General features: G+C 45.3%; 10 protein-coding genes and 2 long non-coding RNA genes across 20 annotated transcripts; 5 read left to right on the top strand and 7 right to left on the bottom strand.

The window, feature by feature from the left end:
- Window positions 1-116,079: 116,079 nt before the first annotated feature.
- Window positions 116,080-140,069, bottom strand: LBH (LBH regulator of WNT signaling pathway). The gene is made up of 3 exons (XM_081157078.1): window positions 139,824-140,069; window positions 137,243-137,345; window positions 116,080-118,657 (listed from the first exon to the last, which is right to left on the bottom strand). Exons 1-3 carry the CDS (start codon window positions 139,847-139,849, stop codon window positions 118,469-118,471), a joined length of 318 nt encoding a protein of 105 aa, XP_081013204.1. The 5' UTR covers window positions 139,850-140,069; the 3' UTR covers window positions 116,080-118,468.
- A 7,925-nt stretch (window positions 140,070-147,994) lies between these two features.
- Window positions 147,995-150,510, top strand: LOC308566608. Its single transcript, XR_014000200.1, has 3 exons — window positions 147,995-148,501; window positions 149,290-149,436; window positions 150,251-150,510. It is a non-coding gene; the product is annotated as an uncharacterized lncRNA (long non-coding RNA).
- Window positions 150,511-185,273: 34,763 nt separating this feature from the next.
- On the bottom strand, window positions 185,274-199,140 carry YPEL5 (yippee like 5). 5 transcript variants are annotated; one of them, XM_081156901.1, is made up of 3 exons: window positions 199,051-199,140; window positions 188,664-188,829; window positions 185,274-187,158 (listed from the first exon to the last, which is right to left on the bottom strand). In XM_081156901.1, the coding sequence occupies exons 2-3, from the start codon at window positions 188,802-188,804 to the stop codon at window positions 186,934-186,936; spliced, it is 366 nt and encodes a 121-aa protein (XP_081013027.1). In that variant the 5' UTR covers window positions 188,805-188,829; window positions 199,051-199,140; the 3' UTR covers window positions 185,274-186,933. The 5 variants fall into 5 exon arrangements, with proteins under 5 accessions (XP_081013027.1, XP_081013031.1, XP_081013030.1 ...); XM_081156905.1 differs by lacking the exon at window positions 199,051-199,140 and adding an exon at window positions 198,668-199,033; XM_081156904.1 differs by lacking the exon at window positions 199,051-199,140 and adding an exon at window positions 197,995-198,089.
- A 328-nt stretch (window positions 199,141-199,468) lies between these two features.
- On the top strand, window positions 199,469-214,547 carry LOC308566522. Its single transcript, XR_014000179.1, has 3 exons — window positions 199,469-199,543; window positions 213,761-213,909; window positions 214,006-214,547. It is a non-coding gene; the product is annotated as an uncharacterized lncRNA (long non-coding RNA).
- Window positions 214,548-309,387: 94,840 nt separating this feature from the next.
- Window positions 309,388-821,811, top strand: ALK (ALK receptor tyrosine kinase; the record flags this gene model as incomplete). Its single annotated transcript, XM_081156468.1, has 29 exons — window positions 309,388-310,054; window positions 457,789-457,908; window positions 471,571-471,735; window positions 577,744-577,945; window positions 691,453-691,580; window positions 730,028-730,159; window positions 736,927-737,058; window positions 738,160-738,260; window positions 749,747-749,916; window positions 763,968-764,062; window positions 764,229-764,357; window positions 781,269-781,431; window positions 790,712-790,862; window positions 795,468-795,599; window positions 796,343-796,487; window positions 799,059-799,241; window positions 800,485-800,583; window positions 801,093-801,245; window positions 801,528-801,632; window positions 802,449-802,635; window positions 803,331-803,421; window positions 803,529-803,593; window positions 804,959-805,088; window positions 808,357-808,454; window positions 811,793-811,885; window positions 813,884-813,985; window positions 817,287-817,421; window positions 818,205-818,295; window positions 821,125-821,811. 29 exons carry the CDS (start codon window positions 309,388-309,390, stop codon window positions 821,809-821,811), a joined length of 4,851 nt encoding a protein of 1,616 aa, XP_081012594.1.
- A 7,621-nt stretch (window positions 821,812-829,432) lies between these two features.
- On the bottom strand, window positions 829,433-877,283 carry CLIP4 (CAP-Gly domain containing linker protein family member 4). Of its 5 annotated transcripts, none has more exons than XM_081156592.1 (16): window positions 877,080-877,283; window positions 869,501-869,648; window positions 865,294-865,433; window positions 864,445-864,538; window positions 863,348-863,509; window positions 861,472-861,590; window positions 857,575-857,811; window positions 854,056-854,191; window positions 848,215-848,355; window positions 846,573-846,662; window positions 845,656-845,799; window positions 842,141-842,275; window positions 839,028-839,151; window positions 834,506-834,570; window positions 833,419-833,491; window positions 829,433-831,654 (listed from the first exon to the last, which is right to left on the bottom strand). In XM_081156592.1, the coding sequence occupies exons 2-16, from the start codon at window positions 869,631-869,633 to the stop codon at window positions 831,324-831,326; spliced, it is 2,124 nt and encodes a 707-aa protein (XP_081012718.1). In that variant the 5' UTR covers window positions 869,634-869,648; window positions 877,080-877,283; the 3' UTR covers window positions 829,433-831,323. The 5 variants fall into 5 exon arrangements, with proteins under 5 accessions (XP_081012718.1, XP_081012716.1, XP_081012715.1 ...); XM_081156590.1 differs by having other exon boundaries at window positions 869,465-869,648; window positions 877,080-877,241; XM_081156589.1 differs by lacking the exon at window positions 877,080-877,283 and adding an exon at window positions 874,465-874,621 and having other exon boundaries at window positions 869,465-869,648.
- Window positions 877,284-891,536: 14,253 nt separating this feature from the next.
- PCARE (photoreceptor cilium actin regulator) lies at window positions 891,537-899,720 on the top strand (the record flags this gene model as incomplete). Its single annotated transcript, XM_081156747.1, has 2 exons — window positions 891,537-895,153; window positions 899,540-899,720. The coding sequence occupies 2 exons, from the start codon at window positions 891,537-891,539 to the stop codon at window positions 899,718-899,720; spliced, it is 3,798 nt and encodes a 1,265-aa protein (XP_081012873.1).
- A 9,382-nt stretch (window positions 899,721-909,102) lies between these two features.
- On the bottom strand, window positions 909,103-944,762 carry TOGARAM2 (TOG array regulator of axonemal microtubules 2; the record flags this gene model as incomplete). Its single annotated transcript, XM_081156643.1, has 19 exons — window positions 909,103-909,574; window positions 912,163-912,249; window positions 918,134-918,350; window positions 919,240-919,429; window positions 920,882-920,976; window positions 921,365-921,482; window positions 923,951-924,109; window positions 925,973-926,208; window positions 926,961-927,066; window positions 927,742-927,895; window positions 930,013-930,177; window positions 930,405-930,558; window positions 933,125-933,282; window positions 935,582-935,628; window positions 939,147-939,337; window positions 940,138-940,349; window positions 940,460-940,741; window positions 942,693-942,806; window positions 944,735-944,762. The coding sequence occupies 19 exons, from the start codon at window positions 944,760-944,762 to the stop codon at window positions 909,318-909,320; spliced, it is 2,970 nt and encodes a 989-aa protein (XP_081012769.1). The 3' UTR covers window positions 909,103-909,317.
- A 16,371-nt stretch (window positions 944,763-961,133) lies between these two features.
- WDR43 (WD repeat domain 43) lies at window positions 961,134-996,412 on the bottom strand. Its single transcript, XM_081157164.1, has 18 exons — window positions 996,138-996,412; window positions 989,990-990,127; window positions 987,638-987,759; window positions 983,495-983,615; window positions 982,377-982,516; window positions 979,924-980,026; window positions 979,337-979,401; window positions 977,157-977,328; window positions 975,714-975,800; window positions 974,227-974,358; window positions 972,621-972,749; window positions 969,599-969,685; window positions 968,958-968,989; window positions 967,902-967,965; window positions 965,423-965,536; window positions 964,823-964,892; window positions 962,819-962,865; window positions 961,134-962,726 (listed from the first exon to the last, which is right to left on the bottom strand). The coding sequence occupies exons 1-18, from the start codon at window positions 996,360-996,362 to the stop codon at window positions 962,529-962,531; spliced, it is 2,046 nt and encodes a 681-aa protein (XP_081013290.1). The 5' UTR covers window positions 996,363-996,412; the 3' UTR covers window positions 961,134-962,528.
- Window positions 996,413-1,003,722: 7,310 nt separating this feature from the next.
- TRMT61B (tRNA methyltransferase 61B) lies at window positions 1,003,723-1,017,143 on the top strand. Its single transcript, XM_081156875.1, has 7 exons — window positions 1,003,723-1,004,453; window positions 1,005,787-1,005,889; window positions 1,007,053-1,007,243; window positions 1,012,143-1,012,234; window positions 1,012,600-1,012,826; window positions 1,013,753-1,013,830; window positions 1,013,916-1,017,143. The coding sequence occupies exons 1-7, from the start codon at window positions 1,003,758-1,003,760 to the stop codon at window positions 1,013,957-1,013,959; spliced, it is 1,431 nt and encodes a 476-aa protein (XP_081013001.1). The 5' UTR covers window positions 1,003,723-1,003,757; the 3' UTR covers window positions 1,013,960-1,017,143.
- On the bottom strand, window positions 1,014,224-1,046,100 carry SPDYA (speedy/RINGO cell cycle regulator family member A; the record flags this gene model as incomplete). Its single annotated transcript, XM_081156876.1, has 7 exons — window positions 1,046,029-1,046,100; window positions 1,040,726-1,040,978; window positions 1,039,282-1,039,340; window positions 1,037,139-1,037,224; window positions 1,032,381-1,032,552; window positions 1,023,040-1,023,337; window positions 1,014,224-1,014,315 (listed from the first exon to the last, which is right to left on the bottom strand). The coding sequence occupies exons 2-7, from the start codon at window positions 1,040,958-1,040,960 to the stop codon at window positions 1,014,224-1,014,226; spliced, it is 942 nt and encodes a 313-aa protein (XP_081013002.1). The 5' UTR covers window positions 1,040,961-1,040,978; window positions 1,046,029-1,046,100.
- Window positions 1,046,101-1,048,715: 2,615 nt separating this feature from the next.
- Window positions 1,048,716-1,080,861, bottom strand: PPP1CB (protein phosphatase 1 catalytic subunit beta). The gene is made up of 9 exons (XM_081156874.1): window positions 1,080,736-1,080,861; window positions 1,080,375-1,080,514; window positions 1,066,041-1,066,172; window positions 1,063,921-1,064,151; window positions 1,061,119-1,061,223; window positions 1,059,131-1,059,202; window positions 1,055,340-1,055,491; window positions 1,053,207-1,053,341; window positions 1,048,716-1,050,510 (listed from the first exon to the last, which is right to left on the bottom strand). Exons 2-9 carry the CDS (start codon window positions 1,080,424-1,080,426, stop codon window positions 1,050,406-1,050,408), a joined length of 984 nt encoding a protein of 327 aa, XP_081013000.1. The 5' UTR covers window positions 1,080,427-1,080,514; window positions 1,080,736-1,080,861; the 3' UTR covers window positions 1,048,716-1,050,405.
- Window positions 1,080,862-1,088,281: the final 7,420 nt, after the last annotated feature.

Raw genomic sequence — 1,088,281 nt, 5'->3', positions numbered from 1 at the left:
TTTGACGCGCCGATGAGCTTAAGAGACGGTGTTCACCTGCTCTGCTGCCTGGAAGGGTCATTTCCCACAAGTTCCTCAATCTCCCAACTCCTACACCAGAGTGTCACAGCTGATAAATGGTTCCACTTCATAAACCATTGATTTAATAGTCACATTTAACAGGGCATCTCTGCAATGCTCAGGGAGACACTGGCAAGCAGGAAACTCCAAGTCCTTGTTCTTACTGTACTTTTATGATTATCGGGACACTATGCCCATGTCATTACTCCCCCTCTTCACAATGGGATAGTAATAAGGGAAAACATGTCATCAAGAACAGATCTCAGAAGAGAGACAAGGAAGTGCTGCTAAAACGACTGGCACAGCTCTGTTCAGTGGCCGTGAGCGGGAAGAGCATGAGCCCAATGCTGACACCTAACCGGAGGCCCCAGGCTCCCAATTCTCACAGCCCCCAACTTCCCTGTTTCAAAACTCCCTGTGACGGAGACTTAGCATGCTCTCAGTTACCCAGAGATATTCTGGAAATCAAAAGGCATCTGAAGTAAAAGGTTTGGATTTCCTGAGGGGCAGTCTTGTCTTCAGTAGTTCAGGAGTCTTAGTGCTAGAATGAGTGGCTTAGAAGATGTGGCAAATTTATGTAACACAAACCAGTGGTGGAATCTAATTCTGACATTCTCTTTGGCTCTTCTACCTCCTTCCCCCTCCTACACACACACACCCTCACACTTTTTTTAAACACACCACTCCAATCTCTGCTTCCAAAATCTCATCACCTCCCTTACATAGTAAAATCTCCCTCTGCCTCCCTCTTATAAGGACACTTGTGATTACATTTAAAGCCCATCCAAATAATCTAGGATAATCTTCCCATCTCGAAATGCTTCATTTAGTTATCAGTGAAAAGTCCCTTTTTCCATATAAGGGACTACTCCTAGGTTGTAGGAATGAGGACCTGGGTATTTTGAGGACCATTGTTCAGCCTATCACTCAGGGTTTCACTGAGCTGAGATCCTGGCGTCAGCACTCCTGCAGGAGTCACAAAGCCCTTTTGACTGATGTGCCATGCTTGGTTCATACAGGTGATATGAAACAGAATGGTAACTCCTGGCTGGTCCAGGAGCCCAAACCTGTTTCCAGGGTTTCTTTAAAAGAAGAGCGCTGCCGGTGTGGCTCAGTGGTTAGAGCATCGGCCTGTGCATCAGAGGGTTGCAGGTTGAATTCACGGTCAAGGGCACGCACCTACCTGGGTTGCAGGTTTGAGCCCCTGCCCTGGTAAGGGACACATGAGGAGGCAACCAATCGATGCGCCTCTCTCACATTGATGTTTCTCTCCCCCCCTCCCCCCTTCCACCCTCTCTCCCTCCCTATCTAAAAGCAATGGAAAAATATCCTTGCGTGAGAATTAACAAAAGAAGATGTATCCACGCTGCCATTTCTTATGTGTCTCTATCTAAAAGACAGTATCTTCTATTCCTAGATAGGGTGGAAAATGTCCTGACAAGAAGTCCACATTTCCATTTCCCTGCCGTTCTCTGTGGTACACTGCCTGCTGTGGCTGCCCCATCACTGATGGTCTTAAGCTTCGGATTCAGGTTGTAGAGTTCGCCTTGGATTAATTTCCTCTTTCTTAATTCCTCTATCTACCTTTTCGGTCCCGGGCCATGCATGTGAGATGATCATAGTCAGCTTATGTTGGTCACATCATTCAAATTAAGGAAATAGAAATAAATAAAAGTGTGATGGAAAAGAATAGCAGATGCTGCAGTCCTCAGTTTGTCACCATGAAATTCTGTCCAGTTCACAGACCAGCAGGCGAGCTACCGATATGAAATGAATTTAAGATCTATAGCCATGGTTTCATAAATGATAAATATAGTAGAGAGAGACAGACGCAATCGAGTTCCACTGCTACTCATCAGCTCGGTGATTTAAAGCAAATTAACTTCTCTGAGCCTCAGTTTTCTCGTCTGTAAAATGAGAGTAATAAACAGTTTCTGCCTGTGGAGCTGTTGTAAGGCGCTACGTGCAGAAAATGCTTAGCAGATGGAAATTGCTTTCCCTTCCCTGCTTCCTCTCCTGCCCACCTTTATCTAATTTGGCTTATGAATTTGCTCCAGCTAAATGCCCCTGGGGAGACGGAAATGTGAATGTCAATCAACCTAGAAAGAAAGTGCTAGTACACTGTGACCCGTGGCGAACCATTAGTCCTCAGAAGCACTGAGAGTAGGCAGTTCTGGCCTGCGGCCATATTTTGGCACTGAATCATGTCCTGTTTTGCACTGTTCTCTAATTGTTTCATGTCATTTCCTCTCTCTGGGATTCAATTTCCTAGCTAGTAAAAGCATGAGCTTGGATAAGATCCTCTTTAAGCCTCTTCTAGCTCTTCTCGGTTCCTTCTTCTACCCATACATCCTCTACTTGGATAGTATAAAAACTCAGAAAATAGTAATGGTGATGGAGAGCCAAGTAGGGCTCTTATACTTAGAGCAAGCTCTCTCCAGCGCGAGGTTGAGGCACAGATGGGGCCTCTGGCTGCTGTCCAGAACACTCGCTTTCCTCTACCGTCCTATTGCAAAGCCATCAGCCACCACGCTCAACTCAATTCCCACCCCTCAGGGAGCATCTGATGGCAGAGGAGAAACCTCCGACCTCAGGCAGTTCAAGACCAGTGTTCAGAACTGTCCTGTTAGAATTAAGTGGTTCACAGATATTTCAGCTTCTGCTGCTTCCCAGAAGGGTAGCTGAAATGGTCATGCTTTGTGCTTACTCTCAAGAACCTCGGTTCTAAACTTTGGCTACACATTAGAATCGCCTGGGGAGCTTTGAAAACAGCAAAGCTGTATTGCTTTGGGATAGGGCCTGGGCGCTGATATTTTTTTAAAGCTCCCCAGGCAATCTAAGTGCATTCAAGATTGAGAATGATCGATCTAGGTCAGAGAATGGTGTGTAATTATTGGGGCTCATACTTGATTATCTGAACACAGGAGAGTTGAAAGTGTAAATGACTTTGTATCTGAATCCCCGATACTTAGCATGGTGCCTCCCATTTATAGAGGCAATAAATGAAATGTTCGTTGGGGAAATAAATGTTTGATGGGGAAATAAATGGATGAATGAAAAAACAAGTATGAGATAATGTAGTGGGAAGAGTATTGGACTAAAGGCCAGGAACCCTGTTCCCAGCTGTGGTTTATGATAAGAAATATATATTTGGTCTTTTCCCCCGTACCTGATACAGAGCTCCTCAAATGCTTGGAGTCTTTTTTTGTATTAATGACATGGTTTCTCGGAAAGCCCCTAGGTAACATAAGGATGGGGGCTGGAGGCCAGGGGAACCACCCTGTGGTTGGAGTATTGGAATCTGCAGTCCCAACTCTCTGGGGAAGGAAGAGAAGCTGGATTTGAACTCAGTTACCAATGGCCAGTAATTGAAGCGAGTATGCCCATGTAACGAAACCTCCACGGAGACCCAAAAGGACAGGGTCTGGAGAGCTTCCCAACTGATGAACACGCGGAGATGTGGGGAGAGCAGCACACCCAGAGGTCATGGAAGCTTCAAGCCCCTTCCCACGCACCTCGCTCTTTGCTTTTTTCCATCGGGCAATTTCCAAATTAAACCCTTATTAATAATCTAGTAAGTAAAATATTTCTCTGAGTTCTGTGAACCACTCCAGCAAATTAATTGAATCCAAGGAGGGGGTCGTGGGAATCCCCAATTTATAGCCAGTCAGTCAGAAGTACAGGTAATGAGCTGGACTTGCCATTGACGACAGGCGTCTGAAAGGAGGGGCAGTCTTGTGAGACTGAGCCCTTAACCTGTGGGATCTGATGCTATCGCCAGGTATATAGCATCAGAATTGTGGTGTTGAAAACAACATATCAGACCAGCCCTGACCCAACCACTATCCAAATATGGGCAATTGTTTTCTCTAGGCCTCAATTTACTCTCTTTTGATAACAGTACCTGCCTTATCCTACTCACGACATTATTGTGAAGGTAACGTATGTAAAAGTGCTTTGTATATTTGTACATTATAGTTTTAAGACATTTTTTGAAATGAAACATAGCAATCATCCTAGTCAACTGGTTTTTCTAACAAACCTGGTAACATGTGGATTAATGCAGAAATCACGGTGTGGAGGCTGGATAGAAGGTCCTGGTAGGATAGATCCTCCCTTCAGGTAGAGCCCAGTATGACTCCTATTCTTGGGGACCTTGAAGACATGCAGGCTGACCTACATCCTAGCTCTGCCTGCAAAACTTGAACAGTAGGCCCTGCCGGGGACTACCCTGGTTGCTTTGCTCCTAACACTCTGGTTCTCAGCACCGTGTTGGCCCAGAGTGGGTGCTCCATGGATGAATGGATGAATGTGCCTGGGTTTCTGGCTCTTGGGGCAAATCTAATACATGCCTCTGTCTTTTTTTGTTTTGTCAACTCTTTGGCCACCCATCTGATGGTGGTGGACTTGGTTTTTTGAAAAGGGCATGAAACTGCTGGCTCCTCAGTTTGGATGTCCTCTGCTGCCACCTGGGAAAAGTACTCTCTCTACCACCCACAGCTCTTTGGGCTCCCCACAAGCCAGGCCAGTCCTTGGCCCTTCATGTAGGGGTATTTGGAATTCAAAAACATATGGTGTTGGCCTAGGATCTTGCTGTTTTTATTTATGTTTTTAAATAGCTTGTTTTTCTTATTATTACAAAATAACACATGTTCATTTGAAAAAATTTGGAGAAACCAGGCAAGCAAAAATGAGGAAATTATAACTCTTTCATAAATCCCTCAGTCTTAGAGAATCACTGTTGAATGATTCTAGTTTTGTGCCTGTATGCACACACACATGTGCACACACACACATACATCTGTAGAAAAATGGAGCCATCCTGTACTCAGTGATTCATAACCTGCTTGACAATGTCTTGCTGCCTTAAACGGTCATCTTGCACTATTATTTATCCCCACCCCCAAGTGTCCACTTCTGTTGTTGTTAGTTGCTTAGAGTTCTTCACAAAATGAGCAGCATTAGTCAGAACAACCCACATCAATCGTAATGGAGGGTTTTTCTAGCTAACTGATGTGATGCTAATCTGTGCTTTGACCAGCAGTTTCTGCTCAGAGAGAAACTCTACGTCCTATAAAATGCTCATTTTATCAAGAGCTCTAGGGCTAAGGCTAGAATAGGAACAAAGTTTACTGAGCAACCATAACCTTAAAACTGCTTACAGTTTCTATGAAACTGGAAAATTCCATTGCCATAGCCAATATCAACAGCACAAGCAAGAAAGGAATGTAGGAATTCAAAGGAAGGGAAGAATTTGATTAAGAGAGACTATGGGTAACTGGCAAAAATTCTATGAAAATGACCAGCAGGTGTCGGCTTCCAGCACTGGCATCCTGAAATCTGACTGAACGCACTGGCCTTCCTTGAAGTGGGTAAGGTAGCCAGCATGTAACACACGTTTGGGTAAAGAATAAACCAAGGCCGGGTCTGGCAGCAATGTAACTAGCTAACAGCACCCCAGGAAGCCCCTCCCCACCCCTGCCATGGGGACTGGTTCTGAGTCTTACAGTGCTCCTCTGTCAAGTGCCCAGATGTGCCCACCTTGGGTCACCCAGTGATCGCTACAAATGTTATGCCTCAGAATGGGGACCACGATGATGGCTGGCGGAGGGGAGGGCATGGGAGGGAGCGAGGCTAGCCTGGAGAGTGACAGGACTCCAGAGGCATCACTTACATCACGCATCAAAAACACGGAGAGGCTCCATTCAGAGGCCCTCTGGTTCGTCCTTGTCAGCAAGGTTATCTCAGAAGCCTCTGAGCTGAGCTCCCATGTTTCCTGATGTCATTCTTCATGATCCAGTCATCAAAATGCCACCAGAGGAAATTTCACAATCTTACTTTATACTTTCTTCTTTAAAATGTTCTCTTCTAATAGTTATGAAAACCAAATGCTACCTGCGCCTTGTTTAAAAATCAAACAGAACCAAAAGGCCCATAATGGAAAACATGCCACATGCTTCTACGAGCCCCCAATTCCCTGTCACATCTCCTGTAGAGTGACAGACCTCCTGCATTTCGTCCCTTGTTTTCATGTCAAGGAGACCACGTGCTCCCTGAGGGCAGTTCTAGAGTCTAGTGGTTTTTTTATGCTTAGTATCTAATGCAGGACCTACTCTGTAAATGTTAGACTGGATGGACAAATGGGAAGGGCAGGGCTGCTCTTCTGGGAGGAGATGGGGCTGAGGTGCCCAGCTGCCCAGGCTGCTCTATCCACCCCCGAGCTGCGGGGTCTGACAGATGCGCTTGCCTCCTGGCCTGATGGGAAAGCATTGTTAGGTTCAAATGGTTTGTGTTTAGTCAATTTGTGTCCCACAGTCCAACTGTATGTTACGAAGTCTATGTAGCAACTTGAAAAAATTGTATCATACAATGTTAAATGGAAAAAGGGTACCAGATTGTATGATTGCAGTTACATAAAAAAAGACAGGGCCATAAGAAAGATGCATGGCGGGAAATATTGCAAAACGCAATTGTATTCTGTTGGGATTATTGTTATTTTTTATTTTCTAATATTTTTGTCATGTAGTTATGCAAAAGATAGCATTTTGAAAGAACTTATACCATGTGCCAAGAACTGTAGTTATTTAATTTAAATCTTACAAAATGCTACCAAGTTGGTACTATTATAATTCCCATTTGAGGGATAAACAAACTGAGAACCAGAGAGGTTAAGTGACTCCAAATCATACAGCTAGTAAATGATGGACCTAGAGTTACTTCATATGGCTTTATGATTTAAGACCAGATTCCATTGCCCTGGCTGGTGTGGCTCAGTTGGTAGGGTGTCATCCCGGGCATCAAAAAGTTGCTGGTTCTATTCCCGGTCAGAGCACATGTCCTGGCTGCAGACTTGATGCCCAGGGTGGGAGGGGGTGGAGGGCATGCAGGAGGCAGCTAACCAATGATCCACTCTCACATAGATGTTTCTCTTTCTCTTTCCCTCTCCCTGTCTCTCTCCCTTCCTCTCTCGCCAAAAAAAATAAAAATAAAAAATAAAAAAAATCAATAGAAGAATAGACCAGACTCCATGTGTATTAGTATCATCTTAATCACTCAAAGTTAAGCTTTATTTGGGTAGAATCTTACCAAATACACTCACCCCTCCAGCTAGCTCCAGCTTTTCTTAGATAACCAGTGGAATAAATACAAAGGATTGAGGAAATAAAAGAACCTGTAGAGCAGCCCCTAGGCCCACACTGTCTGCAGAGGGGGCCCTTCACTGGGAGCCTGCAATGTGGCAAGGTGTTCTTTTCTTTCTTGCTTGCTTTGGAGGCACCAAAATTAATAACACTATTTTTGATTGGGGATGGGGGAGAACCAACAGAGGAAACCTGTTTGTTTGCTGATGAGGTTTAAGTGGAACTTTGGAGGTTGCCATTCTGCTTGAGGTTTCCAAAACACCTAACCCTGAAGATCACTTCCAAGTTTCATTCTAACTCCAGGCATCACCTCCTGCACTCCAGGGTCACTCAAACAAGGAGACTGAAACAGAGTAAAATGACCTTCAGGGAGTCCTGGAAACAAACTCTTTATATGGAGAACGAGTTCTCTGTGGAAAATAGGTTTAAACATGTGAGCATAATATTGTTCCTCAAAGTTACTGGTGCACAGGACGTACACCCCACACCCCGGCACACAGAGATTCAGGAAGCAGAGTATTCAAGGGCTGCCAACATTTACCATTACTTCAACTGGATTTAGAGAAGTGGAAAGTTCCATTCTGTGTCAGAACACCTTCATGGGAACAGGGAGAGAGACCTGGAACTTTGTGTTCTAACGTGATACAATTACTTCCCAGCTATAGTTGGTGGTTAGCTTTTGAGACCCAAGAGATGGCTCCAGATTAAAAGGAATACAGAGCAGAAGGTAGGCTGGGGCTCTTGCAGATTTCAGGTGTAAGAACAAAAGCATGAAGTGCTGCTTCTGAAAATTAAACCAAAGAAGAGCGGTGTGTGACAGCAAGCTATGGAAATTCTCCATCATTTCTCGTCATCTCCATTGATAAGTAGAAAACCCAAACAGTTCTTTCCTGACTCATCAGACTTTGAAGCATGCGAAACCAAAACCAAAAAATTCTACCAGAGAGAATTTAAACACAAGACAGGGCACTGAACAGAAACAAAAGCAATCTATATGCATTGAAGAGATGGACTACTGGGCCTGTGTAGGAGTGTTCACATCATAAGATAGATAGCCCTGGATCTAGATAAGGAAGGCAGAGTAGTTATTACCTGGGCTTGGCCATCAAGATAAAGGCTGGCAGGGACATGGGGGAAATTGCTAGCAAGATATTGCAGTTCATTGAGGGTCTCGGCCAGAAAGCATACAGGACTCAGTAAAGCAATAGTCATGTGATTCACATAGCAGGACCTGAGATGACAATGGCCTCTAAGGTCGGGTCAGAGGTACAAGAGGAAAACTGGTACCAGCAGAACGTGGGCTGGTCCAAGGGCAGGAAACAAAGGGGAGTCATAAAACCAAACATTTCAAGGTAGGAAGAGAGTGTGGGTGGTGAACTGCGGGAAAGAGATTTGGGAGGGCATTTATCGCTTTGGGATCCTGACGGCCAATGCATCATACCCAAGCTTCCCGACCACACAGTAACAGCAAAGGCAAAGCAATAACAAGGGGCGAAACAATCAAGTCGGGGAAGAGGTTGATTCTATGTAGTTACTAAAGTTGGCAAAGGCAGAGGTGGTACAAGGCAAATAAATGGTGGAGACCAACGTGGCAGGAGTAAAGGGGAGGGTGTGTGAGCCCCGCTGGAGATCCAGTTACACAAAGCGGAGCGAAGACAAGCAGGGGCCAGAACGGGTGGCTGGGTCCAAGAACAAGACAACCTGCGAGACACTGGGAAATGGAAAGCATTCAGAGGTCTTGGTTCTTTTCCAGAAAAGAACCCTCTAGTCCGTTATCACTACATCTGTGAATACATATAGGTCCCCAGAAGCCGGAAATGACCCAGAGGACACAATGACCACCCTGCAAATGCCACAGAGGACCACAGCTTCTGAGGTCCCAAAGCTCTGCAATTCCGTGTGAGGACACCAAGGAATTGCTTGATCAATCCCAGCAGCATGGCATTAAAAAGTTGTCCATTTTCATTGAACTTGAACTCTGTATACACCTGACTTGGTGTTTGCCAGGTTCTGAGCCTCATCTCCTCTTCGTGTAGGTCTGTGCTGGGCCTCGGGCTAGATGCTGGGCACGGCTTTCCCGCACAGACCTCGGATCCTGGGCCTCTAATCCCCCTTCTGGACTAGGCTCTCAGCTGAACCATTGGAGTCCCACCCCAGGATCATCAGTTCAGCATCTCCATCACCAAAGAATATTGACCATGAAGTACAAGACCTTACTGTTTGCACTCTGAGGTAGAAAAAAAATGACAAGTTTGGGTAAAGGATATACTTGCAAACATATTTCCCCCATGTTCCACAAAAACTTTTTATCATCATCATCATCCAAACAGATATTGAGCACCTGTGGCTCCACTGGTCTAAGAGATTTACATTTCATACATCATGTAATCTTCGTCTTAATATAACTAAGAAAGCACTATCATCATTCCCATTGCACAGATGAGGGAAATGAGGTTTAGTGTGCCCAAGGCCAAGCATCTGGAGAGCAGCAGTTCCAGCAACCATGTCAAGAGCCAGCACCTTACCCATTAGGTACACTTTCGCTCAGAATCTTCTTTTCCTTATAATCTTATTTTTCCCGTGAAAAAATGTTATGAATTCCCCTACAGGTTTGGTCTAGGTATAGTAGATTCTCAACAAATGTTCAATCTAACTGAAACCAGTGAGCTCTGAGCTCACTGGTGCTCATAGTTGTTTTAGGAGCCCACTGACCCCACAGATCCTGCTTTTGAGGGTGTTACTGTGACCACATCTTTCACCAGCTCATGTCCTTCAATCAGCCAGCCAACCTTGTGTTGTGCGAGGCAGCACTTTTCAAGCTTCAAGCCCTGGCCCACTGTGACCCAGTGAGGGAGGAAGCACAGGGTAAATTCTCATTATTGGCAATTCAGTATTTTACCCAAAGTGGGAGGGCGAATGCTAAGGCTCAGATGCTAGGAGGCTGCCAGCTTGACTTGGTGTCTTGGCACTCTTAGGGATTGTTGTGGAAAAGCTGAATCCAGAAAGAACATCTGCCCAGGCTAGTCAGAAAGGAAACAGCTTTTGTTAGCTAATTAAAAGCTTTTTCATCTGCATCAGATGGTTCCATTTTAGCACACTGGCTTGAACAGAAAGGCCTGGGAGCCCAGACTCATTCCTTCACATTTTGTAGGTAGTGCTATTAGGTTATTGGACCTCTTAGCTCAGGTCCCATCTTGTTTGGCTGGGGCCTTTAGAAGAAGGACCTCACATCTGTCTGGGCGACTCAAGGACTGATTTATTCTTCCCCTGAAGGATTAGACTTCAGACCTGCAGGCTTAGTAGCCTATGCTTTTGGGGAGTGGGGCCCACATGTGTCTCTCACTGTTACTCAGATAATTTCACCCAAGATGGACCAGGCATACCCTGCCTGATATACAGATACAATACAGGTGCTCACTGCTCTTCAGGAGCTTATGCCCTAGTCTGGTGTGTGTGTGTGTGTGTGGTGTTGACGGGACAGAAGAATGACTTATCAACATGAAGCAGTGATGGAACAATTCCAACCAACATACAGTGAAGGGCTAAATTGCTCCACAGTCATTCTGAAATAGAAGAGTTCAATTTGGACTGAAAAGTTCTTGCAGGATGAAAGAAATTTAGAGAAGTCATTTCTAGAGTGACAACACGTACAAAGGGTTGGAGGTGGCAGTGAGAGTCAGGAGGGTGAGGGAGGTTAAACCTCTATGATATAGTCTGGGAAGTAAGAAGACTGGTTGTAGCAGAGCCCAGGATTGATGTCGGGGAAGCCAGTGTTACTTCCTTCCAGCATCTTCCACAGCCCTGAGGAATTACTGAGTGGCACTGCCAATGTACTCTGCACAAGCTTGTCTCAAGTTACTTCTGACATTTCATTGCTTTTACCCCCTTTATACCTGTGTTTCCCATTTGTAGGTACTAATCTCCTTAAAGGACTATGGCTTATCTGCCTTTGCTTGGCACATAAAACATGCTCAATAAATCTGTGTTGAATAAATAAATGACTGAGGACATCACTGGAGGTGAGGTTGCATAAGTAGGCTTTCTAGAACAAAACACATTGTAGGTGCCAGGCATTCTAACTAATTCTGCCTTCAGATGACTAGGTGTAGCATCTTGAGCTTACATTAATTTATTCACTGGTTTATTTATTCAATAAATACTTGTTGAAAGCCTACTTGCTATGTTCCAGGAACTATATATGAGCTTAGAATATGACAGTGATTAAAACAGGTAAAATTCTGTGCAGGGAGAGCTTACATTTTAGCAAAGAGACAGACAATCAGGTCTGTTTATATAACTTGAGGGGCTTAGTGCAAAATAGAAATGTGGGGCCTCTCATTCAAACAGTAGGGAAAAAGTGTTATTAGAGGTGCTAAAATATTAAGTTTTTCCTTTTCTCCTGCAGTCTCCCTCTGGACTTGTCATGACATTTTCAATTTACTATTTAATGTCATCCTAAGAAAATGACAATTTAAAAATTATCAGCATGAGTTTTACCATTTATCTTTATTTTGTGCAATGCCAGTTTTAAATACAAGAGTGTTTCACTCGTGTGTAATTGTGAAATTACATAGTATTTCATAGTTCATACTTGCATATTTACTTAGCTTTTCCAGGACAGTGGAAATGCTGCATACAACCAATTCAATTATTTTTATTTCATTTCTTGATACATGAGATTTTACCAACACTCTACCTTCAGATTACTGTTGAGTAAGGAAGGACTAAAAGGGGAAAAACCATCATAAGTTGCACCATAGGTCCCTTTCCTTCCAGGTCAGCGTGTATGTGGGTGACACTAATCATCCCCAGAGGCCACACCAGAACTCTCTTTGAATGCAGAAATAAGCCAGTGGCTTTTTAAGAAACACAAATGACCAAGGAACCGTATCATATCCTTTCCTGCTCATGTCACTTCCCCGCACTATATTGGGACTGGGCTGGAATGTGACCTTCTAGAAGCATTGTACACTTAAAAAGGACCACAAAACCTTTGACCCCGTTTCCACTTTGTCTTTTCCATTATGTTTCCTCATAAAAGAGAGCCCTGTGAAGGCCGTGACAGGCTTGCAGATGTTCATCAGAAGGTTTAGACGCAGAGTATATGCTCCCACCCCTGGCTCAGTGGCGTAGGGATCGCAGGATTCTTGATGAGATACCATGTGCGTTTGCCTTCCTAGCGACATTGTTGGGATGATGCTGGAAGGTGCGTGCTGATGTGTGTGGGTGGTGAGTGTGTGTTGTGTCTGGGTGAGGCTTAGATGGGGCGGTTGGTATGTGTTTGTGCGGGTGCGCAGTATTTGTGGCACATCCTGTGTGATCTGTATGTAGCATGTTTGTGTATGTGTGCAACGTGAAATGAACATTAGCTTGGGCTTTCTCAGCAAACTTTTCCTCTGAGTTGTAGAGCATATACCTTGTGCTTTCCCCCGAAATGCCAGTCTGTTCTCATGTTCTTTTAAGTAAAATAACATGTAGCTTTTTGACATCCACAAACAAAACCCAGTGGTTTTCATCTGAGTCAAGTGCTCCCTGGGGCTTTGTGTTCCCCCCTCCTCCTTCCTGTAAACCCGTTTTATGCATTGGAGTTAGAAGATGACATCTTGTTACATCATGTTAGACAGCACCGTAATTTTTTCCAGCAAACCATTTCCAATCTGGTGAAGCAGACAGAACTGAACAAAGACAGACAACCCAGCATAAATAAAGGATCAGCTCCTGGCCCCATGAGCCAGAGCCAGAGGAGCTTTGTCCCCAAATCCAAGGCTGACTTGCCGTTTTAAGTTTTAACTCTTGAAGCTGGAATGAAGAAATCTGCTCAGGCTCACAGCTCTCCCAGGGATGTGGTGCAGTGTCCCAGGGAGGAAGATGACTGTTGGGGGAGGGGCACTAGATGCAGTGGGAGGGAGCACAGGGCGAGACTGAAGCTTTGCCTGAGGTCCCTTCTATACAGTGCACAGGTCGGGCCTGTCTTTTGTTTTCCAGCTGCAGCTGCTATTTATAGTCCTGTCTCTGTGTGCCATTCTGCCTGTGAGCCCTGTGGTCAGCTCAAGGCCTGCATTTAAAAGGAGGTGTTCTATGCTCAAGTGCAAGTCCCCCACTGTGGCTTCCCTTTAGCAATCTGCCATCTAAAACTCAGTGATGAGGGCACCCAGGTGCCTTTCCCACCCCCTGGTATGTCATGTATCAGATTGGGGGTCCTGGTTCCCTCAACCCTGCTATGCATCTATACGCGCAGCTTGTGTTGTAGTCAGAATTAGTCCTGGCTGGGGAGTTGTGCTGTGTCTCACAGATCTTACTGTGGGTGAACTGCCAGAATGTTCCTTCTAAACATTTCATCATGTCTGCCTTTGGCCTGGAAATATGGACTGGCTAACAAGCTAGATAACTTGGGCACTTTGGCCTAGATAACTAGGGCACAAAACCTTAGATCTCTAAAACCAGGGGCGTGTAAGAATACTGGACTTAGAACCAGGTGATCCAGGTTTGAGCCACAGTTCCAGGCTGTGTGACCCTGGGCAAGTGGGTGAAACTCTCTGAGTTCCCCCTCCCTCCATGCAAAGAGAATACTTGACTCATGGGGATGCTTCAAGGACTAAAATGAGATCATGTGTGTGTGAAAGTACTGTGGAAACTTCCCTACTTTCATATTCCATTATTTCAACTTCTCATACTTCCCAAAAGAATGTGGCAAGAAGAATATGTGGGAAGGAATTGAGATCCTCTGGAGATAATAGAGAAAGAGACTCCTAGGTGTAACTCAATTAGGCAGCAAATAAAAGCAAAAGTTGATTTTTTTAAAATTAAAAAAATATATTCCGGATTGAAACTTAGAATGATATTAGTATATACTGTCAACTGAGTATAAGTCAGGAAAGATTAATTGAACACATACCATGTGCAAGTCAATCTAGTGAACACCAGAGATACCAAGAAAAACAAAAAGAAATAATTAAAACAGGGTGAATTTTCTCAATTTTGAAGCAATAAAAGAAATCATTTAGACTCACAGGCACAAAGAAATATTTAAGAGCTTTAAAGTGATGAAAGATGGTAAGTAATACAATGACCAGCATTGGATATCACATCACTTATTTCAAGTCATAAATTCAAGAAAGTAACAGTATAAAATATGGATGAGGAATTGATTTCCTACAAGGGTGTGAAGATCATTCAATGGGGAAAGAATAGTATTTTCAATAAATGGTGTTGGGAAGACTAGATATGCACATGAATAGAATGAATTTGGACTCCTACCTCATACCTCATACATAGTTAACTAAATATAAGAGCTAAATCTATAAAACTCTTAGAAGGAAACATAAGACCTTGGACTGGGCAATGGGTTCTTAGATATGACAAAAGCTCATGCAACAAAAGAAAAATTTGATAAATTAGATTTCATCAAAAATTAATACCTTGTGTGTATTCAAGATCACTTCTAAGAAAATGAAAAGACGACCCACAAAATGAGAGAAAATAAGAGGCTAGTAGCCCAAACCAGTTTGGCTCAGGCTCGATCCCCTCATGTGGGAGGCAAGCAATTGATGTGTCTTTCTCACGTGGATGTTTCTCTCTGTCTCTCTCTATCTCCCTTCCACTCTCCCTGAAAAGCAATGAAAAAAATATCAAGGCTGTGGATACAGACACCTATGTCACTACCTGGAACACAACCAGAAGATAAACAGCATCACAACAGAGAAAGATGGTTCTGCTGGAGCACAAGGGAAGGAGTGGTTTATTCTGGCTGAAGGACTGTTGGAAAGCCCTGTAGAAAAGGGAGCATTTAGCAGAGTGTTTAAGGAGTTTGACCAGTGGAGAAGGTGGCGTAATCCCGGCAGAGGGACCAGCTTGAGCAAGGGCCTGGAGACATACAAGGCGTTCAGATACACACCTCAGGGTATGATTTGAGCTATGGTTTCTCTCTCCTTCTGGTATCCTGCCACTGTTTTTTATTAATCATCACAACTCTTTCCTCTTTGTCCCTTGGTTCTTACCCCATAGGCTATGTATGAGCCTTGGATTTAAAAGTAGAGAAGCAGAAACGTGGGCCTTGGTGGGCTTTGGCAGGGTCCCCGGGTTCCCTTGCTCTGCGCGCATCCTCCCTGCGGCCGTGGCAGCACCTGGACTCTCTGGCGTGCAGCTCTGCCCCTGCCCAGTGTTTCTCCAACCTGGGAACATCTTTGCTGCAACGACAGGCTCCATCCCCCTGCCGGAGGGACAGGCCCTGCTTCCCTCTTCAAAAGCCTCTTGCTAGACCGTGGCCTCTTGGTTCTAGCCCTGCCCTCCGGCTGCATATCCAGAGGAGGAAGCCAGGGAGGAGGGAAGGAGAGGTTCATCCCATTCTCTCGGAAAGAGTCATCCGGTCTGGCTCCTTGGGCAGCTGCTTTCGTTTGGCTTCTACTTGGATTGTGAACCCATTGCTTCCAGTGGAGGAAGAAAAACAAGTGGTTAAAACAAGTGCTCTTATAGGAGGAGTTTGATGCTTAATGAATTATTCAGTGAGGAGTGCTAAGCACAAAGCATTCTGGAAGGAAAGATCTTTTCAATATGGAGCACTGGGACCCCCAATGCCTCCCAGATGATAAAGCTAACAGAGTGGTCCTCCAGAGTGTGTTTGACTGATATTTGCTCCCCGATGCACTCAGCATAAGCCTGGTTTATTGTGTTTACATTTTTGTGTCTTCGGAGCATGACTGATTTATTGCAAACATGAGTGCACTGGACAGTGGAGGCGTCTCTGAACAGGCTTTTCCCTAAAGCCGGGAATAATCCCCTGCACCGGAGATCCAGTCTGATGAACTGTTCAGTGTTCCCAAGCCTCATATGCTTAGGGGAGATCAGGACAGCGAGACAGACATCTGGTCTCAGGCAGCTCTGCTCAGGATAGACTTGTCCTCCCTGGGGTGGGTCTCGTTAGCAAATGAGGCCTGGGTGCCTGCTGGAGACTGGGCCTCCTGCCCTGTGACCTCGGGGTAGGGAGTGGACCACCGGGCAGCATTGTAAATATGCTCCCCAAAATCCAGATAAAAAACAACAACACACATGTGGATTTAACACTGACTTCTCCTTGAACCAGTTGATAATTATTTTTATCAACTCTTATTCCATTGTCTCCAGTTCTCCCAGGAATGAATGCTCTGACAGCTCAGACAAGGACCAGATGTGCGCAGCTGAGGGTCAGTCTGTACTGGTAGGGGTGAGGAGAGGAGGGGAAGTGGGCCTGAATGTCATTACTTGGTGGGGTCGGGGGGTCAATGACAGTGGCAAGGAACAGATTTTTCCAGCCGCTTTCAGGCTGAGATTTGCACTGCATAATCTGGATGCTTTTATCTGTTTCTGAAAATAGACAGGAATTTTTTCCACAGGCTGCTCCAATCTGGCCGTGGAGACGTGAGGGAGGATTGCTGGGAGACAGTTGTATGCAGTCCAGTAAGTACGTTGTGTGACCCCCACCCCCCCAACTAGCCCTTCTCCATATTGGCCATATGCAGCTACATTGTCTTAACACCCCTCGAAGTGGGGAGTCAAAAATGCAGGATACTTTTCATTCTGAGTTTTATATAGCTCCTGATATGTGGGGCTATCATTTCTTAATTTTACTTAAAAAATACAGGCCTATGTGAGGTCAGAGGTACCTGTCCAGAGGGACTGGTCCTTGAGTCTGCACAGAATGACCTATGTGAGAAATGTAAACGAGACAGAAATTAAAAAATGGTTTGATCAGAAATTATAGTTTATGGTTGTTACCAGTTCCACAAATCATATTCTCCACCTTTGTCCTGATTTAGACTACAAAGAAGCATCACAAATTATCTACAAAGATCTTCTGGAAGGTTAACTCTGGATTAAATCAGACTCCATCTCTCAGCAGCTGGTCCCTCTCATCTCAGATCAAAAGGATCTTGAATCTTCTAAGTGAACTGCTGTTGAGCAAACAGCAGGGGAATCTCTATTATTATTTACATAGCATTTTCTTTCCTCTAATTATGTATTGGTTTCTTCTTGGTACAAGCCTGTCTATAAATATGGAAACCAAGACACAGAAGAAGAAAACAATGTTTAGGGTCACAGAGAGAGTCAGAGGTAGAACTGGGACTGTGTCAAGAGCCTTTTAACCCACAGATCAATGCATCTAGACATGGCCTCTACTTGTTTCCACAGTTCTTTCTGCTCGCCTTTCATGCACTTATCAAGCACAAGAACTTATTTGTGCTGAGCGGGCAGTAAAGCAGGCCAATTTCATTGGTTTTTCAACCTGAAGAGTTTCCAGGCTCAGAGGAAACTGGGACCTGTCTTTGAGGCTGGAGTTCATTTGTAAATTTCTTCTAAAAGTGAACTTCGTTGTGAATGGAAGAAAGAGAACAGTGCCAGATTATTCCAGGGTGCTGCCAGTGTCTTGTGTCTCCGGGACTCCTTTGTGGCCCTTATGGCCAAAAACCCTCCATGGTTAACTCAGGGATCAGTGAGGAGGGAAGCGAAGGAGCAGAAATGTGAACTCCCACGGTCGCTGCTGCAGGCTGAGAGCTCTTCTCAGAGACCTCGCCTGTTGAAGGCTGCGCCTAGGAACTGATTTGTGCTTCAGTTTCTTTCAGCTTCAGTCCATGCTGAGTGTCAAGTGGAATGTCTCCTTCGTCAGCCCTCCAGGGCCCCCACGCGGGTACTGCAGTGTCATGGAGATCGCTGCAGTCTGGGGGAGGGTGATCTCTACCTGCTGTGCGCATAATGCTGCGCGTCTCTCCAGGTGCCAGCCACCCGACCAGCAAGGGGCAGAAAGAATGGCACAGAGGTCGGAGGAAGGACAGAGGGCTAGGAAGGAGGGTGACTGGAGAGGAGAAAAGGAAAGACCGAGGAGGCTGCAACAGAGGCAGGTAATGCGTTTTGAAAGTAACAGGACACCCCAAGGAGAAGAGGAGATGAGGTCTAGCAGAGAGAGCGCAGCAGACACTGGCACCTCTGCTTACTGCACCACAGACCTCATGACGGACCGGGACAAGCAGCCCAACCCTCCCAGGGACAGTCAAGCACTGCCCAGCACAGGGTTTCTAAGGAAAGAAACGCAGGACGTTGGTTGGTTTCAGGTCCTTGGAAAAGAAGTGACTGGCATCTGACTCATCCTGCTCAGCTCCAAGTGCCCACAGAAGCTTGCAGATGACATCATCTGACTGTCACTTGAAAAAGACTCTAAATTTGGTGGCTGATTGGGCCAGACGCTTTATCAACATTATCTTTTACTTTTCTCAGCGCAGCTTGAGGTGGATAGGATTGTAGTTCTTTTATAAGTAATTTTATGGACAGGCAAAATGAAGCACAGAGAAGGGACAGGCTTTAAAAAGATGTTCAACGTAAGAAAAATGAACGAGTGAACAGGTATTGTCCTTGAGCCACCGAGGGGCATGTGGTGTGACAGAAAGCACATGGGCTTTGGCATCGGAAAGATGCCCTGCTTCTGTCACTTTGTGACCTTAAGCAATTGCTTTAATAGCTTCCCATTGTCTATACAATGGGAAAATAATACCTTCTATGTGGGGTTTTTGTAAGAGTTGGTGGTGACGTGTATGGTACCTGGCATTTGGTAGAAGATCAGTAACTTTCAGCCGTTAGTTTCCTACTCACTGTTAGCTCCCACCAGCAGCATGAGGACTGATGTCTCCAGGGAGCATATTTTTCTAGAAGTCCCACCTCCCCAGTTATATTTGTTCTGAGGTGCGTTGCAAAGATACCAAGCACATGTGGTTGAAGCCATTCCTTTTTCGGTCCAGACAGGTGAATGGCTGATTCAAGGTCATGCTGGATGTAAACTGGTGGTAGAGATGAGACTGGGGCACCTGGCTTCCTAGGCAGTCCTTCTTATCTGCCTGCCTGTGTTCTGCTGATCCTGATAGTCCTTGAACAGGGTTAAGTGCATTGTTGCTGCTAAATTGACAGCTGGATGGCATTTCTTTGTGGTAACTGTTCAGAAGAAAAGAGACAGCAACATAAATGAGGTGAGGGTCTCCCCTCCTTAGTCCTCTCTTATCCCCTTACCACCACAGGTCATTGTACAAAGCAGATAAACCATCTGTGGGGTGCTAACGGGGGAACAGAGAGCCTCCTGCTCACAGTGTGCTCGTGGCTCCCTCAAGCCTTTGTGTGACCTTCTTCTGCTTCCTGGGAAGAGGTGGTACCAGGGACTGGTCACTGTGACAGGCTTTGTCCAGCAGCCTTGGCCTGTAGGAGGCTGTCCATTGGCTGGGTAGGAAGTCATCTAGCCCTCTCTGCCAGTAAGAAGGTCCAAAACCGGTGAGAACATCAGGGCCAGCAGAGTTCTTAATGGAAAGTAAATCATCTCGAGGCCCTGAACGCCCCATGTGATATAGAGTGCAGTTCCGTAGACCTTGAAGCACATCCAGAAAGCCTGTGGAAAGGAGGAGGGGAGATTAGCCTCATCCTGGGCTGTCTGCTAGAGCTGGGATATGGATGGTAGTTTACGCATCTTTTTTTAGGGCCCGGAGATCCCTGGAGATAGAAGTCCGGAGGGCAGGGTGTTTAAGATAAAAGGAGAGAAAAACTACCTGGAGCCACACCCAGGGTCCAGTCTTGCTTCTGGGCTGAATTCAACCATAGGTCTCCCTCTCCCTTCAGTCATTAGAGAGAGGAGAGGGCCAGAAATGGGTAAAAATAAAGGGAAACCTTTTCTCAGTTTCTTGCAAAAGGGGGTCTTTTCCCATGCCCAGGTAGGACTTTGCCTTTTAGAAAAATGGGTGCTGGGTGCTGATTGGGGCAGAAGTTATTGCCTGATGACAGCTCAAAGGGTCCGATGGTCTGCTCTTTTTCACATGGGCGCGGAGGCCTTCATGTTGGCCAGATGTTTTCCAGGCTGTGATAGCAAAGCCAAGAACATCCTATGGAGTCTAGGACAGAAGTTGCCTTGCCCTCAACCTGGGAGGACTTCCTTTGTGCATATGAAAGGGCAGGGCAGGCCACCATGGGGATGAGAGGAGGTCCTTCCTGAGCCAGGGCCCACTTGAGTTCCAGGCTCTCTCTCCTCCCCTAAGGATTCCCCAGGTGATCACCTGTGTGTTCAGTTTCCTTCCTCTTCCTCACATAAGGTGCCAGGCTCAGGGTCTGCAGTTTGCAAGGAAGGCCGCCTGCCTACTCCTCCTTTTTCACACACACACACACACACACACACACACACACACACACACACACACACCTCACTCGCATGCCTGCAAGATCTCCACTCTTGACTGACTATCTGCCCAGCCTCATTTCCTTCCACGGCAGGGCCCTGGAGCCCAGTGCCGAGCTGGTGTGTGCTCTAAAAATAACTGTGTCCGATGTGATGAATGGCAAGGCATTTGCTCTCCTTTTCCTGCCTGAGCGTCGGGGCCTGAATCATGTTGGGAAATGACATTCTGTTAACACAAGCACTTTTGTTTCCTCCCATGCTCTCTCACCATCCGGTGGGGGCCCTGGTTGGGACTGGCTTTCAATTTTTTAAAGCCTCCCTGGGAGTCCATTCAATACACCCATCCATGGACGTTAAAGAAAGCTGCAGACAGAAATGGAGAGATGCATTTTGGGCCTCCCAGGGGTATGTTAAGGATGTGCTGAGACATAGACAGGTCCCCACCCAGACTCACCAAGAGAGGTCCAGAGCACCAGGCGCCCAGGCCAGCAATGCCTCTGGAGTCAGGGGCCAGCCTCAGCTCAGCACCTGGCTTAGGTAGCCACTCAGGGAGTGACTATAGAAAGGAAAGTGAAAGGGACCCAGACATGACTGCATAGCCACCTGCTTCCATCAGAGAGTGGCTCTAGTGCCACCTGCAATCAGACATGCTGGAGAGCAGACGTCTCAACAATGCAGGAGAAGCATCTTGGGAAACATTTTAAAACTTCCCAAAGTAAAGAAAGTTTGACATCTTTCGACATTATTCTAAGTTCTGGGAGTCCAAGGATCTCAATCAGCTTATCTTTGTATCCCCATGGGCTCCAACCATGGTGCCTGGCTCAGAGCAGGTGTTTGGTAAGTTATGTTTATTTGTTTGTTTGTTTTTTGTTTAAAAGAACTAGATAGCACCTAGAAGGTCTCAGTGGGGGAAACTGGGGTCATTTACCTTTGAAAGAACAAAGTGTGGACTTCTGGTATGTAGAGATTTGGGCAAAGCCCACACCCCAGGCCTTGAGAAAGATCATTTTTCATAGCTTGTCCTTCAGCCTTGAGTCCATCCCAACTCAAGGCTACTTGGGAGCTTGTGATTCTCTGAAGCAAAAGATTTCACAGCTCATCCCCCTCAGACAGAAACCAGCTCCTCCTGTGAGGCCTCTTTTCTTATCCCTAATTCTCATTTCTATTTTTCTGCTTGGATCTCTATGGGGTCTTGGTTTAATGGAACCTATTTTAAATGACCTTTTTGACCTTCCATTGAACAGATCTTCTTAACCTTTAACCAGCTCTCAAACAAAATGACAGAAGCTTTGGGCTTAAGCAATGAACCCAGAATCAGAAGCCTAGGAAATTCACATTCCTCAGTCCCGAGATTCATTGCTCGCTGTTGGGCAAGAACACAATGTGAGCGGCACTCACACCTGTGTTACCCATAGACCTGCGTGTGATCCTCTCCCATCTGTGTGTCTGGAGACGTCCGAGGAGGCTGGAGATGGGTCTGAGCAGCTGCCAGCATGCTTGCCTGCTCCCTGTGCCCCCACCCTCCCCACTTTCCCCCAGAATCACGCACGTGCCTGTCCTGAAAGGAGAAGTACATGCAGACCTGAGATAAAAACTATGTACCCCTGGGGAGGCCAGGAGAGGTAGTGAAAGATGGATGCACACTGTGAGCCCAGGAGACACAGATACGCTACAGACAGCAGGAGGAGACAGGTTCAGGTGAGCAAGAAGCTGAGATGGGAGGATCTTTAGGACAGAGAGACAGGCACACACTGGGAGACTCAGATTTCAAAAATGAGGGCATAGAGACACACACCCTCTGGTGTCAGAAAGAGAGAGGAGTGGAGGGAACTGGGGCTTGGGAAGGAGGAGAGCTCAAGCTGGGGCTCTACCACCAGCTCTTGGGGTGATCTTAAGTATCTTCACTGGTAAGGTGAGGAGGGAGGTTTGGTCTCTAACTCTGTTAGGCTGACACGACCCACTTCTGTACTCGCAGATGTGGAAGGAATCTGTCAACAGAAAGAGAAGAACAGCTGCTGTGCCTCCTCAGGTTGGTGGTGGGATGATCCAGGCGGTTCCTAAATAGAAGGCTTCCCTCTTGCCTTTTCAACTTTTTGACACTTTCTCCATGACCCTTTGTAATGGGTGAAATTCCTCTTTCTTAGGGTGCCGGGGCTCCACTTTGGTGGTTGGAGCCCCACTAAATCCCACCTAACACCTCCTTCTCAGGTCCCTTTCCCTCTGTTTCCTCCCCTCCCAGCTTCCCTAGATCGGCTTTCTCTCTCTGACTTCTGGTTGCTGAGTGATTGGGGAGCCTTCCTCCAGGTTCTCTGGCCCCTCAGTAGAGGCCAGGCGTGACCTGACTTCAGAACTTCTCCCAGTCACCTGAGCAGGGTTCTTCCCTGATCTCCCACTCTCAGGCACTCCTTCAGAGGGGTGTTGCTAGTTTGGGGCATCCCTTCCCCAAATCAGCTTCTCTGAGGGCCTGCGTGCTCTTCAAACTTCTTTCGTGGCCACTTTCTGAAGGCCTTTCCTGAATCTACTCGTTCCCAACATATGTTGTTTGAGCACAAGGCTTTTTATCTCGGCCTTCTTGGTCTTGTCCTTTCTCCAAGACTTTAACTTTTTCTATTTTTACTCTAGCTCTTAAACTAATCTTCAGAGATAATATAGAAAGGTGTGACCAATGACTTACACCTGGAACCCCCACCCCCACCCCAGTTACCTCTCTTGAGAAAGGGTCACCATGCAATCTCCACGGGTCTGGGGAAACTTGCCTCCTGCAGGTTGAGATGGCTAATGGATCTCAGGGCTGTTGGCAGAGTGGAGCCAAAACTCATCTTCAGGATATTTTTACAGAGGTGACCAGAAAGCTCCAGCACATTTGCACATGGTGCTCTCTCACTTCTGCTAAATCCCCTCTATTTACAGGAGTCACTCCCTGACCTGAGGGTTAACTGCTCAGGAGGCTTTTGATCTGTATGTAAAAAAGCAACCACAATCAGTCCAGCAGGCAGCCCAGCCAGCTAGCTCTCTCCTTTTCTTCTCTGTTTCTAGCTGACATCCAAATAGCCCTCTTCTGATGGGTGCCAGAGACTAACTATTCTAAAATTAAAGGGCAAGAAAGCTTTTAAAAAAAAAAGTTTTTAAACGTGAGCCCTGTAACTTAACCTTTCTCTCTTAGTGAGGTAGGCTCAGTGAGGTAGCCTATCTGTTATCCCAGTTTCACTGCTGTAAAGATAAATGAAAGGCCAAGTGCATGTGAGAGCACCTCCTGGGGCTGGGACTGGTTACTTGACAAGTCATTTATTCCAGGGCACAGCCTGGCTACTTGCCAGGCCCTCCAGTGTAAGCCCCACCAAGGAGAAACCTGAGCAAGGTGGATGACACCCCGCATGGGTCCTCTGCTTCCCAGCTAGGGCCTTCTGGCATTGCGTGGATGTGCACAATTAGTAATGCTTTTGAGGATAATGATTTGGTCTCATGGAAAAAGGAGAATTCATCCAAGATAATGTCTGGTAAACTTTGACATTCCACCCCGAAGTGATCTTACACTCATGTAGAATCACTAAACAGCTGCACGATCGTATTACAGAATCTTTCTCAGGAGCCAACTTGTCATTGAATCCATCCCCAAATTCCAGATTTTCTCAAACAAAAGGAGCCCTGATGTGGGGAAGGAGCTGCAATCGGCCAGATGGGAGAGACGTAGAGATCGCCAAGATTGGGAGCACCCTTTGAGATGTTTTGGCCCAAATCTTCCTCATTTTGTACATAAAAAACAAACAAACTAGTGAGATCCAAAACGAAGAGAGAATTTCCTAAGGTCACCCAGTAGAAGAGCTGGAACAAGAGAATGGGTCTCTTGAACCACAGAAGCTCCAGGCCAAGGTGCCCACCCACCTCCTAGGGTTGCACAGCCCTCCTTCACCCCATTCCTTGAGGAACCTCTGAGGGTGAGAATCCAGGCCAGAAGGGCAGCGGTGAAGCTGTGTCTGCCAAGAGGAGGAGTCTGCCAAGGGGAAGAAGGGGTGGTGGCAAAGTCCAGCCTTTACTAAGCCATAAATACAAAATTAAACAAGATGAAGCAAGTCGTGTAGGCCTGTGACATTGCTAAGAACTTGTGTCATTGAGGTATTTTTAGAGGATCAAACAGAAAAGAGCAACTAGTATTAGTCAGTCAGTACCCTTAAGTCCATACTCTGTGTAGGACATTGTGTTTGGTGCTACGAGGGATCAGGAGGGTCAAGTGCAGCAGAGAGTAGTGGTTCCAGGAGCTAGTCTGGCGCCTGTCAATGACACTATTTTTACAGGTACACACATACACACATGTGCAGTAAGGACTGGAGTATTTCATAAGTTTGTTTTCTTTATTCTGAGATCATGTCCTGTCTTTTTGGGCTGCTGTTAGTACAACTTTCTCAATTTTTAACAATATCCTTTCAATAAAATGTTGGCAATTCAATCAGCGTTCTCTCAAGTGTTTTTGAACTGTATTTGTTGTTGAAATCCAAAAGTCTGGCAGCCATGGATGTGGCTGAAAGGGCATGGACTCTAGGGACAGACAGATGTGGGCTCAAATTAGGATTCAGCTATTATTAACTATGTGACCTTGGGAAAGCTTCTTAACACTCAAGAGTTCAAGTTTCCTACCTGTGATACCAAAAGTCCCCAGAACAGTGGAGACTTCCTGTGGACACACTCACAAATGTCTCCCATCTCCTGGACATACCTCCTGTGTTTGTACATGCGCATGTGCGCCTACACTGTACAAGGTGCTGTGTGGGAAACAGAAGACCTTTAATAGCCTTTGCTCTCAAGGAGCTAAAAATGTTGCTGGTAGAACAGTCTACCTCACCAGAAATCAGGGGAGAGACATAAAGTCTAGCATCTCTTCCTTCTTCACCCTGTACAGTTTCTTTGGTTTGGTAGCAGGGACAGAATTTTCAGATATTGCCTTCCACAGTTCACATTATATTGTTTTTCCATGGCTGGTTTCAGTTTATACTAAGGCTCCCTCAAAACTCATAAAGTTCCCTTTAAAACCTCATAAAATTTCACCTGTGGATGTTTATTGCCCACAGGATGTGAGCTATGTCCGTTTGGTTTTGATAGATTTACCATTATTAAACTTAGGCCCCCATTTCCCACCAGCCTAGTGAAGATGGTTGCCTCCCGATTTAGCTCTCTCTTCTGTCCCCCAGTGAGGAAATAGTTCAGTTCCTTGGAATTGAGTTTGGCTTATGGGCAAGATTTTGACTCCCAAGCTTCTGAGGTTCAGCAGTTTGCTCCAGCTCTGGTCAGGTGGGTGTTCTCCATGAAGGTCATCCCAAGCTCATTCCAGTCTCCCCACGTGCCAGTCCCAGGAATCCATTCATCCACAAGTGTTTGCTAACCTGAACAGGGAGAGGCATTTGAGAGCTAACAAGAATGTTAAAGATGTTTCTGCTAAAGTCAAGGGCAGCAATCAAGTGCATAAAAACAATCCAAACTAGTTCCTTCTTCTATTGACCCGAGATTCATCTTCCTGGAACATTCACACATTGGCTCTAGTCCCATATGACAATCCTATAAATATTTGCAGAAAAGCATCATGTCTCTCCTTTAACCTTCTTTTTTCCAGGCCAAATGCCACCCCAATCTATTGAATATGACTTTAAGGACCTGGATTCCAGATTCCTTGCCATCCTGGTTGGTACTCTTATTGTTTCCCCTTTGGGCTGGATCACACTAGAGTCAAGAATCTTCTTTAGGGGTAGATCTCAGACTGCCTGGCTCAAGACTCTTGTTTCTGGCATGAAGGGACCTGACTGTAGGGAAGTGCTTCAGGGGTAGCCAGAGAGTACTCCAAGTTCACAGTAAGTTCAGACCCCTGGGAAATCCAAACAGGCAGACAGGGCTTTAGACCAGAGAATACACTGCAATCTGGGGGACTAGGCCACAGAGTCAGAATCAAGGACAAAGTACAGAGATGCTGACTGGGGTATGGAGGGAAAGGCTACTGTAACTGAAGGCAACTCCAATTCCTCAGCCTCGTGCCCTGGGGATTCTGGATCCTGGATAAGATTGACGTGTGGAAGGCTTGGGGAAGAGGCTGGAGGAGCAGTCTGAGTCAAGAATTATTTTGGGAATTATTTCGTAATGTATATAAATGTCAAATCACTATGATGTACACTTGAAACTAATAGGTTACTGTATGTCAATTATACATCAATAAAAAATAATAAAATGCTTAGTGAAGGAAAAGTGAACTGGGATAAACACAATGACTCTAGGTCCAAGGGTCTCACTTAAGAAAACCTGAACACTATAACCCAATTTTAGCTGTTCAGAGGACTTGTGCCACCTCCCCTAGCCATGCTTTCTTATTTTGAATGTTTTTGACAGTTGAGGTCAATATAAAAATACTACTCTAAGAGTAAAATTAAAAATAGACCCCAAATTTGAAAAAAGTGTTATTTAATTCTAAGCTCCAAGAGGATGTTGACTTAACCCTTGTCTGTGTTATCAGGATTCTGCCTGGAAGGACAGACATCCAACCTATCCTGTCTCAAGCACAAAGGAAACATATTGGTTCATATAACTCCATGAAACTGGGGCCGAGGGCAGCTCCTGCCTCAGGAACTGCTGGACCCAAGTGACTAAGCTGATGTTCTTCTCAGGCAAATGTTTCCAAGGGGTAGCTTCTATCAGCTTTGGTTCACGTTCTCCCTGCTTCATATTCAGCTAAAAATGAGCTCATGTTTCCTAAGAATTCTAACAGAAAACTCCCAGAATTGGGTCGTCTCCTTATTTCTAGAGCTCAGAGGTGGACATCTAACCATGTAAGGCAGAAAATGATGGAGGTGGTTTCCAGAGGGTAATGAGGGCAGATCCCCAGGAAGCATAGATAGCTTTTCACCACTCTCACTCACTTAAGATTAGCTCTGGGTTTGGGGACACCAGGCCTGGGGTGAAGCAATGGAAAGAGCTAGCAGTAGCAATGAGTTAAGGGTGTCTGCCAGCTGGATGACCCCCATTTTGTCAAAAGTCAGCCCAGCATCTCAGACACAGTCCAACCAGTGAGGGGCATAAAGGGACAATCTCCATATTCTTGGCCCTGCCCTTGAATGAAAGCCCCAGCCTGGAATGTACATGCTCTTCTGAAGCTTCAACACAACTGCTCAGCACTCAGGTAACACCTCTGGACCTCTGTGCATGAACTGTCATTAAGGCACTTGGTCCCCATCTTTTTTCAGTTGAAGTGTTGTATAGTTAAGATTTTGCTTTTAGTTCTGTCCCTTTCCAACATCAGGGGACATTTTCTGGGATGACGAAAGAACACTTAAAGCGATCTTGCCTCTCTTCATCTTTCTGTTCCTCTGGAAATAATCACAACAAAGTCTCACCATAATTTTAAAATTCAAGGCTTGGCTGGGCTTGGTAAGCCAGGGTCTAACTTGGACTTGGAGATCAATGACAGCACCAAACTCAGCTCAGCCTGGGTCCTTGCTGAGTTGTTTATCTTCCCTGATCTTAATCTTAACACTCTCTTGTGAAGGCTTTTTGGGAGAGGGGCACTCCTCAGAACAGGGACTTTTTGGAGAGGCAGAGTGACTTCATCTTTCCTGCCCCCAGGCATCCTGCTTTCTTCTTTTTGGACAAGAATCTTATCCTTCCCTGTTCTCCCTTTCAACTCTCCCACTCTTCGAACTGGAAACTTTCCTGACAAAGTCAAGTCATAGGTGACAAATCATATATGGGTCACATTTCTGTGTCTTCTCCTCCTCTTGGCTACCCTTAGGCTAGAGAATCTGGAAAACGTCAAATGATTCAGAAAGTGTCCTGACTGCGTTCTTCATGCTTCACATTTGGTGCCAGGGAGCAGAGCAGAGGCTGATGCAAGGACTAGACACAGTAGGAGTTGAACAAGAGGACAAACAGAGCCCAACCGTAGCTAAGTACCCGGCACAAAGGACTTAGGAAGAGCGCTCAGTGGACACCCATGCGTGACTGCAGGGCAGGGCTCTCTGCCCGCAAGATGTGCTCAATGTTTACAGAACTCCCCTCTCTGTGCCTAGGCCACTGAGAAAGGGAGTGATGACATAGGTAATTGGGGCAGCTGGTATTTGGCTCAGCAAAATCTTAGGGTATGGACAAATGTCACTTATCACATCCACCAGTGACAAGCATGCCACTAGGGAGGAAAGGCCCTCATGGGACAGTGACTTGCATCCATGCTGTCCTTTAGCACATTCAACAGGCTGTGTGCACTCGAGTGGTTATGGCAGCCTACAGGCATGGTCTTTGCGAGCATGCAGCCCCTGTGAGAAGACTCACTGGGTCACTGCGGACTTCACTTTCACCCAGGGTCACCTCTTCACTTCCATATCACACCTCTCTGGTCCACTGATCTTTCCAGGATCCTGCTCCCTCCTGCTCCCACCCAGCTCCCAATCCAGGGGATCTTCTCTTGTTTTCCTGGGGGCAGGGTCTAAAGTGGGGTGGTCTGGTCACCCCATGCTCTTCCAAGTCAATGTTGAGCATAATCTCAGTCTTGTTTTTTCAGGGCGGCCCCCTCTGATGTCATGAGTCTTTTCTTTTTTCAATATAACCCTCCTTGGTATAAATTTTTAAAAATTAGTTTTCAACATTAAAATTTTGAAGTAAAAAAAAAATAAACATTGTTTTATTTTTTCCTTTGCATTTCTGTTTGAATAATCCTAACTGTTCCCCAAAATGACATAGGTATCCCGAGGAGAATTAAGACTGAGAAAGTGTAGAAAAGAAAATCACAGAGGTTAATATTTCAATATGCAATTACATTTCATTCTCATTGGTTCTTCGTAGCCGCATATTTGGTAGCAGAAAAGTTACCTCCACAAATAATCTTTCCTTTTTAAATAATCATTTTGTTGAGATATTTTCTACACACCATACAATTCACTCATTTAAAGTGCATGATTTGATGATTTTTAAAAAATCATATTCATAGAGTTGTCACAAGTGATCTTTCCATACAAGCTATACTTTGGGAAAGCAGATGCTGGGGCAATGGAGATTTTTAAAATTCTACAAAAGTCCAACTCAAACGTACTAAATTGCCCCACATAAAATCCAGTCCACGTGTGTTTGCGGCAACCAGCCCCACATCTGTTCCACTCTCGATTAGGGGAAAAGAGAACTTTTATTCATTAACTAGCCCAGCCCTTGACATAGATTTTATGGTGTAATCTTCACTAGAAGGTTCTTCCTATCAGGGGGGCGGGGGATCATATGAAGTAACTGAACTCAAAGTCATCCACTAGTAAGTGGCAGAGCTGAAGATTTTAATGCAGGTCCACGTGAACCCAAAGCCATTCTGTTCGTAGCTTGTTTCCTGCCTTAGGTTGCCTCTGAGAACCAAAGATAACCTGGGAGCAGTTCTAGAAAAGCTTCTGGACTGAGATTCTGAATTTCTCTACCTTTGGGGAAACCCCTTAGAGGAAAGCTATTCCATAGGCTGGTGTTCACGAAATGTGGTTTTCAATTCATCGGTTCCTCTGCTGTGGCCACAGGTTGACACTCTGGAGGCTTGATGAAGACTTTGGCCATGGGTCTCCCTCAAAAGGAACAGATGACATGGCCAGAGCAGATTTGCTAGTAACCCTAAAGCTGCTGGACCCCTCAAGGCCTAACTGCTGATTTGGCATTTGTAATTTTGTAACATTTACCTTAGAGAGGGCCTCACCCAAACAGCATAAGCTTGAAACTCTACCTAACCTGTATCCATCCCACCCAGAACTTCTCCCTCCTTCTCTCTGGCAGACATGACTTCTCCCTCCCCTTTTCCTGAGTCTATCCATTCTTTCCTAAGTACCCCTTTAAATGCCAGGTTCCTTGGTTCTGAGTGTCCCCTTCATCAGTCACTTTAATCGTCGTCTTCTGCACCTCAAAGCAGTGTTCCCCAGGAAGGGAGATTGGGTGTCTGGCACCTCCAAGGGTGTTCAAACGTTTCGGGAAGCCAAGGGAAGAAGCGCATTTATCTGTCATCAGACCTCAAAGGTCAACTGAAATGTCAACTGGCATTGCACCAGGCTCAATGGTACCTGCCCATGTGGGAACACTGAATGCCTTGTGCTCACCAGAAGCCTGGTGGCAAACACATTCATCTATGATTAATTAGAACATGGAGAAACAAAGTCATCTTAATGGTCATTAAGAAAATCGTTAGATTGCTCAGAGACCAAATATTTCAAAAGCAAATGTTTAGGGAGAGGAGCTTGGTGGCAAAAATAATGGGAATCATTCCTTTAAACCTTGAGTCTCCAGATGGATTTGCTTTTCCAAGAGCAGAGCACATCCTAGAGCCAGGAGGGAGCAGTGTGAAGACATCAGGTTAGACTGAACAGAAAACATGTCCAATGTCGAAACTCCCAGTGTGGGCTCCAGAAGGCTCGCTAAGAGGGAGACTGGTGGCTATTATTTGAAGGAGGTGATCACTGAATGGCTGTTGCAAATATCCCTTCTGCAGCCCTGGACTCTGCTCACACATCCTGACCAGCTGCTGCCTTTGTGTGGCATCTGCTCCAAGAGCAGTTCATCTTTCAAAAAATCCCCCATCTTAGCCCATCTCTCAGCACCCCCCCCCCCATGATCTACTCCAAAAATGGTCATTGGACAAAGGGAAAGAGAAAGAAAAAAAGCAGAGGAGCAGAGTAAGACAGAATAGAATGGAAAGTGAAGGAGAAAAGTGAAGGCGAGAAAATTAAAGAGAGGACAAGAGTGAGTTAGACGAGAGAAAAGAAAGAGTGTGACCAGTGAAACCTGAAAAACAATAAGGTCTGTGAGAGAGACGGGGCCACACAGCTCTTAGAAACCCTCAGGAAAGAAAAGGGTGCCTTCCCTGCAAATGCGAGACTCCCCCTCCACCCTAAGGCCTGGTGCCCCCATTCCCTCCCGCAGCCCACTTCTCCAGCACAGGATGGTAGCTTCGGGGAGTCCTCCGAGAAGCCTTAGTCTTTCAGGATCCTGATGGGATTCTACAAACCCCAAACAACACATAGCAGAGCAATTGCTCAGCTGATTCCTCACATACCACCACCTGGGGGAAAGGCCGGCCAGCTGTTGAGCAGCTGCACCAGCCGCGCTGGGCGCCAGAGGTGGAGTGGGGCTGTAACTCAGCAAGCCCGCCACGAGCCTCCAGGCAGGCCCAGCGCAGCATCAGCTCAGCCCCTTGGCCTGGTTTTCCTTCCGCTTTTATTATAAATACACTCATATAAAAATAAGTACCACTCTACTTTTGTATAACACTTTATAATTTAAGCATTTCCCATGCATTATCTCATTGGATCTTCTAGCATTTAAACTTGCTTAAAAATTAGCAAAATGTTAAATGTGTTTATAATTTTTCCTACCCAACTCATATTTTCCCACAAACATTGTCTATCTCTTTCTTATAAATGCAGCACATGCAAAAAAAATTAAACCCTTTGGCTTTTTTTCCCCGTTGTTTCTAAAGTAGCCTTTCCTCCTCTGGCCCGTTCTTTTGACACCGTAATTGTAGGCTTTTTGCAATTTTGCTTTCCTGTCTACGTCTCCGAGATTGTAATCCTTTGTTCCCTTTTCCGCCTACCTTCAGAAAAAGGTTCGTTCTTTGTACCTGCACCTGCCCCTTTACCTCCTCCTCTGTTAGCTTAGCCAACGGTCCTCAAATTCTTTCAAGGCCAGAGAACAATTAGAGGCACAAAGATAGGTGTTGCCGAATCACCGCCTCCCTATCTCCTCTCCTGGCAGTTCTGCTCCTAAATATTATATTGTCTTGAATCCAGCTCTTTCCTTACTATCTGGGTTACCTTGGGAAAGTTACTTAAACTCTCTGAGCTTCAGTTCCCTTAACTTTAAAATCAGAATACTTATAGCCCAGGCCGGTGTGGCTCAGTTGGTTGGGCCTCGTCCTAGGCACCAAAAGTTGCCGGTTTGATTCCTGGTCAGGGCCCCAGGCTCTATCCCTGGTAAGGGGTGTGCAGGAGGCAGCCGATGGATGTTTCACTCTCACATCAGTGTTTCTCTCCCTCTCCCTTCCTCTCTCTCTCAAAATCAATTTAAAAATCAATTAAATAATAAAATCAGGATACTTGTAGAACCAACCTCATAGATTTATGGTTAAGACTTAAAGAGATGCTGATGCCTGGCTACTACAGAGCCTTGTACCACGCGTGGTACGGGGCCCACCAATGTCAATTCCTAAGCTCTCCATCCCACTTCCACTCCTTTCTCCCCAACTAGGAGAGCAGTATCGCTAGAAGAACACACGCAGGCCTATGGAATCACAAGACCTATGTTTAATTCCAGCTTTTGCCTTCTTGGACATTCATCCTAGTCTCATTTTGCACGTGCCTAAAGTGGGGATAATAGAAATCTTCTGTATTCAGCAATCAACATGGCTGTAAGGGTCAAATAGAAGGTGTGTAAAAGTGCCTTCTAAGCGAAAAGGTGCTCCACCAACACAATTATTAGTAAGACATCCCAAGGATAGTACTGTTTTGTCCAATTTTTAAAATGTCCTGTAGCTTCCTAAGGAGCTTTAAAAAAAATAGCAGTAAAATACAAATAGAAAATTTACTCCTTAACTATTTTTAAGGGTACAATTCAGTAGTGTTAAGCATGTTCACATTTTTGTGCAATCATCTCCTGAACTTTTATTTTGCAGTTGATTGCAGCAATCCTTGTATAAGAGCAGGGATATTAAAATTTTTTAGGTTAATAACTATCCCCTGAGAACGGGTTCCCTTGAAGCACTTGGGGATGGGCAAGGAGTTGACTATTTGAGCAGAGAAGATCTTCAGCGATTTGGGGCTTGAAACAGAAAATTCTGTTCGACCAGAAGCTGTTAGTTTTAGAGAGGATGAGAAATTTGTCTCTCATGCAAGAGTTAACTTGAGGACAAGATGCTCCTTGGAAGATGGCCAATGTTACTATTCATGAGAATAGGCCCAAGAAACAGGTATAGAACAATGGATCAGCAGAGCAATGGTGGGACTGACCAACTCCTGAATGGATTTCAGAGAAATTTGACAAGATGGGAGTTGAGTTGAACCGTAGATAATACCAGGGTATTGGACACTCATTAAGCTGAGAGCCACACCAACCTAAGCTCTGGGAGTCTGTTTTGATAATTTTTGTATTTTGAGTATTTGGGGAATGGAGATTGGGTTTGTTTTCCCCAAATACTCTTGGTCTTCTTTATAGGTTTCATTTGAAAAATGTCAATTGTTTCTCTCTGCACAAAGAGAAAAATCCATATTTTGAAGATACAGTGCTGCTACTGACCCTCCCAGGTAAAGGAGTTGAACGGGAGCAGAGAAGTGGGAACGCAAAGGATAGAAAGGCTGCAGAGATTCCATGTCCACCTCCAGTTTTCACAAACTCTCCCTCCCTGAACCACCGATTTCCTTCCCAACATCATTTCCTTCCCTACATCATTTTAATAACACCACTCCACTGCACTCGTTTGTCATTTTACCATTTTCCACACTTTGCCGCATTTGTAGGAAATTGGTCTTCAGCAGTGAGGTTACATACTCAGGAGCATGTCCGTATCATCAGCTTGATGGTGTCGCTTCCCTGAGCAGTGATGTCCCTGCGATCATTTGCAGAGCTGTCCTGTGAGTGGCTCTCAGGAGGCAGGCTACGTTCTGGACCCTCCCTCCTATGTGCGACATTCCATCCCTCTCTTTGTCCCCTAAGGTACCTAGAGGTACTGTCCTTTTTCTTAATTAACTTTCTCGATCTTCACTCATCTCCAAGACACTGTTTATGGAGACTTTCCTCTTTCGTTCTTTGATTTTTGCTATTTCTGCCCCACTTTCTTCACCTTTACAGGAGAAAAAGATACTCTGCATTGATCACTCCTGAGCAAGGGGAGAGCTATTCTTTTATTTAAAGACCTTGGCTTGATGCCTCCCTTTGAGCATTTTTTGTGTATTTTTAACATGTCCTACTTCTTCATGGCATCTTGAAAAAAAGGATCTTCTCTCCCCTTAATGATCCCTTTTATGATTCTAATTTGTTCCTCTTCCAATAGAAATTTGCATTTTTTCTATTTGATCTTGTCAGCTTTCTAAGATTTTGAGAATTCCATTTTGATCAGGTGAGAGAATCTTGGTCATCACTCCACTTTTATGAGCCATGTGACTTTAGGTCAATCTCTTAGCTCTATGCACCTCTGTTTTTCACTTATGTACAAGGATAAACATACTTTACTGAAAGGCAAAGTGATGGATAAGACAGTTCCTCAGCATCTTTACTGTTTTAACACCTGGACTTCTATGATTAGAAGAGATGGCCTTCATTTTGTAATAGCCTTTATTTCATGCATATCCTGTTCTTTTTATTAGCCTATTTCTCTCTCACTTTTTTTTAGCAAGTTTCTGTCAGATTATTGAGATAGTAAAGTTTATATAGCACTTTACCTTTCAGATACCTTTCATATGCAGTATCTAGCTTTGTTCTATTGCTAGCACATGTAACTAATAAGCCTTGAATCCTGCATCCTTAAAAATTGTTACATCGATTTATGATCATGGTGTGCTTTCTTTCTGTCACTCCACTTTCCCCATAACACTGTATCAGGAACTCATTGCAAAATTAACATATGTAGCTTTAGTTATTCTTTTTAATGGCTGCATAATATTCAACTATATGGGTGTATCATAATATATCCAATCATTCTCCTATCAATAAGATAATCAAGTTATTTTCAATTTTTTGCTATCACAGATAATACTGCAATTAATTTTTACATATATATATTTATGCAATTTTAATTTTATATGTTTTCCTAGAGATAGAATTATTGCTTCTAGGATATGCTTACGCTTAGTTTAATAACAATAAATCCTACATCCTTGCACCTATACACTACTTTTTATTTTTAATATTTGGCCCTATCTTTCTTCTTCATGACAACTGAATTCTTCTCTCTACATTTAAAATACAGCATTGTCGTAAATTATATATGTCCTTCCTTTGATGCAAAAATTCATTCTGGAAATTTATCTTATAGAAATAGTTAAGGATGAATACAGATGTTAGCTATAAGGATTTTTAAAATTATGAACATTATTACTAAGTACCTATTATGTGCCATGCATTGCATAAAGTGTTTTAAATATATTATTTTACTTAATTCTAATAATAGGTTTTGGTGTTGGAATATTATTAAACTCATTCCATAGATAAAGAAACTGAGCCTTAAAAAGATTAGCCTTCCCAAAGATATGCAGGGAATCTGGGGGTTGAAGTGAGTTTGTCACTGGGTCACATAAGTTTAACCACTACACAAACTTCCTATAGCACAGTATGCAATAAAGAAATGTTGGAAACAACTTAACTATCCTACAATAAAAGAATGGTTATATAAATATAACATATCTATAAAAATATTATATATAACAATTAAAATTATATTGCCCAAATTTATTTATTGTTATCTATATACCACCTCTGAATAGATTTATTAAAGGCTATCAGATAGATAACAACTATTCCCCAAATCTAAAGACTTATACCTTAACTGGGTGACATCCAAAACGGGACCCAGACAGGCATCCACCAAGGCATCCTTGTGTTAATTGGCCACCGTATCCCAGACACAGAGCAGGCACAGAGCTATCCATGGTACTGAGATCACTTGTCCTGAGCCCATGCTGACCCCTCGGGCTCTCACCCATCATTGTCCATCACTTGGCCATTACTGCAACACTTATTCTTTCGACTCCCACTGACTCTTCTGCCGTGTGCTGTCTCCGTTTCTCTTCCTGGTTATCATTTCATCAGGTTTTAGGATCAGCAGTGTCTATTCACCTTCAGCCTTGAAAACCGAAAATCAACCTGCACCCATTTTTCCTCTTTAGCCTTCTGCGTAATTATGCCATCTGTTCCACGTGTAGCCACCCTTTCCATCTTACTTTGCCAATGTTGTGTTAAGTTCTTTTCTCCTTCAAGTCCTTTCTTTTCTCTTGAATTGCTTCTCAGGCTTTCTACAATGCTCTACTTTCCTTGTGCTTCTGCTGCTTCTTTTGTTAAACTTCACTCGAGGATATTTTTTAGAGAGTGGAAGGAAGGGGTGGAAAGAGAGAGAGAGAGATAGATCAATGTGAGAAAGACACAGCGACTGGGGCCGGGGATTGATCTTGCAACCCAGGTATGTGCCCTTGGCCAGGAATAGAACCCATGACCCTTCAGTGTGTGGGCCAACACTCTAACCACTGAGCCACACCAGCCAGGGCTATGGGGCTTTACTTCTATTGCCACTTCCTACTTCTGGGGTTTTGGTTCCAGCAATAGTTAACCAATAGGCTTCTTGGGGTTAATTTGTCTTATCTGGCTTAGCGTTTCTCCCAGAATGATCCAGAGTCTATCTGAATCAAAATCGTCTGTGGCTGTCACTAACATTTAGATTTCTGGGGTCCACCCTCTGCCTTGGCCTGGGGCCCTTCTCCTTCTGGGTTTACAAAGCAGTGCTAGTTTGGTTCTAGTGATAAAGTTGTGAGAGGAGTGAAATATATATCATTTCTCTTTTACAGATACAGAAACTGAGATCTGGAAAAGTTACATTCAAGGTCAGTGACAGAGGTGATACTAGAAACATGGTCTGAAAACTTTTATAGAGCAACTCAATCCCACAAATATTTCTTCAGCGTCTACTATTGGCAAAGCACTGAATCAGCCATTAGAGATACAAGATGGAGAAAAACTGCCCTCTCTAGGTTTATGAAGTTTGCAGTGGCTCACAGGAAGTTAAGAAATGCCCTCAAGTAACAGCACCAGATGCTATGTGCAATGATTCAAGCTCTAAAACATTTACTCATGAGATATGAGGGCCTAGAGGAAGGAAAGAATGCTTGAGCGCATTTAACTAGGAGCAAGGAGGGATGGCAGAGGGAGGAATTCTTGGGCATGTGGAGTTTGATATAGGCATTGAAAACCATGTAGAATTTCCAGTGAGAGTGCACTACATGTTTGGAGAACACCCTGGGGATTTCAGGCTTGGGGTCTGCAAGATTTGAGAGTTTAGAGGGATAAGTTGAGGCCACATCACGTGAACACTTCAATGTCAAACTAACTTGGAGGTGGAGGGAGTCTAAAATTTGTCTCCTTAGACCAGGCTGCCTTCACACATGCATGGGATACACACCAAATCTTAAGTATCATTTTGCAAATAGTAGAACAGATCTGGGCACATGAAATGGAGAACTTGCCCAAGTTGAGGATGAGGCCAACATAAGAGTCCCTGAGCAAGGTGGTGGCAGCCACTCTGAGCATCAGGTGGGAAATCGGCACTCAGAGTTGCCCTGGAGAGTGTAGCCCTGCATCTCAGAGAGAAAGCCAACAGATGCTGTCCAGGGCTGTGTTGGCTTCCTGATGAGTGTCCTGAGTCAGACATTTATAGCCTGAATCTTGGGGTCTTGTTATGTCTTTCGCATTGTAGTAATGGTAAATAAAAATTCCTACCCATGACTCAAGCTACTTGGGCAGTGAAATGGGGAGTGTGAAGAAAGGTGACGTTTAAGTAAAAGGCAAAGATCGACTTTTCTAAAGTATGTATTAGCAGTGTGTAGCTAAAAATAGCACCTGTTCCAGGTCGAATTCCAAACTGGAAGAGCTCTTCACATACCAGATTCAAAAAGCATCTGTCACCGGGTAGCCATGGCAACAGGCATCCCTGAATAACTGCAGAGAGATGTTTGTGGAAGGCAGCTGGTAAAGGAAGTGGACATGACAGCCTCTGGATAAGGGGTGAGCCTTTCTGCTTCTCCCCTAAGTTGAAGCATCATCTTTCCTACTTTCTGGACCTTCTAATTTTGCAGTCATGGATTCTTGTATTCTCGGAAAAAAATTGCTTCTAGAGTTAGTACCTTCCCAATGGGCTGGACTGGGAGAGGAGATAGAGAGTAGGGTCGGACATGCCACTGGCTTGAGCGGATGGGATGGGGGGCCAAGCTGCTTGGGTGAACCTTGGGAACCTCTGGAGAACAGAGTAGCTCAGAATCTAACGTATGCTGTAGTCTTTTGCCATTTGTATATTTCCTTTGCCAGTGATCCCCCTAAAGTATATTTGTCACTGCATGTTGACAATATTCAATTCTGTGGATCTTTTTCTTTCTATTGCCTTTTATTCTTTGTAAACTTCTTGAGGGCAGAGAAACCTCTTTTTAGGTCTCCATACAACACTAGGGTATTCCTCCATTCTGTATACAGCCCTTCACCTGTCAACTCCCAGAATCCCCATGTTCAGGTCCTCCCGGAATAGTTGTAAACTATGGACTAGGCCAGTCCAAATCATTGTGCACAATAAACACTCTTAGTGTATGAATGAAGGTAACTGACTAAAGATGCTTGGGGTGACTTTGGTAATGAGGGCAGAAATGTGGGGATGAAACATAGCCAGAATGTTCTGATTGTGTTCTTCAGGTGACTGACAGCCTTGGTAAGGAGGACATTTGGGCCCAGGAGAGAGAGGGTTAAAATCAGATTACTAGTCAGGTAAGGAGTCAGCTTGTATTTTCTGAAGACAAAGTCAGAAGTCCTAGTGACAGTCACGAGATCTTCACTAGACGAAACCTGAAAAGTCCACAGATTTCTCTGAGAAGAACTCCTCACAAGCATAGGTCTAAATCCTGGCTATTAATGTTGTTAAGGGTCTCTTTTCCCTCTTACTGACCTGAAGGAAATAATACATTTATTGAGCACCTACACCTACGTGTCCACAGTGCATGAAGCTCTAGGCTCAGCAGGCATGGGACCATTCACTCAGTCACTCATTTCACAAATCCTTCCTGAGTGCAACTGTGTGCTGTGTGCTTCATGGTCCCTGCTCTCACGGACTTTACACTTGGACAAGGATGGGACATTGTTGTTATGGTTATGGTGCTTCCTGATGATGAAGATAATCATTCCAGCCATGACAAGAGGCACAGGGCAGCCCAGTTTAGTGCAAGACCATATTAACTACATTTTTTTACTTTCTCTATTCTTGATGCTCTGGCTTGTGGGTGCTAGCTGATTCTGGAGAGATGGGCCTCCCAGGGCTGCCTAATTCCTAGAGATAGCAAATGACTCCTCTGTGAGTGTGCCTTTCATGTGCAAACCAACCAGCCCAGGCCCAAACCTACCAACTACCTCCTTTATAGAGCTCTCACAGGTTGAGCCACTATCCCCAGCCATATCACTCCAAGGCCAGGTACCAGGCAACTAGGGGCAGTTCCTATCCCCCAGGGAGGGGAGCTGCTAAAATATTCAAACTAGTCAACCCCAAACCTGTGTAACCTGCCTACCCTGCTACATCCATTCCTTTCCAGGAAAACTGCAATAAAAGCTCTTGCAGAAGCTTTTCCCTCACTCTTTCTGCCTCCTGACAGACCCCGGCACTTCCCTGAGTGGCCCTATGTGGCATGGAGTGCCCCCTCCTTTTGAGAACTGTACACACTTTCTTTTCAATAGAAATCCTCTCCTAATTTGTTGGCCTCCTCACACCTGAACAATAATAAAATCTACATTTAAAACAGTAAGAGCCCAAGCTCCAGAGTTAGATCTCCTGGATTCAAGCTCATCCCCCCCATTTCCTGGCTATGGGATGTAGCCTCAGTGCTTCATCTCTAGAACAGAAACAATCACAGTGAACCCACTGGGCTGTGAGGAGGGTTAAAGGAGATAATGCATCTAAAGCACTTAACCTATATGGGCTCATAGTCTATCTTCTAGATCCATTTTTTTTCTAAACCTTTTAACTCTCTGGCCATCTTGAAGGCCTCAGGGAGTTCAAGCAGGTCCAGATGGTGGCCGGCAGGTGGGATGAGTCCAGAAAGTAGGACTGAGACTAGGAGAGCAAATCAACAGAATTGTCCTGCTCACCATTACCACTTGCAGACCCTGAAACTGCTTCTCGGAGCCCAAGCCTTTGCCTAGAGAGGGCTGAGATCAACCTGAATCTGACAGGTAGTGGGTCCAGATCAGAGCCACACCAGGACTAAAAGCCCCCAAAGCTGAGGCACACATCCTTACTCCAGGGGGCTGGAAGCTCCACCAGGGCCTGGGGTTGTCTTTCTCACCAGCATTTCTCAGCACTCCACAAGCAGAGGCTCAACAGACTTTGGAAGATGGATGGATTAATGGGTGAGTGAATGAATGAATGAGTGTGTGCGTGTGTGTGTGTGTGTGTGTGTGTAAGGAGGGTTTCTGGCACCCTGAGAGACAGGCAGTAGGACTCCGCCAGCCTGCACTTCCCTTCATTCCTGCTTTACTTTCCTCAGCAGCTCGGGAAATGGCAAAGCCAGTGGTACCCCGAGAACACCATCATTAACCTTGTGTCACCCTGTGGAGCAGTCTCATGAAGGACAGGAGGGCGGTGCCAGCCTGTTCTCTTTTCCAGCAGAAGTTCCAGGATGGCCCTCCGGGGGCCGGGCTCTGCAGCCGGGACTGAGGACTGACACAAAGAGGTCTGAGGGGAGGTCTGTGGGGCGAGCTCACGCCACCAAACCTGGGGCAGGGCCTTGGCTCCCTTTCGGCACTGTTTGTATATCTTCCTGCTTCCTCCCAAACAGCTCATCCCAGCTGGATCATAAACGAGAAAACAATATAGCCACATATTTATAGTCTCTGTGAATCACTGGTGACTAATTTTTCCCATTTTGTAACCCCAAATAGTTTTCTCTTTAGACTCCCCATGAAGGCACACACCAGCCGATCATTTAGATGACAACATAGATTTTTATTATTTTTAAAAATCCTTTTCTTAACACGGGATAGAAGGTTTGCAAGTACAAACATTTAAACTAACAATTCCAATTTTTCTCTTTCTTGAAAAGTGACATTTTTATCTACACCCAGGTCAGGGGAGTCAAAGAACTTTCCCCACTGATTCTTTTGACTAGTAGAACTTTTCAAGGCTCTAGACTCTGTCCTTTAACACCCAGGGAAGTTTGAAAAATAAACTCCCAAAGTGAGAGGTATCTCCTATTTTTCCACTGTGTTTGTTGGCTGGGTCTCCTTAGCAAAGAAATGGTCTTGCAGTGTTTTGGTTACATATCATTATGTTCCATTTAGTAAACCCAACTCACAAAAGGAGGAGAGGCAGCCAGTTTCCAATGCCCTAGTGCCTCTGACATGTTCTCATTTAATACTAATTGCTCCCTGTAAAATTTGGCCTCTTGAATTTTGTTTTTCCATGATTAGCATTCTTCGGCGTCTCCTACCAAAAGGCTCCATCACTCATGCATATCTCAGATAATTTACTGCATTGCCTCTGAGGAATTTATTTCTGTGGTGTGTTTCTAGAAAACTCATTCAACTACTAAATCAAACAATGGAGGGCATTGAGGTCTGGGAAGGAAAGGCCTGGAGAGGATGATCTGGGGTGAGAAGAGAAAATATCTGAGGATGTTGTTTAACCAGAAAACAAGACTTTCTGCATTTAGCATATCTAAGTTGCTGAGAAATCAACTGACTGAGGTGTTTGGTACAGGAGCAAGTGTTTGGCTTGGAGATGGCCTATGTGTGCATAGAGGTGAAAGCAAATGTATACTGAGAAGGCATGGACAGCTGAGTGGTGAGGCCCAGGCAGAAGAGGGTGGCTGGAAGGGACGAGACTTGGGGGGCCAGGAGGCTTCTGAAGGACAGAGAGGATGGGTTTTGGGAGGCCTTGGGTTCCTCTGACTTGCCTTAGGCCCAGCCATAGGAGAAGGCTGGCATCCTATACCCTCCCCCTAACAACTCTAGCTGGGACTGGCTGCCTCCTCTGAATTCCCATTGCAGTGAATGTGTTTGTAAGCTGGCAACCCATAACGCTTTGAGGCTCACAATGTCATTTTGCCCTAGAGAGCTGAAACCTGCTACTTTGGGTTTGAGTGTGTTCTTGCTCCCAGAAGCAAATGACTTTTCACCTCTGGATGTCTACCCAAGACATGTTTCAACCATGGAGCCAGGCAGCCTTCAAGAGGCCAGGTTTCCCTGCCTGCCAATGGAGACCTGCCAGTGCTGATTTTACACATTCCTATTAGTTTTTAACAAGTATTTTGCTTTAGTTTTAAAATCGCAACTACAGGGCCATAAACTTGCAGATCATGTGATTGGAAGTGCATGCTCTAAGGGTCTGTTTGTAGAACTAGGTCCTTAACTTTTCATTGACCCCTATCCTTGGTCAACGACTTCACAAATATTAGTTGAGCACTTACTGAATGCACAGCCCCATGCTAAATATTATAGATGGCATGCAAAAGGCCAGAGCCTGCACTCAGGATTTAAGACCTGAGTGAGGAAGTGAGGGCTTAGTCGATGCCATCAAACCAAGTGCGCTCATTCATCTCTACTGGTGCCCTCTCACCTCTCAAGCCTCATCTTCCTCTGCTCTGTTGCCCTCTGTGCTCCAACCAACAATGCCACTCAGTTCCTAGCAGGTGATGTCCTCTCTCTACTTCATAGATGTCCTATCATTCATATCTGCTGTTTCCTTGGCTTAAAACACCAGTCTCCCCTTAACTGTCACCTTTCCCGGGAGTCATCCCTGACTAACCCTAACCACCCCTCCCCTACAAGTGCTCCTAGACACCCATATGCTTCCTGGGTGGGTCACAGTTCCATCATTCTTCATTGGTCCTTGTTTCATTGTCTGTGACTTTTGCAGGCTCTGTGAGGGCAGGACCATGTCTGTCTCATTCATCACCATACCCCTAGTGCCCAGCACAGTGCCTGGATCCCATAGAAGGGATCCAATAAGGATGTGTTGAAGGAGGGAAGAAATGTCTTCATCCTAAGGTAGATAGAGAGAGGCTCTGTAGCAGTTCATCATGGCCTGTCCTACTTTGGAGGGACCCTCCATGTCTGTCTTACCCACTTTGATTTCAGGATGGTGACAACACATTTCTCCCTTCATACCCCATGGCTTTGGGAGTCCCACACAGGTCTTCCTCAAGCCTGGCTGGGTCAAGGCTGTAGGAATCTCAGACCCCAACCATTGGCTCAAACACCTACTGACCAACACTCTATGAGAGTTGTCACACAGTTATCCATGAATCTTTAGATCTATGAGCTGGTCAAGGCCTAATGAGTGTGGGGACTGCATCTGGCCTCTGCCTTCCCAAAATACAGGCAAGCCCCTCACCATTGCTCAACCAATATCTCATTTTAGGCCAATTAGGGCCATATGTCCAACCTTTGTCTTCTTTTCTCCCAGTAGGTGGGCAATTACCATTTGGCTGGCAAGAAATGGTGACTACAACCCAGCAAATATTAGCCCTGGTTGTTTTTCATTTCTCTGCTATAGTTACTTGGGGACATTTCAACCATTTGGGAATTTATATTCACACGTACATGCACACACACACACATGAATGTTCATTATGGTGTTGATTACAAAGGCTTAGGCAGTAGGGCAATATGACACCAGGGTAAGGATTGGGGTTTTTGGGGTAAGGATTAGGAATGGGGACAACTAGGAGCCAAAGGTTTGAGCCAAGCTAGAGAGCACAAATAACCACCACTCAGAGTTAGGGCTGAGGTCAGAATCACAGATTCAAGAGTGAGAGTCAGGTGAAATGGGTTTAGGGCAAAAGCAGATTGGGAGTGAAGGAGTGGCTCTGGGCAGCTGCCTGGAACACTGAGTGGTGGTTGGTGAGCCAGCACGTGTGTAGTCCATGGGTGGATCAGGCTGGTTTCAGTGACTACAGGCAAGGTGTATAAAATTGGACAAGTTCACACCCTCAGTTAGCTTAAAACATCACAGGTATAAGAGCTGTAAGCATAAGTAGTTATCATACAAGAAGGGCCAGGGGAGCACCATCTTGGTTCAGGGGTATTCCAGCAGGTGATAGCGTTTTAGGGGTGCCTTAGTGGTGGAGGTTGAATAAAGTATAACTTGGTGAGGGAGGAGGCATTTTAGTAGAGCTAAATAAATACAGGTGCTCCAATTGGCTACAGATCAGGTTGGGAGACCAGGCCCGTTAAACCTACTATATTCCAGGTCCTGCTATAGAATTCACTTCTAGTTAAGTTTTTATTAAAATTTATTTGCTTATAGTACTTCTTAGAATTCTCACCATAACACAATGAAAAGTGAATAACAACCTATTTTAGAGATGAAGAAACTGAGGCTCAGAGAGATGAAGGAAATTTGCCCAAAGGCCTGTGAAGTTATAGTTAAGATAGTGGCGGGAAGAAGAAAGTTGGGGTGGGCCGTAAGGAGGGAGACCCACCCACTTCAACTCAATGAACTGTGGCTCCTCTTCACGAGAGAATAGTGGGCCTTGTAAGAACACCAGGAATTTATGGCCTAAAAATAGCAAAGCTAGAAGAGAAATGAGATTTTCCAACCCCTTTGTTTCAGTGGTAAGGAAACTGGAGCCCAAGGAAAGAACATGACTTGCATTGGGTCCCAATGTAGTTGGGTGACTGAGCTGAGAAAACTTGGTTCTTGAGCTTTGCCCACCACCCTGTCCCAAACCAGCTCTTGTCTCTACTGGTCACCCAGGTAGGCAAATCACTCCACGGTCCCTCCTTTCCAGTCCTTGGCCTTGTCCCCCAGCCACAGCTCATTAGCAGCCCTCTCTAAGCTCAAGCGCAAGCTACCCAGTCTCTCTGGTTGGATCTGTGATACAGAGCAGATGGCTCTGGGGACAGGTTAGCTGCCCAACATGCAGACTTATGGGCGACCCTCCCACAAACTGACCTCTCAGTCCCAGAACAAAGCACTTCTCCAACACACCATGGATCATGGCTTGTGGAGGACACATGACACATGCCAGAGATTCTTTCCAAGCCACAATTGCTTTGAGCCATGGCAGCAACTCTGCCTGCGGGGGCCTGTGAGCTCCTCCCTCCCCCCAGGCCATGCTAGGAGGAAGAGAAGTCTTAGACATCAATGAGTTAGAAGCACTAGCTGCCTGGAGACCACCCTGAACATTGACAACTCTGGGCCTCCCTCCCCGTGGGTCAGCTCTAAATCAATGCCAACCTAACATAAAAGAGGAAAAGCTCCAGTGTTGAGATTACTCTGCTAGCCCTGGGCTAGGAGCTTTTGCTCACTGTTCTCAATTAATCCTCAAAGTCCTGTAGGCAGGTACTATTACCTCCTTTTTAGAGATGAGAAAATGGAGCTCAGAAAGATTAAGTGACTTGGCCAAGGTTACACAGCTTTTAAAGAGAGAATCTGGGATTAGAAACCAGGTGTGTCTCACTCATTGGATACTGTGGTCTTTTAAGATAGATTCTGAGTCTCCAGCTGCAAGGCAGCCTTGGCCATGCTTCAGAGCCGCCCTGAGTGTCTCTCCCAGGAATCTGTTTCCTAGGAGTCCTTCCCACCAGAATCTGGGGTGTAGACAGGGGGACTGCGAACAGCCCAGCCTTGCAGATTAGGGGTTGGGCGTCAGCACACTCAGGCACTTGGCTTTACCGCTCACTGGCCATGTGCCCTGAGCAGGCACTTCTCTCCCAAGGAGGCTGTTTCTGGGCAGAGACTGGAACCAGTTCTCAGGATTCCCTTAGCAATGTTTGAAGTTGTGAGCCCAGCAGCTCTGTGTCAGGAGCAACACTCAATGAAGGTTGACCACCTATGAGCAGAGCTTGATGCAATCAAATAAACCTACAGCGAAGTCAGTCTCACACGGGACTTAATGACAAGCACAGTCACCACCGATCTATATGGAAATCAGACCTAAGTGTCGAATAGCTCATGAAATTGACCATAGTGTTCAATTTGTACATTTCCTATTCTCACCTGGTTGGCCCTTTAGTTAGGAGCCATTATCAGGGTGGAAAGTTTTCCTTGGCATCATGAATAGTTTTATTCCCACTTTCCTCCCACTCCTCATACCCATATACACACTGAACCCCACACATACAAAAAGATAGAGGTTGGTCCTTCTGTAACCAACAGTGGGGACCTCATCAACCCCTCCCATGGTCCAGGGACAAGGTTCCTGATTATTCTAGTTTCTTCTGTACCCATACCCTCCCCCATTACACACACACACACACACACACATGCATGAGCCCAAGCATGCCTTTTGACATGGGAGGAATTCTTGAAATGCCATCTATTCTCCACCCCCAAGCTTTGGGTGCTGGGAGGGCTCCAGGTTCGGGTGCAGGAGCATGACCCCGAGGCTGTGGAAGGCCATTCCACAGGGCCTGGGGTTGGAAAGTTCCCCTGCATCCTCTCTTCAGGCCCTCAGCTGTGTCTGCTCCTGTTCTCTGAAGGGTTAAGGTGTCCTGCAGTGACTAAGTGGGGCCAGAGCCTGGCTCACTGGCGGCCTGACTCAGAGAGCAGTGTGTGGTCCCCCCGCTACATCCTGTTGTGAAGGATGCTGTTGCCTGTTTCCGAGGCCCTGCTCTCATCCCCAGGCAGGCAGAGGAAGTACGGCAGGGGAAACAGCTTGGGGGTTTATATAAAAGTCTGGCCCCGGCCTCCTTCCTGCATGAGGCTTTTCTGGGCCCCTGTCATCTCCCCATGAGCAGCGTGCTGTGGAGGAGTCCTCCTGGTCAACGCCAGAGATGAAGGAAAAGTAATTCTGGCACGTGCTAAAAATAGGCCTTGTGGTTATTTTAGAGCTGTTTTGCTTGAATCAGAGGAGTAAATCTTGGATTCTGCTCAAACGTCCTGTCAGCCCCATGGGTCTCTTCCTCCTCCCTGCTCACTCTCTGGTCTGGGACATTCAGAGCTTTGACAATGACCTACAGGGATTTTATTCAGGCTCTGTACCCACGGAACTGAAAAGGATCACGAAGCAGTACTTCCCGTTACTGGGTGCTCTGTTTTCTATCCTATTCCAGCTCATTTTTAAAAACTCCTGCTTATAACTTGCTAATGAATTTAATGACTCACTAGTGAGAAGTAGCCACATGTGAAAAACAGGCAATCTATACTCCCTTTTTTCTGTTCTCTGATGCTGCCACCAATCAATTTTGTGACTTTGGACAAGCCACCTAAACTTGACAGAGCCTTTTTTTATCCCTAAAAAGAGAGTTGGTCAATAATTTCCTTGATTTTCTGAAATTGTTTGTTTTTGTCACATTCTTCTTTTAAAGAGAATCCCCTGTGGCATTTCCCCAGCAAGCCCAATTTGGGACTCAATGTGTCAAGTTAAAAAACAAAAAAGAGGCTGGCGTCTACCCTCCACTCATCTAGCTATGGCTTTGTGGTAAAGGGTAGAGCTCTGGAGGATGGCAGATCAAAGCCCAGCTCCCAACAGATTAGCAATGTGGCTTCTTTAACCTCCCTGTGCCTCAGTTTCTTCATCTGTAGATGAGGGTTGTGGTGGGGGTTAAATTGGACAATGGCAGTACAATCCTTATCATTCCTCTCCTCCCCTTTCCCTCCTTTCCTCCCACCTCCTCTCCTTTCCTCCCTCTCTCCATCTCCCTTTCTTTTCCCTCTAGGATTCACTAAATTTCTTTGGTGGAGAAATTTTATCAACACTACTTCCTTTATCTAGAGTTTTATGGTTTGCAGAGCACGTTCAGCCATGATCTCCTTGGTCCGAGAACACTGTGGTTAGGTAGGGTTGATATGATGTCCATTTTAGAGAGTAGAAAAAAGAGACTGAAGTTTCTTGCTCAAAGTCATTTAGCTATGAAGGCTGTGGGCTCTGGGCTTCTCATGCCAGGGCCAATGGTTTTCCCTGTAAACCTGTTAGTTTACTATAGTCTTGAGGTGAGCCCTTGACCTTGGAAGAGGCCAGTGGTGGTGACTAGATCAATAACCAGGTATCATCACAGGTACTCTGACTTCACACACAAGTATTAATTATGTTTGTGGACAGTTATCAAAACTTGCTTACAATAAACATAGAAAAATTTTGACTCTTTCAGACCTTTACTATAATTTTCAACCAAAATATAGGCTTTTTCTGGGCAAGGATGCATGTTTGCTTACTGATCTTTGCATCCCCAACACCTAGCATAGTGTCTGCCAAAATAAATATTTGTTGCTTGAAAAATGTTTGTTGACTACATGACTAAACATACTACCTGTGAGGAGACCAGGCTGGGAACTTTTATCTTTATTTACGAGGCTTATTTAATACCTGTGTTCTTTGACCTGAGTGATATTAATGATATATGTTGTCTCAGACACACATAGTGAATGGGAAAACCAAGGTAATTATAGGGGTAATTCGAGCAGAATAAACCACAAACTTGCTTATCTGATTATTTTAGGTGGGAGTACTTTAGAACCTGAAGAACTGGAATAATTGCCTAATATCTCCATTTCACCTGATTCTTGCAGTTCCAGCTGCAGACAGATGTAGAAATGCTTCCCCCATTAAAAAGGTGGCCCTAGACTGGACACACAGCACACAGACATGCATGCATGCACACACACAGGAGTGCAAAGGAGGACAGGAGTGTAAGAGAAGGACAGGAAAGGCATCCAGAAGGCTTGCTTTCCACCAGGAGAAACTCCATGCCTGGCTGCTGCTGCATTCCATTTCCTAAGTGTGCATGGCCAAACCCAATGCACTCAGTCCTTGACCTTGGCAAATTGCACTCGCTCCGAGAGCTAGACCCTCACGGAGAGAAAGAACTGGCTGACAGAAACAATTCTAAAGGAGATACATTCTTCAATTTGGGGTTTAAAAAAAGAACAGGAAAGAAATCAAGCCCAAGCCAAGAAGTTTGGCTTTGTCATGTCAATAGCAATTAAAGAGCTGGAAGTTCTGCAAATGAAAACCACGCGACTCTCCTTCTTTTCTCCCTTTCTTCCCTTTCCCCTTAGGTTCCCAGCTGTGCCCTTAGCTCTCCTTGGAAGCTTCATCTCCTGATGCAGTCCGAAGGTGTCTTTTATTGGGGAAATCATGTGTACATTTGATGCCAACCTAGACCACAGCTGGTTTCCCCCTCTGTGCTGCTTGCTCTGAGGAGTTAGGATATCTCAGTAACCCACCAGTCCCCTGAGAAGGATGGTGTTGAGGTAGGGGTAGAGCGCTTCTTGGCATTCAGGGAAGGTGAAATGGGAGGAGACATTACTTACTATCTACTACGTGCTAAGCAGACACTGGTGAGTTACATTACATTATAACACATCTGCAGCTCAGACAACCCTGTGAGATGGCTAATGCAGGTACTAAGATCCCCATTTTTCAGATGAGAAAATTGAAGCTCAGAGGGGTTAAATGATTTACCTAAGGTCACATGTTTAATATGTGATCAGATCTAGATTTAGATTCCAAAACCCGTATCTCTTCAACCATGTACAGGGAAGTGATCAGCTCTGAGCCAGGGAGCCATTTGAGGTTTCTACCAAAAAATGTATTCAGCCCTCATTTGTTCTTGCCTCCAAGTCTTTGCTGACAATATTCCCTCAGGCTTCTATCAATATTCTAGCCATCTTTCAGGGCTAGATCATCTCTTTCCTTTTCATGAAGCTTTCCTCAATTCCCCAACTCAGAATCACCACTTCCTTCCATGCTCCTACAGTGGGGGTGCTAATTAAGCCCTGTGTTGAAGCATCCTTCTGGTTCTGCCCTGTGGTATGGATACTGGGAAGTGTGGGTGGCCACTTAAGGCTGGAGTGTTGTGATCCAGCCTGGCATCAGCTGGGGAGGGCACAGGTGGAGACAAGGTGGGGCACATGGGACAAAGGAGGCTGTCTTCACTCCGAGGCTTGGAAGGAGACTCAAAACCCAGAGGCTGTACTCTCAGCCCTCCGCTGGCCTTTGCTACATGGAGGCCTACAAGCATCATGCTCAGCACCAGGAGAAGGCCTCCTTCATCCTGCTAAGAAGAAGTCGGTAGTGCAGAAAACATTGGGGGATATAGCTCTGTGCTTCCCCAAAGCAGGGTACAGGTCTGCGTTTGAAAGGTGTTAGGCAGATGGATGAATCACTTAATGATTCAATGTTGCTACCCTCAGGAGCCACCCTGCATGGTCCTGTATCAGGAGAGCCATGGAAGATGGCTGTAACTGTGACTCCCATGTCCCCCTGGTTTTACCCCGAGCATAAAGGTGTGACCTGAGCACTGGCTGGTCTTCTTGGGCCTTCCAGGGCTTAGCCTGGAATTCTGGGGTGCATCTGGGAGTGTGGTAAAGCCAAGTCCCTACAGCCCTGCCTCCTGCCTTGCCTCAGGGTGCGTCCCATTCTCTTCTCTGTTGTGTTCCCCTTGGCCCAACTGTTCCCCTTGCCACTGGGATAATGCAGACAGACTGGAGAGTGATCCCAGGTCTGGGTCCCTCTCTCGCCTGGGGGACGGCCTAGCAGAGCTCCAACCCTGGAGCTCAAGTCCACAGCTTCCCACAAAGACCAGCTTATTCTGACTTGAACCCAGGGAACAGAATGCACGTCAGTATGAGCAACTGTGCCTCCAAGTGAGTGTGTACATGCGTGTGTACACATATGTGTGCATGTGTAGGGTGGTTTCTCCATGTATCCAGAGACACCAAATTGCAGTTGGACAGAGCTGAAAGTGCAGCCCATCCAATCCCTTCATTTTATAAGTAGGGGAACAGTTTATTGTATTAATAAGAGTCTTTGCCTGATATGCGAGAAATCAAAAACATGTAGGCAGACCCCATGGCCACCCAGGAGGAAGGGTCCCTGCTCATCACAGGCTCCTTTCCTGCACCACCGCCCTGTGCTGTAGATCCCTTCCTCTCCTCACAGGGAGCTCCTCTCCTTTCCTCAAAGCCTCTATTAGAAACAAAACAAACAGGAGACATCATTGAGAAGGCAAAGATCCTCTTCACTCTCTAGGGTCCTCACTTGTCCTTCTCTGCCCCCACCAATTCATGGCCCAGCTCTATGACACACCTTTGTCCCTTTGTCCCTTTTCTCATGTAGCCCTGCAACAACCTCATAAGGATGGTCCTATTATCCCCACTTGACAGGTGAGAAGACTGAGGCTCAGAGAAGTCAAGTGTAGTTGTCCACAGCACTCAGCCTCTATCTAGCAGGAATGGGATTAGAGTCTCAGCCTTCCAGACCCCATGTGTGTGCTCTGAACAAGCAGGCTGTGGACAACACTGTGGTGAGTGCACAGGTCCCAGGACTCTGCAAGCTCCTCTGGGCCGCTGAGCTGCCAGGGAGGAAGCCCCCAGCTGTCTCTCTCCCTCCGCCTTCTCTCCACACTCCAGAAACACTCAGCCTGAGCTGATAAGTGAGACAGGTGCTAGTGAAATGGCTCTGACACCCCAGAGGGGCCAGCCTGTGGGTGTCTACAGAATTCAGAGCCCTGTCACTGGAAGAACTCCTCTCGCACCAGGACCACCAGCTCCCGCGCAATGAGCTGCCCCAGAGCCCTGACTCCCAGCTGTCAGCACCAGCAATCTTCACTCAGGAGCTAAGCCCTGGCACTTCCCAGGTCTGCAAGAGGCCAAGATTCCTTTCCAGAGCAATACTTATCTGTCTCGGAGCCCAGGGCCTTGTTCCCCATCCAGTGTCTTCATAGTTCAGATTCCTGTGACTATGAAGGGGTTGGCACCCTCAAGCACGAATCCTTCCAGCTGAGTTCCATGAGAAAGCTGATGCCTTTTCCATTAAATACTGGGCCCTCGAGTCCTTTTGGCCGTTACAGGATTAGAAGAATCCCCCCAGATTCTGGTGGCCTCTGATCCAACCCTGATACTCCAGGAATACCCCTGTCATGGAGCAGTTGGCTTTCCATCTCAGGCTAAGACCTGGGGTGGTATCAAAAGCTGGGGACAGGGGTCTGGAGCTGGGTGGGAAAAGACCAAAGGGATGTTGGCAGCCAATGAAGCAGGAGCTGGGGATCCCATGCTTGTGGGAGTCACGTCTGATACGAGGTTACTCTCTAACACCAGCACGCAAGGAAAGAGCATGCGCAGTCAAAATCACCTGGACCCCTCCTTCATAAGGTACCATGCTGGAGACTGACAACTCTCTCTCATTAAGTCCCAGCCGCTGGTGTTCCGGTCAGCACGGGAGCAGATGCTGTGACTTTGGGTGAGCATGTAATGAGGTGGCTGTCTTACATTTAGGGACCATGTTGTGTGAAAAGTGTGTACGGTGAGCACTGGATTCAAGCTCACCCATGACTGAGGTAGACCCACATCTTCTGGCACCTCTAGGCTCACTCAGTGGATGGCAGGCCCAGGGCTCCCACGATTGTGTCTAAGCTAACATGATGTGACGCCACAGTGTTGCACTCAGCATCTCCATGTCAGGTTTATCAGGCTGGGCAAAGCAGCAGGATCGGGGTGAACACCACCCAGAGGGGCGAGTGCAGTGCACCGAGGCCACCCCTGCTTTGTTTCTCAATTTCTCATTTTGAAATGCCCCCTGTTGCCGTCTCCTCGCTACATTACACCTGGGCACAGCCAGGCTTGGGCCGCTATCCGGTAGCAGACAACGATGTTTCTCTGGCACAGTCATATTCCAGAGCCTCTTTCCCCTACCCCCTCCTGCACCGAGAGTTACCATCTGCTAAGGGGGTAAGTAAGCCTACAGCTGGAGGCAGAGGTCCTCTTGCTATTGAGGAACACGGGTGAAAATTGAGTCCTTGGTGTGACAGTGGCTGACAGAGCACCCGGGCATTGGGTGGGGAGACAGGCAGGGGCGCTTTTGATGGCAAAGCAATAGTTGGGAGAGAAAAGCTGATTAGGCCTAAAATGCTTCCTGTTGGGAGAGTGAAGGGTAACTCCAGGAAGAAGGGAGCTGCCGTTGAAAACAGCTGAGATAAGAGAGAGGGCGCCGAATTGTGCCTGGGCTGCGATAACTTGAAAATCTTCCTCCAAATGACGGATTTTCCCTGAAAGTCCATTTGAAAGCAAAGGTAAATGGTGTTCTGCAAATATTTACACTAGCATTTTAAAATTCATTCTTTTTTATGACAAAAGTAGTATAATGGTTGTTAGGAAAAAGCTAAATATCAAAGAAACAGATGACCCAGAAAGTGAAAGGCCCCCTAGTTCCACTGTGCTGGAAACAGACACTGCTAAGAGTTCAGGATATTTATACCAGGGTTCTAATAATCGTTTATTTATACAGCAAAGGCGCGTGCAGGAGGGGAAACACGTGCTTTACCTTGCCTTCCAGTGTCCCTATCTGGAGGGCACCTTGCCAGGGCGTTTTAAGCAAAGTATCACTGTCCACCTGGTGGCACTACCTGCATTCCCCGGTAGGATGGACTGGTCCAACTCTGGGCTGCTTTCCAGTCAGTGGCAGCAATCTCACCTGTGTACCACCTTCCCCACTCCCTCCCCCAGGCACCTCTCACTAGTCATTGTGTGGCATCTGGGCCCTTCTCCAGGACCTCTCTGGGCAGGCCACACCAGGGCACCCCAAGTCCTGCCTTGTCCTTACAGCTCAAGACGGTCAGATTCTCAATCCCACTCATGCTCACAATCTACTCTGCCCATCGTATAGTAGAAAGTGGGCTGAATTTGGGGTGGGGGATGGGTAGGGTGAAGACTGGTGTTTCTTAAACATTTACACCATGGCTTGGTAGTTGAGCATCGACCCATGAACCAGGAGATCACGGTTTGATCGCCAGTCAGGGCCCATGCCCGGGTTGTGGGCTTGATCCCCAGTAGGGGGTGTGCAGGAGGCAGCCGATCAATGACTCTCTCTCAGTATTGATGTTTCTATCTCTCCCTCTCCCTTTCTTTCTCTCTGAAAATCAATAAAAACATATTTTTTTAAAAAAGAATTTAAGTTTTTGGTTGTGAGGTTAAGTGACTCACTCAAGGCTGCAGTTATGCGGTGGGAAAGGTGGTCCTAAAAGCCAGTCCTGGTTGATGGGGAATTAGACCCCTTGGCTGGGGTCCTTACTTATGCTATGGTTTGCATGCCCTTGGGAAAGCTGCCCCACCTCCTTGGGCTCAGTGTCCCCATCTATACAGCAGGGAGGTTGGTTCTCAGCCTTGACTGCACTGGAATCACTCGACAAGCTTCAGCAAATTTATAATGCTTGGGTTCCACCTGGGGATTCAGATTTAACAGGTCAGGATGTGGCCTAAGTGTCTCACTTCCGATGGTTCTGCTGTGGGTTCGAGGGGCCCGCGTGGGGAAAGGCCAGAGCTGACTGCCCCTCGTGGAAGTCTGGAGGTTGCTCACCCCCACGATATTTCCTCTTCCTTGGTCAGCTTCCTCAAACTAAAAATTCTCCTGCCTGGGAGCGTGTCAGGGTGCAAAACCTGTGGGTTCACACTTCAGCTTCCTCACTTGGTGACCTCAGGCACGTGACTTAACTCCATCTCTGTGACTCCATCTCCTAACCTATAAATGGGGGGAAAATAGGCCTTGCCTGCTTTTCTGTTGGGAGGATGAGGTCACATGTGCGAAGCGCCAGACTCAGTGCCTGGCATTCAGGAGGGCACTGTCCCTGTCTCCTCTCCTGCTCCCTCTGAAGAAACTCCCTCCAGTGATTGAGGCTCAGTGGAATGACTTCATTCACTCTGGACCTACAAGATCTGGGTTCAAGGATCACGCTGAAGAGTCTTGGATGTCCAGATAAAAGGAAACCAGAAGGTCCAGAGGGAAGACAGGCAGAAGCACCCAGAGGTGAACCCTTTTTTTGGCTGATTAGGGGGTTGCCTCCATGACGTCACTGGTTCTCACTGGCCCCGTCCCTGAAATGCCCAGATGTGGGGCTTGTTTTGCCACAAGGAAATGGCCTTGCCCTACCCAAGCACCCAACCTCTGACATAGACTGCGAGTTGCCTCTTTGAGATCCAGAGAAGGCCCTTCACATTTGAGCGCCTCAGCCAGGTGGTAGGCACCTCCCCAATCGCTGCCCCCTTCATCTGATCACCTGGTGCCCACCCCCATCCTTTTTATGTCACACTGTTCTTTGTAATCCTGTTGTTGATGGCTCTGCCAGGAGCAGGCCTGGCCCCTTCTTCAGGACTCACCCTTCACACAACCCCTGGGCCCAGCTCTGCCTGGTGTGGCTGCCAGGCTAGAAGGATCTCTGCCTCTGGGGAGGGAGGGAGCCTGAGCACTGGGACCTGACACCCCTGTGTTCCCTCCTTTGCTTGACCACTCGTTAGCTCTGTGATCTCGGGCCTGTGGTTTGGACTCTGGGTTGGAGCTCGTTAACCTGTTTGACTCCTACCTCCTCTTTGCGGAGCTTGGTCACGGGGCCTGGTTATTTCCTCATAACTGAAACAAGAGCTGAGGAGGCGACGGGTCAGGATCAAAGTGAAATTTCTGGGCCTCCCAGACCCAGATCTTGAAAAGGGCACAGTATACAAAGTCTGCAAGCCTGACATCAGTCCCACATAGCCGCCAGCGACTGCCACCTTGGGCAAAACTACGACTTCTCGCAACCTCATTTACACAGCTGTGCTGTAAGGCAGCTGGCCTAAGTCAGTCATTCCCCAAAGCTCATTATGTGATACACTAGTTTTGCAAGCTGCTTTAAAAAAAAGAAAAAAAGGTCTCTAAGGTCAGATAAGTTAGGAATATTGCACACTCCACCCCCAATTAGCACATCATAATATATACACTGGCTTGTTAAAGGCACTGAGACATCCAGTAACAAAGAAGCCAGTTTGGCTTTGTTCAGCTCACTTTTTCCTAAACTCATTTGGCCATGAAAACTTTTAACTCCTATGAACATGTTGGAGCCCTAGTGATTGACCTACATCTAACCCAGAGCTGGGCTTCTCAGATGTGAAGGTGCACACAAAATAGCACAGTCTCTTGTTAAAATTCAGACTCTAATTCAGCAGAGCTGGGGTGGGCCTGAGACTCTGCATTTCTAACAAGCTCCCAGGTGATGCCTACGCTACTGGTCCAACAACCACACGTTGAGTGCAGAGGGCTGATTTCTAAGGCTTTTTTTCAGTTTCAATATTGACAGTTGTGTAGAAATGGTGACTCAGGGGCTCTAGGCTCATAGAGACCTGGGTCAGGGTCCTGGCCCCACCACTCAGAAGCAGTGTGACCTTGGACTAGTCTCTTAACCTCCCTGAGCATTAGTTTCTCACCTGTAAAGGTTAGATAATAATAGCACCTGCTCCACAGGATTTTCTGAGGATTAAATAAGACTATGCAAAGAAAGCACATAGTGCTAAGACCTAGCCCACGACAGGAGCAAAATATGTACCAGTCATCATTAATAAGAAAAGTCTACGGTTCTGGTCTACTCCCGTCTGATGAAGGTACCACCTCTTCATCTGCTCCCACCTCTCCTTGCATTACTGACTGCGGCCCACCAGGAACGGCACAACTCGCTCTGGCAGAAGTCGGGTGGCACAAGTCCTTCCTGACCCTGGACGAAGGGATCCTCATTGGTCAGTGGAGCCCCAGTGCTGGGATTGCCCATCACATTATCCAGGATGTGGGCTCTGCCAGCTGCCATGTGCGTGGCATGTGCAGCTACTGAGAGCGTGTTAGTCTCATCATAGTCACCTTTGTGGTCCTCAATAAGTGTTTCTGCAACTGAATCATGTTAAAACCTTCACATGAGTCTGCTCACATGGTAAAATAAATCCTCGGTGAGTCAGCCAGGCCTACACTGAGGCTCGAATACAGATTGCTGCTCGTACGTAGACAGTGGGTTAGGACCACATTGCCCCGGCTCCAGATCTGGCTTCATATTGGAAGTTAAGGAAGGAAGAGGAAAGGAGGTGACCATTTATTGATCACCTCTTGGTGCTTGGATCCTGATAAATATCATCTCATTTAAACCTCACAGCCACCCTATCTGATAGTCTCAGAGAGGCTAAGTAATTTGCCCAAAGACGCACAGCTCGTGGCGCTGGGATTCGAGTTCAGTATGATTTGACTTTGCTCTCACTATAGGTTTTCACTGTTCCCAATATGCGTGGCAGAAGATGACTGTCCACAGCTTCCACATCTTAACTGTTATTGGAACACCTGAAGAGAAAATAAGTCTTCCCTTAACTTGATCCCTGCCTCGGGTCAAGATCTACACTGGGACCAATGAAATGTCCATAGAGACAGTGCCGCATTTTGCACACATGGCAGCTTCTGTTCTGACCTGTGGGATAGGAGTGGAGGCGGAGGTTAAGCCCATTTCTCCTGCTCGAAGTAGCAAGTGGCAGGGAGATAGTGCTGGGATTCCAGCTCAGGAGGCGACTCTTGGGGACCCATGCTTGACACAGTGCCTCATTCCCCAGAGTGCTAGCATGGATGTAGCATACAACAAATTCTCAATAAATCTCTAATAAATAAATTAGGTCTTATAGGGTCCATCTGGAACCAAAATGCTATGTAACATGCATGGGAAGATCTCAGGCTACAAACCAAGATCAAACTACACGTAGGAAGCTTATAAGGGATGTGGTCTCCCGCTTCAGTCCCTCCTGGCTCTGTGGGATTTCTTTCTCTCTTCCCCATTCTTTCTCCTAAACAAATTCTCCCCAGGGAATAATCTGAATTTGTAAATTTCTTTTTCATGTGATTGCTCCCTAGAATCTGTAATTCTTATCAATTTGAACTTTTATTTCTTCTGGTCTTTTAAAGCAAATTCTATTACTTTCACATCCTGGACTTGAGATCTCTCTCCCTTAAGATATAACTTTCCTACTATAAAATGCACCATTTTAAAGTGTACAGGGTATTAGTTTTTAGACTATTCAGAGTTGTACAACCACCGTCACTACCTAATTCCAAAACACTTTCATCACCCCAAAAGGAAACCTATACTCCTTACAGTGGTTCCCCATTTCCCCTTCCCCAAGCCCATGGAAACCACCAATCTGCTTCCTGTCTATGGATTTGCTTCTTGTGGACATTTGATATGAGTGAAGTTATGAAATATGTGGCTTTTCGTGTCTGACTTCTTTCACCTAGCATAATGTTTTCACCTAGCCTAATGTTGTAGCTTGTGTGCATCATTCCTTTTTTGTTGTTGAATAATATTCCATTGTATGGGTATTGTACTTTTGTTTACGCATTCATCAGTTGGTGGACATTTAGATTGTTCCCACTTTTTACTATGGAATTCTGCTGCTATGGACATTCATGAAAAAGTTATTGTGTGTTCATACATTCTCATTTCTCTTGGGTAGATACCTAGGAGTGGAGCTGCTGAGTCACATGGTAACTTCATGTTGACCATTTTGAGAAACTGCCCAATTGTTTTCCAAAGTGGCTGCAGCATGTCACATTTCCGCCAGCCGTGTATGACAGTCTGACTTCTCCATAACCTTGCCAACACTTGCTATTTGCTTGTCTTTTCCATTTAGCTCCCAATCTCATTTAAAAGTTGCTTTTCTCTTTTTATTTCTTCTCTCTGGTCCTTTGACGAAATGAGTGTCACAAAAGCAAGTAGTTAACATTTTTTCACCTGACATAAACCTCAACACATCGAAACTGTTCATGTACATCACAGTTATTCGTGCTTGCTCCAACCACGCACAAACTCAGACCCGCTTCAGAAATGAGTATCCCCCGACCCAGGCGGAAAAGAGAATAACATGGAAAATGCTTCTTCTCTTGGTTCCTTGAGAAGCTGCCTGCAAGGATGTATGTGTTCCTTGCTCCTTTGAGAAATATGAGATTTAAGGGCAATCAGTTTCCATAGTACTAACTCATCTCCTTGGAGCTCAAGCAGAAAAAGGCAGTATTTGCCAGCATTCTACTGACAAAATATATCTGGTTTGGGCATTTAATTTGCCTTCTCTCAGAAACCCCAGGACAACTACTATGAGTCTTTCTATCTTCTAAGTGAGGCTACTTGCCTAGAGCCACCCCGCTAATAAATGATGGAGCAGAACCTCCAATTCGGGCCAGGTCATGCTCCCCTCTCACCGCACCCAGGATCTTCCCTTTTCTCACCAACTTGTTGGGGATTTCAAGAGACCCTTGTCCTACATCTTGTATTCCTGCTAGTAACCTGGACACCTAGGCCTCAGCCCTTCCCACGCCTGACTTGGACTCCCAGGGCCTCTGCCGGCTGCATGGGGCTGGTTTGGCAAGAACTGGCTCTGGGTTTCGAGTTAGTTGTTTTCTTTCCCACTTCATTGTTTCCCTAGGATGTCTGCCTTCCCAAAATAGCGCAGGGCATTCCAGGTAAACTCAACATCCCACCCAAATCCCCATTCAGCAGCAAGCCCTTGCCACTGTTTCCCTCCCTTCCTTTCATCACTGTGGTTGGGGAGGGGTGGGAGCCTGGGACAGGCTCACTGTGGAGGGAAGTGGGAGGAGGTAAGGAGGGGCCTGTTAAGCTCTCTTGGAAGCCAACCAACTGACCTCCAATGACTGCCCCAATGCTAGAGGGCGCTATGTCCCTGGCCTTAGGGGATGTTATGACTAAAGAAAAGAATTAGGCAGGGTCTTGGGGCCTATGTTGTTTTGATCAGAGAAAGAATGAAAAATAACCCATGTGGATTCAGATACTTCTCTAATTTCTGGAGGCAGCATAGTACAATGGAGAACACTGGTTTTGAATTAAGGCAGAGCTGAGCTGAATCCTGGCTCCAGTGCTTACCAGCTGTAAGCCATAAGGCAGCTGTAAGTTGCATTAGCAACTCATTTACCACCAAGAGCCCTCGTTTCCCTATGAGTAACATGGGGATAATAGTGCCCACCACGAACAATAAAGACTAATGGATGCAAAGCCCCGAACAGGGCCAGGCCCATGGCAGGCATTCGATCACTATATATTGGTTTCCTACCTACTTTCTAGAGTTCAGAAGAAACGGTTGTGTATTTCTTCATTGCCTTTTTAAAAACCAATTTCGAACTCTATATGTGACTAGCATTTTGTTTCTGTTGGACAGCACTAACCTAGATGGCTACTTAAACAGTCACTGTTTCCTCATCTGTAAAATGAGGATGGCAATGATACCTCCCTCATAGGATGCTATGAGGATAATATGAGTTAATATCTGAAGGACAGAACAATACCTGGCACATGACAAGTGCTTTTTAAATGTCTGTGAAATAAGTAATGATGTTTACCATATCTCACACCTAAACCCCTTGTATTAACTGTCTCCTGCAAAACAGAATTGGAGGGAAAGCCCGCAGGCTCATGTTTTATCGGAGGGTATACTACCAGGGAAGCAGGACTGAGGGGAAAAGGGTCAATGAAGCAGGGGGGAGGGAGGGAGGGACAAAGGGAGAGAAAGAGGGAGGGAGGGGGGAGGGAGGGAGGAACCACAAGGTGTGGTGTTGTGGAACTGGCCCCAGCTTCACAAGAAAATGCGCAGCTGGTTGGCTGATCATGTAAGCCATCCAGTGAGGCCATATGGAACCACCACATCTTGAAAGAGTTGCGGAGGGAGGAAGATGAACTATTTATCTGCCAGTTTTTCCTATCGCTTGTCTCACATTGATTAAACTTTGCTCCTTTGCACTTTCTCGTTATGTCAAGGGGCCCCTCTGGGCAGCAGTGGGGAAGTTGGAGACTACCGGGGTCCAGGTGGGCTGGACTTGGGCTCCAGAGCCACTGAGCCCCCTGACACGGTAGGTGTCATGAAAATCTTGATGAGGCCTGACTTTTATCCCTGGAGGGTCAGACAGCAGGAACGGGTCCACCCAGGAATCAGGGCAAAGGCCAAGCCCAGGGGCAGACGGAGGCAAGTGGAAGCAGGGAGGGAGGTCCATCACTGAACCCTGGTACACTCATCCTCTGAAAATCATTGCTACTAGTCTTCTCCCCTTAGATGTCTCACAGGCATCTCAAGTTTAGCCTGTCTGAGACTAAACTCTTGATTTCCATTCCCAAGTCTATCCCCTGACCCCAGACCCTCCATTTCTTATCCTCTATAGTTCAGGAAATTCACCTACTTGCTCCAGCCAGAAACCTGGGCTCCATACTTGAGGCCTCCCTCCTTCCCAGCACCACATGCCTCCATCAGCAAGTCCCATCGATTCTATCTCCAAATAGTATCTCAAGGTCATCCACATTTCATCATGTCCACCTGATGGCCAGGCCTCCAGCTCTCTCCCTCTGCTAAGATGGTCCTCCTGTTTCCTTTCTTTCCTCTCTCCAATTATTTCTCCATACAGTAGCCAGAGTAATCTTTGCTGCTTTAAAACCTTGCCATGGCTTTCCGGTGCATTTAGAATCAAACCCAAGCTCCTTACCTTGATCTATAGGGCCCTCCACAACCTTATTCTTGCCTGTTGTCTCCAGCTCACCTCAAGACATCCATCCCTGTTGGCCAGCCCTGTTCTTTCCCAACACATACCCAGTGCTTTCTTGTTTTAGGGCACAAATTGACAGAATGCTGCCTGCTTCTATTTTTTAAATAAAGTTTTATTGGAACACAGGCAGTACAGAGATTTACGGGCCATGAGCCTCACATATTTACTATCTGGCGCTTTACAGATAAAGGTCGTGGCCCCTATTTTAGGGCCTCTGACCTTGCCTCGGGCTCTTTCCCCCCTCTTTAGACCCAGCGGTTCTGTGACTGGCACTGCAAGTTGAGCTTCCTTGACAGCCATGCTTTACTAGAAGCTTTCCCCCCACACCTCGCACCACACACCCGTCTACTCTGCATCGCGCCACTCTGCTTCTTACCTTTCTAGCACTTTCTCAATTTGATATTACACATTTATTACTGTACCTGGTTATTGTCTGTTTCCTCCCTTATGATGCTAAGCTCCACAGGGCGAGGGCCATGACTGTTTTGTTTGTATTGTACCCCGGCACCTCCATGTGCCTACTTTTGCTAATAAGCTACAGGAATGAACTTGACCCCTTTAGAGTGGTTCTCACCCTCCTCACCACCACTGTAGCTTGTACACCAGTCCATCGATTCTGCTGCTGCTTTGAACTGCTTGGGGATGGACGATGCTTCCAGAGAACAGTTGAGGAGTGTTAAGTCTGAGCGACGAGTCTGAACGACGGCGTGTACTTGCTTATAATTCTCACCCACCTGGGGAGTTGTGACCGCACCTCACTGTGTGTTTGACTTTTTTAAAACAACTCTACACCAGAAAATAAAAAATCAGCCCAGGGAAGCATGCATTTACCTTTTTATGAAAACAGCCCAAGAGCCTGCCGGTGTGGCTCAGCTGGTTGCGTGCTGTCCCGTGCACCAGGAGGTCGCCTGTTGGATTCCCTGTCAGGGCACATTCCTGGGTTGTGGGCTTGGTCCCCAGTGGGGGGAATGCAGGAGGTGGCTGATGCTTCTATCTCTCTCTTCATCTCCCTCCCACTCTCTGAAATAAATTAAAAAACAAACGTCTTTTTTAAAAGAAGACTAACAACAACCAAAGAAAACAACCCAAGAGTTACTTTGTTGGGAGCACCCACTCCAGAGGGCTGAGGAAGTCCTCAGCTAACGCACTTGCAGTTGCCTCCTGCACAGCCACCAGAGGGCTATGCCACCTTCCAGGGTCCTGATTCCTTCCTAACTTCCCCAGAGTACAGGTTGGACAGGCTCTGCGAGCTGGGAAAGCAGGTGAGCAGCAACAGCTCAGGGGGATGGAGGAAGCAGGCCTGGTGCCCCTTCTGGGGGACAGACTGAGCATGGGCACAAAAGCCTGTGGGTACGTCAACACATCAGACTGAGACACAGAGCAAAGCGTAGCGTGCTTCAGACACCCATAGGCAGTCATCAGATGGAGGGGTTAGAAGAGGAAGTGGCTCAGAGGGCCACTCCCTCTGCTTTACAGATGAGAACACTGAGATCTAGAGAAGGGAGCTAGCTAGCTAGTTAAAAATAGAACCATCTAGAACTCTGGTCCCCCACTCTCATTATCTCCTTCTAGGCTGACTCTTCTAGGCTGTTCAGTGATTCTAGGCTGTTTTTCTGGGCAGCATCTAGAATGACTGGACACAGGTAGGATTTCTCTAGGAAGCTTTCATGGAGAAGGCTTGAAAGAGCATTGGACTTAACCTCAGACAGACTTGGGCTCAAGTCCTGGCCACTCAATAGCCGTAAGGCCAAGGCTAAGGGCCCAAACCTCTGTGAGCCTCAGTTTCATGTCCATAAATTAGAACAAGAGTCCCTGAATTGCTGGGGAGTTTTGAGGACTAAATGATGCAACACCTGAGGTGTGCCTAGCAAGTAACAGACCCAAAGCAGACATGTGGGCCTTCAATCGATAGTAGTTGAATTTTGAACAGCCAAGTTGGCAGAGGAGAGGGCAGAGGCAGGAGATAAAATATCCACATGTTATAAAGTCCTCTATAATAATTACAGATCACATTCACAGAAGGAAGAATCCACAATAAATGCTCCTGTCCCGTCCCCTCAATCCTGACCTCCCAGAAGGCAAATGCACTTAGTGATTCTGGACCACCTTTGGTAAACAAAAGAAACGAACAAGCATTTAACCCCTGAGAGGGCAAAGCTGCACTCAGGTGCTGGGAGTGTGATAGCATCTCCTCTCCAGGCCTTCTGAGAAATCAGGGTGTGTTCTCATAACATTTTACAGCCTGGGATCCAGGCTTCAGTATTTCCGGACCCTTCTCTTATCTTTGGATGTGTCCTTAGGGAAGGCATTCCAACCTCTTTAAGCCATTTTATAATCATCCAGTGGATCAATGCTATTATTAATAATGTGATTTTTTTACTTTCCTGGGAGGCCTAAAACAAATGTGTCTACACAAAATGTTACCATACTATTGCCTTAATGGACCACTGGCTGCCTAGCAGGGGCTGGAGAGGTGTGGGTTAGAGTATAGCAATGGATGCCAAGGTCATGGGCTTGGTCCCATTTATGCATATTATACTCCCTCCCTCTTCCCTAGCCAGGTGACCATCTGGGAACAAGGCAAGAGGGACTTGTGTGAATCCATTAGCCTTCCCATTGCAAAGCTCCAATGCACAGGCCACTGATAGTGGATCATTACTGTCCTCTGTGAGATAAAAGGACACCACTTGTTTTAATGTGGGGCATTTATTCAGAGGCCCGTGAGATCTCAGGGTATCTTGGTTCCCTTAGATCTGGGTTGTCTAACTGTGCTCTGAAAACTTCTGGGTGCTCAGCAGAGTCTCTGCAGGGGCGAGAAGGGCAAACCTGCTCACCATCCTCCCTCCAGGAAAGTCCCACTCTTAGCTATTTGCATATTGGACACCTCTGTAAGATGACATTTGAACTAAAACTTCAGCAGCTAGAAATCAGTGTGAAAACTGGTGCATTAAAGACTTAAAATAATGGCCCACAGGCTCTGTTCTAAGTGACCTAAGTGTGTAATCTTGTGACATAATGCTCCGCCTTATCGGCACCTGAGTAGGTACTATGAGCCCCATTTCACTGACGACCATGGCTCTGAGGAATGAAAGAATTGGCCCCAAGAAATAAGGAACAAACCCGAATAGAGCCCAGATCTGCTGGCTGGAGGCTGTGGCTCAGACCCTGCAGAATAATATAACATGGTGCAAATAACATTCGGAGCTGGAGAACCGGGTCTAAGTCGGTCTTCTAACTCTGTACCTGAGACGTTCTTGGCTAGACACTATGTTTTGGAGCCTTGTCCCCCAGGTCTAAGGGAACCCAGATGTAAGGGAACCAAGATACCCTGAGATCTCATGGGCCTCTGAATAAATGCCCCCCCCCCCCCCAAGGATGGGCATGCTAATAATCCCAGGGAGAATATGTACACAGCACATCGAATTCTAGTGGGGCTGTTGTGTGGAATCTTGGGAAACAGACCAGACTGTCTGGCTCAGCACCCTTTAGCCCCCAGTTAGGCTGGTGGGCACTGCAGCCAGCAGACGCCCTGATCCCCAAAGACCCAGGCTCCAGATGGCTGAACTGCGGGGGCAGGGTCTCTGGGGGAAGGGGCGGGGCAGAAGCCCCCAGCTGCTTTCAGTGCAGGCCACAGCTGAGGCTCAGGATCAAACTGAAGGCCCTGCTCTCTCCGTGAGAAACACATCCCTTCACCCTGCAGCCTTCTTTAATTAGCTGGGAGCCTCAGAGTGATACCTTTTTCGGGTACTTATCAGTGCTTCCTGATAAAGTAATTAATGGGTTTCTCTTCTCCACTGAGCATCCTCCTGCCCAGAGAGGGCTGTGCTTAGAAGGAAGGTGCTAATTAGTTCCTGTGTGATTATCTGGTTGAAGCAACTGCTCCAAGTCTCTGCAAATCATCCTCAGCTCCTACTCTCCCTGGGATGAGATGCTGGCTCTCTGTTTATTCCTCTGCTGGGTGCCAGCTCTGCCCACAAAGTTCAGCCTCTTCCGCAGACGGCCTCTCTCCTGCTCACTGTCTGTGTCTGCAGGTGGCACTCTGGCACCCGGGGCCCTGCCTTGAGCCAGTGAACCTCCCTGAAACTTCCTGGAAACACTGAAGCAAGTCTGAACTACCCAAGCCTACCTCGATGAAAAGAGCAAGGGCTGCAAAGCACTCAGCTGGGGTCAGGGCGCTGATTACAGACTGAGCCGTGTGACCTTGGGTAACTCAGGCTTTCTCTCTTTGTCTCAGGCTCTTTAGCTGTAACAAAAGAAGTTGGTCTACAACCAGGGATGACACATGTGTGGTTTTGCCAACTGTGAGGAATCAGTCACAGCTCTGCACCGTGTCAAGATTAATGAAGCCACGGCCAACCTCAGTGGGAAGACAGAGTTGAAGAGGTTGATCGGTGACATCTGTCATGTTCCATGCAGGTGCCGTGTTTCCTAACAGCGGCACTATTGGCATTTGGGTGAGAGCAGTTCTTACTGTGTTTAACTGCGCCATGGCTTTCAGATGCTCACATCCTTAGTCAACATTCACTAAATGGCAAACAAACACTCCACACATTTCCACATGTCCCCTGGGGGGCTGTGCCATCCCTGGCTGAGAACCACAGGTAAGGAGATGAAAGTATGATTTGGGATTGTTTTGGCTGCAGATGACAAAGATTGTATTTAAATTAGCTTAGCTAAAATGGAAATCTACTCATTTATGTGCCAGAGAAACCACAGGAGAGGCTTGGCTACCTTTCTCCATCCAACAAAGATAATGTCACCCCTTCAGGGGAATCTGCAGTAGGGCAGGTTTTTCCATATGTTTGCCTCCTCCCAAACCTTTCTATTTGGGGGGAACTAACAAAACAGATGGACAGCAAGGCCCTTCCAACTATGGAAAATGAGTAGGGACAGAAAGCCCTTTCCTCAGCCCTGGTATCTAGAATATTAGCCGGGATTTAAGTGCAGCCAACTTCAGGCACCTGCCTGGGACTTGAAATCTAGAGACGCCAGGCAGAGTCTCAAGGGTTCATCGGGGATTACTCTTGGCAGCCATGCTGCAGCTGAGGGTTGGAGGGTCGCTAAATGTTCAGGGCTGACGGGCTCCAGAGGCAGCGGGGGCTGCAGCAGTGGCCCGGGCTGACTATCCTTGTAATGGACTTGGCTGAGCCTTGCCTCCCTTAGTTCCTCCCTCTGCCCTGTTCTTCAGCCTTCCTGGTAATTCTGGGAGTGACTCAGTTCCCTTCCAATGAATGATTTTCCCCTACTAAGTTAACCAGAGTTGGTTTCTGTTGCTTGCAACCAAAACTCTCACTAATGCAGCTGGAGTGGGTGTCTATGCAGAATGGAAAGCCAGAAGTCAAGTGGGGTGCTCTGAATTATCAAGGCGCTTAGGAGAGGCAAATTGGAATCAAAAGCCAACAGGATCCAAAGGCCACCAAGGCAATTTTCCTGGGTGGTTAGTGTACCAGTGATCTTGTTGAAGACTGGAAATTCATTCCCACAGGGACGGACTCACTTGTATTTAAAGCTGGGCTTTTCAAGCTAGTTCCTGGCACCTCATCTCATGATCTACCTCTTTGCTAAGCTCAAGTCCCAAGAGCAAACACAGTGGCAGATGGATGAGTCTAGATTGTACTCACCACCCACGATGCCCTTTCTTTGCCACATAAGGCTAGATGGACAGGTGAGTCCACACTTCCCATTGCCAGTTCTAGAAAACAAGTGACTGAACCTAAAGAAGCAACCACATCAATGCCTGGGCTTTCCCTCTTCCCCAGTCAGCTAAGACACAGCAAAAGAAATGCTAGGGTTGCTGCGTGTGGATCTATGGGCGGGGAGAGTTCTCTTTGCGGTGGCAGTGATTACTATACCTCTCACATTTCCTCCAGCAGGAAGTGGCAAAAAGTAAAACTCTAGAGGGGCAGACTTCTAGAAGCTGTAGTAAGAACAATAAGCATTCTCCATTGGAGCTGCAAAGAGAAGAGACCTGGAGGTTAAATCTGGTTGTTTTCCTGTGAGGTCCTCTGCTTCACTGTTGGGCATTGGCTGTAGCTCTTCTTTGAGTTACCTGTTAATTGTTTACCCCTCCTCCCCGGTCACCTCACAAGTGCCTGAGTGTCAAAGCCATGCAGCAGAGATTGGGGGTTAAGACCATAAACTCTGAACCCTGGAACCAGTTTCCTTGGGTTCAAATTTCAGCTCTGGTCATAAATTGCATATATTTGGGCAAGTTATTAAAGGACCATGCCTCATTTCCTCCCTTAGAATGAGGAAAATAGTGAGAGCTACCTCCTAAGACTACTATGAAGATCAAATGAGTAAATGTAATGTGCTCAGATTGGGGCCTGGCATCAATAATGTTCACATCTTAGTTCCTCTGTGTGGTGCCTGGCACGAAGCTGGGTCTCCTGACCTGTTGAATAAATGATCCAATTTTCCAGGGAGTTTCTGAATGGGACCAGGAAGTTAGGAGGAGCAAAGTCATCACAGTCTGGGCGTGCCCAAGGTTATTGTTTGCTCCTTAGAACCAAAGGGATAGACAGCTCATTGGCCCCTGTTGCTGAAGCCCACAACCTCAGAAAGGCTTTGACAGGCCCAAGGGTGCATGTGCACACACATGCACATGCATGCACATACGTGCAGACACACAGGAGGCCAACCTCAGGAGTCACCTTTGACCTACCTTTCTGGGAATGGGATTCTTTTAGTAATTTTTCTTAGTCTACAAACCATTTCTGTACCCCCAGTGCCCAAGATCAAGGTCCTCCCTAGAAGAGGGAGAGCAGGCACTTGATCTTAAACTCCTCCCACCCATAAACCCTGTTTTTTTTCTTCTCAACCCTTGTAACTCAAGAGCTGTTGAATCCTTGGCAGGTCTGGGAGCATACGGCATGCCCTTGCTCCCATCTTCTCTCCAAGGGCCAGAATAAGACATTTAGTGGCAATAATAATAATTCTGCTACTAATAGCAAATACTTATATAGTATTTAAAACACGCTTTATACTGTTCTATATGCGTTTCGTATACTAACTCTTTTTCATCCTCTTAACAATCTTAGAAAATACTATAATCATCTCATTTTACAGAGAGAGAAACTGACTCACAAAGAAGTGGTAACTTGCCCAAGGTCATGTGGTTAATAAGAGGCAGCCAGCCTGACTCCAAAGGCTGACCCATTAACCACTGCACGGTGCTTCACTCTAAGCACAGAAAAGTTTATAGCACATCCCCCACCCCACCCCCACACATATGTAGTTCAAAAATAAAACTAGGACTAAATCATAAAAGAATGTGAGAGGTGCAGCAGAGTTCTGATTGTTTCCCCTGACGACTACTTTAATGCTTAAAAAAAAAAATCTTTCCAAAAATACATGTTCTCCCCTGCTTGGCTGGTGCCCTAAGCATGGGTTGATAGCTTAGCAGACAATCCAAGCATTGCTTTCTCCTTTCTGTGGCCAGAACAGCCTCTATCTACCTGAAAAATTCAAGGTTGGTGAAGCCTAGGGTAGGTTGCTGCCCAGGGAGGCATGCAAGGTACTTCTTGGATGGAAGGGGAGTGGCTTTGGCCCCAATCTGTAAATGGCAGGAGGACAGCTGCCTCAGAGGACAAACTGGTGTGAAATGAAGAGCGTACCCCTTGGGAGGTGAAAGAGGCAACCCTGTGTGTGCATGCGTGTGTGTGTGCATATGTGTTGGGGGAGAGGGTTGCCTTCGAGCCCCGTCTTGGTTTCCTTGACCCACTGGCTCTCCAGTCACTGAGGTGATTCCTGGCCTCCCTTTCACTCTTGGGACTAGGCTGAAGTGTGTTCTTGGTCAATAGTTATCACCAAGAGAATGTTTCCCCCAAAGACCCGCTTTCATTTTAGTCATCTCTGCAACATAATACAAATAGAGGTGCAGCCTCTTCAGCTTCCAATCCACTGACTTCCCTTCATCCAACAGGCAACATGGACTTACAAGTCCCCATTCCAGGGTCTGTGCTAGGTTAAAAGGGGAGTCAAACTCACAGCTCCCGTCCCCTGGTGCTCAGAGTCAGGCAGGATGTACGTGTTTTATTTTCTTACTCTATTTCTCCCTTAACCCCTGTCCCCCACCACACTGTAGGGCAGGGACAGTGTTTTATCTCAGAATCTTCCCCTCATTCAACCTCACAGTGACCCCATAGTCTATCCCAAAGCCTTGTATTTCATGGACTTTCCATAGGTGTTTGCTGAGGAAGGGGCTGGGAGGGGGGACCCCAAAACTTATCTAACCCAGTACTTCTGAAAGGGGCAATTCAGCCTCCAGGAGGGTTCTGAAAAATTGTGGGCCACTTCTGTTTGCTGGGTAGGGCCACAGATGCTAGGTGTCCTGCCATGCATGGGACAGTCCTATATAAAGAACTGGTCCTTTTTCTACCTGTCTTTCCAATGTTTCTCCAGACATTCATGTACTGAAAACCCTATGTGTCTAAGCTTGGAAACTCTAACTCCATATTACATATAAACTCAAAGTATTTTTATGTGGTTTTAACATATGTCAAATATTCCAGAAATACAACTACTGTGAACATGGAGGGGAAATTGAACTGATTTCAATCAGTACTCTGAGTTATTCATTGCTTTGGAAAATCACATCACCAGTGGCAACTCTGCTCCCAGTGTTAGAGTCACCAAGAAGACAACACACAGCTATTAGTCCTCATGTGTAGCTGTTGTCTCATGGTGATTCCACAGAGAGATACAGACGTCTCTCATTATGTCTTTCAGTGTAATGGTGGTTGGGCAATCACATATTGAATTGTGTGTGTGTGTGTGTGTGTGTATAGCTTTATTTCTCCTTTTGTGTTATAATTAAGGCATTAAATCGAATTTTTGAAATTATATATGTAGTTAGTTTATATTTTCATGAATTTTATTTCAGGACAATATAGGGAGTATTATAAAATATTTGCTACAAAGGGAAGGGTGTTGAGTCTGATGAGGTTAAGAATCCTGGAGCTGGTTTGTCCCTTCACTTTGTCTCAGCTGTCCTTGATGGATGCAACCTATCGAAATATTAAAGCTTTCAAGATGAAGAGTCTTTACTATCCCCCATGGCAACCCATTTATTCAATTATTACTGTTGCAAGTCCCTGTGCTTGAGTGAATCATCGCTCAGTCTCCAGCAGAAATGATGGTGTGCTCAGGACCGTGGTGAATCTCGGTCCCTTTGAAATTACTTTTCTTGCCTTGGGAAGAACCTTGGGCAGTAGGAAGGGTGGGTGAAGGGAATCTAGCTCCAGGCAGCAGAGCAGAGAAGGAATGGGGCAGGCTTCACAAAGAGCAGACTTTGAAGATGGGTTGTAGGCTCTGTGGCCACTAATCCGTGAATGGCTCTAGGCCTCATGCACAAAATCAGGATCTGGGCAGGGTCCACCCAATGCTGGCAATCTGCAGCTCTTTGGCTGGTTCCTTGGTTCTGCAGTGTGGTTTAGAACAGGCACAGACATTAAACAGCAAGTGCTTTAAAGTCAGAGTCTGGACTCAAATCCTGGCTCCTCCGTTGAACAGCTGGGTGACCTTTAGCAAATGACTTCACCTCTCTGAGGCTCAGTGTCCTCGCCTGTAATATGAGGATCAAAAAAGGAGCCACCCCATAGGGCACTTGTGTGCTTTCAGTAAGACAGGGGATGCAGTGCTCCTGGCACCTACTGAACGTGCATGTTACCGTGGCCCTGCCCACCTCCAGGAACTTGCGACTTACCTGGCCAAGGGACTTGTTGTGATGTCTGCCGTGATGAAGCATGAGTCGTGCCCACACCAACACACAGTAGTGCTCACAACACAGATAGCCTGCGCTCACCCCACACCAAGTGGCTAGTCTGATATTTCTGATCTACACATCCAGCCCCAAACCAAAGCTAAAACTGTCTTACACTCTAGGCCGTCAAAGTGCCACCAACCCTGAGATAAATCACCAGCTTTAACATGAAAGGGGGCTATGCTGAAGGCATTTGCTGTTGAAATAATAGGTTGATGTGAGTTCATTGTACATTTCTTTAGCAAATAATTTTCTATGCCTATGATGAGCTTAGCACTGTGCTCAGGTATCCAGTGGTGAGAAAAACAGGCATCTACCACGTGCAAAGCAGATTGCTTGCTACCATCTATTTGGCTGCTAGAGGCATCTAGAGCTTAGCAATAGTATCTACATTATATAGATCAGCAAACTAAGGCTCCAAGAACTTATTATATATGTGGCCCAAGGTCAACCATCCCACTTGCAAGGGACAGAAGAGAAACTTATACCCAGGTCAGCCCAGCACTGTTCTATGATGCCACACTGTCTTCCTCACTGTGTGGGGTGGTTTGAACAGACCTTAATCTCTTGACTGTGTTAATAAAAACACACACTATTCTCGAATCAGATTGAGAGCAGCTAACTCTGAGTTCTCTGACCAAACTAAATGTTGTTGGGATTGTGGGATGGTTGGGATGTCATGCCTCTCTACCCTCTGACCCCACCCCACTGAGGTTGGTTTAGTGAGTACCAAGAGGTGAGGAGCCAGGACAAAGCCCAAGGCCGTGACATTTTCAGGAAGCAAGTAGATCCAGCAGACATGCAGACCAACATAGCATTGCTTCAGAGGAGGGCTTTTGCTATATCCATGGCCGCATCTATACAACAGCCTTGACACCTTCTCTGCCTGAGGCAGGGGGCTGGCTGGACGGCCATGTGTGGTCCCATCTCCTCTCAGAACCTCAATTATGAGTCTGACTCAGAGCTTCTTCAAGGCTGAGAGGTGCTAATTAGTTCACTTGCTGTTTTCTAACATGTGAGCTGGGAAGGGCTAATTCTGCTGGCAGCAGTCCATTCCAGAGCATTCCCTAGGGTTCTCCATGATCTTAGGGCAGGACACTGGGGAGGGGTAGTGAGGAAGAGAGAAGTGGTGGAAAATTCAAGCCAGGAGTGGAAATTATAAATCTATTGGCTACTCAAGCTAAACAGAGCAGACAACGTTGGGGAAAGGAAGTTCTAGGGATTTTTTCCTGCTAATCTGTGAGCAAGTGTATGTGTTGCCTGTCTGACCTTGATGGGCCTATAGTACAAGTCCTGGTGGTTTAATCTTTCTAAGGTAACAGAAGGTAAATACAAAGACAGTTACCTCCAGCCAACCCCCAGAAGTCTCTGAGCCCTTGTACAATCCCCTTTATTCTCAGGCTTCTTCCCTTACTGAGGCCTACAAGGGGTTAAAGGTAACTTAGTGCTAGAAGACTGGCAGAAATTTGCATGCGTGTGTTGGGAGGGGCTGGCAGAGTGAGCAGGGTCTGGGGCACATTTCATCTGATAAATGGGGGTCATTCCCAGAATGAACATGCCTGTCCCTGAGCTGGCCTGGCCTGCTCCCTGGGAGAAGAGGGCTGAGGCATACATGGCTTTATTAATAGCCGAGCATCCCAGGACCCTTTTCCCTAAGCCATTTCCATTTGTGGTTCCAATGGGGTTTTGTTTTTGGTTCTCATGAGTTATTTTCTGCCCTCTGCCCTTCTTTAGTGGGTCAGCTTGGGGAGCTGAGCAAGGGCCTGGCCAGTGGCAAGAGGTCTTTTCCTCTAAGAACAGAGAAAGGCCCTGGGGGTGGGGGTGGGGGTGGGGGTGTGGCCTTCCATAGAAAGTCTCCACCAAGTGTTTTATGGGGGCTCTGGGGTTATTGCTGCAGAGAACTGGGACTGTTTGGAACAAACAAGGCATTAAAAAATCTAAGTGGAGATGTGGGGGAGGTGCTTCTGAGGACTGCCAAGGCCTAAGGCTCACCCCTAAGGGAAGGGGTAAGTGTGTTCCCTCTGTGCATAAGGATGGAGCTCTCCCAAGATGGCAGGCAGTCCAGAATCCCCCGAACAGCCACAAGGCTGCGGATGCTCAGCTCTACCTTGTTTCCATCTTTCTTCTTGCTGGCAGCCACGGTGAGCAATATTAACAAGAGACTCCAGCTACACTACACCGGTTCATACACAACATGAACTGAGCACCTTACCAATTTACACAATTTTTGTTAAGAAAGAGAGAGCATCTTGTGTCTAATGGCCGTCAGGATTTGATATGGTGATTCCATTCATCAGGCCTGTTTCTTCTACCTTCAGGACATGGACAGGTAATTGTGTACCAAGCGTTTCCTGCTTGGGAAGAAAGAGGGATGCAGCTGACTGTAGACCTCCAGGGGGAGGTGCCTCCAGGGAGCTGGGGATGGGGCATGACCTTTAGAAGAGTCAGCCCTAGATTTGCAAAGTTGGAAGTGATTGATTCACTATGAGCTGAAGTGTGAAGTTGTGAAAGTGGATGAGATCTTTGAGGAACAAACGATTGGAACTGAAAATATGCTAAGGATTAAGGCCTGGTGTAGATCAAGCTGAGGAGTGACAGAAGGAGGAAACTCATGCTTAAGTCAACTTGTTGTGGCTTAAACTAGTTGGGTACCTAGGAAGGAAGAAGGAAAGAAGAAAAGAAGGAAGGGAGGAAGGAAGGGGGGAGGGAGGGAGGGAGGGAGGGAGGGAGGGAGGGAGGGAGGGAGGGAGGGAGGGAGGAGGGAGGGAGGGGGGAGGGAGGGAGGAGGAAGGAAGGAAGGAAGGAAGGAAGGAAGGAAGGGAGGGAGGGAGGGAGGGAGGGAGGGAGGGAGGGAGGGAGGGAGGGAGGGAGGGAGGGAGGGAGGGAGGAAGGTCATCAAAATGGTAAGGAAACAAATATTCATCCAGTACCTACTCTGTGCCCTTCTTTCTCCAGGCTTAGCTTAAATTGTTTCTAAGAGGTTAGGCCTTGGTGAACAGTCAGCTTTTTAGTTGTGCCCCTGGGTTTGGTTGTTGGCAAGCAGGGTAAGCACGTCTCCCCAGAAGGGTCTACTCTGCATTCTCCGAGAATCTCATGGATAACCATGCCCCCCTCATTCACCCATCCATCCATGCAGCATCAATTAGGCGTCTACTACCTATGTGCCAGATGCTGTGCTAAGCTTGTTTTTTTTCTCATTTTTACCCAGGCTGAGCCAAGACTTTTTCCAAACGTGGGAGCCTAAGGATGAAGAGTTATCTAAGATAGTTGCTATTTCAGTCCAGAACTTGAAGCTAAAAATGTCTAAATGGAAAAAAAAGTTTAAAAATATAGATGTGTATTTTTCTAAAACCCCATTAAGCTGTCAAGGGCCCTCAGTGTGTGTTTCCTTTCCCATCGTTGCTAATCAGCAAGGTATGTGTGTGCCCTAAACAGAAGAGTAGCCAGCCAGCCTCCTCCTTCCCTCCTCTTTCTGCTCACTGCTGGGCCTTGAGCTGATCCCCAGCCTTGGGAACCCAGGCGCCAGGCCTCCACTCCCCAAGGAGACTGCTAGATGGAACAGCACCCCAGCTCCTTCACAGAGCCTGGGATACAAGCACCAGCCTTCCCGATGGCACATTCAGACTGTCTGGGCTCAAACCCTGGGGGCATCGCTTACTAGATGTATAACTTGGAGTGCTTTATTTTTCTGAGTCTCAGCTTCCTCATCTGTAAAATGGGGATTGACATCATTACCTACATCTTAGTGTCACTCTGAGATTAAATGAACTGAACATGTAAAGCACATAGAAAACAGCCCGAGTTCATAGGAGACATTCAATACATTTGTTCACTGTCATTATCATCATTAGTAGTATCACTACTGTCTCATGGTCCTCCATTCTTTCCCCAAATTTACAGTCTTAGAGCAGAACCAGAAAACAAAACTTGAGGTCTCCTACCCAATTGCATAGTTAAATGACAGCAGATGTAAATGATAGTTCAAGACATCCCAGCACAACACAGGGTAAGGACAACCCCAAGGAGCTAGGAAAGGCCACCAGGCTGGGGGGCAGGAGATGCTGGCTCTGCTCCCAAGACTGCCAACACTTTGCTTTCTGCCTGAGGAATCCCTGACCTCTTGGGAAGGGGGCGATTGGACCCCTAACTCCCTGTGTTCACCGATCTGGGCCCCTACTCCCCTCATTCTATAAATACAGTGGGGCTCGGTGCTCACTCGCGAGGCCTGCTGCAGCTCTTCTGTTCCGTGGGTCTCAGCACACCTGCTACCCATGTTCAAGGCTAGACCCAGCTACAAGACTGGTGGCAGACACGCAGCATGGCCTGTCACCTTACCCTCTGCTCCTGGGGTGCAGCCATACGCTCACCGGACGATGGATTGGCCAGAGAGAAGCAGGAGAGTTCATCCAGGAGTGTTCGCTGCAGAAGCACAGCCTCAAGGCTGGTTCACCAAGTAGGATGTGCAGACCGAGAGCAAAAGCATTTTATTTTGGGGATAGCGCTCTTGGAAGAACACTCTGCACTTAAAAACACCTATCATGCTCCTTCAGTTATTTTATGTGAAATAAGTGTTCAGACAAATTTTAGCGCTTTGCTTGGGCCATTTGCCTGAAAGAGACCTCACATGTGGCTGCAGTGGCCAATGTGCCAGCACGGCTTCCCCTGGCGCCTATCTTCTGAGTTGCCTGGACTATGTCCCATATCAATGTCCAAATGTTTGTGACCCCACCAAACTAGCCTCCCTCTGCCCTTCTCGCTTAAGCCTGCCTCCATAAAAGGTGGCTTTGGGAGAAAAAGTTTTTTTAACAGCAGAAATCCCATGTATCAGTTAGGAGATTTTAGGCTGCAAGTCACAGCATATTCTGCTGATAGTGGCTTAAAGTATATAGACGTTTACTATCGTGTTTAACAAGAAGCCTGGAAGCAAGCAGTGGTCATGACTGGTCAGTGACCGGATGATTCCAGTGGTGCCTGGGCTCTTCCTGTCCTTTCTGTCTCCATTCTCATGGTTGCAGGATGGCAGCCATGGAAGTAAGTCTTTCCCAACAGGATTCCTTCATGTTTCATTGGCCAGAACGAGATCAGATGCCCACCCCAGACCGACCATTGGCAAAAGCAATTCTTTGTTGACTAAGACCCTGTATTCTCAATGTAGGTGATATTACCCTTCAGGGGGTGAAAATTAGTTCTTGGGGGTAAAAAAAATCACGCTCTTTTAATGTATAAAGCACAGATTTACATAAAGTATATCAACATATATATATCTGTGGTTTTAAATTTCATGAGGGGCAATTAGAAAAAAAATGTCTAAAAGAGCTCATTAGGGGAATAAAAAAATTTTAAAGGTTGATCCACACAAAAAGCTGCACATGCATGTTTATAGCAGCTTTATTTCTAATCACCAAAACTTGGAAGCAACCACGAGGTGCTTCAGTAGGTGGATGGATAAACTATGGCACATCCAGACAATAGAATATTATTCAGCACTAAAAATAAATGAGTTATTGAGCCATGAATACACATGAAGGAAACTCGAATTCTTCCCATTAAGTGAAAGGAACCCATCGGAAAAGGCTACATACTGTACGATTCCAGCTATATGATATTCTGGAAAAGGCAAAACTATGGACACAGTACAAAGATCAGTGATAGCCAGGGGTTGGGGGGTGTGTGTGAATAGATGGAGCAGAGAGGATTTTTAGGTCAGTGAAAATACTCTGTTGATACCATAATGATGGTTTCATGTCATTATACATTCGTTCAAACCCATAGAATGGACACCATCAAGAATGAACCCTAATGTAAACTATTGATTCTGGGCAACAACGATGTGTCAGTGTAGGTCCATCCTTGGTGACATTCTGGTGGGAGTGATGAATGTAGGCCCACCCTTTGATAATGGGGGAGAGTGTGCATGTGTAGGACAGGGCTATGTGGGAAATCCCTATACCTTCCCCTCAATTTTGCTTTGAACCTAAGGCTATTCTAAAAAAATAAAGTCTTTAAAAAAATGACAAGAACCACTGGCATGGACCAATCACAGTTCATTGCCAGGGCATAGGGCCATTGCTTTCGTCCAGGAAGCCTGGGAAATAATCACCAAATAGGCACCATCAATGTTTGCACATCCTGCCTAGAAAGAAACGTGCTTTGTGGGGTGGCTCCTCGGTGGGTATGCGTGTAGGTGAGAAGCTCCAAGGGCATGCTGATTACAATATATAATCACCGGCCTGCTTTCAGCGACGGGCAGCAGGGATGGCTAACACAGGGCTGGTGGAGCTGGGTTTGTACACTGAGGGCCAGAGCTGAATTTCTGGGGATAAAAATAGGAATAGGCAAGGGACTGTGGGGTGAAGAACAGACACATTTAAAGGAGATTTTTATGAAGTTTGGCTGTGTGCTGAATGACCGTGTCAAAGGATTCAAAGTATATACATGTTTTCTCTCTCTGTGTGTGGCTCCAACAAGAGGAAGTCTGGGGCTCTAGATCATTAATCCTGTGCTCCAATGAACCCGGACCACCGTGCTCAGTAAAAAACTGAGGGGACCAATTTTTTGGAACAGTTGGCCAACTCCAGGAAGCGTGAGAAACACAGAGGCACGGGGCAGATTCTTCCATTCCTAGAGTTCGTCTCTAGGAATCCCCCGCACACCGTTTCCTCTGATGCGAGGCCTCTCCACGTTACCAGACCATTGTGTTTGCAATCCCGTATCCCTGCTTTTAGTCAAGCCAGCCAAGTGGAGAAGTTCTGGGGTTAGCTAAGCATCCTTTGCTGGTGCCTGGGTGAGGTGAGGAAGATGCCTGAGTGCTCCGGGGTCACTGTGGAATTTCCCACATCTTCCTACCCACCACCTCTTTCACATCACTCATTCAGTTCCCCTGGTGTCCTGTCTTACAGACTTTAAATGCTGCCTAGATGTTTGCTTTTTTGGCCTCTTTGGGATCCTAGGAGGTAGGGACAAACAGGGCCATACAGCTCTTAAAAACCTGATTCCTGAGGCAGGACAATGGGGTGATGATCTCTCCCCATGTGGGACACCTGGAGCACCCCAGCTGATTTCTATACCTTGACAGGTATAGAAACCAATGTTCTCACCCCTTGATCTGATCCCTGAAGCCCCCACCAATGACTCATCTGGTCGACCTCACTGAAAATCAAAAGGAGTCAGCTCCAGAGAATGGGAGTAGAGGTGATACTTTCTTCTTTATGCCTCTCTATAGATCAGTGGTTCTCAGCCCCAGGGCTGCACATTTAAATCACCTGGGGAGCTTTTAAGTCACTATTACTACCTAGGCCCCAGCCCAGACCGATTAAATCAGAATCTCTTGGGGATGCGCCACCAGTGTTGAGAACTTCAATTCATGTGATGATGTGTGTGTAAATGTATATTTTCCTTACAGTGATTGCATATTTTGTTTTTTAAATCTTAAAAGGAAATAAAGCAATTTTCACTTTGAAAATAATCAGTCTGCTCAATTCTTGGAAAAACTCTTAGCCCTTTTATCAATTTAAAAATAAAAATCTTTCTAAAAATTTACCATAAAGGAAAACAGTGTATATGAAAAAGTTTACATTTTCAGTGTTGTATGTAATGAGAAATCAAGAAAGAAATTAAAATCAAGCTGGTAAAATCATAATTTTAAATAAATATCATTTATATTTCATTTCTTTAAGTAAGGTAACTATGTCTTATGGTACTTTATAAGGAGAAAAATATGGGAAAAAACTCAAAATGAGTAACAAATTCCTTGAATGCACTGTTTTTGATAGGGGCCAACATATATCCTTGCCATGTGCTGGCTTTAAATAGATTTTTTTATTTCTGTACTGACTCATATGTTAGTTGTTTCTGGTGGAAGCTGAGATTTTTGTAACTACGTGTTTTATACCAGATGTGGTTGAAAAAGTAGAGGTTACTTGGATTGAGGTCAAAGAAGAAAGTAGAAGAGTAGCGGGTAAGGAAACGTGGCTGGCAACATGTCTCCATGGCATCATGCTCCCGTGGACCCTGGAGAAGTTAACCCAGGGCCTTCCTCACACTGCCTAAGAGCAGACATGCATGGCCTTCCCGGTTATGAACTTGAGTCCCTGGACACGAGGCTCTGACCCCTGGCAGAGTTGGCAAAGCCCTGAACCTGGAGCTGGGCCTGTGCCTCTCAGAGCAGTGGGTGGGTGATTTACAGGGGAGAGGTCAACCTTTGGCTAGATTCATGACAGCTCTGTGCTGGCGACTAAGGTGATAGTCATATCCAGGTATTCATTTCTCTAAACCTTGCCTTTCAATGTTATCATGGTCAGCTGTATCAATAATAAATCTACCTAACATTTCTTTTAAAGATAACAAAGTAAAAAAATAATACCTTGCTATATCAAGGCCATATCTGGGGCTAGTGTTCTTATATGCAAAGCAGCCCAGCCACTTATGTGCTGAAATCCTAAGCATGCAGTGACCTAATGTCCTTGTCCTTCTCTCCTTAATAATAACAGCGCTCCTCATATTCCTGTGAGGTGGCAAAAGCATTTATTGTCAAAGACCTTGGATATATTATCATTAATCCATATTTTTCTCCCTTGTAATTATTCTCAAATATTTGCCAAGATAGTTGTGTCTTAAGTAGATCATAAGGCCCTCAAGGAAAGGAACCATGCTATTGATGTTTCTCCCCAGGACATTCCTAATATATTGAATTGCACATTATTGGTGCCTAATAGGTGCATGGTAGCCAGCCAATGAACTCGTTAGATCTTTGGCACTTGGATATTATATCTCAGCCCCAAAAGTCAAATGACAAGTCAAGATGATAGTCAGAGTCAGAGGACATTAAGATAATCTGGGATTCGATATACCCAATGCCCTCAGTTCACAGAAACAGAGACCCAGAGACATCAAGCAACTTGCTAGTGAATATATGTCCAAAAGGAACAATCCAAATAAACGTGTCACCAGACAGCTGCCACCCTGTTCCACATTCCCCTGGAGGGGCAGGGCCCTGTCAGCCAAGTTAATAAAGTTATTAGGGCCCATTTCAATGGAAAAGAAGATCTGTCTGGACATGAACTAAGGAAGGGCATGTTGATTCCTCTGTAACAATTACGGCACTTAGAAACACAAAGGGGTGCAAAGCTGTCATAGGTTTCTTCTTTAACAGAATTGCACTAACTAGCTTAGCTTTTAGGTTGACATCCTTCAATGTAGGTCCCTTTTATGGGAAGAAAATGAAGACAACCCAGCACCAGTTACCCTCCGGGAAGCCAATGAAATCAAGCAAGCTGGCAAGGGTGAGGCCACAGAGGCCGCGCCTCACTACCCTGGGTGAAAATCATGCTTCTCCCCCAGCCCCTTGAGCTTGCTGTGAAAGTCCAGTTTACAGGGACCTTACCAGGCAGCATTTTGGACCCAGCCTCCAGAAAGAGAATCTACTGCCTCCATGGATCTCGTTGGTAGAGGCCTCCACTCACCACCCACCACTGCCCTGCAGCCTCCCACCTCCCTCTCTCAGCCCTCCTCCCTTCCACAGTCACTTGTTGCTGGAAGCTGTGACTCCCTGGCTGGTTTCTGTTTCTGCTCTCCAGTGGCTGATTTGGCCTTTGATGCCTTTGTGTAGGGCCCACCCATCTTTTCCCTTCCTCCCCACAGCCAGATCATCTAAGCTAATGCACACAGGCTCCTCTTTAAGGCCCAGAGCAGCCCCAGTGAGTCTGTAGTCCTAACTTGTACTCACTAGTTGGGCAACTACAAGCAAATTACATTCCTTTCTCTTCTTAAACCAATTACATGGTGATGGAGTTACATACAAAAAAATGAACCCATTTTAAGTGTCCAGTTCAGTGAGTTTTGACAAATGTACATACACCCATGCAAATACCACCCCATCAAGAAATAGAGCTTGTCTGTCACCCCAAATCGTTCCTTCCCCCATCACCCTAGGAAACCCCTGGTGTGCTTTCTCTCACTATATATTAGTTTGGCTGGTTTTAGAGGCTCATCTAAAAGGAGGCATATAGTATATTCTCTTTAGTATTAGGCTTCTTTCTCTCAGCATTTTTTGTCTTGATTTTTTAATTAAATTTATTGGGATGACATTGGTTAATATGATCATACACGTTTCAGGTATGGGTTTCTATGTTATAAGACCTGTATATTGTACTGTGTGCCCACAACCCCAAATCCCTCAGCATGTTTTTGAGATTTATCCATGGTGTTGCATGTGTAGGTAGTTTGTTCCTTTTTATGGCTGAGTAGGATCTCGTTGTATGGATATGCCACATAATTTTTATCTGTTCACCTGTTGATGTACCTTTGAGTTCTTTCCTATGTTGGGGCTATTATGGATACAGCTGTGATGAGTATGTGTGTAAATGTCTTGGTGTGGACATATGTTTTCATTTCTCTTAGGAGAATTCTTGAGTCACATGGTAAAAGTGTGTTTAACTTCATACAAAATCCCCAAAACAACAGAAACCGGCCAAACTTCTCTAAAGTGGCTGTATCATTTCACAATTTACCTTTACAACATGAAAGATCCAGCTTTTCAACATCCTCTCCAGCACTCGGTGTTATTCTAATGCACAGTTCTTATTTTCTGCCTGGTTATTAGCACTCATATTGCTATGCCTGGTCAAATGGGGACATACGCTTTCCCTGTTTATTAGGTAGGGTTCTCCAGAGCTTAGGAGGAGAGAGGATCAGAAACAGGAGACAGACCTTCAGTGGCCTATCCTCTTATCCTGCTCCAGACACCTTAGAAGCAGGTACACGGTGTGGCCCCCCATCATCATTGCATGATCTGATTCAAGAAGGCCAAGGCCCCAAATCACCTGCTGCTCCCAGGTGCCACGGAGTCTGAAATGTCATCATTTGCAGAATCATAAAAGCAGGGGTGCTTATTGTTTATGTTATCCTCTAAAGCGAAGGTTTATATGACAGCATAGGCTGGAGACAGGCAAGGCTGCCCTGATCCTCAAATATAAAGACCTTCCTAAACACAGATCAGGTAGATTCAAATAAAGATCTTCTCAAATAAAGACCAGGTGGTTCCCAAAACTATGATTGTGGGGGGAGAGGCAAGTGGGGGTGATGAGGGAAACCAAGACACACAATGCTCTTAAGCCTAACCTCCTGAGCTGTATGCCATTCTCCAGGCTCATCTAATTCAACTTCTCCCTTGGTTCTGCTTTCTGAAAAGAGTCATCATAAAAATAGCTAATATTTATTGAGCACTTCATATTCCTGATCTCATGCAATCCTCCCACAGTTCTATATAGTGAACACTGTCATTACTTCTATTTTTCAGCGACTTGCCCTAGGTTTATAGCTGGTAAGTGGCAGAGTTGAGGATGGAACTCTGAAAATCCTGTTTCATAAGCCCTACTGACATTCATTCATTCATGCATGCATGCATGCATGCATGCATGCCTTAATTCATTCCTCCAGCAGACATTAACTGAGTCATGGATTGTATGATGAATTAAAAAAAAAAAAAAGATTCTACCCCCAAGGAACTCAGAGGCTAGTGAGAGAAACAGCTGCTCTAACAAATATTCATATTAAATCACAGTGAGTACTACAGTAGGGTCCTGGACAAGTTATTCATGTTGCCCTTGATGTATAGCCAACTCTCAGAGTCTGCCCTTCCCTGTCTAATTCCAGTCTCTTCCCACCATCTTTGTCATCCTCCAAGATGCTGCTGTTTGTGTTTTTGTCTTCACCTGATACCCTCTGACATGCTTTTTCTTGTCCTTCTAGACTTGGCTGCCCTCCAGCTCCATTCAGCACTGGCTACACAACATCCTGTCAGGTCGGAATGTGGTAAAGGGGGGGCCCTGAGACCCATCTGGGAGCTAATTCTCCCCACAACTCTGCCTCCGACTGTAGCAAGTCCTTGAACAAGTCCCTTAATATTATGGGGTCTCATTTCCCACATTTTGGAGAAGAAAGGATAGAATCAGGTGCTCTTTGAAGTCTTTTTAACTTTAGGTATTTGAACTGAGCCCGACTTTCCAACGTGATGTCAGGGTAGAGAGGAAGTGGTGACTGGGGCCATTGCCCTGACCTTTCCAGGAAGCCCACCTCCTTTTTCCTCCCCTACCCTGGGCCTCACTCCTGGGACGCCTGCCTTATTCCTCTAACAGGACACTCCTTTCTGTCAGGTACCCACCTCGCTGGGTGTGCTCAGGTTCCCAGTTCCGTCCTGGGTCACAGTCCACCAACTCCTGAGCCTGAATGGTTTCCAAGGTCTACTTTACCCACATCTGGGGTCCAAATGACAGCTCAGGCCGTGCGTCACCTGTGGAAGCGAAGGAACTCTAGGATTCCCAGCGCCTGGCCCAGGCTCAGCCCCACTTGAGTGAGCTGGCTGCTTCCCTGACGTGAGGGCCAAGACTTCCTTCCTTGCCAACAGATGATCACAGGCCACAGGAGGGAAGCTTGCTGGCTGCCACCAGACACTTGCTTGCCCTTTGTCCTTGGCCCAGTGTTTATTATTTTAAGAGTAGCACCCCAGGAATGGACACTGTGGGCACTTTGTCTATAGAAAAACTTTTCAGGTATGTTTGTGGATCGGGTTTTTCTTATTTCTCCCTTCCTTCCCCAAATCAGCAATGGGTAGAAAACTAGTGTCCATGCTAATACCACCAGCTCAGCACCTTCTCCTGATGGAGCCAAGATACTAAGACTTACAGAGGGGAAGTGACATATCCCAGGTAATTTGGCGAACAGTGGGCCTGACCCAAATCAGACTCTCATGTCTTTAGACACTCAAGTCAGCACACATGATCCACGGTCTTGATTTGCCCTCTCATGCCCACTCTAGTAGTCCAGATACAGAAAGATCACCCTCCTTTCACAGCACACTTTTGTACAGAGGAGGACTTTGAGTGGGCTCTTGCTATGAAATCAAATGTTCTGCTCTGTTCTGGAAGAGGGCATTTTAAGTGCTCAGAAGCCTAAGCTCTGTGCTTTGCCTCCTTTCTGTTCCTGCCATTTGCTGTTACTAGTACTTTCTCTCAATAGGAGGAATGTACAGATGAAGGCACATCTAGGCCCTTTAATGGGTCTCAGTACCCAGCCCTCTTCCCAGAACATCTACCCTGAAGCATCACCCCCCTAGAGAAGGAGCCGAGGTTCACCCCCGCATGAGCCTTAAGCATTTACTGCGCATCCGCTATGCCCAGAGCTCTGCAGTGGGCCTCTCCCCTGCAACATAAAACGAACTCCCTTCAATAAATATTCACCATGCGCTTGGCATGTGCGGAGGGCGTGGCTGTGAACAGGGGTAAATCGGTGCCCCCTCTGAACTTACGCTCCAGAGGCATGTAAAACTATGGCAGGGGGGGGAAATATGTAAATAGGAAAGGACCAAACCTCCTGTCCTTATGGAGTTATAATCAAATGGGGAAAATAAAACATGGTGATCGATCGGCAATATTTTATCTAAAAGTCATCGTCAGCATCCAGCCAGTGAGCCCTTTGCTGCCGGGAGGAAAAATGGCCCGAGGTTCCATCGACTGAGCTGACAAGGACATGTGCTGGAGAGAGCTCTGGGGTTGGACTCAGCCCCCACCCCCAGCTGGGCTTCCAGGCTTGGCTGTATGGTGGCTGTGAGGCCTCAGCCAAAGCTGTACCCTTCCTGGGTCTCGAGTCTTCATTTGGAAGAGGACTGGCCTTGCTTCCTTGCCAGGTTGGGTGAGACAGATAGTGAACATACATGCAAATAGTCTGCACACCAGAAACAGTACCAAAATGTTATTCTTGAGACTAAAGGTCAGTATTTTAAAAAGTTATTGTTCCAAAATTTCCCAAGCACTAGAGAGTTCAGCAACAAGCACACTCAAGTACATCCATGTCAAAAATAGTGAGGCGACTTTCCAGCTATGACCTTCAGCCAGACCAGGGTCGGCTTTAAGTGGAATTTGCCACCACTGACATGAGAGTGATTTCCAAACTGGCTGCTGACATTTGAAACCTGTAATCAAAATGTTATCACGTTAGCTTAAACTAGCTAGGGCTTTGTCACCTGTTGAATGAAAATACCCTACCTTGGTGAGAATGGGTTTATATTATTGGGCACAAGTTCTGATAAGGTGGTTCATTCCATAAGCATCCACTCTGCACAGGGGAAGATCCTCTGGGAAGACAATGGTGGTGAAGACAGGCATGTCCCCTGTGCTCATGGAGCAACAGTGGAGACCTGAGACATTGAACCAGCAGTAGAGGGAGGAAGAGCAGTGATAAGGGGTGGCCAGAGGGACATGGACGCACCAAGCAGGAGCATCTCACCCAGACCTGAAGGTGATCCCGGTTGGGGTGTATATAGGAGTCAACTGATGTGTCTCTCTCACATAGATGTTTCTGTCTCTCTTTCTTCCTCTCTCAGACCAATAAAAACATATCCTCGGGTAAGGATTAAGGGAAAAAAAAGGTTCCTGGCAGAGGGAACAGCATATGCAAAGTTGCAGAGGGGAGAGAGTGGGTGAGAACTAAAGGAAATCTGGGGTCAGCAGGGGCCTGGCCTGAGGGATTCTCTGTGCCATGGAGAGCAGTTTGGAGGTCCTCCTGAGGAAAGGTGACCAGTCCGCCAGGGACAGTCACAGTTTATGCCTGTTGCCTGAGGGAATGATGAACAGCACCCTTTACTTCACTCTCCAACACTACCAGGGTTGGATGATAAATGATATGGTCACCTCTGCTTAGGGCGGAGGGGAGGTCGTGGAGGAGGCAGTGGCTGGGATTCAGGGTGGGAGATATTTGGCTCTTCTATGATGTGAGGCGTGTGGGCACAGCCTGACATGTCTCAGAACATAAACAGGGTCATTTCTACCTTTCAGGTAGCTATTTGGTAAATACCAGAAGTGCTTGTGTTCTTACTCAGTCTCACAGCTTTTTTGTGACCACCAGCTGCTCTCCTAGTCACCCAAAGAAGCTTAAAGATGGAATGTTTGGCCTCTGAAGGGCCACTTAAGAATTATCCCAGAAGCCTGGGTAGCACTTCCTTCAGGAGAGAAGCAGGAGGCAGGCAGGGTCTCCCTTCAGCCCAGGATGGGGAAGGATGGGTGTCTAAACCACCTAACCTAGTTAGGCACCACCCAAACCCAACCCCAGCTCTGTGGGGTGAGGGCTGGCACGGAGGGGCCATGCAGGCCTGCTCTCTGCCCCCTCACCCTGGAAGCTGGCCAGTGCTCAGCTGCCCTGGGAATCAGGGGGCCTCCTGGGAGCCCCACTCGCCCCAGTGCTCCCAGCAGAGTAGACCTGGGATCAGAATTAATGAGAGTTACTCATGGTTTAAGTGCTGCTTGCAGCCTGGAGTTGGCATTTCTGCTCTGGTTCTGCCTCTCCCACAGTAATTAACTAATTAACTATCAACGAGGGGTGATGCAATTATGACACAGAGAGCCTGGCTCCTCAGCCTCTTACCCAGAGAACCCACTGAGCCCTCGAGAACCCAGAGAGGGCGAGTTAAGCATGATGTCTGCAGGCTCCAGCGTTGGCCACTCCATGGGGTTCAAGGCCACTCCCTTCCTTGGTCCCAGAGGTCAGGCTGGGGCTGCCCTGAGGGTGAATACTGGACTCTCTAGAAACCCTCAGCCACCAGCCCTTAGGAAACGCCCAGGGCTGTGGGCCAGGGTTAGTCACTGAGGCTCCTCATCAGTAAACAGACATTACAAAGCTGTTAGTTTAGTGAAAGTTAAAGGGCTTTGTAAAGCTCTACACAAGCCCTCTGGGTAGGGCTGGGCAAACCCAGGTCTGGGGCATTAAGTGATTTGCCTGAGACAACCAGCTTGCTGAGTCAGAATCCACGGCCCTGCCTAGCCAGCCTGGCCCACTGCTGCTCACTAGAGAGGGAGCCTCCAGCTTGCCCTTGCTCTCAGGACAGCAGACCCACAGAGCGGCAGTGACTTTCCAGTCCTTCTGCCCCGAGTTCCAAAGGTGGCAGGCCAGGCGCTCCAGGGGGCGAAGAGCTGGAGGCCCATCTGCCCCAGCAGGAGTCTGAGGAACTCCAGAAGGCACAGCTGAAGGGGGCTCAGCCCAGAGTCCCTGGTCCCGAGGCCTTTGATATGACCCTAGGGAGGCCCAAGGCCATTGGACCTGGGCTGGGGCCTCAGCCACCACAGTGGGGTCCCAGCTGGCCCACAGCTTTCTGTAATCAGGATCCCTGGGAGGGCTGTTTTGTACCCACCTCCTACCAGACTCCTGATACTCCAACCTAGAGTCTTAACTGCGGATTCTCTGGTCAGAATTTGCCTTACAGTCTCGTGAGTCTTGTTTGGCGATGGATCCCCAACTATGCTGTGAGGTCCTTCTGGGACAAGCCTCAAGCCACAGTCCCCTCTGAATCTCCCAAAGCACTTAGCACAGTGCCTCTGCTGAGCAGCTGCTCAATTATTCTATCAATCACAGACTGTTTGCATTACTACTAATTTCTTTCCAAATCTGTCAATGTAATTTCTAAACATGTTAGCATCCCTATGATGGTATGCAAGTGCTATTTGATTCTCAAAATTTTTACTTGACATTATTTTATCTATTGCACACTTGGGTGCATAATCCACATACTTGTCATTGTTAGTGGCTACACTGGATTCCAGGGTCCCAGCGTCTCATGCTTGTTTAAGCATTCTCCCTGATTGCTGGGCATTTGGGGTGCCTCCAGCGTTTGAACACTATAAATAGCGCTGCTGGGCCACCTGGCTTTTCTCCCGATCGCCTGGCCACGAGGAGGCGGCAGGGATGGGGGTGGGATCCTCTTCTCTCCTGCATTCCTGAGAAGGTCTGTTCTCCATGCTGCTTCCTTGGGCTGGGGGAAACAGAGACCCATGTCTGCTGCTCTGTCACAGACAGGCTGGGGTCCATCACAGATACCAAATCCACAAAGGACACTGGGGTCCTCCAAGGACTCTGGGGTGTTCCAAAAACACTGGGGACCTCCAGGGACATCAGCTTTTGAGGGACACAGGATCCACTAGGTTCATCAGGATCTACCAGGACCCCCTATTAACACCAGGATCCACCAATGGCACCGGGGTCCTTTAGGGACACTGAGTCCTCCAAGGACACTTGGATCCATCAGTGACACCAACATCCACCAGCAGCACTGGGGTCCTCCAGGAACCCCAGGTACTCCAGGGACAATAGGGTCCTCCAGAGTCACCAGACTGCAAGGGCTGTCATTGGAAGGCTCCTCATCTGGCCAGTGGTGCTCCATGAATAAGAAAGGGCACTGGGCTGGCCCAAGTTTCGGGGTTCTTGACTCAGCAGGGCTCCCACATGAGTTCTTTACTTTGGAGCGGACCTTTTTGGTACAGTGGCTATTGGACCATCTCATCAGAAAGGTCCTGAGAAGAGACCCAATAACATCGCTTATGCTCCTGGCAGGTCAGTTCAAGGTTACACTGGGAATCACAGAATGTCTGAACTAAAAGGGGAACTTGCAGTTTATGGAATCCAACCTTTCCATTTTACAGCTTAGGAAATGGAGGGCCAGGGAGGGGAAGTGACTTTTCCAAGATCACTCAGATGTTATAGCCAGAGCTGGGCCAGGAGACTCCTTATACCCAGGCTGGGCCTTAGTATCCTCCAGACTCCTCAAGGAAGCATGTTATGGATTGGAATACTCACCATAGTTAAGATATAAATTCTCCATAAACTGATCTATAGATTTAACACAATATCTATTAAAATCACAGCAGGAGTCTTTGGAGGTATAGGGAAGTAGACTGTAAAGTTTATGTCAGAAGGTGAAGCCAAAGCAATTTGGAAAAAGAACAAATTTGGAGACTCACACTACACGTAATCGGGACTGTGGTGTTAGTGAAAGGACGGACAGACAGACATGCTGGATGAGTCTCCTTTTTAATTTCACCTGGCAGAGTCCTCAGCATACATTTGGAGACGCTGACCTCCTTGCACATGGGCCTAATCTTGACTCTGGGCCCGTGGAGAGCATGTAAGGCATCAGGTCAGGGGTCCTCTATGGAAGCCACTGCTGGGAAGTCCCACTGGGAGAGAGGACAAGGGTCAGGGGCACGTGGGCAAAAGGGACGGGCCTGGGTGCAAATGCTTCTCCAGGCCCTGCAGGGTGGGCTGGGGGCTCACAGAGGCAGGGGAGGTGCTCCTGTTCCCCAGCATATGAAGCCTCTGGCTGGGCCCATTGGAGAGCAGCAAGCTCTGGGCAAAGATCTCCTTGCTAGAAGAGAGAGAGGAGTTTGGGATGAAGGTGATCTCAAGGGCAGGGTCTCAGGCACCTAATTTCCTCAGTGAGACAGAGAATAGGTAAGAGTTCATGTCAGGGGTTAGGGAAACTGGCAATAAGTGTTGCCTGTGAAGGACAATGGAGCCTGGTGACCAGAAGCCTGAGACTGGCAGGAGCAGTGAGGCCAAGAAAGGGAAATAGAGACTGCGGGGGGTTGGGGCTAAGGGATAGCTCTTCACACCTGGAGGGGTTGACCCCAAAAGGTAAGCTCAGGGCATGAAAGGGCTGGAGAACTCATCAGCTGGTCCAAAGCAAGGGGAAACCCTACAGGATCCCTGCATCAGGAGCTGGGTGTGAAGTGGGGGCTTGGTCATGGGAACCTGGGGACATTTCTGCTTCTTGCCCTCAAGCAGAAGGTCACAGGGAAATTCCAATAAAGCTGGCTTGGGGCTGGTGCCTCAGGCTCTAGAGCCAGAACTGGCCCCACACCCTGGAGTGATGGTGCTGGGCCTGCAAGTTAGGGTCCTGAGGCCCTGCTGGGAAACTGAAGTGAGGGAGAGGGGCTGAGGGTGACATGGCATGGCCAGCTGTGAACAATGTCATGAGTTGGGAGCAGTGGGGAACATGACTTCGGAATCAGAAATTACTGGCAGTATGGCCTGGGCAAGACACTGGCCCTCCCCAGGTCTGGGTGTCCTGTCTGTAGATTGGGATGGGAAACCAGCCTTGAGAGATTCTTGTGAGACTTCAGTGACGATAACACACAAAGTGCCTAATACACAGGCGGCGAGGAGAGAAGGGGAGGGAAAAGCATCTAATCTGTTCAGTTGTCTGCTAAGGAGGTAGAATGAATAGTGTAGCCCAGTGGTTCTCAAACTTGACAACCAGAAAGACTTGGTGGAACTTGTCCAACCAGTTTGCTGTTTCCCACCCCTGGAATTTCTGAGCCTATAGCTCTGGGGTTGGTTCTGAGAATTTGCTTTTCTATCAAGTTCCTAGATGCTGCTGCTGCTCCCTGAGCTACGGCCTGAAGACCACGCTTTGAGAACCACCCACACTATAAACACTAAGCCTGTGGGCTGTCAAGCCACTTGCTTTTGAGTGGGGAAAATTCTGGTTCTGTTATTTTCTAGCTCTGGGACCTTGGACAATTTAGGTAGCTTCACTGTACCTCAGTTTCTTCGCCTGTAAAGATAATTGTACCTTAGGACTGTTGTAGGGCGACAAATAAACAGCGAGTAAAGGTGTATAAGTGCTTAGAAGAGCGCCTGGTAAAAGTAAACACTCAGAAGTGCCAGCTCTCAGTACCCGCTAGACTTTAAAATCCATTATCTCACTTAGTTGTCAAAAGAACATTAGAGGTTAATAGTATCATTTCCATTATTTCCATTTTACAGACAGGGACACAGACACGCAGGGTCAGAAAGTTGAGAGACACCATGCAACTCATCAGAACCCATCCTAGGATCTGAACCCAGGCCTTCTAGCTCCATAGTTAGGGCTTGTTTCAAATGAGGTCTCACTGCTTCCCGGAGCCTGGTGCCCTTTCTCCAAACCCCCAGCCCTGGAAGTGGATGTCTGGGTCCACTGAGAGTGGGCAGGGCTGAGTGCAGAGAAAGCAAAGGGGAGGAGAAGGCTGGGGAGGGGGGAGGGGGATGTTTGCCTGGGAACCTGGCACAAAATTACTCAGGATGCATGGAGTAGGCATTTTTGAGTCTTCAGAGGGCAGATATTTGGGATGACTCAATGTCTTGCCCACACATTCCCTCTTTTCTCTTGGCTGCCACAGCAGATTGAAGTCATCAGCGAATGATGTGGCAGGTGTGAATGGATTGGGTCACCCACCGGTGGTTTATACAGCCCAGAAGGACACCCTTCCTCCCAGCCTAATATGGACAGAAAATCCAGCTACTGGATGACAGCCTCACAAACACTGCCATCCTCTGCTGGGTGAATCAGAGCATCCCACTCACCCACATGGACCACAGTGTTCCACAGGAGGAAGGATCGACAGCAGCAAGCCCTCTGTGGTGGGCACGGGGCTGTCAGTTGCCCTTCACTCACTGCTTATGAACAACAGCGGAGGCAGGGTGCAGGGTCAGCCCAGCTCCTCACAGCTGCTGGAGAGGCAACTCTGACCCGCGCCTACCTGGCACGAATGACTCCCATTGCATATTTGCAGCCTGCCTGCTCGCCTGAATTCCAGGCTCTTCTGTCCCGTTGTCTAGAGATGTATCTACCTCGAGTCCCCCAGACTCCCTGGTCACCATGTCCAAACTTCCTCTAAGTATCTTCCTCCCTCAAAGTTTGTACTTTCTCCTGTCCCCATGGTCTCGGGTGATAATATCCACTAAGCACTCACACTGGAGGCTCCAAAAGGACCCAAGATGCACATTTGAATGCAAAGCTCACTCCTAAAGCAGGTAGTGGCCCTGAAGTGGGGTGCAGAGTGTCCCCTAGAAGGAGAGCCCTTGGGACATCCTTGGCAGCCACTATGTCCTTGCCGCTTTGCCCCGCTCCCTCCCAGGAATGTCCACTCACCCCTGCTTGGTTCCCAGTTGCCCTGGCCCTGACCTGCTTCCTTCTGAGGGGAGTTACCTGTGATTTGCAGATTAACGTTTCTTTTAATGCCAAGCTAGAGGGATCACTGCACGGGAGCTTTGGGATGACCTGGTATATTCGATATAGAATGCATACATTAGGTAAACGACAAGTCATTGTTCCTGACACAATGCCTGCACCTCATTCTCAGCTTGCCTCTTGTCAGTTTTTTCTACTCGTTGACTTAGTCTCTATAGCAGGGTCTGCGTCACCCACCCTGGATTCAGGGAGCGAACAAAAACTAGGGAGGCAGAGGGGACTGGGGACAGCTAGAATCCTGGAAGAAAGCCTTTAGTCTGATGTCCATTTGATCATGACCTTCCTCACTAGTGTGCTACAGGGAAGGTGCTTTCTTTCTTTCTTTTTTCAATCCTCACTCCAAAGATATGTTTATTGATTTTAAAGAGAGAGGGAGGGAGAAAGAAAGAGAGAGAGAGAGAGAGAAGCATTGATGTGAGAGAGAAACATCAATTGGTTTTTTCTCATATGTGCCCAACCGGGGATCAAACCCACAACCTAGGTACATGCCCTGACCTGGAATTGAACCCACAATCTTTTTGGTGTACAGGACGGCATTCCAACCAACTGAGCCACCCAGCTGGGGTGAAAAATGCTTTCTTCTTACTCCCTTCCTCCTCTTATAAAGGCCCCAGTGCCGTTTCTGCTGTGGGAGGGGACAGGGCCAGAGATGGGGAGGGGGTGGAAACAAGAACTAAACCTTATTCCCGGCCTCCACATTCCCACAGCTGAAGACTGTCAGCCCTTCAACTCAATGCTGAAACAGTTAACTTTGGAAGGAACAAGGGAATTATTTGGAATATTTCACTTGTTACAGGGAAAAGGAATGCATTGTTCAGATTTCTAAGCCTTTTTTTTTTTTTTTTTTTAAGAGATGTGGGCTATTAAAATGATTCCTCTAAAAAAAGCCTTTTGAAAATTCTGTGAAGGTAGCCACACGTCAATCACGTTTGTTATAACTAGATTTAGATGTGTGTCTTGTGGACTGCTGAGTATAATGTAAAGCCGGGCTCACCTTTGTGATGAACATTCTAGATTCATGCCTAGAAGACTGCACTTTGATCATGCATGTAAACTTTGCATATGTGGGGGGTAGTGTGTGGGGGGGAGAGGGTCCTCTATAGCCACCCAGCCATGGCCACTAGGCTCACAAACTTTAACAAGCAAGCTCATAGCCACTAAGAAGCTGGGTGACCTTGAGCAAATCCCAGCCTAGGATCTCAGGTTTCTCATTTGTGAAATGTGGAGCCTAGACCAGATCAAGGAGGTCTCTACAGGTTTTCATATTCTGATTCCACATTAGTGCTAGTGTGTGTGTGTGTGTGTGTGTGTGTGTGTGTGTGTGTGTGAAGTGACCAAATTTAATACATCAGAAAAGTACTAGGCTGCATCTGTTGTTTTCTGAATGAGACCTTGCCTTAGAAGCCCCCACCAACACCCCTACCCTGCCCCTCCATGGGTGTCACCACTCCATGACATCGTCCTCTCTGGGAAGGGATGACCCCCCAGCCCTGAAGCAACTTCTGCTTAACCAGCTTTTATGAGTCTTGTAGAAAACTATACACTGTCTATAGCACACCCTTTCAGTTCTCAAATTCTATTGTTCACTGTCTCTGAGCTATTTTGTTATGTTCTGTAAATTGCAAGTAAGTGACAGGTATATAAATTCTGTCCTGATAGAGATTTAATTGACTTCCTAAAACCAGTTTTATCTCCATTTATCTCGAATTCATCTCAACGTTCCTTCACTCAATAGAAATTTGTATTTTTACTTTTCCTTTGAACATCTGCCTGGTTCCTATCATGAGAGAAATAAATTCTTGAATGTGTACATTTTTATATCTGTATGTGAGTCATGATTTTACATTTTTCTGAGAATTATATTTTAATAACATATTGTCTCTTCCTAACCTTTAGGACACTGTTTCTATTTTCACCCCATCATTTGAATTTTGTTCCACTTCAGTGCTCTCCTATCCCCACCAGTGACCCTCTCACTCCCCTCCCTACCCACTTATTGCTCCTTCTCGATTCTTCTGTTCTTTTTCCCTAGACTTGCACAGAATCAGGCTTGAACATATCCAGCCACTGCTGGAAACCAAATGTTTTGGGGTTTGTTATTTTGGAAATTTCAGCATCAGTGCTTAAGAAATACAGCCTGGGCATGTTTTGGTATTTGGGATCATTTAAGAGCTGCCGGTTTTGTGCCAGGAGACAGAGACCATAGTTAGCATTTCCCTAGCTTTGAAAGGCAATTAGGGCCTGCATCTTTTCAGATAATCTCTATGACATTCATTGTGCAAGTAACTTAACCCTTCATTTCAGATTTTTTCACTTCATAATCGAGGGGGTTTAATATTGAGATGGATCTCTGTTACTTTCAGTTAATGTTTTCTTGGGGAGATTTGTTTGTTTTTTAGTGGCTTTAACTAAGAACTACAATAAACCCTGAATGTGACTTTACCAATATATTTAGCTGGCTTATTTGGGTGTACACGTATGTGTGAAACACAGGAGATAGAGGAAATGAGAGAATGCCCCAACAATTTGCAAAATGTATAAACTGTGATATTTACATTTATAATTTCCGTTTTCTTCAGCTGTCAGGCTTGGGCCCCAAATATTTATCATCCTGGGGGGCGGGGAACAAGAGCCCTTTCAGGCAGCCCAAGTTCATGGCTTTCCTGGACCCCTGGCAGGGTTGAAGGCACTTGGTTACTTGGACAAGCTAATTAGAGGCACTGTTTACTCTTGGTCAAACTCACAGCCTGGGGAGGTAGGAGAGAGAGGAAGTAAATGAGACTCACTTGCTCAATTTTTTAAAAAATTTAACTCTTTCTTTGCCCTGGTGTGGACAAAGTACATTTTCACCCCGAAAGTCATGGTTCCAACAGTACACTTGGCTAATGTTCTTAGATCTCCTGCCAGAAAACATGTTGCTACATCAAAGAAAGAGGGAAATGATATGTGTGGCATATAGCTTTAGGAGGAACATTTTCTTCTGAAAATAGATAGAGGATAGATCACAGATTGGGACTAAACATAGACTCTGTGGGCCTTGAGGAAATATCTCTGGATAGCTCAGTGAGAACCAGGAGGCCATGTCAACATTTTATGAATTAGATTCTTCACTAACATTTTTTCATTGGAGAGAGACAAACCTACTCCTAGAGTAACATAATTGCAGCACCAGAGATATTAATGTAAATTTGAGGCATCATATCACATTATAAAAATGCAGTGCTATGAAAGACTCTAATTTGCCAAGCTCTACAGGGCACCAGATGGCACGTTTACACAGAGCAATCTTTTCCTTGAACGGGAGAACGTCTGTGATGTCATAGGCAGGAGAAGAGGCAGATGCTCAGGATTTTGATGTGAAGACTGATGTTCTTCTGAGCCAGCAGTGGAAAAAACCCTGCAGTTAGATACCCAGAGGGGAAGTGCTAGGTTGTATGGGTCCCGTCACTGCCTTCTTCCTGGAATTGGCCCTCTGGTTCCGACAGACTCAAGAAGGGGGATTGCAAACTCCTGGCCTCTGGTAATCCAACTAATGGCTTCATGCAGATCTCATTTTCTCTGACCCACCAGAAGCCCAAATGGGAAATCTTGGCTCATTTCAGACTCACCCTTTTCCCTCTTCCTCTGCCCACACGAAGCACCATGGATTTCAGCCCTGATGTCTCCAGCCCCTGTGTTGGCTGCTGCTTCTGCTCACCTTCATTTCCTTATCTAGCTGTGGGCTCTGCTTGGGTCTCTCTCTGCCCTCCCCACCCTTTCCCTTCTATCTGCTCCAGCTGCCAGAGTTTTTCTTAAATGCAAATCTTGTCACATCCCTCTCTTGCTTACAAAGCACTACCTGCCCCAGGAATGGGAAAAATTAGCCCTAGACTAAAGGTTATTTTTGTCTCACCTCAAAAGCTTCAAAGCAAGTCTCAAAAGATCAGGCTGCTTGCAGGCAACTTAATTGAGGCTCAGAATAAAGCTCAAAAATGTTTAAAGAAAAAAAATCAGCATCCAATAATATAAAATTCACATTATCTGGCATTTGATAAAAAGTTCTCAGGCATTATTGCTGGGGAGAAGGGTGGGGAGGTGGAAGAGGGTGTGGGGGATAAATGGTGATGGAAGGAGACTTGACTTGGGGTGATGAACACACAGTACAGTGTACAGATGATGTGTTGTAGAATTGTGCACCTGATGCCTGTATAATTTTGTTACCAGTGTCACCCCAATAAATTCAATAAAAGGGAGGGAAATCAGGCATCAAAGAACCAGGAAAGTAAAATCCATAATGAGAAAAAACAATAGAAATAGACACAGAAATGACACAGGTGATAGAAATACTAGACAAGAACTTTTAAAAAAAGTTACTATACATAGATGTTCACAAAGATAGAAGAAAGCATGAGAAAGTTAGGAGAAATGGGAAAGATACTCTTTTTGAAAGAAAGGCCCAGATGAAACTTCTAGGGATAAAAAATGAGGAAACACGTGGATGGGCCTAACGACGGACACTGACTGAAGAATAAGCCCAGGCAAAGCTCGGTGAGCTTCAGAACAGCTTGGAGCAGCCCTACGCATGAAGATAATTGCAGGCCCAAACTGCAGGACTCAGGTGGGATGAACAGAGCAAGGTGTCAGCAATGTGCCCCTACACCTTCCCTTCCTGAGGAGGCCGGGTATCCTCCCTCTGTGAACTGCTGTAGAGCGGGGCATCAGCTGTCCCCAGTAGTCGCGGTGACCTAGCCTAGTGAGGGCAGACATAGGGCAAAGTGGAGGACAGAAGGCATCTGGGTGAAAGACTGGTTTGGTCTACATGTTTGGGCAGGACTGGCTGCTAGGAAAGTGCCCACAGGGAGAGCTGTGGGAGGAGTGAGTGGAAGAGGTGCCAAGTTGGCATGGCTCTCATACCAGGGGAAGATGTGGGAGTTGCTACAGCACGGGGCTCCTTGAGAGACTACAGTGCTGGTGGTACTTCCTATGGATGAACATTTTTTATAGTGCTGGGTGAAGAGTGCTGGGAGTGCTGGGCATTCCCAAGGGTAGAGATTTTATTCTGGTCCAGGGTGTGAGCTCAGGCCTTGTAGAGGACAATTTGGCCTACTTTATTCACACTGAATTAGCCCTTCCACCACCAAAACGTGGCCATGCACACAAAGCAAGAATCCAGCTCCCTGGGACTTCCCATGAGAGCTGTTGGGAGTGCCTGTGTGTCAACGGGAACCATCATGATTGTTACGGGAACATCTGTGGTGCTTGTTGGTGAGCACATGATAGAGTCAGACTGATAGGGAAGTAGGACAGGCAGACACCTGAGGGAGGAAGTCAAAGCTGATAGCATAGGGCTGGATCAAGGAAGCTCTACCAGGCCCAGACTAACTGGTGGTCCCCTGGGAAAGTCCTTCCTTTGGGGAGGAACAAAGGACTAAGATTGTCCTGTCTTGGGGGGGCAAAGAGCTCACACTCGGAGCAGCACTTCTGAAGTGTTCAGTCATTTTAGGCAACGTTTTCCCAGAATTGGATTTCAGGGTCTCACATCAGAGATGCCTGCCCATAGCTCCCTGCACTGGACAAAGCATGGAGATCTCCTTCTAGGTAAATGATAGTGGGGCCCAAGAGGACCAGGGACACTCTCCCAGATGTAACCAGATGGCAGGGTATGTAGATCAAGGATCGGTAAGGCCCCACAGCTGGGGCCTCATTTCTTTCCCTCTCCTACTGTATCTTCCAGAAGAGTCCACCCAACAGTCCACCCAACAAGTATCACCCCAAAGTTGCCCGAGCAGCCCAGCTCTTCCCAGACTAGTGCCACAGCTACCAGCCAGGCTCTGTCTCAGCCTCCATTTGCTCACTTCTCCCCTCCACCCACCCATGAGAGTTATCTTCCTCCAAATCACAGCTCCATCTTATCACAGAACAAACCCCACACTTTCAACCTGAAATTCTCTGCCAATCTTCATTCTTCTCTTAGCGTAAGTGATGTGCATTCGTATCTGTTTCCCCACTAGCCTGCCTTCACCTGGGTATCCCAGAAAGCGGAGCTGGATCCATGCACTGATAAGCCACTGCCTTATTCGGAAGTGAGTTTGGGGGAAGAACAAATGAAGGGGGGGGAAGGAGCAGGAGGCCAGGAGAACCAACATGCTATTTGCTACTGAGCTACTGAGCTGGCCCCCACTTACATTGAATAAACCAATTGCTTGATATGATGGGGCCATCTTCCAAAAAGTGTGTGTGGCTCTCAGTCTCAGGACAGCCCATTTTGGGGGGAAGGAGAGGGAAGAATGTGTCCACTGTCTCCTGAATTTATCGGTCAAAGGTCTGCCCAACCCTACCCTCTGGGGTTGTGCGTAGGAGGCCCATAAATGGCATTTCACAGCTCAGAGGAAACATGGAAGCCCAGAGGTAGGAGGCAGAGGTATGCTGTGCAGGCATGAGGTGAGGGGATTGCAAGGCTGTGCCTGTTGGAAGTTGCCAGAACTGCTGCTGAGCTGGTCACCTCAGAAGCAGCTGGAGCACAACCAGTAGCCCAGGGCCCCAGAGATGGCAAGGCTCAGAAGGTTGAGGTGGCCCATACGAGGTGCCTGGTACACTTTAGCCCCATCCACTGCATGCAGAGGGTCCTCAGAAAACATGTGAGGAGGGGTGAAATAGGACAATCTGTGTAAAGTGCTTGGCCTGGCACTTTGGAAATGCTCATGAACATTAGCTTTCACTGTTACTATCATCAGCCTCACGCTGACCTGGGAAAGCTGTCTCTTGCTCACTCTTGGGCGCTGTTCCTAGCACATGGTATATGGTTCTTTCCCTAAGGCCATTCCTGCCCCTCACATCCCCCTGTAATTCAGAATGGGGAGCTGGTCAGGGAAGAGAAAGTGGGCCTGAGGACAGGCAGGGCGGGGCTGTGCTGCGTGAGGGGCCCTCAGCTGCGTTTCCCCAGCTGACTTCCCCCTGCCCCGCCAGGCCCTGCTTCTGCTTCTCTCCACTTGGTCAGCAGACGTGAACCAACACCGTGGGCCTCCCATCCAGCTGCCCGGGGCAGCACCCACATCTACACAGTGGGTGCCTGAGGGTGCAGAGGCTCTTCCTCAAGATGAGTGCCTCGGGCAGGAGGGAGCAGCTGCTGGAAAATTCCAAGAAGGAACTTCCTTCTAGGAGCCTGGCTCTGAAGCATGTCTTCATTTCCTCATCTTTGACACCGACCCTCGCCTCACTCCTCCCTGGCCTCTACCCACCATCCTCAGTCTGGAACTAAGGCCTGCTGGCTTTGGACAACTCAGTGGTTGCAAGTTGGGCCCTAAAGCAGAATCACGCTCCCCCAGGAAAACAGCTCACCAGTAATGGGAGAGGGGACAGGCTGGGACTGCACCTCCCCTCCCCACCCCAGGAGCACAGAACACCATGGCTTTCCCCTGTCTAGAAGCCTGCCCAGTAGCCTGCAGCTCGTCTAGAGAAACACAAGAAGAAAATCCCAAAAGCTCTGGCCAGAGGGGGTGCAGCCCAAGAACTTTGCTGTGATCCAACTTTAGCACATATGTCAGGCAATTCATATGTACATTATTTTAAAGTTACAGTTAAGTAACGTGCTCATGTTAGCTCATTTATTTATTCCATCATCCAGCAAATGAATGATCAACACTAGAAGAGAGGGACCTGATCGTGGGGTCCAGCTGCAGCTGGAAGAAGGCCCATCAGCAAATAAAATACCACAAGGGGGAAAAGGCTGTCAGCTTACAGAGAAGGAGGAAACTAATTTTTGCCTGAGGGAACCAGGAAGGGATTACGGAGATGGATTTTTTTAACTGGGTCATGAGGGTAAGTAGGAGTTTTCCAGGAGGGAAAGTGAGGAGGCTGTGGACAGGGTTGGTACATTCCAGGCAGATGAAAAAATGTACCAAACTAGGGGGTATGAAGGAACAGCTGTTTATTATCATTCTGTAAAATTTTATTAAAAACCTATTAGGTTCCAGGTAATTGGGTTAGGTACCAGGGCACAAAAATAACAAGGCAGACATGATCCTTCTCTCATTCTAGTGGAAAAAAGAAATGACACAAACAAAAATCACACAGATAACTATATTTACAATTGTGCCAAGTCTGTGAAGGGGAAGAGGAAACTACAGGAGCGTGAGTGGGGTGAGGGAGGGGCCTCTTGATCTGGGAATCAAGAAAGGCCTCCCTGAGGAAGGGACAGTTGAGCTGATGCTTGAAGGAGGAGTGGCACTAGTCAGGCAAAGCATTCCAGGAGGAGGGGACGGCATGAGCGATGGTCCCAAAGTGGAAAGAGCACAGGGTCTGGAGTATCTGAATGTATCCAGAATAAACAGGGCACCCAGGCTTGCAGGGGGCAGGAGGAGTGAGATAGTGTAGAACCAGAAGGCTTCTGTCTTTATCCTAAATGCAAGGAGAGTGAGGTAATGAGAGATGCATTATGGAAAAGACCTCTCTGGCTGCCATGTGGAAAAGAGCAGCAATAGACGCCGGGGGGCCAGTTAGACCAGCGAGCCTCCTAGCTACACTAGAATTAACTGGGGGTGTTTAATAAGGGCGACTGGAGCCCGCGCTGAGATTTTACTTGGTCTGGAATGAGGCTGGTGCTTTAGTGATTTTTATATAAGTTCTCAAGGTGACTTTAATCTATATCTAGGGTTGAGGACCCTTGAGTTAGAAGGACATTGCTTAAAAAAAAAAAAAAAGAGAGAGTGAAGGAAAAAGAAAATACAATAGCTTATCGCTCTACTCCAGGTGACAGAAGGTGGTAGCCTGGCCCAATGGTGATAGAGGCGGAGAGAAATTGATGGGTACTTTCAGGAAGCAGAATCATAGTAGTCACCAAGAAGAATGGCCAGATTTTTAGTTTGGGCAATTCACTGAGAGGTAAAACATTGGAGAAATACCAATTGTGGGGTTCATGACAAGATTTCAAGTTTGGACATGTTGAGCGTGTAAGGCACCTACGAGCCATCTAAGTAGATGGCAGGCAGTTGGACACACCGGCCCGAAGCTCAGAGAAGTCTGGGCTAGGGGTGAACTTGGAGTCATGGATGTAGAAGTAGTATTTGAGATGTGGCTGGGGTTGCCTAGCAAAAGGAAAGTGTGTGGGGTAAGAGGAGAGAAGGGGGCCTAGGACCACACATGCGGCACTCCATGGAGGTTGAGTAAAGGAGAGGGGAGTTGGCAACAGAACCTGTAAATGAGAGGCTGAGAAGCCTCGAACCATAGAGCAGTCAACATTTCAATGTTCCCGAAGGTCCAAAAAGATGAGGCCTGAAGAATGTTTATTTGGAGGATGCATTATCCAAGCTAAGGCTGAGGAAGGGCTTTGGTCAGGTTGTAAAGGGCCACGGATCCAAACGAAGGGACTAGAGTTTCACCCCTCAGACTACTTGGAGTCATGGGCAATTTTAGGCAGGAGGATGGCAATTCGTTTTTAAAAGGCTTCCTCTGGGGCAGGATGGATGATGGCTTGGTGAGGGAGAGAGATGAGATTTGAGTAGGAGAGTCAGAGGCCATGGCTATAATCTCGAGAGAGGATGGCGATCTCAAACTGGAGATTGAGAACAGCTATTGGCAGGAAAAAATGGATTTAGGAAACAGCTGAACAATGTTATAGGTTTTGCAGCCAGCCCTTTTGATTGTGACCCAAGGGGCCGCCCCTGATGACGAATTGAGCTGGGGCTCTGGGTATTTTACATTATTTAATTTTATTTATTTAGAAAAATTAAAAAAAAATTTTTAATTGATTTTCAGAGAGAGAGGAAGGGAGAGAGAGAGAGAGAGAGAGAAACATTATCGGTTGCCTCTTGTACACACTCTGACCGGAGATCTAGCCCACAACCTGGGCACGTTCCCTGATCATGAATCGAACCGGCAACCTTTCGGTGCATGAGACAACACCCAACCAACTGAGCCACACTGGCCAGGGCCTTGGGTATTTTAAACATTGGGAGAAATCCCCCCAGTGTGAGGGGGTAGCTGTTTTTGTCTCTGTGACATGACTATGCCCAGGGTGGGGGAGCCTCTGAGAGGGTGGGTGGGTTGTAGATGAGCCCAGTCATTCAGGGAGGGTGGAGACTTTCACAGAGCAAAGGAGCTTTAGGGAAAAAAATGCAGATTTTTGAGAAGCCAGTGAAGGGTGGGCTGATTCAGAGTAACCAGCTCAATAGGAAAACTTAAAAGGTAAGAGGAGGAGGAAACAGGAAGGAGAGCGCTGCTGGGTGGAAGCCAGGCTGGGTGGGACCGAGGTGGAGGCTCAGCCGCAGAGCTGAGTGACGGCACTGGGCCTGCGATGCCAGCTGTCATGAGCTTGTGGCCGGCTGGTCTGGGCAGGGTCATAACCATGTGCATTTATACAGCATTTGACAACTGGAGAACATGTCCACGTAGGTTCTGAAGTAATTTCACAGCAGCGTGGAGAGGCAGGCAGGGAGGGGGGGGGGGACAGCCTCCACCTCCACGTTAGAAGTAAAGAGAGAAGCTCAAGGAAGTCAGATGACTTGTTCAAGGTTACATGGCTAGCACTGGCCGAGCTGCAGGGCGAACCTGGGGTGCCCGAGTCTGGGCCAGGCTTCTGTTTCACTGTGGTGCCTGAAGTCAGCAGGGACTGTTTGATGCTATACAGAAAAATCAGTCCCCCAGGGACACAAGAGTGTCTCACCTAGCCAGGCACACTCCTGGCCTCAGGGCCTTTGCACTTGCAGTTTTCTCTCCCTGGGATGCACTTCCCAGATATCCCATGGCTCCTTCTCTCACTGTTCAGGCCTTTGCTAAAATGTTCCCTTCCTTGTGACCACCGGGTCTAAAATGGTGCTCCCAGTCCATACAGCATTCCTTATCACTCGCTCCATCTTTCTCCATGACACAGCACTATCAGTCCCACTGTACATTTTGTTATTTATTTTATTGTCTATCTCTTCCTTCTAGAATGTTAGCTCCACAAAGGCAGGGATTTTCTACTGTTTTGTTCACTTGTGTGTCCTCAGTGCTTAAGCATACAGTAGGTGCTCAATGAAGATTTGCTAAGTGAACTAATTAATAAGCAAAATACCTCATCTTCCCAAACGCCCTCTTGCTGGGGAAGTAAATGTAAAATGACAGTCGTGAAGTGGGGGTGAGTGGGGTTCCTGGAGTGAAAAAATAAGGAAGACTGTGAACACAAAGGTAGACCTTTAGAGAAAATCTTCCTTTTCCCGGTCCTTACTGGTCAGCAGAATTAGCTAATGGTTTGGGAATGAATGCAAATAGAGACTTTCAAGGTTAAATGAGTATAATTAGAGATGTGACAAACTCCATGAAATGGAATAAGCGGTGTGAATGTTATTGGTGAGGGCTGAGGCTCCCTCAGTGACACCCACAGGCAAACACCTAGCCTTTTTATGACTAAAGCTGGCTTCCCTCAGCTGACTCCTTCCCTTAGTAACACAAAGCATGCTACCAAACGAGGAACTCTTGGCCAGAGATGTCATTGCCCAGCATGCCAGGAGGAACCAGGTCAAGACTCAGGCAGGGCATGCCCTGGGGTGAGGCAAGCCAGGTGCCAAGGGTACAAAATTTAAAGAAGCAAGCACTTTAGGATTAGTGACAGTACAGGGTCAGTCCTTCCAGAAACCTGGAACAAGACTGGAAGCCTCCTTAAATCCTGATTTCTTAATAAGATGCTCACTCTCAGGGCAAGAGCCTTGATGACTTTCTGGGCTCTATGCTCTTTTGCCTTTGTGAGCCCCTTCCTCCTTAAAAATATATATTAAAATTTATATTTTTAAATCGCATTGATATAAAGATAAAATCTAGGCCAGATTATGTTCACTTTGTTCTTCTGATTTTAAAATAAAACATTTTCATGGTCCCTAAAATTGTCCTGGCCCCAGGCACTGTGTCTACTGCGCCTAATGGCTAAGTTGGCCCCGGCAAGGGAGTCACACAAACCTGAGAACAAGTCCTAAATTTTGCACCAGAGATGTCTCACTTGCCTCACCCTAGTCCCAGCCTTGGGCTCAGGAATATTTACAGTCCCTAATTTAGCAACTTCCATTGAGTGATTTCATTTCCTTCACTTCTCTGAGCTTCGGTATCCTCATGTTTAGCTGGTTATAATCAAGTAAGAGTTGTTTATTGCAACATAAATAGGAGACTGTAATAAAATCACCACGTGATCCAGAAATTCCACTCCTAGGTAATACTGCAAACAACTGAAAGCAGGGACTCCAACAGATATCCGCACACTCGTGTCTACAGCATCCTTATTTACAATAGCCAAAATCTGGAAACAACCCAAATGTCCATTAGCCAATGAACAAATAAAATGCAATACTCTATACATACAATGGAATATTAGTCAGCTATAAAGAAGAATGAAATTCTGCAACATGGATGAACCTGAAAACATTTTTGCTAAATGAAATAAACCATACACAAAATGGCAAATGTTATACGATTCCACTTATATGAAGCACCTAGAACAGGCAAATGCACAGAGACAAGGAAGTTCAGAGTTCCTGGGGGGGTGATGAAACGACAGTTCCTGAAATGGAGAGTGATGACCGTTGCGCGATATTACAAATGTTCTTAATGCCACTGAACTGGACACTTAATGGTCAAAATGGTACATTTTATGTATATTTTTCTACAATAAAAGACATATGCATGAGCACTCTACACAGGGTGAAATGTCATACATATGTAAGAAATCATTATTATCGTCATTGATAATTACTGTATTGCTGTGGTAGAGAAGCTGCCCGAAGTTCACAGACAAACAGGCGGGCACAAAACTGCTTCGTAAACAGCTTCTCCAGCCCAGACCTGTTGCTCACCGCCCACTGCAGCCCACAGATTTAATGACCAAATCCAAGAATGAATGGACAATAGCCAAGACTGGGAGCTCTGGGTATCACAGTGCACTTTCATCCTGGAGACTTGTCTTGCCTTGCCCTTCAAAAGCATTCCCTTTAGGGGACAGGGATCATGGGCTTTGCGGAGAGATAGTCCTGTTGTTCATGGCGTAAGGAATGACCCGTGAGAGGCCAGGCTGCCCACCAGGCCCTGAGAGCGGGCACTCTGTGCCGAGGTTGGCCTGATCTGATTTCCTGGCTTAGAAAGAATGTCCTGGTATCTGAAGGAGCTGAAAGGAAAGATCCAGGGGCATTATGACCTGGGGCTGGGACCCATAGACCTCAGTATCAGAGCTGCTTCTCTTTCTACAAGCCCTATTTGTCAAGAAGAAGTCTTAGAAAACACACAAAAGGGGTGAATGGGAGAGGTGTTCCCAGGATAGAAGGACACTTCACAGCAAATTCACCGCCGAGATTTTTTCAGATAATACGTCTGTACAGGACGATTTGGGATCCAGAGCACCCTGCTTCACAGGGGAACACGTGAATTCCCTTTGTAAGCCACATGTAGTATTTATGGGGACAAAGCCTATAACATAGCTTCCATTAGATTCTCAGAGGGGTGTGTGACCCCCCCAAATGCTCTTAGTACCACTGTTCCTGTACATCTAAAATGTGACCTTAGAGATCAGAGTTTAACTTATACCCAGTTTTTAGGGGGCACATGGATTGTTTCAAATGATGTGCTAGGCTGCACACAGCTGGAGGTGGAAGAGGTACAAGGCTTGGGATGGGGAAAGAGGCACTTCTCAATCCCCCCACTCTCTTTTCCTAAGTGAAGCGATTGGTTTTTAAACAAGGAAGGTTTACCTCTTGGTACAAACGTTGGCCCCAAGTCACAGCAAGTCTCCTTGTTGACGGGATTCCTCCCCGCTTCTGTACCTGTGTGTAAATGATACGCCCAAGTCACCAGTCAGCCCAGAACACCAAGCCAGTAAAAAAACGACCCTCCACGCCCCACCGCTCCCTTTAATAACTCTTTGTCAGCTATTTAAAGCCCCCCGATCAGATCTTAGGTGATCCGCAGGGACTTCGGGCCAGGCTGCAAGCACAGGGCCAAAGCCGGCCTATGCGCTCCTGTGCCTTCCTCCCGCACAGGAGGGGAGGCGGGAAGGAGAGGGTCATAACCGACGAATGGGTAATTTAGAGGCTCAGGAGAGTGACTCAGACATTCCAATGGGGCTTTTATTTTTCCTTTTTGTTGATGTGTAAAATGTAATTGTAGTCATTTTTTCCAGCGAGTTGAGTTGATAAACAGTGATTATCCATGGCAGCTTGTGAGCTGGGCCACCACGAACCAGTCCACGGGCCAACATTCTTCTGCCCCCTCCCACCCCAGCACCTATGAGAACAACTGCACCCCTGCATTAGAAGTTTCTTGGTCCCAGGGATTTTAGCAAAGGTGCAGGCCGCAAATGGTCAGAGAGGCCCTCCAGGAAGGGTGGCCTTCGAGGGGGGTTGGAAGCTTGTGCTCTCAGGCCTGACCTCCAGTTCCACCACACACCCCTTTGTTGCCCGGGATAGAGGAAGAGCAGAGAAATGGCTTGATCTGCATCAGAGAGATGGTCATCAAGAAAGGGAGAGACGACAGGTAGCATTTGTTGAGCACCTTCTGTGAGCCAGGGGCCCAGCTAACCGACCCCTTCCACGTACACCATTTCCTGTAAGCTTCACAGCAGGAGAGAATTGTTTAAACCTGATGCCTATTAGATGTTAGGCGTTATATATACCTGATCTTTACAATAATTACTCAGTCATTGTCTTTCTCCAAATTATAGATAAGGAAACTAAAACACAGAATTAAGTCACAGGGCCAGTTAGTGAGTGCTGGGGGAATCAGGATTTGAACCCAGGTCTGTTTAACTCTCTTGTCATCACACAAGAATGCCTCCCACCTGACAGCTGGCCTTGCTGGCTCACGATGGCCCCGTATGCCCAGCTGTGGCAATTTGGTCATACCTCCCAGAGAGTTCATGAAGTAGCTGCTCATGGTTCCCTCCCACCAACCACAGAGACACAGACTTCCAAAGAGAACCTGCTTTACTCATCACTGGTCACTGGTCAACAGACCTGCTAGGAAGTGATAAGGGGCAAAACGAGTGGGGGGTCAGGATCCAACTGGGTGTCATTGCAGTCTGCTGTCATCTGTCCTGCCCTATGCAAAGGGACAGTAGGGTGGCGGCTCCTTAAATTGCAATGCTGGGGACATAGCTCTCACCCCTCACCTCTGTAGGGAAATTCTTTGGTGGCAGGAGCCTTAGGCCAAGATCCCATCACCCCAACCTACCTGGTGGTGTTGGGTAAAGAATGGAGAGGCAACCTGGGACTGGGGTGTTTGGGGGAGCTGTTTAAGGGCATTCTAGCTGGACGGCTCTCTCTAACCTCTTGGTGAGAAGCCCTGGCATAGTCCTGGGCTGGGCCGTGGGGCGGGGCTGGGCTGGGGTGGGTAGTAACAGTGGTGAGGATAGAAGGGGCATTTGGGAAGTTTTGGTGAAGGTTGGACTGAGCCAGGCAAGGACTCAGCCAGGCAAGGACTCAGGGGTGAGCCTTATGTTTAAGAGACAAACTGAAAAATGAATCATTGCAAAATATAGATGAAGAATTGGGAGGCAGAACGAGTGGAGCAGAATGGCCTTCTATGTCTTCTCCTATAGACCTGCTTCCTAGACCTCACCATAGCCCATAGCACTGGCCTCACCATCAGCTTGTTAGAAACACAGCCCCCCCCCCCCACCTGCTGGAACAGAATCTGCATTTGTAACAAGATCCCCCAAAGATTCACTTGTAACGTTTGCAAAGTGCTTCTGCTTTACAAACTTGGCCGAGAATATTGGAACCGCCTGTGGAGTTTTAAGAAATACTGGCGCCTGGGTCTTACTCTCAGAGACACTGATTTCACTGGTCAGGGTGAGGCCCAGGCGTTGAGAATTTTTTAAAGCTCCCCCATGATTCTGCTGTGCAGCAAGCTTTGAGAGCCACAGCTCTGCAGCCCCAGTGACAGGAGGGAGGGGCATCTGGGGGGTGGGGGAGAGGTTGCAGGAGGGCTGGGGAGGGGAAGCAGAGGAAACTGAGGATGCCTGCTCCGCCTTCCCCAGGCAAAAACCTCAGGGCCAGCAGGAGTCAGCCCTGGCTTTTGCCCAAAGGAGGCAGCAAGGGTTAAAGGAAGGACGTTGCCCTGGGATTCTGGATTCTAATCCTAATTCTGCTTCCCCGAACTGGCTGTTTTCCTGAGCCCAGTCACTGCTGGTAAAATAAAGGAGCAAGTTAGTGAGCTGTCCCTCTCTGAGGAAGCCTGGAGTCCTGAAGTCCTCACTTGAAAATGTTATTTTTTTCCCCCCAGCCACAGGTTCTAATGTTTCCCCTACATCCCTTGTCCAATTCTCTTTGTGATAACTGCTGAAGTGGCTCCTCCCAGCCAGGCTAACTCGGGGACCTGTAGCGGTACATAAGCCATACAAAGGGCGTGATTCCATTTACACGAAGGTGGTGGGTCACAACACTGGTCACTTTTTGGAGGAGTCATTGACAGTGAAGAGGCACTTGGAAGCCTTCTGGGGCATGATAACTTTCTATATCTAGACCTGGGTGGTGGTTTTATGGGTGCGTAAACCTGCACTGAGCTATTCTCATGAGATTTAAGCACTTTATGTAAATTATGCCTCAATTAAAAACAAAGAGCAAGTAGTGCTTTACTGACCCCAGGGAAAAGAGAAGTTTAAATCACTTGACAGCCAGGAGCTGGGGCTTTGGCCAGCTTGGGAAATGGGGTAGAAGGGGAGTGAGCAAGAACCAGAGAGAGAGAGACCGGTACAGACAGAGGTGGACAAATGGATAAAGAATGTGCTTATGGAAATAAGTTGATTCAAATTCCAGGCAGTTGAATTAGTCCTGTAAAAAGGGGATGGGAAAGTCCAAATAGGGTGACCACCACCACACTGGTTGCCCAGGACTCCTGGTTTTAGCAAGGAAAGTTCTGGGAAACATCTCAGGCAGAGGCAGTGAGCACTGCTCTCAGGCCAAGGGCTGAGCCTGGTGGAGCAGGCCCAGAAAGGAGCCATCCTGCCCAGGGCCCCCGAGATGTTCAGGAGGAGCCCAGGATGGGTTAGGTACACGGGCTCTCTCCTCTTTGGCCCAGGCTGGCTGCAAATCCCCCGAGAGTCTGAAATGAGGCCGTGGCTGCCCGCTCCGTGGCCTTCCCAGGCATTCCCCAAGTGCGCCTTCTGTCGATGCAGCCTCCGCGTGTGCAATCTGCAGTCGCTGGTTTGCTGATGGGTTTTTCTCTTGGTTTTGAGCCCCTGGGGTGTGGGCGAGGCTTCCTCGCTTTTGCACACTCCTCTCGAGCCCAGCTCAGGCCAGCACCAGTGCCTCAGGGGGTTCTTAATCTTTTTGTGTCATGAATCCTTCTGGCAACTTGAAGGAGTTTGAATCTTCTTAGAATAATGCTTTAAACGAAGACAATAAAATGCAGAGTTGCAAAGAAAAATCAGTTTTGCTGTGATACAGCTATCAAAATGTGTTTTTCTGAAACACGTTTGTGATAAAATCCTACGTGTCCTCCTTTATTAACTCGGTCCAGCAGCACGTGTGCTGCTGAGGTGGCCCGGCTATGAGTGGTGATTCATGACACCTGCCGCAGTGCACGGGGAGAAGGAAACTCCCTGGGACTGCTCCTGGTGACAATCAAAGGTGCTGCTGGCACTATGGTGATTGGTCGTCTATGCTCCTGACAGCAGGGGAAGCTAACTTTTACTTAGCGGTTAATGAAATGATAAATATAATTTTTGTCCCATCCAAATTCACACACACTCCTGAATTTTACCCGTGTACCCAGCTGAAAAAGGTCTGGGTTAAGTGAATGGAAGATCAGATGTGTGTATTTGTACTGCAAACTGAGGGCACAGTGTTCTTGTGGATTCCGAGCCTTTGAGGAATGTGGGTGCTTCTGGGATGGGCAGGGGAAGCCGAGAAGCAGGCTAACACCGGATTACTAGCCGGCACACTGGGAGGCCAGCAGCAAACAGGGGAGCCCAGTCTCTGTGTGCCTGAGCTGGCTGCAGAGCCTCAATAGGCTTTGTTGTGGTAAAATAACATTTGGTGTGACCCTCGCCTCCTCCATTCCCCAATGTGCTGGAGGGGGCGCAGCTGGAAGAACTTGGCCACTGAGGGGACCCAGGGAGCCTATCTCTTCAGCCTAGAGAAGGGCTTTGGGGAAGAGCTGGAGGTGCTTTGGGTTCAGCCCAGGGCCAGACCCCACCATATCCAAGGGAGAGGCTCAGAGGACTACCAGGGAGGCCTCCATCCACACAATGCCCTGAACATCCCCCTGGGTGAGAGAAGCTCTGGGTAGGTCCTCCTGGGAGAGGGGTGCATTCAGAACTTAAGGTCTTAGCATGAATGCATTTTCATATCACCCTGTGCAAGAGAGCAGGGGAGCAGAGACCCTGGGGACGAGGGGCCCCATTCCTGGCACCAGCCCAAATGACTTCCACCTGGAAAACTGCCCTTTAACTAGCAATCAGGAAATCAAGGCCTAGCACTGGGCCAAGCAGCATGAACCAGCCGGAGCCTGGTGACATCTCGGCTCTCTGGACAGCTTGCCACGTCCCTGCATGGCAGAGCTGCAGAGCTGCAGACCCCATGGGTTATTTTTATCTAACAGCGCTATTGTTGGTTGTCTGGTCGCTGCTGTGGTAGGTTCCAGCAGCAGCGAGCTTGCAGCCAGGATTTCCTGTGCAGCTTCCTCCACCCTCATGCAAGGTTACCTCCCTCCTCCAGTGCTCATGAGGCAATCTGAGGGCTGCCTGGAGCCTAACCCTGGCCATGGGGGAGACCAAAGGCACTGTGGCCTTCCCTGGCTTGTCCTCCCCCCAAAACACATACACTGGCCCCCCAGACCCTGCCCTTGGATGGCCCAACCCCATTTCTTCTGCAGAGAGGGAAGGACTAGTTTTTCCTCTCACCCCACAGCTCTATAGGTAAAAGCACTGCTTTCTAGAAAGTTAGGTTCACTAAGTCAGTGGCTCTCAAATTGTTTTGACTTCGACCTATAACAAGAAAAATGCCTTTTTTCGTGACCTACCACACACATCCATACATATGTAGGAATGAAACAAAGATTTCAGGGAATAACACGTAATCTTCCCATGTCTGCTGCACTTGGACTGCTTTCTGTTCTAGTCTAATTTTTTCTATTGGTTTTCTTTCTTTAAAAATTCTAGCTGCAACCCACAAATAAATCGATTTCACAACCCAATAAGGATTCACGATTTAGTTTGAAAAATACTGTACCAGACATTTTCTTCTGGAAGATTTTTCTGAATGAAGACAGGGCACTAGAGTTTATAAAGTTCTCTGAGCTAGGCACTGCCCTGGTTTTGGACTTACATCCATTTTACAGAAAAGGAAGTTAAAGTGCAGACAGGCTGAGTAGCTTGCCCATGAAACCAGCGGCGATGAGAGCATTTACACTATGGAAACTGGCAAATGCTACAAATCAGGGCCTTTTTTTTTTTTGCCCCGTTGGAAAGCCAGCTCTTACACATTTACCAGCATACCCCTGGTTCTAACATGGCTCTTTCTGGTTCCAAAGTTGGTATATTTTGAAGCCTTCTGACCTCAGCTTCCTCATCTATAAAAAAGTATTTGAAATGCCTACTTCAGAGAAAAAAAAAATTCATTGAGTACATTCTGGTTAGTAAGAGGGACAATGAAAGGAAAGAAACAAAAATGCAAATAATTGATTGCTACTGCGATGGGACTTGAAAGATGAAGTCCCCAAATTTCACCATCTTGTATAATTTCCATCATTGCTAAATAAAGTTTGTGAAGAAAAAAAAAAAAACACCCCAAAAATTCTATACATGAGAACCCACATTTTGCAAAACTTGTGGGAATGAGGAGAAATGAAGTTAAACCTATAGCCCAATGCTCCATAAACAGTAACTAATATTTGAAAAGAGTGAATTCATGTTTTGTTTTGTTTTGTTTTGGTGGGGGGTGGGGGAGACAGCAAAGGAAGTACTGCAAATGGATCACATTTCAAAGTAGGACCTTCTATCAAGGTAAATGGAGAGAAGGGAGTATTCTGAGGAATATTCTGATTCATAGACTATACTGATGAACACTAATTACTAATTACTAATTTTCAAAATTCTAGAATAAGGGCTTTACAGCCTCAGATTTATCAGGTCCCAGTACAGTGGTGCTCCCTCCATCTGACAGATACCTCTGCCTGGTGACACCCAGAGAAGGTGCTGAGCCTTAGCAAGGTGTGGGCCTCAACTGCTGGAAAGTGGCCTTGGCCTGCCTTGGCCCTCTCGTTCATTGTCACCCAGCTCTCTGAAGCCACACAGGAAACGTCTATGTCATCATCATTATTATGGTTATGATAACAATGGCTGTAATCATTTTCTATTGTGTCTGTAACAAATTACCACACAATTAGTGACTTAACATGAATTCATGATCTTACCGTTCTCAAAGTCAGAAGTCTAAAATGGGTGTCACCTGGCTAAAATCAAGGTGTTCTGGGAACTTTCGGGAGGATCGTTTCCTTGCTTTTTCCCACTTCTAGAGGTACCTGAATTCCTTGGCTGGGAGTCCCTTCCTCCATCTTCAAAGCCAGCAGCATTTCGTCTTCAGATTTCCCTCCGACTCTGACACTCTTCGGCTTCCCACTTTTATTGTAAAGACAATTGTGAATAGGTTGGGCTCACCTGGATAATCCAGGCTCTCCCCAAATCAAGGCCAGCTGATTAGCAACCTTAATTCCACCTGCAACCTTAATTCCCACCTGCCATGTAACATAACATGCTCACAGGTTCCTGAGATTAGGACATGTATATCTTTGGGAGTGGGGAATATTATTCTACTTACCATTATTCTGGCTAATGTTTCTTGAGCTCTTTCTATGTGCCTGGTTCAGTTCTAAGCATGTTACTTGTAATAATGCATTTAAACTTCACCACAACTCTATGAGGTAGGTACCCATTTTACAGATGAGGAAAGTGAGGCACAGAAAACAAAAGTAACTTTCCTAAGTAACTTGCACATAGCTAGTAAGAGCTTAGACTGAGCTACAGATTTAGGAGTATGATCTCAGAGCCCATTCTCTTAGCCACAGCCCCCTTTCAGTAATTGAAGGACAGATGTACAAATTGAATTCTACCTGATTTAACCCTTCCTTGATGATCCAGCCGTCCCTTCAGGGTGTGATAGTGCCTCAGGTAGGTCAATACTGACTGCCATTTGTCAGGAGTCAGATAACTTTGGATGGATTGACCAGTAGACTTCCAGGGGCTGGGATGCCTGGTGAGCCTGATTCCTTCCCCAGTGGGCTTCTCCCAATGGGCAGTAGTGATTTTCTGTGTTATCTGACCACAGCTATTCCTCTTTCTCTGTACTTCAGCCATGCCAGCATCACAGATATTCCTCAGAAAGGTCAAGTCAATTTCTACCTAAAATCTCTGCCTAAAATCTCTCCCCAATATATACAAAGCTCAACCATTACTTCAAATAGGTCTCTGTCCAAGCTCCACCTCTTTGAAAGGAGCCAGGCATCAGACCCATCTTGATAGGAGATGTCTCCCACTTTCCTCCCCAGTATTTTGGTGGGCAGGTGTTAAAATTTCTTTCTCTCTGCTTTCTGCCTCCCAAACACCCACAGCAATGAACAAAAGGGACACACTAAGGGAGTTTTTTTTGCAGGTAGGGAGGTGGCTTCATCTTGAAGCTCCCCTTGACTCTGCTGTGCACAAGCGTCTGGAGCAAGAAGCAGGAAGAGAAGGCAGGAGCTAGTTCTGTAGTCGCCAGATCTTTCAAGAGAAAGAGAGGAAAAAACCCTGACTTGTGGACCACATACTGAGTGCTCAATCTTCATAGCCCTGTACAGGAGGTGCTAGTCTTAGTTCTGTTTCATAAAGAACACTGAGGATCCTGAACGTTAAGAAACTGGTTCCAAATGACATGTGGAGGGGCAGAGCAGGACTTGAATGCAAGTCAGCCTGAATACCAGAACGAAGGTCCCCAGTTGCCACCCAATGCTCCTCCTTTAGGGAGAGAAGAATTCCTGGGGTGGAATAGGGACAGTATTGAAGCAATTGACCAATCATGAAAAAGGAATTTATTTCTAAATGCATAATTATTCTATTTAGAAAGTTACATGAAAACAATGAGACAGAAGACTCTTGTTTCCACCCCCAGGGACTATTTGCAGGTGAATATCCAGCTGTTCCAGCACCATTTGTTGAAAAGACTATCCTTTATCCACTGAGTTGCCTTGGTACCTTTGTCAAAGTCAATTGACCATATACGTGTGCATTTATTTTTGGACTCTCTATTCTGTTCCATGGATCTATTTGTCTATCTAGATGTCAATATGGCATTGTTTTGATTACTGCAGCTTTGTAAGGTTTGAAACTGAGTTCTTTGTTCTTTTACAAAATGTGTTCTTTTTCAAAGTTGTTTTGACTATTCTAGGTTCTTTGCATTTCCACATGGATTTCAGAATCAGATTGTCAATTTCTACACAAAAAGCTTGCTGGGATTTTGAGTGTGTTGAATTTATAGATCAATTTGGAGAAAATGACATCTTAACATTGCGTTTTCAGATCCATGAACATGGTATCTCTCTGTTTATGTAGGTCTTATTTAATTTCTTCCAGCAGTGTTTTGTAATTTCCATTGAAGAGGTTTTGCACACCTTTTGCCAGATTTGCCACTAAATAGCTTATATTTTTTTATGCTAATGTAAGTAGTATTTTAAATTTCAACTTCCATCTGTTTATTCTACTGCATAGAAATATAGTCGATTTTTGTACATTGATCTTAGATCCTGCAACCATGCCTAACTCAGATGTCAGTTCTCGTAGCTTTTAAAAAATATTTTTGTAGATTTCATAGGATTTTCTGCATAGACAATGCCATCTGGAAATAAAGGCAGTTTTATGAGGAGGCTATATTCAAGGAGGCTATGTTCTAATAAACTCCATCCTCAGGTTGTTGGAGGGAAATAGAGGGACGATCCAAAATGAAGATGAAAGAGGCGTGCAAGTTACCCTCAGGACAGCAGATCCATAGATCTAATGGTTTGATTTGACTAATGTTAAAAGGGATTGATATTCTGCTAGTACTGGGGACACTCCCAGCATAGATCACTTGATTATCTAGACTCATGATGGTGAAGAACCCAGATACGGCTGAGTGAAGGCAAAAATATCCAGCTTCAGGTTAGAAAGATGTCCAAAAAAACCCTTCCACAAAGCACCACCTTCTCTCACTCTGGCCTCCATGAAGCCTCCTTCCTGGTCTCTGTACCTTCCATTGTGTCCCCTCCAGTCCCATTTCCAGAGTGTATAAAAATGTAAATTATACCTTTCTAGGCCCTGCATTTGGAATAAAATCCAAACCCTTCACCCAGCCTAAGCAGCCCTCCTTGCACTGCACCATTTCCTCCTCCCCACCCCCACTAGGCAAGCTCATCCCAGCCTTCTGTCTGCCGGAAGCGCTCTCCATGCACTTCACCCCCTCTCCTGGTCCTTGTCCCTTCTTCAGGTGCCCTTCCTGACCCTTCCAGCTGATGCTCTCAGGGCACCCTATTTCTCCTGCCTTGCACTCACCATACTTATCATTGAAATTTACACTAAAGCAGGGCCCTGAGGGCTGGGACCAATACTGTTTTGTTTACCCCAACCTCTTAACATGCCTGGTAAGTGGCAGGCACTGAATAAATGGTCTTAATGGGTGCTGGCACTTTCTTTAGCTACATGCACACCCTTCCACTCACCCCTAGTTTTCGTGAACAAACTTATAATATATCTTGGCTATTTCACTTCCCTTAGAATGTTTGTTTTAAACCATGGCTACGTGTTAAAATCTCCCCAGGTGATTCTAAAAAATACTAATGCTTCAACCTCACCCCAGCCTATTGAAAGTCAAGTCTCGGGGTGTAGGACCAGACATTTGTATGTTTTTTTTAAAGATTTCTTGGTGATTCTGATGTGCATCCAGAGTTGAGAACCACTGGCACAGAAAAACAGGCTCCCTGCATTCAGCCAAGTGATAAAAATAAAGCATGCAAGGGTTCACCCCAGGAAGGCCAGCAGATGAGATAGGTAAGGAACCTCACAGGGTGCTCCCCCCAACCCAGCCTCCTCCGAGAGGTGCATCTTGGTTTCTTTTGGGCTCTCTCCTTTCCAGTGGAGCAGGAAGAAGGAAACCAGACCAGAGTGGAAAGCATTTTCAAACTTTATTTACAACTGTCACAGTGACAAAAAGTAGTTTGGAAAAAAAAAAAAAAAAAGCTAGTTTCTCCCTGAGCCTCAAAAAAGAACAGATAGAAGTTACAGGAGGTTCATCTTACAACAGGCATTTTTACTGAAATACTAGTTTTTTTTCCAATACGATCAGTTAGAAATACACACAAGATACTTAAAAAAAAAGAGGCCAGACAGGAGCTCAGCCACTTGTCCAAGAGCGACTGGATCCCCCCAACAGGCTCACCGCTGAGGGTCCTGACTTTAGCTGTCAGCCTCTGGCCTGCTCAGACTCCACAAGGTTGAACAAAGGGGTCTAGCGGCCAGCCAAAATAATAAACCACCCCATAAACACACATATACACAAAGTAGATCTGTTATGCAGTTTACAAGCACGTTCCCATCACACGGACAGATGATACAGGGGAGCACATGAGAGGCGGACACAGAAACACAGGGTTTTAAAAGGCAAGACCCCATCCACAAGGGAGGCACAGGATGAGAAATGCTGCTGTGAGGGGATGAGTTGGAGGAAAGGCTCTCTGCAGCCAAAACCGAAGGAAAGGGAGAGCAAGAGAGAGAAACACCCGCAGTGCAGGCTGCAGGCTCTCCCGCTTCCTCGAGGAGCTGGAAGAAGTTATTGCCATCGGTGTGTGTAACACAAGCAGACAACACAGAGGACGGGAGCAGGGCCAGTGGGGTGGGAGAGTGTCTGCTGCCCAGAACCAAACCCTGCTGATGTGTCAACCCTGGTCCTCCTGCCTGACATTCCCCAGAGCCGCACTAACCTTGAGGTATTAAATACAACCTTTATGCAAGTCCCAAACCGGGTCAACCTGGACTGACTGGACACCTGCGGGCTCACATGGGCACCTCGATTGGCAGAGTTCAGCCCGGGGAGGCTCTCAAGCCCACCTCGTGGTGGCACAGGCTGCTCTGAGACAGAGATGGTTTGAGAGTGTGTCCTGTATCCTGCTGCTCCTGGTGGTCCTGAACTATGATATGAAGAAGCTCTAAGTCCAGGGCTAACTTTTTCATGTAACAGTGCCCTTGCAGGGGACAGGTGGGTAGCGAGCGATGAAGACCACCGTTCAGTGTTCCCGCACCGCACCGTCCTCCCACCTGCACCCAGGAACACACGGGGGGAGCCAGGGATGTCATGACACCCCTTAGTGTCAAACCCAATCCCCAGCCAGCTGCACAAGAGCCTCCTCACCAGCACCCAATAATTCCCAGCTCTCGGGACCTGCACTAAAGCTCACCTCCCCAACAGGAAACACAAAAACCTCCTCTGCTCTCCACTCAGCTCCCACCAGAAAAACAGGCCAAGAGTCCACCTGGGAGTGGGTGCTACAGCTGAGCAGGCTGGCTGGAACCTGCTGCAGGCTGGGAGCCACCTTGGCCTGATGGCTGCGGCCGGGGGCTGGGGAGGGCCGTTGTAAGGAGAAAGGGCCAGCCTGGGAGAGCCCACTCACCCTGTGCCTCTGCTCAGACTGAGAGCAAACGTGGGGGGAGCAGCTGGGAGGACCTTCATGGCCAAGTGTCCACGCGGGTCCTCCAACAAGGGCATGAAGTACTCTCACTACTCCCGAAGGGTTGGGCGAGGGGCAAAAAGGGGTAAATTGGGGGAGAAGCTCAAAAGCGCTGCCTCTTAAAAAAGTAACAACCCCAGATTACTGTAGGAGTGTGAACCTGCCACAGCCAGGAGCAGAGGGTCAGAGGGGCCAGGGAGGGGGAAGGGGAGGCCTTTTCCTTCCCCGAGCATCACCTCCAGCTGGCTTTGCAGGCAGCCAGGCCACACTGCTCCCCTTGGCCCGCCTCCCCTGGAACAGACGACACAGCTGAAGTGAAGCAAAGGCCGGAGGGGGCGGTGGGCGAAGCTGGGAGAGATGAAGCCTCTGCCGTCGGAGGCCGCAGCAGCCGGTGAACACTCCGAGGAGCACATCCTGGCTGCACGTCTCTGCTCAATGTTTTCTTTACAACGTGTGTTTGCTCAGCCCAAACGTTCCCTGCTCGCTGTGCACACCCCCACCCCCACCCCGCAGAGCCCCTGGGATCCCAGCACCGCCTGAGCTGAGCTGCTGAGTCCAGATAGCGATCTGAGACCAGAGCTTCGCGCCCAGCGGCTCTGGCAGCTTCCTTCCTCCCGGGGCCTGCAGCGCCGCCGGGCTCCGCGGTGCGACACAGTTCAGAACAGAAAAGGAAAGAAAAGGGGACCGACTCAGTGGTTCGCAGGTGCAATCGGAAGCCGTCCCTGGCCTTTCAGGGAGAGCCTGGCTCGCTCTCTTCCTCCATCACAACGGGAAAGAACACAGTTCAGGTACAGGTGCCGTCTGGGGCGACCCGGGGAGTCGGTGGGGACTCTACTGCTCCTTGTTCTCTTTCGCTGTCTTGTCACAGTTGTCCTGCTCGTCCTCCTGGACCAAGAACTCCTCGGGGGGCCACCGCAGCTCCCCGCTCTCCACCTCCCCCTCTGTGGGCTCCACCACGATGGAGGGCAGGCGGTCCTTCAGTTTGCAGCAGCGGTCGAAGTCGGAGGGGTCGGGGAAGATCTGGAATAAAGGCAGAGGGAGCAGCGGGTCACACAGATCTGCAGAGAGCAGCTCCAGCCCCTTATTTCACCTATGGGTGCAGGACGGACTGGACTATGCCTGGGATACTGGGGGGTCTGGGAGGCTCCCTAAGGCAGGAGCCAGGAGCGAATTCTGGGGCCCCATGGGAAACCATCCCTCAGCTTGAAGCTGCACGTTTTCAGGGCAACCCCACCGAGTCCAAAAGGTGGGGTGGCTCTGTGTGCACTTTTTGTTTTATTTTATTTCTAATAAAAGAATTCAAAATCATGTCATCCCCAGTAAGTCACATCTCTGTTTATAACAAGCATTTTACTCCAGCAGCCCCAAGCAGGTGACAGATCGCTTTGGTAGCTCAGGTAGTTAGAGTGTAATCCCGATACACCAAGGTTGCTGGTTTGATTCCCAGTCAGGTCACATACAAGAATCGACCAATGAATGCATAAATAAGTGGAGCAACAGATGGATGTTTCTCTGTCTCTCTTCCTCTCTCTCTCTTTTAAATCAATTAAAAAAAAATTAAAAAAAAAATCCTCTCAGGATCATTATCACCTAGTAAGAGCCAGCTACCAGGTACTTTACATATATAATTTTGAACAAACAAAGTCATACTGAGAAACGGGTGTTGCTGATACTATCTTAAAGAATCTCAGGCTTGGAGAAAGGCTGCCCAAACTATGCAGCTTGGAAATGAGTGGTGGAAGGAGATTCAGACCCAGGTCTGTTTGACTATATGCCAGTGCCCCAAAGCCACCCTTGCTCCTCCCATAGATGGGTTCTGATCTCGGTGCCAGTGTAAAGTGAAGGCCAAATAAGGGTTGAGGGTGTGGCCCCAGTCACAAGCAAGCTGGGAACAAAATCCCAGGCTCCTTTTTCATCTGTGAACAACTCCTGGCTCCTTGACAGCTCTACACCTGAAAGAATTTACTTCTCTCTCCACAGTCCCATCAACGAGGCTTTAAAAAAAAAAAAAAAAAGCCTACTGTAGGTCCTGCCCAGAGCTCGGAGAAACCCCAAACCAGGCTGTACGATCAAGGACCTCTACGTGTTCCTTCCACACACATACCCTGTGACTACAGCTGACCCAATTCTTTGCCCAGCAGTTTAAGTACTTAATCCGATGGGCTGCTGGTCCCTTGCCATTCACAGCCCTCGGTGACCCATCCCAGAGCTGGAGAGAGGAGCCTGTCTGGGATGCTGGGGCTCACAGAATCACAGGGCACCTTCAAGGCCATCTCTTCAAACTCTCTTTTTGATAGATGAGAAAACTGAGGCCCCGAGGGGTCAGGAGACTTGCTCGAGGTCACACAGCTTGTTCATGGCAAAAGAAAGGAAGGCAAAACCACGAGTGGGTGGAGAGACACATTTGAAGAGATCTTGGGGATTGCCCGTTCCTGGCTCAGATCCAGACAAGCCCACAGCAACAGACAGGTGTTCTCTGTTCCCTGGAGGTACAAGTGCTCTCTATAATCTCAGGCCTTCTGTGATGCTATGAGGGGGGCCCATCTTACTGCACCCCAACCCCAAGCAGTGCAGTCCCAGCCAAGTCACTGACCATGTCACAGGTCACTCGGGGCTGCTGGGAGTCATGGGCCTCAAGGAAACCTCCCCAATCCCTGCAGACAAGTGATTATTAACCATTTATCCAATAAAGCCCTATTGCTGGGGATTAAGCCTTAAGCCAGCTGCACAACCAGGCATCATTAAAGACTTAACAAGCCTTATAAAAAGTACCCTAATGGCAGCCAGAAGGAAAACAAGGCAGGGGAGGGGGGAGGGGAGTGGGGCTGAAAGGAAGCATGGGGCAGGTTGACCCCCACAGAGGGCTTTCTCCTCCTGATACAGTCGACCCTGCAGTTCTGCCCAGCCTATGTTGAGCTGGGAGAGAGTCAGTGGCTTCTTCAGGCCCCTCCTCACTTCTCCTCACTTGAAGCTGGAGCCCCTCCCTGTCAGTGATGATACTAGCGACCCCAAGGGTCACATGGAAGAGCCAGGATTCAAACCCAGATCTGTCTCAATGCCTGTAGTTTTTGAAAAATGAGTGGATTCCACTGGGTGAACATGCCCATTTTACAGATACAAAAACTGACCAGGGAGGGTAGGCAAGACTCTGGGTTTTAACTGCTTATTCAGCTGCTGGAGGCCCCAAGAGGACCTTCTGGGCAGCCAGGTCCAGGAGCTGAACTTCCCCGTCCAGACAGTTGTCCTAAATCTTCAGGACCTGAGACAGAGCTGTGACACATCAAGAGGAGATAGACAGCTGGCCCAGGACAGACTCTACCCTCCACCCTCTGACCTCAAGCCCAGGGCTGTGCCTACCCTGTGAATCCCCAGATGAAAGATAAGGCAATCAGATTCTAACTATGAGCACCCCAGCCTAGCAAGAGTGAAAGGGACAAGCAGCAGCTCGGCCAAGTGTAGGAGGAGGGTGCCAGTGAGGGTGGAGAGCACGGCGTTTTGTTTTAAGCTGGGAATAGGTCTTTAACTAAAACGGGCAGGGTGTGTGTGAGGGGAATGTTAAAATAATGATGATGATGAAGATATGGCAGGCATATTTGTTGATCAGAATTGCTATCTTCACAATAGTCCTATGGAGTATGTAGTGGCGTGATCCCTATTTTATAGACAAGGAAACCGAAGTACAGAGAGGGCAAGTGGCTTCCTCACAGTCACAGAGCTAGGAAGTGGTCGACCCGGGACCCAAACTCAGACCTAAAGGTCTTCAAGGAAGGCGTTCATTTGGTAACACACCGTGTCAAGCCACAGACCCCAGATTCTCCTATGTCCTTGACATCACATGTATAACCCCAACCAAGTCCTCTCAATCACCCATTCCTCAGTTTCTCCTTTCGTGAAGCAAAGTGACCTTCTTATCTTGCTAGGTGAATACAAGTTCTTGGCAAATACAAATATAATAAAATGCTTTGAATGCTAAATTCAAATCTGAATGTCCTTTCTGGAGCAGTTTCAACAGGACTACGGGAAGTGTTCAATCTGCAAACAAGAGGCAGCAATACCAACGCAGTAATTAAAATAACTCCAAACCATGCCTTTCATACCGGGAGCTGCACAATTAAGTCTCATAAGTCCCTTGGGGGAAGTCTGAGCCCTGAACTTCTGATACTGCTCAGTTGCCAGAGAACTTTGCTCCCTGAATTGTTCAAAGCAGGCGCCATAAAAAATATATATATATATATATTTTTACAAAGCCTGTTAATTACATTTTTAAAAATCACCGTAATAATCTAACCCTTCCATCAGAGATTTTATTTTATTATCAGATAATAGCAATTTATGCCTCTGAAAGCTCTCTCCAAAGACAAACAAAAGGCACCCAGACACAAACAGCTTCTCATTTCCTTACACGCAGACAGAAAGTCCTGCAGAGAACTGCTGAGGATCTCGCCAGCACAATCTTATCTACGACAGCTGCTTAAGAGGCTGACCCTAAGGAGGTCAAGATTTTTCCACTAAGTCATGCTTTTTAATCATCCAGGCAGCAGAAAAATGAGAGGTTGCAACTGCTATTTGATGGGGTGGGGAAGGCAGTGGAAAAAAGGACTCAAGGCAGCCTTGCCAAGCACATGACAGGTAGGGCCGAGGCGGCCGGCCAGCGGCGTGCCGTTTGCCTGCAGGAGCTGGCAGGCAGCAAGCAACTGCCCCCATTCCAGAAAGAAAGTGCTTCTGGTTAAACCGCTCGCCCCAAAGCGCCCCTTCTCTCTGGATAAGGGAAAGCCAAAAAAATAAATAAAAATTATTTTTCTTCCTCCTGCAGCAAAAGCTCATGTGCAAGAGGTCCAGAGCGGTCGGCGGGGTGGTTCTGCCAGGCATTTCACACCCTCACCCCCAGGACAGGGCACATCGAGAGGCGCCCACCCCTGGCTGGATTCGCTCAGCTCTGCCCCTTCCTCCCTCTGCCGGCACCGGAGGTCTCGTCCAGCTGTCACATTCAGCCACTGGGGCCGACGGCTTGGATAAAACTAATAGACACCAAGTTCCCTCTTTTGCAAACGAAGTGATGTTTTGAAGTTCACAAGCATCAGGAATATCCCGGGTCCCAGGTGCCCCACTGTGCAGAAATGGCAGACATGCAAACTTGGTCATGGTGAATTTTATGGGAGACACATCTTCGGAGGCTTCCTTCGCCAGGTGACCTTAATGCCAACAGGCCCTGACGTTTTGGGTTCACTGGAAAGGTCAAGGGAACTTGAGGACCTTCTAGGAGGAAGAAATGGGCTGTGAGATGTGGTCTGGATGCCAATATACCAGAATTTCTGGCTGTTATAGATCAGAGCTGTCTGATAGAACTTCTTGTGATCATGGAAATGCTTCCTATCTGCGCTGGCCACCAGCAGCCGCTGGCCACATGTGGCTACTAAGCACATAAAATTAGGCTAAAATTTTTCTTTAATTTTTATTAACATAAAATTATGATACATTTAAATATAGTATAAATTTAAGTAGCTACCGCGTTGGACAGCACAAACATAAATGTGTAAATATGAGGACAACGGAAGCAGGCCTGTCCAGGAAAACTCAGGATGTCTGGCTGATGGACTGACACAGGCAGCCTCCGAGCAGAGAGTCTGGGGTTGAGGGGAAGCTCCTGGAGGTGAGCAAAAAGACTTCAGTATAAAAGTTGCCAGCCAGTCAGCTCCCATTTCAGCCATGGAGGGGAGCTGAAAGGCAACACCAGGGCTCCAAAGGCCTGAAATTTGGGGGCCCAGCTATCAGTTGTCCGCCTCTAAGCCAGGTGACCTAAACCTGGCTGTCTCTGGGGCAGGGAGAGGAGAGAAATGGCTGGCACCTAGGATGGAAAATGTGAGTGATTCTGGTTGGACCAGCCCTCCCCCGTGTGCATGTGTGGGTCCCTCAGCCACCATCCCTGACACACAACCTGAGCTGGCCACAAAGAGGGCGGAGGGCTCGGCAAAGAGCTGAGAGATGCTAATAGGGAAAGCGGACACCGGCAGGCAGAGGAGATGAAAGGTGGTTAACTGGGCACAAAGGGCTAATTACCAGCTCTGCAAGCTGAGACCTCGGTAGCTCAGACACCCTGCTCCTCTTTGCTGGGGTGGAACAGAGGTGTGCCGGGGTGGGTGGCCAGGGGAGGTAGGGCAGAGGGCCTGAGCTGAATAGCCACGTAGCTCCCCAAGGAACTGAGAGCGATCTGCTTCTGTGTATGAAACCACACAGTAAGCCTCTCCCCTCTCTGGTTCCAGAGGGGGAAAAAAGTCAACCTCCAACCCACTACGGAAAGTGGCCAATCCCATGTGAGCCTGAAGGATCTGGCTTTGACCTGGCCCCATGTCGCACTGTCTCCATGACCATGGTCAAGTCATTTTGACTTCTCTGAGCCTCAGTAAAATAAGGAGGGAATTTCTGCTTTACAGTATTGTTGGAAGATTTCCATGGTGCTGTATGTTGAGCGCCATCACAGTACCGAACAGGTTCAAAGAAGTGGAGGCCTGTCTCCCAGCCCTTCATCTATAAATTGGGATTAATGCTAATTCCCATCTTGTAGGGCTTTGGAGAGAATGAAGTACAGGTATGTGTGAACATGTTCTGTAAACTGTAAATTCCTAATGATGGTTCTCATTAGGTAAAGCTGGGGTCTCCAAGGAATCTTTAATGTGAGGGACTGGAAAGTAGTAGCTATGGCTTGGGACAGGAGCAAGCTAGCAGCATGCCTGGGCTTGTGCTCACAAATTCTAGGCCAGGTTCTAGGCCAGCAATGGTTTGACCTATCGCTTCCCTCCCAGTGCCTGTGTTTTCCTAGGGCATGGGTTAGCCGGCTGGAATGGAAGCCACTGCCTTGTCCAGATCCTGGTCCTTCAGTGGAAGGCCTAGAGCTACAGGTCTTTCCATTACACGCTTCCCCCTCAGCCTACCGCACAGGCAAGTCAGACCCCTTCTGCCTTTCAGCTTTGCAAAGTCAAGGTTTCTTATTTTTCTGGAGAACAACGAAGTATTGGCCTTGCGTGTTTATCCCTTCCTAGGATGGGCTGGTTTATAATGATGGGCACATCTCTACTAGCATCCTGCTCTCCAAGGGCTGAGTGAATGAGCAGCAGCTAATTCAAATGAAAAGCACACCCTGCATTTGCCCCCTAACAACAGGTGAAGACAAGAAATATGCTCTTTGAAATACTTATCTCCTGCTCTTTTATCATCATCACCCTTATTATTTACATTTAGTGACTTTGCAAAGTACAATGTGGCTGGTAAGAGCAGAAAGAATTATAGCCAAGGACAGAGTGGCTGCTGACTGGGTTCAGGGAGGGAAGAACATTCTCCAGTTTCCACTGGGATGCGAGTTGTCTCATTCTCCATCCTCGAGACGCTCACCTCGCTCAGAGATCTCCTGGGCCGGGGCCATGGAATATCCACCTCACCCTCGCCTATCCTTCCCTGCTGTTTCCAATCCTATAGGATACTTGAGCAGAGATTTGGGGCTTTAGAACAACTGTTGGATCTCCTTCCTTTGGATTAAAGATGCTTAAGCCTCTAGCCTTGACTTAAAAGAAAAGGAAATCCTCTGGATAAACACCACCCTTCATAAACATCTTTCAAACACACACCCATCCTGCAAGTCAAGAGTTCCAAATTCCAATTAATTAGCACTAATTGCTGATGATGATGACTCTACGGCCCAGTGAGCCAGGGGCTTTTGGAATGTTAAAGAATGTCTCCCCAGGGCAGTGAGAGAAGACTGCAGTCATCTGGCATAGAGGATTGAAAATACCTGCATCCTATCAGCTATATCACTATTGCCCGGAGGAAAGAAGACATGCCTCCCAGTCACCTCTGGGCCTCGGGGGATGACAGAACCCTTTCTCTGTCTCTCTCCTTTGGCACTAACCAATGCCCCACAGCCACACCTTCTCTCCGAAAGCCCAGACTGACGTGGCTGCCATATCCAACCATTCCGTCATTTTTCCTTTTGGAGACAAAATCTTAAAGATTTGCCCTAGTCTCACAGCCCTTCCCTTCCCAACCTCTACCATGTGGCTTCCAAACCCACCCCTGTATGGGAACAACTCTTTCAAGCCTCTAGGACTTCCTTACAGCCCTGCCCCGTGGCCTTTGCTCAGCCTCAGTCACCACCACCACCTCTGCAGCACACAACCAGGCCAGTCAGCCTGCTCCAAGCCATGCACGCTCTCCTGATTCTCACGACCCTGCTCAGGCTCACCTGGCCTGTGTAACATCATCTTCCCTGTGCTTCCTGTACTTGGAGTCATTCTAGGACTTTCTCCAGACTCGGGCATCTTAGGCTGATGATTCCCCGGTCTATAGCTACACTTCCACCTTCCCATGATCTGGGAAACATCTCTACTTGGATGACATCCCTCACCTCCAATTCACCTTGTCCCAAAGTGAGGTCATCAGCTGACTTCTGCGTCTTTAAGTTAAAAACTCCCCCCCCCCCCCCAAACAGGAAGCCTTGCTTGATAGTAGGTCCTATAAAAGAGGCCCAGAGATTATAGTTGGTCATAACTGCAGTACTGATGCTAAAAACACTCAAGCAAACAGGGCTATATTCCTAGTGGTCCACTCATCTCATGGAGGCCGTCTACACTAACAGGAAGGCAAAGGGCCTATGTCCTCTGATCAGACATATTCTGTTCAGTCTAGAGCTTAATGCCCAAGGTTCTTTCAGAGAGAGTTAAGTATTTTTTTAATAATACTCAGATGTTACTTGCCTTTTCCCCTGTGTTGACCCTTGCACTAACGGTAGAAAAAACAATGGTGGGTGAAATTGTTGGCACCTTAACATGAATTAATGAATGCAGTGATATAAACTATACTTGTAGTCATTATATTCTTCACCACCTCATGCTCACAATTTAAAAAAAATTAATGTTTGCAACAAAGCAGGAGTTTTATTAAATATTGACTCTTAAGTGCATGTTGTTTTAATATTCTATGTGATAAAATGGAAAGTCAGCATAAAACACTTTTGCTGCATATCAAAGCACAAAGGTTGTCTCGAGGGAAAAAAGCACTTATGTGATTGAGTTGTAAGCTGAACTAGCCACTTTTTCCACGGAACACTTTTTTTTTTTTACTTGAAAAAATGACCAACAGACTACGGCTATTCAGACTTGGTTATTTAGCAGACACGCTCTCAAAAATGAATAAAATGAGCCTCTCACTTCAAGGAAAATGACTGACGGTGTTTGTTACCAGTGATAACAATTGAGCTTTCAAACAAGAATTGGAATTTTGGAAAACTTGTATTGGCTACTGTAAGCTTGACAGTTTCCTAATACTGGAAGAATTTCTGATGAAGCCAGTGAAGACATTAACAAGTATGATTTTTTTTTTTTACATTATATAATGAAATGTGTCAACATTTGGAAGATCTGCATAACTCAGGGAACCTATATTTTCCAAATGATCTACGCCAAACATGAGTAAAAGATTCATTCAAACTGCAAGATAGACTAATGGGTTTTAATATAAGAGTACAGGAAGTTCATTGCTAAGGTTTCAGATTCCACTTGGCCACTAACCTTTAAGAAACCACTGCTTGTCGAGTTGAGGTGAAATATCAAAGAAAAACATATTAAAAAGCTATTAAAATATTTCTTCCTTTTCTAACTACATACCTGCATAGGCCAGATTTTCTGTTTTTACTCTAACTAACACATATCACAACAGGTTGAAGGCAGAAGCAGATATGAGACTCTAGCTGTCTTCTATTAAGACAGGTACCAAACAAATTTGCAAAAATGTAAAACAGTGCCTTTCTTTTCACTAAACTTAACATTTAAAAAGATATAATCCACAAAAGATATAATCAGAAGATATAATCCACATAAACAAATCTTTATGGGGGTCCTAAATCACTTTTAAGAATATAAAAGGGACTGAGACCAAAAAGTGTGAGAACCACTGACCTAGAGAAAACAAACACACTCAGGATGATGCTCATATAAGTCAAAGTTGAAGGTCAATATATTTTAAAACTGGAAAAGATTTCAGGGGAACATAAAAGCTGCCTTCAATATCTGAAAGGCTGACATAAGAAAGCAAGCAGATTTTTTAAACTCCAGGGTTGATCTAGGATGGGGATGGTGGATTTCACCTTACTATACGATGTTCTAATAACAAAAATGATACAGTCAACTCTCCCCTAAAGACTGAGAAATCAAGGCCCAAAGAGGAGACGTGAGTTGCCTGAGCTGACACAGATAGTGGCAAAGCCAAGAAACCAGTTACCCAGATTCACAGTCCATAATCCCGCTGTGCTGAGAGGGTCTGAGCTCCGTGTCCCTGGCAGAGTCCAAAGAACACCTTCCTGACCCAACACCACGCTGCGGTCGAGTGTGTTCCCGCATCTGATAGGAGACTGGCCCAGTCGCAAGGTGCCCTGCGGTCCTACAGGGCCACAGTTTTGATTCTAAGGCCAGTATGTCCAAAATTTTGTGTGTGTACCCCCAAAAGAATTTTGAAAAACTGTGTCTCCTTTCGCAAGTTTTTAAACTGACACTTAAAACTTCTGATGTTATAAATCTTAACATTTTAAAATAAAACTCTTATGCCACTCTTTGCAAGGCACTCAGCGGCTGATCAATACCACGGCAATTTGATATCAACAATCTCTTATGAAAAAAACTCATAAACAAGCTCTTAAGTCAAATCGTTTTCCTTTCTCTACTTGCCTAGAGGATTTTGCTTAATATGTTTTTATGTTTGAAAGTTTCAAGTCATTAGTTTTTCATCCTTCCCTGCAATAAAAAGATGTATTTATGTGTATAAACTGACTTACGGTTTTATGTCACATGACCCTGAGGCTTACTGCAGCTATTAGTATACAACTGACCAGTAAATATACCACAAATAATTATTAAACACAAAGGTACAGTTTTGGAGACTGGTTTCTTAATGTGACAGATAATGGGGTTTATGGGGCTTCCTAGACAGTAACATTTTGAATGATTTATTTGTTTGATGCTGGCACTGTTCCTATATCCTGGGGGGAAAAGCACCTTAAAATATTCAGGATGGGGAGAGGCAGGTCCTTCTCTTATAAGGGGGAGGAGGGCAATTGTGACAGGAGAGGTAGGAAGAGAAAACTGGTGGAGCCGGTCTTCAGGAAATGCAATTTTAGAAAAGCAACAGAAGGAAGTTGAAGATGTGGAAATTGATTTTCCGAAAAGGCTCTCTGCTGTCACATCCCTTGGAAAGTTTCTGTGAACCCCAGGGACAGCTGTCCTCCTGTTTTAACACTTTGTTAAAACATGAAATAATATCGACGTAGAACATTTTATGTATTAAAAAGTAATTTGGCGTGAAAACCTCCAATATTGGGATGCCAAGGAAAACAGCCAGGAAGGATCCTGACCTTCAAATGTTATATCCGAGGGGACAAATGATCCAGGGAATATAGAAATCATCAGTCTTTAAGGATGTGTCCATCTAAGAGGATACATTCAACTCTTGAAGAAAAACTTCCTTAGTGGTAACAACAGTGATGCCAGCCTCAGGAAGTCATTGGTCCTTCATGGCCATGCACACAGTGTGGCTCAATTACATTTTTGCTTTACTCACTTGTAAGGGGATATCTGTAATACTTTCAACAATAAACATAAATTTAAAAATAAATAGACATAAAAATAAAAATTTAAATTATCACTACATAAATGGAAAACTAGTATTACTTATAAAAGTAGTAACTATAAAAATATACTAACATTTTAAAGTTTGTCTATGTAATGTGTAAATTAAGTTTTCGAACTATCAGGAGTATGTGGACCCTACTGGAACACTGGCCAAGGCTGTTGTTTACTTGCTGCAAAGCACCTGGAGCCCTGCAGAGTTGTTGGGTAGAAGGCCCTTGAGCACTGGGCCCAAGACTTCCCTTATGTTCAGATCTACTTCTAAAAGCTCAGTCCATCCTTGATTTGGGGGAAGCAATATTTCTAAACCATAACCATTCCGTGAGCCATACGTGGAACCCCAGAAATACCAAGATGGCTCAGGGGCCTAAACGTCCATCTATCCAACCTTCGTGGGTCTCCAGGAGGAGGCGACTCCACTGGTCTTCCTTAAGGTCGCATGGTGCTCCAGTGTCATTAATGAAATAAAGAAGATAAAGAGAGCATATACCAATGTGCATGTGTAATTTTGTCAGTGCTCCCACTGTTCGATAAGAATATGACCACCGGCTATTTTGCAACACTGGCTAACTGCCTAACATTATCAAGTGCTAGCATCTCTGCTCAAAATCAGCAATTAACAAACCAGAGGAAGATGTACAACATCTCCTAACCGCTTGAAAAGAACCAAACACCTTTCTGACTCGATCCACAAAGCTCCTCCATTACCCCATCCCTATAGATTTTGACACCCCTGAGATTCTATTTGCTAGAGCTTTCAATTCCGGGAGCTTATATTTTGATAAACTATTTGATTTCTTTTCTGTTTTTAAGGTAATATATAATCAAAAGGGTTAATAATGTTGAATCTCTTTGAATTGGTATCTCCACTTGCAGGAATTTATTCCAAGGAAACCAGACCTGTGCAGAGATTTATGTAAAATGAGGCTCAGGGCAGTGCTCTTTCTAAGAACCGATGGTGCCACGACCTCAATATTCAGCGATACCAAGTGGTACGTAACAAAATGAAATGCCATTTTACAAAGAAGACCAAATGACAGGAACACAGTCACAATATTATAGTAAGGGGGGGGGGCGGGAAGATTCACTATAGCATAGACAGTATTATCTCAATTTTAAAAGATATATAAATGCATAGTAATATACTAGAAGTAAACATATAAAAATGGTTAAGTATTAAGAATATGAGTGTGTTTTTTCTTCATACTTCTCTATATTTTCCTAAATTTCTAAAAGTAATAAATACTACCTTTAAAATTATAACACACACACACACACACACACACACACGCCCGTGGGAAAGCCAAGGATGCTTCTCAAACCCAGGGTGGGTAAAGCAAGTGTCTCCACTCTCCAAAGTAAAGGCAGAAGGTATTCTATGAATCCTGCCCGGGAACCACTGTTAAATTCAAGGTATTCTATTAATTCTGCCTGGGAATCGCTTTCAGGTTCGTATTTGGGGAAAGTCAGACCTAGAGGCCAACCACCTCTGGACTGGAGTTTGTGAGTGCCCTCCTTGCTCAGGCCATTCTACTTGGACTGAGAAATCCAGAACCTTCCTTCCTATTGGCTCCAATAAAATTCCCGGTGGAGAAGCATGTAGTGGATGCTGCTTCGGCTAAGTGCTCGGTGCCTCTTCGGTGGAGTTTACTGAGCAGGAGCTTCTGGCAGCACGAGGCAATTAATTCTAGCAGGGTGGGGGCAGCGGGAGCTCCCAACATCCTCTGAGGTCAAAGTGCTAACTGGACAATAGCTGGAGAAACTTTTGGCTAATTTTCCTTTTTTTCTAAGACAGGTCTGTTCAATAAGGGGCCCACCCCCGGCTGAGGAGCGAAGCAGCAGGCACAGGCTTTGATTTACTAATAAAGAATCCTCCTGAGGTGGGCTCGGGGACAGGGGAAGGACAGATGGTGAAGTGACAGGCAGCAGAGGTGGCACAGCGGCCGGGAGGCTGGAAAGGGGTACAGCCCGGTCAGCTCTGAGCTCGTGTGAATGAGGGCCTGTCTTCATAACCTCCGAGAATTATTTTAGGACTCGGGCCTGAGAGATCATTTCAGGACATTCACTAGACACCCAGGAATAGCTCTTGGCTCCAGTCACAAGATTCACCACCCAAACGCATCCCTTTCCCTAACGGTACAATCCTCCTTTCTGTCCAACTTGGGGGACTGGGGTGACGTAGAGAAAATGCTGATCCTACAAAAGTCTATGCCATGGGCTGGCCAAGGTAGAGGGATCATTCCCAGTGCAGGGGAGGGAGGGAGGAAGGGTCCGACCAACCACTCAGCACTCGGTAAGCAGCTATCACAGGACCCTGTGTGGAGCCCTGCGGGAACAAAGCACAGCCTAAGACACACGCCCAGCTCCAGGGAGCGATGAACACAGTGGCGCTGGCGAGGCGGCAGGCCCAACACAGGCCCTTTGAGAGAAGGCCGGGTGTATGGTTCCAGTGCACAACTCTCTGGCTAGGAAAGCGAAGACGGCTTGCTCTCTCCTGGACGGCCTACAGACTGGCTGTTGTGACCACGGTGTGCGTGCTGGGGGGGATCCCCCGTGGGAATAATTCCAGCCCCCTGCAGGCCCTAACCCAGGGGCATTCCAAAACAGAGAACGCAATGTCTGTGTCAAGGCTTCGGGCCTAGGAAGGAAGGTGCTGGACCCCTCATAGAAGGTGGACTGGGTCTGAACAGAGTGTCTACTGACTCAAAAAGAAGCAGGCTGCAGACACGGGCCCAGGCCACCCAAAGAAACGGGCTCCTTGTGCTTCAGAGCCACGTGGCCCTCACTGCCTGTGCTGCATCACATGATTATGATTTGTACCAAGGAGGGAGCAGGGGGCGGCGGGGGCAGGGACAGGGGAAAGAAAACGCGCTGCGATTCCAATAACATGCCGTGTCCACGGCTGGACGTCTCCTGCCAAGTGCTGTGGAATGTTAGCTTTATGTCTCTCCAGGGACAACTGAGGCCTTTTAAGTCTGATGTTGGGAAAGATGATTTCCTGGAGACCATGGGACTTCCATGCGGCTGCTCAGCAGAACGTGCGGGGTACCACGGCCGGGGGTAACCGAGGAGACGGGTGAAGAGGAAGACAGAGTGGCTGGTGAGGTGGGCCCAGCCCGGCGTCCCGAGCAGGGGCTTACGGGGACGGAGGCAGGGACACGAGGCAGGAACCTCGCTGAGGACTTAACTCAGGCAAGCAGCCCGACCCACGGCGTATTTCATCACGGGCATTTACCCAGGCGGGAGGGCAGGGAGCCAGGCGGGGCGGGGGGCTGATGAGGGAGGCCCGGCATAGACGTGAATGAAGACAACCTGTTTCTGAACCGCTGCCTGACTTTAGTGACTTCACTGAGCCTGTTCTTTGGTAAAGAGTGAGGAGGGGGCGGGAGAGGAGTCACCTGTTGCTGGGCCAGGGAGATGGAAGAGGCTGGGGAATTCGGTCCAGGGAGAGGCTAGCTCTTGGCCAGCATAGTGCTTCAGACCCGTCCTAATGCAGAGCTAGAACCGAGGCTCTCAGACCGCCAGAGCCAATGACAGGGCTCTGGCAAGAACAGGTCGCCCCCCCACTGTCCCTCCTCCCTACCATATAAAACGCCAGGATCTCCCTCCCTTCTGCCTTGGGAAATGCAGGGGAAGAGGCGGGGAAGCTCTGAGCTCTGTGAATCAAGGAAGGCCCGGGGCATGGGGCAAGGTGGCATGTGAAGAACTAGCTCCCTCTGGTTGACAGCAGTCCTCGCAGCTGCCCTGAGAAAGAGAGTGGCTGCCAGTGTGACTGGTAGTTGGACATCAGGTGGTCGGAGTACGTGACCAAGAAGGAATACAGAGGGCCGCGGGTAAGGGACACGTGTACTGATCAGAGAGGAATCTAAAGAACCCAGAGAAGGAGAGTTATCAGATCTTGGTCCAGATGCTTTAGAAGGGACAGTTCTCTATCTAGAAATTAGCAAGGGCAGTAAACCTGAAGCCTCAGCAAGCTGTGCTGGGGCCCTTGGGTTGTGGCAGCATTAGTGTCCCCAGGCAAATGCTCAGGACCCTTCCCCATCAGGACCTGGCCAGTCGGGTGGTGTGGAGGGAGAGCCAGTCAGAGAGGCACTCCAAAGTGCCACGTTCTTACAGCCCCTGGAGCCAAGGGAGGGCCCTGCAAAGCAGCCACTGGCTTAGGGAAAGGAAGAAGACCTTAGGCGGCATAAATTCTGTCCCAGGGCAGGACAACAGGAGGCCCACGGATGCAGTGTGGGGAGGGAGTTGCAGCCATCAGGGACATAAATGTCCTCAATGAGACCCTCCCACTCAGACTCTGTGAGCTGGCTGCCACCCACAGCCAGCCCAAAATGTACTCAGACTTTCTAGTAACCATTTACTCACCCACCTGGTGGTGTTATAATTCATGCCAAGTGAGTATGCAGACATGAATTTCTCATATTGAATTGAGTCTTTAAATAAATGTCAAGACAAAATAAGTCACTGGCTCTGTCGATTTTTATACATGCTCACAAAATAGCACTAACTTCCTAAGCTCAAGAGATGGGGCTTACCTGAATCTTTCAGGGGATAAAAAGGCATCTGCGTGAAGCCGTGACAGGCATGAGGCTGGGGAGGCCCTTTACAGATGCTAAAGCAGAGTGAGGGTGGCCAGCTTTAGAATCAGGAGACTGGACATCATTGAAACAACCATCTGCGTCTCAGCACCTGCTCTGTGGAGGCCCTGAACCAGCAGGCACCTTGGTTTGGGAAGGGGTGCAAGAAAGGTGATGGCTGATGGGCACAAAGAGGGTAAGAAGTCATCCCCTGCCCTCAGAGACCTGGGCAAGGAAGGTAAGGGGAGACCCATGTCCCCAAAACCCAGTGCAGCAGCATCTCCAAGCACAACATGCCACAGGTGTTGCAGGAGGTCATATCTGGGTCAGGGAAATCAGGGAAGCTTCGTTCTCGGTAGGTCTGGAAGGTGGAAGAATGATTGACAAAGCCCAGTGTGCCTATTTATTTTACGACCTTGTTTCAAGGTCAGATCACAAGCCTGAGATTCTATTTCATCTGCCAAGTCAGGATTGATGTCTCCTTCCCACTTTCAGTTCCTTGGAAAAGCAGGTCTCAGTAAAAATCAGCGTACTATTATTACCCTCAGGCAGAATGCCAAGAACAGAGCTCTGAGATCTTCCGCCCCCAGATCTGAGCCCAGCCTGAGCATGCACAGTGGACGGGCTCTGGCCAAGTGCAGCCCCAGCCAATCCCCAGAGCGCTGGTGGGAATGTGTTTAATTGGAAGGCACTAGCTCCGAGCGGGCCCAGAGAGTATCCATCATATGGCAATTGTCAAGCAGGCTCTCTGCAGAGCCCTGCACCTGACATCAACCCGATGTGCCAAGGGGCATCTGGAGATGCAACAAAATTAGATTAGAGACAGAGGTGTCTTCTCAAAGTCCTAATTTTCTTTCAAGGCCAGCCCCAGTCTGACCTCAATCCAAGCCTTCTCATTGCCACCCACACCTGGATTGACCATGGCTTCTGTGTTGCTCCACCAGACTGCCTGTGTTCCGGTGGTTATGTACCTACTGGCTTCCCAGCATGAGTCCCAAAGCCTCCCTGTGCAGGCGCCCAGCACAGCACATTACACAGAGCAAGTGGCCAATAAATGTTGCTTGACTAAAGATTACAACCTGTCCTCTTCCTCTTCATCAGACAACCAGAAGACCTTTCTGAAATCTGTGACAGACTGCTTTGAAGTTCTAGGTAAGATATTTTGGAACTGGACAGTAGCCCCCAGCCAGGCAGCAGGGACAAGTTTCCCGCTGGGCTGTGAGAGCTGAGCGGTGGCCCTCAGTCCAGCACCACAGGGAAGATTCGAGGGTCCTTTCCTCAGGCAGCACCAGGACATTCCAGGAGCCCGGAGCTGATCTGATTTTCCTCCTGCCGTTGCGGCCCCAGCTCAGCCTTCCTCACCCAGTGCTGCAGCCCCGTCCTCCAGAGTCACCTGCCTTCTCCCTCAGACCCAGCAGAACGGCCTGAGAAAAGTGTCCTGTGAGACCCGGCCCTTTATCCTGGGACATATTGAAAAGGGGAATTAAAAAGCACACACAACACATACCGACGGCTGTGTTTGGAAAGGTGCTGTGATGGAAATCTAAAACTCAGAACGGCAAGAAAACCTCACCTGTAACCACAAAGAGATTCAGTCTGATTCAGTGGCTTGGAAACTGGTATTTGAAAACACCCCAGCTGGTGAGCCAGGAAACTTCTGCCCTCCCACAGGCTGCTGGGCCTCCCATCGTCTCGCTCAGACCCCTCTGGGAGTGGAGGGAACAAGACTACCAGGAAAGGGTATTCCCCTCTCTCCCACACTCCCTCGGGCCACCTGAATATTTATTTCCAGCCAGCAAAAGGGGGTTGACCACACTGGTGCAAAAACAAAGGGGCCTTCTTAAACCTCTCAAGCATGTCTGTGGTGACTACAGTCACCCGCCAATCTACCTTTCCCAGCCTTAGCTTTCATCTAGGCAGTCTTTGATCGCCTCTGTCCATTGCAGCCGCCTGGCTTTCTATTTGTTTCTTTCTTTCCACAATAAATGCCCCTGGAGTGGTTCTAAGGAATGGCTAGCCAGAGTAAGCCTGGAATCTAGCAAAGAACCAACCCAAGGTACAAACCCACGATCCATCAGAAGAGCAAAGCCTTGTAGTTGGGGACTCAAGTCACCTTCTCAGTCTGAGACTGTTTCTTCCTCCACGGAACAAAGACAGAGTCCCCCCTCCCTCAGAGCTATGGTCAAGAGTGAATGAGGCCCTGGCTGGGTAACTCAGTTGGTTAGAGCGCCGTTCCCATACGCCAAGGTCATGGGTTCCATCCCTGGTCAGGGCACATACAAAAAACAACCAATGAATGCATAAATAAGTGGAACAACAAATAGATGTTGCTCTCTCTTTCTCCCCTTCCTTTCCTGTCTCTCTCTAAAATCAGTAAGTAAAAATTTAAAGAGTGAATGCGTATCATCTGTAAAGAGCGTGGCTTACAGCAGACTTCAGTTACTATTCAGTTAATATCTGCTAAATGGGCCCATGACAGCTCCATTTTTCTTCCCCACGCCAGCCACCCTACACAATATCCCTAGCCCCAAGGTCTTCCCTTAGAAACAGACTCCTGCCTCCCCAAAGTGTAATAGCCTAGGTACTCTCCTCAGAAACCTACCCCACAGGTAACCTCAGGTGTTCTGACACTGTCTGGGGGAGGTGGAAAAGCAACATGGCAGGCCAGAGAGAGTGCTGTGCTGAGAATCCAAAGCTCTTACTTAGGCCACTTTTTTGGTCCTTTATATATTTTAAATCCACCACACAGGACAATTTCTAAGCTAGATTCCAGCTATGGCGCCCCTGAGATAGCCTCTCTTTGGGGAAAGCTCTCCTCAATTCTAACATTAACTCCTCAATTCTGAACATTAACTCTGTAGGAATCAGTTGGTCAACCATCAACCTGAGGAAGAAAGCAGAGTCTGACACAGCTATTCCTCCACCAGACCACCCTTCCCCATTACTGCCCCTCAGAGCAGTGTTTCCACTGCCCAAGGCAAGGCTGGGAGGGGAAGTTCTGTCTGAACGAGCTGTGTGAATTACTTCCTTCTTAGCTGCCTGAATGGGAGAGTCCACAGCCACCAGGATGACTAATTAATAGCATTGGCTCCTGTTTGATGAACCCTTACTGTGTCCCAGGGACTGTCAATGCCTTATACACATCCTCTCATCTGTTGGTCTTCACCACAATTCTATGAGGTAAAAGATACTGTTGCCCCATTTTATGGAGGAAGAAACTGAGGCTTACTGGCATTAGGGGACTTTCCCAAGGTCACACAGCTCTTACAAGTGGCACTGGGATGCAGAACCAAGTCTGCCACCGGGCCCAGCAAAAGCCACTAGGCTCTGAGGAGCTAGAAGGAAGCCAGCACTGAACTCACCTGATAGGAAAGGCCATCCTTTCGGGGGCTGAGGCCAATCTCCTCCATGGAGGGGGTGTTCATCATCACCTCAGTCATCTCGGCAGATCTCAGATAGTCAGGGCTGCCAAGAAACCCAGACCAAAAGTCAACAAAACACACACTTTCACATTCCCACTTGTGGTGCACTCTGCTGTTAGATCAGGGGAGTGTCTGGAGGCAGGATGAGAGGTGTTCAAAACAAAACTCATAGAAAAACAAGCTCATACCCCGAGGAAGTGCCTTACGAGTCCAGAGCGTCAGGGCTCTCAACCTTGATCAACAAAGCCCATTGTCTGAAAACCTCTCTGGCAAATCTCTTCCCTCCTCCCCTGTACTAGTCCCCACTGGCACAGTGACTCTGGGTTTTCTTTTAAGTGACAAAACTAGAAAAGCACACACATACATAAAACCCAGTAGGAAGCTGAGTCCATCTGTCTATATTAAAACTAATTCAACCTTTCTCCAGGGGAACCTCATATTATGACATAATAACAGGTCAACCTCAGGGAAACCAAGTCTAATAATAATGCCTTTCTAAATTTCTCTCTCTGGTGTGTGTTTTTCGCAAAATGTCTCACTTAAAGCCCCAAGGGGTCAGCTTTCTGCAAGTTTCACATCTGCCATCCAACCCCCTTCTCTAGCCCCAGCCACAGCAGCTGCAAGCTCACAGCTTGAAAAACATCCCTGGATTAAAAGCCTTAAGGATGCCCGGACTCTGATGGCAAAGGAAATTTCCAGAGGGGCCAAGCTGGCCCACCGATGTCCGACATGTGAAAGTGCTTTGTACTCTGTACGCCGGACACAAACGTCCCATTATCCTCACACAAGCCATGGGAACATACAGGGTCCCGAAAGCATAATGCAGAATGGCACATTCCAAAGTCAATGTACTCGCTACACAACACCCGATATTTTCATGCTTTTACACAAGGTTTAAAAAAGTTAAAAATGGAACAGGCTTTAGAGAGACTATGTCTAAGGAAGCAGGGGTACCAAACTCTTCTTCATTTTATGGTTACTATAGAATAGAAATGACACTGGATTTTGAAACAGAAGCAATAGGTTCTGGTCCAATCTCTGCCACTTAAAAGCTGTGTGATCTTGAACCAGTCATATAACTTCTCTGAGCCACAGGTGCCCTGTTTGTCTGTTACCATGATGCTAATAACGCGTATCTCCCAGTTAGGCTAAAGAGCTAATCTCTTGAGGGGAGCGGGGAGTGCTAATCAACTATAAAATAACCCCCATCTTAATTTCTCAGGGGGATAATAACTCCGATGGGCTCTAAGGGGTTAGAGCCTTGGCAAATTTTGAGCGGCCACAGGCGCGAAGCCTCCAATAGCCTTTTCAGTCTCGCCCATATGGCACCTGGCTGCTCACACACCACGGAGGTGATAGGGAAGGGGAGCCCCAAAGGAGAGAAGAGACCATCTTCTAAGAGAAGATGCTGGGTTTGGGGGCAAATTTCGGGTCAAAAGCTGGGACTTCAAAGGCATTTTCCTCCTGGGCCATGGAAAGACGGCCGCCCCGGGCCCCCGCAAAGAGTTGGGCCAGAAGAACAAGAGCGCACAGGGCTCTCGCCTGGTAGAGGGGCGCTCGATCCTCGCGCGGGCCCGAAAAGTTGAACCGAGAAGCACGAACTTCCCGGCGGGCGCCTGGGCTGAGCAGGAACGCACCCAGCTGGAGCGTGCGGGGCCGGGCTCCGGGCACCCGCACCTGAGAGCGCGCTCCGGGCCGCCTGCGCTCGCACCCCCGCCGCGCCTCCTCTTGCGCGGAGCAGGAAGGAAGCCGCAGCCGGCGCGCAGTCCCGGCGGCCTGGGGCCTCGCTCCGCAGCCCGCGGGCGCCGTGGCGCAGCCCTCCCGGCCCGATCCCGGGTGGCGCGCAAACCTCCGGCGCCCCCTGCCCGGCCCAGGCTCCTTCCAGCCGGGGCCGGCGAGGGCGGCTCCTCCCCAGCCCAAGCCCCCGCGAAAGCGCGGCGGTCTTCAAGGGCTATGGAGAGGGAAGGGGTCCGGAAGGTGCAGCGAGCGTGTGTGCTCCTGCTTGTGGCTTCAGACGTGTTAGGCTTGGGGAGAGCCTCCCCCCACCTCCGAGCTCTGCAATCGCCGCGGCTGCACCAGCTCAGCCCCTCGCCCGCTGGCCTCGACGCCGAGACTTGAAAGCAAACAAAAAGAAAACGGGGAGGGGCCCGAGAAGAGCAGGAGCCCCCAGAGCCAGGCAAGGCTCCTGCCTCCTGCAGCCAGCCCTCAGCACGGGGAGTTTTATTAGCGGGGTTCGGGCGTGATCCCTGGTTCTCCCCCCACCCCGTCACCACTATATATACCCCGGCCCAGACGTCCCTTGAGTGAGGGTTTGAGTTCACTTCCTTTGTCTGGATGCTCTCAGCACCACCTCCCCCCACCCCCATCCTTGCAACCTTGACGTTGGCTCCTGCACGGGCTTGGGCGGCGGGTAAGTGCCCGGCGCCCGCGTCCCTCGCACCCGAGCCCGTCACGGGCAGGCGCCCGGGCCCCGCAGCCACCGCCGCGAGACGGATGCCCGCCGAGGGCGCAGGATACTCACCAGTGAATGGGGAAATATACAGACATGAAGTCCTAGGGGAGGATGACCCACGCCCTTGTGATTTAAAAACGGTCCCTGCGTCCCGAGTAAGGATGTCACGGGCGCGGACGGGCGCGGCGGGCAGGGAGCGGGCGGGCGGGCGCGGGCGCCGGGCGTCCGCCGGTCCGCCTTCCGGAGACAGCCCCACTGCCAGCGGCGTCGGCGCAGCGCGCGGAGCCCTGGGTTCTCCACCGAGCTCGCGGCCCCACAAAGAGCCCGGGAAGCCGTACTTATAGCGGCAGAGGCGGGGCTCGGCGCCCCGAGGCCCCGCCCCCCTTCGCCCACTCCTGGAATAACGTCACCAAAATCATGAATGGCTTCGGCGCTCGCAGATCCCGCGGGCGGCAGCTCGGGGGCGCGCTCGGCTCCGCTGCTCCAGGGCCGTGGTTTGCTGCGGCTTCCAGCCCGGCCCCCCGCCCGCGACTCACACACGCAGACACGCGCGCGCGCACACGCACGAACCGGAGCTGGAGTTCAATGTCAACGCCGCTCCGAGCTCACAAACCCGCCGCCTCGGCGCCCCTCTCCCCGCACTCACCACTCGGGGCTCGGGGCGGGGGACCATGGGCCTGAGGAGAGCGCTGGGCCCACTCCGGAGGTGACCCCTTGGCGGCCGCGCTTCGCGGAGGGAGGGCTCCGTCCCTCGACACTGGCCGCCTGGCGCCAGCGCTCTCTTTCGCACCCACTCGCGGTCCCCAGCCCACACCTCGGGACCCTCCGTCAGCGTTCATGCCCCAGGCTAGGCCTCGCCCGCGGCACCTCGATCGCTGCGCCCGAGGCGCGTCCCCTCCATCCCCCGCAAGCTGGTGGAAAAGAGACCTTGGGGGGGGGGGAGGAGACGCGGAGCTGGAGGCACGGACACTAACAGGGGTCGCGTTAGCTTTCCAGGGGCTACTCTGCAGCCCAGAGATCCGAGGAGGGTTTTGTTGGTGTGAGAAAGGAAGTGGTGTCTTGCTAGGATTTTTCCATTGGACACACACGCACACGCCCGCGGCGCCGGGCAGGGGTGCGGGTGCGCACCGCTCAAGCACACCTCACCCGCCTTGGCTCCCAGGTCTCATCCAAGGCGAAGAAACAAAGGGCCTCAGCGGAACCTCTCCACGCTGCTCAGGAATTGCTACCTGTCGGGGCGGTCAGTCCGCTGGGCCCCAGAGCCGGGGTGGGAGTCCGCCCCTCTGTGGCTGGAGCGCATTGCTTCACACCTCTGCTCCACAAACTCTGTAAAACGGCTTAGGATCCTGACCTATGTGTGCATTGGGGATGGAGGCCGGGTGTGTGTGTGTGAGGGGGAGCGTATAAAAAACTTGGCAAATTAAATGTGCTTTGAAGTCAGCCAGCTCTTTGAAAGGTAGTGAATGTATTGAATCCATTTATACGTGCTTATGGGTGGAAATATATAATCCTATCTCAAGTAAAGTATGATGGGATTAATGGGGAGGGTGAAACAGCAGCCCTCTCAATTTTCATCAGCCCTCCCAAGCCCACCCAAATAAAAGCAATCGATAAGAATTGATAATGGTTATTAATAGTGTATGTAAAAAAGAATTGATAATAATTAAAAGCAATTTTTCTATTTTTAATCATTCATATGTACAACCTGAGTAAAAACAGTGTACTTTCTAGGAAAATGCAGCTTCAAGACGAGCCCTCTAGTTGCTCTCTCCGAGCAGTGAAATTTAGGAGCTTCTCCCCTCCCACCCCACAAGATAAATCAGAAGTTGACTTGTCCTGCCAAGTACCACCTCCATTCTGCTCCTCTGGAGGTGTCCTGCTGGAGGGCAATGCGTCTGTGGATAGGAGCTGATGGGGGGTGCTCCAGGTGCGTGGTTACTGCTGGGGAGCGGGCTGTTTGTGTCTTTTGCACAGGGTGGGGAAGCTTCTCAAAGGCTGGGTATGACATTGTCATTTACGAAGCCAAAGGAAAGCCAATGCTCGGAGAGCTGGTTTCTAGGCTGGGGCTTTTCTAGGTCCTGGGCCAGCAGGACTGGTGCCTTTTGCCATTTCTCCCCAGTAGCAATCCCTGGCAAGACTTGGATAAAAGGACTTGTTTCACCACTTTTACGTACCAACAGCCTCGCATTATGTATTTGTGATTATTGCTTTGTGAAACTTTCAAAATTCAGAAAGCAACCCCCCCCCCCCCCCACGGATACATACCCCTAGAGTGTCAAAATGGTCTCGTATTGAAGCAGAAGGTGGGAAGCAAGATCTCCATCTGCAGATATCTGGCCTCCAGAAAAATTCCGTACATTGGAGAACATTGAGGTAATTGCCTAGTGCCCACTCTAGGAAAATGTTGTATTAATGCCCATTTTAACTAAATTTCACCTCCATCAGTAAGTTGGAGTAGAAAGTAAGCCTTGGGTGATGACCCCAAATCTACACTTCTGTTTCCCTTCTGGGACCACAGTGACACATTCATTTGTTTGAAAACATGGGAGGCATGGGCTGAACTTTGATACAACTATAGCAAATATGCCATCTCTCTATCATAATACTTTATATAGTGCCCTGCAGTTTTTCAAAGCATTTTCATAAACTCTGCTCTCAAAGAACATAATAAGAGTAACATAGCACCAGTTACAGCCCCCAGTTTACAAATATGCAAACTGAGGCTGAAAGAAAGTGGGGGATTTGCTAAAGATCACAGAGCTCCTCTGTTACATTGTTCTGGGTCACTGCATTTTCTTCAGATCTCTGAAGACATGGGGTATTTGTCATGCACACTGACCGTTTCTTGTTAATATCCTACGAGATCGATTTCTACCCCCACTGCCTTTGAATAAATGAAGAAATACAAGCCAATGAAGTCAGAGCCCCAGAAACTTAGAGCTGAAGGAGACCTTCCCAATCACCTAATCCAGTTTCCTCATTTTACAGGTGAGAAGACACCTAAGAGATTAAATGGCAGGTCCAAGGTCACCAGGCTATTAGGTGGTGTAGATGGAACCTGAATGCAGGCCTTCAGGCGGATGGCCAAATGTTCTTTCCACTACAACCCTGCGTCTTGCACTGCACTTGCCAAGAAGTTAGCAGCAGAAGTCAAATACACGATCTGGACTCTCTAAACCACCTCAGTACACCACCACCACTTAATGAGCACCTACTATGTGCATATCAGTGAACTAAATACCCATTCAGAGCCCTCTGCACTCCCTCCCACCTCTCGCTTTTGTCCCAGGAAATAAAGGGTTGAATTTCAATTCTGCTTCAATAAAAACCCAAGTGTAATCAGAACTGCTTTGTTTTCCAACATTTACATGAGGCCAGTTTTCCATCTCCTTCTTTCCCTCACCTAAAATAAGGATTAAAAAAGAATAAAGATACTGAGCTTTATATCTTATTAGAGTTACCTACAGTGCCATTGTGCCATGTATGCAGGACATGTCACTAATTATTCATTGAGTAGAAATGTCCTCATTTAAATTCATTTAGCAACACATCCCTACACTTCTTCTCCTTTCCAGCTTGCAAAAAGACAGTATTGCATTTAATTTGCCTAATCATGGGGAAGTTGGTCCTTTGGTTAGCTATAAGGGACTTCACTGAGTAACTGTTTGCCGTGGTACACCTATATCTGTTAGCACATTTATGCCTCACAGCAACTTTAAGACATAAGCACTGTTGCCCCATTTTACAGATGAAGAAAGAGAGGCTCTCAGAGGTCAAGTAACTTGGGCATGGCCACATGGCTCTCAAATGGCTGAAGCAGCATTTGACTGGGGTTTATTGATTCCAAAGCCTATGTTTTCCCCACAATATTACACTTATCCTGGCCTCTGTGGTTTTATTTGTTTGTTTTAACAGCTGAACTATAAACTAAATACAGAAGTGTCAGTTCCAACAGCAAAGTCCAGGAGTACTGGTGTCCATCAGTGGGCACCAGCTAGCAAAATAAACAAATTTCCCACCTGGGAATCTGAAAGCTTCTTAAAGATATCAGTCAAAGGCTTGGGGTTTAAGAATTAAAACAAAAAAAAAAGTGAATAGAAGAGGGGAGTTTCTAGCCAATTTTTCAGCGAAACTTGTTTGAGTACATAGAAATCTGCAAGGCAAGAATGTGTGTGGGTTGATGTGAGGCTGAAATGAGATAATATTATGAAAACACTTGATGAGTAGGAAAGCACTGAGCAGACCCATGGCTTGTTTTTAAGGATGTTTGGGGGGGAAAAGGGTGTTCAGCAGAGTTAATTACATCTGCTTTAGTTTTTCACTCACTTCAACCACAGAGCACCCCATTTTCCCCCAGAGCCCCTTGACTGAAGTTTCCAGCTTTGTGGGGAGACAGGGGCAAATAGTGAAGCTCTGCCTGGTGGGCACTACTGTGGTCCCAGCATCCCAGCATCTCCCCTCACCACCACCCCCCCCAAGTTCCTCCTGTGTTTGGTGCCTCCCAGCAAGCTCCCAGCTGGGTCCGGGACACGTGGAAGGGGCGCGGCCTGAGAGTGTGGGCATGCTGTCCCATCCTGGCTGTGAGGGAACTAGCAGTCCACACCACAAAGCGACCCAAACCCACCGCACAAAACCCTCCAGCCTCTCACTGGCTTTGCTGAAGTCCTCAGGCGAGTTGTGTGACCTCTGTGTCTGAGACTCTCAAAGCAATAAAGCAGGCAATAGACGTCTCTTTTTGGCTCTCGGGGTGCTAATAAGGCCGAGAGAAATTGCTTCTATAAATGCTCCAGAGGAAAGTGCTTTGCCTATGGGCGGGGCTCCGCGCCCCAATATAAAGCCTGTGGGTACTCCAGCCATGTGCCATCTCAGCAGGGGCCTCCTTCTTTCTACCCAGAACCCTCTCGCCCCCATAAGAAGCCTGGGATCTGGCAGCTCATGAACTCTTGCCTTCCCAAATATCAAAGAGATTGAGCCCTGGCTTTTTCTTTATTTCTCTCAAGGGGCCTTTGAACCAAAGGGATTTTTCAGAAAACGAAAACTCTATGGAATCTTTAGGGTCCAGGCTCTTAAAAGAAAACACTAAAACTGGAACCGGTTCAAGGCTCTCGTGTCCAATTAAGGAAATACTCACATTCCTGTCCTAGCTCCGACTCGAGCATGCTTTCTCTCTTTCCACAGCTCCACAGGAATGCACTTTAACAGCCAGAAGAGAGGTTGCTATCACCAGGACACATATCATATAGCAGAGGGCTCCTGGGGCGGGCTCCGCAGGCTGATACCTTCCCCAGATTAGACAAAGAGCACAGGCCAGGGAACAATCCACATTTCCTTCATACCTCTGCGCCCACCCCCCTACCCCCCACCCCTGCCATTTCCCCCACAGCTCTGGGCCTGAGAAACTCCACTGTCCCTGGGCGTGGGGAAGGGAGGAATGAAAAAAGAGGAAAACACTTACAATAGTTTCTTGTGAAGAAAAGCACTTTCAGTTTTCTTTTCAATGGACAGGATGTCAGCTAGCTTCCTCCAGGGGCAGCTGTCCCTGCGGGTTTCACACCCACTGCTCCTCCGCAGAGGAGCCAGCGGTGAATTATGCAGAGGAGCAGCTCCTTCCAAATGCCTCCGCCAGCTCCCTAACTCGTAACCTGAGCTCCCAGCAGCTCGCTGGAGTCCCAGGTGTGCTTCACACCCACATGGCGCCCAGCCTTGAGATCAGATAGCTGGGTCCACGTTACACCTTCATGCCCTTGCAACAGTTCTACCAACAGGTATTAGGCATCTAGTACGTACCAGACGGTGGTGCTTCCAAGGAATTGCTTTGGGAGAACTTCAGTTCTCTCCCATCTCCATCACCCCCCAAACCACCCCAAATAAACACACTCTCTAAGTGATAGGCTAACACAGCTTTAAGACAAATTCTCTGAATTGCCTTAGTGATCCCCTTCGTAATCATAAGGCTGAGTGAAAACAGTCCACTTGCTATGCAAGAGCAGTTTGCATGGAAGACCCCAAGCCTCTGCCCTTCCTACTCCCCAAGTTCCTTTTCTAAAGAAATCAGGGGCTGCCTCTGAAGTGGGGCATGGTGTCTGTCACTGGGGAGACTGGGAGGACTAGAGGCCAATCCCCTGTAAGACCAACTGCATGATAACTGCTGGAGTAGATGCATGTGATCATGGGGGTGCTGTGATTACTCCTGTCTTGGGGAGAGGGGTGCTGACCACCAGATTATAAGCTCTGGAAGGGTAAGGATTGAATCTGTTTTCTTTACTGCTGAACTCCCACCATGCAGAAAAATGCCTGGCCCATAGGGCGCACTCAGGAAATATTTGTTGAATGAACAAATGAATGGTGTCAGGAAAAGCTAAAGGGAAAGGATGCCACTGAGCTGGCCTCAGAGGATGAGTCGAAGCCAGAGACAGGCCATCCTAGCAACAGGAACACCCTAAACAAAAGCACAGCATTGAGAAAGTGCTGGGGTGTGCTGGGAACTAGAAGTGGACAGAAGGATCTAGACCTTGGGAGGAGGCACTGGAGTCCCCATGACTTCAAGTCTGCATTCTAACTGGAAATCTCATTCGTGAGTAAAAGGCCTTGTGCTCTGCAGAATGGACTGTGCACAGAATTTCTAGCAGGAAAACACTTCTGTCACTTCTTTTAGCGAAACCAGTCCAATTTCCGTCACTTCTACATAATTTAAGTTAATATCAGCCTGTCTCCTGCAGTTAGGTGGGGCCTAAGCAGAAGTGTTAAGTAGGTCAAATTGGGTTTATGTGAAATGAGACTTCCCCTTTCCATTCCCTCTTGTTTCACACCTCTCTTCGCAGGCACCCACCCACTGACCTTAAAAAAAAAAACCATGCTCCCTTCATAGCAGCTTCCCAAACTCTAAAACCATCATTTTCCATTGAAACGCTCATCCTTCAACTCCCTAATCTCAGGCAGCTGCCAGGCAAGAGAACTTGATCTGACAAATCAATTCACACTGTTGTGAGAATGACATGCTCACAATACCTCCCAGGCCGCTGTCCAATGCCGGCACTTCAGGTGGGGTAAGTGGGTGACAGGGAAGATCTCCGTGGTCCAGGAGGCTGACTATGGTTAATGGTTAATGTACGAAGTCTGAGGGGAAACCAAGCCATGGTAAGATGGAGAACGAAGTGAACACCTCTGAAGGGCTGGGGTGGGTGCAGCCAATGGACACCCACATAAAATGGTCACAGTCCTATAGAGGGATCCGATTAGAATCTGTGCCTTCAGCTCTGATATGACGACAGCATGTTAGTGAATTAACTCCAGTGACCAATAGGAGGGGAGTAACAAAGGTCTCAGCAGACCCTTTTCTTCCTTCCTCCCTACTAAGAAGGGACAGAGCTTCAGACTGCAGGGGACTCCTGCAAGTGGGCCCCGGACACCCAGTGCCGTTGCCCAGGCCCAGGCCAGGCCAGGCCAGGCCAAGAAGTCCAGGTGCGCACCGGAGAGGTGGCCCTGGCCACACTGTGAAGTCCTGCGCCAGCCTGAGCAAAGCTGATGACAGGTCGTGATGGTGAGAAAGGCCAAATGCCCTTTCATGTGCTTAACGAGGCTCTCCGGGCAGCAAGGCTTTGGTGAAGGGTCTCTAAGCCCAGTGAGCAGATAGTGTGTCACGTGTGGGGCTTGGGGACAGCCAGGGACATGACTGCTTGTCAGCTACTGAGGACTGAAGGCCGTCTTGTTTCTTCTTGTCCAGGCCTCATCTTAGGAAAGGAAACCAGAAAGATGGAAAGCAATTCTCCCAAGGCTGGTTTCTAACTTCATGCTTAAATTGTCACTATTTAAAAAAGCTGGAGCATTTGTGTGATCGAGTCTTTCTAGATGTTGTATGTTTGAGCAGCCCAGGGTGGTTACACTAGTCCCCCCCCCGCAGGCAGGCAGCTACCCACCTCACAGCCCGCCGCTCCACACATGGGGACACAGGCATCTCAAAGCTATTTGTTCAACAAGGAACATTAAGAAATACCCTGGTAGCAGCTGCCAGCGAGTCACCCGGCTCTTTTGTTCTTGGGACCTCCACATGTCCACACAAGCACCTACCCTGGCCTGCCAGGGGCATTGCGGCAGTTGAACAAGTGCTCTGTTTTCTGGATCTAAGTTAAGGAAATAACACTGACCTCAATCCAAATAGAAACAGAAACCTCTCGTCCAATTCACATTGTTTTACCACCTTTGTTTGTGTTTGTCACAAGCAGCAATGAACACCTCCCAGTGACTTCAGGGGAAACAGGTGTGAGGGACTGGTGCGGTTCCAATACGCCCGGCACTCTCTTCCTTCTGGAGGGTGAGGCAGGGAGCCATGGGGGGCATCTCCGGGAGAGCAGCCTTCCCGGGGGAGGTGTGAATGGAGAGAGGGGGTCAGCAAGGGGGCTGCTGCGACGGCCCAGGAAGGAGTGGTGTTCTTGGGAGGTGTGGGTGATGGTGAGAGGCCATGGGAAAATGGAGGCTTCAGAATTTAGTGACCATTGGATGTGGGAGCTGCAGGGAGAGGGAACTGGGAAAGGCCTGGAGTTCTTGAGCTTGGGCGACTGGAAAGCAAACTCCAGAGGCTGGCTTGGGAAGAACAGGGCCACGTCTGCGTTAGGCGGCTGGGCTCCGTGTGGTGACTGCCTGCTGAGCTGCAGCTGTGGCTCCCGGGGCCGTCGCCATCCACGCTGGCTGTTTCTCTCGCTCTTGGGCCCACGGGGGCTAAGGCTTCTGTCCTAAAGGGCACGTGCCTGGTAAGTCTCTGTGCCGGGGATACTGGGCCCTGTTGCAGGCTGGGTTCTGCAGAGGCAGGGGCAGGGGCAGGGGCGGGGGCGGGGGCGGGGGCAGGGGCAGGGGCAGGGGCAGGGCCAGGGCCAGGGCCAGGGCCAGGGGCAGGGGCAGGGGCAGGGGCAGGGGCAGGGGCAGGGCCAGGGGCAGGGGCGGGGGCAGGGGCAGGGGCAGGGGCAGGGCCAGGGCCAGGGCCAGGGCCAGGGGCAGGGGCAGGGGCAGGGGCAGGGGCAGGGGCAGGGCCAGGGCCAGGGCCAGGGCCAGGGGCAGGGGCGGGGGCAGGGGCAGGGGCAGGGGCAGGGCCAGGGCCAGGGCCAGGGCCAGGGGCAGGGGCAGGGGCAGGGGCAGGGGCAGGGGCAGGGGCAGGGCCAGGGCCAGGGCCAGGGCCAGGGGCAGGGGCAGGGGCAGGGGCAGGGGCAGGGCCAGGGCCAGGGGCAGGGGCGGGGGCAGGGGCAGGGGCAGGGGCAGGGCCAGGGCCAGGGCCAGGGGCAGGGGCAGGGGCAGGGGCAGGGGCAGGGGCAGGGCCAGGGCCAGGGCCAGGGCCAGGGGCAGGGGCAGACAGGGTTTGGGACCAACATCAGTGGGAGGAAGGGGGAAGAAACAGGCTCGGGCTGAGAGAAAGTCTCACGAGATGCAGGCTCAACAAGTCCCAGCCAAGCCTATGCGGAGCTCTGGAGCAAATATTACCTGCCAGGGTGTCCTGCATTGCGACAAAATGCCTGGGCCTCTGTTCCCCTGCCTCTCTCCGTCCTAGCTGGGGCCCGTCCTGGGGAAGGCCATGACCTTGGGAGAGGTGGCTCCTCCACAGAGGCCGACCCTGATGGAGCTGACAGCTGGAGGCAGCTTGCCGACCCCACTCACCACAGCTGGGCAGCAGGTCCTCCCCTGAAAGGGGATCCAGGTGACACATTTTTATTTCTATCACAAACTCCAAAGTTCAAAACACTCCTTCATTGCCTCTCTTTGGTTTGACATGCATTGGAGAGATGGGCAGCTGGGAGAATCCTCAGGGAAGGGACAGATGAGAAGCTAGTCCACGTTCTCCATTTTGCCGGTGACAAAACTGGGACCCAGAGAGAGGGGTTGCCGTCTCTCAGTTCTCACAGTCAGTGAGTGGTGAACTCAGGACCAACAGTCGGCCCTCCGGCTCCTCGGCCTGTGCTTGCCCCTAAAGGAGACTGCTCTGTGCTCCGTGGGTCATGGTGGGAAGATCACTGCTCCCAGCCTGTGAATGGGCTACCTGTTGTGTCTGCCTTGCCCTCCAATGTCTTCAGTTTTTCTGGGAGTGCTAGGGATTCACTCCCCAAAGCACTGAGTGAGGGTGCCCCAGACCTAGGGAGAAGACTAATGCAGATTCCTAGAGAATCAGCGCGGGAAGGGGGTGCTTAGAAATTGGCAGATTCCCAAAGCAGTTTCTTGCTTCTGATTTTTATCCTGGGATTAAGTCAGCTCAGCAGGGGTCATTCTGGAGTCTTCCATAATTTCTCTGGTTGGGCTAGGTATTGGTGTGGCCATCAGTGTGCATTGGGCGTTATAGGAAACATCCCCATGAGACCACCTGTGAGGTTTCCCACAGAGCTGGTACTGAGGACTCTCTCATGACATCCCACTGTGTCTTCTGATTGTCCCTATGGGCCCATGGGAGCCTCAGCATCAGGAATTGTTTTACATTGTAGGTACAGTGAGCACCGTTTGTGTGTTTCTTGCACTTCCAGGTTTTAGGTTAGGAAATCGGGGCTTGAGCTGAAGATTCCTTGGTACAAGTGCATGGACTTTCCAGTATTTGAGAAGATACTAACCACACCAGACTTTCTTCCCTTTTACCTTTTATTTTCCCTCCTCCCCATATTCTCTCTTCTTATTTTTTTTTAACTTTGCTCTATTTTATGTGGTTTCTGTAAACTCCCTCAAATACTTTCTAGAATGATGTACTATGTAAATAACAAAATTAAACACGACTTCTTTGCAGGCCTTCAATTTGTCTTGGGACTTGCCACTCTGAGTATGTTCTTCTGTGTTAACAGCTTCCAGGGATGGAGTTTGGTGGGGCTCCAGGAGGGCCTGAACCTTCCCCATCCTGCTGTGCAAATCATGGTCTTATCTTGGAACCTCTGCAGATGAGATTCAAGTGCTAGTGGAGTCCTGGAGCAGCCTGACTTGCTGAGTGGCCACCACAATTGGGGTCTTCCAAGGATCTCGGGAGACTCATGTTTCCCCACTCGGGCCTGTGTGTAGTGTACAGCCAGGACCAGCCAGTCGGGCCACCTTGCTCCTTGAGATCCAGACATGATGCAAGTTTATACCTGGAAGCTGTCTGGGTTTTGCAAGGACACATCACAGTTCTTCGAGGTATTTAATTCTTTGTCTCTGGGTGGGTCAGTTGGTTATAATTGCCTTCACTTTGGTGTTTTCACAAGCTGGGGATTTTTTTTTTTTTTGATTTTTTTTTTTTGCCTCCTGTAGTCCTGAATGGCCCTCAAGGGGCATTCTTTCCAAGCTGACTCATAAGGCATCTCCTCCTGGTGTGAAGCACCTCACACGGCATGTCCTGTGGGTGAAAACATCCTCACTAGAGGGGTTTGAAAACCAGTTTTGTCTGCCTTTCCGAGCAACTATCTCTGTTGAGGCTGAGGCTTACTAGGTCAAATGCTGATTCTAGGATTCCTGAATTCCTGTGCTTGGGCCTGATAATTCCACACAAAAGGGATTACTCATCCTCAGGTATCAATAGGGCCAATCGCCACAAGCAGACAATGCCCAGCCCTACCATGGGCTGTTCACTATCCTTTGTCTTTGGGTTATTTCAGACCACTGAGAAGGGAAGGTAGTAATAAAATCTCTTGGAAATGACACATATATAGCACAAGTTAACCTCCCTTAGCTTCAATTTCCTTGCCTGCCAAGGAGTGGGCAGGGACAATAACGCCCACCTTGCAGAGTTGGTGTGAAAAGAGCTAGATGACAGAAAACACCTGGTACAGCACCTGTCGCAGAGGCAGAGGGAGTCCCTTATATGGCGACTATTTCGACTGCATAAAATGCACACGATCCTCTGAACATGAAGATTTTGCTCGCTCACAGTGTGGTCCTTAGACCAGGCATCATCAGCATCACCAGGCAGCTTGTTAGAAATGCAATTTCTCCACCCTTCCACAATCTCCCGAATCAGGAGCTGCATTTTAATGAGGTCCCCAGGTGACCATATGCATATTACAATTTGACAATCCCCAAATTAAAGGACGGCAATTTTACCTGTGAATCTGGTGGATCTGATGGCATTTCTCTCGGCAACCAAGAGTCAGTAAATGAGTCTGTCAATCAACTCTAGGTGATATTGACCCAACACAGCTTGCTCCAGGCCCAGGCTGGCTCTGGGGCGGCTCTGGCCAGCCCTCAGCTCACCCTGCTCACCTGCCTCCTGCGGTCACCTGCTCAGTGGCCAAGGCTCCAGGGAGATTGAGGGCTCCTTGTTTACTGGGCAAGTACAGATAAGGTTTCTCACAGCCCCACCTGAGCGCCCGTGCCAAGGTAAACTTGCTCTCCAGAATTGCTCCCTGACTGGAAAATGTGTCAGTCTATTTATTTCTCACTCCCACTGGAAAAAAGGTGGGGTGGGGGAGTGGTTGGTTATGATGTCATTCTTTCCACGGAACTTCTCAAAGGCATCGCATTTCACGGTGACTTCAGGCACCGCTTGTGTTTCGCTGCACAGTATGGGACAGAACTGGCCAAGAGCAAGGAGTTTCCCTTCCTTCTCCCAGTGCTCTGCCCCCTCCTCCCGCCTCTTTCTGAGGTTTTACTCCCTGAGGGTTTTGCAAGCAGCCCAAAAAAAGAACCTGGAATCCAAGAGGTGTGGGAAAGTTTTATTAGCATTTCTTACAAAGGTGACTTGAATGTGGGGAAATAGTTACTGGTCCATGAGGATGGAGGGCAGGTGCTGGCTCCAAGGGGGTAGGGAAGGGACTTCCTGGGGACAAGCCTACTGCTTTCAGACACATCAGAGAATTGGGAACAAAGGGTGAAACAATTTTTCTAGAAGCCATACAAAGAGTCAGCAATAGTTGGGGCCATTGCATTTATCACTATTCTTGTTTGCATTTCTCTGGAAAAGAGCTAAGACTTTCTAGTTGTGTTTCTGACTCCGGTAAGCTGATGGCTAGCAGAGAGCAATGGAGGAAACCTGGACTCAAGCTGGGAGTGTGAACTCATCATATATTACTCTGATGAAGATGCTCCTGTAGTTCAACTTTGCTTCCACCTCAAGTCTAAAGTGCTTATTAAGAAAATAAGAGTTCATAAAATAAGAGAGGGGACTTGCACAGACCAGTAAAGATATTGTGCCATGAACTGAGAAATATGATTAAGCCAGTCCAATTTTAAAACTGTTTTAAAATTTTATTTATAATAATTTAACATGTAAATAAAACCACAGAGTAATACAGTGGACCCCTATGAACCCACTTCCCAGTTGTATCAGTCAGGATAAACTTGGCTGTGCTGTGATAACAAACATCCCCAAATCTCAGTGGCTGAAAGCAACAAAGGCTCATTTCTCACTCATCTACCTGTCCTCCGTGGGTTGCCTGGGGATAGCATGCTTGCTCAGAGACTGGGAGTACAGGAGTTCTGTCTCTGCATTGCCACATTGACCAAAGCTCTTGTGCACTGGCTCATGAGGCCAGAAACATAAATCCCTTCCTCTCCAGTTCATCAGCCAAAGTAAGTCTCTAGGCCACCCTTAATTTCAAAACGGAGGGGAAATGCAATCCCACCACAGGCCTGGAGAACAGAGAGCCAGAAATATTTGGTGGGCAGCATTAATGATGAACACATCAACTTTAGCAAATATTGGCATAGTGCCTTATTTGCTTCAGGTTTTTTACTTTAAAGAGAGCAAATATTAAAGATAAGACTGAGCTTCTCCCTGTATTCCCCCCATCCCATTCTCCTCCTTCATTTCCCAAAGCTAAGCACTGTTTTGAACTCAGTGTTCATCATTCTCATGCATGTTTTTATATATTTTTATTAAATTTTTATGTACCCATGAACATTTTAAAGTAGTATTATGCTGGCTTTTAAACCATATATGTATATATAGTATTGCAATCTTCTGCTCTCCTTTAGCATTGCAATTGTGATATTTTATCCATGCTGACATGTGCTTCTTGCATTTCATTACTTAATACAATTTAGTCATTCATTCTCTTGTTGATGGACATTTAGGTTGTTTCCATGCTGCAGCAAACAGCTTAATACATGTTACCTTGTGCACACATACAATACTATATGCTTAGGAGTGCAATTTCTGGACATGACCACCTACAAGTTTACTAGTTATTGCTAAATTGCTCTCCAAAGTACTGGTATCAGCTTACAGTCCCACCAGCGGTGAATGAGGCTCTGTGATTTAACAGATCTCTGTAACATTGGCATTGGGGACGTAAATTTCTGCAGATCTGGTGGGTATGAGTGGCATTTTATTGTTATTTTGATTTGTATTTCTGTGATTAATAGTGAGAGCAACCATTTTTCTGTATTTTTATTGACCTTCTGGGGTTCCTCTTCTACGAATTGATAGTTTATGTTCTTTGTCCATTTCCCCCCTGTTATCTTTTTCTAATTAATTTGAGAGATGCCTTTATATGTTATACTCATCCCAAGCTATTGGTTGTTTTGCACTTTTTATAGTGGCCTTTTGTTCTGCATATGTTAATTTTAATATGATCAAAATTATCAAATTTTTATGGTTTCTATTTTGTGTGTGTGTGTGTTTTAAAGAACTCTTTCTTCATCTTAAGGTCATGAGGAATTTTTCTATATTTTCATCACGTGTCTCAAAGTTTTGCTTTTTGTTTTTAGCTCTTTAGTCCACCTGCTCTAAGGTAGAAATCTAATTTTGTATTTCCCATATGGATAAAAGTTGTTCCTAGGACCCAGCTGTTAAACAGCCACCCTTTCACGTTGCTCTGTAACATCGTCTCTGCCGCGTATTGTTTCCAGTCACCGGTGAGCCAGTGGCTGGGCGCTCTGTTCTGCTCTATTAGTCTATCCTTTTGCGCCAATCCTACTGTCTTCAGTCTTCAGGGGGCAAATTCTTCCATCTTGTGCTTTTTCAAAATTGCTTCTCAGTTATTCTTGGCCCTTGGTTTTTCCAAATCAGTTTTGGGATCAGATTGTCTAGTTCCAAGCAAAATAAAATAAACACAACACCCTGTTGGACTTCAATTAAAATTCTGTAGTTGAAATTGACTCTTTGTGATTTCGAATGTTTCATTCAATTCATTTTCTTTTGTACGGCAGGTGCCTGTAATTCCCAAGCCCTCCCTCAGACCTCTCACTTCCTCCTCTGCTCCCCTCTCCCACAGTACTTACTTTAACTCAGACATTGCTTACTTCCTCTTCCGTGTGTGTGTGGCTTCAGGTTTGTTTGTTTTTAATTTTATTTTTATTTTGAGAGCACGTTTATGGAAGCTGGGGACAATGAAACAAGGAAGGGTCTAGGACAGAAGAAGTAACAGGAGAGAAACTAGGCGGGGCTGCTCTCAGCTCACTGGAGAGTCAGAGAGAAGGGCACCTGGGGGACAGGTTCAGAGGGTCAGCCCAGGACAAGCTGCCGCTGACCATTGCTCCCCTGGTTGCAAGTATCCCAGTGACCCTTAGAGTTTAGGGTATGCCTGTGGGGCAAGAATAGGGGGAAGGGAAAGGTGCAGGGGTGCTCCCAGGAGGGAGAGCATGCCTTCAATTTCTTTACTGATAGTAGTTCTCTCTTTCAAAGGTCTCCTAATTCTTCCAACTCCTGTCACTGCGCAAAAGGTAAAACCCAGATACACATTACAATGATAAGCGGAGAAGGGAGAAGGTCTTGATAGTCTCCTGGTGAGAAGCGATGAGAGCATGATTACATATGGGGCAGGCAGGGGTAGGGGGCAGTGCCCAGTAATCTTTGCTGAGTTTCAGGAGGTAAATATGGATAGTGGTTAAGAGGCCAGACTGCTGAGTTTGAATACCAGCTCTGTCATTTACCAATTCCAATCTTGGGCAAATTACTTATACTCTTTGTGCCTCATTTTCACCTTCTGTAATGTAGGGATGAAAGTATTAATTATCCCACAGCATTACTGTGAGAAATTAGTAAGTTAATGTTTATAAAGTACTTGGGACTGTAGCTGGTAGACTGTGTGTTATCTATTGTTGTCATTACTAAGATAGGATTTTCATGGCACACTGGGAATGCGGCTCGTTTGAATGTTCAAACTAGGTGATGCCAGAGTAAATCACCAACCTTAACACCACACAAGAACTTGCTGGTTAGTGTTTTATCTTCTCATTAGGCAAAAGGGCATCACCCACATAGTTAAAAGTTTAATCATTAGTGATCCTCAGTGGTGCTGGTTTAGTGTTAACTGTGTTGCAAATTTCACAGAATCAATGAGTTCAGGGTAGGAGGGTGCCCAAGATACTCCAATCCAATCTCCTACCTCATGCTTGAAACCTCTTTTTAAAAAAGCTCTAAAAACAAACAAACAAAAAAGACCAAGAAATGCTACAGGGAAGGAAGACTTCTATGAGAAGATCAGAAAGTCAGGAATATTGATAGGGCATTAGATGTACTTAAAAAAAATAAAACTGAGGAGATGGTAGGAAGAGCATGACTCAATAAAGGTTCAAAGGTTGCTGGGAGTGGCCATTAAGAAAAGCTGAAAGTGAGGGGGTGGTTCTAGAGAGCTGATAGCCTCGGTCCAGAAGAATCTCATTCAGAAAAACTCCTGCACCTTGGAAACCAAGGGAGTATTTCTCAAGATTCTACATCACTGCCTAAGTGGGCTGAGGGGCTTAGAACATCTCCTTCTCCCCACTCTGACACCAGGCTGGCAAGGGACCTGATATCTCCACCACCAGTGTCCCTTTGGAGTAAGACTTTGGGTGCCCTACTGAAAGAGAGTATGTAAAACTTGTTAAGAGTAAGCCCACATCATCTATCATACAGGGACCCTTAGATTGAATTCCTCAGCTTAGGCCTAGCTGAGAGCAGTGTCATAAGGGACAGAAAAGGAAGTTCTGCTGGGCAGAGGGGAAGAGAAATGCTCAAAGGGTGGGGCTCTGTTACAAACAGGTAAGGCCAGAATGGGGACTCAGTGAAACTAGAGGAGGGGATGATTGGGGGATGGTCTGGGGACATACAGTACAAGGGGACAGGTGAAGGTGTGGGAGGGGAGGTGAAGAGTGGATAGAATCACCAACCTGAAGTTACTTCTCCATCTGGGTGGAAGCTGACTTTGGTTCCCAGAAGTTTCCTTCCAATGATAGGAAGAGCCACAAACCTGTGGGGAGTCTGTACCCCCTGTGGGGAGGAAGTAGAATTAAATCAAGGACTCCATATCACCATGTGGGATCTCCCTTCAGAACTGGGACTCCAGGCTAAAGGTTCTCACATGCACTGTGATGTGTCCCTGATGACAGCAGCACCTTGTTGTGTGCAGCCCTTCACACCTACAAAGCACTGACGCATCTCTTTTGCTGCTCCTTACACCTCTGGAAGATGGACGTGGTGAGGCATTATCTCCAAGTTACACAAGAGGAAGCTGAGGGTCCAAGAGAAGGACAACTTGCTAAAGATCCCACAGCTGGGCAGGAAGGAGTCAGGTGGGCCACACATCAGGACCTCACAGCTGTCAGGATCTCACAGCTGCCAGGCCAGATGGAGAGCTGGTTGAGGATATGGTGGGCACTTACCCCACGCCATTAGCTTGGAACATGGCCGGGCTAGACTCGCTACCCCAGGTGCTTACTTCCACAGGGAGGGGTCTGTTAAAACGGCTGCCACCCTGATAGAGGTCATGCACCTGGGTGTGGACACACAGTACTGTCATGCAGTTTGGCTGCTGCCCTAACCTTACAGCACTTCCATCTCCAGCCATGGCCACCCCCACTGCTCCATGCTCTTAGTTCATTCATTCATTCATTCAACACGCAGTGGGCACCGATGCACTAGGAGTACGGAGACAAAATAGGGCACTATCAGAGTGTGGAGGAGGGAGGCACTACGTAAACAGACAATGGCAACAAAATGTTGACTCTTTTCAGAGAGGGAGAATAGTGTAGTGGTTAGGACCACAAGCTTTGGAGCCAGAATGGGAAAATGAATTACGTGCTTGAAGGTATAATGACTGAGAACTTCTTAGAAATAAGAAAATATAAAACTTCAGATTGAAAAAACTCAGTGTTAGACATGAAACCTCAATAGCAAAACTGGATACAAAAAGACAATGAATTAATCTTTTAAAGCATTGATGAAAAAGGACTTCAAACCCATAATTTTATATCTAGCCAAACTATCATTTAAAAGCAAGCAAAATAATAGTCCTGGCTGGTTAGCTCAGTTGATTAGAGCTGTGCCCTGATACACTGAGGTTGAGGGTTTGATCCCTGGTCAAGCGCTACAAGAAGCAACCAATGAATGTATAAATGAGTGGAACAACAAATTGATGTCCCACCCTCTCTCCCTCTCTCTTTCTCTCCCTCCCCCCTCTCTCTCTGAAATCAATAAATAAAATTTAAAAATAATAATAAAAAAAAAAGCAAGCAAAATAAAAATAGTATCAAGTATATAAGGCTTTAGATGGCTTGTCTCCAACCCCTTTTTTGAAACATTTTTGAAGGTAATTTTTTTTTAATTTATCTTTATTGTTGAGAGTATTACAGTTGTCCCATTTCCCCCCCCCCAATTGACTCCCTCCACTTCTCTCCCACCCCCTCCCCAGGCCTTCACCCCGTTATTAACTGTGTCCATGGGTTATGCATATATGCATGTAACTTCTTTGGTTAATCTCTTCCCACCCTCCACCCCCTTTCCCTCTTTTCTCTGAAATATGATCATCTGTTTCATGCGTCAATGTCTCTGGATCTATTTAGTTTGTCAGATTCTTTTGTTCATTAGCTTCTTAAAGAAGACCCTTCAACTTTTCCTGTAGTGCTGGTCTGGTGGTGATGAACTCCTTTAGCTTTTTCTTATCTGTGAAGCTCTTTATTTGACCTTTAATTCTAAATGATAGCTTTGCTGGGTAGAGCAATCTTGGTTATAGTTCCATGTTTTTTATCACTTTGAATATTTCTTGCTACTCCCTTCTGGCCTGCAAAATTTCTGTTGAGAAATCAGCTGACAGTCGTATGGGTGCTCCCTTGTAGGTAACTAACTGCTTTTCTCTTGCTGCTTTTAAGATTCTCACTTTGTCTTTAACCTTTGGCATTTTAATTATGATATGTCTTGCTGTGGGCCTCTTTGGGTTCCTCTTGTTTGGAACCCTCTGTGATTCCTGGACTTGTAAATCGATTTCTTTCCCCAGGTAGGGGAAGTTTTCTGTAATTATTTTTTCAAATAGGTTTTCAATTTCTTGGTCTCTTTCTTCCTCTTCTGTTATCCCAATAATACGAATGTTGGGCCTCTTGAAGTTGTCCCAGAGGCTTCTTATACTATTTTCATATTTCTGGATTCTTTTTTCTTTTTGCTCTTCTGGCTGGGTGTTTTTTGTTTCCTCATGTTCCAAGCTGCTGATTTGATTCTCAGCGTCCTCTACTCTACTGTTGATTCCATGTAAATTATTCTTCATTTCAGTTCCTGTAGCCTTCATTTCAAATTGGTACTTTATTATGTTATCAATTTTCTCAGTTATTTCCCTAATAGTCTACTTAAACATCCTTATAAACAAAATTCTGAGCTCTGTATCTGTTAGCTTGCTTGGATCTATTTCATTTAGTTCCTCTTCTAGAGATTTCTTCTGTTCTTCCTTTTGTGACATGTTTCTTTGCCTCCATGTTTTGGCTGCTTCTAGGTGTTTGTTTCTATGTAGTAGGTAGACCTGCTATGTCTCCTGGAATTGGTAGAGTGGCTTTGTGTAGTAGGTGTCCTCTAGGGACCATATTCTGAAATAATAGAATATGGGAAAATTTAATGTGAGAAAAAAGTTAATGTAACTTTTACCATTAATGAACTGAAAAATAATTGTCATGATTATCTCAATATTTTCAAAAAGCATTAAGTTTCAATTAATTAAAATTTAGAAAAACCTAAAAACCATATGATTTCACTCATATGTGGGATATGTGGGAAACTGAAACTCATAGACACAGACAGAAGTATGGGGGTTGCCAGAGAGAAGAGGGATGGGGGGTAGTAAAAGGTAAAGGAAGCCAAATACATGGTGATGGAAGATGATTTGACTTTGGGTGGTGGGCACACAATGCAATATACAGATCATGTTTCATTAGTAATCTACACTTGAAACCTATACAATCTTATTAACCAATGTCACCCCAATAAATTTAATTTCTTTAAAAATTTAGCTCCTCAGTTACAACAAGCCAAATTGCAACTGCTCAGTACAAAACTATAAAACATTTCCATTACTGTGGAAGTTCTAATAGATACCACTGCTTCATCATTCAGCTATTCCAGTACTGTATGTAAAAGTTGTAAAAGGATCCAAATGAAAGCAAGAGTATCAATGACTTACTGTTGGCCTTATAAGGAGTTCCCTCAGACTTTTATGCGATGGTTGAGAACTGATCTAAAGTAATTGATTCCGGACATCACTGTCACCTACTGGGATGAAGAACCCAAAAGCATGTACAGTAAATACGCAAATAGTCCAAAATGAGCAGGGAAACAATTCCAAGGTGATAATTAAAGCCCGAATCATATAAAGCAAACCAGAAACCAATAAGAATAAAACCAAGTAAGCACAAGTGGCAAGTAATGTATTTAGGGATGGCAAGAGTGGGGGATGGATGAAGCACATAAATGTAAGATGGGAAATTACTAGGATGATAGATAAAGGACCAGAGGTGAGAGTCCATGAGTTGTGCACAACAATAACAAAAAGTACTTATTTAAAAAATCATAAACATAGGATGTGTCAGAAATGTGCCTGGCTCAAGCCTCTGATTAAGTGAATGAATGAATCAATGAGTGAATGAATCAATGAGTGAGTGAATGAGTGAGTGAATGATTGAAGGAACAAAGAAAAGAAAGGAACAAATGAACAAACAACTGAACCAGCCAACCAATCAAATTGGAGGGAGTGCCCATTTATGAGACAAAAACTAGTAGAAATAGAAACTGGGGATAATGGGAAAGTGAAGTAAAATGAAATCAAAGAAAACGAGAGAGGGTCTCTGTGTAGCTTGATAGTGATCATGCAGCCTAAGTCGAAAACGATGACCTTGTCTTTCCATACCGGAAGTTTGGACAGAGAGATGGAAGGTATCTGTTGGTGCAAACATTACTGCAAGGTGATGCTCTAAAGCCATAAGATTGGGTTCTGAGTTTTGTTTTGTTTTTAACCACTGTGTGACTTTGGGAAAATCACTTAAACTTGCTGAGAGTTTCTTCATCTTAAAAAAAAAAAAAAGATTAAAGCTGTATTTGTTTTATCTGCCTCTCAGAATTGTTGGTCTGATGGACCCAATCACAAATGGGACAGAAAGTTGTGCTCCTGGGCAGAACTGTACACTGCTGTTACCTTGACAAGTGGTGTGTGCAGGGTATGGGTCTCTCTTGCCCATGACCCTCACCAGCAGCATTTCAGTTCTGAGCCATCAGGCTGGGAAGGGACTCTGACCATGATCCCTGGGGCTGAGGGAGCTGGGTCACATCACGGGAACTCAGGCCTCTCAGCTCCTGCCCAGGGAGGTTCAGGTCTCTCCTCTGAGGACATAGGACCCCAGGGGAGAGGCAGCCCATGTGAAGCACACGTGGGATGAAGTGTCCTGAGGTCAGGGTGACTCTGACCAGAGAACGGGGGCAGTGGCATCTCCCTCGCCCTCTGCGTACCACCTCAGTGCCAGTCCAAGTCTCCTCCCCCAGGCACCCAGCATAGGCCACGCTTGGCCAGCTTGTCGCCAACTCACGTGCTAGTGAGAGACACTAGGGGGAGTAGCATTCGAACCCACCTCAAAGAACCTGTGGCATATTTTATAGTTTGCAAAGTGCTTTTACCTGGTTAGTTCACTATTCCTGCGAGGCAGTTGTTACTGTCTTCTTTTCATGGATGCAGAAGCGGACGCAGAGAGAGAAAGTGACGTGGGCTAGACAATGGCAGGTTGAGGACCCAAATCTTGGATGGTTTGTAGTTAGATCCTGTGCACGTTCGCGCAGTGAGCTGCTGTCGGCCTGCGGGTGCAGGCCATAGGGGGAAGGGCTTTTCTCTCCAGGTGCCTGGCTCTCAGATGCACGCTGCCCAGAGCCGGCCTCCGCCACAGTCCACACCGGCACTGTCCTGCTTTCTCTGGATTCCTTCTCAGTGAAAGGTCTCACTACACTTAGTCCCAGATGGGCTTGAAAGGGTGTGAGCAACTAGAATGGCAGACTTCTGCCCCCTCCTGGTGACTCATGAGACTTACCTGACAGCTAACCCACCCATCCTGTTCCCCCCAATCCATTTCTTCTCTGAGATCATTTTCTTTCTTGAAGATAAATACTCAGTAAGAGCAAAACTGCGTCTGAAGAGATGCAAATCACGATGTCATCTTATAAGCATCAGACTAGAAGCCTGGAAACCTGGGCTCGAACCACTCATCTTTTGTGGGATATTGGGCAAATCTTCCAGCTTCTTTGTGCCTTGGTTTCCTTACTTGTAAAATAGATATATCTACCTCTTGGAGTGACTGTGTCACAGAGAGGATTCGAGGACAGTTCCAGTTAATGTTTGTTCATACTTATTGCTTGGCAGGATTATCATGGCTCTTCCACTTGCAGGAGACCTCCTGAATTCAACCCAAATATTTAAAAGAATTGTGGAACTGGAAAGCAGTTAAAAGCAGGTCACAAAGTGGTTTTTAGAGGTTCCCTGTAAGGCACATTAAAAGTATCCAACACCCTGTCCGTTGTTTAAACAGTCCTGCCCCCAGACCTCACTTTCCATCCTCACAAAAGGGTTCCAGTGCGGAAACACCATCTCAAGAAGCAGTCAGTCCAGCTCCTCTTTGGCCAGCTCTGCCAGGGGGCAAGTGCTCTCTCCCTGGCAGAAGAGTACTCCCTTGACCACACTTGCTGAGGCCCAAAAGTGAGGTCAAGGGGTAGTCTTAGGGCTTATGCTATTTTGACCACAATCTGTTTGCCAGAATCTCTTTAGTGGATTCAGTTAAGTTGCGGGCTGCCTCGTTTTGCATTTATTAAAATATCTCATTCTTGGACCTTCCCTGGCTTTTGGAGGAACAGACTTCTGAAGTGCTCTTGAGCAGTCCTTTGGGCCACTTATAGCTCTGTATGGAGTCCAGCCCAACTCATTGTCACCTGTAGCACAGGAGATAGAACTATCATTGGTGAGAGGTAATTTGGGGACAGGTAAGCCTGGGGACAGATGGGGTGAGGGACATAGAGTAGTGAGGGGAACATCTGGGAAGAAGGGCACCCAAAGGTGGGGGATGGAGACGTATTCAGAAAAAGAGGTGGGAGGAGGGCAGAGAGGGTGATGTTAGTTCATGGACAGTTTGGGCAGAGGAGCTGCTGGAAATCATCCCAGCTCGGCCTTTGCAACTTGTGAAAAGGGCGTGCGTTCCTGCACTAAGATTCACCTAGTCTGGAGGCCACACCACAGCCCCCAGAGCCCTCCCCATTCCTCCTCTCCAGCCCCCCCAAATTCCAGTCTGAGAGCCAGGCATCTACCTGCAACTCCACTGTGTTTCTATTTGATCTGTGTTCTACTCCCTCTGGGAGGAAGGGAGAGGGGCTGAATGATGATGGAGGAGACAGACGCAGGTTCCTCCATGCCTGCTTCTGCCTCTCCTTTTATTTGTATGATACAGGCAACATTTCCCTCTTTCACTATTTGTGGGACCTCCAGATAAAGTGAATTCTGCATGTTTTATCTCCCTTGCTGGACTGAAGGAGCCTTCATGATAGGAACTGGGACTGATTTCCTCCTAGCTCCGGAGCCTCACTACCTGGCATACAACAGTGTGCAAAAACGCGTGTTGAATTTAAATGAGCAAGTCGTCTGAACAGTTTAAAGTTGGAAACCGGACATCATTTAGTCTAGAAGTCCTCAAACCTGAATGTGCACTAGAATCATCTTGGGAGCTTTAAAAGAATTAGTGCCCTAGTCCCTCCTCAGGCCAATTAAATCAGAATATCTGATAGGAAGATTTTCATATCAAATGCCCAGATAGAACTCACCACCTGAAGGCATGTTACAGTGAATCCTTTCATAACCTGAGGTTACTTTCTAACACACAATAAGTATCCATTGTATTATGTTTGAGTTATCATAGCATACATTTTCTTAAAGTTAAACCTATGTATACAAAACAAATAGAACTTAATTTTTAAAATAACTAGGAAATATATAAGGAAAAACATAATTTTCACTGGGTATTCAGAGATTTGCCCATTCCTGGAGTGGGAAAAAAAATGCATAGCATAATGGTTGAGCTGAATTCCATTAAAAAGAAAAAATAAGCCAAAGGTTTGGAATGGAGTGAGACAAGGAAGAACCCCCTGCCCCCAACCCCTGATAAGAGTCTTCAGGTGACCTGTTGGGACAGATTCTGGTTTAAAACTCCTTCTTTGGAAACCTGTTCATATCTGAATGTTCTGTTTCAACAGAGCAGGAGTGATAAAAATCTAAGTGTAGGCTTTAATTCTATTAAAGTGTCTGCTAAGAGAAGCTTGCTTGGCCAGCATCTTGTCTGCACCAACCCAATGCATGAAGGACTTATCGATCACAGCGTTTCAGGACTGGAGCAGGGAGAGACAGGAAGGAACTCCACATCTGCTGCTCTCAGTGTGGTCCTGAACCAGTGCAGGGACCTCACCTGGGAGCTCATTAGAACTGCTGGATCTGATTCTGCACCGTAACAGGATCCTGAACGGTTTACAAGCACACCAAAGATCAGGAAACACTACGCTAAAGGGTGCCCCACTCAGCCTCCTTCTGATGGCTGCCGCCGGCTTCCCATGGAGAGGGCTAGATCTTTCCCTTGCCACCCCAGTAGCCAGTGTGTAATAACCCTTCCAATATTTTAACAACCTTTCTGAGGCCTCCGGACTTTTCCTCTTTATAGGGAAAAGAAAAGATAAATAAAAAAGAAATGAAATAGCTGTCATCACTGAATGAAGGCCTGGAGGGAGAGAGGGAGAGATCAAAAGTCAACATCTGTGATTCTGCAAATAGAAAGAGAAACGTTTCTCAGGCAGGCGGGGAAGCCACTCTCAGGGCATGGCTGGTCCTCCGTGATGTGATCCCATTAGAGGTGGCTGTGCTCAACCCAGAGCTTTTAAAGGGACCCCGAGGGCTGACCATCGTGGGGCGGTGGGAGTGCTCAGCCAAATGCCTGGGTCTGCGAAGGCCTGGGCACCAGCAGAGCCCAGCACCGGTGGTCCTTCTGCTCACTGGAGATCCTTAAGGAGCAGGATGAAATGTCACCTGCGCCAAGGACACGTCCACTTACCTCCTCTTTAGCCCGGCTCTGAGCCAGCACCTTGTCCTTCCTCCATCTGGGGCTCAGGTCCGTCTGGGAAGCAGGGGTGTGGCACAGAGTCCCGAGCCTTCTCTCCGGGCTTCCCGTCAGGTTGTTGCTCTGGGGGGAGAGCCAGCGTGCTGGGCTGGGGCAAAGGCGGGAGAGCGGGGCAGTGCTGGGGAATGAGGGGTTAGTCGCAGAGACCAGTTCCTGGGCTCCGTGCCTGGACGGCTTCCCAGCAGGGCTCTCGGCAGAGGTGATGGAAGGTGATGGAAGCAGGAAGAGGTGACTGTTACAACCGGCTTTAGTGAGCCCTCCTTGTGGGCCCAACACTACACCCGGTCCTTCGCAAGCATCCTCCCTGCGACTCCGGGAGGAAGCCCACTAGGCAGGAGCCGCGTTCACGGCGGAGGGAAGCGAACGCTCTGGGGACATGAGCACCAGCCCCGGGGTCAGGGAACAAACCCACGCTGACTGAACGGGAGCCCACGGCCTGCGATCTTCCCTGACTGCACCTGCCTCTGTACCCAGGATTGAAAAGCAGCCAACTCTAGTCCAAGCTCTCTAATTTATTGGCCCCGTAACCTTAAGCAAGGCCTTTTGTTTCTCTTGGCCTTGGTGTGCTCATTTGTAACAAGGGGAATATTAATAAGCCTCCCATGTATTGTAAAGTGCACGGCACACAGCAAATCCTCAGGGGACACTGGCTTGCTTTCTTCTTCCTTCTAAATGAAGTGATGGCTTTGGCACTGATGTGTGAGCCGCGGAGGTTGAAGACCATGTGACTGACCGCCCTCAGGCCAGGGCTGCATCTGGGGTTGAAGGGCAGCTCTGCAGAGGGCAGAGCTCCTGAGGGAGTCAGCGGCGTGCACCTCGCTCTCCTGCACCGCGGCACCTGCTGGCAGCTCCGCGTGGCCTGCTCCTCCTGGTGGCCCAGGGACCTCCAACCAGACAGCTCACCTTGGCCCAGATGCAGTTTCCTTCTCGCTGCTCTGAATTGCAGCCAAGAGAAAACCTCAGATGCACTGGCCTCGGGAACATCGATCCTCGGCCCCCTGGCAGTGTTCCCAGACCGGAGGGCTCCTACGAGGAGGGTGCTGGGGAGTCGCGTCTCCAACAGTCCCTGTGCTCTGCGGTGAGCTGTTCTCTCCATGGCGAGAGAGCACATGTTGAGCACCGAAGGGGACAGCTGGAAGCAATTCAGGACCCAGAGGCCCCGGGCCAGAGTCCCCTGGCACCCCGAACCAGGTGTTCATCGCTGCCTGGGCTCATGCCCTAGTTAGTTAGGAAGAGCTTCGTATTAAAGAGCAACTATCACTTCCTACCCAGTAGCAGCCAAACAATCAAAATGGGATGCATTCCTGGCTTGAGGGTTGAGAGTAGAAAAAAATACTTTCCCCCTTTGGATATTTTTTCTAGATATTTGGGTTATGGTTTCTTTGGGGACAAAAACTTTCAGTTATTGGTGCTCTTTAACCAGTAGCTCCATCGTTCTCAGGACAGATTCAGGGATATGAACAAAGATATATATAGATAGATGTTCATGCTATTGCCACTTAAAATAGTGAAAAATTGAAAATAGCATAAATGTTCAACAATAGGGAGATGGTTAAATAAATTATAATGGGCAATGATACCCACTAGAAGTGATGCTTTCTAAGAAGTTTAATGACTGAGAAGATACAAGAATCATGTTTAGAGAGAAAGTGGGATTCAGAACTGTACAAACTCACCTTCATTCTAAGAAATCGAGCATTTTACATACACCCACAATCCAATTCCATCCACATTTATCAAGTGTTTGCCACATGCCGAGCACAAGGACCTGAGGTGCCTACTAGAGAAAGCCTGGGTCTCATCCTTCCAGTTGCTCACACCCTTGCTGGGGCACAAGACCTGCGTGTGTGGAATCACAGATTGGAAGGCAGAGCTGGAAGGGGCCTCCAAGAGCTCGCCAACCCTCCCTCCCCTGTTACGGAGAGGAAACTAAGGCCCAAAGAGGGCAAGAGTACAAGGTCACAGAGCAAGTCCCTAAGCCAGGAATAGAGCCTGGGTCTTGGTTCTCAAACTAGTCCTCTCTCTCATCAGCTTGACCCCAATCTTTCTGGAGCATCACTCTCTAGACAAAGAATGAAGTTGTGATTGACGTCAGGGAGGGGCAAACTTCAGCCAACAGCATCATTTTTTTGCAACACGCCAGCTACTACTGTAGGTTGGTTGCAGCTGTAAAGATGAAGAACTGGCCGGCCTTGCTTCACAGGGCATTGTGGGGGGGAGAGGGGGGCGAGGAACTCAGAGCCTGCTGTCCTCCCCCACCCAGCCGGCTCAGTCCCTCTCTCAGAGTTGAGTCAAGAGGTCACGTTCTAGGAGCTGAGCCTGAATTACTTACTTTAATCCTCACAAGAGGTGAGGTGCTGCTATTACCCTATTTTACAGGCAATGAATCCAAGGTTCAAAGAAGTTGGTTGTTATGCCCAAGGTCATCCATCTTGTAAAGAACCAAAACAAGATTTTACCTCATATCTAACAAATTACAAGACATGTATATTAGCTACCTGCGATTGCCAGGACAAACTGGGTGGCTTAAAACAATAGAAATATATTCTCTCACAGTTCTGGAGGCTAGAAGTCTGAAATCAAGGTGTCTGTAGGACCCTGTTCCTCTAGGGAAAATCCTTGCCTCGTCTGGCTTCTGGGGGTTGCCAGCAACCCTTGGTGCTCTTTGCTTGTAGATCTATCACTCCTGTCTCTGCCTCAGTCTTTATATGACCTTCTCCCCTGCATGTCTGTGTCTCCGTGTCCAAATTCCCCTCTTTTTATAAAGATATCAGCCCATAGTGGATTTAGAAACTACTCTAATCTTGCATGACTTCATCTTAACTTGATTATATCTATAAGGACCCTATCTCCAAATAATGTCACATTCATGTGTTCCAGAAGTTAAGACTTGAACATATCTCTTTGGGGGAGACAACTCAACCCATAGCACCACGGTTTTCTTATTATATCAGCTGCTTCATATGAAAGACGACAAAAATGTCAAATCCTTCACTCTCAGGCATTATTTGTTCTCAGTTTCGCTTGAAGACTTCACAGCATTATGGAAAGAAACAAGACCAGTCCTTGAGCTGTGGGTTGTGATCTCAACTGTGCTATACACTAGACACGGCTACTCTCATCTACTCTCCCTAGACCTCAGTGTCTACACACATAAAATATGGGCATTAGACTAGATAGTTAATAAGGTCCCTTTGGAGTCTGTTGTGATGGGTTACAAAGACTATAAAGACAAGATCTCATAGAGAACCTCTCTCTGTCCAAATTGCAGCTATTTTATCCCACTTCAGCTAATATTTACTTAGCACCCCTATGTGTCCACCTCTAAGAATATTGGCATTTCCCACTAGTGGATAAGTTTTTCAGGGCAGTGACTATGCCCAGCTCCTACTGCAGGCTCAGGAAATGCTTGTTAAATTAACAGTATGATAGAATAGTGGGAATGCGGAAGACAGGGAATTAAAATGTCAAATCATGTTGACTTGCTCACCAAGTGCTGCCAACGTTTATGCCTTGTTTCCCAGAAGGGTGTGGTGGACAGAGCCTTCCTCTGTTCTTCACAATGCCCGGGGCAGGGCTGGAGACAATAGAGATTCGATGCATAGTTAACTCCCTGCCTCCTTATGCATTTTACATAAACACATAAATTTGATGACATCATCCTTGGCTGTTTTCATGGTTGTTCCCTTTTGTTTGGTTCCACTTTTCCTCTCTCCTCCACCCTCTTCAGCACCCACCACCCCCCCAAATCCTGCTGGAGGTAACTGATATTACCAACCTGGCATGTTTTTTTTTTATAGTTTTCTCCATACAGCACATGTAGACTCACACACAGGTACATGCACATGGATGTAAGTATCTATGTGCTTAAGTGGGAAGGTTGCTTATCACTGTTTTATGATCGGACTATATTTAGGTACCCTAAGAGCTAAAGTATCTTGCTTTTCTCACTTAATAATACCTAACGGAAATCCGTTCAAGTCCACTGGTGTCATTCTAATTTATACTTGTTAAATGGATGCACACTATTTCATGGTGTTGGGGGTACTGTAATTTATTCAGTCAGGCAGTATATGATTTATTGATTACTTGTTTTTGAGGAAGTGAGTGGCTCAGAATGCTCTGATCTTACAGCCAAATTATGCTCTCCTCGTTACCCCCTTCCTCCCCCCACCTCCAGGTGTCTAAGAGTCTGCTGGTACTTGGAGCTCTGACTTCTCCCATCAAATCTGAATCCACATGGTTCTCAATATGTCATCTTAATGGGATCTGAGGCTTTTAAAATGGAATCCAGACTTTCTGAGCTGTTTTCAGAGGAGATGACTTTTTACTTAATGGCATCAACCCTGCTAATCCTGTCTGAAATCTAATCAACACATCAGACAGGGGAAGAAAATGCTGTTTCTTATATGAAATGGAATGAGCATTCTACAATAAAATGTGCCTCCTCATAATTAATCAGGAGCTCTGGAATAAGGGAGGGGCAATTTCCTCGGGGTCCTCATGGGCTGAGGGGCAGGTGTAGGAGGTGGTCTTTGCAGGGAGGGGCGGCAGAAGCTGAAGCCACTCTGCCTGGCAGTCTCCCAGAGCCTCAAATCTTCAACTGCATCAAGAAAGCAATCACTATGTTTGCCTGTTTGTTTAAAACTTTTTCTTTAAATTGTGAAACATAGCCATCTACATAAAAATGTGTAAAACATAAACGTCATGAAGAGTTTAATGAATTATTATAAGTGACCACCTTGTGAACACCTCTAGGTCAAGAAATAGAATATTACCTCATTTGAGAATATTACCCTTTCCTGCCCTTTCCGAATTGCAGCCCCTTCCTCCTCCCTAAAGGCAGCAGGGTCCTGCCTCTCATGACAATTACCTTCTTGCATTTGAAAAAAAAAAAAATACAGTAATGTAATGGCTTGTTTTCCTTGCTCAATATTATGTGTATTCTTTTTTTAACTTTTGCCTTTTCTTTTTTTAATACATCTTTATTGATTTCAGAGAGAGGAAAGGAGAGGGAGAGAGAGAGAGATAGAAACATCAATGATGAGAGAGTCATTGATCGGCTGCAGCCCGAAACCCGGGTATGTGCCCTGACCGGGAATCGAACCCTGATCAGCTGGATCCTAGGTCGATGCTCAACCGCTGAGCCACGCCCGGCTGGGCTCGCCTTTTCTTATTGAGTTATAACATACAGATAGCAAAATCCACAAATCTTAATGAATTTTTGCATATGAATGAACCTTTGTAATCACTACCCAATTCAACATAAGCATATCATCCAATCAGTAGAAGGCAGTAAGAGCAGAGACAGAGGTTTCCAGAAGAAATTCGCTTTGAGACTTCGACATGGAAACCTGCCTGAGCTTCCAGACTGCTGCGCTGCTGAGCTCACACTCAAGACGGCCCCGTCACTGCCTAGCCCATCCGCCAGCCGGCTGCCCGGCCCTCTGGCTTTTGGACTTGCCAGTCCCCACAATCATGTAAGCCAATTTCTGAAAATCAGTTACTTTCCTGAATATATTCTGTCACATATGTATGTATTTATGTATCTCTGCTATTATATATGTATTCTAATATATATGATAGAATATATACATAAGTGTTATATATGTATATATCCTGTCTGTTTCTCTAGAGAACCCTGGTATGTCTGCTTCACTTTTCTAGCCTTAATGTGCTCAACCATAACATAAGGGATGATAAAATCAATTTTGCAAAATCGTTGTGAGAATCAAATGCATGCATATGAAATTCCTAAGAGATATTTAATGGGTATTTAATAAATGGTTACTTACAAACACACACACACAACCACCTAATTTATGTTACGCAGGTTGAGAAAGTGATATGTGCCCAGGTTGACAAAAAACTTAGTAGAACCAAAGGTATAAAATGAAAAATGGTCTCTTTCTCTCAGCCCCGAAAAAACTGTTACTGGTTACTTGTATTTCTTCTAGAAATTTCTATGCGAAAACAAATGGAAGCAAGCTACACATGAAAAACTGTCTCCACGTGGTCCAGATTCCGAGCAGTGCTCTAACCAAAGAAATATCCCCAACAACCGAAAGGTAATTCACAATGATCTCAAGTTCATGATTGTATTCTTCGAACCCCATGCAAGGTTTGTCTTAGAAAACCCGGCTTTTCTCTCCCATCTACTATGCCTGAGCTTCCCTGCACTTCATTCTTCAAAATTCCCTGAAGGCTCTCTCAGCATGAGTCCTGGTGCCTCTTCCTTTTCTCTGTCCCTTCTCTCCTCTCGCATAGAAAAAGCTCATCAAAACTTCCCTGGCCAGGCAGGACCTCGGAGCTTCAGCAAGAGGAAGGACCCCAGCCTCTTTAAGAGGTGGGGGAGGGGAAAGACTGGTGACGGTAACCACCACCCACAGGAAGGTGATGTGCCACCTGTCAGGCACTGTCATTACCTGTATCCCCTAACTCTGTTCTCACATGGACCCTATGAGATGGGTTGTCATCATTCACATTTTATGGGTGAGGAAACTAAGGCTCAAACGAGTTAAGTAACTGTGCTCAGAAACCTATAATTTAAATAGCTAGTTTACTCCAGAGGCCAGGGTCCCAAACCTGGACATTAGAAAGATTCCTGCTCACATGCTAATAGATTTTTTCCAGTTCACCTTCCCCTACGTTGATTTTTGTGTGGAACCTTCCCAAAGAGACATCTAACGTGAAATGTTGCTTCCTCCTAGTAACTCTCCCTATTTATAGCCTAAAACGTCCCTTCCTTACATTGTAATCTTCTTAGGATCATACTTAATTCCCCTCTGGGAATTGTTGGGTGCTTCTGGCTGGAGCCTGAATGAATCCGTCCTACCCCCTTCCCCATACTAGGCTGGGGATGGAATGGCATCGTGAGAGTCCAGGTCTCAGTGACACCTTTCAACACCTTAGCTATGGTGTGTAAAAGGGAAAGTGGGGAGCGATCAGCCTTTAGATGCCCCTATTTGTCACAATCCATGTAACAACGAGGCCTGTGGTAGTTTTAAAATAGGTTCACAAATTCTTTGACATTCCTTTCTCCAAAAGATGGAATCTAACCCTCCCTTATAAGGGTTGGACTTAGTGACTCACTTCTAGCAAATAGAATGTGGCAGAAGCAACACTACGTGACTTCCAATGTTGGGGCATAGAAAAGATGTAGCATCTGCCTGGCTCTCCCTCTTGGGACCCTTGTCCTTGGAACTCAGCCATCATATTCTGAGGAAGCCCAGGGCACCTCGAGAAGCCACATGTAGGTTTTCTGGACCACAGCCCAGCTAGTCCTTCAGCCTATAGTCAGCATCCACGTGGGCCATGCGAGTGGATGAGTCTTCAGATCATTCCAGCCCAGCCTTTGCTCCTTCCAGCTAAAGTCCCAGACACGGTGGAGCAGAGACAAGCCATCCTCACTATGCTCGGTCTGAATTTCTGAGCTGTGGAAACCATGGGAAATAATAAATCATGATTGTCTTAAGCTGCTAAGTATTGGGCTAATTTGTCACGCAGCAACAGACAACTTACACGAAGCCATTTCCACCCTTCTCAGTTTTTAGGGTTATCCCACTCGCACTGTGCAATGCCAGAGGGTAAATGACTGGAGTACAATGTTCTCATTTAGTAATACTTCTGGCATAAGGACAGCACATTAGAGACTCCTACACAACACCTGAGAGTCCTGGGCCTGGAGGCTGCTTGTCCATGGCCCCGAGACACAGAATGCCAGGGATTTGTCCTGCAAAGGTGAAGCCCTAACCCCTCGGCCCTGACTGAGCCTGTCTGGACCTCGCAGATCTGAGCTCTGTTTCTCAGCCCTGCTTCTCGCTGGCTGCTCGAGCAGCTTCTCTCTCTTCCTCAGTCAGCTGGCACTCACAGTAGATGGAACCTCAGAATGAAAGGGACGGCCACTACCCCGTGGTCTGCTAATTGCTGGCTGTGTGTCACTGTAGCAGGAACTCACCGCGGGCGTGCGTGGACCTGCCAGCCCAGCTCTTTGGGTCCCAGGCAGAGGGTTCACTGCAATCATTTGGGGACACATCAACACTCTCAAGTCCCTGCTGTAACGTCATGGATTTGACACACGCGTCCCGGTTGCTATCTACCCTGCCATATGCTCATGTCAGAGCATCGAGGGTGACCCACCCAGAAACGTCCTCCTGCCAGCTCCCCCGTGGGTGGGGCCTTGGAAGCGCTCAGGGGGCGGCGGCCGCTCCCTGTTCTGGTGCCTCCCTCCTGTGCGGCTTCTGTAGCGTGTTCGAGCCCCTTCCCAGACCTCGCCTCTGCTCCCAGCCCAGGGCTCCCTGCAAATCTGTCCAGAGGAAAGGAGTCTGCCTGGTGCTTCCCAGATGTTCGGTCCCCGAGGCGGTGCCAGCCCTGAACCGTCTGAGTGGCCGACCCTGGTTCCGCAGGGGAGGCTCCGAGACTTCCTCAGTTTAGTGACTCACGTAGTCGCCTCCGTTTGGGACACCCAGTTCCGAAACGCGCTGGCTCCCAGAAACTAATTCTAGCTGCGGCCTCATCTCTACAACGTCCCCTTGGCTTTCGGATGGCGTTGCAGGAAATTTGTTCCTGCGGGGTCCTCTCCCTCCCCTGTTAGGTGGCCAGGATGAAAATGCAATTTTGGCTCACATCCAGAGGTACGATATTAATTCAAGATGTTGCTGGGCATGGGCATTGCCCCTTAGTTCCAAAATCCTTAACAGCACCCCCCCCCCCAAGTTGTAACACTCAAAAAGCCACCCACAAGTCACAGCCTTAGAGCAGTGTGACGATTAATGAAACACAGTGTATTGTTCTACTTCATTTAATTTAATGGTTGCATCATGTACCATGGCTGGACCATAATTTGTTTAATAATCCCCTATTGAAGAACATTAAGGTAATTATTATTGTTATTAGATGAGCAGCTGAACCTTGGAAACACACTCTTAAATGCTTTCCCTCTGAGGAAAATGAAGAAGCTGACTTTATCAAGCTAACCCTGCCCTTGAGATTATTATACCCAGCCTGAGGTCCACTGGCATCCTCAGAGGCTGGTACCGATGGAGTGGGCCACTTGGGTGCTGGGGTGGGAAAAGGTTGACAACCAGCATGGCTTTTGAGGAATAAATTTTCAAATTAAGAAGAGTGAAGGGCAAATCTCTAAGACATCACTGTTGAAAAAATATTTGCCTCTGGTTATAATCCTCAGAGTCCTCCTTTACCCAGCCAGGGGATGTCTTCCTGGATATGTGTGTGGCCGATGTTGCTTCCTCCTTGATCCTCAGAAAGGACTATGTGCTATAAACAAGAGGAGCCCAGAGACTGGGGGTGTCTGCATGACCACAGCCCTCCTCAGTGGAGGTGGGCTCCTCCCCGGGAACGTGCCAGGCTTTGTGTCTTGTGACTGCTCCTTAGCCAAGGGCAGCCGCCTTTAGGCAGGTGAGAGGGAAGCTGGAGGCCTATGAGAGCTCTCCACCCCAGGAGGAAATACTGAAGTAGGACCTAACCCGAGCCCAGGCCCCATGGGGAGACCGCAGATAGACGGCACAGAAGCAGGACAGCTGCTGGAATGACTGCTACGTGCCAGACACTCTTCTAAACACCATACATGTTCTGACTCCCTTAGTCTCCTAACAGCCCTATGACATAAGTAGGTGCTATTATCCCCATTTCACGGATGAGGAGACCAAGGCACAAAAGTGTTCCTGTCACACAGTCAGCCTGAAGGAAGTACCTGGTGGCACTTAGATCCAAACCTGGTAGTCTGACACTGGCTGTTTTTCCAACGTAACCCATGCAAAAGCAGTGGGGAGCAGTTAAGGCTAGATACAGACACAGAGGTTTGTGACTGTCAAGGGGATCTGAGTCAGGAACTAAGGACGCCCACTTCTAGGGGAAAACAAGGTGACCAGGTCACCAGGACAGCCAACAGTCCCCCAAGGACAAGGAGCCCTTGTTCTGTGCTACCTGGGATGGGTGGGGCATAGCTTTGATGGTTTCCCAAGCTACCTCTCAGGCTCAGGTAACAGGAGCCAGTCTTTGTTTCTTAGGGCCTGAAAGAGCTTAACTAACTTGTTTTATTATGTTAATTGTGCAGATAATCATTATGAGCTAAATGGACAGGAATAAAAAAAAAAAAGATTAGGGTAACTAAACCAGAAGACAAAGAAATTGCATGTCTTGGGACCTTAAAGTAACACAAAGGTGCCTCTGTAAGTACAGAATGAGTCTGTGCGTCTCTACTGTCAGTGAAATTCCCCTTGTGTTTTGCAGGTTCAACAGTGTTTTATGTCCTCTATTTACTTAACTGTCACATCAGCCCTGTGAGGCATACCAGATAGGTACGGCAGTCTCCCTTTCACAGACAAATAAGCTGCCCAGGGAAGGTGGGTGGATGCCTGGGGTCATTGCAGATTCAGAGTCCTTGGTTTCCCTGTGGCGTGTGGGAGCTGGGTCTTGTCAGCTCTCCAGAGGCGAGTGCGGCACATCTTCCCACATCCACATTTAGTGACATCAATCTGGTAGCTTGAAATCAGTCATGGTGAGAGTATTTACACCATGGGAATCAGCAAACACTACACATCAGGGCTCCCTTACTCCCTGTGCCACTTGTTAAACATCTATCAGCACACTACTGAGACTATCCCCATACTTTCTCATTGGTTCTTACGATGCTAAGACACTTGAGATTGCAGTCGATGCAAAATAACCAAGGAAAGAGAGCTCTATATTCCCAAACCCTTCAAGCTCCCCCACTATGGCAGCAGAAGTCGTGAGAACTAACGTGTATTTTGTGCTTGCTAAGTGCCAGGCTCTGTGCCATGTGCTCTAGGCATTTTAAAATCTATTCCTCATTGCAACTCTTTTCTGTAGATGAGGGCCTTCAAGGAGTTAAGTCAATCACTCAAGGTCACACAAGTAGAATGTGGTAAAGTTGGGATTCAAATGTAGGTTTGTCTGAACTTCTTAATCATGGTGCCACCATCTGAGTTACTATTGTTATTTCATAAGTAGAATGGACTTTGCTTCTCAGTTCACTGGCACCCTTCCTTCTCTATCTTGTAAACATATAATAGAATTATAAATAAAATCAATCAAGACAACTAATTTCCAACACACAATAAATATTTTAAGGGCCCTCTCAAATCTCAATAAGACTCCATAACCTATTAGACCATTCTGGCAATTTATAATCATGGCCTATAGAGAGTGTCAGAATTAATATTCTGCTCTCTTATTATTTCAACCATTAGAGATATCTTACATGATAATTGGCTCTTAGCTGCCACAATCTAATTTAATTTATTTATGAATACCTCGTATTTATATTTCACAGATATTGTTTTAAATATTAAATCACTACATCTTAGAAAGAAATGTCATTTTGTTACAGAGCAAATGTTCTTCACGTCTACGGCTGTAATGCCATGAGGATAAAAAGATTGCCTAGGTTTCAAAGAGAACATTTGTTACATTTTGCTGGAAAACATTTGTCAGAAAATAAATACTATACATGTAGAACTATTTAGAGATTTAAAGTAATTATCTTGATGATTAAGGAAAAACCTCTACCTGCTAATGCCCTTTAACCTATAGTGTCCAGAATCACTACTCTAATTCTAAGAGATGGGCTGACTTAAATTAGATGACTGAGTCAGGAAGGCAGTACCACCGAGTCAACAGAGCAGAGATTTAGGGTTGGGAGCAGGGACCTGGCTTCAAATCCTAGATCTGCTTTTTTCCATCTCTATGGTGCTGGGTGAGTTACTGAACCCACTTTAAATATTAGTTTCCCATTTAAAAAATGGGACCAACACATCTACCAAGCAATAGAGTTATAGTGAGGATAGGACTGGCTCTATAATTTGTAGACTACAGCGCAAATGAAAATGCAGGTTCCCTTGCTCAAAAGTTATTAAGAATTTCAAGACAACAGTAGAAGAGTAAACCACGTGCGGGCCCTCTGAGCACGCGGCCCTGTGAACTGTGTGGGTAACACATGCCCATGAAGCCGGCCAGGGTAAGGATCGCGTTAAATGCCACATGTAAACTGCGTCCCACCTGAGGGATGCCTGAAGAAGGCCCGCTATCTGTGTTTTGGTTCAGTTTGCCACCATATTTTCATACATCATAGAAAAGGAATCTAATGGTCACCTTTTTTTGAAGGGAGGCCAAGTTTCACAGAATAGGTTCCTAAATATCTAGCTCGGACAGGGTTCAAGGACACAACAGCCCAGGGCGAGGTGGGGCACAGAACCCAGGCGAGCCGTACAACCCCCCACCGCCCTTCAGCTCCCTGTCCATTTCTGCAAGAGGAACAGAGGACTCGGGATTCTGTTTCTTAGCAAGAGGCCTTGAGACCATAAAGCTAATCTCATTGAGCTTTGCACTCCATTGAATTAAACTCCTAATTCTAATTTCGCCAAATAGGGTTACTGCGAGAACAGGAAGTGGAGCTTGGTAACTGAGTTCCACTGTCCAGGGGGAGAAAAGGGAGAACAGAAAACCAATTTCCCTGCGAGAAGTGGGGGGAGCTGTTTCGAGCTGTTGGAAGCAGCTCGTTTCTTTGCAAGCAGAGGCCTTTCTGACCGAGACTTCCCTAGAGAGGGGCCATGGGGTTCTAAACCTTTTTCTTTGGGGACCCTCCTCACTGCGGGCTGGTGGAGCCTCCCCTCTGCCCAGGTTCTGTGTGTTCTCACCTACTCCAGCTAAGGGACCAGGGACTGGGAAGTGAGTGTCCCTGCGGCGGAGGCAGTCACCATCTCACCAGATATTCCAGAGAGTCCCTTTTGGGGTCTTTTTTTTTTTTTTAAACATAGGATTCCAGCTTCTCCTCAAAGCCCACCACGTTGATCCGCACGGCTCCCCGCCTCCTCCCCTGGACCAGGAGGGACACCCAGCTCCTCCGTGGTTTCAGAGTCCCGCACATTTTGCACACTGCTGTGCACTTCCACCTGAATGACAGCTTCAGAGATGTGCTGAGCTTCACGGTTTTGACACACCTCATGCAGCCGGTAGACTAGACCCAGGTCTTCGTTCTGTATGTTGAAAGTGGGTGATGACAAAGGGGTGTTTTATAAAATACTTTTACACGTGGTTTCCCATGGAGGATGTCTGTCACTTGTCCGCTTCAGACGAGTAACAGCACTTAGCACAGTGCCTTACTTGCAGTAGGTGCTCTATCATTTATTGAGTGAATATATTCCTATGACACTGTTTCTTGTATCTATTTAGTTGTAACACGCCATCTAGCCCACATGCCCACTGAAGCATTCATTTATAAAAATATTTATTGAGTGCCTGCTGTGTGACAGGGAAATTCTGAAAACAAAAGCAATGAGCATGGTCAACCCTGTCACTCAAACACATGCTCCTCTACAATGACAGCATGGCATACCTGCCCCTGGAGAGGGCAAGCCTCTTGCTGGGCAGATGAGAGCGGGTCCAGTCACCTAACAAGATCTTCCCAGGGACTGGAGCTAGCCTGGGACAGAGACTGGGAAGAGTGGAGGTCCCAGTGCACAACACAGGACAGAGAAGATCAGCTTTGGGATACTTTGAGACAATAACTACAAAATCAGACTTCTTGTCAACTGGGGGCTTCCCCAAACAAGGCATAACCTGGCATCTTAGTCCGCTCAGGCTGCTATAACAAAAATACCACAGAGGGGGTGGCTGAAACAACAAGATTCATTTCTCATAGTTCTGGAGGCTGAGACGTCCAAGACCAAGACACCAGTAGATCTGCTGCTTAAGCAACCTCACATCAGAATTAAAAACATGCCTTTCCTACATTTTCACAGGCCAGCTGGAGGGTGGTCCTGCCTCCTACCCAGTTCTACTGGCAAGGGGGGCAGGTGCCATGAATCATTGCTGGAGTTGGGGATCAGCCAACTCCTGGAGCATTGGTCCTTATCCTGAACCTTCCGATGACCTCCTTCTTGCACTGCCTACCCTCACTTCATCCACAATAAGAAATGGGGTGACGCATCTGGAATAACGTTCCACCCCGCTCCTGCCTCCCCTGCAAAGCTCTGCCTCTTCTGGGCCAGGGAGACGCCACAGAAGGATGTGAAAGGCCTTCGATGCCCTGTCTCTGGCTCAGAGGAGATGAGGGCCATCAGGGCTCTCTGTTCTTTCTGGAGGACACAGGGCAAGCGGGCAGTGTGCTCAGCACCTCACTCACCTCTCTTATCTCCCAGCAGGAACTAGGGCTCTGGCTCTAGCTGTCTTGAGCTTGTTGTCTGGACTTTTTTAGGGTTGGCTGTCTGGTCCTTAGGTGTGGTCTTGGGTTTCACAGCTCTTCTAATTTGGGGCAGACCCAGTTGTCAGGCACTTGCTCCTTGAGGCTGGACCTCGGTCTGCAAGCATGTGATGAGGGGCCCCAAAGCCTCAGGTATGCGGTGGAGTGTCAACTGCCTTCCTGCTGCAGGACTCTCACATGCTGATCAGGAGGCAACCACAAGGGTGTGTACTGAAAGGGTAGGAGACTGAGGAACACCAGGACACAGAGGGGGCAAGACTTGTCATTCTTGCCAGGCTCTCTTTGGCTCTTCTCAGGGGCAAATGAGTCATTTGGAAGAGACACAGAAACCCTTTCCAAACAGTACCTCGTGGCCACAGCACCCCTGATTGGGGTCTTTGCTCAAGCCCTAGAATAGGCGCTTCTCTGGCCACTGGGGAGTTGTATCCGAGCCTGCCCCCAAACTGAATGCTGCGAAGCAGGACTCTGAGTTGTTCTCTGGGCTCTCTGGCTACAGGCGCAAGGGCCTGCTCTGAGCTCATCCTTCCACCGGCTCTTCCCCTGGGACCACCATCAGGTCTGCCTATGAGGTCAGGGGCCTGAGGCGCCTGGCCTTGTCCTGGCAGGTCTGGCATTTCCTCTGGCCCGCGGAGGGAGGAAAATGCCCACAGAGCTAGGCTAGAAAATGGTCCAATGGTGCCCCCTGCTGTTCACAAGCTGCATTGCATGGATTTGCAGATGGAAATGCCAACCTGTTTCTCACTTGGGAGAGGAGACTTTTTTAAAGCACTGTATTAGTGAATTATTGATGCATAACAAATGAGTGGCTTAAAACAACAACATTAATTTATTACTTGTTCTCTTTCTGTGGGCCCAGAATTTGGTGTGGCTAAGTCTCCCATGAGGTTGCCATCAATATCAGCCAGGCCTGCAGTCATCTCAAGGCTCGGCTGGGCCTGAGAATCGTGTGTGTGTGTGTGTGTGTGTGTGCGCCTGAGGATCGTGCGTGTGTGTGTGTGTGTGTGTGTGTGTGTGTGTGTGTGTAGGGGACGCACATGACTGGCTGTCAGCAGGGGGCCTCAGTGCCTCTCCATGGGTCATGGAGGCTGACTTCTCCCAGGGATTTAAGAAGTTAAAGTGAAAGCTGCAATGGCTTTTATGACTTGGACTTGGTAGTCACACATTGTCACTTGCATTTGTAGTCACACAAACTAACTGTGATTCAGTGTAGGAGGAAACTACAGGAGAGTATGGACTCCAGAGAGTGAGGATCCCAGGTGGAGGCCTCGTAGAGGCTGGTTACAGTAAGCACCTACCATGTACTAGGTAGTATACAAATAATATAGAACAACAACATAACATATAACTGGAAGTTACTTCATGCTTATGATGTGTCCAGATGCTACTTTCCCTGGGTTATCTCATTTACCTTCACGACAACCCTATAAGCTTGGTCCTGTTATTACACATTGAAGAGGTTAGGAAATTAGAGGTTAGGTACTGAGGTCATATGGCTAGTAAATGGTTGATTGAGCATTTAAGATTCTGTTTTGTGTTCACTGTGCTTGAATGTCTCCCTAGGCATTTAGAGCTAACAACCAAGGAAGGAGGTGGGCACAGAGGAGGAAACTGAAGCTCAGAGAGGCCAAACAGCATTGTTCCTTGTTTTAATAAACTATCTGGCATCTAAAGGCCTTTGAGTTTGAGACCACTACTCAGACAATGCCTACATCTCAGGTGCTGTGAATATTCATTTCTTTCACCCTCACTTTTCTGCTCCCTCCCTCCTCACCATCTAACTCAACACTTGACCTGGGATGTTTCTTGTGCAAAGGCTCTGAGCCTTGGCTTCCCCCCTCTGCTATGAAGTCCTCCACTTGGCATGGCTGTCAGATGTGAGCTGCTGTATTGCCAAGTGCCCTGAAAACACTGATTTCTATTTGCTTCTGGCAGATGAAGCTTGTTTTAGAATATAAGGTTGATTAAATTTCAGAACCCATTGCCCATGGAAAGATTATTTTTGTTATGCTCACTTAATCTGGAAGGTTTCCTCTTTTCAAACTTAGACATCCATCAATTGCTGGAAGAAGAGGCCTTTTATTATGCTTCATGAACTTATGCACCCTAACGTGGAATGTCTTTCATTTCCAGAGGCAGGAGTACATTCATTATTAATATGGTGGCTCTGAAGATTTTTCTGGGCTTTGCAAACATCCTCATATGGACGCTGGGAAGCAGGTGCCAGGTGTTGCTTTTAGCATATTGCCTGACGCGCGTAATAGGCACTCAAACATTGCTGACTAGATCAATGGTCGAGCAAATACTTTCTAGCAACTGGTGCCGATGCTAATTAAAAACTCATTAACCTCACTCAATTTATAGGAATATATTTTTAGAATACTGGACGGTTTTTAAGTTTTCATATAGTTCTCTAAAAATTATTTTCTGTATTTTAAAGTTGAGAAAATGAGACTTCAAGAGGTTAATTAACTTCAAAGTCACACTGTGACGTTCAATTTTCTGTAACTTCAGGTTGTCATCATCAAAATAAAAGCCAATATTAAACTGTTGAAAAAATTTTGAAGTTATGCAAGCTAAAGCTTTAGATACTACAACATGGCAGAAAAAAATGACTTAGCCCAGCCGGCGTGGCTCAGTGGTTCAGCATTGACCTATAAACCAGGTCGTCACCATGGTTAGATCCCAGTCAGGGCACATGCCTGGGGTTCGAGCTCAATCCCCAGCAGGGGGCATGGAGGCAGCCGATCAATCTCATCATTGATGTTTCTCTCTCTCCCTTCCTCTCTCTGAAAAACAATAAAAACTTTTTTTTTTTAAAGTGACATCACAAAAACTGGAAACTAATATTTGCATAGTACTTTGTAGTTGCCAAAGCATCTTCTCACATGATTTCATTTGACCCCCACAACTCTACCAGGCTGCAGTAAAATCACCTCACTTCAGGTGAGCAGCTAATAGCAACAGTAACAGGCTGCCCCAGAAGTTCCTCCAAAACAGGCCCGACTAAGAACTAAATTTCTTGCATACTCATGCCATCTATTGGTACTCTTTTTGGTAGCATGGATTCCAGCTGATTATAATGTCATATTAAAAACATTTTTTCTTCAGTGTAAACTTCAGGAGCACTCAAGTGTTCTACTCATTACTCAAGTCCTTAAAATACCCCCATCTCAATCTTTGAAACTCAAGACTTAGGTGGGAAAGGGACTGAAATACTTAACCCTTCTGGCGTATTGATAAGCCTTAGAAATGCCTCTGAGCACCTTCCAACGGGCTTAAGAGTTTCGGGACAGGAGATGGCTTGCGAGGGACAGAAGGCACCCATGGGATCACCATGTGCTCAGGGCCTCCCTTCGCCCAGCGCTGGTTCCCGGGGGCCGCAGGCAGAGCGGCGGCTGGGAAGCAGGGAGGCGCTCCTAGCGCCTCAGCTGGCGGGAGAGCCAATTCTGGAGAAATGAAGCCAACCGCCTGGCTCTGGGGCACGAGTGGGGTTTCTTAAACTGTATCCATCCCTGAAAAATTCTGGTTGATCCTCAGCAACACAAATACCTTTTTCAAACCCTGGCTTTACTCTGGATATATTCTTTGAATTTTGGTGTCCTTGTGCTTTGCTTTAAATCCAGGGACAAGAAATGACTTACTCGTTAGAGCAAACTGTCGGAGGATTAAAATGAGATGACTTGGTATATAAACCATTTCTTTCCCAACCTTAGGATTCTTTAAAAACTGGACTACTGTGGCAGTGGTGTGAGATAGGTGGTGACAAACACAGGAGAAAGAAAATTGGATTTGAAAAGTAACTGTTCAATATCTTAGTGGAAATTTCTTGCAGGATTCTACCGGGGGGAAAAATTGAGGCTTTTTATTTTTTATTTACATTAAGATCGTCTTCAATGAAACTTTTACATTTCTTCCCTCTGCTCTATGGTAGGAGAAAAACAGGAGCTTCAAGAATTTTTGAAAGTTAAGTAAAATGTCTATTGTAGTAGATTATGAAAGATTCCTTGTGGCGAACGGTGGAGAGTAACATTTGATAAACAGATTTCATGCCCTAATTTGCTTAAAGGTTTAGCAGCACATTTCAGGACTAGGAGGAATTTAAAGAACTTTGAAAGCATTCTGGTCATTCTCTGCTTTAGAGCAAAATTAGATTATTGTGAAGGGTTGTTCAGGGTTACTAAAAAAAAAAAAAAAAAAAAAAGAGTAGTTATCCCATATATTTGCATAATTAACAGGTTTTTAGGCCAAAGATTCCACTATATTCTAACAAGAACCATTTAAGGGTTTGTTTTTATAACTCATACTTGAGAAAACCAGGTTTCAGAGGTAAGCTTCACACTTCCGGAAGTCACACAGCCAATGAGTCACAATCAGCATTGCAGACAGGTCCTTAAAGCCCATTGATCTTTCTAGAAACTCTTTCCTAGAGACTTTTTCTCTCCTTAAAAGTCAGTTTATCTAACTGTTATACTTACCCATTTTTAAGTCAGTTTTTAATAGGTGGAAACCATATTAACCTATATTTTCTTATTCACACTTCTAAGCCTATGGGTCTCTTGCGACAAATATCTACTTTTACCAGGTGGTAACACACCACAACCACACACTGAATTTGAATAACTCTATGAATGATTTTCATGTATAAACAGATAGGTTTATCTTTGCAGTTTGCTAAAAAAAAAAAAAAAAAAAAAAAATTTATATCTGCATTTCTTGGCTCTACCTCAGAGACCAAGTCAGTACTGGGGGAGGGAACAGGGGCAAAAATCACTGTTTAACAAACCTCCCAAGTGGTCAAATTGCCGATGATTTTAAAACCTAAATATGTAGTGCTGCCCAGGACCACAAAACCCTTTGTGGTGCTTTTGGAATATATTTTAAACCTAAATATAGAAGTTTCATATTTTAAAACAAAGAAGCCTTACATTTCACACCTCATTTAGGATGGGTATCCACCCTAATTTCTCCTCTCAGTTGTGCTTTATTTCTGTAACATATCTTCAGATCAGTGCAAAGTGCTGGCCAACGGTTGTTTTTCAGTTTAATCTTGCCCTATTCTCAATTCACACTTTCCCTAGAACAGAAATGAGTTTGCGTTTTACATGGCTCCTGGTAGGAAGCTGCTCAGACATGCAAGTAGTGGTTATCTGTTTAAACTGTGATTTTTCAATAATTGTTGTGGAAATTGAACCATCTGCATAATTTTCCTAATTAGTAGTTTCCCAGTCCTGCCCAATCAAAACTGACCTGTGGACTGATTGAGGCCTGCGCTGTGGCCCTGACTCTGCGTTTAAACACCCCACGAAACTTTTACGAACAGGTCACTTAGAAAACAGACATGGCTGCTGCTGCTACTTTTCACCTCCAATCTCAAAATAGCTACTCACAGCTGTAATTACTAACAAATTTTTAACTCAGAATATTCACTTTAAGGTCCCTTTAAATAAAAGCACTCACATAAAGATCAAAACTTACTGTCACTGTCACCTAAAATTAAGAGGAAGGATTCTCAAGTCTCCAAAGGAAAAAGCGTAATCTGTACACCCTGTAGTAACCTACTTAGTATGCGGTATATTCACCTGTATTTGGTTAATCCTCCCATCCCAGAGCAAAACCATTCTTACTGGTGGTTTCCCACCTCAAGTGAATGGATTGCTTTTCTCTTAAGAATCCAATCTGACCATATCTTCCATATTGCTTGCTGCATACCTGCCTCAGTCACCTAAAAGTTAATCTAGCGATATGACATCTTATTTGTAGCTGTCAGCATCTGAAGCAAAATCAGCTTAGAGAAGTTAATATTGCCAAATTCAGTATCTCCAGGTGTATATTAGGTAGAGTTAACTAAGCCAGAATGTCACCTGGCACCAACTAAAGCCAGCTATGGCCACTCAAAGGTATGATTTATGTGTTCATAGATAAAGCTAAGACAAGGTAATTACTAGACAAGGATCAGTGGAAAATAAGTATCAGTATTGCACCAATGCAAGACAAAATATACTTTATTATAACAGCAAATGCACACAGTGCTTTAGGTAAGGCATGCTACTACGAATCTGCATATAATCAAAGGGCAGTATGGAAATAAATGGGAATGTTGTTTCTTAATACTTAAGTCCATGGTGAAGGAAAGACAGAATTTGTGTCCACTTATCTTAAATGCAGTATTATACAGCTACTTAATCAGATCCCTATGCCTCTAACCAAGAGCCCAAAGGTAAGCAAGAGAAACTTAATCTTAACTGTACTCACAAGTTACGTCTAATATCAATGGCAGATTTTTCTAATTGAAGCAAATTTTCTCTCTAGACAAAGACCAAGAAATTGAGCACTCAAACGTCCATTCAAATTAGCCAATTTTAATGTCATTTACTCCACCACAAACAAATACTAGACTATGTAGAAATAGTTTGGATAAAGAAACATTTACATTTTAATACTTCATAATGTAAATTTGGGGCTAAAATAACACCCTGAGTCAAATCTGCTCTCCTTCACATGAAGGGACCAAGTACAGTTTTAATTTCAATAGCTTGACTTTCTTAGGGAAGAGCTGAGAAAATGATGCTAATGAGAGCTAGTTCTTTGATGATACTATTAGGCTCTACAGACCCGTCAAAATCAAAGCAAAACTGAGGACAGGCTGAAATGCTTTGCAGAGCAGTATTTTCAGACAGGCTGCTTCATTTCCTCCCTTCTTTTAGAACAGATGCAGATGATATGCTTTCTGCATGAATGCACATTGACATTCTGTTCAACTGTTTTCCAAATACAATACTGTGGATTTAAACAGTATGCTTTAATTTAAACAAAGTAGTATCTCATACACAATAAATTTAGCTTACGAGATGAAAAGAAACAGTACTATGAAAATTGCTATCAAATACTCTGCTCTTTTTAAAAAGTGTTTTTTAAAAGCAACACAGGACCAAAAACATTCAACTATTCCTTTATTTATATTACTATGCTTAAGTTACATGGAAAGGACAACCAAGCAGTTCTGCCCCATTTCAGGAAAAGTTTCCAATCAACACCAATTACGTGGTGACAAATAACTAGGAATGGTGACATCTTTGGGTCCAGACCGACAAGGAAGAATGGGCTCTGGTCTACAGTTCATCTCCAACAAGAATATGGCCCGATGGCCAGCACAAGCTGCACTGACACTGACCCTCGGCGCTGGCCACAAATCCGGATCTCCTCTCTGAAGCTAGCAAATCAAGTGAAATAACTGGGTTTTTCAAAAAACGTTTTAAAATAAAGCCCAAACAAGTTTAAAAACCATGCTCTTGACACATTTTTCTTTCAAAATTTACATAAAACACACGTTTCCACTCTAATAGCCCAGATTTTTTCTCTCATATAGCCCACCATGTAGCTGCAGATAGACTATTCTGCCTCAAGATGTAAAAGTAGGGAAAAAAGTTTAACAGCATCTGCATAATATTCTCTCTACACACTGTTGTTGGATGGAAAATAGAAAATTAAAAAAAGAAAGAAAGAAAGAAAGGTTCCATCTTAGATTCTTATAACCCTTGTTCCGCAGTTCATGAATCCGACTCTGATGCTAAGGTGACAGTGTATGTAAGTAGATTTGTTTTCAGTGAAGGAGACCTGGGAAAAGATGAAGTTATCTCTTTTTCTTCAAGAGTTATCAGATGGTACATGCTCCTCAAAACCCTCACTCTCGCGAACTAGAGCACGTTCCAGGATCACACGGCCTTCCTTATAACGCTGGCTGTCTTCAGTAGCAAACTCATAGATCCATCCCAGTTTGCTATTGCAGTTTTTACAGCTCACATCTCGAACCATGTGGCGGCCAGTGAGCATGACCCGGTCTTGAACTTCACTGTACTGCAGGTTAACTACCTAAGAAACATGTGAAAACAAAATTGCAAAAGCAAGTCAATTATTTGCCAGAAAGTACACAATATTTGGTTGGTGCAGTAACAGCAAATTCAGAAAAAGTAAACAGCAGTTACTTTAGTCAGAGCTCCAATACCCCTTCCCAAGAGCTATTCTCAGAAGCTGCGGGGACAGGTAAACATCTGGAATTGCACTGCACTGGACCCTAATGCGACCACGCATTACTGCGCTAGTCCAAGCCACACTATAAACACTAGCTACATTTCTGAGTTGTATGAAGAGTCCCTGACATGGAGACATAAACTGTAGGATTGGGCCCAATTGTTATTCACCGTTTAATGATGAATGCAAACAAGGTTACCAATGTAAAAGATCAGGTACACAACAGGTATTTCATTAAAAAGTCTGCCAAATTTGTTTCTGAAAATACATTTTACAGACAAACAGACTAGGAAAAGCCTACATTGCCATACATCGTTTTCAAGTGGGTTCAAAGAATCTGTGAAGAATTTCCCGGGATCCTGAACACTCAACAATCCTCTATACTTGACTTTTCTGTAAACGGCCAGATAGTAAATATTTTTGGCTTTGAGGTCAATATGGTGTTTGTTGTAACTATTTAGCCTGCTATTGTAGCACAAGAGCAGCCATAGATAACACATAAATGAGTGAGCATCGCTGTGCTTCATTAAACTTTATTTTTTTTTTTAAAAACAGGAAGCTGGCCAGCCATAGCATGCCAGCTCCTGCCCTGCACTCCAATAAAGATCAAGGAGTATACATGACCAATTCTTTGAGAGAAAAACTTGTTTCTAAATTGAACAGAGGAGTGTCCACTGGGGAAGATTAGCTGACCTTCTAAGAGCAATACCCTAGCACTAGTTCTGTTCCTTAGCCTAAAAGACTTGGAAATTCAACTTCACTAGTACACATTAGGCTCTAGAAGGCAGAAATCACATTAACCAATTCCAAAGTAAGCCAGAAATTAGAGAAGCAACTAGACTAAGTATTTATTTGTAAATCAGGAAACTTCCTGTTGGCAAATCTATGTAATAAACTAAATCAGAATCAGAGGGATGACTGGTGAGCATCAGTTAGAGCAAGGGAAGTTGGTCAGATGACCCTTACTCACTTACACTGTCAAGCTATGAGTTTAATGCAGCTACCTCCCCATAAAGATAAATCAGTGACAGGGGTATGGGGATGTCTCAGCCCCTTCCTTCCACAGTCTGTGAAGTCACTACTAAATTCCTACACTGAATGTTTCCTGAATGGAGACCACCCTTCTTCTAACAGTCTTTCAGCTTTCAAGATTAAAAATCACATTCTAGTAATATACCTTCCTAAGGTCCACTCAAAGACAAGCCAGTGGGCAATAATTTCTATAGACTGCAGCTCTCATTCTAAGCCTTCCTAGTATCTCAAGCTCTGAGGAGTATTCTGGTACTATTGTCAGATATATTCACCACTCAACCCACTTAGGAAATGAAACTGATTTTCCCACAAACCTTGTTAAAAAGAAATGCTCTGCCAGTGGCGCCAGTGAACCGAGTGGAGATGAGTTCTGAGCGGTTGGTCAGAATCGTATCGCAGTTTGCACAAGAAAACAGACGGGTACCACCGATATGATCAAGGAAAATTCTGCCCATTTTTATAGTTGAAGTTCTAAAAAACCTAGGAGCAAATGGAAAAGGAGAATAAATGCATTATGATTTTAAAAATCTGTTAGTATCTACTTGGTTGGGGTCATAGAGGACCATTTATATTGTGATCTCTGTTTTGTATTATTTGATATGTGAAACAGCTGACTGAACAAAAGGATCCCAAGTTCATGCACTGAACAAATAAACAGGCACATGCAGGCTAAGAATATTTTAGAAGCAGTAAGCCAAAGAAATAAACATGCTCAGGTAGGAAAAGACATGGTATCACTTCTCTTTTGGTTGATATGAAAAAATAGGAAAAATGTGGAGTATCAGAAACTGAATGACAAGCACAGGGAGAGAGCAGAGAAAGGATTAAGTGTTAAGTATCCATTCTGAGTATGTGTAATTTCAGGAAAGACTAGAAAAGCGGGCAATCAGAAAACAAGTGGGTTTCTGGTCATCAAGTATCTCTACAACCATACAGGGGTGATGCCACTAACATTACAGTAAGTTTGAGTCCATGGAGCACTGTACTACCAGGTGCTTTACTTATTTCAAAATTATCGCAACTCTGTGAGGTTATCACCCCCATTTCATAGATTATCCAAGGATATTAACTAGTTTAATCCAAGGATTAAAGCTAGTTTACACAGCTTTCAAGTCCAGAAATATCATAACTGGAATGCATGGACCCAACTCAAAGCTGAACTTCTATTACCCTACACCGCCTCCTCCAAAAGGGCACACAAGATGGTCTAGGATTGGCATAAGGTTAGGAAAACAACTACAAAGAAGGGAAAGATGAACCATTGTTGCATAACTTACTGATAGCTAATAAATCGTAAGTCACAGAAGTGATGAAACACGGGGGGAGAAAGCTCTGAATCCAACTAAGATCTAGATGTAGTCAAGAATATACTATAGCTTTCATTTAAAAAAGAATTTAATCCTAGGTGTAGTTATTGGCCCCCTGTGTTTTAAATATTACCTGTCTTTAAAATGGCATGCAGAGCTGATACAGCTGCCACTATGAAAAAAATACAAGAGTCCACTGTCATCTTAAATTTGGGGAAATTCCATTACTAATTTTATAAAAAGTTCCATTCCTCCTCACATCTGTGAACTGCCTCAGCCATTAGGCAGTCCTAATGTCATCAGAAATGTCATTATCACAAAGATCATGACTCCCATTAAACATTATAATATGGAAGTTTAATAAGGAATGAAAAACAAAGGATAGATATAATTACAATTTGTAGCTGGTAAGAGGAAAACCAGTCTACAAACAAGAATGTCAATGAATAAAACCTGAGTAAAAACACCAAGACTTAAGAACTGATACATAGCTTTCTGACTGCCTTTCCGCAAAAGGCCAACAGGCAAGATTCACTGCCGATTGTTTCAACCCTTAAGATGACAGCATTACTTTTTCCCAGATGCTTAGGGACCCAATTCTGTTAGATGAAAAGTCACGGGCTGCAAAATCTGAGGCTTGCAGGCTGAATTCACTTGGTGGTGTAGGGACACAGCAGTGAACAAAACAGACAAATAACCCTTTTCTCACAAAACGTATGTGGCCTATTTTGTTTGGCCCACAGTTTTTTATTCTTAATAAAAAACAGTTGAGTTGCCACTAAAATTTGAGAGATTTCACTAAAGAACCTGTATTTGGGCCTTTTTTAAACACTGGGGAGGCCTGGCAACATGGGCATGTTTTCATGTAGGGCAGCAAGCAACTAGAGTTGAGAGGTAGCTGCAACTTTACCCGCAAGGTCATTTCATTTATCCAGTCTCCACCCTGCATCACATAATTACTTCACCTTTAAGACATGTGAGTTTAAGACTCCTGATAGAAAGAAATCATCCAGCAATCCTGTAAGCGGTTGATCTTGGTCATGTTTCTTAATACTGGTTACAGAAAAGAATCAACAGCAAGTTTTTACAGTCTCACCCTGTGAGACACAGTCCTCATGTCACCATCATCATTAGCTAGTTAATACTGCATTAATAAAGGGAAGAAAGCAAGGGGAGGCCAGACTATAATTCACCAGGAAGCTGTCACTTCACACAGTATTATTCCTCCAAGGGGACTGATTAACACCCCACCCTCCCTCCCTCCCCCCACCCGCTAGGGGACTGTTGGAGGGAGCAGGGGGAGAGGCACCTACACGCGCAGCAGGGGCCAGGGTGAGGGAGGGAAGGTGTCTGCCTGTCAGTCTAGCCTGGGAGTGGACGCCATCAGAAGCGTGCAAGATCTTGGAGTTAACTGCTTAGTTTGAAGCTCCTGGTTAAAAATCTCCCGAGTTCCCTGGCTCTTGTTCTTGTGCTCTCTGGCTCCGCGACCCACACTCACCTGTGGACTTGCCTGTTCTCTCTCCACAGCCATGGGGTCTTAAGCAGCCACATGGCCCACAGCCATGTGGACTCCACATGCAATGTGTGCAGCTGGGAATACAAGCTAAGCTAGCCAGATGCTGGACTGGACTGTACTTAATACGGAGCAGAAGAAATTCTGGGCAGTGGCCTTTATCTTGGCCCTGCTGAAGACAAGGCTGGACTTTTTCCATGACGAGATGGACAGAGATGGGCCCCTGGAGGGGAACTCCCTTAATTTTATAGCATCAATAAAGATTTCCAAGAAACCCCCATCTTCCCATTGGGGCCTCAGGAAATTCTTTTCCTCGCGGCACCCCAAGAACTCCACTTCCACTGATAACACTCAGATTCTGTATTTCTCTGAAAACTAGTATTTGTACAATGCTTTAGTTTCCAACTTGGGTTTCTGGAACTTGCTACTTTAAAGCCAATTTTCCTTCAAACTTTTAAATAAAATATTCACATTGTAATTTATTTCAACCATAATGCAGGAGTAATTAGATGTTTTTGAACTGACCATGGCTGATACAATGCTATTGTGGAAAATTTACTGGACTTCAAAATGAACTTTCCCTATGCCTTCTGCCTACAACATTCTATCTTTGGTTCAAAATTACCATATAGCTGTGACCATTTGCCACTGGATACAGGCAAGCTCTTTATTCCTAAGTGAGGTAAATAGATTTAACACGCTTTCTCCTCCCTGCTTCAAATTCAGTCTATTTTTTACTCAAGTGTTTTTACTGGATTCAATTATATGACTCATTACCAAGACCAAAAATATCAGTGCAGAATCACCATTCCTAATTGTGGCTGCTACTTATAGCAGCCACCTATATGGCAGCTACCTATGTGCCTACTACCTATATATATATATAAAATGTAGTTTTTATTTTATTTACTAAATATAACTGTAAAATGTAGCTTTTAAAAGAAAACTATTCTTATTTGCCAAGAGATAAGCTAGAATGCCTTAGAATCTAGCAAAAGCAAGCAAAACTACACTTGCTGTCAGACGTTCTTGAGAAGTAGGAAAACCTCTGTAGGGTATTAGGTTCCAGGTGCTAAGCCTTAGCTTTGCAGGGCTAGAAACACAACCTACTACTGACTTACATTATCCAAACTCTCAAGAGGTTGCCATCAATCAGAATGTCACTTCACTATTTAAGGGGGCAGGTCTTTAAAAAGCTAAGACATAATACCTGGATCAGGAATCTCTGAACCTGGATGATATGCTGAACTCTTCCTTAGGCCTAATGATTATTTAGTGTCTACACTGAATGGGACACTGCCTTTGGTACTTTACATATTTAATCTTGACAATTTCTAAAGTAGGTATTTATTACCCCACTTTTGTAGCAGAATTACAATTGTATGACTTTCTGACACTGGTATCTGAACTACATCTTGCTCCAGTTCTCTTCATTCCACTCTTTCTTAGTGACCCTCGAGGGCTGCCAGATTCACAGTCTTTCTCCTTCAGCTTTATCACAGACCCCTCCTGCCTCCATGCTGATCCTGTATGCCGTATTTTTGGTCGGTGGAAATTCCAATTACACACTCTCAACTAGAAATTTTTAGAGCTCATACAGATCACAAATTTAAACTGGTTTTTCGCAAATTTATAAAGTTGTACCACTAGCACCCCCAAGAACTCCACTTCCACCAATAACAGCTTTAGAATTATTTCCATCACCTCACCGCAAATTCCCACAAACCCTTCTGCAGTCAATCCCTCCTCCCACCCCTAGTCACAGACAACCACTGATCTACCTTCTGATTGTTTTACATCCAAAATACTTCCCAAATATGCAAGTCACCTTGCTTGGACTTAGAAGAGTTCCAAATCTCTTCAGCGACATATTTCTAAAACATCTTAAAAGTGCCTTTTCACAGATGACTAATGTTCTGTGTTGAATCTGGGGGTCACCTTAGTGTGTCCCTAAGTAATAAAATGTGCGCTTTGGTATCTGTCAGTGTTGAAGTTCAAGTTTATAACCAAAGTTAAGGTTCCCCCATGCCTTTTGATGTACCAGTTTATTTATCCATTCACCTCCTGAAGGACACTATGGCTGCTTCAAAGTTTTGGTAATTATAATCTAATAGGTGTGTGGTGGTATCTCGTTGTTTTAATTCACATTTCCCTGATGACATATGATGTAGGCATCTTTTCACATGCTGCTTGACACATCTTCTTTGGTGAGATGTCTGCTAAAGTCTTTGGCCCATTTTTTTAAGCAGGTGGTTTTCTTGTTGAGTTTTAGGAGTTTTTTTAATGTTTTGAATAATAGTCCTTTATAAGGTATGTCTTTTGCAAATATTTTCTCCCAGTCTGTGGCTTGTCTTCTAATGAGAAGACATTGCCTTTCACAGAACAGAAGTTTTAAATTTTAATAAAGTCCAGCTTATCAATTATTTCTTTCATGGGCCATGCCATTGGTGGTGTGTTTTAAAGTCAATGCCATACCCACAATCATGTAGGTTTTCTCTTATCTTCTGGGAGTTTTATAGTTTTGCATTTTACATTTAGTTTCATGATCCATTTTGAGTTAATTTTGTGAGTGGGGTGTAAGGTCTGTGTCTAGATTCAATTTTTTGCATGTGGATTTACAGCTGTCCCATACCATTTAGGAAAAAAACTCTGCTCTACTGTATTGCCTTGGTTCTCTGTCAAAGATCAGATGTCCATATTTACGTGGGTCTATTTCTGGGCTCTCTATTCTGTTCCACTGATCTATTTGCCTATTCTTTTGCCAATACCATACTACCGTAATCCCTATCACTTTATAGCAAGTCTAGAAGTCAGGTAGTGTCAGTCTTCTGAATTTATTCTCCTTCAATACTGTGTTGGCCACTCTGAGTCTTTCGCCTCTCTACAGAAACTTCAGAATCAGTTTGTTGCTATTCACAAGGTAACTTGTTGGGATTTTGATTGGGACAACACTGAATCTACAGATGAAGTTAGGAAGAACTGACATCTTGACAACACTGAGTCTTCCTATCCATGAACATGAAATCTCACTCCATTTATTTAGTTCTTCTTGATTTCATTCATTAGTTTTATATTTTTCCTGATATAAATCTTGTACACATTTTGTTGGATTTATACTTATGTATTTCAGCTTTTGGATGCTAATATAAATTTTATTGTTTTTAATGGCAAATGCCACTTGTTTGTTCATTGCTGGTATTAATATACACATACAAGCAAATTAAATATTATAGTATCTTGTTCTTTGATCTGGCTCATTGCTAAATACTTTCCTTAAAAGCAGGGGTCAGCAAACTAAGGCCTGTGGGAAAATTCAGCTCACCATCTGTTTTTGTACTGCCGACAAGCTAAGAATTTTACACTTTTAAATGGGGGGGGGACTATTTTGTGACACATGCAAATCACATGAAATTCAATTTCCAGTGTCCTAAATAACATTTTATTGGGACACACCCATTTATTTATAATTGGCTGCTGTCTCACTATAATGCAGTTTGAGTAGTTGTAACTGAAACCTTATGGCTTAAAAAGATTACACTATTCACTATCCAGCCATTGACAGAAAGTATACCAACAACCTGCTTTAAAATCTTTCATTTAGAAAGTAGACAGTCTTTCTCAGAAAAAAGTACACTTGGTTGGCATTCAGGTTCAAGGATCAACAGAAGTATCTGAAGAGGTCAATTTAATTCTGCTCCCATGTCTTCACGGTTTTTGCTAGCTAAAATCTTTAACTTTCCATAATCAGTTCAGCATGCTGAAGATCAACTCTAAAGAGATTATAACAATAGGTAATAGATACCCAGCTTCTGCCTTCTTCTCTCCTCATCCCCAGGATTTAAACAATATAGCTCAAACCCTTGAACTCTGGAGTCAGACTGCCCAAGTTTAAATCTCAGCCTTGTCCCTTAAAAGCTGTGTTAACTTTGGGCAATGTATCCTCCCGAGTTGTGAGAATGGGAGATAACACATTCTTAGAACAGTGCCTGGCACACAGTAAATGCTAAATAAAGGTTAATCCAGTAAAGTACATACATTACCTTCCTCACCACTTCCCACCCAACTTCCCTCTCCTATTACAGACGAAGCAAGCCAAGGCTCAGAAAGGATCTGAAACAAGTAACAATTAACTGGCTTCACCTCCAGTTAATTACTGCAAAGCTAAGTGACCAGGTGACAGAAATTACAAGCAGGAGGAAAGTTAGAAACCTCTGAAGCATCTCAAATTCTTAGTGTCACAGTTCTAGATCTTAAAATAGGTACTTGCCCTCCCCGTAATTAATAATCCAGTTAGGATTCAACCCTGGCAAGTAGAATACCCTGAAGGAGGCAGCACATTTACCAGCCCTAAAAATACCAGGGAAGAGAAAAGTAGGTATTGATTTGCATCTAAGGACCCTATGACCAGAAAATACCTACTTCACAGAGACTTTCCATAGGCCACAGAAAACACAACCACCAGAACTGAGAGGGGCTTTTCCACTGCACCAGAAGGTGGTGGTAGACAAATGCAGGAAACAAGCCTCACCTGCATGGAACTGACTGTAACCCTAGTACAGAAAGGGTTAAAGGAATCTGCCATTTGGGAGGATGTTTTGCAAATGGTTCTGTTAAAATGGAAACGTGGGGAAAGGAAGCATGCTTGTATTTCTGGTTTTCAGTCCCTTTTCTCTCCAAAACAAAGAAAGGAACAAAACCCAAAGAACTTTTAACAGTTTGGGGTTGATTACTATAATTAACACTTAATGTTATTGTAATCTCATTAATTATTTTCATACTGACTTGTGACCAAATTCTATTGAAAACCTATAAAGGAAAATAACAAACTGAGTTTTATCTACAAAACCAATTTTCCCATTTATGTACAAAACACTCACCCAGCCAAGGTTTCAGTTACACAAGAAAGCTGTGCTTTCTTTTGTTAATTCTTTTGCAATACCTGACCAGTTTCCTTTGCTATGTCAAATGATTGACTTTCTGGTTGTGGAATTAGGTCTTCATTTTGACAGTAACTTTTATATTTCTGTTCTTGATCCTCGAATAATGTTGTTGTTAAATGTTTTCCAAGTTTACTGTATTTCTATAACACTTTTTGTTTAGTCATCACTAGAAAATAAGACTAGTCATGTAACTCAGTGAGTCACCTAAACAATTCAAGTTGGTAATCCTCCCAGTCCTTTGGAAAGACAAATTCAAGATATCTCATTTGCTGAGTTGCAATACCATGAGTCAAAACAGCCTCAAACTGAATAGACTGGAGTATAAGTTAACTATCTGGTTTCGTGATACTGGTATCAAGTAACAAGTTCATGTCAAAGCTAAGGTCAGTTCTTACATTACCCAGACATTACTATACAGGATTACCAGAGAAATTGGTATTGATTTATATAGTCATTTAGATACTTTGTAACTGAAATTTATATTCTGGGCACAAATATACTTAGGACTATCTTCACAACTCCTGATTATATGTAGGACTAGCTTCATGTCTCATGGATTGGTTTTCTGGAGGCTGGTAGCTCATTAAAGCTCTTCTTTTAGACTTAATTTTGGCCTTATTTCCTTTCCCTTTTTATTGTTTCTAAACATTTTTCTCTTCTCTTCTACCACTTAAGTAGAACAAAAGAAAAGGCAAATAAGTCTAGGAATGAGTCCTTAATGATCCAACCAGGTATTATTTTAGTAAAACCCACATGGATTTTGCTAATCTTTTTAGAAAAGTTGTTAAAATATAATTTACTTTAGTTTCTCTGTATAGAATTAAATAATTTACTAGAACACATTTCGCCATCTCCCCCTCCTATAGATAAGATAGTTCCTAGAGATACTTATTTAAAAAAAGGAAACAAAAGACACCCAGTAGGCCTGTACTGGGCATTGACAAGGGTGAGGACACCCTCTAAAAAGGTAGACATCAGTCCTTTCCAAGGAGCTACATTCTACCTGGTGTTCCAGTACATGCCCATGAAGATAATGGGATATGTGGAAAATATCTTCTGTGCCAAATTGCACAACCTCCACCTTCTCACTAGTTGTACCTGCTCCAGGTCTCTGTTTTTGCTTGTAGGCCTCTGTCTGCCTAACAGCAACCCAAAGCTTCTTCACCTCCTAGGTCTAATCAATACTAATCCACTTCAGAATGCTTCCAACTTCACTTTACTTCATCTCTCACCGCCCCATTTTTGAACTCTTATAACACTCATTTCATAACTTACTAATATTTAACTTTGCATTGTACTCAATTTCAGTAGTCTATGACTCCACTAAACTGTAAGCTTTAAGAGAAACGATTCTAAATTCTTTGCAATTTCCTTTTTACCTAACACAGTACAAGTATGCAATAAACTTTTAGGAAAAGAATACACCAAGACACTTCACATCTGGCACAAACGTGTACCCTGGAAACACTTCATGCATTTTGATTCGTCTGTGTTGGAAAGCAGCCGCAACACTTCATATGTGGCTGTGCGAAATTAGCCAATATCCTATTACCCCCAGTTACTTCTCCAGCACGTCTAATTTTCCAAAAACACCAAGTTTAGCCTGAGGTTACTTCAGGTTTTCCATCTGTCAAGGAGACCCGGAATAAAAATCCTCAGATTACCAACAGGGCTCTGTAAACAGAAAAAATTTAAAAATAAATGAGCTGAACACTTTCCAGGCTCTCCCTTGTAGGGAGGATTACTAGGCGGAGTCAGGATTAAGCAGACCTTTGTAGTAGCTCAGTTTTCCAACTCCCGCGGCTCACAATACTCGCTGTCCTACGCACCTACCTACACAGGCGTGGGGCACAGAGGGGTTGCAAGGGCGCGCCTACCCTCCTACCAGCGAGAGGAAGGCCGCGGGGCGGCCGCGGGACACGGGCGCCCACCGCGTTCAGCCCGCAGCCGTCCGGGCCCTGCCAGCCCGCAGCCCCGGCTGGTCCCAGCTGATTGCGGGCACGTGACCCCGCGGGCCAATGGGGAGGGGCCGGGGCGCGGCGCGGCCGGGCCTCGGAAGGCACAACAAACACCGACCGAAACAGCTGAGCGGGCGGCTGCGCGGAACCCCTGCCGCGCCCCCCGGCCCGGGACGTCCCCCCAAACCCAACAGTCACACCACGCCCTCCGCCCGGCCCGCCGGCTCCCTCCCTCGGTCCAGGGGTTAGCTGGGTGGCAAACGTTCGCCCAGCGGGGCAGAAAACAAAAGCCAGCACCGCCCTGCGCCCGCGGCAAACGCCAGTGGGCCGCGCGGACGTAGCCCTTTTTAAGGACAGGCCTCGCCGCGGCGCAATCACGGCCCCACAACTCCCAGTCGAGTTCACGCTTCGCTCGGGGGACAGGAGCGCGGCGAGGCGGCCGGGGCGGGAGGCCTCCCGCCGACCACCGCGGCGCGGAGCTTGGGGCGCGCCCCCGATACTGCGGCGGGGACGCGGCCCGTGGGGGCGGGGCAGCCGGGGGGTGGGGGAATCGCTGGCCGAACTGCCGGCGGAGGGGGCACCCGAGGCCTCGGCCGCGACCTGCAGGGACTCCGAGGCGGCGCCGGGGAATGGCCGGGACGGGAGGCAGCGGCGGGAGGGCGCGGATCCGAGCTGAGGGGTCGCGGCCGCGGCGGTCGCACCGGTTGTCCGGGCTGCGCGGCGGGGGCGGGCCGACGGCAGCCGCCGCGTCCGGGCCTCACAAAGAGGAAACAGCTCAGTTCGTCCGCCCGCAGCCCCCGCGGCCCGGGCCCGCCCAAAGGGGGCCGGGGGCGGATTCCCCGGGACCCCGGTGGTAGCTCGACTAGGAAGAGGCACTTCCTGCCTGGGCCCCCGCCCCGGACCGACTCCCGAGTGCTTCGAAGCCGCCGACCTAGGGGGTCCTCCGGCGGGCTCCCAGCCCAGCCCCCGCCTGTCTTACTCACCCCGAGCGGCTGTGAGATCCGCGGCCGCCCGCAGCTCTTCCCTCCTCAGCTGGGATGGAGCCCCTCGGCCACCCTAGTCTCTAGGTTTAGTCAGGCCCGGGCCTTGGCCCCGCCTCTCCCTGGTTGGGCCTCAGCGTCAATCACCCGGCGTAGCTCCGCCCCTTGAACCGTCGGTCCTCCCGGTTGGCTCAGAAAGTCCTTCATTTCTAGGCCCCGCCCACTTCCCAGCACCCAGCCCCTTCCGCTGGGCCCGCCCCTTCTCGGGTTCACCCAACCCCCTACTCCGGCTCCGCGTCGCGTCGCTGCCCACCCCTCCCAGGAACTGCAGACTCGGGTTAAGCCCTCGGCAGCTCGCCCCGCCCCTGACCCAACACCTCGGGCTCGTACAGCCAATCAGAGAGGACAGCCCTGCCCCTTTCCAGAGGTGTCCAATGGGAAGAGACTGCGGATCCACCTCCCGGTCCCAGCTGAGAGCGCACAACACAGCGTCCACGTGAGTCAGCTTCTTAAAGGGGACGCCGCGCCCTTTCCGATTGCGGCAGCTGCGGGACCTCGCGCGTCGCCGGCGTCGCCAGGGGGTGGCTGAGGCCTAGTTTCCCGAGGCCCGGGGATGACGAATGAAAACAACCGGCTGTTTTCTAGGCAAAGTGGGTGCCCAGGTCGATAACACGCACCGTGCAACTTCTCCGAGGTCGCTGACCCTTGCCGCTCCTTATAGAGGCCGTCTTCCACTCACAAACCCAAACTTTTAAAATCTGAGCGTAAAGGAGGAGAGTATCTACAGAAAAAAATGATTTTTCAGGCGTGCTCAGCTTCATTTACAACCCCCGGAGTTTTCGCTTGGTAGTGCTTGAAGTGATTATCAAAAAGATGAGAAAACCCAACCTTCTGTGTGGGTTTTCGTCCTTAGAGAGCCTGAAGTTTGTTCATTGGGCAGGGTGGCGGGTCCCTTAGCCCTGATCGCTGCTGAAGTGGGAGGTGTTTCTGTCTCCGTTCCATCTGAGTTTCCCAGGTAATTGCATTAATGGTCTTTGGCCGGCTTTCAGGAGAAAGCGTAAGTATTTGATGATGCCTGTTTCTCAGGTTAAAAACACTAACCCTTGAGACTAGCCTGCAAGGTGCCTGACGCCGGCAGTGGGGGGCAGTGGCTTTGCAGCGAGTCCTAGCGTCTGACCCCTCATCAGCCCCGAATTCACTAGCACCCTCACCTGCGCCTCAGAGGCAGAAGGATTAGTTTTTGATAAGTGAATTTTCCAAGAGAATAGGAAATTTTAAACTTTTTTCCCCCCTTCTAGTTATTTTTTTATTTAGCTTTAGTTACAAATTAAAGGGAGGTCATTAGGGTGGGCCCCAAAGCACCCTGACTGTGTCCTTATGAAAAGGAGATTAGGACGCACAGAGGGACACCCGGAGTGTGCACCCCGAGAAAAGGCCCCGTGAGGACACGGAGGGAAGACGCCTGCAGGCCCAGGAGCCCGGCCTTGGTAGGAACCGAACCTGCGAACGTCTTGGTCTTGGACCTCCAGCCCCTGCAACGGTGAAAAGTGAATTTGTTGCTTAAGCCACTCAATCTGCAGTATCCGTTTGTTGTGTCAGCCCTTGCAAGCTAATGCAGGGGATCACTGCCAATGGGAACTTCTGTTACAGGTCATAAAGCTAGGTGGTGGTGATTTTGTAGGAAAGATAATAATTTTGTAGCTTATTTACTGGGTATAAAATCCTTCCGTCTGAAAATGATCATAAATTTGCCTGCTTCTTTCCAGTCACTTGCCTTTTATTTTTGTTTAAGTATCCTTGTATGTATATGTAGCTGAGTACACGTGTGACTATTTCTGTCAAAAAGTTCCCAGACTTTATCGATAGTTGGTAGGGTTTCTTTTTCTTTATAAAGAATGGGTATTTCAGTTTATCAAATACCTTGTTAATGTCTATGTCGAGTATTCTATTTCTTCATATGGTGTATTACAGCAACCCATCTCCCGCGTTAAACCAGCCCTGCATTTTGGGGGTAAAGGCTCCTTCATCACCTGACATGTACTAACTCTGACGTTCTTTGAGTGCATAAAGTCAGACGCATAGTAAACCAACCCACAGTTCTGCAAGGTGAAAAAGTTCTGGAAATTGGTTTGCACAAAAGTAAATATATTTAATTTTGAACTGTACCCTCAAAAATGGGTAAGATGGTAAATGTTTTGTGCATTTTACCTCAATTAAACTAGATTTTCGAACAAAACGAAACAAAAAAGGCGGTAGGAGACTCAAAGTCAGAGAACAGATGTGATAATGGAAGCAGAGACTGGAGTAATGCAGGCAGCCTCTGGAAGCTAGAAAAGATGAAACAGAATCCCCTAGAGCCTCCAAAAGGAATCAGCCCTGCCAACGCCTTGATTTTTGCCTCGTCACACCCATTTTGGACTTGTGACCTCCAGAACTGTAAGATGACAAATTTGTGTTGTTTGAAGCCCCCAAGTTTGTGGTAATTAACAGTAACAGTAGCAACAGAAAATTATACATCACCTGATTTTCCTACAGTCATATTTTATATTGTGTTTTCTTATTAATTACTTGATGCTGTGTATAATTAGCTTTAATTTTGTTGCCATCCATAACTACATTCTTTCTGACACAGATTATTTCTACGAGTCTGATTCACCAAGTGCTAAAGTGGTCAGGGAACAGGACCTCCGCCCACAAACCCCTAACCCTTACCGGCATCAAGGACACCAGCCAAAAGGACCTTGTAATACCCTCCCCTAAACTTATTTAAAAACCAACAGCAAAAGCTGTAGTAAAATTTCCACAGACTTCCCCAACAATACAAACGTTTGCCTCTCACAATCCGAGTCTGAGGTGAGGATCGATACAGACCCAAGTCAGGTGGGGCGGGTTGGAGAGCAGAATAAACCGTGGCAAGGAGCACGGGCTTTGGAGTTGTTTAGCCTGAGGCCCAATTCCAGCACCGCTGCTACCTAGCTTCTGACTGAGCGTGCATGAGAGCTTCAATGGAATGACTGAAAACAGTGGTAACCTTAGGGTTAGTGTGAGCATTAAATAATACAACCGATTCCGAGTGCTTAGCCAGTGTCCCTGGTGCCTACCTAGTAGGTGCTCAATAAAAGTTACTGTTGTGTTAGTTCTTGTGATTATCTCCGTCTCTTGATCATGAAGCCGAGTCCAAAGCGAGCAGCCTTGCAGTTTCTCCTGTGCCGTCCACGCCACGGAAGGCTAAGGTCGCCTCGCAGGCTGTCAGACACATGCCTGATACTCTCCTGTGTGATTCAACCCTGAACAGGGAGGGCACTTGGGACACTGTCAATACTCTGGCAGGATTTATATCCTGGAGGTGAAGGATGAGCCATTCAGCTTCTTTCAAAACCTGTCTGCCCACAAAAAGTCAACAGCAATGGTCTCTGGGCTCTAAGCATTAGATTTCTATCAATGAGATAACACACTCCCACCGTTACTAATGATCATTTAGGAGGGCACACTCGGCACATCAAATAAGCATTTAAAACACCACCACGCAGATCTGTATGAACTGATAGATCATTATATCCAAAATACATTATTAAGTGGAAAGTGCAGGCTATAGAATTCTATGCATAGTCTGATCTAATTTTTGTAGAATAAGATCATTCTATGTATTGACAAAAATCTGAAATACTCATTTTTTACACTGTCCCAGTTTTCATAAACATATTTTACAATGCATACCTTTAACTTTAGCAGTAAGGAAACCGATAGAGATAAATTTTAGTGCCATGAACATTTTAAAGTTTAGTTTGTTCTCACCTTTTATTGAGGACTGATGAAAAACCATGAAGAATTTTCATCTGCAAAACTACTAGTATCAGTCAAGATGGGTAGATTGCGAGTAGCAAGAAATCCAGCTTGACGTAGCTAAAGCGTAAGAAGGAAATTATTTGGCCCACGTCACCAAAGAACAAGAAGAGAGTTTTGACCTCGCCTTAGGGAACTTAGCTGCAGCCCAGATGGGCTGGTTCTGTTTCCACGGCTGTTTTCGTTGCAAGGTGACTCCTTTGCCCTTCCTTGCCATGGCCTCAAGCGGCTCCGTGCTTACATCATTATGGCTTCCTGACCAGAAAGGAAAGTTTTCTCTGCGATCTCTAGTTACAAAAGTCCCAGAGGAGGATTCTGATTGGCCTGCATGGGTCAGGGACCAGTCACCATGGCCAGATGTGTGGAGTCTATGATTGGCAGCCCCCAGACCTTTGCAGTACCAGAAATGACTCTTAGTCAGAATGGGCTACTCTAATAAAGTCCCATAGGCTAGGTGGCTTATAAACAACAGAAACTTGTTTCTCACAGTTCTGGAGGCTGGAAGTCCAAGATTTGGGTGCCAACATGGTCAGGTGCTGGTGACAGCCCTCTTCTGAGTTGCAGACTGCCAACACCTTGTTGTGTTCTCACGCGGTGGAAAGAGAGTGAGCTAGCTCTCTGGCCTCTTCTTTTAAGGGCACTAGTCCCATTCATAAGAGCTTCACCCTCATGACTCAATTTCCTTCCAAAGGCCCACATCCAAATACTGTCACATTGAGGATTGGGACTTCATTGTATAAACTTGGTGGTGGGGGGGGGGTTGGGGGAAGGGGCTGAGGGGCGTGATTTATCATAAGCAGTCACAACAATGGCATTCCCCGAAAGAAGGATGGTCCTGTTGGAGGCAGGCAGAGTCATGCGTTTATTGCTGAAGGCATTGTCAGAATGCAGTCTATCATCTGTTATAAAAGTTCCTTGGTGATTAATTTGCCCTTAAGCAAATGCTTAGCGACAGACAGGACGTGTCAGGGCGGTTGGAGACGACAGGAAGACTGAGGGACTCTGTGGTTAACAGTGTCTGTAGGAGCAGTAGCCAGAGACAAGGTTGGAAGCCCAGGCAGAGAATGGCGGCTAGATCGTAAGTGCCAGTCTAATTTGGCTGGATTAATACATTTCTTTGAAAGTTTAATTACAGATAAGTTTGTTTTTAATCCCAAAGACCTTAAAGTCTTAAGATTCTCAGTTCCAAGTTTTTTGAAACAGGCGTTCAGAAGCCTCACCATTGGAAAGAGTATGCTATATGCAATTTTTTATTGAATGTTAGTTAAGTGAGTCGGTTAAGCATATGTTGGTGACAGGACTGATGGATTTAGGAGTTCTATCAAGATACCTGTATTAGTTCTCCAAAGAAGCAGAAGCAATAAATTATATAATATGTAATATATATATATGAATCTGTAAAAATAGTTTATTATAAGGTATTGGCTTGTGTGATTAAGGAGGCTGAGAAGCCCCACATTTGCCATCTGCAAGCTGAGATTCAGGTGGTGTAGTCCAAAGGGCTGAGAGCCAGAGAAATGACAACGTAGATTCCAGTCCAAGTCTGAAGGCCTAAAACCAGGACTGCCGAGGACAGAAGGTAGGTGTCCCGGCTCAGACGGTAAGGCAGAGAGGGGTTGACTCCAACCTTCCACTGCCTGTTTGTTCCATCCAGGCCCTCAGTGAATTGGATGATGCCGGCCCACACTGGGGAGGGTGGCTTGCTCTACTCAGTCTACCAATCCAAAGTCTAATTTCTTCCAGAAACACCCTCACAGGCACACCCAGAAATAATGTTTAACCAGATATCTGGGCATCCTGTGATTCAGTTAAGTTGACACATAACATTAACTATTACAATACTTTTACATTCTTACTGTAATTCTGAATTTTAACTGGTACCAGCTGAGTAAGTGTTGATCTGAAATGATTTCATTCTACGGATTTCATAGAAAGCCCCCCCCCCTTTTTGACAAAAGTAATTATATCACTAATCTGGGAGGTGGCGTATGGCTCGCACATTTTTTACCTCTGCAGATGTGTTCTCTGTCTCCAAAATGGACTTTCGAGAATGGGAAAACTGGAGAGAGAGAGAGAAAGATCGAAAGATATAAAGAGAATGACTACATAGTAGATAGAAAGATAGAGAAATGCTTGTTTATCAAATCATAAGCAGCCTTCTCTTCCCCCAGTGCCATGGCCATTCTGTCCCATTGTATTCCTGGGAAGCCTCCCATCACTTTAACATGCACCAGGCAGAGGTTAACTGGACTCATTGTAACAGCTCTGTGAGAATGTGGCGTAGCTCACTGAGAATTCTGCAGAAAGACTGCAGGCAGGGCTGAGCTTTGTCTTTCATGAATGTGCCATCTGAATTTCAAGGGGAACACATCATGAATAATAACCAGTGACTTTTGAGATGGCAGTACAGTACACTAGCAGCCTTTTCTTAAAAAAAATTCTTTTTCTTAGAGCGGTACTATGTTGCTGTGTTTATTTCCTAGAAATCATTGAGAAATACTAGGTTTTCTTTTTTTTTTTAATCCATGTTTTGAGTGGCATATGTAGAATGTAGAGTGACGTGAACAAATTGAAAAGGATTATAAATTTAATAAGGGGTGAGAAACCTCACATAAAGGAAAGATGGTGAGAGATTTCTATAATTTATGAAGACGTGAGGACTATTTTGTAAACCAAAAAAATGTATCACAAAGTATTTAGTTAGCTCTGTTCTTTATATAGTAATGCTTTATAGGCTCCCAAATAAATTGCAACAATGATAATAACAGTAATGATAGTACTTACATAGTATTTATTCTGTGCTACTCAGTGTTCTAAGTATTTTATCAATATTTTAATTTATTTAATTCATACACAGCTTTATGGGGATGAATATTATTACCCCGTCTTATAGAAAGAGGCATAGAGAGGTTAAGCAATCCACCCACAGCACATGGTGGACAGTGGTGCCTGTATTAACACTCAGGCAGCGCGGCTCCAGGCCTGTGCTCTTAACTGCTGTGCCACACTACCTGGTTAACAATTTTTCCATTTGTACAGAATTTTAAGTTCTAGAAGATGCTTATACACCCATTATCTTATACCGAGAAGATACTTATACACATACTTATATGATGTATAAACAGTAGGTGAATTTTTGGTTAGGACACTTGAGTCTCAACAGGACTCCGAATGTCACAAAGCAAGCCCATGGCAAAGATCAGATTCGAATTCAGATCTTCTGAAATGGAGCTCACTCCCTGATGGGTGATGGGCTCAAGTGAGAGGCAAACTAAACAAGTAAGTGATTAAATAACTTGCAGATTATTGGGAGCGCCTGGAAGGAAACGAAGCAGCATGCAGGGCAGGGTTGGCGCGGCTGTTTGAGGTTGTGCAAGAAGGGCTCTGAGAGGGAGCACCACGCGCGGATGCTGGGGACCAGTGTCCCAGACGGAAGGGACAGAAAATGAAAGGTTTCTGCAGAGCGGGAGCTCCATGTAGCCTAGAAATGCCAGTGAGCCAGGGGCGTAGGGAGTGAAAGGAAGGTTTAAAAATGGGTAGATCACCAAGGGCCCAAGGGGGTGGATTTGATTTCAAGTATAATGGAAGGTCTCTGCGGTCATTTAAACTCATTTTCATGTTTCACTTTAAGGCGCTTCCTTTGACTTTATAGTCCCCCATCATTATTAATAAGATGTGGGTGACTCCGTAAGGGGATGTGACCTTTGGCAAGGCCGTTTTCTTCACTGAGGTCATCCCCGAGGGGGCCCACAGCCTGGGCTGGTCGGCCAGCCGTGCTCCCAGCAGCGGGGGAAGAAGCCGTTCTCTGGGGGGTGCTCTGGGTGACACATCACAGCAGCCACACTTAACTTTCTATAGTGGCTGGTGACCGAGAGGTCTGATCGCTCTCCGTACGTGGTGGCCTGACCCGGGGGTCAGTGCCTATTGGTTTTCCGTATTCTTGATTACTGTTTTGAAGGAAGGGGTGAGCCTTGGATACGGGATGCATCCTCTGGCTACACAAGGCTAGCTGTGTCCAGATCCAGCCAACTTCGCCTTAATTTAAATTCTGTTGCTTCAAGACTGAGCTACCACCTTTAAAGGCATAATTAATAACAGTTCTAATAATGTAATCATTTATTACATACCACTATGTTTCTGCCAGTTTACATATTTTATCTTATTGAGTGCTCACAGCCACTCTACGTGGTAGGGATTATTCTCATTGTGCAGATGAGGAAACCGAGACTCAGAGAGATTTAACTAACTTGCCCCAAGCTCTCAAGAAGCAGAGTCAGAGGCGAGCTCTTTTGTGCTCTTACGGTCCTTCCGAGCCATCTGCCTCCTTCACGAGGGCCTCAGACAGCTTCATGGGGCCATTATTACGTAGCAAACACCTTCACTCCGTGCTCTGTACAAAGTGAGACTCACATACAATTTCAGGTTTGAAAAAGAATTTTGGAGAAAACACTTCAAAATATTTGCTTTGGTTATTTCTAGATTGTTAGGGTTACAGGCGATTTTGTTTTCTCCTGTACTTTCCAGTATTTACTAAAATTTTACAAGAACATATAATAAATGTACAAATAGGAAAAGGCCTTTTAATAAAGAAAATAGACAAAAAGATTTTTCAAAAGTGAAGTCAGCTTTCAGTGGGAAAGTGTGAAAAAAAAACAACAAAAAACAACCACAACAGAATCCTAGAGTGGACACAATTTATATACTCTGCCCTCATTTGTACAAATGATTCCATGTATGTATTAGATGAGTTTCTGAATTGCTGATTCTAAGTCACTTTTTTCTAGGTTGAAGACTGTTTTCTATACGCTAGGGAAAGCACTTATATAAATAAATATTGATTAATTCCCCCTGTAAAGTTGTTATGATGCTTTTATCCGTACTTTACAGTTTACAAAGAATTTTAATGTGTACTCTCTAGTTAGAGCCTCCCAAGATCAACGTTCAGGGTATTGCTTGCTTCCTTTTTACAAGCACTGAACCAGCCTGAGATTCAGAATTTTTAGTACATTGACCATCAAAAGCTAGGGGGGAAAATCCATCTAGGACTTAATTCATGTCTTACGATGGCTCGACCTGTTTTCCTTTCCATTGTATCAGCTTTCAATTTAGTTACTTACACATAATTTCCATGTCTATTTGAAGTACATTTGTTTATAAAATACTTTATTAATTAATTCCAAAGCCATTAAGCGTCTGCTATGTGCCAGCCTCCTCCCTTGATTGGGGGGACACAGCGGTGAACGAAACAGACACGCTCCTAGGCTCTTGGAGTTTAGAGACCGCGGGCCAGAGGCTGGGGCCGCAGGAGAGAGAACCAGACAGGATGGTGCCAGATGGTGGCTGAGAACGATCCAGACGACAAGCACTGTGCCAGGGCCGGGAGGCTCGCTGGGGTGTGGGTGTGAATTTACTTCAGCAGCGGTCTTCCCGGGCCCTTTCTGAGGGGGCGGGATTCGCACTGTACCTGGGGGAGGAGGCCAGTGAAGACTGGGGGGGGGGGGTGCGGGGGCGAAGTGAGAGCATTCTAGTAAGAGGGAACCATAGAGCAGACACCCCGAGGTAGTGGGAGTGGACTTGGCTTGTCTGAGGAACCAAAAGAAGGTCTGCATGACTGGAATTGGGGCTCTTGTAGGGGCAGTGGCAGCCAAAAATTTGGCCCGTCACTTAGCTTTGGCCTCTACAGAACAGGCTCTTCCCGGAGGTTTTTGTGTGAGCAACGGCCAGCGTGGTCTAGTGGATTCCAGCCTTGGCCCAGCACGAATTCCATCCCAGCCTTGGGCAAATAGCTCCGGGTAGTCCCAGCCTCAGCTTTTCCTCTCATGAAGCACAGAGGTTGTCTTGCCCTCTCCTACTGAATTCCACCCCCCCCCCCCAAGATTATACATGCTGGAGAGAGGGGGATGAGGTCTCTGTTTTATATCTAACTTCACGGCCCCAACCCTTCCATCTACCCACATACACCCAAAAGCATTGAGGCCACTAACATATATCATGACAGATCAACTGATACAGGAGCTATGGATTTAAGAAAAACACAGGGGTTAGAATAAAGTGGATCTGTCGACCAATAGTAAAAACCGACAATAAATTTAGCTATAAAAAAGGAGGCATGTGTAGGCACCGCAGCCGGCTTGCTGCTCGCTCCCGGCCAGCCCTCACCATCTGGGCCTGGGGCAGAGCCCGGCTCTCCGACCCTCTCCCTCACTCGGCTGAGTTGCTGGGAAGAGATGTGCTCTGTTGCCTCATAGGCTGTTTGTCCAGGGCCTTCCTGGTTCGAGCGCTGAAAGTTCCCCATCCTAGGTCCGCAGTCAGTCCCAAGTAAACTGGGACAGGCGGTCACTACACCAGGAGAGGGTGGGGGAGTGCTTCTGCTCTCACCCACACAGTGTTGCTGTGGTTCTTCATGTGTACAGCCGTCTGTGGCGTGACAGGCTTTCATCACCCTTCCCAGAAATGGACAGGTTAGGAGGCCTGTGCTTTTGCCAGTTTTCTTCCATTCCTGCCTGTCCCCCTTTGGACACTAGATGGCAGACTCTGCCCCTTGTTGAGGAAAGACTGGGACTGTCACTTAACAGGCCTTTTGGCAGGGCTAGCCGTCTGCGAAAACCCTGAGCCAGAGGATGGGAGAGGGAGAGAAGTGGAATATATATGTTTATGGGAAAGCCTGGAATAATCACATAGTGTGAGACGGCAAGGGGTAAGAAGCAGAAATCAGATTCCGCTTAAAATCCTTCAAGTATTTAGAATTTAGGGTGGGAAGAAAGGCGTGCTGTTTCCCTGCAGAGTGAGTCTACTTTCCCCATCTGACCCGAATGACATGTGCATTGTGAATAAATGGTACAAAGGAGGGAAAAGCTAACTGCAGTCAGAGAAGCCAAATGTGAATAAATGGTACAAAGGAGGGAAAAGCTAACTGCAGTCAGAGAAGCCAAATGCCGGGAACAGCACGTCTCCTGGGGTGATTTAATCACGGTTCAGGTTCTCTGGGTGAGCGAGCGGTGCGTCCACTGAGGTGTGTTTAACCAGGGCCTGCTGACTGGCTGGACACAGGCTGACAAGCTCGGAGGAGAGGCCCCTCTGGAGGCTGGGTGACTCACGCCGCCCGCAGAGCGCGCAGTTGCCACGAGCCTGGCTGGGCCGCCTGGAGGAGCTAAATTTATATTCCGAACAAAGAACACTGTGGTTCTGGAGCTGTCAGGAGGGAGCAGGGAGGAGATGGGAAAGGAGAGTGGCACCACCTTGCGGTGGGCCCCAGTGCGTTTTAAATGAATTTACATTATAAGGGCTTGGTGCCTAAGCCCAAGGGATTTTTCCTGGAGAAAGTAGTATGCCATCAACTCTAGGTTTCTCTTTAAGTGTCTGCCCCCCTTAAATCTCAGTAAATACTAACATTGAATGTACAAAGCCCACAAATTGTACTACTGACTGCCCTCCTCTTTCAAAAACTTATTTGAATTAAAGATTAGCATTCTGCCCTGCACAGGCAATACTCATTAACCCAGAGAAAGGTGGAGCTGGATGGGCCCACAGTGGCCCAGTGGTCCAGGGGCTTTTCAAACTGTTGGAGAGTCCTAGCTATCCAGAGTTACCCTAGGATTTCCCCAGTGATGCATTTGGTGCCGCACATAGAATAATTTTAAAATGTCTAAAGAAACTGTTACCACTTTTATCTTTATTATGGGCTCTGGGGGAAAAAATAGCTTGAAAAAAATTCCCTTATTAAAAATACAGGTTTGAAGACCAGGTCCATCAGTATTCTTCTCACTGACCCGACACCTAATCATAGTTCCTCCTTCATTGGTCTTTTTGGTTGAAATTGCCAGTTCAGGCTGCTATAACAAAGGGCTATAGACTGGATGGTTTACAACAAGCATTTATCTCTGAGTCCCTGAGGTCCTGCGCTCTTCCGCTGCTTCTGTAGCTTTCCCACTCACACTGTGAGCTGCCTACTCTAGCTTCCTTCCAACAAATCCATTTTCTTAAGATGATTTGATTTCTTACTTAAGATGATGTGAGTCTCTACCACCACTTTCACAAAGAGGTTTTAATAATGCCCGCTACCCTCAACATGTGTCCTGCTTTATTATTACTCAAGGTGTAGTGCAAAGATCAGTAGCCTCAGCCTCAAGTGGGAGACTGTGAGAATGCAAATTTCCAGGCACCATCCTGCATTTACTGAACCTGTGGGGGCGGGGCCCTGGAATCATATTTTAATGAGGTTTCCAGGATATCCTTATGCATGTTAAAGTTCCCAAAACTCACTCTACATTATAGCAGTGCCTCATTTTTTTTTACCCTCCCTGATGTATTGGCTAGAGGACAAGGCAATGACACGAATTCTAAAGGTCACCTTCTGACTCTGCCTCATCCTCTATATCACTCATGTGAGCTGCATCGCTGGTGTGGGGTGCTGTTCACAGGGGAATAAGGATATGTGGATGCTGGGGACACTGTGTGGGCATCATCTCCCCACAGAGATTATGGATTTGAAATGGTTCATTCATAACCATTTCTTTATAGTATTTGCTGGGCCCTACCTAAGTGTTGGGAGTATATCTAGGTATTGACACCATTCCTGTCCCCAAGTAGTTAAAGCTTAGTTTTGGGAAAATGATATGAATAAAAGAACTTAATAATGCACTGTACGTAGCTTATGCAAAAGGCCAAGTGACAGATAGGGCCGCGCATCCTGGGTGCCCTATATAACCACCATTTCAAATATTTTGTTCCCTGGCTCCATACACTATCAAGATGTCCTCCAAAGTCCATTTTTCGAGCACTAAAGAACATTCCTAAGACTGTCTCACATCTGTCAAAAGTACGAAATTCTATATCCACATGTCCCAATTTTGGGTTCAGAAATATAGTCTCTATAGATAGATTTTTAATGAAAGGAAAGATAAATTATCATCTGGTGGTGAAGCCAAGAAAGGATTTGCAGAGGGTGGAAAATTAAGCTGGGACTAACAGGGCAGGCAGGGCTCGGATTCTGGGGGAGAGGGGTAAGGGCGGCCGGGGGTGGAAAGGAACCATGTGACCTGAGTTGAGCTGGGGAAGTGCTGGGAGAGCAGCCAGTGGCCTGTGGGACCGGACTGTAGAGAAGTTGGAGAGAAGAGCAGATGGGTATTGTATTTGCCCATGAACGTCGTGCGGGACCACAGGAAACGGGAGAGCAGTGCTCTCGATGAAAATGAGCCCTGAGAAAGATTTTATTCTGACAGTGGCACCCAGTAGGAGTTAGGAGAGACTGTGAAGGACTTCTCTTAAAGCTTTGCTGTGCCCAGTGCCATGTCCATCCCATGGGGTGGGGGGGGGGTTGCTTTATAGGACCTTTAATCCTTACAAAAATAGTTCCACGTTTTATGTTAACTGCAGTCTTTGCCAGAAGGTTTTATATATAGACGTGGGCAAACGTAGGTTTACAGCTGTTCGAATGGAAAAGAATACAATAATTAATAAATAGCAATACAAGAATAAACTCTGTGTTTCGCATACTCACAACTGTGAACCTACTTTTGTTCACCCCTGTCTGTATGAACCACCACCACGATCATGTATGTTATCCCTGGAAGTTTCCTCATGCCAACACGGGGCACTTCTAGCCGCATTGTGCATGTCAGACAAAGGTTTATTTCTTGCTTTTGCTGCTTGTGCATTGAGGTTGGTGGGCCCTCTGTTCCATGGGCCCTCACTCAGGGCCAAGGTGATGGTGGCTTGACTTTTCCGCAGCCCTGGTTCCCGGCAGCCAGGGAAGCAGGAAACCTGAGAATTGGGTACCTGCTATTAAATGCTGCCACCTAGAGGTGACGCACATAATTTTCATTCACATTTTACTGACTGAAATGAGTCATGGACAGAGAGGTATAATTCTATTGTGTGTCAGGCGAGAGAACTGGAAATACTGGTAAACAACGCTGAGGTTTATCACAGTAGACATGGGTAGAAAAAGAAGGCAGCATACAGAATTTCGAAGTGATGTGTATGCTCTGCTCATTCCAACGGAAAAGGCAGGCAGAAAGGAAACCCACGGTTGATGGCAGGCATGCCCCAAGCAGAAGGCAGTGCCAGACAGGACTGCAGGAAAGGTCAGGTTTGGGTAGCAAGAGCCGGGAAAGGGGTTCGCCAGGAGGCTCTGAGAAAGAAGCCAATAGCCCAGAGCCAGGCAGACCGCAGGACCCAGGGAGAGCACAGCCAGGTGCTACCATTTTACTCCGAGGGAAAAGGGACCATTCTTCAGGTGGGGAAGCAGATTAAAGAAACTCAATATTTAATCATAGCTGTTTCACAGGCTAATGATTCAGAAGAAAGTTTAGATTGGATTAGGCCAAAGATACTTTACCTTTTTTTCCAGAACATTCCTACGTAGGATGCCTGTTTTGTTTTTTCACTCCAAGTCCATCAGAGCCCTTCAGACTAAGGCAGTTTATTGCTCTGGGTGCCAATTTAGCCTGCACAGGTATTTGTAAAAAGAGCTTGTGAGTGAAAAACACTAGTTCTTTCTCAATCTATTATCACAAAAGCAAAGTAAAGAAACAGAGCCAAACCCTGTGTGGACAGTCGCTCTTTCCCCAGTGTGAAAGCTCTCACTTGGTTCTGGTCCCCCACTTAGGCGAAGGAAGCAGCGGTAGGTCCTAATTCAGCTCAACACTGAGCTTTTACGACGGCCGCTTAAAAATCCTTGTTAGGCCGTAGCCAGTTCTGCTCAGTGTTTAGAGCATCAGCCTGTGGACTGCAAGCGTCCCGGGTTTGATTCCAGTCAAGGGCACGTACCTTGGTTGCAGGCTCAATCCTTGGCCCCAGGCAGGGTGTGCAACCGATTGGTGTGTCTCCCTCAGACCAATGTTTCTCCCTCTCTCTCTCCCCCTTCCAGCATCTCTGAAAAGCAATGGAAAAAACATCCTCAGGTGAGAATTCAAAACGAAACAAAAGAAAAAACAATCCGTTAGACACCTGTGTCCTCTTGGTGTTGGTATCAGTTGACCATCTTCTCTCAATCAGTTGAGGTCATCCTGGTTCTTGGTATGTTGAGTCCTTTTTTTAAAAAAATTGAAACTATAACATTTTGAGGATTATGTGATGAGACTCTGCATTGTATTTAAATCTCGTGTTTTGCAGGTTTTCTCTGACACTACTTCGGTGGAGGAAAGGAGGACCCTGCCTTGTCGCTGCCGAGTGGGGATGGAAGCTCAGGTTCTCCTGCCTCTGTGGAAGCCTGTGGGGAAGAGAGACTCTCTTGCATGGATTCTAAAATATCTTGCCCCTCTTTTGCTTTGTAGTATTTTCAGAACGAAACTAATTTTGGTTAAATGTAATTTTCTGTCTTCTCTGTGGCTGTCCTTATGCAGCCGAAGATGGCTGAAAAAATACACAAAACTATGCTGATTGGTTTTACTCTAAATTCATTACTTCAACCGACGCTGCTTCTGCTCAGCAGTCCTATCATATTTTCATAGGACCTTTGCTGTCTCCCACTTTCACAGGTGACATTTTGTTCATATTTTCTATTATTGTTGTTTTAAAAGAATATTCATAGCAGCTCTATTTGTAATAGCCCCAAACTGGAAATAACCAAAATATCCATCAGTAGGCAAATAGATAAACAAACTGGTGCATCCATATAATGAAATACTGCTCATCAATAAAAGAAATGAACACTTGATGTATGCATGAACGTGCGTGAGTCTCAGAACACTTACGGGGAGCGGCAGAAGCCAGACAGTAAAGAGTAAACACTGTCTGATTCTATTTATATAAAATTCTAGAAAATACAAAGTGATCTATGGTGTCAGTGGTTGTCTGAGGGGTAAGGTGGAACCAAAAAGGGCAGAAGGAGGATATGACAAAGGGGCACAGGAGATTTCGGGGAGTGCTGGGTATGTTCACTATTGTGATAGTAGGGATGGTTTCATGGGTGTGCACATCTCTAACAATATATAAAATTATACACTTTAAATATTTGACTGATTACATGTCAGTTATACCTCAACGAAGCTCTTACATTTTTTCCAGAAATAGGGAATAATCAAACACGTTTTAAAAAAATCTGTCACCAGTATAAACCCCACTTCATGTTGACTCAGTAGCTTCCTTTTGAATCGGGACTAACAGCTGAAGGGCCTGGGCCAATGTGACCTACTGCTTAGGAATATCAAATATACGCTCCGGTTTCGGCGTGGAGATGCTCGGAATTTTTCTACAATTTGAATCTAGTACATTGGAAAGAAAACTTCACGTGATTTTGATAAAAGACACTAACAACTGTTCGAAAAGGAACTGGTGTAAATGAAGACGCCGTGCAAAGCAGGCTAACGTTCCTGGGCCTGCGCTTGGGAGACCATGACTGCTCCTGTGCCCATTTCCCGGTCTGCGAGGATGGGAAGCGCTGGGGCTGCTGTCACAGGCGCCGGCTCCTCGGCCGCACTGCGTCCAGCTGAAGAGCCGTCCCCTGGTTTCTCCTGGTCTCATTCTTTACCCGCACTGTAGATCCAAACTCCGTTTGCATTCATGTAAACCGGGAGCTTTTCTCCTCGGTGCTCTCCTTGGTCCCCGTGTGACCAGCGCCGTGGCTAGTTCTGGCCGTTGCTCCCCAGGACGTGTCTGTAATGACACAGAGCGCACCCTGGTCTCAGTTCATACGCAGCGAAGGACTGTAACTGGTGACTGGCTCAGGTGTGTTAATGCGCCTAAGCGAAGCCCAGTACCCGAGGAGAGAACTTGCGTTTGAAGACACAGAGAGCCTGCCCGCTACCCCTCGGCTGGGTGCTGGGCTGGCACCCCGAACCCCTCCCGCAGGAGCTGTGGCCGCGCAGGTGCCAGTGCCCCGCACGCCCCCTGCAGGCCGGGCGGGAAGGGGGTGCGCACCTCCAGGGCCTGGGCCCCGCGGCCTGAGAGCCCAGGGCGCCTTCCTCCAGTGACCTGAGGTAGGGGACGCGGGGACGAGGTGTACCAGCCCCGGGTGATCCGCTTGCTGAGCCTGAGTGACTCTTCGACAACACTGGAGGCGCCGGAGCCAAGCAGAGGGAGGTGAGTCCCTCGAGTGGCAGAAAGAGCCCTCGTCCCTTTGGCAGACGTGCGTTGAGAGGGGCTCAGGTCTCCTCAGATGAGTGTACGAGAACTTTTCTAAGGCACCGGTGTCTTCTTCTGTTTGTATTTGGCCAAAGCTGCATGTGTGGCTCAGGGTCGACATCTGACTCAAAGCCATGGTCGTTTTGCAGTTGCGGCGCCAAGGCCGTGGTTTGGGAGGCCCGGGACCCTGCTCTCGGCTTGTGGGGTTGGATCTAGGCCTGGAAGAAGCGGCATGTAGCACATGAACAGCTTTGTCTTTTTCTTTTCATGTCCTCGTTGAGTGATGTCACCTTAATGCAGCTCCAGCTCCTCCAGGGCTGGGGCCTGGGTTGGGGCGGGGCCTGGTGGCAGCTGTGTTGCTCTGCTCAGCCGGCCACCTTTCCTAGTTCTCTGCTATAACCTGTGACACCGTGGTGGGCAGTCAGACAGACCTGAGCAGAGCAAGGACGAAGGGCCAGGTACAGAAAGTTATCAGGGTGGAAAGCCCCAGGTGCCTAGCAAAGGGCAATTGTAGGGTGGGACATTGTCCCCAGGGTGACCTTTCCTCCCTAGCATATCACTGGTCCTGAGGTTTGGACCCGGGCCTTTCCTCCATAGAGATAACATCTAGGTCCCAGTTGCATTTCAGCTCCAGGCCCAGGAAAGCAATAAAACCAGCCACAGCTGCCCTCAGGACCAGCTGCATTGGATAATAACCCCCTCCCTGGCTCCGAACAAGCAATAAGTGGAGACCACAGTCCTGAAAGGACACACCTGGAAAGCTGCAGAATTTTCTATTAAGATCTCCCCGCTGGGGACTTCCCCTAAAATCTCCTCCCTTAAAACCTTTAGGAGGGTGGGCCCAGCGCTCTCCCTCTTGGGAGCACCCTGTGCCTTTCCCTTCCTTCCCCTCCTCCCCACCCAGGCATGTTAGCGTTAGCTTCCTCACTCCCAAGCTCCAAGGGCCCTTTCTTTGCCTTTATAACTTATTTCCTAAGCCCATTTCTCCTAGGAATTGCTTCTTCTACCTCTGCGATTTGCCACATAAATGTTCTCTTATAGTTCGAGTCTTGGGTCTGAATTCTTTCCTAGTCAGAACCCGAATACCAAGGTTGCTGAGCCCAGGTCAGGTCTGACCCGGCCGGACTCACACCCAGCGCCGTTCCCGCCGCCTACCACGGGACATCCTTACACTCACCTGAAGACCTTGCTGCCTGTTCTGAGACAGCTGAGGCAACCAGAAGAGCTTCCACCAGCACCCACCACCTCGTCTGTCCCCTTCTGCCCCCTCATCCTTCGCTTTAGTCTCAGTTTCATTGCAGGCTCCCCAATTTGACCACCTTTAGCATTCGATCCTATCCCCTCCCGCCTGGTTGGGGGCATTGCTTCTGCAATTCGCCTTCATTTCTAATTCAATTCCTTCATCAGTTTTCTCTCTGCTGGCTCGTTCTCATTAGCATATAAACACGCTGGGTTTTCACCTCTTACTGTTTTTTAAAACCCTGTTTTGACCTCAAATTCTCCTTTCAGATGCTGTTCCATTGCTCTGATTCCTGTAACAGTAAAACTTGTTAAAAGAACTTTTCTATTTTTTTAAAAAAACCCCACAGCTCACTTTATTTTTTTCTTTCCTTTTTCTTTTTAAATATATCTTTATTGATCTCAGAGAGAGGAAGGGAGAGGGACAGAGAGAGAGAGAAACATCAATGATGAGAGAGTCATTGATCGGCTGCCTCCTGCACGCCCCCAGCTGGGGATGGAGCCCACAACCCGGGCATGTGTCCTGACCGGGAATCGAACCTCCATCTCCTGGATCCTAGGCGGATGCTCAACCACTGAGCCACGCTGGCCAGGCCCACACCTCACTTTCTTCATTTCTCTCCTAAACCAATTACCAAAAAGCCAATATAAGGAAGTGCTATCTTCTGAATCCTGTGGTCAGTTTTCACCCTTATCTTACTGGATCTGTTATCAGCACCCCCCTGGAAATGCTTTTTCCTCCCTCTCGGTTTCCAGACCTCTGAGTTGCCTCCAGTCACCCCAGGGTTCAGTCCTTGGACCTCTTGTCTTTCCATACTCACTCCCCCCCCTCGATTTTCCAGTTCCATGTAGGATTAGACTGCTATCTATATGCTGCGACTTACACATTTTTATGCCCAGCCTAGACCTCTCCCCTGAACTGTATACTTGTGTATCCAAATGAGGGCAAAATATCTCTACTTGGATGTCTAATAGGCATTTTAAATTTGATATGCCCCAAACATTCCTCCTGCCCTAAAACCTGCTTTGCTTTCAGTCTTCTGCATCGTAATTAATGACAACTTCAATCTTTTAGTTTCCAGATAAAAATCTTTGAGGGGTCGCTTTGGATTTCTTTCTGTCTCACTCATTCCTTATTCAGTGTCAGGACATTATATTGGCTCTGCCTTCAACATAGATCCAGAATCTGTCCATTTTTATCACCTACACTGCAACCACTCTGATCTAAACCTCCTTCCTCTCTCATCTAGGTTATTGTAATAGCCTCTTAACAGGTTTCTCTTTGGGTAACCTTGTGTCTTTACAAATTATTCTCAACACAGCAGCCTAAGTGATCTTTTAAAACAGGAGTCAGATGATGACATTACTCTATTCAAAATTTTCTAGAGGCCCCCAGTCTTTTTCAGTGTAATAGCCAATGTCCACACAGTGGCGGATAGGGGTCAACACCATCTGCCCAGTTTTCCCTTCCTGGCTTCATCACCTCCGGCTTTCCCTGTTCTTCTCTGAACTCAGCCACGCTGGCTTCTTTTCGTTTATTTAAATATGCCACGTAAACTCCTGCTTCTGAGCCTTTGCAATGGCTGTTCCCTCTGCCTGCTGTGCTTTTCCCCAGATAATCTATGTGGTTCATTTCCTCTCCTCATTTCAATCTTTGCTCAAATGTCACCTTCTCAGGAGGCCTACTCTGACCACTCTATTTAAAACCACCACTCCTTCGTCAAACCCGATTTCTGGTACTTCTATCTCCGTTGTCTACTTTATTTTCATTCGTATCACTTACCACCTTCTAAAGTACTAAACACATTTCTTATTTATTTTGTTCATCTTCTGTCTGTATTAGAATGTAAACTCCAGGAGGGCAGGATTTTTGTTTATTTCGTTAACTATTGTGCCCAAGACTGCCACTTACGCCGAGTAGGTCGGGCCCTGCAAAAGTCCCGGCTGGCTGTTCTGATAGGCCGCCGAGCCTCGGTGTGGTGCTGTGTGGCCGTCCTTGCTCTATTCCTGCTAGACCGCAGCGTGAATTGTACTAGAACTTGTGCCAAATAGCACCTTGGCTGTATTACCACGGCTAGAAAAATGCCAAGTCATAAGGTCCGTGCTCAACAAATATTTGTTGAATGAAAGAATGATTAAATGAATTAATTTATTGAGGTCTGATGCAAGGTCTGTGTTTTAGTAAATTTTACATTTATGCTAAAAATTATACTCTCTATTGTTGAGTATAAAGTTCTAAATACATCAAATAGCCATCATGACCATATAATTTATTGCCACTATGACACACTTGAGAGCAAAAGGGGGCACTTTAATAATTAGCCAGGGCAATAGGCATTAATCAGTACTATTAGAGGCAAATTAGGGCATAGTGTCATTCTACTGAAAACTCAAGTTTATTAATTGTATTGTTTTAATCGTCAATATATTTTCTCCTGTCTGCTTGATTCATCAGCTTTTGAGAGGTGTATATTAAAATCTCTAATGACCAATGTTAATTTATTTCTCCATATTTTGATATTCTTATGTTTCACTATAGTGTTTGGCAATTCTTGAACTCTTTCAAACTCTTTCATTTTCTTTCATTATAGGAAATTTATCTTCCTTATTTCTTAAAATATTTCACCCTTTTCCTCTTCTTATGGGGCCTCTATTTTCTAGATGTTGGTCTTCTACTACTATTTATTTTGTAGATATTTTTAAAAAATCTTTTATCTCTTTAATATTTTCCTGCTCGATTTTGGGCTAATTTATCAATCTAATTTTCAAACTCATTTTTTTTTTTCAGTTGAGTTCATCCTTTCATATAGTTCATCTATTGTGATTTTTATTTCAACTATTAAAATAATCAAATGGAATACTTCTACTTAAAAAAATATTTCCAAAATCTGTTTTGTATTAGTAACATCTTTACTTATTAGTTATACTTTTAATGCTTATTTTTAAAAAATCTTTGGTTCATCTGTTTTAATATTTCTCTTTCAGGTGGGTATATGTTTCTTCAGTTTGTTGAGGTTGTTATAACTCTCAGGTGTCTAGTTATTTTTGCCTCTGAGCTTAAGTTCCACTGGGGATATCAGCTACTCTGTTTGGTAAATGGCATTTTAAAAGTGTTTTTATTTGTTTGCTTTGGGTGTTTTTGAGTTAATGGAATTGTGATCAGAAAATGTGAACTATTTCATATATATTCTTTGAACTGTATAGAGATTTGCTTTGTGGCCTTCCTAATATGTGGTCAGTTTTTGTAATAGCTTAATATGGGATTGAGAAGAGTGCATATTCTCTAATTGTTGGGGGAAATGTTCTATAACTTAGATCAAGCTTGTTAATGTAGTGTTCAAAGCTTCTGTTATTTTACTATTATTTGAGTGTTTGATTTTTTCAGTAACTGAAACGGTGAATTAAAAGATTTCACTAGGATGTTGAATTTATTAATTCAGTCAATTTTTGCTTGACATACTTTGAAGATAGGTTATTAGTTGCATACAAGTGTAGAATTGTTTTGTCTTCCTGAGATATAACACTAGACAGTGACCTCCTTTATCTATAATAATGTTTTCTGTTAAATTGTATTTTGTATGATATTACAGTAGAGCTATCAATTCTGTCAGTTAATGTAGGCATGGTATATCTTTTCTCAATCTTTTACTTTCCAGTAGTCTATGTCACATTTTAGGTGTATCTCTTATAAATAGCACCTAGTTGGATATTGTTTGTCATTTGAAATGATAATCTTTTTATTTTTTCTGCTGAGTGTAACCATTTTTTTTTTTTTTAAATAATCACTATTATATACTACACTCATGTATCATTTTGGGGCTTTCTGTTTGCCCATATTTTCAATGCTTCTCCCTATTCCTTCCTTAGTGATCTTAGGATTCATTTACTTTTTGTTTAATTCTATTTTATCTATACCATTTTGGAATTCGTATGCTTTGTTTTTTTATTTTTAAAGATTTAATTTTAATAGTTGCTCTTCACATTTTAATATACATGTTTAACTTAAAATCTAAAATTATTAAACATTTTTAGAAATTCTCTGAAAAAATATAAAGATATTATTCCACCTTAACTCCAACCACCCTTTCCTCTATTAGATGTTTTATGTAGCATTTTTTATTATTTTAAAACTCCTCAAATAAGATATTATTACAATACATTTATTTCACACAACTAATAGTTGTATAGATTACCAACATTTACCAATTTCTTTTCTTACTTTTTTGCAACACAGATGTTTTCTTAAAGTATTTTTAGAGGTTTCTCCAGTGAAGATAGTTGATGATAAAAACTCTTACTACTTATTTATTTGAAAGTGTGTATGTTATGAAATATGGATTGGATTTATTTTGTATGTTTGTTCTTGTATATGGATGTCTAATGGCTTCAGCACCATTTGTTGAACAGGCTCTTTTCCCCGTTGGATTGCCTTGCCAGCTGTGTTGAATATCAACTGATCATATATGTGAGGGTCTGTTATGTGTCTGTTCTGTTCCACTCATCTGCATTCTACCCTTTCACTAAGACATACCAAACTATTTGGATTAATATAGCTTTTTATCAAATTTTGAAATCAGGTAGTGTGGGTCCTCCAAGTTTGTTCTTCCTTTTCAAAATTGTTTCAGTTAACTTGATTCCCTTTGCCTTTCGATATAAATTTTAGGATCAACTTATCAATATCTGAAAAAAAACGCACACACCCTAGTAGGTTTTGTTTGGATTGTATTGAATCTATAGGTGAGTTTGGGGAGAACTGACATCATCTTGACATAATGAGTCCTTCAGTCCTTTAACTCATTTAAAAGTACCTCTTAAACTAGTATAAGTGAAATAATTACATCTAAATTTATCAAAGTATGTGCAAGAGTTGTATGCTGTAAACTACTGAAACAGCGAGGAGAGAAATCAAAGCAAGCATAATTGATTGGAGAGATATACCAGTTATTTTAACAGAGATAATTTAATATGAAAAATTGCTAACCAGGTATAAATTTGTTGACCAGCTTTCTGAAAACAAACTAAAACAAAGGACTCTCAAGTGTTAGAGAGGCAGGCAGTGCAGATTTCATTCCTAAAGCTGGGGGAGCAAAGGTAAGAGGCTAGATTATTAAAATTTATAAGCGTGGGCGAGGGGCCTAATGAAACCGAATGTAGACCTTTGGGGAGGGGTCCTGCTCCTCTTGTCTGGCATTACTGAACCCAGGAAGGGCCCTGTGGGTCTGGGATCCAGCTCTCTGAGGAGGGGGCCCAGCTGCCTGGTGCTGGTATCTCTGAGGGTGTGAAATGAGGCTTGTTCTGCTAGAGCTGAACAACTGGAGACTGAATCAGGCCGCTGCCATGGGAAAGCACCCCTGCTTGGGTGAAGATGGTGCTCGTGGGAATAGGAAACAGGATGCCAACAGGGGGAAGTCTCTTCTTGTACTCTGCTTCTGGAAACTTCTATTTGCAGAACTGAAGAGGGAACCACCTGGTAAAGCAGAAATGCGGTTTTATGGAGTCTCAGCCATAGCAACACAGAGCAAAGTGTAGAAGTTTTAGCTTAATAAATGCAACAGTCAGAGAGCAGAGGAAATCAGGTACTAGAGTATTTATAGTATAAAAATCATGATTTTGCAGCAATTGAACTCCTGACATCAATTGTAAATAAAAGCAAGTTTTATATAACTACCCAAAATAGAAAAGACTCAAGGGAGAAACCATGCATGAGAAAATTAAGGGCAATTCAGCAAATTTAGAACTGTATACAAATCACAAAAGTAGAGACATGGCACAAGCACAAAGCCTTCCATTAAGTTGACAGATAGTAAGATAGTTGTAGATAGTAAGATTAGATTTTGCTAACATTTTCTAGGCAAGTTCTCACCAAAAGTACCCATTCCTTTCCAGGATGCCGTTGCTTGCTATGTACAAGGGCACAGAACTCTTGGCTTGTGTCTGCTCAGATTTTTTTTAATACTGTGTTTTGGCAGTAAATTCCCAAACCTATGCAATTTTGATCTAGAATATTTGGTTCATTTAGAAATTTCTATGTTTTTAATAAGATGTGTTTAATTACGATTGTTGGACTTTAATCCTAATCTTCCTCTAAAATGGCCATTATAAATAGAGCTGCCATGGCCCAGCCAGTGTGGCTTAGTGGTTGAGTGTCGACCTATGAACCAGGAGGTCACGGTTCGATTCCCGGTCAGGGCACATGCCCAGGTTGCAGGTTCAATCCCCAGTAGGGGGCATGCAGGAGGCAACTGATCAATGACTCTCATCATTGATGTTTCTATCTCTCTCCCTCTCCCTTCCTCTCTCTGAAATCAATAAAAAAAAATATTAAAAATAAATAAATAAGTAAGTAAATAAATAAATAAATAATAAATGGAGCTGCCATGAGCATCCTTGGACAAGTGGTTTTGTTGACATATGTCTTCTTCTATTTTTTACTTATTTTGAATTCTCTATCTGATACTTTTAATATCTGAGCCATTTGGAATCTAAATCTTTGCTTTTTTTGTTTTGCTCACCCTTTCCTGGTGGTTTGTTTTCTGTGTTTTTGGTAAATTTTGATTTGATCGTGTTTTGCTGACTCTGGGGATCCTGAGGGGTTTGAGCAATTTTGCATTTGTATCTGCCAGTACCCAGGAGAATTTTGACTGAGTAGCACTTGAAATTAATTTTCCCTTTGGGGTTCCCTCCATGTAGTTACTGTGTTTTCAGATCCCTCCTATGGGAAGGAAGTCTTGTGCTTATACATTTTTTTTATAACCTCAAGCTGTGGCCTGAGACAAATTTCCCTGCCAGCTCTCCTATTGACATGTTCCTCTAGTTCACCCCTCTCCAAGGGTGTAGCCCTTCAGAGACCCTGGACTCAGCAGCAGGCTCACTTTCAGCCTCCTATGTGGGTCTCAGCGCCTGCCCTTGGACCTTCCATGGGACTGTTAAAACACAGCTTCTCGGTTCTGGACAGAGAAACCGGGGCAGTCCGAGGCTTTCACACTTTTAGATATTTATAGCATGAGCCCCACTCCCCTATCTCCCAATTGCTACCCTGCAGTATCTGGTCATCTTTTTAGCAGAATCACAAGTCCTCTAAATACTTTTTCACAGACTGTGTTCTGCCTTCAGCAGAGAGTATATGGCATTGCTTCATGTTTTCCATTTGCCATATTCCTGTTTGCTTACTCATCATAAAATCCTGCATTGTCACAGGTTTTCTGGAAAAGTTTTTAGCATTTATTTCTTTTCGGCTATCTTGGATCAGGTGTGGCAGAGCTGTTGACTACCTGGCCTTACCTAGACAGCTAGGTTTGTGTAAAAATTCCTTCCGGCCTCCCCTGTTCCTTGATGGTACCTAGTGAGCTCTGAGGGTGCCCCTTCCTCTCTCAAGCTAATGTTTGCTGGTTTGCCTTTTGTGATGTGTGCAGGCTTTTCTAGACCTGTGCACTGCCCAAGGCCATTCTCTGCCTCTGCCCTTGACTTGGTCCAGTGGGAAATTACTCTCCATTCACTGGGCTTTGGGGTTTTACTCTTTCCTAGTTTCACTGAAGGTAAATTTTCTTCTCCATTTTCCATCTTGTACATATAGTGTCTGGCAGAGTGTGCTCTCCAGAAGCATTTGTTTACTGAATGATTGTTGGAGGCTGCGTCTTAGCTTTTAGGGCTCCACATACGGGACTGTAGGAACCTGCCCTCTTTCCTAAGGTACCTCCTGGCTAAGTCCTGATGATGTACTATCAAGGAATGAGCACTTGCCTTAGGACCAGAAGGCCTCTGTTTGTAGATAAATGTTAACTTCTCTGTGGTTTTGTCTTCTCGTAAAATGGGGTTGTGACAACTGGCTCTGTCTGCCTCATAAAATTGAGAAGATCAAATGAGGCAATAAATGCAAAAGTGCTTTAGAGACTGTCAAGCTCTCTCTTTACAGGTCTCATCATGGGAAAGGAAGAGCCGGTCACTCTGTGTTTTCCACTAATTCACCACTGTCACTTAACTAATGGGCCCTCGGCCTGACTTGCCTCCTGACCTGGGAAGCCCGAGGGCGCCCTGGCGGGTGCTGCCTGGGAGTGGGCCTGTCGTCTGGGCCCTGAACAAAAAGGGAAGCTGTTGAGAGGCTGGAGTGATTTCCACGACCACTGGGTGTCACTCTCGCCCCTAAAATAATGTATTATCATCTCCCATCCAGTAAATTTCCCTCTTCCTGTCCCCTTTGGTTCTGGGCATTGAGCCTGACAGGACTCAATTGTATATTTCCAGTATGCGTTCCTTACAGTGTAAAAATTCCTGGCATCAGTGCTTCCGGCCCTCACTCCACATTTAGTTCTTTGCTTTCAGGTAAAGGGTGCTCATGCAATTCCAATTCCTTTTTAACTTTTACCTACAACGCATGGTCAGAAAGGTATATCTATGACAAAATGTTCATACATTGGATTTCAAGACCAAAGTTAATAAATTTTTATAAGTCAGCACATTTGGGATTGGTCATGGCACGTCTCCTATACCACCTTCTTCCTCAGGCTTTGCTGTTAAAAATGTTAAAAGGGTGCTGCCCCAGTGCTGCCCAGGTGTTCTAAAAACAGGACAAGGGAGGGAAATCTCTGATCTTACCTCCACCAAGGTCTTCCAGATGGACAAAGCCGATGAGCTCTCCGGTTTAGCTTTTATCTTTCCGGAGCTCTCTGGGGACATTTACTCTGTTGATACCCCTTCCCCTTTAAAAACGCCCCCTCAACTTTTGTTCACAATTTTCTCCTGGCACACTGTCTGGTTTTCAGTCGTTTCTTCTCAGCTGTCTTTCTGGGCTTCTCTGCCCTCTCACTGTTTTCGGGGGCGCTGTCTTTGGCTTCCGTTTTCTACTCTCTACAATCTCCCAACCCATTGGTTCCCAATCCAGACTTCTGACCATTGCCATCTCCCCCTGGGTATCTCGAAGGGCATTGCTTTAAAAAGTAACTTTACTAGAGTATTTTCATACAATAAAATTCATTCATTTTAGGTGTATAGTTTCATGAATTTTGATGATTGCCACCTCAATGAAGATGCTCTTAGAAAAGTGTACACTATCTCCCACTCTGTAAAATTTAGTTTTTACATGTTAATCTTGGTTCTCAGTATCCCCTCACCCTAAACATTTTCCTATTGGCCCTTTGCGGTTGGTCCCCTGCCCTGACCCTTAGCTCCTGACAGCCACTGATCTCTTGTCTGTCACTGTGTTCCTTTGCCTTCTCAAGAAGTTAAGAAATTAGAATCGAATGGTCGATAGTCTTTTGTGTTTGACATCTTTCACTTAACCTAATCATCTGACATGTGCGGAGACCAAGCTCATCTTTTGTTCCAAGCTTCTCTTGTGATAGCCCCTCTGTTCACCCTGATGTCAGGGCCAGAAACCTGGGCGTCATCCTACTGAGGCCCCCTCCTCTCATTCACCTCTCCCCGCAACCCCGTCAGGAAGTCCTAGAGCTGCGTTCTCTTCTGTATCTCTGAGTCCACCCTTCTCTTCATTCTCGAGGTTGCTGACTTAATTGAGGTTTCATTCACTTCTTTCTTCTCCTAACTGGCCTTCATGCCTCCAGCCAGGACCTCTTCAATCTGCCCATCTCACCACCACCAGTGTGAACTTCTGAATCTTATTTTACCACTCCCTTATTTCAGTGGCTTCCCATGACTTCTCAGCTTAGCAAATGCCACCTCCCATGATTTGATCTATTTCTGCCTAAGTCTCTATAACTTATTTTCCAGTACTTTCTCAAGCGAAGCCTATGCTCAGCTATGACTCGCGATTTTCCTGCAAGGGCCATGCTCGCTCATGCCTTCAGGCCCTCGCACATGCTGTTCCCTTGGCGTGGGATGCTCTGTTCTTCCCCATCCAGCTCACTTGGACACGTTCTTTCAGAGCCAACACTTCTGGTCCCTTCTCTGCAGTGCCTTTCACAGCCACAGCACCACAGTGGGTTAGGTGTTCCTCTAAAGTGTTCTCTCCATCGTCGCATTTGTCATCAATTTGTCATCAGTCACACCAGATTGTGTCAGCCTATTTGTTGAGCTAGTAATCTGCCTCTCCCACTAGGCCCTGTGCTCCTTGAGGAGTTTTTGTCCTGTTTGACTTTGTACCCTGTGTTCCTAGAACAGGGCCAGACACGTAAGAATAGAGGGAGAGATCTAGAACTTCATGAGGAGGTGGGCGTGAGGATCAGAAAGACCTGGTGTGGAAAACAAATACCCCTTTTTATTGGGCCTCAGTCATGGGCAAATCTGCCTGTTGTGAAAGGAGAGGAAGAGTGAGAGTGGGGACCATTCCAAGGGGAATGAGTGGGGGGGGCACGTGCAAATGTCTGGGTGTCAGGTTCTGGCAGTGAAAGTGTCTGGGGAGAGGGGACAGCTTTTTCATGTTTTAATCAAAAAGTTAAAAAAGATTAAATGAGGAAACGTTAAGAGGGAAAAGAGAGCCTAAGCTATGGCAAAAGCAAAAATGAGGGAAGTATACATTTTAACATTTCTGTGCGAGACAGTAATGCGACGGAGTCCCAGACAGTGTTCTTTGGACAACCTCACCCAACTGGATAGGTCACAAATGTATTTTCTTGCTGTGCATGGTGCTTTTCCGTTTTCACAGCACTTTTCCCAGCATTGCCTCATTGTATCTGCACACTAACCCCAAGAAGGATGTGGAAGTGATGTGACGAATCCCATCAAACCAACGAGGGATGGGAGGCTTACTCATGCCACAGAACTGGAATTTCCTTATTACAGCTTCTGTCTCTAAGCTGAGACCTTGGGATGAGTTGCCAATATCAGGTGTGTCTAGAGCTGATGTGCCCGAGAAGACCTGTGGCTATTTGCAGACTCTACAATGAGGCAAGAGAGACCTGACGACGAATGTCGAGAGGCGGAAGCTACTGTAGGTTGGAGAGCAATCTCCGAGTCAATGAAATGTTAGAACAATTTAATACCGGGCTAACAGGAGAGCTGTGGGTTCTCTAAAGTCTTAATGTCTTCCAGTCGCACATCTGGGGCAATTGGCCAAGGAAACTTTTGATTAGCTGGAGCTTTATGAGATGAAACATTTCCTGTGACAGTGCTTTTTTTTCTTTTTAATGAAAGAGAAAAGAAATGATTCTCAAAGGGGAAAGGGATAGTTATGAAGGAAGCCTTTTTCTTTCCCCTCTTTAATAGATGTTCTTATGTTAAATCATGTTGAATCTTTATGTTATATTGTGAATCTGTCACAACATGACCCAGGCAAGTTTTTGTTTTGATTGGAAGATACGGCTTTTTCTCAGTCCATAAGGCCTAGAGGTTAAGAGCACAGGCTCTGGTCTCACACTGGATTCAAACCTTGGCTGCACCACTTAATAGCTAGGACCTTGGGCAATTGGCTTAATCACTCTGTGTCTTAGGTCTGTTCCTACCTCATGGGCTTATTTAAGTGTTAACTGATACCAACAGAAAGCACTTAGCATATTATTAGTAATGATAAGGTGGTAATAATGGCTTATATTTGCATGCAGCTGGTTTTAACTTTTTAAAAGCCCTTCCATTTCATTCTTGTAACAACCCTATGAAATAGGCGGTGCGGGAATTATTGTTGCTCTTTTGACAGAGGAGGAGACTGCAGCCCAGAAAGGTTAGGTGCTTTGTGAAAGGTCGTAGCACCAATAAAGGACGGTCTCCTGGATGCCAGCTCAGGTGTTTTCCAGAGATGGTGGGATTGGGAATTATTGCTGGGGAGTGAAAAAGTGGGTGCGGTGGCGATCTTAGCCCCTCCAGTTCTTCCCGCTCCTTCCCAGGCATTTGAGTTTGTGGCTGCGGGACCAGGGGGTCTCAGGGGCTGAATCCAGCCTTGAAAGCTGTGTTGACATTGAGTCCCAGATGGTGTTCCAAGCCACGAGGATCCGACGTTGACTGACAGGAAGGAGACTGCAATCTCCGAGTCCCAGATCCTCCACTTCATTCACGAGGTTGTCTTTTGGGACTTGAAAGAACACAGAGCAACTTGAACAATGCCATTAATTAAAGCATATTCTAATTGATTGGATAATCCCTAGGCTGCTTAAGTTTAGGGAGAGAAGGGATAAAGCAAATGGGAATAGAGGCAGAAATCTAGATAGAAAACTCCCTTCTCTCAAGCTCATCCCAGCTCCCAGCACCTGACAAAAAAGGTCCCCTCACCTTGTTGCTGCTGAGCGAATGGCTCTCCTCCCTACCCTCTCCTTGCCTTTCTTCTACCCTCAAACGACTATAGTGTCTTCTATAGTGAGGCTGTGGAGTGCAGTGACCAAGGGTGGGGATATCTGCATTCAAATTATGCTTTCACCCCTTACCAGCTCTAGTTTGCTCTGCCTCAGTTTCCTCATCTTTAAACTGTGTCAATAATAATGCCCACCCCATATGGTTTTTGTAAAAATTAAACTTATTAGTATATAAAATTACTTCAAACCATGCCAGCCACATATTGAAGACGCTATGCAATTAGCTGTTATTGTTATATGTGCTCTTCTCCGCAAATGAAGTTGAAAAGTCATTATACTCAAGAGCTCACCATCTACATGAATAGACAAAATAGACTAGTATGTGAGTGCATAGGATGCTCTAAGGGCGAAGAGGGACACGCACTAAGCCAGGGGGATTGGTGACTGGTGGCTGTGGGAGGGGAATGTGGAGGGTATATTTGGGAAATTGTCCTAGAGCAGGTAGTGATCCTTGAGTTGGGCCACAGGGAAAGAGTGTGAGTTAGCCATTACCAGAATGTAAGCACTGTGAGGGCAGGAACCTATCCCCAGTACCTAGAACAGCACCTGCCACGTAATAGGCTTTCAGTAAATATTTGTTGAGTGAGTAAATGAGTGAGAAGTTTGAAGGGTGGCCCAGGGGAGTAAAGAATTCCAGGCAGAAGAAACAGTGTGTGAGAAAGCACAGGGCTCAGAGAGTACATGACACGTTGAGGGAGGTAAGAGCACGATACGGCAGGAGCTGAGGGTCTGTGTCAGAGAGTAGAGATTAGAGGGGAGGCAGGCCCAGGACCAATGAAAATTCTGAAGATGCACTTCACAGGACACAGAACCAAGGGACTCATTTCAGTAGCATGCGGGCCCCAAATCCTCAATTTCGTAGACACAAGGTATCAGCTGCATTAACAATCTCAAATAATATCAGTCAAATTACATTTTTATAATGCTTTGCGCCCTACAAAGCAATGAAACACTTTTGCTTGTATTGTTTAACAATCACAATACCTTGTGAATTTGGCAATACCCCATTTCACAGATAGGAAAACTGAGGCTCAGAGAGGTTATGGGATTTGGCAAGGTTATTCAGTTAATAAGTTGCAAACCTGGGATTCAAACTAGGACTCTGGAGAGCATAGCGCTTCATTGATTTTTGTTGTTGCAGAAACATAAATTCATAATGAGCGGAATAGTCTTAAACACCCCTGTAGCTATCACTTAAGTTAAGCAGTAGAAACTTTACTGGAAATCCCACAAGGTCTCCAGGTACCCCACTCTGGTCTCAGCGCCCTTCCTTCCCCCAGAAGTAATCACTAGCTTCACTTGTACAGTGATCAATTAGTTGTTTTCCTTTCTAGTTGTAGTGCCTATTAATGCAGACTTGTTTTTTGATCAATCAAATAGTCATTTATAATCTGGGCATTTTTCTATTAGTCTGTGATTTTTTTGAGGGGCCATCTCTGGCTTGTTGCATAATTATTCTTTTTTTAAATGTTTAGTAAGGACGTCTCAAGAGCCCGGCATCTGGGTTCTGAAGAGCTAGATATAAAAATAGGCCTGTCTTCAAGTTGAAACAATCTGTGGTCACTGCTTTAATAGTTTGCATGACTTTTAATTAGAAATAAAGAACACTAGCAGCAACAGTGACCCACAGCAGCTCTGGGATGCAGTCACCCAGTGTCATTTGACTTTACACAGGGTTGCCTTCACCCTGCCTGCCTGGTTGTCCTTCTCTGTTTTGTGAGGGACAGTAGGGCAACCAGAACACTACTCCTCACTTTAACCACTTAGTATCATGTTGGCAATTGAAATTTGGAGATATTGTTCATCTTCAGAAATAAATTTATTGTTCGATGTTTCTCTAATTTGAAAATTCATAGGCTTCTGAGAATATATCTGCACATTCCCAGTTTGAGAGATCCTTCATTAAAAGTTAAGCATGCATAGTTTTAGGTAATAACTTGATGTCAATATGATCAATACCCATTTATAACACTAACGTTGAATTCTCATGGCAGTATTCAGCCATCCGTGAGATACAGAATAAACTTAGGTTAATTTTTTAAAGGTTTTCATAAAAATGAAAATAGAAAATTCTTACAGAAGCTTCAGATTCCTGAGGGTATCTCTATAGACCTCTGTTTGAGAAACACTGATGGACTCTGTCAAAGGAAAGACATGAACTCCCATGTTGATTGGAGTTACAGATAAACCCATGCATGGCCAGTCTGCTTCTGGATGCATCTTCAAAGTAGGTCTATCTTCCAGTTATGTTCAAGTTACATTCTTGTAACGCCTGTTGACCACTGAGGAAACTGTGCTGGGGGTGGACGGTGGATGACTTAGGGTTGCAAATTGTCCGTGGATCATCTATGAGTAATTAATAGAGACCTGTCTTTGGATCCCCAGTGAAATTTTATTTTAGATTCCCGTTGAAGAACTGGTAGGTAATCAATTTTTCCAGTCTAGATGCCTGGTAAACCAAATACTTTGGTTTTTGCTCTGTTGGTTATTTCTCTGACCACTAAACAACCTCATGTGCCAGTTTTACCTATGTCTGTTCTCACATATGGAACAGAGTTGATGAGCTTGTTATGATCACTAGAAGGTTCCTATCCAGAGAGGGATAGAATTTCAGAGTAGAACAGAAAAGAACCACTATTTCTTTTTTTAAAAATATATCTTTGTTGATTTCAGAGAAAGGAAGAGAGAGGGAGAGAGAGAGATAAAAACATCAATGATGGGAGAGTCATTGATCGGCTGCCTCCTGCACGCCCCCTACTGGGAATCGAGCCCACAGCCCAGGCATGTACCCTGACTGGGAATCGAACTGGGATGTCCTGGATCATATGTAGATGCTCAACCACTGAGCCACACTGGCAGGGCAAGAGCCACTATTTCTCAACTGAATTTTTGCACCAGCTTCCTAGCTTGTTTCCTTGCCACCACTCTTCACCTGCCCCAATCCATTTTCCACATGGACTGGAGTTGGGTTCCCTAGAAGAAGAGCCTGAGCTGGGATTTGGGGATGCTGGTGCAAGTGATGTATTGAGACAGTGTTCTTGAGAGAGGGGGAATTGGGAAGCAGGCCATGGCAGGGGGGGAAATGCAAGGACATGGTCTCAGCCAGAGCCCAGCTTCAGCTTGATCCCATGGATGCTCTGGAGTGGAAATCACACCACATAGGTGGTCCAACCTTGAGGTAGTGAGGTAGCCCTTTGTATCCTGTGTCAACCAGTCATTGGCTGTGGGCTCCCCAGGTTAGTGGAAAGTGGGTTAAGGGCAATTCTTCAAAGTGGGGGGTAGCTGTGAGCATTAGGGGCCAGCCCTCTCAACACTAGAGGATGGGTGCTGTGCCATGAAAGACCATCTGGGCTGGGATCAGCTGTGCACATTATACTAGGTAAACCTAAAATACAGATTTGATGCTGACAGCTCATATATTGCCTAGGAGCATGCATCTAGTGCTTTGCAGATATAGCCTGCCTACATCCTTTAAAGTTTTGCCTAGTTTATGTGATATTTGGTGATTTGGCCAAAGCTATGTAGTTCATAGTTAATGAGATTTAAGTTTTTTGGGTATAGCAAGAAACTCTCCTCCCCCACTCCCCACCCCCAACATTTCTCATACTTTATGCAGGCCGGTGGTAAGACACTCGAGGACTGGACTGGCCCTGCTGGAACTGAGTAGTTATAACATAGACTCTTGGGGAGGGTAATCTGTTAATGTCCAAAAGACTATCTAATCCAGTGAGTTGGACCCAACAGTGGGGTCTCCAGAAAATGACATTCTTATAGTCAAGTGGATAATAAAATAATTCTGGAATAGGACACAAAGGGCCCAGGCATCATCCCAAACTCAGGCCCTGTGTTAACACAACTTATCTAAACACTATTCACTGAAAGCCAGGGGACTTGATAAGCTTTGTCTTGGTCAGGGTTGGCTCCAGGGCCAACCCTGTGTGGGGTTGGGCCTCAAAGATGTTGTTGAGCAGGGCCAGGTGGAGACAGGGGCTAACGGGAACTAAACTTGGAAACCAATCTTTTGTAAAAGATAGTATTTTCAATTTAAGAAGCTCAAGTGAAGAGCTGGGTCCCAAGGGGACCTGTGTTATTTTGCTACAAACTAGTTGTTGCTTCATTTTGTTGAGAATTAAGCTTTTTTTCTAAAGGCACTGGGTGGTTTGACGATCTTCATAGCAATTACAGATGCTATCTGGAAGCTGGTGCCAGCTGAAAGGAGCTGTCCCTGTGGTCTATATCCCCGTGCGCTTTACTGACTGGCAAATATGGCACCGAGAATTTCAAGCATAATGATTGCTCAGCCAAGTAGATCAAATCTCATTTCTAAAAGCTGTTTTCTTTCAGAGTTAATACGCTCATTCCTGACTCATTCTGATCAGTGGGGCATTGAGTTGCAAGGAACAGATTGGAAATTATTTTATTGATTTTTTTCTTTTTTATTTACCAAAGGTGAGAGTGAATTTCTCTTCCCTGAGAGTTATTTAGATACGAGTGAAGCGAAGGACACGAGGTGGTTTGGGGAGAGTCGATTTGGATCGTCACAGCCTGACTTGGCTGCCCTGGCACATGAACACTTGGGAAACTGCCTTGTGGAACAAAAGAATGACTTTACTGTCTAAAGGGAAAAGCCAACTGTTCTTTATGGCCCCGGTTTCAGTGATCCCTGGGAGGTCTCAACTGCCTGTATAATGGGCGTCCAACAGAGGTCCCAGAGCCTCACCAGCTCCCTTGAAATCATGTGTGAGGCTGCAGAGGCTGCTCTGGGCTCGGGTTCTTTGGAATTGTCTGATTCAAAATTGTACTGTCCTCCCTGGCCCCCAGTCTTTCACCAGGAGGGAGAAAGAAGAGTTGATTGATGGGGAATCCAGAAGAAAGCTTTCCTCAGTACTCACAAGAGGGAGCTTTGGGTGAGGAACAGAAAAACATTTCCTTTCCTCTCGTTTTTTTCTTCCTCTGGATTCTACCCATTTCCACTGCTAAATTGTTTTAAAAATTAACAACAAAAATCACATTCAGCATGCCTTCACATGGCCCTCTCTGGTTTTTGTTCCCCTGAATGAGTTCTAAAATTATGCCAAGTGGAAACTTTATGTGCACTATTAGCAAACATTAATTACGTAGCATGCACTGTGCTAAGTAGCTTTATATGCATTACTTCATTTAATCCTCAATAAATAGAACTCTATGAATTAGGCTATCATAACTACATACAGTTTACACAACTGGGAAGTATTGAAGCTGGAATTCAAACAGAGGCATATCGCCTAGCACTGCAGGGTTCACACCCTTCACCATGAAGCTGCACTAGCTCCCAGCTCCCTGGGAGTGGAGACACACTAATCAATAAGCCTGCTATAGGGGCCTGGCTTCATGATATGGTAGGACCCCAGCCCCCAGCCAAAGCTGTACTGTGGGGCCACCACGGTGATCAGAATAGGCCATTAGAGCTAGGCAGCCCCACAGAGGTTCACTTCTGACTATACTACCACATGTGACAGGCCCGTTCACTGAGAACAAGTGGTAGAAGGCAGCTCTTAAATCTAAGAGAAAGATGCATATTGGCCTGCAAGGAGCCTTTCATCATCATGATGGAAGAAAGATAAATGATTAACACGTTGGACTTGTGGGTTACCTCTTGCCTCTTTTAATTGTAGCTGCTTAGGCCTCAGAGTTCTGAAGTGGTAGAAACCCTGGAACGAGGGTTGAAAGAAGTAGCCTGTTTTCCATCCCCTGGGTGCTCAGACCATGAGCACCCCAAGGGCATTTCTCTCTTCAATGCTATGAAAATGTTAAGATGTTGCAGATGTACTACTCAGTATCAGTTAATTCTGTTAACTTGTATGTGTTTGATGTGGTCTGTCAGATTGACAAGCACCACCTGTGCCTCACACATAGGTAGAGACGTAAAGATAGTAAAACAATAGTTCTCAACCCTGAATGTATATTGGAATCACTTGTAAAGTGTAACAATGCCTGGGCCCTATTTCAGACCAATTAAATCAACATCTCTGGGTGTGGGGTCCAAGCACCAGTAAGTTGTCGAAGTTCTCCAGGTGATTCTAATGTATCCAGGGCTGAGAACCTCTGGACAAAAGCTAAGTCAACTGTGCAACTTCGCTGATAACCGCGCCCTAAGTAAACTATGATACATGGGGGAGCTTCAGCATTGGTGTGCAGTTCAGTTGACCAGCTGGGAAGAGGTTGTGGTGGCAGCAGCCGGGTTTCCCATAACGATAGCTTTGTGGAAGGAACACAAGGAGAAAGTTGAGAAGGAGGGACAAAACCTTTGTCTGGAAGACAGCGCGCAGTGGCTTTGAACTCTGGTGGACTAGCTGGCTGAGACTGAGCAGGGGATGGTGTCAGGGGGCTATAGTCCCAGCAAGGTGGTAGCATGGTGGTGGTGTCGCGTGAAGGTTTGGGGATGTAGGGGTGCAGGTACATTAGGGTGTAGCAGCTGTTAGAATTATGGCAGCCTCATTGAGCAAGATTGCAGGTCTTGGGGACATAGGACAGTGGCAGCTACAACAACCCCAGGCCAAGAGCGGTGGATATGGAGCTAGGAAGGATTGGAAAGCATAGGCCTCACGAGTTTCCAGGCAGGTCAGACAGGCGTAAAGACTTCTGTCCTACTGGAATCTCTATTGATGCTATCTTAGCTTTTAACTGCTTTAGAAAAGCATCTCTTAGGAACATTTAAACTGCATGTGGAAGTTTATACAATGATCGCAAGTTGAGGACGTTGCAGAGGATGTGATGTTCAAAGTGTTTGTTTGCATGCTCTTTATAATTTATTTGTGTGCAACCTCGGTATTGTCATCCCCCAACCCCCAAATAGAATAACAGTACATTGTAATTACCCCAGAATTACAGCCTAGGGGGAGACAGACCTTTGGAAGACTCCTAGAGGGAAAACAGGAGTTAAAGAAAGCTTCTGTTCTTGAACCTAGGCCTTGCGTCTTATGGAATCCTGACTTGTTCAAGCAGTCACAAAGGAGCTGAGCGGAGATGTGGCTGGGTTCCTTCTGCATATGAATGGAGACTGGCCATTCAAGCACCTGCTGTTCTTAGAAAATTCTAGGCCTGAGACAGTAAGGCAGGCCCCATTGTCATTTCATGACATGGTCCCATCTCCCATCACCACATCACCATAACTCAACGGGAGTCCCTTAATAGGCTTCAGTCCTTCCCCTCAAAGAGCCCACAATCAAGTGAAATGGATAGAAAATGTACACAACGGTCTATAGGACAATGCAAGTTTGTAAAGTGAGGTAATACTTCCTCACAGTAATGTATCCTCACCATGTTATTATGGGAATCAGTCAGCTACCATAAGTATAATGTACAGTAACAGTTAAGATATCAGTGTTATCAAAATTCAGGATATTAAGCTATATGTCTGCTGTATTGCCACATTTTTCACGTCAGAACCTGGTGTCTAATGCAAAATCACCTACACTTTAGAAACTAGAGGAAGCCTACAGGAACAGAAAGTTCTTGAGCATTATGCCAAGAGGATGCCCTTACAATATTTACGCATGTTCTGGTTTAAACCAGCTCCTTAGCTGTAGTCTTTTTCCATGTCTCCCTCCTCTAAGCAGAATGAGGAGGCCAACTTTGACATATGGAAGAGTTTCTGTGGTGCAAATTATTCTGGAGCAGAAAAACAAAATATAATTTGCAAATGCTGTCAAGGAAATGTTGCTTTCTAAAGGCTACGAGCAGAACCGAGCAGGAATCGGGGTGTGGGGGTTGTCTTGTGGCCGTGCATGGCTGTGAGTGGGAGGCCCATGGAGATACGTGCGTCAGGTACTCTCCCCATGCTCTCCACCTGAATCTTTTCTGTGATACTCTTATGACCCTAGCATTGTCACTTGAAATCCTCAAGAAATCAAATATTCCCAGAAACCAGATTTCTACCGCTCTGTCTCCCATCGTCTGTGGGTAGGATGACACTTGGTCATGCTTTCCCAAGAGCCGCCTGTTTTTGGATGCCCTATGGAAGAGCCTTAAAAGCATCGTTAGAGGGCATGTTTGAATTATGAGGACCATCTCACTTTCCCTGCAGGCTCTTTTCCAGTGAATCTTTTCACAGTCTAACTGAGTGGGAAATGGCATTGGAGCAAAGGAGAAGCAATGATGCTTTTATCTCACAGCACTTACAGATAGATGGACAACGTGTGGGGGAAATGGATCATTGCCCTGGTGACAACGCCTCAACCAGCGGTGTACAACAGCACTGAAACAAGGACCAGACACACTGCAGACCAATTTTGCTGTAAAACACACAAGAAGCCGAGTAGCATACTGGATAGTGGCATAGATTTTGAAGCCTCATGAAACTGGCTCTGTCACTGACTAGTCGGATGGTTTGGGGTGAGGTGTTTAACCCCTCTATGCCTAATTTCCTTAGCTGTAAGATGGGGGTAGTGACAGTCCCTACCCCAGAGGTGTTATAGGATTAGGTGTAATAATGCATGGAAAGGGCTTTGGCACAGGGCGTGGTGCATTGTAATCACTTGACAAATGCAAATCAGGTTCCACTGAAGCTCTGAAGATGGTGAGGAAAGAGCACTTGCTTTGCCAACTGCTAAACTAAGTACTGCCCTGTCTGCAGCCAGATGGGACTTCTAATGCATAAATATTCATGTATGACTGCAGCAGGGTATTCGTCTCCTGGTTTAAATGTGTTTTTATGACATCATGAAGTTGGGAACTCTCCAAATGATGTATAGATGCACAGAGAATGTTACAAACATGTAAAACTACTGCTCACTCGCCCGAAGCTGTCTTCCCGGAGTCAGAGTGAAAACATCATCATGAGTGAAATAGAAAGAAAACGTTCTGTTTACCAAACAACCTAGTGGCTTCTTAAAAACATAATTTTAATTTTTGTCAAATTAATATATATGTATCATTTACAAAGGTAACTCATACTTACTTTAGAGCTCCACTCACCATAGGCAAAGACCTTAAACTCTTTACTTTTGCTTTTTCTATTAAATTTCTATTTTTCTATTGTATGTTTCTAGTAACATACAATATACTGCTTTTAGTGGGTTTTAAATTTTATATATTATCTATTAACTTCATTTCCTCAAATGTCTGGTGATTCTTGGCCAGTCATTTATTTGAGGCCCTAGAGAGTGAATTGGATTTTCCAAGCAGGAGAAAAAAACTATTGATACTGTTTTCAATGTCTTCATGAGCCTGTGTCTTCTTTTTTATTATTTATTTATTTATTTATTTAATATGCCTTTATTGACTTCAGAGAGAGGAAGGGAGAGGGAGAGAGAGAGAAACATGGATCCGCTGCCTCCTGCACGCCCCCCTACTGGGGATCGAGCCCACAATCTGGGCATGTGCCCTGACTGGAAATCAAGCCTTGATCTCCTGGATCATAAGTCAATCGATGCTCAACCGCTGAGCCATACTTGCTCATATGTAATGATTCTAGATTAGCGGTTCCTAAAATGTGTGCATCGGAATACTGGTGCATTCATTTTCTCAATAACTGTTCATTAAACCAGGACTGTGTACCTTGCTCTAGTAAAGGACTAAGGTTTCAGCAGGGAACCAACCAAAATCTGTGCTCTCATGGGACATATGATCTAGTTGTAAAAAGTATGAACAAATTAAAAAAATAAGAGATAAGAGGGATTGTGACCAAATATATTTATTAACTAGAGTTTTTCACACTTTGGTACATTACAGTGCGTTATAAGTTACCACAGGGCGGAGAGGGTAGGGTGACAGAGGTTTAGGATACGTGATGCAGCATTTTACAAATCAATTTGACAGTGGAGCCTCTTTATTAAGGGGATCCTGGCAGGATTCGTGTTCTGCAAAAAATACTTTAAAAAAATGTAATTCCAAAATCTTCAGAATAAGAGAGTTTCTCATTGTTATTATTATTTAGGAACTCAGTAGGATAGAAATCTATTTTTCATAAAATTTAGAGATATTCTCTCTTTTACTTTCAAATAACGATACTCTGTACTCATTTAACAACTTTCACCGATGCTTAAAACGATGACACGGCCCCGTCATGATGGTGATGGTAAGGCCAAATGAAATGCAAGAGGCTGGTGTCTTCACTCACATGTAACAGAGGAGAAAATGCTGAGAGCAGAGGAAAAGCACAGTGAAATAGTAACTATGATAGAGTGTGGCAGCCGGATTCTAAGGCGGCCCCCATGACCTTCACCCCTCCTGTTGCTCTTGTGATTATGTATCTTATTTGGCGAAAGGAATTTAATTAACTCGACTGGTCAGTCGACCTTAAGATAAGGAGCTTATCTGGTGGGCCTTACCTAACTACATGGGGTCCTTTAAAAGCAGAGTTTTCTCTGGCCGATACCTTGATTTCGGCCTGTGACAGCCTAAGTAGAGAACCCACAGGTGCTGGCCTGGATTTCTGACCTGCAGAACTGTGGATCTGGTTTTAAGATGCTAGGTTTGTGGCAGTCTGTTACACAGCAATAGAAAACCCAAACTCAGAGCTAGAAAGTGACCTCACTTGACAAATGAAGTGAAGCCCATGGTTCACCTAATGAGTGTCTTAAGAAGGTGTCTGAGGCCACTTCCTGAGGCCATTTCCAACTTGAAGATGCAATAGTTTTAACACTCACCCTGCTCCCGGGAACTGATCTAGCAGTGTTTTCATTACTCATGTGGTGTGCATTAGACACAGCCACTCCCTTCACGGAGCTCTCGGGGCTGACCAGGGCAGCAGCCAGCTGCACCGAGCTGTGCGCAGAAGGGAGGGGGTGGCCTCCACAGCCTTTTATTGCAAAAATGTATGCTTTCTATTAGGATTTTGGTGATATGTGATACTTTGAAACGCTATTATTACCTGCAAGGACTTCTAGGATGAGTTCATGGACTTCAGGCTGGAAACGATTGCTCTTTTTATTAATGAGGAATCCGACCCAAAGAGAGGGGCTATGGCTTGCCCAAAGTCCCACTGTGGACCAGTTCAGAGCCTGTGTATGAACTCAGACCCACGGACTCCAGGGTGGAAGTTCTTGTGGTATACTTCGTTTTTTTTTCTTTTCCTCTTAAAAAGAAGCCAGTCTCTTCCCCTCATCTGTACAACTCTATAATGGATAGCAGAGGACCATTTTAAGAAAATTTCCACAGACAATTTACTGATCTAGTAGGCTTTTATTCAGCAATTCATGAATGGGCAGCATCCAGTCTAGCAGAAAGAAAGAGTTCTGAAGAGCTCTACACGGTGAGAGATTTTATAGACCAAAGTGAGCAGGGACAAGAAAGTTACACTGGGCATTTGCTGAGTGGTTAAAGCAAGGTTACTTTATATGGAGCAAGGAGGGAGGCTTGAAGCGGGCCAGGTAAGCTGTGCCGAGCAGCTAAGTGCTGATCGGTTGACCTTGACCTAGGCTTGCCTTTTGTGAGAAACCCGAGCATAGAAACTTAGTTAAGTTTTAGTTTGCTGACCTGGGGCTTAGCATGAGCAACTCCATCTTGGGCCTAACCTACCTACTATAATGACAAAAATATTTAGCCCAGAATTGTTCCATTTCAAGGAAGAAAAACTCATTCAAACAAGCTTAAGTCCTCGGGGAACTCGTAGGTTTCTCGTTGGGCTCAGAGGAACCTATTGCTGTCAGCCTATTCTGTTCTCTGCCTCCGGAGCTCCATGGGCCACTATCTCTGCCTTTCTGAGCATCTGTTCCTACATGTATTTGCCCAGAATCCATCCTGGTCTCCAAAGGAGGAGGTTCTTACCCTGAACACCCCCAGCTTGGTTCCTCAGAGCTGATTGGTCGTCTAGGATGGTCCTTATTTGGCTTTGCTGGTCATTGGGTTTAGGGGGTTGAGGCACCTGGGATCAGATGTCCACTCCTGGACTGTGGGTGGGGCAGCCTCTTTAGGAAGTCTGTTGTGGAGATAACTATTACAAGTGCCAGATGAGTGTGGCCGTTGCCTGGCTTGGTGCAGCTCTTTTAAGAAACCGCCTCTGCCCTGGAAGATACACCATATTATAAAGATCCCATCCTATTCCCGTCTTTATAAACCCTGTTTACCCAGAGACCATTTATGTCATTTTTTGTCACTTAATATTTAATTCAGCTTTTTCTTATTGAAGCTTTTGCCTCTCCTTCTTGGAATTAGAATATCTGGAGGGCCTTCAGAGACATACATATATTTCATGATTCTAGTTGGTCCCTGGAACTATTTCTTTCTTCATGTGACCAAAGAGCAGCCCCAAACTTGGTATGTCCTGGCATTGAGGGCAAGGACCAAACAGCCATGGCTGGAATGATGGTGACCAGATGGGATGATACTGGTGATATTTGTTCCATGAACTCAACTACTTGGCTGATGTAAATGCCAGGTGATGTCCATGAACATGATGACTGCCTGGGCTCCAGGGTCACATTCAGCCCTCTAACTCTTCCTGTGATTCACCCTCACTCAGGGCTGTTGAATCACTACAACAGGATAAGGTACCAATACTTGGCACCGAAATTAAGTAGCTTTCCTAGCCTAGGGACTTCATTAACTGAAGGGAGAGCCAGTGACAGGCTCATTATGACCCAGGGCTTCCTGCTTAGTGCTCCCTAAGATCAAGAGATGCTGCGAACTTGAAATGGACATTAAAAATTACTTTTTGTTGTTATATATCTCAGATATTTATCTATCTCCTCTACAACCCAGACTTAAATCCTTTATGCCAAAGGAATTGTAATCTGGCCTTTGGAAGATGGGAGAAAAACTGATGACAGATACTGTTAAAAGACTGACTTTGGTAAGCTAATAGCTATGATGCTGGTAGAGTCCTCACCCTGTCTTTGGAGACATATGTATTGAGTAGCATAATCATTCTATGTTCACTTGCTTAATTGTACCACTAAGCAACCTAGTTTATTGTGTCAAAAGTGTGCCTTTGCTTTCTCTGTTTCATAGTCTTGTTTAACTTTTTTCAATTCCAGTCAACTCCTCAGAACATTTCCTGCTGAGTTCAGTTTGATTACTGCAGATTAAATGTCTGGGTTTGGCTTCAGAAGATCTGGGTTCTAAGCCTTGCTTGGCTGGTAACTCATTGTGAACTTGGGGAAGTCACCCTGAGAAGAATGGGGACAACTAGCCTTGGCTATCTCTTGGCTTCAAAAGAGAAAACGTATCAGAAGTCACTTTACTTTTATGATTCAATGCCCTCATTTTCAGGAGCTGGCATAGTTATACAAACAAGAGCCTTGGAGCAGACAGACGTGGATTCAAATCCCAACAAAAGCATCGATTAGCCATGTGGTCTTGGTCCAGTTTGTAAGTTCATTTTCCTTTTCATCTGAGAGGTAGTATTGCCTTATTGCATTATGTTGAGGTTCAAAGACGTGATTTAGATAAAGCGTATTTGCATTATATTGCAACCTCTCCCCCACTCACTATCACCTCCTGCCCCACTTACGCTCTTTTACTTTCATAGCATTTATCAATTTTTAGATTTGATATAATTTACTTATTTATTTTATTTAGTATCTATCTCCCTCTGCAAGTACTATAAGGACAGTTTTTTGTTTGTTTACTACTCTATCCCCAATGCCTGAAACAGTATCTGGCATATAATAAGCATTGCACAAATGGTTGTAGAGTGAATGCTAAGTGAATGTTATTCTTATGGAAGAGATAAAGAAAAGCCAACAGACTTTGTGTGTAAAGGGCCAGATAGTAAATATTTTAAGCTGTGTAAGCCAGACAGTGTCTGTTGTAACAACTCAGCTTGGTTGTGCAATGTGAAAGCAGTCCCGCAGACAATACACAAACAAATGGGTGTGAGTGTGCTCCTATAAAATTTCATTTACAAATAAAACAGGCCTTGAGCTGGGTTTGGTCCACAACTCTAGTTTGTATGTTCCTGCTATAGATTCATTTAGTGGCTCTGCATCCTGATGTCGTTCCTGTAAATTACTATTTCAGGAACAGCCCCTATTTGGCCTCCAATGGTAAGGAAATAAAGTTCATCCTGGATATCCTTTTTTTGCCTTCCAGATGTAATGTCCTCCCTTCACCACTGTCCCTAATGACTTTATCCAGTCCCTTTGCCCTCTGACTTCTGGTTGATTTCAGTGCCTTAGAGACAATGGCAGGAATTCAGAGCCTGGGAAGAGAGTTGGGCTGCTCATTCCCATCTCTTTCTCTGCTGGCAGTGGTTTGGGTAAGACTGAGTTTCTTTCCCAAAGCCCCAGCTATTTGCAGCTTCCAATTCCAATGTTTCTAGACCCAGGATGCTTTGTCATTTTTTGGCAAGCTGTCTTAGCTCTTTTCATACTTTTGTAAACAGCGCCTTCATTAAACTTGCTTTTCTTACTCACTTTAGAAGGGGCCATAAGGACAGATGAGAGAGGAAATGACTTGCTGTAGGTTGACAAAGAAGTGAAAGATTCTCTTTGTTTCTCAAATGCATCAAAAAAACCAAAACAGAACTGTCAGAATTTCTGGGTTCTAGGCTCAGCCTTTTCACTCAGCCCTGTATTTTTGGACAAATTATTTAACTTCTTTGAACGTCAGATTATTTATCTCTAAAATGAGCATAATAGTCCCTGCAATACATATTCTTGTATTTGGTATGATTACAACTTAATAAAGAGGGAAAATCCCAACAAAACTAATTCTTAGAACGTGACGTCTGATGAAAACTCCTAAGCATGAAAATCTGTAGATAGTTTCCCCCCTTTCTTTCTCTTCCTAATTTCATTAATAAGTATTTATTATTTTTATTATGAGAAAAAAAGGAGTAACATAGTCCCTGTGAACTCTGCGAAGTGGCTCAAGGGTAAGACACAATGTTAGGTTTGAATGCACTTGGAAAACTATAAAGTGCCACAAGGATTAGAATTATCATTATTAATTTACCCTGTGGGTTTGAAACACTGAGGTTCAGTGGGTTTCCCTTTTCTTGTCCAGAGGTGGATCCTTCTGCCAGGCCCTTTACTCTCGGGTCCCCAAAGCTCAAGGAGACTGTACTGGAGGTTGGCAGAGACCCCGATGTTCTATCTAGTTCACTTCTGCTCCACTACTTCTCACCCCTCAAGCTGACCCTTGCCCTTGCTCTGTCCTGATTTCAGTACCAAATATCCCACCCGTGTCCTTAGCTCCAGGCTCCAAGGTCTCTTGGCTGCCTTCTGCGTGAGCTCAGACCCTGCTGGACAGAAGTATCAGGCACCAGTTTCTCCTCAACACCACTTTCCTGGGCCTGAGCTGCTCCTGTGCATGGGCCTTGGCCCTCGAGCCTCTGAGGGAGGGTGGGAGAATGGGCCACCATAGGCATTTTTTATTGACCCTCTTTTCTTGTAGATTTTTGGATGAAAGTTTTTCTCTGTGCCTGTATGATATGATGTTTCAGTATTTGGATTCACTTCTACCTCCCAAAGAAATGACTTTCGTATAGGTTATTTTCATATTACTGTAATGTTTTCTGATTAAGAAGTGATAGATCACGTTTGTGTTTGTTTGTTGCCATTAACAATTTAAAATAAACATTTTTATGAAGTGTAGCATACATACAGATATAGTACAAATCCTATGTTTGACAAATAGCAGTGTGGGGGGGTGGGGGGAGCAGTGCACCACAGCTTCAGGCAATAAGGGGGGTTTACTGTCTGTGCAGAATTTAAAAATTTAAAAACAAGAGAAAGGCAGCCGTTCTGCTTTGAATTGTCATGCACTGGCTATTCCAAACAACGTCAGTGATAAAATAGTCACCCCTGCTGTGGCTGACTCCTCCCATGGCCCCCGACTTTGGTGTTTCTCTGCAGTGAACACATCTACGCCCCAGTGCCCATCTCTAGGAATGGAATTGCCCAGCACCGTGGGAGACTCACCTGTCATACTATAGATTCATTGTGCCTGTATTTCAATCTATGTAAATGGCGTCATATAGTATGTACTCTTTCACGTCTGGCTTCTTTCATTTACCATTATGTTTGTGAAATTCACCCATGTTGTTGTGTATAGCAGTAGTTTGTTCATTTCTGTTGTGTAATATTTCATTTTATGAATATACCAAAGTGTACTTATCCATTCCTCGATTGATTAACATTAGGGTTGATTCTGTTTGGGGCCATTAGGGACAATTCTGCGGGGCATGTTCTTTACGTGTCTTACGGTGCATCTGTGTAGGCATTTCTATGGAGCGCATACCGAGAGGAGGAAGTGCTCAGTCAGAGTATGTGTATGTTCAACTTTAGCAGATATTGTCACCTTTTTAAAATGGTTAAGCCATTATACACCCCGACCAGCAGTGTGAGAGGTTCCGTCACTCAACGTGCTCACCAATACTGCGTAGTCAACTCCTAAAGTTGTAACCATTCCAGAATGGTGTTTTTAAAGTGCATTTCCTTGATCTCTAATGAGTTTAAGAAACTTTTATATGTTTTTTGGCCATTTGGATATCTCTTTTGTGAAGTGCCTATTCAAGTCTTTTGCTCCATTTTTTAGTTGAATTGTCTGTATATTTGATTTGCAAAAGTTATTTATATAATCTGGAAGAGCTTTTTTTTTTTTCAGTTATATGTAAAACTTCTCCTATATCAATGTTATGTTTTGGAGTATAGCAGTTTCTAATTTTAATGTAGATCAACATATCATTTTTTCCCATTATGGTTAGTGCTATTTGTGTCTTGATTAAGAAATCTTTTCCTACCATTAAGGTTAATTCTCTTATGGTCTGGAAGCTTTGTTGGTTTGCTTTTTATATTTAGATCTATAATCCACCTGGAATTTATTTCGATGTATGGTGTGAGATAGGGGTATATTTTTTTCCATGTGAATATCTAATTTGCCCAGCAATTGTAAGGTGATGATAATAACCATCCTGGTTTTGCTCTGTGTCTCAGACGAAGGACTTTGAACAATTCACAATTAAATGCAATATTTGCTATAGGGTTGTTGGTAGCCATCTTTTATCAGATAAAGAAAGTTTCCTTCTGCTGGTGACTAATAAGTAGGTTTTTTTCTTTTAATCATGAATTGATGTTCATCAGATGATTTTTTCTCATTTACCAAACTGATTATATTTTTAATTATTTTTCTATTAAATTAGAAAATTACATTGATAGATTTTCAAAATATTAAACCCGCCTTCCTTTGTGGAGTAAAACTAATTTGATCCTAACGTTGTATATTCTTCCTGTGTATTGTATATTAGTTGTTTAATGCTGTGGATCTTGCCCCCAGCCCCTTGGGGGCAGGGGTCTGCTTGCACCAATTTGACAACCCTCCCCCTATAGTGCTGAGCACTCAGGAGATGTCCAATGAATTCTTGTGGAGATAAAGTGACATTAATGCAAGTAGAGTTATTTTTTCCTTCCTACGATCCTCCCCGTGGCTAATGAGCAGCTCAGGAATGCTAATGAAGGGCTTCCTTTGGTTGTCTCTTGTGAGTCAGCAAATGAGCTCTGTAACTTGGAGAGCCACAAGTTAATTAGCAATTCAGTATAGACAGACCCTGATGGAAATAAGGGAATTTTGGTTTGTCAGAGCAGAGCACTGAGAAGCTTTGAAGGTGAGTCCAGGATTGAGGACATGAGGCGAAAAGCCAGGGGAAACCAGAGCCTGGCTTTATAAATATGTCAGTACTGAAGCTCTGCAAAAGAAACCAGGAGAGGCCAGACACATGGCCTACAGAGCAAGGGGAGTGGGCCCAACACCTGGGCCTTGCCGACATCAGAGGAGCTGTTGATTCACATCTTTGCCTTGTAGCAGAACAGAAGAGAGAAATGCAGGAGATGCGTCAGGGTGCAAAGTGCCAACAGCTGAGGCAGGTCGCCGGCTCGCGGGCGGTGATGTATGAGGATTCTAGGTGCCTTACGCTCCTTGTTCATTTTTCTTTGAGACAGGATGGAAAATCTAAAACCCCATCTGCTTACAAGTTTACTACAATAACCCAACAGATAAACAATTTGCCAAGCAGTACCATGGCTAATTTCTCCAAATGAAGTTGGATAGACTGTAGACATCAGGCAAAGATGAGAGGCTGGGGGCCTTCGTTGTGGAGTAAGTGACGTTCACCGTCGCTGGACTTGCCACGCGCTGGGCGTGCTCACAACCCTGGAAAGGCAACGTCAGCCAGAAACAGTGTCACTCCCTTGGCTTAGGCAGATACCTAATTAGGTTAGGAAACATGCCAAAGAGCAACCTATTGAAAGCTAAACTACTGCAAGGCACCGTGAGCAAAATATGGAAAATGCCACCGAGGTAGGAGTAAGGAAGCCTGTGGAACAGGTGCAGCATAAACTAACCTGCCAGGGAAACGGAGTTCTCTCTCCTCTTGAAGTGGATTTAATCCCCCCCCCCCCACTGTAGAAGCTCTGTCTCCTTTACCACTTTACACCCAGAAACAGATGCTCCCCATCCTCTCCCCACCAGGATTTTAATGGGAGGCTCAAGATGGAAAAGAGCCTCCTGATTCTCCCATGTCCAGGTCAGGAGTCCCAGCCATTCTCTGTTCACCGGAAAGTGGTGCAGGATGCAATGCCGATGGACCCAAATTCTGCCTGGTTTAAGCTCGTTCTTTGGAAAGTTTAACTATTGGAATGAAATGTTGCTAATTTGCCACACTAATTTCTTATTGCAACAACAATAATACAGCATGGATTTCAGCTGGGGCCTTTGGAGCCTAGGGAAGGCCACGCCTCTCCTCACAATTTCTGTAGACTCTCTTGGGCCCGCTCTCATGGGCTTAGGCTGCACTGGAACGGCCAGGTGCACAATGCAGCCCTATTACACACGTGGGCACTCTACTTATACAAAGGTGTTTTATTAGTTAGTAATTTTGCTGCAGATCTGAGGCATGGCGGGAAGCTGTGGGATGGGGGGTGGGGCGGGTGGGAAGCTGTGGGTTGGGGGGTGGGGCGGGTGGGAAGCTGTGGGATGGGGGTAGTGCTGAAAGTTGAATTCTGTCATAGCCTTTGGCCATCTCCCTGTCCCTCCATGCTCCTCTCTCTCATGCTTGTCTCTGCCTTTTGTTTTAGAAATCCTTCTTTTTGTCTCATGTAGAGAAGTTTCACTCCCTTCCCTGAGCCTCTGGTACCAGTGATATCCACGCCCTACAGGTAGTATATAACTCGGGGAGCTTCTTAGGGAAGTTTACCTACAAAGGAGGCTCTGAGGTTTGTAGAATCCTGGTGATTTCCACTTGGTTTTTCAGGTTGGGTTTTAGCCTAGACCAGAAAGGATAATTAGCTCAGCCACGGATTCGGGTTTATCCCGCCCCTGCCACCCCTCTTACGCTCACCCTTCTCTGCCCATCTCGGGTGTGAGGCTGTGTCATCTCCACGAGCAGTGGAGGGCGTTGAATCTTCCTGGGCAGGCTAGAATAGGCCTGAAATGGCTGAGCCTTCACATTTATTCTCTCTCCTTCCCTTGGCTTTTTGTGGAGCTGAGCTTATCATTAATCAGCCTGCAAAGCAAAGCCAAAAAAACTGCCTTGGAAAGAACTTATTTATTTAAAATTGGAAAAAACACAACAGCCCAGAAAAGACTGAAAGATATTTCCAATATACTGGATTTGATTAACTTGCTGTGAACAAGGGGATGTAGTCATTGCAAATTAAAGTTTAGATATTTGGTGAGTCTGTTTGATGAATCAGTTATCCCGAGAGGAGTCCCCACCAACAGCAACGGTGAGGCTTCGTTTATCGTCTCTGTTTATTCTGAGGTACTTGTTATTTGCTCTAAATGTTCAATATCAGTGTTTCACAGGGCCGGGGAAGGGATGGAGCCAGAGAAGTCCAACACACACTCCTCATAAGGGTTCGTAGGAGGCTTGTCATCCGAGCAAGGAATCCCTGGGTTTCTATCCTTGCGACTGGCCATTAGACCACCCTCCTTGCAGGTACTCCAGCCCAGTTGCTCGCAAATACTCCAAATACTTCAGCACAGCTGCTCTGGCTTTGGCTTTGATGGTGAGTAGTAATCAGAAGCATAACCCTCGCCCAGCCAGGAGCAAAGCGGAACACATGGTTCCCACACTCGGGTGGACCGGAGGAGGGGAGGAAGCGGAGGATGTGGTTATTGCGCTGCGCCACAGCCCAGAGGAGAAAGCCCAGCCACGAGCACACAGGAAGCAGTAACTGGTGATTGTAGCCCAGCAATGTGAACACTGGGACACACTGTTCAGTGCTTTCAGCTGAATTGCAAAATAAAATTCCAGCGGACAGGGGACCCCTGTTTCTACGAACTCATGCCCTCTTCTTCCCCGCACCCCAGTGCTCACAACGGATCGCTCTTTCCCCCTGCTTCGGAATTCAGTTTCTTTTTCTCCTCTTGTTATTAAATTTACTGGGGTGACACCGGTTAACAAAATTATACAGGTTTCAGATGCGCAATTCCACAGCACATCATCTGTACACTGTGCCGTGTGTTCACCGCCCCAAGTCAAGTCTCCTTCCATCACCATTTATCCCCCACACCCCCCTGCACCTCCCCACCCCCGCAATCCCCACATTGCTGTCCGCATGCCCCCTTTGACCCCCAACACCCCCACCCCCGCCGGCTGTCAGCCTGCTCTCTGTCTATGAGCCTGTCTGTGTTTTGCTTGTTAGTTCATTTTGCCAGATTAATTTTCCTCCGGCTCAGTTCTGACTGTGTCCCTCTCTTGCTGAGGAACCTGCAGGGGCTCTCCCTTGCCCACAGAGCAGAGTTAACTGGGCGTGCAAGTTTGCTTTCCCGCTCTCTCCTTGCTCGGCCCACTCGTGCTTTTCCACCGACGGCCTGCGCTTCCCTCCGGCACCTTGCATTCCAGCCAGATGGACCCCCTGTGCCTCCCTCCTTTGGGAGCTCATGCCTTCCCTTCCTTTCCCCCTGCAAGGCCCTCACTTTCGTCTCCGCACCCTGCCGTTCCTCCCAGGGTTTTAGAGCCCCGGAGAAATGACACCTCCTCTTTTGGTTCCTCTCCCCTGACTGGACACCCCGTCTTCCTCCTCTGGGCTCCCACAGGACTGTGTCTTTTTCACCGTAACACCCATCGCCTTCCGCTTTGTATTATAGTTGCTTGGTAGGCTTCTTTTCCGCACGCTTTGCCTCCTGTGTTCTTTGAAAGCAGTAAATGTGTCTACTCGGGGGTCAGGCAGGAGACCTTGGGCAGAGTAGGCATCCAAAATGTTGAATGAATGAGTGAGTGAGTGAGTGAGTGAGTGGGTGAGAGGTTGATTGAGGCGAGCGTGAGCAGTCTCCGACCCAGGTTGGCACCCAGGGTGCAGCCGCCCACCCTTTCCTTGCTTCTGTATTTCCCCCTTTGCTGTTCCTTCTTCACTCCTTACCCTCTCCTGTTTCTCTCACTTCACCTGTCCCTAAGCCTTGGTCTTTAAACAGCTCTGCTGGGCACACACCGTCTCTCCCGGAGCTGGTTCCTGCCACAGGGGGAGTGTCCCATGGTCCCAAACAGCTTTTAAAGAAGAGGAACAAAGAAACTGTAAACGCAGCTTGGTTGGGTATCCGAAGCAGGGGCTCTTCTCCATGCTGTGCTTATTTGCGTTGGAGGTGACTAGTTGAAAGTACACACTGGTGGCCCGTTTCCTCCCCCCCTGGGAAGCAACAATTGCTCTTTCCTGGCCAGTGACCCTGATTCTCTCCAATGGGGGGTTACGCATGGAGGAGGTAGGTGGGCACGGCGCCGAATAGCACCCACTCCTCTCTTTTTGCTAAGATCACTCTACAAACCCCACCTTCCTGTGTGGCCAAGATTAGTAGACATAGCGGTTGGGCTTAAAGAAGCAGGAAATCAGTGAGGCTCTAGGGAAAGAGCCCCAGGATGGACTTGACACTGGCTCTGCCACACACTGGTATGGGGGGAACCTGCCAGCTCAGTTTTCTCTCCTGCACAGTAGGGGGAGGGGTTGGGTGAACTCTGGGGTCTTTTCGAGATTAAATACTCTAATATTCCTGATTTGAGATTCCAGATCCATTTGTGGCTCAGCCTAAGCCGGGGCCAGGGGGGGCAGCGTCTGCCTCGTTCAGAGCCCAGGCTAGGCTGTCGGAGGGGTGGATGCCATGCTGCTCCCCAGCAGGGACCCTTCAGTTACATTCCATGGCCCACCGAGGGCTGCTTGGAGTCTGCTGGGTCATGCCTGCCAAGCCCTGTGTACAGGAAGCACTTTATGCTCCCTCTCTGCCCAAGTGTGACTTCACCTGGCATGACACACGCGTACCAGGGCACACTCATCCCCAACGAGGCCCCAGTGACGAGCTCATATCCGTGCAACTCACTGGAGCTCCTTGACGCAGGCTTGAGTCTCCCCCAGGGCCAGTGAGAGCTGCATCCGTGAGTAAGCGCCTGTGTTCACCCGCTCTGAATGTGCGCTCCTGTCTCCCAGGGATCCCTGTGCTGTGTCTAACAGCTGCGTTTTGCTCACGGCAAAAATGGAAATGCCGGATGCCAGGCATGACTGAACCAAGCACAAGAAATTGACTTAGGGGCTTCCATCAGCTTGTGGGGAGATTTTACTAAACGGGGATGGAAATAGACACTTAGAATACAATAAAATGTTTGAATTGCAAGGAACCTGCAAGATGATCTGGTTCAGTGGTTCTCAAACTTTGCAAGACATCACCTAGGAAGCTTGGGAAAATACATATTCCTGGGCCCAGCCCCAGCCCCAGCCCCAGCCCCAGCCCCATTCCCAGGAAGCATTTCCATTTGGCCATTGAATAAGAATCTCTAGTGCTGGAAACTAGAAATCTGTATTTTCAAAAGCTCCTTAGGTATGTCTACTGGAGCTGGTTTTCAGAAAGGCATCGAGGAGCCAGTCTAGTCAATAACAGTGCATTCTGGAAGCTTATTAGAAATGCGTATCTCTGGGATGGGGTCCAGCACTGTGTTTTAACAAGCCCTCCAGATGTAGGCATGGCCAACTCATTTTGGTTTGCCCAGGACTTTCCTGGTTTTAGCACTGAAACTCTGATGTCCCAGGGCCTCCCTCAGTCCTGGGAACACTGGGATGGCTGATTCCTTTTTGAGGTGACTTTTATTCCTGCTAACATTTGAGAGGCACCAGAAACAGTTCCTTTCCCAGCTGAGGAAATGGGGGCTAGAATTGAAGCAGTTTGCCCATTGGCATGCAGTCAATGGCAGAGAGAGGACAAGGCTTCCAGCCCAGCTTCCTGGCTACTTTTGGAAACATTTTGCTGTAAGTAGATCCTCATTCTTTCCTACTCTCCATAAGGAGCTAACCCTGGAGGAGCTCATTATGGAGTGGCCATATTCGGGGTGAATAATATGTATTCTGTGGCTTTATTGAGTGAGGTGTGCAACAGTGACAGGTGTAGGTGCCATCAGAGTTTAATTAATTCTTCCAGGGCTTCTCTTAGCCCAGGTGGGGAAGGTGATTTACAATTTAATGCATTTCCATTTGGCCATAATCCTCAGGATAGTAGCATTACTGAGATGGAGAATCCTTAAGAAGGGATTACAACCTAGGGACTGTGGTCCAACCAAGTCAGATCCTAGGCTGCCCTGCTGTCTCCAGGGTTCCCCCAGAGGCCCTGGCATAAATTCTAGCATGGATCCCTTTGTTCTCTCACCATTGATGCCAAGACTTGCCAGGCAATGCCTGATTATCTACATCAGATTTGATTCATTTATTCTGGGGTGTGCATTGCATTACCAATTAGCTAGGAAGGAAGGAAGGGGCCAGAAGGCTCTTGTAATGCAGACTCATCTGGAGGGTTTGTAAAAGCTCAGATGGCTGGCCCTACCCCTAGAGTGAGCACAGGCTGGTACACTATGAGTTCCCAAGTGACTTTGTCATATGATAATCATTATTGTCACCATGCTGGCCTAACTTTATAAGGCAGGGTACTAGATGATTTTAGGGGCTCTCCTAGCAGTAGAAATTTTACTTATACACAAAGTCGATATGGCTTTACATATGATGTACTTTCATTATCACAGTTCCCCTTTCCCCTAAGCATCCTGAGTGTAGGCTAATACTTGAAATCCCACAAATAGGGAACAATTGTTTTGATGGAAAGGTTTTAGCTTCATTAACATATAAATATCTAAGTGTACAGCAGGAAAGAAAACTAACATTTATTTAGAACCTCTTTTGTTAGAGCTATCTTAAAAGCAGAAATATTAAGACTTACCAGCTATTTGTACTTAAAAATTTCTTACTCTTGGTGTCTGTCATCTAAAACTGTCCTGATTTCCTTTCTACCTCCCTGGCCATCCTTCTTACCCCCTTCATTAGCTCCTGCTCCTCCTGATTTATTTGTATTTTGAATTTATCTTTATTGTTGAAAGTATTACAGATATCCCCTTTTTCTCCCCATTGACATCCTCCTGCCCTCCAGCCCCCACCCCTGTTCCTCCTGATTTCTTAATATCGATGTGTCCATGGCTTGGTCTTGGGCTCTCTCTGCCTGGAAGATATCATCTATCCCCTTAGTTTAAAACTTCATCAATATGCTAATGACTCTCAAATTATACTCTCAGCTTGGACCTCTCCCCTCAGCTCCAGCCTACCTGATGGCTTCACTTGGACGTCTTCAGATACCACAGATGAACCATGTCTAAAGCCATTTTATATATGAAGTCTATTCATTTCTCTATCTCCATGGCTCCCTCCCTAGTCTAGGCCACCACCGTCATCTATCTGCTGGACAATACAATGGTCTCCTATTTATTCCACAGTGGCAAGAGGATGTTCTTAAAATGAAAAGCAGTCAGTCTCTCCCATACTGAAAACCTTTTACAGGCTCCCTGTCCACGCTCCTGACCAGGGCCCACAAGGCCCTGCAGGATCTAGCTCTGCCTGTCCTTCTAGCCTCACCCTACATCACATTTCCTGTAGACCACACACTTTCTTTTGGTTCTTAGAGCACAATAAACTTTGTTACACCCTTGTACATGTTATTCCCTGTGCTTGGAATGTACATTCTTTTGTTGTCTTGGCATGGCTGGCTCCGTCTCATCCTTCAGGTTTCAGCTTAAACATCACAATCTTAAAACATTCTTCTCTGACCATCACATCATAAGCAGGTGTTTCATGATTTATCATTTTCTGTTTCAGCATCCTGTTTACTTTTGTCTTTGACCTTACAATCTCATTTTATGCTCGTTTTATGCTTCCAGTTTGATGACTTGTGTCTTGTCTTGCTTCCCCATTGGACTGTGGGCTCGACTAGGGTGTTGATGGTGGGGAAGAAGCTGACTTCAGTCCTTGGTGCACAGAGTAGGCCTTTAAGGGAGTGAGTATGAATGTGTCAGGTGCCTTCTGGAGAGTATAATAATCCTGCTCAGGGCTACCAACCATGGGCAAGAAGGAAAGAGGAACAGAGGAAGGGAAAGAGGGTTTCAGACATAGGAACCATGCACATTGGCAGCAAACAACGTGGCTCACAATTCTGCTTTAGACTGACTTGGCTGTAGATTTCCCAACTTGCCTGAACCTTTCCCCACAAGGTCCAGTCGTGATCCTGCCTGGAACATTGCACAGGCCTTCTTCCTGTAGGTCTTACTCTCCCCTGAGCATCTCAGTGGCCTCTCTTGGGGTCCTGTATGAGGGTGGCAGTAATTCAGTTCATGCACAGATCTGTGCCTTTCAGAATGGGTTTGGAGGAAGGAAGACTTTACTTGTGGCAGAGATATGCCACTGAGAAGTTCCCATTGTTTCTTCACCAGCTTACCTCTCTTATTCCTGGAATACTCACCCAAGAAAGAGCCCCATGTTCTAGCAACTAGAGAAGGTAGGAGATGTGGAAGGCAGTGTTATGTATTTGAGGACCAGTGGTAAGTAGTAGGTTCTGAGTGTGAGGGGTTAGAGAGGGTAATGGATACGGAGTTCTGTCTTTGAGGATGACACGTCAGCTTCTTAACTAGGCCTAGTCCTAGGTATAACGCCAGGTATCTTCAAATCATTTATTCACTCATGTATTCATTCATTCAGCAAACATTTATTGAATACTTGCAGTTGATGCTTTTCCAGGTAGGCACTTCATCTAGGAGATGAAGATGGATGGAATACAATCTCTGCTCTCAAGAGTCACAAAGACTCTTACATTTCATTATGGTAGGAGGGGTCCTAACCCAGTCTGAAGGGTCAGAGGAAGCTTCTAGAAGGAATTAACACCTAAACTGAAACTGAAACTTTGAGCAGAAGTTAGCTAAGTGAATCATAAGGGAAGGAGATACAGAAATTTATTTATTCCCCCTGCAAACATTGATTGAGCCCTACTCTATGCCAGGTACTGTGTTAATCATTTATATTATTCTTTCGGGGGCTACCCAGGACATGGCAGTTGTGTAGTAAGTGCTAAGCTTGGGGGTGGGTAGGGAGCTATGGGAGGATCATAGAACAGTGATTTAAAGCATGGATTCTGATCAGACAGAACTGGAATTGGTTTTATATTCAGCTTTCCCCACTCACTGCGACCATGAGCAGGCTGCCCAGACTTCCCCCCACTGTGGGTTTTCATCGTTACAATGGGGGCAATGATAATAACTACTCTTGTGAGGATGCAATGAAAAACTCATATTAGTGCATTGAACATGAAGCCAACATACAGTCAACACTCAACAGGTGATAAGTATTATTACTGTCTCATTATTAGTACAGTAGATTGTATAATTAGCCTCAATTATTTTCTCTTCCTTTCCCAATAAAAAAAGGTTTGCATACTTTTATTAGATTTATTTATAGGTAGCCTCTAGCTTTTGTTTCTATCACGAATAAGATCTCTTTTCTAAAATATTTTTAATCAATAAATGCTAGTTTATAGAAAAGCCATTGATTTTTGTATAATTATTTTATGTGTGATACTTGATGAACTCTCTAATGAGTTTCAATCATTGTTCGGTTGATTTCAATTTTTTAGATATATAATGTACTTGTGGGTAATGACAGTTTTATTTCCTTTTGATTTTTAAAATGACTTTTCTTTCTCTTGCATTTTTTCTTTTTTGGCACTATGTTGGGTAATAAGAGTGGCAATGCATATTCTGTCTTGCATGATACTGAAACACGTCTTCACCAAAATCTATTCTTAAAACTCTTAGCAAGTTTTAACTTAAACTTGCTAAGAGTTTTAAGAATAAGAAATAGATGTTGAATTGTATCAAATGCCTTTTCAGCAGTTTTGGTAGTAATTATATTTTTTATTGTAAGTTTTATTGAATTTATACACATGCACATGTTAAAAAGGAAAATGATCTATAAGGTTTCTAATAAAAAATAACTTTTCTTAACCTCATCCTTCCTACTTTCCACTTCCCTGAGTCAACCATTTTCCAATTCTTTTAGCTGTTTATTCTTAGTGTTTCCCTCCATAATTTCTAATTATATACTTATGCTGCTACTTTTTATTTTTGAAACATTTCCCCCACTGATTAGAAAGTTATACACTTTATCTTGAATTTTCCAGGGCTTTGTCCTATTCTAACCTACTATCTAAGTGCATATTTTTCCAATGAAGTTTAGAGTTAATTAGTATTTATATTCTTTCTCTTAATATGACAAAAGGCATTCCTTTATTTGCCTCCCCATTATCCAAATCCCATGTTGCTCTTGACTATAATTTTGGGTTCATATTTTATTAAAAACTTTTTTCTTTTACAATCAATACTTACTTAGATTTAACAATAAGCTTTTCTAATTCCTTTCCTTCCTATTTCTTCATAAACATTATTTAAAATTGTTTCATTAAATATTGAGTATACATAAAATCACATTTATAAAATGTGTATAGGGTACCAAATAAAAATGCAACAAGCATGTGTTACCCAAGATCCAGCATCAGGGATGAAACATATAGCCCCTAGAGTCCTACTATCTTTGTTCAAATCCTGGGTCTACCATTTATTAACTATGTGATGGTGGGCAAATTATTTAAACTTTTTGTGCCTCGGTTTCCCATCTGTAAGATGAGCGTAATAATACCTAGCTCACAGGGCTGTTATGAATGAGCTAAACATGTGGTAGTATTTAGAATAGTACCTGGTATATGTTATAAACACTGTGTAAATATTAGCTATTATTGTTGTAAAAATATACCATAATTTATTTATCCACTTAACGGCTTGTGAATATATTTTACTGTCTCTACCAGTGGTTCTATGAATATCCACGCACATGTACATTGAACCACATGCATAAATCATAGGGTATAAATATCTTTAACTGTATAATGCCAACTTGTTTTGTACGGTGGTTGTAATAATTTACATCTCAGCCAGCACTATGTGGGCATTCTGTTTGCCTCATATCTTCATTACGCTTGGAATGAAGAGATCTTTAAATGGTGTCTATGAAACTGGCATCTTTCTATGGCCTACTTTTTCTTTCCCTGATTAATAGTGTAGCTGATGATCTTTTTGTTTGTTGGCCGTGCCAATCTGCTTTCTTGTGTGCAGTGCCTATTTGGTAGTTTCAGCATTTTTCTTTCTATTTTTGTTTCTCACTGCTGTTTATATGTTTTAAAAAATATATAGGGGACCCTAATCTTTGTCAGTTATATGTGTTATAAATTTGAGGCTTGTCTTCTCACTTTTGTTACAGTGTTTGGATAATTAAAAGTTACTCATCGTGGCTTCAGTTTGCCCAGGGCCTGGTACAAGGAGGCACCCGGCAGGTAGGGCGTAGACTGAAGGCGTGAACACAACCATCACTGGTAAAATGGCCACGCTCAGTCCTGACTACAGCAAACAAGTGACTGAGGACATAAAAGGAATTCATTGGTTGAGGTCAGCTTCAAAATTTGGGGTCAACTTCAAAGTCTAACGTAAGCTTCAGGCCCAGCTAGATCTAGGTGCTCAGTACTATCACCACGAAGCTATTCATGGTTCTCTTGAGGCTCAGAGAAGCCTTTTTTCTCCATATCTGAGCAAGAGCTCCGGACCTGACATTCAGCAGGCCAAACCGGCTTGCCTCTCCCAGAACCGATTCTCAAGGCTCTCTCTGAAGAGGGAGAAGGCCTGGGTAATGTGCCCACTCCTCGAGCAGGGGCCTGAGGTCAGCCACTCCCAAGTGCCACACTGGCAAGAGTGGGGGAACAGGTTAACAAAAGAAAAATTGAGGTTTGCTTACCAGAAGAGGGTGCGTGCAGGCTGGACAGACAGAAACAGCCGTCATCCACGACAGAAACTCTTAGCTTACCAGCTCTTTAGGACAAAGCGTGTCCTTCCTCTGTAGCTGCTACAGATCCTGCGAGCTGGCCACCTATGCCAGGCTGTTGACGGGCTCGGGGCGGCACCGGCACCAGCAGCGAATGCGCCCGTCAGCACGTGCTCAGGCAGGCATCGCCGAGCAGGTGGAGGCTCCGCCTGGGGAACGTTTTGCTTTGCAGCGTGCTGAGTATTCGGATGAATGGCTTTCAGGGTTGCCATATTTCAAATGTAAATCAAATATTTATTGGTGATAGATAGCAAGGAGAAAAAGTAGGCTTTGTGGGTAATCATCCATGTATTCCCGCTCATCTGTCACTGGAGCAGCTGAGTTTCAATCCCATAAAAGGGGGTCTCGGGCAGTAACAATCATACTTGTAATTTCTCACTCTTACATAGTGCTTTAGCATTTGCAAAGTCTCCCCATATGTTTTTCATTTTGGCTTGAAGTCACACACCTCTGCCAGTGGGGATCTGCTGTCCCCATTCTACAGGTGAGGAATGTGAGACTCCAGGTACTAAGTGATTTATCTATCTATGGGTGACAGAGCAGGGCTCAGAACCCACACCACCTGATGACAAAGCCATAGCTTTCACCAAGATTCCACCCTGACTCCTCACCGCTTTCCATGTTACCCCCTAAAACACAGCAGTAACCTAAGTTGAAGGTTTTTCTCGTTGCTATGCCCTTTCAAACACATTAATTCATTTTTTAACAACTGTGAGATAAATAGTATTCATATTATTTTTGATGAGTGTTTGCAGATCAATAATTGTGACTATGAAGTAGACTAGAGAGGTGGCCCAGAGATAGAAGGTGTTGCTCGGGCAGTTACTGTTTTCCTAAAAATTCCTTAACTGTGTCCAGCTTCCCTTGAGAGATCCAGACGAATGCCAAGTCCTGGCAGTTCCCGCTGGTTAATCAAATGCACAGCACGACCACACAGAAACTTCCCTCCTCAAGCGTTCTCTCGAAATGAGTCTGTTCTTTCATCTCAATTTAAGTACTCAGCCATCATTCTCACAGATAATTGTCTATTTGTGCAAACCAAATTTCTGACTGTTTAAAATTTGCATCTGTCCTGCAGATGATGGGCCCCCTCTTCACAAGTGTATCTGACCTTCATGAATCCTTCAGTGTCAGCAGAGAGCTCTTTTTCTTGACCCATTTAAGATTCCTTTTCCATGTCAATTGTCTCATTTGAATGTTGTTTAATCTCACAGAGAATTTGATATGAGTTCTTTGCTCTTAAAAGTGGCCAATCATCTTCCACAGTCATGAAATCAAGCACCTACCTTCACTGCGGCTGCAGACAGCCTAACTTGTTGACCTTGGATGCATGACAGCTATAAGGAAGGTGAGCTGTGTAGCTGCGTGACTCTGCTATGACCATTCCTGAGTCAACGCACAACAAGGAAGCCATTCTCCTTACTTCATATCATGTCATATTAACTTTCTATATCATAGAATGCTGAGGTTGGAAAGGGCTGATCATAATGCAACCTTTCTTATCTCTAGATAAAGAAACTAAGACCTTCTTGAAGTATCTGATAGAAAATTTGTCTGAAGGTTAAAAAAAAGCCTCCTGTAATAAAATTACAGATAAGATCCCTCGTCCTTGGGTTCTCTTGGAAAAGTTAGTGATATCTTGATCTGTTTTAAGCAAAACATAATAAATCTGCAAGCAACTAGTTGCAGCTCTCATCACATCATTTTGCGATCAGGACCTAGTGATTTTGGCCTTGGGAACCTATTTCAAAGCATCGAGGAACCTAGGATACATTTATCCCTTAGGTAGCAGAAGAGCATCTGTGCTGGGGTGGGCATTCTGTCTGGGGCCAGATTGGCATGCCCTGACTTGCTGTGCCTGGCTTCTGTGGTGCACCATGCTTTATGCTTCTGGTTTCCCCAGAGCCCCTTCTTCATTATTTGCTTGTAACCCTGAAGCAGGTATCTCTAGAATGACGGGGGAACATGAAAGAATGTGATTCTCTGGGAATCCCACTGGGACTGTGCTATTCAATATAGTGGCCACTAGCACTTGTGATGATTGAACAGCTGAAAGGTGGCTAGTTCGAACTGAGAAGTGCTGTAAATGTAAAATATATACAGGATTTCAGAGCCCTTGCTATGAAAAAAGGAATATAAAATATCTCAGTCATTTTTACAACTTATATGTTAAAATGATATATTGCTTAAGTCAAATGTATTGTCAAAATGAATTTGCCTGTTTTTACATTTTTTTAATGTAGCTACTAGAAATTTTAAAGTTACCTATGTAGGTCATGTTATATTTTCACTGGGCAGCACTGCACTGGGTCCTTCCCATTCCCAGGGTACATTGGGAAAAGACAGTTGTTCATTCTATTCCCGTCATCGTGGGGACCACCACCCCGAAGCTTATGGGAGATGATGGGGCTATTGTGAGGGGAATTACCAGGCCTGTCAATGTTGGGCATCACTTCAAGCTGTGCCTTAAGATAGGCGAATACTCTATATGACCATAGAGTGGCCAGTGAACCCTCAAGGAAATGGCAGTCCAAGGCGATTACTATAGACTCACTGCACCCTCACAGACCCATTAGTTGTTATTTCCTCTCCTTTTATTTTGACCTCTGACCTTGGATTCTACCTCTCACTACTCTCTCAGGACTGGCACGTATTTGGACTTGAGGTAGTGACCAGGGCCATTTTAGGTAACAGCCCTTCTGTTCTACAGTCATCATAGAACTGAGCCAAATGCTGTGTGTGAGCAGGTTCAGGGATGCGAGGGCCCATCTATCTATCACCTCATGGCCATAGCACATCTGTCACTTCATGGCTAGAGCACCAGCGCTGGAGTTCCTTTTTCTCACTGGTGTTGGAGGCTGACTAGTGGCCCAAAACTACTCTGCCTTTGGATTAGAGATTTATATTTCATTAGACCAATGACACAAGTTAGGAGTCTGTGCAGTAGGAAACCTACCCAGCTCTCTACACTGTGGTCCAGGGGGTGCCTGGAGGACACCCACAGAGACAAGGCAAACCTAGAGCCGAAGTGTGCTGTGTCACCTGGGAACACTTACTGAACACGAGTGCTCAGCCCTGGGTGTGCCAGCAGGAATTTTAACCAGCAGAGGAACCAAAGCAGTAGGAACTTGGGTACAGATGTTGGTTGAAAACATTAGCTATCACTTTTTAAAACACTGCTGCATGCTACCACCAGCAATATCATAGAAAGGTCCCCTTCTTTCCCTTTTCCCTCTCTTCCTCCCTCCCCTCCTCTCTTTCTGTTTTCTTTCTTTGTGCTGGGGCATGAACCTGCCAACATGTCTTTGCAGTCTCTCAGAGCCCTGATTTATACCACTCAGAAGTTTTGCATGGCTGTCACCTCATTAAGATATTTATATCCTGGCAGAGCCTGAACTTGAATCTACCTTGAAGGGGTAATTGCGTGTTGCTAATGTAATGGCTGGAATTGCCCATGCAAAGAGCAACATGAGAAAGGTCACTGGGAGGAATGCAAGACCACAGAGCCACCTGAAGGGTGCTCAGGGTTGATTTGCTCATTTCCTCCAATTGCAGGGAGAAGTCTCACGACAGCAGGTAGGGCTTACAGAGGAGAATGACTGCGGCATGGGCTCGTGCAGATGGGGACGGAGAGGAGTCGATTGTACTTTCCAAATGGCTAAAAGCCTCACTGACAGTCTGAGCACATACACAGCAACAGCCCCAACCCAGATGCCCATAAATGTGGATGAATCAATGGGAGAGGTGGTTGCCTCTCCCCTAAAGATAGCTTGCTGTTTCCCCAGCATTAGCAAATTTATCTGTAAAACGATATAAGAAGATATTTTTCTTTTCAGAAATAGATACAAAATTCAGTCCTGCTCTCTGGCATCTGATCTATTTCTAGATTCCTTGGGGGTATGTGGTGTGAGAGATGCAGCTAGATCGACCACTGGGATGCTTTTCTTCTACCACAAGGAATGAGTGGCTGACTGTGCCATGGGGACCTCCGGCCCCATAGATTATATTACATTTATGAATTAGTCAATATTTATTAAGCACCTGCCATGAGATGTACCAGGTGCTAAAGATACAGCAGGAAACAAGATAGGCATGGAGCCGACCGCCATGCTTACTGACTAGCCCAGGATGTGGGCATTTGGAAACAATGTGGTAGGTGTTGTCAGGGAGGGCACAGCATGGTGCCACAGAAGTTCTCAGCTCCCCCATGAGACATTCACTCTCCTGGCTTTTGTTTTTGCCAGAGTCTTAGCTCCAGAGGGCAATGTGCAAGAGAAGGGAAAAAGGTGAAGGGAAGTGATGACATCTGAGAGGCTCAAGACATTGAGGCTGCCGTAGAAAAAAGAGGCTTTTAAAATACCCCATAAGGCCAGAAGGGAAAAAAGTTTTTAGGTTCATAGGGTAGTAGGCTCTAGTACCTGGCCTTTGAAGGTACTGCAGGGAGTAGCAGGATCTCAGGAGAGGATGACTCCTTGGGTGCCCCAAGGAGGCTAGACTTCGTACCTTGGACACTCAGACTTGGCCATGAGCCCAGGACAGAGGAGATGCTCATTTTTGTGGGACTTCATGGGCTTATACAATGATCATATTAGTGCTTGCCATGGACCAGAGAGCCATTACTGAATGACACACACTATGGCAGGTCCCTGGGAGCTTTGCCAACCCTGAGTGAGGAAAATTTGCTCCAATAGTGACTAAAGTTACATTTGCTACTAACCCAGTGGAATAGGGACTCAGAAAAGATTAAATTTTATTTCAGGAGGTAAAAATAATGTGAAATTTCTAATGTGCCATGTTGTAGAATAAAAATTATACCTGCTACATGTGGGGACCTCATCTAGGATGGCTAAGAATCCCAGCACAGAACATAATCTGCCCACAGATTGATTACTGCCCTAGCAGGGGGACCAATTGGTTTTGAAAAAATGGCTGTTTCCTTGTTGGGAAACTGGTGGGTAGAGATGAGTGTGAACTTGCAGAAGTCACAGCTGGTTTGGGGAACACCATGTACTAGTGATGAAACTGAGTTGAAAGAGTACTGTAGAATGCTCTGGGTTGATGATACAGGTTGGATTATACAATGTTTGGAGGGAAGAAGACACAAGTGTAGCTTTGCTGGATTTCACTGACAATGTTAATTCCTCTGAAATTCCCAGGAGAATACAAAGACATTTCAGACTCACAGAAGGAGAAATTTAAGGCCCTATCTTTGATATTATTTCTAAAAACAAACAAAATTTAACTTCTTTTCAGAATAGAGAGACATTAAGAGACTGATATCACCAGAGTCCCCAGTAAGAGGCCTCTCTATTCCCCAAGGGTCATAATGGGTAGAGAGGAGACATCCATGGGTGATTGCAGTAGCAGTCTTTCCAGCTGAGGCACATGGAGTCTTAAAATAGAAGATATAATGCCAGGGAGAGGAAGAGGCCTGCACCCCATTTGATGAGGTCACTAAAGAGATGTGGACTGAGGATGCATATGACAGCTACCTTATGCTGTGCTCCTTAATGCAAGGGGTTATTGCCTCAGGCTCCAGGTTCCACCAAAGGGGCCCAGAGAAGTCCAAATTAACACAGGATTCCCTCCCCCCTTCCCAACACATCCACAAGTTTGGTCCAGAGCCTTGGGCAGGGTGATGACTCAGAAGATGTAGAGGGCATAGTTGGACATTTGATTAGAAAGACTCACATATTCATGCAATAAAAATACTTATTGAGAACCTATTGTGTACTAAATACTCTTGTAGGTTCTGGGGGTACAACAGTACACACAGCCTGCCCTCAAGAAGTATGGTAGATTGTATTTTCCAAAAATGACTCGATATTGTTAAGATTTCAGTTCTCCTCAACTTGATCTGTATATTTATGCAATCCAGATAAAAATCCCAGTATTTTATGGATATTGACAAGCTGATTCTAAAGTTTATATGGAGAGGCAAAAGAATCGGGATAGCCAACACAATACTGAAGAATAACAAAGTCAGAGGACTAGTGCTACTGATTTTAGGTACAGTAATCAAGACAGTGTAGTACTGGTGAAAAAATAGACAAATAGACCAGTTGAACAGAAGAGAGAGCCCAGAAATAGACTCATACAAATATAGTCAACTGATCTTTGACAAAAGAGCAAAGACAATTCAATGAACAAAGAATTGTCTTTTCAACAGGACATCCATGTGAGAAAAAAAAAAGAATTTAGAACTGATTTTCCACCTTACAAAAATTCATTTAAAATGGATCATAGTTCTAAATGTAAAATGCAAAACTGTAAATGTCTAGAAGTTAACATAGGAGAAAATCATGATGAACTTGGGTTTGGTGATGCGTTTTTAGGTATAACACCGAATGTACAATCCATGAAAGAAAATATGAGTAAACTGAGCTTCACTAAAATTGAAAACTTCTGCTCTGTGAAAGACATTGTTAAAAGAATAAAAAGACAGGCTAAAGACTAGCAAAACACCTATCTTATAAAGGACTTGTATCCAAAATATACAAAGAACTCTTTAAACTCAACAATAGAAAACAAACAGCAAATTAAAAAATAGGCAAAATATTGGAACAAACACCTCACTAAAGAATATATACATATGGTAAGTAAGTATATGAAAAGATGCTCAATGTTATATGTCATTGGGAGATAACAAATTAAAACAACAATGAAATATCACTACAAACCTATTAGAATGGCTAAAATCTAAAAATTTGATAACACCAAATGCTGGTGAGGATGTGGAGCAACAGGAACTCTCATTTATTGCTCATGGGAATAGAAAGTAGCACATTCAGTTTGGTAGACACTTTGTTGGTTTCTTACAGAGCTAAACATAGTCTTGCCATATGAGCCAGTAATTGTGCTTCTAGGCATTTACTCAAATGAATTGAAATCTTATGTTTACATGAAAACCTTCATGTGAATATTTACAGCAGTGTTATTCATAACTTCCAAAAACTGGAAGCAGCCAAGATGTCCTTCAAAAGGTGAAAGGATAAACAAATTTTGGTATATCCATACAATGGAATATTATTTGGTGATAAAAAGAAATGAGCTATGAAGTCACAAAAAGACATGCAAGAAACTTAAATGCATATTGCTTAGTGAAAGAAGCCAGTCTGAAAAGGCTACACATTATAAGATTCCAACTGTATGACATTCTGGAAAAGTTAACATGTTGTAAGGAAGTCCCAGCTACATGAAGATGCTATATAATGATGTTCCAGTCAATAGTGCTAGCTAATGCCCTGGATGACAAATAGCATCAATTTCTAGATGTATGAATAAATCATACATCTATCATATGTTCAAATCATACATATGAACCTTCAGATAATTCTTCTTCTTAGCTCTCAAGATACCCTCAGCCTTCTAGTCTTCCAGCTGAGGACCCAGATATCATAAGCAGAGGCAAATCACCCCCGCTGTGCCCTGTCTGAACTTCTGACCTTCAGAATCCATGAGCAAAATAAATGCTTATTTTGTACTACTAAATGGCGGGATAATTTGTAATGAATAATTGGATCATATATTTTAATAGCAATAGATAACTGGAACATATATCATATATTCTGGCTACCATTTCATTGGTAGAAAATTAATTCTTACATGGTAGCAATCAGGGAAGACTCAGAAACGAAAACATTTAGAAAAGAGGCTTACTTGCAAAGAAGTATAAGATAGTGAGACTGGCTCTCCAGTTACAAATGAACTGAATTCTTGTATTAGTTTCCTATGGCTGCTGTAACATATTATCAAAAACTTAGTGGTTTAAAACAACACTGATTTATTATCTTGAGTTCTGAAGATCAGAAGTCCCAAATGGGTCTGATTAGGCTAAAATCAAGGTGTCAGCAGACCTCATTCCTTCTGGAGGCTCTAGGGGAATCTATTGTGTTCTTCTAGCCTCTCAGGACTGCCATGTTTCTTGGCTCACGGCCCGATTCTTCCATCTTCAAAGCCAGCAACATCAGGCCAAGTCTTTCTCACGCAGCCATCTAGCTGGCTCGCCTTATTTTGCCTCTCTCTTTCCCTTATAAGGGACCTTTGTGCCTACATTGGGCCCACCCATGTAATCCAGGATAATCTTCCAATCTCAAGGTCTGTTGCTTAGCAACCTTAATTCTCCTTTGCTTCATAACCTTACATAGTCACAGGTTCTGGGGTTCAGGACAGAACCTCATAGACATCTTTGAGGGCCATTATTCTGTCTACCAAAATTCCAAACTAGCTTTGTTGCCAGTTATTGGATGGAAATTTCAGTAGGTTATTTTCATCCCTGAAGGTGATTGAGAAGTACTTTTCACACCTCTTGTGTCCCTCTGCGAACTTTGCACGTAGCAGATTCTCAATAAACGTTTGTTGACTACCTCCCCTTCAAAAAAGGTGCAGGCAGGGAAAGTAAGCGTGTTCTCAAACCAATTACGTTGTTCCGTGGAGAAAGAATAATTAAGATGATGCGCAGAGCAACTTGGAACCCACCTGGGATGCAGTGACCTGCCCTTCTTGTTCTGTCTATCTCACTGAACTCTTAGCACAACTTTGTAAAATAGGTGGGATGGGTCTGTTATATTTTGCAGATGTGAAAGGAAGTTGCAGGGAGAATGAACGAACTCTCTAAAGTCACCCAGGAGTCACTATAAAGGCAGCCTGAGCTCTGTCTCAGGTTTCCAAATCCAGTGCTTTTCTCTCATCCATTCCAAATGCTCCAGCAACCCCTTGGCTTCTTCCTGGGCAGGTGAACTTCCTGCATGTGTCAAAATTTTATAATTGTGTTTGTTTTCCCCTTTTCTTCCTTTCTTGGCCTAGGGGATTTTTATTTTTCCCACTCTGTCCTATGATTTCATTTCCAGACTGTTCTTATGAAGCTTGATATTTTCAGGCATTGTCGGGGGGCCAGTCAAGTAAAGCCAGCGCAGAGCAGCTGTGTGAACTTTTTGTCTCGCTCTCTTCTACTGCATGCAGACACTCTAAATTCTGTGCTCTTATACCAGTGTGTGTGGCCTGGCAGCAGCAGATGAAGGCTGAACTCACTCTTAAGTCCTGATCAAACTTCTGAGTGCCTTTTAGGGTTGTCAGGGGCAGAGAGAGACAAACCAACAGCGCCTTCCATTGAGAATTCACTAATTTAAAAATATTTATGGATATATCTGAAGTGGAATTGTTCAAGATTACTTAGCCAGTTAGCAGCAGAGATGGGATTAGAACCCAGTCTACTTCCCCAGGGACACTCAACAAACCGTTAACAGAGAACATCACGGCAAGATGATGTGGTCAGGCTATGAGGACTGCTCATTTCCATCAGTGCTCAGATACGCTTCTCTAAGCATTCTCACATTCAGGGGTTGGTTGGCACTGGGAGATATCAGGGTACAGAGGAAAGAGCAGAACTTGGGGGGGATTGGGGCTTCAATCCCAACTCTACTGGTTGTTAGCTCTGTGCAAGCCAGTTAAATAATTCTGAACCTTACTCTCTTCTTTATGTAATGAGAATATATTAACTATATTTCTAAGACTATTATGAGGAATAAATGATACGGTTCACATGTGACATGTAGCAAGTGCTCAGTAAATACCTTCCCTCTTCCTGCCTGCAGTATGTTCCTTGGCCCTGTCCATGAAGAAGACCCTGAGGGCAGGTAAGGCATACCTGGTAACTGGAATTGTAGTTTTGATTCTGCTGTTGTTACCCTGGATAAGATGTGGCCTATTTCTGTACATTGTTTTTTTTTTCGTCCATAAAAATGTAGGTAGTCAAGCCTACCCCTCCTGACCTCATGAGGCTTGGTGAATGTGCTAAGCTCCTAGGACTGAAAAATCTATAGAACATTGAGAAAGAAGAGGCTCAGTCTCTGATATCACCATACCAGCGAGTAGAACATAAGCAAATAGAGCAACTTGCCAACAGTTGAGAACTGTAAATATTTGAGGATGAAATGAATTTAGAATTGGTCTAAAAGCATCTGATGAATAGCTTCAGGGACTGAAACCCTTTGTCAGCATAATTACTATTGTTAATAGACACATATTGAACAATGACTAAGCTACAAATAAGAGTACTTAAACACAGCTCCTCCCCAATGTCTACAGTTAAAGGAGATTGAAAAGCCAAATGTGAATAAATGAGATGTACTAAGGGGAGAAGGGGCTGAGATTAGATTCAGAGTGAGTCAGGAGACCCCGGAGCACTACACATGCCCTGGGACTCAAAGTCTTAGAAAAGAGATGGGGAACTGACCCAAGAGAAAGCAGTGAAAATGATAAAATGAGCTCTGAAGGAAAGTCAAATGCTTTGGGTTGATTTCCCTGCAGAAGAAAGGGTTCAGATTTATAAGACTCCCAACTGTCCATTTCACTCTCCTCTTCCAACTGGGCTCTTCATGGACAGTTTCCAGGTTTACTGGATTTCAAGTACTCTGAGGGCCGGAGTCATATCCTATTTGACTTTGGATCCACTGGTGTCTGTACAGAGTAAGGTGCTTCCCATGTGTCTGTTTGGATCATGGAGTGACTGGCGGGGAGGGTGGGTGTTAAGGGGCCAGGCCACAGCTGGTTCAGAGGAATGAAGAAGTACGGCTGTGTTCACTACTTGAAAGGGTGTCCCGGCACATCGACGGGGGGCGCGGGGGGAGTGGTTTGGATATCCTAGTGGACATCTGCTGGGTGCTCATCTCGCACCCACTCCCGCCCTCCCCTCTTTCTGATGGCACACTGTTCCCTTCCTGCGGCGGAGGTGAGGACTACCTCGCCCATGGCCAATCGGTGTGACCTCTTCTTCTTCGCCTCGGTGTGGGGCCAGGGCCAGGTGGTAACCCAGGCCTAAGCCAATCAGCACACGGCCTTACCTTGGCCTCTCTGAGTTTTTCAGTTTGGTCCAGCCAGAGTAAAGCTTATTTATTAGTCTGCTCCCAGTTTTGGAGAAGAGAAGGTCCGTGTCTCTTTCTTTCCTCTGGGTGCCGTAGAGCATGGATATTGTGTTGGAATCGCTGTAACTGCTCGGCTTCCGTCGGAGGCGAAGCAAGTGCATGGATAAGGGCAGAACCAGGGAGCTGGCACTCGAGCCTGAATGGAACGGCACTGGGCACAGCTCCACACTGCGCTTTTCCGTGTGAGTCAATGCGTTCTCTCTGTGTTTAAGTCAGTTTGATTTGGATTTTGTTAATATTCCTGACACGATGCATTCTAAGTGATACAGCAGTAATGCTGCCATCAACGTTGGAAACTGAGAGGCGGTGGCGTGGTGGTTAGGAACTCAGGTCTGGCTCCGCTGTTCTGTCACCAGCTCTGACACTGGGCAAGTTACTTGCATGTTCTGAGACTCAGTATTTCTCATATTCAGAGTAGGCATGATTGCCTTGCGAGGAGTAAATGAGATAATGCATGTACACTGCTAAGCATATAATGAGAGCTCAGAAGAGTGTAGCTATCTCTATCTTTATCACCTATATTTATATATCGAGAGATTTATTATAAGGAATTGGCTAATACAATTATGAGGGCTGAGGAGTCCCAAGATCCATAGTTAGCAAGCTAGAGACCCAGAAAGGCCAGTAGTGTAAGTTCCATTCCAAGTCCGAAGACCTGAGAACCAGGAGAGCTGATGATATAAGTTCCAGTTTGAGGGCAAGAGAAAACTGTCCCAACTCAAGCCAGGTGAAGTTCCCTCATATTCAGTCTTTTTGTTTTATTCCAGCCTTCTACTGATTGGATGAGGCCCATTCACATTAGGGAGGACAATCTGTTTTACTCAATCATTTCAAATGTTCTTCTTATCCAGAAGCACCCTCACAGATACTCCCAGAGTTATGTTCCACCAAATATCTGGGTACCCAGTGGCACAGTCAAAGTGACACATACAATTAACGATCACACTCATTAATCAATATTTATTGAGTACCTCCTGTGTGCCAGGTATTGTTCTAAGCACTGGAGATATGGGAGTAGAAAGAGAGAGAGAGAGAGAGAGAGAGACCCCCTACTCTCTTGAAAGTGTTTTTTATGAAAGGTTCTTCATAGTTTAGCAAGTTTATTTTTCTACATTGTCTCATTTAATCCTCATAATAATTCTATGAAGTTGTTTAGATAAGTATTATATTTTCACCATACAAAGGAGGAGACAGAGATACCAAGAGATTAATTTGTTGACTTGGTCAAGGTCACAGAACTCCTAAGCAGTAGAAATAAGACTAAAATTGAAATCCCTTGAAGCGAGTGTAATGTGATTTTCACTATACTGGATTTTTGTATACACCTATTTACCTGCAGAGAGCTGCAACGTTGAGAAGAGTCAATTTACAGAATTACCTATTTCCATTCTGCAATGTGTTTAGGGGTGGACAGTGCAATAGGCATGGTCAAATCATGTCTAATTACTGTTATTACTCATTTGACATCGCAGTCTAACAGCCTTTCATGCCTTTGTCCAATGGGCAGCTGCGTTTGAGGAACGCACTTGGGCTGGCATCCTTTGACCACTTAATTTTCAACCTAAGACAAGATCTTGCCTCATTTAATGGCTCTCAAAATGTTGACATGCATGGGAGCACAAAACAGCACTCTTTCTTATTTTTCCCTCCTTTTAAAACCACAAGAAATTATTTAAGGAAGTTTTAATGAAATGCATTTGTCACTTATTAAGATGGATGGCTGGAGTGCAGCTTTCCATTACTGGAAATGGCAGAATCAAATTAGGAAACAACAGTCCTCAGCATCTTCTTCAACTAGCTTTTGCATAATGTGTTAGGGAAAATGCCACCTCCGCAGAAAACTGCTATTGTGAGGAGCAAGGTCCTTTCCTCAAAGAGACGGTGTTTACAGTGAGGTTCCTCTTTCACTTTGGCAAATGACGTGGCTGGGTGTGAGAGTGGAGCTTCCTTGCCCAGGACACTTTTTGGTATTTGGAGGTTGGATGCTCTGTTTCATAAAGAGGCTCAGAGAAGCTCTTATGCTATACGTTTACGTAAGTCAAAAGCTCTGGCTTTTGTTTGGTTTTATAATTATCAATTTTCTCATTTCCTCTTGGGCCCAAGAGAACCCATTCAGCTAACCCTGGATGTCTACTATGTGGCCAGTGCTCTTGACACTGGGGTTACCAGCAAGAACAAAACAGTGTGCCTGCTTCATGTTGTTACTATGCTAATGAGGACGCAGTAAATAAAATTTAGGAAATGTTTTATGTTATCATGGTAATAAAGCAAAGCCACAAAGTACAGAGTATGTGGAAGGGGGGTTTATTAGAAGGAATAAAATTTCTTTCACAAGTCATGAAACCCACGATCTTATTTTAGGATAACCATTGCACTTTTATGTCTCTAAGAGGAAGCTGTAGAGTTCACACTTTTGTTTTTGTTAAAAAAGGATTTTTGAGCTCATTGAATTCCTCTTGCATCTAAACACAGGAGTCTGTTTTTCAACAACCCAATAAATGATAGTGAACTAGTTACCTTTTCCTAAATATGTCTAGACTCACATTTCATTTCCCCAGGAAGAAGTAAAACCAACTCCAAATGTCTGTTACCCACGTAGTCTTTCGGCAAACGCTTATGGATCCTGTACTATGCACCAGGCCTGGTGCGAGGCTCGGGGAGGACGCGGTGAGCTGGGTGCAGAACATCAGCAGCAGGCCATTCGTTTCCATGGCACGTTATCGTTGTGAAGGCCTTCCACGCGCAGGGTTGTAGCCTCTCACCCATCCTGAGGAGTAGGCAGGACAAGTACAACCAAGACATGGAAGCTTATAATTGTCACCATTGCTTTCCTCTAAGTATTTCTGGCTTTCTGCTTTCTGAGCGTATCCCTTTTGGCCATTTGTGCTGGTGCTACATGCTCTGGTCAATGAAATATGAGGAGGAAGGATCTTGTCACCTATGAATAGAGGCTCTAGGAGGACCTTTCCCTTCCCACTTTTGTGGTCATCATGGATGTTTGTGTGCCCATCACTGAAGAACCACAGTGAGCAAAGATCCCTCCTGCTCCACACTGGATCTATAGTGTGAATGAGAAACTAAACATTTGCCATATTAAGCTACTGAAGTTTGTGGTGCTGTAACTACCCCATAACCTGGGCCCAAAAATGCAAGATTCCATCTGGTCATCCCTCCTCACTGGAAGCTATCTTGTGAGGGAATTGAACATCTCAGTGGAAGTCCATCTCCTTGCTAGAAAGTTTTAATTGTTGGGAAGTTCTCCCTTCAAAATTGAAATAAAATGAGCTTTCCCATCATTCCCCCTGACTCCTCACTCTTTTCTCTGAAACATCGAGGGAGAAACCTGCACCTCCTTCCACATGAATGCCCTTCACCTAATGTGACAGCTGCCATGGCTTCCCTCAGATCTCTGTCCTCCAGGAGAAATGTGACTGATACCCTCAGACTGGTTCTTTGATGCCACAGCTCCCACATGCCTCACCCTTTTGGTTTGTAGTCTCTAGATACACTTTTACTTACCAGTGTAGCTTTTAAATGGGGAAATGATAATTTTGGATGTTTTATGACCATAGCTACTACAACGAAACTTCTATTTTTTTATGCTCGGGTACTAAAGCTAAAAAAATTTCCTCTGTCTCCTCGTGGCTCCGGCTCTCACTCGGCTGCTGTATCTTTTGTGGCCCCAGCTCTGGGCTCTGGTAATGCCACTCCTCCCCCTGGCACCCTGCTGTCCCTGATCTCTGGATTCCTTCTTTACTCTTTAATTTCTCAGCTCTTCCATTACAATTATAAAACATTTTCCTCTATGAAATTTCCTCTATTTGTAATACCTTGAGAGAGCTCTGTTTTCATGGCTTACATCCTTCTAGCATTCCATGCTCAACTACAGTGGACATTTTTTAGTTCTTGGAATAAGCCAAGCTCTCCCTTGGATGCCTGACTCACTTTTGTCTCTTCCTGCCTAAATGTGAGTAATTTCTATTCATTCTTCAGGTCTCAGGGTAGTGGCTTCACTCTGGCTTCCCTTGGCACTCCATGCTCATTGTCATCAGAGCCTTCATTTGCTGTTGACCTGACCATTTCCCTTCGGAATTATGTGCTTGTGGCAGGCAAAGACCATGTCTGCCTTACTCATGGCACTCCCGGAACCTAACCTAGTGTCTGGCTCATAGAAGGTGCTCAATGAGTAACTGAAGAAGAAATGAATCGGTAGTGTATGTAAAACATGGTTATGAACTCGGTATTATATATTTTGAAAAGTGAGATGAGTTCCTTGGTAACTCAGTAATGTGAGGACTGGGAATCGAAACTGCAACCTTTTTGGTATACGGATGACGTTCTGACCAACTGAGCCACTCAGCCAGAGCCCCATTGAAAAAATTCTCTGTCAATTTTGGATTTCCAATTAGGTCAAATCATGACCTTTGTTTCAGTTTCTGTTTCCTTCACCTGAAAAGTTTTTTGAGTAGTTATGAGGAATATTTCAGGGCAGGTCCTGCTCTTTCCTGTCTTCAACCTTCATCATCCAGAGAATCCCAGTCAATACCATCGGGGTCAGGAATTCCATTCCCCAAATAACCTCACCCCACAACCTGTTTTGTAGCTATGGTGGAGTTGGAATGGCCTCTTGGCATCCTGTTAGGTGGTGTCACCCAGAGTCTCTGGTAATCACTTTTTCAGTTTTTCCCCCAATTTCCAATAAATTTATAGTCTCCTCTGGGGAAACCGGGGTGAAACATGTCAGTCCATTTTCTTTAGGGTCTGTGCCCTGGGGCATCAGGGATTTCCCCTCTATAACAATGCTGAGGATCAGCATCTTTATTTGGTGACAGAATCAGAGAAGCAATAGCAGCAGAGGCACTTTCAACCTCAGGGTCCTGGTGAGCCAGGTGCCCTATGGAGTTTGTACCTCAGTGCACCACATACTAGTTGCTCTTCCTCACATGAGTGGCCACCGGATGGAACAGGTATATCAGTTTGTCCTTGAGTGTTCTATGGAACAGGGATCAACACCTGGGTGGTTCACACAAACAACAGTCACAGGACACAAGTCGTTCCCTGAGCCTAGAGGCAGTCAGTCTTGGCTTCAGTGAAATCAAGACATGCGATTCAATCTGAGACAAATAGATAGAACTGGGCCATGACACACTACCCAGGGCAACTTTAAAGAGGGCACCGGTCCCATTTAGGGACTCCTGTTTCTAAATGCCAATTATCAAAGCTTCTGATTTAGGTCAGTTAAACCCGGCAGGTGCAGCGGGCACCGCGCAGAGCACAAGCTTGCCAGCGCGCAGCAGCACAGGCCAAAGAGCACGCTGGCCAGGAGGCGGCAGCTCCAAGCGCATCTTTCCCGACAGGCAACAGAGCTGGCTGGCAAGCCAAAGACAAGAGAAGACACCCAGGTGGTTGTGGTCATTGCTGAGAACATCCTGCTCACAATGCCTGTTGTCTTGGAGTTGCCTGCAGAGGGTGGGATCAATTCCTCACCCAAAATTGGATTGGATGTCAAGAGTCTACACATGCACCAAGGCTGTTGGGTGTCAAGAGTCTAAACACACACACACACACACACACACACACACGGTCTACACATGCACCCACACTGGTCTGAAATGACTCAAGTGAAGCAAGGTGATAGTAGATTTGGTTTCCATTGTAGTTAGGACTCTGGAGCAGAGTGAGTGCTCTTGAGCACGGCCAGGGCTTGTGTGGTTTGAACTTCGCTGCTGACACCCAGGGAGAGAGCACTGGGGCTTTCTTATCAGCTTGTCCAGATGTGAGACCACAGGGAAAGAGAGAGGGGTGGGGCCTGTCAATTATAAAAACATGGAGTCACACTTTTTATTACACTGATACAAAATGTTTTATAAAATTCTAATTTTGGTTGAAAGTTCAAATTGTATTATTAACAGTATTGTCAAGTGTTTTCCTACAAGTGACCATCTCACTTTGTTTGCTTTTGACAAAGTGTCTACTAAATACCCACATCTGAATAATCACAGTTTGTTTGTCATTCTTTCAAGGAAAAAATGCTCCAGGGAAAAAGTGCTCCAGGGAACAAGCAGCTAGTGCAGCTTGCAGCTCGATCACATAAGTGCTTGTCCTAAAGACGCCTCCGTCCTCAGGGATGCAGCACAAGGGCTTTATGCGTGCTTCCCCTCCCTTCACACAGCCTATTAAAAGACATGTTTACTCAGGCATCAAGAGTTAATGCAAGTAATCCTGCTTCCTGGTTCAGAAAGGAAATTTGTGGGGAAACTGGCATTTTCTTTTGCTGTGAGTGCATGGCTGTGAAGAACATACTCCTGGTAGAGTTCGATGGCCCAACCTTGACTGATGGTGAGACACCAGCAGTTTTGCCCCTTGTTGCCTCTGCACCATCAGTAAAAATGTCAGATCAGTGAAAAGAGCAAGTAATGTTTTAGTATTATTTTGAAAATAGCTTTGGCCTCACAGTCTCCCTGAAAGGATCTTGAGGACCACCCTGCTCCCTTTCAGATGTTTGCATTCCACACTTTGAAAACTGCTGGACGAGATCAGAATTAAGTGGCAGTGATAGACACGTTGACCTCCCTCAGGCCGTAGTATGAGGATGCTATTGCATGGGACCAATAATTAGGACCAATAATTCAACCTAGTGGCATGGGTGTCTTACCAATTTCTGCTTGTCTAACTAAACTCACCCACTTAATATGTATTATGTTCCAGGCACTATTTGGGGGAATCAATAATACACAATTAATAAGTTGGGGCTCCTGATGTGTTCCCAGATCAGTAGAGGTGGCAATAAATAATCTAAAGCACTTATCAATAGGTCCTATGATAAAAGTGGTACATACTCTGTGCTAAAGGAGCATAGTGGCTAAATCTCCACAGTGGGTTCAGAAGAGTCTTACCTAAGGATGTGATGCTTTGGCCAAGCCTTGAAGGAGGGTAGAAGCAGTTCCATGGGGAAAGAAGGAGAGGTTCTTTCTGCTGAGAGAATGGCATATGTCATGACATGAAGACCACAGAAAGTGAAACCTGCCATTTCTTTAAAACTAGCTCCAACTCTGGGCTTCTCTGTCTCTCTCAGTGACCCCTTTAATCACCCCGGACCATACCCTGAGGCTTATTCTCATCTCAGCCTTCTCCTCTTTGGTCATTCATTCATTCTGATAATGTTCTCATTATATAAGAAGAGGGGGCAGGATGTCTTGGAGAAAAGAGGCTTCCTTCCTTTGAGCCTGGTGGGATGGGGGTAGTCCTGAACCAGGCTGGACAGGGCTAGGCAGGGCATGGTGGGGCAGGGTAGGGCCAGGTCTGGCAGGGCGGGCTGGGCTGGGCTGAACAGAACATGAGCTGGATTGAGCAGGGCTTAGCTGAACAGGGAAGAGTTGGGCAGGACCAGACAGAACTGGGCAGCACGAAGCATATCTGTGTTGGGCTGGGCAGGTCTGGGCATGGTTGCCGGGGCTGGGCAGAACTGAGCAGGGCTCAGCAGGACTGGGTAGCACAGGGCAGGGCTGTTAGCATTGGGTGGAACAGGGTAGAGTAAAACAGGGCTGGGCAGGACTGGACAAGACTGGGCAAGTGTAGGCAGGGGAGAGAGCAGAGCAGGACAGGGCCTTGGGTTCTGAAAGGAAATGATGAAGGAGAAAGCCCTCTGCTCCCAGTGGTCCCTAGAAACTGCAGCCCCCAAACTCATCCTCTGTGAGTATCAGAAGGCTGCCTGCCCTGTGTCCACTGTGTCCATCCCATTCTAATACGGCCTCTGCCTGGAAGACCTTCTCTCCTAGAACATTCTCCTTGCCCTTCAAGACCCAATCCAAAGGGCACCTCCTCTGCGCTGCGTTCATAATGCCTTAGCTCTGCAATCTGACCTTTCACCTGCCTCTGCCTTGGAGCACCAATAATTTGTACCTGTGTCATTCCTCGTGTCGGTTGACATTCGGTCCTGTCTCTCCTATTCATTCATCACGAGTGAGAGTGATCTTACTTGAATGGTCTCTAATTTTCATGCCTAATATTAGTAACAAACTATTTGTAATATGCCTCACAATTAACATGTCAGGACATCTCTACTGGGAGCCGCTTTCATAGACTAAGATAGATTTGACTGTAGGATTAGGGAATAGAGTTAGAAGGGTTATTAAAAGGTCTTATTAGAAAGCTGAGGCCCTGAGAGGATAATTGGCTTACTAGAAGTCACCCAGAGAATTTGGGGGAGAACCTTGGCAAACTTATTCTGACTCTTGATCTGATGATTTCCCCTGAAGGACTTCTTAAAATCATGTGACTTTATATCTCCAAGCGCTCTAGGTTAATGGCTTTGAAATCCAAGATTCTCAAAATGTGGGTCAGTAACTCCCAGGATTTGGGGATCTGTAGAAACTTCTCTGGGATATCCCTGCCCAACCTAAACTCATGCCCGCTTTCCCCTTAATCCTACGGCATCCCAGGGGCTACTTCTCCTTTTAATGGTTTTGCTAGGGGACCACAGGAGTTCCTGAAGTTGAGTAAGAATCACAGATAAAAGCATTCAGATCAGCCTGGTGGAAAGAGGATGGTCACCGGAGTCAATTAGACCCAGGTCTGGATCTCAGGTTCATAACTTGAGTGAATCATTTACCATCCCTGAGTCTCAGTTTTCTAATCTGTAAACTGGAGAAAAGAGTATTTACCTCTCAGGGCTCATGAGTAATACCAGAGATGATGAATGCAAAAAGCCTAGCACAGAGGAGGTGCTCAATAGGCACATTTTTGCCTTTCTCCTTCAAGGAGCCCTCAGATAGCAGTTGGTGGGGCCTGTTCATGCCTGGGTGGGAGTTCAGAATAGCAGGCTGCCTAGGAGCACAGGCTCTGAAGTCAGACTCCAGCTCTAATTAAAAGCTTTGCTGCCACTTACAGGCTGTGTCAACTTACATCAATGAGCCTCAGTTTCCTCATTGTCCCCCTTTCATAAAACCACTGTAAAAGTAAACAAAATACTGCATGCAAATGATTCAGCAGTGCAGCACTCAGTGCCACTCAATGCCAGCCATTCCTGGCAGTGTTATTACCCCATTCAAACATTGTAGACAGGTGACTGTGAGAATCTTCCACAGGCTGGGGCTCCCTGCAGCAGATCAACACCTGCCCCTTGGACCCAGCTCTCTAGCCAGGCCTGCTGAGGCCTGCAGACACCACCTTCCTCTGGGCTTGGTCCTTTAGCCATTACGAAAATAAAGAGGGCCTCCTGAGAACTGCCTCTCCCTCCCTGGACACAGTGAGCCCCAGATCTGTAACGCACTCAGAAGCAAGCCTGAAGACTGTGTAGGTAACAGTAAGATGTGGTTAAACCAAGTGCAGGAGTCCTTTTCCTGTACTCTTCCCTAACCCTGTACTCGCCCCCCTAACACAGGGATGCTGCAACTCTGTGTCGCCCCCCTACACAAGTTTGTGGGCCCTGATTAGCATTGCAGAGGATCACAGGCAGGACCTGCCTAATCCGGGGTTTGAAGCTTTACCCAGCTAAACATTTAATGAGCACAAAGCACAGTAGACTCTGTCCTGAGGGGATCAGGAGCTGGAGGAACAGGCCTCAGGGATCAGGGGAGCTGGAGAAGCAGCTGCTGCTTGCATCTGCATGCTCTGCACTTTCTCTCCTTGAGGTCTTATGCCTGGCTGGTCCCTGGAGAGTCTGGGGTGACTCTGAAGAATGATGAGGTCCCAAGACATAAACTTCAAAAGAAGGCATCCCCAGGAGCCTATGAAACACAACAAAATGGAACCACCGCCTCGGATACCATTTTCATACATGTTATATATGTATCATGTTGAGCTCTACAGTATACCTGTGAGGTAGGTGGGGCCCATTTACTTTCCCAGGTTATGGATGGGCAACTGAGGCCTAGACGAGATGAGTGAAATAAGTGCCTGATGTTGCTAAGAGACTCAGGCAGGGCCAAGACTAGAACCAGAATTTAGGTCTCTGACTTGGTCAGTGTTCTTCCTAAGGGACCCCCCGGCAGCTCCACCAGGGTTCTCCTCTGCTCCTGGGGAATGTCCTCAGAGTCCCTAAAAGCCGGCTGCGCCAGGATGTCGACGTCCGTGACATGTGTGCTGGGCAGGCTGATAGGGGAGCGAAAAGAACCCTGGTCCCCACTCAGCCAGGCAGCCTGGGTCATCAGTTTCTTCACGGAGCCTGTTTGGTCCTCTGGAGAATGGGTACAAAAGAGCTGTTACCCAGATATCCCGCAATTATTGTGAGAATACAATGAAATGAGATGAGTGTAAGAGTGTTTTGTAAATTGTAAACAGTCCTAAAAATAAAAAAGTTTAATTAACACAGAATTAAGGAACCAGGTTGGGAAAACTTACAGAGGAAAACAGGAAACTAAGAAGAAAGGAGGGTGTGAAAATAGGGCTGGTTTTCTTTTCTTATCTCCTTCCATCTTATAGCTAAGGTGATCTGCTCTTTCTTTCTGGAAGGTGCTGGCATATTTTATTTGATCCAGAAACTCCAAAAACAGCTTTAAGATGAAAATAATTTCCTGAGGCAAAACCACATTATATATTGCTAACTTTCCTTGAACTTCAGATTTTAAGCATGTTATTATATGGATATTTTTAATACCACTCTCCTTACTCTCAAGAATACAAATTAGGTATTTCTTTGTCACTATGCATTAAAATAAAAACAATTTAATATGGAAGTGCTAATGTAATTTGCACACAGATACCACTTAAAAATCGTGTCCTAAAAATGTCAGACTTACCTTGAACAAGTTTTAGTGGGGATATATTGCAAAGCAGAGGGGATAAATCATATAGAAAGTTGTAAAACATAAAAACCTTAATCAATTCCAAGTGCAAGTTTAGACTCCAATAAAGGAGAATGATTATATGTGAGTAAATAATTATTTTAAATATAGGTTTAATTGAGATTGGCTTTTGGCTCACACGAAATATCATAGCACATGAGTTCTCTGCAGCAAAAACATTCTGTCATCGTTTCCCATTGTTCCGCATAGAATATTGTTGGAGGAAGAAAGACCTTTGCCAGTGACTGCTTGGAAAGACTTAAGGGGATGGGTCAATATCATCACCCCTTACCTGAAGAAGGAACTCAAGCCTGGAGAACTTAAATAGTCCGCTTGAGGTCATGCTGTCAATCAGTAACCTAGGGGGTTGTGTAACCCAAGTACCCTGTCTTCCCAGCTGGTGCATTGGTTTCTAAAGTTTAAACACTGTTTTTCACTATTAGTTTTTGTTAGGAGTATCATCTGCTGCTACAATCTCATTTTTTTTTCTTTTTAAACCTCATTTATAGAGCTAAATATATGTATTTTTGCCAACCCCCTCCATTAGTTTCAGATTATATTTCAAGGAGGCCCAGGGTTCTGGAAGAACTTCACCCCAGCATGTGAGTTTGTGGTGTAGAGAGAGCTGGGGGGTGGGGGATGGTGGTCAATCAATAAGGTCCTCCATCCTCAACTCCCCTCTGTCCAGAACTGCTCCACTACTATTTGTTATCTAGCCTTGATTTCAGAAAAAATTTTGAATTTGAAAAGAGAATTTCATTGCCAATAAAAATATGAAAACCACCACTGAGAGGAAGCCATGCTGCATTAGATTGCCTCTGGGGTTGTGGGGGTCAAGTGTGGAAGCCAAGGGCAGAGGCAGCTATTGTTTCCAGTAGAGGGCAGGCAGGGAGCCCTGTAAAGAATAGGACTAGAATGTTCTCCCTTCAGGTGTGAATCTGGAGGAGTCAGGATGCACCTGCCTCTCCCAGCTGCTCTGGGAGGTCCTGTTGGCTCCGCAATCCAGAGCAGCAGCCAAGTGCTGCCTCAGAAACAACCTCAGTGCTGTTTTCAGAAAATAGGACATTTGGTATCTTTAAAGGCAGCGTGTCCCCAGCTCCCTACGTGGTGTGTTTACTTTGACAGGGAGCAAGATTACAGAGATGTTCAGGGCTGAATGAAGGGTTCAGAGACATATACCATCAAGCAATTCCAAACTCCACGTTTATGGGCCCAGATCCTTTCATCTTAGGATCTCAAAGCACCTTACCTGGCATTAAGAGTGATTACTTCAGCTGTACAGAGAGGAAATAGAGACAAGAGAAAGAACAGAGCCTGCGGGGTGCGATACTGAGGGGAGGATGAGTCGTGAATAATTCCTGGGGCTGCAGAAGACCTTGAAGTGCTATTGGAAATTTGATAGGATTTCTTTCCTCCCCCTCCCTGTCTTGTGGAGCTTAGGACTAAGAGATGGGAGATTATGTACTTTGGGATCTGAATTTCATTTCTCTTTCCTCAAAATATTGCCAGTGTAATAATCTTAAAGTGGGGGTTAAGTGATTATTACGAAACTTGAAAAGCAAACACATTGCACCCTTTGAATAGGTCCTGGTATAAAAGAATGAAAATGCACCACGCTTCATTGTTTACACACCGATTCTAACCGTAAGGAATTTATTGATAAAGTATCTGCAGGAGATTCAGCAGCTGTTGCTGTGCGGATAATCAGCTAAATCTGAAATACAGGCATACCTCAGAGATATTGTGGGTCTGCTCCAGAAACCACAATAAAGAGAGTGTAGCAATAAAGCGAGTCACAAGGCTTTTGTTTCCCCAGTGCCTATAAAAGTTATGTTTACACTGTACCATATCCTGTTAAGTGTGCAAAAGCGTTATGTCTAAAAAAACAATGTACATACCTTAATTTAAAAAGACTTTATTGCTAAAATGTGCTAGCCATCCTCTGAGCCTTCAGGGAGTCAGTCGTTTTGCTGGCCCAGGGCCCTGTCTCAGGGTTGATGGCCGCTGGCTGTTCAGGGTGGCGGCTGCTAAAGGTGGGGTGGCTGTGGCGGTTTCTTAAAATAAGACAACGATGAAATTCCCTGCATCGACCAACTCTTCCTTTCACTCGAACACGTAGAGGCCATCGCAGAGTTATTAACTGGCATAATTTCAATATCGTGTGTCTCAGGGGACAGGGCAGCCCAAGCAGAGGAGGGAGGTGGGGACTGGTCTCCGCGGCGGAGCCACACACACGGCGCTTATCGGTTAAGTTCACTGTGGTGTATGAGTGTAGTTTATGGTGCCTCCAAGCAGCTACAATAGTGACACCAAAGATCACAAATGACCACCCCATATATAATAATAATAATGACAAAGTTGGAAATATTGAGAGAATTACCAAAAGGTGACACGGAGACACGAAGTGAACAAATGCTGCTGGAAAATGGTGCCAACAGACTTGCTTGACGCAGGATTGGACAAACCTTCCATTTGTAAAAAACACAGTATCTGCAAAGCGCAACCGAGCGAAGCGCAGTAAAGCAAGGCAGGCACGTGCGTAAAAATGCAGCCGAGGGTCTCAGGATGGATGAGCGCATCCCAACGGGGGGGCGTTCGTGTGCGCTGCGTGTGCGCTGCGTGTGCGCTGCGTGTGCACTGCGTGTGCGCTGCGTGTGCGCTTCGTGTGCGCTGCGTGTGCGCTGCGTGTGCGCTGCGTGTGCGCTGCGTGTGCACTTTGTGTGTACTTCGTGTGCGCTGCGTGTGCACTGTGTGTGCGCTGCGTGTGCGCTGTGCCACTGCACCCTCACAGCATCCTCTAGACGTGGGCCCTGTCATCTCCCTTTTACACCCAAAGAATAGGAGACCTGGAGAGGTGATAGCTTATTTAAGATCCCATGGTAAAGAAGAGGGAGAGTCAGCACTTGATTGCAGGTTTAGTTGACTACAATTGAACTTTTGAAGTAATATTTCCTCTAAAATAAAAATAGCAAAACTGTTATTCGTCTAATTGTTTGTGCCCTTGGACCAACATCTACCTATTTCTCCCCCCGCCCCAGCCCCTGGCAGCCACTATCCTACTTTCGGTTCCTTTGGCTTTGAAATTTTTAATCTCTCTCTTAAATCCCCAAATCTCCTGGTAGCAAATAAAGACCGTACCTCTTGACTTCTACTTTTGTAAAATGGAAACATGAAGGCCCGGCCCTCGCTTTCCCTCCTCTCCCTTCGCCTCTCGGTTGCTGTGGGCGGAACCGTAATTTACATCGCAGCACTCGAGAGTGTCTGCGTTATGCTTTGGAATTATATTTAGGGGCTTATTGGCCATGAATGTCCAAGCCGATTCTAGAAGTGGAGACAACGCGAAGCTTTGGCTATTATGAGGATGGGCTGACTTTACTGCAGAGCCAAGTACTAGGCTCCGATTATACTTCTTTCTCTACGGTTGCGATGCCTTTACTCTTGTGCGACCCAAAGAAAAAATCCCCAAATGGATTCTTGTTTCTCACATTCCACCAAATGCTCAAAATAATGTCATATTTAAGCTGCTTTCCTATTTGGACTTTGCCTTTCTTGCACCCGCCCCTCCTCGAGCCCCATCCTGGAGTTGCGGGTGGCTTTAACATTTTTCCCATCAAGGGGAGAAATGCACGACTTTTCACTTTACTCCCCTCCCCGCTCAGCCTCTATTGTTCAGAACCGATCTCATTTCTTCTTCGAGGACAATGGTCTCCTCTTCTCTGTTGAACCGGCTGCTTTGTGTTTGGGCCGTAACTTTCTTGAGAGCTTTTCATATTTCTTGGAGTGTCTAGGTGCCTACCTTTGCTTACCCCCATGCTTTTTATGCTTTTATCATTCCTAAAGTGTATTCAAACCCTGGTCTATTCTGTTCCCATTCCCAGCTTTCCTCCCACTGGTGGTTTTGTTTTTATTTTTTCTCTTTAGAATCTTCCGTCTTGGAGGTCTCCGTCTCTCCGATCCATTCTTCGCTGGTTGTGAGGCCTGTTCACAGCTATCACACTGGGACTTTTTCTATAGTTATCCCTGGTTGTAGCCATTATTTTCTGGATCCCATAGCTTTCTCTTTCTTTATTTCCATCCCTAATTTGTGGAAGTGCCTCCTAAAGTAACTTTTAAGAGAGGAAACATGGAATATTAACTTTCTGAAGTTAATAACTTTTGGCATGCATCAAAACACGTTTACTCTTCTTTTACACTGCATTAATTAATTTCCTAGTTATAAAATTCTAGATTAAAAACTTTTTTTTCTCAGCCTTTAAGATATTCATCTATTATATTCTAGAATACAGTGTTCCTGATGAGAAATAATTGCTTCAACTGGAATTTTTTTGTTTTGTTTTTTGTAGGTAAACTTGCACCCTTCCTGCTCTGGGCAGTTTTGTTAGCTTCTGTTTGGGCTCGGTGGTCATGTGTCTGGATGTGGGTCAGTTTATCTCCTCCCCCTGGACACCATGTTTCTCTTTTAGGAACTCTCAATGAATCTAGACTTTCCGAATTGACCACTAAGTCTCTTTTTTCTCTCCCATTACACACGTTTTTGCTTTTTTTGTTCTTCATTCTGAAAGCAGTCCCTGACTTTAATCTTCTAATGAATCTATTTATTTATTTTTACTTTGGGAAAATTATATTTTTGATTTCCAAGAGATCTTTATTGTTCTCCGACACATTCTGATCTTGTTTCATTCGTGCAGTATTTCCTTGAATTCCACTGGGGACACTTTTTGTTTGTTTGTTTGTTTTTAAATCTTGATGTTTCTACATTATGCTGAAAGCTTTGCTTGCCCAGTTATTTTTTTGGTGGAGGGTGGGGAAAGGCAGGTTGGGACTTTCTGTGCTTGTTTGAGCTTCTTGGCTGGCAGCTTTCCTTAGGGTGTAGAGTCTTAGGAGCCCTTATCCTGGGGGCTCCCCAGATGCCCAAGAGAAGAGGACTTTGCTTGGGACATAAACCTTTACAAGAAAGGCCCTAGTTCTCCCCGTGTAGTTTGTTCTAATACATTAGAAAAAGAGACTTTCTTTTTTCTTCTTTGCATGGGACAGATGCCTAGCACCTAGTTTTCTGCATCTGAGAGTGGAGGTTTATTGTTCCACAGACACACCTCTCACCTTTGCTCCCTTCTGATGTCAGGTCCCACTGCACTTGCTTGAAAATGTAACTGTGTCCTCACCTGTAGCCAGCTCTGAGTGCCTTCTAGGCTGCAGTTTCATCTGTCACCAGCTGGCACTTACCAGGCGATTTCCTTCACCTTCTGCTGAGTACGCTGGTCTCCTGATGGCCTCTTCCTGTTCTGTGGGATGTTTAATGAGGTCTTTGGAGGAATAAGACCTTTGTTCTGTCCACTGTCTTTGGGAATAAGTTTTAATTATCAACATTTTTGTTAACAGGGGTCATTGCCCAAGCTCTATGCCTCTGGGCAGTGCCAACACTGTGTTGTCCTAGGCAGTTTGGACTAATCTGTATTTTAAATTTAGACATGGCCATTCCACAGTTTTCTCTAATGCTTTACTAATGCATTCTGTTTTCTAACTTTCCTAGGCGTAGACCCACTCATTCCTGAATTAGTGATTCTCCTTTCATCAAGGCTCTGTATTTACCATTTGATAAATAATCTTGGCTTTCAGGAACTTCCCAAATCCTTGACTTTCTGAAGGCCAAGCCAGAATCACATAACTAGGGTGCTAGCTTTGCCCTGAGCATCGCTGTCTCCGAGACCTTACCTTTGGTTTTCCACTGGTGTGCTCCCTTCTTTCTCTTGCACTCCACATGCCTGTATACTAACCACCAGAGGACTGTAGGAAAGTTCCAGAGCCCGGGCCAGGGTGAGACAAACCACAAGGCGGTGTTCAAAGGTTTGTGCTGCATGAAGCTTCCACTGCAACCTCAGGGGTCTCTCCTTTCTCTAAACCCCCAGAGTACTTTGAACACTCTAGATGATCCAGGTTTGGGCTATCAGGCATGCGCTCTTACTCCTAAGGGGCTGGATGTGTATGAGGACCATGCCTTACGCACTGTTATGTTCTCCATAGTGCCTGGAGTGGAGATGACCCATAAGAACTATTTACTGAATGTTTGCTCAATAAAGAGAAGGGGAAGAAAAGGAGAGAGCAGTGGAGAAAAAGACTTCAATTAAATTCACATTTGTAGCTATTATTTATTCCAGTAAGCACATGGATGCATGAACTCATTTAACAAACTTCTGGGGGTGCATTTGATGTGTATTAAGTGTTAGATATACCTAGAAAAATAGGAATGATATAACCTTTCTTCCTGCGGGGTTCTAAGTCAAATGGGAAAAAGGGAGTTATAAAGTAATAATTATAATACAATAAATGTTGTGTTCAGCCAGTTCTCTGAAAGTAAAAGAGAATCCAATGTATAAACAAGGACATTTTCACCAAAGGGGAGGAGAGATGAAGTTCCTACTGTGTGTCTGCCCTCTGCATAGATGAACTCAGTTGATTCTCAGAGCGCAGTTTTCATGATCTGTATAATACAGCACATCCTCTGTGCATCTTATAGGTGAGCAAATGGGCTCAGGGGGATTCAGGCTGTGCTCTGGGTCCCACAGCCAGCAAATGACCGAGGCATCACTCTATCCAGAACATCTGACTTTAAACACTCCTGCTCTCTCAAGTGTTGGGTACCTGCATCAGGTAACTGTCTCCCAGAGCACTCTGCTAAGATATAAGATTGGAGGCCAGAAAGCACAGGGTTTGATTTAATAAGATTGTTCTGACTGTAACTCACACCCTTGGGGCCTTTAGGGGAAAACAACCCACTGGTTATTGGCCTCACAAGACTCTTGTAGCCTCAGCAGCTGGCTTCTGTTCTAAGAAGGCCTGGTTTTCTCATCTGGCACCTGGCCCTCAGAGCCACACGGCAGGGCCCCAGCTGCTGGGCCCAAAGGGAGGTGTATACACAGGCCCCAACCTGCAGCTCACCCGGTTGCACTGACCTGGGCTTTGCATCAGCTCTGTTTACAGGGCTTTGTTTAATTATTGCAAACGTGCTGACTTGTTTGTTTTTGTGTGCATGTGTGTGTGTGTTTTGAGCATGTACTGGATATTTAAGTTCAGCAAGGGGCCTGGAGGAAGGAGTGAAACATCTGTTCATTATTGGCAATGTCATTACAAAAAGCAGTTGGCAGTCTTCAGGCCAGGGTTGTGCTGGAGCCAATATGGAACTCAGCCTGGCTCCAGGACAGAGGAAAATGGAGACAAATGTAAAAGGAGGGGGGCCCTGGGAGTTCTGAGCGACTGCAGAGACACCTATTGCTACTGATCAGTAAGCATCCAAACACCCGGACATAAGGCAAGGGCTTAGCAATGGTGGAGCAGGAGACACAAGCCCCAAGTGCCAGTCTGAGAGGCCCTGCAAAGATACCAGCCTTTGCAAAGTGTGGCAGAGAGAGAGAGTGTAAACATTACATTGCCCTGAGCACCATGTGCCTTTCTTGCTATGCTCTGGAGCAGAGACAGCTCCTCTGGGAGGGCACAGCTGCCATGTCCTTCCTGACAGTTTTCCTTCAGGTTCACATAACCCACTTGAATGCATCACATTTTATTCCCAACCTTATCTCTTGTGAATGCTCTGAGTGAATGATGGGCATGTACCAGGTTGGAAGAGAGAAGCTCATATTGCTCCAGGGAGGGCAGAAATGTGGGTAGAGGCTAGGGACATGGGCATGAAAATCAGAACAAGAACTTTTCCAACTCCACCCCTGTCAATTCCTATGTGCACAAACTTGGGCATGGAACTTAGTTTCTCTAAGCCCCAATGATCTATACAATGGGGCTTATGCTACCTCCCTAGAAGTTTGTGGTGAAGATTAAATTAGATAACATTTAAGGGCACAGGAGAGACATAAGTGCTCCCTAAGTGGTGGCTATTATATGAGTAAGGACTCTTGGTCTTACCCATGAATAGGCTCAAGAGATTTTTCCAACTTCAATGGGCCCCAGACTGAGGGTCCATGTCTGAAACCCTCTTCATGAGCTCACGCCTTCCTCCCCTTTCTGGATTTGGATGGCTCTTAATGATCCTAAAATGCCCAACTGAAGAGTTTCTCCCTCTGGAACTTTCCTTGACTCCTACTAGGCTGAGCCAAGTGCCCCTCCTTTGGGCTTCATAGTTTGCCGTATATACCACATTGTTTTGGAATGATCGGTTTGTATCTCTCCCACTAGGTGGTAAGCTTCTGGAAGGCAGGGACTGTATTTTTCTCTTTGTATTCCAGCATCACTCATAGTTTATGGCAGAGAAAAGTCCAATATGAACAGAACTGAATTCAGGGTCCAAGTTCATCCCTTTCTGCAGGTCAGTTCCAGGTGCCTGCTGATAGCATCAGCTGAACCTTTAACAGAACAGGACCCAAAGGGGAGCAAAGTCTTACTCCTGCATCCCTTGTCTGAGCCAGCAATACCCGTGGGGGGCTTTTGGCAGACCTAAACCATTAAGGGGAAGAGAAGAGAGTGAGAGGAAAGAAAACTAAGAGGAGAAACAGGGAGAGGAAAAGCAGATTTGTAATTGGTTCATTATAGACATTTGCTGATTGAGCAAAATAATTGTTCTTGATTGAGCACGAAAGGGGGAGAAGAGAAAGAGAAGAGCATTGGGGAGAGGGCAACCAAGGAAGGTCTCATGAACTTATACCCACCTCTGTGCCATGCAGTCGACAAGCTCCAGTGAAGTTTCAGTGATGGGAGGGGGAGGCGGTGGGGCCAAGGGCTCCAGCTCTGGAGTCAGATTGTCTGGTTGGGATCCCATTTCCACCAATGGCCACTCAGTTGGCTCTTAAAACTGTATTTGCTGAGTTATACAATGTGGTTAACAATGTCTGTCTTGTTGCAAGGATTAAATGAGATGATCGGTATAGAAGCTGTTGTCACAGTGCTTGATACATAGCAAGTGTTCAATAAATTATATTAATTATATAAATATCAATAATTTTTTTTTCTGAATGTCCTGGGCATGACTCTGGAGTCTCAGAGAGTTGGGGGGAAAGTGCAGTGAAGGGGAATCCTTGAATATAGGGTAATATGGCCTAGGAAAGATCTCCTCCTTTCCCAGTTTATATTCATTAAGGTGCTCAAAACATTTTTACTGTGGATCCAAGGGAATTAGCTACATGGAGAGAGAGAGAGAAATAAAAACTATAGTGGAAAGAATGATCCTGGACTCAGATCCTGAGTTCTGGTCTAAATCCCACCACTGCCCAGTTTTGTGACTTGGGGCAAGTTCTATAAGCTGCCTGGGTCTCTGCTCACTCATCTGTCAAGTAATGAAATTGGTGTAAGCTTTTTTTTTTTTTTTGGCTACAAGAAATATTGATTCTAATATCCAGCCAAACTGAGTTGAAACATTTTTTCTTTGCTTTTCTCCATTTACTTGCTACCCTACCCAGTTGGCTCGGGGCTATAAACTGATTAATAGACAAAGAAAATCTAAACCTAACCAGACAAGCTCTTCATAAAGGGAATTGATGACTGAATAAATACCAGCTATATCTAGCACTATATATTTAAGTTCTTAAGTTTAAGAACCCAAAGATTTCTGGGGCGGGGGTAGGCGAGGAATAGGCATGGGCCTGGAGTGTAAGCACAGAGCTTCCTCAGAATGCAGCGCACAATCGGCCATGTGCGTGCCCGGGTCCTCCTCTAAGTACAAGCAGTCACTGAGTGAGGCAGGGGTGTGCATCTCAGAGAAGAGCCAACCAAGAGCCAACCACAGTGATTTATTACACATCACCAAAGGCTGCCAGGTGGAGGAGGTGGAGAGCTGTCTGTGGGCGAGGGGACAGCCTCCATGGCACTCCAGGGAAGAGTGATGACCAAGAGGGAAGACTGCAGATTTCAGTGTATGTCAGGTTAAGGAAATCCATCCTTCCCTTTAGAAGCAGGGACTAGGAAGCTTTCCTGTGAAGGGGCAGATAGTGGAAATTCTAGGCTTTATGGGCCATACAGTCTTTGTTACGATTGCTCAACTCTGCTACTGTTGTGTGAAATCAGACCTAAACAATACACACTAGGTGTGGCTGTGTGCCAATAAAACAGGATTTACAGAAGCAGGTGGCAGGCTGCATTTGACCTGTGGGCCATGGTTTGCTGACCCTTGCATTAGAGGAGCACTGTGGGATTGGGTGGTCTTTGGAAGGAAGCTGTAAGTTTCCCCCTCCCCAAACACCACGGGGTGGACAGTGTTCCAGCAGAGGCTGAAAGATCCTCTAGTAGTGCCAGGGTGTATATTCCTGCCTTGGGTGGGGGTTCTGATTAGCTGGCCTGTGGGTCTCTTTTAATACTAAACCCCACATACTTAGTGGATGGACGGAGGGAGAAACCGTGGGGTCCTAAGTGCTGTGAGGGGGCAGAGGACCTTGGAAGGAGAAGGTGGGGCTCGTAAGACAAAGTCCACAATTAGCCTGAGGCTGCAGCAGGCTACTTTTTCACTTTTGATGCTTCTCTGTGGAGGAACAATATCTGAGCGGGATTTTCTTTCTTTACAATTTCTGCAGATTTGAGGAGGATCTCATGGAGATGGCCAATTACTAATACATCAGATGGGGGAAAATTCCTTTCTTCTTACTTTTTTTTGGTTATTTTGGTTCCCCCTCATCCCATTTGCCCTACACATGCACACACACACGCTTCACCACTCACTAGTTGTGTTTGCATGTTCATGCGGAACAGGTGAATGCAAAGCAGGCACCTAAGAACCCAAAAGAAGCAGTCTGAGTAGAAAGATGCAGCTCTGCCCCATCCCCTTCTTTCCATGGTTTGCTCCCCCTGGACATCAGACCCTTTTGGGGTTTCCTTCATAATCTATCCAGTCTTCCTCAAAAATGAGGCAGGACTCGATGCAGAAGGAGGGACTTGGGGCTGCTGCAGGGAGTGATACGTGTACACACCCCATGCTGCCGATATCTGACTGACGCCCGGCTGCCAAGCGCTGCTGCGTGTGGAATGTTAGGCACTGGGCTCCTCCAGGGCCTGCCAGCAGCTCCCTGTGGCTCCTGTAAAAGGCCACTGATAAATCTGGTCCTCGTGAAGCCCAGCTCAGGTGGAGCCATATAAGAGTCTAGGTCTTTAGCTGGCCATTTCCTCCAATTAATTGCCAGCAGGCATCCTTGTGGACAGGCACTGACTGCAGATTCCTGAGACCCGGCCTGCGGGACACTGGCATTGTTGCTATTTTAGCATCTGCATTGTTTCAGAGTAGAAATATGATGGGAGTAGAAGTCGGACCATTTGGGTTCAAGTCCTGACTCTGTGACTTGGTAGATACAGGGCTTCCGGCAAGTGTCAGCCTTGTAAGACTTAGGTTCCCCGTTTGTGAAATGGAAATTAAAAAGTAAAAGAGCCCTGGTTGGTTGGGCTCAAGTAGTTAGAGCGTCGGCCTGCTGACTGAATGGTCCCGGGTTTGATTCCGGCCAAGGGCAGGTACCTCGGTTGCCGGCTTGGCCCCAGTTGGGGCACCTGCGGGAGGCAACCAATTGATGTGTCTCTTCCACATCGACCTTTCTCTCTCTCTTTCTCTCTCTCTCTCTCTCTCTCCGCCTTCTACTCTCTCTGAAAAGCAATGGGAAAAATATCCTTGGGTAAGGATTAAAGAAAAGTAAAAGAAAACAAAGCCAGTCCAGCACGGTGATTTTTTTTTACTCATATAGTTATGTTCTATAAAGTTACCATGACCCTTGACTTAGCGAACCCTGAGCCAGCTCTCTGAGGGGAAATAGGTTCCTGTGAGCCTCTGGCCACAACAGATTAATCAGTCTATTCACACGTCGTAACCTTGTCTCATGTGTGTTTCTGTTTAAAGACACCGTATTTAACATATATTGTTGATTTATTAAGATTAATCTCATGGCCAACAGCACTGTAACCCATTCCTTAGTGAAGCTAATCTAACACGTGACTTTTCTCTCTGAGGCACATCACAGCCCTGCTGCTGTGTAGGACCCCAGCACTGCGCTCGGGGTCTGTTTTAAACAGCGAAATCACCAACACAAAGCACAAAAATGAGAAAAATGGCAAAAAGGGCAGTGGTTCATAGTACGAGAGCGAAACAAGCAGGCGGGGAGTCACCTCATTTGACCTCGGCTGGGAACCTGGGCAAACATGTTTGCTGCTCTGCGCATGTCAGTGAATGACAGCGAAAGTGCCGCCAGAATTGACTTTGGGGTTACAGAGGACTTTCAGCAAGTAGGAGAGTTCGCAAATATCAAACCTGTGAATCGTGAGGATCGGCTGCACTTCAGAGTCCTCGCGAGGAGGGACTGTGGTGAAGTCCAAAGGACCCCGCGTGGCGTGCAGAGCCCTGTAACCCACCGCCCGGCCCCTCGCCCGCTCCTCAGCCCGTCGGCAGCTGCCCTGGCACGTTCCCCAGCCGGGCCAGGGAATGCTGCTTCTTGCCTCTGTGCTGTTGGACACACTTTGCTTTCAGACTAAAATGCCCTTTGTATCCTTACAAAGATAAGCTATTACTCTTCTCAAGGGTTACCAGGATACAGGGTGCCTGGTCTTCCACGCAAGCTGGATATTTGTCTCAGAATAAAAGGGGTTGAGTTTGCAGATTTATTTTTTAAGGCACACACAAGTCATGGGACAAACATGAAAATTTCTTTTTGTTAAGGACACGTTTCTTCTGTTTCTCTTCATCATCAGTCACTGGTGAATGCTGTCAGTGTTAGGGGTTGGGGAGAAATTCCTGCCCCCTTTTCAGGCTTTTATATTTGAGATTTGGGGGAACCCTCACACCCAGCCTGTGGTTTCCGGCCTGGACCTAAGCTTTCATCACATGAGGCCCTTCAGAATGGTGAGGTTGGAACAAGCATCTCCAAAATAAAATCAGAAATCAAGGCCAGTCCTCTCTGCCTCAGAATGATAGTTCAGCCCTCAGCCCTGGTCACTCCAGGTCAGGGCTGGATTCTTAGAGATGCAGAACCAGTAATGCAGCGAGCGCCACGAGTCTGGGTTCCAGGTAACTGCCCCCGAGCAGCTTGGCTGGATTTGGCTAGATGTCGCTGCCAGTTGGATTTGGGCTCCCATCTGTTCTGCCTACCCCTCGGACATGCCTGCTCTAATTCTACCTTTATGTGGTCCTGGGGCTTGTTTCATCTTCATTCCAGCCAGCTAATTTCCAGCTGCTCCTGGCTTCTCCCGCCTGTATGAACTGCCTTTCCACCACCCCTCCTGCTGAGGATTTGACAGTGCCATCTGACTCCTAGAAAAGGCGGCCCTGGGTAGCGAAATAGCACTGGGTTGAGAGTTAAGGAGACGTGGGGTCTGGTCCTATTCCCATCTCTCATTAGCTGGGTGTTGTGCAAAGCCTTTATTTTCCTGTGCTCCACTTTCCCCATCTCTTAGGTGAAAGCATTGACTAGGTCGCTAAGGGCTTTCCATTCTATGATGTTATGAGTCCTTGGAAGGGAGATGAGTGGGATGCACCTGATTTGTCCACAGGTGGATAAAATACCTTTGATTAGCTCCAGGGCTAATGAATAAACGGCTCTGTCACTCTGGTTGAAAAAGTCCAGCCTATGGATATACATTTCTCCAGGCTTGGTGGTGACACCACCTGTATGAGTGCTGTCAAAATAAATGAAAATTACCACTCCCACCCCCCAAAAAAACCAATATGGAGGGCACATTATTTGGTTTTCAAAGTAATCTCACATTCATTTATTATTCATCTTTTGAAGGAGAAAAACCTCTGCAGGTATCAGAGAGAGCCTCAGTGCTCACTTTTCTAATGCTTGGTGGTTCAGAGATTGGCTCAAAAAGGAAACACAAATAGCCAAATGCCCATGAATCAAGTGAAGAGAATGTTCATGAATTTGGGGCATTTATAATTTAAAATGAACAACACTTGGTGATAATGATGAAGATGGTGGTGGTGATGAAGAGAATGGTGGTGATGGTGATAAGGGTAGTGATGAAGAGGATGGTGGTGGTGATCATGATCATGATAACAATAGCCAGCACATACAGAGAAGATATGTTATATGCTAGGACCTGTGCTAAGTGTCCTCAGAGCCACATTGTATTATCCAAAGTCACACTAATGAATAAACAATTATACTTTATAAAACACAAACTCAGACCTGCTTAGGAGACAATATTAATAATATTATTAATATTATTAATAATAATAGTATCTCACATTTATTTCCAATTTATAAGCCATTTCTCATCTATGATATCTTTTCTGTTTTGACTTTGGCAAGACATGGAAAAGGTGGATGTATCTCATGTTACAGATAAGGAAACTGAGACTCAAAAAGGTACGGTAATAGACTAACACACAGGGAAGAAAGAACTGATGAAGAACACTTCAGGGGAATTGCATTGGGGGTTTGAGGACAGTCTCATCGCTGCAATTTGTGCAACACAAAGGAAACCAAGTACTTATTCTGCAAAAGCATTTGCTTAATTGCATGCCATTTGGCTATGTTGAAGCCTGATTTGGAAATATTTGAGACTGAAAGTTCCCAAAATTCTTTAAAAAGAAATTGGTTCCCCTTCCTCTCCATGGCCCTGGGCTTACTGTTTTTCTGTTTGCAGGACTATAGCCCTGCCTGCCCAAAGCTCATTCCTTGGGTTAGCTGTGCGGGGGCGAGTTGCTGTATCATTACAACTACTGCTAATCTTTGCCCCTCAGTGATGCTGCTTCCTCTGCTGGGTTTGTCTTAGAAATCACTGACCTTTGAAATTATAGGCATACTTGTTTCATCTCCAGCTTGTGTTACCTGAGCTGCGATCAACCCTTAACCTAGGTGCTGTGTGCAATGGGGCTATGGGCAGTGGAGTGGAGTCTGAGACTGGGGCCCTTCTCCCCTCCAGTCCGCTTTCATTTCCCCTAATGTCAGCCAGACAAGAATAAAAGATGATCTCAGTGTACTCACCTCCTGTTTCTATATTCAAGAACTTTTTTAGCTCACTCTTTTCACCTTTCTTTACATCTCTGCCTTGTCTCAAAGTCGAACTTTGTGTCCTTCTGAGCAACTTTCTTCTTATTTCATCTTCTAGGTCATTCATGAGGATGTTAATCATTTAGAAGGATGGGAGCTTTTCCTACCTGTAGAATCCTTTTTCCTGAACTCATTGAAAGTCTCTTTGATTTGCCCAAGAACTAAGAAAATAAACTCTAGTCTAAGTGGGAAAATATTCTATGTGACTAACATATTTATAAGCTCTGGGTGTAATATCAAAATCCCCACATTGTGGAGAGTCCTGCTGGTTGCTCCCATTGGCAGGGTAGATGGCTGTATAGTATTTTTAAGTTTGCTAGAAAAAGCTTCCTGCCTCTAAATATATTGTCTTGGATTGTGCCGTTATAGATATAGAGCTTAGTGTTAAATGTTGCCCTCTACTGTTTGTGCAATAGGGGTGAGAACCTCTTTTAAAATAAGAATACTCCTAAGGTGGGTTTTCAGCTAGAATTGTGTTTGTCTGGGGTAACTGCAGATGTTGTTAGTACCCCACCTGTGCCTGGATACAAGATTCTTACTGCTACTGTGAATATCCCCAAATCAGTCCTAGGGCTCTTTTGGGCTGCAGGAGCATGTTTGGCCTACCTGTGTGCAAGGCAAGCCCGTGCGCTGGGTAGTTGAGGCGCTACGGAGGCAGCCGTCTCCCACGGATGGATGCATGCCCCAGCCCCCTCTCCCCTTGGTGAGATAATTCTGGTCTGTGTTTTACACAGGCTCCCAGCCTTCCCCAGTGGGACTAAGCTCCACTTTCCCATTGTGGTAATTGGCTTGATGACACATCACTCTTGGCTTCCTTCCCTTCTCTGTGTCGCTTCCTCTACCCCTACTTGTGTTTCCTGGGGTTACTTCTCAGGTAAACTACAGTTGAATTCTTATCTCAGGGCTGCTTCTGGGGAAACCCAAACCCAGCCACGAGTTAAGAGCAAGTAGGCACAATCCACGAGGCATGAAGGACCCAGGCTGGTCCCCCAGCTCTACCACGCGAGTCTGTGATTTTCAGCATCACGGTAGCAAAAGACCTGCTGCCCCCCCAGGTGCTAGATCCATATTTTAGGCAGGAAAAAATAGAAAACACTGAAAGCCAAGGCAGAGACCCAAACCTTCCTCCACCAGAGGTTTTACCATTTTAAACAGGAAGGGATGCCTTCTTCAGAAAGTTCTGCCTACACTTTTTTTGTCAGAATTAGGTCACCCCCTCCCACTACAGTGGACAGTGAGCATATTTCCCTGCCAGGCAAAACTGGGCCTCTTGTACAGTAAAAGGAGAGTGGGTATTGGATAGGCAAGTGGCAGGGTTTGTCACAGAAGCTAATGCCTAATGATGCATTACTGACACCTGAGTGTAGCACAGTTTATTAGACCCATGTTACCTGGAGTTCTGACCAGCAGCATTGCCATTCCCTGGGGACTTGTGAGAAATGCAGGATCTCAGGCCAACCTGCTAAATCAGAATCTACTTTTTGAAAACTTCCCCTGCCTGGGGAAAGAAATAGACTTACAAGTCTAGGAAGCACAGAGGATCCCAAACAAGAGGAACCCAAAGAGGCCCACAGCAAGACACATCATAATTAAAATGCCAAAGGTTAAAGACAAAGAGAGAATCTTAAAAGCAGCAAGAGAAAAGCAGTTAGTTACCTACAAGGGAGCACCCATACGACTGTCAGCTGATTTCTCAACAGAAACCTTGCAGGCCAGAAGGGAGTGGCAAGAAATATTCATAGTCATGAAAAACATGGAACTACAACCAAGATTGCTCTACCCAGCAAAGCTATCATTTAGAACTGAAGGTCAGAAAAAGCTAAAGGAGTTCATCACCACCAGACCAACACTACAGGAAATGTTGAAGGGTCTTCTTTAAGAAGAAACTAATGAACAAAAGAATCTGACGAACTAAATAGATCCAGAGACATTGATGCAGGCAACAGAAATCATATTTCAGAGGAAAGAGGGAAGGGGGGTGGAGGGTGGGAAGAGATTGACCAAAGAAGTTATATGCACATATGCATAACCCATGGACACTGCCAATAACGGGTGAAGGCCTGGGGAGGGGGTGGGAGTGAAGTGGAGGGGTCAACTGGGGGGAAAAATGGGACACCTATAATACTCTCAACAATAAAGATAAATTTAAAAAAAGAAAAAAAAAGAATCTACTTTTTAAGAGATCCTCCCCCACCCCCAACCAGGTAATTTATATGAACAATCAGGTTTAAGAACCCTTGTCTTAAATCACTTTTCTTCATGTCAGGATGAACAAGGGAACCCCTGGTTCTTGGTATCCTTTCCTTGGCCTCACCCGGTGCCTTGTCAGGGGTGATTTCTCTGCATGATTGAGTAAGTCCTGCTAGCCCAGGCTGGGGGAGGGGCTTCCTCCCTAGCCCCTCACAGTCAAAGTGATCTCTCCCTGTTGGACAACCCCTGCTCCCCTGAATGTCCTTTGCATCTCTTCTCCGTATCCTAGTCCATTTTGAACACCTCTCATTGCTCCCATGGACAGAAGAGCATAGGATCTTCTCTCACTCACCTTCAGCAACGCCACCGCTTCAGCCACTCCCAGGGTCCAGCTGGGAGCTGTGCTAAGTTAAACTGAGCAGAATTAAAACTTCTTTTCTACCTGGTTCTACCTCTGTGTTTTTCATTTCTGTGTTTCTTTTTTAAAAATAAAGCAACTACGGCAATTAACAAGGTAGTGTTTTCTTTCTGGATTTTCCTTGCATTGTTTTAAATGGCTGTGGTTTTTGAATAAAAAAAAAAAAAAATGTAGTGCGGAGATTTCAGACATTCTTTGGCAGCAGGATTCTCTCTGCAAATATAGAAACCCATTGTGTGCTCAGATTGAGGCAAACTGCTGTGCTTTGATGAAGGGTGTGAGACCCGCACCGCCAGCCAAGGGCTCTCTCTGCAGTGCCCCTTCCAGGCCGAGAGTCCTTAAGTGTTGGCGACCAGAGTCCACTTGCATGAGGCAAAAGACTCCAGGACTCAGTCATCCCCTCTTTCAGTGATGGGTGCGAGCTGGTAAGGATAAAAAAGAATCTGAGAAAACCAAACTCAACAACCTGGCATAAAGTCGGTGCTAGTAAGAAGCACATACTGCATGTTACTCACATTGCAAAAGAATAAATTGAGCATATACAAGTCTGTGTGCTCTGTGACCTTCAGACAACCCTGTGACTTCATTACACTGTCTTTGACAGAGGGTTCAAGTTATCCCAATGGCATGAATTCACAGGCAGCACATTGCAAATTAAGTGTCCTTACAAAAGCAAATTAGCACAGGGATATAGATGATTAATATTAAACTTTAATTATTGGAAAAATTATAGCCCTGAAACACTGTTAATGCAACTACATATCACTACATGCCATAGGGTTAACCAAACAATTGCTAATATTCTAAATTGATAATAATGAAGCTAAATTAACAGCAATTTATATTTTAAGTAATCAAAAGGAGCAGCTCTTGAAAACCTCACCAGCTCAAAATAGTTGCAGTAATCTTGTTACTAGTAAGAAATCATATGGGTAGTATTGGCATTATGAGTGAAACTCAGTAATACTGAAGACCTGCTGATAAGAAAGCCAACTTCCTTAAAATTGTTGGAGTACAGCCCAGCGGCCTGGCTCAGTGGTTGAGCACTGACCTCTGAACCAGGAGGTCAGGGTTGGATTCCTGGTCAAGGCACATGCCCAGGTTTCAGGCTTGATTTCCAGCAGGGGGTGTGCAGGAGGCAGCCAATCAATGACTCTCTCATCATTGATGTTTCTGTTTCTCTCTCCCTCTCCTTTCCTCTCTCTCTGAAATCAATGAAAACATATTTTTTAAAAATTTTTAAAAATTGTTAGAGTACAACTACCTAGAAGGAGTTGCACCCACAGTGATCAGGAGCTGGGAATCATGGCCAGGCTTTGTGAGGCATCCTCACTTTTTAGTGATACTGAATTAAACTCCTCTGCAAACTCTAATGATGAGCTATTTTCAGTTTATGAATGCTAACATCGAATAACCTCAATAACTCAATTTAAGTTGTTACTAAGTGGCCCATAGTCCCATGTCATGATTAAAGTTTACAGAACAGCCCATCATTCCCTGCAAGAAAGGGAGACCTCTTGCATTCGCCAGGTTTTGAAAGTCGCTGTTGTAAAGAAGGCAGATTGGCTGGAAAAAGGATTTGCTTTCCTCAGAGGGGCAGCCTCCAATATGTCCTGCTGCTGGAGACAGAAGCTGAATTCACCAGATGGGCCAGGCACACATTCCTCTCCCTGCAAACTTGCCTTGATGTGGTGTGACTTGCAGGGAAGTGAGTGGCTGGCTGTGGAGCTGGGGGTTCATTAGCAGAGTCCTCCAAGGCCCCAGGAGGCATGTCAGTGGGACAGCTCTGAGTGAGTGTTCCTTAATGGGCTGAGCTCCTTTACTCATTAGCGTAGAGACCAATTTAAAAGCAGTTCAGCAGTTCTGCTGCTTCTCGCCACCCCTAACCCTGACCACAGGAGCTGCCTGTGGGTCCTATAGTGTTCGAAAGCCACGTTCCAAAGTGGCCCCTGGGCTGTGCATGTGAGCGGTAGACAGTTTGTAAATATGGCTGTTTGTCTCCGGGGACACTTGTCCTTCAGTGTGGCTGTGACTCAGGCAGGCTGCAGGTGAGGCCCACTCAGCATTAGTAGGCTGTGGGGAAAGGAGGAAGCAGGGAGAGGGCAGAGATGGGCACAGGGCGAACAGCTTTCTCTCACGAAAATGAGAGCCAGCAGATCGGTGGTGGGGCAGCCGGGGTGCATCGGGCAGCCGGGGTGCATCAGGCGCCCTCTTGACTCCTGTTAGCCTTAGTGTCTGAGGCACTTACGAGCAGGCGTGGGGTTCTGAGACACTGGGATTAGAGACGAGCTTGCTTTGTGGATATGGGGTTACAGAACCAGCCTTGGGCACATACTCTGGAAAGATTTCCTTGTCATAGGCTCCCGTGGCCCATCCCAGGGAAGGCTGATTTCTCTAAAGAAGGTTCCAAGCTACATCATCTAATTAATGGACACGTCCACTTCCTTCGGAATGCCCATTGGAATCTACCCAGGGGTGATTCACAGGTGTCTCCTCTTCCCATAAGTTCATGGGAACCCCTGGAGACTCTGGGTTGTAATAGTTTAGAAAGTGTTTGTGCCTTGTAGGGTGGTCAGAGCACACCTAACTAGTTCTAGTGCCAGCTTGTGGATTTAACTTGGATCTGGAAAGCTGAGGAAGGGTAGGACCTTCTAGGCCCTGGGGGAAATTTCATCAGCTCTTGTAACAGTGATGGGACTATAAGGCAGTGCCTCTCCTCAGATGTCACCTTGCAGGTCTCCACAGCTCAGGATTCTAAAGTTTTAAGCAAGCACCCCAGTCTACTCTTATGTTCATTGGGAAACACTGCTGTGAAGTTGTGTTTTACAGCCTACACAGGGGCGGCATTAGCTGGTTTGAGGTCAGGATGGAAAATGTGTCCAAAATGACTGTGAGTCCACGGCTAAGCTATGCTTTGTGATGTCCGCGATGGGCAAGGACTCAGGGGCCTCAGGGGAGAGAGAGAGCTCAGACAGAACAATGGTGTATGAACAGGTTTGGGTTTGAAGATTTTATAGGCACAGTTTCCTTTCCTTAAATCTCCTTGAAAACTAGTCAGACCCCAATGATAGCTTCTTACTCAGCACCCTAAACTGAAATATGTGTAGTCCCTCCTTTTCAGTAATCCCTTTTAGAGGAAAATTTTAGAAATATCTTATCCTGGTCTTCAGGCCAGAGTTTCCCACCTGATTCTAGACAGCAAACTCATCCCTCCCATTCGAGATGTACACACGCGTTGTCTGGCAGGGACAGGGTAGGGGCCACAGTGATTGACTGGAGGATCTGAAATTTTGATGGGAACATGGAATTTGGAAATGTAAGAGTTGTAATTCAATAAAAAAGATGTATTTCTCAAGGCAAATCCCAGCATCAGGTTTAATGGTGAGATATTAGAATCATTCCCATAAGGTCAGGAACAGCACAAAGCTCTACACTACACTCATTATGATTTACTTTTGTTTTTGGAGGAGCTTGCCAATAAAATTTCATGAGAGGAGGAAAGGTGGTATAAAAATCACAGAGAATGAAGCAAAATTATGATTGTTTGCAGGTGATACAGTTGTGTACTTGGAAAATCCCAGAGAATCAACTGAAAAACTGTTGTAAGCAATATGTGCATCTGGTTGAGAAGGCTGGACACAAAATGAGTGGAGAAAAATCAATAACATTCCCGTATATATTGCCAAAAAGCAATTAGAAACTATATTCAAAAGAAAATGTCCCATTTACAGTAGGAAAATGAACAATAAGATTAAACATTACAAGGAATAGGCAAGAACTAGATGAAGAAATTGTTAAATGTTACTAAGAACATGGTAAAAAAAAAAAAAAGACCTCAGTTCTCCAACAGGAAGAGCCAACATTAGAAAGATGCAGATCTCCCTAAGTTAACCTGTTAATTTTAAGTGATCTCAATACATAAAACAACAGGCCTTTAAAAACTGGTTGAGTCAGTTCTAAAATTCATGCAGTAAAATAAAGGAGTGAGGATAGGTAAATTTGTTAAAGGAAGGGTAATTAGGAAGAGGGGACACCTATTATACTCCTGGAGGGGGTAGAGAGATGGACCCATGAACAGAATGGGGGAACCAGGAAGAGATCCAGACAAAGGCAAAAAAATTATTTTATAACAAAGGCAGCATTTCTTATCAGTGAGGAAAAGATATATATATAGATAGATAGATAGATTGATTTCAGAGAGAGGAAAGGAGAGGGAGAGATAGAAACATTAATGATGAGAGAGTCATTGATCAAGCCCGCAACCGGGCATGTGCCCTGACCAAGAACTGAACCCCAATCGCCTGGATCCTAGGTCGATGCCCAACCACTGAGCCACGCTGGCCGGGCAGGAAAAGATATTTTAATGAAATAAATATTGAGTTCATTCAGTGAGTCTCATATAGGAAGGAAATAAAAATATAAAGTTGGATTCTAATTTAATTCTTTACAAAAAAAAAAAAATCCAAATACACTAAAAAGATCAAAACCTAAAAACTCATAAAAATACTAGAAGAAAATATAGGATACATTTTAAAACATTGTGTGTGCCAGGGGTGGGGGGAGGCTTATAACCCAGACGTTAATAAAAGAGTTTATTAATTTGATAGCTGCAAAATTTATTTTGCATGGTAAGATAAAATAATCAAAAGGCAAAAATCAGAAATGTGCTAATTTCCTTAATATCTAAAGAAATTCTACTAATAAGAAAGAAACAACAAATCAAAAGACACATGGGCAAAGCACACAAGCAGAGACTTGCCAGAAAAGATACAAAAGACTTTTCAAAATAGGAATATATACTTGATCTACTGTTAATGGGAGAAATGGAACTTAAGTGTACAATGGGATACCATGTTTTTAACTAGCAGATATTAATGACCGAAAGTGTGATAGCATCCTGTGATGGTGAAGTTGCGAGGAGGCAGTCACTCTCAACTATTTTGGGTGTAAAAATGGATACATTCTCTATGGGAGGCAGTCTGGCCGTACCTATTTGCAGGGCCTGTGCCCTCTGAGCCAGCAGTTCCACCGCTATGAATTTCCTGGAGACATGCACAGTAGTCCTCCCTCATCTGCAGTTGCAGTTTCCACAGTTTCAGTTCCCATGGCCAACTGCAGTCTGGAAATATTGCATGGAAAATTCCAGAAATAAACAGTTCCTAAGTTTTAAATTGCACACCGTCGTGAGTGGAATGATGAAATCTCACGCTGTCTCGCTCCTTCACACCTGGGACATGAATCATCACTCTGTATATTCCCCCACTCAATGGGGGGGGGGGGGCGTGGGGAGAAAGGAAGGGAGGGAGAGAGAGAGGGAGAGAGAGATTGAGAGAAAGACCACATTCACACATATCTTTTATTTCAGTCAATTGATATAATTGTTCTATTTTATCATTAGCTATTGTTGTTAATCTCTTACTGTGCCTAATTTATAATTAAACATTGTCATAGGTATGTATGTATAGGAAAAAACAATATAGAGAGAGTTTGGTACTATCGCAGTTTCAGGCATCCACTGGGGGTCTAGCAACATATTTCCTGAGGATAAGGGGGGACTACTTGCATTTGAACAAAATGAAGAGATTCAAGGCTATTCTACGCAACATTGTTATATAATAGTAATAATGAAAGCAAAGATTTGAAGGGAAAAAAAAATCCTAAATTTCATCAATAGGAGCTGGTTGAATACATATGGAACAATCAATCATAAAATAGGATGAAATACAGTTACTTAAAAACACAGAAGCTATTTTATAGGTGTTGAGATGAAATAATCTCAAAGATATACTGTCATATGTAAAAATGCTACAGTATGGCATTTGACCCATCTACCGTGTGTGTGTGTGTGTGTGTGTGTGTGTGTGTGTGTGTGTGTACACGCTTTAAGGCCTGAACCAACAGATCTCAAACATTTTGGTCTCAGGAGGCCTTTACACTCTTAAAAATTATCAAGGACCCCAATCAAGGAGTGCCTTAGAAAATTCTAGAAACCTCAGGAATATACAGCCACACATTCCATTAGTGTCAAAGTGATGCTATCAACACATGTCATACAGCCTCTGGAAAATGCCATTGTACACTTGTGAGAGAATAAAATGAAGCGAATGAGTAATGCCCTTAGTATTATTATAAGAGTAGTTTTGACCTATGGACTCCCTGAAAGGGTCTTGAGGATCCCCAGGGTTCTGCTGATCTACACAAATGTGATTGTATGTGCATAGGAGAGTTCTGTATGCAGACCCCAGAGTGGCTAACAATGATTGCCTCTGGAGGACCAGGGAACCCCAGTGGGAGAAAGATACATTTTCCCTGCATAACCGTTTGTAACTCTATGCATGTGTTAGTGGTTACATTTTTTACAAAGAAACTTAAGGATCTAAAGAAATGAAATGCAAACAGATTTATGAGCTATAGAATTAATCAGAGTCATGGACTAAGATTGATGTACATGAATGTTTGTCGCAGAATTATTTATAACAGCAAAGACTTAGAAGCAACCCACATATCCAAAAATAGGGACTGGTTAAACAAATCACGGTACATCTATACACTGTAATTCTATGCAGTTATTAGGAATCATAAATCTCTAGAATGTGAGATGGGAAAATGCTCACGATCTAATGTTAAGTTAAAAAATATAGCAGGATATAACTTTGCATGAACCAAATTGTACTAATTTAAAACGATGCTGGAAGGAAATATACCAGAAATTCGAGCCATTATTTTCGGGTAGTGAGATTATGGGTTATTTAAACTTCCGTTTAAATATATTTTTGAATATTCCAAGGTTCCTAAAATTAATATGTATCACTTTTATAATAAGAAAGAAAACGCCATAAAAGAAACAAAATGGAAGGGATCCACTCCCAGGGCTGTGCAGGACGTGTAGCTTCTGTCGCAGGTGCTGATGGACCAGTGAAGGGTTTCTGAGAGGTGTCCTGCCCCCCGGGCTGCTGAGGCTGAGGGGCTGGGTTTGGCCTGTAGTGACGAGCGCTACCTTGGGGTGGTTTGGGCACAGGTGGCACCAGCTGGTGAATTGGCATGGCCTGCAGTGGCATGGCTTTGCTGAGGATGCAGGTAATGAGATAGAGGAACCTCATTAACTTAAAGGGGAAGCATATTCATTACCTATTACTATACAACAAATTAACCCCAAACTTAGCAACCTAAAATAACAATAAACATTATCATCTCGCAGGTTATATGAGTCAAAAATTTGACTTAGTTACCTGGTTCTGGCTCAGTGTCTCTTATGAGGTTACTGAAGATATCAGCTGAGGTTACAGGCATCTGAAGGCTTGACTAGGGCTGGAGGGTCCACTTCCAAGGTGAGTTACTTACCTACCTGGCAAGTTGAGACTGGCTATCGGCAGGAATCCTTTGTTCCTTGCCACATGGACCCCTCCAGAGGGCTTATTGAGCATCTTTAAAACACGGCAGCTGGCTTCCCCTAGAGCAAATGATCCAAGAAAGCCACATGTTTTGTATGACCACACTTAGAAGTCATACACTGTCATTTCCACATACCCTATTGGTGACACTGCTCAGCTCTATTCAGTGTGGGAGGGCAAAGCACAAGGGTGTACATATAAGGAGATGGGGCCATTTTTGAGGCTGGTTATTACTGGTGGAGCTTGCTATTCGCAGTAATGAGCAAGGCTCCAGAGCGTGGTCCTATGGCCAGACATCCTGGATTGAGGTGGGCTTGAGACTCTATTTTGTAGAGTGGGACAACTTTCTGGGCCCTACTGAGGCTGCTAAGCCACCAGGAGCCATCAGGCAGGGTTTGGGAGCTGGAAAGGGGAAGGATGTATAGATGAGGCTCCCCCCCCCCCTTTTTTTATTGATTTCAGAGAAAGGAAGGGAGAGGAAGAAAGAGATGGAAACATCAGTGATGAGAGAGAATCACTGATGGGCTGCCTACTGCACGCCCCCCACTAGGGATTGAGCATGCACCCCGGGCATGTGCCCTGACTGGGAATTGAACTCTGACCTGGTTCATGGGTTGATGCTCAACCACTGAGCAACACTGGCCAGGCGAGGTTCTTCCCTTTTGAAACTAGATGGCTCTCCCTGTTTGTAGGACTGCTGCCATATGCTGGAGGCCCAAGTATTGGTCACTGGTATTATAACCTTGCATCCTGGATGCTTTGAATTAGCATGATATAACTTTATTTCTCACAAATCCTTGAAATATCGGAAAAATATGAACATCACAGCATCCAAATCGTCTCTTACGTGGAAACCTGCAATACACAGAGATTGTATCAGACCACATTTCTAGATTTATGGCTTTGAAAATATGGTCCTTATGGACGTAGGTTTATCTAGTGCTGCCCAAATCTACCTGGGTACTCAGTTCACAGTCAGCACGGAAGTGAAAACAGAGGACTCCTGGGCTTGGTCTTAATGGGACAAACCAAGCCAGTCCTGGATAGCAGGGCGAGCAGTGCTGGGGTCAGATACCCCTGGGTTTAGGGAACAGTATCTAGGTAGGACTTGTGCAGGGAGTCATTGCCAGGAAGGACCGATGAGAGGGAAAGGGCAAGTTCTCAGCTTGTCTTAGTTAGATTTACCAGGAGCGAAGTTCAACCCCCAATTGCCCCCAAAGGGAAGTACTCATTGTAAGGTCACAGGTGCATATGTATAGTGACTGATAGACTCTATTAATGTTCATTCCTGTCTCTTTTTAAAAATTAACAAAAAGGGAACATTTTTGAGATTTGATGTGATTTAATCTACAGAAGAACCACTTGTCTTTCCTTGGGGGAAATTTGACAGAATTTAGTAAAGCATGTGAAGTAATCAAGACCCCTGTGTTTACTAGGTGCAAAGGCAATGAATGGCCCAGGACATTATCCCAGAGAATGTAAAAACCCCGGGCTGCTCATCTGAAGCTTCAAGTCTCTGCAGCCCCCTAGTGGCCATTGGCTGTAGCGGACCATCCGTAGTTACTGACAAATTACTGGAGTCAATTTGACTTTGGGCAAGAATTATACAGAGACTAAGAAATGGAGCGAGAGGTGAAAGGGCCAGGGCCTACATTTTAGTCTCTAAAACATTTTAAATGGAAATTTATTCTTTCATCAGTGTGCATGCCAACAGAATCTGATGAAAATTTAAATCTATATGCTCACATACCAGGAAAGTATGAACCTCCACAACCTGTCCTTCCTCTTCTTTTCCTCCCTCCATGCCTTCCTCCACCTAGGTAGGCGCATAATTTCTTCTCCTTAGGTCAAATCTATCTTTGCCCTTAAACATGCAGAATCAGCATACCCAGCTTGAGTTCCAGGGAGAGGCCCGTGGGGCAGTGGGCGAGTCACTGCAGCCTTTTGCCGCTCAGTGAGGGAGATTCGACTCGACTCTGTGCTCTGGCTCGATGAGGAAACTCCTCTGCTACTTGCCAGGCTGTGAGCTCCTCCAGGGAGGGTCTTGCCTTATTTTTAACTCCACAGTTAGCATAAGGCCTAACAATCAACCTTTGAGAAGAAGGAACAGAGAGATTTGTGTGAACCAAAGATGGTAGTTTTGTCTCTGGTCCTAGTGAACCACTTGTTATAAACACAGCTGTTACCTGAGTTCTGTGCTGGCAGCTGGGAGAGAGATGAAGGGAAGGAGATCAGAGGTGCAGGCCTCACCTCACAGGTGAATACAAAAGGCCCGCCGTTCTGAACTCTCAAGGCTGTGAGCATTATTGCCTTGCAGCTAAGTCACCCCAAATTTTCTTGGCCTGTTACTTAAAGGGGCAGGGGTGGTGGTGGTGTGGCAGAGCAGTGCCTAAGGGCACATGAGTAAGGGCTTGGGGGACATGTATGACTATGTGATCCAAGGAAAACCAATTAAGATTTCTATAACTCAATTACTCATTTCTAAAACTGGGATTTACAATATTTACCCTGCAGAGACTGAAGGAGGTGACACATGTAAGCACTGTTCTGAGAAAGTGTGGTGGGGACTGGAGGGTCTGGAAAGTATTTATTGCAACTGAAGAACTCTGCGAGATCACAGCCATTCCCCACTCACAACCCTGCCAACTTTCCCCGTGTAGGTGCCCGATCGCAAGGTCCCCAGGAATACGTTCACGTAATAGAAGGGTTCAGAGAAGAATCTCTCAGGGTCCTGATCAGAGCTGCCCTCGGGTTTGGCAATGACGCCCTGCCCCCTTCCCCTCCTTCCTAACCCTCAATTCCAGTTTTATTCCAGAACCTGATTTTCCGAAGTCGGACCCGTTTAATCTCATAAATGCATAATTAGGAAGAGTGCCTGATTGCAAAGGCCTCTTCCATCCCCTCATTTATCTAAAACAAGCTCCGGTTCGCACAGCAGAGAAATAGGGCAGGGAATCTGGAGGAGGGGGAGGGGGGGGAGCGGAGCGGGGTCCGCGCTTTTCTCAATGAACGCCCAGGCCTCCGCAGATTTGCATAGGAGCCCACGGCGCCGCGCCATTGGTTGGCGGCCGCGAGCCGGGCGGGGCGGGCCTGCGTGGGTCCGGCGGCGGCGGGAGCCGGCTCCCGAGTCCCGCCCCCGCCCCGCCGCGGCCCCGCCCCTCCCGGCGCGCGCTCTCGGCTCCGCCCGCGAAGCTGCAAGTGGCGGGCGCCCGGGCAGATGCGATCCAGCGGCTCCGGGGGCGGCAGCGGCGGTAGCAGCCGGCACCTCCCGCCGCCGCTGTCCGGAGGGTGGCGGAGCAACGCGGCGCCTTCCGGCCGCCCTCCGGCCAGCCTACCCGAAGCCGCGGAGGCTGCCGATGGGCGAGCACGGGGCAGCAGGATTTCGGGCTCCCCTGCCCTGAATGCTTTCACTCGGCTGCTGCCGCTGGGGCCGCCCCGGTCGTGCCTGAGAACTCCAAGAAGAGGCGCGGGAGGACAGCGAGGGCGCCGCTGCAAACTTGCGCCGCGGCGGCCTGAGCCTCCGCTTCACAGAGCGGGGGCTCGGTTCCAGCCCAGAAGTTTAAGACGGTGCAATCCGAAGACGTCCCGCTGCGGAGGAAGAAAGCAGTCCCCGCCCTCGACACCCCCTTTGCCCTCCCGCGGAGGGGCAGGAAGCTCGGAGGCGCCCAAAGAGTGCGTGCAGCAGCCGTCCAGGACAGCAGACAGCAGCTCTGAGCCACTGTTCCCAGCTGGAAAGTTGCGGAGGTTTGGAGGCCAATCGAGAACGCACAGACCACAGCTCAGACCGCGGGAGGCAGGCGAGGACGGTACCCAGTTGCCACCTCCCTCCAACCACAGTAGTCGGTCTCCGTCTAGAGCGCTGGGAGCCACAGACGGGGGCGCGGCGCGCGACGCGGCGCACAGGAGGCGCGGGGTCCCAGCTGCTGAGCCCTGTGCGCTTCGAGGTCTCTCGACACGTCCCTGAGCTTCCAGCCCGGTTTTATTGGGACTCCTGCTGGCCTCCTTGCAGCTGGAGGAAAGCGGGAGAACCGAGTGCACGTATAATTCCATAGAGATCAGGTGGAAGGAGCCTTCAGCGACTGCTCGGAGCCCCTTCCCGTTTGGGGGAGGCTGGCTGGATTCCGGAGAGTCGGGAGACTAGTATAAATAACCTTTCCGGCAGGATGGGAGCCATCGGACTCTTATGCCTGCTGCTGCCCCTGCTTTCAGCAGCACCCCCGGGCCCCGAGGCCGCGACCGGCCAGCGCGCCGGCTCACCGGCCACGGGGTCAGCGCTGCAGCCCCGGGAGCCGCTCAGCTACTCCCGCCTGCAGAGGAAGAGCCTGGCGGTGGACTTCGTGGTGCCGTCGCTCTTCCGCGTCTACGCCCGGGAGCTGCTGCTGCCGCCGCCGCCCCCCTCGCAGCCCAGGGCCAGCCGGCCGGAGGCGCGGGGCTCGCTGGCTCTAGACTGCGCCCCGCTGCTCAGGCTCGTGGGGCCGCCCCCCGGAGTCAGGACGGCGGCAGCCAGCTCGCCGGCCCCGGCGCGGACGCTGTCCAGGGTGCTGAAGGGCGGCTCGGTGCGCAAGCTCCGGCGGGCCAAGCAGCTGGTGCTGGAGCTGGGGGAGGAGGCGATCCTCGAGGGCTGCGCCGGGCCCCCCGGGGAGGCCGCCGCCGGGCCGCTCCAGTTCAACCTCAGCGAGCTGTTCGGCTGGTGGATTCGCCACGGCGAAGGGCGGCTGAGGATCCGCCTGATGCCCGAGAAGAAGGCGTCGGAAGTGGGCAGAGAGGGAAAGCTGTCGGCGGCGATCCGCGCCTCCCAGCCCCGCCTTCTCTTTCAGATCTTCGGGACCGGTGAGCAGCTCTCCCCTCAGCTTGTCGGGATTTGTCTTTTTAGACGCATCAGTTTGCAACCACTGCCAACTAACTCCTGTTTCCAAAACCTCAGCCTCTTGTTCTTAGCCCCCTTTCCTCCTTCCACAAACCTCTTCTCCCAGCTAGACCATATATATATATATATATATATATATATATTTTTTTTTTTTCTTCCATGAAAGCAATCGTTCCCTAAGGGTCTTTGTTCCTCTTCAGCAACCAAATTGGGATAAAAGTTTTCTGCTCTTGGCAGAATGCCTCCTTCTGACTTACACAGAGTCCCAGCCCAAACTGGATGCTCTTCTTTGGGGGCTCCTGGGACAGTTGAAATGCCCCTATTACTTGTATGTTTCAAGTTTAATTCCAGATCTCAAAACTATCGCCCATCTTCCCTCCCTCTGGTTCCCTTCCTTGGCCACCACAGGTTTGAGTAATGTGGTCCATTTTCTCAGGGAATGGAGAATCCCTCGTTGTATTATTGAATTCCTCCCAGCTGGCTCCTTCAGATGCCAAGTTACCTAGGGACTGCCTCTTCATTAATTCCTTCTACTCCCCCCAACCCCAGTCTGCTATCTACTCTTAGATTCCTGTTCTTCCCCTCAGATGTCATTGGGAGGGTCTTAGAGGAGCTGAGGGACAGGGGACAGGAGAGAGATGTGAAGAGACAGAGAAAAGTTGTCAAGGTTGTCTTCCTTTGGGGAGTCACTGTGAAGTCAGAGAGAGACAACGGTTGACTTCTCCCCCCCCCCCGCCCCCTTCCTTCCCCCAATCCTTAGCTTGAATGTTTGCAGCAGCAGCTCTGGATGACTGTCTCTGGCAGGCCTGGTTCACTGCAGATCTCTCTGCTGGGGACTCCTGAAATGAGGTTTCTGTTTCATTTACTCTCTCATTTTCTGCACATATTCACTGAGTTGTGTGTCGGGGCGGGGGGAGGGGGAGCACTTACTTCTACCTCTTCCCATCCTATCCTTTGACTGGAAAATCAGGTGGTTTTGAATGGATATTTCTCTTGTAAGACCACTGGGGAAAGACTCGTAAATAAAATATACAATGGAAATGAATGAGAAGGCCCAGAAAAGAAACCATGCCTTTTAAAAGCCTACACTAATTCCTTTGAGTAAACCCAGCATCTTTTATGTCATTCTCATCGTCAGAAATAAATGAAATTCTTATGCTTCACTGGTTACTAATGTCTAGTATTAATTGGATAGAAAGCGTTGGAAAAAGCCCACTGTAGAGCTACAAGTACCTCCCATGCTTGTCCCAATACACACACATGCTCCCACCTACACCCAGTGCTCTCATCAGCAGGGATATTCTGAAGCTGAGGTTCCTCAGTCATTGCACAGGAAACATACTGGTATGTGGTCCCCAAGCAAAATAGAGTTTGGATGCATATTTCAGCATTGGCGTTAGTGGCATTGGTGTCTAACGTGACCCCTTTCTACTCAATGCTGGGATGTATATTCATCCACAGCATGAGGCAGGGTCTGACGAGTTTGATAGTGCCTTCTGAGGACTGAGTTAGAGACCAATGCTGTTGTCTCCCGATACTCTCATGAAGAACAGCTGTGCTTTAATGCCGTCGTGGCTCCTGTGGTTTACACACGCAACACTCTCTCTTAGTGGCTAATGTTTTTGTAATGGATATAAAAATGACTTCTCTGGGAATGTGGAGTTTTTCCCACTTTCATGTCTATGAGCGTCTCTAGAGCTTTCCCACCACCTCTTGTTAAGTGACCATAGGCCCTAGCAGTCTAGATCTGCTGTGGTTAGATGTTGGTGACAGGCAAAAGGGGTCCTTTCTGCAGTCCTGAACTTGCCTACTACAAACAGGCGGGTTGGATGAAGTTGTTAGTGGTGTCTCTGAAGAGTCACATGCATAATGCATTTGAAGAATATACTCTAGTCGAGCCCTAGATAAGAGATGAAGCTGCTGAGTGGGGGAGTTTCATGTAGAGAGGAATGAGCTTTGAGAGCTGCTCTGATGCTCACAGTAGGGAAGCACTGAGCATCCCAAGTCCTCCCTCAGCAGCACAGTCCATTTGGCAGGTGGACCCAGCCCTTATGCATCATTTGACACATCTAGCAATCCTGGCTTGAGAAAGAGCCAGGATTCTGCCATTAAAAAGCTAGAAATTTTGGCCAAGCATTTTTCAGCAGGATTGGGATCAAATGATAATTGATGGGATCAAATAAGACACTAAGTGTAACTGGATGAGCTCCCCGTGACCTCCAAAGAGACAGACGGCTTATTGGAAAGCACTTTGGGACTTGTGGTGATCACACTTGGAACAGGCTGGACTCTCCTGCTCTGAGACATCTGCTGTCTTCAGTTAAGCATCTGACCAACCTCTTGTCCTAGTGGCAGGACTAGCCTCTTGTTTACTAACCACTGCCTCTCCAGCCTAATTCAGATATAGTCTCCACTGCAAGACCTCCCCATGGAGCACAACTGTAGCAGATCTAGACTGCTAGGGCCTAAGGTCATTTAACAAGTGGTGATGGGAAAGCTCTAGAGATGCTCATAGACATGAAAGTGGAAAAAATACACATTTCTAGAGAAGTCATTTTTATATCCATTACAAAAACATTAGGCACTAAGAGAGAATGTTGCATGTATAAACCACAGGAGCCACGAGACATTAAAGCACAGGGAGCAGACACACCCTGCTATATCATATTTCATGTTTGGGGCAACATACATCACTGTGGTTTCATTCATTTTCTTGGTTGAAAATTTAAGCTTAGTCTCACACTTGCTTTGATTTTCCTATTTCTCATGTTTGAGGAAATGGTTATAGTCTTTTTATATAGGCTGTGATTTATAGAAAAGACATTTAACTCTTCTGTGAAATAGGATCTTCAAGTAGGCAAAGGGGAAAATAGGCACAACCCAGTTGATTTCTCCCTGATTCTGCCCAAGTGACTGTTGGTTTGGTCTTGAGGGGCACATCCTTGCTGATGGGGTTATCTGTTGGGGGGAGGGGGAAAAGGAGATGGGTGTTTTGCTACTCCTCATGGTGAGCATTTGACTCAAATTAGCCCATTTGACTGACTGAAGATAGCTTCCTAAACCTGAGTAGGACCATGATTAGGGATGGGGTGAAAATGGAAAAGTAGATGTATGTAATCTAATTTAAAGTAGCTGTATGTAATCTAATGCACCTGACTCTTGACCTCACATATCTGTCCGTCCCTTCCCATTTCATTTCTGGAGAGGGCAAAGAGAGTGAAGGGAGATGGGAAATTGGAGCTCCCAGAAGGGATATCAGTTATTGGAGGTGGATTGGAAAGAGTTGGAACTGGCCCAGAGAAGAGCAAAGAGCTGATTTAAGAGTTGAAGGGACTGATTTATGATGACAGATGAAAATAATTAAATATATATGGCTGGGCTAAGTGGTGATGAAGAGAAAGCTGTGGTAATAATCTCCAGATCTCTGAAGAGGGACAGTGGCAATGAAGAGGAGCAGTTATTCAGTGTGGCCCGTAGAAGTAACAGGATGATACTTGCAGAAGGAAACTTCAGGTTGGGTATCAGGGAAACCTTATTTTCTGCAATTGATACTCCCCTCCTATGGAATGGAATTCCAAGGGAGCAGAGTAAGGTGAGAAGCGGGTCAGACAAGCCACAGAGTTCATAATTAATCAGTTCTATATTTTCAAATGTTGAGAAGCCACAATGGGCAGGAGAGCTGGGGTTGGGGTCAGTGACAGGAATCGGGATCTTTTGGGATACAACTCTTGTTTTGGTTTTATTAATTTATTTTTAATTTTCCAATTACAGTTGACATACAATATTGTATTAGTTTCAGGTGTACAGCATAGTGATTAGACGTCTATGTAACTTATGAAGTGATTGTCATGATGGGATATGGCTCTTGAGAACCTTTGAGTATTGGTGTTTCTAGGGGAAAAGAAAATAATTGTATATGTATCTTTGAAGTTGATGGGAAGTGTTTATAAGGAGACTGTTAATGAAAAAAATATTTTGCAATTACTGGGTTTACTCTTCTCTGTCCCCAGATTAAACACAGAGTATTTCTCTGGGGTGTCATCTGTATATCCAGTGGGGGGAGGCACACTCACCAGAGCATTAAGATGCATCTATAGGTGTGTACATCATCAAGTCATTGGGCAGAGCAGAAGGTACCTGGGTCTTGAGCAGATGAGATGAGTTCCAGATTTGGTGGACTCCTGCTGGCTACCTGAAAACCCTTTGCAATTCTGAGAGTAAATATGGCTATTTGAAAGGTGAAGTTCATCTAAATCCAACTGATCCTTTCACAAATTTACAAAGAAAAAGAAGGAAAGCTCTTGAGGGGTTTGTGTTGGGAGAGGAGAGTGTCATCATTAGTGAGAATGAATGTCTTTATAAGGAAATGTGTCTCCTGAAGGTCGGGAGCGACTAGCCTGCTGGGAGAAGTGATGGGGAGCTGGGATAGCAGAAGTTGCAGTCCCTTGCCGCTCTTTGGGTTACTGCTTGATAAGCTCACTTCACGGGAATTTTCCCAGCCTGACGCCTAGGGGACATTTTGCCTTTATAGCCATCAGTACTGTTATAGTTGTATGGACTTTACACTTTATAAAGCACTGTCACATTTATTATTTTTACCAATCCTACAGTAGGTAGGCAAGTATTTGTTTTATTCTATAAATGGAGTAACCAAATCTAGATGTTTGAAAACACTTTTTCAAGGCTATACAGGTAGAAAGTAGTAGATCTGGAAACTTTCATTTGTGTGTTGAGAGGTTATGAGATGCTAGATACTGTGCTAGGTGCTGAGTAGGACCACAGATGTCCTTTTCTTCAAATGAGGGCACTTTCCACTAAGGGAATCATCTCAAGGTGCAGACTGTAAACAACCAAGACATGTAAAGAGATGAAAAACTTTAATTTATCCTGTTATAAGACCATGCAACAAGTATTTGGTGTGCAATAGCCATGACTTAGAAAAGTTTCTTAAAATTTTTTGTGGCCCAGTTTCACTATTAGAAAAATGGGAATAGTAATAGTTCTTATCTCAAGGTGTTGTCATGGAGATTAAATTAGATGGTACACGTAAGTCCTTAATCCAATAAAATACACATAATAAAGTACTCCATCAACATGAACCATATGGTTTTCCCTAGCAGGAGCAACACCCTAGTGTTGCATATACATTTTAGTCTATTTGAATGGGGACATCTGGAGTTGCCCAGTCCTTATTTGTGGCCAGATGTGGCAGCCCTGGCAGCAGCAGTAATACTGTGGGTTCCCTGTGCAACTAACTTCTAATTCCTAAGTGATAAGAGGTGGGATCTGGTGGAAATGGGGAGAGTGACCAGGGTGGTAGTTTCTATCTTCACACTGTGGGAGGCCTGTCTTCCCCACAACTGAGGATGAGAAGGATTGAGGTGTGGTATTTAATTAATTTCTATCCACTTGTATCCTCTTAGAAGGTCTTTGACCTGGATTCAGAAGATTCAAGCACCATATTCACAGTCCATTTCTTTTTCTTCTATAGAAAGACTCCAAGCCTTAACTTTTAAAAGCATGAAATCTAATACTGAGAAAGAACCAGATAGAGGCATTACAGGAGAGTAGTTTTCAGGTGGTGGATCTTCCCTAACTGAGAGCGGTCTGTGCAGTTCAAGCCCCTCCATGCCCAGAGAGGTGCTGGGCCACTGGCCTCCGGTAACTCCTTTGTTGTAATTAGCTGGAGCTGTGCCCTTTCCTTACATTTCTAGCCACACCATTCACTGTCACGTGGAAGGCAGGAGAGAGATGGAAAGTACCAATTGGTTAATGCACATGAGCCCATTAAGAGCAGTTAAATCTTTGAGATTGCGTGGAAACACACGGCCCAGGGATTTGGGTGGGAGGCTGCCCCAGGAAAGTGCCTCAACCTAAAAGAAGCTGTTAAGTATCCACACAGCATTTTATAGGTGGTGTGTGTGTGTTTTATGAGCCACAGATGAGCGATTACCTCCAAAAGAAGCACATGGACATCATCTTTGCTTGGGAGGGGATGAAGAATAGGGGGTATTGGTGAGAATGATGGTAGATGTTCAGGAGTCACATGGAGGGAGCTGTGAACTAAGCTATCAAGGAGCCCTAAGGGTGCCTTCTTCCACAGAGCCATTGCTGTCCCCCGGTCTAGGATTGGCCAGTGTTTCTTAGTCTAGTGATGGCCTGGCTCTCTCACGCAGGTCAAGGTGTGAGGGAGAAGTTAAAAGGGGATTTTGGCCTAGCAGTGAGGTAGTGAGGGGGTTGGAGGTATCCCAGTGCCTTTTTTGGTGAGCCAGATTTCTCAGAACAGCTTTTGTTTTTTCTTTAGTGATTCTTGAGATGGATTTTCCAGCTGGGCTGTTCTGAACTTGGGTCTTTTCCCAGAGAAATTCTATCAGAATCACTTGGTGATATAATGTAGGCATTCCAGCAAGTGGAAGGTCCCAGACTGGACAGAAGGAGAGCTCCCTCAGGTCAGATATACCCAACCACTTGTTTAACCTTACCTTGGCCCTTACCTTTGTGGCTAAGTAGCAGCAGGTACATGCAGAGGTAGGCAGTCAGGATTCTCTGGAGTAAAGGGAGGCAACTAGCCAAAGGAAAATTTAAGCCATTGACTATGATTTTCTCTTCCTCTCATTTATCTTTTACTCAGTTTTCACTGGGATATGGTTCATGAGCGTGGGCATGGGCAGATCCTTTATAGATCCTTTCCACATTCTCAGCCTAGCTGAGAATTAAAGCGAATGTTCTGTGGGGGAGAGGACACTAGATTAGGAGATGGAAGACTTAGATTCTATTACGACATTTGCATTTTATTCACTTTGAAGTCTTGTGAAACTCCCTTAATCCTGTGGAGCCTCTGGGTCTTTGTTCCCAAAGGAGATAATACAAAACTTGTCTTAACTTCCTCTTGGAGTCTCTATGAGCATTGTATGAGATAACTTATATGAAAGGCTTCAGTGTGGATTATTCCGAAATAAATAATAACACAGTAGAAAAGTGAATATACAAGATCACAAAAAGTGTGGAGATCCTGCTTCACCACTATGGTTCCAACTAACCCTTGGTTTTAGGAGCAGCGGTACAAAGGTCCCAGACTTTGAGGCAAGTCTTGGGTTTGAGTTAACAGCTCAGTGGTCCTCAAAAGGGGTTATGTGCCTTCTCCCCAAGGTTTCTCCAAATGTGTTTTTTTCCACTGGAGTCAATTTTCCCAATTTCAGACTTTTCTGGAAATGAATCTCTGGTAGTGGGACATGAGAACCTGCATTTTAACATCAGAAAATGATTTATTTTTTTTAAATTAAAGGATGACAAATATAATAAGTTGCATTGGCTGCATTAACCTGTGTACAGCTTGGTAATTCACATGTGCAGCATCCCTATAATCACTGCTCAGAAAATGATACAGAACATTTGTTACACCCCAGAAAGTTCCCTCCAGCCATTTTCTAGTCCTTGCCTACCCCCTACCGAAAGTAACCATCCTTCTGATTTCCATGTCATCAATTAGCGTTGCCTGTTTTTGGACTTCATGTAGATAGAATCATAGTATATGTACTCTATTGTGTCAGGCTTCTTTTACTCAGTGTGGCTTCTGCAGTATTCATCAGCATTGTCATGTGCACCAGTATGCTTTCTTTTTCTATTGCTGTGTTATAGTCCTTTATGTGAATGTAAGACAATTTATTTATCCCTTGTCCTACCGGGGATTAGATTTACTAATTGCTAATTAGATTTATTTTATAATAATTCTAGGGTTATTCAGATTATCTATTTCTTTTTAAGTGAAATTTGCAGTTTGTATCAAGAAATCGGTCTATTTATCTAAGTTGTTGAGTTAACACAGGGTAAGTTGTTTGTAATATCCTCTTATTATTTTTTTAATGTTTGTAGGGTCCGTAGTGATGTCCCTTCTTTCATACTTGATACGGTTAATTTACATCATCTCTCTCTTCATGGTAATTCTGGCTAGAGGTTTACCAATTTTATTGATATATATATATTTTTTAAACCAGCTTTCTGTGACACCAATTTTTCCTGTTTTTTTTTTCTTCTTTCCTAATTTCAATTTCATTGATTTCTGCTTTTATGTTATTGTCTTTCCTTCACCTTGGGTTTAATTTGCTCTTCTTGTTTCTAGATTCTTAAGTTGAAAGCTTAGATCATTGATTTGACACCTTTCTTCTTTTTTAAGTGTAAGTATGTAATGCAAAAATTTCCTCTAATAACTATTTTAGCTGCATTGTAAAAATTTCATTATGTTGTAATGGAATTTCATTAGTATTCAATTAAAATATTTTCTAATTATCCATTTGGCTTTCTCTTTGACCCATGATTACTCATGTGTGTTTTAGGTCAGAATGTTTGAGCATTTTCCCAATTATCTTTCTCTTACTGATTTCTAGTTTAATTCTGATATTGTCTGAGTACATACTTGGTTTGATTTCAGTTACTTAAAAATTTTTAAGGTTTACTTTATGGTCCGTCTTGCTGAATGTTTCATGTACACTTGAATAAAACCATTTTCTGCTGTTGTTGGGTGGAGTGCTCAATCAATGTTAATTAGGTCAGTTTTGTTAATAGTTTTGTTCAGGTCTTTTGTATCCTTACTGATTTTCTGTCTGTTACATGTATTACCAACAGAGGTGCTAAAGTCTCCAAGTTTTTGTCTTACCTATTTCTCCTCACAATTCTGTCCATTTTTGCTTCATGTATTTTGAATCATTAGGTGCCCGCACATTTAGGATTGAGCCTTCTCTTGATGGTTTGACTCTCTTATTATTGTGTAATATTTCTTTTAATTCCTGGTAATATTCATAGTTTGAAGTTTGATTAATTTTAATACAGCCACTCAGGTTTTTTTTTATTAGTGCTTGCGTGTTATATCTGTTCTATCCTTTTAATTTATGTCTTCATATTTAAAGTGAATTTATTGTAGAAAACATATAGTTGGATCTTGTGTGATTTTTAAAAGTTCAATTTTATAATATTTGTCTTTAACTTGATCTGTTATAATCAATATGTTGGATTTTGGTCTACCATTTTATTATTTGAGTTTGTTTTTGTGTCAGGGTGTAGTAAATGCCTCCAGGCAGAAAATCATGGCAGTGCTAGGGTCTACCACATTTATTTTCTCTCTCTAATGGATTATAGTCTTGTGCTACTGATTACACAATGAAAACAGGGTGTGTGTTTTTTCTCATTCATTTCGTTCAATTTTATGTCCATTTATTACATAAGGGCCAATCCAGTGCTTGTTACTTCATCACGGCTGGGAGCCTATATAATGAACTTTGAAATCAAGGTCATATTGGCCTATATCCAGATATACCATATAGATCTGTATGAGAAGTGCTCACTAAACAGCAGTTAGACAAGGGAATGCTCTTTATAGGTATCTGTAAGTTTGGACTTTTGCCTGAGAAAATGCTTATTTATTGGTTTAATTGTTTTTTTACTGAGCATTTACCAAGATGAATGAAGCACAACCTTTTCCTTCCAGGAGGAATTCACAATACTAGTTGGAGAAAAGGCAGACAAGGCATGCTAATAAATAACCCCAGTGAAAGGCAATGCTTGAATACTGAATAAATGATACAAGTGACTACAGTGGTTCAGTGGAGGCTTGGAGAGGTCACTTCTTGCCAGGGTGGTTAAGGACAGTTTCATTTTATGTATCCAGATCTTTAAAGCCGTTCCCTCAAAGGCTGATGAGTTCTACTTTTACAGTGTGTGATGGGAAGGGCGAAGTTCCTCTGAGACAGGAAATTATAACTCTAGAATTTTAGAAAAAATAAGCTTATTGCCTTTTGGCAGAGAGTCAGGTCAATGGATATCTACTGAGAATGATGGTTTTCTTTGGGGATTGAAATAGACATGAGTTAGGAAAAAACTTCCAGAAGGAGGCAAATTGAGAAAAGGGTCATGGAGGGAGTACAGAATCAGACTTGGAAAACAGAAGGAACCTCCACATTGGAGCAATAGCACAAAATAATGCTCAGAGGAGGAATAATTGGTTAGTAGCGTGGTGTGTGTGCATGCGCGCACGGGCGTGTGTGTGTGTGTGTGTGTGTGTGTGTGTGTGTGTATGTAAGAAAGTAGGACTAGCCAGAGCAGGGAGGTTAGTGTTGAGTCAGAAACTGAGTCATGTGCAGGGCTGGTTTATTGAGTCAGGAATTTACATTTGATGCTGAAAAAACCAGAAAGTGTTTAGTTCTCGAGTAGGGGAGATGCACGTGGACTGCAGATTCTTTGGGAAATGTAGTTTGGTCATGGGTCTCAGGCCTGCACTGCAGAGAGAGATGGTTGTTGGATGGGAGCTCTGAGAGGCTGTCACACTGGCTCAGGGGTGAGGGACTCAGAGCTGGGTCAAGAGGTGCCAGACGTAAGAGGAACAAAAAGGAAGGAGTCATAGGTCTGAGGTTTCGGCCTGGGGACCCTGAAGACTGATGGTATTACTGATAAAGGAGATAGCTGGAAAGAGGGTCTGGTTTGGGGAGAGAGTGGCTAACATGATAACAACCGTAGTGGGCATCCATCTGAAGGTCAGGTTACCTTGCATGCACATGAAGATACGGAATGGAAGCAGGAACAGGTGAGAGGTCCAGGCTGAAGATATGAACGCGGAAGTTATTTATATGAATCTGTGGTTAATTGTTGAAAACAGATGCGCTTTCCTGAGAAGAAGAAAGGGGGAGGGAGGCCACCACTTGGATTTAGGAAAGTTCATACTTAGTGGCATGGAGTCAATGATGTCAATAGAAGGAACTTTCTCACAAGACGGAAGAGGGGTCACTGGATTATGTGGTGTGGAAGTTAAGGGAGGCAGATGTTCCAGAGATGGAATAGAAAGATCACTGTGCTTGGCCCAGCACCTTCCCTTCCCTTCCCTTCCCTTCCCTTCCCTTCCCTTCCCTTCCCTTCCCTTCCCTTCCCTTCCCTTCCCTTCCCTTCCCTTCCCTTCCCTTCCCTTCCCTTCCCTTCCCTTCCCTTCCCTTCCCTTCCCTCCCCTCCCCTCCCCTCCCCTCCCCTCCCCTCCCCTCCCCTCCCCTCCCCTCCCCTCCCCTCCCCTCCCCTCCCCTCCCCTCCCCTCCCTTCCATAGTATTAGTCTCAATACTATAATTTGGGAAAATCTGGTTGGTGAAAAATGCTAAGAAGTACAATCGAAGATTTGATATATGTGACCTTTCTTCTCTTCAGAACAATAAATATCAAATAGCTTAAAATGACAGCCAGGATGGCTAGAGATTATTCATGTGCTTAAATATTTAGGGAAGAAACGTAGTTTAGACTTAAGTATAATTTACGTGAAGAGTCTGACCTATGAGAATCATAAGCGCTTTTAAGGAACCAGTATAGGCAGAAAACAGAAAATGTGGAAAATCCCAATAGATCGAAGAGGTAAGTGATTCCTGATAGGTAATGAGAACCTCTGATAATATTAAGACAGGATTTTGCAACACAAAATTGTGTTTGGGTTTTTCATACCTGTGTGGTGTGGTATATGGTGGCATCCCAGAGAAAGACCCACAATCCACACGTCCTTTCCTTTGATAAAATACAAACTATTTTATAGTACGTGCATTTTCACTTGTATCTCTTATCCCCGTTTTACTGAAGACATCTTACTGTTAGCAGAAGGAGGGAGAGTTATCTTGCTCCAGCTGTGTAAATCCTGATAGAAGTATAATCCTGCAGCCTGGAGTATAATTCTCTGCTCAGCCTCGCACTCAATTATCATCAGAAGCAGCAGCATTCCTTTCAGAGTGGAGGCTCTGGAAGGTGGGTTTGTTTTTAAAAACTGTGAATGTTGGTTAACCCACTCACTTCTGAAAGGACGCGGCATTGCGCTGCGTTAAGAAAATAGAATGTGGAGTTTGTTGTGGGTCTGGTACTCAGCTTCGGAGCTTACTGGCTAGAAGTTCTTAAGGTAGTTATGACAAGAGCTTATTTTTCTGCTCTTGGCAACCTCATCTATAAAATAGAGATTATTATAGCCATTTGTTTTATAGGGTTCTTATGAGGAGTAAATTAGATAATTTTTAAAAAGGGTAGAGTATAGCACCTGCCACATGGTTAAAACACTGAAAATATTACCCACTATCTTCTATTTTATTATCATTGTTTTATTAATAAAGGAGTTTCTCCTAGTGATTTCTTGTGACTTTCTTTTCATGTCATCTTTGCTGAAATCTAACTATCCTCAAAATTAGTTTACCTTATAGAAGTTAAATTAAACGAGTGGAGGGTGCAAAGGAAATATTTAAATATTGTGGACTAGAGCAGCCTAGTTGCTCAATAAGCTAAAGTCATCAGAAAACCAGAGCCACTCCATTGCGTATTTCCTAAGAATCTCGTATCCTTTGGGACAGCATGGATGGACCTGGAGAAAATTATGCTAAGCGAAATAAGTCAGGCGGAGAAAGACAAACATCACATGATCTCGCTTATATGTGGAATCTAAAGAACTTAATAAACAGATGAACAGAATAGATTCAATGACATGGAAGCATAGTTGAGATTGACGAATGTCAGAGGGATGGAGGGGGCCGGGGGGGGGTGGAGGGGGAGAGAGTAACCAAAGAATTTATATGCATATATGCACCACCCAAGGACACGGGCAATGGTGGGGACAGGGACTGGGGAGGGAGAAGGAACGGGGTGGAACGGGTCATTGGGGAGAAAAAGGGACATCTGTAATATTATAAACAAAAATAAAATAAAAAAGAATTCCATATGGAACCAATAGGTTTTATTTATTTTGAAATGTCAAATAATTTTAATTAAGTCATGAAGATTATTTCTAAACTCTTGAGGTACTTATGGTAAGATCTTTTACTTTCATGGCAGAGAAATCCTTATTTCATTAATTAACGCTAAAGTTTGAAAAACGATGTGAGTTGGGGCAGTAGAAGGAGGGAAGGGAGTTCTGGACCTAGGAGTCGTGGCATTAGGTTTTATTTTCAATTCTCCTTTTAACAGATAACCACAGAGGCCCCTTGTGTGTTCAGAGCTTTGTACAGTTCTATAGGGTAAAAGACAATAATTACAAAATGTGGTCCTTGACTTTAAAGAACGTACAGTCAAATAAAGAAGACCAAAAATACAGAATCTGACATCAAAAGTCAGGGGATTCAAGACTTGACACCAGCATCAGTTAGCTTCACCATCTTCGTCTGAACTCTCTCGAGTCATAGTGAAGTGCGGAGCGTGATTCCACCCTCACAGGGGTTGCTGAGAAGATTAAATGAGGTTATTTATGTAGAAGGGTGCTCCGTAAAATAGGAAGTACTATAAGCATTACGTCAGCTATTTAATTAGAAATAGTGCAAGAGATTACGGATTTAGAGGCTGGGTGTGTTGGGGCAAAGAGCAGTGAGCAGGGGGCGTGAGCAGCGACTTCCACGGAGCTGACGCTCTGTGGGTCCTGCGGGGTGAGTGGGGTTTGGACGGTCAGGATGAGAGGAGAGCGTTCCAGGCAGGGAGCGGGGAGCCCGGGGCCTGGAGCCAGGGGTGCTGCACGCAGTCTGATTAAAACTAGCCTGGAGTTCCTAATACTAACCTCATGCTGTGTTTGGAGAAGAGATTTCCTGTTGCCAAGTACAGTTGGATGAAGGGGTTGGGATCAGGACATGACAGGAGGGCCTTGGAGAGAAAGCAAGTGTTTGGCCCTCTCATAGCAGGATGCCAGCAGCCACCCATAGGTGTGATGTGAATAGATTTTTAGGAAAGGAGCCGGTAATGGTGCACAGCCCGGATTAGTATGTAGAGACTGGATTCAGTCATCTGGGGCGGTGGGATAGGGAAGATTTGGAAAGTTGAAATGGCAGAGAAAAAGATGACTCCAAGAATCTTCATAGATCTTAGCATCAGAGGCAGAAGAGGGAGGACTCCAAGTTTTTCTAGAACTTTCTGCCAGCAAGATTAGATTCATAATGGTTCATTTGATAGGGAAGAAAAATTGGGGAAGAAATGAAAAGGGGGAAAGAGTTCAGTTCTGCTTGTACATGGGGAGCTGAGATGATAGCTGACCCTGGGGGGCAGCGTCCTGTAGGCGATTAGAACTGTGGGACTGGAGCCCGCGTGAGAAGTCAGGGCAGGCGTAGGGATCTGAGAATCATCAGCACAGACACCCCTCATAAATTATGCGCTTTGCTTAGGATTTGTCAGGTTTTTTAGAACATAAGAGACATGAAAATCTTGCTAAATTATGGATTATATAACTGTATTAAAAGTAATTCTCTCTTTCCACCCCCCTCTGCCTCTCTGGTGATTTTTGTATTTTTTCTTCCATCTGACCCACTCCCCTTTCCCCTAACACTTTATGAACTGAGGGACACAATAACGTTTATTTCTGTCGTATCAGAAGATTATCAGTGGAGAGGTTAAGATGATCGGGAATGCTCACCAGAACCCCTGACGACCCTCTCCAATCCTTCGGAGATGAGAGGGATGCTAGCTTTCTCTAGGGGAAAGCAACCATGTATATTTCTAGGAAGAAGCGTTTAAAGAGCTAAATTCTCAATTCCCCCGACAGCCCTGTTGTTTGATTTGCAGCTTTTCTTAAGTAAAGCATGGATTCTCCGCAAGAGACGAGCTGCTCGGCGGGTAATGTGATCAGATGAAGGTGAACCTTCAGACCCGGTGGATGGTCTTGACGCTGGGCCTCCTCTCCTGGCACCAAGCTTTCATTTGTGGTTTGAACTGAGTTCAAACAGCGGGTGGAGCATTTTGAAGTCCAATTTTCTTTAGTTTAATCTTCTTCTTTCTCCCCTTCAGAGGGAAAATTTACCCAGCGATTTACTTAGCTGTTCTCAAGCATTACCTGGCAAGGAAAGTATCAGGCTTGACATTAGATAAGTTAATGACGGGGAGGGGGAGTTGGAGAAATAAGACACACGGTGCTAACATTTATTGAATATATGCCAGACACTTTACAGGCATTCTCTCATTTAATCTTTCCAACTGCAAAAGACGAGTATTTTAATCTATTTCACAAATGAGGCCCTGAGGGGTTATGTGACTTGCCCAGATCTTGCTACTCGTAAGTGGCTGAATGGGACTTTCCCCCCACCTGGGATTAGGTTTCAAAACCTGAGATCCCCTTCGTGTCCTAAGCTTGTGCTTCCTTCCCATCCCTATTATAAGGAAAACAACTAGTTTTTAAAAAGACCTTGGTTGTACTTTAGAGGCTTATGGAGCAGTATGAGAACCTGGTAGTGCTCATCCCCACCCACTGCTCAGTCGTGTCGCCCATGTCCCCTGTTCCCTCCTATTTGACCCCCACCTATCTTAGTGCCAAGCTGCCTCTGAGTCTCCCCCCCCAGTGGGTGGGTTAGAGGAAGAGGCAGAGAGTGAAGCAGGACGGCGCCCAGTCCTTTCTGTCTCAGGGGGTCCTGTGCACTTAACCTTCTTTAGAGCCCAGTCAGGGTGCGCTTCTGATTTTCATTTTGACTGTGGACAGAGGCTGAGAGAAGTACCTACGATGTACAAGGCGTAGTGAGTGCTAGAAAAAACAACTACTTTAAAGTGACTAAATTGAAATGTCCTCAAAATAAGAAGAAGAATGCATAGCCCTGGCTGGGCATCTCAGTTGGGTAGAGCATCATCCCAGTACACCGAGGTTGCGGGTTTGATTCCTAGTCGGGGCACATACAGGAATCAGTGCATAAGTACATGGGACAACAGATCAGTGTTTCTCTCCCCCTCCCCCGCCCCGCCCCTCCCCTCCCCCTCCCCCCTCTCCCCCTCCCCCTCTCCCCCTCCCCCTCTCCCCCTCCCCTCCCCCTCTCCCTCTCCCTTCTTCTCTTTTTCCTTCTTCCCCAAACCCCAAAGACCTCAGTGTCATGTGAAAGTTATGCTTCCCAGACATGAAACCTTTTTGCCCTGCAGTGGGCACACTCAAAGCCCCCGCCTTGGGGACGTGTAGCACCTGCGCAGCCAGGGCTGAGGGCCTTTCATCCGGAGGCTGAGCCGCCACAGATTCAGCCTTCGTTATTGATGCTAATTGAGCTTGTAGTTAATGAAAAAGGATTACTTTACAGGGCTTAAGTCAAAGCCAAAATTGTTATTACAGGTTAATTATTCTCCTTAAAAGGTACCATTACAGCCCTGGTTATTTTTTATCAGCTTTTTCTCTGGTGCTGAAAGAGATTTCTTCGAAGGCAGATTCCTGATATAATTAGTCACTTCATCTAATTCTTAATCACTGATAATTTCTCTCTGGATAAAGGTTAATCAAAGATATATAAGTTGGATATTCTGCCTTAATTGCATTTGACCAGTTTCAAAAAAAAACCCAAAAACACACACCTCTTTTCTCTCACATTTTTGCTAAGGAATGTGGCCTTTCCCTGTGCTTTTAAACCTAAAATCTGTAAGAAAGAATCGAAATGGGCTCCCTGAAAGGATGCACCTGTTCTGCTACTGGTGGCAAGAGATGGACAACCCCGGGGGTTCCTGGGGCTGGGGCAGGGAGTGGGAGGAAGATTCTCTTTGGCTCTATTCTTGGGAATCAGTGACACAGAAACTGGGCCTTCTCTTATCTCTTCCCTTCACTCTCCTTCCTTCCTTCCTTTTTTCCTTCTTTTTATGGGGAGGGGGAAACAACATATGAATTTGGGGTCAACACAATTCATAGCAATACCCAATTGACCTTCACAGCTCTGTGCTTTGTCAAGGGGTTCTCTCTTTTGGGGTGCCCTTTCCACTTCTCTCATCCTGGGAAACGCCCTTCATACTTTAAATCTGCTCAAATGTCAACTCCTCCAAGACACAGAGCCCTCATAGCCCCCTCCCTGCCTCCACAAGAGAGACCCACTCCCCCCTTCATGATCCCCAAGAGCTCGAGGAGCGCGTGACCCATGCCTTGTCTTGCTGTTTCTGTGGCAGTGTCTGGCTTTCTTGCACCCCCACTCCCACTCCTACCCTCCCACTGCAGGTGGCAGTTTGTGGGCTCCATGGAGATGTTCAGTATGTGTCCCATACTTCAGGATGGAGAGGCATGTGCCAAAATTTTCTGGCTCCAAACACAATACCTGGTCAATGCATGGACGGCCAGGGAGAGAGACAGACCCCTTTCTTCACCTTGGGCCATTGAGAATACTGGAGAACCAGGGGCTCACTTCTGTGGTCTTCCTTTCAAATGCCTATCTGCTAAAAAAATACTCTTGGGCAAGTGATAACCTGGCTGGCAGTTGACTAGACTGAGGCTCACAGTTAACTATTGAATTGAGGTGATGAAGGACCTCTTGAATTAAGCCCCTAGAAGGACTATTAAAATGCAAATATTATCTAGAAGGAATAAAATGAGAAACCATGGCCAATCATGCAACACTCGTTTACTAAGACCATGAATTCTTTTCTCATTATTTAACCAGCCACCCAGCAGGCTTCTGAAGAAGGTACAGGAGCCAGACCACGGCAGAGCCAGGCTGACGACAACCACAGTGCAGGGATTCTCGGTGCTGAAGCTTCCTGCTCTGCGCTCAGCTTTTGTCTCTCTGCCAAGACTTTTAGCCCTATAACTCAGCTCACAGCCCATTCCCTTTTAGAGAACAGCTTTGTCTTTTAACCCCTGTTCACTTTCAGTGCCCTTCAAAATGAGCAGATTTTTTAATGGAATCCTGATTCGCTCCAGTGTGGTCTGCTTCCCAGGTTGTCACCCATTCACAGTGCGAAATGGCGTGGAGGAGGCCATCCCAAGTAATAACTTTCCAGGCTAATTAAGGCTCTAACTCATTCTAGAGAATTAGGATGAACCAGCAGCCCTCCTGTGCGCCACTGTAACTTGCCAACCCCAAATCCCGCCTTATCGCCAGGCATAAAAGCCACATTAAGTTTTAAGACCTGATTCAAAAATGCATTATGAGTAATGATGACACCTTGATATTAAGTCTGCAGAGAGGAACCTGGGCGTAGGACTTGATGTATTGAGATTTTACCACTGATAGAAGTGTTAGGGGTTTTATGGTTTCCATTGATTGCTAAGCAAATACTACATCTTTCCATAGGAAATATTGACCCCCAAAGGGTATTTGAAGAGGAAAATATGTAAGTGGTGGTGGGGGGGTGCACAAGGGCATGGGCATGTGTTTGAAGCTTCGCCATTCTCTGATATTGACATTTTCCCTTGTTTCCCTCCTAATGGAAAAGCCAAATACTTGAGAATTTAAAGGGAGTCCGGAATCAAAGACTATAGCACATTAAAAAAGTGCTTAGGAGTAAGAATTAAACAGCCTACAACATTAGAACACCGTGATGTTTTAAACTTTTATTTTTCTGCAGTAGAAGAAAATATCCTGGCTAGAAGTCATGCTTCTTGGGTTCACATTGCTTTTCCATTAATTCACTAGGTGGTCTTAGGTAGGTTATTGAAACTACCTAAGAGCTAATACTTTATTGTGTGTGTGTGTGTTTTTCTTTCAGTCAGGCTTTGCTTCCATTTCTCATATAACCTTCTTAGCAGCCTGCTAGAGAAGCAGGATGACTTGTCCCATTTCACAGAGGCTTAGAGAGGTTACGCCACTTGCCCAGATGGGTGCTTGCTCAGGGCTTGCAGACTCTCAGTACATGCCACTAGCCACCACCGGCTGCTGTCTTCAGTCCAGCAACATGACCCACAGCAGCAGCGTGTGCTCACTCAGTGCCTACCACGAGCCAGGCCTGGGGAGAGGGTGGAGGCACGGCCCCAGCTCTCAGAGCTTGCAGACCAGGGCAACCAAGTCTTCTCTGGGTCTCTTGATCTTCTACTTAAGAAAAGAGTTCAGATTCTTGGCATCCCTCCCATTTGAAAGCTTATGGGCATTTAAACTATTTGCAATGACTTCCAGTCTTCCATTGCTTTATGAATATTATTAGTCACACACTTTCATTGGATGACAGGCACTCTGCTAAGGGTTTTTATAGGACAACTGAATTTAGTCCCCAGATCAGTCCAGGTAGGACTGCAAATGAGGGATTGGAGGTTCAGAAAGGTGACCCTGGCCAAGGTCATTTGGCTTATAAATGGCAGAGCTGGGATTCGAATCCAGCACTATCAGCCCCATGTTTTCGCCATGTAAGCAACTTCTTGAGCTACTGTGCTTGAAATTTAATAAGCTCCATTCATTAATGAACTAAATCCTATTACTGCAGATGTCGTGGAAATAGAAATCTAGGTAACGGAGCTATCTTGAAGCCAGGGCAGCAATCTGTTTGTTGTAGACGGCATTGTGTACCAGAGAATGCAGACCCGGACAGCCTCAACCCGGGCGTTTGGTTTGTTTGAAGCTCAGAATGTACCCAGGAACCTTCCCAGCAGTGAGAGTTAATATTTTACCACAGTGAATTGAACTTGGGAAGTTGTTAGTTTTACAAACAACAACCACAACAAAGACCTCGTCTTTACACACCTCTTTATACTTTCCCAGGCCCTTCCACATCCATTATCTCATTTGGTAAGAGGGAAAGAAGAATGGGATGAGTTGGAAGCCTGAAAATATATAAAATGATATTGAATCTGCTGGGGAGAGACGCAGAGCAATGAGAAAAAGGAGCAGGGTCACTTGTCAGAGGAGATGGGCTTATCTTTAAATACCTAATCAGGAAGGCGGCCGAGCAGTAGATAAATGTAAAAAGGCCCATGAAGCCAAGAATAAATGGAGCAATCTTTTTCTGAATGGAAACTAGCTGAAATTCCAGGGCCAGGGAAGAGGAGTGGTGGAAATATTCAGAAATGATGGCCTGAGAAGAATCCCTAAAGCTGTCAGGCAGTGGGGGATGAGACTAGCCCATCAGGAGTGGCCCAGAGAGGTGGGGCTGCAAATCAAGGGCAGAAGCACTATGGCCATCCCAAGACACCCCTGTGCCCTAATGGGGGATGGGCTGAAGGGCTTTATAAAGCTGGGCTTGCCTGGCCTGCGCATGATGGAATTGACCGTGTCAACCTTGGGAAGGCTTCAGAATTCAACTTGCTTTAAAAATGGGCTTGTGGGGTGCTTAGATCATTCTAAAAATCTAGAGTCATTCCCCACCCCCCCTTCCAAGAGCGTATTTAAAATAAAGAAGATTCTGTTCTGTTGGGAGATCGTATGCGTGTTGGAGCAGGGGAGAGGTTCTGGGTGCTCGGGCCCCTGTGTGCTCCCACTCCATCGGTGCCCACGGACACAGTCTGGAGGGGTGGTGGTGGGAACCTGGGCTCTGGCATGGATGGTCTTGGTTTCAAGTACCAGATCGGCCACTCACCAGTTATGTGGCCAATCCCTTCTGTTCTCAGTCCTCAGGTTTCCTCAGCCTCAATTTTATCATGTGTAAAATGGGGACAAAATATTCTGCAGAGAAACCATAGAGCTCTGGAAACATTTTGTTTTATTTAAATGTGCTTCCAAACGTTAACAAATAGAAAGAATTTTTAAAGAGAAAGCCACCAAACTAGTTTTCTATTGAAAGTCACTTTTCAGTTTAAATGAACTTCTAGGCAGTGGTTTTCAAACTGTGTCCAGAGACGGAGATGCCCCACTTTAGATTCCACCATAGCCACTCACTTTCGTTAGTTTCATACATCAGGATTTTCTCAGGACTTGGCATGCAAATCCCTCTTTTATACCAACAGTAAGTCCCCAGGAGTCAGAAGGGAAAGGTGTGCTGGATGTTAGGGTAGGTAAGAGTTTTCTATGGTAAAGGAACCCTCTTGGAAATTGGCATGTAACTTGGTATTTTTTTCCAAATGGTGTTTGAATGAAAGTGCAAAAGATGCAAAGATTGTGGGTATAGTAAGAGGAATTCCTTTCTGGGAAATTAAAAGGAAGTGACGTACATGTCTGGAACTTGACTGGTGTGAGTTAGAGCGCCCCAGAGCTAATGTCACGTACTGAAGAGGGGCATTAGTGATTTCATCTGGGTAAATTATGTCACGTGCCTCCAGGCTGCTGGCACCCATGTGCCCCTGAGTGCTGAATTCGGTTCAGCAGCTGGAGCAGCACAGCAGCTCCTGGAAGGTCTATACAGGACCAAACTTACACTTGTTTTGGTTGAACAAGGGGATAAAGGCCCTTTAAAGAAAACAGATGCTACGGAGACGGTAATTTGTAGCAATTGAGAATTAATCCAGAAGTGACCATATTGTATCTAGAGGTTTATATTTTTTTGATTTCTGCTCTGAATTGTATCGTTCCTTAAACAAACAAGTAAATATTAGTAAATGAAGTTGTATTAGCATTGATCATCAGCAAATACGTAGGCTCCTTTTTATAGAAAAAAATAACTGACTATTTTTCATTTATGGCGAAGGGAAAAAAATGTTTGGGTATTAGAGTTTCTAGATTTAGCAAATAAAAATACAGGATGCCCAGTTAGATTTGAATTTTAGGTAAACATGTTCCCTGCACTATCTGGGGTACACAAGTGCTAAATATTTTCTTGTTCATTCTTTATCTGCAATTCAAATTTAGTTGGGTGTCCCGTATTTTATCAGGCAGCTCTAGTACTGGGAAAATTTAACAACCCCTTTGGCTCTTCGTGTCTATTCCAGTCCCATCTTGCTACTTTGGGAATAGTACACGGCCCACCTTGTAACAGCTCATGGAGGAGTCAGGGAGACAGCAGCAGCCTGTTGTGTCTGGATGAGCTGTCTCCATGGGCACAAATGTTTGCTGTGCCCACAATGCCACCATGCCCTTTGCTCCAGACTCAGAACAATCCAGCTCCGTCTTTCTCCCTTACTTCCAAGAGGATACAGAGGGCTCCTCTTTGAAACTTGGTAAAAGCATTAACCTGCCAATCAGAAGAGGGAAGGTCACAATTGACGATAATAGCCCTGTTTTAATTATAGCCATTTAGCAAGTTAGCAGAACAATACCCGCAACACAGCTCGACCCTGAGCAGGGTGGTAGCAGCCTGCCCTGCCTCTCAGCATTCGCATGGGGTCCCCGCAACTTCGCAAGGCTCAGCTCCCGGTGGCTGGAGGGACTGCAAGCGAGAGCTGAGTGGTCTGCATCTCCCCCTTCCCCGGCAAGGTCTTCCTTTCTTGCTCTCTTCCACACAACTGGCATCTATGTCAGGTGCATCTGGCTTGAGTAGGAGGCTACAAGGTTGAAGGTGGACCCACATTCCACTGGGGTAGAGGCAAGAGCCGGGGTGTGCAGATCCCAGGGAGGCCCCTTCTGAGTTCTTCATCCTTGGCTCATCTCTCTGTCCTGGCCAGACCTGGAATCCTGGAAAGTTAGCTTTGGAAGGGACCTTAGAGAATCTCTAAGACAAATACTTTTTAAGGCCAGAAGAGCGGCCTTCTGATTGAAAGGGAGGGGTGAGAGAATGTCCAGGCAACACTGCTCCCCGGCTTCCATCTTGCCTCTGGCTATAGCTGCCTCTTTGCTCCATAGAACCCGTAAGGCTCCTTGGAGAAATTGTTCATCATCTTCATTTTTAAGATGGGAGACTAGAGGAAATGCATTTTTTCTACACCCAAACAATGAGATATGGGAAACATTAAAACCCAGGTCTCCTCCATCCCATGCATATGCCCTTATGATAAACCCACTTAGGTGATTCTTCCAGCGCTGAAAATACCAATCCATCTATTCATAGGTTCCCAGGGGCCTATCAAGGAGGAGCCTAGGGAGGTCTTGGGGTGGGAAGAGCCCCTAAGTCAGTGGCTTTTAAGCTGGGCCCACAAGTGTGTTGGGGAATTGCGCGCGCGCGTGTGTGTGTGTGTGTGTGTGGCACTTATGGGCACTTTTTTCTTTGTTGAGAAGAGGGTTCATAGTTTTCATCAGATTTCAGGAGGATTCATGACCCCCAATATTTAAGAACAACTGCCCAAGGTTACTTAGCAAGCCAGCGAAGGGTGTTGACAAACCCCAAGCTCCTGCTTTCTTTCCAGCTCAGATCACCCCAGCCTCCTGCACTGGGGCACATCAGCCTTCCCAGATGGTTATTTCTACTTCACAGCTAATTCCAAATGACCACAGGCACAATCAAGATAGAACCTGACAGGTAGCAAAGGCGTGAAAGAGAATGGAGAGAAGCAGGTCCTTCCCCAAGGCAACCAGGGAGAGATTTGCTCTGCGAGGTGACAAAGTGGCCTTGTCATTAATGAGGCAGACATGTCTCCAAGGATGGATCTGCCGAAGAGACGGCATTCCCCCCATCCCTTTCTGACATGACACAGCCTTTAACAGGTGCGGAAGAAATCTGTAGGACGAGTCCTCTTGGATCTGCTTTAAGTCTGCCATGGGACACTGGCAGTCAGAGAAAATCATCTCAGATGATAAAGAGTTGGATTCGCATCAGATGGCTATGAAGTAATAATCCGTCCCTTTGAAATAATTCAGGCAGCCGTTCTTTGCTCTGACAGTCGTCTGTGAAGTTTTGGCCCTAATTGTTATCATATTTAAAGGAAACTTCGTGGCTGCTGCTTACCAATGAGAAGAGAAATTTCTCTCTGATAGGTTTTGGCCTGGCCATCTTCCTTCCTCTTCTGACTCATAAGTGGGCATGTCCTCTTTGGTTTCCAAGGAACAACACCTCTGTGGCTTTGGGGAGCAAAAGGAGAGAATAAACTGGTACATTACAGCCACCCCATCTTTTGCGTCAAGATGAATAGACTCTTGTCTAGGAGGTGAGTCCTTGAGGCCACAGCTTCCTACGGCATCAGATTCCCGGGACACAAGTGGAATTGCAGCATTGGTTTGGAGAGGAAGGGCATTAGACCAAGGAGCTGGAGAAGAATAGCTTAAAACAGGCGGCCCATTCACACACCATTCCTTGATGAGAGAAGGGTCTGCACCAAAATGTGAATCATCTGCCTTGAATTTGTGGGTTAGTTCAGTTGATTTATTTTATTTTATTGCAAGGCCTCCTTGAAGGAAGATCCAGTGTGTTGCTGCATACTTGGTGTAAAATCCTAACTTTGTCATAGACCAGCACTTTGAGAAGCGCTGGCTGAAAATGAAAATATTTCCATAAGCAGCTTTGTTTGGAGGTTGGAAGTTTTCCAGGCCAGATGTTCTCTGAATCTTGGAAAAGTAATTGGAGGAGGGATTCTTGTCCACTGGGTCAAAACCTGTGTGTGCTGGTGGTGCCATGAAGACCAGGCTGCGTGTGGACAGTAGCCCTTTAGGACCATGCAGGGGAAAGCTGCGTGCCCTGGTTCACGGAGTTCAAGGGATTTTATGGTTCTGGAGCCACTGTTGGCAACAGATGCTGGGTGGGATTGCCTTCCCCAGGTGCTCTCGGGCCCACCAGGGTGCTCGGAATCAGTCCTGGTTTTTGCCTGCTCACTGCTTGACCCCTCTGCCCGGACTCTGCCCAGCCAGCCTGTTGTGTTCCTGTGCAGCTTGTGGCCCTGGCCTCTCCCCCTGCTCTATCCACCGGCCTCGCCTTCTTGACTCTGAATTCCTGGTTGATTTCGGCTCCTGATGCTACTTTCCTCATAGACCCAGGGACCCTTACCCCATACACTTGTCAGCTGTAATGTTCTCCGACCCCTCAACGCAGCTCTCTACTGGGCCTAGTGCCACTGTGTTGGCCCAGCTTTGCTCTTTTGGAGTTCTCTTTGCTCCCTAATCCAATGGCAAGGAAGCTCATCATAGTGATTGGCAGCTGGTTCGTTTTCTAGGGTGGACTGGAAATTCCAAGGCCCCAGCAGTGACCTGGGCCTGCTGGTAGTGTCCAGATGTGAGCTGGGTGAAGCTGTGTTATAAAGTGCCCCAGGAGGACGGCTCAGCCTATTTGCTTAGGAATGGTCAGAGGTCGAAATTTAGGGTTGGGACTAAATCTGGGCTTGATGGTACCAGCTGTTGGAGGTCAGGCAAGTCATGTGACCACCGAGCCTCAGTTTACCCATCTGTAAAATGTGGATAATCACAGGAATGTGTGAGGACAATAGATGCAGTGGATGTGCACTTAAAAATGATGCTTGGCTTATAATAATTTCCATTAAATTACTCAACCGCCTGGAGACTTAAGGAGCCATAACTCTCTTCTTTGTCTTTTCTCCCCGATTCCTGCACTCCTGCACTGCTCAGTGGGTGGAATACCTCAGCTCCACACTAATATTTCTCAGAGGCAATCACATCCCTTTACAAATAGTAAATATGTGGTCTTTTGGTAAACAGAAATCTGCGTACTTGATTTATCCTGCAATCCAACAGAATGAAAGACTGTTTTTCATTCTGTACAATAGCAGAAAAGCCATTCTTACCAAACAATGCTGTCCTCAGCTTGTCTGCCGCATTTGGTGGGTGGGATAATGGCCCTCACAGACTTCAATAAGCACGTGTCCCCCTCTCCCTCCAGCCCACTCTGATCTGGTGGCCATGCCTTTCCTCTGGGCCTCGGAAGGAGGCCAGTGTCCTGGTGCTGGGCAGAAGGAAGCGGGGCTTCCTTGTATGTGCTTCCCTGGGAACCATGTGGCAGCAGGTTAGCTCTCGGGGACGCAGCCTCCTGGGCAGCCCCTGAATTCCGCCACCCCCCACCCAGGGCGGCCACAAGGGCCAGCCCTACCCCTCCTGCTCCGAGGGCCTGGCTCCCAAACCGTAGATGTGCAGAGCCTTCGTGTGGGAGGAGTGGGGAAGTGGGGGTCTTGCCCATAATTTGCCTTTACGTTCTGTGAGACTCTGAACCAATTATAAATCAGTGGCGGACGGGGGCCTCAGGCGTTCACTCAGTAAACAACTGGCCGACTTACTGAATGAACGAATGAGCAGATGAACAGTCATTTATCTGATGCCTATCGTGTCCCAGGCATCATTTCAGGCACGAGGAATGCAGCAGTAAACAACATGTAAGAAAAGTTCCTGCTCTCACGGCCTTGATGTTCTAGAGGGGAGAGCAGACAAATAAGCCAAGACATACATAGCCTATCAGGGCCTGTCAAGGGCTGGGGAGAAACGTGGCCCGGGAAAAGGGTGGACAGTGATGTGGGGAGGTGCTCATTTTCTTAGGATGGGCAGGGCAGGCTCTGTGACAAGTGACGTTAGAGCGGGAGTGGGAATGATGTGAGAGATGGAGCCAGGAGACACCTGGAGGAAGTCTCTTCAGGCAGAGGGAACAGCAAGTACAAAGGGTCTGAGGTGGGAGTGCTTTTTGGCCCACATCAGCCTCCAACTTTAGCTTAGAAACAGGCAAGAAAAAGTTACCTGTTTATTTCTGGTATGTAAGTTTGGCCCCTCAGGAGCCCAAGGAGACACTGAGTCTCAGCAGTTACCTCCTTGGACCTATGATTTTGCCTTATCTAGGACCTTCATATCAACAGAATCATATAATATTTGTCCCTTTGTTCTGGCTTGTTTCACTTAGCATAATGTTTTCAAGGTTTGTCCATGTTGTAGCATGCGTCAGAATGTCACTCCTTTAAGGCTAATGTTCCGTGTATGTATATCCTACATTTTACTCAGCCATTCACCTGTTGCTGGACATTGGGGTTGTTTCCACCTTTATCTATTGTGAGCAATGCTGCTATGCACAGTGGTATACAAGTATCTGAGTCCCTGCCTTCAATTTTTGGGACCTAAACTCAGAAGTGGAATTGCTGGACCGTATAGTAATTCTATGTTTGACTTTTGAGGGAATGCCAAGCACAGGTATGTTTTTAAAAGCTCCCCTAGGTGGTTGGTGTGTAGCCCCAGTGGTAAGGACTGACTATGGGTGAGGGCTGCTGAGGAGGCTCATTGATGGGCAGAGAAGGACAGGGCCGGGAGTCAGGGCAGATCTTGGTGGTTAAGTGCAAGGTGCTTGAATCTGTGCAAACTCACCTCCAATACCATTTATTGTATCTCACATCTCTGATGTGAGGATTAACTGTGTGCAAGTCCAGAATCCATTCTTGGTCTCCCTGTTGGCTTTCTGTAGGATTTTCCGAAATGATTTCCCCATCAAATCTCAGTTTCCTCGTATGAAAACCCCTGTCTTGCCTGTTCCCCTCCTCTCACCCTAACACGTTGAGGAATGGCCAAGAGGTCCTGTCCGTGAGATGATAGCTGCTTCAGCTAAGGGCCCCAGCAGTGTTGCTCACTTTCAAGGTCTGAATTTTCTCATTGAGTTCTGGGTTCCTCTCACGAGGGAGGAAAATGTCTGATCTGATGTATCTGTTATTTCACTTGGTCCCTTTGGATCCAGCCTGTCACTGCCAGGGTTTCTTTCAAGTATGTCAGCCTTTGTCACACCAAAAGAACACTTTTTTTTGTACTGGGCTTTAGCTGACAGATGTCAAGTATTGGTTGGTCCTGGGGGGTGGGTGTGGGTGTGGGGACCAGTGAAAGAAGCTATAGATAAGGAAATAATCTCACAACCTTTTAAAACCACCAAGTCGGTCATACGGACAAGTGCTTTGGGATGCACAAATCCTAGCGAGAAGAGGATTTGTATGTACATTTCTTTGCATCTACCGGCTTGATCAGTAGCTGGTGGGTGCTTTGATCATGGAGTGATTTCTGTTCACGGCTGGGGAGGTCAAAGTAAGAATGTTCCTCTGTGGAATCTGTATCTCCCCACTGCTAAATTTGGGCCATGCCAAAAGGGAGAGCTTCCAGAACAAACCAGGTTCCCATGACACATATCTGCTTTAATGGCCAGAGGCCAGAGCTTTGTTGGGGACCTTTGAAGGATCAGGTTTTTGAGGCCCAGTCTCAGGCTGGAAGTGCTTATGAGGCAACTGTGGTCTGGGCCGTAAGGAAACAGCAGGGGTTTGGATGGTTCTGGTGGCATTTCCATAGTACAAGAGCCCAAGAGGGGGTGACTCCAGCTCCATGGTCCGCCGCTTTGCCCAGGAAGAAGCTACCGTGAGGCACCCACTAGCCACCCTTGCTCTCTACCTGACGCTACGGGGGCCCGCATCTGTCCTCGCCCTCCAATGGGAAGTGGGAGCGCTGCTGTTTGGGCAGCTGAGCATCCCCCCATCCTCGCCAACTGTGGCTGTGCCATCCTCTCCTCGCTCAAGCAGGACAAGGACACTTGGCCCTCAGGATGCTCTGGGAGGCAGGAAGGCCAAGTCTGGAGGCCCCCATTTGCAGATGAGGAAACTGAAGGGCCGGCAGCAACAGAGCTTGCCCGGGGTTATAAAGAACAGCAGCTGGAGCTCAGAGGCCTTCACTTGTCATCTGTGAATTTCCATTTATAGGCCTCGATTTCCTTCTGACCTGTGACTGTCTTTGTGACTCTGGGCCACTTCTCAGTCTCTTTGTTTCAGTTTCCTCAAAAGGGAATTACAAAGCTTCCCAAGTTATAAGCCCTCAAGTTGTCAGAGACAAAACAGCATTGTTGCAATTCATGAAATCAGTTGAATAGCATGAATGTAGCTACAAAATGGTTGAATATCTCTTCAGGACAAGTGAACCTTGTAATTTGATCAAATTACCTTCCAGAAATACCATTTTGACTACTTTCAATACAGAAGTTGCATACTGAGCAAAAGACTATTTTGGTTATGGTACTTCTGCTTCTGCTCCCTTCACTCTGGAGAATATTTTGACAATCTCTCTCTTTCTTTTTGACTAAATTTTCTTGAATGAATATGAGGACACAGAAAGTCACTTAATTTTGCCTTCTTTGACATGCTTACTTGAGCTCTGGGCCACTGTAAATTGGGAACTATTTTCTAGAAAGTTCCTCGTCAACCTGTCAATCGGCTGTCCTGTAGAATGTGGAGTGGGCTGGAGGTTTTCTCTATGTAAATACATTAATCCTTCTACTGCCCTGAAAACTGTCACCCAGTGCCAGTCAGATAATGAATTTTGCCCTTCAAACACTGAGCCAGTGTATATATTTCACCCAAAAGGTAGAAACTGGCTGGTTTGTAAGTGACAGGGAGGCCTAGGAATGTAGTTTTGACAGGTGCCCTGAGTTTCCAGTGCACACCGCTGTCTGTGAGCCATAGATCAAGGAGCAGGAGCAGAGAGCCCCAGGAGCCCCACTGGGTGTCTGGTGCATGTTTCTTGCCCACATTGTTGTTGCAAGAGTTTTGGAGTTTCAAATAGGTGATTTGTACTCCATGTGGCACATTTTAGTAGGCCTTTGGGGACCTTTTCCTTCAGTCCTTCTCTGTTTCAGTCTCTCTCAACCCCTTTAATCGTGGAGTTGTTTTCGTCTGCTAGCTCTAATTCCTCCTTATATAGGTTCACTTCAGTCATCACTAGTCCCTGGTAAATCTGCATATCACAGTGATTAGCCTGGGGCACAGGGATGTAGCTCATAAGTTTAGCCTGTAAACAGAACTGGAGTTTAATCTCCTTATTACCATAGAAATTAAAAATTCTTCCACTCCCATGTAGGTTTGGTCCTTAGACAAGGTCCACTGAACCTGCCAACTCCTAGCGGGCTTTGAAAGCCTTGTGCTTGCTACACACCGAGCTAGTACCTTCCCTAAAAGGCTTCAGATGCCGCCAGCTCTCACTGCTCAAGGTCCCCAGCGTATTATGCTGTCAAATGTGGCTCTGTAAACACAAACGGGTTTCCCTGCCCTCCCTTCCTCTCCAGTTGCCAGACAGCCAGTGGGAGTGAGTTCAGTTCCTGGAGCTCAGCTGGAGGTGAGAGACGATGTGGAGAAGGAAGACCCCATCTCCTGAGGAGCCAGGTGGCCTCTTTCCGCTTCCTGCAGCTTCCCCTTGCTTTCCCCCATGCCCTTGTCTTTCTCTGACTTGTAGAGAAAGACTTTGATGTTGCTGTGGTTCTAGAAACAGTGGAAATAGCTGTTCATTTAGTTTTAAAAAATTAAAGAACCCACTCCCTGCCAAGCACCAGGCTAGATGCTGAATGACTGGTCCCTGCTCCCAGAGATGCTTGGGCTCCAGGAGAAAGATCTTGAGCATCCAGAGACCTGGTTTAAGCTGTGAGTCCTCTCTTACTGCAATATGACTTTGGGCCAGAAAAACAATATCAATACCACAATGACTTCTGTTTGGGGGCACTAACTACGTGCCAGGCATAATGTTAGGTGATTTCACACACATTACCTATTTAAGTAAATTTGCCTTTTCAACTTTTTTTTGCATTAGAATTTTGTCAACCCAGCTTTTTGTCCATCATAATTCCCATGTCCACGCCCCTGTGGCAATGGTCATGTGATCTAGGGATGGATGTCTGAGCAAAGATGAGCCAACAGCTCCTTATCCTGGAATGCAGGGAGTGAGTTGTGTTGGGAGAGAGAGAATATGAATCTGTGGGTCTCTGGGTGTGTGGTTGTCGCAGAGCAAACTCAGGAGCAGCTGAGGAGCAGAGGGAGTCAACCCCTGCATGAGAAACAAAGCAGACTGGCAGAAGGGCAGAGACAAAAGGAGGCAAGAGGGGTCCCAGAGACTCTCCAGGCCTAGGTACCAGTGTGCGGTGGATGTCAAGCTGTTAACTTGTTCTTGGAGCCTATGAGACAGCCCAAGTACTAGCAAAATCTTCCCTTCTTGGCTGGAGGTAGTATGAATTGGCTCCCTAGCCATTGTAACAAAAAGTCCCCAATACTACATTCCTTTTGTACAGAGGGGAATTGTTGTCAAAATTAAATGGGACCATGTGTCTGAGGATGCTTTCTAAGCTGAAAGGATTTATTCAAAATGCAAATGATTGTTAGATGATGATGACAATGATGCTGATGGTTAATATCACACAATGATAGACAAGTTAAGTTGTTTATAAGATGAGAAATGATGGGAATTTCCTAGTAGAAGTCAAATGATGCTGGTGTTATCTGGTGTTGGGTGGAGTAGATTTGGATTGGGTGCTGAACCCAGTGGCTTCCAGGATGACTGAGTTGCTGATCTAGAAGTTTGAGCTCAGTGGGGATGGAACTTGGATCAGGGAAGCAGCTAGTTTCCTTCTTAACTTAGCCTCATGAACTATTGCCCTAGAGCTGCCAGAATGGGTCTCTGTCGTCCCTCTCAGAAGGAAGGAGCCAACTCATACTAGCTTCTCCTCCTGCTCCTGGCAGCCCCAACCCTAACACTAACCCCACTACCTTGAACTAGTTCTGGCCAGCTGTTGAGCAGGAGTAGGAGGCTAAATTGCAGTGCCACGGAGTTCATGTGCCCTGAGCAGGTCACCTCAGAGTGATGAGGAGGTCATGGCTTATGTTGGGAGGATGTCATTGAACGAAATCACTCCAGGCACCAGCTCTATTATTTTAATTGTCAGCAGCAGAGTTGTGCCTCGGGCTGACAGGGGCAAACCCATTGAACTTAGGCCAGAATGTATCTGAAAGCACTTGGCTGACATCTCTGACACCTTTGATGGATATCAGCCCTGCTTGATCTCCAGTGTCCTTCAGGGTTGGGGATGGGAGGTGTTTGTCATCATGATGTGACTCACATTTGAACTGCTAGCTTTATACACATCTCTTCTAGGAAAAACACTGCCATTTCTCCAAGAAAGATGGGGCATGTCCTCATAGGCTGCAGACTCACTCTCCCGTCATTGGAGAAGCCCAGGCACCTAAGGACATTTTGGGGGTGTGAGGAGTAATATTTTTCTTGTCTAATGGCTTTAACCTTTGTCTTTTCTTTCTTTTGTGGTCTCTTCCCTCTGCCACTAAACAAGATAATATTTGTGGGGAAATGCCATGCAAATACATTCTTTATTTACCTGTTCATTCATTTATTCAACAAATGTGTATTGACTACGTGCCAGGCACCATACTAGGATTTTTTAGTACAATAGAAAGAGAAAGATATGGCGCTTGGTGTCAGAGGACTTGCACTCTAGGGGAAGAAACAGATAAAAACACTAAGCAGTAAAGTAAAGGGAATAACCTTATATTGAAATTAGTGCTGAGAAGAAAATAAACCAGGGGCAAAGATAGAGAAAAACAGAAAAGACCTGTGAGTTGGGAGGCCAAGGAGCACTCCTCATCCAAGACCTAGAAGAGAAGGGCCCAGCCCTTCCAGATGGAAGAAACAGCGTGAGCAGGCCCCCAGGCAGAGAGAACGGGGCGTGGTCAAGATGCGGGGCATGCCCAGTGCGACTGCAGCGATCTTGGGTGAGTGCTTAACCATTCTTTGCCTCATCTGGAAAATGGGGACAATAGTACTTATATCTTGGTTGTCATAATTATGAAATGGGGTAAAGCACTGTATTCAGTCAAGTCTTCTGAGAAGCAGATGCCAAGACAGGATTAGGTGTGCAACATGTTGAAGGGTAAAGGGGAGGGAGCCAGAAAAGGCGAGACCACCTCTCTCAACTTTCCATGATCATTTCTCCTAGAAGAAGCCCTCCCAGTAACTCAGTCTCAACATGAACGAACCGTCTTCTCCTACCTGTAGCCTTTGCCCACCTCTCAGTTTCTTGTCCACTCAGGCTGGAAATCTGGTCGTTTCCATCTTCTTGGTCACCCAGGCCTCAAACCTGGGGTATGTGTGTGGCTTTTCATCTCCTTCCCCTCCACTTCCAAGCATTCCTGGGTCTTCTATTTATTTTTCACAAGTGATCCCTCCCATTTCTCCAGCTTCCCTGCCATTATTTTAGTTCAGGTTTTCTCCTTCCACCTGTGGTTTTGCTTTCTCACCAATCTTCCTGCCTGCTCCCAATTCCTCCATTTATTTGGAACCATTTGTTAATTATTTAAACCATAGGGATGAAGTCAAAGTGTTTTGGAAGTTCTTAAAAATGGTCTGTTCTCAACAACCTTAGCCACTGGAAGCCTTTTTTACACACATCGCTTGTGCGCAGGTCTCAAGTAAGACCAAGGGCCAACATAAGCTCTGAGGCCTTTCTTTCAGGCCCAGCCTGGCTCCCACCCAAAACTGGACCAACTGCAGTCTGCATCTGACTTTTCAAACACTGAGTCTTTCTCGTCACTCTTGTTATCATATACACAGGGGGGCCCTATTCCCAGCGTATGTCCCCTCTAGTGGGGCAAATCCAATTCCTAGCTCCTTTATATCCTGCCCCACCCACTCAGGTTGTTAAATAAAACAAAGTGGCCATTTTCTGATAACGCCCAAATGTTCACCTGCATCAGATCCATTGTCCGTGTAGCCCACTGTTTGCACATAAGAGATACTTTGTGAAAGGGGTATTTCAACTTTGGGTCTCAATTATTATCTCAAGAAATATTCCTCATTCTTAATTATTTGCCGTTGTCCATAAAATGTTAGCATTCCTATGATTCCACTTATATAACATTATTGAACCGGCAAAATTATAGAGCTGGAGAGCAGATGCATGGGGATGGGGGTGGGAGGGAGGTGGGGGTGTTTATAAAAGGACAGCAAGAGAAATGCTTGTGGTGGAAATGTTCTGTATCTTGACTGTGCTGGTGGATACAGGAATTATCACATGATACGATTGCGCAGAACTAAACACACCCACACACAAGCACAAGCACAAGTAAACTGGGGAAGCCTGACTGAGATGGTTGGACTGTCATCGTCAGCATCCTGGTTGTGCTCTTGTACCATAATTATACAAGATGTTAGCACTGGGGGAACTGGGGAAAGGCACACCGCAGGCTCTCTCTGTATTATATTTCACTACTGCATATGGATCTATACTTACCTAAAGATAAACAGTTTAATTAAAACTTGTTCGCGCTCCTGGTTCTCCTACTCGGTGGTATTTGTCGAACTGAGCCGTTTACCCTTTCAGCAGCTCTGCCTCTCGAGAGTGATCGGTGGCGTGGGGTTTCTGTTCACCTAATGAGAGGATGATTCCACTTACATTCCAGATGTTCCTCTGGCTTCAGCTTCTCCAGTGCTCCTCTGTCCTTGTAGCCCTGATTTGGAGGGATGTCATTCACTCCTCCTGGGCGCTCTTGCCTGTGAACTGAAGAATCGCACTAATTTTCGCACAGCCTCAGCGTGCCCTTGGCTGTTTACACTGCTCTTCCCTGTGCGTTTCTTGCTTTCCAAGTCACGGACCAGAACCGCGCTCAGCCCAGCCCAGTTGTGACTGCACCGCGATCTGGCACAGTTGGTGTGGCATCTTCCATTTGGTTTTTATTTTCCCTCTTCTTCGTTTTTTTTTTTTTTTTCCCTTTCCAACATGTTTGGCTACTATGGACACACATTAAGTGGAAGCCTTTGGGGTCCATTCTGGGAAAGACTACCAGGAGAAATCCGCGGGCCTTCACTGAGAACTCAGAGCTGTGGCTCCTTCAAGAGGGAGAAGACTCCTTGTTCCCCTTCCACACCTATGCCCAGAGTCTCACGGGAGCTTTTGGCTTCTTCCCATTGGTTTGCCGATTTGATATTTGGAAAAATTTAGTGTCATCCCACAGAATCTGAAAGCTTTCTGCACATCCCATACTTGGGGAAATTTATAAATCAGGCAAACACATTTGAGCTCCGTTCTAACTCCGCAGAGGTGCACATTCACCCTTCCAGGTGTGCCTACCTCTAGGCCAGGGGTCTGCAGCTGCCAAATCTCATCCCCACAGTTCGCTGCCCAGGTCACACAGTTTCACAAGGGAAAGGAAGATGACTTGTCTAAAAAGTAAAACTACGAACTGTGGTCTGACTTGTAACAAAATCCTAGAGGCAGAAAAGACTGAAGTCTTCTAATTTGTAATTCAGTGCTCTACCTACTTCAAGGGCTTCCCTTGTTAGACAGTCTTTCTTATGTGAGCCCAAGCTCTTGGCCCTCAGGAGAGACACAGGTCCCTCCACCGATGATAATTCTCTTCTCATGATCCCCCTGTCTCCTCAGTGTCACACATGCTCGTTTGCTCAGTCATTTTGTGCACGGCAGGGATACACAGATGACATCACCAGTCCTTCTTTTACTCACTTAGCCTGTGAGTGTCTCCATGGAGGTATGATTTGGGAAAAGCAGCCTGAGGGGTGAAGTTACATAGATCTGGAGTCAAATATTTATTCCTTTACCTACTAACTGGGTGACCTTGAACAAATGATTAACTCACCCGCAGGGTGCTTCTTTACATGTAAAACCTATCTCAAAAGGTTGAGGTGAGAAGTGAGGTCATGCATGTAAAATTCCTGGTACGTAGTAGGTGCTTTCATATGACTGACATTACTACTAGTAGCTGTAGTAATCTATTGTACACTTACCGCATGCTAGATACTGTGCTGAGCACTTCATATGCAATATTTATTTTTACTCCTCACAAGAACCCTATAATAAAGTTGCTATATTTATTTTCCACTTTCCAGATGAAAGATCGGAGGCTGGGTTAAATCACTTGCCCAAGGCCACATAGCTAGAAAACGGTAGAGCCAAATTTCAACCTCAGATTTTCCTGACACTTGAAGAAGGAGTCCCAACCCACAGCTCCGTGCCCATTTCCCCTCCCTCCTTCAGAGAACCTCAGTACATTAATCAGACAGTCACCTCACATCTTTTGTGGGATGAGACAGCGTATCAGTAAAGAGAATATGCATATTTTAACTGGGAAGAGCCACAATACCTCTCATTCGATGTTTATGTAATTATTATGAATTTCAAATTAATGTCATCTGAATTAATAGGGTCACACATTAAAGAAACAAAACATGATCTTCAGGGCACTTTTTGGCTTTAAAATTTGATGATTCTTTACACATAGCAAATTACAGGGAAATAAACAACTAAATAATTGAAGAATTGAGAAGACAAAACAGAGGTTAGTTTTGATCAGGGTTATTTTAGGAACCACATAGCCATGTCCGTGCTAAGACGAGAAGGACAGGGCCTCCATCTGTCCAATTCTCCCTGAACTGATGCTTCTAAAGCAAGAACCAAGACTTACAAATTTCTGTAACCACTTGTCTAAGGGAGGCATGAGACTTTTAAAAGTGCATTGATTTCTATTACTTGATTTTTAGAAGCTGTTCAGTTAATTTCTCCTAGAAGTTCAAGGTGTAATCTTTGAATGTTGGCCAATTAAAGGCTGGTACGGATCTATTAATCAAGATTTTCGTCCTTGCATTTCATCTCCCCAGGAAAGTGAGGCAGCCGTCTCTTGGTGGAAGGAAGGGGCTACCTCCCCTAGTGTCGCTCCCAGGAAGTGAGCCCGGGGTGCGAGGAGGTGGGTCGCTGTGCGCCCAGGTGGCAGCACTAGGCCGCGTGCGCCCAAGACTCAAACTGACTCGGTGTAAGCCTCTGAACCTACGAGCTTTGGCGGAAAGGACACGCTGATGTTGCCGCAGGGCAGCCGTGGGGATTAGGGGGATTATGCACGGGAAGGGCACAGTGCCTGCTCCACTGGCTCATTCAGCAAATACTTCTTGAGCCCTCTGTGTGCCAGGCTCACGCCACGCACCAGGACGACCGTGGGTCACACCGTTCAGGTTAGAAAATAAGGCGGGTTGTTCCTACCCTCAAGGAGCTCACAGTCTAGTGGAAAAGAGACAAAAAGCCACAGATAAAATATATAATTACAAATATGATAAAGGGCACGGAAAAGAAAATGAATGTAAATAGACTACGTCAGGGGCTGTAGGGAGAGGGAGATGGGAGGTTTCTAGAGAAACTGTTCTGACTGCTAACGGCTTCTTTTTGTCCGTTACGGGGTCTCTGTTTCTGGCTCCCCCACCTTGCGTTTGTGCGATCAGCCTGTGTCATCGCCCGTATCCCAGATTTTTCCTTCTCATTGCTGTCGGATATTCCAGGGAGCAAATGCAGGACAATGCCCTTATTTATTCCACTGTCGACGAGCATTTAGGTAGTTTCCAGTTTGGGGCTATTATTTCGTGGCAGTTTAACTTTTGATCTGGGTCTTTCTCCTCAGTTTGCTCAGATTCCCCTTATTGTCACCAGATTCATCTCCTCTAGAACTTTGAATGCTCTTTTGTCTATGCGGTTGGCAAAGGCAATAAATAGAAACAAAATTCTTAATAAAAAATGAGGAAGAGAGAGGTGGTTTGAGGAAAGGAGAACTGTCCCCATCCTCTACCTCCTCTCCCCGCCCCCCTTCCTCAGGGACCCCGGGCAAGGGAAATTGCTGCCCCCTGCCCAGGGGTGCTGCCAGCCCCCACCCGCACCCTCACCCTCACCCGCACCCGCACCGCTGGGCTGGTGGGTTGCTGTCAAGAGCCTGCGGAGGGTGGGAGATGGATCTTGTTCGTTTGCATAAACGGCTTGGTGTAGGTACTTTGTCAATGCTTCTTGAATGAACGAGTTCCTAATAAAACAAAGCACACAGGTGGCTGTGGATCTGGATGTGCCCGCTGGGCCCTGAGAATACAGCAAGGTAGGAAATCCTTCTCCTAAGGATCTTTTCCAGAATGTTTGTCAAGTGCTTCTCCCTGTGCCAGGCACCTCAGGTGCTGTACGCCCTTGGCCTCCTTTAATTCTCACGCAGCTCTGTGGGGTAGTTACTCTTCTCACCCCCCTGTGCAGGCGGGGACGCTGAGGCACAGCTGCGTGCCAGGCCCTTACTCACAGTGTCACAGGTGACATTCAAAGCCAGTCGTTCTCTAAACGGCTACAACCGGTGTCAAGTGAGCACAAGCAGCAGTAACGGTGAGGGGATGAAGGGCAGACAGGGAGCCATTCCCAGGTGTGGCCGTGGGAGCCCCAGCTTTTCAGGGGAGGTGGGATTTGGGTGGGACCTTGAAGAAGGGGTGATGCTTGGTCTGGCGGAGAAGAGCAGGCAGGTCCTGGGAGATGGGGGACCAGCCTGAGCACCCTGCTGGGGTAGGCATTGGGGCGAGAAAGCTAGAGGCCCGAGGAGGTTACCAGAGGGGTGGGGGAGGCACATCCTGGTTGTACCCGGAATCCACACTCTAGTTTAGGAGGATGTTGTGGCAGGTGAAGCCACCAAGTGCTGCCGGAGTCATTATTTCTCACCCCAGGGTGTCTGAGGCTGGGCAGCTGTTTGGCCGTGTGGCTGTCAGATCTCTGTGGCCCTGACTTTTGCATGACCTGTGAACTCAGCTTTCCTCCCCACCCCCACCCCCACGCCCACCCCCACCCCCACCCCCACCCCCACCCCCACCCCGAGTCTAAGTTAGCTACTGTCACTGCCCCCAGGACTGAGGCTTCCTCGGGGCCTTCACCTGGACCCTTGGAGCAAGGATGCCTCCATCTCACCCTGGCACCTAGCAGGATCCCAGCCTCAGGGAGCTCAGGGTCCAGACCTGCCCGAGCCTCTCCCTTCCCACAGACCTGAGAGCTTAACCTGCGCTCCCCATCCTGGGGAACCCTCTTAACAACAACAAAATCCATTCACATTTATTAAGGCTTTAGAGGTAGGTAGTAAAACACTATGCAGAAACCTGCTGGCTGGTAAGAAGCACTTTAGAATTCTCTACCCGCCCCCCTTTCGCCACCAGCGAGTGGATACTTATCTTGAAGATGATATGGTTTGAAAGCCCATCACCTGCACAGAGATGCTCCATTCCTGCCGCCCTTTAAGTCTAGCTTGGTGGTTCTCAAACTGGCTTGTGCAAGAGCTTTCCTGAACCACGTGATGAACACGGAGCATGCATGCTGCACTTTACAGGCAGATTATAGGATTTTCAAGCATAGTTTTGACTCTGTGATGTTTAACCTTTCTCGCCGACTTTCCAATTGAAGTCCCCCTGTGCTGCTGAGTGGCTGGGAAGGAAAGCCCTACCATCTCCCAGGGGCACGGAGGCACTCGTGCCTCGCTGCCCGGGAGCCCCCAGGGACGCTGGCGGCTGCACACCCGGCCTCGCCAGCAGCGAGGAGGACGCTCCCTGGAGCCTGGGAAATCCCTGCCACTTGCCGAGGGGTTTGAGTCCCGTTGGCTCCTAGGCCGAGTCTACATCTTTGGAGGCAGGAGTCTGTCGGCCTCGATAGACAATGAGCTCATCAAAGGCAAGACCGTTTCCTCCTCCCCTTCCTCCCACCTTTCCTCCTCTCTCCCCCCTCCCTCTTCCTCTCCTTCCTCCCCACGCTCCCCCCCCCATTCCACCGTTGAGCACAGTGCCTGGCACCGAACGACTAGTCTATAAAGTTTGATAAATGAGTGAATGAATGTCATTATTTGGCTTCAGAGGAAAATTCCGTTTTTTTCCAGTCTAGGGTGCTTGGAGCCGGATTGTCATGTTCACCTTCCTGTCTTTTTCATTATACTCTGAAAGCACAAACTCGATTTAGGTTTCGGTGAAAAATGAAGAACATTAGCCCAACCTTTGAAAATTGCTTGGTCAGTGCTTCCTGCTCCCTGTACTTCATGGTGCTGTCACCGCCCAGTAATTATAACATTAAGCATGTACCTGATCAGCAAGTCGCTTTAATTAAAATCCCCTGTCGGGTGTCTAGCCCCTCAGGGCTCCTGGAGCATTGGTTCAGCTCCCCGGGCTGCTGGCAAAGCTTCAGCCCCGGGGGGCACAGAAGCAGGCTGCAGGGCCCTGGTCAGCGCCCCCGACCAGTCCCTCTCCCTGCTCTCCCGGTGGGACTCTGCCGGCAGTGTGGTGACTCATCACAGGCGTGAGCCATGTCCACCTCTACACGGGAGCTACCTGTCCCTAGGCAGGGGGTGCTGAGGCCCCTCACAGAAAGGAGCCAAGGCCTGGAACCAGAGCTCTTGGCGGCTCCTAAGCTACCTGCAGTGAGGCTCCCCCCTGTGCCCTGCTGGGTGGCGCCCCAGTCCTTCTCCTGTTTCCGTGCAGGGGGCCGGCTGTGTGCAGAGCTCTTTCCACTCCTGTGCCCTTCATGTGTATTTACAACCCTACAGCTCAGCAGGAGTCTGGTTCCGGAGGCAGGCAGGCCGCTCATAAATCCTGGGGCGGGGGATTTTTTCCCGAGTTTCATTTCCTCATTCGTAAAGTGGAAAAATAATAGAACCGATCTCTTGGAATTCTTGCGAGGATCAGTGATATACGTAAAGAGCTTTCCATGTTCACATGTTCCTGCCACATAAGCTCTCAATAAGTAGTGTCTACAACTATTACCACCACTACTTCTACTACTAACACTACTAGTTCTACTACAACTACCAGCAGCAGCAGCAGCTCTCCTAACACACAGCCAGTAAGGAGGTTGCCCGACTTTTGATGGGGGAGGATGGCACCCTTTCTTGCAGCGCTGCATGTCCCTCAGTGCCAGGGAGAGGAGATGGGTCTTGGGCCAGAGGCTATGGATGGAGAAAGGAAACCTTTGCCAGGACAGACTGAACAGGCTGTAGAGACTGCGAGTCTAAATATGGGGCAGCCTCAGCCTTTGTAAAATGCACTTACACTTAAAGTAAATGCGTATTTCTTTTTGCCAAAGGATTAGATCCCCCCTCACCCATATAAACAAAAATGACCTATCACTGTTTTATCTCAATAGCTGTTTATTGGGCACTCATAGGTTATCTAGTAGATGTGATAAATATTTATTCAGTCACCCAGTGCCCTTTTGTGTGCCTGCTTTGAGCTGGGGATAGGCGTGCAATGGTGAACAGCTGAGCTGCTACAGGAAAGGAGGAAATGAGGCACAGAGAGGTCAAGATCCTTCTCTAAGGGGACACAGCGGTGGAACTAAGATTGACCCCAGGCTTCTTCTCACTTACCTAGCTTCCTTTCAGCTGCACTCCACTGATGACAGTGGTCTGTGCCTTCAGGAGATTGCAGTACTTCCTAAGGGACGAAACTTATCAGCAACAAATTGTTGAGAGCACTCATTCACTCAACAAATATTTAATATATCTACTATGAGCCAGGTTCTAGGACGAGTACAAGAGACAAATTCTTGTTGTCATGGAGCTTATATTTTAGAGGGGAAGACTGACTCTAAATAAGCATATAATAGATGAAAGGCACTTTTACGGTGATAAGCACTATAAAGAAAAGAAAATAGGGCCGCGGAACAGCAGGCAGCGTGGAGAGGGTGCTGTGGAGCTCCCGTGGCTGATGGGAAAGTCAGGCGGCGTGAACGACTGTGGGCCAAAGAGCAGGCAGGTGCAAAGGGCCGGAGGCGGGAATGAACCTGACGTGGTCAAGAAACAGACAGGAATCCAGGGTGACTGGCCTAGGGGAGCACAGTTCCAGGTGAGGTCAGAAAGACCGGCAGGATCAGACCATGGGACTTATAAGACACCACATTCCCAAGTCCTTAACTAAATTTCTTATAATCATGGGCCAAAATGTACGGCCCAACCCATAAGCACTAAAGGTAGACTGGACCATTGCAGAAGGCTTCCTCCATGAGGTAGGACTTAGTATGAGCCTTGAGTGGAAAATAAGGGTTATGAGTTATGCTAAAGAGAGTCATGGCATGAACCTGGGCATGGAGCCCTTTCAGGAGCACTTAGGAGAGCCACATTTCCCAAAATCTGCCTTGGGGCACAGATGCTATGAGATGCTCCTCAACCAAAGGCTTCTGGGAAACTCTTTAAAAATACGGGGGAAATTATAAACTAGATTTCCTTCTCCAGGGTTAAAAAATGCTATAAAAGGTTGGGGGAGTCTCACAGCAGATACCTGTTTTACCTTTGGTAATCCAATGTATCCCAAGTTTGTTTGACCATGGAATCTAACTTATTTTCAGAACTCCTATCAGCATCCCCTAGAATTAAGGTTCCCTAAGAACACCCTTTGGGAATCATTGCTGAAGAAAAAGCTGTGTGTTGTGTTGTTGTTGTTTTTTGTGGGCCTTAGGGATCAGTAGCGTCAGCCTCAGAATCCCAGGATGAGTGATTCACCACTCGTGCTTACGATTGTTCATGCTGATGATCCCCTCCAGTGACTCAAATCATTGAGTGTCAACTGTGCCATTGTTGGCTCGGATCCACTTGCTTTATTTTCACTTTGCTAGCAGGGCAAGGGAGGGCTGGAGAGAGGAAGTGAGTAGATATGCATTCATAATCCCCCTGGACTCAGCTGTGACTGAGCTGGTTATGAAGATGCTCTTGGGCCTTAAACAGCAGCCCTGTGAACCCCCAGGGCCAATCCTCTGAAAAGGTCAATATCCACAGCCTGCAATGGGCCTTTCCTTAGAATGATCAGCATGTGAGAGACAGAGGGAGGGAGGGAGGGAGGGAGGGAGGGAGGGAGGGAGGGAGGGAGGGAGGGAGGGAGGGAGGGAGGGAGGGAGGGAGGGAGGGAGGGAGAGAAGAGAGAGAAAAAGAGAGGAATCAGTGGGAGGATGAGTGCATTCTTTGCTCTGATGCCAGCAACATCAAACCCATGTTTTCGAACTTTGAGCTCTAATTTCCCACTGTTGACAGTGAACTTCAGCTTGTCAACTACTTAGATGGCTCAGGGTTGGTCTTAGGCTTATGAATCTTAGAGATGAAAGGGACCCTAGTGAGAAACCATTCAGTCCGCTCTCCCATTAAGAACCAGGACAATGTTTCTAACCCCCTGGAGGACTATGGACCACTTTGGGAATCTAATGGCAGCTATGACCTTAACCCTGGAGAAAAAGCACAGACAGATAACATCTCACCTACAACATCAGAGGTTTACAAGCCTTTCAATATTTCTTGTCTATAATATATTCAGTAGCTTTTTCTTGAGCACCTATTTAAATCCCCTTAATTGACTCCCTTTGCTCTTTGGATAAACACCTTCTTTAAAATGGTTCACACAGCCCTGCATGAAGTGCCTGCTCCCCTTTGGCCTTGTCTGGCACTGCTCACTCCGCTTGCTGCCCACGGAGCCATGCTGTGACCCCTGGAGGGTTCCTGTGCTCACCAAGCCTTACTATCCACGGTGCCTTTGCAGATGCTGTTCCCTCTGCCTTACGTGTTTTCTCTTTCCTTTTATACTTCAGATAGCAGTTCAGGGTTGCTTCCTCAGGAAGGTGTCCTTGCCTTCTTTTACCAGGTCCTATATTCCAGAATACTCATTTTATGCTCTCATAGCACTGTGGCTGTTTCTTTCTAACGGGCCCGTCACAGTTGAGTTTTACCTGCCTCTCTTTGAGCTGTAATTTCCCACTGGATCTCCCCCTAGATGGCCAGCTTCATGAGGACAGGGGCTGGGTCTTGGGTACCTAATGATGTGCTTGACACACGGGAGGTGCTGGTTAGTCGCTGTGTGTGGGATGAGGAGATGGTTCTTTGGTCACCAATGTGCACTATATTTGAGGTAACCCATTCCATGTTTCCAGGGCTTCTGGTTTTGATAAGTGACAATTTATTGATTGTGTTCATTATGCTGGCAAACTATGAGAGGTTTTGTACTTTTGTAGGTAAATCAATGTGCACTTCAGTCTTCACAAAGCAATTTGCCAGGTCTCTCCAATATAACTTTTCCTCAATGAATAAATCCACAGGCAGAACTTGGACTTGACTCTGCCCACCCTCAGGCTGTAGGAGTAAATAAGAACCACATCCATCAGCAGCCATCTCCCTCCCTCCCTCCCTCCCTCCCTCCCTCCCTTTTCTCTTTTCTTCTTTCTCCTAGCAGTTGCATAGGCTCCTTCAGAAGCTAAGGAGTTGTGTATGCCCACACACAGGGAAAATTCTTGGAGGAAATTATGTGTATGTGTATACTTGGTGGGTGGGAGTGGGTGCAAAGTAGGGGCAAAATTTCACTACCAGTAATTTCAATTCACAGTTGACACTGACTGCATGGTGGTGGGGCACTAAGACCCCTTCTAGCTGATGATCCTCTTGCTCCCCCCCACACACCTGTCCCGTGCCCCTCCTCTCCACCAATATGACCTCATAATGTCAGTATTACTCAAGTCCCAAGTCCTAATATTTTTGTCATCCCATCATCATTACATGCTCACCCTTCCCCTGCCACTTGGTCAGGCTATGTCCTGGGGACTTCCCAGAGTGGGGAGGGAGGCCATGAACCGAGCCTCACAGGAGTTGAGAAGCCAAAGGCTTTCCCCTTTCTTATGTCCTCTGCCTGTAATGTCAGAACATTTACTAAAATGTTCTAAAATGTCCATCTTCCCGCAGCCGCCCACCACCCAAATACCACAGTTCCCCAGCTGAAACTTAGCTCCCCACTTGCAAGGGAGGAACTTGGCTGGAACTAGATGCGGAAAGGTGTGCTTCCACAGGCCCGGGTGCTCATGGCACACCCCTGTGTTGAGACCACACAGTCAAACGCAGCACTTGGCAAAGCTGCCCCGATGGAAATGAGCCCTGCCCACTCCGTACCTCCTCACTTCTTCCTTCCCCATGTGGCCCGTCCCAGTGTTTGGGCCATGCTGTGGAGGCCTGGAGGCTGCAGGCCACGCTGGTGCCCTGTTGCTGCTGGAAATGTCCAGGCCTTTACTGCCCCTTAGCTCCAGCTGCCTCTAACCCAGGAGCATGAGTGTCTTCCTTGAAGAGCTGAGTGTTAACCATGTGGTGTAAAATGTCCATTGTTAGAGAAAAGTGCATTGGTGAATAAGTCCATTGTTAAGTGATAAAAAATAAAATAAAAATAATAAAATAAAATAAAATACAATAAAATAAAATATAAAATAAAATAAAATTAAAATAAAATAAAATAAAATAAAATAAAATAAAATAAAATAAATCCAGACACATGGGCTGTAGTTGTGTGCCCTGGTGGAGCACTAGAATGATGGGTGAGTCCCTAAAACACTCTAGGTTCACATTCACCCTGTAATTTCTGCTTTTTCTGAAGGATTATGGCTGGGCTCTTCTTGAGTTTTATATTCATGCATCCTTCCAATAAATCCCTTGTTACTGGAGGTAACTGATTGCAACAGCAAGAGTCTGTCTAGCTGGAGCCTCTCCTAGGGTTCTTAATATCTTTTCTTTTTAAATATACCTGTTATATTTTCCCTATCAGATTATTAACTCCTTGGGGCAGGTTCCAATTCAGAGTCATCTTTCTAGCTTCTTATATGATGTGTTAGAATAAAGAGAGAAAGGGAAGGAGGGAAGGAGGGAAAGGGGGGAGAGTAAAAAGGAAGGAGTGGGGTGGGGTTAAGAATGGAGGGAGGAGGTAAAGTCAGCTTTTAGCTGGTACGTGGTGCCCTGCGCAGCCTGCATGCCATCGCACTGTACCCCACGGCTGGGTAAGAACGGGGAGGAGGCGGGTGGGGGGGAAGGCAATGTTTCATTAAGAAAGGCCAGGCAAGCTCGTGATTCAGAGCCGAGTCTTGTGGTTTTTTGGAGAGATTAGTTTTGATGGATATTTTTAGAAGCTGAGAAAATGGAAGTTTATTTCACTGCCAAGTCTGCCTTATTTCAATTTGGCAAACACACGTTTCTTCACCCTGCTTTGTGTTCTAGGTGGCACTGAAATGAGCAGCGCTGTCTGGGCCGCGTTGCCTCCGATGGCTGGTGGTAGCTCAGGAAGCTCCCGGGACTCAGGAGCACAGCCCCCAGCAGGGACTGCCTGCTATTCTCCAGGAGGCCAACAGAGGGCTCCCAAGAACACTGAGCACAATTGGGTGGCCGTCGCGGGAGAGGTTCAACTGTAAGGGCCCAGGTTGTTAAGGTTACTTAACACACAAAGGGATAGGATTGGATTCAGATAGTAAAGGTAAAGATAAAGGAGTATCTGCCATGAGTGCCATAGAAGAATGTGCTATGTTGGAGGAGCTCAGATTAGACTATCTTGTATACAGTATGCTGGATATGTTAAAACCTTGATTCTGTGCACTATGCTACGTTGGGGAAAGCTCACTTAATTTCTCTAAGTCGTAGCTTACCTACTAAAAAAATGATGGAATGATACTGAGACAGTGAGAGGCTGGCTTTCCAAGGTCTTTTACGGTATAACTTTCTATTACTACAACTTGTAGGAACCACATTCAGGAATGATTTCACAAAAATGGCTTACTCAAAAGGGAGAGTGTTAAACCTGTTCCCCAAATGAGCCTAACAAACTGGTTACTTATCTATTGTACACGTAGAGTAATTGTTAGAATAGGGAATGTAGTCTTTGATGACCAATAAGCTAGATACACTATGGTGTGGGTGAAATATAACATTAATTATAGCCAAGAGACTTAGATTGAGATCTTGATGTTATTTACTAGCTAATCACTTTCCCTCTACCAGTCTCAGTTTATTCATCTGCAGAGTTGGGATGATCCAAATCGCCTCGCCTACTCCAAAGTGTGAAGGTCAGATAAGATAACACAATGGGAGTACTTTACCTACTGCAATGTCACACAAGTATTTAGCTATTAATAGATGCACTAACTTATGTGGTCCAAATTTAGTGACAGGGTAGGTGTAAATCCCTTAATCCTTTCTTTCCCAAACCTAAAATCCCATTAAATTGCATTACAGCCATGGTTTTTCTTTGTAATCTTTTTCCAACAGAAAACAAATTAGAAAAGAGATATAGAAATATTTCTGAGGTACAGAGGAACAGAAACTAGTCTAGCAGATCTTAGAATTGGAAGGGAATTCAAGAGACTGAGCAAAACCAGGTGATCTGTAGCCAATATTGAGCCTGTGTTTGAAGGAGGAACTAAGATTTGTTTATATTTATTTATTTATTCATGTATTCATTCACTTCAGTTGCTTGAGTTTCTAGGAATACAAATTTGGAATTGGGGAAAGAATAAGAACCTAGCAATGGGCTTGTTTATCTAGTCATCCCTTCAAGCACATGTTGAGATGTACCTGTTTTTCAGACACCGTGTGAGATGCAGGAAGCAATACAGAGATATGCAAACCATGATCTCTCCCTTGAAGGGACATTGAACACTGCCTGTCACATAGTAAATGATACAGAGATAGAGACGCATAGATTTTTGTTTTTATTGTTTTAGGATAAATGAGACATGGTTGTCAGGAGATAGAATAGTGGTTAAGTACAAAAGGCTATGGAGTCAGACAGCTTTGGGTCTAATCCTACATCTGCTTTGTCCTTGAGCAAGTTATTTGGCTTGTCTAAACCTTGGTTTTCTCCTTAATGCTGCCTATCTTAAGAGTGGGTGTATGGATTAAATGAGCTGATTGTGTAAAGCACAGTGTTGGGAAACCCATAATACATGACAGTTATCATTGGAATCATCAATATTATTATAAGGAGCCACAATAAAGAGCCAGGCTAGATTTCTAAGACACGCACTGGGAGCCATGGAAGTTCAGAGGAGGGAACACTCAGCAAAGGCTTTGTGGGGAATGAGCCTTGGCTACAAGGACTAGAGGACTTATCTGCTGGCAGATTTAAGGAAAACATCATTCCAGAAGGAGAAAGAGAAAGTGAGAGAGGTGAGCAAAAGAGGGAGGCAGGAGAGAATGCGGCAAGTGCTGGGAATGGTAAGACGTTTGTTCTGCTATGAACAAAAAGCTCATGTTGTGATCTAGTTTATGTATTCATTCTGACTTTGAAATTTCCATAAAGATATCTTGCCATGTCTCTCTGTGTAGGAAATTGCCTCAATTATCCTAATGTTTTGCTGCTCTGAATTGGAAGGCAGTTATGCGAAATCTTGAAGATGATAAAGTTTGTCTTCTGGAATTCTCAGCAACTTTTCCCTTTGCCAGTTCTCCATCTGGCTGGAGCCTCCCACCCAGCCTAGTCATCCAGGATTTCCATGTACTTAAAAACACACCAAAAATTCATTCATATTTCTTAAGACCTAAGTAATATATGTTTGTTGAGGAAAAATTAGAACACATAAGAAAAAACTTTCTCCTTTGACCCTGATGGTATTTGACCCAGCCATCCCCAAAAAACACATTCTCAAAAAGGACCTGATAAACTAATTTATAATAAAGTGAAATGGTTCTCAATGTGACTTCACTTAAGAGTCCTTTGCATTTTGGACAGACATAGGGCTTCAGATAAATGAATCAGAATTTCAGGCATTCATAGGCTCACAGGAAAGCCATTTGGGGTGTTAAAGGTGATACCAGAATGCATGAAACAATGAAGGTATATTATTGACAACTTATGCACAGATGTTGATTTTCTTTTCACTTTAAAATATTTTATTGAAAATAATATATATACCATGAGATACACATATTTTTAGTGTACATTTGGATGCATTTTGACAGTTGCATGTACCTGTATAAACCTCATTCCTGTCAAGATGTCCAGTCCCATCACCACAGAAAGATCCCTTGCACCCCTGGACAATAATAACCCCTACAGAAGCAACTACTGTTATTTCTTTCAATACAGGTTTGTTTTTCCTGTTCTAGAACTTTATATAAATGGAATGATACAGTATGGGTTTTCCTGTGTCTGGCTGCTTTCGCTTAGCATAATATCTGAGAGATTCATACATGTTGTTGTGTGCATCAGTTTGTTCTTTTCAACTGATGAGTAGTATTCAATTGTATATTTATTACAAATTGTTTATACATTCTCTTGTTGATAGATTTTTGGGTTATTTCCAGTTAGGAGCTATTATAAGTAAAGCTGCTATGCACATTCTTATATACATCTTTTGTCTCTCTATCACTAGTTTTTTAACAATTTGATTATGATATGTCCTGGTGTAACCTTATTTGTGTTTATCTTGCTTAGGATTATTGAAATCCTTAGGTCTGTAGATTGGTATTTTTCACCAAACTTGGAAAATTTTTTATCATTATTTATTCAAAATTTTTTTCTGGCCCAACCTTCCCTCTCTGTTAGGCCTACTATGTGTATGTTATACTGCTTAACATTTTTTTCATAAATCACTGAGGCTTTGCTATTTTTTTTTTTTTTTTTTTTTGGTAATTCTCTTCTCTTAATTTCTTTCTACTTTTTAGTTTGGATAGTTCCTATTGACTGGTTTTCAAATTCACTGATCTTTTCTTCCACAGTGTCATCTGTTGTTAAACCCATCCAGTGAGATTTTCATTTCAGATATTGCATTTTTTTATGCTCAAATTGCCATTTGGTTATTTTTTTACTTACCATTTCTCTCTTGTGATTCCTTCTTTGTTTCCTCATTAAGTTAACATTTTTCTTTAAATCTTTGAATATGGTTATACTGCCCATTTTATTTTATTTTATTTTATTAATTTTATTTTTGTTTAAAATATTACAGATGTCCCTTTTTCTCCCCAATGACCCGCTCTACCCTGTCCCTTCCCCCTCCCCAGTCCCTCTCCCCACCATTGTCCATTATACTACCCATTTTAAAGTCATTGATTGCTAATTCATTCTTCTTTATTATTTTCAATCTGCTCTAACTTACTTTTCTCCTGGTAATGGACTATGTTTTCTTGCTTCCTTGCCTATCTGATTATTTTGATTGCATGCTATATGTTATTGATGCTACTTTCTTGACTACCTTGGTTTTGTTGTCTTCCTTCATAATTAAATTTTGTTCTGGCAGGCAATTAATTTACTTGTGCATTAGTTTAATACTTTTGAGGTTTGCTTTTAAACGTTCTTAGGGAATAGTTAAGAGTAACCTTGAACCTATGGCTAGCTTAGGCCTACTCTTAAGTCATGGACTTTCTGGGGTGTCTATTGAATTAACTGAGGATTTTCCGCTATGGTTGGTGAGAGCTCTAATGTCTCCCAGTCCTGTGCAATCTCTAATAGATTAGGATACAACCTCTAATAGATATGGGAACAGTTATCCTCTGGTAATTTTTCTTTCTCTGGTAGGTATAATTTTCCTGGCCTATGAAGTCTTGCCTTGAACATGTGGAACATAGTGTTCAGCCAAAGACTAAAGGAGACTCCTATGCAGATTTGTGGATCTCCTTTTTTATATAGTTCCCTTCTTTCTTGTACCATATCCCACAAATTTCAGCCACTTCAGTAGCCCTGAACCCTAATACTCATCTACTGGGTTCAGCAAGATCATGTTTGGATTCCTTCTTGTTGTGCCACAATTCAACAGTGTCTCCAGATGTAAAACTAAGTCAGTTGAATAGGTTGTCCCAGGGATCACAGTTTTTTGCCATCGTGATGTATAGCTCGGTACTAGTTGTTCTATCTTGACCAAGTGAAAGACCACATAAAGTAGTTCCATTAGTTTGTTTTACCTTTGAATAAACCAAGGCATTCACCAAGGATTATCTAGGATCACCCCATTACCAATCCATGGCAAAGATGGGATGATAGCAATAGTTTTCAGCTCTTAGTTTCTCTAACCAACCACACAATCTCTTGAAGAAAGTGTAGGTAAGCAGATTATAGGGATAAACTAATATTCATGGAAACCAAACTATATTTCATAGAGAAGCAACAAATTTCAGGGTTCTAAGCTCTGATTTACTGACGTAGTCATTAGGGAAGTTTGCTCTGTCCTACTTTCAGTTGGATGGGGCCACGAAACTAGTAGAGGACAATGAGTTGTTAGCAGAAGTGATCTGTGTTAATTCTGAGGGAACATTTATTGTTAGCTGAGTCTTCTAGTCTTTCTTTTCATTACGTCATGGTAACTGGCAATGTTTGAGTTGATGGTTCTGTCATCCTGGATCTCTGAGTGACCAAGGTGAACAGAGACTGCTTCTTAATATTCATTCTCAATGGACAGGCAACATGAACAAGAAATAAGTCTTTGCTTTAAGCCACTGAAATTTTAGGGATTGTATGTTTTCATAGTACAATTTAGCCTATCCTAAACTTGAGAACATTTTGATAAACATTGATTGTCTTAATTTGGTTCACCAGAAGCAGACCCTGAGATGAAATCAGTATGAAAGTGACTATTAAAGACACACTACCGGGGAGACTACTAAAGGAGTGGGGGAAGCAGGATAAGGAGGGGAGAAAGGTGCGTCTCAGAGCGAAGTCCCTCAGGTATGCTGCAGCCTAATTTTTCAGGGGACAAGTGGACTTAAGTTTTGCTTTGGTGTTGTCTCAACTCAAGGCAAGAGAGTTGGGCTTTCTTATGCCACACACAGCCAGGGTTGTGGAGGGAAGGTGGTGCACAGAATATCAGTAGAGGATGCTATAGGGATCTAGGTGAAGCACCAGCACGCATCACTACGGTGATCACAGGGAGGAAGAAAAAGCCCTGTACATTTATTTTCAGTTCCTTACAACGGGAAGACCCATACTTTCTTATCTATTGTGAAAATGGCATGGAATAACCTACCTGCAACATTATATGAAGGTGGAGAAGCTGGTGGTTGCAGGAGTCTCAGGGGGAAAGGCCTTTCTCTCTCATGTCTTGATTGCCACTAAGCGCTCCACAGTATCGACACTCTTTCTCCCCCAAATCTTAGCATTTTCTCCTACTTTCTTAGCCTCTGAATCAACTTAGAGCAAAGGAAAGCTTCAAAATTTGCCCTCAACTCTTGTTATTTATTATTTGCTTGCTGCCAGCAGGGTACTCAGACCCCTTTGCTATACAAAAGACATGTTTCCGTGTCACCCCTCGATTTACTCCCCCATCAGTCCAACCTGATTGATGCTGCCTCCTTGTTTGGCTTAGCTCTCAAGGCTTTGGGGAGCTTGTCTAATGGAGAGATTTTTATTTTTTTTTTTAATACTAATAGAGCTGAATGAGTTACAATGCCTTTGTGCTCTTTTGAAAGGTGAAGCAAATGGAATTTTGCTGCCACAATTTGAAGTGAAGGTGTGTGCTTTTTTTTTTTTTTGCTGTAGTTGATGGTGTAGTTGGTGCTGAAGGCAGATCAGAGAACTCTGGTCTTTGTGTTTTGGTGTGAGTAATGTGGAACGACTCCTAAGTCAGGTGCAGTAAAGTGGCTTGGCACCCATTGCCAGTTGGGGAATAAAGAATCGTAACCCTCTTTTTCTTTCCCTCGTGTTTTGGTGATCTCCCCTCCCACCACTCATACCGCTTCCACTCATTCACATTTCTGGAGAAAATATTTTCTGTTGTAATCTCAATTCTTCATCTTAATTTTTAACCTGATAGAATGCCTATTATATAGGCATTATCTGAATGTCTAAACTAACTTCATTATTAACTTGGGAAAATCTTTATTGTCCCCTCCCAGTCTATGTAGTTTCTACATGGTAGCATTGCCCTAATTGTTTAGAGTAGATCCCTCCTATCGAATTTTCTGCCTCTAGCTCTGTCAGCCCATTTGCCAAAATAACCTGTCAAATCATTTGAGAAAATTGATGAGACTGGCTATTTGGCACTGTGTCAAGCCCACAAAACCTGGCTAACTCAGCTGGATTTTTCATTTTTTTACTAATTGGGTGGGTACCATGTAGACAATAAACATACCATGTAAATTAGAGCTCTCCGTCAGAAAGAAGCATTTTTCTCACATTACCCCAAACAGCATTGGCTGAGAAGTCAGTGGGTTAGACCTTACCAGATGTGTGACCTTGCTGGATACATTATCTAATCTCACTAGCATTTTGGAGTCTCACATTCCTGAGGTATATCTTAGGATATTTTAAATTGTATATCAAATGTTTGTATGAACCTTTGTAGTTTGCAAAATGCTTTTATGTACCTGCCTTTATTTTATCTGCCCAACTATGTGCCCTATTGACTTTACATTATTAAACTGTGCTCCCTGGCTTAAGAAAATGAGGGCTGGGTTGGGCTGGGAAGTACAATTGATATTGCTAATGACAAAGTCTATAAGGGGTCTCTAGAAAACATGTAACTAAGCTTCCAAGAACAATGGCACCAAGACCGCCTAGAACAGGAGGTTGTGAATTACATTTGTAATTTTACAGGAAAAGAGATGTAAGGAGGGCCTTCAGAATCAGGTAGACTTAGGCTCCAATCCTGAATCCCTCTCTTACTAACTGTGTCACCTTGGGTAAATTCTACACCTTTGAGTCTGTTTTCTCATTTGTAAAATTAGAGTTAAAATGTCTACAACATGTAGCATTGTTGTGAAAATTAAATGAAACAATTCATGTGAAGCACATGTAGTATTCATGGCACATAGTAAGTGCTCAGTAAAAGGCAACTATTATTCCATTTACTAAATGATCCTTGCTATGGGGGCTCCTTAATTATGTTTAACTTCAGTCTCCTTTAGGAAGCTCAGAATATGGAAAAATGACTCTGAATTTTTCAACCCAACTGGTGAAAATTCAGACTATAGAACATGGGAGACCATTATGTCCAAAGACAGACCTGATAACATGAAGAGAGCTAGGTATTTTTTGTCTAGTCTCTTCCAGATTCAGGGCCAAGCCTTAGGGCTGCTACATTATTTGTTGATTGAAAGTTGGTTTTCACACAGATGATATGAGGTGTGGTGGAGGAAGATATAGACCTAGGAGTGCAGAGCTGTCTTTTCATTGCTCATTTCATCAGATACCTACAGAGATTCTGACAGAGGAGAGGAGAGTAGGGGCCTGGTGCTCATTTGCCTCAAGTGGTCCCTGGGCTCTCCACCCCACCCACATTGGCCTTCCCTGGCCCTCTTCCCTTCCCATGCTTCCTGCCTCCATTAAACATACTCTTTCTATCCCTCTTTAAAAGTCAAATTAGTTTATACACATCCTTCAGAGTTAAACTCAAATGCCATTTTCTTGGGGAAGTAAGCTTCTCCTAACCTCTTAACTACATCAAATTCTGTGTCATGCTCTCAATAGTGACGTGACAATTTTACATTCATTTCTATGTCCACTGGCCTTTGAGATCCATGGGGGTAAGCCTCTCTCAAAGCCTGGCATATAATAGGCACTCCCTAAATATTTGTAGGATGGGTGGATCAATGAGTGGATGCATGAATATCAGGAAGAGGCACCATGGTCTGTGGCTGGCCCACTGTGCTGGAGAAGCAAGGGCTCTAGCTTTCCTACTAGCTCTCAGAGGCTGGGTTCAGAAGCTGTAAGATCCCTGGGCAAAGCAGCCCCATCGTAGTGCGATGAGGCATGACAGGGAAAGCCAGGGCACCTGTGTATCCCCGGTGTGCACATACCCTGACTCTCATGTGCAGCCTTCATATTTTGCCTCTCCAAAGACACTCGTTTAGAGCTTCTTGACTGTCGTTCCTTAGTTTGTCCCTTTGAGAGACTCGCCCCTTTCTCTTCACCACGCTTCCTTGGTTCTGACACATTGGACTCTTTCTCTACTTCTTGGACATACTCCTGCTTGTGCGACCTCCTGCCAGGGGCTGATGTGATAGGACCCCCCACTCCCAGCTTTCTGAAATTGCCACCTGTTTGCCCCATCATCCTGATTTTGGGGTCCTCCACCCTCTCCCTTCCTGTCACGAGTCCAGAATCCCATGGAATTGGCCTCTGAGTGTCCAGAATTCCAACCGAGTCTCTCCATTATATTGAGTAAGATGTTCCACATTACCTTCCCTTGCTCGCCCATTTCCATAGAGACGACAAAGCAGACAGGAGAGTCTACCATTCCATATGGTAAAGATTCACCCTTACTCAAGATTCCTTTCCTATTGCTAGAGGTTCTTCATAAGGTCTGTTGGGTACACCAAGGTCTTTGATAAGATCTTACCTAGTCAGAGAGCTTTGTGAAACCCCAACTTTTCTAACGTGTCAGAATTAAGCATGTAATGAAAATGGTTAGCCTATGCAGGAGATAGTGGCCGTCAACGCTGACAGATGCTCACAAATAATGCTTTGTATTCCCTGTACTGAGCACTGTTAAATATGGATGACCTCATCTGTCCTCCTGACATGTGTGTCCCATAGAGAGGGACACATATGTATATCGCCATTTAGCATCTGGGGAACCTGTAGCCTAGACAGGTTAAGTGATTTTTATCAACAACAGAGACTATTAGGTATTGAACCTTGGGAAGATGTGCATTTGTTGGACTGACTTGGGTCAACAGTTTTGGGACTGAGTCATCGTGGGACACCGTGCAGAGTTAAAACAGGAGAGTTGCTGATTAGAAATTAGGAGCTCAGCCTGTAGTGGAGTTCTTAAACCTAAAGGTACAGGGGAAAGAAGTTTAATACAGGTACAGTTCTTCTAGGGATCTTGTTAAAATGCAGATTCTGATTCAGGAGGTCAGAGATGAAGCCTGGGACTCTGCATTTCTAACAAGCTCTCAGGTCATGTTGATGCTACTGGGTCGTCTTGAATAGCCAGGGTCTCAGGAGCGCTGGGCTGGGACTGAAAAAGACTTTGCACCAATAGAACTGCTCTTAGCTGAAGTGCTTGTTGAAAGCCTCAGATCTATTTCCCCAGTGGGGTCTTCCTACATCCTAGGGGTAGGGAGGTAATGACTGTCAGTGGAGCAGGTTGGTCCGCACACATCCTGGAAACTGGCCAGTGATTTCCCTCCTAAACCCCATTAGCAGCAACCCTACTTTTTGAAGACTGGGCATCATTTCCCCTGCAATAATTAATTCAGTTGAAAGGATAGAGCATTCTTTGCTGTTGGTGTCTTCACGAAGGACAAAGCATGTATATAGAGATGAAAGAAATGATTGAAAATAAGTTTTCCTGAAGGTGTTTACAGCCAAGAGCCTCACTAAAACATCCACTCCGTGCTGGAGAGAGGAGGCGAGAGGCTCCACGAACACTCTGTCTTCAAAGTCAGAGCCAAGTCCACACTAAAGTTGTCGGCAGCCAGTGGCTCTGTGCCACTTTGGTTTGCCAAGGGAGTGATGAAGGATGTCTCGGTTGGAAAGAAAAACCTTGGAAGAGACAGCAAATTATGGCATCAACTTAATGGAAATCTCAAATCTTTACCAGAGGCTGACAGCTCCTATGCTCCCACAGCTCAGAGTGTTTGCTGAGACTTACAGCTACTGAGAAGAGAGATCCAAGTCCAACAGGAGGAGAGAGAGCCTCACAGATCAGGGCCGTATCAGTCTGAAGGGTAGAGAAATGTGTACCCCCATAGTTTTGAGCAACAGGCTTCAGAGAATCTGGGACAGCCTTGCCCTGGACACTGGGACTTCTCTAACACCAGAACTCAGCAGTAACGGGATGGGCTCACTGAGAATTAATCTAATAAATATGTACTTCCCTTGGTCGGTGTAAATGATCTTAGCAGTGGACCCACCTCATTCATACAAGTGCAGATGTATAATCTGATTCTAAATAAACTGTTCCCCCAAAACTGTGACAGCCTAAAGCCTGTATAAAATTGCTTGGTAATGTTTTAAGCAGTAGGACTGAGAGTGAGGCATGTTCTTGCTCTCTGCCTTGGGGCTGCTTCCAACCCAGTTCCCTGGTCATTCGAGGGACACCAGAACTTACAAGTTTAGCTTCAGCCAGCCCCAAGAGAACTACTGAGTTAGTTCAGTCATAGCCACCCTTCATCCCAGGGCCCTTGCAGAGCCAGTGGTGGGACGTTGTCTCGGGCTATGGAACTAGTTTCTCAGTAGGGACATTAAATCACCTCCGATGGGTTTGAGCCTTCCAACTAAGTCTCTGCCCCTGCCCTCAGGCAACAGAGCTCACTAAGCAGATTGGACTAAGTACTAGAAATACCAGCCAGAAAGCATCTCTAAATGTAAACTCTGCAGAGAACTAATCATTTGATGGCAGCTCGAAAGCAGAGAAGACGTGTGCATTAGAGAACATCACATCATCAGAGTGAACCGCGGGGAGCAAGTGTGTTTCTTGCTGGAAATGTTTGGCTTGTCCCTTCTTCTTGGAAGGCTGGCGGGGTTTTGTGTTAGATAGTGAACCACAAATTAGGGATTTTGAGTACATTCCTTAGCCTCTCTGGACCTTGACTCCTCACACAGAAATTGATGTTGGACACCTTCCCTTCCAGCTCTGATGTTCTAATTTTCCTGGGATTGGCAGAAGCTATGCATCCTGAACTGCTTTGGAACTGCGTGCTGTCCTGAGACCATTACTTGGTATCTCTAAGCCTATTTCTTTTAGCAATAGCTACTCTGTCAGATATCTTATGACCATTGGTTGAAAGATACTGGATTGAGGCTGATTTCCCTGCTAGTCTCCAACACTTGGATTTAAGCTCATATATTTGGGAATCAACCTCCTGTAAGAGTGCAGCAGCTGAAGGCAAACCTTTCTGAAATGCCCCACTATTAACATGCCCCCTTAAATGGGTTTAAAGTTTGACACCTGACTCAATCAGCATAGCAGGTGCCTGAAGAATTGCAGCCAGGAGCTTAGATAAAAGCCTTCTAAGCACCAGTCCAATTCTCTGTCCCTTATGGCAAAGAAACCAGGCGGTGCACTCTCTTGGTGCCCAGTCAATGCTTGGAGGCCCCGGGGAGGTGGCAGGCGTCGGGGAGAATGAGCTCTGACCATCTGACCTGCTGCTCTGATTAATCATGGAGGGCAGGACAGGAACGGCTCTGGTGGTGGCCTCCCTTCCAAGAGCAGGAGCACCATTCTCCCCGGTCCTTGCAATCAGGAACATTTGCTGGTGTTCTGAGTGCAGAAAGGGCCGCACAAACATTGTAATATTGCATGAGGCTTGTGTAAGACTGACTGACTGTGTGGATGCTAAATCCCGACACACAGAGATGCAGAAAGATAGAGAGCCTGGTAAAGACCTAAGGTTGTCTCTTTTAAAAATATGTTTTTATTGATTTTAGAGGGAGAGAGAAAGAAACATCAATCGGCTGCCTCCAGCTCACACCCCTACAGGAGATCAAGCCTGCAACCTGGGCATGTGCCCTGATGGGAACTGAACCAGCGACTGACCTTTCAGTGCATGGAAACGTGCTCAGCCAACAGAGCCAAGAGGCTGTCTGTAGTAACTCAGAATGTTTTGATGGTTCTCACTGTAGGATTTTGTCATGGTGATATATCAAAGCCCAAATGCCCAAAACTATAGGGGTAATTCCTCTTTTTGCTTGATTTTCTCACACACACAAAGAGTCCTATTAAATCACAGTCACTCTTACTTTTTCTCCAAGAGTTAGGGGTCTTACAGTTGGATTTCTTCCACCCCAGATGAAGAGGCAGGCTTCCTGTAGATTTCAGAACTCTGCCACCGTCTGTTTGTCCTTCCTACAGAACGATAGGGCCCTGAGAGTGCTGCTGCAGAAGGGATGGTGGGGCAGCCCAGGGCAGACCCGTCCCAGGGGGGTACCTGGCACCTGAAAGGACCCCAGGGAGAGCAGCCGTGTAGGGAAACTACTCTGTTTGGTTTAGCATTCAGTGAGTCACAAAATGGGTCACCAGGCATTTTTAGTCATGGTTCCCCAGCCTCCAGATGTTTCTTATAATCACTCTCTTCCAGGCCCATGGCCACCACATCTAATTGCTCATTTTATTGTTTCAATTCTGGTTTCTCAATTTAATTTCTCAGATGCTTCCATGTTTCTCCATCTCCCTCCTAGTCCAAGTTCAAATCATCTCCTACCTGGAACACTGCACTGGTCTCCTGGCTGGTTTCCTTTATCTTCGAAGATCCAACTAATCCCTGACACACAATAGCGTTTCCTAGTTTGTTTGTTTGTTTTAGCACAAAATGATCTTTTCAAGACAAAAACCTAGTTGCATCACAACCATGCTTAAAATCACTCAGTGATCTTGTCTAGGATTCCTTTAGATGGAAAACATCCTTAAACTGGGGTGTCAGGCCCTTTAGACCTGCATCCTGCCTACGCTCCAGCTTCAATTGCCATCTTTCCCCACCTTGCACTTCATGGCCCAACCCTACTGACTTTTTTTTTTTACATTTCTTAAAGTGCCAAGGTCTCTTATTCCTTTAGCTCTTCACACACTTTGTGATATTTGTTTAATTATCTTCCTCTCCTCCTTGATTATAGTTAGCACACCCGCCAAACGATGCCCGTATTTCTCAGTGTTCTGCCCAGTGCCTAGCAGACACCCTGGCCACGTAATAGACACTCGATATGTGTGTGGCAAATGAATAGCTGGAAAGATGAGGAGATGGAGTGAAGGGAAGAGTCAATGTCTGGAACACACTCTTTCTGTTATAGTTCTTTCTATGTATGGCCATTGAATTTAGAGACAGAGGCCAGAACTGGAGGGATCTTAGGGAAAGTATGGCCAACTGCCTCCTTTTATAGGTTAGAGAATCAAGGCTCTGAAAAGTCAAGTGAGTCACCGAACATCACACAGCCAGCTAGTGTGCTAAGACTAGAACCCAGGTCTTCCAATGCCTATTCCAATAAACCTATATCCCTTGCTGTATCTCCAAATATTTAATATGTATTAACTCCTAGAACTTTAGAGGTGGGAGGAATCTGTCATTTTATGAGTGAGGAATGTGGCCGAGGCTCTGAAAGGCAGAGGGACTTACCCCAGCTCAGTTTTTGCAAATTGCATCAGCCACTCAATGGTAGCCACTTCCAAGCTGAAGTGAGGCAACTCATGAGCCGATAGCACATGACTTTTGACTACTCGTAAGGCCAGGAGAAATGGTCAGAATTCAGATTCAGCCACACCAGTTTCACATCCCCACCCCCCACCCCCAGCTGAGAGCTGTTTCTGCCTTTGTCTTCCCTCCGCCTAATTGCTCTGGCACTTTAGCTCCCCAGGCTGGTTCTATAAACCACCAGCAGATGCTAGGTAGTGGTCCAAGACCGACCAGGCAGAATTCCAGCTCTCCCCCTCAGGCAGTGGGGAGACATGCTTTGGTCCCCCCCTCAGCTGCTTCAAGAGGCATCCAGAGCCTGAGAGCTGACTTTACTGGATTGCCCGAAGAATGTGGGTGGAATCCCTTGGACTCCTTGGGGAAAAGGCCAGTGTAAATCCTGGGTATCATTTTTATTTCTTCCTGCAGAAGAAAGACTGATTTCAGGCTTAGAAGCTAAGCCGACAGGGACTGAGAACACTTCCTGAGATCCTTTTAGTTCCTAATAGGCCACGAGGAATGTCAGGGCCACGTATGGGATAGCCACCTTGGAGTGGCCCATCAGCCATCAAGTCCCCCATCTGTGTTCTCCTTAGAAGGGCAGCCATGGGGACAGGCAGATCACACAAGATTTTCCTTTGTTCGGGCTTACTGGTGGCTGGCAGGCAGGAGGTTGGGTTTCCCTCTCTTCCCCCAGGTCTGAGGATGGGAACAACAGAGGGGCCAGGACAATTTAGTTTGTGAAACGCATTCCCGAGGCCTTCCAGTTAGTGCTGGGAATGAATGTGTGAGAAGCAGCGAGGCCTGGAGTGACTGAGCACCCAGAACCCCTCCAGATTCAGGGCTGGGTGGCCGGGGGAGGGGGGGCTGGCTTGGCCTCTATTCTCGTTGGTGAAGGTTGGCCTTGACCCTCTCGGCGTCAAGGAGAGCAAAGCCGGGGGATCGGAACTTCTCAGCGGAGGGGCTCTTGGTCTTGAAGTTCAGGCTCTCTTCACTTTTACCTCCCATGCGAGAGAAATTTGTCGAGATTAATGCCAGTCCTCCTCCAGTCTTCCTAAGGGTGGATTCGGGGGGGGGGGGGGTGATGGTGAAGGAACAGAGGGCGCAGAGGAGAGGAAAAGCAAGCAGGGTCGCAGCGGGTGGAAGGCAGAGTGGGGACAGTGGCCTCCATTACCCACTGTCTGTCTACTCAGTCTTCTCTCTCTGGCACCAGTGGCTGGGAGAACAGAAGATGGGCTCCACATGGTGCCACCGCCCCGAGGGTGCCCAGGGATGCTCGGAGTGACAGCACTCACCCAGGTGGAGCGTATGTGCCATCCCCTCCCTCCCGCCCCCACGTAGCCTCCGTCCTCCCCGCTCCTGTCCTATGACAGCAACAGCGGTCCTCGAGGCAGATGTGTGGGGCCTGAGAGCTAGAAACGGAAAGAGGGAAAGGGAAAGGGGAGGAGTATTGTGTGGGGGTCTTGGCGCCAGCCCTCAGAGACCCGGTGTCAGGTCTCTGACGTGACAGCCTCTCTATTCTCCTGCGAGGAAGGTCAGTTAAGGGAGCCATCCAGTGCCACAAAGCCAGTCAGTGGCAAAGCCAGGGTCACACTCAGGTCTTCAGGCTCTAAAGCCTGCGTCCTTTAAGGTCACAGAGAATTCAAGGGTTTCGCAAGTGCTCCTCCTCTCCCATGGCCCGAGACCTGCTTCATTCCATCTTCCACTTCTCTGTGCTGCTCAGGCCTTCAGAAGACACCCGTCTGACTTCTACCAGGACCGTGTATTAGTTATATGCTGCTGCGGAACAGGTTTCCCCAAAACTTAGTGGCTCCAAACAGCGACAAGCTCTTACTACCTCACACAGTCGGGGTGGTTCAGGCATCCAGAAGGGCCTCAGCTGGCTGGTTGGGGCTTAGGGTCTTTCCTGAGGTTGCAGTCAAGTTGGTGGTCAAGGCTACAGTCATTTGAGGGCTTGACTAGGGCTGGGGGATGTGCTTGGTGACGGCCCACTCTCATGACTCAGTTCCTCCCTACGTGGGCCCCTCTGTGCCGCTGCTTGCCTGAGCTCAGGACAAGGTAACCGGCCTCCCCTAGAGCAGGAGAGGTAAGAGGAGCAAGGCGAGGCTGCCGTGCCAGCTATAGCCTAATCTTGCAAGTTACATACTGTCACTTCCCCTGTATCCTTTCACCAGAAGCGAGTCACTAAGTCCCGGTCCCTTCCAAGGAGGGAGGAATTAAGGTCCACCTCTTGAAGAGAGGAGTGTCAGAGAACTTGGGAATGCATTAGAAACCACACAGCCTGTTCCCCAAGTCACCCCAAGCACAGGGACAGGTGTTTTCAGCCTCCTACCAAATAAGTGTGGGCACTGGAATGGCCTGTTTCTCACCCGCAGTGGGGCTCAGTCCCTAGAAAGATATCGTGCATCACGGGTGTTGTGGACGATGGAAACCAATCGGCCGCTTCTGGTAACACCTTTAGTGCCCCGCTGACAGTGGAGAGTCTTGCTCTCGGAATGAGGTCCTTTAAGTGAAGGAGACCAAGGGGTCGTGTATCCTAACGCTGAGTCTACTCGTTTTAACGCTTTTCGAATGCCCTACTGCTATCCTTCGATCATCAATTTGGCGTGGCAACATATTTTTCTGTACACACAAGGGGATGTGAACACACCAGGGTGAGTGTCAGTCTAGGGTTTCACCCAGTCATCCCTCTGGTGTAATAACCAATAACACTTACAGTGCGCCGGCACTGTTTCAGGCCGTATTAACTAATTTCCTTTCCATAACAATTCTGGTAAATAAATGCTGTGATTTATTTTATAGATGAGAAACTGAAACACAAGGAGGCTGTATAACATACAAAGTCAAGTAAGCAGCAGAGTGGTTTTGGCCCAGGTAGTGTCTGACTGCCGAATCCGGGCTCTTGGACATAAGTCCTAGTAGCTTTACACATAGCCTTGGATGAAAAGATGAGAAAATGACAGTTTCTCAATCTGTAATGTGAGTATGAATTCTCTGGACTCCAGGGGAACCTGTTAAAATGAATTCTGATTCAGTGGGTTCCTGTTGGGGCTTGATATTCTGCATTTTTTTAAAAATATGTTGTTATTGATTTCAGAGAGAGGAAAGGAGAGGGAGAGAGAGAGAAATATCAATGATGAGAGAGTCATTGATCGGCTGCCTCCTGCACGCCCCCCACTGGGGATCGAGCCGGCAACCCGAGCATGTACCCTGACTGGGAATTGAACCACTGAGCCACGCTGGCCAGGCACAGTCTGCATTTTTAAAAGGCTCCCAAATGATGTTGATGAGGGTGGGGTGGGAACTACACTTGGAGTGATGAGCTGTCCCTTCCCCCTCTCCCCATTCTTCTGGGACAGGGGTTCTCCACCCAGGCTGGACATTGGAACCACGGCAGCAGGGGTGGAGTGGAGTATGGAGATGTTAAAGAAACAAACAAACAAACAAAAAAACCTTTCTGCCCACGTTCTACCCTCAGATGTTCTGATTCACTTGGCCTGGGGCATCTTCCTGGGAAGCAGTATATTTTAAAGCACTCAAGGGAATTCTCATTTGCAGCCAGAGTGTAGAACCAAGGCCCTAGGGGTAAATCTACAGTCCTGACCCATCTCATTTCCCTTTGCAGAAGCTGTGGGAGGGAGGTCCCACGATGAGGTTTGATAGTTCCCGGCTCAGTGTGGGCTGATCCCCTCTGAGCCAGGCCCTACCAACCCTTTATCAGCTGCCGAGCTGCAGAAGGGATTGGAGACAAAGCAGCTCAGGGCTGCATTACTTAGACGACGGAATAGTCTTGGAGCACTAATGGGGGGAACAGCAGGCCCCTGCCTGGAAGACCTGCGTGCTCCCGGCCGTCGCATGTTGGGGATGCTGCACACGTGTGCCCAGCCGGGCTTCCTCTAACGTCTCATTTTGCATAACGGTTTTTCTTTTCATTATGCCTAAATTTGGCCTGCCCAGAGAGCGTGATTAAAATGAAAACCTAATTCTAATAGAGCTCAGAAAATGGGAGAAGGAATCTAAAAATAAGCCACGGAGAAGGGAAAACCTTAACTGGTATAATGAACAAGTTGTTTCAAACACACACACTTGCAGTAATTTCTCTTGGAGAGAGAAAACAGCAGTGACGTCGGCGCAGGCATTTGTATAATCCAGGTCACATCAAAACTCCTGTCTGTTTTACAAATTGAAAGCCCTGGGCAAAATGGAAGCAAACAGGAATAGGAGATAATAAGGGGAATAATAAGGCTTGCTCCCTGCGTCTCACGCAGCAGAATTGGGTGAGCCAAGGGGGTATCTGAGCGCCTCGTTCTCGCTGGATGGCGAGAGGAAACGTGTTAACGTTCTAACACACAGCCGAGGAGGACTGGCCATGGGCACTCTGGCTTTGCTTTCATTCCTTGCTTTCTCTATAATTAGATGACCCACACTGAAGAGTTCTGCTAAAACTTAACTCCCCATAGAAGGCACCTGCTTGTCCTCTGGCCTAAGTTAAGTTTTCCAGATCCAAGCTCTCAGCACCCCCTCTACTTCCCCATTAGGGAACTCTTTTCTCATTGTTACCTTTGTCTAACCTATGTTTAGCTCAGCCCTACATCTCCATGGCCTTGCACAATACAAGACACATAGGAGATGCTTAGGATGGATGGATGGATGGATGGATGGATGGATGGATGGATGGATGGATGGATGGATGGGTGGATGGGTGGGTGGGTGGATGGGTGGATGGGTGGATGGGTGGATTCCTGGGAAAGTCACTCAAGTTCCCTGAGCCTCTGTGTCAAGTCAGTGAAGTGTTGGTGGAGAAGGTTTGGGCAGATGACCTCGGTGCGTTCTTTCTCCTCTGACCCTCCCTGATGAAGGCTGTACTTTTTCTGGCTTAGCTCTCCACTCCATGGGGAAAGGGCTTGGCTGGGCAGACCCGTGGTGGAAGAATGGCCCCAGCCTTGTCCTCAGAGGAGAGGAGGAGGCCACTTGGAAAGATGCCATCGTGCAGTCACGTTGCTTACTCATCGAATACCTTGTCCTCCCGCCACATTCATGCCTCTATTTTGCCCCTTATAAAAGAGGGGTGATCATTTTTCTACCTTATAGGGTTGCTGTGAGGAGTTAATGAATTAATACACATAAAGCACTTTAAAGCAGGGCCCAAAGTAGGCACTCAATAAATGTCAGCTTTCTGTATTACTCCCTTTCTCGAGTATATTCCTGTCCCTGCCTCTGCACCTTTATTCATGAGCTCCCACTCCTCTCCTGAAACCTGATTCATCTTTCAAGGCCCAGCCCCTCACAGACCATAGATCACAGCCTGTCAAGCTGGGAGGAGCCATGCAGATAATTGAATTCAACCCCCTCATTTTACAGATGAGAAGTCAGAGGCACAGAGAGGTGCAGCCAGTTGCTCAAGGTCGAAGAGCAGATAGTGCAGCACCAGCCACAAACCCATGGGGACCAACTCTGCAGCCGGGGTTTTCCTTCTGACCCTGGGCAGCTTCCGTCGGTGGAACTCAGAGCTGTTCTTTCTTTCTGGGGCTTTCTCAGTTGTGAAGCCTTTTTACTGGGCTGTGATTAGTAATCAATTGCAGTGCGGCCTTTCTTGATTAATCTTACATCCCCACATGCTGAGCAAGTTATTTTGTCCATAGTAGGTATTCGCTAATAATGACAATGAGCTACATTGGATTAGGAGTTCATTATTTACCAAGTACTATAATAAGATGTATTGCTATCTTACTGATGCAACAATGCCAAGAGGCAGGGATTATTTTTATCTCCTCTGGCGAGGAGAAAACAGGTTTAAAGAAAGAAAGAATTGCTCAGGGCCACTCAGCCAGCTGTCTGCAAATGGCCCAGTTCTTCCTGCTCGCCTGAATGAATGAATGTTACTTAATGTTTCATGTGGACTTGTCTTGTTTTCTTCACTAGAAGGCCTGGGTCGTGTGTTAAGAATTCTTTGTAAAGAATCTACAGTAATGACAGCCGACTCACAATATGTGTTTGTTGAAGAAATTAGGAACAGTTTTTCACTGCTGCCTTCAACCCTGAAGAGATAGGGTCTGTCTAGACACAAATATTGTTGGCTTTGTGGCCTTAATCCACTTACTTACCAGTCCTTGTTTCTCTCTCTCCCTCTGTACAATGTGGTTGAAGCTATTTGCCTTCTTTCTAATTTTTGATAATACTTTGAGAGAAGGCTGGCAGCTAAACATTTGTTTATGGGCTCCTCAGGCTGTTGCAACACAAGGGCAGGGGAAGGAATATGTCTGGGAGCTTCAGAGGCTCAGCCTTGGGACGGGATTACATCAGGAAGCAAAAGTTGGGGAGACCCGGGCAAGAGGTGGGAGGGAGGCGTGCCCTGTTTCTTCGAGCTTTAATTCCGTATTTCATGAATGAATGATGGTACCGTCGCCTTAGTGCTATTCATTAAAGCAGTTGATTTCATGCAACTCTGCGAGGCCTTCTCTGTGAATCCCACCGGAGAGGCCTCTCCGCAGTCTCACAGCAGAAGGCTTCAGGAGCAAACCTCTCCTCTGCCGGAAGGGCACCCACTTTCAGATGCCTCCCTCACCACTGGGCCCCAACAAAGAGAACTGTTCAAACAGATGGTGGACCAGGAATAGTGGCTCACTCAATGACATGAATGAACAGGGATTTACCTTGTTAATCTTTTGTATTTGTCTGTTTTCCCCCCATTTCTGTCTTCTTTTCCCTTGCATCCTCTACTTAATTTTTTCCAGTCTTTTCCTATTTGTGCCACACAGCTTTGCCATGTCAGCCTCACAGAATCTAGGAACATTTGAACTAGACGGGACTGAGACACCATCTAGTACCCAGGAAGGCAAGTAGATTTTATTCCTTGTGTCAGATGGACTCCTTGGTAAAACAAACCGTCAGTACCATCTCGCACCCTGTCGCTGAGTCACATGCCTGAAGTTTCGAGAGCTCTGCTCTTGCATCGCCTTGGGAATCGGGGAGCACCCAGTTTGGAAGGACTGTTGCATTTGGTCCAATCCCCTTCCCTTGAGAAATGGTCCAATCTCACAACGACCCGATGTAACTGCTATTTTAAAATATCTCATAGGTTGGCAATCTCCACATCTCCATGTAAGGTCTGTAATCTCTCTACTTCTCTATTCCTGATCTGATCTGGATTCAAAGTTCAGGTGCTATGGAAGAACCTTGATCCCATCCGACCAAACTTCTGCCCATTGTGCTACCTCCTCAGGCTACTCCTCTGCCTCATGCTCTTGAATTGCAACAGAGGAGTCAAAACGTCCCCTTTCTGCCTCTTCACCCCCCCCTCCATAACCTGGCCTCAGAATTCGTGAATGTCCCTCACTTGTGCACCACTTTCCAGCTTTCTCTATGCCTCTTCTTTTTGAACTCTGTATTATTCTGAAGAGCTGCCGTAATAAATACCACAGATTGAGTGGTTTAAATAACTGAAATGTATTGTCTCACAGTTCCAGAGACTGGAAGTCCAAACTCAAGGTACCATCAGGGATGGTTTCTGGGTGGCCATCTTCTTGCTGTACCCCCACATGGTCTTTCCTCTGTGGGTTCATGGAGAAAGGGCGAGATCTCTACTGTCTCTGCCTTTTCTTATAAGGACACCAATCGTATTGGATTAGGCCCCCACCCTTATGACCTTATTTAACCTTAATTACCTCCTTAGAGGCCCTATCTCCAAATATAGTTACATTGGGGTGGGAATTAGGGCTTCAACCTATGAATTCTAGGGAAACAATTCAGTCCATAGCAGACCCTTAATATAAGGTTCAGGAGATGGTCAGGACGGCATTGATTGCCATTTTATTAACATAGGGTTTGAGGCTCAGGAAGTTGACAGTGGAGTTAATCGACTTGCACAAGTTTGCCAGGCTGATCAGTATAGAAGCTGGGAAGCGAACCTGCATTTCCTGACCCTGCCTTTGGCCCCTTCCCATTGTTCTCCCAGGTCCCCCGTCACAAGTCATTCCCAGCTAAGAAGGACGTCAGTCTTTTCTCAGTCCTTGTCTCCTTGACAACATTTAACAAAATGACCACATACCTGTTATTTTTTAATGATGGTGTCTCAATTAATTTTAATTATAAAGAAGGAAATTTTACCCAAAACACCACCATCTGGACACTATTGCTGTTCTTTGTCTGTGTCACCGTTCAAGTTGTATCCATATGTGTTCATTAGCTCAGTTGTAATGAGTAAGTTGGAGCAGGAAATCCACAGGCTTGTCAGGCCCTTTCAGTCGATGACTTGGGAGGATTCAAAAGCCACAGGCAGATCCAGGCCCAGGCAGTAGAAGCTGGTTGCTGATAGCCTGGTTCTTTCCTGTGAGGCCAGAACATCCAGCAGCCACTTTGTTGCTGTCTTCATAAATCAGCTGGCTAATACCAGCTGCTCTCTGGAATTTTCTAGCCCTTATGTATGTCTCTGGAAATAATAATTTGAATTCAGGGCAGCCGGAGACATATCAAGAGCCCCATGGAGCCTATGTTCTGACCGTATCTCAAGATGGGAGGTGGGTGTCATCGGGATTTCACGTGCTCTCCCGAATGTCCTTACCCTCAACATCAGGATAAGGGACTGGTAGGATGCAAGGCACCAGGAGGCTACATCAAGAAGCAGCAGCCCCCTCCTGCCCTTAAACCAGGCTTTCTCACTGGGAGAGAAATGGCGAGACCTGGTAAAATGAGTATGGACGGAGTCAGTGCTTCACATCCCAACTCGTCACGTAGTCATCCATTTTTTTCATACCCTCTCTTGTTCCAGCAAACTTTTTAAGTGGCTTGCTGCTTTGCTACTTGCTATTGGGGTGACATTCATAAGACACTTACCTGATTCTTGTTCTCAGTATAATGGAGATACTAACAGTCACCTTGTAAGGCTGTTTGGAGGATTAAACAAAATAATGCATGAAATTTCCAAGTAAAACCTGTGGCAGATTGTAGATGCCCAATAAGTAGTATCCATTATTTAAGAAATGGAGATGTGTGATAGTCTTGTGTTTGCAGAACCTCGTGTAAGAAAATGTCCCTCATCCATATTTTTCTTTAAAATTCATACGCTCTTGGATGCAGTTGAGCCTCTGCATAAAGTTTATGCAGCCCCAGCATCATCAATAAGGGGCTTATTATATCTTTGGTTTGGTGAAGCAATCCCTGGAAAGGCATTAGGATTTGGGAATGGCAGGTCATTATGGATGCGGCTAAATTATTTACTTCATCAAAGTGTCTCTGGGCTTTATCATGCAGGCCTGTCATCGGAAGCTGTTCATAAAGATGAATAATGGTCCCTCTAACTCAGGGATCTGAAAGGTCACTGGGGCTGTGGCAGACATATAGAGTTGTGTTTGCTGCATCCATCAAGATGCAATTGTGTATGGATGTGATGCACTGCAGGAAGCGTGAAGGTGGACTTCTGGTTTCTGTTTTGTATTCTGGTCACACTGGGCTAGCATGTGGAAAGGCAGCCATTAGCCCTCCGGAGGCCCAGACTCCTGTACTGACATCATTCTGTGCACCACTGCCTCCTATGGTGGATCATTCATGACATCAGGGGTTTGGAGAACAGACCAGCGAGTATAGGGTAATGGCATGTCTGTTTTTCCACCTGATGGATACCCTGGCTTGAGCTCAATTGTTATCTCCCAGGGATCTAGGAGATAAAAAATCAGGCAAAGTGACTTAGTCTGTCATCGCCACGCAGTGTACCTTACTTGACTCTTGGTTGTAGGTTTCTTGGCCTGAGAAGGCCCCCCTGCTGAGGATCTTGGGACCCAGAGCTTTAGAGAAATCATGTGGCTTCTCTGGGCTCCACATGCTTTTTGGACAAGGCTGACTTCCTTTTCTACTACTCCTTCGTAGGATTCCAGCAGCTGGAGTGGAAGACCAACCAAATGTGCCTCTGTGGGCAAGTCCTTCGCTGCTCTGGGCCCAACATTTCTATTCTCCAAGCATCTGTGTCCTATTTGTGTAACATGTGCTTAATATTTTTCTAATGGACCGTAATATTTTATTTCAATAACTTTATTTTTAAAGAAGAAACCTTACATTGCTATAGTAAATGGACATAGAAAATATATAAAGAAATAAATAAAATGAAAACCAAACAATGAGATTAAATTCTTGCTAGATTCTTTGGTCAAACAAATTCTCAGCATTTGAACTTGGCTCTCTTCTTTTTAGAAAGGGAGTTGGCAAGTGTTAGAGAAACGTTAAAGACATTGTAGCACCCAACAGACTTCCTCTTTGAGGAAATAAAAAAAGAATTGAAACAAAAAGGAGTAACTTTCTCACAATGTAACTTAATGTTATTTAATAACCCACACTTGTGTCATTACAGCATTTTCTGGACAATCTAAAATCATGTCATATTAACAATGGTACGAATCCTGTACTTTGGGGAAAACTGTATTAGGACTTTTTAGTTCCCTTCAACTCCAAATTTTTATTACTTTCATCTATTATCCCGAATGATCACCTAATTAACCCTTTCTGTTTCCCCTTTCAGCTCTGCTACTTGCTCACTAGTCTGCATTAAGCTGGTAGTTATTTGAATGGCCCACCTAGCACTTTGCACCTTCAAAAAACTTTCAAGTGCTAATTAATAACCATTGACACTTAAACTCAGCAAATTACGGGAGCCTGGCAGCAGGCCAGGGAATGAGCCTGAGAATCCCTCTGCCCACCTCTCCCAGCATGTACTGGGCTCTCGAGCACAGAGCCCTTCCTACCGAAAGGAAACCTCACGCCCTTCCTGAGGACTGCCACCATCCAATGAGTAATGTTTTGAGACGGATGCAAAATCGATAGCACTAGACTCACACCGCTCTGGTTATCTTCCATTGTTTTTCATTCAGCCTCCCTTGGCTTCCCTAGATGAGAGTCTGGGGAGAGATTCATCTCCTCCCCTGTTTCTTATTATATCACCGTAGTAGCCACAGGGAGGAGAGTGACTGATATTTCTGGGCTGTCAAGGGAGAGATAGGAGAGATAAGATCTTTGTAGCACCTGCCAATGCACTATAAAGACTCAAAGTGCTATTTGTGGGTTTAAAAAAAAATTAACGTTTTAACTGTCATTTTCAATCTGCACAGATTGTAACCCTTGCTGAGGATCATTCCCGAGTGAAGTCTGAAAGTACTTTAGGTGGTTGGGTTGTCTGAGATTGCTTTAATGAAGGGGTGTGTGTGTGTGTGTGTGTGTGTGTGTGTGTGTGTGTGTGTGTGTTTGTGTGTGTGTGTTTTCTCTGGCAATTCTCTAACACAGGCCAATGATCTTTTCCTCTAAGACCTCTGCTTGGTCCTTTCATCACCATCTAACTCGAGACATTCCTCTGTGACTCCCTCTTTTCGCTTTCTGTCTCTTAGCCTCCCAGGAATGGCCCCTGCCCAGGCCTAGATGCTCCCTGTGAGGTGGGGAGAACTGTCATGAATCAGTCATTTCCCCAACTGACTTGCTCATGGGGTCACCAATTCCCTGGGAAGCTTTAAGTCCTTACCTCCCTTTCTTCCAGTCTGAGTTCATCTGGAAATATCCATATTGCTTAGGTAGAAAATCTTGCCAGGAGAGCACCTGGGATGGACGGCCTCAACTAGCCCTAGGTCCCACCTGAACTTGCCATCCAGCCACTCTGCAGCCTTTAGGTAGATTTGTATTTGTCCACATGGACTTGCAGCTCCTTCTCCCTAAATTCTAATTCTTTAACGGTAGAGTCCACACCTCTCCTGCCATTTTTCTGGGGTGTCCCTAGCTTGCTATCCCACCTTCCCTTTTCTAAACTATTATTTTCCCCTTCACCTACCCCATGGACCCTTTTCCTTCCAATAAATAGCACTGTTAGCCTTTCTTGAACGCTATCAAGAAGACAGTCTCAGGCCTTTGCCATTCCACACCACTCCCCCCAACAAAATCCACAAGGGACACAATGCACACACACGCGCACAGTGTGCGTTAGGCTTTCACTCACCTTTCTGTGACCAATGTCTTCGCTCTGAAACCTCACTGAAGCATTCAGGCCTTTCCATATGGTGACACAGCTAGAAGACAATGGAAAAATATATCAGGACTTTGGGATTTTTAATTAAACACCTGCATATTTGAAAGCTCCTGGAAGTTATTCACCTATTGAGGGCTGAGGCTGTACAGATTCTTCTTTAGTTGGCCCATGTTGTAGTAGCGGGCATGCATGTGTGCGTGTGTGTGTGCCCACGTGTGCAGACCTACACAGGACCCCTCCGTTTACCTCCTCATTGGCACGTGCATGCCTTGCCCATAGGCAGGCCCCTTGCAGGTCGGGCTCTGCGCTTCTCAGCAGGCATCTTGCCTGCCTCGCCCAGCACCGTGAAGAGAGTGAAGAGACAAGGACAGGGGGTGGGAGAAACTGGCAGCTGAGACACACAAACACTGGCTGCGAGGGGCGGTAATGGGAGAAAATTGCTCCCTGGGCTAATGCCTGTATGGACGGCTCCTGTCTTGTAGTCCTTGATGTATGTGAGGTCTCATCTGTTCTCTCAGCTGCTCCCCACAGTCACTCTGTGAGGTGGGGGGGTGGGCACTATTCCTGCCTCATTTTATAGGTGATGGGTCTAAGAATCAGAGAGCGTAGGCATATTCTAGAAGGCCAGAGGTAGGACTAATGGGCCAGCACCCCTACCCCGGGCAAGCACCTTCAACCCAGTGCTCGCATTCTTCTACATCATGGGTGGGGAATGTCCAGCCCTCGGGCCGTGTATCATTTGGTCTGGCCCTGCTAAGGCCTCACCGAAGAGAAGCACTTCCAGCCATCGCATTAGGGGTGAGTTAATGAAATGTTTAACCAAAGATAGCAGGCTAATTTTTAAGTTTTGTATGGCCCTTGAATGACATTATAAATATCCAAATGACACTTGGCAGAAAAAAGGTTCCCCACCCCTGCTCTAGAAAAGGGAAAGCAGCAGAGGTGTGGTGGGAGCCACAGGCCCCCCTTCACGCAAGGAAGCTCTTATTAGCTCAAGGACCACTCTGCACTCCTGTTGCCTTAATGGCTGAATGCAGACAGCCCTCCGGGCCTCACCTGCCTCATATGGTCACGGCCATAAGCTGCATACGAGGTGAGGGTATAAAAGGTCTTTGTAACCTAAAGAATGCTACGCATATGTAAGACTGGGGGACGATTCACCGCGCGTCCGGGCCCGCTCCAGCTCTCAGAGGTCTCATCCAAGTGGAGTGAAGTGGCATCAAGGGGAACAGAGTCCTGGCTGCTCTACCTTGTACCCAACCTGTGACCCCCACACACAACCTGTCTGTGGGGCCGGGAGCAGCAGGCGCCTTTAATGTTCGCTTGGAAATTTGTCTGTAAATACAACAGTTAGCTCTTGGAAGATGCGATTACTGTTCTGCAAATGTTCTAACTGCTGGCTTCACAGATAGGCAGTCTTTTAAATTTGCAATGCAGTAATGAGGGAAAAAGGAGATTTTGTTTCCCTGGTTTGCCTCTGAGTATTGCCTAATTGTCTTGAAAAACAATTGATGTGGTGTTTCTTACCCGGCTCCTAATACTAAGCATTACATATATTATGTCTCCCAGCTTACTTATCTACCGTTGCTGTTGCTTGGGGAAAGTTAATTTCTCCTCAGTCTAAGTTGTTTGTTTCCTGGAAATGCTGCCTTTAAGGGACATCGAGGCTGAGCCCATGCGGATGCATGGGGACGCGGAGAGCTGTGTGATTTACGTTTGGGTCTCCTCCCCGCCCCATCCTCGACTTCCACGCTTGGGATCCCATTATCTACGTGCACAACTGTCTTAAATCTACATTTCACTATGTAGACAACCTGAGACAATGTTTATTCTACATGAATGAATCCACCCTGGTGCAGTTAATTTATTTCTCTTAGTAGGATAAAAAGACAGTTTCCACATGACGAATCTGATCCAACATCCAGCAGTCGGAATTAATGATTAATCAGGTGAAGACCAGCACCCTGACAGCGATGTTAGTTTTCTCTCTAAACGGAGCCAGAGACAGTTAAAACTCTCTATTTAATTTTCCGCACCTTGACTGAAAAATCCCCCAACATGATAGCGGGGTAGAAGACTTGTGCAAACAACCAATTACTGTTTTAAAGAAGTTAATAACCAGTTGCTGGTTGTTTAATTATTCTTAAACAACCAGTTAAATTCAAGCAAACAAGGGTTTCCTTGACTATATTCAGCTTTTCCGTAATAGCTTGTGGGAGCCCCATCTCCTCGGGCTCATTCCCTGCCCCAGTCAGCTGCCTAATGAGCTGAGCTGTTCAGAACCCCTGCTAATGGAGCTGTGGCCATGGCAGGTTTCTTTGGTCTGAATTATGTGGACAGTTGCCCAAACTACCACTCTGTTTTGCTGGTGTGGACACAGCTCATTGAGAGAGAGTGCTGTATCTCCCTGAGGTTGCTTTAGAGAAAGATTTGGCATTTAATAAAAGCAATTCCTCACTTGCATTGTAGTTCGAGCCTTTTAGATAATTAAGAAAGAATTCCTTTGAATGCCTCTTAACTATTTTTAAAAGTTCTCTCTTTTAAAAAAACACACACCAAAAAAAACACCCCATTTAAGTTCTTTGCGCATTCAAGGGGAAACAGAGAAACCAAACTGAAGCCAGAATGCGTGGTTTGGGAGTCGGTGCAGAGGGGATGGCCACAACCGTCTGAAATGTGCCTTGGATTCCTGTTTTGGTTTTCAGGCCCCCCTTTTCCTTGTCGTTGTTGTTATAAACCACAACTGCCAACCGAATGAATTAGCTTCAGTGTTTTGTTTCTTTTGCTCTTCCCAGTGTAGGTACAAGGGAATAGAGCAGTGATCTAAAAATCATATTGGCAAAGGGAGATGGGAAGAGCAAGGATCCTGAGTAATCACCAACTTGATAATCGGCCCCCGAATACAGAATTGGCTGTGGAAGGTTTTCCTCTCCTCTCTCTTCGCTCTTCTCTCTTCTCTCCTCTTTTCTCTCCCATCCCCTTTCCCTTCACCCTCCCCTGCCCTGCCCTCGCCTCCCAGTCTCCTCTCTCTAAGCTACAGTTCCAGCTACAACAACCGCACAATAAGCTGCTAAGCTTTCTTCTCTCATCCAGTCTCCATACATGACTGAGCTTAAGCGGGTGACTATTCTGGGAGCCGTGCATGGGATTCTTATGTGACTGAGCAAAACCTATTTGATCTTAATTAGGTCTGGGATATTCTATTTTGTTTTGTTTTGACGTGTAAACCGAGTAAAGATTCAAAGCAGAACTCTTTTCTTTGACAGTAACCTTACCTTGCAGCACTAGTGTAGGCCTTGACTTGGAATCAACTACCATCATCATCGCTCTTATTTACGCCCTCAAGGCCTCGGGTTAAGAAGCCCCTCCTGCTTGTCCCTCACTGATTTGCCCGCAGCCGTGTTGCGGTGCTGGAGCGGAAAGGCCACGGGCAGGCGCGGGAGCCAAGCGCCCCGAGCCCCAGAGCGGACTGAGCGCCCGGCAGTCCGGGCTGTGCTTTCCCCACCCGGCCTCCTCAGTGTGATACGACGGGGCCCGGACCATTTCTAGAAGCTCGTTTAACGTTAATGGTCCGTAGGCATCCAGAAAATGGAGAGATGTTTCTTTCCTACTGGGAAAAAAAATTCAGGTGGAAGGAAAGAAAACAGAAAATGAAGAAGTTAAGAGAAGAAAAGAAAGAGAAGGAGCCCGTTTTTATGGACGCGGCTGTGTTCCCGCTGGTCCCTGAAGGCTGAAGGTAGCCACAGCATGCACAACAGGGGGCCAGGCAAAGCCCATGCGGCCGGGCGGCCCGTGTGGCTCCGTTGGCTGGAGCTTTGTCCTTGCACCAAAAGGCGGCGGGTTTGATTCCCGGCCAGGGTGCATACCAGGCTGCAGGTGCCGGAGGCAACCGCTGAATGTTTTTCTCTCTCTCAAATCAATTTTTTTAAATGTTAAAAAAAAAAAGTAAATGAGAAAATTGAAATGTTGCTCAGTAGAGGTAGCCACTGGAATACTCTTCTTTTTTTTTCTTTTTTTTTTAAACAAAACACTCTCTGGGACCAAGCGATCGATGACTAGTCATTAAGCTTAAAAAGTTCTGTGTTTTTCAAATTAGGTGCAATGAAGGGGAACTGCAAACTGAGAAAGCAAATGGTTATTGTTTCCTATGTTTCTCGTCCTCTGCTCTCACTCTCCAGGGCAGACATTTCTCGCACCATCCACTAGTTATTATATATAACTCTCTTCTCCTCCAGCACCTAAGTGGAAAGAGTCTCCCTGGGTTAAAGGTTGTACCTGTCTTGCCGTCTGTGGGTTCATGGGGGAGCTTGGGAGAGCTGCTTGGGTACCTGCCCCTCCCTGGGGAAGGGGAAGGCAGCCCATGCCCTTAGGCTGCTCAGCCCCTGGCTGTGAGTAAGACCCACCTGAATAGAGAGAGAGAGAGAATATATGGGAGCCAACAGCATGGACATTCCCGGCTACGAAGCTCTATTATGTCACCACATAACAGAGTTTTCAAAATGAGTAAGCTGTGAATTAGCCCCCCAAATTGTCTCACTCGGGGCCTAGAGGCCCTCACCCTTAGGAAGTTCCCTTCTGCCTGGTGGTCGGAGCTGATGGGGTTAGACTTGACCCCAAAAGACTCTTCTTGAGTCTCAGAGAGAGGAATCTGCTGTTAAGTCCTACGTGGGGGAAATCTGAATGCCCTCGGTGTCCTCCCTGGCCCTCCTGAAAGATCTCCGGTTGCCAGCACTTCCCACTGGAAGCTTCTGGGGGCTTAATCTCAATTTTTTTGGGTGAGGAGTGATCATAGGGGGTTGTGAGCAGTCTGTTTCCATTGACCAGCTGCTCTTAACAGGAATCCTGCTCCATAGCAACTTATGCTCTGTGAAGCCCTACACTCCTCCTTCCAACTCACTTTTTTGAAACCATCTTAGATTGCTTTCAAAACAAGGTAGAGTATGAATAATAAATAAATTAAACCAATGAGTGGTTCAAGCTCCTTGCCTGAGCTTCAGGAAATGCTAGGAATGGTGACGATATGTGTGAAGATTTACTGTGCTGTCCGGGTGAGGCTTAGTTCTGGCCAACTCTGGGCCTTCCCTTTGGCCAGCACAGTGGCGGCTGGACCTCCCTGAGGTCTTTCTCCTCTGAGAGGCTGAACCTGCCGACACTTAGCCGTGAATGCCCTGCCCACCTCTCGCCCTCCCAGACTCAACTCAGTCATCACCTCCTCAGAGAGAACCCTCCCCACCCCTCGCTTCTACCTTTAACCAGTGTGGGTGTCTTCACCCTGGGTGGCCGTCGTGCTTAGAGCACTGATGGGGCCACAGTGGATGCAGCTGTGACTTTGCATATTTGCCTCCCTCACTCAGAAGGAGGGCCTTTGTCTTCTTCTGAAGCCTAATGCTGCACAGCACCCGGCAGAGAGAAAATTCTGAACACGGGCGGTGAGTGACAGATGACCGACTGGCCCCCGCCGGGACCGTTGGCATCACTGTTTCGGGGCTGCTGTTGCGTTCCTGCGCAGTCCAGCGTGATTTGGTAATGGAGCACAAGAGTTTCTTTCTCATTTTGAAGTATCCTTTTATAATGATTTCTTACCCATTTCTCTATTTCTTTCGCTTTTTGGCTTACTGCTCTCTAACTTAAAACAAAACAAAATAAAACCCAAATACTAAGGTTCGTAAAGTGATACATGGCCGTTCTTCCCAGCCCATCTCTTCCCTACCTCCCCAGTCAGAACCACTTCAGTACCGTCCTTGCCACCCTGGCTGGAGCATTCAGGAGGTTTCCTTTCTTTCTTTCTTTCTTTCTTTCTTTCTTTCTTTCTTTCTTTCTTTCTTTCTTTCTTTCTTTCTTTCTTTCTTTCTTTCTTTCTTTCTTTCTTTCTTTCTTTTCTTTTTTTTTAAAAAAAATTAGACTAGAAGTGCCTGAAATGTTTCTTCTTCAGTTGAAAGATAAGTGAAGCAACAACAAAAAAATGTATAGAGAAGATCTATGGAAACATTGTTGGTTCCGCTGTAATCTGGCTGGTGAGAGATTCCACATCAAAAATAGCTAGCTGGGCCCCGCTGGTGTAGCTCAGTGGTTGAGCATTGACCCAGGAACCACGAGGCCACCTGTTCAGTTTCTGGTCAGGGCACATGCCCAGGTTTCAGGCTTGATCCCCAAAAGGGGGTGTGAGGTTTGGGGGCTGAGTGAAAAAGGTGAAGAGATTAAGAAGCACGAATGGGTCGTCACGAAACAGTCGCAGGGATGTAAAGCGCAGCATAAGGAATATAGTCAATAATATTGTAATAACTATGTACGGTGCCAGGTGGGTACTTGAAATGCCAGTGGGACCACTTCGTAGAGTATATGATTGTCTAGCCACTGTGCTGTACGCTTGAAGCTAATACAAAATAATATTGAATGTAAACTGTAATTTAAAAATAAAAAAATAGCTGGTGCAGCCATGGGCTCACATTTCAGACATTTTTACACCCCCTCATCTCACTGATTCCTTCAAATAGCTCTGCAAGTTAGGTGAAGTAAATCTTTATAATATTCGCATTTTAAAGGCGGTAAACCTGAAACGCAGAAAGGCTCCACGGCTTCCGCAAGTTCTCGTGGGTAGTGAGCTCAGAGGCGGGACTAGGGCCAGAGGCCCTGGCTGAACACGCTGCTCCAGCCACTACACCAGGCAGTCTCACCACACTCTCCCTCTTTATTTATTTATTTTTGCCAGAAACATTGTGCAGAAAAGTCAGCACCCTTTCCTCTCTGGGACCAAGCTTTGGGAACACATTCTCCTTCGGGGCGGGATAAAGCTCCTTTACCCGAGTGGGTTTGAGGGGTGAATGGAGTTCTTTCAGTTGTTATCCTTCCACCTTCAGATGTCCCTGGAGGCATGGAGGGTTCCAGATACGGTGGCCGTTTATAAGCTCGATCCAGGATCATCTCCTGCTTCTCGAGAGCTTCACCACTGAAAGCACTTTTTCTGGAAAGAGCTGGACAGTAGGAGCAGGGAATTTTGTAGTTTGTGATGGGAAGACCACATTTTACCTATTTTCTGTCTAACACAAAACCTCTCTACATCATGCGTGATTTCTAAATCCTGACTACTCTCATTGCAGCAACATTTGAAACTACAATTTTTCAACTGCAATAAGGTAGAAATCTAATTCCTTAGGTTTCCTTTCAATGGGATGTGTGTAGATAACTTTGTCCCTGTGTCTGAGCCCATGGCTCAGAGCACTTGGTTTTCTCCAAATGGAGGGAACCTGGTGAAGGTACTGCTTTGATAATAAAGCCCCCCCGATACTTTCACACATTAGCACAGAAAGGGGGGATGTGGCTCTATTGTAAGTACCAAAATGGTGACAATTCTTCCCTGGTTGAGCTTGTTTCCTGATTAGCTATAAAGGGTGCTGGGAGATGTTGGAAACCTGTCTACTCACGCTCACCTTCCCAGACCAGTGTTTGATGGCAATATAGTCTAATGCCAGCCTCAAGATACCTGGCCAGTAACCCTCAGGCAGCACCGACCAGGGAGACCCAAAAGCTGGCTCCCCCCGTGTTTTCTGCAGATGGTGCCACCCACTCAATTTGCCTTCCTCTGTGCGCCTTGGTTGGCTACGGCCAAAGCGTTACTTGACTCAAAGTCTTGGACCAGTGACGGCATGAATGAAAAGCGTAGTCCTTTGGTGAAAGTGCAGAATTCTTCACATTTCTCTGCTCTTTTTTATATTCGATTCAACAGGTATTTATGGAACACCTACTTTATGCATGGATATAGACATAAATAGGACTCACTGATCTTAAAAAGATTTAAAATCTAAGAGTAGATACATAACTAGTCAGTGCATAAGTAGTTCAATCACTCAACAACTATTTTGCAAGCACTTCTCCGCCGAGCACTGTTCCAGGTGTTTGGGCTATACCGATGAATGAGACAGGCATGGTCCCTGCCTTCAGGGAGCCCATCATCCAGAAAGGGAGAGAGACAATTAAACATGCAGCAATAGTAGGGAATTAGGAGTGACTGGATGGGAGGACAAGAGGGTGCTCTGGGATCTCATAGGCAGGTGACTATTCTAATCAACTGGTTCTTCAGAGAGATTCAAAGGCAAGAAATCACATATAATTAGGGATGGAGAGGCAGTGATCAGAGGATGCTTCAAGAGGGAGCATTTGAAAAAAAAAGTCTTTGATAGATCTGTGAATAGAATCAGGAGGACAGCATTTTTGGTGGAGGGAATCACAGGGAAAAAGGCAAGGAGGTGGGAAAGCAGAGAATGTGCTCAAGAAATGCAGAACTTCTATGCTGTTTTGATATAGAGCGCACACCCAGTCACGGAGACAGGACTTAAAGGAACTTACAGAACAAATTGTTTTAAATTTATTTTAAAATCTTCCAAACATGATTCAAATTTAAAGAAAAATTGCTAGAATAAATCTCCATGTTCACTTCCATTAGATTTTCCAGTTCTTAACATTTTGCTACATTTCCCCCTCACTATATACATGTACATATATACGTATGTGTATATATTCCTATATATTATATGTATATATGTGCATCTATAAGCGATTATTGTTGCTGTTGTCATTGAACCATTTGATGATAAGATGTAGACATCATGACCCTGTGTGCATCTCCTAAAACCAAACAAATAGGATTTTATTTGCAGTTACTCTTTTATATTTAAAAAGAGCTTCGTTTATATTAAAAGAAGCTCCATGCCCTTCCCTGCCCTGACATTCGTCATAAACTATTTCCATGCCTCCCCCGCCCCACCCCGGCAGCCCCAGGTTCCCTTCAGGGTAGTTTCATCTCCACCTTCGTCTTTCTGAGCCTTGAAACGGGCAGCCACTGAGTAGCCGGCTGCTTGGAGAAAAGGGACAAGTTTAAACAACTGCAAAGTTGTTCTCCGCCTCTGCTGGGCTGGAGCAGACAGGGCCACCTGTGCTTCCCTCTCATACCTCAGGACCTGGAAGAAAATATTCTAGGAGGCTTGAAGAAAATGACATAAAATGAATCCATTTCTGCTGTCAGAGATCACAATGAAACCAGGGAAGAGGTACAAAATCAATTCATTCTCATTATAATTTTCAGGCTGCGGTCTTTCCCTTTACTCAGGCGTGGTTCTGACGGCTCAAATTGGTCTTTGGAATATTTAAGGAGCTTTTTTTGGTCCCTTAATATTGGCTTATCAGTTCCAGTAATTTTACCTCCCAGAGTGAAATTGGCTGCTGACATTTGGAGGAAACCTGCGCTGTATTTTTTCCTAAGTTCTGCTGATCGTTACCCACCAGGTACACTGAATGCGCTTCTGGCCTATTAGGGAGATGGCCACAGAGCCCCAACGCATTGTCACGAACTCTCTGGTCATTACAGGAACGCTCCCCCAGCAGAGAGGGCCTTGTCAAGCATTTGTCTGTATTTCTTCCTGCACAATACCTTAGGTCTCCTGTTTAGAGGAAATCTTCCCATTTGGCTGCTAGGATGAATGGGAAAAGTGAGGCCTGTGGCAAGTGATCCTTTACTCCCTCAAGGCCACGTGCGTGGGCTTCACAGAGAGCGGTTAGGAAGGAAAAAAAGAACCAGGAGAGAGAGGAAGGATGACTGAGTCTGAAATCCCACGATCTTGTGTTGCAAAGTAACAACTGGAGTGCGCATCTGTGCTCCGTTTATAAAACTACTATTTTAATTATAAAATAATATATATCGATTTTATTTTATTTTTTTATTTTTTATTTTTGTAAAGATTTTTTATTTTATTTTTTAAAATATATCTTTACTGATTTCAGAGAGAGGAAAGGAGAGGGAGAGAGAGAGAGACAGAAACATCAATGATGAGAGAGTCACCGATCGAGCCCATGACCTGGGCATGTGCCCTGACCGGGAATCGAACCCCGATCGCCTGGATCCCAGGTCGACGCTCAACCGCCGAGCCACGCCCGGCTGTGCAATATATATCGATTTTAAATAATTGAAAAAAAAAATAGAGAATAAAATCATTGTCAACAGTTCGACCAACCCAAAATAACTGCTTTTAGCAATTGAGCATTTCCTGTTAGTCTTTGTGAATTTTAAACATAGAGTTGAAAATTTATTCCATATGACATTTCTAAGATATTCGCACTTAACATCACATAAACTCTTAATAGACATCTTTTTTTAGAGGCTGCATAATAACGTATCTTGTGGATGTTCCTAATTTACTGTATCGTTTCTTATTTCAGGCAGCTAGTTTGCTTTCTAGTTGTGCTGCATTTTGTTTTGGTTTTTTCCTGTGAAGCCTGGAGCAATGAACACCCTTATGCAAAGAGCTTTTATGTGTATCTCAGATCACTTTCTTCAGCTAGATTTCAATACGCTAAATTACTGGGTCGAAAGATAGGCACATTGTAAGGACTATTTCTATTTGCCTTCAGAGAGGTTTTAGGACAATTTTAGTCCCACCAGCAGTGTAAGAATGCTTATCGCTACAAACACTTGCCAGAGCTGAGTATTACTTTAAAATATATATGTTAATTTAATAAGCAAAGAAAAATACCATCATATTTTAAATGGCAATTCTTTGCTTACTAGTGAGTTTGAACAAATTTTTATGTTTTTTAGCAACTCGTACGTATGTGTGTATGAATTTTCTGCATACTCAGAGCATTTTTAACAGCTAGTCTTAGTTTTTTTTCTAAATTATTTGGGGAATATCAGGAGTTACCTTCTGTCTACCGTGTTTTATAAATGTTTCCCAGTTCAAAAACCTCTTAGGGATTTTTTATGCAGTTTCAAAATTTTACATAGTGAAATTTTTTCCTCTTACTAAAATTTATTTGACTGTTTTTAATCTTAGAAAGTCCTCTATTATCTTCCGATGCTGCTTTGATTTTTTCCATTGAGTTTTGTTATGGATTAGCTTTTTTTTTTTACACTTTATTCTATCTGCCCTTTATTGTGGGGATCATTTCAACTGAGGTTCCCCAAGAAGCTAAGAAGTGGTTCCAGCAGTACTTACTGCCAATTTCATTCTACTTCTAAGCTGAGATGCCCCATTTATTATGTATTAAATTCTTACGTAGTTCTGGGTCTGTTTCTGGAGTCTCCATTCTGTTCTACTGGCCTATTTTTGTGTCAGCACTAATTTTTTAAGAATTAAAACTTTATAAAATATCCTAATGTATGGTAAGAGAATCCCTCATCCATTCTTTTCTTTTCTTTTTTCCTAAAAAGGCAAAAACCATTTAAACCTATTTGTTGCAACAGGAATTTTAGAATCGTTTTTCCAAATTCCAAAGTAAACCAATTGGTGTTTTGGTTAGAATTGTTAAATCTGTATATGAGCCCAACTTTCTTCACAGTTCCAAGCTAACTTTTATTTGATCACTCATGTTATGATCAGAGTTGCTGATTCCTAAACATGGAATACTAAATACTGATTTTTCAGATCACGTGGTGAACCTGAATTAACCCAGTTATTTGGAGAAAGCTCTGAAATGGAATGTTTTAAATTCCCTAGAACTTCAATTATTAGTTGATCATTAATGATAAAGTCTGTCTCTGAGTCTGTGTTGGACAAAACATGAAAACTCGTTGAATGTAAGTTAGTGGTGAAAGAGATTACAGATAAGCTGTGGGGAAGAAAAGAAAAATCTGTCTTACCAGAGGTCTTCATTGCCAACTGAGCAGAGTGCTGTTACTTGGAAATCCCGGATATTAAGTCTGATAATATCAACCAATGTTTCTCCATTTATGGTGCAGAGATTGGAAACTATTTAGTGTGTTATGCTGGGTATTTTGCTAGGTGCTTTTCATGTGTTATCTAATACAGGAAAATAAGACACAAGAAAGGAGAAACTTGCCTAGAGGCCATGGAGGTTGAAGAGCTAAAGCCAGATACAAATTCACAGCTCTTGGTCTCCAGAGTCTTTGCGATCCATTCCAGTTCCTGTCTCCTGGGCATGAGCAGAACTAATGTATAGGTTCATAAGCAGAAATTATGTTACCTGTTCTAATGTCAGTGTATCAGAAGTAGCACAGATAGTAATACTGTAGAAATAGGGCCCCACTGATGACTATCTACTCTTGGAAAAGACCCACAAGATTCATCTTTTGTCTCTGTTTTATGGAAGTAGGTCCACAAAGACTTGGGCCACAAAGGAGTCTACTAGGTGTGTGCTTGGAGACCAGAGGACTGTGCATAGATTAACATTTTTAAGTCCAGTCCGTGTCAGTTGTAATTGCATAGACATGTCTCATGAAGACTTGACCTGGCATCTAGTCCTAACAAGAGCAGACCTCCTCTAATCAACTTTCCGCTCAGCCACTGTCCGGCCAGCTCGATGGTCTAATTATGGTAGATGCAGGGTTGAGATGCGGCCTTCCTAAAGAGATGACATTAATGTTGCTGTCATCATTCCTCAGCTGCATAGATTAGAGATTCCTTCCGCAGAGCCCCGAACACTTTGCAAATATGATCTCATTAACCCACATGCCAACCTTCTGCGGTAGGTCAGCCGTCTTGGTGGCATTCGGGAATTGAATTATGCAAGGAGAAAGTGGTCTTTTCAGAGCTGTCCGCCAGCTGGGGATGGGATCAGGACTAACAGGACATCTTAGAACTGTTCAGGGCCCCCGATATCACTTGGTCCAACATCCTTGTTAAATGAAAGGGAAGTTGTGGGGCAGAGGGGCTATGTCGCTACACTTCTCAGTCATGGCTATATGTTAGTATCACCTGGGAAGCTTTAAAAATACATACCATTGTCCAGGCCCCACCCCAGACCAATTTAATCAGTGCCTCTGGGCCTGCACTCCATCAATGATTTTACAAGCTTCATAGATGATGCTAATGGGCAGCCAGAGCTGAGATTTAGCTGGACAAAGGCAAACTAAGGGGGTGAAGCCCTATCTATACACTCCTGTCTAGGGATTTGTCCGTGGCTTCCCTTTGTCATTTTATGTCACACATTTTGTCTTATGTCAAAAGTTTTGACGTTATAACAATCCAGGTTAGTATCTTTGATACAGGAAATAGTTGGAGTAATTTCTTAGCTTTTCACCAACAGGGGCACATTGCAAAGCTGGGCCAAATGTTGGTGAAGTAGCTGTGTTCTGCCAAGCTAGTCAATAAACTAGCCAGGGTACGGACAGAACCAGTCAGATCAGTTTGTTGGCTGATTCAGCTGTTTCGGATGGAATGGTCTGTCTCACAGTCTCAGTGTGGACATGACTTTTCTAGACCTTGCCTTTTGTAGGGCGAGGGATGATACTTATTTTCTATCATGAGCTCAGTGCTAGGGAGCACTGGAGATTCTCAGCATTAGCCCTGTGAAAGAAGGAATGATATCCAATCCTCTGGCACTGTAAGGACTAGAGATTCAAGAGTTCATCATAGTGCCCATGGTTGGTGTTCGATAAATGGTAACAATTATTATACTCTCATTGCCTTGGGATATTGCATGACCCAGACCCAGGTCCAGACAAGCACTTCTGTGTGTACCAGTATGGAGCATGTTCTTAGACTTGGCTATTTGCAAAACTTGGCTAAAGTTGAGGGTGGGAGGAAGAAACAACCAGATAAAAGGTAGTACAGAAAGTGAAACTGGCTGGGGAACTGGAAACACAAACAATATAAAGCTGTCTGAACAAGAGAACGCGGTAACTCTTTTTAGCTTTATATGACCTACACTGCAGTGGATTTCTTGGCTCCTGCTCCTTAGCTCTCTGGCTCCTGAACATAAAGTCTCTTGACCATGGAATCCGGAATCACTTCTACCCCCCAGCTCACTAGCTCTGTATGTCCCTTTCAGATTTATTGTTTTTGACAGTAAGGCAGTGTCATTGAGGTCATGCCTGCATGTGTGCTCTGTTCCCAGTAACTTGAGTCTCTCTGGGTTCCTGTGAACTTTCTCCCATCTGTTATTTAGGAACTGGGCCCTTGTCTAGTCCCCTCCCTTTCCCTTTCCTATGAGTTCCTGAGTCTCCATACAAACTATCAGTCCTCCTGGGCCCAGGAATCCTGCCTCGGCATCACACAGGCTCCCCAGGGCAGGCGGTTGGAGAGGCCTCTCTGGTCTCATCAGGTAGATCTCTTCCTTCCCTGATGGAGAGTGTTTTGTCAACGTGTCCACGGGAACATCCCCTCGCTGCCTGCGTCCCGTGACACTCTAGCCCTTCTTGTTGTGGAACCCGTCATGACACTTGCTGTGGCTACGTGGCCAAGTCATGAACCACATCACTGAGGGACTTGACAAATGATCTCTAGGCCCCTTAATCCAAGCAGCTGTCTCACCATCAAATAGCTGGATGAGCTAAGACAACTCTGTTCGTTGTCCCTAAAGGCAGGCCACAGCCTCAAGACCAGGCAGAGGCTACGAAGCAGATCTCTTACCAACTGTAATCACTGCTTGCTTTTAAGAAACTCTCTTGCCTTCACAGAAGTCCTTAATGTCTGCGGCAAATGAGGATGTTTCCATTTCCACAAATATGCTCACATGCCACATCTAACCAATATTTCCATATACCAACACTTTCATTAAAGTCACAGATTCTCATCTCACTTTATTGGAGTTAATGCTTTCATGGGAATGAACCGTCACTGGGTGGAAGGCTGTGGTGCCAGTGTGCCCTACCTACAGCCTGAGTCCCAAAAATGAGCATGGTGACTTTAACACTATTTTTCTTTTGTGTAGGGCATAGTTATATACGCCCACCTGCCATTTCATCGTCATTTTCTGCCTCTCCTCCAGGGAACCACTTAAATGCTACCCTGTAGGGAGCCCACCCTACCCTCTCACAGCACCATAGTTTTACACTTGCTGCTCCCTCTCTCTGGAATATCCTTTTTCCACTCTCTTCCTGGCTGATTCTTACCTTTCAAACCTCAACCCACATGTCAACTCCGCTGTAAAGCCTTCCCCACGCTTTCCTCCCCCTCCGACGCCTTTCGTGGGCATACATCCCATGGCCCGCTTATATTTCTTTGAACTGTTTAAGGGGAGCCTGGGTATCACTTGGTTTCACATACATGATATATCCAGTATGAGCACAAAAGCGTTCTGATACATGTGAGTAAATGGAAGTGTAAAGTAACAAACACCGGGCCTTGCGTTGCCATCTGTTACTTCTGATTCAATCATGGAAAAGGTTAAGCGGCTCGAAGAGTGAAACACTGATTTATTGGACTTTGGATCTTTCACCTGACACCTAGCACTGTGTCTAGTACGTAGTCGGTGCATAACGCATGTTTTTGGTGCATAATGCATGTTTTCTAGATGAATGAGTCACCACCAGGAGGATTATGTGCTGCCAGCGTGCCCCGCCTGAAAACCATACCTGCTTCGGTTAAATTGAAACTGTGGTGAAACATGCAGGAAACTGGACTTCGAGAGACTTTCTTTTTTTTTTTTTTTTGGTTAGTGGGTTTTTCCATCCCTTTTGAAACTCCCAGAGCAATCCTTGGAACATTTGTCTGTGCAAACTCAAGAAGCGAGGGGAAGAAAAGGAAACTTTATTTACATTTAGTTTTCACCTGGACTTTAGGCTCCCGCCACTGAGACTCTGAGTCCTGCAGTTGGGTGACTGCGTGTCATTCCCCTTGAAGTCTAATTTCCTAGCTCAGTGCCTGCTACACACTCGGTGCTTTATAAATGTTTATTCAAGGAATGCCCGCGGTATGATCTCCACATTACTCAGGGAAGCCCTCTAGCACCATCTCTCCTAACACGCATCTCGGTTTAACATCCATCATGACGGATGCCATTTCCTCTCCAGGCGGAGTTATTTGTTCAAATGCAACTCACTTGCCTTTGGATTGTCCCCGAAAAAGGATCCCTGACAGTTGTGCTGATGCTTTAGTTAAGTGAATGAGGTGGTTCCCATTTTTGCATTGTTGGAAGCTGCTGCAGTGCTGGTCCGTGGGTGATGTGAGAGCTGGGAGAGCAGCCCCGTCCATTTAGGGCTCCACAGAAGTTTTAGATAATGTGCGGGGGGGGGGGGGGCGGGCGGATAAAAGATTGGATGGAAGGAGAGGCAAGGCAAAGAAAACGAATATGAAAAACTCTCCAAATGACACACAGCTCGGTGGCATTCATCATTAACAAGAGGAGCATCGATCATTCCCAGTCTCATTTTATTTTTATTGAATGTGCAAGTAGAAATGACAATGGAGAATAACTTTTAAAAGGTACTTTATCCAGGGACAGTGAATAAAAAAGATATTTAGTTCCAACCTTGCAGATAGGGTAAAAAATAAATCTATCAGCTCTAAAGCATTGTCCCCCTGGGTGGATGAAATTCCTCTGAACCCTTCGGTGCCTCCTAATATCGGGGGATGAAAGATAAGGAGTGGTTGGGACCCATAGGGAAGAGCCCTTGGGGGACCAGGGTGGGCGGCCGTGGTGGTCCAGGGCTACAGTTCAGACTAAATTCTTTTTCCTGCTGTGAGATTCGTTTTCAGTTTCACCTGCTTTCTTTCTGGGTCTTAGCCTCGTGACCTGCACAAATGTGCACGCTTTGCTTCTTGCTTTACACATTTTCCAGATCACATGGGCCTATACCCAGGTAGCTCCCCGTTGTTAATGCAAGGCTGTGTGAAAAGTTGTGGACAAATGGAACTTCTGTAAATTTAATCGTCTTTTAAATGTACTTGGGAGCTTTCTACCTAACAGAAGCCAAGCTTGAGTCCTGCACAAAATGAGAACGACTTTAACAATCCCTCTCGCGTGCCAGTTTGTCCGCTCTGAAAGGTTTTTCCTTTTTAAATCACCAATTTTCTGAAAGCTGAGCCTGACTTTCCTGAAGCAATGAATAGGTGTTTGCAGTTTGCAGGACAGCAGTGTACTTGGCTGAAACAGCTCTGACCTCCCCCTCCCACACCTACTGCCAGGAAGGGCCTGGGACAGAACTGTCCCTTGCTTATGTCTAACACCTTATACCTACTAGCACACGTGCACCCAGATTTTCTGCAGTGCTTGGAGGCAAGTAGGGCAGGTAGGGCCCATGGAGAACCATGCAAAAAATTTGTGGCAAGAATCTAGACTGGGCCCCCCAGATTTGTAAGCGAGTGCCTGTCCCTCTTTTTGCCATACTGGGATTCATCCTAAAATGTGACCCGTCTTGTCTATGGTTTAGGGCCTGTTCACCTTTAAACTCTCCTTCTACATCAGGGGCACATTCAAAACTGCTGATGGGTGTAGGTGCTGCCTTCATGGATTTTTGATAAGTCCTCTACTTGAACTATACTTTATAAACTCAAGCAAAAGAGAGCACTGATCTCTTGATAAACAATTGGGGGAATGGTTTAGGAGGCAGGAGAATATCACAGAAAGACTGGCTTGGGTCCTTGGGTTCAAACATGGTCTAATTAATTGTTAGCAGCGTGAACTTGGACCAGTTTCTTAACCTCTATTAATCTCACCTGTAAGATGGATATGTTAATATTAGCCTCAGAAAGCTGTGGATGTTAGAGAAAATGTACGTATAGCATGGTAGGTGCTGAATAAATAGCACAAAAGTTATTTTGACTTCATCTTGGTGTATGTTTACCTCCCCACTTTGCCGCCTTCCCATGTTCTGCTGTTACACTTCTCATGTGGCTGCCTGAAGACATTTTCTGTTTTATGTCTGCTCACTTCCTAATTTCTCGCTCTCTCTCTTTCAGTCTTGCTCTCGCTCACGTCTAATGTCATTGTGTTCCCATTCTCTCTGCCATCTACGAATTGTATCATTTCGAAGCTCAAATAGCCCTTGGAGATTTCTGGATCCAGCGCCTGTGTGTCAGAGGAGACAACTGACGCCCCAGAAAACTTACCTACGTGCACGGTCCCCAGGTGGTGGAGCCCTGGAGAGCTCCTGTGTATGCCCAGCGCACCGGCTCCTTTATGATTCTGTCCCTGGGGGCGAGCATGTGCGAGATGCCCACCCCCGAGGAGCCGGGAGGACACGGATGTTACAGTTCTCAGGCTCCCTAAGGGCTAATGTTGTCTCATCTTTCTTTTCTAACCCCTCAGGAACATTTTATATTTCAAAGCTCTTTGATAAAAACAGCCAAACCAGCTCATCTCCCGAGGGCAGCGAAACTCAGCTGAGATTTCTTATGCATTTCTCTTGTTGGATTAGGGATATTTACATTTATTTTTTTTCAGTTATAAAAAAGTGGACAGTTGCTCAGCATGGATGGTACATCATGAATGAACAATAGCGGGCCTTTGATCTAATTTGCGTGCGTGTCTGCTTTCTCAGTAATAAATGGGCTTTTGTTATGAGACTGGTTGGCTCTGAGCTTGCTTTCATGGGCCCGTGGTGAGCTGGGAGCGGCTGAGGATGTTCTCTTTCCTTAGTCCTGAAGCAAACCTGTGACTTGACACATAATTGGACATTGTTGCTTAGGCCTGTTCAATATTCTGGGCATTGAAGAGAGAGAAAATTGTGTTCTGTCTGAGAGAAATAGCATCCAAACTAAATGTCAGGTGACAATTTAGCATGGCGGTGCCTGATATGATCCATCACAAAGGAGAACTATTGATTATGAGGCTGAAAAGAGAAAAACACATCCCAGAGAAAAAGACGGGGGAAAGGGATCCTACAATGTGCAGCCTGCTGTCTTTAAGTCTCCGCCCTGGGGTGACGACAGACTCCCTGCACTGGGCCAGATTTCTTCGAACCAGCCTGGAAATGGAGCCCAACACCCCTACCATCAAAGGCTTTAGGGGTGATGCTGAAGAAATCCTCGGCCTGTCCTTCGGAGCCTTCCCTGCTTTGTCCTTTCTGTATCTTCTTATCCTTGCTTTGAACAGAAACTCCCTTGATCATGTTTTTCCTCCTTATTGACTTGTGAGCAGTCCTCCAAACCTCAATTGCCATTTCTTGCCCGTAGGCCTTTGCCCAAGCTCCTCTACATAGGATATTCCCTTGCCCTACTATAAACTTAAAAAAAAAAAATTGGGATTTTACAAATTCCATTTAAATTCTTCTCTAAAATATGACTGTCTCTGTTATTTAGACTCCCTAATTCCTTTACTTCTCCATTCTTTTCTTTTACGGTTGTCTTTCATAGTTAATTGTCTTAAACATTATTTTAAACATAGTAGTCAAATGAAGAGAGAAAAGATATATATAGACTAGTGTCTGTGATAGAGGGTCTCAGAAAATGGTTACCAACAAGGTCTTTTTCCCCCCTGTGTGTACTTGCTACTCCAACCCATCAAGAAGTCGAGTCTGTTCTCCTTAAATATGGGCTGGTTTTGTGACTTTCTTTGGCTGATAGAATCTGGTGGAAGCGGGGAGCTCGGACTCCTGAGTCCAGACCTGAAGAGGCCTGGCAGGGCATCTTTTGTTTCCTTCTAGTTAAAGCCAGATGTGCTGTAAGAAAAGGAATTACTGGGGCACCATGCTGTGAAACGCCAAGCCAGCAAGGTGGAGAGTCACATGATGATCCAGCCAGGAAGCTTTGGGTTTCCCGGCCGCCCCAGCCATCCGCTAGCTGCTGGCAGTGAGCTCCTCCAGCCCGTGGCACGTGGAGCCAAAGAACTGCTCAGTGAAGCTCAACCAACCCACAAATCCTAAAAAATTTTAAACTGTAGTTGTTTCAAGCCATGCACTTAGAGATGGTTTATTCCTCAGTACTAGATAACTAAAAGTTTCTTATTATATGCTTATTCTATGATTTAGAAAAAAATGTTTTTGCACTTAGGGATTACCTGGTAATATATTTTTTAAATATTATCTTTTACTCTTACATCATTTTTGAAATTCATTATTGGTTGGTTGGAACCTGTCAACACTACTCATTAAGGTAAATGACTAGTCAACTTACTTTACCTCTGTGCCTCATTGTAATCATCATTAAAATGGAAATAATATTGTCTAGCTCGTCGCTCTATCATGAGGGTTAACTGAGTTAATGATAGTAACATTCTTAACACAGTGCCTGATTGAAGGCCCTATTAAGTATTTGCAATTATAATTATTATTACTATACTCAAGAGATAAGCAAATCTCAAAAATGCCTGACAGGAAGGAAGTTGCTAGAAAATCATCCCTCCAGGTGAGGCTCAAGATTAAGCGTTCCTTTTCTATCGAAGTTCTATAAAGTAGCTTTGTTTGCTTTCTCTGAAGACCTTTGTTTGCTTTCTCTAGTTTCTCACATGTTTTCCCTTTTGATTTGCCATTAAGAAATTTCATGATTAAATTTATATTTAGCTGTTGGAAATGTGTAGAATCTTAAGGCCTGGTTACCTTTTTTAAAAAAAATTTGGAAGGAGTTTGCACTTCATTAAAGCAAGAAATGTGAATGGTTGGATTTTAAATAAATTTTAGTTTAGAATCTGTCCAAATTGTTTCTTTTGCAAAAAGTATGCAAATATGAGCTAAGAATTAAAATGTGTTTACATAACATATGCAAACAAATCTTTCTGGGTTTTTTTGGATAATGTAAATTTATAAAATATTATATGTAGTTTGCTCATTAAACTCATATTGCTAATTATTTTTTTAAAAAGTTAATGTTAATTACTAACAGAATGGCTCACACAACAGGAGCCAACCTCTAGAACATGGTTGGAGCGCGCTCTGCAAAAGGATCTGAGGACAAGGAGTGGGGGGAGGAACTGGCATACGCATGTCGAGGCTCATTTGTCTGTGCTCTGGAAAAGGGAGGTGAGAGGCAGAGCGGAGGCTGGCCCCGGAGAGTGAGAATGGTTGTCGGAGCCTTTGGCTTCAGTGCAGGTCACTGACTCAGTTCAAACCCTAACTGCTGGAAAATGCTACAGCTTGATGGCTGATGGGAAATTAGGCCCTGGCTTTCGGTCAGCTTCCTAAACGTATTCGCTGTAATTGGTCTCCCTTCCTGGAAGACTGCTGAAGGCTGTGAAGGGCAACAGGTACAGAACTGTTCCGAGGCCAGGAGGGAATTCTGCTGGGATGGGGAGGGGGTAAGTGCTGGCAGGGGCAGAGAGGAGAGGCAGTGCAGTGGAGGGAGAAGGCTTTATCCCTCTGGCTCCTGAAAGCGTGAGGGCTGCCAGCCTGGGAACATAGGGCAGAGCTGGACTGAGTCCCGTGAAGAAACGCATGCCTGGCCCACAGCTTTTCCTCTCTGACTCACCTTTCTCTCCCCCTCCCCCCACCTCTCCAGACTTCAGAGCCCCAATCTGATTTGGGAGCATGGGAGTATGATTTGTGAGCTCCCCTTCTGAGCCTCCAGCCCTTCAGGTCTTAGGCTGTTGCAAAGCCCGAGCTCTTGTAAAGCAAAGCTTTGGCTCTTAGATTTCAACCACTTTCCTTGGTTTTTCTATTCCTGTCACTCCTCCCCTGATGCAGTGAATGGGAAGGGGAAGCGTCTATAGGTGAGAGGAAATATGTGGAATAAAAAGCCCATCAGCTATTGTCTGCAGCTGTCACCCTGCTCTCCTTCATTACATGCGTTTCTTTCAACACTCACCTTATTTCTGAGCTTTTGAAGCCTGTACCCAGATCAGTAGGTAGACCCATCTGTGAGTCCATCAGCTTGTCAAGAAGGAATTCTTTCTGTGGGCAATTCACAAAATCCAAAAGCCTTGCAAAGGTCCATTTTGTAGAGTGAGATAGGTGATAAAAGGCAGGAGACAGAGGAAAGAGCCCATGAGAAACCTGGCTGGGTCTAATATTTTATGGCTTTACAACCTTTTGGTCACAAGCATGGCAGATGAGAGGGGAAAAAACTCAATACAGCTCCTCACATGTCATAATAAGTAGGCAGTGTCATTTCTGTATAGGTGAGATAATTTATTTGTTTCTTTTCATATTGTAATGATTTCCTGCCTCTGTGCAGATGATCTGTTCCTAAGAAGTGTGCCCAGGATGTCAACTGTGTGATTGTGGGCATGTTCTCTCTCCTCCCTAGAGGTGGGGAGCCTGGTTTCTGATGTGGAGGGTGGGGAAACTGGTGTGCAAGAGCTATTGGTAAGCCTGTGAGAAGCCCAGAGAGTGGTTTCCACTTGTCTCTGGAGTACAGGATTTGTGCAAAAGCTTAAATGCTGGGGTACAGCTTTTTTGGTGGAATGGCCCTGCCAAGGCAGAGGGTGGAATGAAAAACAAAGATGGTGTTTCCGGAACAAGCTGCTGCATTCGCACGCAGTCTCGGAAGGAGGTGAATGTGTTTTAAATATTTGTGTGTAATTTCCTCCTTCATTACATCTTGAACTCCATGGAGGCAGTGTCTGAATCATTTGTGGTTCCTTCATTCCTAGCAGCCACTAGACACATAGTAGGCATGCAGAAAACACCTGTTATAAGCATGAGTGAAGGGGGGCAACAGAGCTTGGGGCAGTTCTAGCTTTTCTGAAGATGGTGCTTGGCTGCCTCAACATATTTTTTAGTCAGTTCCTCCCTGGCCTTCTCTTCAAACTACACTTAAGCATCCAGAAAGTCATCAAAGAACATTTTACAGAGCAGGCAAGAAACATCTTAAAAATTAGAACTTAGGCTTTCATATGATGATAAGGCCAAAGCTTAGTCAACAGAAAGGGTGTCAGAGCTCTTTGGAGAGCCTTTTGCCAGCACCACCTTCCTCAAGGAACTTGGGCTCTTCTTGTGGCATTTGTTGCCACCAATAATCCATGAGCTGTGCTACATGGCTCATCAGCTTCAGTGGAAGGTGCTGCTTAGACCTCCCTCAAGTATCCAGGGATTCGTTTTCCCAGCCTGGTTTCCTCCTGCATACTCCTGAACCTAGGTGACCCTGTCATGATGCAGTTAGTTCCAATCAATAGTCTTTTCAAATAAGCTTTGCCCTTTGAAAACCAGCCTTAAGTACTTTGCATTCCTTTCCTGTTTGAAAAGTTCAATTTTGTTCTCTGCTTAGGTCTAAAAATACCCAAGCAAGTGGGAGGCCCAAGCCCTGCAGTTCAAAGCCGTTTCAGTAGTTGAGGGTCATTAGAGCTTGACAATGAACTCATGGTGGTGAAATCACCACCTTCATGCCTTCAGGAAATGTCTTCGTGAGAGACAGTAGGAAAGTGAACATTCTGTCACCTGGTGATCTCGGCTCCATAGACAACGGGAGGGCACCAAGATCCTGAAAGGTGTTGAGATGCTGGAGTAAAAAATTGCTGTGACACGTCTCTAATTTTTTTTCTTTTCAAGATGGATGCAGTGTGTAGACAGTATTGACTGCAAATTGACTGATAATCTTCAGTCTGTGTTTTTGAGTGTGCATGTGGAGATCAGGAGTTGATACCCATTGTCTCCAGGGCTGGGATGCTTGACCCACAGTTGATCCTGGTTGTTTGGTTCTCAGCATTCCCGAGATCAAAGAGTCATATCCCAAAGCCCTGTAAATGGAAGACTGTTTCTGAGTGTAAGTGAAGTAATATGTTTGTTTTTTGCTTATAATTGTCCCAAAGTGGGTGGCAGAGGCCTCATTTCTGCTGGGACTCCATGTTCTTGGAGAATAAAGGCATGGGGAGATACTTGCTGTTCCAACATGAAGCTTTTGACACACTGTTTCTTTGATCCTTCTAATTAAAGTTACCTTCTATACTTGATTGGTTTTTAAAGCCCAGTATTTGGCAGTTAAACCTTCTTTATTCCAACAACTGGGTGGCACTTCTCTGAGTGACTTAGCACATGATGTCTTATTTGTAGAGCCAAGGACTGGCTTCCTGGGAGACTTCTCTTGCAGAATTTAATGTCTGGGCCACCACTCAACACCCACCAAAAAATCTACAGATAAAATTGTGTGGATTCATATCAGGAATCCATGGAGCTGGTGAGGGGAGAGCCTTGGCTTGGATTAGGGTTCAGGAGACCTGATTTAATGTCCAGTGAAGGTGTTCTTCTAGAGCTCCTCAGGGTCTTCAGAGGTGCACTAGATTCATGTCTACCAGTCATAGCCAAAGAAGCGTGGCAGGTGTTAGAGAAACTGGCCTGCCCACCGTCACAGCAGGCACTTAGCCCGGTCAGCCTGGGCCTGTGCTTACCCTCCCTGGGCATGGAGTGCTTGATGGTGGGAGGCTGGAGGCCCTCGGGACACAGACAGCTTCCAAATTGGACTTGCGAAGACTCCTCCTGTAAATCGTCTCCACTTGGTCCTTCCTGGTGGCCCAGCCACACTGCCACAGAGCTTTGTTTTACTCCGTGCCCTCTCAGGCAGGAAAACCTGTGGCAGGACATTCAGGTAGTGGAGGGGTACCAAGATCAGGATCATAGCTCCCCCTTACCTCATAAGCGTGGACTCTGTTTCCTATTCAAATTCGTTAGATTTTTGAAGGAAGGAGTTTTAATGTTGTCTTTTCCAGGGAAATAGAGAAAAGGTGGTTGAGTTACCTTCCCAGTGCCATAGAAAGGTGAGTGCCGCCCGGCCGGGCGTGGCTCAGCGGTTGAGCGTCGACCTAGGATCCAGGCGATCGGGGTTCGATTCCCGGTCAGGGCACATGCCCGGGTTGCGGGCGTGATCAATGACTCTCTCATCATTGATGTTTCTCTCTCTCTCTCTCCCTCTCCTTTCCTCTCTCTGAAATCAATAAAGATATATTTAAAAAAAAAGAAAAAAGAAAGGTGAGTGCTAAGGAGATGGCAGCCGTTTTTACGGAGAGAGGATCACTGTTTTACCTCTCCTTTTCTGCTGCTCCCCGCTGCCCTCCCAACACACACACACACACACACACACACACACACACACACAGCCTTGCATCTGCAAAGCCAGCAAGTCTCAGCTGTCTAGGAACACACAGGGTACTGTCATTCTGGTCTATTTTTACTCTGGTGGGGAGACATCTTCTCCAAGTCTGGCATTTGAGCTGAAATTTACTCAGCGACAGTGGCTGTTCCTGGCAGCCTGGTCCAACCACATAAGACGCTCTTTGTTTGTTTGAGAGTGTTTTCAGTCTTTTATCCTCACGTATGAGTCCAGAGTGATGCTTAAGGGAGGCTAAATTACCGCCACCAAGCCGATCTGATTCACTGGGAGCGATTAGCTCTGCCACCTGACACCAAGGACTGCAGAGAGCATCCTAATGTGTTTGTGTTTCCTGTACTGTGAATGCAAATGATTGAGGCGGATTCTTCTAGACGTTTTATCTTTTTCTGAGGACCCCCCCGGTGGGGATAACTGGAGCTATTGAAGACCCGCTGTAGTCATTCTGATGGGTTTATAAGCTTCATCAGCAGCACCGCCTGCCTGGAGCCGAGGTGTCCTCCTGCCCCTGGAGTCCTTCTGCATCTGAGCTTCATTGTTTTCACCAGCTGGAGGACTGGGCTGGTGTGTGGGGACAGCAGGAAAGCAAGCAGCCTGTAGGAAGGACAGCTGAGACTATATTATTCTGGAAACTTCTGGCTGAAATGGCCTGGCTCACAGGCTCGGGGCAGTTCAGAGCTGGAAGGGACTCTAGTCCCCTCCTACACTGTGTGGTCCGAGGACCAGAGACATCGCCACCACCCAGGAGCTTGGTAGCATGCAGAATCTCAGACCCCAACCCGGACCTGCTGAGTCAGAATCTACACTTGAGCAAGAGCCCCAGGTGGTCTGCAGGCATGTTAGAGAAAACAGCCAGTCAGCTCCCTCATCTTATGGGCTATTCTCTTAATGACTGTCCCTCTGAGACATAGTGCACTGGAAAAATGTACCTGTGGGGAGCAGAAAGGAAGCAAGCCTGTCGGAATTTGCAGCATGGGTTTCTGACCCTGGGCTCTCGGTGGCAGAAGGACCAGGGAGCCCAGCAGAAGGCAAAGAAATAGATGGCGACAAGGGTGCAGTGAGAGGCCTGAGTGGACGCACACTTCCTTGACATCCCATCTTCCTCTCCTTCCCCACAAACCAGCTGCCACTGAGCTTATAGGTGCCCACTTCTAGGCTGGGTGATTACTTTATTTTTTCCATCAGCATTTATCCCTTCTATGCCCTTTTCCACCTCTACCCATCCCCAGCTGGGTGATGATTTTTAAAGACCCTGGTCCCTGTGAAGTTTATGGTGTATCCATTTCCTACTCCTGCCATAAAATTAAAAATAAAATAGTAGTAAACTGTAAAAACAGGTATAAAAAAGTCTAATAAAACTCTAATTCTTCCCTTGATGAACATGTTGATCCTTGCTTTAAAATAACAAATGCAAGTCTTGTGTGTGAGCCCAGCGTTGCTGGTGCCCCAAGCTTATCGCCGGGCACCAGACCCTGTCGCTGCATCCTTGTTGTACTCTCACTGCTGAGGAGACTCATTCCCGATACAAGACGAGAGACTAAGGCCCCAGCTCCGTGGCTCCCTCCCAGTGGCAAAGCCAGGTACCAGTAGATAGAGGGCCAGAACCTGGTTTGGGAGGTTGTGCCTGGAGAGGGGCTTCCACTCAGGTCACAAGTAAACCTAGGTCCACCTCAGCATAGCTGGAGCCCTGAAGGAATAGTGAAAACAATGCTGGCTTCCAGGGCTGGACACAAACTAGGATCTGCTTTGAATTTATCTGGGTCCTAGTGTCTGGATGCTGATGGAAAGCAGACCTGACTCAGACTTGAAATAAACCAAGTAGTCATTTAACCACCAGCACTTCACTGCATGCTTGACAAGGCTCAGAGGACAAACCGGCTCCCTGGCAGACCCACAGGAGGCACGCCCAGGGAATGGGCCCCCGACAGATTCACGCAGGTCAGAGCGGCCAGGAGGGAAGCGGAGAAGCGGCCCTCCTACCTGCTGTCCTCAACCCTTGGCCACTGCTACTGCTCACTCAGCCCTGAGTCAAGGTTGGGATTGGAAGGACTGAAGAGGGAGTTAAGGATCGTGGCTGCTTTAGACTTGTCATCAATTTTTGATGAACATGTTTCTTGCCCATGCTTAAAGGGCCAGCTTACTTATCAAAATTTTTGTTGGCAATAAGCTCTTTTTTTCCCAAAATTCCATTGCTTTTTAAAAATTTCAGCTAAAGGATATATATTAGGGTTTTATCTATCATCTGTCTATCATCTATCTATCTATCTATCACCTATCTATCTAAATATAGATGATATAGGTATAAATATAGATGATATAGATGATATAGATGATATAGATGATATAGATATAGATATAGATATAGATATAGATATAGATATAGATATATAGATATAGATAGATATCATGCTTCTTTAAGGAGGTGCTAAGTGTAATTTAGCTTTGCTCATGCCTAGCACCAGGCCTGGCCAGGAGGAGATGATTACCATGTGCCTAATTCAGTGAAGGGTCTGTGATACCATCTATCCCATGGTGTGCTGCTTCAAAAGTGGAAATTAGAAAATGTCCCTCTCCATGCCTGACGTGTGGACTCTATTAGACCCGAGAGTTCTCCGGTCTGCGAACAGCCATGTGACTTTTTCAAAATGATCAAGGATTTGTGAAACACCCTATGATGCCAAGACTTCTCTTGCTATATCTTTCCTGGTTCTTCCGGTGCAGCACTTTCTCAATGAACACTTTGAACTACAGCATTTGCTCCTTCTAGTATTCATCAGGTGGTTACTACCTTCCAGCAAGGAGGCTACGTAACTCTGCTTAATTTAATTCTGCAATAGCCAGTGGGTCGGTACTGTGATTATACCCATTTCACAGATTAAGTAACTGTCTCAGAGTCATCCAGCTAGTAAGTGGGGAAGCAGGGATTTGAACCCAAAAAAAACTGTCTAGAAGAGTCAAGCTATTAGCCACTGTGCTATTATCTTCTAAAGGTGTATGGAAACTCTCTCTCTCCCCCCCTCAACTTTAGCTTTTTTGCAAGGGAGGGAGACTTCTCACATCCTACAGGGTGGGCCAGGTTTCCAACTATGAGGAGGAAGTAGAACAGTTCAGTCCTTCATCTCATCCCTCCTTCTATGTGGTTTTCAGTTACTGAAGAGGGATTTCTTTATCTCCTAATGGCATGACTATCTCTAGTTCCTTTGGTTAGCAAACTAATAAGACTCTGTCACTTTCCTTTAGGTCAAGTGTTTTGGTAACAGAAACAGTCAGCTTCAGTGAATGAAACAGTGCTCTGACTTCCAAGTTAGAAGACGGTTTTGCTCAATTAATCAAGACCTGAGCATTAAAGGGATTTTAGTAGACCTTCTGTCCAAATCCCCATCTAATGTATGACTCCCCTTTATAACCCTCCACCAAGCATCATGTTGTGTTTTGCTGTATCTTTTAGTCACACAAAAGTGACCTTGTGCTTGTTGACACTTCCAATAATTAAAATATATATATTTTTTTGCCTTGCTCTGAATCTTCAATCTGACTTTCTTTTCTTGTCTTCAGCTATTTGTCTGTTGACATCAACATCCGGCTTAATTACATCCAGAAAGAAATCCCTTCTTTTCAATTATAGAATGATTAACTATGTTAAATTTAAATTAACCCATACCCAAGTCAAAATTTCGAAATCATCTTTTTCGGCAACTCTTTGGTGAAGTTCATTTCATCTACTGATTTTTCTTGAGGGTACAATTATCTCATCCATTTTCAAAGAGAGGCCGTGTATACACAACCCAAACGGCTTAATTGCTGTTTCCAGTTTTTATACTTTTCTGGTTCACGGAGTGGTGCTTTTTGCATTCTATTGGAAGAAATTTCTCAGAAATGTAGCATTCTATTTTTACCTCGTAGGCCCATTTCAGAGTTCAAGTGTCAGCATTTTATGGAAAGAGCACTGGGCTAGAAGCCAAAGGAACTGAGCGAGTCCTAGGTTGAATTCGGCCCCGGGGACCTTGGTTAAGGCATTAACCTTTAGGAATCCTGGTTTCACCCTCAGGAAAATGGGCATTATGCCAGGTCTGCCCTTGTCACAGGGTTGTTGAGAGGCTCAGAATGTTAGAGCACTGGAATACAGGACGGCAAATATGAGACCAGAGCCCTGGGTTCCCAGAATGGTTTTGAAGTAAGTATGGAGATAGGGAGCCAGGGAGTAAGGGATCCTCAACCTCCCCACCTGACAGTTTATTCTTGTCTATTTAGAGTGTATATCTGCAGACGTCTGGAGGGCTTGAGATTAAGTTGCCTCAGAGCTGAGCATTCCTGTCACTCAGAAATGTGTCAGCCAGGGAATTTCAAAGCAATGAAGGAGAAAATCAGCTGACAGCCATTTGTACCAATTTAATGAACACTAATTAAGCATCCTGTTTGTGTAGCATCAGCTTTACCTGGGCCATTTTAGGAGGTGGCATTTTAGGAGGTGTCACCCCAGCCTCCACCGTGCATTGGTGCCTCATTTATATCTTTATTTATTTATTTGTATTTTTAAATTTTTTTTCATTTATATCTTTTAGACATTTTCCTCAACAGGACTACGTCTCAATTGGCTATTACCCTACCAAATCACATTTTCCCAAAGATTTTTATATCAGGTACCATCCTAGTTCCTCTTTTTCCTCCCTGTTCCCTTCAAGGTTTTAAATTAATCTCTCCTTCCTTTGAAGTCCTGTTTTTTATGATGCTTTTTGAAAAGAACAGAATTTCATGAGGAAATTCATGGAACTAAATTCAGCCAAAAATGCATAGTGCTTAATGCAATAAATAGTTCAGTTGTCATTCCCATCGTCCATCCCACTGGCTAAATGTTACACTTGTGTTCCTTTGAGAAAGAATGACTCTTTCAGTTATCAACAGTTCCTAATTTTATGCCCAAGAAGCCCATTTTATGTAGTGAGTTTGCCCTCCGTGGGTGTCCAGGCCAGTGCCCTGTGGGAAAACCCACCAAACTGCTAACTGGTGAAGTTAGAGCTGAGCCCCTCCCTAAGGGCAGGGGACTCCTCTCCCCCTGTGGAGAATGAAGAGATGAGGAGGGGTCGCTTCCAAGGACACAGGCCTGAGGAGTCACTGGCCAGTTCTCTGTTTCTAGTCAGGAGCTCTCATTCCTCCTGAGCAGTAGCTAGAGGGTCAGTGGTAGGTAAACGCTTTGCAACTGACTGAAAAGAGAAGAGAGTGCGTGTGTGTGCGTGTGCATGTGCGTGTGCATGCCCTACATACACACATATTCACTACCAGTTTTACTGATCTAAAAAAGTGCACAATTTACAAATAATAAAAAAATACCCTTTTTCTTTGTAAATTCACATTGATTCTCACAGAATGCTTTTTTTTTTTTAATTGATTTCAGAGAGAGTAAGGGAGAGGGAGAGAGAGAGAGAGACATCAATGAGAGAGTCACTGATCGGCTGCCTCCTGCACGCCCCCCACCAGGGATGGAGCCCGCAACCCGGGCATGTGCCCTGACCGGGAATCGAACCGAGATCTCCTGGATCCTAGGGTGATGCTCAACCGCTGAGCCATGCCCGGCCGGGCACAGAATGCTTTTGTTGCTTTTTGCCAAAAATTTTATTTGTAACCAACAGATGGTTGTAATTTAACAAATGAGTGTAGTTCTGACATCAATGCTGTTTGATATTTTTATTTGCATTAAACAAGTAAGACAAACATGAGACAATAAGACATCGGCTGGAATTTCAGCTCACTGTTATGTGAGTTCCATCTTCCTAGAGCCCCGAGTGAAGAGAAAGAAGTTTTCCCAAGTCCAAGCCAAAGTCCCCATGTGACATGTTAAGCCAGCCCTGCTTTGAACATGAGAACAGTAGGAAAACTCTATTTAATCACCTGTAAGAGTGAAGGACGTTTGAAGAATTGAGATTCACTTTTTTTTTACTTTACACATTCTAATATCTAACCAATTTTACACATGCCCATAGTTTAAAGAACAGTGTAGCCCCAGCTGGGTGGCTCAGTTGGTTGTCCCATACACCAAAGGACTGCGGGTTTGACTCTGCCAGGGCACACACCTAGGTTGTGGGTTTGAACCCCGGTCAGGGCGAGTACAGGAGGCAACCAATTGATGTTTCTGTCTCACATTGATGTTTCTCTCTCTCTCTCTCTCCCCCCCTTCCTCTCTCTAGAATCAATGAAAGCGTATCCTCAGCTGAGGATAAAAAAATAATAACAAAAATAAATGTTAATAAAACAGTATACAAGACTTTCCATGAAACACACTAGTCCACTGTCCTTCACCTTTTATTTCCTCTCACCAGAGAGACTACCTTCAACTCATTTAGCTGATCTGGGGGCGCATATAGGTCTGTACCTCTAAATAACATGATTATATTTTATTTCTTGATTTGGGGTTTTGAAAACAACCTGACTTCCCAGTATGGCAGGCGAGGAATGGATTCTTTCATGCTCCAATAATCCCCACCACCCTCTCCCCTCTGCTGTATGTGCCAAGATGTGTCTTTCTTTTCCCTCCACTCTCCCGGCACTGCTACATGTTAATTTTGCTCGAATCAATATTCAGTGTTTATATTATATGGCAATGCAAATGATATTGATATCTAAGCTTTTCCTTTCTCTTTTATACACTCCTTTATTCTCCCTAGAGGTTTGGTTTTGTTTTATATTTACATTTAGATTACATTATATCCTCTTATATTAGCTTAGTTGCCTCTGAATTTACCACTGTTTCAACCCCAGACTCTCTGCTAGTTGTATAAACGTTTTCTCCACATGTCAGATGCTTGTGCTCTGCGGCTGATCTTGTTTTCTTAATTAGTCTCTCCTGGAGCCCGCTATCCTGCTCTGACTGGACGGATGGCCTACCCCTGGCATCCCGGGCCCTCCCTTCTGCCTCATTCTGGGAATTCCCTTGATCTCTCCTGTGTTAGACCCCAGCCCTCCAGTATCCCACCAATACTGGTGGAGCACATCCACAGGCAGCTTCCTGGGAATGACTACAGGGAGGTAAAGCATTTGAGGCCTTGTATATCGGACAGAGCCATTATTTCACCTTCACATCTGATTAGTAGTTTCTCTGAGTATAGAATTCTAGGTTGGAAGTCACTTCTATCCAGATTTTTTAAGGCATCACTCCATTATTTTCTAGCCTCCGGCATTGCTATTGAGAAGTTTAAAGCCATTCAGAGTCACAGTCTTTGGAATGGGATGTTTTCTTTTCCTCTCTCTGGAAGTTTATCTGGTTGTATCTTTGTGCTATGTTCTAAAATTTCATGACACTGTGACTTTTGAGTTTATTTTATCTATATTGCTATGTGGATCCCTTTAATCTAGAAAGTCAGGTCTTTCAGTTTAGGGACAATTCCTTGAATTATTTTGTGGTTAATTTCCCCCCTTCCATTGTGTGTGTATGTGTGTGTGTGTGTGTGTGAGAGAGAGAGAGAGAGAGAGAGAGAGAGAGAGATTTTTTCTTTCTCTAACTCTTATTATTTGCATGTTGGATATTCTAGACTCGTCATTTATTTTTCTTATCTTTCCTGTTCTATTTTTTGTCTCTTTATCTTATAACCCTCAGTTGACTTTTCCTATTTCTACTGTAATATTTTTAATTTCACCAGTCCTGTTTTACTGTTAGTATTCTTGTTTATATATTGTCCAGTTTTTTCATAAGTGCAACATATCTTCTTTTATATCTCTCAGGATATTAAATATATTCTGAATATAAAATGTGCTGTTTCTTGTTTTTTTTGCATAATCCCTGCTAGGTTGCGTTTATCCTGTTTGTTTCATTCAGTGTCCATATTTCATGTTAGAGACTTTCCTCAGGTGTCTGACTCTAGTTTCTGCTCTTATTAAGAGTGCTCAGGTGCTGCCTGGAAGTTCTGAGCTTCCCACTGAGGCTTGTCATCTGTGGGCTTCACTATAGGGTGAGGCTGGGCTATTTTGTTGGAGAACCTCGATTTCAGTGTCTTTCCATCTTTCCTCTTGAGTTGTTTAAATCCCCTGGAAAATTCTCCCAGTGTGCTGTTTGCAGCCTGAGCTGGTGGGCACATTATCTGGGACTCAATATAGAAAAAGGTTGGAGATCTCTGCATTTAGGATGCAAACTCTCACACCTTCCCCTGCGTCCAGCACTCTGCCCCCTCCCTTGTGTTGTGCCTGGTGTCCACAGGGAGGCTCCGTTTCTCCCAGTCCAGGGACCAAACACACCTCTAGTTCCTGCTGGGAGCGGGGAGGTGATTTGTGGATCCCACTGCTTCTCAGGTGGACTTTGGTCAAGCTTCAGAACCCCCTCCCTTCCCACACTCACAGAGGCAGCAATCAATGCCTCACTCTTCGAGAGGTGCCCCTGAGAAAGTAGGGCTGCTTCTAGGCCCTCACCTGTCCATTGAGGATACAGCTTCTCACATCTCTTAAATCAGTCGGATGTTAGTCCAGCCATCCATTTGCTTGCTGCCCAGTTTCCGAAATGTTGCTGTTTGCTTTCTCAATCTCGTTGTCCTTGCTCATTTATACCCGCCTTCTTCCCAGCGTTTCAGTGCCCATTTATTTCACTGCCCCTCTTTCTGTGTGTTATAGTTCCATGTAAATCTGTCTAATCTCTCCTCTGAAGACAGACTTCCCCTGGAGGAAGAGACGCAGCCCACGTGTTTAATAACCCTCAGACTAAGCAGTGAGAGGGCTTGTGCTGAAGCGTTGCTACCCTGGGGTCAGGCCAGTGGCCCAGCTGGGCCCAGGGCCAGGCGCTGAGGCTCAGAGGCCAGTGGGCCCAGGCTCTGCCCTCAAGGAGCTTGAGATTGGGTGATGTTTCCCCCCCTCAACCTCATGGTCTGGTTCTGACCATGGGCACCTAGATGGCTCTAATCACAAGCTTTTCTTACTGTCTCCTGATCAGAAAAGAGACCTAGGGGGAGGTGAAAGACGGCTAGACACAAAGACACAGCATCCACGTACTGGTAGGGAAGCAAGGACTGAGGTGAGGCCCGAAGTCGAGAGGCTCCATCCCCTTTCCATGTTCTTCTTTGCCCTGTTTATATGAAAGGTTGTTTTCTGATTAGAAAGGAATGCAGGTTCAATGTAGGGAATTTGAGAAATAAAGAGAAGTACAGAGAAAATACTTAAAGTTGCTGATAATTCCACCACTTTTAAACTTTCTGTAGTAATTATGTGGGTGTATAATACACATAAATATACATATATACATAAATATATACAGTGTGAGGCAAAAGTAGGTTTATAATTGTTTGTATGAAAAATACTAATACAATAATTAATAAATAATAATACAAGAATAAACTGTTTTGTGTGCTCACAATTGTAAACTGACTTTTGCCCCACCCTGTATACACATAAATACTCACATATAATTTAATGACATCGGAATCATGCTGCATGTGTATCAAATACTACTTTTATTTAATTTTGCCCAATTTAATATTTCAAGGTTTACCATTTTTAATTGATTATTAAGAACTCTACATATCAATGTTATCAACCTTTTGTTTGTCTTTCCCTTCAGTTGTTTTCTTTTTTGCTTTTGACATCTTCTGACAGAAATTAGTAGATTTTTATGTAGTCAAACCTACGCACTTTGGCAAATTTTTCTTGCTTTATACTAGGGAAGTATACCAAGGAGATTTTCTGAACAGGACATGAGTAGCTTTATTTTTCCAAACGCCATCTGATTTTCCTGCAGTTGCTCAGTGGCCATTTATTAGGCTCACACTTAGCGGAATTTGAAGGCTGGCTTGGATACTGGGTATGAAGATTAGGTTCTTTAGAGTCTGGCTCCCTTTGTTAAGTCTGTCCATTCTCCCCTCTGCCACTTTCAGAGAGAGGACCTGCTAGCTGCTGGCAGAACCACAGACCTTGCCACAGCTGTCATCACCTCTCTAAACCGTGAAAATTCCCAGGTAGTCCTTGGGATGCTCCAGCCTATATCCGCCTTAACGTCAAAGTCCTAGGATCGTCCCCAAAAGCCTTGCTGAAACAAGAAGTGGCAAAGACTGCTGCGGGCACCAGCTGACAGCCTGACAGTAGCAGGACATTTTACTCTCCTTGTAGCTACCTAATGAGTAATCGTCATGACTTCCCGCGATTGGAGCCAGGAGACGAGCAGTGTTCCTGGGAGTCATGTCCTTTCATCCTGCCTGTTTGACATCCCTGTTGACAGGACACGAGATGCCAGGCCAGATGGCGCTGGGCACGTTCTACAGATGAGTGGCAGGAGTCCAGGTGTGCTGAGCGGGGGAGGAGGCCGGGGAGAAACAGGGCATTTCATCACTGGAGTGTACTAGAAAGAACGTTTCCAGCTGGGGTCTGTCTCTTTTTGAGAGCCTGAGTGATTGATGCTCTAAACGGGTTCTGAAATGCCTGTTTCACTAAGGGCCTAGGAAAAATGAATCTGCACATCCCAATGGCTTCATCTTCCATCATGAGGAGAGAAAGCGCAGGTTGGGGTGGAAACAGCCCTGTGCTAGGAGTCAGAGGCCCTGGGTTCTACTACCTCACAGGGTGATGACCATCCTGGTTTGATGGGTTGCCCACGACACAGGACATTTCATTTAACAATTGCCACGGTTCTGGGCAAACGGGACGGTTGGTCTCCTTATCCAGCTATGTGGCCTTGGCCTTGTCATTTATCCCGCTGAGCCTGTCTCTTGACATCTACCCCTGCTCTGCCTTTAAGGAGTTGAAGAAAGGATCACCAAGGGATTGGGAGGGGGAGCAATTTGTAGGTTGTATTTCTTTGATCAGTTTACTTAACCTCTTTAAGCCTGACCTTACTTCTTGGTCTCTGCAGTGGGGGTAATACTGGTGAATACCTCATCAGATTACTGGGAGAACAGAATGAAAAAAATGCAAATTCCTGACCCCAGTGCCAGGCCCATAGTAGGCCTTATTAAATGTTAGCTGTGGCTCTCATTTTCAATGCATGTAAACACTATCAAAAGTAGGCTACACTTACAAAATAGAAACAGAGGCAGATACAGAAAACAGACTGACAGCTGTCAGAGGGGATGCGGGCAGGGGGGCTGGGTGAAAAGGGTGAAGGGATTAAGAAAAGAAAAACCCCTCATAGACACAGACAACAGTGTGGTGATGACCGGAGGAAACGGGGTTGGGGAGGGAGAAGAGGGTGAAAGGGGGATCAATGGCGATGGAAGGGACTTGACTTGGGGTGAGGAGCACACACTGCAATATACAGATGCTGTATTGTAGAATTGTACACCTGAAACCTATATGATTTTATTAACCAATGTCACCCCAATAAATTCAATAAAATTTTTTAAGAAGTAGGCTACACTTATATCATTATTACTGGAAGAGCCCTTGGATTTAGGAAAGTCAGCTCCACCCTCTGGGTTGAATTGCCCTCATCCAGAGGAGTCAGGAGTCTCAGAGAGCCAGGGTGTACTGTGGCTTCTAGAAGAACCTCTGGAGGCTGGGCTCTGGGCAAGTTATTAGTCACACTCAGAACCCGGCAGTAGAGATCTCTCCTCCGCCCTGGACATGGGTTCCAATTCTGTCATGGACAGTTCCATGCTCCTTATTAGTAAGTAAATGCTGCAGGGGAGATGGGAAGTATAGAAAGGGTTCTATTTAACAATCATTTATTAAGCTCTAGCTCTGCTCCAGGCCTGATAGAAGTTGTTGTGCACACCAAGTTGAGGAAGACTCAGTTCCTATCATATCTTCGAGGAGTCATAGTCCTGCTGAACAGACAGATTTACATAGCTTTGGGTCATAGACATTTATGTAGGTGCCAAAACAGAGGTGGGAGTGCAGTGCCGGGAAGCCCAGGGAAAGCACTGACTGCTGGGGAGATGTTTTGAAGACTGAGCCGGGGAAGGTGGGGAAGAGTAGGGAGTTTCAGAGATTGCAGAGACAATTGCCAAACCTGTGAGGCATAGTCTGTTTGGAAAATATGGAGAGATTCACGATGCTGAGGAAGAGAATGGAGCCCATACTGTGTAAATTTAAATACCCAGCTTGCAGCTCCAAGAGATCCAGAACAGCCTGAGGGGCACTCAACACCCTGTGAAGGAGCTGGGTGTTGTCGGTGGTCCAAGGGGATCCATCCCAGGTGTGTAAAGAGGAGATGAGAAAGGTCAGGTTTCTGGATTTGAACTTGCTTTGTCTACACAGGTTTATCTTCAGTTATGTTCCCCAGGATTTTGTTTACGCTAGAAAAAATTAGAGTTTTCATGTTTAGTGAAGTATGCATTGATACAATAAAATATCATACGGCTATATAAATGATAGTGGTGATGTGTGTTCATTGGCATGGACAAACTTTAAAGGATGAGTTACAAAGAAGGATGTAGTATTTCCACATTTTATTTATATTATATGTATATTTTACAGTGGTGTGCTGGAGCCAGCTCATATCAACCAACTGTTAGCATCTCTTCTCAAGCTCATGTTCAGTGACATCATTTTAGTAGCTTGAAATCAGCTGAGTGGAAGTATTTATCAAGGAAATTAGCAAATACTACAAGTCAGGAGGGCTTTTTGTTGTTTACAGAGAGCAACTCGTTAATTTATCAGCACATCACTGTGTACATATATTCAGAGAAATGCCCAGGCACCACTGAATGGTGAGATTAGAGGTGATGGCTTATTTGTATTTTCCAAGATTTTCAAGTTAACATGCATTACTTAGGTAATTTTTTTTAATTAAAAAAAGAAGGAAAAAAATGGGCTCACTGGCGGTATTGTCATGATGAGGGATTGGAGCAAGGAGACTAATTAGAAGATTGTTCCAACCATCCTGGGGAACTCATGAGAGCCTGGGATAAGGCACGGCTAGAGGGGGAGGGGGGTTGCATTAATATTTCTGGAAGAGATCACCCTATAACTGCAAAGATCCTCAGTCATTTTTAGGTGAGAAATGCATGGAGAATGGATACTTGGCCAGTACTTTTTACAGAACCAAGCCAAGGAAGACCAGAAACAAATGTCATAACAATAAAACACCCATGGCTTTGAATGTGATTGCTGACCTTCATTCTAGCCCACAAGTTCAAATTCTCTCCCAAGCACATTATTATTGAAGCTGATGACAAAAAGCAAATTGGCGAGACTTCAATGTCTCTGCTCTTGGGAGTTCCCATGGGCCCTACAGGGATAGATCAAGCCAGTGACAGAACAAAGGACTTAAGCAGACAAGATCCATTATCCATTTTTATATCTGTAGTGCCTTTCACGGTGTTTGATGAATGCATGAGTAGAAGATGGGCCTACCGCTGTGGTGTGCTGGTAAATGTTGAACCACCAGCTCTCTGAAGGAAAAAAAATTCTAATCTGTCATTTGTGGTGTGAATACTCCCATCGTGGACACTTTCAAGCTTTAGGTGTGAAGTCACCAAACTTGGGGTTGGAAAGCAATGAACACAGTGGGCTCTTGGCAGCCTGTGGGAGCAGGCTCCAGAACTCAACTGTCCCAGTTGGCATTCAGGGCTCTAGTCACTAAGAGCAGGCCTCTCTCTGGCTGGACTCACCTTCCCCTACTGTGTTGGAGAGCTCTGCTTTGCGCCAGCCCTGTAGCCATCCGAAGGCCTCTTCCTGACCTTGAGAAAACTTGTAATAAATGCTGTGGTCCCTGAACAGAGTCTCGAAGAAATCAAGGGATTGACACCAAATAGGGAACACTGGATCAGTGTTGAGGGAAATCTGGGTTCCAGTCATGGCCACAAGGAGGTCACAGGAGGTATCTAATTTTCCCCTTTCACCTGGTCCTTGGTGATTAGTGATTTCCACCTGCAAGGTGGCTGTGAGGTCACAATAAAAAAGTTCTTACTGGAGGGAATTGTTAAGGATCCCTGAGAGTGGACCTGGAACGCTGAAAGTCATTTCTTTTCCTCCTTCTTTTTTCTCCCCCCTCTTGTGCCCCTCCCCAAACTGACCCAGGCCTTATTGTATGGGAACAGAAGCTAAGACTTCTTTTTTAGTGTCCTGGGATTAAGGGACATGAATTACGATTTCAGGGATCTCAGGGGGCTAAGACGAATCATAAATAAAGTGTGGAGTCCAGCCCTCAAAACTAACGTTACTGGGACAGCAAGACAGTGCTCTCCACCCTTCTGCCACAGCCAGTGACCTGTCAGGCAGGGCCAACTGCTTTCCTTACAGCAGAGGTGCCATGAGCTCCTCCGGAGGCAGCTGGGTCTCCAACGGCCGATAAACGTTGGGGCTGAGCCTGGTTTGATGGAGAAACATTTAATTTCCTGATTTATGAAGCACACATTTTTATTAACTGTTCTATTTTATTAGGCCTCATTCATGACTTTGGAAAATCCCTACCTTATGGTTCTCAATGCCAAGATCACCATCCAAGCAGAGAGATGTTCAGAGGTCACAAGTCTGGGAGAAAAGCTGACTGTCAAAGTGACTAGAAGGGATAATGGCATTTATAATAATTGTACTAACACTATTTTGATGCCTACTATCACCTGATTCTGGACTGGTGCCTTATATGTCATCTAATCCTCAAAGCAACCCTATGTGTTGGGTATCATTACCTCCATTATACATATGAATAAATCGAGGTTTAGCAAAGATATTAAAACTTGTCCAGTGTCACACAGCTAGAAAGTGCTGGTGCAAGACCTTTACACAGGTCATCTGACTCCGGAGCCCATTATTGAGCCACTGCCTTATATTCTTGGAGCTAGGAAGGGGCTTACAACCCTCCCTTGCAGCCCTTTTGTGTGGCTGAGCACATTTAGCTAGTTACTTAAGCCTCCTTGTGTCCTCATTTCCTCTTCTGATTCACAGCTCAGAGGCACAGTGGGAAAGGTCTCCAAGAGCTGCTATATTTTTAGGACTAGCATCATCTCAACCATAACTGAGTCCCAACCAAGCCTTTATTTTCCCCCTCTCTCTCCTGAAACAGGAATCTGGCATGATGCTTTTCTCTTGTCAGATGGATCGAGGGCTACAAGTTGTTCTGCAATATATACTCATGGGGAGACTGCGAAAAGCAACCCTCTGCTCAGCTATTAAAATAACCTTCCCTCTGTAATGGATTAGTTATTTCAGCAATGAGGCCCATTTGAAGGGAGATCATGAGATAATTGACTGTCAAACAGTTGAGCAATGTTAAGGTCAATTGTAGTGGAGGTCAATTCATTTGAACAATGGTCTTGCCTCTGACAGGCCTCATAATGTTGATAATAATAACTTTGGTTTAATGGAAGTGTTCAATGATGTTAGAGAAGAATGACCTATTAGGTGTTCAGATTAAGTATTGTCTAAACTCGGAAGGTTTTGGAGACGGTGTGGTCATAGCAAATGCAGAATCCCCAGCTAGGGAAAACCAGCTTTAAAGAACAGCTGGATTTAATATTAAAAGCAAACGATTTTCTTTCCCCCTTTACCAATTGACTTGAATTTACACTGTGCAGGCCGTGATTATTCCCCAACTCTATATTTATAGCTTCTCATTTGCATTTTCCAGAATAATTAAGAATTTAACCTAGAATGGGCCATTTTTGAGTAGAGGTGAATGCTTTCTGATTTTTAAATGAACCGTCTAAATTAGATACTAAATATACATTGTACTCTCCTTGCCTCTTGCTTAAAGTCCTTCTAAACTTCTGGACTCATTCCTGGAACCCAGGGGGAGAGATTGCTCACCCCATCCAGAAGTCTGTCTTTGTCTGGGGGGGAGACTCTCATCTGCAGAGGGCGAGCTGTTTTACAAACGTGACCCTCTACCTGCGGTCGTGTGGAGCCAGAGGCCAAGCCCTGCAGTCTCTTTAATGAGGCCACTGAGGGACTTCCCAGTGAGTGCGCAGCAGACAGTGGGGGGGAAAGGCAGCTCCATAGTCTTCGCTTAAATTCCACTGGAAATCGTTTCCAGTCTATTTTGTTTTGCTTGCCTAGAAGCAAAGAAAAGTCCTGGCTCTTCCTTGTGCTTTTAAAGGGTTTCCTTCTCTAGGAAGGTTGTAACAGCCCACACCCTTGAGTATCACTGCCCTCCAGGCTCAGCTGAGAAGGGGAGAGCCTGCTTCTCTGTGAGGACTGTCTTAATCTCTGTATGGTCCCCACTTGGCACAGGAGGTCTGAGGCTCCTAGGGGTAAGAAACAAGCCCACATCACGAAAGGGCTAGAAAAATTAGGAACTTGACTCAGGTCTGTCTGCTATATATATCTGCTTACTCTTCCTCTCTACTATGATACCTCTCACATTTATAAATAGATGCCTAGTGGGTGTCTTCTCCCTGAGTTTATTTTCTGTTAGTGAGTAGGGTAGGGCACCACTATAGCCAAGTTGACCCTGCAGCTGCAGGATTCTGTAATGTGACAATGAAGTTTCTAAGAGAGGGGATGTGCTCTCTCTGGGCAGGTGGGCCCTGTGTCCCCTGGCAGGCATGATCAGAGCTACAGAGATGATTCATCAGAGCTTTCTGGAAAACCTGCAGCCACAGGCAGTTGCAATTTTCCTTACAGCAGAAGGGAAGAGGTGGGCGCCATGAGGCTCTGGAGGGTGTAGGTATGAAAACAGAGACTTCTTCAAAGTTCTAGGAAGGAGGCAGGGGGTGCTGGGGCATGTTGAGGAAGGCCCATCTGATTTTACAGTAGATTAAAAAATTATATGCAAGCTTCACTATATGATTGATTCTAGGGTCTCAAACACTCCTTCCACCCTAAACAAAAATGAGCTGTGACCCTAACAGTGTCTATAATGACTGTTGCAGAAGAGGCAAAAGCCAGGGTGACTGGGTAATTCATGAATCCACCAGCACTCACCTGGACCAGGTCATAGGTCAGACTTATTAGCAAAGACCAGATGGGAGAGTTTAATGGAATCTGATGGGTCCGTCTTGCTGCTGAAGTCCAGCACTTGTGACATCCCTGGGAAGGATGGGCCTCAGTGAGGTTCTGCACTGGGGAAGCTTGGCTAATAATGACGACAACAATAATAAAGTACTTGCTGACATTTAGCAATCCCTTCCTATGTGCCAGGTGCAGCGGCCAGGACTGACATACATTTTCTCATTTCACCCTCACCCAGTAGGATGTAAGGACTATTACTATCCTCGATATCTAAATGCAGAAACTGAGACTTGGAGGGGTAAACAGTTTGCCTGAGGTCACCCATGTAAGAAGTCCTGGCACCATGAGTCTCACATAAGTGAATCACTCAGACTCCAGGACACATTGAGCAAACAGAAAGGTGTGTAGGGGTTGGGGCAGACAATGAAAGGGGGGGACTTTGCCTCTTTCACAGTTGTCTTGAATTGTGCCGGCATTCTTGTGACTCTATGGAAAGAAACAAATACATATGAAAATTCCAAAAATTTACCATTACTTTCTTCCTCATAGTCAGGGCTATCAAACAAAATTCGCAGTATACACTGTGATGAGTCATTGGTATATGTTTATCTGGACAGCTGATATAAAATTCACATAGTAAAGTAATTATCAAAACAATTTTTCCAACCTCAAGGAAGAAAAAACATAATATTCAGGTTCAATGAACAGGCCTGTCCTGAAAACCTTCTAAGTAACTCCCCTTTAGAATTCACCTTCCCACTTTCTGGCTGGACAAAATGAGGCCAAGCATCCTGCCCGGCCTGAAAGCAGGAGTAGAATGGTGGCTGAGTTAGATACTTGTAGCTTAGTCACACTTCCTGTGATGAAAAAAAAAAAGACTTTACCTTCTTGAGAATGACAGGCAAGGATTTAAAAAGACCCTGCAGTACTTCCTTTGTATTGGCTTCAAACAGGCTGTTGGTAACAGCTGTTACCGGGGAACAGTGTGTTTATTGTTGAGTAATTATGTTTTGCTTTCATATTGGCAAAGCTATTATTTGCACTCTTAGGAGCAGCAGACGTCTTGTGTGCACAAATGACTTAATGTGACAATGGCTTTTGACTTTGAAAGCAGTGACTTATTAATACTTTCATCTGCAATGTTGTTAAATAAATACTCAGGTCTGTTCATCACGGTACCTATCACTAATGGGTTTCTCCAGCTACAGATTCCACAAGATCACGAAACCCAAAGGACTAGATTAGAGAAAAGAGAGAGAGAGAGAGAAATTATGGACATCTCTCTTATTATGCTGTTGAATTCTGTCCAAAAGCCATAGAGTGTTACTGATTTAAAACAGTCAGATTGGTCAAAGCCAGACATTGGAAACTCCCCAGATAGGATGTCAGGGGAAGACTCCTGCACTGTCTCCTGTCCCTACAAGACTAAATCGAAATGACATTCCTGTTCTGTAATCCCACACAGATGCATGTGCACGCACACACACACACACGCTCAGAGATCTTTCATTTCTCTAGAACTTCCTAAGTACCTGGTGGAGGGCTCAGTCAATAGTATTGCTTGGCTGTTTTATTGTTACTTACATTTCTTGCACACCAGGCACCATGCAGTTAGCTAAATTGCTCACTAAATTGCCTAAATGGAGAGGCAGACAGAAAACCTAAGTCAGGTGAAAGATGATGAATATTCTCAAGGAACTGGAAGGGACAATAATGAAGAAGCAGGTCTGATGTGAAGATCCTGTAGACTTGCTTTCAAATTGGTTACCTTTACAAAAGAGGTGAGGCTGGCAAGCAGCAAGGAGACAGCTCAGACACACAGAGAAAGGGGATGGCACCTGAAAGAATTCCACCGGGCAAATATTTTAGTGCCTTCATTATGTACAAAAAGTGTGGAGTGCCAAAAAAAGAAGGAGGCAGAGGGGAAGGAGGAAACCTGCTCTGAATCCTTGGAGGAGTCAAATCGTAGGACAATGTACACCAAGTGTGTAAGAGGTGGTGGTTTGCACGCATGTGAAAGGGCCTGGTGGGGCATAGTGAGAACAAGAGGGACACAAGGCTTTTCCCCTGGGACTCTTCCAGGCAAATCTGAAGTGCTTAGAAAATCGGAAACTTGAAGGTCTGATGGAGGAGGGGGTGCGTTTTGGCTGAAACCTTTGTAATTAGAAAGAATGAAAGAAGCAGTAGAGCCTAGGAGGGGTCACCCATGGGGGCAGGTAATGCATAAGGCAAGAGCAGAGCCTGGGGAGAGAGGCGGAGCCCAGGAGAGCGATAGGGGCCCAGATGCCAACACACAGAGGGATGGGAGCAGAAAGGGGCCCAAGGACACTGCTCCACAAGGTGCAGATCCTGCTTATCTCTGATACATCACATGGGCATGGAAAGGTTGGGGTCAAGTCACCATCCCAGATGCAACTAGGATGAGCCTGATCCTCAGGAAAGGCTTACCCAGTGCCTCGTTAATCGGGAGCCAGAGTGGAACTGTAATGCAAAGTGAGTGCCCCCTTAGGCCAGCAGGCCTGTTCCTCTAGTCAATGTTGAACTTAACATCGCAGCCAGCCCCTCCAAGCTCCCCAAATAAACATATTGTGGGTAAGGTGTGAATACTGTCTCTAAGGAACGTACAAGAGTTGTCTTGAGTGCAAAGAATCCAGACCTAAGTCAGATCATGTCTGTCCAGAACCTTCTAGATCAGGCATCAGAAACTGCAGCCAGCCTGCCCTGCGAGCTAAGGTGGTTTTTACATTTTCATAGGATTTTTAAAAACATACAATGGCAACCAAAACAAAGAAAGAATATTTGACAAGAGACTGTATGTGGCTTTCAAAGCTCAAAATATTTACTCTCTGATCCTTTGAAGAAAACGTTTGCTAACCTCTGCTCGAGAGGATTTTGGCACATTTAAGAAAAACCCGAAGTTTATGATGGCTTACAGGTGGTGTTGACAGATCTGACAAAAAACCAACAGTGAGAACAATAATAAAGACAGGATGCCCACACAATATTTGGGATATGTTCATACTAAAAAACTACTTGCAAAAGGTTAACATTTCAAACAATAAAAATAAAGTTTGAAAAAACCTTACTTGGTATTTATCTGAAATTCAAATGCAACTAGGCATCCTGTTTTACCTGGCAACCTAACGTATAGGGCATAAAGGTGGTATAGCAAGAGCATGGGCTCTGGAGTCAGACTGTCTGGGTTCAGCTCCACCACTTACATAACCAAGGGGCCAGTTGACCACTCTATGCCTCGGGTTTGCCATCTGTAAACCCAGCATGATGGCTCTCATGGGGCACCGGGAACAGTGCCTGGCACCAGTGAGAGTATCAGCTGTTGTTATTCCATCATCTCGCTCCAGGCTTCCCCTCTGACTACACCCCTGCTACGCCCCACTCCCAGGCTTTACTCCAGCCCCCCTGGCCTTTCCCAGGCCCTGCCACACGGGACCCTGCCTTAATGCCTTCGCACCTGCCAGCCTCTGCCTGGAGCCCTTTTTCCAATAGCCCCTGGTGTTTGCTGGCTCCAAGCATGCAGAATTCTGCTCAACTGCTGTCTCCTCAAGAGGCCTTCCCTGGCCACCCTGGCACTCTCCAGCCCTTTATTCTGCTTTACTTTGTCATTATAGCTTTTATCATTCCCTGACATTATACGTCTATGCTATTTGCTCCGGGTCTACACTCCCACTGGCGTGTCAGTTTCCTGGGGATGGCATCTTTCTGGTCTTGTTCACTAGCTCCTGATCCCCAGCACAGTGTCTGGCATTTATCTGAAGAATAAATGAATTAATGAATAATGGAATGTACTTCCATAAGGGGCTTAGAGTTGAAGCAGTTATAAGACAGTCAAGATGTCTTTGGGAGGGTCTTCTACCCACAGGGGCTAGAGCCAGCCTTGGGCGCTCTCCCACTGACAAGCTCTAGTAGTGGGCAAGTTAGTTACCCTCAGTTTTTCCTTGTACGGAGTTGGGAGAATCACATGACAAGTGATATAATGGGTTTGGTTTGTTGCTGCCCCAGGCAGGGCACCCAGAATGGTGAGCCCCTGTCTCCCACTTTCCTCCTCCCAAACCCAGCCTTCTTATACTTGGCAGGATCCATTCTGAGGAGGAAGACGTCAGCTTAGCACTTTCCATTGCATGCCCTTTGAATCCCAGCCCCCTGAGGCAGAAATAGGTGCTGTGGTAAAATAGGCCTCCAGAGAAGTCCTCCCCCAAAACCTCAAGATTCCCTCTCAAAGCACCAACCAGTGGATTTGTCTCAGCACAGAGCCAAGCATGTTTGGGTGTTTGACGTACTAGAGCCGCCTTGCAAAGTCATTTTGTGGTGCAGCACAGGTCTTCATATAGGGCCACTCAACTGGGGAGAGTCAGGCCTATGAGTAGCGTTGAGGCGTTTGGGAGACAAGCAGGTTCGGTCCATAAGGGGAGGTGGGGCTAAGAAACAAACATCCCATGGACAGGCAGTTGGCCAGGGCTTTGGAATGAAATCACATCATTGCGGAAAATTACCAGAAGGGACCCCTCGCAGTCCTCCCCACTGGCCCCCCAGCACCCTCCTCCCAAAGTTAAAGCTGAGAGAGAAGCTGCTGGTGGAGAAACTTCATAAACATTCCTTCATAGCCAACCAAGCTCAAAATCACCTCTTCACACACCCTTCACACCAGCGCCGGGGCTGGGACCTGGGAGGAGAGGCCTTGCCATCGGCACGTTCGTATTGGTTCCCAGCAGCTCCTTAGACTGTGGGAATATTTGTCCTGCACTGTGCGATACTAATTTTACCTCAAATGAATGAAGGAGCTGCTGGTTAGGAAAATATCAGCTCATTCAGAATTTCTTTCTTATTGGTAAATAATATCTTTGACTACTAGCGTACACTCATCAGCATGCGTGAGCTGACAAAAATGTTTAGCTTAGAATAGATCTTCATTCCGAAACAGGTTCAGAACGCTGCTCTAGAGTGGTTGGCATTCCCTCATCAGAGATGGGGAAAGTCAGGGTGTGGCTGGTTTCCGCCTGCAGTCAGCGAGGGTGGGCAGGGGACATGTGTGTTAGTTCATGGCCAGTGTGGTGAGGTCACTCACTGTCCTCCAAATCTCCCTTTGCAGGGGGAGGCGTCTGGAGAAGAAAGGGCGCTGTGCTTTGCACCCTGCCATGCTTGCTCACGAGTCCCTCGAAGGCCTAGACTCACGGCCTGGTGCCTTCTCTGATAAGCGCACTCCTTTGCCTGGGCTGGCAGCCTCCTGCAAAGCTGCGTGGAAAAGCAGGGAGAGCACTACAGGAGGAGTCAGAAAACCTAGGTTTTAATCCAGCTTAACTGCTTGTTATCCCTGTGGCTTGGAGCCAGTAGAATGGTCTTTTTGTTTGTTTGTTTGTTGGTTGGTTGGTTTTGTTTCAATGCTCACATTTGTATAATGGAGGGGGAAAAAATCTCCCTTGTCTTTTTTACAAAAATGCTGAAAAGTAAGAAGATGTAAAACACTTTGAAAACATTTAAAGCAATTCAGCCAGATTCAGGCTGCAACTGTATTTAGGTGTTAATGCCAAAAACAAATGTTTTTGTGTCTTTAGGCATCAGCTCCATGGCCTGAAATGATCAAAAATTGACCAGAAAAGTTTCTTGGAGTCTTTCAAGGGCACCCAGTTATGGTTCAGTTGAGTTTAAGCCTTGGGACGTTGCAGGATGAAATTGGAAATCGCCCTGGGTAATGTAAAGCCAAATTGGGCCTTAGAGCAGGTAGCAGGGTGACTTATTTTTTAATGTTTCCAACATGAAAGAACACAATTGATTTTTTTCCTCCTTAATCCTTCCAACTCTCTAGCTTTTATTGTTTCTAAAATAAGATAAACCAAGCAGGTGTTATTTCAGCTCTGTAAACAATCTTTATTTTTCTGGCTGATAGGAATAGAAATTGAGATGGAGACTGGGCTCGCTAGAGGGGGAAACAAGGTAATCAAGGAAATCATTGATCTTAAGACTCCTACCACTTTTGCAAATGCTCACAGTGGTTGTAACACCCCCCCCCCCCCCCCCCCGCGGAACACACCCTCCAGTCTTTGTGGAAACCTCATGAAAGTTCGGAGCCTCTGGCAGTGAAATCTTCAAATGCTCTGGTTCCTTACACAGATTAAATCATACTCATTATTTTCTAAGATTAGTGGCTGCTCCAAAAATGACTTCACCTTCTTGATCCAGGCAAATAATTGTCAAATGATTTCATTTTAATGTTTCGGTGCTAGGAACACTGCAGGGGTTTCCATTTTATTGCACATTCTGAAATTCTCAACCCGTGTCTCCTCCTTCTGCGTGTTTCTGCCATGGGCAGAACTATGTTAGTTTCAAAGGCCTTTTCTTGGTTGGCAGACCCTCGGCAGTGTGTTGATAAGGGGAGAAATGAGACTGGATGGGCCGAGCAGAGGAGACAGGCACTTTATTCTGGGCATGGACCACACACAGCCCCGCTCCCTTGAGCTGCGGGACCAAGTGGCAGCTGGACACGTGTGGCACAGAGGCTGTCCCCTTGGACTCCACTTGCAGGCCCTGGCGGCCAGCCAGCTAGCTGCTGCTGGAGTGTAGGCATCCAGCCAGCCAAGCCTCTGTCGCTGTTCCAGCTCACATCCCCTTGCTCAGCCTCGGGTGTGTCCCTCGACTTCTTGGGGGGTGACGCTGGTGTAGCTGGCTGGATGACAGGGCTGTTTCCTTCCTTCTGCCTTGCAGGGCCGTTCTAGAGTGTTGGGGTAGCGAGGGGAGAAGCAGCAGGGTGTAGAGCAGAGGTAAAGCCTTTGGGGACGGACAGACCCAGGTTGAACGGTGGGAGCTTTGGGCATTTAGCTTCCCAAGTCTCCGTTTCCTTCTCTCTAAAATGAGGAGACATTACTTACACCACACGAATCTCGAAAATGTTCCTTATATTTATCATCACTGTTATTTTATGCTTATTTCTGATCATTTCTCTAGGGTTGCGTATAGTTTCATTATCAAAGATTAGAGTTTGTGGTAGAACAAGAAACCAGCTCTGAAACCAGAAACTGTGCCCAAAATCTAGAACATGAGCTACGTGTCATCTCGTGGAAGGTAGTTCCTGCTTCAGAAGTGTCCCTGAGCTCTGGCGGATTGGGCTTCCTGCAGGTAGAGCCTGACAGTTGGGAGCCTGTGCTACCTCGGAACCAGCTGTCTGGGTACTTCATTAACTCAGAGCAGCAGGAGGCAGAAGGCAGGAGGAGCAGAAAGCACAATCGTTACCTAAAGTAAAAAGACAAAAAGCTGAGATGCTCATGCCCAGTAAGCTTGAGGTCCACGCCTTCACCACCACCGAGACCACAGGGCTCCCGTCCCGGGCCCATGTCCACAGGCTCCCTGAGGTGCTGTCTGTCTGCGAGGACCGTTCCCTGGAAGCTGCGTCTTCCCTGAAATACTTCTCGAGGTTGTTTTTTCCTTGGTGAGGAGCCCTCACTTCTTCTGGCTAAAGCTGCCCTTGAGACATGAACCTGCTTCCAAAGGTCTGGGCTGTTTTAGGGGAGGGGCTCACAGCTCTCAATACCACAGGTCCCAGGGCGAGTGTGTTCCCGTCCTGTGAAACGAGGGGACTCATTTCTCCTCTCTCTGCCTTGTTGGAATCTGGGGAAGGACTCAATGAACTGAAAAAGGTCACTCTAGTTTCCATCGACATGGGCTAAACCAAGGCTCCCCTTACGTGGGCTAATAAATGATTGAGCTCATGAGGTTGGAGGTGTTTGGGCATGGAGGAAGCCATGGTCTCTTTTTCCTTGGGGACTGACAGGGAGAGGGGCCCACCACCCTGTGTAGTAGCTTCCCTCCTTCCCAGCACGGTGAGATTTTCCCTTGGGTTTGGGCCTGAGGATGTCCTTCGAGGATAGAAGACAGAGCCCTGTCTGGGACCCCTAACCCTAGTCAGCAAGCAGTCACATGGGCCCTTCTGGGGCCCTTAGGATATGTAGTTAACTCTATTATATATTCATGATTAAAGGGCCTTTTCTTTGGAGTACATGTTTGTATGGAACGGTACTTAGTACCTGAGGAACTGTTTTAAAAGACACACCACCAGCCTCCACCGCCAAAGCATGTCATAATGAGGGTGGGAATGTAGGAGTGGCTTAAAAAGATGCTCTGGTGATTTGAGTAAGATTATCTTTCACATAAAACCCAAAGAAGGAGAGGGAGACGGAGAGGGAGAAGGAGAGGGAGAGGGAGGGGGAGAGGGAGGGGGAGAGGGAGAGAGAGGGGAGGGGAAGGGGGAGAGGAAAAGGGCAGCTGCTTTGTAGAGCCTTGAATGGGAAGTGTCATTCCAGAATAGACCAAGGACCAAGTATCAGTCCATGGTTCCTGATTCAGACGTACTGGAGCTTGCCCCAGTGTGTAATTATTGGGGTAATAGGTGCCCTTGCAAAGCCCTGGAGAGCTGGCCAACATAGAGCCGAGAGGCACCACGCGGATCCCTTGTCGTGGGTCTTGCATCTTTAAGAAGGGAAGTCCGCTCAAACATCCTTCCAAATTACCTTTTGTTTTTTCCAGAGGAGATAGGCAATCTCAGTTTATTCTTAACATTTAGCCCAGAGAAGCAGACATTTAGGACTCACTTCACTGCTTCTTTTGTTTGTAATTGGTTTCTTGGAGCTTTCCAAAAAGGGCTTGCCAACAATCCTTGACACCTTAGTGTGAGTTGAGGTAAATTTATCTTTTCCTTGGGCCTTGACACTTTAGAAGGTAGAGAATGTGCTGTGGCAGGCTCTTGCTGTCCATTAGAGGACCTCCAGGCATCAGCGGAAGGGGAGCAGGTGTTTGGGGATGGGGTCCTTCAAATACCGAGCCTTCCAGGGCCTCCCGAGGCCATGTCCAGGATACTTGGGCCTAACCTCTGAATATTGCTCGTTTGTTTCTCTGTGTATTTCTGGGAGTAAAATGGTTGGGCTGAAGGGTGTCTGGGGAGTCTTTTCAACCTTGGAAATTCTATGGAGTATTCTTCAAGTATTCACTCTGCATTAGGCCCTGTGCTGGACATTGAGGGGATGGGGAATCTAACATGATGCTTTTTCTGGTCTCCCGGGCTGAGGTGAGGAAGTGGGGGACAAAGACATCGGCCCTCCCCCTGAGATCTGAGATATTCTCCTCTCCCTTCAAAATCGATGGGCCCACAGGGTGACTCAGTGGTATCTATGTAGAATACAATGGAAACTTCCACTTTTAATTGGTGTGAAGGTACTTTTCATTCATTCATTCATTCATTTGGTCAACAATTTAATGTCACTTGTTCAACAGTTTTAATGTATACTGTTTGTAGATAATTGCTCCTGAAATTTGTTTTTAGGTTGTATTGTGGAAACAATCTTTCTTAAGAGCACCTGCTCTCAAAGATAAGTTTTTAAAATTTCAGACTAGTTGAAACATATTATTATGAATAGGGCACTGATTAGAGGACAAGAAATGGGCTATTTTTCCTCCAGTTTCTTAAAGGGCAGTCTGAGGAAGGTCAAGTTGAAGCTCTAAATAAAGAGGACCTTTCCACCAGTCAGCACTGGTCACTCATGGATTATAGTGACTCTCCCCACTCCACCCCCACCCGGAGAAACACACTTGAGACCTTTGTGGAAGAAAGGCAGAAGGATCAGCTGTTATTGCCAAGGGCTTTGACATGGTGCATGGACTTGGCGGCTTCCTGGAGTCTCTTCCAACCCTGAGATTCTGTGAGAAATAGAGGAATGCACAAGATTCTTCGCAGGGCCTGTGGTTCTCTTAGCATAACAATGTCTGCACAGCGTATTCCATTATGTTTCTGCAGGATGAACAGAAAGGCTGGCGAATGCATGATAGATTCTTATTTTCCCTCCCAGATGAGAAGACCCTGGGAATATGGCTTGAATGCAATGGATGGAGCAGAGAGCATAAAAGGCTTAGAGTGCAGTAGCTATCCTAAAGCTAGCTGCTGGCCTACCGTCCCAGAGCTGTAGAGGAGTCCAGAAAACATCAGGCTTGTCTCACTGACAGATCTCCTAGTTACATGAGTGCATCACAAGACACAGCTAGAAGAGATGCTGGAGGTGCCATGGGGGCCAAGTCCTATGTCAAAACCTATTCCTAGGTAGAAAACTGAGAGTTTAGTGTAAGTTTCATTATGTCATCTTATTTAAAGGGTTCAAGCAAAGCTGAACCCTTTCACATCAGTCCTTGTTTGTCTTCTGAAGATCCAGGCTGCATGTGGCTCATGAATGCTGCTCCTACAATTTGTGTACCTGTCACCGGTAAGCAGGGACTCGGTCCAAATACTAGCTATACGTCAAGAATTCATGGCCAGAGATTCTGGTATACAGTTCTCATTTTTCATAGAAACTATTGGTTTAAAATTGATCTCCAGTTGCTTTTTTATTAGACCTTTAAAGAAATCCACTGTTGGCAGTATTGCCTAATAGCAAAGAGACCAGGCTATGAAGTCAAGCAGACCTCCCTGGGAATCTTCACCTTGATTCTTTCTAGCAGTGTTTTCTTAAAGCAGGCTACATATCTTCTCTGAACCTCAGTTTCCTCATCTATAAAATGATGAGTTCTGACACCTATGCTACATGGTTATTGTAAGGATTAAATGTGATAATACTCACAGAGTGCTAGCAGAGTATCTGACATATAATAAGTAGTTAATTAAGATCACTATTATTATAACTGATTCTTGAGTAGTGGGTAGACCTATGGGTGTAGACCTATGGCCCTAGTGTCCTGGAGGTTAAGAATTGATCTCAAGATATTCACAGCCTAGGATCATTGTTTCATTCATCCATCAAAAAAATATTTATTTAACACCTATTCTCTATTAGGCACTATTTTAGGCACCTGGTATAGATGAGTAAGATAGCAGTTGTCCCTGCCCTCATGGAGCTTACAGTCTAGGAGGGGAGTCAGACAATGGGCAAGTAGCTAAACTGATACATAATTATCGATTGGGGTGAACAATGTGAGGGGAAAAACAATGGGAGTGATAGAACATGCCAGTGCGCAGGAACCGCCTCTGACAGAGTGATCAGGGAAGGACTTTTTAAGAAGGTGACATTTAAGCTGAGCTTGAAGGATGAAAAAGATTCAGCCAGGAAAAAACAACAACACACAAAACTACTGATCACTCCATTAGCACACAAGGTAGACATTTTTCACCAGGAATACTCCAAGTTGAGGGCTCCAGTTTTCTTCCTATCTGTATAAGAAGTAGACTTTGCCAGCAACTGTGAGAGTTTTGCTAATTTTATTGCATATTACAACACAGTTTTCTAGGGCTCAGCATTTTTTTTTTATTTTTTATTTTTTAGGATGTTGCACCATGTATTGGTCAGGGTTCTCCAGAAAAATAAAACCAACAGGATGTGTATGAGATTTTTGATAAGGGATCAGCTCATGCAATTATGGGAGCTGAGAAGTTCCATGGTCTGCCATCTGCAAACTGGAGGCCCAGGAAAGCCAATGATGCAAGTTTCAGTCTGAGTCATAAGGCCTGGGAACCAGGAGCACCACCAATGGTGTAACTTCCAGCCCAAGGATAGGAGAAGACTGAAGTCTCAGTTCCAACAGTCTGGAAGAGAGAGAAAATATTACCTACCTCCCCCTTTTTGTTCTATTCAATGGATTGGGTGGTGCCCACCCACATTGGGGAGGGCCATTTGCTTTACTCAGCCCACCAGTTCAAATGCTAATCTCTAGAAATACCTGTACAGACACCCCCAGAAATAATGTTTAACCAAGATATCTGGGCATAACCTTGGCTGAGTCTGTTGACACATAAAATGAACTATCACACATCATCAGGATGCAGTTCCTGCCCACTGCTGAAGCACAACTTGTGAGAAGAGAACGACTTTAGATCCAGACCTGGGATGCACCCTTTCCCTGCCATTTCCTAGTTGGGTGAGCTCGGGCGGGCTAATTCTCAGTCTCAGTTTCCTCATCTGTGAAATGAGAATGTGGTTTCTGTTGTTGCCGGGAATGAAACTGAAATGAGACAATGCATATAAAATGTTTACTGTAGTGCCTTTTACAGAGTAGGCACAGAGTAAGCAAGTTGTCCTGTGGGATTTAAAATAGTGGACCCCCCCCCCCATTTTCTACCCTATGTGGTAGAGAAAGAAGTCTGTGGCTACGTGCTGGGTTTAAAACATGTCTGCAAATTCGTTGACACTCCTCCCTCCCTCCTCCTTGAACATGGGCTTGCCTAGGTTACTCACACTGCACTAGTGGACTGCACAGAAGTGACACTGAGTGACTTCTGAGGCTACATTGGGAAAGGTAATAGCTTCCATCTGGCTTTCTCTCTCTCTTGTGGGATGCCCTCACCCAAACCCTTGGAACCCAGTCACTATGCTGTGAAGAAGCCAAACAGCTGCATGGAAAGGCCACTTCTAGGTGTTCAGCCACTGCCCTGGGTGATGTCCCAGCCAAGAGTCAGCATCAGCCACCTGAATTGTGAGCGAATGAGCTTTCGGATGATTCCAGCCTCCAGCCCTGGAATCACCCAGCCGACTCTGAGCAGAACCAGGGATAAGCTGCGCCTGCTGAGCCCCACCCACAGTGCAGATCTGTGAGCAGAATAGATGTTGTCATTGTTTTAAGCCCTAAATATTGGAGTGGTTTGCTACATAGCAACAGGTAACTGGAAAAGCACACTTCCCTGTATTGGTCCATCCTGCCCCCTGTCAAGAGCCTCTCCTATTACCCTGGGCCCCAAATAGCAGAGGTGTTAGGAAGGACACTGTACTGCAGGGGGATCTTGTTTCTTCTACCAACACCCTGCAAAGCTTGGGGCAAGTAGATTCTCCTCTGTGAGACTCAGTCGTCTCCAGTGTAGTGACTTTGGCTTAGATACTCAGGTTTGCTAGTCCCAAGGTCATGTAGGAAACCAAAATGGAAATCGGAAAAATTGCTAGCTTTTGGTATTTTGGATTGCAAGTCCAAGTTTTACATGCTGTAGTATAGAAATCCCCTGTTCTCTGATAGCTACTTTGTGAATTTTCAAGTAGAGAAAACATAGTCTAAGCACTTTTGGTCTGAAAGGGAGATTTTGTGCCTTGAGACCTCCGCGTGAACCACGAGGAGGTGATCATTGCTTTCCTAGTTATCTGTTGCCATATAGCAAATGGGGTTGGCTGGAGCCTCACAGGCCTGTCCTGATGCAATTGTCTAGCAATTCTCAGGGAGTCCTCATCAGAACCTGTGCCCTGAAGAGGCCTGCCATCCTGGCAGCCCATTTAACACCTGCAGATTCTCTTAAAGTTTAAGCAAAGACTGGCTAACAGTTTTCAGCCACCGTCTGTTGAGTGGCTTCTGGCAGATGGTCTCTAAAGGGTGCTGTGTGTTTTATCATTTCAGTTTCCTCTGAAGAAGGATTTAAAATCAATTTAGGGGTCATGTTCGGGGACTTTGTCAAAACTGCAGGCTCCAAGTCCAGCGAGAATCGGTCCTCGGGGCTTCTAACGACAAAGGGGAAGTGCTCGGGGCTGCTCTAAGCATCCGTGTTCTCTCCCCTCCTTTTCCAAGGGGCTGGCTTTTCTTTTGAAGTCTGTTGCCTCCTTCATTTATTCTTTAATCTCATACCACGGAGGTGAGTCTGCTCTGTCTGTGTACGTGAGCTAGGCTTCTGTGATGAAGAAAAGCTAGCCTGAAAGGTGTGCTTTGAAAACCAGGCCACCATGCCGAACATCACACCTCTAAATGAAACAGAAGAAACTCTTCTAATTAAAGGGAACTTCTGGGCAAGCTTTGGAGAGGGAAGAAAAAAAAAATAGAGGCTTTAGCGATCTCACCTCGATTGTGACATATCAATATGGAAAAGATGGATTTGTTTGTCACCTCCCCCCAACTCCCACCCATGGATAGGCAGGCAGATCATGAAACTCAACGTCAGAAAAAATTAATACTGAGGACCCAGCAAGAACATAACTTGTTTGTTCTTGGATTATATCCCTGTGATACTGGGCTTTCTCGCCTACTGCCTAGAGCGTGGCCATTATTGTGAGATAGGCAGAGATGTTGCCAAAGTGCAAGAGATGCTGACGCTATGAGTCGTTAACTGAAGGGTGGCCAGCGTACAGAGGGCTCTGTTCATCAGCTTGGCCTTGCAGCTGTCCCCCTGCAGGGGCCGCAGCTGTGTGTAGGGCTGGCCCTTGTTCTGGGATACTCCATCTATACTGGAGCAAAGGAAAGGCAGGGAGTATGCAGTTCTGCTCACCTGGCTAGAATGAGAAAGCAGGTCAGCTTTGACCTGCCGGTGGTCTCTTGCCTGGGGCTCCTTGGCCCTGGGCTGTGGTTGATGGCTTCCATTGTTTGGAGCTCTAGATTAAGGGATCAACATCCAGTGTTGAATCCCTAGCTGAGTGAAGGATCTAAGACATAGATATAAAGGCTGTAGGTAAATCAGAGCCAGGAGGGGCCTTGGCTACCAATTATTCTACTCCTTTTATATTACAAATGCAGAGTCTGAGATTTACAGCCAGGAAGTGATTTGCCCACAGCCTGTAACAGAGCAAGGCTGCTGGTCTCTTCTCTCAGCTCCATCCCAGGTCTCAGTTCAGGTCGCAGCCTGCAATCGCAGGTCCTTGATCACAGGGGTGACCAGAGGGGTGGTTATCACCATTAGCCTATGGCTGCTATGGGAAAAGCAATTTAGCGTGTTTGCCCAATGGGCATTTGTCACCAGTGACACCTTAGGGTTAACAATGGCACTTCACATAATGAAACTGGCCCTGCAGTCTCCCAGCAAGAGGGCCCTGGGCAAAATAGCCTCCCTGCCTGGTTCATCCATAGTCATCAGGCCCTGCCTGAGGTGAGGCTGGATGGAACCTAGGCCCTGCCACATGGTGGAGGTGTCCCCAAGCCCCAGGAAACCCTGTGGCAGTGAAGCTGTTGGTGTGGAAGATACCAGTGCCCTGGTGGCAGACTTTAGGTTTTGTTGCAAAGGTATTTAGATTTTTTTTTCACAGATGATGAAACTTTCTGAGCCCCAGCAGTGAGTACGGGGTTCTCCTACCCACCCCAGCTGCTCCTCCAAATCCCCTTTGGACCCATTCAGGTAACTGTCAGGCTCTGCCACCTTGAGTCCCTCTGTGGCTACGTAGGATCCCTGCAGCTAAACCTCATTCAGTCCATACATGTGGCACCTTCAACTTGCCCTGGAGATTTTTGTAAGATAGAGACCAAAGAGACTCTTGTCTTGGAAGAATCGCCATGAATGGTCTCTCATTCTAAGAGAGGGCCCAGCTGGCTCCCTGCGTGCTTCCTAATAACCAGGTGGATGTCACTGAGACATGGGCTGATTAGCTTGGATAACCAAGCAGCTTAACTTAAAGGCTCCGAATGGATCTGACCTCTTTTTCAGATTTTTTCGTGAAGACTGATTGGCTTCATTATGCCGATTATAAAAATGTTTAAAAATCACATACACTTATGTTAGTATGATTTGTCTATTTTATTTGACATTTAATATTGATATTTTTCATTGCCATTTAGAACCTAATACTTTCTCCATTTTTAAAAATGTTTGTTTTAACAGCCTGTGATGTACTTAAGATACTGTCATGGTCTAAAGATAAGAGAACTGTCTTTTTGTCAATGTGACTGTCCCTCTCTCTGTCTAACTAAGTGTCCGCCTGTCTGATTGCCCCTCTGTCTGTCTTTCTGGCTTTTATCTTTCTGTAGTAACTGTCCTTCTCTTTCCCTCCCTCTTTCTGTCTTCTTCCAACCCTTTCTTACCTCCTTTTTCATTGAATAAGGATTTGCTCTCCTACTATGTGGAAAACATTATTTTTTGTTAAGTCATGAAGCTGATAGAACTCATTTGTAACCAGCATGGAGCCTCATGGCCAAGGAAATTGGCACTGCCGAGTCGAGGACAGAAAACTGTCCATGTCAGGCAGAACGAGGGACAGGAGACGCCCACCTCTGACCTCGCATCGGAATGCAACAGCTCTCTGAGTTCTGCTGAACTAGAGAGAGGATGGATGGGGTGGGCACTCGATAAATGTTTGCTGAATTGAATGCAATAGAAATGATCAAAAAGACACTACAAAGGCATTTTTTAAAACTTCATTACATGTACTGAAAGATGTTTTTGTCATTTTATCTGCATTTCTAGTTACATCTCTAGCACCAAGCTCGCATGATGATAGAATTCTTTACACAGCTATGCTGTGAATCAACTGGCCTCAGAGTCAAAACCCATGCTGGCCTCCAATAATTTGATTCTAATGAGGGAAGGGGAGACTCCCATTAAAGCAGGCCTTGATATATGCTTGGCATTTACAATACACATCTCATAAAATCTTTTAATATTCACATAAGGCAGACTTTTCATTCCCATTAAATTTTTCAACATATGAGAAAATTGAGACTTAAATTCGTCCATTAATCTGCCTCAATCACATACCTAGTAAGTAGCTGAATAGAAATGTAAATTCAGGTTTATCAAACTTTACAAAATATGTAATCATGTTTTTTCTACACTTTTTCTGTGCTCCCTTGAAATCACGTCACAGAAATTATTTTTTGCTATTTTTGGACTTGGGTTATCAATAGAAAATACCCTTCCGTATTCTCACTTAGAAACATTTCATTTTGAGTCTCGTGAAATTTTAAGCATAAATCCTAAATAAGGAAATGGCTCGTGGTGCTCTTATCATTTTTTAGCGTTAAGTCCAGGTCCCTCTTTAATGAATTCGTTTTCCATAGAGAATAAATGAGTTCATTAGTCGCTGTTTGATCATTTCAGCTTTTCCTTTGACACTTTTCGTCACGCTGATAAGTCTAAGCTCTGCATCAAATCACGCCTCAACATTTTCTTGGTCTTAAAAAGCGGGGCAGCCTGCTCTACATGATTGGGGCCTGATCCACGAGCTGCCTGTGACACCCTATCATTCGGGAGTGACAACATAGTAGATGGCTGTGCAAGTTAAAGAATTCGCTCAGTGGGCTCGTAAGCTAAATTATGCTGTCAGGACATAAACATGGAAGCCTATTTTATCATAAAAAGTAATGATACGTAGAATTTGAGCACGATTCTCCTGAAACAAGAACATGTAAATGTGTAATATGTCATTTACTTTTCAACAGAATCCATTTGGTCTTTCTTTTTCTACTGACACAGGCTCCTGGCTCCATGCGGGCCAGGGTCCCTTGGATGTGAAACTCAGTTTTACGTCTGCGACACCCAAGTCCTCAGGTAGTAGTTGATGAGTAAACGAGTGAGTGGGATATATCACGAGCTCCTCCCCGACCTGAGGCGCTTTACAAGCCGCATATGCCGAAGCCGTCTTTCCCCTTTGCTGTTGCTGGTGACCTCTCAGCTTCTCGGTTGCTCCCACGCCAAGATCTGGGGTTCGGGGCTCTCATTTGGCCCTCCAAGCCTGCACTTTTGCTTTGCCCCCTCTTGTGCTTGTCACTCTCCTTCTCACTTCAGCTTGGTTTCTGTTCCTCCTGGGTCTCACTCCAACTCCAACCCTCCCCCACCCTCCACGCAGACGATACTGTGTGATTCTGGGGAACTAGCCCAGGATGTTTCCCAGGGAGGATTACGTGGAAGGAAACAGATACCGAGTTGGGAGGGCTGGTAGAGGTAATGCTTCTCAGTAGATTCTTCCTTCCTGGGCAAACTTTGCTCCTGACAGTTGTCCCTGCCACCTGCTACTTTGCTCTGAACTCCCTGGTTTGTCGGTTCTTTTCCTAAAACAATGCCAAGAACTGAATGCAACATTATCTATGTCCCTTGCCCATTGCAAAGCCCAGGGGAGTCCCTGCTGCCCATAGTCTGGAGGTTTTGCTGTTACTGGTGTCACTTAAGATTAGATTTAACGTCTTTTTAGTGGCCACACTGCATTGCTGCTATATAAGAGCTTAGGGCAATCGAACATCCAGACTTGTTTTGTTTTGTTTTTATTTTTGGTCCATGAAATGTAAAATCAGCACCAACTGCAACACCCCAAAAGCCATCCCAGAGTTGTGTAGAAGATATTTTTACATTAAAAAAAGTACTTTGCATTTAACTGAGTGTTATGAAAAAAATACAAACACATAAAGCTACCCATAATTACATCATGCAAAGATATCTGCCACTAACATTTTAATGTTTAGCCTTCCAATCTGTATTCTATGTATTTATCTCTAGCTGTTAACCACTTTTATGTTTTTAACCAAGTTAGGGTCACGCTGCTTGTATAGATTTATAACCTGCCTTTTTTATTTAACATATTGTGAAAATACTGCTTCATCAATAAGTAAGTTCCTACAACACCCTTTGACTGGATAATATTCTATTTTAAGTATGCCTCAGTATATTCAGCCTTTCCTCTCTTCTTAGGGACCTGTTTCTAATTTTTAGATGTTATCAAGGAGCATCATTGGGGCTAAATTTGTGCACATTCACAGTTATTTCCTTGGGGTGTTTCTCGAATCAGTAAATCAGTGGATAAGTCATTTAAAGACTTTCGATACATAAAAACAGATACTTTGGAAACTTGAATGAGCATTACATTTTATCTGAATTTGGCTCAGATAATTTCACATTTTGACTCCGTTTTCTGTTGCATCAGTTTTCACTACAAATTTGATAAGCAATTCTTCCATGTCTTCTCATTGATTTTTTAAAAATATTAAACAATAGAAGGTCATTCATTCTGCAAATATTTGCCGAAAGTGTACGCCGAATAAGGAAGGCACTGCTAGGCTCTGGGGTGAAGGGATTAGAAATCCGAGAGTACACAGGCCTTAACCTTGGTCCTCTCCTATTTATTTAATACAAGAAGCATTGTTCCGTTAATAAACAGTTTGAGACATTTTATATTAAACTCACTCCCTTTCTTACTGCACAAAATATATTCCTTTGTCAAATTTTAAAATACATTGTCAAAATAGAGATAAGGGTGACTTTGCACGAGCATGACTTTCTTTTTCCCCTCCTGGATTTTCTCTTTAAAAGGCACATGCTTATTTTAGTAAATTAGAAAAATTCAGAAAAGTATAAAGAAGACAATAAATGACTAGACCACTCAAAGACAATTACTGTTAATTGGTATATTCCTTCCAGGCATTCTCTTTGTATGTTTTTTTTACATAGCTGATACCATATATTTATGCAGTTTCCCAAGCATATAATATAAATATTTCCTCGTGTTATGAAAACTCTTTGAAAACATTATCTCTACTGGCTTTACAATATTCCCTCAGGGAAGTAAATTAAATATGTAGAGTTTGGTGGTTAATAGTGAAAACTCTGGAGTGAGGTCACGTGGGCTCTGGTCCTGGTGCTGCTATGGGTTAGTCAGCTTGTGATCTCAGGTGAATTACTTAACTTCCCTGTGGCTCAGGTTTTTTATATGCAAAATGGGATATTTCTAATCTCTATCTTTTAAGGTTTCTATAAGGAATACATGAGACAATTCAAGTAAAGCTTAAACTAGTGCCTGGCACATAATGAGCATGTAATAAAAGTTATTATTACTCTTACTTTCTTTATTATTCTAATTATCGCTAGATATTTAAGTTGTTTCCAGTTGAGATAGCATTTTCTGTTATAAAATTACTGAAGAATGCAATTGTTCACAAACATTTTTATACCTTCAGAATATTTTTTTAGGACAGAATCAAAGCCAATGGTTTGAACACTCTTAAGATTCTAAAAATTGCCAAAATCGCTTATGTGCACTATCTACAGCACAGTACAGTGTGTTATCCTCTGCAGGGAGATAGTTCTGTGGGACTTTTGCAGCTCTCATTCTCTCCCCACCCATCCCCATGCTCCCGCCCCAGGTGACAAGGGAGAATCAAAATCTCCAGAGCCTTTGAAACTCTTATCCTGTTATTGCCTTCAAATGCAAGTTGAGGACATCCCTATGTATTTCCAAGTGCTGTGATAAATAAATAAATAAACTGATGCATGTGTATAGGGCTTTACACATAGTAAGCACTCGTTGTTAGCCCTTACTACATCATTATTATAAATAATTAAATTTATCATTTATACTCCTAGGAATGTGTAAAATTACTTATTTTATTACCCTTCATCCGTGTTGGGCATAATCATTTTAAAATTTATTTTAAGTTAATTTAAACTGTTAAAATTATTAAACATTACTTTGAAATATTTTCTAATCCAGTAAAGATAAGTATTATTTCAGTGTCTGATTTCCTTTGGTTACTGATGGAATTGAACTTTTCTCAAAAATTAATTAGCTTTTGTATTTTTGTATGTATGTGTCAGAAAGAGGGAGGTTGAGGGGGGAGAGAGAGAGAAAGAGAGAGAGAGGGAGAGAGAGAGAAATAAAATCAGGATCTATTTAGCACGTTCAGGCCATCTAGTGTTGACCTCTCTGATGTTGGCCAATGGTCTATCAGTGTCTTTAGGGCCAAGCTCCCATTTCTACCTTTTCCTGAGACAGTACCTCTAACCCCTCCTGTCACTGTCTACACAGCCCTCAAAACCTGCCCCGTCCCTCTGGCTGTGTCTGGATGCCCACAAAACTCATGGTCTCCCTTGTAGGGATCATGTGGACTCTTCCCTGAAATTTTAGAACTCAGATCTTTTAATGGCTAGGCCCAAATTCTGTCCAGCATTTACTTTATTTACTGTAATAATAAATTATTACTTATGGTAATATGAAGAACACTTACTGAACACTTACTCTATGCTAGGCATTATGCTAAGAGGTTCATAAGCACTTTCTCATCGCATGTTCAGGCAAGCATGTAAGGTTGGTTCTATTATAGGTCCCACACCACAAATGGAGAAAGCAAAGCTTAGAGAAGTTATCGCTTGCCCGAGGTCACACTGGTGGCAGCAAGGGTTGGACCTATGTGTTGATTTCAGGTCAAGCTGATGTTTCAGCCCAGGATCTACACTCCAAGACGATATGGCTCCACCTGGGATTCCCCACCTGGCTCTTCTTCCTAATCTAGCTTCTAGCCCCTTTTATAAGCCCACATCTCCTACCACATATCTCTACAAACAATGACAGTTCAAAGCTGGGAGAAGCCCTGGCTGCCATTTCATTCTGCTGGGGCGATAGCAGGTTTTCTCCTCACTGATTCTGCTTGTAATTCCTGCGTGACTTCCAGGGGACCTGGCAGGGTTACTCTTCATCAGTGTCCCCTTTGCAGGGGGCCCGTTGTGTGTCTGCCCATTGTGTGTCCTTCTCTTGGGTGTCACACTCTGCTGTGAGCCGGTTTCCCTCTGCTCACTCCCTGGCTTCCTTCCTGCTCTCCCTGGTCCGTTTCACATCCTAGAGCTTCTCTCTATTTCTCTTAGTCCATTCCACTTACATCTATCCTTGTGGATCAGGACTCAGTGTTTTCACCTTTGAGGCCTCTCTAACAATTAGCAACCCAGAAACATGCCTTCCTCAAGTCTTTGCACTTCAAGGGAGAGTTAGACCGATTGTGGACGTAATTGCTGCTGATCTCAGATAGGAAAACTGCGTAGGTCTACAAATGTGGGCGGTGAGAAAACCATAGACAGAACTTCTGGAGGGGGTGCCAACAGGTATTGCCCCCCCCCGGCCCATTTCAGAGTCTGGGCCCCCAGTATGCTCTCAGCGAATTTCAGTATACCTAGAAAAGTAACTTTTATATCTGGTTATATTCCTCTAACTTTCATCTTCTGATTACAGCAACTTCTCAATAGAGGCAGATTTAATAGTCACAGTTTCTACTATTTGCAAATGACTCCAAATTGCATGATATGCAGTAAATTGTCATTTTGCTGAGATAAGAATTTGAAAGCCTCATACTATTAGGCTGGGTGTGGTTCAAGTCACTTAGTGAGTAATTGTTGTTTTACGCCCGCTGTGCCGATGCCTTTTATGTGGGTAATAAGTTACAGCACTATTCAAAGATGTGGGGGTTCCAGAAGTCTCTGGATGTGTCTGCACAGAAAACAAGGGTTACCCTGTGTTCATGGCCCAGGGCAGAGCGATGCCTCTCCTCCCTACCCAGTGCTAATCTGTTGTTGAATTTGAGCAATTAGCAGGGAAAGATTTTACCTTCCGACAGCACTTTTCCAGGTGCACAGTTGTTAGCGATAAAAGTAGTATCTAATTAGCCCATGTTCCATTCACTTGCTCCAAATATTTTAAACGCTTGCTTCTGACTGCTTCTCTTGAGCTGAATTGGTATAGGGCACGTTATCCTGATGAGAATGGAAACCTTTGGTTTGCATTTGGAGATATTCAGGGACCTCAGGAAATATTTTCATTTTTCCATCCAGAGGTTTCATGTATAGATGCTGCCCGAGTGTAACTTGCTCGTATAGAATATGACCTTTTATTCAGCAGGCTAGAAAGCGCAGTTTCTTATACACCTGGTGTAGCGGCCATCACGTCCCAGTGCTGCCCAGAATCTCCAATGACAGCAAGACCTGGGAAGCCTTGGGAGACAGAGTGTCACTTGCAGACAAAGAGTCCATTATCTTGGAAGCCACTCCTGGAATCATTGTCGAAAGCAATTTCTCAGAGTTAATGCTCAAACCTTAGAAGGCTCCTCCTGCCACTGTGATTGAAGGGACAAGGGAGGGAGCCAAGCCATCCTGGTGGGCAGATGTCATCAGTCATGATGAGCCACTAATCCTGATGAGACTTCTGATAAAACTCCGGTGTGATGACAGATGAGGCAGTGTACAGCAGTTAACTCACTCATTTGTAATCATTACTTTTTGGCCATCCAGTAACCATCCTGTGAAATTATTTCCTGCATTTCTCAGAGTAGATAAAGGAGCTGAATTTTACCCATTTTCTTTGGTGAGGCAACCCAGCAGTTATAAATGCTTGAAGGGAATGTCCTAGGGCCCCATCAGATCCAACTTCAAGACCTTTACTCACCTAAATCACCTGCATTGTGTGGGTGATGACCAAGTGTTGAACACACCTGCTCTTTTCCCGACTTTGCCCAGAATTCTTTTCTGGCTAACCTCCATGCTGCTCTTTCAAATGTCCCCCGGGCAAGATGCAAGGTGGATGGCACGCTCTGTCGCTTCTCGCATTGTGACTGTGGCCACATCTCCTGGCCCAGAGCTTCCTTCCCCAGCAATGTGCATTGATCATGTGTGTGCTACAGATGGCCAGCAGGTGTGTAGACGAGATTCCAAACTGTTGAGCCCTCAGCACTCTGGGAGGCTGGGTTGGCCAGGAGTGGCTGAAGCGCTCGGTCCAGTATTCTCTAACTGTGGGCAGCTTCTTCTGTTTACCCCAGTGGGCCTTACAAATATTATCATTTTCTCTGTGTGTCATGATATGAAAAAAGTTAGGAAGCACTCACGTAACCTCTTTGGTTTTCAATTTCTTCCTCTGTAAGTTGGGCTTTTAATTATTATTATTGTTGCTATTTTTTGCTGCAGAAAGCTTTATTGTTTCCATTTGGCCCGATGCGTGGGAGAGGACTCCGGGGTGGTTAAAAGGATGGCTAGTGGTTTTGGGGAGAGGCTCAGTCAAAAGCCAGATACCAGGGGGATGCAGAGGGGCCCCTCAATGGTCTCTGCGCTCCAAAGGCTCCTAGTCCGCTTGAAGGGGAGCCTTTCAGAGACTCGCCCAGCCCAGCCCTGGGCCAGCTGCGGGTGAGTCAGGTGTCGCCCATCTCCTGAGGGGTTTCACCTGCTCGCCCAGGATTCGGTTCTCCTGGGGCCGCAGAACTGAGGGTCTGCACGCAGAACCCGGCCTGCAGGTCCACAGGGCTGGGTCGGGCTCCTCTCCAAGGCCATGGCGGCTTCCATGGTGTCCTGACTTTCACCTATTCATGTTGGGACGCCTTCAGCATGTCCTGGAAGGGTATGCAGCCACTGTGTTGGTTCTGCCCTCAACTGGCTCATGCCCTCTAGAGCCACAGCATCCTGGTCAGAACTGAAGCCCTAAGAGAGGTAGGTGCAGGAGGCCCACAGTTGATGGCAGCCTCCACCTGGGTGGAATAATTCCGATGAATTTGGGAGCTCATGGTGGTTGGGCAATAGGAGTTAAGGTAAAAAAAATGATGTTGGAGTATGGAGTTTCCTCAAAAAATTAAGTATGGAGCTGCCATTTGACCTAGTGATCCCACTTCTAGGAACATATCCTAAGAAACTTGAAACACTAATCAGAAAGAACGTATGCACCCCTATGTTCATAGCAGCACAGTTTACAATAGCTAAGATCTGGAAACAGCCCAAGTGCCCATCAGTAGATGGGTGGATAAAAAAGCTGTGGGACATTTACATCAGGGAATACTACGCAGCTGTAAAAAAGAAGGGTCTCGTACCCTTTGGGGCAGGGTGGAGGGAACTGGAGAGTATTATGCTAAGTGAAGTAAGCCAGTCAGAGAAAGACAAGTGTCACATGATCAACTCATATGTGGAATATAATGAACAGAATAAACTGATGAATGAAATAGATCCAGAGACATAGAAGCATGGAACAGACTGAGATACCTCAGAGGGAAGGTGGGGAGGGGGGAGTGGGTGGGGAGAGATTAATCAGAAAGAACTTAGATGCATAAATGCATAACCTATGGACACAGATAATAGTCTGGGGAAGGTCTGGGGGTGGGATGGATGCAGGGTGGAGGGGATCAATGGGGGGCAAAGGGGGACCTCTGTAATACTTTCAGCAATAAAGATAAATGAAAAACAAAACAAACAAACAAACAAAAAACAGCGTTGGCTGGTCTCGAAGGCTGAGGATGGCTAAGGTGGTCCGAAGGTGGTGACTGGAAAGAGGTTGGGGGGCGGTCAGAAGCTGGAAGAAGGGAGCGTCCCTGGGTCTGTTCCATCCAAATACTGTTGAGGCAAGAGACAGATCCGGGGGACACCGAGGGCACCGCCTGTAAGTTGGGCTTTTAAAAAATGACCTCACAAGACCATTGTGAGGATCAAAGGCTTTGAGTGCATACGAAGGGGCTTTAAGAGCTGCCATCCATTTATCAGGTGCATCACTGGCCACAGAGAGATGGGACTCTGTCTCCAGTTTGCCCACATTGGCTGCCCTGAGAGTGGGATGGAATGCCACTTCTGAAAAATCTTTCTCAAGCCATGAGATCAGTGCTCTGCATCTCTCACTGCAGCTCAAGCCCTGACATAATGCATTTCCTATAGTTTTTGGTTCTTCTGACTTCCTTTAAGGCGTCTACCAAAGCAGAACTTCCTTGCCTCTCTGCCCGGTGGTGCAGAGCACACACCGCAGTGTATCTGCCTCCCCTGGTCTATCGGCATTTCCATCCCAAATGGCTCAAGTCCACCCAGGCTCAGGCCTCCCTTCCCACTAGAGACCAGCCTTTGCTCCCCCTTAGCCCGTGTTGCCTTGGAATGTAGGCTGGTGCCCTGGGCCAAGAGCATCTCAAGTCTCCATGGTTTCAGCATCTCTAGAGCATGAGCTGGCTGGTGTTGACCCCCCTAGGTGGTTCCAAAGAATGACTTCACCTCTCTCTCTCCTCTCAGCCCTGCAGGGTTGAGAAAAAGTCCCTTTGTCACTATCATCAGGCCTTAAGCCAAGTGTTACCTTGGTAAGTGTGTGAAAACCAGGTCACAAAACAATCTACCATAAAATGTTAACACTTGTTTTGTGGATGCTGGAGGTATGGGTCTTACTTGATTTCCTCTTTAGACCTCCCTGAATTTTTTTTTTCCAGATTTTCTATCGCGAAGCCGAGAGTGCATTAAACGGTATTTCTAAAAGATGCACTCAAGATGTGCTTCATGAAGGCAAATAGCAGCTCCGACGTCAGAGCCAGGTGGCTGGAGGGGCTGGGTCAGGAGGGAGGGAGAGGCGGCCGTGGGCCAGTGAATTTCCTCTTTCAGACGGGGCGCTGGCACCTCCTTCCAGGGTGCTCATCTGTATGGGGCAGCTTGGCTTTCATGTTTCCCCCAGGGTGTTTTATGGCCTTTTTACAGTGGTACATTCAGTAACTTTCTCTCGTGACTTCCAAATAGTGAAAATTACCAGGTGATTTCTTTCCCTCTCTGCACTTTCCCTTTCCTCTCTGCTCCTGCCCATTCCGTATCTCACTGCTAGTTTTTTCACTATCTCTTCTTTCAGCATCTTCCGTCTTCCTTTCTCTCTTTCCCGGCTGCCCCCTCAACTCTCTTCGCCCAGTGTTTAAAGCAATACAAACCCTGGTGGTGAGAAGGAGAGGATTTGGTTACGTTAGCAGGGGAGGCGAGGGGAATGCAGAGGCAGGTTGACCACGAGGAGCTGGGTGGCTGCAAGAGTAGTTCCAGGAACAGTTTTATCTCTTTACTTTTCCAGAAGGTAATTCAGTTTTCAGATTTGTTACAACGGACGTATCTTCATTTAACTTCATCCTTAAGGTTAGGGGAGGATTGCCTGAGAAATGGATGCTTAAGCTGGGGTCCTAAAGTGGATGAGCAGAGTTTACTACTCAAAGAGAGTGGGATGGGGCGGGAGGCCAGAGAGGGCCTTTGTCCTCAGTGAGCGGAATGCCGCAGATACCTGTGATCTGATCTGCCTTCCTGCCGTGTGTAACTCAATGTCTCTGCTCTCCAGGGGAACCAGCCTCATCTCTAAGAGGCTCTGAATTGAACAGTGGCATCACTGGTGGGTCTACAGAGCAGAGGTCTTGGTGGCATTTGAGGAGCAGGTGCCCTGGACTGAGAAAGGCTTGGGCTTGCATAGACCCCTGCCCTCTCTGGTTTCCCACCCCATCCCAAACCCTTTAACCAGTGAACCCAACTCATCCATTTTAGGACCCCAGCTCAAGCATCAGTTTCTCAGGCAATCCCCCCCTGGCCTTAAAGATAAAATCAAGTCCCTCTGTCAGACATTCTCATAGAGCTGTGTATCTCTCCTTTACAACACATACCAACATTGAGACGTTGCAAGGATTTGTGAGGCTGCCGGATTGCTGTCTGCCGCTCCCCCACACTCTAAGCTCCTCAGCCTATAAGTTCTAAGAGGGTGATGTTTAATTCTGCTCACTAATGCATCCTAACTGCCAAGGGCAGAGCTTGGCACAGAGGAGATACTCAGTAAATATTCATCAAATGAATTAATTACTCTTAGCTCCATACCTTTCAGCTGTAGGACCTTAGGCAAGTTACTTAACCTCTCTGAGCCTCAGGCCCCTCAATGGAAATGGGGAAAATAATCCTCCATTCAGAAAACTGTGAGATTTACAAGGACAATGGTTGTAAAGCAGCCAGTATGGGGCCTGAATACATAATAGGCACACACATGAAATAATGTTTTTCCCCCCCGTATTTTTCATCCCTGAGTATTGCAGAGTAGCAGTTTAAAGGTTTATAGAACAAAAATACATGTGCTCCTATTTCTTTTCCCTCCTCCCTTCTTTATTACCTTCTTCCTTGGTTGGGGGAGGCACAGAACAAAGGGTCAGAAGACCCGATTCTTGATTTTTTGCCAATGAGATGACCTTGGGAAGAGCATTGGTCCTTCCTGCGTTTCAGCTTCCTCATATATGTGATGGGAAGACAAAGATAAATGGTCTTCACAGTCTTTCCCAACTCTCTCACCCTGGGCCTCTGCATAGGGGTCAAGGGTAACACTGACCACTGATAGTCACAGCACAAGATGAATGGCAGCGGAGAGGAAATGCGGCGTCAGAGCAGGGAGAAGCAAACTAGGCTGTTGGCTTATCTATTTTTAATACAAGCTGAGTTTATTTTAGTAATACAGGTGAAGAATGTTTTAAAATGTATCATTATGACAGTGCCCTTTGGTAACAGCACAAGGATTTCTAGTGCATCTTTCTTCAAAAGAGCCTGAGGGCTTTGTACATGCTGTCTCATTAATTCTCAGAGCGTCTCTAAAGTTGGATGGGAAAGCAAGATGAGTTCTGTTTTATATGCAGAGAAACAAAGCGTCCAAAAGGCTAAAGTCGCCTACCCAAGGTTGCACAGTAACATCGCTGTTCCCAGGAACCCAGGTCTCCATCTAGCACACCTGCCTGTTCGAGCATTCTGGAAATGTGCCCACCCATGGGTGAGGTCTTTGTTCTGAGCAATGTGATATTTAAAGTCTGGTTTCCTGGAGGACAGTCTCTTTTTCCTGAAATGAGAGGGGTGGGTGACAAGTAGATAAGAGGGATTGAAAAGGCTAGAAGTTAATAGAAATTTTTCCCCCCTCTCTCTCCTCCCATCCCAAACATCCTTTCCCTGGACCAACTAAGACCCCATCTCAAGGGCTAAGCATCAGACCTGGTTGCCATGGAAACAGTGCTAGCTGAACTTGAGGCTCTGGAGAGCCAGCTGCATTGACTGAAGGTGTGTGATTCTAGGGCACCTTCCTGGCTGACCTGAGGGATTCTGTCATCCTCAGTTAGGAGAATGTTGCAGGCATTTGCAATCCGATCTACCTTTCTGCCGTATTTAACTCAGTGTAGCTGTTCTCCGGGGCAGTCAGCATCATCTCCAAGAGGTCTGTGTTAGAGAGAGGCACTCCTGGACGGTCCACAAATCAGGGCTCCTCAGTCGTACGTCCTACCCTCGTTCTCACTAGCTCTTTGACCCAGGGTAGGGCAGCTGTGCTTTCTGAACCTCAGTCTTCTCTTTATAAAAGGGCTTCACTAACAGGACTATTATGAGGATTATGAGAGGGAATGGCTCTGAAAGGCATGAGTGAGTCACGAATCATGACGACTGTGTAACAGTTAGTATCTATTCTTCTGTGCTCACCAATTATTGTGAGACCTGGGCCATGACCTTTCCTTGAGTCACCCTGGTAACTGTCTCTTCCAAACTTGAAACATCAAGTAAAAAAAGAGCCGGTTGTTTCTGGATAGTTTGTAGCTTCTTGTCTAATTTACCCAGAGACTCGCGGACCTCACTGGTGGGTGGTTGTCCCCGGAGGCACTCCCTTGCTCTGCAAGAGGAAAATCTTTCATGGATGGACTTGGTTATCCAGGCTGCCGGGTCTTTGTGTCACTTGCAGTATATTAATTATTTAGTGCCTGGTAAAACTCTCTGAGATCACAAGATGAAAGGCCTGGTGTCAGTTCAAAGTCTTCCTTTTGATTATATTCTAGTCAACATATTTTGGGGAGAGGAAATAGGCTTGAGATCACAGTGGAGTAAATTTCTTAAAGAGTAGAGTACAAGCAAGCCACAAAAATGGACCCAGAACAGATAGTCCTGCTGTCCTGCTAATGGAGGCACTCTGGCCTGGGGGGTGTGTGTGTGTGTGTGTAGAATCAGGATACCTGGAAAGTGCTATCCTCTTAACTGCTCTCTTGGATCAGTACAAATGTCAGTTAGTCGTCCTTTGCTATCACCCTGAGAGTCTACTCTGGCCAGGCAGGTAGGAGCAGTGACCAAGATCACTTGGAGTGGAGATTCCAGGGCAAGAGGAGACATTACAGGGCTCACAGGCCAATCAGGATCCCTTGCTTGGGAAAGTGGGGTCATCTCTAGATAAAGCCAAATGTAGTAGCTTGGGACACAAAATCTGAAGGGGTGGCATCAAATGACACATTGCCTTTATTATCTGGTCAGGAGATGCGTCTGATTTGACCCTGACCTTGACCTTGGGAAGCATACTCTCTATGAGAAAGAACAACAGCCCCCATGAAAGGTTTTTTCCTAATTTCTACTAAATATGTGAGCTTGAGATTTGCAAGTGAAATTCATATACTGTTATACTCCATTGTGAGGATCAACCAAAGTAGCTTGAACAACATGTTTGATAAATGGCCTAAATGTCGCTGTCCTAAGTGGCAATAAGCAGGGGGCTAGGCCCAATTCAAGTTTTGTTTGGACCCACACTGAGTCCCAATTCAACTGCTTTGATGGGCCTTCAGCTCAGGGAAGATGAGAAACCTTGGCGAAGGTGGAATTTAGATTGGGCCTTTAAGAAAAGGTAGGATTTAGGAAAGCAGGGGGCAAGGAAGGACATTTTCGGCAGAGATCAGCCTGGCCAAATGTTTGGAGACTTCTGAGTAATTGAAACCATAGAATGTGAAAGGATCCTGAGTGGGAAAAAAGATTGAAAAAGTAAGCAGTGGCCAAAATGTGAAGGCTTTGCATTTCAGCTCTTTCCGCAGTAACTACCTTGTTAGTTAGTAGCTTTCTGGTGTGGGTCTAGCATACCCTGCGGGTAGCCCGCTTCCCAAGGGCAGGGGCCATGATAATTTCCTTTGAATCACCCTCAATAGTCCTTAATGCTGTGCCCGGGGAAGGAGCCCTGCTTCTATTAACTGGCAGGTGTGATTCACCACAGAATGAACTCAGCAGTTACACACGGTTCCTTCTGGGGCTGAGGAGAGGCAAGAATCGTGTTGAAATGATGACTTTCAAGTGTATGAGAGACTATTATAGGAGATAATTTTTGCTTCAAGACTTGAGCTCCTGAAAGAGTGCGAACCTCCCCTGGCAGGGTGGGCGTGGGACTTAGAGAAAGGTGAGGCGCAGCGGGGGCTGCTCAGTCCCATTCAGATGCCGCCCCTGACACTCAGAGCTCCTCTCTGAATGAGCCAGCTGGGCGAGACGTGAAAGAGAACCGAGGAGAACTGACAACGTGTGACCCAGAGAGGACCTGAGCCAACAGCCGGCGCCGCCCCCTCGTGCTCCAGGCCTCGAGGAGGTGTGGGAGGTGCGTGTGTTTGGGACAAAGGCCACATCTGCTAACTCTCCTCTTCACTCTGAGAATCACATCTCTGTTTCAGACTAAACGAACTGCCTGTTCAACGTCAGCATCACCGCCCACTCTAGTAGTCATATAAATGCACTGAGAAGGTTTCTATGGGCTAAACACAGGGGATACTGAAACCGGTTCTCTAGGGCCCGCAACCTCGGACGGGAGGCCCATTCCGTGCGCCTGGCCTTGCTGTGCCCGCCCCCCACTACCAGTTGACATCTGGACTGCTACTTATTTGGCCACGTTAAGCTTTGCTTTGTGTGACACAAAATCGTTGTACAAGAATGCATTATTAAGCGTGTTTTCAGATACTCGAGAAAACCAGCAGGTTGTCACTGATTGTTTCATTGTCGGAAGGAAAATAAATAATTAAAATGTGTACAAGGCAAGGCAGGAGCGGTTCCAAGGAGTGTTTAGAAGAGAGGCTCTTTTACATTTTATTGATGTAGGTTTGTAAAACATGCTTACTGGTGAACCCAGGGCGTTGGTGTAAATAACCGCTGCACACACGTAGCTCTTTATCATTTATGCCAACACGTGTGATAGAGTCGCTAGATTATGTACATTGGCTTAGGACTACACAGCCACAGAGGGAGAAATAGAGATATTGCCAACTGGCTGAAGCTGGGGTAGCAGAGCTTGTGGACATTTGGCAGAGCTAATAATTAAGTAGCTAGCAGGAGAGCAGCAGCTCTTTGGGAGAACTTTAGATTTCTGGAAATTGTCTTCAAGATCCCACATAAAGGAAAGGAACCAAGACTCCCATGCATTATGGATTCGGAAGCAGATGTAGGAGCACACAACTTCAAGAATGGCATGACTGGTCCTTAAAGAGCACATCAGGCACACGTTCTCTCCGGCCCATCCCAAGCCCTGAGAGCGGATAGCTTGCCCTTACCATCTTTGTCAGAGCATCGAAGCTCCACCGAGTGTGTGATTAGCCTACAGCTCAACAGCTAATAAGTCCTAGAGCTAACAATTTTCTCAAAGGCTCTCTGGTTTCATTCATTTGGCAAATACTTATTGGTTGCCTACTATGTGCCAAGCATGGGGATGGAGCAGTGACTAGTGCAGGAGATACACAATAAATACATTAATGTGAATATATGAAATAATAAATGCAGGGCAAGGGGTAGAGAGTGGCTTATTTTTCTGCAGGGTTTCTGAGGAGGTGACACTTGGGCAGAGACCTGGATGAAGAGGGGACGACCACATGTGTCTGGGGTCTGGGGAGAGGAGCTCTCCAGGCTGAGGGCACCACCAGGGGAGTGTGTTTGGAGAGTATGAGGCCCAACAAGGAGGCCTGTGGGGCTGGAGCTCCACGAGCCAGGGAAACATGGTTGGAAATGAGGTCAGAGCCAGAGCCAGGGGCCAGGCCAGGTGGGGCCTTCAAGGGCTAGGCAATGGCTGAAGCGTGAACCTAACTGCGGTGCGGAGAACACACTCAGGGTGAGCAATAGTAGAAGCAGGGAGACCAGCTGGAGCTCATGGCAGTGGTTCGGATGAGAGGTGACGTGGGAGAGATGAGACGGGGTCAGATTCCGGCAAAGACTTATTGATGAATCAGAGTCGGGCGTGCGAAAAAGAAGCCAAGGATTCCTCTTTGGTTTGGGGCCCAGGCAATCATGTCCTGAAATGGGGAACACCTGGGGTTCAGCTGGAGCGATATTTAGTGTTTATTTTGTATGTGTTACGCTCGAGGTACTTATCAGGCACGAAGAGGAAGATTTAAACTGGCAGGGGATATATATTCTGTTGTTCGGGGGGGGAGGTTGGGACTGGAGATACAAATTTGGTAGCACTAGTATGTAGATGCCATTTAAATCTGCGAAACTAGATGAGATCATTTGGGGAGTGAGTTTAGATGGAGAAGAGAAAAGGCCCAAGCTTCTCAAATTTTAACAATTGTCAAATAATAAAACAGAGGACTCCTCCACAACCCCCCGCCCCCCGAAAAACACACACACACACCACACAACAAATTTAAAATGAGACTTGTCAGCATTGTGGTGTTTCCCTCCTGCCCTGCGGGATCCCTCCCCTCCCACCGCCACAGTCGGCTGCTCGGGACGGTTCTTGTCGTGATGAACCCTGGCATCTGCTGTGTCAAGAAGTTGGGGGTTTCACTCAGCCTGCACACCTTGCGGTGCCTGGAAAGGGCTCAGGGAAAAAACAAAAAACCCCCACAAAACCCCTAAGACAATATTATCTGTAGCCTGTCATTAATGCCCTCAGTCCAGAATGCATTTCTTTATTATTCTCTCCTCAGGTGGCGTCTGTGGTGGCCTCAGCCTGGAACCTCCAAGCTCTTGCTCCCACTTTCCCCTTTCCTCTCCTGTGCCCCTCTTCTCGGGGTTCAAGATACACTCTTCTAGAGCCAGCAGGTCTTAATTCACACCTTCATCCCACACACCGGCCCCGGGCAGGTCAATCTCACTCTAGATCTTCACATGTTCAGAGGAATGCACCAAAAAATCAAGCCTTTCTCTTCTTGAACGGGTGGCTTCTCATGGCTCACTTTTCTCTCTGCTGGGGCGAGGGTGGGGAGCGGAGGGAGCCTGAGGGAACAGAGGGCCTCTTCCCGCACCTGTTAAGTGCCAAGTGCTTCCTTCTTTATAGTCTGAATCTACAAATATTCTATGATCTTTGACTAGAACCAGCATCTGTCTCAGTGCTTTCGATACTGGCAAACAACTTAAATTCATGCCGGCTGTGTTTTCTTGGTCTTTTCCTTCTCAGGTGAGGGGGCCCATCCTTCTGGCTGATCTCTCTATTTGCACCCCTAGCTTCGTGCAGTAAATCACTCCCCACCTGCCTGCCTCCGAGGATCCTGTGAGCTCAGCCCGCTGGCAGAAATTCTAAGAGTTCCTGTAAGGGCGAGATAAAAATTCCTGCTCTCTCTCCAGTACTCAGCTTTGAAGATGCCCAATAATTTATTGGCATTTTTTGATACAAAATGCTTTAAGCTTATCTTTAGGGATGACCCACAGTGACACCCATGGCTCCTTGCTGGACCATGATTCAGTCCTCAGAGCCCTTCCTTTTGAACGGTTTCAGATATTTTTTAATCCCTGCATATATAACCTGGCCCTTGTCCATATTAAAAGCCATCTGTCATTCTTTGCCCGCTCACAGACCCGTAAGTGCTTCCTGAAGTCTAGCCCCATCTGCTTGGTGCTTCACATCCAGGAAGAAGTTGATACTGGAACCAAGTGCGCATCTGAGAAAAATGACCTCACTTGGAAATCAGGAAATACAGCGAGATTTGAGCTTCCTGTTGCTTCAAAATTACTTAAAATTTGAGCCATGCTGATGCTCAGGCATAGACATGCTAATTTTTGTTCACAGGGAGTTCCTTGAGGGGTTAGTTGCCAGCAACTTCTCAGACCCCTCACACGGTGGTCCTATTCTGGAGCATGCTCAGTGGTGACCTCTGACCCTAACCATTGCCCCACGGGGGCCCTGAGAGCTGTAGAACACCCTGCACTAGTTTGTGGGGTCCGTGAAGGCTGGTGGAAAGACTGTGGATGATAGCGTCAGACCAACCTGGCCTGTTGACTCCAGTCTCTGGCCTGCTGGCTGGGTGGCCACAGGCAAAATATCCAACTTCTCTCTGCCTCAGTTTCCCTGGCTACAAAGTGAGGACCAACAATAGTACCCATTCACAAGGTTGTTGTAAGAAGTGGCTGTGATCACACATTTAAAGCCCTTAGCATACATAGTGCCTGGTCCATATGTGCTTAGTTCATGTGATTAATTATTTGAAAGTCTAATAAACCCAGGCCTGCCCCCCAGTAACCTATCTGGCCTTGGGCCCTGCCTCTCTCAGCCCCGTTGCCCATCCACCTCTAAAACAGATGCCGTGAGAGTCAGATGAGGTGGCTTCTCTCTGAAACTAGCCTAGATCCTGACCCCTTTCAGTGCATTTCCTTGGAGCCATTTTGTGGAAATGCTGCCAGAAACATGTCTCTGGGCTACACATTTGTTTGCCAAACAGAATTTATTCTCAAGCCCTTCCTCCTTGAACAGAAAAGGCGTTGCCTGCCATAAAATATTAGCAAATAGCAAGGATTTCAGGGAAGGCTGCATAAGAGCATGTAATGCGTGTTCATTTGATTTGTAAATTAATTTAATTCTTTAAAAGTCTAATGAACTTAAGCCTGCCCCCAAGTAGACTGATATGGCCTTGGATGAGATTACTTTTCACCACACAAAACCCTCCTGAGGTACCGATACACAGAGGAACATTGTTGCTTTGGTTTCTTTACTCTCAATTCTTTTTTATCTCATGCAAATGAGAAACATTAATCCTTTGTGGCTTTCTGGACTCTTGGCTCTGGGGAAAAAAAACCCATGACCTAGCTTTATTTTATTTATTTATTTATTTTGAAATAGCGTAATTGTCAAAAATCCGTAACTTCTGAGTGCAATTTCAACCTTCACATTAATAAGGCAATAACCCAAGCAAACAACATTTAATGAAGTTCCAGGTCTGAACGTAAAGTAGAATAGAGGCATTATCTGGATGAGATGAATTGAAGTTCTCTATAAAGTTGCACGAATTCTTATAGGCAGGGTAGACTTGGGATAGAACTATTAGACCAAGCCATTGAGTAGCCTGGCTTCTAGCTCATGTCCCAGAGGTCTTGGGCATGGCCTTGGCCATAGGATTCAGACTTCTTTGATTTAGCTGCCCTTGGTAGCAAATGCTCATTGAGGTCCTAAGGTCAGTTCAATGTTCTAGCAGCTCAGTCTTTTCCCCTCATTTGCCAATGGATGTCATGAAAGCCTCTCTGAACTTGCTTTTATAAGTGATATGAGTGACAGCTAGAAGGCACATCCCAACCACGTGGATTATTCCTCTTTTGTTTTCATGTCCAGGTCACAGCTCCCTAGAGTCACCGACAAATCTGCCTTCTCTTCCTCCTGAATCTTTTGCGTGGAATCTCACCTGGATCATGAAAGATTCCTTCCCTTTCCTGTCTCATCGCAGCCGATATGGTAAGTATATTTTTGAGAGTTATTTGTGACGCACAATCACCGTCTCATAATTAAGGAAGCCGTGATTTCAGTTTGTTATCCATGGCTCTCCATGGACCCCTGGACCCCTGTACACAACGGAAGTCTCTCTGTGCCTTTAGTCTTCCATCGGCACCCAGGACGGTGCTCTCCAGACTCACAGTATCCTGAAGGAAACGAAGGGCTTTGTTGCTGCCGTATCTCATTGCCCCCAGACTTTATGGTATTCCCAACACCCCCTTACCAATCATTGGATGTGATGCTTATTTGCATTTTGACTGTGATTCTCCAGATAGCTGGTTCTAACCCATGACTGTTTCTAATAAAGGTCATCTCTTGAGAGAAGATTGTTATTATGAGGGTTGCAGGTCTTCTGGGCCCCTCAAGTGACAGCCTTATATTTGAGTATCTCCTTGAAGGCCCCTAAACATGTTCCTAGATATTATTTTAGTTCATTTGATCTGCAACAACCTCAGAAATAAGGAGGCAACACCCCATTCAATTTTAAATACAGAAACTGAGCTTAATAAGATCCCCCAGAGTAGCTTCTCTAACTACAAAACCAGAACTCTTCCCGTATACTCACTTTGGCTCCCAGGGGCCTGCCCGCCCAGCCGGCTAGGTCCTATCCCAGGAGCCCTCACGAGGCAGTATTTTCATGACGCAGAATTCCTCATTCTCTGTGCTCGGCCAAACAGCTCCTGGGAGCTGGGCCTCTGCAGAGAAAAGAGCGGCTTTGGAGGAGAGCTGATGTATTCCAGGTGGACATTTTTTCTTCTCTTGAACTCCTCTAAAGTGAACCCCATGAGGGCAGGCTCTAAGCTGTGTTTGCTCCTCGCTTTATCCCATCACATAGAAGACACTCATAAAAGTCTTGCATGATCAGATCTGATTCAATTAAGTATTTATGAACCTGGTACAGCACTGAGTTCTAGATCCCTTCTGGGCATATTTACTTATCCCTGACGCTCACTCTCTGCCCTTGGGCCTGAGCTGTTTAAAATGCACCTAACAGAGTTCTTCCTACTCACTGCTGTCTCTCATCCATAATGCAGTTAGCCTTGGTTAATATTAGCTGTACCTTTCATTTCAAACTTAAAAAAATAAATGCATCAAAAACTCTAGGGCGGCTTTGGATTATACTCTGCTGGGATGTTTCCTGCTCATCCCACGCCTCCCCAGTGGGAGAGGAAGATCAGTAGTTGTCAGGAGATTCCAGATAAGAACTACTTGATTTTAGTTAAGCCAGACACTGAATGTCATCTTATAATAAGGGTAAGTGTCTATAAATAATTGAAATCTGGTCCTTTGTATTGTTATTACCTTTTAACCAGATTTGTGATAAAACTGGTCTTTGGGTAAAATTCTGAATTTGCTTTTAAAGTCATTCAGTATCTCCATAGGATGACAACTTTTATAAAATGCAGAATGTCCAAAAAAGGCAGGTTTACCTCCTGCGTGACACAGAGGGCACTAACTCCACTTGGTCTCCGTGGAGTATCCAGAAAGAAGCTGCCGACTGAGAGGAGAAAGTCCCTGGAGCTTTTCACGCTGCTCCCTACCACTGCTTGCCCCTGATACACCTCCTTCCTCTCCCTGGGCCTCATCTTTCTCATCTGTAATTTAGGGTGGAGTGACATGCTGCCTTGGGGCAAAGGAGAGATCTGGAGGATTCCCAAGGTCCCTTTCAAACTCTCCTTGTCACCTCGAATCCTCATGATTTCCCTTCTTGAGAGAGGAGAGGACCCAGACCATCGGCCAGACATGGCCCAGATGCTTGACTGGGACGCCAAAGTCGGCTGCTGTTGATTCACAGGGTGGGAGGAGCTGGTTCTTGACCAAGTGTAGCACTAATTTCAGAGCCTCTTCAACATCTTATTATATTTAATTCAGCTGAGACTGTATTAAAGACCCACCTGCCCCCACCACCACCTGTGTGCCTAGTTCAGTGCCAGATGTGGAGGTGATATAAATGCAAAACTGAGTAAGCCTTGCTCCTGCTCTCTCGGAGCTCAGAAAACAGAGACATCATTCTGCAGGCAGCAAGGCTCATTGCCACAGAGAGTGCTTCTGGGGCTCACCCCAGGGCACAGAGGTTGAGGACTCAACCTGAGACCTACTGCAGAGCAAACGAAAGGCCGAGTTAAGGCCAAGGCTCCCATCTCCTTAAGGATGTTTGTGGGGACTCCACTCATATCCCTCTGTGAACCAAAGAGGCCGCCAGGCTCAGGGGTGATAAATCCATACCCTTCGGCTGCCTGCCATGAAAGACATTTTGAGAAATGTTAACAACTTCATGAATTTTAAGGCCTCAAACTTGGGCAGAGAAATTTGACTGGAAAATTGCCACCTGAAGGGGTCATTCTTCAGACAGCGAGAAGTAACCAAGTCTCAGCCAGTCAATGTGGGCACTTGAGCGGCGGAGTTTTTTGTGCCTGGCTGGCTGTCCTCACCTGCATTTTGGGGAGGAGTCATGGGGGGTGAGAGAGTAGGCATCGAGAGCCTGGCCACAGGCATGGTTACGGACAGTGGCAGGCTGGCCCTCCCAGGCCGGCTGTCAGTCCTGAGCTGAGTCTGGCTTCTCTTCACCAGTGTTTTATGAGCAGAGACGTAGTAGAGAGAGGCCAGTAAGATTTACTCACCCCAGCCTATCATTATCTGCTTGAGGAAAAAGTTTGACCTACCTTTTTGGAAGTCTCCCTATATTTCTTCTAATTTGCATTGGGGCCTTTTATATTCTGTGAAATATATTCTCTCCAGTGGCATTTGGTATCAGCTTTCAGTTCCTCCTCGCCTCTTGTCTTGAATGGCAGGAGCCTGCTAATTTCATCATTGACAAGCAGAGAGCTGCACATCCATCCCCCAGGCTTTGAAGGAGGGAGGGCATCTAAGGAAAGACTTTTCTCCTTTTATCACCTGCTCTAATTCCTTAAGACTTATTTATAGGCTTGACTACAAGGATTGGGCTCTAACTACCTAGACAGATAAAAATCTGTCCCATCCAGGAGCTCCAGGTGCTAAGAGATTAAGGCCACTGCGGGGCTTGATGACTCACTGGGGGTCACTGAGTTCTAGAGCCACAGAACAGGTGGTGTCCTGCCCAGCTGTAATTCCTGTGTGCCCACTCTGGGTGTGGGACGAGTCAGGGCAACATTTAAAACAGAAGAACCAAGGGCTCTGGCCCAGGTGAAGAGGAAGAGAATTTTCATATATGAAAAAAAAAAAAAAAGTTTGATACTTTACAAAACTCTTTTATACCCCCTTTTCTCACTTAAGCTTATTATAAAATTGTGGTGGGTGGATATTATTTTATAACATTTTTATAGAAATGTAAACTGAGAGCCAAAGAAGTTTATTCATGCTCCCAAGTTATGGAGCAGGTGGACAGTGAGAGAAGACCGAACCCAGATTTCCTGACTCCAAGTTGAGTGCTCTCTCTACCACATCACAGAGTTAATTCAAAGATAAAGCCTCGTCTTCATGAGAGGGCTCTTGTTTCCTAGACAACCTGGTGTTTGGACCGAACGACAAGTCTGATATTCAAGATCTTGGAAACTGTAGGACCAGTTTAATGTCCCTAAATTGAGACTGTCCCAAGCAGGCCAGGTAATTTACCTCTTCCTCAATGTGGGCATAGGACCCCCAGGCACCATGGTTCATCTTGTCTTCCCCACCATAGGCTAGAGTCCCTGTTATCAGTTGAATTGTGCCCCCGGCCAAGACGTATTGAACTCCCAACCCCTAGTACCTGTGCATGGGATCTTATTTGGAAACAGGGTCTTTGCAGATGCAATCAAGTTGAGTCCATCGTGGATTAGAGGGAGCCCTAATTCAGTATAACTGGCGTCCTTATAATAAGAGTAAACAGACAAAGACACACACAGGATGAGCACCATGTAAAGATGGAGGCAGAGATTAGAGTGATGCATCTACAAGCCAAGGAACGCCAAGGATGGCTGGCAGTCACCAGAAGCTACGAGAAAGGCATGGGACAGATTCTCCCCTAGAGCTGTCAGAGAGAGCATGGCCCAGATGAAGCCTTGATTTTGGACTTCTGGCCTCCTGAACTGTGAGAAAATAAATTCTGTTGCTTTAAGCCCCCTCAGTTTGTAGTAATTTTGTTCTGACAACTCTAATAAACAAATAACAATTCTTCAGCCTTCCAGTCCTCCGATGCCTACAACTTTAACTCCTGGAAAAGAAAGATTCCTCTCAATACCCCAACATCTGGGCACAACAAACTCATTGTTGGACTTTAAATAAAAGTTCTATTAAAACTTCGCCTGCTTTCAAGCCCACTGGACCATCCAATTTAGGGACGGTTGCTTTTGGAAAGAAAGAAAAATTAGCCTTTTTACTTACTTTCCCTGCTACCACTACCCCCATCACCAGTCCTGTTAATATATCTATTTCTTTGATTGAAAAGACTGGGTAATTAAATATACTTCTCTCTCCAAAAGAAAAGAAAACACAAACAAACCTACCACAGAATCAAAACTGGAAAACAAGAAGGGTCTCCAGTCCCCTGTAGGGTTTACTTCAGAGCTCTGGCAGGAGTCCTTGTTTTCACATTTCTGAAATTACATATTTAACCGCGGTCAACCCTTCCACCCTCAAGAGCCTGGCGTCAGTGTAAAGCAGCTCCCAGCTCCCCTGTGGACCGTTGTCAGGGCTGAAAGCTTTCTCACCAATTCTTCTGCCCTGATAAGCCAGGCCTTCTGGTGTCTTCTTCCCATCCCAGCTCCATTGAGCAGGAAAGTCAAGTTCTTTCCTAGTCCATGCCTCTCTATTTTTATCTACAGCATGGCAAGCAAAAGGCCTCTGGATGCACTCACCCTAAAGGCTGAGTCCCAATGGGGACAGCAGCGCCAGCAGCCATCCAAGACCAAGAGCAGGGAACATCTGTCGCACTGAGGACCACTGGCCTGCTCAGAACCAGTGAACTCAGTCCATGGATATTAAATAAAAAGCGGTTGGCTTAGGTGTTTCAAGGAGAGACTTGTTTAAAAGGCTCCACTCGATCACATCTCTTACCTTTAAAATGAAGATACATGGACACACTCAATAAATACCAACAACCTATCTCTATGTTGGTGGCAGATTGAGTAAAAAGAGGCAGAAAGGAAACAAGTCAGGTTAAAATATAATAAATGATTAACCAGCTGACACAAGGACAAGAAAAGCAAGTCCAAAGATACCCATTTAAAACAGTTGTCACAGCAAGAGAGGGAAAAGCATTGGCAAAAGGGAAAGAAAGAGGGACAGAGAAAGAGAGAGAAGCTGAGAGCGAGAGAGACAGGTAGACAGACAAGACAGACAAGCATGGAAAGGACCGCTCGGGGCTGTCTAGGCTTCTGTCCATGTGTTCTTTCCCCTGCTAGCAGGTCTCAGCTTTCACACCTGGGCAGGTGACTCCCTAATGCTTCATCCAATTTTGACCTCCCTCCCGAGGGTCATTTTTGCATCCCTCCCTACATGTGGTATTTCCCCCTTAGAGGTCAAGGGATCCACATCTTGTTCCATTTTTGCATCCCTAGGACTTAATCCAGTGGTTGTCCTCAGTTGGGCTCTTAATAAAAATATTAAGATGAAACTGCAACATTTGCTGAGCAATCCAGGGGCAAACTGGGACAATATGCAGGTCTCTCAATCCCCAACCTGGAGCTTTTCAACCCCTGAGGGTCTCTGTTTTGTGAAAGGACAGGGCTATTCCCAACAGCCCTCTATTCCTAAAGTCATACTAACTGGTTTCAGGGAAGACATATGTTTCAAAGAACAGTACCTGGGCTGGACATGCTTTGGTTTCGAATTCAAAGCTGTGACTTTAAGTACTTTGGGAAGGCTTATTTTATCTCTTAATCTTAAAAAGCATATTCACTAGACATAAGTGAGCTGAGGAATTTTTGTTTTGACAGCTTTGAGACATCTGCATATTATACTGAGCATTTCTAACCAGCCGAGAAAGACATGTGTCCAAAACATATGCAGGAAAACGACTGATCAAGAGTGATAAAAATGAGAGGAAATCCTCTTAAAATGAAATGTTTTGTCAAGAGCAACTTTGGGTTGCCTTATGTCAGAAGAGACCTCAGATTAATAGAATTTTAGCATTGGAGTAGACGACTAGAATAATTTGGTTTATGAGAAATTTGTGGAAATTGTGAGCTGTCAGGACCCAAAGCAGTCTGGTCAAAGAGCCTCATCTTACAAATGAGGAAAGTAGGCAGAGAGAGGTCAGTGCTCTGCCTGGGGCTGGTGGCAAAGCTGAGATTCACACCCAGGCCATCTGTTTGGTAGAGCCCACATGTAACTCGATGTCTGCTTGTTTTGAGACTTGTTTTTTGGGCATTGGAGATGAACTCCATATTCACCTCCAACCTCCAGCACATCCTCAGCAGCAGACACGGATGTGCAAGCGGGAGGGCCATTTTGCACATTCTGAGGGAGAGATCTTCTATGACCAACAGCCTCCTCTGGTTGTTGCGGATGCCGCATTACTCAGAGCTGTCTGCCAACCTTCTGGTTTCAGGAATGATCTCATTTGGATGGGTGTCATGCTGAGCAGTAATCACACCACTAGGGTTGCTACCATGCCCTCTGGAGCCTGCTCCATTCTGTTAGAGACCCCGTGTGGATGGTCATCTTCCATGACGCATCCTGGAAATCAGAGGCAGAGAACTGGGCTGGAAGTCCAACCTGAGTTCTGGTCTCCAGGCTCTTACTTCTCCAGGCCCTGGGCTAATCCACTTTCGCCAAATCACTTTACCCTCCTAAGCTTCAATTTTCCCATCTGTAAAATGAGGAGGCTGGGCTAGTAACTTCAGAATGCCTACTATTTTAATTTCCTATTTTCTGTTCTGGGATGCAGAGCAAAGTCCCATTTGTTTTTTTCTGTGTCATTGTTCGGGCCACAGATAAGAGGAATGAGAGTTAAGGTTTTGGTGCCTATGTCCCACCATGTGGGCCTGCATGCTATACAGCCTCTTCCAAGACTGTCTTCCGAGGCTGTGTTTATATAATTGATTCATTGAAGGAGACTTGGCCCCTCTTCACTGCAGCTTGATTATAAGTGAACTAAACAGATGTCTTGAATTGGGTGATTGGTTCCCAGATGCATTCCAGGGAGCAAGCTGGTGGGAAGTGAATGATTTCAGTTCTAGGGCCCCATGACAAATGAATAGTGGTTGTGAGAGGGGGCAGGCAGGGGCCAGGATTGGTACTTAGTTTTATGAAGTGAGTGGCCAGATGTTGATGGCAGCTGGTGGATTAATATCAAAGGTGACTGGTAGGGTAAGTGTCCCTTTGGGAGATAACCTAGACAGGGGAGAATAGAAGCCCCTAATTATTCGATCCTGGGTTGCAAGTCAGGACTCTTGGGGTTCTGCTGACTCACTGGCTAGAGCCAAGTTAGAGAGTTTGTTTTGGCCAACTGCCCAAAAGGCGAAATTGGTCTTAGAATGATAGAGATGAAGAGACCTAGGAATCATCTTGTTTCTCTGATTCATGTTTTCAGATGAGGAACTGAGCCTAGAGAGGTTGAACATTTGCTAGAAGTCACATCCCAGAGCCAGGGCTAGACTCCAGCTCTTCTTACTCAAGGTCTGGCGTGACTTCACTTCCAAAGGGAAGCTTGATCGGCGCCAGAAAGCAAAGATTGAATAAGGAGTTGCCATGAGCTTTGACGTAGTCAGCGCTTCTGCCTTCAGTGCTGGGCACGCAGCCCCTTAGCTGTCCTCTGCTCTGGCTGACCCCAGAGCCACCTGAAGGGCCACAGTGATGACGCCACCATTTCATAATAAGCCACATGCGAGTCACTGCACTAATTGCGTGATGTACGAGCTGCAGCTAATCTTCCTCCCAATTCCCTGTGGTGATCCCTGCTTTAAGTCCCATTTTACAGATGAAAAAGTGAGGCACAGAGAATTTAAATAATTTGCCCTGAGATACGCATCTAGTAAAGGGACAGAGCTGAGTGTTCATCTTGAGCCGCCAGACTCCATGCAGCATCTATGCTCCTAACTACTCTCCAGATACCCTGGTGTCCCCTGAAGTGTGGATATGAAAGGGAGCAAGGAAGAGGGGCACCTGCTCTAGTCAGCATCTCCCTGGGTCCTCCAAGGTTAGGTCAGTTCAGCTTATCCCTGTTCCTACTGGGAAACCTGAGGCTCAGGGAGACAAGGTGGTAATAACATCCATGCACAGCATCTCATAGTTAAGAAGGCACTTCCACATTCATGTCCTTATATGGTCGTCACAGCAGGTGTTTTCTATATCAGCATCATTACTGCATAAATGTCTCAGGTTTATACACAAGAAAACCAAGACCCAAGTGGCTAAATGGATTGCCCGAAAGCACAGGCTGATTGGCCCAGAGTTTGAAGAGTTTCCAAGAATTCGCTAGTGGCCTTTCTCCTTCACTCCTAAGCCACTGCTTCCCCTCCTCTGTTATCATTGTATCTTCTCCTGTGCACAGACCTGCTCTCCAGCACGGAGCTTCCAGCAACCAGCAAAAGCAACTTACTGGCAAAAGAGTACATGTAGGATGAGAGAATACAGACAGCCTTACTGGAGACTATTTGGGCCATTGAATTATTGCGAGACATTTGAAACCTAGCCATGTATGTTTTTGCTAGCTTATTGCCAGAGTCAAGAACTTAAGTCTGACCCCAAGCTTGACTTCTGAAACACTTATAATGAGAGACAAAATGAAAAAGGGTGAAGTATCAGTGGGATTGATAAATGTGTGTTCTTTTATTATGATGATGATGATGATTACTGGTTTTCACTCTGTAATACTTGCTTCCAGAAAATATTTGTTATGGGCTGAGACTGAGTGACCTTAACCCATGGATTCCTGTGACCTGCCCCAAGGCAGCTGCTCTTAAGGCCCCTGCCAGCCTGTGGTCATCTGGAAACTGGTCAGCCTTTAAATGAGTGTCTTAAAAACTAAAGGAGGTTGCTTGTCCCCTAACTTGAAATTGGCTAAGGTGACTGAAGAAGCTAATGGGAGGCCTCTGGGGTTCCAAGGTCAAGATCAAAAAGGCACAAAAGGCTTTGACTCAAGGGATTTTTTAAAATTTTTTTTTAAAATTTTAAAAATTTTAAGCTTGAGTTTAGTCTGGAAACAAAGGAGAACTGTTAGGTTTTCAAAGACCACCCAAGGGAAGATCTGAGTGTCCGAAGTACACCATATATCCCTGCTATCCTTCCGTGGTGTTATGGACAGTGCCTGGAACACCCATGCAGTCTCCTTCATGTGGCTCAGGCTGGAAAGCCCCATCTCTGCCTGAGTAGTTTGGGCATGACTACCTTGGTAGTCTCACACATACCTAGAGGCTAGATTTCCACCCTCAGACTCAGTGTCAGGGTGGGTGGTCATTGCCAACTTTTCTACAGCCAAGGGAATTTGATAAGGTAACTGGGCATCTTTCTGGGCAGGGTCACCATGGGTTTTCTGGTCCATTACCATAACAGTCTTCTGAATGCCTGCATTTTATACCAGGACAATGTCTTGAAGCCAACTGCTAATGGATTCAGTTTTTGAAATGTGTTTCATACCCTGGAAGGGTTCAGAATATAGGTACAAACTGATAAAAATGTGTGAAAACACACTCACCACTCACTCACTCACACTCACCCTGGAACAGTCATCTGTAAAACTTACCTGTATTTTCCTTCTTAATTCTTTGAGAACTTTGAGATAAACTGAGTCCCTGTTGAGTGTGATGCACATCCAGTCTCCTTCCATGGGGAATCTGCTTCTAGGGATGGCAACAAGCCCTCATTTAGAGGAATACAGAGTGAAAGTGACTGACTGACAGTCTGTAAGTTTGGTTGTGTTGGCCCAGAATGAGCCCAGTGGAATAAATGATCTTCATAGATGGAGGGCACTGTAGAGAGTGTATGCTCGATTTCTTCCATTTTTCAAATGCACAAAACTAGACATAGAGAGGGGAATAGACTTGCTGAGGTCCCTCAGCTGCTATTGGCAGGACTGAGCTGGGAACCATGCTCACTGCCCCGCCAAGATTTTTCCCTTCAAGCACTTGACCCTCAGCAGACGAATTGTTTCCAGGAGGTTCCATTACCTTACCTTTCTTTCACGATGGGAGTGACCTTCTTTCTTTCATGATGGGTATGACTAGAAGGTGGGTAGTTGTGATTTCAACTATGCAATCAGCATGTTCTGAAAATTGTGTCTTTTTCTCATTGCGTTTTTTAGCAGTTAGATCCTCCTGGGTCCTAATGGGTGCAAAAAGTAGGGTTGAGAACTCTGGATTCTTCTGAAGATCACAGTCACTTTGCAAATGGGCCCGACACAGAGGAAATATCTATCTGTCCCCTTAGGGCAGTGGAGAAGCCTTTGCAGATCTGAAGAGGTTGCAGACTTTGGGTCCAATAAGCAAAATACAATAGTGGATTGAGGGTTTTTTTGAGTCATACTTATTTCAGCGTCTCCTTTATCCCACATGTGTGATCCATCGTCAAGCTCTTCACCATCTCTACTGCTGCTGCTTTAAGTAGGTTGAGGTTCTGAAGCCACGGAGGTGTGATGAAGAATGCCCGGATCTTCATCATTGTCCAGCCCTGGGTCACAGTCTGGCTCTGCCTCAGGGTAGTCCTTTGATCTTTGGGCAAGTAGAATAAACTTCCTGAGCCTCAGTTTTCTCATCTGTAGGGAGAGGGCATCATTCACTTCTCATTGTTTTTCTGCAGATTAAATATAGTGACATAAGAAAATACCTAGCATAGTCTCTGGCAGATAGCTGGGACTCAGTGAGAGTTATTCCCCAGCCCTTTCCTTGGGTGAGGACCTGCCTCTGCCATTGGGTTGCTAACGACTAAACACTTCACTGGAGCCCTTGATCACTCTGACAACCCCTATGTCACAGGGACTGAGTCAGGGGAGGGTTAAGGAAAGAGGTTCTAGAGGCAAACTAGGTCTAGAACCTCAAAAAGATGCAAGGAAAATGAGACTTAATCTGGTGTTTTAAGGGAAGACACATCCCAAGTATTATTGTACAAAAGGCACTTAGGCTAGCCCAGTATAAGGAAACCCATCTTGATGTTTTATGAGAAATTAAATCAGAATGTAGGAAAGCCCAATTTAATTTCGCCAAAAGTGAGCGGTAATGTTAACTCCATTTCTATTTAAAGCCAAAGAGTGCAGCTTTGACAGCTAAAGTGAGGCTGCCTTGGAGCAAGGATTTCAAAATGAACCCATTTGATAACTGGAGAGTCTGCCTGGCCTGTTTCACTAGGCAGGGTCTGGTCCAAGCACAGCCAGTTATTAGACTCTTCAGGGCCCAGAGATCCCAGGGTTGATGAAACTTGATGATGGCATTGCATATTCTGTTGTCTGTTTATCTAATATGCACACAAGGCACATTTGCCAGGCGGTGTCTGAGAATGCACGTCACACATCTGTCCCAAATAGAAATAGGATGACTTTAACTGGAGGAAAAACTAAGGCAGAAGCTGGGCCATGGAAGTTGAGGCTTTGAGAAAGGTACCAATATTTGTCGATGTGACTTGGGGGCAGCCAGTCATTTTCTTTCCCAGCTCCTGACTTGATCACTCCCTAATGTGGATGGGTCTTTTTGACCCTGCCCAGAAGAGCCACATTTAGTGGCTACACCTTTCCTCATGAGATAATTTTGTGTTGCAGAGTACAAAATGTTGGATCAGTTTTCTCCTTGCGTTCTGCTATCAGAACCAGATGCCTGGCAAGAAAGTCTTGAAGATTAAGGCAGCCTACGGTTTATGGTACCAATTCATAGCAACAGCTCAGCCCCCAGAGGCAGGAGAAAGCCTTCTAGGCTGATAAAATATGTAGGCAGCAAGTGTCATGTCAACGCAGACAAGGCCGGCTCTGCCTGTTGCCATTATAAAGGTGAATTGTCTGAATCACGAAGGGGCGAGTGGTATTAACCTTAGGACCAGAAGAATGGCAGTTCCTGGAGAGCAGCTGGTACATAAATCTCTACTGGCAGAGAACAGAAAGACACTTAATAGAAGTGTAATTGAAGGACCCCCCCCCCAAACTTAGTTTGTCTGGTGTCAGTGGGAATTATTTTACTCCAGCTCCAGGACAGGGCCAGCTTCCTAAGGGCATGAAAACCGAGTGCCCAGCTGCCTGCACTAGAATTGGCCCAACTTCTCTGCATTCGGAAATTCTCAACAGCAGACTCATCTTGGATAACAAGATGGCAGTAGCCCAGAATCAGTGATTAAAACACAATAATAATTAGGACTTAGCACCCATTAGCACCATCACACAGGTTGATTTATCAAATTAGTTGTAACCCCTCTGAGAGCAAGGATGTGGAACCTTTAAAAAGTCACATCAAAATGGAGCTTTAGAAAACAGCTAGTCTAGGTCTCATTTTGAAGAACTTGAGGCCCAGTGAGGTTAAGTGGCTTATTCAAGGTAACCCTCAAATCAGTGGCCGAGCTGGAGCTGGAACCCAAGTTTTACGGGGTTCTTGTTTCTAGAATCATCTTGTCCAAACCCCTTGTTCTGCAGTTGAGGGCACCAAGTTCCATACGTAAGAAGAGACTGGCCAAGCCTGGATACCACCAGATTCCCCAGAATCTCCAAGTCAGTGGCTTGTCCTTTATATCACATTCTTTCTCACAGCCCCGTGCTGAGGGGAGATGGTGAAGTACAAGTGGATGAAGAATTGCATTTCGGTACTTATTCTATTGGTGCTTCAGCTGGCATTGAGGGCCTGCCAGGTAGAAAGCGCTTCATCCACTTTAGGCAATGCACAATGAGTGAGGAAGCGAAAGGGAAGGCGAGTGCATCCTAAGAGTAGGGCAAACGTGGAATGACTTGAACACAAGGAAGATTCTTCACCAAAGAAGCCCAGAAAAAGATCATGAAAAACCCAGGGCGTGGCCTGTCACCTCTCTTCACTCTTCCTCCTTACCCAGTGACCTTTCCTATTCTCTCCCCAAGAGACAATAACCTGGATTAGCTGCCATAGCCTTGGCCTGTTCTCTGGAGGGGAGGTTGAAGGGTAGATAATAGGGCTGGTAAACGGGGACATGAACAAGACTTGCTTTCCCTTTGGCTTTTTCTTAAATAGGGCAGATCTGACTAGGACTTTTCCTGAGCATCAAAGATGGAATAGGCTCATGTATATGGATAATGCATCACCCACTAATTCTTACAGCAAACTCCAGAAGTAGGTGTTACCACCCCCAAGGTACATGTGTGAAATTTTGAAGCCAAAGAGGTCACCCAGCTGGTAAATGGCAGAGCCAGACTTAGATTCAGACCTATCTGGTTGCAAAGTCAGGCTCTGCCCACTAGACCTCAGGCCCTCTCCAAGTCAGCAGGTAGCCTCCTAGGATGCAGAGCTTCTCATGATCCAGGGTCTTAGCTCTTTTTTTACCTTCCTTTCTCTGAGGACAACTCCCATAGTCTGAGTCATACAAGGACCCTTTTTTCTCTCTTAGCCCCTTTTTCACCAGGAGGGACCCAGCCACCTGTGAAGTTGACAACCTGCCACCTCGGCATAGGGTGGAGATTTGTGTGAGAGGAAGGCCAGCTTCCTGGAGTGGAGGCGCAAGGCTGTGGGGCTAGGAGGTCACGTTTGGGAAACGGTTTGCTCCGCTGACCCTTGGCTGTCCTTGCAGGTCTGGAGTGCAGCTTTGACTTCCCCTGTGAGCTGGAGTATTCCCCTCCGCTGCATGACCTCGGGAACCAGAGCTGGTCCTGGCGCCGCGTCCCCTCCGAGGAGGCCTCCCAGATGGACCTGTTGGACGGGCCCGAGGCAGAGCATTCGAAGGAGATGCCCAGAGGTAAGGGCAGAGGCCACTGCCAAGTGTTCTGGATGGGCCAGGACAGGGCTGGAATGTCACTTTCTGTTTGAAAGGTTACAGCTTCCTGACCCCTGCTCTGTTCCATTTCCTTTCAAACCTGCTTTTAGTATCTGTGCGTCTGCATGTCTTCTTGGGCAATGCAAGGAAGGAGAGATGCAAGTCCAATTTCAAGATCAATCCAACCCTTTACTCTCTTACCAAGTAAAGGAAACAGGATTTCATAACTCTCTTTCATGCAGATTTCCCAATGTAAGATGTAGGAGGAAGCGCTAATCTGTTTGTCCATTTGGAACAGGGTTGCCAGACAAAGCACAAGACACCAGTTAAACTTGAGCAACAAATTATTTTTTTCACATATCACATGCAATAGTTGGGGCATATTTATACTTTAAAAATTATTCCAATGATACTAAAAATCTTAAATGTAATTGAGTGCCCTGCACTTTTATTTGCTTAATCTGGCATTCCTAATTTTGAAGGTACTGGGTAACTGGGAAAATGTTAGTTTCAAAGCCACTAATGAATATTCAGGCTGCTTAGCTTTGCAAGGTGCTTCAAGTAGTCCTGATCTGTTTATGAATGTCCCCTTCTGAGTTAGCTTGGACTGGAAAAGTTCGGCTCTGGAGAAGTAGTGGGTGCTTGTTAAATATTTGCTGAGATTTTAGAGAGAGATGTGGAGGCACCAAGCTCTACTCCTGCCTTCAGGTCTCTTTAAGGCAAATCTTAGAGCTTTTAATTCCTTGGACCCAGATAACTGCTGATTGGAATTGACAGCCTGTGTTTTTGGCTTTTAGGAAGAAATAATAACGGACATGGTACTTTTAGTTTACAAAGCCCTTTCACCTGCACTGTCTCTCTGGATTCCAGCTTTATGAGGGAGACAGGGAAGATGAAAAAGCTAGGGCTCAGAGAGAGGAAGCGGCTGGCTAAAGGTCACACGGCTTGTGCGTGTCGGTCCAGGTCTTGATGTCTGTCATGATGTGTCCTAGACCTGGACACTCTCTACCACATTGTGTTTCCTCTTCGTAGCAAAAGTTATGGCAAGAGCCTGCCCTGGGCCCATTTCTTGGGGGTGATTATCTTACTGGGAATCTAATATGGACAGGGCTCAGGTAAGCTCATGGGGGCCATTGGAAGTGGCACAAAAATAACTAATGCTCTCGGGCTTCTCCGTCAGCCTTGAACCCTGCAGTGAGAGACCTTTTCTTCCTACACACTCTCACAGGCTGACCTTTTCTTTTTTTATGACTCTTGAAATTGCCTGACCTTGATTTATATTTTAAGATGCTTTCACCTGGATATTGATGTGTACTGTAGGGCGTGTGTGCTTGTATGTAGGTGAGTGGCTCTTACCCTGATAGTGCATCCAAATCATCTGGAGAAGTTACAAAAAATACTGCATAAGCCCCACAGCCTGAGACTCTGATTCAGTAGCTCTGAGATGGAGTCTAAAAATCTATGTATTTTCAAAATTTTATTACAAAATTTAGCATGTACACAAAAGTAGATATATATGCATGAGTTAAAGATGACAATAAAATCAACACTTGTGTTCTCACCACCAAATGTAAGAATTTGAATGTTGTCCATCCATTTACAATCTCTTCTGTCCCCCACTAGATAAAAAATCTCTTCCTATAAGTGGAACAATAAATCTCCCTCCCTCTCTTCCTCTCTCTCTCTCTCTCATTGATAAAAAAAAAAAAAAATTATCTCGTCCTTTCTCAGAGGTAACCACCACCCTGTATTTTATGTTCACCATTCATTTGCTTTTGTTTATGGCCTTACCACTCATGATGTAGCCCCACACAACCTATGAACTAGGTTTGCAAACTGTCATATAAATGGCGTAACACTGTTGTTTTGTGATTTGTCCATTTTGATGCTTGTCGCTGAGGCTCATTTAGTTTTGAATCCATTGCATGAAAATCTCATGGTTTCTCTCTTCTGCTCTCATTAGACGTTTGGGTTGTTTCCAGGTTTCTCCATTGCCAGCAGCACTGACGCGCCCACTCTCATATATGCCTTGGTGCACGTGCATTTCTAAGAGCGTTCCCGGAGCAAAGGTTCAGGATGGGATTGCGGGGCCGTGGGTGCAGCCTTCACTGTAGTGAGCAATGCCGATCCATTTTGCAAAGTGGTGCTACCAGCTTATGCCCCAGGAGTGATGTGGAGCACTCTTCCCTCGGACTTTCCATGCTCGCCAGCGCCTGACATTGTCAGACTGTCGTTTTTGTTCATGTGGCAGATGAAATATAGTATCTCATGGCAGCTTCAGTTTCCATGGGACTTTGTTCTATTTTGTTTTTAATAAGTGTCTCAGACGATTCTGAGGCACAGCTAGATTTGTTGTACTATTGATGTGAACCCCCCTTTTACACTTAACTCCCATTCCACCTCCCCTAGGGCTGTCTCTGGGTCCCAATTCCCAACCTCCAGAAGTTGTCCTGGCAGTACATGCATTTTTCATTATTGTAGGCTTTTTATTTGATAACTATTGAATTTTGACCATGGTTCAGTGAGATCAAGAGAGAGAGACAAGTATCAGTTGTTCAGAAACTTTGTGGAGTCAGACTTCATAACTTCGAAAGCCGATGCTTTTAAAATGTTTAAACGATGTTTAAAACAATGCCAACAGCTTGTCATTGGCACTCTTTGCCTATTTCCACTCCTCTGCCCTCTATGTGTGATCTCTGGCATCTGCGTGCTACACTGAGTGCTGTGAGAAAAAGAAAGGAAGGAGTGGGGGGAAGGCCAATCACTTCTCAGTGTGGAAATCTATCAATGCCTTTATGTTTTTATAAAGCTGGGTCCCAAGAACCAGGCATGTACTGGATGTGAACCTTTCCCATTAGATAAATCAGTCAAGGTTGGAATGCCCATTTTTTTAGTAATTGTTGCCAACTTCCATCTCTCTGAAAAACTACTGCATTTTCGAACATGGTAGTATGTCATGCCACTAAGGACAATGATGTGAGTGACCACGGCAGACACCACTGTGGATACATCCGTCTACTTTATCAAATTCTTCAGTGAACAAACACATCTAAACATAGCTTAGAGAAATCTCACCACTGTCAGAAACTTGTGTTTATTTTTCCTGGGATCTAACAGGAGGCCTATACCCACACACCTAGAACAGTCTTAGAAGCAAGGGACCAGCCTCCCAGGTTTCATAGGGACACTTCTGGAATGTCACTGAGAGGTGTTCAGAACTTTCAGGAATGGGCCGCTCATTCCTTTTCGAGTCAACTAATTACATCACTACCTATCCCTTGAAGTAGGGTTGTTCCCCACAAAGCAGGCTGATGTATCATAATGTCCCTTGACCTTCAGAGAAAAGGGTAAAGGTGAAAGGAGAGAAAGTGACATGCCCAATCTGTGCAATGGCAAAGCAACGACCTACATCCAGTTCTAACTCCCAACTCTTTAGAATCTCACTTTTTCTGTCTTTTTGGCAGAAAGTATGCTGGTGGTGGAGATAGGGAGGAGTGACTAGTGCCCTTTAGGTTAGTGTAGTCACTAGAGTTTTTTTAGCTCAACATTTATTGGTTAGATGGTATTTAGACTCTGTGGCCATATTTCTTGTCAGAGGATATAGAAGGGCCAGAAAAAAGCAATGTGATAATACCAATCATAGATAATGAACTGTAAGATTATAAACTCTGCATGATTTTAATTTATGGCCCCTGAAGATGAGAATAATAAGGGAGATTCAATTCAGAGCAGCAAGATAATAAAAAGTGATGATCTTGGTGGAACACAATATTATAAATTAGTAAAGTCTTGAGGAATCATCAGGTTGGGGCATTCTATGACTTTTCAGGAAGTCCCAGGGGTGTATTTGATTTCTGCTACTTCAGGAACATATTCTTAAGGAACATAAGAATATTTTCCTTCTCCAGAAAGACAAGCTTTTGCTCTCTAGCATGAACACTAGTGTTAAAATGGAAAATGGATGAGTAGCCCCTCCTCAAAGCCCCTCCGCAAGCCCTCACTCCTAAGCTTACACTAGAAGGATGGGAGTAGGCTCAGCTGGGAGGGGCTGGCTCTTTCTGTATCGACTCAGTTTCTTCCAGGGCACTGATTCTCAAGTCCTTGTTTCATTTTTGGCAGAGGACCTGGGTGGAACTCTGCTACTGAGATTCTTCTGTTTACCAAGATGACTTTATTTCCAAAAGGTTGAGAAGCATTGTCCTGGAGCTCTGGAGTAGCTAACAGCGCTGCCAAAGATGACTAGGGCATTGCGATGACAGAATGGGGTCATCCAGCCTTTGGTCCACTCCTGTTATACCCTTGTGTGTTAGTTTCTTGTAGCTCCTATAACAAATTAATATAAACTGGGGTGGCTTAAAACAACAGAAATTTCTTCTCTCCCGGTTCTGGAAGCCAACAGTCAAAATCAAGGTGTTGGAAGGGTGGTGTCTTCTGGAGGCTCTGCAGGAGAATCCATTCCATGCCCCCCTTCTGGCTTCTGGTGATTGCTGGTAATCTATGGTGTTCCTCGGCTTGTAGATGCATCACTCCAATCTCTGCCCCCATCTTTACATGGCCTACTCCTCAGTGTCTCTGTGTTTCAAATCTGTCTCTTAAGGGATACATGTCACTAGATTTAGGGCGCACCTTAAATCCAGCATGATCCCATTGCAAGATCCTTAATTACATCTGCAAAGGCTCTGTTTCCAAATAAGGCCATCTTCACAGGTACCAGGGATTAGGACCTGGACATATCTTTTGGAGACCACTATTTGACTGACTACATGTTGATATTTCTGTCCCTGTATATAGGTTGGTATGCGGATCCTGTGTGTCTCTCCCGGAACCTGGGGGCTGTGCGTTCTCAGACCCTTCAGGAAGTTAGGTTAGGTGGGTCCAGAGGAATCCCGATTAATACCAGGATTTCACATCCTTCCTTCAATTCCTTCTCCCACACCAAGGGTTTGCAAAGTTCTTAAAAGAATCCTTGATCGCCTCTCAAGTAGACGCCATCCCAGGGATAGCTGGAATCTGGGCCACATTTTGAGCTGCAGTGCAGCTTGGCTGGGAAGTTTCTCTCAGGACACAGCCCCCTTTGCACCCACAGTCACTGGATGCTGGGGAGACTCGCTCTGTTCTGTGGTATCTGTTCAGGGCAGCGTCTTCAGAAGAGTCTTGAGAAGCCCACTCTCACCTATATCTTCTTTGTAGATGGACAGGGTGAGGGGTGCTGCCTGAGGCACCACAGGATGACATATGCTGTCCAGGCTACAGAGTGGTGCAATTAGTGTGATTTCATTTCAGCCTGAAGGACTTTAATATTTATTGTATTACTATTACAGATCTGCAGCAACTTTGGATTCCAATTTTCTCCTCTGAAGATTGCTGTTGATCCTTTTGTTATTACTGTTTTGTTTTGTTTTGTTACTTTCTTAAGTTAGTTTGCTTAATAACTTGGCCAAGCTATATCTGTGAAATCTATTTTCCCTGCAGTGTGTAACTATTAATATCTCTGATCAACTTTTTTTTTTAAATGTTCTTGTTTTGATTTTTTAGCCGGCTTCCTATGGGAATCTGTGTGTAGCTTAGTGGTCTCCTAATGCTTAGACAGAGGATGAGTTCAAGCACCAAGACTTCTGTCTTTTATTTTTTTAATCCTCACCTGAGAATGTGTTTGTTTGTTTTTTGATGTTCTTTATTGATTTGAGAGAGAGAGGGAGAGGGAGAAACATGGATGTGGGAGGGAAACATCGGTCAGTTGCCTCCCATACATGCCCTGACCGGGGATCAAACCTGCAACTTGGGTATGTGCTGTGACTGGGAATTGAACCTGCAACATTTTGGTGTATGGGACGACACTCCAACAGGCAGAGCCACCAGCAAGAGCAAGACTTCTGTCTTTTGTCAATAGATCTGTGTGTGGGTAAGGGAGTGCTTTCAATTCTCAGGCTGCTGATCTCTTTCGTGTCTCCTGTGCATACACACAGTCTTAGGGTTAGTGAGAAGGTTGTGGCTAGCTTGGACCCTTTCCCATCTCCATTGGGAAGATATATAGTCATACACAGTCTTGTTGAATATGCCTGTCCCAACCATGAAAGAGCCTCGGGCTAACTGAGTTGATCACCACTTTCACTTACTGCTGGCCATGTACTTTGTCTCTTCCTCCAAACCAAGCGATCCCCCTTCCTCTGTGGCGTAGAAGCTTTCAGCCTTCAGGGTAGGTCCTACTTTGGCAGGACCTTTGTGCAGACTGAGTGAGGTAGACAAGAGAAGCACCAGGTCAGAATGCCACAGATCCCGCGGTTCTCTCCTGGGCCTTATCTACAATCACACACTGCAGGTTACATCTGTTTTATAAATAAGCTGAGCTCCAGAGAAGGTAAAGAACTTGCCCAAGGCCACTCAGGGTGTGAGCAGCAGCATAAGCCAGGCCAGCCTGTGGTGTCCAAGGAGGGTTTAGAAAGTTCCATAGTGGACGTCACACTGGGTGAGTGAAGGGCGCTCCTCTGGGCCATTCAAGGTGACCAAGGATGAGGCCTCCTTCAGTGTCTATGCCCCAAGTCCTGCTATTAGGGGAGATTGGGGTGGGGGTGGGTGGAAGAGGGAGAAGCAGGCTGCTTTTAGTGGGAGACTCTCATTGTCTCACATTTCTCACCCTTTCCCTCACTTGTTTTTCATTGATTGTTGAAACATTATTATAGTTCATTGTCAGTATTATTTAGAATAGAGAAAAATTGAAAACTAGTTTAAATGTCCATTAACAGGGACCAGCCAAATTAACTAGGATTTATCCATACAAACTTAATTACAAAATTAATACATATTTATTGTGAAAAAATTGTAGATAGATACAGGTACTGACATGGAAGATATTGATAGTTAAATTAAGAATGTAGGTTGTAAAACAGCATCCATATCATAACCTCATTTGGGTTTGTATATATTTATTTAGCTAGAGATAATATCCTGGCAGCATATATATCAAACCACTATCACCAGTTGCTTCTGGAGAGTGGAAGTCTGGTTGGCAAACCAAGGGGAGAATACACTTGTGTATCCTTAGAATTTTTTCATGCATTTCTTTTGTAATTAAAAACAAAAACAAGAACACATTTAAAAATATTTTAATTTCAAAATTCTTATTTACCATTTAAAAAATAAATAAAGCGACTTCCTTAAAGTCACACAGCTAGTAAGTGGCACACTCAGGATCTGAACTCAAACCTGTGCCCTCTCTACCATACCACCCTCCTTCTGAAGGGATCCGGATGAGAAATTAGGAAGTGAAATTAATTCAGTTATCAAAAGAGGCCTCAGCTTCCCCTGTTTGGGAGCAGAGAATACTGGACAGCAGCCTGGAATGCTCGGGGAGGTGATGAGAGCCCGGTGAAGAAATGAGGGCATTGACCGAGCGACTCCTGGAAGCCCCTTTTGTATTGTGCTCTGCTGAGCTCCAACAGAATAAGGAATTGCCATTTTGTTGATAGTATCGAATTAGGTAGCTGACTTTCAAAGCAGCAAGGGAAAAGGGGGCCCTAGAAACTGCCGTCTAGTAATTCAATCCCTGTTAAAATAGTGGAACAAATATTAAGAGGAAAAAATACTATCTAGGATAATGGAATTATGAGCAATAAGCATTATGGGTTTTAAAAGAACAAATCATGCCAGACAAAGTTGATTGCTTTTTTGATTAGTAGACTAAGGGAATAGAGTAGATGTAATATATCTTGATTTTAGCGAAAGGTTTGATAGTGTCTCGTGAAATTTTACTCAGGAAATTAATTGAAAATGGCCTAGAGATGAGCACTGTCGTGTGAACTTCAGCGTGGTGGCAGGATAGCGGAGGGGATGCATCACAGGGCGGAGATGTGGGGCGGGGAGGTTCAGGTCAGGGGTCGGTTCTATTTAATTATTTCATTACTTCTCAGGAAGAAGAGGAGGCAGCTCTTACGTGAGTGAAATTTATAGTATGTCTTATCTGTGCGTTTTAATGAAAAAATTTTTTGAAAGCCGGCAAGTCTACCTGGTTTCCAACCACAGGTGTAGCCTCAATTCTGGGTCTCATGAGAAGCCCTGTGGATGCAAACAATACCCTAATGAACTTCAGCTCTACTTCTGAATGATGAATAACGTAATGGCCTTAGACAAGAGCCCCACCTATCTTTGTCACCCACACCCTTATCCTGCAAAGGGACCCTCTCAACCCACAACACCTGGGAGCCCTCCAACACCTTGGAGCCCAGCACTCAACCCTATAATCAAATACTTACTACCTACTATTTGTCAGGCCCGGGGCAGACATAAAGAATAAAAGATGTCATAAATGCATAGGACATAAAGGGTAGTTCATTAATTACCAGACACATCAAACTGGTAATGGTATTGCTGTAATCAAATTTAAACAAAATTCTGTGGGAAAACAGAGGAGGCTGAAAGTAGCATTAGATGGGGGAGAAGGGGAGTTTGGGAGAGCCAGAGGTTGCTGAGGACAGCTTTGAAGAGGAGATGATATTTTACCAGGGCTTAAAGGAAGGGTAGGTTTTTACATATGATAGAACAGGAAAGGGCCATTCAGCCAGAGGCTGGAGACCAGTGAGTGAACTTGGAAACATCACTGAAGCTCTGTCAGTGAGGCTGAAGCTCTGACAGTAATTCCAGCAGCCCGGGTGTTTCCTAAGGATGAAGCAATGGGTGTCAGGAGCCAGCACCGTGCACAGCCGAGTAGACGGTCAGCGGCTGGGAGCCATTCCGGGTGGGGGCAGAGGGCAGCGAGCCTGGGGAACTGGAGGGAGACTGGAGGCTGGAAAGGCAGGGTTGGAAGCAACTTGTCAAGAAGGACCTTCAAAGTCACATCAAGAAACCCAGACTTTACAAGGCAGGCAACAAATGGGAGAATTTTAATGAGCTTATAAATAGAGGGGTAACTTGGCCAGATCTTATTTTACCAAGATGGCCCTGACAGTGACGGAGGAAGGGAAGCAAGTGAAGAGAGGCCAAAACACAGCCAGGTAAGAGGCTGCTGGAGTCGGCAACTGACAGCCAAAGACCACACCAGGCAGTCACACTGAAAGGACAGAGAAGGCTTTGAATCTGGGAGCTGTCTTGGTAGCTGAAGAAAAGGGGATCGATATTAATTTAATTGTATAGTCCAGGCAACTGGATACTTAGTAGAAATGGAGCTCAGGAACAGCAGACCATGAGGTTGGATTTTATCCCGTGGAAAGTTTCTCGGGACTTAAGCAAATCAAGGCTCTGAACTACCTTTGCCTGTAGGAGTGAAGTGTTCATGGGCTGACACGGAGCTCTCTCTCCTGGGTCTCAGAAACCCTGGCAGCAGCATTTTTAGGACAAACACCTCTGGATGTTTTTTTTTACCTGGGAAGAGCTGGAAAAGCTGTACGAAGCAGGAGGAAACAAGTGAGGCATCAAGAAAGCAAGGGAGTTTCTTTTCATCTTATTTTGTTCCATAACAAAGAAACGTTTCCAAAATTCAGTTTCAGGGTGCTTTCGGCACGGAGCCAAACATTTCATTATTTCTCTGCTTGACATGTAGGCAAATACTAGAGAGACGCCTTAGAAATATCCTGACCTGACACACACCCGGTTACAGACTAGACCTACTTGCTATGATTCTCCTGCATTGCTCATGGAACCAAGTCTACACTCCACAACCCCTGATGTCTAAAGTTAGATTCTGTCCTATGCTTTCCTTTAAATGTTAAACAAAAGAGAATGACACTAGTGGAAGATATTGCCAGATTCATGTAAACCTGTTGTGAGAAGATACTAATTATGTCATAGATCAGCGATTTTCAACCTTTCTCGTCTCATGGTCCACATAAACTAATTACTAAAATTCTACGGCACGCCAAAAATATATCGTATTTTTTGCCGATCTCACACAAAAATAGGTATAATAGGATTCATTCACACTGGACGGCTATTGTGTTGGCTGTGGTCATTTTTTTATATGACAGTCTAAGGGAAAAGAGGTCAGTGGCCCTGACTAAGTAGTCAGGTGTTGCATGTTTTATAAATTCTTGCAGCACATCAGTGTGTCTGCCGAGGCACAGCGGCTGAAAACACTGTCATAGATACATGACACGAACTGTGAGTCACCCAAAATACTATCCAGGCCTCTTGAAATGGTCCTCAGGAGGTTAAACTCAATAGAGGGAAACTGTGCGGGGATCTCACCGCTGTCATCGCTGCATGTGCTCTTTCTTGCTGAGGGGCTGGGGAGGGGCGGGGGCAGACAGTGGGAAGGAGAAAGGGAGGGAGAGCAATCATTTTTAGACCAGGAATTTTCTTTCACTCTCTTCCTGTAAAGCTTTGGCTGATTATGTTTACTTTGACTCACCTGAAGTGATTAATAAGAGCGTAGCCTCATGAAAGAATATTGTGTCAGAGTAATCAAGACATTTTTACTTAAACTTTTTTCAGTGTCCCCAAGATATAATCACTAGGTCATTTTGGAATCATGTTTTATGGTTGCTCGGGAAGATGAATATTATGAGTTTCAATGGGGAAATTAGGCCCACAGTTTAGTCTGCTCTGATTTATGATTTGCCCTTTAAGAAAATACGGTGGTGGCTGCACATGGATTTATGGAAAGTCAGCGTTGCTCCGAGAATGTGTTCGGCGCAGGGAGTGTTAGCCTAATAGTTAGTCTTCCTGTGAGTCGATGTCTGAATGGACAAATCTGTGGTTTCTTGTCAGTCATCAAGCAGCTCGTAAGTACCTAGTATCTACTGAGCACTCTTCTGGGGCTCCTGAGAAATACATCATAGTATAAGATGTGATTCTTGTTCCAAGGAGCTTATGTTTCCATCAAAGTGATATATGTCACAAACTTGGGGTAAGGGTCAGCAGCTGTATTCCGAAAGCTGGCTCACAGATTCTTCTAGAGAAGAAACTGTCTTTATTTGGAAAAAATATCTTCAAATGAATTGCCTGAAGGATAGATAACAGATATGAAGTCATGCATGTCCACTCCACATGTTCTGATGAAAATAATGAGAAGACATTTCCTGAGGAAAGAGGGAGGGAAGAGAGGACCAGTGAAGCCATTTTCTTTCCATTGTTCAGCACTATACAATATACTTATTCATTTTTAAATTTTATTTGTCGATCTCTGCTTACATTTTTATTCACTATTCTTTTGTATTAGTTTCAGGTGTACGGCATAGTGGTTAGACAGTCATATGCTTGGCAAAGTGGTCCCCCAGATAGTTGCAGCACCCACCTGGCACTGTAGCTACAACACTGGCATTGACTATATCCCCTGTGCCCTACTGAGCATCCCCGTAACTATTTTGTAACTGCCAATTGGTACTTCGTAATCTCTTCCACTTTTTTGCCCATGCCCTCGACCCCCATCCCCTCTGGCAGCCATCAGTCTGTTCCTGTGTCTATGGGTCTGTTTCTATTTTGTTTTTTCAGGAAGAGACAGAAAATAAGGGAAATGGAGAAAGTTCCAAAGGGAAGAAATCAGTGCCTTGTGGTGCAGATGTACACGCCCTTGTCTAGAAAAGCCCCGGCCTTCCCTGGCTGCTGCTCGCTGCCTCCGCCTTGCCCTCCCTCTCCCCTTCCCCTTGGCTCTCTCTCTGTTTCTGCTCTTTTTCTTTCCCCCGGTCTTTACCTTGTTTCCTTCATCCCCCTTTTGCCCTCACTACCTCCCATGTGGCTTTCTTTCTTTCCTTCCACATCGCACCCCATCTCTTGGGAAGGAAAGAGTGGAGAATATTAAGCATGGCCCTGAGGGGTGACAGAGCTGGTGGACTGCATCCAGGGGGTGGCCCTGCCCCCTCGGGCAACTTCCAGATAAGAGGGGTCTCTGGAGGGAGAAGCTGAGACCTGTGTTGGCCACTCTTCTTGGACCATTTGTTCCCGACTCCTCTGAACAAATTGGGCACAGATGACTCAGACTTTCCAATGTCCTTTGGCCTGTGTTCACAGTCAGTCTCGTACTTTCTTTATTCAGCTGGTACAGCATCTCCTGAACCAGAGCTAAATCACACAACCAGTCAGCAAGCGTGTGTGGGGGTCTGTGGGTGCAGAGCCCTGGCTGGGCCCTGGGCCCCAGGGGGACCATTCTGGGAAGACATTCCATGGTACATCAGAGACATGCTTGCTAAGTCAAGGCTGCCTACCAAAGCTGTGTGATGTCCTGAGATAGGAGTGTTAATCTTTTCAAAAGATATATTCTAGCTACCAATACAGAAAATGAGGGTATGTAAGAAAGGGCCATACGACAATAAGGAAAAGGGAGAAGGCACAGAATAGGGGAGAAGAGACGAGACAAAGTGAGACAGAAGGGAGACAAAGGAGGGAGGAAGGGAAGCGACTTTATCAGATTCCTTACATTAATTTTTTTATGAAGATCAAGACCCCTAAATAAAAATAGATGCATGCATTTACATATACATACATAAATGCATAAATTAAAATTTTAGAAACTAACAGCCACACTCACTTTACAAGTGGATATTGAATTAGAGTGAACTGTCCCTGAGGACAGATATTATAAATGTAAAGGTGGGTTGGTTTTTATTTTGGTGTCTGTTTACCTGGAATTTGTTTACTTGCTTTTTTAGTATCTGGGGCCTAGTCTCAGCCCTGAGAGACTAGGTAATTGGCTTTCTCTCTCTGAACTTTCAGCTTCCTGACGTAGAACACGGCAGTTCCAACGTCTCACCTTTCTGAAGGGGCTGCTCATATCAAGCATGTGGCCACCTTCCGTGAGAAGTCCAGGCCTAAGCAGTGCTGAGTCACAGCAGGCAGCAGAGGCGGGAGAGACCCCCAGAACAGACCAGACTAAAAGGCAGGCACATCCTCAGCTCACGTTCCCAAAGCAGAGGAGCCCACTCCCGATGCTGTGATGTTCAGTCATGCATACTCGCCTAGCCTAGGGACCGTCACCAGCTGATTTATCGTGGGACATGAAGTGCTGTCTATAAATGCAGCGCTTATTTCATTAAGCAGCATTGTTCTGGTGAGACGGCAAACCTCCCTCTCAGCCACTAATTCTTTTGTTTGAATGGGTTTAGAGGGTCCCAATCATTCCCATTAACTACCTGCAGCAGGCTTGGCAGGGACTGTGTGTGCTGGGGAGGCAGGAGGAGAGGAGACCAGGGCTCACGAGCCTCCGGAGAGGCATTAAAGCTTGGGCTTCAACCTCATAGTCCCTGGTCAAGAGGAGGTGGTGGGAAGGCAATTCTGAAAGCCCAGTAAAATGTATGTGGTGACGGGAGAGAATGAGTCCCTCCCCAATTTTATTTTTTTCTTTTTGCTGAAAACTTTATAATTTTGAATAAAACATAAGAGGTTTAAAAACCGCAGCAGCTGAACAGTAGCTTAAACTGGCTCAAAGAGGGGATTAAACTTATGGTCCCTGCTTTAGTGTCATTTATGAGCCACTTTATCTTGGTCTGTTCTGGGGGTGAACAGGTAATACATATTATATATGTGTATCATATATTATGCAGCACACATGATTAAGAAAATCTGTATCACTTAATCCACCCTAGGAAGTAAATATACAACATGCATATAAATGCTAAAAAAATGGCATTCATTGCACTTGCCTATTACGCGTCTTTTCAAAAAACGCTAATAGTTTTTGAGGCCAGGTCAGATACGTGGGTGTTTCATTCAAGCACTTTCTTAGCCCTGGCTCTTCCATTTTTTTAAGAGGGTCTATACCAGGCCACTGATTTCTACCTGAAAAGGTGTTCGGTGGTATCTGGCAAATGCCTGACGTTTCTCTGAAAAATGACATATTTATTAACTCAAATTTCCTAAGACTAGAAGAGATGCCCAGTGAGCATCTTTGCAGACAGGTGGGCAGCTCAGATGAGGTAGGAGAAGCCTGGAGAAGTTAAGCAACCGTATTGTAGCTCTAGATCTCACTGGGAAAGACGGGCCTGCGGTCTGGACTAGGACTTCTGCAAGCTCCACAGCATTTGTAGCACCTTAGCACCCGGCTTCTCATTTCAATGATGGAATAGCCTCATTTTAGGTATTTTTGTTTTCTTTGTATCTCATGGAATTGCCATCCTTTGGCCTGGCCAGAGGGATCACGGGAAGAAAGGATCAGGAGGAGTGCTGGAAGCTCACGTTCTTTTGGCCTTGTAGCTGGCCCCACGAATCCCAGAACCAGGACATGTGCACGGGCTGGAGACACACCCACCATCCCTCCAGCTGTTCGGCTGAGTGAGACAGATGATCCGGCCTGCAAGTGACCTGAAGTGACTGGCAAAAATTAATTAACTTGCTGCGGAACTAATAATAAGCTGCCAGTTTGTTTTTTCTTTTCCTAACACCAGTCGCCAAAGAGTTTTTCATTAGGGGGCTGAATGCTTCCTTTGTAACCAGAATAACCTCATTAGTTACAGCCCCATCATGGCTGGAGAGTTAAACAACAAATCATTGTCTCCTCTCCAGCCACTGTGACCTAACTTGTCATCTTTCATTGTCTCGCTGGGAGGAGTTTCTCTCCACCCCCAACATTCCCCATCCCTTCTTCAAGGTCCCTTCCAGAAGTGACTTTCAAGCGTATCTACTGACAGTGGAGTTTCTTGCACTCGTTGGCCTCGGCACTGGCTCCATGTTCATATCCGTGGCCTCCCTGGCATCTTTGCCCAGCCACCTTTGGTTCGTGCTCTGCCGTTTTCATTCACATTTGCAGGGTGCTTCTCAATGTGCACATCAGTTTGAAAGGTTTCTTTCGTCTTCACAACAACCTTACTGTGTTATCCCATTTCACAGATGAGGTCATTGAGGCTTGCAGAGTCATGCTTCTATTGAAAGGTGCACCTGGTATGAAGACAGGGCTTCTGACATCAAATCAGTGCTCTTTCTAACCCACACAGTTACCCCTTGGCCTCTTGTGTTCCCCTGCTATCTTCGCAGTCCAGATTTTCCATTACCCATCCCCACTCTCTTTTTCCTTAGATCCTTTAAGACTTTTGGGCCCAACTGTCTTACAGCCTCGGTAAATAGATGGCCGGGCAGGGGCACTGGATTGCAAAGGACCCGCCCAGCTGGCTCCTTCTCCTTGGGACTTCAGAAATCTTGCTTCAAGCTGGCAGCTTGCCCAAACTGGCACCCTCGTCCTGGGTGGAAGCTCTGTGGGGGGGCTAGTGAGGGGGAGGAAACGAGGAAGCCAGCGAGGGAGACACTGTGCTCTTTGTGTAACTAGGAAGAGATTTCTAAGGTTTCTTCCCCACACAAAAAAGGGGTGGAGAAGGGCACCAAGGGCAATGATGCATGTCTGTGAGGGGGACTCGTGGGCTCCAAAACTCCAGATCCGCCTCCGTATAGATTCCTCCTCCTTTCCTGGGGGCTGAGTCTCCCCACAAAGGCTGCTGACTCAGGTTCAGACCTCTCAGCCCTAAATCCTGGCGTCACTAGGCACGGGCTGTTTGAGCAGGTTACTAACCTCTATGTTCCAGGTTCCTCCTGTGTCAAGCTGAGACAATAATCATCTCAACCTTACAGGGTTGTGGTAAATAAGTTAATATATGTATGTTGCATAGAAATGCTTGGCATATAGTAAATATTTAATAAATGTTAGATAGTACTATTACATTTGCTAAGAATTGAGATATTAACTTTTTTCTTTTACCTTGTTCCCCTGGGAATGGGAAGAAATGTGTGTACATATGTTAGCCAAGTTCTGAAACATACTTAATGATCATTAGTTCTCCTGTTAGTGCTCTGCAGCATAGAAATTTAATGTGCTTGATTTAGGAGGGTTTAAATATATTTATATAATTTTAGAGTTGGAAGAGACTCTAATATCCCTCCCTCCCTCCCTCCCCATATATGTGAGACTGTTATATATCATTCATTCAATCCCTCTACTATTCCAATTAAGGACATGAGACTTTTGTCTTTAAGAACTTTATATATAAACATTATACATATACATATATATGTGAGCTTTATATATATTGGATTGGGTGTATTTAAGTACTTAATGTAAAAATTCATGTTTGTAAAATTCACTTTTTGTAATATACATTCCCACAAGTTTTGATAATATACACAGCCATGAAACCACTACCACAAGAAACAAAAAATTTTCACCTTAAAAATTTCCATCATGCCTCCTCTGTGTATTTGAATCTATATATACACAAATGCTTTTGACCCTCAGACAGAATTACATATTCTTAGAGGAACAAGTCTGTTGCTAGAGATAGAGATAGAGATAGAGATAGAGATAGAGATAGAGATAGAGATAGAGATAGAGAGAGAGAGAGAGAGAGAGAGAGAAAGAGAGAGAGAGAGAGAGAGAGAGATATGCAGGCATTTAGTGGATGGAGACTCAACTCCTTTGACCCACTCTCCAGCTATTATATGATTATATGTCAATCAGTAGATAAATGCAAGTATTGAGAAACTTGAGATTTAATCCAGCATTTCCTAAATTGTTTAAACTCACTCCCTCAGGAAAGAGAAATTAATCTATATATTTTCTTTTTTTTTCTACAAAAACTATCCATTTTTAATGAACCTGATCTCTGAAACTAGTCGAGCCTTTATACTATAAGAAGAGGGTGTTAGAGTCCAAGGATCGTGGGCCTAGAACCCAAAGGACTGTCTTCTTGTCCCATGTGATCATTGCTGAGCCTCCCTGGACACAGCTCAGAATAAATAGCCAGGAGGAGGATTTTTTGAGTTTCTCATGGAATCTGTTGTTAGATTAGGGTGGATCTCCTAAGATATTATGTTCAGTATCTTTTCAAGCACCCAGGAGACTGGCTTGGAGAAACAGCATAGGGAGCTGGTATATTATTCATTTACTCTTCCTTTGAACATCTTGATATCTTTCCAAAATCATGAAGCTCAAAACAATTCAACTAGATCCACAAAATGCACAGTTCCCAGTTTCTCCAAATACCCGGTTTATTAATGCCACCATATTCAGCTCCTGCCAATATTTCTACAATATCCCAAACTTGTCACTTTTCCACCTTCGGAAGCATTCTGAAATCATTCTTCTCTAATCTAGACACAGACAACCTTCTTAGACTTTGAAGGGTGATAAATCAGAGCCAAACATGGCTTGTTCTCTTTGGGTTTTGCACATTTCTGTTAGTATTTCTTAATGTTTCTTTGAATTCTATTTTTGGAAACCAATCTCTGGTCTTCAGCAGCTACCATCCATTAAGCTCCTTGAAGATGTCTCTAGCTGGTTGAACAAAAGACCTTGTTTTATTGGCCTATAGTGAGCTAACAATGACAGAAGCAGCCAGTGTATCATCTTTTCTTTATTAACAGATGTCAGGGTAATTGATGAGGGCTTTTCCCCCCAACCTCTAGTATATTTTTTAAGTGGATTGATTCTGGGGCATTTCAGTTCACTTGCTGACAGTGTCTTGAGAAGTAGAATGTGACTATAATCAATTTTCATTATCATTGTGTAGCTAATAGGGCTAAAAATAAGAACTCATAATTTGCTATGGCATGATTGATTATCCAAGAAGAATATGGAAATAGTGTCTTTTAATATGCCTGGATAGTTACATTAGACCTTTAAATTTTTTATCCTCAAAACATATCACTTCCTGTAGTTTTCTATCCACTAATAAAACAACTCAAGGCTCATAACATCAATTTTTTCTGGCTCTTAATGTCAATAGGTGATCTCCAGTTGCAATTTTTATATTCAGTGTTCCCTGTACACAAACTCATGGCCCATGCCTTCCTTTTTATTCTCTTTATTCTTACTTTTGTCGGAATAATTGATAGAAGCCATGCTAGACATGGAAGACCCAAAGCAGCTTTATAGAGTCCTGACTCTTCTTGTAAATTTTTTCTCTAGACCACAAGTAGGTCATCTGGAGAATGGAATTCATCACATTGTCCCTGAGGTAGTGGGTAAAGACAGAAATTTGAAGATCATATGGTTTCATGAGCAAAGCACTGGGCTGGGATTAAGGAGACATTGGGTCTAGTCCCAACTCTGTTTCATCATTTAGGCAAACTTTTTTAATCTTTGGAACTTCAGTTTCTTCATCTGTAAAATGAAAACTAATACCTGTCCTGTCTCATGGGGTTGTTGGGATATGCCAAGGATACAATATACATAAATTCACATTATAACTATGATATTCTGTATATTATTTTTACTACTTCTTCTCATATTCTTTCTCTCCCTATTTGCACCTTCTGTTCCTCACATGGTACATCTTGGCCAATTCCTTTACCTTCCAATAAAACTTTGGTTACCTTTTGCTCCCGTCTAATATTTATTGAACATCTACACATATTTGGTCCTTTGGGATGCACTGAAGCACTTAACCCTCACAATAACTCCGTGGATACTTATTTCCATGGCCTTTTATAGACAGGAGACTGGTCTTCAAATTAAGTTAACTTAGGTAAGCAAGTGGCAGAGTCATGATTTGAACTGAACACTGTCTGATTTGGGGGCACTGTTCCTCAGTGGGGTCTTCTCAAGTATAAAGAGATTGCTATTTCCTGGCCTGGTCTAATTAAAATACAAAGTGTGATTCACTCAAAGGAAAAGAGAGACAAAGGAAGAGAAATTGGAGAAAGCTCCATATGTGTGAATCTGTGGCTTTTTTTCCCCTTTAGCAATGATGTTTCTTTTACCCTTCAAGCTGTCCAGGGAACTTCCATTATGGAGCAGGGTGGCTCTCAGTAGAACACCTTCACCATTTTCCCCTTTGATTTTAAATTACTGTTATACAAAGAGAATTTCATCACTTATTAACTACCCTCAATCATTTTCACTCTACTATGAGAAGGAAACCCTAAGCCAGGAATTTCCAACCTGAGGACTATTATGCCTGGGGAGCTATGATAAGGAACCCAAAATCTGTCTGTGGACTAAAAAGATAAGATGCCTCACACCTCTATGTGCTTTTTTTCAAAATTATATAGAAGCAATAATTAAGAACAAAATACAAATTCATTTAAGAGCATCACTAAATTCACAGGACAGTAGAGGTTTTCTTCAATAACCTCCACTTTATCAGCTCACTGTATTAAACCGCTCCCTCTGCAAAGCATCCTGATTGATGACCATAGCAGCCTGAACACTCGAGGTCAGCAGGCTTTTTTCTACTGTACCTGCACACTTCTGCTGCCATCAGTTAAGATGTTAGTTTCCCAAGAGTCCATTGGATTTGTTCTCAAAGATATTTATGGTAATTACAAAATTCAATTACAATGCAAGAAGAAAGCTATTGTTTCTATGAAAATTCAGTTCAGTGCTTTGGAAAGAGTCAATAGAGGCAAGCCACTAAAAAAAGAAGTTGCTGCTGAATGCGGCAAGACCACTGAGAAAGGCTCTGCAGGTTGTCACAGCACAGCTCTAAGGAGTGCTCTGGATGATGCCCCTTGAGTTAAATAGGCTCAACTGCGATGCAATGCTCAGAGCCCTTGCCATTTAAAATGCTCTGCAAATCTTTTTTTTTAGGTTTTTATTCCCCTTTACATAAACCCAAGTGAGAAATATAAACAATACATTCTCTTAAGGGTATGGTGAGAATGTAAGAAAGATGACTCATCAACAGAGGGCCCAAGGCCTTGGCTTTGGTCCTACATCAAAACATTGGTGTGTGAATACATGTATGTGTTCTAGTTAAACTAGAATGTTTAAGGTATCCTATTTTATGATTCTCTGACTTAACTGTTTTTTTTATTAACACAAGAACTGTTAGTCCCTGGGAAACCTAGCCTTTGCTTGTGTTGCATGTTCCCAACCAGCATATACTCAAAGTACAAACACTATCATGTTATGAAGGGTGGTCTGTGACAAGTTTTGAAGTTACAAAGAAAATTTGTTTTGGTGACACTCAGCTAGCTCTTAACTGAGTACAGGATTGGTGATGCTGTCATTGTCAGAGAGGGAACTGAGATTCCTGCAAACACCCATCTCAGTTTCTGTGTATGCCACACACTCCCTGAATGGCCCACCCCACTGTTGTTCCAAGAGCTCTAAGTCACTGTGAGGCGACCAGCAGACTCTGCATTCTCCATAATTACACCCAATTTTCCAATTGAATTATCGCATGATTTAATTCATTGGCTGCATCTGGAGAGCATCAGCATTGTGCAGCTGTTGCAGCTTCAAGAGCTAATTGTTGCTAAGCACATTAGAAGTATCCCTATTGCAATGCACTGGAGTCAGAAGGGGAGGGGTGCAAACTTTCACTTCCCATTTTCTCTTTGGTTGAATCATCACCCAAAGAGCCTGAGGGGTAGAAAACATTTAAGCCCTGTTAACATGGAGACCTCATCGGGAATGGTTACTGTCACTGGATGAAAGCCCTTAAGTGAATCAGACATATCTAGATACCAAAATACACAGAGACCTAAACGCTTTATTTGGTATGTCTCAGAGAATTGTGACAAATAAGATTAGTTTAGAAACTAAATGCCCTAGTTAAGGGAAGACAGTGCATCGTCAAAAAAGTATTAGGAAGCCAATTGTTGATGAGGCACCAAGACATCCAAAGACCCCATATCTTAGTTCTGATAAGAACCAACCATATACCTGCCACCCAACCCATGTGTTAAATTCACCTTAACATATTTCCATAGAGCATCTACTATGTACATACTTATGTGAAGACTCGTATCAGTCTAAAATATTTTCTAATGTTCATTTTTAATCTATTGTTATTTGGTATCTTAATGTCAGAGATATGAAACTCTGAAAGACGTCACTTGGGCATTTTCCTTTTTTTTTTTTTTTTGATGCCTTCTTTGTGGTTCTAGGGATGTGGACTTTGATTCCCAAAAAGCCTCGGTGCTTTGCCTAAAATTAGGGATTTACACATAGGTTCTATTTCTTATGTGAAAGATAAAAATTATGAATTCATTACAAAATATCAGAGATATTATGTCTTAACTGAAGGCTAGCAAGGGAGGGGAAAAAGGCATTGAGGGAGACATAAGTAAAGGCTAAAGGGTACAGTGGGTCAACTGAAGAAAAGAATAGAGGGACCCCAAATCGAATCTAAGGACAGAGTCAGGAGAAAGGCAGAGGTGAGATATTGGATGGAGTAAGAGAGAGTATGTATCTGAATGCTGAGATTCTCTAGCCTGTTCCTCCCCCAAACTTCTCAGTCTTCAGAAGAGTGGCATTCAGGCTCATGCCCTCCTACCCAGGAACAAAGGCAAAAGGTTTCTCCTTGAGGAGTCTGGCAAGCCCATGAGAAATAGCTAAAGATATTTACATGGGGGATCCTTTATGCAGTGGTTAGGTCTTGGCCTGACCACCCTCCTATAAAATTTACAAGGCTACATATTTCATCCATGACACAGAGATTTCGATTGGCTTTCTTAAATAAGAAAGGATAACCAAAGACTACCAGACATTTAATGATAGACTTCTACCAGAAAACAAAAACAAAACAGAGATTAAAACCAAAACCAAGTAGAAAATCAAAACAAAGAGATTTCTCAGAGTCAGTGTTACAAAGAGAAATAAACTTTAAACACACATACACAAATGATAACCTCTGAAAGTGCCCAACACAATTAATTACAAATATAAAAGTCATACACAATAGTACATAATTGTGAAATTTTGAAACACTAGAGAATAAGGAAAGATTGTACATCTTTCATAGGAAAAAAATATAGAGCACATTAAAATAACAAGGGAAAGAAAATAGTTTCTGCCTTAACATCTGCAATTTGGGATTCTAGAAGTCAATTAATTAATGCCTTCAAAACCTCAAAATAAATGGTTTCCAGCCTAGAATTCTATACCCAGCCAAACTATCGGTAAATGTGAAGTTAAAATAAAGATGCTTTCATAAATGCAAAGTCTCTAGAAATTTACCTTTTATGCATCCTTTCTTAAAAAGATACTAGAGGATGTGCCACATGGAAATAAAGGAATAAAACAAGGAATAAGAAAACATGGGAACCGAAAAACAGAATATCCTTTCCATAAGAGAAACAAAGAAAATTCCCAGCATAATGGTGAAAAGAAGTTGTGGGGTAAATTGAAAGTGTTACATGCTATACACAGATGAACCTCAAAGTCATTATGCTAAGTGAAATAGCCCAGTCACAAATGGACAAATACTGTATGATTCTACTGATGTGGGATCTAGAGTAGTCAAATTCATAGGGACAGAAAGTAGAATGGTGCCTGCCAAGGCCTAGGAGAATGGGGAAATGGGAATTATTTTTTAATGGGTATAAAGTTTCAGTTTGGGAAGAAGAAAAAATTTGGGGCATGGATGGTGGTGGTGGTTGCACAATATATGATTGTATTTACTGCCACTGAACTCTACACTTAAAAATGGTTAAAATGGTAAATTTTACATTGTGTATATTTATGACAATTAAAAAAAAAAAGAATTGAAAGTGTTAGCTCTGGGGAGTGGGAATTAGGAAGGAGGGGCAACTGCTTGCTGTCATAAGTCTAGAGTACTAATTGATTTTTTAAACTGTATATGTGTAATACTTTAATTTTAAAAACCATAGAACTAAATTTTTATTACAATAGGCAAAGGGAATTGCATGAAAAAAGTCACGGAACCATGCAACAGCATGGAGTGAACCGTAAGAAGTTCCATGTTCCTGGAGGGTGTTGAATAGACCATTGAAAAGAGCTGGGGCTTTGTTCTCTAGGTCAGTCAGTGTTCCCACAGTGTTGTGGGCACTTACAGATATGCCAAATGATCTTTGTCATTTAAATACGTATGTATTTAATTTTAAGGTTACCTTCTATCTATAACAAATGGCACTGGTTTCTAGTTTATGGTGGTAATAATAGTGATATAGATCCCTTAAATAAAATTTAAGTTTATAAATGTGAGTTGATTTTAAGAAAACCATTAAGTGAATAATAATGTAAAAGGCACACCCACTCATTCCTTCCTTCCTTCATACCACGACTCTTCATTCAACATGTATGTGCAAGGATCTCTTCTACACACTACACTCATCAGCGAACAGAACTGACATAGGTTGCTGCTTTCCTGATGCTCAGATTCTCATAGAAAGAGACAAAAAACAAAATAAGTAAAATAGATGATGTGTTGGAAGAAAATAAGTGCCATAAAGAATAATTTTTAAAACGAAGACGATGAAGAAAGCTGAGGGGAAAATAATAACCAAGCTGGGAATACAGGGATGGTCAGTCAAAGCCTTGTGTGAGGGCTGACATTTGAGCAGAGACTTGAAGGAGGTAAGGTAGTGAGTCATGCAAACATTTGGGGGAAGAACATTTGGCAGAGGGAATAGCAAGCATGAGGCCTTGAGGCAGGAGAATGCCGGGAATCCGGAGTAACCAGGAGGCCAATGTGGCTAGAAGCAGGGTAAGCCAGTAGGCGAGTAGCAGGAGATGAACTCAGGGAGGTTTGGGGGTGGCACGGTGTACAGGTTCTTATAGACCATTATAAGTACTTTGTCTTTTACTGAGAGAAATGGAAGTCCTTTGGAAGGTTTGGAGCAAAGGAGTGATATATTCTAACTTAAGTTTTAAAAGGATCCCTTTAGCTGGTGTGTTGGGATTACACTACAGTGTAGCCAGGGCAGACCCAGATAGATGTGTGGAAGGCATTTGCAAGAATGCAGGCAAGAAAAAAGGGGTAACTTGAATCAGATGCTAGCAGGACAGAGGGTAAGAAGTTATCAGATTTGAGGGATGTTTTGGAGGTGGAGTGAATGATTTGGATATGGAATGTGAGAGAAAGAAAGGAAACAGCTAACTCCAATGCTTCAGGCCTTGATGAATGGAGTTGCAACTAATTAGGGTTATGAAAGGTTATGAGTGGATCAAGTTTGTATGGGTGGATTTATGAATTCAGTTTTTGGCAGAAAATTTAAACATCTGTTAGACACCCAAGTGCAGATCTTAGGAAGACAGAGAGATGAATGGGTCTGGAATTCAGGTGAGTGGTCTGGGCTGAAGATACAGCTCTGAGGTCTTCACTAGGGAGATGAAATTCCCCAAGAGAATGAGGGGAGCTAAAGAAGAGCAGAGGTCCAAAGATTGAGCCCCAGGGAACTCCAGCATGACAGTTTGGGAGAAGAACAGGAACAGCAAAAGACATTGAAGAGAGAGGGTGAAGCGGTAGAAGGAAAACCAGATTTTCCTGTGTCCTGGAAGTCAAGTGAAGAAAGCATGGGAATGGCACAACAGTTGTGGATAAATGCAGCTGATGGTCTGGGAAGAAGATCTGAGGGTTGACAGCATGGAGGTGACTAGTGACCTTGACAGGAGCGACTTGGTGGAGGGTGGGGGCGAAAGCCTGATTGAAGTCATAATTGCTGGGCTCTGGTCCATAGGTGCTGGGTGACTTTGGATAAATCACACAACTTCTATGGGGGTCAGTTTCCTCATGTATCAAGTGAGAGGGTTTAAATTAGAAGCTCTCAAAAGCTCCTTCTAGCTCTAAAATTATAAGATTTTATGATGATTCCAATGGACCTGGTTTTATTCTTTTTGTGAAACTGACACCACACAAGTGCTTGGAATCTGAAACTTGTGGGGGAAAGGGCTTCTCTTTCCTCAGAGTGAGGAAAATGTGGGTGGAAATCCAGGACCTTGAGCAAGCTGACCATTGGCACTTATGTGAAAGAAAGCCAGGTTAGCGCATAGTTTGTTTCAATTTCACACACACACACACACACACACACACACACACACACACACTTTCTGACTTTTCCCACAAGGAAAGGTATCTCATTTATATTTGTATTTTTGTTTTGTATACAATATTGATCCTTTTAATTAAGATACCCAGACTCTTATTAAACAGAGCTTGTTTTGGTAATTTCCTTGAAGTGAGCCTTTACACCTTGATAACTCCACCATTCCCATGGATGCACCTACCTACTACCACCTGGTGGTAGCAGAAATATAGCAAAATACAGCAAAAGAGGAAAAGTGAAGAGCCTTTCTTAGTCCACTGCTCTCAAGGATTGGGCCTAGGCCTTTTCGGGCAACACTGACTTGAGGAGGGCTCCAGGCCTCCGAGGCTGTGAGATCTGCATGCTCCCATGGAGATCTGACACCTGGGGCTTGGCATGGAGTTCTCAAACCCAAAGCCAGTGAAATCCAGGCACGCTGAACATTCACCAATTATTCTTGGAGGAATGAACCAAGTAAGTGAGGACCATTAAAATTAATCCTGACTTCCTGAAGCCACTTTAACGCTCTGTTTAAGAAATTATCTATGCAAGCAGGGTTTTTACAATTACCTTTTTGAGGAAGCACTTTCAGAAAACTTTCTGTAGAGGTTGCGTTTTTGTATTTTTAAGGTCTTCCGTTTGTGTCAGAGACAAATTGTGAGCATATCTGGCTGCTAAGGGATATAAACCTTCTTTAGATGATTAGCAAACATAATAGCTAACAACTGGATTCCTACATGAATGAAGAAAATTTTTCTATTCCTGGAGAGAGAAAAAAACCCTACCCAATGCATAACCAATAAAAACCCTTTAATTTGAACAAAATAGTTACTGGGATTTATTCTGCTGATGCAAAGACACACCAACATGACTATAACTTCTCTGTTTCTGAAATCACAGGGAAAGCTGGAAGCAGCTCTCAGCAAGGAATAATAAAAGATAATAGGAAACTACCAGATTTCTATCACTACAGCACGCTTCTCCCCTCCTCCCCTGAGCTTCCCGAGCCAGCTCTGTCTGAGCTCTAAGACAGAGAGAACCCAAGTTATGAATGACACCGAGGAGAAGGGAGACTTTCCCTGAAGGGTCTGTGGTGTTGTCCTGAACAACCTAGGATTGAACACCAGATTGAACGAGTGAGATAAAGATATTGGAGTTTCTCTTAATAAAGGAAGCGATTAAATACATGAATTTCAGGTCACTTTAAAGGGCGACTTTACCTGGATGTTTATTTCCTGAAATAGTTCCATATAAATATATAAAAGTTTTAAAGTGTACTAGGTAATATTTGAGTGGCAGTTTCTCTTCTCGTAACAGAAAATGAGAGGAAACGGGCAGGCCCAAACTGGTGATGGAGACCCAGACATACTACAATCCAATTTTATAATTCGATATGGGAAGAACTGAAGCAGCGGGCAGGCCGAGTAAATTTAGTGGAAGTGTCAAATGATCAGTGATTTGTCATTGGAAAGGAGAAAATGTGACATTTTTGAGTGATGTCGTAGAGAGCGAAACTGCTGGTCTTTACAATCTCCTTCGTGTCGCGGTGGAAAGACTCAGAGAGTTAGACTGTGGACCTCCTGGTCTACTCCTCTCCACTCCAGATGCAAACCCAAGGCCAGAGAAGTAGGGTTATCTACCCCAAGTCTCGGGGAAATTAGTGCAGAACTAAGACTAGAGCCTGGGTTCCCCAGGCAAGTGTCCTTCCTAACGCTTCAATGGCATCTTGAAGCCCTCTGGGGAATGTGAACTTAAGGGGAATATCTGAATAAGAAGCTCTGAATGAGACAGGCAGGGAGGGCTGTTGTGAAGGATGGACAGATGGGAGCGGGTAGGGAGATGCGAGAAAATTTTCAGCTCTGCCATACTGACCTTAGAACACCCCACTAAACGCCCACGGTCCTGCCCTTTCTCTCTCCTGCCTCTCTCAGCCCCAGGGCCTTCACTCTCGGCTTCAGAACGGTGGCCCCAAATCACTGCCTTCAATCCTTCCCAGTCTCTAATTATACATTTATAATGGCCTGCTGGACATTTCCTCCTGGACTCGCACTGGCATCTGCCTTTACTGAAATTACTGCCTCCTAGGACTTCAGCCTTGTCCTTCCAGCCACCCTCCCGAGAAAACGAAGCCCCAACGCCATGGGTGTGAGTCAGCCCCTCCTTCCTCTTACCTACTACTCGTCCAGTCCCTTCTCCCAGAGCCCCTGTTTCCACTGCCCAGCCTGTCACTTCTATGACCGTCCCTTCTACCATCACAACCAAGAAATTTGCAGATTTGACATCCCAGGCTACTTTAGATCCTGATGTCATTGATATGGACACTGGTTCGCCTTACCATGCTGTCAGATTCAGATTTCCCCCAGACTCCGGGGGAGATCCCTCCCATCTTCCCAAGTCCATTGTAGTGAGGAGCAGAGGCACCCTGCTAAGGCCACAGTCTCCTCCACTGGATCCCCTACATTGAAGGACCCCTGTCCTACCCCAGACCACCCCTTTGGCCTCCAAACCATCCCTCGGCTGACATTAGGGACCCTTCGTGGTCAGCAGAGAACCTCCTGTTAGCACTGGGCTACCCCTGTGGATCCTGCAGTCCCCTGTGCTCCAGCAGACGGCACCTCTGCAAACTTCAACCCTGCCGTTGACACCAGTGCTGTGGACTCCACGCCTCTTTCCCAGGCTGTGATTTTCCAGTCTCACCCTGTCTCCAGGGAGAACCACTCCCCATTTTACATGTACTCCCTAATTCTGAGAACACACCACCCAGTGGCAGCATTCCCTCAGCTGATGAACCCCCCCATTTACCTAAAAAATTAGTCAGGACTCTGTTTGGAGGCTCCTGCTCAGAGCAAATGTGCCTGTGCTCGGGGCATGACAAATGGTAGCAATGTACTTGGGGCACCTGCCCAGGGATTCATAAGAACCACCAACCAATTCTATCCCAAATCTTAACAAATTAGGAGCAGATCTTCCTCTGCAAACTGTGTGTAACCATGAACGGACTTTGCTCCACTGGAAAGGGGTTTAGCCCCTTTTAATGAAACTTAACCTGCTGTTGGTTAACCTGCTGATGGTCACACATCAAGCCAGAGGACCACACCTTAGGGTCCTCTTGTGTTGTATGTGTGGCAGGTGTGTGTGTGTGTGTGTGCATGTGTATTAGAGGGCCCTTGTCTTTTCCAGATTATATATATATAATCTTGTTGAGATACACACACACACACACACACACACATATATATGAGACCTTGTTCTTGTTTTTTAAAAAAGAAATCTTTATTATTTTTTCCCCAACCAAAAGGGGTCCCTTCTTTGGCTTTCTCCCAAACCATTTTATCTCCTTCTCTTTTGAAATCTTCCATTTTCATCTTTTTTTCAGTATTATTTCCAAAGTTTAAATCCCTAATAAACTGTGAGTGCCCAGAAGGTAGAGATAGGTTTAATTTAATCTCACCTAGTATGTCACATGGGGTATCGTGCTAAGTAGGTGCTCAGTAAATTGTCGTTGAATTAATGAGTTCACGTATGTTCATGAGTAAATTCCCGAAGACAGTAGGCAAACTGAATGTGCGTAGAGAGGCAAAGATGGAAAGACATTTGGAATTTATTCATATACTACTGAGGGAAAGAACTGCAGCAGGTTGCTGTGGTTGTTGTTGCTTACTTTGTTTTCCTTTTTTTTAAAAAATAGATGAAAAGGGGAGATCCAGGCTGAGGCGAGGGAAACTGCAGAACAGAGCCCAGGGTGAGAAAGGGCCAGTGAAAAGGGAAGTTGAAAAGGAAGGACATACAATGCCCCCGAGGAGCAATTTCTGCAGACCCAGATTTGAAGCCAGCCTCTATCTGCTATTTATATATTTTAAAGAAATATGCACAGATTTTAGTGCCTCCTTTTTTGTTTGCCTCCCAATATATGCATGAGCCAGCACAATCCAGGACTTGATTTACCTGCGCTGATTCGGCTCCTTTTCTCTGGGTTTATTTATGGCTGTGAGAGAGGCATTGTGTCCTTGCTGGTAAAGGACAACCAGTATTCTAGGCCTAGGCGCCGGCTCTTAGAAAGTTTATTTCTTCCCCACAGCCGAGTCTTCGTGAGCTGTAGGAAATGAGGACCCCATGTGAAAGGTAGAGTCCTAGACTAGAGCATCTACAGGTTTTTTATCTTTATTGTTGAGAATATTACAGATGTCCCCCCCTTTTTCCCTCCATTGCCCCCCTCCACCTGGTTCCCACCCCACCCCAGGCCTTCACACCCTCCTGCCTGTGTCCATGGGCAATGCATAGATGCATATAAATTCTTTGGGTAATCTCTTCCTGCCGACACCCCTTCCCTCTGAGATTCCTGGGACCTTTGTTTGAAAAGTAGATTCTGTTTCAGCAGAGCTGTGGTGGGGTGGAGATTCTGCATGTCTAACAAGCTCTCACAACGAGTAGCAGGGTTCTAGACTTTTAAAAACAGAAAAAATCTTAGAACTCAGCCAAGACTGATTGTTAGAATCTCTGGGAAGATCTTAGAATGCAGATACCCAGGCTCCATACTCAGAGTCTTGGGTGGGGCCCAAACAGATGTGTTTTTAATAAGCTCCCCACTTCATTCTGATGTACAACTGGGTTTGAGAACCACAAATATCATCTGATCCCCTCCCCCCAGCATACCAGGGATGGCAAAACTAAGGCCTAGAGATACCTACTTAAATCCCATGAAGAAAGATTCTGTTAATACAGAAGGAGTTTTCTTGAAAAAATAACCCCGATGCATTTTGCTACCCTAAGGAAAAGTTCCCCTTTAAAGCCACAGAAGTAACTGGATCCTGTATATATTTTATTTCTTAAAATCTACTAACACGCACAAAATTATTTTTCTGACTCTTTTAGAATGATAAACACTCTAGAATATTTTAGTTTCATTGTAATGGGAGGGGGTGGCAGTGGTGGTGATAAGGAATAGCTATTAAGCAATTATGTTATTCAAACACATCATTATTATTATTACCGTGATGAGTGGACTCATTATAATTGAACAATAGGAGCATGAATGACTTTGCATTGTTATTAGTGTCTGTCTCAGGGCCCCTGCCTTCCCAGGGGCTCAGTGTTCAGCAGGCATGATTCACCATGTACCGTACGTGAAATGCTAAAACTTGCACCCTCCTGGATTGATTTTCAGAATCCAATGTCGTCATCTTCTTGCTGGTGCTGACCTATTGTTCATTCGAGACTCTGCTGTCTTTCAAGGCTCTTCCCTCCCCCACCCTCTACCAAATAGCCTCATCTTAGGAGGACTGTGGCCTTTCTGCCTCCAATCTTGTGCTCCCATCCCTTTCCCACACAGTAGCTAGTGATCATCAGAATTATGAACTCACATTACACTTCCCTTGCTTAAAATCTGCCACTGGCTACTTGTTTCAGGATAAAATAAAAATCCTTGACAAGGCTTCCCAAGCCCTTAATAAATGGTGCCACTTCCTTTTAACAGCCTCACGAGCAACCACTCTTCCTCTTCCTCTCTCCGTACTGTTTTGGGCTTCTGGAATGTTCTAACGTCTCTTGCCTAGGAAATTTTTACAAGCTCTTCTCCCTGTTTCTAAGATTCCTTCCCCAGCTATGTCCATTTTAATCTTCAGTTCTCAGCTTAAAATGTCTGCTTCTCAGGGAGCCTTCCATGACCAGACTAAAGTAACACCCCAGTCGATCCCTTCCTTAGCGCCGGGTGCTCCTCCGTTGGCAGCAGTGAGTACACCAGGAATTGCTTGCTCAATGTCTTTCCTCTCTCTCTCTCTGATAAGCCCCCAAAGGATGTGGCTGTCCTTTTGAAGCTAAGTTTACTTTGAGGCCTTGGCTGCATTTTTCCAGTCTCTGCCTCTGTTCTCAGTCACCTTTTTTTCTGTACACTTGCCCTCTACCGCTCTCTTATAAGGACACCTGTGATTAGGTTTATCATTTGTGTAATCCAGAATAATCTCCCCCTGTCAAGATCCTAACTCAATTATGTCTGCAAAGACCCTTTTACTTTGTAGGGTAATATTTAATTTATAAGTTCCAGTGATGATTAGAACCTGATATTTTTGGGTGGTCATTATTTATTCCTACTATAAACCTATATATCAATTTTGGGAAATTGACATCTTTACTATGTTGAGTCTTCTAACCCATGAACTTGCTTTGTCTCTCCATTTATTTATATCTTCTTTGATTTCTTTCACCAGCATTTTGTAGTTTTCACCATACAAGTTCTGTACAGGTTTTGATAGGGTTATTATATGTAAATATTTAGTTTTATGAGCAGTTGTTAATGGCCTTCCATCCCTGGAATCAATCCCAGTTGGTCATGGTACATAATTATTTTTATATATTGCTGAATTTTATTTACCAACATTTTGCTAAGGATTTTTGCATCTATATGCAGGAGGGATATTGGTCTGTAGATTTCTTTCTTTTTTTTTTTTTTTTGTACTGTCTCTGTCTGGTTTAAGTATCAAGGTAATTCTAGCTTTATAAAATGAATTGGAAATATACCTCTTCTGTTTCCTGGAAGAGACTGTGCGGTGTTGGTGTTCACTCTTCTTTTAATGTTTGATAGAATTCTCCAGTGAAACCATTAGGGCCTGGAGTTTTCTTTGGGGGGAGCTTTTTAAATGATGAATTCCATTTCCTTAATCATTATAAAGCTGTTTAAATTATTTATTTCATATTGGGTGAGTTGTGATAGTTGTGTTTTCAACAACTGGCCAATTTTATCTACTTCGTTAAATTGATGTGTGTAGAATAGTTTATAGCGTTTCTTACCCTTTTGATGGATGTGGGGTCTGTAGTATCCCTTGTTTTAGTTCCCATATTGGTAATTTGCATTTTCTCTCTTCTTCCCTTCATTATTCTTGCTTAGAAGATTGTCAATTTCATTGATATTTTCAAGGAACCAGCTCTGTGTTTTATGGGTTATTCTATTGGTTTCTTTCTGGTTTCAATTTTATTGATTTTTGCTCTTGTATCTATTATGCCCTTCCTTCTGTTTGCTTTAGGTTTATTGGGGTTTCTTCTTTTCTGTTTTGTCTTTTTAGTTAGAGCATAGATTATTGATTTGAGGATTTCATTTTTTTCTAATGTAAGCCTTTGGTGCTATAAAGTTCCCTTTCCGCACTGCTTTAGCCGTGTCCCACAAATTCCGATATGTCGTTTTCTCATTTTTATTCAGTTCAATATATTTTTTAATTTCCTTTGAGACTTTCTCTTTGACCCATGGGTAGAATTTGACATGGGTAAAGCTATTCTGCACCCCCTGAGCACTTACACTAGTGGAGCCTTTTCATGTTCTAAAGATTATTTTTAGCATGATAATTGTTTTGACTGTGCTTAAACAGATTCCACCAGAGGAAGAACTGAGAAATGAAGCCCATTAAACCCATGAGTTGAGTCATCATGGACTTAGTTCACCCCAGCCCAAGGTGCTGTATGTACCTCTGCTGTCCTAATGTGCTAGGGCTGCCATAACAAAAGACCATAGACTGGGGGACCTAGGTAACAGAAATTTATTTCTTATAGTTTTCTAAGCTAGAAGTCCAAGATCAGGTGCCTGAATGGTAGGTTTCTCATTAGAGCCCTCTTCCTGGCTTGCCAGTGGCCGAGAGAGAGGGGAGGGGGGAGAGGGAGAGAGAGGGGGAGGGAGAGCTTTCTATTATAAGGCCACCAATCCTATTGGATTAGGGCCTTAAAGCCCTACCCTTAATTACCTTTTTAAACCTTATTTCTTTAACCTTAATTTAACCTTATTAAACCTTAATTATTTAGCAGTAATTACCTACTTAGTTACCTAAATTTAGCCTTACTTACATCCTAAATTACCTAAATTTAACCTTAATTACCTCCTTTAAACTATATCTCCAAGTACAGTCACAGTGCAAGTTAGGGCCTCATTCTATGAATTTGTGAACCTATGAATTTGAAGGTTGACACACAATTCATTAATGAACAACATTTATGATGCAGAAAATGCATAACATTTTTGAATCCTAAAGTTCTCTATATAACTGTAAGAGTTGTTTTCTTTTACATTTTTATTTAGTTTGCATATATTTACTGCAGTTTCACTTAGGTAATTGGCTTTTTTGTATTTGAATATCTTGAAGATGTACATTTCTAGATCTTCATCTTTCATAAAGAACGTAAAGTACCATGTATGACACAAATGACACCTAAATACATCTATCTGTAGAGGGATTAGTAATGGATCCTTGATTAATGACACCATTGTGATGCAGGGCTAGTAAAGTTAGAAAAAATGTTTACCAATAGGTAACTAGCTAGGGAATCCTGCAGTGTAAATGCCAAAGTTCCTCAAAGACATAGATAACCAAACTTCAAAATATAACCTGTAACAGCTGTAGTATATCTTTCCTGTGAAAGTAGGTCTTTATTAAGATAGGAGGGCATTAATCTGGGAGGACTGCTAATACTTAGTGGTTTGTGTAACATTTTTTGTGATACTCTTAAGAACAACATTCTCAAAATTATATTAAAATTGTAAATACCTAGGACATCCAGGTACTTAATAATTGCCAACCCTGATTCCACCTCTCTTTTCCTTCTCTGCTTTCAATAAAACCTTAACATTTTCCTCTCATTTATAGATTTCGGTGTCAAAGTCCCTAAGCTACCGTATAACTCCCTGGTTCTTGGAATTAGAGACACTGTAGTTAGGCTTAATATTACTTGCAAAAAATGAAATAAAATTTCTTCTCTGCGATGGCTCTATTAATACTAGAAGATCCCTAAGGTCACCTTTTACCTATTGTTTTACTTCCCTCTTTCTTTGGGAAGAGGAAGGAATTTGTTTTCTCCCTGGTGGCTTTGGAAGAAGCCAGAGAGGAGAAATACCCACAGCCCTGCCTGGTTACTTCCCCGAGCATCCACAAGCAGTGTTCTGCTGCCAGGTGTCCTTCCACCTCACCCTCTTCCGTGCCAGTTGCCAGCCCTCTAAGGTGCTGGCGGCCACTAACGGTCAATCAGTGCTGCCTAGATTCTCAATTATAGTTGTGGCATGAACTACCTAAAAAAAGTAATGTTTTCTTATTTAGTATGAAAGTGCGTTTATGGGCAGTGGTGGGGAGTCGCGTGAGAACTGCATTTGGGGTATATTTCTGCCTCTAGGGTGCGCCCATCATTTTATCGGTCTAGGAATGTGAGGTGACCCCACGTGGGTTTGGAGTCAGGCTGACTCCCATTCTAGTCCTGACACATCACCGGCCACAGTGTGACATACTGCTCTAAGCCTCCATCGTTAAAACAGGAATAATAACACACGTCCGAGGGTTATCAGGATTCACCAAAATCATGTATGTAAAGGATTTAGCATAGAGCCAGGTGGCGCAGTAATTTTAGATGTTGTTGGAAGACAGATAGTGGCTACTGAGTGGACAGCAATGCCCTGGATCTGGTTTCTTGAAATCTGTTCTTGGTGTAACGGAAAGAATTATGAGAGCAATTTAAGATTATTCAATTTAAGACTCTCCTATAAACCATAGCTTTGAAAATCCTAAAAGAAAAATCTGACTCTATGTGGGCAAATTCAATATTCCATTTCGAGAAAGATTAAAAAAGAAACCTCCTGTTGTAGGTCATTGGATATTTGTTCACATTATCATAGATGTCTGCTTGAAAAAACACCTGCGGTTAGAAAAATCTTTTCTACTTGGCCCATTCCTTCCTTAGACTCTTTTTAAATTTTTATTTATTGATTTTAGAGAGACCACAATCTTGGTGTATTGGTATGATGCTCTAAACATCTGAGCTAACCGGCCAGGGCTCCTGAGACTCTTGGACTTCCTAGCACTTGTCTGTATTCATAGTTACTTTGTAAAATACAATAAAGTTTTAAAAATCTGATATGACAAATCAGTTTAATCATAGTTAGTAGGCAGTAGCCCCAATAGGTTGGCTTTGAGTATGGGGCTTCTTAAGCACCCCAGAAACATGTGTGGGGGGCAATTCTCACAGGGTGCCCAGGTCTAGATCTGGCTCCACTGCTTTAATGGACACATCACCAAACAGAGAGCCACATGTCCTCTTTAAATAACAATAGGCAGCTTTGCGTAGAAAGCATGTAACTGCCTTCCAGACACTTCCACGGCAGTCTTAGGCTCCATTTCTATTTTGGTTCCTGGCATCTTCTCTGCATTAGACAGAATGACTCCCCCCTGTACGTGAGATCATTCTCCATTCGTGGGCTGCTCCAGTTGCTATGAAGAGACATCTCACAGAGTCATGAACATACTAAATCTGTGTCAGGTAACTCTTCTATTATGGTCTTTTTTAAAACAGATTTTTCTCCTTTAAAGCCTCATTAATTTAAAAGCCATTTGCATTGACTTGCTTGGGATTACACACAATCTACTTTAGCAAACAGGCTTTGAAGCCAGGTCTTTGCCAAACATTTGGTCTTATTCGGGTGGCCAGACCTATTTTCTGACTCAAGCATTTTAAACAGAGTTTCACTAAGTTTCAAAACAGAACTGTAAACCAGTTTTTTAGTAGCACAGCACAGTATTTGCTATGCAGTCACAAGTGAGTACAGTGCAACTGAACTGGGCCCGGGAACACTCTGCCAGATGGTCCTCCAGCTCAGGGGCTGGGCTGAAATCCTGAAGCGATCTCCTGGTAACCATGGCTGGCTGTGCACTTAAATCCCGTGGAGTCACGACAGATTGAAGTAAAGTGAAAATTAGTTACGTAACATGTTTTAATGGAGAATATATGTAATTCATCCTGAATGTGCTAAGATTATATGGGAAAGTGTACATTTTTCTTATGGCTTTGTGGGACGACTTAATGCTCCGAGATTGCACGTTGACAAAGGTAGAATGCCTGCCGTGAATCATAAGAGGCCTAAATGGTGCTTTTATTGCATTTTGGGGTCTCAAGGAATCATATCTCTGAAATCATAATGGAAGTTAATGGGAAAAGAATGCAGCTTAATGCATACTTTTTAACTTCACACATAGCTGTTTGGGGACTGCCTGAGATACATAAAGTAAGATCAAACTTTACTGAATTTACCCATTTTTCATCCAAAGAATTCTTAAACTAAGCCCTGTTGATTTCTCAACTGAATGCTGAAAAGGAATTAATGATGTTTCCCAGCCCGAATCAAGGTTTGACGCTCTCAAGATTGTTTCACTCGTTTTCCCTTCCTCAGCACTTTCTTTCAACTCGGGCCCTTTGCAGTGCCATCTAAAATGGAACGCACTAAACTTTTCTGTCTTTATACACACAGGATCGCTTCTTGCTTAAATGGTAATGAATAAATTACTTTCTGCTGCCTGACAGAAAGATGAATTGTTTAGCACTTATTATGCAGCCAACTACTTTAAGCCCTGATTACAGTTCAATTCATATTTGGTTCCTAGAACTTGAAGTATGCATCATTCCTCCCTGTCCCCTCCTTCAAAAGGTCCTGGGACATCTTCCTGTTGTGACAAGCCAGATGTGACTCGTGTCCCCTCATTCTCTCTCCCGCTGGGTTCTCAGCGGTAAACCAGCCAGAGGCACGTGTGTGAGACACGAGACTTAAGTTGGATGGATCTGAAGTGTCACCATTCCACGGCCCACTACCGTTCATGCGACATAAATACACTAATCACCTTCATTTGCTACTTTAGGAAGTGGAAGTGGGCTACCTGCCATCTAATGCAGAAATGCGCAGCATCGACAGTGAGTGGTGTTTGGGGGGAGAGGAGTGGAGAGCAGGCAAATATTTTTCCTTTCATACAGCCCTGCCTTTAGGATGCACGAAATGATGTGTTGTTTTCTCTGGGTCCTGCGAAGAGGGCGTCTGGGGCTAGACAACAGGGGAGAATTTTCTGTTATAATTGGACTAGAGATAAATCTTTTATAAAACAGAGCCGAGGTGGTCTGGGAAGGCTGCCGTCTCCCTTCCAGAGAGCATCTCGTCCAGCTGAGCCTCCTCGTGTCAGCCGGGCTGCAGAGCCACGGTGGTGCCAGCATTAAGCATCATTAGGAGATGATGGGCGTGATTACCTGATGCTGGTGTCTTTCGGAAACTGCAGCCAGGCTCCTAGAAGCAGGCCTAATAACTGCAGTGGGTGGCTCGCAGGTGGTTTGGAGGATCCCTGGGTGCAGGGATGCTTGAGAGCTGGGGAAGGAATGAAAGGAGCTTTCTTTTTATTGGAGGCCTCTCCTATTCCCTTGGACCTCCCCCATCATCTCTGGCAGAGATGGAGGCCTATCTTGCTAGAAAGCAACCATGTTCGAGGCAGTAAAGGAGAGTGGAAAAAGCATACTATCGTAGTCTTCTTGGAATGCTATAGCCAAACACCACGGACAGGGGCTGAACAAGCCATTTCTTTCTCGTGGTTCTGGAGGCTGGGAAGTCTAAGATCAGGGTACCTGCATGGTTGGGTTTTTGGTGAGGACTCTCATCCTGGCTTGCAGACAGTCGCCTTCTTGCTGTGTCTTCAAATGGAAGAGAAAGAGAGAACTCTGGGCTTCTTTGCTTTTTTTAAAATAAAATTTATTGGGGTAACATCTGCTAATAAGATCATATAGAAAGCATTTATTCACAAAGATATACGCATCTCTCCTTCTTATAAGGACACTAATCTCTTGATGTGGGCCCCACTCTCAAGGTCTCATCTAAGCCTAATTGTCTCCCAGAGGTCTCACCTCCTAATACCGTCGCAACAGGGTTAGGGCTTCAACATATGAATGTGGGGGGAGGGGGGCACAGACATTCAGTCCATAACACTCACCATCAGCACTTCTCCAGACCCCTGTGCTTTGCCTTTGCATGGGTTGTTTCCTCTGCTGAAAATACCTTCATCTGTCTTGCCCACTTGGCAAAACCCATGTTTTAAGATGCAGTGCGAGGGCTCCTCGAAGCTCTCCCCAGCCTTATCCTAGATCCCAGGTGGAACATAAAGCCCCTAGTATGTGCCCCATGCCAGCACCCTGCCCCCTCCCCCTATGGCACACAAAGCACATGGCCCCCTCCTCACCAGGCAGGGGCCGAGCAGGATTCCTTTCTGTGTCTCCAGGGCCGGCCCAGTCCTGGCCCAGCAGCAGTCAGAGAGGTTTGCTGGATGAATGAGTGGGTGCAGCAAGCATGGGACTGATAGAAAACGTGGGTTCACGCATTTACTTTGCCATTTACTGGTTTATTTATCTCATACTCTGATTGTCAGTTTTCTAATCTGTTACATTAAGGTAATTATAATTGCTACTTTTCTGGACTATTGAGAGAATCACATTAAACGCCTAAGGAGAAGAGCTTTATAAATGATAAACTATGATTTGCTTCAAACCCTTTGGGAAGTTTTTTAGGAATACATACATACATATGCATCCACATGTGTGGGGATCCTTCTTTCATTCTAACTATGGATTTTGAAGTCAGAATTACTTTAGAACTCCCACCCTTTCTAGCTCTGTAATCTTTAATGATTAATTTTCTCATTTGTAAAATAAAAAATATATATAGGACGTTGATGATTATGACATAGTGAAAAAGCTTAGCACGGTGCCTATAGACGATCAGTGCTCATCCTGTGTCCCACATGTCCCCCAAGCAGGCCACACCGACCTCGTCCTGCTCATGTCCATGCCACTCACATTGGCAACTATAAATCCCACACAGTGTGGGCCTCCCAGATACCTTTCTTCTGGGTATTGATCTTATCACCCCAACAAGTATGAGGTGCCCCTGCCTCACCCAGCACCAGGCTCTGCCCACGGTGAACCCTTTCCCCATGCTATCAGTTGAACTGATGTCCCTATTTATGGCGCCTCGGCGTGGAGACTGGGCAGGAACACAGGAACGACAAGTCCTGGGTGCCGCATAATGATGATGGCACCATGGGTGCTCCTCCTCACTCTGCTCCTGGGGATCGCTCCTCCAGAGTGAGGTCTGAACCCCCGAGGGGAACAGAGCCCTCCCCTCCCCACATTTCCTCTCCTCCGCAGCCTCACTCCCCTTAGGATTCCTCTCACTCCTCGGCGGACATCAAACCTCCCCTCATAGCAGAAACATTTGTGTGCTGGAGCTCGAGAAGTCTGCATGGTTGGTTCTGCTTTCACAAAACACTGCAAATCAGATGAACTTAGAAGAAACTTAAGGGGACCCTTCCTGTGTCCCTGAAGCAGGCGCAGCACTGGTCTCTCCTCACACAGCTCCACCTGAGCAGCGCCCCCAGGATGTGCTTTAGGGTCCCTGTGACCAGCTAGATAAAGCAAGGCTGGCTCTGGAGCCCAGGGAGAGCCCCTTCCCCTCACCCCACCCGCCCACACTGCAGTGAGCATATTTTGCAAACAGAAAGCAGGAGATGTGGTTTGACAAAGGATTTTTTTTCTTGACTAGTGAATTGATTTCCTTCTGTGAAGAATCTTGCTGGGGTATAAACATCCAATCCCATATGTTTCACATTACAGTGAATGCACTTTATTGAAAAGGAAAGAAATACATGAGCAGAAATACAATTTTAGCTTTCTGCGTATCTATCTGCGTGTGCATCAGATAACTTAGTATTTAAACATTTTTATTTAAGAGAGCTCCAGAATATTTAACCCAACAACTGAACAACTGTTGTAAACAAGCTTTGCAAGTAGACATTTGAAGAAGATTTATATATTATGATTAAATGTATAACATTTTATTTAAAATTTTGTTCTGTTGTAAAGGTGGTATAAACAACACTTATAGAAAACTTTAAATCGAGAAAAAAAGGAAAGTCATCTGTGTTTCCACAGTCTTAAAAAAAGCAATAGCAGTCTGTTTATTTTCTTCCAAATTCTGGATGAATTTTGCACCACAGTGGCAAAAAGCACAGTCTCTGTACACAGACTGGGTTCAAATTCAGGCTCTGTCACTTACTAGCTATGTGATTCAGAACAAGTTACTTAACCTCTCTGTACTTCTGGCCCCATCATATATAAAATGGAGATATTAATAGCACTGTTCTAAGAGGTATTCATGACAATTGTTCAAGGACAGTAAGGCAGACTTTATTCAAAGGAGCCTACCACAATGGTAGTAGAGGAGAGGGATTGGGCTCACCTCTGGTACAGAGAAAAGTGAGAATTTGTAGCCCAGTAGCAGGGTGGGGGTCAGTGGGGGGAAAGTTACTAAGAGGAAACATCAAGGGTAAGGGTGGATTCTGGCTAAACTGACCTAACAGGATTCTTGCTGAAGGCAGGTCAGGACAATCTCACACCCCTGGGAGTTAGTGGAGAGTGGGGAACTGGACCAAATATTGAGGGTAGTAAGATTTTGAGGGGTTCTGGCTAAGCTGATTTAGCAGGATTCTTGCTAGAATTGGACTCTACGAAGAAGGACACAAGAGCCCAAGGTTGGGCCTAGTTGAAAAGAGAGCTCAGAAAGGCCTGCCTAGCATCTGCAAAGGAGAAACTCTTTCTAGTACCTACATATAGGTTTTTAAAAATTTAAACAGTTAATGCACATGAAGTATTAAAGTGGGCCACAAATATGTTAGCTATTGTTTTTATTTTACATGGTCATAATCATTCTATATATGCATTTTATCTCTTTATTTAATGTTTTATCATAATTCTTTTCCATATTTGACATAGATTTTCATAACCATGATTTTTAATGGTTCCACAACATTGCATCAGACCGCAATTTAACCATTCGTCTATAATTGGACATTTAGGTTCCATCCAGGTATTTTCTATTTTAAGTAATACTGCCCTGAATGTAGTAATGCTGATCACTTTTTCACAGTTTATGTTATTTCCTGAGACTGGATTCCCAGAAGAGCAGTGCCAGGGTCGAAGGCTATAAAGTTGCTATTGCTCATGACACATTGAGCCAAGTGGCTTTCCACGGGCCTTGAGTCAATTTATATTTCCACTGAAGTAGAAGGTGAGTGCTTCGGCTCACCCTCACCAGGAGTGGGTTCTATCATTTTTTAATCAGCAAATTCAACAGGTAAAAAAAATGGTTCATTCACAATAAATGGTTTTCAGTGTTTCCTAGGTGCCGGGGACCAGGTCTCACACTGGGGATGCCTGGTTGGAGACTGTTGATTCTGCCTGTGCTCTTGAGGAAGAAACTGGATACTAAACTAGCAGTTATAACCAGAGTGACAAGTGCTGCAGGGTGCAGGGGAGGGACCCTCACCTAACCTGAGAGGTCAGGGAGGGGCAGGCTTGAGTTTAGTCTTGAATGAAGAATAGTGGTTAGCCAGGTGGAAAGGCCCTCAAAGGGTCATTTCATACCAAGGAAACAGCATGTGTGGGGGAGGTGTGAGGGGGTTGGTACATTCAGGAAATTACAAGAAATTGCGTATAGGTATGTTGGCAGGAGTGTTGAAAGTTGAGCCTGGGGCCAGGTCATGCAGAGAAGCCAGGTTCTAATTAAAGTCACAGTCTTCAAAGCTTGTTTCTTTGTTTTGATAATAAAAGCAGCCTCAGTAGAACCCTCAAGAGAGTGTCTGACTGCACAGGATCAGGTTTACCAACTAGCTCCCAGTATTAAATGGTAAAGTAGTTCAGGCATATTGATGCTCATTAAATGAGTGAGCCTGTAAATACTAGTATTGCTGCTCCAGCAGATGAGGTTACCCGTATTGTAGCCTGTGTGGCAGAGCAGGGAGGTAGGCAGAAATGATATTCGATGTCCCCCACCCCACTCTAATTCTCCTCCTGCCTAGTTCCCACCTAAGGTTTGGGCACACGGCCTGCCCAGTTCCTCTCTAGTAGCCTCTCAGCACCATGGAGAAGACTCGTTGGGCGGAGTTCTTTCACACTGAGATGCCAGTGATTAGTTAAGAGGTCCAATCCTCCCCTTCCAGAAACATTTAAATTTTAAAAGAGGTCACTTAGAGATAGAAATTCTTGCAACCCAAACATCTCTAGTAGGGGAATTTTAGGCCAGAAGGCGGCCAGTGAAGGAGCTATTTAAGATTAGGGTGGGCAAGCAGGGCCCTCTCTGCCCCTTCCATCACCCAATAGTGGAGAGACTTCGTGCAAGTCCAGACGTCTTGTCCCACTGCTCAGGGGCGACCTCAGCCTCAGATTGCCACCCACCACTGTGCCTTCTAGAAGGAGTGTGGGGTCAGTTGCTGGGAGAGCGTGTGCCTCGTGGTCAGCTGTCTCTGAAAGCTGGTCAGGATGGAGACAGTGGCCGGTGGGTGGCTGGGGGAGAGAGGGCTTCTGTGAAATGGCTACATTTCTGTAGCTTCAACCTCACCTACATCTTTAGCCCTGGTAGAAAAAAATTGATATCTTTCTTCCACCTTCCAGGTAGGAAAAAAATTCATCTAGGACAGTACTTTTTTTCTCACCTCAGGAAAACATTGTAATTCCCTTCCCAAAGATTTCCTGGATCTTAAATATCAGCTCAAACATTTATGCATGAAAAATTAGAGGCCATGAATGATGGATGTGTTCCAGGAGGTCTGCCCTTAAATCTCCCCTCCCTCCTTCAGAAAGTCCCCAGGTGGCAGCCAAAGCCTCATTTCCAAACCCTGTTTCCAAGCCACCTGAGGTGAAATTTTCTGTGTTTCCGACTCGCCTGGCCTTTGCATACTCAGCCCTCCCTCGTGGCAGATAAGTCTGCTATTATCTTGTCTGAGATGTTGTTCTTTTACTTGACCAGATTACAGCACAATTGTTAGTTTGCTCTTTAATAATACTGCTTCGCAGGGGATTTGTAAGGATTAATGAGTGATGTTTGCAAACCACTTTGAATTTGCAGGCACTCTTTCTACAGGGGCTCTAGGGTTATTATTGCCTAGTGTTTATACTGTGTCTTCCATGTGAGAAGTTTTAAATGCTTAGCAAACATTTGGATTCGTTTCAATTAGATAATGAAGCTATTGACTGTTGGAGCTGAGGGGATCTTTGACAGGATCTAGTCCTACCTTCATCCTGAAGAGACAGAGGAGACAAGGAGAAGCCCAAGACCTGGAGTGCTGGCTCCATATACCCAGCACCACACAGCGGCTTGGTGGTAGAACTGGCGCCCTGAATCCAGGCACCCCGATACCTCGCTCAGTTCTTCACATCTGTTATGGACTGAGTTGTGGCCCCCCCCCCCAAATTTTACATGTTGAAGTTTTAACCCCCCAGCACCACAGAATGTGATCTGATATGGAAACGGGGTTGTTGCAGAGGTAACTAATTAAGATGCGGTCATTCTGGAGGAGTGTGGGCCCCTAAACCAATAGGACTTGTTTCCTTACGAAAGGGGGAAATTTGGACACTGGCAAACATAGAGGGAAAGCACCATGTGAACAAGAGGTGGCGTCTATAGACCAAGGAGAGACGCCTGGAAAGGATTCTTACCTTATAGCCTTCAAAGGAACCAACCCTGTCAATACCTTGATTTTGAACTTCCAGATTCCAGAAGGCAATATGTTTCTGCCTTTTAAGTCACCCAGTTTGCAGCACTCCTGCTATGAAGCAGCGCTAGCAAAGAAACACAGTCTTCCCTACTTTGAATACTAATTATTGCCACTTAGCACATTATGAGATTGAGACAGGATGAAAGGGAGCCATTTGGTTCAAGGCTGGGAAGCCAAGTCATGAACCTGGAAGCCCATCCACTGCTCACTGTCCCCAGGACTTCTCTTGGGGCTGCTGCCGCTGGGCTGCCCTCGCTTGATGTTCTCTGGAGGCCTTCACTGTGGGCGTAGGCGCCTGACACAGCCCATAACGGCGTGCCGGAGCCCGGGGCCACTGCCTGGCAGGCCTCTGAGGTTCTTCCCGTCGCTGAAGGCAGCAGCGCAGGGACCCCAGCTGCACGCCGCGTGACAGCCCAGAGGGGCCTTCAACTGTGAGTGAATGGAGACAGGTCCTAAAGTCTCCTTGCTAATGAGACACTAAGAGCTCAGCATCACTGTCCTGGGTAAAGCACACCGTGCGTCAGGGGCGGTCCCCGGGCCTGGCCGCAGAGCCCACGTAAATCGTGTCGTTCTGGCGCCTGCATGCAGGCAGCACAGCCTTCTGCGGGGGGAGTCAGCGTTAGTGAAGCAGGCCTTTCATGGGGCCGCCTGGCAGGCACGTGGTGAGAATTTTAAGGCAGAGAAGGGGTGAAGAATGCATTACCCTCAGAATCCATATACGCAAAAGGGGGGGAGAAACGTGGACAACTGGAACTGGAGAGTTCAGCCCACTCAAGGAACAGTTTGGGGAGTTTTGTTTTTTTTACCATACTGGAAAAATCCAAGCACATTTGAAAATTGGGGAAGTAGCCAGCCCCATGAAATCACAAATGATCCCAGAGGAGGCCCAGAGAGGTTAAAGCATTGATTTATTTGCCCAGGGCCACACAGCAAGTGCATGGCAGAGTGAGGACTCCTGGCGGCCAACCCAGGGCTCTCTACAGTGCAAAGACTGTGCCAACTTCAGTTCATTCCTTCCCAAGGCTCATATCACTCCTGCTATCACATACTTGGTATTATCATAACAATTAGCTTTTTGAGAAAAACTTAAATATATTTGACCTCATCTAAAGCAATAATATCTATATAATTATGGGTTTGATGTGCTAGTTGTAAAATTTTTTCTTAATACATATTCAAACAAAAGCATAATAATTTTTAAAGTGCTTTATTTTTCAATTATCTTGCATATCACTGGTAATAACCACTTACCTGTTCCTTAGTTTGGACAATTCTGCACCAGGAGAGGACTAGGGCTAGGGGTGGCATCTTCAAATCCTAGAAGATAAAGAGTGGAAAGGGTAGGAACACGGGGAAGGGGTCACTCTGGAGAGGAGGAGTGACCCTCTTCCCACAAAATGAGGGCAAGTGGGTTTGGGTACCATTGAAATGGAGGTGACAGAGGATGGCAGAGCTCATGCCCACTGACCTTGGCTTTTCAACAAAGCAGTATAACAAACTGATGACAACTTGAAAGGAGCACTGAGCTTTGGATTTTAAATTGAAATTGTAGTTTAGTCTCCTGAGACTCAACCTTGTTTGTCTAAGGGCAGAAGCAAGTTGTTTCAGAAAAAACGGTTGGACTTGGAACCTCAACTGTGGCTCTTAAAACTCTACCGTAATTGCTTCTGGATTGGATTTTGAGGTTGATGTTTGACCAGAAACATTGGTTTCCTAAGATGAGGCCACTCCCTGAGCAAAGATTTGTTTGATTGCTCTGAACTGGGTTGAATGTGGGTCAGAGACCAGGAGCAGCTTCTAAAGTACTGGCCAGGCCCCTACTGGGTAGTTCACCATGTTGACCCTGAGGGAGGGGAATGATGGATGAGGTGAGGCAGATCCTATACCCCCTCTTCCATTGGACCCCAAACCACCTACCTGTAGTTACCAGATAAGGGCAGGTCTCCCTGGCCCAGCTATGATGCCAGGAGGGAAGAGGTATCACATGACTGTGGAAGTGCTGCCTTTTCAACAAGGAACTAGGTAGACAAACTCCACAACCTCTTGATCCCTGGAAGAGAGGAAAGATAAAGGCAATAATAATTGACATGTACTGTTAAAGAGGAATGATTCTCACACTTGTTAAAATGGTAAGGAAGACTTTATTTAAGACTATTGCAATAGGGGAGAGCAATCAGGCTCAACTCTGAATACAAGAAGGACACATGGGGATTTATAAGCCAAGGATCAGGGTGAGTGGATCAGTGGATGGAAAATTACTAAGAAGAGACATCAAGGGCAGAGGGATTCTTGCTAAACTGATGTAGCAGGATTCTTGTTAAAACTGGGTTAGGCCGGTCAAAGACAGGATGGGGGCCAAGGGAGGCCTTGTCGAGAAGTAGGCTCAGAGGAGCCTGACTAAAGTTAAGTTAGGTCAAGGAGAGTCTTTGTCAGTACTGGGTGCTCACTAGGTACCAGGCACTGGGCTACAGTGTTATATCTAAAAAATTATTGCTACTATCAATGCGATCCAGCAGTCCCACTTCTGAGTATATAGCCAAAGGGCCTGAAATCTGGATCACACAGAACTATCTGTACCCCTATGTTCATCACAGCACTGTTCACAACAGCTGAGATATGGAAACAACCTAACTGTCCTGTGATGGATGAATTGATAAAGAAAATGTGGTATGTACATACAATAGAATATTAATTCAACCCTTAAAAAAGGGAAATCCTGCCATTTGTAATAACAGGGATAGAGCTAGAAGACATTATGCTAAGTGAAATAAGCCAGACACAGAAAGACAAACACTGCACAATCTCACTTATAAGTGGACTCTAACATAGTCAAACTCATAAAGCAGAGAGCAGAATGGTGGTTTGCCAGGGGCTGGGGGGCGAGAGAAATGGGTGAAGGTGGCCAAAGCATACAGAGTTTTAGTTATGTAGGATGAATGAATAAGTTCTAGCGATCTAATGTACAGCATGGTGGCAATAGTTAATAATACTGTATCGTGTACTGAAAATTTGTGAAGAGGATAGGTCTTCAGTCTTCTCCACACACGCGCACGCACACACACACACACACACACACTGGTAACTATGTAGAGGTGATGGATGTGCTAATTAGCTTGATTGTGGTGATCTTTCCACAATGTGTGTGTATATATACATATCTCAAAACATCAAGTTGCTTACCTTAAATATATACAATTTTTATATCTTGAAGATAGCTCAGTGAAGCTGTTGAAAAAACACAAACTGAAAGAGAGGTCTTATTAAACTGTTAGCACTCATCAACACCTGCTGTGAACCTTTTATCAGACCTATTATCAGCACAGGTACTAGTGCATCCTGTGAGCCATGTGATGTGAAACTGGAGGAAAAGTGCAAAGATTAATGAGACCCAAAACCCTGCTAGTAAGGAGCTTCCTGGTCTAGGATTGGGGCAGATAGGAGCAGGGCAGATAGTATTGAAAGCAGTGACAATTACAAAATATAAAAAGAGCTCTGATAGTAATACTAAAATTTATTATCACTTACTATGAGCCAGAAACTATATCTAAGCACTTAATAGAATTAAAGCATTAGTAAAACAACCTAATGTGGTAGGTAGTAGTATTATCATCATTTAAAAAATATATATATCTTTATTGATTTCAGAGAGAGGGAGAGAGAGAGATAGAAACATCAATGATGAGAGTCATTGATCGGCTGCCTCCTGCATGCCCCCCACCAGGGATCAAGCCCACAACCCTGGGTATGTGCCCTGACCTGGAATCGAACAGCGATCTCCTCGATTCTAGGTCGATGCTCAACCACTGAGCGACGGTGGCCAGGCATTATCCTCATTTTTTGATGAGGGAACTGAGGCACAGACAGATTAAATAACTTGCCCAAGGCCAAAAATTAGAGAAAGATGGAACTGGAATTTGATCCCAGGCTGTCTGGTATCAGAGCACTGCATAAGACAGCAGTTGGCAACGAGCGTTGGGTTGTCCAACGAAAAATTCACCAAGGAGGTGACATTCTGTCTTAAAAAGGGAGTATCATTGAACCAAGTAGGAAAGAGGAGAACAGAGAACAGCATTTCTAAAAGTCACAAGCAAGAGCATAGATGCTTGGGGTCTCGTTAAAGAAAAAATTATTTGTGCTACTGTAAAGAATGATATGGCAGACTTTTTAAAAGACTATTGCAATAGGAGTTTTTCAGGAAGGGAGAGAAATTGGGCCAAACCCAGAATACAAGGAAAATTATGAATTTGTAACCAAGGAGTGGCGTTGGGGGGGAGATGGAAATTTGCTAAGAGGAAGCATCAGGGATAAGGGAGAAATCTGGCCAAACAGGCATAGCAGCAGTCTTGCTGAAGGCAGGCCAGGGTGGCCAGATATTGAGGATGAGGGATTCTGGCTAAACCATCTCGACAGGACTCTTGGTAAATTGGGCTCTTGGAGGACGGGGCCCACTGGGCTCAGAGGATCAACACGGGTTGGGTGGTAGGCAGCAGACTCTGGCTTCTGCCTTACTGCCCATTAGTCCCTGTGCCATAGAACTCCCCTTCTCCCCAGCTGGCTAGAAGCGGATCTGTCTTCACTCAGCCAGAGGGAAAAGCAAATCCAGCTGACTCCACACAAAGCTGAGTAACCAGGTCACCCCAGGCAGGAGTAAGTCCGTCTTGATCATTTCATTTGGCTGTATTTGAAGCGATTTTGCTTGGACGGTGCAAATTCATTTTATGGTATAAAATGCTGTTTATTTGTTGTGGAAAAACGCTGAACCTTGGTCTCCTACCTGGTGTTCAAAGTCCCCGCTCATGGACTTAGTGGAGGAGGTCTGGTGTGTAAGGTGCTGGTGTGCCTGTGTGATGCGGGCCCCAGCCGAGGATCAGATGCCAGCTGATGACCACAGCAGGAAAGGACAGCGTCCAAGCCGGGGGATTGCGTTTCCACTCACACGCGTGTTCCCAGCTCACATTTTAAGGAAGGGCTCATTCCTTGAAAGGAAGTGTCAACATCTGAAAAGACTAGCTAATTTGACTTCCTGAGGAGAAATGCAAAAGGGACTGAAGTGTTCTATGATGCTAAATCTCAAATAAGCCTGGACAATTAAAAACGAACTGGGAGCCAAAACTAATTAAAAGGAGAAGAGACAGAGAAATGCCAGGCACCTGGGATAAATGTATTATTGCAGTCGCGCACTAAATTTAGCTCTCTGCTTCCTTCTGGCACAGGCATTCAAAAAATAATTTGGGTTAATAAAGTTATTCAGGCTGATTTACAGAAAGTGACCGGTGAGCACGATTGTGGCAGAACACTCGTGACTGAACAGCGAGCTCGGGGGAGTGGAATGTAAATAGGACTAAAACCCAGGAGTTGGCTCTGTGGCGTGTTCAATACTCCGGCTCCCACTCGTGGGAGCGCGCCCAGAGCGAGAGGAGGCCTCTCTCCCTACGTTTGTGTTTAGTTTAGATTCTTTTCATCCCAAACTGTCTACAGTTGTTCTGAGGGAGCCGCGTAGAACAGCGCTCCACAGTGCCAAGGCCTTTGGGGGAGTGTCAGGGAGAACCGGGGCCGGACAGCAGTTACAACGGGGAAAGCACATTTTACTCGGGGCCCCCACTGCAACCCCCACAAAGAGAGCTCAGTACAGGGCTGGGCTCAATTCCAAATGCAACAAGGAAAAGCGGGGATTTGGAGCCCAAAGCAGCTGGCGGGTGGAGACTTACTGGGAGAGCAGGGTAATTCTGGTTACACTGGCCTGACAGAATTTGGCTGAAAGCAGGTGAGGGTGATCATGTATTACCTTGGGGCTTTGGGGGATGAATAATTTGGTCAGGTAATGGGAGGGTGGATTGTGGCTAAACTGACTTGACAGAATTCTGACTAAAATTGGGCTATGCAGGCCTGATGAGGATGGGCACTGAAGGCCAAGGCCTAACAGGCTTAGAGGAGCCTGACTAGAGTTAGGTCAAGGAGAGTGTCTGAAGACAGGAGGGAAGAGAGCCTGTTTCCAGATTCACCTCCTCAGAACAAACAGCTCAACCCTCAGTAAGAATACCGCGGCTCTCCCACTCCCACTCCTATCCCCTCCGTGAGCTAAACCACCTGGAGGAGTTGCCGTGGTGGACTCCGCCGCAGGGCCGGCCTCAGGAGCAGGTCAGAGCGGGACAGAGGAGCAGCGGCTGGAGAGAGAAGCCCCTCCAGGGAGAACTCGCCTCCGCACAGGGTGATTCCTCCACAGCTGGCTCCGTGCTGGTTGATCTCCTGATAACTTCGGGAACCAGAGAGAGACCATCCATGTTGGAAACAGAAGTCCTCCTCTTGTCTTCGGTGTGGGACCCTGAAGCGTGGACACCCTGCCATGAATGAGTGAGACCAAAAAAGCAGAGTGAAGCGAAGCTAATCGGGGACTTTAAGGGTCATCCAGATAAAGAAAAGAAAAAACAAACAAAACGAACAAACAAAACCTTGGGGCTAAAATGAAGGGGCAGCACAGTGCAGAGCTGGTGACGGCGAAGGTGTCTTATAAGCGCAGAGGCCTTCAACAGGTCCCTTAACTGGGAGGGCACTGGCTGCAAAGGAGGAGGGAGCCTGGGTTTCAGTGCTGCTCCTGGCGAGCCCCAGCTCTGCCACTCCCGCCGTGTGACCTTGGGCAAGTGGTCCTGCCCGGATCTGCTCCAGCAAGGAGTCCCGGCATTGATACTGTAGAGGAGACCTATCTGTCTGTCTGCTGATTGTTTATTTACTTATCCTGCCTTCACCTTCCTCCAGGTAGAGTGAAGGCGGTTGGCATCACCACCTAACCCAGCTGCTAACAGCAAACAGACAAAAGCAGGACATCGTAGTGAGAATGAAATAAAGTGCTGTTCATGAGAATGTTTACTTTCTGGACAGGCACATAGTAGATACTCAGTAAATGTGTATTCAACCTGCAAATGTGCTCCGGCCAGTCCAAGGAGGTGAGAAACATTGTGGCTTCTGCCCACAGCAAACGCCCCAAGAGAACTGGAGAAAATCTCTTGTGCAGCAGCTTCTTTCTGTCCCCAGGACATGTCACCCCACCCCTTCTGCCCCGCAGGCCCGTGACTGCCGCGCTCTTTGCTGCCTTCTCTGCAGCTCGTTCATCCCTGGAGGCTGTCTGCGATTGTGTTTGCTCCAAAGGGGAACATTTTCCCACCTGCCCCTCTCCCACGCTCTACCATTAGTGACTCAGGTCACAGGAAGGAAACTTCTGTTCTTCTTAGGATCTGAAGCCTGAGAAATGGGCTCCAACAGGGACCTGGGAGAATCACTTAATGGTTCCAGACACCTCAATAAATTTTTCAGTGGGGTCCTGGAGAAAGCACAGTGTCAGCAACTCCAGACTGATTTTGGAATAAGTGAAATGTATTCAAGTAACAAAATTCGCAAGCAGACCTAGAGTGTGATTGTATCTAGTCATTTTTTAAATTATTGTTGAGAGGCAGAATCTAGTTACAGAGAGATGATTTGATGCCGAGGCCCAGGCTCTAGCTGTAAAATGAGATACAGGGTAACATTTGCCCAATGACCTTTTCTTTCCACAGGACAATTAATAGATCTTATTTTTGTAGAGCTATGATCTTGTCAGTTTAAATCCAGCTTGCTGACCAAACTGGAGAAACACCTTTGTCTGCAGCAGACCAAGTGCTCTTGTCTGCTGCTGCCTGGAGTCGAGTCTGCTGGCTGGTGAGTGGAATTTTAGCTTTATCAGGCCGGCAGTGGAGTGGAAATAATAAACATGGGATTTGAATGAAGGGAGAGCAGAAAGTAGAACTCATCTAAGAAGAATGAAACCCTTTAAATGAAAGTGCATCTTTCTCAATAATGGGAATTCTAATGTTGTTGGAGTCATTGTTATAATAGCTTTCTCCAGAGTATGCAGTACATTAAGGGATACAAGTTGGAGAAAAGGTCGAGCAGCCCTGAATCATTTGTCTGCTGAACCAACACTGAGTCATCTGCCATCCATATGCCTTGGTGTCACCATCCATATTCTGGTAATGGCAATACTTCAGACTCCTGTTGCAGCCTGCGGGTAAATAGAAATATTTACCAGCCTATATGTGGTTCAATAGCCAACAGAGTTATACTGGTATCTAGGTCCAAAATTACTGAAGTGAATGCTTTTTTCCACACTCGCAGGCCTATTGGAAGACCTGGCAAACATGTGAAAGGTGAGACTTATGAAACTAGGTCTCGAAGGCAAAACCAAGACCAACATGTGGAGGCTCTAGGGATCTGGTTTGGACTCAACCTAAGGAAAGTTGTATGACAGCGAATATATTTTGTTCCTAAAGGCCTCAGGTGAAGGAGACTCACATGTGACGAATGTTTCAAGAGTCACTGCATTGGCGCAAAATAGTGGGACAATTATGACATTCAAGATCCCATCCAAAACTGGGTTCTAAGATGTTACTCACTTTGAACGTGGAAAGACCTCTGAAACAATGGTTCTTAACGTTTTTCTTCTGTGGACCACCAGGATTGGGTAAAGATCTCTCAGAGCACCTTCCCCACCCTGCTTGGAACTGTGTAATAGAATTTTCTAGAAATGGGAGGACAGACTAGCAGTGCTTTGGACTAGACATCAGTGAGGATGAACAAAAGTAAATCTGTTCACTTAGATAAGTTACAGGCATTAAACCTGGAAATGCACATATGAGAGATCAGCCACTGGGTACTGGGACACCTCCCAAATCACACGAGATACTCACTACTTGCTAACAGTTGTAGTTTAGAGAGCCGAAGGAGTTGCCTGGAATGTGAGGTATAAATTCATTTTCTGCTGCAGAATCCTGTAAGATTTATGCAACATGAAAGAGTATAGCTATTTAAAGACAAACATCTCCTTCGCCTCAAAGGGTCATTATGATGGTGGTAATAATGGGCCATTAAAATAACTTAGCCTAGAGGTCAAGGGGTGAGGTGCCATTGTCTGTTCAAAGGAGGTCTTCCTAAGAACAGAAATGGAACCTGTGTCCCACTGTCCATCACAGTGCCTAGCACTTAGTAGAGGCTCAATAAATGACCAGGCTTCTAATACCAGTCACTAATAAGCCATGTGATTTGGGATAAAAAGACCTAAATTATCTGGCCCAGCTACGAAATCATGTTGAACTCTACAACCCCAAGGTGAACAACTCACACCTCTCTATTCATTATCTTAAAATATTTACTTAGAAAAAAAAAAATTTTACTTAGTGCCAACTATGTGTCTTTTAGGGTTCCATGCCCTGGGATTAGAACAAAAAAGTCCCTACCTTCATGAAACTTATGTTCTAATGAGAGGAGACAAACAACTAACAAATAACTAAACAGATACAGGCTCTCAGATGGCAATTAAGTGCTAAGAAGGTTAAAAAACAAACAACAACAGAAAAATACGGTAAGGGAACAGTGGTAGGCTTGGGTGGTGGGGTGAGGGTTCTTATTTATACATGTATTTATAGAGTGGTCAGGGAAGACCATGATAATGATAATGTGACATTTTAGCAGAAGCAGGAAAGAAGTAAACCAAGCAAATTTCTGGGGAAAGACCATTCCAAATTGAGGATAGAGATAGAAATGTGGGAGTCATTGGTCGTTAAAGTCATGAGAGAGGATGAGATCATCTCTAGAAAGTATAGCTAGAGAAAAGCATTCCAAGGAGGGGTTCTTGAAACGCTTCAACACTTAGAGGCCAGGGAGATGAGGTTGACACTAAATAGCTGAGGAGGGCTGTGGAGGTAGGAGAGATAAAGAAGAGTGGAATCCCAGAAACCAAGAGAAGGAATTATTTTGGGGAGGGAGGATCATTATCTGTATAGAATGCTGCAGGTATTTTGAGAATGATGACTGAGCCTTGACCATTGGGTTTTGACATGTGGAGGTCTTGGTGACCTTGACAAGAACCATTTCAGGGGAGTGGTGGGGGATAGAGCCTGGCTAGAGTGCATTCTAGAGAGAATAGGAAGAAGGGATTGGGGAAAATGACTAGACAACGCTTTAGAGGAATTCTATTGTAAATGTCAGCAAGGAAATGGGTGGTAGCTGCATGGGGATGGGGTTCAAGAAAGAGTTTTATTTTGTTTTGGGTATGAAAGGTACTATGCTCTTTGCTCATAGGAATTATCTGATTAAGACAGAAAATATGACATTGGAGGGGGAATCGTCTGGCCCACTGAGGGTTCTCCCCAATTTTTGCCTTTGCCACCTTCTTAGGGAAACAGGCACTACAACCTTGTACTGCTCTGGACAAAGGGGAACACCGCCCCCCCCGATTTCATCAGCATAACTGTCACTAGACTGGAAAATCTAAGCAAGGCTCATCCACAGGCTTAGGGGAAAAAAATAGAAAGAAAATCAATTCAAAGAACAGTAATAAGCAACAAGATTGGTGTTTCACCGAGTGTGCTCCTTATGCTCCATGGAATGTTGATAGGGTCAAGTGAGTCTGAGGAATGCTGAGTTAAACAAAGCTAAACAGACGTGTGCTGCAAGGCTTCTCAGAACCTTTAAAAAAGCTAGTGAGCATCTGGTGTGAAGAATTTCCCCAAATATGTTTGGGGGAGTATCACACAGAACTAGTGTTGCCAGGCATACAATATAGGAAATAATGAATTAGATCATGGGTTGGCAAACTTTTTCTGTAAAGGGTTATCAAATATTTTAGGCTTTTTGGGCCATACTATGTCACAATTATTCAACTCTGCTGTTGTAGAACAGAAGTAACTATAGACAATAAGTAAACAGATGGGTGTGGCTTTCTTTAAAAAACACTTCACTTACAGTCAACAGCTGGATTTGGCCTGAAAGCCAAGTTAGTTTGCCAACCACTGGCTCATATAATCTGCCTCACGAAATGAACTCATTCTCTTCAGCCTAACTGCCCACAGAGATGCCCAGTTCCTAGGTACTTCTATGTGGCAGAGGCTATTCATTCTTTCCCTTCTACTTAAGAGCATTCTCAAATACACAAATTCTTTGAACTTTAGCGTGGAGATGCAAGACCTGAAATGGCCTTTTCTTTCTGGGGTCCTGACCCCTTTCTCTGTGATTGACCAGGAATATCCACTTTTTATGCCTTGTCCACAAGAAACTGTTGGGTTTAAATTGAAAGCAATTCTTAATGATCCAGATAGTGGTTTATCCAGTAGGCATCTCCTTCTTTTCTCATTCCTGGGAAGGGAGACATGGAGACATCTACCACATTGGCTGCTTATTGTCTCTGCAGAAAGCTTTAGTGAAAAAACGAGATTTGGAGCCATATCATATGAAGAATGTTTAGAAAATATTAGCTATTGCTAATCTGGAAAAAGAAGACTGGTAAGGTGATGGGGAAGTAGCAATGGGAGTGGGAGATGGGGACAGGTAGAGTGGTCGTGGGGCTGTTTCATGAAGGAAAATTGAACTTTTCCTTTGGAATCCAAGGGATGGAACTAAGACCATCAGGTTGGATTTACAGGAAGCAAATTTCAGCTGATTATCAGGAGTCTTCTTGATTTTGTTAGAGGTGAGGAGGCCTCATCACATGGTCATTCAAACAGAGGCTGTGGAGAGGACACTCAAATTCAGGTGGGCAGACTGGCTGGTGTCATAGTGTAGGGTGCTATAATAAAATACCATAAAATATACATTTATTTCTCATAGTCTGGAGGCTGAGAAGTCTATTATCAAGGTGCTGGCAGTTTGGGCTCTGGGTGAGCGCTTTTTTCCTGACTTGCAACTAGTCACCTTTTTTCCAGCTACATCCTCAAAGGTAGAGAAAGAGAGCTCTGGTCTCTCTTCCTCTTCTTATAAGGACACTAAACCCTTCAGAGAGGCCCAACCTTCATGGCCTCATCTGAACCTAATTACCTCCCAAAGGCCGTACCTCCTAACACCATCACACTGAGGGTTAGGACTTCAACATATGAATTTTAGAAGGACACAAATATTCAGCCCATAATGGCTAGATAACCTTTTAAGGCCCCTTCCAATCCTGAGAGTTTATGAGATCAAAGGTATCAACTCAAAAATCGTTTCCCCTTTAGATTATTATCTTTCCCATAGCTTCCTCCAACAACTACCCTGGCTCCTATTGTCACTGGACATCACCTGTATTTATTAGTTGGAGTGAAATATGTGAAATGTGCCAGAATATCACAGCAGCAATGATTGACGGGAGGATTCACCAACTTCCCAGAGACTTGAATTGACATCAGTGTCACCACCTTAATATAGTTCTGGTTTGAGCAGGATGAGCTGAAGCGAGGTCTCATCCAGGGACCTTTGTCTGCACAGAACTGTGGCTTTGTCCCCATGTCAGCCATGTGAGCAGGAACAAAAGCAAGATCTGAAAGTGCAGCAATGTGGCGTCAGAACACGAAACTCATGGGTAATAGCATTTTTAATGGAATGGACACCAGCCTCAACTTCAGAACACATCAGGCCCCTTTTCACCAGAAATGCTTTTATTCCTTTAAGTGTCTCTTCTGAGGAGGGGTTCAAAGGGCTTTTAACAAAGCATCTTTTACCCCAGTCCTTGGGCTATTTACCTATCGTGGATATCTAGAAAACCAGCCGAGAGGGGTCAGCTTAGATTCTGGGCCATGGTTTTGCAGTTCTATTGCCACTTTGGAGAAATTTAATAAATGGAAACCCTGCAGGAGTTTGAAAGGTCTGAGTTTAGTCCCTGACTCATGTCTGAGCTTTCACATTGCCCTTCTCTCTTCTTCCTCTCTGTCGTGACTAGTAATTCTGCCATTGTAATGTGACGCCAACCATAGTCAATATGCAAATGAAAGAGCAGACTGTGCTCCAATTTATTTATTTTATGAAGTTTGAATTTCATATAATTTTCAATGTCATGAATTTTTATTCTTCTTTTGATTTTTCCAACCATTTAAAAATGTAAAACTGTTCTCAGCTCCTGGGTCCCACAAAAATAGACAGAGGACCAGATTTATCCCATGGGCTATACGTTGCCAGTCTCTGTGCTTGACCTTGGGTACACAGAGTTGACGATGATGGACCCAGCCCCAGCCTCATGGCACTTACTGTTGGTGGGAGAGATGGATATTAAACAAAAAACTTCAAATCATTTTTATGTAATTACTAATTGCATAGGAAGGAAAATAGAGGGTGCAATTAGGAATTATAACAGGGAAACATTTAAATTGGGGGATCAGCGAGTGAAATGAAAACAGACACCTAAGGAAGCCAGGAAAGAGTGGATAATATAAGAGCATCCCAGGCAGAGGGACTCATAGCTCAGACTGATAAAGTTACCCCACTCGGCTCCAGGACGTTTTCAGAGAGTGTGGCGCCCCATTGTGAAGGAATGGCCTTGTCTTCAAATGTGACGCAGGAAAAGATCTTCCGCGTGCCTTCCTTACTGTCATCGTGTATTTCACAGAGATCCAGGCCTCTTTATCCTGATCTCAATCACGGATTGAGGCACGTCAGTGGCAGTGACATTATGAAGCAGAACAGGGACTCTGTGCAGCTGGGAGTCAGGCGCCATGAGGTCTAGATTCCTTTCTGCCATACTCTGTCATGTGGTTCTAAGCACATCACTAAACCTTTCCTAACCTGAAAAATAAAGGGCTTTTATACATCAGGAGTCTCCAGGCAGGTGACCTTGGAATTATCCCAGGTGTCTTCAGGGCAGCCACATTTGTATCTGTTAAGGGGAGAGAAGGATATTATTTATATATTAAGGAATTCTTTCAAAAATAGAGTTCCATAAAAAGTCACTGGACTTGATGACTGCTGGGTCCTCCCAGGCCTGCCCACCTTGGTTCTGTGATGAGTCTCTTCTCCAAGGTTGTCCACGTTGGGTCTCAAGCTAGCAGAGAACTCAAGTCTGGGGACTCCCCAGGCAAGTGTATTGTGGGCATGCCCATCCAAGCTCTCTGCAGCGAGATTCTGGGAAAATCTGGAAAATGATAAACCCCATCCAGCTGGCAGAATATGAGGGAAAAGAAATACAATTCTATTGGGGCTGTTCGGCTTTGTATGACATCAGTGGCGCCGCAGGCAATTAGTGACAGAAACTTAGGTGGCAGGCCCTTCCCTTCTCATTAAATCAGCGCCCTGCAGTGAGAAGCTTGTACTCTAGAGAATGCTGAGCCACATTGAGTTCCTGTCACCCTCGCACCTTCAGGTGCCATCGGAGGCAGCCTTGGGGCCTCCACCCAGCTCTGTCCAGCTTCCTTTTGTGCCACCTTGAACATGCTTCCATCAGAGCTTTTATCTCCCCATCAGTCCTGATGGGTCGGTAAGCTCCATCTCTGCGTCTGGTGGGGGCCACCCAGACAGCAATGCCAGAACAGGTTCTGGACCCTGCTTTCTGAAATCTGCCCAAACCGTGTTCCGAGTCACCTGAGCCCAGCATCGATCCTCTGGCCTTTGTTTCTTTAGAGAATCTCTTCCCACAGCTCTCTTCACTCTATAGAACACTCAGCGAAGCTAAGTGAGCACCGTAATTCTGTCTTGTCCTCTCCACACAGCCATCACACTGAGAAAAACTCACCAATACTTTTGACACTGCCACGGAGATGAATGAAGTCTAGAATCCAGGTCTTGGGGTGCAGCTCCTTCCCCTGGAGATCCCCAACCTCAGCCCCTACTCTCGTTCTACATCACAGTTATTCATATCCTTGCAATGGACACTCAAGGTAACTCTGGTAGGTAAGCAAAAGAGGCATGATTATCCCCAATGACACATGGAGAAATTGAGGCACCAGTTATTAAGTAGGAATAGAGCTATAACTGGTGACCAAGGTCTTTTTAAGTATGAAATTAATATTTGTAAGGTGCTTAGAACCAGTCTGGGGTTTGCTGCAACACCAGGCTCCCCTCTGGTCCTCCCCACCGGAGATTTTCTGTGTTGCTCACAGAGGCCATCTGCCAAGCTCTGCATTGGCTGATTTGAAACTGCTTTTAGAAGGGGCATCAGACAGGGCTGATTCCTCTACATATAGGCCCAACTGTGTGCAGATGAAGTTCTGGTTATTTTGAGCTATTTCACAGTGAATTTGAGCTTCAGAAATAAGTGATATCTGAGGTATTATGAAATAGGTTACAAACTCAATTCTGAAAACTTTAACCAGATCCAATCAGTGACCCAAGCAGCCCTCTTTCTTTCCGCCTAGATGGATATCCCTCTGGGCGTGCCTGTTAAGGAATCCGCCACTGCGCTTCGGTAGAAACACTCAGCCATTTCTTAGTTGTCCGAGCTAAGCTGCCTATTTCAAACATATGACCTGGCTTCTTCCTACCTCCCACCCACCACTGTACCTCCCTGCTCTACTGATTTCTATTCTGTATATTTACTACCCCAGCTCTTAAAGTGCCCCCAGTCCCTCCCTTTGAATCATCTCATGCTGTCCTTCAGCTCCCACCAAGTCCAGCCCTGCCTGAACCCGCGGAGCTCTCAGGGCCACCACACTGTGCGACCAGCCTGCTCACACCAGGGCCTTCGCAGGGGTGGCCCCATGGCCTCAGTCCGGACAGCTCGCCTCTCTGCCTCCCGGCTCATCTGCTGTTTTCATCCCAGTCTTTCCTGCCGCTTCTCCTCTAGTGCCAGGGGTTATATCTTCAGTCTCAGCATTTTGTTTCCCAAAGAAATGATGACTTGATTTCTTCTTCTGTTACAGCCTTCATTTCCAAAATTTCTGCGTGTTTTCTTTCCTGGAGCCACCTCCTCTTATTCTGTATCTCCCGTTCTCCTGTTCTCCTGGATGCCGCCTCCTCTGCCTCTTTGATTTGACCCCTCTTGGATGGGTGGTGTGGCTCCAAGCCCTGTCCTCACTGGTGCAGTGTCATTCTGGGTCCTGGTCTCAGGTGACTGGAGCTTTCCTAACCCAGATACAGGTGAGCAGTTTGACACCCGCCCACCCAACCTTGGAGATGGCAGGGGTGGGGGACGACACAATGTTAGTTCCGCAGTGTGATGAGTATCGGGCACGGCCCAGCTCCCAGCCTGATGCAGGTGGTCTTGGCCTCAATGCAGGCAAAAAGTGCTGACCCTACTGCCCACGGTGGGTTTTCATTTTTCTCTTCCTTTTTGGGTTTTACGGATTTCCTAGTTTAGTCTAATGAGAAGTCTCTTTCTTGCTTTTGAGTATGGATTTATGTATGTTAACTCTTATACTCAACTACTTTTCTATCTTTTCCTGTGTTTGGTGTGGAAAATGAGCTGTCAGCTTATGTTCAATTTGCCATTTTAAACAGAAAATTCAAGTTCAAATTCTACCCTTCTGGTCCAGGAAGATCCCCAAGAACCTACGTTTTCCTGCAGACCATGCAGAGCCCTGGTCACCTTCACATACCCTAAGAGCAGACTAATTCAACAGCTTACTCTAAGCGCCCCCTTGATACGTCATGATTCCAGCCTCCAGCTTCGGTAATGACAACTCCTCATCTCCTGCTCAGGGATTTTTAAACTTAAAATCGTATCAAGTGAGGGAGCCACCATCCTATTCCTGGCTGTCAGTCCCTCACTGACTTTGAAACATTAAAAAGTACTTAAGAGCTCACATTTTATTTTATCTCATCTGGGATTGTCCCCGTACTAAGGATGTTCTTGTTACACCATAGGCTTTTCAATTACATAGCACTCCTCTAGGACAGAGTGTAATATTTTTTTTGCAGAGTCAGATATTTAAGTGAATTTTATTGTCAGGTTCTCTTTGTAGTCATTTTAAAGCCAGCCACTGTTTCCTAAGCTACCTCGGAGGGTAACTTATCTCCTGATGACACAGCTATATCTTTTTATAGTGTTCCACACCATACAGCTTAAGTGCCTGGACATCGTTATTTTAAAATACAGATTTTTTGTCTGTGATTTTCTATGTCATTTTATATGTAGTTTCAGGTGCCTATATATTTTGTAATAAGGAACAGAAGACATGCATAAGGTGCCTTATAATTTAAAACATAGTCTTTATTTGTATAATATAAATTATATGTTTCTCTTCAGTTATAAAAGCAACTCACGCCCATTGTAGAATATTCATAAAATGCACAAAATGTGTAAAATAAGGAAATAAAAATCATTCATAATCTCACTAACCAGAGGCTATTAATCATTATAAATATTATGGAGCATTTCCTTCCTGTCCTTTTTCAAGGCATGTAAGTCTGTATATACGTATGTTAAATCAAGAGCCAGATGCCCTTTGCTCTCTAAATCCTTTGGGGCTCCCTTCCTTCTTATAAGGATGTGAAGCCATGAGCTCCTGTGGTCTTCCTAATAAAAGGTATCAGGGTGAGAGCAATTTGCTTTAGGATCCTGCAGTGCCATCGTGTCACCTCTGGTATTCCACACTGGGTCCTGATACTCATGTGTAAAAACCAAAAACAAAAATGTGTTCCCTTTTTACTTTTTAAAATGTATTTTTCAGTTACAACATCATATTAGTATAACACAGTGATCAGACGGATACCTTACGAAGTGATCGCCCCGATAAGTCTAGTACCCATCTGATACCAGGCATAGCTATTGTAGTAATATCAACTGCTGTCCCCTTTTTAAAAGTACCCTCTGCAACACAGTTTTCTCCTCTCTAAAGTGAGGAGAGAGAGTAGGTAAGCCAGCGCCCACGGAGGGCACTGGCTTTGGCACCACCACTCTCCTCATGCAAACGGTGCTCAGCCTCCCCAGCCCTGCGCCCCCGCCTGCCCTGCTGTCCTCTCACTCCCTCCGGAGGCCGTCCTGCATCTCTTCACCTGCTAAAGAGGGGGGAGAGCTCCCCAGGAGCTTTCAAGGTTCTAATTAAACCTGACTCCAGTCGAACAGTGGTATATATTAAAACTTTTATTAAAAACACTGCTAAGGCTCCACGTTCATCAGGAAGCCACAGCTTCCCTTAATGGACAGAATTACTCATTAGATTGTTAGAATCAGTTGAGACCTCTCAGCTGTCAGATTTTTTTTCCCCCTAATGCAAAATCTGTATGAGTCACTCTCATGTTAGGGTTTAATAACTTTATTATTATTTGATTGGTTATGTAATTTTAAGAAAAGGGCACCTGGCTTTGTTGAGGATTCTGACCACCCCACGGCAAATGGAATGACTGGGCACCAAATTAGCGGCGCTGATTCACATTCTTATTGGATTTATTATCTTTCGCGTGCTCTGAAGCGCAACAGAGATGATGGCTCTGGGAATGAGCACTAAATCTCCTCTCCCTCACCACCTTGTCCACAGTAGCTCCTTAAATAGACTCTGATTTGTGAGGCTGGCCAGGCTTGCTGTCTGCTACTTCTGTCACCACGAGTCCGGGGTTGGATTTCCAGAGGACTGTCCCTTTCGAGCACTTTTCTGTGGCCTTAAGGAATTTCATTGCCCTGTCCTATTCCCAGTCTTGGAGTGAGTGGTATTTTCCTATCCATTTTGAAGTCAGGGGATGCTAAGAGATATAGGTACAGACTGGCGCATAGTTACACAAATCAAAGATCCAGTGGCCTAGACTGAAAGGCTCCCACTTCAGAGGAACTCAGTACCCGGCAAGAGGCCTTTTGACCGCACCAAAGGGTAATGATGAAAGACCTCATGGACCACTTTATGAGATCTGACCTCATTCAAGAAGCAGTAGTCAGTATGCACTCCAAAAGTATTCCTGGGAGGATTCCCACATGCTTTCAATGCTCCCTATTAGGAGTGAGGGCCTGCCCCTGTGTGCCTGGGGAATCCGCAAGTGGCCAGTCTTTGCCACCATGTCAACACTCTTTTGTCTGTAGCCAGTCCCTTACTCTTAGAGTTCCCCACTGGGTTCCATGATCAAATCCTAAACCCTTAACATGGCTAAATGCCCTCAGAATCGGGCCCTGATTTCCTCTGCAGGCCCCCTCCCCGCCCCCATCTCCCAGCCCTGCCTGCCTCTCTGTCTTGCTGTCTGTCCTTCCCTCGTTTACCATACTGGCTGGGGCTGGCTAGATGCTTTGGTAAACCAAATATTCTTTGAGATCCCAAATTTAATCTTCTTTCTAGTGACTAAGAGGAATGAGAGAAGAATTTAATTTGTCAGAATGAGGAATTCTAAAAACCTAATGAGTGAAGCTGATTTAGATGGCATTGGTGTTTTGTTTGAAAATGGGTATTACTGAACATGGACATGAGTTTGGATGTAAAAAATTCAACCTTTAAAAATGACCAACTGAAAACAAACTCTGGAGCCAGGCATGATTAGGGGTATACCAATGAAGACTAATTAATGCAATACAAATTAATGATCAGTTTTCAAGGGATGAAAATATAATAAGACTACCAACAACATTATGTTTATAGTAATTAAATTGTTTCATGATTAAGCATGCCCATGTTCTTTTTAGAGTGCCTCTAGTCATAATTATGCACATCAGTCACCATTGCCCTATAGATGTAGGCATGTGTCAGCTGATGAAGTTGTCTTTTCAATGACAAACCAGACAAGCTATGACTGTGGCTGGGTGGTGTTCCAGGGGCGACTGTTTCCTCATGTGCTCAATAATGCCTTCTTCCCCGGCACCTAGAGAGTTAGACTCGATGACCCCCAAAGTCCTTCCACACTGGTAATTTGACAAGGAAGCTACAGGGCACTTTGCTGTTTACGTTCTGCCAGGGAGCATTTACCTGGCACAGAGATAGCCACTCCCTGGCCACTGAGTCTATCTTCATAGAAATGTTGTATGCCGGTTCTCTGAATATTGATTGGACCCTTTGGATCTAGGTCATGTTTTGAAAATAACTTACTCATCCATGAAACGGGGATAGTGCAACTTTCAGTGCCTGTACCATGGCCCCTACTCTGTACAATAATGGTAGAGTCACCCAGTGCTTTGGGGTGTTGTCATAGTCACAGCCTGAAGATAGCAGATTGTGAGTTTTTGAGGTTTCTCTGACACCTCTGATGCTAACAGTTGTGTGGTGTAGCAAAACCAACAAATTTCAGGAGTCCAGAGATCTCCGCTAGAGTCCCAGCTTTACGGCTTGAGCAGGTTGCCCTGCCTCTTCTCCCCGGTTTGCTCAGTGTGCAAGTCCAGGACAACCACATTTTCCCTGAACCCTTCCTTAGGGCTGTCGTGAAGACCGCTTTCATCTGAAGAAGGATGGGGGTGGATTAGGTTAGAGGTTCTCCATCTCCTCCCCTCAGACAGCTCTGAGACATCGGTGACAACTTGTCCTACATGCAGACTTCACCTGTCACTCGTGTCCCTGTAGGCCCCTTCTCTGTACCCTAAGAAATCTGATCAGAATGCAGGTGAGGCAGGACAGCATTCACGGGAGAGCATCAGAGCTGCTGTAATTTACAAATAGGCAGAAATCACTCACAGGCTTGTAGTTTATCATCAGAAGCAAATTCCTTAGGCTACACCTCATCTATCGGGCTCTGGGGTTGAAAACTGCAGAGAAGATAAGATTTCTTCTGACTCTAAAGATCTCAAACCTCATGCCTGTGTTCAGGTTATATAAATGTAAATGTTGACGATGATGATACCAAAGTGTACAAAGATAATGGACCTGACAGAGGCCCCTCCTTGAGTAGACCGAGGGGCTCGTCCCCCGGGACCTAGGTGTGTTCACATAGGTGATAGTCTAGCACAGGGTCAGCCAAATCTAGCCCATGAGTAAAGAATGGGTATTATATTTCAAATGGTTGGAAAAAAAAGAGAGAAAAAAAAATTTTATACTTATTTTGTCCTCAAATGTAGATAAGAATTAAAATAAACTGAATAAATCCATTGCAATGATTATATAGGAATTAAAGTTCTGTAATCTGAAATGATAAAAAATGGAAACAAACATATTTTCCAAAATACATAGGAATATAGTTGATATATTTAATATATAAAAAGCCTTACATAAGTTTAAAAAAAAGCATTAATATCCACCCCCCAAAAAACGGGCAACTGATAGGAAGTAAAATTCAAAGAAAAATAAATGAAAAAAGATTAATAAAGAGTTGAAAAATGACTTAGACTCTTGTACTAAAAATGCAAGTTAAAAAATAAATTGTTTTCAACTACAAAGTTAGCAATGTTTTTAAGTGGTAACACAATAATGCCAGTGAAGTTGTGATGAAATAGGCTACCAGGAATGAAGACTGATGCAATATTTTTGGAAAGCAGCTTGTATAATATATATTAAAAGCATTAAAAATATTTATATCCTTTAAACTATAACTTCTCTTAGGAATCTAACCTAAAATAATAATTAGAAACTTGAAAAATATATATTCTGGAAAGATCTTTAGTACATATTCTTATAACAGCAAACAAAACAAAACCCTGAAAACAAGCTAAAATCCCTCAAATAAGAAAGTGTTAACTATAGAGAATATTAAATACTGTCAGTGGAAAGAACAAGAGACAAACTTGCATGTCGTTATGATCCCAATATCTAAAAAATGATTGGCAGAAAATACATCGAAATATTAGCAGTGGATAACTTTCTCTTGGTGTTGGGATCACAGTTGACTTTCACTTTCTTTGCATCGTCACTTACAACGAGCATTTAAAATTTCTTTAATTATGCATTTATTCCTTGTTTTATTCCAAAAAGAACTGAGGGTTTAAAAATATGAATAATTGAACCAGATAAAATACATTAAAAACAATTAAGAAACTAAGATGAGGTAAATATGGTGGGGGAACTGGATAAAAGAAGGTAAAGAGAGTAGCCCAAGAACATACATGCATAGCCCATGAACACAGACCATAGTGTGGCTAAGGCCGGGGGAGGGTGGTGGGGCTGGGTGGAGGCAGGCAAAAGGCGGGGAAATGGGGGTCATGTGTAACAGTGTCAACAATAAAAATAAAAAAGAAAGGAAATTACTGTGGGTTTTGGAATGTCCTTAGTACCAAAAGCCATGCCATGAATTACAATATACCGGTAGAGGAAGGCACAGATCTGCCTGCAGGCTTCTCAGCAGCCCTCACAGAGCATGAAGTGCTCTCAGTTACAGGATTCACAGTGTGTCTAAAGTAAAATCAGACCAACTGCTTAATAAAAATATGTGTGTTCTGAAACTGACCAGGTAGCAGTGTTTTACATGGGTCCTTGAAAAGAGATCAACACCCAATATCACCTGAATCATAACCACAGCAATGCATTTTATGCAGCATTGCTCACAATGACCTTTAAATATGGGCTGATGTCACCATACCAAGGTGTAAATCAGAAAAGCAGTTCTGATCATTTGGCTAAATCGGGGGCAAGACCCTAGGACACCTAAACCAGCCATTCTAGAATAAGTTCTGCAGATCCTTGATGGCCAAGTTTCTCCATGAGAAGAGGAAGTGTTTACACGGTCATAGGGGTTTGGGGACACCTGTGTATCCTGTGTGCCTCCCTGAGAGTCCTGTGCATGTTATGAAGTCAAACTTTGCTTAACTCAGGTTTGCCCAAATTTATTTGACTAATTTCTTTGCAAAATTCCTGTTAAGATCCAGATGAACCAAGCATTAGTCTTTCTCAGAATTTACTTGGGAAAGATTGCCAGGAACATTTATTGCTTTTAAAAGGAGAGGAACATAATTTAACCAATAATAAAAGAGGGAGCTGCCTGTATCATGGGGTGACTGTACATGTGGTTTCTTGTGGATTCACATGTCCTTTGTCCTTACATTAAATCCACTAGGTGTGACTCCAGGGTGGTTCCTAGGGGCTCATCCTCATAGAGACCCCACTCAGATTTGGTGATTCTTTAGAGGATTTTTTTTTCTGCAGGGGGAGGTCTGTCTTTTGAACTTCTACCTCTCTTACCCCACCCCATCTTGTCTTTGCCTTTATCACTCTGCTTCCTGCTGCTCCAGGGCCAAAATCCAAAAGGGACAGAACTACTTTTTATTGTTACTACCATGGCCGGAGTTGCTGGGATGCAGAGCTTGGGAAGGCGGTGAGGCCCTGATAGACACAGAGTAAATACATCAGACCTCTAATTAAATTTGCATGATAAATAGGTTGTCTCATTTATTTAGTAAACAAATTTAGGCAGATAATGAGATTTCCACTGGAGGCCAAACAAAGCCCCAGAGGCATATGCCAGCAGTCACCCTGTTCACATTTTGTACAAGTGTTTATCTGGCTCATCAGGTGGCTGTGTCTGCAAGAGATGGGACAAGTGACAAACAGCAAGGAAGACGCATCCCTGGTACATACGGGGGTCTGTCCTTCCACTTGTGGCCACAGAAGAAATTAGAGGAGAGCACCCAAGAAAGGATGCAGGTTTCTCATGGTGGTTGGAGCAAGAAAAGGATGGGAGTGGGTGGAGCATTTTTATCTCAGTGTCAAAATCAGGAAACTAAAGTCAAGAGAGGTTGGAATTAGAGTCCAGATGCGACTGACTCCGTGTTCTCTGAGCAGGGCTCTGCCGTGACTAGGGGTGCAGCAGAGAGGCAGGGCTTTTGGTGGCACGGCAGAAGCTTTCTTGAATTAACAGATATACAGGCTGTGAGATTTCCCACCAACCGGTGAGGTGACCTTAAGCAAATCACCCCACATCTGTGTGACTTCATTTATTCTCCTTTAAATAGAAACTAATAATGACGAAAGGACCACTAAATTGTGAGGCTTGGAATGCTGTGCAAATTGTGATGAATGATGCAGATGTTTAGTGTTAATATTGTAAATAACAGCAGGGAGCCGATCGCAGTGTGAAGAACAGTTTCTCTGGATTAAGAAGAGTCCCGGGCTTGAATTCAGACTTTTCGTGTGTTTTTTCCCCTGTGTGAACATGACATTGGAAAAAATTCTGCCTGTCTGATTCAGTCTGTCTGTCTGCCTTTGTATCCATGCCTTGTACTCTGTCTCTATCTCTCACCCTGTCTCTCTCTCTATTTCTATCTATGAAACAAATGTAACCACTCCTTGGGAGGAAATCTTGAGACAGACTTTGGAGAATCACATTCCCCAGAACTGCTGTGCAGGGGAACATTCTCTAGAGCACCACCACAGAAACTAGCACAGTGAGGTGGCATCACGTGTCCCTGTCATTTGTTAGCCTCTGTGGCCCTGCAGAAGCCTGGCAGATATGGGACAGGTAAGAATGTCCAGGATGGAGTATCGAACCACTTTCATGTCCCCCACCAAAACCCAAGGCCCAGACTGGTCCTGTGAGCTCCTGCCTCAAACTCACAGACCCTGTTATTAAAATACAGGACAAAATCCATTCTGCATCTAGGGAAACACACCCGCACAGGAGGAAGGTGAGATTTACATTCTTCTGGAGTTTGGGCTGGAGTTTCTAGGGCCCCTCCACGAGCCCTTCGGGATCCCCTCAGCAGGTGCGTTCCCTCTGCCGCACCAGCTTGGTGTTTTGTGTCTAACACTCTTAGGCACTTTTCTATTCTTTCCTCCAGATAAGGTTTGTCTGTGCAGATCTTCTCTCTAAAAAAGTGCAAACAGCCCGTAGTCAGGGACTGTATGGGAGATATTTCCACATCTTCACCACATTGGCCCCACGCCGGCAAACAGGCAGGGACTAATCAGTCCTTTTTGAGTGAATGTTGGACTGAGTCTGAGAGGAGGGGGAGGGGTAGAATCATCGCCCTGCAGCGCACTCTGCCAGGGCACCACATAGCCACCCGCGGCCAAGCCTCCCTTATCCTGGCCTTTAACACCTTTCTCCCTGCTTCAGTGATGGGGAAAGAGAGGAGAAAGAGACTCCTGATTTGCGAGTCCAGGGGCTGGGCTCCCTGCATCACCCTCACTGCCCTGGTCGCCTAGATGGTCATCACCTCCTGGAGCTCTAGGTCTTGGTCCAAGTGACTCCCACTTGTAGCCTTGACTGGCAGCTTCTAGGCCTCGAGGTGCCCCCAGGCCATATTTCACCTTCCCAGCCTGTCTTCTTCAAGTGCCCTGACAGCAGGGCGTGGTGAGCAGAGCGTGCTGAGAAATGGGCACAGCAATGTGGTCCTAGCTGCTGCTTCCTTGGCTCTGGGGCTCTGGGTGGATTCCGCCAGGTAAGCCCCTTCCTCCGGGTGGTTGCTGTGCACAGGCTCTGCTCCACACAGTTCTTGGCAGCCGTATACGGTGAGGCCTGAGAGCTGGGTGGGAGACTTTGACATTGGGAAAAGAGGCACCATATGTCCACCAATACTGATTCATCCCTTATCCTGGCCTTGACACTCCTTTCTCTCTGCCTGGGACATGAGGAAACTGAGACAGGAAGGGCATTTAAGGCATCACTCGGGAGCACAGGACAGCTGACCGCCGCTGAGCCCTGGGCATGAGCCTGGCGGCTCAGCATCTTTGACTCACTGCCACTGGACAGCGTGATGGCATAAATAGCCCCAAACCACATCAGGGCCTGTCTTTGTTAAAGCTGAACCAAACTGACATATGCATGGCAACTCTCCGCTCCACATCTGCTTAGCGTAATTTAAAAATCACAGCCCCAGCACCTCCATGATCGGCACCACATGTTGTCCATCTTCCTTATAATCCCAAATTAAAGCAGGGCCTGGCGTCTGGATTTTCTGCATTGACTGTAATAGCGGAGCTCTAACCTGACTCCCAAACTTTGGGAGAAAGCTTATTGAATTGGACCCCTCCGATCGTGTAAACCTGATTTCCCAGCGCTCGCAGCAAAAGAGAGCTTCCCTGTGTCTGAGCCTGAAATCCCAGGCTTGGGTTCAAGCACCGTTCGAAGCCAGCGCTGGCCTCGCAGTCTGGCTCCTGCACAGGACACAGAGCACTGGCGAGAGCGGACACCGAAGCGAGTGCATCTGGGCTTCATTAGCTGCGATGTGATTTACAAAAGGCAGCCTTTCAGATGCTGGGGTAATCAGCGGGCTGTTATCGAGGTAGCGCATGGTAATCACGGGTTGACATGAGCAATCCATGCTCAGGGAGATAAGTGGGTTTGACTGGCAGGGCAGCGGTTGGACTTTAATAAAAAACAAATTGAATTTTTTTCCTGTGGCCTAATATAAGAATCATCTGGACATATGCATAAAACCCACACAGTAGCAAAACCTCTGGCAGAGAGGAAATGCCACAGCGCGGGCTCTCAGAGCCAATTTCTGTGTTATAAATTCTGTGCGTGTTTGGCCAGTGGTTGAAAAGGGGTGGGTGGGGGTGAAGGGGAGAAAGCAATGCGGGGACCTCTCAGCCCAGTCCCAGCATAAATCATATAATAATAGGCAAGTAATTTAATACCATTCTGAAGCCTCAGAGTGAATCATTGCTTTTTCCTACAATGAGGCTGGGCACTGGTGAGTGAAAAACTTGAATCTGTTGACTCCTAGAATTATGCCCGCTTTGGGGGTGATACATCCATGCTCCTAGCCTGGTCAAGAATGAAGTTTTGCTGAGGGGTCTGCTAACCTTCCCTCTATATATCCAGTATCCAAGGCCTTCAGTCTGCCACAGGTACTGTGTCCACCTGCCTAGGAGTCCCATGTGCCCCCATCCCTTGGAGCAGCTGTGTCTTAGTCTGACCGGGTGGCTGTATGCACAGTTGTTCAAGTCCAGCACGTAGCAGGTGCTCTTGGATAAGCCTCAGAATGGCCCAGGTAAGCTGAATTAGTTTGCAGGGCCTAGAGGAAAAGAGCAAATACCAGCAAGGCGTACAGAGTACACGACTGAGGAGGCGCGGGGAGGCTATCAGAGCTTTTTTTGCACATAACAATCAATACACGTGGTCATCAAAGCTGGGCTGAACATTTTTTATCAGGTCAGGCCTATGTGGATCAGAATGTCACCTTTTTGAAGGTCGGATTAAATAAACCATGGGATCTTTCAGTCACCTGAAGCTTGTGAAGATAGAGAAGAGCAGCGGAGACCTGTTTTTTACGGCACATTGATCTAAAATACAGACGTCGGTGCGAGGATGAGGTCATTGTTAAAGATCAGAGAGACAGCCTAGCATTCTAAAGCTAGAGGGATTTTAGAAATAATCTGTCCGTTCATGAGGAGACTCAAAGACAAAATTACTCGCCCAGGGTCATGTGATAAATTGGCTGCAGGGTCAGGGCTAGAACCTTGGGCTCTGAACGCTTTGGTGCTGCCTCATGTCCTGTGGAGTCCCAGACCCATTCAGCAGGGCTACCTACAGATGCTGGAGAAAGGACCTGGCAAGTCAAGAACCCAGCAAACATCACACTGCAGATCACTGCTGCTTCTTAGGGTGCATTCCTCCATCGACGTCACTCAGGCTCCCTTCCACTTCCCACATGCAGCTCCCACTTCCATCACTACACCTCCTGGCATCACCAGCCAGAAAAGCACGGAGATGACACTCAGAGTTCTTGAAGGACAGGTGGAGGGAGGAGAGCTCAACTAACCAGCTGGGATCTGCACTAACCACCTGGGTGACCTTGGGCAAGTCTTCCTTTGGTTAAAATGTGGACATGGACTAAACCCTCTCTGGGGCCTCAGTGGCAGTTTTTGTTTTGCTCTAGTAGAGCCCTTATTCCAGGCAAACTCTTCATTGGCCACCCACCCCCTCGCATTAAGAAAGAGATGGAATGGAGTGGTCCTGGTTGAAGGCTAGCAGGAACTCATGCCTTCTCTATCTCCTCTGCACCCCAAGCAGGCTCTGAGGGCTCCTCTCATGCTCAGGACCTGCAGAGCATGGTTAGAAAAACAATGAACTGAGCTGTCTCAAAGCCCTTTCATCTTTAGCATTTTATGACTCTCTTAATAGCCTGGACTCAGGTGCCTGAACAGAGACCATATTAATACAGGGCACCTTGCGACCCCTCCCTGAGCTATTGCAGATCAAGATTCTTGGCCCTCATTGCCCAGGGCAAAGAATCCAGTGCAGCTAAGGGGTGCCACCCTGTGCCTGCCCATCTCCATGGTACCTGCTGCCTCTCTCTAGGCTTTACCCCGAATCAAGAAGCAGCGTGGCTTCAAGGATTGAAAGCCCATCTTGCAAGAAGAGAGGCCTTGAGTGTCTTGAGAATTAGGTTAGACTGTTCATTTAGGTTGCTGGAAAAACTCATCACCTGCCAATTCATGTGAAAACAGGGCCAAAAATTCACCAAGCACATGATTGGCTCCTGAATTGGTGTGTTAGGCCATCTGGGGAACAAGGACATTGTGCCGTATTCGCCGGGGAGTTTGCATAAGCTGGAACAATGGTCACATGACAAGCAATATGTACAGAGCTGCAGCATCTCCTCAGGCCTGACTCTTGCCTCCTTTCTCTACCTTTACTGTTCTTTTACCATCTCAGACCCAAGTCTTCTTCGGGTGGACTTTCCAACCCACCCTTTGCACCCAGACTTTATTAACTATGTTATTTAAGTCAATTAGACATATTCCTAGCACTGGACTGCTCACCAAATCCCTTCTTGCCTTTTTCACACCATAAGAAAGGAAAGGAGTGTGACTTAATTCAGTGACTTCTGGGTGCCAGCGCAGGGCATAGGGGGATCGCTACAGATGGCATCTGCTTTAAGCTCATCTGAAGTGGATTATTTATTTCTAAGTGAGGAAACTGAGGCCCAGAGAGAATAAAGGGCAGGCCCAGATTTGCACTCAAATACACTAGATTTATTTTAGGAACTTCCACTGCCACTTTATGCCGGGACATAGGTAAAGCCTTGGTGTTCTGAGGAGTGTGCGGCGCTGACAGGTGGCTAGGAAGTTTGAGGGTTGACAGAGCACCTGCTGAGGGTACTCACCCCGCCCTCACCATGTGGCATTGACAGTTGAGAGGGGTTGCTGCCGAGCTGGCCTGCAGTCAGAGGGAGTGAGAGTGCAGGGTGTTAGGAAGGAAGCTGAGGGAGGAAAATCCAGGGACTTGGGGTTTTCCTCCTGGTCACAGAGAGCTTAAAGGGCAAGTGAGTTTGGGATAAACCACAGTTGTAAATCACATCATTTCTGAATATTCAGTAATTCTTTGGAGATATATAAGCAACCCCTATTTTTTCAGCCCATCAATTTCCCTGTTTCATTCACTTCACAGTCTCTAAAATGTACCTGTTTCACTTCAGTCTTGAGCAGCGAGTCCGTCAGCATCCGTGCCTGACCCCGCACCCTGTGCGTCACGCACCATCTCATAGAAAAGGGGTCGCTATAGTCTCTTGCCTGGAGCTCCCCCTCATTCCATCTTCAGCAGTGAGGCAGGTGGGAGCCTGGAGGCAGGTCTTGAATGGGGAGGCTGGAGAGGAGCACTGAGTGTTCTAAATAAAAACATTTCCTGGCAGCACTGTAGCTTTAGGAAATGCCTTGCAGGAGAACATCGGCCAGGCCTCTGGTGCAAAGCCCCCTGGACTCCCTTCTGTTTGCATTTTGGCGAGCCTGGCACTCGGTAGACTTGGCCTCCAGAAAACACCTTTCCGGGCCACAGCACGGCAGACGAGCAGTCTCTGGCCCAGAAACTTTCCAGAGGGCTGGGAACTCACTTATCTGCCGGCAAAATTACCAACTTGGGGATTCAGCGCTGCTTCTCTGCAAAAACAGGAGCTGAATTACCCCACACTTAACAAATGGTTGCCCTGCTCTCCTAAAGCTGCCAACACAAATTGAATTGTATTTTTTCATTGGTGTGTACAGGGGGTGTGCTCTAAAGCCAGCACTAATTTCCCCCAAGCAAGATAAATGCACAGACCTGAGCCTTCCTGCTTGCATTCTGTCTCATTCCAGCAAATTAAAATGTCACGGAGCTACAGCGATCCTTCAGGAGGCCCGGTCAATGGGGGTGGGGCAGCGGGCGGGAGGCGAGCATTTGATCCTACAGCTCAGCCACCACTTTGATAACCAGAGAATGAAAATGGATAAGACCTCGTTAAAACACTCCCAGCTTGCCATAAAATAAGTCTGTAGAAAGCGGTGTGGCTGGAATCTTGCAAGAAGCAAAGAGCTATTATTTTGGCAGGTTTCTTAAGAGTTCTTTTTACCTCACTGGTATCCTCGCATGGATTTTCCTCTGTCCATTCTTATAACCAACCACAATCAATTTGTTTAATTGGGTTCTATGAAAATTTTCACCTAGAGAGGCCACTTTGTGAATCAAAGTTCATCAGCAAACAAAGTTCCCGGGATCAGAACAGAGTTTGATTTCAAGGGGCTCTCAGAGGGGAATTGGAGCAGGAAACAAACTCATGTTTGCAGCTGGAACGCCGCCGGTTGTGCCCACCCGGCTTCTCTGAAGTCGCAGAAAGGTTTTAATAATGTACCACCTGGTTTTCGCATGCTCCTTTCCCCCCAGGCATCTTCCAGGCATTAAAGGGCATTGCAGCGGGCGCACTTTCGTCCTGAAGGCGTCCTTTAGGCATCTCATTTTCAAGAGCAGACAACACAGGCCCCTAAGAAGCTCCTGAGGACACGGGCAGTGGCTGAGAGAGAAATCCAGGGCCAGCAGCCCCTCCGCCCCCAAACCAGCAAATGGCAGAAGCACTGACCTCAAGGCAATTCTAGGGAACTTCCCCTGTTCCTGCCCATGTGCCCAGAAGTCAGGCTTTTCTCACCAAATCTTCCTTAACGAGGGTCTGCAAAGGGGCACTTCCTGTGGGAAAAAATCAGGAGGTACAGTTTAGAGGCCAAAACATAAGACTTTCTGGAACATTTCATTGGTTTACCGGGCCATAGGACCAAACATACAAAATTGTAGCTTTCCTAGCGAATTCGAGATAAATGGTGGCTAACCCATGGGGCCTTACAATCAAAAGCAGAGAACACCGACAAAGGCAGGCCGATTGGAACCCATCATGATGCCAGGAAACCCCCACCCCCACCCTGCCCCGCCCCGCCCATGCATGTTGGAGTTTAGAGGGGGCCTTCATATACTTGATCTCTTTCAACATCCTGACGATGGACTAGGTGGAGGTGTCATGGCCTTGCTTTACAAGTAAGGAGGCTGAGGCTCAGACAGAATGAGTGGCAAAAGCAAGTGTCTGAGCACAGCTGGGGCCCACACACAGCTCTCCTGATGCTACAGCCATGTTCTAACCACTGCTCCACACTCCCTCTCCACCCAAGAACAGAAAGAGTGGAGCTTGTTAGCTCTGCTCCAGCATCAAGGAGTGCTGTAAATAAAGTTTTCAAATGAAAGGTTCTGTCCAAGGACTCTCTTCCCTCAAGCCCTTTGCACTTGGTAGCTCCAGTGCCTGAAACTCTCTCCCCCATATGTCCAGACTCCCTCCTGTACCTCCCTCAAGTCTCTGCTCAAAGGCCAGCTCACCAGTGAGGTCTTTTCTTACCAGCCTCCCATGCCCATCAGATTACCCTCCTCACTCCCTTAAAGACTCCCCCCTAGCATTTCCCACTTATTATTTGTCAATGGCGAGTCTCCTTCCTCTAAGCCCAGCCATGGGAGGTGAGATTTTTGTCATACTTGTTCTACCCCAGTGTCTAGATGAGGAGTTGGCTGTTTCTATAAAGGGCTGGATAGTAAAGAGTTTCAGCTTTTGGGGCCATCGGTTATCTGTTACAGCTATTCCACTCTGCCATTGTATTGTGATAGCAGCCATAGGCAATACGTATACACATGGGCATCACTGTCTTTCAATAATATTTAATCTGTGGACACTGAAATTTGAATTTCATATAATTTTATGTTTCATGAAATATTCTTTTCCCCCAGCCCCCCATTTCAAAATGTAAAAAACATTCTTACCTCTGCACCATTCAAAATAGGTGTTGGACTGGGATTGGTCTTCAGGCTATAGTTTGAGGGACTCTGGTCTAGATCAGTGGCTGGCATAAAGGAGACATGTAGTAAGTAATTGTTGAATGAGATTAAATACATAACTCACCGTATCATGCAATTGCTTCACGTCACAGGTAGTCTGAAGCACTTAGGTGCCCTCAGGGGCGCTATGGAAGTCAGACTCGGCCCTATGCTCAGGGAACCCATGGTCTTCTTTTACATTAAGGAGAGGGAGGGCAAGGGGGGAGCTATATTGGTTCAAGAGGAAGCCAGAGAGCTATCCCACCTTCTCTGAAGCTAATCCAGAGATTGGGTCCCCTTGATAGAAACCTCTTTGGACCTATGGAGAGACAGAATGATGAACTCAGAAGCCAGGACCTGAACAGAGCAATGTCATCTTGATCTTGGGGGCTGGTTCTCTGGAGAGACACTGCAGAACAGGTGCCCCCAGAAATGCACAGACAACTACAGTGCTGTGTGTCTAGGCTGGGTCGAGGAAGGCAGTAGGCACTGTGGGAGGCAGGGGGAGAGGATCCTCCCACAGCCTGGGAAGCAGGGTGGATTTGAGGCACCTTCTCAGTGGGAAATACATGAAAGAAGCCTTCATTTATATATTCAACTACCATGTGTTGAGAGGCACTGGATAGGAGCTAACAATAAAGACAGGCATGAGATTTGCCTTTGAAGAACTCATAGTTTCCAGAGGATCATAGACGTTAATCTTCATTAAATTGGCAGTAGGTGCCATGGAGAAGAAATAAAAAGTGCTATGAGAATATAATAGGCACCCAGGTTAGGTGTCAAGGAGGGTATGGGTTTGTCTGACAGACAAGGTGAGGAGGGGCATGCCAGGCATGCAGGGCATGTGCAAATACCCAGTGGTATGAAGGAGCCATCATCATGGCTGTACTGGGAGTTGTGTGCTGGGAAACCGGCTGAGGATCCTCCCAGGAGGGAGTGCTCAGCTCACCCAGGACCTTGTGTGCTGTGCTAAAGAGTTTGGGTTCAATCCTGAGTCTAAAATTTTTCTTCTGAAAGGTGGCCAGCCACCTCTCTGGATGGGCTAAAATTGTGAGTTCTCTCAAGGGCTCAAGAACTCTCATCGAATCTGCCTCCCAAGGTAATTCTAAGAAAAGAAATCCTTATCTATACTTAGGGCTGAGCAAACTCAAAATGCCTTTAAGTGACATCAGCCCAGATATTCTAAACAAAGTACCACAATTTGGAAATGATACTCTGATCCCAGGCCTTACAATGGGACGTGACTCTACCCACTCTATGAGATAAAAAGTGTAGAGCTGTCTCCAGGGACAGTGAAGGTGAGATGAGTTCCCTCACATTGCCTCTAACCGGGTATCACTCATTCTGTAGGGTCCAGCATGTTCAGCTGGGTCTTCTTTATTTGCTGGTGTTCCGTGAGTGGCTGAGCCCCTGTGGGCCTCTGGGTGGCTCTGCATAGGTCTCCTTTGGTCCATCCTCTGCAGACTATCATTCATCCTTTAATCGTTTGTCCCCAGGGGTAAGGGAGCACAGGATGATGCTATGCCGCTCTTGCCGCTCTGGGCCTTTAGATCCTGGGTTCCTCAGTTGTCATTTTCCTCCAGCTCTTTGCCCTCTTTTTTCCCCCTTTTTACCTCCCCTTCTCCTTGAGTCTCTGCTTCATAGTTACACAGAATACATGCAGAAGATTTTATTATTTTGTCATAATTTGAAAAGATTTTCTAGTTCCTGCTTCTAGCTTAAAAGGCTGATGAGAGAAGAGAATTACATTCCTCTCTCAGAAGCAGGTAAGTAAGGTTTTCTTTGTTGATGAGCCCTCATTGGATAGAACGTCCACCATCTGCTCTCTGTACAAGCGTGCCCTGTGCCAGGGAACTCTCTTCTCATCGAAATCGCTCTCGAGCAGCCAGCTGTCCTGCCAAGAGAGTGAAAAGTCTGACAGAGATAAGCTATGTTTATCAGAGGCTCCGAGGATCACTACCCTGGAGTTGGGGTTACCAGGCTCTGAGGAAGAGCTCTCTGCAAGGGCTCAGCCTGAGAAGCCACCACCCCTGAGGCTCCACCTCCTGTGGCCTGGGACCTTGTGACCCTGGAGCCCCTTCATCCAGAGCATCTCCCAAACACACTTTCTGGTCAGATGTTTCGCTCTCACACACAGCACTCCTGGGATTTTCACGTTCTCCAGCACCGGCTGTCCCGTCTGAGCCAACTCACAAGCTCGCTGAAGAAGACAGCCTTAAAGAGAAGCCAATTTCATACGCTACGATGGCTGCACACGCAGAATCTTCCTTCAACATCTTTCTGGTCTAATGTCTCTGTAATATCTTGAGACTCCATCTTAGTTGTGCATCTCTTTCTTTTTAGAAATCTGTTAGAATCCTAGGCTTTAATAGTTGTTTCCTTGATATAAGGAGTTTAATTGTGCAGCTCTTAGCATGCCCTAGAGAGTCTAATGAGAAATAAATAACCCTCAATAACCTCCCTTAGGAACAAAGGCGAAACTCTTTACCCAGAGGCTCTTGTTAAGGAGATTCGCTAATCGTTTCAACAGTGGTAGACTACTCCCCAATTAAGGAGACGGTTCCTTCGGGGCTTGGATCATTTCTTATCCCACTAGGGCATCCCCTTAAGTCCTTAGCACAGGCCTGGGACGAGGAAGGACTCTGTATTGCCCCCAGAAGCCCTTTGTTCCCCTTGATTGATTGAGCAGTGGCTAAGGAATTCTGTCAGTTTCCTTGCCACCTCCATGTCCTCATCTGTAAAAGAAAACACTGTCTCTGGGCCTCATTTGGGGGAAGAAGAGGGAAAGGAAGTCACATTTATTGAGCATGAGTGGCACCCTGTGCTGGGTGCTTTTTCATCTGGTATTACCCCCAATCTCTGGGAGGCACATCCCCACATTAGTACCCATCCCATTTTATAGGCAAGGGAACCGAGGTTCAGTAAGTAAAGCTAAGTGATTTAAGTGGCAGAGAAGGGATTAAGTGACTTCCTCTGGGTAAGGACCTAGAATGCCAGTGGTAAGGACACAGTGGGTGGTAATCATTGCTCCTGCCCCTGTCGTGGTTACAAAGACAAGCTATTTGGTTTCCAAGCTCAGGCCCTAAAGGTGAATGAGAGGAAACATACAAAATTCATTGAGACAGGATGAGCAGCTTCACACATTGGATGACATTCAAGTAGTTCAAACCCCGTCAGGTACCGACTAACAGCCAATGTCCAAAGGGCTTGCCAATGGGGCCCTGTGGTTGGAAGTCCCCTGGCTCTGAGCCTCTGGCCTCCTCCCTTGGGTGGAAAGAGGGGTACTGCAGAGGGCCCAGGCTATAGTCTCCAGAGAAAGATTCAGCCCCCTCCCGCCCCCTCCACGGCAGGAAGTGAAAAGAGCCAGCATAATTTTGGAGCGTGCTCTGTGGGTCCCACCTACAGGCTGCACACAGAGCCAGGGTGAGGAGGTGGCATCCCTCGCGGCCACCCCAGTGCCAAGCCAGTGCCTTTCCCACCCAGCCCCACTGAGAAAATGTTGGCAACACACATCAATTTTAGGACCCAAAAGGGGAGAAGGGCTTTCCCCGAATTCAAATTAGCTCTTTCTTCTCTGTACTATCTCCGCCACCCAGGAGCCCAGCCCACATGTTCTATTCCTTTACATCAGAGGCTTTGGGATCAGTGAGCAGGTGGTGCAGGGCAGTGAGGAGCTACTTGGACCCAAATTCTAGTGGCTGTGCTTTACCTGGGGACCACTAGGAACCTCAGCTCGAAAGGCCTGCCCTACACTTTGCTTTGCCACCAGAAAACACACTACACATTCAGAGCTGATGACTGCAACCAGTTCCCAATTCTATCTTCTCTGCCCCCTCCAATTCTAGACTTGGGCAATGACACTTGTTGCCACTACAAAATGCAACGGGGGGGGGGGGGGGGGAAAGGGGGGAAATGTCTCTATGCTGTTAACAAAAGAGGAAAGGCACTCTGTTCAGTCAGCTGTGAGAGAGACTGAATTATTAATACTCCTTTGTCAGTCACTGGGAAAGGTAATTTCATTGCTGAATTTTAAATTTTTCATTAATTAGCCACTTTTTCAGTTCAGTGCTCCACAGCTAGGCAGCAACCCACAGCAGAGCCATTTGGGAGGGGGGCTGATGGGGGAACTTGGCTTTGTCCCCGCTGCTCCCAGTGGCATATGGATGTTTTCTTGTTTGTGTTTTTCTGCAGTTTTTTTGGCTGTGTGCTGGTACAGATATTGGATGTTTTATTGAAGACTCAGAGTCTCACCCAAACTGTCTGCAATTTAATATGTCACAATATATGTACATGTGGGTAAATCATCTCTGTGTCATCTTTCTCAGCATTCTGTTATTAAAGCCCATTTTTCATGGTCAAATATTCCTCCAAGAGACGGCAAACAGGTGCACACATCCCAGAGCCTAGTATTTAACACTAATAGGCTGCGCCTTCTCTCTGAAACTGAACTAGGAATAGAGAAAATGTAGCAGAATGAATCAGGAAAATGCTTTCTTGGAAATGGAATGAGATTGAGACTAGAAAGGAGATTCAGAAAAAGCTGACATTTTACCTGAACTCTCCAAATAGTTGCTTCATCTTTTGTATTTCACTTGGAAAGTAGAAACCTGGCTAGACTTGCCTCGGGAACAGCGAGTTATTTGCTCTGGGGAGTCTGTGCCGTGGTCCTCCATAAGGAAGGAGCGTGCACATTTTCAGAACTCTCTCAAGTGCAGCAGTGAGTTGATGTCACCTGACTGGGAAACTTCTGTCTGGAATCATCTTTTTGGGTAAGAGTCTTTGAAATGTCACTCCTCCTGGAAAAAGAGAGCAGATAAAAGCTTTGTTGATTTAAAGGAAATACCTGAGGGCCTACTATGTGTACGCATAAGCTAGGTGCTGGGCATGTGGTGAAGACAGTGGGCTTGACCCCTGCCCATTGACGAGTGACTGCACTGAGATGGAAAATGTCAGTATGTCCTGCTTGTTGGCTCTTGAGAAGGCCAGTAGTTCTGGGCTCTGGTCACATGATCCTACTATATCAATAAGCCATAGGTAATCAATCTGTCAGCAAGGAGGTACTGAGTATCTGTTGTGTCCTTATGTTGTGAGAATACAGCAGACAGTAAGACAGCCAAGTAGTGGTATCTAGTTTCTGTTGCCTTGGTCACTGAGAGGCTGGCTTTTCCTAAAGGCACTTCTTATACCATGGCTTCTTCATTTACATAATGCCACACCCAGAGTTCCTTGCGTCTTTTTAAAACATCACTTTTGTAATTTATTTTGACTAAAATGACATATTCACTGAGAAAAAAATGAGAAAAAAGATAAGCATAAGAATTCAGAAAAATGACTCATAACTTTACAACTTAAAGATTACCACATTTAACATTTGGGCGCATGTCCTCTCGGTCTCATTTTTATGCGTGTATTTACATATATAATTCATATATCATGCTACAGGTCTCTTTTGTGAACTTTTTTATTACATGGGGGTATATTATGATCATCTTCCAGGTCATTAATTGTTTCCCTTCAACCGTATCTCCTATTCCCGTTATGTGCATGAATTACTTCACTTAATCACTCTCCTTTTCAGGCTGTTTCTCTTTTTTTTCTTTGCAATTATAACCAGTATTTCTTAGGATATTCTGGAAATTAAAATTTTACTCACCTTCGTATCATTTCCATTAAATCAATCTTGAGATTTGAATTCCTGGGGATAAAGTTTTTGCCAAACTTTGAAACTCTTCCCAAATTTTCCACCAGAAATCTTTGGCCAATTTACACTCCTACCAGCAAGGTAGGCAACAACTTGTTTCCCCACATTCTGCTCTTGGTTTCTTGCAAGGGGTAACTTCTTAACAGTATGAGAATGTTTTGGGGATCTCCTGCCTCCAAATATCATGGATTTAATAGAGCTGGGAAGCAGCAGCCTGCCCCCTTCGCTGGGGATAGGAAGAGGTGGTGGAGATCCTGCAGCCAGCCGCAGGGCTAGGTGTGCTATGCTCCCTCTTTTTTATTGGAACACCCATTTGACAGTGTCTGCTTCTCTGGTGACTTACTTTTGTTTTGATTTTGATGGTTAAATAGATAAGATAGGTAAGAGAAAGTGCCTCTTACTCCTTGAGATTGGCCTCTGAGAGACTAAGTCTGTTTTCAGTGCTCAGAAGAATTACTCCTCGGGAGAGTGTGTTGCCCAGGGCGGGGGGAGAGGGGAGGCAGCTCCTCACATCAGAAAGAGGGTATTTGTTTGTATGTTGGGAAATCAATTGCCCTTCCTGGTATCCCTTTCAGTCTCTGCCGTCTACCTGTAGAATTTTGTTAATTTCAGAGGAGAAGGAGACATGATCCATGTGAGCAATGTCACTGGTTTTGAAGGCAATGTGATAGGTTTTGAAAATGGTCCCAGTCTATGAATAATCTCAAGGTAAGGCAGGAAAATCTAATATTCCTAACTTTTCCCAGTACTTCCCTGGGTCTTCTCCCAATCCCAATATCAATGTTCCACTCCCCTGGAGTCCAGTTGTCTTTTCTTTTCTTTTTTAGTTAATACTTTTTAAAATATATATATATATATTGATTTCAGAGAGAGGAAGGGAGAGGGAGAGAGAGAGATAGAAACATCAACGATGAGAGAGGGTCATTGATCGGCTGCCTCCTGCACACCCCCTGCTGGGGATCAAGCCCAGAACTCAGTCATGTGCCCTGACCGGGAATTGAACCTCAATCTCCTAGATCCTAGGTTCATGCTCAACTGCTGAGCCACGCTGCTCATGCTCCAGTTTTCTTTTCTGAAGAGCAATCAATGTCTCCCCTTCCATTCTGTAATCCAAGTTACCTCATTGCAAAAAATGGAAAATGTTTATATAATAAACCATATATAAAGGCACCCGACCTCAGTATCTAGCGCAGAGTGAGTATTTGATATACATAAAGTGAATTTGAAATGAATTGTCTTTGGAGAGAGATGTGTGTAATTAAGCTGGCTAAGAAGCAAATACTTTCTACCTGTGTTCCGGGCCCTGTGCCAGCGCAAAGGAGTGAAGCATGGCCACCGCTCTTCGGGAAGCCATGTTTCTGTGAGCAAAGCAAGGTAAGGCCCAGCTTTAATCCACAGCATGGAATGTAAATGGCCTCTCCAGGCAGATGTGATTTGCATTTGAGCTGGGCTTATCTTTGGAAACCAAGTCAATTTCCCCAAATAGAATGTATACTACCCAAAATAGAGCAAGCCCTTTCAGATCTGCTAAGCCCTTTCTGAGTGTCTGTCATCTTGCCAATGTCCCCAAACTTTGATCCCAGGAACACTTGACAAAAGGCTAATAGTGAAGAAATAAGTTAGAATAATGAGAATTCCTTTCTCTGCCCGCAATCGCTCTCTTCTCGTAAATTGGATCCACATTCACTCAGATGAGTATTTTGTGAAGTGCCATACTCAACCGTTAAAATTTTACAGATGAAGAATTTCAGGAAATCTAGCTCTACCATTATTTTTCCTTCTTCCCAATTGTTCTGCTGTTGAGCCAACACAGTGTGATGATTGCCTTACTAGGAATGTAATGGCCTTATCAAGGAATGTAATTGTCCGGCTGTACTCAGCCCCAGGCAGACACCATCTGGAGGATGAGCATTTGGAGTCTCCACATTTTAAAGGGGATATTGACAAACTCTTGCTGAGAGATGGTTACAGGCCTGCAGAGGGGGCCATGCCAGGAACAGATCAAGAAACGGGGGCCATATAGTGTAGAAAAGAGAGAGCTTAGAGATCCTGATAATTGTTTTCAAACAGTGGAAAGATCATTGTGTGGGGAAAGGATAGACTCATCAGGCTTGTCCAGATGGCAGGATAGGGCTGACAAGTGGACATTAGAGAGCAGCAAGTCTGAGCTTGGACTAGGGAAGACATAGTTCACAGTGAAAGCTTGTCCCACACAGAAAGAGCTGCCTCATAGGCGGCAGGGATTCTCGGGTAGGAGCTGGACCACCAGGGGAGCAGAGGGGGCTTCCTGCCTTGGCTGGGAGTAGGATGGTCAAGTTCACATGGCCTGTGGGAGACAGTGGTTCCTGCTTGTCCGTCTGTTCCTCCTTCCTTCCCTTTAATCCAAAGTTCATCATTAAGTGCTTGCTGAGCAAGGCCCTTCATCCATGCTCACCTACATTAGAGCCACCTTGAAAATCTTTCAAGATACCATCACTAGAACCCTACCCAGACTACTTAAGTAAAAATCTCTGGGGATGGGGCCCAGGAATCCACATACTTTTAAAGTTCCCCAGGTAATTTTAATGGAAGGCCTGACCTGGGAACCACTGGCCCCAGACAAGGAGAGAATGTGAGAACCCTACTCCCCTCACGCCCCATTCTGCTAACATCTGCTAGTTTAACATGCTGTGTGATACTATTTTTAAAAATAGAGTTTAATTTTGTCTCAATAAATTAGTAGTATTTAAGCTTAGATCCTCCTACATGGTTTTGGTAGTTTATATTCTTAACAGGTAACACTGGCCATGAGAGATATAAAGGGTGTGTGGACATGTGGGTGTACAGTGAACATGGTCCATTTTCAGACACGATGGATGCTCTACTGACACTGACCTTGGTTTCTCCTTTTGCCCTTGTGCGTTAACTGGCAAAGGGCCACACCTTCTTCCATGCCCAGCCCAACGCGTCTTTACAATCACCGGAGTACTGTTGTTTAGTCAGTGGCCTAACCAGCTGCAATCCAGGCAGCTCCCCCGTAGTTGAGAGTCTTTCGAAGGATGCAAGCACTCTGTTCCCATACGAGACTGGTGGTGAGCCAGGCAGAGGGAAAGCACATTCTCTGACATTGAACAGAGGAATGGGGATTGCTTAGTTGGTTGGTATCATGGACCCTCCTAAAGTTGTTTTGTCGATAGAAATACAATGCAAGCAACATAAGTAATTTGAAACATTCTAGTAGCCACATTTCCAAAAGGAAAAATAAACAGGTGAAATCAATTTTAATAATATATTTTATTTAACCTAACATATCCCGAACATTATAATTTTAACATGTAAGTAATGTAAAAATTATTACATTAAATATTACATTGGGAATTTGGTTCAGCCCGTTTGCAATCATTCTCAGTTCCCAGCCCCAGGCAATCGCTAATGTATTTCCTGTCTCTGCAGCTTTAAAGGTAATCATAAAATATGTGGTCTTTCATGTTTGCCTTCTTTTATTTAACATAGTGTATTTGACATTCATTCATGTTGTAGCATGTACCAGTACTTTGTTCCTTTCTATTGCTGAATAATCCATTTTGTGGATATGGCACATTTCGTTTTACCCATTCACCAGTTAATGGACATTTGGGTTGTTTTTAGTCTTTGGCTATTACATACGAATAAAACTGCTAAGAACATTCACATACAAATCTCTGTGTAGATACATGTTTTTGTTTCCCTTGGGCAGGTTCCTAAGAAAGGAATTGCTTTGTATATGTTAACTCTATGTTTAACGTTTTAAGAAACTTCGAAATGGCTGTTTAAATAATGAGATATTTTACATTTTTAAAAAACAAAGTCTTCCAAATCTGGTGTGTATTTTACAGTTATAACACATTTCAGTTTGGACTAGCCACATTTCAGCTCAAGAGCCACATGGGGCTTGGGTTATTGAATTGGAAAGTACAGATCTAAAGTGTCTTTGTACAGACATTCTATTCAAATCCCAAGCCAGGTCAGAAGAATGTGTTTTGCAGATCAACACACACACCTACAAGCATCTCCATAAGCATATAACACAAGCATCTCCATAAGCATATAACACAAGCATCTCCATACGCATATAACACATGCACAGCAGTTCCACCCTCATTATTCTTTGTTCATGATTTATTCATTTGCCTTTACTGAATGTTGCAATAATTAGATTGTGCTAAATAAATATGCTTTACAATAATTTATCCCTGACTAGCTGAAATTTCTCATGGGCCAAATGTGATAAATTAATAGAAGTATATCCCCCCAAAAGAAGATATAGAACCTCATTAAGGGTTGATGGCAAATATTAAGAATGTGGAGAGACAATGAAGATTAGAAAGCTGACCATGTTAAAAATGTGCCACGATTCTGGCGATCTCTGTTGCTTGTCACTGATAACAAGTGTTCAGCCAGGGATCCTCTATTGCTCCATTGGCAGGAGTTTGGGGCTACTTCTTTTGCCTGTTTCATCACCCCTACCCAGTTTCCCAAGATCCCAAGATGTTTGGTCTCTCAGCCCTCTGAACCCTAGCAGATATAATTGAACCCTTGGATATAATTCTGAGTCTCCAGAACCACCTACAGACTGCAGGTCCCAAGGCTATCAGATGGGTTCCTCTTCAATACACAGATTCCTGGAAAGGCTGTTGAAATTCAGTTTGGGGTTTTCTATACCTCTTCAGGCAGCTAAGCTAAAGTCCATACAACTTTTGAGGAACTCTCTTTGCTTTCAGATCTGGGTAGACCTGTCTGAATCCTTCAAAGTGATTCAGGTACTGGATGCATATTGACTGGAAAAATGGTCTTCTCACCTGTGCATGGATATGGTAGTTTTATGGACAAAAATTTATAAGCTACCCTCTTAAATTATTCAACTTTGATCTATTAAAGCAATTAATAGATTATTTCACATTTCTAAACCTAAATTCCATCAGTTTAATTCAGGAGTCACTTATGGGTGTCTACTATGTGCCAGGACTGGGATAAATGCTTGGATGAATGAATGAATGAATGATAAATGAATGAGTCACTATTCATACCCTTTGGCAAAACACAGATTAACTGGAAACATGGGCACACAGTCATAATAATGCACTAAGTTTTGGAAAATATTATATACAAAGTTATGGATGTAGGAAAAGAAAACAAGACTAACCTTGCTTGAGGAAGTTGGAAAAGGCATACCAGAGGAGGCAGCCTCTGAATGGGACTTGAAGAGTGAATAGGACATTTCTAGATGGAGAAAGGAATAAAAGGCAGAGGGAATGGTCTGTAGAATTGGAGGAATGGCACCTTGCATAACAGCTACCAGCTCTGGTGTGAACACCTTTGCCAGAGGTTCACAAAGCATTGCAGGGGAGCTCAGACTCCCTGAGTCAACTTGGAGGAGCGGCCACTGGAGACTGGACATAAGCAAAGGTCTGACCTTAACTAACAACCAAAAATCTCGGCATCCATTATTTCACAACAATGGCACCTGTGACCTATCTGTGCCTTTGATTTTGTTCTTGCTTTTCTATCTACTATACTCTCTGTTCCCTGATGACAAGGAGGGCGTATATACCATTTAGAGACACTTCTCACCCCACTCAATACAATGTTGTATATAGTAGATGCTTAAAACTATTTCCTATGAAATAAAGGAGAATGCTTTTATTTCAGGGCCCTTGGTCCATTTTGTCTCGTGCCCAGCCATTAGTTAAGGGATCAAAAAAAGGCTAATCTGCCTTTGCTACTTATTGCCAGTCTACCAACCTGCCGAAACATTCCTCTCACCACATATCCCCAGGATCTGAGATTGGTGAGCTCTGAGCCCTGCACCACACTCTGACGATCTGATTGGAATTGTTTTAAAAGTAGTTCCCAAAGAGAGTGTCAGAAATACCTACATTGCTCATGACCATTTGGTTCCTGAAAACCAAGCATTTCAATATGTTCTAGTGTTTCCAGATGGGCTATTTGATGATCTGCTCTAGGCCACTTACAAGCAGAATTTAGAGGATATGTCTCAATTTCAGGGTTATTCTCAGTTCCTTTATTCTTTTCATTTTTCTATTAAAAATGGTTGAATTGGCTCATTTTCAGCCATCAGTCAGTCAGTGAAAATCTACCTGTCTAGGACCTACGCAATACTTAGAGAACAAAGTCTAAGTGATTTTATTATGCACTTGTACGATAAATGTTCTTATCAATGGAATAGACCACATGTTGTATGAAATATTGTAGAAGGGAGTCAGAGAGTAAAACTGAAACACTTGTAAAGATATTTCTGATTTAACCCGTTAGTATTAAAAGAAGGAAGCAATCAAAATATGGAAATGTAATTTACTACAGGTTGCCTGGAAGAGAGATATTTACAGCTTACAACATAAGCTAAACTGTATAACATAAACTCCAAATGGAGGCTAGCACGGGTCCCTTGAGGCCTAGTAACAAGCCCTGAGAATCCTAGGAAATGTCATCAATCTAAACCTGTGCAGGTAGAATATTGATCAGAAAACCTGAAGCTGAATGTCATTTTCAGGATTAAATGAAACCTGGATAGTTCTTATAGGCCCCAGATCATTAGCAAAACCTAAGACTTCTTGATAATAACTTTTGTATTTAAAGAACAAACCTATGAAATCACAGTGCCTGCCTTTCTACTTCCCACCCCCATCCAGGTCCCTATAGAGTGACCATGACCTTGAGAATTTGTCCCTGCTGCATTTCTTGTATCCCTCGTCACTGAAAGCTGTCTTGACAGCCCCACACGTGCTCAGGACAGTCTTGTCTGCAATAGTAGTGACTGTGTTGACAGTGATAATGCAAGTGAACAGTTGTTGAGTCCTTGCTAAATACCAGAGAGGATGCTAAGCGCTTTTACATGGCTCCCCTCTGTGAATCTTCACCACAACTCTCCGAAAGCGTCCTATTCCTGTCCCTATGAGAGGCTGTGTGCCTCGTCCTGCAGTAAGATCACACAGCAAGTAATGCAGAGCCAGCTTTGGGCCCCGGGGGTCAGAGCTCTAAGGGCTGGGCCATAACCTCCCAAGGCTGCAGCATCTCCCAGGTACGTTCCCAGGTACCAGCTGGTCACCGCAGGTACAGAGCTCTGAGGCCAAGTTCCCCTTGGGCCCATGCTGACCTTGTCCTCACTCAGAGGGGACACAGCTGCTCAGGATTCCAGTCCCCCTCTCCTATGTCAGGGTTCTTTAGCGTGGCTCTTCGGACACTTTCTTTTTGCATAAACTTCTACCTCTATCACGTGGAAAAACCACTTTTTCTTTCACAACCAAAAGGTTTTTTTCTAGATCTTATTTAGAAATATTTCACAGTCTTTTCTTTTTCTTTAATCCCAAACAACTGGCTGATCTTTGCTCCTTTTTGCCATGTTCTGCTTTTTGAAACTAAAAGCATCCTGTTTGCCAAAGAAACTGAGAGTCCGCTCCTAGTTATTGACCTCATTACCTACGGCCACTGGGATGTAAGATACAAGATTCCAGCCACATCTTTGGGCTTTTGCAATGGGGACCATTTCACCATCTGCTTATTTTACTGGACTTTAGGTACAGAGCTTCTGAATGGAAGCCAATATAAATCATCTCCATTAGATCCTGTGGGGTAGGGAGAGGAGAGCAGTTTCCACTTACAGAAATGGAGAAGTCAAATACTCATAGATGGGCTGTTTCCAGTTTTCAGAAGCACTGGATTTAAATTTAATCCCCATAGCTCCATGGTTGGTGAGATTACCAAGCAGAGTCCAGGAGCCTGATGTGATGTCCTAAACCAAAACTCAAACGCCTACGGCAGCCTGGCTGACAAAGTAACCGAGTGAAGTGGCCAAGAACAGGATGATAAATGGCCTCTGACCCTCACCTCAGTGGTGGGACACAGGACCATCTGAGGGGACAGCAGGTACTCAAATCCAGCTAATTGTCACCACTGAGGGAGGGGGGGAACAGGCCTGTTGTTGCCAGCTCTTCTTTATTCCCCCCCAGAGCAGCTGGATATGCAGATATTCCTGTGATCCATGTTTCCTGACTTTCAAACACTGACTGCCAATCCAAATTTCAAAGCCAGTTCTCATCAAGACTTGGACCAAAGGAAAGCCCACCCATGGACATGGGCCCTGAGGGCTGACTATCTGCAATCTCTCTCCTAATCCTTCTTCAGGCCTATTGTTCTACCATTTAGATCTCACTTGAAATTTCAGGGCTTTTTCTCTCCCTAGCTCTAGTAGCTGAAGAAGTCCTCAAGAAAGCTCAATTTACAATATAAAATTCAGTGACTTCACTCGTTTTTCCTGCTATTTTACTTTTTTTACTTTATGATTTCTAGGACTATAATTCTGTTTAAAAGTTCCACCCAAAGATATCCATAGAGCAACTGGTGCACCTTTACATAAAGCTATTATTCTTAACAAATATTATTGAAAGTATTACTATTAAAAGCCATTAGAGAACATTCAAGTTCATCAATATAAAAAGCAAATTGGTAAACTTCATATATAAGATTCGACAGCATAAAATTGCACAAATGTTTTACATTAAAAACAAAATTAAATGGCAAAGATAAAATGGAAGTACTGTACTTTCTTTTAGCAAATATAATAAGACAAAGGGTTAATGGCCTCGCTTTAAAAAGTTCTTACAAATCAATGAGGAAAACACGAAGCCTCCTAGAAGTAACTGAACAAAAGAAATGAAGAGACATTTCACAAAAGAGGAAAATAACTAATTAAGGAACATATGGAGAAATGCTTCAACCTCACTAGTAATTAAAGAAATGCAAATTGAAACAACAAATGTTATAATTCCCAGTGCAGGCGGGAGTGCAATGAAACAGGTACCTCTGTGCATTGCTGATTGGTAAGCAATTAGTTAATGTAAATCAGAGTTCAGTTCTGTTAAGCAAATATGGAGCTCCTTCTCTGTGCTAGGAATCTGCGTATGCAGATGACCGTGGGTGACTGTGTCCTGTGCTGGCGCGACACACGTGACTCCATCATTCCGTGGTAAATGGCAGAGGCAGGCACAGCATGCGGCCAAGGCAGGAGTAAGACTGCAGCTCGGCCTGGAGGGTTGGGAAGGATTAGTTGAAGAAATGATCCGAGCCTTGTCTTAAAGGGTGACTAGAACTTAGCTGGATGAAGAAGGGCAATGAGAAGGAAGGAAAAAGGTAGGCAGTGCCGCAGAAGGGCGTCAGCAGGGAGGCTGGAGTGCTGAGCACGGAGCGTGAGGCGGGGAGGCCCGACGGGAGGCCGGTAGGGTGACCTTCACCCCAGCGGCAGCCCAAGGCATAGAAACAGGGAGAGGACAATCAGATACGTGGGTGTTTTTAAATTCGGCATAAAAGTCACTGCGGTTTACTTTTCTAATTTAAAATGTAACAGCTGAAAACAAACAACCCAATTAAAAAGTGGGCAAAGGACTTGAATAGACATTTCTCCAAAGGTTTACAAATGGCCAATCGGCACGTGAAAAAATGCTCAATATCACTAGTCATTGGGGAACTACAAATCGAAACCACAATGAGATAATATTTCACATCCATTAGGATAGCTCTTATTATTATTACTGTTATTATAAAAGTAAAATAACAGCCCTGGCCAGGTGGCTCAGTTGGTTGGGGCACCATCCTGTACACCAAAAGTGTGGAAACTTACAGGAGGCTGTTTCTCTCTCTCTGTCTTCTCTTTCCCTCCCTCCCTCTCTCCTTCCTCTCTCGCTCAGATCAAAAACATATTCTCAGGTGAGGGTTAAAAAAAAACTAAAAATAACAAAAGTTGGTGAGTATTTCGAGAACTTTGAATTGGTGCCCATTGTTGGCCGGAACGTAAATACTGTAACCGCTGTGGAAAATAACCTGTCAGCTCCTCAAAAGGTTACACTTGGAATTACCACATGACCCAGCAATTCCACGCCTAGAGATGCCCAAAAGAATGGGAAGCTGGCACTCAAACAGCTACATGTTCACCCATGTTCACAGCAACAATATCGACGATGGGCAAAGGTAGGAAAGAGCCCTACTGTTCATCAGCCGCCGCAGGATGATCTAGACGCGGCTTCCACGCGCGGTGGGTACCAGCCCCTCCAGAAGAAGGGGCGCTCCGGGGCACGCTGCCACGGGACAGGCCCGAAGAAACTGCGGGACGAAAGGCCGGTCACGCAAGGGCAAATGCCGTGTGACTGCACGCACATGAGGGACCTAGAGCCGTCAAGGTCACAGACAGGGAGTCGAATAGAGGTTTCTGGGGCAGGGGGAGGGGGTGACGGGCAGTTTCTGTTTGGGATGATAAACATTTCTGGCACTGGATAGTGATGATAATTGCACAACATTGTGAGTATCACTGAATTATACACTTAAAAATGGTTAAAATGGGAGATTTTTTTAAAATTTATCTTTATTGTTGAAAGTATTATAGGTGTCCCATTTTTTCCCCCCAATTGACCCCCTCCACCTCGCCCCCACCCCCCCAGGCCTTCACCGGTCATTGTCTGTGTCCATGGGTTATGCATATTGCATATAACTTCTTTGGTTAATCTCTTCCCACCCTCCACCCCCTTCCCTCTCCCCTCTGAAATATGATCGTCTGTTACCTGCGTCAATGTCTCTGGTCAGACAAGGAAAAGCTAAAGGAGTTTATCACCACCAAACCAGCACTACAGGAAATGTTGAAGGGTCTTCTTTAACAAGAAGCTAATGAACAAGCATCTGATGAACTAAATAGATCCAGAGACAATAAAATGGGAGATTTTATATTATGTATATTTTACTGCAAAAAAAAGATGCAAAAAAGTAACAGATGTCTTGGAAAATTCAAAAAAATATATGGAGAAACATTCCACCGTCCAGAGTCACCCATTTTATTTTTTGATGACTACTCTCAAATGTTTTCTTTTTTCATATACATATTCATATATGTGTTATATTTTACTAAATTGGGGTCACACTATCCATGCTGTTTTATAACTGCCTTTTCCATCTAATGATAGCTGGTGAGCATCCTAGGTATTTATACAACATATTGGTGAAGGGTGTAAGCCCCATAGACAGACTGCCAGGATTGTGTCTTGGTTCCATTGCTTAGTGGGTTACCAGCTGTGTGGCCCTGAGAGGTCACCTAACCCTCCAAGCTTATTCTCTCATCTGTACAAAGGAACTGATAATAATAGTACCAAACACATGGGTTGTTAAGGATTAAACGCGATCCTAAATACGTAAGCACAAAGCCTGGTACTCAGTAACAGAAAGCTATCATTATTATTTATTATTAATATTTACAATTCTTACCTATTCTTTAAAACAGCATATTTTATGGTATATTGCACAGATACACCATAAATTAATTAATCTCCTACGTTCAACATTTACCATTTCTAAATATTTTTCTGCATAAATAATGCTGAAAAACTTTGCAAAGAAGTCTTTATAGGTAACTCTTTAAAAAAACAAAAAACAAATTCCTAGAAAGAGAATTGTTGGGTCAAAGAATTAGCACAGTTTAAGGTTTTTGATACATGTTGGTGGACTACCATTCTAGCTAGACTGTCATATTGAAAAGAGCAGGGGAACAACTTTATCTATAATAGCAAAAAACTGGAAACAACTTAATTGTCTGAACTAAATAGTTTAAATGTGATATTCACTTATTGGAATATTATACAAGTATTTATAAATATTTTTGCAAGGCCTATATAAGAGAATAGAAAATGCTTACAACATTATTTTAAGTGAAAGAGCAAGTAAAAAAAGTATAGTTAGTGTAATAGTAAATGTTTAAAATCCTATGAATATGCAGGAAAACAAAAAAAGAAAGTTTGAGTAATAGGCCTATAAGTTGTTTTCTCTTACCATTTCTTTTCTAAATTGCATTTAATGTGTATACAATGTTTATAACAAAAGAAAAATAATTTCACCGGGAAAGCATGGTTTGTTTCTGTACTTTAAGGCCGTTATTGAAATTTAGTGTCACATTGCAAATAGATCTTTAAATAAGCACCCATAGTAATGAAGCCCATATTTCAATTTTCTGGTTGAAAATGTGTTTAGATACAAAGTCACCTTCTTGAGCCTTATCTATATAAGATTGGAGCTTGGCAATTTCTTCTGTATGGTGTAGAATCAGCAGCAAGATCAGTAGACGTTATTTCCCAAAGGAAATTAATCTAACAGGACCCTGGGAGATATGGCTACCTGCTACCTTAACAGAGTCCAGCTGCTTTTGTGAGGGCCATGGTCCAGGGAGAAAGGCCCTAGGTGTTCAGTCATTTGCAGGTGCTTCCTAGACTCCGGGCTCCTCAGTCTACACCACCTTGACATAATAGGCAGGTTAATTGATATCTCTGAGCCTCAGTTTCCTCATCTAAAAAGTGGGTATAATAATCCTATACCTACCTTATTGGGTTGTTGTAAAATCAAGTGCAGGAAACCTTGTAAAATGTAAACCTGGTGCCCAGGACTTGTTAGTCACTCATTAAGTGTTAGCCGTCATTGTTGTCATTACCATCCTCCAGGTTACTCACTATTTTTAAAGGACAGCCAGGCCTAAGAAGAGGTAACTTGTAATTCAGGGGGAGAAGTCATGGATTTGGAGATAACTGACCTGGATTGTCATAGTGGTTGAAGGATTTACTCATTCAGTGGCCTGGGGCAAGACACTTAATCATTAGAGAAGCACTGTCCAAGAGAAATATAATATGACCCAGAAATGTAATTTTGGATTTTCTAGAAACCACATTACAAAAAGTAAAAAGAAACAGGTGAACTTAATTTTAATAATATATTTTATTTAACCCAATATATCTAATATTATCATTTTAACATGTAATCAACATAAAAATTGTTCATAAAATACTATTTTTTCTATACTAAGTCTTTGAAATCCAGCATGCATTTTATACTTACAGTACATTTCAATTTGGAGGCTAAATTTTATCTGAAATATATGATCGGTCTATCATAGAATTTATAGTTGAAAAATTAGATTCACATGCCCAAGTGGTTCCAAACCTATTTCTCTAATAACTAAATCAGGTTTCAGTTTTAAAATTTATATTAATTATAATAAAAAATTCAGTTCCTCAGTTGCATCAGCCACATTTTAAGTCCTCAGCGGCCACATGTGGCTAGTGGCTACTATATCAGACACAGTTACAATGGGGATAACATCTATTTCACGGAGTTGTTATACAATCATTTATATGAGAGAGCTTTATAAATCATAAAATGCTATCCAAATAGATTATTTCTCCTCCCAGAGCCACCCAGCTAATGAGAGGTGGCTCAGGGACCAGAATTAGGCCAGTGTAACTTCCATATATGGACATTTGAAATTTGAACAGTACTCCATGAGCCTTTCCATTTTTTTTAGCTGTGATCAATAGTGACAAATATATCCTACGTAACAACATGGTGTACATAAATGTGTGTGTGCGTGCACACGCGTGTGCATAAAGATTAGCAGCCATTCTTTCCTAAAAGGAAATTGCAATATGGATACTTTGAATTTTCTTTATTTTTTTCCTTCCAGATCCCCTCCTCCTTCCCTTTCTCTTCCATTTTATTTAATGCTGGTCATGACCCACTAAACTGATTTCAGAGCCCACTAATGGGTTGCAAACCGCAATTTGAAAAACACTGATCTTAAGAGTCTAAACTTACGAGCATTTAAAAAATTGATTCGTTTTGTGTGGCAAATAATGCCCCTTCCTTAGCTACCGGTCAGCTCAAAAGGGGAAAAATATCCTCCCCGGTATAAATAAGAAGAATGATACTATTTTAGATAAGCTGCAAGGAAACAAGCAAAGCACTGGCTTTTTTAAAAAAGTAGCATTTCTTTATTCTTTCAGCAAATGTTCATTAAGGAAGCACTATCCCTGTCGTGTTAGGCACTAGACAGCTGACCCAAGGCAGGCAAGATCCCTGCTCACGAGAGGGTCAGCTGCAGAGCAACAGAAGTCCTCGATATGGTGGCTTTAGTGGAGTAAAGATCTTGGGTGTTTTATTTGATCTTTCACATAAGAAGACCAGAGACAGGCCACGGTGCAGATGTCCAACAGCACTGTTAGTGACTCAGCTCTCACTACCTTTCTAATCCATGTACTCACGTGTGTCACTTCATGGTCACAAGGCAACTGCCACAACTCCAGACATGCTCATGTTCTAGGCAAGAAGAAGAAAGAAGCCAGGAGGGGAAGTTTTCCCCAAGTTCTTCAGCATGTGAGGCTACCGATAAAACACAGGATGCCCAGTTAAATGTGAGCTTCAGAAAGATAACAAATGTTTTTTAGTATTATTTATACTGAAAAAAATATTCATCGTTTACCTGAAATTCACATTAAACTGGGTATCTGGTATTTTTATTTGCTAACTCTGGCAACCCTATAAGCACAATTCTGCTTACATTTCATTGGCCAAAACTGTGTTACATGGCCAGCCCTATCCATAAGAAAGGCCTACTGAGTCAAATCCGTTTTGAATTTCCAGTCTCAATAAAAGAGAAAGGCACGAGAGAAGGAAGCTGAGTGAGCCAACCTGTGGCATCTGCCATAGGTCAGTTTTCCTCTGATCTTCTTTGTAGCTCATAGTAAGGAATTTAGACTTTAATCGATGATCAGTGGGAAGCCATTAAAGAGTTTAAAACAAGGGAGTCTCTGACTAAATCGTATTTAAGAAGATGGCTCTAGCTGCTCTGTGTAGAATATGTGGAGGGAGGGCAAGTAAGGAGTGGGAAGAGCAGCTAGAGGAAGCCCAGGTCATCCTAGAGCCTTCGAGGCCTCAGCCCAGCCCTCTTGCCATGGCCGGCCTGCCTCAGACAGGGACCTCGCCTTCCTGCACGTGAGTTTCTTGTTCTGAAAAACAAAGAGCTGGGAGGGATGGTGTGTGGGTGCCCCATGCAGCTCCCCCATGGCACGCGGGTGAAACAGTGGCCTTCCCCTGCTCTTCCGCTGCATGGCTTACTTGCCGGTGCTTGCCCACGTTTTATTGTCTTTCTTCAGCAGTGGGGTGTCTGAGAGCCAGGGTGCGTGGGATGTCAGGGCTTATTATTACAAGCCTGGGGTCCTGTGAGCCTCCCACAAGGAATACGTTTTTAGCTTCTGTTTCCTTCTATTTATTTGCTTTGCCTTTCATCTAAAAATTGCTTTTTAAAAACGTTTAATTTTAAAAAGTCAGTCAAGTTTACCAAAAAGATAATAAAATCTGCTACCTCTTAGCAAAATTTAAAAAGTACCATGGAAGATTTTTATACCCTGACATCTGAGACTTAAAGCAAAAATTGAGCAATCTGATTCCAGAGCTAAGCACCTGTGTGGGGAAGGGAAATGTGGATTTCCTGCTGCTTTCTCGCCTACTCTGATTTTGCTACACAGAAGGCACTCTGGTCCCCTAACTCCACTCCCTCTCCTGCCTGCAGCAGATACTGTTATCTCCCCCCTCCCATTTTTCATTGAATTAAATCAATTGTTTAGTTTTCATTTGGCTTCCCCTTTCTCCCTCTTGTCAGATCAAGTGCTTTTCTATTTTCCTTGAGGATTACCAAAATGAGCTCTTAGGGAAAAATTGGTTTCTCAGCACTTTAGCTTCTGTTTCCTTCTATTTATTTGTTTTGCCTTTTATTATCTTTTTTTGCTGACACCCCAGGACACACATGCAATATGTAGAGATTATCGGCTTTTTCCCTTTTTCCCTAAATGAAATCTGTTGGTTAAAAAACAAACAAACACACACACACACACACATCTGTGTGTCTTCCCCAAAAAGGTTTATTCTTTTTAACAGGGTGAGACATCTAAAAGGGGTCTATTTAAACATACACACACATACACACAGACACATACATATATAGTTGATCTATAAACAACTTGGGCACTGGGGACTCCGACCTCCCATGCAGTCAAAAACCCATGTGTAACTACAGTGGGCCCTGTGCATATGTGGATTCCCAACCACAGAGTTGACCCTTGAGCAAGGAGGATTGGAACTGCAGTCAATTGAAAAAGCTCCCCATGTAATTGGCCCCCACAGTTCAAACACATGTTGCTCAAGGGTCAACTATAAATATATGTATGTGTACATATGTAATAGATACAGCTGTATATGCATGCAAACATACAAATATACATGTATTTGCTATGTACACTCACAAGCATAAATATATTTTACCATCTCAAGGGAACTTTTGCCTCAGTTAACTTACACCTGAGAGGTAATTTGGAGACTGTTACCGGACATGCAAATGTACTTGAAGCTACAACTGAACCCGATATGTTAAGATTAATAAAACTGTCAAGAAAAGTCAACGGTCTCTACCTCCCTTCCTTCCCTTAATGAACACACTTGGCTTTTCTAATCATTTGCTCTCAAACACTGATACCATTTCTCTTCAAAGTGTTTTCCAGTGAGGATGCAGAAAAGCAATAACTTGAAGTCCTGGTGCGAGAGGGTAGCAGAGCTAACTACAAATATTTGACATCGTGGCAGAGTGAGACAGTGAACTGCGCAGGGCTGGGACCAGAGGGACGGGATCCCGAATGGCTCGGCTGTCCAGGTGCACCCTTTTACCTCATTGGACTGAATGTCCTCCCCTGCAAGGCGAAAAGGTTGCATTAAATGATTCGCAAGAGCTCTAGGCCTTTGAGGTTCTGGAGTCCTGAGTTATCCCACTATTAGACAAAGCATGCCAAAGAGAGTGATTCCACTTCTTCCTCTAAATTTCAAAATTCTGCTCTCAAATCTAAGTCCTGGGTTGAGGCTACGTGGGTAGTAGAATTAGAATTTGTAAAATAAACAATAAGGGAACTCTTTCAGTGGCCCCAATTTGCTCTGGCCACTTCACAAGACCACGTAAGCAGAGGAGACCCTCAAATACTGCCAGCCATCAGGGACCATGCTAGACCCCACGAGTGACTTTCAAAGGAGGACTGGTCTGCCTCTGTCCTACCTGCCCAGGCCTTAGTGTGACCTCTGGGGACAGTGAGATGGGTGGGCATGAGACCTATTGGGCCTGTTCCTCAGAGCTGTGAGAGTGCAGAGAAAAGAAAGTGATATTGGGGCAACTGGGGACCAAAACCATAGGACATTTGACTGGAAAATCATAGATTTTTATCACAGGCAGGCAGAGACCGGGCTTTCCACTGGACAGGGAGTGGAAACCTTGATTCCAATCCCTGATCCACCACTAATATGCAGTATGACCTTAGGCTAGTCCTTAACTTCTGTGCTTCTTGGTTTTCTTCCCAGTACAGAAAATTATTAAGTTGTATAACCACCATGTTTCTTTCTATCTCTGACATTTCAAGAGTCAGATGGGGGATGTAGCATCTTTAAGTTGCCTCAGGTAGAGAGACCAATGCGGTAATTCAGAGGAGTCTTTCCAAAAGCACGATTCTGCCATAAGGAGCCTAGATCTCAATGAGAGGACAGTTTGAAAGTAAACTGACGAATGGGGAAGATGTAAGATTTCAGAGCTGATATAAATGTAGATACACATATAGATATATTATTGCCCCTCTAGAACACCCTTTTTTCCTGATAATTTTTCCTTTCCTACTTTCTGCAAATCTACTTTCTCTAGAGCAGAAATAGATGAGAAGACGGTTTCCAAAGCATATTACATGGTACATTATACATAATGGCGGGAGAGTTCTGTGCCCCAGGAGTTTGGGAAATCTTCAATTTACATTCCACTCTTCAAGAGTCACAACTCTTCCTGGCATATTAAGGTTCTAAGAAGTCCTGCAGTAAAGGAGCCTGTTTACTTCTGTCTAACCCAGTAATCCGCGAACTTGCTCGACCCCAGAGCTTTCTCATAGTACCAGTTAACACCTTTTGGGGCTGGTGCTCTGGGAGCACCCTCTGCGAGGTGGCAGGGCATTACCCTGACACTGCGTCCCGTGGTGGACTCCCGGGCATCACCTTGCGCTCTTCTGTCCACATCCCAGCCCATTAAACTTCTGCTGCACCTTGTGTCCCACCTAATGCGAATGGCATCATGACTGCTTGAATAAGTGATAGCTTACAGTAACGACCTAACAGTTTAATTGCAATGGGGCGATTAGCAATAGCGCCAGAGCCATGTGTGATCGATTGCGATGGAAATCGGTCCATTCGCGCATCTGGGTATCTGTATCGTCACTCAGAGGATGGTGGAGGGGCTGCTGGTTCTGAGTGGTGGGCTGAGCACACATTTGTGTCCTTTCCTGCGATCCCACGAAAGGGTAGTAAAGCATTTAGCGGGAGAATAAATTCTGAGTAGCAAACAGAACGGGGGGAGCCATGAGTGATTTCTAGGGCACAAAGAGGAGGTGGAAGCTCTTGGTGGAGCAAACAGTGGCCACAGCGGAGAGGACCGAAGGGGTTTGGAGCAGAGGAGGGAGCCCATCTGCTGGGGGCACCACAAGGAGCACCCGTAGGCTCCCCTGGGGGGGAGCACGGGGCTGAGGAGGAAGGAAATTGCTCTCCAGGGTGCTTCCCCCATCTGGTCCCCAGCCCCTTTCAACCCCATTCAGACTAAATACAGCAGGGCGCTCGACCACAGGGGAAAGAAAAAGGGGCTCTTTTGTAAAACTCCAAGTGGCTGAAAGCACTAGGGCTGCTCGTGGGAGCAGAGCGTTCGTGCCCAGAGTGACGTGTCCTCAGCGCTGGTGTTGGAGAGCAGACGCCTGTGAAATGGCCTGTCCCTGGCACTTGCCATCGGGCCAGTTCTCACACGGAGAACCAGCATGACCTATGTACAGGGAGGTTCTATCAACGCTCCTGGTCTCTCCTGTGAAAATATAAGGGGCTGACCCAGGATCATCCAACATATGGTTAAAAAAACAAAATTCAACCGAGGAAATTGTAATCTTACTGGCTTTATTTGGTGATTTATGAATCTGGCAGTATTCCATCTAGCAAATAGAAAGGACCTCCAAGGAGCCATACGAAATGAAAGACTCATATTCAGAAAGGAGCGCGACGAGGGGGTTACACTAGCAAACAGTGGGTTGGTCGTGGCGAGGCCACCTTCCTTTAGGGGACAGCAGGGTCCACCAGGCAGATGACCTCATTAGTGCTGCACAGAACATTTCGGGTTGACTAGTGTAAGATTCCACTGCTGGGAGAGGCAAAAACTGAAATTAAGTTAGGTACCCAGTCTCAATTTGGTGATGTGGGGCTTAGCACAAGTGACTCCATTTGGGGCCTGTTGTCTCTTTTTTGACAATATGAATAGCCCAGCAGCATGAAAAAGACATATCAACATTTTAAAAAATTGACCCCAGAGAAAACAAAGATAAATTAGATAACAGAGCTTAACTTGAATGATAAAGTTCTTCAAAAAGGTTCAAGACTGAGAAGAGGTGGGAATGAAAATATCAGAGAAACAGTAAAACAAACTTATCAGAGGTGAAAGAGATATGTGTTTTCTGATTAAAAGAGCCCACCAAATGCCACAGAGAAATTTTTATAGAGATCCCTACCTAGATACATTACACTGGAATTTCAGCACCTCAGTGTTAAAGAAAGAACCTGAAAGCTTCCAAAAAGAAAAAATAACAGATTAACTAAAAGAAATTAACTGCAAAAGCAGCCTCAGACTTCTCAGTCACTGATGCTGGACAACACGGAAGCTAGGCTTTCAAATTTCTAATCTAGAAACTATGGCCGGCAAAGCTATCAACCAAGTATGAAGACAAAATAGAAATAGTTCAGATATTCAAAAATTCACAAAGCCGTTTCCCGCTGAGGAAGTTTCCTGAGGATGGTGGGACTAATGAAAATGTTTCAGTGAAAAGAAATTCTAGAATAATAGCCACACTAGAGGCTCAGAATGCGACAAGTACAAATTAAAACAGGAAGTCAATGTCTTCAAGAAGAAGGGAAAGATTTCCAAGGAGTATATAGAAGTGTTAGTGTTATGGTGAAAAGGCAAATAGAAAATAAATAAAAGAGAAAGAGAAAGAAAGGGAGGAAGGGAGGGAGGGAGGGAAGGAGGGAAGAAGGGAAGGAGGGAAGGAGGGAGGGAGATAGATAGAAAATAAATAAAAGAGAAAAGCAATTAGAAATTTCTGGAGAAACAAAGTGCACAAGAAAGTCCTGATGCAAATGTAAGGCAAATTAAGATGTGCCACAATTTTGACAAGTGACTAAAGACAGACAGAGAGAGAGAATATTCATTTGATCTTGATCTTGATGATGGAAACATTCTCCATGGAGCGGGATGTGATATTGGACCTATAGAGATTATAAATACATCCTTGTTTGCTGCAGTGCAAAAATATATAGTCATCAGTATAAAAGATCTGCTTATTGATTTTCAACGTTTAGAATCAATCTGCAAAGAAAACACAAGGCTTAATCATCCTTGCGCAACCTTGACAATGGAAAGGAAAAGCATAGCTGACTTGGGAGGTGGAGGCGGGAGAGGAAAGTGCGGAGAAGGGCAGGAGGGCGAATAGCTTCGTCGTCTAGTGAGGAGAGTCAGGTGATTCTGTCTAAAGCTGACAGAACAAGTAATAAGTTTGCCATGTAAAATTAAACAGGTAAGTAATAAAAAAGTAAAAAGGGATTTTAAAAATCAAGCCTTAGAAGGAGGATAGCATCGTTTTTCTTACTGTACCATCAATGGAAGGAGCCTAAGGTTGTTACATCAACAGTGTAACACATAGATCACTATGATCGTATTATTTAGAGTCATGAAGGCAAAATAAAGTAGAAATCTTTAAAAATGTTTTTGAGACTTGGCAAGAGGAGCAGCATTTGGGGATAGTTTTTAAAAAGTATTATTATGAGCTATTCTGAACAATGTTATTTCTTGCCATGTGTATATATCACTGTGATTTTTAAGTCATTGAATTCCTGCTATGCGGCAAGCATTGTGTCACACCAGACATTTAGAAGTGGTACCAGCCTTGTAACAGAAGCATCTCCAGAAACAAATGGTTCTGGGACAGGATCCCTTTCCAAGGATGTATTTATGTAAGTTGGAAGCGAGGAAGTGGGGCAGGGAATCAGTTCACAGAGTATTTGACCAATTGATTGAAACTCTTGGTTTAAAATCCCCAGAGAGGTGATTTAGGAGAAGTGTTTAGGACTTGGGGGCTTGGAGACTTGACAAAGTTCCTTCAGATTAATAATATTCTAAGCAGGCAGATAGAATTACTGACAGTTTGGAGCTGTAGGGTCCTTAGAAAGACTCTATCCAACCCTTTCATTTTACAAACAAAGGAAGCTTGGTAGTGGCAGAGCTAGGGCTCGAATTCAGTCCTTCTGATTTCAAGTTTAGCGATGGACAAAAAGAGATCCAGGTTAAGACACCCCTCAAAGCAGTAATCACCATTTATCACAGACCTACTAAGGGCCAGGAACTATACTGGCCACTTCATATATATTATCTAACTTAATCTCCACAACAGCCATATGAGGTAGCAAACTAAGGTTTAAAGGGTCTAAATAATTTATCTAAAGCCTAAAACTGGATAGACAGAGTCTGTCTGACCTCAAGTTTCCCAGCCTTTGATTTCTGGCTCATAGTTTGAGCCCAGCTGGCTGAGATGAGAACAACACGTCCCTGTATTGGTGACCGAAGGTAAAAATGACAACCAGTTCTTATTTAATCACTGAACTCATCAACCCAATCCAGTGATAAGAAAACCACGATGCAATCCTAGCCCCATATAAACAAAGCTTTTGATCTGCTTCTCTGTTTCCCCATGGCCCACAACAGAGGAAGGCCTGTGAGGTGCCCGGCCATCCTTCTTAATTAGAGGGGACCCCAGGAGCCTTCACATAGCCCCAAGCTATTCTGAGCAAAATAAACAGGAAACAGAAAAGAGGGAGAGGAGAGATAAATTCTCAGTGACTTTAAAAGATTTATGTTGACAATATCCCAAGGAGCTTATGAAATGTATTTTTTGGGGGGGCTAGAGGAAAGCTGCTGATGAAGAGATACCTCTCAACTACCGAGTTTCATTGAAAGTGAAAATCCTTTCAGTTCAGTCTCTTATTAATAGTCCAGTTGCACAAAATAAAATTCATATAAACATCATCTCACATATTAGAAGTGGGAGAATCATCCATCTTCCAGTCAGCTTTGAAAGAGCCCCATTATTGAGGCACTGAATTACAAGGACAGAATTTACATGTTTCCACACCCACCAAGGAGAAACAGTGGTGCAGGAGGACCCAAGTCCCAGCATCTTCAGCTTCATTTTCTCCTGCTGGGAACTTGAGTTTCCCAGGAGAGTGTGTGTGTGTGTGTTTGCATGTATCTGTGTGCACACGCACACATGCATGTAATCTTTCTGGAAAGGGGAACACCTTCTTTATTTACCCACATTCTTTCCTTCAGAAGCTCCAAAATTGGTTTCAATTCAACTTTCCACCTATTTGAATACATTAGAGTACAATCTCAGACCAGGGCACCTTATGTGTGACATGTGTGGCTTTCTCCTAACCACAGACCATGTTCCCAAAGTGTCTGGACAATTCTCTGCCCCAGGGGTGTTTCCAGAACTCTCACCTGCTCTGGACAGATGCACTCTAGTCTAGTACAGTATGGAAGCCCCAGTCAGTCCCAGAGTCTGTCCCCAGCACAGCGCTTTGCTTACAACAGTAACATACTAGGCACACTGTGTTTACATTTAGTCACAGCCTTGTAGTGCGGCCTGGTGGAGTAGGATGAGGCCGAGTCAGGACCGATCCCCTCTTTCTCCCGCCATACCAGATTAATCTTCCTGCAGCACCACTCTGATGACGCCACTGTCCTGCTCAAAAACCTTTCCTGGCTGCCCGTTGTCCACAAAATAAAGATGAATGCTTCCAGCCAGGAATAAACATTCTCTGTGGTCTGGTCCCACACCCACCACCCTAGCCTTTCTTATTTCCCAGCCCTCTCTTCCTGTACCCCACTCTGTAGCCCAATGCCACGACACACTTTCCACATTTATGCCTCTCAATTCCTGCACAATGAATTCTGCCCATACCTTTGTTTTTCTTGCCATTTAAGACCTAGCTCAAAGGTCATCTTCTTTATGAATCTTCCCAATTGAACTTAATGTCTCCATGGAGCTTCCCAGAGTGCTTTACCTGTATGTATCTTGTGACTTTATAACCTCTACTATAAAAAAAAAAAAAAAAATTATCTTTATTGTTGGAAGTATTACAGATGTCCCCTTTTTCCCCCCATTGGCCCCCTTCCACCCCGCTCCCACCCCCTCCCCAGGCCTTCACCACACTATTGTCTGTGTCCATGGGTTATACATATATGCATATAAGTTATTTGGTTAATCTCTTACCGCCACACACATACCTTCCCTCTGCGATCGATCAGTCCATTGCATGCATCCATGCCTCTGGATCTCTTTGTTCACCTGTTTATTTTGTTCATCGGATGGAACCTCGACTTTTGATTGTAGTTACTGCAGACACCTCGTCACCCCTCCTGGACCTGAAGTTCCTTGAAGGCCAGAACTGTGTCTGGGTCATGTCTGGGTCCCCAGGGCAGAGCCACTGCTTGATTGTTTGCTTGGAGTAGGCATCTAATAAATGAAATGTGAGGCCAGAGGGAGCCATTGAACAAATGGGTTTGATTCAGTACCCACTGGCCTGTCTTTCTCCCTTCCCATCCCTCTGAGCTCCTGAGCTACACACCTTGGCCACAAGGCACCCAAATCATATTTCAGGATAAAGAACACAGTGGGATAATGAAAAAGACAGAAGGTAACGAGCACTGCTTAGGAGCCCAGAGACTTTGAACAAGTCACTTTTCCATTCTGTCTCCAGTCTGTTTCTATAGAAAAGCAAGGACATTGTATTAAATGATTGTTAACTCTTTTTTATTTCTGTCTTTGATTCTAATGCTTTTCTTTTACCTCTGTGCCCATGACAAGAATGTCTCCCCCATTGTAAAACAGAGTAATAATATAGGGTATTTACTGAGGGCTGTAGAGCACTTTTCCAAGGCCCATGTGCCGCACTAAAACTTCCTAGCAATTAGAGGGTTCAGTTTCCAGTACCGACCGATGTCCTCCATCCAGCCCAGAAACAGTCTTGTGCTGACCTCATCCTGATTTTAACTGGAAGTCACATTTACCTACTTCCAGAATTTTGCAAATCTCCAATCCTGACACCATACCTTCTCCTTGGAAACTGCTTTGTTTCTCGTAGGAATCCCTCCCCCACCCCTTTTTTAAAAAATCTGCATCATTCTCTATTGAGGGCTGCTAGTTCATTTGCCTACTTGGTAAGTTGGGTTATCTGGAGAAGGAGACTAATTTGAGGCACCCGGGGAGAGGGGTGGTAGAAGGGCTGAGCTGAGCAGTCATCAGCTGGTTTCCACTGGAAATGCTGGGGATCTAGTTGCAATCGGCTCCCACTGCAAGAGGAGCAGCATCTACTGGTCCAAAAGGTCAGTGCAGAAGTGTGTCAAGTAAACTCAATGCATCAGCAGGAATGCCCGGAACAATAAAATGGTGCTGAGCTTTTATGTGGACGGTAATCCCCATGAATATAAATTTCTTGAAGGTCATTTGGCCAGTGCTACTGGAATTAGGGTTGGCTTGCCCCAGAGGGAAATTCTGCCACAGGTCCTGCACCAGGGAGGGATGTGTAGGGCTTTCTTTGTGGAGACCAGTTGTAAATTCATGTGACTCATAGACTCAAGAGCAGAAATGAATCTTAAGAGATTACTAAGTTCAGCCAACCCTTCTCACCCTATTTTATAAGCAGAAAACTAAAACCTGAGAAGGTCAATGCTTTGCCCAAGATCACTCAGCTAGTAAGCAAAGGAGCAGGAGCCATGATCTTAACTACTACATTATAAGTGACCCAAATACTTCCTTTCCAAGTAAGGACCTCTCAAGGAAAACCTTGAATCAGTCATAGCTATTGGAGAGCCTAGAGCCAACCCATACATTACTGGGAAGCTCTGAATTGTCCAGCGGTTATAAATTGAGTCTCAAGTTGGTTTGAATGTGATATGGAGAACTCAGGTGAGCTCTGATTTAAACTGTGACCTAGAAAGTGGCCTAAGATGCTGGAGTGTCCTGGTTCGTGGGGTGTGGAGGTACCCTACATTGATGTTTGCAAGATGGCACCGATGTCCTGGCTCCACTCTTGGCAGGTTTATGGAGGCTGTCCCCCTAGACCAGGATACAAATCTGTAAGAATGCCTTAGCGCCTGGGTGGGTTTCTGACTCAGGTCACCCTGTGGGGATTGGGTAATGCACACTGATCTTCCCCTGTTTCCTGTGGGACTTTGTTAATTATGCCTATTGGCTGGCAAAGAATCTGTGAGCTGTCATCTCTACTTTAACTCAGGAGACAGTTGAAATCAAATAATTGATTATTTGATAGTGTGCTTCCTCCCTTCCTAAAACTGGGAGAAGTAGTCACCATGCTTATCTCACATAATCCTTGCAACCACCCTTTGAAATAGGTGGTTTCATTCCCATTTTACAGGTAAAGAACCTGGGACTCAAGGATGTAGAGCTAATAAGTAGGGGCACTAAGGTGAGAACCTTGGTCTGCCTAATTATAAAACCCAAGTCCTCAGTCACAGTTCTCTCGCTTCAGGGTTTAGTTTTCACAAAGACAACCTGAGAGAGGGGGAAGAGGGCTGGTGCGTGCCAAGAAAGTGGTAAAGACCTGCAGCAGCATGGACCTTGACACCATGGGTCTCTAAATCCTGCTGCCGAGCTGCTGCTGGCCCACCTGTCTGGACACACCTGCAGGGTCACTTTCCCTGTCTCTCCACAGGCTCCTTCCTCCTCCTCAACGCCTCGGCACACTCCAAGCACACCATCCTGAGCCCCTGGATGAGGAGCGGCAGCGAGCACTGCAGGCTGGCCGTCTCCGTGCGCAGGCACCTGCAGCCCTCCGGGAGGTACGTGGCCCAGCTGCTGCCCCACAACGAGGCTGGAAGAGAGATCCTCCTGGTACCCACTCCGGGCAAGCATGGGTAAGTCCTTTCCCATTTCGGAATCCATTCTATCAAAGACATTTTGGCTTTGGGCTGAAAAAGTTGAGAGTCTGCGACATCTACTTGAAACTCACAATTGCCCTTTAATGGGTAGGGACCAGGTTGAGCCATAACTGCTGATATTCCCTGGATAGTGTCTCGGGCACTGGTCTGTGGGGCCCTCTGGCTACCAAGACTGGTGGCTCTTCCAGGGGCCAGAGGACCAGCTGGCAGAGTGGGCATTTAATGAGTGGGTGTTAAAGATATTTATTTCCCCAAATCCAGACAGAGCCAAGAAGAAAACAGCCAAGGGGAGTGTTAAAAGGCCAGAATGAAAGTAATTTAATGTGCTGGAAAGTGGGTTTCACCAGCAGAACTTTGGCAGGAAGGGAAAGAGCAGACTATTATAGCCACCCATGCAGGTCCTGCAGGAATGCAGGACTCCAGAGCAGAATTGCTCAGGGGACCACACGGTATCACGTCAGTAGAGTCTGGAAAAGCCTTTGTTCTAGAACCTCTAAGGCTCACACAACACTGAAGCCACACCTAATACTTATGTCAGTGAACTCCTCTAAGCTTCCAGAAGATACTCACCTGCTTACTTACCGATCTGTTGTGCCCCTAGAAGTGGTGACATTGGAAAGCAAACTTGAACCAGGGTATCCCTGTGCCTGCTGTTTTTTCTCATTCCATAAGTGTAAATACCATTGGAAGACCCCAGTTTTGAATGGCCCCAGATCTGATTATTTTATAATCCATACTGCTTTCCAGAGTGGCTGCACCAATCTGCATTTCCACCAACAGTGTACCAGGCTTCTCTTTTCCCCACATCCTCTACAACATTTGTTATTTGTTGATTTATTGATGACAGTCATTCTGACACGTGGGAGGTGTGATTATTTTATAATCAATAAGGGCGAGAGATCCTTCTCTATGGCATGTCTACAGGAGAAAGACCTCTAATTTCTAGCTAAGCTTTGACTTAGGACTTAGCTTCTCTCTAAGAAAATACCTTGCAGAGAGTGCCCATCTTAACGATGGTGTTACCCATTCTCCACCTCCGTGGTGTGCTGGGTTGTGGGAGGGTGGATTCTGCCTGCTCCTTTCTCAGTAAAGCTGTATGGCCTCCTTAGCAATTCCTCGAAGGGGGAATCCATAGACTTCTCTGCTGTAAGGAAGAATCCTGCTCCCCTGGGCATCTTGGCAAACTGCAGGACACAAGCACTTATCCAGCAATTCAGAGAACTCTGGGTATTTGTATAGAGCTGGATGGGGTTGCTCAGTCTTGGCATTATTGACATCTAGGGCCAGGCCATTCGTTCCGTGAACATTGTCCTGTGCATGGTCCCAGCTTCCCAGCCTCTACCCGCTACATGCCAGTAGCACCTTCCCTGAATGTTACCAAAAAAATGTCTCCAGTCATTGCCAGCTGTCCCTTGGGGGACAAAATCATCCCTATAAGAGCCACTGAAGTAACCAGAGCATTTCAGAGCTGGAAGGAACCATGGGATTTACCTGGTTCAACCTCATCAGTTCACAGGTGTGGGAACTGGAATTGAGACCCACGAGAAGGAAGGGACTTGCTCCATGACACACAATGAGTGTCAGTGTTGGCAGCAAGTGTGCATGTGCCAACCACTGTACTAAGTCTTGGGTTACAAAGATATGTAATGCCCAGTCCCAACCCCTGAATAATAACTATTATTGACACTTCGTAAGCACTTCCTAGGGTGCTAGCCAGCCACTGCTGTGCACTTTCCATGCATTTTCTTATTTAACACTCAACAACACAATGAAGCAGCTACTATTAATATCTTCCATTTTATAGATGAGATAATTTAGTGAGGTCAAATAACTTGCCCAAGATCACTGGCTAGACAGGATGGAGGGGGTCTGAATCTTCTTACCCATTGCTGGAAAAGTTCATTTAGTCCACCGTGGTACAGCACAAAAAAATTATTATGCTGTGACTCAAAGCCCTGAATGTAAGTCATATTTCACTATTCAATCATCAGCTCAATGAACAATCATTTATTAGCTATTTTCTATTTATGAGAATTATAGAGACACAAGGGATACAAAAGGCCTGCCTTTGATGGTCCACAAAAGGATGTTCCATGAAAGAGCTCTATGACTTCAGGCAATCCCATCCCTGCCCAAACCTCAGTTTCCCCATCGTAAAGCGGGGATGATGATGCTGGTCCTAGTCACGTGGTGCGTGGGGTCAGTGCAATAAAGGGTGTGAAGGCTTCTGCACACTCTGAATTGAGTGCAAATGTAAGAGGCCATCAATACCTTAACCGGCTCTGCTCTGTTCTGTTCAGAATTTTGGCACAAAAGATTGAGACTTGTCTGCTCTGATTATGGGTCAGTGCCAGTCTCAAGAATTCTTTGCCAGTCTCAAGAATCCTTTGGTTCTGAGCTGAGATCCTGGCAGTTTACCCCTCTGGAAGCTCCCCTCTTTTACTGTCAGAGATGAGCCCAACAGCACAGCCCTCAGTGTGGCAAGAGGGACCGGTGAAATCCTGGTGGTGATGACAGTGATGATTATGAATGAGGCTGGCTTCTTCTCAGAGCAGAACATGGTGGTTTGGGGACCACTATTTGGAAAATGACATTCAGCGTTTATAGTAATAAGGGAGGAAGTTATCATAGCAGTCGGCTGGGGAGAGCCTGAAGCAGAGGCATGGGCTGAGGAACGACAAATCGGAGAGGCCACCAAGCCCCTGGAAGCCATGAGTCGTCAACAGGCAACGTCAGGGGGAGCGCAGCCTGCTTGGAGGCGCTGGCAGCAGGGAAGGCAGCCGGGGAATCCCAGCAGCTGCTCCCTTCCTTCTCCTGAAAAGCAGCAGCGTGCATGAGGTCTAATGAATCACAGAGAGTGAGCACACGTCTGCCAAAATGGCCTGGCATCAGCCTGGATCTCCCAGGGCACAGATGACGGTACCGAGTGCCCAGCCTGTTCACCTGCTCATCTGGCTGGTGGGAATGGCCGTGGGAGCAAGGGGCAGAGAAATGGGACATCCAATAGCCCAGCCCACTGGCCACACAATCCAGCAGGCATAGGATAGGACATTAACTAGAAATTAGAAGCCACAAAGTTCACATGAATTCAATGAATATGGTAATACCTTTTTCATATGGTGAGCTGTGAAATGGCATAAGGAAAACGTCTCACAATTTGCCCTGTTATAGTAGATACTTAATACCCACTAGATCCTTTCCAGCGCATGCATTTATCTAACAACCATGGACCGGGCGCCTCCCAGATAATAGGTGCTGGGATTCCACAGTCAAAGATGACACAGGCGGGGCTTTCAAGGAGCATCCAGTCCAGCAAGGAGCACCTAGGTGAAACAGCAACGGCACATGCTTGTGCAGATGTTTTTAAGTTGGGTCCAGAGGTATTAAAAGGCTAAGCTAGGATCAGCGGCCAGCAGAGCCAGCTCAGGAAGCCCAGCTCCCGCCTCTGCCTCCTGCACCTCCCTGCAGCAGCAGTCGGCAGTGTGAAGTTGGTGCCTTCCCGGACTCAGAAACACGAGCCCAAGGGCTGGTGGTGTTTCTGGCTGTGGGAGAGACTCTCCAGGGCTCCTTCACCAGCTTTCCTTCCTCTCCGAGCATACAGCTTTCTCCTGCAGCCTTGGGTATCCGGGGACTTTATTATGTGTGACCAGAACTACACAGTGTGTGGAGGGAAGAATTGGGCCCTGAGGGGATAGAACTTGCCAATCATTTGGATTACTAATACTTAAAAAGACGTCTTAAACCTAAAGGATTTGGTGATACTCAGACTTGAGCTAAAATAAACTGTTGGGGCCATTCCATAGCGCAAACAAGGCTCGTTCCAGAAGGTGGCAGAGAAATAAGTGTCCTTGGCACAAAGCTTCTTCACCTTTCTACAGGATCTTAGCCCCCACACTTGGAGGAGACGTGAGTTCCCTTTTCCCTGTTGATTTCCTGATGGGGGAAACCAAGCCTAGAGGCATAAGGGGAGTTGATGAAGGTCGAAGTACATACTCCAGAGCTCAGCCCTCCTGTGCTCTGTCTCCCAGCGAAACAGCTGTATCCAGAAATCCTGAAACCTACTGCCCTTAGATTACAATCTGCAGGCAAACTCCCCAGGTGAAGAAAAACCGATGTCAGTGTTAGGTACTCACATGGCTTCCACGTTTATGTAAACCAGTCGCTTCTGACTAAAGATCCCAGCTGTAAAACCAGTAGCAATCCCAATGGGACACCTGCCAAGGTAGTCACACCAAAGCAATTTAACCCAAAGGGTGTCAGGAGGTGCAGTTTCAGTGTTGGTTCCACCGCTGATTTGCAGCTTGGTTATGGAACCACCATAGCCCTTCCCAGCCTCAGCTTCTTACCTTCTAAGTGAAGCTTCCAGCTGCACTCTGCTCCCTTCCTTTATCCCGCAACATCGGCAACCCCACCGCAGGCTGCAGTCAGGACTGGGGTAGCAGGACATGATTTTCCCCAACCCAGGCTCCTGTTCTTCCCCCCCGCCCTGCCACCCCTCTAATTCTGTCAAACAGGACAGTTACCCATCACTGACCCACAGAATTTCTGCCACTAGTGTATAGACCTTGAATTTTCCTGTAAATAGACCGGCAGCTTTCAGCAGGCTGAGCGAGGAAGAGGCTCTGGATAGGGCAACATGGAAAGATGCCACAAGAACTTTGCTTCTGAAAAGACACCTGACTGCCTTTGCCAAGCTATGTTGGATTTAACTCAGATCAGCCCAGAGCACTGTGGCCAGTGTGGGGAATCAGAAGCCTTTGGCCTTCAACATTGCCCAGCCAGAGTCCTCCTTGCATCCTGCCTGCGTGATAAACTGGTCGGAAATAAAGAAGGTGATCATTTATTGAAATTGATGCCCTTGAGTGGCAGTGTCACAATGATTTAATTTCAGGCCCAGCGTTTTCTCACTCTCAAAGTCATTCATAGTGTCAGCTTCTCCCCTTTTCCCCTTGGTCTGAATAACACACTGATAAATATACAATAAGGGCTTTAATGTCCGGGTGATTTACACTAAAAAGAGAAAGCCATTCAAAGACTTTAAAGATAATTTTTAAAAGCCTGAACACTCACACCCAGGCTTGTCAAGGGCAGACTTCCCAAGGATGGGAACAGTCCTGAAGAACCAGGCTTGTCAAGGGCAGACTTCCCAGGCATGGTGATGGTCATGAAGACCCAGGCTTGTCTAGGGCAGACTTCCCAGGCATGGATGGAAACAGTCATGAAACTAGGAGTTCTCTGAAAACAGTGCAGTCATGAGACTTGGGTCCTAAGTGTGCTGGGAGGTAGCTTCCACACAGTGTGAGCTTGGGCAAATCTTTGAATCTCCATGAGTCTCAATTTTCCTATCTGTAAAATGGTAATACTTGGCCTACCTCACAGGATTGTTGTGAGGATTAAATCAGGGCTGGCCTCCTGCAGGCTGCTCTAGATTGGGGGCAAGGGGAGTGAGGAGAGTCAAGTGTAGCAATTACATACCCCTCATTCTTGGAGTAACCACCTGTATTCTGATTTGGACCCAAAGTACCGGTTCCACTGGCTATGCCTGAATTCACCATATTTCTCACCCCTGTGAGTAGTAATGTTGAAACAACTACTAAAATGCTAGTCTTCTCTAGAGCACCTGGACTTTAAGCCATAATCACATAGGTCTCAGGCTCTGGGGTACAGATCAGAACCATGCATTTTACAAAATTCATATGGCTGAGTCTCATCCCAAGCAATTCTGATTTTATTAGTCTTGGGAAGGGGCATGAGCATATGTATTTTAGAAAGTGCCACAGGGCATCTGGTGTGCATTGCAAATTAAGAATCATGGCTAACATCTCAACTAGAATTGGCAGATAACATAAGCTGGGAGCTTTCTTCTATGCGTTTACTAAGTAGTAAAGAGAAAAGTGAAAAAGAAAGCTTGAAGAGGTAAGATGGACGTGACTGCAGGGTGCAGAGTCACTTTCTTCCTCGCATAGGTGGACAGGCTATGACAAGGCTTTGCAACACTTGCCTGGTCCTGCCTGTGTAGCCCCCAAGCTGGGGTGGCTGGGATGTGTCTCAGGCTGTGTATAGGACTGGTCTCTACCCATAGGCCTACTCAGGATACACCTGTTATTCTCTCTCCAAAAAGACTGTGGCTTTCAAGGCCAGAGGGGTGGGAGAGGAGCACAGGGTAGACTAGAGAGACCCAGATCTTTTAGAGTAGAGGGATCCTCCATCCATCCACCCATCCATCTAACCATCCATCAACATCCATCCATCCGCCATCCACCTTTGCTCTTCAAAATGGCACATGTTGCGTCTCATCTAGGTCCCCAGTTAAGAGGAGAGCCTTGAGCTCCTCTCTGTTCCAAGGAGCAGATGCTATGTTAATATCCATGGTGAGTATCTGCATAGTGCATGTCCAGGTGACCAGGTGTATCAACATCTAGCAGCTCATTTCATCTTCACTGCTATCTGTCCTATACATTATCTCCTCATTTTACAGATGAGCAAACTGAATCTCAAGGAGGTTCAGTAAGTTGTTATAGACACGGGGAACACACAGGGGAACACACATCTTTAGGGTCTCTTTTTTTTTCTTTTCTCATGTCATTTCCCCAAGCAGGCCTTGTAGTTGAACCCTGGTATCACACCTGGCTCTGAGAAAACTGAGACCTATTCTCTCAGTCAGGACAGCTCTTTTCAAGAAGACTCGTCTGGTTTTTGGTGATCTTACTCTGGGTCACAAGCCTTGAAGGTCAAGACCTCGGCTTGTACATCTTATTCCCCATAGCTTGGCACAGCACCTAGCACATAGTTCATGTTCTGTGTTAGGTGATTAAACACCAGGTCAATTTATGGTAGTTCTACAATGATTTTCTTCTCAAACCTAAGCTCTGGATCTAAAAATTAAATCCCAGTGCAAGTTTACAGAAGAGCCTTCAATTGGTGACAAGATGAAAAGTATTTTCATTCACCCTCTGCCCAGGCCCAGGGATAGATGTATAGCCATCCCCAGGGCTCAGGAAGCAGCTGTCAGAGTGTACCTGAACTGTGAAGGTTGCCACTAAGTACAAAGGACAATTCCTTTCCTGGCAGGTACAACTTTTACTCACGATTGCTTTCATTGATGGGCGTCAAGAAAAATAAATGAAAAGACCATTGGCTCCTGCCAGCTTTGACCTTCGAGATTTGACAGCCCAGGGATTGTAGTGGGGCTCTTTTGAGCCAGTTGCTTTCGTTTTCCCATTCTGCCTTGGATATTTGATGGATTGAACACTAGGAGGGTGAGAGAATTGTGAATACCTGTAACCCCTTGGCTTGTCAGAATGACATCTTGGCAAATCCCATAATGATAAATATAGGTTGTGTACAAAGAGAGGTCAAAACGCATGGAGACAATCACTCCTCATCTCAGAAGTGTTTATTGAGCCTCACCATTCCCCACTGTGGAGGGAGATATTGAAAACAGGTGGAGGGATTTAGACAGGAGACCACTGGAGTCAAGGAATTCACTCATTCATTGCAGCATGTGTTTTGTCAACAAATGTTCATGAGTCTTAGGCACTGGTTGGACTCTGCTGACTCATCATGCTTTAGGGGTTCACAGTGAGGTTTCCATTGGATGAGAGGGGACAGTTACAATGCTATGGGGAAAGGGCTGTAATGGGTATGTGTACGGGTGCCACAGGGGTTCAGAGGAGGGCACGTCTGAATGTGCCTCTAGCTGTCAGGCAAGCTGGCCCAAGGAAGACAACTGGAGCTGGCTCTAATGGGAAAGGCAAGTGGTCAGGTGCAGGATAAAAGGTAGGCATCCCACACAGAGAAAGTGGCTGCTGTGCTGTGTCTGCACCGTCCTTTGGGTTTGTCATTCAGCTTCCCTGCCCCTATCCAATTTCTCAGAGTGCTCACATTTTTGTGTTCATGTGCTACCAGCCTGTGTGGCAACCAAACCTGTGCTCTCCCCACCAAGGCAGTCTCCAAACAGAAGAGTCTCATCCCTGCCCCCACCCCATCCCTTCCTTTCATACCTCTTCTTGTAGCAGACGTCCTGCTATAAGTGCTCAAAAGATTTTACCCTGAGTCCAGACACTTTCCTCACTCTCTCCTTCTCCCTGGTAGTATCTTCATCCCAGATAAGGACTCCAGTTCCTATAGACCATCCACGTATGCAACTGTTTTCCACCCCAGCACAGGTAGATTTCAGAGTACAAGCTATTCCCACTTTGAGGTTGCAGTTGGCCTAGACTCCAGGACTTTCCTGCCATCCCCCCTGTCCCACCCTTTTGCAGAAAGAATGAAGTTTGTTATTCCTGGTGGGTTGCCCTTAATCACCTTTTCCCCCAAAGACCCTTCCTCATGCTTCAGCACCCAGTTCAGTATCTCCTTCTCTGACAAGCCCCTTTAGGTTTTCTCAAGTGACATTTCCCCTGTGGGCCTGGTGATGACCCAGCTACCAGCCTTGTCTCCCACTAGTCAACAGGGACCCAGTGCCCTTTCACTGCTGGCTCATAAGGGCCAACACTAAAGGGTGAGGGGAGTGAAGCTGCTTGTGGACTAGCCTGGATCCTGGCAGCCTGAGTAGGAACTCAAGTCCTTTCCTGAATCCCCCTTCATTTGTTTATTATTATTATTATTATTATTATTATTATTATTATTATTATTATTTATTATGGCAATGAGGAAGAGGAGAAATGTCTTTGTCTGGGCTGCTACAACAAAATACTACCGACTGGGTGGCTTATAAACAGAAGATATTTATTTCTCACAGCTTGGGAGGTCTCTAGTCCAAGACCACGTGCCAGAAGGGTTATGTTGAGGACCCTCTTCCTGGCTCCCTGTTGGTACCTCCCCGCTGTGTCCTCACATGGAGGAAGGGGCAGGAAGGTCTTTGGAACCTTTTATAAGAACGCTAACCCCATTCATGAGGGCTGCACCCTCAGGATCTAGTCAACTCCCAAAGGTCCCACCTCCTAAATCCTCACCTTGGCAGTTAGGTTTCAACATATGAATCTGAGGGACACATTCAGACCATTGCAAGGAAAAAGAGGCATAGTTATTTAGTGCTTTCCCTGTGGTGCCAGGAATTGTTCTAGTGCCTTCTATGTGTCCTTTCACTTAACACTGCGCTTACCACCACTCAGCGAGGGAGCACTCCTGTCACCTGCATCTTCCAGAGAGGAAGCCGAGGCTCAATGAGGTTAAATAACTTGCCCAGAGTCACACAGCTCGTAAGGAGCAGACTGGATTTGAACCCAGGCAGTCTAGCTGCACAGCCCAGTCCTCCTCACTATGCTGTGGGCCTCCCTATCACCAACCCAAAATTAAGACTATATTATTATTTAGGTATAATTATTGACCACTGTCTATTCTTGATAAACACCCAGCTGTGTCTTTTCTATGGTGTATATGTAATCTTTTCCACCTAAGTAAAGGGCCATATTCTAAGGCCTTGGCCACAGAAGAAGCACATTTTGGTGAGCAGGCAGCTCTGAGAACAGGGATTAGAATGCGTTATGCCCAGCCCTCCAGAAAATTATAAAAAGAGAGCGGGTCTTGGCTTCCCTGTCTCCTGAAGCTTGGTGCCAGTCCAGTCCCCCTGGCCTGCAGATTCAAGTCTCTATCTATGGTGAGGAAGCCCAATCAGGCGATGGAATCATCAGCTCTTTTATTTATAATGAAAAGTCTAGGCAGCCAGTGCTGACGGCACAAGAGGAAAGAGACACCATGACCTGCTTAATCGCTCAGCTCAGCCCTGCATTCGCTCCGGGCCTCAAAGTGCGCTACACCTCCCTGTTTTTCATTACCTGGCCTGCTCCTGTATTTTCTATTTCCCCCTTTGCTTTGTTTATAGCACCACGCTCACATATGTAGCTAAATTTCTTGCTTTTTATAACAGCAATGCATTTTCTTACGGTTCAGAGCTTTAGTTAAGAGCTATATCAACCACGGGATTTCACATTTAAAGGGCTTTACAAAATCTACACCCGGATTTGGCGCAGTGCTTATTCCTGAGAGGATCTTACATCACTAAGCTCCTAGGAGTGTTCCCACTACTACTTTCAAGTTACTGACAGCTTTCCCCCCGCCAGTGGGTAAGTCTTACGGTGGCCAGAAAGGGGAGGGCATGCAGGGAAGTCCCGCTTGTTAACTGAGAGTAAACTGAGCCCAGGCACCGGAACCAACGGCGCTAGGAGCCTGGGTATTTCTTGAAACTGTTCACTCAAGAGCACTGGGCTCATTGAGGGCCTGGGGCATTCCTCCCCCTGCAGGGCAGCCTCGCTCCAACGACGGGTGAGCGGTGGGAATCTGAGGGGAGCTGCGAGCTGTGCTTGCCTCTGTGGCCCCATTTCTTGACTCAGATTTGCAGTTCACCTGAAGGAGGGGGAGCATCTTCTGTGTTGTTAATTCTGTGAAATGCTCCTTGAAGTCTTTGAGAACAATTTCAGTGACTCTCCCTGTGCATTAGGAAGTCCCCAAATGGAACAAATCAAGACCTCGATGAAAAAACTGGCAAGTGAACATTGTAGGCTATTAATTCGCTCTGAACCCTTCAATGAACACCCCCACACACACACCCCGGCCCATGAAACCGAGGAGCCAGTCTGAGCTCCTGATTAGCAGGCACATGGCCCCGATCTGACCCCATCTTCTTGGACCTGGCTTACCCATTCCCTTGGACCCACACTTCATTTATATCAAACAACTGGCAAGTTGTTTCAAGCTCTCTTGCCTCCCCCGCCTCTCTGACCGCTAAGTACAATTCTTCTTCCAGAAACAATCTCTTAGCTCCCAAACCTTCCCTGAGAGCCCAGCCCCTCTCCAAGCAGGGTTGATTGCACCAATTATACCATACTTGCACCAGCTTTTATTGCCTGTTCCACATCTCTATTAGTTCTCAGCACTGCACCACATTTGTTCTTTTATGTGTCTTTCTCACCAACTAGGCTCCCTAAGAACAGGGATGGGCATTTTTTATCACTGAGTCCCCAGTGCCCAGCACAGTGCCTATCTCACAGCATGTGTTTAAGAAGTAAGTTAAATGAACAAACCCCTGAATCAATTAGACTAGGGACTCTTTGAGAACATGAGATATGTTTTTAAGAAACAAAATGCATCTAGAAAGCTCTTGACCAAAATTTCATCTCCATCTTCTGTAGCAACTCACTTCCTTCTACCCAACCCCAGATATAGTGACTGTCAGCCTGTGTCACCTCCACTTATAGTCCTAATTGTTCGCACTGTTAAGCAAATGCTGGCACACGTGAGCCTTGAAATAAGGTAGTCCCCATGCTTTCTGATCGCCCTCTCTGTGATCCTTCTAGCCCCTCCGATTTTACAGGTAACTTCCTATATATGTTCCCTCTATGTTTCTTAATCTTCCACAAGAGACTTTTCTACTCGGTGTTTTTTCCTCAATTTCTCCCTCTCCTTAGTTTACTACTCTTTACATTCCCATTTAAGCACACTGACTCCTGTTGTGTGTTTTATCTCTTCAGACAAGCTAGAATGAATTCCAATTGCATTCTCTCCAACTGTTCCTTAAATATTCCCTCCATTAGTTTTTTTTCTCTTCCAGGACTAAAATTCCTAACTGCGTGAAATTCTAATCTTTATTCCATTGGATGTTTGCCTGCAGGCCTCAGAGACTGCTCTGTCTGAGTCTCCCTGCCTGGTCACTCTCCGTAGGGAGCCTCTTGGTGCCACTGAGTTGTCAGCCTCTCAACAGACCCAGATGATCTCCATTTCTAAAATTCCTCACTTGTCTATCGACTTTCCTGATTAACCTTTTGTCTGTCCCCTTGTCTAACAAGGCTGGCCTCTGGGGTTTGGGGAGCTGGTGGCAGCAGGTTCTTTGTGTATGGAACTGAGCCAGGGAAGTTGGTAGTTGGCAAAGCCAGAGTTCAGATGAAAATAGAAACTCCTGTATTTCACTCTGTGTTCATGGTCCTTAAGTCCTTGGCCTTCTTCTGTGGCTCCCTCTCAACTTCACATTCCCACATGACTGTTTATGCTAAGGTGGGTTAAAGTCATAGCGTAATTAACAGAACTTGAAAAAATATTTCAGTCACAGAGTCACTGAGCAGAAAAGAACCTTAAAAGTAATTGAATTCAACTCCTTTACCCCGACCCCAAACCAATGCAAGAGCCTCTTCCAAAGCTCATCTGGCTTCAGCTCACCTGGCTCAGCCAGTAGGGTGCTCCCTGTCTTGCATAGCAGACCATCCCACCGTGGGGCGGCTTTAGTTCTAGGAAGAACTCTCCAGTGCCCATTGGCTTTGTAACTGTGAAAAAGTTACTGAATGCCCTAAAAAGCTATTTAAATTCTTCAAGCCTCTTGTGTCTCAGCCATAAAATAGGAATAGTAACACCTACCCTGTAAGAGCTTTGTGAGTATTGCTTTTAATATCAAGTAGCTAATGTATTGAGCGTTTACTATGTTCTTAGCTCTAAGGCATAGGATAGCATTTAATACCACAATTTCCTTAGGAAAACAAACCATGACAATGTGTACAAGGCACCTAGAATAATTTGAGTTATTAGCAGACAATATGTGTTAGTTCCTTCTCCTGTTTCACTATTATCCAGTTGATCCTCTGGAGTCACATAGAACAAGCCTACTTTATGCTAACAAGGCAGTTTTCTTTCCCTTGAGAATAGTTTTCATGTCTCTTTTTTTTTTTAATTTTTTTATTTTATTGATTTTTAGATAGAGGAAGGGGGAGAGAGAGAGAGAGAGAGAGAGAGAAACATTGACTTGCTGTTCCACTTAGTTATGCATGCATTCATTGGTTGAGTCTGGTATGTGCCCTGAACGAAGATGGAACCCTGAACCACAGAGTATCCGGCCGACACTAACCAATTGAACGAACCAGCCAGGGCCTCGTGTCTCTTTTTAACTTTCCCCGCAGGCTAAACAATTTTAGTTCCTTCTATAGCATATTTTCCAGAACCACGTTCTTCCCATTGACCTTACCAGTGAAGGGGTCAGAGGCCTGTTCTTCGGTGATTGGAAACCTTCACCCACTGCACAGCTTAAGCTTGGGTCACTCTTCCACTAGCCGTGTCCTGCTGTTTGAACCCCAAGCACCACCATTAGGAACCAGGGAGGCTATAGGAGCATCTCATCAAAATCATTTCTTAGACTATTTGCATCTTTTCTTCCCAATGGAAAATTCTCGAGTTTCTTTTGCAAGTAAAGAAGGCCTCTCTCGTTTGCTATTGACATTCCCCAAAAGGTCTGATTCAAAAAGAAATTCAACTCTGTGCCCTGCTCTCCCATCGTTTTGCTTTGTTTGTCATCCTTGAGGTCCGCCAGCTTTGCCCCTTTGTTCCCCTAATTGCCAGAGACATTTTTATACTGAGTAAATTGCATCAGGCCCACTGCAAAATGAATCAATTTGGGAAGAGCCTGAGCTGCACTGTTGTCTTAAATGTGCATTAACATTTAGATACGTTATTTAAAGTGGGCCTAGGGTTGGTGCCGGGGAGGCAGCCTCATGGCTATTCTAATTCATTCTCAGCAGCCAGGCTCTGCGGAAGGGAACTGGGGAACCCTGCAACCCATCCCCAGCCCTGTTTTACTCTCCAATCCTCTGGGGAGGGCTTGAACTAGGTGAGATCCTTTAAGAGCTCAGATTTGGGAACTTGATTGACAGACGGAGGTTGACTCGGTGATCTCACAGTGAAACACAGCCGGGAGTAGGAGACAATGCGGAGGAGAGTCCCCCTCCGTCTCAGCATGCATCAGGCACACGCATGACATCTAGGTTTAAGTACAAACCAGACAGCCCGAAGTCTTTGGCAGCCAAATAAAGCTCACACAAAGAAACAAAAGACACCAGCCAACATTCTCTAGTATAAAAAATAAACAATGTCCTGGACACCAGTGAAAAGGGAGAGCTGTAATCCAGATGATCATGTGGTGATTCAATGAGCTAATTCTTTTATCATCAACAGTCAGGTATTATCTCCATTAGTAGCAGAAGGCTTAAAAATTGGAGAGAGCAGCAACACCAGGGCAATTGCCTGATTTATGCTTTTTCAATCACCCGGGCTCATGGCCCAAACTGGTAATGGACTCCATTCATCAAAATATTATCCCATATGGCACCCTGGTTTCTGAAGAAATCCGGACATCTTCATAGCGAATTGGCTAAATGATACAGTGCGTGTGAAAGCCCTTAGCACAGTGCCTCCGTGAAAGGTGGTTGAATCTGTTCAGTCTATTTTAATTTTACATTCAGAGATATAATGGTGCATTAGATACATAAGAGAAATAAAACATAATTGTATAATGCCATAATTAAGATCCCAAAGCCCTGAGATGCACAACTTTGAGGACAGTAAGGATGGCACCTTCTCAGGGAGATCTTCCCGGACACCTCTATCCATGGGCATCCCTCTGCCTTAGCCTCCAAGGCCCTTAGTAAGTGACAGCTCCAGTCCCCTGGAAACTCAGTAACTGTATACATTTCCGCCAATTCCCCCCAACAGAGTCTGAACTTCCTGCAGGCATACACTGTGCTGTCATTTTGGTGTCCCCAAAGTCTTAAACAAGTGCGGGACACAGAATAGGTATTTAATAAATGTTTGTTGCCTGAACAGTTAAACTTGAAAAATATTGTCATGCTGCTATCCAAGTTGAAGTAGATGATGCATAAGGGTATCTTACACCTTTGTGCTGGGTGGGAATAAAGCAGTAGGATCCTCGGCTAGAGATGGAAAACAATGCATAAAGATCACCGCTAACCAGCTCATTGCCCGAAAGTAGTAATAACTATGACTTACTATATGGTGGGCATTGTTCTAAGTGCCCTTACCCATGTTTACCCCCTTAATCCTCACAAGAGTCCTATGAGGCAGCATATCATTCCTATCCCCATTTTATGGATGGAGACACTGAACACGCCGACAGTCATACAGCTACTAATGATCAGAGCTGGGATTTGAACCCACAGGGTCTGGCTCCAGAGCCCATGACCACACTAGATGACACGACCTTTAAAAAAGGCCAGCATGGCTCAGCAGTTGAGCTTCGACCTAGGATCCAGGAGATCGAGTTTGATTCCTGGTCAGGGCACATGCCCGGGTTGTGGGCTCGATCCCAGTCAGGGGCGTACAGGAGGCAGCCGATCACTGACTCTCTCTCATCATTGATGTTTCTATCTCTCTCTCCCCCTTCCTCTCTCTGAAATCAATAAAGACATATTTTTAAAAACACAAAAACACAGCTACCCGTTTTAAAACAAAGAGAGAGAGAGATGTAAAGAAGTGGCTCCCCACTCCCTCCCCCTGAGGGGAGTTCACCAGTGGCCCTGTCAGGGGACATGTGAGGCGGACAGAGGCAAACACCAGTGAGAAGAGATTGTCTCCTGTACACATTCCACGTGAAACAGCATCTTCACTGCCTACCCAGCCACACACAACTCCCTGCAGGGTAGAGAAGTGAGTCCCTTAATTCAGCTACCACTAGGGTGCTCTGCAAAGTGCTGGTTTGGGAAAACTGAGAGCAGAACCATCATAAGCTTTCACTGCAAGCCAGAGAGAAGCTTCCTGCATAGCCCTGTGTCCTGAGGACGTGAGTGAGAAAGGGGGGGGGGGGTGGCGGATCAGATCTGCACCCCAACCAAACACCCAGCAGTGCCCTTAGTCATTCCCTTCTACTCATCAGTGAAATTAAATAACAAACCACTAAGAGGAGGGAGGGATACACAATGTAGTATTGGATAAACTGAGGCAAGATGGAAATAACGAAGTCTTGCATTCTGCTGCTGTGTGGGGACTCTGGCTGAGCCGGGACCCAGACTCCAGCCCTCTTACTGCCAGGGCCCCCGCTCAAGTCACTGGATTCTGCTCCTGCCTCAGCCCTGCTCAGTCGGGCCTGAATCGATCTTTCACATCCCTCTGAATAGAATTTCCAAAAACTCTAGAGGAAAAGTGAAAAAATCTATCTCTTTTCCAATTGGCTTATGAAAAAAACATCCGCCTCTAATTGAACTCTCCCCTCTTGCTTTTGGCTTTTGATGCCTGGGCTTAATTGCTTTTAAACAGGAAGCTATTGTGATCAGAGAATTCAGTTACATCTGCATCTTTTGTGCAGAAACGATTTTACCATATGCTTCTAAGACTGGTTACAGGTTGATTTTGATGAGAGCGATGTAATTCCCACCAGCCTTGCTATAATTAGTTGTCTGCTTACATGATCGGGGAAAGAAAATTATTTATTGATTCCCAATTGGGAAAGAAAATCAACAAACTTGCTTCCCACAACCACATGATTCCATTCTGCCCTTGCTGTCTTGGTGAGATCTGCCCCTTGGCCCACCCTCTTTCCTCTTTCCATCCAGGGTTGCCCTTCTCTTTGTTTTCATTCATTCATTCATTCATTCATTCATTCATTCATTTGGTAAATACTTACCTCAGTGAGTATTCCTCTATTACATGCAGAAAAGTGTTCTGGACGGCAGGAATAGAGCGAGGAAAGAGCAGAAACAGTTGGTGTCCTCATGAAGCTTACACTCTACCGGGGAATGAACATGCATTACTGGTTACATGTATACTCATAAAATTAGCATAGTGATACATGAGGGAGGCGTACAGGCTTCTCTGAGCTTACAAGAGGGGGCCTGACCCAGGCCCAGGACCAGAGAAGCCGTCTCAAAGGGGTGGCACTGGAACAGAAGTCTGAAGAGCGAGTGGTGGTAAGAAAGTGGCAAGACTTTCTGGGAGTGGGAACAGCATCTGAAGGCTCTGAAGGGAAAGAGGTGAGACATTTTTGAGGAAATCAAGGAAAACGGGTGCATCTGGGCCTGGAAGTAAAGAGAGGGCGAAAGACAGGCACAGGAGAGACCAGGGACGCTTAGGGTCACAACTGTTATCTTCAGAGCCAAGGAACAGGTGATGTAGAGTTCTAAGGACAGTTCTGAGAGTGAATTAGAGGTGGGCAGCGGTGGGTATGGAGGCCCCAGGCCTTTGCAGCAGCCCAGGGGACAGGAGGGGAGTCCTGACTGCAGAGTGAAAATCTCTGCAAACTTAGATAAGCAGAGATTTCTTAGATAGCATAAACAAAAAGCATAAACATTAAAACAAAATATGGATCAATTAGAAATCATTGAAATTAAAAGCTTGATCTCAAAGGATTCCATTTAAAACATGAAAAACCAAGTCACAGACTAGGAGAAAATGTTGAGAAGCCAGGAATGAAGACCATATCGTGTGGGCTTCCATTCAAGTACAATTCCAGAAAATGCAAACTAATCTACTCCCCTACAGTGACAGACCACAGGGCAGCAGTGGCCTGGGGAGCAGGGCAGGACTGGCTGCAAAGGGGCGAGAGGACTTTTGGCGGGGAGGGGAGGGAGATAGTGAAAATGTTCTGTATTTTTAATGTGGCTATGGTTTCATGGTATAACAACTATTAAAACACCGTGTTGTACCTTTAGGTGGATGCCATTTGTCACACATAAATTATAAAGTTGATTTTTTTTTTTAAATACCCAGAGAGAGAATGGAATGGTAAGACAAAAGAGGTGAGAGTAAAAGTAGTGAAGCTCCTCATGTGTAGACAGACTGAGGAGCTGATGGGTGAAGGGTGGTCAGAGTGGCAGCCAGAGGGGCAGAGAGATCAAGGCCACTGTTCACGTCCCATTGTCCCTCAGTCTGACGCGCATGGCTCAGATACAGCTAGTCAGGATGCAGTTCTGATTCATGAATTGCCTTGCTCATGAAGGGTTCCCAGGAGACTCCAGCCCACTCTGTTCTTTTCTCAACTCCATAAAACTGTCTAGACTACAAAATAACACTCCAGTGTCTCATCCGATCAGATAATGCCTGTAGGTTGCTATACTCAATTCTTTGTTTCCTTAGTCTATCAATATCCAGTGTGATCTTTGTTTACAAGTTGTTTTCTGTAGGTGTTTCTGGTTTCCCCTAAGACTGTTCTCTCACTACTAGCTATTGAATTGTTGCTATAAAAATATTGTACATACTGAGTGCTTGTAACATCCTATGAAATAAGTATTATTAACTTCAGTTTACAGGGCAGAAAACAACCAAGGCTCAGGGAAATCAAGCAACTTCCCAAAGCAGTAGAACTGGGATTTGAGCTTAGGTCTTTGTGAGTTCCGAGTTTTCCTTTCTTTCTGAGTTCTAAAGCCTGCTCATAGGCACTGCAGTGGAGGCTCCTTCCAACTGGGGCATGTTTTATACTTACTTTGCTCACCTTTGCAATTGGTACTGTGCTAAGCACATTGCAGGTGCTAAACAAATACTGGTTTATTCACTGATTGATTTCCCCAGCAAATATTTTTATGCTTTAAAATAGCAACCACCTGCCAAGGACTCTTAAGGGGCTTTAAGAATGTAAATTACTAGGTACATTTCATCCTTGTTGGAGCAGATTAAGGAATTAATTAAAGGGGTCCCAGGCTTTTTGTCACTGAGTGGGTGGGAGAAGAGATGGTCAGGTCAGTTTTCTTCTCTCTGCTCATCCCAGCTGTCTTTTCACCTCCCCTGGGGCTTCTTCCCCTTCCATTCAAGCAAAGCCACAGGGCTATCAGGGGATTGTGGCCACTTCTACTGGTCACTTTGGCCCAGAACAATGTAGGAGCTTCCATTTACATTCATGATCCCATAGGGAATCCTGGAGCAGGGAGTGGAGACTGGCACACTACGTGGCCTTTCTTCTTCTGATTGCAAAGTGGTAAGTCCCAAACTTGAATTGCAAATGTATCATAACTGCTAAACCTAAAAACTACCTTTCAGTTGCCTTGCAAATAAAGTCCCCTCCCCAGTTCTCGCCCTCCCTCCCTTTTTAAATGTCTCTCTCCAGCCCTACCTTCTTTTTGGCTCTCTAATGTCCCCAAAACTCTGCAATATAATTGTTTACTTAAAAGGTTCTTTTAGTTGTAAAAGGCATTGTTTAGAAATACATTGGAACTAGATTCCAATTACATGTCCTTGTTTTTTGCTTAATTTAGGGTGAGTCACTGTTCTTTGATGACTCAGTTGGTGGGAGTGGGGTTGAATAAGAATTCATTCCCAAGGATTCACGAGGGCCCACGAGTGAGATTCGTGCCTCATGCCTGGAAGGTAGAAAGGCTCTTTCCTTTCAGATTTGAGAGTTTATTTTCAATGAAAAGCATGAGTAGGAGGGACTGAAAGGGATTGTACCAGTGAGTACAGAAAGCTTTTGCTGATCTAATTTTACTCTTAAAACAGCCTTCTCCATGGTTGAAGGAATCTCTGTGCTCCTTAAGCCTTTCTATCTTGGCTACACTTTTTTTAAAAAAGCTTTTTAAAATGTATACAGGAAAACCAAGGATGTTTTGAAGATGCTTCAGAGAGAGATGAAGCTGAAATCAGTAATGCTAGTAAAGGTCAAAGTCAGAATTATTTAAGTGGTGAACACCTAAAATTTGCTATAAGTTGCTTATAAACATTTCTAAATCAATGCCCTATTTTTCTAAAGCTTTCATTTCAAGGAAGCCTCTGCACATGACCATTGGCACTGTGGAACGTGTGTGTGCCCCAGAAACACATAGCTTGACTATTTCTCTTCCCTAGTGGTTCAGACATGGGGATATCGGCAGATACTACTCATGTCCCATTAGGAACCTTTTTGTCTTTCCATTAAAATAAAAATACCTACTGCATCAGAATCACCAAGGAAGAAGCCTGGAATGTCTTTTAAGTGCACTCACCAAGCTCTAGATCAGACCTCTGTTTTGCAGGGCCAGATGTGCTCAGGACTCAGGCTAATTACACTCCCAAAGACATCTTTAAGTCATATATACTAATTTTTAAATGTCCAATAAAACATATAATGATTGGTGAGACTTTTCCCTTTGACCAGCCAATGTGTTCTCTGCCTACAAGCAGCTCCATATGGGCAGCTAAAATATCAGATTATAATCAGCAGGTGGCTTGGCCAGCAGGCCTTCAAAAAGGTCAGCTGAGTGACTTTAGTGGCCTCTCGCTTCTGCCGTAGGGACACACCTTAACTCATGACTTGGTCAGCTTGGCCTGCTTTTCCTGCTCCTATTCTGAGAAGTTTTTGCTTTTAAGTTTTGGAGTTCAACTCATTCCTTCATCCCTCAAACATGAAACCCTCCTAAGCACCAGGTGCCGTGTGGACACTGAGGTCACAGAAATGTTAGTGAAAATTGAGTCCTGCTCCCCTAATTTGCCTCTGGAAGCCATTCTGTCTCTTACTTTTCAAAACTTAATTTTAATTTCTTAAAATGTTAATAATGGGAAAATACACATAAAATTTGCCATCTTGAACATTAGATGTACAGTTCAGTTGTGTTGAGTATATTTACACTGTTGTACAACCATGACTACCGCCCATCTCTGAACTTTTTCATTGTTTCAAACCGAAACTCTACCCATCAAACACTAGCTCCCCACTCCCTTCCCCCAGCCCCTGGTAATCACCATTCTACTTTCTGTGTTTGAATTTGACTATTTCAGGTCCCTCATATAGGAAGAATCGCACAGTATTTGTTCTTTTGTGACTGGCTTATTTCATTTAGCATGATGTCCTCAAAGTTCATCCATGTTGTAGTATGTGTTAGAATTTCCTTCCTATTAAAGACTGAATAATAATCCGTAGCACATTCTGTTTACTCACTCATCTGTGGGTGGGCATTTAAGTTGCTTCTATATTTTGGCCATTGTGAATAGTGCTGCTGTGGCCCAGCCAGGTGTGGCTCAGCGGTTGAACATCGACCTAAGATCCAAGAGATTGCGGTTCGATTCCCGGTCAGGGCACATGCCCGGGTTGCGGGCTCTATCCCCAGTTGGGGGCATGCAGGAGGCAGCCGATCAATGACTCTCTCATCATTGATGTTTCTCTCTCTCTCTCTCCTTCTCCCTTCCTCTCTCTGAAATCAATAAAGATATGTTTAAAAAAAAAAATAGTGTTGCTATGAACACAGATCTATATCTCTGAGACCTACTTTGAATTTTGGGGGTATATATACCCTCAAGTGAATTACTGGATCATATGCTAATTCTATTTTTAATTTTTTGAGGAATTACAATCCAAATACTACTTCCAAGCAATTCTACCATTTTACATTCCCATCAACAGAGCACAAGGGTTCTAATATCTCCATATCTTTGCCACTACTTTAAGTGACTTCCTCAGCTATAAACTGGGCCATTGCCACAATGTCCCACCTGAAATACTCTCTCAGTATTCTCTGCCCTTGCCAAATCCTTCCCAACATCTAAAGCCAAGCCAAGTCCCATGTTTTCTAAAATATCTGATGACATCAGCCTCTGATGTACTCACCTTGTCTATGCCTGAGACCACCCCTATTTTCCCTTGATGATGAACATATCCTTCTCTGACCACCTCCTGTTGCTCCAAATAGAAGTCATGTTCTATGCTCCTTGGTTTAACCTAGCAGTAAAAGCTATTGCTATGTATATGTGTTGTAACTTATTTGACAGAATAATGTAAAGGAAAGAAGCATGCAGACTCTGAAAGAGGGGTCAAATGCTCAAAGCTTGATCCCTAATCTGAGAATTCTGTACATGGAGAAAAGAAACTGAGTCCTGCTGTCCCAGATCATTGTCTCTGGTGGAGATTTATTATGATCCTCTGAACCCGCCTAGCCAAACATCCTTTCCACAGTCCCAGTCCCCTTGGAGAGCTCTGACCCTACCATCATCAGGTGAGGAGAGAGGCTCCTGAGGGGGACTGACTCTGGGAGAGCTAACCAGAAATTGCAGCAAACCAGAATTCATTAGTTCAGGAGATTGCTGTAGGGGCCCATGTGGGTTTCATTACAATGTCTGCAGCTACTACTTCCACAAGGGCTGTTTTCTTCCATATCCATTTACTCCATGGTGGATGTCAATAAACAGCCCTGATGGGGCTGCTGCTGGCTGCCTAACCAAGCAAATGTTACTTTATTTCCCAATTAATCTGCCCCCTTTTGAGCTCGAAATCATGCTGACCTCTCACTTGTTCTCTTTAGAGAGGCTAAAGTACCCTTGGCTACCTTCTGCTTTATAGAAGGAGCTGAACTATGCTGGGTGGGCCTCTTGACAAGATGATTTCTCTGCTCTGATGTGTGTCATGGCCGTTGGTGTCCCTGGCTTGCCCTGCACCCATTTATCAGTGCGAAGCAACTCCCTGAAGGCCCCAACCACCACAAACAGGAGCTAGGCAGCAAAGGGCCAATTTCAATGTCCTTTCAAGCTCTTCTATCCTGAATGGAATTTCAATCGTGTCTGGAGTGCGGGCCTAACACAGAGCTCCTCCCAAGCTCATCAGAACAGCCAAAAGGAGATTTATAGGACATTTAGTACAACTTCCAGCTGGTATTTGAAGCCCCTGACAAGTGGTTATCAGTCTATTTGAACTTCTGTGGCAGGGAACTCAGTGCCCCCAAGACAGTTTAATCATCTCTAGACAGTACATTCATTCTGGGGCCATTGATGCACCAGGAGTCTACCGAGAAGGACCAGGCACATCCAGAGAGAAGAAGCCACCTGCCAAGCTCCTGTGTAACAGCAGGTCCCTGGACACCCTTCCCCTTCCTGATAGCCATGGGAAACCATGCTGAAGACAGAGTGAGGCCTGGGTATCCCAGATGGTTTAAAAACACTGCCATCAGGGTGACCCACCCAGTAGGGAATTCATCAACTTCCCCACCCAGAGAACCAAAGAGCCTTCCAGTTGTTTCCCAATTAGGCCCCATAGAAGGCCCCAAAGGTTCTTGAGTTACTCTAGGCCAAGCTGGCTTCCCTTACCCTGCATTAGTTACTAACCTGTCCCAGATGGAAACCATATTTTCTTCATAATATAGAGAGCCAGACAAATTTATAGAGCACCTACCAAGCTCTATGAACTGCGATTGATGCTTTTTATGCAATGGCTATAACCAGAGAGAGAAAGTCCTTGCTCTCATGGAGCTTTCTCTCTAGTGAATCTAGCTCCTGCTACTTTTCCAGTCTTTCTTCTCTGCCACTCTCATTCTGACACCCACATTGGAGCCATGCTAACAGGAACTCCCTGAAAATGCGGGCTGCTTCACGTCTCCATGCCTTTGCACATGCCCCTGGGCTGGGATTCTTAAGCTACTGTGTCCATCTAGAAAACTCCTCCGGTCACCTCTTCCACAAAGCCCTTCTAGCCTCACCAGGCAAAGTTAGTCCCCCACACCTCCGGGTGCCCCAGCGTGGTGCCCATGCCTCTATCCTTGCTCTTGGCAACTTGGTTATAAGGGTTCATCTTCATATCCATATCCTCTCTAAGCTCTGATATCCCTGAGTAAAGAGATCATGTGTTCTCCATCTCTCCAACCTTCACCCAAATCAGACACAGAACCTGTACAGAACAAATTATTTGCTCAATAAACATCTGTTGAAAAGATGAATGAATTAAGTAGAAGAACAATCCCTGCATGTAAATTCAATAGTCCAGATGACTAAATCACAGTGCCCTGGTAATTCAAGTGTCTCATAATGCCATTTTGTGTCTGTTTCTTCACCTGTAAGCTGGGAATGATGATTCATTATCTATCTCATTAGATTAGTTTAAGAGTAAAATAAAATAGTAAATATGAAAATAGTTGGAAACTTTTAAGTTCCTTGACTTCAAAAATATTTATTGAGCCTTTATGTGCTAAAGTGCTAGAATAGCAAGTATGAAGAGGTTGTCCCTTGAAGGGTTCTGATTCTTCGGGATGTCATTACTAGTTTCCCACCCACCGTAAAGACCTGTCTTCCTCTTAGGGTCTTGGTTCTTTGGTCTGCAGCATCTCTGCATCTCTGCGTTAATCTTTTGCTTTTGGACTCACTGCATACCTGTATCAGCTAGTTTTATTGGAGGCCTCTGCATGCTTTCCAGCTGTAATCACAGCTGAATGATTTCCTTACCGATCCTGGTTCCATTTCAGGAAAACTGTCAGCAGTACACACAGAACGAGGCTCATCCATCTGTGTAAGAGATAATGTAATTCTAAGACAATATTTAACAATGTGGGACAAGGCATAAACTCAATATGTTTTCAGGCAGAATAGAAAAAAGTATGCCCCCCACCTCATTAATCACAATAAGAATGAGGGATGGGGCAGATACCCAGGCCGGCGCTGTTCCCTCCGAGTTAATCTGTCTTAATACTGGGCCCTTGATAAAAAGAATGCCCATGCCGTTGTTCTGCTCATTCAATGGCAATTTACATTGGGGAGCTCAAGATTTATGGAGTAACAGGAACCTCTCAGTAATAAAAACTTGAGTGATCCATGTGTTTGGAGGCAAGTTCTACTGCAAACATTCTCTGGGGATGAAACTTCAAGACAAAGATTTCAAAGTGTGCATTTATAAAACTGATCTATTCACAGATACTTATTGGGTTCATCCATTCACTCATTCAACAAATTTTTACTGGGCACCAACCCTGAGCAAGAAGTTCTGTTAGGGGTTTGGGCTGCCAAAGGAGACAGATATGGTCTGTATCTTCAAGGGACTCCCATTGGGATTGATGTGACTCATACCCAATAATGAGGGCACCGCATAGACTGTAAGCTCCACAAAGACAGGGATGATTGGTCTGTTTACTCTCCAGTGTATACCAGTGCCTGGCACAGAGGAAATCAATGACAGGTGTTGAATGGATAAACTCAATCAAGGGTTGAATGGATAAACAAAAATGTGGCACATAGATGCAAAAACTAAGGAAGTCTTGATACACGCTGTAACCTGGATGAACTTGACACCATTACGCTAAGTGAAATAAGCCACTCACAAAAGGACAAATGCTGTACGAGTCCACTTATATGACATACCTGGAGAGGTCAAATTCACAGAGCAGGAAAGTGGAATGGTTTCCAGGGCTGAGGGCAGGAGGGGAGGAGTTCGTATTTAATTGGTATGGTCTTAGTTTTGCAAGATGACAACAGGTTTGGAGATGGATGGTGGTGATGATTTCAGATCAAAGTGAATGTACTTAATAACACTGAAGTGTACACTAAAAAATGCTTAAGAGGGTAAATTTTATGTTATGTTCCTTTTACCACAACAATAACAAAGAAAAATTTTAAGGGCTAGCAAGAAGTCCAGACAGAGCTAGGCAGGAGAGGCAATGGAGCATTCCACAGAAAAGGGATCATTGAGAGGGAGGGAAAAGAGGGCACAGAACTGCGCTGAGGACATACTCCAGAGGTGTCAGGGAAAGGAGGCCAAGGGAAGAGTGGTCAGAACTTGCTGGAGCAGCCGGCCAATTAGGGACATGGAAATGAAAGGTCAAAGAGTTCCAACAAGGGCCCTTTAGAGGATGACGGCAGTAGACCAAAGCCTTTGGATTTGACAAGTACGATGTAATAGGTGAGCCCTGGTAGAACATCTTCAGAGAGCTGTGAGCATGGCAATGAGGCTACACAGGGTTAAATACCAAGTGAGTCAAAAATAGACATTGAAATTTGATAACAGAGAGTGATGTTGGAAACTTGAAGGAATCACTAAAGGGGAGAGAAAGACTTAGCAAGAGACAGAAGAATTAAAAGAAAAGGAGAAATGTTTGGGAAGTGTCTAGAATGGCCGGAAAGGATGAGTTGGACAACTCAGTTGTTTTCCTTTAAAGCAAGAGGCAGGATAAGAAGATGCAGGAGGCGTCAGGAAGAAGGAGGGTGGACAAAGAGGAGATGAAGGGCCCCTGGTGGACACCCCGGTCTCCGCAGGGAGGCGGGAGCAAGACCAGGTGCTGACGGGGGACGACCAGAATACACTGGAGAAGTTACCAAGTTTGGAGCTGGTGTTAGAGGGGCTGCGAGCAGGCACACATTGGAGAAGAAAGCATTGGATCTGCCTGAGATCAGAGCCCCTTGGGAACAGGGAGACCAGTGGGCCCAGAGCTAACAGTGCTGAGCTCCTGGGGCTGGGCCAGACAGGGTCGGCAGCAGGCCAGAGGGACATGCCTCCCAGGACAGGCAAGAGCATGGATGAAACCAGGGTCCATGACACCCCAACTGATGGTAAGGAAATCAGAATCCAAGGGAGCTAGGAGGAAGTGAAGTCAGGGATGGGGTTCACTATAAGTGCGGGGATCTGGCTCTGAAAGAAAGGGAGCTTAGGCCAAGGTGAAGGAAACGAAAAGGCAGTCAGACAGGAGCCTTGGATCCAGAAATCATGGTTGAGGAGCAGCGAGGTCTAGGAGAGTGGTGCTGGCGAGTGGACCCCATCCAAATTTAAGTCCAAGAACTGTGAGGAGCAACTATTTGTGGGATGTTGAAATGTTCCCAGTGATGGTGACAAGGTGGAGACAGGTGTCAGATGAGTAAGAAAACCAGCCACTAGAGAGTGAAGAGAGTGTGAAAGGGGAGGTTTACTTGGTCAGAAGGACAAAAAGGGAGAGCTTGCTAATAGAAGGGCAGCCATGGGGAGGAGAGGACACCCGAAGGCCCAGTCAGCCAGCCAGGTGGGAGGGACAGACACTCATTAAGAAAAAGTGGAAGGCCCTGGCTGAATAATAATGTCATTGCACTTATCTCACAGGGTGACTCCCAGCACATATGGCTCCTTCTTGCAAATCAGACAGATGGGCAAGAGGCTGTGGCGTGGCAGGTGGAGTGGGGCTGGATTGGGGGCCCCCTCCTCCCCTCAGCACGGTGTTCCACTGAAGTTCCCAGTCTGCACACCTGGACCCTGGTTTCAGTCCTCATGACATCAGCTGTGGCTTCACACTGAGTCAGCGTTCCCATTTTACAGATGAAGGAATCGGCACTCAGAAAGCTTCCATGATCTCCCCTGCATTAACTGGCCCTCCACACACACAACCCAGCCCCCCACGCTTTAGATTTCTGAAAAGGGTTGCACTTCAAAGCTATTCTATTCTGGGTTTTGTGTATTTTACATCAGTGTGTGTTTCCTTGCCAGAATAGCTTAACACTGAATGGAAGATATCTCCCCTCGCCCCAAGGTGGTGGCCGTGCCTCCCTTCCCACTTTTCAAACCATATTTGGACGTTAATCACATCACCCACTGTCAAAATGCCATCTACCCTGGAAGGAATATAGCTGTAATATTAGGAGCATAGAATAAATACCGAAACCCATAATTCTTTATCTCCTCTCAGCTCCTAGATGCACTTACTAAAATGCATTTGGCCAGATGAGAAGGGGGGGAAGGTGGGGGGAGAAAAATGAATCCTATAGAAGTTAATAGCAATGGCATAAGAAATTGCATTTTGACTTACACTATTATTACTTATTATAAGTGATAGTATTATAAAGATATCAGGAGCTCTTAATTAGGTTTGTGGGTTTTTTAGACTTAAGAGGGGAAAAAAATGTAAATTTACTTTCTGGACCAGGAGAGCAATAATCATTTTATGACTATATTCATTTTCTTAGCCTCATATGAAAAAGGTGACCAGGGACTAGTTACAACAAATGATCATGCTTTATTTGTCAAGACCCCTACATGGCCAAAACAATATGGTTTGTGGAGTTCCCATGTGCGCTGAACACTGAAACTCAGTAGTAGAAAAAGATACTGTCTTCAAGGGATTTGCCTTCTTGATGGGAATACAGGGTCTAGACACATAAAAGTTATAATCAGTTTTACAGAGATTTACAAATCACCACCAAGGGCTGATTAGCAGCCAGCAGCAGAGCATGGATCTGTGCAGAGCTCAGGGAAGAGGGAAGGGGCCCAGCTGAGCTAAGGTCATGAGGACATGCACAGAGCTGGGAGTCCAGATCTCCTGGGTCGCAAGCACAGTGTCAGACACAGACCAAGGCTTCATTTGTATTTGATCAATGTTTGAGGCAGACCATAGGTTTGTGGAGAGGCAGGAGCCCAGTATTGGCAATACAGAGAATTATAACCCAAAATTTGAAGAACGTTCCCAGAGCTCTGGTGGAGGTTTCGTGTTTTCATGTAACAACAATCATCACCTTGTTCCAGGTACTATAGATTCATCATCTTGAAATCCTTACAACCCTGGCAGGAAGTCACAGTAAATGGTGTGAGCAGACGCACCAGCCCCAGTTGGTTGGTAGTAGTTGCCTAGGATATATGTGGGCTGCATGCAGACTTGGTGAGAAAAAGACTCATGATGGGTTACTGGGGTCTGCTGCGGGCAGAGTGTTGTATCCATGGCAGATATTTGCATCTCTGTTCTAAGGGATGCCCACTGATTAGATTATGAAAGCAGAATTAAATTAAAGAACTCTCATAAACTCATAGAGTTGTTTTTCGTGAAGCTAGAAGAGGGTTGGTCATATTAGGAAAAGGTATCCTTTCCTCAAGATATTTTATTTCCATCTGTTATAATATACCAATTTTAGCGGAGCACGCCACTCCACTACCACCTTCTGGAAAATTGTCATAAAAAAACATAAAGATCTACAGCATCTATGATGTGATGCCTTAGATGTGGCCTCCTTGTGCAGGGGACAGACTGCAGAGTTGTACACAGAGACCATGAACCAGGATGTGAATCAAGATGGTCTGTATTAGTTGCGCTACCCCACTGCCATCATGAGAAAGTGAGGAGTTTTAGAGGGAAGGCAGGAAGGGCCCTAACATGTTGCCGAGAGCGCTTGGATCTGATGTAATAGATAGTGATCCACAAGGCTGTTTCTACGCACGTGTTCTCCTTAAGCCGAATATTTATATGCTGAATACCAATAACGTTTCACGTTGTGTGAAGCATGCTACATTTTTTTAAATACTTCAAATAAGTTATTTCATTTGATCCCTACATGTGGAGCCACATGAGACTCCAAAGCAAAGAACCGTCATCTGCTGGGAAGCAGGGGTGGCTGGAGAGGGCAAATCAGAGCAGGAGTTATGTAAAGCTTCCCTCTTAAAAAAAAAAAAAAAAAAAAAAGAGCATGTAGATTGTGCTCTTTTCCTCATCTAGGTTGGCTCTTAACTGAAACTTAAATGCGCATTTCATTATTGAATTTATCAGCATCTCCAGTAGATGCGCTAAACCATAGCTCTATTCATTGTATGTACCAGCATAATTAATTACACTGTGAAACCTCCTGATAGCAGTTTCTAAGGACTGAAAAAAAAGACTAAACACAAGCAAAGAGGAAAAATCTGGGTCAGTTTTCCAAATGTTCATCATGGGCTTCTTCAGCTTGAGTCCTGGTTTTCTTATAGTTGCATGATTTCGGACAAGTCACTTCCTGAGTTTCCCCCCCTGTCGAAATGAGGAGGTTGAAACACATGGTTTTTATCATTCAAGGTCGCAGGAGGAAATAGGCGGCAGGTCCAAACTGGATAATTTAAGGTGAGTTTGAGAAAGGAGATTCTATCCAAAGCTGTGAGCAGGACAGAGCTAAAGCCCAGAGCCGGTAACCACAGAGCATGCCTGCCCGAGTCCTGAAGGGACAAGGGTGACAAGGTTCCTCGAATGCAGAAGGAGAGTGCCATGGGGTGAAGGCTGTCGTGAGAGGGACAGTGACCTGTGCTGAGTGACAGACAGACTGGCAATGCTGTAGCCAGGGAAGTAGAGAAATACACTCCCTAATGCCACTCCCCTCCCTCCCTCCCTCCCTCCCTCCCTCCCTCCCTCCCTCCCTCCCTCCCTCCCTCCCTCCCTCCCTCCCTCCCTCCCTCCCTCCCTCTGTGGTGCTACCTGATGACCAAACTCGACCAGAAGCCAGAAAGCAGGGAGCTGGGATGCACTCATGCAGCTCAGTCTCCCGCAGCACGAAGCAGGGAGGAGAAGGCAGAGAGCACGTCTGGGGTAGGCAGGAGACCCCCAGCACACCCCATACGTCCGTCTCAGCAGTGTGAACTTACTTAACCACCCTGTTCTCTTAAGCACGCCAGAGAAAACGAGTAGAGAATGTGCTAGTAACTTACAGGAAATACGGCAGAAAGCATCGAGTTGGCCTTAGTAGGTAAGCAAAATACATTTACAGAATGAATAAATAAATGAAAGAAGGAAGATACCTCCAACTGGCCTAACAGCAAAGGAACTATGAGACTCTACACACACACACACACACACACACACACACACACACACACACAAGCTCTAAGCTTCTCACAATAGGATGGAATTTACTAGGCACTAAGTCAATCCTGAGATTCCAGCTTTGAGACAAAATTATTGAGGGTCCAAGGTAATGGCATGTCACAAACCCAGGCAGCCCTGAGTCCTAGGGTTCAATCTGGGAAGGACTTGAGGGAGCAGCTTGTCCAACCCATTTTTTCTGTCCCAGGTTGGGTTGGGTCAGGCGGCAGAGGGCCTGACTGGTCAGATACCCACCCAGATGGAACAGAGCCTGCGTTGGAGCCATGCCCAGCCCCTACTTCCCGCCTGCCTCTGTTAGGACTCAATGCTTTGCTCCCATGTTCCAACTCTTGGAGGTGTGGGAAAGGGTGCTGGTTTTTAAGATCTCAGAGCCCCCAAACTTCGTGGGACTTCTCAGCACCCTGTTTAGCAAGCAAACTCTCTGCAGCATTAGCATTCTCCTCTCGTCGCGGATTTCTCCCACAGCTTCTGTCCAAGGTTTCTTTTAGCTGTATTTCCCCTGCCCATTAGCAGAGACCCTAAATGGATGAATACCAGATCTGAAGACTTAAAAGCCTGAGGCTGTTCTTGATGCTATTATTACTACAAATAATTTTTAAAACTGCCATTAGTCCTGAGTGCCAGGCTCTGACCCAGGCATTCTCACATACCTTATCTCAGTGAACCCTCCCCAAATCCGGCAGGTTTGGGATTCTGCTTCTTACTGCTCATACGAGGACCCAGGGACAATTCTCCCAGACACTGAGCAGCCTGCTGAAGATCCCATGACAGGTTAGTGGGAGACCAGCGCGTCTCTCTGAGCTGCCCTGCTCCCTCCCCTCTGCTTTGCCAGAATCAAAGGCCTTCAAAGGTACCTGCCACTTCACATGCTGCTTCACCATGGGTGGGGCCACTTTATCCTGGCAGTGGTGGCCTTGCAAAGAGGGACTGACTCTATGTGCTGCATCACTAACCTCTGCAAGGCAAGTCTCAGGGACCCTTCCTTGTCCAGCCTCCTTACAGGGGGCACACTCTAGACCTGGCTGCTGGAAGGTGGGAGGCAACTAACCTTTATCCAGAGCTTGCTCTGTGCTCTGTGCTCTGTGCTTTAGGTAGGCCACGTTGTGTAATCCACATAGCCTGGTGAAATGAGAGTTATTGTTCCCATTGTACAGATGAGGGAACTGAGACTTACCAGAGGAGTAAAGAAGGAAGTCAGTTCTGTTTTGAAAGCTAGTATTCTTTTCATTGTAGGCTGCTCCCTCAGGTAATAAGAGAAAAGAAGAGCAAACAGGAAAGTTTGGGGATCTCATCTTAGTTAATGGTTCTCTGAGGCAAGGACCTAGAAAATGTTCTGACTGGAACCCACACTGCTCTTCCAAGGCAGCTCATTCTGTTGTGGGACAACTGGGGAAACACTCACTCTCTGAAATAATATGCCTTTGGCTTTGGCTGGGCTGGGGGACAGAGTTTTGGAATGAGGGGAGACCAGTGCCTGGACCAGAGGAGTCCTTAAAGAAGCTGGGGGCACCAGTTTCAGGAGTAAGCTAAGCAGGTAGAGAGAGCCCTTTGAGAATCTGATGGGCAAGCCTTCCGGCCCTCATCCCAGTGCTGGAGAAAACCTCCAGCAGGACAGCTCAGAGGACGGAGGCATTAATCCACACTCCTTCCCTGTTGACACTAAGTAACTGTAAATCCACTTAATACTGTTATCAACTAATCCACATCTATCTCATTACTCGAAAGGCTAGCAGGAAAGATTTCATCAAAAGCTGAAATGAGATGCGCACTCTCTACTGCATTACTGCCCAACCTGCCCCGTGCCAAGACTGTCAGGGGAGGAAACAAAATTGGTTTGCAAGCCTGACTCTGAGTTTATCCCTGCTGGCTTTTCATGATTCCTGCATTCTTTTCTAAAGGCTCCCAAACCATCTGGTTAGAAAGCTGTTTTTAAATTTGGCCAAGGACTGATGCCAGTATTGCCACTCTGAAGTTGATTTTTCCAATCAGAACAGTTACCTAGATCTAATCTGCAACACGCACCTGCATAACCAGAGAGCCTTGCAACCTCCATAAGCTCGGACAACCTCAAAAACACCTTTAGAAACTTTTACAAACAGAAGTTAGCTCCCCCTCTGTACTCTTGGCTTCGTTCTTATTTGGCAGAATCAGTGGACCAGAGTGAAGTCATCAAGCTTTTGCTAAGCGCCCACTGTGTGCCACGCACAGAGCCAAGCTGCAGAAACTCAGAACTGGACAGGACCTAGTGTAGGCCAATGCAGAGTCTCACCCTAAGGCCCCCCTTTCATTCTGTTCCTAATACCGTCTCCCCACTCTTTTTAAGCAACTCCGACCTGAACCACCAAGGACTTGCACCCTTGTCTCTTCTTTCCTCAAGGGCAGAGACTGCATTTTCTTTCCTGGTGCATCCCCAGTGGTGAGCCTGGAGTCATCCAATACACTCAGCACACCTGTGACAATGATGACACTGCCGATGATGGCTGGGGCAAGAAGGCGAAGTCTAAGGAGATCTGAACTCCTGATTCAGAAGGAAAGGGCCGTGGAAACACATTAAATGTGGCGTTGCCAGTGAAAACAGTTGGCCCTACAATACTGTGGTTTGGAATGGCAACCATAGCATATCCTTCCGGTCAAGACAAGGGTGACATTTTTCATGAGTAGCTTTGGATTAATTCTACCAGATAGTATTTCATTTATAGCCTATACATTTGTTCTTAAGGCTTTAATTGCTTATGCACTTGATAAGCATTAGAATTGCCTGTTATGTAATGAATGTCCTGCATTCAATTCACCTCTAAGGTAATTGAATTAAGTATGGTTGGTTAAGAATATTAGACATCTATGAAAAGCCCCTGAGAAAACTTTGGTTTGCTCAGCTAAGAAGGCAGCCTCCTATGTTTCTTTCCCCTCATTTTGTGTTTCTCCCGGAGCCTGGTCCTCCACATCCCCTCTCTCCTCTGCTGCTGGCACTACCTAATTTGTCAGTTAGAGGACACATGGTGTGTGGAAGCAACAACCTGTTTCAGAAACAAGCTCCCTATTTCCAAGAGAAACCAGAGGAAGTCATGTTCCTTGCTGAGATGTTCCTCTCCTCAATTTGTGGAATTGCTTTCCAATTTTGATGGAATAATGTTGCCCATGATGTGTGTATTCAAAATGAATTTTTGAATCAAAGCTCAGCTATAGGGCCTGGCAGGTCAGAGGACTGAACTTCCCTTTCCTGTCTCCTGAAATAAGTAAGAAATGTCCCGTTTTAGTAGCAGCACAGGGCAGGTGGCGGTAGAAAGGGTGTGGACTTTTGAGGTAGGCAGGCTTGGCTTTCCGTCAGATAAAGATCTCATTTAAAGAAATGCATAGACTGACTGGGGAAGTCAAAGACCCCTCAGAGAAGCTGGGGGGCAGTGCTGTCATCTACCTGGAGGGCAAGCCTTTGTGAGCCCCCTCCAACTCCCTGCCTGGAGCTTCTGGCAGCCCCAGACCTGCCTGTGGCTGGCAGGCTGCCCTCTTCCTGCCAGACTGGAGGGACTTGGGGGATTCCAGCAGAGGGAGGGCAATCCCTTCACCCGGTTGCTAACAGCCCCCCTTTCCCCTGGACCTTCCTTCCCCCTCCACCCCCGAAGGTTATGACCCCTCCCCATGTCCCCTGGTTCCCTTCCCCTTTTCCACCTAGTTGTGGCCGCTCGTGGAAGCAGGACCTTCAATTTAAAAACAAACAAACAAACAACAGTAGAAAAACACAATTGAAAAAAGAAATGCACAGACTAATATGAGATATAAACATGTACATAAATAATTGTGGTCTCTCTTCATCTTCTTTGCATATTCATTTGCATAGTTCTGCTCTAGTTAATAGTTCATCTCTAAATCTTCAAGTGGACTTTTAAAAAAACATCCTGAAGATGACCAGTCGTGAGTTTTTCTCTGGCAGATTTTTCTTCTCAGAGCTTGTAGCCCCATTCACTACTCCAGTGACCCCAGTGCTCACTGGCGTTGAGTTGGTAATAAAGTGATTGGCTCCTTTGCTTCCTGACACCAAAGTCATGAGTTTGGGCGAGGACAGCAGCCTTCCCAGACGGAGGAAGACCAGGCTGCGACCAAAGGTGCTGACCTAACTTCACTTTCCCGCTGAGTCTACTGGTGTCCCCACTTCCAACACCCTCATCTCCCTTTGAAGAGACACCATGGCTACGGGGCTCCGCTATGACGCTGTCCCCATATACCATTATTACTAAATAAGAGGTAGAGACCATGAGTAAATTACAAAGAAAAAACCTGTTAGATGTCTTCTCTTCTGTGCTTTGTCAACCAACCTGAGTATAATTGATAAAATATGGCTATGAAAGCTATCTGGATTCCTGCCAATATTATCTGGCCCTGACCAACCCCGCAGCTCCGACGGGATCATTCAGCCCCGAACTAGGGCTGCTCTGCTCCAGCGCTTCTGTGATTAATTAGATGCTTAGGAGAGCTGGTGAGTCACCAGTGTTTGGAGCCTCAGGTTGGGGGGTTAGGTTAGGGAGTGACCCCAGAATCCTGATGAACACAACAGCACGATGAGACACAACTTATGTAACAAAAGTAGGCACGCGGCAGAGCATGGTGACAGGTTATCAAGGACTGAGCAGCAGGAGCTTGTCAATTACCCGAGAAGCCGCCTGCGAAACCGAGAGAATGCACAGAGTTGCATCTTTTACATAGGCATATATAAGTAGCATCTGTTTTGCCTGGAGAACTGTCCTGGGATTACTTAGAACTGCATATAAGATGATCCCTGATGCTGTGAAGTCGAGTCTAAGTAGGGCAGGCAGGACGTAGAAGGCTGTCGGGGTGGTGTGTGTCCACGTGTGCGTGCATGTGTGTATAACTATTATGGAAGAGCACAACGGATACCAAAATGACAAAGAAAACCGAGAACACCAAAATATCTCGAGCCACACTGGGTCCCTCTTGCTTTTGAATATGGGCTGAGCTCCAGGAGCAGGCACAGGGTAGCATGCAGCCTGAGGGGAGGGGGACAGGCGCACCCTGGGAGTGCCGGTGGGTCTGACCCTATCTGTGGCCCCGGTTCTGCCTCAGTAAAATGACAGTTAGGTCAGTAAAAGGACAGGAAATGAAATGAAATAATGTTATCGAGTAAGGTGACTGCTACATAGTAGGCACTGAACAAATGTCTCCCCAGCTCCTGAATCATCTACTGTGAACCCCATTTTTCAGAATAGGAAACTGAATCTCTAAGAGATTAAGTGGTCTTCCCAAGGTCACAGAGCAGTTAAACTACTGAGACAGGACTCCCAGCCTTGAGTCTGGAGCTCTGAACGTTAAACCACTTTGCCTGCCATCTCACATTGTCATGGGTTAACCGTCTCAAGTAGAGTCCATTCTTCAGCTGCAGTTGGAGTCATGAGCAGCACAGCCCTAACTGGGCGCAACCATCTTTCCTCCAAGTCCAAAGCGAGACTTGGAAAAATGGTGCCACCTTCTTATCTAACCTGAATCCTACTCCCTGCGTTGCAGATTCGGTCACAGCCACAGACAGCTGTCCGGGGTTGGCAGCTCCCTCGCACCCTGCTCTCCACCCCTGCTCAGCTGCTGTCCTATGCAGCAGAGAGCTGAGGGCAAGCTCCCCCCCATGCTAACTGGTTTAGTTCAGTCCCTTTCTGGGCTTTGATTCCAAACTAGCAACCCTTGGAAATCCAATTTTTGCCGCCTTTTTCGATGACTCCAAAGATCGGAAAGTTAAAGTATTGCTTTTTAATTAATTCTACTTCCCTGACGCTCAAAGTACACAGTCCTGCTAATAACTGCCCACTCTAACTCTACCAGAAAATGGATTAGGGCCTGTTAGTTGGCATTGTTTTTGGTCATTGTCAGTCTCTTAGGACTCTGCTTTAGAAAAACTTGCATTTTTAAAATTGCTGTCATTTAATTCCATAGGCAGTTGATTTAAGCTTCTTTTTCTTTCCATTAAGTGAAAATTAAATTAAGCTCATTATTGTATTAGACAGGCATTGATTATACTCACTTTGGTTTTAATTAAATGCTACTATTCATTATTTCCTCCTGTGCAGTGCTTTTAATTTTCTTCAGTATATAATTTGGGGTAACAACAATATCAGTAAATTATTTCTCATAAATAATATTCAAAGAGAAAGACATACAAAACACACTGGGAAAGCCATTTGAAGGTATTCACTTATTGTTTTTAATTTACTGGTAGGATGTATGTCAGGGAATAGTTTTCTGTGTTGCTCCTCTGTGATAAAACGGGGCATGCCCATATCTCTCTTAAGCAGCTCTGACTTTTGCAGTTAATGGCTGACTTCAAGATGTCATTGATCTTACAAATGTGCTGACTTTATGTGCAGCACCGAAGTTATGGTCCAGGGGGTAGATGTTTGAATTTAAGTGTAAGAACATTATCACAAAGGTTCAGAACAATGTCCAGAGAAGCTTATTTCGTTTTTCTATGGCATTTGTGAAGCCCTCTTTTCATACCAAACAGTCTCCTGGGTCCTGGAAATGCATGGGATGATAGAGAACCACAGGCCTTGTCCTTCTGGGGCTTGTATTCGAAAGGGTGAGAGATTAAATAATATACAGTGATTTCAACCCTCCAAGAAAGCAGGCTCCCCATTAACGTGCTGACAGTGGCTACTCTTGCAATTCCCATTCCAGTTCTCATTCCAGGTACAGATTTTTGTCTCTCCCTGGTTCCCACCCTTCGGGTTTCCTGTTGTAGCCCAACAACTGTGTAGTCATAGCCAAGTGAAGTAGAACTGGACAGATCCAAAGAACGGCTGTAAATCTAGTCAGGCCTCCACGTGGCACTCTTCAGCCGCCTCCCTCCCAGTTCATTTCCCCTCTGTGTGCAAATGGAAATACTCCTGGGGAGCTTCTTGCCATGGATTTCAATAAATAACATCATGGAGGAATAAAGAGCTTTCTTCTCCAAAGTCCAGGCCTCTGAGTTTTTCAGTGTTTTGCTGGCTTTTTCTTCTCCAGCTCTCCCTGCTCTCTCATCAGCTGAAGCACAAGACGCTGTAGTGATTCCATTGCACCAACACTTACTTATATGCAAAGGACCCAGGAGCTGCACGCCACGGATCTCCTGCTGAAGAAAGCCCTAGGCCTGACCTCATGTTGCGCGTGCCCTTAGCTTCAGCATAGGTTTGCAACATTAGGGGAACTTTCCCAGGCATTCCGGCCCCACACCCCTCTTCTAGCCTTGACCTCTAACCCACCTGATTGGATACTTCCCCCCTCAGGAGCAGGCAGAGACATCTTCCTCCCTTATTTCTCCTTGACCTTGGAACAGTTAGGATTTACGCCTGTACTCCAAGTCTACTTTCGGATACAGAATCCTAGAAAATCCTACAGACCAGCACCTCCCCTTTCTAAAACCAAGGCCCTGAGCAGTGGGGTAACTCCCTCCCCCGCCCCATGGTGTGCCATCCAGTGGTATATTTCATACTGACCATATGGATCCTACCACCAGCAATATCTTTACAAACGAAGAGAGGGCCTTTATGGTTCCAGCACCACTGGGGTTTTCATTTCCAATACTGATCTCAAACCAGGAATGGTCAGGGGTTACACTAAAGGCGTATACTTTGTCCATTTGAAATCTGTGGCTGCAGGCAGGAAGGGAAAGTCACAGTTGGCTTGATTAGGTTTCCCAACAGGCCCACTGCATGGAGTATATTCTTTCTTCCAAGGCAGGTAGGACATGGGGCAATTAATTACTTTCTTTTTTTAGGGGAAGATCTGAGGCCTTAGAGCCTTTGAAAATCAATCCACAAGTCACTTCATTGCTGGGTTTTGAATAATACCTTGACCCTCTTTCTGGAATTTAAAATAACTACCGTATCAATAGTCCTTCCTTTTACTTATCACTTTTCTGGGCAGGAAAGCCGTGAACCATGTAAAGAGAAAAATGACAGCTGGAGAGAGGAATCCCAGAAAACCATATTTAAGGTATACAAAGAAGGAAACTTTAGACTCAAAAACTATTAAAACTGAAAAGACCTCAGGGACAATAAGTTCAAAACCATTTTTAGGTGAAGAAATTGAAGCCAAAGAAGTAGCTTTACCAAAGTCAGAGATTCCAGAAAGCTAAAGAAAGACTGGGACCTAGGTCTGGCAGGGACAGAGTAATCACCTAAGGTTGGCTTTTATTTACGCAATGTGTGCTGATAAAACAGCATGTATAAATTGATTTTTGGTAAAATCAAATGATTTGTGAAGTCTATTGTGTGAGCTTACAGTTTACAGGAATCCTACGATAAAGACTGAAAAACAATTTTTTTCTTTCCCATTGCTCTTTTATTTTAAATCTGTGTCTGTCTGCAGAGGAGTTGCTTAAAGCCAACAACATTGGCAATTCAATGAGTTCTTACTGTTGAGTTTGTTTTCTTACTAAGATGAAAATGATGAAATGGTAAAATGTTTAAAGCGCTGGACTACAGGCAGGAATTCAAGTTCTAGTCCAGAAACACTGCTAACCAGCTGCATGGCCTTGGGTGAGTCACGGAGCCTCCATGGGCAGCTACTTCCTCACCAGCTATTTTAGAATAATCTATAAGGCCTCCCCTTCATTGAATCTGGAGCTTATTTTCAGACATAGGAGCATAGGCTCCTGTGAGAGGAAAACACCCAAGTGCTCTATGGGGTAACTCAAAGGACCATGCTGGCTCTCTTCTTTAGGACCTCACTACCCCAAGCGTGGTTCTTGCACCAGCAGCAGCATTATCACCTGCAATCTCATTAAAAAGTCAGGATCTCAGGCCTCACCCAGACCTGCTGGAGCAGGATTTTCATTTTAGCAAGGCCTCTAAGAGAGTCATCGTCGCATTCACGTTTGAGAAGTATTGGCATAGGATTCCCCATCCAGTTTCCCAGCTGATAGATACACAGCTTTTCACTGAGCTTCCCTGGTGCCCACTTTTGCATCCACCTGCGTATAGATAGAGAGTGCCTGGTGGGCTCTTGCCTGACCCAGCCAGCCCCGGTTCTGCCTGCCTTCCTGCGTCTGACTGGGCTTTCCTGTGGGCTGGTGAGTCAATGGATAGATTGACAACATCCAGAAACGTCAAGGTGTCCCTGGGGCAATGGGACAGTGAAAAGCAGAGACTAGAAATATAAACAGACAACCTAGGCCCACTTAGTTTAGATACAGCTCGGCAAACTGAAAATACCTACAGTACAAGAGAAGGCGTAAGCTATGTCTAGTAAATATTTGTTATGCAGGGTTTTCTAGTTCAAGAGTGAACAAATAAATAAAAAAAGAATAAGTGTATGAATAGGCAATTCACGAAAGAAAAGGTAGAATGGTCAATAAATCGATGAAAAGATGCTCAACGTCAGGAATGAGAAAGGCTGTTTAGAAAACATAAATTTTAGTTATGTGTCTAGTGTACTTTAGGTCAAAGATTTCCTATACCAGGTTTCAAGAATTCCTGGTCTAACCCTATGCCTCCACCCCTGAGACGAATGTGCTTCTCCACATCTCCTTAACCTCCCCCAAGGTCATTGCCAGGGCAGAAGCACCCGTGGGTGGTAACAGAAGGGCAGAGGACAGGCATCCCCAGGGCTCACAGCCAAGCTGCCTCCTCCCGTCTTACCCCATGGTCTGCAGTAAAGTGCATGATTGGAGAAGGCTCAACTCCCGGAATCCAGCAATACGTGGAGAAAATGCAAACGCTTTATTGCTACAATTTATCCTAAAGGAGATTTGCAAAGCCACATGCCTGAGATTTATGGTGTGACACCCAGAAATTTCATGCACTGTATTTCTCATTTATGGGCCTCAATTTAGTTAAGAGAAAAGGAGCTTTCTAGAGCAAAAACACCCTAAAGCTTTGGTAAAATGGATATTTAATTAATTCCAAAATCACCAAGCGGGTAAAGAGTGAGCTTTAGACCTGCGTGTTCAAGCATCCCTGGACCTGCTTATTAGCTCCCTCCCAGGTCTCGGCGACAAAGCCATGCCAGGAGAAAGCTGTAGGATTGGAGCCTTAAATCCTACAACTTTCTCAGGCAGGGCCTGGAGTCTGGAGAGCTCAGGGAGGAATCTCTTCCTTAAATAACCTGGTGGCGTAAATTGATTTGCAGAAGCAAACGACTCATTCTTAGTAGGTCTGCAGGAGCCGTGGAAGCGCAGAATACCTCCTCTGTTTCAAAGCTCTCTTACGGGTTGGCTCAGAGTAAGGGGCAGTGGGACGAATGCAGCAGCCACCGGGGAGGCAGGTCCTCCACATGTCCACGCTGCTTCCACAGGCACACGCAGGGGACGGCACTGCCCTACCTTTCCTGGGAGGGACTTGTGTGACTCCGGCAGACAATGGATGTGAGAGCTGTTCTGAGGCCCTAATGTACTTTATACAAAATAAGGATCGTTGTAGTCGCGTGTGGAGTAAAGGTGGTTTGTCCATTGACTCTGAAAGGAACATAGAGTGAGCTGTCTTCCCCTATATTCATTTGGATTTTTCAATTTTGTATTTATGAACATATTTTTGTTCTTATGTGTGTTTGTATTCATATCTGTGATTCTATTAATATTCATATTTCTATCCCTGAGCCAGATCAGGGCACCTGGGGAGTTTTGAGAAGATGAAATGAGGTCTCCTCATTTCTTATGGATGGAGAAACATGCGAAGTGGGGCAGCACTTTGCACAGCTTATCAATATTGAACTTATATTCGGGAAAAGAGCCTTTTTTCTCTTTTGTTTGAAATCAGTGTTTTACCTACCAGCAGAGATCTTCGCTTGCCTGGCCTGTACGCTCCTGCACATTCCTCCAGCTAGAACCCAGGCTCCTGGGCTCTAAATCACATTCGGGTGCAGCTCGTCTTTTCTGACCGCCAACCTTGTACTGGCCAGGTCATCGGTTTGCCCCAAGTCATCCAGCCACACCTGAAGTCCCCACGATTCTTATTCCCCCTCCCCACACAGAGCCCCTCGCTCCCTCACATCTCTTCACAACCCCTGTGCCTGCCATCACGCACCTCTAAAACTCGCAGCCGGTTAGGATCTATCACCCTCAGAACTGCTGTGCCCAGAGCAAAGAGAGCTGGAACCTTTGAGGTCACCCTTTTAGTTTGTGACCTTCAAGTTTCGGGAACTACTCTGGGTTATTAAGAATCATGTAATGCCTCTGAAGATGCAGCCTGGTGCTCAGAGTGGGGCCTTCCTGACTTGCTTAGCTGGGTAGGAAAGAAAATCTACATCAATTGAATATACATTGGGTGCCAGGCCCTCTACTGGGCAGTTCCATGCTTTCTTCCTAAATCCTCGCAGCTAGAGAGGTAGATGCTGCCGTTTATTTATGACGCGGCATCTCAGAAATGTTAAGAGCGTGCTCCACCGTGGGGCTGAGAAGAAATGAGAAGAGCCGCTGTCTCTGTTGCACGCTGCTGCCTCCGGCTAAGGTGATAAGGTGATACCACGCATATTGGTGATGGTCACGTAATTTCCAGGCCCCTTGCTCATTCCAGTCTCTGTGACCCCCCCACTCACACTTTCTGTGCCTGGAATCATCTCCCTGCTCCTGTTCACATGCCCAACCCTTACCCAGCCTGCACTGCTCAACTCAGCTCTCCCTCACAGATCACCTCTTTCTGTGGACACCCATAACCTTCCTAGACTGGGTGTCCCTCCTGCATCTCGCGTCCACCGCATGGTAAGTGGGAGCCCCGCCTATCTATCGCCCAGTCCAGCCCCTAGAGGAACTCTTAAGTATGGGCCTGATGGCGTCCATCCACTCGGCTGGAGTTCCATTGTTAGCATTCATTTACTTGGCTCAGGAGTTTATTTATCATCGCTAATGGGGGAAGTCATGACGCACTAAGTCTTACCAGGCCTTACACGCTCCCTTGATCTCACTTTATGAAAGCAGGTTGATAAGGAGAGGAAGAATCCCGTGGGAGCTGCTCAGGGACAACTAAAGGAATAGCAGCTGGGAGAAGGAGGCGGAGTGGGAGAGGTGTGAGGAAGGTCAAGGTCGGCCTCCCCCTCTTGCCAAGTTTGCATAGAGGCCAGGTTAGCTGTTGCCTGGTTGGTCAAGGGTTCCAGAATGCGAGATGTAGAAGAGTTCTTAGGGGTCATCTAGGCCTGTTCCTAGGAATTACAGAAAAAGAGACTAAGGCCCGAAGAGGCAGCTGTAATTGTTTTGAGTCTCAGATCTGACGGTGCCGTTTCCAACCCCTCGGCGCTATTGGCCACAGCAGCCAGGCTTCAGCAGAGACAATTTGTCAGCCTCGTGCCTGACACAGATCCCCCAGCGTGTGCAGACTTCCGCTCTTCTTCCATTCAGTACATACTTTTTAGTACCTAGTATGCTTCAGCCCCTTTAAAAACCAACCGAAATGTAATTTCCTCAGCAACTTGATTAATCCTAGACTAATGAGCCCCTGTTCTGTTCTTTCACAATACTGGTCACCATTATAATGAAACGTTTATCTGTTTAAAGTCTGCCCCTCCCACCCCGACTAGACTATAAACTCCAAGAGACAGGGGACTTTGTTCACCACAGTGAAATGTGCCAATTGTCAGACGTGTAGTAGGCATTCAATAAATACATTTTAAATAAATAAATAAACAAATATGAGATGTGCCAGGGGCTGTATATCCAGCAAACCTTAAGACAGGTGTGGACTGTGGCCTCCCAGAACTTACAGTTCATCAGGACAGGAGGAGGGGACAGAGCAGATAATTAGCACGGGGTGGGAGTGGGGATGCTGATGCGGGCCTCTGGGGGAGGCCCCGTCCCTGCTCTGCTCTTCCCCTTCCCCATCCACTCTTGAAGTAGATCAGTGTGTGGATGAGTGAGACTAAGGTGCTTAGTGGCCTACTTGAACCTACTCTAATGTAAATGAACTATGAAAGGGCAAGTTAATCAATACCTGGAGAGTCTTTAGTAACAAATTATTAGAAACCCATCTGACAACTAATTTCTGCAGTGTGACAACAAAGAGAGGAAGGCTACTGGTGGGATCTGCAGGGCCCAGGGGCTCCCTTGCAATCTGCCTGACCTGTCTTTTCAGTTCCTCCTCCCATCTCTTCCTCCTGGGCGCCCTTACACTCAAGGAGGCCCAGCCCACACAGCCACACTCTCCTGCCCCTCCTGCGCTCCCTCCCAGGGAAGCCCTGCCTGACTTCCACCTGGAAGGACCTTCCGGGCCGCTCACTCCCTCTCTCTTGCGTACTCCTACTCATGTCTGCCTCTTGCATGGCATTGGTCCCAAGGGTCCATGAGCTATGTCCATATACCTAACTACATACATGGCTGTCTCTGGATAGCGGGATTACGTGTGGTTTTCATTACCCTCTTTTTTTTTTTTTTTTAATATTATCTTTATTGATTTCAGAGAGAGGAAGGGAGAGGGAGAGAGAGATAGAAACATCAATGATGAGAGTCATTGATCGGCTGCCTCCTGCACGGCCCCGACTGGGGATCAAGCCCGCAACCCGGGCATGTGCCCTGACCGGGAATCGAACCCTGATCGCCTGGATCCTAGGTCGATGCTCAACAGCTGAGCCATGCCTGGCCAGGCCATTACTCTCTTGATACTACTTTCAGATACTCTCTATTTTTTCTACAATGTATCTTTCCTACAATTACCTTTATAAATGGAAAAGTACTGCTGATGTTTAAAAAAGACTGGTTATTTTATGTCTGTCATTCCCACTATACTGTGGGATCATCAAGGCCAGAAACCACGTATTTTTCTGTTTTATCTTCAAGGCTTAGAATGTACTATGTGCTTGTTGTGTGTCAGGTGAATGGATGAATGAATGAATGAATGAATGAGAAGAAACAGGCTGCAACTGAGTTGACAACTAAAGCCATGGATCAGAACCTCAGCATCATCTGGAAAGCAAGTAACAAATTCTATTGGCCTCCACATCATAAATTTATAAATTGTTCCTCGGGAGTCTTGTGACCATTCTCTCACACAGCAAGCGCTGGCGGGCATGCAGCTCCCTGCCTGGGGTGTCTGCCCCACTGTCCCCACCCTATCTGTCTTAGGCAGCTCTACATGGCACAACTGAGACTCTTGTCATTGCAGTTGTGGGACTTGATGTCACGGGTCACACTTGCTGCCTGTCTGGAACTTTATAGACACGCTTTCTCTGTTTATTGTGAAGTCGTCTGCACAGTTTCTCTTCAGGCACTCAGAGCCTTTCAAGCATGAAGCTCCCGGAGATGAATGAGCTTTTATCGGGGGCTCAGTACTCTTTACTCAGTGGGAGCCAGCTGTGCTCTCTGCTGTCTTAAATTTCCAGCCACATTTCCCAAACCTTTGACTGAGAGCCCAGGGCCAAATGGAGACCGGCCCGGGGGTTCGCCCTTATCTCCAGAGTGCCAGCAGGGACTCAGCCACTCAACAGGGTGGAAAAGGGAGCGTGGCGACTGCAGCCTCCCCCTGGTGCAGGCTGGCAGGGCCTGGAGGTGGGGTCTCCTGCGGCTAACCTGCAGCAGCCCAATTTGTTCACTGGGTGGGCACCTGGAGAATGGAGAACTCTCTGCAGAGTAGGGGATGGGGGTAGGCTCTGGGGTAAGACTGGAGAGCAGGTTCTGCCACCTATGGGACCCTGGGCAGAGGCTTCCCCTCTCTGAGCCTATTTCTCCTCAATCAAATGGGAACAGTGTTCTCTGAGATAATGTGGAGTTCGTAACAGGCACCCCACCCAGGGAAATCCTCTTCTTCCAGGTGGTCCCAGAGCTGTGCCTCTGGTTCAGCCAAGGAGGGGCTTTCTCCAGGGCTGGCTGCTGGGCCTCTGATCTCGCCACTGCTTTCCTCACTGTTTCTCCCCCCCCCCTTTTAAAATTTATTTTTGTTGACATACAATATTATCAGTTTTAAATTTATTTTAGTTGATACACAATATTATATTAGTTTCAGGTGCACAACATAACGATTAGACATTTATATACCTTACAAAGTGATCACCCCAATAAGTCTTTTACCCACCTGGCACCATAATAGTTATTGTGATATTATTGACTATATTTCCTATGCTGCGCTTTACATCCCCTGACTGTTTTTATAAATGTTTCTTCTCCACCCCTCCCCTCTCGGCCGAGGTTGGGCACTGCTGCTACAGGGAGGGAGCTGAAGGAATCAAAGCTAGAGCTGACGGTGAGTGGGGCAGATGGGAGGGGGCTTCAGATCAGACAGAGGAGCCACGAGGCTGCTTCTGCGGAGACGTCAAGGGTTCCATAAGGTCTCCTTTCAAAGTGACACCGAAGCCTGAGCCCTGACAAGTGGCAAGAGCGTCAACGAGCTTTGAAGATAATTAGTTCGGGCTTTTGTGCTCTTCTGTCTTTTCTTTTCCACTTGATCTGATGAATCACCATTCCCCACACCCATCTTTCTCCACCACCCTCACTTTTGTTCCTCTAGAAAAACCACCTGAACTGAACTGCCCCAAACCCAATGGAGTAAGAAATGAGTTCAGGAGTAATTTTCTATGCTGCAGTGCTATCTTGGGAAAGAGCATATTCCTGAATTCACAATTTTTTTCCCAGAGGCAAAATAGTCAGATAGGGTTGCTGTAGAGTTAGGTCCACAGTAGTAACTGGAACTCTCTATGTGATACTTGCATGGAGCCCACTCCTTGGGCATTTGGGCAAATATACGCATCTGCCTAGGAACAGAAAGCCATCACAATTGATCCCCAAGCCATCACTCATGTTTTTCTTCTTTTTTTAATTTTTAAACTCTTTTTATGAAATGTAATATATATATGCACAAAAACCACACACTTGTGGATGAATTTTTTAAAAATTCTTTCATATAACTACCACACAGACCAAGATCTATAACATCACTAGCATGTGAGAAGCCTCCCTATGCCCACTACAGTCATTACAGATTCCATAAAGATTATTATTATTTGGACTTCCTATCCTATAGCTTATACTTTTCTGCTTTAAAAATGTATATAACTTTATACGAATAGTATTAATTATTTTGTATTTTTGAGATATTTCTGTTTAGCTGTGTGTAGTGGTAGTTCAGTTTTCACTGCTGTATACTTTTCCACTGTATAAACATACCACCTTGATCCAGTGAATTTGGTTGTTTTTGCCCATGGCTTTTGCTGCACATTCCTATGTGTACGCATTTCTTTCACATATTTACTTAGGAGGGTCAAAAATGTGTGTGCATTTAGCTTTAGTTGATATTGCTAAACAGTTTGCCAAAGTGGTTGTACCCATTTACACTCCCTCTGGCAACAGATGAGACGTCCAGCTGCTGCGTAGTCTCAACAACTTGGTAGAGTCAGCGGTCGGTTTGGGGGGTGGGCATTTTTCTGTTGTGTTTGTCTTCAGCTATTTTGTGGATGTGAAGCAGTATTTCATTGTGGCTTTAATTTGCATTTCTCTGATGAATAACGATGGTTGCCATTTTTTCATATGCTTATTGGACCCGTGCAAATCTTTTGCTCTTTTGTTGTTGTTATTGTATTATCTATATTTTTCCTACTGATTTTAGGTGTGTTTTATATATTCTGAACAGAAGTCGTTCATTAGGTTATGCATTGCAAATATTGCAAATATTTCCCCCAGCCTGTGGCTTGCCTTTGCATTTACTTAATAGCATCTCTAATGAGAAGTTTTTAATTTTTAGGAAGTCCCACTTACCATGTTTTATGATTAGTGCATCTTGTGTCCTGGTTAAGAAACCTCTACCTTTGTCAGCATCATAGCACATTCTCCCACATCACGGTCGAGAAGCCGTGTTGCTTTGCTTTCTGTGTAAATATTCCATTCATCCAGCACCGTTTGATGAAAGGGTTGTACTTCCCCGCCGCATTACAATGGCAATTTTGTTATTCATCAGGCGCTCAGAAGGGTGGGTTTGCAATCAGGTGATTATAAGTCTGGCCTCTGTTCAGTTGGGGTCTAGGGTCCTGTCTTTGCATTAACCCACTGTTTCAATTAACGTAGCTTTAAAATCTGGCTTGCCATCCGGTACGCTAAGTGCTCCCATCCTGTTCTTGTCTTTGCCGAGCTTAGCCCTTTGGCTTCCATGTACATTTTAGAATCACCTCACATTGTTAAAACCCTGCCGAGGTTTTTATTGGAATTGCACCGAACCTTTGGATCAGCTTGAGGAAGACTGAAATTCTTCACGACACTCAGCCTCCCAGTCCCTTAGCATAAGAGACTTCCATTTGCTTAGGTCTTCCTTCCGTTCTCTCAGGAACATTTTATAGTTTTCTTTGTGTTCTTGCCAATTTTCTTTAGATTTATTCCTTGGTGATTTTAAGTGCTTTAGAAAAGGCATCTTCAAAATTTTCTTTTGTGACTAGAATTTAAATATACAATTGTTGTTGTACATTGACTCTGTATCCAAAGACCACGCTAGATTTACTTCTTCATTCTAAAAGTTTATAGATTATTTTGCATTTTCTACCCTATTATCTGCCAAAGTTGGTGGTGGTTTTTTTGTTTTCTAAAGAGTATGTCTTTTTTTTATTCATTTATTGCCTGTTGTGTTGGCTAAGAAAACTAGTAAAATGCATTTTGGAAGCGGTGAAATGAGTGTCATTGTTTCTTTCCTTAATGTAGAGGAAAGCGTTCAATGTCTCGTCATTGGGTATGATGTCAGCTGAAGAGGTCACTTATCAGAGTGAGAAGCTTTCCTTCTGCTTCAGTTCCTGTGGTTGCACCCCAAAACGTAGTGGCAAAAAATAGCCATTTATTATGTTCACAGAATCTGAGGGCAGGAATTTAGATAAGGAACAGTAGGGAAGGCTTGTTTCTGCTGGAAGTGTGTGTGAAATTGGTGTCATTCCGTCTTTAAGTATTTGGAAGAATTCCCCGGTGAAGCCATCTTGGCCTTGAATAATCTTAGTGAGTAAGTATCCTAAACTGGTTCGTTACATATTCTCACACTACACTCTTTGTTGTTACCTAGGGATCATTAGGATAAATCCTAAATCAGTAAGCTTATCATTCCTAACTAAGGCAAGGACCTTCGATTACCTAAATTCCATGCTCTGGATGATTTTAAATGGCTTTGATGTTTGAGACTTGTTTCATAGCTCAGTTTGGGCTAGGCTGTGTAAAATTTTAATGCATCCTGCTGCTTTGGGGGGAGTGTCCTGTAAGGTTCAATTAGGTCACATGGATGATACTGTTATCTTTATCTTTTGTCCTTTCATTGTCATGTATTTTATTGCTATACATATTTTAAATCTCTCAAGGCATATTGCTGTGTTAAACAGTCAAAATTCATTTAAACATTTCCTCCTATTTCCCCTTTTCAATGCTCTTTAGTCCTTTGTGTTACTGTGCTTCTATCTGGGACCATTTCCTTTCACCTCAAGAGCTCCCCTTAATATTTCTTTCAGGGAAGGTCTGCAGGAAAAACACTTCTCAGCTGCTTGGTCTGAGATCTCTATTTTACCATCATTTTTGAAGACTGTTTCACTGGGTGAATAATTCTTAGCTGACAGTCACTTTCTTTGGCATTTAACATACTCAGACTGTCCTTTTCTGGCCTCCTTGCCTCCATGGAAAAGTCAGCTTTCAGCTTCACTGATGTTTCCTTGGCAGTACTGTGTTTTTCTCTCTGGCGATTTTAAGGATTTTCTTTTTGTCTTTATTTTCAACAGCTTTATTATGATGTGACTGAATGTGTTTTTCTTTATATTTATTCTGTTTTGGGTTTATGAAGAAGCTTGATGTTTTTGTCCATTTTTTAAAAATCTCAGCCAATATTTCTTCAGAGATTATTGCCTCTGCCATTTCCTCTCTCACCTCTCTTTCGGGAACTTCAAATTACATCTACTTTAGGCCTTTTCATTGTGTCTCATGTGTCTCTTCAGCTCTTCCATATTTTCCATCCCTTTTTTTCTCCCTGTGATTCAGTCTGGATATTTTCTACTGACCCCTCTTCTAGTTTACAGATTCTCTCTTCTGTTGTGCCCAACCTACTATTAAACCCATCTATTGGATTATTTACTTCACTTATTATGGTTTTCACTTCTAGAATTTCCATTTGATTCTTATATCAGAGATTCATATTCTCTGATGAAATCCTTTATAGTTCATTGATTTTCTTGAACATATTCTTCAGATCATTATTTTAAAGTGTGTATTTGATAACTTCAGCACCAGACTTCAAGGCATGTTTTTCTGTGGTTGTTTTGTTTTGTTTTGTTTTTTATCTTGGCTTTCGATCACTTGGCTCTGTTTTCTTTCAGTATTAGTAATATTTTATTGAATTCCAGAAGTTCCGGATGATGATGTTGATCTTCAGAGAAGTTTCATTTTCTTTTTGCAGGCATGTCACGTTGATCCAATCAAGGAGTAGATGATTCAGGGTTGTGGAGTCTCAATGAAATACGGGGTAGAAGTGGCAGAAATCAACAATTTATTGAAAACCATGGGCTGGAGGAAAGCGGGTGGTTAAGACTGGTAAGAGAGAAGTCAAGCACGCTAAGTTGGGAACTTCAGCGATAAGGAGATTGGTGGGTTGGTGCCATTAAGCGAGCTGCAAGGAGGGCCAGAATTGGAAAGGAGTTAGAGGGCATTTGATTGCCATGAAATGGAGCATGCCTGTACGAGGGCATTGGGGATGGACAGACCCAGTGATTTTAGCTTTGGGAGAATACAAGTCAAAAATTAAAGTGAGAAAGACCTTATCAAATATTTGGGCTAATAAAAGCTGCAATATCCTAAGACCACCTGCTACTTTTTTATTCGATATTCCTGTTAACATCACCGGCTCTTCTCAGTCCTGTCAAATCAAAAACTCTGGGAACTGAGACGTCAAATTGACATAAGGTAATGACTGATGATCACTGATTTGGATAATTCCTGACATTAGTCCAGAGTCTCCACAGATGCAAATTGACCGAACATTCATCTTTTCATTATCTTGTTGACGAGATGCCTGCGCCTTCACTCAAATTGACATTAAGAGTAGCTTCCTTAGGAAAGCTTCTTAGCACCGCCCTTACCCTCTCAGTCCTCATTAGTACTGGCTACTTCGAGGACACTTCAGTCTGTGCCATTAATGTTGAGGCAATTACTGCAGTTTGTTTCATGCCAATTCGTTTTGAACCAGAAGCTTTACATCTAGACAGACAGAAGGGAGAAAAATTATGTTCAGGAACTTATACTGCACTCACACCTGCAGTAAGCTAGCATTCTTTTAGTCTGCATCTCCATGATTCCCGAGTTTCACCGCAGGTATATCTTTTTACCCATCCACTGCTCAGCACTGATCTAGATAAGCAGTTCTCAAACATTTTTGTCTCTGGATCACTTGACACTTTTAACAATTATTGAGGACCCCAAAGAGGTTTGTTCATCTGGGTTAAAGCTATTGATTTTATCATATTAGATATTCAATTGAGAAATTTGGAAAATATTTATATATTCATTCATTTGCAAATAATGAGAAACGCATTATATGTTAATATAAATAACACATTTTCATGAAAAGCAATTGAGTTACCAAAAGCTAAAACAAATTTAGTTGCAAGAGTGGGGTTGCACATTTTTGCAAATCTCTTTAATGTCTGGCTCAATAGAAGTCATGTTGCCCCTAGAAATCTCTATTATGTACTCATAAGAGAATGAGAATAGAGAAGGCAAATAACATCTAAATACTATTATAAAAATGTATTTCATAATTATGAAAAAAACACAATTTTTGCTTTTGTTAACCCCCTGATAATCAGTAATCCCTGATCCCTGAGTCTCACTTTGAGAAGCTCTTGTTTCACACCAGGAAGAGTGAAAGGGTTCCAGTTTTGGTCTTAAACCAGGCTCTTCTTTGTAAAAGATCCTCTTAGCTTTTAAAAATCAGGATTAATAGTGTATGTGAACTCTTTCAAGTGACAGCAACCTCAAATAAGCCAAGTAAAAAAGGAAGATTAATTGGCTCATGTAACTGAAAAGTCTAAAATTGTAGGACTGGGCTTCAGATTCCACCCTATCAAGAGGCTCAAGAATTCCCTAGGATGTAAGCATTTAGAGGGCTTGTTCACTGCCATATCCCCAAGGCCAAGAACAGTGCTAAATCCATAGTAAGTACTCAATATATATTTGCCAATTTATTAAACAATAGATTAATTACTGTTATGAGGACTCTTTCTATTCTTCAACTCTGCTTGCCTTTTACACTTTCTCTTATCAATAAGATTCCTTGGCAAGATAGCCCCTGGCAGCTCTGGTCCAGCAAGGATCTTAGTGCTCATAATCCTAGAGAAAAAGCCATGCCTTTCGTCACACAGCATCCATATCATACCCTGAAAGGAAAGTTATTGTCTCTTCTTGAGCCACATGCTCAGGCTGAATCAATTACTGTGTGTTAGTGGAATGGGTATTGCCAGCTTAGAAGGGGAGGAGGGGTGAAATTATTAACAATCCCACCAGAATCAAATTAAGTGAAAATGTGGCAATTCTCCAAAGTAAGGAATATATCACACAAAATTACAGATGTTCACGAAAGCTATCATAATAACCCATCAACAAATGGCTTATGTAATCAAGTATAAACTCAAATTATGTATAATATGTGGTCTGGTCATTTCAATAATCCAAACAGAGAACTGTCTGTCAGCCAGTTAACAATTGAGTGATTGATTTGTGATTATTTAATTTAGTTTTAGTCACTGAGCCTCAGAACAAACCATAGACTTTTTTCTGCCTCACTTTCACCAGATGTAAAATATGTGAGAGCGTTGCTGTCATATGTCATGCCACTTCGAAACCACCAGTGATCACTTGTTACCTAGAAGAAAGAGTCAAACTCCCACCGACTTTAGTCCATCACAGTGTTCCATGGTTCCCAGCCTTTCCAAAATTGAGGAGCCCTTTTAATGACTTCCATCTAGTAGAAGTTAATTGTTAGTCATAACATTAATTGATTTAAAAAACACACAATGACAGCAAGTCCTATAAATATAATAACACTTTAAAAGAAACTGGCATGATGGGAGCATCTACATGTATTTGAAAATTGTTCTACATATATTTGTGAGACCTAGTTAGCATTCATTCTCCATATGAAGTTTGGCATGTGTGTGTGTGTGTGTGTGGTTTTCATAACTCTCTAGACATAGAATGACAACAGATATCAAGAACTAAGATATCAACTCTGTTATAGGGGTTTGGAGATTCTTTTCTGATCTCTGTACCATGTTTCATGGCTTTCTGGAGAGTGAGGAAAGCATGGTGCCTAGCTTCAGGTTACTCAAAATTGTTTTATTCCACTTTAGCTCCTCCTACCGTTTATTAGCTATACTTTTTTGTTTTTATAACTCGTGAGTATTCTAGGGTTTTTAGTATTCATCTTAAAGTTATCACAACCTACCTTTAAATAACATTAATTCACATGTAGTATAAGATTGTTATGTTAGTATATGTGCAATCCCCACCCTCTAGCTTTTGGGCTATGGTTGTATGTTTTAATCCTACATATATTAGAAACCTCACAATATATTATTCTTGTTTTTTGCTTTAAACAATTTTTTTAAAATGGATTTTAAAATGAGATAAAACATTTCCTATATTTACCCATTTCTGGCATTCTTCATTCCTTTGTGTAGTTCCAAATTTTCATCTGGTATCTATTTTCCTTCTGCCTGAAGAACTTCCTTTAACATGTCTTGTATCAAAAGTCTCTATCAGCTTTTGTTTGTCTTCAAAACTCTTTATTTTGAAAATATATTTTTGCTAAATGTAGAATTTTCAGTAGACTGTTTTTCTTTCAGCATTTTAAAGATGTTGTTCTATTGTCTTCTGGCCTGAATGACTTCAGACAATGAGCCGATTGCCGTTCTTCTGTTTGCTCCCCTGTACAAATGCCTCTTTTAATCTGAATGCTTTAATGATTTCTTTTTATTACTGTTTTTAAGTAATTTGGCTATGATGGATCTTGACGAGATTTTCTTTATGTTTCTTTAGTTTGGGTTTCCTTGAACATCTTGGATCTGTGGGTCTATAGTTTTCAACAGATTTGGAAATCTTTCTGCTCATGTTTCCTTAAATAACTGTCCCCTTTCTGGGATTTCATTTACACTTTAGGTTAGACTGTTTGATAACTGTCCCATAGCTCACTGACGCTCTGTGAATTGTTTTGTCTTGTTCTCTCTGAGCTTCATTCTGGATAGTTTCATGCTGTTTTACATCTTTGAACATATTTATAATAGCTGTTGTAAGATCATTGTCTATTAATTCTCTCTATCACCCCTGGGTTTGCTTCCATTGACTGATATTTCTCATGATGATGGGTCATACTTTCTTCCTACTTGAATGCCTGGTAATTTTCGGTTGGATGCTAGACATTGTGACTTTATGTTATTGGAAGCTGGATATTTGCTGTATCCCCTACAGTGTTGGATTTTGTTTTGAGGTGTAGTTAAGTAACTTGCAGATCAGTTTGATCCTTTCAAGGACTGCTTTTAAGTTCTGCTGTGTCAGGTTCAGAGTAGTCTTTATTCTGGGACTTCTCTAACTCTACTACTTCTGAAAAATAATTCTTCTGAGGACTCTACTGAATGGTATTTCTAGATCTCTCCACTCTGACTGGTTGGGACACAGACTATTTATAGCCTTGGCTCTGGAAATTGATCAGCCTATTGTTTTCTGGTGCTTCTTTCTTTGTCCTCTGTGATTTTCAATCATGCACACATGACTTAGTACTCAGACAAACATTCCAGGGGAATATTCTGCACTTTTCCAGTGCTAAGCTCTCTCTCCCCCTGTCCCCACCCCATCCCTCAGCTTCCTCTCTGATCTCTTCCTTGAAAACTGTAGCTACTTTGGGCTCCCCAAACTCCCATCTTTGCCTCCTCAACTCTCTCTGAACTGCAACCTGGAAGCTGCTGGGGAAATTATAAGGCTCAACTCATTTATTTCCATTCTTTCATGGATCAGTCTTGTGCTGTATGTTGTGAAATGTCTGATACCCACTGTTCTATATATATTTTCAATTTTCTAATCTGTTACGGCAGGAGGCCAATCCCTGTAGTACTTAATCCTAGTGGGCAGAGTAGAAGTCTCCATGAGAAGTTTTAAACAAATGAAAGCAAGAGTAGATGCTTACCTTTAAAATGGGTTTTTCCCATATGCAAAATACTCCTGCCATTGTGAATCTCTGAACAACAGTCATTATTTTCCATGGAATTTCAAGTAAAGGGAATATTTGGAATACTTCTGCTTGCTACAGGGTTCATTCTAAAACCAGGGAGTGCATAAATACTAATTTTCTCAGATATTTCACATTTATAAGAGGAGAGAACATCTAAATTTCCTGTAAAACTCCATCTGAAATCTCAAAGAAGCAAATAAAATTATCACTCACTACATGTTCTTTGTTTATTATTGTTAGCATGTTAGTTTTAGGTCAGATTTATGGTGTAGATTTTTATGTTTATATGTTAGATGACTACTTTGATTACACAATAAGCCCAAATGTACTATAATATGTTCAACATATTTATTCCAATTTTATAGAACATGGGTCATCATTTTATTATTTCAAATAATGTTACATCTTGCTTTTGTGCCTTGTTATTGGCTATATTTATAATTAATTGGTTCTTTTTATGACATAATTCCTATGGGGAAAATAGGAATCATTTTGCAATAATTTGCGCTGTAACACTGTTTACAGGGACATATTATAGCAAAAAGTAGCCATTGCTTTATACAGCGTTTGCATTGTTTCTCAACATGGTGTGCTTATGTCTTATCTCCTCAAGTAGGTAACAAATGAGCTGAGAACAGTGATCAGGTATTGTAGTTCTTTGCATCTACAATGCCTTACATCTAAGAGCAAAGAAGCATGGTATAATGCTATTTTATTTTAAACAATTTTTTAAATTGTCAGAAGCTGTTCCTTTTAATTATGTCTTATAAGAAAGTCCAGTTTATAAAATCAATTAACAAGAATTCTTCTGGCTAAAGAGGGATAAGGAGCCCAGACACACACACACACACACACACACACACACACACACACTGCTGGATTTCTTTTACTCTATTGCAAGGTTGTCACTGTCAAGTGTCACTTCATTGTAAAGTGAGGCTTCAGAGTTGATGGTTCAAGAGAAGTCAATCCTAGTTCAAGTCTAGGATCCACTATTTACTTGATGAGAGATTTTGAGTAAGTTACTTTACCTGACATTGTTTTCTATAAAACTGAGATCTCAATAATTATAATACTTCTGTATTAGTTAAGAATGCTTTTAGCTGAAAGTAACAGAGAAAGTCCAATTTATAGTGACCTAAACAGACTTATTTTTCTTAATTAAAAACAAGTTCAGATGTAGTTGCTGAGGTTTTATCTTTCTGTTACACCATATTTAGCATTTAGGCTTTTATCCTTATGCTTGTTACTTCAAGGTCACCAGATGGCTACTTGTTTATGGGTTCCAGAAAGAAAGGGTGGGAGAAAGCATCCACTTAAGGAAGTTATTTGTTTGTTTGTTTTCATTTAGGAAAATAAATTCTCCCCAGTATTCTTCTTTTTATATCTTATTAGCTAGGAAATGCCCATCTTTAACCAATTATTTGCCAAATGTAAGGATTTTAGACCAATCAAAAATTTTCCCCCGGAATTATAAGGGAGCCATTTTTCTCAGGCTTTGTGGGATCTCTAGCCCAACACCTTAACCCATCAGGGTGCTGTTGGCAGGGGACAGGAACAGAAGAGGAGTGTTCACTAGTGTCTGTCATATCTGCCCCCAAACCTGCCTAATGGACTTTAGTTGGCTGGTATGAGCTTCAAAGGAGGGAGGTATGTAAAAGTGATTTTTTTTTCTGTACAAGCACCATAGAAATGAGATTTTTCATAATTTTAATCTCTTAATGAATGCTTGAGAAATGAATGATGGGAGAAATTTCAATATAGAATAAGACTGATATTGAAAGTCCTAAGTCAGTGCTTATCAAAGTGTGTTCCCACGGTGCCTATATTATAAGGCATTAGAAGGATTGATAATTAAAAATGTAAATTCACACATACTGAAAGTGTACTTTTAGGTAGGTCCCAGGAAGCTATATTTTAAAACATTTCCTAAGTGATTCTTATGCCCACTAAAATGGAGAAACAGGGCCCTGAATGACTGGGAACAACCCAGTGAGGTAGAACCAGGTATTCTTGTGTAACTCTGCACCTACAGTGGGTATCTGGAGACATGGGAAAGGGAAACACCAAACAAAGGAGCAGACTGCTGAGCAGCAACTGTACCTTCTTTTTAGCACAGCCCTTACACAATGTAAGTGCTCGATAATGCTCGCAACTTTTAATATTATTGACAATATTTTCCAGCATCAGGGGACCTAGATCTTAATGGATGTCTCAGCTATGGTTCAGTTGTACAGTCACCATCTGTGAAATGAAGTCACTATCACTCAAATCTGCTAGCAGTAGACACCATTGAAGTCGCCTAATTCAACCCACAGGGAACAATAGGAAGTTTCCAATGCACTCTATAGGTCAATAAGAAATTTCAGGTCTCAAGATTGTTTTGAAAGTAAGACTGATGTAGTATCTATAAAGGGCATAGTCCTTTTGTTATACACATCCTAAAACAAATTAAAGCTGTAATGATCAGAGTCATCTCCTTATCCCAGAGTGTTGGGAAGCGCAGATGATAAGTGACTATAAAACCCTTGGCAGAATGCTGAAAGGTTCTGCATAGCCTAACATAGCATGTCTGAAGTATCTGTGCACGATGGAGCAGATGCTTCCTGGTTGATTTTTGGAAGAAATTAATCACTTAGAGATGATCATTCCAGCCTGTGTGTCCCAAGTTACATAAATGATGCTGAAATTACTTGTCAAATGCAAATATGTATTACATGCACATACGTACATATATATTTAAATTTATATGTGTACATGTGTGCATATATATACACATATACATATGTATGCACACATATACACACATATATTTAAATGTATCTATACACACACACATACATTACAAAAATATTATGGGAGACACATGCACAACATGGTTATTGGTTTAAAGAGTGTATTTCCTGTCTCTATTTGTTGTTCTTTGTACCTTTTTCCTATAAGCTAAGCACACCTGTAAGGCTTGCGCAAAGGCATTGGTAAATGTAGCGTCTGAGACCTTCCTAAACTTCCCAAAGTGTTGATAGTACCTTCCAGATGCTGAAAAGTTAGGATTGGGCAGGGAGGGAACTATATGGAAATAAGGAGAATTTTTCTTTTAACCTTAGGCAAGGTACCTAACCTCGCTCAACTTTAGTTCCTCATTCATGGGATGAAAATGACAATACCAGCATCAGAGGGTAGTTATGGGCGTAGAATGGAATAACATATGGAAAGCACCTAGTACAGTCTCTAACATATAGTAGGCCCTTTATAAACCACTATTATTTTTACTTGTATTACTCTCTATAATTAGATATGAAGTGACTTAAGCCCAAGTTCCCTTATTCATAGTGTTCAAAGGCACTGTCTGAGAAAGAGGGACATAGTTAAGATGGCACCACATCAGTGACAGAATTCCAGTCCAAGCTGGCAAGATGTGTTATAGGGCTCGGGCCTGGCCTGGGCTCTTGCTAGAAGAGCTCTCCCTGAAACCCACAGGTTGCAACCTGCCATCAACACAGAGGCCACAGATGCACCAAAAGTTGGATTTGGAAGAAACCTTAAAGAAGCACTCTTTGGCATAAATTCTTGTAAGTCCAGGGGCCTGCCCTTCAGTTTGCCTCCTCACCCTGTTTCTGAAGGTCGCCTGAGTGTAGGTGGGTAGATGCAGGGACTCTCCACCCAGAAATACCTTTCAGCAGGTGGGTGAGATTCTGGTTCCCATACCTGAAATCAAGCTGGAGCTGAAACGTCTGTTGGGCCCAGTGATCTAGGTAGGTAAGGATACTTTCCTTCACTTTTGAGGCCTAGAAAAGTATTTCTCCCTTTCTGTTTTAAATGCAAGAAAATTTACAGTGGTCCCTCTGGTGTGCCTTTCTGCATTCAGTTTGCTTCAAGAAGTAGCTTATTCTTAAAGCATAAGATAGAAGGAAGCAGGGTCACAAGACTGAGCTATGGTCAATGCCCTCCCTGTCTGAGTGTGATCATAGTTGTGTAGCGGCGTTGCTCTCTACCGTCTCCATCTGTGTGGCCACGTTGCAGTTACACTCTCCTGACTAAGAAGCCAGAAAGAAGCTCCACATAAAATGCAAGGAGAAGGAAAACATGTGTTGAACAACTACTATGTGACAGGCATTGTTCTAGATCTTTTGCATATGACATCTACTTTGATCTTCAAAACAACCTGGCAAGTTGGGTGGTAATATTCCCATTTCCTATTGTGGTAAAATATACATAACATAAAATTTACCATTTTAACCATTTTAAGTTAAAGTTCAGAGTCATTCACATTTTTGTGAAGCCATCACCACCATTGATCTCCAGAACTCCTTTCTTCTTCCCAGGCTGAAATTCTGTACCCATTAAACACTAACTGCCCATTCCCCCTCCTCCCAGCCCCTGGCAACCACTATTCCATTTCCTGTCTCTACAAATTTGACTTCGCTAGTTCCCCATATAAGTGGAATCATACAGCATTTTTTCTTTCATGATTGGCTTACTTTACTTAGCTTAATTTCTTCAAGGTTCATCCATGTTGTAATGTGTAAGCTTTTTAAAGTTAAATAATATTTCATTATATGTATATTCCACATTTTGTGTATCCATTCATCTATTTCAGGGCATTTGGGTTGTTTCCAACTTCTGGGTTTTATGAATAACGTTATGATGAACATTGGGGCACAAGTACCTGCTTGAGTCCCTGCTTTCAGTTCTCTTGGGTATGTACCTAGGAGTGGATCATATGGTAATTCCATGTTTAACTTTTTGAGGAACTGCCAGACTGTTTTCTACAGCAACTGCACCATTTGACATTCCTACCAACAATGCATGAGGGTTCCAGTTTCTCCACAGTCTTGCCAACTCTTGTTATTTTCTGGTGGTTTGATAACAGCCACCCTAATGAATGTGGAGTGACATTTCCATTTTATAGGTGTGAAAGCTGAGGTTCAAAAATGAGGAGTAACTTAGTCAACAGCAGGCTTTTAGGAAGCAAAAGAGGCTCAATTCTAATCCAGAGCTCTTAGGCCTCAAACTTTTTGCTGCATTTCTTGCGTCAGCATGATGCCAGGACACAGGGCCCTCGGGAGAGCCACGGGGGAGAGGGCCCGTTTAAGAGAAGAGCCTGGTTGAGTCTGTTTTCATTTCCAAGAGCCACCCAAGGGTGCACAGGCTGTTTCTGTGATGTAATTGCCTGGTTAAGAGCACAGCTCCGAACTTCAGTTTCCACTGTTATAAATAGCGGCTTTTGAATTCCCGTTTCTGTTTCTTCTCTTGATCAGTCAAGTGGTTTTTGACCTTTTCTTTCCTGTGTCCAGATGAAGGTTCCGACGCTGTGCATGTTCCTTTCTGTAGCCAATTAGATCTTCTTGATTGTGGAGCTAACAAACAGTTCTTCTTTGAAAACTCAGAGTGAAAGAAAGAGAGACACAGAGAGAAAAGCGGCTGAACAGAAGCAGGGAGGGAGACTGAGAGGATTGTGTGATTGATGTCATTTGCATGGCGCCGCATTTCAGCCAGTATAACAATTTCCCTGTCTATCCCTGGCCTGGAGGACAAGAGACTCCACAGGGGACCAGACTTAGGGCCCCACCCTGCCGCTCCCCTGGGGGAGAAGAGGGCTTCCCTAGCGTCATCATCTGACAGATGGCAGAGGCTAAGTCTCAGACAGAGCAAATGTGATGATGGAGACCCCACAGCTAAAATTATAGGAGAGGAGGACAGGTCGCCATCTAATGACAGCCCCCGGGGCTTCCTGCACACTGAGATGACTGGCCTCGTGCTTTGCACTTTGTGGAAGAGACCCTGGCGAAGGGTTCCTTTCTCTTGAAGTCTAGACTATCTCACCTGCTAATGCTTATTACTGGCAGCATGAAAGATGGGTCAATGCAGTGTAGAGTTTAGATTAGGTCTCGTCTAGGACCCTTTTCAAGAGCTTTGGATAAAGAAGAGCTGGGCTTGAGTTTCTGGCTTCATGACTTTAGTGCTGTGCCAGTTAAGGCCAGTCATTTCACCTCTCTGAGCCTCCATTTCCTTATCTCTGAAGCATAAATATTAACTCAATAACAATGGAAGTATATAAGTAGATGCTAGGCACACAATTAGTGGTTGATGTAGAATTAAAATAAAATTCAATGATGAGATTTCGTTTCTATTGCTGGAAAGGCTCCAAATTTTGAGCCCTCTTTATGTCCTGAGATTTGGAGGGCAGCACAGCATGTAATTTTATATGTCCTGCAGTTGAAAATAAATTCAGTGCTGTAGGTCATTCTAGGATGGGCTGTGTTGCACTGAATTAATTTTGCTCCAATTTCCAGCAGTCTATAGAGACTCACTTACCCGAACCCTCAGGACTCAGGCCTTAAGACTTCTATTCAGCCAAAGTTATTAACCTGCCCAGCGAAAGCTAAAGAATTCTCTTGGGAGGGCATCACGTGTGTTAATCCAACCATTGCATTTAATCCAAGTCATTAACTACTTTAATTAAATCGAATTCAATAAGTGTGTATTGAACACCTAGAATGTGGCATGGGCACTGGGTTCTGGGGACACAAAGGTAAATAGCACAGCCCCTGCCTGAGGGACAGCCCCTGCCCTATGTTTCCATGGCATGTGACAGGTGCTGTGAGTGAGCCTTTTCCCTGAGAACTTTAACAGACCTGCTGCGTCCCACACCTCCCTCTTCAAGGGACGCCTCAAGTCCTCCCAAAGCTGCACACCCCTCTTCCCACACACTCCCCACCTCTTCCTCCGCCATCCCACTCCTTCCCTTCACCAGTTCCTCCTTCCCTCTCCTCTGTTCCTTTTTCATTCTCACCCTTTCTCCCGTTCACGAGCAGTTACACCAAAAGCAGTAGGTACTGTTCTAGAACAAGAGAGATAAGCCCCTCTCTCCAGAAGCTTATATTTCTTAAGAAAATCCTTTTATTTTGAGATAATTTTAGACACATTAAAGTTGCAAAAATAGTAGAGTTTCTAAATACGCTTCATCTAACTTCCCCTTCTGCCAGCATCTTATATAACCATAGTATAAATACTGAAGCCAAGAAATTACCATTGATACATTTCTATTAGCTCTCCTAGAGATGTTTCTGGGATTTTCCCAGTTTTCCTACTCCTTTCTCTGGTCCAGGACCCCATCTAGGTTTCTGTATCGTGTTTAGTTATCAGGTCTCCTTATTTTTCTCCAGTCTGACCATCTTTCAGTCTTTGTCTGTCACAACCTTGACACTTTTGAATAGAACTGGTCAAGTATTTTGTAGAACGTCACTCAATCTGGGTTTATCGAATGTTTTCTCATGATTAGACTGAGGCTCTACATTACTGGGAAGATACCATGAAGTGCTGTATCCTTCTCAGTGATCCCATCAAGGAGGTACGTGACGTCAGAATGTCTTGTCTCTGGTGATGGTAACCCTGGGCTCTACGTGGAGAGGTTAACACCAGGCGAGAGTGGTGTCTGATAGTTTTCTTCTCTGTAATAGTGTGTTTTATAATTAATTAATATTTTGTGGAGCGATATCTTGAGACTATGCAAATGTCCTTTTTCTTATCATGCTTTCACCCACTGATTTTATTATACTTTTTTTAGTGTTTCCTCAAGAAGCTTTCCTCTTATTAGGAGGGGTTGGACAATAAAAGGTAATCAAATAAGTAAGATGCTTTTATACAGTGCAAGTTGTAAAGAAAATATAATAAAGTGGAATGACAGAGAGAGAGGTACACATTAGATGACACATCAGGAAAGTCCTCTCTAAGGAGGTGACATTTGGGCTGAGACCCGAATGACAAAAGCTCAGCAGAATGAGACCTGAGAGAAAAGCACTCAGACAGAGCACACAGCAAGTACAAGAGCTGAAAGCCGGAAGGAGAGAGGCCTGTTTGACAAAGGAAATAAACCAGGCATGGCAGGAGTGAAGCGAACAAGACACAAGGTGACAGGAACTGAGGGGAAGGGTAGGAAGGACCGGATCAGGTGAACCCTGAGGGCAGATAGAGAGTTTGGACGTTTTCTAAGTGCAATGCAACTTCTTTCATTAACTGTGTTCTCTAGCTGTGCTGTCCTATAGAGAATTCACTAGCTATATCTACTTAAATTTAAATTCTATTTAAATTTAAATTGAAATCAAATCAAATAAAAAACTTAGCTCTTTGGTCATATTAGCCACATCTCTAAGTGCTCAGCAGTCACCATCGTAGCCAATGGCTGCTCTGCTGCATCACAGATATAGAACATTTCCATGGTGCAGAAGGTTCCATTGGACAGTGCTGTTCTGTATGCCGTCTGGGGGTCATTCATTACCAGTTTCTTTGGGGGAGACAGAGTCGAGTGACTTATGGCCCCTGTTTTCCAGGAACTTCAAGGATAGTAGACAAATATGCAAATAAACACAACACAGGTAGCATGTATTAAGACCAGAGGCATGGCACAGAAAAACTGCTGTAGGATTTGGATGAAGCTCTTACTTGGAAGGTCAGCAAAGTTTTCGTGGAGAAGCTGAGCTTGCATATCTAGAAGGATGGTAGGATTCTGATGGCTTGAGATGTGGAAGTCATTGCAGATGAAAGGTTTGGTGTGAGCTGGGGTGTTGGAGATGTAGTCTAGGGTGGCCGGAGTTTGGTGGGGGGGGGGGGGGACAGGTTGGAGAATGTGAGGGGAAGATTAGCAGGCAGGTGGGCCATGTAGGAAGAAAGGCCTCGGAGCCAGGCTATGGAGTTTTAGCTTTGTCACATGAGAAACTGTTTATGGTTTTTTTTACCAGAGGAGTAACCTTATCAGAGCTGTGCTTCGGAAAGACTGGTCGGGCTGTGCTGTGCGAGGCGGACTGTGGGTGGGAGAGAGACAGCAGGGAGGGGCTGGGAATTCATCTGTAGTAGAGCAGGCATGAGGTCACTCCTGTTCCAGCATGTATTTTTCTAAAACCCAAACGCACTCTCAAGCACGAAAGATAGGCTGCTTGAAATACAACGTTCAGAAATAAACTTTGAGATCTGAAAATATATTATTTTCTCTTGATAACAAGTAAACATCTTATCTAACCATAGTATAAATACTGAAACTATTGAATTAACATCAACATACGAGACCCATAGGATTTCATTCCAAGATTTCATAAATAGGTGCTCTTTCTGAATGTTTATTCACCCAAATCAGAGTTTTTTAAACCTTAGTGTTCATGAAATCGCCTGGACAGTTTGTTACAGTGCAGAGCTCTGGGCTTCACCCAGTGGTGCCGATTTAATAGGATGGGGTGGGGCTTAGGGAGCTGGATTTTAACAAAAGGATCAATAACCTAAAAATCACCTGAGAAACTGCCCAGTCCCATTTCCCTAAGCCTTCTGTCCTGAAGTTAACTGATTGCCCCTCTCATTAATTATAGGCTGTAGTCTTGCAGATTTTAAAAAATATATGTTTCTCTCCCATTATGCCTCTTTCTCCCACCCTCCTGAAATAATAGATTTGAGAGAAATGTAACATATTTGCCACTTATCATTTCTTTTTATTTTACCCACTTAACATAGGCTTCAAGGAGAATCCCTGCATTTTCCTTTTTCCAGAGCTTGATCTGTCTACCCTTCCCCCACATTTCTCTTATGATAACATTTGTTTTGTTTGTCCTGTCTGTCCTACCCAACCAAAAACCCTGTGAGGACAAGGACCTTGTTGGAGTCACTTCCACGAACCCTGCAGGGTTGGCAAGTGCCCTCTGATCAATCACCACAGTTAGCACTTGTGTGGCCCTTGGACGTCTGGCCCAACGGATACCACAAGTGTTCTAATGACCCTGCCAAACTGGAGTTGTTACCAAGGCCATTTCACAGACGAGGTGACCTCATCTCAGGGTTTAAGTGGCATTCTCAAGGGCACTCGGTAAATATGTGAGTGGTTTTGAGCCTAGGACCCTGAACCCAGGATCCCACAGGTTTTGCTCTTCATTCACTACATGGTCCCAGAGAAAGTGGGTGTTTGGTGACTCTGATGTTCTTTCCCTGGGGGTGGAGGAGCCCTCCGGCCGAGGAGACAGCAGGAGGGTGACAGCGTCTTCCCCTTGCCCTCTGGGTTTTGCTTACTGTCATCCACTTCCAACTCCGGTGCTTTCTCTCCCTCATCTCCAGAGCCATGTGCCCCAGGGCAGTCTGCACTGTCACAAGCTGTCCCGTTAGCCCGTCCTCAGGAGAGGCGCTCCCAGTTCACAGGTACATGGAGAGTCCAGAGGGAGATAATTACTGACTTTTCCCCCAATTCTACACAAGTAAGGAGCTCTCACAATTTCGCACGGCCCCTTTCTCCCAAATACGTCATGTTGTAGACAAAATGCTTGCAAAAGGAGCCTCAAGGTTTCCTTAGTAATCCGTGAGGGGTTTCGACACAAGAGCCTCATCTGCACACAGTTCCCGTAAGGAAGTGACTGGGGAGGGAACTAACATCCATGAGCCCTCAGGTCCTGAACCCAGACACTTGGAGTCATTGTCTTCTCCCAGGAGCTTTCCTGCTAAGGATGAAGTGCCCTCAGGTCGCATACCCAGGTGAAGCAACTTAGGTCTGGATTAAGAACAGAAAGTACCTAAATCATGACTGTCAGAGCCTATTTTAATGGAGACCCCAACACAGTGGCTGGGCAAACACCGACATGCAAATCTCTTAATGAGGCATTTGCAAAACAGCTTGAAGAGAAGGGAGGAAATATGCAGCCCTTAGGGTCCAACACCAAAGCCACCACCTTAGGAGGCCTTCTCTGCTTCCAGTTATCCACCCACCCACTAGGCAGGTCAATATGCTTCCCGCGGGCATTGTTCCCAGAGGCCTCCAGACGACCTTGTTTTAGACCTTCACTTACCACTGTAAATTCAAGTTGGTTGACTAGGTGTCCAGTTCCTTATTATATTGTGAGAGCAGGTCCCACACTTTCCCATATCTTATCTCTAGAGCCTGGCTTCTGGCACATAGTAGGTGCTCAATACCTGTTGATGAATGCACAAATGAACGTACAAATAAATTAATGACTTGACAGCTGTCTACAACTATTGGAAGATTATCACGCAGAGAGGGATTGTTTTTACCCTTTGTGTGGTAATGGGTAGTACTAGGATCAAGCAGTGGATGCTATGATTTTAACAGCATTAAATAGAGGGTTGAGTTTGTTTTGCTTTGTTCTGTTTTGGTTTTTAACTGCCTGGACATTGACAAGTTGACATGGGTTAACTCTCTTGGGGGAGGCAGTGAGATCACCAGTATGAAGGGGGTTCAAACCAGAAACTAGAAGAGAGATGCCCTTAAGAGGATTCGAGCAAGGGTGTTTGGATGGGTGGCTAGTCTGGGCACCTTTAAGGTTTCTTCCAACCTTGAGACGGATTTCAGGATATGTTTTCATTCACCTGCATGGCTGCTTTATTGGCCTGACTATATATGGGGATATTTTTCATCTTCCAAAGTAATTTGAAGGCAGCCTCTCCTCTTACCTAAGGAGCTTTAGGTGGGCAGCGTGGGTTGACTTATAGTGGGGCTGACTTGCATGTCGCATGATTCACTGCACTCTGTAGATGCCCCCAAACATGTATATCATTGTGTCTGCTCTTCCAAGATGACACCGTTATTTCCCACCTGTGCAAATACAGCTGTAAAAAATGATGCATGGCCAGCATCCGTTCCCCAGAGTGTAGACAGAGAGCACACACCCTCTGGCTTAACACACCCACGAGGCGCACACACCCTCTTCTGAATTCCACATCCAAGCCTGGTAAGAAGAGAAGAGAATTGCAAATGAACTCACATTACCAGCAAAGCCGAACCAGCCTCCCTCCTAAATTACTTTGTATATTAAATCTGTGGACTACAGAAGCCCCTGCACCCTCTATGGCTTCCTAGAAAATCAAAACGGTTTCCAGCCATTTCAGCAAACAAGCGGGCTCGGAGCCTCCTCTCTTTGTTACAGATTTGATTCAAACTGTGTCTGCTAGCAGCGAAATACAAAGGGAAGAAAGTCAGTATGGCATAACTTTGAAAATTTTAACAAGCACCACGGGAAAGAATAATAAAGCGTAACTTGCTGCCTCTCGCCTTAAATTTATAAAGAAAACAATACTGCAAGGAAACAAAAATGTTACTCTTCTTTGTCATAAAAAAAAATAGTTTCGACTCTTTCTCATTTTTCTGTTCACCTTTTACTTCACCAGTTGTGAAATTACATCAAAAGCAACATCAATTTCTCCGCAGCCCCTGTTAGGCAACACAGCTGTGCTGAAAAGTCACACAAATTTAAGCTGCAGAGGCTCGGACAGGTTGAGGGTGGTGAGTGAGGCCCCCCCACCCCGAAGACAAGGTGTATGGGTGGGTCTCCGGTGAGCAGGCAAAAGCAGGGCCTTACCTGGAGGACTCTGCCATGGAGCCTGAGATTCCAAAGGGCCATCTGTGTTCAAGGTGAAATCCCTCCACTTCTCCCCCAGCCACTCTCTTTTTACCAAAGGTGCCATTGCATTGTGTCATCTCCTAACAGAAGCAGACTGTGGAGAAAAAGACAGGTCTGATTTCATTTTTTCTTTTATGTGTGCTCAGCAAACCAGGACCGGTTCTATTATATTCTGTTCATTCGGGGCAATCATCTTGGACCGCATTATAATAAACACATTGGATTTCCCCCCCTCCTGAAGCCACTGCTTGCTGTGCTGCTAAGAATAATTCCCCAAGCTGACAAAAGCACCACATGTCAGCAGACCTGTTCTGTGTGCGCTCTCTGTCCCCATCCTACCCAGGTGCTCTGGTGGCTTCATCTAAATGCTCCCTGCCCAGGTGTGGGTGCCCCTCCCAGAGAGGTTTCCGGAGGAAATCATAGTGGGCCGCACTAATAAACAACAGCCAGTGAGCTCTGGACAAGCAATGGGGTTCCCCCCGAGGGTGGGGGTTAAGCAAGGCCTGTGTCCCACTTGCTCCTGCAGCCCAGCATGGGAGGCAGGAGGTGGCTGGATGGCGAATCAGTGTTTCAGCTGTGCTGTCACCATGGGGAGTGAACCAAATAGGGGGCATCTTGATGGCAGAGTCAAAGGACATAGTGTGGGTCTCTGCACACAGCGAGGGAGCCACCTCACCTCGCTTCTCTGCAGCCTGGCTCCTCCAGGGATATTAAAAGTATTGATGCCTGGGCCTCACCCCCCAAGATTCTGTTCAATTTGTAAGGGTGGAGCCTGAGCCCTGATACGTTTCAGATTTCCCCGGGTGATGTTAGTGTGCAGCCAAGGTTGAGAACCTCTTATCTAGACTCCGGAGGAGTGGAAGAAGCCCAGAGTCAATAGACAGTGCACATAAACTGCTCTCATTACCATAATTATTATTAACCCAAAGCCTGGCTGCACATCCTGGGAGCATCTAGATTGTAATCCCCTGAAGGGGACAGCCTTGTCCCAGAACTTTAGTGTCCTCTTACTGGTCTCTACCTGAGGTAGACATTCAATCAACATGGCATGATTAGTAAAGATGGCCCCAGGAGGTGGGTCAACTCTTTTTTCCTGTGCTTATGGCTCTGAGCCATAACCTTGGCCCATCGGTTATAAAGTATCCTGGAACCGGGTCAGAACACTTGGGGTCTTGTTCTACCTCTACTACCTTGATCAAGTTCCCTCCCATCTCTTGGCCTCAGTCTTCCCATTTATAGAACAAGGGTGTTGGGTTACGTGATGTTTCGCTAAAGACCCACCTGCTCTATCTTTAGCTTTAAAAGCAGCAGTTAACAAAACACTCCTGCTTGTCTACTAACAGGAGACTCAGGCCCGGAGCAGTGATATAATGCTCTTTGGTATCTGGGAAATAAGCAGCATCCGAGGCACAAAGCAGGGGATGAGGTCAACATGTTTGGAAGGGTACTAAATATTACATAGCAGAGATTGTGCGAAGAGGGGAAGGGGGAGGATTCCAGTAGAAAGGTCAATTGGAGCTGGGTTGTGGAGAGTCTTGAGTACCTCTATCAGGTATTTAGACTTTATTCAGAATGGAATCGGGCACCACCCATGAATGTTTGCCAAGAAACTGATGCCCCAGCTGTGTTTTAACAGCTGACTCTGGCACCCACCTTACCAGGGAGGTGCCTAAGGGAAGGCTTCCACCTTACTTCTCCTGGTCATTGAGTGCCCGACACCGCCGTTGCTGCATGCTTAATGAGCCAAAGACTTTGCTGAACTGATGTCAGGTCTCCTGATGAAGGGTGACAAAGGGTGATAACCACACTAACTCTAGGTCCTCCATAGTTTGTAAAACATCTGGAAGGGTCACTAAAGTTTAAAATGTTCTTATACCTGTATAAACAGCCTTTGGCCACCAGATTTTTCTAAGCCAACACAGGAACACTATTTGCATGTTATTTTGCATGAAACATAGTTATTTACATACATTTGCATAGTGCTTTCAAAAAGCCTTAATTCCAAGTAAGTCAAATAAAATAAATTAGTGCAATCTACTGCCATTGTATGGCTGCACAGCTTGGGGATCTTGGTGATGGGATAGTGGCTGGAAGAGCCAAGAGCCAGCTTTTAGGAAGCTGTGACCACCCCCAGCTTAGTGTATCCAGGGGTAAAGAGACATGAGTCTGAACACAGGGCACTCTTGGGCAGGGTGAGTCTCAAGCATCTGGACAGCTCTCAGTAATTCAAAACCCCATTTACATTCTTATTTCATTGAAGACTTACAATGTGTGCTTGGTGGGGCTGAGAATGTTACAAACTTTTAATTAGTAAGGGGATTAGCCAAAGTGGAGTGACTTGCTCCTGACACACAAGAAAGTGGTCTTGGTCCTTGGAGTCTTGATGCTCTGAGGAGAGATCCAGAGTTCTCTTGAGAAGGGGTGAAATGTCCCCATTTTCTGCTAATCCAGTGTCTCCTCTTCAGCCACTACACTGCCATTGGGAAGTTATATGAGGGGACCCCCGATGGCTCAGGGCCAGCCTGTGATGCAGCTGGCCCTAAGTAATTGCCTTTTCATCGTTTGAGACAGTTATTTGAAACTTATGGTAATGGGGTGAAAATATAAGCAGCTTACAGTTTACTAGAACATTAATTCTCTGGAGATGATTTCCTTTTCCCTCTGAGCATCTTTTCCATTGCTCTGTGGGACCTTTTCCATTGCATTATGTAGAATTTAATTTTAGATTTTTCTCCCTATGATCTATCACTGATCCACCTCGCCTAATTACTGATTTCCATATTTGCTCTATTGATATAGAGATATCTAGATATATCCTATCAAATATGGAAAAATACATACATATACACACACATACACACAGGGATGGGCAAAAGGAGGTTTATAGTTGCACCATGCCATTCTTTTGAGTTAATAAAGCTGTTGTCATAATCATAACCTGCATGTCTAAACAACTGCAAACCCACTTTCATCACCCGACCTTGGCCAATGGCAGATTTGTCGCTTTCATGTTCTGAGTTAGAATCAGAGGTCTTTGACTTGGAAAGGACACTGAAAGTCATTTGTCAAACACTGTCTTTTTACAGAAGAAACTGAAGCCCAGAAGCTTAAGAAACTTGTCCAAGTTCACACAGCAAGGAAGTCAGGACTGAAACCTCATGCTCGCACACACGCGTACACATTTCCACATGCTTAGGAGTCTAGGAGCGCTTTCATTATTTAATCAGTATACCCCCATTTTTACCAAGGAAGAAGCTGAAACTCAAAGGGCTAAGGAGAATATTCAAGATCACCCACGCTGTCGTAGCAAAGCTGGCTTAAAATCCCGTCTCCTGACACCAGGCAGCGCACTTCCCCCTCCCCACAGGCCTTTAAGCCCCTGCCCAGCCTCACGTGGCTGCTGTGGAGGAGCCAGGATTCCCATCCGCATTTATTGGAAAACTTCTGGCTTAGCTGCGCTCATGCTTAGAAGCCTCCACGTTTTTTTATTTATCAGAGGAAAGAGAGTAACAATGGAATTGATGGGCAATCTGTGTAATGAACGCCCCAGAGCCCCTAGTACTACAAGGCTTTTGATTCAGTGCACTCTCCCAACAGATGCTCTCTTTGCCGGTCAAGTGGCCTTATCAGGAGGATTATAGCGGAGGGGGAAAGGCTCCTGCTGGGGAGAGTGGAGGGGAGGCGTGATTGGTGTTTGTCATTAGTGATCTTAGGTATGCTTCGTTGTACCCATGAGCCTGCTTCCTGCAAAACTTTGAATAATGAAGCCAGTGAGTTCCAGATAAGGAGTAGGACATCTGCTTCTCAATTAGTGCTAATTGAGCTTGTTTGGGAATGATTTGTGCCTCTGCAAGACAGCGTAGCTGAAAGTTGTTTTCTTTCCTATGACCGTAACCTTTTACTCTTCTCACAATGGGCCAGATGGATGCATCCAAGGGGACTTGCTGGGCTGCAGAGGGATGATGGATATTCCCGTTCCTGCCAGTGTTCAACAAGACATTGCTGCTCCTGAATCTCAGTGCAATCAGAATTCCCAAATCAAGGTCTTGAGAAACTTCCTGCCCCTTCCAAAGCTCTTCATGGGAGCACATAATCGGCTCTTCTGTGGTTGTTAAGCCAGGGCCGATGCTCAGGTGGTGCACATCACCACAACTGTGCTGGTTATTAAAACATCGATGCATTTCCAGATCATTTGGGAAATAGCCACTTCTCTAGGCCCTGCAAGTGCCCCATCACTTTCCCAGCTTCCCCAAACTCAAGAAGCCCAGATGAGCACCAATGAGGACCTGTCCGGGCACTCTCCAGTTTGCCAGTCCAGCCCCCATGGCTTCTGTGTACCTGCCCCATTCCCACGTCTCCCCCAAGCTCTCCCCTACTGAGGGAGAGAGCATCCCTGACAGCTTGATGGCCCCAGCAGGCAAATGTCCATTTTGTGGGTTCCCCAGAGAGACTCTAAGTGACTGGTTGCTAAATGATTTTAATGTCACACTGTGTATTCAAACTCCTTAGTGAGGTACACAGGGACGTCAATGCTTTTCATAGCCGCCTATGTAGGTGTGGGCACTCTTGTTAGTTGTGCGGTTGACATGGGCAAGCCCTGGAGCAGAGCATGCCAAGCTCTGCCTCTTACCATGTTTGGGTGGATGATGCTAGAAGCTGCCTGCCCAGGCCCTGATGGCAAGGCCAAGCTGAGGTCAAGTGCAATGGGGAGTAGACGTCCAAAGTGACCATTGAAGCCAATAGCTCTTGATCCAAGAGTGGTAACCAGGACCCAGAGCCAAACAGGAATCAGAGAGCCAGGGGAGGCCAGAGAGATTGAGAAATGGACAAATCTAGTTGTTTCTGCCCCTCAGTCAGAGTCCATGAACACACAAGGGTCTATGAGTTCTCTATAGCAACTTAAATGATTTGTTTTCATTTTGATAATCTAAAAGAAAGGTATTTTCTCCTCTACCTTTGGGTTTATGTTTTCCATCACTTTGGTATCAATGGGTGGTACTTTAATGGTCATGATGCATGAAAGAAGAGGTGAGGCAGACTTAGTGAAGATTCGTGCCCTTAACAGCCAAAGGACCACGGGGGACCCTGATAAGAGGAGGGTTTGCAGCAGTTGGCAGAGCAAAAACTCTTGGGAGAATTGATGCATCACACAACCCATGTAGTATGGGTGTGTCAACCTGCATTTGTTTTCTGGGGCTGCTGTAAGAAAGCACCACAAAGTGGATGGCTTACTCTCTCACAACAGTGGAGGCGAGAAGCCCAAAATCAAGGGGTCAGATGGGTCACGTTCCCTCCAGATCCCACCAAGGATCCTTGGTATCCTTGGCCTGCAGCCACATCACTCCAAATATCTGTCTCTGCCATCCCGTGGCCTCCTCTCTGTGTGTCTTTCCCTTCTTTTTCTTATAAGGACACCAGTCATATTGGATTAGGGTCCACCTAATGACTCATCGTAACTCAATTCCATGTGCAGAAACCCTGTATAAGGTCACAGTCAGAGGTCACAGGAGTTAGGATTCAACATATCACTTTGGAGGACACCATTCAACTCATCACAGAACCTAAGTAGGAACAGCCTGCACCCTAGTTGTCCTGTGAGCAGTGATGCTGTTTCAGCAAATAGAACCTTCCATCACATTGAAGTGACCTGTTCATTTGAATTGCATGGTTTTGTACATTTGTTTGTATTTAGCTTGTAAATAATTATTGGGTTGTTTGGTTTGGTTTGAATAGCCATGCAAGAGCTATAAGCAGGAGTTTATACCCACTTTTACGTTGTACATTTTAAAATAACATTATCATACCAATAGTTTGTCGGCTAAGGTAGTCCTTGACAGTTTTCCTTTGTTCTTTTTAAGGTAGCTGTATGTTTTTCAGTACTAGAGCCCCTGGGGTCTAGATGAATTCTAGATGTGAAAAGAGACATAGTGGGGTTTTTTTCAAAATGTGTATATGCTAGTAGGTGTATTAAAAGGAGCTTGCCTGGCTATATGATCAGATTTTAAATTCCCTGAAGTCCTGTGTACCACATATGAGCAGCATATGCCCTCTAGATAAATATTGGGCTTTGACATGGCCTGGAGCCAAGGTCAGTTCTTTTAGGGTCTCCTCCCCTCCCCCGTGCCTCTCAGTGGTAATAGCTGGACCAGAGAGGGGGCAGATTCTGACTTGAGTCCCAGAAGGAGGCTGCTCTGGAGAAAGCCAAGCTCCTGAAAATTGGGTGATCCCTGGAACTCTAGAGAAGATCTGGTGTCCAGGACAAGTCCACAGTTCCCCTCCCCCAGAATCAATAGGAGCCCCAGGAAACACTGGACCCTACTCTGTTGACCCTCATGGCCCTGAGGACAAGTTGGCCTTCAGTGCTCCAACAAGAGAACTTGAATGTCAGTTCAAGGTGTTTGCTTCATGCTCTTTGATCTGAAAACAGATGGATGGGTATTAGATGGACTTCTCAGTTCCAACCAAGCATGCTTCAATACAGAACCCCTGGGGATGGGGGGGCAGTGGTTGGATCTGAGAGAATAGCCTTCAGCCACTTATAGCAAATCATGAATTTTTGTGCTCTCTTTTCATTTATTTAGTTAGTTAGTTAGTTAGTTTTAACTCCAAAATGTTTAAACCTCATTCTTTTAAAAAATATTATACTAACTTGTTTCCTCAAAACCTCTTTGGTTAAAATTGATGCCTCTGGAAGATGTTTGGACCTCATTCCCTTCGCACCTGTGTCAAGAGAGTGTGAGTGAACCAGGAGGCTTCACTAGCGTGAAATGACAGTTTTATGCAAGGGTCTTAAGATTTGCAAAGCAGAAACACTACCATGTAACACCCAGGGTGTCCCAAAGAAAAGAAAAGAGCTGAGAGTAAAAAGAACATTCTCAAGAAGAATTGGTCCTGCATTCTTTGCCTCTGGGTTGGTCTGAAATTCCAGTCTTCCAGATGTCTAGTGATCTGGATAATGGATGTCAGGTGGTCTGGACACATGAACACTTTTTCCTAAGTCCTCAGGTGAACATTCTTTCCTAACTTCTACAAGGGGTTATCTATAAGATATATATATAGTCTCCAGGCATTGAAGCACAACTGAAAAGTTCATAAGTTAAGTCTTTGGGCTAAAGTAAATTAAAATCTATTCCTCATGTTTCAACACATTCTGATTTAAGGAATTTTGTTAGCTTGGCTATGGTGACTCCATTTTGTTTCTTCACTCTTTCCTCACCTGCAATGTCCAGTTGGAGAAGCATTAAATAAATAGTTAAGGGACTTCTTTCTTCTATGACCAGCCAACAGGAACAAACACTGAATAATTGCAACAGAGTAAGATGGTAGATCTCTTTGACTCTGTCTTGTTCAAGCCCGTGTTGTTCGAATGACCTTCAGGCTAATAGCTCCTGCTTTGTCTTGCATATAGACCTGATGATCATTAGTAGAATTCTGACCGAGGCTTGAGTTTTTACAAAAACAGCCCTTCTCATTTCCCCTACTCTTGACATAAAAGAAGCCTGAACTCTGTGCCTTCTTAAGACAGGCCTCCCATCTTATTGGTTGACACCTTCTCAATCAGTAAACCTTTTCTTACTCCAAACTCTGATGTTTTGAGTTTGGGACTCCCGAAACATCTGGTACGTGGACTTTAGTTAGACCTGTAACATATGGAGCAAGAAGACTCAACTAAAGCCCCAATTCCAATACTTAATAGATCTTTGAACTAACATAACCCTTCTAACCATATGGAACCTTAATTTTCTAATCTGGGAAATGGGTATAATAAATAATACCTGCCTGTCTTCCACATTGTTAGGACGATTGAAAAAGATAATGGGTATGAAAGATTTTTAAAATGTAAGTTGCTGCTTAATTGTGAATTACTTTTGCCACTTATCAATATCCTTTAAGCAAAGACCACCAGGGACATACCTGTACTTAAACAAGTTGGGTTTATTACTGGTTGTAGTGCAGGAGAACAAACATCATGGGAACCATGGGGTGTCTCAGTAAGAGGGAGTTAGAAAGAAACTATTGTAGGATTTGGGCTTTGGTTGGATGATGTGAGGGAGGGTCTAGGAAAGCAGAGATTGCTCTACATTGGGTGCTGTCAGAAAGTGGGGCAATATGATTGGGTATCTCAATAAATCTCTATTGGAAGGGAAAACTAGAATGAGGGTCAAGCTATAATATTAATTGTGTTGTATGCAGCACCGTGATTTTTGTGTGTGTGTCTGTGCTTAGAAATGGCCTTGCTTTATCTCATTTTATTGGAATCTCAGAGTAACCTTGTCCAAGCTCAGTATTCTGTATTCATACCTGACAGGAGAACAGCATGGCTGAGCTGTGAGTGCCAGGCCAGCTTCTGAATCTCAGGGGCTGCTTTTTAATTCTTTTTAACATTATACATGTTCAAACCATCATATTCTCTATGGAACAATGGGCCCACATGGGGTTTCAAAAGTAGATGTATTCAGAGTAGAAGAGAATGAAGAAGGGGGTGGGGGGGGAACAAGGAGGAAGGAATGAGAAACTTAAAGAGGAGCAGAAGTTGTTGTAAGGCTGTGGTGTGTTTGCACACACACCAAGGCTCCAGGATCAGAGGAAGAACCCAAATAGACTGAGCTGATTCCACTTCATAATCGGCCCCAAAAGTCACCCTGGAAAACACCAAAGCCATTCAATCCCCTTAAAGGGTCACCAGTTTCATCAAATCCTGGGATTGGCTCTAGATTTGGCCCTAACTACCTCTCCTGTTCTCCCTGAATTCCATGTCACATAGACCTTGGGGTCTGTGCTTCTTAAATGGTTTGAGGAGGATCCCAGAGCCATTTTCTCCTCTGGCTGGTCTATGATCAAAATGCACAGATGTTTCGTAAGACTTAAAATGACTAAGCCATTTACCTCAGGTGGCTAATCAAGCAGGTTTAAAGAATTCCAAGGTATCAAGGAGCCACAAGTGCAGAGTGGAAATTGAATTGCGGTCACAAATATGGTTTGGCCATTAAAAGCTGATCTTGATGGGCTCACAGAGAGTTAGCAGCTGATGAGCGAGCATCAATATGATAGCAACAAAATTGGCCTCTGTTGAAAGCTCTTCTCAAAGACCTCATGATACCCAGTAGAAGATGAACTCTTGATACCTGCCATATCTCAGTTAATAGCTTCAGTTGAATCAGAATAATTTAAAGGAGCTAATGAAAATGATGTAGAAGAGTTTGGAGGTGATCATTTGATTTGGAGACATCATCTGAAAGATGATGACGACATTATGAAACTGGTCCCCTGAGGAATAGGAAGTCAGTGCTGGAAAGTGAGAAGGAAGCAGAGCTTCCCTGCCTCCTTTCTATCAGTTCACCATGTCTCACTGAAACAAGAAGATATGGCAAAACTGGTTGACATTTACCAGTAAAAAATTCTAAATGACTATCACATTTATCAGGCGTTCAAGTCTTACTGATGATTTTATAATGTATGGATTCTGCATTTTTCTTGCATTACTAGAAAAGGTCTCTGACTGCACTTGCTATGCCTTTTTTGGCCTCTTTCTATCAATTTTTTTGGACCAAAATTATACTCAAAGCCAAATATTTGCATTATTAAGGCCATGTCTTATACAGAAAAATAAAAATAAAAATAAAAATAAAAATAAAAATAATCTAAGACCAGTGGAAAATTAAATGGTTAATGGGTAGGAGGAAGGAATCTTAAAAGTCAAATGGATCCCATCTTTGTACTTGTTTTACTACGCTCAGGCTGCTATAACGAAATACCACAGACCACATAGCTTAAACAACAAACACTTTCTCACAGCTCTGGAGACTGGCAAGTCCAAGGTCAAGGCACTGGCATTTCAATCTCTGAAGAAGACCTACTTCCTGGTTTGCAGATGTCCACTTTCTTGCCCTATCCTCAAATGTGGAAGAGAGGAAGCTCTGGTCTCTTCATTCCCTTGCAAGGCCCCTAATCCTATCATGAGAGCTCCACCCTCATGTCCTAATTACCCCCAGTGGCCCCACCTCCAAATATCTTTACAATGGGAATTAAGGCTTCAACGTATGAATTGGGGGAAGGGGGACACAAAAGCACTACTTTAAGGGTTAAAGTTGCCAAGGCCTGTCCAGCTGACTGCTCTTGACAAAGTTCCTCAAGAAAACAGGCAAAGAGAGGGTAAAGCTTATATTGCCTCTGGAGTCAACTTTACCTGTATTCACATCTTAGCTCCAGCTTTTATTACCTCTGTGACCTTGGATTGACTTCATAAAACCTTTCCAAACTTCCATATTCTTATGTTTGTTTGTTTTTAAATATGGGGAGGGGACATTCACTCTGTTACTGCCAGAACTAGGTGAGATCATGGATATGAAAGCACCTGGCACTGCACTGGAGGTTCAAAAACTTTCTGATGTTATGTTATTCTTGGTGATCCTTTTGTTTAGAGCACTTGGCAGGGCCAACTTTGACAGATGCATAAAGTCATTACTCTTGGATAGATTCAGCAGAGTGGTTTTGGTGGTGCTGAGCACTCCTATGAGTCTTTCTGTTGAGAAATGAACTTTGAAGTTCTGGGCAAGAGAGTTTAATGACTCCTCAGGATTTAATCATTCGAGTATCTGGCACATAGTAGGCTCAACACATATTTTGTATAATAAGTGAATGTCAAGTGGTAGAGACTATCTGCTTCCTTTAATTGATTAGTTCATTTCCACTGTGTATTGGGTCAAAGCCACAAAAATCTATTGGTATAAATGGTAATGGCCCACTCAATTGGGAGCTTCCAAGGGTATTGCTTGATACAAGGCAAGTGCTTTCTTGAACTGTACTGGCCTAGCAACTAAGAGATCTGGGTGCTTTAAATAGTTGTGTGACCTTGGACATATCAGTTCAGTTCTCTAGGTCTTAGATTCCTTATCTATGAAATGACAGTTTTGGGCTGAAAGATTTCTGTTATTCCTTCCAGTTCTAATGATCTGTGACCCAAAATTGACTATTCCCTTGTAAATGGATTCCCCAATGACCTAATAGGAAAAGATACAATTGCCTCATCACTCAACCATAAGCCCAGGCACATTCAATAGAATTGGAAGGCAAGTCGCCACTGTAAGTGGATATTATACATGTTGGGGACTGATCAATGCCTTTCCTTTGTGGGTGAAGTGTTATTTTGATAAATGCCTCTCTTATAAATTTTAATCATGTGGTTTGTCGGCACTCCTCAGACTCTAAAGACCAAACTATTGTTATTACTTATTGACTGGTTTAGAGCCAGGTCAAAGAAACAAGTCCCAAACGTTGACCGCTGAAATATTTATGATGCAACTAGTGTTGCTTCCAAGTAATGCACATTATATTCAGGAAGAAACACATTATGGCTAGCCAAGGCTTAAATTGATGACCATGTTTCCATTTTAGCTATGCAAATCATTCATCAGAGAGCAATCAATATGAATTTGATATTCCTAGGAGACAAAGCAGGTGTGGGAGTGGGTCTTGGGATGGATTCTGCTTTCTCAACTTTCAGAAGAGGAATAGCTATCCTAATATTCCATCATAGCCCAATCCCATTTTTCTTAGTCTATTATACCTCCCCCATCTTTTTTTAAAGGAAGTATGTCATATAGATATATAAGATTGAGATTAAGAGGTTTTTAAAATATTCAGTTAAAAATATTATGCATTCCCTTTCTAACCAAGGCTAACACATTAGGGATCCTTGTACAGGTGCATTCGATGAAATGATATGGAAAACGTCCCTTGTAAAACTACAGGCCAAAGCATGCATCCCCATGGCCACTGCTTCTCCACACTTTACAAAAGCACATTGACTGGTTCCAGCTATTAAGAGGTTGGGGTCAAAGAAGCTCTGAGTTTTAAAATATCTTGTAAATATTCCATTAAACTTTGCCTAAGAAATCTAGAAATTCTTAATAGGAATTGCCAATGGGATAGGGTGTGATATTGCAGGTAGGGGAAGCCATTTGGGCTACACCACCCTAGATAATGAAGAAGGAAAGAGATGCATTTTCCTCTAACCTTTAACAAAAGAGTAAGACTCATGAATCAGTGAGCAAGCGCTTGTCACCTGTTTTGAACAGGCTTTTGGGTAAGCACTTAGGGAAAACACAAGTTAGTTAGAATTTGGTATTCTCTCAGACACAGTATTAAGTCTCCTAATACCAGTCTCATGTCTCTTAATAAAAACCCTCTAGAACCTTACTACTCAAAGTGTGGTCAACATGAGTATTAACCAGGAGCTTGTTAGAAACACAAAACCTCCAGCCCACTCTGGACCTACTGAATCAGAATCTGTATTTTAACAAAATCCTTCTGTCACTCACATGCACATTAAAGTTTAAGCACTGTGTAGACTACAGGAGTCTGAGAAACCATCAGTCAATCAAAGAGTACCCAAGGGGGCGTCCTGAGGTTCCTACCATGCATCGAGTATTGTCACAACAGCCTCTGACAGTGATGAAATATTGCCTGGTCACTTGGGAAATAATTAGGGATTCTCTCTAAGGGCCTGAAAGAGGACATTTGTTGTAGATTATGTAAAACCACGGACAGTGGTGCAGTTGGGAAGGATCTTACTAACTGCCTATTTCTTTCTGCTAAAGATAAGGAAACCTCAGAGTTAGTAAGTAGGGGAGCAGAGGCGGGAGCTGAGTTTTCTGGTTATTTCCTAGTGCTTCTTCACCTCTCCTTCACTGAGAATGAAGACAGAGGCTGAAGGGCAGGTCTGGATGAGTCACTTAAAAATTATTTGCTGCACAATATATCAGAGCAGTCTGCAAAAAATAACTCCATCTACCTTAGCACTGGTGACCCATTGCTTAGAGACAAATTCTCAAATAAAGAAAACAGATTCATAGGAACATGGACATTTGTACCATAACTAGTGCCATGGCATGAGTCAGGGACAGGGTGGACACCGACCAAGTTTAATCATGAAATAAATGACCTACTTATCAAACAAGCTTCAGTTATTTGTGCTCCAGGAAATGTGTCGCAGGGAGGCCTACCTGTAGCCTAGGCCTCAGGGATTGAGAGGATCTCCTTAAAGTCCCTTTTGTGCTAGAAGGTCCTCCCCGAAGCCCCATCCTTCAAGGGTCAGCTAAAATGCTGCCTCTTACACTTAATGAATGGACCAGAACATTCTCCCTCTACTGGCCTGGAGCTCCTATGGAAGGAATGCACATCCGATTTATACTCCCCAAAGCACCTGGAACCTAGAAGCCCTTAGTCCCTATTTGCTTGGTGGAACATTTAGGGGGACTATTTCATGATTCATGTGTTGTCTCAGCTTCCATCACAAGGATGGCTGTAAGAACTTTGGAGAGCCTCAACTCTTCTGACAACCATCACCATGGGTACAAACCTGCCTGGACACCTCCAAAGTCTCTGATGCCGTTCTTGCTTGTAGTTGGAGTAGTACACACACTTGTCAGTCAGCCGAGTCAAGGGACAAGAAGGCAGTTTGCACAGAATCCTAAGCAAAAAGAAAGGTTTGACCAGAGGTTTGATTTGTCAGTCCTCGTGTGCCTCAAATAAATCATAATGAATAAAAACAAATAAATCACTTCAGTGGTTTTTATTTGGGGTTTAGTTTTCGCTAAAATTCCAAGTCAGTTGGTTACAGGTGTCAAGAGGACTGACTCCCATGTCCTACTTAATCCATTAGCCTGGAGGTTCTGCTTTTTCACTGTTGTGTTCTGTCTTGTAGACATAGCCTTAAATACCCATTAAAGACTCTTCAGGGATACAGCCTGAGAGCATGTAATCTTCCCAAATTTATCATTTAGTTTGAGTTTCCAACCTCCTAAGTCCCTCTGTGTTCCATATCAAAAATCATTTGATTGAATCACCTAAGTCAATCTTCCTTCACTTCTCCCTAGCTTACTGTTGTCCTTTCTGGTTCGTAACTTATAATGATTCTCTTGTGTTTAGCATCTCCAAATCTGTCCTTTGTAGAAGTGATTATGTTTCCAAGAACTCACTTTATCTCCCAGTCAGAGAAAACAAAAAGCCTTCCCTTTGCAGTACAGCCTCCTTGCGTTCACCCTGCCTGTCGCCCAGCAGCACTCCCTGGGATGCGGGCAGTGCACCGGCACTGCCCTGGTGGGCCCTTTCCTCCCAAAGCTCTCATTCGAATGGCCCCAAACACAGGGCGTCGGGACATTTGTGTGGAAACTTGCATCAGAGTACATGGAATACCATGCACAATATGTGGCCTATGCCCTGCCCATTCATTTTTTTGTTCATTCCTTAAATAGCACTAATTAATTTATGTCAGGCAATGAGCACCCATCACAGTCTGGGTATGCCCATGGAATACATTTTATCTTCAGAATTGACATATTAGCTTTATCTCTTTAACTTTTCAGAAGTTGCTCTAGTGCTAGGGTTGGTAAACTATGACCCACAGGGCAGCCACCTGTTTTTATAAATAAAATTGTATTGAAACACAGCCATGCTTTTCTGTTCCATATTTTCTATGGCTGTTTTCATGCTACAAATGGCAAGGATGAGTAGTTATTAGAGACTGTGTGACCCTTAAACTTAAAATATTTACTACGTGGACAGGAAAAGTCTCCTTATCATTGTTTCAAAGCATCTTCTGCACATTTTTAATTGGTTTATATGTCTTTTTATTACCGAGTTGTAAGAGTTCTTTCTATATTCTAGATACAAGTCTCTTATCAGATACATGATTTGCAAATATTTTCTCCCATTCTGTGGATTGTCTTTTTACTTTCCTGGTAGTATCCTCTAAAGCACAAAAGTTTTTCATTTTGATAAATTCCAATTTCTCTATTTTTTTATTTTGTTGCTTGTGCTTTTTGCGTCATATCTACTAATCCATTGCTAAATCTGAGGTTATAAAGAATTCCTTCCATTTCCAGGAATTTAATAGTTTTAGTCCTTACATTTAAATCTTTGAACATTTTGAGTTAACCTTTGTGAGGTAAGGGTCTAATATCATTCTTTTGCACTGGCTATCCATTGTCCCCACAACATTTTTTGAAATAATTAATTTTGAAAAGACTATTCTTTTCCCCCATTCAATAGTTTTAGTACCCTCTTCCTCTGAAAATCAATTAACCATTAATGTTAGGGTTGATTTCAGTTCTATTCCATTAATCCATGTGTTTATCCTTATGCCTTTTGTCATTATAAAATGTCTTCTTCAGATATAGTAACATTTTTTGTTTTAATATCTATTTTTTCTGATATTAATATAGCCTCTCCAGCTTTCGTGTGGTTGCTATTTGCATGTTGTATTTTTTTTAATTAAAGTGTTTCTCCTGTAGACACACTTTTTTTACCCCCAGTCTGATAATCTCTGCCTTTTCATTAGACTGTTTAATCCATTCACCTTTAATGTTATAATTGATATATATGGATTTACATCTGCTATTTACCTTGTTTTCCCTATATGTCTCACTTCTTTTTTCCTCTTTTTATCTAATACCATTTTCTTTTTTTATTATTATTAGGTGAATATTTTCTAGAGTAACATTAATTTTATCTGATAATTTTTTTCTTATATTCTTTTGAGTTACTTTCTTAGTAATTGCTATAAGGTTTACCATATATATCTTAATTTATCAGAATCTTCTTCAGATTTATAGTAACCTAATTTCAGTGAGATACAGAAAATTTACTTATATAGGTCTATTCCCCTTTCCCTTTTTATACTGTTATTGTTATTCATATTATGTCTATATATATTACAAACTTAACAAATACATTGTTATGATTATTACTTTATATAATTTTGTATAATTTTAAAAAACTGGGAAGGAAAAAAGAGCAAGTATATATTCATAGTGTGAGTTATATTAACATTCTTATTTACTATTTCTGTTAATTTGTTCCTGTGGACTAAAATTACTATCTAGTGTCATTTTGTTACTCCATTACAACTGTACTGCACCGTCTCCCACATCTTTTGTACTGTTATTATAAGAAATATACATCTCTCTATATTATAGGCCCAATAATACAATTATATAATATTGTTTTATACAACTGCTTTTTAAATCATTTAGGAGAAGGAAGGAAAAAATATGCATTTATACTGTCTTTTATAATTGCATACTTACCTTCACTAGCATCCTTTGTTTTTTCCTGTGTGGAATTACTGTCTGGTGTTGCCTGAAAAATTTTGTTTAGTATTTCTTGTAAGGAAAGTCTGCTAGCAACAAATTCTCTTCATTTTTGTTTATCTGGGAATGTTTTTACTTAAACTTCATTTTTGAAAGATAGTTTCGTGGGATATAACGTTCTTGGTTAACTGGTATGGGGGTTTTTTGGGTACTTTGAATATGTCTTCCCACTGCTTCTGGACTTCATTGTTTCTTGTGAGAATACAGCTATTAATCTTACTGGAGTACTTTTGTAAGTAATGAGTCATTTTTCTCTTGCTGCTTTTAAGAATTTCTTTTGTCTTTTACTTTCAGCATTTTTACTGTAATGAGTCTATATGTGGATGTTATAGGTTAAATTGTGTCCCTCCAACAAAGGTATGTTGAGGTCCTAACCCTCAATACTTGTGATGTGAACTTACTTGACGTTAGTGAAGTCTTCCTTGCTGTGTGAAGATCCAGTGTCACTTTTCAGAGGGTATAGTCTTGGTCATGCTAGAATGACAACCTACAATGACAGTGGTTTTAACAAGACTCTCTTTGTCGCATTCCCTGATCTCTGTTAAGCTATTTGCCTTTGTTGGCATTACATCCAGCTATTGGCTTCCACTAATTGTTAGCTGATTGCTCTATTATTTCTGGCAAAGCTCTGAGGCATATATTGCTCCAAATCTGAACCAATTTAATTTGGTCCCTTTTCAGTCTTTGAAGTTTCTTTTGAACTCAGAAGGGAGCTTCTTAGATGTCTCTTTTTTTGATTCTCTCTGGTAAAATAGCTGGCCTACTGTTTAGTTTCTTGTTCTCATGAATCTACCAGTCTCCTCTCAATTGTTTACCACCAAAATCAGCATTAATTTTGAAAGCATCCTAAAGCTTGAATTTCTTCACATTGTTTCAAATAAGGTCAGTTCCTTTGCAGATAACTTTTTAGATCTTTGTTTTTATGCTTGCCTTTCCCTGGAGCTGGGGGCCTAAAATAATGCCTATTTCTCTTGGAGTGACACCCTACTTTATGGTCAGGGTGTTGGGCAGGATTAGTAGCTTCTCTTCTTCTCACCTTGCTTCTCCCAGATTGGAACCTCTAACCTACAATGAGCTGTGGTGAGGCCAGTCGGGACCCCAGTATTATCAGTGTGCCATACCTGATATAGTGCCTCCACTCTGTGAGCGGGGGCCGGATGGAGTAAGGGAACCCTGACCTCTTGGCCACTTTCATCTGGAATTTAGTCTCTGCCATAGGTAGCTGGGAAAAATGAGAAAAGCTAGTGGCCTGCGCTTCTTGGGAAGGTACCAAAACCATAGATTGGGAGCTGGGGGGAAAGGGAGCCCTGTCTTAACCTGTCTGGGGTGGAGTTTCCATCATGTTGAGCAGGGGGGAAAGAGAAAAATTCTCACTGTTCTTACTTGGTTTTAGCAGATTTTTTTTTTAATATATGGTGTGCGTTTTTCATTTGCTATATGCCCTTGGGATAATTTTCAGAGACTTTAAATGACTAGGTTTTTAAAAATCAGTTTTACCACTTATGCTTATTTCACTGTGAAGCAGGTCTTTCGAGCTCCTCAAGTCACCATTCCAAAATGGAACCCCCTGTAATTGTTCCTCTATTTCTCTCTCCTACCAGAGAGTGAGCTCCTTTAGAATGGGGGAGGTGTCCAAATAATCATTGCTATCTGCATTTGCTCTGTGTCCAAAACTGTGCTACTCAGAATACTATCTCTAATCCCCTCAACAGAAGCTGGTTATTATCACCACTCCACAGGAGAGGAAACTGAGGCTTAAGAGGTTAAGTAACTTGCCAGAAATCTCACCATTAATAAGTACTGGAGCCACGATCCTAAACTAAGTCTCTCTCTAAAGTCTTCACCAGGCTTCAATCATATCTCTGGCACCTGGCATAGTGCTTGGGAGCAGTACAAGTGCTGGGTTAATGAATGAAAAAATTTTAAATGAATGAATGAATAATTGGACTCTTAAATACAAGAAGCCCAAGAATATCTATTGTCACAAAGCTACTCTCAACTCCTTTCACATTTTGCTTTCAGGATGACTGATGTACCTTCACAGCAACCTCTCTGGCTTTGCTAATTAGTTCCTTTGCCTTAATGGCAATCGTAATGTATAAGAACAACTTTAATCCTAAATTCATTAAAGTAGATCAATGGGTATTACATAGCCACAGCGTTCAGAAAGTGTAATATTAAGCTCTCTGGAATTTTCAAAAGGTCTTCACTTCAAGTTTATTTCAGCGACAGATCACAGCAGTATTTTTTTATACTATTTGATTTTTTGCATAATTCATCAGTTTGACTATTTGTAGGTCGGTCATCTTTAAAGCTGTATTGTTAAGAAATTCAGGCCAGATATACCGTTCACAGAATTACTATACTGGAGTCTCTTTCTGACAATTACATTGATCTATTGGACACCCTAAAAGTTGAATCTGTAGCTTCATTCCAAAAATGAGCTTTATTTTTAAGTTCTACTTTTCTTTCTTTCCTCCTTTCTTGTTTTTAGAATTAAATTTTCATTACCCAAGTAACCACATGAATTTATTCTCCTTGTGAAAATCTGTGTGTGTGTGTGTGTGTGTGTGTGTGTGTGAGAGAGAGAGAGACAGAGGGAGAGAGAGAGATATGAAGAAAGGACTGAAAAGATATTCCAAACTGAACATCCCCTCTAGGGATGGAAATGGGAAGGAGAGCGAGGGAGCCTGCTGGTCAAAGAGAGCACCAGGCTTTTCTGTAATGTTTTAATAATTTACAAGGGGAAATTATCCTCCCCCTCTTTTGTTCCCTTTCCTCGCTCTGATTCTAGTGCAAATACGTGAATATATGTATATCTCCCCACATGCGTATGAGGCAAATTCAGCCAAAACCCCCCGGCGAGCTCCCACTGTCCTGAGGACTCCCTCACCCCTTCCTAACCGCTCTCTGCTGAGCAGGAGAAATGGGGTGTCATCTTTCTTGCCTATGTCTTTTTCATCTTCAATGTACATTTTCTATTAGCTTGGTTGGTCTGTTGCAGCTTATGGCAGTTTTATTGCTTAGATTATTTGCCAGTAAACACCAGCTTGATCTTGAAGAAGCAGAAAGAATTGAAGAGGTACTTCTAAAAGCACATTCTGTTACCAGGAGCAAGCTGCCTTCTTGCTAGGAGACGTGAGCTGAGGCAGCCTGGGGAAGACAGGCTGAGGCAATGTACAATCCGGGCTTGCATTTCGGCCATCTCCTCCATTGACACCCATTGCTCCCGTGTAGTTAATCACAAAAGGATGCAGGGTAGGTCCATGCAATGTGGTGGAGAGAGCAGGAGCTTGGGGGTTTCCCTCCTGATACAAATCCTAGCTCCATCTCTAGCTGAAGGCTCATCGGCAAGTCTCAGTCTCTCGAGTTAGTTTGTTTCTCCTTCCTCCCCACACTCCCCCTGCCCTCTTTCTGCTTGTCTTCCTCTTCTTCTTTCTAGAATTAAATGAAATAACATCTGAAAGAACCTGGTTCCATTAATGCCGGGGCACATAGAGATACTCTGTGATTGACAGCCAGTTTTCTTTCCCTGTGCTAGGACAGAAAAAGAAGTTCTTTCACCTTCTGGCATTAATGTGCCCTCTATTTCTCCTTCTAAAATATGGGAACAGTCTTCACCCATGCCCATCTCCTATGGCATTGTTAGTGACACGTAACAGGTAAGATCCCTTAGACCCAACAGAGATCTGGTGCAGGAAAAAAATAAAGTTGCAAATGCTGTTCTGATTGAGGCTTGTAGTTGTTATAGACCCAGCACCACTTCTGAAGCAGTTCCTGAGAAAGCTTTTCAGAGGAAAGATTTCCAATATCTGTAGGAGGAGAAGGCTTGGTCTCCTTGAGGAACAATAACGCCAGGCCATGCCAAATGCTTCCATCCTTTAGACTGGGGATTCGTGAAGAAACAGTAGCTGGCAGGAGATATCACTGGCATTTTTTTTATTGGCATTTCTTATTTCCATGTAATGTAAAGGATATCTAACAAGTCTCTTTTTGAGACCTGTTGCTTTCATCAAGCATTTCCTGAGAAAGTGAGTGTTAAGGAAGCTAGAAAAGGGAAAGTGTCACATCCAACTACCATCTCAGGAAACAACGAAGCCTACTAATGCCTAGATGATGTTCATCATGTATAGTAGGAAGCCTGGGACTAGAGAGGCCTCCCATAGGATTATGAACCAGGTTTTCTCCGAGTGAGTAGAGCCCCACCAATTAGCGGCCTGCAGTCAGTCATCATTAAGGCTGTCCCTGTGCCAAGGGGGACAGTGTTTTCTATCAGTGCGAGAGTCAAGGGTCCCTAATAACCTTCCTAGATCTCCCTTGACTTTGCTGGGTACTTTTAGGGTCTTTTGAAAAGGACTTGACTACCATTAAAGTCAGCCTTTTACTTCTCTGCTCCTAGCCTAGAGAGACAGTCACACCCACCTCCAGATTCCCAATAGACTAACCTGGTTGTCATCCCCAGACTCCATTCCTTGGCCTGTCCTCATGGACAGAGCCAGAAGAGCCTCAGTATCGAGTCCTTATCAAAATGGAGTTGTCTGGGAGAATTCTAGTATTTAGTTCACCTAAAAGCTAATCTTAAACAATCTTAGCAGCTAAGAAAAAGAGAAGTTGTCTATAAAATGAATTGCTTTTCTAGAATTTCTAGAAAACAAAGGCCCTCCCTCAAGACTTTACAGTGGGGTATTTTATAGAGATTAGGATTTGCAGAATGGGTCTTGGAGAGAGGTTCAAATACAAGGGCTCTTCTTTACGCCGACCGTGGCCATGATCTGGGCAGAGGTAACTCAGGATGCCTAGCCCTTCGGATTCTCCTGCCTGACTGATACGCTCTGGCTTTCTGAGACAGAGGGGGCAGCCAGGCTGAACATCAGACAGTGAACCAGGAGTCAGGACCCATATCTCTAATCCAGAGCCCATCTCTGATGGGGTCAGAGAGCCCAACCACCCACTCAGAGAGTGGGGAGGCACCGTAGAAATAAGGAGCACCACCCTTGCTTTTAAAGGAAACAGGCCAAGAGACCAAATGGCTTTCCAGATGCCTCCTCACCCAGTTCAGCCCTCAGGGGTGCCATTCATCTTCATGTTCTCAGCTACCAGCACGCTTCCTGACGCAGGATAGGTGCTCAACAACTGTTGCGTGAATGAGAGAGCACACATTGTGCTGGTGACTCAGTGGCAGAGCTGAAATTGGCACACAGGCTCTTTCCTACCCCATGGCTCATCAAGTCACACTCAGCACTACTTAATCAACACATTCAAGCACAGTCACTTGAAGCCAGAGACTCACAAAGGTGGCCTCCTGCCCGCAGTCCGTCTGGGCAGCTTTGCCTCTCGGTGCTCTGTTGACCTCTGGACTGAGGGGCTGCCCCTTGCGGCACCTGCAGAGGATGGCCATGGACTTCAGGAATGGACTGGGGCCTCTTTCCCCTTTGGGCCCCAGAAGAAGGATACCAACAGTGCTGTTCTGCCAGAGCCACCCTGGGTTGGACATAGCCTGACAGTGAGACAAGCGGTGTCCTGAGTCACCAGCAGCCCCCTTGGTCATGGCTCTCCTGACAAGTTCCGTGACAGAGGAGGGCTTGCAGCCTCCAGATCACTTCTGCTGCAGTCCTGGGCATGTAACTGCCAGGCAGAGGGGGCAGGTTTGGGGTGTGAAAGTAAGGCCTGGCCAGCATCCCATTTCCCCGGACCTTTTTAATAACAAGCTGCGGGACCAGCATTTCTCCCCTCTGTGGTTATCTGTTTCTTTCTGCAAAGCAAGACATGTCCGTGAAGGGCGCCGAGACTGTAAGGCAGGTCATAAAGGGCGACAAAGCAGAAAGAGTCCCCGCGGTCTCCTCTGCGGGCGAGTCACTCCACAGGGTTATTCATCCACACGGAGGAGTCACGGGCCGCCCTGCTAAAAGGCTCCATTCATGATGATTGACTTCGGGAATTTGCCTCTGCCTTTCGCAGAATGTTAAGCAGGAAGGCTTTTTCCCTTCTTTGAACCAGCTATGTAGGAAGCTCTGGCTTCACAGGCCGGAAGGAAAAAATTAGCCCTTGGTGGGAATGTCCCTCTATGAGAAAAATCACTGAATAAATGTGGCAATGAACCCAAGAGCAGCTGCATCTGGGTGAAATGGATGCCTTGCCATCCTCAGGTGTTTCTCTAACCAATTCTAAGCAGCTTCTAATACCAGTTAAAGCCTGTTTTATTAACATACCATCACTTACGTCTACTGACTGCTTCGGCCCCTACATTACAGAGGCTGGGGAAGATCTGAACTTGAACATTGTTTTCAGAGATGCAGTGTCAGGTGTATCAGTATAACGTCTGGAGGCCTTTCCAGTGCAGGCCCACCTTCCTAGTCAAACCGTCACCTCCTTAGCCCAAGCCTTAGCCCCCCCAAAGCCTGACCCTTAGTTTCCCATCATGGATCTGTCTCCACTGTTGCTAGGCCCCTTATCCCAAAATATCCTTATCATTGGTAACGCCAAGACATTTTCCCCATGGGCCGCTTTACTTATGTAACATCCCTGATGATCATAAACCTTCATGAGCTCCCTACTGACTCTCAAACAAAAACCGAGCCCCGTCACAAAGCAGGTCTTTTGCTTCGTATCATATTAATCTACACTCTCCGTGCCAGCCGAGCCAGCTCACTCGCTTCTAGCCAACCTCCACACCTTCCCACTCTGTAACTTTCATTATGAATGTTCCTCCACCTGCAGGCCTTCACCTCCCATCTCCATCCATCACGTTGCAACTCATGCCCTAGGGTCACGAAATCTTTATTGATACCTCCTGTTACTGATTTTCTTGTATTATAATGTGTGAGTAGATATCTTGTCTTCCCCACTAGAATGTAGGGTTATTGAGAGCAGGGACCATGTGTTTTTTTGTATTTCTATCCTGCCCCCTCAACTATAGTACCCACTGCTTTGCATGTCACATACACTTCATAAATTATTTTTAAATGATGGATGAATATATAAATGAATGTGTAATTAACAAATTAATTACTTAATTACTTAATACTCTTACCCTATAGTCTCTATTTTCCTATGCCACCTAGAGAAGAAATTCACCTTTTAGTAATGTGATTTGAAAAGCAAGGTTATAAAAATACCTGTCACTAATCATGCTTTTCTCTGAAATCCTTGGTTACAAAAATACTTTGAGAGTAGAACATAAAAATTTGGAAGTAAGAGCTGGGTTTTCTGGTCCTAGGAATCCCCAAGGAGTGCTGTGGTGTAGAGATTGAAAAACACCAGGAATTAGACCAGCCAGAGCACACAGAGGTGGACTGCTTGCTGGTCTGGGTGAATACTTTTTAATTGCACAGTTTATTCAATCCTCAAAGGTCATAAACTTGGAAATCTAGCGTAAGAACAGATTACTCAAATTAAGGACTAATTGAATCCAGCCAGGAAAAGCAACCCACTGTTAGGGGTTGTGGGTATAGGGTAAGAGAAGGAGAGCGCGAAGCATGAACTTAGAGGGGCGCTGTGTTCCAGGGTGTAAAGCTTAGAGGTCTCTTCTGTTGATTTCCATGAACAGAATTACAACTATACTTGTAAAAACCATAAAAGGTGCCCTGAAGCATACAATTTACAAGCTCAGCACTAGGGTAAGTACGCTCTTTTTTTTTTTTTTTTAATATATCTTTATTGATTTCAGAGGGAGGAAGGGAGAGGTGTTAGGCTGTGTTCCAGTGCATAGGGCATCATGCTTAGCAGCTGCAAGAACAGAACACAGTTCTAATCCTTATGTACTTAAAGTACAAAGGATGGGACAACCTTGGGGAAAAGTCTCTTCCTGGTATATCTGGGGTTTTTATCTGGGTTGGAAATTGTCTAGATGGTGATCACGGGATGTAGGCTAGAGGCGAATCAGAAGAAATAGCCTTGCCTTGGAATGAACATACTCTATCACTAGCTCTGTGATCTTGGGCAAGTCACTTCCCTTTCCATCAATCTCCTTATCTGGTGAACTAACGGATTAGTATAGAGGGTCTCGAGGTCGTCTTTCAACCCCAGGGCTCTCTCCTGTGGATGAAATTCTACTTGTCTATGAATCTTCGTTCTATGTAACATCTACAGGACTATCCCTTTGCAGTTCAAGTTTGCCTCTTGATATATCCCAAGAACAGGTGTAGGAATTTTGAGGCAAGGAAGGAGAAAATGTTTCAAAAGTTGATTAACAAAGCAGAGAAACAATGCGAACATTGATCGACCTGCCAGGATGTTTAAATTCAATCCTCATGCACCAAACATCTATAAGACAAGAGTAATTCTATTGTCCTATTTCAAGTCACAAATCAGGTACTTGAGGAAATAGCTAAAAGATGGCTCTCAGGAAAATTAGTTTCATTCCCTAATTCCAGTCCCCATAGTCCCTGTTTGTGTTGGATTGGCATACAGACATTCAGGCACCTGGCAGAGATTGTGAGGTGGGCAGCAGACCCGGTTCTGTACCCGTCCCATCCTCCCACTTCTGACCTGCAGTCCTCGAGCCTGTGTCCTTGGCACAGTGGTCCCAGCTGGGGAGACTGACATTCCAAACCTGTTGGTTGAAGCAGTGCTGCGCCATCCTAAGGGAACCCCTTGCCCACTGTCTCCTGAAGGGCTGCAGGGTGGAGCTCTGAAGGATCAAAGGCATCGGGTGGGCGCTGGGGAAGCTAGTGACCTGAGTCTAGACCCCATCTTATGCTAAAAGGGTACAAAGCGTCCTTAAGGAGAGCACGTCAGGTTAGGTGACCAAATAGAGCTTCAGCAGAGAAACTAAATTAGGGATAAAGCGCGTGCTTGGGGGCGCAGTGGAACGATAGTGGGTTTGAATGTCAGCTCAGCACACGAACCCTGTGCCTTGGGTTGCTAGGCATTAGTGTCTTCCTCAATTGAATAGTGATAATAACATTTCCTTTGGAAGGTTGTGATGGGTAATTTCCTAACAGAGCAAAACTCTAGTTTACAATAAAAGGTACATGTTATTTTTGCATTGTTTGCCTTGTGCCTCATGAATCAGGCAAGATTTCAGACCTAGCACGTCAGCACCGGGGCACTCTGGGTGGTCACTGATCAGCAAGGGAAGGGGAAGCTTAGCTGTGAAGAGAAGCACATGATTTTGTTTCATGTTCTATGTATATGTGTGGTGAGGTATGTCTGCATATGTGTGTGCACATATCCCGTGTGCACATATCCCGTGTGTACACATCCTGTGTGTACATGCCTGCATGGTCATGCCCCTGGGCCTGGAGCCGCACCTCCACGTGGCATCGCCTGAAGCGACCAGGGGTTTGCTAACCCCCCTTCCCATGCCTGCCTTGAATGTGGCACTTTGAGAGTCCCAATTACAGACTCATCTCAAAAACGCCTGGGAGACATAAAGACAAGCTTCACAAACACTGTCTCATTCATTCAGTGAAACCTTGCTAATTTACCCTAATTGTGGGGAAGGATCGTTTGTATGTGGGGAATGTCTGAAAGGGGCCTGCTTTAATAAATAGACAGGGCTTATTTGTAATTAGTGGTGCCACTCGCACACAAACAATCAATGTGCTCAAGTCCTTAAAAACAGTTTGTTCTCGTAAGTGGGTTGCACATTCTCGTTGTCATCTGGAAGCTGCTAATGCAAGCAGTGACCTGGGAGCAAGGGCCCTTTATTTTCCTGCTTATATCCAAGTAAACAACAGTCTAACAGATGGCCAGGGGATTGAACTAGGGCAGGGAGAGAGGGAGACAACGGCAAAGCGGAGAGTTTTGGCAAGAGTCACGACTTAAAAGACCTAAATTCTAATCCCAGCTTCGTACCCAGACTGTCAAATCACTTTATCTTTCTGGGTCTCAGTTTCTCATCTCTCAAATGAAATTATTTAGCTAAATGGTCTCTGAGTGCTTTTAAATCCTAGCACTTGAAAGCTATAAGAGATTCTAGAGATCATCTGATTCAACTCCTTGATTTACATGTGAAGATAGTAAGGAGTTCTTCCCATACTATGGTCCTCTGAGGGTTCCTGAACTACAAATTATGAAGACTGAACCTATGTTGAAGGATGTCTGACTGAGATAAAGGCTCAGGCAAGAGAGTGGGAATGGAAGAACCTGACCCAGATCACGGTCCAAGCAGAGAACAGGTGAGCAGCTAACAGGGCACATGGAGAACAGGCAGAAACAGGGTAGAGAAGTGGGCAACGGGCAGGAGGATCAGAGCTCAAGGAGCAAAACGGGTCTGGGTTCATCAATGGTGCAAACAGGCAGGCTGGAAGGCCCTAGGAACCGAGGACCCAGATCAGAGTCTTGGCAAAGAAAAGCAAAACTCAGAGAAAATATTGGGCCACGCCCCAGGGCATCAGGGAGAATGAGGCTTGATTGGCCCTGCTAATGGTAGTAAGTACAAGGCTGGAAGTCCTTGTAATGAAAGGAAACCAAAGAAGCCCTAGACTTGTGAATTATTTCCTACTCCGTAGAGAAATGTAGAATGAAGGGTGGAAGGACTGGCTGACTCACTGAAGGGAGCTCCATGTGATGGAGGGCATCCAGGTAGAAATGGCTCAGAGAAGCAGGAAATAGTGTTGATGGTCCGGATGAGTCATCAGAGCAGAGCTGAAGCTGAATGTCTGAAAGTCATTCCTACAGAAAGCAGCCCTGAACCTGTGAGAGTGGACAAGCTCTCCGCAGAGAGAGGCAGAGGAAGGTCAAAGATGATCTTAGCAAGCACTCCCATGCTAGCTGGGCAAGTAAAGTAAAAAGCAACCCATCATTCTACCTTGCTAGAGACTAATAGTGAAGTGTATATTGAAGACAGGTGGCCTAAAGGATGGGCAGAGTTTTAGAGGACACAGGGATACATACGGGCTTTCCTCCTGGGGTTGCATGTTAGCAGATTCACCTGTCTGTGCCTCTCCTTCACTTACACCTCGGTCACTGATGAGATGGCATTGCCTCTGTCCTCAGAATGCAAACAACAAACCAAGTCTCACGTTTTCTTTCCCTCGGAGGGTGTGCGTTGAGATGTGGAAGCCACAGAAATAAATCAGCCTCTCGATATGGATGCTTGTTTTCTTCTTCCTGGGCAATTCCATTCCAAAGAAAACAGCAGCAAGTCCTGCTTTTTTCTTGATTCAGTTTTCCAGCTGAGCATTCTCATGCTCAAAACTGGTGACCTTGAGGCAGTCGGCTAGGGCTGCAATCTCAGAAAGGTCTGCCTGCCTCTCTTCTCAGCCTAAAATTCATGGAAGCTAAAAATTATCTCATCTACCCACCCATCCCAATTTTTTCTTCTTTTTTTTAAGGAAGAACCATACCAGGAGAGGTGAAACGGCTTGCTCAAGGTCATTAGTACATATAATGGATTACATATAGTATTTTTCAAATCAGAGCATTATATGAGCCCCTTTTAAAATAAAAAAGGATATTTATGAGTCCCTATAATATATACTTCTCCCTCCAGGGAACCTCAGACTCCAGGTTGAGAGTCCAAAGACTAGTTCGAGGTGACTGGTGATAGGGGCTTTTCTCCTGAAGAACCTGGCTGAGATGTGCTACACACTCCTGTCCCACTGGCACACATCCTGAGCTCCAGTTAGCTGTTGCCCTTCATGGCCCACTTCCATCCTAAGTTCCATCTAAGTTCTCTAAAAAGGTTCTTTCCTGAATACCTTTGCCTCCAGGAGTCTCCCAGCCTGCTCACTCTTTCTCCTTTGACCGTGCTGATATATCTCAATCTGTGTCCAGTCATAAGGGCCTCTGACTTTTTGGTTGCCAAGGCCACCCCATTAGGAGTTGGCCTTTATTTGGCTCACTTCCTCTCTCAGATCCACATTCATCCAGAAGGTAAGGAAGACAAAGATGGAGGAGTTTACCAGATGACATGATGGTTGGGCCATCATGACATGGCACATGGGGGAGAGAAGGGGCCCAGTAGAAAGGGAGGCAGGACCAGTAGTGGTTAAGAGCAGTGGTTTTGAAGTCAGGCAGACCTGGGTCCTCAGTTAACACTCCACATCTGTTACTAGCTGTGTGATCTTGAGCAAGATCACAACTTCCCTCAATTTCTGTTTCCTCATCATGATAGACCTCCCTCAGACGGTTGTGGTGAAGGTTGAATGAAATAATGGATGTGAAGTGCTTATCGCAATGTCTGGTGCCTAATGAGAACTCAGTAAATGTTAGCTGTGATTAGGAGCAAAGGTGAGATTAGAAACCCAGGTCTCCTGAATTCCTCATCTGAGATGTTGCACATCTCACTCAAGGAAACTCACAGGTTTATTTATGGTGGAGCCTGGTGGGAAATATGTTCTAAGAAGATAAAGAACTGCCTCAGATGAGAAAATTATGAATTCTAGGCAATTAGAAGTATTGGCTGGCAAGTTGTGGAACAGTCCTGCCCAGGATTGAGCATGGAGCATAGGTGATGCATGTAGACTCCACACACACAAAAAGATGTGCTGCTAATGGGGACAGTTGACACATGGACAAAATCGGAGTGTGCCTGGGGGTGGAAGAGCAGGAAGTCCTGCCTCTCGATTATTTTTCAGGCCAGTTCTCCCTGACACTCCCTGAGACTTCTGTTTTAACTCCCTAATACAGAAGGTCCATGAGCTGGGCAGCTCTACAAAGTCTCTGCAAATGAGTACAACTACAATCAGTGATCAGTGGGCTTGACTTCAAAGATGTTGGTCATCCCGCAGACGGAGGCTTCTGGGCCTAAGAGGAACTCATGTTTAGGGAGGGCAAATGAGAAGAGGCTGGGAGTAATTCAGCTCATAGCCTCATAGATCCTAAGGAGTCCTCAGTGCAAAGGAGTCTGGGCGGGAGAAATGGAGATGGAGAGGTGTGAGAGTGGGGCTTCAGGGGTCAGAGTTTCCTAGGCAGGACTGGGGAAGACACAGGGGGCGAATATGGTGGAGTGATGTGTTTGTTCCTTTGGCCTTTTCTAAGGGAGGTGCCCTGGCTTTCCCTGAATTGCATCCCAGGGAGCAGTAGGGGTTGGCTTGTCCCAAGGTCATGCTCATCAGTGCTAGGGATGGAGGAGTGTCACTCTGGGCCTTATTGGCTTTGTAATTATTCAAATGCTTCGCTTATAATACAATCACAGCTCCTAGCTCTGATTATTGGTATCATCAACATCATCTATTAATGGATGTTGAGCTCCTCTAGATACAGGGCATTGTACAAGATGCTAAATGGGGCCAAATACAGATTCAGAAAATGAAAGGCAGAAAAGAGCAGCAAGCAGACCAAGCAGGGCATCATTCTGAGTAGCGAGATCTAAATCAGCCTGAATCCACTCCTGTGAGCTAATCTTAAAGGGCCAGGGCCTCCTAAATTCCCAAAAGGCATTAATTATTCCAGGGTCTTCTTTGTCATTCCTGTCTTCATTATTCTAGCTGCCTCCTTTGAAGCAGAAGTATTTAAACTTCTATTAATTTTCCTTTTACTCCTTTTGTTAAATAAACTTCTCTTTATCACCTATCAGCCTCTCCCGGTGTGGCTGTCAGAAGGGGGAGAACTGGCAGAAATCTAACAACAAAATAAACAAGTAAAGGAGGACTTGCCTCCAAGCTGGCGGACCTCTCAGCCGTTTGCACAGCGGGGCCTCGCTACCTGGAGTTTCTACTCAGTGGTGTCCTAGGAACTCGGCACAAAGTGGGGAGATACACGTTGCTGAAAATGCCCATCACCCCTGCATGAGGTGCGCACAACCCACTGCAGAGCTCCCAACATCTGCTCTGCCTCTCTTGGTGCATGTGCTTTTGAGCTGATGGTGGGAGACAGGCTGCCAGAAACGTCTGAGTTTTCGCTGAAGACATATTGTAGGTTAGAAGGCAGACGGCTGCTGTTGTATTGAAAACCTGTTCATCAGAGTTTCCGAAAAGAACAGATATGAAAGGTTTAAATGAACCCTTCAGGTTTCCTCCATCTCACTAGGCCTTAAGCTCTGCCTCTCATTAATCTTTAATGAACAACAAAGAAAATGTGTCGCTGCCTAATTATTGTGTAGGGTGGCAGATGCTGAGGGAGAGAAACTCCCCAGAGTCACATCATTTAAAGGGACACTGTCAAAAAGAAAGTCTTGTTTTGAAAGGGACTCTCTGACCTGTAATATTATCTATTTCTTGTTCAACGTGAATCACCACTGTCTCTGTCTGGGGGATTTGAACTTTAAAAGTCTGGAGCAATGGGGTGATGAAATCTCAAATTTGTGCCCCCACCAAAAAATCTTCATCTCTGCTCACTGGAGCTGGATGAAAGGACTTACATGCTGCTTTTCTTCAGGTCCTGATGTCTACCTGGAATGTCTTTCCCCTGCTTCTACTCCCTTTAGATTTCCCTTTTATCAATTACAGTCACACATCACATAACATCGGAGTCAGTGATGGATCGCAAATACGACGGTGGTCCCATAAGATTATAATGAACTGAATTTTCTGTTAAAAAGGGAAGGATACACAGTTCAGAAGGATTTTTTTTCCCTCTGATGGGAGCAATATCTGTGGGGTTTAGCAGTAGATTTCATCTCCCAGGGCCTCGATTTTGAGTGCACAGATTAAACCCCAGTCAGCCACTGACCTGTGTTAGCACAGAGGAGCCTGTCCCCACCGCGCTATATATTCCGAGGGGGCCACAGCCCTCCCAGATCTAGCTTGATGGTCTTTAGAGTACATTGCTGTAAATTATTTATTGAGGACCTAAGATCCTGTACGAGGACACAGATCCACAGGAGTTATTTTAGCAAGTATTTAGTGCCACTGCCACTTTAGTAAAAGATTTCTGTGGTAGTGTGGAACCTGCCCGTCCCTGTACTTTATAAATACTTTCAGTTTGTGATGATGTAAAGCATAGATAAATTTTATTTCTTCCATCAATTCAATGCCAGAGAGAGCCCTTTGTGCCAGATAGAGTCAATGGAACCAAAAACAAATTTCCAAAGTCAAAATATTGAGTCCTCAGTTCTACACCCTCTCCATGTGAAACACCCTCTTTGCGTGTCTGTGTGAATACCACAGAATCCCTTAGTCTGACCACTGCTTCAATGGACAGCAGCCAAACCCCTCTGTCCCTTCAGCTCTCCATCCTGATTTCTCCTTCCTCCTGATCCCCAGGCCACCTTTCACACCCTCCTGACAGGCCCTGTTGTGTGATCTCTGCCTTACCCAGCCGGTTTCTCCTCAATATTTCCAATCAGCCCAGCCCACATATCTGTTCATGGGGCAGAATTGATAGCTTTGATGTTCTGTTTCCGACCTTGTCGGAGGAAGAAGGGGGAGGGCTTGTGGGACAGTATTTATAAAGTCTACAGTTTTGCGGCCCGGGAGCAGCAGGCTACACCCTATGAACTAGGTGCGGAGCAGGCTGTGTACCATCTAGGTTTGTGTAAATGCACTCAGTGTTTCCACAAAGACAAAATCACCTAACGATGCATTTCTTGGAAGGTATCCCTGTCTTTTCGTGACTGTGACTGGAGTTCATTAATCCTGTCCCATGCCAGACAAAATCCCTTAGTTTAATTTTCTTAGCACACGTGAATTTTTGAACATAAATTCCTTCAGGGCAGGAACTATGTTTCATCATCCATAGCCAGTACCTGCCATATGCCTGGTACATATACTCAATAAGTGTTTGTTGAATTCAGTGAAATTGCTGGCATGCGCCTGGGGCTTATTTGTCTCGTATCCCACACTGCCTCTTTAGTCTTCACAACTCAAAATCCCTTAAGGGTCCCATTCTCGTCTTTCTCTTCCTTTGTTCTCCCACTAGAACACTTGCTATAGATTATATAACAGGTTCTCCACATATTGGATGGCCATGTTGATTGTGGATTAAAGTCAGGTTTGTTTTTTCTTATACCAACCCAGCATGAATTATGAAGTGTCCCGTTGGAGTAAATAGTTATATGCTCTCTATATAAGATGAAACCAAGCTAGTCGGAGTAAATTTTCTTTTATAGCCAATTTAATTTTTTTATTTAAATGCAAGTATCTCAATGCTATATTTTTAGAACCCTCTTTACTTCAGGAGTCAATCAAAAATGTTTGAATTTAAAAATATTAACCCGGGTCAAATTCTAAACAAGTTGTTGAAGAAGTGATTTTGGAACTTTCAGAAAAGAATGTGGTGATTTCAAGAGTCAACGCAGGCTTCCCACCTAAACAAATACTGGAACACCTTCCTCAGTAAGGTTGTGAGGTTAGTAGGATAAAGGAATGGGACAGAAACACAGCATCTCAATTTAAAAAACACGTTTGCCGGTGTTTCCCTTGATGTTCTGGGAGGTGGGTCTGCAGCAAATGGAACACTGGTGAACAAAGAGGCCCAGTGAGTGAGCTTTGTCCTTCGTAAGGGGTCTCTAATAAAAACAGTGAAGGACTCTGCCTTGACCTTTGGTTCTTCCATGTGTTTAATGCCTGTCTGAGATGGTGGCAGAGAGAACGTAACATTGTTCAGATCTACTATGTTCCAGCCACCATGCTAAAAGCTATACATTCATGATCTCGTTTCATAGGAGGCCTGGTCTGCTGATGGCTCCAAACTTAGTAGGAGAGTCAATACTACAGGTGATAGATTCTAAATTACAGAATCCAAGAGAGTTAAAATTTGCTGCAGGAAATGTCACAGTCCAACATTCAGGCTCAAAATAATTAGCTGCTTTGAGCCACAACCTATAAGGTCTGGGAATTTTGGTTTGGAAACAGTTTGTGGGAAAAGGCTTATGAGTAACCTAGAGAAGGGTAGGGAGGGGGAAGGATTCCAGTTGATCACAAGTTAACATAAAGTCATGGTGTGTTGCAACTGTCTGAGAAGATAATAGGCAGAGCCCAATCCCAGGGAGGGTTCACCTAGCATTTTCTGCATTGGCCAAACCAGCACAAGGCACCGCCATCAGCCTAGTGTACAGGAGCTGAAAGAAGCTTCAGGAATCACCTCGCTGTTTTTTTGTCAACAAATTTTCAGGGAAACAACTTAAAATAAGTCGAGACAAGAATGACCACATCAAGGTGAGCACCAAGAACCAAAACAATAGAAACCTATTATGACATATATTTTCAAAGCACTCTCCTATTCATTCTACCATTTAGTTCTTCCAACAATCCTGGGAGGGGGGTAATAAAGTAGAGGAACCATGCACAGAGAGGTGGAATGACTTGCCTAAAGCTCCCCAGCCAGTGAAGAGGCCAGGTCAAGGAAGACACTGGACTCTCAGGATGGAGAGTCCAGTGTCTTCCTTGGCACCCTGCTGCTTCTCCATGGCAGCTCCCACCGCACCCCACACTGGCCACTGCTCACTGCATGGTCTGGCCCAGAGCAGCTGCATACCAGGCAAAGGCTGTTTGCACCTCGGACTTTCAGCAGAGCTTGGGCTGGAGTTTGCTGGAGAATGCCTCTGCCAGGCTTTCACTCAACACCCCTCTGCCAAGCCCACCTTCCCTTCCTTACTCACCTCTCTTGAAGTGAGGGATGTAAAGCATGACCCAGCGAGAACCTGCGGCTCCCACCTGCCCGTCCTTCAGAGCTGCCCCTACGGCCAGAAACAATACCCTGATTGTCATTCATTATTTCTACTTCTTAGTATTAAAACCCTTTTAATATGTCATTGCAGACCACTGGGAGTTTTAAATTTGATGTCAGACCAGGATTTATGGGCCAGTTTTGAAATTTTACCTCTGGGCTCCATAATTGCAATTCCCTTTTAATCGCACTCTTAGACACCTCTGTTAAAAGACTTCAATTATTTCCACACAGTGGCCCCCTGGGATTTGGCTGATCTGAATGACCAACTTGTGTCACCTCCTTTGGAGTCCTGCTTGGGAGGCTTTAGCCACAGATCTGGTTTGAAGACACCAGGTCTGACAAGCAGTCCCACCAAGAAGGCTGGGGGTTCATAGGAAAGGAGTCTTCCCTCGCAAGGAGTGTGAGCTTGGGGCTTGTGCTCCCATCCACCCTCACCCTTCCACTCCCCCCTAGGGAGCAGGAGATTGATGCATTGCGAGGGACTCACTTGCCCATGCTTGTCGTGGAAGCTGCGCAGTTCTGAAAATGTTGGGATGCATATTGGGAGACCTTCCATGGGAAATTGCTTCAAGGAATATGCTGAGAGTCAGGCCGGAGGCACAGAGGAGAAGAGTTCCTTCAGCTGAGCCCTTGAGGACCCGGTGATGCTTTGGGGAAAGTAAAAGCTGTCTGAGGTGTTGTGCAGCATTGGGAAGGGACCCCCTACCACCACCAAGGACAGAGTGAGGACACCAGGGCGACATCAGCTTGCAAAGGGCAGCTATGTGATGAGAGGCGAGAAGAGCTAGAGTGACTGCAAGCTCCCAAAGACCCAGCTGGAGCAGGGAGTAGTGAGGGGACTTGGGCACAATGCTGGGGCTAGGGAATGGCTAAAGGAGCCTCCTCGGAAAAGTCACTTAGTGCTGTGTATCTGGTGACAGCAATTTGTATGGTAGAGATACATGACTCTGTAACCAGAATCACCAATTGCTAAAGGGAGCTTGAACTGTGGACCCAAATCTGCTTCTGCTGGGTGGGGGACCAAGTTCAGGGTGGGAAAGGGGAGAATTCACTGAAGAGGCTAGGAGAAAAAGAAAAGAAGAGAAAGTAGGACCAGCAGCCTCAAACATTAATGCTCCAAGTCCTGTCCTTGGCTAAAGGCAGCCAAGAGGGAGCGAGGCTCCCTGACTGTGGCAAGGAGGTGCCCTGGGCTCTGTCAGCAGCCCCTCACAGGCTCCAGGAGGGACTGCATACACTGGCTGGCAGGGCCTGTTAGAAGGCAATTAATGGACCTCGCCAGAGCAAGAAGGGCCTTCATCACTCAGGTGTTCTCTGTTCCTCTAATATGGCCACAGAACAAGCCAGAGCACCTCCAAACAGAACACCATCACCCCAGGAGAATGCAAAATGCTTACCATAGCTTCTTATATGTATTACTAATTCGTTTCCTCAAGCATGGGTTAAAGCACTGCCTGGGCCAATCTAATGGGTCCCACAATTCCTGGGCTACAGCAAGTGCTTGCTAGTATCGTTCTGCAGTTGGGCCTCCCTGAAGGAGATGGTGAGATTATTCATCGGGAGGCAGAGATGAATGGGGAGGAAAATGCCTTGTGCTCTGTCTGGCCCCAGGGAAAATGTGGTTCCTTTGTGAGAAATGAGTTACACTCTCAGCAGCCTGTGGGTAACACACTAGTGAGTAAAAATAATTTCAAGTTTGTTTCTCCCTTTAGTGGGGATGGTTTGGAACTAGCCCCTATATTAGTTTGCTAAGGCTATGATAACAAAGTCCCACAAATTGCGTGGCTCACACAACAGAACTTCATTATCTCACAGTTCTGGAGGCTGGAAGTCCAAGCTCAAGGTGTGGGCAGGGTTGATTCCTTCAGAGGCTGGGAGGAAGGATGTGTTCCAGGCCTCTCTCCTAGCTTCAGGTGGTTTGTTGGCAGTCTTTGGAATTCCTTGGTTTGTAGATTCATCACCCCAAATCTCTGCCTGCCTCTTCACATGGCACTCTCCCTGTTTGTAAATCTGTCTCTATGTCCAAATCTCCCCTTATACGGCCATAGTCATATTGGATTAGGGCTCACTCTAATGATCTCAATTTTAACTTGATCACCTTTATCAAGACCTGATATCCAAATAAGGTCACACTCTGATGCACTGGAGGTTAGGACCCAACATAGTTTTTTTGGGGGGACACAATTCAATATTGTGTGGGTATATGAGGTGGGTATATCTCCAGGCCTCAGTTCTTCTCTGCCACGTAGGAGGACTAGACATGTCGTTTTTCAAGATTCATGCCAGGCATACAATTTTCAGCCTCACAATAATGTCATCATATACAGTATTCGCCACAGTACAGGATAGGAGCTGCAGCAGGGTCAGTGAGCCCCCCTGCACCAAGGGGCTCAGGACATGATCCACTGATGTCACTGGCAGTTTCCTCTCCATCCCTGGATGGTGACCCCAGCAAAGAGGCAGGGCAGGAGCAGCGTGTGGCATGGGCAAGGGCAGGGGTCATCTCCGATGGGTGCAAGTCTGTGGACTGCCCTTATCTCCTCACCAGACCCCCTTCAGCCTTTTCCAGCTCAGCTGCCCACTCTCCCAGCCCCAGAATTTGCGTTCGCAGTTTATGGCCAGGTCTACCTTACCGTATAAAGTGTCAGCGCGGTGGCTTGACTTGGCCAGGGAGTTATGACTGAAGCGGAACCTCTGAGCTGGACGTCAGCATTTTGCTTGGTTCAGAGGCTTGCGTATTGAACCGATCAATACGTTAATGCATTAAATGGCATTTAGGTTGGCCCCTTAGAGAGCAGGATGGGCGACTGGATATCATTTGAGCATGAGCAGGGAGGACTCTGAGGCCTGGGGGGACTCTTGAGCTCTGAGGCGGGGGTGCAGGATTGAAGCCTCGAATTCAGCCCCACTCAGGATTCAGGGCTCCAGCTGAGGCAGAGGTAGCCGACAGAAACAACCACATAGCGGTTTCAGTGTGGTCTTTTCCCTTCTCCCTGGGGAGTATGTATTTTTTAAACAAACAAAAGAACTGACTGCATTGAGTTGGCTTGAAAGAAAAGATTGTGTTTGAAGAGAACAGATGGTGCTAAAAAGTTATTGGAAGGAAGAGAGTTAGGAAACCAAATTCCAGGCTCCCCCTGGCTGCTGCTGGTGATGCGCCCAAACCTCCCACGGAAAGAGTTAGAGGGGCGAACAGGTCACCTGGGACTCTTGAGAAAACTCGCCCCACCTTGTCAGAGACATTGACAAATCTGTGCAGTGGGGACTCCTGGGAACTCTGGTGCCCACTTCCGTAATTTTAAATGATTTCTGGAATGCCAGCACCAACCAAGCTCTCTCTCCTCCCGCTTCCCCTGCCCCGAATCCTGCTGCGTCCCCCCACTGCCCCCTGATGAGGGATGTTCAGCAGCTGCTGGAGGAGGAGGTGCCTTGCACAGGACCTAACCCAGGACTCAGAGAAACCGAAAGAGAAACTTTAGGATTGGCAGGATCTCTACTCTTGCATTGGAGAAGTCTTCTGTTTGTTGATTTTTGGCCAGGATAATCAGTGTTCTTCCCCTTAAAAGAAAACACTAGTGAATCCTCCGTGTATTTCTTTTTTCTTCTTCTTCTTCTTTTTATTTTTAAATATATCTTTATTGATTTCAGAGAGAGGAAAGGAGAGGGAGAGAGAGAGAGAAACATCAATGATCAGAGAGTCATTGATCGAGCCCCCAACCCGGGCATGTGCCCTGACCGGGAATCGAACCCCGATCGCCTGGATCCTAGGTCGACGCTCAACCGCTGAGCCACGCTCGGCCGGGCCCTCTGTGTATTTCTTTATACAAACTAGAACAAACAGGAAGCCCTCTGAGACAAGCTTAGAAGCAATAGTTGCTTGGGAATCAACTTACATCCTTAAACATTTTATTTTAACTTGCAACTTGGAAATGGATGCCAATCCATCAGTCTCTTGATGTGGGGTCAGGACCTATGCTTGGAGCGTGGGTCTGTTGATTGGAGCTCTGCACTCTCTTTCTGCATAAGTCACACTCATGACACCACCACACCACATCCACGACTGTCGGTTTTAGTTTCTTTAAAGTGGAAATAATTTTAGAACACTTATGAACTTCTCTGAAGGCTCTCTGGAGTTTTAAGGTTTTTTCCTAGCTTTCCTGTTGCCCTATTCATGCCTAATTAAACAATAATTATTTTTAGTGACTTACCGCTTCATGTCTTTACAAAATAATTCAAATGTTTCTTGCTCATGTTGCTGCAATTTAATGAGCACAGCTGGCGTGGAGAGGCTCAGGAGCAACCTAACTGGCTCGGTAGGTGTGTGACTCAGTGGGAGGAATGGAGGGCTAGAACTAGGGAGTAACCTTGAACATTCCGTTAACCCTGAGCCGTCAGAGGGCACAAGTGTTTCCTGGAATGTAAAAGGTGGCGACTGTGCTAATCCAGCAAGCAAATTGGTCACATGGAGGCCTCTTAAGAACAATTCTGCTATGATTTTTCCTTACAAATGTGGCTATGCTGAGTCTCCTCCTTCCCACCCCCAATGATTGAGGGGCCAGGTCTGCAGAGGTGGGCTCTCTGTCTCCTCTTCCTGGCCTGATATATAAAATGAAGGGAAAAAATCTCAGCCAGGGACCAGGGCTGATGCCTGCCTCCCACAAGTCCCCATGTTCCAACCAACCGAGGTGATGTGGAACCTGAGTAGAGAAGGAAGGGATACCCGGGGGCACCTCTGGGAAGAAGCCAGACCATTTCTTAGATGCATGCTTTTCAGAGTACAGCTCTTCTGCAAGTGCCCCCGACCCACTAAAATCTCTTCTAAAAAGCAAAGCATTTACTTTTAACAAATTTAAACCTATGTGCAATACAGTAGAAAGTGCAAGAGTTTTGAAGATAAGTAGTCGGGTTCATATTACCTCTTACCATTTACTACATGGGCAAGTTATATAAACTCTCTAAACCTCAATTTTCTCATTTATAAAATGGAGATGATAATATATGTCTCATGCATTTATTGTAAAAATTAAATGAGATCAAGTAAAATAGCTGCCTTAAATCCTTTCTGGAATGAGGCGGAACATAAATAAACACAGACACAAACAAATGAAATGTGTTTCACAAGCCTGGCACAGTGTTCCCTGGGGTATCTGCATTTGTACTTGTCTCTATCTCCACATGGGGGAATGAAAGAAGTCCCCCAAATCTTGGTGCTCTTGGGGTGGGGAGTTCTTTCCAATCCCTGAAATACCATCATATGTTCTTATTTCACCTCCTTGTAAGGTCGTTTTTGTAAGGTCATCTGTCACACTAGGTGTAGGAGGAAAAAGCAACACTACCATCATAATAACCACATTAGCTGATGTTTATTGATTGTTAGCGAAGTGCTCTACATGTCTTAACCCACGTAATCTTCACAACACCCCTCCAAGCTTTATATCATCCCTGCCTCTTAATGACAGAGCTCAGGCACAAAGAGGTTGCGTTAGGTAGCTGGCCAGAGGGCACAGCCAATGGGAGGCAGAATTAAGGTTGTAAAGCAGGAAGTCTGGCTCCAAAGTTTAAGCTCTTAATCAATATATTTCTCTGGAAGGAAGGAAGGAAGGAAGGAAGGAAGGAAGGAAGGAAGGAAGGAAGGAAGGAAGGAAGGAAGGAAGGAAGGAAGGAACAGAAGACCATTTTTTTTTCTTAGCTCAAAAACATCAGAAGAATTAAGAAAAACATACTTTGGGAGCACCTTCTGAGCCCCCACCCTGAGAAGTCCAGGCCACTTTCCAGATCCCTGTCAACCATACAACATCTCTGATGAAAAACAAAACTGCTTTCCAGATGCCAGTGCTAAGGTCTCACCCAAGTCCACCTGTGGCCCCAGCCAACCCATCCCTGTCTCAAAACCCCCTTTGCTGCCACAGATCCCCTCCAGCAGAGCCATAAGCCACCTTCAGCCTCAGGGCAGCTCTTTTTTATCATGAGCCACTGGGAGCCACAGCCAGAATCAACCTATAATCTCGTTTCCATCCTGATCCAATTCTCTCCAGGGTATATTTATCCAGCTCCTGGGAAACTGTGAAGGGCAAGGGAATAACAAAGTCAAGGCCACTCGGATAGAAGACCCCATGCCACATATCAAGTGTTATTATTACTACAGAAAATTAACTAGCAACAAAGATCTCCCCACTAAAATTTACATTGATCTGGATTCTTTTTTCCCTGCTCTCTCCCATAAAAATGCTTTAAATGCAGGCTGATTTAATGGAAACAATAAAAAATAGTGCTGAATGGTTTATATTTGCTGCAGAATTACTACAAGGTATATTTTAAGAAAAACTTGAAAGTTATGTGTTTTTTTCTTTAAGATAAGATTAGGGAGGGAAGTACAATTGCCTTTTTTTTTCTTCTATATTGATCTAGACAAGCTCCCACAGGCTCAGTTCCTTGTTTCTAACAAATATTCACACCTTCACATTCATGTCCAGACACTTGTCAAGAGAGAGTCTTAGCAAAGAGACATGTGAGAGAATGTCAGTTGTGTGGCCTCAGCCTTAATAGTGTTACTACACTCGGCAGTAATGATAATCATGGGACTGAGCTCTACATGCAAGGGAGATGGCCAGTTGTCTAATTTATGTGGTTCCAATCATTCTCGGCCTAACCCATGAGTTGGGCTGTCCTGGCAAGGGAGTTAGTCACCACCCGAATGACTTAGCTGTGGTGACTGCTACAGATCATCCTTTAGTTTCAGGTCCCCAACCATGTTCCCCAGGGTTGAAACAAAGCCTCAAGGAGATGAAGTTCTAACCTCAAGAAGCTTGAGAAGCAGTTTAGGATCATGTTCATAAAGATAGGGAGCCACCCTAGCCTGGGTTTAAGACTCAGCTATAAGTAGAGCATACAGTAGGCCTTCAATAAATGTTGGCTGTTTTTGGTCTTATCATTAGTACTGTTATTGTTGGTATTGTTGCTATTGCTAATATTCACATTGACTTGGTTCAAGCTGACTTGCCTTGTAGAGAACCACCATGCGTCAGATGGGACCTCCCCTAGTTGAGCACTCAGGTTGCCTCCATGTCTCAATTACCATGACCCCCTAGTTCCTTTGTTGGGTTCTAAGTAGATAAACAAGTGCTAATTTGATGGCTTCTTGCCATGGCCCTGCTTCTTTAAAAAAAAGGGGGGCTTGTGGATGAATGCGGAGCCGAGAGCTATGTGATAAACCAACTCCCAAGCTTCCCTCAAACACCAAATTTGCCCAGTCCTTAGCTTCCTCCTAACAGGGAAGTCATCATTGTCACTTGAATGAATGACAGCCAATGACAATGAATCCATATGGACTTTCAGTTTAACTCAGCTTCACTACAATCAATATACATTTTGGCCAGAAATGTCAGAATCTCATCTGATTTAATGGGAATCTATTTATGCATTTGTTCTCTTATCCAACATATATTTGCTGAGCATCTATGACGTATTAGGTGGAGATACGACGATGAATGACCCGCCAGTCCTGGCTTTAAGGAAACTGGAGGTGGGTGGGTAAGACACAGGAACCTCCTTCGTACAGAGGCCAGTGGAGGACGCTGACTCATGCCAGGCTGGACTGCCTGCCCTCTGAGCACACAGCCCGTACGGCCTCTGCTCATGTGCTCCTGCCATCGTCTTTCTGCATTGCCCTTCCCCCATTCCTGCCCACTCTTCACAACCCATCTCCCAGGGGCTCCTCTCCTCGTCACCCAGTCTGAGACACCATTTCGCCACCTAGTATATGGTACCTAAGCCACTTACTTAGCTCTTCTCTACTGCCATTAACTACACATTTTGGTAAATACTTCTATTCTTTCTCACTAGTCTGTAAGTTCCTGGAATGCAAAGCTAAATCCTAACCGTTTAGGGTCCTCAGAGCATTTAATACTTCACCTAGTGTATAACAATGCACCCATAAATACCTGAGAAATGGAATTCAACAAAATCTAACCAAGATCTAGGCACAAGGCCTCTTTGCACATGCTACAGGGAAACGCAAAGGTAAATAAGAGGCTCTTACTGTAAGTGAGATGGGGCATTTTAGAGGTTCTGGTCAGAAGGTTGACCTGCTGTTATAGCCCAATCCCTATATGTCTTGTTGTAAGGGTGTTTCAACATAATTTCTTGGGGTCATGCTTAACATATGAAGATTCATTTAACTAAGAATTTTTTTGTTGTTGTTTAAAAATATAAGGTGGCTGCTATTCAAAAATTGCTAATGTCCTTCCCACTTTCTTTGACCTACATTCCTTTCCCCCTTGAACTTCATAAATGAGCTGAGATGTAGATAGTTTCATGGACCTATACCATCCCGTGAAGAAGGCTGTGGTCTTCTGTACAAATAGCTCCCCCTTATTGAACCCCCAGTAAAGAAGTTCCTTTGCATGCATTCTTCTCACAGATCCTCACAACAGTAGAGCAAGCTGGGCCTTATGGCTTCCATTTTAAAATAAGGAAAGTGAAGATCAGAGAAGTTAAATCATGTGCCTAAGGTCACTAAGCTAGTAAATGGTGGAGCCAAAAACTGGATCTAGGCCTCACGGTATTACAACAGCTAAACCATCTCAGAAAGGCATTCAGTTAAATAGCATGCAGGGTCTGAGGGCTCACTTTTGTGAGCCGGCCCTGCAGCAACATTATGCCTATTGGAATGTCACACAGGCACAAAATAATATACTTTCCTCTATCTTGTCAACTGCCATCTCTGGCCCTCACATGCCGTCAAAGGTGCCCCTTCATTCTGGGCTTAAAATAACTTGGTGCCTTTGTCCTCTTGAGACGGCTGCCAAACCTTCAATCTCATCGACAGCTTGCTTCATATCAGACATGCCAGGCAATTTCCTTAAAGCATGCAGAGACCACCCTGCTGTGGAACAGTGGGAGCCTTAGAGGTGCTTTTTGTTCCCATACCAGAGCTTCTTAGGATTTTTTGTTTTGTGTATGCCATTTTCTGATACTGAATGTCACTGTCTGGATGACCTGACCTATCTATCCTCAAAACTCAGACTGGTGATCCCTCTAGCAATGCTGAGTAGGCATACCCTGTTCGATCTCTCTGATTCTAGGGATATGAAAAGCAACTGGATACATAGACTGACCCATAGTTTGCATTACCCCCTGTTCTGGCCCTCTGGGAGCAATAATATACTTGATTTTAATCTTAGTTCGGCAGGTAACCAAATGTGTGACCTCGGGCAAGTCTCTCCATTTCTGCAAGGGGGTGGAAGTGAGTCTCTTTGCAGAAATAAATCTGTGCTTCTTTGACTAATAACTCTTCTTCCACCTTCTGTAGAATATCATTTGTCTATTGCAGCTTTCAGGGCTTTCATAGAGTGTTTTGTCACCAGGACTCCTACAGTCTGTGAGAGAAGTTATAGGCATCAGATCAACACGGGGCCTTGGGGAACTTTAAATTCAATGCCCACGTTTTGCTAATGAAGAAACTCAATCCCCAGGAGGTGCAGGGACTTACTTTAGCCCATGCAAACCCAGGACCGGAATCTGCGACTCAGTCCCAGTGGAGAGAACTCTGTACCTACTGCTTCCAACCCCCAGGTCGGAAATGGACCTTGATATTCACAAACCAGCTCTCCTGCCTTTTTGATGGGCTCTAATTTATTCATTATGATGAAGCCACTCAGCAAAAATGTGTGGTCAGTTTTTTTCCTCAGGAAATTCACACAAAGTTGAAGACACTTTCTCTGGCTAAGAATACAATTGATGAGAAAAAGTCCAAAATGTCAGGCATTCAGAGTAAAGTGCCTTGCTCAAAGGCATCAGACAAATGAGGGAAAGAGCCAGAACTGGAAGTGGAAAGCTTCACAAACACACCGGAAGATAATGGATGGTTACAGGCTGTCCATACAGTTTTTCTGGCTTCCCAAAGTCCAGGTGGACTCCGCACACTGTCAAATTGATTGATTGAAGCATCATTGCTAAGATGTTCTCAAGTCCCCAGCACATGGATATGGCTGCACATTTGTTTCTAGGTCAGAACATAACCTTCCTCCTATGAACACTAGTAGAGCTGCCACCAGCTAAAGACAAAAACAAGACCCTAATGAGCGAGTTTCATGACCACTGGACCACTGGGATATATGTTAAGAAAACGGAAACAGACGGAAGAGAGAGCTTGGATTTGTTTTTCATAGGGCTTTTTGCTCTCTCTTAAACAAATCTGACCCTAGGCATAAGCTTGCCCTTTGCTGGTCCCAACTTCCCTGGTTATAAAATACATGTTTGGCAACTGCTCTGAAAGTTATTAAAGTTGCAGCAGTAAACTATGGGAGGCCAGAGAATTTCAGACAAAAGTTATTGCATCAGTAACTCAGAAACTAATTCCTAAAACTCTTGACACATTTATCCAGAGGGCTAGTGCCAATATAGAAGTGGAAATCATTGTCAAGGGCCACTGTGTACCTGGAATTAAAATCCATCATTCCTCAGAGCAGGGAGCTACGATTTCGGCAGAATATGAATAGTCATGCTTTCACCATCATCTCTCCTCAAAAATAAGGTCCTTTATTTTTTCAGAAGGACAAAGAAAAAAGTCCAATTTCTTTGTTTATTTTTGTTTCCTTAAGAACCATTCGTTTATATTTCCTTTTCAGATATTTCTTTCTTTGGCAGCCCCACCTTTACACCAGAAGGCCTCCTTGCCCTTATTCAATTACACTCGTTTTATTTTGGATAGAAAACCTGCTGGGTACAGTAGCAGAGAACAGTCTTTACAACAGCAATAATCCCTTCTACAGCCTCTATTGTGGGGAAACTTAATACACTTTTATTAAATGGCTGAGGCATTGGCTCCAGTGATCTGAATTAACTACAGAATAGTATAGAACGGGAACAAACTGCCCTCTTCACTCAACAGACTCCCAGGGCACTCGCAGCCACGTGGCAGGGACCAGACTCAGAACCGCCACCTGGAACGCCCGATGAAAGGCCATGATTGCTTCAGGGAACACCTTTGTCACTGAACGTTAGGAAGGACAGAAAGACTTGATGGGCCCCGGTGTTGCCAGCAAATGGCGAAATGGGCCCTCTGACTTGCTGTTGGAGGATTGACAACATGCCTCCAAGTTTTCAACATTCATGCACTTTGACTCGGGCTCTATGAATCTGTCCAAGGTCAGCGTCTACATAAGGACACAGGGCTGGCTTCAGCACGACCATGAAGAGGAGAAGTGAGGAGCGATGCACAGATCATTAAAAATGCAATCATTGAACGGATCCTGTAATCTATATTTACTGTCTCACAACAATAAAACATGCCACGGCACGCCATTGAGCGGCAGAGTGGGGCACGGAGAGATTGTGCAGTGTGGTCTCATTTATGTAAAATTCTAGCTGAAAGGCTGTCCACTGAGGTGTTGACAGTGGTTATCTCTGAATGATGACTTCTAGGTGACTTTTCTTTATCAACTTTTGTGAATTGTTGGATTTCTAATATTTCTCATAATAAGCATCACTTTATACTTGTGGGGGAGGGTGCTTTAAAATTTATTTAAAACAGAAAGCTAGTTTTTCCCTAAATTCCTTAGCTCTTGCACTACCAGACCTAAGCCCAACCTACTGGTAACACAATATGAGACATTGTGATGAGTTTGTGCATGTGTATTAGTCCCTGTTATCTGTAGCATGTGTGTTCCAAGTGGATGTCTGAAATCGTGGATAGTACCGAACCTTATATATACTCTGTTTTTTCTATACATACCTACCTATGATACAGTTTAATATCTAAATTAGGCACAGTAAGAGATTAACTAAAATAACATAATAAAATAGAACAATTATAACAATATACTGTAATAAAAGTTATGTGAATGCTTTGGGGCCGTTAAGTAAAGGAAGAGTTCCTTGAACACAAGCACTGTGATACCATGACAGTCGGTCTGCTAACCTAGATGCCTGCCAAGTGGCTAACGGGAGGGCAGTGTGTACAGAAAGGATACAGTTCACAAAGGGATGATCGTGTCCTAGGCGGACAGAGCAGGAGAGTGAGAGATTTCACCAAGCTACTCAGAACAACGCACAATTTAAAACTTATGAACTGTTTGTTTCTGGAATTTTCCATTTAATATTGGTAACTGAAACTGCAGAAAGCAAAACCATGGGTAAGGGGGGACTACTGCATACATATATCAAAACTCACCAACTTATACACTTTAAGTCATCAAATGGTGCACTTTTAGCACATGCAATCTATTGTGTCAATTACAGCAATAAAAGTCTTTTTCCTTAAATGGAAAGAAAATATAAAATAGTCCACATAATTTCCATTCTCCACACAAAATTGTCAAAATATATATTCCTTAAAACACCTGAATCAATGTCGGAAAGCAAATTTGATGTTTCAATCAGTGACTGGAGGCTATTCCAAGAGGTTAATAGCCTGAGTGGGCTGTAAAAATGTTCATTTAGCTTATTTTCTGTTACCCTGCCCCCCATGTCAGTGTCCTTGATTACAGCTGGGTGCAAAGCTCGCCATTGGACCTGCTTTTGTCTTTTTCTCTCTGCACCTTTTTGCAGAGTACACGTCAATCTTAGGTACCTTTTACCCCCAAAATACATGCTTCGGTGCACTTTAATTTTCCTGCGGTAAATCACTAGCCCTTGCAAGTTTCCCTTAAATAACTACATAGCAAACCCGAGGATTCAGAGGCTCTGGGATCAGATAAAATTCTGAAAACCAAGCATTCTTTCCAGAGATAATTATGAATAGACAGAGAAATGCTTTGAAGACTATTCCTTCACTCTGCTGCCAGGTTTCCTTAAGTATACGTACCCTTTTCCTGCAAGACTAGCCCCTGAAATAGCCCACAGGTCCGTAACTGCCTGAAGAGAACATGGCAAGAAACCCAAAACCCACCGATGGCCACAGTGGCTTTGGAAATGGGGTCTCAGAGTTCGTGGGGCAAGAGGGGAACCAGGCCCGGCCAGGTGTGGCTCAGCGGTTGAGTGTCGACCTAGGATCCAGGCGATAGGGGTTCGATTCCCAGTTGGGGTGCATGCCCTGGTTGTGGGCTCGATCAATGACTCTCTCATCATTGATGTTTCTCTCTCTCTCTCTCCCTCTCCTTCCCTCTCTCTGAAATCAATAAAGGTATATTTAAAAAAAAAAAAAAAAACAGAGGGAAACCAGCGTCTGCGTGCTGCTCTCAGGCCTCTCCCCTCCGAGCCACTTAGGACTCCACTCCTGCTGGCAAGTGCCCTGGGAGAGAGTGGGCCCTGAGGGCTGCGGGAGCAGGACCTCCTTGCAGGTTAGGCCTGCTTCTCATCACTGTTTCTCTGTGCTCTTCCCTCTGCTTTCTATGCAACCAGCTGGACAGTGCTGCAGGGAAGAATCGGGCGCCCAGAGAAGCCATTCCGCGTGGCCCTGGAGTACATCTCAAGTGGGAACCAGAGCTTGTCCGCAGTGGACTTCTTCGCCCTGAAGAACTGCAGCGAAGGTACCTAATCTGGTTCCCCCTCACTCCCCAATGGCCTGTTGTCCAAGCGCGTCAGTACCCTCAGCCGCGATTCGCTGGGCATGTGCGCCCTGGTACAGAAAAGCTCCAGTGCTTAGAACTGAGTATCGTCAAGCACTTTGTAGCCCAGATGATCTGTTTTCAAGGATTGAGTATAATATCATACCTGCCTAACGTAAAACTTCATCACATAGACTATAGTCTTCATTAGATAACATATTAGCTTAAAGTCTCTGGCTGCTGAATGATTTCACTGTTTTTCTTAAATTTTTATTTATTTTATTTTAATCTCAAATGTATACAGATAAATAGAATAATGCAATGAACCCTCACATACCCTCAACCCGGTTTCAGGAATTACCAACACCCTGCCAGCTCTTCCCACTCCTCACTGCCCCAACTTGATCATGATTATTATATTTTGTTTTTCCTGAGGCAAAACTTACAACTAAGTATTTTTTAATGATTTGGTTTGAGCTGTTATTAAGGAACAGCACGGGAAATGGATCTATGACAAAGTTTTCACTTATTTTGTAAAAGCCATTAGAGCATGGTCTGCTGTGTCATTGCATTCCTTTTGCCTAAGTCCTACATAGTGAATTTCCTTCTAGAAGGCATCTCTCTCCTGAAGCATAATTTATTGGGAGTTTTGTGTCTTTTTGCCTTTGCTACCAGGAAACTCTGAAATAAATCATATCTGTGTAGTTTTTTGATAAGTGTATTTCCCCTCCCTCTACAGAATGATTTTGTATTCTGATTTTCAAAATCATATTGGATATGCATCTTTTTATTAGGTATTGCATCAATTCTGATTGGTAAACAGGGTGAAATGGATCATCAGTAGACATATGAGGCTGATCTTCCCTGAACTCTTCAGAAGACCTAGGGTCATGGTTATAAACGTGCTTTATTGTTTCCCACATGCAAAGGGTATAGGAGATGGATATAGGAGAATATTCAGGAAGACGCTGATTTCATTACTGCTATCCTGCTGTGCCTGCTCTGCCCAGAGGTTCACTGGGAGGGTGCTCTCACCTGTGCCAAGGAATGTGTGGCCTTTGAGGCCCAAGAATGAAGTGTGGACAGGAAGGAAGCCCGTGGCGCCTGCAGACCTAAGTTCTCAATTTAGACTGTCCATGAACCATGAAGGCCCATAACACACAGCCATCTGTTGCATGTAGAGGCCCAGTTTTAAATCTCATGCCTCTTGGAGCTTGTGTATGAAAGAGACTCCCTTAGGTAGGGAGTTCCACCCACCACCCAGCTCCTTGTGCTGCTGTGTCTCTCCACTCATTGCTTGTTTTGCAAGAACTTTTACAAAGTGTGTGGGGTTTATTTTTTCTTAATCAAAACTGGTTTATGTGTGGGGGAAAGAAAAATCAGCATAATGTGATAGATTGAACCTCAGTTCAAGTTGAAAAGGTGGTTAACCTGTGATGTGAGACAATGTACAAGAAACATGCGGTTTGGGAGTAAGCCAGGAGCTTGTACAAATGTTTCCGCACTCATGAACTTGGGGGGTTTGTGAGTGCCTCTGGACATCATCAATCCTTTCAGATGTCAAGGCCTATGTACGTACCGTCCAAGAGAGGCCATGTGTTGAAATGGAGCCAGCTTACAGGAATGTGACAGGGAGAGGGTATCAGTTCCCAGAACTGGCCTAACCTCGTTTGAGCAACATCAGGAGAAGGGAATGAGAGCCTACAAATCTCCAAATATCAGACTCAGCACAATTACTCCTGCAAAAAGTGTTTGTACCTTTGATCAAGGATCTCACCCAGTTGTCCAAATGTTTTTCTTCCTTACCCCTACAACTCCCTTTCACCTACAAAATTCTTCCTCTGTAGCTTACGTTGCATTTTCAATGAGTCTATTGTAGAGTTTAAAAGACCTGTTTCTTGTCTGCTTCTCTACTCTTATGAAACCAAGAGAGTTGACCCCTCTGACTTTCTCTAATGATCCAGAAAGTGTTTCCTCTCGCAGGAAATTTTCCTAGTAGAGGAAGAAAAGAAGTCTGCCCCTGATTCTCTAGGGGAGGTGGATTGGCCAAGAGACCTAGGAAGATTCTAATGGTCTAGCTACTTTTCTTCTGAGGCTCTTGGTCCAAGAACAGATGGGGTTCATGGGGAAGCAGATGTTCTCTGCACTCCTCTGGCTTGGACTCTTGTGACCACCAAGGGGTGTGAAGAGATGAGTGTGGATGTGTAAGGTAGAGAGCAGAAACAAACAAAATGATCCCAGTGTTTCCTGAGAATTTCTAACTCTTCCTCCCAGAGCCGAACAAATTCAAGTACTCATCAGTTGATGTGGACAAAAAAAGCTTAAAAAGCATCCTGAAACTATACTCATGTGCTTAAAAAGAGGGAGTTATTTTGGAGGCATACTCAAGGCCTATTAGATGTAGACAAATGTCCATGTTTTCTGAGATCATTGCTTTGGTTAGATCACGAAGGGCAGGAGAGAAGTTGTATCTTTGAGAAGGGTGAACAGGGCTGGTGAAATGCTAACCAGGATTGCAGATAGGTCCACAGGATGTCTGGTCTATTTTCTGATAGTATCTTGGTCTGCTCATATGAAGTACAGACAGAGCATGGAGGGAAACACATCTATACAGAACTCTACAGCTCTTCCTTGGCTCATGTGAAGAGAGGTACCATTTTAGTTAATCCAGAGAAGCTCTTACAGGGGATGCTGAAACTACCCTCCCCATGTAGGAGACAATATCTTCCTGTGGGTGTCATCAGAGCAGAGGCCATGCCTCTTTCCTCTCTGAATCCTGACACCTGTCACAGTGTATAACAGTTAACAGGTGCTCAGTTAATAAGCAACAAAAGCTGGTATCAACAGAGCACTTACCATGTGCAAAGGCAAAGATATGTGTGTTATCTCATATGAACTTTGTGATAATACTATGTATTCATCAGGGAGGCTGCCATAATCCTCACATTTCCTATGAGGGGTTATGTCACTAACTTTTCTAGATTAGAAAGGAAGAGGAATCTAAGATGTGAAATACAGTCCGACCACCATGAACGCCTTAAAACACACGCCTCAAAAGAGTTGGAGATGCACAGATATCTTAACCTCTCTCAGCCTAAAATGAGGGCATTTGAACTAGATCTTCAAATATTTTTTAGAGGCTGAACCCATGATCCAAAGTCTTATATAGAAGTCCATTATATAAAACTGCACAAGCAGAGCTGCCCTGGGGCTTGAAGTAAGGGCAGGGAGCTCAGAACTCACCTACTGCACAGCCCTGACAGCCCCTTACACACATGGTGTTTTATGAAGTATACTTTGAGAACCCCTGGACAGTCTGATTTTCAACGCTCCTATCAACTCCAGCTTTTTGATCTTGTAATTCTGTGCTTACATAAAATGTGAAAGCCAATTATAGTATTAACCATACCTCCTTTAAAGGTCTAAGCACAAAGTTATCATACTTTGAATATAGGCCATTTTTACCATGCAGGTTCTTATCCCTGTGGGTCTTGGCCTTGAGACACCAGGTATGGAACTAATATGAATATTTCCAGTAAAAAATGTGTAGCATCTCTCAGTCTTGTCCCCTCTGTCTCCTGCTCCATCCAAGACAATGATGGGCAGTGGAGGATGTCTTCCATAGGCCAAGAAGGGACAAGAGGAAATAAATGAAGCTGACTGAACAGCTTCTAATCTTTGGCCAACCATGTGGAACCAATCAGCCTCTGGAGTAGGCTCCAAAATGCAGCTGGGTAAAATCAGGGAGCACCCCATAGGCTCTTGGCAGCCTGGCCCAAGCTGGGCATTTTCTGTTCCAACAGCAAGCAAGGCACCAGCAGAATCCTGAGTCTGTACTTGTTAAAGTCTATTACTGTGGTTGTCTGTCTAGAGGCTGCCAGCAGGCGTCTATATGTAGCAGACTTATCCATCCATCCATCCGTCCATCCATCCATCCATCCATCCATCCATCCACTCATTCACTCACCAGGCATTTACTGAGCAAACACTAAGCTGAACCCATGCTGACACTGATATAAATGTGTTGCTTTAAGTGTGGTGTGGTGGCTTTAAGATCTCCATTCTACTTTGTGCAGAAACTGTTTCCCAAAGGGCATTCCCACTTACATTTAATTTGCACCAGAGAGATTGAATAGTTGCTGCATTTGTACAGATTTCTTCCTCCAAACTAGTGTCAATGTGCCTTTCTCCAAAAGACCACAGAGTGAGCACTGAATGAGCCATCAGGGGATTTCAGTCCCCCTTCCACCTCTTATTTGCCATAGACCAGCCAACTCTTCAAATCAAAGAGACATTAAAGGTCTCCCCCAGAATGGCACATTGATTGTTTTTTAATTTAAAATAGGAATAACAATATGTCAATGGTTTCCCAGAATTGACCTCAATCATGAGGGTCAGTGAGAAGATGGCTACGTCGGTGCATTGTGGATTATGCCTAGAGCTAACTGACCTTTCCAGGCCTCACCTGGCCTGAAGCCTTAAAATACAGAGCTGCCCCCTCCATGCTGCTTAGTCTCTCCCAGAGAAAACACTATTCACAAAAATTAATGGACTCTTCTGACTCCTCCTGAAAAGCTTTGTGATGTTAATGCCAAGGGGGCGATGAGTGCCACAGCACTGCCAACCTGAGACTGACACCTCAGTGGGTCCACCTGGGCTGGTCACTGCAAGGGACTGAATTAGCTCTGCAGTATGGGTTCTATTGAGTGGAAGTGAAAGCCCAGGAGAAATAAAAGCCACAGCCTCATGTCCTCATTTAGTTCTCAGTGTGTCCCCCAGGTAGAAGGTGAACCCCGTTTTCAAAAACTCTCCTTCTCAACTCCCTCTTTCTAAAACTTCCTGCCCATAATTTATCTGTGGACTGTGCTGTTTAGAAGATAAGAATTAAAATGATGATTTCATCTAGCTAATGAGATCTACTCACACCTCCCCAAACACCTCCCATGTCCAACCTTTGTTCCGGGGATGGAGCACGTGGAGTGCTCTCCCTCTCTGACTTTCATTCTGTCTTCTGAAGTCCTGCTCTCCTTTCGTATCTCAGCTCAAATGCTCTCTTCTCCAAGCAATCTCAGCTCAGAGTTATTTCCATATATTTCTATTTTAAGACAATTTACTTCTTTCCAGAGTTATTTATGTGTCTTGCTCAATAGATGCTAAGTTCCTGGAATCAAAGGCTGTGCCTTCTTTTTTAATCTCTGTATTCAAACTAATAAAAACTAACAGTGCTTTTCTCATGGTAAGCACCAAGTGGAGATATTCTCGTTACAGTGGAGAAGAGAGATTACAGGCTTTGGAATAGGCAGAATGAGTGTGGAATCCCAGCTCCATCACTTACCACCCTTTTGAGCTTAGAAGAGTTTTTTAAAGTCTATGAGTCGATTGTCTCATCAGTAGATGGGGCTAATAATACGTAATTATAGGTTTGTTGGGAAATCAAAACTGATGTTGTGTGTAGAGCCCCTGGCAAGCACAATAACCACCACCATCCTCTCCGTCCTGTGTCGTCTGGCTGAGCTGAATGCCCTCATTCTGGAACCAGGGCTGGATGATTCTGCACAGCCGCCCCGGGTGTGCTTGCAGGTTCATGCCTATTTTCACTTTCTGGATAGGCCTTGTGTGAACCCGTGGGACAGGGAAAGGTCACCCCATTCCCAGCAGAGACTCTGACAGCCCAGACCTACGTCTTGATTTTGAAGGCAACTGTTTCTCTTCCCCACTCCTTACAATCTATGCTTTTATCTCTCTTAAAGTCATGTTTCCTTTGTGACAGGGTGCCCAAAACTCATGGTGCCACGAAAAGAAGTAGGACTGTTTAATCCTGTGCAGATGGTTGGAGGCCAGGGAAGAGCCTAGAAGTCCTTTGACCTGCTGGTCACACAGCCTTCCTCAGGCAGACTGAGCACAGGATCTAAGGCAGCCGGGCCCTTAGCTGGTAGAACAAGGAAAGGACTCTGCCAGTTCCTCCTCCCCCACTGAGGTTACTGCTGTTGGCAGAGAGTCTCTCACTTTGGAATGGCTTATTCATAATTACTAATAAAGCCAATTAAAATGCCCCTCAAAGTGCTTAGGAGCAGTAACGATTGCTTGGGCAACTATTCCAAATAAGCGACTGTTGGAAATCGCCCGGAAATGGGGGCAGACACAAAGGTTTTTAAACATAAATAAATAAGGATCTAGTGCGCTGAGGTCACTGTACTCCCAGGAGAAAATTACTTTCCAATTACAGCTACATAAAAGAAATAATTGAAAAGATTAATCACACTAAAATAATTGGTCTATTTTACAAGTAATTTGGAGCAATATTCAGTCATTGACATCAATGTCTAGTGGTAAAATAGTAATGAATTTCATTCTCTAATGTATTTATTTTATTAATGGTACTAAATGGTGTTGTTACTGCTTATAAATATTTCATAACTTTTAATTCATTAAATGTTCAAAGAATTTCCAAAGGCATGTATTAGTTTTAAGTAACTCTTAGTATTCAATATGCGATTGACACTCTGCAGGGTAATTTTAAAAATTATTGTTTTGGGTAATGGGAGTCTCTTTGAATGTGGAGATTAAACCCCGGTTATTAATGAGTCCGGGGCTCCAGCTGGTGTTGAATGAGGGGCTTGGTAGGGCTGCGCTCCCTCCGCAGGTCTCTAAGGGCCTCTGTGCTGTAGGAAGGACAAGGTGGACCGAGATAAGTTCATTCCAGAGATGAGAAGAGGAATGTCAGCGCAGACGCTGGTTCCAGCCCACTGCCTCCCCCACGCCCTCCCCACCTTCCTGAAACAGCTCACAGTGGAATTGGTACATTCCAACCTGACCTCCGGTCTCTCTCTCGTTCTCTGATGGCAGCCTTAAGAAGTGAAATGGGTGAAAAGATGCAACAGAAAGAAAAGCAAGGGACACTGCGTCATGGACGGTGGAAAGAAAACAGGATTTGGGTTAGAAAAACACGGTTTGGATCCTGAGTTGTTTGGGTGCTATGCATCCATTGCACCCCGCAGTACTAGATAATTCATGGATGAAATGAAGACAGTGGCACCCACCCTGGGGTCCGTGATGGTTAAATATGATAGTGTGACTCGGTGCCTGCAGCCTAGTGGGAAATCAGACAGGGTCAGATCTGCCCCTGCCTGAGTCAAAGAGCATACGGTTGGGTCCCCCTGGTGAGTGGCCTTAACAACCCTTAATTGGCCATGGTACAAACAATTGATACAAGTCATCAAGAAATACTGGATTAACAGTAAATTGCTCAACTCAGGGGCTTGGTGAAGTTTAAGGATGTTGTCTGGAGGAAGCACGGATGCTTGCTCTCAGTGCTCTGCCCCACAGGTGTGAGACCAGGCTGCCTCCAGCGCCTCATCCACACAGGAGCTGGCTAAGGGCATTTGCCTTGGGCAAGTTGGAAGGGGCCAGGATCCAACCAGTTGGTTAGGATCAAGTGGGGCCGGTGATTCTCACACTTGGACACATACCTTGGGCATATGTAGTGGTGTTCTAGGAACATGCAAACCCACAGAATCAACAGAGCTTTGATTGAAGATTGGTGTGAAGGGCCATTTTTATACGGAAACTAGCATGGCTATATATCGTGCTTCAGTGCAAACTGCACACAAATTTTAAGATAAATCATGGCCCTGTCGGGCATGGCTCAGCGGTTGAGCGTCAACCTAGGATCCAGGCGATCGGGGTTCGATTCCCAGTCAGGGGCATGCAGGAGGCAGCCGATCAATGACTCTCTCATCATTGATGTTTCTGTCTCTCTCTCCCTCTCCTTTCCTCTCTCTGAAATCAATAAAGATATATTTAAAAAAGAAAAAGAAAAAAAAAGATAAATCATGGGGTTTAAAGACATGTCCTGCTCATAGCGATCACCAGATTCTGGGAGTGATTTCACCCTTCTCTGCCATTTGGGGCACATCAAGGAGGATGTTGGTGAAGCACCACTCCAAGGAGACAGAAGGACATGGGTAAAAGAAGGAGGCACCACCAGGCCTGGGATAGCCTGCTAAAAAGCTGGAGCCAAAAGTCAGGTATCATCTCATTGCTGGCCATAGGAGGCAGATGGTAGGCAGAGTCCCAAGGTGACACCAAAGACCAGCAGTGGGGCCCTAACCCACCATATCGGGCAGAGAAGGGCTCAGTGCCTAAAATTGAGGTGCAAGGTCAGGGCCAGACTAACCAAATATTAGAATTTAAAGTCCCCTGTGCATTGGCCTAAAGCTCCTTAAATTTTCTGGAAGACGGACTTGATCTCAGAGTTGGTTTGGTTTGGTTTTCCTATGTTTTGTTTTTCTTGAAGGGAGACACAGGGAGAGGTACCAAACGTTTACCTGAAGAGCTGGGAGACATTTTAGTTCCTCTCTGCCCAGACCCCTAGACAGAACTCCTCACACCTGGAGCTGTGGGAACCAGACACTGAAGCCCTCCAGACTGGAGGGCCATGAGCAAGACTGCGGGAGCCGTTTGCTGGCTAGTGGGCATAGACTGGGAGTACAAGAGCTTGTACTGCTGGGATACGAAGATTTTCCTCTTTTTACTAACGGTTATTTTGAAGTTTTTGGCATTATCTGTCTTCAAGTTTTGCTGCAAACATGGTTTTTGTAGAACTTTAGTTTGCCTTTCCAACTGTGATTTGTTTGGGAGGAAACGCTGGGAGGCAGTTGCTGGGCAGCTGCCCAGAAGGTTCCGCAATGCACAGCTTGAAGCCCACGGAGCCATGGTCTCCGTGATCCCTCCTTCCCTCCACTCATTCTGGGATTCTCTGAGCAGCATTTGGGTGGATGTACAGCCTTTTGGATTTTGCTGCTTCTGCTCTTTCATGTAGCTCTTAGCCAGCATTTTGTGTCTATAAAACGCTTAACGAACATTGACTAATTATCCCTCATTAATCATTCATGCAACTGGCAGACCAGGATCTTATCATTTCCTTCAAGAACAGGGGTGTAATATCCTGTCTGGATCCCAAGTCACATGCAGGGGGTGATGGGGCCTCCTGGCAGCACTGGGATCCTCCCAAGCTCACTGGGAGCGTGGGCCGGAAGGTGGGCATGGGCTCTGGGAGGCTACAACCTCACTAGGATGCCTTTTTGCTCTAATGAACAGGAAGGACGAGCCACGTCTCTGGCCAATAGCAGCTGAGAGGCAATAAGCTTTAATTGGAGGCTTCTTCCTGGAAATTCACATAGACATAATAATTCTGTTGTCTTAAAGGGCCCAGAGAGGTTGAATGCCTCAACTCTCTTCTGCTTTTCTAAGCTGATCCTTTCAATCATCTGTGAAATGTAAATATAATGAAAACATTATATATCAGGGAGCTCTGATCAGCTCCCCGATGCTACAGGGACGAGTAGTCTGGGTCAGGAGGCAGGCCCTCTGTGGGTTTATGGTTCAAAACACACAGCAGGCAGATGAACGAACTGTCACAGCTGGAACAGCAGAAAGGAGACCTCTAGAGAGGGTCACTTTGGTCTGGAAGGGCAGGGATTGGAGAAAGCTCCCTGCACTCCACTCCCCAGAGGTCAAGGAGAGCCTACGAGGAGCCTAGAGCCTCTGTCCTGTGGATTTGGGTTCATGAGTATATAAAGCTGGGGGGAGAAGTTCCTAGGATTACATTATGTGGATTAGAAGAGAAAGCAGAAAATTCTGAGAGATGGCCTCTGTCTTCCTTCTTATCTTGCCATCTTTCTTTCTTGTTAGTGCACAGGCAAAAACTCACTTGCTGGCTTTCACACACCCTCTCCCTGGCATCCCTGGCATGTACGTATTCTAACGTTAGAGGTCTGTCCTGTCCATTCACTGCCATTTCTCTCCTGGCATGGCCCTCTTGCCCACTTCTCTCTCCACCCCTAACTTGTGGCTATATGTAATGCCAGAGTATTTACTCAATTCTCAGAGTTATATCATTGTTTACTCTGTGATAGTAAATAAGAAAGGGCGTACTGATCATTTCCCTTCTCAAATGTTTGTTTTTGGCATCTCATGAACAGCCTCTCCTTGTATCGCCGCACTTTCAGCCTCTCTTCCCTCTGCTTCTCCCAGACTCTAGGTAGCTTTATCTTTTTGCTTGTCTCTTAACTCATTCTCACATCTCAACTCTCTTCTTCTCTTTATATAAGAGAAAGAAAACTGGGTCGTGGTCATCCGATTGCTGTGGCCACACCTCAGTTGCCAGTGAAGCCTGCTCTGCTCTCAGTCCAGACACAGACCTGAGGCTCTGTACCAGGGACAAGGGCCGATATGTCAGCTGGCTACACAGGGGCCAGGTCTGGGGTGTGCACTCATAGACTCCTCTCCTTACTCTGAGCATAGATATTCTCTCTCCTCCTTTTCCCCTTCCCCTGTGTTCTTCATTCCCGACTCCATGTACCTGTCGTTCCCTCAGTAGGTGACTTCTCCCACCCCCCCACACACACACGCACACTCACAAGCACACACACTCACAAGCACACATGGACACTTGAACAATGAGGGGTTTTGTGAGGCATTTGGACCGAGTGATCCTGAAAAGGGCGTCCAGGGCAAGAGCACGCCCAGCCCTTCAGTTGGAGAGCCAGGTCTTCCCTGAGGCTGAGGCCCTCCTGGTGTCCATCACATGGCAAAGGCAAGGATCTAGGTAGACAAGATGGCCCAGCATTTTCCTCTGGGAGTCAGGAAGTTCAATGGAGTAAGCTGGCATGAAGAAGAAAGTGAGGCCACCCCGCGTCTACCAGGGAGCCCTGGAGAAAGGAGAGGGGGAGGGAGGGAGGGAGGGAGGGAGGGAGGGAGGGAGGAAGGAAGGAAGGAAGGAAGGAAGGAAGGAAGGAAGGAAGGAAGGAAGGAAGGAAGGAAGGAAGGAAGGGGAAAGGGAAGGGGAAAGGCAGAAGAGGAGAACTAAATGGCTTAAACTTCTAGGACTTAGTTCCATAACCTCCTGCCATTCTGCTGTATTTGGCCTCCTTCCAATAACTCCTTCTGCAGGAGCCCTCCCCCCACTCTTTTCTAATTCTCCCCCCCATCCCTCCCTCTTCCTTCTCATCCTTTCCTCCATCACTTTCTTCTCTAATTTCCCATTACTTTCGTGGGTCAGAGGTCTGATATAGATCATGAAAAACAATGCAGTGAGGAAAGGATGAGCCAAGTATAATTTTTTTCAAAGGCAACCTGTCTTTGTAGCTTTAGATCAATGAGGAACAAAGAAGAAGAGGGCCCAATGCCTCCACGGCCTTACTCTTTGGGTCTGCTGGCTGAGGACAGGCCACAGTGTCCAAGGATCATGAGCCAATCTAGTCCAAAGCAAGAGTCACAGAGACCCCATGCTCTACTCATCAAGATACCACACAGTGACGTCAAACTGCAGACCCCAGAGGAATCACCTTTCCCAGCCTCCTCACATTACAGCTTAGGAAACCCAGGCACCAGAGAAATTAAGTGACTTACCCAAGGTCACGCAGCAAGTCACAACTGAGCCAAATCCAGAGCCTTGGGCTCCTGACAACTAGTCCAGTTTTTCTCACTGCAATGCATGGCCCGCTCACTCTGGTGATACATTTCCTGCGTGCCAGGATTGATGCAGCAGACACACACACACACAGGGAGCCATTCTTCCTGCTGAAAAATGCATCCAGTTATGGGGAGGAAGGTGACAGCTGTTTAATAGCAGCTCTGTGGGATGGTTCTGGACCTAGGATGTGGAATATTATCTCCCACTAACGCGTTAGAGGAGACACAGGGAAACAGAATGTAATTATCCAAATGGCTGTTTTTCCCGGATACTAAAACTGATTCTCCCCCCCCCCGGTGAATAATGCTGAGGGGTCTTTAACAATCCATTTATGCCCCGTCTGAAAGCTGTCACCACTCCTAACAGTACAAGGACCTGTTTTGCCAATCAGGGGTATCGATTTGAGACTGCCTCCAAGATCAGCCTGCAGCTTCATCAGTTTCCTGAGGGCTCCAGAGAGAGTCCCTCCAACAAGGAGGATCCGGGGGGACCTTCCTGCTCAGCTCCTGACAGCATGGCCTCCAGAGCCCTGCCTCCAATATGGTCCCCCTGGCAGCCTGTTTGGTTCCAGTCCCCAATGACAGGGGTGCACAGGGAGCAGGGATTTAGAGAAACACTCTCTTCTTAGAAGAACCCAGAACAAGTGGGCTCCCTGCCACCCGTCTTTAACCAAACCTTATGTATAAGCATCTCAATTATAAAACACATAAATTAAGTGTAATTAATTCATCTCATCAACCTAGAAACAACTTCTCCTCCTCTAAATGTCTGCAGACTTTTATTTTCACCACCATTATGGTACTTAAGTTTTACCACAATTCCTGGTTATTTGTGCTCCTGTCACATCTGCCCTCAGATTGCTAGTCTTTGAGGATCAGAATCAATGAATCATGTCTGTATTTCTGCAGCACCTGACACTGACCACAGAACCATATACAGGGAAGATGCCCGATGAACAAAACCTTAGCATGAAGTAACTGACAAGACATGTTTAATACATGGCTTTAGAAAAGGTATCCATTCTGTGCAGGTGAGCCTGTGTAAGAAGCTCTGGGAAATGCCTGCCCTTTGTACTTCCTGCTCTGCAAAGGTCAGTTGACTACACAGAGGCTAGACCTCTGTTGGGAGAGGACTGGCTGGTCAAGTTTAAGACAGTGTGCAAACTCTGCAGTGGCTCCTTGTTCAGAAAGAAAGGAAACACAGCCAACTCGGGCTGCAATGGAGCCTGGGGCCCAGAAGACTCACTCATGGCTGTGCAGACTCTTTCTCAAAAGGGAGGGTCAGTGGACTGTAGAAAGTCAAGGACATGTGAGCTGATCCGGAAAAGCCACAGCTCACAGCTTTAAATCTGGCCACGCTTTCGGACTGTGGACACCTCCTGCCCTGGATAGAAGAAGGGAGTCGAAATGCACGCCTCCTCCCTCCCACTGATGAGCAAGCATTTGGACAAAGTCTGCGAAGACATAGGCTCCACCAAACGGCATAAACTCTGTGTTGGGTCAAGTTTTCTCCAAGATGGAAAAGGAAGTGAGAAGGCGGTGAGACCACCCAGCCAGACCTCCCACTCTGGAGATTTTCAGCCTGGGATGAGCTGGGTGCACTGGCTGCCTTCTGGGAAGCAAGCTGGCTGGTGCAGCTCACTAATGATGCACTGAGAGCCTAAAGAATTGAGTCTCTGGAAGTCCAAGTAGAGCGTGTATTGATCCCGAAGTCACCCTCGGGTGGAACAGCCATAAATTACCAGTCAGCTTTTATTACATGAGAGACTTTCACATTCTAAGAGTTTGACTTTCTCCCTTTTATTATCCTAATGAAATACCATGACTTGACCTAACTAACCACAAGAAAGCATCCAGTGAAAAGGGAACCGGATTTCTGGGCTAATTGACTACGTTCCTTACTGAGAAGGAACTTACCTGCCAGGAAGCCTGCTGTTTGTGGGAAACAATCTGGAAACTGAATGGCACAGCTCCGGTGACACTCAAACGGGATGAAGTCTGGGCCTGGGGTACAGAGGAGCACTGGGCCAGCCAGACAATCCCTTCTTCATGGGATGGGGGAGCTGGCTGCAGAATAAACCCTGACCTGATGATCCAGGGAAGACGCCAGTCCCAGCTGGTGCATGTGCGGATACCACAGTGCAAGTGCAAGGGCTCCTTTTAAATTCCGAGTGGGTCTTCCTTTTCCATATACCTAGAATATTCTTCATTGTGGATCCCTTAGTTGAAAAAGACCTATGCCAGAAGTGCTTATTTATTAATCCTCCAAACATTTGTTAATCATCTATGAACGTGTGCAGTGGGGAATGCTGGTCCTCGCAGAGCTTATATGGTAGAAAAGAAGATATGTGACAACTAATTACAATGGAGTGAAGCACCGCCATGGGGGAGGAACAGGGAAGTAAATGAGCAGGTGACTCCAAATGGGAGCGATGGCATCGGAGCCACCTCTCACTGAGACCATACGGGGCTCATTTTATGGAGACGGAGATGAGAGGCTGCCCAGAAAGGTGGGTACCCCCGGGTGGAGTAAATCCACATTCGAGTAGGACTGGTGAGCAATCAGCTTTCCCGGCACTTGAGCAAACTCAAGATTGAAACTGTTCCTCCCGAGCCCCTAAAGAATGTGCCCTCAGCCCCATTGCTTCCTGGGGACAACATGCCAGGAGGCTTTTATTCCTATGTGGAGACAAACAAGACCCAGAACCCCAACCAGAAGCAAGCTGGGTCCTTGACATTCTGCTCTGCACGAGGCTCAAATACTTATCTGAGTTAAGTGTTTTCTTTATCTTTATTTTTCACCTAGGATCAGAGCATTTATTAAAAATTACAGAATTTGATCAGTCCTATTGGTCGTCATTCAGAGATTTAAATTTCCAAATAAATAAGATAAAACATCTTATGAGACATTATTGCTTATTTCAAAGAACAGCGCCTATGTTAGGACCAATCTTCTTTCCTTTTGCAACATTTGTAGGTTTCCTTGCGTAAGTAGTTCACGAGGTAACAAAAACTTCAGAGGTTCTCTAGCAAACTCAGTATCTATCAGATCGGTAAGAACCCTGGCTCCGGAGTCTGACGTTCTGGGCTCAGGTCTCCATTCTGTGGTTTACCAGCAGTGTGAACTTTGCTTCTCTCAGCCTCAGTGTATCCATCTGTAAAACAGTGATAATAATAAAGTCTAACTCATAGAGATGCTGAGTGGAGTAAATAAGATAGTGTATATTTTGTGTTTACTACAGTGATTAGTACATAGGGAGACTTGAGTACTAGTAACTCCTCTTTTTAAGGGCCCAGGAAGGGCCAAGCCATTGAGATATCATTAAGCATTTCAGAAACTGAGGGGGCAGTTTCTGAGATACACCTTTGACCACCATATGCGAGAGGAAAACTCTTTCCACCCACCCAACAGGAAGACCTTGCTAAGCTGGCCCGCAGGTTCTGAGGGGATCGATAACATGAAAGAACACACCAGGTCGCATCCCAGCGGGAGCTCAGCACTTGACATGAGAGACCTTGAATATTCTAAAGGTCGAGGAGGTCAGGGGGTTGTCACAGCACTCACCTATGACCAGGGAGACAGAATGGGAGTGAATCTGGCCATGGTGTGACCCTAAATACCACAGGCATCGTCCATGAAAGCTTGCCAAGAATGCCGAGACGCCAGGGATAATGTAACTGGCCTTCCTAGAAGCTAGAAGCAGTGTCCGGATGCACTGTGTGGAGGGAGAGACCACTCTCCCTGGGAGAGTCACAGAAGTCTCGGAGGAAGCACAGTGTGGGTGGGGCCTTGCAGGTGAAACTTGGGCAGGGAGAGGTAAAAGGCGATCCCGATGCAGAGACAGTGAAGACGGTGGTGAGGGGGGTAAGGGCAAAGCAGTAACTAACGGCAGCAGTGCCGTCAGTCAGCACTGACCCACATCCAGTCCTGGCCAGGAACCAGACTGCGCTAAGCACTCTAGATGGGCCATCTCGCACTCCTCAGCATAACCCACACGGCAGCTCATTTCCCCAATTTTAGACAGAGAGAACTTAAGAAGCAGAGGCTTTAATTAGAACTAATGCATAAAAACAAAGTTGAGGGCCCAGGCCTGGCTGAATCTTTTCATTCAATTTGATGGAGAAAAAGCCTGGAGCTTGCTTAGCAAACTGCGAGTGATGTGGGTGGGGCTGGAGGTCCAGAGGGTGGGATTGGGACTTTTTGAGGGAAGATAGGCTTGGAGCTGTCCAGGGTGGGTCGCAAAAGGTGGGGAAGGCTTCAGGCACTAAGGTTTCAGCTCAGACCCAGGTGCTCCTTACCCCTGGCTGACCTCAGGCCTCTTTTCCTCTTTTCTCCATCCAAGGCAACCTGGAATGAACAGCACCCAGCAGCCACTGGGGAGCCCAAGCTGTGTGTGGGGCCTAGATAGCGCCCTTGATTTTCTTTCTTTCTTTAGATGTCATTTTCAGCATAGTTGAGTGATTCTACCACCACAGTGGGCCTGCTCAGTCTCCTGTCCCAAAATCAGACAGGAGGGGTGGAGCAAGTTTGGGGTTTCTGAAGGATACGTATTATTAGTGACTCAGCCAACCCTGAGCAAGTGGCTTCTGCTAAATTTCAGGACAGAGGCGGCCAAGTATGGGAAGGTAGAAGGGAATACTCAGGTCTCTCAATTAATATTTGAGTGAAAATGTTATTTTCTAACATTTTTTTACCTGGGATTTTTTTCCCCAAAATCAAATCTGATGTGGAAAAGCAATAGAGCACAGAGGGTAAGAGTGTGGGTTCAGGGTCAGACTGCCTGAATTCAAATCCTGGTGCCAACTTGTTAGCTGTGTGATATGAGGTGCGTTACTTGACCTCTCTGAGCCTCATTTTCCTCCTCTGCAAAAAGTCAGTTAATAATACTACCTCCTCTTAGGGTCATAAGGAGATAAAGTGAGTCAATATTTGTAAAGCCTCAGCAAGGAAACTGGCACATGCTTTACGCTCACTAAAGGTCAGATACTGTTATTCTGTGGAACAGACAAGAGCGTGGCTGCCCAGGCTGCATCATGACCGAGGGGCCTGCAGGTCTACCCCTTTGGCCTCTACCCACACTCCCCGTGCAGGCTCTCGTGGTGCCTCTGGGGGCCCTGGGCAGTGGGGAGCCAGCAGCTGTCTAACAACAGGCTCTCCAGAGGGGGAGGGGGAGCCCTGATTTCAGCGTTTGCTCATCTCTGCTTTGTAAACACTCCCAATAATGACCAATTTTAAGCTACCGCCCTGTGGTCACTGCGCACAGACTTAGGAAGTGACACCGGCACATGGCTGGCTGCGGCACACCACTGGCCCTGGAGCCCAGAATCCGGGAGATCTCCCCAACTCTGGCTTTGTATATTCTACCTCAGGGTGACCCGCACTTTAGAGGTGAGCCCTCTGCTACCAATGGCAGGCAAGCATCAGGGAACAGACAGGTTCAGAGCAAGAGCAGAGTTTGGAGAATTCATGGTCTTGGTTCTGTGCCTCACCCAGAAGGAACTGTGTCTGACAGCTCAGCGACTCTTAATTCGATGATACTGAAGCAGCATTATTGTTTCTGGTGGCTAAAGGCTTTCCCTTTGAGTGCGGCCATTCCATTTCTGCTGGGGCCCTTGGGCGTCGCGCCTCCGCTGAGGAAAGGGGACGTGATGCAATGGCACGTAAGGCAGAGACCTTCAAGGACAGTGGAGATGGGGGGAGCACAGGCGGGGGGAGCACAGGCCAGGATGGGCTGAGGTCTTGGACTTACAAACTCGGCAGTTAGACTCAGAGAAGGGAACCCGAGAACCAGGAAGATCATTAGGAAAGCACTGGACTGGGGTTGCAGGGGCCTGGGCTTTAGGCCAAGCACCGTGTGACTGTTTCTTCTGAAAATATGAGAATCATGATGCCCACCATGCCTTTTTCACAGGAACAGTGTAGGATCAAGCGAAGTAATACGGGTGAGAGCTCTGTTCAGGAAGAAAGGATTAAGCCCCACTCTTCAGAGAAGTGGCAGAACGCCCAGGGCTTAGCCAAGGCCTCTGAGACAAGGCAGTGGCTAGGGCAGGTATCAGACACCCTCTCGTGTCACCACCAAGAAAAGTGGGAGCATCGTAGGGGTCTCCACGGCCTGGGGCTGGAACCAGAAAGCTACAGGTGCCACCTCTGTTCCTGTGTGTTCAGGGTCATTGCAGCCTCTGAGCGCCAGCTTTTTCTAAGTCTCAAGTTGGGACAATGAAGAAAAAGGGCGAAGAATGAGATGAAGAGTTAGGTTGGTGGCCCCGCACGGCCCCTGCCCCTGATGGAGCACCACCCCGCTCTCCCTGCTCAGATAAAAGCTGCCTCGGCCCCCAATCCAGGCCAGGACCCTTCCACTGAGCCCTTCTAGACACAGCACTGCCTCAACTTCAAATTCTAAAGAAAGACACCGACTAGCCCAGAGGGGCCTTTTGAGCAAGGCCACACAACTCCTGGGTGCTTGGGCAGCCTGTGGAAGGGCTGCTGAATCTTCAGCTGTGCCCACAAAGGGGTCACTTGAGATGGGGCAGACTTCTTTAAAAGCCAGTGCAGGGGGTGGGCCGCACTTGGCCTCTCTGAGCCTCCTGCCTCCCTTGGACCTCTTTCCAGTCTTCTGATAGCCCCACACACTCAGAAATAAACCCTGAAAACCCTGGCGGGCACACGGGACCACCCTAGAAGTCATAAAAAGGGCGTAGATGTTAGTGGGAGGATGTTTGGGGTATTAGAGCTGGAAATGAGAGAGATGCCTCAGTCTCGGAGTGAGTTGTCTCCTATAAATGGCCCAAGTGGCTGTCCTCTGTTGAAAGTTTCAGCATTCCCCAGTTCTCTCCCTTTGAGTCTCCTTATACTAACTAGAAGTAAAAAGAAGCAAAAAGAAGTAAAAATGTGTTCTCTGTGGAATGTTTATGAAAAATTCAGCAGTGTTTATATGTATTAGGTTGAATCGTATAAAATTGCCATGTCCGTGGTCCAAAGTGGTCCAATGTCAGCAATTTCAACCTGATAAGAAGTTTTCACTAAACACATTCCCTTCAGCTCCTCTCTCTACCATGAACTCTACCCCTACCCCCCAGAAAATATTAAAACCTTGACACGCTGCCTTCAGGTCACCTACAGCTCAGCACAAGGGAGTAATGGACAGACACGGCTTCCCAGTGTGCAGACCAGAACGGGCTTTAACTCAGCACTTTGCAACCCCCCACCCCCCGCCCTCTGCCCTCAAGGACGGGAGCTCGCTGTGAATGGTGCCACACCAAGACTTAGCAATGCAACAAAATCTGTGTTCTCAGGTTGGAAAATTCCAGAGATGAGTCTTATATTCAATTCTGTCATTTTTCTCTTTTCTCTTCCCTTGAAATTGGGGTGATTACAATGGTAAATATTCAAAAAGTGAAAAGTTGGGGGTTGATTGACAGGGCTGAGCAGTGCATCCAGCTCCTTACCATCTTCTTGGCCACTGCTTCCTGAAGCTCTTCACGGCCAGGGCATGGTGGTGGGTGTGGGGCGCGGAGGATGGGGGTGGCTAAAGCAGAACCCAGAGGTCACCGGCCTAGGAGCCAAGTCAGCCACCAACACCAGGAAACTCAGAACTAGTCCCTTTCTCCCCTTAGAGCTCAAATTCCTCATCTGCAAAATGAATGATCAGCTAGGGGTACTCTCGCTGCCGTTCACATCAATGACCTTTGAGACAGGCATGGACATAGTCAGATAACCTGGAATGAGAGACGGCAGCCCACTTAAAGCCTCCCCCCAGGCCTCACCACATACTCCAGGCTGCTCTCCACTGGGCATGATATATTCCCGGATGTTGAATGTACAATCCGTGCCCTCAACCCCCACCCTACCCAAATGGTCCCTCTCCATCACCTGCTCAACCTAGGCCATCCTTCCTGCCACCTGCAAAGTGCTCCTTAAGAGCTGTACATAACGAAAGGAGAGGCCACCAGCCCAGGCACTGGCTGCCACTGGTTTCTGTGTTAGAGGGTTGAAGGCAGCCCCAGTGCAGCGGACCCCTGCCTCCTGGCTGTGGAGCTGTTTTTGTGTCTAAATGAACCTCTCTCTTCAGCTGCTGCCCCCTACCCTGGTCGGTGCCATGCCAATTGCCTCCGCATAATGCGCGATGATCTCCCCACTGTGATTCCTAATGGACTGTTAAGCCGCGGTCGCCTGTGACTCTCAGCCTCCGAGGCAGCAATCACCAGCAAGCAGTGTGAAATGACTTTCCCTGGGTGAGGCCGCAAACAGAGGCCAAAACCCAGGCTGAGGCCTGCTGTCAAGACATCAGTCAGAATGGGGTCAATAACGGAAGGACAGCCTGCGCTTCAGGCCAAGGGAACCACTGCTTCCTGGTAATTAGGACCCAGCAGTCCCCACAGAGGAAAACCAACCCTATGTCTTCTCCAGCCAGTGGAGACGGGAGCCCTGCTGCCCACTGCGTCAGGGGCCGTGAGAGTGATGCAGCCGACACCCATCAGGGTGCCCCGGTTGGCCTCACTGAGAGCCTCATGAACACTGGCTCCTGTGCTCGTCACAAAGACCTGATGAAGGACTCTTATTACCCCCATTGCACTCTTATTATCCCCATTCTCCACATGGGAAACTGAGTCTCAGTGAGGAGAAGCTACTGACTGGCCCATGCTTACACAGTGAGCATGTGAGGCAGGTCAGACTCAGGCAGCCTGATGCAGGACGCAGTTCAGACCCACCGGGGAGTCCTGATTGAATCTGGGCCCCTCTCACGGAGCGTCTGGGTGAGCACTGTTAGCATGAAGAGGGTTGAGTTTGGAGTCTCTCCGGACAGAGGGAGCTGCACACAGAGGAAAGCAGGCTGCCTTCAGATCTGCCTCGTCCTTCCTATGTGATCTGGACAAGAGCCAGACTCTTAGTGGCTTCATACCTACCTCACAGAATTATGACAAAGACTAATCTCATAACAGTGTCAAAGCTTCAGAAACCATGAGGTTGACCATAGGAGCCCTTAGTACTTGCTGTCGGGCCGTATGAATACACAGTGTGTGAAGAACCTGGTCCTGCTACTGCTAGCTAACTGAGATGTCCCCACTGGCTTTGTGACTTGGTACCTCCGAGCTTCAGCTTTTCAACCATAGAAGGACACTGCTGATGCTTGGCCACCTTCTCTCCTTACTTTCTGCTGACCTGATTGTCCAGGTTGTCTCAAAGGCCCGATGAGCTGAGGCCCACGGGTGCTCCGAGGACACACACACACCATATGAATGGACAGCAGTTATTGTGACGGGGACTGTGCTCAGATGCCCTCCCCGAGCTGCCAGCACTTTACAGACACAGCCTATTCATTCTCATAAGCAGGCCCAGATGGACCACCCTGGGGGACCATCTGGCTGGGGAGAGGTGCCAAGTCAGCCTCAGAGAGATGGGGAGACTCTGCTTCACTGGGGGGAGGGCAGAATCCTGTAATTCATGCTTTCAACGCCCACCCAACCTGGCACAGACCATATTGCCTCTGAGAGAAGAGAAATAGACTCCTTCTCCCCCAAACTCCCCCTTGTTCGCAGCAACCAGCTCGTCAGATCACATCAAGTTCATGGGAAAGTCTTCAAGGAGAAACAGAAAACCCCAACAGCCTTGCTGCCAAACCCAGGGTGCAGTCCCCGGATCAGTACCATCAGTATTTACATAATTAGAAATGCAAGTTACCAGGCTCTATCCTAGTGCTGCTGAATGGGAAATTCTGGGGGTTTTAAGGAGCATAATTTGGATGCATGCTAAAGTTTGAGAACCACTTCGTTGGAGTAAATCCCAGTTGCACCTGTGGCTCAAGAAGGCACTCTGCAAATGCAGGTTAGCTTCATGGCAGCTCATTTCCTGAGCAGTTGTTATGCCCAGGACTAGAGCCTGAATGGCTTGTGTGCAGTGGACATGGATGTCCCCCCTGTTTCCTCCCCTATGTTTCCCTTACTTTCCAAGTAGTCCCTGCATTGTAGGTGTGAAGAGGACCATCGATCAGTTCTTTTACAATTAATAACAGGCAAGAGGAGACAGGCTTCCCAAATTCTCTGCTTTGGGGCCCAGAATCTGGACCTAAATCCCCTCTCTGCCCTCTAAGAAAGGTACCAAGGTCTTAGCTGCAGGCACACCCAGCAGCTCAGAGCATCAGCCCCATCACTTCCTCTCCTGCCCACACACACACACACAGACCACCCCATCCAGATTGGCTGATTATCTTTCGTGGTTCTGTTCAGTATTTCTCCCAAGTGCTAATGGAACTGCTCTCACCTCTCACTGCTAAGCAGAGGTCTGCTCTGGACAGGTAGCTCCAGGTTAATTAATAACTGGGATGGGATCAGAAGCAAGCAGGCACGCTTTCTGTTAGTCTGGCATCCCCCAGCATACTGGCATATCTGACTTGGGAGCCTCAGGGGGAAAGACTGTGCCATGTCTCATTTATCTCCTCAGTCCCATATGGCAGGTGGAGGATGCTCTGTAGTTATTTTGATTGGGTTCACCAGAGTGTTACAGCACTCTGAGTTGACAGAACACAGAGTTCAGAGCTGGGCTGCGACCTTGTGGCTGGCAGTGCCTGCAAGGATGTGGATCTGACTCATGATGCGGGTCAGGGGAGCTTAGCACTGGCCTGGACCGAGGGAGTGTCAGCACTGGCTGGGCGATAACCAACGGCCATCTCACTGTCTCCATCATCAGGGGTCTCTGCACATCGGGAGGCAGGGGGCAAGGGGAAGCCCAGGATTGGGATCCTGAAAGACAACTCTAGAAATAAACCATTGAGTGGTCTTTGGTAAGTTACTAAGTCCTCAGAAGTGTTTCTCATCTGGAATACGGACAGAGTAAAACCTACCTTCCAGGGTTGCTGTGATGGTTGGTGAGCTATCATATATGAAGCACCTTCTCCCAGCTCCTCTTAGGACTCAGTACTCTAAGGTAAGGATATAGGAATGTTAGAGTCCTCAAATTTGAGGAAAACAGGTTCCAAGTTAGTTGCATAAGGGCTTGCAGAATGAGTGAAAAATGCAACGGTCTTGCTACACCAATCTGTGGAGTTAAGGTTGTGCCCAGAAGCTGATGGTGGCCGTGGCTACTAGGGGTGGCCTCTCAGAAATTTGTCATGGGTCCCTCCCTGTGAAGACACTAACCCCAAACAGATGCCTCTCCATTGCAACTCCTGGCCTGCCCTCCAGGGTCCGGACTCTGAGTTCACGCTCAAGGATGGGGAAGGAGACACAACACGAAAGAGTTGGAATCATGTTATCTCGTTTGTCTGTAATACAGACGGATCTCCAGTGAGAAGTGCAGGCCAGGAGCTGCCTGGACCCAGATATGCAGGGAGTTCTTTGGGGACGATGGAGACGTTCTGTATTTTTATTATGGTGATGATGTCACCGATATATGTCACGATCGTGCTGCCTGGCTAGCATGTCCTCCATCAGCACAGAAGCCCCCCCGGGGAGCCAGAACTTAGCAGAGGTGAGGTACCAGGGCTTTGGAGGAGGGCTCAGGGTCCTTCTCCTCAAGCAGGGTCAGAGGATCCCACCCTTAGAATATTCTAGAAGGTGTGCTGGACTGGCACCCAGAAAGATGATCACGATTCTAGTTCCTCTCTACCCCTTACCATCTATCTATCTGACCTTGAACCAGCTTCCTCAGCTATAAAATCGGGTGACAGTAACATGTCACAGGTTTGTTCACAGCATCAAATGAAATCATTTGTTTCTGAGCTTCAAAAAATGGAGAGTGCTGAGCAAATGAAGGCCTTTTATCCTGAGTCACTCTTCAAGGGAGCCAAGTGAGGCCAGGGGAGCGGGTGTAGAGCAAGTCTGACAATCGGGGCAAGAAACTGTGAGAGAAACTATCCCAGTGATTGTCGCAGAGCCCCGGGAAGCGTGCTGCAGAGTGGATGGCCGGCTCGGGGACTGCCTGGCCAGGTCAGCTGCCTCTGGCTCATTCATCTCCTCCCAGGGCAGCGGCTCTGACAGATGGACGCAGGAATTACTTCCTAGTTCACTGAGTGAAATGGACGCACTGAATGGTTTACGGCTACCCCTGAGCCAGTAAATCCAAACTCCTCTGCACTGTGTTGTATCTGGAACACATTAAATCTGGCATAAGACGCGACATAAAATACAGCGGAGTTTAGTTGATTTGTTAATTTAGCTGTCAGTGGAAATCAGATGTCGAGATTCACTGCAGTGGAAAGTGGCAATTTGTGCCTCTGTTAAAAGTGCGACCTAAACCGTGATTTAGAGGCCTTGCCAGGGCACCGTGGGCGTCTCAGGGATGCGGCAGCCCGGAAAAGTGTCAACAGCTTGGTAGTGCAGCCTTACAAGGTCCATCTCCCCATCCCCACCTCTGTCCTCACTTGAATCAGCGGGAGGTCCTCAGGCAGGCGAGGGTCAGGGTGTAAGTGCGGCGTGGATTTCTAAAAATAAAGCCGAGACTCCATTCAAGCGGTACCGTCCTATGGATCATTTTTCCCACTAAAAATGGATGGAATCCCTGCCCTGCCTGCCTCCTGGAGTGATTGTGAGGCGGTAATGAGATAATGGAGGCGAAAGTGCTTTAAAGAGTGTCATGAATAGAAACATGGGGTGAATAGGTATCCTTAGAATGCAGGCCCGGGTCTAGGCAGAGAGGGAGGATTCTTCTTTTAAAGTAACAGCTTCCTTTTTCCTGATTATAAAAGTTATATATGCCCATTACAGATCACATAAATTCAGAATGGCAGAAAAAAAAAAAACTCAAAGCATTCATAATCCTCCCACTCAGAGGCAGCTTTGTTAGCAATCTGATATATTCCTTCCAGCTTTCCTTTGTGTATATAAATGGGTTCCGTCATGCTGTTCCAACAGCCTTAGATATAGGTGGGGGGTATTTTTTTAGTTAATTTATCATGAACATTTTCTCATGTTAGTAAAAGTTCTTCAAAAACCCCTTTGTGTGGGACAGACATGCCAGCTTTTATAATCATCCCCTATCACTGGGTTTCCGGCTTCTCTGTTTTCACGTTTATGCTGTTTTCATCGACTACGAATATCTTGGGGGTCTAAGTACTTGTATAACTCTGTCTCCTCAAGGACATTTCCTAGAAGTGAAACTTGGAGGTTTAAGAGGCTGAACAAAATGTTTAAGGTTCTCCAAACATATCGCCAAGCTTTTCCAGAAAAGTCCCATCAGTTCACATTCTCCTCAGCACTATGTAGAAGCCCCTAACTCACTACGTCTTGTCTGGTACTGAATGTTATTTTAAGACCTTTGCTAAGTTGATGCAGCCCAGTTTTAAGATCTAACCCTCTGTTGACTTACATGCTCCAGGGACAGCACTTTTATAACAAATGGCAAAATGACTGTGCTACTGTGTTGACACAGATGCAGGTGAAGCTGTTGTCAGCTATAACACTTAGGAGGACCCACAAAACCATTTCTCTTGGAGCTCGGTGTCAGAAAGAGCATCATTTTCCCACGAACACTTTGAATCTTATCATTGATCTTATTTCCCTTTTGCTTTGGCTGCTAGGAAGCACAGAAGCATACTTTAGCCGAAGTTCAGTCATCACGTAGAAATCTCATGGCACGTTTGTATTAAAATATTACCCTTCCATCCCTCTGATTTATTTACTCATATACTTGTATTATATGTAATTGCAGGCCACCTCAAGTCCTGTTTTGAACGATGCAGAAGTAGTTAACTTTTTCATCTGTTATCTTGGAAGACTTGAGCTTGTTTATTTTCATGGAAGACGGTAGCTTTGCCATCAGTAAAACAGGCTTTATAAGAAGTTCTAACTAGTGGTCCTCACTTTCATTTCCTTTCTGAAACATAAACTCAGAGTGATACACACAGCGGCCTCCAGCGTGAGTCTTGGTGATTAACCAGGTCAGCACCCCTTCCCGTTACCTCCCCCTCACAATGGAGGTGACAATAACTGCCGCACGCATTGCTGCGTGGTCTAGTTAAGATGATGCTATGGAGCCTGGAGTCTGAACTCCGCGGCGTGTCATTCGAGGCTGTCATGAACTGCTCCCCGCTTGTTTTGCCAGCTTACCCCCCTCCCCAGATCACCAGGCAGCCTGTGTTCCCTGACCATTCGGTCCTGCTCCTCGGATGTCGTCCTATCTCCTTGTCCGATGAGCTCCTGTCAATTCTTTAAGCACAACTCAAGTGTCACCTCTTTTCTAGACCCTTCCTTGGTCCCAGAGTTAGACACTCTTCCTCTCTGTGTCTGTCATTCATACATTTCAGTTATCGGTTTCTAAATAACAAATACTCCAGAGTATAGCTGCTTAAAACACTGTTAATTTCTGTGGGATGAGTTCAGTCAGAGCTCAGCTAGGTAATTGTTTTGTATCATGTGGATTGGCAGAGATCCTGCCGTGGTAACTCAGCGGACAAATCGATGGAGTATAGGGTCCAGGTTCGCTTCGTTTACACGTCTGCTACGTTAACAAAGATGCCAGGGAGGCTGGCTCGGCCGGGATGTCCCCTGAGTGCCAACCCTTGGCCTCTCAGCATGGGAGCCTTGGGGTAGCCAAGCTTCTTGCATGGAAGCTTCAGGCTCCAAGGCCAAATGTCTCTATGAGAAAGGTGGGAGCTAACAGCTTTTTATTTCTTTTTAATTTTTTTTTTTATTTTTATTTTTAATATATCTCTATTGATTTCAGAGAGAGGAAGGAAGAGGGAGAGAGAGAGAGAGAGATAGAAACATCAATGATGGGGGAGTCGTCATTGATCGGCTGCCTCCTTCACGCCCCCAACTGGGGATTGAGCCCACAACCCGGGCATGTGCCCTGACCAGGAATCGAACCCCGATCGCCTGGATCCTAGGTCGATGTTCAACCGCTGAGCCACGCCCGGCCGGGCTGCTAACAACTTTTTATGACCTAGCCTCAAAAGTCACATGGTAGCGTCCAACACATGCTGTTAGTCCATACAGTCACAGGCCTGCCTAAATTCAAGGGGAGGAGACAGATTCCACGCCCCCCCCACCCCAATAATTCTCTTAAGAGAATTATTAACATTTTTCAAATGTTTTAAAACTCACAACACACCTATTTAGCACTTATTATTATTATTATTATTATTAGCTCACATGTCTGCCCCAACATACAGAATGGCCTCAAGAATATAGATTATGCTCTCTTCCACCCACTGTGTACCGGGCACTGAGGTTTACCTGTAGTTTTTCTAAACCTCAAAACAACCCTGCAAGATAGATTCTGAAGTTCAAGGCAATCAAGTACTTTGTACAAGACCAATTGTTGGAGTCAGAATTCAATTTTGGCCCATCTGTCTCCAAAACCAATCCTCTTTCCTTAGCCTCTGCGTATCTCAGCAATTACAAAGGCCAGTGGAGATTCAGTTCAGCCATACAACTAGACACTTCCCATCAGGTCCACTTAAAACCTGCCATCCTCGAAGTCCCAGAAGCCCTATGGCAGAAGCACACCCCGCTCTGGACCGTTCACGTGAGCTGAGAGGATGCCTGGGTCGCTGCCCCGCGACCTGGCCGGTCTGCCTGAGACCTGTGAGCATGAACAGTGCTGTCCCCATCGAGTCTTGTAGATCTTCTCACCTATTTTCTCTAAAAGAAATTGTAAACTCTGTTCTCAAGCATACAGTACCTGGCAGAAATCCCCAGAGAGTTCGGGAAATGCTCATAAAAATGGAAATGGAGCCCAGTGTGCCGAGGGACCCGCTGGGCCTGAAGCAGCCCTCTGCATGACGTGTCCCACATTTAACAGCAATGCGGGGACTGAGAGGACTCTAGCTGGGCTGGGAGTCTCCCGCAGGCTTTCCAATTTGTCATCCACATATATCACTATTAGCAGACCCTCCTCCCGCCCTGGCGCCTTCCTCCTACACGTGGAACTCCTCCCCGCTGTTCCCTGCTGTCGACCGAGACCTTGACTCACAGCGGAGGGGGGATAAAGGCCCCTTAGAGCTCACCTGGTCCAGCCCTGTCATTTCACAGGTAAACAGGCTGCAGGCGAGAAAGGGCACGTGCCCAATCCAGTGCCACTCGGCTAGTACGTGGCCATATGTGGCAGTGTCGGAGCAGACCCGAGGCCTCCCCACTCCACCCAGTGCGTTCAGGCTGTGTCCGCTGCCTCACAGGCCAGCCTGTTCCACTGGGAGCCCGGCAGGAGGGGGTTAAAAGAAAACCTAAGGGAAGAGCCTGAACTCCTCGCAGGGCCACTGTTGTCTTCTTAATTAGGGCTTGTTTTCAAGGCCCGTCCTCTTTGCGTTTAATTGTGGTCAAATACGTATAACACAAAATTCACCATCTTAAGCCATTTTTAAGAATACAGTTCAGTTGTGTTAAAAATATTTACGGTGTGAAACCAGTTTCCAAAACTTTTTCATCTTGCAAAATTGAAACTATATCCATTAAACAATTCCCGTTCTTCCCCCGCCCCGTCCCTGACTGCAGCCAGCCTTCCTCGATCTGTCTGTGTGAATGTCACTACTCCAGGTACCTCATACAAGGACAACCAGGCAGTATTTGTCCTTTTTTGACTGGTTTATTCCACTAGCATAATGTCCTCGTGGCTCATCCATATTGTAGCTTGTGTCAGAATTTCCTTCCTTTTTAAGGATGAATAGTATTCTGTTGTGTGAATATACCACATTCTGTTTATCATTTGTCTGTTGATGGACATTGGGCTTCCCTCCATCTTTTGGCTTTTGTGAACAATGCTGCCATGAACACGGCTGTACAAATATCTCTTCAAAACCCTGCTTTCAATTTTTTGAATATATAGACACCCAGAAGTGAATTGCTGGATCATATGGTAATTCCCTTGTGAATTTTCTGAGCAACCCCAGCGATGCTTTTCATAGCGGCTGCATCACTTTACATCCCTGCCCACAGTGCACGAGGATTCCAGTTTGTTCGCCACATCCCGCCATCACTTGCTGTAGCCATTTTTTACAGTAGCCTTTCTAACTCACTTATCTTCTTGCATATTTAAGTTACGTCCATTCAAAGAATCAAGTAAAAGATAATACACACACACAAAGAGAAAACGTCTGGTACGCAGTGGGTACGCATTGGATATTATTTCTTCCTGCTGTTTTTCACCCCTCCTCCCTGCCTGTCATGCGGCTTTCCTTGTCACTAGGTTTCTTCCATTTCTGTGGTTCTGACAAGGTCAGACCCTGGCATGAGAGCCTTAGAAAAGAACTGGAAATTAAAAAAATATAAAGACATTCTTGGCTCCTAGTCAAAGCAATTGGCCTTGATCTTTCCATAGGAGCCTTTGTCCCCTTTCCACATCTCTTTGTCTATCAAACTGAGTAACTTGGAAGCTCTTCACATTTCCACCAGGGAAACCTGCTTCCTCCTGACTCTGGCTGCAAGTGGCCTGTCCAAGGAGCATCAGTAGCTTGGAGCCTGGTCTCAGCCTCCCTCTGGTTTTGAGCCTAAAATGTACAATATGTTCTGACAGTCTCCCAGCCTCTCATTATCTACTGTGAGTCCACCATCACCTCTCTCCTCTGTGGGGGGTAGGCCCCCAGCAGCCCGTGCCTGCTGCAGCTTCATTATCCCCGGTCCCAGTTAGTGTTCAGTTGTACGTATGAGTGTACAGTCGTCCTCCCAAGTGGAGTTGGCCGTGATGAGCCTCTTGCATGACTTGCTTTTTGTATGAACAGACCCCAGCTTCGTATGTATGTAGCCATGGGGATTGGGACTACCTGGAAGTCCTCTTCAGTGAGATGCCTTTTCTCTGAAATACCAATTCTAAATTGTGGATAAAACATAAATCCTGCTTCTGAAACCATTGCCCCAAATAACTTATGAAAGAGATACATTCACCCAGCCTTTCAACTAACTTTTATTGAGATCCCATTATATGCCAGGCACCGTACTAGGAACTGGAGATTCGGCAATGCAAACACACTAGTGGGGCAGAAAGGCTAGCAACAAAACTAATAAGGAAAGTGAATTTTGCCCAGAATAAGTAGCAAGAAGAAACAATACAGCAGGGAACAGAGATAGGAAGTGTCTATTTTGGGGTGGAGGCGAGAGATTTTTGATAAGGTCACCAGGGAAAGCTGCCCTGAGAAGGCGACATTTCAATAAAGACAAGGAGGTGAGGGAGTGAGCTTTTTGTGGCTTTCGTGAAAGTCTATATGAATGCCAGGTGCTTCATAATAAAAATAAAATCTTAGTCATCTGCTGGTACTCAATGGTTTGCAAAGTACTTTTCCATAACTCTCTCCTTTGACCCAACAACCTGCAAGAGAGATGGGATTTTTGCCTGGCCTAGGAAACAAACTATGAATCCTGATATTCAGTTCCCGTCTTGTTCCCCTGAGCATGGACCCTGTCTTAGCACCCACCTGGTATAGCAGTCCCCTGAAACATTTCTATCAGCGCTTTGAGAGAGAAGAGCCCAGTCTGGAATCCCAGCCAGCCTCAGTCTCCACCCCTCCATGGTTCCTTTCCCAGGCCCTGTCTCCAGCCTGTTGCACACATTTTCTCTCTGGTGCTCCACTGGCTTGCAGTCCACAATCCCCCCTCTCATTTATTCCTGGGGCTGCTAAAATGGACTTTCCTCCAGCATACTAAGAGCATGGGCCCCAGAGTCAGGTAGACATAGAATTCTGCCTCTAGGACCTTGGGAATGTCTTTACAAACCCTTGGATCCTAGTTTCCTTCTCAGTGAAATGGAAATAGTAACAACTATTTCATAGAGTTGCTATAAGGTCTAAATAAACTAATGCATATAAAGCCTTTAAAATGGCATCTAAAGGATTATAAGCCCTCAATAAATGGTGAGGGTGGCCATTATCATCACAGGTTGACTCCTGCATCAGCACCCAATGCTACCTTGTCTCTTCAGCAAGCAGCCAAACCTCCCAGCATGGCTACCATGGAGCCAGTGGAGGTAAAACGACCTCCCAGCTGTCTTCGAGGGGCTGAGCCACCCAGCTCCTTTCAATGGAGGAGCCTGAGAGGCCACTCGTGTGATTAGTGCTCCTATCTGCTCCTCTGGTCTGAATGTCCCCTGGTCCCCTCTGTGCGTTCCAAGCAGCCTTCCACCTGCATGATCCGCATAGCCCCTCCTGCGGCCTCCATCGCAGCTATGATTTGTTTGTGATCAGTATTAAATCTCTGAGGTATGATTGGAATTGTTCATTGTTCACTGGAAAAACAAGAGGAGAAAGAGCGTATTTTATGGGGAGCTGTGGTGCAGAATGGTTATGTCACTGCTTTTCAGGGAGACCGATGGTAAATTGTACACTGAGGTTATTTATAATATTAAAAATAAAATGATTGCTACGTCTTTCCAGCAAAGCAATGAAGATAAATGTCAAATAGGGAAACCTTGGGAAAAGGGCCGTGCGCCAAAATAAAGGGACTGTTGGGGGTGCCAGGGAATAAGAAAATTTTCACTCTCTTCAGAGAGCTCGGCCACGAAAATGAAACACATTCTGTTTCCTTCTAATGGCCTGAGGGAACCTTAGTGCTTCCTCGTAAATTTATACGGAAACTGCCTCTGTCCAGGAATCGGGATCTGAAACCGACGCTCGCTGGCTCTGTCACATCACCTGGCAGCCACGCAACGGCCTGGGCGTCGCCCCCCTCCTCACCTCCAGGCCATCTGCCCTGCCGGTCACCTCCCGCGTCACCTCCCACACGTAACTCGTAACTCGCCTCACTCGCTCCCCTCCAGCTCCACTGTCACCGGCCCCGCTGCCTCCCTCCCTTGCTTGCTTGGCTGCGGCCTGCGAACTGGGTTTTCCATGTCTACTGCCCTCTCCAGGACCTTCTCCCTGAATTGCTCAGAATGACCTTTTAAAAACCTAATCAAATTGTTTTCAGTCTCTTATCTAAACTCCTTAAGCAAAATCCTCACCCTTTACTGCAACCTGCAAGGTCCTTCCCGATTGGACCTCTGCCCCCTACCCCACCCCCAGTCACCTACCCCAGCCCTTAGGACCCTCTGTGCCCCTCTTGAGCCACACTGGCCTTTGCTGTTTCTAGACCATAGGCGTGTTTCCCTCCCCCAGTGCTGTAGTTCCTGCTTCTCCACAGCCTCTTCGCATAGCTGACTCTCATATCCTGCAGTATCCCCTCAAATATCACCTCCCCAGAGAGGACTCATGTGGCCCACTTATCGAACTAGGTCACCCATGTTACCCTCTGTTCGCTACCTTAACCCCAGTGCCAGGCTCTTCAAGAAGCTCTGAACATGGCTGTTCAATAATCCAGAGATTAACTGGGGTGGAGGGGAGAGGAAGGCAGGTGGAATGTCTGCGGTGTAAGCTAGAGGAATTAGGAATTTCCAGAATGCAAGGAAATCCCAGCTCACCCCAGTCTCCTACGCAGACTTGGTGATCTGTTTTGCACTCCTTCACCATGCATTTATTAGTGCTCACTGTGCCAGACACTCTCTGGGAGATGAACTAAGTAAGATGGACCACCTGCCTCAAGGAGTTTAGGATCTCATGGCAGAAGCTAGCAAGGCAGACACATCACACAACAGGGTAAGATGCGCGCACAGTGAAAGGTGGGCTGTGATTACCAGAGCACCCGGAGGGAGCCAGTCACATGTCTTAAAGGAGGGAGAACAAGCCATTGGGGAAAGTGACACTTGAGTCAGGAGGAATTATTCAGATGGAGATGATTCTAGACAGAGGAGTCAGGTTACCCAAAGGCTGTGGCAATGGCCGCATGTTCAAGAAATGCAAGTCATAGTGTTGAGCTAAAGATGCAAAAGAACACAGCTAAGCTGGAGAAACAGGCTGTGCCAGAGCACAAAGCCCCAATTTGGATGGAAGGCCATGGAAACCAGCAAAGGTTTATGGTAGGATTAGAACCTAAAAGGAGCTGGGCTCAGAGAGCTAACTCTGGTGGCCCGGTGACTTCAGAGACAAATAATCTTAAAAACTCATCATTGCAACTATTATATTTCATAGCTATTATTGTGTTGCAAATTATTATTGGGTTTGTTTCTATCATTGTTTTGTTGATAGGATCTAGCCCTGTAGATGCTCACCTCTACTATGGGGTGTGAGGGATTCCCAAAGGCGCCATCTGTCCCCAAAATCTGGCCTGTCCAACCCTCTAACTGATCCCTTTCACCAACCCTCCGTGGTCAAGTCTCCCAAACCTGTTGGGATACTGTATGAAATTATCTCATAAGCACCCCACATATTGTTTACGTATACAATTTCATTAGATCCTCAGCAAAATCCTATGAACGAGATGGCACCCCTGATTTACAGAAGAGAAAAATCCCGTGAACTGTCCGAGTTCACACACTAGCTAGTGGAAGAGGGGACCAGAACCGAGTGTTAATGTCTCTACACCTGAGAGGGCTCATCAGTACAAACTGAACAAAGCATGCTTCCTGTAGCATGGGCCGCGGGAAGACTAACAGAAACAGAACCTAGGAGTAAAGGGAACTCTGATAACCCTGGGCCCGGGGGAATTGTCCTGGTGAGAGGGTGTGTGGGGCCTGGAGGCTTGGAATTCTTCCACTTATTTCTCTATACTAGGGGTTCTCAGACCTTGGTGTACCCAACTGTCACCCAGGGAGCTTAGGGAACATGCTGCTTCCAGGGTTCCACCCGCAGATAATCTGACTCTGTAGGTCTACAGGGGGCCCAGGAAGCAGCACGATTAACAAGTTCCTGTGTGACTTCATTGCAGAGAGTCTGTGGACACCCCACCAACACAGTAGCCTAAGCCCACGGTGAGTGTGAAGTTCCACAAACACGGAAACTGAGCCCCAGGAGAAGTGACTGGCTCATGGCCCCAGGGGCCCAGCTCTCTGAATTCCCAGCACAGTGCTCTCTTACCCGGTCTGCCATCAGCCAACCATAGCTAGGCCCTCTCCTCGCCGATTTACATTTTGAGTAGGAACCCAAGATGCCAGTTCCTTAATGAGACTGTCCTCACCACAATTTATGAGGCTCGGAGCCCTCAGCAGGACTGGTCTCTGCCAGGCTTAATTTACACAGTTCGCAGGCCTTCCATTAACGTCAGCAGCAGTAACAGCTGTTAGCCTGTGCGCGCTATTAGACTACTCATCGCGTCACCATCCATTTTCATGTCTCTGGCCTTGTTTACCCTCAAGTACCTGATTCCCCTCATTCTGGGAAACAATAAGTTTCTAGGTGGGAACCTGGCTCCGCCCCATGCCCGACCGCCCCATTCTCTAGCAGGCAGACTCCTCCCACAGTCACATCCCCTTGTGTTTAATTTAAGACTAAGACCCCTTCTCACTGAAGCCGCACTCAATTTTCCCCTCCAGCGAGTGACATTGGCAACAGCAAACAGGTGGGAGACAACCCAAAAGCTGATACAAATGTGCCTTTTTTTAATGCCACATAAATCACCTTAATTAAAAATTAATTAAGTGACCTAAAATTTGACATTTACTTTAAAAAGAAATTTGAGTAAGGAGAGTTGTGTAGATTTTGTAGCCCCGAATCTCCAAGATACGATGGAAGGAAGGGCGGGAGAATGTTGGGTTTCTGCTCTAAATACACAATCAGGGAACAGGAATCATTATCTGAGAGTGAACCCAATGAGTCACTCATGGTGTGGAACCGTGATTCCTGCAACCTGACCTGGGCCACACGTGTCTCAGATGCAAATATGAACTAATCTCTCCTACACTGGAGAGTAGATAAATGGGGAAACAAATGTGGCATGCTGTTTCAAGTGACATGTTCCAGGGTGCGAGTGACAGATGACTAAGACAGGAAAAGCTAACACGAGGCAGCCAAGGGAAGCTTGCAGGGTGAGTGGCTTAGTAAAGATGCATGGAAGGGAAGCAGGCTTCATGGGAGGATCGTTAAGTGGCCAGCATTAATAAAGATGGCACTAATATATCAATCAACCTTGTAAACATATAGCCACCAATGGCCATTGCCCAGGACTCCAGAATCAAGAGGCTGCAGATGGATGGTGGTCTTAAAGGTTGGAGTTGAGGCCCCACCCTCATTGGACCGAGGGCAGTGGAGACCCATGGAGGTAAAGGAGGCACTCAAAACTCATAGGTGCTCAAGGGCAGATCTTGCAGCCTTCCAAGGAAGAAACTCTCAACCCGATGCCCATGGGACTCACTCAGGTAGCTTTTCAAACCACCAATGCCAAGGGCCTCTCCTTCTACTGATTTCATTAGTCCAGGTAGGACCTGAAGGTCATCGGGATTTCTAACTTCCCAGTGACTCCCTTAGGCAGTCAGGGTGCTGCTCCCCAAGGGGATCTAACCTGAGCCTGGGAGAGGAGCTCCACCTGGGTCATCTGGCCAGATTCTGGGCCTTCCCCTGAGGTTTACGTGCTGTACAACCACAAGCAAAGCACCTGGCAGGTAGCTGGCTGCATCTCGTAGTAAGGGCTGTTAAAAAAGCATTTCTCTGTACACTATTTAGTCTCTTGAATCCCCATTCGATTAATCTTTCGATTAATCGAAAGGGGATAATATTACTGTTCTGCCAGTTTTTCATGAGGCTCAAACAAGGAAGGATTACGAAGGCACATCGTAAGCTATTAAAATGCTACACAAAGGTAAGGAATGGTGACAACTTACAACCCCCAGTGACTTACATCATTATTCTGGGAAGAACTGCTGTTTCACAAATAATAGATAAAGTCCCACAGAGAAGACCCTTACTGACAAAAGATCCCCAAGCACCGGCTCTCCCCAGCATGGCTCGATCTCAGATCTCCCTAAGCTTTCTGTGACTGGGGCATTTGACGTTACAATGGTTCCCAGGAATCCCTGGCACCCGTGGGTAGAAAGTATCAGAAAATGCCAGCAGGAAGATCTGCTGCTCCCGAGGCTGGCTATGACCAGCCAGAGCCTCGGGTTGCCATACTCCATAAGCCAGAACAGTCATTTCACAACCACAGAGAGGATGCTCTTTAAGAAACTCAGGTCCCTGATTAAAACCGTTCACCAAGGGTACTTTCTTCCTTGGAATTTATGGGCCCCATAAAAAAAGAACTCGAGAAGACAGAGCGGTTGTTTTTTGTTGCGCCTCATTAGTTTTGAGTCTGGGCTGGCAGTGGAGATCAGAGTACCGGCCATACATCTAATTGAATCTCTCGCAAGCATAAAATCCTCTGTGGTATGGAGGAAGCGATGCCAGGGAGCCTAGACGTCTCCAGCCAGGGGAAGGAGATGGGGAGGAGCTGGGAGAAGTAGGGCTGAGGGAGAAGCTTCTCTGGGCTGGGGCTGTGCCTCCGCTGAGAAAGGTTTGGGGGATAAGCTCTGGGACATCCAGAGAATGAAAACAGCACTCCCCTCCCAGGACTAGACCCCTCCTCTGTCAAGGTTGGGGTGAAGGGCAGGGATGCCAACCTCGCGCCCTTTGTACTCACAATCCCCTCCTGAGGACACCCGTCCCCTGTGACAGACACAGCCCAAAGCTAGAGGACAAGGTGTCAGAAATGCGGGTTTTCACCCTCAGCGAACCACGTAACCACGCTGAGCCTTTGTCTTCTCGACTCTAAAGCAGGTATAATAAAACTTTGCACATGTAGCACGTAGGATGCCCAATTCCCCAATATTGGGGTGGGGAGCTCTCTGTGCAACATACAGTTGTAGACTCTCCAGCGCAAGACCGACACCTCCCTTCCAGTCTCTCAGAGCTTGGGGGGAAGGCAGTGTACAAACAGCTGGTTCTTACACGAGGCAGAGCGTCCACCAGGTTAAATGCGAGAAGAAGGAGTGACGGAAGCCCGAGCGAAAGGACAGATCATGGAGGGGACAATGAGAGTCCACAGAAATGTCACAGATGAGGTGGTGAGGCCTGAGTCCCCATTACTGAACCTTGAGGTGCTGGTGGAGATGTTCCCAAATGAGAGGGCAGCCCAAAGACTGTGAGGGGCGACCCACACGTAACCCATCCCACGGGAACAAGCTCTCTAAGCAGAAAAAAAGAAAGACATCACCAGGAAAGTATGGATAGGTTTAGATTAGGCACAAACTTAAAACTCCTGTGTATCAAATACACTATAAACAGAACGATGATACATCTGAAATACTGGGAGAAATTGCCGAGAGTATCATAACTAGTTCCGGATCCTCATTATAATCTCACACAGTCCTATATGGAAACATGAAGAGCCTAATGGAGAAATTGGCAGATGGGAGTGGGCAACATAGAAGTGAAATAAAGCTAGCAACACGTGAAAAAAATACTCAGCCTCACTGACTACCAGGGAAATACAAAATAAGACAGCAGGGAAATTCCTTTAGTTAAAAATAAAAATCATGATACTATTCAGGGCTGGCCAGGATGCGTAAGAGGGGCACGCATGCGTGAACACAGCTGGTGAGAGTGTAAATTGGATTAACTGCTAGAAAACAATTTGGCGGCATGTACCAAGGGCCTTGGAAATGTTCACACCCCTCGATTCAGTAATTCCACTTCTGGGAATCTATCCTACGAAAATAATCTGAAATGCAAGCAAAGGTTTATGGTCAAAGACAGTCTTCAAAGGGTTCTTATAAACAGTCTAACAATCCAAACGTAGAATACCGTTTAAATAAACGACGGCACGTATCACACAGAGCCATAGCCATTGAAAGGTATTCTTCTGGAGAATTCTGAAATCTTCGGAAACGCTTGTGGCGTTATTTAATTATTTGAAGGCATACAGGCGCAGGGCACAATGATACACTCTTAAAGAACAGGCAAAAACACTTCGGAGATGTTAGGAATCATGACCTCTGGGTGGTGAGATTCTGGGCACTGCTTTTGTTTATTTCCACCCTGGTTTCACACTGTAGACAATAGGCGTATGCTTTTAGGATGAGGAACGACAAGCCATTGGTGTGTGAAACATGCATGTGTTCGTGAAAACACACAATGAGAGACAGGCCTAATCATAAGGTGTGAATGAGACACAACACAGCTCGCATGTGTCCCATAAGTGGAGGAAGACTTTACAGGGTTGTTATTTTTATTTTGCTTATATTTTCTTTACTAGGGCTGGGAACAAGGGTAAGAAAGTCCCAACTACATATAATGATCCAATATAAGACATTAAAAAAAAATAGTTTGAAGACTAAAATCACCAAGCAAATGTGAAAAATTGTTCTCTTTACCCTAAATACCTTTACCTTGAAAGAGGGGCATAGAGGACAGACAGTGTCACTGGGCAGGCAGGGCCCACCAGCTGGGGTGGACACACCCTCACAGTAGCCCCCTGCCTGCCACTGCCCTTCACCCTCAGTTGGCAACTTCCCCGAATGAAGTGGAAATAACAGAGTCACCCTCTCCTGGTGGTTATGAAGTTTGCCTCTCTTCCCTGAAGTCTGGCTCCCTGGGTCACAGGTTAATTAATTATCATAACACATTGTTCTTGATGCAGAAACAAATAACTGCTAACGTGTTCATTGTACACTGCCCCCTCTCCCTTCCTCCACTGGATAATATGATTTATCCAGAATTTCAGACCTGGAACAGACCTTAGGAATACAGTCAAAACCCCTCCTTCTGTAAATGGAGAGACTGGCAACCAGACAGAAGGGACAAGGTCAGCATCTGGTCTTCATGTTCTACAACCAAGTGTACTGCATGTTTCTAGAATCACTCCAGTGGTGGAATCTAGGGTCAAGAACATGAGGGACATACACTAGACAGATATTCCCCTTGATACTCCAAATGTGACCTTGAAGTTAGAGCTGTGTGCAGATGAGGCTCCACCTGAAAGCTGTCCACCTGGCACTCAAAGGCCAAGGGTTTAAGGACCCCAGACTGTTGAGGGGACATGGACCAAGCTTCGGCCACTCTACCACTCCCCATCACTAGAAAATGAGATCCCCAGGGGGTCGAGAGGTTGTTAGGGTTTTGACTTCCTCTCAGCTTCCTGGTGTTGGCCCTGGATGTGGCCAGATTGAAAAGCTGGTGTCTCAGTCAGGCCATTGAGATGTGAACAGCAGGGCCACCCGAACTGACCAGGGGTATGTGTCTCTGTGTGCTCCCCAGGAACATCCCCGGGCTCCAAGATGGCCCTGCAGAGTTCCTTCACTTGCTGGAATGGGACAGTCCTCCAGCTCGGGCAAGCCTGCGACTTCCACCGGGACTGTGCCCAGGGAGAAGACGAGGGCCAGCTGTGCAGTGAGTAGATGGGGCTACCCCACCCACCTTGCCCTAGTCATGCTCATATCCCTCTCCTGCCCCCATCACCCCATGCACTCAAACTTGGACAACCTTCCTTATATCCAGTTCCATCTGTGTCTCTTCTCAGTGGCAACTTTCAATAGCTACACAGCCTTTAAGAGACAAAGCTAAGACCTGTGGTCCCAGGAACAGCATACAAGCTAAGAACCCAACAAGATCTTATAAGTTATGCTCTCAACATCCTCATGCACAGAGAAAATATTCAGGTTAAAGCCCAGCTCTGCAACATGACATTAGAAATCCAACTTCCCTCACTTTTCAATCCTTATCTTTCATCACCACCTGCCCCTCTCTCATCCTCTCAGTCTCCCATGCACCCTAGCTCCAGCCACATCAAACAACTTCTCAGCTCCCTCACATTTCTGTGGCTTTGCTTGTGTGGTATTCCTTGCCCAGAATGCCCTGTTCCTTCCCAAGTCACATCTGCTTGTTCAAGACTCACCTCAATATTTGATTCTTCTGGGAAACCTCCTCTGACCATGCTCCCCCCCGACCCAAGGACAGTTGGACCTCCCCAACTTGGTGTATTCTTCCACCCACCATAACATCCATTATTTTTAACTGCTTTTTTTGAGATATAGTTCATATACCATACAATTCACCCAACTAAAGTGTACAATTCAGTGTTTTTTTAAGCATAGTCACAGGGTTGTGCAGCCATCACCACAATCTAGTTTTAGAAAATTTTTATCACTCTACAAAGAAACCCTTAGAAGTCTTTCCCTACTTTACTCCAACTACACCCCCTCCATTACCCCTAAGCAACCACTAATCTACCTTCTGTTTCTATAGATTGCCTACTCTGGGCATTTCATATGAGTAGAATTGTACCCTATGTGGTCTTTTGTGATTAGCTTCTTTCACTTAGCATGTTTTCAAGGGCTGCTCATGTTTCAGCTTATATCAGTCCTTCATGTATTTTTATTGCCACATAATATTTCATTGTGTAGATATACCACATTTTGTTTATCCTTTCATCAGTTGATGAGCATCTGAGTTGTTTCCATTTTGGGACTATTATGAATAATGTTGCTATGAACATTTGTGTACAAGTTTTTGTGTGGACAGATGTTTTCATGGCTCTTGGGTATATGCCTAGGAGTAGAATTGCTGGGTCATATAGTAACTCAATATTTAACAGTTTGAGGAACTGCCAAGCTCTTTTCCAAAGTGGCTGCACTATCTTACATTCCCACCAGTAATGTATAACGGTTCTAATTCCTCCACATCCTTGCCAACATTTATTACTATCTGCCTTTCTATTTTAGCCATCTTAGTGATTGTATATCCATTTCATTTCATGAGGGTAGTTTCCATGTTTCTCTCCTTCTCTGTGGGTAGATTGGGTGTGGTACTGTCCCCTGTACCAATATCTCAAGTGATTCCTGGCACAACTGACTCTGTTGATTAAAATGAATAAGTGAGTTGGGAAACTTGGGCTCCATAGAGGAAAACAAATTGCTGAGGTCTCACTGGTAGGTAGCAGCAGAGTTAGACTCCCAACCTAGTGCTCACTCCACTTCAATACAGTGTCCTCAGTAGCTATTTGGCAAGGAGTAAACACTCTAGAGGTTTTTACTTTTTTTTCCAGGGAAACCCAAACACAGAAAACATATAATGTGAGCCAGGAAATATTCTAGATCCTGGAGCAGAGAGGGATAACACAGCACCTGCCCTCAAAGTGCTGAAACTCCAGCGTGGGGCAGGAAGGGAAACAACAGAACAGCATTTGGGAAGGATGCAGCCAGTGTGCACCTGAGTGCTGTGGGGCGCAGACACAGCAGCAAACGCCACGCGCCTTAGATACCAGCCCAGAGACACTGGCCTGCAAAACAGCTTTAAAAAGTTAACAGTGTTTCCCAGGTCATCTGGAGGAGAGCTTTTCCATTGAGGGGAAAATGGTTTTATTTATTCTCTTTTAAATGAAACAATATAGAAATCCATTTTTCAACTTGAAAAATTACCTTTTATGCAAAACTTTCCAGTGAAGTTTTCCAATAATTATGAAATTGTGGTTGTTCAGATAAACTCAATAAAGAGTTGCAAGTAAGCACTTTGTCCCGCACTGGTTCCTGGCCTTTCTCACACAGCTCTCACTGCGCATGTGGACCATGTGAACCCAGCTGCCCATGTGGCCCAGGCAGAGGCCTGTGTGCGTCTCTCTGGTTATTTGTCTCTCCAGTATTTCCAGCAGTGCTTCTGAGCTGTGTGATTGTGCTTTTGCCTTTTTTAAAGTTTTTTGATAGCCACTTCCCAGCAGGGACACAGGTCAGGCAGGGCAGGCCCTGATTTACAATTGGGAAAATGAAACCACAGAGAAGGTAATTGATTTGTTCAGGTCACACAGCGCGTCGGGAGCAGAGCCATGATTAGAGCATTGAGCCTGCGGGATCCAGCCCATTACTGTGAGCTCGGGGCATTTTCCCACCATTCTGGGACTTGCCATTAACGTGTTTCCAGGACCAACTCCAAGCTTGAGGGCAGCCTGGCTCTAGTCCGGAGGGCAGGTGCCTGGGGCCCTGTGGCCTTTTCAGCCACACTTGAGCAGCTGCTCTGACCAGCTGTCAGAATGACAGCTCCACACTGGAGAATACCCCCGTCAAGTTCTTTGCTACAGAAATCGGTTGCTAGGAAGATAAGTTCAATTCAGAAGGAGGATTATTTCGATCTCTTTGCCACTCTGATCTTGGCATTAATCTTAGGAAATATCCTTCTTCTTGTATGTGTGCCCCATACTCTCTGGGATATTTGCTGCCTTCCCTGTCACATTGATTCTGGAAACCACCCCCATGAAGAGAACAATAATGACATTAATAATACTGGCTAACATTTATTGAGCATTTACTGTGTACTAAGAGCTGCTCCAAACACTTTTCATGTACTAAGTTATTTCACTCTCACAACAATCCTATGTGATGCTATTAAGCCCATCTTAGAGACAAGGAACCTGAAGTCCATGATCAAACTGTTAGCCAGTGGCTGAACAACGATTCAGACTCAGTCTGGCTCCAAAGCCCATACTGTGAATCACTACAAGCCATGCTCTTTTGTTCTGTGACTTTCCAGAAGTTGGTTGTGCCAAGCACAACACTAGCTACCTATCCACCCAGGAAGAAGGGACCAGAAAGGAGTCAGGAAAGATGCAGAGCTCTGCCACTTCCTTCCTGGGGGTGGGGAATGGGGTGGTAAGATCATTCATCCCCACCCCTGGGTTTCAATTTCCTCATCTGTAATATGAATTGGAACATGATGCCCACTGATGTGTTATGTGTCGATGTCCATAATGCAATTAGGACAATGCTCTTGGTCTCACCTGGACCTTCCCAGGCAGTCTGGAACCTATTAGAATGTTTTCTCTGAGCAGGTGTTCACCTACTGGGGATATCTAGTCTTCTAAGGAACCCCCATGAGGGTGGCCAATCTTGGTCCAGGGTAGTCAACCAAGCCTTGCCTGGTTGGAATTTGAAGGGAAAGGTAGGCCATATCCCATCAACTCTCAGCCTCAACTCCACTCTTTCCCTGGAAGGAATTCCCCACACATACTGGAGCTTCACTCAGGTTATCAGACTCAACCCTGAGCAATATTTCTGTCTGAGATAAGTGGGGGACCTGAAATGGAGGTGATGGCATTGCCCTTGCCCTTGTCCATCCAACCATGAACATGTCCATTCACACCATCCTCCAAACCCATAAGTCATCTTCCTTCCCTCTTTCCAATTAAATGTTGCTGATCCAAGTGAGATATCCAGGATGCTATTACCCATCAAAGGGTATCTTCAAGGTTCCCTGGGTGTCAAGCAGCGGCCTCCATGGCATGTAGCTCCCCAGAAAAGGGTGAGATGTTCTCACTTCACCCCCTGAATGGGTCATTGACTCACCAGGTATTTGCAAGCAACTCATTTCCCTGCCATGTACTCAATAATCTCATCTGTTTGGCAGGGATACTTTTCCTGTCAGGCAAAAACAGGTTTTTTTTATGTTTCTTTATTATAAAATAAAACATGTTGGTTGTAAAATATTTGAAAAATCTAGAAAAGTACATGGGAGAAAATAACTATCGCCCATAATCCTCCCTCTCAGACATTCAGAGATAACCATAATATTTTGATGTATTTCTTCTAACGTTTTCCCCCATGACTCTATATTTTCAAGGAAATGTATAACACATATTTATCAAAAATGTTAACAGAGTTGTCACACAGGAAGGGAAAGAAGTGGTGTCGTTTGGCCTGGAGTTTATACTTGGCAGTTCCTACAGCTGTTGCTGAGGTCACATCTCTGTGACTCCACAAATTTGTCTCTCTTAGAGCGGAATCAGGTGTCATAATTGCCAAATGTGGTGGGATTGATTGACCCAGACACAGCCCGATTTGCCATCCAGCCAATGAAATATTTCTGGCTGCAGCCCAAGAAGAAGGTGGGGGAGAGCAGTGCTTCTGAGATGTTAGAAACACCTAGAGAATGTTAAAAATGCAGCTCCCAATCCTGGGGATGCGGGTGGAGGTGGGGAGGCCGCGATTCCACACTTCTAAGAGTTTCACAGGTAATGCGGATGTGGCTGGTCCCTGGACCACATTTCGAGTGACAAGGAGTTAGAGAACTGAACTCCCGTTTCATTCAGCAACTAAGTATTGAGATCCTACAATGTGCCAAGCACTGCACGGGTGCCTGGGGTGAATGAGAGGAGAAAAGAAGGGGTCATCAGAAGAGGAGCTGACATTAAACCCAACGTTGTGTGCTCAACCCTGTCTGTCTGTCAGATGCTTCCACAGTCTCTCTTTTATTTCGTCCTCAAAACAGTCCTATGAAATGGACACTAATATTACCCCATTTTACAGATGAAGGAGCTGAGGCTCTGAGGAAGGAAGTGCTTGCCTAAGGCCACACAGTAGGAAGGGGGGAGGGCAGGGACTAGAGCCCAGGTGTCCTATTCCAAGGCTGTTGAGGTATCAGCACCCATGAGTCAAGATCTCTGCCTCACCTCCTGAAAGGGTAAGAGAGTGATATGCCAAGCAGGCCCCAGCTCAGCCCTGCCTCCTCCTAACAGGAGCCCATCACCTGCTAGAATCTTCCATTGTAGTTCCTAGTTAAAACACGCTTGCAGAGGACACTTCAAGGAAGGTCACCAGTTAGTTTTTGCAAAAGAAGTGGATGTGGGATCCCTTGAGGGGGGGCATAAAAAATAAAACAGAAAGATCTCCTTAGCTTTTGGATTTTTAATCAGAGGAACATGCAGGGCTTGGGGGAAATGATTTCTTCAGGGGGGTATAAATGGGAAGAGATGCTCCAAGTCAGTGACAGCCCGTTTTAATTTATAATTCTGCCTCCCTGTGAAATGCACAGAGAATCAGGGGGAAATGAGTAATAATTCACCAAGGTACTGTCACCACCAGGAAGCGTCAGGGCCTCTTTGTTAACCTGCCACTGCCAGGAAGGCTGAGAGAGGAGGGACACAGAGCAGTGGGTCCCAGGAGAGAGCGCCTTCCCTCCTGTGCGGAGCATAACCCTGCCGCCTCCCATAGCCGGGCGGGGCTGCTGAGCGCTGTCCCCATAGCCTGCAACGGTCACTCAGGGCTGAGCACTTCCCCTGAAACCAGTCTCCGAGGAAGCTGAAGAACAGAAGCTCTTGCTAACCCTCTTCCCTGTTCTCCTCCCCCTGTGGGCAGCAGGGAAATATATGGTCCATAAAGCTGACTGTGGCCTCTTCAGTGAGACCTGAGGTCAGTCTGATGCAGAGAAACGGATAATGGGGCCCTTTATGCTGAGCCAACAGATGATATAAAGAGGCCCCAGCGATTGGGATTGCTTGGTCAGGATAGGTGAGGTCATGCTGCAGTAATAAACCGTCCCGAAGTTCAGAGGCTTAACATAACACTTACAGGCCCTGTTCACTGAGGGTTGGAGGCAGAGGGGCCTCTGCTCCACAGGATCTCTCAAGGACCCAGGCTGGTAGGGGCTCCACCATCACACAGCAGCATCCCCGGAAAGAGAACTCTCCTTGGCCCCTTCAGCAGCGGAGGAGAGAAACTGAAGAATTACACAAGGGCTTTTCGCAACTTCAATCCAGAGGAGACGCACATCACTTCCACTCACATTTCATCGGCCAGAACTGCTCATGTGGCTTCACTCAGCTGCAAGGGGGTTGGGAAATAAAGGGGAGCAAAAAGAAAGTTCTGAGCCATTTGTCTCTGCAGACAGGGGTGATTTGAGGGACCCCAACCAACTCCTGGCCAACACTGCCCCTGCTGCTACATTCTCACCATTGTATTGACCTTTAGAAATGTAGTCCAATGAGTTACATGTTGACTTCTCCTGGGGTCACGTTCATTGTGGAGCCGTGTAAAGAGCACAAAATTTAGAAATAGAAGAGCCAGGTTCAAGTCCCAGCTGGGTTACCTGATGGCTGTGTGGCCTTGGTCAGGTTCCTTAACATCTCTGAGCCTCTGCTTTCTCATATCTAAAACTGGGATAACAATACTCGGTGCTGTAGAGTTATTATTTTTCCCCCCAAAGTATAGACAATCTTAAATGAGCGCATGCGCAAGTCAGGGACTGGGGCCTCTCTTCATCGTGATCAGTATCATTAGCCTTCAAGGGTCTGGCTGGGGAGCTGTTTATTAGTGAGGACAGTTTGGTCACCCCTGGCTAATTTTACTTCCTGGAAATGACTGTGTCCCTGTGCTGTCCCTGTGCTCTCCCTGCAGGTAAACTTCCCACTGGTTTCTACTGCAGTTTTGAGGATGGCTCCTGTGGCTGGTCCCAAGGCACACTCTCACCCTACACGCCCCGGTGGCAGGTCAAGACCCTAAAGGAGGCCCGGTTCCAGGACCACCAAGGTACTGCCACTCCCTGGTGCTCACCTGCCAGATGAGAGACTTAGGGCACCGCCCAGGGCAGCTGGACCTTGGCCTGCCCTGCAGGAGCTTGTCTGGGGTGCTCCCACCCAGCTCCCTCTTCAGACCTTCCTGGGCTTTAGAATGACTAAATCAGGCCCAGGCATATGTCACCTTTTATTCCTTACAATGAGAACCTTGGTGAAGGGTTAGCTGAAAGGTAAGACTAACAGCAACAATAATAATAACCCATTCATTTAATAAGTATTTTCTTGAGACCTACTATGTGTCAGGCCCATTACTTATTGAAAGTTAAGGAATACTGTAGCCCTCTTTATGATGGGGAAGGCTGAGGCACAGGAAGACCTCTGTCATTGTCCTAAGGGTGATGCCCGTGAACCTTGCCCCACATCTGGCCCATTCCCTGCAGCCCAGCCCCCTCAGCCATACCCCCACCTTCACATCCAGCTTAAATTGGCAACTCCCTCCCTACACCATAGCTCATCCTCTCACAACCATACTTGACTGCCAGAGGGGCCAAGGACATCCACACACCCAAGAGATGCCACCCACACCTGCTGAGCTGACTGCACACTCAGAGGCACTGGCCCTGGTGAGATCAGAGAGGCTCTGTGAGACCAGCACAACTCTGAGAGTAGGGCTGGAGAGGCCAGACCATGCAGCCTTGTGTTGCGCCCAGGGGTGAGGCCTGGGCAGGCCCTGGGCCCCACCTCTCTGCAGGATGGGGCTGGAGGGCAGGCCTCTCTTCCTTTTCCGTCCCCTACATTTGTTTGCTCTTTGTGGAGCTAGAGACCCTCATACAAGAATCCCTCTCTTTCCAAGAGATCACACATCCTATGGATTCGTTGAAGAATTTATTATCATTATTATTATTAATTATTATAAAACTGTGAAAGTGGCAACATGCAGATCAACCAGTGACTATCCCAGAGCCTGCACAGCCCTGCCCTTGGTCCTCAGAGCTAGCTGCACCCCAGTGAGGCTGGAGAAGATTCTCCCATTAACGCGCACCTATTAACTGCACCCCTGGGCCCTCGGTACATGGCGACGGTGCAGCTTTGACTCTCTTCCTCTCTGCCCCAGGCCACGCCCTGATGCTCAACACCACTGAGGTCCCCACTTCTGAAAGTGCTACAGTGACCAGCACCACATTCCCTGCACCGATGAAGAACTCTCCATGCGAGGCAAGTCTCAATTTTCCTCTAGTCCTCCAGCTTCTCCTCCCACCCTCACCTCCGCACTTCCAGATGAACCCAAACAGAGGAGCAAAGTCATCTGGATGGTCAGGCTGCTTGTTCTCCAGGGGGGAGGACAGTAGGGCCACTTCTGCCATCTTCCAGGCAGAGAGAACCCACTAGCGTGGTCAGGTCCCACCTGCAGAGAACCTTACCTTAAACACCATCCTCAGCAGCACTGAGCTGTTCGCAGTAGGACTTGATTTAAGCAAACCAGAAAATACTCCAAGGCGTCATAGGGAGGGTAACCGTGATGTGCAAAAGACTTTCTACAGAATCCTTTTTAAAAATAGCAATCTCTTGGTATGCATTTCAAATTTTATAGAGCATCAAAAATTTGATTTACATAAATTTCACTAAGACATCGATGGCATTCAGTGCGGTACCTCCAGAGTCACTTGCCAAGCCGTTCCTGTAGCTGTTACCTCCTTAGGGTGAGGAAGGAAGGAGAGGTGCCATGCTTCTAAGCATAAGGTCGTATTTTCTAGGGACCAAGGAATGTGCTTAGACCCAACATGGCCCCGTAATTAAGCTCGTGGACTCTGGAATCAACTAACTGAGTCCAAACCAGGTCCCCCTCCCCCCCATTGGCTGTACAACTTGTTTGGATAGTTAATAAGCTCTCAGGGCCTCAGTTTACACATCTGGAAGGTAGAGACAATAAAAGCGCCTACCCCAAGGAGGTGAAAACTGAAGAGGTTAATGTGTGTCAAGGGCTTATCACAGCATAAGACACAAATCAAGCAGGCCGAGGGTTAGCCAGCAGTGCCCTGCACCCTGCATAAACTCAGGACAGGAGAGTGGGGAGGGAGAAAGAAGACTTTAGCCAAGACTCAGACTCTCTGCTCTGGGAGCTCGGGCCATGCCTACACTTCCCTGCGTTCCCCCCCGGCACTGCATCCACGCCGTGCTCCCAGGGAAGGCCGATGCCTAGTGTAGATTTGGCCGGTCCTCACTTTCTGGAAACTTACAGGAGCAATTCCTTGCCCGCTCGTTTCAGGAAGAGCTGTTTGCCCTCTGAGCAGTTTGTTTCCCTTCAGGTTGTGGACACTGTGAAGCTGACGGGATTCCCTTCCATCTGCTGGCTGCAGAAATCCCAGGGAGCTGCTCTCTGGCCAGCGGCTTCCCTGCCAAGGGGCCAGGCACATTGAAGCCTTCCAGGCTCTTTGTGAAATAAAAACTCACAGACATAAAACAAGTGAGAATGGAAAAGATGTATGAATGAATTTTTTTAAATCAGAAGAATGGTCAAATTAAATCTGAGGCTCTCCTTTTAGTAAGCAAACGGGTCCATGACGTGCTGTTTCTAGCAGCTGCACTCTTGGTTCAAGTTCATAACTCAACACCTGCCCATCTTTCTCACCCTCTTGTAGTTTATGTTATCTGACGAGGGTTTTTTATGTATCTCTGTGAGCTACCTTAAATTCCCTTTGGAAGAAGTCAGGGCACAAATAAATAGATTCATTACACTAAATTGTATTTGAGAAGCCACACTCTCTGATGCAGATGGTAGGATTACACAGTCATCCTGATATTTCTCAGGTGCCTTGGAGCAGGCGCCTGGAGAGGAAGGTTCCTTAAGAGGAAATCCAAATGAGGAGAGATGGGTGGCCCACCTGAGAGGTGACGGGGATCCTTAAAAGCGTTTGATCTTTAAATTTGCTCATCACTGGATTTAATAGAGCCTGATTTTAGAAAAAGAAATGTCAAGGTAAAAATGATATTTTTCCAACACTTCATCATTTCTCTAATAACCTTTGGGTTGATCAATAGCTTAAATGGGTGTTTTGTTTTACTGGCCTGTTTTATTTTCCCTGCTGCCACATTTGCTCTGGGCTGTTTCTGCTATTTCCTGCCCTTTGCCGGAACTTGGCTCAGCAGGAGTAATGAAGGGAAGGCGGCGAGCCCGCTCCACAAGCAGCTCCTGGTTGTTTCACATTTGGGCTTCCCGACCATTCATCCTGCGCTGATGGGGCTTTAATTCCCAATGTTGGGGGAAGTGTTTTCATCAGAAAAATAAATAACCAAAATAGAAATATGCATGTCCAGGGTTGTAAGCCTTGCCATTTATTTTATCCAAATCCTAAATGCAGAGGCAGGAGGTTGATTTTCTTCCCCTGGGTTGGTGGAGCATCAGTGGCAGGGAAACAGATGTTGCATTGCTGTGTGAGATGCGTGAGGTTAACTTGGGGCCATCAACAACCTCCCCTCCGCAGCCCTACAGGAGCCTCTGTTGGTTGTGGGGCCCAAGTGCAGGAAGGTGGGTACTAGAGAGAGTCATGGAGGGTCTCCAGTGAGAGTCAGGTCCAAAGGGGCTGGCAGCTAGCAGAGCTGAGCTCCAGGCTGACACCCACCACCAAGCATCTTCTCCAAGCCCAGACCAGTCCTGGTCTGTGGAACCTCCAGGGAGTTGAAGCACTTGCAGAAAGCACAAAATGCTTTCTCAAGAAACCCCGCAGTCATCAATGGGTTCCATAAGGGAACCGGCGTCACCTCAATGCATTTCCGTGAAAATCTAGATGCGTGTTTGTCCAGTTGCAGTCACTTGTAAAATATAATAAATGCAGATACCTGGACCCCACCCCATCACTGAGCAGAGCCCAGAATTTGCATTTTCAAACCCTGCCTCTGTGATTTGGATGCGCACTGAAACTTGAGAGTAATTGGCCAAGGTGTTCTTGCCGATTGTGATTGAAATTTATTCTGAGCCCATGCTGAAAGTTTTCCTCCAGTACCTGTGGCCCCAAATTGTGCCATGTAATTTGCCTTTTAGAAGAATGACTCAGAGAAGGGATCAGAAGTGTCCAAGTAGGGGACAGAGGTGGTGGAGACAGAAGGGGCTGGGAGAGCACTCATCAGAGCCTACAGGGAGCCAGGTCAGGTGCCCACAGATGAGGGAGACATGGCTAGGGAGTGCCTCTGTGCCAGCCAGCTTCCTGGGCTTTCCAGAAGCATCCACCTCTGGCCTCCTCCGCAGCCAGCTGCCTCTCGCTGGGCTGGCCGTGGTGCGGGCCCTGCCTCCTCCATTGCTCTGCAGTTGCGTATGGGGCATGAATATTTAAAGCCTCTGCCTAGCCCGGCCACAAACAAGAGAGCTTTGTGGGTTCCCCCCACCGCCCTATTCCCCAACAGCTACTCTCTGTGGGAAACTGGGGAGTCACTTACAATATATTCCAATTTTATTTTATTTTTATTTTTATTTTGCTGAACTCTAGTTCAAATAATTAAAGTTGCCACCAGGGAGGGGAGCCTTGCAGCGGCTGTTATGTGTCGCTTGCTGTCAGGCCTGCTCGTGTCTTCTCGGCTGGGAGACTGGCTGGGATGCATCTAGCATTGCAGCTGCCGGTAATACAGGGGCGGGTGAGTGACAGGCCGTCTGCGCCCGCCCCCTGCCTTTCACACTCCTAGAAGCCTGGATGTCTCAACAAGCCCCGTGTGGTTTGAGATTCTAGTTTATTTGAATAGCCTGCCTGTGACTGGAATGTTTTAAGCCGTGTTCTCAGGACAGAACAAGGCCTGAGGGGGAAAATTGGGCTTCCCTCATTCTCCTTCCCCCTCCCAAACATGGAAGCAGGGTTCCTTCTCTGAGCTGAAGGGATGAAAGGGACCCAGGAACTGTGGAAGGAGACCCCTGGATTTGTGGTGAGACCCTAGGGCAAGGCAGTCCCCAGCTGCTGGTTATCTGACCTTACCAGAGCGGCAGCCACCTCTGTCATCTTCCTACACACATGTAGATACATATAGATATCATGCAAACACACACACACACACACACACTCACACACACACAGGAATCTGAAACATGGCCAGGCCTCCTTTCTGCCCGACATCAGCCCTATGGTGATAAAAGGGTCAGCTTTGATTAGCCACTCAGGGCAGAAGGTGACCAGCGGGCTCCTCCATGGTGACCTGGCCTGTCTGGCCTGCAGGGAAGGAGGCTTCCACTCAGTGTCATTAAAACCAGCAGATGTGGCCCAGGCAGATGTGTGAGAGGAGGCTGGCATCTGGCCTTGCCCTCTGCCATCTGTTATGCCCTGCTCGAAGCCCCACTGAGGAGGAGCCCCTGTGGACCCCTTTGGGCTCCTCCTGTGCCTACAACTGTGCACAGCTGGCCAGAGGTGCAGCTGAGTGTCCCCAAGACACAATAGCATCTCCCCTTTCCTGGGACACCTCCTGTGAACAGGACAGAAACAGTAAATGAGGGGACAACAGAGAAAGGAGAGGAGGACTAGACTGTAGTCACCAAGGCAGGGAGGGAGTCTAGGAAATGACCCAGTGCTGACATCATGCGCCCCCATTTCAGATGCCCAGAGGAGCAGCTCTGGCACCAGCTGCCTTTCCCTGAAGCCCAAAGGCCCCCCACCTTGTGTGACCTCAATCACCCCACCCACCCCGTCACCATTAAGCCCATCAATAGTGTGTTTGACTGCCCCCCAACCCCACCCCTCGAGTCACCCTGACCTGGTGCTAGGTAAGAAGCTCCAAGAGGGCCTTAGCTCTGGCAGCCACTCATACCCAGTGATGGGACCGTCATCCCAGAGAGCCTTGAGCTGAAGCCTAGAATGTGTCTCTTTGCATCATAGCGGAAGGGAGCAGAGGCTTGAAATGTTTCTTGAGACATTTTCTAAATGGCTTTTCCAAAGGCCTACTGGATGAGTAGGAGACTTGGGGCCCCACTTTCAGAAGCTAAGGACAACCCCCTCATACACCTGTAATAACATCACTGCTATAAAAATGCCCTGTGCACACAGCAAAGACTGTAGAGACTGTCCACCTCCCATAGTCACCCTGTGGGGCGATTGAAATCTTCCCCGGGGGGGCCAGGAGATGCCCCAGGGTCACCAGCTCGAGCATGCAGAAAGCAGGACTCAAACCCTAGCCCCTCACTTCAAAGGTAGCTGCCCAGAGGCTTTCTCTGGGGAGTCAGGAGGCAGGGACTGGGCCACAGAGGCAGCACAGAAGGTGACTGGCTTGGATGGGCACACAGATGCCTGGCAGGAGGGTGAGGGAGGGAAGGGCACAGAGAGGTCCTCAGTCAGGCAGTGAGCAGCAGGTACTCATTTCAAACCCACCATGTGGCCAGCCACACCGGAGACAGACCACAGGAATCTGGGGTCTCTTTAGAGTATTTATTCAACAGAAAAGTTAAGAATACTTCTTTTCAATAGGATAGGTCCTGGTCTCCAGGTTACTTGTGGATCACTGGCTGCATTGCATTAAAAAGCAATCCCAAGTTCTTAACTAGAGCCTTCAACCACCCTAACTCTTGTACCACTAGGAGTAAGAAACCTTCCCTCAGTCAGGGGGCTGAAGGAAGGGGCCCTTCATAACCACAAAGCCAACATAAGGAGCATTTTTAAACTATTGATCCTTTATTAGGTGGCTGGCACTGTGCCATGCATTTCACTTGCTTTATTTCATTAACCAAACAGAACTGTGAGAGATTGTTACCCTCACTTACTGATGTGGAACCTGTGGCTTCCAGAGCTTAAATGACTTGTCCAAGGTCACCTTGCTAGTGAGAGGCAGAGCCAGGATTGAAATCAGGTTTCTCCAACTCCAAAGTCAAATCTACACACACTCTAAGGTCACTGAACTGGACTTAAGTCACCTGAGTGTGAATCCCGGCTCTGCCACTTACAAGCCGTAAGACCTCAAGCAAGTCACTGCCTCTAACTGGGGATGAAAATGCCTGTTTTACTTGCAAGGATCAAATAAAATGAGAAAAGTGTAATCGCTGCAATACTTTATGAATGGCAGTGATGATGATTATTACCATCCCTCTTCGTACTTTGCCCAGGCATAGAGGAGTGGCTGTGAACGTATTCAGACATTGTGTGTGTTCTCAGTTTTCCTCGGGTCCTTCAGTACCCTGCAGGCAGGTCGGGAGCATCACTTGCACAGAGCCCAGCATTAGCACCAGAAGGAGGTGCCCGATGAATCCACTTAATCAATAATTAATCAATTAATTGGGCAGTCCTGCAGTTGTGAGCATGACCCTGGTCCAGGATAAGAGCTAACCAAGGAGACTCCTCATTGAATCTCAAGGATCCAACAAGTGTGGCCCCGCTGAGATTTCTGAGCCCAGAGAATCCTCAGCTCAGTACCTGGAACGGGGAAGCTGCTGGACCCAGCCTACTGTCCCCGGTTATTGTGATGCGGTTGACGCTGCCAGGACACATGCTAATGGGCGAAAGTAATCAACAGCTATTGTAATTGCAGTTGGACATAATTAATTTAAAACCTCTGAGCCATTCAAAATTAATACCTCTGCCATTACATGAGGAGACAAATGAAGAATTACTGCCAGGGCTCTGGGTGTGAGTAAAACCCTCCTGGGCACTTGGCAGAGATTTGGATCCCTTCAAAATCCGCATGTTAATGTGGACCTCGTGGCTCCCAGTGGTGATTGTGATGACATATTCAGGTGGCTCAGATACAGAGGGACCCTGTCGAAAGCACGACTCTCTCAGCTGTCAAAGAATAAATTCTCCCTGGGTGTGTGTCCCTGCAGACGCTCATGTGCCTGGAGCCCCTTCCTTTTCCCGTGGCTGGCTGTGAATATGTAGGAGTTTCGCTGCACGGAGTGGATCCTGTTCCCCAGCCAGAGGGTTACAGAGCTACTTCACAGCATCGTCCCCTCCCCACAGGGAAACTGAGGCACAGAGAGGGCTGTTAGTCCACGATCATGCCATTACAATGGAACTCAAAGGAAAATATCATCTCTTTCTTCCCATAAGACTGAAAAGATCATTTTCTGGCAAACCTGGAAGCTAAAACCCTGGCCTAAAACATGTAATACAGTATCCTTCACCCTCCCTATTTTTTTTGTGAGCTGGTTATCTCTAACATGGGCTTCCCTGCCCATTCTTCCCAGTACAGGAGAAGGGAACGCGCATTGAGCCAAAGCGTTTGCTAAGCTGGGCACTGGGCTCACGTGATCTTGTTAAAGTCTCCCAATAACTCTGTAAGGAGAGTTCCATTGGCCCATTTTACAGATGAAAGCTGAGGCCCAGGGATATTGCTTCGTATATAAAGACAGCCCCGCCCTGTCCTCGCCTCATTCCCCAGAGGCTCCCACCTCCCCTAGGTCTTCCTCGAAAGCCCTCCGTTCAGGGGAGAAAACCTGGCCTTCTCCCTCCCCACCCTCCAACAATAGCGCAGTCCTCCCTCGCTGCTTTTTTTAATATAGTGTTTATTGTTTTTTCTGATTACGAAGTGCTCTGTGTTTATTATAGAACATTAGGCAAATACAGGAAAGAATGAAGGAAAAAATTGAAATTGCCCACAGTCTTACTCCCCGAAGATAACCTCTGTTACCTCACTGGTACGTTTCCTTCCGGGCAGACAGAGGCAGATCTGAGCCAAGTGACAGATAAAGGGTTTATGCATTTAGTATCACACCACATAAGCACTTTGTGTCTTACTCCTTAATATTACATTTTCCATATCAGCATTAGTCTTCATCAACATGCTTTAAATAGCTATGTGCCCTAAATTTATTGTATTGTTTTTTGTTCCAGTTGTCAAAAGCAATAGATGTTCATTGTTAAAAATAATTCAAAAAGACCAACAAGGAAGAAAATACCTGTAGCTCCATAACCTCTTGAGCCAGGGATACCACGGTTATTAATTTTATACAAAGCCTTCACGTTTTCTGGCTGTGTTTTTACAAAAGGGGCATGTGGGTGCCCTTGGCTGGGTGTTATCCGGCTTGGATGTGATGTCTCAGAGAGAAGGAGGCATGGGATGCTGTTTTCAGAAGAGATCGGAGTCTTTTAAGTCTTCTACCTGGCCAGGAATCCAGCATTTCTTAACCTTCCATAATTGCAAGTATTTGCCAGCATATTTGCTTTGCTTGTTGTAAAAAGTCTGCATCTGGCCTGCTTCTTGCTGCGTGGGGTTGAATTTTCATTAGGCTATTTATACCTAGAGAGTTAGAGTTTGTTTTTTCCAGGTGAATTGGGAGGTGGTGCACAGAAACATGAGGTTTTGCAGCGAGTCAGTACTCTCAGTTAAGTTAGTAAGGGGCCATGTTGACATCAAGGAACTTTTAAAATTACAAGTTCACACCCAGAACGACGGACCTGTGGCATCTTGGGTTGGAAAGGATTCCTAACCATTCAAAGCTTGGATGTCCCTGGTGACAACCCCAATCCTGGCCACTCGGCAGTGATTGGATGTGGGGAACCCAGGAAATACTCACCGTCCCCCTCAAGCAAGCATATCTTTGAGCATCTCTGTCTTTAAGAAACCTTCCCTTTTGTTGAAGTGAAATACACACCCTTGGTTTTGTCTGCTGTGGGAATTCCTGCAGCCCTTCAGAAATTCAAAGAAAGACAGCCCGTCCCCCCTCATAGCATTCCCTACGTTTGGGGGCGCTGCGCACAGAATGGACGTTATTTGATAACTTTGGCTTTCTTTTGTCCAACTTCAGCCTAAATCCCATGCTGATATATTTTTTATGGGCTCAAGGGATTGTTGTGAAGTTGCCACGAGGTATGCATAGCAAACACAGGGCATGCTCTAGACATAAAATTGCCGTAATTACCTCTGGGGGAGGAAAGGGCCATGAGAGAACAGCAGCATTAGGCCTAGCCACAATGCAGCCTCTGCTTTACACACAGGACTGTAATTAATAAAACGACAAACACTGCTACACATAATTGGGAAGTCTATCAGGCCCCGAGCAGGAGGGAGGGAGGCCCTGCGAAAGGGCTGGCTGGAGCCCGAGATATAATTGCTGGTGTCGTGCTCCCGGCCTTGTCTCTTTCCACTTGTCTCATTTGCTGTCTGCATATAAAAGAGTTTATTAGTCAAGAGCTGCCATTTATAACCTATATCTATTAGGGCTCATAGAGCATCAAAAATTGTATTGTCACAGGCCCTAACGAGTGTTGTTTCTCACAAATATTATTTAGGATTTGTATAAGATTCCCCATATTTGTGTGAATGTTTTTGTTTTATACACACATACACACACACACACACACATACACATATATGGCTATTCACTGTGTGGTAGAGACAGTGGTTATTAATGGTTTAAGATCCACTATCTTCCTGGCTCCCCTGATATGAAAGTATTTCTGGGAGAAGATTCTTGTTAAAGTATAAATTCCGATTCAGCGGTGGAGGCTAAGAGCCTGCGTTTCTAATACGCTCCCAGGTCAGGCAGCACTGCTGGTCCCAGACCACACTTTCCGCAACAAAGATCTAGAAAACCTTCACAATACACCCAAAAGATGTAGGTGCATGTGACTACAATGTGTTACATATAAACAGCACAATAGATACGGTGAAAAGAACAGAACAGAGTGTGGAGTCAGGTCTGCGGCACACGGACTTAGTGACCACGGGTGACTCCCTTAGCCTATGGAAGCTTCGGATTCCCATCTGAAAAGTGGGTCTGATAATACGTCTACTCACTGTGAGTATCAAGTGAGGCCGCATATGTCCAAGTGCCTCGCTCAGCTTTCTAGCATCCGATAAACAGTTACTTTATCCTGGAGGCCACCCAGAGAGAAGTTGGTCTTATTCAGATAAGATTCCAAGGGAGTTTTTGCCCACTCAGGGCACCTGAACGGTGACCCTGAAGATCGAGCCAGATCTACCTGGCAGGGGTATCTACCCATAATGATATCCAAGGGAGTCTTTAACCTAGGAAAATGGGAGCCTCTGAGAGGGCCGTGAGCCTGTGACCTGCTCTGGGGACCAAGACGGTTGCTCTTTTCCTTTAGATACAAGTAATTAATAAGATATTCCGTAAGAACTGACATTAGTCCTTCAGTTCCTCTAGTTAAGAAATTGGTGAGAGCCCGGCGGGGCGTGGCTCAGCGGCTGAGCATCGACCTAGGATCCAGGGGATCGAAGTTCGATACCTGGTCGGGACACATGCCCGGGTTGTGGGCTCGATCCCCAGTCGGGGGCATGCAGGAGGCAGCTGATCAATGACTCTCATCATTGATGTTTCTATCTCTCTCTCCCTCCCTTCCTCTTTTTGAAGTCAATAAAGATATATTAAAAATTCTTTTTAAATGAAAAAAATTGCTGAGCCCTGTACCCTGCAGGTCCAAGAGGAGAGTCCTGGTCTTGTTTGCATTCTCAGGTCATCCCTGCTCACCCCAAGCCGGGATCTCGTTCTCATTCTCTGCCCAGGGGTGATATGGCGGCCACATGCAGGCCTTCTGATGAGGTCCGTGTCCTCCCCCTGCAGGAAAAATACTCCTTCTAAACCTTGGCAATGGTGGGCACATTTTAAGCCATTTTTTTTTTTTTAGTTATTAAGAATTGCCTCTTACTCAAAGTCCAAGATAAAAATGGACCCCTCCCTGAGAAGGCCAGGCTCCTTCCGACACTAAGTGGCCCCGTCTCCCCAGTGGTCTCAACTGAAGCTGCACTTTAGAATTTCCTAGAGAGATTTGAAAAACTAGTGCTGCCCAGTACCTGCCCAAGGCCAATTAAATCAGAATCTCTGGGGCGGAGCCCAGACACGGGTAGTCGGAGGAAAAGGGGCACCATAGCCAGTGAGAACCCCAGTTCTCATAGGACATATTTTACCTTGCTTTCTGCAACAGCCATTTTTATTACAGGATGTGAACAGAAACATTTGGAGCAATGCTATGCTGTAGTTGTCCGAACTTTTAAGTGTTGTTTGTAGATTGTTTCTATCAAGCATACAACCTCTATTGCTTTAAACACAAAGAGCAGAGACCTTGTTTATCGTATACACTGCCTCTGGGCATGACTGTACTTAAACTTTCTTAGAAATATTAGCTAAGTTTCCCTTTCATATGTCTAGGGAACAAAGCCTTAGTAACCTTTAGCAAATACATACTGAATACATATGATTGTGGCTTCCTTTTGGCAAAGTGGGAGTTCTCATTCTGAAAGACAACCATAGTAAAAGATCTTAATATGTAGATTTTTGTCTCACTTTTGCCTACCAATGGCCACAGGTATCAAGCCAGAGGGTCTTCAGTCAGCTAACACATGACATGATGCCCTTTAAATAAGATTATTAGCATGTTTGGGGAAGAAATAAAAGTCTATGATAGCCACATCACTAAAAGAAACTGATCACAAGATTACTTGCCCAAGGTCACAAAGTGAATTGGGGCCACAGGCAAGAATGTGTGGGTCCTCTTTAAGAAGCTCATTTAATGCCCCATTGAACTTGATATCACCTCGGAGACAGAATCTTGTGAGATTCAGGATGATGTATCAACCTGAACAAAGTTCCAAAATTGCCCGTCGGTTGCCCCTGCCCAGCTCCATGAACCTTAATTAAAGCCCTTTGGGAGATGGTGAGCAAGATGGGGCACTGGGCAGACCTCGCTGAGTCTCCACCACGTTTCTCAGGGTTGGGAGTGTCAGGAAGGGGACCTAAAGTCTCCTTTCAACATCACGTCCGCCGGCTCTTCTCTCCCTTGCAGCTCCGAATGTCCTGGCTCATCCGGGGAGTCTTGCGGGGAAACGTCTCCTTGGTGCTGGTGGAGAACAGAACCGGGAAGGAACAGAGCAGGACGGTCTGGCGTGTTGCCACTGACGAAGGCTTGAGCCTGTGGCAGTGGACGGTGCTGCCTCTCCTCGATGTCACTGACAGGTGGGCCTCTTCCCGTCCCGTCGCGCCCTGTCCCTCTCTCAGCCAAAATGCAGAAGGGGGCCATGTCTTCCCTCCCCCACCCTCTCGCATCCAGATGTGCACACACACTCACATTTTCACATACACTCAATGTGCTCAGATGTGTACACACACACATGCACACACACTCACATTTTCACATACACTCACATGTGCACAGATGTGTACACACACACATGCACACACACTCACATTTTCTGCAGGCTTACAGAGAGCTCCAAGTTTCTGGGAGGGATGTCAGTGCTAATGAGCACTCACCCCCCACATCTCTGGCCTGGCCCGATTGGCTGCCTCCAATTCTGTGGGAAGAAGTAAAATGGAACAGCTTGTGTGTCGCTCCCTAACAATAATCAGGTTCTATACGTAAACGGCATTTTCTCTTAATGGATTTTTCCTTACTTTCCCATCTGACTATTTATTCCCTAATTAACAACAACAACCCCTGCCACGCAGGCAGGACAGGCCTTACCATGTTCCCCGCTCCTCCCCTTTTCACAAGGAAGAAACAGAACCAAAGAGTTGAAGCGCCAGCAAGTTGGCGTCAGAGTGAGGGCTGGCACTCGGGTTGATCTGAGTCGCGTGCTCGGTGGGGTCAGGTCCCTGGGCAGGAGGGTGAGGTATATGACACGTTCTTCAGTGAACAGATTCTATCACTGGTGACCTCTGTGACGTTGAACTTTTCTGGGTCTCAGTTTCCTCATCTTTAGACTGGGAGCGTTAGACTAGGAGATCGTTAATTCCATGTGGTCTGAAGTGGAGAGGTAACTGCGGAGTCCAGCTGCCACTCATCTCCCCAGGATGGCACCAGACTGCCACCTGCAGTCGGCCCGGAGCAAGCCGTGCTTGAGTAAGATGGTCCAGCACAGCCGCTCATGTGACACTCGGGTGTGTCATATTGAACCCTAGGTGGTTGGTGCTGATCTGTTCCAGACCAAAAAGGGGCCTGGGGTCATCTCTATAAAGAGGACAGATGAATGGGTCTGGAAAGATAAAAGCCGTCTTTAGGAAGCTAAATATCCAATCCTGCAGTCCCAAGCAGCCTCTGCGTTAGAATCCTCCAATACATTTGGATTTCCATCCTGGCAGAACCTTCAAAAAATGAAGACAAAGGGCTCAAGGCAAGGCGGAGGGTGGCTTCAGTTGGTACACAGCTTTGCAAATATAAATTTGGGTCTCAAATTCTCCACCCAGACTTCAGAGTCTGCTGTTTCTAAGAGCTGGTACTGGAGCTGAGCTGTCAGAGGAGGAAGCCATTGTCCTCACCCCGCACCAGCTTCCCACTCCTTCCACGCCTGTGGGTTACAGATCAAAGCCTGTGGGCATCCCGAGGCTCAGCGTCCCCAGGACAAATGGATTTAATTAAAGTGGAGGAAGGGGCAGTGTGGGCGCTCCTTCAGGATTCGGGGGGCTGTGTGCAGGGGATGGAGATCAGGAGGGTGATGCGGAGCCTTCCCTACTGGGAGATGCTAAATTAATTCAGATGAATCAAAGGGACTTTTTTCTCTCCTCTACCCAGCAAGCCTCCGCTCTTGCACAGCCACTCCAGGGATTTAGAGCAAGTAAGATGTTGACTCTGCTCGCGTCCATGCACTGGAGTTTTGTTGGAAGGAAACTTTGTTCTCAGCCTCCCTCCTCTCTGTTTAGGGCTGTTTACCAGGCTGACATTTCCAATATTGATGAGCCCAAACTCTCCAGTGGGGATTCAGACAAAGGCCAGATTGGTTTGAGGATGCCTCATGACCTAATAAGTGTGCAAGAACTCACGAGTGCCCCCATTCTCAGGGAGCCTGCACACCACTGACATGCTCTGATGTAGGAAGCTGCCCCCACACCCCCAGCCCAGAACTGGAGGTGGTACAAGAAGCACCAAGACCCCGAGGCAAGTGGAACTGCTGGAGGATGAAGCACAGGGGTTCCCTTGCTAAAATCCAGCTAGGCTGTAGATGTAACTGGCCCATAGCACAAAAGACACACTGTGGGTGAGAGAGCATGGGCTTCAGAATCAGAAAATCCCAAGTTTAAAAGCTGGCTCAGCCACTTACTAATTGTGTGACCTCAGCCAAATACTGGATCTCTCTGAGCCTCAGTGCTTACATCCATAAAATGAGTATAAGAGCATAGGATTATTATGAGACTAAATAAAATGACTATCCAAAGCTCCTATATATAGTAGATACCAATGAATTTTATTTCCCATGTCCTCCTTTCTCATCCCTAAGTTATGTAGCCTCAGATAATTTATTGAATAAGAACCTCAAATCACAACCACGGATCCTCCAAGTCAAGCCATGTTCTATAAAAGAGCAACAACAGCATCTACCTCCTAGGGGCTTGGAGAAAGAAAGTACTTGGGGAACTGCCTGGCCCACAGCAAATGCTTAGTCAGCAACAAATGCTACTACTACTAATAATAATAATAACAATAAGTATTATTATTATCTCCCCACCTAATATCTCAGAAGAGGCTGGGATGGCCAATTTAGCAATACTAACCAGTGATCCAACCCTAAGATGCAATGAGGGTTCTCATGAATGCGTTGCCGTCAGTGCTCTGTAGACTCCCTATAAGGGTAGGTCTCTGCTGAAGGAGAACCAGGAGGCACAGTCTTCCCTCTTCTAGGAAGAGTGAGCTATAGCCGCCCGGATTGCCAGAAACTGAAAATGGGAGGAGGGAGAAGGTAGAGGAAGGAAATAAATAAGGGAATGAGAAAAAGAAAATAGGTAAAAGACAAAGGAAGACCAACAACTCCTTTCTTCTGACCCTGAGGCAGGTGTTGGCACCTCGCTCCGCCTGTTCCTGTCCCATGAAGCTTCCTAGGCAGGTCCTGGCTTCAGCTCATCAGCACCCAATTCCTGGACAGCTCCCCAGCCATGGACCTAGAAGAGGCGAGAAATTTATTCCCTGTGCTGTCCCAAATCGCCTCTGCTCCAGGTGCCCAACTGCCACACACTAGAGAGTTTGTTAAAGCAACTTGATCAGGGCTTACAGGTTAGCCCTGAAGAGCTCCCAGGCTCTAGAGACCACTCATAGCCCCTGGGCATGTCACGAAACCAGCCTGAGCCTTTATCCTTTTGCCTCGATGTGGCAGTGACCTCCCAACTGTCTCCTTGCCTCCACTTTGTTCCCCACCCATTCCAGTCTACACAAGGCAGCTGGAATGCGCTTTATGAGATGTAAATCTAATTGTTTCCTGTTTTAAAAATCCTTCAATGGCTCCCTGTGGTTTTTAGGGTAGCTTTCAAACTCCTGTAATAAAATCTTTTTATTTAGGCTCATGTGTTATCTGTCCAACCCTAACTTCACCAGCCCCTTTTTATGGCACCTTCTCTATTACTCTCCCTGGTAACCTCACTGACCTTCTTTCAACTCAGCGCACCATGCGAAATTCTCATTCTCAGGCCTTTGTACCTGCCATTCTCCACCTGAAACGGTCTTCTTGTACCTTTCATCTCCCTAACTGCCACGCTCTCTCCACTTTTTAAAGAAGTCTTCCTGGGCCTCTAGATTCTATAATAAACTTACAATATATTCTCATGGCCTTATAATAGCTTGTCACTTTTGCTATCTGGTTGGGGTTTTTTTCAATATGTGAACATACACTAACAAGGGGGGATCAGAACTGATGTATATACCACTGTTTCCTCAACATGAATACCATTCCTAACATATAGTATGCCTAATAAGTATGTGTTGACAGGGTGAATTGGGGGAAATTGCACGTATTTCAAAATTCTAGCTGAATTAACAGAATTTTGCTTGTTGGAATCCATCTAGCATTTCTCCCCTGTTCAACCTGTGTCTAACAAAACGCAAAATCACATTATAATAAGTACCACTGCAAACAAAGTATTCTGTATATCGATGCAGCACCTGTGTCCCATCAGATGAACCCCCTCTGCCAAACAACATTTGTTACTCTTGTGACAAGGAATCCTCCTTAGAGACTTGCCTGGTATCTCTGATTTCTTTGTCTCTGGTCACCGTCCTGTCAGAATCTCTTTACATGAAAGACGTTGGTCTTAACTGTGTGTCCTGGTCCTTGTGAGCAGGCCGATCCAGAGCTGAGCCCTGGAGAGCAAAGAGCCACATTCAGATTGCTGCCACCACACAGTAGTCCTTCTGCAAAGACTCAGAGAACATGCCATAGATAGATGAAGGCTGATGACAGGGAGACATTGATCCATGGAATGATGTTTCTTCTGTCCATTTACAAGCAGGCAGAGTGATAGAAATAATGTCATAGTCTGTCAGTATTATAAAATGATATTAACTGTACAACCATACCATAAAGAGTGACAAGAAAAATCTTCAAGAGCAGTGCCCGAGATGTTGGAGCAGTGGCAACATCCCTGGAATACAGAAATGTGCTCTCAAGGTCATTTTGAAGGACAGCGCCAATTTAAAAGTTGGCTTATGAGTGCTTAAAAGCTAACACATTGCTTTACAACTACCTCCTGTAACTAGTTTTCTTCGTCCCCCCCCCCCCATCGTCTTCCCTCCCTCTCAATTGCCACTCTCTCTGCTGCAATTCTTTCCTTTTCTGGAAATGGAAGAAAAGGACGGCAAGTTCTGTCCCCTTACTCTAAATATCAGTCTCCTGCAGGGACATACTCCAGTTTTCCTCTTTATAATCATATATCTTACTAAATGAAACACAGGGTCCCCACACCGTTCTGAACTTTAACATGTCTACAGAGCAGAAGCAGATGCTCAGTTCAGCTCATTACGAGGTGGAGCTGGAAGCGCCATGGATCAAGTCATGTCCCGCAAACCGCTGCGGCCGTGCAGCCAGGTAGAAAGTGCATCACTCATCACCTGTGAGGGCTGCGCTCCCTGCGTCATCATTACGAAGGCTTTTAGCCGTGCACCACATACAGAGTCTAACTAGAAAAATGTCCCCTCCAGAGATGTTTAGATTCCCTGTTCCGTTTGCATCTTTTGCCCTAAGCGACAAGTAGTGTGTTTCACAGATGTGTCTTCCAAATGGGATCACTGAAACCCAGAGCTGTGTCTTCCTGCACTTAGCCCAGGTAGGATCATTGAAACCCAGAGCTGTGTCTTCCTGCACTTAGGCCAGGTAGGATCATTGAAACCCAGAGCTGTGTCTTCCTGCACCTAGGCCAGGTAGGATCATTGAAACCCAGGGCTGTGTCTTCCTGCACTTAGGCCAGGTAGGATCATTGAAACCCAGGGCTGTGTCTTCCTGCACTTAGGCCAGGTAGGATCACTGAAACCCAGAGCTGTGTCTTCCTGCACTTAGGCCAGCTAGGATCATCGAAACCCAGAGCTGTGTCTTCCTGCACTTAGGCCAGGTAGGATCACTGAAACCCAGAGCTGTGTCTTCCTGCACTTAGGCCAGGTAGGATCATTGAAACCCAGAGCTGTGCCTTCATGCACTTAGACCAGGTAGGATCATTGAAACCCAGAGCTGTGTCTTCATGCACTTAGGCCAGAGACTCCACAAGCCAAGATTTTTCTCCTGTTCCCGTCTTGTGTCTCACCCGCCGATCCCCGCTTTACCTGAGTGCTCTCAATAACAGTACTTGCCTTGTGCAGCATCTTTCCAAGAGGAGAAAGGCAATTGAGGGGCATTTCCTTGACTACATATTCTTACCTGAAAAGAGAAATAATAGGAAATTCCAGTGAATGGAAATCCAGGTATTTCCAATGAACCTCAGTTTGCAGGTCTAGACACGCCTCTGAAAAAGTTGCATTTCATTCACATTCTTGTAAATTGAGTCACAGCTTTCCCATGGGGCCCTGGGAAGAGTCCTACACAGTGGTGGTTAGAGCTGGCGCTTGTTGAGTGCTTACTGCCTGCCAGTCGCTGTAACAAGTACTCAGCGCGCATTATCTCGTTTCATCTGTACAATTGCCCCCTTGGGATGGATACTATAATTAATTCCCTTCTTCATACGAGGAATCCGAGGTCTAAAGAGGTGAAGAGATTTTCCCTTGAGTCTCAAGCTAGTCTCCCCCTGTTCCCTCCAGGGCACCGTGGCCCGCTCCCCACATGCCTTTCAAGTCAGCATCTAGCATGCCTCCGACCGTCTCCACTCCACAACGAGAGCATGGGTTCTGATAGACCTTTTTTATTTGCAAATATATGAGTGCGCCATGTCAAACAGAAGCACAGAAATAAAACACATTTAGTTATACATTCAATGAGTCACCCTTTGTAGAGAACAAAGTTCTTTATACAGAAAATTCAGGTTATTCCATGGCGGCTACACTGTCCCCAGGAGAAGCCAGCGGAGTGGTGGGCCCTGCATGTGGTCTCCACCTGCCTGCCTCCCCTTCCGCAGGTTTCCATTTGTACTGCTCTGCCTTCACCCCCCGTCCTTCCCCAGGGAGGGGAGATGCCTTAGAGGAGCAGGTGTCACCCTCTGCGACAGCAGCTCCCGCCGCACCTGCTGGACAGGCTGCTCGGACTGTTGCACAGCCCCTGAGCCTCCCCACACTCTGCGCCCATGTTGTCCCACCCACAGCAGCCACGTCTCTCTCCCTCACAACGTGAGGTGCCCATTCTGCCCCCACCTCGGCGTAGTTAGGGCAGATGTCATCCCCATTTTCAGGAGAAAATGCCGAGGTTAAGTCAAGGACCTACAGGTAATTAAACACAGACGCTCCTCCTTAGGGGTCCTGCTTCCACCTCCTTTCACGTCACCAGAAAGTACCCAGTGAAGATGCTCAGGTATGAAATGGTTTTAAACTCAAAAATCATCCGGGCATTATGTGTTTGTATGATGAATTTAAGTGACTGGGGAAGTGTCGTTAGCTGTCACATTGTCAGCAAACATATATTAAGTCTCTGACAAGTGCAGAAGATGGAAAGGGGTGTGTGACCTGGCCCCTTGTGGGGTCACAGGGCCTGCATGATTAGGGGGACACAAAGCATATGCATTGAGAGGCAAACAGTAACACAGGAGCCATTGTGCAGGGTCCCACAGAGCATGACCAGTGTTCAAGTGGCTCAGTGACCTCCGTGTGTCAGGGGAGCCGCCATGAAGAAAATGGGACTATGATAAGATGGAACTCGAGGAAAATTTAGGTCTTAGGGAAATGGGAAAGGGATGGGGCATTCCAAGGGCCATCGGGATGAGCAGAGGCTTGGAGGCAAGAATGTTTTATGTGGGTTCAACCAGATTGTGTCAGAGAATCCTGAGCAATCGCCTTGGGAGAGGGCGAATGTGGAGATTGGTCTCTGGGCTGTGGGGGTGGAGAGACACTGAGCACAGAGATCAGCTGGAAGCCCTGGGTCAGCCCTGAGAAGAGGGGGAGAGCTGTGGCTGGTGGCTCAGCAAAGTGATATGCAACAAGGCATTGATATAGACAAATCAAACATTCATAACTTTGGAAGGATCTGGCCTTGTTTCTGTCTCAGAAAATATCCCAGATCACTGGAGCAAGGAGTAGATTAGCAATTCTGAGCTTTAAATACTATTTCTAACACTGATTTACTATGACGTTTGGGACACGTTGTTGCTTTTGATTGCTGCATTTCCACGATCAAGAGTGCAAAGCAGTGAGACAGATCTGTCCGAGGAGCCTGGTTTAAGTAGTCGCTCAAAACAGCAGTAAGGGGATGAACCCCTTTAGAATAATGGGACGTTCAGATCTGCTCAAGATTTGCCTGGTAATATCCACAGCTCAGTTTACAAGTCAACAGATGCATATGTTTTCCGTAACTCCTAGGGCCTCTGAAAACGTAGCCCTATGTTCCCAGCCCTTTCTCTCCCCAGGCAGGAAGTTTAGAATTTAAGGGATAACCAGGTTGCTGATATTTGAAGAGAAGCAGAATCCAATTCTCTGTCTGCTGTTCTCCAGGAACCTCACTGATGCTCCTGGCTTTCACCCTCACCTCCATGCAGATAGCTCATAGTCTCTATTTCCACCCGAGTCCCAACCTGGGTGTCCAGCAGCCTGATTGGCATCCTACCCACACCTTGAACACAGCCCCACAGCCACACCTGGTCCTGAGCGATTCTTCTGTCCATTGCTCTACATTCTCCTGGGCATCCAGTTCTTCCAAAGTCTTTCTTGACTTCTGCTCTCTCACTGGCCAGATTCAGTGTTTCCCTGGGGTTTTGTAGATTGTAGCTCTATGAGGGAGGAACCAAAAGGGACTTTAGTAATCCCCTAGTCAGTGTATAATGTGAGTTATAAATCTTTGCAGATTCCTTAAGGTCGAGATCTATGAGTTCTGTATGTCTACTCCCAGCTCTAGACACAGTGGCTGGTTCACAGAAAGTGCCCAAACAATCTTTGCAGAGGGGAAGACATGCAACTTATAGCACTCCCTGGAGAAATACAGATTTCTAATAAAATGTAATATAAAACAGGAACAAGGAACTGGATCCCCCATGTTAAAGAAGGGCACCCACCAGGGAAATACCCATGTGACAGATTTTTAAAACCAAGGTAGCACTGACCAAGTTTCAGTGACTTGCCCAGGGTCCCACCAAGTATGTAGCCCAGTGTTCACCCCACTCTTCCTTTGAAACTCAGCCTCCACCAAACAGAGAAGGCTGCTCATTCACCCACATGAAGATACTTCTGTCAGGGGAGAAAAGACCCCTTTTGCTATGTCTTTTCACCATGGGAAGTGCCACCATCTCGGCCCTCCAGGCCACCGGCCAGCACCACAGCAAGAGCAGTGGGCAAGGCCAGTGTTGGAAATGTCTGTGTCCGAGACGGGCGGAGCAGACATCCCAGCCTCTCTGAGAAAAGTGGATGCAGGCACTTTTTAGCTCCAGATAGCCCTCCATGTCCCCTGTCGCTCTAAGGGACTGACTGTATTTCGCCAATATGGAGTTTGTAAGAGACTAAATGAGATTAAAGAATTGGCATGGCTCTGCAAGGATAGTGAAAGAAGTTGCCTGGGATGTGAGAAGCCTGACTCCCATCTTGCTTCTGCAACTGTCTCCCTGTGCAACCAGGCAAGTCAGACGGTGCTCCCAAGAGGTTCCTGTTCTTTTTTCTTCGCTGGCCTTCCAGACACCATCTAGCTCAGTGACTCCCACAGAGCATCCCTCCCCCACCAAGTACATTACTTCTCTTTCCTCAGGGCACTTGACACAGTCTAGCCTCTGGGGCAGGTATTTTTTGTGCACAGGCACCTCTCCTGCTGGGCCAGGGCCAATATGGGAACCGGATACCCTCAGTCTGAGCCTGCAAAAGTGAGCACAGCCAGCCAAGGCCTGGAAGCCTGGGGTTCAGGACGCTGAAGAGTCCGCGCAATTCTTCATGTTTACTCACCCTGACCAAAAGTTCATTTTTTCCCCATTACACTCCCAAGGGCTTCCTGATTCATTGTGAAGAATCTCTAGGGCCCTTGTATTAGAGTCCCTCTCTATTGACTTTCTCTCGCTGCCCTTGGTGTCATTAAGACCAGAGGGGAAACCAAGTCAAGTGATGGTAGATTACTTCTGAGAGTGGGGGAGATCGTGCTCCCACTGCTGAGCCTGGCCTTGAATGTCCAGCCACCCCACTGTACTGCACAGGAGCCAAAGACTCCTAGTGGCAGGGGGCACACGTCCATTCCTGGCCATGCCGATCCAGCCAGCGCTGGCCTCGGGACCCAAAGCTGGCCATGGGCTCCTCCTCTTGGACTGGTAACCGAAGTCAATTACACAGGCAATAGGATGGATCAGCCAGGCTTTTCATCACATGCATTATTCTAATAGAAATGCATACCGCGACCCAAGCTTCGTGACAGTCCATTTCAGAAGCCTGTCGAGCAAATCAACTGTGCAGTGAGAAATCGGAGAAGGTGGCTTCCTCAGCAGAATCTGCCAGCTCTCTCCTAGGCAGCCAGAGCCCAGACGAGCCCCAGCTGCAGGAAGGGGTGCGGGCACTCCCTCCTTCTGAGTCTACTGGATGGTTGACGGAGGAATCTTAGACATGGGTCCCATCCATCAAATGCCTTCTACCCAGTCTGGCCATTCCGTCCTGCCCTCTCTCCAAATCATTCCCATTCCCCCAGTCCACGTTCAGATACACACTTTTTTGTCAGCTACTGACAATCATTAAGTGAACTTAATTGGGTTTGTCAGTCCCTAAGGCTAGTGGGTGGAAATAAGGCATTATTTTCACTGTCCATTAATGGCCTGTTGCTTGAACGAGACTGAGCATTTTTCGAGCTCTGCTTGAGCAGCACCAGCACTTTCTATGCAGAGATCTGCCCTGGATATCTAGGAGACGCCCAATTCCAAGGCCACCCCTCTTAGCCTGGCCCACTGCCCAAATGGCCACCTCCCAGAATCCCCTGGGGCCAACTTTCAACAGGCCTCTTTGTAAAGCTGAGCAGCACGGAGTCAGGGGTGCATTCTGTATGAAAAGCCAGGCTCGACCAAGATCTCTATCCAGATCTGTTTTAGCAACAAGCTGCAAACTCCACCAGCTGGAAAAAAAGAGAAAAAACAACAACCCGCTTAATTAAAAGTGTCTTCTTTAGAGAAAATGAAGGAGCTGAGCAGGTGTCAACCATTGAGGGACAAGGAGTGAAGTCTCCAACCCTAAGGGCTAGAAAGAGGGGAGCTCAACTGCCATGTCCTTAAGCACAGATCAGTGAGGGAGCTGGAGGAGGCCGGAGGAGCTGGCTCTCCTCTCCTCCCTGCCCAGCCACCCACAGGGAGGGAGGGCACGGCTTTTCTAGCCCTGGGGCTCAGCTTCCTTTCCCCACACAGAGGTAAGGCTTTGGGGCAGGGGCAGGGGCAGCGGAGTAACCTGTACGTTCATCAGAACCACCTGGCCCCTGCGATCCTGGCAGTATTGGACCCGGCTTTCCCTCAGACCCAGAGAAGTTCACCTGGTACATGCTAGAACTTTCCTTCAGATCAAGAGCACACCACCCAATACGTGCTAGAACGTCCCCTTAGTCCCGGAGTGGTCCCCCTGGCACATGCTAGAACTCGAGACCTGACGCATGGCTCACTCTGGAGAGTAACTTGGTATCTGTACTTTGTGTGTATGTTGGGGGAGTGGGGGCGGGGGGTCAACAGAAAAGAGTGGTTGGGCCAGAAAGACTCTGAGAGCCTTGAGGAAGTCTCACCCATCTCCATCAGGGAGATGGTGAGTAGAGCCAGGAGCAACCTCTTCTTCCCCCAAGGTTCAGGTAAAGATGCACAACCAGGCACCATCCAAAACAGAGAAGCCTGAATCTGGGTGGGCCCAATAGCCACCTCCTGGCCAGTGGCCCTACAGGAAAGAAACTCCTAGATGGTTTTGCTGTCCCCTTCCTGCCCCATTACCTACCATCCCCAGACCCTATTCCCAAACCGCTCTGCTCCACCCCTGCCCTTCCCACACCCTTTGTCCCACCTGTCCCTTCCCTGTAGCCTCTGGACTCTGGCATCTGGGGAGGGGCTGGCTTCCTGGGTAGACAGAGGCAGTGTCGCATGTTTTCATCTGATTCGACATCTGATGGAGTCTTCCCTGATTGTTAGGAGTGTTCCTGACTCAGAATACGTGCAATTCCCAGTGTCAATCAAACTCTTTCAAGCAGCAGCTGTCACTGCCATTGCCTTACAGAGCACTTAGAAACTCTGCTGTTTAGAAACCCTCCCAGCCCCGGCCTGCACCATGTCATCCATGCTAAGAGTCCCAGTGGCTGGTTGAGAACTTTGCAGCTCTAGTCTCTTGATAATAAAGCAGGTAGGAGGGGAGATGTTCGGTTCTCTGGAAGGGTCCTTTTAGGGGAAAACGGATTTTTGATCCCCTTCCCCCATGCTTGATAGGCACATATATATAATTCACTGGCTCCGGCACCCCAGGCCCACAGGGACGGTACACCCGTGATGCAGCTCAGCGTTGAAATCAGTGCCCAGCGTGGCCCCTTGGCCTACAGATGTCAGATTAGGAGATGACCTAATTAGAAAGTGGAGAATCAGGAAGGTGGGCTGTGGGCCCCCTACCCACTGCTGTGCAGGAGCATCGGGCAGCTTTGCCTTCCTGATGCTTCCACCCACCTAATTCTTTCCATGCACCATCCGAGATGCCTGGGAGCAGCATCTCCCTAACCAGGGCAATTGCTGTAAAGAGAAAAGACAGCAGTATTAGGGCCCTCATTTGCCACTTGGGAACCCCAAGCCTGGCTGTGTCCAGGGTCACACAGGCTCAAGCCAGGAACTTATCTATGGACCATGTGCCTCATGGAGATCTGGGAACTGGAGCTGTAACCTGGCCAAGACTCGGAGAAGCCCCCTGAAGGTGTGTGCCACACACGTGCCTCTCACCATCTGCACCTTCTCCCATGCCCCTCACACTCAAGCCAGGGGGCCCTGTCCTGCTCTGACCCATCCCTTGCTCCAGCTGCTCTGCTGGAGATGCCCTCTCCTCGCTGCCCGCATCCACACCCACTTCCACCTCCCCTGTGACGTGCTCCCTGTCTCCCCAGGTTGGTGGAATTCTCCTTCCTCTGAGGTCTCAGAGCATTTTATCTGCATCTCATGGGGCATCTCCCTCCTTCTGCCGTATTCTACACTCGTGTGTACACATCCTCCGCTAGACAGGAAGCAACTTGCATGCAGTGTTCCTGTGGGAGTTCTCTTACAGCCCCATGGGCCTGTGTCCTGTGTGTCCTGTGCCCTCTCTGCCCTGCCGCCTCTACCCTGTCAGCCTCCCATTCTCGCCAACCCTGCCTGCCAACTCTATTGTCTGGGTTCCCTTTCTCTCTCCTTTTGTTCCGACAGCTTTATTGAGCTACAGGTGTACATGTCGATGGCTTTCAGCAAATGTACCGAGTTGCACAAAGAGCACCACCATCCATTGTTAGAATAGTTTCATCCCCCAAAAAACGCTGTGCTGCTTCATAGCCAATGCTGTTCCCACTCCCAGCCGCAGGCAACCATTCATCTGCGTCCTGTCTGTGGATTTGCCTGTTCTAGACTTTCCTGTAAATGGAGTCATTTCTATGAATGGAATCATGAGGTCTTTAACTTATTGTCCGGCTTCTTTAACCTAGTGTGATGTTTTTGAGGTCCATCTACTTTGCGGCCTGTATCTTGGTCCATTCTTTTATATTGGGGAGCTGTACTCCATCGAATGGCCATCCCCCTGGGGCACCGGTTCCCTCTCTCGATGTTCTAACGTCCACACCAGAGACTGCACACCCTCCTGCAGGTCATTCCAGGTTGACCTTCCGAAAGAGGGAAAGGTTTTTAAAGTTCTCTCTTCACAACAGGAAAGAGCTGGTTGACTAACAGCCCTCCAGGAGGATGAGTCCCCAGGGGACAAATGAACCAAAGGTGTTTTCTGTTTATCCCACTCTGTGCCTTCCCTGGCCACGGTCCTGGGACCTGACCCTGCAAAGCCGTGAGAGAGGTGGAAAGCGGTACTTCAGTGAGTTTACTGTGAATACTTATGGCCCACTCTGTGTTGTTTACAAACACCCCCAGGGCTCATAGTCAAGTCATTTCATATTTAACTACCAGTTGGGAACTACATAGACCAACCCCAGTGGGAACTGATGCTGGACACCAAACCCTTGAGGCCTCTGCTGTGTGACCTTTGATTGACCCTGCTGATTGACCTTTCAGTTTGTGGATAATGGGGAAATTCTGGGGGCACCAGGGAAGGAGCCAGGCAGCCTAAAGCAAGGGACTCTCAAGGGACAGTGGCTCTTTATCAGTTGGTACAGAAGCATTTTAATATTTTAATAATGATTTCAACTCCACCGGGGAGTACCAGCTGATCATCAAGCCTACCCATGTCCACCCACCCTGCACACCAGAAAGTGAAAGCTCTCCCAGAGTTTCCAGGAGTCCTATACCCAAGCCCCAAACTCCAAATTGGATTTACATGCAACAGTCCCTCAGAACAGGCAGCGCTTTGTGCGGGAGGAGTAGGGGGAGATGTTGACTGCTCCCTCGTACAGCTGCTCTGAGACTAGGTAGGGCTGATAAACTCTGATCGTGAACACCACCGCAGCACCCTTTTGCTGGATGCCGAATCCTAAAACATGGCCAACCCAGGCTGTTCCTCACACACACCCCTCTTAACACACGTACAGGTTCTGGCTGCAGATTGTCGCATGGTGGGAACAAGGATCCAGAGCCACCGTGGCTTTTGACAATATCTCCGTCAGCCTGGACTGCTACCTCACCAGTGAGTTCACCCTGCCCTTGGCCCGTGTTCTCCAACCCAGGCTACCCCGGGCCCCCCGTCCCTCTCTCACCTAAGCCCACCTTCCCCCAGCTTCCCGGGGGCATACTCACTCTCTCCCTGAGGCTGAGCCTCACTTAACCTAGCCAATGGGCCTTCTCTGTTCTAGTCAGTGGGGAGGACAAGATGCTGCAGGATACGGCACCCAAATCAAGGAACCTGTTTGAGAGAAACCCAAACAAGGAGATGAAACTCTGGGAAAATACACCAAGAGAGACCCCCATCTTTGACCCTACAGGTAAGGAAGGGTTCAATTTACAAACCTGAGCAAAGTAATTATTTGTTGCAAAAGGCAGAAGAGAGACATGTGCTATGCTGGGGTAGGGAGCTAAGTTTAAAGAGTAAAATGCCAACCCTTAGAAGGAGCCTGACCTGCCTCTGGCTATGGGCTCCAAGAGTAAGCTGTTTGGTTCTCTCACTACCTGGGCAAACGGAGCTTCTGAGAGTTGTGGGAAGGAGCACTCTCCTCCATGCCCGGGAACACCCAGGCCCTGGCACAAGCAGGAGAACCCAGCTGGTGTCCTCTCCTCAACGCAGTGCCTTGAAACCACTCTCCATTCACTGAACAAAACAAACCTTCCATCGGATTTTTCCTCCTCATGAAAGGGTTGGGCTCAAGGCCAAGGTTATCTGTTACACAAAGGCAGGCTAGCCCATCATTGGTAAAGCCCTAAAAGCATCAGGTTCAACACATTTCCCCAAAGCTCAGCTCCCCTCCAACGCTGCCTGATTCAGCAGCCCCCAAGCTAGAGGACTTCTCGTGGGAGCCTCTGCTGCTTCAAACACAGGCCTCTTCAGCCTCTGTCCCTGTACCATGGCTGTGACTTCTCAGCTACTCTTTATACAGGAGGAAATCTCTTGGGGTCAGTCTCAAACCCCATATGATGTTGCTCAGCACTCATTAGCTTTGGAAGCCCAGCCCCAGGGAAGCTCATGAAGGCCACCTGGCCCACACCCGCAGGTCAGGGGTCCCCCAGCTGGGCGGTGGGGCCTGGACACGTGAGGCTTCTTCCAACATGAGTCACCTGAAGAAGCTGGTGCACAGCACACGGCTCACCACACACTTTCCTGTAAAAGATAATTCCTTACTAATAATCGATAGATCGATCAATAGATAAATCTCTCATTTCTACTTATAAATGTGAAATGCTTGTTTACTGCAAAATACCAAAAAAAGGAGAGGCTTATACCTTCAAACTGAATTCATTGACTTTCAACATATTATGTAAATATCAGCTTCGCTTCATTTTTGAAGACATACTTTCCTTTCTCTCCTCTGGAAAGCTGCCCAGGACTAACTATCCCGCCCTAACTCCCGCCTGATCTCCCAGCTCTACACCAGGGGAAAGAGTGCATTGCTCTTCCCATCACCTCTCCCCTTTCGTCTCTTCACCTTGAACTAGAACCTCAAAATACCCTTTCATTTCCCACACAAAGGGAACTTGGCCTCTTAACTGCAGTCTGTTTCCCAGCCCTGCCTCATGGTTCATGAGGGAGGAGCCTGCTTTAATCATTCATCGGCCGGCCCGCCACCCCACCCCACTGAGCTGCCTCCCTTACTTCCCGGCCTTGGTCATCCACAGCTCCTGCGATAAATTCGGGACATGCTCAGCAAACGTCACGGCGAGCAGTCACCCCTCCTAACCACAGCACCGACTGTGTGGCAGGGGTTCCAGAAACACTTACTGATTGACTGGTGGGCCCTTAATGCTTGAGCTCAGTCCTCAGATGCCGGCTGCCGGCTCCCCTGCAGCCAGCATTCAGGAACCAGCCATCCACCCTGCCTGACTCCTGGGTTTATTGCCATATAACTCGCACTGTCCCTAAAGGGCTGATCGATAAGGTTCGGGCCAATGGCCACTCAGATTAATGAAATCACGCAGCGATACTCCCCTACCACCTAAGATAAAATTACAAGAGACTGGCTGCTTGAGAGGCTGGAGGTGACAATGGCTGGAACGCAGCCTCCTCTAGCGAGAGGCCCCAGCCTCAGAGCAGGAGTGACGGCAGATGGCTTTGGGTCAGCACTCTTTCTCCAGACCACCCCAACTCAAAGGGAAGAGAACACTGAGCCTGAGGCTCCTTGGGAAGGCTCTAGAGAACCGAATAGACAGCCAGTGCTTTCCCAGGACCCACTGCCACGTTGGGGAGCAGCTCAGGTGAGGGAGAAGCTGAGGCGGCTCCCAACACTCCTTCCCCTGCCGTGTTTCAGTAGCAGGAGGCATCTCTCCCCCAGCCTGACAGTTCTCCCAGTCCCCCCTCACTGTAGACCCCAGCAGTGTGTGGTGGGGGTGCCTCTATCTTCATCAGGAGGGTTTATAAGGGGGAAGGGAGCAGGGTCTCCTTTCCCCACCACCCACAAGACAAGGTGCACCAGGCCCTCTGAATCAACACTGACCAGGACTCAGCCCCATGGTCAGGGAGAGCAGGCTGCCACCCCTGGGGCCGTGTTGAGGCCCACTCTCGCCGGCCGTAATCTGGACCCACCCACAGTTCTTGCACAGCCTTCTGAGAGCAGGTCAGTGTTCAGAGATGCTGCGCAGAGCAAGATCCAGGTCAGGAGCTCAGGGAACTCATAGATTAGAAAAGGGGAGTACAGGTAGACAACGATTATGGCTGAGTTACATGCCTACAGTGAGAGAAGTGTGGGGCAGAGGGGGGGGTCCTGGAGGAGGAGGGGGTCCTGGAGGAGGGGAGGTCTAGCAGGCTCATGGAGAGGCCATGGTCAAGAACAACCACCAGGGCAAACATTGGCCTGGCACCCACCTCCCGTGGGCCCAGCACAAAAGGGGAGAGCTGAGCCCATGCTCACTGCTCTGGAGCTTCTGGCCCAGGGGAATCAAGTGGCCTGGGAACTGGCAGATCACAGCCTGCAACTTGAAGCTTAACCCAAACTCAGAGCTCCTACCTGGGAGGCTCCCCCCGTGGAGAGGAAGGGAGGTCTGTGAGCACACCTGACCTTGGGCTAGGGAGTTCCACATGTCAGCTCCTCCCATCCTTCCTATGGCCCAGGGACAGCTGCTGCTGTGACCACTGTAGGGAGGAGAAAGATGATCTAGAAGAATGTAAGTGACCTACAGCTGGTAAGGAAGGGGACCAGGATATGGCCTTGAAGTCTACATTTTCTCAGCCTGCTAAGCTACTTCTGAGTATCCAAGCCTCCAATCATAGATTCACACACAAAAATGAAAAAGAGGGGCTAGCGCATCCCAGATGAGAGCCCCTGCATGACCAGTAAACAAATCAATTGTTGGAGGAGACAAGATAATAAGATTTTCTCCCCAAAGTTCAGCGCTGTCCATCTCTGCTGGGCTGGAACACGGGCGGCTGGTGGCATTTCAGCTCCCTTCCTGGCAGGTGCCAGAGCAACTCCTGGGAACCCAAAGGCAGTTTCAGAAGACTGTCTCTCACAAAGCTTCCAGATTTCCCTAAACGGTCCTCACTCCCCCGAAGCCAGCCCTCTCCTCTGAGGAGGGCCTAGTCCTCTGGGTCTGGGGGTTCCCTCAGCCCCCACCCCATGGGCAGAGCTGAGCATCCAGGCAGGGAAAAGCCCGACCAGGTGCTTCACAAACCATTCTCGGAAGCCTGAGTCACTTTAGCTAATCAGAAAAAAACAGAGAGAAAATGGGGCAAGTATTAAGTCTGAGAAAATTACATTTGTCAGCTTTGCACATACAATTACACTAACCAAATGGTTGGGATAATGCAATCACAGAGCTGCAGAGCTCGCTGGCGCTCTCTCTCTCTCTCTCTCTCTCTAATAAACATTAGGGGTGAGGAGGTGCGAGCAGGCTCCACCAGCCTGTCTCTCTCTAAAAGCCCAGGTAAGGACAGGCAGGACCCCCAAGGCCCAGCAACCCGGCCTCAGCTTCCTTACCCCCCTCTCCTACAAGCTCACAGGTTGTATAAGGAGAGTAGAAAGGAATCAGCTCAGTTTAATTGAGAACCAGCCTAAACCTTGGGTCCAACCCACAAGTAACCATAACTCATGGAGTTCTGGCATCAAACCACAGTCTTGGCTCTGAGTTGGTGGGTGACAGCTGGTTTACCATTTTCTGAATACACATCTCTTTCCAAACGGGAGGTGGAGGGCAATTAAAAATACATAGGATCATGAAAAGACACTGGGCCAGGAGTCAGAATCCCTGTGCCTGGCCCAGGCTGACCTGCACTAGCCAGGTGTGATCCTGGGTGGGCTCACCTCTGCACACCTCCCATCCCTCATCTGGGTGCCTGGACATGTCGGCACACACGCAGGTAACAGAGCTCATGTAAGAGGGGCTGATGCAAACAGACAAGGGCAGGAAAATTGGTATTTTTTAGAGTCAAGGTTTGAGGTAGACAGTCTCCAGTCCCTCCCCAGTCCCAGCCCCAGCCCCATGGTTCTGAGGGTAAAGGGATATGCAGAAGGGAGCCAGAGCTTTATTTGGCCCAGCTCTCTCATTAACCCAGGGCACTGCTGATGTGCCCAGAAGGAAGGGTGACAGACTGTCCATTCCCACATACGCTCCTATGATTCAAGAGCAGATGCCAATTCCAATGAGAAAGTTTTATGTGTTTCATATAAATTGATTGGGTCTATTTCTGCTAAATGCATTATCCATTCACCGCAGAACAACTATTAGAGTTAATCGAATTTGTAGCTGGAGCCATTACGTTCCAAGCACGCCCTTCTGGGGATGACGGCATTGCTCGAAGGCAGACCTTGCCAGCCAGCCCCCCTCGCTCAGAGCCTGCCCTCTCACTCAACAGGGGTCTTCCTTTCCAGCAGAGCCTCCCCCACTCAGGCCCTGCAGCCCAGCCAAGCTCACTTCAGCAGCACACCCAAGAGTAAAGATTTACCCAGTTCCTAAATAAACAAATGTATTATCCAATTTCAAAAGTCCTATCATCTTACACTTGTTGGCACTGCAGGCAACCCCCTGCCAGGCCAGGGCAGACAGGAAGCTGGGATTGCTACCGTAGTCATAGCTCCTCGCTGTGAGCCAGTTTTGGAGGCAGGAGGCCCAGGCATTGGGAGGAAAGGAAACAAGTAACGGTAGGAAGGCCTGAAGCCCCACTCACTCTGGGGGAACTCAGACTAGGCTCTTGGGTTCATTGCATCGTTAGCAGCTTTCCCCAGAAATGCCAGTGACAGGATCTGGGACTTCGTGGGTGCAACAGTGAGCAAGTTGGCCAGCAGCAACAGAGATCCAGCCCATGGTTTCCCCAGGTGTGTCCTCACAGCATTGCTCTGGTCACCTGGCTGGGAAAAGGGGACCCTCAAGTGCAGCGCATTAAGAATACAGATTCCCGGGACCTGCAGGCTTGTACAATCTGAATGTCTAGGAACCAGAGGTCAAACTCTGCATTTTTCATGAGCTCTTAAGGAAAGCCTGATTTGGAACAAAGTTTTAGGAACCCCAGACGGCAGCCCAACTTCCTCATATACATGAGGAGCCTGGGCCTTGGGAAGGTGAGGAGGTGGCTCAGAGCCACACGGCATCCATGTAAGGTTCAGCTCTCAGGCAGCCAAGGCCTTGCACAATGCGGCTTCCTCTTCACACAGCGACAACAGGCCCTAGTCACTGAGCAGGCTGCACGCCGGCAACTGTGGGGGGCTCTCTCCTAGGCAGTATCTCATTTACTGGTACATGATATGATCCCCCTTTTACAGATGAGGTAACTGAGGCCCACAGAGGTTAAGTAACTTTGCCCTAAGTCATACAACTGATGTAAAAGGATAAAGAATTGGCTTTTTTAAATGACATAAAAACATAAAGTTTTCTAAGCCAGATAGCATTTGGAAGGGCACGGTTGTGATACAGAAAGATTAACGGAATCCCACTGTTGGAAAGGTCTCCCGGAGGAATCTCCAATCTCTGAGACCCTGTTTCTAATGCCAGTGTTTGCTCAAACAGAGCACGTCTGCATCTCACTAATATTCACAACAGCGCTCTAGGCACACGATGCACCACGCGTGCACACGCGTAAGAGAGCTGATAATTGCAGCTAATTGTGTCCCTCTGTGGCCCCAGCCTTCACTGGTGCCCGTGGACCGCACTTTGCCAGCACCCATTCAACTCGGGATAGCAATTGGAAGGGCAGGGTTGACAGTGGGGCCACAGATACAGTCCTTGGGAGCTGTGAGGGCACTGATCGTTCCCCTGCTCGGCTGGCCTGCGATTTAACCAAGCGCTTGGTGTTCTCTCTTACTTTACTAATTTTAGATTCTCGTCTATTTATAGCAAGCAAACTAGTGATGACGCACGAAGCACCGGCCTTAACAAGGCTCGTGGGCCCCCTGTCACTGCAGCAGGTTCCGAGCCCTCCCGAAGAGGATGTCACTCTTCATTTGGGTGCATTCCCCCTCCCCCAAACTCATCTGTGCTCCAGGAGGAGAGGTGGCATGGAACTAATTCGGATTCATGATCCCCATTACTGATGCTAAGGAGTCTCTTCCAGTGCAAGTGGCTTTCCCCGCTGGAGATCCAGCCAACCTCCCTATGGGGCAGCCAACACCGAGGCCCAGGGGCTGCTTGATTGAAAGGGAGAGAAAGCACTTCCACGGGGACTTGGTAGTGGTGACAGGCTGGAACTGGAGGCTCCCTGGCAGAGCACCCACCTGCAACAGAGCTTCCCAGGTGAATGCTCATGTTTGCAGGCTGCTTCCTTTCAGCCGTACATGGTCCATGGTTACTAAGCACGTTCACCATACCTCATTGATCCTTCCAGGTTCCCCTGGGCTCCCCGAGGATGGACAGGACAGTCAGGAAGCAACATGGCATAGTTTTTAGAGCACAGACTACCTTTGTTCAAGGCCCAGCCATGCCACTTACTTTAAGCCACTCCCTTGCCCTTTCTGTGCCTTTGTTTCCCCACCTTGAACATGGTGTTTACATCTCACAGGTGTGATGGAAGGATCACGTGAGTGAATAAGTGTCCAAGTTTACATGAGTCACGGCTATTTTCCCCATTGTAGAATTGCAGAAACAGAATCAGAAAGGTTATGCAACTGGCTCCACCAGTAAACTGCAAAGTCAGGGTCCAGGCTCAATCCAAAGTCGTCCCGCCTAACCCCACCCCCCTAAAAACAATCCCAAGTGCCTCCTGGTTGCTGACCACAGCATGGGAGACGCTCTTGCTACATCCAGAGGGACCTGTTTCCTCTGTCCATTCAGGAGAGTTGACTCAGCGTTCAATGCAGAAGACATCATTGCTTTCTAGTCCATGTTTTTGCAATTCCCTGAATCCCAATTCTAAAATTAAAAAATTCATATAGATTTGAATTTGCTTTCACCAGCATGTGCTGTGGGCCTGCTCCATTGCTAAGCCTTGTGCTGGTGCCATGGGGCCTGCAACTGGGAATGAGCCAAAGTGCCACTCTTGGAAACTACCACCCAGAGCTGGGGTCGCATAAGCCCAAGATGAAGCCACTGTTATTCCAGCACAAGAAAGACTCCGGTTCCCGTTCCAATTTCCATTCACACACACCTGGAATTAGGACAGGAACCCCACTCCATGATTTGGACTTTACTCTGCCCTGGAGGGTGACTAGGTCTTCATCCAAGATGGGTGCTTTGCAAATTATACTGAACTGATGATCGTTTTTAAAAGAAATCCAGTGTCCTTTGAGAAAGCCAAGAATCAGTAGTGTTATGTTAGATCTGCCCAACCCTGGGCCCCACTGGACAAATAGTGCAGCATTATCCACCTCCAACAGACTCCAAAACGCCTCATGAGCCTCTAATCTAACACTATAGACTGGTGGTTGGAGTTACGCAAATGAAGACAAAATGTCTTAGCACTATTGCCACGGCTCCACTTAACCATGGAGAGGACCCATCATCTTTCTATCCCCTGGCTGGCCTGAGAAAACGTGGTGTTTTTCCCCATTTGCTTCAGGAAAGGTTACATAAGTGGGAGACAATAAATGATCCAGGACCTCTGGTGCCTGCACTCCTTGATTAGATCATTTAGCTTCAGGACCAGCAATACAAAAGGCCCCTCCATCCGTGCAAGTGCATTAAGCACTTGTTATTTGGGAAGTCCACTTGTAATTATTATCCTTCTCCCAGACCTGCTGGTTCTGCCTGCAAAACAACCCTGCATCCCCTTGGAGCCTGTTCGGCTCTCTGCTTGTCACAGTGAACTTCAGTGGCCCTGGGCAGATAGATGCTATTTTGTTTAAATTCATCTGGTCCTGGAGCTGGACAGCGGAACTAAGAGAGGAAAGACTGTGATAATAACCCTAGGTCACAAAAGAGATTCCTCCCACTTGCTCCTTCACTGTAAAAAGGAAGAGCAACAAGAGATAGAATTACCTTAGCTGTCACTGAGTCGGGGAGGAGAGAGAGGACACTGGGAGGAGCTCAGCCCAGCCAGTGCCCTCCACTCTGGGTGCTTACACAAAAGATGAGGAGACCAAAGAAAGGGCTGGTTGCTGGGAAGGGGCATTGGGGTGACTGGATAGTTACCTATTGCTTGGTAACACATGACTATAATGTAGTGGCTTAAAAATGACACACATTTATTTTATTAATTTCTGTGGGTCAGGAAACCAGGAACAGCTCAGCTTGTCCTCTACTTCATAATTTCTCATAAGGTTACAATTAAGGTGCTAGCCAGGACTAAGGTCTCATCTGAAAGCTTGAATGGGGAAGGAGTCATCTCTCCAAGCTCACATAGTTGTGGCAGTACCTGGAGAAGCCAGGGGAGGGGGGAAGGAGGGTCATGGGGAGAAAGATAAATTTTTCAAACTAGTCCTAGGCAATTGGATTTGAGAGGGCTGATTTGGTTTTTATAGTGAATATTGACAGTTACTTCATAATAATGTGAGAGCAAATTTTATTCATTTAATTATTGTTTATTAAGGTAACTGACAGATTGAATGACCCTCTTCCAGGATCAATGTAAACAATAAGGAAAGTAAGGCAGCTCCAGCTTGTCCAGCAACCTAACTAAGAATCAGAAAAACTTCCAGGCCTCAAAATAGCTCCCTGGAAAAGAGGACTATTTCTTCTCCCTCGACCAGCTTTATGACTTTGGCCCTACTAGAGCAGGATTCCAGTATTATCTTACAGACTGCAGGGTCCCTGGATTTCAGTAATGTGGGTGCGAGCATGCAAATATGAGTGTGTGCTAGTGTGTGTGTGAATGAGAATGTGAAAGTATGTGCTGGCTCCTTGAGCACCTACCTCCTCTTTGCTGGGTAGTCATGGATTAGAGATAAAATACCTTTCAACAACCATCCATTTATACTACCAGACTCCTCTGGTTCGCTCCACCCTGTATTGCTCTCATTCTAAAACAGGAACTCCAAAGGGCCAAAGGTATTTCCACTGAACCACACTCAGGACCCCAGCATTCATGAGCTTCCACTTCTGACCTCTCAAGTGGGTTTGGGGCTGGTATTTGGCCTACTCCCTTCTTTCTATTTTGTTCAGTTTTGTTTCGGGTTTTCATCTACCAACGTTTATTAGCCACCTTCTATGTGACCAGCACTGTTTTAGGTCCTGGAGAAAAAGCAGTGAACAAAATCAACTAAGCCCCACTTCTGTAGAGTTTACACACTAATTGGGGAGACAGACCACAAACAAGTGTTCAGATGACATAGTCTCAAATAGTGATGCGAAGGGGGAAAGGCAAGTTGAGGAGACAGAGATGACAGAGCCAGGACTTGTGTTCTTCCTACCTCCAAATCGCTGGGCCACTTAGGCGGCCTGCACCTCCATCCGCCCATCTGCTGGAGGTGTTACAGTCACAAAGGCCTTGTAAGGATTTCACCCTTTGTGATTTAGAACCAAACAATAAGAAGGAACTACTGAGAATGAACACCGTTGCCTCTCTCTCAGGAGCCAGTGGACCTTACAACAAGAGGCAGCAAATCCTAATACAACCCATATGGCCAAGCTTGGACCAAGGCTTTCTCTCCCAGTCTGGGGCCAAGAGTAGATAAGGGCAGAAATCAATGACTCTTTGGGCCTGGGTGGGGCAAAGCTTGGATTTGCACCACCACCACTTCCCACTTAATTCTCAAAACCAAATCCATTATTTGTAACCGCCAGATGGGTGAGTCCACAGCACCCATCTCAATATCGAGTACTTTAGTAACACAACTCTGACATGAAGCCAACTTGGGGATAACCACATTAGCCTGAGGCGTCCCTTAACTTAATTTTTACAGTTCTGCTTTCGGGATAGTGTTTTTCCCTGTGACCTTTCTCTTCTCTCATGTGTTACTGACTTTCCCTCAGGGATCAGGGGGTGGCTGAGAACAGCACAGCAGCCATCACAGGCGCCATTAAAAACTCCCTCAGATTGTTGGGCGTCAGAGCTGTTTAGGCTAATTCAGTTCTGATGGCAGCTTTTTATCTCAATAGCCCTGACTTGCTGCCCTGCTGTTGGGGAGCTGACTCACTGGGAGGTTCCTCTCAGTGAAACGATGATGATATCTGCCTCCTGGCAGAGAGGAGCATGGGCCTCTGGGCTTTGTTCCTGGGAGGCCTCAGCATTTTCAGGCATCTTGTCTAGAGAAACTGTGTGAGAGAAAAGGAGACAAAAAGTGAAAAAGAGATCAAGTGTGTGAACACAGCTAGTACGAAAGATAGGGCTGGTGTTATAAGTATTGATGTTACCACTTCCTAACTTCTCATAAAGAAAAGAAGAGACCAAATGACCAGAAAGCTTTGCACAAGTGAATGAGGTATGTGTGTGTTGAGGGCAGGAAGGTGTACAAGTACATGTGCATGTACATGCAAACAAATTCAGTTTGAGAAACTAACTAGAACAACATGGAAAATTCATCAACCCAAGGATATATGCAACAAAATTTTTTATAAGGTATTCCCCTCCAACCCCAAAATGCAAGTGGGCAAGAACAAAGCATGAACAACCACAGGACCTGCATAATGTCAACACCTGAACAAGAGAAAGGTGAGGAAAGCAACAGGCTGTCTTACAAATCTGAGAACAGAAGAGATCCAAAATAGCTAACAGCTGTTTGCTAGAAATGACAAAGCCAATCTGAGAACAGCTTCTGAAACCAGAGAGGCTTTGGCCAGTTCAGTGTGTCGTGAGTGCAAGGAGCTCATGGCAAGATCTGAAGGAGCAAAAGCTTTCTGGTCATTTGGTCCAGGCTCCTTTCCAGGAAGGGCCCACACTGAGAAGAAATTTCTAGGAGTAAAATCAATATTGAGTAAGATAGATATAATAGAGAGAAAAAACAAGAGGGTTTCCAGATAAAAGTGAGGGAAAGAAACAGAGCCAGAAGCATCAGGACGCAAACTGCTATATTTTTAAACACTATATACTTTTTAAAAGAACAAGAAGAGTAAAGGGAACTCTGTGAAGTTAGAAAATCTCCTGAACCTTAAAAGTTCTGGAAAACTAATTTCATATAAAAATGTATAACAGAGAAGTATCAAGATCAGATCACATACAAAATTACAATAAGAATTTTTAAAGAGCATAGAGGACAGATTAACATCTGGACAGAAAAATGAAAGCATACCAAAAAAATGCCCACAGTAGAGATCAAAATTATAAACTTCTATCTCAAAATGAGCTAAATGACCATAAAATAATGATACAAGACGTGAAAAATAACATGTCAATATTACAAAAAACTAGAAACTAGGTGGTAGAACTCAGAAAAGAATGTAAAATAAATGGAAAAAATAATTCAGAGGTGAAAACTAAATTAAAAGGAATGCGAAAGCAATTAAACACAATAGTTAATGCTTTACCAAAAATAGAAGGTGAAAAGAGAAAATTTTTTAAAAATCAAAAACATGACATGTCAAAGATTGGCAAAGAAGATCCAACACAGAGATAACAGGAGTGCCTGAAGACAAAAACAAATGCTGAAAGCTATAATTCAAGAAAAATGTTCTTATTTAAGCTACTTATTGAAAGAATACTTTTTGTATCTGAGATTATTGACCCAGAATGAGCAATACCAAAGAATATTCTCGTAAAATCACCAAACCGTCAAAGAAAAAAATACTTTGGGCACCTAAGAAAAAACAAGTGATTTATTAGAGACTAAAATTTAGATCATCATCAGAATGTTTTACAATAATAGTTTATGCCAGAAGAAAATAAAGTAGCACATGTAATATACTCAAGGATAAAAAATACTATCAGCATCCAAGGACTCAAAGAATATTGCTCCTGCTTGGACGGGCTTGGCTCAACTGTTGAGCATCGACCTAGGATCCAGGAGATAGTGGTTCGATTCCCAGTCAGGGCATGTGCCCGGGGTGTGGGCTTGATCCCCAGTCGGGGGCGTGCAGGAGACAACCGATCAATGACGACTTTCTCATCATTGATGTTTCTATCTCTCTCTCTCCCTCTCCCTTCCTCTCTCTGAAATCAATAAAAATATATTAAAAAAAAAAAAAAAAAAGAATATTGCTCCCATGAGTCCTTCTTAAAGAATCTATTTAAAACAAGCTACAGAAAACCAAAATGACTGAGATACCTCAGCATGACTGATATGAGTATTAAACACATAGTACTTAGAGAAGTAAGATTAAGGACTCAAGAGGAAAGAGTACCATGTGTAACTTCAATATGCCCAAACAGTGTAGGTAGAATACAACTTCAAGGAAATATAGGGGAATGGAGAGCACATATATTTAAAAATTATTTTAACAGATCTCAGTTTTTGTATTGATGATGGTACTGTAGTAGTATTGTTACTCTGATACTATTGTGTGTATAATGAAGGATGAAGTAAATGAATAATTATAAAAGATTCTAATTCTATTAGAATGTTCTCGTGAGCTATGATTCTCAGTGTGGAAAAAGAAATAAAGATTAATATAGAAGAGGCTAAATTTAAAACTAGTGCTGAATTTGAGCTGGAAGTATCAATGTGAGCTCATGAGGTATTTTGTCATATACATATCTGTGTATTTCTGATATGTGTGTGTTTATACTGATACACATATATACACACATATATAGTATATTTCCTAGCTCTGTCACTAAAGAAGCCTAGACACAATCACCAATCCAGTAGCAATAAGTTTTGATAGCCCTCAGAATGTGTAATTAAAATACCTTTTGCCAAAGAAACAAAGGCTTTGGAGAAAATGGCTGAGACCAGGCCTAGGGAAGGCACATTTTGTCATACCAGATAGCAAGGAAGCAAAAGAGCTCAGGAGGCTTACCACAGACCAAAAATGTGACAATCTGAGCTTCTACAGGATAATAGGGGTCCATGAGAACTCAAAAATATGTTTAAATTCAAGGATTTATATCATATATAGACAACTAATTGGTCAACTTTAGATGATGATAGAGAACTAATTCATTATCTTAAAAATTATAAATAAGGAAGAAGAACTGAGCATTTATCCTGCCTTTCCTACATGGAGAACCAAGCAGTAGACAAGAGGAAGCATCTCTTTATAAGTGTATTCCAAATGATAGATAAGGAGGAAAGGTATCATTTGAGTATCGTTATTTTGCAACACCCAATAAATGGGCCTAGGCATTAAGCTTCTACAACTGCTAACATCAAAAAAGAAAGCAATAATCAGGCATTGGTCCATATCTAGAAGGGGGACTGGACTGCTCCATTGTTTAAAGAGTTGAGACAGATAGTAGAGATGTTTTAACCTCACAATGGCTACAATAAGTTCATTTTTTTTATTTCACCCTAATAAGGAGAACAACTTATTAATTTTCATCATTATATATTCAAAGAAGAGTTACCTTTTCCAATTTACAATAAGTAATGGTGTTACATACATTATGGATGATAAATGATTATATTTACTTTGATTTTGGCCCTGATTTTATTTAATGGGATCCATGATGGCCATCAGAATGGTTCGATAGGCCACAGATCCCGTGAAGTTCAGCTCAGTCAACAGATAAGGGTAAATTTCAGTTCCAAGAATCAGAATCAGAATGGTATAAAAGATCCTCATGAGCCATTGAGTGCGCTTCTGTGGTCCAACCACCTAGGCCTGCAGCATGTGGCAGATCCTTATCATTGTGATTAATGCTCATAGTGGAGACCTTATTTCCCTTTGCATTGTGCTTTATTTCTTTGCATTCAGTTGAGTAGATGAGATGGCTTAGCAATAGTAATAAAACCAGTACAATTACTGTCTAGCCAGTGTGTTTTTTAGCACTGTGCTGTATTACTAATTGATTTGTTTCTTCTTGAAGGGTTCTGCAGTATACTTAAAATGAAACCCAGTTCTTAATGGATTTTTCTTTACTCGAATGTCCATAACCAATCAGTATTTTGATGTTTGTGGGTTCTTTATACAATTTAGATGTGAGCAAATATTAAACTAGGCTTCCAGTGTGTGGTATAAGTAAGAACAAGATAAAACATCATAAAATAGTTTTTTGTCTTTGTTTTTAAAGTAAGAAAGCAGGGAAAAGCCAACCTTCCTCCCTTCCCTGCCCACAATCCAGGCTCCTCCTTAGGGGCCATTTAATCCTCTCTAATACCAAATGTTGTTCCAAACACTTTGCTTAAGTCGTGATATAATACCAACGAGAAGTCTAAGTAGTAAGTGTTATTATCTCCATTTGTTCATATTAAGAAACTGAGTCTCATAGAACCTACATAATTTACCCCCAGCTTGCAGTTCATCCAGAGCAAAATCTAGGATGAGAAAACTTGGCCCACATGGGTCCAAAGCCCATGGCACTCTTCCTATTTCACCAGATGCTGCACCTGGCTAAGAAGTAGAAGCCCGGTGTCTCTGGAAATATCTAGAACCTTCAGAATCATATTAACTTAGGCTGAAGTCAGAAGTGGGTCCTGCTGAAAGTGAGAGGCTCAAGAAGGGTGCAATGCTCATACCTTTAGCTCTTCCTCAGCACACTCTTAAGGGAAAATTTTATGTTATATTATATTATATTATATTATATTATATTATATTATATTATATTATATTATATATTATTATATTATAAATTTATATTATATATACTATTACACTTGTCTGATCAAATGAAATATATATTCTCATATATAATTTTTAAATATATATTTTATATGTATATAAATTCTTTAATTTCCAGGACTGAATTGACTAAACGAACTCCCATGCCTCTACCCAGGTTGATGAGGCTGAAACTGTCCCCAAAGCCAGGCTACTTGCTGAGGCATAGACTAGGCCTGCAGAATAGACTTCGGGGGAAGAACGGATTCCTCAGCTCCTTTCCTGAGCTCTTCTTTTCTCCCTGCCCCTGTCCTTACCCCCAACTCACTAATTTAAATTCCTAGGAGCCGCTGGCAAGGGATCGGTCCATATTCACAGACACCCCCGCAGCCACATTTCTCATTGTCAGCAGCAGCACCAGCCTCGGGTGCAGGCAGGAGTCAGAGACACAACTCACACCCTTAGAGCTTTGAACTTTCCAATGACCTTTCGTACACCTTGCTGCCTTTAAATCTAATGCCAGCCCAGCCTCTTTCACAGATGAAGGAACCCAATCCGAGCGATGAGGCTACCCCCAAACCCAGGTGTCCTTGCTGATTTCAAAGCCTGTGTCCTTTCCATTTCATTCCCCTCCCCCGCCCTCCCCCACCCCACCCCCAGGCACAGCCCAAGCACCGGATTTGGACAAGAGAGCTCTTCTGCTAAAATGCCTTCAGTAAAGAGTTATAACTTCGAATTAACAGGTTATCCCTTTATAATACAAATAAATCAGAAAGTTAACATTCAGCCATTCACATCAAAGATGAATGGATTCATCACCTCGCCCGTGAAACAACCTTCACAAACCAGATAGAAACCAACATCTTCATTTGAAAAAAATGAAGCGGAGAAAGTGTTGAGCACTCAAGTATCCATATGCAGGGAGCCCCAGTTAGAACTTCGGTCCCCTGACCTCAGCCAAGGCAGTGTCACAAAAGCCACCACAACTGGCCCAGTTTTCAGATGCTCAAGACTGCCCAGTGTAATCCCAATCTGATTGCTTATAGCTAGTAGCCCAAATTAACCTTTCATTTTTGCATCATAAAATTATTTGAAAGTTTTCCCAAAAATTTCACTTTAACGTTTTAGTGAGCAAAGCTATATACGCTCAAATTAATCTTTCCATAATCTCCAATAGGTAGAATTTCCCTTCATCTCTTTAAAGGCAAGTCATTTCTTTAATCTTATCATGAGATTTGAAGTAAAAGCCATTTATCAAGAACACAATTTTTAAAAGTTTTCATAGGTTATTAAAATGTTAGCATTCTGGCCAACATGAAATCTGACAACTCCCCAAGACACAGCCTGGCTCAAAGGTAGAAAGTGTGAAAGGAAACGGCCCAGTGGCGGTGGAGGGGCGGAGTGTGCTAAGTGTTCCAGAGGCACCACTCAAAAGTCATCTAAGGACATGGGGTGCTCCGGGTGAGGACAGAGCCCCGGGCAGTGGTGAGGGGCTTGGGAAAGGAGGGTAAGCACCAAAGACAATGTGACCCGCTTCCCCATTTTTTACAGTTTTGTCAAGAGCCCCAGAGCTGCTTTCGATGTACAGTGTTTCCTAACCCTGTGGTTATGAATAAAGAAGCTGAGCCCTGTTGAGGCCTGACAGACAGACAAAGACATCAGCCAGCCGGGAGTACGTCTTTCTAATCCCACATTGTCCTGGGTCCCTGGGCCAGTGCGGGGTCTTGGAGCTGACCCTGTGTCTAGTTTACTGTTTCGATCTTCTCCATGCTAAGAGGGTCCTATATGAAGATGACAGGTCTTTGGGAACAGGTTGGACGCCATCACAATAGCACAGGTTAGATGCCTATTGTTTGCCCAGCACTGCGCTGGGCTTGATGAGAAACCAGGAGGACCCAGCCAGTGCCTGTGCCTGTCTCACCCAAATGGATCTTCTCTCCTTCCTCGAACTCTCACGGTATTTTTTACTGCGTCTCTCTCAGCAGGCTGTGAGTTTCTTAATGCCAGGGTCCAAGTCTGCTCCATGTGCATCTCCCCCTGACCAGCTCTCATCTGCTCCAGGGCCTGGCAAGTAGCTGATCCTCAACAGCAGTTTCCAGGTTGAGTGACTGAGCGGCGCCTCTTGCCCCAATCTTGGTGCCACATCCGAATGTGAGGCCCATGGGGCAGACAGCTCGGAGGCAGCCCAGGGAGGTCCATGGAGGAGGGAGGGTCGGGCCACATGAGTGACTGTCTTTCCTCTTGTGCCACAGTTCACTGGCTGTTTACCACATGCGGGGCCAGCGGGCCCCACGGCCCCACGCAGGCCCAGTGCAACAACGCCTACCGGAACACCAACCTGAGCGTGGTGGTGGGGAGCGAGGGCCCACTGAAGGGCATCCAGACCTGGAAGGTGCCAGCCACCGACACCTACAGGTGCGTACGGGAGAGGGAAGCCGAGGGGCAGATTTGCCCTCCTGAAAGGGACTGGGGTCCTGCCTATGGGTGCATGTCCCCTGGGTACCCGGGTGCCACAGCAAAGTTCAGAGGCCACAGGCTCTGGCCCATCGCAGGTGTAAGGACCGGAGATGGGGAGGTTTGAGATGGTGGAACAGGGCAGCAAAGGCTGATGCGTCCTCTGGCCTCCAAGGGCCCGCGGACTACCTGTGGGGATGACATACATGCACGAGCTGGCTTGAGAACAGCCTTTATCTTATTATTCATAATTATTTCATAACGGGCTATTCTCTGAATGTTACTTGACGCTGTTCCAATGAGGCAGTGCATGTAAACACGCTTGGGAAACAGAAGTGACACACATGAAAGATGATGTTATCCCCCAGCCTCCTTTCCTGGGACCCCACTGCTCTCAAGTGAAGTACCTGTTCTCCAGCTCTTGTCCCATGTCCAGCCCCAAGCCCTCAGTATCCCGGGCCTAGAGCAAGGCCAGGCTGGAGGGAGGCCTGACTCCCCTGGGCTACTTGGGAGTCATTAAGCAAAGCTAACGATAGAGCTTAGACCCGTGGCTCTCATCACGCAGTGGGCATCGGAATGACGGAGGGCTGGTTAAAACGCACATGGCCGCACCCCACTCTTGGAGCATCTGACTATGTAGGCTTGGAGTTGGGTCCAAGAATAAGAATTTCTAACAAGTTCGCAGGTGATTCTGACTCAGGCCCAAGAACCACTGAGTTAGGTCAGACTCAACAGTGGGCATCACACAGCTTTGTGACGTGGGTAAGGACAGTGCTGCCTTCCTCAGTTTACAAATGAGGAAGACTATTTGTGGAGATGATATGCATGCATGAGAGTCAGGAGCCTCCCACAGCCCAGACCTCGCCTCCAGCCCCAGGACTTCAGAGGCGCAGCCTCACTGTAGCTCCTTCCACCGCACAGCCAGGCTGTTTAAACAGGAAGCATCATAATTATGTCCTTGTTGGTAAGAATGTCCCCCAGAGGCTGAGCAGTGGGAACTGAGCTCTCCTTCCCTCCTGCAGCCCCTGATCCCCAGCATATCCTCAGCCCCCTGGGAAGAAAAGAGGCTTCTCCAATTGCCCTGTTTTCGGTGGCAGCCCCACTCCTGGGACCTTAGTGTAAAGCGTTTCAGGGAGAGCCCTAAGTGCTTTTTAAATGACGTCTGGGCAGGAATGCAATAACGAGGTTTGGCTGCAATCAGATTAGCTGTTTGTCCTGCATATTCCCAGTAAATGGCCAAAGACACGCGCGACCGCTGACCCCATCGCCCCGAGCTGGCCAGGCCTTCCCTTCCTGCCCTGCTGAATTTCTACGGGGCACCCACCGTCCCAGAGCAGAAGGAAAGGGGATGAATATTTGCTGAGGATCCGCTGGGTATTTCTCCTCCTTTTAGCAATGAGGCGGTGTTATTATTGACATGCCCTTGTTTCCATATGAGGAACCCGGAGTCGGACAAGCTTTGCCACAGGCCCAAGGCCACATGACCAGAGACAGCAGTGCCACAGACAGTAGTTTCTGACCTTCCTGCTTCCAAGAACTTTTCCTGACTTCCTCAGACGGACCCTGTGTTTTGGAAGATTTTGCCTGCCAGACAAACGGAGTTAATTTTTATGTAATATTTGCACTATTAAGTAAAAATTAATTCATTCTCCCACTGGTTGTTAACTAGAGCCATATCTAAGTCTTGCAGGCGTCTGGTCTGCACGGATTGCCACAGTGCTGCCATCACGTTGACATAAGCCCAGCCAAAACCAGGGAACAGTTGCCATTTCTCTCTCCGGAATACTGAGACCAGCTCGCAGCCCCCAGCATTGCCTGCTGAGCACTCACTGGAAACACACACAAGGAGCTGTTTTGCTGTTTGAGGTGTCCCAGTTGGTAGAGGGGACGTTTTGATCTGCGAGACTCTACTGAGCTGGCCTGAGATAGCACCTCATCAAACGTCATAGTATATGAAACGTCATAGCATTTTCATGGAAACTACACACATTCTCCTGTCTGATTTAAGTCACCTCTAGATTACTTACAATACCTAATATAATGAAAATGCTTGCAAACCGTTGTTATAGTGTATTCTTTAGGGGAAAATGGCAAGAAAAAATGCCTGTACGTGCTCAGTAGAAACACTGCCATTCGTAGGCCTAGCTGCGCAATGCACGTCAGCAACAAGGCAATGCTTTTTTAAATATTTTTGACCCGTGGTTGGTTGAGTTTGCAGGACCCTGCTGATACAGGGGGTCAGCTATTTCTGACCTTCACCTCATCCTTGGCCCTGGAGAAGGCTTGGGCTTGGATGTTAATGGCTATTGGCCACATTACTTAGGATTCAAAGAAGCAGAAGTTGAACAATTTGTGTTTTAGACCACATCAGAGTGTCTGCAGGTCAGAATATCCACATGGAGAAGTCAGGTGCCCTTCTTCTGGAAGACAGTCTCTTCATATCAACTAATTTTAATTAGACACATCAGAGGGGTGGGGGAAACAGTTTTCGGACACAAAAAGGTTGGCAGCATTCCTTGTGGAATCCGTGTACCCCTGGAAGTGTAGGCGCCCAGCTAGTGCTGTCTGGCTGCGGCCTAAGGCCTGGCACGGTTACCGTTTCAGCTGACTTCTCTACCTACTGGTCAAAGAGGTGAAGGAAGGGGAGCTAATACTTATCAAGCTCCTGCTACATGCAGAGGTGAGGCCATCACTGCCTGGGGCTCTCCCGGGGACACATACAGGTGAAAGTACCCCCACTCGTAACTAACCATTTATCCTGGGCCCAGCTCCCACCCTCTGCTGCTTGGCCGGCCACCACACACCACAAAGGAAGAGGCCCAGAGAGAGGGAGAGGAAGAAGGGGCTGAGGAGGAGGGGGGGAGGCCTGGTGGGGAATCGGGGGCAGCACCCAAATCCCCATCCCTCCCCAGCCTCCCCTCTCCTGCCCCGGGCGTCCCCTTCCCCTGGATTTGCCATTTCCTCCATCGGAACAGTAGAGGTGATGCAGCCAGCTCCCTCCACTGCTGTGCAAACCTCAGCGGGCCCTATGAAGCACATGTTAGAACATTGTTCCTGACACTAAGTGTGTAACGGAGAAGATACACCCCCGCCCCAGACGACCCCAGCCCATGGGGGGGGGGGGGCTGTAGCATTCCAGTGTGATGTGGGAGGTTCCACAGCAGAGGCTGGCACAAAGCACTGCCGTCAGAGACTAGGGGAAGGCTGAGAGCAGGAGTGGCTTCCACAGGAGAGAGGCCTGAGCTGTCTTGAAAGTGATAAGAATTGTCTGCAAAGAGGGGAGGTTCTCCTGTTAGAAGCAGGGCCTGGGGCAAGGCCAACCTACCAGCAGAGGCCACTGGGCCCTGGGCTGGAGCCTCACCTGGCAAATGCCTTTAGCTCCCTCTGGTGACAGCATGGGGTGGCAGTGAGAGAAACTAGCCCAGAGGCGGGGAGATGGAAGGCTGAGTCACCCAGGCAGGAGATAGAAAGGGCTGCACCAGAGCCGGGAAAGGTGTATGGAGACAGGGTGCAGGGCCAGGAAGTGTTTGGGAGGCAGAATCTGCACAGCTGGAGGACTGGGGAGGAGGCAGTGCCCAGGATGACAGCCTTGCTTGGGGGGGGGGGGGGCCAAGACAATGAGAGACCGATAGTGTCTCAAGGAGCTTGACCAGGAAGACAGGCAAGGATAAGGTTAGCGGCGAGAAGATCACCTGGTAAGGAACATTTCTGGGTCATGGTTCTGAGTGACGACATCTAGAATGTGTCCATGGGGGTGTGGGGGCCGAAGTGGCTCACAGCAGAAGCATCGATGACGGGTGTGTACTGGGATGGGCGAGATCCTCAGCCTCTCTGTATCATGGAGACGGTGCCGAAAGAGCCCGGCTGGAGGAGGGCCAGGGCTTCAGTGTGAGTCTGTCCCGAGGCAGAGGCAGTCCCCGTCTGCGGATGTCCGCCAGCTGCCTCTCACCCTTCCTGAGATCCCTCCCTCTTCATCTCCCGCTCTTCCTCCAGCTCCTTTCCCTCCTTCTTTCCCTCCTTCCTTCCTTCCTTCCTTCCCCTTCCTTCCTTCCTTCCTTCCTTCCTTCCTTCCTTCCTTCCTTCCTTCCTTCCTTCCTCCCCCTTCCTTCCTTCCTTCCTTCCTTCCTTCCTTCCTTCCTTCCTTCCTTCCTTCCTTCCCCCCTTCCTTCCTTCCCTCCTTCCTTCCCTCCTTCCTTCCCTCCTTCCTTCCCCCCTTCCTTCCTTCCTTCCTTCCCCCCTTCCTTCCCCCCTTCCTTCCTTCCTTCCTTCCTTCCTTCCCTCCCTCCCTCCCTCCCTCCCTCCCTCCCTCCCTCCTTCCTTCCTTCCTTCCTTCTTTCCTTCCCTCCCTCCCTCCCTCCCTCCCTCCCTCCCTCCCTCCTTCCTTCCTTCCTTCCTTCTTTCCTTCCCTCCCTCCCTCCCTCCCTCCCTCCCTCCCTCCCTCCCTCCCTCCTTCCTTCCTTCCTTCCTTCCTTCCTTCCTTCCTTCCCTCCTTCCTCTGTAGGGCTCAGCATCCTTCCCAGCTCCCAGTCCTCCCCTTACTTCACACACACACACGCACACACACGCACACACAGACACATCGCCTATAAAAACATTTGTCAAGCACGGCCCACAGCTCCTGATGGCAGTTCTCTCATGGTCCACTTGTTACTCAGACATAATGTACAAGAGGCCCCGGGTCCCAGCTGGAGCCAGCCATCCTGCCAGCTGACCTGGGCCACAGCTGTTCCCGATGGTGTCCATCACTGACACTCATTTCCTCACCTGGCTCCAGGGACCAGTGTGCAGCTAGGTGACACCAGCGTTCCACCCAATCCACAGACAACCATGGGGCTCCTCCTGTGTGCAGGGCACTGAGCCATGGGGCTCCTACTACGTGCAGGGCACTGAGTAGGTGCTGCAGGACTTAGAAGACTGAGACTCTGGAGTGTTGCAGTCTTTGGAAAGACCACAGGGCAGAGAAGTTAAATAATAGTCCCCAATACCAGTAAAGTTTTAGACAATTATAGGAGAGAGTGACAGGTCATGATTAATTGTCAGAGTAATTGTGCAGCTAGCCATCGCCATGAAGAGCCAGAGCAGGGGAAGTCGGGAGAGGGGGATTGTGCAAAGATTGATGGGCTGCAGTTTGGGTCCAATTTCTGCCATGTACACTGTGTGACCTTGAAAATGTGCTTTCCCCTGGAGTGGCCCCATCTGTAGGAGGAGGGCTGTATAGACAGGTCGTTGTGATCTCCTCCAGCTCTGATATTCCCAGGCTAAGGACTGCGCTGGCCAGGCGGGTTGCAGGGAAGGGGTGCACCTTGCTCAGGGGCGCAGTCTGGAACGGAACTGGGGCAGCCGCCTTGACAACTGCCCTTCACCACTGACCCCAGGGGTGTCCCCTGATGGCTCAGGTGACCTGTCTGTATAATCCGACTACACACCTGAACAGGAATTTCCCGCTGACCCAGGTCCATACACACAGGTCTCCTGTGCTCTCACCCTGCAGGCTAGGAAGGCCGGGCAGGTCTTCTGATCCTGACTTCACTGAGGAGAAAACCGAGACTCAGAGGAGGGAAAGGGACTGTCCAAGGTCCGGCTGGGAATTAGAGGGGAGCCCAGAGTGGGGCCCACTCCCTCCTTCCCCTGCCCCTCCCCCAGCTCCCCTTGGGGTGTGGAGTCCACGTAGCCACTGTGCTGCCCACCAGCTGTGCTCTCATTTCAGCATCCAGCAGGCAGCCACTTTGATTTGCTGCTAATTCTTTATTTAAAAAAGATTCACAACTCAATTACAGCAGGTAACAATAGCTCACAGTCAATAATACAAAACGCAAACCTAATAAACATCCATTTTGACCAGGGGCCATGGACTCAGATGAGGAGACAAAAAAACACAGCCTCAGCTTGTTGAGAACAGTGTCTGGTAATTTCCAGTAAATTGGAGTGACTGCGAGTCATATTCCCCATTTGAGTGGCAGGTAAATTAATTTGTCATTTGTCATTTGTCAACCATCAAAAATAAATTGTTTACGAAGGGCAGGGAGAAAGCTTCAGAGATTCTGGCTGAGATTATTACCCTGGCACAAGTTTGTGTGACACCATTTGTAGGGTTTGGGGCCTTCATAAGTGCCAAGGCTGGCCTATGTCCCCCTGCTGTCTACAAAACTGAACAGCCTTGACCCCAAATGCCCTTGGCCATGCCCTGCTCTTCCTATTGCTCTCTAGAAATCAGGGGCTCATTCACTCTTCTGCCTCCCAGGAGTCACCCCTGGAGAGGAGTGGACAGGCTCAGCCATAGGGTTACATCAGAACAGAAGCTACTACTTGTCCCTCCCTGGCTACCACCAGCCACTGAATTAGGTCTCTCACAGGCATTATCTCATTTAATTCTCACAGCAATCTTTTAAGGTAGATATTATTATATAGATGTGGAAACTGGAGCTCAGAGAGGGTAAATAACCTTCCCAAGGCCACACAGCTAGTGAGTAACACTGGCACGGCCGGGTCCAGGAGGGGTAAGCAACGTGCCTTGGACACAAAATTTAAGGAAGCATTGGCTCAGGCAGTCTTTTCAAATGCACTACTTATCCCCATGAGGGCAGAGGTCCTTGTCCTCTTTTTCTCCTTGGGATGAAAGCTGAGGCTCAGAGAGGTTAACCAAGTTGCCCAAAGTCACACAGCCAGCAGAGCAGAGCTCAGGGCTCTTTCATTCCCACCTCATTGCCAAGAAGTAGGTCAAGGCCTAGATGAGGCTGGCACTTGGACTTGGTTGGAGGTGGGAGAAATAAGAAAGATGGCTTAGGGAGAGGGGAAAGTGTCAGGAACAAACAACTTATAAAATATAATAATTTGGCTAAATTTAAACATGTGAAAGAGTTCAGAACGATTCATAATGCATGCAGATTGATGCAAATGACTATGCAAATGATGCATAAAATGATGAGAAGGGTACAGCTCACCCCTCAGCCATAAGCAGGAGTGGGCAGGACAAGGACTCCGTCTCAGGCTGCAGTTTTCCACGCAAACCACACCTTCAGTTGAAATGACTCCTGTGCAGCCTGAGGAAGCCCCAGGACACACTGTTGTCTCTGGACTGTACACGGATAGTCTCTGAAACCCCCACCACCAGCAGCACCACCCTGTGCCCCAGGCTCCCCTTCTCTGTGCTCAACAATTCTCCTTGCTTTCCTTTCACTGATGAGCTTTCATTTCCCTTAGCTTTTAATTGTCCGTATCACCTTCTCCATTTCTAGTGGGTCAGGAGCAAGGGTTCGGCTGAGGGTCTGAATGAGTTAGGATGGGCCTGTAGCTTCTCAGCCCACCCTCGTTGTGTGTCCAGATGAGCCTCACAGCTGCACGTTGGGAAGGAAATGGCCTCTATGAGGGGAAATGCAGGGATATGGACCAGGGTCTGCCAGCTGTGTGGCCTCAGATAAGTTACTTAACCCCTCTAAGCCTCGGTTTCCTCACCTGTCAAATGAGACTACTAACAGCTACTATTTATGGCTACTGGGGGTGCCATATGCATCCAAGCCTGGTACATTGTAGGATGCTCAGGCATTGGCCCCTCTGCCCTCTGCAGCCCTACAGCCCTGCCTCCCACAGCAGCCACCTGCTGCAGGCACACATACCCCAGGCTTTCCTGCCTCTTCACTTCCATTCGCACAGGGGGGCCCCGACCCTCCACCTCTTTCTGCTTGTCTGAGAGCCCTACCTACCCATTACCTCCAATGTGAAGCCAACTTCCAACCTCCACCGCACACGCCCTGCAACCAGCCGGGGTGTCCATGTCCGTCACAGTCCTCCGTCTCCCTCCTAGGCCTTGATTTTGTGCAGAGATTTCCCACTTCCTCTGAGTTTTCACCCCATTATCTCCTTTTGATGTTGAACCCCCACTACCCCGCGAGTTGGGGAAGTGAGATATGGTTCTTATCTGACTAGGGAAGAGGTTGTGATTCTGGGAGTGCACACGGCTAGGAAGTGGCCCACAGCCCGTTGGTCCCTGCACCTCCCCTCCCCAGTACAGCCACCCTGGCAGTGAGGTTTCCCTTTTCATAACTGTGCTCCCTCCCCACAATGGGCTCCAGACTCTCCTTTGCATTCCTTGAAAACCTTGGTTCCTCACCTGCCACATCAGCAATCAGCCAGCCCTCTAGGCTCGTCTCTGCAGAACAGGCCTGAGCTCCACCTTAGGGAGCCCCCAGGAGGTGCCTCACACACTTGGGACACGGGAATTTCCTGGAGTCAGGAGGAGAAGCCACTGTGTGTGCGCGGGAGCAAAGCTGCCTTGCATCCATTCCTGGAGGCTTTGCATTAAGGCCCCGTCTGAATTCATGGGGACCTGAAAGCCTCCCGAGTCCCTGGGGCTGCATTTGTCACTGGAACGCTAGCTGTCCTCAAGGCATGCCCCTCCTGGCTCACCAATCAAGTTCTTTCTCCCCAACCTTGCTTGACTTTATCTCAACAACCTAAGAGGCAGCGGAAATAATCCCACTTCCCCACTGTTTTTATTTTCGTCGTGATTGGTTGTCTGCACACAGATTGCTCCAGGAGTTACCGGCGGGACCGGAGCAAACAGTCTGTGCTCGCAACAGCCTCTCCTCAGTCACTCGGTGCGGGGCCTTCTCGTGTCTAGATCCCCATGGGGAGACTAAAACTTTCTACCCAGTCAGCCCCTGCTAATTCCACCATTAATAACAACAACAACAACAATAATAATAATAATAAATACTTTTCAGCACTTGTTATGTGCCAGCCACAAGTCTAAGCCTGATGTCTTAATTCCTTTAATCCCGACAACACTCATGGGCTAGAAGGTAGGTTCTCCCATTGTCCCCATCTTACAGATGTGGACCAGGATGTTAAGTTACTTGTCTGAGGTCACACGAGTCCTTTGACTTTGGACCAGGAGATAAATCCATAACGAGGAAGTCCCAGGCATTCCGAATGCCCTCACCCAACACCCCACGTTAATACAGACTCTCCCTCTCTCCTTCTCCTCCCGCTCCCTCCCCCCCTTATTCTTTCTTGCACCCCCTCGCTAGTTCTTTACCTTCCCAGCCCCCCACTGAGGCCATTCGCTATCCCTCTCTAGACTTGACTGCCCTCTCCTCCTTGCTGGCCTCCTTGCTGGGCTGATGCAGGGGAGGACCATCAGGACAACGCGGGGATGCGCCTGGCCCACCGGAGGCTCCCGGGTGGGCAAAGGGAGTCGGGCTGCGTCCCACGGCAGGGGCCCCTGTGCTCTGTCCCACTGCAGCATCTCGGGCTACGGAGCCGCTGGCGGGAAAGGCGGGAGGAACACCATGATGCGGTCCCACGGCGTGTCTGTGCTGGGCATCTTCAACCTGGAGAAGGGCGACACGCTGTACATCCTGGTCGGGCAGCAGGGGGAAGACGCCTGTCCCAGAGTAAGTGCCCCGAGCAGGGGTTTCTCCTCCACATTTACCCAGGGCCCAGGCAGGCCCCTCCGACGGCACCGGCGGCCCACGCTCTCCTTCTGGGAGCTCATGTTCAAAGGCGGCAGGACTCTCCCCTTGTCCTGCCTGCAAATGCCCCCCCCCTTCCAGGCCACCTGGGTGCGAGGGAAAGCCGGCAGTGGGGCTGAGGCACGGGTCTCCCGAGGACCCTTAAAGCTAAAGGACTGAATCCCATTTGAATGGGCAAATGTTCCTGTTTCTCTTAGCAGAAGTGGGAGTTGAACCACTCCCTGCACTTCCCCGCTAGGGCACCGCTACCTTTAGCGATACTCTTACCAACAGAAAAATACCCGGTTAAACATTTCTTGTCCGGCTCTCAGGCACATATATCCGCAATTGCACAGAATAAGTTCTGAAAGATACACACAACAGTGGTTGCTTCTTGGGCGGGGCCCAGAGGTGAGGGGCTTTATCGGTAATGTCCGGTATGGTTACGAAAAGAATGCATTCATATATTATTTATTGTTTGTGTAATGAAAACTCTAAAAAATGTAAAGCATAGATCAGAGCTGGAAGAACTTGTAATATGCTCATCCCATTTTATAAGTGAGAAAATGGAGACCACAGAGGTGAAGGGACTTGTTCAAAGTCACTCACGACACGGCACAGAATAGGGACTCGGGCTCCTGTTCTGGCTGTGCCCCGCCCTTGCTTGGGCCTCGGTTTTTATGACCTTTTTTTCTTTTGCACTTAGAGCCCATCACTTGAGAAGCCGGGCTGCCATTCTCTGCAGCCCCAGATGTAGCCTGTCATTCTGATTTCAGACCCCTCTGGGTGTCCCGCTGTCACACCTGGAGAGCTCCAGCAGCAGGAGCTAAGAAAGCTGGTAGAGGTCTGACATGACCAGGAATGAGGGAGTGAAGCCCAGAAAAGCAGCAGCCATGCAAACTCCCAGCACCCAGTTGTTTGCCTCGTGCCTGTGTCCAGGAGAGGCAGGCCCCTGGCAGTGCCGGCCATCCTGGCAGAAACTCAGCACCCTGCAGGGCATGTCCCCTTTGGGCCAGGCCCCACCCTCACCTGAAGCACAGCTTCCACCTGGGACAAGGAATAGCCTTGGAGGACCTATGTCAGAACAAGGGCTACTGAGAAAGCAATTCAGTTCCACAACATAAACTCGGGCTTCTAAGAGTGATGCTCTGGGCTGGGAGCAAAGAATAGCCTCCCCTCCTCCCCCCCCCCCAATCCTGGGTTAAAACAAAGCAACAGGAGTAAGCTGGGCAGGCACAACCTTGTGAATGGGGTATGCCTGGACTCCAACTTTTATTTAGCAACTATAATCAGGACTTCCCAACCTGATATAATATATTAAGTCATTAAATTGCAGGCTGCTGTAATTTTCACAGAAATTTATTGAGTACTAATGTAATTCTTTCATCTAAGCAGAAAGATTGCATTGACTTTTGCAAGGGACTTTTGCTTGATTGGATTGTAATCAGTTATGTCTTCTCACAGGACCATGTCCTTTTTTAATTCAATTGCAATCTACTTGTTCCTCTGGGTTGCTGCACTTTATCATCTCATTAATCAACCTACTCGCTCTCAAACTTCCTGGATGCGCAGGGACTGTTCCGAAGTCAATTCTCAGCCAGGGACAGAGGGCAGCCCCCTCTGCTGGTCGGGCGGGGCATAGCATGGGCTTGGGGAAAGGAATTGGTCTTCCCTGTTGCTCCACAGGAGTCACTGGGAGAAGGAGAGAGAAAGACTGTTTGCAGGCACTACCTCAATCTCAAATTCTCCAAAATGGTGCCTAGAGAGGATCCTCTAGACGACGAAGTGGACTCTTAGGATTAAACTGCAGGAGTTGGCAGCTTTGCTGGTTCTGCTGCGCATAGGTCTAGAGGTGCCCTTCCCGTGTGCTTGGCCACACCGAGCCTGGAGTGGGCTCCCGCTGCTGGAAACCCCACATGTACATCCCCAGCCCCTGCTCCTCCGGTTCCTTCCTGGACCGAGCTGGGGGCCTGACTCAGGGTGTCTTGACATCAACACTATGGACATTTTGGAGCAGATCATTCTTTGAGGGTGGGGGCAAGATCAGGAGCTCAGTGTGGGATGTGCTGAGTTGTAGAGCTCTGTCTGGCAGACAGCCAAAAGGGGGCTTCCTGCAGACAACGGGAGACGGGCCACTGGTGTTCAGGAGAGAGGTTGGGCGTGGAGGTACAAATTTGGGAGAAATCAGCATAAAGTTGAGACAGGATGAGACTGCCGAGGGAGCAGTACAGGTTGAGAAGACCAAGGGCTGAGCTCTGGGGACCCCCGACAGGAAAAAGCAGGTGCGCCAGCAAGAAGGGTGAGGGAGAGCCAGGAAGGTAGGGAGAAATTCCAGGGGGTGTGGAGCCCTGCAGGTCAGGTGAAGAAACCATGTTATGAGGACGCGATCGGCTCCACCAAACACTGCTGTGGGCAGTGTCCCTCAAGATGCGGACTGGGATAGCAAGATGCAACCCCCCCCCCCCATCCAACTCAAAGGAGACACCCTAGCGGGGCAGCAGGTGGCGAGCTCTAGTTACACAAAGGCCTTCATCCAGTCCAACTGCTCCCCCCTCCCCACTCCTGCAACCTCGGGCCATCTGTCCACGGGAAGAGGGAAGCCCCACCACTGCCAGGCAGAGGAGAGGAAAAAAGGGAGCAGGGTCTGAGGGGATGGACCATCTTGGCACCACTGGTTCAGACCGGGCAGCCTCCTGATTTAGAGAGGAGGAGGCAGGTCCAGGGAGGACCTGTGAGCTAGTGTATCTCAGCAAATCTCAGGCAGAGCCTGTCACGTAGCTAGACTGGGCTCTGTATTCTGTGCTCTTCTCTGCCCAGCTGACAGCCTACACTTCTGTCCCCTGACCTGGGGCTCGGGCCGGCATGCCCCTTGCATCTCTTGCCCTCCCCAGGGAGCAGTTAGCAGAGGTTCCTTCCAGTAGTTCCCTTCCTAACCCCCCAGCCCTGGATGGCACTGATTTATACAGGAGCATCTCAGCTTTCTTACAATAACAATTCACAGCCTTCCGCCCACACTAAATCCACTCTAAAAAACATCAAATTATTTCCATCATTAAATCCAAAATGCCATAAAACAAATTGCATCTCGGCTCTTTATCTGGAAAATTCTCTAGCACTCACTGCCGGCTCCCTGAGAGCTTAGCATAAGGAGTGGCTAAAGATGAATCGCCGCATCCACCGGCTGGTTACACAGCAGCATTCGGTGGAAATCTGATGTTTTATTGGCCTTTTTTTCTATTAAGTAAAAGAAAAGTCGTTTTCTGCCGAGGTCAGGTCGGTGTTTAGAGAGCCATCTTCGCTGCTGTGGCCAACAGGCAGGAAGGCTGTTCTTGATGTACGGCCCTCTGCATTCAAGGCCCCCAGGACCTGTGTCACAGGGAGTCCTCGCACATCCCAGGGACCCCCAATGCCTGGGCTCACACCAGGACCATATGTGGACCCAGAAGTGAATCCATGTGGCATCTTTATCCCCATTCCACACGTGTGGGTCAGGGACTGTGCCTCCTCCATAGCTGTTCATGGGTGTCTGACTGATTCCGGGGTTCACGCCATTCTCAATGGCAGACAGAGAGAGTTCTGGTTAGGGCCATGCCAGGGGATTTCTGGAGGCAAGAAATGGGACATTAGCTGGGAAGAATGAGGTGCTTCGAATGGAGCAAGGACTTTCCCAAAGATGAGCCGGGAATAAATCTGAGTCTGGCCTCCCACTGGTCCATGAGGCGTGAGGCCTGCAAGTTCCTCTCCGCTGCCTAGAGAATGAACTCTGCTCCTTCTCAGATTGTGTCCGAGGTCCTTGCGTGATCTGACTGTCCAGTTTAATTCCCTCTAACCACCCCACTTACGCTCTGTCCAGCTGCGTCTCACCACTTAGGACCTATGTCATCACCTCTTCAGAGTCCAGGGGATGCTTACAGGTCCTCCTCAATCATCTCTCTGTCCTAAGATGGACTTTTCTGAGCCAAAAAGACTCCTTGTCTTTTCCCCAAATACCCCCACTCACCTTCTGGGTTCATGCTGCTCTCCCACAGGGATGCCCTAACTTTCTCTCATTCTCTGTGTTTCAAAATCCCTCTATCAGATGTGGTATGCAACATAGAGAACACAGTCAATAATATCATAATAACTGTATGGTGAAAGATGGTTACTAGAGTTAAAATGGTGGTGATCATTTCCTAAGATATACAAATGTAAAATCACTATGTTGCACACCTGAAACTAATATAATGCTCTTTAATTTTTTTAAAAATCTCCCTATGCTTCAAGGCCCAAGTAAATGCCACTTCCTGCAGACAGTCCTCCGTGATTACCAGTCAGCAACAAAGGCTCCCTCTCCCTCCCCCAACTTCCCATGCATTTTCTAACTAAGCTATACCCGTGGTCCTTCTCAAATACTGCCCAGAGTGACAGTTGTCTGGGTATAGTTTTTGGTCTCTCCAACTCAACTGTAAGCTATTTGAGAGCTAGACCCTGTCTTTAAACATAAAGGATCTGCCTGCTGGGAAGTAGAGCATCTTGGACACAAGCCTGAGGTGCTTTCTGTCTCTGCAGACAAGCCGACTGATCCAGAAAGTCTGCGTTGGAGAAAACAACGTGATAGAAGAAGAAATCCGCGTGAACAGAAGCGTGCGCGAGTGGGCAGGAGGGGGCGGAGGAGGGGGCGGAGCCACCTACGTATTTAAGGTGAGGTGTGCTGGGCCAGCTCCCAAGGGCAGTGACTTCTGTGTGTCATGGGGTTGTTTCATGGAGGCCCTGGGAACCAAATGCCACTTAGTGCCATTTAAAGATGAGAAAACTGAGGCCCAGAGGGATGTGGGGCTTCCTATCTGTCCAAGGAAGGGCAGGCCCTTCTCTTGCTGATGTACCAGCCCAATTCACCACGCAGGCCTTTGCCATCCCTGCCTCAGAGCCCCAGGGGGTCCACCGTGCCCTCCTCTGTCCTCAGGTGGACTTTTCTGGCATTATCACAGCCAGGCCAGAAACAAAGGACAAAGGCTTCCTGCTAGGTCCTCCCACAGGGACATCAGTGATGCTGATGGCTTAATCATGAGCTTATGGGGCCAAAGCCAGAGACCCTGAGAGTGAAGAGAAAGGAGAGAGCAGAGACCTGCTCTGCCACCATCACTGAACCTCTGAGGCTGCTCTGCAGCGTCAGGAAACGGGCTGTTAAGCCACCTCTGAGACTGGTTTTGCCCCATGCTTGGTGTCGCTGCTTCTCTGATTGAGCCCTGACTGTTATGGGGGGCGGGGGGATTGGGGTACAAGCTGATGGGTTGTTGTAATATGAGTTCAGAGCCCTCAGACCACCAAGATGTCACCCCCTGCTGAGCAAACCCTCAGACACATTCAATATTTAAAGGGGGCTCTGGGTCTCCAGCGCGGAAGCCCAGCGCGGTCTGTCAATCCCTGAACGTCTCTCCTGCCAGATGAAGGATGGCGTGCCAGTGCCCCTGATCATTGCGGCTGGCGGAGGTGGCAGGGCCTACGGGGCCAAGGCGGACACGTTCCACCCCGAGAGGCTGGAGAATAACTCCTCGGTCCTGGGGCTAAACGGCTATTCCGGAGCCGCAGGTAAAGCAGTGCAAGCCCGTCCCCTCCCAGAACATCTCCCGGGACTGAGAGCCCTGGCTCGGCCCGGGCATCACACACCTCGGGGCATCTTAGTCACTGGTACCCGAAAGGTTGGGAGCCCTGATATAGGCACCAGCATCGAGGGAGGAAGGACAGGGAGCATCTTTCAGCACCAGAGACCACCTTGCTGACATGGGGAAGGTCACTGAGAAAATGAGACGGGCACGAGCATTCAGACTGCCAGCCCGGCCCTCCCTGGGTTTCACCAAAGGCAGTTGGGGGTGAGCAGATGGAAGGAACCATCCAGACCCCCAGGGTTGTACCTCCAGCCCCAGGGCTCCCGCTCACACAGCTCCTTACTGGGAAAGCTCTTTCTGGAAGCTTCGTGGCCCGGCTTTCTGTGTCAGTTAGCGAGAGCCAGTCACACAAATAAGGGGACAGACATTGAGGGGATGTGGACTCTGATTCTTCCAAAATCGGCCATCTCTAAAGAGAAAATGCAGTTCATTTTTGTATTTTCTCCGCAATCAGAGTGAGGGAGGATTTTTAAAGGCATTTAAATTTTGAGATTAATTAAAGAAAATACTCAAACTTTCCCTTTAATCAAGAGATGACCAGGGACAGAAGAAAGTGGAAACTGTTATCGGTCCACAGTGAAGAATTGCTCCCAGATGCACTCACAGCGCCCCCCACTCCTGTGCAGATTTAATAAATTACAAAGCACTTCCGCGTCTATTATACGTGTGCTTTTCAAAACCATCCTGTGGGGTTTTCCAGAAAGATATTACTATTCCCATTTTACAAGAGTCTGCGAGCTCCTAGAAAGTTAGTGGACTTTTTTCTCTGCGTGGCCAAACTGCTTCATACTCAATCCATTTTTTTAAACACATTGTTGATTTATTTTTATGTCCATTATTTTCTTTACCACATATTTGCTTGAAGGCTGCGAGATGGAGTGGGTGTCAGAGACCACCTCAGCTGGGGACTGCGTAGGGCGCAGGGTAGGCGGGAGGGGGCAAGGGAAGGCGGGCAGACTGGTGCCAGGCCCAGTGCATCCTAATGTATTTACTTTGTTCCTGGCTCTGCATGGCCGGCTGCCAGAACTCACCTCAGGTCTCTCACGGAGCAGGGCATTCCCTCTGCCACCTGACATCGACAGCCACATAAGGCCCACACCCACCTCTGGCTGGAGAAGGGAGGCCAGCCACTTGAAACCTAAGTCCCCCTGTAATGTCCAAAGGTGACAAAGGATCCCCACAACTTGCCTGGGGGCCTTGATTGTCTCTGTAGGTCCTCATTCTAGCCCCAAGCTTGTTTCTGACCTGGCTCTGCTTTGTCTTTGTAGCATAATAGTCATCTCTACCTACAGCTCACCCCCTCACACACACACACACACACACACACACACACACACACACACACACACACACACACACACCAAGCCTCCCTCTGCTGGCTGCTCTGTTCAAAAGAACCTCCCAGGCCACTTAACCCTTATGGTTCCAGCAGACCCAGCACCACTGTTTCTTCAGGTCCCCACCACCCATCATCTGCTGGAGCAGAAAGGGCTTGGGGGCCTTTTGAAGTAGGCTGCCTGTTGAAATGTCACATGAAACAATGTTGGGCAAAGAGGTCCTGGAATCTCAGGAGCCAGCAGGAAGATTTACTGTGGTCAGCTCAGCCTGTGGCCTTAAGACAAAGTGCCCTCCACCTCAGCTCTGCAAACAGCACTTCCTTTGCAAGAGTTCAGAGGAGCCCAGACTTGGGAAGCACAGCTCCAGTGGCTGCCACGGCCACCAGGGCAGCACTCCCCCCTCTCCCATCTGCTCTGTCCCTGACCTTGGAGTAGCTCCTCAGAAGCCATTAGGCAAGACACTGGCTGAGCTCGGTGTGTGAGGCCCTCTGCCCACGTGTGCTCCGCCTCTCGAATGCCCAGTGAGCCCTGCACACGGTGGTTTATGAAGCATTTGACACTTGCTGTCTCCTTTGATCCAAATATCAACCTGCTGAAACGAGTCTTACTATCCCCAAGTTACAGGCTCAGGACAGGGAAGGTCTTGCCCAGTCAACAATAACCCATCGGGTTATCTGGGGCCTGGTCCAGAGCTCCTGCAAGGAGCCTCTCTGCGGCGGCCTCGGCAGGCTTTTGACAGCTGGCTGCCCAGGGATGGTGGATCCTGGTTCTTGCTGAGATGGGAAGCGGACAATGAAGAGAAGGCCCAGCACTTCGGGGGCTGTTGCACATGGAGAGGAGGCAGAGGAGCAAGCTGGCTTGTCACACTGCCTGTCCCCCACTTGCCCCATTCCCAGCCAAGCACTCTCAGGACTTTTGAGCCACAGGCCAGACGGAAAGCGGTGGTACCAAGCATGCACCCATCAGGACATCCAGCTGTGGCCAAAGCAGGTCTCTCTAAGAGAGGCCACGCTCCTGGACTCTAGGCCCCAGGCCTCACTGAAGATGGGGCTCCTGGGCCCCTTCAAAATGTACTGAGTCCTGCCTCCTTTGCCAGATCCAGTGGCTGGCCCAACCTAGCCAGCAGCCTCACTGGGGTTTTCTCTGTCTTCCTGCAGGTGGTGGAGGTGGCTGGAGTGATAACACTTCCTTGCTCTGGTCTGGAAAGTCTTTGCTGGAGGGTGCCACCGGAGGACATTCCTGCCCCCAGGCCATGAAGAAGTGGGGGTGGGAGACAAGAGGGGGTTTCGGAGGGGGTGGAGGGGGGTGCTCCTCAGGTGGAGGAGGCGGAGGATATATAGGTAAAGATGATTTGTGTTCAAGGTGTCACTCCCCTCCCCTTAGTCCTAGGCACCCCTCTCCCCAGCCCTCGCCTGCCCTCCCCTGGCCATCCCAAGTGTGGACTGTGATGTAACTGTGCACGCCTCCCTCTCAGCCCGGGGACCAGCCGGAGGCAGGGTGTTGGCTTTCGAGCCAGCGTCCTGCCCAGAGGCTTCCACGGCGACAGCATCAAGATCCTGTGCGATTCTTGATCATCCCCAAAGCCAATTATAAGAGGCTTTGGCTTCCCAAACTACTCTCTGAGCCACCCCTAAGGATGCCCTGGCTTGAGAACCTCAGAGGCCAGACTTCTTGACCCCCTGCCTCCCTTTGGATGGCCTGGCCCACATCCTTGCAAGCCAGCTCCCTAAGGGCCTGGTTTGTGGCTTCTGGCCTCAAGGACTCCTCACTCTCCCTTCCCTGCCCCAGCCCACCAGCTCCAGAATGGCACCACTCTCCACGCTGACGGGTGCTACTCCTGAGGGCAACTGCGGGCAGCCCCAGCCCGGCCCTTCAATAAGCAGCTGGCCACTGGCCCCGGCTCTCCTCTGGGCTAGAGCAGAGCAGAAGAGCCTTCTGAAGCTGAGAGGCTGGGAAATGGTGTCTCCACCGTCCCCACAGATTAGGACGCAATGCATGCCCACACTGTGATGTTCTGTCTGTGTTTTGCTTTACGCTGCGTAAGATGCTTGCGTTAACCAGATGCTCTTCTTTTCCAAGCCCTGGGTGGGTGGGAGAGCCCGAGGGGGGAGCCCAGAGACAACCCAGCCCCAGCTGAATGGAGGGACAGGAGCCTAAAGGCACAGGGGCCCTTCCCCCCATGTCCCTACCCTGACCCAAAGGGACTGGAGCAGCTCCTCAGTTCTACTGCCCTGGCCAGTCCCAGAAGAGGCACCATGGGGCTACACAGCCTGGGGAGACTAGAATGTTTCCCGCACTTGTTCACATGTACTGCTTCCTGCAGGGCCCCGGTAGGGTGGGGACTCCCCAGTGGGAGCTGGCCTGGACCTGGAGGGGAAAGTGGGCCCACACACCCAGCATCTACTGAGCCGAGCCCCAAGTGCAGCCCCTGTGCCCTGAGCCTCCCTTCCCTCCCCATGGCCCACCCTCCCAGGCCCCTCTCAGGCCCCTCCCTGACCCCACTGCATGACCTGCTTATGTGCACGTGTGTCGAGACTTGGGCACCCACCTCTCTGCGTTAAACTCTTCTCTGGTTTGCCACAGGCGGCAACGCAGCCTCAGACAATGACCCCGAGATGGACGGAGAGGATGGGGTGTCCTTCATCAGTCCCCTGGGCATCCTGTACACCCCGGCTTTAAAAGGTACGCCCTCTGCCAGGTGCGGAACCAACTTCCTTAGGCCATTTCTCCAGCCCAGCTGAAACCTCAGGGCTGCTGACATGGGTTCAGGATACAAAGGCAGGACGATGGATCTCTTGCAGACAAGGCTGCCTGGTCCTCACCCCACCAAGTTTTCTGGAAGCCAGGAGTGTAGTCTCATAGGGACATAGAGGCAGGGGACTGACTACCAGGCAAGCCAGTCCAAGAAAATGCAACAGTCATAGGGCCTGTCCCTGTCCCAGCCAACTTACGGGTCAGGCGCATGGACTTTCCCACCGACCTACGTAATGCACCCAAACAGCCTCTGCCTGAGCTCTACTCACCAGATGCACCGGGGCTTTCCTACACGGGACAGCACTTCAGTGGCAGTGGGACCTAGGACCAGGGACCAGAGGACCCACACTGACCGCTGGAGACAAAGCACCAGCTGGGAGGGGGTGCAGGGCCGTCCCGGGCTCAGCCCCAGGCTAACCTGCCCTCCTTGCCAACAGTGACAGAAGGCCACGGGGAGGTGAATATTAAGCATTACCTAAACTGCAGCCACTGTGCAGCAGATGAGTGCCACATGGACCCCGAGAGCCAGGAGGTCATCTGCTTCTGTGACCATGGGACAGTGCTGGCTGAGGATGGTGTCTCTTGCATCGGTAAGGGCACGGGGGTAGGGCCCAGAGATGTGCCACAGCTGGTCTCCATGGTTCTATATACTTCAACAGTTTCATATTTAGACCTGTTGCGTGTTTCCTCCACCCAAAGCTACCCCTGAATGCTGTACAACCAGGGCACACCTGCTCTGTGCCCCTGGCCCTCTGAAAAGGGAGGTGGGCCAGCCTCCAGGGAAGAGAGGAGCGGGGGGTTCTGATCGGGGCCCGGCCAGCTCGAGGAGAGTCAGCGTGCTCACTGGTGTCTCGTGGGGCCCTGTCTTCCAGTGTCACCCACCCCAGAGCCCCACCTGCCACTCTCGCTGATCCTCTCCGTCGTGACCTCTGCCCTCGTGGCCGCCCTCGTCCTGGCATTCTCTGGCATCATGATTGGTGAGTGTGCTGCAGCCCTGGGGCTGCCAAAGGGGCCAGGGAGGGAGATCTGGCAGAACAGAGCAGCGTCTCAGGCTCTGCCATGGACCCCGAGTGTCCCTCTGTGTGGGTAAAATTAGAACTCAGGTCCTCAGGCACTAGTTTAGACACCAGTGTAACTGGCAGTTCTCCAGCTACAGGAAGCACAAGTGCTGAGAGCCCGGGCTGCTCTCAAATCCATCGCCGTGTTTGGCCCACCCGAAGCCTGGGCATAGCAGAGACACTACTGCAGGCCTCTTCCTGGGAGACATGGGACTCCTCTGAGGGCCAACTTTGGCTCTAGAATGTCCCCAAAGCTTCTTGCTGGACCATCTTTAGACTGCATGGCCATCGAGGGGTTTTACTCAACTCAACTCTCCTGCTGCAGTGCCAGACTTTCAGCGCAGTCTGACCGTTCTCCCAGCCTACCCATGCTCCCTCCCAATTTCCTCTCAGAGCCATTTGCCCTAATGACATTCTTGCATGTTTAATCCTGTCTCAGGTCTGCTTCTCAGGGGACCCAGACTAATGTGTCTCTGCCCCTGTATGATACAGTAAAATCTTTCCCATTTATATGGTATTAAGCTTTACATTAACTTTAAATAATCTTTCCATTAAAAGTACACTTTCACATCTATAATCATTTTGTTAGTATTACTAAGTGTGATGGAAAAGTTTATCTCAGAGGAGGAGATAGAAGTCCAGGGAGGCTTCCTGGAGGAGGTGGCCTGCGCTGGGCTTCAAGGGCCAGGCTGCCTGGTCCAGGCCACATTGGAGCTGACCTCCATCTGTCTGCAGTGTACCGCCGGAAGCACCAGGAGCTGCAAGCCATGCAGATGGAGCTGCAGAGCCCTGAATACAAGCTGAGCAAGCTCCGCACCTCAACCATCATGACCGACTACAACCCCAACTACTGCTTTGCAGGCAAGACCTCCTCCATCAGCGACCTGAAGGAGGTGCCGCGGAAAAACATCACCCTCATCCGGTGAGGGCCCCTGCCATCCTTCAGGGAAAGGGGGTGTATGCTAGGGGGCTGGGGGTCATCTGCGCACCAAGGATTCCTCTAGCCATGAGAGGCCAGGAAGGCCACCCCTAGAGCACTCCCAGCCCTCCAGGGGGGAAGGTTTAACGTTCAGGGCCATTTGGGGGATATTTAATCAGTTAACACCCTGTATATTCATGGAGTTTGTACAATGAGAGGAAGACTAGATGGGAGGAACCAGGACTCTCCTCAAAATCCACACAAGTGCCCCCTCCCTGAGCCTTCTTGGCCTCTCCCTACTCCTGATGGAGCAAAGTGCCCCTCCTCCCAGCTCCCAGAGCACCCTGGGCCTGTCTGTCACTCACTGAGTACACGCCACAGACGTGTCTGCCAGGGATCTGTCCCTCCCTCCCCAGGAAGTGCAGGCCTCCAGGGTGAGGGCAAGGTCTTAGTCACCTCTATGTCCCTGGCAAATACCAGAGAGTTAAGTCTTCATTGAAGGAATGTCCACCATTGTCATGAGTCCCAGGTTTTCAGGTAAAGCAATGGAGGCCTGGGATTGAGTAGCAAAGCCAGGGTGAGGGTGTGACTCTTGAGTGTGTGCGTGTCCTCCCTGCCCCTGGTGTGCAACCACCGAATGCACCGACCTCTCTGACGGCCGCCCACCTCCACCTCACCTTGCCTTCTCCTTCGCACAGGGGCCTGGGCCACGGTGCATTTGGGGAGGTGTATGAAGGTCAGGTATCAGGAATACCCAACGACCCGAGCCCCCTGCAAGTGGCTGTAAAGGTAAGAGGGGCTCCCTCAGGCCTGACCTTGGCCAGCGGTCTCTGCAGCCGAGCTCTCTGCTACAGCCTCACGCCTGCTGCTAAAGGCCTTCTCCCCTCTGTGCCCAGACGCTGCCCGAGGTGTGTTCCGAACAGGACGAGCTGGATTTCCTCATGGAAGCCCTGATCATCAGGTAGCGTCACAGAGACACCCCCACCGCCCCACAGGGACGTGCTTCTAGCAAACATCTCCAAGGGAAATGCCCTCCAGCGCGTCCCTCCCTCTCCAACACAGGCTCCCCCAATTCTCAGCATGTCTTACCAGAGTGGAACAGCCCCACGTGGTGGTCTCAGAAAATAATCTCTATGACCTAAGAATAAAATTGATACCACTCTGCCTTCAACTAGCATCCCTGTGCCATCCATTTGTTCTTTTCCCTGTTTCTGAAGAAACAGAGGGTGCTAGGTTTTGACAGCGGAAGCTCTCATCTCCTCCAGGTAACTCCCCTGCCAGGCTCTCACCAATCCCGGCTCTCACACCTGGGCCCCTAGTGTGATGGAGGGCTGCCCACCTTGGCCCATGCAGCAGGCCTGCCCCCTGCAACTCGTGGCTCGGGGAACCCTAACTGGGAATCCCAGTGTTCAGGGCTCTGACAGCATGTCACTTAAGGAGAACACAGGGGTTTGACCCTGAGATCTGGCCCCAAACATCCTGACAGGTAGGGGCAGCCTGGGGGTCGCTCCTTGGTGGAAGTGGCAGAGGCCAGGAGGCCAGAGCAGTGTGTTTGATGTGCCGGTGGCTCCTGGAGCCCCAGGGGGACAAACAGCAGGCTCTGGACCTTGCTTTAAAAATAACCTCTTTTCTGATCACACATGTAATACATGATTATTGAATAAAATTTGGAAAGTGTAAGATTACATGAAGAAGGCACTCAGTCTCACTACTTGGCGATAACTAGCCACCGCTGTCTTTCACCTCTGCGTGTGTGTGGCCCTGTGGAGTTCCCTGGCCCCACTGCCATGTGCGTCCTAACAGGATCACATTAGCAAGAAAACCCAAATCCCAGGGCCTCCTGGAGGAATCCACAGTGGGATCCGTATGCCCCGCTTTCTCAGCCTCTTTCACACAACATCACCTAGCAGCTCTCACCCAGTCCCTTGTGGAAGCAGTTCCTGCAGCCTCTGCCTGAGGCCTGCACGAGTCTCCGACAAAGACACTGGACGCTCTCCTGTCTCCCCACCCACTTTCTCACCCAAGTGTCTGTGCAGGGTCCTCCCACCTCCCACCTCCCACCTCCCACCTCCCACCTCCCACCTCCCACCTCCCACCTCCCACCAAATGCTCTCCTGCAGTCTGAGCTCCGGCTAGGCCCGCCCTCTGGTTCTTCACCTGCTCAGTGAGGAGCCAGTTCTCAGCTTAGGCTCAGCATGGGACCCCTGCTAACATTTACAGAATGCATTTACATAATGTGGCTGCTGAAAATATAACTTTGCTTTCCCCACTTAGGATTTTCCAGACTCGGCTCAGTTAAATTTGTTTGCTCCCCTCTGCTCTGCAGCAAATTCAATCACCAGAACATCGTGCGCTGTATTGGAGTGAGTCTGCAAGCCCTGCCCCGGTTTATCCTGCTGGAGCTCATGGCTGGGGGAGACCTCAAGTCCTTCCTCCGGGAGACTCGCCCTCGCCCTGTGAGTGAGAACAATCTTTCCCTAGTTCTTGTGCCAAAGAACAGAGCAGGGGGCAAGAGTGTGCCGCTCTTTGGGAAGCCATGGGCTGCCAGGGTGAGGTTGGGTCATTCAGAGCCAACACTACGGGCCACACAAGCATCTCCGCCAGGCTTTGAGCACCAACCTCAGTGGCTTTCCCATCACCACCCATCAAGGCGGAGCCTTCAGCCCTGTGCCCTGAGATTCTCAGCAGCTCTTCCAGCAGAGGTCACATGGGGGACACATGGCATACACTCTGGGAAGAGGCATGTCTCTGATTCTCCCACTGGATGTTCCTGAGGCTTGAGGAGGAAAAGTATTGCACATGCAAAGGAAAGATCTGGGATCTGCACAGGGGATCTGGGAACTATCACTTGACAAGTCCAAGGACCTTGGTGGCAGGGGTGGAGTACGAGTGAGGGGTGGGGCTTCTCTTTCTTTTGATGATGAAAGATGACTTGCATCTTGTCCCAAAATACAGAGCACCAGCAAGGAAAGGTAAATCCTTGTATCTCCCACCGCCTCCCACCCCCCAGTGCCACCATAAGAGGCTCCCAGCAGGAGCCTGCTGCCAAGTTCTGACCTCTAACAGCAGGCACTGTCCCTGAGATGCCCACAACCATGGGGCAGTCAGTTCTCTTGGGAGAGCCCCTTCTAAGGGTCAGGATTCCACCCACCAAATCTGCTCTGAACCTTTGATCCTGCTCTTGTTTCATGTGGCTCCCTTTGCCAGCCATGCCCCCAAGTCCCACAGCACCTCAGTCCTCCTGCTTCTCACCCCCTATATACACCCACCTGTCCAGGTGAGCCCGTCCTTCCTGAGATACCTACCATGGGGGTGACTTAAAATGTCCCATTACAGCCCTGCAGAGGGACCCCATGCAGAGATGCTTGTGGCAGCAGCTTCCCTGGAGGGTTCAGATGAGCTGGGCATCCTGCCTGGATTCTGAGAGCCACAGAATCCAGTTTAGTAAGATGGTGACCTGGTTTACTATGAGAGAGGGATGTGATTTAGAGTCGACAGGGGGCTAATATCAGCAAATCCTACAGGTAATGAGGGGGATAGCTAATGGATAGCAGGGCTCGAGAAATATGGGACAGGGGTAGACTTGTGCCTCCAGGCTGCGGAATTCACTGGATTCAAAGGCCTGAACTCCACCTGGTTCATTTATTTGAACTTCCCTGGGACTCTCAGAGCCTATGTGAGGACCTACTGTGTGAAGGCCCTCGTCTGGGCATTCAGAAGGGGACTCAGTCTCTGTCCTCACTTCCCACCCTTCCTGGAACTCAGCAGTTCCGCAGGCTTTCAGGATCAAAGGACCTCAGCATGTGGGTGGACATGAAGTGACAGACAGATGGACAGAGGCAGTGGACAGAATGGATGCCCGGGCTAACCTTGTTAGTCATGGAAATGAAATTCATGGGTAACTGATTAAAACATCACTTGGTCCCAGGACTCCGCAGAAGAGAAAGTTCCTCTAAATGTCAAAATATTTTTTCTTTACTCAACAAATATTTACTGAGGGTTTAATAAATGCCAGATTTAGACTAATTACAGTCTTTTAGTAGCTGTTGATTTGATCAATAATAAAAGCCGTTAGTGAGTGGGTGATCTCGTTGTTCAAGGTGGCAGTCATTCCCTACGACAGTGTCTGTAGGTGTGTAGAATGTGGTCCTGTCTGTGTGCTCCGCACACAGGTGGCTCTTTGGATCCCAGAGGTCACAGTGTCCAGAAGGGAAACTGATTTGCACTAATTCTCAGGTTTAGATCTTTGACTCCGATTTTGCCATAACAACGCTGACTCCAAATGCACAAAGGGGCCCCTGGTGCCAGTGAAAAGTCAGCCATACAAGGAGCCAGGAAACATCACTTTCAAATGGCTCTGTGCCCCTTTTTATACTTTGTGTTCTATCTGCACCTGCTTCTTCCTCCCACCTTTCCCTCTTGCACTTCTGTGCATGGATTTGAAAATGTATCACTGTTCTGCTTGTCACTTGCTGAAACAGTTCCTCCCCATATCCTGGGATTCTTCCTTCTACACACCTCAGGAGACGCTCCTTAAAGAAAGACTAGATTCAGTATCACTCCGTTTTCTATTAGTGGATATTGTCCGCTGTGACCCAAAAAACCATTCCGCTTCCCTGGACCCGTTTTCTCACCTGTAAAGTAGGATGTTGGTCTGAACACTGTCCCCGAAGGGAACACCAGTGCCTGAGGTGCCCACACTCACAGCCGTGCTCAAAAGGGTTCTGTGGCCAAATTCCAGAGCCCTGTGCCTCCCCTCACCGGTCCTTAGTAAAGCGGTGTGGAGCAGAGGCCCTGGCAGCTCCTGGGGCAGAGAACATGCTTAACCCAGGAGTCCCAGCCTCTTTGATCCACTACCATCCACAAGCCCACTTTGAGAAACACTGGACCAGATCCTCTCTGCGAGTAGTGGGCAGAGCACACCCATGACCACTACGGCCCAAGGTTGCCAAAGGAAGTGCCACACTCACTGGCAGACTGGGGGGTCCTTGATTCCAAATCCTTCTTTGCCCAGGACGGATACAAACAGCATTGAGCACGTTTGCTATGCTCTGCATTGCTACCGTAAGCATCAGTTTTGCCACACTGTGCACACCGCCCCTGACCACACACACACACACACACACACTGCACACACTGCACACACTGCACGCCTCCCCTGACCACACACACACACACACACACACACACACACACACACACACGCCACAGGCCGCTGGCTGCCCGCTTCTGTGCAGAGCACTTAGCGGAGCAGTTAATTTGCTCGGAGCTGCCGCAGGCAGGGAGCCCAGATAAACCCGCCTGGTGGGCTAATGCCTGGGAAGATTTAGTCCCTGCCACACGCCAGGCTCCCGGAGCATCTGCGACGTCAGAGGTCCTCCCGTCCCGAGTGATGGGGGAACAGAGGGACTCGGGGGAAGCCAGGAGTGGGTCCTCCTTTGGGCGGAACAGAAAGCATTTTCCTGAGGAGACAAAATGTATTTCTAATACTATAGCAAGATGGATGAATATTTCCCTCAGGAATATAGTTACTTTTCTTTTTCGCAGGAAACGGGGGCTCTCTCTCTCATGGTACCCGGGACTTCCAGCCTAACAAGGCCCCTGGAGAAGCCAAACACACGGCCATTTCCCGAGACCCCCGAGGCCTCCACAGCCCAGCCCCACCCGTAACGGCAGGTCCCTTGGGGGGGCTTCTCACCAGCGGCCCGTTTCTGTCTCCCACAGAACCAGCCCTCCTCCCTGGCCATGCTGGACCTCCTGCACGTGGCCCGGGACATCGCCTGCGGCTGCCAGTACCTGGAGGAAAACCACTTCATCCACCGGTGAGTCCCCGGGCCCTGCCCTGCGCCCTGCCTTCTGCATCTCCCTTACACGTCTCCCGGCCCAGCTGTCCCCTTCCCAGTGCAACGACAGGTCTCCCTCCAGGGGAGATTCAGCTTTCTTTGTCCTTCAGGTGAGTACTTATCTATCAGGGCTTCACTTGCCCCGTATGTAAAATGGGTATCGGAAAATATCCACCCAGCAATGGAGACCTCCATGAGCTGTTCTTGGCTTCCTGGGGGGCCCCCTGCCTGCGTCTTGCACTGAAACCTTCAGGTCCTACATCGCTTCAACGCTCCCTCTTCAGAAACTGAGCTCCTTAAGGGGAGTCAACGGAATTCACAGTTTCACGTGTCTGACTGTGGGCACCCGAAGGCAGGGACCCTGTTTCATTCATCTTCGTATCCCCGGCATATAGTGAGGTGCAAGACACGTTTGTTGGATAACTTATTTTTTCTAAAATGCCCTGAAATGAGCGTAATGATTATTTGATTTACTTGCACACTTCATTTCTTCTACTCCATCTGATTGTCCTGTTTAAATGGTGTTTGGACTGTGACTCAAGCCCGCATGTCATGCTGCAGATGTCACAGGTTTCACAGATCTCTTTCCATGTGGCTGCTGAGGACTTTCTCCGCTGACAGCTTAATTCTGACACCTGAAAAGTAGGCTCTTTGCAAAGCTCTTGGTAATGATCTCCTTCTAATTTAGTAAATAACAACCTAGCAAATTAATTATGTGTTAACGCATGTCTTCAAAGAGGATAACGCATATTCCTAATAATTAGGGTATTAAGTACAAAGTAGGGAACGAGAGATGCCGCGTGAGGTTAGAAATGGGAGAGCTGGTAGGCGGCAGGAAGCTACGGTTTCCCCCTAACAAAAGTGGAGAAATTAAAGATCAAGGAGCACACTCAGCTGGGTGCCCAAAGTCATCCCCAGAGCAAAGCAGGAAACTCTCACACCGGCTCATCTTTTACTGTCCCGTCATCGCTTGGTCTTCAGTTCTCCCTCTTGATTCTAGACCTTTCTGACTTGTGGGTGACTTTTCCTGATAGAAATACCAGAAGCCGGCCGAGGAGGAGCCGGGCCAGTCCTTTATATGGTCACCCAACGCTACACCCTCTGCTTCAGACTTGGGTCAGTCCCGCCACGGTTGTTCTTGCCCTTCCTTTGCGCCCAGAGCTTCCCAGGCACCTCAGCCCTGGGCCTCACTGTTGCTCGGGCATGGCACGGTTGTGCTCTCTGTGGAGCCCATCCTCGGTTACAGCGCCTCTGCATCTGAGGCTGTGTCCCTGAATCTGGACTCATCCGAGGGTGGCCTGTGCAGTCACCTTGGTGACTTCAGATGTCTCCCTTTGCTCCTCCCCGAGACCACCTCTGCCTTTTCATCGCCTCGCCGCGTCGGCCACCGAGCACACAGATCCTCTGGCTGAGGGATCGTGCCCATCTTTCCCCCGAACGTTTTGCAACCCGCTTCCTAGAGCCGTGATACACTGGACCACGTCCGGGGCTCTGTTATTACAGAGAACGAGCTAACAGGCTCCCACTCTCTCAAGATTTCCATCGCTTCCGTATCTGTGAAGAGTTACTGAAGGTCAGAATTGGATGCCAGAGGAACAGTTTGTTGCTCCTTTTATCTTTTCTGAGAAATGAAATTGTCAGCGACAAATCAAGAATGTATCAGATGATCTGCCTTATAAGCAAACGCAACTTCTGGCAGGAATTGACCGTCTCGATCCAAGCTTTCTTTCGGGGGTAACTGGTATTAGGAAAGCATCCTTTGCATCTTCTACCTGGCTAGGAGGTCTGTGGCATGCTCCCACAAAAGTGTCACCTCCAATTCTCTCTCCTCCACCCTTTACCTGCCCCGCGATTCCCAGGCTCCCTTGCAAATGCACCTGAGTTCAGAGAGCAGCACCCCCACACACTCCCATTTTCTTACTAGATCTGGTTCCTTAGTTTACCACTTCAAGAACTATGTGTCATTCTACCAATTCTTGGTGTGTTCTGTGATACTATATTTACTTTCTCGCCGTTAAATTCAAGATCACTTTTTTAAGCAATCATTCCAAGCACATCAGCGTAAAAACCTTTCTGGAGCCATCAATTTTGTCCCTGGTCTACTTCACTGTGTTTCTCTTGAGAAGTAACGGCTCTATATCCCACTATCTTTCTTCTTATGTTATGCTTCTATAGCTCTATTAGGGCAAGTTATGCACCATTGCTCCTCAAAATTCAACTAAAACCTCTGGATCAGGTCAGTGGCATTAATGACATCCGTCTCCCCCTCCGCTCCATCGTCCTGGTGTCCTAAGCCATGACCCCCAATCCAAACCCTGTTTGTTTGTTTGTTTGTTTGTTTGTTTTTAATACTATCCAGTTGTTTGTTTTCCATGTCCTTCTCAACCAAAGATCAGGACCTTCATGAAACCAGTCAAAAATATGAAAACACTGCCTGTGGCTCCAAGTACTGCTACTTTTTTTTCTGCCCTGAACTTTGATATTAAACCATTCCAGGCTTCCTCTGGCTGTGCCCTCTCCCACGTGCATGGCAGGAGTGGGTAAGCCGGCAGTGAGTGAGCAGAAGCTGACGAGTGTTGGGAAGCTCTGGTCTTGCCCTATAGGGTACTGCAGGCAGGTAGGCCACGTGGAGCACCACAGAGAAGACAAGATGCCTTCATAACCTGAAAGAAGTGGTTCCTCGGCCAATAGCTATGATGCAGACAGCTCAGCAAAGGCTTTTGATAAAATCGTGGATGCAAGTACCATAATAGCTTATTAAAAAGGAAGCTATAAATATTTGCAAATACCTTAACCCACTTGAATTTTATATGGAAATCATGCTGTTCCAGGAGACGGCTTCAAACAGCAGGCAGAAGCCAACCAGCAATCTGTGCAAACAGTAGCCCTGGGACAAATGGCATTCCTTACATCCCTCTATTATCTGCTTTCAGCTTAATTTGTTTAATAAAATGAAGATAACAGTATCACCCTGTATCTCATAGGGTTGTTGTGAGAATTAGATATGAAGCATTTAGGACAATACTAAGTACATGGTAAATGGCCAATAAATTTTAGTTTCTATTATAGTTATTTTCATATTATTGTCCTATTAAGCATTTTCAATCATCTCCCTAAGCATTTCCCACTTCCCTGTCGGTTCTGAGGCTTGGAATTGGCTTCGCTGTTCTTTTATACTGAAGTATAATGCAGTAAAGGAAATATAGAGCAGAAGAGGGAACTACTTGAACTTCCGATGAGAGGTAAAAATTCTAGTGATAGATACGTTTTCCCAGGGATCAAATAAGGAAATGCATTGTCTCACTTTTTCTTCCCAGGGACATTGCCGCCAGGAACTGCCTCTTGACCTGTCCAGGCCCTGGAAGAGTAGCCAAGATTGGAGACTTCGGAATGGCCCGAGACATCTACAGGTGAGCAAAGACTGCCGGAACCCTCTCAGCCCAGCCCCTCGGGAGAATGGCACGTGGCTGCTTGTGCCCTAAATCATCCCTGGCACCTTGTCAACTTGCCACCTAAAATTTCATTAAGCTCCTTTGCAGGATGCGGGAAACCTCAATTAGTGCCACACCCAATGGCCTAAACCCAGGATCACACCACCTGCCGTGATTGACACCAAGTTCTTAATTAGATCGTCTCTCGGGTCTCAGTGCTCTAATCCTAACACATTCTGGGACCCAGAATAACTGGGGTACACGCTATGGAAAGAGTTTCTAAGTGAACTTTAACTCAGGAATTCTGAATGGCCTTAGGTCCCATCCCGCCAGGCAAGAGCAGCCCAGACCTGGCCGGCTGCTGGGCCTAGCTCATCAGTCATCTTCACCCACACAGGACACACTGGAGCATTGCTCAGAGCCCATAGGTACTTGGTTCGGCTTCATTTCTTTATCCTTGTAATATTCTCAAGGCTACATTTAAAAATTAAAGTAATTTTTAATTTAAAAAAAAATACTCCTGTTACACTTTATCTCATGTTACTTCTTTGTCTAATCATGTACAACAGTCACCTGCTCCATGAGCTGAGCAAGTCACTCAGTCATGGTCACTAATCACACCTTCCCTAACCCAGAGATAGAGGAGGGGTGGTCACGCAGAGCTCTCACTGCGATGGGAAAAAGGGGGACCCAAGGCAGATGCCATCCTATTACCACGGGGTAGCAGCATGTGGAAGGTTATGAATTAACGATGTCCTTGACCACAGTCATCGATCCCCGGGCTCCACCACACTACCCTGGCTTGCTGCACTCTACCTCCCTTTCCTACCCAAAGTCTCAGCATTCCGTCCCTCCTTTCTCAGAATTCCCCGGGAGGGCCTGTGGTTGACAATACAAATGCACTTAGAAGTCCTTCCTCTCCATCCTCAGCTCTGACAGCTCCCCAGCCCCAGGCTTCAGCACCCCAAGTCATCTGCAGCCTCACTGTCCCACATGCACTGTGCAATTGCAGCTGTCAGGAGTGGTCTCCCAGGAGAGCGTGGTCATCACGCAGCTCCATCACCCCTCCACGAAACCCCGCCTCAAGCAGAGCAAATCAGCTCTTCATCTGTGTCAGGGGCTCCCTGCACCCTCACATCATTACATGTGTTGTTCTGTACTGTAGTTGTTCTTACATCTGTTTCTTCCACTAAACTCTATCCTTGGAAGACTTATGTCCTCACCACATGGCAGAGTACCCGACACGTTGTAAATACTCAGTGTGTGTTTATGGAAGTAATTAATTAATCGAGAGAAGTAATTAATTAATCGAGGCAGCTGGTCGGGAAGCTGCCTCCCAGGGCTAGGGGTGGAACTGGTGTCAAAGACATAGGAGTTAATTTATTAGGTTTTATCAGTGAGTTGCTCTAATGACATCACTGACAAAGACTAATAAATTAACTCATGCCTTTGAAGCCCGCTCCACCTCTAGCCGTGTGTGTGCTGCAGAAGGTGGCTTCCCGACCATGCCTGGAGTATTTGTCAAGTGCTTGTGTTGAACTAAACGCTGTCTGAGTGCTATGAGGCTGCCGAAGTGAATGAGACACACCCCGCTCTCCATGCTCCCATTTGGGGTCTTGCATTACTGTGGATCAGCAAGAACAGGCGGCACTTATAAAGCTGGAGTAATGTTATTCATTGTGAGTTATAATAAACACAACCCAACAGGGAAATCTAGCCATCCTCCAGCGGGTAGTTTAGTCATTGTTTAGATCTTTTCTTTTATACCTCCGGTGCGCAGTTTTCTCTCTGATTAAATGACACCACAGTTCTTAAGCAAATGATCTGTGTTCCCCGGCTCTCCTCCTGAACCACAGAACCTCATTAATTTCAGCCCTTTAATGGGTAGACCTCATTGCCACTTTCTCAAGCTGCCTGGAGCTTCCACTCAGAGCCATCTCCAGAGGCAAGTTCAGCTTTCCTCTCCTCCCCCCACAGAGCGAGCTACTACCGAAAGGGAGGCTGTGCGATGCTGCCCGTGAAGTGGATGCCACCAGAGGCCTTCATGGAAGGAATATTTACGTCCAAAACAGACACTTGGTGAGTCTTTCTGCTGCTCTCCTCCATGTCCCGTCCCGTTGTGGGCCTTCAGGTGCTGATCCCACCCTCTCAGCAGGGAGGCCCTGTGTCAGAGGAAGTTTCCAGAAGCATCAAAATACCTATATACCAGTGGCTCTCGAACGCTGGCAGACATCAGAATCATCAGAAAGCCTTGTCAACACAGATTCCTGGGCCCCACCCTGAGAGTTTAAGACTCGGAAGACCTGGGGTCAGGCTGAGAATCTGCACGTCTTACAGATTCCCAGGGGACACTGATACTGCTGGCTGGGGCGCACGCATTGAGGGCCACACAAAATTTTTGTTTTACCTAACAATGCAGTTGGATTGTTCCAGGAGGAGTCAGGATTAGAAAACTGAGCAATGAAATTGTCCACATTTAACAGAACAAAGGCGAAAAGGGGGGGAGGGGAAGCACTAGCGGGCTGCTGGTGATAGTGGTGGTGAGACCCCTCCTACAGCTAAAAATAAGCGTGGGAGTCACTGTCTGCACACCAGCTCTCCAGACTCAGTCACCCTGGTGCCTGAAGCTGTGTATTCCCCAACCGACCTTTCCCCACATGCCTCCCCAGCCCCTGGCCCCACCATTCTGCTCTCTGCTTCTGTGATGCCACAGATAAGTGAGACCAGGCAGTATTTCTCTTTCGGTATCTGGCTGATTTCACTTAGCATAATGCCCTCCAGGTTCATCCATGTTGTCGAAAAGGGCAGGACTTCCTTCTCTTTAAGGCTGAAAATATCCATTTTATATATATGGATGAATAAAGAAAAGATTGTATGTGTGGTTATATACACACACATGTATTAATAATGATATATGTATTAATTTATGTATTAGTGTATATGTATTAAGATATTAATCTAGACAGCTAGTTATTAATATTAATAATTATACTGTTTAATCAAAACACACACTCACGCACACCACCTTTTGTTTATCCATTCACCCAATGATGGACACTTAGGTTGCTTCCACATCTTGGCTGTTGTGAATGATGCTGCAGTGAACCTGGGAGTGCAGCATCTCTTTGAAATACTGCTTTGTTTTCTTTGGGTAGATACCTAGAAGGGGGACTGCTGGGTCATAAGGTGGTTCTATTTTTAACTTTGGCTTATCCTAACCCAGTGGATCTCAAAGTGAGGTCCCTGGATCAGCAGCAGCAGCATCACCTGGGAACTTGTTAGAGACAAATTCTCAGTCCCCACCTCAGGCTAAGGAAACAGAAACTCCACGGGTGAGCCCAGCACTCGTGTTTTAACAAACCCTCCAGGCGATTCCAAAGTTACAGCCCGCAACCTCCCCTATCCCGGTACAGAGAGCAATTCGGGTAATTAAGTCATTGTTCTGAACACAAGCATGTCCTATTTCCCAGCCATTCTGGTTCTAAGTGCATTTAGAGAGAGGGAGACACCAGTGGCCTTGGGCAAGGATGTTCATTTGCAACACTGTCCCAATAGAGAATGAGCTGAACAGCCTAACTATCCCTCAGGTAGGGAATATAAAATATAAAATAAACTGTGGTTTCCTTATATCATGGGGAACTATTCGGTGGCATGAAAGAACACACCCCACCTACATGTATCAGCAAGAGTAAATCTCAAAAATAATGTTTAGTGGGGACAGGATATTATTTATGCATAATTTTACAATGCAAAAATTAAGCTTATAATATAGAAACTTTACTGTTTATGTTTTCACACATTGGGGGGGAAACATACATGGGAAGTGGGGGAAGGGAGGGAGGAAGAAAGGATGGTGTGTGGGGCCTGTATTTGTTTTATTTCTTCAAAAAGAGAGGGAGAACCGTCACGAATAAGGCCAACTATTAACATCTAGGACATAGGTATCATTTTTTTCTTTTTAAAATTTAGACTGTTTCAGAAAATGCTTTATAAACAGATCAATCACATAACTTCAGATAAGAGCTGTGGAGGCAGAGCAGCAGGTGGAGTGTGGGGGGCTGAAGGGGCCAGAGGAGGGGAGCTGTTTCCTTGTGGACGGTGGGGAAGGCTCTGCTCTGTGGAGGAGGGGCCACCGGCGCCTGAATGACAGCAAGGCCACCACGGAAAGACCCGGGAGAAAGGCTTTTCAGGCCGAGTTTGAGGGATGAAAGCCCGTCTTCGTGGCTGGAGCTCTGGAGCACAGGGCCCATGGCAGTTGGATGGCAGGGGCAGGCAAGGGCAGAACAGGGGGGCCTTCGGGCCCAGGTTCGGAGTGTGGGTTTTATTATGAGCCCAACGCGATGCCTCTGAAGGGTTGAAAGCAAGAGTGCGACAGGACCATTTTTAAAAAAAGAAAAATCACTTGCTGCCATTAAAAACAGACTGGAGGAGGACAGGTGAGGAGAGGAAACCACTGGGAAAATGCTGCGGATTTCCAGATGAGATGAGCGGGGCTAGGCCTAGGGGCCGCAAGGGTCAGATTCAGGCTCCCTCCTGAGAGTAGCTAAAGGGACTGCAAGAAGCTGGGAGAGGAGGGGGCGGGAAAGAGCGAGGCCTGCGAAGTGAGCAGGGGAGAGTAGGGGGTGCCGGGGTGGAGGGGACGCAGCAGCTCAGCAGCCCCGTGCCGGTGAGCCCGCCGCCTTCCCGCGTGAGGCTGGCTGCCGATGGTCGAGCGGCACGTTTGGAAGTCAAGCAGGTAGCACGTGTCCAGAACTTTTCAGTGTCAGTACTCTTCTGGTCTAGTCATTTCATTGGAATTACCCTAGAATTTACTAGCTTAGTCTCATCCTAAATTCAGGGAATGCATCCTAAGCAAATTGTCCTTTTAAAAAAATGCAAAAAGATGTTCATCACAGTATTTTCAATACTTCAAAAATTGAAAACAATATGGAGATGACAAGGCAAATTATGGCAAAACTACTCGGTGGAATATAGTGTCGCCATTTGAAATTCTATTTAGAAAATCTATTAGCCCGGAAAATGTTTATGCTATAATGGAATATGCAAAAAGTCAAGGTTCAGAATTGCATATTGAATATAACTGCAATTACGTAAAAAATATGTCAGCACAGAAAAACAAAAAAACAACATGCTAATAGTGGTTATCGTTTCACGGAGCATCACACATGGCTCTCATTTTCTTTTTCTCCATATTAAGGATTCTCTATTGTGGAAAATGTGTAAAAAACAATTTTAAAATTTACGTCTGTGTCTGAGTGTGTCCACGAGTGTATCCGTGTATGTCCATGCATGTGTATGTCCGTGTATGTGTCTACGCATGTGTCTGTGTGGGCACACGTGTGTGGGGCATCCACACCCATGTCTCCTGTCCTGTGCGCAGGTCCTTTGGCGTGCTGCTGTGGGAGATATTTTCTCTTGGATACATGCCGTACCCCAGCAAAAGCAACCAGGAGGTTCTGGAGTTCGTCACCAATGGAGGCCGGATGGACCCGCCTAAGAACTGCCCGGGGCCTGTGTACGACTCTTTTAGGAACATTTCTACACGTTACTAAGCACCGTTTCCTTTTCAAAAAAATCTGCAGCCCCATGTGCTTTGTTAAAGCGAAAGGGCAGGTGGCTGACCTCACTTAATACGCCCAAGACAGGAATGTGTCTGTGAGTCCAGTGAGATGGGTTGGTCTTCGGCCCCCAAAGCAGTAATGTCACGCCTGGAAGGAACCTTTTGTCTGGCTGGAGGCCACCGGCTCCCCAAGCTGTCACTCAAGGAATATGTGTCCTGGCCTCACCCCTTCTGCCCAGCACCATTGTACCTGAGCCCCCTAAATACAGGGTGGGGCAGAAGGAGGTTTACAGTTGTTCATTCTGCAGGAATAACCCCCGGGTAACTGTAAACCTACCTTTGCCCCACCCCCATTTCCATTCCCCACGCTTTCTGCTGTCCTGTCTCGCATCCCTCACCTGCCACCCACAAGCACGGCAGGCGGGCAATGTAATTAGGATACTCCTCCCCAGAGGTGACTTTAACTCGGGAATAGAAAGAGCGGAGCCGTATTAAATGGACACGCCAGGGTGGCTGCGCTCAGGAGCTTTGGTAATTTATTCCTTCACACCCGGCACGACTCCGCGGCCCGGCAGCAGGGGGCAGCACACGCCAGCCACGCGGGGCCTCAGTGGGTTGCCCTCCGCGGCGGGGCCGGCCCCGGCCCCGGCCCCATTCAGAAAAGTTCTCGGAGAGAGAAAAATGCACTTTTCCTCGCTGTTTCTCCTGGCTTCAATTATGTGTTTATTCTTCTCCTAGATACAGGATAATGACGCAGTGCTGGCAACATCAGCCTGAAGACAGGCCCAACTTCGCGATCATCTTGGAGAGGATTGAGTACTGCACTCAGGTACGAGCACCGCCCCCGTCAGCATTTACGTGGGCAAGTCCTAGAGGTGGCAAACACTGAAGCAAAAGTTAAACCAGCCAGAAATCGTGAGTTAGGATCACGAGAGTGAATGTTCATTATCTACGAAGCAAAAGGACTGGTTCCTCAGCTGGCATGTTTTATAATAAATATGAGTAACAGCCACTTTCTTCGCCAACACGTGACACAGCGGCGGACACTCAGTAATACTAGGGCATCAGTTCAATTCACAAGTATAGCTAAACCCCTACTGGGCACCTGATGTGTTATTAAATAAAACTGGAGCTTCAAAGAATCGTGAGGAACACCTGGTTTCCCATAATTAGTTTGTAGTTTATGGCCTGGCTGGAGAAATACTGCCGTGAAGTAATTAACAGTGTGTAACTGTTAAGTTGTACGTCCGACGACATGTGTTAGAGGGGTTCAGGGGAGGAAACTCGGTCTGGAGAGTGGCCTGGAGAGATTTTAACATCATCAAATAGCACCAGTATAGCATCTGTGCTATACAAGTCATTTCCATGTGTTTCATTTCACCTTCTTTGAGGTACATAAAATATCCCCATTTTCCAGATGAGGAGTCGAGGCTCCTGGCGCTCCCGCTGGCCCCAGTGCAGATCCCTCCCCCATTTCCTTCCAAAATGACCCTAAGGTTTCCCTCTCCTCCCCCATTTGCAGCAGACGACTGCGCCTCCTACGTCCTCAAGGCTGGAGAGGCTATCAAGTGAGACTGCGCCCCGTCTGCGCCTACACCTGTTCTCACCGCCTTCCCCGTGTCAGGGCAGGTGGCGTCCCTCCTGCCCCCGACGGCGACCCCCCCACCTGCACCGCCCGCTGCCCCTCGGGCTTTCATTCATTTCTGTCCTCTCCAGTGTACCTTTCTTTCCCTCCCTCTGCTCTCATTCTGCCCGGATATCTAACTGTGGAGAATATTTTAGAAGTCAGACAATAACCACTCCCTCCCTAAAGTCCCTCATCTGAGTTGTGACGAAAGACGTCTACATTCTCGAACGACCGTCATTTCCTAGCCTCAGGACTTCGTCGTTTCAGGCCCACTGAGTAGGTGGGCTGGCTTTTATCTGGATGGACTTCATTTATCACATTATTGGGGGGTTTCAGAAAACTTGATGTTCAATGGCAGTTTAGGTTATGTTGTAATGTTAGTGGAATATACCACTTAAATGCAGAGTGGGGCAAAAGTAGGCTTGTAGTTGTAAGTGAAACACAGTTTATTTATTATATTATTTATTAGTTACAGTATTATTTTCCATACGAACTGTAAACCTACTTTTGCCCCACCCTGTAAATAAACTTTGGAGTAATTTTTCTGCAAAATCTATACCATCCCTCTTAGAAACAGGTGGTTCTATCCGAGCACATTTGGAATGACTCACTATACACATAAATAACTAACAGGGAAGGAGCTAAAATATAAAAGAGAATCAGAAGGCAGTTATTTTTTATTCTTAAACTCTTTACTCATGAACACTGGACTGATGTGCTTCCCAATTTCCATAAAATATTAAAGAATTAAGTTTCCCCAAGTTTAAATTTCCTTCCACAAATTTTCCGCAAGCCTCTGGCAACTGCTTTGGCTTTTCTCTGTTACAGTCTATGGCCATAAAAACTATCCAGCACAGAGCTGGTGTGTAAGTGGCTTTCCTCGTGGCACGTCAGTGTCTCCTGGGTTTCGAGGAGCGCTCACCCTATCCAGACGAGTTAAAGATCCACTGCATTATACATCTAACTAACAACACGATGATGTAACACAGGAAAAGTTATCAACACACATCACACACCCAAATGTGAGGGAAGTGGGGGGCAGCCGGGAAGAGAGCAAGGGCTCGGCCTTGTAAGCCAACACGGGATTGTGTCCCTTGCCTCCCGGCCCACCTCCGGCCCCATCGCACACACTTGAACCTGGAGTCAAACACAGACAGTTTTCTTTTTTGTTGGAAAGATTTTATTGGGAATAGACTGGAAAATTTTTTAAACTAGTTTATAATTTTTTTAAAAATCCCCTAATCTGCCTGGCCAGGCGTGGCTCAGAGGTTGATCGAGGTTTGATTCCCGGTCAGGGCACATGCCCCAGTTGCAGGCTTGATGCCCAGTGGGGGGCGTGCAGGACGCAGCCCATCAGCAGCTCGCTCATCGCTGATGTTTCTCTCTCTCATTCTCTCTCCCTCTCTCCCTTCCTCTCTCTGAAATCAACAAACATACGTATTTTTTTAAATCCACTAATCTGCCCAGCCAGTTTGGCTCAGTGGTCAGAGAATCAGCCCCCGGACTGAAGGGTCCAGGACTCTAGTCCAGTCAAGGGCACAACCTCGGTCACAGGCTCGATCCCTGGCCCCGGTTGGGGCGAGTGTGAGCGGCAACCCATTGATGTGTCTCTTCACATCGACGTTTCTCTCTCTCTCACCCTCCCTCCCTCTCTCTCTGAAAAGCAATGAAAAAAAATATCCTCGGGTGGGGATTAAAAAATCCACTCATCTGCATGATTTGCCCAACAGTGGTCTCTGCAAAGCCTTTTCTGACCCTCTCCCCACCCCCATCCCCACCCCCCCGGCAGGTGGGTGCTTCCCGGCACCCTGCACACGCCGTGATCACAGAGCACATACTCTGTGCTCTCCAGGGACGAGGGTGACTTCCCGGGTTTCCCATCCCCGGTACCTGTATGTTCACACGTGCCCGATAAACACGGAACGGTCTCCTCATCTGGAAAATACGTTTGGATGAGAGCATGGCTCAGGTGCCTCCAGGCCCGACATGTGTGTCTGTGATCGTTTCATCATTCGTCTCTCCTCCCCGTAGGATCCAGACGTGATCCACACCGCTCTGCCCGTGGAGTACGGCCCACTCGTAGAAGAGGAGGAGAGAGTGCCCACGAGGCCCAAAGACCCCGAGGGAATCCCTCCTCTGCGAGTCTCCCCTCCAGCAGCCAAAGGGGGGGACGGGCAGGACGCAGCACCCCCGGCCCCTCTTCCTTCCACCTCCTCGGGCAAAGCCCTGAGACCGCCACCCGCGGCGGACTTCTCCGCCCGGGACCCTAGGGGGCCGGCCGCGGACGGGGGACACGTTAACATGGCATTCGCTCAGTCCAACCCACCGGCGGAGCTGCACAAAGTCCGGCGGTCCCGAAACAAGCCCACCAGCCTGTGGAACCCAACGTACGGCTCGTGGTTTACGGAGAAACCCGCCCGAAAGGACCACCCTCCAGCAAAGAAGGAGCCGCACCCGAGGGGCGCCCCGGGCCAGGAGGGCGGCTGCACCGGCCGGCCCAGCCTGGCAGCCGGCCGAGCGCCCGGGGCCGCGCTGCTCCTCGAGCCGTCCTCGCTGACCGCCAGCGTGAAGGACGTGCCCCTGTTCAGGCTGAGCCACTTCCCCTGCGGCAACGTCAACTACGGCTACCAGCAGCAGGGCCTGCGCCCGGAGGCCCCCGCCGCCCCCGGGGCTGGGCATTACCAGGACGCCGGTCTGAAGGGCCAGCCGGGGCCCTGAGCCCCGTGGCGCCCGTTTCCCTCCCTTGGGAACCCTGAGCCCACGGCGCGGGCACAGGTAATAGCTCCTCCACGAACCAGAGACCAAACGTCACTTTTCATTTTGTGCCAACTTGTTTCGATGCACCACCTAAAAAGCTGTATTTTCCAAATGCTTTCGAAAGGTTTTGAGCATGGGTTCATCCTAACATTTCCAAGGGGCAAAATGTCATAAAGGCGAGTGGGAAATACAAGGCCCGGATCTGGCTGCACGGGGTGTGTGGCCGAGGTCCACGAGCTTCCTCACGCTGTGCCCGCAGCCCCGGTGGGGGTGTCAGAGCCATCCGCGCGCGTGTTGCACACCCGGAGTCATGGGTGCGCCCTTACTGGTTGGTGGGCACCTGGACCACTCGAGGGGAGAGAGCACAGAGGGAAAGGAGCCGTGAGCAAGGCAGTCGGCATGGGGAAGGACATTCCCCACTTGGAAACGAAAATTCACAGGCGACGAACAAACATCGCGCGTCAGGTGGCATTTAGACGCTTTCGGTTGTGCCGGTTCTTTGGCGACCGTGAACACGTGGTGAACAGTGAAGTGGTGCAGAGAACACGTGCGTGTACCATCTACGTGAAATGCAAACGTGCGAAAAGACCCCAGTGCAGATCCAGAAGATCAGAAGCATTCTGTCAATATACCTCATGCCTTAAGAAAACCCTCCTTCTAAAAGTGAGCAACTGAGTGTGAGGTTCCCCGCCGGGCTGAAGACTGAAGATTTAAATCACTTACTTACTTTAAAATTTTCCACCAATTAAAATAAACTCTGGTCATTTAAAAATAAAAACTCAAAGGAACAAGTGACACATCAAAGCATAGAAACATGCCGCTTCTTCGTGGGCTAATGTCGATCCATCTCAGGCCAAAACTTCCTAACAGTTTCCATCATGAAAGCTACCAAATGGAAGTTTCTATTTGTAGTGACAGGTCATTAAGTAACAGGCCCTCAGTGGCCCTGAGAGGTGCAGCTGTGCACCCTCCCTCCCAGTGTTCACCTGCGTCTTCTCCCCAATCATGTGACCCTCGCACACATGGGGACGCAGAGTTGCTGAAATACACGCAGCAGCATTTGTACAGCTACCGAATGCAGATGAAAACCAAGAATTTTTCCTCGGGGGGGGGGGGGGGGGACGGTGAATAAAGGAATTCAGGGACACTTGGAGTGCTGAGGTTGGCAGGGACACGTTATAAAGCAGGAGTTCCGAACTTGGTTTTCACAGATGAAATTTATTTCCACAAAAACGCGCTGGGAATCGATTAGGCTCTGCACATGCACTTACGCAGCAATGCTTTAGTTCTCAGAAGTGTTCCTCTTTCTGCTTTGCCTCCATTCTCTTGCCGGTGTCTTTCCTGGTAGCAGCTGTGCCAAAGCGCTGCTTTGGGAGGAAGGCGTTTGTGACTTGCTGGACTCGAAGCATTCCCAAGCGAAAGGACTGTATATACACCTGCCTTTCCCCGACCTCCTCGGTTTCACCCACAGCAACAGCATCACTTCGGATGTGGGAAAGCCATCTGCTCTAGACAATACTAGAGGGTGTTCGTTCCTCCCGCGGCAGAGGCCTTGCCCGAGTTGGCAGTTCCGCGCATCTGCAGAAGCTCTGGACCACTTTTCCTTACCTTCTTAACTACACCTTGTTTTCATCTGACACAATGAACTCATCTCTAAATAACCATATCAGGAAAGTCCTGGCTCATGCCAGGCGCAAAAGCAAATGGTCTAATTATATGGACATTAATGTAACTCATAAACCACCTGAAGGGGCCCAAGATTCACGCTTTGGGAAACATTGTCCCAACGGATGATGGCAGAGGGACTGTCAAAAACTGAGAACAATTTCACTTCATATTTGTAACACCAGTAACCAATTAAACGGGGAGCATGCTACACGCTTCCATAGCCGACTCTTTATTGTGATTAATGGGTGGGGGGGACCTTATCCCTTTCTCTTCTTAAAAACCACAAATCGTTACATTTTCAGGTTGTGCCTTACCACAGTTTTCATGTCAAGCTCCAATGACAGTCAAGTCTTAAAAGCCGGTTTACACAGCTAAGTAAACAACTCACACTGAGACGTGATGACTCAGGCCGTCACGCTTAACTTGCTGTAAGCCCTGGGCATCAGCGTGGCATCAGCCTGCACCCGTGTCCACTCGATATTGCCCAGCGGTATGGCAACAAGGAGTCAACAGGGGCTGTGGATTCTCACGTTAACTGTGGAAGGTCCGCCTAGGACGTGGGCGGGCGCAACTTGAGTTCTCTGAGACCATGTGGATTAAACCGTAAGCCAGGACAATTCCTTCTACTCCATGTCTATCTATAACCCAGCTCATCAAAGTTCACAGCCGTCCCACTGGGGGACTGGCGGTCTGTGAGGAACGACCCGTTAGTTAAATGCGGCACCTCAAAGTTAGAGCAAATCAAAATAGCAGGAATAGACGTTATGTTTTTAAAGAGTAGGATCTACTCAGTAGTCGAAAGTCTGGGTTCTCTTCCCCCGGTTGGGGTGTGAGTCCTGGCTCTGCCTACCTCGGTGTCTCCATGTACAGAACCAGGACAGCAACTCCCTTTCCCGCTGGCCCCAGGGAGATTATGAACGGTGGGAGAGCACAAGCGCTCCCCAAACCCCTTGAATTCCCACGTGGTTTGGGGGCTGAGGGTGGGGAGAACTGCACAAGTCCCAGTGTCCATGCACCGCGCCCCTTGACCCCACCGCTCAGCGGGGCTTCCTGTTCCCACGCCCTCTGCCCTCAGGCATCCCTGGCCCTTCATCTGTCACTTATTTAATGACAGTAGCAAGAACCCTACCAGAACCAAGTCCTTTTCAGCACAAAGGGTGAATGTAAAACTGTCTACCACACTTAGAACTAAGTGTTAAAAGCAAACATCTCAGAAAGGAAGGTGTTCCATCAATTTGAGTAATTCTTTTTTAAAATGTCTGGCATCTCCGGGCAATACTTGGTAAACTCGACAGCTCTAAGATATTATGTAACTGCAGATTAACTTTATTCCACTAAGAAATTCTAAGTGACCGGGCTATTTTAATAGATTTTCTCCAGTAATAGCAGGATTAAAATTCATACGAGCTTTGTAAACTAAAAACAGCTGGTTCCGAACACAGACTACTCAGTAACAGACTCCCAGGACAAGATTCGCAGCATTGTCTGGGCTGTGTTGTCAATCTGTCTCTAGCGAGCGGTTTTTTAAATGGGTCCCCTAAGAACATACAATTTGACGTTGCCAATTTCGCTGCAGCAGATGGCTCCCCACATTGTGTGAACAGACAAAACAAACACCAGCATTCCTGTCACCCTCCCTAAAATGCCCTAAAATAAGACAATTACTGAGAACAAATAGTAAGGCTTCTCTGTTAAAATTCTATTTCCATGTGGTTTCCTGAGTAGGTGTATTTAATTTTCAATGCACTACTCTCGTACAGAGCTATGTTTAGCTCCAGCTTAACAACTTTAGAACACTGGGGAAGCTCCGAGTAAAAACAGACTGTCACCTACAACTGAGGGGAGGGAGGAACAGGACCGTGAACCATAGCCACAGACCAAAGCCATGACTTTCCTCTCTTTGGGGTCGAGCAAGTGTAAAGCAAGTGTGTTACCCTCCCATGTCAAGACTGCACTACCAGGCTCACCGCAAAGAAACTGCAAGGACCAACGTCTGTGGGCAGCGCCTTCCCGTGTCCACTTCTTCCATCCCTCTGCCTGACACTCCCTTGAGCGATCCCCCCTCTCCATTGATCTCAGGCCTCCTGCCTCTGGAAAGCAATTACCCGCCATCACTAAAATCAGCAGGTGCCTACCAGCTGGAGGTCGTTAAAAGGCCATCTTATTAAATGAACTGTCACTAAGCCCTAGCAACTGATGTATTAGGGCTCCCTAGAATATTTACATTTTAAGAGAGGTATAGATGACTAGCAGACTGATAAAACTTCAATGAGTATAATATTTTGGATGGTTTAATTACTTGAGAAACAGCAAGCCGAGGGCAGGAGTTAAGAGACCCAGGTATCAGACTGCAATGATCTATCTACACAGTGGGGCAAAAGTAAGTTTACAGTTGTTCACAGTATGGAAAATAATACAACTAATAAATAATTATACAAGAATTAACTGTTTCAAATGCTCACAACTGTAAACCTACTTTTGCTCCACCCTGTATGTGGCTCCAGCCAGTTACTTAAACTCCTACTCTCTCATTTAAAAATATGAGTGGTTTGGGCCCCCTCCTGCTCCAGCGCTGAAGGCTGAGATCTGCAAGCCTACTCCTCCCGGGAAGGTAAATTCCAACCATCCGCAGGACACGACTGGCGTGTGTTCTTTTTCTTGACCTTGACTCTTAATTCATTTAGAGCCAATTAATTCGGTGCACAATCCCATGGAGCCAAATTGTATTTAATCTTTATACAGAAGCGGGCCAGAAAGAAGTTTAGTATTAGATTGGGGCTTATTCTTTCTACTCAAAGATTTCTTCAACAAATCATGAAATCGTTACCATAGCAAAATGAGGCTAATCGGGGTGGGTTCCTGGGAGAAGCAGAGCTGACAGGACTGTGAGAATCGCGCCCGTTAATGCCCTTCACACCTACAGTGTCACGCCACTCATTTAACCTTATTAGCAAAGTAAAATTATAAAACTTACCTTCTGAAGGTTATCCTTGGCCACACCTAATAATTGATGAAGATCTGATGCACTTTCTGTTGGGTGTCAATCTGCACCTCCCAGGCCCATCCCAGAGCAGAGTAACAAAGCCCAGGATAAGGCACATGACTGAGACCAGAAGGCGTCTCTGGGGTCCAGCGCCTAAGTAAGCGTCCCAGGGCCACTGCGATGAGGAATTCATTAATAACATGAGTCCTCTCTCCCAGTTACCACTGAATTGCCTAGAATCCCTCTTTTCAGATCTGCAGACACCCTCTGCCATTGGATGGCAATTTCTAGAAACCTGAATTATACAGCTTTATAGTGGATCTAGAATCCCCAGAAGACAACCAGTTCAAATAACCACCAAAAGGCAAGACTGTGAAGGTTGCAGGCAAGTTATCTATACTTTAGTGCATCTGAAAGTCGATGGGGGGAACAAACCAATTTAAGTATTTTTGCATTATTTCAAAGTAATATTTATATAGTACTCCACAGTTCTCAGAAGAAATGAAGTAATATTAAAGACAGAAGTTCATTTTCCTCATGTATGTTCCAGGAGGCAGTTGGTGAGGTTTTACAGGAGATAAGAAACTAACACAGAACACACAGAATATGGACACTGGGCTTTCCTTCGTAACACGCCAGGGGATGCACAGTGAGGCCTCGAGAAACTCCATGCTCCTCCTCAATTCCCTAAGCTCTCTTCCCTTCGAGAAAAACATCATCCGGGAAAATTACATTTTAACCAGTATGTATAATTTACTGGAATTCTTATTAGAGACCATTTTTATTGGCAGGTTCAATAAAGGGGACTGAAGTTTTTCAGCTTACTCTCCTCCACAGTCCCCTGCTAACAGTATGGGACTCGTTATGACTATTGATTTTAAAATCCACTTTAGGATGCCTTTTCCAAAAACACTGGAGAGTAGTGCCTATCGTTCATAAGGAGCCCTGGCAGGGCAGCCAATGTCACTAGCCCTGCAGCCGGGATCTAAGCTGAATCGAGAAGCCATGTGAAGAAAGAATTAAAAGAACAGCCTGAAGCCGAGCATATAATTTTAACATGATTTGTTCCCACGTCAGTCTATTTTGATTTATGTGGAAAACAATCGGCTCAGTCTTAAGGAAGGTACATCTACTTTGAGTAAAGCCGGAGTTGAAAGGTAACCGCCGTGAGGTTTGACGCATGTCGGAAACACAGCATCTGACTATTTAAACTTCCTACACTTTAGAGATGCTTCAAGTTCAAATTCAGCACCAGTAGATTTCTGAGACTGTCTATTTAGTTTTATTTATCGAAGTCAAACAACGCTAAGTACCCACTCCTGAGGCCACATCCCTCCGGACAAAAAAGCCGGCACATACTTCTTCCTCCTGTAACAAGGAGCATTAGCAAAAATTTGGGTAGAAAACATTCATTTTGCCCACGCAAAGGCCTCCGACGTACCCTGTGTGTAACGGATGGTGTGGCCAACCCGCGCAGCCGCCTACGAGCTTCGCTAGCAACGCCCGTTGTATATTCAAGCGGCCGATGTGATGTTTGTAAATAGGGGCCTGAGTATGTACCGAGGGGTGTTACGAAACTACTACTAAAAATATGTGTGATAATGTGAGTTTTGTATTAACTAATGTATTTGTATTATAAGTAAGTGTAGTGAACCAAAGGGCATGAAAAAAATAAAAGTAAATTCTCCTACTGGCTTGCAGTGTGGTGGTGCTTTCTACGTGTCTCCGAGGGGAGTTAAAATGACTCGATCCGTTTCTTAATTAAGGATGATCCTTAACACATTAGGTCTCCAGCCACCGGTCACTGTGGCTTAAATAACGTTATCACATAGTCCACATGAGCTGACATAAAACGCTTGGCACCGGGGACCAATGCTGCACGCTCAGCCAAGACCCAGTTCCTCCTCTCTGTACTAGACCAGGCACATCACTGTGTCCCGTAAATGACCATCACGGCAAATAAATTCAGGCGGGCCCCAGGGAGAGCATAAGGGCAGCTGCCTTAGGTGACCCTGTTGTGTCTTTCTTGTCCCCTTTTCTACCCTTGACACCCAACATTTTCTATGTCCTTCATGCCACTGACCCGGGGTAAAGCTGGGCCGCACGAGTTAAGCTTCCTTGCCCTCCTTCCTTCCTTACTAGTAAGATTCCCCGGGTCCGGGGCCAGCTCCCGAGGCCCCGTCTGACGCTACCTAGATGGCATCTGCTGCAAGCACTCGGTGGCCTGGCTGCCTCTGGAGTCCATGAACATTACCAGGCACCTGATGGGAGCCAGGTATTATTCCAGGTTAGGAACCAAGCGATGGGCGAAACAGCCAGATATCCATCCCTCGATCCAGTGAGGGAAGAGAGAAATAAACAAACCAAACGTTTACCGTGAGCAACGGCGCTAAGTGCTCAGGAGAAAAATTAAACATGAAGCGGGGCCAAGGGGTTCAGGAGAGGCTGCTGAGGGGACTCAGAGCAAGACCACAGCGTCTCGGCTCAGATTCGGCGAACACCTGTATCTGAACACTTTTAAGCATTTTAAAACATTCCCACCAAGTTACCCTAAAATATAGAAACAAAGTTTTTAGTAGAATGTAGGTAATTATTCATATATTTTTAAGATCTAAATTCAACGTGTTCTATCCTACCTCACACACAAAAATGAAACCCCACCGGTATAAAAGACAATTAAGCAATTTTAGAAAACTGTAGAAACACATTCTTTTCTTCAATGGCTCTCTGTCCATCAAAACAATGTAATAGGGAGGCTAGAAACATTACTTGTTGAGTGGAAAACATGACACTTTTTAAGACTCGTTATGGGGACAGGGCAAATCCGAGTCACTACTGTAAAAAGAAGAAAAAAAAGTTAAGCACAAAGCGTCTGCACCTGGGTTTCTGAGAAGAGCAGAGTCGGGGTTGGGGTAAATGACAAGACGCCGTCCAAAACCCAAACAGCTTCCCTTTTATTAATGCTCAAGAAGTGACTTTGACATTGAATATGCAAAACATAAATGAAAACACCGAATCTGCATGTATAGCTGTAAACATACACATTACATGGATTTAATAACCCTAATCTAAAATGAGAACAGCTGGTTCTCTGATCGCAAAATAAATCCAGTGTTCGCTTCACTGCTTCTAACATGAAGTGTTTTACAGTCAACAGGAAGAGTTACAGACACCCAAGTTCAGTATAACCAGGGATTCATGTCACGGTATAAATAGAGTCTTTAAGAAATAAGCTATATAATAAAATAAGTTCACTTTTGAATAGCAGTAGAGTCATCATCTTCAATCAAAAAAATATTCCTTGGTTACAAAGCAGCCTTATTTTGCAAATGTATTTCAGGAAAATAGCTATAGTAGTATTCGAAATGCCACCCGTCTTTTTAAAAAGGCGGCAAAGCAACAGAATTCAGGTTTTAAAGAGCATATCGCAAAATAGTTCAACGTAGTATTTCTGAGCACAAAGTAAGCTCCCCTCTGAGGGATGATTTTAAGCTTATAAAGCAAACTGTTCTGATATTTCTGTTGCAGGTTAAGGTCTAAATAGCTACAGTTTGAGATCAATCGTTATACCTACAGGACCATAAACTTCAGTACATGTCCACTACACACCTTTTGCATCATCACATCACTGTCTGGAAGCTTAGCTTGTTAACACATGCTCAGCAAGGAAAATAAAAACATGATCCAGTTCTGTAGCTTTAGAACAGGATGGATGTGCAACAACTGAAAGTATAAAAACAGCAAACACCAGCTTTATATATAAAACAAAAAACCCCAAGAAATCATTGACATTTAAGTGAGTGACTACTACACTCTCCCCAACACATCTTAACTTGCACTCTTCACAAATATCATTTTTACTGTTTTTCATATCCCAGAGGGAAGTGATGGCACTGATGAAAGTGCATTGTTTTAAAAGTGCTGTGTGTGTGTTTTGGAGATATGTCCAATGAGGAAGATAAACAAGTATGTACAAAAAACTCCTATTATGACTTGAACTCATAAACCTAATCAGAGTTTTTATAATTCACCCGGATGAGGAGGTCACCAACACAGAGGAAAAACCTGAAATTATACACTTTGTAGAGAGGAAAGAGCATGCGCCACAGGTCAGGAGGCCCACGCTCTACTCTCAGCCGCGTTAACCGGCCAGTGAGTGACCCCGGGCAAGGCGGCTGCTTCCGACCCCACTTCTGAGCTTGGCGATGGGCGAGACATTGAGCTCAGGAGCCTCTGAGGCCCCAACTGACTCCAAAATTCTAACATATCTTTAGATGAGGCGCTCCTGAAAGGGCAAACAGTTTTGCCCCCAAATATGAAAAAGACACTAGGCACAGAGCTACTATTCTCTTACTGTACTTACTAGTACAAAAAGAAATAAAACCCAAAAAAAACAGTTGACAGAAAAAGGTCCTGTGGATGTCATATGTTAACCAAAGCTGGTGAAACCTGCACACCTACGGCCTGAGAAAAACCCAGCACCGTGTGCAAAGATGAAACGGAGGCAGCAGCAGCCAGGCCACACTCTGCCCTACGTCCAGACTGTTCTTGGGTCTAGAGCCTCGAGAGCTTTGAAAAATGCTCATTTCAAAACTGTTTTAAGAGAACCGTTCCATCGTGCTAGCTCTTTAAAGGCGTCGCTCTGAATTGTTGTAAGTTTTTAGGAAGAACAGCCACACTTTCAAACTCTAAACGGTGGCTGAATAAAGTCGACATCTGCCACAGGCTCTTTATTTCACAGCCTATATATACACGTATACATATATGTACACACGCTCTCACACGCACACGCTCGCTCACTTGAACACGCCGGGAGTTGAACTCAACAGTTCTCATCCACGAGCTTCGACCCATTGATTCCCCGGTAGGTCACTCGGCTGGGCCTCACCAAGACCCCGTGGTTCGGCTTGCAGGTGAAGTAGCGCGTGTCACCCACGGCGCCGTCGTTCTTCCCCTTCGGGCTGCGCAGCTCCAGCCCGAGCCAGATGCCCGCCGCGAAGTCGGTGGCGCCCACATAGCGCACGGTGCCCATCTCGTTGGAGCTGGTGAGGAGGACCTGGGAGCCCTCGTGCAGCCTGGCGCCCCCCTCGGCGCCCAGGCCCGCGCCCGCGGGGGCCGCGCTGCTCCAGCTGCGGCGCAGGGCGGGCTTCGCTCTGTCACGGGGAGGGGAGGAAAGCTTCAGAGCGACGGCCACGTGGGGCGCGCGTCGCCTTCGTTTCCACCGCAGCTCGCAGTTCAGCACGAGAGGGAATACTCTAGGTTCGCAGTTTGATTTTTTTTATTCTAAATAGCAATAGTAGAATATACTCCTGTTTGCCATTTTTTAAGTTTTTCCCGTTTGACTACTTTAGTAATACACTCACCTGGACCCAAGGTTTATTTACATGCGTGTACAGGGGACCTGACCCAGCTGGCACTAACCCTTCCTTGTGCTCCTTACAACACCCACCCACACATTCTGAAAGGTCACACGTTCTACAAATAAAAATAAATAAGTTAAAATTGAGTATATATCCTCAAAAGTATATTTCTTTTTTCCAGCAGCTACTAAGTCTCAATCTGTAGGAGTCGCTTTCTTCTCAGAGAAAACAGAGGGCCTGACACTGTCCCACACGTCCGCGGGTCGGCATGCCTGCGAGCGATTCCCACTCCCCGGCTGCTTTCTCCTCTTGCGTCTCCGCACCACGCTCTTGCCCTCACACCCTCGGCGCCATCGCGACCCTGACCCGACACCTCCTCCCCTTCAGAATCGCGATACCCCGCTGTCTCCTTAGCGACTCCTTCCATCCTGCCTGGGAACTCCTGACTATCTTCAATAAACTGCAGCGCACACTTAGTTACTGCCCTTGAACTCGTTCAGCTACTAGAGCGAGGAGACAGATTTCAAAATTCTCAAAATCAGCAAAGGTTTCCTTAAAAGGGGAAAAAACACCCACCCACCCAACCCTGCTGAGCAGCACCCAGCACCCAACCCTGCTGAGCAGCACCCAGCACCCAGCCCTGCTGAGCAGCACCCAGCACCCAACCCTGCTGAGCAGCACCCAGCACCCAACCCTACTGAGCAGTACCCAGCACCCAACCCTGCTGAGCAGCACCCAGCACCCAACCCTGCTGAGCAGCACCCAGAAGCACCTAACAGACCCTTAGGGCGAGTGGGGGTCCCACATGGAACGTCAGATCTCCACGAAGCCCCCCAACGACTTCATGCGAGGTTATTACATGAACGCCTGCCCCTGCTTAGCTGACGGCCAAGGCCTCCTGCCTGGGCTCTATCTTCTAGCGGCTTCTCCGCGGAGCCCACGGCTTGAGGCACTTGCCAGCCGGGGACCCCTTCCCCCGGCACTGTTCATAGATTCGCTGGAAAGAATAACTGTCTAGAAGAGCCTCAAGCTCCTCTAGAGGTCAAAGAGGGTGTGGGATAAATAAACATAAACAAAAAAGAGAAAGAGGTTCTCTCTACAAGAAAGAAACGAACAAACAAAAACGCATTTTGAGCAGTAGACTCCCGAAGACGGAGTGGGAGTCTTTTTTTAAAGACCAGTCAGACGACCTTATGCAGACAGGCCTGACCTTTCTTTCTGGTACTGCTGAAAAAACTCAAATCTCTGACTAATTAAGTAAACCGAGTGTAAAAAAAATCAATCCACCCTATTCAGTGATAACACAAAATGTAAATTCCTCCAACTTTCATTAATAGTACTAAACAAATTTGAAAATACATGCAGTCCAGCACTTTTAGTCACTGGTGACATTTTTAAATGAGCTCCTCCTGATACACTCATCACACTTTTTTTCCTAAAGTGTCAAAATTCTACCGAGCAAAGTAAAAGACACAAAATCCCCCTTTTCTTCCTCCACAAAATCCTGCCCTGCTCCCCCGCTGAGGGGTGTTTTTTCTAGATCCTCTTAATACTCACTTGGCAAACGCATTTCTCCTGCTGATCTCCCTTTGGGAAGAAGCCGAGGTGGTACTGAAGCTTCTCCTGAAACCTAAGTGTGAAAGTTAAGGTCACAAGAGGAGAAACAAGTCACAAATCTGCAGTCCTTATTAGAAGGGAGCTTCCACCGTTTCTCCTGCGGATGTTCTGCTAGTTCGGGCATTTCTTTGGAAACGGGAAGCAGAGAAAACACGTGCATACAGAATACAGAAGGAGTTCAGGTTTCATGACAGAGTCTTATCTTCCCTTCCTCACACACGACGCACAGGCACGAGTAAGTTACCATCGTGACGCTGCTTTTGGAAGTTCTATTAGAAAAGCTCTTGAAAGCCAAATAAAACTGAATTATATACACATTGATAAAGCTGAATCTTTTCTCTCAAATATTCATCTTGATAAATCATATAAAAAAAAGGAGAAAACTGTTTTAAAACACTATCGCTACCCGTATCCAGTTTATAAAACAGTAAATAATAAACATCAGAGCTTAGGGTTGCTGTCATCCCCAAATGACAGAGTAGTATCTAAAAATAAAAAAAGATTACACAAAAGGTAAATTTCCGTCATCCCCAAACGACGGAGTATTATCTAAAAATAAAAAAAGATTACACAAAAGGTAAATTTCTAAAAAGATGTTTTGAGCCCGGGGGCATGGCTCAGTGATCGAGCATCGACGCAGGAACCAGGCGGTCGGGGTCCGGGCCCGGGCTGCCGGTTCAGCCCCAGCAGGGGGTGCATATGGCAGGCAACGGATCAGTGTTTCTCTCTCCCTCTCCCTTCCTCTCTCTCTAAAATCAATAAAAACTTTTTTTTTTTTTTTAATCATATCTTCTGGTGATAATTTTAAACAACAACAACAAGCTAGAGCGATACACAGGAGATTCTATTGTGCAGTAATCATCTTCTTCCTCTTGGGGGCGGGTCCTAGAAGTCTGCTTTATGATTACATAAACTGTACAAATACATCTTATACATCTTTTGCATACATATACACTTCACAGTAGAATGCTTCAATAAATAAAAGCAAAGGAATAATTATTAGGAATATAAAACTGTGTAATCTTACCAGGATAAGAACGGTTCTGTTTATTCGAAGAAATTTCTGAAAGCGTGTCCAGGGAATCGGTTACTCTGTGAATGAAACGAGTAATGCAAACCTCGTTAGAAGTTGCTGGCCTTTGGATTTAAGACTGGCTCTTAACTGAGGCTTTCACGCCAGTGAGTTGTTTCTTATTTCACTCATTCAACAAACATTCATTGAGCATCTATGAGGAGCCAGGAATAAACTTCAATCTGGCATGAGAGACAGGCAATAATCAAACAAAAGAGGCCCTTGTTATCTAAGATATTAGTACAGAAAAAGTCAACTTAAAGTGAATTCACTTAAAATAGGGAAGCCTATCTTCAAAGAGGAAACCAAAAAATATGAAAATAAATTTATTTCAGATTAAATTTAGATTATAGTTGTAAAAACATCACATTCTTAAATTTTAAAAAGGTATCAGGTGAGTCCGTGATTATTCTGATAAAATTACATGGCTAAAACAATTCAACATTTTTTTATTTTATATTTGAGTCTAAGCACAATCATAAAGGTCGCTTTCCTGACAGGTCTGTCTTGATTTTTTAACATTCAAATCATCATTTTTTAAAGGCCAATATCCTAACAGTCTCATTTTCTTTCAATTGTTTGCTGACCTAAACCTGCAAATGATTGCTATGTCAATCACTTCCTCTGGCATATATTGGCACCATCAAGAAATCCTGCAACTCTTGCAACATTTGCAATTTTTGTCTTGCAATTCATATGCATCTTTTTTACATGACATTCAACATACAGCAGTCAATGACGGACTGATGGACACAAAATATGACTTGATGAAAAGAAAGGCAGATACCTGAATTAAGTGGTGATGGATAGTTGAGAACTTAATTCTAAAAGTGATCAGTTCATTAGTAATAAGGATCTATTAGTGAGACCTAAGAATAAGAAAATCAATACTATGCTGATGACCACTTGGGCAAAAAGATAGGTAGGTAGGTAGGTAGGTAGGTAGGTAGGTAGGTAGGTAGTCAGATGATAGTTTTCTTAGAATCTCTCTAAAGAAATATTGGTTGATTTATATGTTAATGGAAGAAAAGTTTATACCTTTTCTTCCATTAACATATGAAAGCTGGGTGTTTTTTAGTAGAAAACCATCCAGGCAGAGGCAGTAATATGTGCAAAGGTTCTGGGACAGGAGGCACATTTTTTAAATAGAAAGGGGGGAAAAGGCCAGCCACAATCTGAGAGAAGCACTATGCCAGGTGAGACTGTGACCGGCCACTCAGACTGTCCCCACACAGTCCCTAGTTTACAGTTCTTCCTTCTTCACCCCAATAAATTCAATTAAAAAGATTTTTTTTTTTAAATCTTCCTTCTGGAAGATCAGTGGAATCTTTAAAGAGCTCCAAAGCTGGTTTAAACGAGAAACTCCTCAAAATCAGGGACCATGTCTGTTTTATTTGCTTACAGAACGCCTAGCACAGCACAAAGTGCTAAAAGACACTTAATAGTGTTTGATGGTGATGAATGACACAATCAGAAGATGACGGGAAGACAGCTGGATCGAGAGAGCGGTTCATTTAGAGAGGGAGCCCTGTTTCTTTTAAGAGGGAGCTGCTTTCAAATGAATCACCTTAAAGAAGACCAAATAGAAGGCCAGAAAAAAAAACAAATTAGAAAACATGTGTTCCATTAACAAAGCGAGGAAAAGATGAAACCACGTAAAAGAAAGTGGCTTCGTAACATAAAAGAGAGGGAAAGCTGTTACGGCATAAAAAACACTGCGCTCGATTTGATCAATACTTACTGTGCCTGCAATAAGCCGCCCTATGTTCTCTGGGTAATCAAACATGAAATGAACAACCCCTGTCCCCATGACTGGGAGACAAATAAAACTTGTACGAGACTGGAGCAATGTGTTAATGAAGCTTCTTCCAAAGTAATAGAGAACGCAGAAGACTGTCACTCAGCATGGATTTTACTCCCAAGTCAATCATTTATAAGACACAGGCCTTGAAGAAAGCCACTGAGCCTCTTTTAACCATTCCTAGGCCATGTGAGCTCCAATCCCCACTTGGGAGCTGTGCACAATAGCACAACTCACTTAACCTCTCTGTGCTTACTTTCCTTATCTGTGAAACAGGGATAATCATCGTGCGTAACCTGCAGGGTGGCTGCTGCAACACGTACAAGGGCCTAAGACAGTGCTGGCACATGAACGTGTCCCAGAGCAACTCCATCCTGTTCAAGCCTGCCGGGTTCCTGCACACAGACACGCTAATCATTAGAGGAATTCTGCGGGTGGCCTGAGTGTTTACGAAAACAGCCCCTTGCCAGAAGGTGTCTCTCGCGAGGAGATGGGGGAAATATGTACCACAATAATGATTGTTTATCAAAGATTTGCAGGAGCCTCGTGACAGGGCACCAATCAACTGGGGTCAGTGGGCTGGGAATGAAGAGATGTCTGGTCTTCCTCGGACCATGCTGGTGCCCAGGTGTCCGCCCTTGTCAATCACCTCTTGCCTCTCCCATTTCCCCTTCCCTGGACATAAAAGAAGCCTGAACTCTGCACTTTCTTAAGATGGATTTGAGGACTCACTAGGGCTCCCATTTTCTCAGTTGGTGCCTTCTCCATCACGAAACCTTTTCTTGCTCCAAACTCTGACGTTCCAAGTTTGGGCCTTTCGAAACATTGGGCACACGGACCTTGAACCACTAACATAAATGCTAATCATTAGCTATGACCTCCTTTTCATTTATAAAATGACTCCAAGAGAAAACAACAACAAAAACAGCAACCTGTCTAAAAACAAGGGCTTACAAAAAAAAAATAGCAAAAATAACAACCCTGGGCTGAGTCTGGCTGCATCAATCACTAACATAGGAGATCAAAACATGCTCCCCGCAACACATGCCACTCTGGCATGAAGATTATTCTGAGCCGAAGAACTATGAGAATCAACAAATGCAGGGAGAGGCTTTCTCTGAACTCTAGCTGCCAAAAACGGATCCTCCAAAAACAGAACTCAGTTGCAAATCCCCTCCCCAGGAGTTTCATCAAGCAGAGAAGGCTGACTCTTATCCCAGGAGAGGAGACCAGAGCCGACACATGACACCCAGACAGACACTGTCACCAACCATCATACCTCCCACAGGTTTTCCTGAGGGCCCACATCTCTCCTAACAATCATTCGCTCTCCTGTAAATAGACTACCGCCCTCCTCCCCTATTAAGATGTCTATAAACACTCTAACCCAGCCACTTTGGTTGTTCACTTCTTTCTGTGATACCCCGTGCATGTAAAAATAAAATTTAATAAATTTGTAATATATTTTCTCCTGTTAATCTATCTGTTGTCAGTTTAATTCACAGACACACACCCCGAACCCACCCCAGATCCTGAGGGGAGAGGAAAAGTTTTTCCTCCCCTACACTAGCTATAAGACTTTAGCTAAATTACTTCATCTCGTGAAAGTTGCTTCACCTGCAAAATGGGAGCGCTCGTAACACCCCACTGGGTTTGGGATTCATGGGATATGCATCCGAAATGCACTGCACAGAGCCCGCCACTTACTAAATGCAGTTTCCCAGCTCTCCTGACCAAATGCTTATTAGGGTCAAATAAAGAAATATTTAATTAAAGACACCTTATAAACTGCAAAGCATGATACATTCAATGCTATATTATCATAAATAAATAAAACTATATCAAGTACATCATAGAAGAAAATTAATACAAAAACTGTAAGTAATTATTCAATATGAAAAAGCAAATGGATATAAACATGTCAGGAGGTGGTCACACAGTCCGGCTGGACGTGAACCGGAGAAGACTCCTAGGGTGTGACTGCAGACTATTCTCACGAAGGTGGTTAGGCCACAGATGCTATTCCCTATTGAAAGATCAGCATCCCACTGCCCACCCACTGGAAAGCACACCAAGCCAGCCTCTCTCAGCACGTAAGTCATTCAGCACATAAGTCATTCTGGAATTCGTGACAACTTAATTTCTGCTCAAATGATTTTTTATAACCGGTGTGAGCTGATACAAAAGTGCACTATGCTAAGAAGAGACACCGAGGAGGTGTATCACACATAAATCCTTGAGGCTTCGCTTCCCCCCGAGATCTACTGCCTGTCTATTTTTGAAAACTAAGGAAATCAGAGGAAAAGCCACTTTGGTCCCGTTAGGTTTGCGGGAGAAGGCCAGGGCCCTGAAGCAATCAGAGAGCATTTTCCCTTCTGTTTGCATGCCAGATGAGGCGCGCTGCTCTGTGTCAGCGGCAAAGCCACTTCTAATAGCCTCCACGTACTCATAGGGTTTGCAAATGAGGAATAAAGGAGGCTTTTAAAATTGCAAATCTCCAGCAAAGCAAATTTAGCTTTCCGCAAACCTCCTCTCTGAAGGAGGTGGCTGGCGAACCCCACGAAAGAAGATGAACACAGTCAGCGCACGTCTTCCATGTGAAACTCGGGGCTCCGACCGCAAACCCGGGCAAATCTCAGCCAGCTCTTGCGAACAAACGTGAATTCCGGCCCTCACCTCTGCACCCGGGAGGGCGGGGCGAAGATCCCGTGCCGCGGGGAGCAGCTGAAATACTGCACGCCGCCCACGGAGCCGTCGTTCTTGCCGTGGGGCTTCTCGAGCTCTATGCCGTACCAGCAGCCTGCAATGAGAAGGGCCGGTTTTAGGGGCGCCTGCGCCACAGCCAAACTGTCACGTCTTCCGCGAGCCCCAAGTCTCGATGGCTTCACAGTCTCACAAATGACCCACAGGAGGCGCCATCGTCACGACCACTCAGCTTTCAAATGATGAAGTTGGAAGGGCTGAAAAACGAGCAGGAGCCACGTCTTCGGAGCCTGACTGCGGAGCTGTGGAGAGAGACAGAGCTGGACCGGGCAGGCGCGAGCTCCGCGGGCCGGCTGTGATGCCAGCGGCCTGGGACCGCGATGGCCTGGCGCCGCGTCGCAGGAGCTGTGCTCGGGGCCGGGACGCGCGGCCCAGCGCTGGGCGGACAGACGCACGCGTGACCTTTGCATCTCACTCTCCCGGTGTCAGAGCACCACAGTCAGTTCCGAAATAACCAAAGCAGCACGCAAATAATACGGGAGATATGCCCAGGCATCGTGGCAACTCTTCTTCTTCTTACTTTTTTATCCCCACTCAGGATGAAATGAAAAGATTTAGCTTAGCTAAGGGGAGGGATTTTCGAAAAGGCTTTTAAGTATTTAAAAGGGTCCACTCTGAGAAAAGTCATGGGATTTCCTTTTCCAGAGCCTAACATTACCGTAGTGGGGTTGCTTTTAGCGTGGTAAATATTAGGTAAGTGGACAAATACTCCTAGAGGAAAGGTTCTCGAATCGAGGGCGCCTCAAGACCAATTAAAAGTACCTAAAAATCCATACAATTTCCTGTTCACTTAAAAGGAAAATACAGTAGTGATTGTATTTGGTCTCCTACAATCAGTATCAAATAAAAAATAGGGATACAGGTATTGAAAAACTCATTGCAAATTATAAATTCCAAAATACAAAAATATTGTTTCTTTCAGATTACTGGTTCAAAGAGTCAGTTATGTAATGTCTAAAAAGGCAATCAGACGTTCTTAAGAGTTTCCCCCTTATGTTCAAAAAGATGACACCTGAGCCCATTTCCAAATACTGGGGTTTGGGCTGGAAAGATTAATTGCATGACCATGTCTTTCACATTTAAACAGTCCTACTACGCACAAGCAGAGAGCAATGCATGTTCTGAATGCAGCTCAGCACATTTCTGAATGTCATTAACCAGGTCAGCCTGGCTGCCACTGCTGTTTCTCTGAAGGACAGAGTTATAATTTTCCACGTTTTACTTCCTTCTGCCGTTGATGCTTTTTCTATATAATTTTTTTGCATTTTCTCATTTTAATGTACCACATGACTGCTACATGCTTACCATATAACTCTTGAAAATGTGCAACACACAATGAAAGACACTGTGACAAGTGTGAACAACAATGACCACACATCGTCAGGTCGTAGTGAGGTACCAACATCTTCCCATTTAAAAAACAACATTCTTTCAGAAGTGGCACCGATAAAAATGCTAGAGAGACTAAACAAGACCCTCTCAGGTCTAGAGTTTATCATCTATAAAAAGCCTACATATGACCCCTGTTCTACAGAACTGAATGATAGAGCCATTGATGCCATGAGAAATACATGCGACTGCTTTCTAAAAGGCAGAATGACTTTAACGGAAAAGTTTCTAACTTTTATTATATTGGCTTATTGCTTCCCAGATTTCTAAATGCTCCACATTAGGAATTTAAAAATTAAAAGTCATTTAAACAAAAAATTAAAAATTTAAAAAAATTTAAAGTCAAACTAAACGATGACCTGTATCCAGCGGATCAAACCACTCCAGCCTTGTCTAATAGAATCATGGGACAGAAACTCAAAAGACACACGGTGACCATGAAAAATCAACCTGCCCTTGGGGTTCCTAAGTTTTTATTTGAGAGCTACATTAGGAACATCCCAGCCATCCTCAATTACTACCTGGAGGCCTAAGAGAAACACGAATTATAAAACATATGGCCCCTCTCAAATCAATTAATTGCACTGCAATTATAAGTGGCTTTAATGAAACGGGAATGTGTGGGGTGACAGTTCTGCAGGGCGCACTCCTGCTTCTGCACGTTCTATGGACGGAGGCGCTGACGGGCTGCTGGTGGATATCTGTACAGAGGACAGGCTTGGAGGAGAGAGACAGAGTCTCCCCAGAGCAAAACACGGGCATGCTCCCTGTCTGGCGTAAAGGTGCAGATGCTTAAGCTCACAGCTCCTCTTCTATAGCATACACCTGGCCCTCTCTATCTCACCTTCAGGGAACTGGGGCTCAGGGAACAATTGCCCCCCCCCCCAAAAAAAACGGTGACACCCTGGCTATTGCTATTGTTGTGAGCACTAAAGTCCTCTGCTTCTGGCCCAGGAGCCACCATCTGCCAGCATCGATGAAAGCGTGGCAATCGAACTTGTTAGCTTGCAAATAGGGTAACATTTCAGACCCTTCACAGTTCCTGACAGACTGCTACAAACTTTTTTTAAAAATCAATGCTCTCGGCAGCCTGGTCCTTCCATGCTGCGATGCCACCATGTGTCAAAACAGCACATTGCTGTTCAAAACATACCAACATGGCTTCATTCAACTGGCTCCCACCTGAAATCACAGTCACTAAAGATACAAGAGAAAAACAGCCTTTACTTCTGGAAATGCAACGTAATTAATATGTAAACACACGTATTTTTAAGGTCCCAGGGTACACAAAAGCTACGTGCAGTTAACGCATCACCTACTCATTTTCAAGATTATCCTCAGCAAACGCCGAATCTTAAAGTGTTTTCTCTGTCATTAAGCACACTCAGCAATCAGCGAGTGAAACTGGAGAGTGACAACTACTTTTAACACCAGGCAACTGAAGACACAATTGGCAGGAAAAATTTACGGGTAACAGTCAACATGGGCACAAACAGTCTGCGGTTTAATCATGGTTTTGCATTTTCTGCGCCACAGTTACCAACTGTGAATCAAAAATTCTCTATAATTAAACGGCATTTACATGTAACATTTTACACCTTTGGTGTTCCAAAGAATTCAAACTGAACATGAGTTACCTGGAGCAAAGTTTGTCGTCCCAAAGAACCTGACGGTGCCGATTCTCTGGCCCACCACCAGCACTCTGTCCCCGAGCTGCAGCTCCCCTTCACAGCGGGTACCATTTGCTGCAGATGCTGCTGAGGAGTTCAAACCTGTTTAATGGGTTGGTGGGGGAGGGGACAGGGCAGGCCAAGAGGAGAGAAAACAAAGGGGGGAAAATTCAAAAAGCACATTAGCCAAAAAACCACTAGGTATTCTAACCAGTCTAGTGGGTTGGAGATTTCAATATATGATGCCTTTCAGTATAGATCGTCTACAGCAGCGATTTTCAACCTTTTTCATCTCACGGCACACAAACTAACGAAAACTCTGCGGCACACCGAGAAATATATTTTTTGCCAATCTGACCAAAAAAAAAAAAAATAGATAGAACTATGATTCATTCACACTGGACGGCTATTATTGTTTTGGCTGTCGTCATTTTTTTATTCGACAATCTGAGGGAAAAGAGGTCAGTGCCCCTGACTACAGAGCCAGGTGTTGCATGTTTCACAAATTCTTGCAGCACCCTGGTTGAAAATCGCTGACCTCTAGTTCTGTTTCTCGCACGTGAGGTCAAGCTGTTCAGAGGAAACGTGAAGGGCTGCCTGGGAAGGTTACTGCCACGGGAATGTCACACACGATTCCTGATCCCCTCTACCTAGACTGCCTGGCGGCCCCGTCTCCGAGAGCCGAGGCCAGCGCGCCTTTTCTGTCGGCTGGACGGTCAGTGTTCTGGGCCTTGCAAGCCACACCGTCTCCGTCACAACCACTCAGCTCAGCTGATGAAGCTCAACAGCCGACACAGACAGAATGGGCGCGGCGTGTTCCAATTAAACTTTATTTACAAAAAACGGGGTTGGTTGGATTTGGCCCATGGGCTGTCGTTGGCCGATTGTAAAATGCTACAATTACAGCAGTTCACTGGACAGGAAGGTGATTTGACGGTGAAACTGCTGTAAGGTTCCAATGACCCCAAACTAATTTCCTTATTAGGGACGAAACCACTCTCCCCCTCGCCTTGATTCAAACCTCAACCCCGAAAAGCCCTTTATTAAACATCAGACGTCCTGGAGAAATAGTCTAGAAAGTTTTTCAACTGTAACAGGGAAGAGGTGGCCCTGAGGCTTCGCCCATCAGCCCATAACCAGGCTGAATAGCCGTTACCTGGGCGGCCTCGAGAAGCCCAGGGGAGGGCATGGGGTAGAGGGCAAGTCACACTGCGAAAGGGCAAGAAGCTACAACCATGGCAACAAATAAGCCCCGGGAGGAGGAGGGGGGAGGTCTGGAAAAAGCGCAATACTAAAAAGTCCTGGGCCCTCATAATAACTACTCTTTCCATAGCAGTTCACAGTTTACAAAGTGTTTTTCATAAGAATTATAACTATAGGTAAGATGCAAACTCAGAAATTAACTAAGTAAGACATGGTGTTCACAGGCAGCAGGTGGCACGCCTGGGTGAAAACCCAGACCCCGCGACCAGAAACCCTCAGGTCTGCCCCAGGCTGTCCGTAGACAGTGGACCAAAGACGAGTTCTAGGCTGAGGACAGACCCCCCTCCCCGCCCCGACCCGTTCTCTCTGCCGCTCCTCTTCAATTCTCTGCCTAACTTCCCAATAAGGTGCACCCCCTGCCGTCCACATCTCCCCCAAACGCGTATCTCCAGGGAAAATGGAATATGACTCATCTAGAAAACTTTCTCCAGGAGCCGTCTGGGGTTCCAAACGCGGAGTCTCTCATGCCCGCCCCGTCTCTGCCCCGCTCCCCTAAAAGGCCCCCTGTCCCACCCGCACGATACCTTCCTTCAGCTTCACTGCTGCTTAGGTGTGCACGCTCCTCAAGTTGATGAGAACAACAAAGAGGTTAAATATTAGGCACACTAGGGTGGAAAAGGTAGTTCCACACCCACGAATAAATGTCAAAATCAAGTAACTGTCAAAAGCCCAAGTTCCAAATGAAGGAGCCTTAAAATAGACACAGAAAGAGGGCCGGCTGGACTGGAATCGCCGCCTGGCCGCGGGTCTGCTCCTGGCCTTGGGCAGCCCGGCTGCAGGGGAGGGGCGCACCCCGAAACTACACAGTCTGCGGGGACAAGTTCAGCCAATGCTCTCGGTTCCCTGTTTTCAGAGTCCCGACCCTTAGGTTTATCAGCAATGTTACTGCTGAGGGCTGTTTGTTGGGGTTGTTGTTGTTTTTCCCCATACAATAAAGGGTTTTAAAAAGAAGAAAAATCCTGTCATGAGCATTTTCTATAATAAAATACTGATTCAGGACCAGTTTTAAAAGCATTAGAAAAAGGATCTTGTAATTATTATAAAATTCATAAAAAGTAATTTCTGGCAAAATGGCTTCCTTTCCTTTCTGGATGAGTTTTCCATGTAGGTAAACAAGCGAACTGCAATAAATTTCATGTACGACAACTTCAACCCGAAGTGTGAGGAAGCGTCCTGCACATCCCCGCACTAACTGAAGGTGAGCGGACTGCAGACGACCGCGCCGGGTTCAGCGCCAGGCCCGACCGCGTCAGAACAGGTTCCCGTGGCCGACCTGCTGGGAGAGCCTCGGACCCTTGCCCACGGAGTTTTAAATAACAACTTGGGTGAAAACAGAGGAAAGCAGGCTGTATAAATATGCAGGTGACACAAGAGCGTGTGAAAAAGCTGACACACATGATGTGAGAAAGAAATTCAGAGGCATGAAGCCTCTAACATTAAATTAACTGAAAATAAATGTAAAGTCCTAGACCGAGCAGCAAAAGGCAGAATCACAGCCCACGGCCCCACCTGAGCCAGGGGCACAGTGCAGGCGGCCCTAGGCTGTGCTTGCGCTGAGAGGCAAGAGCTCAGCTCGCCGCCGGCTGCCAGGAGGGCTCTGGGACCCCGGGGCGGGGAGGCTGATGGCCCCTGGGCAGCGATGGACTGAGCAGCAGCAGAGAGCGCCGCAGACGCCTGAGGGTGAAGGCCGGGTGGGCCCCTCACGCACTGCCTGCCGGAGCACACCACGCCTTACCCCTGGGCCTCAGCTTCTTCGTGCGTAAAATGAGGGCGCCAACAATGGCACCTGCTCCACGGGTCTATTTTGAGAATTACGTGCAATAAGGTACGTAAAGCGCCTAGAATAGTACTTGAAATAATAAGCACATAATACATGTTCATTATTATTTGGTTTCAGAAAGAGGTAACATGACAAACCATATATTTCCGATTATCTGTGTCATAAAGTTCTCTAATGAGCCCTAAAGGGCTGGAGGCCTCGGGCACATGGGGAAGACGGGTACCCGGCGTGGGCAGAGCGCCAGGGGAAAGGCTGAGAGCTCGAGTTTGCTCAAGGAGGGGAGGGAGGTGGGGCTGGGGGCGACACGGGGAAGGGTGCGCGTAGTTCAATCTGACGGAAGGAAAGGGTTCCTTCTACACATTTAAAAAGAGCAAGTCTACTTACAAACAGACCAAGATAAAAAACACCAAGAAAGCCAGGTTGAAAAAGCCATAGATACCAGCACTGGCTCGCGATGGCGCAGACGGGCTTTTGCTCAGGGTTTTCTTGCCGTTGCTACGTGCGTTCAGTTTCCTGGGGTGGCTCTGTTTGTGCTCCAGAGAAGACGCCGAGGACAGGCTGCTGATGGATCCGGGCAGGTTAACTGACACAGTAAAGGAAAGAAATCTATCACAGGGCCGAACACAGGACGGGAGCCAATGAGATACTTCCCCAGGGAAATCCTTCGGAAACTCCCCGCTTAGCTTCTCCCGTTGTGGACTGCCTGGTGTTGAGTTAAGTGCCTGGTCCCATGCGCATACAGCTCATACACGAAAGATCTTATAACCCAAGCAACTGTGTTTTAAGGGTTCACACTATATGATGACAATCTTATACAGGACAATGTCATCACATCAAGGACTTAAACCAACTACCTATTCTAACCACCACTTTTTCACCTCTCACTTTAGATGGGACAGCAGAATCCCATCTTATATTTATACAAACAACACCGTTAATATGTTTTAAGGTAACGAAGTTTAGTATCAAAATGTTTTGAGTTAACCTGGAGGCAAACAGAAATACTTCCGAATTTTCTGTTCATGCTCTATTCACCCGATGATTTGATAGCTAAAAGCAACTTTAAATATTTTATCAAGCCATCTACACTATGTAATTTCCTTTTACTCTCTTAATATAGCCCGGTAGTTCTCTTATTTAAGTGTACATAAGAATCACAGTACCGGATTTTATATAAAAACATATACATACTTTATTACGAGCTGCTCAGGGGATTTTCAAGGATAAATTTTTACTGTAATGACTTTTCCCTGAAACACTTTAAAATGTAGTCCCCATAGAAGCTATAGCATTATATTATCTTAAAGTTCCATCATGAAATGTAATTTTGAGAGCAGAAGCTATAAGATATATTACCATCTTTGTCTGTTACAGTTTTCAGTTCCTCACCAACAGGTAACGAAAGCGTTGATTCCGAAGCACTGTCTCTTTTTGGCGGCATTAACCCTAGAACACAGAAGCAAAATATGTTCAGCAAGAAAGAACTTTATTTAAGGTTAAACACAACTTTTTCACGTACAGATACCTCTCGTTACCTAAATCTTACCCACTTCTGAAAACATGTTGGATAATAAATTCACAGACAGCAGAGGCCAATAATTCATTATTTAAAGGGAAAAGAAAAGACTGCATTCCTAGCCCACTTTCCCCCAAAATCACTAAAGAATCTTTTAATTCTGTTTAGCACTCCATTAAGGAATTCTAAACACTATAAAGCATTTGCAACACGGCTACTGAATTGTGTGACACTTAATGCACGCATCAGTGTGTCCGCACAGTGCGAGCAGGTAAAGCAAACCTAACGCGGCCGAGACAGGACTGCTGCACACTCGCCGGGGCCTGCAAACGATTTACAGCATTTCCCTGGTGTGTGCATGCAAACTCATTATAGCAGAATGATTCTCTAGTTAGATCGTGAATTTGGGGTAACAAACTTTTACAAATAATGGTAACAATTACTCATTTAAACGAGATAGTTTTTAAAAAATACTCTACTCTTTGCCACCGGAATTTTAAAACTGACTACCCCACTCTCAATACATCCAACTCCCACAAAAAAACCTCACTTTAAAAAAAGCTCAAAAGTAACATTCTACCTTATTAAGGCTCCTGTTTCAATTCTATAGAACCAACCAAATTCCTGGACAGAATCCTTTAACCCCAGCAGAAAAGCCTTTTCTGTGTCAAGTAGTAACGAGTTGGCAAGTATGCAGCAAGCTCCTGTTTTGTGCTATGTGCTACGGTGCACACAAAAATACCAAATACTCTCACAGTCCATTTAAAATTCCCTATTTTGCTGAGAGAATAAAAGATCTGCCCAAGTAAAGGAGTCAGAGGACAAAACCCAAGATAACAAAGAACAGTCAGGTGGTGGGAATAAAGGTGTGGAGAGGTTAGGGAATGAAGAGATAAAAGTGATCTGGGGTCATCGGGGGAGTTTTCATGGAGAAACAGGATCTGAGAGAGCAAGTAAAGAATGGCTGGGACCTCAAAAGGCAGAAGTCAAATGACTGCCCTCAGGAACCAGCATGAGGCAGAGTATCCAGGGAAGAGACGGTGCGATGTGACAGACCACACTCAACTGCAGCAGCAGTCAGGCTCCATCAAACGGAGCACAGGCTCTGACTGCCAGCTCCAAGAGTGGGCAGTTTTCTGGTTAAAAAACAAATCACTAAAATTCTTGAATAGGTGATCAACATAAAGCTAGTTGTGTAGAGATTTATTAGAGGTATAAAATCTAGCTTTGAGGTTAGATTTGGGGTTGATAAAGGCATGGAGATAGTAGGAAGGAAAGGAAGGAACAGATCGGAAATCCTCGCCAGGAACTGAAATCATAAACTATGACGGAGATGGAAAAAACATGTTAAGAGGCAGGTTTTATTAGATTCGGGTTTCACAGTTAAGTGGCAAAAAATGTGCGAAGCTACCTAAATATAAGGCATTCCACAAATAAAGCTAGGATGCTGAAGAAGAGCTGTAACGCTCCGGTTTGGCCTACCCGTATTCACTTTCGACGTTACGTGAGCCACCTCGACTTTCTGGGGCCTGGTGAGCGGCGCGGCCTTGGCAGAAGGCGAGCGGGCCGTGCCCTTCTTGCGATCTTTGGCTTTGCTTATCTTTGAAAGCGGTGCAAAAATGCCTGCGGGAGAAGGTCGGATTTTGGTGTTAAACGGTTAAAAGCATTTCAGATAAAGAGGCCGGTACAACTACTTGGTAATAAAAAATTTTAAGTTCTTATTTAGCTCCTACTAGGTGTCCTGCAGTGACAGACAGACAGACACAGCATGTGCCCTCAAAGAGTTTACAACCCAGTTGTCAAGACTGACAACAGACACGATCATTTAAGAATCCCGTATAAGACACATGATCAGACATTCAGTGAAATACATACAAGGGAAAGAGAAATGAGTCAAGGTAGCACGTTTCCATTATAATTATTTCTGATTAAGCTACTGACACATAGTGCACTATATAATATAAAAACTACTCGTGTCACTTCATCCCTACCTCCTTTCAGACTTAAATTTTTCGCATATTAAAGGTTTTTAGGTCCACGTTTTCTCTCTCTTCAAGCCAGTACAGCTTTAGAAGACAACATTCAATATTACTCATCTCTGCATTCGCCCACTGTACCGAACCACAGTGCCTTACACATACAGGGAGATAAAAAAAATCCTTTCAGTGTAAAATATAATCTTCCCTAAATGCCTAGCCCTCGGCTCCTGCCGATCAGAAACAAGACGGTGTGTGCTGGGGAAAGAGGCACCCAGGGCCACGGGAAGGGGTGCGATGTGAGCGGCTGGAAGCACAGAATTCCCTTTGAAAAGGAGTTTATCCAGGCAAAAAAAATACCCAGTATCGGTAAGTACGTATGGACATTACAGATAGTGGATACAGACTATAAATACCAAGATTATCTGGCTAAGATATTTTTATAAAGAAAGTAAAGTCCTAATATTCACAAAGAAAATAAAGTCCTAATATGTATAGTATACTCTTCCATTGAGTGTTTATAACCTAACGAAGACATGAGTAAAATCTAATATATTACAAACAACTTAGTTTTAAAATAGGATTATAGAAATGTTAAAGGCTCTACAAAAAGAGCTTTGTTAATAGCTCACAAGTATGGCAAGTGCCAACTATGATACTTTCCTGCTGATCAAACTCTTTCCTCCCCTGGATTCTACAATACCTTACCCGGATGGTCCTACCTCTTTGATTTACCCACAATGCTCTCTCTTCTGTCTCCCACCTATCCGATTTTCCTTGACTTTCTATTGTTTTCTTTGCCAAATACACACACACACACACACACACACACACACAAGCCCCTGATGGTGATTCCATTCGGTGTTGCCCAGAGTTGGGAAAAATAACTGTTTTATACTCTGGGAATATAAATTAGTACAATGTTACTGAAACATAACAATTCTGACTTAATCCACTTTATTGCATTTATTATAAGGAAATAGTTAGAGGTATGTCCAAAAGTTACAAGGTTACATTTGTATAGTATGAGGAAAAGACAGATTTCAAGAGCCAAAACAATTTCTAGTTTCCTACTATGACCCATTCTGAAAATTAATCATGAGAAAATAATCCAAATAGGAAGAACAGACTATATACCTGCATATGTCATCATTGCAATATTATTTATAAGTAGGAAAAACAATTTTGGGCAATAGGATGAATGAATGAAGTATATCTATGAAGTACAGTATCACCATTCATAAGTAAAACAATAGACTATGTAGAAATATGAAAAGAAAATAAATTACATGTTTGATTACCTTATGATTACATCTGTGAAAAATTATAATGTGGATATAAAGGGGATTGTAGAAAACTGGAAACTAAAACATACTTATGAGAGCAGACTATTATTTTTCAAATTTATATCAATAACAATAATGTTCAATGAATTTTTAAAAAATTATGTGGTTTTTCTTTCAAAGTCTTACAAGAAAAATTCCATGTGATAAAGTTTATTTGTTTCAATAAAATAATTAAATATATGATTATATAGCTTTAAAAGGCTTCTGTAACATATAAAATCTCATCTTCTTGGTGGTTGCTTTTTTAATTAACCAAATCATGTGGAAGAATCAAAACTATATTTAAAGCAATGACTGGATACCACCAAAACCCAAAGTGTACACGGTATGTGGGCTAACCTTCCCATTCAGTACTCATACTAATCAGACTATGGGGATTTTTCTCAGATCTTGATATAGAATTGTAAGGTTAAGTAAAAATAAACACATAAGGAAGAATTATTTTTAAATAGAAGGGTAATACATTTCCAGAGAAACGTGGCCCATTTGTTTAACTACAGTTCCTCCCAAAACTCCACTAAAATAGATGTGCTTAACGTGTATATTTAACTCCAATTTCCCCCAAAACTCCACTAAAATATTAATAAGGAATAAAAGTGGTATACACTCTAAAGAAAAAAGACAATGACAAAAAGAAAAAATACTAAAAGCTTCCAAAGAAGCTCCTAAAGAGAGGGGGGAAGGTCAAACACAGAAGACAGAAAGGCTCTGAAAGTTCTAAACAGCAACACGGGAAGCTCAAGATTAGCAGCTGGCGAAAGAGGCAGGAGAGCCACGTCCTGCCCTGCCCGAGGCCTATTTTTGTAAAGCTGAGTTGGAGCACGGCCACTCCCACTTGTTCACATATTGTCTAGGCTACGCATTCACTACAGCAGGAGAGCTGAGTAGCTGCAACAAGAGGCTATGGGCCATAAAGCCTAAAATATTTACTATCTGGCCCCTTCACGGAAAAAGTCTGCCAAACTACATCAGATAATCGAGTATTGCCTACAAAATACTGAGAGAGTATGAATGCCAACCGAACATTCCTTACCCTCCCAAACTATCATGTGAAGTGTGAGGGTAGAAACAAACATAGTTTTAGAATAAAAGTTCTCAAATATTTAGTTCTGATGAGCCCTTTGTCAAAAAGATACTGAAGAATGTGCTCCACCAAAACAAAAAAGGAAACAAAAGAAACTGACTTAGAATAGTACCAGCACCAAATCTTTCTCTGCGTAGTACAAAGTCAAAAGATATCTAAAATTGGAAAAATCAAGAACGCTTCACATAGATCATTTTCAAATGTGAATATTAATATCAGAAGATACAGTTAAAGGAGTTGAAAAGTTCTCATCTCTAAAGAGCAGGCCTCAGGGTCAGGGAAGGGCAAGCCAAGAGAGGGTTTAGCTGTTGTTATTAATAAACATTACAAGAACAATTTGACTTATTAAATTAGGTACATGTATTCACCTTGGTGATTATTAAAAGACATTTAAAAAAATTTTACCAATATTAGAATGTAAAATTATAAAATTATAAAGTTTTATAATTTAAATTATGTAAATTATAAAATTTCCATGATTGCTAAAACTTAGAAACAACTGAGATATCCTTCAGGAGGTGAATGGATAAACTGTGGCACATACAGGTAGACCTAGACTTAATGAGTGTGATGTGTCGATGTAGGTTCACCAGTTGTAAAAAATGTACCCTCTGGTGAAGGGGTGTCGGTGACGGGGAAGCTACGCATGTACGGGAGCAAGGGGTATACAGGAAGTCTCTGTACCTTCTTCTCAGTTTGCTGTGAACCTAAAACTATTCTACAAACAAAAAAACAAAACAAAAAAGTCTAAAAATTATAAAATTTCTACAATTTAAAAAATCTAATATGTGCTAGAATGAACAGATCAGTGGAACGAAACAATCCAGAAACAGACTACAGCCTTTATAAGAACTTATAATAAAGGAGACTGAAGTCAAAGAGAAAATGATAGATTTAGAAAGAGAGAAAAAAAATGTTGCTGGAAAGAGGCCAATTCTTTGACTTCTGTCTGACCAGGGGATTCCCACCGTTCCGGCCCCCTGCCTCTCCTGCCCCGCACCTCAAATAGTCTAGCATTGGCCTGGCTCAGAATACCAAGCTGGCTCAGCAGGAGGACTACCCCCGTTCTTTCACATAACCCAACACATGATTCTTGCCCCCAACTTGCCTTTAAGTTTGTAAAGGAAGACAGAGGCAAGGGTCGTGGGGGTATCCAGCTTTGTCCTAATCAAGCTGCCTCTCCTACGGATGATGAAATTTGGGGAGCCCACATGCATCCTGTTACAATATAAGCACTTCCCAGCCATCTGATTTACATTTGCCATGTGTGTTGTTAATGGTTTGGATCTTGCCTTTGGTCTGCCTGACAGTTGCCAAAATTAGCTAATAGAGGAAAATTAAAATTAAATTCTTAATCTCTCACAACTAACCAAATAAATTCCAAATGGGTTAAGTAACAGAGTTTTTAAAAATTAAAATATTCAAAAGAATAATATATATAAATCATAACTAATGATTGGATTAGGAAGACCTATCTAAGCTTGAAAGCAATGTAAGAAATTATAAAGGAAAAAATCTTAACTACATAAAATTATATGTTCAAAAACACTGTGCGTGAAGTTCAAAGGCAAATGACAAACTGAACAAAATATCTGTAATAAATATAAGGGCTTAATATCCTAAATATGTATTTTAAAAAATTTACGGTTTTAAAAACCACTAATATCTCAAATTTTTAATGGACAAATAATATGAATATTTCTTGGCAATTGCCAAGGTAACACAAAAAATACTAAAATATTTAAATGTTTTATTTCAAAACAATCAGAGAAATATGAATTCAAACACAGAAATTTTCACCCATCAAATTAGAAAATAATCAAAGGAAATAGAGATGTAAAAATCACAATATTTAAAGATTTAGGGAAATCATATTGGCTGTCAAGAAAAAGTACAGAATATATAACTATATATAATCCAAATTTTGTGAAAAAGTTAAACGGAAAAAATATACACATAATTTTCTTCTTCTTTCTCCTTTTTTATGTTTTTTAAATCTTATACAATAAACATTTTTATAAATTAAAAAAATTAATAATAGCCCAAACAAATGAGGCTCCATCTTAAGTGTATGACAAAAGGAAACTGGTCCTTTTGATAAATTTGTAACAGCTAGCAAATAGCTAACATTTTTTTAGTGCTTACAGGGAATCAAGCACTATTCTAGGTGATTTATATATTCATCAACATATTTAATCCTCATGTGAATTCTTGGGGTACTGTTATCCCCATTTTATAGAAGATAAACTGAGGCACAAGAAGAGAAAAAAGGTCACATAGCTGGTAGGTAGGGCAGCTGATTCACACCCAAGCACTCGGACTCCAAAGCCCACACTCTTCAGCAATACACCATATTGCCTCCCCACGAGGCCGTAAGATGAAATATCCTACAACCAGGGAAATGAATGCTCTAGAAGAGTATTTTATGGCAAGGAAAAATATTCACAACATAGTAAGTGACAAACTGAAATTAGTGTGTCAAGAATTGCGTGTTTGTCCGTGTGTGAGAGACAGACGGAGAGAAAGAGAATATGAATTTAATTAAACAATCATTTGTCAGAAAGAGAACCACCCCAGCTCAGGAGTACAGAAATAAAGTTGGCCTCACTTGCTTTCCCAACTTTCAAGTTTTCAACCTCCAGAGTTCCGTATCTCCCTGATAATAAAGTCCTCCACTCAGTCATGACACAAGCACAAGCAGGATTTTAGGGAGTCTAAAGAGCTGGGTGTACTCCTGGTGAGGCACCGTCTCCCAGTTCCTGCACTGCTCACAGCAAGAAAAAGCAGCCCCTTCATTTACTAGGTAAGCAACTAGGATGGGCGGGGGGGGGGGGTAGTTTTATTTTCAAACAGTAAAAGAGTAAAAATTTGATAATTTTAACTTAATTATCATTAAGTTAGACAGGCTCTTCCTTACCATATTTGGGGGCACATTTAAAGTACTGGACTTTCCCAACACTTCCATTGTTTTTTCCTTCTGGTTCATCCAGCTCAATGCCAGCCCACTGCCCACTTGCAAATTCAGTCGTTCCACAAAATCTTAATGTTCCAACCTAAAGAAAATATAAATTAGAATAACTTTTGAGTATTACTAGTAATTCTGAGTATCTTACTCTTGCAACTTTACCACAGAAGTTAAAAAAAAAAAAAAGGAAAAACCATTGTCTCAAAGTAGAATTCAGAACAAGGAAATTACCAGGGATTAAAAAAGATATTAAATAATGATAAATGGGTCGATTCACCAAGAAGACATAAAGTCCTAAATCTGTATGCACCTAACAACTGAGCTTCGAAACATACTAAGTAAAAACTGATAGAACTGAAAAGAGAAACAGACAAACCCACAATTATAGTCAGAGACTACAAAATACCTCCTGGTAATCAACAGGGCAAGTAGGCAGGAAATCAGTAAGAATATAAAAAAAAAAAAACCTAAGCAAACTTGATGTAACTGACATGTATAAAACACTACACCCAAAAAAGCAGGATACAAATGTAAAAGAATAGAAATCATATAAAATATGTTCTTAGACTATATGGAATTAAACCAAAAACCATTAACAGAAAGATGTATGAAAAATCTTCAAATATCTGAAAATTAAACAATATCCTTCTAAATTACTGTTCGTGACAAGGAAATCAGAAAATATTTCAAATTGAATGAAAATGATAACACAACAGATTAAGACATATGGGATGCAGCCCGGTTGGGTGTGGGTCAGTGGTTGATCATCGACCTAGGATCCAGATCATGGTTTGATTCCCAGTTGGGGCACATGCCCCGGTTGCGGGCTCGATCCCCAGTTGTGGGCATGCACAAGGCGGCCGATCAATGATGACTCTCTCATCATTGATGTTTCTCTCTCTCTCTCCCTCTCCCTTCCTCTCTCTGAAATCAATAAAGATATATTTTTTAAAAACAAAAAACATATGGGATGCAGCAAAAGCAGTGCTAAGAGGGAAATTTATAGTATTAAAATGCTTCCATTAGGAAAGGTCTCAAATCAATGATATGAACTTCCACCTTAAGAAACTAGAAAGTGAAGACCTACAGCAAGCAAAAGGAGGGAAATAATACAGTTAAGTAATTAAGAACAGAAAAACAATAGAGAAAAATCAATGAAACCAAAAGCTGGTTCTTTGGAAGAATATTTAAGATTAAACTCTCAGTTGGAGAACAAGGGGGGGGATAAAAAGACAACACAAACTACAAGCATCTCAAGTGAAAGAGGGACATTATTACATTCCTTTGGTCATTTAAACAATAGTAAGAAAATACTATGAATAGTTCTATGCCTATAAATTTGACAAATGAAATGAAATATTCTAGTTCCTTTCAAAGATACAAACTGTCAAAACTCACACCTGTATCGAATTTGCAGTCTAAAGTCTTCACACGCAAAAATTTCAGTCCCAAGAGGACTCACTCACAGGTGCATTCTACCAAAGAACTTAAGGAACACTACCAGTTCAATATAAATTCTTCCAGAATACAAAAATAGAGGGACCAATTCCCAACTCATCTTATGAAGCCAGCACTACCTTGACACCAAAGCCAGCCAAGGACATTACAAGAACACTACAGACTGATACCTCTCATGAACACAGATACAAGATTCCTCAACAAAATAATAGCAAATTAAAGCCAGCAACATACAGAAAGGATAACACATCATGACTAAATGAGGCTTATTGTGAGAATGAAAGGCTGGTTCCACATGTGAGAATTAATATAATTCATCATGTCCACAGACTAAAGGGTGACAGGAACCTTGTCCTCTTGACATGTGGAAACATAAATAAAAGCCTGTAGCAAATGTCAACATCCTTTGGTGATAATAATAATTTTTTTTTTAAACTCCCAGCAAACTAGGAACAGATGGCAACTTCCTCAACTTAATAAAAGGCATCTATACAAAATCTACAGCTGACAATTTCATACTTAATAATGAAAGACTGAGTGTTTTCCCCGTAAGACTGGGAATAGGGCAAGGATGTTGGCTCTCACCATTTCTATGCACCCCAGACAATGAAACAGGTGAGAAATACAAAAGGAGTACAGATTGGAAAGAAGTTATATGCGTGTTCATTATGTGTTTCTACTTTTGTGTCGCTTTCAATTATCCAAAAGAGAAAATAAAATAAGAGGACAGCTCTTCTCAAAGTACATTCTCAGGCACAGGACAGGGGCCCTAGAGAAGCTGAAAGTCAATCCTAAGCGAAACCAATGCTCTGCATCCGAAAGCCCGAGGCGTTAGCTCACAGACAGGACAATGAAAAAACCCACCAATGTCCGGGAATGTTTCCTATCGGAAGCCGGTGAAGATCACTCTCAGCCTAACAGTTTGCTTGCAGCTTAGCATCCTTTTTGAAGCAATCTCTCAGTAAATCAAGCTTCCAACTTTCAGTGTTTCCTGAGAGACGTGCATCTCCCGCCCCCACAAGCCTACCCAAATGTTTAGATGTAACTACATCAGAAAATTCAGCATCCGAGCAGGGATTCCGTTACATGCTCCATGACCCCCAGATGCTAAATAAAAACCCTCCCATACGAGGTATTAGAAAAAGAATGGCCACAAGTGAATGCCAAAGGAAACTGAGGTCCCGGAGTGTCGTCAACGGGGTGGGTAGGGGTGGTGTCCTCCTTACCACATGCATTTTTATTATCAGGTTAAAATTGGATCTAAGGTTCCGCTCCTTGTGGGATCTCAAAGCCGGACGCCTGAACAGCGAGGTCCCCTGTGCCCCACTCCTGTGAAGCAGCTGCAGGAGGGCAGGGGCCGCAAGGAAAGCCCCCAGGCCCGCTCAGGCCCTCAGGCCCTCAACAGCTCCCCCACAGTCACTCATTTCCATGCACGTGAGGGCGTCGGCTTTATTAAGTGCCAACAGCTCGTACTCCTGTGTCACGCCTCATGGTAAGTGTGCATCTCCGGCTCACGTTTCCCATCAAGGACCTTTCCACCTACATAGTGAACTTTTGTAATGACTCAAAACCGACCACGGTGGATGCACCCTTGGCACACAGTGACCACGGACACAGTGACCACGGACACAGTGACCACGGACACACTGACCACGGACACAGTGACCACGGACACACTGACCACGGACACAGTGACCACAGACACAGTGACCACGGACACACTGACCACAGACACAGTGACCACGGACACAGTGACCACGGACACAGTGACCACGGACACAGTGACCACGGACACACTGACCACAGACACAGTGACCACGGACAGTGACATGGGGACAGTGACCACGGACACACTGACCACGGACACGGTGACCACGGACACGGTGGCCACGGACACACTGACCACGGACACAGTGACCACGGACACGGTGACCACGGACACGGTGGCCACGGACACACTGACCACGGACACAGTGACCACGGATGCCGCCTCAGACGCCGCAGCTACTGTACCTTCTGTCCTGCAATGACTACGCGGTCCCCCAGCTTCAGGCCGACTGACGTCAGCACGGCCTTGCTAGCGGCCCGGTCGTCGCTCGGAAGCCCGGGCCTGGGCACGTCGCACGGCAGGGGCAGCGCGTCCAGCAGCATCTGCTTGATCTCCTTGGCCGTGGCCGCGGCGTCGGCCATCTCCAGCGGCATTTCCACGGGGTCGGGGACCACGTCAGCAGGCACCTCCCCTCTGTCATTCTGCAAACAGAGAGAAAATGTTCCCTTCACGCCTACGTGAGCTCTACACAGTCGTATAAAATATATATTTTTTTAAAAAAACGTTAACATCCACTCCATGCCGAGCACCATTCTAAGTGCTAAAGGCACCACGTAGAGAAAACAACAAGCCCTGCCCTCCAAGAGCACGTTCCGGTGGGGGAGAGACTGAAAACAGCCCAACAAGGAAAACACACGGCGCGTGAATGGCAAAAGTGGCCGCGCAGGGAAGGGGACGGGACACGGGACAGAGGTGGCTGCTGAGAAACGGCGACGCAGGGGCCCAGGGGGACACGCGGGCAGCAGCGGGCTGGCTGCAGAGCAGGAGCGCTCCGGGCTCGGGGAGGAGCGGTCTCAGGCATGGGTCACAGCCCGCCTGCTGCACCCGTCAGAGGAGGCAGGTTGGGGACAGTCGCAGCACTGACCGGATGCCCAACCCCCTCCACTACCCCACAGCTGCCACCTGGGTTCTGCGGCCTCAGCCCCTCCCGCCCACTCCCGGGGTGACTCAGATTTCAGGAATAGGAGCTGCATATGGTTCCCACACTTTTCAAATGTGGGCTCTGAATCAAGAACACGGCCCTGTTCTCGCTACGAAGGAGAGACTGTGTCCCAGGGCTCATCCTGCAACGAGAGGAAACGGGCCAGGTACTAGCCCACTGGCACCTGGACGGTGTTTATTCATGAAAAACCCTGTCGTGTAAATTACCTCACGTGGTTCCCACACCAAGAAAACATTTGTGACTAAAACAGCTAAAAATCTTTGCCTGTTAAGAATTTATTGTAGGAGAACTTGTCGTAGGAGAGACAATCACCAACTAACCAAGTAAAACATTACTGACATTTCTAGTTTGCGCGTGAGGGAAGTTAGGCCAGGAGACACTGATGACTTGCTCAAAGTCACTGGAGAGAGGACCTTATAATCCAGGCCGAGCCCACCAGACTCCACGCTAGGTTTCCCCTGAACGAGTTCTTTCCTCTAAGCCCCCTAGCCAGGACTTAGAACTTACGAGAAACATTCCACGTTGTAATCTCCTTTAAACAAGAGGAACTGAGATCCTTTGGCGGAGAAACTTTTTTCTCTATTCTCCACTGATTAATTCCCTTCAAATGACCCATATGGTGAAGATAAGTTTACAAATGCAATTTTTTGTTTAAAATTTGCGTCAGTTTGGTCCTAAGTGAAAATGAGGCAGGGTAGTAAGCAGCCAGGGAAATTCCTTGACAAGTGGGATAAGGGAGGCTGAGATAAAATAATTAACCAAGGCCAAACAATCTGAGCAATTTACAGCCAGCTAATGGATCACGAGATTTTATCTTCCCTGACCAAGGCCACTTAGGAGTAAAGTTTACACATCCCAGACCCTCCCGGGCAGACTGGCCTCGGTCCGGTCCCTCTTCCATAACATTCTTTAAAAATGAAACTAACCAGAAAATAACCCTGACCCCTTGATACGCACATTTTGATGAATCAACAAATTGAAGGACACAAATGGGAAGCTAATGAATATTCTGTTAAGTCCCTCCCCTGAGACCTCCCCTAGGATTCCCACCAGCCAGAGAGAAAAAGCCTGAAGGCCAAGGACCAGGGCCCCCCCGCCCTGTATGCTTGCTTCCTCTAAGGGAAGGGTGTTGGGAGGGTTAGCAAAGGGCAACGGGGGCCAGTGACATGGTGAGGAAAGGAGGTTTGACTTTGGGGGGTGGGCACACGATGCAATGTGAAGATCATGGATCATAGAAATGTACACTTGAAACCTATATACTCTTACTAACCAAGGCGACCCCAGTAAATTTAATAAAAAGAAAAAAGATGGAAAATTTTAAAACTAAATATCTGTACTGATAAGTTATAAGCTATACTTACAATGAATATTTTTATTTCATATTTCTGTTAAGTCCTTTCTAGAGTAAGTCACATACTTATTTTAATTCCTATAAAATTTATCAACTAAAACTTCCGTTAAGAAAAATATTAAAACAAATAACAATGATTATGTCAGGCTAACATAAGGAGGCTTGTTCAGGATTGATTACAGAATCCCATTTTTTCCTAAAACCGTGGTTATCAGAGCAGGACGCAAGGGCTGCTGCTGACCCACAAGTTGCCTGATTTTTTTTTCTTACGTACTAAACTTCAAAATATGGTAATCTATTATTATTTCTGGCCTGGATTGGTAATTTACCTCAGTGATATATCTCGCTGTGTGGTAAGCAGTTAGATAAACCTGAGCAGAGCAAGGACCATGGGCCATGTATAGAAGAATGTCACCAGGGCAGAGAGCCCCGGGTACCTAGCAAGAGGCAAAACTGGAAAAACAAGATCCTGGCCCCCAGGGTGACCTTTCCTCCCCCAGCATATCTCTGGTCATGTGGTTTAGGCCCCCTGACCTTGAGTATTGCTGGTCTGGGGTTCAGACCCACCCCTGACCTTTCTCCCCCTGGCACGTTGCTGGTCATGTGGGTTAGGGTGAGACCCCCTTAGAGGGGGAACGAAAAAGGGGGCCGGAGAATAGCCCTTAAGCACTAAGCCCCCAGGACAATGAGGTTCTGACCCACGTCAAATGTATCTCCTAGGCTCGAGCTACTGTGTCTGCCTAAATTGCGTCTCCTACCTCCCTCCTATATGTACCGAATTAATTCTTAACTACGTTTGAGTACCCAACGCCACCTCTGCCGGGAAGCCGTGGACAGACGCCCCTCCTAGGGGGCCCTCTGTGCGCACCCCACCGCCCCTCTACCACTCAACTCAACACAGCGAAACTGACGGCCCGCCGCGCTCCCCTCTGACTGCATTCTCTTCGAAGACAAAGGCTTTGGCCGTAGTTACTGCTGTTTTCTCCCGGGGCCCAATAACCATAGAGGAGGGAGGGGCTGATTAACTAACTGATGTGGTTAAACGGAAAGAAAGGTGACAAAGAAGCGGGGAGAGGGGGCAGAAAGGAAACCAGGGAGGGGAGGAAAGGAGAGAAGGGGCGTCTTCAAACATGTCCCACCCCTGCGCCTTCAAGGGCAGGCCCAGGCCCAGTTAAGAACCCCGGCCAGAGCAAGTCACTGTCACTAGCACAAGGGAAAAGACACTGAGAGCCACTTCTGTGAACACAACAGAATACCGAAGGATCTGCAGATTATGAAATTCAATCCCCTGGGGTAACTTTGTAAATCAGTAACATTACCATGAAAAAACACATTTTTTCCTTGAACTTGATTTTTAAATGTTCACTGCACTCTTAGATGTGCGTTTAAAAAAACTGTCTGGAATAAAAATTTCTTTCCAAAAGAATTTAAAATATAATTGAATACAGAAATATAACTTTAATATATGCCTTTGTATTTGACACTTAACTTTTATAAATATATCAAAAGCCTAAATGAAAGATCCTTAAACTCAAAGCCGATGACACTTGGGAGTATTTTCATTTGCTGCATGAAAGTCAGTTTTGTAGAGCTTATCAACATAAAGGGACTGAAATTCACCACTATGCCTTACATGTATTTGAGATACAGTTTTTCATCATCACACTTTATATGGGGCACATAAATATAAATTATTTGCTAACATAGAGTTCAATAACAACATCTAGATTCAACTCTTTACTGGGCGACAATGTTAGATGTTTTCATTCTTCTCATTTAACCTCTTACCCTAAATGCAGGATTTGCTCCAAGCTCCAATAAGCACTTCACGGTGCCTGCACACAGGTTATAAGCGGCAATGTGCAGGGCTGTTCCAAAATTAAAGTCACTGCAAGTGGCGTCCACATCTGGAATCAAACATCACAGCATATTAACTAAAATTTAAATTTAGCTATTATAATGTAAAAGGGGATAGGCTAGGGGTTTTGGGGGGACGGCTGGAGGAAGGAGCTTTATTAGCCAATTTTTGAGAACTCACTGGAAGCAACATTTCACAATGAAACAAAATGTTCATATTACAATCTGGCTAACCAATTATTTTCTTAGTATCATAAAATTTCATTATAAAATGGATTAATGTTATCATTGGTTTTCCAACTATCACAAACTAAACTATATTTTAAAAAATTAATGGCAATGATTCATGTTTGTAGCAGAGACAACTATCTTAACACAATCTCTCATTAAACTTCTCATCTATTTGCCATGACGACTACAAAGGTGTAGCAGGGTTTAGGTCAGGCCCAGAAAACAATGGCCCATGGGCCCAACTGAACTCACCATCTGTTTTTGTAAACAAAGTTTTATTGGAACCCCGCCATACACATTCATTCATATATTCTCTATGGCTAAGTTCATGCCACAACTGCAGAATCAGGTAGTTGCAACAGAGACCGGTAAACAGCCTAAAATATTTAGTATCTGACCCTTCACCAAAAAACAAAAAAATGGTACGCAAAACAATGCAGAATTTTCACACCAGGAAGAAGTTAAAGACTAATTAAAAATATAAATATCTACATATTCTACTCATTCATAATACTTTATTCAACAAATGAATTTGGATTTCATAATAAGAAAAGAAATCTTGCAATTCTAAGGACATTTAAATAATTTGCAATAAAATTATCAGGATCCTATACTTAGGCACAGGAAATCCTCCAGATTTGGGGATCCCATTTTGAACGTTTTCTATAACAAGGATTTAATATATCTCTGGTTCTGCTAATCTTGTGTTCACCTAATCACACTGCTCCACATGCCTTACCTACAACTAAAACCCCAAGACGTGCTCAAGACAAACTCTCCTGAGTTATTAAAGACGCTGTGCTATCAAGAGAGGCATTCCTCCAAACACTATTCAAAAAGCAAAAAGGTAAAAGTTAAAGAGAAAATGGACATTTATACAAAGCAGAGGTTAAAAACAAACATTCTGGGGAATTTATCTATTGAATCTCTAAAACAAGTCTTCTAAAAATGGGGGAAACACTATATACTGCCTTTAACTTAAGGTTGATATTACTGCACTTACTCTCTTAATTTTCTCAAAAGAAAACTGACCCCCTGAGAGGACCAGAGGAAAAGTCAAAACACTAGGGCTGTAATCCTGACATTCTGATGTTCAAGTTTAGGATATCAACATCAAGATAGAAAGACAAAATAAAAACACAAAAAACAAAAATTTATCCTTTCACAGACTCACAGAATTTCAGAACTGAGCACCACCTAAAATAAATACGCTGTGATTTCAATGCTTAGCTCTGAAGGCTTTATTGCTCTATTTCTAGCTACTCAAACAGGACAAAAGAATTATATAGCACAAAGATCCAATTACACTTTATCAAATCTATGTGATACTGGAAAATCTGCAGAGATATGAAAACCCAGAGAACACTTTTTTATTTTGTATCTCTTTGTACTAAGCCTTTTTGTGAAAGAATAGTAATTAATCTTCACTATAGAAAGTTTAAAACTATTTTTGAAAAAATTAGATAGGAGGTCATATGGAACAAGATAGATGAGAAGGAAATCTCTGAATTATCATTTTTATGCCACTAATAAAATGTTCAATTAGTAACATCTAACGGCGATCTTATGTACTTGCCTTTTGGTTTGGATGTCTTCAAAATCACTCTTACAAGCTCAGGGACATCAAAATAAGCAGCATAATGCAAAGCATTCATATTTGTCCAGCGACTCCGCAAACTAACGTCTGCTCCCAGATCAATAAGTTGAGTTGCAAATTTTACAGCTGTATCAACATCACCTAAGGAAGGTTTTCTAAATTATTTTTCTTCAGTACAAATTTAAGGTCCAAAGGATGGCTATCCACTACCTCATTTAAAATGCCAAAGCAAACAGTATGTACTGCATATACTTATACCTCAAAAATTTCACTTACAAGGAATTTAGTCTAAGAAAATAAACATACTCGGGGATACGGTTAAGCATTAGCTGTAAAGATGTTCATCACAGCACTTTTTATTGTGAATAAAATTCTGAAACAACCTAAAAGTACAATAATGAGAAATCGGTTACATAAATTATGACACATCCAGAGAATGGAATACTATGCAGCCAGTAAAAATGAAGCGCTGGGCCAGTGCTACTCAGAGTACGCTCCCTGGACCACTGGAGCCCCAAACTATAATTTGTTTGTACTTTTATAACCCTTTTTCTTTTTTTTCCTATGTAATCATTTCTTATGAATATATTAATTGAAATGTCATTTTATGCCTTTTGAAAAATATTTGGGCTTGTATTTTATGTCTTTCTTTCATTTTTCTATTATAATTTTATTTTTATTTTATTTTACAAAAGTATCAGTCCATGATAGATTTGGACAAACAAAACAACCAGAATCCTTCGCCATCCATAGTTTAAGAGGCACTGTATCACTGTTGAAACACAGAGACAACGATCACAACAGTTAAAAAACAGAGGCAGGTTTATACAATGGCAAAGCAAAGGAGACCCATTTGGGACAATATGAACACATGTGATGTATGCGGAACAGACCTTAGGCCAAAGGCTGGGGCTGGAGGGACTGGGTTGCCTGGGAACCTGAGCTGGGACCCAGCAGGCCACTGAGACCCCCTTGAGGAAGGGAAGAGAAGGGGGTGACTGCGCCCCCATCAGAGCCAGGGCCCCCGGGACGGGCGGAGGCCCGCACAGACTCCGCGCCAACGCCCCCACACTTACCGATGCCGTGCGCCCCGGACTTGCAGGTGTAGTGGAGAAGGGTCATATCGGTCAGGCCGTCCCTGTCATTCACGTTGCAGCCTCTCTTAAGGATCTGGGGACGCCAAGGGAGAGGCGATTACAGCGTGACCGCCGAGGCCGGCATCTCAAACAGTGCGGGCGACCGGGAGCCTGTCTCACGGGGACCAGTTCTCAGCAAAACGTAGAGAGAACCGGCTTCCCTGAGGACAGATTTGAAATCCGCGCCCAGCAATAAGGAAAACTGACAATAGGCTGGTCAAGGAAACCAGTTACTCCTTCATCCCACCTTCAAGAAACCAAGTATTTGTTAAAATTCTTTTTGAGCCTAGATGTTTAACAAACCACCCAAAAGTATAGATAAAATATGACGGTAATAAAATACCCTCACGAAAGGATTTTTTAAAGTTTACAAAATTTATTTGTATAAGAAAGAAAATACGAAAAATGCCCGTTCCCACGTCGAGTCTACAGGGTGTCGCAAAAAAATGTATACACTCTTAACAGCTGATAGCTCAATTTTGAATCTGAAATGTATTTTAATAAACACTGCCTTTATAACTATTCAAGGTGTGTTTGTACATCTGGGGGGACACCCTATATAATGTCAGAAATCCAGATGTAAGAAAGCTAGGAGCATGAGGGGGTGAGGGGAGAATATGTAGCACTGACTCACTCTCTGCTCCATGGAAAACCTGGAAATACAAGGAACCACCATCAGACTCTTTCAAAGGTCTCCCCTGTATCACCACCTTTCCATTTGGGGGGGGGGGGAATCTATGTGATTACCAACCCTAACAACGCAAAACTTACAATGTGACCATTCCTTACCTCATTCCCAATAATGTCGATGTTTTGCTGGACCTGAGGAACCCACTGTCTTAAAATGGCAAATAATTCTGATACAGACGTTTTGGGATCAAAGAGAATTTCCTGACATGATGTATCATTAGGATCAAAGAAAGAAAACTCTGAAATTTAAAAAAAAAGGTATAAATTAAATGTATTAAAAGTTGCAAATAAATATATTAAAAATAATACATAAGACCAGGGCCTAAATAACACAAATATTTTTAGATGTCAGAAAAAGTAGGTGATTACCTTAAGCAATTCTCAAAAGCAAAGTCAAAATTACCAAAAAACTCTGAGGCCTTCCCGAATTGTTGTGAGAATGAGATTTCGATTTACCATACCACGCTTTGTGACAGATGAAATACAAACGTCAGTGCACAAGCCCTGAGGTCAAACCCCAACTTTCCAAAAATCATTTCTAAGGCAGAGAAAATCTGTCAGGTTTTATTGATAGTTTCACCTCTAAAACAAAAATAAGTCACAACTAAATAAGTGAATTAGACACCTAAGTCATGAGTTTATAAAGACAGGTCTCAAAACATATCGATCAACAAACTAAGCTGCAGAACAATGCACAATATCTATCATTTGCATAAAATTATAAATACACAAAACAATAATGCACATTATTTACAGACACTCATATGTGTAGTAAAAGTTTAATAACATGGTTTGGAGTATTTACACCGAATAGAAAAGGCAGTTACCTCTGGGGAGCAAGGGGGACAGGATCAGAAAGGAAAATGGAAGGGAATTTCAACATTATCTTTAAAGTATTATTTCTTTTCATTAAAAAAATGAGAGCTAAAGAAAATATGACAAATGCTAATATTTGTTCATTCTGATGATGGATCTGTGTGATATGCATTTTTGCTCTCACTATTTTTTGCATTTGCAAATGATTCCCTATTTTTAAAAAATGAAATTCAATGGGGAAAACTGATACATAATAACAATAAAAAGAACAAGCATGCCAATAAATTTGTGAGGCTTATTCAAAGAAAACTGGAAGTGGGTAGGGGAGACTTAAATGGAAAGAGACACATTATGCTCCTGCATTGGAAGATAAAATATTAAAACCTATCGATTTTCCTGAGAACATTATTTAAAATAATTTCAATTCTAATCAAAATCTGAACAGGATTTATTTGTAGGAAGAGACAGACAAAATTATTCTTCTGTTCATCTGTGCCAGAGCGTCTCAAACACTGATGAAACCTGAAACCCACAGATCCAAGAAGCTTAACAGACCCCAAGCATAAGAATATAAAGAAAATTATGCCAAGGCAATCATAGTAAAATTGCTCAAAACTAATAACGGACAATCTTAAAAGCAGCCAAGAAAATAAAAAGACACATTACACATAGAGAAACAAAAATGATAGCAGATGTCCTGTCCAAAAACAATGCAAGTCGGGAGCAACTTCTTTAAGTACTGAGAGATACATCCACCAACCTAGAATTCTATACCCAGCAAATATATTTTTCAAAGGAGAAGGTGACATAACGGTGGTTTCAGACATGTGACAGCTAAAAGGCTTCCTCACCAACAGACCTGCACTACAAGAAATGTTGAAGGAAGCCCTCCAGGCAGAAGGAAAATGGTATGAGATAGAAATCTGGACCTGCACAGAGGAATCAAAGCACAGGACATGTAAGTACATAGCCAAATGAGATTTTTCATTATTATTACTTAAATCTCTTTAAGAGATGATTCACTGTTTAAGCAAAAATAACAACGTATTGTGGGATTTATAACGTAAGTATGTTCCACGTAAACTGGCTCTGAAGGCATTCAAAGCAAAAGGTTCTGGAAATCTTTGCCTAAGGACAGAATGTAGTCTTGCAGGGTAACCTCCTTGAGAATCAACAACCAGCTGTCTAAGCTCTGGTTTGTGTGGGTTGGTTTTTTTTTTCTTTGTTTCTTGGTTTTACTCTCATTCTCAGTCTCCCATTCAATAGCTCCCCTTACGCTTAGGATAAAATACAAATTCCTCATCAAGGACTAAATGATCCTGCATTTTCTGGCCTCTGCTTTCCTATCCAACTTCGTCTCCTGCCACTCTGCCCCTCTCATTAATTCCTAGGATACACCAGTTTTCCCCCCAACTCTGGCCCTTTTTAATTTTCTATTGTTCTGCCTGGAACGCTTCTCTCCAGGCTCTTCTCAAAACCAGCTTCTGATTCTTCTGATAGCCACCCCATCCAAAACAGCCACCCTGCCCCATTATGCACAGAATTCGCTACAATTTATATTTATATTTACATTTTGTTTATTCACTTGTTTGCCTATTGCCCGTTGTCCCTACTGGAACATCTGTCTTGGTCACTTTGCTATCTCTACCATCTAGGAAAGTTCGCCCAGCACATAACAGATCCTCCATAAATACAATTCGGGATGCCACTTTTTAAGGGAATGCTGACTATACAGCACACTGAGAAGAAAACAGCTAAAACGAAAAGGGTCTGGAAATCCTGACAATGAGGAACTGCTGAAGGAACCAGAAATGTGTGGCTGAAGGAGGTACAGACGGAGTAAAAACATTCAAATTATCTTCAAATATTTGAAAGCTATCATATAAAGAAGCGTGTGTTCCACATGCCAAACTAGTACCAGGTGGCCAAAGCTTCAAGGAGACATATGTTGAGCCCATACACAAAAACCACTTTATCACAACTAAAACTTTAAACAATGAAACGGTCGTTCATTAGCTTCCCGCTGTTGAGGATAGCTAAGTGCTGAATGGTGATCTGCCAGAGATCCTGAAAACAGAACTTCTATTCTATGCTGGAACGTGAGCAGGGAAAGTTGAGCTATAGTTCCATTAGGATTCTAAGAATCTAAAACCGTAAGCATATGGGCAATCTTTAATCTCAGTTATACAAAGAGGTCAATATCCATTATCACCTTTCATCCAATGTACTTATTCAACAAACACAGACTGAGCAACTAATCAGGAAATGACTACATTAGCCCTAATGAGATAAACAAAACAAAACATGATTCCTACCCCATCCCAAAGACCGATAGTCTAGGAAAGAAAATAAGACAATTATGACTCAAGATAGATAAGTGTCATAAGCAATGTACAAAGCGCTTTATTTCAAGGTTTTTCCCCATATAACTGATTTTGTTATATCTGACGATAAACCCAGTCAATTTGTGTAAAAGCTGCAAATAACTCCCAGGATCTAGGCACAGGTTTTATGTAATACTTTTGATGATTACAAGCTAAGCCACAATAGAATCTGAACACATAAAAATAGCACACTTGAAAATAAATAGTTATTAGAGTGAATATGACTAAAAAAACTAATTCCCAATCCAATAATTTTATACCTACTAATATTTAAAAACTGCATTATCTCTACCACCAAAGATGATTTGAAATGGTGACCCAGTATTTTCCTAAATCAGAAATGTAACAAATCTATCAAACTTATCTCCTGGTTTTCTTTTTTATCAACTATCTGATAAAGTATGGTCCTGGGGAAATAGGCCTAAATAGATAAAAACTAGTATACTTCTAAATTTATATTTTATCAATAAGATGTAAATGAACCAATTTAAATAGGAACCAATATCATGCCAGGGAAAGGTCTCACCCTCTCTGCTTTTCTTTTTTAAGTTCTGCTATATTTTATTTGTATATACATTGGTCGTTACAATGATCAATGATGACTGAGACAGGGTCCAAATTAGGCTTGACTGTGCACTAACCCTTGTTACACTGCCACTCAAGTCTGGATCATTTCGGGAGTGAGTTTAGAATTCCAGCATTTCAGAGACGGCAGGGCCCCTAGAGATGGCTAGTTGAAAGTGTTTTCATGTCATTTTTTTTTTTTAGTATATGGATTTTTAAACAAGTCAGTACGTTTAACCAAAATACATCAATAGCGGAAGGATGTTAGATGCCTAAGCACCAACGCATCCTAAAAATAAGTTCCTCTAAATCCATCATGGTGCATAAAATGAACATTTCACATAATAAAAATGCTGACAGCAGAAATAAAACATTTCGTTTAAGAGGCAGAAAAGGCAATTGTATTTTTGTAAAAGGGAAACTTTAGCAATTTTATGAAAACCACAGTAAATTGTTTTAGGAAAAATTATGAGTGTGAAAGAGGCGTAAGACAGAAGACAAGTTACCGGCTGACAGGAAATGAAGGCAGCTACGTGACGTACCGCAGTCGGAAGGCATTGGGGCGGCAGAAATGGAGAAGGTCACCGGCGTATCGGAGCCTGGAAACAGAAACGGGAACCTCCCAATCAAGGACGTTCCTGCTAACGGGAAATCTGGGAGGTCCTCTATGGTCATCTTCTAGACAGCCACCTTCAAAGAGAGGGGAGAGAGCGTGTCTGTCACCTCTGCGTGCAACTTGGAGGGACGCCCAGCCGCACAGCCGGCCTCCTCCAACTTCACTTGCTGACTCTGAGCCTCAGCCTCGGACCCTCCCGGAGCGGGGGGCTGCCTCTGGGCGCCGCTGCGAACACACTCCCCGCTTCACCGTGTCGCCCAGAGTCCGCAGCACGCACAAGCTTTCCCCGCAAAGCTCCGGGGTAATGCTACTTCCCAGCAAGAGGTGGAAACATTCTTAAAACGCTGAGCTTTCTATAAACGCGCTCTAACTCGGACCGGGGTTGCACCCGGCCACACGTCGGGAAAGCAGAGAAAATGAGGGTAAAACTGACCTGTGAAGCAAAAACCTTCCCATTTCTTTTGCGCCGAATCTTTAAAGTACGAAGTATTATGAGTCTCTACATCTGATTTTAAATGTAAGCAGAAGACCGTATTAGGGAACCAAATGAAAATGATTTTTAGTTGATTTCAGCAGAAAGAATTCAGTAAGTAAAAGCAGCGAGCGGACAGCTCTCTCGCGGGTCACGCCACGCCGGGCATGGCTCAGGGCGGGCTCCAGGGACTTGGTTAACCAGCACTAACTTAACCATCTTTACCACCACCTCTCTCCGCCAAGGACAGCTCGCGTCACCGGGATGACCGGTTCCTTTCCAACTCGATTCACAGGTTCCCTGACCACCAGCAGGAACTGGTCAGGAGTAAGGTGCCTTCTTTTTTTCTCCTAAGGGGCATGTTTAGATGGACAGAGATATTATTACATATTAAAGAACCTAATTCAGTGTTACTACGTTCAAGGTATTCGAGTCTGCATGGATGCTAGTATTGCCACCCAATGCTCTGAATCGTTCTGACATTAACCTTGCCACGCAGAGAGGAAAATAACAAGGAAATGGTGTCCACAGCACGGTGATCTTCCTTAAATACTATCAATTCCAAAAAGGAACACACACCACAGAGACGCCCTCCCTCAACCCTGGGGCTTCTCAGTGCGGAAGGGACTGAGCATTTCTACCTGTTGGCCTTAGGAATCTGGCAGTTAAGTTTGGGCAAAATATTCCATGCAGAGTATGAAGCTACCTTTAAAGTCAAGGAACAGAAATAAAATTTGATAAATATGTAGCCACTATGTACAAGGCACTACACTCTTCTAGATGTTTCGGAAGCTACAGAAATGAGTAACAGACTGTCCATGCTTACAGTCTACGAGGGTGAATAAAAGAGCTGAATCACTACAGGCGATGAAACAGAAAGGGGTCTGTTCCAACATAAGTCCCAGGAACACGTCCTACAGCAGCTCCTGAGAATCAGAAACGTTGCGCTGAAGGAGGCCTCGCCCAGCATGGGTCTTGAAAGATGAGCGGGCAGAAACCGGGGCAGAAATTTTAAAAGGGGGGCACTTTAGAGGAACAGTAGGCTGGGAATGTGCACTACGTCCAGGAAAACTGAAAGAGGTAAAGCTATGATGGTTTTTTAGGGCTACACTCGGGAGTTCTCTAAATACCTGATCAAAGACCAAACCATTTAATTCCATGAGCACTGGGGAGCCACTGATAATTTCAAAGGAGAGTAGCCCACAGTTCAAACTGTGTTCCAGGAAGATTAACCTGACTGCGATCACACGTTGAGACTCAGTCGTGTGTTGTTTTTTATTTTACTCCTAATCCTTCAGCAAAGTGATTAAGTGGTTATCTTTCTGAGTTGGTTAAGAGGAACCACCTTTCAAATCTTCTTTTCAAAGAGTGGGTTTTCCATTCAAAAATGTTTTCTAAAAGTGATCCCCAAAGCACCATTCATTTTCTCGTAGACTGTTGAGATTCTTAAAGAGCTGGATCTTACATAACCATCACTTGCCACAGGAGTTGGATTGGTGGCTCACACATACTTCATAAACATTCAGGTCCTAGACTCAAGGTGGAAACATGACTCATTCAGCGCAGTGCAGTCAGCGTCATCATTTTACACGGTAGCTACTTCAAGCTCAGAGAAGCTATAATCTCACCTGACCAATGGTGTGAACATTCTTCGTATTTTGTCTTTGTTGCATTTTCCCCCAGTCCCATGCCCTTTCCTTCACGAAAACCCCAACATTCTACCTTCTGTCCCTCCAAAGAAAACTATACACCTCTGCAAACTTTTGTATAGTCTTAGAATCCTTCCCCAAAAGCAATTTCTAGATGCAAGATCCGTGATACCTGAGAATATCATTCAAACTTAGAGATATACGGACCTGAATAGAGTACATACTTTCATTTCAAATCCTACCATGGTTAACTGGTGACAATGAGTTAAGATTTTAGGGGGGGGGGGGGGGAGTTGGCCCTAATTAACTGTGCACATAGCAGATGCAATAAGTAGACTCAACTTTCCCAAATTTTGACTTATGTATGAATCCCATCCTACTCCGTCGCCTCAAATCAGCTCTGAGCAAAGTCATCTTGTACCGTGGCTATAACAGCTCATGATTTCTCAGGGATTCCTGGTCCACGCCCTGACACAAAGTGGTGGTGAGGGGAGAGGCCCACTAACTTCGAAGCCCAGAGGAGTTGAAGGCTGGCGAAGGCCTCACGAAGGAACCCCACTGCGGCCAAGAGAGGCCCTCAGGTTTTCTTATAACATGGCTCAAGGGCAGCATCCTTAAGCTACTCAGCTAACAGGACACCCGAGCTGTGTCCACACACGCGGGAATCAGGAGGCCTTTTCATTCAGCCTCATACAGTATTTTCTCATGAGTCTTCAGAAGAGTCCAAGAAAAGTACGCCAACCAAAATAAGCATTTAAAATATATCTCCAACAATCCATTTATATGAAATCTTTTCAATCACTAAGCAGAGGTTTGCTGTATTTCATACTTAGATTACTCTAGGCCCTAGAGAGAACATCAAAGTTACCTGCCCTCCAGACGCTTATTTAGTCATTCAACAAATACCTATCGAGTGTTTCTTACTAAACCCTAGGCTGGGCACAGCAAAGGTAAAGAAAAGAGATAAGCCCTTGCCCTCATGTAGATTACAACCTAGTGTGGGGTTCCTACAAGACCTGTTATTACCGTATAACTGTAGTAAGCGCTGGGTTCTAGAGGGCCAGGGGAGACGTGAGGGCCTAGTCATCCAAAACCGCGGTGCCCACGCAGGCAGCTTCTAGCTACATGTGGTTATTCCAATCAAATTAAAGTTCCATTCCTCCGTTTCTCTAGTCCCATACAAGTGCTCAAAAGCCACATGTGGCCGATGGCTATGTATAAACAACACGTCCCTCGTGGTGGGAAGTTCTGTTGAACATCACTGAAGGAAAACTATGCTGCTCAAAATCCAGACAAGAAACAATACATAGAAGCCTAAAACAACAAGAAACAAATGAAGGCTAACAAACTAAGCAAGCCCATAAAAGCACGGTTAATTATATGTAATTAACATGGTAACAGTAAACCTAAAAGTAACCACATATTTGTAGGTTTAAACGGGGAGAAAGAGTTGATTCTGTGACATAAAGATCATTAGCATATGTTTAAAAATTGGAGTTGTTATAAACAATAAAAGACACCATAAAACATCACTTTTTTAAAAGGCCTTGCTGGTTGGAACTGTACCTGGTAATCCGAGGCATCTGAAATAAATCCCACAAATAAAATACTATGTGCCAAATCTTCTATAAAATAGAAATAAACATATGCATTACATTTCAAGACCCAATCTTACAGCCCAGGTAGTCCACATCGAATGAAAGCATTTAAAAATACATATTTGTGTTAGCAAAGTAAGATAGAACCAGGAAGGTTTTGCAGCATAAAAATGCACAAAGCTAGACTTCTGCCATTTTCCATTCTGTTTTCCCTCCATAGTTGCTGCATGTCCTGCGCCACATGATCTGCCATTCAGATGACTTCAGTTGTGCATAAGGTTCCTAAATTGTGCTTAAGGTCCGCCTGAAAGTGGAGTACAATTAAAGGACTCGGGGGATACTTCTACAAAGAGGGTTGAAACATTTCAAAGGCACGACTTGCACTATGATATTGCCACACTGTGAACCACAGTGTAGCTGGGAGCATAGAGCAAGTTATTATCCCATGAGAATATCACCCTCTGATACATATCAAAACACTGTCTCGAACAGTTTCAATCCAAACTGCCTGAACAAGTCCCTGGATGAACGAACAACCTGACATCTAATTTAAGAGAAAGCTGATATTATAAAGCCATCCATCTAACCCACAGGGATGGGGTCTGAACGCGCGTCTCGGTCTAGGACGGGTCTCAGCGCAGGTGTTTCCCCAAACTTCCCAACTCCCACGATTTAAAATTAAGGAATCTCGGAGCAGGAAAAGACTGGAAGCAAAGTCGTTTGGTTTAGTTTTGATTCCCACCGGCGAAAGGTTTCTTAGACAATTTCCTAAGCACGGGGAGGTCTGAAGAGGCCCGTTTCCAGAAAGGGGCCGCGCACAGCACGCGGCTCAGCCCTGCGCGCGGGAGGCGCGCCCAGGGCGCCCGGCGGTCAAGGCTGGAGCCCGAGCCCCGCCGCCGGCTCCGGCCCGGCCCACGCACCGCGCGGCCTCTCACCCTGAAGTTAAACCACCGTGAGGAACGGAAACGAGAACCCACATCTTCGCCGGTGGGCGCCGCCGCCCCAGAGAGGCCTCCGGGAGCCGGCGACACCGGCGCCCACTGGAGGCGGCCGCCGGGCTCCCGGTGCCCCAGCGCCTCCGCGCGCGGCGCCCGCCCGGCACCGCCAACCGCCCCGGGGGCCCCCGCGGCCCCGCCCACCCGGCCTGGAGCCCCGCGCGCTCCCGCCCCACCTGTCTCCTCGGGGCCTCTCGGGGCGGCGGGCTGGGAACGCGGGGCCGCGGGAGAGAGGCCGAGGGGCGCGCCCCTGCGCCCGGCGCCGGTCCCGGGGGCAGCCGCGGAGCCTCCGGCCGCCCTGGACCTCCCCGGGCTCCGCCCGCCCGCTGCCTCCGCGCGCACCCGGGCCGGCCCCACGCGGGGTCCGCGCGCGCGCAGTGCAGGAGCCCGGCCGCGCGCAGGCCTGGCCCGCGCCCGGCGCACGCGCCAGTTGCGGGCGCGCACGGGGGGGCACGGGGGAGGCACGGGGGGGGGAGACCGGGGCGGGGGCGCGTCTGCGCTCACTTGCCGCCAGCCTGAGCCCGGAGCTTTTTAACAGACAGAAGGATGGGCCTCGGGGTTGGAAGCCTGCGGGGTGCTTCACGGGCGGCCTGCGTGGAGGCGGCGCCGCTGAGACTTCCCGCCGCAGCCGAGCCGGCTCTCCGAGGGGCCCCCCGGGCTCGGGGCGCCCGGGCAGCAGCGCGGGCCCGCGGGCCGGACGCTCTCCAGCCGAGCCTTAGCCGGCGGGCCGGACCTGCCTCCTGGGCTGCAAGCGCTGCTGCCGCCTTCTGGGGGCAGGGACCTTATCCGTTTGGGCTCCCCAGCGTCTGGCCCGGTAAAAAGCCTAGTCAATGCTAAACCCAAAGCTGAATAATTACACCCAAGGGTGTCAGTGCGGAGGCAGAAATGAGTAGTCATCCCAGAAGTTTCTTTCCCCTGCTGCTTTGCGCCTTTCTGGCCCCCTTCTCTCCTGGCCCCCTTCTCTGCTGGCCCCCTTCTCTCCTGGCCCCCTTCTCTGCTGGCCCCCTTCTCTCCTGGCCCCCTTCTCTCCTGGCCCCCTTCTCTCCTGGCCCCCGTCTCTCCTGGCCCCCTTCTCTGCTGGCCCCCTTCTCTCCTGGCCCCCTTCTCTCCTGGCCCCCTTCTCTCCTGGCCCCCTTCTCTGCTGGCCCCCTTCTCTCCTGGCCCCCTTCTCTCCTGGCCCCCTTCTCTCCTGGCCCCCCTCTCTCCTGGCCCCCCTCTCTCCCGGCCCCCTTCTCTGCGGGCCCCCTTCTCTCCTGGCCCCCGTCTCTCCTGGCCCCCTTCTCTGCTGGCCCCCCTTCTCTGCTGGCACCCTTATCTCCTGGCCCCCCTCTCTCCTGGCCCCCCTCTCTCCCGGCCCCCTTCTCTGCGGGCCCCCTTCTCTGCTGGCACCCCTTCTCTGCTGACACCCTTCTCTCCTGGCCCCCTTCTCTGCTGGCCCCCTTCTCTCCTGGCCCCCTTCTCTCCTGGCCCCCTTCTCTGCTGGCCCCCTTCTCTCCTGGCCCCCGTCTCTCCTGGCCCCCTTCTCTGCTGGCCCCCCTTCTCTGCTGGCACCCTTATCTCCTGGCCCCCCTCTCTCCCGGCCCCCCTCTCTCCCGGCCCCCTTCTCTGCGGGCCCCCTTCTCTGCTGGCACCCCTTCTCTGCTGACACCCTTATCTCCTGGCCCCCCTCTCTCCTGGCCCCCCTCTCTCCTGGCCCCCTTCTCTCCTGGCCCCCTTCTCTGCTGGCCCCCTTCTCTCCTGGCCCCCTTCTCTCCTGGCTCCCTTCTCTGCTGGCCCCTTTCTCTCCTGGCCCCCTTATCTCCTGGCCCCCTTCTCTGCTGGCCCCCTTCTCTCCTGGCCCCCTTCTCTCCTGGCTCCCTTCTCTGCTGGCCCCCTTCTCTGCTGGCCCCCTTCTCTCCTGGCCCCCTTCTCTCCTGGCTCCCTTCTCTGCTGGCCCCCTTCTCTCCTGGCCCCTTTCTCTCCCGGCCCCCTTCTCTGCTGGCCCCCTTCTCTGCCAGGCCCCTTTCTCTCCCGGGCCCCTTTCTTTCCTGGCCCCTTTCTCTCCTGGCCCCCTTCTCTCGTGGCCCCCCCTCTCCTGGCCCCCTTCTCTGCTGGCCCCCTTCTCTCCTGGTCCCCTTTTCTGTCCTCTAAGAAACAGAAGGTGGTGAACCCGGATCATGGTCTCCGTCAGCCCGTGGGAGGGAAGGTGTTCTTCAACAGTGAGTCCCCTCAAGGAAGAAAATGAGGCCATTGTTTCCCCGGCCTGAGGTTTTTAACGCTGAGTCAGTGGGGCTACCCCTTAGCAGCTCTCCCCAGGCCTCTCTGTTCTGAACACACATTACTACGCTGCGCTTCCAGGTCCACCGAGCACGGTGCCTGGCAAGAGCTGACACTGCATGAATGTCTGGCCATGTCTCCGCAAGAGCAGAGGTAATGTTCAGGGGACACTACAGCACTTTTCCTATTAGAATCATTGATTCTAGGGACCAGAAAAAGATACCCACCCCCACGCCCTCCAGTTGCTTGAGTCTCCCTTACAACATCCTTCCACCAAATGGCCATAGTTGGGCACCTCCAGGAACCAGGAACTCACTTCCCTTGGAAGCAGCCGTTTTATCTTTGATCGGCCTTGTTGAGAAGTTCTTCCTACCCAGGAACTAAAGTCCAGCTCCCTGCACCTCCTCCTCACTGCTTTCTGTCTCTACCCCGGGGAACGTACAGATCAGGCCTGACTCCAGTTCAGGGTCCCCAGGACAAGCATTCTCTGTCCCTGAGGCTGTTCCTTCTATGACACGGTTATGACCCCACTCACCAGCATGTTGAGGGACTCTGGGTGACACATCTCAGCTTGCCTAGAGCTCAGGAAGGAAACTGGGCGTCCTGCTGAGTGCAGAGAGGAGAGAAACAGCCACCTCTTTCCACGTCCTATGCCTCCATTAGCATAGCTCCAACTATCAAAATAGTTGTTTGCAGCGGGCACGGCACACTGTTGAATGGGTGGAGCATACTGTGGACTACAACCCGTAGCACTTGCGCAATATTTAAATACCATGACCATCCCACAGTCCCTGGCCAGCTGCCAGTTTCTCTGTGCCTGCAGGTTTAGCATCTTCCTGCACTCGGAGATGATGGTGTTGACGCAGATGCTTCCTTCCCTGGGGGAGGGGGTCTACCCCCCCTCCCTGCTTTCTGCTTACCAGGTTCTTGTCTGACCCTGCCCACCTCTTTAACTGATTAAAAGAAGGATGGCAATCTGCCCTTGGTTGGCTTTAAGTAACTATGAATGCTCCCTATTGCTAGTGAGCCACAGAAACTCATAAACATCTGTGTGTAACAGGAGATGCTATTGGTGCCGTTTCCACAGGTACACAGTTCACTTTTATTGCTGATTTAAATGAGTCCTCTCAGATACCACATTTAGTAAATGGCAGGGTGTGGCTAGCTGAGTTGTTCTTAATGATGAGAAAAGTCTCTGTTAGAACCAGCCAGGCCACTGGCTTTTTCTACTACACCCAAACACCACATAGTACACACAGGCAAAATTCCCAGGATACCAAACCTTTAGGGAGAGTCTCCCACTCACCTTGTTGCTTTTACTCAAAAAACTGAAGTAACTCCCTAGACCGTCATCAGGAATGCAAATGCCCACCGGAGCTGTGCTTCCTGGAGCGCTCCTTGGGTCATATCATTCTTAGAACCAGGTATTGCCAAGTTTACAAGAGTTGGACTAGGCAACGATATGAAGCTAGAACTTGACCTTGAACCTTCCACCAGGGTGAAAAGGCACATGGGGATACGGTCCGGCTGCACCTGCTGGGACTGAATTGTATCTGAAGGTGATATAATCCCAAGGTTCCTGGGTGCAGCAACAAACCACAGTCCCAGGAGGTGATCGGCACTGGTGGTCAGCAGCAGTGTGGAGAAGAGCAAACTGACGAACCACTGTGTGGCCCTTTATCTGTGGGACCTTATGTGCCTTCGCTTTACAAAGGAAGAAACAGACTCCAGGGGGCTGGGTAACTTGCTCCATGCACCCTGGGGCAGAAATAAGACTCAAACCTAAGTCTTTCTGATACAAAGGCCTATTTTGATCCACTAGTTTTCGTTACCTACAGAGGGTATCTTTGGGGGCATCCAGGACACAGAAATGCTGCCTTGAGCAGCAGGGATCATTCAGAAATTCAGGCTGACAATCAAAAAGTCAGCATCAGGAAGGTGTGTCGGCAGCTAACAGGACCCCAAACCATGAGAAAAGCGTTCGAGGGAATAGGCAAGGGAAGACTGGTGCTGCTCTTACGCAGACGGAGGCAGTGAGCAGGATGTCACCCACAGACGAGGGACAAAAGGACTCCAGGATCGGGGCGTGCAGGGCATTAGGACCACAGGAGACATCCAGCCGTCAGAACTGGGGAACCAGATTGGAGCCCAGCCAGCAGAGGTAATAAAATGCAAAATATCAGAGCACTAGGTAGAGCCCCTAAAATATTTCTACTTGCAGATGATATTATCATTAGCATAGTAAACCCAACAGAATCAACTATTAGAAGTAATAAATGAGTTCAAGGGGGTTGCGAAGTACAAGATCAATTTCTAAAAATCAATAATTTCTTCTACATCAGCAGTAAGCAACCAGGAAATGTAATAGGAGATAAGAGACCATTCAGAATAGCAATTAAACTCTAAAGCATAATATCCAAGAGTTACCCTAACTACCTATAAGAATTTTATGGAGAAAATTTTAAAACTCTATTTAAGGACATGCAAGAAGTTTGGAATAAATGAAGCTACACCATGGATAGGATGACTTTACATTGTAGAAATGTCCATTTAATCTCCAAATTTTCTGTTAATAACCACCAAAATTCCAGCAAGAAATCAACATTTAAGGAATTTCAATCAAGTTACAAAATATATAAGGAAAAATAAATTTTGAAATAGTTAAGTCGATTTTGAAAAGCCAGAGCCAAGAGAGGAAACCTGCCCTGCCAGATATTATGTCATTACCACGGAGTGATAAAAATGCATGGTACAAGCACAATAGTAGAAGAGTGAAATGGAAGAGAGAACTCAGAAGCAGACCCAGGGGGCCTCAGTATTTGTAAAAGTGGAGCCATAAATTAGTGAGAAAAACATAAATGATTTAGAAGATGGTGTTGGCAGAACTGGCTTAGTGCATGAAAAACAAATGAAGTTGGATTTCCCACACCCACCGTACACAAAGATGAACTCCAGATGGATTGAAGACCCACATTTGAAAGGTAGAAGAAAAAAAAATGTAGGAGAGTATCTTTATGAGTATGGGGTAGGGATTGACTTCATGAGACAAGACTGCAAAAGCACAAACCTTAGAACAAAAGCCCGGGAGATTTGACTATATCACAATTAAAGTTTCTCTTCAGTGAAGAATACAATAGAAAAAGTCCACAGGAAGCTGACAGACTGGGCAGATGTGTATATGTGTTATGTTCAAAAGCAGCTAAGGCCCTGGCTGGGTGGCTCAGTTGGTTGGAGCAACATCTCGTGCTCCAAAAGGCTGCGGGTTCAATGCCCGTTCAGGGCACATACCCAGGTTACAGGTTTGATCCCTGACCGAGCACTTACGGGAAGCAACTGATCAATGTTTCTCTCTCTCTCCCTCTCCCTCCCTCTCTCTCTCTCTAGGGCGAGGATTTTAAAAAAGAAAAGAAATACCTGCCTCCAAGCGGGGTCATGAGTCCTAGGCCTGACTCAAAGTGAGTGCTCAATAGGAAACTGGGTGAAAACTATAGTAATGTGGTCATGAGAAAAAATACCAACCACTTGCCAAAAAGTGTCAGTACTAGTCGTTTCCCAAGAGGGAGTGCACATTGCGGGATGGGGTAATCAGGAAAGGCTTCAAGGAAGAGACATTTTGAGCCAAGTGGGAAGGACAATGAGACTCACTTATAGAAATGAGGAGCTGGCATTGACTGAGTGCTTAGTATATGGTGTGTTGTTCTGAGCATTTTCATGAGTTATTTTATTCCCGATGGAGAAATATTTTAGTTTTATTTCCCAGTAGGAGAAATCAAGGCATACAGTAGTTAGGTGACTTGCCCAAGACCACACAGTGAGCAGCAGAACTGGGATTGGACCCAGGTAGTTTAGTTCAAAAGATTAAACTCTTAACCATGACATTTTGCAAGAGGAAAGCTTGGAGGCAAAAAAGCTGAATGTGTGTTTGGAGGAGAGTGAAGAGTCTGGCTGGAGCCAAGCCTATGGCACAGACCGGAGAGTGAGGTCGGGGCTTGGCCAGGAGTGGCCTCGACTGTCCTGGGGAAAAGCCACCATGAGTTTCTGAAGAAAGGACTAAGGACCCCGTCAGTACCGTTCAAGATGGAAACTCCTGCCTAAACTCAAGCCCCATACCTGTTATGCTCTCTTAAAAGCCTGAAAGAAAAGCATATTTAAAAATTCAAGCATTTCAAAGTGAAATTTAGCAACTAAAACTAAGTTGCCTTGAGAGTCTTAGCTCTTATCAATTCAATTTAAATAAATATTTTTACAATAGCAAATGATTTCCACAAATGATCTCTCCACACACAGCTTAGTTTTATCGTTAGTGTGTGCTCCATAGTGACCTGCATTCAAACTGAAGTTGAGGCAAGTCATACAGATGCCCTTGGGGATGGAAATCTATTGTCCCGCCCCTCCCGTCCCACCTCATTAACCACTCGGGAGCATAACAACACACCGACCTATCCTCAGGTCGCGTTAACCACTCGGTGGTTAGATCATGATGTAATAACCTAACTATCTTCTGGAGATGTGCCCAGTGCGCAAAAGCACAGTCCCAGCAAAAACACGGGCCACTCAGCTCTGGGCGCTGTCCACCAGCAAGGTGCTGACGAGCTCGCTGCCCACCCTGTGCGCCGCTCCTCTCCACGCCACGGTTCCTGTTTCCCCGCCTCCCCCACGCCCGGCCTCAGGCTCCAAAGCAGGGGGCCTCTCAAAGTTCTGCTTGTCCACTGAGGCACCACACCCCTACCGAGGAACTTCATTTCCACCAATTTAGAAGAATTGTTGCTAGTAACAATAACCTAACCTCTTTTCAAGCAGTGCCCAGTGGCATCAGGTACATTGGCCATGCTCGGGTCTCAGTGGCATCTAAGACCGGCCATCCCCAAGCACACTGGCCCACACAACCCTCAGCTCTTGCAATCCAAAGAGGTGCGGCCTCCGAGGGGAGCTCCTGGCCCTCATTTGTCAAGCACTTACTAAGGAATTCTTAGTATCAGTAAATACCGTTAGATATCGCCCTGTCCTTAGGAACTCTATAACCTAACTGAGAGGGGAAAAAATTAAAATTCTCAAAAGAAAGAAAGAAAAGAAAGGAAGGAAGCAGAAGAGACTCCCAGGCTTTGAACTCAGGCATTTAGGGTTAGCCCAGAACTGAGAGGGTTCCCGAGAAAAGGCACTTTCAACATAAAAACAGAATGGTGTCAGGGGTCCCAGAACAAGCTGGTCACCCTACAGAGAGTTCAAAGTTCAACTTGAATTAGCTTTGAGACCTTGAACAAATAAAACAATCTCTCAAAGACTCAGCTTCCTCATTTATAAAGTGGGTATCATAGTAATACCTACTTTATCATATATTTCTTATAAGAGTTCAATAAACTATTCTATAAAAAGAACTAAGTGCAGGGTCTGATATTAAATAGTTGCTCAATAAGTGTTAATACTATGTGTATAATTAGTAAGCACAAGATAGCATATGATGAAAAACTGAATTAGATCTTTTAGGAACTAAAAGAAGGAAATAGGAGAGAATTGGGTCATTAAACAAAGGTTCCAAAGTGCCAGGGTTGACAGGAAAAAATACAGGGTGCCCAGTTAAATTTGAATTTCAGAAAAACAATAGGTATTTCTAGCATAAATATGCACCATGGTTTTAAAAAGCTTTGTTGATATCCACTCAGTAGATGGGTGGATAAAAAAGCTGTGGTGCATTTACACCATGGAATACTATGCAGCTGTGAAAAAGAAGGATCTCTTATCCTTTGGCACAGCATGGAGGGAACTAGAGAGTATTGTGCTAAGTGAAATAAGCCAGTCAGAGAAAGACAAGTACCACATGATCTCACTTATATGTGGAATCTAATAAACAAACTGATGAACAAAATAGACCCAGAGTCATGGAAGCATGGAACAGACTGAGGGATCTCAGAGGGAAGGAGGGGAGGGGAGAGGGGTAGGGAGAGATTAATCAAAGAACTTATATGTTTATAAGCTAACCCATGGACACAGACATTGGCATGGGGAAGGCCTGGGGATGGGGTGGATGCAGGGTGGAGGGGAACAATGGGGAGAAAAAGGGGACATCTGTAATACTTTCAACAATAAAGGTAAATTTTAAAAAAAGAATGAAGAAAATTTTTAAAAAATAAAAAGCTTTTTTTGTTTATCTAAAATTCAAATTTAACTGAATATCTGGATATATTACTTGCTTAAAATGGCAACCCTACATAGAGGGAGTAGAATTTAAATTCTTTGGAGGAAGAAAGTAGAAAGAAGAAAATGTGAGGCACAGAGGGAGAAACATAAGCAGCAGAGCACCAAAGACAGAAGCCATGCATAAGATGGTCTTGTGAGTCTTTAGAGGGTCACCTTGAGATCCAGGCAGAGCCGACTTGATGCGGAACATACGGGATAGCGAGAGGTAAGGTGCTGGGGCCCTGGGGGGGGAACTCAACACGAAGAGGTGCTTCAGAGAATGAGCGAGTGAGGCTTCATGCAGGAAGAGGGTGGATCCAGTGTTTTGAACCCAAATCACTGTGAGGGGGACTCTACAGCCAGGGAGATCACGCACGTGGCTGTCCTTGTCGTCAGGTGGGCGGCCTGACTCAAGGTGGTGGCACTGGGAGTGGGGGAAAGAGTGGGACATAAGAGACCTTATGAAGGACAGGAACGTCTGTGGAGAAGGCAGTGACTAAAGTTCTGAAGATGGATGTGTCCCTTCACTGTGGGAACATTCTTGAGTCTCTGCAGGGTCGTGCTTGGTCACCCTAGAGAAGCTTCTTGAGGTGAGTTAACTCAGACCGAGAGAAAAAAATCAGAGCATCTGATCCCCTCCTTGCTCTTCCCTTAGTGGTGACACGAGCATAAAGCCGTGAAATTCAAATGTTTCCTTATTACTTGCGCCTCCCGAGAGGCCCCGGGGGTCCTCCTGCCCACCGCAGGTGACAGAGCTCTTGGAAGAGCTGGTTCCCCGCAGCCAGCCAGGGAGGGGCTGCGGAGCTAGGACGGCTGGGGGCCCCTGGGCGCCCAGGAAGCTGCTTTTGGTCTCCCAAGGTTTCTTTTTTCCTGATGTGTGTGCACAAAATTCCACTCCTGTGGCAAGTGGAAAAGCTGCAGCCGTTTGGTGGCTTTTCCCCGGATATAAAACGTGCCTGACTGCCTCATGCTCTACGGCCAGTTACCGAAGCCCGTGTTCATTTGTCTGAAATAACAGTCCGCTTCGTGCAGGATGCTCACCTGAGCCTTAGCAGGGATGCGGTCTCGTCCGAGGCCTGGGTGGGCACAAGATTCATTACATCATGCAACTTACCCAAATCGTGTCACCGTCTCCTCAATGTCACCCATAAAAATAAAAATAAAAATAAAAATAAAAAGCTCAGTTTCTCAGGGGTCCTCCTCAGCAGGAGTGCAAATTGTTGAGTGTTGGCGGGGAGTGTATGGAAACAGGAGTTTTCATAATGGGCTCCTTCGTGCCCATAAGCAGGTTCCAGTTACAGAAACCAGGGTGGCGGTGGCGGTGCAGCGCCGGGGTGGCAGGCTCCGACTGGCCTCCGGCTGGTCGAGTCCTCCTCTGAGGGCACCGGCCTGCGTCCCCACTGGCAGCAGATGCGTAACAATGACATTGCCCGTGGTGCTATGGGGACCAGATTTAAAGGGCCAGAGGCCATTAGTTGAGAACCTTAACCAACCTCTTCAGCTGCCAGGAGCAATGGCAGAGGTGGCCCCTGGCCCTTCACTTCCCAGCAAGGAAGAAGCTCGGGGGCTGAAGAGACTCTCCCCAAGGGAGATGGAGGAATCAGTACCCCTGGGACCTGCCCCCAGGGCGCTGAGAGAGAGGGAGGGGTGGAGAGAGGGCCCGGAGGGCCAAACAAACTAGCCGACAGGCCTGCAATTTCATACCTTCCCCCTCTGGGTCATGGGTTCTAATCCGGCCTGAGCCTCCTCAGAGCTTTCAAAATGGATTTGTTCCAACAACAAGTGTTAGCTCTGCTCTCTGGCCCAAGGGAACATTTTGAACTGAGACTTGAATGGGTTTCGTCATGATTTCCGAGAAGACACTGCCTTGACCTTTTGAGCCGCAGCCTCCGATCGGGTCATGACTTGGAAGAGCAGCCGGGAATGATTCCGTGGCCTGCTCTTGAGATTTTGCTGACACCTGGCCGCCTGTAATTATTGGAGCCCGTTCAGATTTCACAGTCACTGACTCAAGTGTGCACCAGCGTCATTTTCTCTGCTCTCCAGTAATTGAGTGTAATTTCTGCCCTGAGCTTCCATTCTGCCTCAAAGCATAGAAAATTTAATCTAGTCACCCTCAGATAAACTCATCTAAGTTCGGTCTTTTCTTAGTCAATTCAAGTTTATAATTCAGTCACAATTAGGTTTCAAACTCCTTCTCTCCCCCCTTCTTTCCATCATCTTCCCTGGAATTGAACCCCAGTCCTCAAGGGCTTATCTGAGGAGCACACTTCTTGGTCTTAATCTGTCCAACTCTGGGCATGATTTATGCTCCCTGAGAGGTGGCCCGGGTGGTCTGTGGGCCCCAAGGGGGTTCTCATTCGTCCTTTCCATTGAGAGGGCAGCTCCAGCCTCCCCTGGTTCTCACACCTCCTCTGGGCCCAGCCCCTGGCTCTCTCTCCTTCTCTGCTAAATTGTATTCTCCACGGAAGCCTTCAGGACACTGTGGTTGTCCTCTTAGGCCACTCTGACCTGTAGGAGACTGGGGCAGACAAGCTCCCATCCTTCTGCACCTGGACGTGCCACACCACCATTCCGACTCTGCCACATCTAGATGACAGGAGGCATTCCCTTCTCCCCAAGGCTTGCTGGCTGGCTCTCTCGCAGCCTCGGGGTATGGCCCAGGAGGGGGCACAGGCATCCGCTGTCTCAGGACCCTGCAGATGAAGCCTCGAGATCAGAGGTGGGCACAGAGAGTCCCACACTCACACCCAACCCTGTGGCTTCTCTCAAAACGCTGTCCCTTTCCTAGCTCAGGAGGAAATTAAGGAGCGGGGAGGGTGTGCGTGGGGGGGAGCTGTTCCGCTCTGTCTCCTCCAGTTCCCTCGAAGAACTTTCTGTCTTGTAACCGAGGGGAGCCTTTGAAGTCAGCTCTCAGGTTCTCCCTGGAGGGCGACGAGGGGAACTTGCGACGCTGACAAACCTGAGACAAGGAGAGAGGCGAGCACAGCATTCATGTCCCGCCCACACCCAGCCTGCCGCAGAGCCTGGTTTGTTTCCACTTGTTTTACCTGATGAAGCACAGCCAACGGTAATTACACTGAGTTTATTTCATGACTGAAAATAGCTCAAAAGACACTTCTAAACCAGACTGTTCTAAAACTATTTTCGGGAAATAGCTACTTGTTGAAATACATGCTCATGCATCCCGTGGACGGCCCTATCTCCCGCTCTGACTGCTCGTTTGCAGACGCAAATTACTGACGGCTGGTGGTCAAATTAGCCTCTTTACGGAATAATCATACTTCGTATCCTCTCACCTAAGTGCTCACACATTCTCAAGGCATCCCATTAGTTTGCCATCAGTGGCCCCGGAGAACTTAGTGTTACATGTCAGCCAGTTCACTTTCATTTTGAGAAATTTTTAAAACATTTAAAGCAGCCCCAGAAGCCCCAAAGGGAGCCCTAATTTACAGTTATCCGTCCTGAAATGTGACCTCAGTCAACAGTTCCCGAGACAGAGCTCAGACTGGTTATGTTCTCCCATTCCATGGGAGCTCCATTTTAAAAATAGTAACTTCCCAAACTAATAATAACTTCCTAAATATAAATTGCTCCAGGTATTTTACAAAGTATAAATTTAGCCTTGTAAAAAGACAACAAAGAAATTGTGAAACAGACTGAAAGAGTTGATTATGTGAAATGAAAACGTTTGTACTCCCAAAAAAGAGCATAAACAAAATTAAAAGGCAAAAGGAAAACTAAAAAAGTAAAAATACGGCAACATGGCAACATATATGACCAGCTAAAATGTTAATATCCTGAAAATTAACAAAACACAAACATCCCAATTTTAAAAAATAAAGATATACAAGTAAACCCTGAAAGAAAATATGTAAATGTCCCACAAGCATATAATTTTTAAAATAGGCAAACCCTTTTATAAATTTATAAATGCAAATTAAAATGAGATGGCACTTCCCTCTTTTAAATCAGAAGTTTATTCTAAAGGATCATATCCAATGCTGGCAAGTTTGCCATGAAGTAGATACGTTTTCACATGGCTGCTAGGACTGTAAACTGGTGGAATCTTCCTGGAGAGTCATGTCACAATTTGTACCAAAGCATCAGAAATGTTTATATTGAGGGGAACATAACTCCCCACTCCCCACGTGTGGCTGCTCACAGTACTTGCAAAGCGTACAGTAGAGAAAGGTGGGGAGATAACTTCTCAGCCGAGCAACCTGACACACACTACGTCAGCCAGGTAGGTGATCAAGGTCAACGTCAGCAGTCATAAATCATGTTGATAGTATGTAGTCTTAATATGATGTAATAAAAAGGTACATTACCTCTGTGATCTTCCTCTCAAGAAGCCCATAACCCCAATCTAATCATGAGAAACACATCAGACAAATCCCAATTGAGGGGGCAACCTACAATATAACTGGCCATTCTCAAAACTGTCAAGATCATCAAAAACAAGGTCAGCCTGAGAAACTGTCATAGCCAAGAGGAATCACGATGACTAAATATAATGTGTTGCTACAGACAGGATCCTGAATCAGAAAAACAGCATAAGGTAAAAACTAACAAAATGTGAACAAAGTATGAACTTCAGTGATAATTATGTATGAATAGTGGTTCGTTAATTGTTTCAAATGTATCACACTAAAGATGTTAATAACAGGAAACTGTGTGGGGGCTGAACAACTCTGGCTGGATTGCTCTAAGGGTATAATAGCAGCCAGGTTAATTTTTTGATGGTTAGTGATTCTCCTCAGCAAAGCGGCACAGGTAAGCTAGGAAATGGCATCTGGAACACAATGCCTGGAACACAAACCGTAGCTCCCTCTTCCTGCCAGCTCGTTACAGTAGATGCTTGCTTGTTGCCTGTTCATCCTGCATCTGGACCAGGGAATTGTGTCACAAAGAGCATCCCTTCCGATCTGACCAAGGTTGTCCTAGGCCTTGGCTAGTGAGAAATTCTTCTTAGCTTTCATGGATCAGGAGAGCTCACTAGTGAAGCTGATAGAACTTGAGAGAGAAGACATTTTTTTCAGGTTGCTTGAATGACCTCCAGTTTTGGCTCAAAACTGATGCGGCATTAGAACGATCTTTTGCTGATTAGTTAGGGCCACATTAAAAAAAAAAAATGGTGTGGAATTTATTTAACATGTTGAAGGGCAAGGAGGAGCTCTTAGTAAACTTATGTTTACAAAGTTATGTTTTGGATGCCATGGTTTAACCTATGATGCATCCAAATTTTTTTATTTTTTTTAGTAACCTTTTGAACATGGAGCCTAATTTATCTCTCCTTGAATATGAACCATACTTAGTGACTGGCTTCCAAATAAACAGAATGTGGAGAACAGGAAAGTGTATGGCTTCTAGGGTTAGGACAGAGCGGCCTGCTCTTTGCTCTCTCTTGAACTGCTCGCTTTGGGTGAAGGCAGCTAACATGTTGTGAGGACACTCAAGTAGCCTTGTGGAGAAGTCCATGTGATGAGGAACTGAGGCCTCCTGCAAACACCCAGCAAAGAATCGAGGCCCTCTGTCAATAGTCATGCAAATGACCTACTTTGGAAGCACATCAACCAGCCCCAGTCAAGCCTTCAGATGACTGCAACCTCAGGGGAGACTCTTAGCTAGAACCACCCGGTGAGCTGCTGCCAAATTCTTGATGCACAGAAACAGGCTGCATACTGAGATAAGGTTTGCTGTTTTAATCTACTAAATTGTGGGGTAATCTATTATGTAACAATAGACAACTAATATAGGGAACCTTTTCCAAGACCAAGAGCATTATAGCTGAGACTCTCTTAGGCACAAAGCAAAGCATTTTAGTTAAGGGTGTGTGTGTGTGTGTGTGTGTGTGTGTGTGTGTGTGTGTGTGTGTGTGTGTTTTCACATACATAGAATAAAGTGCACAGCTTAAGTGTGTAACTCAAGGGGTGTTTACTTATGTATATACGCATGTAACCATGACCAAGGTCAAGATACGGAACATTTTCATTACTCTAAGAAATTCCCCCCATGCCCGTATCCACTTAATAGCTCTTCCCAGAGGTAGTCACTTTTCTGAGTTTTACAACTAGAGATTAGTTTTGCATGTTCTTGAACTTCATATAAATGGAATCATTCTGTATGTGCTCTGTTATGCCTGCCTTTTTCACTCAGCATAATAAAATTTAAATTTTTGTTGTTACATGTTTCAATAGTTTGTTCCTTTTATTGCTGGGAAGTGTTCTATTGGATAATTATGCCAATTTATTTCCTGTTCACAGACATTTGGATAATTTCCAATTTGAGGCTATCATAAATATAGCTAATATGACTATTCTCATACCAGCCCCTTTGTGGACCTATACATTCAACGCTCGGGTAAATTCTTCGGAGTGGAATTGATGGGTCATATGGTGGGTGTGTGTTTAAACTGGCAAACCATTTTCCAAAGTAGTTGGCTCATTTTACATTTCCACTCAGAGTAATTTTCTTTTTCATTTGAAGCACCCTAGCTTGAAAAGAAAGAAAAACAAGTCAGCCTTAATGAAAAACGAGTGGCAATGAATAAAGAGCTTTCTAAGTTATTTGGAGGAGGCAAGAAAACCAGTCTACAAGGAAGGCACAGAGCTACCCAACACCTGAACCTCCCGGCAAATATTTTTCTTTTGATCATTGGTTTGGAAATAATTTTAGCCACTTAGATCAAAGTTTTTCACAAAGATAATCTGAGCAGGGACCCAAATCCTGAGAGGAGACGAATTTGCATAGAGAATCTTCCGTCCCAGTGCTCTCGTTTACTGGGCCAGCCCAGCGCTGTGACAAATGGACCGACTTCTTGATGCCCAACACAGCGAGGCCCCGGGCCCTGAGTCGCTCTGGGTTTCCCCTGAGTTCTGTTTCAAACAAACAGGCGGAGAACCTGATTAATGCTGTCCTCTGGGGCGCAGGGCTGGGACAGGCACCAGCTCCCAGCGCAGGCCTGGCAGCCAGTCTCCAGCTTGCTGGGGCAGATAAGGTATCTCGAAGTTTTTTTGTTTCTCAAACCGCGCGGGCGTCCACAGTGTAATTTGCGTTGGTTGCACCGGGCTCAGTAAGAGAAAAACCACAAAGCCCGAGTATCAGCTCCAATCTCAGCAACTTCTGAAAACGCTCAGTGAATTTTCTTTTTTATTAGGAAACTTAAAAATGGCTACAAGCTCTATGTCCCAAAATGGGAAATGGTTAAATAAAAGCTCCTCTCCCTCCTGCCATCAGTGGGAACTGTGTGTTGAAGAGCAGATAAATGACACAAGGTGGCCCTGGAAGAATCCTGTGACCGCGGCGTGCTGAGCCAAGAGCCAATCTGCACACACACAGAACCGCAAAAATCCTGGATCCAGGCGACCCAAGCCCACCGGGAGGCAATTATTTCCAGACAGCTCAGGAAAGGACTGGGGCTTGGTCCTGGACAAACTCATGTCCTTATGACTTTTATTATTATAAGTGGCCTAGATGCCAGGGGAAAAGGAATAAAAAATTCTTTTTTTTTTTCTGAGTGCCCACCACTTGCCAGCCACCATGCCAAGCACTTAAGCATTAATTGACCTAATCCCACAACAGCGCCATGAAGAAGGTTCCATTATCCCTGTGTCAGAGGTGAGCTCTGCCACCAGGAAGCTAACTGACTAAATGGAGAGGAGCCAAGAGTCTCCCTACTCCCTCTCCCTACTTTACTAGCAGCAAGTAAACAGCAAAAGGAGTTTTTAAAGGGCAGCCGCCACCCTGAGCCCCAGGCAAGAGCACCATGCAGATAGAGTAGAAATTGTACTTGAAAAAAAAATCAATTTTCCCTTAAGCTCTACTCTAGTGACCAACTAGCTCTCCACTGCCCACTTTTTGCTTGCATTTCTACAAGAAAGTTTTCATGAAAAGCCTCAACCTGTGAGAACCTGGGTCCCTGAGCCTCTATGGTCCCTAGTGACTGGCCTTGAGCTTTATCTGGCAGTGAGCTTCCCGCTTCCCCCTCCCAACCAGGGACAGCAGCTTCCCTGCATCTACCTCACTTCTTTTCCAGTGTCGAGGAAATGCCACCTTGCCTTCTTCATTCACCATCTTATTTAGAGAAGTTCTCCAGGGCTAGAGTCAGGGTGTTTTTCTAAGCCCCCCAAACAAGAAGGCATGACTTCCATTACCGTCCATTGTGTGGTCGGGGCCTTCCTGATAATAGCAGGTTGGAGCCCGCCTGGCTGGTTTGCCCTTATTAAGCCATGAAGGTCACTCCTCTGCCAGGAACTCTAATCGGTGAGCCCTCTCTCCTTTCCCACAAATGTGTCTCTTCCAGAGCCTTTTGCAATTATGGCTCATTTCTCTAGGTTTCATACGGCAGGCGTCTGAACAGAATTAAAAGCATAAGCAAAAATAATCTACTTCCCAAGATAGTAAGTGCTGAGAAGTTCTATATTGAACACACAGGGAGTGCTGACTGGCTAGGGCATGATTAACCTAATAGGCTTAAAGTTCCACTTGCCATCCGCATCTGTCAGGACTCGAGCAAAACGCAGGCCCCTAATCCATGAGCCCGAGGGCCGTTACAATTGCCCTGCTGCTCACTGACAGCAGAGGGTTCAAAACTTCAAACAACACAGGACAACAGGCACCACGGCCTCTACCCGGGGGGACGGGGGAAGTAAGAAAGCTCGTTCTGAGTTGAGGACATGGTACCATGGACTGCAAAGGATTCTGGCCTGGAGATTGCCTGGATGGACTAGTAAGGCTACCTTCTGCTGCTATTTTAAATATGATTCTCTGGAAATTATGAGGGTCAATGGGTGGGAGATGACTACAAGCTGAAATCATGGGGTGTACGCCTTCCCACAGTGACATTGTTAACAGCGTGGCTAAGAGTGGCATCCAGTTTTTTAAAAAGCCCAAAGTGATTCTGCCAGGAAGCCAGGGGGCCAGTGAGAGATGCTCCATCCCTTTGCTGGTTCAAAGCTCTATCTGCTATGACTCTGGGGGGGACTTGTCCCAAGGGCAGAGACCAACAGAGGTGCAGCCAGGTCCTAGGTGGACCCAAACCATGGCTGAAGGTCATTGTCAGCTCACAAGAGATTCCACTGCAGGCAAAAAGAAAGATCTGGACAGACTGACCCCAGAAACCCAAACATCCCCATCCCAGCTGAACAAATCACAAAGCTACATGGCTAAGGACATTCCATTCAAGGCACAGAGCTCCCACAAGTCACAAGGGGCAGCCTTTTCTGGGGAAGAGAGTGCAGAAAGCAACACCCAGGAGACCTCCACGTGGGGAAAGAAGTCAAAATGCCACAGGTCAAGGCAACAGGACCTTCGTTGCCAAAGCACCCTTCCTGCTCACGGGTCTGAAGGCAAAGTGGACTTCCCCGAGCCCCTAGTGAAGGCCCACCAGCACGCGTACACCTATCTGCACTCCTGCCTCTCCAAATACGAAGCGATTCTGCGCCTCACCCATCAGGCCACCCGGACCCAGGAGCTGCTGCAGCCCATGGTCAGCTTCCTGCTGCTGTGCTCAGATGAGGTCAACCAGCTCTTGGGGGAGATCTCCAAGGACGGAGAGGTGCTCCTCCGGGAAGTCGGGGAGGATCTGGCTTGGCCGCAGAGGAAAGGGGAGTCCCAGGAGCAGCCGGACCTCCTGCAGCAGCTTCTGCAGTACACAGTCAGCAGGCTGCAGGTACTCGGTGGCACGGTGGCCTCACTCACTGGTAGCTTCCTGGAGGGCTCCAGTAGCTACCTCCAAGCCACTGCAAGCCACTTGGGAAATAAGCTGAGCACAAAGAGGGGTATGGATGAGTGCTTCCTACAGGCTCTGGGGCAGCTGGAAAGCTTGGCGAGTGGCCACAGGGACCCTGGGGTGCAGAGTCCACCCTTGTGCTCTGAGGACAGTGGCATTGGTGCAGACAGTGAGTCTGTGCACCTGGTGGACAAGCTGGGCAAGCAAGCCAGCTGGGACTTGACGTCAGAGCCTGCAGAATGGAAGCCAGGGATCTCACCCACAGTGGAGGCCAGGCTGTTGGGACATACCTGGCAGCAAAGCCCATTCTGGATGGGTTCAGACAGACCCCAGGACTGCCCACTCTCGAGGCCCCCTACGGCCAAGGTTCAGCCAGCAGCACAGGGTGGAGCAGCGAGCATGGGCCCCTGCATCTCAGGCTCAGAAAATGCCACCTCCAGACCTCCGGGGCTGGGCAAAAGCAATTCATGTGACACCTTTGGGGCAGGGATCTCCGTGGAAGCACGTCTTTCTAAAGGCTCCGGGTTGATGGAGGCTCCATCCCTCAGCGAAGGGGAAGGCAGCACTGCAGGGGAGGAGGAAGACGACTCCCCACAGAGGCCTCAGTCTTTACCTGCTGGACCGGAGAGCCCGTTTCAGCCACATCCCAGGAGGCTTAGGAGCCCCCAAGCGCAGGAAATGATTCTGAAGATGAAGGAAGCCATCAGCGAAAGGATCAAGTTTGTCCCCGTGTCCTCTGGGCACCAGGATTGGGCTGAGGAGGAGGAGAAGACATTGGTCCCACCAAAACCCAGCACTGTCAGTGGCAGCAGGGGGTCCCCCACAAGGCAGAAGAGGTCCCAGTCAGAGGCGTGTCTCAGGAGCCACATGGAGGAGCCCACCCTCCGGGCGCTGCAGAGGGCGCAGAGAGACCTGAGCCAGCGGCTGGAGGCGTTCTGTGCCCTGGGCGCACAGCGGCAGGGGCGGAGCGGGGAGCAGGTGCCCGACAACCACTGCAGGGCCACCCCGAGCAGCACCACCAGCAAGCTGAAGGCATCTCTGACCAAGGGCTTCAGCATTTTGCCAAGTCAGGACAAGAGCATTTTGCAGAAATGCAGTCCCCACCCTGAGGGTGAACGGCCCTGGCAGCGGAAAGCTGAGGGGCTTCCAAATGCCATCCCACCAGGGGAGAGGGCCAGGGAGGTTCCCAGGGCCATAGACTGGAACGTCAGGAGCCATCCCACCAGAACATCAGTCAGGGAACTCATTGAAACTTTCAGTCCCACTAAGAGTCTGCGGACACCAGGGGAGTCCAAAGACTCTCAGCTGAGCCCTAGCCTCAAGAAGTGGGGGGTCCCCATCATGCCCCCCAGATTTCCCATTTACAGGGGGCTTGCCCCTTTGTATCCAAAGCCCCAAGTTTCTCCAGCAGTGGGCCCAGGCTGGAGGCCCTTCGCTCCTGCCTTTCCCCCTCTGCTGACAGCGGCCACGAGGGAGGACCTCCACTGTGAAATGGAGGACCCAGAGCACCTCCCACCTCCACCTCTGGAGATCCTGATGGACAAGTCATTTACTTCTCTGGAGCCCCCTGAAAGCAGCAAGCACGCAGGGAGCTCTCCTGAAGGGACCCATGTGCCAGGACTGGGAGAGGCTGACCCTGCCCAGAGATCGTGGGCTTCCCCGAAGCTAAGAGCTTCCATGAGCCCCGCTGACCTACTGCCCAGCAGGAGCACCGCCACCCCCACCAGGCCCTGCAGCACAGAGCCAGGCGGCAGCAGGAGTGGCTGCAGTCCTGGAAAGCTGGCCTTGGACCTCAACCCCCCGCCTGCAATCAGCCGGAACCCAGAGGTGGAGGGCCGTGGGGTGCAGGGTCAGGCACCATTGGACAGGGCTGTGAGCCTCTCCAAGCAGCCCCGGAAGGCAGTCCCCTGGCACCACTCCAGCCACACATCTGGGCAGAACAGGCCCTCAGAACCCAGCCTGCCCAGACCAATTCGGAGGCCACATTCTTTTGAGGTCAGGAAGGCCTCTCCTACGAGGACACACTGGGCTCCCAGAACAGACAAGAGGCACCCAAGCCTGCCCTCCTCTCACCGACCTGCTCAGCCAAGTGTCCCCTCTGTGCACAGGTCTCACAGCCCAACAAGCAGCCCTCTGGCGAGCCCCAGGGCACTAAGCCCTGCAACAGTAATGAAAGGAGCTTCCCCGCCACCCCAGCACAAGCTGCCCAGCCCTCCCCCTGAGAGCCCAGCTGCTCAGCACAGGATCTCCAACCCCCCAACCCAGCACACAGAAGTGAGATCCCCTGCCTCTGGCCCTTCTCCACCCCCTCCAGTGTCCCCCCCTGAGGGGCACAAGGAAACAAGAGATTCTGAAGACAGTCAGGTGGCCACAGCCAAAGCATCTGGGAACACATGTTCCATATTCTGCCCAGCCACCTCCTCTCTGTTTGAAGCTAAACCGCCATTCTCAACAGCCCACCCACTCACCCTGTCATTGCCATCTGAAGCCGGGGGCCCTCCTGAGCCCCCCACAGGATGCTGGAGGAGCAGCTCGGGGCCACGACTAAGGGGGGCCTCCCAGCGGGGAATGACCCTGTGTGCTCTCAACCCTCAGCCCTTCGTCAGAAGGACAGCTTCGGAACACCAGCCAGGTGTCCGCCTTCGCCTGCCTGTTCCAGGTGCCACTGGCCATGCCTGTGAACCCCAGCTTGGCCAGAGCAGGTAAGGAGAGTCCCTGGGGCATGGCCCTGCATTACTGGAATAGCGCCAATGGGCCTTAGGGTCCTCTGGGTCAGTAGCTTTCAAACTGTGCTCCAAGGGAAAAGGCAATTAGAAAAAAGGGTCTAGGAATTCCCAGCCTCCTACCACCGCCCCCACAAAAAACTGAGCAACTGTGCTTTCATTTGTCACTCATTCCCTGAGATTTCCCTTGAAAAGAGGTTCTGCTGTATTAAAAATAAAGTTTAAAACAATCAAGTTAGTCCAGTCACACATAGTCCTATATCTACAAGGTGGGGAAACAGAGATAAAGTGACTTGCCCTCTGGTGGAGTCCCTGTCACCCTGTCCAGAGCCAGCAGCCTGATTTCTGTCAGTTTCTACTTTGCTGCAATAGACCTGCAGCATCCAGGCGGGAGGTTCTCAACCTTGTTGGTCCTAGAACCTTTTCAAACTCTTAAAAATTATTAAGAACCCAAAAGAGCCTTTGTGTATGTGGGTTGGATCCATTAGCTTTCTGTATTATAAAGTTAAGAGATGTTTGAAACATTTATCAATTAATTTTTAAAAACACAACCCAATATAAATTAATATGAATAATATATTCTTATGGAAGTTTACTATAAAAATGTAGTGAGGAGTGGCATTGTCTCACATTCCTGCCAGTCTCTGTAGTGGGCAGCTTCCCAGAGAGACCGCTGGGTGTCCAGGTGTTTCTACAGTCAATCTGCTGTGACAGTCCATCTTGCAGACAGGAACACTCCACTCTGCATTGAGGGGAGAATTCGTAGAAATGGCAAATAACATCTTAGTGTCATTATTAAAATTGTTTTGACCTCATAGACCCTCTCCCCAAAAGTGTCTCAGGGACACCCTGGGGACAGGTCTTGAGAAGGGCTGGTCCTGGAGGTGTGGAATATAAATGATTAGCTTCCCCAACCCCCCAAGGACTCACTTCTCCTCCAACCCAGCCCCACTTCCCCCTCCCCCTTCAGAGGTCTGGAGAGTAGGAATCGACTCTCCATCAGCACCAAGCACCAGCACCCAGGTGGAAGGGTTGTCACCCTTGCCCTGGGCAGACTGAGTTCTAAGTGTGATTTCCATGAGGGCAACTGACTCGAATGCCATCGGCCCAGCCATGCAGACAGGCCTGGGCACAGGGCTGCCCAAGGCCAGGAGTCAAAGCTTTAGCCTGCCTGAGCATTGAACGGACTGGTACGCTCAAATGGCTGTTTTACGGAATATATGCAGAAGTGTGCTTTTCCAGAATCATGGCATTGGGGAAAAGTATAAATCTGAGGCTTGTTAGAGAGCAGCTGTTATCAATGTGTCATGATACCAGATCAGACAAAGCTCCACCAGCACCGGCCGTGCTATCTCCGCATTGCCCTCAGTTGTGTAAATCAGCAGTTAATTTCTGCCGGAGCGACATGTGTTACAGACTTCACAATCTGCCGAGGCATAAATGGTAATTTTTTTCCAAAGTACCTGGCAGTCAATTTTAAATAAAGATATTATCTCGGGAAAGTTGTACATTATTATAGTTATATAAACTTCCCCAGCCCCTTGAACAAAATGAAGTATTGATTATTTTTGCAAGAATCTTAACATAACATTGCTCTTTTCTTAAATCTAAAATGAGCTTCCGACAGCACAGTGCCTTTCATCGGAGAACCTCTGTAAACAGTAATGCATTATGCCTCACACCAGCCACTTATTCAGTTATTAGATTTCTAAAACTGTGCCCTTCAGGAGAAGAGCTGGAGAGAACAGGGACAATAAAACGGCATTAATTAAAAACGCTAACATTTTAAAACACCGGGAGCAATAAGAAAGCAACATAAAATTGTTCAAGAAGAAAATAATGCCCTTCTCTCAGGCTTTTGCTCAGAAAAGGGCATCCTAACAGGTTGTTTTATGTCCTGAATCTCAGTACTTGGCAATATTGGGAGGGGGTGGAGAGTAGTTGTAGCTTGAAAGAGGCAGGAGGATTCATAACCAGGCAGCTCCGCAAGGTCACGTGGAAGGTCACATAGTGACTCGCAACCATTGCCCTGTCCCCTGGTAAGACCACACCTCGGAGCCATTCCCAAGTGTGGAACTGCCATTCAGTGGATGTGAAGGGAAAATGCTCCTTCCCCACCCCCGTCCCCTACTCAGCCCTGTAAAGTTGGCATCTGGGAGCAGAAGCCAACAAATCGCTCTGTGAGAACACCGAGCGTCTTCCACTCTGCAGATGACAAGCATTTTTTCCCTGACCTCCTGCATACGGGAAACCACACCAGGAAACAAGCCAGTGCCAGAGAGGCAGAACCCGCTCAGAGCCAGAGCAGGCTGGCTCCTCAAGAGGGCCTTTCAGGGTTACAGCCACACCCATGGGATCTTGCAGCCCAGGCGGGCTCACAGGAGGAGCTGGCCTGCAGCCGGTGTTGACCCCCTTCAGGTCATCGGTGCTAGGCACAGCCCCCTCTTATAGAAAAAATGGTGATGTTTATATATTCCTGATCTTGGGGCTCAAGGGGCTGAGAAAGTCCCTAGAGACATCCCCAGGAAGCTCAGTTACTGAGCTTCGGCTCTTATTATATGTTGAATCCCTTGGTAGAGGTGCAGGTCTCAGGGTCTCTGCATGCCGGGGCACTGTGAACATTCAAGAAGGGTCCAGACTTTCTCCCCTAAATGCAGTGCTTTTAGTCTTTGCCAGGACTGGCCCCTCAGGCAGGGCCTCTCTGCAGACCGCCCCCCCATTTCCTAGATCAGGCTGCCTGGGCAGACTGCCTCCCTGGCAATTCTGGGAACAGGTAGAATTTCAGGAACCAGGAAAATCAATCGCCTAACCTGAGCTTCATGCAGATTGGAGCCTGGTTGGGGCTGGGAAAGACACAGTGCTAGGACCACATTATTTGTCACCCCTTGGAGTGAGCCTCCACTGACACCAAGTGCCACAGCCCTTCCTCTGGGCATGCCCCTCCCGTTCCTGCCAGCTGTGGCAAGGGAGCAGAGAGAAGTAAGGTGTGAGCTGGGCCCACAAATCACTCCAGGCCCTGCAGGGACCTGTGACGGGTCCAGATTCCAACATGGATGAGACTGGCTCTAAGTATTATGGTGGGTCCCTCACAGCCTGAAAATCCCGTATGTATGCCAGTCTGACACCCCCTACCTCATACCCCCCCATTCCTGCCACCTTAATTTCTGTAGGGTCCAAACTCGAGCTTGTCCCTCACTGGTTCGACATCCCATGTAAGCCTAACCACACAGAGCTGAGCACACTGAATGACAGAGCTCACGGAATAGTCAAGAATGTGCTGTCACAGGCAGAGAGAAGGGCCTTCCGGTCTATGCACATGAGGAGCTGGGTCTTATCCTGGCCCTAAGGTGACTGATCGAGAGGCTCTGACCCTCAGGTGCCCACCTGCAGTATGACAGGGTGGTCCCAAGGGTCCTTTCCAGGTGTGACTTACTATTCATGCTACAAAGCAGCGCCAGAGTGACAGCTGGCCGTTTACTGAGCACTTACCACATACTAGTTAACATGCTAAGAGCTTTACCCGCTTTGCCCAATGTTGATGCCTTTGAGTGCCCTATGAGATGGGCACTACTATTATCTTGATTTTACACAGAAAAGAATCGGAGAGGTTAACAGGTCACACAGCTAGTAAGTGGAAGAGCCAGGACTTGAACCCAGACAGCCAGACTCCGGCCTCCGTGCAGTAACTGTAAGGCCAGCCTATCAGCACACAGCCAGTGTGGCTTTCTGAGCTGGCCCCCCTTCTGGCCCAAGCTTGCTCCGTGCTTGTGACCACCTCCATTCTGTGCTCCCAATGCACACTGGGTGTCCCTCCCCTCAAAGCCCCTCTCACTGTATCACCCAGCAGCCAGGACAGTCTCTTCTAGTCAAATGCCAGTCCTGGGCCAAGCAGTTTCCATTCTACTCCATTCAGGAAGAGAGTGACAGCTGAGCAAAGGAGGGTGGGTTTGGGGGCGGGGAAGGGCTGTTATTGTTGGTGGTGTTTTTAATCAGCTAGCTGAGCCAACCCCTTACTAAATAAGAAGTGCTTTAAAAAAGAAAACAAGGTAAAGGCCACTCCCAGAGCTCCTGAGGGAGTGACTATTTGGAGCAGCAGGATCCTGGGTGTGAGAGCAGAACAGGACTCAACCTGTCAGTCGAAACTCCAGGAGCTTGGCTTCCATGGTGCCCAGCTACAGTGGGCAAACAGGAGGACAATGCCAGCCAGGCAAACCTGATACAGAGATGCAGAGGCCTGGCACCAGGGGTCCACAGGCCTGGGGTGGGACAGACAGGGACAGAGAGGCAGAATGGAGAACGGGAGTGGGGCCAGAGGAGCAGCAGAGGGCTGTTTGTTTGACCTGCGCCTGTCCTTTCTTTCGGCAGCAGCAGTGACGAGAGCCCCAGGAAGGACACAGAGCCAGGGAGCGGCCCCTGTGCCCTAGAACTAAAGGGAGGCAGCAGGGCTGCGTCTCCCCCAGAACTCTGCGTGCTGGGCCACGGGCTGCACTGGGAGGCCATCGCCCGCCGCACCCAGGACAAGCCGCAGCAGAAGGAAGTGGCCTGACAGGCCGGCCAACAGAGTCACACTGACCCCAGTCACTCCAGAAGGCAAAGAGTGACAGCCAGGCTTCAGGCTGCCCCACAGATGGTGGGCCAACCAAACTCCTCCTAAGCTGTCCCAGAAAGGCCTAGGAGGAGCACTGTCCAGCGGGTCTGCTAACTTATGAACAATCACAGTTTTCAGTCCTAGCTCCTGGTTCACCTTGGGGTGCAAAAGCTAACTGAACTGTGGATCCCACAATGACATTCTTAATCCTTCAAGTACTGGCCTTAATTTAGGGAGAAATGTGTCTTACCTGAGTCAGCTCCCTGAAATCACTTTATCCTTACAACAATACATGAAGCAACTAGCGTTCTCCTGGTTTTGTAGGTGAGAAAACCAAAGCACGCTCCACCCAGTGACTTGCCTGAGGTCACACAGCAAAAATCTGAACAGGTGTGGGGGCCCTAGAATCTATTGTCTTCCAGTACGTTTCATGGCTCATGAGCATCCCATCACTCCAGCCACCTAAAGCAGACCTAGTGCAAATGGCTGGAAAGCCCTGGTTTTTTAAGGTTAAGTACTGGCCCCAGAGATGAGAAGACTGAGGCGGAATTAAGACACACAGTCCCACCCACCTTCCTTCTCCTACTTCCTGGCTCTAAACGCAAAGCTTCCAGCCCACTCAAGGGGCCATGTGGCTTCTCAGGCCGTGTGTCTCAGAAGCGAGACTCAAATGCTCCACCCTACGCGTCCACATGCTGCTCAGACTGAGTGGGCACAGCCAAGCCTCCCAAACAAGGCAGCCTATTCTCCAAGCCCTGCGGGGGCTGGGGCTCAGGGGGATGTGTAAGTAAGGTCTTGCATACATGTGCCATCTCCCCCAGGGGCTTCTTGGCCACCTTTATCCGGGTCACCTGCAGAACTTCCACTGGAGTTGAAATCAAAGCGAAGAACAGTCATTTGTGCCAATCTTTCTTCTGCCAGCGAGCTAGACATTTGCTGCCAATCACGGAATTTTTCCACTGGAGGCTGTGGAGTGCTTTCTATTTAGAAAAGAATTGGCAGTAATTGGGTGATTCAATGCCGGCTCAGTGGGTTGTCACAAGACAAGAATTCTCACCCACCGGTACAGCTAAGAGGCAACCCTCCAGATCTGCTGCAAAGCTAATTTTTTAAGTTTGGGAAAATTATAGACTTCAAATCCTTTCTTTTTTAAAAAAATATTTTTATTGTTTGTTTTTAGAGAGAAAGGGGAAGGGAGAAGGAGAGAGAGAAACATCAATGTGAGAGTATAACATCAATCGACTGCTCCCTGCACACCCTCTACTGGGGATCAAACCCGCAACCCGGGCATGGGCCCTGGCCAGGAATTGAATTGGTAGCCTTTCTGTGTATGGGACAACGCTCAACCAACTGAGCCACACCGGCCAGGGCTCAAGTTCTTTCTTGTTAAAATAGATCATGACTCAAGAACATGTTAAACTGGGTTCTGGGAACTAAGCCACCTCTCCCGGGGAGGCCATGAGTCCCAGTAAATGAACCTCAACTTGACTTGTCCAGTTATTAAAACAGGGGTGCCAGGGATCTACTCATGAAAGGCACCCAAGGAACTGATTAAACTACCAAGAGAGGCGACAACGGACCCCTACTGGGAAGTGTCTGCGTACAGCCAGCTGTGTGCTCAGGTTTGCTCCGTAGCTGCGCTAATCCGCAGAGCAGAGCTCAGGCGGCCGCCGAGTGGGCTCCGGAGCCCAGACACACCCATGCGCGTGTGGGTGGACCCTGGGAACTGCCTGGGCTGCCGGAAATGGGAGGAAGTCCAGCCACCCAGGCGGGGTGGGGCTGAGGTGAATGTGTGAGAACGTCAAGTTTAGGAAATCTGCTTGACACAAAGCTGGGCGGTCTATCAGCTTCCAAGGGGCTGGGAGGCAGTAAAGGTCGAAGGGGAACAGCACCAAGCTAGCCCAAGATCAGACCGGTCAAAGATGTGCTTTTTTGGCTACCATCCCAACAACCAGAGTTAGCCAAGATTATTGGCAAATTAGACTCTCTACAATAAAAATAAAATCTGCCGCAATGGACGTCTTGTGTGGGTGGCATCAGCTCAGTTTCGGGCCTCCTGGAGGCCAGGCCTTTCTGTGTGTTCTGCCTTGGAGAGCGCACCGCTGGTGGCCGTGAGGACAAGCCCAATCCCACAGCTCCTCAAAGGGGTCACTCTTACCCTCCCCGCAAGAACCTCATCCTTGCTGGGCCCAGTCTACTTCCTGTGCTCAAGGGAGAAGGGAGGGCAGGTTTTTTGTTTTGTTTTGTCTTTTTAAACTAATTAAGCCACGGACCCAATCCATCAGGGACTCAAGCATCCACGCCTTTGTTTACAGGGTTGGAAACCAAGAAGGAATGTTGGGTATAAAGACGAAAGGGAGCCCAGCACAGGATATCCATTTAGAGGGTACATAGCACATCCATAATCTTATTTGGGCCAACTCCTTTCGGGGGTGTAGAGCCCCCCTCCTCCACACCCACAAAGGCGCCCCCACCCCACCCTCCTCGAGCTTTGGAGAGAGCGATGCTCAGCCAGCTCTTCATCCGACACATCAGAAACATAACAAACAGTTCAGCCCCAGGGGAAACACAATTTCCCAGTTCCGTCAAAAGGATTCATGGGGGGGAAAAAAAAGCAAATATAATATTCTGGCAGAAAAGTGATAGCTTTTTGCAAGTATAAATACACTCTTGAAAATGAACTGTAATTTCCCTCCACAGAGTGGGTCTGAGCAGTTGTTTACTATAAACAGCATCTATTTTCCTTCCTCGCATCCTGTACCCAGTTCAGAACCTAAATCAGCCCCACGGATAGAAAGTGCAGGGCAGGTGGACCAAAGAGACTTTTCTTTCCCTATGGAGAGTGTGTGTTTGACAAGACATGCCTCATAAACCCTATGCCGTGAATGAAAGGGAATTTGAGAAATATATTCTTTTGTCCTAAAATAAACCAGTGTTTTGCATGTATCAAGGGAGACCGTGCAGTGAATTGTGTCAACATGTTCGGCCATTGATCATCTGGTGAACAGCTTAGAAGCTGCCAACACCCACGCCATCCCCCAAAGGCAAGCTTTCCAAAGAGAACCTATTTTTCAGTAGCCCCACGTCAAAGATCCTGCTGAACCCTCGTGAAGTCAATGTTCTGAGCCTGTGTTAACAGAACATGTGACACTGTGCTGTCCTTTGCTCTCTGTGCCAGCCTGAGTCTAAGCAAAGCTCCACCAACCCACCCAGACGTTTTTTAGGAAATGTAATTAACGATGCATTACACACGCGGAGCAGCAAACATTCGCTCAGAGCTCCGATTCAGTTTTATGAAGGACCCTGGACACTGCTGGTTGGACGACAGTCCTGGCCTTCAGAAAGTAAGTCGCCTACAGCAGGGACCGCAGCGTTGGACGGCTCCGAATGCCGCGATTCCGACACCCTGACGTCTAGCACACGTGCGACAAACTGTTCTGGCCAGACTGGTGGCACTAGCAGGGCTCAGGGGATGCCCACAGGCAGCCCAATGGGCCTACATGGGAAGAAGAATCGAGAAACGGGAGGAAGAAAAAGGAGGGAGGCGGGGAATGTGACAGTCACTCTTGGCAGCCTGAGCTTATTGCTGCTGGAATTGGGACACCCAGCTGAGGCCTGACACCATCACGTCCCGCTCTGCGACCTGGATTCTTGGGAAACCGAACTCATAAGCTCTCTGCTGCTGTTGTTTTCAATGCTCATCTTGCATGTTAAGATTGTGACTAAGAGAGCTCAGTACCATGTCCCCCTGCTCCTAGATCTGCGAGTTGACCCAACAGGACAAAACTGTTTATTCCCATGTTGAGTCCACGGTGATCTGCAGTCAGATGGTAGGAACGACTTCAGCGCCTTCTAAACAGCAGGTGCTACTGGGATGAGGCTCGAGTTCATGATTATACCTTTACTTTGTGGCAGTGCTACTTTCTCAAGATACAATTATCTACATTGTTTTATTAGATCATCTGAAAATCCTACGATGTGAAAAAAAGTAAGCAAGTTTTCAATATCTTTTAGATATTTTTTAAAAAAATAAGTTGAGAAATGTCAGGTCTTGCTCCAAAGACACTGCCAGCTCAGGCATGACAGGTCCCCCAGCCCCTGGCCAGGCTGGGTTCTGACACCTACCGAAGCAGTATTTAGATTACTCTGGGGGTCAGCCCTAGAAAAAGATGCTACAACCTTCTTTGAAAGAAATTCTCAGTTTTCTCCAACATTTACAAATAGGATATTATTTTTCATATCCGACCAAAGTCCAGCTGTAATTTTAGCCATTCCTATTAAACTAGTTTGCATGGAAACTCAAGCATAATATTGAAGAGAATTTTTAAAAATAATAATTCCCCTTTACACACACACCTTAACCACTCCCCATTCTTCCCACGCATGCACGTATAAAACTGCACATAGAAAACATTTTTTAAGGAAAAAAAGTCAAGTCTTTTCCAAAAAAGTCTTTGTTTCTCATTGCCATGAACCCCAAAGCAGGCTTCAAGGTGAGCCCCCTGAAGGAGCAGGTGACACAGGAGACAGAGCCCCAAAGTGGGGGAAAAGCAGTGGATGAGATAGAAAGGAAATATAGACCCTGGGAAACAGATTGACTTTATGATAATTATTTATTTAGTTTCTCTTTTCTTCTTTGGAAGGAGACAGGATTGACTATGTTTAGAAAACCTGGTGCCTTTCAAGTCCCCTGCACCAAAAGGTGGCAGGTTTGTTCCCCAGGTGGGGCACATGGGGGGGACAGCTGATCTACGTTTCTCTCTCACATTGATGTTTCTCTCTCTCCCCCTTAAAAAAATAAAAAGGTATTGTTTAGTTAACAGCTTCTGACATCAGCACAGGAGGTGCTGGATCACCTTCTGGATATAAAAATTCTCAAGGAGAACCCAAGGTGATGCTAGTAACAGCTGTCACCCCACACAGAGGTAATTATAGAGCCATGATTAAAACAACACAAAACCTTCTTCACTGAGACACCAGGTGGCAGGATGTGGAGAAGCCGTAACACCCCCAGAATAAACCCCGGTAAGGATAAGACCAGACTGGAATCCCTCAGTGTCCCTGACTCAGAAACTCCCCCGGTGAGCAGCCGGTGTGCACAGCGATGCTGCTGGGCCTACCTGCCCAAGGGACTCCCATGGTCCAGCTGGGACAGGAGGTCAGGGCGCTGCTTCTCCAACCTGCCTGATCTCAGGAACCACCCATCTGCTTGACAAATGCAGACTCCCGTGCCCCTCGCTCCAGGGACAGATCTACAGCTAAGACTGGGAATCTGGATTTTTAACCAGCACCTCTATCTCCGTCTCCCTCCCTCCTCCCCAAGCAGTTACTTTCATCAACCACATTGGGAAATACTGACTTAGGGATACTGACTCCCAGGTGTGGCTGGCCTGGAACCTAACCACCACTGAGCACCGAGACCGTGGCAGACTCCTTTGCTATGCGTAGCAAGCTCTGAACGAAACCTTGGCTTTTCTCATTTGACCGGTCTTCATGTATTTGCACAAATCATCTTGTCTAAGTGTCCACAGCGTGCCCTGGTGACCAGAGCAGACCAAGAAGGCCCACTCTGCCCTCAAGTTTTTAGGGGCAAAACTCTGGGGCCAGACTAACTTCAGGAGACTATGGGATTTTAGTCTGTCCTCTCAGAGGGCTCAGGCTGAGGCCACTTAAGGAGGTTAATATCTTGGAACCACTTTGGAGTCAAACAGACCTGAGCACAGATCCAGGGTCCAGCCACTTCCTCCCTGTGTCTTAGGGCCCGGCCCCCACAATGCGGTCGCCACCAGAGCAGCAGCAACCACGTCATCTGGGGCTCCTTGGAAATGCAGACGCTTGGGCCCCACACAGACCTGCTGAATCAGAATCTGCACTTTGACAAGATGCCCAGAGGTTCCCACTCACTGGTTCAAGTCACGTACCAAGCGTCTCCATCTCTGAGGCCCAGTTTTCCTCCCTGGGGAAGCGGGGCAAAGAATAGCTCCCTCATGAGACGTCCAGAGGAGGACAGACTGGGAGCTTTTTGCAGGCGCTCAGCTGAGAGGTTGGCTCCTCCTCTGGCCTTTCCTTCCCGGGCTCCGTGTTCCTCCCTCTGTTAGCAGGAGAACAGATAATGCTCTTTACCCTCATCAGCTCTCCCTTTCTTCCCCTACCAGCAGAACCGAGTTAGGAAAATGGAGCCGGCTTTCAGCCAGGGAGTCCTGTGTGAGCCTCAGAGCCTGCCTGCCCCGCTGTCACCGGGGAGGGGAGGGGAGGGGAGGGGAGGGGAGGGGAGGGGAGGGGAGGGGAGGGGAGGGGAGGGGAGGGGAGGGGAGGGGAGGGGAGGGGAGGGGAGGGGAGGGGAGGGGAGGGAGCAGCCTGCCCGGAGAGCAGCCTCCAGATCTCAGGGCTGCGGTGGGTGGCTACGAGGGGCAGGTCCAGTAAGGAGCAGGGATGGCCATTGAGAGATGATAAGTCCCCAGGGGCTGGGAACAGCCCTAACTCCAGCAGAGAGCACTGACCGTGCTCTAGCCTCTGAAAGGAGCCCAGCACAGTGGGTCTCAGGCTCCACAAAGCCCCAGGCACATTATTCTTCCAACTCCAAGGGCAGCAGAAACGGCAAGACCCTGACCCAAGCTGCTCCTAAAGCTCTGACCCCCCCGCGCCCCCCCAAACACAATGGCCAACCTTCCGGGCCTCCTGGGCTCTTGGCCTTGTGCTCAGTACTTTACAAGAATTATTTCATTTGTCATCACAATAGCCCCGTGAAAATGACATGGCTGTCGTCCTCTCCCGCACCCACCTATCACACACACACACACACACACACACACACACACACACACACACAGGAGTGATAAGGAAAGATCAGAGGGGCGGACAGCAATGACAGTGTCTGGGCTTGAGTTCAGCCTCTGACTCCAGTGCCTGGCCTTAGTCTCTGCCCCCAACCCCAGGACACCCCGTGGCTGCCAGGGGAGCAGAGCCGGCAGGACAGAAGCCTCGGGGACCAAAGCCATTGCCACTTTTTGGCCACCCATTGGAATCACTTGAAGACAACCAAAATAATAATAATAATAATAATAATAGAGAGAAAGAGTAAGAGAAGAAAAGGAAAAGCAGAACAAGACAGCTATCTGGGCCTCACCCCAGAACAACTGAATCAAAACCCCCAGGTATGGGGCCCAGACAGCACTATTTTTTAAAATCTCATCAGATAATCCTGAAGCACAGAAGGAAGGAGGTGACGCGGAGAGAGGAAACACGACAAGACTTGGGCCTGTAAGAAAATTTTTCTAAGATCTCAAAAATTTCAGTTGATGAAAAGGAAGTCCTAAGCAGTTACCTGTTCTCAAGTCTTTGGTCCTTGATTTTCACGGGGGGCGGTGGGGGGGGGACCTTCCATATTCCATAGCTGGAGACTATTCCCACCTGAAGAGCACTTTAGGAAAGTAGAGTTGCTGGCCACACACACAACCAAGCAGGGGGTGGTGACTCAGCTCAGACCCACCCTGGCTCCCAGGCCGACCTTTACTCCCTGTGACTGGCCTTCCATTAGCCTGCTTCTTGCAGGCACCCCCAGGTCACTAATGCGCTCACTTCTCCAGACCCCTGGCCTACAGCCCAGAGCCCAGGGTGCCTGGGACTAGGTTAAAGCCTGAAATAGTGAGAGAAAACAGAACTAGGCAAAGACATATTCTTTGCTTTTCACCTGTGTTCAGTTGTTTTCAGCAATGGGGGTGGGTACAGAGCACAGGGATAGGGAAGCTTTGGGTTTGAAAATGTACTTGGAAGATAGAACAGGACCGCAGGGACACAGGACAATGACCTTGAGATTAATCTCTGCCTTCAAAATCCCTGCAGTACTCGATCCCTGGGCTCCTATAATTCTTAAAAGCCCTGAAATGTCCTGATGGGTTCTAGGATCTTGACAAGCAGAAAATTCAGTCTGCTAACCAAACCCAAAAAGTTGACTCAAACTCACAGCAAACAAAATCAATTACATTGTGGAAAACTTAACAAACGCTTGAAATCAGCCTCATGAGCATCTCTGATGGCTCTCTGCCTAGCAGGCCTTTAACCTGGTTCAGACAGAATGAACAAAGGGCCGGGAAGCCCCTGCTGGGGTCACAATTAGGTGAGAAGTGCTCACACTGGGGCTAGAATTACCCAAAGTCACACTTATTCTGCCTATTAAAACCCACCCCCCAGGATGTCTGTGTGGTGCCCGAGCTTGCCCTAGGACAAGGGGGGGGGAGGGGGGCGGGCGGCCTAATTACACCAGGCAACGTGGGCAAGATGGAAGAGTGGCCTCCTTAGCCAGGGCACCCATGGGGTTGGAAATACAGAGATGAGTCAATTTGGGGCTTCCCAGCCTACTCGGGGCCTAACTCCCCAGAAGAGGCTGAGAACAGAGATGCTCTGCTCTGGGTGGTGACATGGAGAGAACACTTGCCTGTGGCAAGCTGGGGCCTCCCGCTGCACCCTGTGGATCTGCCCAGAGTGCTGCTGTGGTCTGGCCTCCTTGGCTGGCACTGGGACTCTACTCGGCAGCCTTTTCTTTACCCGTGTGTTTGAGGCAATGACCTGAGCTCTAATTCTTCCTGGTGACACCACTGTCGACCTGCCACTGGCCCTAGTCAAGGCAGAGCCGCTCCTGCTGTGTCCAGAGCCCCAGCCCCGGATGGGACCCTCTCATTGCCAGGACGCCACGTCTCTAGCTGCTCCTCCCGTGGGCAGCACCTTCTCTCAGCTTCCCCGTGTCCGGGCCCATCCTGATCCCACACGCCTCTCCGGCTTCTCCATCCAGCCCAACTGGAGTAACCTGCTCCATTTCAGAGCGTCCACGTGACATGTGCACACCGTGTGGAGCTGTGTGCTCCACCACATGCTTTCATTTATGGTGTTTCGAGTGCAAAACACCATCTATCAACCTCCAGAGAAGGCTCTCAGCAGCGCAGATGTCCCACTCTCCTTGCCTTTGGATGAGCTGGATAGATCTCATGAGAAGGTTTGCGTAGGACCAGGCGACACTGCAGAAGAGGTTTTAAGGCAGAAGCACGTGTCCCCCAGAGTTGCTTGTTACACTCACCTCCAATCAGGCCACTGACGAGACTGGAATGCAGTGGCCAACTCAGGGTCCCCAGGTTTGGGGTGGGGGTTGTCCAGCTGTTCAAAGACAGGGGGCTATACCCCAAAATGGCCTGCACCTTGTGGGTCTGTGCTACGTTTTTCCCCCGTCTTTATCTCAGTGTTATCCACAGCAGGTTTTGCCGTGGTCATGTTTTGTTCCATTTGTTACAAACCTAGCGATTGAAAAACTCTCTGAGGTTAAAAAAAAAGTGGAAGATAGGAAAACCTTAGAAAAATAAGTCATTCTTTTATTTCTACTTCAAAATATACTGTGTACATCTGGAACTCTAAGGGGAAGTAGGCCGGGAGATCACGCCACCATAAAAATAAAACAAGATGCAAAGTAACGATCGCCAGTTTCTGATCCGCCTCTAACCCGCCGCGAGGCACGTGAGCTGCCGGCCTTGCTGCCCGGCCGTCCTCTGCCAGCGCCCTGGGGCTTTCTCACCCGGAGTCCGCGTCTAAGAGGTCCTGGAGCGTCTGGAGGACTTGTTTGGGCTGAGCCGCAGCCAAGTCCTGCAGCCGGGGGCCCATCTGCTCCCGGAGGCACCTGGACAGCCGCCGCAGCACTGCGCGGACGCTCCCGCCCCGCCCGGGCAGGGCCCCGGGCCCGGTCATGCTGCTCAGGAGGTGCCAGAGGACCGGGAGGACGTGGCGCTCCACGGCCTGGGGCTTTCGGGGGTACACCGAGGCCACCAGCACTGTCATGCAGGAAAAGAGAGGGAGAGTTAATTGAGTCGGGCGCTCTCTTGCTCTCCCACTGCCCTCTCTTGGGACACCAGCTCTGTCCCTCAAAGGGCAGGCAGCCCGGTGGGGCCAACTGATCCATTAGACACAGTGCCTGGGCCTCATGACCTGTTAGGGGCCCATGAACAGATTTTAATTTCTTTTAAAATCAGAAGAGGGAAATATGAAGATATGTAGCCTGGTTTATATTTGTGTTTATACCAAGTTTTATAAAATAACAGTTATTTTTTTTTTTAATGGGGGAAGGGGTAGGCAAAGGCAAAGTGCTCGGGGCCCATGACAGACATAGTGGGTCCCTGCAGCCCAGGAGAGAGGAAGAGGCAGGTGCACCCGGATCGCAGCCCCGCCTCTGTTACTTACTAGCTGTGGGAGCTTGAAAAGCTGCTGACCTTTGTGAGTCTAGTCCCTGATCGGTAAAGATCAGAATCCTGAACGAAACTCTTGCGATCATTAGAGATCAGATAATAAATGTACATGAAGTGCCGAAGCAGACTACAAATAGTAGCTAGGGCTAGTATTGCTTAAATCCACATTACCACCTCTGGGGCTTCACCCAAAGACAGAGAAAACTTGTACTAGAGAGAGAACTGGATACTCTTTCACATGGCGTATCTGGAAAATAAAGCAGCCAGCAGGAGTAAGACAGCATGGTCTTCCCAGGGGCTGGATGCCAAGCTGCACGGTAAGACCAGCTACCTGCTCTGCACACCTGTAACTCAAAAGTTTCCTAAATCCCCACCTGCAAATGAGGGTGAGAACTTTCCCAAGAACCAGGCCCAGGCACTGCTCCCCTGCTTCCACCAAAGGGTGAGGGGTCCACCTGCCCTGGACAGAGCGACCTTCCCTGTCTTGCCACAGCCGCCACACTGGACTCCTCTCTCTCCCAAAGGGAGGCATCAATCCCGCCCACCTGAGTTCCACGTGCCCTGGGGACAGAGAGGGGGGTCACCTGGCTCGCGGTGGGTCTTTCAAGCTGGCAGAGACTGGCAGTAGCCCTTCTGGGAGTCGTCACGAGGAAGAAAACCCCATTACACTTAAGCTTAAAAGGCAGCTGGAGTAATTAGCACGAGATTTATTCCTGCTAAACTGTGCTATTATTAGTCCCCACCTCATGTCAGTTGAAATTTCCTTCTGTGCTCCTGGCTGACACCTAGTTAACAGAAGAGCTGCATAGAAACTCTTGCTTTGTGGGGTCTCTTGGAAATAGAAAATATATACAGTAAATCGATCATCTAAAGCAGGGTACCCGCCCACCTCTGGGACCCACACACAAGGCCAGGAGCAAGAGATGGGGCAATGGAGGAGCTGCAATGATGCTTTGCAGGCCAGGAGCCACACGTGGCAGGCAGAGGTGAGAGCATGGAGACCAGCCTCTATGAGGAGGGTGGCGTGCTGGCACCCAGGAGGCAAAGATCAGGGCTACCCAGGCATAGCACGGAGGGTGAGGACCTGGCTTTGCAGCCATCCGCTTGGGGACAAATCCTGGATTACTCACCCAGGGACCTTGGGCACTTAACCTTCCTAAGCTCCATTTTCCTTATTTCTACTGGAGGGATAATCATGGGACCCACACCCTCCTTATGGGGTTGTTATGAGGACTAATGACCCAGAATCTATAACTGGGGGTGGGGAAGGGAGCTTAGTCTCGAGGGCCAGGCAGAGACAGGCCTTGCAGGCCACTCCAGGGAGCTTGGCCACTCTCCTGAAGACTGCTGGGAGCCTCTCAAGGATTTAAGCAGGGGAGTGGCATGATCCATCTGCATTGTAGGGGGCCCTCGGGAATCCAGAGAACAGACTGAATTCTGCCTCCTTCCCAGATGGGACCTTCCTGGATGGGAAGGAGGCTCTTAGCAAGCAAGAAAGATGACAAAAACAATTTTAGTAACCTGCCCAAGGTCAGAGTTGGCAGGTAGCAAATGGGGCTGTCCCCCTCAAAGCCTGTGTCCTTTCCATTCTGCAACCTCAAGGGCCATGGGAGAAGCTTTCAGCGCTGGAATGAAATCACTTGAAGCTAATGCTGCAAACTCAACACAGACAGGAGCTTGGAACGAGCTTTCCATGGCTGAAGCTTGAACAAGGCAGAGCCGATTCAGGCCGAGGCCCCATCTCCATGTAACACAGTCTGGGCACCTGGCCAAGGGGTTGGGTGGGGTTGGAATCCAGCCCGTGCGCCACTCGCCAGGCCGAAGAAGGGACAACTTTACCTAACTGTCATGACTGTGCTGCTGCTGACCCAGCCATGGGCCTGCAAGGCAGTACCTGCCCAGGAGGGGTCAGGCGCCCTTGGGCTACTAGCAGAGAAAAAGAAAGGCATCAGGGTTTCTTAGAAACTGTTTTGGTTATGTACCAACCTGCTTCATTTTCATCAAATACAAAGATCGTCTTCTGGCGATGTGGGGATTATCTTTAAAAACCAAATCACCAAATATTTTAAATGCTCTGTAGTTATTTTTGGTCTAAGATAAGTGGGTTCAGCAACATGCCAGGAGAGCAGCATAGAGATTGACTGAAAGGCTGGGGGGGTATGTTTGGGGGTGCTCACCTGGCAGGCGGTCTGTGACATCAAGCACTGCACGGCCACTCAGGAAACGCACCCGCCCAGCAAACACTTGCAGGAGGCAAAGGTTGTCTGAAAGAGATAAAGTGTGTCCGTGGCTGCGATGCTGCGGCTGAGCCATGGTGCCCGCCCGCTCAGAGCCAGGTACCCACAACACCTGCGTGGGGAACAGGCCCTTTGGGGAGCCAAGTTAATTTTTTCCAGGTCACAATGGGGCCACTTTAAAAAGTGAATGTACATGTGAGTGGTCTGGGGTAGTTAAACTGGCCCCAAACAGACTCCATTTCCTCCCACAGATCTCCTTCAGATGGTCGGTCAGTGTGCCCCCAAACTGCTGTGAGCTGTGGGGGAAAGAGGGTAGACAGATAAATAGAGATATATAATAGGTAGAGAGATAGATGATGATAGATAGATAGATAGATAGATAGATGATAGATAGATAGATAACCATTGATAGATGATAGATAATTGATAGATGATTGCTGTTAGAGAGATAGACATAGATAGATAGGAAACTGAAGTACTAAGCCATAATCACACCAAAGGGTAGATAGATATAGAAGAAAGATGATATAGATAGATAGATGATAGATGATTGATAGATAGATAGATGATAGATAGATAGATAGATAGATAGATAATAGATAGATAGATAGATAGATAGATAGATAGATAGATAGATAGATAGATGATAGATAGATAGATGATAGATAGATAGATAGATAGATAGATAGATAGATAGATAGATAGATGATAGATAGATGATGATAGATAGATGATAGATAGATAGATGATAGATAGATGATAGATAGATAGATAGATAGATAGATAGATAGATAGATAGATGATAGATAGATAGATAGATAGATAGATAGATAGATAGATAGATAGATAGATAGATAGATAAGGGCTGGGGGCAGATTCAGAAATCATGGCTCTCCTCAAAGCCTGAACTTGTGCACTCTGCAACAGGATGTACCCACAGCCAGGTGCTCAGGTATTTCCACGTGGAACATTTTCGGTGTCCTCTGTGCACGGGCATGGAGCTAGGAACTAAGTAAGACCCGTCCTCCCTCCTCCTCCTCTTTCCCCTCAAGAAGAGGGGGAGACAGACACATAAAATGAACTCTAACACAGTGGGAAGCACCATGCCCGCATAACTGAGAGCCAGGGCAGGGGGCAGGGGGCAGGGGGCAGGGGGCAGGGGGCAGGGTGGTATCTGGAGCTTTGGTGACCATCTCATCTCGCACATTGCAGAGTACAGGGCAATGTTAAAGCAGAGGCACCAAGTTTGCCCAAGCTGGTGTAGAGACCCAGAGCACCATGCCCCAGGTAGCTGGCCTCTCTACTTTTACGGTGAAGGGTGCTCAACTTTCCTGTCACGCCAGGTTTAATGTGAGCAGTAAAGCCTAGAGGTTAAGGTCATGGGCTCTGGGTTCAGATTGCCTGGGTTTGAACACCAGCCCTTCCACGTTTTACTCTGTAACATTAGACAAGTCACTTATTCTCTCTTAGCCTCAGTTTACCCATCTATGAAATGGGGATAATCCTAGTACCCTCCTTATAGAACTGCTATGAGGATTATGAGTTAACAAAATGCTTAGGACAGTGACTGGAGCATATAATTACTATTATTACCCTAAAATGCTCCGAAAGCCCAGCAAACTTCATGGTGGAGAAATCCATTAAAAGGCTGGAATCGAACTTTCAAACCCTTAAAATCCAGGCTCCATTAGCCTAGCCCAGGGTATTCTAGGCTCCTCTTCTGCACCCACAAAGAAGCCGTGACTGGTCATGGTGCTACCCACACCAATGGGCAAGAAAAGCCACACAATGGAGAGAACACAGCCACGGGCTGGCAGGCCAGACACCTGGCTTCCCTGGGCCTGGTCTCCCCTCTGCAATGGGGCAGAGTCCAGGGGGCCTCACACTTGCCCCGTTCAGCCCAACCCTGGACCACAGCTACTGGGAGGTCGAGGAGAGCTTTGAAGAAAGTGTGAAAAACGTGGTGGCATATGAACAGTAGTAGCAGAAACTGGAATCAAACTGGAGTCCTGACATTAGGTTTAAGAGTTATGATGTCACAATGCAATAAGCTCAGCAAGTTATGATGTCACACAGCCAGCTTCTCTGTGGCCACCCAAACTAGGTCTGTTCATCACGGGAAAAAACTGGGAATGAGCCACCTAAACAGAAAATATAAGCCATGGTGTAGCAGGTGATTGAGCTTTAAAAGGCGACTCAAGTGTGTAATTATATGTAAATGCTCCTGCTTTGTCTTTTTAAAAAACCACAATGCAGATTTCAATGTGTAATATAATCACAGCCATGTGTACAAACAGGCCAAAAGTTAATAATGGTTTATTTTAGGAGTTGGGACTGTAAGTGAGGTCTTTCCCTCCAGATGTGTTGCATTTTTATTTCCTCAATAATTAATAAGTATACTTTTACAGTGGGGGAAAGTATACTTTCTATTTTTAAATTAGCTAGAAAGACTGCATAATAGCCTGGGAAACTCAGTAGTGTTAAATGAAAGATGCAAAGTCAAAATTGTGTTTACATTCGGATTTTTAACCAGGGAAATCTGTGTGCATGCAGACAGGAGACAGAAGGTAAGAGGGATGTTGTTAAGCAGGTGGTGTAGTAGAGGGGCACCACAGATAAATTTGTAAATTCCATTAACAATACAGTGTTAGTCACATGATTCATATAAGGTAATAAGTTTAAATTCAGAGAGAAAAACAGCCGAAGTAGATCTGAAGCCACCCATTTCTGAGCTTATCTGCTCTCTCCAGCACTGGCCAGGGGCTGTGGTAAATGAAGAGAACTTGGGGCACTCAGAAGCCTGAATGTAGACATCTGACCGGGAGCAGGTGAGCTGTCAGCAGCCTGATGTTTTAATGAAGTTTCTTCTGTAACTCACCCAGTAACAGAGCCCAAAGAACAAGCAAAGGAACTGCCTTGATACCTGGACTAATGCCCCTAAAATCAGAAGGTCTCGGTGCTGACTAGAGAAGATGCCACTTCAGCCTCACCCCTAGAGAAGCCCTAAGGTAGGCAGGAACAAAGGGCAGAGGTCAGGGAGCCCAACGTGACCCCTTCCTCACCATCCCCCCCAAAAGGGACAGGGGCAGAAATCCCAGCTGTTGTGTAACCATCACACCACCTGTCCCCCCAAAAAACCTAAAAGCTAGAAGAGATGTGGCGGCTGGTGAGTGGACTTCATCGCTGACTCCAGAATGAAGGGGCATCCGAAGCAGCCCAAGGCCAGCCTCCCAGCTCGGCTGTGCGCTCTGGACTTTGTGCCAGAAGACGGCCTTGCCAGGCTGTGCTCTTGATCCCCTCAGCCCCGGGAGGTCAGGAAGCAAATACAGCATGTTGAGCTGTTGCTTTGTGTCTTTTCACATTTAAGTATTTCACAGCATTTCACAGATTCTCTCCAGCTTGGAGCCCAAAATCCCTCATAGGGCATGAAGGGCCCGGCTTGGGAGAAAGCTCTCTCTGCTCAAAGGGCTCCAAGCCAGTTCCAGGAGGGGGCGCAGGGTCCCCCGCAAGAACCACTAGGGCCACCAGGCTCAGCCTGGGTGATGTGGGAGGGAAGATTTGCACCTTTTCTCTCCTGTCCCACTTGCCCCATCCCTCCTTCCACCACCCAACCCCCTGGGACCGGGGTAAGTTTAGTCACTTGCATGCATGTCACCCTCTGCAGACCAGGCTCAGACACTCCAGACATGACAACCATTCCTGGAAGGAGTTTGCATCTACCATGGGCACACCTGGCAGTGAAGAACTGTCCCTGTTGGCAACCTGCATCCCTTCAGTTCTGGCCTAGGTGGATATGGAAACTGGCTCATCAATTCATAGTTAAGAATGCTTCCAAACCAACGTTGCTGGTGGGTCTGAGGGGGCAAGACCCACAGCAAATCCATGTGGCCCTGAGTACCCACTGCCACACCTGTTCAAATGATGTGGAGCCAAGGCCCTGAGCTTCACCCTTAGGGCCCCATGAGATTTACTGGGCTCCGCCATCCCTCTGAGGCCAACCCAATTCCATTCCAGCCTAGCACGGACCTAAGGGGTAGAGAGGAAAACGGTTCCCCTCATGCCTGGTTCCATTCTGCCTGCACCAAGTCCTCCAGCTGATGGACCAGAGCGGACATCGTCAGCCACACTTAAGGACACCCTGTCCCGAAAGGAAATGAGAACTCCAGGCGTCTTCCTGGAAACTGCAACCTGCCTCAAGGTGTGGTCAGATCACAAAGGCAGGCCATCCCCAGGGCCCCTTCAAGGTGCCCAGTCCACATGCACATAACAGGGCCCCAAGTAGAGGAGACCTGATCCTTAGGACAACTCCAGACACATGATTCTGCAGCCCAAACCTTCAGAGCCCCAGAGTGCTCAAGGAAGCTGGCCCAATGGCAAAGACAGAAAGGAAAAGATCTGGAGGGGAAGAGTTAAAAGTTCCTGTCCCCAGACAAGGGTGCTTATTCTCTTCAAATGGCTAAAGCCTATTTTACTTGGTGTAGGTTTTCCCAATAAATCCAGGTCCTGCGGTGATTTACCAAGAGCCTTGGTTATTGGCAACAGCAATCTCACTTACCCACAGCAGCACTGAAAACAAGCCATAATTTAGAGCTGGATTTATATTGTTTGTTCTACAGCAACAAACCCCGCAAATCATAAATTCCCTCTGAGATGAAGAGAGGAAATGGACAATATTTATGAACTGGAGAGGCGGAGGAGGGCCTGGCCAGGCCTGTGATTTGTAACGGAAACTTCTCCTGGAGGCTCCAGCCAAGGGCATGGTGCTGTCCCAGCCGCAGGGTGCTGGCCTCAGGCCAGGATGTGAGGATGGGGAGTGGGGGGAGTGTATGTGCCAGGTGGGGTTCCAGCCTCACTGTGGGGATGTTCTGTGGGTGCTAAAGAGAGGACATTGCTCTATGCTCCTCAGATCACAGGCTTTTGTACATCAAGGCAAGACTGGTTTGTGGAAACTCGTGGTCCTACTGGTTGGGACATAAGTCTAAGCATGAACTACATTCTCACATATACCAGGAGTTTTGAACTTGCACTTCAGCCTGTGTACTAGATACACTAAATAGCACCTGCAAATAATCTCTAAAAGGAATGGAGAACAGAAGTACATGCACTAAAATTCCACCTAATGTTCAAGAACCAAGATGTGATACTGCACAGTCCGTAGGGAACCGGGGGGCTCTTGCCTTTTCTGATGTCTCTCCCATAGCTCCCTTTTCTTTTCTTTTCATTCTTCCCCCAATCCCATTCCAATTTCATTCACCACCCCTCCCACCAAATCCCTCTCACCCAAAGCTCTGGCCCCAAACAATTTTCCTAAAAGGCAACTCATCCTTTTCACACTCAAAAAGCCAGTAGGACCCTGGCAAAACTCCCATACAGACAATCGAGATGGCCAGCCATCCAGGCCCACCCACCCGTCAGCTTTGTCACCTCCAGCAGGCTCGCCCTGCAGTCTCACCAGCATCCTGCCTGGTCCCCACACAAGCCACATTCACTGCTACCATCTCTACAACTAAGAAAATTCTTGACAGCTTTTCCCAACTCCTTCCTGGCAATCCTGACCTGTTTTTCCTTCCATACCCTGTTGGTTCACTCACTGTGGTGCTGGGTGACCCTGGGTGAGTCATTTATGTCTCGTGTACTAAAGGAGGCAAGACTACATCATCTCCACATCTCCTCTACTTCTCGCCATCTAAGACACGCAGGTGGATGTGACATGGAAGAGCTACCAACCGAGAACCTCGGAGGCCCTGGGCTGCCCACCCCTGCCCTACACAGCCTCTGGGGAAGTGTTGAACCAGTGCCTTTCACCCCTCTGCTGATTCCCAAGCAGGAACGATGGGCCCAGCCCAGGGCGGCACTAGGGAGGGAGCCAGCTGCCCACGAGAGCCGAGCAGGGGGATGGCAGGAGGCTCACCCAGGTTCTGAATCATCGCATCCATTGCAGACCCAGCAGCAGCATAAATCCCCGCGTTCTTGGAGTTGAGGTTGTCTGCGACGGCGATGGTGAGGGAGAACACCATGGGGTATAAGCGCTCCCTGAGGAGGGGAATCATCTGGGTGAGGGACTCCAGCGCCCACTGGTTCACTTTCTTGTTGGAATCCTGAAGTCTTGGGGTGAAAGCATCAAAGACCTATTGAGGGAACAGAAACCAAGAGCCCATGGGAACCCAGGCTGGGCAGGGGTCCCACAGACCAACCAACCACCTCAGCAGGAGGCACCCCTGACAGGGGCCATCCAACCTAGGCCAGAACCTTCTCAGTGGTTAGGAGTTCGCCTCCTCAAAGGGGGGGGGGGGGGGGCAGGAGGGAAGGACCACATGCTGAGCACTCGGTGTGCCCGGTTGGAGAACATCTTGTTAGGCACTCTGCACTCTCTTTCCTGGAATGATCCGAACAACCCATGAAGCCTGTGTTCCCATTCTCACTTTGCCATTAAAAACAAAACAGAAACTGAGGCTGAAAGAAGTTAAATCTCTTGCCCAGATCACACAGCTAGTAAGAAACTTGAGTGGAAACCGAGGTCTGCTGCCTTCATGCCTGTTTTCACCACTCTGCTCTGTGTCTTGACTCAGCAGCCTTGCTCCTGGAAGAAGCAAGATGTTCTGTTTTCCAGCCTGTGAAAGGCCTGTGCCCACTCCCCACCCATCCTGGCCCTCTCGCCTGGCCAACTACATGCTCTGCCCCCGAAACACCAGGCACGTAGCTAGACCAGCAGTGGCCCTTGGCGGTGGCATCCTTCACTCCTGCCCTCCTCCCCATAAACCTCCGAGAGGGCTAAGAGATGCCCAGGACACCCCTGAGCAGTGCCAAGGTGCCCAGTAGGAGGCAGTGCCCTCGCCCCTTCAGCCACTTCCAAGCAGTCTTAGAGTGTTACCAAGGCAACAAGATACCAAATGCTTGCTGGGCTCCCTTTACCACGAGGGGTCTGGCACAACGTCTAAGCCTGTTCAGAGTTTTCCAGACTGAAGCTGTACCCATGGGGAGAGGCAGGTGGGAGGGCAGGGGTGGGGCCGCGCTCACCTGGACCAGGTTGGCGGTGATGAGCTCTGGCTTGGCCTGGCAGTGCCCGAGGAGCTGCCCCACGCCTTCCATCCGAGACCGGTAGTCCTTGGCCTCCAGCAGCCGCGTCAGCTCTCGCAGCTGCTCCATCTCTGAGCCACCCCGCCTGGAGGAGCGCAGCCCGGCCAGCTTCGGGCCATCGGAGCCGAGCCTAAGTGGAAGGAGCATCTGATCTGGGCAGCCCAGGGACTGGACACACCTTATCCCGTCCCCCCTCCCACAAACAGGTGGGGCTCGGGAACTCGGGCAATCCCTCTTCCTTGGGGGACAATTATATAGTTCCCTAGAGCCCCAGGGGCAGGGCTCTGTCTTCCTGCCTTTCTTTCTTTTCAGAGGACAGGGGAAGAATGGAGGAGAAAGCTTGGAGAGAGGGGTGGGAATCCACAAAAGCCTAAGTGGGGCACATCTCGTCTTAGAGTGGGGAGGACCTTGAGGTGCCTGAACCCTGACCCCTAGTTGTCTGGGTGCTGCTCACAGTCGGGTAACTAGCGAAATGTTCGGAAGCCCTGTTCTCCTAGGTTGGGATTGCATGCCCACCATGCCCCCTGGCCCGGTCCAGCCAGCATGGGAGCAGCTCCATACAAAACTCCTAGCCTCACCCCAGCTCAGAGCCTGGCTCTTTGAGCTCATGCCTAACACCGAGTCCCACCAGACAGAGCCCGACATCACTCTTTCATTCCTACACTCCACGCTCCGCCTGCTGAGTGCCAGGACCTGTGCTGAGCACTGAGATCAAGGAGATGAGAGAGGCAGCCTGGCCCTAAGGGCTCACAGGCCAATGGGGGACAGGGCAGCTAAGCCAATGGGCTGACAGAGGACTGGAGAATGGGGTCACCTGTCCACCCAGAGGACACGGGGGCACAGAGTGTCAGAGAGCTTCTGGGAGAGGGTGGCAGGTGAGCTGAAGCTCGTGGGATCTTGTAGAAGAAATAGGAATGTTCTGAGTGGGGATGGCCCAGCAGAAGGCAAGGAACCAGCAGAAGGAAAGGCACAGCAGGCGGAGAGGACGTGGAGGGGCAGGGAACACGGGCTTCTCTGGCCCGGCTGAGAGCACAAGTGGAAGGGAGAGCGGGATGTTACTCTTGGGGAGGTGGACAGGGCTTCCCTGAGGTCCCTGCTAAAGGTTTCAGGTGTGTCCTCCCAGGAGTTTAGGTTTTAGGCACAGGAGTGACCTTTGGATTCCTGCTTGGTTTCTAACTCCCCCTAGCAGCCACCCTGTATCACCCCAGCCCATTCCTTCTCATCTGTCTTTGTCCCAGCTCTGCCTCTAAACTAATCCCAAGCCGGCCACTCTGATAAGTGAATGGAGAAACGCTGAGTTCACACGGGTAGCCTGTCGGACAACACATCCCACCTACACTCGTGGAATCGCATCCCCTCGGCCAAGCGTGCAGGAACCCACTTCCACTGGCAGGGGCTCCTGGGCCCAGGACTTGGTCTCCCCGAGATTTGGGTGGGGAACACATCCTATAAATTCTTCCCCTGGTGCTGCGGGCCCAGCCAGGTCTCAGCTGTCCCAGGTCCACACTCTCTCCCAGAGACACCCCGGCCACCTCCACAAATAGTCTTGGAAGTGGAGCCCCAGAGAGAAGGGTGGCCATACCCGTCCTCACTGGGCAGCCCATTCTCACACACCGCCAGACTCCTCGACACCTTGTGGCCTTTGGCAGATGGCAGTTCATCACTGTCTTCTAGTCCCTTGAAAAATACAGAACTTGAACCGAAAGGAGTAGCCTCTGGGGAAGTACCAGACAATCCAGCCTAGACCATCACCTCTCCACCTGGGAGGGCCTCCCGGGGTGCAGCTGAGCCTTCCAGAGTGCTGGGAGTCAGGGCCAAGTAATGGGGGCCAAGATCCCCATTTCACAGATGGAGACGTGGAGACCCAGGGAGGCTCAAGGGACACAGGCAGTGAGGGGCAGAACCAGGCTGAGCAAAGGGCAAGGAATCACATTGACCTCGCCTGGCAAGAGTCATGGGTGAAATAAAAGCCTCTGGGGTGCAGTCCGCTCCCCCTGACCAGCAGGAGGGCTGCCAGGCTCAGCTCTGGTCTCGCACCCATGACCCATCATACCCACCAACTGACCCGCTGTTTAATGGCTGCCATGACCTTCCGCAGGTCGTGGGATGGGAGGGACTGCGTCAGAAAATCGTCAAACTTTGTGTTCGACATCAAGATATGCACCATCTTCCGGCCATAAAACCTGCCATAGGAAGAAGAGGAACAGCCACAGGAATGCATCAGAAACTGGCTTTACAACTTCACACGGTTTTCTATTTCTAGTAAGAGAGTTTTGAATACCTTTTCTAGTTATGACAACCCCTACCCAGTTAAAAACTAGATTCATAAAAAAATAAACACCATTCACACTCCCATTACAGAGAAAAACCACTATTATATTTTACAGGTTTTCTTATAGTCTTTTCCCCACGTAGATACATTTAGTTGATATATACAACTTGTATCTAGGTTTTTCCACTTTACCATTAATCATCTTCCCATGTCACTCTTTTTAATGGCTACATAATATTCCGTGGGATGGCTATACCAAAATGTGTGTAATTTTTTCCTAGTATGGGTTATTTAGAAGTCTGAGGAAGGGTGCAGTGGGGTGGTATAAGAGGGAGTGGTCAACTCTTATCTGGTGAATAGTGGTGGGTGGGGAAGGGAATCAGGGAGGGCTTCATAGAAGAGGTGGCCCTGGGTTGGGAACCTAAAGATGAATAGGAGTTCACAAGTAGGGCAGAATTGAGGAGTAAATGGGAGGAGGGGGACCATTCTAGGATCCATAAGGCAGCCTGACACATCAGCATGTGTGTACCTGGAGAAAGGCAGGCAGGGACTGGACTCAGGAACAGAATAGGCTGGAGAAGAGGAAAGGACCAGTTTACAGAACTGGGAAGGAGTTGGGCTTTAACATGCAGGCAATGGGAAGCTGAGGAAGGATCTGATTCACACTTTGATAAAATGTCTCTGGCACCAGCGTGGGGGATGTATCTTTGGGGATAAGGCCAGGGCCAGGAGACCTATTGGGAGCCACTATGATAGTCCAGACAAGAGGTGATAAAGGCCTGAAGTAAGGTGGGGGGGGGGGGGGGGTTGGAAGGGGTGATCAGATCCAAGAGCTGCTAAGGACATTGAAAATGCAGCACTTGGTAGCTGATTGGAGGCAGAGCATGAAACATTGAAAATGGTCATATTTTGCTCAACCGAAGACTTTATTGATTATAAAATGCACCATTAATTTATTTTCCACTAAGGAAAAATAGAAAAAGAAAATACTAGCAATGTTTGCTACCTTCAATGACACTGCCTCATATAACCACCCTTTCACATGCGACCCCAGAAACAGAAGGTAACATTATTTGTGAGGAGTGTCCCTCCTTAGGTCAGAAGGTTGCTTTGCAAGAAAATGCGGAATTTTGGTCATTTCTTCAATGATGAATGTTTGCATTAATATCTAGTTTATATCCCATCACTCTATTTCCATGCCTTCTCTCATATGCAATAACTTTTCATTTCAATGCCAAGTAACAGTGTAATATTTCTAAGACATTTAAACAGCAATCAAACTCAACAATTCCCCACAGAGCATCCACAGTGACTTCTTAAAATAAATACAAAAGGCTAACAAGCAAAGAAAGGCTCATAGTATAGTTCCTATGGTGCAAATTTTAATTCATAGGTTTATACCACAAGCAACAATGACCAAGTTTGCAAATGTGCAGATAATAAAGACTAAGTCATAATCGCTCCCTGGTCAATAACTGAGATGCCTGATTGTAAGATATTAAAACGTGGGGAGGAAATGTGTGCCTTTGAATCAATGAAGTATGAAATTCCCCATTCTGCATCTTAGATGGCTCAGTAAATAATAGTGACTTTTAACAATAGAGGGAAGAAGCAGACTTAGGGAGAAGGCAATGGGTTCACTTTGCGGTGAAGATGACAGTTGGACATCCTGGGGATGGGTCCCTAAGGAGGCATCAGGGATATGGGACTGAGGGTGAGGGCTGGAGCCAGAGGTTGGGAAGCATCAGATTTTACTGTAACCGGAGCCACCAGAAGTGATGGCACCACTCAGGAAAAGTCTCAATAGGGCCACAAGGACTAAAGCCACTCCTGGGGCCACCTACATACAGAGGGCAGGTCGGGTGAGGAAATAGCCACAGACAGGGAATCCAGTGCCACGGACACCGAGAAGCACAAGGTTCCGGGAAGGACAGTGAGGAGCTGTCAACGCGACCTGTGTATTTGTTCACTGCACGTCTGCCCCCCTAGAAGGTAAACGCCAAGACAGCAGAGGCCTAATTTTTCGTATTCACTGTCACACCCGTAACAATGAAAAGAGGGCTCATCAAATCTCTCTCGAAAAAAATGAGTCAATAGGCTTTACAGAGAACAGAGCTGGGGTGGGAGGGGAGCAAGGGGGGGACTGCAGTGGCTGGCAGAAAAGGGGGGGGGGCAGAGGGAGTGCCGATACTCCCCGAGAGGGCCTGGCTATGACCACAGGAGATGGGGCAGTTGTCAGGAAAGGACACAGTTCTGTCCATCCCACTGTCCCTCCACATGATCCTGGGGAAGCCCAGCTGTGTGGGCCACGGCTGGCTGGTGGCTCATCTGCCCTGGACTGGCCAGGTCAGCAGTCCCCAGGCCCTGGCCCCGCATCACCTGGTGTCCTGGTTGGAGTCCTGGGCCAGCCGCACCAGGTTGTGCACCAGCGTGTCCGTGCTGTCCCTGGGGCCCGAGAGGAGCTTCTCGGCACCTATCTGTTCCAGGACGGCCGAGAGGTGCTCGGCAGTGCATCTCCGGACTAGGGGGTTTCTGTGGCTGAAAGAAAACACAGTGATAGTCAAGGGCTCGGTCAAGAAATGGGATGTGGGGGTCCCCAGACTGGCACACAGGGACCTACAATTGTACATCCATGCTTCATGCTCCGATGGGCCCCAAATTCTGTCCCGTGTGGGCTAAGGGGAATCTCTAAGGAAAGAGCAGACCCTTCCTGACCATGGCACTAAGGATGACAACAGCAACAGTGGGACAGGGAAGAACAATGAAGCCACTGGTGTTCTTCAGAGACACCTGTGCCCACCAGTCTCTGCGCCTTCCTGAGATCAGTCTGCCTGTGTCTAAATGCTCATTCCCATCTTTCTCCACCTAGAAAGATCCCACCCAGTCACCATCTCCTCTGCCTTCCCTACCCTCCCAGGTAAGCCTGGATGCTCCCCAGGGGGAGCACTGTCCCTGTCCCCTGGGAAGCACAGCCGCAGCCCTGTGGCCCCGCAGTCAGGCCGGAGCTCCCAGGCAGTGGGCAACTAGTCTCCTTCTCAGTTGAATCCCCAGTGCCCGCTAGTGCCTGGCATATGCCAACACTTAATGGGAGCTTACTGCACACCTGCTGAGCTGAGCTTAGACAGGAGGGAGGGACGGTGGGGGGTGATGGGGGATTCGGTCGTCCCAACAGAGGGAGCCTGAGATCTTACAAGAGAAGCCCATCAGGATGCCAGCTCTTTCTTTTTCACCTTTTCAAGCTGGGTCTATGTGCCCACAGGCCATTAGGCAGCACGAGCCCCCCCCTCCCTTCCTCCTCCCCTCCCAGGTCCTGCCCTGGGAGGAGGAATAGGAAGGAAAACCTCTGGGCTCTCCCTAGTCCATGTGGTCAGGGCATCAGCACCATTAGCATCTGAATCAGAATCTACATTGTAGCAGGATCCCCAGGAATTCAAGGCTCCCCAAGGACACCTGACCTGGTTCCCCGGCAGTAACAATCAGTTATCTCAGATTTAGTGAGGGTACCCCTGTGCCAGGCAGACTCCTGAGCACCTTCAGACCATTATCTCCTCAACTCCATAAGTACTATCACCACCATCTTGCAGGTGAGGAAGCTGAGGCAAAGGGGGGGGATCCAGGAAACAGTGCGGCTACTTTCTCCCAAGTTAATAGCAGCCACAGTGAGCGCTTGACAAATGTCAGGTGGAGGCAGGCCCCGTTCTAAGTGCTCTTTCATGAATCCATTCATTTACTCCTCACAACAACTTTATTATTATCCTCATTTTACAGATGAGGAAACGGAGGCACAGGGCAGTTAAATAACCTGGATGCGAACCCAGGCAACACGGCTCGGAGCCCCTCACCCTTTGTGCAGGGCCGCTGGCTGCCCACCACACCCAGGTCTGTCTGAAAGGCCTCCCTGCAGAATGCCTCGGCTGGCTTTTGGTTGAAAGCGGTTTTGCCCTCGGGAGAAAGGACTTGAGAAATGCTTTCGGTTTTGCTTTTGGTTTTGGTTTTTACATAAGGCCCCTTTCTTCTCCCCCGGAGAAGGCCAAGCGGTGCCAGCTAAAGAATGAGATGTGTGCCTTGCTCTCCTGACAGCCCGGATTTCATCAGAAATGTCCATGCCCTGGCACAGGCTGAGGGCTGCCCCACAGGCCGTCTCTGGGATATTAGCACCGCCAATACTAGCCCCCCAGTTTTGAACAGAACAAAGCATCTCTCCCCTTCCAGCCAGGGCGCAGGGCTGCCCTGAGCTCATCTCATCACCTGGCTCAGGAAAGGTGGGACAGAAGCCCACCAGGAGCTCCCCCAGCAGCTCACGTAAAGCACGTGCTCCGTCTCCCTCCTCTCCCATCCCAGGGCCACTCCCCCCCCCTTCCTGGACCACCCCCACCCTGCAGCCAGTGGGCGGCCACATACTAGATGCCCGCTGAGGTGAGGGCCACCAGGGATCGGGCAGGGGTCACGTGCTCCACCATGGCCCGCAAGGACCGGTTGGCCGCCCTCTGGATGAACTCGCTGGTGTTGCCCATCTTCTGCAGCAGGCAGCGGGCGATCTCCGCAGCCTCCTGGTCCATATTCCTCTTCAAGGCCCGGAAGAGGTCTCCCAGGGTGCTGATGGCCAGGCGGGACACCTTGGAGCGGAGGTTGGTGACCTTGGGAAGGCATGGGAGAAGGACCATACTGCTGGACTCTGTCAAGGGTTCCAGAACATACCAAGAATGGGGCACTGCACCCCCCACCCACTGCCTCCACCCTCGCCCCAGGCCTAGGCCTCCTCTGGCTGGAAACAAAAGCCCTGCAGTAGCTCTGGGCAAAATAGTCTTGTTTTTAAAAATAGTATTACTGTTGTTATCATCATAATTACTAATTCCATCATTATCATTTGATATTTGTACAACAGTCTTCCAAGTACTTTTACAAATAATATTCAGTTTATCTTCACAAGGACCCCACTGGAACCATCTATTCCCAGGGGACTGGGGGGGGGGGGGCACATGGCCTCCATCTGTGACGAGATGCATCTTATTGCCCATCTGGGCCAGTCAAGCCCAGCCCCAGCCCATGGGACAAAGGGCTTGGGAAATGCTACAACTGCCCTGAAGTTGGAGACCTGGCCCAGGCCACCCCATCCCTCCTCTGGCATTTTGAGTAGAGAGGACAATGCAGGGCTGTGACATAGAAATAAGGAAACCCTGGGCCTCAGTTTTCTAATCCGAGAAATGGGTGGCTACCTCACCCCTCAGCGGCTGAGGGCTGAGAAACAAGTGGGATATGCCCCTGTTCCAAGGACCCACAGCTCCTCTGTGGCTGTTATGTGACCCACTTTGAAGAGCAGCCCCAGGGGAGGGGGACTAGCTGGGGGTGGGCAGAGTGCACAGTACGCAGGTCGTCTGGGAGGCCTCACCTCCCCAGTCACAGCCAAGGACACGTCGTGCACCCTCCCAGCGAGGACCTCGGAGTGACAGGCTGCCAGGCGCCGGACGCTCACCAGGCCCTTCTCCTTCATGTTCCTGAGAAGCAAGTCCAGCCCTGTCACAGGCAGGGAGGGAGGAGCCTGCTCCCTCTGCAGACCACCACCCTCTTCTCACCACACAGGGCGGATTCTACGGCTCCGAAGGCAGGCTTCCTGCCGGGACATCCAGCCTGAAGTCTTAGCAGTCCAGTAAAAGCCATTTTATGGGGACCCTGGCTCAGCCTCATGCAAGGGAAGCCCACCCCCAGGACCTGGGACCACACCTGACATAAGAGAAGGTACTTGAACATGAGGACTGCAGACAGGAGGGTTTCCCGGAAATGTTCTGCACCCCAAGTCATGGCGCTGCTCACTGCTAAGATCGTGTGTCCACCAGCACAGTGGTAGGAACATGGGAGCAGGTTGAACTTGATTTAGAGAAAGGAAGGGCTGTGACCTTTCTAAGGCCCCCTGAAAAAGTGTTTTGGAGCCACGTTTACACCTGCCATGCCTGGCTCTGGTGCGCTATAGAGCAATATGCTGGACTGTTGGAGGTCACAGGGCAGACACAGGAGTCTGGACTCACTCACACACACACACACGCACACACACACACACACCCCTCCTTCCACAGGACTAGGTCCTAGCAGTGGGAGAGGAGGGCAACCAGGAGGCAGGAGCTATTCTGCAGCCCTCCCCTGGCCCACACACGAAGGGGAAGGTGTCGCCTCACCAGTCACTGCTGTCGAGGCACCGGAGGGCATCCATCAACCCCAGCTCCGGGTTTGAGAAAGGCCTCAATTCCTTAAAGGCTTGAAGATCCATCTCCTCCTCCTCCTCTTCCCACTCAGGGGACCCCAAAGTTAGCACCGCAGGTAATGAGTTAGCTGCACTCACAGGAAGGAAAAGGAACATGGGAGTTTTCACCAGGAGAACCGGAGGCTTGGCCGGCAGCACTGAGCCACCTTCTGGGGGCATCAGGGAGAAGGGACTAGAGAGGGCCAAGAGGCCAGTGCTGGGCTCCGCCACCTGGGGAGCCCCGCAGGCTTCCAAACTCTACCTTTTGTTGACTTTTTCCATTCCTGCCTTTGCCAACTTGATTGTTATGAACAAACTGGCCTGTGATGTGCTGCTTGAGGCCATGTGATTAAACCCACCCCACCCGTGATGCACCCCAATTCAGCCCTATCTGTGGCTGGGGTGGGGCCAGTAAGTCTGTCAAGGAATGAACGAGTCCTCTACTCGCTGTGGCGCTCTAACCTGTACCCACCCGGGCACCTGTGTTATCAGCCTCTCCACTGCCCGCCTGCCCTTCTCCATCCTTCTGTGAAGCTGCCCAAGGGCAGGGACGTGATCTGAGGCAGGCGGCCAGAGGAAGCAGGGACACTGAAAGCAGCCGGGCACCTGCGTGGTCGAGATGTGGCCACGCATGCAGGGACTGACAATAAGCAGGATGTTGTTTGAAACTCAGATCATGTTTTCTAGGCTCTCCTTCTTTAGGGACAGACGCTAGAATCATAAAACCCTACAACAGGAAGGCAGTCTAGAGGCCGTATCTCATCAATGTGCGGATCACATAGTTGAGGCATCAGAGCCCCGAGAAGCTAGCTCCCCCCAATGCTCCCAGCCACCCCCTTTCCCACCAACAGTCCCTCAGCTTCTGTACCAGCAGAGCCAGGACGGGAAGGTCCCGGGACCCAGAGCTCTCACTGCCACGCCTCACTGCATCGCCTCTGTTGTGCTTTTCACCCTGGCGTCCCCAGGAGGTCCTGGGCAATCTGAGCTGGGGGGCAGTCCTTCACCTAAAGCCAAGCCCAGAGACCTCATTCCTCGTCTCAGCTCTGCATTGGCCGAAAGTCATTAGCCAAAGTCTTAGTCCCTATGGGCCATCATCACCTTGGTTACCTTGGGTGACCTTGAGTCTTTGAGTCTTGGTTCTGCTGTATAAAATGAGTAGGGTGGGTTAACTAGATCAATGTTGCTCAATTATCAACTATTCAGTTACCACTTTCATGGGATTTTTTTGGCCATATCTCTTAATTACCTGTACTTTTATTTACATGGTATTTTTCTTCAAATTAAACCATTTTCCAAATCCTACATGTTTATTTTAAAGGAAAATTTATGTCACTACCATAATTGGTAAACCAATGTTATTTGTCATAAAATATGGTAATATTCACAGTAAAACTAAGAGAACTTTATAAACTCTAGCTGTAAGATTGCAGCCAGCTTCCGATGCCTCAAGCCCGAAGGATGTCTCTGTTTAAAAAGGATATTTGCAGGTCTTAAAGACACGCTAAAGACTAGAGCCAGATGAAGACTTTCTACTTGGCGGATCAAATGGATAGAAAGAGAGTGGAAAAGAAAGTGAGTCAATCTGATCTCCGGCACAGAAACGATGCTCTGCTCCCCCGTCAGTGTCCCACCACATCCCACAATTACAGAAACTCTGAACCAGGTTGGTGGTTTGCAAATGTTCCTTAGTAGCAAAATCTTTTTAAGTGAAATCTCATGTGAACACCCAGTGTACAAAACGGTGAGGCAGAGCCTCCCTTGGCCCTTGGCCCTTCCTGAACATCCCATAGAACCTTTGAGCCCCCAGACCCATCTGCACCCAGCACTGTCCAGCCCTGGCATCTCATGAGGCAACATGCAGGAACCCAAGGCCTTCCCAGAACCCTCTCTTCTTCTTCCCAGTGTTTCCAGCTACTTCCATGGATGCTGTTTCCCAGCATCTGTGGTCTAGGCTATGTCACGCAGGTAGGGCACACTTGTGCAGCCATCACAATCCCAGGGGTGATACCCTGGGTCCCCAGACTGGCCCATAGATGCATTTGACTCCCAGACTCTGTTCCTCTCTCTGGTGAGGGAACCAGTCCCTATTCCAACATGGGCAGAGCAGAGTAGCCAAATTCCCCTTTGCCACGCCCACAGCATCCAGAGGCAGCCCAGGGAGAGGGACATGTGCCCCTCCTCCCTGGCCAGCCGCTCTGGGGCCCACCTGAAGCGTGGCGCGCAAAGCTGGGCTCCTGCTTGCTCACGGGGAGGCTGGGCAGGGAGGCCCGGTTGGCTCGCTTCCTCAGGATGATACCGACATTGCTTCTGCGTGGGCTGCTTGTCCCCATGGGCACAGACAGGGCCCCCCTGCCCCGGAGGGGAAGGAGACCTGTGGAGGCAGACAAAGTCCTAGGATGGAGCTGGTTCTGCCTGTCCCCTGGCCCCAGTGTTCTCCTTTGGAAATGGGCCCAAGAGAGGGCTGAGAAAGAGCAGGTGTGGCTCCCTGCCCAGTCTCAGGAGGAGGAGAGTGGGGAGCCCTGGCAGCCTCTCTTTTGGCCAAGGTGTTGGCCAAGAAGTCTCCCAGCCTGAGGGAATCGTGTCTTGAGTACCCAGTACCTTCCTTCATCAGGGTTCTCCGGGTGCCCAGGCTCTGGGACATGAGCTCCCTCTCCCTCTCCTGCTCCGGCTCCTTTGGCCCCTGGAACGACTCCATCTCCTTATGCCTCAGCCGCATCTTCTCCTGGGCGGACTTGGAGATGGTGACCTGGATCTGGCACAAGGTCAAGGCAAACTCCATGACCCTTGGGGACCCAGCTGTGCTTTCTATACCTACATTCATTCAATCATGCGTCAGTCACTGTTCTGGGAATACACAAAATGACAAAGTCCTTGCTCCCAGTAAGCTGCCATGGAGTGGGGAGCCCAGGGGACAAAGAACAGACAGACCGGTCTCTAACATCAGGCCATGCATGCCAGCAGGAAAACAAGGGACAGGGGTGACGGGGCTTCCATCTTAGGTAGGAGGGCCAGGGTGACTAACTGAGGGGTGAAGTGTAGGCAGAGGCGTAAATGAACTGAGGGAGCAGGCCGTGCAAAATTCAAGAAGTATCCTAAGCAGAGGGAACAGGGAATGCGGAGGCCCTGAGGCTGGAGTGTGCTGGGCATGCTGGGAGCAGTGAGGAGGACACTGGCTGGAGCACCCACGTCAGAGAGTGATGGGGTAGGGGCTGGATGTGGCGGGTGGGCAGGAGCGAGGATGTGGCCCTGGGGTCCATGGCGAGGTCGTAGGCTTTTCCTCTGCAGGACACAGAGAGCCACTGGAGGTCTGAGCAGAGGATGATATGATCTGACTTCCACTGGGGGAGGAGGGTCTAAGTGTCCTTTTTATATAACATATTTTGAAATAACTTAAGACTCACAAGAAGTTGTAAAGATAGAATCAAGAGTTCCCATGTGATGGGGCGACAGGTTTGCATGAGGGTGGCAGGAATGGGGATGGCAGACTGGCCAGTTCTGGGTGGTTTCAAAGCAGAGCCCCCTGCTCTTGCTGATGTGTGAGGTGCGTGATGAGAGAGAGAGAGGGGGGAGGATGGGCCCAGGATTTTTGGCCCGAGCAGCTGGATGGCTGGAGTTGCCTTTCACTGCCACCCACTGAGAGGGGACACTGGGAAAGAGAGGTTTTGGAGGGAAAGGTTTCAACAGTTGAGTTTTGGGCAAGGTAAGTTTGAAACATAATTAGATACCTAAACAGGGATGGTGAGTATCTATATCTATATCTATATCTATATCTATATCTATATCTATATCTATATCTATATCTATATCTATATCTATGATTAGGGTTATATCTAATATATAACTTATATATATAGAACCATATGTAATAATTTAGGGTTATATATAATTTCACTGTTACTTGATGTCAGGGGAAGGTTTAGGCTGGAAGGGACATTTGGAAGTCCTTGGCCTACAGATGGTGCTTAATGCCACAGATCGGGTCAGGTTTCAGGGGTCAGTATAGATGGATAAAAGGCCAGAGGTCTGAGCTCTGGGGCCTCTAGCACGCAGAGGTCAGGGTTGTAAAGAGGGACCAGCAAAGATGGACTAGGAAGGAGCGGCCTTTGATGTAGGCAGAGAACCAGGGCAGGAGCCATCCCCTCGCCTCCATCCCTCAGTGGGGAATTCGAGTGGGATGAGCTACAAAAGCTGCCAATGGGTCGTTAAAAGAGGGCTGTGCTGTGCCCCACGTGGGAAGGTGGTGGTCATCAGTGGCCTCAATGTGGGCAGTTTCGGTGAGGCGGTAGGGACTCAAGTCTGGCTCCCGTGGACTCGGGAGAGAACGGTTCTGACTTTGTTTTGTTTTGTTAAGATGAAAGAAATAACAGAGAGCTAAGATGCTGATAGGAATGATCCAGTTTCCAGGAGAAAACTGTTTATGCGAGAGAAGGAACAAAATGTGAGAGTTGGAATATTAGATGGATTGAGCTAGAACAACGGGCGATGGTGGAGAGCGAACGGGAGGCTTGACTTGAGGTGCCGGAGGGGGTGCAGTTATTTGCAGCGCCCAGGTCCAGGGGACGAGCATGGGAGGGAGTGGCCAAGGAGAGGTGGAGGATGGGACCTGTCCCAGCGCTGAGTCATTCTTCCTTTGTTCATGGTCCTTCGTCCTTGCCGGAGTGGGAGGACTGGGGGCCTGGACCTTACCATCGTCATCACTGGATCCCGGTCCTAACACAGTGCACGCACGTAGCAGGCCTTCTAGATAGTTTATGGCACTTTTATATCCGTTTCAAAGAAGGAGCACGCATCCCCATAACAGTGACTCTCCCGCCTCTACTAAACTCATTCAGACCAGGGAAGAGAATGGTCTGGGCCAAGGTCACCTGGGAAGGGCAAGCTATTTGTCAGCCTGTCAAGCACAGCTGTTGGCTGGCCTGCCTCAGTCAGCTGCCTCGGCTGCTGTCTTGGGCGTTGGCTCAAGTTACTGGGCTTGGTTCACCTAAGCCCCTCTGTGCTCTCCACCTCCTGCTTCCTTCTGAGCCCCGCGTTCCCTCCTGCCCTCCCTGCCTGCGGCTGCCCTCAGCTCCCCTCCTCCTCCTCCCTTCCCCTGGTCCCCCTCACCCCTTCTCCCCTTCTCTCTCGTTTCTCTCCTTTCCTTCAGCTTTCTCCCCAGGCCGGCCGCAGGCTCTAGCCCTAAGTGCTAGGGCCGGCCACCTCGATGCTCTTTTTGGCCTTCTGCAAGCTGGACTCACTGGTATATTCAAAACCAAGCTTGCATTTGCTCAGCCAGGGGTCCGCTCTGACCTGGCTTCCTCCCCCTCTCGCTTTCCCCATACCTTGGTGCTGCTCTCCTGGTCTTTCGGCAAGGGGCGGGCTTCTCTGGCACGGCCGGAGGAGAGGGCTGCCAGGGCAGGGGCGGACTGAGAGGAAGGCAGAGCAGGCTTCTCGGGCACAGCAGGCCGGTGTTTGACGGGCAGGGCCGAAGGTTTTGGCTCTGAGGAGTCCAAACAAGGATGCAACTGAGGGCACCCCGCACCCTGGAGCAGCAGCCACCCCTGTGGGAAGCCCTGAGGCCCTGTGAGCCCGCAATTGCTGTGGCATCTCACTGCCTACGCCCTCCACCCTCAGTTCTTCTGCCCAGCACTTCCTGGATGCAGAAAAGACCCACGTTAAATTTATCCTATGGAGATGCACCAGCAGGCACAGCACAGGCTCTCCAGAGACCAACATTCTCCTTTCATTCGCTCATTTTCATTCAATAATCACTGCACACCTTCTTCTAATGCTGGAGGGGGGGTGGTGGGGGGGGCTGGGCAAGAAACAGGGTCACCAGATCTGCTATCTAAATGGCTTAAGATATTTCCTATGAATATAAATCCATCTTACCTGGGAGGTATGTACCTCAGGAAAAAATGGAATGAGCCCACTGCCCGTTTTATATCCCCATGCACCTGTCTGAGCCTCTGACACCCAGCCTGCCCTTGGGGCCCAGCATGAAGGGACCAGAGGACAACGCTAATCCAATCCTCTCATTTTATAGATGGGAAAGCTGAAACCGAGCCACCTTCAGATGCTCTTGTCATTGATAAAATACAAATTCATTTCCAAATGGCACCAGGTCCATATTTTTTCTTTGTCTTTCTGTATTTTCTCAGTCAAAATGATTTTAAAAGTACGTTTCTTATTAAGGAAGCAGGGTAGGGGTATGTTCATTAGCTTTCTTTTAATGAAAGAAATGTTAACCGGTTTCTCCTGCTCACAAAGTTTGGAGCTCACCTCCCTCGGGTGAACCTGCAAATCAGGGATTCGCTGGGATGGGGGCCCCCATCTGGGGCTGCCTGAGGCTGGAGAGGATGTCTGAGTTTGGGGTCCCGCAGGGCTCCCAGGCCACCCTGATTCTCTGCCGGGCCCCTGCCTCCTGTGAAGCTTCCCTCTGCTTGATGCCAGGAGCACCTAGGACCCTGGAGAGGGATCACTGACCGGGGGGAGGGGGAGGCTTCCATCTGCCCAGAAGGAAGAGGCAGGGCAGAGGGCACAGGTGTCCTGGTGCCAGCTGACCCGGGCAAGGACTGCAGGAATGCCTCAAGGTTAGGCGAAGCCCTCAGCTTCAGACCATTCCCCATGAGCCCCTTATACCAGGGCATTATATGTATTGGGTTATGTTACCCCCAGCTGACAGCTCAAGGATCAGGGAGTCCTTCAAGGACTTTGCTATTTGTATCCCCCTTCTCACCTACACCTCCAAGAGACACCGTAGAAAGCCTGTCCCAGCAGCCTGCCTGTGGGGACCTGGTCAGGCAGACAAGGGAGTGGTTACAGGCCAGGATCTCCTGCCCCAAACCCCACAAGGGTGCCAGTGTGCGTCGCACCGGACTGCCTGAGCTCACCCCGCCACAGCCCGGCCTGGGAAGGCGGGAGTCGCAGCCGCCACACAGGCTTCTGTGCCAGGCCTGCCTCTCGGGCCCAGCTGCCCATCCTGACCCTGGGGCCTCTTGGCCAAGAGCCGGCCCCTCGCCAACTGCCCACCTGCTGAGCTGCTTACGAGAAGCAGGGAAGCTGGCCTGGGTGTCCACCCTCCTGCTGGTCAGCACAGCAGCTGCCTCCAACCCCATGGCATGTGGCCGGGCTCAGGGTGCTCCGCCAAGGTCCCCTCAGCTAACCTGCCCAGGGCTCAGCTTCCGGTTAGAGCATCGGGTTGGAGAAGCCCCTCCCCGTCTAAAGCCTGTCTGCACCTCAGCCTCCCACCCTTGCCCCTGGTCTCCCTTCCAGCCTGTCCCCTCCTCCCCACCCTTCCTCCCTGACCCCCTTCCAGCCCAGTTGGCCCGATGGGGAATAACTGACACTGACACCTTCTGGATGACTTAGGGGTTTGTGGGACGTGGTTTAACTTCTCTCTCCGTCTGGCGGGGAGTACTCTCGACTTGCTTAAAACAGTTCCGGGGCAGCCACACAACGTGCCAGGAGCGCCGGCCTGGGAGCCACGCAGACCTGAGTGTGAGGTGACCGGCTGGCTGCCTTCCACACTCTGAGACCAAGAGAAGGTCTTGCCTCAACTATCCCTTCATCAAATGGGGACAACACCTCCTCTCAGCTGGGTTGTCATGAAGCTACACACACAGTGCCCATCAGCACACTGGCACAAGCCAGGGCCACCAGTGTAGCGTGACAGATGACATCAGCATCCCTGTCTGTGAAATGTGACAGCTCTCAGGTCTCCTCTAGCCTGATCCCATGGCCCAGCCCAGGAACCCAAGATTGAATGACAAGTGGGGGTGCACAGGGAGAGTACATACCCAGAGATTTAGGGGTCTTCTCCCGAGGCCCACTCTCCCGAGCCAATCTTGAAAGAATGGGGGAGAAAAAAGCACCATGAGCAATGGCAAGGGAGGGATGCCGCTTGAGGGGCCCTGGGGTAGGCAGCTTGAGAGATGGGGGACACTGTAGAGGGGGCGGGAGAGGGGCCCTGTAAAGAGACTCTTGGCCAGGGATTCAAAGCTGTGATAATGCAGCTCCTTCTGCAAACTCAAGGGCAGGCTGGGTACTCAGACCCAGCTCTGAGCCCCCTTTCCCGGCTGCACAGAACCTCCATCCCCCAGGACGCCAGTGTCTACGTGGAAACTGCTCAGCCTTGAAGGAAGCCATCCCCTGCTGTGATCTGCAGCATGTAAGGCTTCAAGCTCCTCCAAGCTCCAATTCCCCCTCCTCCTGTGAGTAATGCCCACTGCCCTGCACCCCGGGGTCTGGAGGGATTGACCCCCTTTCCTGCTGATGGGAAATCCCTGTTGTTTGTCCTAGAGCCTCAATCCCAAACCACCCACAGGAAGGCGAGAAGGGCATTCCTGCACTGGCTTTCATTATAATTTTTTAAATAGGCAGTACATTCACTCATTCAACAGATATTTGTTAGAGACCTACTATGTGCTGAGCACTGTTCTAGACCCTGGGATAGAGCATCAATAAATCAGAGGACAGTCCCTGCCCCACAGAGCTCACACTCCCACGAGGTCTAGTTATGCATAATCCAACGTGGCTTTTCTCTTCTCGTGGGGAACTGCATGGACACCGGGACCCCCTGGGGCTCGACAAGGTAGCAAGCCACCACAGAAGGACTGGGACACAGCATCCTGTGTGCTGGCCTCAGAGGATTCACTCAGCAGAATGCCCCAGGCCAGGGTAGCCAGAGGACAGGCAGGTGGAGAGCCCATTCCAGTGCCTGCCCGGCCCTAAGAGACCCCATCCCAGGAGACGATGGAGGCCAGGGGCCTCGCAGCTCCCTAAATGCCTCCGTCGCTCTTTCACATTCTTCCTCTTCTCCAGCTCGAAAACTCTCCCGCAGCCTTCAAACCTCAGCTCAGGCCTCCCCTCCTCCAAGAAGTCTTCCCAGCCTGACTGAAGTGGTTTCCGCTGGGCTCCCCAGAACACCGGGCAGCCTTCTACCGTAGCACTTAACTCACCGGACTTCGAGTCAATAGTTTACTGGGTCTGGTTTGACTTAGTTTCTGCAGCACCTAGCACAGTGCCTGGCACATAGTAGGTACGCAGTAGCTTTAAAGTGAGTAAATGGAAGGAAGGATGGATGGATGGACGGAAGGACGGATGGAGGAAGTGGTAACGATGGCTCCTCCCCACCCATTTGCTAGAGTCTCACAGAGCCAATGGAGGGAAACCTGTGTCACACCCAGACTGCAAAGGGGCAGATACTTAGGACGTGACTGTCCGTGCTGGGCACCAAGCTTGGCAGCACAGAAGCGACACAGGTTTCGAGATGTGGCCCCTGCCCTGCAGTGCTCCAGGTTAAAGAACAGAATGATGTTTAAATGAAAGCTGAGCAAATCAATGAAAGGTGTGGTCGGGCCATCGTGGGCCACATCCCGTGGGGACAGTGCAGAGAAGGCGCTTGCCTCCTTGTCACCCCTAGGAGGGCAGGGAAGACCTGGAGCGAGGGCAGAGGTGGGGCCCTAAAGAGCAGTAGGAACTGAGTGGGGGAGGGGCGGGGAAGGCTTCAGGGGTGGAGGCAGGAGGCCCCACTCAGGGCTCAGCTGGGGGGGGTGCTGGGAAGGTTCCCGCAGAGCAGCGTGGGAGAAAGTGTGGAGTGGTGGGCGGGGCACCCTGAAGGTCAGACCAAGGAGACTCCTCTTTAAGCTGCTGGCACCAGGAAGTGAATAAAGGTGACGTGTGTGGAAGAGGCATACGGGTGGGGGTGAGAAGAGAAGATTAGAAAGCAGGGCCACAGGGCTGCAAGACCACCGGTCAAGAGCTGGGGGGGGGGAATCAAGAGGGAACCAGCAAGCTCGAGCTGAGAGGAAAGGCGGGTCCAGGGAGGGTGGGAGCTTTTGTCTTTTTCTTGCAGTTTAGAAAGACCGGAGGGGAAGCGGCATCTGTGAGGAACGGGGGCCCGCGGGAGCCAGAGCCAGAGCTGGTGGAAATGGGAAGGGGAAGAAGGGCCACACCATGCCGGGAATCTGGAGGTGGGGCGGTGGGGGCGACACGAGGAGCTCCGTGGTGCTGCCCCGATGGTGGCAAATCCTCCCTCCCTCCTCTGCGGCTGGGTCTGCAGCAGCCTCGAGGACACTGGGGAGGCCCAGCAGGAGGGCGGACGCGAGGAGCTTGACCCTGGGGAGGCCTGGGGCCAAGCAGGGCAGGTGGAGGTCGCCCGTGCCACCCACCCAGATGAGACCCCAGAGAAAGACAAGGAGAAGGGAGACAGGGCCCTGGGACAAACCTGAGAAACGGCCACAGGTAAGGGGGGGGCGAAAGGGGGCACACAGGAGCGCCCGGAGGCGCAGAGGCAGGCACACAGAGAGGCAGGAGGGGCGGGGAAGGGCTTCAAAGCTCCAACGATGCACAGAAGGGACGTGATGGCAGGAAAGGCCACTGGCCCAGAGCCAGAGTCGTTCTGGTCGTTCTAGCCGCCAAGCGTGCCCCTCGGAGGGCAGGACGGGGCGGGTGTCTGAGCGGGGGAGGAGGGGAGTGTCCAGCGTGAGGAGATGGAGGCCGGGGAGCAGACCACCGACAGGGTCGCGCAGAAGCGCTCACCCAGGGCGGGTCACAGGCAGCTCCCACACTCCGGCAGGTTTGGGGAAGACGGACACGCGTCCAGAGGAAGGCAGCCTGGGGGACACAGAGGGAGGAGCTTGAGAGAAACAGGAGAATTCAGGATATCAGGCCCCAAGGAAATGGCAGAGAAGCCACAGCAGGAACTCGGTTGGGCCCTGCGCTGGGTGCCGGCTGTGAGCCGTTCTCTGTGTCTGTCTCTCTGTCTCTCTGTCTCTCTGTCTCTTTCATACACACATGCACACACGCTCCAAGATCAGTCTGGACTGACCGCAGGGATGTGCCTGGCCATCTGCCGAGCGCCGTCTGTCCTGCTTACACTCCATAAACCCAGGTTCATTACAACACAGGGACCCTCTACCCGACTGGCTCCCACTTTTTTTGGACATGAAGACCCTTCCAAAGTTTTGTGGATGCCCCCCTCCCCCCCCCCACTGCCTCAAACACAGGATAAGGCTTGTATTTTTAGTATCCATTTAAGAGAATACGTAATAACAAAGAGCTACCTTGACTTCAACAGACCTTTAAAACAATGTATTTCATTCACCACCGCAACTGCCACGCGCACCGGGAAACTGGAGGAGACAGAGGCTGAGGCACTGCGGGGAGTCAAGGGGCAGAGCGGGGTGACAACGCTGCACCTCCCCAGGTGTGTGGCTCACGGGTGGGGGATCCTGTCCGTCACATGCCCAGTCCCCAGAGCTCTGCCCTGGCATGCAGGCTCAGCCATGGGGACCCCAAGCAGATCTTGTGGGGACAGAAGGGGAGAGGACTGCCAGGCGGTTTTCACTTCGGGCTGCTTACCGTGTGTGGGGGGCACTGGGGCCCGTGAGGACGTCCTGGCCTGGAGGCAAGAGGCTGGGAAGGGAGGCAGGTGTGCAGGAGGAGGTCCCAGTGGGCACCCCCACCTTTGGGATGGGCGGGATCACAATGCCCCCCAGTGACTTGTACATCTCCTGGTCACTGCAGTGCAGGTATTGCCGGGAGATCTGCACCTAGGAGCAGAGGTGGGGACAGGTCCTGGTCCACAGAAACATGACCCCTGGACACTCACCTCCTGGCTCCTCACACAGGGTGGCCCCTTCAATCAGGAGCCACCTAGGTGGCCATACTGGGAAGTGTCCTCCGGTTTCTCTTCCCAGCCACACAGCCCTGGGACCCCAGGAAAGCTCATTGTTTCATCACCACTCCAAGCGACAAGACTGGTAAGGGGTCCCTTCATCCCTGCTCCAACCCCTTTTCCTGTTATTATTATTTGTTTTTCTCTTCTTCTCATTTTAGAAAAATCCTAGAACCCTGGAGCTGGAAGGGATCTTCTAAAGCATCTGGTCCAATCCCCTCTTTTTATAGATGCACAAACTGGGGCCCAGAAAGGGGAGTGACTTGGCCAAGGTCACACGCCAGCAAGGAGCAGAGAGAAACCAGAGTCCAGACTCCTGAGCCCTTGCCCAGCAGCCTTCCCCTCGACCACCCTCCCCTGCCTGAAATGGAAAGGGTCAGAAGCAGGAGGGACTCTGGGGCATTTAGACCAGAGGAGGCCTGGGGGCCACCAAGCAAAAGGCAGATGGTCACACAGCCCCTGCTCGAGTGGAGCCCAGGAACCCTGGAGCAGCCACCCGAGCTCCCAGGCCAGCTGTGATGGTGCTGGACGCCGGGGGGAGATGGGATGAGGGCCCCAAGCCCATCCCAGTGCTGTCCCCATCCCGAGGGCAGTGCCTGAGACTCCTGGAGAAGCTCAGGACGGAAGCAAAGACAGAAGGACAGAGAGGCAGGGCTCTAAGTCGAGTCTCCTTACCTCCTGGACACCGGCTCTCCCCTCCTGGGGCCCCTGACCGCTTCCAGGCTGGTCCACGCCCATCTCCTTGGTTCCGCTGGCCTCGGGGGTGGTGGGGATGCTCTGGATGGGAGGCATCGGCCTGGGCACCCTCAGCAGCCTCTGAGAGGTAGCCCGGGGGATGGCACTCCTCAGGGGAACTCCTTTGGGGCCTCCCCCAGCATCCAGAGAGGCTGTACGGGGTGGAGATGGGGGATAAGTGAGTCCCAGGAGCTCAGAGGCGGGGTAATTCACAGGCTGGCCCGGGTGGGTGGAAAGCGGGAGGGCAGGGCCCAAGGCTCACCTTGGGAAGATGCTGCCAAGCCCTCGGACAGCCTCCTTTTCTTGAGCTTGTCCTTAATCTGGGTGGTGTCCCGGGCCACACGGCTGGCCTCTGACTCCGGCGAGGGGAGGGGCCCCAGGGGGTGAGGCCCCTGAGACAGGGCCCCGAGGTTCCTGGGGCGGCCGTTCCTGGCCTGCCAGCCCTTCAGGGGAGCACCCAGCTTGAGGCTGCCGGGGTCCCCGTGTCCACTCAAGAGCTGCGACGGCTTCTCCAGCAGGACACTGGGCGCTGGCTGGAGGGAAGCTGAGGGAGACAGAGGCAAGAGTGGTTGGCACACAAAGCCCAGGGCGGCACAAGGCACCCGCACACTCTTTGGCGCCACCTCCTTGGGACAGTCAGCCAGCTGACCGGTGAATCCGGTCCTTCGATGCTGCAGCCAGTCCTTGCGTCGCGTCATTCGTCCATCAGCGTCTCGGGAGCACCGAACCCGAACACGACCTGTGTCGCGAGGTAACCCGAGGGTGGGAGGGGGCCGGCGTGCAGCCTTTCACAGCACAGACGAGAGGCCATAGTACTCAGGGGAGGCCTTCTGCCCAGGGACCACTGCCCCCAGCCTCCAGCATCCACCAATTCATTCAGTGTTACTGAGCACCCGACATGTTCCAAACACAGGTGGAAAAGAGACGTTCAGAAGAGTCAGCGCAGATCGTGCTCCAGCGCAGACACAGTTCACCCGTCACTCCTTCGACGACGCCCGCGAGCGTCTAGCACGCGCCAGGCACTGGCCAGGCGGTCGGAGACACACAGGCGTGGGAAGCACTCTTTTTTTTTTTTTTAATGGAGGTTCTTTTTTTGATATGTTATCTTAGAACAAATTATTTGAAAATAATGTATGCTAGTACCATGAGAACACACAGACAAGCTAGAGCAAAACCTTTGAGAGATTTTAAAGTCTTCTGAATCTTTTCCTTTCTTCGGTAGTAAAACATTTTAACAATATTGTTCCAAAACAAAATTGCTACCTACTAACTCTCCAGAGGTGTTTTCTTTCTCTTTAGGATCTTAGTGTGCAAATTAGCCCATTTTAAGATTCTACCCAACATACCCCTTTCAACAGTTTGTGTAGGAATAAAGCACAGTGGAGAACTGCATCGAATTTATATTCCACTTGCATGACCACGGTCTTTATCACTAAAGGGCTTTCAATCTACTGGAGAAATAAGATATGTTCCTAAGTGAGTTCATTACAGGGTAAGATGTGAGACGTGTTGTAGAGAGATAGCAATGGGATGCTTGGTGCAGCCCTGGCTGCTGTAGCTCAGTGGATAGAGCGTCCGCCGCACACCAAAGGGTCACGGGTTCGATTCCCTGTCAAGGGCATGAACCTGGGTTGTAGGTTTGAGCTCCAGCCCCAGTTGTTCCGTGTGCAGGAGGCAACCGATCTATGTGTCTCTCTCACATTGATGTTTCTCTCTCTCTCTCTCTCTCTCTTCCACTCTCTAAAAAACCAATGGTCAATGGCAAAAATATCCTACAGTGAGGATTAACCAAAAAAAAGACCCAAACAAACAAAAAGATGCTTGGTGCATGTGGAGGAAGATCTGGAAAACCTTCCTGACATGAAGTGTTTGGACTGGGCCTGAAGGAGCCCGGACCCTTGGAGGGGCCCACACAGACCAGCTTCCAGAGCCTGTCACACCCACGGCTACTCTTGGAGCACCGTGATGTGAGCCGTGGGACCCTGATGCCCAGGCCTCTGATCCTGGCCTGGTGCCTGCACCACACCCAAGAAAGCTGAACTCGGTGCCAGCGGCAGGCCCCTGAGGGGACCAGCCTGAAAGAGGACAAGTGGACAGATCAGAGCCTCCACCCGAAACACCAGAACTGGGGGCTCTGCAGAGAAATCGCCCGCAGCTGGCACTAAAGCAGGAAGTCTCAGAGCAGAGACACTGAGCAAGTCCTGAAAATTGCCACTCAGCAGCTATGGTGACATCAGGGCCCCTTCCCCACCCAGGACAGTGGACACTGGATACCAGCCCAGGCCCGAAGCGAGGGGCAGCAGACCCTGTCTGCCTGGGGCCTTCGGGGCTTCCCCTGGGTTTCTAGGAGAGCCCCACCCTGCTCTGTAGTCACCAGCCCTGACCTGACGGCTGCCAGGTGGAATCCCTCCGTCCAAAGGCCCCGAGAGGCCGCCCAGGGCACCTGAAAGCCATTTTGGGTGACTGAGACACCAGGCCAAGTCCCCCAAACTCACCTTCTCCATCAACCTGAGGGCTAGAGTTGTGGCCTCCACCTGGGAGTGCAGGCGGCCCAGAGCTGGTCCGAGGGACGCTCCCACAGTACACGGCCACCGGAGCCAGAACCTTGGCTGGGGACAGAACCGCAAGGAAAGTGGCCTCTTGTCCCCTGAGACCAGCACTCGGGAACAAACTGCCCCAGCACGCGTTCTCTCGGGGTCTCTGCAGCCCATCCCCCCAAACCAGAGCCTGGCCCTCAGGTGGGGACCTGCCACCCCAAGCCCAACCAGCCAGGGCACCGCGATCCCCCAAAGCCCATGACTCCGCTCCTCCCAGCCCCTCTCGCCGGCTGGCCCCTCTCCCCTCACTCTGTCACCTTCTCCCTCCCAGCTCTGCTCCAAACCCACCGCGGTCACCTTCTCCGCCTCCTATCTGGGCCCCCTTCCCTCACGATCTCCATCCACTGCACGTCCCACACCAGCTGCCCTCACTGGGCCCCCCCTTATTGTCACCCCTTCATTGCCTTTGTCACCCTCACACAGTAACGCCCTAACCTGTGTGTTTGGCTCTGACCCCTGACCCCCCAGGGGCAGAGCAGGGAGACCCATTACCTGCCCTGCTCCCCTCCCTCGGGAGGCCCGCTCCCCTCATCACCTCAGTGGGGTGCTAACTGGCCCTTCCTCTCCGAACCCCTCAGCATCTGGCACCATCAGGCCCCACCGCACGTGCTTATTAAGAGCTTCTCTGTGGGGACACTGGCCCCACAGTCCTTAGTGACACAGAGCGAGGCTGACTCCGCCCTCAACGGGACCTGAAGCCTGGTGGGGGGACAATGAATAACCAGCAGTAAGAGTGGGGGGGACAGGCAGGGCTCCCCGGGGAGGGACCCCAGAGCTGAGTCAGATAAACAGGAGGGGAGACTCGGCTGAGCACCCGCTCCTTTAAGAAGCCTGTGTCCCCGCTGTGCCCCGCGGAGCCCGGGCACACCTCCGTCTCCCTCCTTCCCCGTGGCCTCTCCCAGGCCGGCCGTGGCTCCCTTGCTGTCTCTGTAGCCCCTGAGCTCCTGGGCACTTGATGATCTGCACACTGAGCCAAGGGTCCTGCACCTTCGTGGCTCAGCCCCTCCCACACTCATCTCGGTGCCATGCGTGTGGCCCTAGCCTACGCGGTGGATAAGCCCCCAGGCAGGTGAAAACCCTGCACGCCACCCCCAAGGCGGAAGGCCCCCAAACCAGGAGTCAGGAGTCTGGGTTCCCATCTGTTCCTGTCCCTGTGCGACCTTGAGGAAATAAGTTCTGTGAGTTTTGGTTCCCAGATCAGCAAAACGAGAGCGTGGAACAGGACTGGGGTTCATACGATCTTTTCTAGGTTTCCCTTGACCTTCAGCACCTCCCTCTCCCCTACAACAAACGAGTGCCCGGGCAGGGCCCGATGGAGTACTGGTTACGCAGCTGTGTTCACACGGACGCACTGAAGCCCCAGGGGCTCTGCCCTGAGCACAGCGAGCTGTTCCCTGAACTGCTCTGGCCTCGGGGCTCCCTGCGTCCCTCCCAGTGGTCACCTGGCCCCCGTTCCAACCTCCCCAGGGAACAGTGGCTCACCGCCTCCCAAGTACCCATTCCATCGGGGCAGGACCCATCCACCCCCTCACTCTCCAGGGGAAACTGAGGCTCACACAGCCAGGCCCCCGAGGCAGTGCCAGGCCTGGACACTGAGCTGACCACACAGTTCCCACTCTCCTGCCTTGTCAGTGAGGAAACAGGAACACGCAGCCCCCCCCCGGCCCCAGCCCCACATCCTCACACTCCCACCACAGAATGGGGCAGCCCCTCAGCTCAGGGAGGAGGCCGAGCTCGGGTCAAGTCCCTAGGACATTCTGAGCTCCTCCCCAGGCCAGGGAGCCCCCAGATAGCAAGCTGCGCTGGAGGGCCAGTGCTGGCCCATGGGGACCTGGGCCGGGATGGAGGCCCAGTCTCCTGGCCACATCTCCCAGACAGAGCCCAGGACCCTGGACAGTGTGAGGAAGATCCTGACCCATGGGCTCCCTTGATGCCCTCACCTGGGGGGACAGCGTCCCGGTTGCCCATGCCTGGCGGAGAAGGTGCCTGCGAGGTCGTCCCAAGGCAGCAGCTGCCTTCTGGGCTGAGTACAGTCCTCAGGGGTCCAAGGGCCCCAACCTGTGAACATGCAGAACCTGTGGCAGGAGGGGCCGAGAGAAGTGAGTACACATGAATAATGAATGCTTCTAAACACTTCCCAGGAAGCCCATCAGGAGCTAAATGAGGCATTTTATAGTAAAATCTGCCACTGGGCTGAAGGACAGCTCGTTTCTGACATCTGGCCTCTCCGGACGCTTCAGAGTTTCCGAGTGCCAAGGACACGTGCCTGTGGGCAGGGTTCATTACGAAGGGTGTCGGGAGACCCACAGAGCTGGCTTCGCTTGTGGCTCTGATTGGATGCCTTAGGGTCTCAGGGACCGTGGGATTTATCCAGGGGAGGCTGCTACTGTTTCTCCATCGGCTTCGGTTTTCTTTAGAAACCCATTACTCTGCCGGGGGCCCTGAAGCTCAGGATGAAGGTCGGGCTGTGTGACCCCAACCATCACTCGGGTACCTGGTGGCATCTCCCAGGAACCAGCCCTGTCTTCTTGCAGGGTGTGCCCGTCTCTCTCTGCCCGAAGTTCTCGGCCCTCCTCACCACCTCACTGCCAAGCCAGGCCTCCGGCGCCCCAGCCATTTCATTGTGCTGTGCTGACCTCTCGACCACCCCAAGCCTCCTCCCAGCCTCCCCCCAGCCTCCCTTAAACCTCTGGGCTCAGTCTTCGACTCTTACCCTCAACCTAACCTCATTCTCTTTCTATGTGACAAGTGTCTCACCACAGACCCTGTGACTTCATCCAATTTTATAAATTCTTTGCTGAGATAATGGTGAGCCACTTTTACCCTGACAGGTAGGGAGATGGGTGGCCACGGCTGATCAGTGATAAAATCAGGGGTAAAAGCCACCAATTTCTACTCTAGAGTGGCTCCCTCAAGAGAGCACCTGGGCACAGGGCAGGATGCAGTGCCAGTTCCCTTTAGCTGAGCAAGAAATCCCAACTCAGGAACTGAAAGAACCGGCCTTCGGTCTGGAAACCAGCCCCACCCAGGCCCCGAAGGCGGAGCAGCTCCTAGCAACCCTCCTGGTCAAACAGAGGTTCCAGCCCAGCCCTCGCCTGGTCTCGCTGCCTGTGACCTCCAGCTGCTCAGGTTCTCTGTCTGAAGGCAGTTTTCCCACAACCAGGGGGAGAGGACCACTCCCTATCTGCTGACTATGGGGGTAGGACTGGGCCACATGGTCGTGACAAGCAGCCGGGAGTGTCCCTGAGACACAGCCCCTCTCCCAAGCACAGCGGCGGAAGATCCTACTCCACAGGTTCCAACACCCAACCCCTGGCCCCAGTGAGCTGGGGAAGTGACGAGAGGTGGGAGAGGGGCTGCTTCGGGAAAAGCTCCCCGGGGATGTTCCAGAGGACAGATCCCCGCGGCTGAATCAAAGCCAGCAAGCGGGGTCCAGGCCCCGGAGCAGGGAGAGTTGCAGCCCCGGCCTTCCGGCCCCTGTGAGTAGCCGAGTGCAGGCTTCCTCTGCAGATTGCAGGCGGACGGCAGCGTTTAGCTAGAGCTCCTGTTCCCAGCCTCGGCCGCAGGGCTACGGCTCCGGCTCACCTGGGAACTGATTACAGTGACAAATCCCAAGTCCCTGCCTGAGGCCCTACTGCATTAGTCTTCTAGGGAGAGGCCACAGGGATCTGCTGTTGGGTTTTGTGTTTGTTTTTTCCTTAACTCCTGACTGATTCTGTTCAAATAGGACTGAGAACCACTGGGCCATACAGTTCAGATTCACTTTATAAGAAGATCCCAGCCCCATTTCTCACCTTTGGTTGTCAAAGTGGTTATTTCTGCCTCAGTTTCCCCAGAGCAATCACTCTCCAAGAAGCTAAAGAGAAGACTTGGAGCTGCCTGACTGTCCAGACAGCATGAGGTTCGGGGGCCACGTCTATGGCAAAGGGCCTTCTGAACACAACTGCCCCCCACCCCACCCGCCACAAACTTCTCAGCAGGCAGAATGGCCACCTGCCCAGATAGGCCATGCCTTTCCATGCCCTGAGGGGCAGGAAGGCAACCTGGATCCACCCCATAGCCTGTCCAGGCAACCCAGCAGGTGGAGCCCCTTTGGGACCCTGTCTGGGTCCATACCTTTGACCTGTCAGGCCCTCGGGGTCTCCTAGGCACCTGCCCAGGCTCCTCAGGTGGCTACAGCTGCATATGGACAAACAACCATCTCTTATATCTCATGTGAGAGCAATGGGTGGCTTTGCCCAGAAATTCCACTCCCAGGTGTCTGCCCAGAGAAAACCTTGCACAGGTGAACCAAGAACAAAGCACGAGAATCTTCATAGCAGCTGCATTGATAACAGTCAAAAATTAAAAGTAACCCCAACGCCCAACAGGAAATAAAGAAATAAATCACAGTGTACTTGTGCCATGGGATACTCGGCAGCAGTGACAATGAACAAGCCACTGCTCCACCCAGCGCCACAGGGGAGTCCACAGCGGGATGTTCCGTGAGAGGAGCTGGACACAAAAGGCTCCTTAAGGTGTGGTCCTGTTTACATAAGGTTCAAAGGGAGATGAGTGTCTATTTATAGACCTGGTGGCTACACGACATTCGCTACATAATCCTTCTTTAAACTGTTTATGAGTTTTATACATTCTATGTCTGCAAGAAGTTGAACCTAAAACAAATAACAAACTTGCAAGCATGCATGCTGGTGAGCAGGGTCTGGTGCCTCTGAGGTGGCCCTGGGGCAGCAGGAGACCTTCAGAGGTAGATCTCTCCAGAGCTCAGCTGGACATCCCCCATCAGTGGGACTTGATCCCACTACAGTCCCCTTTCTCCAGATCTGCTAGGCCAAGGCTCCGCACGCTGAGACAGACCAGCCCCAGGAGCTGGCCAGCCTGGGGCACGGTGGACAGCAGGGCAGGGCTGCCCCGCTCAGGCCCAGCCCGATTACTCGCCCCTGCGCACCCTCCTGGGGCTGGGCACCACCACGCTCTGCAACCCGCCTCAGTGATGCACCACAGAACACGGCCCCTCCAGTGCCCCAGAGGAAATACCAGCCCTGCAGGCCCCAGCCACTATGGCCCTTGTCCTGAAGAAGGGGTTCACAGAACCCTCATTTTGGGAGCCCAAAATCTGCCATGGAAAGGAACACAATCATCCCTCCATAAGAACAGCACCAACAAAAGTAGCTTCCGCTTGACACAGGGGCTAGCACACTGGTCGCCCTCCTTCCTAGCTCCACGCCTCCTGAGCAGCCCCAAGGGAGCATTATTTAGCCCCCACTTTACAGATCAGGAAACTGAGGCCCAGAATGAAAAGAGCCTAAGTCGGCACAGCCAGTAAGAGGTGGGGTTGGAATTTCCACCCAGAGCAGAGCCCCTCCAAGGCCTGCACTTCACCTGCACGCCCCCAGCCTGCCCCTGCGCATGGCGCCTTCCCCACTGCAAGCCCCATCCCTCCGGGCACCATAGCTCTTGGCACTAGCAGGGAGCCTTGGCTGATGGGGCCTGGGTTGCATGCAGCTGACCCCCAAACAGCTCTGACAGAGGGCATGGCTGGGGTGGGACAGCCCAGGGCAGCCCCTCCTTCCTTGGCTCACAGCTCAGAGAGCAACAGTCCCTGAGGTGACGCTGAAAGGCCCAGAGCGAGGAAGGCGCCTCCCCACAGCCTCCCTTTGCTCTCACTGCGCCCCTTGTCCTTGCTCCGGAACCGGTCCTAGCGCCCCTCCAAGGACTTCAGGTGTCCCGATCCACCTCCCACTCCCCGCCCCCTACAAACAGCTCGGTGGACACGTTACCTCTTACTGCTCCTTCCAGAGGCCAAACCCCTGTCACCGGAGGAATCCAGGCTCCATGTCTCCCTGCTGGTGGGCCCAGGGAGGCAAGGACAGGGTGGCCCACACCTAGCCTGCCCTGGCCCCAGCCCAGCCTCACAGCCCTGGCCGCCGCCTCCTGTCTGGGCAGGTGCCGGGGCAGCACCGGCCCGCTGCTGGCGCTCCTGCTCTCTGCCAGGCTCTCTCTGAATAAACAAGGCTGCATAGCAACCACTGCTCCGAAGGAGCCCACAGCTCCTTGCACGGAGGAGAGGCAGCCAGGAGACGGTTCCCCTTGGCCTCATTTCCTCTGGGGCTCAGCAGGCACTGGGGACTACAAGGCCAACCCAACCTGTGGGGCCACCGGAGAGAGAGAGAGAGAGAGAGAGCTGGGCCCCGCTGCAAAGGAGCACACGGCAGGCGTGGGGCAGTGTGGTTTTGCTGCAGTTGGCCTCCGGGCCCAATTCTGGTTCAGCTCTCAAGCTGCTTCTAGAGGCAGGGGGCAGAGAGCGTGAGCGCCAGGCCTCGGCTGCAGGCAGAGCTGGGTTTGAGTCCTGATCCTGCTTCTTCCAGCTTTGTGACCTCAGGCTGCTGCTTAACCTTTCTCAGCCTCAGTTTCGTCATCTGTAAAATGGGGATAACAATGGTACTGACTTGGTAGGGTCGCTGTAGGATTAAACAGGGCTTGGATCAGGCTCATGATTACGTCTAGCCCGTAGCTGGCCTCCACCACTGCTAGCGCCTTTCCCCAGAACGACCTGGACAGCAGAAAGTCAGTGGCCTCCGCCACAACCACAATCCACAGCCACAGCTCTGGGAAAATGTGAACCCTAGCAGCCAATATGTGCTTCCTCATGGAGCCCAGGCCCTTGGGCAGATATACCGAGGCTGGCCTCTCCCCCCTCAAATGATAACTGCTCCCACCCCTCCTACCCCTCACCATCCAAGGGGCACTGGGGGAGGCAGGGACCTCCCCAGTTTTATGCAGCCTTGCGATGAACCACTTGTGCAAAAACACTAAGAATTTTTCCAGACAGGTTTCCCACCCACCCCAAGTTCTTTGCAGAGGGATTTGCAGACATATGAAATACAGAGTGGGGAGAGCTGGCAAGAGGCTCTTCACACATCCAGGAGGCCAGGCCGACTGATTTACACGGGCCCGGGGCTTGCTGATTGTACCCACTCCAGGCCTTCCCACTTTTGTTTTTTATGTTTTTGTACACCAACATGTCATGGGTACAAAAAGAGCCCATTAGCATTAATAACCCAAGTCCCCTTGGGACTGGAATCTTCTGGCATCCTCACCCGCCCCACCGGTGAGCTCGTCCTGCCTCACTGGCCGTTTCGGGCGTCTGCACTTGGGAACGGTGCCCACCCGGCTCCAGAGGCCCTGCCCCTGGATTCTCTGTAGCACCCGCTGCCCTATCCCGCATCCTGCTGGGCAGTCACAGACCCAGTACCCTCACCTTTAAATGGGGCTAAAGCAGAACTGAGGGTCTCCAGGCAAATCTCTACCCCAGACGCTGCAGGCAGCCCAAACCTTGCAAAGCTCCTGAGGCCCAGCCAGGATCCCCCCGCAACCTCTCTGAGCAGAGCATCCTGCGATGGCACTTTCTTGTGGGGAGATCAGAGGGCGACTGTTCTGTATTCCTCTTGCACTGATCTTCCCGGAGCTCACAGGCCTACCCTGAGATGGCTTCACCCACCCCAGACGTGGGGTGAGCCTGCCTGGGGGGCTCTGGCATACTATGATCAAAGCAAAGGGGCTCTGGAAGGAGCCTGTGGGGAGCACAGAGGAGGGCGTCCCCCAGGAGCTCATCCGGCCTGCACGCTTCTTAGGGTGCACGTGGGTCAGAGGAGGAAGGCGAAGGCGTGAAGGGCCAAGATGCTCTCGTCTCCAATGGACACACTGAGGAAAGGGGCAGACTCGGGCGGGGGGGGGGGGGGAGACAGAGACAGAGACACAGAATATCTAGGGCATCAGAGGGCATCTCTGAGTGTGGAAGCCAAGCTGCTCATGCATGTCGAGGATTTGCAGCGTTACGGGGGGGGGAAAATAACAATTTAACTGTTAGAAAAAGAGGCCCTAGCTGGAAAACAGATGCAGACAGGGAGTAAATGTACTTGAGATTGGAAGAAGCGATTCTGTGCTTGATATTCCGCTGGCTCCACGGTATTAAACTAGTTTCGCAGCATCCCTGAGGTTTTTACCGAGCACCTGTGCGTGCTGGACCCATTTCAGCTTCCCAGCCCTTCCCGAGCTGTGCTTATCTTCCCTTCATGGGTGAGAAAAGTGACACGCTAAGAAGGTAAGTGGCTCCCCGAGGCCACGGGTGAGCGCCGGAGCCTGAGTGCTCACACTGACCGGTCTTTCCCCAGCTCGGTTCCTTCACAGGAAGCAGGCGGCCTCTGCGGGCCCACGGAGGCGCTTCGCGAGGGGAGCTCCAGGGCTTCAGTGCGCACCTGTTTTGTTCAGCAAAGGGGCCTGTTTGTTGTTTTTTAATTTTAAAAGATCCAAATTAATAAACAACAAATTTAGACAAATTTCTTGAAATCTGACAATTCATAAAAATATTCTGTCTTTGTCTACTCAAACAATGCATTTGATGACAAGCCTGTTTGGGGCCTAAAAAATGCAACATCAAATCTGCTTCTCTCTCTCATCAATAAAACTTAAAAACAAAACAAAAACACACACAACGGATTCCTTTTACACATGGGATTTCTCAAGTCCAGAGTCTTGCGAATGCCTCTGAAACGCAGTCGCCACTTTAGTGAAACTCACAAGCTGTCATCTGCAGAGGACAAATGGGCGCCGTTTGCCCTGTGTTCTTGGGAGCAGGCGGCTGTTACAAACCATCACCGTGGGGGGATAGTGTGGCCCTATGTTTGTATTTATGGATACATAGGCACACAGAAAAGTCTGGAAGGATATATGCTAAACCATTATTTCTGTTTACTTCAGGATGGAGGGGATTATGGAGGACTTTTACATCAATGGGCATTTCAAGGTTTCCTACTGGGAACACAGATTATTTATGTGCATTTTTAAATTACTATAATAAAGGCTATGTAGCCACATAAAAAAAGATCAGTAATTAAAAGTTAAATGAGACTTCTCCTTCTGACATGATGGAATAGCATAGACCCAATTTACCTCCCACGACAAACAATTAAAAAACTAGACACAATATATGCAACAATTATTTCCAGACATTGGACACCAGGCAGCACATGACACCAGAGAGAAAGGAAACTGTGAGGCCCATAGGAGCCCTAGCTTTCTGCTTGGAGGTTCATTCCAAACCACAGAGCAGGGAAGGGGATCCCCCATCCAGCTTGTTGAAGAGACAGAGATTGCGGTTCACAGAAGCCGAATCGGCTAGACGTTGCAGAAGAGTTTTGACAAAGAGAGAAAATGATCAGCAAACAGCTCCCAAACCCTGCCTAGGAAGGTGCTGAGTCTTCGGCGAAGGCCACGATGCTCATCTGCACAGTGAAAGTCCAGGCCGGACGAAGGGCGACCGGGAAGCAGGAGCCATACAGCTCCCGGAGCTTTCAGCACTCAAGTTCCCACTGCCCAGAAAGGAGGGGCCTTGTTGGAAACTCAGGGTATTCGCCAGGGATCTCAGAAAGGCCATGCAAACTGTGATGTGTGTGTCAAACCCTAGAGCCACCACTAAAGGAATAAAGTAGAAAATAGCCCTGGCCAGTTTGGCTCAGTGGTTAGAGGCCATGGGTTTGATTCTGGTCAAGGACATGTGCCTCAGCTGCAGTCTTTCGGTGCGTGCAGGAGGCAACCAATCAATGTGTCTCTCAACCAATTGATGTTTCTCTCTCACGTTGATGTTTCTCTCTGTCTCTCCTCCTCGCTTCCATTCTCTCTAAAAAAAAAATCAATGGAAAAAATATCCTCAAGTGAGGATTAACAAAAAAATAAAGATAAATTTTAAAAAATTAAGTAGAGCAAATAAGCCAATAGTGAAGATAAAGTCAAGTTTTTTAAATAATTCAACCAAAAGTTACAAAAAGAGGGTGGGGGGGGGAAGAACAGATGAGACAAATAGAAAACAAATAGCAAAAGGGTACACTTAGTGCCAATCATACAGAACACAGCAAATATAAATAGTATAAACATTCAAATTAAAAGAAAGAGAGAGCCACCTGGGTAAAAGCAACACCCAATTATATACTGTTTACAAGAAATACACTTTAAAAACACAGGTTAAAAGTAAAAGTATGAAAAAAGATCAATTATGCAAATAAACATAAGAAAACTGAGTGGCTACATTTATGTCAGACGAAGTAGACATTAGGACAAGAGATGTTACCAGGCATAAAGAGGGAAATTTCAGTTACAAAGAGGTTGATCCATCAAGAAGATATACAATCTTAACTGTGTATGTTCCCAATAACAATGCTTAATACACATGCAGCAAAAACTAGCAGAACTGAAAAGAAAACAGATAAATCCACCCTTAGAGCTGAATACTCCAATAGACCTCGTTTGATAATTGATAGGATAAGTAGACTCAAAAAGTGGACAACCTGAAGTGTCAGTTTGACCTAAGTGATATTTATAGAACACTCCATCCAGCAATAGCACACGCCTGTTTTTCCCCCAAAGGCATAAGAAACATTCACCAAGATATACCATATACTGGGTCACAAAATAATGTCTCAGTAAATATAAAGCAGTAAGTCATACAGAGGATGTTCTCTTACCACAACAGAATTAAATTAGAAATTAATAACAGAAAGCTCTTTCTGGAAAATCCCCAAATATTTGGAAATTTAAAATCATGCTTCTTAATAATGCATGTGTCAAAGGAGAACTCACAAAAGAAAGAGAAAACCGAGAATGTTTGGTACTGAATGAAGATGAAAATACAGCCTATAAAATTTGCGGGGTGCAGCTAAAGCAGTGCTTAGAGGAAAAGTTGAGCTTTCAGTGCTACATTGGAAACAACCCAAATCTCCATCAACAGAGCAATAAACAAATTGTAGCATATCCATACAATGGAATACCACTTAACAACAAAAAAACCCACAAAGTACAGATACACGCAACAACAGCAATGAATCTCAAAAACAGTTGCATATCCTTCGTCGGAAACTCAGAATCAAAAGAGTACATTTATATAATTTTATTTATATGAAGCTCTTGGGAAGATATATATTCCATAGTGACAGAAAGTGTATCAGTGGTTGCCACGGACTTGTGGGAAGGGGGGATATTGGGGATTAACTGGGAAGATGCACAAGGGACCCCTTGGGGGTGATGGAAATTTCCTATATCTGGATTATGTCATGGTTACACGGGTGTCAACATTTGTTGAAACCCATTGAGTTGTACATTTAAAATGTAAGTTTTTATTCACTGTAATTTAGACCCAGCAAAGGTCTTGTTTTTTTAACTAGCATCACTAACAGTGGGACAGTGCTCTGTTATCTCGCCTCCTGGTGTGTTGCCGTATGATGTATGCATCGTGACCTTTGATGTCTTGTCAAAACTGTTAAGCCCAAATCTAATCAAGTCGTAAGATCTGTGCCGTTCCACAGCATAGCCACTACGCTATGTGCAGTTATTTAAAGTAAGTTAATGAAGGAAAGAAAATATAACTTTTTCAGCCACACTGGCTACACTTTAAGGGCTCGAGGCCCACACATGGCCAGTGACGACCATACTGGACATCACAGGGAGCCTTTCCGTCCACGCGGGACATTCTGTGGAATGGTACTGAGACATAACACCCAGACTATAGAAAATGGGGGGGCAGAGGAATGAGTTAAGCCCACAGTAGGGGAACAATCCAATACAGCACGAGTTACGCAGGGAGAGGTCACAACCAGCAGCTTTTCCTCCGGGCGCCTGATAAGAAGAAATTTGCACGAAGCAAGGCTGCCACCTGGCGGTTGTTTTTACTGCATTGTCCTCCTAACCCGAGAAAGGCCGGGGCCATCCGGACAGGCCTGGAGATGAGAGAAACTGTCATGAAAGCCCCCGGGTTCTCCGTGCCCCCGCTACATTGGGCAAGTCGGAGGAAGGGCAGCGAGCAGCGCCCACGTGCGGTCTGAACTCCACACACAGAATGTCGGGCGAGAAAGAGCTTGGCGACACCTGAGAAGGATTTGCCTAAGGCTCTCCATTCATCAACTCATTCTGGTGTCTTAAAGCTGGACAGTCTCCCCCACGTAACCGAACCCGGGACCGCAGGTCCAAGGGTCCGAGCTGCCAGTTTCCAGAGGCACCTATCAAGCGTCTATGGGCAGCTCGCTCTCACGGTTCTCGCTTCCTGCGCCTGGGCCAGTGCAATGTCCCTTTTGCCAAGAATACAGGCCTATTTACTCGTCAATTCAAATCTGTTTTTTAATGAGGTGCCTACAGTCATCAGATGCCTCGGCAGAAAGGAGAGCCGTGGGGGCCGGGCCGGGAGGGGAGATGGGGAGTTGGTATTCGTAGGGACAGGTTCGGTTCAGGGGATGGAGTAGTTACAGAGATGGTGCGATGGTTATACAACTACGTGAGTGTACCTAATGCCGCTGAACCGAAGACTTAAAAAAAGGTTAAAACGGTAAATTTGTATTATGTGTATTTTACCGTAATTTTAAAAATAAAAAACGTATTTTTGAAATGCTGTGAGGTCGACACCAGCTCCGTTCGCAGTGAACCTGGCTTTTGGCAGGAAGACCGCCCTCTTCACAGGGGTAAACAAGCCACCGGTGTGGTGTGACACCACGTGTGGGTGACGGGACGTGGGGACAGTCTCCTCCAGGAACGGGCGGGGTGAACGGGCTTGGGCTCCCGGCAGGTGGCCGCGCACACTCCCACGGGGCCGGCGGGGTTTCCTAGGCTTCCTACAAAGGGGGGTAGAGTTCAGGGAAGCAGCAGGGCAGGGGGGCAGCTTCTGGGGCAGAGACAAGGATGGAAAGCAACCGTTAAACTGGAGCCACACGAGAGCAACGGGGGATGGCTGCTGGACTCCTGCTAGAGCTGAGGGACAAGCAGAGACACACAGAGCTCGCCAGGGAAATAAATATTCTGACCTACTCCCCTCCCATCCTCCAGTCCCGCCAGGACCCCCCACTGCTGATCCCAACCAGAAGCCAGGCAAGGAAGCCGGGCTGACGCGGGTGAAATTCCACCTCCTAGTGCATGGAGCAGACGGGGAGGGGGGGGGGAGGAGAGGAGGCCCAGCTTCCCGCAAATCAGCGCGGGGCTGGGTTAGAGGGCTGGAAGGCAGGAGGGGACGGGCGACCACTCGGCAGCAGAGGACAACAGCCAAGGGGCCACACGAAGGCCCTAATGGTTTTCACCACCTACAAAACCCTTCCTGAGGCCCGGCTGTTTTCTGTACTGAGATTCTTTAAAATTATAATACGTTTTGCTTACGCTGCCTCTGGTTTTTGTTTCTTACAACCAAAGAAGCTTTACTTAATAATATGGAAGCATTAGAAGGCAAAACATACTTAGGGAAATATGTCAAAGAGGTATAAAGATTCCAACAACAAAAGTGAACTATTTGATACAATAGTTCCAACTAATGTCGTGCCGGCACGAGAGAGAGAGAATGGACTAGAATGAACAGCACTGAAACACCCGCCGCATGACAAAGCACGCCCAAGTCTGCAGGGCAGAAAGGGCGCCTTTGTTCCTTCAGGCTGCTACAGCAGATTCCCAGGCTGGTGGCTTAGACAACATTTATTTCTCACGGTTCTGAAGGCTGAGAAGTCCAAGACCAAGGTGCCTGCGGACCTGGTGTGTGGGAGAACCTGCTTCTGAGCGTGCAGATGGCCGTCTTCTCTGCATCCTCAAGTCTCTTCTTAGGGCAGGAGGCCCACCATGAGGGCTCCACTCTCAGAACTTAATTACCTCTCAAAGGCCCCATCTTCAAACACCAGCAGGTTGGAGATTAGGGTTTTAACGTATGAATTTGGGGAGGACACCAGTTCAGCCCACCGAAGACAGTATTCAACAGTGGGGAGAAAACTGGTATGTGGGGGGAGCCCTAAGTGAGAGCCTTTATCTCACTGATGATCCTCGTAAGAATCCCACAGGAATTAGATCAGCTTTCAAATGTCTCACCCACAGAAGCACCTTCTACACTGCACCCCAGCCTATATAGCCCCTCTAGAATTACCCTTACCTACATGCAATGCACTGGTATTTCCGTATCAATTATCTTCTGTACTTTGAAAAATGGTGGTTGCAACCCACTTTATTTCACAATCAGTGCACTGGTAAATCACAACCAGTTACTAGATAGGTAATTCTTTTAAAAGAAATTAAAGATATAAAATAATTAGACCAAAATACAAGGAGTATCTTCCAAGAGGAAAGTTTTTTAAACTTTAAAACAAGAAAACCATAAAGAAAAATAGTATCATGAAAAAAATGAAAAGACAGATTGGGGAAAACATTTGCAGCGTATGTTTGGTAAGGAATGAATATCTTTGATATACAAAAAGCCTTTACAGGTAAGTAAGACAATCCCTTTAAGCATGGACAAGGACCTGAATCTGCAATACTTTAAAGAAATACGAGTGGCAATGAAAAAAGGAGGGGAGCTGAGGTTCATGATGAAATCGAAACACGGGCACCACCTGTGGGCCTTAAAATCTATACAACCTTCCTGGAAAAGAACTTTGGCAAATTTCTTAAGTCTGAGAGGATATTCTTGTATTTTATTAAGTAACATTATTCCTAGAAATATCTCGCAAGGACACATTTAAAGAAAAATATAAAAATAAGAATGTTTACTGTAGCGTTGCTTATAACAAATTATAATAGGAGAATGTTTAGTTAAAATGTAACTCGGGTGGAATACTAAAACCCACAAGCAACATTATTTCAAAGGATAATTAGCTATATGACACTAAAGGGTAAAACATGATTCCAATTTCATTAAAAAATGTGTGCACTCATGCAAAGAAAAAGATTAAAAGGAGACACACCAAACATTACAAAATGGTTCTGTCAATATGATTTTATGTTCCTTCTTTATGCTTTTGGCATTTTCCAAAATGCACTCAATGAATATCTTTACTTTTAAAACAACAGATTAAAAATACATTAAAGAAAAAGAAAAAGATTTGGTTAAGTTCTTTTTCACCTGTGGCTCTGTCTCAATTTCTTAAAAGCGCCAGAGACAGAAGGGAGTTGGCGTAACCTTGAGCCCCATCCTCCCTCCCTACCTTGGAAAATGTCCACACTCAGCGGTTCCATGAGCAATCCTTTGCCAGGTGCTGCACTTCAGTGTTCAGAGTCCCACAGACACTGTCCCATTTCATTCTCCAGTTATGACCAAAAGGAGAAAAAAGAAACCAAGTAGATTTATCACTGCCTATGGCCATGCTGCAGTGTAGACCCGGAACTGGAGCTTCTGGGCCCAAATCTGGTCCCTCCGCAGCGGACCGACTGGGGTCATGCTCACCCTCTCACTTCCCGGACCTGAACCTACCATGAAAACCACCAAGAGGCTTTGCCAGTCTCACAACCACGGGAAGGTACTTAGTGCCACGAACTGTACACTTGACAATGGCTCCGGGCCCAGGGCCTGCAGCTCACCACGATAAAGGGAGGGGCAGACTTGGCTGGGTGGAGAGGAATTAACAAAATCAAAGTTGGGCTGGAAACAGCGTTTGTTTCATAGGTGTAACCATATTGTGGTGGCATCCAGAGTCAGGAGCCAGCTGCCCCTAAGTTATTAGAATGCACCTAACCAGCAGCCCTAAGTGGGTGCCCGAAGAGACCCCAAACACCGACATCCCAACCACAGGGTCCCTGTCCTGTTCGGAGAAGGGTCAGTATAAAGAAGGCCCATGCCACCACGCAGCATGATCACTGACTCACTTGAGGGGTGTGCTCATCACAAATAAATAGCCATTTAAATACCAATTTCTCGTGGACGCCCGGGTAATGAAATTGCATCAACTCTAGCGGCCAGGACAAAATTAAGTTTCTGAACCTGCAGCGTTTCAGCCCAGTTCTGGAACATCGTGACCACATAAGGGCCACTAAGGCAGCTGCAAGCTGTCTCTGGACTTCAGCGACTGCACTGCCAGGCAACACGCCCTTTCCCTTCTTCCAAACTAGAAAAGATTCAGCTACAACAGGGCCAAGGGCAAGCCTACTAGATGCTTCCCTGTTCCATTTCCATTGGGAAATCCTTTGTAACTTTAGCTTCCAGAAGGTTTAGTATGTCCTCCATTTGAGCCATTACTACCCAGAATGAATATGCCAGGCAATTTTTAGAGTGGTTATTTCCAACTACGGGCTTTTTCCATTTGATATTCCTCACCTCCTAGAGCGTGACTTATAATCCCCGTCATTCTCAGAACTATTTCCATACTAAAAATTACACATACGTGTAAAAATCCATTCTAGTGCCGACGAGTGGTCAGGTTCCTCACACCAGCCAGCCGGCCTGTGCAGAGGGGCGAGCACCACCTCCCCATGCTTTCTTCCACTGCTCCTGTTTGGATGGTGCCTGCTGATCCACTCAGTGCGGTGGCCTCCGTTCGGCCAGTTTTGTGAACCAGCATACAATTTAGACGCATGATTTGTTCAGCAGGAGGGACAGTGTTGAGGTGCCACAAAAGCAAACACTACACTAGATTAAAAGAAAAACAAATTTTGCGCGAGTTTCCTTCAGACAAACGGTCACATGAAGACATCACACACACCACTGAAGCCTGGGAGGACTCAGCCGTAGTATCAGTGCAGCTGCGAACAACCCCGGCTGCGGGATGCCACGAATTCAGATTCAGTTCCTCGCACCTCTCCTCGCCGTGTCCTTGGGGTTTTTCTTCTCTCCACTGACGGAGCCCCAGACCTGGGTGCTCTTCTTATGCACACTCACCCCCTTGGGAAGCTCACCCAGCCTTGTGTTCACTGTGACGGAAACACCAAATCTCTACCCCATCCCAAACTCTCCTCCCAGGTCAACGGGGCCTGCGGCCGCACTTCTACAGATGCAACTCACGTCCAAACCCGGTTCCTGACCTCCCTGCCCAAGTCCGCTGCACCCACGGCCTCCTGCAGCTGCTGCAGCCAGCACTCGGGAGTCACATACTTGACTCCTTCCCTGTTCTCACGCCGCACGGGAAACCCCACCAGCTCTGAATCGGAAACAATCCCAGGAACCAATTCTCACCGACTCCGTTACAACCAGGAGCCCCGTCTAAGGGTCTAAGTCGCCATCACCTCTTGCATCGCCCTTTCTCCTTTCATCACAGTTCTCTCGTTCAAGCACGTCGCCATGCCAGCCACAGGGCCTTCCTCCGCTGTTCCCCGTGCCTAGGGCACTTCCCCAGGCACCCGCTTAGCTGACTCCCTCCGTCCGAGTCCGTGCTCCCATCTCCTCAGCAAGCCCTGCCCCCCGTTACCTACCGTTCTGCGACCTGCGCTCCTCCACTCCAAACCCCAATTTCCTCACCGCACGCTTGCCCTTAGTGACCACCTAACATACTCCATTAACTTTACTCCCTTGTTATGTATTTGTATCTCAGGGAGAGTGTCGGGTCCTTGGGGCAGGCATCTTTTTTTCCCCCAATGTTCTTCAGTGATGTATATAACAAGCAACCAAATCATCCCTGGCAGAGTAGGCAATAAATATTTGTTAAAGGAATGTACAATGTTAAGAATTAACTTCCGTAGGACTTATAACAGCCTTACATATGGCATCAATGTACCCAATGTTCTTGCTCTTGAGATCCCAGCCTGATGCGCAAACATCTCTTTGTATTAAGGCTTCAAAAGTCCCAAACCTAAAGCCTCAACACCTACTTGACATCAAAACATACTAATACATGAAAATTTATTTACAAATTAACCTCACACCACCTATTTAGTATTCCTGCCAAAAACATTTAAACCACAATCTAATAAGGATACAACCAGATTGTAATAAGGGCACACCCAGATTGCAAGACATTCTGCAACACAGCTTAATTTACACTGACTCATTTAAATATCTCAGTCATGAAAGACACACCACACACGGGAATATTCTGGATTAACAGCAATATGGCAACCAAACACAACATGTGATCCTTGATTTGATCATGAATGGCTCGTTTTTCAAAATCAAAAGTTGGAAAGAAAAATTAATTTCACAAGACACCACCACACAAACTTTGTCATCTAGATTAGGAGTGGAACACAGTGAGATACCCTGTAACCTAATTTAACTCTGAATTCATCTAAACCAAAAAATAGTAAGCAATTACTGCTCAGTTGTTCTTTCTTTCTTCGGGTAGTCAGGTGCAGGGAAATCTGACTCACAGACCACAAAGCAGGAACTACAAGAACACATGCATCCTGGTAAGGCCACGGTCGGCCTGTGGCAGCCAGACCCAGCCAAGGAGGACTGCGTCAGTCACAGCAGAGTTCCTGGTTCTTCCCCTTCATGACAAACGTGGGTTACCCAACACGCACTGGAAGCATCTACCTAATGATGCTGGTGGAGAGTCTGCTTTAAAACCTTCACGCCACACGTCCAAACGTGTGGTCATTTCTCTACATACACCACAAGACAAGAAATGGATAAAGATGAAATTTATTCACTTTACAAAGAGAATGGTATTAAATTCCCATAAACAGCTCCATTTATAGACAAATATAACTGTACATTATAACAGTAGCTGGCGCAAACTTCCTTTCCCAATATGCTCCTGTAGCCCCAGCTCTATTGGTTGAGCACAGAAATCTGTTCTGCCACCGATGGCTCAAGTCCCTCAGAGAGAATGGTTTTCTTTTACATATTCACAGGTGAGGGAAAACCACCTCCCCAGCCCTCCTCAGAGGTGAGCGTCCATCTGCCTGTTCCCTAGAGAGCGCTAAACAAATACTGGCTTGTTCTTTAAAAAAAAAAAAATTAATGATCATTTGAAAAGGCTTTTGTTGCACACCAAAATACTTATTTATACATACATAAAAAATCTCGAGTCAGATTTATTATTTTAAAGGTAAACAGATACCCTAACACTGCCAAGAGTGGGTAATGAAAAGGAAGGAAAACATTAAATTACTGAATTATAAAAATATTTTCTTTGGGAAAAAACTCCAACAAGGTTATCATTAATATCTAAAACCAAAGAGAAAAAATAAACAAGTGTTCTTTGACCCATTAGTAATTTAAATAAAAATGAAAGCCTCTTCAAAAGCAGCTATAACTGAATTTTTTGAAAGTTGCAGGTATGAGCACTTCTAAATCTATATACTAATGATTCTTCACAGGCAACTCGCAGTCAAGAAAAATCCTTAATATGGCTAACTCTTGAATTTTTTAATTACCATAATTTGTGTTTTTAAAAAAAATTTCACATGACAGCTTAAAAAATAAGTGGTTGTTTTAGGGAAGCCCTCCAAATATCCAACCTGACTCACATCAGATTTCCACAGTTAACAGACAAGTAAGGGACACTGGAGATTTCATTTTTTAATCACGATCATTTTTACCCGTTCTGTTACCCCTCCATAGTTTATGAAAATGTACCAAATTAAAAGTTTTTCACTCGTGCTGCTTCATGTGTGGATTTGATGCAAGATACCAACCTGAGATAAGAGCTGACTCCTCAAAAAAGTCCAGTTCTTGAACCCCTATCTGGGAAGTGTCTGTCCTCACTGATGCCAATTCTTAGTACAACCAAGTCATACAGGGACATTATTATATTATAAAAATATACTGTATATTGGACACTGATGTCAGTACATTGCAGAAAATGTGTCTACTTACTGTGTAAAGTTTATTAACATCTGCATGAAACACTCTTATTTACACAGTTCGGTCCTGCTCAGGACAGCAAGGTGGCACAGGCACCACCGCGAGGAGCTGGGAAATGTGCAATGGTCCTTGGCATCCCGTCAGACAACCACCGGAGCTCGGCAGCACTGCGCAGGCGAGCGGAGCTTCTACAGCCCCACAGCTACTTGTCCTCACTCCTCCTCGCTTTCACTTTCCGGATCTAAGTCGGAATCTCCATTTAATTCCTTCTCACTGGCCGCGTCTCTGTCCTCGCCGGTCCCCTCGTCTCTGTCCTCGCCGGTCCCCTCGTCTCTGTCCTCCGAGTCCTCCGCGCTCTCGTCGTCGACGCCCTGCTCCTTCTCGCTCTCCTCCTCCTCATCCCAGTTGTCCTGGGAACGGGAAGCAGGAAAGCACGCATGAAGGCCCGTCTTACCGAGGACAGCCCAGAGCAGACCTAGGTACCAGCCAGCACATTACTCACATCGGAATCTTTATCCAGCTCATCGTCAGACTCCTCTTCAGAAGACTCTGCAAGGGAAGGAAAACGCAGCGTTAATTCTGTGATCAAAGCAGAGGGCAAAGCCCTGAAACTAAACAATCAGACACCGAGATTTACTTTCAGAAATATTACATTCAACTACAACCCACTTAAGTAGTAACATTAATATTCTTATGTGCATAAAAGCACATGCACATTACAGAATTCCATCAAGACTCCACTGAGCAGGGTGAAGTACCACAACGCTAACAAAACACCATCTTAAAAAAATAAACCCAAGGATGTGGGAAAAAAATGGAACCTTGTATGTTGTGGATGGAAATGTAAACTGGTGCAGCCACCAGGAAAACAGTACAGAGGCTCCTCAAGAAATAAAAAATAGAACTACCTATGATCCACCAATTCTAATTCTGAGCATAGACTAAAGGAAACAAAATCAGGATCTAGAAGAGATATTTACACCCATTGTTCACTGCATATTTACAACAGCAAACAACCTAAGTGTCCATAACAAAAGAATACGAAAATATGGCACATATATATAATTGAATAGCAATAAAAAAATAAACGAAATCGTGCCATTTGTGACAACATGGATGGGCTTTGAGGGAACTAAGCAAAGTGAAATAAGTCAGAGAGAAAATGATAAATACTGTATGATCTCACGTGTAAAATCTAAAATAACTGAACTCAGATATAGAAAGATATAGAAAACAGACTGGTGATTGCCGGGGGAGGGGAGGGGTGAAGGTCAAAAGGTACAAACTTTAAATTATAAGTCCTGCGTACATACAGCCATGTTTTTATGCCCTTCAGTTATGCTTATAATGTACAAAGGTTTTGTTTCACTTTTTAAATGTATTTCTAGGTACTTCACAGTTTTTTTATTGCTATGAATGAGATCTGATGCATTTCCCTGATATATTTTCTGACTGGGACATCCATTAGCAGACATACATTACTTGCACATAATGCTACCGATTCCTTTTATTTCTTTCTGATCTTGGTATCCAGTAAACTTGATTATTTATGAATCTCATTAGTAAGTGTGACTGCACATTCTCTGTGGAGAGGATAATAATTACCATGTTCGATGCTCTAGAATTTGTTCTTTCATACAGTAGGAGGCAGGGCATCCAGAGCAATAAAGGTACACTAGGGTCTTGTTACTGTCTTTCTGAAAATGCTTCTAAACTTTGATGTCGAGTAAGGAAATTCCCTTAAATTCCTAGGTTGCTTACATTATCAAACACTGCGATACATTCAATTTTATTAAATTCATTCTATTAAAATAATATACAGTGTTCCCTGTTAATCTATTAATATGGTAACTACAATAACAGATTTCTTGATGCTAAATCACCTTATAATCTTTAAATAAATTCTACTTGGTAATGACTTAATTCCTACTAAGCATTTATATAGTCAATTTGTTACTTAGGATATTTTAAGGACGGTCTAAAATGTTTACTATCCTTGTCTGGTTTGGACTCATAAAATGCCTAAATGGAAAAAACGTATTCCCTGAAAGATTGAGAAATTTCATGCACAAAACCTCTGTATCTGTTATCTTATGAGGGGTAAGTTTTGATTAAATCAATTTTAAAGCTATTGGCTTATTCAAAGTTTCTATTATCTTTGTGGCTTATTCAAAGTTTCTATTATCTTTGTAATTTTGGCCATTGATGTTTCCTAACAAATTACCTATATCATCAGGTTTTTAAATGTACTGGCATAAAGTTCATTCAGTATTCTTCTATTTAAATCTCTTCCATACCTAATGTCTTTTTTTGTCACTGTTATATCTGTGCCTTTTCTAACCTAATCATATTTTGTCTATTTTCACCACAGGCTTGCCCATTTTCTTAGAGAAGGTGCGATCTCATTCACATTGGTATTTTTTACAAAATAAGATAACAGAACTGAGTCAATGTGAAAAATTAAATGCTCCAATTGCAGACTCTGCCCTACACCCACAAGCTTTACCTTCTTCATATACCAGTTTTGCCTTCTGTTCAGGACAAGTCATTCCCTTTGTTTTCTCTGAAGCTGTAACCTGAAAGATAATAAAATGCCTTTATGAAGTAAAGTATAAGTTTATCTCAACTATCACAACCCAACCTTTTCCAACAGTAAACTCACCCTCAACGACCATAACCGGACACCCTCAATCCAACATAAATCAAATACAGGGCAAAAAACAATTTATCAAATACAATAAGGAAAGAATGACTCTGTAAACGTTGAAAATTCTTTAAAAAAGGTGATCAGAATTTCTTTCTGTGACAAAATGTTTTAACTATTTAAATATAAATACCCTGTAACTTTTTGTTCATAGTACCACAATCATCCTAACTATATTAACAACTGAAATATAATGAGAACCTTTGAGTAAAAGTTGAAATAGGCACAACTGAGTTTACTCACTGTCAAATACATAACATTTCCAAGTTCAAGACTGGGTCCTGATTTGCCAACTTCTTACTGAAATAGGGAGCTTTCAATGTCCAGGTAAATGATCCTTATTCCTTGCTCCATTCCCATCACATCCAAAAGTCTTAGCACAAAACACCTTAATTTACTCACTTGTGTGATTAGAAGGATAAGCTTTCCATGAAGGTGGGAGAGTTTCTGAAAAGTTTTTACTCTGCTTTCCATTAACTGGTATAGTGTCCCCAGCTGGGGTACCAGGTCAGGCAACTAAAGAAAAAAAAAATCATTTGATACTATGATGACATAATATAGTTAACATACAAATCATGCTCAGATGTGCCTGAGTATTTAGCCACTGCACCACGAGCCATCTGCTTGCATTTCCAGTGGCGGTGGCTGCTTATGATAATAGTGTAGCAACATCTCAAACTTTCGGAGGCTTTCAATGTACTAACAGCAAAATATAACACAGTTTAAAAAATAACGATGTAAGATCAGGAGGAGAAACTGCAAGGTAGGAAAACATGCAGGGTGAAGCTTCTTTTTTCTCAAAACACTATTTCAGAGATGGTCAATATAAAGGAGACACTAAATTAAAAATACCCCCCACCACCCAGCCAGGCGTGGCTCAGCAGCTGAGCTTCGTCCTAGGATCCAGGAGATGGTGGTTTGATTCCCGGTCAGGGCACATGCCCAGGTTGCAGGCTCGATCCCCAGTCAGGGGGCGTGCAGGAGGCGGCCGATCAATGACTCTCTCATCATTGATGTTTCTAGCTCTCTCTCTCCCTCTCCTTTGCTCTCTCTAAAATCAATAAAGATATATTAAAAAAAAAAAAAAAAAATACCCCCACCACCTCTCTCAGGGCTAAAGGGTACTTCCCTCTGAAAAACCTACTCTCTGATAATGTCACATTATCTATCTCAACCATAAGGCCCCCAGCGAGCTGGAGGGAACTTCACAACTTCCAGAGACCACCAGGACAAAGTGACAAGAGTACAAAGCCGATCTTATAGTATTTCAAACACACTGTTAATTAACCCTCTGAATCATGCTTAAGAAATGAAAGCAGTCATTTCTTTTGTCCCTCCAGAGCTACAGAAAAAGGGACCCACTCCTTGCCCTTAATTAGCCTTACTTGCCCTATCTGATACTTTAGTGTAAGTAAAAGTATTTCATTCAAATGTTAAATTTTAAACATATATACATACACACAAAAATGAAAATGCAGCTCAATATAATGGCATTTCAATTACCATCATCTCCTTTTCCTTTGTCCCCATTCAGATTATAAGCTCCAGGAAGAGAGGATCAGTGTCTTGTACATTACCAAAGCCCCCATGCCTAGATGGTCCTTGGCTTAGAAAAGGTACTTAAAGGCGCCTGATTATAACAGTAGAAATAAAGGAAAAGTGCGAGGAAAAGCACCATTTTCTGAGGAGAGAGAATTGTTGTGGGTTGATGGTCCCTCCTAGACCAAACTTCTTTTGCCTGCTTTGTATGACTTTGAATGTTACGCAACTACTCCAATAGTTTTCCCTTAGGAGTTGATTCCAGAAGGGATTCTACTACTAGGCCTCCTTGGGCTCTTTTCACTTCTAAACAAGTCGCTTAGATCCCCAAATGAGCGCTGTCCTGTTTGCCAGCCAGAATCCTAAGACCTGATGCTTCCAGTGATCCTTCCAGCCCATCACCATGCTACTCGGCCACTCGACTCATCTCCACCCCCAATTCATCCCCCAAGATTTCTGCAAGCAGGGAAACCTAATATCATTCCTTACTGTTTCTGGTCTCTTTCCCCATTCTAACATCCTGGCAGAGTTCTCCATGGACATACAAAGAACAAACTGCTGACTGCAAAGCAGCTTATCCAATAGCTTTTCCCTTTCAAACACATGAGGGCGGGAGAGTGAAAGAACCAGGGTAGCGACGAGGCAGGAGCTGCGTGAAGCTGTGTTAAGAAAGGAAGGGCTATAAAGAGCAACTGAAAATTTACTTAAACTATCCACTACACCCTTTTTAAAAAAAACTATTGTAAAGTGCCAAATACATGTATGACAATAAAAGAAAAATTCTTCTACCTTAATATGTAACTCATTTAATGGTGTGGCAAAGAACCCAGCTCATACTGTGACATTTAACGTTTTTACTGGTGCTGCAGTAAGATACTATGTTCCCTCCCTTCCATGTGCACAACCAAGAGCTGAGGGCAGCCCCAGTATAACCACAAGCTACCTTTTACCCTCCCGGGACAAGGTAGGGCAGACATGTTAGCACATATACAAAACTTCTGAAATCTACTAAGTGTTTAAGAGAGAAGGGAAAGACATAGACAATGTAAAGATGATTTTGCGTGAACAGGTTACGGATATAAAACCACCTGAAGGCTAATAGGTCAATATATAACTTTCTCCAAGTTCTCCATAAACATGTCATTTTTAAGTCCAGGGGGAAAAGACCAATTTATAAAAGGCAACAGGGTGACATTATGACACTGTACCTGGGGAAAAACAAAAATCTCTAGAAGCAGCAGCTGATGGCTGAAGGACAGATGGAGGATGGTTTTGTTAAGCCATCAGTTTATAACCCTTACCAAAGCCAAACTATTCAGCAACTGTAGCCAAAAAGACTTACTGTGGACAAGTATGATGCGTGGACTGTTAACACACATTTTAGCCACTGAACCATTAAAACAGCACTGAAAAGAAACAGGGGGAAAAAACAAGTAAACTAACGTACACAAGTTCAAAATTAAATACAACTAGCCATAAAATTAGAAAAACTCAGGCAAAGTGAAGATCTACAAACTGTGTTCTGAGACAACAACTACAGTGAATAAACCAGAGAATTTGACAGTCCTTACATTTCACTGAGTATTTCAGATCTGTGTAATATACTGATCTCTTGGGGAGGGTGGAGGAAGTAAGATGGACTGCAATGCAGAACAAAATTCCCTTCCTCTAAAATAACGTAAGAATAAAACTCAAGCTTTTCCTTCGTAATTAACTGCTATCAGGGCACTAACCTGGGCTCAACTGACTTTGCATTTTATGTTCACAGTATTTGAGCCCACCATCTACTTATCGTCAGGTACAAACAGCAAAGGATCCCTGCACCAACATTATAAACAGATACACACCAAGAATGTGTAAGCCAGGCCTGAGGAATTCTTTAGCTTTCCTTTGTGAAACCTATCAGGAAATAACTTAGAGAAGAAAAACTGCATATTGTAGACACTCATAATACTATAGTAAAGCTTAGGATCTCTGAAATATCAACCATTTAAATATCTAGTCATCTAATTATTAACAAAAAAGACCCACAAATTTAGTCTTTTATAACATATTGCCTTACAGTGTCTTAGCAGCTACCAGAGGTTAGGCAAGTTCTACAAATGGCTATTTTACACCAAATCATTAAATAAGACTAATTCATTAAATGACCTGATAATAAAACTAAAAAACCTACAGAGTTTTCTAAAAGAAAGAAAAAAACTATAATGAAATATTAAGAATAAAGAATCTTTCAACTTAAAACGTGGGGACAGCAATATTTGACAACTGAAGAGTTTTATTGTCAGAATCTGGGGCTACCTCTATGTAATCTCATGCTGTCAGACATGCTGTTTTTAACAGTAACCTTTAAAGTATTTATAAAAGCAAAGCAACTTAAGTCATTTAAACATCTTACCTATTAGGATGTCCTTGCAATCTCTTTGTAAGCTGAGGGGGAGAAAAACAGTATAAGCAACAGCACTTCGGAGACAGCCGTTGGCCATCAATTCCCATGATACACACATGCACAAAAGCAAAGGAACATAATGAGCATGAAGGAGATGATGACTCTTAAACTGTCTAATTCCTAAATGTTGAACCAATACAACAGAATCTGGAAATATGCTCCAACAATAAGAATAATGACCTGATAAAAATTTAGGCTAAGATTTATACAAATGAATGTCCACAACAGTCCAATGTGTAGGGACAGAAAATAGGTTGCAGGTTGCCGGAAACGGGGGGTAAGGGAGAATGGGAGCAACGAATGGGCACAGGATTTCTTTTTGTTGTGACAATAGTACAACCTGTGAATACACTAAAAACAGTGAACTGTGTATTTTTAAAGGATGAAGTTTATGGGGTGTGATTTATATCTCAATAAAAAATACACAAGACAAAGTCATTAGGCAAATACTGTTTGAGTAGATCTATTATCTATCACCCACTGTGACTATCCTGCTTGCTTGCATATGGCAAATCCATTTCTCTAAATGATGGATTTACATCTTAAACTCCTAGTATTAGAACCTTGAAATGAACAGGGTACTCAGTTACCTCTTGCAACAATGGAATAACAGCATGCAGGGGCATCCTTAACACAGTCCTCTTTATTAGGTTTAAATTCCTAGTTTGAAGTACTTTCTGTAAGAAAATAAAAGAAATATAAGCATACTCAGAAGCTAAGAACACTACAGAAAAAAACTGTCAGTAAAATAATTTTAAAAACCAAGCAATAAACTACGAACTGAATTTCAGCAAATAAAGGTAGGAGAGGCTGAATTAAGAATGTTATATCTTATGGCTATCAGAAAAGTACATTTACTTCAATAAACAGGTTTCATCTCTACAAACTCTAAACTTTTATGCTCTAAATGTAAAGTAATCATATAATTTCTTGTCCAAACTGGGACACTTCTGAGAATGAAAGGATTACTACCAAGATAAGTGGTGTAAACCACAACTGTCAGGCAGTAAGAGTATCTGTGGCCTAGCTATTTAGAAGTTATTCCAAATTGCAGGGCAGAAGAATGTTTAACAGGCTCTCAGAGAATTCTTATGCCCACTCAAGACAGAGGCTCTATGGTAACAAATTTTTCAAATTTAAAATAAGCAAGCACAATGCAGTATGCAGATGATGTGGTGTAGATTTGTACACTTGAAACCTTATGGTTTTATTAATGAATGAGATCCCAATGAATTCAATTTTTAAAACCTTCAAAAAAATAAATAAAAATAAGTTATCCTAAACCAAGCAAAATTGTAAAAAGAATACAAAAGTTAGCATTAATTTCTGCCAGGAATATATTTAAAGAAACAACCCTAAAAACCACAGCCACTACCAAGAAGATAATACTGACAATGGGTTTCTTCTTTCACAATCTTACTGCATTATACCTGATATGTAATAAACAGTGCACACTTAAAGTGTACTATTTGATCACTTTGACATAAACATTTACACATGAAACAAACACTAATGTAAACATTCTATCGCCCTCAAGTCTTCTTGGGCCCCTTAACTTCTATACTTCCTTCCAGCCACACCCCCAGACAACCACTGAACTATATATTGGTTGGTATTTTCTAGAATTATTATATAAATGAAATCATACAATATAATATGTACCTTTTTATGCCTCGTTTCTTTCTCATGGCCTAAGTTTGCAATTCATCCATGTTGATGTATCAATAATATATTTCCTATATTGCTAAATAAGCAATTTGTTTATCCATTCATATGTTGAGGGACATGGGTTCTTCCTAGTTTTTGGCTATTACAAATAAAGTTGCTTTGACCGTTCAAAAACAAGTCTTTGTATGAACAAATATTTTTTTAGTCTCTTGGTAAATACCTAGTAGAATTGCTGGGTCTTATGGTAGATGTATCCTTAACTTTTAAGAAACTGCCAAACTGTTTTCCAAAGTAGTTGTGCCACATTACATTTCTTTCCACCAGCAAGATACAAGTTCCAGCTGTCCCACATGCTCCACTATAGATGGCACTGTCTTTTAAATGTGATCAATCTGTAATGGCTATCTAGTGTTATCTCAATGTGATTTTAATTTGCATCTGTGATGATTAATGATGTATAATAGCTTTACATGTACTTATTAGCCTTATGAATTCTTTTGTGAAGGAGCTGTTCACACTTTTACCAGCCGTTTTTTATTTGAGTTGAGCCTCATGAAGTTAAAAGTTCTTTATATAGTCTGGATATAAATTCAGTCAGACATTTGAGTTGCATTTTTCCCCAGCCTATGGCTTGCCTTTTCATTCTCTTAACAGTGTCATTTCATGAGCAAGTATTTAATTTTCATGAAGTCCAACTGACCAATTTTTCCTTCAGCATTTCACGTTTTTTATAATGCATCTAAGAAGCCTTTCTCCATTCAAGTTTGCAAAGATTTTTCTCCTGTTTTCCTCTAGAAGTTTTGTAGGTTTTGGTTTTACATTTATATCTATGATCTGTTTTGTGATGACTTTGTAGGTTTTGGTTTTACATTTGTATCTACGACCTGTTTTGTGTCAGGTGTGAGGTAAAAGCTAAGATGTCATTTTTCCATGTAAATATTTAGAAGTTCAGCACTAGTTTCAAAGACTTACTTTCTCCACTGACTCAACTTAGTATCTTTGCTGAAAACTACCTGTGCATACTACATTAAACTATAATCAACCTTCTAAAATATACATACTCACAAACTATTTTCAAAGTAATTTTAATTTTTTAGACACGCTGGTTTCCCCTTTCAATTTGCAAAATCACCTTAGACACAAATATAAGATATTCCCATTTAAATCAAAATATAAATCAAAAAGAAACTTTATAGGTTACATATTAAAGTCACATCTATACTGAGTGGCACTGTAATAATGCTGAGTCACTAAGAATAAATGCATTTAGCAAATGTAAATTGCTTTAAGCTAATCAGGCAGTGCTTAAATCCAAACTTTTACACTTTTCTCTACAGACTGGTATCAAATTCTGGAATTTAAGAAGACCCAATTAAGTAACTTCATACAAGCAGTCACCAACTTACAAACACAGAAATGCCTCCCTTTATATAAAGTTTCTAGTACTTTTACCTCTAAATACTTCATAATATAACCCCCAACCCTCTTGAATTTTTCCCCAAACCTCCTACCCATTGCCAAGGTTCCACCTCACCGCCCCCTCACGGCCAGGGGGAAATAAGTTTCTGGAATCCAGAGTAAAAACTCAGGAACGCATTTTCCTACAGAAAAAAATATAAATTGTGATCTAGAATGCTGAGTATTATAATTCGGGTACACTACGTCTATAAGGCTTTTGTGAACTAAAGCCTAAAAACCTAGTAACAATTCTGAACAATATTTCTATGAGAAAATGCATTCCAGGTTCAAAATAATTTAATACAATCCCTTTGTAGGTTAGTGACTGTCTGTATAATGCCACCAAATTATATATATTTGATTAAACTCACAAAATATTAAATTCAAAATGGCTACATGACTACTCACTCTGTGAATGTACTATGTCAATCATTTCTAAGAAAACTTAACCATCTTAATCTGTTTAAAAACTGCTGTAATACTTACATTTAGCATTTCCAAATCATTGCTTTCTAGACCCTGGGCCAGAAGCACTGGAAAGCTGTTTGTCTGCAGGTCCTCCTTTTCTTTCCTTGAGTCTATGTTCAGCGCTCCCAGGCGCTCCTCAATGCTAGCCTGCAGCAGAGAGAGGACCGGTTAGGTTACCGTGACACCAGACAAGGCCTAAAGTAGTTTGCTCAAATTACTTTTGCTTATGTCTCAGGAGACAAAAGGCACTGACTGATTCACACCTCAACCCTGAAAAACACAAGTCTGCTCTTTCTCATTCCAAAAGAATCTCATTGTCATAAAGCCAATGTTGGAGGTAAGTGTAGTATCTATAATTGAAGTTTTCAGAGTCTAGTGCAAAAACAACTGCCCAAGAAGCCATGATTTTAAAAAGTAGTTCATAAAAATCCCTCTATATGAAGATTCAAAACAGGCAAGGATCTGGCATCTGATTACTAAAAAACAAAAGACCCATTTACACAAAAGCTTCCCCCCTTCCATAACTATCCCTTGCCATCAACCTCAGATCTGCAAAAGGAAACAAGTACTATTAAAAGAGGAGGAGGACAGTTGTTTCCAAACAATATTTGAAGTGTCTTCCTATTTTTCTCTTTATCAGTCAGTTCCAGATGGTGATTTATTTTCTGTAATATACTATAACCAAGTTTCCTTAATAAATATCTAGAATTTAAGTGTAAACAAGCATGATGAAATATGCTATACAAAAACTTAATTGTACAGAACTGACCCCTTATAAAACCAAATCTAACTACATAAATATAATGTTCTATGACTACCAAAGCAAAAAGAGATGCTTTGGTAAAGCCTCCTGTTTGGGTTATCTTATGAAAAACATTAAAAAGGCAGGAGGAACTGAAAGGGTTGGATCTAGGCCAAGATCAAGAAAGTTGCTGGCATATTATTTTTAAATATAGACATCATGTTATTGAGAAAGTTTTTATGAACAGTAATGTTATCCTCAAACCCCCACTCAACAAAGTAAGACATTTAAAATCAGGTAAGGAAACATCATAATCTTTCTCCAATTAACAGTAAAACAGTTAAAATGCTAGACAACAGGGATATATGTGGCCGGAAGAGGAAAAGAGGGCTCTACATAGACAAGTACAGTAACCACAGAAGGGTTTGAAGGGTTGAGAGAAAATGAAGTTTATCAGCCCTTTAAGAAGTTATATTAACGATCACTTTTAAAGACCAACTAGCACTAAAGCAGCCAGGAGTGCTCAGACAGCCAAGAGAAGAGGCATCACTGGAACTCAGCAACATGCGAAACCCAATGAAAATCATCACAGCAAGTCCTGGCTTGATCCTTTCAATTATGTATCCAGCGAACCTAACAAATGGCAAAAACAGCAGTCTCTTTAGTAAGAGTGCTATCTTCTCCATTAACAGTGGCTTTGTATGTAAGCCACTTATTTACTTTATGGGTAAGTCTTACAAAGGTCACAATCTAGAATTTCAGAACCTACACGGGTGGCTGGGGATGAGAGAGGATAACCGCAGAATCTAAGGAAGTCTCTGAAGTTTAAAATCCCAAGTATTCTTAAATTTCAAACTCAAAGATGGTCAGTGACTGTATTACCTCCTTTTCCCCTAATTTTCTCTTGCTCTCTACTTCTTCAGTTTGTGGAGGAGCGGGCTTGATGACTGCACGATGACCAGGCAGCCCAGGCACCAGCACTTTCGCTTCAGAATTCATCACTGGTGTTCTCACCTGTTAACCAAGAATAGCAGGGGTGTGACAAGAAATTATGCCTTGGTCCTTGCTATATTTATCCCCAATGAGAAAATGAACAGCTTTAAAAAGATTTTTCTACTGGAAAACTTAATATAACTTAATATGCTATTTGTTAAAGATAAATTTTAAGTGAATGTTGTTAGCAAGTAAGTTTTTAAATTATCATTTGAGAAGTCATAGTTTTAAAGCATTCAAAACCACATAAGGATAAAAACCAGAAAAAACAAAATCTACAGATTACACTACAACACACTGACTTAAAAATGTTCAAGAGTAAAGCTGTACATCTTATGACCACTGTCAGCAATTGATCTTTGCCAGAAATGCTCAGACAGCCAAGAGAAAGGTGTCATCTCTGAAACTCAGCCAGAAGCGAAACCATATGGATGTCATCATTGCATGTCCTGGCTTTCCTTTTCTCATTAAACTGCCAAACATGATACCTACATGTAGATGCCACACTGCATTCAAAACAAAGCATCGTGATGGTGCTCTTTATATGGTCTTAAGTTCCAGCCCATCATTGTTTTTTTAGGTCTTATTCCACCATGAAATATAAAATTCCTCTCAGCAAGCTATGTTCCTTTAAGTATTGAGATTAAAAAAATAATTTATTGCCTGGCCGGTGTGGCTCAGAGGTTGAGCATCAATCTATGATCCAGAAGATTGTGGTTCAATTCCAGGTCAAGACATTATGCCCGGGTTGCGGGCTCGATCCCCACTAGGGGGTGTGAGGAAGACAGCCAAAATCAATGGCTCTCATTATTGATGTCTCTATCTCTCCCTCTCCCTTCCTCTCTCTGAAATCAATACAGACATATAAAAAATATAATAATTTATTGATAATTTGATATTGATATTTATTCAGTGATCATGCATGGGGGAGCAGGAAGAACTAAATCCAAGGTCTTCAACTTCTAGCATCTATTTACTTATTCATTCAACAAATCAAGAGCACAGAAATGAAGAGTTTTATAATCTTGGTATCTAAAACCTAACCCCATGAAATTTGTTAAGATCATAAAGAGGATATTAACGAATCTAAACATAGCCCAGCCGGGTGTGGCTCAGTGGTTAAGGGTCGACCTAGGATCCAGGCGATCAGGGTTCGATTCCCGGTCAGGGCACATGCCCGGGTTGTGGGCTGCAACCGATCAATGACTCTCTCTCATCATTGATGTTTCTATCTCTCTCTCTCCCTCTCCTTTCCTCTCTCTGAAATCAATAAAGATATATTTAAAAAAAAAAAAAAAGAATCTAAACATAACATTACATAACAATTCAATTCATCCAAATCTTTTTTTCTCAATTTTAGTATGTAAAGCACTCACCTTTGTTATAGCTGTTTCTACTTTTGGAGCCCAGCAGTTTGAAATATCTCTTACTAAACACATGTGAGGTTCTTTGGAATTTAAAGCCTGGAAATACAATTTTAGGGGTGAGGGAGTGAAGAGAGTGTCAAACAAAGCAATTGGGAATAAGAACAAACGCAAATGCCTACTTGTACAATTTTATGACAACACAGAAGAGTATGAAAGGCTTCCACACAAAACTGTGAGCCACTCAAATGGGACAGCACTCAGATGGACAGCGCTGAAGAAAATGGGTAAACTCTAAAGACATAAGGCATTATGTTTACTTTCTTCAGTTATGAACTGCTCAAATTTTCACATGTACAGTTTTAAAAGATCAACAGATTTTTTTACATGTGACAGATTTTAATAAAAACATCAGTTCATCATCCTTGTCAGGAATTAACCTGTGCTAAGAATGGTCCCATCCCAAATTTCCTACTGCTGACCTTTCCATAAGTGAGTCAAGGACAACACTGCTGATTAACAAAATGCTGGGGTGGATATCTGGCTACGGTATTCAACAGGGGAAGTCAAATGCAGCAAAGTCCATATGTACTCATAAAGCTTTAAGGTTATATGTAATTCTCTATACCCATATAATCAATAAATATCTGGAAGGATCAAACAAACAGGAAATAATGTCTGCATCTGGAGAGGGCAGGTAGCAGGGTCCACATATGGCAAGAAGACTTACATTTACAACTTAACAATTTCCTTTTTTATTAAACTAAGTCCATGTATTAAATTTTTAAAAAGTATTTTTAAAGACAAGAGCTTGCTTGAGCATGTAATATTCCACTCACAGTCTGAGTCTTACTGAATCAATGCATTATAAACGCAAGCTTAAGAAATAACCTATTGGACATACTCATAATAACTCATCAAAAGTCTCCAAAGAAACTTTTGGTAAGAAAGAGTAAAATCATTGCACCGCCCATTACATTTCCACTTAGAAAATTCAATAGGTGCTATCACTAAGGGCTTTCTTATTAAGATTTATCTTTTGGGTACTTGGGCAAAATTCTACCATATCTGTGCTGATCAAAAGAGCAGCCACTAGAAATGTGTGGCCACATGTGGCTACTGAACACTTTCAATGTGGCCAGTCCAAACTGAGACGTGAAAAACAGACACCAGATTTCAAAGTCACAGTGCACCAAAGAGAGGAGGGGCGGGCATCAAACACCTCAAATAATGGTTTATACCGATTCACTAGCATTAAAATGTTTTGGATGTGCTGGTTTAAGTAAAATTATACATAGTTTTCACATATTAAAATAAAGCACCCAATGAAAGGTTCACGAAGGAAAATACGTCACTTCTTTTTAAGTATTCCAATAAGCAACCCAATGTATCATTTTAAAACCATTCTTTCCCATAGACTTGTTACTGCTTTACTCCAGAGTAGCATCTACGTACCACTCGCTCAATGGTGGGCTGAAACCAATTGCCATATACAAGCAACAAAGAATTTTTGTCTGGGCAAAAACCAGCTGCTAGAACAGGAATGGGTTTTGGTGTTGATTTCTTGCCTTTCCCAGGTGTCGCTATCTGGATTGTGCAGTTTGAAGTAAAGGGCTTTTTACAGTATCTAGAAGTAAAAAATAAATTAATTAATTAAAATATTTGAAATAACGTCTCATACTAACTCTTTGAAGTTGGCATGAAATGTGACCCTCCTCTGGCCTTTACACTACCATCAGGAGTGACCAGGGTCCCCAAAGCATTAGTGTCCCTGTCAGGACTTCATCTATTCCCAACCCACTCCTCACCACGAAAATCTTCCTTCAGGCCCATCTGCCCTTCTATCCCACTTCTTCAGGTCCCACAAGAGGCCCCAAGCTCCCAAGGGCTCTCTCACCACCCTGAGCTTCAGTCCCAAATGGCTATGAACACGCCCTTATCAGCCCCAACTCTAATTGCTCCCAACCACTAAAAGCCTTACCACAACTTCAGCAACATAGCTCCAGAAGCAAAATTATACGCAAAACATAATCGACAAAATTATATCCTCACTGTCTTACATAAGAGCTCTCTTCACCTTCTTGCTCTACACGGGGTCGTCGCAGCAGCCCTCCCAAGTCACAGCTGTTTGCCCTCCAACACCTTTTGTGCCAGGGACGCAGGAAATGATTTAACATGCTCCTGTTCTTTCAACACTCCAAGACAGTCTCTCCCTCTTTCACCTCTAAAACCTTTGAAACTGTTGTCACCAGATACCAACTACCTCCCCCTCCTGCTGTCATCCAAAGACCCCTGGGTCACTCGCCCACATTTCTTAGAAGATTTTAGTGGCTCACTGTCATTCTGTCCAATGCTACTCCTGAGGAATTCCTTTCTTAGTGGTTTCTATATCCAGCATGCAGGTCGATGACTGTTCTGACACTGTCCTCCCTCAGTTCCTTAACCTTCCCACCTCCAACAACTCCGCCCTTCACTGTACCTTGGCCACTCATTGCTCACACCAGACATCCTATCACCAATAAATGTACACACGCTATAATCTCAACTGTAAGCACCCCACTATCAATCTTTCCAATTCACCCTTCCTAGTACCCTGACTCCAAAGCCATCTCTACTCGGGATTTCTGGCCTCTACTTTGGCCTTTACTCCTATGTAGTCTACTTTCAACACATCAGACAGAATGACTCCAAACTTAATGTCTTAAAACTTAGGTCACACCCCATCCATACTCCGCTTAAAATCCTTCAGTGGCTTACTGTTACTGCCCAAGTCCTCACCATGGCCCACTACTTCTGGGGCCTCAATGACACATTCTATGTACACATTTGACGACATAAATTAAGGCATCAAGTTATTAAGTTACCTCTGAGCGTAGAACTCAATAGAGGGAGGTGGGTCTTTAATTAATTGTCTATGCATCCTGAATATTTAAAATAAGTGTATATTGTTTTCACAAACAGTTTATATTTAAATTATTATACTAGGATTATAAAAGAAAAGATTATCAACTGACAATAAAAAGTTGAAATTATTTTTTTAAGTTTAATATAATTATGCACATGACTGAGTTCAGACCATTTTTATAGTATATGGCAAAGATCGGCAAACCTTCTGTAAAAAAACAGATAGCATATATTTTAGTTTTTGGGGCCACATAGGGCCTCTACTGGGTTTGGCCTCTAGCCCATAATTTATTGACTCAATCTATGACTACTGTACATCCCACCTGCAACACTCCCCCATCCACCAAAACACTAGCACCTTAACTGATCCACATGTGTGGTGAGGGGAAGCACTATCAAAGTTTGAAATTAAGGTGTCACCAAAAGTTCACAAGCAAAACTCTCCAACTAAACCACTTCCTTTTAAATTTTATCATTAGAACTACCAACATTTACTAAGCCTGCATCATAAAAAGCCATTCTCCCAACCACAAACATGAAGAAACGATCCATGATGCCAAAATCTTGAATTCTCACTGGGAATATACGTAGTCATATGGATAAAGAATTAAGGATGCTTTCACAACAATCTCACTGAAAAAATAATGCAAAGAATACTGAGGTGGGAGTATAAAGAGGTAACAAGGCAGGGAAGGAAAATAAATTTCTGACTTAAGAAACTTCTTACTTACCCATTTAATATGTGTTCAAACAGATGAACTTGACCGTCTCTGCAAACAACAGCTAACTTGACAGGCTGAAAGAAAAATGTAACTGATTAATAAATGTACTTCAGCATACTCTAATGGACAATTACTTCCATAATATACTTACAAAACGTCAATTCTCCTCCCCATCCCTTTAAATAACCAGAGAAAAACAACAGCAAGGATGCACAGCTTTTGCATTTAAAAATAATTACTGTCTTTGAAATAATTCGAGTTGTCCAGCTTATAAATAAAGAAGATAACACAGTCAAGGAAAATGCAGCTTGGAAGTTAGATGAGTGAAGTCACTCTCAAGTGCAGAGGCTGACAACAGGAAACTGGTGGGCCCCACATGTAGTAGTCAGGACTGCTGAAAGTGCCACTGCACCCGGTCCCTTCCCCTCAGGAGAGCTGACCACGGTGACCTAATGGTTACTTCGAACAGTCTAAGAAGATTTTTTGTTATATTTCATTCTTTCTCCCCCTCCTTCCCTATTCATTAAATCATCAAAACTCATTTTAAAAATATATGTGAAATCCAAAAACAAATTCTCAAAAATTGAGCCATTTACCTCTTCTTTGTTTTCTGACAAAGTCAAGTCAATATAGACAGGTTCATCTGTAACTGTGAAAGACATCACTGCATTCTTTTGTTTGCTTTCTGACCGGACCTGCCTAGATCACAAAACCAATGATTAGAGAGTAAAACAGGTTTTATTTTTTAAAGGCATACACCTAAAAGGAGTCACAGCATTAGATTCCCAATCATTTTTCATCTTTTGAAAACTAGTTAGGTGACTAAGGATCAAAACAACGGAAGCACTTGTATCACGACCATATAACATGGTTGCATGGGAAAGGAGAAAGCACTAATGCATTTCTGGCAGATTTAAACAATGGGTAACATTCTCTGTTCTTTTCCATTAAAACCTATTTATCTATCTTGATTGATGCCAACACCACACTGTCTTTATTACTGTAGCTTTACAAGCCTTGAAATCAAATGAGTCCTCCAACATTTTTTTTCTAATTTTTTTTTAACCCTCACCCAAGGGTATTTTTCCATTGCTTTTCAGAGAAAAGTGGAAGGGAGAGAGAGAAAGAACAATGCGAGAGAAACACACCAATTGGCGACACCCCCCATGCACGACGGGGGCCAGGGATCAAGCCTGCAACCAAGGCACGTGCCCTTGGCAGGAACTGAACCCAGGACCTGTCAGACCTCGGGCCAACACTCCCAACCGCTGAGCCAAACCAGTTGGGCACATTTTTCTTTTTCAAATTCGTTTTAACTATCTCTGTCCTTTGCATGTCCACTGGAACTTTAGAATGAGATTGCCAATTTCTACTTGGTCTGCTGAGATTTTGACTAGGTTTGCACTGAACCCATTAGTTAATTTGAGAATTAACATCACAGCAATAATGAGAAAAAGAATGCAGAAGTGCATGCACATGCACACACACACAGACACATATACAAATGATCTCATTTTCTGTTCATTCCTTGAGAATTCATTTACTTGTCAAAATTTATTTGTAAGCCTCAAAATCAGTATTCGTGGAGCTTTCACAGTCTGTAACGGGTACGCACACAGGCAGTGAAAAAAATGAGTTGGCTAGCACTCACGAGGTCAAACAAGGCTATGCTCTGCCTTCTTATTTCAACTCTCTTTCTGTGGTGTATTTAGTGCTGTATTTTTTGCTTTTGTGATTTCTGCTGGTGATTTTACTGTTTAAAATGGCCCAAGTGTAGTAGTGAAGTGTTGTCTACTGAGCAAAAAGGCTGTGATATGCATTATGGAGAAAATCTCTGTGTTACATAAACTGTTCTCACATAAGTCAACCAACAATAAACACAGGTATTATCTTGGAGACTTTGTGTGTTCAGCTCCAGATCACCCCAATAAAGCAGGTACTGCAATACAGCAAGTTGTGCTCGTGGAGGCATCTGTGAAGTACAATAAAGTGAAGCATAATAAAACGTGTTGCCTGTGTGTGTGTGTGCGTGTGTGTGCATGTGTGTAAAATTGGGTATCTTTAAACACAAATACACATAAAACAAGGTTATATATTAATTAGATGACAAAAATGTGACCAGAGAGGCTGTAGAAACCTACACCTGTGTTTCCCCGAGGAGTAACAGTTCGGTATCACTAAATCAGTGCTCATGAGAACTTCATACAGCATAATTACAGTGAGTAATGAGAACCGATTGTACATGTATATACATGGATATGTGCAAAACCAACTCAATGGAGATAGCTTTTCAACAAGCCATACTGGGACTCTGCGATAACCATAATGCAAAAACATGAACATCAATCCAGTCCTCACCACACATACATATTAACTCAAAACAAATCATGGAACCAAATGTAAGACCAAAAACTATAAAACTACTAAGAAAATCTTTGTGACCTTGGGTTAAGCAAAAATTTCTAAACATAATCTGGACTTCATCAAAATTAAAAACATCTTTAAAAAGATAAGTCACACACAAAAAAATTATATACATAAATGCACAAGCCATGGACACAGACAATAGTGTGGTGAAGGCCTGGAGCAGGGTAGGAGTGAATGGGGGGAAAAAAGAGGACATTTGTAGTTCTTTCAACAAAATTAACTTTTACTTTTAAAAGTAGTTTCAAAAACATAGCCAAGGAATTTAATGTCCTCAGTAAACCATCAGTAAATAGACATTACTGTACTAACCCAGTAGTTATCTATTTCAACAAACTCAGATATTCTCCTAAAATTTTTTTAAAGGTTAGTTTTAAATTGCCCAGTCATAAAAATATTCAGCTCACTACACCTCTAACAAGCATAGAGAAAATTCTATTATATAGTGCTCTTAAATTTTTCTGATATAGACCTGTTTAAGGCAGGCTCAGTTCTTCATTACAAGTCAATATAAATCTAACATTACAATAAAGCAAGTCTCGTATTCATCATTTATATTAACCATATAAGCTGTGACAGATTCTTTCAAGGCAAAGTTACCTCCCAAATCCAAAAAATTACATACCAGACATTAAGTAACCGGTCATGTACTGCTCCAGATAAAAAATAAAGACCTGTAATTCCATCAAAGGGTTGGCTCTCGTTAGGTGGTCTGATAGTAGTGAACTTAAGTGATGAAACTGGCGCTGCATGTCCCGTGAAGTGCTAAAAAAAAGGTTACATCACATTTAAAAGATGGATACAAAACAGTAAAAAAAGCTGAGTCCATATGTATCATAAGATATGTCATACATTTAAAATCAGAGCTCCAGACTAAAGGCAACAAACTTAATTCTAAGCAACTGAGGTTAATTGTGCTATCTTCACTTCTTAAGAAGTCCATGTGAAATTAAGGTGTTCCTTCTAACATGACAGTACTCCACATTCTGTATTTCCACTTTTCAGTTAAAGATCCACTTAATTCTATCCATTTTTAAAGGGGTAAGACAAGGTGCTCAGACACAGCCAAGGAATTGTAGGTCTTCATTTTACTCTCAGTGAGTCGAAACCACAATTTTAAGGCATCATCATAGCACCAAAAGTTCAGTAACCCCTGAGCACTCTCAAATCTAATATTGTCTCCACAGTTAAATACTGTAAGTGGACCAAATGTTGGACGCAAGCTAGAAATCAAAATCACTGCATAGTAAAAGATTTCTAATTGATATGCCACTTATCTGTTCAGTTCATTTTCCCAATGCATGTGAGTGGACATGTATAACTTATTTAATATTTAACATCAACAAACCAGATTTGGAGGCAAACTTTTGTCTATTAATTCTATTTGATATACTTAAAAATAAAGAATCTATGTGTTTTTAATATATCTTTATTGATTCCAGAGAGAAGAAGGAAGAGGGGGAGAGAGAGAGAAACATCAATGATGAAAGAGTCATTGATAGGCTGCCTCCTGCACGTCCCCCACTGGGGATCAAGCCTGCAACCCGGGCATGTGCCCTGACCGGGAATTGAACTGCGTGCGATCAACCTCCTGGATCCTTGGTCGATGCTCAATCACTGAGCCACGCCCGGCTGGGGAAGAATCTGTATTCTTAAAACCACGTACTATGGTTCATAGCCTCTACATTTCTCCATACTTACTCTAGATGACTATTATGTTTAGAACTAATTTGATTTACTCACTCTGTAGACTTCTTTGGTCTCCAAAACCCATAGTTTGATTGTTCGACCAGCTGAAAGCAACATCTTTCCATCTGGGCTGATACACAGGGCACTAACGCTGCTATTGTCACCTTTCCATTTGCTGTATTGTGAAGAGAAACAAAAACATCTCAATAGGAAGAAAACTTTATTCAGGACAGAAACATAACAAAAAACAAATCGGACGTTAAAAATACCACCTAAGGTTCTATGCCAAACTGCATTCCCTAAAAACTATGGCAGAAACTAACCTTGAACATATCACTAAGGTAAAGCCTCCCTGACAGGACTGGTTCTTTTTTGTTTTAGTTTTATTTTTTTTTTTTTAAATATATCTTTATTGATTTCAGAGAGAGGAAAGGAGAGGGAGAGAGAGAGAGAGAAACATCAATGATTGATCGAGCCCGCAACCCGGGCATGTGCCCTGACCGGGAATCGAACTGCGATCTCCTGGATCCTAGGTCGACGCTGAACCGCTGAGCCACGCCCGGCCGGGCAGGACTGGTTCTTAAGAGGTATCAGGAAATAGTTAAAAGTTATAAGAATGTAGCCAGGCCAGGCATGGCTCAGTGGTTGAGCTTTGACCTAGGAGCCAGGAGATCGCAGTTCGATTCCCGGTCAGGGCACATGCCTGGGGTGCTGGCTCAATCCCCAGTAAGGGGTGTGCAGGAGGCAGCCAATCAAGGACGACTCTCTCATCATTGATGTTTCTCTCTCTCCCTCTCTCTTCCTTCCTCTCTCTGAAATCGATATTTAAAAAAAAAAAAAAAAGAGTTGTAAGAATATAAAATGGGTAGTTGTATACCCTGTGATCCATAAGGTGGATTTTGTTAATACCTAGGAAATTACCATGCTGACTGGAACTCTACAAGTCCATCCTATCCCCACCATGGTTCCTACATGCTCTGGAGGGCTGGCTTTTAACTTGCCAATAATACAAATGATTCCTCAAATTAGAGTCCAAAAAGGCTATTTCATCCCAAATCCACACAAATGAGCGCCACCTGATAGAGTAAAATAAATTAAGTATTTTAACCTCAAATATAATCAGCAGCATGAGTCTTTGTAGTCTGCTGCACACATTAATACTGTCAACAGGGAGCTTAAGTTACTCACTTATAAATCAAGAAATAACAGTAGCAAACTTATTACCAAAAGAGGTTAACTGTAAAGTGAAGAAAATGTACTGCTCTACCAGTCACATTGGAATACGTCGAATCACTCACCCGAAACACTGAAGACCCCTGCCTTATGACACACACACACTTCACTAAGCAAGTGCTGAAAATACATAGAACAGTATTATAACCTTAGGGTTAGGAAGGCTTTCCAAAGCAATTACAAACCAGAAACCATAAAGGAAAAAATGACCTGATTTATATCTGTACCACAAAATAAGTGGTAAAATAAAAGCAAAAGGCTAGGAGAAAATATCAAAGATATATATACTATAGACAGAAGATTAATACTTAGAACAAACAGCTCCTTGAGCTCAAGAAAAAGAATTCAAAATAAAAATAGACAAAGGATGTAAACAGGCAATTCACAGAAGACAAATTTTCCATAAACATGAAAACACCAACCTCGCTAGTAATCAAGGAAAAGCAGCAATAATGTATGAGAACTTTTCCTTTACCATCATCAGTTCCTAACATTTTTAACAATTTCTCATCAATTCCCACGGCTTCAACACTCACTTGTATTCATTATTCAGCATCTATTCACTGAACTGATACATATATAAAGACCTAAGACATGATCCTCTCCGATTCAGCACTGAACATCCCCATTCAGCACTGAAAATGCCAGCACAGATTTAATACAGCCACCACCTCCTCCCTCCCCCATTAAGAGCTTTGCAAATCAAAGTGTAACCCTCCTATATCAACATCACCTGAGAATTTGTTAGCACAGGCTTCCAAGCCCCAATCTAGACCTATTAAATCAGGTCTGTATGCACAAGTACTGGATATGCACAGTAGAGCTTGAAAAGCACAAGATCAGAACACTACACCCTGGGAAATGTGATTGGTTCCACAGGAATGACCCACACATACTGACATCTGAAGGCCACCTAATCACTCTACAAATGAAGCCCAACAATTGCGCCATACAACACACACAGTCCTTCCAATCAGATTTTTAATGTTTCATTTTCAATATTAAAAGCCAGCCAAAGACTGCACTCATTTGAAGGACATCTTTAACATTAAAGACAGAGGCCAAAATCAAAACTCAAAACACATCCTCCTCAAGAGGGAGCTAATGTAAGGAACAAAAGAAACATTAAACCCTACAACTAATACCTTTAGGTTTAGAATATATTATATGCAACAAAAAATATTCAGAGAATAAAGAATGGTTCCTGTAAGTTAAAAATATGGTAAGTGAAATTTAAAAATGCAACAGAAGCCTTGGAAGGTAAAACTGAAAAAATTCCCCAGCTAACAGAAGAAAAAGACAAAAGGGAAAAAATGAGAGAAAAAAGTACAAAACTTAAAAGGATTACTCCAGGAGATGCAACACCTAAACAACAGCGAGTACTAGAGAAAGATTTAAAACAAACAGAGGGGATGAACACAGCACAAGAAAAATGAAGAACACAGATTTCCAGGCTAAATGGTCCCTCGAATGTAACTATAATTCAATGGTTTTAAAAAAACAACAACTCAGGATATTTTAGAGTACTAAGAATAATTAACACTGAAAGCTATAAAACCAATGCTTCAAAATCCTTAGGGAAAATTATTTCCAACCTAAAATTATATATCCTCAAACAATGAATCAACTGTGAGGCTAGAATAAAGACTCTCATGGACAGGCAAAATCTCAATAAATTTACCACCCATGCACCCTTTCTCAGGAAGCTACCAATTTGTTTGCTTCACCAAAAGGAAGGAGCAAAACAACAAGGAAAAATGGAATTTAGGAAATAGAGGTTACATCTGACAAGAGAATTTTCAAGATGACAGAAAAAGGAAATCCCAGGACAACTGCTTATTCAGCAGACCCTGGAAGAAGGCAGAAGTCCTCCAAGAAATAAATATAACTGTAGGAAAGCCTCCAAGAAATAATAAAACTGATGTGTCTAAAAATAACTGAGAGCCCAGCCAGGTGTGGCTCAGCGGTTGAGCGTCAACCTAGGATCCAGGCGATCAGGGTTCCATTCCTGGTCAGGGCACATGCCTGGGTTGCGGGCTTGATCCCCAGTCGGGGGCGTGAAGGAGGCAGACGACCAATGACTTTCTCATCATTGATGTTTCTATCTCTCTCTCTCTCCCTCTCCTTTCCTCGCTCTGAAATCAATAAAGATATATTTTTTTTTAAATAAAATAAAAATAAGAATTACACTACTATAGAAGAGAGAATGAAATGATCGGTACAAATTAAGCAATGCATAGTATGTCCTTTGAACTAGCTCCTTCCATATTCAGACATTGATGAGATTACTTTTTCCCAAAGCATTATTTTGGTTACTTTATTTCCAAGACTCTGCCCTTCTGGTAAGCAAGGCTCTCTCCTGCTTACCAGAGAGCTGTCCGTGATTTTTACCTGACACTTAAGGCCAGACTCTTAAGATACTTTGGCCCATATCCTCTACCAGCATAACCTCCTAGTAATGTCCCTCCTCTACATTATCAGTTCTAAGTAAACCTTTCACTTCCCTTTCTCCTAGCCTTTGCCATTTCCCTACCTTCCTTTTCCCATCCTCAAAAGGATTCTCTCACCCTCTTCTATCCAAATCTTACCTATCCTAGAAAGCCCAAGAGAAATCCCTTCTTTTCCATCAGACCTTCCCAACACTCCCCTACTCATGTTACCAGTAATCACAAGCTACCTGATGACATCTCTTGAGCAGTTATCTCTTGTATCATTATTTAACTTTTATGTATATTAAAGTCTTGTATGCAAGATTTGATTAAAAGTTCCTTGAGAATAGTCTACAGCCTTAATACAGTCAACATTCCCCACTATGTCCAATATCAAATTTTACTTATAGCAAGAATACAGTCTTGGGGAAGAAGAAGGAAAAAAAAAGAAGTCTTGATTTGTCAAATTCTAATGCATTTCCAAACAGAAACCAAGTCACTCCTCCAGTACCATAGAATCATCAGTGTTACTCACCACTTTACTTTGCAGGTCTGTGTATTCCACTCCACAATATGTTTATCATCTGAACAACTATACAAACAGCCATTGTCTTGATGCCACTGTATGCAATTGACTTTGTTGTCATGTCCACCGCTCTGTATATTTAAAAAAAAAAAAAAAAAGATTAAAGGAAAAAAACTTGTCTGATATAATATGGTAATACGCACCCTGGAATCATCACTAAACAGTTAACTAAAATGTTAGGCTTTAACCTAACTAAAAAAGTCTACATCTATCCATTTCCAACATCAAAAATAAGATAAATCAGCTATAACTTCATCAAATGTTAACTTACCCTTCTCTGCTGGAAAAACATACTTCTACACGCTAAGGTAAAGGATCCTAATCCTAACTGCCACTGCTTTTGACAGGAATGCCAGCACAAAGCATGGGACATACTTCATATCTAGTGGCAGAAAGTTTGTGACACTTGAGTGAACTAGTAAAGTCAAATCCTAAAGAGTTTAAAGTCAGCATTTAAATCGTTTGCGGGTAGTTTCTATCGCGCGCTCTACTACCAGTCAACATAAAAACGTATAAATACGTTTCCCGCATACAATGTTAGTTAAGGTAAAAATCATGCCATCAAAACTATCATTGAAAATCCTTTTTAAAAAGTGCCAAAACTATCAATAAAGAAATCACTGTTGTGGGGTTTTTTTCAGGAAAACACTAACTGTTTCCTTGTTTTTAGATCATATTATTCTCAGCATGGCAAGATGCTCGCTCACTCAGAGGCACAAGATTAAAAATCAGATAAAAAAATTTCACCTATTAAATTAGCTGGGTTTTTGTTAGTCTTACTGCCGTTTTAATGGGAATATTCAATGGTGGTAATACCGCTGCTGGTACCATCCTTCCATTGCTGATATAAGCAGAAATTAGAACTCTTCCGGGAAGTATTTTTATACTATATATAAAACATCTTAACATTCAAAACCTTTGACTCATTAATTGCAGGTTAATTCTGGGAATCCATGTAAGAAAAAAAATTATAACCACCAAATTAAAATCCAAAACCACCTAAATGGTAATAGTTAAATCACCAAGGGACTATCCAATTTAATGGTATTTTAGGCAGTCATTAAAAATGCTTATAATTAGTTCTTGACAAAAATGAAAATTGTTCATGTTGTAATATAATGGAAAATATCAGGATACAAAATAGGTGAACAGACGGAACCCAAATGTACTTTTTAAATATATGCATAAAGCTAAGAAATGCATAATCTATTAAACAGAGGATCTTTTGGTGACAGATTTAGGTACAAAATTTTTCCGTTTGCCCAGCCAGGCGTGGCTCAGTGATTGAGTGTCGACCTAGGATCCAGGAGATCAGGGTTCGATTCCCAGTCAGGGCACATGCCCGGGTTGCGGGCTGCAGCTGATCAATGACTCTCCCATCATTGATGTTTTTATCTCTCTCTCTCCCTCTCCTTTCCTCTCTCTGAAATCAATAAAGATATATTTTAAAAAAAATTTTCCCTTTTCAATATTATGTACGTTACTTGAGAGAAGTTTTATTCATATCCACAGAAGGCATTGCTATATAAAATATAATACAATAGATATTGTATGAAACAAACTATATCACTTAAGTTACTGTCTTGCAGGCCAAACCCTCACTTCTCTGCTCTGCAATGCTGGGGCTGGGATTCTGCAAACCACATTTCTGCTCTGCCAGCTGGATGGCCAGTAGGCTGCACCAATAAGAGATGCTAAGGGAGACAAAGCTAGAGGAGGCACAAGAGACTTATTCTTTCCTGTTTCCCTAGTTTTCATCACCCCAACACTTCTTCACCCCAGTAGTGACAATCCTTTTAGCAGTGGATGAATGTAATTTTTCCAGGACTTGGAGAACCAGTTTCATCACCTCTCTTCCGAGATACCAGCAATTGGCTGGAGCCCCATCCTCAGAGCTCTGGACCCCAAGCCCATAGGGCCAACTCCAGCTCAAGAAACAGCAGCACAAAGAGAAACACCTGCTCCTCAATGGTCTGAGTTTCAGCAATAATTCAACTATCTCCTGTGTTCTCTACCCTAGAGATGATGGGGCTCCTTCCTGCAGTCATTATTTGTGATACTTAGAATTCCTTTTATCCTTTCTTATTTTCAATCTAGTCAACAACTTTTCATATTCTGATCTATAAGAACTATGTTACCTATCATAGCTATGATTAAGTATTACTATTCAGAATTTTAAACATGGAAGGAGCAGAAAACTGCTCCCTAGTGCAGATCATATAGCATATCCTGAAGTTTTTATTTAATAAATCTCTAATATGCCAGTCATATCTCTTTTATATAACATATACACATACTTACTACCAATTTACTGTGTAATTCTCCTTTTACTGTACTGTATAATAAAATACTACCAACTGCTGTACCAAGAGCCAACAAGTCAATCTGGTTACTCGTTTCTATAGGTTCTGATTTCCTTTTTTTCCTCTGTGGACTTTCCTAAAAATAAAAGAAAAAAAAACATACACACAATGTTTATTTTGTACTTCAAACACTGAAATATTATTAGTGCATAAATGCAAATACCCAATAGCCCACAAGTGAAACATGATTGCTGCTAAGGGACGTTACTTAAAAAAAAAAAAAAAAAAAGTAGAGCCCAGCTAGGCTTGGCTCAGCAGTTAAGCGTTGGCCTAGGATCCAGGAGATCACAGTCTGATTTCCGGTCAGGGCACGTGCCCGGGTTGCAGGCTGGATCCCCAGTTGGGGGCATGCAGGAGGCAGCCAATCAATGAATGACTCATCATTGATGTTTCTCTCTCCTTCTCTCTAAAATCAATAAAGATACATTTTTTAAAAATTAATTTAAAAAAAAGTAGAGATAGGATTTCCACTTTTTCACTACTTAGATAAAAGAAAAAACAAACCACTCCAATAGAAGAAGAGCTCATAATTCTCGTCCCCCATCTCCTACCTCTGGAAGGCAGGCATCAAATAGGACAACTTGGTGTGTTCTTAGTATTCTTACAGGTCTAACGCTCCGCTCCCAAGCAAGATGGCAGATCCATACCTAAGCAGCCAACAATTCCTTCCCCCTTTCCCTCTCATCTTTCTTTTCATTCTAGCTTTGCTCTTAGGAAAAGGGACACAAATGTTTTTATATTTATAAAAGGCATTTACTTCAATTTGAGTGAAAAAATAGCTGTAACTAATAGAGCAGCACAGAGCTCTACAAACCAGAGAAGTTGCTCCAGTGTCTGGTTAAGTGCTGGTCTGCAAGTTCCATGTTGTCTTGTGATTCCAATGACAAAGAGGCACAAGTTTAAGTCTAGTGTCAAATGTGACAATACTTGGATTTATTTCAAAAATAACAGCTCTTATTTGCCCATCAAAAGACAATCAATGGTCCCAATTTCAGAGTACTATATCAGTTCATAATGCTAAAAAATTCTAATTTCAGAACTTATCTTCCATGCTTATAATTTTTTAAATTAAAGCGTACCGGCCTGTATTTTAGCAGAAAGAAGCACTGAGAAATCCGTTCTTTTAGCATAAAACAGACCAATACTTTAGGAAAGGGTATATTTTCTCAATAGTGCAAGATCTTTTCTCTACAGCACAAAAAGCAGTCCAGGATACCTAAAAATCTGCTCACCCCAAAACCCACCAATGAAAACTATGTTACCAGTGCATAAACAGTATCAAGGAATTGATTTAAAAAGCATCTTCCATTTTTTTCTTTATGTTATCTTACGAAGATGGTACATTTGAAGAATTTGATTCACCTGGATACACTTGTCAACAACAATGAAAAAGATTTAACTAAAAAGAGGGTAACATTCTACACACAGAAAAAATAATGCACATTTGCAAGTCCTGAAAAATGTATCAAATGTTCATAAACCCAAAATAGAAGTTACAATTAAAAGCCAAAGTATAAAACAATCTGATAATCTCAAGAGTAACATTTAATTTGCTTGAAGCATTGAAACTTCAGCACAAGGCTTGTCCTAGATCCCAGTTTCAGTTAAATGAATTTCTAAAGCCCCTTCTGAATGGTCCCAGAAAGCAAATGTGCTTTCTGTATAAGGTTATGAACAAAAACACCTATTTCAGGCAAGGATAATGGGGAAAGTATATCAATCTATTACTACCTCATCAGGAAACTATTAAAGATTCTAGGAATTTGCTTCTGGTTTTCCCAAATCAAATTAGAATTATCTACACTGAGGTTTCTAACATGTAAAACAGAGGCTGGTGGAAATATGCATAGTATGTTTTTCCAGATTTGAATTTGCATTTAAAAGCAAAGAAATTTAGAAATTAAACATCAACATATTAAAAGCTTTAGTTTCCCTATCAGCAAAATCTGTGTTTTGGGGAGAAGCAAGCAGAATGAACAAGTGGGAGGAGCATCCACAAAATCTATGTCCAATTTTGAGGATTACTGATCTAAACCTAAATAATAATCCAATTAATTAATCTCAGAGAATTACTGACTCATGTATGTTTTTTCAGAGTTGGATGATCTTTTTAAAAATAACCATTTGGCAGGATGAACATGTCCAAACATGTAACACATCAACCAGATAAAGTTTAAATAACTAATGTGCATTTTAGTGAACTCTAACAATTAAAGCACTGCCCCATTACTAAATACCTCTGAAACCAAGAGTTTAGTGCTGCTGATGATTACAGATTATGAAAGATTTTGTTTGCATTTTCTATCTGAACCAGTTATTCCTGTGATCAAAAACTTCAATGACTCCCCACAGAAGAGTGAATCAACATAACTCTCCAGCATTCAAAAGCATCCACAATTTGCCTCCAGCTCACCTTTTCCAGCCTTATTTTCAATTCCATCGTTACATTACACTCCCTCATCACAAACAAGCTTTCCCATTTTGCCTTCGTTTTTCCCTGCACTTGGAGGGGCCTTTTCCTATTCACCTCAATATTTACTTGGTTAAAAAAAAAAAATCTATCCATGCTTCAAGGTCTGCTTCAATTACCGTTTTTCCACAAAAACCTCTTCTTTCTCTTAACGCACAAGTCATACTCTGCTTTGCACTATGGACGCAACGTATCTGAACTGTCTTTATTTTAGTCATAGTTTTGTTTCCTCTACCATGCCTAGCAAGATGTCATGTGCACTTAAGTTGTACATGTAAATGTATGAAGTAATGGAAAGGATAGGCTAAAAACTGTTCATATATGTATTTGTGAAGGGAAAATCTGAGTTCCTGAAGGTATCAGGGGTGAAGACGAAAAGGATATGATTGTTTTAGACTAGCCTTTCTCAATGTGAAAGTGCGACTGAGATAAGCAATAAATACCAATACCAGTCTGAAGACAGCTTATAAGAATTTGATCCAGAAGGCAATAAGGAGGCTGAGTGAGACTGAATGGTACATATGAATAATTTATAAAGGCAAGGCACAGTACATGTGGTGGGTGAAAAGCACATCCAGGTAATGAGAAGTCTGAATTTGATCAATTCAGCAATGACTTTTTAGATTGAGATCCCAGAGTAAGAAAAGCATTTACATGGAGAGCCAGTGCATACTCATCAGAACATGTGTATATACAACTGAAAGAAGTTTCACCCAAAAAACATATCCTTTACCATACAAAATACACTCTAATATTGTGCTATGCTATCACAATGCACTAACTCTATTTCACAATCCCCTAATGGATCAAAACCTATTTTTGAAAAATACTGACCTCTAGACACTGAAAATTATGCCAAAGTTTCAAGTTTCATTCTGCAGTCTCCTACGCCATTTCTTGGCCTTAGTCACTTACTCTGGCAAATGTTTCATGCATAACAATGAACAAAAATGTGTGCATTTTATATATAACTATATACAGTACTTATATCAAAAACAATTAAATTCTAAAACACAGAAATGTCAATTTCTGCCAATGGGATCTAATCTGCAAACTTTACCTTCTTCTGAAGTTTAAATACTGGAGAGACCTTAAGACAGAGCATTGTACAGGAACACAATTGGATTGTGCTACATATTTAAGGGATAGGAGTGGGGATGCTCAACTCAGATTTTTCCCAGAAGCATCCTTTATGCTACTACGCTTACCCTGTCCAATGTCTGAAATGCCATGTGCTTCATTCAACAAGCACGAAGCTGTGTGAGTGTGCTTTGCAGTGACAGTAAAGCAGCATAAATACATTTATTGTGGTAGCCAATAGTAGACAAGGTCTATTTCTCCAGGACTCTACAGCAGTTAGGGAAGGGAAAGGAGAAAAGTTTGAGAGATTTAAAGAGGGACTGAAATAGCAAGTCAGTTCCTAGGTGGTTCAGCCACTTACTGTTTGGCTCTGGCCTATCAGCCTCAGTTTCCACACCTAAACCTCAGGAGCTCCAACAATAGCATCCACTCATAGTCCACCAACCTGTCTCCTCCCTGTACTTTTCTTGTCATCATTAGAGGTCCTCTTTGCCCAGGCTCCATCAACCAAATGGAAATGCTCAGCTATATAATATGCATAAAAACTCTTTAAAAACTATTGTGGCATAGATGCAAAATATTATAAACATTCTGTGACTGAGAACAAGCAGCACTCTAATTTTTCTATACACTTATAAACTGCTTTATCTCCTGTTACCCAAGAAAAACAGCACCAGCTCATTTTTTCTCCATTAATAACATCGCCAAACTTTGTCCTTGGGTGGTTAATTGCCAATTACTGAAACAGACAGAGGATACTCTTAGGAACTGATTTTCACTGAGAAATGTAGTGGTAAATGATAAATGAGCCCAACTGGAACACTCCTTGACTCATTCAATAATAGCTAACATTTACTGAGCATTCACTACATGCCAGGCCGCACTACACCAGTCATAGTACCTCTCAACTCCAGTGGCCATAACTACTTCATTGGTTATTAAAGCTTTAGTGAAGTCATTTAAACTTAGTTCTGATTCTGTTTTTAAAAATGTAATAACTTCAGGGCATTTCAGAGAGTTGTGTGGCTAAAATGAGAGAATATAGGCAAAAGGAAACAAAAACTATAAAAACTTTTTAATGTAATCCAACTCACTTTTCAATGCCCCCAAAATTAAAGTGACTTGCTCAATGTGGCAAAACCAAGTTTGATTTGAGTCCCGGTTATGAAACCAAATCCAAGTATTTTTCTATTGTATCAGAGTGTTATATTTAATAACACTGACTATGACTATGAACTATGACTTTTAACAGGAAATTTAAGACTAAATAAACGTTTTATTCCTGAGGCATACAATGTAACTGTAAGTGAACAGAAAACTAGAATGGGCAAAAAAACTTTGCCAGCCTAATATGAACTCTCTGTTGCAGATAATAAAGAACTGAGACCTAAATACCTGAGTCCAGGTTCAGTTTTTGGCTTTTTGCAAGTTGCTTAATTTTCCAGAGCCTCTGTGTCTTCTTCCCAAACAAGGCAAAAAGTTAGTCTTTACCTTGCAGGACTAACCATACAAATATGACACTAAAAGTAACAAAATTTGCAGCACCTACGCATCAAGAACTACTCTAAATGCTTTCCACATTAAATACGCTAACCTTCACCAACGTTCTGTGAGGCGGGTGGCAGCATCTCCATTTTACAGACGGGGAACTAGAGGCAAAACGACTATAAAGCCAAGCCTGGAACCAGAGCTAAGCGCAGCCTGCCTGCGGCCCCACGTGCGCGCGGAGCAGGGCGCCGTGACTCACAGCGGACGGCGCCCACCTGGGACCGAGCCCGGCCGGGGGGACGCTTCCCGGCTCGGCCGCGTCCCGCCCAAGGCAACCTTCACCTGCGCTCATATTTAAGTTAAACCACCTCACTTTACCTGCATATCCTAATGCAGGCTTCAGACTTGGGGGGAAGGGGGTGTCTAAAAGGAAGTCGAGCCGAAGTTAAAAATAAAAAAGCAAGAAGGTTCAAACGGCTGAGGATTGAAACGAGCCGGGGAGGGTCAGGAGAGAGAGACCCACGTCTCGGACGTGGAAGACAACACGTGGTGAGCCGGCACCCGAGGGTGGGGGGGTACGGAAGCAAGGAAATGGGCTTGTTGACTCCAGCAGCCCAGGGCACACCCGGGAGGGCAGTGAGAGGCTCGGAGAAGAGCAGTGTCGCCCCGAAGCGGGGCTCTGTCAAAAGCCAGGGCTCCGAAGACCGCACTCGGTGGAGCGAGGCCCGACAGCCCCGGGGGGGCCCAGGCCCTGGCGAACATGGCGCCCCGGCGACCGCGGGACTCGGGGCGAAGACCGCGTGGAGCCCGCTGGACCGGCGCCGGCCCGCGGCCCGTCGGCGCGGCCGAGCCCTCGCTCGCTGCCCTCTGGGCGGCCCGCGCCCGGGACCGGCGGCGTGGGCCCACCCCGCGCCCCGCCGCGCCCGCTGCCTCGGCGCCCCGGGCGCCCGAAGGCCACGCGGGAGGAGGGTCCACGCGCCGCGGGGCCGGGGGACGCCGAGGCCGAGCCGCGGCGGGCGCCCAACCCCCGCCGTCCCGCTCGCTCTACCTTGGCCTGCAACCGCGTCGGCGCCCAGGCCAGGCAGGTGCAGGTGCCGCTGAGGTGCGCGGAAGGCACGTACTCCTGGTGCAGCCGGTTGCTGGCCGTCTCCCACACTCGCAGGTGACCGTCGGCAGACGCCAAGGCGAAGTAGGCCTGACTCTGCGGGGAGAAGGCGCAGGGGACCCCCGCGGGAGACAAGGACTCGGCAACGCCGCCGCCGCCCGCCGCCATTGCTGCCCTGGCTCCGCGGCAGCCACGTGTTCGCCCGTGCGCAGGCGCACCGGCCCGGGGCGGGGCCTGCGGGAGGAAGCGGGGCGGGGGCGGCGGGAGCCGGGGCGGGGCGCGGCGCGGCGCCGGGGCGGGGCGGGCGCAGCCTGCGGACCGTGCCCGCCGGGCGGGGCTCCTTCCAGGGCGAGTGGACGCGGGAGCGAGCAGACCGTGCGTGGCAGGGCAGGGCGCATTCCTTTCAACCAAATAAAGAAAGGTTTGGGTCTCTTTTTTTATTTTTCTAATGTTTTTATTGACTTCAGAGAGAGGAAGGGAAAGGGATAGAGATACAGAAACATCGATGAAAGAGGAACATTGATTGCCGCCGCCTATGCGCCCGCACCAGGGATCCAGCCGCGCCTGCCACCGGGCGCGTGCCCTGACCTGGAATCAAACCGGTGACCCCGGGTTCATGGGTGGATGCGGGGGGCGCAACCATTGAGCCACACTGGCTGGGCAGTTTGTTTTTGAAACTGTTTCTTTTTCATCACTTGTTTAAGACCGCTCAGTGATTGTCCTTACCCCTTGGGTGGCGCGAGCAGCGGGGCTGCAGACCGGCCTTCGGTGGCAGGCTGCGCCCTGCAGGCTTCAGGAGGAAGCTGCTGATTGGACCAGTCTGCGACCTCGGGTGGAGCTGCAGTGAACTACGGAGCTGGAAAGGTCCTTTCACCCTAAAATTCCTCTTCCTTTTCAATCTCCTCAGGCTCGCTGTAGAAACAGAGACCAGGTGTGACCTCCCCTGGGTGTCCGTGGGAGACGGTGCCACGCACGCACGAACTTCCCGGGCCAGCATCCACATGAGACCCACTGAGTGAGCCCCCTTGTTGACAGGGCTCGCATGTCCACACAGCACAGAGGACGGTCTGTGTTACACAGAGCAGTGGTAGGCAGGTTAACATGAGTCGTCTCTATGAGAGGCTGGTGGTCAACCCTGGGATCAACTCCGGACAGGCTGCCTGGATCTGGTTAGTAAAGCAGCTGGCTCCAGTGGCAGCAGCAAACTTCAGCACGGTTCCCTGGCCAGTATTCCTGGACGATACCACACTGCTATCAGCAGGGTTTTCAATGGCACAAGCTACCAGCAGACGCTTCTCCCAGGTTGTCTTCAGATTTATGATGTAGGTGCCATCACTTTTCCTTTTGTAGACATCCTGTTCCATTTGGAAGCCAAGGTTGGTGCCACCTCAGTGGGTTCCTGCTGCAAGGAACCTGGGGACACCCTCCTCCTTCATTTGCAGGACATCAAGGGCTCTGGACACTGTGGGAGTTTCCCTTCAGTTAAATGTAGGGCAGAAAGCTGTTCTCTATTTTTTTTAATCCTCACCCAAGGATATGTTTATTGATTTTAGAGACAGGAAGGGGGAGAGAGAGAGATCGATGTGAGAGAGAAACATCAATCAGTTTCCTCCTGTACTCACTCTGGCTGGGGAGTGAACCCTCAACCTAGGTATGAGCCCGGACCGGGAATCGAACCCACAACCTTCTTTTGGTGTATGGGGACAACGTTCCAACCAACTGAGCCACGGGGCCAGGGCAAAGCTGTTTTCTTTTTAGTACCATGATTGAACAAATGTTTAAAAGAAATATTCATTTGTAACTTCACAATTGTAACAACTGTTTCTATTTTTGCCTACTTCCAGTCTATAATCATCTATACACATAATAGCAATTTATTCAATCATAAGAGTATAAAAGTAATGGAGGGAGTGCCTATTCCCTCTTATTTCACCAAGATTTATCCCATGTTACTAAATTAAATAGAAAATTTTTAATGTTTCCATAATATTGTCACAAAATCTATGCATTCTAATTCAAGAAATATCATGTACTCTTCAGTCCACACAGATCTTACTGCCTAGCAGGAAAGACAAAAAACACCACCCTCACAGCTATGGGGAGACTGAAGCTTTTACAGCTAGGAAGTGCCATAGTAAGGTTTGCATTTTAGATTATTTGAGGTGACATAAACTGGTCTACATTTTAAAATGGCCTCCTGGACTTTGGATGGAGCCTGTAGAGGGCAAGAATGAAAACAGACAGACAAGGTAGGATGGTAATGGGTCAGACTCACATGAAAGAAGAAGAGGTGGTGAGAAGGGATAATATGAAGTTATGGCCAACAGGACTTACTAAGTGGATTGATTGTGAAGGGTGAGAAAAAGACATGAGTGGCCCGACTGGTGTGGCTCAGCAGTTGAGCATCCACCTATGATTTCGGTTCGATTCCCGGTCAGGGCACAAGCCCGGGTTGCGGGCTCAATCGACAGTTTAGGGGGCCTGCAGGAAGCAGCCAATCAATGACTCTCATCATTGATGTTTCTCTCTCTCTCTCTCCCTCTCCCTTCCTCTCTCTGAAACCAATAAAGATATATTTTTTAAAAAGATGTGAGTGAAGGATGACTCTAAGTCCTGAGCAAATAAGTGAATAGTGATACTATCAGCTGAATTGCAAAAACAAGTTTGGGTGGAGTGAAAATCAAGAGTTCAGTTTTGAAAAAACAAAACAGAACTTCTGGAGGATTTTAAAGGAGTGGTGGACAGCAATACAGTCACAGTAGGGGACTTTAACACCCCACTGACTTTACTGGATAGATCTTCCAGGCAAAAAATCAACAAAGAAACAGTGACTCTAAATGACACACTAGATCAGATTTAATTGACATTTACAGAACATTTCACCCCAAAGCTGCAGAATAGGCATTCTCAAGTGCACATGGAACATTCTCAAAGATAGACCACATGTTAGGACACAAAACAAGTCTCTACAAGTTTAGGAAGATTGAAATCATATCAAGCATCTTCTCAGACATTTACACCATGGAATACTACGCAGCTGTAAAAACAAGGATCCCTGACCCTATAAGACAGCACGGTGGGACCTGGAGAGTATTACACTAAGTGAAATAAGCCAGTCAGAGAAAGACAAGTATCACATGATCTTACTCATAGGTGGCATCTAATGAACACAATAAACCGATGAACAAAATAGATCCAGAAACATAGAAGCATGAAACAGACTGAGGAATCTCAGCGGGAAGGCAGGGGTGGGTGGGTGGGGAGAGATTAACCTAAGAAATTATGCATACATGTATAACCCATGGACACAGACAATAGTGTGGTGATGGCCTTGGGGGAGGGGTGCAGGGTGGCGGGGACAATGGGGGAAAGGGGGGCATTTGTAATACTTTCAACAATAAAGATAAATTTTTTTCAAAAAAGTTCTGTTTTGGATAGCTAAGGATGATATGCATATTAGACATCCAAATAGAATTGTTCAGGAGGAAACTGCATATATGAGAAGATCACTACTAGAGATACCAATTTTCAATGCATTAGCACACAGATGCTATTTGAAACTGTGGGGCTGGTCAAATCATACTGAGTGACGTCTAATAGAAATGGGAAGGAAATTCACAGGACTTGACCACTGATCAGAGATTGTGAGTGTGCATCTGTCTGTGTCAGAAGAGAGCTTCACAGAAAGAAAAGTCACAGATGACTTGGAACTTTTTAGCCTAGAAATAATAGAAAATCATGTGATTTTTAACTGATACAGGGAATAGAAGAAGACCAGAGTCCCAGGGAACTGGAGAAACAGAGGGAGGAAGGTGGAATAGAGGAGCTAGTTCAGTTTGGGTTACGCTGAGTTTGAGGTACTAGCAGGTGAACCACAGATGGTGTCTTGCAGACAGTTTAAATTATGAATTTATTTTTAAATTTTTTAAAGATACAAGTGGCCTATTTATAGTTTTCCACTGTCTTTGCAATAGTGAACACTGCTTCAGCTACCTTACCCCTCAATAGGCTTTTGAGTAGATCTGGGAACACAACCACTATTTACAGCAGACTGAAAATATCCCACTTACAAGTTTTAGGGACACAACTCATTTATTAAATGGGCATTGCCTAAATTAGCCAGCATCCACCTGTGAGAGAAAATACTAATTGCCTCCAAATCCATTTCCCCCTTCTTCAATATTAACAGAATTTCAGATGACATATTCTGTCCCAGACATTATGACAGACACTGGAATAATGATGGAGAAGACACAGCCCTCTCAACAATCTTACCCTCCAACCTGGGAAATGATAAATAGTGACTTCCATACGTGCGACATGTGCCATGATAGGTCTAACGGCAGGACACAGCAGGAGCACAGAGGAGCGGCACTTCTCCCAGTCCTTTGTTATAAGCAGCCATCCTAGTGGTAATGTGAAGTTGATACCTGAAGGACAAGAAAAAGTTATACAAAACAAGGGGAAGGAATATACGCAAAGACCTGCAGGAGAACATTTGTGGGACTCGAAGTAGTGGTCTAGTCTGACTGGAAATTTAAAAATGGGAGTTATCAGCCATAGTACCCCTCGACAGCTATTCAGCCTTTAAAGTAATTGCTTGACTAAATGCCACTAGGCAACAGTGGCTTTATATCATAATGTGAACAGATGAGCTGATGATGCCTCATTTTTTCAGAGACTAGCTTAACAGTGCAGGTAGACAGTTTCACAGGGAAGACAGAAGGAAAGGAAAAGTATAGTCAAGAATAGAGAGGCACACATAATGATTTTTTTTGAGAGCCCGCCCGAATGCTCTAAAAGATCATGAATAAATAATGACTATTTTTCAACATGTGTTAATGTGGTTAACACACCTTTGAAATAAGCCGTAAACGCTCTCAAGAGAGCACATCACGTTGGTAACTACCCTGTCACCCAGCCCCTACCTTGCTTCCTCCCACCTCCAAGTCACCTTCCTTATTTCCCCCTGAATTTCAAATGCACAAAGAAGCTGCAACACTGTTCTTCTCAGGAGCATTTGGGATCTGGCTCCCTGACGGCGCACGTCATCAGTTTGGCTCAAGTAAACTGTTAAAAATTTTAATATGTTAATGTGTTTCATTAGAGGTGCGTAAGACAAAATACTTACAACTTTAGGTCTGTTAGTCAAACAACAGAAGGAAAGGAGTGCCATTTACTGTTCACGGTTTATCTCAGAAATCAGAGGCATGTACATTTATTTCCCCTATTTTCCCCATATATCTTCCTCTTTCCAATTCCTACTCCTCCTGAAATAAGTCATGTCATTTAATAGTATTTAAGAGATGGTAAAGCAGGAGTGATAAAAACGGCTGCAAGCCCTAGCTGGTTTGGCTCAGTGGTTAGAACGCTGGCCCCAGGGAGTTAAAGGGTCATGGGTTTGATTCCGGCCAAGGGCACGTACCTCGGTTGCAGGCCCGATTCTGCGCCCTGGTTGGGGTGCGTGCGGAGGCAACTAACCGATGTGTTTCTCTCACATCAATGTTTCTTTCTTTCTCCCTTCCACTCTCTCTGAAAAGCAATGGAAAAAGTATCCTCAGGTAAGGATTTAAAAAAAAAAAAAAAATGATTGCAAGGCTTAGGATTCAGAAGGTTCCAACTCAGGCCCATATTTGGCAACGATAATAAAATAATAATAATTTGGCAATGGTCACAAGAACTTTTCTTAAAAAAACAAATTAAAACCAAAAGTGAGACATGCATTTGGGTGGGGACGCAGTTTCTTTTTTCATTTTTAGGATTAAAAGAGAGAAATCCTGACGATAGAGTTTACGGTGACTGATGGTTTAGGAAGCACAGATGAGACAAGCATTACTTTAAGTCTCGGAAAGTAATAACAAGGCCTACTTTATCAAATGTAAACTGAATTCGCAGCCCTGTGAACACGTTTTGACTTTGTGAATTCACTGCCCTGCTGGGGGCCTGGGAGCAGGGGGGTGGCGCCGCGGGCACCGCCTGCCGGAGGAGCCCTGCCCGGCCGCTGCCTGCCAGCCAGGGAGGCCCCAACTCAGTCTCCCTGCCTCAGTTTTCTTTTTTTTTTTAATACTGTTTTTTAAAAATATATATATCTTTATTGATTTCAGAGAGAGGAAAGGAGAGGAGGAGAGAGAGAGAAACATCAAGGAGGAGAGAGGCACTGATGGAGCCCGCACCCCGGCCTGTGCCCCGACCGGGAATCGGACTGACCCCCGGCCGCAGGTGGGCGACGGGGAATCGGCCCGACCCCCGGCCGCAGGTGGGCGACGGGGAATCGGCCCGACCCCCGGCCGCAGGTGGGCGCTCCGCCGCTGGGCCGCCGCGCGCCGCCGGTTCCCTCACGGTAGAACGGGAAGCTTGTTTCTAATGCACGGTTATTATAAACTTAAATAGACATCTACGTCGCCTGGGCCTGCTAGGCTCTCGGTAAAATTTTGCCAATTGAATTATTAAGCCAAGAGGTTGGTGATATTTAATGTTAAATGAACCTTTAGACGCCAAAGATAATCTTTTCCTGGTTTGGTTTTGTTTTTAGGAGTACATAAATTTACTTTTAATTTTTTGGAGGGTGCCAAAGCCTGGGAATAGATGATTGTTAAAGAGACCCCGTGAGAGAGAACCGGGACAGAGCTAACGCTCTCGGGGGGCGCGGGGATTAAACAAGGAAAGCTGCTCGCGGTGCCGAGGCCGGGGTCGGGCTGCGCCGCCGGGGCCTCCGCGCGGTCCCCGCGCCTCCTCATACGGGAAACATCCTGGTGGGTGAGAAAATGACCTCAGTTTAACTTCTGGGCCTCTTTAAGAACCCTGTCTCCAGATTCCGTTCTATTCCGAGGCCCAGAGGGGGAGACTTCAATGCCAGCCAGCCTCCAACGCCCTCGCCCGGCCCTCCGGTTTAGCGACGGCCTCTTACCCTTTTGAGATGCTTCTGGTTTGGGGGAGGGTAAAAGACTCAGTTAACTGAATGTTGTATTTTAAAGATTAAAAACAATTCTGTCAAATAAGCCAAAGTGAACACCGCCCCCGGAGCGCCTGGCCCTGCGAGCACGCGGGCGCTCGGGCGGGTCTCGGGGGACCCGCGGGGCTCGAGGGGAGCGTCGCGGGCAGCGGGCGAGGGGCGCGGGCCGGCCGGCGGCCCGTCAGACGCAACCCGGGCCAGCTTTACGTGTACATCTTGGGGTGACCGAGCGAGCCCGTGCTCCCGACCACTTCAGGGCCAGCCCTGGCCTAGGCCCTGTTTACGCAGCGCTTTCACAGGCTCGTCTCTCTTAACCCGCCTGCTCTCAGGCGCGGCCGCGGAGACTGGCCAATGGTCAACTGTTCAGCGTGTCCGCATTTCACAGAAGAAAACGGGCCCGGGGGTTGGGACGCGCTCCGGGGCGGTTACCCAGCCAGGACCTCGCGCCCGCCCCGCCTCTCCGCCCCTCCGGACGCAGGCGCAGTCGCTCAGCTCCTTCCGGAAGAAGCTCGGGAGCCCCGCGGCGTCGGAGCGGCGGGCCACGAGAGGCGGGGCCTCGCCCGGTCCTACGTCACTTGCGGGCGACGGCGACGGCGACGGCGCGAGTCAGCATGCTGTCGGCGAGTCGCCGCGGGCCGGTCTGGCTGCAGCTGCGGCGCCTCTGGAGGCGGCCGGGGGTCGCGGTCTGTCCGTCCCTGCGCGGCCTCGGACGAGAGCCCTTCGAGAGAGCGCGGGCACTGTGTTGCGAGTCCTCGCCAAGAGACGCGCGAGGTGGACCGAGAGAGCACAAGGCGGCCCTGAAGAAAGCCCCCGGCGCAGAGTCGCTTCCGTCTCTCCCTCCGAGCGTCCGGAGCTTTGGGACCAGATGTCTTTCGTCTCTGGAAAGCCTCAGATTGCCGACGCCTGGAGAGGAGTCACCCCCTCGAGAGCGCGAGGACTCGAGTGGAGACCGGGCCCAGTCCGATCCCTCACACCGGGGATCTGGGGCTCCCTCACGGCCCCGCCTGGTCGAAGAACTTCACGGCTCCTCTTCCTGGTCAACTTCCAGAGAGGAGCCCTTCCGGGCTGGGGAGCTGATTTTAGCTGAGACTGGGAAGAGAGAAACACAATTTAAAAAATTGTTTAGGTTGAGCAACGCCGGACGTTTAAATAGTAGCTGGGGGGCAGTCCCGTTCAGCGATATCGTGGGCAAGTTCCCCGGCCAGGCACTAAGGAGCTCCTCTGGTAAGCTCTTTGTGCTGAGGAGGCCGGCGCTGGAAGACTATGTATTACTGATGAAAAGAGGTTCTGCCATAACATACCCAAAGGTAACGCACGGGAGTTAGGTGCGCAATGGTTCCAGAAAGAGCGAAACTGATGCCATACTACTGCAGACTGATTCACGTACTTAAGCACAACTCAGACGGTTCGGGTTTTTGTTATCAGCCTTAAAAAAAATAAAAAAGTCGATAGATACGACTTTTACCCTCATTTTAGGAGGATCAGCCAGATTTTAATTGTAATTGGAGAGTCTCGATTCTCTGATCTGTAAAGTGAAGGGAATATCGACAACTATATAGAGCGATGTGAACGCACTAGGCACATAGTAAGTACTTGTATTTGTTCCCCATTAACTCAGGTTTGCAAGTTCAGCACTCAGCTGAACTCTTACAAGGACTATTTTTTAGTCACATTATGGTGACATTTAATCATATTTAATAAAGCATGTTACTAGAGGTATATGTTATCAACAATAGATCTATTACTATGCTTTCCCTTTAGGAAAAAAAGTTTTGTGCTAAAATTAAACACTAAACATAAAAGGAATATCCTTTATGAATAAAATAGCTACCTAGTTCCTTGTTAGAATCTTATACTATTCATCCATTGCTAGTAGTTTATTTCAGTCCTTAATTACAGTCACAGTCCTTGAGTAGAATGTTCCTTTGTAATTGTAACAACTCCTCCTATTCTGATATGAGGAATCATTATTTATTCAGCGAATTGTCACCTACCTTGTATGTTCAGGGAACTACTGTAGGGAGGTAGAGTGGTGAACCACAGTCCTTGCTCTTAGCACAGACTTTACATCCTAGAGGGGGTGACAAAGAACAAACAAGTAAATGAAAGAATAAGGTAATTTCAGGTGGTGCTGAGTGTCATGAAGACAGATTAACAGAGACAGCGTATTGGGTGATGTGGGGGAAGAGAACTTTGTATGTACGGTGGTTAGAGGAGGTCTCTAAGGAGGTACATTTGATAAGACACCTAATTTAAGGAAGAGCCAGTCATGCAAACATCTAGGAGCCAAGTGTTCTTGCAAAGGAAAAAGTATTGCAGGGTTCCTATTGTGTTTACCTCTGTTTTGTTTGAAACTGTTTCTACCTTGTGATTGTTTCCTTAAATTCCCCACTCTTTCTTTAAACTAGGACAATCTGCTGATTTCTCCTTTTTTCTGAGCTCTATTGTACTTACTGTCTATAATACTGCTTTATTAGCTAGTTGATTCTTGAATCTCTTATTTCATCAAGTAAAATATAAACTCTTGTTAGGCAGGGCCAGGGTTTAATCTTTTTTTTTTCTCTCCTCCAAGTCCAACATACTATTTGATAAGAGTAGGTGCTTAGTACGTATTTATTGGTTACTGTGTTTAAATCATAGGATATAAATATGATGCTGTTGATGATGAATATTCACCCAGGCGATACTGTTTTGGAAGCTGGCTCCGGCTCTGGTGGAATGAGCTTATTTTTATCCAGAGCAGGTAAGAGATTGGGATAAATGAGCTGAATTTAGATAACAAACATTCAATCTTTTCATAATAACAGAAAGTTAAATAAAGATGTTTCAGAAAATATTCACATAACTTTGAGATATAAAGAATTCTCTTTAAAACCAAATGTAAGCAACTTAATTTTATTTTCATTTTGTACATTTTTCCAGTCACTGTCTTTCTGACCTCCTGTTTCGCTTTCCCTGTCTCCATTCATACTTTTTAATGCTTCTACCTTTTTTTTTTTTTTAAAAAAAGAACTAAACTTTTTATTGGAGCATAACATAGCTATAGAAAAGTGCATGGATCATAAGTGTATATCTCAATGAATTTTTATATAGTCACCACCCTCCTGTAGTAATTACCCAGACCAAGACAGGGAATGTTACTGCACCATAGAAGCCCCCCATGTTCCCTCTCAGTCCTTATTCTTCCCGAAGGTAACTACTATTCTGACTTTTATCATCATTGATTAGTTTTGCCTGTTTTAACCTCATATAAAAGGAATCACACAGTATGTACTCTTTTGAGTCTGGCTACTTTCATGCAACATTCTGTTTGTGAGATTCAGCCATTGCATGCAGCAGTATTTCTTTCATTTTAGTTGCTATATAGTTACTCCATTTTAGAAACAAATCTCAATTTATCCATTCTACTCTTGGTGTGCATTTAAGACAAATATTATGAATAGTGCTACTCTGAACATTCTTGTATTATTTGTAATAGCATAAGGCTAAGAAAAAACTACTTTTTTATTAGTAGGCGATTGCTTAAATAAACTATGGGATAGCAGTACAATGGAATATAAAAGATGTTAAAAATAATGCAGTAGATTGTTAATCACTGAAATGGCACTGATAAGTAAAAAGGAAGGTACAGGACACAATACATCACAATGTGTATTACAACAAAAAGAAAGAGGTACTTGTACACTTGTACAGGCACCAACTGTCTTGGGAAGGATAAATAACTGGTGATATGGTTACGTCTGAAGAGGGAGATTAATTGGGTATCTGAGATGGGATAGAGACTTTTGTAACCTTGAAATATTTGAATTTTTTCACATCTATACGATACCTTTTCACAATAATTTTTTTATATTTTGTGAACTGATTAATACTATGAAATATCATAAATTATCTCTTTAAATTAAGTTGGATCACAAGGACGAGTCATAAGTTTTGAAGTACGAAAAGACCATCATGAACTGGCTAAGAAGAATTACAAACACTGGCGTGATTCATGGAAAATTAGTCATGTAGAAGAGTGGCCAGACAATGTGGATTTTATTCATAAAGATATTTCAGAAGCAAGTGAAGACATAAAATCTTTAACATTTGATGCGGTAAGTTTTCAAAAGTGGTTCCTATGATATTACTTAATACTGAGTACAAAGAAAACAAGGCTCACACTTCTTTTGTCTGGGAGAGGATCTTCCTTCATTATTTGTCGCATTTCTTTATCTGGCATGGGAGGAATATTTCCTTCAATATCATTTCCTTCAATATCATAACAGAGAGACTTACTGAATCAGTTGCCAAAATAAATATGGGGTAATGACCAAGGAGGAGGAGTTGAGCATCATAAACCTCAGCATTTCTAGATAAAGGAATAATAATTTGGAAGCAGCGTTGGGAGCATGTTGAGCCCAGCACCTGACCTCATGTGAGATTTGGGGTTCTAAATAGCTTCCATTTAAGAGGGAACAGGCAAGAGGCAACTTTAGACAGTTAAAGTCGGGATGTAGAGGAGTAATCATTAACAATGTTGAGGATAGATGCATTTATCATGAACAAAGTTCCAGAAAGTGGAGTGGAGGAATTTGTGGAAAAGAGCAGCAGTGGGAGGTTGAGTTAGGGGACAAGAAGCAGAGTGGTACGAAGATAAAAGGATAGATGAGCAGAGGATGACATTTTAAGCTGTGACCAGTGTGATGGGGGAGATGTGGGACATGGATGTATTGGCTTCAAAGTTTCAGAATTCTAAGGTAAAGAGCCTCCTGAATTGCCTGTTGGAAGGTTGGATTATTTTAGGACCTTTGTAAGGGAACCTATGTAAGAAATGAAGTTCAAAGAGGAGAGTAATAATTTTTATCAGGACTGATTCTCAACCTTCCTTTCTTCTCTATCCCTTTATGTAACCCGCCTATACTCCTGCCATCCAAAATGATGGTAAATGAATAAAAATGTGTGAAATCACAAAGACACAGAAAAGAGAAAATGGCTAAAAAAGGTTTTTAACAAATTTTGGAAACAGCCTGACCATCAGAAAAGGAATGGACACAATGTAATACTAACAATAGTATTATTTAACGTAGTGAAAGACATGGTGCTTAGTTAAAAAAAGCATTATAAAAGTATGTATGGATGGCCATATATATGTAAAATTTTAAACTATACAAAACATGTATTGTTCATAGTTATACACATATGTTGTAAAACTATAAAATTACTTGGGAACATTACCAACTTCAGGACAATGATTATCTCAGAGGAGAGAAGAGGAGAGGAAATAGAGGGAAATAGTTTTGAAGCCCCTTCAGCCTGGTTCATTCCAGGGCTCCATATAGCCAGTATGACCTTGGGTACATTACTTAATCTTTCTGTGCTTCAGTCACCTCATGTATTAAACAGAAATAATAATATTAATTATAATGGTGCCTATTTCATGGAGTTGTTGAGGATTAAATAATTCATATGAAGTACATAGAAGAGTACCTAGTATATAGTAAATACTAAAATATTTCTATGATTTTCATTTCTCAACTCTTTAAATTCTACTTTTCCTTCAAGCTTAATTAGAGGATTATCATCTTCCTCTGAATTACTGAACCATTTTTGTTTCTTGATTCAGCAAGCATTTATTAAAGACCTGCCATGCGCCATGCATTATGCTAAAACAAAAATAAATTATACATTTAAAGGAGCTCTCAATATAGAAGATAAACATATTAACAATTATTAGAAAGACTCAGAAGCGTGAAACACTATGGCTAGAGTTGGTATGAAATGAAGCTGCAGATGCAGTCATAGGGGCTATATCTAGTTATGTATATCAAGTTAGGGGGTGTAGACACTATCTTGTAGATTATGGGAAACTGATGAGTTTTTAAGTAGGGAAGTAGAATGTTCAGATTCCTGATTTAGAATCATTGTGGTGGAAGAATGGAGGCTGTGAGTCTATATAGAAAGTGATTGTAATGTTTCAACAAGATATGATGAGGCCTTGAACTAAGGCATTAGCGGTCGATGACTTGGAGAAATACTTAAGAGGTAGATTTGTGGGACTGGATACTTTTAATTCAAACAGAAGCATAAAACCCCACAGATTATCAAAAGAATTCTAGATAAAGAAAATGATGACTGCCAAGTTTCTGGTTTGAGTGATTGGATGAATGGTTAATGTTAACTGAGAATAGAGCATTGAAGAAGGTTGACAGGAATCTTGGCTGTCTGATTTCTGGTCCTTGTCAATAACAGAGTAAAACTACAGTCAAAGAAGCCTACTTATGTCCATCATGTTGATCCTTTGATTCAGTCATTGAGCTCTTTACCGGGATATCTAATAGAAAACTTAAACTCATGTCCATACCTGAATTCTTGATTATTTCTCCCTGATCTTGCTTCTCTCATAGTCTTCATCATTTTCCTCATGAGTAAATGGCATCTTCATTCTTTCAGTGGTTTAGGCTAAAAACATTGGATTCATTCTGACTCCTGTGTTTCTCTCACATTTCACAGCCAATCCTATTTGGCTCTTACCTTTTCAGAAGTCATACCGCTTCTCATCACAGCCAAAGCTATTTGCTGTTGCAAGGCCATCATTATCCTTCCAGGTTGCCCTCTCCCAGCCTTTTCTATTTATAGTTTTAAAAGGTCATAATGTACTTATTGCCACTAAATTATACACTTAAAATGGCAAGTTTTATTATGTTAACATGGAAAAAAGGTTTTAAAAAAAGTCAAATTATATTATTCTTTAAAGCTCTCCAGTGGCTTTTTCTCTTCCCGAGTAAAGCTAAAGCCCATAAGATTCTACATAATCTTGTCCCTCTCCTGCTCCCACCATATCCCCACCATTTGGAACTCATCTCTTACCATCCTCCCCATTCTGTCTCCACTTCGGTGACAGTGGCCTTCTCACACTCACCAAGTGTCATACAGCCTCAGAGCATTGAGCACACTTTCCCCTTAAGTTTCTACAGGGTAAGCTTAATCATTTTCTTCCAGTCTCATCACTGACCAACCTGTGTATAAAATAGCACTTTCCTTCCCTGCCCTCATATTCTGCTCTGTACTTCTATAGGTCTTCATGGCACTCATCACCCTCTGACTTACATATTTATTGGATATTTGTTTAATGTCTGTCCCTTTATTAGAATATAAGTTCCTGTGAAATAAAATAGTATATAAGCTCCCATTATATCCTTACCACTTAGCAAAATGCTTGGCACATGGAAGGTGCTCAAATAGTTGGTGAATAAATTAATAATGATGTTCCTTGACTCATTAATACTGTTTAAAAACCCACAAACAACAAAACACTGTCACTGTTGATGTGCCGACTTCTCTTAGCTGTCTGGAATCATCTTTCACTAATAGTCACTTTATTTTCTATTTTGACCATATTTATTTTGTTTTAAATTATTTTTTGGAAAATTTTATTTTATTTACTCATTGTATTCATTTGACATCTTTTGTTAATACAGCCTGTATTCTGCAACTGAATGAAGAATAAAAAAACAAGGCTGCGCTCTCCCTCTCAGGAGCAAGCCCTCGCCTTTCCCCTCCCCCACTTCTCCCCAGACACATTACCTTTGCCTTTCTCTCCCCTAAGCTCCAAGGGCCCTTCTCTTGCTTCTGTAACTTGTTTCCTGAGCCTATGCAGCCCAGCTGGCTCACTTTTACTACCTCTGTCACTTTCCATTCATTCATTCATTCATTCATTTGAGAGTGAGAAGGAAAGAGAGACATTGATGTGTTGTCCATTCATTTATGCATTTGTTGGTTGATTCCTGTATGTGCCCTGACCGGGATCAAACTGCAACCTAGGCATATCAGGACAATGCTTTAACTGAGCTACCCGGTCAGGGCTGTGACTTTCTAAGTAAGCTTTCTCGTTAAAAAAAAAAAAAAAAAGGGAAGTTAAGGACATGATTCTTACATTTTAGAATATCTAAAATTAAAATTCAGAACTTTTCTTTTGAATATAAAAATCCGTATTTGAGCCTTGGCAGGTCTGGCTCATTTGGTTGAGTGTTGTCCCGTGCACCGCAGGGTTGCCAGTTCAATTCCTGGTCAGGTCACACGCCCAGGTTGTGGGCTGGATCCCTAGTCAGGGGTGTGCAAGAGGCAGCCCATGCATGTTTCACTCTCACGTTGATGTTTCTCTCTTTCCTTCTCCTTTCCTCTCTTTCTAAAAATCAATAAAAATAATGAATATATAAACCGATGAACAAAAAAGAAACGGAGACATTGAAGCATGCAACAGACTGACGTATTTCAGAGGGGAAGGGGAGGGACGGGAAGAGATTAACCAATGAACTTAGATGCATGTATGCATAGCCCATGGACAGACAATAGTGCAGGGAAGACCTGGAGAGGGGGTGGGAGGGGAGAGAGGGGGTCAGTGGGGGGACAAAAAGGGGACATCTGTAATGCTTTCAGCAATAAAGATAAATTAAAAATAAAAAATCTTTTAAAAAAGAAAACATATTTGAGATAATGTGAACTTCTGTTGCCAAAAGCTGAACCAAAGCATTGAGACTTTGGCCCTGGCCAGTGTGGCTCAGTTGGTTGGGCATCGTCCTGTGCACCAAAAGTTTGCTGGTTCAGTTCCCGTCAGGGCACATGCCTGTGTTGCAGGCTTGGTCCCTAGTGGGGGGCATGCAGGAGGCAGCTGATAGATGTTTCTCCCTCTCCCTTCCTCTCTCTCTCAAAATAACAATACTTTTAAAGTATTGAAACTCTGTGTGTGTGTGTGTGTGTGTGTGTGTGTGTAATATATGAGTGTATAAAATGCCCAGTGTAAGACATGCCATTACCATTCTTATGTAGTCAAGTACTGTGACAAATTGTATAATAATATTTTTTGAGGAGCAGAAAAATGACAGTTAATACTATACTCTAAAAAATGAAATACTTTAACTGGGTAATTGCTCTCTGCAAGTGTATCGTTTTACCATGATAGAAAACCTATGTTTTATTGAAACAGAACTTAGTCTGATTCTCTTTTCCCCTCACAGGTAGCTTTGGATATGTTGAATCCTCAAGTTGCTTTGCCTGTTTTATACCCAAGTCTTAAACAGGGTGGTATATGTGCTGTATATCTAGCAAAGTGAGTGATGTGGCTATTACTTGTAATTTTAAACACGTTCATTTTGTAACTGAGTTAGATATATATGTCATCTCATAAAACTTATGAAACAGCATATGTCCCAAATCATTCATATTGCTGTTTAAATCATCCTTTACATAAATGGCAATATAAGATGCATATTTCTTCTGGCAATTTAGAAGAAAAGTTTAAAAAGTATAATGTGAACAATAATGTTAAATTATGTTCTCTATATGTTTTACGTAGTATTTTGTGAAATTGCTTATTATGTGCTGTAACTTGCATTTTGACTTTAAGGTATAGTAAATTTAAACATAAGGTTGTTTTACTAGAAATTTAAAGTACACTTTTTACTTTTCTGAAAGCATCACACAGATTATTGAACTTTTAGATGGAATTCGCATCTGTGAACTTGCTCTCTCATGTGAAAATATAAGTGAAGTCATTGTCAGAGATTGGTTGGTTTGCCTTGCAAAACAGAAAAATGGAATTTTAGCTCAAAAAGTAGAACCTAAAATCAACGTGCATTTACAATTACATTCTCAAAAGAAAATCAGAATTGAAGGTGAGATGTTTCAAGAGGACGACCATGGTGAGCTTTAATTTTATTTTATGCATGTGTTTGCAATAATAAATGGAGAATAGGTTCTTGAGTGTATTGACCAGTAAATTCTAAAAATATTTCTTAGGGATTTTTTTGGTATCTAAATTGAAATGTGGTATTTATGTTTTTAAATTAAAATCTGTCAAGGGACAGACTAATTACTTCGCTTGCCCTTTATGTAAAGCTATGATACCTTTGAAGAACTTAGCTTCTTAAAATATTCGTATTTTACCTGTGACAAGGAGGTTGACTTTTGAAATATTTTGTATATATACTAAAGAATTTTTAAACTTTAGGTCAGTGATTATTACTGAAGGAAAATAATTCCATAGGACCTGCTATGCAAATAACTAATATTTACTATTTATGTGGCTGTAATTCTCTAAATTTAGGTCCTTATTGTATATACACATTATTTAGGCTATGAACAAGTGTTCATATATCCCTTGATTTATGATATGAGTTTATCTATTTGGTTATAAAACCATATTGTTTATCATGTAATCCTTCATAAATTGTTTCTGTAAAAGAACTGGCATAGTAGCTCTAAAACAAAATGCTAAATAAAATATGTGAAACAAAAACTTATAGTATGCCCGGCCGGGCGTGGCCCAGCGGTTGAGCATCGACCTGGGATCCAGGCGATTGGGGTTCGATTCCCGGTCAGGGCACATGCCCAGGTTGTAGGCTCGATCAATGACTCTCTCATCATTGATGTTTCTCTCTCTCTCTCTCCCTCTCCTTGCCTCTCTCTGAAATCAATAAAGATAGATTAAAAAAAAAAAAAATTTAAAAAACAAACAAAAAAAAACTTATAGTAAAGGAACATTAATTTGTATTTTAAGTTTTGAAATATTTGGATAAATTATGAAATATTTTATGTAGCTTACAATATATATTTTGTTCTATAACAGAAGAATCACATTCTGATTTTCCATATGGATCATTTCCCTATATTGCTAGACCTATACACTGGCAAATTGGTCATACAGGTGAGTAATGTTTTCAGGCCATATTAAATGGTCTTTTCTTCTCATTATTATAATGACCTTACTTTTTTTTTCCCCCTTAAATTAGCTTTTCTTGTCAAGTTGAGGAAGTTCAAACCACAACTTAACTGAGTACCTCAGATGACAGCAACTGATATGAAGACAGAAATGTATCAAAATAGAACTTTATGTTGCAGATCATTACTTTCACAGATTGGTATTTTTAGCTATTACTATGATTTGTGTAACTTTTACATATATTTTTGAAAAATAACAAAAGCTAAAGAAAGATGTGTAACATTTCAAAACTGCTTAAATGTCCCATTTTGACATTCGTCTTGTAGTTAGTTTGACATATTGTAGTTAATGATTCCAAGTTGGTTTAGTGGAGCCATCTCATTCTTCACTGCCTGTAAACCACTCCATAGATTTGTCTTTCTTCATGAAATTAGTTTTCTTTTCTTTGTTTGATTGATGGTCATTGGCTACTGAAATAAAATATGCATTTTAAGATAAATTTAATGTATCTGTATTTTAAATACATATTTTAATGGCTTGTATGATCTTAAAAATTACAAAGAAATCTGGGTTTTAGTAAATAATGTGAGGAAACTGATAAAAATGATATAATCACTTTAAAAATTGTAGCAGAAGATGTAACAATTCTTGCATCACTTTTATCCTTCTCAGAATCATTTTAACCAGCTTAAAAGAACATCAGAATTATTCTGTTACATAAATCAAATGCTTGGAGAAATGTACTTTATAAATATGAATTAATTAGGACTAAGACTTATTATTCATATGCACCAGTTATTAGCATTTACCATGTACCTTACATTGTTTTAAGAATGTAATAGTTTTTTCATTTAGTATGTATAGCTTATCTTTAAGGTTATCCGTATTTTACAGACAAACAAAGGTTTAGAGGGGTTAGGTTGCTGTTTAAACATAGATGTTTTATAGGTTTAAAGTAGTAATGCCTGGGAGGATAAATGCTATTCCTGGATTTAGCCCTTAAGCTATAACTGTTTAAAAGAATATGTACATTCTAAATAACATTTTACATAGTTTTCATTATGTGGAAAATTTTAACCTAAAATCTCTGCCTTTATAGACTTTCAGCCTATGGTAGAGTTGACATTTTTCAAGTAAGTATAAAACTAAAACTATTATATATGCTCCAAAGAAGTACAGGGTGCTGAACCAGGGTTTTGCTCTGGTTAAGTAATTGCCTGTGAAGTGACAGCTGAGCTGAGACCTGAGTGGTAGATGGGAATTAACTGCATCAGGGCATATGAGAGCAAAAAGGCCAGGATGTCGGGGTTGAGTGAAACAAACTGGAAAGATAGGTAAGGGTCAGGCCATGCAGGATCTTGTAGCCCTGTGAAGGAGTTTGCCTACCCTAAGAAAAATGGGGTGCCATTGAAAGATTTAATGAAGAAAGAGGTAACACGCTTAGATTTGTGTTTTGAAAAACATCACTCTGGCTGTTTTTGGAGGATTGATTGAATCGTAAGTAGAATGTTCTGGTGCCATATTTCTGTGTGGTAAGTACTGTCTGAACACTCATACAATAATGGCTTTATAGTTTTCATAACATTTCCAGATAACAGAAGCTCTGAAGCATGTGTTTTAATTCCATCATGGAATACTCCCTTTTCTTCTGCCCTTCTGTATAACTAGCAGCAAAATTCCATCCTTCATTTATTGTTTTAAACGCAGGCTTTGTACTACTTAGAGAAGGGGGCTGGCTTAAGAGCAAAGAAAAGTTGTGCCTTCTACTCCTATTTCACGTAAAATAGTTTCTGCTCAGTACACTGTGCTCAGTAGATGTTGAATTGAACAAGACCTAACAGTCTCCATTCTAATTTTAAGTTGAGTTGAAAACCAAACTACATAATAAACATTTATTTATATAGTTAATTGAAGTTCAGCTTAAGTCCTTTTTCCATCTCTCCATTGAATGCTAAGCATGTTTACAGTCTGGCTTATGGGACAGATACCTTCTTCTAAAGTTAGATTTCTGTGTTCATGTCTGGTTTTCATTTACCGTCCTGTGAACTCCTAAAGATTTGTGAATGACTCACAACTGTCTTCCCAGTGTTTTCCAGGGGGCCTGCCTTTTCCTCCCAGTCTATGGTCAATAAAAGTTTGCTGATGGTTTTAAGCCTACACTGGATCATGTATTGTTTCATCTGTTGCTTTGGTTGTTCTAGGGGAAACTTTAGGTGTATAGCTCTTGGATTGTGGAAGACTTTAAGTTTAAACTTTATACTTCAGTCCTAGCCAGTTTGGCTCAGTGTTAGAGCATAGGCCCGCGGACTGAAGGGTCCAGGGTTCGATTCTGGCCAAGGGCATGTACCTCAGTTGCAGACTTGATCCCTAGCCCTGATGGTTGGGGCGTGTGCAGGAGGCAGCCAACCAATGTGTCTCTCTCACATCAATCTTTCTCTCTCTCTCCCACTCTCTCTGAAAAGCAATGGGAAAAATATCCTCAGGTGAGGATTTAAATAAATAAGTAAACTTTATATTTCAGAGACAACAGGGAACTTCTGAAGGTTCCATGGTCATGTAAAAAGAGATAATTTTTAAAAGTTAGTCTGTTAGTGGTATCCATGAGTGTTTAAAGGAAGGAAAAAACTGTGAAATCAGAAATTTCATAGTAACACATAGTATACAACTCTGAGGTGATTGGTAGTAATGAACAATAATAAGGCAAGGAAAAGGGGAAGATGTAAACAATGTGTATCGTGAAGAAAGACCCAGATAAGCTGGTAACTTATTGCATGTAGTAGAGAGAAGCTATATATTTTCCAACTTTTATCCTCTGTTCAGCAGCTCTTTCCCCTACTTCTCTGGGTAAAACTAGACTCAGTCAATGGCCAGCTCACACACTTTCTCTGAAAAGCCTTCACCAAGTCTCTCACCCCACAAAATTAATTCTGGAAAATTTTGTGCTCCTAAATGTTGATCATATAATTAGCATTACCCTTATCACATAACTAATTTATAAGCCTTGATTATGCCTTCATTAAGTGTAAGGATTTAAAAATATATATATATATCTTTATTGATTTCAGAGAGAGAAAGAGAGAAACATTAATGGTGAGTCATTGATTGGCTGCCTCCTGCAGGCCCCCTACTGGGGACAGAGCCAGCAACCAGGGCATGTGCCCTGACTGGGAATCGAACCTTGATCTCCTGTTATAGGTTGATGCTCAACCACTGAGCACGCCAGCCGGGTGGATTTTTTTTTTAAATCGTCACTTGATATTTTTTCCATTGCTTTTTAGAGAGAGTGGGAGAGAGAGAGAGAAACATGGATGTGAGAGAGACACATCGATTGGTTGCCTCTGACCCTGGCAGGGATCAGATGGAGCCTGTAACCGAGGTATGTGCCCCTGGCTGGAATGGAACTCAGGACCCTTCAGTCCACTGACCTACACTCTAACCACTGAGCCAAACTGGTTAGGGCTAAGTGTAAGGATTTTAAACCTGTATGACTAGAGTAGTGGTGACAAAAATAAGAAAGTTAAGAGGATTTTTGATGAAAAATTATTTGGTTTTAGATTATATAACAGAATGTCCCATGCCTGCCTACAAGACCCAGGACTAAGGTTTGATATATTGCTTTTTTCCCTTGGCTTCATTCTAAAATCTAAGGAGTTCTTAGGTAAATACATATCCATGTTTCAGATGGACTAGCCTAGGTGTCATAAGGCTTAAAACAACATAAGGTAAAGAGAAACAGTGTACAGTTGACTCTCGAACAACTTGGGGGTTAGGGGCACTGACCCCCTATGCAGTTGAAAATTCGTGTATAACTTTTGATTTCCCAAAAAACTTAACTACTTTTGGCCCTTTGTATCTGCAGGTTTCGCATCCACAATTCAACTGCGGATTGAAAACAGTATTTTCAGTCCACAGTTAGGAATCAGTGGATGCAGAGGACAGACTGTACTAATTGTCTACCATTGACTGGAAGCCTTCCCAATAACAAAGAGTCACATTTTATATATCATACGTATTATATACTGTATTATTAAAGTAAACTAGAGGGGGAAATGTTAATAAAATTGTAAGGGTAATACCTTTACTGCATTTATTGAAAGAAAAAGCCACATACAAGTGGCTTATAAGTGGACCCACGCAGTTCAAACCCGTATTGTTTAAGGTCAGCTAGTTTAGTTAATATAAAAATGTGCAGTGTATTCAGATAGAACTGGGTTCCCATCTTGCTTTTTTTGTTGTTGCTGTTCTTTTGCCTTGCAACTGTGACTTTTCTGGGTTTGTTTCTTCATCAGTAAAATGAGTATCATTTTGCCACTCAAAGATTTTGGGGGACAGGTTAGGTGTTACATGAGGCTACCTTTATAAAATGCCTAGCACATGATTAGTGATTGTGATGTATGTAAATTTGTAACGAATGTCTCATCTATCCCCCCCCAGACTTGTGAAAATGAAAAATATTTTATTCTTTATATCATAAACATGTTTACGTAAAACTTGTGTTTTGGATATTTTGTTTTGAGGAAAGAATTTTAAAGGTAGAAACATATGTTTTACCTGAAATTAGGAAGTTACTTTCTTGTGTTTGAAAGAAAGATGGAAGCATTGGTAACCGTCTATTGCTAAGTTTTAGCATACAAGCCTGGAGCAGAGCATCAGTTCTTTGTGTCTCTCCTGGAGAATGTAGAATTGAATTTTCTGCAACCACAAACTGTTAAGTGGTTCCAACCACCTTCATGTTGATAGAAGGAAGAAAATTTTTATTTATTTATTTTTTAATCCTCACCCCAGGATATTTTTTCCATTGCTTTTCAGAGAGAAAAAGGGAGTGAAACATTGATACAGGAGTGACACATCGATTGGTTGCCTCCTGCATGAGCCCTGACCAGGGCTGGGGATTAAGCTGCAACCAAGGTACATGCCCTTGGCTGGAATCGAACCCGGGACCCTTCAGTCCACAGGCCGACACTCTAACCATTAAGGCAAACACATTAGGGCATGAGGAAGAAAATTTTGCTAGCGGAGGTCACTACAGGGAATCAGCAGTTGCTGAGGCAGGAAGAGGCCAACCACTGCTCCTGATAACTTTGTTACCTTTAAACCACCCTCCCTTCTCTACCCTCTCTTCTCCCAAATAGCTTACTCCCTTGTCAAGCCTTTTGAGGGAAAAAGAATGTAAATGTTTAAGTGTATGTATGTTAAATAATTTTTCTCCGTATTGCCTATCCTCTGTCATCCTGAAACAAAAGGTCTTATATTTATTCTTGAGTCAATACTCTGAATAAAACAGTTGATGAGGCCTGGCCAGTGTTGCTCAGTAACTGAGCATTGACCTATGAACCAGGAGGTCACGATTCAATTCCCGGTCAGGGCACATGCCCGGGTTTCAGGCTCAATCCCTAGTAGAGGGTGTGCAGGAGGCAGCTGATCAGTGACTCATCATTGATGTTTCTATCTCTCTCTCCCTCTCCCTTCCTCTCTCTCAAATCAATAAAAACATATTAAAAAGCAAACAAGCAGTTGATGAATAAATACTTGTTCCTTTCGGTATAGGATCTGTATATCCTAAACCAGGGCTTCAGGGCTTTCTTTCATCAAAGGACAGGGTAAAAGCACATTTCCATTTACAACTCCCTGAAGTCAAGTGTTGCACTTTTCATCCACAATCCCTCAAAGACCTGCTTCAAAGCAAGCTGACTGGCAGAGCCCTATTCCCTGGGTGCACTCTGATTTCCTGTTGAGATACAAAACCTAAAATATAGTGTTACTACTATTGATATCTACAGGAACTAGTTTGAATAAAATATAATGCTTCTGTTCTGCTTTCTGTAAATATCTCTTCAAATTGGGGCTGGCATTCTCTCCCAATTCATTCCATATAACCTTTCATCGGGGACTTGGTTCTCAATGCTTTCACCATTTCCTTAGTCCTAAGTAGTTGCTGAAAGACTTGTGTGGCAGTTGATTTTTACCAGAAAGGCAGGATTTCATGAAAGGGGGCAGTGAGGCATAATAGTTAGGAATTTAGGCTCTAGTCTAGAGTCAGACCTGGGTTCAAATGTCGCTCTACCACCTTGGGCAAATTATTTAACCTCTCTAAGCCTTAGTTTCTTTAGCTGCAAAGTGGATAATAGTATTCGCCTTAAGGTTGGCTGTGAATATGAAATAAGATTATGATGTAAAATGCTTAACACATTGCCTGGAACATTTTAAACATCTAGTAAATCTTACCTATCATAAGGATCCAGGTAAAAGGACTTGAGAAAGGGGGGAGGGATGCTAGAAGGAAACTCTTACTTTATCCTATGGTAGACCCTATTTACCTTTCAATATGAGTGAACCAATAAAAATTATGCTTGGAGGTATTGCAAGGGGATAGACTATAAATTCAGTCAAATTTGTGTAGTGATTACTAAGGCCAGGAAATGGAACAATGACTGAGGCATGATCCTTACTTTCTTTAAGAGTCTAAAGAGTCTAATTTCTCTTTAAGTAAAACTTCAGTGGCCACTGTTAACCTCATAAGGATGTTGTAAAAATAAATAGGTGAAATTCTGAAATAGTGTGGGTCTCATAGAATTAGAAAGAACCATAAGAAATCTGTCAGTCCTGTCTTCAGATGGGTGAAAATATGGAAGACTTTATAAGAAGTAAAAAGGATCACTATTCTGGTTCTATTTCAAATTGAAAAATGTCAGAGAAATACGGTATCTTATAAATATAATTTAAATAAAAATTGTGGTGTGATTGAAAGTATTTCTAGTTTATATGATTTTCTTTTTTTATGATTATTTTCTAACATAAAATACCATTGTTCAAAGCTACTTAAATCCCAACAAAAATGAAGTATGCAAATAAATTATGGTACTTGTACCATGTCATGATTTAAAATCAAGTTTCAAAGACTAAATAATCACATGGGGAAATGCTTTATGATAAGTGAATAGAAGCAGGCCTAGATATACTATGGTTCTAACTTTTAAAAAAAATACAAAGTAGAAAAAGAGTATAGTATTCCAAAGCTCTAGTAATCAAAATGGTATGGTATTGCCCTAACTGGTTTGGCTCAGTGGCTAGAGTGTTGGCCTGTGGACTGAAGGGTCCCGGGTTTGATCCAGCCAAGGGCACATACCTCAATTGCAGGCTCGATCCCTGGCCCTAGTCAGGGCCAGTTTGGGAGGCAACCAATTGATGTGTCTCTTTCACATGGATGTTTGTTTTTCTTTCTCTCTCTCTCTCCCCACCTTGCACTCTCTCTGAAAAGCAATGGAAAAATATCCTCTGGTAAGGATTAAAAAAAATTTCTTTTAAGTGGTCTGGTATTGGCATAAAAACAGACACATAGATCAATGGAACAGAATAGAGTCCAGAAATAAACCCACACATCTATGGTCAATTAATTTACAACAAAGGAACCAAGAATATATGTAAAACTGGGGAAGGATAATGGTGTTGGAAACACTGCAAAAGAGGTAAACTGGACCACTATCTTACACCATGCACAAAAATCTGCTAGCAAAAGACTTAAATGTAAGATCTGAAACCATAAAACTCAGAATACAGGAGGTAAGCTCCTTGACATAGGTCTTGGCAAAGGCTTTTTTGATTCGACACCAAAAGCAAAGAGGCAAAAAAAAAAAAAAAAAAAGTGAGACATCATACTAAAAAGCTTACAGCAAAGGAAACTCAACAAAGTGAAAAGGCAACCTATGGAATGGAGATCTGATAAGGAGTTAAAATGAAGAGTTATTCAAATATATAAAGAACTCATACAGCTCAACAGAAAAAAAAAAATTTAAAAATGGGCAGAGATGAACATTTTTCGAAAGAAAACATACAAATGGCCAACAGGTACATGAAAAGGTGTTCAACATCACTAATCAGGGAAATGCAAATCAAAACCACAATGAGGTATTTCACATCTGTTAGAATGGCTATTGTCAAAAAGACAAATAAGTGTTGGTGAGGATGTGGAGAAAAGAGAGCCCTTGTACGCTGTTGGTGGTAATGTAACTTGGTACAACCACTATGGAAAACAGTATGGAGGCTCCTCAAGAAACTAAAAATAGAACTACCATATGATCCAGCAATATCACTTCTGTGTATTTATCTGAAGGAAACAAAATCACTATCTTGAAAAGACATCTGCACCCCCATGTTTATTGTCACATTATTTACAATAGTCAAGACATGGAAATAACCAAAATGTGCATTGACAGATGAATGGATAAAGAAACTGTGCCACACGTATACAATGGAATATTATTCAGCCAAAAAAAAAAAAAGAAATCCTGCCATTTTCGACAACATGGATGGGCCTTGAGGCAGGATGCTGAGTGAATTAAGTTAGAGAAAGAGAAATACTTTCATTTATATGTGGAATCTAAAAAACAAACAAAAACCTAAATTGAACTCACAGATACAGAGTACATATTGGTGGTTTCTAGAGGTGAGGGTTACGGGGGTAGGCAACATGGATGAAGGTGGTCAAAAGGTACAACTTCCAGTTACAAGACAAATTAGTCCTGGGAATGTAATGTACAGCATGATGACTACAGTTAACAATACTGTATTGTATATTTGGAAGTTGCTAACAGAATAGATCAAAGTTCTCATCACAAGAAAAGAATTGTAACTCTGTGGTGATGAATGTTAACTTATTGTGGTAATCATTTTGCAATATATACACATCAAATCATGTTGTACACCTAAAACTAATACAATGTTGTATCTCAATTATATCTCGATTTTTAAAAGTGTATAGAAAAAAAGAAGGGGTAAGACAAAGAACTTCTGTGTTTTTCAACCTTATAGCATAGTGCTATTAGACTTTTTTAAAAAAAGCATAAAAGAAAACCAATAGCTAATCAAACTAGGTGACGAGATTATAAGTAAATTTATTTCCTTCTTAAAACTTCTTTTGAATAAACATTTCAAATGCTTTTAAAATACTTAATACTTAAAATACTTGAGACCCATGGTGATTAAGTTTCACTTTAACATAAATCACATTAAAAATCTTTGAGTTCAGGTGAGCTACCAGAAAAAAAAAAAAGTAACACAAGACAAAGTAACTGAAAAGGGGAAAACTTTCAATATTAATTTAACTCATACTGTTATTATGTATCCCTGCCTCTAGGTCAATAACTTGGATTTAATAACTTGCATAAATCTAATTCTGACATATCACTAATTCATACCTTGAGGATAACTATAAGCTTGAGAAGGATCAACTATCGTGCCCATTGAGAATGAGTTGTGTGATTCCTGAGAATGTTTTTCTATCACCTCTACTGTATCACTGGATAAAGATGATGATGAAGACAATCCCAGTCTAACATATCTTCCTTTTTTACCACAGAGTGAGCAATCTACCGGTGTGGCACTAGGTCCCCTGGGCAGTTGAACTTCATCTCTGTTGTAGTTTCTAACAGCTCCACTGTGATGCACAGAACGTTCTCGTTGCCATATGTAATGGGTTGGAGCAATGGCCATAACCTATAGTGGAAAGCTTTCTTTTAGAATTTTAATAAGTTTTTGAAATTTTGTAAAACTAAGTACAAAAAATATAACTTAAGAACAGCTATCTCTAAAACTAGATTTAAAAATCTAAGTTACCAGTGTAGGGGGGAAAAAAGTTATCTCCAGATACAGCAATATTTACCTATAAAGTGATTCATTGCTTGGATCCTTGACAATAATTGAAGGTATTTAAATTATTTCAAATAAGAAATAAACTTTCCAGGTTTTTCAATCCTGAGTATTTTAAGTTTGTGAAAGACAATACAGTTATCCCCAATTAACTTTGGAATGTACTGGGCTGAAAAGAGTATGTTTAATTGAGGTTTCCAACTATGTATGTTAGGCTAATCTTAAAATATCTGCAATTATGGTAAGGGATATGGTAAGAACAGTTTCTCATTATGTTCCTCAGTTTCCTCATCTGTAACATGAAGAGAATGTGTCTATTATAAGGGGTTGTGAGCATTACATGAATTCTTTATAAAGCACTTAAGATTCCTCACTATGTACGTATCAGTCATTGTTGTCTAAGGTTTGTTAGATAAAACACTGCCTTTAGAGTCAGGATAGACTTAGTTTCTTATCCTAGCTCTGCCACTAGCTAGCTGTATGATACTGGGCAAGTTACTTAACCTTTCTGAGGCTCAATTTCTTTATATCTATAATGGGGATACTATTTGCCTCAGGATTGTTCTGAGGGTTAGATATGTGTAAAATCTGTATCACATTATAAGCAACTGGCAAATGGTAGCTATTTAAGAAGTCAAGCTAGGGAAGTGTACCTATACGCTGGCCTCATGATATCCAAAACTCTTAAGCAGAATGTTAGGATGTTACTTATAAGCAAAAATGTTTAGTTGGAGTTATCAGTGACCCAAAGTAAATGAAAATTGTAAAATTTAAGAGTTAGTGCCCTATTGTCTAGACCAGTGCTTTTCAAACTGTTCTGAGGAGGCCTGAGGTTTCACAGACTATATTGGGGGGTCCTAGGAGGGGCTAAGGGAAATAGGCAGAGAAGCTCAGTTTGGGGGGTTGTATGTAAAATTTTTGGAAAGAAAAAGGCTTTTGCTGTTAATACCTTAAAACCCCCAAATCAAGACCAGTTCCCTCTGAAAATGGGATTACTGTAGCCTTCCCCAAGATAATGGCATAAAGAATGTTAGTTATGATCATTTTTATAAAGTATATTTTAGATTGACTTCTTAAATTCTTCAAAATAGTTTTCAACCAAGACATGCAATAAAGTTACACATATTTAAAAAGGCAGTAGTAAATAAAGGTGTTAACTCTATAAATATATCTACAATATAAAATTAGATTCAGAGTTACCTAAGTGAGAAAGTAGAATTTCTTATCAGAATTTTTTATTCCTTCTATATTTATTTTTCAACACTTCAATATCTTTATTTCCCATGTCTGGAATGTCTTCTCCCTTTGTCTTAATATTACCTTTCCCTCAATGCCCAGCATAAGTCCCACCTTTCTAAAAACTCCAGCTTTCATATTTTCTTATTAATGCTATATTAGGACTTTTAGCATATAAGTGTCTAGTACTCAGATATATCTTTTTATAAATATAACCTATTCTCCTGAAAGCCTCCTCTGTGCAGGAATAGTCTCTCTCATATACCTCTCTGTCAAATGCCCTCCACATAATATTATGTAGTCATTAAATATTTCTAATGATAAAAGTTAAGGACTAGAGGCCACTGACATTATGAACCTTCAATAACATGATTTTTATAGGAATCTTATAGCGAAGTCTAGTGAGAAGAGCAGAGGGAAATATAAAGGATACAAAATAGGTTTGGTAAACTGTCCTTTCTGCAATAAGCTAGGCATAGTAGTCTCTCCACATGCTAACCCAGCTAGGAAAAAAATGTATGCACACACACTTGTTTACTTTTAAATATATAGGGTGTCCCCCCAAAAATGTATATACACACTTTGAATAATTATAAAAGCAGTATTTATTAAAATACATTTCATTTTCAAAATTGAGTTATCAGCACCCTGGCCGGTTCGGCTCTGGTTGGAGCATCGGCCCACAGACTGAAGGGTCTCAGATTTGATTCCGGCCAAGGGCACATACCTAGGTTGCAGGCTCAATACCCAGCCCTAATGGTCAGGGCACATGCTGGAGGCAACCAACCAGTGTGTCTCTCTCACACTGATGTTTCTTTCTCTCCCCCCTTCCACACTCTGTAAAAAGCAATGGAAAAAATATCCTCTGGTGAAAGTTAAAAAATAAATAAAAATCGAGCTACCAGCTGTTAAAGTGTGTATACATTTTTGGGGGATACCCTGAATATTATGCTATAATATAAACATATTTTATACACAGAGTGGTATTGTGATAACAACAGAAAACTGTACCAAGGTTAAGACAGCAGGATTTTGGTCTTAATTCTATTAGCTCTATGACCTCAGGCAAATTAATTAACTTTCTGGGTAATAAGGGGTCTTGTATATATTAGAAACAGGTCACTTACAGTCATCAAATTCTATGATTCTATGAAAGTGACATCATTGAAGCATTGGTGTTTGACCTACTAGAAAGGTTATCCTAGATTTTACTTTATCTTACTCTTCTGTCATTTTTAGTGATTTTATTTTTTTGGTGTCATTTGTGGGTGTTTCTAAAATACAATACTTGGCCTTCTGGTGTGTTTTTTGTTCATTTGTTTATATATATATGTACTTCTCTGTAACCTCAAGAGGTAGTATATTGTCTTATTAGCACTGACTCTGGAGTCAGACTGACTAGGTTTGAATACTGGTATGCTGCTTTACTGATTGTGTGACCTTGGAGAAGTCATTGAGCCTCTGTATGCTTCAGTTTTCTCACCTGGGATTACCTAGCTCGCTATAGAATTGTAAGTTAATACATGTGTGGTACTTAGAACAGTGCTTGTGGCAAGTGCTCAAAAATATTAATATTACTGTCACCTTGGATCTCTTCTCTACCACACTAAACATCACTGTATGTGATGACTCATTTTACTCGTACCTTTTGACAATTCACTGAACTATCCAATTATCACCTTAAATTCATGCCCAATACCAAATTCCTTATCTTCCCAATAAATGAGTTTGCATAATAGAAGCCATCACTTTTTGTTATGTAGGTTTGAAACTCTGTCAGCTCACTCTCCCATATGCCCTATATCCAACAGGTCACCAAATAATAACTTTGTAACAGTGTGTTTTTGGCATTAAATTTACACCTTGCTTGCTGATTTAGGGCAAGTGTAGCAGTCTCCGGCACCTTCCCTATATTGGGTCTCTTCTGTATACTGTCATTGGATTATTTTGCTCATAACATTGCTTATATCACATCATTGTTTTCTAAATTCTTAATCTGGAATCAAGTCGTAGCTGACAGAGAAATCAGCTTTAATCACCTCATCTCTTTCCAAGAAAGGATTTGAGACAGTTGAAAAAAAGAGCAAATGAAATTTTTTTTCATTAAACTAGGACCTGAATATACCTGAAGTGGGAAAGCAGACCAGTAATAAAGGGTAAGAGTTAATGTGGTTAAGGATAAACGTTGGCTCTTAGCTTCTCTGCACAGCCAGGGTTTAAACAATAGGAGGCAAATCACAAAATTCACATTATCTCAAAGGAGAGAATAAGTTCTTTTGACAGTGGCATATAAAGGAAATAATACCGAATTTAAACACTAGCTGGCCCTGCCACTTATTAACTGAATGACCATGGACAAGTCACCTTTCTATGCCAGTTTCTTCATATATAAAATGGCGAATACTTATGCTACTTAATCCCTGAGATAAAATAACAGAAGTAAATGCATTTTCTAAACTAATCAATGAGAGATGGAGGCTAGATGTCAGAGAAAACAGAACACTATGAAGTCATTAGTCATGAGGTCAAGTTTTGACTGAATGCAAGGTCTTGAGTAAATCTCAGCCTTGTTGGTGCTGTTTCATCAGCCTTAAAATGAGAATGCTACAACCCTCACAGGCATCTTTGTGAGGATGTATGAAAACATTTATGAATTCATAAAGTACAATGCAAATGTAGAGTATTACTATTGTAGCTACTATCACAATGGGTTTATCTTACAATATGAAACTAAAGAAGTAGCTTGGAAGTATATCAGTACCAGGCTCTCAATAACAAATGCATAGAGTACTTAACTAAATTTCTAAGCATGTCTTGCTACTTTAAAGCAGCAACTTCAGGGAAAGGATGATGTAATACTTCTTTATAATAAGTATTATATAATACTGAAGTAGGTGTCTTACTCATAAACTAGTTGTTGAATGAATACTTAGGAGAACAAGACAAAATCTTACTAGGTAGCTAGCTACCTTTCCTCTACACCAACATGATCCAAGTATACCTGGTTGGAAGAGGAAAAAAAAAAAAAAGCTTATCTGCCACTAAAGTAAGTGCTAAGTGAGCTCAGTGAAAAATTGTTTTAAAGTGGTTTTTTTTTCTGTTTCATGGATAAGCAGGTATGAAAAAGAACTGGAAGCCTTAAGTTTCAATCATTCTGACAGCAATATTTGCTGAGTATCTACTATATGCCAGGCACTGTTTTAGGCATTGGAGATACAATAAGAACAAAGTAAAAACCTTGCCCTCTTGGAATTTATATTCGAGTACAGGGAAATAGACATTAGCAAGATAAATAAAACACAGTATGTTATATGATGGTTAAGTGCTATGAAGAAAAACAGGAAAAAGGATACTGATTAATAGTGGGAGGTACTACTTGCTATTTTAACAGCTTTATTGAGATAACTCAAGTACCATACAATTGACCCATTTAAAGTGTACAATTTAATGGCTTATTGTATATTCACAGTTGTACAATCATTACCATAGACAATTTAAGAACATTTTCATCATGCCATAAAGAAAGCAGTCACATCCCATTCCTCCCTCCCCTCACCCCCTGGCAACCACTAATCTATTTTCAATTTTTTTTTTAAATTTAAAAAATATGTATCTTTATTGATTTCAGAGAGAAGGAGAGGGTGAGAGTTGAAACATTAATGATGAGAGTCATTGATCGGCTGCCTCCTGCACGCCCCCGACTGGAGATCAAGCCCGCAACCCGGGCATATGCCCTGACTGGGAATCGAACCACAATTTCCTGGATCCTAGGTTGATGCTCAATCACTGAGCCATGCCCGGCCAGGCTCAGTCTCTTTTGTTTATTCCGGACATTTATATAAATAGAATCATACAATGTGTGGTCCTTTGTACTGGGTTCTTTCACTTAGCATAACATTTTCATGTTTCATCCATGTTACAGCATTATCAGTACTTCATCCCTTTTAATTGCCAAGCAATATATCATTGTATGGACATACCATATTTTGTTTATTCATTAGTTGTTGGACATTTCTATTATAAATAATGCTGCTGTCATCATTCATATACAAGTTTTTGTGGACACGGTTCTCATTTCTTAGCTATATAACTAGGAGTGGAATTGCTGGGTCATACGGAACTCTATGCTTAGCTTTTTGAGGAAGTGCCAGACTGTTTTCCAAAGCAACGACACCATTTTACATTCCCAGCAGAAGTGTATGAGGGTTTGAATTTCTCCACATTCTTACCAACACTTGTAATCATCTGTCTTTTTATGACAGCCATCCAGATAGGTATGAAGTGATATCTTCTTGTGGTTTTGATATTGCATTTCTCTGATGGCTAATGATGTTGAGCACCTGTTCATGTGTTTTGCCCATTGTATATCTTCTTTGGAGAATTGTCTATTCAGGTCCTTTGCACATTTAAAAATTGGGTTTCCTTTTTATTATTGAGTTGTAAAAGCTCTTTATATATTCTAGATCCAAATCTCTTATCAGACAGATGATTTGCAAATTTTTTCTCCCATTTTGTGGGTTGTCTTCACTTTCTTGATGGTGTCCTTTGAAGGACAAGTTTCATACTTTGATGTCCACTTTGTCTTGTATTTTCTTTTGTTGCTTGTGCTTTTGGTGTTGTATCTAAGAAACTGAATCCAAAGTCATAAAGAGTTACCCCTGTGTTTTAAGAGTTTTATAGTTTTTAGTTCTTATAGTTAGGTCTCTGATCCATTTGGAGTTAGTATTTTTATATGAAATAAAGTAGGGGTCCAACTGCATTCTTTTGCATGTGGATATCTAGTAGTCCCAGCACCATTTGTTAAAAAGACTATTCTTTCCCTACTGAATTTTCTTGGTACCCTTGTCAAAATTTAATTGAACATAAATGTGAGGGTCTATTTCTGGACTTTTCTGTTTATCCCATTGAGCAAGATACTACTCAATATAGGGTGGTAAGGAAAGGTTTCTCTGAGATGACATTTAAGCAGAGTCCTGAATGAAGTGAGGAAATGAAACATACTAATGGGGGAAAACCATTCCAGGGAATGGGAATGGCAAATACAAAGACCTTGAAGTGGGAGTGTGCTTGGTGTGTTTGAGGAACAGCAAGGAGGCCACTGTGCCTTGAGTGGAGTGAGCAAGGGTGGGAGATGAAGTCAAAGAGATAGGAGAGTTGGCAGACTGTGTAGAGCCACGATAAGGGCTTTGCCTTTTACTCTGTGTGAGATGGGAGGCCTCAAGGCTTTTTAAAAATTTTTTAAAAATATATCTTTATTGATTTTAGAGGAAGGGAGAGGGAGAGAGAGAGAGAGAGAAACATCAATGATGAGAGTTATTGATCGGCTGCCTCCTGCTGCACGCTCCCTGCTGGGGATTGAGCCCACAACCCAGGCATGTGTCCAGGGAATCCAACCAGCAACCCCTGGTACACCAGCAACCGTCCAGGACGACACCCAACTGAGCCACACCAGCCAGGGCCCTTGAGGTTTTTGAGTAGAGGAGTCATGATTTGACTTACCTCCTAAAAGATTTACTCTGGCTGCTGTATGAAGAATAGACTATAGGGAAGAAAGATTATGAGAGAGACTATTTGAAATGCTATGGCAATAATTGAGGCAAGAGATAACAATCAAAGTAGGTTTTAGTGGTGGTGGTGGTGAGAAGTGGCAGGAAAATGAATAATTTTTTAAGATATGGATGTGAGAAAAAGAAAAGTCTAGGGTGACAGTTTCTTGGCCTGAACAACTAGAAGGATGAAGTTACCATTTATTAGCATGTGGAAGATTGCAGGAGGAACAGGTTTAGAAGTCTATGTGGGAAAATAAAAATTCAATTTTTGCCATGTTAAGTCTGAGGTATCTACTATAGTGATAATGAAGTATGAATAGGACATTTGATTTGCAGAACTGAAATTAGTGGAGATCTGTTAGTTCTCCCTTTTGAATCCTTGAGAGACTAAACTTTTCTGTAAACTTTTCTTTTTCATTACACAACTGAGTTTACAGCTGTCTGAAACTTTTTAGTCTTTTACACATACATCATTAAGTCACTCCATTCTCTCTGGTTCTTTAATGGTCTGGTGCCAGCAACTGTGGTAAATCCAGCTCCAATAGTGTAAAGTTGTTGTAATTTAAAAAATACTAGTTGTATCTTAGGAGTAGATGGGCAGTCTGCCATAAGGTGAGTATTGCCTGTCCTGGACTTTCGCTTCCAGTGTCCCTTCCATGCTCTTAGTTGAGTGTTCCATGGGGCTTGAAGTGTTTACTTCGGAAAATCAGAGTGTTCAAATAAGGCTTTGCTTGGACTATCATGTCCAAGTATGGCAACAGGTGCACAAATTACTCCGCTTGACATGGGGAGGTAGTGACCAAAAAAAAAAAAAAAATAACAATACAGGACTCTTTCAATGCCCTGTAACTGGAATGAGTAATTTAAATCTTTTAATTAATCAGGATCCATTAAATTATGGTGGCCTTATACACCCAATTTTTCATATTTTTCTACTGAATTTAATCTTGTAAAGACTTGGTCTGCTGTACAGTTTTCTAAGTTATCTCTGAATCCTTGAATTTAAAATTTTTATTTTTAAATTTGTTTTTATTGATTTCAGAGAGAGGAAGGAAGAGGGAGAAATAGAAACATCAATGATGAGAGAATCGATTGGCTGCCTCCTGCATGCCCCCTACTGGGGATCGAGCCCACAACCCAGGCATGTGCCCTGACCAGAATTGTCACCTCTAGGTTCATGGGTCAACACTCAACCACTGGGCCCGGTGGGCAATCCTTGCATCTTCCCTAACACTGAACAATCCTATTTTAATCTACAAAAATGCATACTTGCTATATCTTTATAGCATTAATAAATATAATTAACATGGTTAGTTCTGGGTAGAGTTCTGTGACACACCCCTAAGTTCTCCCTTAGGTTTGACACTAATCCACTGTCTCTTTTGGCCTACAGTCCATTTAACTGGATATGACTTCATTTAATTATACCATTATCTAGCTCACATTTACCAAAGTTTTCTGAACTAGTACTGGCTTACAGTGACCACTGATTTCATTTAATTTTCTACTCTAGAATTTTTTAGTTTAAATCATTAGTTTTGTTCCTTATTGAAAACTAGGACATTAGATAAATAACCAATCTTTTAATTTTTAGTGTCTTTCTGCTTTATCTTAATAAAATCTGGCATCAAGGAACCTTTATGTATTCCATGTGAAAAAAGGTATGGTTTTTAAACATATTTAAATTTATATAAATTTTATATCATGCAATTCACATTTCAATCTTGGGACTTGAAATGTCATATATTTTATTTAATGAAAAGTATTATTCAACTCTAATGATATTACCATAAGATACTTTGAAATATGCACACTATCCTTTTCCAATATATTTGTGATCGTTTAGACAAGAGAAACACTAAAAAAAAATACTGCAGAATTAGGTTGCTCTGAAAAACAGAAATGACAATTTTAAATTCTTGTGGTATAAATTAAAAGATCGGCATTGCAATACACAAGTTGTATTCATGGTAATCATCAAAGCTAAGGGTCTACTCTTATATATACAAAAAATAAAATGTTAGAAGCACATTAAAAAACAAGACAAGGAAAATTATATGAACAGAAGACAGGGATTACATATATAAAGTATTTTAAAATCTTACCTCCTCACAGCATCGCCTGCTTACAATAGCCCTATAGTCAATTCTATCCCACAGTTGGTCCCTTAACTTTAAGAAATTGGGGAACAATTTTCTCCAGTTTTTCCCTAAAGCCCATGGAAAAATTTCATATTTGGATTCTTCTTCGTCTTCTTCAACTGTATTAGCCAGATACCTAACAAAGAAGACCAACAACTCAAAAAAAGAAATAGATAAAGAATAGGAATGGGCAGTTCACAAAAAAATACAAGTCACTATAAATACACAAAGGATGTTGAACCTTACTATAATTAAAGAACAGATAAAAAATGGAGCTAGAGATACAGTGAATTTTACCTTAATGAGCTCTGAATATTTGTATATTCCTATAAATCCTGAGCTTTGTTCTAGGATGCAGTTACTTGGAAACAGTGTGATCCTTTCAGGTCTTGCTATTTTATGGTTTGTTAGGTGGACCTGGAGCAATGTTCAGTCTGGGGCTAATGATTCTCTACTAGTAAGGCAAGACCTTCTGAATACTCCATTCAATAACCTACGAATTACGAGTTTTTTCAGTTTGGCTGGTGAGAACAGACACTATTTCCAGCCATGGATGAATTTTAGGAATTGCTCCCCTCTAATCCTTTTTATGGCCTTTTGCCACAATAAGGTAGTTTCCTTATACACAAATGGAAATCAGTATCCTGCCAAATGCTTGAGAGGAATCAGGCATACACAGAAGCAGGAGAACACAACCCATAATAAGAATAATCAATCAATCAAAACTGACACACATGGTAGAAATATCAGACAAGAACATTAAAACAGTTATAACTATTCCAGATGTTCAAAAAGTTAAGACACACTTCTAGAGATGAAAAAACTATGTGTACAATGAAAAATACACTGAGTGGAATTAACAGCAGATTAAATATTGCAGCAGACAAGATTTGTGCATTGAAGACATAACACTATAAACTATCTAAACTAAACACACAGAGAAAAATAATAAACAAAGCATCAATGAGTAATAGACAACTTCAAGCAGTTTAATAAATGTGGAATTGAAGTCCCTAAAAGGTAGCAGGTGAACAGAAAAAAATATTTGAAGAAATAAATGGCTAAAAATTTTTAAAATTTGATGAAACCAACAAAGAAGCTCCTTGAAGCCCAAAGTACCAAGGCACATCATAATCAAGTTGTTCAAAACCAATGATAAAGAGAAATTTTTAAAAGCAGTCAGAAAAAAAAGGTAAGTTGAATAACACAGGAAAAGAGAGGAGAGTGGAGCAGATTTCCCATTGGAAACAATGCAAGCCCCACAAGGACTTTCCAAGACAAATGGACAACTTACAATAAGAAAATTACAAAACACTTAAGGCACCATGAACAGAAACAGACCCTGAAGTCAGAAGATACTGGAATTAATAGACAAACATCAAGAGGAAAAAAAGAGGCATTAAAAACAGTCAGAAAAGAAGGCAAATGATCCTAAGTGGAAGTTTGAGATGCAGGAAAGAACAGGAAGCAAGGATATAAATATGTGGGTAAATATAAACAAATGTTGAATGTATAAAAAATTAATACTTTTTGGACATCAGACAGAACTGCAGAATTGTAAAATAAGAGATTATAAATTAGGGAAGGCGATGATTGGAGTTAAAATGCTCAAGGTTGTGTAATTAAAAATAACTTAGGCCCAGCCAGCATGGCTCAGTGGTTGAACATCGACCTAGGATCCAGGAGATCATGGTTTGATTCCCAGTCAGGACACATGCCCAGGGTTTCGGGCTCATCCCCAGCAGGGGGAATGCAGGAGGCAGCAAATCAATGGCTCTCTCTCATCACTGATGTTTCTCTCTCTCTCTCCCTTGCTCTCTCTGAAATCAATAAAATATATAAAAAAATAGAACTTAGGTAATTGCTAAAAGGATATAGACTACGTAATTTCTAAACAAGTAGAGGCAAAAAAGGTGTCAAGAAATAAAAATTTAAAAATCTCAACAGAAAAAAAATAAAAATGGAGGGGAAAGAAGAAATGGAAAAAGTGGAACATATAGAAAGTACATAACAAGATGGTAGAAAAATATCCAAATATATAAGCAACAATAGAATATTATTCTGCAATGAAAATGAACTATAGCTATGCATACCATGTGCTATTCTGTACATATTTCACATTAAAAAAATTGTAAAGGTACAGAAGTATAGAGTACACTTCATGTAACATACATATTGGTTCATGTATACAGAATTATTTTTAGAATGTATACATATGAAACAGTTAATTGTCCTTGAGCAGGGAGGCCAAGGTATTGAAATAGGAGGAAGACTTATTTTAATTGTATACCCCCTTATGTACTTTTAAAAACCATGTGCATATTCATATTTTGTTACAATGTAAAATGACTACATATTATTTATCCTTCCTTAAAATAATTGTATTTTAATATTACCTTATTTTTTTTAATTTTTTTTTAATTGATTTCAGAGAGGGAGAGAGAGAGAGAAACATCAATGATGAGTCATTGATCGGCTGCCACCTGCATGCCCCCTACTGGGGATTGAGCCTGCAACCCCAGGCATGTGCCCTAATAGTTCTTAGTAAAGGGTACATAGAGTAGGAGATTGGTCCCTTTCATGCTTGCTGACTAAGTGAAACATGGAAAATCTAAAATGTACTATGGTATCCAGACATCATTATTTTACTCTAGATTCACAATTTTTCAGGCTCAATGTGATGAAGTATCTGCATTATATACATATAAGTCCTCCCTTTTTTTAATATATGTATTGATTTCAGAGAGAGGAAGGGAGAGGGAGAGAGAAAGATAAAAACATCAACGATGAGAGAGTTATTGATCTACTGCCTCCTGCACGCCCCCTACTGGGGACTGAGCCCAAAACCCGGGCATGTGCCCTGACCAGGAATTGAACCTCAATCTCCAAGATCATAGGTTGATGCTCAATCACCGAGCCATGTCAGCCGGGCTCCCTTCTAATTTGAAACAGTTAAGATTTTCTTGGAGCAGAGTCCATATTTTGCATAATAATTATGTTTATTCAAATAAAGAATTAAGAACCTCTTATATGTTAGCCACTGAAGGATGCAAAAACAGGTAAGATACCTGCTCCTTACACTTAAAGAGCCTACACTCAAGTAAAGGAGGTAACTGAGTATGAAACAAATAACTGTAAAACAGATATGGAAGAATGATAAAGTTCAGTGTTATAAGAATATATAGAAAGGAAAAGAACTTGAATTAGATCTATGGCTAAGTGAGAAACTAGAGAAGGACTACTGAGTCAGGCTATACGAAGCATGATTATATATAAAATGGAAATTATAATTCATGTTATTTTTAATATGAAGCTTATAATACAACATGCAATGTAACCTTACAAACTACTACATAGTAGTAAGTTGTAGTAAGTAACAATTGACACAGTGCTTTACTGGTAATAACTTTACCAAAAAAGTCAAACAAATCCAATTTCGGGTATCAAGTATGATTTACACTAAAGCTTCTTTTGGTTTGTTGTTAATTTTCAGGTGATAAAAAACCAGCAGAATAAATATTGCATCACCATACAAATATATTATACAATACTAAGAGACATGTTAACAGCATTATAGCTGGTTGTCAATGGCTGAATTTTGCCATTGGCCAGTCACACCTAAATTTGTGCCCCAGCTCTGATGCTTACTAACTTGTGATCTTGAAAAATACTTAATCTAAGCCTTAATTTCTCTATCTGTAAAATGGGGAAAATTAAAAAATGTATCTCATAGGAAAGATTAAATGAGTTTATAATAATTATTTTGTGGTGCCTTGCACTTAATACTCAGTATTAGCTAATACTATTATATTCCCCCAATTTAGCAACTGTCACCAAATTTTATATTAAATTCATTTTTCCCTATGTATGGGGAACTATGTCTCCTGAATGCATGCAGAGATCAATTTCTTTGACTGAATTAAGCATACTTTGAGTAAAAACTTATCCTATAGTGCTAACAGTTGTTTTGGTATTCAACTTAAATATTTTTATATGTAGTTCCCTAGTTAAGTACTTAAAATTATATTCATACATTTCCTACTGCAGTACTATATCCAGGTACTGGGTATAAAAGGTTTTGAGACTGAGATACATATTCTTAGTTTATATAGATTCTAGCAGAATTTTGACCTATGGATTGGAAAGCCATGTCATTAAAACCATTTACCAAATCACAAAGCTAGTATAAACTGTCTAATATAAAGTCAGTGGAAGAATGGAAAATAATATGCCTTGGTCAAAATACAGTGTGTTAAGTAAAACAATAATTGGATACTATAGGTATCAAATAAAAATAATGCCTATTTTATAGACAGAAATCCACAATGAGTATGTCCAGAGCATTTCCCGCAAGTTGTTCAATGTAAAAGAGCAATGATGATAATGATTTTTACTATAGATTAACTGGAAATTTCAAAGAAAATATTCTGGCTTAAAAAACTTAAGTGAAAAAGAGGACAATTTGTGACAATTTATATGAAACACTGAAAAATGTAAAAGTTACAACCAAGTTCAAGTGGAATAATAAATCTTAGGCATAAAGCAGGATAAGATCAGTGAAAAGAACATAAAATATCCTATTAAAGTAAAAAATGTATAACTTTTATATAGGAAGGTCTAGTCAAAGATATATATCAGGCTTTACACAGCCTCTGTTTGAAATAAAGTATCATATATGTTATAAGTAACTACCATAAAAATCACAGTAGAAAGCATACTTACAGAGCAATAAAGAAATTTATCCTGGTATGCTCATTTATAGTAAATTTAGCCCTCTTGAAATAAACAAAGGTCATAGCCAAAAGATACTATAGGGAAAAAAGTTAAAAGTTAATATTAATGTTTTGTTTTCATAAATAAAACTGCTTTAAAATAGTTTTCTTTAAGATGAATAATAAGCTAAAACAATAAAGCATTATTATCCTTACTACAGAATTACCTTTTTGAGTCCTTATTTTTTGGCTTCCTGTAATTCATGTGAACAGTGAGAAATAATTCTGACCATTTATCATGATTAAGATTATAACTAGAATGAACTCCTATATTTTATTGCCAATATTTTTGAACCCAAACCCCATTTTTTTCTATCTTAAATTTCAAACCTATAGAGAAGTTAAAATAATCATAAAATGAATAAACGTATTCACCTAGATTTACCAGTTGCTAACTGTTGCCACATTGGCTTGATGTGTATATACACATTTTTTTCCCCCTGAATCCTTTTAGTTACAGACATCCATATTCACTTTTTAACATAATCTTTTTAAAAAACTCCTAATAAAAAATGAGAATAACATGGCTTTATTTTCATTGAAAAAAAAGTGTTTTAAATTTATTACTAAAAAGACAGGCGTGGCTCAGCAGTTGAGCATCGACCTAGGATCCAGGAGGTCAAGGTTCGATTCCCAGTCAGGGCACATGCCTGGGTTGTGGGCTCGATCCCCAGTTGGGGGCGTGCAGAATGCAGCTGATCAATGACTCTCTCATCATTGATGTTTCTGTCTCTCTCTCTCCCTCTCTCTGAAATCAATAAAGATATATTAAAAACAAAAACAAAAAAACGACACATGTCTAGCCTGGTATTAAGACACTATGCCAGATTCTGGCTGTTTAACTTAAAAACAAGTTATAATATTGAGGTATTAGATTCCCTCTCATAAAATGCCTGTTTATCCTACCTTCATAGGATTGGCAATAAAGGAGATTCCAAGTTTTCAATGTAATAGTGTTAAAATACAATGCTCCTGGTTAGTTACTTTAAAAGCACTGCCCCCTGCTGTCCAACAACTTTAATTACTCTAATGCACTTAATATTGTCAAGTTTAAAACTACCCCGCAAAAATTGGATATTTGATATTAAGGCAGTACTGTTAATTTTTAAAAGTGTTAGTGACATTGTGATTATGTTTAAAAAGATATCATCTTCTAGAGATACATCTTGAAACATTTATGGATAAAATATTAGGATGTCTGCTTTTGGGGAGAAGGATTAGAAAAAACAAGAATGGCCCACAGTTGGCGGACAGGCACATGGAAGGTCTTTGTTTTAATCTCTACCCTAAGTTGCGTATGGCTGAAATTTTCCAAAACTAAAAAACAAAACTTCTCTAATTTTCTCTCTGTTATCTTAAACCTGATATTTTAAAAAGTTCACACCAATATTAACTTAGTGGGCATTTAATCATAAGCTAGTCTTCCATTCATTCCCTTGTCAGTTGGCACATTAAGTGTGATGTGAAATCATGCTGAATTTTCTGATATGATTACCTAGTCTAAGATGGCATTTACATTTAAGAAGCTAAAATCTTAACTGTTCAGCTAAATCAAAAGACTATAGAAACAGCACAGTCTGGTCCCTAGTATGCAAGTTAGCAGGATTTTTTTTTTTTTTAATGAAACATTGATTCATAAATAAAGAACATGATAAGCTAATTTTACTCTCCAAGATTATTGGGATTTGTTTTATCCAAATAACCTACAAAATATTAAAATATATAATAGACTGCTGTAAGTGGAATGAATCTCAGAATATTCTTTCTCCACAGCCTGAAAAAAGGTAATAATTCTGATCAAAACATATTAAGTCTATACTGGTTCTTATTTTCAAACAAACAGATATAATTCTTAAGGTCTTTTAAATCTAATCAATAATATCCTACAATTCCTCAAAATATAGAATGAATCTATAGTATATGTTAATTAAAAAAATTAATGTGTAAGGATTCCAATTTGAAGGAGCAATGCAGGATAGTTCTTTTCCTAAACTTAATCAATAAAAAGAAAATTCTTACAAGGTTTCATTAAAGTTCTGATGGTCCAGTAATATAGTAACATTGGTTAATGATTATACTGTTACTAAATTTACCTTGTCTGCAATTTTACAGCAGCAATCCATCCACAAGAAATCTTGAATTAAATCGTCATCTACAACAAAAGATAGCTATGACTTGTCTTTTAAAGAGAAAATATTTCCTTTTGAAGAATTTCTATATAAGGAGATTATAAATGACCCTTAGAAATCAAACAAAAATGGCTGGATCAGTGTTGTCTGAGGTGTAGTTTCAGTCCCCTTGGCTTATTTACCATTGCAGGCACTATACAAAAAGACACTGCTTTCTCCTCCGATTTACCATCTGATTTGCCTTAATATATAGCTCAGACTGGAGCAGGAATGGTAGAAGTTTTGATTTATTGAATATCCCAAAAGCTCTTTCAGAAATATGTATTGGGTAACTCTAGATTAGCTCTTTGTTATTTTCCAAAATCAATCTTTAACAGGTGGAAATGGAATCTGATACAGAATCAGGTGTGGCTCAGTTGGTTGAATGTCATCCCACGCACCAAGGGATTGCCAGGTCAATCTGGTCAGGGCACATGCCTTGGTTTCGGGCTCAATCTCCAGCAGGGGGTGTGCAGGAGGCAACCGATTGATGTTTCTCTCTCACACTGATGTTTCTCTCTCTCTCTCTCCCCCTCCTTCTCTAAGATTGGAAAAAAAAAAAAATTTAAAATTTTCTTCTGTCCTCTAAGCCAGGCAAGAATTTTTGTTCCCAACTCTCTCCTCTTACACACATCTGCATTTCTCTATAAACAAGGAAGTTTGTTATCTGACTCTACAGACTGTGGTATCTACTTGACTTCATTCTTACAGATATTTACCAGAATCTGTTTATCCTACCCTTTATTCTGTCTACCTTACTACTTTATCTCAAAAAAAAAAAAAAAAAAAAAAAAAATCCCTCCTCTCTTGGCCAGAAATACTTTAAAGAAGTTTCTTTTTGGTGATTTTTATCAAAGTAGCACTCACTGTCTCATGATCTGAAGAAATTCACACTCATTTTTACTATATGAGCACGACAATAAAGCAGTTAATTTTTAACAATATTCCCCAGATATAATACTGAAACTTCTCTAGGTTGACTAACCTTCCCAGTTTGCTCAGTTATAGCACTGAAGTTTTCTTGGGAAACCCCTGAAACTGAGTTGGCTTGGCTGAGATTTTATGTAGTATTTTACTTTAGGTCAAAGAAAACTCATGCTATGAATTTGAATTGCCCAGAATTTACATTTGACACTTGTATTTAAATAGTCTAGAAGTTAGATGAGTCTGAATTTCTAGTCCAAAAGAATCAAAACAAAATCCAACATTTAAAAAAAAGATTAAGTAAAATAAAAATAGATTTGGTTGGAAATGAGAAATCTGACAGAAAATAACAGCATCCTTTGATTATTATGAAAACGATAAATCTTTACATTCTCTCATTTTTAAGTAATCTCTAATTACCACTATTACAATAGTTTAAACCTACCAAATAATTTAAAGAAAGCAGTCATTTCCTGTCGCTGTATAACTAGACAGGGTCCTTTCGGGCGTTTAGACTTGTTGCTATTCTGCGCATTTTTTTCAGATGCTGGCCAACTATCTTTAAAAATAGGACGCTTCAGATTAATAGGTTTTTTAGGCTGATGTGATCTACTTGACCCAGATTTTACATGAACAGTGACAGTAGGTGGTGTCTCACAACACAGCTGATTATGCCTCATTTTGCTTTCCCCAGATTCCTGTAAAAACAGAACACAATTATTTATCACACTCTTACTCAGTTCTATATAAAAACAATTAATTGGATGATACCACCAGATACAGTCATGTGAAATGTTACTGAACTTGCTACTTAAAATGTGGCAGTGACTCACATGAAAAAGTGCTCTTAGAATTCAGTGCTAAGAAATGCTATGCTTCCTTTGGTTAACTGATATACCTCCTCTTCCCAAGAAATAAGACCCTGTATACCATTTTGCTTTGACTACGAGGGAACTCAAAACCAAATCTGAAAGTTAATTATAGAAACTATGCTGAGTTTACAACCTACTTGTGGCATTCTTTTTTCCTAATGATCTTTTATTTTACTTGTATTGACATAATTTTATCATATGGTTGTTATATGACACTTCAAAATTTTTTATAGAACAAGGCAAATAATTTCTGGAACTTAATTATAATCAATATCAAGTATTATATTAAAAAGCAATCCACACACACACAAAACATATTTTCCTGGTAAATTCCCTGATATGTTATGAAATTTACTTATCCAATAGCATTTATTGGTATTTATTGGAAAGTTAAAAATAATTCTAGCAAAGAGATAGATATATGGTACATGTACTTTGAGGGATTCTTGTAAACTGATCACTTCAATATTTACACTTGAGTGTATGAGCATGCTATTTGAGTGGCTGATTATAAGTGTAAATGAATGTACAGTGCTATAATCTAATAAAATTTGAAACAAAGTTTATCTATCAATATTTAACAATATGCATAATCACTACCATGTTTGGTGGTAATCAATTCATATATTACAGTTAGTATTACTTTTGTGGTCAAAACATTTATAGGGTATAAACGGAGGAATAAATAGGAAAAGCAGGAAACTACTCTAAGACCCTAATTAGAACCTTTGAATCCATAACTCAAAGTGACCCAAGCAGCCATGCCTCCCTTGGTGGTCAAGGAGTTAGGTACAGATTCTCCTTCCTCACCCTCAGAAACTTCCCTGCAGAAAGAAGGAATGGAAAATAAGGTTGGACTTAGTGGGCTAGATCAGTACTGTCCAATATAATGTGAGCCACATAAGTAATTATATATATATTTTTATAGTGTAATTTTATACTTTTAATGCCACATTTATAAAGTGCAAACAAGGGAATTTAATAATATATTTTACATAACCTAATATATAAAAAAATCATTTTTAACATGTAATATAAAAATTGAGACATTTTACTTTTTTTTATCCTGTCTAAAATCTGGTGTATATTTACACTTACAGTATATCTCAATTGGGATGTTAAATTTCCCACAGTTAAAGTGAAATGTAGTCCTACCAAAACAATGAAGTAGTCTGCAAGGAAAAAAAAATATTTCACATTCATTCAGTATTTAATTTTAAATGAAATAAAAGTAAAAATTCAATTCTTCAGTTGCATTAACCACATTTCAAGTGCTCAATAGCCACATGTGGCTAGTGGCTACCATATTGGAAAGTATAGGGCTAGATTATGAAGAACCAGGCAGAGGAAATTACATTTAATTGATTCTATAATTGCTTCTCTCTCTGCTTTGCTTCCCTCCTCTCCCCATATCTTTCTTCCTAGGTCTTAAGGTACAACCAAATTGAAGGCGATTATGGAGGTAGGGGGTGCTACAAACTCCGCAGAAAAACAAATGGGTGATAAATTCAGTCATGAGACTTGTGGAAGTTTCTGCTCTTTCCTACCCACGTCATCTGGGAGACAGCTGGAGGCCTTATCTGTATCTTTCCTCCCCCTCCCCCTGAAGTTTAAGAGCAACGTTACAATCTAGATGGAAAAAAACTAAGCAGGCTTCTCAAACTGGGGTGTAGGGGTTAGGCTCAGGGGTGAAATGTACCAGAATACAGAATAACTGGGATATCTCCCAGGAGGTAAGTTTTACTCAATGTTAAGTAAGTTATATTAGTGTTGTTATATTAAAACAACCATGGATATATCATGCAATAAAGTGCAATTTTCTATCAATCAAAAAGATAAATATGCTCACAGCTTTACGCTATGCCACTAAACTCTGATGTGTTAGGATACTTCATATAAAATTTGAGAAAATATAAAGCGAAGGAAATGCCTGAAATTCCCCAAATTGATATTCACTGAGATTAATAAGCAAACATTGGCAGGGAAGTTATGAAGAAGATACTTAAGGAGAGAAGCTATCAATGCTATATTCTTGGTCAAATTCCACCTTGAGGTAGTTCCAATTTTGTTCTTCATTTAGATCCACTAAGAGAATGAGGTTCTGATAAACATACAAGAGGAAAAGACAAATAAAAATATGGGCCACTTCTGGGAAGGACAAGAGAGAGGAAAGGAGGAGGAACTAGGAGAAACTATGTTCATGAGACAAAATTCTTTAATGAGTTTTTACATGGACTCTACCAACATGAAGAAAATCATGCGAGAATTCATACTTGAATAGAATGTCTGAGATCTTTTTTGGTGTGTGTGGGGGGGGTAGATAGACAATAGCTAATTTATAGGCATCTAAATAATCTCTTCTCTCTAGAGGTAACACAAAGAGTGATCAAACAACAGAAGTAGTAGTTTGGAAATTCATCTGCCTATATGAAAACAATATCCACTGGCAATTCAGGGCAGGCAGGTAAGCCTTAACTGCAGCCTTACGCTGAGCACTTGGTATGTGCCAGACACTATGCCAAAAGTTTTGCATGCATTATCTTATTTCATTCTCAAAACAACTCTATAAGGTGGCTATTATTTTATCTTTAGTTTCTAGATTAGAAGTTTGAGGCTTAGAGAAGATAAGAAATTTGCCCATGGCCATATAATTAGTGAGTGATAAAGCTAGGACTTGAATTCAGGACTGTCTGATACCAAAGCCCCATATTCTTTAACCACTACAGCATTGTTTTAAAGATTAAATGAAATCATGTGTAAAACACTTGACACATAGTAAGCAGTCCAATATTACTTACTGTCACCATGCCAGGAAAACATAAACCCAGCTATAAGATTACACTTCATAAAAATTTAATTCTAGCATTTGCAGTGTAAGTGTGCACAATAAATGATGACTTAGTGGTTATATAAGCCATTGCTGTAGGGAAGAAAGATGGGCTTATCACCTTTCTGCCAAAATAAAATAACTTAAAAAATAAACCCTTATTGGCCTTGGCTGGGTAGCTCAGTTGGTCAGCGTGTGGTCCCAATCCACCAAAGTTGTGGGGTCGATCTCGGGTCAGGGCACATACAAGAAACAACCAATGATGCATAAATAAGTGGAACAACAAACTGATGTTTCTCTCTCTCTCTAAAATCAATAAATAAAATTTTTAAAAAAGAATCCTAATGAAACGACTACAGCATTTTTATTTATTATAACCACAGAATCTAATTATTGAAAAACAATACAGCAAATTTAGAAAAAATATTCCTATTATCAAATCTCCAGTTTTCACGTTTAAACTTTTTTTTCCCCTAATTTAATTTATCATCTAATGGTTACAGAACACTTTCAGCCTTGTTCAAGTGCTAGATGCTACAGTGTTCGTAAGATTACATGGCACAACTGTTTCAACAAATTCAAATCTGATTAGAAACCCAACCCATCAGTGAGTAAAGCAATGCGCTTCAGTGAAGCGGTGGCAGCAAATGGAAACAAGATTAACAAAATTAAAGGAGTCACGTGCTCGAAAATGATGTGCGACAATCAGAAGGAATGAAATGAACGGCAGCTGGAAGGGACAAGAGTCAAATGAGGGTTGTTTTTAAAAGACAGGATCCTTAAGCGCGGGTGAAGGCAGGAGGGTAGAGGCGCTGAGAGGAGGAGCCAGCTCCCCCGCCAGCTCCTCACCGCAGGCCGCCTAACTTCCGCGGCCGGCGCCGCACTCAGGAGACCGAGATAATAAAAGGCACGGTGTTTGTTTTTTTAGAACCTGGTACACAGTAAGCATTCAATAAAAATGACCTACTATTGAGCACTGTTGATAATACCCATGTAGTAGGGTTAACGAGGACGGGAACGAGTGTGTGGGTAACGCCCCCCACACAGCTGCGGCTTCCCGAGCCCTCAACCCCGAGCAGCGCGGCTATTGCACCTTTTCACGGGAAGGGTGTCTTTCAACAGCACACGACAGGCAGCCAAATTCCACTTCAACTAATGAATACAATTTAAATGTTAAAAACTCTCAGTGGGAACAAGATTATAGTATTTTAAAATGTGCTTATGTCTGTAAAAAGACAGGATCTCAATTTTAACACAGCATGGGTTTAATCCGCGTTTCACTGTTAAATGGCTCCCAAAGCTTTTGCTTTTTAAATTGAAGCTAGCTGGCCTCGGGTGGTACCGAAAACGTAAGCAAAGGGTTTCGCAAAATCTGAGAAATGAGCGAAAGGCGTAGAAATGACAAACAGCTGGTCAGATCTCAAGATTCTGGCGCAGACGCTCCGGAGAAAAAAGATGAATTTAGTGGGACCCCAGAAAGAGGCCGGACTTCCTCAAAATACCACGGCCCCCACCCTCAAAAGAACGAAGGCGGGCGGGCGGCGGGGTGCGGGCCCCTCCTTCCCAGCCGGTAGGTAGGCAGCCCGCAGCCCGGCAGCCAGGCCCCCGGCCACCTGAGGCAGGACGCGTCTCCTCGCCGGCCCCCGTCCCTCGCGGACAGCCCAGCAGCCCGCACGCACTGCCCGGCCGCGAGGGCCGAGGGACCGCCAAATTCCCACAGCCGGACCGCGAAGGCGCCCGACCCCCTTTTAGGGGCACGACTCGCGCCTCGCCCTCTCCCCGGCCCCACAGCCGCGAGCCGCCCGGCCCGACCTCCACGCCCCCCACCCGGCGCCGCCCGGCTCCCAAGCCCGGCCGCTGGAGCTGGAAGGGCGTGTTCTCGTCGCGGCAAAGCCACCGGAGGGGACTCACGCGAGGAAGCGTGTGAGGAAGGGGCACGATGCCGCCACGTCCTCACACACGGCGGCTGCGGGGTCGGGTGTGAGAGGGGATGGAGGGACCTGGCACAACCGAAACTCGCGTCGCCGGCGAGGCCCAGAACGAAGGTACCTGCGAAAACCTGGGGTGACAGGGGCCGAGCGGACTGTCAGACTCTCCCCGACGCTCCCGCGCCTCAGACGGTTGCTCGCAGGTCGCTCCACCGCCACACGAATCTCCGAGACCTCCCGCCAATCCGGAGCGAGGCCTGCGCGGGCCAATCAGAGCACAGAGGCCGCCTCCGGGGGCGGGGCCAGCCCGAGGACGCACGCGCCCCGCCTCCCGCGCCTAGAGTCCCGGCGGCCCGCGGGCCCTCTACCGTTATCCAGCCTCGCTCGCCCCGGGGAACGCAAAGCGCCCCGACCCTCCCGGTCTCCTCATGCCCGCGAACCAACCCCGTTTCTCTAGGACGCCTACCAAAGTCGGGCTTGTAACAGCAGACCACTTCCCTTCCCTCCATCTAGATGGGGAGGCCCTATGTTAAAATAATTACTTGAACAGACCACTTAAAGTGAAAGGTGTGAATACCTTGGCTCTGCGATAAGGGGTCATGTTCTCCATTCTGTTAAGTCCAAGTTGTAAATTCTTCCACAGGAGCCTTCTCTTTTTGGCCTTGTCTTAACCCTTGGCCAGGATGTAGCAGATGCTCAATAAATGATTGAAGGAATACATAAAAGGATTCTCCACAGCCTTGCCTTTTCTGTGACACTTTCCTCCTCCCTTCTACCTAATGGATAACCAACCCCCTCCCCCGTTAACGCGTCATGGGCTTTTTTTATATTGCTACAGCCTTGCCAAGTATTTCTTCCAACTGCATTATTACTCCCGAGTGGGTGGGCCAAATTTAACACCAAAATTGTTACAGTATATCTAAATGTCGCTTGCTGAGTAAACGTTGTAAGAGCATAAGGCTAAAACTTCAGGTGTGTATTTACATGGATCAATTTGTCTTATTTATCGTTCATTTTGTAAGGTATGCTGTCACTTCAAAATCCCCTTGACCGTTTTTCAGCTCTTCAAGGAAATTATAAAACACTGAAACCTACTAGCAAAAAGGGACATAGCACTTCTAAGGGGATGCCCCTGAGAGTCCCGCGCAGCTGACGCAGGGACGATCCGGAGCAGCGGGCAGGTCGGGTGGCGAGCGCAGTCCCTTGACCACCTCCCTTCTCGGAACACATTTGTAGCATAAACGTGAAAGAAAAAAAACACTGCATTCAAGTTACAGTTGCCGAGCAGACAAAGGAATGCGCCTGAGCCTATAAATGAAGACGTATTTCAGTTCCTTGGCTCGATATGACACACTTATATTCGTAAGGGGCACATCCCAAAATGTTCCTGGCTTTCCCCTAGATACTGTTTTTTTGAAAGGCATATATGTATGTTGAACGCTTCCAATTAACCACCTTAAAAAAATTTTTTTATCTTCACCTGAGGACATGTTTTTATTGACCTTAGGGAGGGAGGAAGGCAGGCAGGAACATGGATCAGTTGCCTCCCAAATGTGCAAGGACCAGGGATCGAACCCACAACCTAGGTAGGTGCCCGGACTGGAAATCAAACCAGCAACCTTCTGGTTCATGGGACCACACTCCAACCAACAGAGGCCACCATGGCCAGGACACCACCTTTCATGCTTTAAAATTCTTCCTCCTGGTACTTGAGTCCACATTTTGTACCAATCAGTCTTGCTGTTCATGATTAAAGTTTGTCCCTGGGCAGCCCTGGCGGGGTGGCTTGGCGGAAGCATCATCCCACACACCAAAGGCTGAGGGTCTGACTCCTGTTGGGCACATGCCTAGGTTGTAGGTTTGATCCTGGCCGGGGCACATAGGGGAGGCAACCCATCAATGTCCTCTCTCACAATGATGTTCCTCTCTCTCTGAAATCAATAAACATATCCTTGAGTGAGAGTTAAAAAAAAATTGTCCCTGGACAAAATTAAAACAATGAATATGAAAACTTCAAATGCAAGGAGTACACTGTAGTTGATTCTTCTATTCAAGAAAGACATTACCCTAATAATCCATGTGATCCATCTTATCAGTTATCTAGTGTGGTTTAATGAATTTCAATGTCATGACACTTGGATTACAGGTACATTTAAATATAGAAAATTATTAAAAATCAGAGAAGGCAACCCTGGCTGTTGCAGCTCAGTTGGTCAAGTGTTGTCCTATGCACCAAAACGTCACAGGTTCGATTCCCAGTAGGGGGCATGCAGGAGGCAGCTGATTGATGTTTCTCTCCCTCCCTTCTCCCTTCCTCTCTAAAATCAATAAAAACATTTAAAAAAATTCAGAGGAAGGACACTATAAATTAGTGGAACTAGAATTACAGTATATTTTTCTCCTAAGAAATGAAGTTTTATTTCAAGTAGCAGTGTTACCAAGTAAGTATTTTTAATAAACAATATACAAATAGAAGCTGTTAAAGTGGTTTTAAGGCTGCTTGAATAATACTTCAATAAAAGATTGCTCTGTTTCCTGCCAAAGGCTTATTTTCTAGACCCACTTCACTATGACTACTAAGTGGGTGCATCTAAAATTCTATTAGAAATTGCTCAACTTACACTCCAGTTAGGAAGATATTTAAATCACATTAGATAAAAGCCTGTGTGACCTAACCTAATGTATCATATGCAGAAAGGGATCGATTCAGTATATGTCAGACACTGAAATCTTACTTGAATAAAATGTGTCTAAATGTCTCATGGTAAAGGGAAAAAGAGGGAATAAAATAACCAGTCAGGCTTCATATCAGTTAGACAACTTTTACTAAATGAGAAAACTACATTTAAAATGTGCTTTAAAACAAAATGGAATTAGAAAAAAAGACATAGGCATTTGAAAGAACGTTGCACTGTGCTAAAAATCAAATCTCTTGCAGTAATACAATACACCAATTCATAAAACGTAAGTTAACAGAATTCTCAGTTTAACATTTTTAAAGACAGTATTAAGGTCAAGAATTTCACATCTATGGTAGCACACATAAAAGGGCATTATAAATATGATGTCCATCCCTGTGAAGCTTACAAATTTGACAATGCTTTAAAAGCTTTTAGAATCACATCCAAAAGTATCTCATCCAAAAATCACAAATCTGTGTCCTCTACGTTCTTATAAAATCTTTATGTTCACTTTTCTACTCTTGCCATTTGTTAATACTAACCCTTAAAAAAAAGAGAGAACAGGAAAAGAAATGCTGCAAAAAACCCTTGATCATGTACAGAAATTATTGCTACTATAGTTCACTACAAAGCATGTCTATACAACATCATATGAACTTTGATCATGAAAAATCAGAATAAAAATCTTTAGTGACATAGGCCTTACAATCGTATACAACATTCACATGGCAACATTAGACAGCTAAGCACCCAGTACCCATAGTTGATAGAATGTCCCACTGACCAGCATTCATTTAAATATGTCCTTCGTACAGAGGGGAGGAAAAAGAGAGAGTGTCAGCTTTCCAAGGCTTGTCAAAAAAGGATTCTCATGTTTTGTGGATCTAAAAACAAAAAACTACAACAAAAGCCCAAAAAACAAAACTGATGCAGGTGAGAGTGTTACCAGAAAGTTAAGCATGCCAAAAGGTGTTTCGTGCAAATTAAAACCTAAAACAAAGGTACCACATAATCACATTACCAACTAGTTGGGTAATACTATATGAACCTTATCTTAAAGTTAAATGAAATGCTACTGCACAATAGAGCATCGATCAGTTAAAAATTAGGTGCACAAATTCAAATCTGTGGCAATTTCTGTATGAAGCAAAATATTCACTATCAGCTATAAAGTTTGCCCAAACTGATTAAATCAATGGATTGGACAGTTTGCATACTTTTAAAATATCAACCTCTAGAATTCCTTTTAACGGTAATGAGGCCTAAGTTTTCTTAGTAAGATCAAACAGGTACGTAAGTAAATAAGCAAGAGAAAATAATAGTTGGTGAATGTCTTTAGAGCTCGTTCCACATTTCACTTTTTAAAATGTTTAGGGAAAAGTTGAAAACATTTGCCATTACTCTAGCAAAAACAAAAACAAAACAAAACAAGCCCAAAATAATTAAACAACCAAGCAACACTAAAACCACATTACACAGATGGATCATCATGCTTTCATCTGGTTTAACAATCACATCTAGTTTAATTGGGATGCTTCTCAACTTTAAAACTGTGATAAGTGAAGATGTAACTTTAATGGGTAATTTTGAATTTGGATTTAACTTTGTTGAATATTATAACAGAGTATACTTATTACAATACAGTGTAGCACATCTTTCTATTAGAAAAAAATTTAAGATCCTTTACCCGTCTCCTTAAGTTAAAGGTGTGACATCATAAAGGGTGTCAAATGGCTGGGTGGTTTTACAGTGCACACTTATATATTATGAAGTATGTCCTTAACAAATCTGATGGTTTCTTTACACAGTTCCTTTCTTCACCTTTTCTTCGGTGGATTAGCTGTTCGAGGTGGAGTGACGGGACGGCCTGAATTCAGTCCACCATACTGGTACTTAGCTTTCTTTTCAGATGGTTTCAATATCTTAAAGTAAACAATTTATTTACAATGTTATTCTTTCAAGTGCAATAAGTTTAAGAAAATTACTGTTAGAACAGTGGTGCTTTTTTCCCCCAATAATGGCATAAATTATAAAAGTGCAATAAAAATGTAAAAAAACAGCAAAGTTCCACAAACATTTCTCATATTTTAATGTGTGCAAAAAAAATTCGAATAGTGCTATCATTTGCCACTCCACTGATAATTTAGTAACTAAAGTTCAAGTATACGAATCCTATCAACTACCCAATCCTTAGATTTAAGCAAAAAAAATTTCCAATTAGTTTATCTCTGTGGTGAGGAAAAAAATTCTAGCTTTAAGAGTCAAAAAGACCTAGGTTCTCACCACAATTCTGCCACTATTTAGAGCAGGGGTGGGGAACCTTTTTTCTGCCAAGGGCCATTTGGATATTTATAACATCATCTGCGGGCCATACAAAATTATCAACTTAAAAATTAGCTATGAAAAAAGCACCTAGATTTATTGAATTTCGAGTCCCACCCGCAGTTGCCTTGGCAGGGCCAGACCAAATTATCTGGAGGGCCATATACGGCCAGCCCTTGGGCCAGTCATTCCCCATCCCCAATTTAGAGGGTAACTAGTCACAAACTCTTTAGATCTTAACTTTTTATGTGTAAACAGATCTTTTCATTTAAAAAAACAGCTTTATTTGAGGAGCATCTGAAATCTTGCTCTCCAGCATATGCCATTAATTTGGCTCAAATAAACTTATAAAATTATTTTTTAAAAAAAGCCCACCCCCCAAACAAACCAGCTTTATTTTTATATATTACATATCATAGAGCTCACACATTTAAAATGTACAAGTCAATGATTGTTAGTATATATTTACAGAGTTGTACAACCACTGCTACAATCTAATTTTAGAACATATTTGTCACCCCCAAAAGAAATAGTTCCCATCCTCACTTCCACTTTCCACTCCCCTAACCCCCCTTCAAATCTAAGCAACCACTAATCTACTTTCTTTCTCTACTGATTTGTCTTTTCTGGCTCTTACATATAAATGGAACCTGATGATATGTGGCATTTTGTGACTGGCTTGTTTCTGAGGTTCATGTATGTTGTAGCATGTATCAGTACTTCATTACTTTCAATTGCCTAACAGTATGCCATTACTTTCAATTGCCTAACAGTATGCCATTTTATGGATACTCCAGATTTTGTTCATTCATTCTTTAGCTGATGGGCATTTGGGTTGTTTCCAACCTTTTGGCTATTATAAAAAATGTTCCTATGAATATGCATATACATGTAACTGAACACCTATTTTTAATTCTTTGGGTATATACCTAGGATTGGAATTGCTGTGTCATATAGAAACATCATGTTTACTGCCCCATTTTACATTTTTGCCATCAAGGTACCTTCCTACTATGTATGTATGAAGGTTCCAATTTCTCCACATCCTCAATACTTGTTATTCTCTTTTTAAAATTACATTTACTCTCGTGGATGTAAATAGAGCTTTAAGCTAATTATAGATAGCAATTTTCAATATTTATACAAAAATGTGTACAAAAGGCTTTTATAAAGTATTTCTTAGAACTATTCAGAGCATCATAGTGCCTCACTGAAAAATAATATATTAATTCAACTCCACTATGGTGACAGTTGAAGGATAAGGCCTGCTTACTATCCTTAAATTGTGAGAAGTCAAACACTTACCACTCAATTATACTAGTAGTTACAAGTAGTATAATACAAAAAGAGGGATGGTCTACATTTAAAAAGAAATAGTGAATATTAGGGATATAAAATAACCTTTGCAAAAACAAAACAAGTATCAAAGTTGTTTTGGTCTGTGAACAAGAATGATTTTAAGTAGCACATTAAAGCTAGAGTTCCCTTTTAAAATGTAAATGTTTCTATACATAAATGAGTACTTTAAGATTATCTGGATTATGTGGAAAGTTTTATTTTAGTTAATATAAATATTAACTATATAAATATAAATATTAACTACATAAATATTTAGTAAATATTCTAAGTTATTTTCATCTGAGTTTATAATTCTTTCTCCTCAATGTCTGTCCCACCTATTCATCTTGTAAAAAAACACAAAATCTAAATTATTCATTGAATTCACATTCTTTTAGGGGGCAAGCCACTATCCAGGAGTCATACAGGGATGTAACAATTTTAAAATCTGCATCTTTGAGTGATATAAACTGATGACTATTCTACTGAGATTCTCCCCAAGACCTCCCGTATACTCCGTCTTTAAAACCCTCAACACTAAGAACCCTACCTGTGCCTTTCCCTTCCCCTCAGCTTCCCCCCAGGCATGTTTTGTCTTTCTCTCTCATAAGCTCAAAGGGCCCTTCTTTGGCTTCTGTAACTTGTTTTCTGAGCCTACCCAGCCCAGCTGGCTCACTTTTACTACCTCTGTCACTTTCTAATTAAACTCTCTCTTAAAATTTGGAAGAAAAATGACTAACATAACTTAAGTTCCCTAAAACTCTAATACATGATATATAACCAAAAAGGCTGAAACCTTTGTGAATAAAAATAGAAATCTCTATTGAGCCTATGCTGAGATTCACTTAATAAAACCAATTTTTTATACTTGCTCAAGGAAAGAACACAAATCTAAAACAAAATTTCTTCTGACAATAGTTTTAATTAGATTTCCAGTTATTATAAATTTATATTATACCTGAAATGAACACATCAAAGTTTCATCCACACTCATCATTCCACCAGCATTATCAAATTCACCACAGTAATTTGGGGCTGAAAATAGGGTTACCAATTGTCGTTTAGCAAAAAATTCATATCCATCTTCCACCACCTGTCAAAGGAAATTTCAGAAGAAAAAACATATTTATAGGTAATTCTCAACCACCCATATTCACTGAGATTAATGTAACAAAGACCTAAAAATAAATTCCTGTTTGTTTTGGAAGCTTGATTTTTATTCTAAAACTGCCTTAGAATATTAAAATGTGTGCCTTTTCTATAATGGTAAGGATTTAGCTTACATGAAATCACAATACATTTATTACTATTAAGAAGTTTAGAAATCATACCATTTCCAAGGCTCTCCATATGCTAATATGCATAGTGTCTACAGGGAGCTGGAACCCTAAGCACTGCTCAGATGATGGCACTACAATTCAACTAGGGAATCATTCATCCAATGAACAATAACCAGACAAGGAAAAACAGATTATGGCAAGGAGGTTTTTCTTGATCCATTTTTAAACTTTATGTTAGTATTATGTAGTTACACACGGAAAACTCCTAAAAATAGCTTATAAATTTTCTTTAGTGATTTAACATGATTTCTAGAATCGATTGTCAATTCCTGTAAGTTGTGTCAGGATGTCTTGATCTTATCTGTTGTCACTGATACGAACACAGTAGCTCAGCTGCTGGGGGCTTATCAAAAAACGTGGAGAAGCAACTATGACAAGGGGGCACTGAAACTATAAACACCCAGAGTTTGTGAAGACCATGTGGGAGTTCCTGGAGACTCCGCTGACCTAAGTGACTCTGGAGACCTTCAGGGCATTAGCTCTGCCCTGCTGAAAGCTTACCAGCAGGGAGAACACTGTGCAGCAGCCCCACAAAGCAGATCATCTTACCTGTCAACACTGGCTCCACTGTTGCCTAGCAACACGCTTTAGTAACAAGGGACTTTTACTTGTCAGCTCTCCAGGACTAAACCGTCTCTCCTAAGCCTGAGTACCAACCAACTTCTATAAAGGTACACTTCAATTCAATTAGGACTTTATTTCCTTTTTCCCCCTCTTGCCTGGTACAACAGTGTGTGTAATCCATTATTGCTTTGGAATAGGTTCTTTCTTTTTTTTCCCTTCTTTTTTAAGATTTAAAAAATGATTTTGAGAGAGAGGGAGGGAGAGGGAGAGAGAGGGAGAACATCGACGTGAAAGCAAAGCATAGACTGGCTGCCTCCTGCACAAGCCCCTACTGGGGATCAAGGCCGCAACCTGGGCATGTGCCCTGACCAGGAATCGAACCACGATCTTCTGGATCACAGGTCAATGCTCAACCACTGAGGCGCTGGCTGGCGCTGCTGATATATTTTAAAGCAAACCCTAGATATGTTATCCTACCTTTACATACTTCAGTATGCATTTCTGATATGGACATCCTTCTTACATAACAATGACGACATACTATTTTAACCTAATTGTTAAGCTAAAACAACACCAACTACTGGATATCTAATACCCCATATAATCAGATTTCCCCAACTTTTTCAAAAATGCCTTTTTTACAATCCATTTGATTATTACCTACAACATGTAAACATCATATTAAAATGGGATCAAATATTTCTAGAAAGCTTCAAACACTGAAAATTTTATTAGAATTGAAGTATATTGCAAAAATATATTCCTCTGAAACATTTCCTCTTAAGAGGGTGGGAAAGGGTTAACAAATCGTTAGATTGTTAACTGTGAGTGTAAGGTATAGGCTTCACCCCTCAGTTTCCTCAAAAATAAAAGGAGTGTGCCCGGCCGAGCGTGGCTCAGCGGTTGAGCGTCAACCTAGGATCCAGGCGATAGGGGTTCGATTCCCGGTCAGGGCACATGCCCGGGTTGCGGGCGTGATCCCCAGTCAGGGGCGTGCAGGAGGCAGCCGATCAATGACTCTTGTATCACTGATGTTTCTCTCTCTCTCTCCCTCTCCTTTCCTCTCTCTGAAATCAATAAAGATATATTTTGAATGAATGAATGAATGAATGAATGAATGAATGAATGGAGTGGACTCGTGTGAAGTTAATAAATATTAAAATATGCAAAGGTTTTATATTTCATACCTGATGAGCTCGACAAATCAAGTCTAAATCATGACGATTTAGAAATTTACTGACTACATCAGCTCCAAAAGTAAAGGAAACACCACGGTCATTTTCTCCCCAGCCTTGCACATCCTTATCTGGGTCAGACCACAGCAAATCACAGAGCAAACCTTTAAAGAATAGAAACAGCAATGAATAAAACAAAACCAAGTTTATGAAATAAAGTACACCTTCATCCATCACATTTCTCCTCCTGTCCTCTTACCCTTTAGTAAACGGTAACAATCTCTTGGCCCTGGTATTCCCGTTTATCAAACTTAGCCATTCTCTGTTAAAGCCCCATACAAATATAATCTTCCTGGTTTCTTAAAGTAGTACCTTCCCAACCCTTCCCACATATAGGAAACATGTGTATGGCACACTCTAAGCATGCACACAATATATGAAAAGAGCTGTTCATTTTTTATGTAGTCTCTCTATACTGATGACCAAGTAACACAGCATTTCCTGAATAGTTCACCCTTTCCTTACAGAGCTACCTACATTGTCTACTTCTGGGTGCTATAGTCTATTCCATTAATCTACTTTATTTATCCCTGAGCGAACAACATACTAGAGCTTTTAAATAAATCTGTATTTGGTAGGGCTAGTATCCCCACTTAATACTTTTTTCTTCAGGACTGTACTGGTTACTTTCAATCCTTTGCTCTTCCACGTATAAACTTCTGGATCAGTATGTCTAATTCCATGAACCCAATTGAGATTTTACTGGAATTGCATTTATCTATAGATCAAATTAAGGGAAGAAAACATTTTCTACTAAGGCATGGAGGATTTAAATAAAGTATGAAGGAACAAAATCAGATCCAATCCTTGGCATTATTAGTATTTTAAGCTTAAAAAAAGAGGCCTAAGCTAAAAATGCTTATCTGGGTATCTTTATCATAGTAGTGTAAATCTTAGAAGGACCTCAGACCACCTTGGGAATGAAAAGAAGACTAATAAATGAATTCTGAGGAATCAAACATTTAATAAGCAGAAGAGAGGGAATGAGAAAAAAATGGTCAAAACAAAAGGAAGAGATTAGAATAGCAGAGATCTATCTCCTGGAAGGGGTAAGAATGATGTAGAAGCAGGAAATGGTTAAGTTTCAAGTACAATGAACAAGTGGGATAGGTAAAAAACCCAAAAGTGTGCCACTTACAATTAGATCATCAGTTCTCAATTGAAGCAGTTTTGTGTGTTTTTTTTTAAAAAAGATTTTTTAAATTGATTTTTAGCACAAGAGGAAGGGAGAGGGAGAGAAACACTGATGTAAGAGTGACACATTGTATCACTGCACGCCCCCCAACAGGGATCAAGCCCACAACCCAGGGATGTGCTCTGATCAGGAACTGACCGGCAACCTCTCAGTGCCCCAGATGTCGCCCAACCGAGCCACACTGGCAAGGGCCAAAGCAGTTTCTTGATGTTTGGAGGGAAGAGAGGGGGTAAGTCAAATTGTATGAGGTTAGATGGGATGGATGTTGAGATGGTGATATTAAGTACATTTCTAAGAACTGTGGTGCTAATGTAAGGAGAAATCAGTGCTATGGGGAGATTTTTTTTTTTTTTGATAATGCATAAACTTCATAATGTAACTGAAAGGAGATTTTCATTTTGAGTCATAGTATAGCTTATCTTGATAGAATTACCTAAAACATCTTGAAGAATTGGTGGCAATGCACCCTGCTACTGCTATGTTGTTTTAAGAAATCCACCAGCATGGTGATATCCATGGGGATAGTCTCAATTTACAAGCTCTTTCTGATTTCTAAAAAAACCACAAGCTGATTCTTTAAGAAAAACACACACAGCCCGTGCTCTAATTGCTCATACTTTCTGGTCTGTTTCCATAGGTGAAGCAGTGAGGAGGTGAAAATATTAATCTATAATTTTAATATAACAATAAAACTAGAATGTAGTTGCTTTTGGAATTATTTGGGCAATAGGACAGTCTATATGCATAAAAAATCACATAATGGTAGCAACAACCTGGCATTCTTCAACCTTACTGGAATCAAGATAACAATCTTAAAGTCAAGGTTCAATGTTTTATTACTCAATTCTTAATGAACAAACATCATAGTATTAGGCTATTGTTTTTTAAAATTAATTTATAAATTAGATTTCTGCAGATTACAAAGTTTTGTTTGTTAATGTTAATGCTTATAATTATATGACATTGTGATATAATAAATTGTATTTGGTCTTTGTTCCCATTCTTGGCACAGAGCTCCTAAAACACTTGGAATTTCTTCAAGTAATAGAAGTGTCCTTTGTTATTAATAAGAAGTCCCTTACCACTACACATGAGTTTATATGAAAGAAGTGACCCAGGGACCCCTTGATAGCTTCAGGATGGGGACCAGTCAACAGAAAGGCCAAACACCTGGTCAGAAGGTTGAAACTTGCAGCCCACCTACCCTGTCCCAATCACCTCTAGGGGTAGCTGGAAACTAAATTCTACAAAAACTTTTGACTAACTAGACTTGGGGAACTTCCAGGTTGATGAACACATGGATACCAAAGGGTGTGAAAGCTGTTCATCGACCAACTCCCACCCCATATCTTGCTCTATGCATCTCCTCTTCCATTTGGCTGTTCCTGAGTTGTATCCTATATAAACAACTGGTAAATGTAAGTAAATTATCTGAGGAAGTTGTTGTGGGAACCCTTGAATTTGTAGTCAGCCAGGCAGAATTGTGGGTCTCCTAGGAACCCCATTTGAAGCTGGCATCTGAAGTGGGGGCAGTCTTGTGTAATGGAGCCCTTAAACCTGTGGGGGTCTTGGCTAATTCCAGGAGTTAGTGTCAGAACTGAATTGAATTGTTCGAAATTCACTTGGTGTTGGAGAATTGGTTGTGCTGTGGAAAAACCACACAAATTTAGTGTGAGAAAAATGCCACACAGGAAAGTATTGATGTATTAAGCAAAAGTTGAACTGTGAAACCAAACAATTTAACTGCATTCAATTCACAGGTCTCCATGGCATTTTATGATATGGATGTCATAATTAGCAAACACCTTAATACATACACTGGTACTCAAACATAATCATCGTTTAAAAGCCAATATTAAAGTTAAGGCATGTGGCAACTGTGCCTACGAATTTATTTATAAAATTACATTTGGTTCACTTGTTAATCAAGACAGCAGTTACCCTCAACTGAAACGTATTTCTTCTGTTTTAACTAGCTTCACTTAACTAGAGCTATTCTAAATGTCTGAGTCAATGTTGTAATGTTTCACATAAAATGTTCGTAATATTCATAAAATTCACCACACATCACTAGAACCTTCTGCCTCAAGAGCCTTAAGAACTCTAAAAATTTAAAATATAAATGAGGCAGGAAAAAAAATCCCAGAAAACTACTAGATAACTTAAAAGAAGATAACTGTATCCTTAGGTAAGAAAGGAAGATTTTAATTTAAAAACTTTTGATAAATTTTTAAGAAGTCTTTGAAGGACATAACCAATGTTGATATGAATGAGGAAATTTAGAAAGGTGGGGGGGGGGGGGAGATTTTTTGTGATAAATTATTTTGCAGAACCACATTATGGTTATATATGCAAATTAAAGTTCCACACTTTGGGAAATAGAAGTGAAATATTTTATATTACTGCAAGTAATGTGTAGTTATCTTACTATTTAATTAAAAAGCTCTATTATTTATTACATAAACCAATTCTACTTCCACTAAATATAATTAAGCTCAAATATGCCAATATTTTACATAAAACAAGCAAACTTCTCTATATACGTAACCTGTATCAGGGACATCAGTGGGTCTCATAATTCTCCTAATCTGCTCCATAGACTGCAGGTCTGGTGACAGTCCTAGAAATAAAAACATGAGTCATATGACATCTAAAAAATTTTCAATAGAAAATCATTTAATCAAAGGAGATTCACTATGTGAAATTATGTTTTTATTGATTTTAGAAAGAGAGGAGAGAGGGGTAGAAAGATAGAAACATCGATGAGAGAAACAATGACTGGATGCCTCCTGCATGCCCCCTACTGGGGATCACCCGCAACCCAGGCATGTGCCCTGACCAGGAATTGATCTGGTGACCTCTTGGTTCAAGGGTCGACGCTCAACCACTCAACCACACCAGCTGGGCAAAGTGTTCCTTTTAATATAGTTATTAAACAGAATCCCATTTTGATACAAGAGAACATTATAATTAGGTCTTCTCCACTTTTCCCTACCAGGAAATAATTTTCTCTTTCATTTCAAAGGATTTCCCAAGGAAATAAATCCTACCACTCCTATTTCTTTCCAACCATTCCCTGTCCTTCACAGAAACATAATTCCAATCTTTCCCACCACTTTGCTACTTAGCACCTACTCTTAAACATACTTACTTCCAAGTTAAAGTGCCTCACTCTGTCCCATTAGACCTTCCTATACTCCACTCCAACATGCTCATTATCTTCATAAAAGCATAAATGTTGAACAGAATGATAAATAAGAAAAACACATGAAAATACTTTGCAATCTTTCAAGTAGTACACAGATAACAGCCAGTATTTCTCTTTGGTAGACAATCTAAGCATCATCAAAATGAACCTGAATATCCATATCCCATACTGTTTGCTACATTTCTATTCTTAGCTATACTAATGTGTAAGAGCTACAATTTTTTAAATGTTTAGTGTCTATTGTAAAATGTTTCAATTAATATAGTGAATTATGAACTATTAAAGAATAAACGACTTATCATCTCAAGCCTAGAAAAGTGCATCTATCTTTTTAGTGTTGTCCTACTTAATTCTTCCCGCACGTTGATGGAAAACTAATTTTTTTACAGTATTTCCACTAAATTACTTCCCTGTATAAAAACCCAATATGGCTATCAAACCATTCAATAAACTCCTTTGCTCAGTATTCAAATCTCTATAATCTGATCCAGTCATTCCCCAACATGTACTTGACATTTTAGTCACGCCAGTCCTCACTCATTTCTTGAACTAAACATAAAAAAAGATTGTCTTATGTCCTTCTCACCTCTCCAAAGTCTATTTTTCCTCCAAAACCCACGTTCGCATAATCATTTACCCAACAATTCTCTCCCTTTCCTGACTTCTCATAATTACGATCTCTGTAAGTACTTTGACATAAATTCCTTTCATTACTCAACATCTGTTTCAAATATGCATTTTATCAATAGGTTTTTAAATCCCTCAAGATGGCCAATTCAACACTAGCTACATATTTTCATGGCACCTAGCCAAATGCTAGACACGTTAGTCTTTCAAATAAACTTTCATAGACGCAAGCTTTTTAAACAAGTCATACAGAATAACTTATTCTATTAAAAATTATTTTTAGGACTAAAGGAGACATATTACATAAAGCCTAGAACTCTTGGCATGTGAGCATATTAAATACGTTTGGATCCTGATGAAACGCATATAATAAAGGCAGGAAAACTAATAATCCTCTTATTTTTACAGATAGTAGGGGCATCTTCCTGTTAAAACTGAGGCAAAAGGAAGATATTTTTTCAAACAAAACTATGGTTATCCTCCTATGTGAAATTCTTTAAAGACAAATACTAAATTTTCATTTTGTGTAAATGTCATAAATTTCTAGGTAGTAGAAAAGATTTTATCCATGTTTAAAATAGTTTTAATCACTTGAGTTTTCACAAAAGCACTGCTTTGTTTTCTAACAACATCTTAAATATTATAGGTCTTTTCTAAACAACAGAATAAGAAAAACCCATAAGGCAAATTTACTAGTCTACCTCCGTGACAACAGAAGATCTTCTCATCCACAATGGCAGCTATAGGCAGACAGTTGAAACAATCAGTGAAGGTCTTCCACAGTTTAATATTAAACCTTCGTTTGCCTATAAAAAGGGCAAATAGAATAAATAAATCTCAAACGGTTCTCGGTTATCTCACAGCCACAGGATTATGAATGATTTCAATTTTCTTCTTTACTGGTTTTTTCTATGAGTGTTACTTGTATATTTAAAAAATGGTAATAAATTTAATAAACATTCACACCTTCAGTAAAGTGACAAAAACTTAAAAAGCAGTGCTAGGTGTTTTATGAAACAAATAACATCAAACACTTGTCTTTTAAGATCACTGTAATATAGCAACTTTGAAACAGTCTAACAAACTATGAATTTATTTTTTCCATTCAATATGTATACTAGTTAAATACCTAGCCAAACAAATAAACAGAAGCAAAAGGGGTGCCTCTGGACATTGTCCATTTTAACTCTAATGCACAGCATAAACTTACTGCCAAGAAAGGAGAATTTCCAAGTGCTTAACAGTATTCACTTTTGAGTAAATTACAACTTGGCACTTTAGCAAGTATAGAGACACAAAGGCTATAATATTCCTTTAGTCTAAAATAAAAAGCTACAACAAAGACAATCTCAAGTGTATGTCTACCTTTTTAGTGTTACTCAATTTTTCTGAATTTGGCAATAAGTTGCAACAACTAACCCAGGGCAGTGATGAAAGACACAAGCACTAATTTCCTAAGCTTTTATGCTATAACCTGCCTCTCAGTGAGCAAGTATAACTCAAAGCAGTGTTTACAAGCTGCTCTCACATATATTATCTCATCTAATGTGATTTCTATCCTGGGGAGATTCAAGCCTGTATTTCATCCTTTAAGAATACACCTCCATTTCTGAGATAGCTTTAGAAAAGTGGTTACAGTCTGATATACTACAACCCACTTCCTGGCCACTGGTTTGATTAAACAACTGAAATCATATACTACACCTCAAAAATAAAAATGCAATATAAAATCAAAGAATCATTCCAATCAGAATGTGAGCTCCATGAAAATAGTAATTAGAATACTTTATAATATCATCCTTGATGATGTAAGAGTACAAAAGGAAAAAAGTCTTAAAAAATATATATTGCCCAATATAAGAGTTATCAATAAAACCAGTAATGTTTAAACGGCAATCATTTAGACATTATCTAGTGAAGCTAAAGATATGCCTATAGTCGCAGTGATTCTGCAGTGAACTCAGTTACTTCTTGGCTTTCTCCACTGAGGATTCAGCCTTCTCTAATTTTCTAAATAGTCCCTCTTTCCAAGTTTATTTTTTCTCCTGTTCTTTTCTTACTCATAAGTTTATGCATTAAAATTCTCTTTCCTATTGTTTTAGGAGAGTTACAGAAAGACTTAAAGTAGATGCATGTGTTTAATTCACCATTTTTATTTGGAAGTTCCACACTTTTTTCATTATATATCAAACTCTTACATGTTGTTCTCAATGACTAACCTTTCTCCCTACTGTACATCTGTCATTTCTTCTACTGGAGTCCAAACCATCCAATTTTGACGTTGAAAGATTGAAATATTTACCACAAGATGGTTAATAATCAAGAGGGAATTGGAATCAGGGTAATTTCTGAAGCTTTTTTTTTCTTTCTCTCTAATGTCCTAATGTACTTGTTAGCTGAATGGTCCCTTTGACCATTCAGTGGCTTATAGAGGAAAGAGAGTGTTAACACACCATACATTTCATTTTCAATACTCTGTTCATGCTCAATATATCTGCCAATTCTGGGATGACAAATAAGGGTATAGATGACTGAATGAGTGGCTGGTAAACTCTATATATCTGAGGCCAGATATATTATCTGGTTAGATATTTGGGATTTAGAATTTAGGTGAACTAGCTAGGAACATTCCTCATAGGCCCAAAGTTGTATTAGAGATAGCACCTGAGCCTTTTAAAAATAATTTATATTTTGGAAAAAGGGAAAAATACATATTCCTTGTAAAAGATCGTAACACATAAGTAAATGTTGAATCAGTTTATACCCTACCAGTAGTGGCTGAGAGTGTCTCTTTTTCTGTATCGTGGTCAACACCAGGTATTAACAATCTCTGTCAAGTTGATAGGTGAAAGGCAGTATCAATTTAATTTGTTTATTTACTAGTTAGGCTAAAAAGTTTTTCTGTAATTTTTGCCCACTTGTATTTCTTCTTTTGTGACATGTCTGTTCTTGTGTTCTGTTGATTTTTTATTAATTTGTAAAAGCTTTCTGTACTTACTAAGGACACTAACTCTTTGCTGACAACACATTACCCATGGTTTTTTTCCCCTAGTTTATTTTACTTAAGGAATCTTTCAGTGACTATTTAAAAGTTTTACATTATGTACTGTTTGATCTTACAACTTAGATCATCTGTCTTGTGCACTGCAGCATTCCCAGTATATAGAACAGTGCCAGACATATAACACTTCCTTAAACCTTTGTCAAATAAATGATTATATGAATCAAAGAGACAGCATATTTACTAAGTAAACTAATTACAAAAGGGTCTTTCAGCTGAATAAGCTGCAGTCAATATGAAAGAACATGACCACAGAGATCGCAAGGAACCAATTTAATTAGTAATATTTCCCAGTTTCATCTTCTTACATGAAAAGCTCTCTTCTTGGGCTTATGCTTAATAGATCATATTTTCAGAAAACTCGTGAATCGAAGAAACTCTTTTGAAATAGAAATTAGGAAACTTTTCCATTAATAAAAAATAGGTTTTTATTTTTACTTACATTCATCATAGAATCCATAAATACGATTGATGCTAGCACACTCATGGTTTCCTCTCAAGAGAAAGAAATTCTCTGGATATTTGATTTTATAAGCCAATAGCAAACAAATGGTTTCCAAAGACTGCTTTCCTCTGTCCACATAATCTCCTAAGAAAAGATAGTTGGCTTCTGGTGGAAAGCCTCCATATTCAAATAATCGCAGTAAATCTGTATATTGTCCATGAATATCTCCTAAAAATAGAAAAAAAATGAGTTTGAGTATTTGATTACTGTGGTAAAATCACCTTCTATGAAATGATCTTCACATTTATCCCCTTGTGTAATCCTCTGCCCCTGAATGTGGGTAGTAGTTAGTGACTTGCTTCTAACAAAGAGGATACAGCAAAAGTGAAAGGGACTGTCACAGCTGAGATTGTTACAAAAGATTGTGACTTCCATCTTGCTTGCACACTCTTGCTTTCTCTCTCTTAATGATGAAGCCAGCTGCCTTCTGGAAAAGTGGGCATGGCAAAGAACTGAAGGAGGCCTCTGGCCACCTGCTCATTAGGAACAGAGGCCCTCAGTCCTTCAGCCCAAAAGGAAGTGAATCCTTTCACAGTTGAGCCTTGAGATGATCACAGCTCCAGATGACACCTTGATTATAGTCTTGTGAAAGCCCTAGAACCAGAGGACCCAGCTAAGTTGGTACCAAATTCCTGACACAAAAACTTTAAGATGAGAAATTAATGTTTTAAGCCATAAAGTTTTAGAGTAATTTGTTATACAACAATAGAGAACTAATACAGTTAATCTCATTATCTGGTAGTTTAACTTAGGTCATTTTGTTATACCAAATAGCAAAACAAACAGCAAGAACGTAGAAATAGTAGATTCCTAAGAAACATGCAGACTACATTTTTTTTTTTAAATCCTCACCCAAGGATATGTTTTTCATTGATTCTAGAGAGGAAGGGAGAGGGGGAGAGAGAAACATCCATGTGAGAGAAAAACATTCATTAGTTGCCTCCCACACGCACCCCAACTGGGGACCCTTCAGTGCACGGAACGATATTTCAACCAACTGAGCCACATTGGCCAGGGCCAGATAAAAATTTCTGCATGTAACAAACAATCCCTGATTAAGCAAAAACTGGTGGTTAAGACCATAAAAGCTATGTCAGAAACACTAACAGCCACTACCAAGAAAAACTGCATTTTAAACCAAAAGCCAGTACAATGCATTATTTATACCACTTCCCTGTTAGGTGAACTATGGAAAACTGTGACCACTCCACTTAAGGTCATAAGTTTTTGCTTTTGGCCAAAAGCACTATAAGACTTAAAAGAACACCCGGCCTGTGTGGCTCAGCTGGTTGAGTGTCATCCCACGCACCAGAAGGTTGCTGGTTCCATTCCCAGTCTGGGCACATGCCCGGGTCGTGGGCTCAATCCCCAGTAGGAGACGTGCAGGAGGCAGCCGATCAATGTTTCTCTCTTATCAATGTTTCTCTTTCTCTCTCTCGCTCCCTTTCTCTCTGAAATCAATAAAAACGTATTTAAAAAATAAGGCTTAAAAGAATAAACTGTAAAGTTACATAATTTTCAAAATAAATAAAAATGATCACAGCAAAGCTAGAACACCATGAATATTGCCAAATTGACCCCCCAAATTCTGTGCCTTTCTAATCAGCATACTGACATGCCCATTTTGCCACTTCTTTAACACTGGATATCAATTTTTGACATTTTTTCCAGTCTGATTAGCATTCAGGATTTTTTTTAAAATTGCATTTCCCTGATCACTAGTGAGGCTCAGAATTTTACATTTATTGGTTTTTGGATTTCTTCTAAGATCTGACTCTTTTTATTTATTTATTGTACTGTCTTTTTATTTATAAGAACTCTTTACATAGTATGAATAGCAATCTTTTTATCTGTTGTATATATAGCAAATATTTTGTCTATAACTTGTCACTTCATAAAAGTTTCAATTTTTACATAATTTTATAAAATGAAACCTATCAATCGTCTTCTTTTATACAAAAACTTTAAAATGTTTTCTCTAGATCGTCTTCAATGTAACTATGGGAGAAAAACTGGGATTCAAAAGAAACTATTTCCAATTTTACCCATTTACTTACCACAAATTTTCAGCGGTGCTTCCAATTCCAAAAGAATAGGCTGGCTGAGAAAGATCTCCCGAGACTTGATACATAAGCCCCGAACTTCTGCTTCAGTCATCTGCACAATCTTTCCTGGACGACATCCTCGTACTGGTAAACAATGAATGAAACAGTCAGTTTTCTAAAATTTATCCATAAAATAATCTTTAAAAACAAGTCATGCCTGTTTTTTGAGGATCGGAAAAGGCACACAAGCAGCAAGCTACCAGATACCCTGTTGTGTCCTATGGCTAACAGTAAGGTTATTCTATGATCTTTGGCTTCTATCTCCATTGTTGCTAGTTCTTGATGCTGCTCCACCAGGCTACAACCATGGAAATGCAGCCCTCTTTGCTCTCCAGTGGCCAGCTTGAGGTCTCACATCTCAAGAGACCTAAAAGGTTTCAGGGAGAGCACCTCTGAGTGTCTGGTCTACTCTCGCAGCAAAGTCTTGCATTTAGTAGTAAAATGCCAAAATAGCATCAAGCTGTGGCTATGAAGAAAGGAAGATTATGAAAAGTAGCTGTCGGTAGGTGATTTAGCCTCACACACTTCCTTGAAATATTATTGGCAGTCCCAAGAATTTTATCAACTACAACTTCTATTTTCTGATTGAAACAAATTTTCAAAGATGCCAGATATTTAATAAATTTTAATGCATTATTACGTTTGCAATAGGGCATCAAATTAAAAATTCTGTAAGCTTGAACTTGCAATCATTTCTTCTCATTACCTTCTCCTCTTGCTCTTGCTCTTTAACCTCTAAATATACTGTTAGCTCCCGTTCAATCTTAACTGAAAAGAAATTTAAACACAGAAAACAGAGACTGTATCTTTATAAACCCCATCTATTTTCCATTTACAATTAAGTCCATTCATTTCTTGCTGAAAGTTGCTATGATTCTTTTGTCAGGGCAAGAGAGGCTTAAAAGAGGGGGGAAAAAACAACCTCACTGCCAAAGACAAGCCATGTGAACTTTCATTAATATAGTAATATACAAGTAACAAAAAGGAGAGAAAGACAAATGTTGAAATGTGCTTTAAGCAAATATGAGTTAGTAAGACCATCCCTGAAATTCAAAACAACGATCAGCAGAACTTTTATTATGGAAACTTAGATAACTAGCTCTCAAACATCTACTACCTACTTCCCATGAACATTTGGATTTTTCTAAGACCAAAAAAGACATCTAACTTTGTACCTTCCATTACATATGTAGAATACTAGCTTAGATTCAATGCCTAGTAATAGGAACAGTTTTTAATCTTGGCATTAAGTTTTAACTGTGGAAAATGGTGAAAAATACAGTTCTACCATCAGTGCATAAAATATCTGTTTTAGGTTAAGGGGAAAATAGTATCCTCCTTGAAAGAGTAAAGATCACTGGTTGCTTTCAAATGGCAAATACACACCTCAAAGTTTCCAAAATCTGTGTGATTCTATAGGAATAAAACTCTTCTTAGGTTAACATTATTATTAGGTCGAGACTAGTGTGGGTCACTTTGATGTGTCAATTAAAGTGTCTAAATTACAATGGTGAATATTTTACCTCATATCTATTTTATTTTCTGTGTAAGTTATCTGTCTCTTTAATTTTGACCTCCCAAGTGAACAATTTAGGTTACACTAAGGTACATTTTGACTATCATTTTTAGAGCTAAAAAATGCTTCAACTATAAATCATGCAAATCCACAGAAACTAAAAATGTGCCAAAACAAAAATACACCAAGCAAAATGGTTGTTCTTTTAAAAAATATATCTTTACTGATTTCAGAAAAAAGGGAGAGGGAAAGAAATAAAACATCAGTGATGACAGAGTCACTGATCAGCAGCATCCTTCACGTTCCCAACTGGTGATCGAGCCTGAAACCCCAGCATGTGCCCTGACCGGAATCAAACCTCAATCTCCTGGATCCTAGGTGAATGCTCAACTGCTGAGCCATGCCCGATTGGGTGCAAAACGTTTTAAGTTTCTGATTCTGAGATGCATGTTCTTCCTGCAATTAACACCTCTGAAACTGGGATATACTTTGTAATCAATAATTTCTTGGTAGTGGCTCCCCAGTTCCAGTGGCACATAATAGTACATTTCATAATCACATCTAAGAGTTGATGAAATGCAATTAGAAAAGATAAAGGTTCTTCAGAAGATTAAGCCTTTGACAAATGACCGCACTTTAGGAATACATTAGCTGAATGTTTGAGAGAACAGGGTAGATAGATAGCTCAGGGCAATCCCAGCTATCTTTCAATTCAAAAGTAGTACTCCCTTATATACACAAGCCCCCACCCCCTTATCTGCTGGGAAGTGTTACCTTTTTTTCAATTTTCTGTAAGAAACTGTATAAAACTGATGGAAGTTCTTCTTTAAATGTTTAGGTCACCAGTGAAATCATCTACAACTCCACCCCTATCCTGTTTACTACTCCTTTATTCTGCTGCTTCTAATTTGATAGTAAACATAACTACCAAATTCTAAATTTTAGTTAATCTATTTTTTTTAGTTGTAGAGTTTCCAAATCTGATAAAAATTTTCCTCTTTTCCTCTTTATTCTGAGTATATTGAATCAGTTACTTTAAAGTCTCGGTGTAAAAATTCTAGTATCTAAATTATCAGTGGAGTTGTTCTTTTTCCTCTTGATTTTTGGTCAATTGATCCTGTTAGCATGTCCTGTAGTATTTTGCTAAATGAAACATTTGATTATGGACGAAAAACTGTAGAAGTTCTAGATGACATCTTCCTCCAGTTGTTTCCTTTTAGCAGCAGAGTGCCACATTTTCTTGAGGGTTGATCTATTTCAGTTTTGCCTTCAATCTTATGGAGTGGCTATGACGAGGTCTCAATGAAAAACTCAGGGTGTAATATGGCCCCTCTAACTTGGTAGAGTTTGACTATCAACTATTGCCTCTCTGGCACTAGGGGAATGGCAAAATCTCTGCTCAGATCTTCAGCTTACCAGCTGTTTTCTTAGAATCTTCTCTTGTACACGTGTACCTTAGAAGTTAGTTAATGGTTTTAGGGGGACCGGACTGAAGATTTTGAGTTTAGAATCTATGTGGATTTTACCTGTTTTGGACTTAAATTTAACTGTTTTAATGGCCTCAGACTTTCACCTCTTCACTACTCCAGTTAAGACTGCAACTTTTTGTTTGGGGTGGATTCCCTTATGGTTCCATGAAAAAAGCCAGAGTGAGGACTGGTGAGCTCACTCGTGCTTCCCTTCTCTCAAAGATCAAACCCTCAAACAGTTCCTGTGTTGAATGCTCTTCAACAATGGAGTGGCTGTTCAAGCAAAATCAGAGCGAGAGGTACACCAAAATTTCAGATGATTACATAAAGAATTTAAAGGAATATTTTGCCAAGGACTACGACACTCTGGACCCTAACCCTACATTTTACCTGACTGAATCAGTCACTCAACTTTGGTGGAAGCACCAAGGTCTACTGACTCCTGATATGGTAACTTTTTCTGCACAATCATGTTTACATCAGAAAAGGAGGGAAAGACTAAGGTCTGAGAATCAATTTGGCCCAATGCTTGTTTCTGTATAACTTGTAAGCTAAGAGTAATTTTTACATTTTTTTAAATGGTTGGGGGGGAAAAAAACCACAATACTTTGTGACATAAAAATTACATGAAATTCAACTTTTATTGTTCATAAATCAAGTTTTCCTGGAACACAACCACTCTTATTTGTTTATGTATTATCTATGGGTACTTTCACCATACAATGGCAGAGTTGAGTAGTTGTGACAGAGACCACATGGGGCACTCTTATCGCTTGGCACTGTTTCCCAGGGTACTACAAATGGCAAAGATGCAGTTATAACTCAACAGTGTTGAGAGTGTTGTGCTTATTGCTGTACTGCAACATTTTATTTTACTTTTATTACCAGTGCATATTCATCAAGTCAAAGCAATAAAAGTGGAATGTGAATGTCGTGCTTTTAAGGCTCAGCAGAGTGTGGATTATTTTGTAATTGAATTAGATGGCAAGGCACTATATTTAGGACATTATAGCTGTGCTAAAAGAATGTAATATATGTTCACCACAACATTCCCAATTCACAGAAAAGCGAGTCAAGAAAATTTTTAAAAATTTAAATGGAGTATCATCACAGTGGAATTTCTTCACACACAAAAAAATGAAGCTGCAATCAAAGTAAGCTTCCAACTGGCTCGTGTGTTATCAAGTGAGGAAAGCCATTTACTAATGTGAATTAAATTGTGTTTGATTGGAAAAGCCAAAGAAATATGTCTTGAGACAATAATCTTGCTTAAGACTATTAGCCTTTCCGTAAAAACAGTTCAAGAGTTGAGGACACTGGGAGCAATGTCAATAATCAGTTAAAAAAACAAAACAAACGTATCTGAGTGGTTTTCCTAGGCTCTTGATGAGTTCACAGGAATTACCAATACTTGGCTGTTGCTTTTTGAGGAGCCAATACTGAATTTGAAGAGAGTGGAGGAGAGTTAGCTTCTATAATTAGCCTGTGTAGAACAACTACAGGCAAGAATATTTTCAAAGAAGCTGAGGGGGGAAAAAGTCAATGGTGATAAAAATACACACGGAGCAGGAAAAGACTTAGCTGGATAATTTTACAAAGCTTTGAAAATTTACAGTGTTTGAAGTCTATGGAGCAATTACTCAGCAGAAAAATATTTTAATCTGTTAGGTCTCATTAAAGTGGTTATCAATGGTGAACTTCATTAGCTCTCATGAACTTAAACCACTTTCAGTTTCATGAATATTTGTCAGAAATAAAAGCCATCTTGACTCGCCCTACCACACAGCAGTTTGAAGGCTTAGTAGAGATAACGTTTTATTGTGATTTTTTTGAGTTCAGGGCCAATACTGAAATTTTTCTTAGAGAATAATCACCTTCCATTGCTATTATCAAACACTGAGTTTTATAAATTAGATTTTGCTACAAATTCAATAATGTTTCTTAATGATTCCTAAAATTATAAGGCAAAAAACAGACAAAAAACTTAAGACTGAAATGCATGCTGTGGTTAAGTCATTCTAACAACTAATGTTGCTTGAATCACAAGCAAATGTCAAGTTACTTTATACACTTCCGGTGCTGTCCAAATTAAAACAAGTGAGATCTTCATTCCCTCACAGATTTGCATCAGGTATGTTTTCTAAGCTAAAGTCACAGTTCTAACAGCATTCTTCAGACTTCATTGCTAGTGCAAAATATATCAAAATCTATTTAATTGTGATGAGAAGCTGTGGCCTAAGCCTGTCCTGGAATTGATTAACCTGTAATGTAATGACAGGCTAAAAAGAAAAAAATCAAGAGAGGACTAACAGAATTCTATAAATGCCTTCCAAGCGATGACTAAAACCACTTAACTAAAATCATGTTTGTGAATAGATATCAGCAGTTGACAGTACCCGTTTTAAAAAGACATCTTCCAAGATAAAATGCATAAAATCTCATTATAGATCAGCATGAACGCTTGAGATCGACTTTGATGAAACAGAACGCTAAATGAACCTCAATTAAACACAATGTTATCTTCCCCCCAAAGAATTCCCCTTCTTTGATTACAAAAAAATTGTACTCAATCATTATATTTCAAATTTCGTATGTGTGTAAAATTTTTTTCAATGCAGGTTTGTTTTTTAAATTACAAATGGTGTGAGATATATATGTGTCTATATGTGTGTTGTGTGTATATTAAATTTTATCTTTCAATAACCATCAGCTATTTTCTCCAGCAAGTTCTTATTAATAACTGCCTTCTGTAAAACAGAAAGGATGCCAAGAAAAAAAGAACTAATCCCACTACCTATCATGTCTGCTCCATCTTTAATATTTTAATTTTAACTGGGTCTACTCCACTTCAATCCTTAGTGAAGATTCACTCAAGGTTACATACATATCAATAGCAAAGTTCACTTAAATACAGATTTCCTACATTTCCTAAATTTTTCTGTGTGATGAAATGTCAATTTCAACATACATGGTGGGGCAAAAGTAGATTTACAGTTGCTTGTATGGAAAAGAATAATAATACAAGAATAACCTACAATCAAGATTATTCTACCCGGCAAAGCTACCATTTAGATTCAAATGACATATAAAGGGCTTCCCAGACAAGAAAAAGCTAAAAGGAATTCATCACCACCAAACAGTATTACATGAAATGTTAGAGGGTCTTCTCTAAAGAGAAAAAAAAGATAAAAAATATGAACAATAAAATGGCAATAAATACGTATCTAAAAAACTAAATAAACAACTAGAACAATGAAATAACACAAGAATAAACTCTGTGTTTCGCATACTCACAATTATAAACCTGCTTTTGCCCCAATCTGTATGTTGCACATAAGTCTACCTTTAAGCCACAAAAAGGAAAAAAATGTATAATTTTTACAATTAGCTAAAATGTGGAACCTTCAGCTTTAAATGAGAATTAGGCAGTTGCCATTATTTCAATGTACCTTAATTCTGTCTGATAGGAATAATTAATGTGGTTTCAGAGTCTACAGGTGGCCTTCGGGAGCCCTGTATAATACCCCCAAATGTCTATATAATATTGTGTATGTACATAAACATATATATTTTTCTGAGAAGACCCATGGCTTTCATGAATTCTCAAAGGGGTCTGTGAATCAACTTAAAAAAATCATTCCAGGTACACTGGTAAACAGATAATAAGAGTAAAGAAGGGAAGTAACTGCCGTGGCTGGTGTGGCCGTTGCTTGAGCATCATCCCATGCACAGAAAGGTTGCCAATGCAATTTCCTGTCAGGGCACATTACCCAGGTTGCAGGCTCAATCCCTGGTGGGGGTGCACACAGGAGGAAACCAACTGATGTCTCTCTCTCCCCACCAAAAGTCAATAAAAACATATTTTTTAAAAAAGGAAAGTAACAGATATAGGTGAGGGCTAGACAATTCAGGAGTAGGGGAAGGAGTGCCCTGGCCCTGGTGGTTCTCAAAGTATGATTCCTTTTTCACTGTGCTGACATCTGCACAGTGGTTCTCAAAGTATGATTCCTTTTTCACTGTGCTGACATCTGCACAGTGTAAAAGCAATGGTTGGTAAAACTGCTTGCACTTTAGCACAAACCAAGTCAGCGGTGCCTAACTGTGCCAGTGGGTAGTCACTGGTGTGTTTATTGCCATGCACTTAAACACAAAAAAGCCCAGTTTCACTTAAGAATGCCCTTGATGAAGCAGTAAAAACAATTTTATTACATCACCACTGAGTATATATCTTTTTTTTTTTTAAATCCTCACCAGAGGATATTTTCCATTGCTTTTCAGAGAGCGGAAGGGGTGGGGTGGGGGAGAGAGAAACAAACATCAATGTGAGAAAGACACATTGATTGGTTACCTCGAGCACGTTCCCCAGGACAGGGGCTGGGGGGCTGGGGATCAAGCCTGCAACCGAGGTACACCCTTGACTGGAATTGAACCCAAGACCCTTCAGTCCACGGGCCAACACTCTAACCACTGAGCCAAACCAGCTCGGTGGGTATATATCTTTTTAATATTCGGTATGATTAAATAGAAAGTATCCATAAAGTATTTCTGCTGCATACCAAAGTATAATGGTTGGCTCTAAGAAAAGCACTCATGTGACTGTTTTAGTTCAAAACAGTGTGATCTAGACACTTCTTCCTCCCAGAACATCTTTTTTTACTAGAAAGCACAACTGACAAACTATGGTTATTCACACTTAGGTATTGAAAAGATATTCTTGAAAATGAACAAAGTGTGCCTGTCATTTCAAGGTAAACAACTGACGGCATTTGTTGCTAATGATACATTTCAAGCTTTCAAGTGAAAATTAAAATTTCGGGAACCTTGTAACCAATACCATGAATTTGACAGCTTCTCCATACTTTATCAACTCTAATATCGCATAATATTAACATATGTAATTTTTTAATACTGTATAAGGTGTGAGTGCAATTAGAACATCTGCATAACTCAGCTTAACCAGTATTCTCCAAATGACTAATGCATATTACAAAGTCATGTCCATTTAAAATACAGGACAAATCAATTAATTTTAATATAAGAGAACAAAAATTTCGTTGATATATTAATTTCAACATTACAATTAACTGTTAAAAATTACCACTTGTCGATTTTTGGTATAATGTTTTAAAATGCCCACAACTATAATATATAATAGATGTACTTAAACTTCTTTTATTATGAAAGGTAACTTTGATTTCTCTAAATCTTGAACATAGTAGGTAGGATAGGGGAAAAGTAAAAATAGTGTTAGACAAGTACGAAAAGCCAAGAAAATGTTTTGGTTAACCTGTAATTGACTAGTTGTGACCTCGGGGATATTCTGATGAACATTCTGGGGATTAAATTCCTTTATACTGAAATAAACTGTGTCAAAACCTCCAAATTATACAGTGTCAGCACAACTGAAGACCCAAAGGCAATGTTCCCACTAGATTATGCACATAACATAAATACCTCTCCTGGTCCTTGCATGAATGCAGGTAAATTTGGGGAGGTAGAGCCCTGAGGCCAGTGATTTTCAGGAAGGTTATGCATACCCTCAGAAATCACTTTGTTACACACATGTAAATAGTGCAGAATAAGGACAATTGTCATTGCCCTTCTACTACTTTTTCTACTGTATAACAAGTATTCACTGATACCAGAAACTGAATTCATCCATCAAACTTAGGAAAGGACTGACTACTGGTCATTTATACTTACTTACCTTCAGAATTAGCTTCTGCACTTTTAGTCTCCTACCCTTAATTGTGGAATAAAGACTTTATTTCCATTAAAGCATTTTCATTTCATCCAACAGATAGAATGTCTCTGTTGTATAGTATATTTCAGAGAATGAGGTGCAAAAAAAAAAATTTACATTTCACCTACTAATAAATAACCAAGACTTCAGAGGTAATCCAATTCAGTCTGGGGAAGAGATGGAGGGTGTAACAGAAGAAAGAGTTGTGACATTAATCTCTTTCTCCTATCTTCTCTGATCCTCTGTTTTTCCAGGAAGAATTGGCTCTTTACAGCTGCTAAAGGAGCAGTAATTGCTGCCTGAGGGTATAAATTTGTACCCAAGCAAAAATAAATCCTAGAAGATTCAACTGGGAATTCCTATTCTCCACCACATCACTGCTAAGCCTACTGACATTTACAAACCATTTCTCCTAGCATCCTTATATCTCAATCCCAAAACTTCCAGGATTACCTTTCAGAAACAGTTACTGACATTTGAGTTATTATTTCTAAATATCTTGACATCCTTATGCGCCTACATTATTTTACCTCTGTTAGAGTTGTTAAAGAACGCCTGCCATTGGGATGGATACTCCATTAAACAATAAATGTGGAGAATAAGCTATGAGAGAAAAAAACCTACTAGGTACATACAATTTACTATCTTCCTCACTAATCCTAAATCTTAATATAATCCTGGAGTCTAGACTCAAATGTAAATAGATTTCTAAATCCTAATGAATCCTAATCTTGGATTTAGATATTGACGAGAAAAGCTCTAGCTCTCAGTTTAAATAACGAAACGGAAACATTTCTGGGCTACTTCTTCCAAACTTTCCCTCAACTGCTGGAACTAATGGGAAAACAGACAATCAAGTTACAAAATGTACCTACCACCTTTATGACTCCTCTAGCTTCTCATTCCAGAAGCAAGTATCTCTCAGGTGATCTCCCCCGCTCCACAATCTGCTCTTTTCTAACAGACCTCACTTTGGATCTATGTACACTTTCCCTGCAGAAGTTGACGTTGCCAGGAGCAACTTAGCACTTCCTTCAAATTGCCTAACCTTTAGAATCCTGGGTCATAATTAAACAATTTAATCAGAAAAGAGGCTTTAAACAGTCTGGCAGTTCCTCAAAAGTTTAAACATGGAGTTACCATATGATCCAGCAACTCCACTCCTAGTTACATATTCAAGGGAACCGAAAACATGCCCACACAAAAACCTGTATACAAATATTCACAGCAGTATTATTCACAATAGCTAAGAAGGGAAAACAACTTAAGTGATGAATGAATAAATAAAATGAGTTATTTTTATACAATGACATATTCAGCCATAGAAGGAATAAAATACTGATGTGCTACAACATTGGTAAATTTTTAAAACATTAAAAGAAAAGACCACATCAATCACAAAAACCACATATTACACAATTTCATTTATATCAAACATCCAGAATAGGCAAAATCCATGCAGAAAACAGATTTAGTGGCTGCCTAGTGCGGGGTGGTAGGGGGAAATGGGGGTGAAGAAAAAAGGGAGTGCTGGCTAGTGGGAACAGGGTTGTGTTTGAGGGTGGTAGAGGTGAAAACATTCTAAAGTTAACTGTGCTGATGGCTGTAAAACTCTGAATATACTAAAAATCACTTCAAATAGGTGAACTGTATAGTATGTGAATTATATCTAAGCAAAACTGTTATTTCAAAGGGGGGGTTAATGTGGTTTCATTAATCTACTTCATTTTTCAGATCCACTTTTTCTTAACCTTCGAAAGGACACATAAGAGAAAAACTTCCTATTTGCTCAGTCTGTCAGTCTAAGTAAATTTTAATAGTACATGATCCACAAAAAAGGAAAGGGAGATGTACACTGATCACAGCAGTTCTACAAACTGAGACATCTCACAGGTTGAGACAAAGTGAAAAATGGATTAAAAAACAAAGCAAGAACACACACACACACACACACACAGCCCAAGATTTTCATAAAGCTATTAGTGGACCAAAATACATACACAATCATACATCTCCCACAGAAGTATATACAATGCTAATATTCTACAATTCGTGATGTAGTAGTCAAGCTTCGCTTTGTGGCAAAGCCAAAGAAAAAAGCACTAAGAAAACTTTTTTATCATATAGCAAATAGCTTTTGAAATATTTCTGAAGACATTTCAATGACAAGGAGAAATGTTCACCATGTAATACTTGAAAAATCAACTCATAAAGCTATATAAATATTCTAATAGTATAAAGTATGTAAACAATTATATCAAAATTTAAACAACAGCTGCCTCTGGATTGTGGAATTATAGGAGTTGGAGTTTTTTCTATTTACACTTTTCTGTTTCACAAATTATCTAAAAGAATACTTACTTTTATAATCAGAAAAAAAGTAAATCCCAGACACACACAGTTTTACACATATGATATATAATTAAATATATGATATACATAATAGACACATGTTAATTATTATTAACTAGTAGAGCCCAGTTTTTAAACATATGGATCAAGTCTGTGTTGCAAACAGAGCTAGTACTATCTTAATTGGTGGGAAGTAGTTTTCCCACTTACCCTCTTCCCAAAACATCAGATTTTATTCATCCCATTTCACCTCTTCCAAAATAAACTCAACACTTACAGTTTAAATAAAATTGAACTACTTTTAACTTAAACAGGCAGTCAAATGCACTATCATAAGCCACAAGAATGTGGTAGCAGGGTCACTACCGCGGGTAGAGTGGTTTACAATTCTAAGTAAACTTAACCCAAGAAAATATACTGAAAAAGCACTATTCAAACAATAAATCAGTATATTGTTTTGCATTGAATAAAATTTTTTAAATATTCTAGGTACTTTGTAAATATGGCATCTATGATATGCCCATCTAAAAAAGAAAAACACAAAACAAATCTCATAAAACCTCGTTACTAAAAGTGTTACAGTTGACTGGCAATTTAATAAAAAAGGAGAAGAAAAAAAAAAAATCAAAAATATTTTAGAACTCCAATCAACATTTTAAAAATGAGATAAAGTCCTGCCAATCCCCACCTGCATGCCCCCACACCAAGTAGAGAATTGTGCCAAATATTAACTTGTATGTTCACGTAATACAAAATAAAAATAAAAAAACCAAAGGAAAAAACAAACAAAACTAACAGTAGCTATTCTGCTAGACCGCTTTTACAAAATACCATCCGGGGCGGCTCAGTTGGAGCAGTGTCTGGTACATCAAAAGGCTGCAGGTTTGATCCCTAGTCAGGGTGCATATGGGAGGCAACCGATGGATATTTCCCTCTCTCCCTCCCTCCCTGAAAATCAATAAAAACATATCCTCAGCTTGAGGATTAAAAACAAACTAAAAATACCATCACTTAAATTTGAGTTAAATTTAACTAGCATGTGGTATCACTGAAAAACAAGGTGAACACAAAAATTTTTATTTGAAAACTTAAAAATAATTACTTATTAGAAAATCCAAGTCTGTTTTGAATGTCTTTTAATGGGTCCAAATTTTGGAAGGGGAAAGGAGAGAAGTTTGGAGAATTTAAGAATCTCAGGGAGGCACTGTCAAACTAAATATACTTCCCTGGATTAAGAAACAAGTAATGAAACTCTTCACTGATGGGTGTGTTGAACATATGAACAGAGAGGAGGCTCACTTGTTTATACTGGGAGCTCCTTGAGTGAAGAGGCTGTGTCTTGTCTTTGGACTCCTGGTGACTGGCACAAAGCAGGTCAATAATATTTGCTAATTTAAAAGGGGAAAATATCTGGACTACAACTCTCACCAATTAAAGGAAAAATGATCATCCAAAACCAAAACCAAACATTTATGCAACTTGAACTCACAAAAGCAAATGGAATCACTCTATTTTTCACAACGTATCTTTTTTCCAATAACCTTGAAAAATCCAATAGTGAAGAGTCTTAATTATCTATAACCATAAAAAGATGCATTTGACTTAAAAGGTTCCAGACCAAACATTTAAAAACACACAAGTCTACTTTGTTTTATGCCTATAAAGTATATAAATATGTAAGTATATGGAAAATGAAAGCAAAGAAGTTGAGATATAACATCAGATTTTTAAAAATATTTAAATTTACAAGCCAAATTTAAAATATGTAAAAACGGTTGTGGGCCTGAACTTCCCCCCCAAGTTAACAAGATAATATATTTTAAAAATAGCTATATTTCTCTCTTAGAACAACACACAATTACAAAATACAATTTATTTCAAAGCAAATGTCTCAAACATTCAGCAAGATGTTCACATCTGTTAAAGTCGACAGTCTTAAGAAGTGAACACTAACTGCAGGCGCCAGGGGGCCTCCCAGGAATAACTTGGTAGTAAAGGAGAAGGTACATAAGAGTTCCTGGTAGAACTTTCCTTCTTATTCAGTCTTAGGCGGCTGGAAGGCCTTAACATCTGGAGCAAATATACTGTCGTTTGTTACACAACGGGTACACTGAACTGATGAAGTACCGACAATGGTTTAAAAAAAAAAAAGAACTAGCGCCCCCACCCCCATCATATAATCTCTGATGATTTTCCAAATATAAGTACATATTGCTTCACTATATCAAACAATTACCTTCAGGTAATTTGAAAGCAAGTAACAACAGTTGCTGCGTATGCAATCCTTCGACGGTTTCTGGCTTGATTCCCCCCCCTACACATTCACAAAGCAATTAGTGATGACGCAAATTTTAGGGTAAAGGGATTCACTGGGAGAAGATCGCGATTAACTCTGAATAAGATCCTGGCTTCTCCCTCTCTCTGCTTTCCCTCAATCCCCTACCCCAACATAAAACTATTCAATAAAAACGAAAGGGTCCAGAAACTTCAAAAGCTGCGAAGGCCAGTGAATACCTTTTAAACCACGGGAGGCCGTATAATAGACCTTTCCTAAGTTTGTGCAAAAATGAAATCCTCAAACCCGAAAGCGAGTACCTTCAGCAAACGTGTCTACATATTCCATTTTTCTTGCGTGCATCTTTAACTCAATCAAAGACTTTTTACTATTTTTTAAGCAAAATAATAAATGGGAGGTACTCAATTCCTGTTATCCTCTCCTTAAACAGTTTGTCCTATAGCATCATATAAAAATGCAGAACATATCAAACAATCGTCTGCAGAAGGCTTTTATAAAATTCACTCCCGGAACCAGAATCGGAGGCAGCCAAAGGCAACGCACAAAAAGCGAACAGAGAAATACGCGTTCCACGGACATACAACACAGGAGCAAGCATCCTGCACCCTCCTTGGAAAGGGTCACCCAGCACCCCCAGGCCGACGCGTCCCCCTGCGGGCCCCCGAAGGTCTGCGGGGTCACGGCCCGCCGGGCCCGCCTCGCCAGGCCGCCCGCGGCGACAGCCCCTCTCGCCCAGCCTCAGCCCCGGCCGCGTTCCCGGAGGCCGCTCCCCCTGGCCAACCAGCCTCCGCGCCCCTTCCTCGGAGGCGCCTCGGGGGGGAAAGGGGGTCCCCTGGGATATCCGCTGCAGAGGGGGCTTGAGGACTTAGGGAGGCGCCCTTCCCGGCGGCCGGCGGGGCCCCGCACTCACCCTCCAGCAGTCGGGTGATGAGACTGTCCACGTTCAGCTCCCCGTCCGCCATCTTGTCGGCACCAGACGCTCCTTCCCTGCAGCCGGAACAAGGGCTTCTCGGCGGCGGAGGCTGCGGCGACCGCTCGGCGTTCCCTCACCTACGAGTCACGCGGCGTTTCGACCCCGGTTCCAGCTCCCCCTGGACCCCCGGGCCCTCCCCCCACCCCCTCCCCACCAAGTAGTGGAGCGCGCGCACTCGGAGGCACACACGGTAAATAAATAAATAAACAAGCAAGCGGAGCCCCCACGAACCGGGCCGCGTCAGACCCAGCCGCCACCCCGTCCTCTCCTCGGCACCGCCCAACTCCGCAAAGCTCACCAGCGCCGCCGACGGTCCCAACGCCGCGCCGCCCTACCCCGCCGCCGCGCCACGCAGCCCGGCGCAGGCGCAGGCGCCCTCCTTCCCCGCCACCCTTCGCCTCCCCGGCCTTCGCGCAGTCGCACTGGACTCGGTTCGCTCGCCGCCGCCGCCGCCGCCGCCGCCGCCGCCGCCGCCTCCGCGCAGCAGCGTCTCCCGCGGTGGCCGCTTCCACTGCGCCGAATCGCCGGGGCCGCGCAGGCGCCGCAGAGGCTCCCGGGCTGGGTGGCGCGCTGGCCGCGCTGACCTTCCCGCGTCTCGGCGGCCGGGGCCGGGCGCTGCGCAGGCGGCCGTGCTGTGCCCTCCTCGCCTCGCGTTTCTTTTCTTAGCTTCATTCCCTGGTTTTGCAAGCAGTTCATGTTTCTGTGAACCGGGAAACGCGAAGTGCGTTTCGCATGTTTGAAGCAGCAGCAGGAGAGGCAGTTGGAGCCGCCGTAAGGCCCCAGAGTAGGGGGGCGCCCAGGAGAGAAGCCCCGTGTGGCAGATCCTGACACCGGGACGCTCGTGGCCTGAGTGTGAGCAGTGGCCTGTGGGCAGAGCGGAGGCCACCCGTCAAGGAAGCCAGCCCCCGGGAAGCAGAGACATGAGAAGGCTCCGGTGGTGGAGACGGTGCGGCCGGGCACCGTGGTGGGCAGCAGCTTCGAGCACCCAGGCCTGGGCACTGGCGGGCTTGAGCGGGGGGCTGGCAGGGAGTGGTTCCGACCGTGTAGGACACTGCCTCCCACTCTTTTTGGACATGTGGCAAGATTTAGGAAGGGGATCCTGCTCGTTGTTAGTTAACCTAACAAACTGAAGGGCAGACTAGTAGCTGGGGAACCCCAACCCAGCGGGGCTTTAGACGGGTGTGCTGGAGCCAGCGTACCCTGGCTCAGGGGAGCCCATTGTTAAACTTTCAGGAATTTTGCAAGCCAGTTGTTAAACACAGCTATTATTTAAAATTTAAATTATACAGATTTACAAGTAAATTATACAGTACTAAAAACCAAGGTAATGATTACTCAAAACTCATCCTATTTATGTTGCTACATTTTACTATTATATGTATAGTCTAGAGGTTGTTTACATCTACTGTATTTGTATGATGTAAATACTATATAATGATATGCTGCTATGCCTCTCTTTTTCAACTCCTTATTTAGTGACATATTGACCACGGTAGGAGTTTTTACAATAAGGAAATTAGCAAATGCTACAAATCTGTAGCTTTTTCCATCAGAGAGCTGGTGGTTAAACATTTACCAACACACCACTGGGTTTGGGGAGACTTGGGTCACTTCTGTCAATATCCTTGGGTAATTCCAGAAATGTCTGTGGAGGAAAACTGGACTTCCTGATTGCAAGGGCCTTGGGGAATCGTGATTTGGGGTCTTAATAAAATCATGATCTTATTTGTACTTATTAACAGGAAATGCCTGGGACAGATCAGTGCCCTTTGGGTAAAGGCAGACCAGTGCTCAGAGGAACCCAACCGTCACTGTGCTAAAAAAAACCTAGGGATTATCCTCAAAGAAGGCACTTTGGAGCACAGTAAATAGCAGCCTCATTTCTTTCAGTAAACATGGCACAGACTTTCATAGGGCTATTTGAATAAGCTCCTCAATATTGGCCAATGGCCAGTATAGTGTGAAAGTGAGTAGGTTTAGATAGCAAAATGTGGAGGTTGTGAAAATGATATACAGCCCTTTGCTGCCCTGACTAATCCAAGATAGCTTATAAATGAATGCATGTATATTCATTGGGCCGTCCTTCTATAAATATGATTCCTCTTAATCAAGTCTTTAATAAGTCTTAAGTGGCAACATGTTCTAAATTTTACTAGGTACTCCTCGAGGGCAGCCATTCTGTATATCAAATGTCTTTGGCTTTTGTAGTCAGCTCAATTTAGGGATATTGAGAAACCAGATAAGGACATGTTCATTAGTAAGAGGCCACCCCTCGAAATACACATCCAGCCCTAGGTGGGACGCTTGGGCAGGGCCAAGATTTTTCCTTAAGGTTTAGTTTTGGTTTCATTTCAGTACACATAAGAGAGAATAATCGAGGACCAAAGGTACGAGCTAAGTCATAAGGCATGTTCGTAGTCATTTTAGCTCCCAGAATTATAAAGCCAGGTGTTACTAAAGGCCTCCTCCCCTGCCCTTGGCCAATAACAGTGCCCTCCCCACTTCTGACCTCCCAACACACACACACACAACTCCCCCCTTCTGACCTCCCAACACACACACAAACTCTCAGTGGATCATTGTCTCCTAAGCTAACTCTCCTTCAAGATGAAATGATTGCAAAATACATGCCTAGTAACTGAAGGAGTTTGCTGGCCATATAGAACTGTTAACTCTAAGGCAATTAAAGTTGGATAGGCAGCCACTACAAAGGATGACTATTTAATTTTTGAAGAGTTGATTGGTCGCCCTTTTTCTTCTTGTGATTAGATTACAGGACCAGCTGTCTAGGTAGGTCACTCGGAGTTTGTTACAGTGAAACCATGTAATCGACATATATGAAAGTAACTAAATGTGTTTGTTGGTGAAGAAATGTAGACAAAATATGAAAATATGTTTCAAATAAAACAATTTAAATATTTTGTTTCTAATGATGTTTGCTCTCCTCGGGCAGTATATTTAAATTATGTGTGAGGCACCTTTTCAGTTGGCAGTTTACTTCTGAATGGTTTCATAAGTTCTGTTTCCGTTGGCTTTGGTAAATAAAACAAACAAAGCATCATTAAGTTTTCTAATGTAGTTATAAAATGAGTAGCTCTCCCCTAAGACCATGGTAAAATTAATGGCATGTATCTCCTAAAACTAAAACCAAATGTGTCTGTGAACTGTGAAAAATATTTATTGAAATGACATCCAACACTGATAGGTCTTTTCATGTAGGAAACACTGGTTAAATAGAATATTTATAAATTGTTACTCAAGCCTTAATATAAACCAAATTCAGTATTATAAATAAATTATTAATTGAAGAGACCCAATGGTCTCTTGTTATTTAAGGAATCTTACAGTGAACAGACCTCGAAAGCAAAGTGAATAATTAACCAATTAAGTATTTATGAAGCATTTAGTATGTTTGATTCTGTGCTGAGGAAGACTTGATCTCCCCAACTTTTAAGTGGCTTAATGACTATGTGGGGAAATGAGCACACAATGATTTGGATAGTGGGAAAAGCATTGGCTTGGAGGTAGGAGACCAAAGTAGCTGAGTAACTGTAGACAGATCTCTCTGTCTGAACCTTGGCTTCATTAACTACAAATTCAGTCCATTAATAAACGATCTCCAAAGATTCTTCCAGCTCTAAGAAGTCTTTGATTCTGGAACACAGAAATGAAACCCAAAATGTAACGTAATATTGTACAGGCCGTCCCCAACTCAGGAACTGGATCAACTCCAAAAGGTCAATTGTTTGGAAAACAGAATATATTTTCCCACAGTGACTGTGGTACAAATGGTGGTTAAATTCCCAGATCAGTCTGCAAAATCAATTTCATTCTTAATGTAACAGTAGAAGAGTATCCATGGTAATATGGACTCTAACCACCAATTATAACAGAGTTTTATGGGAAAAAGCCATTGAGGACTCTAATTTGGCATGGCAGAAAGCATCTATCAGTATTTTCCACCACTCTGAGCAACAGGCATGAATACAATTCTAATTCACTGGCAGACCTGGGCCCTAAATGTGAAACAAAGCCTAGGCTGGCAGCTTGGAGAGTGAGGGAGACTCTGATACCTCTGATCCAATAAGGGGGTGGGCTGAGGACAATTCTTGGTGTCTGGGGGTTTGGGTGCCAGGAAGGAGTTGGCTCCAACCCAAAAGATAGGGAATACAAGGGCAGAAGGAAAAAAGGGAACTTAAAAGATACAATTACTTTTCATCTCATTCACTCTGGAGTTGAGGAAGTTGAGATCCGGGAAGGTTAAATTGCATTGGCTTAATTGCAAAACTAGTACTTGAACCTGGAACTTATGATTCTTAGCACGGATATCTATCCATATCTCTCTCTCTCTCTCTCTCTCTCTCTCTCTCTCTTCCTCTCCCTCCCTCTGATTTTTACTTGAAAGCTATCACACTGTGTAAGAACCTACCTTTCTCCTCCCTTCTCCTCCCTATGCAGGAATTCTTTAGAACCTTGCACTCCCAGTGCCCAGCCTGATCCTTCTTTTTATCCCCTGGTCTTCCAGGGCAGCCTGGTGGACCATCAGCACAACAGCTTCCTGTTTGGCTCCAATGTGTTTTAATAGTGCCACCAGCTCAAAGAACAGCTTTCCAGTTGCTGAAGAAGGTCGGTCCTGCCCCTCGTATTCCAGCCCAGGTTGGAACAAACCACGTAGAGAAGGAGCGTGAATACCAAACTAGCAACTGGGGTGCGGCTAGTAGTGATGCTCGGTTAACACAGAACCCAAGCTGCTGGGAGGGCCAGTGTTTCCCTGGCCAGGTGACCGGCCTTGCTCCCTTGTCAGAAAGAAGGCTTCTGGCCGGACCTTCTAAGTGTACACCATGTGCGGGGAATTTTTACTGACATCACATTTAATCCCCCTGAAAATCCTGTGACAGGAGGATTTTCCCTTTTATAGACACGGGGAATGAAGGCTCAGAGGCTTTGACTTGCCTCTAGTCACCAGCTCGTCTGATTCCAGTTTCAGCCCTGGCTGGAAAAACCAGGCAGTGTGACTTAGAGGTCCGGGCCAGGTAGGTGGCCCAGCTGTGGGCCACTGTAGTGAGGGGAAGGGAGAAGTGAGCAGATGGTGGGTGTGTCGGTGGCTGGACTCTGCTTTCTGGCAGGGACAGGTCACTCACAGCAGTCAACTCTCAGGGGTGGGGAGGCCACGCGATTTCCCAGTGGGGCAGAGTCCTCAGGAATGGGAGGGGCCCGGGCGGGGCTCAGCGGCTGAGCAGCCACCTAGGATCCAGGCGATCGGGGTTCGATTCCCCGTCAGGGCACATGCCCGGGTTGCGGGCTCGATCCCCCGTCAGGTGTGTGCAGGAGGCAGCCGACCAATGACTCTCTCGTCATTGATGTTTCTCTCTCTCTCTCTCCCTCTCCCTTCCTCTCTCTGAAATCAATAAAGATATATTTAAAAAGAGAGAGAGAGAGAGAAGGAGGGGTCATGCTCTGCTACAGCCAAGGGAAGGTGGATAGTGATGCACTAATGCAGTGGTTTTCAACCTTTTTCATCCCATGGCACATAAACTAATTACTAAAATTCTGTGGCACACCAAAGAATATATTTTTTGCTGATCTGACCCAAAAAAGAAGTATAATTTTGATGCATTCACACCGGACAGTTTTTGTTGTGTTGGCTATTGTTGTTTTTATTTATTTATTTATTATTAATTAATTAATTAATTAATTAATATTTTACAATCTAAGAGAAAAGAGGTCAGCGCACCGATTAAATAGTCAGGTATTGTATGTTTTAAAAATTCTTGCAGCAGGTTGAAAATCGCTCCATTAATGTCATTTTCATTTGTGTTTTGTTTTTGTTTTTTCAGTCCTCACTCGAGGAAATTTTTTCCATTGCTTTTCAGAGGGAGTGGAAGGGAGAGAGAGAGAGAAACATCAATGTGAGAGAGACACATCGATCGGTTGCCTCCTGCACCCACCCCTGCGGGGCTGGGGACGAGCCTGCAACTAGATAGGTGCCCTTGGCTGGAGTCAAACCCGGGACCCTTCAGTCCGAGGGCCAACGCTCTAACCACTGAGCCAAACCAGCCAGGGACATTTGTGTTTTTAATGAGCCGCTCCATTTTTTCAGATGGTGACTTAGTACGTTTGTAATCAAATGTGCAAACGTTTGGTTCATTTTCCTTGATTACTTATGGAATATAATGGAATGTTAACCATACATATTTGAACCTATATATTTGCATCAATTTCTATCAATATATTTTAGAATGGAAGATCCTACTGTTTATATTTTGCATATGTATTTTTCTTCATTCTGAGCTTTTATTTAAATATATATTTTATGTTCTGATGTTTATTTGAATTCATCTATTTTGTCTCTACAAATGGCATCCATTAAGTAAAATAGCAGAATGTTAGAGCTTGGAGGAACTTTAGTGTCATAGTCTTTTTTTTAGACAAGGAATCTGAGGGTCTAAATGAGGAATCTGACTTACTTAATGCCACAAAATTGTCACTTTTTAGTAGCTAAAAAAAAACCCTTTTCTCCTGTAGCTGGAGTGAACAGAATGTTTTGTAGTTTTTAAAAATATCTCAGATATTCCTGTATAGAATGGGATTTGGCTAAGCCATGAGACATGTAAGTATAATGTTTAAACTGCTCAGAGCATGAAAAGAAACATTTGTTTAACACCTTGTGCTGACCACGTATTGTGATGTGTGTGTGTGATTTGATGAATGTTTGAGAGTGGTAGATAGAAACAGAGAGACAAACAGACACAAAAAGTTAACCATAAAAGAAAGATTGATAAATTGAACTTTATTAAAATTAAGAAGTTTTGTGCAAGGGCAAGTCACAGACTGAGAGAAGAATATGTTTATATCTAAGAAAGAACTGGAATCCTATAAACCAATAAGAAAAAGGCAAACAACCCAACTGAAAAGGGTTTGAACAAGCATTTCACACAAAAGGATGTCCGATGTCCAATAAGTGTTTGGAAAAGTGTTAAACATCATTAGCCACCAGGGAAATGTAAATGAAAACCACAATGAGATGCCAACTCCCACTTTACAGAACAGCGAAAATGAACGACTGAAAATACCAAGTTTTGGTGAGAATATGTAACGGGTGGGCAAAAGTAGGTTTATAGTTGTGAGTACACGAGACAGGGTTTATTCTTGTATTATTCTTAATTATTGTATTATTTTCCGTACAAACAACTGTAAACCTCCTTTTCCCTGCCCTATAATGGCACTTTCACACATCGCTAATGGGAATGTAAAATGATGCAACCAGCTTGGGAAACTGACACATCTTTAAAACCCTGTGTCTTAGCAATTCCACTCCTAGGTCTGTACCCAACAGAAATGAATGCATATGGCCACTAAAATATATAGTTTTATTTTTAATATCCCAAATTTGGAAACAAACTAAATGTCCCTCAATATGGGAAATGAGAAATAAATTTTAGTGTATTTACATGGTGGAATTGTACACAGCAAAAACAAACAAAAAGTCAACCTACTACTACATGTAATACATGGATGAATCTCACAGATATTATCATGAGTGAAAAAAGAAAGACATGAAAAGTGTATACCATATGATTTCATTGATATTAAATAAAAAAACAGATAAATCTAATCAAAAGTGATAAGAGTCAAAGTAGAATTTACTGCTGGGGCACAGGGATATTGACTGGGGAGGGGCAACAAGAACTTTCTGTAGTGCTAGAGTGTTCTTTCTGTTGATCTAGGTTTTGGTTAAATAAGTATAGTTATATTTACTTAATGTATTAAAATACATATTTAAGATTAGTACGTTTTACTATATGTATATTATACATCAATAAAGAGTATTACAGGAAGTTTTA

This window comes from Miniopterus schreibersii (assembly GCF_964146895.1).
Source record: "Miniopterus schreibersii genome assembly, chromosome: 13".
In the NCBI taxonomy this organism is placed as follows: Eukaryota; Metazoa; Chordata; class Mammalia; order Chiroptera; family Miniopteridae; genus Miniopterus; species Miniopterus schreibersii.
This window is presented reverse-complemented; position numbering and strand designations above follow the sequence as displayed.

Excerpts from the sequence above, each read along its gene's own strand:
- LBH (XM_081157078.1), bottom strand. The coding sequence starts at position 139,849 with ATGTCTGTATATTTCCCCATTCACTG. Across the intron at positions 137,346-139,823 it reads GTATATTTCCCCATTCACTG|CCCTGACTATCTGAGATCTG; the intron begins GTGAGTATCCTG and ends GTTTCTTGGCAG. Across the intron at positions 118,658-137,242 it reads AGGATGGCCTTTCCTATCAG|ATCTTCCCCGACCCCTCCGA; the intron begins GTGAGTTCAGTG and ends CCTTTATTCCAG.
- YPEL5 (XM_081156901.1), bottom strand. The coding sequence starts at position 188,804 with ATGGGCAGAATTTTCCTTGATCATATCGGTGGTACCCGTCTGTTTTCT. Across the intron at positions 187,159-188,663 it reads GAGCATTTCTTTTTAACAAG|GTAGTTAACCTGCAGTACAG; the intron begins GTTTGTGGGAAA and ends CATGTTTCTTAG.
- CLIP4 (XM_081156590.1), bottom strand. The coding sequence starts at position 869,633 with ATGACCATAGAGGACCTCCCAGATTTCCCGTTAGCAGGAACGTCCTTG. Across the intron at positions 864,539-865,293 it reads TCGACATTATTGGGAATGAG|ATCCTTAAGAGAGGCTGCAA; the intron begins GTAAGGAATGGT and ends TGGCGTCCCCAG. Across the intron at positions 863,510-864,444 it reads GTCCGGGGCGCACGGCATCG|GTGATGTTGATACAGCTGTA; the intron begins GTAAGTGTGGGG and ends AACCTTCCTTAG.
- WDR43 (XM_081157164.1), bottom strand. The coding sequence starts at position 996,362 with ATGGCGGCGGGCGGCGGCGGCGTTGCCGAGTCCTTGTCTCCCGCGGGG. Across the intron at positions 980,027-982,376 it reads GACCGGTTACTTAATGTCTG|GCAGGTCCGGTCAGAAAGCA; the intron begins GTATGTAATTTT and ends TTTGTGATCTAG. Across the intron at positions 969,686-972,620 it reads ATGATTTGGAAATGCTAAAT|AAAGTACTTCAAACTAGGAA; the intron begins GTAAGTATTACA and ends ATTTTCTTACAG.
- TRMT61B (XM_081156875.1), top strand. The coding sequence starts at position 1,003,758 with ATGCTGTCGGCGAGTCGCCGCGGGCCGGTCTGGCTGCAGCTGCGGCGC. Across the intron at positions 1,005,890-1,007,052 it reads CTTATTTTTATCCAGAGCAG|TTGGATCACAAGGACGAGTC; the intron begins GTAAGAGATTGG and ends CTTTAAATTAAG. Across the intron at positions 1,012,235-1,012,599 it reads TGTGCTGTATATCTAGCAAA|CATCACACAGATTATTGAAC; the intron begins GTGAGTGATGTG and ends CTTTTCTGAAAG.
- PPP1CB (XM_081156874.1), bottom strand. The coding sequence starts at position 1,080,426 with ATGGCGGACGGGGAGCTGAACGTGGACAGTCTCATCACCCGACTGCTG. Across the intron at positions 1,064,152-1,066,040 it reads AGCACCGCTGAAAATTTGTG|GAGATATTCATGGACAATAT; the intron begins GTAAGTAAATGG and ends TTCTATTTTTAG. Across the intron at positions 1,059,203-1,061,118 it reads GATCTTCTGTTGTCACGGAG|GACTGTCACCAGACCTGCAG; the intron begins GTAGACTAGTAA and ends TTTTATTTCTAG.